A 1,054,903-nucleotide genomic window follows, 5' to 3' on the forward strand; every position below is an offset into this window, starting at 1 on the left:
ACACATCTTCCCACCCTGTTTCCTGTAAAAACTCTATCCCCTATTCCCAATTCCTCCATCTAAGCCGCATCTGCACCCAGGATGAGGTGATCTATACTAGGGCATCAGAGATGTCCTCATTCTTTAGAAAACGGGGGCTCCCCTCTTCCATTATAGATGAGGCTCTCACTAGGGTCTCCTCTATATCCTGCAGCTCCACTCGTGCAGCTGCGCTCTTGCTCCCGCTCTCCCCATTCGTAACAAGGATGCGCTCTTGCTCCCCCTTGTCCTCACCTTCCACCCCATCAGCCATCGTATACATTAAATTATCCTCCAACACTTCCGTCACCTCCAACGGGATCCCACTACTGGCCACATCTTCCCATCTCCACCCCTTTCTGTTTTCTGCAGAGACCGTTTACTCCGTAACTCCCTGGTCCGCTAGTCCCTTCCCACCCAAACCACCCCCTCCCTAGGTACTTTCCCCTGCAAACGCAGGAGAAACAACACCTGTCCCTTTACCTCCCCCTTCGACTCCATCCAAGGACCCAAACAGTCTTTCCAGGTGAGGCAGAGGTTCACCTGCACCTCCTCCAACCTCATCTATTGTATCCGCTGTTCCAGATGTCAACTTCTCTACATCGGCGAGACCAAACGCAGGCTCGGCGATCGTTTCGCTCAACACCTTCGCTCAGTCTGCCTTAACCAACTTGATCTCCCGGTGGCTCAGCACTCCAACTCCCCCTCCCACTCCCAGTCTGACCTTTCTGTCATGGGCCTCCTCCATTGTCATAGTGTGGCCCACCGCAAATTGGAGGAACAGCATCTCATATTTTGCTTGGGCAGTTTATACCCCAGCGGTATGAACATTGACTTCTCTAACTTCAGATAGTTCCTCTGTCCTCTCTTTCCCCTCCCCCTTCCCAGTCCTCCCACTGTCTTCCTGTCTCCAACCACATCCTATCTTTGTCCCGCCCCCTCCCCTGACATCAGTCTGAAGAAGGGTCTCGACCTGAAACATTACGTATTCCTTCTGTCCTGAGATGCCGCCTGACCCGCTGTGTTACTCCAGCATTTTGTGTCTACCTTCGATTTGATCCAGTGTCTGCAGATATTTTCCTACACCTCCAGATTTAGGGACAGTTTCTTCCGAGCTGTTATAACCATCTGAACCATCCGACCACAACCAGAGAGCAGTCCTGAACTACTATCTGCCACATTGGGGATCCTTGATCGGACGTTGCTGGCTTTATCTGGCACTAAATGTTATTCCCTAATCATATATCTATACACTGTAAATGACTCTATTGTAATCATGTATTGTTTTTCTGCTGACTTTTAACAAAGCTTTTTCACTGTATCTTGGTACATGCGACAATAAACTAAACTGTTCAACTATTTAATTAAATGACTGGCACCGCCACTGATGGGAGGGGTGAAAGAATCTGTGCAATTGCACACCTGACCTTGCATATTGGGGGTACGCTTCAGATGGCAATGTGATTATTGCTTAACCTGAGGAGCTACCAATATCCATAGTGTAGGAAAATAACTGCAGATGCCGGTACAAATCGAAGGTATTTATTTCACAAAATGCTGGAGTAACTCAGCAGGTCTGGCAGCATCTCAGGAGAGAAGGAATGGGTGACGTTTTGGGTAGAGACCCTTCTTCAGACTGATGTCAGGGGGGCAGGACAAAGGAAGGATATAGGTGGAGACAGGAAGATAGAGGGAGAACTGGGAAGGGGGAGGGGAAGAGAGGGACAGAGGAACTATCTAAAGTTGGAGAAGTCAATGTTCATACCGCTGGGCTGCAAGCTGCCCAGGCGAAATATGAGGTGCTGTTCCTCCAATTTGCGGTGGGCCTCACTATGGCACTGGAGGAGGCCCATGACAGAAAGGTCAGACTGGGATGGGAGGAGGAGTTGACGTGCTCAGCCACCAGGAGATCAGGTTGGTTAAGGCGGACTGCCCGAAGGTGTTCAGCGAAATGATTGCTGAGCCTGTGTTTGGTTTCGCCGATGTAAAGAAGTTGACATCTTTACATCGGCGAAACCAAACGCAGGCTCGGCACTTGTAAGTTTATTTCCACCCTCCCCACAGAGTACCAAGTTTTGTTCCTCCCTCACAACCTTTACCAGCTATCCATAATTAAAATCTACTGGAAAAGATGCACCCAATTGCATCTCAGGTGGATGTAAAATGTTCCCAAGGACCGTGTCCAAGAGGGGGAGTGCTGCCCGTTCAACATTTATGATTTGATTCCACATTACTTGTGAATCTCACACTAATTGGCTATCCTGTTTTCTTCATTAACACGTGCCCCCACTTCATGTGACAGTTCAATGGACTATGGTTGATAGAACTTTGGACTGTCTGATTGCTGTAAGGACTTTTTTGCATTGGTATTGGGGTTATTAATTTATAGATTTTTTTGTTTATGATATATTATCTCTGTGTATTGTATTTACAACCCTGTATGCTGCTGCAAGAAAGAATTTCATTGTTGTATTGTTGGTCGCTATGACAATTAAACTCTTAACTCTTGACTCTTGATGTGCAACAAAGCACTTTGAGTTGTGCTGAGATTCTGAATGAAACATTAGATGTAGCCTGAAACCTCTCCCGTCTTGATTATCACAAAGAAAATCAATGCGGTCCTGAATGGATAGAAATGAGTGATAGCTCAGCACAATCTCTGGACTCAAATCTTGTCCGCACTCTTGCTTGGAGAGTTCAACCCGGGGCTTTTGATGAATCTCCCCATTGTGCCTCATCCTTGTACAGACACTGAACCTTTCATTATGTGTAACGACATATTGTCCCGTGAGAGCTGCCTCCAGTTGCAGATGGAAATCCTAATTAGCCTGTTTGGAAATTATAATTGGCTACTCAATATTTTCATCTCCAAACAAGCCTGTGGCCATATCAGTCTGGCACAGATCTTCCTTCCCTTGCTGCCTGAAGGCACTGCCTTGTCTGCAGTTAAACAATAAGCTTTGAGATAATTTAGTGCACATTGACAAACAGGTGCTCACGTGCCCTTTATTCCAGTGTTAATGCATTACATTAAAAGTCAGCCCAACTGCAAACATCAGTGCCACTCAGTTTCTTTGAAATACTTTACCCATTCTGAAAGCTGAATGAAGCACTCACTGGCTGTTATTCTAAAGAAATAATAAAAAAGACAGACCTTCATTTCTGTGACAGCTTTAACTTTTGTATCATGGCTCCAGCGATCCAGGTTCGATCTTGACCTCCAGTGTTGTCTGAATGGAGTTTGCATGTTCTCTCTGCGACTGTGGGTTTCCACAGGGTGTCGTGTTTCCTCCCTCAACCCAGCCACATGCTAATAGGTTAACTGGCCACTGTGGGTGGGTGCCAGAAGAATCAGGGAGGAGTTAGTGGGTGTGTGAGGAAATGAGCAAGTTGTGAGCAAAGGGGGAATGGGACTGGTGGGATTGCTCTGAGAGGATTTAGCATCCTCATAATGTAATCTTGGAAATACTAATTTGTGCACAGGCAAAGGAGACCAGTGTAGATGGGTATTTTGGGCCGCATGGACTAGTTGGGCCTAAGGGCCTGATTCCATGCTGTATGACTATAATTCTAAGCTCCCACAAGGAAGAGGAAAATGCCTGATAATCTGTTTTGAATGATAAATGTCTGCCAGGGTTGTGATAACTTGAAAAAAATAATGGATGCTGGAAATACAGAGCAAGACAGGCAGCATGCGAGGAGAGAGGTGGCATTTCAGGTTGATTTTTAAGAAAAAATATATATTTTTAGAGATACAGCGCAGAAACAGGCCCTCCGGCCCACCGGGTCTGCACCGCCCAACGATCCCCGCACACTAACACTATCCTACACCCATTAGGGACAATTTTTACATATTACCCAGTCAATTAACCTACAAACCTGTACGTCTTTGGAGTGTGGGAGGAAACGGAAGATCTTGGAGAAAACCCACGCAGGTCACGGGGAGAACGTACAAACTCCATACAGACGGCGCCCATAGTCAGGATCGAACCTGAGTCTCCGGCGCTGCATTCGCTGTAAGGCAGCAACTCTACCACTGCGCCACTGTCACCATTGATGAGATTCAGCGAGAACAGTCCCCCTACTCTCCGAATGTGCTCTGCTATTTTTTCATCCCACTAAGAGATTAAACCATGTTATCCAAAACCCAGCAGCCGCAATAGAGTCGTACACCACCAGAGCGCCAGTCTGCATTGTATTCTGGACAGCGATTTGAATCACCTTCTGACTGAAGGCCGAGAGTGCTGTTCACTATATGCACCACATTTTTCTCTATTTCATCAAAGGATACCAGTTTAGATTAAAATTCATCACCCCATTCATCTGATCAATATTATAGGTGAATTATTACGGAAACTTCATGTACTGATTGTGATTAGACCAATGGTGATAGGGTGTTCACATTCATTTCAGAGAGAATACAATCTGTTTCCAGCCTGTTTCAATATCCCCGATTGTAGAAAGTGGAGGACCTCATATGTAAGAGGCAGCAACATCCCATTTTGGTTTAAGGTAACTGAACTGACAGTACCCAGAATTCTATTGAACAGTTTTGGTCACCCCATTGCAGGAAGGATGTGGTGGCTTTGGAGAGGGTGTAGAAGAGGTTTACCAGAATCCTACCTGGATTCGAATGTCTTAGCTATTACGAGAGATAGGACAAACTGGGTTTGTTTTCTCTGAAATGTCAGAGGTTGAGAGGAGACCTGGTAGAAGTAAATAAAATTATGAAAGGCAAAGATAGGGTAGATAGTCTAGTCAGAACCTTTTTTCCCCAGGTGGAAATGTCAAATATTTTCATGGCTACCACTGCTTTGAAATGATCTCTTATATTATTACATGAATCCCATCTGACAGAGTGGGATTTGAATCTATCCCTAAATCAAAAGTCCTGCCTTCGGACACCAACCCAGTAACATAGCTATTATACACATCACCTCCACAATGAAACTAGAAACTAGAACATTTCCAATTAAGCACAGGAACAGGTCCTTTGGCCCACAATGCCTATGTTGAACATGGTACCAAGATAAACTCATCTACTTTAGATACATAGAGACATAGACAATAGGTGCAGGAGTAGGCCATTCGGCCCTTCGAGCCAGCACTGCCATTCAATGTGATCATGGCTGATCATCCACAATCAGTATCCCGTTCCTGCCTTCTTCCCATATCCCTTGATTCCGCTAGCCCTAAGAGCTCTATCTAACTCTCTTTTGAATGCATCCAGTGAATCTGCCTCCACTGCAGATTACATTAATGTTTGGTATTGCAGATAGTGTATAAAATTATGTATGGAATAGATGGGGTGAATGCACAGAGTCATGAGCCAGAGGACATAGGTTTAAGGTGACCTAGAAAAGATCTAATTGGAACCTGAGGAGCAACTTTTTCACTCAGAGGATGGTGGATATATGGAACAAGCTGTGAGGAAGTAATCAAGGCAGGTCTATAACAACATTTAAAAGACATTTTGACAAGAACGTGAATTGGAAAGGTTTAGAAGGGTATGTGCCAATGCATGCGGGGAGGGACTAGTGTAAACAGAGCATCTTAAAAACTGCCACCTGCTCGCTGGACCCCATCCCCTCCAGCTTTGTCAAGGCCTGCCTTCCTGCTCTCTCTCCACTTATCACTGCAACAATAAACTCCTCCCTGTCCACTGGCATCGTCCCGCCATCCCTCAAAATCGCTGCTGTCACCCCCATTCTGAAAAAACCTGGTCTCAACCCTGACACCCCAAACAACTTCAGACCAATCTCCAACCTACCCTTTCTGTCCAAAGTTTTGGAACGTGCTGTAGCTTCCCAACTCAAATACCACCTCTCTACCAATAACCTGTATGAAACTTTCCAATCCGGATTCCGCTCCAACCACTGTACTGAAACTGCGCTCCTCAAAATCACAAACGACCTTTTCCTCTCCTCCGACGCTGGCAACCTCAACATCCTCATCCTACTTGACCTCAGCGCCGCCTTTGACACCATAAATCACTCCATTCTCCTCACCCGACTTGAAACCTCCTTTAACATCACCGGCACAGCCCTATCCTGGTTCAAATCTTACCTCCCTGACAGGCACCAGTTCATCTCCATTAACAACTGTAAATCCCCCACCGCTCCCCTCCCCCAAGGTGTCCCCCAAGGCTCAGTCCTTGGCCCCCTCCTCTTCATCCTCTACCTGTTCCCCCTTGGTCAATTAATCCGCCGTCATGGTCTCAACTTCCACTGCTTCGCCGATGATATCCAGCTCCTCATCTCCACCAAGTCAATCTCCACCACCACACACTCTACACTGACAAACCGCATCACTGAAATAAAATCTTGGCTTCAATCAAATTTCCTCAAACTCAACTGCAACAAATCTGAAATCATCATCATTGGTCCAAAAACGCTCACCAAATCCACCCAAAACTTCATCCTCAATATTGATGGTCTCCCAGTATCCACCTCCCCTCACATCCGGAATCTTGGAATCGTCTTTGATCAAACCCTCTCCTTCGACAAACACATCAAACACATCACAAAGACAGCTTTCTTCCACCTCAAAAACATTGCCCGTCTCCGTCCATCCCTCTCCTCCACAGCTGCAGAAACCCTCATCCACGCCTTCATCACCTCCCGTCTGGACTACTGCAACAGCCTCCTCTATGGCGCACCCTCAAAAATCATCAGTAAACTTCAATACATTCAAAACTCCGCTGCCCGTCTACTCACCCACACCCCGATCCGTGACCATATCACCCCCGTCCTTTACAAACTCCACTGGCTCCCCATCCCCCAGAGAATCCAGTACAAAATCCTCCTCATGACCTACAAAGCCCTCCATAACCTGGCCCCATCCTACCTGACCGACCTCCTCCACAGGCACACTCCCACCTGCACCCTCCGCTTGCTGCTGCCAATCTCCTATCCCCCCCCATCCGGACCAAACTCAGATCCTGGGGGGACAGGGCTTTCTCCATCGCTGCTCCCACCCTATGGAACTCACTACCCCAAACCGTCAGAGACTCCTCCTCACTCACCACATTCAAAACATCACTGAAGTCTCACCTGTTCAGTACTGCCTTCAACCACTGAAGGTCACCTCACCTTCTGTCTCCTTTCTCTGTTCGTTTACTTATTTATCTATTTATTCACTTCCCTATGTTCTTTAAATCCCTGTAAAGCGTCTTTGAGTATATGAAAAGCGCTATATAAATGCAATGCATTATTATTATTATTATCAAGAGCGGTACAGCTGGCAGAGCTGCTGACTCAGAGCACCAGAGACCGGGTTTGAACCTGACCTCAGATGCTATCTGTGTGGAGCTTGCACGTTCTCTTTTTGTGACCACGTGGGTTTCCTCCACGTGCTCCAGTTACCTCCTATATCCCAAAGAAGTATGACTTTGTAGGTTAAATTACCTCTGTAAATTGCCCCAAGTATGTAGGGAGTGAATGCAAAAATGGGACAACATAGAAATAGCGTGGAATGGTCGGCGTGGACTTGGTGGACCGAAGGGCTTGTTTTCATGTTGCAGCTGTCAATCAATTCAGTCAGTCAGAATGCTCCTGGACTTAATGTTGATTCCAGGTGAAGAGTGGGAGGCTCGGCATCTGACCTCGATATATCCTCCTTGCAGTGGTACAGCTTTGGAAGTCTGGAGCTTGTTGGCAGGTGCTTGGCAGCCACAGGCAACGATCAGCACAATCCTGTCCAGTGTTGTGCTTGGCTCTCAATCACCTCTGGAATGGCCCAGCAGGATACCAAGATGGTGGGCCTAAAGTTCAGACAATCAATGTCAGCCTTACCAGTGACACCCCCACCCATGTCACAAAAGGGTGTTTATCACCGGAATAGACTCTTTGGCCCACAAAGTCTGCACTGAACACGATGCCCAGTTAAACTAATCTACTGCTTCCAGGTGATCTTTATTCCTCCATTCCCTGCATATACATGTGCCTATCAAAACGCGTCTTAAGTGCCACTATCGTATCTGCCTCCATCACCACCCCTGGCAACGCGTTCCACGCACCTGCCATTCTCTGTGGAAAAAAACTTGCCCGCACATCTTCTTTGAATATTACCCCTCTAGTCTTTCCAGCCTGAGAAGAAGATTCTGACTTTCTACCCTATCTATGCCCCTCATAATTTTATATCTATCGGGTATATAGAGGAAAGAATCTAAGTTTGTCCAATCTCTCCTGCTAATACCTTCTAATCCAGACAGCATTCTGGTAATACACTTCTGCACCCTCCCCAAAACCTTCAAATCCTTCCTACAATGGGGCGATCAGAACTGCACACAATACTCCAAATGTGGTCACCAAAGTCCAATAAAACTGCAACATGACTTCTCGCCTCTTATACTCAGTGCCCTGACCGATGAAGGCAAGCATACCATATATCTTCATTACCACTCTACTTGTGTTGCCACTTTTAGGGAACTATGGATTTGGACGCGAAGGTCCTTCTGTACATCAGTGCGTTTTAGGGTCTTTCTATTAACTATATAATTTCCCCCTGCATTCGATCTTCAAAGTGCAACACCACATACTTGTAACATATATTCATTGATTGTATCATATAGAAATAACTCACCCCTCCTGCCTGGCGCATGCTTCTGCTCACCTCATTCTCCCACTTTTTTCCATTTCCCCATCTTACTCATTTCTTACTTGCATTCTCTTCTCCAGCTTATCCAGCTTTAACTTCCACTCCCTGTGTTTTTAGCAGCAAAGAAATGTCTTCTGAATTTCCTGTAGGATTTATTATTCATTCCCTTCACAGGGAAGGTTAACGCTCTATTCAGGTGCTGGTTGGATGTAAAACGATTTATTTCATGACCTCAATTTAAAGCAAGTGTAACAGAGCAAACCTCAGAAATACTTCTTCAGAACCAAACATTGCCAGGAGGATGAGCATTGATATTTCAGTTAAGTCAGGTCAGTGTAGCCACACTGCATATGCCTTTCTCTATTTTTGTTCTGGAATCAATTTAAGATGTTTTAGGATCTGCAGATTAATGTATATTGCATGTTCAGCCTTCATAATGATGATTGAATTAAAGGGAAAATTCTCATTTTTTATCTGCTCTCAAGACTACTATTATTGATTACATGCCTACAGCACGTCTAGTTATAAAAATGTGTTACTGACTTCCAAATCTTTTTAAACTCAGTAAGACAGTTCAAAATTTGTTGTGGTATTCTGAGGAGCCTGTAACAAAGCCAATGCATTGGAGCTGCAATGCAATGCATGGAAGCTGCACTGGACTGCATTTGGACTTCAGCCCGTTCCCAGCCTCAGCCATGTGAATGCAGGGTGGCTGTTTATAACCAGGGTTGGGGAAGAATATCTGGATTCTTGCACACCTATCAGAGAGTTGGGGACAGGTTGGATGTCAGGTATTAGGCTGTCACCCTAGCTGGATCCCAAGTCATTTCTAAAAATTTGAGAAGAAAAACTTTATCAGCTTTGTCTATTCCAAACCACTTCACAGGTATTGAAGATCATTTGAAATATAAGAAAATAACTGCAGATGCTGGTACAAATCGATTTATTCACAAAATGCTGGAGTAACTCAGCAGGTCAGGCAGCATCTCGGGAGAGAAGGAATGGGTGACGTTTCGGGTTGAGACCCTTCTTCAGACTGATGTCAGGGGGGCGGGACAAAGGAAGGATATAGGTGGAGACAGGAAGATAGAGGGAGATCTGGGAAGGAGGAGGGGAAGGGAGGGACAGAGGAACTATCTAAAGTTGGAGAAGTCGATGTTCATACCACTGGGCTGCAAACTGCCCAGGCGAAATATGAGGTGCTGTTCCTCCAATTTCTGGTGGCCTCACTATGGCACTGGAGGAGGCCCATGACAGAAAGGTCAGACTGGGAATGGGAGGGGGAGTTGAAGTGCTCGGTCACCGGGAGATCAGTTTGGTTAATGCGGACCGAGCGCAGGTGTTCAGCGAAGCGATCGCAACTCCCGGTGGCCGAGCACTTCAACTCCCCCTCCCATTCCCACTCTGACCTTTCTGTCACGGGCCTCCCCAAGTGCCATAGTGAGGCCCACCGGAAATTGGAGGAACAGCACCTCATATTTCGCCTGGGCAGTTTGCAGCAAAGTTGTATGAACATCAACTTCTCCAACTTTAGATAGTTTCCCTGTCCCTCCCTTCCCCTCCTCCTTCCCAGATCTCCCTCTATCTTCCTGTCTCCACCTATATCCTTCCTTTGTCCCGCCCCCCTGACATCAGTCTGAAGAAGGGTCTCGACCCGAAATGTCACCCATTCCTTCTCTCCCGAGATGCTGCCTGATCTGCTGAGTTACTCCAGCATTTTGTGAATAAATCATTTGCAATATGGTCATTATAGCCGTGTGAGAAACATGCACACAGCTAGAAATGACCAGCTAACTAGTTTTGGTGATACCAAATGAGGGATAAGTATTGACCAGAAAACCCAACAGAATTTTCGTGCTCTGGATTATTTGCATTACATCTCCCTGGACAGGCCTTAATTTAATGTCTCCTCCAAGAGACTGTACCTCTGACAATGCAGTGCTCCCTCAGCATTCCTCTTGAAGAGAGGTCCTGGCCCAAAAGATTGCCTGTCCATTTCCCACCACAGATGCTGCTTGACCCGCTGAGTTCCTCCAGTACTGTGTTTTTGAAAACAATCAAGATCACAGCATCTGCATTCGCTTGTGTCTCTAAAGTTTGGGCTGTGTTCCCCAAGAAAAGGTGACAGGGCACAGTCAAATGTGGAAATAACAGCATCTTGGATTGCTTGTTTCTCTGACCATTGTTTATGTATTATATTCTTGGAGCCCCTAACACATGCTACATAAAATAAAATGCACCAGATAAAATTTAGCAAATGACTTTTGTCCGTTTAATCTAATGCAGGCTGGAGATGTAATACGGATAAAAGGCCAATATGTTTTGTAAACTCGGATGTTGGTGGCATTGTCTGTCATCATAGCCAGGGGAAAGAACATAATAATATGTGCTGTTACCATGGAAATGCAAGTTATCCTATCTTCAGGCTACGACTGGCACCATTATTGATCTTATTCCTTTGTTATCTCAGATTGTGGCTGGGTTCTGGTATTCTGTCTCTGATGTGAACATTTATCAGCTGTTGAAATGTCTCTTTCAGTACTCCATGCATTCAAGTTCAATTTATATGAGTCAGCTAGGACCCAGTGTCTTCTGCTTTTTCTCTTTCACCGCTCACTCGAATGTTGTGGGTTCAAACCCCGCTCCAGAAACTTGAGCAAAACAATCCAGGCTGACACTCAGCACAATCAAAGATGCCGCCTTTAAAAAAAGCACTAACCTGAGCTCTTGCCAACTCTCTCAGGTGGCCAAAAGATCATACGGTGCTATTTTGAGGAGGCAGTGCTCTAGATTCTCTCTGGTATCTTGGCCAATCATTTATTCCTAATCATCTAGTCATTATCATTATTTTGCAGGAGCTTGTTAAGCACACATTATCTGCAGTCATATCCTACTGTATATCAAGAGTGTTTAATTTGGGGGTGGCACAGTGGTGCAGCGGTAGAGTTGTGGCCTTACAGTGCCAGAGACCCAGGTGTGATCCTGACTACGTGGGCTGTTTGTACAGAGTTTGTATGTTCACTCCATAATCTCGTGGATTTTCCCCGGGTACTCGGGTTTCCTCCCACACGCTAAGGATGTCTAGGTTTATAGGTTAATTGGCTTTGGTAAAAATTGTAAATTGTTCCAAGAGTTTATAGTGCTAGTGTACAGGGATCGTTGGTCGGTGCGGACTCGGTGGGCCAAAGGGCCTGTTTCTGCGCTGTATCTCTAAACTAGACTAAACTAATTGTCATATGTACCATCAATGGAACAATGAAATTCCTACTTGCAGGAAGTTAACAGGCCCAAAAACCTAATACACACAGATAATAAATAATAATTTTTAAAAATTCAATAAATTATTAACTAATACTTCAGCATAAACTTGCCTTTAGCGCAACCAAAGGCAGTTAATGGAAGTTCGCAGTTACTGAGATTAATGTTGTGTAGTGCTCAGGACCCTCATGGAAGAAGTTATTGTTCAAGATTCAAGAGATTCAAGATAGCTTTATTTGTCATCCAAAATTCAGTCACCCACAGTCCAACAATAAAAGCATTAAATTAGGCAGATTACACAATAAAGCATTAAAATAGGCAAATTACACAACCCCAAAAACACACAAAAAAAACAAAACATCCATCACAGTGTGTCTCCTCCAGTCCTCTCCTCACTGTGATGCAAGGCCACAATGTCTTTTCCCTTCCCCTGCCGTCTTCTCCCGCGGTCAGGTTGTTGTGGTTGCAGGCCGCGCCGGACGGTGAAAGGTCCGCAGTGGGCCGACCCAAGCCCCGCGATCCGGGGCGGGCGAACACGCTGTCGCTGCCGCTGTTGCTTCACGTCGGGGCGGTCGTGGCGGTCGTGGCTCCCGACATTGAAGCCCCCGCCCAGCAGAGAGAAATCCCGCGGCCTATTTTAGGCCGCGCCGGACGGTGAAATGTCCGCGACCCAAGCCCCGCGATCCAGGGCGGGCGAACACGCTGCCGCTGCCGGAGCTCCCGATGTCGGCATCCACGCGGCCCGAACCTAAGGCGAGTCGCAGCTGCTCCCGCAGCCTCCGCAGACGGCCGGCACCGCTGATGGTAAGTCCGGTCCGTGGGCTCAGCGAACCAGAGCCCTGGAGGCCGCCAGCTCCAGGAGTTGGGCCGATGGTTGGGCCGCAGCAGGAACGGAGTCAACACCCAGAACACAAAGGTCGGGTCTCCGTTCGGAAGGGACACATATTTACAATTTTACAGTTCCCCCCCACCCCCCCACATACACACATAGTACACAAACACAAAAACACGACATCACATCGACAATTAAGACACAAAAAAACAACAAAACACAAAGACAAATGGACCGCAGGTAAGCCGCAGCTGCTATGGCAGCGCCGCCATTTTGGGATCTGGTGGTCATGTTTACAGGCTTCTGCACTGTCTTCCCGATGGTAGGGGGCAAAATGAGAGGATAGCCAGAATGGTGGGGGTCTTTGATGATATTGGTTGCCTTTTTGAGGCAGTGTCTCCTACAGATTCCTTCGATGGTGGGGAGAGCACTACCTGCGATGGACCAGGCAGTGTCCACCACCTCCATAATCTCCTTCATTACCTACATAATAAGCACCATCCTCCGTTTAGTACAGAATGTACAAGAACAACCCAAGGTTACAAAGGGGATGCCATTTTTGTGCCATTTTACAGTCCCAGCTGCATCTGGCCAAAAAAGCCCGTTGCAGCCGTCACCTCCATTCCGGTCGTCCTATGAACCGTCATCCCGCGCCTTGCAAGGCCCTTGTTCCCCGAGGGGGGGGGGGGGGGACTTTTGCAGCCAACCTTAAGGGTGCTGCCATTGTAAACGATCAGCTTCAAGCAAAGAAATTGTCCAGGAATGAAAAAGGGAGAGAACGCCACTCAGCCCCTCGAGCCCTTTCCCTCATATGGCTGAACTCCATCTCCTTGATTTGATTCCCTGGCCATGGTTACTCCAACTCAACACAAACCTACCAATTTTAACTGACCCCAGGCTTGGTAAGTTGGGCAAGTGTTTTCCAGATTTCTATTGCCTCTGACTGATCCAGTACCATGTGTTGCTCTGCTTTTGTTGGACTGTCATCCCACCAGAGCATTTTCCCAGTTTTATTTTTTTCAAGGGGTCAATTAGCTGTTAAAAAGCATCAAACATTGCTGTGGCATATCAAATGCCGATTCCGGAAAGAAAAAAAAGACTCATTACCCTCAATAGACAGGGGCCGATAAAGACAAAACCAAGTTGATCAGAAATACAACACGATTTATTCCCCTGCCATTGCAAGAGTCTTCCAAAATTTGCATTATAACATTCATAATGATAGCCCATAACATAGAGAATTCTAATGTAATGCATCTAAAGAACTATGACTTAGTTAGACTCTAGGTTTTATTCTCTGGCATGATGGATAATTTGATTTTTCTGTCTCAGCCTAACAGCCAATGGTTTTCTCAGTAAATGGAAAAAAGTAATATTACATTACTGTTAGCCGCTAATGACACAGACAAGGTCACAGACACAATTCTCGTCCTTACAATATCGATCAATATCTGGCACTTTGCAAGGACTTCAAAAGGCAATTTGGTCCCTACAGTAATCAACGTTGTAGGAGGAGCACAGACAAGATGGGTTCTTCAAAAAATAAAAATACACATGAGAAAGACTGAGCAAAATAACAGGATGATGACATACTCTGGATGCAGAGGCAATGAGTGCAGGACATCTATACTATTATGGCTTATTGATTAAGGGTAGAAACCGAGATTTAAAAAATATATAGCACAACAATAGTGGCTGATGATGAGTAAGAACCATCAGTTACAAGCAGACTGTGACAAGAGAATGGAATTCAATTCAGAGAGAGACAAGGAATTGCAGATGCTGGAATTTTGAGCAAAACACAAAGCACTAGAGAAACTCATCAGGTTAGGCAACATCTGTACAAGGAATGGACAGATAATGTTTTGAGTTGGGGCCATTCTTCATACATTGTAGTTGGGAAGAGGTGAGGGCAGGATGGAGCCTGGCAAATGATAGGTGGATATGGATGAGGGGGGTTTGTTTGGAAAATGGGTGGAGTAAGTGACAAAGATTAGAAGTGAAAAGGAGACAAGAGTGTCAGATAAGGAGAAGAGGAGTGAAATGTAAATCAGGGGGAAGGATAGAGGGGATGGATGGGAGAGGGGGAAAATAGTGGCAGAAATGAGTATGCACTAGTGTGGGGGAGCACAGGAAAGGAGGGGAAATGGGGGGGGGGTGTTACATAAAATTGTAGAATTCAATCTTCCTTACGCTGGGTTGTAAGCTACCCAAGTGGAATAAGGTGCTGTTCCTACATTTGTGTGTGGCCTCACTCTGGTAATGGTGGAGGCCAAGGTGAAACAGGTCGATATTGGAAGGGGAGTTAAAATTCAATTTCTGGCCAGTGTTGTTAATCATTCCATTCACACATCTCCTTCTCTTCGACTATTGACATGCTTTCTACTCTAAAAATGATGCTGTTGTTTTCATTTTATGGATGAGTTTCTTGGCCATTTCTATTTAATTATGCACCTATAAACCAGGGTCTCCAATGCTTAAGGGCTACAAAAGGATCTTGATTTTGTACTTAGAACAGCTTGTACTGGAGCCTACCAGGGAGAAGGCAATTCTGGATTTAGTGTTGTGTAATGATCCTGATCTGATAAGGGGACTAGAGGTAAAAGAGCCATTAGGAGGCAGTGATCACAACATGATAAGTTTTACTCTGCAAATGGAAAGGCAGAAGGGAAAATCAGAAGTGTCGGTATTACAGTATAGCAAAGGGGATTACAGAGGCATGAGGCAGGAGCTGGCCAAAATTGATTGGAAGGAGGCCCTAGCAGGGAAGACGGTAGAACAGCAATGGCAGGTATTCCTGGGAATAATGCAGAGGTTGCAGGATCAATTTATTCCAAAGAGGTGGAAAGACTCTAAGGGGAGTAAGAGACACCTGTGGCTGACAAGGGAAGTCAGGGACAGCATAAAAATTAAGGAGAGGAAGTATAACATAGCAAAGAAGAGTGGGAAGACAGAGGATTGGGACTCTTTTAAAGAGCAACAAAAGTTAACTAAAAAGGCAATACGGGGAGAAAAGATGAGGTACGAGGGTAAACTAGCCAATAATATAAAGGAGGATAGCAAAAGTTTTTTTAGGTACGTGAAGAGGAAAAAAATAGTCAAGGCAAATGTGGGTCCCTTGAAGACAGAAGCAGGGGAATTTATTATGGGGAACAAAGAAATGGCAGACGAGTTAAACCGTTACTTTGGATCTGTCTTCACTGAGGAAGATACACACAATCTCCCAAATGTTCTAGGGGCCGGAGAACCTAGGGTGATGGAGGAACTGAAGGAAATCCACATTAGGCAGGAAATGGTTTTGGGTAGACTGATGGGACTGAAGGCTGATAAATCCCCAGGGCCTGATGGTCTGCATCCCAGAGTACTTAAGGAGGTGGCTCTAGAAATAGTGGAAGCATTGGAGATCATTTTTCAATGTTCTATAGATTCAGGATCAGTTCCTGTGGATTGGAGGATAGCAAATGTTATCCCACTTTTTAAGAAAGGAGGGAGAGAGAAAACGGGTAATTATAGACCAGTTAGTCTGACGTCAGTGGTGGGGAAGATGCTGGAGTCAATTATAAAAGACGAAATTGCTGAGCATTTGGATAGCAGTAACGGGATCATTCCGAGTCAGCATGGATTTACGAAGGGGAAATCATGCTTGACAAATCTACTGGAATTTTTTGAGGATGTAACTAGGAAAATTGACAAGGGAGAGTCAGTGGATGTGGTGTACCTCGACTTTCAGAAAGCCTTCGACAAGGTCCCACATAGGAGATTAGTGGGCAAAATTAGGGCACATGGTATTGGGGGTAGGGTACTGACATGGATAGAAAATTGGTTGACAGACAGAAAGCAAAGAGTGGGGATAAATGGGTCCCTTTCGGAATGGCAGGCAGTGACCAGTGGGGTACCGCAAGGTTCGGTGCTGGGACCCCAGCTATTTACGATATACATTAATGACTTAGACGAAGGGATTAAAAGTACCATTAGCAAATTTGCAGATGATACTAAGTTGGGGGGTAGTGTGAATTGTGAGGAAGATGCAATAAGGCTGCAGGGTGACTTGGACAGGTTGTGTGAGTGGGCGGATACATGGCAGATGCAGTTTAATGTAGATAAGTGTGAGGTTATTCACTTTGGAAGTAAGAATAGAAAGGCAGATTATTATCTGAATGGTGTCAAGTTAGGAGGAGGGGGAGTTCAACGAGATCTGGGTGTCCTAGTGCATCAGTCAATGAAAGGAAGCATGCAGGCACAGCAGGCAGTGAAGAAAGCCAATGGAATGTTGGCCTTCGTAACAAGAGGAGTTGAGTATAGGAGCAAAGAGGTCCTTCTACAGTTGTACCGGGCCCTGGTGAGACCGCACCTGGAGTACTGTGTGCAGTTTTGGTCTCCAAATTTGAGGAAGGATATTCTTGCTATGGAGGGCGTGCAACGTAGGTTCACTAGGTTAATTCCCGGAATGGCGGGACTGTCGTATGTTGAAAGGCTGGAGCGATTGGGCTTGTATACACTGGAATTTAGAAGGATGAGGGGGGATCTTATTGAAACATATAAGATAATTAGGGGATTGGACACATTAGAGGCAGATAACATGTTCCCAATGTTGGGGGAGTCCAGAACAAGGGGCCACAGTTTAAGAATAAGGGGTAGGCCATTTAGAACGGAGATGAGGAAGAACTTTTTCAGTCAGAGGGTGGTGAAGGTGTGGAATTCTCTGCCTCAGAAGGCAGTGGAGGCCAGTTCGTTGGATGCTTTCAAGAGAGAGCTGGATAGAGCTCTTAAGGATAGCGGAGTGAGGGGGTATGGGGAGAAGGCAGGAACGGGGTACTGATTGAGAGTGATCAGCCATGATCGCATTGAATGGCGGTGCTGGCTCGAAGGGCTGAATGGCCTACTCCTGCACCTATTGTCTATTGTCTATTGTCTATTGACCCAGCTGCTCTGCGAAGCTGCTTATGCTCCACATAAGCCGACTCAAACCCATCATCTCCTCATCACATCAAACTATCCTGTTCCTTTCTCTCTCCTGCAGCCTTTCTGCTTTTCCTCAAATGCATCTCAACTATTCAGTGCACGCACTCCTGATGGAGTGAATCCTGCATTCCTGCCAGGCTCTGGTTAAAGGATATGCAGGGATATGGATCACATGCAGGAAGAGGAGATTAGTTTAACATGGCAACATATTAAGCACAGACATTGTGGGCCAAAGGGCCTGTCCCTGTGCTGCACAGTTCTCTCTTTAGGTTCAAAATAAGTTTCTCCTAAATTCCGTTTTGGACTTCCACCCCTATATGTGGAAATATATTCTTTGCTACGTCTCTTCCACTAATCTCTTTCCTAATTACATATGCCTCTGTTAGATCACCTACTCCGTCTTTGTCCCGAAAAATTATCCCAGCCTGATCAATAATTCCATGTAGATTATACATATTGGTTTCAATAGTCTTCTTGTGAATTCTGTGCTACTCAATACCTTCTGTAAACAGAGACCGGGACTGTGTACAGAAGACACAAACCACATAATCAAGTTATAGAACTGAGGGGAAAGATGCTATTAAGCTGCAAAGAAGGCAGAGAAAATTTAAGAGGATGTTGCCAGGACCCAAGGCCCTGAACTGCACAGAGAGGTTGACTTTATCCCTTGAGGCGCAGAAGACTGATCTTGCAGAGGCATATTAAAATATGAGGGAAATAGATAGGGTAATGCAGAGTCATTTTCCAGGATAGGGGAATCAAGAAATAGAGGGCATTGATTTAAGTTGAGAGGGGAAAGAATTAAGAGGAATATGGGGAGTTACCTTTCCACTCAGAGGGTAGTGAGTATGTTGATTGCGCTGCCAGAGCAAGTGGTTGAGGAAGGTACAATAACTACATTTAAAAGACATGTGAACATGTACATGGATAGGAAAGGTTTAGAGGGATCTGGGCACAGACAAACGGGACAAGATTGTATGGAGTACCTTGGTTGGAATGAACAAGTTGGCCCAAAGGACCTGTGTCCATGCTGTATGACTCCATGATTTTTCCTCATTAAAATAATAAATACAATGTTTACCATGGTAAAATCATGTAATTTACTTTCATTTTACACCTTAACTTGTAGTTATTAAAGTTCTCTTCCCATCTATTGTTAAAGAATTAGATATGTAAAAATATGCTTTGCCAGTGATAAAATTTCACCAATGTTCCAGTAAGGAATGCGTTTTATACTTAAAATCTCAAGAGGAGACCATTTGCCTATTCAGCTCCACTCCCACCCCCGGGGAGCAGTCCTACCAGTCCCATTCCTCCTCTCCCACTTCCTTGTACACCTGCTCTCCTTTTTACATGCGGATAAACTCCTCTTTGAATCTTCCTGCAATAAATCTGCATTAAGAAGTAACTTAGAGCAGCCAATAAACCTGCCAGCATATCTTTGGGATGTGGGAGGAAACTGGAGCACTCTAAGAAGATAGACACAAAATGCTGGAGTAACTCAGCGGGACAGGCAGCATCTCTGGAGAGAAGGAATTTGGTGACGTTTTGGGTCAAGACCCTTCTTCAGACTGATGTCAGGGGAGTGGGCGGTACAGAGATAAAATGTAGTTGGAGAACGTAAGACTGGTCAGAGGGGGAGCAGTGAGAGAGGATGTTGCTGATCGGAGAGAGGGGCAGAACTTCAAAGTAGACACACTTTGAGGAGATTTTGCAGTGGAGCAGACAAAATGTGTAGGAAAGAACGGCAGATGCTCGTTTAAATCAAAGATAGACACAAAATGCTGGAGTAATTCAGAGAATGTGCAAATTCCACACTGTTAGCATTGGAGTTCAGGATCAAGCACACAAAAAATTGGAGCTAGGAGGAAGCATTACTAACTGCTGCACCATCTCAGAGATGGCACTTCAAGTTATTGGGTGGCACAACAGGAAGTGCTACTGCCTCATAGCACCAGGGACTCTGGTTCTATCTTACCTTTGGTTTCTGTCTTTCCCACATCTCAAAGTTTGATTGATTGAAAGGTGCAGCATGGAAATTAACATGAAATTAATAGAAATGAGTGAAAACACCATTTCATTGTTTGAGTTTTACGATTTATCTTTCTCCACATAATTATATTTCAGTTCTTTTCTACAAACTGTAATATCCAGAACCAGGGGTCACAGTTTAAGAATAATGGGTAGGTCATTTAGGACTGAGATGAGGAAAAACCTCTTCACCCAGAGACTTGTGAATCTGTGGAATTCTCTGCCGCAGAAGGCAGTGGAGGCCAATTCACTGGATGTTTTCAAGAGTTAGATGTAGCTCTTCGGGATAAAGAAAAAAACAGGAACGGGGTACCGATTTTAGATGATCACCCATGATCGTATTGAATGGCTGTGCTGGCTCAAAGGGCCGAATGGCCAACATGTACCTATTTTTCTATGTTTCTATCTCCTAGTTGATTAATTGATTGAAAGATACGACATGGACATGGACCATTCAGCTCGCTGTGTCGACCCTGTTCACAATTGTTCTACGTTATCCCACTTTCACATCCACTCCCTTCACATAAGGGGCAATTTATACAGAGGCCAATTACGTTACAAACTCCCTTGTCTTTGGATGTGGGAGGAAACTGGAATACCTGGTAGAAACCCATGCGGTCACATGGAGAACGTGCAAACTCCACACAGCCAGCACCAGAGGTCAGGATCGAACTTTGTGGTATGTTAATTGAATACTGCAAATGATTATCCCTTAGTCTGGGTATGTGGGAAAAGAGTAAAAGGGGGACGTTGACAGGAGGTGAGAGAATAAGTTGCAGGAGTACAGGCACATGCACTGGCAATCGAACGGATGGAATTGCTTTTTTTTTTAGTGATACAGCGCGGAAACAGGCCCTTCGGCCCACGGAGCCGGCGCCCACCTGCGATCCCCGCACATTAACACTATCCTATCCACATTATAATAATGCATTTTTTTTATTAGGGACAATTTATACCTACACCATGCCAATTAACCTACAAACCTATACGTCTTTGGAGTGTGGGAGGAAACCGAAGATCTCGGGAAAAAAACCCTCCCGTCACGGGGAAAATGTACAACCTGGGTCTCCGGCGCTGCAAGCGCTGTCAGGCAGCAACTTCTACCGCTGCGCCGCCGTGTTATTCTAGGAGCTAGGTGGTTAGTATAACCACCCGAGTAGTTGTGGTCGAGTCGTAATATCTAAGTGAGGAGGTTATTCTTGAAAATACACGTGGTAAAGAATATTATTAAAATATTCTTGTTTGTTAAATAGCAAGCGGGTGAGGTCTCAGCGCCGGCAGCAAGTCCCCTAATGAGTTTCCAGTTGACAGGCATGTTATCTGGCTCTGGTGTAGGTGGAGTTGCGTCCTCCCGTCCAGGAGATGGCGCTGCCTGAACCTCGTCCCAATCTCAGCAGCCCTCCCACAATACACGGCGGGGCTGTCATGGCGTCGATGGGAATGAATTGTTGAGGCAACTCCGAAAACACTGGAGTCTGCGAGCCAGTGATAGTCATGGCGGCGATCTTCGGCCGGACCTGGCTTGCCTGGAGCCTCGGAAACCTGGGCCGGCGGAGTTACAAAGCAGGTCAGTGGTGGGCATAGCGAGAAAGACACAAAGTGCTGGAGTGACTCAGGGGGTCAGACAGCATCTCAGGATAACACATGGATAGATGATGTTTCATGTCGGGATCCTTCTTCAGACTGATTATGGTGGGAAAGGGGAGAGAGCTGGAAGCGAGGTTGTGTCAGGACAAAGCTTGGTAAGTGATAGGTGAATATAGACGAGGGGAAGTGTTTAATAGGTAGGTGGTTGGACAAAGGCCAAAGGTGAAAAGCCAAAAACATGTGAGATAAGGATAGAAGAGGTATGAAGCCAGGGGAAGGAATATTGTTGGAAGAGGAGAAAATCCAAATCCAAGTGGGGCACAGCAGGGAAGGAGAAAACATAGGTTGGCCTGGCAGATGTGGGGGTTACCGGAGGTTCCAGACCCATGCCAGAGTTTTGCCAATTCCAGTAGATCTGCCGGGTGTAGGACATAAACCACTCAGTGGTTTAAGTCAGAGACATGAGGTTTACCAGAATGCTGCCCGAAGTAGGAGGTATTATCTACAAGGAGAAGTTCACGTTCACAAGTTATAGGAGTAGAATTAGGCCATTTGGCCCATTGAGCCTACTCTGCCATTCAATCATGGCTGATCTCTGCCACCTAATCCTATTTTCCTGCCTTCTCCCCATAACCCTTGCCACCCATTCTAATCAAGAACTTGTCTATCTCTGCCTGACCACTGACTTGGCATCCACAGCCCTCTGTGGCAATTAGTTCCACAGATTAGCTACCCTCTGACTAAATAAATTCCTCCTCGCCTCCTTTAATTCTGAGGCTATGACATCTGGTCCTAGACTCTCCCACCAGTGGAAACATCCTCTCCACATCCACTCTATCTCTGCCTTTCATTATTCTGTAAGTTTCAATGATGACCCACCTCAATCTTCTAAACTCCAGTGAGTAGAGGTCCAGTGTTGTGAAACACTCAACATATTTTAACCCACTCATTCCTGGAATCATTCTTGTAAACCTCCTCTGGATCCTCCCCAGAGCCAGCACACCCTTCCTCAGATATGGGGCCCAAATTTGCTCACAGTACTCCAAAAGCATCCTGACCAGCACCTCTCAGAGCCTCAGCATTACATCTCCGTCTTTGTATTCCAGTCATCCTGATATAAATGCTAGCATTGAATTTGCCTAGCGAACTACTGATTCGACTTGCAAATTAACATTTTGGGAGTCCTGCACCAGCACTCCCAAGTCCCTTCGCACCTCCGATTTCTGGATTCTATCTACATTTAGAAAATAATTTACACCTTTATTCTTATTACCAAAATGCATGACTTTGCTATACTGAATTTCATCTGCCACTTCTCTGCCCACTCTCCTAACCTGTCCAAGTCCTTCTGCAGAGTCCTTGCTTCCTCTACACTGCAAACTTGGCCATAAAGCCTTCAATCCCCTTATCCAAATCATTAATATACAAAGTGAAGAGAAGCGGCCTCAGTACCGACCCTTGCAGAACTCCACTAGTCAGTGGCAGCCAACCTGAAAAAGCGCCTTTTTTTGCAACTCTTTGCCTTCTGCCATCCAGGCATCTCACTATCCATGCTAGTATCTTCCCTTCAATACCATGGGCTCTCATCTTCCCTAGCAGCCTGACGTGTGGCACCTTATCGAAGGTCTTCTGAAAATCTAGGTAAACAACATCTACAGCCTGCTATTAACTTCCTTAAAGAACTCCAGCAGATTCGTCAGGCAAGATCTTGCCTTCATAAAACCATACTGGCTTTGGACTATTGTATCGTGAACTTCCAAGTACTGCATAACCTCATCCTTTATAATTGACTCTAATATCTTGCCAACCTCTGAAGCCATGTTAACTGGCCTATAGTTTCCGCTCTTCTCCTTTGCTCCCTTCTTGTATAGCGGGGTGATATTTGAAATTTCCCAATCTTCAGGAACCACTCCTATCTCTAGTGATTCTTGAAATATCACAACTAAGTTGAAGAAATATAGATTGTTTTCTCTGGAATGATAGTTTATATGTTCTCCCTGTGACTTTTCTCCGTGTGCTCTGGTTAATTTACTTCTGTAAACTGTCTCTAGTGTGTAGGATAGAACTAATGTATAGGTGATTGCTGGTCAGCGCAAAATTGGTGGGCCCCAGGGGCCATTTCCACGCTGTACCTAAATTAATCTAAACTAGACAGAGGATTAGGGGAGACCTGATCGAAGTAAATTAAATTATAAGATGTGTAGATAGGGTTGATAGTAAGAACCTCTTTTCATTGGGTGGAAATGTTAAAAGGTATAGCTTTAAGGTAAGAAGGGATAAGTTTAAAGAAGATGTGCGAGGCAAGTATTTTCACACAGTGATTGGTGGGTACCTGGAACGCACTGCCATGTTAATCCAGAACCAGGGGCCACAGTCTAAGAATAAAGGGGAGGCCATTTAAAACTGAGGTGAGAAGAAACTTTTTCACCCAGAGAGTTGTGAATTTGTAGAATTCCCTGCCACAGAAGGCAGTGGAGGCCAATTCACTGGATGAATTTAAAAGAGAGTTAGATAGAGCTCTAGGGGCTAGTGGAATCAACGGATATGGGGAGAAAGCAGGCATAGGTTACTGATTATGGATGATCAGCCATGATCACAATGAATGGCGGTGCTGGCTCGAAGGCCCAAATGACCTCCTCCTGCACCTATTTTCTATGTTTCTATGAGTGATGGTGGAGGCAAATAAGATAGTGTCATTTAAGTGGCTTCTGGATCAGCCCGTGGATGTGCAGAGAGTGGAGGGATATGCATCACGTGCAGGTAGAGGATATTAGTTTAACTTGATGTCATGTTTAGCACAGATATTGTGGGACAAAAAGCCTGTGCTTTATGTAAATGCTGTTTGCACTCTGCAGGTGGAAGTATTTCACATGGGTAAGGATTTAGCACCGTTCAATACAAGCAATAGTTTGCAGTCATATGGCCCATTTAAAGTAGGGAAACATCCAGTGGCTCCACATACATTGATGATGAGCCATTGATTTTAGAAATAAAAACATGAAATTGCTCTAAATACAGCAGCTCAGGCAGTGGAAAGAGAATCGGAGTTGACATTTCAGGTCAGAGCCCCTCAATCATTGATTTTCTGCAACTCATTGCACAACCTTGGATTACCTTCAAAGCAATAAACAGGTAATAGCAGTTGCTCTGGTTCAGTTCTGCATTCAGTGGTCACAATGTCGTCTGTACTTAATGAAATGCAGTTTGGATGACCACTTTGCTAAATACTATACCTTCAATCAGCCTGCACAGGTGAATCCGAGCTTTATACCGCCTGCCATTTCATTTCCCCATTTCACTTGTCTTTGATCTAGCTGTTCTGAGAAAAGCAGCTCTTTTTCCATAGTACAGGCCTTGAGGCCTAATATTGAATTCAACAATTTCAGAATAATACAATACAATACAATACAATATATCTTTATTGTCATTGTACCCAGGGGTACAACGAGATTGGGAATGCGCCTCCCATACGATGCAATAATTTAGGTAATTTAGGTAATTTAGACAGCAGCAACCGAACGAAACGAAACAGTTGTAACAGTTTTGGACAGGGTAAAGTGCAAGTTGATCTATGCGTTGTGGCCATCCGGCTCAGCAGGACCGGTTCATAGCAGCTATGGCCCTGGGGATGAAGCTGTTCCTGAGTCTGGAGGTGCGGGCATAGAAGGCCTTGTATCGTCTGCCCGATGGAAGGAGTTCGAACAGACTGTTGCAGGGGTGTGAAGAGTCTTTGTGGATGCTGGTGGCTTTTCTGAGGCATCGTGTGTTGTAGATGCCCTCCAAGTCTGGTAGCTGTGTTCCGATGGCCCTCTGAGCTCTATGGACTACCCGCTGTAGAGCTTTCCTTTCTGCCTCCGTGCAGCTGAGGTACCACACAGGGATGCCATGCGTTAGGATGCTCTCTATGGTGCAGCGGTAGAAGGTCGTCAGCAGCTGTTGGGGTAGACCAGCCTTTCCTGTTTGGATCAGAAGCTACTTCTAACATATATCATTAACGCACAACCTTTTTTTCCCCCAATCGTCACTTAAGTTAACTGACCTGTTAATGTTGAATGTTTCCAGTTCTTTTTTATTTCAAATGTTTAACATCTGTTTGTTCATCAGCTCTCAGTTTGAGCACTGCTTCTTTATTTAATTTTTCCTCCTCCCCCTCCCCCTATGTTGCTGTAATACTATATTGTGTTTATTTTCTCATTGTACTCGTGCATGGTCTGATCTGCCTGGATTGCATGCAAAACAAGTTTTTTCATTAACTGGTACACATGTCAATAGTAATGTTCTCTTTACCATTGCCCTGCCCTATTCCAGCCCCACCTGGTATGCGACATAAAACACGATTGCCTTCTCATGTTTTACGTCCAAAAGGGAAATCAAAGGGAAATGGGGACTCTGTGTTGGGACATGAGTGTACTAAAGAGGGGAATGAGCAGAGTGACTGGGGAGGAGATAGAAATGGGAGCACACTGGGTGGCGGTAGGTCGGGTATTAAAGTTGGAGAAGCCACCCAAGTAGAATATGATTCACAAAATGCTGGAGTAACTCAGCAGGTCGGGCAGCATCTCGGGAGAGAAGGAATGGGCGACGTTTCGGGTCGAGACCCTTCTTCAGTCTGAAGAATGGTCTCGACCCGAAACGTCGCCCATTCCTTCTCTCCAGAGATGCTGCCCGACCTGCTGAGTTACTCCAGCATTTTGTGAATAAATACCTTCGATTTGTACCAGCATCTGCAGTTATTTTCTTACACGACAAGTAGAATATGAAGTGAGGCTGTTTTCCAGTTTGTGTGTTGCCTCACTCTGGCAACAGAGGAGGCCCAGGTCAGAGAGGTCGGTGTGGAAATGGGAAGGTCCCCATGGTTAGCAACTGGGAGATCCAGTAGGCCTTGGTGGAATGAGCGCAAGTGTTCAGTGAAACACCTTTCCAAGATGTTTAGGAAACTTTCCAAAAGATGGACTCTTGCCTAAAATAAGCCATGCAAGTGAGGACGTACTGTTAGAGGTTTTCAGTTTGCTGAAAAAAAAAATTACATTGGGTTTAACGGTAGCAGTTAATTACATTACATGTCTCCTTCATATTTATTGAGTTATTTCTGCAGTTTAAGTTTTGTTCCATTTTTGGAATTGCCTTAATAAAATGTACTGATTGTGGCAGAAAAATGTAATTGCCTTGGAGCTTTAAAGATGCAAGAGTGACCCAGTGAGACACCTCGTGCATAAAACGACCTTTCTTACCAGGAGGAGAATTTGTACAATGACCAAACCATTTAAAAGCATACCTAGAGGAAGTTTCATTGAGGTGGAAGGAACCTACGTCATATAATCACAATGTATGAATTGTTTCTTGAATATGGCACCAAAATAAAGGAAGCAGTGAGCCTCGAGAGACGGAGTATTTAATTGTCATATGTACTGACAGCAGAACAATGAAATTCTTGCTGTGGCAAAACAGGCCTGCAAACACAATATACATTGAGAATACAAAATAAACAAAAATTTAATAAATTAATAACCACAATATTAGTCCTTCCTGATGGTAGGAGCAAAATGAGAGAGTGACCAGGGTGATGTGGGTCTTTGGTAATGGCTGACTTTCTGAAGCAGCACCACCCACAGATCTCTTCGATGGTGGGGAGGTCAGTATCTGTGGTGGATCAGGTAGTGTCTACCATGCTCTGTGTTCTTCATTCCTGGGCATTCAAGTTGTTGAATCGGGCTGTGATGCAACCAATCAATGTACTCTATCGCGCACCAGTGTAAGTTCAAGAGAGTATTCGTTGACATACCAAATCTTCACAATCTTCTAAGGATGTCGAGGAATTGATGAGCTTTCTTTATGAATGCATCAATATGCTGGGCCCAGAACAGATCTTCAGAGATGCATACCCAAGAACTTGAATTGTTGAATCTTTCCACTGCAAAACCATCAATGAAGACAGGTTCGTAGATTCTCTGCTTTCCTTTTCTGAAGTCAACAATGAGCTACTTGGACTTGTTGACATTGAGAATTGGATTGTTGTTCTGGCACCATTCAATCATTTTCTTAATCTCTCTCCTCTTCACCTACTCGTATTTACCGGTTATTCCTCAAGCATTAGTGGTATCATCAATTAATTTAGAACAATTTAATTGCTTTGGAACAGTGGAACAGTGTCCGGTTTCGCAGTCATGACTAGAGAGTGAGTAGAGCAGGAGACGAAGGACACAGCCCTGGGGTGCACCTGCGCTGATGGTTATTGAGGAGGGAGTTTTGTTGCTAATTTGTTCAGCTACTCGTATGAAAATTAAATATTTATCAAGGTGAATGTTACCATTGTTTGTGAATTTTTTTCTATCAGTCTGGAATTTTGATTTGAGAAATACCAGTTGTATAATTTTTGCAATAACTTTTTAAATATTTAGCATTGTGAATTTTTTCATTTGCATGTATTAACAGGTGCCTTTCTGCAAAATGACTGGCTTCGCAGAGTCGCCCTTTTACCAGGCAGCTGCTATGGAAGCAACTCTGCTCTAGAAGAAATCTTGGGTGTCAGAAAACCAAAGAATGAGAATGTGATTGGGCAATATCCTCCTGCTATTTCCACCAGTAAAGGTACAGTTGACGTTTTATGCTTTAGATCATCTCTTCATAGATGCCACATGATCTGATGATTATTGTTAGTCTTTCCTGGTTCCATCTGTTTCCCCAGGATTTGTTTTGTGAATTCATCATTATTTAGAATTATTTTTTGGAGTTGGAATTAGCAGGCTGATGTTTTAAACTAAAGCACACAAGTCATTCCCAGTTCTGCACATTGTCAGGTGTGTGAGAAACTGCAGTATAAAAATGAAATACTGTGGATGCTGGCGATCTAAAATAAAAAAGAGGAACAAAGGATTAGTCAATGATCAGTCAGTAGCATGAAATATTAACTCTGCTTTCACTTCTCTGTTTTTCTGAGTGAAATTGGTTAGCACAATACTAACAGCTCACAGTTATGTACAACGGAAATCTTGCTTTGAAGAGCCCATTACACGAGGGGTAAGTTGAATGGCCTAGAGGATAAGGAGTCATCTTGAGAGTTTGGAGTTAAGGCCATTGGGTTAAGGCAGATGAAGCTTTACTTCCAGATGGCTGGATCTTCTTTGGTAATAATTCATTTTCCATGGGAATAATTGTTTTCTCAGTGGGAACTGTCATTCCTGGAACTAGCCCTTCACCAAGTCAAGTTTGAGTCTTGAAGGAATGTTTTACATTCTCAACAGTCTCTTGGCTTTTACTAAATAGTAAATGTCTAACTATTATATTTGAGTTTTGTACCCAGTTTTAAGGACAGGCAATTCAGCCCTCAATCCTGTAGTTGACTTCAATTATGACTTGTATCTTTTAGCTGCTCTTGTATAATTCCCATGATAAGATTACCCACCCGGCTCGAACATGCCCCGCAAAGAGTGGGTCGCCCTGAACCGGCTCCGCACAGGGGTCTGCTGGTTCAACGCCAACATGCATCGTTGGGGGTTGCGTTCATCAGCAGCCTGCGTGTGTGGAGCAGACCAGCAAACAGCGCAGCACGTCATTTTCGACTGCGTTGTCCTCCGCCCCCCTGGTGGAGGGGTAGACCTCACGGCCTTCGACAACAGCACATTACAGTGGCTACAGCGCCTGGAGGGCGTTATATAACTTCTGCAGCCTCAAACGCACGAAGAAGAAGATTACCCAACATAATTTTATCAGTCTAATTTCAGTTGTCATAATCACTGCAAGTACCCATAGCCTCTTGTTGCTTATATCATCGCTCAACTTTCCTGACTTAAGTTTATATGATTCTTTCTAAAAATACTCTTAAAATAACCCACCAGAATAATTTTGGTAAATGTGCACGATAGCTGAGCATCCAGAACAAAGTAGTCGAGAATCCATGGATGCAAATATCTTCTGGATATCAGAAACTCACCATGTGCTCTATACTGTACCTTTGCTCAGCACAAGGTTAATTTTCCTGAATGGCTAAAGTTGTGCTTCTTTCCCACAGTCGAGCAGGAGAACCTCCTCCTCCACCAGCCAGACCAGCCAAGAAACCCACAAGTGCTGAGAGTGGCAATTATCGGGGCCCCGAATGCTGGTAAATCCACGCTGTCAAATCAGCTTCTAGGCAGAAAGGTAAACATGCCATTTTGTGGAAGGAGCTAAAGCTTCAGGCAAGCAATGACCATCTTCAACAAGATAGTCTAACTAGTTAATCTTGGCATCCAAAGGAATCTATGGAGGGGTAAACTGACAGAGATAAAGACAAGTATGAGAAACAGAGATGGCGTACATAACCAGAGTTTTTACTCCATGGTAGCGGTATCAAAAACAAGAGGGCATAGATGTAAGAGGAGGGGAGGATGTTTTAAAGGGCCCAAAGGCACATGAGACTGCAGATGCCAGAATTTACAAAAAAAACATGCTGGAAGAATTTAGCAGATCAAGTCGCATTTGTGGAGGCAAAAGGCACAGGGTAACGTTTCTGTATTGTTAATTGGTGCTCGGTCAAGAACCCTAAGCATAAACATAAGTTAAGTAAATATCACATCCTTCGCTTCCCCAAAGCTGTTCCTTCATCCACAAGGTCCAGTTAGCCATGCGACTGTATTGGCACCCTTTCCACCATTACAGGAAGGATGTGGAGGCTTTAGAGAGGGTGGAGAAGAGGTTTGCCAGAATGCTGCCTGGGTTAGAGGGTATTAATTACAAGGAGAGGTTGGAAAAACTTGGATTGTTTTCTTTGGAATGCCAGAGGTTGAGGGGAGACCTTTATAGAAGTATATATAAAAGTATGTGGGGCATAGATAGGAGAGTCAGAACTTTGATCCTAGGAAATGCCAAAGACTAGGGGGCATACGTTTAAGGTAATAGAGGCAAAGTTAAAAGGAGATGTGCGAAGATTTTCTTTTTACACAGACAGTGGTGGATTGCTGGTACATGCTGCCAGAGGTGGTACTGGAGACAGATACAATAGTGGTGTTTAAGCGGCTTTGAAATATACACATGGATTTTCAGGAAGTGCAGGGATATGAATCACGTGCAGGCAGAAGAGGTTCATTTAACTTGACATCATGTTGGGCACAGACATTATAGGCTGAACGCTAGTACTGATCTGTGTTCTACGACCTCTGTCTTTCTGGTTTATGTCGTGGCTGTTGAAAATTCATCCCCTGTGCCTGTTCAGCTTCAATCACAGTTGCTTTTTTGCTTGTGTTACAGGTCTTTCCAGTTTCAAGCAAAGTCCACACGACACGCTGCAGAGCTCAGGGAGTCATCACAGATGGAGAGACACAGATAGTACGTGACTGTCTTTGAAATATTTGTTTTCCTTTCAAATGATCCATGTTGTACTTTTGTTTTAGAGAGCCCACAGCCAAAAATGGACTTGGTAGCTTCCTGCTCATTCTGTGTACTTGCTTGGCCCAGACTCTGCTCTCTGCTCATCTGGTGGTTCTTGCTACAGAATAGTTCTTGTCCAAGAAGCATGTTTGGAAAGCAAGCACTTCTAGGTTATTGACCATGGCAGTAAAATAAAATAATTAGATATCGTGTCCAGTCCACTTTGCAAACCCCTTTGAAAGATTGTTTACATGAAGTGAAATGATTTGAGAATTTGAATGATCTGATAGTCACAGAGTTGGACAGCACAGAAATGGGAACTTCAATCCTCTAGTTGTTTGACATACCACCTGTGATTAATGATCATTTAAAAGGTCTCTGTCAGGACCCTAGCTATCTCTTCCCTTGCTTCCCATCACAACCTGGGATAACTCTCATCTGGCTCTGGTGATTTATGTTATTTATCTAGATGTCACATCTCTTCCTGACTACTAAGCTGCTCCAACTTATCCATTTACACTTCCCTGAATCCAACATCTTTCATGTACATCTCGTTGGTGAATACAGATGAGCCCCCTATTATCCACACCCTCTGCCAAGACAGCAACATGTACACTGACTTGTCACTGGATATCTTTGTTCTAGTTCTCATCTCTTTCTCCACCTTTAACCCATTTATTGCTCCCCCACCCAATCAATAACCCCTGTGTTCTAATTTTTCTTTGTGTTTCCTTGTCTCTGAAGTGCATCTAATTCTTTCCCAGCTTCATTGTTAAAACAAAAAAGTCCTGATTATCTAACCTGTACATGTTTCCTTTGCAGGCTGCCACACTTAACTCTCGATGCCATCTGATCCCATCTTTTAAAATCTTGGTCAGTTAGTATATCAAAGGAAAACTACAAAGTAACTCCTCTCAACCTTCCTTTCCTCACCAACGGATGTTGCATCCTTTAAATGAGATACATTTGTAACAAGGAAATAATGTCTTTATTAACTGTTCTTGATAATCTTCACCCCCTTCCAATGCCCCATTCCAGCCTCCATCCTTGAAAAACAAATGGAATTTTTAATACCTTCAGGTACACATCTTCCTCGCCCTCCCAAGTCATGCTGTGCATCTGATCTTCCTTGTGAAGTGTTTTGTGAAAAGTTCTGCATAAGTGCGGCCCATTGCTCATTCCTACATTGCTTATGTCCTTGTTCACTCGCCCTCTTTTACAGATTCTCCTCGACACTCCTGGACTCGTTTCTCCCATCAAAAAGAAAAGGTTGGATATTCGACATTTATATCATGTTTTCCTCTTTCTCAAGCTTGTGAACATCAATTGTTCTTAATGAGTTAACCATTCCTTTCCTGCTAGGCACAATTTAGAGAAGTCACTGTTAGATGACCCCTGGCAATCCGTGAAAACAGCAGACCTGGGTGAGTGGTTTATCTTGGACCCAACCAGCTTATTGCCATGTACACCAGGGTGCAATGAAATTCCTTGTGTACATGAAGCTCGTAGAGGCAACAGTATACGGTAATGATAAATACAACCATAAATACAGCAGCGACCGCATAACAAAAAAAATGGTGCAAAGATTCCAACACAAATCTGATCTGAAGTAGCGCCACCAAAATACTAAAGTGTAATAATGGAATAACCAAACGAGGTAGAATGAAAAATATGTGGCAGCACTTCAGAGAAGGGGATGTGAAAGGTGCGGTGGGTTCAGGAGTCTGATAGCCACGGGGAAGATGCTTTTATTAAGTTTGCATGTTTGAGCTTTCCGGCTCCTGTATCTTCTGAGGCAGATCTGACTTTTGCTACCAAGATGCAAAAGACAGAGCCAGCAGAGGATGGGAAGATGCACCTTGGATTAACTTTGTTTGGCTGTTCAAAATGGGTTTAAAAGACTTTGAGCTCACCCGGTAGAAATGTCATTGTCAGAGATCACCCCATCGCTATATTTGCAGGACACATATCAAATATTTAATTTTATTATGTCTTTTTTCCTAGTCCTTGTTTTGGTCGATGTGTCTGACCACTGGACTCGTGGCAAGCTCCACACCGAAGTGCTAAAATGCCTGTCACAGTATCCACAGATCCCAACAATTCTCGCCCTGAATAAGGTAGGAAGGAACTGACATTACCTTCTCATTACTGCCATTGCATGAATCTGGACTCCATTTCAGGGGACAAATACTTGGGAACGAGAAGTTTTATTAAAAAGTCAGTCAGGTTGTTTTTGTGCACCAAGGGTCAATGGATAACACTTCCCTCGAGATTAGAGACTGTGGGTTTGAACCCTGTATGGGCAACATAAGCACAGCTCCCAGGCCCAGGCTGGTAGTATCTTTCAAAGATATGGGTAGATATTAGTTTAATTTAGGTTGAAGAGTTACAGTGTGGAAACCGGCCCTTTGGCCCAATGAGTTCTGTCAGGCAGCAACTGTACCCCTGTGCCACTGTGTCGCCATTAACATACTGTAAAACATTTGGGTTTGGGTCAGCCTATACCATGCTCACTTTGTTGGTTGCTATATCCAGGCCAAGATACTTTGCTTAATATCATTTGAGATAAGTATGTTACAGTGTTTATATTAAGCATGGAAAAGTTTCCATCTGCTCAGACCAGGTGTGGTTCATCATGAGTAGGTTGGTTTTTAATTTTATACTCGCAGTCCTCTGCCCTTGTCTGTTTCTCAAATGAAGTATTCTATTCCATCTATCTGCCTGAGTGGATATCAAAGATCTCAAGGCACCTTTACTGTTTTGGTCTTGAAAAACTCATCTCTTAAAATGTATAGGAATTAGTTGTGCACGTTAGCTGTTGCACATCACGATATGCAACAGCGGCTATGCTTCAGTAGTGTTTCCCACTTTTGGACATCCTGTGATTGTGTAAGGTGATCTGCACACATGCAACTTCTTTATTTTCTTACGGGAAAATAAAGAAGTTGCATGTGTGTAGATCACCTTACACAATCACAGGATGTAAAAGTGGGAAACACCACTGAAGCATAGCCAACCCTGAAGATGTTGTGCATGATCCTTGGTTAATTTCACAATAAATCCAGAGAGCTCGCCAAACCAAAGAGATTGGATTTATTAGCAGCTCAATGGAAACAGCTCAGAGATGCAAGGAACTGCAGATGCTGGAATCTTAAGCAAAACTGGAGGAACTCAGCAAGTCAGGCAGCATCTGGCGAGGGAATAGGCAGGCGACATTTCAGGTCGGGGCCCTTCTTCCAGGCTGTTTCCAGCTCAGTTTGCTTTTCCCTCTCGGTTCTAGGTGGACCTGTTAAAGCATAAAGGGCTCCTTCTGGAATTGACAATCAGGCTAACGGAAGGCGTAGTGAACAACAGGAAACTGGAGGTAAAGTCACGGTTCAGCGCACAGCCACAGCCTCGGGTGCCCACCAGCTTGCCGCCTGGCCGAGACAGGACTGGAAATGGTAATGGTGAAGCAGAAGGCGTGCCAGTCAAAGAGGCTGGAACCCAGGAAAGCACGTCCGATATGTTCAAGGAAATCCCCAGCACTCGCCCGCAGGAAAGTTTACATCAAGCACAACTACCTGGTGACTGTGTTTCTGCCAGTGACAATTGGCCAGAAGGAATAGAGACAGCTCAGGAGCAGGGATCTGCTCCAGAGAGTATCCCGGAGAACAGGAAATACCAGCAGGGATGGCCTCACTTCAAGGACGTGTTCATGCTTTCAGCAGTCAATGGCGAGGAAGTGGAGACACTGCGGGTGAGTGTGAAAAGCTATTTTCTATTGGTCTCTGACTTGAGAGAATGACCAAACGTAATGAAAAGTTTGACTAGATTGCTAGACTAGAAAACGGTGAATTATGTTAGTTACAGAAGGGGGTGAGGGCTTTGATGGAAGGTTGGGACTTTATGTCTGGGCAATGGGTTTTAATGTCATGCTATTGCGATCCAGGCTCCAGATCCTCTGGTTTTAAATTATCTCTCCCAACCCTGTACAAACAGTGAGTTGATCGAGACAAATGATTCACCATGGCAAAGTTTTCAAATACTGGGGACATTTATTTACAGAAATATTTAACCTGGAAGGAGAATGAGGCAGGTGGTGCAAGTGGTTGAAGGAGCAAATGTTTATGTGACGTCAAGGCTGAACTAATTGATTAATGCACTGATGGTCCCTGAAAGCATTCTAGGTTCTTACATTACGATTTCCCTTGGTGTACAGAGTTACCTGTTGTCAAAGGCTCAGCCAGGATCGTGGAATTATCACAGTGCTGTCCTCACCGATCAGTCGCCACAGGAGATATGCTGTAACCTGATTCGGGAGCAGTTATTGGAGAACCTGCCTCAGGAGGTGCCGTACAACATCACACAGGTACTGGGGGTAGATCGGGCATGCACTCGCATCAAATCTCCTGTCTCAGCTCAGATCCTGGTGCAGAGACTTTAGTAGCTCATAACTTTGCAAGAAGTTGAGTTATAACTACTTGCTGGGGTGGATGTTAAAGATTTGTTGGTATCATGCAATGACGGGCTTGGATTTCTTGCATTCTCCAATTTTCCCACCCCAGCCCCAACATCACCAGAGCTTCTGATGTTTTGTTGCTCATCTCATTACTGTTTGTGGGATCAAGCTAATTGATTGGTACATTCGCAATAAAAAATGCCTGCTTATTTATTTTTGGGGTGTTTACGTTGCTGAGTGTTCATTGCTTGTCCCTAACTGCCCTGGACAAGGTGGTGGAGAGCGTCTGCCTTGAACCGGTGCTCCACAGGGTGCAGGTGGTACTGCAGTACTGCTGGTAGGTTCAGAATTTAGACCCAGTGATGACATTTATAAGTCAAGATGGTCTGTAACTTGGAGGGGAGCCTGCAGGTGGTGGTGTGCCTTTGCTGCCCTTATCCTTGGTGGGGGAGGTCAGGGTTCAGGAGGTTCAAGGCAAATAACTATGGTGCAATTTGTAGATGGTGCACACTGTTTATACACTATTAGTGCATTGAGGATTGGTTTTCTGTAATCAATGTGATCAGTGTTCTGCTAATCCAGGTCTAGCCTCCTTCCTGCCTTTTGGAATCTTGTACAGAACTAGCACCTAATTACTGCACTCCATCTGAGAGTCGGCAGGAGAATGGAAGATGTGCAGGAGAATGGAAGATGTGCACTATTTTAAAAGTACTCTTATTGTTAATGCATTTTTCTATACACAAATGCACTTGGTGAAGACACTGGGATCCTTAACTTGGCCTTAACCTTTGAAGTCCAGTCTGGGTCCCACCTACCACACAGCTCCTTCCCCCTTGACTGGTGCGCCCCCCCCCCCCCCTTTCCACATCCCCCACCCCTTTCCACATCCCCCACCCCAGCCCTGACCCATGGAGGGGGGCTGATAGCTTCACTCGCTTGTGGTGAGGACAGTCTGGGTGTAGATCATGGTCATGATGTCTCCTGGGTGAGTACAAAATCAGTCTAATAAACACTAACCATCTGTCTACCCTCAGGACACGGAGATGTGGGAAGAAGGACCCAGTGGGGAGCTCCGAATTCTACAGAACCTTACTGTTGTTAAGAAGAATCATGCGGTAAGCATGCACATGGAACTGTGCCACTGCATTCTTGCGGTGGAGTCAGTGATTAGTTTAGTTTATTGTCATGTGCATTGAGGTACAGTTAAAAACTATTTTGTTGTGCGCTATCCAGTCAGCATACATGATTACAACAAGCCGCCCACAGTGTACAGATACAGAATAAAGGGAATAACGTTTAGTGCAAGGTAGAGTCCCATTAAAGACAGTGCGAGGATCTCAAATGAGGTAGATGAGGACTGGTGATAGGATGATTCAGTTGCCTGATAACACCAGGGAAGAAACCCTCCCTGAATCTGGAAGGCCATAGCCCCCCTTCCTCTATTGTTCCTACTGTCCCTCATTCAATTCCACTCTTCCTTTCCTGTCAGCTTTTTGAATGCACAGTGTTTTGTTCTCCACTTGCCCCATCGTCGATCTCTCCACCCCTAGCTCCCTCATCTGGCTGTTATTTGCCAATGTTACTCCAGGATCTTTTTTTTGCTGTAGATTCCAATTCTGCAATCACCAGTGAGCCAGTTGGCTATAGCTCAGGCACATCAGCTTTTTCCCCCGTTTGCACATTTGTAATGATTTGTTATTTTTCTCAAAAACACGTTATATACTGGTAGACACAAAATGCTGGAGTAACTCAGCGGGTCAGGCAGCATCGCGGGAGAGAAGGGATGGGTGACGTTTCGGGTCGAGACCCTTTATCAGCATCTGCAGGGTTTTTTCTACACTATTATATACTGGTCTTCTCCATCCATCAATAAAGTTGATAGTTTTCCACCTCTTGCCTTTGTGGTCAAGTGGGCCCCTGCCACACAGTAAACTTCCCCAATCTCCATGATTTAACAGGATGTCACGTGTAATAATAATATAATAATAATATTTTCCTTTATTCGTCCCACACCGGGGAAATTTACAGTGTTACAGCAGCAAAGTGGATAGCAAGATAGCAAGAGATCATTCATTATAAATAAATAAAAGATACATAAATTGTCATCAGTTTTCTGTGTGTTCTTAGCTGTTATTGTTGACTCGTCTGCTGGGAGCAGTGCTGGTTGGGCAGTCTCACAGCAGCGGGAAGGAAGGACCTCCTATATCTCTCCTTCACGCACTTGGGGCGAAGGAGTCTGTCACTGAAGGAGCTACTCAGTGCAGTGACAGTGTCGTGCATGGGGTGGGAGTCATTGTCCAACAGCGATGTTAGCTTTTCCATCATCCTCCTGTCTCCCACCACCTGCACTGAGTCGAGTCTCTTCCCATCCGCCGCTGAGATGCTGCTGCTCCAGCAGACCACTCCATAGAAAATGGCCGATGCAACCACCGTGTTGTAGAAGGTCCTTAGGAGTGCCCCCTGCACTCCAAAGGACCTGAGTCTCCTTAGCAGATAAAGTCTGCTCTGGCCCTTTCTGTATAGCGCATCGGTGTTTTCAGTCCAGTACAGTTTATTGTTGAGGTAGACACCCAGGTACTTCTAAGAATCCACCCTCTCGATGTCCATTCCCTGGATGTTCACCGGTGTCGGGGGGACCTGGCTGCGCCTGCAGAAATCTACCACCATCTCCCTGGTTTTCCCCACGTTGATCCGGAGGCAGTTCCGCTGGCACCAGTCCACAAACTCCTTGATCAGTTCTCTGTACGCCCTGTCCTCGTCGCCCGTGATGAGGCCGGTGATGGCAGAGTCGTCAGGGAACTTCTATAGATAGGAGTCTGCAGAGCTGTGCCTGAAGTCTGCAGTGTACAGGGTGAACAAGAATGGCGCTAGCACTGTTCCCTGAGGAACCCCAGTGCTGCAGACCACCCTGTCCGAGACCAGGTCCTTTGTCCTCACATACTGTGGTTGGTTGATGAGGCAGAATCCAGGATGTGAGGTGGCTTGCCCCCCAGAATCCCCGGCTGGATGGTGTTGAATGCACTGGAGAAATCAAAGAACATGATTCTCACAGTGCCATCCGGCTTCTCCAGGTGTGAGAGAGCTCTGTTCCGTAGGTCGATGATGGCCTCCTCCACCCCGATCTGAGTCTGGTAGGCAAACTGCAGCGTTTCCATTGATGGTCTCACCAGGGGGCGGAGATGGGCGAGGACCAGACGCTCCAGTGTCTTCATCAGGTGTGATGTCAGTGCCACCCGCCTGTAGCTGTTGAGTTCCTTCGGGTGCTGCGTCTTTGGTACCGGTACCACGCAGGATGTTTCCCACAGCTGTGGAACTCTCCCCAGTTTCAGGCTCAGATTGAAGACATGCTCCATTATTCCGCACAGCTGGTCTGCACAGGACTTGAGGAGCCTCGAGCTGATGCCGTCCGGACCAGCCGCCTTCCTCGCATTGATCTTCCTGAGCTCATTTCTCACCTGGTCTGTGGAGAAAGACAGATTGGAGCACAGGGGCTGGGTGCTCAAGGGTGTGAGAGGAGGAGGGGGTGTGGGATGGTGTGGGGGGAGGGGGTGGTGGGTTTGGGGCAGGAGAAGCAGAAGCAGTGGGTGGTGACTGTGACCCAAGTGCTGTGGGAGGGGAGGTAGGGCAGTACAAGAACATAGAACAGTACAACACAGTTACAGGCCCCTCACTGCCCGCCCCCTCGCCCTTGAATAAATTTCAGCATATGAGATTTGCCGATCTTTTGTTAAAATGCACTTAAACATGTTTATGCTTCCAGAAATTGTTGATTGGCCTGGGAGGTCAGCTGATTCGTAAAATTGCCCAAGATGTGCGGCTGAACCTGATGAACATCTTTCTTTGTGATGTACAGTTAAAACTTTGTGTAAAGGTCAAGAAGTAAGTCCACCGTTCGCCCGAAGCCTCCCCAACGGAACCGTGCCGACCGAATCAGTGGATGCAGCAAGCAAGCTGTGTTTGCAGCCCGTAGTGACCTGCAGCCCAATCTCAGGACACCTGTGGGGAAAGCCAGGCCTTTTGTGGCTGAAGTTTAAAAGTTGGTCGTTTGCCAGGAATGTGAGCGAATTACTTTTCCAATGTGGGGTTTAATTTAAATATTCTCTCATGCAACCAGTTGCTACCACCGAAAGCCTTGACAGGTAGGCTGGGGTTGCTAGTCAATGAGTTTTTGTTGTTGCATTCCCCTTGGTGTGATGTAACAGTTAAACACAGCATTCTTTCATACATGGGATGGGGGCATTAGTGACAAGGCCAGTGTTTACTGCCCACTGCACATCCATCAAATTGGACGCTGGACCACTTCAGAAGCAGTTCAAAGTTGACCATATTATTGTGAGACTACAGTCACATATGGCCCAAACCTGAGAAAGATCAGCAGGTTTCCTTTTCCAAAGGGCAACTTTGGACCAAGTGGGTTTCTGCGACTATTAACAGCTTCACGGTCCCTCTTTATTGACACCAACAGCAGCACAGCACCAGATATTTAAACTAATGCTCACAATGGGTTTTGAACTCTTCTACCATAGAGTTAGAGTCCAGTGATGTGGCACAAGCATGCCCTAAAAACCTGTGTATTTGCTTTGAGACCTACCAAAGCTCATCGCTTACCCGTGAGGCAGGAGTCCTAGCACTAACTTTAGCCTCCAAACATCCCACAGCTGCAATCTCTGTAAGTGGTCAGATGGCCAGGGTGTTAGCATGGACTATAGCTGCGATTAATACTTTGTGAGGTAATCGGAAATCTTGTTTTCTTCCTTTTCTGTATTGGCTGCTCTCTGAGCAGTTGGGTCATTTGTTTATCAAACATTGTGAAATGTCAGAATGCATATTAAATTTTTTTTGTTTTAAGTTCAGCTGTTCCTTGTTTTTCAGCCTCATGAGACTCGCATCATTTAACAAAAGCTTTTACACTGTAGAACAGAGTACAGAGAAAGATTATGACTTTCGTGCCATCTCTTCCATTTTGCTTTTTATCCTGCTTCCTTCAGCTGCTCAGCAGGAGGGCTTGAGTCTAAGGTAGGAAATAAGCAATGGTTTGCAACTTGTTTCCCCCGGGGTTTTGAACAGTGGGAGCCTTTTGCTGCCATGCCTGAAACTGAAATGTTAGCTTGTCACTTCCTAAACATGACATGCCCAATTAGAGATACAAGAGACTGCAGATGCTGGAAAACTGAGTAAAAAAAACAATGCTATAGAAACTTAGTGAGACGGGAATGGATAAATTATGTTTTGGGTCAGGACTGACAAAAGACAGTTCCATCCGAAGAAGGATCCTGACACAAAATGTCATCTGTTAATTTTCTCCACAGATGCTGTCCGACCTGCTAAGTGGGCGGGGTGTAAATAATTTAATAATGCTGATCCAAGACATCTCCAGAACACTGTAAATGGTTGTACAAATGGTTCAGGTAGATCTATGTGAGAGGAATGGGGCATGTATTTGCCGAGCATATCAAAGGCAATTAGATTGCTCTTGTTGCAAAAACATATTCAGAGTAAGGAAATAAATCTTGCACTTACTCAGTTCCTCACAAAGCACTTCAAAACTAGTGGGGTGCAGTCGCTGTTACACTGCAGGAAATGTGATGGACATTTTGAAAATGGCAGCATTGCAACAAGTGATTTGTGAGTTTAGTGGGTGTAAATGTAACATGGTGCCTTTGGTTTATCCAACACCACGGGGCGAGAGTGCTGAATTAATGGCTGCAAAGAGGGCAAAAATCAAGAAATAGAGTCACAGGGAACTGTAGATGCTGGAATCTTGGAATAAAACACAAATGTTGGAAGAACTCAGCGGGTCAGGCAGCCTCTGTGATGGGAATGGATGAGGCAACTTCTGGAACATGGAACAGTACAGCACAGGATAGGGTCCTTTGGCCTACAATGTTTGTGCCAAACATGATGCCTAGCTAAACTGATCTCATCAAGTCAAGTTTATTTGTCACATACACATACAAGATGTGCAGTGAAATGCACTTTCCTACACTTTCATGTACCCATCTAAAAGCCTCGTAAACGCCACTATCGTATCTGCCTCCACCACCACCCCTGACAATATGTTTCAGGCCCCCACCACTGTGTAAAAAGAGACTTGCCCCGTACATCTCCATTAAACTTTCCCCCTCTCACATTACAGCTATGCCCTCTAGGGTTGGACATTTCCATTCTAGGAAAAACGTTCAAACCTTCCTCTCAATGCATGTCATTATTTTATAGACTCCGATCAAGTCTCACCTCTGACGTTCCAGAGAAAACAATCCACATCTATCCAACCTCTCCCTGAAGCTGAAACCCTCTAATCCAAGCATTTATTCTAGTAAAAATTCCATCCACTATGCTGATCCACTGAGTTTTTCCAGCATCTTGTATTTTTCAGAAATTAAGAAATGTGAGCTATAGGGAGAGGTTGAGTAAGCTGGGACTCTATTCCATGCAACGCTGGAGGATGAGGGGAGATCTTATAGAGATGTACAAAATCATGAGAGGAATAGATCAGGTAAATGCACAGTCTCTTGCCCAGAGTAGGGGAATTGAGGACCAGAGTACATGGGTTCAAGGTGAAGGGGAAAAGATTTAATAGGAATCCGAGGGGTAACTTTTTCACACAAAGGGTGGTGGGTGTATGGAACAAGCTGCCAGAGGAGGTAGTTGAGGCTGGGACTATCCCATCGTTTAAGAAACAGTTAGACAGGTACATGGATAGGATAGGTTTGGAGGGATATGGATTAAGTGCAGGCAAGTGGGACTAGTGTAGCTGGGACATTGTTGGCCGTTGTGGGCAAGATGGGCTGAAGGGCCTGTTTCCACACTATCACTCTATGACTAAGTAGACAAGTCACAGCTTCCTTCTCCGACTTTGGAGGTAGTTGAAACTGTATCAGCTGACTATTTAACCACGATGCTACAGGCTTCTCTCACCTGACCCTCACCTGCCAAGGATCGCCACGGCATCGAGGGAATGGCGTCTTTGGGTTGTGTTTTTATCTCACCCTTCGTGGTGCTGCGAGCCAATGTTTGAAGTACGGCAACTTCTAAGTCAGCATCTACAAGCAGCTGCTAATGAGCCGTCGTCGGTCCTGGCAGAGGTCCTCCCCACGCCTATTAGTTGGGGCCCTTTCTATGTGAGGATGCAGTCAGGGACGTAGTCAGGCAGTTTGTAAAGCTAACCTACAGACCTAATGCTTTCCCTTTAAGGCCTCTTCCCCCTGACTCAGCAAGTAATAGTGCTCTGAACTATCAGGCGGACCGTTGTTGGGAAAGATGGCCGTGTGGATAATCGGAGTGGCCTACCCCTTATCTCTGAGCTGCAGTGCACTGATATGGAGATGCACTCAGTGCTGACGGACAAAGTTGAGGCCTGCAGTAAATAATTGCGTACTGGGAGGCTTCACCGCCTTCCCTTGTGTGATGTGACTGCAGCAAACTGTTGATTGGTGGCAATATTATTGCTGTGCATACTTATAATAATAATAAATGTAATAACATGAAAAATTGAATTAGTGTAAAGGTGTGTTTGATGGGACTTGGCTGAAGGGACTGTTTGCATGCTGTATGACTAACCAGGAATTGTTGTGTAAAAAATGAGTGTGCAGGTATAGAATGATCAGAGCAAGGAAGCAGGTCATGGGCCAACAGAATGTACACACCTCTCAAATATCCCTCCCTCAACAAATGATCTTCCTTGAATCTCTCATACACCCACTCTGTTACATGGGAGGGGGAGTTGTTGGGCTCTTTGCTCCATCTGTTAGAATAGTCCGGATCAGCACTTGTTCCCCAGAGTTGTTTACTTTGAACTTTTATTTGACACAGATGGAGACCATTCAGCCCACTGGGTCCATGCCAGCTCCCTACAGAACTGGAGCTCCTATTCTCATTCACTGCCACACATTTTTCCTGTAACGTTGCAACTTTATTCTCTCTCACACACGTCCCCAATCTACCCTGTGAATCCTTTGCCACATAACCATGAAGCAGAAGTTACAGTAGCAAATCAACTTTGGGATGTCAACAATGTTTATTGTCATATGTCCCAAAATGGAACAATTAAATATCTTACAGCAGTACAACAGATATGTCAACAGAGTACTCTGTAAGCACCATAATAAACAGAAAAAAGGTTCAGTCTAAATTTAAAAACAGACAAATGGACAAATAAACAAACAATAATAGTGCAAAGTAAAAAAATTAATGCCTTATTTCTATATAGTATAAATGTATAGTTTGGGGTCCTATTTGGAGGTTGTAATGTTTAGTAGCCTAATGGTTATAGGGAAGAAACTGCTCCTGAACCTGGACATTGCAGTTTTTAGTATGTGGGAGGAAACTGGAGCACCTAGCTGACACGGGGAACTTGCAAACTCCACACGGACTCCTCACAAGGGCCGGATGGAACCCGTCCCTTGAGCTGTAAAACAAGTGCAACTATCTGTGCTGGAACTGAAGTCCCACTCCACAAATGTGAGCTCAAACATTGGGCTGGACTCTGCAGGACTGCACCATTAGTGTGGTACCAGCATGCTTTCAGTTCAAACGTGGCATGTGAGGCATTACAAAGAATAAGATCGACGGTGGTCAGAAATTCAAAGATCATCTCAAAGGAAGGGAGGTCGGTGGAATCGGGAAGGCAGTTTCAGAGCTTTTGGCTGGGGAAGTTGAAAGCTTCACTGCTAGCAGTCACGTGACTAAAATCGGGGATGCTTGCGCAACCTGGTTTTCACATTGGCAGAGAGTAAAGAGAGAGACTGAGATCACGGAGGGATTTGAAAATGGAGATAAGAATTTTATTTTCATGACACAGGGACTACGTGCAAACTACACACACGAAGTCAAGATCGAACCCGGGTCTCTTGTATTGTTAGCTGTAGCACTATGAAGCAGCAGCTCTACCAGCCGCACCAGTATAATGATTGTTCTGTTTATGACAGGGAGAAAGAGTTTGATTTTGATAGCTTGTCGGTTCTCACAAGCAGGATTCTATAGACACAACAATGCGGCTGCTCTGTTCTTACGTTTTGAGCTGTGCAGGAAGCTGCTGCACATACGTTTCCATGATTGTTGCAGGTTTCATTTTGTCTTGGTTAAAGTCACAGCAACTCATAAATCCACAGCCCGCCCTTGCTCCAGCGGCATCCTTCTGCTTTGTCGCCTCTTTGCTGCTAAGATGAATCTGGGAGCAGCGGTATAACCCTTACCAGTACTTAAACAAGTAATGGTAACGGTTTAACCGACACCCCCTCAGAGTCCAGCGATGTGTCCTGCGCATCTTGGAGGGTTTAAGTTATCAGGCGACATTGGTTAGGCTGGGTCCAAAGGAGGCTTGCAAGGTGCCATGACAGTTATTTTAAATTATGATAGGCATAGATAAGGGAGGTAATCAGTGTAAATATCTCACGGCTGGGGTGTCTAAAACTCGAACCTGGGTTGAGGATGAGAAAGAAATTTAAGAAAAATATTTTTCATACAGAGTTGTTAGTATTTGGATTAAGCTGCCAGAGGATGTGGTGGAGGCAGAAACTTAACACCATTTAAGGCACTGGGCAGTTGCTTGAGTCAGCAGGGCATAGAGGGATATGGAATTAACACCAGCAAGTGGGATTAACATAGATAGTATGATGGTTAGTGTAGATGAGGTGAGTTGAGGGCCTGTTTCTATGTGGTCAAAATACCCAGACTCTTAATTGCACAGAGAAAGGAGGAAAGAAAGGCCTTCGCATAGCTTGTGCCAGGGAAACTTGACCATTGCATGTGGGATCCAAACTGGTAACAAGAACTGCTCTGTCTCTCCATAATCCTGGTCAGACCACATCTGGAGCACTGAGGGCAGTCTCAGTTCCATGTCATGAGGCAATTGCAGGCCTTGGAGGGAGGAGTGTGTGTATTTAGCAGGTGATACCTGGAGTCCAAGAGCTAAAGTAGGATTGGCTTATGATCCTGGGAATCTAGAAAGTACTGAAGCAATTTAACATATTGAAATTATTTTCCCTGGTTGTGGTTTTAGAAGGTGGCTTAATCCATAAAATTGACTTTCCCCCATTATCCCTCTTTGCCTCACAGCCTCGTGCCACAACTCAAACAAACTTAGTCTCCACTCCAGCTGATGTGCTTTTTCAACATTCTCCCTAAATGGCAGAACTTTCACAGCTAGATTGTCAGGGAAGATGTTGGGAAAGATTCCAAACTCTCCATACGAATGGAGCTACATGGAACTGCATATTGCTTAATAATGTTAAAGCAGCAACTCAGTGGGTCAAGCAGCATCTGTGGAGGGAAATGGGCAGTCAACATCCCAACCCAAAACGCCGTCTGTCCATTTCCTCTGCAGATCTGCCTGATTAACTGAGTTCCTCCAGCACTTTGTTTTCCCCCCAACAAAATAATTTCTGACTACAGTGTCTAATCCTCATAAGTCTGTGAACCGATCACAATTTTCTGATCTCAAGATTACAAATTATTTGTGCACCGTTGTGATCACTTAACGTGTTAACATTTTCGATCGGACTTGTTCTCTCTTTGTTTTGGCAACAGTGAGGCCCTATTTTAGGTCCTCGCCTATACCTCGAAATAATTTTATGCCTCAGCTACAACACAATTCATCGGATCAAATTTCATTTGAAGCAGATTAATTGGAAGTTTTCCCAAACACCAACTGAGAAAAATTAAGAACAAGCTCGACGAAGACTAAGGGCAGCTAGGACAGTGCGGGCTGGCCACACTCTCTGGCTTCAAAGGTTGATGGCAAAGGAATAGTGCAAGGTGAGATTGCTGGCTCCACCAGTACGTTTTGTTGATCCAATGTGCACTTTGTTTAGAGAAAGTATTTCTGAAAACTGTTGAACAATGTTGATGTGAATTTAAAAGTTTAAAAATAAGCTGACTGATTTTAAGCCACAGAGGAAGGAAACTCAGTGGAAAGGGGAATTGACTCATCTGTGTGGAGAGATAACCGATCCATAAAGAGTTTAATAGAAGTTGCTTCGGCAGGGCTTTATCTAGACTTGGCATTTGCTCAGATAATCACACTGATCAAAAGCTGGGGCCCCTTGCCAGGCCAAACACCCAGCTAAACACAATGCTTGAGTAACTCAGCGGGTCAGGCAACATCTGTGGAGGGAATGGATAGGTGATGTTTCGGGTCGGGACCTTTCTTTCAGACTGATTGTAGTTGGATGGGGGGGGGGGAGCAGAGAAAGCTGGAGAAGAGGTGGGAGGGGTTCAAAGCCGGGAAAATGACAGGGGGATACTGATGAGGGGGGAGGTTAATTGGCAGATGGATGGACAAAGGGTAGAGATGGCATGGAGACAAAATGGTGTGAATATAAGGAGAGGAGTGAAATATAAAGTCATAGGGAGGGATATAGGTGGAAGGGGATGAGGGCCTCTTCATGATAGTGGGAGAAATGCGTAAGTTCTGGAGTGGAGTGGTGTGGTAGTCTCAGGAAAAGGAAGGGGAGGCTGTTGGCCATGTAACTTGATAACAATCGATATTTCAGTGCCTGGATTCAGTGCCATGAGGATTGCCTGTTGGAGAGACATTTTAACAGTGATTAGGACTCTTACCTCCGATCAGAAAGTTCTGCATTCACGACCTGAAGTGAGGAGCAGAGCCCCAAAACCCAGTGACAGGACGGCTGCACTGTCTGGGGCGGCACAAGAGGAGGTCGGCACTATCAGGAGTGCCACGCTCAGAGGGTCACTGCATTGTCAGAGGAACCATACTGAAGGAACACTATAACGCTAGAGGGGCAACATAGAAGGAGTATTGCACTGATGTGAGGAGGGGCAAGACTGAGAGAACACTGCAGTGTTGGTGTGGTGCTGGCGGAATGCTGTGCTACTGAAGACCCCTGTATTTGGATGAGGCATCAAACTGAAGCCCCTTTCACCCCTTCAATTGACATATCAGATCTCTTGCTGCTGCTTTTAAATAAAATGGAGGAATTCATGAGAATCACCTAGTCTGCCTGTAACTATCAACCAACATTACTCTGGATAGCTAACAGCTCCTTGCATTTCATTGAGATTGTACTGCACACATTGGCTGCAACATTTCGATGACTGCTTGGTAGCTGGTTGTGTATACCTGGGGATTCCTGCTCCCATATCCCTGCAAATGGTCCATATACTGGTGGGAGAAAAGGATAGGCCACAAGAGTGGGGAAGGTTTGAAATGGTTCAATGGTGGTAAAGTTCAATCTGCTGCAAGGCTAATTGATCCCACGCATTGGCTTTGAAATATGATGGCAGTGGCTTTATGCATGGCAATAAGTTGACATTACTGTGTCCATTGATAGTTTTAGTTTGCCCAGGTTACAGTTTTGCGTGCATGGAAAGGAAAGGAAATGTTGTTTACACTACTATGATCTCTGCCAGGGATGCTTCCATCAGCAGAGATGTAGCCAGTTAAACTGGGTGGGTGCACTGAGCCACAGTGTCTAACGTTAAGTGAGTGACACAGGAGGAGCTGGGTTAACAGCAGCAGAGGTACAGCAAGTAATTTGGAGGTGAAGAGAAGAGTTATTGAGGAATAGTGTGAGGAAGCTGGGCTAACATCGGCAGATGTAGTAAAGTAGTGAGATGATTCCCTCTCATGCTGACACAGGAACAACAGTCGGATTACATGCTAGCAGAGAGATGTTTCCTCAGGGATGGAAACTGGATCATAATTATTAAAGATGCACATTTCCCCCTCTCTGTCCAACTGCGGAGTTGCATCTGGGAGCAGCAATATAACCCTCACCAGTACTTAAACAAGTAATGGTAACGGTTTAACCGACACCCCCTCAGTATCCAAAAGTCCGTTGCAGGTGGAAACGCAGAGAGAGAGGGGAGTGACTGGAACCTGGAAAAATGCAAGGTGAGGATTCACTGAACACCGCACAAGCTTCACAATCTCCTGACAGAATGGATGACCAGCTTGTTTAAGCAAGAAATTCAGCAAAGCTGTGTGAGATTCATGAGACAAAGAAAATCATCCTGCTGAAAACTAAATTGGCAAATGGCAATCTGAGAAATCAATAGCACGAACCAGTAACAACATACCGATCTTCAACACCAGCAGATGAGGGCTTTCTGAGCTCTTGGGGGTTGCACCTCAACAGTTCTCTTGTTCACTGCTTTGCCAGACTGAATTTGATGGTTAGTACCATTCTTTCCAGGATTTGGAATCGTTGGACCCTCGAGCCCTGGATAGTACATCATCTATACTGTAGTAACATAATGGTGAACTTACAGTATATGATGATATCCTGTCCCGAGCACAAGGCACCTCTTCCAACGTCCTGTTGTGTGAAGCCTGTAACACACGGGGCAGTAACATGGAGCACAAGAAACTGCAGATACTGGAATCCTGGGCAAAACCCAATGTGCTGGAGGAACTCGGCAGGTCAGGCAGCATCTGTGAAAGGAATGGGCAGATGACGTTTTTGATCGGGACCCTTCTTCAGACTGTAATAGAAGAGAGAAAGCTGGAAAAGTGAGGTGGGAGCAGAACAACACCTGGCAACTTATGTGGATACAGGTGAGGGAGGGGGGGAGCTTCAATGGCAGATGGATGAAGTAAGTGACAAAGGAGACAAAAGGGTGTCAGATAAGAGAAAATGACTGAAATAAAGCTGGAGGGAGAGATATGGGTAGAAGGGGACAGGAGGGAAGGGAGAGAGGGAGGATAGAAGGGAAATGAAATGAAGGACTGGGGAATGGGAGATACGTGTGTGATGGAGGGGAAAAGAACAGGATGCTTGGGGAAGAGGGAATTGGAGTAATGAGTGCGCACTGGGGAAGGGGTGGCATAGGAAAGAGAGCAGGTTACAAGGTTATGTTGCACCCTCCACCTCACCCACCTTATCCGGGAAATGGTTCCTGAGCTTAGAGAAACAACATCAAATTACCCAGAGGGGTCGTGACTGGAATGGATGGGCAGGGGGGTTGTGTATTGGTGGAAGGAGCAGATGGGGGGAAAGCAGAGGATTTGCACCAATTACAATATCATCACCCCATGCGGGTGGTGGCACACTCTCTTCCATTTATTTGTGAGATGAAGAATATCTTTGTGCCTGCTGAGGCAGAGCAGGACTGATCTGTCTACTTGGTACTCACAAATGCAGGCTTCTTCCCCGCTCTCTGTTGCTGCATCACACCAGGGGCTCATCCACGAAACCGACTCTGGATTCAAAAACAGAAGAACTCAAACAGTCAAGCAGTATCTGTGAAAAGAGAAACCGGTCAATGTTTCAGCTCAGCGACTCTGCCTCCGAGCCGGGATAGAGAGCGGAGGGTTTAATGTTTTGAAAAATTTGGTCTCTATAATCACAGATGGGATGGGGGGGGGGGAGTACCCATGGGCATACTGACTGACCACATGAGATCAGGCTGTGAACAAATGTGGGACCTGCCACCTTCATTGACCAGTTAAATTGTGGTTCACATTTCCAATCTGCCACAGAGAGAACCTGCTGCCTTTCCGTTTAAGAATTATTTTAGAAGACAAAGAGAAAAAAGTTGTTTTCTCAAAAATAGGACTGCTCGATTACGAATGCAAGATGAGGAACAGGAGCTTGCTAGCAACAGGGCTACAAGAATTAAAGCAATAACACCCGGAGCCTTGCCTACTTCATCCAGAACTTGCCACCTTGCTTTGCTTTGTTGTTACCACATTACAGGCACACACATTTTCACACGGGCGTTAACTATAGCAACATCTTTACCCCAAAAGATCATTTATCATCAATTGTGGCCCAGTTCAATGTTGCACAGAAGGTCCACTGTATCTGTCAAATTCTGTTTTCCCCGTGGCCTTGGAAATGTATTATTTTCTGATTATTCCTGCTAAATCTTGTTCCACTGCCCTATCAGGCAGCTTGTTCCAGGTCAACATAGCAACCGACTGTGTGAAAGGAACTTCTCTGCAGTTTCTGCTAATTGTCTTAAATCTAAATCTGCCAGTGAAAGCAGGTTGCTTTATTTACAATATCAAAATTACCCCCACCATTTATAAAAATAAATTTTTTTTAAAAAAAAGCCTCTTGAACCTCCCTACTCTGAGAAGAACGACCCAGCTTCCTCAAACTCTGCTCGTTCTCAGCTGGCCCATGGGTTCCAATTTAAGGAACACTCACATTTGCTTCTGAGTGCATCGGGTTTCTGCGCTGCGTTCCTCCCCGTTCGCCGCTCCTGGTGGACTGTTCTCCAGCTGCCCCTGCAGCCGGTGGAAGAGTTGGGGGTCGGAGCAAGAAGAGGAGTGTCCTGATTTTAATTGGCCCATTTCTTGCTCTCTCTCCATCTGCGGAAGACAATTCAACAATTTTTAGTTAAGCAGCAGTTGAGGTCTTTTTTTGGAAAAGAGAACTGAAACTCTCTGAATCAAGAGTACTTAACATTTTAAAAATAAATTACTAATTATGAATTTATTGGTGGTGCGTGTCATGTGACCTGATTGAAATGCTCTCGCACTCAGTACTTTTTCCTTGCAACTTTTTAGTGGTTTGAAGATATTATTAAATTTGTATACATTACGTGGCATTTTTCTGAGATAGCACGTGAGCCCCTTGTAATCAGAGGCTCTCCCTTAAAGAAGAATTGTGTTTGTGTACCTTGAGCACAAGAGAAGGTGACGGCAACGTGGTCTTCACTTTTTCCCACTGGACACGAGGTGTGACTCCAGGCCCTCGTCTCAGCCTGACTCCTGATATTAATTGTGTGGAAGCCTTGGAGAAGTCGGACTCGTACGCCTTTGATTCACGCCACATTTCACATTTGTGCCAAACAAGGTTTAAATACCACTACTCCCATTAAACGTTTTGAAGTGGTCGTACTCTGCATCTACCACTGACCGGTGTCTCACGATCAGCTGCTCAGAGGTGTCTTTTCATTCACTCACTTTCTCTCCAACTCTCACTTGCTCGCAGTCTCCACTCTCCCCATGACACTCTCCTTCCCTCTCTGTCACTCTCCTTGCTCCATGACTTTACTCTCCCCTTTGTTCTCTCCATTTCAATCTGCCTCCCTCTCTATGATTCTCTCCCTCGTTCTCTCCGTGACCCTCTCCCTCCCTCTCGCTATAACTCTCCCTCACTTATCTTCGTGCTCTCCCTCGTTCTCTCCAAGACTCTCTCCTTTGCTCTCTCCCTCGCAAAACCTTTATTCTGGGCTGGCTTCATTTGCATATCCCAATGCAGTTAACTCCATTTAACCATTCACTCAGCGTTCGGCTGGTTGCTTGGTGCTGATAAGGGTAGGCAGGCGGTGGGGGGGACGAATGCCGTGAGCAGTTGGGTCTGCTGTGGTTTGGGTGGAGGTCCTGCTTCAAACAACGCCCTGTGGAGAGCAGCCTGATAAGGTACAAGTGGGGCTATCTGCCCTGTGTCAGCATGAGAAGCAGGCAGCTTCCAGGAAACCACCTGACCTGTTGATGTCCTGAGGTCCTTTGTATTTCGCTGACTGCTGGTCACTGCGATTCTGTGGATGGGTTAGCATAGTCTTGGCCAGACAGGGTTAGGTTTTAGTTCTCTGGAGCTAAGGCTTGTTGCATTCAAAGTTATAATAGTTGTTCAGTGACAAGAGTGCACACACATGCACACACACGCACAAGTTTATGATCCACACATCCCCAATCCCAGCACCGATATCCTCCAACTCAACTTCTAACCATTTAATTGAGCTGGTATTATTATTTCTGGAGTATATTACTACTGTTGCGGCCAAGGCAACTTTTATTGACCCTCTTCTCCTCCCCCGCCCCCCCCCCCCCCCCCCCCCCAGTTACTTCTGTCCCATGCTACTCCACCGTATAAAGGTGACAGTCAAATGCATGTGATTTGACGGTACTGGTCTGGGCTGAGTGTTACATATGTGTCCAGTTCAGATCAGGCAGTGGGTTCCCCAACTTGAAGAACATTTGGGTGTTGTAATAGTATAGAGACATGTATTTAGGATTAGTTTTAAATTTCCAGGCTTTTGGTGCCGTGGTGCAGCTGGTCGAGCTGCTGCTTTACAGCACCAGAGACCCAGTTCGATCTTCACCTTGGGTGCTGTCTGTATGGAGTTTTCATTTTCTCCCTATGGTTTTCTCCGGGTGCTTCGGTTTCCTCCCACATCCCAAAGACATGTGGGTTTGTAGGTTAATTGACCTCTGTAAATTGCCCCCAGTGTGCAGGGAGTGTGCGTAAACGTGGGAAAACATGGAATAGGTGATCGATGTTTGGCGTGGACTCGGTGAACTAAAGGACCTGTTTCCATACTGTATCTCTAAACTGAACTAAACTTTTGATCATCAAACTGAAGATTCTGTGGGATTTCAATTCATTCCCCTAAATTGTCAGTCCAGTAACATAACACAACCGGATTGCTTCTTTGCCCAATGAGATGGTGGTGCTCTGGTTATGTCTATGGACTAACAGAATTGAGGCCCAGGAATACGAGTTCAAATCCCATCCTGTCAACTGTGATATTTAAGTTTCAGTAGTAATTAAATCTGGAAAGTGAAGAAACTTAGTCCCAGTGAATTTAGTTAAACCCATCTACAGGGAAAGAAATATGGCGTCCTTTCCCATCCTGGAGTCCGTGTGACTCCAGGCCCATCAATCCAAATGACTCCTAGTTGCCTCCTTAATTCAGAGGCTGTAAGGGATACACTATAAATTCTGGTGTTACGAGTGATGTTCTGGTGAACAAATGTTAAAAAAACAGCACCTTCCTGAAATACCTTGTACCCATGAAAGTGGGCAGAGCCTCTTCCCCTATTCACCCACGGCTCCAAACACAACGCTTGGACAATATCTAATTCCAGTGCTATAAGAAAATAACTGCAGATGCTGATACAAATTGATTTATTCACATCTCGGGATGCTGCCTGACCTGCTGAGTTACTCCAGCTTTTTGTGAATAAATCTAATTCCAGTGCTGTTTGCTGCTTCACGGCCCTCTGTATAAACCTGTCCCTTGCTCTCTGTTCATGGAATTCAACTTTTATCTATCTTTCTTATACAGAGGTGGTTGATCAACATAAAACAGCCTGTGCCTATCATCCAATCATCATTTTAAATATCTCCACTAAATTGGAATGTATCACCTCTGCTCTAATACAAAAAGGTGGCAAGAATCTCATATCTGAAAAGTAACTGCAGAAGCTGGTTTATACCAAAGATAGACACAAATTTGTTTCCCCAGAAGTGCTGCATGGCCCGCTGAATTGCTCCAGTATTTTGTGTCTGTTTTTAACAAGAATTTCATCACAGTTGTGTTTCCTAAGAGCAGCAACAGACTGTGTGGAGTGAATGCCAGTATTGCCTCAACATCCTTCCTATAGTGCAGAGCCGCGTTCTCCCTGCTGTTCTCCAACTGTGGTCTTAACCAGTTTTCTCCAGATTCACCATTGCACGCCACCCTTTTGTGAATTATAACCTAGTTGCTGGCACTCCAGACCATAACCAAGGTTGATGGTGCCCACACAGTGCCAAGAGAGCCCCGCACTGTCTTGGGTACCATTTCTTGATGAGAGCAAAAAACAAGCTGCTGGAGGAAGGTAAAGGGCCAGGCAGCATCTGTGGAGGCAAAGGGATAGTCGTTGTTTTGGGATGAGACATGCAGGTTTTCAACCCAAAACATAACCATCCCGTCACCTCAGCAGATATTGCCTGACCTGCTGAGTTCCTCCTGCAGCTGGTTTTTGGCGGCAGATGCAGTCTCTTATGTCTCCATTATGTGGGTGAAACTTCACCTCAAAAGCTGTTCCTGTCTCTGATGTGGACCGGATGAAATCTGTGACATAGAAACATAGAAAATAGGTGCAGGAGTAGGCCATTCGGCCCTTCGAGCCTGCACCGCCATTCAATATGATCATGGCTGATCATCCAACTCAGTATCCTGTACCTGCCTTCTCTCCATACCCTCTGATCCCTTTAGCCACAAGGGCCACATCTAACTCCCTCTTAAATATAGCCAATGAACTGGCCTCAACTACCTTCTGTGGCAGAGAATTCCACAGATTCACCACTCTGTGTGAAAAAAAACGTTCTCATCTCGGTCCTAAAAGACTTCCCCCTTATCCTTAAACTGTGACCCCTTGTTCTGGACTTCCCCAACATCGGGAACAATCTTCCTGCATCTAGCCTGTCCAACCCCTTAAGAATTTTGTAAGTTTCTATAAGATCCTCCCTCAATCTTCTAAATTCCAGCGAGTACAAGCCGAGTCTATCCAGTCTTTCTTCATATGAAAGTCCTGCCATCCCAGGAATCAATCTGGTGAACCTTCTCTGTGCTCCCTCTATGGCAAGAATGTCTTTCCTCAGATTAGGAGACCAAAACTGTACGCAATACTCCAGGTGTGGTCTCACCAATGCCCTGTACAACTGCAGCAGAACCTTGCTCAAAGAAGAGCAAGAAACTTCTGCCTGGTTTATCCTACAACTGATTCACTTTTGTGTCATGCTGGTGTCCAGCCACCTTGGACCTCCAGCCGTTGAACCACGAAGCTTCGCACGTGACAACTGAGGTGAAATAGCTGCCCACGACCCAGCACTGGAATGAAACCGAAAGCTACCAAAGAAACCAATGAGAAAATTGTTAGAGCACTGGTTGTGGAAGGACAAATTGCTGTCACACGTTGCACATTTACACAGTGATCATGGAAGAGCCTGATTGATTAAATCAAATGTTTGCATGAGTTGATTTGTGGAAGGTGTGAGGGAGATGTGAGGGACTTTCCCCTGGGCTTAATTGTCTGTCATCCCTTTGGTTTTTTGTGGTCTAGGCGACCTGAATTGGCCAGCACAGTGGTGCAGCGAGTAGCGTTATTACCTCACCGCGCCAGAAATCTGGGTTCGATCCTGACTTCGGGTCCTGTTTGTGTGGAATTTGCACTTTCTTCCTATGGCCGCGTGGGTTTGCTCTGAGTGCTCTGATTTCCTCCCACGTTGCAGATGGGCAGGTTTGTAACTTAATTGGCCTCTGTCCTCCTCCATTGTCAAAGTGAGGTCAAACGCAAGTTGAAGGAACGGCACCTCATATTTCGCTTGGACAGTTTACAACCCAGCGGTAGGAATATTGATTTCTCTAACTTCAAGTAACCCTTGCATTCCCCTCTCTCTCCATCCCCACTCCACCCTAGTCGTTGTACTATTTTCACTGTCATCCTGATGAGTTTCATTGTCTGTAACTCGTTTTCACCCAGCGCACAGCTAACAATGGCCTGTTTCCTTTATCATCATTACTTATTTGCATATCTTTCATTCATTTGTTCTATATCTCTCTACATCACCGTCTATGCCTCTCGTTTCCCTCTGTCTGAAGAAGAGTCTCGACTCGAAACGTCACCTATTCCTTTTCTCCAGAGATGATGTCTGACCAGCTGAATTACTCCAACTTTTGGTGTCTATCTTTAAATTGTAAACAACACTCCACTCCCTGGTGTGTAGGGAGTGGATGTGAAAGTGGTATAACGGAGAATTAGTGTGAACAGCGTGGACTCGGTGGGCCGAAAGGCCTGTTGCCATGTGGTATCTCTAAACTAAACTGAATTGTATTTTTAAATGCGTTGTAAACAAGTTCCCAAATCCCTCCACTTCCTACCACTCATCAATCACCTGCAAATTTGGGTGCTGCCCAGTTACAGAATCGCACCCCTTGTGTTTGCTTGTTCCAGGATTTGGTTCTGGTCCCCAGATCCTTTGATCATCTGGAATGATGCTCCATCTGAACTGACACAAGAACATGAGATTTTGGAGCAGGCACAGACACTTGGCCTCTTGAGCCTTGCCTTACTATTTGGCAGAGGAAGTAGTTAAGGTAGCTACCAAAACAACATTTAAAAGACATTTGGACAGGTACATGGATAGGAAAGGTTTAGAGGGACCTGGGCCAAACACGGGCAAATGGGACCAGCTTAGATGGGGCATGTAGGTCAGCATGGATGTTGGGCCGAAGGGTCTATTTCAGGGGTGGCCAAACCGCGGCTCGCGAGCCACATGCGGCTCTTTGACCTTTAATATGCGGCTCGTGGAAATATGTTGGCTGAGCTCCTTTTTTCATCACAGTTAATATAAAAGGTAAATAAGAAAAAATTTCAAGCTTTATAATTATTTACTGGGTATGAATTGAGACCCCATTGGAATAAAACGTAAGTTTAATGTTCATGGTTAGTAAAAAATATTTAAGAATTTAAATCCTGATTTTAATGCTAAATCTAAGTGAGCCATTGTTCTTTAGTGCTGGGGGAAGGAATGGTGGGAGGCAGAGGGATTAAAGAAATTTCAGGTCAGCAAGGGTTACAGAGGAATGTCAGAAGACTGAGGTCATGGGTAAGGGGGTTAAAGATTTGGGTGCGCCGGGGAGTGAGAGTGGTAACAGGTGGCTTAATGAGTCTAGGCCCGACCGCACTCACGGCAGTGTAATACAAGACGTTGAACTGTGCAGACCTAGTTGGTACACTTCGGATACAAGTTTTATTTAAAGTGTCTGTGAAAATTTTGTGAAGGAAGATGGCATCATCAAATTGTAAGAAACGAAAATATGGTATTTGATTAAAATATCTCTAATTTTATTGGTTTGCTTTTTTTTAAACATATTTTCCTCCATGTTTTGACCTGATATTTACTAAGACAAATAAATATCATTAAAAATATAATGTTTTCCTTTTTAGTTTTAGTTTTGGCAGTCTCATTTTATGTTACTGAAATGCAAATTCGCACATTTTTCTTAGAAGTTCCCGTAGTTCATTACCGTATTAAATACGCTCAATATAGTTAAAACAATCCAGTCAAGATTTTGAAAACATTTGGTATATATGTGTACTTTGTGATTACTGAAACTAATACAAATTAACAGTTTAAAAAACTGCATACATGAATAAATATTATTGCATACATGCATTTCTTAATATTTATATAACATTTTTGTAACAAAATGTGTATGTAACAATAAAAACGCATGTGTAAATTTTGTTCATGTCTTGCGGCTCTCAATCATCTGAACTTTATCGTATGTGGCTCTTACATTAAGCAAGTTTGGCCACCCCTGGTCTATTTCTATGCTGTATGACTTTAATAGATTGTGACCAATCCGATTATAACTTCAACTCTAGATGTTACTGTCTACCCACATTCACCCTGTTCCTTATTAGGAATCTATCCAGTTCTACCGTATAAATATTCCAGACTCTGTTTCCACTGCCCTTTGAGGAAGAGAGTTCCAAAGGCTTGTCATGGACTGAGAGAAAAGAACATTCGCCTCATCTCAGTCTTAAATGAGCAGCCCCTTATTTTTAAACAGTGACCCACAGTTCTCTTCAAAATATCTTCTCCACATCGTCAAGACCACTCAGGACCTTGTTTACTTCAAGTCACCTCTGATTCACCTAAACTCCAGTAATTACACGCCCGGCTTGCCCAACTTTCTTCATAAGACAGCCCACCCATTCCACTTGTTAAGTCATCAATGTACAGCATAAACGGAAGTGGTTTCAGTCCAGAGCCCTGAGAGAGACCACTTCCTACTTCCAGCCCCACTGACAAACTGTCCTTCACCACAGCTCTCTGCTTCCTCCAACCCTGACACAATACAGTCCAACTTTCACCAGGAGCCCAGTCCTGAGCCGCACTGCTCACTTATAAACATCTCATCCTCCTGATCTCCCTAACCCCCTTAAGCCTTTACCCTCCCTATCTTTGTCATCCCCTACACCCCTCTCTTTCTCCGTAACACCAATGACCCCAGGAATTAGTAGGTTAACCTATGATGACCGTTTGTCGGCACTGGGCCTGTGCTCGCTGGAGTTTAGAAAAATGAGGAGGGACCTCATTGAAACATACAGAATGGTGAAAGGCTTGAACAGAGTGGATGTGGAGAGGATGTTTCCACTAGTGGGAGAATCTAGGACTAGAGGTCATAGCCTCAGAATTAAGGACGTTAATTAAGGACGTTCTTTTAGGAAGGAGATGAGGAGAAATGTCTTTAGTCAGAGGGTGGTGAATTTGTGGAATTCTTTGCCACAGAAGGCTGTGGAGGCCATCAGTGGATATTTTTAAGGCAGAGATAGATTCTTGATTAGTACAGGTGTCAGAGGTTATGGGGGGAAGGAGGAGAAAGGGGTTAGGAGGGAGAGATAGATGAGCCATGATTGAATGGCGGAGTAGACTCGATGGGCCGAATGGCCTAATCTACTCCTACCTCTTATGACCTTATGATCCCCTCACCCATCAGTGTAACCCGCTCTATTCCTTCACCCTCCTTATCTAGGTAACTGCCTTCATCCTTACACTCCTCCCTATCTCTGTAAACCCACTCCGTCCCTAAACCCCTTTCGATTTCTGTAGCCTCCTCTACCCGTGCACCCCTCCTTGTCTCTGTAACCTTCTCCGTCCCTAAACTCCTCTCTATCTCTGTAACTTCCGACACCTCCCAATGCCTCTGTAACCCCCTCCATCTTGATCCTCTCCATAGCTCCATAGCACCCCCCATCCCTCCACTGAATCTCTGTAATCCCCTCTATCCCTTCACCCTCCCTATCACTGTGACGCTGGAGCAGGTGTTCGGTCCACTCTGCCAGGGCAGATTATTTGATAGACTGGCCACATTTAGTCACGTTTCCTTATTGTGCAGCACCTTGTGATTTAAAAAATAATTCATTCACATTTGAGGATCCTTTAGTAGAAAGGCAGATTATTCAATTGCCCAAGTGTCTAGAATTCCCACTCTGGCCTCTCCATGCCTCCTGTGCCCAGCAAGTGAAACCCATCCTCTAGGTGTAGGAAGGAACTGCAGGTGCTGCTTTAAACCAAAGATAGACACAAAAAGCTGGAGTAACTCAGTGGAATAGCAGCATCTCTGGAGAGAAGGAATGGGTGACGTTTTGGGTCGAGACCCTCCTTCAGACTGAAAGTCATTGGAAAGGGAAACGAGTGATATGAACGATGTTGTAAAGAGATTTTGAACAATGAATAAAAGATATGTAAAAAAGTAACAATGATAAAGGAAACAGGCCATTGTTAGCTGTTTGTAGAGTGAAAACGAGAAGATGCTGTTCCTCCAATGTGCGTTTAGCCTCACTCTGATAATGGGGGAGACCGAGGACAGAAAGATCAGTGTGGGAATGGGAAGGAGAATGAAAGTGTTTAGCAACTGGGAGATCAGGTACATCCAGGCGGACTGAGCGAAGGTTTTCAGAGAGACGATCGGCCACACTATGGTCTCGCCGATGTATGAGTCTACATCTTGAACAGCGGTTGAAGGAGGTGCAAGTGAGCTTCTGCCTAACCTGAAAGGACAGTCAGGGTCCATGGACAGAGTCGAGGGAGGAGGTATAGGGACAGGTGTTGCACCTCCTGCAGTTGCAGTTGAAGGTACCTGGGAAGGGGGTGGTTTGGGTGGGAAGTGATGTTAATGAGGGAGTTGGTAAGGGGTGGAGATGGAAAGATGTGACTAGAAGTGGGATCCCGTTAAAGGTGGCGAAAATGTTGAAGGATCATGTGTTATATGCGACGGCTGATGGGATGAAAGGGGTCTGTGTCTCTGTTGCGACTGTTGGGGGAGAGGGAGCAAGGGCGGGACTGTGGGGTACCAAGGAGACAATGTGAGGGCCACATCTATGATGGGAGAGGGGAACCCCCGTTCCCTAAAGAATGAGGACATCTCGGATGTCCTGGTATGGAACACCTCATCTTGGGGGCAGATGCGGGGTAGACAGAGGAATTGGGAGTAGAGGATAGAGCCTTTGCAGGAGGCAGGGTGGGAAGAAGTGTAGTCAAGATAGTTGTGGGAGTCAGTGGGTTTGTAAAAGACATCTATCTCCAGTGATAGAGACTGAGAACAAGAAAGGGGAGGGAGGAGTTGGAGATGATCCAAGTGAATTAGAGTGCATGATTGAAATTGGTGGTGAAGTTAATGAAGTCTATAGGTGTGGATGGGTGCAGGAGGTCGCACGATGCAGTCGTCAATGTAACGGAGATAGAGTTTGGGGATAGGGCCAGTGCACTTCTGGAACAGGGATTGTTGAACGTACTCTACAAAGAGGCAGACATAGCTGGGGTCCATGTGGGTACCATCCTCTTGGTGTTGGTGAACGGTGTTGGAGAGTCCCCTTACTTCACTTCGGGTTGTGTTCTGGGACCGTTACTCACCCACCTGAGAGGGGACAGGGTCTCACCTGATTTCACGGGTGTCAGCTTGAACTTTGTGCAGTGTGGGTTTTAAACTACTACCTGCTGTTGTAAAGGCAGGAATGTTATCCACACTCAATGAAGCACAGAGAAAGGGTTAACACTGAGTTTACATGGCCATTGGGAACTGATGCTGCTGAGTAGAGAGTCCATGTGTTGGATCCACTTGACTGTCTCAGACTGACCCATGGGCTTAGCAAAGAGCCTGAAGGGTGGTCAACCTTTGTTCTTGCATTCAAAGTGTGTGGACACACTGGTAAGGCTGGCATATAAACTCACCCCTAAACTGAGCATCGCTGACATTGCAAAGGGCAATTGAGGGTTAACCGTACTGGAGATGTGCATAGTCAGGGTAAGTACGGGTGGCAAATCTCCACGCTGAAGTTTTACCACAATACTGTAGATTCACACAAACGGCCACTGAGACTCAAGAGAGCAGGAGCAGGAGCAGGCCATTCAGCCCCACAGGTCTGCCCTCCCAGTCAACATGATCATGGCTGATCTGCTGCAGGCCTCAGCTCCTGCGGCCAGGTCCACATGGTCCTCAATTGCCTGATCTTTGAAGAATCTATCTCTTTAAATACCTCCCAATGATCAGTGATCCAGCTTTTACAACCCGATTTATTCACAAAATGCTGGAGTAACTCAGCAGGTCAGGCAGCATCTCGGGAGAGAAGGAATGGGTGACGTTTCGGGTCGAGACCCTTCTTCAGACAGGCTGAAGAAGGGTCTCGACCCGAAACGTCACCCATTCCTTCTCTCCCGAGATGCTGCCTGACCTGCTGAGTTACTCCAGCATTTTGTGAATAAATCGATTTGTACCAGCATCTGCAGTTATTTTCTTATACAGCTTTTACAACCCTGTGGGTTAGAAAATTCCAGAGATTCTGGAAGTCCCTCAAACATTAGTTTTAAGCAAGTGACTCGGCCCAAGTTTGAAATTCTCTCACTCGCGGAACCATCATAATATCCTTCTTGTCCGGCCCCCTCAGAACCTTATGTGTCTCAATATCACCTCATTCTTCCAACCCCCAGAGAGTGGCTGTTTGTTTCCACATTTAGTTAATTAGAGTCTTAGAGCACAGCAACAGGCATTCGTCAATGCCAACCAAGTGCCCCTTCTAAGTTAGTCCCATTTCCTCACGTTTGTCCCATATCCGTCTAAGCCTTTCATATTAGGTATCTGTCCAAATGCCTTTTAAATGTTACCTGCCTCAACTACTTCCTCTGGCAACTTGTTCCATATACAAACCACCCTCTGAGTGAAAAGGTTACCCCTTAGGTTTATATTAAAACTTTCACCTCTCACCTAAACCTATGCCCTCTAGTTCATTATTCCCCTCTCCTGGAATAAAGACAAGGTACATTCACGCTATTTATTTCCTTCATGATTTTATACACCTCTATAAGATCACTCCTCAGCCTCTAGTGCTCCAAGGAATGAGATCCTAGCCTGTCCAACCTTTCCCTCGAGTGCCTCGAGCTGATTACTTGACAGTGAATTTCCCTGCTGTGGTAGTGGGATCTGAACTTGTCTCTGTTTAGATCCAGTCCAGAACCTAACCATGCAACCGTGCCTTGTCTAAATGCAGTCATTAGGATAGGTGACCAGGATTTAAGGAGTTGCTTAAAGAGGGAGTGAGAGGTGGTGTCGTTTGGGATCTCCTGTCCGAGCAGTAAACATGGGATTAAGTTTGAGGGAAGAGCAAGAAGGGGAGCGCAGAGCTGTTGATGGATTGGGAGGGGACATTGTGGGTCCTGACAAATTGCACAGTCAAGGTGGTTGTTTGGGGGACTTTGTATACAAGGTTTTCGTTAAAACTTGGAGGCTGTGGTTAACGCCCGATGGAGTTCTGGACTCAAGCCGTTCCTCCCCCTCCCTCTACCCCTAGCAGGTTCTGTGATGTAGCCACCATCACCCAGCACAGAGGGGAAAAACAGGAGCGTTTAGCTCTGAGATAACGCCGCGGCCACGGGCTAGTTTGAGGTCAGCAGGGCGTGGGGCTGCTATCAGGGCCCTACGCCCTCAGCACACTGCAGGACCACACCTTCACCATGTCATCCGAGCAAGCAGACACACAGCATCAGAACATTAAAGGGAGAGAGAGAGAGAGAGAGAGAGAGAGAGAGAGAGAGAGAGAGAGAGAGAGAGAGAGAGATGGAGGGAGGGAGGGAGGGAGGGAGGGAGAGAAATAAAGAGAGAAATAAAGGGAATGAGAGTGAGAGTGAGGAGACATAAACACAAAGTTTGGAGAAAAGAGAAATAAAAGAGAGGAAAGGCAAAGAATGAGCAGTGAGATGAGCAAAGTCTACAGGGAGGCCTCAGTAGTGGCAGGCTCATTTCAGCCAGCAAAGGTTGTGAAATGGCTTCGCGATGCCTGGAGATGCTTCCAACCCCCGCATTCACTCTGATCACCTGTAGTGGGAATATTGTTGGAATCCTCACTCAAAAGTTTTTTTTGGAATCCTTCTCCGCGTTTGATGGAAAGACTCACTGGTGACGGTCAAAGGGAGTTTTCATTATTTTATATTTATGTTTACATGGTGGAAGGAGTTCAGTTCACCGTCGCACAACATACCCAGCCTGTCCGCCCTCACCTGCCCTGTCTGTGGCAGAGTCTGCGAGTCCCACATTAGCCTCCTCAGAAGCAAAAACATCTCTTCTTTTTCTCCATCTGCCTGGTAAACACTTTTGACAATGTAGCAGGGGTGTGTGGTGAACAACAGGGTCTGCCGAACATTACCAGTTGTGTACCTAGAGCCTTAGTACTGGGGACGTTAATCTGAGAGAGATAGACTTGCCCTGACATTAAATTTGGAAGAACTTTCCAAGGCTGTCTAAGATAGTGTTGATGGTTGCTCCCAAGTGCCTTGAGGTGTCTACTTGTAGGTAGTCCAAGTTTCAGAAGTGTAAAGTCAGGCACGGATCACTGCTGCCATGTAGGCGATGTGTTTGGTGCTGGATTCTCCTCAGTTGTCTGAAAGCTGTGCTGGTGTATTAAAGGTGGTGGTGAGTTTCATCCTTGATGTGTGCCTTCATTGTATGTTAGTTCCTGAGATACGGGAAGAGTCCAAAATCTCACCGTTAAGGTTTCACTGATCTCTCCAATCTCAACCCTTTGCCCACATCTCTGCCCTTTTGAGTTCCTGCTCACAATCTGCCTCAGTAAAGCATTCTCCCCCTCCCCGTTGTCCTATCAAATACTCTGCCATGTGGTCACAGCGAGAACGTACAAACCCCGTACAGATAGCACCCATTGTCTGGATTGAACCCGGGTCTCTGGCGCTGTAAAGCAGCAACTCTACCACTGTGCCACCATCAAAGGTCCCGGCACTAATCCCCTGCGGTACACCACTTGATACAGACCTTCAGTCAGGAAAACACCTCCCCACTGTACTCTCTGCCTCCTATCACCCAGCATTTGGATGCAACTTACAACTGGGAATGTCTGAATATGTCAATTTAAAAGAGTCTCCCAAATGTGTCATATTTAAAGGGACCCTGTGAATTTGTCTAAATTTACCAGAGTCCCCACGATTGATAACACAAGTCCTTGTTGCTGTGTTAATATTAATAGGGTCCGTGTGTGTGTCTATTTCTGTGTTTGTTACTATTTACAGGGGTTCCCTGTGAGGGTGTTTCTATGCACCACCAGGATGCTTTCTCAGCCCATTGCCACACTCCCTCAGCACTCACGACTGTGCAGCCAAATTCTACTCTAACCCCATTAACATGTTCGCAGATGACACGATTGTAGTGGGCTGGTACAATGATGAGACCGAGTGCAGGAAGGACATAGAGACCTTAATAGCATGGTGTCAAGGCAACAATTTTTCCCACAATGTCAGCAAGACGAAGGAGCTAGTTATTGACTTCAGGAAGGGCGATGAAGTAGTTGCTTAATGGGTGGCATATTGGTGCAGGAGATAGAGCTGCTGCCTCACAGTGCCAGAGTCCGGGGTTCGATCCGGACCGTAGATGCTCTCTGTGTGGTGTTTGCACGTTCTCCCTGTGACCATGTGGGGTTTCCCCCAGGCGCTCCTGTTTCCTCCCACATCCCAAAGACATGCGAGTTTGTAAGTTAATTGGCCTCTGTAAATTGCTCCTGATGTGAACTGAGTGGACGCCAAAATGGAATAACATAGAACTAGTGTGAACTGGTGATCAATGTCTGGCATGGACTCACTGGGCCAAAGGGTCTGAGGATCTCTGCATTTCATGCTGCATCTCTAAACTAAACTAAACTACACACCTCAGTCAGCATCAATGGCGCCGAAGTTGAGATGTCTAGAGCTTCAAGCTCTCTGATGTAAATATCACCAACAATTTGTCCTGGACCAACCACATTGAAGTTACGGCCAAGAAAGCACGCCGTGCCTCGACATGCTCAGAAAAGTAAGGAAATTCGGTATGTTTCCAATTACTTTTACCGACTTCTGCAGATGCACCATAAATTCTATCAGGTTACATCCCAGCTTGGTTTAACACCGGCTCTGTCCAAGACTGCAAGTAATTGCAGAGTTGTGAAAGCATCCCAGTCCATCACACAAACCAGTCTCCCCCCACCATCAACTCCATCTAACCTTCTCGCTTCCTCGGGAAAGCAGTCAAAATAATCAAGGACCACTCATATCCTGGACATTCCCTCTTCTCCCTTTAGGGCAGGCAGTAGATAAAAAAGCTTGAAAGCTCATACGACCAGATTCAAGAACAGGTTCTTCCCCACTGTTAACAGTCTATTGAATGGCTCTCTCATCAATTTGTGGTCTAATCCCAATCAACCAAACTATCACATTATTGACCTTGCACTTTTAATTGTATCTCAGTACACGTGACAATAAGCTAAACTAAACTGAAACAAACGAAACTTTTCTTTTATCTGCACTTTTCTGTCACTAATGCTACAACAGTGGTTGTAAGGGGTTGGAGAGGCTAGATGCGGGAAGATTGTTCCCGATGTTGGGGAAGTCCAGAACCAGGGGTCACACCTTAAGGATAAGAGGGAAGGAAGTCTTTTAGGACCGAGATGAGAAAACATTTCTTCACACAGAGAGTGGTGAGTCTGTGGAATTCTCTGCCACAGAAGGTGGTTGAGGCCAGTTCATTGGCTATATTTAAGAGGGAGTTAGATGTGGCCCTTGTGGCTAAAGGGATCAGGGGGTATGGAGAGAAGGCAGGTACAGGTTACTGAGCTGGATGATCAGCCATGATCATATTGAATGGCGGTGCAGGCTCGAAGGGCCGAATGGCCTCCTCCTGCACCTATTTTCTATGTTTCTATGTTTCTAACACTGTAACACAATATTCTTCACGCTGGTATTTTTCTCTTTACACTATCTATTGTGCTTGTGTGTAGCTTGTTTTTACCCATGTTTGGTATGATTTGACTGGATAGCACACAAGGTTTTTCCACTGTATTTCAGAACATATGACAATACCAAACCAATACCAATTTAATGGTGTTTCTGTCAGTAGTGCCAGAGGCAGAGCAATGGGTTGTGTTTGAGTGATGGTAGGAAAGGATATTGGGATGGATTTATTATAGTCACTTGAACTGAGATACAGTGCAACACTTTGTTTTGCATGCTCTCCAGGTAAACCATCCACTCATCAGTACAACAGGTGTTGTAAAGAGAAAGAAAACAATGCAGAATAGCTTTAAGGTGAAAGGCACAAAGTTTAAAGGAGATATGTGGAGTATTTATTTTACATAGAGAGTGGTGGGTGCCTGCAACGGGCTGCCGGTGTGATGGTGGGGACAGATACGATGGTGGTGTTCAAGTGCATATGGTAGGTTGATTAAGAAGGTTAAATCGTTGGGTATTAATAGTGAGGTTGCAAGATGGATTCAACAATGGCTGAATGGGAGATACCATATCATATATATCATATATATACAGCCGGAAACAGGCCTTTTCGGCCCTCCAAGTCCGTGCCGCCCAGTGATCCCCGTACATTAACACTATCCTACACCCACTAGGGACAATTTTTACATTTACCCAGCCAATTAACCTACATACCTGTACGTCTTTGGAGTGTGGGAGGAAACCGAAGATCTCGGAGAAAACCCACGCAGGTCACGGGGAGAACGTACAAACTCCTTACAGTGCAGCACCCGTAGTCAGGATCGAACCTGAGTCTCCGGCGCTGCATTCACTGTAAAGCAGCAACTCTGCCGCTGCGCTACCAGTACCAGAGGGTAATGGTTGACAACTGTATGTCAGGTTGGAGGCCAGTGTCTAGTGGAGTACCCCAAGGATCTGTGTTGGGTCCACTGTTGTTTGTCATTTACATTAATGATCTGGATGATGGTGTGGCAAATTGGATTAGTAAATATGCAGATGATACTAAGATAGGTGGTGTAGTTAATAATGAAGTAGAGTTTCAAAGTCTACAGAGAGACTTGGGCCTTTTGGAAGGGTGGGCTGAAAGATGGCAGATGGAGTTTAATGCTGATAAGTGTGAGGTGCTGCATTTTGGTAGGACAAATCAAAATAGGACGTACAGGGTAAATGGTAGGGAATTGAGGAATGCAGTGGAACAGAGGGATCTGGGAATAACTGTGCATTGTTCCCTGAAGGTGGAATCTCATGTGGATAGGGTGGTGAAGAAGGCATTTGGTATGCTTGCCTTTATAAATCAGAGCATCGAATATAGAAGTTGGGATGTAATGTTAAAATTGTACAGGGCATTGGTGAGGCCGAATCTGGAGTATGGTGTGCAGTTCTGGTCGCCAAATTATAGAAAGGATGTCGACAAAATGGAGAGGGTACAGAGGAGATTTACTAGAGTGTTGCCTGGGTTTCAGCACTTAAGCTACAGAGAGAGGTTGAACAGGTTGGGTCTTTATTCTTTGGAGCGTAGAAGGTTGAGGGGGGACTTGATAGAGGTTTTTAAAATTTTAAGAGGGACGGACAGAGTTGACGTGGGTAGGCTTTTCCCCTTGAGAGTGGGGAAGATTCCAACAAGGGGACATAACTTTAGAATTGAGGGACAAAAGTTTAGGGGTAACATGAGGGGTAATTTCTTTACTCAGAGGGTGGTGGCTGTATGGAATGGGCTTCCGGTGGAAGTGGTGGAGGCAGGCTCGACTTTATTATTTAAGAGTAAATTGGATAGGTATATGGATGAGAGGGGATTGGAGGGTTATGGTCTGAGAGCAGGTAGATGAGACTAGGTCAGAGAGAGTGGTCGGCGTGGACTGGTAGGGCCGAACGGGCCTGTTTCCGTGCTGTAGTTGTTATATGGTTATATGGTTATATATGGATGGTCACATGAAAATGCAGGGAATGGAGGGATATGGATCACGTGCAGGAGTAGATTAGTTTAGCTTGGCATCATGTTCTGCATGGACATTGTGGGCTGAAGGGCCTGTTCTTATGCCTGATATGGTTCTATGTTCTATTAATATTGTGTTCCAGCCGCTGTGTTTTGGTAGCAGCAGGAAGGCTGAGGTAGGGTAGGTGGTGGATGGGAACAAGTCTGACTGAGGGAACGACGTTTTCATACAGTGAGGAGCGTAACTGGGTTTCGTGAGCTGTCAGGGCTGTCATTTTGTAAACATTTTCCAAGCCAGTTGATGCTGCCACCACTGCCCTCCTGTGGTAAACCTGTCAACAGCGCTCTCCTGAGGTTCCCTCGACAGGTCCTCTGCTGAATAAAAACGTCATTGTTTTTGGAACAGTTTGTTCAACACACTCACATGCAAAATGCTCCACTCATGGCCCCACTGATCCAGTGATATTCAGATTGCTGCTTGCGGGAGCTTGCTGCGTGGTGTGTTGTTTCACACCACCTTCAGGGTCCACCATCCCAGTGTGGGAAAATATCATCATTTATTCATCGCCACTGGATCTAAATCCAAGAACCCTAACAGCACTGTTGGAGCTCCTTCATCTGAAGTTCTCTGGCTGTTTAAGAACGCAACGCATCCCCACCTTCTCAAGGCAAATGCAGGTTGGGCAATAAATGCTCGAATTGGCTGATCACTAAAAAAATATAGAAGTATTATGTCCATGAAGTTATACTGTGATACCACCACTCACCTTCAGAAAACTGCCGTGCAAGATTCCTGTGGTCATTGTGTGTTGAAGGACCTATTCCTGTTCTGTACTTTTCTTAAGATGTTTGTGAAGCATGGACATTGATGTCCAATGAGTTCAATAGACAATAGACAATAGACAATAGGTGCAGGAGTAGGCCATTCAGCCCTTCGAGCCAGCACCGCCATTCAATGCGATCATGGCTGATCACTCTCAATCAGTACCCCGTTCCTGCCTTCTCCCCATACCCCCTCACTCCGCTATCCTTAAGAGCTCTATCCAGCTCTCTCTTGAAAGCATCCAACGAACTGGCCTCCACTGCCTTCTGAGGCAGAGAATTCCACACCTTCACCACTCTCTGACTGAAAAAGTTCTTCCTCATCTCCGTTCTAAATGGCCTACCCCTTATTCTTAAACTGTGGCCTCTTGTTCTGGACTCCCCCAACATTGGGAACATGTTTCCTGCCTCTAATGTGTCCAATCCCCTAATTATCTTATATGTTTCAATAAGATCCCCCCTCATCCTTGTAAATTCCAGTGTATACAAGCCTAATTGCTCCAGCCTTTCAACACACGACAGTCCCGCCATTCCGGGAATCAACCTAGTGAACCTACGCTGCACGCCCTCAATAGCAAGAATATCCTTCCTCAAATTTGGAGACAAAAACTGCACACAGTACTCCAGGTGCGGTCTCACCAGGGCCCGGTACAACTGTAGAAGGACCTCTTTGCTCCTATACTCAACTCTTCTTGTTACGAAGGCCAACATTCCATTGGCTTTCTTCACTGCCTGCTGTACCTGCATGCTTCCTTTCAGTGACTGATGCACTAGGACACCCAGATCTCGTTGAACATCCCCTCTTCCTACCTTGACACCATTCAGATAATAATCTGCCTTTCTATTCTTACTTCCAAAGTGAATAACCTCACACTTATCTACATTAAACTGCATCTGCCATGTATCCGCCCACTCACACAACCTGTCCAAGTCACCCTGCAGCCTTATTGCATCTTCCTCACAATTCACACTACCCCCCATCTTAGTATCATCTGCAAATTTGCTAATGGTACTTTTAATCCCTTCATCAAAGTCATTAATGTATATCGTAAATAGCTGGGGTCCCAGCACCGAACCTTGCGGTACCCCACTGGTCACTGCCTGCCATTCCGAAAGGGACCCATTTATCCCCACTCTTTGCTTTCTGTCTGTCAACCAATTTTCTATCCATGTCAGTACCCTACCCCCAATACCATGTGCTCTAATTTTGCCCACTAATCTCCTATGTGGGACCTTGTCGAAGGCTTTCTGAAAGTCGAGGTACACCACATCCACTGACTCTCCCCTGTCAATTTTCCTAGTTACATCCTCAAAAAATTCCAGTAGATTTGTCAAGCATGATTTCCCCTTCGTAAATCCATGCTGACTCGGAATGATCCTGTTACCGCTATCCAAATGCTCAGCAATTTCGTCTTTTATAATTGACTCCAGCATCTTCCCCACCACTGATGTCAGACTAACTGGTCTATAATTACCCGTTTTCTCTCTCCCTCCTTTCTTAAAAAGTGGGATAACATTTGCTATCCTCCAATCCACAGGAACTGATCCTGAATCTATAGAACATTGAAAAATGATCTCCAATGCTTCCACTATTTCTAGAGCCACCTCCTTAAGTACCCTGGGATGCAGACCATCAGGCCCTGGGGATTTATCAGCCTTCAGTCCCATCAGTCTACCCAAAACCATTTCCTGCCTAATGTGGATTTCCTTCAGTTCCTCCATCACCCTAGGTTCTCCGGCCCCTAGAACATTTGGGAGATTGTGTGTATCCTCCTCAGTAAACACAGATCCAAAGTAACGGTTTAAATCGTCTGCCATTTCTTTGTTCCCCATAATAAATTCCCCTGCTTCTGTCTTCAAGGGACCCACATTTGCCTTGACTATTTTTTTCCTCTTCACGTACCTAAAAAAACTTTTGCTATCCTCCTTTATATTATTGGCTAGTTTACCCTCGTACCTCATCTTTTCTCCCCGTATTGCCTTTTTAGTTAACTTTTGTTGCTCTTTAAAAGAGTCCCAATCCTCTGTCTTCCCACTCTTCTTTGCTATGTTATACTTCCTCTCCTTAATTTTTAATGCCGTCCTTGACTTCCCTCGTCAGCCACAGGTGTCTCTTACGCCCCTTAGAGTCTTTCCGCCTCTTTGGGATAAATTGATCCTGCAACCTCTGCATTATTCCCAGGAATACCTGCCATTGCTGTTCTACCGTCTTCCCTGCTAGGGCCTCCTTCCAGTCAATTTTGGCCAGTTCCTGCCTCATGCCTCTGTAATCCCCTTTGCGATACTGTAATACCGACACTTCCGATTTTCCCTTCTGCCTTTCCATTTGCAGAGTAAAACTTATCATGTTGTGATCACTGCCTCCTAATGGCTCTTTTACCTCTAGTCCCCTTATCAGATCAGGATCATTACACAACACTAAATCCAGAATTGCCTTCTCCCTGGTAGGCTCCAGTACAAGCTGTTCTAAGAATCCATCTCGAAGGCACTCTACAAACTCTCTTTCCTGGGGTCCATTTCCAACCTGATTTTCCCAGTCTACCTGCATGTTGAAATCTCCCATAACCACCGTAGCATTACATTTGTGACACGCCAATTTTATCTCCTGATTCAACTTGCACCCTATGTTGAGGCTACTGTTTGGGGGCCTATAGATAACTCCCATTAGGGTCTTTTTACCCTTACAATTCCTCATTTCTATCCATACTGATTCAACATCTCCTGATTCTATGTCACCCCTTGCAAGGGAATGAATATCATTCCTTACCAGCAGAGCAACCCCACCCCCTTTGCCCACCTGTCTGTCTTTTCTATACGTTGTGTACCCCTGAATATTCAGTTCCCAGCCCTGGTCCTCTTGTAGCCATGTCTCAGTGATCCCTACAACATCATACTTGCCCATGACTAACTGAGCCTCAAGCTCATCCACTTTATTTTTTATACTACGCGCATTTAAGTACAACACTTTAACTTCTGTATTTACCTCCCCTCTCACATCGATCACAAATGGCCCTGCCCTTAATCTCTTTTCCCCTCTAGAACTTCTGTTCCCATTCTTCCGAGAGTCTTCTGCAATATCTCCTGTATTCCCTTTAACCTCATCTTCATATTCCCAATTTGTTAACCCCTCCCCCCACTACTTAGTTTAAAGCCACAGGTGTCGCACTAGCAAACCTGCCTGCCAGAATGTTTGTCCCCCTGCTGTTAAGATGTAACTCGTCCCTTTTGTACAAGTCACCCCTAGCCCAGAAGAGATCCCAGTGGTCCAGAAATCTAAATCCCTGCGCTCTGCACCAGCCCCTCAGCCATAAATTCATACCCTCTATCTCTCTGTTCCTGGCCTCACCAGCACGAGGTACCGGTAGCAGTCCAGAGATAACCACCTTCGACATCCTACTTCTCAGTCTTTTTCCTAACTCACTAAACTCCCGCTGTAGCACCTCCTTCCTCTTCCGCCCGACGTCATTCGTGCCCACGTGCACAACGACTTCAGGTTGATCGCCTTCCCTCATTCAACAGCACAAAAAAATCTCTGGCATCATTTGCAGCTACAAATAGCTTTGTTGCCAATTTTTAAAAGTAGCAATGACTGAGATATAGGAAATGCAAAACCAATTTATACAAAACAAGCTCCTACAAATGGTGATGTGATCTTGTCAAGATAATCTACACTTGTGAAGAAAGATGAATATTAACTCAAGGTACAAGAGAGAGAGAGAGAAACCTCACTGCATTTGTTTTAAATAGGGAGCACTGTGAATATTAAGAGTGGTTTAAAATACACAGCACGGAAACAGGCCCTTTGGCCCACTGGGTCCACATCGACCAATGATTACCCGTTTATATCATGTGTATGAAGGAACTGCAGATGCTGGTTTAAACCGAAGATAGACTCAAAATGCTGGAGTAACTCAGTGGGACAGGCAGCAAATCTGGAGAGAAGGAATGGGTGATATGAAGAGTCTCGATCCGAAACATCACCAATTCCTTTTCTCCAGAGATGCTGCCCGTCCCGCTGAGTTACTCCAGCATTTTGTGTCTATCACCCGTTTACATCAGTTTTATGTTATCCCACTTTCGCATCCACTACATGCACACTAGGGGCAATTTACAGATGTTAAATAACCTGTAAACCTGCATGTCTTTGGGAAGTGTGAAATACCAGGAGGAAATGCACGTGGTCACAGGGAGAGCATGCAATCTCTACACAGACAGCACTTGAGGTCAGGATTGAACCCAGGTCTATGACACGATGAAGCATCAGCTCTTCTAGTTTATTGGCTTGCTAATCTGTCACTTGCTACGTTTATATGACCAAGTATCTGCAGTGAGGTTGGAACCCACAGCAGCACGACTGGTGCACTGCAGCAGGGATGCCAGTCCACAACTTTGTTCAGCCTGGCGACATCACTGGCAAAACCAGCATTTATTACCCGTCACTAATTATTTTGAGGTGGTGTTGAACTGCTGCTTTGAACAGCTTCTGCCAATTGTTTCTGGATGTTATTGTAAAGGGTTGGTTTCCTTTTCATGTAGCATTTGATGATGCTGAACAATTCCTGTACGTGTGTGCGCGTCAGTCAGGAAAGAGTGGACACAGTTGCGATGCATCTGTGAATAGTGAATAGAACATAGAAGAGAGAACATAGAACAGTACAGCACTGGAACAGGGCACACAATGTCTGTGCCGAACATAACGGCAAGATAAACTAATCTCATTTGCCTTCACGTAATCTATATCGCTCCATTCCCTGCATATCCATGTGCCTATCTAAAAGCCTCTTAAAAAAACTACTGTATGTCACCACCTCTGGCAGCTTGTCCCAGGCACTCGCCACTCTCTGTGTTAAAAACTTGCCCTGCACATCTCAAGTGTCAAGAATCAAGAGTGCTTTATTGCCATATGCCCCCAAACTGAAAAAAACCCAGTTCTTTAACCTTTGCCCTTCTCACCTTAAAACTGTTACCTCCTGTCCATGACCCAAGGGAAAAAAATTGGACTCTCTTAATTGTATATACTTCTATCAGTTCTCCCCTCATCCTCGGGGATAAGATAACAATAGAGAAAACAATCTTAAATTTATTCAACCTCTCCTTGTAGCTAATACCCACTAAGCCAGCTTGTCAAAGATCTCCATTGTGTTCCAGATATGAAGAATGAATGGGGTCTCTCTCTGAGAGCCAGGGGGATGCAGTTCTGGGACAATGAATAAGCAGGCAGCAATCATCATCGTGAAATAGGTACAAAAACAGAAACACTCAGCAAGCCAGGCAGTATCGTGGAGAGAGAAACAGAGTTAACGCTTCAAGCCGGCACTTTCCATCACATGTTGAATGTTTTCAGAATATACTGTTTCATCTCACATTTTCAGCATCTGTGATTTGTAATAATTTCACATATTAAATACATGCATAGACAGAAATCTGCAAGAAAGTGCTGGATTTGTTGAAAGTCTCGTTTTGCAGCAATAATAAGCAACAATCGGTCGTTATTAAGTAATATTATGTAAGTATTCTTGACAAATTGTAGAAATAATAAGCAACGATCGTTCGTTATTAAGTAATTAGAAAATGTGGACATTCATTCGTTGAGCAACTGACATTGTAGTATTGCACATTTTTCCGGTGCAGTTTCTGTGTGACACTGGTGGGGGCGAGGGCTGCAACTGCCGTCTGTTCTTCGGGGGAAAGGTGTTTGTGAGACGATGATGGGGGCAGAAGCCTGTGCGCTAGGGGAGCGGTTTTGGCATGGACTTCCGCCCCGCAGCCTGTGCGCTAGGGGAGCGGTTTTGGCATGGACTTCCGCTCCGCAGCGAGGGGGGCGGAGCGAGGGGCAGGGCGAGGCGAGCAGGCTGGGCGGCTGCTGCTGCTGCTGCGCCCTTGTTGTGAAACATCGAGGGGGAGTCGGGCAGCGAAGATGGGCAATTGTCACACAGTGGGACCCAACGAGGCGCTGGTGGTGTCAGGTAACCCGCGTTGCCGGGGCTCGGATGAAGGGGTACCGTGGGGGGTGAGGCGGGAGAGGAAGTGGCCAGTGGGGGATAAAGTGGCGAGGACTGAGTGAGGTGGGGGAGTGGGAGCGAGTCCAATTCGGGGCGCTAGGCCGCAACTCAGAGACCCGTCCCCGCCTATTTCCCTTCATCTGAGGGAAATTAGGAACTGAAAGCAACTGTTATCACAATTTCAAGTTATTTTATCAATAAAATACTCATTTTCCTTGTTAAACAACTTAAAGATTTCTCCCTCTTTCAGATGTGGGGAATTTTACGACTTAAAATCAATAATTATTGCAATTTTAGTTTTGTTAATGAAACATTTTTCTCGTTAAATTATGTAAAGTTTTCTCTAATAAATATTTTAAACTTGATTTTTAAATATATATATTTTGAAGTTCCTTGCTGATTTATTGTGGTTTTCATGGTTTGTCATAATGAAAAGATTTTGCAGTATGTGGTAAGAAATTAAAAAGCCAGTGAAAGGCGTTGGTCCCTTTTATTTTCTGCATTTTTACCCATTTTGATATTGAATTTTAGTTGTCATTTTAATGATAAAGCCAGCATGAATTAAAAAAAAAAAAAGTATCTAAAATAACATAAACCCAAAAATGTTGTGTTATGATTGCAGTGATTTTTATGGAGACACAAGTACATTCCGAAGAAGTGTCTCAACCCGAAACGTCACCCATTCCTTCTCTCCTGAGATGCTGCCTGACCTGCTGAGTTACTCCAGCATTTTGTGAAATAAATACCTTCGATTTGTACCAGCATCTGCAGTTATTTTCCTACACAAGGAAGTACAGGTGCTAGTTCACAAGTGTTGGTGCTTTTTATGTAGGAAGGAACTGCAGATGCTGGTTTAAACCAAAGATAGACACAAAAAGCTGGAGTAAACAGGCAGCATCTCTGGAGAGAAGGAATGGGTGACGTTTTGGGTCGAGACCCTTCTTCAGACGAGTTAGGGATAAGGGAAAGGAGAGATATTGGCGATGATGTAGAGAGATAAAGAACAATGAAAAAGATATGCAAAAAAGTAACGATGATAAAGGAAACAGCCCATTGTTAGCTGCTTGTTAGGTGAAAACAAGAAGCTAGTGCAAATTGGGTGGGGGAGAGAGAGAGAGAGAGAGAGAGGGAATGCCGGGCTACCTGAAGTTAGAGAAATCAATATTCATACCACTGGGATGTAGGCTTTTTAAGTTGTGTTTATGTTTAGCGTGTGTGAATTAGCATGTACAAGAGCTGATGAATGGTTGACAATGGTGTATTGCATTACATAACAGGTTCAGTATATTTCCATTTAAAGGAAGTAATAAATGACATTCTGTGTTAATTATTCAACCTGTTCAATAAAGTGTAAAGCTTAGACTTTGGGTTCAGTTCACGTGATTTTTACCATCTTTACATTGTCTCTTGAAGGCACAAAAGTCCAGATACTGGAATCTGAAGCAAAACACAAAATGCTGTAGGAACTCAGTGGGTCGGGCAGCATCTGTGGAGGGAAATGGACAGACAATGTTTTGGGTTGGGACTCTTCATACTGGAGTAGAGGGGAGATAGTTGGTGGGAATGGGTGGGGTAAGAGCTGGGAAGTGATGAATTAATCCAGGTTAAGAGGGCTGCAGGTGATGGATGCAGAAGACAAAAGGGTGCAAATAGTAGAATCTGATAAGAAAGGAAGTGTAGAAACTGGGGGAGAGATGGCAGGTAGAAAGGAACAGGGGAAAGTGGAAGAAAAATGGGTGTCCTGAAGTAGAGAGGGGTTGGTGATGTGGAGGTCGAAGAAGGAAATGAACTGGGTGACATGTGGTTGGAATGCAAAGAAAGGGGGGGGGGGGGGGGTTAATAGATGGATAGATAGATGAGAAGTGGAAGGAGGTTTACCTGAAACTGGAGAAGTCAATGTTCATGCTGTTAGGACAATGTGCTTCTCTTCCAGTTTGTTTATGATCTCATACTGGTAGTGGAGGAGGTCCAGGACAGACAGGTCGGAATTGGAATTAAAATGGTCAGCAATCAGGAACCTGTGGTGGACAGAACAAGTGTTTGGTGAAGCGATTACATCGTCTATGCTTGGTCTCATGGATTAGGTTTCTCCATCTTTGCCTCATCTTTGCTCAAGATGAGGTTTTCTATTCTTGTGCTATTTTTTTCATTGTTATGTATAATAATGAATATTTTTGCACTACAATAGTCTGGGTACTCCCTATTACTGATTATTAATTCATTGTATTATTGATTGGTGTATTTGTTGTGGTGTTGGGTTAATGGGCTTGTAAAACTGCAGAAAGGAAGAATTTGTTGTTCCGTTCCCAGTGCATATGACAAACATTTGAGTACTGTTGGGACATCTGAGATGTTCTCTTTGTTCAGGAAGCATGGTTCTCTCCTGTAATTCTGGATGGAACTTTTACCTGTGTCTGCTCCATTTCCTGCAGTTCTGCATAAGCCCCCAGTTCCCCCCCAGACAAAACAAGGAGTTCCTCTCATCCTTGCCTTTCATCTGACCAGCCACTTTGAAGCTGGTAGAAATGTCAAAGAACAATGTGATCCCAGTCACATCTTCCTATCCCCACCACTTTCTGCTTTCCACAGAGACCACTCTCTGCAGCTCCTTGATTCACTCATCCCTTCTCACCCAAACCACCCGCTCCCTGGGAACTGCAGGAAATGTAAGACGTATTCCTACAAATTTCTCATCTCCATTCAGGAACCCCAACAGGCTTTCCACCTGAGATAAAGATTAATCTGCAACTCCTCCAACCTCGTCAATTGCATTTAGTACTCTCAATGTGATTTCCTCTTTATTGATGACACCAAATATAGATTTAACAACCGTTTTGCTGAACAGTTGTGCTCTCTCCACAAGGGCATACTGAAGCTCCCAGTTGCTAACTATTTTAATTCTCCCTCACATTGCCATACCATCCTGTCTGTCCTCTGTCTCCTCCATTGCCAGAGTGAGGCCACACGCAAACTAGAAGAACAGCGCCTCATATTCTGGGTAGCCAACAACCCAATGGCATGAACATTGAATTCTCTAATTTCTGATAAGCTCTGCTCTTTATCAATCCAGCTTTCTCGGCACTCTTCCTCTCTATTCCACTCCATGCACCCCTTCTCATCTACCCAGCTTCCCCCACCACACACCTTTCTTTGCTTTCCCATAATTCCTTTCCCAGCTTTCATCCGGTCATTACCCAACTCCTCCCTACTCCGGTCCTCCATTTTTCTCTACTGTCAACATACCATCCCTCCCTCTGTTCCTACATTTCATTCCCCACTTTCCTTTCTTATCAGATTTTTACATTTGCATTTCTTTGTCTTCTCCACTTATCACCTCGAGCATTGGTTACTCTCTCCACCCTCCTCCCCCCATCTGCCCTATCTCACCTGGACCACAAATCAACTCCATCTCACCTGGACCACAAATCACCTGCCAGGTCCGGTTCTCACCCCTGCCCCTTGCCTATTTCTCCCAGCTCTCTCCCCTCTACACCATCTGTTTGAAGAAGAGCCCAGCGCAAAACGTCACCTGTCCATTCCCTCCGCATTAACCCTTCTGTGCAGAAGGAGTTTCCAGTTTCTCACTAGCATATTTCATGCGTATGTGACCTGTGAAAAGATGATCTCTTTAGTGTGGATCAAATTCTGAATGAATGCTGCTTTCTTCAACTTGTAAAATTGGCCTTTAAGGGATATCCTGCCTGTCGAGGTGTGAGTGGGGCTTGGTGAATGGTGAGATCCCTTTGGCCTGTTTTTGGTCAGTTGAGGAGATAGACGTGAAGGGGAACAGGCAGAGCAGAATAACTGAGGGCAAGATCAGATCAACCATGATTTTATTGAATGTAATCTAGTGGGGCTCAATCTTCACATAGGTCTTTTCCTGGTTAAGACTGTGCTCCTGAGAACTGTTCCTAACTTGAACAGTTTGCAAGTTGGAAATGCCTCAGTCCGGCAGTATCTATATATTAAAACTCTTGTTTGTTTGTTCCTGAACTACAGCCAAAACGGTACAGGATAGGCCCACCTTACTCACCGTCACCCCTTTGGTGCTAATGGAAGAAGTTTCATTGAAATTGGTGTTTTATTTTTTTAATTATTTACATTTTAAAGTTTAAATCGATCACCTGGGGTGGAGGGAGGAGGGAGGATAAGGGGGGGTTGAGGGGGATTGAGTGGGGGGAGGGGGGGCGGGGTTTGGGGGAGAGGGGAGGCGGGAAGGGAAGGGGGGACAGGAGGGGGAGGGGGAAGGGGAGGAGAGAGGGAGGAGGGGGGTAAGGGTGGTTGAGGGGGGTGGAGTGGGGAGGAGGAGAAGGTGGGGGGGAGGAGGAGAAGGGAGGGAGGGGGGAGGAGGAGAAGGGAGGGGTAGGGGGGGAGGAGGAAGTGGGGAGGAGGGAGTGGGGGAGGAGAGAGTGGGGGAGGAGAGGGTGCTGCACCAATGCAGGAGAGGTTTGGGCCCAAAGGGTCCACTTTGTCTAGTATTAACATAAAATATTGGCCAACCCAGAGCATGGTCTAGTAAAACCTGGGCATTTAACTGAGCCATTGCAATATTGCCACAGACTAAATTCCCATGGGGCACATTCCCACAGCCTGCAGAAGCTGGCAAATGAATCCTATTACAATAGACAATAGGTGCAGGAGTAGGCCATTCAGCCCTTCGAGCCAGCACCGCCATTCAATGCGATCATGGCTGATCACTCTCAATCAGTACCCCGTTCCTGCCTTCTCCCCGTACCCCCTCACTCCGCTATCCTTAAGAGCTCTATCCAGCTCTCTCTCTTGAAAGCATCCAACGAACTGGCCTCCACTGCCTTCTGAGGCAGAGAATTCCACACCTTCACCACTCTCTGACTGAAAAAGTTCTTCCTCATCTCCGTTCTAAATGGCCTACCCCTTATTCTTAAACTGTGGCCCCTTGGTCTGGACTCCCCCAACATTGGGAACATGTTTCCTGCCTCTAATGTGTCCAATCCCCTAATTATCTTATATGTTTCAATAAGATCCCCCCCTCATCCTTCTATATTCCAGTGTATACAAGCCTAATTGCTCCAGCCTTTCAACATACGACAGTCCCGCCATTCCGGGAATTAACCTAGTGAACCTATGCTGCATGCCCTCAATAGCAAGAATATCCTTCCTCAAATTTGGAGACCAAAACTGCACACAGTACTCCAGGTGCGGTCTCACCAGTGCCCGGTACAACTGTAGAAGGACCTCTTTGCTCCTATACGCAACTCCTCTTGTTATGAAGGCCAACATTCCATTGGCTTTCTTCACTGCCTGCTGTACCTGCATGCTTCCTTTCAGTGACTGAAAACATTTCCCACCGCCCTTCAGTGTCCCAACCATTGTGTCCAGTGTTCAGATCCAAAAGCAGAGAGAGGCATGATGCAAAGGTGGGCGTGCGGTGTTGTGCAGTAGATTTGTACCCTGTATGAACAACAACTGGATCAATGCATCACTTGACTGTAGTCCTGAGAAGCAGAGCTGGTGGTTGGCCCGCCGTTCAGATTCCTCCATGTTGTTTCTGAGATGCTTTGCATAATCTAGTGGTTTCTGGCATTTTGCCTATTCACTACTTTTGAGTGCCAAGGGCACAATCGCTACTTACTCGGGTGTAACTTGGAAATCTAAGACCTTTTTACATGGCTGCGGGTTATATAGTCATTAAGGCAGACTATTAAAAGAGTGAAATGCACTTGTTGCCAATTGAAGCTGTAATAATTAGTATCAAAATTCTGGAGGGATTTTATACCTAGATGATTTGTATTTTTCCATGCCTTGTTGACTACCTTAATTTCTTTAAAATCCTTAATTCTATGAAGAAAATTTGAATAGTGTACTAGAAGGCTTAAAGCTGCTTCAACGGTAACTATTCAAACCAACAGAATCTACTTCAAGGTTGGGTGTTCCCTTCATCCAATACTGGGGTTGGAGAGAGAACAGATGTACCGTTCTCACTTTCCTGTCCTTTGGAAAATCTCATACCGCATGAAGTTGGTCTGAATCTCGCCAAACTGACGGGAATAACCCTGCAGCAAAACTCTTGACCGACAATCCAGAGTGATCCATAGTCTGACTGACAGGAAAAGCCGAGGATCCAAGAACCTATGTTCATTGACGAGATGGCAGTAGGGAGAGTGACAGCCGCTTCAAATTCCCTGGTTGATGTATCTCTGAAAATCTTTTCCCTGTCCAACATATTGATAATAATCACAAATAAATTTTATCAACTCCTCATCATGTCCTATAAACCTATATTACTTATATTAGGCAACCCAAATGCCCAGGAATGAAGGAGGCTTTAGAAAATGGAAGACATTAGTATGACTTTCTGATGTCTAATCTATCATGGGGACTGAACTTCCCACTTTCTCTGGCCTCAAGAAAGCAGCTAATATCATCAAAGATCCACATCACCCTGGCAACGCTCTCATCTCACTTCTACCATCAACCACCAAAACCAGCTACTTCCAGCAGCTTGTGTGGTGTGTGTCTTCACCAACGTCTATGACTTCATTCCACAGCAGCATATTATCTGCCATAATCTACTGCTTCCCCAGCCTGGCAAAAGGTTGGAAAAACACCCAACTCTCTTCGGACGGAAACGGGACAAAAATATGGCAGAGAAGTAGAGATGCAAATTCATGACTTCATCCCTCTTATCTGGAAAGAGTAGTGCATCTCAGGAAACCTTAAATGCTGAAATTGTGTTCCTCTCCAAAAAAGGAATCATGTTGATTGGGATAAATGCTGGTCTCCTGATTATCTGCCCTATTGTTGAATTTCCCTCAGTCACCACCTTTCAGTCATAGTACAGAACCTACTTGGTAGTAGATAAAAGAGAACTGATCATCACAATGTAAAAGATCAAAGGAAATTGTAGGGAGAAGTACCAATCACTCTGCATAGCCCTTCTCAATATCTTAAAAGCCTTTAGTTTCAATGATCCTTTCTCAAATCTGGTTGACTACAGAAATGTATTGCTGTTTACAGCTCTACTCACTTGGCTAGTACTCTACACCAATGCGTAGCACAGTGCTTCAACCCTCTCCTTGGTTATCTTCACTGCAAAACTGCACCTTGAACAAAGAACAGCACAGCACAAGAACAGGACCTTGGGCCTGCAATGTCTGTGCGGATCATGATACTAAGATAAAGAAATCTCCTCTGCCTGCACATGATCTACCATCCCTCCATTCCCTGCATAAGTTCATAAGATCTAGGAGCAGAATTAGGCCATTTGGCCCATCAAGTCCACTCCGCCATTCAATCATGGCTGATCTATCTTTCCCTCACAACCCCATTCTCCAGCCTTCTCTCCATAACTCCTGACACCCTTACTAATCAAAAATCTGTCAATCTCCACCTTAAATTATCCATGTGCCGAGCTAAAAGCTTCTTAAACACCACCACTACCCCTGTCAGCATGTTCCAGTTACCTACTGTACTGTGTTTTTAAAATAAAAAATGTCCCATGCATCTTCTATGAACTTTGCCCCTTTGATCTTAAAGTTATGCCTTCTGGCCTATGATATTTCTACCCTGGGGGAAAGGTTCTCAGCAGTGCGTGGACAAGCTCCATGTCGACCCACTTCTTTCAAATGTGTCCATCGTGTTAACTGAATACAGGAGTATTTGTATTCTCAGAATGATGAAAACACAAGATGCTGAAAAATGCAGAAATCAATTCTGATGAAGGATCTTCAATTTGAAACAAGCTCTTTCTTTCTATACAGTAGCCCCCTGATCTGGTGAATGTTTTTAACCATATTGTTGTTTCATATTTTCAGCATCTACAATTTTTAAATTTCTATTCTCTCTATTCCATGAGGACACCATGCTGACCTAATAACTCAATAAATTAAATTCCACTAATGCATCGGTGCCAGTAAGGCTCTCAATAATTTAATTTAAAAGGTTTTATATGTTCCAGAGAACTGGCCCATGCATTAAGTTGTGCTGCTGTTTTTTATTGGTCTGCATAATTCATTATTAGGAGCTTTTAATCCCCTCCCCATCCAAAGATGCTTGGGTTTGGCTGGGCCACAAAACTGCTGGAGTCAACTGTGCTGTTACCTGGTCGCCATATATCATACATGTCTCCCAGAAGTGAGCAGCAGCAGATTATTCAACTATAGATTCATCCAGCCAAGCCACACATCTCTTCAATTTCCATCAGTAGATACTGCAGTTGAATTTATAGTGAGTGAATCTCTTTGGACATTTGATACATCTCCTCCTTCTCCCACACACACTTCTACCTCACCGTAAGAAATTGATTGGCCTTGAATAAATGGGTGACGCACTCAATCTCAACAGCACATGGGTTCAAGCTGCTAACCAGGAAATTGAGCTTTCAAACCTAGGCTGATGTTCCAGCGCAGGATAATGGGAATGCTGTGCAGTTAGAGGCAACGTCTCTTGGATGGATGAGACTTTAAAGTATGGCCCTGCTTCCTTGTTACAAAAGCTTCCAATTCATTAGCGCAGGGCAGAGGAGTTCCCGATGTTATGCTCAATGTTACTTAATAGAAGAGTGTAGTGGCCTGGCGGAGGCCAGAGAAAAGGCAAGACGCCAGGCAGTGTTTAGTAAGATTCTTTTATTAGGCTGTGAGCTCCTGCCCACAGCGTAGTTCTCCTACGGATAAGATATGCCTTCCCTTGGTCTGGCTTTTAACCCCTTTCGCCTGTCCGTCACGTAACGAGGGGGCTGACCCAAGGAGTGGCCTGATCCGCCACAAGAGCATACTTATGAAGATCCTGTATCATTTGCTATTTCTGGAAGCTTGCTGTGTACAGATTAACTGCTGTGATCTGACATTGAAAATGTGTACATTGAAAATGCATACCATTTTTCAATGTGCCTTATTGGCTGTAAAGCATCAGCCAATTAGCTGTTAAGGTCTTAACAGAAATTAGATTTTTTTTGGAACCGTGCATCTTTAAAAAAAAAAAGAGAATACATTTGGGTTTCTACTTCTCTGTTTCTTCCCCACCCTTCCCTAAAAAAACACAATTAAAAAACTTGTATTGTTCCTAATGCAAAATGATCCAAAATTATTGGCACAGAGTGAATTCATGTTTGAGGTTTGGTTTCTTCATCAGCACTGATGAAGGACAGCACAGTGGTGCAGCTGGTAGAGCTGCTGCTTCATTGCGCCAGAGACTTGGGTTCGAACCTCAGGAGCTGTCTGTGTGGAGTTTGCACATACTCCCTGTGACCGCATTGGTTTTCTCCGGGTGCTCCTGTGTAGGGAATGGACACGAAAGTGGGATAACTTCAAACTAGTGTGAACGGGTGACAGATGGTCAGCATGGACTTGGTGGGCCTAAGAGCCTGTTTTCATGCTGTATTTTTCAATCAATCTGCTGGGCGATACTATAATATTTAGAAAGGAACTCAATATAAGAATGTCGGGAAAGAGAAGCCATAAAATCCAAACACTGAAATGGTGTTTCATTGATGCCTGTTAATCTATATATTACCAAAAACTCTCATCTTGTTTGTTCCCCTCTTCCTGTATGTTTGTTCCCCCGTATGTTTGTCCCTTATGTTTCTTTGTTCTGTTTTCATCCACAAAAAAACGGTGCACCATAGTGCCATAATTGTAGGCCCACCCTACTCACCATTCCTCCTTGGTCTCAATAAATCAACTTTTGTTGCTTTTAAAAAACAATTTACCTAATAAACTTTGATAAATGCGCCCCCCCCCCCCCCCCCGGGAGGACCAGCGAGAGTACCGGTGACCGTCCCGTCGTAACCTGCGCCTGACCTTCCTCCTGAAAGCAGCGCAGCGGCAGAGGGTCCAACAAGATGGCCGTGTCCGCAGTTCCCCAACGTTTGCCACCGTTCGCAGCTAAGCTGCAGGAGAGGCTTCAGGTCCACGGCTCACTCTGCCTGCAGCGCTGGACGCACGGGGCAGTCGGTGGCTTTTCCCTATCCCCCCTCGCCCACCCATGGGCCCGGGGGACACTCCCCGCAGGATCGTCACTTGCGGGAGGGTTGCAAGGCCCGCAGGAGAGATTTGGACCAAATGGTTCCGGGTCAATCTAGTTTCTTTCTAAATCTGGGTCTTGTAATTACATCTGACTGGTTGCATGGTCTGAGGATAGGGGAACTTGAAGGAAATTGCCATACAATGCAAAGTTAAACTTTGCCCTAAATTGCTATGTCTCTGTTTGGAGACACAATTCCCTTATTGCAGAATTGATAAAGTGGAAACTGTTGCACTGTATATTGTGTCATTATTAGCTTAGATATTTGATCAGATTTGTCAGACTGATGAAATTTCTCAATTAAAATATTTGCCCAAAACTCCAGCAAGGCCATCAGTATTCATCATTACAGAGTAAATGAAACAACACGAGTCTGCTTCGGGCCAAAAATGTGTGGTTAAATGCAAAAATTCCAGCTACTACCATTTGCTGCTGATCCACAAACTTTGCTACACTGATGGCTTGGAAGGATTTCAATGCTGAGTTTATTCGTGAAGGTGTGCAGTTACTGTGTCCGCCCCTTCGTAACTCACAAAACACACTCCCTCGCTTTTACCACGAACTGAGAAACGGCAGATGATGTATTTCAAGAACTAGTGCTTTGACTATATGATTGTCATTATCTGCAAGGAGTGATTTTCTTTTAATGCAACTATTGCACATGTATAATAGTTTTATGCTTGGCACATTTTTCAAATGGTGATGGCTTTGTGTTCTTCGATAAATATGTTTATTGTAAATGCACACATCCATTATTTCTCCAAACATCAAGCATATAGAGCATAATGCACAGCTGGATGGCATGTACTATTGTGTGTCTTGCGTTAATGCCAGAGGCTCAGTCCCAGATAAACCAATATTGTATTTGCACTACATGTGGAGGGGGAGAGAACAGAAGGGATTTTCTTTCAATAATTAATGTGCTGGAAAGACTCAGCAGGGCAGATAGAATCTCATATGTTTGTAGAGGTACATCACAGAAACAAGCCCTTTGGCCCTCCCATTTGCACTAATTGTACCTTTAAAAAATAAGCAATTTTATTCTTCCTGCATGTGTGGAAAGAGAAACAGAGTTAATGTTTGAGGTTGAAGCTGCATTGTCAGCACTGATTTAAGTGGGGGAGAATTGGATAGAACAAATGGGATCCCTCGGAGGGTGAGATCAGCATTGCTGTGGGGAAATTGTTGAGGTTATCTGATCGGGGGGGGGATATATAAATCAATGAAGATGAAAACTATTACAATAATTTCAAAATGCAGGGCTATGGGACCTGCCCAGCTGGTCAGGCTATGTCAAAGGAGAGAGAAGAAACTGAGTTAATATCTCGGATGGATGCCCTGTCGCTAAACTAAAATCCTGGGAACTGGACCAATTAGTTAACAACAGCAATAGGTAAATTACTGAGGGGATTCTGAGGGATAAGGTACATGCATTTGGAAAGGCAGGTTAATTTTAGGATTGATACCCTGATTAGTGATGTTCCTCAGGAACCTGTGCTAGGCTCATTGCTGTTTATCATCTAAATCAATGATTTTGAAGAGAATGTACAATGTTTAATAATTTTTTTTGCAGGTGACACCTGAATAGGTGGTATCATGGATGGTGAAGATTAACAATAGTTATAGCATGATCTTGATCAGCTGGGTGAGTGGGCCTAGGAATGGTAAATGGAGTTTCATTCAGATAAGTACGAAGTGTTGCATTTTGGGAAGATAAACCAAGATGGGACCTTTGCAGTGGAGGCCAGGGGAATATTGTAGAACAGGGGAGCACAACTACATAGGCCCCCCCGTGCAGTGTCACTGGTAGACATAGTGTATGAGGCTTTTAGGTTGGGGCATTGAGTTGAAGATCTATGTTATGTTGCAGGGAATGGAGAGGTATCAATCATGTATAGGCAGAAGGGATTAGTTTAATTTGGCATCATAGTTGATACAGGCACATTGGGAATCAAAAGGCCTGTGCCTGTGCTGCACAATTCTTTCCATTTAAAAGTAGGTGTGCTAGACATTGGTGAGGCTGCATTTGGAGTATTGTTCCGTTTTGGCCATACTGATATAGGAAACATGCCATTAAGCTAGAAAGAGTGCAGACGTGATTTTAGGATGCTGCCAGAATTCAAGGGACTGAGTTATCAGGAGAGGTTGGGCAGGGTAGAATATTATTCCTTGGAGCCTAGGAGACAAGGGAGAGTATAAAATTCAAAGGGGCATGGTTAGGGTGAATGCTTTTCCCATTATTGGGGAACTAGTGCCAGCGGAAATAGTGGAGCCAGGTACAATAACAGCATTTAAAAAATATGGATAAGGAAAAATTAGTGGACAATTTATACGAACTTAGATGAGCATCTAAGACAATACGGTTGTGTTGGACCGAAGGGCCTGTTTGGGTGCTTTGTGAGTCTTACTATAAATAGCCACTCTAATAAAGACAGAGGTTTTCCTGGTGGAGTCCAGAAGGATTTGAGTTGTGTGAACTCCAAACTCAATTAAAACAAAAAACACTCAAGTCCTGGGTTTTACTTCCCTGTGCTTGGATAATTTGTGATCAAATTATTTATCTGTGGCAATTGCTGTAAGGCTGAAGTTGGCAAGTGAATATAGTTTTGGTCTGCATCCGTCTTAGTAATAGCGTCTGCTCTCTATACTTAACGCCAAGTTTCAGTTATTTTCATTCAATGTTTTTTGAAAACCTTTGTATAGTATTCTCCAATAGTCCATACAAAACTGACCAACATGGCCCAGAAGAGGAATCTTTCATCCTAAGAGTGTGTACATGCGAGTCCAAAATGCAATAGATTAAAAAAGTTATTGGCAGAATTTCCAGTATTCTAAAGAGTAATGTGGTTCAAATCACAATGAAGGTTGCATTATAATGATGATTCAAAGTCACAAGAATTACTGGATGATTACATCATGAAGGAGGCTTATTGAGTCCATACCACCTCTGTGCTTAAGCAATTCAGCTTTTCCTGATAGCCCAGCAGATTCTTTTCATTCAATTTTTTTAGCCAGTGATCTCTTGAATGTTACAACTGATTTTTTTTTTTTACAACTGCTGGAAGTGTATTACAAACTCCAATCAATGGCTCTGTATTTTTGTTTTGTCTTGTCACATTCTAAATCAATCACCTTATTTTCTGCTCCCAGGTTCTTGAGCCTTCTGGGTACAAATATATGTATGGATATGATGATTGGAACAGTATGAATGCTTCTTGAAGTGTGTCCCACATTTTGAAGTAGCTCTGGCATGTCATGGAAGATCACTTGTGTGCAGGAAGGCTCCAGCATTTTGGGTCTACCTTTGATTTAAAACCAGCATCTGCAGTCCTTTCCTAAACAAGGAACTGCAGATGCTGGTTTAAACCGAAGATAGACACAAAAGGCTGGAGTAACTCAGCGGGACAGGCAGCATCACTTTGTAGTTTCATCTGTGTAGCACCTCATACATGCAGCAGGATTTAAAAGCTGTCAAAGAAGTTAAACTGCGCCCTGTAACTTTCTTATTCTCAAACTCTGCAGTTAGAGCCAAAAGTCACTGGTTTAATAATCAATGCATTGAAATTACAGTTTTAAAATTTTCACCTTTTTATTAGAAAGTGAAAATGTTATTTTTTTTGCAAGTCTTTCAAAGGTGCAAAGTCACAACATTTGTGCCAAGTTTTGATTATGTGGAATTAAAGAGAGCATCCTGAAAAAAAAAATCAATTGCAACATAGATTTCATTTTAATGGAATGTTCAGTCATAAAATGGCTCCACATATTTCATGGTGGAGTGCTGGAAAGCTATTTTCCTGAATTAAAAGTGGAAAACCTCATCTTAATAACATGCAGTGAGGCAGAGTTACTGAGAGAAAGAGATGGCGTCCTTGCAAGGAATAGGGTGGTGGGTGGTGGTAGTCTCGGAAGCTTGTGTGTGTGTGATAACACAATAGTAGCTGGTTTAAAGGAGGGTGAGAGATTTTTGGGGTGACAGCTGAGAGGTGGAATCCAAGTTTGGGGCCACATTACTGAAGACACAATTGTTGAAATCCCAAAGGACTGAGTTGCAGGAACTTGACATTCTTTGATCGTTTTTGTTCAATTGTTCACGGCATGTGCATCTTGCTGGTTATGCCAATGTTTATTGTCCATTCCTAATTGCTTCTGAACCGAGGTAGCAGTTAAGAGCTAACCATGTTGAAGGGAGAAAAGAGTGGCCTGAATGGGAAGCCTAGAAACATTGGAGAGTTAGAAAAATCAGAATGAATTGGGAAATATACAACCAAGGAGGTGGGTACAATAATGCAAAGTAAGATCTGGTGTTGTGGGCATGCAACTAAATTGGAATATGGGAAAACTGAGGAAAAGAGTCAAAGGCAAGACTGGAAGTAGCAGTGGTGAGCCGAGGTAATGGTGCATAAAAATGAAAGAAGGCAATGTTTATGGTACCTGGTATGTGGGGTTTGAAGCAGGCCTGAGTAGGGCACTGAAGCCGAACTTGATCAGAGAGCTGGCAATGTGGATAGAATCAGAGGCTGGATTGTATTTCTTGGCAGGAATAGATCTGAATCACAGCTGTTGCGTGTTAAATGTCAGTTTAAAAATAATGAACATTCAGGCAGGAGGATGTGCAGGTTGAGCAAGCCATATAGTATAAGAAAATAACTGCAGATGCTGGTACAAATCGATTTATTCACAAAATGCTGGAGTAACTCAGCAGGTCAGGCAGCATCTCGGGAGAGAAGGAATGGGTGACGTTTCGGGTCGAGACCCTTCTTCAGATAAGCCATATAGTGTTTAGTAAAAGTATAGAGGAATAGAGTCGGAGGTTTGAAAATGGGTTTCAGTTGAGGCCTGGATAACTAGATTCATAATTACTTTATAAAGATATTTTTTTGTCTCTTTATACTTTTCCGTCTTCTAAACCAAATGCAACCTTAAAAATGGGGTAAGATTCCAATGCACAGCAATGCAAGAGGCTGCAAAGAGTGGTGGACTCAGCCCAATTCATCACAAGCAGCGTCCTCTCACCCATTGAAAATGTCTACAAGAGGCGCTGCCTAAAAAAAGGATATCTATGAATGAGTGAATGAGTAAGTTTATTGGCCAAGTATGTGCATATACAAGGAATGTGCCTTGGTGCTCCGCTCACAAATGACCACACAAACATACAGTTAACAATTAAGAATAAAGCATAACCACATCAAAACAATAAGGATACAACATTAAGGTCTAAACATGTGGGTGAAAATAAACCAGAGCAAAAAGGAGACAACAGATTTTGGTTATTGTGTGGAACTACTACTCGTGGAAAAAAGCTGTTTTTATGTCTGACTGCTTTGACAGTCCGGAGTCGCCTTCCAGAGGGAAGTGCTTTACCATCAGGTCTCTGCCATCCAGGCTATGCTCTCTACTTGCTGCTTTTGTTAGGCAGGAGGTACAGAAGCGTGAAGTGCCGCAACATCAGGTTCAGGAGCAGCTATATTCCTACAGGTTCTTGAACCAACTTGCAAGAAAGCTACAAACCAACACTTGCATGACCATGACTTGTTTTTTAAATGTTTTGCACTAATGTATAGTTTCTTGTGCAATCCTTTTATTTTCACTGTTTTGTATAATTTATGTTTTTGTGTGTTGTTTATGTGCCTGTAATGCTGCTGCAGGCAAGGTTTTATTTGTACCTATACCTCGTCATACTTGTGCTTATGACAATAAGCTCAACTTGCCTGGAAATGAGACAGAAATTCTCATTCCTTATTGAGAAATTTGCACTGATTTATGTGGATTCAAAATGTTTTTTGTAGTAGGCTCAATGGAATGTAATCCAACAGGAAATGCATTACAAAAGGAACAATGACACTTTGATATTGACTGAGCCACACAGAACTGAGTGGTAAATGAGCAAAAAACAAACCTCTGGAAGAAATTAAGTGGACCAGGCTGCATTTGTGGAGGGAAATGGACAGAATGTTTCAGGACACAGTCGTCTTCAAGACGAGAGCAGAAGTGAACGAGCTAATAGTCTGGTGGGGCAAGAGGAGGCAAAGGTGGATCCAAGGAAGAATGGGTTAATTGACAAATGTGTCAGTTGGGGTGGAGATAATATCAAGGCTGGAGGTGATGTGGTGAAAGCAAAGGGCTACAGATAGTAAGGTGCTCAAGTTTCCACTATCTGAAATCTCTTGTCTCCCTTTTAATGGTAAGTATCCTTGTGTGAAGAGATTCCCAAATTTATTAAAATGGATGCTGTCAGGTGTGCTTACGAGTCTGCTCCATGTTTGTGATCATACTCTTAGCTGCCTTGATCCCAAGCTCTGCACTTTCCTCCTGACAGCAGCCTCTTTGACCAAGCTTTTGGTCATTTTTCCTAATATTTCAAAGTAGTTTGTTGTCAGCTTTTCATGCACCTGAGGGATATTCTGTGGAAATGCCAATGATTCTAATTTGATACATTAGAGTCAAATTTTTTTTGTTGATTAGACTCATTTCCAAGAAGAAACTTCTATACCCCAAGAATAATATGGGATGTTTCCATGGGAATGAAGTAAATAATGTAGAGGCGATCTGAGGTAAGCAGATGAGGAAGGGAGTAGAGAGTCGCACTGATAAGTTTAGTTGAAAAATCAGAAAAGGCCTGAATGGAGCTTAAATAACAGCATTGACTAGCTGGTCTGCAAAGTTTGTTTCTGTTCTGTAAATCCTATGTAATCTGTAGTCAAAATGGTCAATCAAACCTGCCTAAAAACATATATTTGAGTTGATGACCGATAAGGTGAGACATGATGAAACTGAACTTTTTCCGTAAACAAAAGTGTCTCGTTTGACGTTGAGTTAAACTCTCATCACCTTTACTGAAATAGTTTGGTGTTTCATGAGAGAACATAATATTTGATGAGCCAGCACCTCCATGAGATGAAAACTGCTTTACCAATTGTGGTTAAATTCTGTTAGATTCAAAATGTATGAATGTGGAGTACATTCATATTAAATAATCTGTTTTGGTCATCTATAAATTATTAGACAGGGTGAGGAGGGGGATAAATGGTGAGGTGTCCTGGTAGAGTCACGAGTTTTAATTTCACCCAATGTCCTTGAAAGAGGTTTTACAATCTGGCACACAGTGATTTATTGATAAATACTCTGGATTATTGGATGTTATTCCAAGTTGTACTTCAACTTTTATTTCACTTTTTAAAATGTTACAATGTGATACATTTTCTTGCGACAATAAGTTTGAAAGGGGTCATGGAAATGGGGCTGTGAAGAGCTTAAAGGGAATAGTGAAAACAATATAAGTTTCAAGAGAGTGTGGAAGTGGGGCAGTTGAGCACCACATATGCTAGATGCTAAACATAGATATTTCTGAATATTTGGTAGGTGGAATATCAGACACATGTAAGAAGAAACTGCAGATGCTGGTTTAAACCGAAGATAAGACACAAAAGACACCATCTCCAGAGATGCTGCCTGTCCCACTGAGTTACTTCAGCTTTTTGTGTATATCTTCGAAATATCAGACACGTTGTTTCAGATTGTAGGGCTGTGGGCATTGACTAGTCAGTATCTTCCGATTGCTCTCGCAGTTATTTAGTTCACAAAATACTTTCTTTGATTCGAGTGTTTACTGATTGAGCCTTGTTAAATTGAACTGATGAATTGTCTGATTGAAGCGGAAAGACAGAATTTCTTTTGGACTGAAATTTGTTGGCTGCGCTCTTAATGCCATCTTTGGGTAAGGGGTAGCTTTGTTGTTTCCAAGTCAGTTTCACGATAAATTAACTTTCTTTGCATTTATTTGTGTAAATATATCGTAATTGTACCCATTTCCATGGTCCTGATTTTCCTCCTGAGAGAGGTAGTTGTGATTTAAACATTTCTACACAAAGCCCTTAGTCCAGATTGCCATTGCGCTGTTCTGAAGGAGTGCTACAATCCCAGTGATGCTCTCATCCAGATTACATGTTGAATGAGTTGTCTACTTAGATGGACATATTGAATGCCAAATATGCACGAGGATATTTTTCCTGTCTAATATTTATTGTTCAGCGACTAGTGGTCGATTGCAAATTTATCCCATTTAATATATATTTAAACAATGCCTCCATTTCAGAAGTATTCTCTGGTTACATAGGGGGAATAGAAAATACTCAGACATTCAGCAGGTCAAGTAGTATCTGTGGAAAAATAAACTTAGAGTTGATGTTTCAGGCCCGAAGTGACCTGGACCTGAATTGTTAACTGTTTCTCTCTCCACAAATGATGCCTGACCTGTTCAATGTTTCCATTTTATGTTTTACAATTTAGATTTCCAGCTTGTGCAATTTTTGTTTATTTTTGATGTACATTGCTATACCCACACAGTAAAGGGACATGTTGTATGCACAGTGATAATTGTTGGACTAATTCTAATTTTTCCTTTCTCTGGTCAGGGAAAGAGGGCATTGCTGTTTAAAAAAAAAATTAACACCACAGTTAATGTGTGAGATTGTGCAGATATTCATCTGATTATGAGACCAGGGTGTGAGAGGGAGAGAGAGGGAACTTTAATCTGCCAGCTGTTGGTAATCTCCAACTCGATGTCAGCAAAACCGAGTAAGTGGGTGGAGTACACGGCCCAGTCTGTATTAGTGGTGCTGTAGTGGAGTTTGTCGAGAGGGCTTCCATTTCCTAGGAATCACCAACAATGTGTCCAGGTCCAACCACTACATTGATGCGATATCTCTGAAAGTATACCGTTACTTCCTCAAGGGTAAGAAAAAATGGGCACGTTTCCAACAATGTCTCCAGCATCCTTTATCCAGTGTGGGGCAATCCAAAGCAAGAGGATGAATGATGGAGGTGAGAGGGCCTACTGTTGTCGGCCTCTTGAATGGACCTCTCGTATGCTATGGATGAATTCATAATATTCCAATCTATCTCTGTGTTGTTCTTGCATTTTTATCTTCACTTCCTGTGCAGCTGGAATATTGTATTCTGCACACTGTTCTTTTTCTCCTCACAAATCTGTGACATGATTTGCCTGGGTAGCACAGAAAATTAAGATTTTCACAATCTTAGTAGATACTAGACCAAGTGGACCCGTTGGGCCCAAACCTCTCCTGCATTGGTGCAGCACCCATTCCTCCCCCTCCCCTCTCCCCCCTGCCCCCCTCCCTCCACCCCCTCCCCGCTTCCCCCCACTCCATGCCCCTCAGCCCCCCTTATCCTCCCCCTCCCTCCACTCACCTCCCTCCCTCCCGAGGAGATAGATTTAAACTTTAAAATGTGAATAACTTTAAAAATATAACACCGATTTCAATGAAACTTCTCCCATTAGCACCAAAGGGACGACGGTGAGTAAGGTGGGCCTAAAATTTCCGTGCTATGGTGTACCATTTTGGCTGGAGTTCAGGAACAAACAAACAAACAAACAAACAAACGAGAGTTTTAGTATATAGATGACAATGAAAGATGAAAACCAACTCTGAATGTTGTTGCTAGTTTCAAACTTGTTAACATTTTACATGCAGCAACCCCCAATCTCCAGCCAAAACTAGTGCAGGTGACCCCCGTGCTATAGGGATAGGGTGGTTGTTCCTATAATACGCTCCATATTGTGATTTTTCATGACATAACACAGCATCATCTGTGAATGCATTCGGATTTGTGAATTTTTAAAATGTCTTTACTTTTTTCCCCACACTTTTCCAAAGAGCAAATTTTTATTAAAGCTGGGGTTACTTGTGTAAATATGCTTCAGAGTTGCTTATGACCAGCAGTTCAGTACAGCATAACAAAATTGAGTGGAAACGTATCCATACGGTGTGTATACCCAGTAAAATCCCCAGGAGCTCAAATACAGATTTTATTCTCTATCCAGAATGTTTTGAGATCTTGCACAACAACACGATAATGCGTCAGTGGTTACAGTCATTCGGAATGGAAGTAGTTTGTGGAAATGATTTAAGAATATTGAAAAACAAAAGTATCACATGCTAGAACATTGGCACAGATAGTTTTCTCTCCCTTCTTGGCAGTGACTGCTGGAAAGAGGCACGACAAAGGAATCAAAGGCTTTCATCTGTTTTGGTCTCAGCCTGATATATTCTATTTTCCCCCTTCTATGAACAGTTTGTAGAATAAAAGGAACTGCATGAATCCCTTCAAAAACAATTAACATCATATGTTCTCTACAGTCTTTTTAAAAACACCTCTGAGAGAAATTTGTGCAGGTGTTTCAAAGTCAAAATCTGAGCTGCTGGTTATGTAAGGTTTTATGATGAATTATGCTGTAATTTCAATGCTATTGAACTGCATGTCTTCCTGTAGACCCCAGTGTACGTATTTTAAGGCTGGTCTGGTAGTTGACTCCAGAGAAACTGATGCTCATTTGAGGCCAAGTTTATTAGTAAGGAAGTGCAAATTTCAAAACGAAGATGTTGAATCAGTCTTATGAAATACAGGCACTCCCCTACTTGTGTAATGGTTGACCCTGTGTAAACTCGCACTTGTATGAACAATTCATAATAGGTGGTTTGTTTCCTGAATTATCTTATTGCAAAAGGACGATGGCAAGGGCTTCCTGTCGTCTTCTTGATATAAAAGCGTTACCTGTGCTCGCTACTCTTCCAGTTTAGGCCGCTGTTGGTGTAACGCTGGAAAGGCGAGTGAGAACGAGGGAGGCAGTGGAGAGTAATTCCTGGCCGAGTCACTGACATCTTCCACAAGATGCATTAACGAGTGCTCCTTCACCAGCTGCCGCACCATCCAGCTGGCATGGCTGTTGTTGCGGCTCACGTTGTGGCCCATGGCTGACAGCGCTTTCTTCAGGTCACCGACAAGACGCGCTCAGTCACCATGGAACTCCCCCCCCCGCCTTCCCTCACTAGCTGCCGCTTCTTCCACCACGGCCTCCTCCTCCCATCGCTTTGTTTGCTCTTCCCCGCCCCTCCCCCCTCCACCGCTGCCTCCACCTCATCACCTTGAGTCACCAAAATCACTTTTGACAGTGGTGGAAGGGAGAATGGCAAAGGTATTGACGAATTTTAGGGAGAAGTAGGCAACAGTAGAGGGGGACAAAGCGAAAGCCAACAAGAAGAAACAGCAGCTAGTGAGAGGGAAGGGAGTCCTACAGTGGGTGATAAAGCAGGTCATGTCCCTGGTGGTGGCTCGAAGAAAGAGCTGTTGGCCCCGGGCTACAACATGAGCCACAACAACAGCCGCGTCAACCGGATGTGCCATCAGTGCCTAGTTTTAAGGTGAAATTACACAAAATGCTGGAGGAAGGTCAGGGAGCATCTCTGGAGAACATGGATAGGTAACGTTTCAGGTCAGGACCCTTCTACAGACTCGAAGGATCCCGACCCGAAATGTCACCTATCCATGTTCTCCAGAGGTGCTGCCTGACCCGCTGAGTTGCTCCAGAACTTCATGTCATTTTGTGTATTAACCAGCATCTGCAGTACTTTGTTTCTATCTAGTTTTATGATGATTCCGACTAGCATAAAATGGGACTTGCGCAAGGGTATACAGAACTTCATCCTTGTGTAAATTAAGGGAGTGCCTGTATTGCATATAGATGAAAATACTTTCTACGGGCTGTTGGTATGTAAAGTGGTCAGTTCTTGCAAGAATATGGAATTAATTAATTAATTATAGTGAAGAACTAAATTTGATGCAATTTTGTCAGATAAAAGCTATTTGGGACAGTTGGGCGAAGTGTCATTTAAGACTGCAACTCAAGTTCTCATTTTTCAGTCATAAACATAGAACAGTACAGCACAGGGATAGGTTTTTCGGCCCACGGTGTCTGTGCCAAACATGATGCCAAGATAAACTAAACTCATCTGCCTGTACCCGATCCTTATCCCTCCATATCCTACATATTCATATGCCTATCTAAAAGCCTCTTAAATGCCACCATCATCTGCCTCCCCCACCATTCTGGCAACAGCTTTCAGGCACCCACTACTTAAAAAAAACACCTTGCACATCTCCTTTAAACTTTGCCACCCTCACCTTGAAGCTATGCCTTCTAGTCTTTGATATTTCCACTATGGGTGAAAGGTTCTGACTGCTTACTCCTTCACAATTCCTTTCAACACACCACTTAAGCACAGTCACATACCTTTGTTCCCACACCCCTGTACCTGATCACAATTCTCGAAGCCCATGATCCCAGTTATATGTTAAAGCCCAAAGCACTGAATTTATTTAAATTTGTGCAACTCTGCTTGTGCACAGCACTGTGGTGGTGAAACATGCAGCTGTATTAAGGGATGTTAAGCTTGAGCATTTAAATTACCGTGGATGGCTGTCTGAATACCCCAGCTTGTACATTGTTGAATTCATCTGGTAAAGGAGGTTTTATGAGGAGGAGATAATTGGCAGATTCATTATCTCCTCTGATGTGAGAGGAGAAAAGGCTGCTGTATTTGCAGTCCAACTGGCAATTTCTTTCATCCCCCGCCACATTTATAATTATATGAAAGCAGCAGAACAGATGAAGTGTGGGAGGGTAGTTCCCACATATCTGCTGTTCTTGTCTGTCTTGGGGTTTGGAGGACTCTGGCTTCGTGCATTGCTCCATTGAAATTAGTGGAAGCTGCACTGTCATTCTCTAAAAACCTTTTATGAACTCGCCTCCCAAACTTGGTAGGGTGAGAACAATGAAAAATGAAGGGAGTCGTTTTTTTTAGAACAAAAAGCATAGCCTCCATGGGATGCAGACTCTAGCTATCAACGTCATCTATGCCCAACATTATCTCATTCGCTCGAGGCAATTGCACTCAGCATCTATCATAACTCATATTCCTCATAACTCAAGGCCGTCCAATTCATGCAAAATCCCTGTGAATCTTTTCTGCGCTCTCTTGACCTTAATCACATCTTTCCTGTCGCTTGCTGGCCAAAACTGCATATAACACTCTGAGTGCGGCCTCGCCATGACAGAAGAGGTAGTTTTTGAGGGCTACTTAAAAACAGTTCAAAATTTGAGGCGGACTGGACAATCAAGGTAGATTATCAAGTGTGGGTTACTAAATGGTAGGAATGCATTTTCTACATAACATGTTCAAACCAATGTGTAGGAAAGAAATGCAGATGCTGGTTTAAATCGAACCAGCATCTGCATTTCTTTCCTACACATTGGTTTGAACATGTTATGTAGAAAATGCATTCCTACCATTTAGTAACCCACACTTGATAATCTACCTTGATTGTCCAGTCCGCCTCAAATTTTGAACTGTTTTTAAGTAGCCCTCAAAAACTACCTCTTCAGTCTGAAGAAGGGTCTCGACCCGAAACTTCACTCCTGTTTCAAACCAACCACTGTATTTAAACCACAGCATGGGTTACAAAGCTGTCCAAGTAAATCAAGTGAGGTTTATTGTCATATGCATAAGCAAAGTGCAGTGCAGACACGATTAAAATCTTGCTTGCAACGGCTTCACAGGCACATGGACGCAAACAATGCACAAAAACAGATGTGTTAAATGATTGTTATCTGAGAACACTCAAATACACAGTCATTTTAAAAAAAAGTTCAAGCAGTTTTAATTTGGGTTTTACTTGTTTATACATTAATTTGCTTGTTTGTAAAACTCGCCCTGCTCATTCTGTTGCAACAAAGTAGGCTCATTGATTGGAACCTTTGAAATGTTCTCAGTGGGGCACTCAACCACACAGATGAAAAGTTCAAAGCTCAATTCGTTTGGATCGGTATCAGCTAACCTAAAATGGAACATTTGTTAAACTGGGCCATTTGGTTAAGCAATAAATGTTCAGTACAGAGCTATGCCCAGGAATATAGGGTCCCAGGTAAACTTTTGGATGTAATGCAAAATGGGGATGTGCAGAAGCGTTAAACTAGGGCTGAGAATGTTCTTTGCATTCCAAAATTCTTTGCCTCTGTCAGTTGCCATTTGAGTCACAGTCACATAACATGGAAACACATCTTTCAGCCCACCAAATGCACACTATTCATCGACCGCCGACATACACAAATCCTTTTTTATTCACTGCATATTCTCATTAACTCTTCCAGATTCTACCCCTCAAATTCACATTGTGGCAATTTACGGAGGCCAATTAACCTACTCGCATGTCTTTTTGTGATTTGGGAGGAAACCAAACACCTGGAGGGAATGAATCCCTGTGCAATTTCCGCACAGACAGCACCCAAAGTTAGGAGTGAACCCAGCACTGACATACGAGACACAGTCAAGCGAGGATGTGAGCGGAGGGATATCTCTATATGAAAGTACATCCCCCAAGAATGGTGGTCAGTAGTGGAACAATAGTTATGGAGATCTCTTGCTTTTTTATGAGTAATCCTTTACAAGAATTTATGAACTACATCTTTTCTTTTGATTTGGAGTGCTCATTAAATGCAGTCTTAAAATACTTGGTTAAAATTTAGAGATAATTTCATTTAGTTGGTCCCTATTTTCTATGTTTCATTACTTGAGCTGGTTAACATATTAAATGTAGAAACATAAAAAATAGAAGCTGAAATAGGGTATTCGTCCTTTTACGTCTGCGCCATCATTAAATATGACTATGACTGATCTTCTATCTCAATGCTACATTATGGTCGTCTTTTGCGCCTGGAAATGTACCTATCTGTTCCAGGAATATGTTCATCAACTTAGTCTCCAGGCTCTATGGTGGTTAATTCCACAACAAAAAGCAGTGCTGAAGGATGTCAGCTGGTCAGACAGCATCTCAGAAAGGATATGGATGTTGATGTTTCTGTAGAGACCCTTCCTCAGGACTGTAGAGACCCTTCCTCAGGACTGTAGAGACCCTTCCTCAGGACTGTAATTCGTTGAATTGCTGAACTTCACCATCCTCTGAGCGGAGAAATTTATCTTTATCTCAGTCTTGGATTCTTGCTTTGAATTCTGAGCCTTTGTGCACGCACAGGCTAACATACTATTTGTCTTCCTAACAGTGTGCCTATTTGACTGATGTACCGATTATTTTGAGTCTCTTTGTATGTTTCCTCATTTATCAAAATATAAATAAAATTCTACCGTTCTGCTCTTCCTACCCAATTGGATAACTTCACACTGTGCCATGTTATATCTGCTGTATATAAAAGCCATCGCTAGGTCACAAATGAGTTTTCTTTTTACAGACATCCATAAATTCATTTTTGTCACTTGATATAAAAATATTTCCACAGTATGACAATGACTGGAACCAAAAGTGCAAATGATTGATAAGGAAGAAAATTTATTGAAAGTGGAGAGAGAGAGATTAGTTCTGATGCTCATTGGAACAAACATGCAAGTGCATTGGACTTCTGAATTTAATAATATTATTATAGGCACTTGTTATATGTAAGGGTGACTGCAATTCAGGTGTTTGTACAGCTACAAGGATGGCTTGTACTTACAAAATTTGTATCAATATCTTGAAGCCTCTTCATCCTCCTCACAACATATAATCCCAGCCAAACAAAAAACAAAATGATGGAGTAGGTCAGGCAGCATCGCTGGAGAACATGGATAGTTGCTGTTTCCTCAGAGGGAGCAAACTGGAAGAGTAGTGGGGATGGTACAAAGCCAGGCAAGTACATATAGATGCAGGTGAGAGGGTTTTAATTGGCAGATGAGTGGAAAAAGGGCAGAGATGGGAAGAAGACCAAAGGTTGTGAGATAAAGAGAGAAGTGGTGAGAGGTATGAAGCCAGAGGAAGGCATGGAGGTGAAAGGGGGTGGGGGGAAGGAGAAACGGGGTTGGATAGAGGAAGAAATAGGTGGGGGCTTGAGGGGGGGGGGGGGGAAGGTTGTAATCTACTCAAGTGGAATACAAGCTGCTGCTCCTCTTGTTTGCGTGTAGTCACACTAAGGCAATGGAGGAAGCCCAGGATGGGAAGGGAGTTAAAAATAGTCAGCAACCTGGAGATCCAGCAGGCCTTTGCAGACCAAGCATAAGGTTTGGTGACATAGTCACCTTGGCTACCCTTGGTTCCTCCAATATAAAGGAGGCCACATTGGGAGCACCGAACCCAATAGTTGCCGTCTTCTATAAACCCGCTGCCTCCCACAATTATCTGGGCTACACCTTCGTCCATACTGCCTCTTGTAAAACGGACTTTCATGCCTGACTTTCAATTCCTCCATCCCCGCTGCATTTGCATCCAAGATGAGGCTTTCCACTCAAAATGTCCTCATTCTTTAGGAAGTGTGGTTTCCCCCCTGCTGTCATATTGGATCCCCCGCCCATGTCCTCTGTGTCCCATAGTTCTACTCTCGTTTCCCCCCTCCCTGAGGATAGAGTTTCCCTGGCCTATGCCTTTCACCCCATCAGCCTCTGCATCCGACACATCATTCTCCAACATTTCTGCTGCCTTCAATGTGATCTCGGCACCAGTCACATCTTCCCGTCACCAACTCTTTCTGCAGAGGCCACTCCCTTTGCAGAACCACTCCTTGGTTCAATCATCCCTTCCCACACAAACCACCCCCTCCCCACATCCCTTCCCCTGCAAGCACAGGAGTAGTAACAAGTGTACTTACACCTCCTCCCTCTCATCCATCTAGGGGCCCCCGCAGCCCTTTCAGGCAAGGTAGAGATTCATGTGCACCTCCTCTAACCTCAACTACTGCATTCGGTGCTCCCAATATGACCTCCTTCACGTTGGCGACACCAAGTGTAGACTGGGCGATTATATCACTAAACCTTGTGCTCAGTCCGCCAAGGCCTGCTGGATCTCCCAGTTGCTAACCATTTTAACTCTCCTTCCCATTCTCACACCGACCTTTTTGTTGTGGGCCGCCTCCATTGTCATAGAGATGCCACACGCAAACTTGTAGGAGGAATAGCAGCTCGTATTCTGCTTGAGTGCATTGTGAATAGATGTTAATATATTACAAAACCAATAATGTTCTAAGATCAGCTTTCTGCACATATCAAATTGCAAGGGACCAAACAATCACCTGGAGATTTAAAAATAGATGCTACATGTGTGAATAGAAACACAGATTCCTCCGAGTCCAATATCTGCTTTGAATAAAGTATCTTGAAGGTGTCTGTTACATGAATTTGGAGAACAATTGGGAAGTATTACACCCAGCAGCTAACTGGCGAAACTGGCAATTTTCTCTGCAAGTTAATGTTCAATTTTTTACATTTGTCCATTGCATCAGCTCATCAAAAGAAAGCTGCAAGGAATGTATATTTAAACACAAAATGCTGGAGTAACTCAGCAGGGCAGGCAGCATCTCCGGCGTTTTGTGTCTATCTTTGGTTTAAACCAGCATCTGCAGTTCCTTCATACACATTTCGTCTGTAAAATCTACTTGAGGTATGTCTACCTTGAAGAAGTTCATTCCTTCTCTTCAGAGATGCTGCCTGTCTCGCTAAGTTACTCCAGCATTTTAAACCAGCATCTGCAGTTCCTTCGTACACAGGATTGTATATTTGTCTGAATATCCAACGCCAGTATTGGATGTGAAATGTTCTCCAACTACGTAATGGCAGGCACATTGCCTTCGGTCTTCACCACGGTTCCTGTTTTCTAGCCACTGATTCTGTATCTGTCCCAGGCAGATTATGAACTTGCCATTGTGTTTAACTCTAGGTGAATTTCTGACTCCAAATGTGTTGCACCAGGACTTTTACTTCTACCTCCAATCTGCCATCTGCATCTCAGTCTGGCAGTGCCTTGATTATTTTTTTGCATTTGCATCCCTCCACGACTTTGCCCATCCTATAAATTTCACGAACCAACTAATATTGCTTGAACAATCCTTTCTTCCAATTCTAGCCCCTTGTACATTCTCCATTTGACTTGCTTCACTATTAGCAAATGTTATTCAACTACCTAGACCATGAACTTGGCCTTAATCTCCACCTCTCTACCTTCTTGTGGCTTTCAAATTTCATCTTAAAATCTAAGCCCAGCTCCTTGATCAAGCTTGAATTTGTTCTGGTTTATTTTGCATGAGTTCATTCCTATTAAGTGCCTTGTGATGATTTCTTATAATAAGCATACTATATAGGTTGGTATCCCTTTGTCGAGATTCGTTTGGATAATGCAATGATTTCTATCTCAGTGGGTTGATCTACTTCAGTAATGCAGTCATGCCCATAAAACCCACGGCTTTCATTGTACATGGTTTGAAGCCACAAACGTCTGTCTGATGCTGACAAAGTAATTTTCATATTGTGATCTCATCAGTTAGCTTGAAAGTGTTCAAAGAAAGTTGCTCAAATCTGGTCAAATTATGAGTTTTCCATGAGCTGCTGAAAGTTTGTTGTAGGTGTATGTATTCTGGGAATTGTTGTACAGTATATATCTCGGTTGGCATTCAGATACAAATCTTTCCCATTTGTAATCTCCTTTGCTGTGTAAATGATGGGTAGCATGACATTTTCAAGATGGAAGAGGCACAGTTCTAAAAACAAATATTTTTGTTCAATTATGTAATTGGAGGACCGGTTGCATTTTTTTCTGAAACTGGGAATTATGAGCTCAACGTTTTGCTTCTTGGTGCCAGTAAGTTAATTTTCAGTCGGGTTCACCATTTGTTCACTCTATTCTACTTCTCCTTTTCTGTATTGCAATCAATTCATCTGATGTCCTGAATCCATCTCGCTGTCGAGATGCTCTGTTATAATAAGGTCATTGCATCACCCATAATGGACAATAATAAGAATAAGCTCTGAGTAATTGTGAAGGAATCATGGATTGGTGTCAGGCCTGTTGTACAGGAATTCACCAGCAGCAGTTTGATGGAATATTGGTACAAAGTATTCCTCTGAATTTTCAGTTGTGCAAATGCTCTAAAAGCATTAACTGAGTTGCATGCATCGGCAATGGCTTCATAACACTAATTACACACTGAACATGAGATCAACATTTAAAAAATGCAAACAAGGAGATGAATAGATAGGGCGAACGCCCAGTCTTTTTCCCAGTATAGGGAAATCAAGGACACGTGGGCATAGATTTAAGGTGATAGATTAAATACGAACCCGAGGGGCAACTTTTTCACACAGAGGGTATATGGAACAGAGCTTTTCTATCAAGTTAGGAGTTTAGAACACTTATTCAAAGAGGCCACATGGGTGGCATTGGTGGCTTAATTTACATAGAATGTATTAACTTGATGACACAAGATGTATAGAGTGGATGACAATATGAATGTAAAGAAAGCCATGTACTATCTGATTTCTTGTATGTATTTATGAACACTTTATTTTTGAAATGAAAAGATAGATGAACCGTGGTCATGTGTCACTGTTCCTTTGCTGCATTAGTATATTGGTTCACACCAGGTTTTACAGTGGGCGTACGGTTGTGCAAGGTTTCTTTTGAAAACGGTTCAACATTGTAATTATGTAATTTCTTCATTTCTAGGTGGCTGCTGTGGATCGGATAATAAGCAATATATCATCGGGGGATGGGCCTGGGCCTGGTGGTGCGTCTCACAGACACAGAGGTGAGATAGGCAAGGGCACTCTCTCTCTACTCCCTTTTCCTCTTTTTCTTCCTCTCCAAGGTATGAGAACCTGTGTCAATGAATATTTGATGGGAATAACATGCAAGGGGTGTCACCTTGCACCCAGTGGAACTGATTGCCTACGGTAAATGGGCAGAGCTATCAGCCTCCCTATTTTTCAGAAAATATGATTGTATTTCAATGCATTTTACATTTTCTATCACTTGAGTGAGTTAAATTACAGTGAATATAAGTTTTATTTGTTTATTCAGTATACGGCGACGTTATCAAGGTTAGGTTGTTATTAGTCTTTCTCTGCCAAAAAAATGTTTTTGCCTGCTGTGAGCATCTTTGCTAATATAATTTTTTTTCCCAATCATTTTCTCCTATATTGTCTTTTTAACTAAAAATGTCGTGTCCATAGAAGGATATGGTGAGAAGCTCAATAAGGTAACATGTAAAGGGAAAAAACTATTCCCAAATCAAGAATCTTGAGCATTGACACAGCATATCCAGAATCTGTCCATTTTCCTGAGTGGTATGGCAAGTTTATTTAAATAACTTAAGTTTAAATGTATTTAAATAGTGTATTTAAAGGGTGACACTATGGTGCAACTGTAGAGCTGTTGCCTCATAGTACCAGGGACACTGGTTTGATCCTGACCCCCAGTGATCTCTTTGTGGACTTTTTGTTTTCCCTGTGACCACATGGTTTTTCTCCAGGTTCTCTGGTTTTCTGCCAAATCAAAGACATGGGGGTTTGTACGTGAATTGGCCTCTGTAAAATTGCCCTTCATGTGTAGGGAGTAATTGCAAAAGTGGAGTAATATAGACCGAGTGAATGGGTGATCGATGATCAGCATGGACTTGGTGGGCCGAAGGGCATGTTAACATGCTGCATCACTAAAACTCATCCTGAACATTTCCTTGAATGGTGTGGGAGGTATATTTAATTAACTAAAATATCTTTAATTTTAATATAATGTGCTCTGGTGTTATTGGCAGCAGTAAATCGTTTTCCCAGTTGTAAGATTGACTTTAGGATTAAATAATTGGGCACAAATTAAAAGCCGTATAAATAATGGAGAGAGTGAAGACAGTATGTGTGCAACAAAAATAACTGATCAAAAGTGTAAGCTGACTTGGTCACTTAACATTTTGTTTGTGTCATTCTTGGAAATGTTGTGGCAGTGCTTGGGTCTGGGAACTTGCTTTCACAAATAAGAGATAGAGTAAACTTACCCTCTCACTTTTTAAAACCTATTTGGGAGAGATAAGTAGATCCAAATTCATCCACACCCAAAAAAAACTTATTGATCAGCTGCTATGTGTTGATGGAAATAATTTTTTTAACATTTTTTTTAAACTCCCTATAAACATCTTGGAGTAATGTTTTTGGTATGATAGTGGAAAGTGAATTTGCTCTTTGTAAGGATGCAACTCCTTCACTTTTCACTGCCTGGTATTAAATTTCTTAATTACATGTGCTGAACTGTTTCCACCGGTTTTGTTATTAATTCCCTGCACTAGATGGCAATTTACTGAAATCCATTTGTTTCACTGCTGATTCTGAGGAAACAAAAAGGAACTTACTACTCTACTTGTCTCATTGCCTTTGTATGCTTTGGTGCAAAGTTGTTTTTTAATTTTCTTTGCATTTGAGGGTCTCATCACTGCTGCGGCTTTGCAGCGGTAAGCTGGCAAGAAAGAATAAATCTCATTGTGTACAACTGTCTTTGTGTCTTATGTTACCCCACCAAAAAAAATGGACAAGTAGTTTACCAAATCTTCCATAAATGTTTTAAAAAATTACCCGTGTCCTTGGGATATACGGATTTTCAGCTAAACTGGCCCATGCCAGTGTATTGCTGCCTTTGAACCTCCTTTCATTTTTCCTCATCTGCCTTGATCAACATGGACGACATCTGTTTCCATCTCCCTCAAATTCTTGAACCTCAACCCATCCCCGTTGGACTAGGTTCAACATTCTGGCTGCTCTTTTGGTTGAAGAAGTTTCTCTTGAATTTCCTTTTGGATTTATCTTACATTGATTGTTCTTACTTCTGCTCTTCCCCATGTGGAAAATCTCTGTCTATCTAGTTCATCACAATCTTGGTGACATGCTTCTTCACTTCCTTCGTCCTCCCTCTCCACATCTCACGTTGCTTTTTCAAAAGTGAACCCAGTTCTTTCATAAATCTCAACAATATATGCGGTAAATGGAATCATTGTATTTTCCTGAATTCATTTCACCATCAGTTCAAAGCATTCTCTTAAACTGTCAATGCTGCCTGTAAAGTACTTTAGAGGAGTGGCACCCCTGTGTCCAACGGCAACAAGGCCCTAGATTCTGATCCTTCCCCACAGCCTTTGTAATGACTGTACCGAGCTTCAGATCCCTCGGTATGTATTCTTGCACCAGGGCATGAGCCAATCGGTAATATTTGCATGTTTGGATGGATCAAAATGCATTATGATGCTCTTCCAGCAGCAGTTGATGTTTATAGCGGTATGGTGTTGCCTTGAACAGCCCTTATGTAGATCATGGATTCCGCTGTGATAAAGCAGCACAGGATGAAACTTGGGATAGGCGGTTTCCTGAACATCTTGGCAATCGTACCGTTCAGGAGGATGAGGTCTCATCAGCACCACAGCCATTTCAAGTTGACCACTGGTGGAGTTGCGGCAAAGGTGTTCTTCCTCAAAAAATTTTGTTCAAAAGTTGTTTCCCACAACTCTGACTTTGGGACAAGAAATGCACAAAAATCCAACTGAATGGAACAGTCTGAAGAAGGGTCTCGACCCGAAACGTCACCCATTCCTTCTCTCCTGAGGTGCTGCCTGATCTGCTGAGTTACTCCAGCATTTTGTGAAATAAATACCTTCGATTTGTACCAGCATCTGCAGTTATTTTCTTACATTACGTGGCACGTAATGAGGCTAGGCCCATCCTTTGTAACACCAGGGATAGGTGAAACCTTGGAATGTAGTGACACTTTGCGTTTGTGTACTATATACAGCTTGATTCAGCCACACACCAAAGTGTCATCAGCTGGAGGACTTCATTAGGCACATTTCCATTCTCTGGGGACTAACACATCATGACACTCAGCATCCAAGTGAAATAGAAGATGGCTCGGGTGATTGACAACCTGTTCATCATTTATATTTCAAAAATAAACATTCTGTGCAGGAGCAATCTCAGGGAAGGGCCTCTCTCATTACCAGCCAAGTGTGGTTTTGGTGCCTTTTGGCAAGTTCAGGCGGTAAGACCAAAACCACACTTAGCCTCCTTTGGTTCTATGCACAACTAGATACAGCCATGCACAAAGATGGCCATCAGGATAAAGACAACTTTGGCCATGATTTTCCTTGTGTTTAATGGAGACATGCATTGTATCAAGATGGACATTCTCCATCTTGGAACCCCAGATGAAACAAGATGTCAAAGGGCCTGTTTCCATATTGCATCTCGACATTAAACTACCCTTGCACCCTACACAGCAGCGCCAAGAACACCTTGCATCCAATGATCAGAATCTTGCCTGCTTATGGATGGCGGAGTGCCACACCCAAATTCTGTTGGGCCTTGCCTCTCTGCTCCAGCCAATTTCTACATTATGCCCTTGTTCCTCTGAACCAGATCCCCAGCATCTTCAGGTAGTCAGAGTAGATTGTTATAGATGTTTGGTCAGGCCTGCTGCCAAAGAGCGTGGCCTTCCTCTTTCTGTGATTGACTCTGGCTCCACAGACCAACTCCAATTGATTGCTGATATTGACAACCTGCTCATCCTTTTCCTGCTATGTACGCTTTCACATTCTTGGATCATCTCTAAATCATCTCACTCTATCCAATGTCTATATCTTTTTCATGATGCAGTGATCTGAACTGTCCTCAGTATTCCAGTTTGTTGGAACATGCCTGTTGTTCCCTTCATTCTTTGAACATTTAATATTTCAGGCACCGTGTAGATATTGTGGCAATAGGGGAGTCCGTTTCCTGTTAAAATGTATTGTGCTCGGTTATCTAAGTTCCATGCATTTGCACAACAGTCAGAACGGTTATTGCTGTGCTACATCAGCTATTTTGTACTGCAGCCTGTTGGATGCAGACTGTAGGAGCCGTTAATTTCAGATAGTGGTAAATCCAGTCGGGAAATGAAGGGGTATTTCTTCATTTAGAATAGTTAGATTGGGTAACAAGAAAGCATGGGCAAATAATTAGTAACCTTTCAAAATACAATAAAGTGAATGGAAAGATAAAGGGAGAAGCCGAATTAAGGTTAATGGGCTATGAGGAGACTAGATAGAGTTCTAAATATCTGAATTAGTTTTATGTAATTCCCTTGTGTCAACTTGGCTAAGTGGATAGACTCTGTCTCCATATAGAGATTGTAGTTCAATTATCCCTTCCATTATCTGAGTAGTGCACAGAAAATAAACAGAATACAAGAAATATAAAAAGTCATACCCACTTGGCTCCTGTTTCATATTCAATGAGCCCATTGCTAATCTGACTTCAGCTCTGCTTTTCTGAACTAACCCCAGACCCTTTGATTCCTATAATATCCAAAAATCTTCCAACCTCTGTCTTGAATATGATCAGCAACTGATCCTCCACAGCTCTCTTGGGTAGAGAATCCCAGTCTTTGGATTAAGATTTTTTTAATCTTGTTTATTTATGGCAACCCCTTAATTTTGTGCCTGTGACCTCTGACTGTGCAGCCCGGACTGTGCTTGTATACGCTGGAATTTAGAAGGATGAGAGGGGATCTTATTGGAACATATAAGATTATTAAGGGATTGGACACGCTAGGGGCAGGAAACGTGTTCCCAATGTTGGGGCAGTCCAGAACCAGGGGTCACAGTTTAAGAATAAGGGGTAGACCATTTAGAACGGAGATGAGGAAAATCTTTTTCATTCAGAGAGTTGTAAATATGTGGAATTCTCTGCCTCAGAAGGCAGTGGAGGCCAATTCCTTGGATGCTTTCAAGAGTGAGTTAGATAGAGCTTTTAATGATAGCGGAGTCAGGGGGTATGGGGAGAGGGCAGGAAAGGGGTACTGATTGTGGATGATCAGCCATGATCACATTGAATGGCGGTGCTAGCTCGAAGGGCAAGAAAGGCTTACTCCTGCACCTATTGTCTATTGCGTCTCTACTCTTGTATTCTTCGTGGTGTACTGCTTGTCACAGCTTCCCAATCTAGAGAAGACCCATCCTATTTCTTTTTTTTTTATGCCTGTTAACCACACCAGAATGTCAACCCTCCAGTGTGACATATATCAAAAGTTTTCTGAACCATCTCCACTGGTTCCCTTTTTTCTGTTCCTCTGGTCATTGCCTCAGAAAAAAATCCGTAACAGATTTGGCAAAAGTGATTTCTCTTGCACAAGGTTATGTTAACTATATCTAGTCATATTATAATTTCTAAGTGCCATGATACTGATTCATTAATAATGAATTCCAGCTGTTGCCCCACTACTAATGGCAGGCTCACCAGTCTGTTCTCCATTTTGTCTCTCCATCTCTCTAAAATGGTGGATTCACTTATTATCATTTGATTTGTTTGGAAGGTGACAATCATTGGAAGTACTGTCTTTTCACTTCTGGTGAAGATCACAAATGCTTGACTCCTTGCATGCAAATCTGAGCTCGGTGTAAGCTACCCTAAAGTAATTTTTTAATCAAATCTCAAATGCAACAACTGGAAGTAATTTGGAGTATCTGCTGCTGTGCATTCTCACTTCCTTCCACCATGGAGCCAGGATCCCAGGTTCCACAGAGTTGTCTCCTCGGAGAAAGTTGAAGGCCAACACAAGGCTACGGCCCTTGTGGGTGGGTGGGTGCAGCCCCTGGAACTGGGGAGGGTGATAGGTATCCTAGTACTCTTTGCTTCAACACCATTTACTGACAAATGTGTGTTTTTGTTTTAAAGCAATCTATTTTTCCCTGATAATCCTTTTAATTTTTTTAAAATCTGAAATGGCCTCCTTGTAGCCAGTCAAAGAAATAGAAATTTAAAGCAGTCTCCAGGGATTTTTGTGAAATACAGTTCTGGAAGTACATTTCATTTATCATATGCTGTTAGTACCGAATACTAAATTCAACAGGACTCTATTGGTTCTGGTTTTGATTGAGCTGGACTTGTTTTTATGGAGAGGCAGCACACTTCTCCTGGTGCAAGGGTTATTTATGGCACAATTTAAAATGCCATCCTGTAATACCTTCATTACTTCCCCCTCTGCCAGAAATTCAATGCTGCATGTACTGGTCACTCTCAAGCAAAGCCGAAAAATATTATGGATGTTGGAAATATTCTGCGGATGGGACAGTTTCTCTGGTGTGAAGAACACATTTAATTTTTTTAATGAAATGCCTTCCACAAGAATAAAAATAGAGGGGACAGACAGCACATCAGCACAGCTTGTAGAGCTGCTGCCTCATAACTCCAAAGACCCTTTCAATACTGACCGGATCCTGTTCGCGTGAAATTTTCCCTGTGACCAGATCGGGTTCATAAGAAAAGAGGAGCAGTCGGCAGCAGGGCCTTCACGCCTGCCCCACTATATAATACGATTGTGCCTGATCCATGATGGCCTCACTCCTGGTGTATCATTTCTCCATGCTCCTCTATACCTCCTCGTTATATAGGTTCAAAAATCCGATTTCCACCATTGCCAAGTAGACTGCAGGTAGAAATTGTATTCTCCCATTTCCCATGTCAGACGTGGTGCCCCGAGCAGAACTGTACACTTTTGTCTCCAAACTACTGACCTAATTGCTTCAGTTCTCAGAAACGATATCTTATTGCAACTTGAGTTGTTTACAAGACAGTAGCTTGGCTCGTGCCCATGGTTGGAATATGACAGCCATTGCAATGTTCAGGCAGGCAGTGAAGGATGGATGATACAGCCTGCTCTCCTTCAATCCTTCAGACCAGATTGAGGAGCAGAGACTGCCTGGCTGCATTTGGAGTAGAGATGCTCACTACAGACATGGCAAAATACAAATCTTTCTTTATAAATCTTCTGTCTTTCCCGAGGATCTTCCTGGGCTGGGTCCAGTGTGTGTAATAACCTGCTGCCAATGAGCAAAGGATGGTGCCAGAACAAGCCTTGGTTCCAAGTCGGGGAGAGGTCATGCAGCATTCTTCAGAAATATTTATTCTGAGTTTGGAATGACTGGTGAGGCTGCTCCAGCAAGAGTGGGATTGGAGTCACATCTGACGTGAGAGGACGCTGGCGTTGATTATTCGCCGCTTTTCCGTCAGGATAGTTTGTCTGTTTGTCTGTTTGTTTCTATGTTAATTGTATTTGTAAAGCGCTTTGTGCATGTGTTAAGGCGCTATATAAAATAAATATATTATTATTATTATTATTATTACATCTGTCAAAATATTGTCATGGGAATGCTTTGCCAATGTCCTAACATAAAACATTTATTTTACTGTAGTCCTGTGTGAACAGATTCTCCCTTATTTTGAGTGTATTATCTTTTGCTGTGCACAGTCACAGCTTTTGGCCTCCACACCTCAAATCCTTTCTGTGCTTTCCATCATCGATTTAATCTCGATTTACTTGTAAGGAATACAAGTAATGGACATTTTTTTTAAAGTTACACATTTCTAATTCTGTCTGAGGTAGGAACATTAAAACTCTATGATAACAACCAGTTCTACGCTTTGACACAGCTCTTAAGATTTTGTATCAGAGTAATTATTATTGAGAAGATGATCCCACAGTTACATCCTCAAATATTTGGCATTTCTGAACCTTAATAATAAAAAAAAGACTGCTGGAACACAGACCATATTACAGAATCGTATATCAGGCAGTCAGCTTGTGAATTATTCTCAAATAACTGGACCATCAATCTTTAATGCAATGAGGAATCTATTTCCCAAATGCTTTTGTCAAAAACTAAACTTCGGGATATCAGTAATGTTTTTGGCGTTTGGAAACTTCACTTTTTCTGAAGAAAAATTTGCTCGCAGGATGTGGACATTGCTGGCAATGACAGAAATGTATTTTCTTGAAAATAAGTATGTCTCCTGAACTATCGAGTCTCGTATCACTACGTCCCTGTCTGACTTCACCCTTCCTGCTCTGCCTCAGAGCCAGTCTTGGTGACACACAGTTGGCGGCTGCTTTTGCTTGTGTTAGCCAGCCACTATATGCCAATATCTGTTTTTAAGGGTGCTTTAGTGAAACGAGATTGAATGATCTCGGTCTACTTCTTCGTTCCAAATTTCAGGCAGACTTGTCCTGAGCTTGCATCGCATGGAAATCCCAGCGTGACACTGCAGTTGGTGCTCGACTGAAGTTCAAGACTCTGTAGTAGCTTGAAGGATATATCACTCTACATCTATCCACTCGTGCTCTGCAAAAATACCTAATCTCATTGAGATCATCCTTTACCTTGATGGTACAATGCTTGGATACATCACCCTCCTAGAAAATACTAAATCATATCTGTGCCAAACAGTGAGTTACTTCGGGAGTGCCATAATGACCCTTGAAGCGAGTGCAGTTCTTTGCATTCAAGTGTGTTGAATTATCATTGAGACGTTTCATTGGAAATTATATGTAGCCTTCATTGTGAGCATCTACTATTTGTGTTGCATATAATCATTTAACTTCATTAAAGGAGTAGTTGGAAAATTTGGTCATTGCATTTTCAGAATAGAATGCATTTGTTTTGAAAACTGTGTCATAATGATTGACAATGGTTTAAAATTGAACAGTTCAGCAACTTTCCTGATGCACATTTGGTGGGAAGGAAATTAAACAGATTTTTTTTTAAAGCTTACTGTAGCAGTCCACCTAAAGGTTCCAGGCTGGATAGCATAGGAATTGCTGTCTGTCAGTTCCCCAGTCTGGTGAATCATCTGCACTACATGCCGAAGATAGACACAAAATGCTGGAGTAACTTGGCACAGGCAGCATCTCTGGAGAGAAGGAATGGGTGAAGTTTCAGGTCAAGACCCTTCTTCAGACTGATCAGTCTGAAGAAGGGTCTCGACCCAAAACGGCATCCATTCCTTCTCTCCAGAGATGCTGCCTGTCCCGCTGAGTTACTCCAGCATTTTGTGTCTATCTTCAATTTAAACCAGTGTCTGCAGTTCTTTCCTACACATCCTGCTCTACACGCCCTTGGGTTAATGAGTTAAAAGTTGCACAGGCTTCCTAATCACAAGGCAGTGCACCTTGGTGTAGAATGTCTGATTTGACTGAAGAATGGATTTGTTCCTGATGTCAGCATTGAAAATGCAGACTTGCAAATGAACTAAGGCTAATGATTGTGGTGTTTGAATGTGCCTACTGCAAAACCAAAACTTTTTGAAGAGAACTTCATACACTTTAAAAAACAATCTGATTCCGATCATTAATTATTGAAAGTCATTTAATTAAATGATATAGCAGCGAATGGAGCAAGCTTGCAATAACCTACACAGTAGATCATTGCAATATCATGAGGGAAATGTTTTTGTTATGTGACTAATATTTATGCTGGACGTTAAGGGAACCCAGATTTGAACCTGTGTTATTGTTCATTATTAATTTTCATATTTGCAGTCAACTGGCTAATATCACTGTTTTGTTCTTGTATGTGATGTTATAAAACTCTAGAACGTAATAGTGTAATACAGGATGGGTCAAGCCATACAGCCCACCGCATCCATACCAACCATAATAATGTGTGAATTACTTGAACTGATAACGTGTTGCAATCCAGTGAAAACGGCATCTCATTCCTGAAGGCTCCAGTCGATACACGAACACTCCAATGATACAATCAGCTGTGAAAGCTTGGAAGCATCGATTTTTGTGGATGATCAGTTTCCAAGTGATTGTAGTCTTCTTCTAACAATTAATTAAGAGTAGCATCTCTTTTTTGTAGAATGCAATTATTACTCTGCCAAACCCAAATCTAATAATTTATTGGCATATGCTAAGTGGTGTGAAAATCAAAGATAGTGTGGACAAGACTAACTGGATTAGCCTCTGTCTGGAATTATCCTTGGCCCCCCCTATTGGAAGTGTCATTACCCACACCATTGAAGTCCAGGCACTCTGTTTAATACCCAAATTTCCTTCACCACATGCAGAAACTCATTCAGTGCACCCAGAATGAACAAAGCCAGGGAGCAAGTTGAACAACTCTGCATTCGCTGGAATTACATTTGGCACTTGGAGTTTCCATCAGCTTGATCCGTACACTTTAAAAGGATCCTGAAATCGTGCCGGCTGTTGCCAGCTCCTCGTTATCTTATGTGAAATATTTCTATAGTATGAGTGGGAATTTGCAGACGTTAATTTTTCTGACATTACTACTGGGGCTTTTTTCAGTCCTTATTTTCCCTTCGTGATGGTCACATGTAACCAAATTGCTCTGTGTTACTGACTGTGGCAATTGATATGGTGAAGAAAAACTACTGGGGCAAATTACAGGCATGGGGTCTTCATGACTTTGCGACATCAGCTGGGTTACTCACGGCCACAAGTTGAGAAATACTTCACAATTTCATAGTGTGCAAATGCAGATTTACCATATTCCACAGACCCCATGTGATCAGAGGCTCAATTCAAATTGAGAGAACATACCAAAAATTGGATTATTCTCTCTTTCAAAAGCACACTGAGGTGCAACAACACTTGATTCCTCAAACAGTCTAAATGTGAACATCAACATGGGAATTTATCCCCTGATATAATTTTGTTTTATGGTCCATTTTTTCTAGTCCAGTATTACATCCAAATATTTCTTCAAATTTTCCGTTCAGTGGTTTTGGATTAATTGAATTTTGTCCTGAATTATGACCACACTGAAATATTTTATGCAGAAACCCCCTGACTCACTTTCAGTATGCTGGTCAAAAACTAATTTTCCTTTGAGAAAATAAAAGCTTCATTTTATTTGATCTCCACTTACATTCGCCTCCTAGCTAGTGAACTATTTGCAGATTTTTTAAAAAAACTATAAAATGAATTTACAGTGAGACCATCTCAGGCAGAAGAGGATACGGCATTTTATTGATTTACCGGAATCAAAAGTTTCTGATGTGACCTCGCAATTATTTTCTGTTTCCTGTACAATTGTTTATGCATGAATAGCTTTCAATATAAGCCTGTCCTAGTGATGTTCCTTCAGTTCCCTGACCACAAAATTTGTGGAAGTGTTGATGGAATGTGCTTCTAAATCTGAAAATAAAGATTGAGAAAAGAAATGTATGAAGGGAGCTGAGAAAATACTTCACAATTTCATAGTGTGCAAATGCAGATTTACCATATTCCACAGATCCCTTGTGATCAGAGGCTCAATTCAAATTGAGAGAACATACCAAAAATGGGAAACAGTGAGCCTTCTGTGTCTGTAGAGTGGTTTTTAACTAAATGTCAATACTTGTTCTAATGTCTCAATGTTCCATAAATGACCACCTCAATTCCCCCAAGTTCAAAATATCCTCATGTTCTATGCAATTGAGTTACAGGGTGCAATTCTTGTCGGTAGTCAGTCCAATTTCGGCCGAACTAACTTGCATTCTTTTGTCACCATTTCACGGCAGTGAGGAATGACATTAAACGCTGGCATTTGCCAATATTGCCCACATTCTGGTTGTTAAGAGTGTAGTATTTAGGGACTAACATCCGGAGTTCTGGATCATTCATCCAGAGACATGAGTGAATCTCACTGGGGAACATAGGGAAAATGGAACTCAAAGTGTTTTTTAAAACTAGAATTAAAAGAAAAGCAATTAATTTTTGTAATGGCAGCCATAAAACTACTATTCAAAAGTTTACCTGGTTTGAAAAAAAGCAGCTACTCTCCAGTCTGGCCAGAGTTATTGATTATGGATGACTCCTATCAGCTGCCTCAATTTGGGAGTCATTAATGGTGGTTAATAAATGGCCATAATGTTGCCATTAACGTCCATATCCCATGAATAAAAAAATGTTGTTCTTGCACAATAAAAAGCCAAGGGAAGAGCTGCTTGGGAAAACTTGGCAGAATAGGTGGTTAGTGAACAAAATTCACAGATGTTTTCCAGGTTTCTTTTCCAGGCCATTCATTGCTGTTTACAGGACACCCAGAAACCAAGGTCGGCATTATCCAGTGTCGCTGTCATCAAGACGGGACAGCGGTTCTGAGTACAAGGTTTTTTTTGTCTTCAGTCAGGGTGTTTCCAGGATACCAGACTCGCCTCCAAGTCTTGGATAGAATGTGGTGTTTTTCCAGGATAAAAGTACAGCATTTGAACTGCACTTTATTTCAAAGCGAATAACCTTTCGAGAATTGAAGCACTTTGCAGTCGTGAAATGTTTATGTCGAGTGGTTTAACACTGATTATTGGAAAACTTAAGCTTTTGGAATTGGCTGTGCAAGAGTGTATAAATCACGCATGCCGAATCCCGTGTGTTTAATTTATTGTATTATTGGAATATTGACTTGTGCATGGAACTTCAGAAGATTTAATAGCAGGTATAGGCAGTTGAAAGTAAATCATGCTTTCTGTAAGCACAAAATGAAATGTATGGCTGCTAAAGTACTATTACAGTTCTTAAAGGATTGATTTACCTTGAACACCCATTGAAAAAAAAAGATTTTCTTACTGTCACTGGGAGTTGGATTTCTCATGCTTTGTTCTGATGATTGCTCTGACTGAATGTGTGCTGTCCCACCCCCTTCCTCCCCCCATACCTCCCCTGCCAACTCCTCCTGCTGCATAGACTACCTCTGGAGATCATGACTGTCGTCTGTCAGTGTGAGGATATAGAAACCATTGAGGGGGTCCCTGTATATGTTACAGGGGTTGCACAGGTAACTTGTTCTTAACCGTGTTGTATTTTCTTGCCTTGTTTTCTTGCCCCTCCCTCTCCCCATCCAACCTCCTTCCTTTCCTCTTCCCCCAAGCAGCAACTGAATGTTGAGCTCTACTGCAGCACCTTCACCGCTTTATCCAAGTGGCATGGCCTGTAGGACTGTAGGTATCGCACCAAGGAAGCGGATTGAACCCAACGAAGAGGCAATGGGCGAGAAAGAGCTGGGATGGATAGGTGGATTAAAACATTGACTAAAAATATTTAAAAGTGGGTGTGCGCTGAGTGCATTGCCACTCCCACATCTGAAATCCAAGAATGCCCCTCATGAACAAACTATTGATTACAGGTTACAATTCTCTAATGGACAGCTCAGAATTCAGAAGGTCTGCCACACATGAAATGCACTCACCGTGACAACAAACACAAATCCTTTCTGGAGAAAAGTTGCATCCCCCTGTGCTGAATTGTGGGGATTGTCTGGGTATTAAGAATTATTGTTTACCTTGAATAATAAGCTACGCTGTTCAATATAATGACTCGTTCTTTGTGAAAAGTCATGTGCAATAGTCCACTGAATAACATGGTTGCTTTTGCAACTTTATCAGGAGTTATAATTACTCGAAGTTACCCACGCTCTGAATATCTCATATGGTCAGTCTCTTGGGAATAATCTAATGGTTTTACTTAATTGGTTATTTTATTTAGCTCGAGTTTATTTTGAGTTCCATACAGCACATCTGGTTGGGTTTAAAGATAAAAGGATTGGAAGACAAAGGAAGTGAGGCTTGAGGCCTGTCGTGTGACCTGGAATTTGCGAGTGTTTTACGTTTTTCACAGGATTTCCCTTGAGATTATGACGCTTCAGCCCAAGTGTGAGGATGTAGAGACCGCAGAGGGGGTAGCACTAACTGTCACAGGGGTCGCTCAGGTAAATAACCCCACAATCCCCCCAAAAAATATGATTTCTAAAAAGAAACTCTTTGCAGCCTAAGTCTGTCAATAGGCATAATTAAAGCTTACTAATGCTTTTGCTTAATTTAACAAAACAGTAGGAGGTCACACAATCTGTAATTTGTATATGAATAACGTTCAAGGGTGGAAAATGTGTTTTAGAAGGGCCTGACTGTGAGAGCATTCAGGCTCATGGCCATTTAATCAAGGCCTATTGTGTAAAGTATTGGAATGTCATTTATCTTGGCTGAGCTGAGTGGCTTCCATGAAAAGTATTGTTGAATCCCAAAAACTCAACATCAAAATTATATGCTTGTGGATGTACACACAATCTGGTGTCTGATACAAAATCTTTCACATGGTTTTCCACCTTTGAATGTTGGTGGTGAGCTGATTGTTCACTTTGGAACCATGAGAACATTTTCTCTAACGTTCGGTTAACTTTGCAGGTTCTGATTATTTTTGTTGTTGTTGACATGTGTTTCTATTCTGCCTCACCTGGTTAAATGGAACTGCATGACCTTAAGATGAATGGCATTCTCCCTGGTTTGAGCCCGTACATTGTGGGAAGTCGCAAGCATCCTGGGTTGTCTTGGTGTCTCATAATGGGGCATCAGCTTTATGGTACAACATGTGCTTGCATGCACCATAGCTATCTGTGGTTTCACTGGCCACACATTTTTGTCAATAAATGTGCAATATTGTTGGAGTATGTAACTAATACGCACCATTGATTTAAAAAAAAAAGTGTAGACAGGTCTGTTGGATTTACAAATGCAGTCATTGAGTACAAAGGTCTAGTTATGGTAAATTATAAATCACTGGTTATGCTGCAGCTAGTGTATTGTGTTCAACAGAGCAGAATTGTGAGCAGCTTCTGACTCTAATGTAAGAATGTATTTACTATTCTTTAACCAGTAATTGTGCCCAGGAATTGCATTTTATGACTGTCAACTACAAAATTTCACACCTGAATTTTGCATTTTAAATGGATCTCCCTAAATAATAGCACTTAAATCTGGATAATTGACAGCTAAGCATTTAAAATGAGGCTTTCCATTAAACATGAGGTTGTGGAGACTGCAGAGGATGTAGCATTAACTGTCATAGGAGTTGCTTGGGTAAATAACAAGCATATTCCCAGCAAAATATGATTATTCTTTTTAGTTCAAGGGATTAAATTAGTTTTTCAGTGTGATTGTAATCTATTGGTTGTGCCTTGGAACCCTTTCTACAATTAAATTTAATTTCCTGCAACAGAGCCAACAGATCAGGAACTGTTTGAGACAGATTGAAAAACAGAGATAGAGCATTAACCTTCTACACAAGGTAAGCTACAGAGAGAGAAATTAATTACCTGAAGAAATGCGTTGGGAAAATAAATCTTGAGTGAACACAGTGACCATATGAAAGATGGAGTAGTTTATTGGGGGGGGAGGGGGAAATATTTTCAAAAGGAAATCAAGACTGCATAATGGTTATGAATGTTAATATAGAGAAGGTAAGGTGGTCATTTCAATATGACAGGATTGTATTTCGTTTGATGTCTAATGTACATGGAAGGACAATTTCCAATCTATGCAACAAAGAAATCTCCCAAGTAGAGTTTTTATTTATTTATTTTTCATGATAAGAAAAAGAAACTGCAGCAGGAGAGGCTCAGTTCCCCCCCCCCCCCCCCCCCCCCGATTGTTAAGATAGTGGTTAATCCAGGCATGGCCTCAACACCCCTTTCCCATACCAACAACTCTTGCAGTTCGAATGTCTGCCAATTTCTGTTTTGAATACAGAGGATTGATTTTAGTTTATCACTGTCACATGTACCACGATACAATGGGAAAATGTTGCATGCTATCATGTCACATCATACCATACATGAGTACAAAGGGTAGTGCAAACAGAGAAATGAAACTGCAGAATATAGTGATATGTATCAGGGAAAGTGCAAGTTAAAACAATACAAGGGCGGCCACCTGGTAGATTAGAAAATTGGAAATACATCCTTAGCATATGAGACATCTGTTCAAATGTCTGATAACAGCAGGGAAGAAGCTGTTCTTAAAATTGGTGGTGCGTACTTTTAAGCTTTATCTTCTGCCTGATGGGAGAGGGGAGCAGAGAGATAACTTTAGGTCTGAGTGGACCTTTGTTATGCTAGCTGCCTTCCTGATGCAGCGTGGTGTAGATGGAGTTGATAGGTGGGGGGTGGGGTGGAAGAAGCTGGTTTGCTTGATGAGCTAGCTGGACTGTGTTCACAACTCTCTTCAATTTCTCATGGTCTTGGGCAAAGAGTAATTGCCATACCAGGCAACTGGGAAAATGCTGGAATCTATTCGAGTGCTGTGCTATGTTCTATGTTTGCTCTAAGCTGGATTGGCATATGATTTTACAATATCCTATTTACTCCTCTGAATAGATTCCAGCATTTTTGCAGTGATTAGGCATTTCCTCCCTTGTTAGGCAAACTGCTCTGTAGTTTCCAGCTTGTCTCCCTTCTTTCTTGAATAGTAGTTTATTTTCAAGTTTCTGATCGTCTGGACTTTTGTAGAATTGAGGGGATTTCAACAGGTTACAATCACGACCTCCATTCCTCTGGGGTTATTCCCTTTAGGACTCGACAATGCTGGCCAGCGGATCCAATTAAATTGGCTGTCTTTTGGCCTCTTAATTGCCTGGCATCTTTTCTAACGATGGAGATTGTTTGGGTTCTTCCATCCCTGCTGTCTCTTGATTATCTATTATCATTGGGATGTATTTAGTTTCTTCAACCATGAAAATGAATCCAAAATAATTATTAAGAATCTCTGATGACTCGCGATTCCCGATGCTGCAATTTTGAGCAAAGCACAAGGCGCTGGAGGAACTCAGCAGATCAGGCAGCATTCAGACTCTCAACCCGAAACATTACCTGCCCGCTCCCTCCACAGATACTACCTGACCTGCTAAGTACCTCCAACACTTTGAATTTAGAATCTCTTTTACTTTTTCTCATTATTAATCCACAGTCTTGCCCTCCAAGGGACCACTGTTTACTTTAGCTGCTCTCCTTTAGTATTTCTGCCGAATATCTTATTTTATGCTATTTGCCGGTTTAATATCTTAATTTCCTCTCTTTATCATTTTCAGGCATCCTTTGCCAGTTTATAAATATTTCACAATCTTTGGCCTACTTCTATTCTTCACAGCTATGTCTAAGTCGTCTATCAATTTACTCTCATCCTTCTTTAAATAGCCACACGGTACATTTTTTCTCTTAAGGGAGTTCTTTTTGCTGGTATCTTTGTTTGCTGAAATTCATAAAGTGTCGCCTTAAGCGTCTGTCAATGCTCATGTGATACCTTCCATTTTAACTATTTCCCCAGTCCATCCCAGTCACCTCTCATTACTCTGAAATGGCCTTTATTTAGGTTTAGGATACTAGTTTCAGACTCTTTCAAATCCTAAAATTGAATTTAAAACACCTCCAAGGTAAGATCACTCTTTCCAATGAAACTGTTTACTATGAGAGCATTAATTATTCCTGTCTTATTACACAACACCAGAACCAAAATAACTTGCTCCCTGGTTAGATAATTTCTCAATGCAGTGTTTTCACCCCACAAATGCTCACACCACCCATCCCAAGCCAGTACCAAGCAACACTTGTTTAAATCCAGAGTTCAGTGCTTTTAGGCACGAGGCAATGCTTACCAGGATCCTACACATTAAGCCGTTATTCATGTGGGGTAGGGAAACGACTCCTCTGGGATAACAAAAAAAACCCGCCGGCAATGACACTAAGGCTGCAATTGGACACAAGGCCAATCTTTCCATTGATGCAGCAACTTCTACTTGCATCTCAGTTTCAGCTGTTTATAAACCTGCCCACGTTTCAGACCCTTTGCTACTCCCAGTCCACATTCCTGACACCCCCTCCCCCAACATTCCTGACACCCCCTCCCCCAACATTCCTGACTCTGACCTAGGCCTTTGTGAGGATACGGATCTGTGGATGATAACCCAGCAGATATGAAGACATAGTCTACATACATGATTATTTCTGGAGTCTTGCGTATCTAAAATAGTGCAGCCTATTAGCATAATTCAATCTTAAAAAGATTAATGTGGGATCCTTGAACTCAATAATAGAGATGTACTAGACCAAGTGGACCCGTTGGGCCCAAACCTCTCCTGCATTGGTGCAGCAGCCTCCCCCCTCATTTTGGCTGCAGTTCAGGAACAAACAAACAAACAAGAGTTTTAGTATATAGATGTTTACAATAGAATGGCAGTTCTGCTAAAGAATTGTAAAACACTAGTTTGACAACATGCAGAGTAATATTTCATAAGATCATAAGAACATAAGTGATAGGAGCAGAATTAGGCCATTCAGTCCATCGTCTACTCCACCATTCAATCATAGCTGATCCATCTCTCTCCTAACCTCATTTGTGGCTCATTTGTTACTATCTCACTTTCTGAATCCCAAATTATGTTTGGGGAAGCTGCGGATGCTAAATTTGGGTCCCATTTGAGAGAGTCGTCCATAGTCTAGATGGGATTGCAGAACACAGGGTGGCAGTCTCTTGAGTCGAGGATTACTTCCTTCCTCTGCAGTTTTCTCGGTTGTGAGGTGCTGAAATGTCCTTTGCTGGATCTGCAGATTGTCCCTCAATTACGCTGTAAGGGGCCTTGGAAGGATGGTTTGAATGTTGTGCCTACTGTGGTTTGTAGTTCATTATGTGCTCCCATTGTAGAGACCTACTGCTCGTAGGCTTCCCTGATGCTAAAGAGCCACTTTAGATGGTCGAAGTTTATGGATTCCCATGAGTTGGTGGGGATGCTACATTATTTCAATGAAATCTTGGGTTTCCTCTGTGTCCTGAAAACCTTTTGGAATGGTGAATCTCAGAATAGAGTGCTTGATTTTAAGAGTCTGGTGTGAGATGTGGGCAGTGATGATGTTGGGCAGGCTACATCATCAAGATTCAAGATTCAAGATATCTTTATTTGTCATCCAAAAAACAAGTTTTTTGGACGAAATTTCGTCACCCACAGTCCAACAATAAGAGCAATAAAATAAGCAAATTACACAACCCCAACCAACACAAAACCCCCCAAAAAGAAACATCCATCACAGTGAGTCTCCTCCAGTCCCCTCCTCACTGTGATGGAAGGCCAGAATGTCTTTTCTCTTCCCCTGCCGTCTTCTCCTGCGGTCAGGCTGTTGTCGTTGCCATGTTCCAGGCTGCGCCGGACGGTGAAATGTCCGCAACGGGCCGACCCAAGCCCCGCTGCAAGTCGGGGCGGTCGGGGCTCCCGACATTGAAGCCAGATACCATTCTTCTGAATCAGGCACAATATCAGATAAATAACAGGAGTGCTGGCTTTCCAAACTGCCCACCTGCACCACCAAAGACATATGGAGGTCCCCCATTTCCCTCGTAACCCGATATTGGCTCTGCATGTTGTTTAACTAATGGAAATGGCAATTTATCCAAGGCCGAATAGGGTTGAGAGGGAAAGATAGATTAGCCACGATGGAATGGTGGAGTAGACTCGATGGGCCGAATTGCCTAATTTTGCTCCTATGATTTAGAGACAGTGGATGGTTCAAGATAGAAGCAGGGAACTAGAGTAAGATGTGGCCAAGGAATGGAGAATATCAACAGGGTTGATTGTTGCCCAGAAGTGCAGGGGTGAATAACTTATTTTGTTTTGTGATGCGAACGTGAAGTAATGTTGGAAAATGGGAAGTTCTCAGCATTGTTAGTACTTTAGAAGCTTGCCTTGTCTACTGCCAGCTTTATTTTTGTGTTTGTGGCAATAAAAAGGCCTCCAGGATGAACTGAAATGTTTTTGAAAAATTTACAGTCACAGGAATTCCCTTTGCTGGGTTCATTGTTCTGCTAACCAACTGTGTGTGTGCGCAGATTATGGAACAGGAACAAATTACATGTCCCTTTTTTTGGTAAAATGTAATTACCATTATATCCATTAATATATAAATCTGAGAAAGGATGGCTATTTTGTGTTTAAACAGATGAGATCTGTAAATTGGTGGCAAAAGGGTCAGGGATTTGCCTCTGAATATTAATTATGATGAAGCTTTCATCTTGAGTGAGACTTAAATCACACCAGATTTTTCGAAGGCAAAACTGGAGCGTGTACATGAGAGCAGGTTTTGAAGGCCATGTCGGGCCATGTTCCTGCTCTTAGTTTCAGCCTCTATGACCTAGAAATTCGGAGATTCTCCTTTGGTTTAAATGCCCTCAGAATTTGCCTGTATTGAACCAGTTGTGCTGAAACATGCTGATCAATGGCCACCAGGATCACTGTCCTGTCTAGTGAAGGTTTTTAATTCAATTTTAAATTAAATCATCATTCAATTGAAACTGTTTATATTTTTCAACCTTTCTTTCAAACAACATCTTAATTTTAAATTAAAAGCACTTGACCATTAGCCTTCCAGGTCTGTGAGTTAGAGAGTGGGGAGAGAAGTCAGCAAGAAATGTGTACGACTCCAGAGCATGAGAGTGGGATGGCTGGCAAGAGTTTGTGTGAATGTCCAGATGAGGGCACCATTGGAGGCGATTGTGATGCACACCAGAGTTGAATAGCCCTGCAGACATCTGTTCACTAGGCTCACACATATTTAGGTATTCAGGCCAAACGCCAATGACCGTTGTAGGAGATGAGGGAAAGGAGAAGCTATGCTTTCACAACATTGCTGTTGACGGTTCAAGATCACTGATTAGTGCTTGAGTGCTAATGATAGATTCTCCTAAATTCTTTTGTTTGTGATGCAGTATTAAATATTAATTAAAGTTCTAGTTCTTCTCGTGTCGACTTTAATTAGGGTAGGCAGCAAAGCTTCCATAATGTATTCATGCTCAGAGAGGAATACATTTTTGTTCTGAAAAAGAATTGTTCCATTCCGAATGACTCCCTTTGACATCTGGGCCCTCGGACTGGCTTGGGTTACCTTGTTAATAAGCCCTTTGTGTGTAGGACTTAGGAAATTTTATCGAAGGTTCCCATGGATTTTCATTGGACTCTCGGGTCTCCAGTCTTTTGTTGCCCTTCTATCCAGGGAAAATCACAGCTCTATTTCACTTCCAATAATTCCACCTCCCCCTGCCTCTTTTTAAAGTTGGTTGCCATCTGATGGGCACCAAAGTAAAATATCACTTTAGGTGGGTTTAGGAGATACAGATAACCAGAGGAGGCCTGTCTGACTTTCTGTGCCTGGTGTGAAAATGTCTATTTTCATGGTGTACAGTTAATAATTTAAAGTAAGAAAAATTGTCTTCTGTTAGGGAAACTTTTTCTAATATACAAAGTGTCTATATATGTATACGCCAAAGCTGCAGTATATAACCAACCTATTAAAGGAAATGTTCGCTTATCACTTTATTGAAAAGGCTATAAATAAAATTAAAACTCGTAGCTAGGCTGAGTAATTAATCCCACTGAGTCCAAGCCACAGACGATGGCTTCCCTCCCATGCCCCTCAATGAGCTGCTCCCTGTGGGTTTTCTGGTGTACTGAAACCCTGGGGAAATGGAGGTACATGGTACTACTGTGAGACCTAGTTAGTTGTAGAGATAATTGGTCACTGATTCATGCACCAGCACCTGAGCTTGTTTTCTTCACTTTTATTGTTATTAGTTCCTGGATATTATGAAAGACACTTCTGATATAATGCTCATAAATTTCAGTCGGTAGGAATGCAGCTGCTACTTGGTGTCTCCTTGCTACCAGTGCAGCTAGATAACTATCTGTGAGAGTCCATCATGATTTTGTGTTAGTGTTGACTGCCACCGATCGAATCTCTTATGGTGACAGCGATAACTTTCAGAAATGAAAAGGATTTGCAGCAGGAATCTATTGGCCCTTTTGAGATTGTGCGTGCCACAAGAAATGGAAGTAGGATTAGGCCATTCAATTCCTCATGCCTACTGCACCTTCAATTAAGATCATGACTGATTGACTGTTTACTTCAGGGCCATATCCCTGCACCTGCCTAATTTCCCATTTTTCCCATTAATGTCCAAAAATCAATTGATTTCTGCATAGCTCTTTAATAGAGAATTCATAAGACGCACATCCTTAAAATGAATAAAACTAATTTCAGCACCCAGTGGCCCTTTTATTTTTGAAACTATAATCCCAGATCCCAGACAGCACTGCACAGGGACATTGTCTCCTCAGCTACCCTGCAAGAATGCTGCATGTTTCAATGAGTGCTTTTTCTTTTTTTCTTCTTGTTCAGAGAGTATGAACCCAATCTATTTAATTCCTTCTCACTGAACAATCTCCTGATCCCAGGAATCAATCTGGTGAACCTTCATTGCACTCCCTCTACTGCAAGAGTATCCTACTTTGGGTAGGGAGACCAACATTCATGTTTCATCAGTGCCCCATATAATGGCATGATCAAATGATCGTGTGGCCCCAGTGTTTATTCATTATCCTATGAATATTTCCATTTTTACATTTCAATTCTTCCTTGTTCCATTTTAAGATTAAATCTACATAGAAACTTTCTAAGTGGGAGTTATTAAGTACATGAATATTTGAACTCTCAGCCTGCCATTCTCTATTAACAGCACTGCTGATTACGTCCCACTCTGTACTTGAGGGGCATCCAGTCCTGATCCTACAACATGCCCTCAGCTCTGTTCCAGGACCATATTCAGCACTTCATGCTGTATTAATAATTTAGGCAGTATCATCTATAACACAGTGAGTAAATCAGATAGTTATTCCAGGCTCCCACCCAGTTTTTGAAATGAACATTTTAAAAAAAAATCAGCCAAATGGTGCAGTACTTCTACTCTTGAGGTCTCTTCATCAGATAAATCTGATTAGGATCTTCAATAAGAGATAGGATTGGCAGAACCAGGACTTCTAATAAAGTTGCCTAACTGAAGTGCTATCCCTCAAATGTACTGGACCTGTCTCTCCAACGGAAGCTTACAGATCCTGCTAATAAAGCAGGAGCTAGACCATGCAGCTACAGAAGCATAGAGCTGACAATAGACAATAGACAATAGGTCATGGAGTAGGCCATTCGGCCCTTCGAGCCAGCACCGCCATTCAATGTGATCATGGCTGATCATTCTCAATCAGTACCCCGTTCCTGCCTTCTGCCCATACCCCCTGACTCCGCTATCCTTAAGAGCTCTATCTAGCTCTCTCTTGAATGCATTCAGAGAATTGGCCTCCACTGCCTTCTGTGGCAGTGAATTCCACAGATTCACAACTCTGCCTGAAAAAGTTTTTCCTCATCTCCGTTCTAAATGGCCTACCCCTTATTCTTAAACTGTGGCCCCTTGTTCTGGACTCCCCCAACATTGGGAACATGTTTCCTGCCTCTAATGTGTCCAACCCCTTAATAATCTTATACGTTTCGATAAGATCCCTTCTCATCCTTCTAAATTCCACTGTATACAAGCTGAGAATGAAACTCCTATGGTTATATTAGTTGCACTAGTGTTTTGGCCAATGGATTTCCATCCAGCATTGATGAAAGTCCCATCGAAACACTTGCTGCGTAAATGTTGATGTAAAGTGCAATCAACTTGCCTAAATCCACCAACAGTTTTATTTAGAATGAAGCTCTCGGAATTATTGAACTTTTTTGGGTACTATACGAAGCTGTGATATGATAGTCTTTAGTTGTGCATACCCGCAAAAGTAAGAGTGTAAATTTATCATACTAATGCTCCAGGCTGTGTTTATGTGCCTTCTAGCAGCCGACCATGGGGTAATGTTGTAGAGAATGCAACTTGTTCTGTTCCCCTGCTTTCTGGTCAACAAATGTTAAAGGAGCAGATAGCGTTATTTTAATGAAGAGGAAAACATTATTCCACGTTCAAGGTGGCAGAGGCAGTCCCAGTAGCTTCCCTGCAGCCTGCAAATAGCTAAGACACAGTGAATATCTAGTCCTAATTTTACTCTCACTGTGCCGACAGAGTGGTTGCTCTGTTCTGTTCTCCACTGTTCCCTACACCTGTTAAATCATTCCACTGGAAAGGAAAAGGACCCTCGCTCTTAATATCTAGCTGGTAGACAATGCTGCACAGTGTGAATTTCAGGTGCTGATCATGTTTGGTTGTGAAAGCAGGCAGTGCTTACTGTCAGCATAGTTATGGCAGTGGAAGAACTACCAGATTCCCCCTCCTTCCTGACGATGTCTCCGTGCAGGATTGACTGCCTTTAGCAGAGGTTGGGAGAAGGGGCAAAATTGGCATTAAATCTTTTCATAACAAATTATTTGCTTAATTTCCTGAGGTACTGTATTTCTGCCTCCAGATGGTATATAAAACAGTTTGAAAGATTCAACCTACAGAATCACAACCTGTCATGAAAATTAGTGTGTGGGCAGAGTGAGAAGGAACAAAATAGTTTAAAGCTTTAAACTCGGACGACCATGTGTCATGTCATTAAATTTCAGATGAGAAAATTGAGCATGATTAGCACTTTATTTTCATAGCAATGTGAACCTGATGATTGATTCAGATTTAGATTTCACAGCTTGTGTTGTGCACGATTAACCACTTCCAAAATCTCAAACCCCTCTCTTTCCAGCTTGCTACTCCTAAACTTGCAAAGTCTCTCGGTGCCTTCTCCTCTCAGAGTGTGACAAGTCATACCCTGTCTGTGAAAGGCTGGTAGACACTGAAAGGGAAGGTGTTCAGCGGAACCTCCGTTGTCTAAATACCATTTTGGAGTTGGATTGTAGTTGTGACAGAGATTTAGGAGCAGGAAGTGTTTGGAAGGTAAGAAATAATTGAAACCCATAAATCCCTCTGCTTTGAAGACATAAATTGATCACATTAACATCTATACTCTGAAGTATTAATCACGGTACATCCTGGCACATCAGACTTGCATTCTCATACACCCGCTCAAGGCAACAGCATTTTATTCAATACTAGAAACAAATCAGTGCTCTGACATTTCCAAAATGTTTCCCCTCTTTCACTTCTGGTTCATTGTGATTTTATTTTTCCTCCAACTTCCCCTCCTTATTTTCTTGGCTATGTCTACCTACCTGCCAATTTTGAATAGTCATAGAGTCATACACCACAGAAATAGGCCATATGGCCCACTTCGTCCCTGCTGACCATTTAAATACCATCCACACTAATCCTATTTCCCAGCGTTAGTTCCGTGACCTCAGGTCAAAGTTCCTGACTAGAAATGGGAGTGAATGTTCATCCAAAGTAATATCTCTTGGTCTGAAGAAGGGTCTCGACCCGAAACGTCACCCATTCCTTCTCTCCTGAGATGCTGCCTGACCTACTGAGTTACTCCAGCATTTTGTGAATAAATCTCTTGGTCACAAGATTAATGCTTTCACCTGCATTCTGTGCCAAAGTGTGGGGTTGATAAATCATCATGTCATCTTGTGCTCTGGATCACTGCTCTCAAGGTCATCAGGTTTATGAGCACATTAAACATTGTTGCTTCTCGCTCCTCCCTGACTGCATTGAGTGAAGCCCAATCTGCTGGTGATTTTGGATGAGGTAGCAGATGGGGATGTTATCCAAGTCCCGTTACGGATGCTCAGGCTAGCTCGATGCAATTGTTTTGAGTCTAGTCTCCTTCTCTAATTGATTGAACAGGTCCTTTGGCCTACCGAATCCAAGCCAACCATCGATCACCCATTCACACGAGTTCTACGTTATCCCACTTTCATATCCATTCCTTATACATTAGGAAAATTACAATTACAATTTCCAGAGGCCAATTAATCCACAAAATCACGCGCTTTTGGAATGTGGGATGAAACTGGAGCACTTGGAGAAAAACCCACCAGGTCACAAACTCCACGCAGACAGCACCCGAGATTAGGATCGCACTGTGAGACAGCAACTCCACCAGCTGTGCTACTGTAGTTTTCACGGTCTGGCTGGTATCGGCCTCTGGACCTGTGTTGACAGGGTCAGTTCCAATATGATTCTGTCAGGTGGTTTCCCAAACCTGTTTGGGCTCCGGTAGAGAAATATAAGAAAATAACTGCAGATGCTGGTACAAATCGAAGGTATTTATTCACAAAGTGCTGGAGTACCTCAGCAGGTCGGGCAGCATCTCAGGAGAGAAGGAATGGGTGACGTTTCGGGTCGAGACCCTTCTTCAGACTGATGTCAGGGGACGACGACAAAGGAAGGATGTAGGTGGAGACAGGAAGATGGAGGGAGATCTGGGAAGGAGGAGGGGAAGAGAGGGACAGAGGAAATATCTAAAGTTGGAGATGTCGATGTTCATACCAAGGGGCTGCAAACTGCCCAGGCGAAATATGAGGTGCTGTTCCTCCAATTTCCGGTGGGCCTCACTATGGCACTGGAGGAGGCCCATGACAGAAAGGTCAGACTGGGAATGGGAGGGGGAGTTGAAGTGCTCGGCCACCGGGAGATCAGTTTGGTTAATGCGGACTGAGCGCAGGTGTTCAGCAAAGGGATCGCCGAGCCTGCGCTATTTCCTCGTTCTTCAGGAAACGGGGCTTCCCTTCTTCCATTATAGATGAGGCTCTCACTAGGGTCTCTTCTACATCCCGCAACTTCGCTCTTGCTCCCCCTCCCCCCACTCACAACAAGGACAGAATCCCCTCGTTCTCACCTTCCACCCCACCAGCCAGCGGATCCAACAAATTATCCGCCAACATTTCCGTCACCTACAACGGGACCCCACCACTGGCCATATCTTCCCATCCCCTCCCCTCTCTGCGTTCCGCAGAGACCGTTCCCTCTGCAACTCCCTGGTCCACTCGTCCCATCCTACCCAAACCACCCCAACCCCGGGTACTTTCCCCTGCAACCGCACGGGATGCAACACCTGTCCCTTTACCTCCCCCCTCAACTCCATCCAAGGACCCAAACAGTCTTTCCAGGTGAGACAAAGGTTCACCTGCACCACCTACAACCTCATCTATTGCATCCGCTGCTTTAGATTGCAACTTATTTACATCGGCGAAACCAAGCGCAGGCTCGGCGATCGCTTCGCTGAACACCTGCGTTCGGTCCGCATTAACCAAACTGATCTCCCTGTGGCCGAGCACTTCAACTCCCCCTCCCATTCCCAGTCTGTCCTTTCTGTCATGGGCATCCTCCAGTGCCATAGTGAGGCCCACCGGAAATTGGAGGAACAGCACCTCATATCTCGCCTGGGCAGTTTGCAGCCCAGCGGTATGAACATTGTCTTCTCCAACTTTAGATAGTTCCTCTGTCCCTCTCGTCCCCTCCTCCTTCCCAGATCTCCCTCTATCTTCCTGTCTCCACCTACATCCTTCCTTTGTCCCGCCCCCCCGACATCAGTCTGAAGAAGGGTCTCGACCCGAAACGTCACCCATTCCTTCTCTCCTGAGATGCTGCCCGACCTGCTGAGTTACTCCAGCATTTTGTGAATAAATGGGCTCAGGTAGAGGATTGCCCCCTGAAAATGGAAGTGACCCAAATCGGCATGAGTAAGAGAGTCATTGTGCTTTGGAGATGAGGGGAGGAAAATTGTGTGACCCATTACATAGTCTGGTAACTGTCTACCCACTTTGTGCCCTTAGAATGAGTGTTCCTTGTAGACTTCACGCTGAACTTTACAGAATCAGACATTCAATAAATCCTTTTAATTTTCATTATCTGCATCTGTCTTATAAGTCTTGCATATGTGTGCCATAAATGGCACAGTGCATCTTCAGATTTTTCCCTTATTTGTTTGAAATCTGAACACCTCTGGCAACACCGGCATTCATTGTCCATTTGTTCAACTGTTAACTGAGGATGCAGTTAGGAGTCAACCATAGGTGGGGCTGGAATCGCATACAAGTCCCACTGGGTCAAGAATAGGGTTCAGTCACTATTGGGCGTCAATGAACTTGATTGTTTTTTCTGAGCCGGTAGTTTCAACGTGACTGCCACTGATATCAGTTCTTGATTTCTATGGCTGTTTAATGAAGTAAATTTAAGTTGTCTAGTTGTCATGATGTTGAGCGTACGTTGCCAATGGTCCAGCTCTGGATACTCGTCCAGTGATGCAACCAATCTACCAATTAGATTTGCCTGGATGTTTTAGAGTTGGTCCAATTTTGTAATTCTCCACTCACTCAATTCCTGCACTTTCCAGTGGGCAATTAGGAGTCCACGTTGCAAGCCAGACCTGATGCAGTTCAAATAGCAAGATAGCTTTAATTTTCCTGTGTTCTACTTTGCTGATTGTGTCCACTTTTCTGCAGCTTCAGGTCACACTCTAAATACTTGAGGGAAAACACAAATCTAATGTTGAGAGTTTTGAACTGTTAAGAGATTTGAGATCCTACCTCACTTAATCTAGAGAGGGGTGAAGTGAGGAGGAGACACAGTCACTAGACATCCTGGTGAACATTTCACACTTAATCAAATAGGCAAGGAAGTCATCATCAGATTGTATCTGTAGGAGCTTGCTGTGCTCTTCATGCCCAGCCCATTTCCACATTATGGCAGTAACACACTTCAAAAGTCCCTCAAAGGGTGTAAACCATTGAGATGTTCCAAGGAAAATTGTTGTATAAATGCATGTCCTGTTTTTTTCAGTAGCTAACCATTGATGATTTTTATTTTCTCTGCAGTTTCAGTTGATCATGATCTGCAACCTATGACTTGTTTTAGACTGATTTGGGTGTTGAGCGCTTCCCTGGTGCAAGCACATAAGCCAAATTAGTTCTGTGTTGTATAATTTACTAGCCCTCCTTCCCCACTTCTCTGTTTTGTCATGTTTCTCCTTCTCGAGCATTCTGGATTACAGTGACAAGGGTAATTAGGAGTCCACATTGCAAACCAGACGATGAAGTTCAAACAGCAAGATTGAGAACTTGATTTGCTTCATTAGACTGTTCAAAACTTCTGACAGTTGCAACTGATTTATCAAATCTAAGATGGCTTTTGTGGAAATTGAATTATCCCTTTTATAGACACTAAATGTTTTTAAATAAAACAGTAAAGTGCAAGTGATTAATTGTGGTTAATTGCTGCATTATTGTATTAAGCATTAAAACAATGGAAAACTGTTGTGATTCCAAAGTTGTAACTTTTTAAGGAAGTTCTGCAAACAGTTCCTGAACTTTTTAATACGTTACATGAAGAAGAACGGAAGTATTCTACCATAAGGGTTTTAGATGGGCAATGTAAGAAATAATGAACTGCACAATTAACAAATGTGCTTATTAGAAGACAGGTGTCAATTCTGATCTTTGCATTTTAGAACAAGAATAAATGCATGAAGCAAAGGTTGTGTTCTTCCTGAATATAAAAATACAAGATGCAGGTAGGGCTGCATCCGTGGAAGAGAAACCAACTTGACGAGAAACCAAATTTAGATTTGAAGACCCTGTTGGAACTCGTTCCCTTGTTAGCCTAGTAGAGAGCTTTGCTTTGATGCTAGTCTCTGATGTTGTAATTGTTTTGGGAATTGCCTGGAGTATCCTGGCAGTGGCAGTGCAATCTCCATCAGCAGGAAAGGGGAAGGGGGGCAGAGCGAAAAGAACAAATGAAAGATAAATGACACTGGGCTACATTTCACTTCCATACTAAAAATCAGTGGAAAATGTTTGCTTGAAGCCCCCTTTGAGTTCCAATTGCGATAATGGCCAAAGATAATGGCGGTGCTGACTCGAAGGGCCGAATGGGCTACTCCTGCACCTATTGTCTATTGTCAATCTCTTGGTTCCTGTTGGACGCTGCCACCAGAATGTCTACAACTGGTTGCTGCACAGAGGTAATATTTGAAGGAATGGAGGGGTATGAAATTGAGTCTAAAAGAGAGAAGAAGGGAAAAGTAGGAAGAAATCTGCTTGTTGGCCAGAAAGGACAAGGAAGAGGAGGGAGCAAGGAATGAGGATAGACTGTGGCATAAGGCTGGATGATATCTTTCATCTTCTCATCCTCAAACTGGTGAGGCAAGGTGAGAAGATGAGAAATCCCAGCATTAGTTTAGCTTTATTATTGTCACGTGTACAGTGAAAAGCTTTGTTTTGCATGCTGTCCAAAGAGATCAGATATACCATGTACAAATGCAATCAAGTCAAACTCAAGTACTATAGGTCGATCAAAGGGGAAAATACAGAGTGCAGAATATATATTTCTCAGCATTGTCACACATCAGTTCCATACACAGTCCAATGTCCGCAAGGGGGTAGAGGTCAATCGGACAGTACCCTAGCTTATGGAAGGACTGTTCTGAAGCCCGATGATAGAGGGGAAGAAGCTGTTCCTGAGTCTGGTGGTGTGCGCTTTCAAACTGTGCAGGAGCAGGGAGAAGGAGGAATGACCGGGGTAGGGCAAGTCTTTGATTATATTGACTGCTTTTCAGAGGCAGCCTCTTGTAATCCCTGAAATCCCAAAGGCAAAACAAATTGTAGTGGCACACATAGTCGGAGATAGGAGTGATGATTGAGGGAAGCTTGGGGCAACTGGTGGCTGTCGACAGCCCAGCCTCCTTTTATTTCTGGCTTGATGCTGGGATATTTCTCTCTTTTCCTCTCATCCTACCACCTTCCAGTCTGGAGAAGTTCCCAACCAAGCATAAACTTGAGAAATCAGGGTTACAATAATCTGAAGCTGCAGGGTGGAGATAGCCCATTGCCCTTGACCTGCCTGTACCTCCTTTCAACTGAGGTCAACGTGCATTTAGTGACTATTTAAGGGTGGTTGATTGAGAAGTTAGATGTGTTATATTTCCTTAACCATTTGCACTTCAACATTAAGTGTCTTGCCATTCTGTTACCACAGTAGTGCCCCACCAACAGGGTGCTTTCACATGCTCCCTTGCTCACAATTCTACAGTCAACGGCCAACTCCTTGGACTTCCCTACCTCTTCCAATGCGACTCTCCCTTTTTCCCACCTCCTCCCCATTGCCCTTTGTCAGCTCCACAGTTTGTGTATTTATTTTCCTTATTATTTTGCCGGTTTGACCATGACTGTCACAGCTGCATGCCACAGTCATATTGAATTGCTGCCATGTGGTGATTGTAATTGGTGTGATTCGTGTGAATGCATGCACTTGCAATGGCTCCATCCAGACCAATCAGGTTCACATTTGTCACCTACGCTCCAAACAATAATATGAAGAATCATCCTGTAACAACTTAATTTGGCAACATCTAATTCTGAAAATTAATTGGGTTGATTAATGTATCCAAATCTTACAGTCCAGAGAATCGGAATGAAAACGTACTAAATTCCTTAGTTCCTTATGGATTTCAGTTGCCATGTTAAAGTTACAGGATCCAAGACTGTTTTGTTGCTTTATGCATTGGTGTGCCTTATTTTTAAAGTGTGCTTTGCTTTTCCTTTGTGGTGTGTAATCTGCTTTCATAGTGTAATTCTGCAATTTTTAACAGCTATTAATCTTTAGAAAGTATTACAGATGTATAGTCTTGGTTTAATTCCAGTAAGTGTTACAACACTTCTGTTAATAGTCTTAAAGTATTATCAATATATATTTAGTTGTTTGTCACATGCTGTTGGCTCATGTTCTGTTCTCTGTGTGCAGGTGAAAGTAATGACTGATTTGGATTTGTTAGCTGTGGCATGTGAGCAGTTCCTGGGGAAAAGTGTCACGGAGACCAAAAATGTGGTGCTGCAGACCCTAGAAGGACACCTCCGAGCAATCCTGGGTAACTTTTCTGTCTTGAATTTGTTTGATTCACATCCCAGCAAAGAATTTATCAAGACAAGCTAATATTTCTGCACCACTTGTAACTCATCTGATGATGCGAATGAAAATGGGCAATTGCCAGTCTTGGCTGGTGGGTCCTCTTATGCAAGGCATAAAGCACTTCCCTCCTCAACAAAGATTGCGACCTTTGGATAGGGGTGCACATGCAGGCGCTCTTTCACAGCATGCCTTCACAACTGATCACTCTTCTTCACCTGCTAGGGTGGGATTCGAACCCATGTCTCTGGATCGCCGGTCGAGTAACTTAACTGCTGTAGTCTCATCCAAGATTATCAGGTTGAAGAGTTTGATTGATTGAAAGATAAAGCATGGAACAAAGCCCTTCAGCACACTGACTCTGTGCCAACCATTGATCAGTTCTATGTTACCCCACCTTTGCAGCAACTCCCTACAAACTAGGGGCAATTTACAGAGAACTTGATTTACTTAATTAGGCTGTTCAAAACTTCTGGCAGTTTGCAACTGATTTATCAAATCTAAGATGGCTTTTGTGGAAATTGAAATATCCCTTTATGAATATACAGTAACTCAGCAGGTCGGGCAGCATCTCAGTAGAGAAGGAATGGGTGACGTTTCGGGTCGAGACCCTTCCTCAGACTGATGTCAGGGGGGGCGGGACAAAGGAAGGATGTAGGTGGAGACAGGAAGATAGAGGGAGATCTGGGAAGGAGGAGGGGAAGAGAGGGACAGAGGAACTATCTAAAGTTGGAGAAGTCGATGTTCATACCAAGGGGCTGCAAACTGCCCAGGCGAAATATGAGGTGCTGTTCCTCCAATTTCCGGTGGGCCTTGGAGGAACAGCACCATAGTGAGGCCCACCGGAAATTGGAGGAACAGCACCAGAGTGAGGCCCACCGGAAATTGGAGGAACAGCACCTCATATTTCACCTGGGCAGTTTGCAGCGCCTTGGTATGAACATCGACTTCTCCAACTTTAGATAGTTCCTCTGTCCCTCTCTTCCCCTCCTCCTTCCCAGATCTCCCTCTATCTTCCTGTCTCCACCTACATCCTTCCTTTGTCCCGCCCCCCCTGACATCAGTCTGAGGAAGGGTCTCGACCCGAAACGTCACCCATTCCTTCTCTCCCGAGATGCTGCCCGACCTGCTGAGTTACTCCAGCACTTTGTGAATAAATACCTTCGATTTGTACCAACATCTGCAGTTATTTTCTTATACTATATGAATATACAGTAAATGTTTTTAAATAAAACAGTAAAGTGCAAGTGATTCAAAGCCAAATTGTGGTTAATTGCTGCATAATTGTATTAAGCATTAAAATGGGGAACTGCAGTGATTCCAAAATTGTGACTTTTTAAGGAAGTTCTGCAAACAGTTCCTGAACTTTTTAAAACATTACATGAAGAAGAGTATGGGTGAAAGCTGGAAACGAGAGGTGAGGCAAAGGTGAGGTTGCAGGTGAGGGGAGTTTTGAATGGCAGATGGATGGAAGGAATAAATGACAAATGACAGGGTGACACAGTCGCGTTGTGGTAGATCTACTGCCGTACAGCGCCAGAAACCCAGGTTCGTTCCTGACTACGGCTGCTGCCTGTACGGAGTTTGTACGTTCTCCTCTGACCGCATGGGTTTGCTCTGTGTGCTCCAGTTTTCTCCCACACTCCCAACGACATACAGGTTTGTAGGTTGTGTAGGAAGGGACTGCAAATGCTAGTTTACACTGAAGATAGACACAAAATGCTGGAGTAACACAGCGGGACAGGCTGGATAGAGTATTTGCAGGAGGCAGGTGGGAAGAAGTGTAGTCTAGATAGTTGTGGGAGTCAGTAGGTTTATAATAGGCTTCAGTCGATAGTTTATCTCCTATGATGGAGACAGTGAGATCAAGAAAGGGGAGGGTGTCAGAGATGGTCTACGTGAATTTGAGTGCAGGATGGAAATTGGTAGTGAAGTTATGAAGTCCTTGAGTTTTGCGTGGGTGTAGGAGGTAGCACCAATGCAGTCGTCAATCTAGTGGAGATAGAGTTTGGGGACAGAGCTAGTGTGTGCCTGGAACAGGGCAGGCATGGCTCGGGGCCATACGAGTGCCCATGGCTACGCCTTGGATTTGGAGGAAGAGGGAGGAGTCGAAGGACAAATTGTTGAGAGTAAGGACCAGCTTTATTAGGTGGAGGAGAGTGTTGGCAGAGGGTGGATAGTGTCTTTGCAGGAGGCAAGGAGCCTGTCCCGCTGAGTTTCTCCAGCATTTTGTGTCTATCATCTGGCTGTAGGTTAATTGGCTTCTGTAAAAATGCTAAATTGTTGCGAGAATGCAGGATAGTGTTAGTGTACGGGATGATTGCTGGTTGGCATGGACCCGGCGGGCCGAAGGGCCTGTTTCGTACTGTATCTCTTAAAAAATGTATGACAGAGGTGAGATGGGTGTCAAATGAGGCAAGAGGAGGAGAAATTTAAAGCCAGTAGGAGTGATATGTGTAATGCTATATACCCTCTAGTCTTTGACATTTCCACACTAGGAAAATGGTTCACTGTGCCCTTTCTAAGCCTCATCCTTTTATATACTTCCATCAGGTATCCCCTCAGCCTCTGACACTACAGATAAAACAATCCAAGTTTGTCCAGCTTCCCTTTCCAGCTAATACCCTCTGATCCAGGCAACCTATTCTGCAGTCTCTCCAAACCCTCCACATCCTTCTTGTAAAGGGGCGGCCAGACATATGCAGCCTATCCAGTCTCATAAAGTTGCAGTTTAACAAATTCCTGTAAAATTTAGTGCACGTTCAAAAGAGGAAGCTAGAATAGAGGAAGCAAAGAGGAAAAGAATACCTTGAAAGTAAAAACCACTGCTGCAGTTCTGTCACCTGAATATCGGAACTTTCGAGTCCAGATTGATCTAATGAACCACCTCTGTGCACATCACAACACTTTTCATTTAATATGCATGGCCTTATTTGAGAACGAGTGATGAACAACAAATATCCTCCTGCCGCACGCAGTATTGCTGAGAGTGGACTGAGTACAAGGTTCGGTGTGTGACCTTCAATGTCCTTGCTACCGTTAGCTTTTAGCCACTGCTTCTCATTGTATGCCGTAGTATTCAACTCCTATGCTTTGGGACATTTTATTTTGCTGAAGGCTGTATACAAATGTAATTTACTAAGTAGTGGCTAAGGTTCCTTCCTGTTCCTTCCCTGTCCATGCTCTTTTATTCCAATGGGAAGGCTCCTGACCGCTCTGAAGTGTGGGAGAAGGAAGGTGAAGAGGGAGGGAGGGCAGGAAATAGCAACTCAATCAAACTGAGAGCCCATGCTATATTTGCACATAAGTGATGTGTGGACCCTAACCACAATGGAAAGATTGATGTCTTCAGTGCAGTAACAGCGGAGACGGTATTGAGTAAAAGTACACTTATAGGTGCCGAGGCGGTATTTGCCCTGTTGCCGCACTCATCTCTTCTACTGTTGATCAGATAATCCAGTGGAGCTCACCCAGCTCAGAAGGGAATCTGCACTGGGTTCCCTTCCAATGGCCAGCAGTCTCAAGCTGCACCAGCCTCCTACATGTCCCCCCTGCCGGTCAGTGAAATGTTACCGATCATGTGATGAGGCTAGAGCTGGCTTTGTTCAACAGTAAATTTGCAGTGATCTACAAAGAACAGGCACCATGTACTGTGTTTGATCTGATCTTTGAAATGAAATAGAGGTTCTTTGATAAATCAAATAAAAGCTTTTTCTATCTTAACGAGTGAGAGAACCAATTTAAAATTCAAGTCTATTTCTCATGCATTTATCCCAAAGATTCAATAATAAAAGGGCATCTATAAATTCTAAAATTGCCCATCGCATTCAAAACTAATAATCCAATGCCACTTGATTTCCATAATCATCTCATAAAGTAGAAATAAATTATATATAACAAATTTCATAACATTGCCAATGAAAGCTTTGTTTGGTCTGTTTTTAAAGTCAATAATTGTACTTAAGGAGTCTAGAAAATCGGGAGCAGGAGTGAACCATTTGATCCTTCACACTATCCCTGCTTTTCATTGAGATCATAGCTGATTCTCCAACCCAAGACCGTATTCCCTCTCTCTCTCTCCCCTCGCCTCTTGATGTATTTTGGTCTAGAAACCCATCTACTTTGTAAATGTCCATGATCTTTTTTGGCAATGAATTCTACAGATACATCACATTCTGAGTGATGAATATTTCCCTTATCTTAGCCTAAACATTTAACTCGTGGTCCTGAAACTGTGACCTCCCTCATTGATGAATCCTCAGCCAGGGGCAACATCCCTAGTCATCTAAGCGCAGTGAGAACTTTATACATGTCAGTGAGATCCCTTCCAAATTGTCGTGAATGCAGGCCTATTCAACCCAAAATCTCTGGAATCTTCTTTGCATTCTTTCTGCATCAGGTATCTCCTTTATTAAGTCGTGAGATTAAAACTGTACACAGTGCTCCATGTATGGTCTGACATGAGCCTTGAATTAGTTTAGTAATACGCCCTATCTCCTCAATTCAAAACCTCCTCCAATGAAGACCAAACCGTTTGCTGCTTCAACTGCTTGAATCACCTGCTAATTCATTTTCCATGAATGATATAGGAGAGCATCCACATTACTTTATGCATCAGTTTTCCACCCTAACCCTAGTAAAAGAAAACCTTGACCCTTGCATCTCTTTTATACTTTACCCCTCTTACCTTACAGCTATGCTTTTTAGCCCTTGACATTTCCACCCTGCGAGGAAGATTCTGACTATTTACCCTATCTCATAAGGCCATATGTGATAGGAGTAGAATTAGGCCATGCGACCTATCATGTCTACTCCGCTATTCAATCATGTCTGATCTATCTTTCCTTCTTAACCTCAATCTCCTGCCTTCTCCCCATAACATTTGACACCTGTACTAATCAAAAATTTATGACTTAAAAATATCCACTGACTTGGCCTCCACAGCCTTCTGTGGCAAAGAATTCCACAGATCCACCACCCTCTGACTAAAGAAATTTCTCCTCGTCGCCTTCCTAAAAGGATTCTAAGGCTATGACCTCTAGCCCGAGACTCTCCCACTAGTAGAAACATTCTCCACATCCACTCTATCCAAGCCTTTCACTATTCTGTATGTTTCAATGAGGTCCCCCTCATCTTCTAAACTCCAGCGAGTACAGGCCCAGTGTCGACAAACGCTCATCATAGGTTAGACAATAGACAATAGGTGCAGGAGTAGGCCATTCGGCCCTTCGAGCCAGCACCACCATTCAATGTGATCGTGGCTGATCATTCACAATCAGTACCCCGTTCCTGCCTTCTCCCCATATTCCATTAACGGTTAACCACATTCCTGGGATCATTCTTGTAAACAGTGTCTCCGTGTCTCTCAGGTATCACAAAATGCTGGAGTAACTTGGCGGGTCAGGCAGCATCTCAGGAGAAGTCAAGTCAAGTCAAGCAGGAATGGGTGACGTTTCGGGTAGAGGCCCTTCTTCAGACTAATGTCAGGGGAGGGGGCGGGACAAAGATAGGATGTAGTTGGAGACAGGCAGTGGGAGAACTGGGAAGGGGGAGAGAACGAAGAGGGACAGAGGAACTATCTGAAGTTAGAGAAATCAATGTTCATACTGCTGGGGTGTAAGCTGCCCAAGCGAAATATGAGATGCTGTTCCTCCAATTTGCAGTGGGCCTCACTATGACATTGGAGGAAGCCCATGACAGAAAAGTCAGACTGGGAGTGGGAGGGGGAGTTGAAGTACTGAGCCTCCGGGAGATCAAGTTGGTTAAGGCGGACTGAGCGAAGGTGTTGAGCGAAACGATCGCCGAGCCCGCGTTTGGTCTTGCCGATGTAGAGAAGTTGATATCTGGAACAGCGGATACAATAGATGAGGTTGAAGGAGGTGCAGGTGAACCTCTGCCTCACCTGGAAAGACTGTTTGGGTCCTTGGATACCTTCGATTTGTACCAGCATCATCATCATATCATATCATATCATATATATACAGCCGGAAACAGGCCTTTTCGGCCCACCAAGTCCGTGCCGCCCAGTGATCCCCGTACATTAACACTATCCTACACCCACTAGGGACAATTTTTACATTTACCCAGCCAATTAACCTACATACCTGTACGTCTTTGGAGTGTGGGAGGAAACCGAAGATCTCGGAGAAAACCCACGCAGGTCACGGGGAGAACGTACAAACTCCTTACAGTACAGCACCCGTAGTCAGGATCGAACCTGAGTCTCCGGCGCTGCATTCGCTGTAAAGCAGCAACTCTACCGCTGCGCTACCGTGCCGCCCTCTGCAGTTATTTTCCTGCCCTCCGTGTCTCTCATGTGGGGCTTTATTAAAAGCTGTCCAAAAATACAATGATACCGTATCTACTGGTTCCTCCTTATCTATTCTACCAGCTACACTCTTAAATGAATCTCCAGTGAGTTCATCACATGATTGTGCTTTCATAAATCCTTGTTCATTTTGTCTATTCCCACCGATGTTTTCTAAGTGTCCGAACACTAGCTACGGAATCAGTCTGGCATCTATTTGAAGCTGAGCCAGGCTGCTTGCAGCCTCTTGTCGATGAGCCGAGTCAAATTTCAGTTCTCATATTCTTGCCATTGTTTATGTTGATGTCCCTGTGTCACTGGTATCTTTGCTTATCCCTGTAAATCAATGCTCCTCCAGATTCAGACCTTGGATCGTTCCCAACTCGAATTCCTCACCTTTGTTAGTTTTGTCTTTACTTGCTACGATCCAAAACAAAAAAACTTTCTCCCAAAGCATCTCTATCTCTTTCTTTCCTTAAGACCTGTGTCAAGAAGTACTAATGTCTCTGCAAAGACGAGCACAGGTGCTACACTGTTGGTGGTACTGCCTTTTGGGCAGTCATTGCTGTTCATCTTCTCTCTCGTTGAGATACAATAGATCCAAAATACCATCGGAAGGAGCTCCATCCCATATCCTGGCTAGTTTTTATCACTCAAGCAATACTAATATCTAGTGCTTTGCCATGTGTGTATTGGCTGCTGTGCATTCTATATTACTGCAGAGATATAAAAAGCAGAGCACAGAGGCGCAGCAGTAGAGTTGCACTTTTATGGCGACAGAGACCCCGGTTTGATCCTGACTACAGCTGCTGTCTGTATGGAGTTTGTACATTCTCCTTGTGACTGCGTGGGTTTTCTTTGGATGCTCCAGTTTCCCAAAGACGTAGGTTAAATGGGATCTGTAAATTGACCCTAGTGTGTCGGATGTGTTACTGGTTGGAATGGAATTGGTGGGCTGGGAGGACCGCCGCCCATCCTGGCGTGCCCCGCGCCTGACCTTCCTCCAGTGGTGCAGCGCAGCGTCAGAGAGAAGGTCAAAGAAAATGGCCGCCGGCAGGACGAGCACACAGCAGCGCCTTGCGGCCGCTCCTGCTGCTGGCCACCACGATGGCTGCTCGGGGTGAGTGGCTCCCTTTCCCCTTTCCTCTCGCCCGGCCCCGGGGGAGACTTCCCGGCCGCCAACGGGTTCATGGGTCATCGGTTGGGGGAGGGTTGTCGGGCCCGCAGGAGAGGTTTGGACCCAACGGGTCCATGGGTCGTCTTGTAACGTATAAAAGTACTTCCTTGGCTGTGAAGCAAATTGAGTTGACCCAAAAGGGATGTGATGGATCCAATAAAAATCAATTATTTTCTTTTAATGTTGATAGAGAGATTGTCCAGAACTGCTGAACTCTGCAATTTTCTGTTTACCTAATAGAGTACACACTGGGCCTTGGTTTATTGTACATTCGTGGCAGTGCAGCACTTTCTCAATACTACACAGGGAGTATCAGATTAGATTTTATTTTCCAGAATCAGACGAGGACTTGAATTTGCATCCTCTGATTCATTGATGAGTCTAGGCCGCGTTTATAAGTCTTTACCTTTCTGGTATGTTCCATTGACCTTTGACCATTCATGCCAAGTATTGAATTGCTCTGCTGTTTCTTTTTTTTCCATCAAAGTCGCTCACTTCAATTCATTCAACCTTCACATTCTTACTTTAAATTCCAATGCCATGTGTCCTTTCCCTAATTCAACACTGCTGAAACGGTATTGTCTAATAACTCCTTTGTGGGACTTGTTGCCACAGATTTACAAAGCATAACGATCGAAAGAAAAAACAAAGCTGTTCCCCAATCACAGCACGACTGTTCCTTGACATAGTTTTCATAAGACCATGAGTGATAGGAGGAGAATTAGGCCATTCAGCCCACCAAGTCTACTCCTTTCAATCATGGCTAATCTATATCTCCCTCCTAACCACATTCTACTGCCTTCTCCCCCATAACCTCTAACACCTGTACTAATCAAGAATCTATCTATCTCTGCCTTAAATATATCCACTGACAGCCTCCACAACCATCTGTGGCAAAGAATTCCACAGATTCACCACCCTCTGACTAAAGAAATTTCTCCTCGTCACCTTGCTGAAGGAATGTCTTTTAATTTCGAGGCTATGACCCCTTGTCCTAGACTCGCCCTCTAATGGAAATATCCTCTCCACATCCACTCTATCCAAGCCTTTCACTATTTTGTACATTTCAATGAGGTCGCCCCTCACACTTCTAAACTCCAGCGAGTACAGGCTCAGTGCCATCAAAAGCTCATATGTTAACCTACTCATTCCTGGTGAAATGTAGTCTCAACCTAGATCATGGGCTGATCGTCCCTGAGTTGGACTCAAACCCACAACCTTCTGTCTCAGATGCAAGAGCATTACCATTCAGCTGACAAAGCATGAGTTTTAATCCACAGCTGACCAACAATTCAGATCGCTGTCAATCACGTGAGAGGTTTATAGTTCTGTGAACACGGGGTGGACTAATTGATGCCAGAGGGGGCAATGCGAGGTGTAGTGCTTTGGTACTTGCCCATGTTGAGGACTGCATAAGCTCGCTGCTTGATGTACCTGACACTGGTTACAAGATCAGGGCCCGCACTGAGTCACACTCACCCCCAGCATTTGCTCTTCCTCACAGGAACATTGACTGTCGAAGCCATTTACCAAGACCGTGATCAGTTTGCTCAGCTGGTGCGAGAGGTGGCTTCTCCTGATGTAGGCCGCATGGGAATCGATATCCTCAGCTTCACTATCAAGGTAAAACAAATACTTGCATCTCAGATTTAAATGGATTATAAATGTTTCCATCAGCTGCTGGACCAGACAAAGGAAGTGGAGTGAACTCACTGGGTACTTATTTAGCCTCGGGGAAGGGTATTCCTTATTTGAGATCGGTGGGTGGGATATTTAAAGTGAGTGACTTGCCTCCTGACTCCACAAACGCTTTCTGCCGTCTACAAGGCAGTCCGAAGTGTGGTGGAATACTTGCTGCTTGCCAAGATGGATGCCGGCCCAACAACATTCAAGGAGCTTGATACTATGCAGAGTAAAGCAGCTCATTGGACTGGCATCCAGTTACTACTATGAACGTTCCTTCCTTGCACCATCCATATGTCAAGACTAGTGAATACCATCTACTAAATGTGCTATTGAAAATTTATTCGATCACTCATCTCAGGTCTTCAAAGTCTACTGCCAAACGTGCAAGAACAGCAGATGCATGGGAACCCCAGGAGGTCTCCCTCTAGTCACTCTCCAGACTCATGGAAATATATATCTGTTCTTTCATCATCTCTGAATCTAAATCCTGAAACTCAATTCTCAGTGTTAAGATAAGAGCACTTTCACACCAAAATTTAAGAAGGTGCCTCCCTGCCATCTTGAGCGGTCCCATTAGGCAAATGTTGGTGAGCTGGTGTTGACTGCTGGTGACCCAGTGGGTTATCTCTTGAGTATAATTATAAAGCAATGAACAGTAAATGCCAACCTAGTCTAAGTGTCTTATAAGTAATAAAAATTAAATAAAACAACTTGTTTTGGTTTGGTCCTTAGAACAGGAGAAGGCCATTCTTCACCCTGAGGTGCTGTTTCCACCCAGCCAAGTTATTTTACACTACCTTCCAGTGACCCTTAATATGTGCCGTAATATAATTAAACAGTAGATTCAAGATTCAATTTAATTGTCACATGTACCAATTAAGGTACACTGAAATTTGAGTTGCCATACAGCCATACTAAGTAAAAAGCTACAAGACACACAGCCACATAAAATAAAATTTAACCTAAACATCCACCACAGCGGACTCCACATTCCTCACTGTGATGGAAGGTAATAAAGTTCAATCTACTTCCTCTTTGTTCACCCGCGGTCAGGGCTGTTGAACCGTCCGCAGTCGCCGCTGCCGAATGTCCAAGCCCTCGCGTCAGGATGATTGAATTCCTGCGTCAGAACGGTTGACAAACTCTCCGCGGCATTGCAGCTCCCGAGTCGACCTCTTATTACCAGAGACTGCGGGCTTCCCCATGTTAAAGTCCACAGGCCCCGCGGTTGGAGCTGTCCACAGTCAAAGGATCGCAGCTCTCGATGTTAAAGACCGCGCCGTGCCCGCAGTTCTAAGCACTTGTTATATCAGTCGACATGGCGAAGAGGAAGAACTTTGCTTTCCTCTATCTAAGCCTGTAAGTAGTTCTTGCTGCCTCTCATCTATGTATTGTATTTGCGACAAACTGCAGATGCTGGATTTGTGGCAGAGAGAAACAACATTAGAAGTTTCAGGTCTACGAACTGTTGGAATTGGGAAAAGTTGGAAGTCAGATATGTTTTGAGTTGCAGAGAAGGAAGAGGTGCGAATAGAACAAAGAAGCTGAGAACTGAGAGACTGAATGGCACAAGAAGTGGCTCTGGAGGTCTGGTGGAGATGTGAATAGAAGGAAATGAATGTGAACATACGGGAGAAATAAGTGCTGGAATCACGAGACTGCAGATGCTGGAATTTTGAGCAAATCACAAGTACTGGAGGAACTCAGCAGTTCAGGCAGCATCTGGGGATGAATGGACAGACGACATTTCATGTCTGGATCCCCCACACTGATCGGAGGAGGGAAAAGCTGGAATGGAGGTTGGGGGAGGGGGAGAGGGAGAAGTATAGTCAAAAAGCAGTCAACTGCTTAATTGTTAAATGCAAAACATGAAAATACTGGATATGTGAAATAAAGCAGAGTATTTTTTGTAAACAGCTACTGTCACATCAAATGTGACAGGTTTTAAGACAAAATAGAGACACATTGCTGGAGGAACTCAGCGGGTAGGTAGCATCTCTGGAGAAAAAGGATGAGTGACGTTTCGGGTCAGGTTCTCGGGCAGACTGGAAAGATCAAATCAGTGAGCTGAAGAATGTCGAGTTAGACAATGAGATCTTTTCCTTGATCTTGTAGTTGAGGCAGGTACAATAACAACATTTGGCCATGTACATGCTTGAGAAGGGTTTAGAGGGTTATGGACCCAACCCAGGCAAATGGGACTGGCTTAGATGAGATATCATGATAAGCATTGGCTGAATAACCTGTTTTGCTGCTACATGCCACTGACGTTTATGACTTACCTGGAGGATAGCGACCAGTTCCATTTGTTACCTGAAAGACAGGTTATCTTGGTAGACAGGTTGTGGTGAAGGGGCTGTTTCCCTGCTGCATTGACTTGTCCTATGACTGAGATCAGCATTGTTAACAGTCTAACCAAGGCCAAGTTCAGTAACTCTTTCCAGCCCTTTCCCTTCCAGCACCTTGAGGTAAGGGTTAATATGCCTTAATGATTTGGTGGCTGTGGATTGGCTGCTTATGTCTTCTGTACTTGCGAGTCTGAGTTGTCCTGATTAAGGCAGGAAGCTGATATTAATGTTTCCCAGACAGCTTGCCTTTGATCTGAGGGAATGCCAGGAAATGAAAGCTGGCTGATTCCATGCAGGCATCGTTGATTAACCCAGGCTGTGATCCGTCTACTTACACGTATCGGAATGAAGCTCTGACACGAGGTGGCCTTGATGATCTGCTGGCGGTCGGGACCAGCAGCGGGAAGGAAGGATAAATAGCACCATGTGTACAGTTTTTTTCCATGGAGTTGGTGGTCAATGTTCTGTGCCGGCTGCTAGTTACCTGCCCCTGGGTTGGTTTGGTGACTGCAGCTTGAGTCTCATTGCAGGCTTAGATAGTTCTGAACTTGATGCTCCTACCTGGATTTGCATGTTCCTCTGGGCAATTTTATGCAAATCTATGCAAAGGGCGTTCAAGGCAAGTTTTACAACTCGGCAAGCCCATGGAAAATGTTAGAAGGTTTTTCTGAAAGTTCCTGATGGCTCAGCTATGAAAGGCAGACAAAGGTCTCAGATTTGACAAGGACATGCTTAAGACTTTTGAAGGAACATGTGTCTGTATCCTTAATGTTATCACGTGAACATGTGCAGGCATATCTCTTAGCTTGATGGGGGTGGCCCATGCCAAATAACTCCTCCACGGACCCCGCCGAACCCAACCTCCATCTGCCTCTCTGATATTGAACACAACAAAAGATAGACACAAAATGCTGGAGTAACTCAGCAGGTCAGGTAGCATCTCTGAAAAAAAAGAATAGGTGATGTTTCAGGTCAAGACCTTCAGACCTGAGTCTGAAGAAGGGTCTTGACCCGAAGCATCACCGATTACATTTTTTCCAGAGATGCTGCCTGACCGGCTGAGTTATCCCAGCATTTTGTATCTATCTTCGGTGTAAACCAGTATCTGGAGTTCCTTCCTACGCAAAAATAACACTAAACCTGAATTCACAACTGAGGAGAAAATAGTTAAGGCTGCCACTCTTACAGTGATCTGCGTGGAGAAAATATATGCTCATTGCACTGCCTGAAATGGAGGTGGCAGTAAACTCACTGGCAACTTTCAAAGCAGATTTTTCTCCAAAGCTATCTTTACCCAAAAAGGAAAAGATTGCTGCCAACTCATTTCATTCCACACGCTATTAAGAAATGGCTGGAAGTACTGGATATGACCAATGTTATGAATGGCAACAACATCCCAGCTGCTGCATTGAGGACTGAGTTCCAGAACTTGGCCAAACAATTCCAGGACAGTTAGAGCATGGCATCCATCCAGCAGTGTGGGAAATCACCCAGGTTTGGCCTGTCCATTTAGCTCGAGACAAAGGCCATGTTATTCCCAGACCTTGTTTCCCACTCTGAAGTGTCTTGGGGAATTCCCGGTGACGGCTGGAAGCAGAACCATGATTCCCATTCATTTTCTTTATCTGAGCCTTCGCTGGTATGTTTTTAAGAAGATGTTGCCAAGTTGCTGCTTTGAACCACTGACCAGACCAGAGCAGCAATTGGGAAAGAAAGCGGTCCTTGATTGTTAACACTGAATGGGTATGGGGTTATCCGCCCATCTGAACTTGCAGTCCGACGACTTCATTTGAGCAGAAACACAGAGCTGGGTGCTACTGACAGTCCATTGGTATATGATCAGCAATAAATTGCTCCCTGTCAGTCTCATGGAGAAAAGGAAGTCAAGTCAAATTTATTATATGCACAAGTATGTTGAGATACAGGCACAATGAAAATCTTGCTTGCGGCAGCATCATAGATTCAAACACACATAGACATGAATTATACATAAATTCTACAAGACAGTGAAAAGGAGTGCAAAAATATGTAATTTTTCAAAAATACACAATCAGAAAACAAGTCCATGGTCGTGCAAGAGGTGGTACGTTGTGTTTCGATGCTGAGATGGGATTAGGGTAGTGTGGTTGTTCAAGAACCTGATTGTGATTGTAGGAAAATGGCTGTTCCTGCACCTGGTGGTGAGGGACTTCAGGCTTCAGTACCTCCTGCCCAATAGTATCAGCGAGAAGAGGGGTCCCTAATAGATGCCACCACCTTGAGGCGGCCCCTTGTAAATGCATTTGATGGTTTGGGGGGGAATTTGTTCTACCACGATGCCTGTCTGATGGATGTTTCTGCCACAGTGGGGACACAATGAGAATAATGTGTAGTGAGAAAACAGCTGGGTAAATGGAGGGTGAAGAGGAAGAGCAGCATTGCCAGAAGAGATTGCAGAATTGGGGAAGAGTGAAGGAGTTGAACGATGTACAGAGAAGAGCAAGGGTAATCGAGAAGGAATAATGAGAGGCGAGCAAGTGGTGTCTCAGAGTGTAAGATCCAGGCATAGAAGAGGATGGCAACAACGTGGTGACAATGAGGATGAAAATCTATGGAAGCATATGAATAGGGTGCAGGAGTAGCCAATTAGCCCTTCAAGCCATCTGTACTATTCAGTGAGGTCATGACTAATCAGATTGTAATTTCACTCAGCAATATTCTTTCATCTTATTTTAAACATTGAGGGCTCGAAGCAGTGTTGAGGCATAAAGGTAATATTTTTTGTTTAAAAAAAAATTATATGTTTTTTTCCAACAGCTTAATTAAAAAGTAAAGAAAATTTTAAACTGCACCTTTCACGGTCTCATGTGCATCTGCTGAAGTAGAGAAGTAGGAAGGATTTTGTGGGCCATGGTCAGGCAACGGCTGAGAGGTTGCATCCACCGTTGTGGTCAGCACACCTCAAAAGTGTGAGGGATCTTGAGAGAGGGCGGAGGAGCTGTTCCAGGATGGTTCTGGGGGCGAGAGGTTTTCGCTAAAGGGTCAATGTTGGAGAAGATGCGTCGCTCTCCTTGGAGCAAACATGGACGGGAGATTTGTTAGACGAGTCCAGATTGAGAGTTTCAGATGAAATAAAGATAAAGAAACGATAAAGATCCAAGGGCTGGGGCACAGTTTAAGGGATGGAGATACAGGGGATGGAGGAAAAACTTCCTTGCACAGCGAGGGGCAAGTCAGTGTATCACGGGAAGCATCAAACCCAGATGGGTCCTTAAGTTGAATAATATGATGCTTGTCATTAGAGTTCACTCAAGGTTAGGGTTAGGATTTGCTCGGGATTAGGATTCATCAGCTAAAGAGGAATGCTGATTGCACAACACGGAGCACAGCGGACCATTCGGCACAACTGATCTGTTCCGGTGCCTGAGCTGTGCATTTGTTTCTCCCAACCACTTTTTCTTGTCTCATGATCAAATCCTTGTATTCGTCCTTCTCTCATGTTATCTCCTTTAATGCATCGAAAGAAAAGTTATTTAAAATTGTACTGTGGGAATATCCAGCCACATTTTTCATACACATCACAGCGACATGGCATTCTCATATAACAGGAGCCTGGAATCTGGGGCGGGAACTTTCAGAGAGATCTCATCAGGAGAATTTTTAATGTCTTTTGCTACTGAATGAGCTAAAACATTGCAGAAGTGAAGGCCATTCCTTTCCATTCAGTGAAATGCCAGCTCCCCTATCTCTGTAATCTATGACATTTTAAGCTGTGTTTCTGAAACACTAGACGATTCACACAGCTCTGTTATTTTTAACTTGAAATTTTTAAGTTATGTTAAGAATGTGGTGAGAAGTTTTTCTTTTCTGTTACAAGACCAGAATTGCCCATTCCTACACAGATCTTTCTGTCCTCGGTCTCCTCTATTGTCAGAGTGAGGCTAAATGCAAACTGGAGGAACAGCATCTCATATTTCGCTTGGGCAGCTCACAGCCCAGTGGTATGAATATTGATTTCTCTCACTTCAGGCATTCCCTCTCTCTCTATCCCTCCCCCACCCAAGTCACACTAGCTTCTCATTTTCACCCTGCAAACAGCTTACAATGGCCTGTTTCCTTTATCGTTAGTTTTTTGTATATCTTTCATTCATTGTTCTTTATCTCTCCACATCACCGTCTATCTCTCGTTTCCCTTATCCCTAACCAGTCTGAAGAAGGGTCTCGACCCGAAACGTCACCCATTCCTTCTCTCCAGAGATGCTGCCTGCCCCGCTGAGTTACTCCAGCTTTTTGTGTCCATCTCCAGAATTGTATATATGCCATGCCTGCATTTCCTACCACCTGATAAACACTTTGAATATCTGATACCATTAACCCTGTAGTTATTGCCTGATATCTCTCACTTCCATTTATTTTTCATTTATCTCTTGCCCATTATTTTTTGTTTGCTCACCCGCAGTGCCTTCTGCTTCACCTGTGCCTTGGTTTTAAAATTCCTCACCCCTCCCTGCCTATGTCCCTGATGCGTCTCTGCACCTCCTGCTGGCCTGTGAGTCTTGGTGATTTCTGCACTCCTTTAATTCCGGCCCTTTTCTTGCCCCTATTTTTACTTGCTCCACTAATTACAAGCGTGCTTTCAGATACGTCAACCCCCAGCTTAAACATTCTTCCTCAAAGATGCAACTTAAAATCTCCCGCATTGCACCATCATTCCTGACGCCTTTCTGCCAAAGTTCTCAGTTTATTAATACCAGAAAATACATTTAAGCACACTGAGATATTTACTTGCTTTGAAAAATCTATAGCAATTCAAATTGTGTCTCTTAAAAAGTGGGTATTCTTAATGGTTCTTGCATCTTAAACAGCAAACTTGACAATAATTTAAATCTCTCCCAGTGGTTACTGTGCTGAGTGGAATGAGCATTTCAAAGTGTTTATTTAGTAATGTTACTCGACTGAGGATGCAGAAGGAATGTTTATGTCATGGATTTCCAACATGGACATGAAGAGAGAACCACACCTCCACACAGCTCCCTTGCTACGGCAATGTGTGACGGTAGTTAATGTGCTTACGTTGTCAAAGATGAATGTGTGAATTCATCTTTTCACTGAGCAGGAAGAGTTAAATCCATGGGTCAGTTCACCTGTGCAATTTTCTGATATCCAATGGTTCACTGATTCTGGTGCAGAAACATCGCTGTAATTCTGAAAAGATTAAGCATTGTTGACTGCGGCTGCAGCAGCTTATGCATTAACGAAGCTCTGGGGATGGAAACAAGAAAGGTGCTGGCTGATGATCTGACTTTCCACTTGGGGCAGTAATGCAGGGAACTGGAGTTGTGGTCCAGCAGTCGTTGCCTGGCTGGCTGCTTCCTGTCATGTACAGTGGTTGTCAGAAAACATCTCGTGCGTGGAAAGTGCACTGTGAAGCAACACTAATTTGAGCTAATGTGACTTCTTGACGTTTCATCACTAAAGTGAACACCATAGAATATTCTGTAGGAAGTCATGATGTCGGACGCTCCCTGGTTGATTTGTCAATGTCGGCATTCTTAAAATTCCTGTACTTTTTTCAAAAGGAAAATATTTTGTCAGGTTAGAGTTGAATTTGTTGATTTGTGGAAGACCATCTAAATTAGTGGGGGTTTTTTGTTGTTGATTCTCTTGCTCTGGATATTGGCTCTCAGTCCTGCGGAGTCCCTCCCTTGACACTCCCCCCTCCCACTCTCAGTGTTCAGTACCGTGCAGCCTCTCCACCACAGCTGTGCATTGTAACAAGTATTGTGAAGGGACGCTTCCCTGACAGGAGTTATCCTGTTACTTGGACCAACATTCGCCAGGTCTACACATATTGAATGATAGAACAGCATTGACACAGGCCCTTCAGCCCGCCGAGTCCATGCTGACCATTGATCACCCATTCACACTAGTTCTATGTTTCCCCACATTGACTGACTTTTGCTCCTACTTTCTATCATGTAGCAAGCTTGCGCCTGTACCATGCCTCCCATGATAAAGTGCAGCTAAACATTTGCAGCCACTGGAGCACTTTTTAAGTAATATGGTCATTGGTGTAATGTGGGGAAACATGCCACACACATAGTGGCCAGATAATCTGCCCTAGTGATGTAAATTGAGGAATAAACTTTAGCTCCAGGGTACTGGCTTGGACTCTCCAAACTGTCAGAAGATGTTTTTGATGTCTATCTGCAAGATTAGGCAGAACCTCTGCTTAACATTTCATAAGAAAGGCTCTTCATCTCCCAGTGGTGTATGAGAGGGGAGACGTTTGAAGGAAATGGGCACGTTTGTGGGTGGTTGGAATGGGGGTGGAGGCAGACATGAAAATGGCATTCAAGAAGCCTTTAGATAGGCACATAGATATGGAGGGAGATGAACTCCATGCAGGCAGAGACGAGGAGATTAGATTAACTTGGCATCATGTCCAGCATGGACATTGTGGGCCAAAGGACCTATTCTGGTGCTGTAGTGTTCTATGTTCTGTGGCTGGAGAATGATCTGAAGCTGGCATCCAAAGAATAAAATTATTTTCAAAGGGAATTACATAGTTCCTTTAAGAAGAATGCTGAATATAGGGAGCAAATACTGAGATTACATAGTGCTTCAGATGAATTCTCTGCTGGTCTTGATTTAATGGAAGGCAAGCATTGTCTGTATTCTGCAGTGTCCACACCACTCTTGGCCCTAGGCTGTTCCAGCACAAATTCATGTAATCATCACACAGAGGAGGAGGCCTTTTGTCCTGTCAACATCAAGGCAGCGCTCTGCATGGCAGTTCACTCAACTACATCAGAGAAGCTGGAAACAGTCAGCAGATCCAGCAACATCCGTGGAGAGAGAAACTGCATAAACATTCTAGGTGGCTGAACATCCCGTAGAACTGGTGATCTAATATGAGAACCATCCTTCTCATGGATAAATAGAAGAGGATGAGGACATTTGACTCTTCCAGCCTGATCCACAATTCAATACAATTATTGCTGATCATCAAGATTTGGGTAGGCAGTTCCAGCTTTCTGCTCCCATTGCTTGATCCCTCCAACCCTGACTTCATCTATCTTCTGTGCTGAAGAGATTTCTCCCCATCCGGTCCTACATGATGCCTTTTATCCTTTTGACTGTGAGCCCCACTCATCGGGAACATCCGTCTTCTCAACTGGATCTTATTCCAGCACTGAAGAAGGGTCTCGACCCGAAAGGTCACCCATTCCTTCTCTCCCGAGATGCTGCCTGACCTGCTGAGTTACTCCAGCATTTTGTGAATAAATCTTATTCCAGCACCCTGGCTGGGACAGTGAGTGTAGTCCTTACTGGCGACTGCCAGCACCTGCTCCCTACCATCTCCCATGGGGTGTGATGGAAGGTGCGGTGTCCCCTCCTTTTGGTTGCACACATGTCCCCGTGCCAGAGATTGCTCTTTAGTCGCAAGCTCAGCAGTGGCTTTTATCTGTGTCCTGAATGATGCGCCGCTGATTGGATGCAGCCAATCTCTGCTTTATATGCTGCTGTGGTCCCCCGAAGAACATGCACTATTGCAGCAAGACATCCCTGCTACATTCAGAACCTCTTGCTACGAAAGCCAACTTAATTGCCTACTGCACCTGCACACTTGCCTTCAGTGATTGGTGAACAAGTACCCCCATGTCTCAGTGTGTTTCTCCTATTTCCTATTCTTGGCCATTCAGATAATCTGCATTCCTGTTATTTCCACCAAAAAAGTGGAACCTTGCATTTTTGCGCACTATATATCTGCTCACTCCGTCAACTCCCCATGTCAACCTTCATCCTCCAGAACTCATTCACTCTCCCAGCTCAGTCATTCACTGACTTAGAGATTCCACTTTTAGAACATGGAACAGTACAGCCACAGGAACGGCCCTTCGGCCCACAGCATTTCAGCAGAACATGATGCCAAGATAAACTAATTTCCTTTGCCTGCAAGTGATCCGTATCCCTCCATTCCCTGCATATCCACGTACACATCTAAAATCTTCTTAAACGCCACAACCATATCTACTCCACCACCACTCCTCGCAATGAGTTCTAGGCATCCGCCACTCTGTTTAAAAATACTTGGCCTGCACATCTCCTTTCAACGCTGCCCCTCTCAGCTTAAAGGTATGGCCCTTGAGTCTTTTGACATTTCCACCCTCGGACAAAGGTTCTGACAGTCTAGACAGAAGGAACTGCAGATACTAGTTTAGAATTTAGAAATAAAAATGCAAAGTTCTGGAGTAACTCAGCGAGTCAGGCAACATCTCTGGAGAGCGTGGATATGCGAAGTTTTGGGTAGGGGCCCAATGTTCTTACAATCCCCACTACTTCAATCAGTTTGTGTCTTTTTCTGATTGTCTACCCTATCTATGCCCCTTATAATTTTATATACTTCTGTGAGGTCTCCCCTCAACCTCTGATAGAACATAGAAATTCACTTGTTCAAATCATTAATATGTCCAAAAATAGAAAAGCTTTGGTTCTGGTAAGACAAACAAAGAGAGAGGTTTCTTTTGTAACAGGCTGTAATTCGGTGTGCATTGGCATGTGTTGTATCTTTGGGTGGGATTTGATTTCCACAGCCATGATCCACAGGGTGGCTAATGATTACATTCCTGGAATGGTTGTGTGGGGTTTAGTTGGCCTCAAACACCTCTTTTCTTTGTCCCACAGGATGTTTACGACAAGGTGGAGTACCTGAGTTCGTTAGGGAAGTCCCAGACAGCAATGGTGCAGAGAGATGCGGAGGTCGGAGTGGCGGAAGCCGAGAGGGATGCCGGGATCCGGGTAACTGTTGTTCACTCATCACTGTAGTCCAGGGATTCTGGGAGAGTGGGGGCCTGATTTTTCATGTAAGGGGAGGGTAGCTGAGCATGAAAACGTACTGGCATACAGTCTGTGGTCACTTTGTGTTAAAAGCAAGGAATTGATAAATACACTGGTACCCTGCTGATACCACCCTACCAAAGTTTTGTTTCACCACTCTTGGTGCTGGAGTCTTAACGCCAATACATATCCTTTGCACGGAGTCACACCCTGAACACATCCCCTGCACTGGAGTACACAATGAACACACATCCTCTGCACTGGGTTACACCCAACTGTGCCGGATGCATATTGCCTGTAGCGATGAAACGTGAGCACATGTCTTAGTGTGGAGCGGACCACAGAGGCTGTGTCAGGAGAGCAGCACGGCGGTTCCACACAGAGACACGGACTCAGGATTGCACCCTGGCTGGGGAAGTGAGGGTGGCCCTTGGTGATAAAGACAGCACCTGCTCCCTGCCATCTCTCCCACAGGGTGTGATGGAAGTTGTGGCATCCCCCTTCTCTTAGTACAAACTTCCCCATGCCAGAGATTCCTCTTTAGTGGCGAGCTCTCCGTGCCCTGAATGACGTGGCGCTGATCGGGTGCGGCAGGTCTCTGGTTTATCCGTTGCCACATCTGGTCAGGGATACTCCTGCAGCTTTCCTCAAGGTCCAGCACTTACGCCAGTGGTCTAATCTTCAACTAAACTGCCTGGCCACGTGGTGACAGATGGTTTATGTCCATTGTGCTGAAACTGAAACACGATCTTTCCCCTCCCCTCCCCTCTCCCCGCACCATCCCATTGCTCGCATTTCTGCAAACAAAGCTACTGAAGAATAAATATAAAACCTCTGATTTCTCGCCTGGTGCTGCCCAGTGCCAGTGCTGCATGGGTAGACTTTCCCATAAAGAGTGAGGGACACTTCAACCACAGCAAAATTCCAGCCGAGCCTCATTACTCTTGTGCTCATACTGTATCCTTAAAATCCACAGGAAGCTGAATACAAGAAGGAAACCATGGATGTCAAGTACAGTGCGGACGCCAAGATGGCAGACTCCAAACGAGCCTTTGAAATGCAGAAGGCAGCTTTTAATCAGGAGATAAATACAAAGGTATGTTTGTTTTGTGCAACAAGGAGTGAGTATAAATTCTGTATCTGAAGCTCCAGTGGGATTTTGATGAGGCCCGAGGCTGAACAATACGTAGACTGATAATGGGACTGTTTATTGGGCCAGGGATTGTCTCGGTCATGAGTCAGCAGCTTGGGAGCAGACAACTTGATCGATCTTTTTCGTTTAGAGAGAGAGAATGGAAACGGGCCCTTCTGCCCACCAAGTTCACCCCAACCATTGATCACTAGTTCTGTTATCCCACTTTCGCATCCATTCCCTGCACACGGGGCAATTTACAAAGTTCAATTAACCTACAGACATGCGCATCTTTATGATGTAGGGAGAAACCAGAGCATGTGGAGTAAACCCAAGCGGTCACCGGGAGAACGTGCAAACTCCACACAGGTAGCACCCAAGGTCAAGACTGATCCCAGGTCTCTGGTGTAGTAGCTCTACCAGCTGTGTCACTGTGCTGCCCTTTATTGCTGCTGCATCAGTACTTGCATTTAAAAAAAAGACAGTGCTGGAGTAACTCAACATGACTCATTGAGTTACTCCAGCACTTTGTGTCTTTAAAAAAACCCAACAAGCATCTGCAGTTCCTTTGTTCTGCGTTAGTGTTTATACTCCACAGAAATCTCCGTATTTCACTCCCACCACTTTCTCCCTTGTGTATTTAACAAGCTTCTTGCATTTCCCGAAAGCATTTTATCGCGGAAAATAAAAGCTGGCGGTGTGGATATAACTAGTTGGCCTGGGTTAGTGATTGGAAGGCTAACAGGATGGCAAAATGTAATTAGAATGCCTTTATTGTCATTGTACGAGCAGTACAACAAAATTAAAAGTGCTACATCTGAAACAGTGCGACGGTGCAAATCTTTCAAAAACAATCACACAAACATAGGAACCAATACAATAAGTACCAATATCAATAAAAACTAATAAATAATAAATGCGTTTTGCACCTAAGTTGCTGTATTTTTAAAAAAGTGCAAAGAAAGTGCACTTCAAGGGCCAAAAGGCAAGTATTTCCATTCACAGTTCTTATGGCCCAGGGAAAGAAACTGTTTTTAAGTCGGTTGGTTCTGGTACATCCCAAAGACGTACAGGTTCGCAGGGTAATTATCCTGCGCACATTCCCCCAAGTGCGTAGGGAAAGTGGGATAACATAGAACTAGTGTTAAAGGGTCGGCATGGACTCCCTGGCCCAAAGGACTTGTTTCAATGCTGTATCTTTCAATACAGTCAATTAATGTAAGAGCTCTAACAGGAAAACAGGGCAGGCCCACAAATGGGTCCTACAAATACCATTAAAAATACTGTCTTCTTGGAGATTTTCTATCAAGCTTCCCTGTTTTACTCATTGAAATACATTTTGCTGTTGAGAATTGGTATTAGATTGTAACTCAGTGGGGGAAAAATGTGGTGCATCATAAAAGAAGAGAGGAAGATAAATATTTTACCTAATTAAAACGTGTGAGGGAGAAATCTGAACCTTGTGCAGTATCTGTGAGTGGAATGGCTCTTAGAACACTAAAATATTCTTTTTTCATCCCCATTTAGAAAGCCGAGGCTCAGCTGGCTTATGAACTCCAGGGGGCCAAAGAGCAGCAGAAGATCAGACAGGAAGAGATCGAGATCGAAGTGGTGCAGCGCAAGAAGCAGATTGACATTGAGGAGAAAGAGATTATTCGCATGGACAAGGAGCTGATCGGGACGGTGAAGAGGCCGGCAGAAGCAGAGGCCTTCAAGATGCAGCAGCTTGCAGAAGGCCAGAAGTGCGTGTGTGACATCTGCCGCCATTCCCCCTGACTGCTTTCACTCTGTTAATGAAGCGCTATTGTGATGCACCCCATCACAGGGGTGGTCTGTTAAACAGAATGCATGTTCTACAGTGTGTTCTCTGATTGATTGATTGCATATAAACAGGCCCTTGAGCCTACTGAGTCCACGCCGACTATCGATCACCAGTTCACACTAGTTTTATGTTATCCCACTTTCTTATCCACAACCTATACTGGGGGTAATTTACAGAGGCTCGGATGTTTCTCAATCACTGAATCTCAAGCTGGATCACAGGAACAGGAAGAGGCCTTTTGGCCCTTGCTGCCTGTTCCACCATTGTACTCGCTGATATGTATCTAAGCTCCATCCAATGGATATTTCTTCCCACTTTGCACAACACCCTGAGCAGAGAGTAATGTTTTGATCCACGTTTTGATTAGTTTCTCAAATGTCATGCTCTGCAGAACTCCATACACAGAATCATAGTCATACAGCACAGAAACTGGCCCTTTGGCCCCATTAATCCATGCCAAACAAGAAGTCCCATCAAAACTGGTCCCACTTGCTTACATTTGCCGCTTACCCCTCTAAACCTTTCCTATCCATATCTAAATGACTTTTAAATGTTGTTATTGTACGTGCCTCAACTAAATGCTCTGGCAGTCAATTGTATGTGAATCCTCTGTCAGCAGGCAGCTTAGGGAAATGCATGAATTCTTTCTTGAGTATTTTGAAATCTCAGCGATGACATCTGAATGATATTTTTATTTACATCTGTAAATTGAAGAAGGCTCTGATCTGAGTCCTGTGCTATATATTTCAGCACCCAGGTAGAATTCTATGCAAAGGTGTCAAATGCATTGTTTAATTGCCACTTGCAGTGGTTTAGAAAAAAATGATATTGTTCTGGGCAACGGCACAAGGACACAGGAGACAGAGTGGGCCACTCGACCCCTGAAGCTTGGCCTGCTGTCTAATATGACCATGGCTGGTCTGCACTGGCCTCATCTCCTCTTTTGTGCCAATTCCCTAATCTTTCAAAAATGGGTGTACTTGCAATTTTAAACCTTATGATAATCTTGCCACTGCAACCCAGACAATCACCACCTTCTGCAAACAAAATTGTGTTTTACATGAGCAGTCCCTTATCTTGTAACTATGTCTCGTTTGAGACTCTTCCATGAATGAGAACATCGCGACATCTTCCCAGTCATGTCCCTTCAGTATTTTCTATATCTCAATAAGATGGCACCTCATTCTTCAAAGAATAAAGACCCAATCTGTTTAGACTTTGTCGATAGGACAGTTCTCTCATCCTAAAAATCAGCCTTGTGAATCTCCTTTGGACTGCCTCCAATATTTTTAGTTTGGTAAGGAGACCAAAAGAGTGTGTAGATTTCCTGCTGTGGCCTCATCAAAATTCTGTACCAATTGTAACAAAATCTCTCTATTTCTAAACTCCAATCCCTCTGCAATGAAAACCATTATGTAATTTGCCCACTGATTTGTTGCATCTGCCTGCAAAGCTTTGTAATTCGTGCACTAGAATACCTAGACTCCTCTGAACTTCAACTATTTGCAGGCTCTCCACTTTGATAAAAGTTTTCCTTTGGATTTTAGTCTGAAGAAGGTTCCCAACCCCAACACATCATCTGTCCATTTCCCTCCCCAGATGTTGCCTGACCTGCTGAGCTACTCCAGCACTTTGTGTTTTGCTCAAAATTCCACAACCTACAGTCTCTTGTGTCCTTTTGATTCTTCTTGGTATTGGTTTATTGTTGTCATGTGTATCATGATACGGTGAAAAGCATTGTTTTGTGTGCGATCCAGTCAAATCACACTAGACACAAGTACAATCAAGCCATACACAAATACCACAGGTAGCGCAAAGAGAAAAATAACCAGAGTGCAGAATATAGCTGCAGAGAGAGATTTACAAATGTGCGATGGTCACAATGAGGTAGATTAAGAGATTGGGTCTAATCCCTTATTTTATGAGAGGCCCGCTCATTAATCTGATAAACAGCGGGAAACCACATTCCTCACATTGAACTCCATTTGTCAAGGTTTTGCCCAATCACTCGATATCTGCACCAGGACCCTGATCCAGGAGCGCTTACTCAGTGTCCTGCCCACCATTTATCCCCTATGTTTTGTGAGATCTTGCTGTGTGTGAAATGCTGCCCATTTTCCCCATATCCTGTCAGTGGCCGCACTGCAAACACTGTATAATTCCCAGACATGCTTTAGTAGTGGAAGATAATAGGCTAATTCTTGTGCATCTCTGCAGAGTGAAGCAAGTGCTGATTGCCCAGGCTCAAGCCGAAAAGATCCGCAAGATCGGTGAGGCTGAAGCCTCCGCTATTGTAGCCATTGGAAAAGCCAACGCTGAGAGGATGCGTTTGAAGGCAGCAGGATATCGGCAGTATGGAGAAGCAGCCAAGATGGCGATGGTGCTGGAAGCTCTTCCCAAGGTAAACTGCTGCTTTAACAATGCTGCAAGAATCGCACCCTGACAACTGTAGGTGGACTGTTGTCAAAAAGCCTGGCTGGGTAGGGGTTCAAAGTTGTCCATGGAGCAGCTAAAGGAAGCACCGAGGAATGTGCACTGCTGCTCCAGTGGAGGTGGAAATGTTGATTCAGTAAGGAAATGGATCTGCATTTGAAAAGGATGAACGTGAAAAGACCGGAGTGGTGGAATTAGCAAGAAGAACTGCAATAATTCTGTCAGTGAATCTCCTGGATTCTTCAGTCACTGTCTGAAACCAAACAGTAAACGGGTGGGATTTCTGAGTGTGCACTCTGATCACAAAGCACTTGCAAGGGATTGGGTTGGTGTTCAATGGGCATTGTTAGAGTTCCTTTCATTAGTTTTATTCCCACTGAACAGACTATTTACACTGGGGGCCTCATGTTATCCATCCCAGTGTATGCTCAGTCCCGTAGACTCCTCATAGAGGCAGCAGGGGACCAATCCCCCGTGTAGTCTACCGTGATCACATAGTGGTCAGTACTCTGTGTTGTGGCCACTCAATCTCTGTTCAAATCGAATCATGGTCATTGCAATTACATAGCTTAATATTTTAGGGCGACACAGTGGTGCATCTGCCTCACCGAGCCAGTAGTTCGATTCTGACCCTTGGGTACTATCTGTGTGGAGTTAGCACTTTTTCCCCTGTGACCGCCAGTGTTTTCTCTGGATGCCCCGGTTTCCTTCCACATCCCAAAGATATGTGGCTTTGTAGGTTAGTTGGCCTATAAATTGCCCCTAGGTAAATTGCCCCGAGAGTGTTGGGAGTGGATGTGAAAGTGGGATAATATAGAACTAGTGTGAATGGGTGATCGATTGTCAGAATGAACTCAGTGGGCTGAAGGGCCCGATTCATTGCTGTACCTCTAAACCAGCGGTCTCCAAACTATGGTCCGTGGGCCACATCCGGCCCGCCATGAGATTTTATCCGGCTCGCAGCAAGCACGTTCCGTGCTGCGGGTTCTGTGGTAGCGTGGGATTTTTTTTTTTTAGCGGCCTATATGAATGGTGGTTTATTGTCATGTGTGCACTGCAAAGTGGAATTATTTTAGCGCAGATTACATGTGCACGAGTCACCACCATATTTTGGCACCGTTTACAAAAGTCCAAAGTCGGGTCTGTGCGCTGGATGTACTGGAGCGGCTCCCGATCCAGGCGAGCCCCAGGCTGCTGCAGGGCCTCCTCCGTCGTCCTCGACTGGCTCGGCCCGTCGATCGTCGTCCCTCTCCTTGCCTGACCGACCGCCTCTGTGTCCTGGGGGAAACGCCTTCTGCAGCCGACCTTGCAGGCGCTAGAGGCATTACCCCTCTCCTACTGGCCCACTCTTCGTGTCCGTCTCACCGGTTCTCCGGTCTTCAGAGCTGATCTCGGCAGTTTCCGAACTTACGCGTTAGGTAGGCTATCAAGTTGAGGGTTTTTATGCAGCTGCTGACTTAATAATAATTTTCAATTTTACTGATTTCATAGTGGAGTGCCCACCGAGTCACTGTGACACACATGTGTTCACTCCACCATTATATTATATGATATTTCTATACTATCTGCATGCCCACTGGTGGTCACTGTATTTTTTCTGTTTTATAAATAATTGTATACCTACGGTATATATACCAATATTTCAAGCTCTTTTTAAAAATTGAATATTATTTATTTGTTGCCATATAAACCTCATTAAATTTATAAAACTGATATTTCTTTATTTTTTCCTATGGCCTGCAAAAATGTGCCGAATATATAATGTGGCCCTCATGCTGAAAAGTTTGGAGGCCCCTGCTCTAAACTAAAAAATCCCATCAAGACAGTTACTCAGTGTACTGATCAGGCAGTGAGGATGGTGAGACACTTGTGCCATGTTTTTTTGCTACTTTCTACTCACGGTAAACTCTATCCCCAGATCGCCGCACAGGCAGCAGCTCCACTTGCTAAGACGGATGAAATCGTGATCCTTGGTGGAGACAGTAACCGCATTACATCAGAGGTCACGCGCTTACTGGCTGAGGTCCCTGCCTCCGTCCAAGCTCTCACAGGGGTGGATCTTTCCAAGGTCAGTGCCGCGCGTCCTTCCTGAAATGTTCCAGTATCCTGTAAATATACCTGTTTAACGCTTTGCATGTCGGACTATTTAATGCGAGCGTTTGACGGAATCTCAATGGAGGTGGTCACTAGGCCCATCAAGTCTGCTGGCTGCATGCAAATACTTTGCTTTCTGCTGCTTACACACTGCCCTTCAGAATGCTGCAGTTGAATCTGCCTCCACTCCTGCCCCTGACAGTGTATTCCATACTGCAACCTCACCCTAAGGAGAGCAACCCCAGTCTATGTGACTGAAGACCTCAATCCAGGAAGAAATTGAATAAAATTCTTCTGCTTCTCCAAAGCCCCAAGTATTTTTCCTAAAATGTAGCACCAGAACTGGGCACAATCTCTAGTTGTAACCATCACAGGTCATCATTCCCCATGTATTTTTGTGTGAGGATAAAGCCGTTTTTATCCTCTCTCTGGACCTGCCTGACCACTTTAAATCAACAACATATTATGCCTCTAGTTCACTCGGTTCCCACACAACTTCTTAATTGACATTCCCTCTTCTCATTCTTTTAACAAAAATGTAACATTTAACATTACTCAGCATTAAATTTCATCTGCATTCTGCCTACCCACCCCAAGTCTGCTGCACCTCTTGGAAGTCTTTTACTATCCACTGCAATTCAGCATTGCCCATGTCATTGATTGCAAAGAAACCCAGTGATGCGCATACTGATCCCAGCAAATCTCCGCTGAAGTTCACGGTCACTAACCTATCACCACTGTTACTTCTACAAAGCTGTTTTCTATCCATTTATTTTATTTCATGGCTTTCAATCGTGTTGCAAGAATGCTTTGTAGGACGTTATCAATTGCCTTTTGTAAATCCAAATGTACTGCGTGGATTGTATTCCCTCGTTGACACCTGGGGTACTTCATCAGAAAAAAGGTGGCACAGTGGTGCAGCGGGTAGAGCTGCTGCCTCACCCTGCCAGAGACCAGGGTACTGTCTGCGTGGAGTTTGTACGTTCTCCCTGTCATTGCGTGGGTTTCCTCCCATGTCCCAAAGACGTGCGGTTTGTAGGCCTCTGTAAATTGCCCCCAGTGTGTAGGGAGTGTATGTGAAAGTAGGATAACATAAAATTAGTGTGAGTGGGTGATTAATGGTCAGCATGGACTTAGTGGGCTGAAGGGCCTGTTTGCATGCTGTACCTTTTAAATCAATCAAAAATTCCAATTTATATGGGTTTGATTTGCCTATATTAAAGGTGTGATTGTGGTTACATGGCTGTGGCTTTATGCAGGGATTACCCCAAGTGAGATTAAACCAAAAACTTGGGTTTGTCACTCATACTTTTGCCACTTTTGGTGAGTTTAAACTGCACTCCACTTCGGGAGCAGTTGATCTAGGCAGCTGCAGCTTAAACTTGAGTGTCTGAGTGATCAACTGTTTAAAACAAATGAAAGGCATTGGAAATACTCAGCAGGTCTGGCAGCAATGGTAGAGAGAGAACTACTAGGTATATTTCAGCTTGACAATGCCGCCTGACTACCTTAGTGTTTCCATTTTTATTTCACATTTTGTTATTCAAGCCAACTTATCCATGTAGAGGCTCTCTGTCGAATCTCTGCTGTGTGTTCCGGTGAGTATCAGACTACTGCAGGGAATGGTGCACTGGTCCCTGAACATGTGGAGGCATCTGGTTCTGGCAAAGTTAGACTCCTCTCTTAACATTACATTGTCTTTCTTTCCTAGATTCCTTTGATCCAGAGTTTAACCCATGCCCAGGCTTGATCATCAGTCAACCAACCGAGGATGTTTCCCCACAGAAAGCACTACTCCACAGCTCTGCACCTCAGAATACTTGTTTAAGGGTCTCCTTTTCTACGAAAATTTATGTGTTTTTTTTTTTTTGGGTTTAGTTTTAAACCTCTGGTGCCTTAATTTAATCTGGTTCAGAATATCAAGCAGTTTTGTTTTTAAAATGATCCAAACTTTCAATCATTGCTTTTCATTTGCTGATGTTCCCACTTTGCTTTCAGAGTACATGAGACTCCAGTCCATGTTGCAGGTTGTGTAGAGGTGAATTATTCATCGGAAAACCACATCAGCCTTGTGAAATGTTGGCTGTTTGAAACTTTCTGCGGCTTTCTTACCTTTTTATTTCAGCGCCACTATCAATCCTAACTTAACCTGTTGGCGTTGATTTTTGGAAAGGAGCCATCAACCCAGCAGAAGGCCACTCAGCTAATCATTCCTGCACTTAGATTCTTACTTTCACACTGAATACCTAGACTCGTTTCCACTGAACTTCAGAGGACAATGAACTCTTGAAGTGCCTTTGTTGTTGGACTTAAGCTTGGACATTCCAAGATCTCCCTGACCAACCTACAACATGGACAGAGAACAAGCAAAGGATGGCAAGTACCAAGAGAGTTGGTAGTTCCAACAGACCAGGTTGTCTTTTTTCCTCCCCTGTGTCACTGGTTAAACCTGATCATAGAATGGTGATACCAGGAGACACGGCCAATCCTCCTCATGTGTGTCTCAGGATAGGAGAGAATAGGTGGTTGATACGTGGAGGACATTTTTGGATGTTCTGCTCGACTGAATACTGGTCACGATGTGCGATTGTGTACAGTAAAATTGAAAGTCACTGCAGAGTTTGGCGCAGGGTTCACAACCTGCAAGAATAAAGTTTATAAGTATCAACCACTTTTTGGCCTCAGCTGTTGATTGTGCTGGATATTGTGTACACGTCTTAAGCACGTGTTCACCTCGCTGTTTTCTCCAGCGGGGCTAAAGAAATGTCCTCTGTAAGCAAGAGTGTATCCCTGTGAATCTCTGGTTGGTCAGGTGATGCGATACTGGCTGTTACCTGTGCACCAGATGCACCACCTGAAGTAGCAGAGAGCCGTGAATCCATTTCACTCCCAACTAGAACTAGCAAACAAAATACCCTGTACAATCCCCTGTACCCATTCCTGTTAGAAGGATGGTGCCTGAGGTCACAGACACCAGAGAGCAGCCAGGACACTGGGCCAAGTCCGGCTGGGGTTCCACAGCTGCCCTGTGGTGAGCATGTTTACACTGGTGAGTCTAACAGTGATGCACCTCACCCTCCATCTGAAATCAAATGGCAGAGTTAGATCAGAGGCTCTGACGCTCTTCAGTCCCGTTCTCACTGGCTGCAGGGAAAAGGTCCATGTTTTGTCCTAGGTATCTATTGGTAAGAGTCCGAAATGGGTGAAGTTGTTCTCTGAACACAACAAGCACCCACACATCCACTCCCTTCTTCAATGTATCAAAGTCTTAAATACAAACTGCGAATCAGATAGTTAGCTGCTGGTATGAAATGTCCAGCCTGCACCAAGAAATTCATGCATTTATTTTAAATTGGTTAGTGGCTGTGTTGAGGGAGCAGAGTTCTGCCTTCCACACTGGTTACCTCTGCTACTGTTTCTGGTGCGTGTGATTTTGACATATTACCTACCTACCAAAGTGCAGCCTGAAGTTTCCACTGTGAGGATTTATGCAAATTCTGGAATACATCTAAACCTCTCTTTGGTGTGTGACCTGCCCTCACCACTCCCTCTGCCTGATGCCCCTGCATGGGGTGAGCATCAGTTCAGGGCAAATAGTTCCCTGTTTTTCCAAATGTATTCCAGGAGCAGAAGCCATGCATTTGTGCAACAGGTTTCAAACCCCCTCGACTTTTGTTTCTGTTCACTGTGCAGGAACTTTTTTACTGAAGCTGCAGGTGAGGTGATATTTCCCATTCCTGGTGTTTTCCATTTCTTTTCTAATCTCTGACAGTGGAATATGTGTCACAAAGCAGCCTACGGCCCTGTGTAGTTAGATCTTCCGCAGCTCATAGAGTCATACAGCACGGAAGGAAGCCCTTTGGCCCAACCTGCCCATGCCAACCAAGATGTTCCATCTAAATTAGTCCCATTTACGTGTTTGGCCCATATCCCTTCAAACCCTTCCTATCCATGTACCTGTCCAAGTGTCTTTTAAATATTGACGATATACACAAAATGCTGGAGCAACTCGGCATCTATGGAGTATAAACCAGCATCTGGAGTTCCTTCCGACTCGACTTTTAAATGTTGTTATGTACCTGCTTCAATTACTTCTTCTGGAAGCTCGTTCCATACACCCCCCACCCTCTGTGTGAAATAGATGCCCCTCAGATGTCCCTAAAACTAGGGACGACGCGGTGGTGCAGCTTGTCAAGCCCCTGTCTCACAGCGCCAGAAACCCAAGTTCTGTAACTTTATCAAAATCTTTCCCCTCTCTGCCCTCTTGTTCTTGATTTCCCTGTCCTGGGAAAAAGACTGTGCAAACGCCCTGTCTGTGCTTCGCATGATTTTATACGCCTCTATAAGATCACCCCTCAGCCTCATAAGTTCCAAGGAATGATTTCCCAGCCTGCCCAACCTCTCCCTATAGCTCAGGCCCGAATCCTGGCAACATCCTCGTAAATCTTCTTTGCACCCTTTCCCAGCTCAATGGCATGTTTCCTATGGTAAGGTGACCAAAACTGACCACAATACTTCAAGTGCAGCCTCACCAACGTCTTGTACATAGCTTAAGTTACATTGGAGACTGATTACCATCCCAGCAGGTGTGTGATGTGGGGATGTTGCAAGTACACAGTGAAATGTTTAATCTTCACATTCCCCTCCCCTTCGGGAGGTCCAGAGCAACTTTAACTTTGCAGTTTAACCTCTGAGTCCCAAGGTCCCGCCACTGAGCCAGAGGGATGCTGTTAACTGGCCAGTGGCTTATTCAACCAGCCACGCTTTTTAATGCATTGACTATGTAAACTGAAAATTAATTTGATCGTGTTTTTTCCTGCCAAAAATAATTTTGTTTAATAATGCATCTGTGTAAAAAAAAATTTGAATCGACATTTCTGCATTGAAAACGTAAAAATAAGTAAAAGGAGGAGCGAATGTGGTGTTTAATATGTACTCCCAAACACTTGTATAGAATTAGTGGTACAATTATGTATACAGTCAGAAGTAATCGTTTATGTAGTCTGTTTTTGAAATTGATTTGCATCAATGGTAATCACCACTCAGTGAAATATAAATACTGACATGTTGGTCCAAAGTCTTTGTCTTCTCTGTGCTGAATTCGGTCTAATGAGCACTTCGCGGGGCGTGTGGGTGCAAGTGGCTGGTCAACATCGAGGTTGAAATGCAGACCGTGCGAGGCGCACCGTGTAAATGAACGCTGTTTCTTTCAAGCTGCATTTATTTACGAGATGTGAGGTGGGTGGGGACACAAGACATTGGAGATGCTGGGGTTGGAACAGCAAACTGGTGGAGCAACTGAATAAGAAAATAACCAGATGCTGGTACAAATCGAAGGTATTTATTCACAAAATGCTGGAGTAACTCAGCAGGTCAGGCAGCATCTCGGGAGAGAAGGAATGGGTGACGTTTCGGGTCGAGACCCTTCTTCAGACTGAGGTGGAGCAACTGGGGGGTTGGGGTGATTTTTTTATTTTGGGACTTAAAAATTGAACTTAAATACTCAGCAGGTCATGCAGCATCTGTGAAGAGAGAAACAAACTCGCCATTTGAGGCTTAAATGTAGATTTCAAGTATAATTTGCAGGGTGGATGTTTCTTTGTAATAACCGAAACTGCACATGGAAGTAAGGAACATTTGTCTGATTGGATTTGTGTGGATATTAAAGTTGCCCAAGCTACGAATTGGGTCATTTGGATTTGAATAATTAAAAGAGGAATCAGACAAAGGTGCAAAAACTAGATACTAATGAATGTGCGGCAGAATGTAAATAATTGAGGTGTTAAACTAATCTGCCTGTAGAGGATTGGCATTAGATGATTCAAACCTACTGCCCAGCACTGGAGATTTGCTTTAAACAGATTGTGTACGATTTAAGACTACAATGCTTGGGTTTGTTTTAAATCCTTTATTAATCTCCTTCCAGACAGAAGACAGTGAATCTTTTCAAAGGACGTTTTTTTAACTGTAAAATACTGGAGATCTCAATCCAGCATTTGATTTTTGTAACACACTCATTGCAGGGCTTCCTTGCGAGGCTTTTATTTTTTTAATCCCATTGCTCAGAATAAACAAATCAGTCAGAGTAAAGTAATGGCAGATGAGGTTGGGAGAATGTCCTGAAACCCCAAAATCTTTCCACCATCAACAGATCTCAAGTTGGAATATTCTCCAGGACAAAGACATCCATCATCCTAGACATTCCTTCTCTCCTCTGACAGTGGATGCCTTGTGACTCATTTACAACATGCCCTGCAGTTATATGTCCAGGGAATTCCACATCTTCCAAACCTACAACCTCGACTGTCAGCTTTGGCCTTGGTTTGGCTCTTGGGCATATAAACACTGAAAGCTTACTGCCATCACAAACATATTGATTTGGTCCTGCATCTTACTGAACTAACACTTTATCTTCAAGACATTGGAGCACTTTTAATGAAAGGAAAAATTAAACTGCTCATGGAACACAATGTCAAACAGCATATGTTGGAGGAAAATGGACAGGCGTCATTTTGGGCTGGGACTTATCTTGGGTCTAGAAGATTAGTTTAGAGATATAGTGCAGAAACAGGCCCTTCAGCCCAACATGTCTATGCCAACCAGCGATCCCCATACACTAGCACAATTTACAATTTTACCAAGCCGTACAAATCGGTATGTCTTTGGACTGTGGGAGGAAACTGGAGCACCCAGAAACCCATGCAAGTCACGGGGCAAATGTACAAACTCGGGTCTCTAGCGTGGTAAGGCAGCAACTCCACTGCTGAGTCACTATGTCTCCCAGATGAAACATCATCTGCCCATTCCCTCCACAGGTGCTGCCTGACCTGCTGAGTTCCTCTGGCACTTTGTGTTTTACTCAAGATTCCATCATGGTAGTTTTTTTTCTATTTGGTTTGCTTTAGTTTATTATTGTCACATGTACCAACAGTGAAAAGCTTCTGTTTGCATGCAATCCAGTAAAATCACTTCATCATGTAGGGCATACTCGAGTCCAACAGACAGTGCAAAGAGAAAAATACCAGAGTACAGAATATAGTTTTACAGCATTGTAGTGTAACAGTTACAGAGAAAATGTCCAGTCCGAATAAAGGTCTTGACCCGAAACATTACCTATCCATGCCCTCCATTGGTGTGCCTGACCTGCTGAATTACTCCAGCATTTTGTATCCTTGATTATACTGTCTGCTTTGCTGAGGCAGCATGAAAAGTAGATGGAGTCAATGGTGGGAGGCTGGTCTGTGAGATGGACTGGCTTGAATCCACAACTCTGCAATTTTTTGGGCAGACCTGTTGGCTGACAGCCGCTAGGACCCACGAATGGACAGCTTAGCCAGGCCCAGGAGCAAACAAACCAGGACATTGAGATGTGAGTCTTGGGTTACACTAGTTCCAAGTGAGCACTTCACAGTTTGAGCCACTCACTGTTCCTGGCAGGAGCAGACAAACTGGGTCCTTGCTCAGCTGCTGCCTGGCAAACCTGGGCATACAGTGACCCCTGGTGGTGAGGTGGCAGTAAGAGTGCAAGGCAGGAGGCAACCGTCACACCTGATGTCTTTCAAGCTCCCTGAAAAGATCCTCTCCCTCCCTCGGGGTGGAAGATGCCCGTGCTTGGATTCCTTTAGTGTGGGGCGTGTCCATACACAAATGCGTTACATCCATGCAGCAATACATGGTCATCAGTTACCATGCTTACCATTGGACCACATTCATGATAGTCAATGCTCCTCTTCCCAAGTACTAACTGACTCCACTTTCCCCCTCTCCCATCACCTCATTAATCCTCCACCATATCCACAGACACACTTCAGAGAGACAAGGATAGCCAAGGCCAGCTTACTTGGGTGAACTTGTCAGACTGTTCACTGAATGTCAGCAAACCAGGTCATTGAGAACAAAGGAACAGAAGATCAATCAGGGCCTCACTTATCTCCAAGAGTTCACCTCGTGCTCATACTTCCTGTCGATAACGGGGTATATTTTGAACAGAACACAAAGTACTGCAGGAAATCAGTGGGTTAGGCAGCATCTGGGGAGGGAATGGACAGACATTTATTGAGACCCTTCTTCAGACCTTCAGATGCAGGTAGAGGAGAATAGTTTAACTTGGCACAGACATTGTGGGCTGAAGGGCTTGTTCCTGCAATATTATGTTGAGGCCCCGTCTACTCTTGCGTGGATGTGGAAGGGCAGCGATGTCTTTGAGTGTGGAGCATGTTGGCGATTGCGAAGGCACAATGGAAATTCAACATTTCCCCCAAAACTCCTTCAGCACACGTTTACTCTGCAATTTTGACTCCCTGTTGCACTGAAATAAAAATGCTCCTTAAGATTCTAAACCCAGTTGAATTCAGATGGGAGAGTTGGAGCAAATGATCTCTTTCCATGCTGCATAGGTTTACCTCATGGATAGTTTACCTAAGCATGGTTTGTGAAAATAGTCAACTTTGCCAGAAAGGCCCGTTGTCCTGGCAGCGGTGGCACTGGCTTGGAGTTGCAAGGTTGGCTTGGCCTGGCCATGTTGTGATGTCCCCTACTGCTGCTTCACTGCTCCAAACCACTGCAGGCCACGTCTGATCCGCGTGCTAGGCCTCTTGGAGTGGTGCATGATCTAATTGTGCCCCAGGCTCCTGCAGGGCCTCCAGTGGCCCACTCCATCGACGCCTTGATCCAGAGGCTTCAACTCATGAGCTTCATCCCTCACCTCAGACGGCCACTGTTCAGACACTGCACTGGGGTCCTGGCCCACAGCCAACCTTGGAGCATCCAGAGGACCACTGAGGGCGCGGGAGGCAAGGCCCCAGACCGCTTACTGGCATGTTGTTTTCTACGACCGCTGCCTTCTTGAATGATTCGGGTTCTGGCTGGTAAGTGGTAAGTAACATTCACACCACAGATATTGAGTAATGACAATTTCCAACAAGTGAGTCTCACCACCTACCCTTGCTCTTCAATAACCACCTTTACAGATCTCCCATCATCAATATCTTGTGCATCACCATTGAGTAGAATCCCCAGCGGACCAGCCACATAGATGCAATGGTTGCAAGAGCAGGTCAGAGGCTGGCAATTCTGTGGTGAGCGACTCACCTCCTGACACCCCAAAGCCTTTCAACCATCCACAAGACGCAAGGCAGGATGGTCTGCTCTCCACTTGCCTGGATGAGTGCAGTTCCAAAAACGTTCAGGAAGCTCGACATTATCCAGTCCAATATCGGTCCACCTGAACCAGCAGCCCATCCCCTTCCTTGACATTCATTCCCTAGTACAGTGTGTGCGCCACCTACAAAATGCTCTGCATTCACCTGCCCAAGATACTCCTACAGGACCTTCAGCTTTGGTGAAGATTGTAAATTGGCCCTAGTGTGTAGGATAGTGCTAGTATACAGGGATCACTGGTTGGCGTGGACTTGGTGGGCCGAAGGGCCTGTTTCCGTGCTGTATCTCTAAACTAAACTAAACTAGCACCTCCCAAACCCCACCCTCTCCAGCACAACAGGTTCGGGGAACACCACCACTACTAGGTTCTGCTCAAATCACACACTGTCCCAACTTGGAAATATATGATCACTTAATCTAAATCTAGCACTCCCTCCCCAACAGCACTGTGGGAGCACCTTCACCTCATGGACTGTGGCACCACAAGACAATGGCTCACTTCCTTAGCCAACTAGAGGTGGCAATAAATACAATGCCCAGATCTCAAAATGACTAGAAATTAAACTCCTCCCCAAAGCAGAGAATTCAGTAAGTGTTGACTCATGACTTGGCAACATGTTGTCAGCTCTCCACACCTGGTTCAATCTTTGCCAATCGCATCACAGTTTTCCAAACCTCCAGCTACTCATCAATATCCAGTTATTGCTGTCAGAGAGAGAGAGAGAGAGAGAGATGGAGGGAGAAAGGTAAAGAGGGAGTGATAAAGAGCTCCAACGCTGAACACTAACGTAACACTATTCTGCATTCTGCACTACCTGTTGCACTTGTGTATTACCAAGAGAAAGACGGGCAAACAGACAAAGAATGGAGAAGGAGACAGAGTTAGAGAGACACAGAGAGAGAGAGAGAGAGAAATAAAGGGAAACTGGGACAAAGAAAGGCTAATTCAACTTTTCTAAATGGGCGATTCCTTTTTCTGTAACAAGACCTCCTAGTTATAGATATCCACACTGGAGATATTGTGTTCATAACATGCACCCTGTCAGCCCTCCTCAGAGTCTGACATGTTTCAATAAGATCAGTTGTAGAGCATGAAAACAGGTCCTTCACCTTAACTAGCTTACACCAATCAACACGTCCCATCTACACTAGACCCACCTGCTCGCGCTTAGCCCATATCCCTCTAAACATATCCTATCCATGTACCCATCTAAATATTTCTTAAATGTTATGATAGTACATGCCTCAACTACCTCCTCCAGCAGATCGTTCCATACACCCACCACCCTTTGTGTAAAAAAGTTAACACTCGGGTTCCTATTTCTTTCCTATCATCTCTCATTCTTCTGAACTCCAGAGTGTCCAGGCCCAAACTATGACAATCTCTTTGTCCCAGGAATTGACTGACCCAATCTTCTTTTCACCACCTCCAATGCAAGCACATCCTTAACCACAGATCGGGCACTGAAGGTACAGGAATCTGAGAACTCTGACCACCAGCTTGAAGATCAGCTTCTTCCCAATAGATTTCAGGCTCTTGAACACTACACTACACAACACTAACATCAACTATGAACTTCTATGGATAGTCTTTGGTTTTGTAACAAGGACCTTGGGGTTTTTTTTACACTGGTATTTATGGTTATTAATTTATTGAACTTTTATTTATATATATGATCTATGTGTGTTGTGTTTAAAGGTGTGTTATTCTGCTGCTGTGAGCATTTCAATGTTCCATTGTCAGTATCTGTGACAAACACTTTCGACTCTTAACCCAAGGAGCAGTCTCACCTGTGAAATTGTTGCAACTCTCTCCTACTTTGCACTATTCGATTAGCTCTCCTGATTACCTTGAGTACTCATATGCTAGCTTGTGTCTCACTCACTGTCCCCCATTTTCCTCTGTCCCACATTTTGCAGTTTCATTCAGTTTAAATAAAAGTGTTCTTTCCCACTCTTCCTTCCAAAGTCCAGAACCTTTCATTTTCCCACATCACACCCCGTCTGCCAACTCCTTGCCCATTCGCCGACCCTATCCATATCCTTCCACGTGCTCCTTCTACCCGCACAACCTGCAGATCTTTGTAGCATCAGTGAATGTAGCAGCACTGATCCCTGTGGCTGTAGAGGGAGAAGTGGAGAGAAGTGAGCCTTCTTATGAAAGTCGAATCAAACCAACCCCACCCCCAGCTGAGAGTCACAAGGAATGCAAACACTGCTTCAGTGCATCATAATTAATTAAAGTACTTAAAAAAAAATGCGATCCTTTCAAAGCAGCAATTATCTTAAATGGATCGTAAGAAAGATTATAGTCCCAGGCAAGCGAGCCCACCTAATATGATGCTAAGCCGCTGCACCTTTATAAAGAGGGTTTAACAAATCCTCTGAGCGCCCACCGTGGAATATGGTCAGATAAGCCGGCTCCACAGAGTGAGGAGAACTGGCAGCAGTAGATTCTGCTCCAATGGCTCCTGCTGCCCCTTACAACGGGACCGCTGGTGCATTTGACGGCCCCCAATGGCCGCACTACGCCTCAATGAGCACCTACATGATTGTGGCCACGCTGATGGGGCTGGTGGTCTTCCTGGCCTCCTTTGTCAATGGCCTGGTGATCCTGGTGTCCCTCAAGTACAAGAGACTCCGCTCACCCCTCAACTACATCCTGGTCAACCTGGCAGTGGCCAACCTGATGGTCACTTTCTTCGGCAGCACGGTCAGCTTCTCCAACAACCTCAACGGTTACTTCACCCTGGGGGAGACCGTGTGTCAGTTCGAAGGTTTCATGGTGTCTCTGACAGGTAAGTGCTTGTAGGTGGTCCCTTGTGGCTCTATGGAGACCAGCCTCTCTCCTGATCCATAACCTCGGATACCCTCTCCTTGAGTAGGAGATATCTACATGTTTCCTGGTCTCAACCAAGCAAATTGGAACCATTTGGCCTCTCAAGCCTGTTTTATCCATTCAGTCATTTCATGACTGAGGATGAGAGAGTCTTCCAGCATAGAAACAGGCCCTTCAGCCCACCATGTTTATTCTAACCATTGTACTTACCTTCACTGGTCCCATTCACTTGCATTTAGTCTATAGCGTTTTATACCATGGAGATTCAAGTAGTTTATTCTGTATCTCTGAAAGAGCGAGAAGTGGGTCTTATCGGTGGGTTCTCTTAAAGAGCCAGTACAGGTGAGAAGAGCAAAATGGTGAGGTGTTTGCCCAAGCCAAGGTAATCAGACATGGCTCAGACTTGGAAAGATGTCGCCGTTCCTTCACCATCACTGGATCCAAATCGTGAAACTCTGTATCTCTGAAAGAGCGAGAAGTGACAAGTAAAATGGATGAAGGAGAGCCAGTGGGTGTAGTGTATCTGGACTTTCAGAAAGCCTTTGATAAGGTCCCACACAAAAATTAGAGCACATGGTTTTGGGGGTAGGGTATTGACATGGATAGAGAATTGATTGGCAGACAGGAAACAAAGAGTAGGAATAAACGGGTCCCTATCAGAATGGCAGGCAGTGGCGAGTGGAGTGCCGCAAGGCTCGGTGCTGGGGCCGCAACTATTTACAATATATATTAATGATTTAGATGATGGAATTAAAAGTAACATTAGCAAATTTGCAGATGACACAAAGCTGGGTGGCAGTGTGAACTGCGGAGGATGCTAGGAGGTTGCAGGGTGACTTGGACAGTTTGAGTGGTTCTTGGTTCTTGGTCCTCCAAAATATTCCAAGTGGAATTTAAACTGGTGAGTGGGCAGATGCAAGGCAGATGCAGTATAATGTAGATAAATGTGCGGTTATCCGCTTTGGCGGCAAGAACAAGAACGTAGATTATTATCTCAATGGTGTCAGATTAGGAAAAAGGGAAGTGCAACGAGACCTGGGTGTCCTTATACACCAGTCACTGAAAGTAAACATGCAGGTACAGCAGGCAGTGAAGAAAGCTAATGGCGTGTTGGCCTTCATAACGAGAGGATTTGAGTATAGGAGTAAAGAAGTCCTTCTGCAGTTGTACAGGGCCATGGTGAGATTGTGTACAGTTTTGGTCTCCTAATTTGAGGAAGGACATCCTTGCTATTGAGGCTGTACAGCGTAGGTTCACGAGGTTAATCCCAGGGACGGTGGGACAGTCATATGAGGAAAGATTGGAAAGATTGGGCTTGTGTTCACTGGAATTTAGAAGGATGAGAGGGATCTTATAGAAACATATAAAATTATAAAAGGACTGGACAAGCGAGATGCAGGAAAAATGTTCCCAATGTTGGTGGAGTCCAGAACCAGGGGGACACAGTCTGAGAATAAAAGGGAGGCTATTTAAAACTGAGATGAAAAAAAACTTTTTCACCCAGAGAGTTGTGAATTTGTGGAATTCTCTGCCCCAGAAGGCAGTGTAGGTCGATTCACTGGATGAATTTAAAAGAGAGATAGAGCTCTAGGGATAAGCAGAATCAAGGGGTATGGGGAGAAGGCAGGCATGGGTCACTGATTTGGATGATCAGCCATGATCACAATGAATGGCGGTGCTGGCTCGAAGGGCCGAATGGGCTCCTCCTGCCCTATTTTCTGTTTCTATGTAAAACACGGTGGGGAGCCACATTTACCAGAAGGTCCGCAGTGGTTCAAGAAGGTGGCTCACCCCCTACTCAGGGGCAGTTCAGGATGGGTGATAAATGGGGGACACGGGTGAAATTATTATGGGTAACAAGGAAGTGGCAGAAGGGTTGAAAAGATACTTCGGATCTGTCTTCACGAAGGAAGACACAAACAATCTCCCAGATGTATTGGAGGACAGAGGATCTAGGAGGGGTAGAGGAACTGAAAGAAATTTGCATTGGGCAAGAAATAGTATTGGTAGACTAATGGGACTGAAGGATGATAAATCCCCTGGGCCTGATGGTCTGCATCCCAGGGTCCTCAGGGAGGTGGCTCTAGAAATAGTGGACGCATTGGTGATCATTTTCCAATGTTCAATAGATTCGGGATCAGTTCCTGTGGATTGGAGGATAGCTAATGTTATCCCACTTTTCAAGAAAGGAGCGAGAGAGAAAACGGGGAATTACAGACCAGTTAGCCTGACTTCGGTGGTGTAAAAGATGCTGGAGTCAATTATTAAAGAGGTAATAACGGTGCATTTGGATAGCAGTAAAAGGATGTCCAAGTCAGCATGGATTTATGAAAGGGAAATCATGCTTGACTAATCTTCTGGAATTTTTTGAGGATGTGACAAGTAAAATAGATGAAGGGGGAGCCAGTGGATGTAGTGTATCTAGACTTTCAGAAAGCCTTTGATAAGGTCCCACATGGGAAGATTGGTTACTAAAATTAGAGCACATGGTATTGGGGGTAGGGTGTTGACAGGGATGGAAAATTGGTTGGCAGACAGGAAGCAAAGAGTAGGAGTGAACGGGTCCTTTTCAGAATGGCAGGCAGTGGCGAGCGGTGTTGGGGCCGCAACTGTTTACCATATATATTAATGATTTGGAAGAGGGAATTAGAAGCAACACTAGCAAGTTTGCGGATGACACAAAGCTGGGTGGCAGTGTAAACTGTGAAGAGGATGTTAGGAGGTTGCAGGGTGACCTGGACAGGTTGAGTGAGTGGGCAGATGCGTGGCAGATGCAGTATAATATAGATAAATGTGAGGTTATCCACTTTGGCGGCAAAAACAAGGAGGTAGATTATTTTCTGAATGGAGTTAGGTTAGACCTGGGTGTCCTTGTACACCAGTCACTGAAAGTTGGCGTGCAGGTACAGCAGGCAGTGAAGAATGCTAATGGAATGTTGCCCTTCATCCGAAGAGGATTTCAGTATAGGAGTAAAGAGGTTCTTCTGCAGTTGTATTGGGCCCTGGTAAGACCACATCTGGAGTATTGTGTACAGTTTTGGTCTCCTAATTTGAGGAAGGACATCCTTGTAATTGAGGCAGTGCAGCATAGGTTCACGAGATTGATTCCTGGGATGGTGGGACTGTCATATGAGGAAAGATTGAGTTTAGAAGGATGAGGGGATCTTATAGAAATATATAAAATTATAAAAGGACTGGACAAGCTAGATGCAGGAAAAATGTTCCCAATGTTGGGCTAGTCCAGAACCAGGGGACACAGTCTTAGAATAAAGGGGATGCCATTTAAAACTGAGGTAAGAAAAAAAAAATCACCCGGAGAGTTGTGAATTTGTGGAATTCTCTGCCACAGAGGGCAGTGGAAGCCAAATCACTGAATGGATTTAAGAGAGAGTTAGATAGAGCTCTAGGGGCGAGTGGAATCGAGGGATATGGGGAGAAGGCAGGCACGGGTTATTGATTGGGGACGATCAGCCATGATCACAATGAATGGCGGTGCTGGCTTGAAGGGCCGAATAGCCTCCTCCTGCACCTATTTTCTATGTTTCTAAATGCTTGCCTTGCCTATGACACCCAGATCCCGTGAACAAAACAGATGGGCCCCTCTCTGTATCATAGGAGCCACTGGTAGCACAGGGAGGGTGTGCCGAATGGCTTCATCTTGTGCGATGGTGTGGCAGAGAGAGGGAGAAGAGGAGATTGGAGGGAGTGAGGATGAGACCTGGATTGCCTGGTCCTCCCGGGTGCACAGGGAGCTCAGTGGTGAGGCTGTCTTTCCCGGTAGGTATCGTGGGGTTGTGGTCGCTGGCGATCCTGGCCTTCGAACGTTACGTGGTCGTCTGCAAACCCATGGGCGATTTCCGCTTCCAGCAACGGCATGCGGTGTGGGGCTGCCTCTTCACCTGGCTCTGGTCACTGGTCTGGACGGCCCCGCCTCTGCTCGGATGGTGCAGTTACGTTCCCGAGGGTAAGTGCCGGAGCGAGACTCGGGACCCTCCCAACTCCACACAGCGCCCTACAGACCCATCTAATGGGCGCTCCCTCTGGCCACTCCACTTGATTCCACACGGCTGTCCCTCTGCTGTCCCCGTGGAACCCCAATCTCTCTCGATCCCTTACCGTACCAGCCTGGAATCTGCTCCTCCTGCAGCCCTCTGCAAATTCCAGATCAATGCATTAGTCTGATATCTGTGGTCTTTGGAACAAAGACCACAGATATCAGACTAATGCATTGATCTGGAATTTGCAGAGGGCTGCAGGAGGAGCAGATTTGGTAGGCTAATCCCTAGCCTACCAAAGCTTTCATTTCAGTAGATGCCTGTAAGAGGTTCCCCCCACCCTCAGCCTCTGGTCCTGTCCACACTCTCTCTCACTGGGTCGACACAAGGGAAGCTTTGCACGTTCTCTCCCATGTCTCCAAATCCTCACTCGGAACTGGACTTGGACCGTCCCTTGGGATCGAGCTTTCTTTCCTTCCCTCTCCCCCTCCCCAACGTGCCCTTTAACTTCTGCCCTCGCGAGCTGGTGATCAAGGGTTCAAATAGAACAGAACAATGAACACAACGGCAAAGAATATCCGCAACGGTCATGCGAATATGATGCTGCTGTTAAACTAATCTCCTCTGCCTGCATGTGATCCATGTCCCTCCATTCCCTTCGTCTCCATATGCTTATCTAAAAGGTTCTTAAATACCACTATCATATCTTCCTCCACCACCACCCCTTGCAGCGCGTTCCAGGCACCCTACAATCTCTGTAAAAAAAACGTATCTGGCACATCTACGTTTAACTTTGCCTCTCTCGCCTTCATGCTATCTAGTCTTACACATTTCCCCACTGGGAAAAATATTCCAACTGTCTGCTCTCTGCCTCATAATTCTACATACTTGTATCTGGTATCATACTCATCAACCTCCAATTTCCCAGTTTGTCCAAACTCTCCTTGTAGCTAACACTCTTTAATGCAGGTAACATTTGATAATCCTCTTCTACACCCTCTCCAAAGCCTTCACGACCTTGCTGTAATGGACATCCAGAACTGCCCACAATACTCCAAATGCAGCCTAATCATAGCCTATCTCGCACTCACATACAAAACATGGCGCCTCTCATTCAATTACAGTGAAGCAGACTTCCCAATGTTATCATGTTACTGTTGCGGGACCTTGCTATGCACAAGTAATTGGGAATATATCTGACCTTCCCCCGGTGACATGGAGGGACTTCTGTCTGCGGGCAGGGTGTGCTGAGGGAGGGGGGGACCCTGAGGATGACTGCTCTGCTCTGCGTTATTAATGCCATTTTCCCTTCTGGGCATCCAGGACTGCGCACGTCCTGTGGACCGAATTGGTACACGGGTGGGACCAACAACAACAGCTACGTGGTGGCCCTCTTTATCACCTGCTTCATGATGCCCCTGAGCCTGATCATCTTCTCCTACTCCAGTCTGCTGGTGGCCCTCCGAGCCGTGAGTTTGCTGAATCATTCTGCCTCGGGGATCGGTGCTCTCCTCCCTTCGGCCTCCAGTCGCTCTGTGGCTCAGTTCTGTTCATGTCACCCAGGCCTCTGGTCCCCCAGCTAACCGGCAAGGAAGTCAGGGCCATTTGCTCGTCATCTGAAGAGTTTAGTGCCACCCAAAGCATCGTCTCTGGGCAAAGGCATGAATCGCTCCAGGTTCAGAAACTGCTTTGTTGATACCACAGGGCATGTTAAAGTTTTGCTTGATCTTCAGTGTGTTCCAAATGTAGATCGGAGCTCTCAGCAGCTGGTCGGAGCAGCAGCTTGTGTCACCCTACACTGAGCTCTGGACAGCAACTCACAGAGTCAAAGAGTCAGCATGGGAACAGGCCCTTCAGCCCAACTTGCCCACGTGACATTCCCATGCTTCATCTACACTGGTCTCACCTGCCTGCATTTGGCCCATATCATTCTAAACCTGTCCTATCCATGCATCCGTCCAAATGTCTTTTAAACATTGTGATAGCACCTGTCACAAATACCGCCTCTGGTAGCTTGTTCCATATACCCACCAACCTTTGTGTAACAAAAGATGCCCCTCAGGTTCCTATTAAATCTTTCCCCTCTCACCTTAAAACTATGTCCTCTGATTCTTGATTCCCCTACTTTGGGTAAAATACTCTATTCCCCACATGATTTTATACCCTTCTAAAAGATCACCCCTCATACTCCTGCACTCCAAGACATAAAGTTCTCGCCTGCTCAACCTCTCCCTATAGATCAGGCCCTCAAATCCTACCAACATCCTCGTAGGTCTTCTCTGCACCTTTTCCAATTTAACATCTTTCCTTTAACAGGGTGACCAAAACTGAACACAATACTCTAAATGTGTCCTCACTCTTGTCTTGTACAACTGTAACATGACCGCCCAACGTCTGTGCTCACAACTGTGATGGGACGGCCGGAGGCTTCTAGCATGAGCTCCTTTTTAAAATGTAACCAAAATTAGATTTATTCAAGTATTTACTGTGCTATTTACAAAACTAAATAATTCAAAGCAAAACCCACCACCATAAGACAAATAAATCAAATATTCTCAAATAACTATATCACAATCCTTATTAAGGATCGTCCCGGAAATCCCCCAGGGTGCCGGAAAGACAGCGCCTAGTCCCTTTCTAAAACCACCCGGGCACAGACGTAATCCTGGAAAAGGGGCGGGCAGCCGGCTCGAGCAGAGCCCTCTTCCGCCAGGCGCTGTGACTCGCGGATGGCCAGCTTGACCAGGCCTAGGAGCAACCCAATCAGGACATCTTCAGCCCTAGCCTCTCCCCTATGCACAGGGTGTCCAAAGATGAGGATGGTGGGCGTGAAGTGGAGCCAGAAGGCAAGCAGCAGCCCTTTTAGATGATGGAACTGGGGCTGCAACATCACACACTCCATGTAGATATGAAACACAGGCTCGTCCAGCCTGCAAAAGTAGCAGGTGACTGGCGAGTCTGTGAACCGGGATAGAAACAGGTTGCATGGGACTCCTCAGAGTAGTATCCTCTATTCCAGGTCCCTGACATAGAGGAGGAGAATCCCTGTATAGGGGGTCTCGCGACCAAAATGCAACCCCTCCCGCCACTTCAAGGTCATATGGTCATATGGAATAGGAGTAGAATTAGGCCATTCGGCCCATCAAGCCTATGCCATTCAATCATGGGTGATCTATCTCTCCCTCCTAACCCCACACTTTGTGTCCGGACAGTGAACGAGGGCGAGCAACTGCTGGGTGTGGAGGAGGAGCTTGTACAGGAGACCTCAGTGGCAACTGTCTTGCTCCCTCACTGTCCTGTCTGTAACCATTATCCTGCCTGCCTTGGTAGACAGAGTTTCTCCCATCACCAGCAGGGGGAGTGCTGTGACCAAAGGCGATCGCATCTCAGACTGCAGAGTCCGACACAGTCCAGGAAACGGGCCCTTTGGCCCAACTTTTCCCTGATGCCCCATGTGTATGTTGGGCCGATGGATTTGTTTCCACATTCTTTGATTCTGTGAAAGGGTTAGGTTTCAGTTTATTTAGGTTTAGGTTTATTATTGTCACATGTACCAAGATACAGTGAAAGACGTTGTTTTGCAAGCTATCTGATCCGATCAGATAATACTCTACATAAACACGATCAAATCTAACTCAAGTACAATAGGTGGGGCAAAGGGGAAAATGCGGAGTTCTCAGCATTGTCGCACATCCGTTACCTCAGCTAGCAATTGCCATTTCACCACATGGACCAATCATTCAGCCTTCCTATTAGGCATTCGATAATGTGTGGGATTCTGTTAGAATAGAGGAAGATGACAAATTGCATTCCTGAGTTGAGGAGCACTTGGAAATCAGTGACCCGAGGGTTGAGAAAGCTGACCACACAGCGTTTATGATCCATTGCGTGCAGTTCTGGTTAGAGGTTAAATGTAGTTTAAAACACCTGATGCCCTGGGAGTATATGACTGGACAGTGCGGTGAGAGCTTCACTCTGTGTGCAAGTCCTGTCTTCTCTTTCACCAAAAATAGATTTATTAACGTATTTACAATAATATATACAATACCAAATAATTCAAAACAAAACCCACTACCGCAATACAAGTAAAACAAATTTTCCTTAAACAACTATTTCCCCATCCTTATTAAGGATACATTCGGTGCCCAGCGGTCCTGGAAATCCCCCAGGGTGTCCATGGCAGAGCCCTCTTCCGCCTGGCGCCATGACTTGGCCAGCTTGGCCAGGCCTAGGAGCAACCCAACCAGAACATCTTCAGCCCTACCCTCTCCAGGGTGTCCAACGATGGGGATGGCGGGTGTGAAATATAGCCAGAAGGCAAGGAGCAGCCCCTTTAGATATCAAGTCCTGCCTTTGGAGCGGTTGACAGGACAGCAGTCCATTCCCGGTGCTGAGGTCGATGAGGTTCCAGAGAGCGTGAGTGAACCGTCTTCTCTCCCTCTGCAGGTCGCTCAGCAACAGAAGGACAGCCAGAGCACGCAGCGGGCCGAGCGAGAGGTGTCCCGCATGGTGGTCGCCATGGTGATGGCCTTCCTGGTCTGCTGGCTGCCCTACGCCAGCTTTGCCATGGTGGTTGCAATTAATAAGGACATCGTGATTCAGCCCACCCTGGCCTCCATGCCTTCATACTTCTCAAAGACCGCTACCATCTACAACCCCGTCATTTACGTCTTCATGAACAAACAGGTACGGCCGGTTCATCCCGGGGGTGGGGAGGGGGTCTTCAACTCTCCATTAATGTCTTCCTGCAGCTTTCATTGCGTGACTGCCCACCCCACACTCCCCCCCCCCCCCTTCAGTCACCCATCACTGGTCGCCTGACGTGCCCATCACTGTCAGTGCTCTAGTGGAATGGTTGACAAATGGCTGGCTCGTTACCCAATTGATCAATTCTTTGATAGTCAAACAAGGTTTTAAAAAATATTCCCAGTTATTTTTTGCCAAATTCTTCCCAGCTGTTATCTGGTAACTAAATGGTCCTCTCATCAGCTGGAGTACAGTCTTGACCTCCCATCTACCTCATTGAAGAACTCTGAACTATCTTTAATCGGACTTTATTGGACCTCAATTGTTATATCTTCCACTAAATGTTGTACCCTTTATCCTTTATATGTGCACTGTGACAGCTTGATTCTATTCATACATAGTCTTTAATTGGATAACACTCAAACAACACCGTGTCACTGTACCTTGGTACATGTGACAATAATAAACTAAATTAAACTAATTATTTCTCCACCCACCTGACTGAGGTGCTGCACAGGAGAACTCTCTTTCATTTCCAACAACTTCAGCAGAATATTTTATGACCAGCACTATTAATTGTACTGTCTTTTCTTCCTCCCACTTCTGCAGAGTTTTGGTTGTGAAACTATCACAGAAGCAGGGGGGATGTGGCTGAGTCTCAAGGCTGTGAGGCGACTTGTCCAATCAGCCTTAGTGATGCTGCTTTTAATTGAAAGATACAGAATGGAAACAGGTCCTTGGGCCCATCGAGTCCACGCTGACCATTGATCACCCGTTTGCTCTAGTTCTATGTTACCCCACTTTCACATCCACGCCCTACACACTGGTGGCAATTGACAGAGGCCAAGTAACCTACAAACCCGCACAAGGAGAACTTACAAAACTCCACACAGACAGCAGCCGAGGTCAGGATCAAATGTGTAGAAAAGAACTGCAGATGCTGGTTTAAATCAAAGGTAGACACAAAATGCTGGAGTAACTCAGCGGGTCTTCTTCCTGATGGGTCTTGACCCGAAATGTCACCCATTTCTTCTCTCCAGAGATGCTGCCTGACTCTCTGAGTTACTCCAGCATTTTGTGTTTACCTGAGGTCAGGATCAAACAAGGTCTCTGTTGCTGAGAGGCAACAGCTCTACCAGCAGCACCACTGTGCCGTCCTTACCGGTAGTACAATAAAAATCCGTTAGTCTGGCAGGGTGAGGAATTCACTGGTGCCAGACTAATAGATTTTACTAATATTCCAATACTTTTAATTCATTAACAAAAATATATACATTTCAGTTAATCTGTTAAGTTTATAGGGAAGCATGGGAAACAGAAGAGGTGAGTTTAAAGAGAACATGGTATGTAGGTCTTGGTGAATGGGTGGTTGACTTGGCAAACATTACCAGGTGACTCAGTTGCCGAATCATAGGAATTTCCCATTGTTTGTAGAGAGGATTATCCGAAAATCTCTCCCTGGATCTCTGGATCCTGACTGCCACCGCCATCTGGTGGCCTGTCTGGGGATGGAATCTCTGGGCAGTTGATTTAAGAGGACCCAAGGACATCCCAAGGTGCAATATAGCCGAGAAGACTCTTCAAAATACTGATATTGGGAGTACAGCTGCGGACAGGGTAAATTCTCACATAAAAGAGGTAACTCATTCACCCAGAAAATCAGCGAGAATTGGTTTATTATTGTGTAGGAAAGAACTGCAGACGCTGGTTTGCCTTGGTATTGCAACTGGAATGTTCGGCAATAGCTTTGTGCTTCAGTCTCTGGAGTAAAAAGTGACCCAGATTAGGCCAGAGAGAACACTTCACTTAGCTGACAGTGATGTACAGAGGGGAGGTGACCTGAACTTGCCCCACTGTGCTTTCTTTGTCAATAGACAATAGGTGCAGGAGTAGGCCATTCGGCCCTTCGAGCCAGCACCGCCATTCAATGTGATCATGGCTGATCATTGTGTGTCATACAGTACGACACAGAGACAGCCCCTCTAATCCACCTGACCCATGTCAACCATCAAACGTCCATCTACATTAATCCCATTTTATACCCCCATATTCCCATCAGCTCCCCCCAGATTCTACCACCCAGCTACACAGAGGGGGCAATTTACAGCCTGTTAACCCACTGATACACACGTCTTTGAGATGTGGGAGGCAACTGGAGCTCCCCTCCCTCAACTCTGACCGTCTCTCCTTTCTTTCCCACGCAGTTCCGGACGTGCCTGGTGACCACCCTGTGTTGTGGCCGTAACCCGCTTGCCGGCAGCGAGGAGACCACCTCCAGCTCCACGGCCGGCAGTCGCACCGAGACCATCACCCTGTCCGAGGGGGGCGGCAACAGAGTCTTGCCGGCCTGATACCCGGCCAATCGCACCAGCCGCTGAGAAATGAGGGCGACTCATTTGGTTATAAAGCCTGGCCGCCATGGTCAAGTGGGGCTGACAGGCCTGTTTCCGTGTTGTACAACTCTATAACCTGACCCCTCCCCGTCTGTCTTCGACTTCCAATTCAAGTAATAGCCCTCTACCCTCTCCCCCTTTGCAGTGTCCCACCTGGCATGCTCCCATTTCCCCACCATCTACCATTCCCCCTTATTCACTTTCCTCTCCTTCAGACAGTTATTTCCCATCTCCTGAGTACCCCATTTCCCTTTTATCCCCACTCTCTCTCTCCCTTCCCCATCCCCTTTGCCTACCACCCACATCCCTCCCTCCGGCTTTACATTTCACTCTTCTCTCATTTTCTGACACCCTTTTTGTCTCCACTTCACCTCTTGCATTAATCACTTACTCCACCCATCTACCAATTATTCCCCCCTCACCTGTAACCACCTATCATGTGGTTTGTCCTGCACCCCCACCCTGTCTTTTTCAGATTTCTCCCCCCTGGACAGATGATTTTTCTGTCCAGGGGCCTTCTTCAGGCCCGAAACACCATCTGACCATTCCTTCCACAGATGCTGCCTGACCGGCTGAGTTCCTCCAGCATTTTCTGTTTTGCTTGAGATTCCAGCATCTGCAGTCCCTTGTACGTCCACGAGGAAACGACTGCAGTCATCAGCCACCTCAGACCCACCAAACCAGAGTGGAAACAAGTCAGCCCTGATCCTGAGGTACTGCCTCCGGAGAGAAGAAGAATATAACTCGAGTGAGACGTCTTTACCAATGCTCTCGGATCATTTTGCAATAAAGGTCAACATACCAAATGATTTCTCAGCTGCCTCAGTGCCTGCATATTGGCTTTCAGTAACTTGCATAAACATTTCCAACTCTCAATATTTTCAAAATATATTGCATCAAGGGTGGCACAGTGGCACAGCTGGTAGAGCCTCTGCCTCATAGCGCCTGAGACCCGGCTTCGATCCTGAATTCAGCCGTTTGTGTGGAGTTTGCATCTTCTCACTGTAACTGCATGTTTCCTCTGGGTGCTCCAGTTTCATCCCACATCCCAAAGACCTGGGTTTATAGGTTGTGTAAGAAAATAACTGCAGATGCTGGTACAAATCGAAGGTATTTATTTCACAAAATGCTGGAGTAACTCAGCAGGTCAGGCAGCATCTCTGGAGAGAAGGAATGGGTAACGTTTCGGGTCGAGACCCTTCTTCAGACTGATGTCAGGGGGGGGGCGGGCCAAAGGAAGGATATAGGTGGAGACAGGAAGATAGAGGGAGAACTGGGAAGGGGGAGGGGAAGTGAGGGACAGAGGAACTATCTAAAGTTGGAGAAGTCAATGTTCATACCGCTGGGCTGCAAGCTGCCCAGGCGAAATATGAGGTAATATGGGTTTATAGGTTAATTGGCCTCTGTAAATTGCCACAGGTGTGTCGGGAGTGGATGAGAATGTTGGATAGCATAGAACTAATGTGAACAGTTGATTGATAGTTGGCATAGACTTGGTAGGCTGAAGGGCCTGTTTCCATGCTATATCTTTCAATCTATTCAATCAATCAAATGGATTGAGGACTAACTCCTAGTGAGTCACCCCACATGTGTAAGATTAGTCTTGGCTTTGCATTGATAGTGCTGGAAAACTTATAAAATAATTGAATGGTTAGAAAATAACACATATGTCCGTCCTGGCTCCCTACCCCAGACGCTCTCTAGTTCCATCACTGACCCTTACTCTGTGGCAATTTTTTCTTTGCCACATATTAATCCAATTCACTGGTTATGGGCACAATGGAACCTACCTCCACCACAGTGCAACCTAGATTGCATTCCAGATTCCAACTGCATGCTGAGTAAACAAGGTTTTCCTCATTAAAAAAATACACAAAGTGTTGGAGTAACTCAGCGGGTCATGCAGCACACACAAAGATAGGTGACATTTCGGATTTGGATACTTTTTCAGACTGATTGTAAGGTGGGGTGGGTGGGTGGTGGTGTGTGGAGGAGGGAAGAAAGCTGAAATGAGTTGGGGCAGGACATAGTAAGACAGATAATAGATTGATGCAGGTGAGGGGAGATGTTGATAGGCATATGGTTGGATGAAGCCAGAGATGAAAAGGCAGATGATGTGACACAAAAGGATTGAAGAGTTGTGAAGATTGTGAAAAATGCAAGTGGAAGGGGAGAGGAAAGGGAGAGATAAGTGCGAGTTAAGGTGGGGCACTGGGGAAGGGGTGAAAAGAAGTTGGTAGTTACCTTAAACTGGAGAATTCAATGTTCGTACCATTGGGATTTGAGCTGCCTAAGTGGAATATGAGGTGCTGTTCCTTCAGGCTGCATGTGGCCTCACTCTGGTATTGTAGCTCTGTACAGTTCTGTAAGGTAGTGAGAAGGGAAGTTACAATGGTTAGCAACCGGAAGATCCAGTATGCCTTGGCGGACCAAGCGCAAGTGTTCAGCGAAACCATCGCTGAGTCTTCGCTTGGTCTCACCGATGTACTGGAGGGCACATCAGGAACACCAGATGTAGTAGATGAGGTTTGACGAGGTGCACGTGCTTTCCCACAACGGGAGCCTCACCTATTCTCAGAAACCCGTGTCCAGGGGTGGAAGATGATGGGGCCCCAGGATGTCATAGGAGAGAGATGTCCATTGAACCAGACTTCTTGCCATGTGAGATGACGTAGCAACAAGGGGGTGGAGATGCAAGACGTAAGGCTGTGTGCCATGATGTGGCGTGGTCAATGAGGGCGATCACACTGGGAATAGGCCCTCTCTTTGCCGTGTTTGTGATGACGTATTTAAACAGGTCGCCGGGGCTTATGGCCATGACGCAGAAACAAGGAATGGTGATGCAATGCATTTCCCTTCGTGCATGGGAATGACACGCTCACTGAGGGCGCTTGGGGTTTGACTGCGGGCAGGCCCTCTCTTTGCCCCACAGCGCCTATGTGTGATGACGCAATCAAACCGGTCAACCATGACCGTTTGCGTCATCGTTGACGCAAACAGGGGCGGTGACGTAATGCATTGGTCCTGCGCGATGATGCAGCAACAAGGGATGATGATCTAATACGCTGCCTCTGCGTGATGGCGTAAAACAAGGGATGATGATGATGTAATGCGCTGCCTCTGCGCGATGATGCGCTGTACGCGCTGACGTTTCGGGCATGCCCAAACAGCCCTGGAGGTAAACAATACCCGGCGGTGGCGATGGCGGCGGCGATGGCGGCTCAGAGCCTTTTCTCGCTGCGGGTCAGTGTTCACTCCGACCAGGGTGGCAGGAAATACATGGAGGATGTGACCCAGGTGGTGATCGAACCCGAGCCGGGGCCCAGGGAGGCCGAGAGCGCCGGCGAGGAGGAGGAGGAAGCAGAGGAGGAGGGCGACGACGAGCAGGGCCTGAGGCCCCGGCCCGGAGTGGCCTTCTTCGCCGTGTTTGACGGTCACGGCGGGCGGGAGGCAGCGGTCTTCGCCCGCGACAACCTGTGGAAGTGCATCAAGAAGCAGCGCGGGTTTCTGTCGGAAGATCCCGAGGAGTTCCGTGGCGCCATCCGTAAAGGATTCATCGCCTGTCATTACGCCATGTGGAAGAAGCTTCGTGAGTGGCAGGGACCAGGGCAGAGGATGGGGGTACGGGCTGGCGGACAGGGTATGGACGGCCGGGGTGGCAGGGAACGGAGAACCGGGATCAGGAGTAGTTGGCACGGCCTGGGGACGCAGGTCGGTGGTACAGGCTGACTGATTGGTATCTGATTAACCTCTGAGCCGATCTGGGCACCTTAAGGCAGATAGGTGGTGTGGGTGGAGGAGAATGTTGGAGATGTTTGAAAATAAAGCCTATAAGTAGTTCAGTTCGCTGGGTGTTTCGGGGGGGAATGATTTCAACGTTTGTCGTTAGCTGTTAGGAGCTCGACAGCGGCGGGCGTGTGTTTGTCCTTTTGAGTTAACAACCTTCAGACAGAAACTCTGATCAGGCGGCTTTTGACGCAAGGCCTGCCTGCCTGTCCACCACACTTAATTTCCGACAATGATTCGCAGTCGGGTAGGACGCTCTGTTCAAATGTGACGGTTGGTTTCCAAGGCGCCAAAGCTTTCAAAACGGCGGCGAAATGAAATGAAACTTCCCGGTTAAACCAAACCCAGACCCCCCCCGCCCTCCCTACGGTGGTTATATTTTAATTATCTGTTTATCATTAAAAATATATATAAACCCCTATCTGTAGCTCGTTGGAGCTACACCGAGGGGGGAGGAAGATAGACGACGTGTAGGAAGGAACTGCAGATGCTGGTTTAAACCGAAGATGGACAAAAAAAACGAGTTACTCAGCGGATCAGACAGCAACTGTCAAGAAAAGGAATATGTGACTTTTCGGGCCGAGACCCCTCTTCAGTGCCTGTTTCTGTGCCGTATCTCTCAAAAAAGAACTATCTATCTTGGGGGGACGTGATAAATTCATCCGATTTAAATATGTGGGTGCGATTGCAGAGCTTTGGATTGTGACAGGGCTGAAGGTGTGGCAGCGCGGACTGGGTGGAGGGATAGGGGATGTCCTGGTATGGGATAGCGGGGCTGCCACTGACCGCAGCCCCGGAACTGGTTACATTTCCAATGGAACCCCGATACACCTTCAAACTAGGTGGGCGGGGACGTGTCGCTGTGACTGACAGCGAGTCCAGCCAATGTGCGGGCGCGTCGCGGGAGGGGCGGTGACCCGCATCGTCCAATGGGGCTGCGCGCGGTGACGTAATGGCGCTCGGGTTAAATGCCGCTGCTAGGCGACGGTGGGTTGCAACAGTTTTGAGGGGGGAATCCCGACCCCAGGGAGTCCCCTCCCCGGGACTGACCTTCTTCTGGCCAAAGAGTGAGAGGCTGGGATTGTTTTCCCTGCAGCAATGGAGACTGTGATGGAGGGTCTTGACCCGAAACGTTACCCATTCCTTCTCTCCAGAGATGCTGCCTCTGGAGAGTTACTCCAGCATTTTGTGCCTGTCATATCAGTGATGGAGACGCAAGAGACTGCAGTTGCTGGAATCCCGAGCAAAACACCAAGTCCTGGAGGAACTCAGCGGGCCAGGCAGCATCTGTGGAGAGAATGGAAATGTGACATCTGATAGAAACAAAGAAAAATAGAAAATAGGTACAGTTGTAGGCAATTTGGCCCTTTGAGGCAGCACTGCCATTCATTATAATCATGGCTGATCATTCAGAATGAGAACCCTGTACCACTTTCCCCATATCCCTTGATTTCGTTAGCCCGAAGAGCTATATCTAACTCTCTCTTGAATACATCCAGTAAATTGGCATCCACTGCCTTCTGTGGCATATAATTCCACAGATTCACAACTCTCTGGCTGAATTTTGTTTTCCTCGTCTCAGTCCTAAAAGGCCTTATTCTTAAACTGTGAACCCTGGTTCTGGACTCCCCCAACATGGGGAACATTTTTCTTGCATCTGGTCTGTCCAATCCCTTAAGAATTTTATGTTTCAATAAGATCCCCTCTGATATACAGTCCTGAAAAGTTCTCTGCCCTGATGCTGTCTGACCGGCTGCGTGCTTTCGGCACTTTGTGTTTTGCCCGAGATTCCAGCATCTGCTGTATTTCTGTCCCTCAGGGATGATTGTGTAGAGGTGTAAACGATCATGAGAAGTACATATAAGGTGGATGGTCACTGTCTTTTCTCCAGGGCAGGGTGTACTGTAACTAGAAGGGTTAGATTTAAGGTGAAAGGAAGAGATTTAAAAAGAAACCTGAGGGGTAACATTTTCACAGAGAGAAAGGGATGAGCAAGTGGAACAAGCTGCTAGTGGGGGTGGTAATGCTAGAAACAGTTCAATGTTTAAAAGACATTTGGATAGGTGCAAGGATTAGAAAGGTTTAAAGGGATGTGGGCCAAACACAGGAATAAGCCCAGGCAAGCACCTTGATTGGCATGGACGAGTTCGACTGAGGAGTGCAGTTATGTGCTGTGTAAATCTGTGTTAGTAAATCTATGCCAATGTTATGACAACTATGGAACAATGCAGTAAGATTCAATCCGGGGAATTGAGAGTTCTGGATAGGGTGAACAGGAGGAAGGACCTGTTACCCTGGCAGAGAGAACACCAATCAGCATGACTGAAAACATCCGAGAATCGTTAGTGGTGCCGGTGGAAATCTTCAGCAGGTTTATAAAGTGCATGGATGAACATATGAAGGACATCAGTAGCAAGGTCGCATTCCAGAAGTTGTGAGAATGGATTTAAACCAGCTCTAGCAATGGGTGGAGAAATGGCAGAGAAATGAATCTAAACAAGTGTGAGGAGTTGCACTTTGGTATGTTGAATGAAAGAGGAAATATACGATTATTGGCAAGACCCTTCCAGCTTTAATGAAAGGTGAAAACTTGGGGTCAAAGTCCATAGCTCCCTGAAGGTAGCTAGATATGTAGATAGAGTGGCAAAGAAGGTGTATGGCATGCTTGCCTTCATTGGTCACGTCATTGAGTCGGGAAGTTTGGTCATATCTTAAAAAAACATTTGCAGTATTGTGTACAGTTCTGGTTGCCCCAGGACAGGAAGGATGTGAAGGCTTTGGAGGGGCTGTAGAATAGGTTTACCAAAAAAACTGTCAAGATTTGCAGATATCACCGATATGCGGAAGTTGGATTGTTTTTTCCTGAAATGTTGGGGGTTGAGGGTAGGCTTGATAAAAGTATTAAAAATAATCAGAGGCACAGCTAGGGTAGACAGTCAGAACCTTTTACCCAGGGTGGAAATGTCAAAGACCAGAGTGCAAAGCTTGAAGGTTAGGAGAAAATTTAAAGTAGATGTGTGGGACAAGTCTCTTACACAGAGAATGGTAGGAACCTGGAACGTGTTGCAATGGGTGGTGGTGGAGGCAGATACACTAGTGGTGTTTTAAGAGTTTTTTTTGGATAGGCACATGGATATGCAGGGAATGGAGGGATATGATGGATCACGTGCCGTCAAAGGAGATTACTTTAACTTGGCATCATGTTCGGCGGGGACATTGTGGGCTGAAGGGTCTGTTCCTGTGTTGTGCTGTTCTTTGTAATGTAAACCTCTGTTTTTGGCTGCCATGTACAGGCTGGGTCGAGTGGTCTGGCGAATGTCCATGAATCTGTAAATGGGCCATTCTTAGTCATGCGTGTGACCAAAAATATGAACATTTGTGGAATACATCTCTTCTAATTCTGAAAGCATTGCAGGTATATTGTTTTGTACTATATATATGACTTATATGTCAAAGTTTATCAAGTTCAATTTTTATAAGTTATGCTGACAATGTTTGTTTAGGGTCAGAGGTCAAATATGACTGGTCACATGTGTGTCCATGTGAGGTTACACACGTGACCAGTCATATTTGACCTCTGACCCTAAACAAACATTGTCAGCATAACATAAAAATTTCACTTGATATTCTTCGACATATATAAGTCATATATACAGTACAAAACAATATACCTGTATTGCTTTCAGAATTAGAAGAGATGTATTCCACAAATTTTCATATTTTTGGTCACACACATGACCAAGAATGGCCCGAATGAGATTTTTGCAATATGGTCATTGTTGTAGGATACTTCCACATAGCAAGGTATCATAGACTGTGATCTGTGGTAATGTTTTAGAAATCGATGAGAAATATTGGGAAGAATATATGTATCGTGTGAACTTTTTGTGAAGTTGGAGAATGTGTTGATCACCTTTCTGGGTGGGTTTGAATAGTGTGACTTGTGATGAGCCAGCCATGTTGTCTGGAGTTGAGTATGGGCGGCAATGGGAAAAGACTAGATATTTGTGCCTCAAGGATGAGTTTTTACAATAGTCCGGAAACTTCAAACCAGCTTTTGCGCTCTAGATTTGTTTATGAAACAGAATATGAATACCCTGTTGCCTAGGATGGATTTGAACTTGCTTCTCTGGGACGTCAAGGTTTCCAGTTTGTAAGAAAGTCACTCTTGCCTCCTCATTTTGTAGAGAAGGTTGATTGGAGTTCAGTGGATGTTTCAAAGCTGGAGGAAGTCCAGTGGAAATTCCAGTCCTCCTTGAGATGGGCTCCAGGGCCCTGCCAACAAAAATGAACAAGGATATATTTCCAAGTCACCTGCTTGACTGTGTTGTCTTAATTGGCAAAGTCGTTAGTTTGAGGTGCTGTCAAAGCAACTGGGCTGACCTAGTGGTGCAGCTGGTTGAACTGCTACCTCACAGCGTCAGAGACTGTGTTTTGATCCAGACCTTGGGTGCTGTGTGGAGTTTGCATATTTTCTCTGTGACCAAGTGGGTTTCCTCTGGTTTTCTTCCATATTCCAAAGATGTGTGGCTTTGTGGATTAATTGTCTACTAACATGAAGGGAGTGGATGCAAAAATGGGATAAGATAGAACTAGTGTGAACGGGTGATTGATGGTCAGCGTGGATTTGGTAAGTTGGAGGGCCCAAAGATGCTGAATCTTTGGTATGCAATGCAGTTACTGTGCACAGTGGTGGAGGCTGTGAATGTTCAGGTAGTTGATGGGGTGCAGGCCAGCGGCTTGCTTTATTCTGGATGGTTCTGAGATTTTATTGAACCTCCACTCAGGAGGCTAGTAACGATTTACCTAAAAATTTCTACGGGTGTGTAGAATGACCAGGGAGGCTGGAGACAGAGGACATAGAAACATAGAAAATAGGTGCAGGAGTAGGCCATTCGGCCCTTCGAGCCTGCACCACCATTCAATATGATCACGGCTGATCATCCAACTCAGTATCCCGTACCTGCCTTCTCTCCATACCCCCTGATCCCTTTAGCCACAAGGGCCACATCTAACTCCCTCTTAAATATAGCCAATGAACTGGCCTCAACTACCTTCTGTGGCAGAGAATTCCACAGATTCACCACTCTCTGTGTGAAAAAAAACTTTCTCATCTCGGTCCTAAAAGACTTCCCCCTTATCCTTAAACTGTGACACTGGAGTTGAAGGCTTCAGAATGGAGTGGTCGAGAATAAATGAGCATAAGTTGTCTCTGCAGAACATGGAGTGTGGGCTTAAGATGATTATCATGGTGGAAATATGAAAAGTACTGATCTAGAACTGGTAAGACTACTCGACCCAGAGAGAAATGATGGTTGTGTGGTACATCAGGGCAGTCTGATCAATGGGGGGGGGGGAGGGGGATCTGTCACTGTAACACTGGGATTCAGTACTGGTGGGGACGGGTCTGTCACTGTGTAACACTGGGATTCAGCACTGGTGGGGACGGGTCTGTCACTGTGTAACACTGGGGTTCAGTACTGGTGGGGACAGATCTTTCATTTCATTATCCCCACTCCACGTCCCCGACTCACCCCTTCTTTCTCTCTCCCCCTCCAACAGCTGACTGGCCGAAGACATTGACTGGGCTGCCCAGCACGTCCGGCACCACCGCCAGCGTGGTCATCATCTGCCGGGACAAGATGTACGTGGCGCACGTGGGCGACTCGGGCGTGGTGCTGGGGGCACAGGACAGTCCCGGCCCTGGTCAGGCTCAGAGCCCGGGCACCATGCAGGCCCTGGAGGTGACGCAGGACCACAAACCGGAGCTCCCCAAGGAGAAGGAGCGGATCGAGGGGCTCGGCGGAAGGTAACTCCGGGCTGCCTGTGGGTGGGAGGGGCTGGCGTGGATGTGGCAGAGATAGACATTTGGGCTGACATGGGATCTCCATCCTTTCTCAGGAGTCCCACCCTCTCCTCCAAATGCTTATCTTCTCTTGTTCTGTTTCCCCCCCCCCCTCATCTCCCCACTATCCCAGCCCATGTCATTTCTTCCCTCCCCAACCCCCGTTCCCTCTCGCTCTCTCCCTCCCCAGATCGCCTCCTCGGCCCCGTCTCCCCACCGGCTGCTGTTGCGTGGTCAGTACGTGTCCCGTGTTTAACACAGTCCTGTTCCCTCTCCACAGTGTCATCAACAAGTCAGGAGTGAACCGCGTGGTGTGGAAGAGGCCGCGGCTGACCCACAACGGGCCGGTGCGCCGGAGTACCGTCATCGACCAGATCCCCTTCCTGGCAGTGGCCAGAGCCCTGGGTGAGTTGCTGGGCGAGGGGGTGACAGAGGAGGGGAGGAGATGGTGATCGGGATGAGAAATTTGGGCAAAAGTCTGCCAACTGTTACCCTTTCCCCTCTTGTGCATAGGCCCTGATGGCACCGGCGAGTGACTTTGGGGTCCTACGTGGGCAGCGCAGGAGCAGGCCTTTCGGCCCATTACGTCCATGCTGCCTCTTTGTATCTTGCTACACCATTCCCATTTACCTGCATGTGCAGTGGTGTGATGCCTCTCTTCTGTCCCTGAACAGCTGCCGGGCTGAGGGGGTGGGAGCAGCCGTCCCCATGTGGGAGATGGGGGGGGGGGGGGGCAGGGTCTTGGCCTGCAGCTGGTCCACCTCCTCTCCCCCCCACCCCCACTCCCCCAAATCCCTGTCTGGGAGTCCTGGCTGCACTGTGGCCCATGCTACTCCCTGGTGGCCATCCAGTGCTGACCAGCGTCTTGGTCCTAGCTCACTGGGGCCCTCCTGTGGCAGCAGCCAGAACAGCAGTTCACAGCCTCCTCTCCAGTTCATGAGCCCAGATTTGACCAATTGATTTAGTATTTTGTTTTAATTCCATGTTAGCAAATAAAAGTAGAGGCACTCTCATGTTGATCAATTTCAGAAACGGGGAGGGAAATGGCTGATGGAGTTTAATCTGAACAAGTTACCTTTGGGAGATTGATTGTAAGGGGAAGGTATACAGTTATTGGCAAGACACCTAACAGCATTGATTTTGAGAGTACTATTCAATAGCTCCCTAAACGTAGCAACACCAGTAGATACAGTGGTCAAGGAGGCGTATGGTATGCATGCCTTCATTGTTTGGGGGATTGAGGGGTGGGAGAGAGAGAGAGGGGCTGGCATGGATATGGCATAAGAGTCAGGAAGTCATGATGCAGCTTTATAGGACTTTGGTTAGGCTGCATTTGTAGTATTGTGTGGCTTTCTGGTCATTCGATTACAGGTAGGATGTGGAGGATTTGGAGAGAGTGCAGGAGAGGTTTACCAGAATGCTGCATGGATTAGAGAGTATTAGCTATGAGAAGAGGTTGGACAGACATGGATCGTTTTCTCTGGAGCACCAGACACTGAGGGGAGACCTGACAGAAGTATATTAATGATGTGAGGCACAGATAGGGTGTACAGTCGGAACCTTTTCCCCAAGTGTCAAAGACTAGATGGGTACTTGGAGTGCAATGCCAGGGGTGGTGGTGGAGGCAGATATGATTATGGCGTTTGAGATAGGCACATGGATATGCTGGGAATGGAGATAATTGATCACTGGGGTTTAGTTTAATATGGCATTATGTTTGGCATAGACATCTTGGGCCGAAGGGCCTGTTCCTGTGCTGCACTGTTTATCTTCATGTCTCTTGCCACAGAGCCAGGAATCTGCCAGTTTAACTCCCACTCTGATGGTACTGTTGAAATGCCGTACTGCGTGAGACACTGTCTTTTCAGTGAGACAAGCAGTGGGGCTTATACCCACCACCTCCCAAGTGTGTTACTCATAGTAGGGATGGACATCTCAAGCAGACAAATGTTCGAGTCCTTGCCGACTAAAACCCCATGCGATTTTTGACAATGGGTCATGAGGATTAAATGCCAGCTCTGGCCTCTGCCTCTCTTCCCGTCTTTATCTCATCCCTTAAAACCAACCCCCATGTGGGACTTGTTTGATCCTGCAATGTTCTTGTCATAAATTGCTCTCCTACCCCTAGTTCTGTCATCATCAGGATTTTAGCACCTGGACTTTTAATTTCTTCACCCAAATCAGTGCATAATTCGTTAATAAGGTTGATGATCCGGCACCACTCTCTGTGACACACTGCCGTGTCCTGCCGTGTCCTGCCGTGCAGAAAGAGACCCATCTATGCCCACTTTCTGTCTCCTGTTGGCCAGCCGCCCGTGAATATGGGAAAGGTGGGCTGAGCTTTTGATGGGTGGCGTTGGGGGTGGGGTTGGGCCCTCGTAAGCAGAGAGCCGCTCGCCTGGTCTGTCATGGTTTCAAGATAATGTGCAGGGAAAGTTCTTTTTACAGAGAGGGTAGGTGACTTGAACCAGCGGTGGTGGTGGAGGCCGACACGATAGTGGTGTTTTAAGAGGCTTTTGGATAGGCACAAGAATATGGAGGGATAGGGATCATTGACATCCCGCCGTTTTTCGTAGGGGATCTGTGGAGCTACGACTTCTACAGCGGTGAGTTTGTGGTCTCGCCGGAGCCGGACACGAGCGTTCACACCATCAACTGCCGAGACCACAGGTACATCATCCTGGGCAGCGACGGGCTGTGGAACATGATCTCCGCCCAGGACGCCGTCAGCATCTGCCACGACAACGAGGACAGGCAGCGACTACTGGTGAGAATCTCATCGCCACCCTCCACTATGGAGACGCCACCTTCCATCTGAACTGTGGATGTAGAAGGCAAGATGCAGGGGCAAGAATAGAAACATAGAAAATAGGTGCAGGAGTCGGCCATTTGGCCTTTCGAGCCTGCACCGCCATTCAATATGATCATGGCTGATCATCCAGCTCAGTAACCTGTACCTGCCTTCTCTCCATACCCCCTGATCCCTTTAGCCACAAGGGCCACATCTAACTCCCTCTTAAATATAGCCAATGAACTGGCCTCAACTACCTTCTGTGGCAGAGAATTCCACAGACTCACCAGTCTCTGTGTGAAGAAATGTTTTCTCATCTCGGTCCTAAAAGACCCCTGGTTCTGGACTTCCCCAACATCGGGAACAATCTTTTTATTCACAAAATGCTGGAGTAACTCAGCAGGTCAGGCAGCATCTCGGGAGAGAAGGAATGGGTGACGTTTCGGGTCGAGACCCTTCTTCAGAAGAAGTGTCTGAAGAAGGGTCTCGACCCGAAACGTCACCCATTCCTTCTCTCCCGAGATGCTGCCTGACCTGCTGAGTTACTCCAGCATTTTGTGAATAAATCGATTTGTACCAGCATCTGCAGTTATTTTCTTATATATCGGGAACAATCTTCCCGCATCTAGCCTCTCCAACCCCTTAAGAATTTTATATGTTTCAATAAGATCCCCCCTCAGTCTTCTAAATTCCAGCGAGTATAAGCCTTTATAGTCTTTCTTCATATGAAAGTCCTGCCATCCCAGGGATCAATCTGGTGAACCTTCTCTGTACTCCCTCTAAGGCTAGAATGTCTTTCCTCAGATTAGGAGACCAAAACTGTACACAATACTTCAGGTGCGGTCTCACCAAGGCCCTGTACAACTGCAGCAGAACCTCCCTCCTCCTATACTCAAATCCTCTTGCTATGAATGCTAACATACCATTCGCTTTCTTCACTGCCTGCTGCACCTGCACGCTTGCTTTCAATGACTGGTGCACCATGACACCCAGGTCACGTTGCATCTCCCCTTTTCCTAATTGGCCACCATTCAGGTAATACTCTGCGTTCCTGTTCTTGCCGCCAAAGTGGATAACCTCACATTTATCCACATTATATTGCATCTGCCATGCATTTGCCCACTCTCCTAATCTATCCAAATCACTCTGCAGCGTCCTAGCATCCTCCTCGCAGCTAACACTGCCACCCAGCTTCGTGTCATCCGCAAACGTAGAGATATTGCATTCAATTCCCTCGTCCAAATCATTAATATATATTGTAAATAACTGGGGTCCCAGCACTGAGCCTTGCGGTACCCCACTAGTCACTGCCTGCCATTCCGAAAAGGACCCGTTTATTCCTACTCTTTGCTTCCTGTCCGCCAACCAATTCTCTATCCACCTCAACACTGAACCCCCAATACCGTGTGCTTTAAGTTTGTACCCCAAACCAGGAACCCTTCCAGTCCATTCATAATCCTTCTGTTCTAGCATTATCCCCCGTCCTGATGTGGAGTCTCGACCTGAAATATCGTCAATTCCTCCCCTCCCTTGCCCCACAGATGCTGCTCGACCTGCTGAGGTCTTCCAGTAGTTTGTTTGTTGAACAGCTAGTTCTGTTATTTGGCAAAAAGTTGCATTCCGAGGAAACCTCGTGTTCTAGAAATTGCATCATAAAAGCACTGTGTGTAATGGGGGGGGGGGGGGGGGGAGGTTAGAAAGGTTTAAAAGAAGGTTTGAAAAAAGGAAAGAAAGGTTAGAGGGCAGAGAGTTTCAGACTCGCAATAATAGTTATTTTCCCCGCAAGATTTTCAAATGGCAATAAGGTTATTTTTGTTCCCATAAACTGAAGATGATGAGGCTGCAATGTTTAATAGAGTATCATTTTAAGCATGTTTTAAGTCTGGTTGGACTTCAGCTGCCATGGATTAAATCTGGTTGGAACAGAATTGGCATGGTTCAAGTTTGGTTCGACCAGAATTGGCATGGTTCAAGTTTGGTTGGACCAGAATTGGCATGGTTCAAGTTTGGTTGAACCAGAATTGGCATGGTTCAAGTTTGGTTGGGCCAGAGTTGGCATGGTTGGGACCTTGTTGATCCATATGGACCAATGGCTGGGCTCCACCTACTGTGGTCATCAGAGTCAAGTCAAGAGTGTTTTATTGTCATATGTTCCAGATAGAACAATGAAATTCTTATTTGCAGCAGCACAACAAAATATGTAAACATAGTACTCTGTAAACAATATAATAAATGAGAGAGAGAGAAAAAAAAAGATCAGTGTGTGTATATACACACACTGTATATAGGCTGAGCTGTGCCAGGAAAGTACCCAGGGCTGGCACAGTCAGGAGTCCCTTGGGGTCGGGTCAGCTATGGGTGGATGGGTGCCCTTCTTGTCTGGGTGGTCTCTAACCCGCTCTGCGTTTGTGTCCCTGGCAGGAGGATGCGGGGCCGACGAGCGCCAGGCTGCTGGTGAGCCGGGCGCTGGGCCGGTGGCGGCAGCGCATGCTGCGGGCGGACAACACCAGCACCGTGGTGATCTGCATTGATCCGCCAGGCGGAGGGCGGCCCCCCTGCGCCGACGAGCTGTGGCTCAAGCTGGCTGGTGGCACTGCCCACCGCCTCGAGGAGTCCCGGCTGCAGCCGTCGTCCCCACCACTGAAGGTAGGCCGGGGGGCACGCCGGAACCTTCTGCCCGACCACTTCAACTGTCACGACCCGATCCCGTTGCACTGCTCTCTGGAGGGCGGGGGAGGTGCCCTGATGCCAAATTGTCCAGGGCTACCCAGCATCAGACTTTTTGGCCCCCCGTCCATGCCAACCAAGTAGGTATCTGGGCCAGTCCTATTTGCCTGCATTTAGCCCATGTCCCAGGTGCAGAGCTGCAGCCTCACTGTGCTAGAGGTTCTATCCTGACCTTGGGTGCTGTGTGTGAGGAGTTTGCATGTTCTCCTTGCGACTGCTAAGGCTTACTCTGGTTGCCAGGGATGCTGCCTGTTGCCCGAGTCCTGGTCAGGCCCCTCGGCCGGACAGAGGCAACTCCGGCCACCAATGCTTGGCGGTCAGGGCAGAAGTGGGGACCTGGCCACGGATTGGCGATTAGAGACCGTGCCAGTGTCGTGGGAGGGGGTGAATAAGGCCCTTGCTGAGGCTGCCCACTGCTCTTGCCAGCAACTGGGAGTGGCTGGGGTCCTTGCCCATGGCGGCTGGGGTCCTCGCCAGTTCCCAAATGTTCCTGGGGCTGCCTTGGTTGATTTGCTGGCGATGGCTGGGGTCATCACTGGGCCAGACAAATACCAGTGGCACAGCTGGTTGAGCCGCTGCCTCACAGCACCGAAGACCTGGGTTCAATACTGCCCTCGGGTGGAGTTTGCACGCTCTCCCTGTAATTGTGGGTTTCCTCGGGAATCATTCCGTATTCCAGAGACGTGTGGTTGTTTGTAGGTTAATTGGCCTCTGTAAATTGCTCCTAGTGTGTAGGGAGGGCTTGTTTCCAGCCTGTATCTATAAACTAAAACTAAACAAAACTGGGACCGGCAGGAGTCATTGTTGGGGCCATGTTGGAGCCCACTGGAGTGCCGGATCTTCCTTACTTCGTCTGACTTACTTTGTCTTCTTCTCCCCCCACCCCTCCTCCCACTGCAGGCCGCTGAACAGCTGTCCTCGCCGTGGTTTTGCTCTGGCTTCGTCCCGGTGCTGGCAAGGAGAGAGGTGCGGCAGGGCAGGAGCCCGCCGCCCGATGTTGCCGCGACGACCGAGAACCGGGGGCGGGCACAGTCCCCGGGCGGGGAGGGGGGGCGATCGCCCTGGGGTGGCTGGGGCCGGGCCGGCGGCGGGCTCAAGCGGACATTGGAGGAGCTCAATGGGGACGCCCCCACCCCCGCCAAGAGACTGAAGGCGCGGGGAGGGAGGGGCAGCGTCGGCGGGAGCGCGGGTACCCCCGCACGTCGCAGGAACCCCGACAAGCAGGCCACGCGCAGGAGCCTGAGGGGGCAGCGGCGGCTGAGGAACTCACTGCTGCCCCCCCACAGGAAGACCATCTGCGTGTGTTGATAGTGGGTGGGGCAGAGGAGCGGGGGTGGGGGAGGGGAGGGAGCGCACCGGGGTCTTTCGAAACAAGTAAATAATTATTTCAAAATTCTGTAAAGAGAATCAAAAATGAGGCAGAGCGCTGTCTCTCGACCTTCCGCCGACTCGGTTGGGTAACGGGCGAGTATCCTGGGTTTGTCTTCCCTCTGCTCCTCTGGTCTGTTTTACCCTCTCCTCTCCCTCCCCCCCCCCTCACCCTCAGCTTCCCCCCCCCCCCCCATCCTCTCTTAAGCCCCTTCCTCTCTCTTCCCCTCCTCACCCATTCCACTCTTCTTCCCCCCGGGTCTCAGGACATTTACAAAACACATTAATTTGGACTTCCCTGTCTCTCTGCTCTCTCTCTCTCTCTCTCTTGCAGTTGCCTGGTGTAGCTTCCAATTCCCTCCCACGTCACTCCCAGCTGAGGCTGGAAGTGAGGATCGGGCTCCTCTGTTCGTTGTTGCTGTTGGTGTCTCTGGGAGTGATTGATCCAGAGCTGAGTGCATTGGCTGCTCGCCCGCACTGGGTCCAGTCCCTCGTCTGCGCTGTTGGTTGAGTCACAACTGCCACCCTCCTCCCCGGCCTCCCCCTCCTCCCTTCCTCACCTCCTCTCTCCATCGCGAACCCCAGCCTCTCATTTAATGAAGAATCTGTTTTAATCCTACTTTGCTTTGCTTCTGTTTTAAACAAATGGTATTTGGAAATTTCTCCAAGAAGCAAATTACCTCTGCAAAGCAAATAAATGTTTTAAATCAATTGCCCAAATATCTTGGGGCCATTTTAGCTCACAATAAGGGCAGTCGTTACCTGCGCTGCCTTTTGAGAGACCTATTATCCTGGATTTCTTTTAACCATTTTTGGATTTTCTTCGATCTGACATTCCCAGAGTAATCATCTTTTCAGGCAGAGGTGGCATTCCACCCTGATGCTGGCTGCCCTTGTCTGTGTTTACACATGCATGTTCCTGTGTGTACACGTTTGCCTGTGTGTGGGTGTGAGAGAGAGAGAGAGAGAGAGAGAGTGTGTGTGCCTGTTTATTCCTGTGTGGTGTTCCTTGTGCTTCTTTCTGTATGTGTTTTTGCACTGTGTGTGTGCGCGTGTGTGTATGTGTACTGTGCTACTGTGTCTTCATTGGGGTCTGTATGCTGTGTGTTATGTGCGCGTGTTTGTGCCACTGTGTATTCGTGCTTGTGAGCGTGTGTTTGCTTGTGTGTGCATGTGTACGTGTGTGTGTGTGTGTGCATGTGCATTTTTGCAAGTGTGCACGCACTCGTGTGCGTATGCCTGCCCACGTCTGTGTGCGTGTTCTGCCAACCACCCAGGAACCTCTGCCGCCACACACCTGGCACAGGGCCCATTGCGAGCTGCTTGTCGGGTAACGTGTCTGATGCCTGTTGACTGCTGTGCAGCCTGCCTGCAGTCCCCCTGCTCCTTCCCTTCTGACCAGACACTCGTAGGTGAGAAGGCGGCCCGCAATGATGGCGGTGCGGAGGCAGCAGCGAGCGAGGTGTCTGCCGGGGAATGTTCCCGTCACCCATGCCTCTCTAGCCAAGCTTCCCCAGAGTTAACGAGCGGTTAGATACTCTGCGCGACCCAGGTGATCTCAGCAACGAGACGAGAGCCCTCAGCCTCCTGAACCCAATCCAGAGATTGTCCTTTTACTGAAGGTGGGGTGGAGAAGAGGAAATGAATCTTGTGGGAATCCTTCTTTGTGCTACTTCCTGGATCCTCCCTTATCACTGAGAAATTATTACCCCCAATCACTTACACTGATGGTGCTGCTACATTTACAGATGGGAGTTTTACTAATTTTGTATTAATATATATATGTGTATAGATATATATATTTGAAAGCTCTGTTTCCAAGTATTAGTCCCTCGTTACTCTACTGTTTTGCTAAATAAAATGATGGCTCTCTTACCAACACTCATGTCTCCTGGTCCAGTACACTTGTCACTACTGTGTCTCAGTCATAGTTGCCACAGCTGGACCACTCTATTTAAGAGGGAGTGTGTGTGTCGTCCAGTTGGAGACTAGCACTGCCGGGAACTATCGATGAAGTGGTGGTGTCCAGCCATGGCTACAGCAACACCCCCCATCCCCCCTTGCTGACTGGATCCATGGCTGTGCCCATCCCTTTTCCCAGGTTCAGGTCTCATCTCCCTCTCTGTCCCCAGAACACATCGATTTTTCCCCCCACCCCTTGCCCTTGCCAGCTGCCGCATTCAGTGCACCTGTTGCCCTCACCCCCTGGCCTGCTTGGTAAGCACTGGGTTTGATCCTGACCTCGGGTGCTGACTGTGTGGAGTTTTCACGTTCCACCCTGTGGGACGTGGCTTCCCTCCGGGCACTCTGCTATATTAATTGGCCACTTAAATTTGCCCCGAAATGTGCGGCAGAAGAATTTGACTGGCATGTGGGAGGAAGTGAGGGGACTAATGGATGGCATGGAACTGTTGGGCCAAATGGCCCGCTGGTTTGTTCTAATTGAGTGCTTTATTTTCAGCACAATGCCAACACCACAAACACATCCAACACCCCTCTACAGCATCACAAAGGAACCCTCCCTCATTTATTCTCCGGCAAACCTCTCGGGCCACCAATAGCTCTTGCAGCTCGACCCCCAGTTCCTGCGTGACAGCTGAGTGGGCAGGGCTGCTGCCTCAGCTTCCAATCTCTGGCAGTGTCGGCGGCATCTGCCAGTTCTTGTAACTGGGTGTTCCCCGTGGGTGCTCTGGTTTCCTCGCAAAGGTTTGGTGGGTTAATTGGCTGCTGTGAATTGCTCCTGGTGTGTGTGTAGACGAGTTGATGAGAATGGGTGGAAAGCAGAATTATGAAGTGAATGTAGGATTAGGGTACATGGGCATTTGATGGTCGGCATGGAGTCAGCGGGCTGAAGGGCCTGACCCATGTGGCATCCTTCCATGATCTTGTGTTTCTCTTGCATTCCATTCTACACATTCAAGCTGAGCATACTGTACCACTGCCCACTAGGGAGCTCACCTGCCCAGACCAGATGTGAAGCTGTTTTGCTGAACACCTCCATCATTTTGTAAAATTAACCTATTTAAAAAATAGCAATATTTAGAAGACATTTGGGCAAAATATGGATAGGAAAGATTCAGAGCGATGTGGACCAAAGGTGGACAAATGGGATTAGCTTAGAGAGCAGGAATAAATACTTCTAACAAACCCTCCTTGACCTCACTGGAATGCTGTTTGATCATCTGAGTGTTTTCAACATTCCCTGTTTATGAGCAAAACACAACGTTTATGTTGTATGACCCAGTGCGTTCTTCCAGCACTTTGTGTTGTGCTCGAGATCCTAGCATCTGCAATGCCCCGTGTCTCCACTCTCAGTTGATCTATCCAGTCTGAAGAAGGGTATCGATTCGAAACGCCCCCCATTCCTTCTCTCCAGAGATGTTCCTTCCCACACTTGGTGCATCCATTGAGCTGGTCAAGGCCAGCTGGTGAAGGGCAGTGGGCGGGGCCCAGCGCTGCCGCGTGCCTCAATGGGCGGGGCCTGACCGCGGTGATTGACAGCCCGGCGAACGCGACGCGGCCAAAGGTGCGCGAGACTTCGATGTAAACAAAACGGAGAGTCATCACCGGCAACGGCCCGGGCAGTGGCGGCGCCCCGCAGACCACAACCGGCCTTTCCTCTTTGTGGTGAAGCGTTTATTGTAGATCTCCTCCCCCCCGGCAGAACGTGAGGGAGAATTTGAACGTTTCAACGAACGAACGGAGTCCAGCTGGTTTTGCGGCTGCGCGGAGGAGAGCCCGCCCATCGCGCGCTGATTGGCCAAGACCGATGATTGGCACGTGCTAGTGGGCGGGGATAACGGCTGCTCGGAGCCGGATTGGCTGCGGCGGGTGACAATCACGCCGGGTCCCGGCTGGGGGCGTATCAGCGCATCTGCTGCTCGGTCACTTGTTGTGAGCGTCAGCCGGGCCGAGCCAGCGAGGCAGAAACTACGGGTTTGTATCCCATTGTGGCCGGAGGCCATCGATCGTGTGCTAGAGTACACTACTTGTGTGGCCAAAGTTGTGGAGCGGCTCTCCCATCACAGGACGAGGACGGGGACGTTACCGGGCAACAATGGAAGCTCGCTGCCTCTCCGGAACCACTCGCTGTCACAGGAACCACTCGCCCGTCGGCTGCCGCCGGCAGGGCGCCCAGAGCTCGTTAGCTCACAGTGCACAGAGGCTGGAGAGCAGGCAACGAGGGAGCCAGTCTGCGCAAGATCCCATAAAGAGCAGGGTCAAATATTTCACCACGCAGCATCCCTGACAGAGCGATGCTCCCTCGGCAGGGTCTCCCCCCCCCTCTCGACAGTGTCAGATCTGCTGAGTTGTACCTCTCGGGCACTGCTGGGCTCTCAGAATTGCTTCTGGGGCTGTGCACGGCTTGTGCTCTGGAGCTGTGGCCAGTTTGTGCCCTGGGACAGTACCTTGCATGTACCCTGGGACACAGATCACAGAACAGTAGAGCACAGGAACAGGCCCTTCCCTCAGGAGCGTGACTCTGACAGTGCCAGGGTTGTTGAGTTGCACCTCTGGAGCAGTGGTTGGCTCTCTTAAAAATGCCCCAGGGGCTGTGACCTGCTTGCCCAATTGTGTACTCTGGGGCTGTGCCCAGCTTGTGCACTGGGAGATAGAATCGTACATCTCAGGAGCAGGGCCTCGGCCCACATCGTCTATGCTATATGTGATGCTAAATCCTTATCTCTTCTGCCTGCATATTCCTCGATTCCTGAATATTTGTAAGGTAGTTGCGGCTTACTCAGCAGTGCACCTTGGGACATTTTTGTGCTCTCAATAGAAATAGGGACAGGTATACACTTGGGCACTGACAGGTTATTTTATAAGTGCACAATTTACTCTCGGGAGAGTATCAAGTTCTCTCAATAGCGCTTCTGGACAGTCAAGCTCATTCTGTAGCACCCCACACATACCTTTAATAGCGCTGACCTCTCTCAGGAGTACCAGTCAGACGGTGCTTGGCTGTCTCATTCATGTCCCTTGGTCAGTGTCGGGCTTGGGCACTAGCGAGGGTAGTGGTTTATCTTAGTTGCTCCCTTTGTGCGGGGCATGCTTCGTAACACATCAAGGACAGTGCTGAGCTCTTCCTGTAGCACTCCTGTGATAGTGCTGGATTCTCTGGCACCTTTAGGACTGCGCTGCGCTGGGAACAGTGCCAGGCTTGCTCCATGACATCCAGGGACAGTGCCGGCCCACTGAGTCCTGCAGGGGGGTGTCAATCTAGATTTTGTGTGTTGAGGGAAATTTTAATCCACAATAATTGAATTAATGTGCTGCTGTTTTTGTCCATGAGTGAGGTATTATCCTCAGTCGTTTTCCACATGCTGGTTTAAATATGAAGGAGGACTCATGAGTACTGTCACCTTGAAATCCTTATACTTGTAATACACTGTTATTTCCTTTTTTGGATTAACTCCCTGAAAGTGGCAACACAAGTAGTTTGAGTGGTAAAGAAGGCATCTGGTATGCTTGCTTTCATTTGTCGGGGTTGTGAGTACATGTGTTAGCAAGCCTTAATCCAGTTTTATGGGACTTTAGTCATGCCATATTTGGAGCATTGTGTGCAGTTCTGTTTGCCCTATTTCAGTAAGGATGTATAGTCTTTGGACATGTTGCAGAAGTGGTTTACCAGAATGCTGCCTGTATTATAAGTTATTGGCCATAAGGAGAGGTCGGACAGACTTGGATTGTTTTCTCTGGAATGCCAGAGGTTGAGGGGAGACCTGGTTGAAGTATGTAAAATTATGAGAGGCATAAAAACAATAGAAAGTGTGGTGGAGGCATATATGATAGTGGCGTTTAAGAAGCTTTTAGATAGGCACAAGAATACATTGTATGCATTGGGTATGCAAGCAAAGAATTTGTGCCTTGTCATGTGACAATAAAGTATTCCATTCCATATACATGGAATGGAGGGATATGGATCATTGGCATGCAGATGAGATTAGTTGATCTTGGCATCATGTTCAGTATGGGCATTGTAGGCCGAAGGGCCTGTGCTGTACTGTTCTATATTCTAATTATTACCACCCATGATTCTAGTGAATTGATGGTCCATCTTGTAATCAAGCATGCTAATAATGTGGATTGCCAAATTCAACTTTACTTTGGGTACCTGATAATGCATGCAGAACAATGCCAACATTATTGTTTTCTGGGGTAAAGAGAAGGGTACAGGAATGGAATGCTGCCCAGAATTGGAGAGCAAACATGTCTTGTGTAAGGTAGCAAATCGTTAAGGAACTTGGTAAAAACAAGAAAGGGTTTTACGTCCCACTGAGCCAGTTTTGTCCACACACCAAATCAAATTTACTCTATTACGAATTCTATTCCAACCACTGAGGAGATGGAGAAAACAGCCATAAGTAAACCTGTAACTTTGAGATCGAGTAAATTCCTTAAAGAACTTGATAATTTTTGGTTGTAGTCTGTGGACTTCAATACTGTTCTAGTTTGCAGTGCATTTTACTCTTTGCTTTGTGCTGTTCATTAATAGCTTAGTCTGCATCATCTTGTAATTTGCTTCATAGGAAATATACCTCTGCCTAAATGTTCAAAGACTCTTCCTCGAAGGACTGTGGAGGCTGTGATGTGTAGCCATCTGAGAACCCTGCTGTTTAACTAACAAGGACACGCAGTTCTAGAGTAACTCAGCAGGTCAGGCAGCATACCTGGAAAACATGGATAGGTGACATTTCGAATTGGAACCCTTCAGACCTTTTCCAGTCTGATTCAGTCTGAAGAAGGGTCCCGACTTGAAATGTCACCTATCGATGTTCTCTGGGACGTTCCCTAACTGAGTTATTCCAGCATTTTATGTCCATTTTGTAAAGCAGCATCTGCAGTTTTTTGTTTCTACATTTTGTCTGCTTAACTAATGCAACCTTAGAAATGTTAGAAAAGTGATCACTTTGCCCTCTAGAAATTGCTCCTGGTGTGTAGGGAATTGATGCAAAAGTGCGATAACATAGAACTAATGTAAACAGATGATCGATGGTCGGTGTGGACTCAGTGGGTCGAAGAGCCTTTTTCTCTGCTGTATCTTTCATTCAACAGTCGAGTTTAAATGTCATATGTACTGAAATGGAACAATGAAATTCTTACTTGCAACAGCATAACAGATTTGTAAACACACTGCTCAATAGATAACATAATAAACAAAAAAAAGTTAAATAAATAAATAAACAATGTTAGTGCAAAACAAAACAAAAGCTCGAAATCCCTAGTGTAACCAAGACAGTTCGTAGTTTGAAGTTTAGTTGGTGTTTGTAGCGTTCAATAGTCTGAAGGCTGTTGGGAAGAAGCTGTTCCTGAACCTGGAGGTTGTGGTTTTCAGACTCCTATACTTTCTTCCCGATAGCAGGAATGAAATTAGAGCATGTCAGGATGGCGTGGGTCCTTGATGATGATGCTGACTGCCTTTTTGAGGGAGTGCCTCCTATAGATCCCTTCGATGAAGGGGAGGTCAGTACCCGTGATGGACATGGCAGTGTCCACCACCTTTTGTAATCACCTTTGCTTCTGAGCATTTGAGATGACGAACCAGGCTGTGATGCAACCAGTCAATATGCTCGTTACCGTACACCTGTAGAAGTTCAAGAGAGTATTCTTTGACATACTGATTATCCTTAATCTTCTAAGGAAGTCGAGGGATTGATGAACTTTCTTTATTTCATTAATGCACTGGGTCCAGGACAGATCTTCAGAGATATGCACCCCCAGCAACTTGATGTTGTGGACTCGCCACCACTGACTCATTGACGAAGACAGGTTTGCTCTTCCTCTTCTAAAGTCAACAATCAGCTCCTTGGTCTTACTGACGTTGAGAACAAGTTTCTTGTTCTGGCATCATTCAATCAGACAATTGATCTCCCTCTGATTCATCATTACCTGCAATCTGTCCAATAAAGGCGGTTTTGTCTGCAAATTTAAAGAAGGGCTCTGGCTACATCGGGTATAAAGTGAGTAGAGCAGGGGACTGCACACATCCTTGAGGTACCCCCCTGCTGATGGTTATTGAGGCGGATGTGTTGTCATTTCGTAACGATTGTTTTCTGTTGATGAGGAAGCTGAGGATCCAGTTGCAAAGGGAGGCGCAGAGACCCAGTTCTCTGAGCTTGGTAACAGATTTGGAGGGGATGATGGTATTTAATGCCGAGCTGTATTGATGAACAACAGCCTGTGATGTATGAGTTTTTACTGTCCAAGTGGTCCAGTGCAGAGTGGAGAGCCAGTGAGATCACATCCGCCGTTGATTTATTGTGGCTGTAGCAAATTGTGATGGGTCCAGATTCTTGCTTAGGTAGTGCTCTCAAAGCACTTCATCATCATGGTCATTAGTGCTGTTATTTGGTTGTCATTGAGCATGTCACCTTGCTTTTCCTGGGCGCTGTTATTATTGATGTCCTTTTAAATCAGTTGGGAATCTCAGACCTCAGTAATGAGAGGTTTAAGATGTCTGCAAAAACTCTCGCCAGTTGGTCCGCGCAGGTTTTGAGAATGCAATCAGGTGCACCATCAACTTGCATTATTTAAAATGTTCCCTTATTTTGAAAGATCTTCTATCGCCATTACATGATTATTTTGCGTTTATTTCCCTGTGATATTCTGTGAAGTGCAGGTTAGGAACCTGGTGTAAAAACAATAACAAAATTCAACCTCTTGGATAACCCCTATGAATGTTTTGTGTGCAGTTGGTTGAATGATATGGATATCTATTAAAGGTGTAAAAATTTGCCCCAAAAAACAAGGAAAATGAATTCATAGTGTGATTAACATTTGTATGGTTTTCAATATCTTCATACAACTCGTGGTAAAAATGTAAGATTCCCAAGAATAATGAATAGAACATAATCGTACCTTATAATCGTACAGTGTGCAACTGGTAGAGCTGCTGCTTCACAGTGCCAGAGACCCAAGTTTGATCTTGGATATTATTTGTATGGAATTTGCACATTTTCCCTGTGACCACGTGGGTTTCTTCCATGGATTCTTCTCACATTCAAGTTGTTTATAGGTTAATTGGTTTCGGTAAAATTGTAAATTGTCCCGAATGTGTAGGATAGTATTAGTGTAAATGGTGATCACTGGTTGGCATGGGCTTGGTACGCCAAAGGGCCTATTTTCGTGCTGTATGTCCAACATCTAAAAGTCTAAATTCCAAAGATGTGCACATTTGTAGGTTAATTGACTCCTGTAAATTGCTCCTAGTTTGGAGGGAGTGAATGAGAGAGTGTAATAACATGGGACATGTGTGAATGGTGATCGCTAGTCAGCTTGTAATCCATGGGCGGAGGGTCAGTTTGCCTGCTGAACTAAATAATCTCTAAACTAAACTGCAGCAAACCAAATAGCAATTGTTTCATATTTCAAGCATTTAAGTGATTTAATGCATGATAATCAGCTTTATTTGTTGGTTTAGCTTTAAAAAACTCTCCTTTGTATTGGCAATAGCTTTCATTATAGAACAGTAGAGCACTGGAACAGGGCCTTTGGCCCACAATGTTTATTGCTGAACATTATGGCAAGTTAAACATCTCATCCTCTGCACCAGTAGGGGCGACACGGTGGTGCAGTGGTAGAGTTGCTGCCTTACATTGCCAGAGACCCGAGTTCGATCCTGACCTCGGGTGCTGTCTGTAAGGAGTTTGTACATTCTCCCTGTGAACGCGTGGGTTTTCACCGGGTGCTCTGGTTTCCTCCCACACTCCAAAGACGGTTTGTAGGTTAATCGGCTTTGGTAATGATTGTAAATTGTCCCTAGGATAGTGTTAATGTACGGGCCTATTTCTGCGTGGTGTTGTGGGTCACGGCGCGGCTTTCAAATTAAAGTAACTGCAAGGAAAGAAAATACTTGCTTTCAAATAGTGCCTAATGTGACTTTGCAACTTTATGTTTGAATGCATATTCTCAATATTTCCATTGTGATCAGTGGAAGGAAGTAACCAACCATAGTTTTTCCAACAAGTGGTGATTCCCTGTGCCCCACCCTGATGCACACCCATTTCTCCCACTATCTCCCCCCCATCCCCAACCATTTCCACTTATACTCCATCCTTTGGCTTAGCATTTCTCGTCTCTTCTTATCTTAGTCTTTTGTCTTCTTTTCATAGTTGGCCTTTGTCCACCCATCTGCCAATAAAATCCTACGATCACATGTATCCACCTATCACTTGCTAGGCTTTGTCTAAAGAAGAGAGAATGTCTGAAGAAGGGTCCTGACCTGGGATGTCATCAATCCTTGCCTTCCAGAGATGCTGGCTGACCCGCTGAGTTACTCCTGCACTTTGTTTTTTTTGTAAATCGGCATCTGCAGTCCCTTGTGTCATCACTCTCTGTTTGTAATTCAACAGATTAACACCACCAAGTGCAGAGTGTTGCAGTGTTAGATTTGTCCCTTTCAGGGAGTATTGCATTGTGTTGTCATTTGGGTGATAGGTTAAACCAGGATCCTGTCTGTCCTCTCAGATGGTTTAAAAAGAAACCTGAGGCACCATATGAAGTGCCCTAGTCAATATATATTCTTGAACTAATGTCACTGAAACAAACAATCCACTTGTGATCACATTTCTTGCTGTGGAACCTTGTTACAAAACAAATTAACTGCCATGTTCCTTTCACTCCAACAGAGGTAATATTTCAAAATTGATTCTCAGCTTTGAAATGATTTGGGATATCTTGAGGTCATAAAGCATGCTGCATAAAGTCCAAACTTTCTTTTCAAAAAGAGCAACGATTAAGTAAAAACATAAAATGCTAGAAATGCTGATCCTAACATTAATCTGAATGCAGATCGATCAAAACTGAAAGGGACACTCAGTGAATCAGGCAGCATCTCTGGAGAACATGGAAAGGTGACATTTTGGCTTGGGTTCCTTCTTCAGACTGGAAAATACTTCTTCAAAAGTGAAAGTTACCTGGAGTAATTGAATGACGCTGCCAATTGTGGTGTTCCATCTCTCCTGGTCACCTTTCACACTCTTTTCCATGCCAGCTTGATCTACAAATTAAAATTTGTTTGATTTCCCCAAATGTTCCAAATTAAGAAGAATCATCAATTTAAGACATGAATAGTTTTTCTCTGCAAAAATGCTGTCTGACCTGCTGAGTGTTTCCAGTATTTTTTGTGTTTTTCAGATTTCCAGAATTTGTAGTGTTTTACTTCTATTTCAGAGCAATTGTTACAGTTTTACTTTTTACATGACTAACTTGGTTTAAAGTATTGCAAGTATTTTGCATCACCAGTAATATTTCTTACCATTGAGTTTCTTTGTTCCCCCTTGGATAACCCTTTTAAGATATTTGTTCCTTCGTCTTTTCTTATTTTAAAGTGATTCATTCTCTCGATGTGGATGTTTGTAATAACATTTATTTAACTTTATTCCCAACTCTAGTTATTTAGAGAAGGTATTAGTGATCCTTTTTGATAACTGAATAGATAGTGAGCCAATTTCACAGTTTAGTTATGAGCCAGCCACATTGGTAGGAACTGGAATAGTTTCTGAGCTTGCATGGGTAAGGAGAGGAGATTTTCTTCTCTAAGTTTGGAAGGGTGCTGAAGAGTTTCACTAGATGTTACTTGGACCTGCAGGCTTGAATTATAGGGAGAAGCTGGATAGGCTAGGACTTTTTTAGTTGATGCTCAGGAGGCCGAAGAGTGACTTTATTGAGGTGTACAAGATTGTAAGGGACGTGGATGAACTTTCGCAGACTTTTTCCCCGAGGTAGAAGATTCTACAACTAGAGAGCATAAGCTTGGGCTGTGAGAGGAGAGATTTTAGAGGGATCTCGGACAGTTTTTTCACACAGCAGGTAGTGAATATCTGGAGCTTGGAAATCTAGTGGGTTCTTTCATTGTCTGAAAGATTTACATTTGAACTGATGAAATTTATCAAAATTTAAGTGAGTGTAATTTGTGCCCTATGGGAGTGAATTCATTGAGATGAGGTTCAGATATGTATAATAAGAGAACAATCAATGCAAAGTCATTTCTAGTTTTGGAACGTAGTTCTCCACCTCTCCCAGAAATATTGGTTTCCTGCTCTTACAGAAGATGCTGCTGTGAGCCGCAGGACATTGATACTTTCAAGAAATGAAATTCATCGTTTTGAATTATAGAGAGTCGTGCTCACACTGTGATGTAAGATCAAATGACTTTCCTCAAGCCACTAATTTTTCAGTGAACCTCAGGCTCTATTGTCTTTTCATGAATTTATTGATTATTGGGTTACTATGCATATCCTGGTTAATATAGACTTGTTCCTATTCATTATTTATTAAGTTTTATTGAAGCAAATATTGATTTGGTATATGTATTGTAACTATTCATAATGCAGACAGCACAGTGGATTTTCCATGTTCTACCTTTTAGCAATGGATACTTTATTATATGATACTAATGATTAGACTTGCACAAATCACTTGATTGTTGGGTAAAAGTAGTTGGAGCAAGCTCTGGCATACTAACGTTTTAAATCGAATCCAGGTTTTGGAACACCTTGGCACCAACAAAAAAGTCCAGCTTATTTTTCTGTTAAAATAAGAAACTGTGAAGTACACATGGATCTTTTTGTCAACCAATTATTGTACCAGAATATCATTTTGGTACAATAATTACTTCACAAAAATATCGTTTTGTGTTTCCAGGTTGAAAGAAAATATCTTGTTATAGACAGACAGTAGTTTGGGTTGGGAAATAAGATAGAATGGGGGATGAGGTGAGGTAAGGCATTGCACTGTGGCACCATGTAGCAACAATGGCACCTTCCAAATAATGTGGGGTAGTGTGGGTTTTTCTCTCCTACCAAATATCCCTTCACACACCGCTGCAAATATTATACACTGATCTGAGCTATGCCGCTTCTCAAACATGTATCGAACATCGTTGCACATCCATTCTTACCTGCTGCAAGTTTGAAAGATGTAAATTTAACCTATGCCACCCGACTAATCTGCAAACCACCATACAACGTTGGCAGTAGTTCATATGCAGGTTAATGATTACATAGCAACATTGCAAGATCAAGGTTAATGTTCTTCTACCGATTTTTGACCATCAAACTACCATTAACCATATCTCTCGAAATAATTGGGAATAAGAAAATGACTATGGTGGTGTACAATTTGGTTATTCATCATCTTAAATCAAATGTTAAATGGTTGTACATTCATAGCACAGAAATGCCCTTATTTTGGCATTAAATATTATCCACTAGACCAAATGACTGGTCTGAAAAGATAATGAACTAGTATTTTGTGAAGTTAAGGTTGTAAGGTTGTATCATGTTGTTGGGGACATTTTCTCTAACTTCATCTGACTGAATCCCCCCCCCCCCCCATTCCTTTCCTTATTCCCACCAACTGTATATGTGCCTTGATGTGTTTTAGGGGTGTTTACTTGATTTCATACAACAGATTTGTTAGTTTAGTTTAATAGTGGTGCAGTAGACCATAGGTGCTGGAGGAGGCCATTCGGCCCTTCGAGCCAGCACCGCCATTCAATGTGATCATGGCTGATCATTCTCAATCAGTACCCCGTTCCTGCCTTCTCCCCATACCCCTTGACTCCGCTATCCTTAAGAGCTCTATCTAGCTCTCTCTTGAATGCATTCAGAGAATTAGCCTCCACTGCCTTCTGAGGCAGAAAATGCCACAGATTCACAACTCTCTGACTGAAAAGGTTCTTCCTCATCTCAGTTCTAAATGGCCTACCCCTTATTCTTAAACTGTGGCCCCTTGTTCTGGACTCCCCCAACATTGGGAACATGTTTCCTGCCTCTAACGTGTCCAACCCGCTAATTATCTTATACGTTTCGATAAGATCTCCTCTCATCCTTCTAAATTCCAGTGTATACAAGCCTAGTCGCTCCAGTCTTTCAACATATGATAGTCCCGCCATTCCGCGAATTTACCTAGTAAATTTACGCTGCACGCCCTCAATAGCAAGAATATCCTTCCTCAAATTTGGAGACCAAAACTGCACACAGTACTCCAGGTGCGGTCTCACTAGGGCCCTGTACAACTGCAGAAGGACCTCTTTGCTCCTATACTCAACTCCTCGTGTTATGATTGCATTTGAAATATTTAATTGTTATGAAGTGTTTTATGACATTTTAGTGTTAAAAATTACATTATATGTGCAGTATCCTTATTTTGATTTATGAAACTAACAGTCTGGCTTTTTTTTCAGTTTAGTGGTACAGAAGAGAAGAGATGTCCACAGACTCTCCACTCCGTCCCAGCCGCAGTACTGGTGGGATAATGGTTCGACATCAGGCAGTAACGTAAGGAATTTATATGAATTGTTTAACACTGAATACATTTGCTGCTTGTTAAAGGAAACATTGGTTTTGCTGCAAAGTTTTGAGATTGTGGAACACTTCATCAAAACAATGAAATTAGTTGAAGGTTTGTACAATAACAAAAACAGGGGATGTTGGAAATACCCAGGAGGCATCTGCGGAGAAACAAATATTTAACATTTCAAGTCAAAACCTTTCATCAAAACTAGGAAAGTTAGAAATCACGTATGTTTGAAGTTGCAGAAGAATGCGGAGGGTGGAATGAAAGTAGAGAATGTTTGTGACGGGGTAGAAAGGAGAGTGAGAGAGAGCGAGAAAGAGAAAATGCTCGGATTTGTTAAGATATTGGCAACATAGTTGAGAAAATAATAAGAGGATTGGACAGAGTTAACATGGATTTATGAAATTGAAATTGAAACATAATTCTTTGAGATTGTAACTAGCATGTGATTCAGAGCTTCCAAGCCTTAGTAATTCAAGCACTAATTCAAATAGATTTTATATGCGAAAGTTCCTGCCTCCATCGCTGTGTTCGAGAATGCAATGATCCTCTGGTTGAATTTTTTTCCCTCAGGTCCCTTTAATCCTCTTCTCAAATATATGCCCACATAATTCAAATATCTTTGTTATGGGGGGGAGTGGAATTCTCACTATTCATCTTATCTTTACACTTGTAACTTTGTATACCTATCTCTGCACCACATTAACCTCCTTTGTTCTAAGGAAAACAATTTCTCCTTGTAACTGAAGTATTTCATCCTAGGCAGCATCCAGCATTCTCTTCATCCTAACCAGTATTTCCACTCTCTTCTCAGAGTGTGGCTCTCGGAATTGAACATAATACTCCAGCTGTGGACTGACCAATGCTTCATAAAGTTGTAACATGACCATCGTGCTCTCTAGTCTAGTATACGAAGAACAGCACCCCAATATGCCTTCCTTACTTTCTTAGCCATCCTATGTTTTCACCTTTTTTCACTGGCTGGAGTTTGCAAAGACTGGCCCTTCCCCCCACCCCACCCCACCCCTCTGCAATCACCAATTTGCACATCCTCACAGAATGACTCCAGTTTAACAGTAGAAATTGCGGAGATGGATAGGCTATTCACAAAACAGAAAAGCCGGAAATCTCCAGGACCGGACAATGTTTCCCTCTCTACCCTCAAGCTCTGTGCCGAACAACTGGCGCCGATCTACACAGACATTTTCAACCAGTCCCTGCAAACCTGCACTGTCCCTGCATGCTTCAAGGTCTCCACTATTGTCCCTGTACCCAAAAAGACAAGGATCACTGGTCTTAATGACTACAGGCCTGTCGCACTTACCTCTGTAGTCATGAAGACCTTTGAAAGACTTGTGCTGGCCCAGCTGAAAAATATCACAAACCCCCTGCTGGACCGCCTGCAGTTTGCATACAGGGCCAATAGATCGGTGAATGACGCAGTCAACCTCGGCCTGCATTTCATCCTCCAGCACCTAGATCGCAAGGAGACATATGCCAAGATTTTGTTTGTGGACTTTAGCTCTGCTTTTAACACCATTTTGCCAGAGGTACTACACTACAAACTCTCCCAGCTGACTGTGCCTGAACCCCTCTGTCAGTGGATCAGCAACTTCCTGTCGGAAAGGAAGCAACATGTGAGGCTGGAAAAGCACATCTCGGACCCGCAGACCCTCAGCATAGGAGCACCGCAAGGCTGCGTACTCTCCCCTCTCCTTTACTTTCTCTACACCAACTACTGCACCTCCACAGACTCCTCTGTCAAACTCCTCAAGTTTGCGGATGACACTACCCTGATTGGATTGATCCAGGATGGGGAGGAATCTGCCTACAGATGGGATGTGACACAGCTGGCGTCCTGGTGCCATCGCAACAACCTGGAGCTCAATGCTCTTAAGACAGTGGAACTAATTGTAGACTTTCGAAGATCCCCCTCCCCTCCCCCCACTCACCATCAACACGGCACGGTAGCGCAGCGGTAGAGTTGCTGCTTTACAGCGAATGCAGCGCCGGAGACTCAGGTTCGATCCTGACTACGGGTGCTGTACTGTAAGGAGTTTGTACGTTCTCCCCGTGACCTGCGTGGGTTTTCTCCGAGATCTTCGGTTTCCTCCCACACTCCAAAGACGTACAGGTATGTAGGTTAATTGACTGGGTAAATGTAAAAATTGTCCCTAGTGTGTGTAGGATAGTGTTAATAGTGTGTTAGTGTGCGGGGATCGCTGGGCGGCACGGACTTGGTGGGCCGAAAAGGCCTGTTTCCACGCTGTATCTGAAATATGAAAATAAAATATGAAAACAACATCATAGTCACATCTGTGGAGTCACTTAAGTTCTTTGGAACCATCATCTCCAGGGACCTTAAATGGGGGGCCACCATCGACTCCACAGTCAAAAAGGCTCAACGGAGGATGTACTTCCTGCGGCAACTGAGAACACAATCTGCCACAGGCAATGATGGTCCAATTCTATACTGCTTTCATTGAGTCCGTCCTCACTTTCTCCATCATGGTCTGGTTTGGCTCAGCCACCAAGCAAGCCATGAAGACAAAGGAATTGTCCTTAGACCGAGACAGGATTGTGTCGAGACACAGATCTGGGGAAGGGTATAAAACAATTCCTGCAGCATTGCAGGCCCCGAAGAGCACAGTGGCCTCCTTCATTCTTAAATGGAAGAACTTTGGAACCACCAGGACTCTTCATAGAGCTGGCCGTCGGGCCAAACTGAGCGATCGGGGGAGAAGGGCCTTGGTCAGGGAGGTGTCCAAGAACCCAATGATCACTCTGCCAAAGCTCCAAAGTTCCTCTGTGAAGATGGGAGACCCTTCCAGAAGGACAACTATATCTGCATCACTCCACCAATCAGGCCTTTATGGTTGAGTGGCCAGACGGAAGCCACTCCTCAGTAAAAGGCACATGACAGTCCTTTTGGAGTTTGCCAAAAGGCACCTAAAGGACACTCAGACCATGAAAAACAAGATTCTCTGGTCTGATGAAACCAAGTTTGAACTCTTTGGCCTGAATGCCAAGCGTCATGTCTGGAGGAAACCAGGCACCGCTTATCACCTGGCCAATACCATACCTACGGTGAAGCATGGTAGTGGCAGCATCATGCTGTGGGGATGTTTTTCAGCGGCAGGAACTGGGAGACTAGTCAGGATCGAGGGGATGAATGGAGCAAAGTACAGAGATATTCTTGATGAAAACCTGCTCCAGAGTGTTCTGGACCTCAGACTGGGGCGGAGGTTCACCTTCCAACAGGACAACGACCTTAAGCACACAGCCGAGACAACGCAGGAGTGGCTTTGTGACAAGTCTGTGAATGTCCTTGAGTGGCCCAGCCAGAGCCTGGGCTTGAACCCGATCGAACATCTCTGGAGGGATCTGAAAATAGCTGTGCATCGACGCTCCCCATCCAACCTGACAGAGCTTGAGAGGATCTGCAGAGAAGAATGGGAGAAATTATCCAAATACAGGTGTGCCAAGCTTGTAGCGTCATACCCAAGAAAACTTGAGGCTGTAATCGCTGCCAAAAGTGCCTCAACAAAGTACTGAATAAATGGTTTGAATACTTATGTAAATGTGATATTTCAGTTATTTCTTTTTAATTACTTTGCAAACATTTCTAAACACCTGTTTTCGCTTTTTTATTATGAAGTATTGTGTGTAGATTGATGATTAAAAAAAATGAATTTAATCCATTTTAAAATAAGGTTGTAACGTAACAAAATGTGGAAAAAGTGAAGGGGTCTGAGTACTTTCTGAATGCACAGTGCATCCCAGGAGTCTACTGGCGCTAGAGTAGTTTTGTGTTGGGTGTATTTGATCTCAGTGTGTTTGTCAGAATGCTTCACTATAAAGCACTGCTCTTTATAAATCTGTTCCATCATCAGTGAGGGCATATGGGATATGAACTTTGGTATCATATTCATTTTCTGGCCTGTTCCTCATAGCATTTGATTCTCCTGTAGTTGAAAAATTAGTTACTTAACCACGTGAAGGCTCATTTGATGGGCAGTTTGATGGTTGAATAGAGCAGCAACTAGATGGAACTTCTCCATGTTCATTGGCCTGATTGATACATCTCAAGACATAATGCAGGTCTTGATTTGTTAATGACTGTGGCTACAATGTGGTTGCAGCATTAGCATATCTGAGCTGCTGATGCTTTATGACATTCATTTTTGCAGCACTGTGGCACATTCCATCCAAATTTTAGTATTTGATCTATTTGTTTCTGATAGTTCAGTTGGTCCTGAATTATGATTTTTTTTGTGCTCTGAGAACAGCAGAGATCTTTTTTGTCATGATCAAATTTCAACACATGTTGCATTTCCAGCATTTTAGTGATCGGTCTTTTACATCTCTGCAGAATTTTCACTGTCATTTTGTTGGCCAATTCATTTCTGCATGCTGAGGTCTTGGGCAATTTAAATTTGGCATTTATAGAACAAAACATTTTACTACTCAGTTGTTTGTCATTGATACATTGAATTGTGAATATTCTGCTATTTTTACTGCTGGGTATCTGATTTTCATGATGCAACTGTTTATTTAAGTCCAGACCAACCTTTCTCCATTAATTCATCGTCAATCCCTTTGGCCAATAGGTGGTGTATTCTACAGTTCTATCAACTCTTTTACTCCAAATTCGTGTAGACTTTGCTGCTTTTATTTTGCTTCACTGTTTTATCTCCTGCCTGAATAGCATGCACTATGTTGGCCAGTGTGAACAACCAATTCCAGTTCCTGGATGGTGAATGCAGTGTCAATGATCTGCTCATAAAATAGTGGCCTGCGTGAATTGTTATTCATAGTGTGACAGCCAATGCCAAACTTTGCACTTACCAGGTTATGGTCACAAATAGAAGCCAGCTACTCTTCTCAAGCTTGATAGGACCTATTTATATGTATTGCATTTATTTTGTGCGTGAAAAATACATTTTGTCCTCGAGTTCAGGACAGGCCAGCTTGGTACTCTTTGCATTACCATGTGCTCTTCCCCATCTGCAGTGTACCCAGGACAGATTTCCCTGGATAATAGGATTTTAAAATAAGGTTGGGTCAAGTATGATAAAAAGCTATATGTCCTTGAAATGAGGTTTGGATTGGTTGTGGCCTTAGATGGTTCAACTTTGGATTTTGATTTGATGCCCAAACAAACCATTGGTTCAAAAATCCTCTGTCATTATTGTTTTATCCCAATTTATACACAAAGTGGTACAAGAGTTTGTCTGTTCATTAATGCAGATGTGCTCATAGTAAATGCTGTTTAGATGGCTGCTTTGGAACCTCGCATAACATTTAAATCCAATTAATCTGCATGAATTTCAAGTTTTGCTTTTTTGAGTTATGATTTGTTGACCAATGCTAAGAGTATCCTTTTTCAGGCCTTCCAGTCCTTAAATTAAGGAAATGGAAAACAACAGCACAAGGGCAGCACAGGAGTGTAGCTTGTAGACCCTCTGCCTCATAGTTCCAGGGCACTGGCTTCAATGCTGATCTCACATGTTGTCAAAGTGGAATTTGTACTTTCTTCCTGTGATGACAGGCTTTCCTCTGTGTTCTGTTTTGCTCCCACATTCCACAGACTTGGGGTTGGTCGGTTAGCCACTTTAACTTGCCCCTAGTGTGTGGGTGAGTGGTGGAACCGATGGAGCAGAAGCGCAGGTGTATGGTGTTGGGGAGGAGGGGATCGCAGGTTACAGAGATTGTAGAATTAATGTAGAATTTGTATAAATGGGTAGTTAATAGTTCGTGCAGACTTAATGGGATAGAGACCCTGCTTCTATGCTGCCTCTCTCAAATACTCTATAATTGTGACAAAATGAAATGAACAGTTTGTTAAAAAATCTTTTTTTGAACATTTCTATTGATTATTCATGAATGCATTCACAGTGAGAGGGAGTTGAGTGCCCAGTCAAGAGTGTTTAATTGTCATATGTACCGGCAATAGAAAGATAATTTTTTACTTGCAGCAACTAAACAGACCTGTATATGCAACACATGCACAGAATATATATTAAACCAAAAAAAAAGAATAACTGTAACACCAGTGCAAAAAACCCAAAGTCCTTAGTGTAACCAAAGACACTCAATGGATGTTCATGGTTGAGGTTAGTGTTGCGAGGTTACTGTTGTGTGATAAGTTGTTTGACAGTTGCAATGGTGTTATGAAGAGGTTGGTTATGTTCAGGATACTCTCCCCCAGCATATCAGGGTATAGGTGTTAGTGGATGTAGACTCAATTGTGGCTTCAACACAGAACGGGATAAATATGCAAAAAAATATTTTCAAGGCTGTGGGTGGAGAGGTGGGGGGGGATGGACCTGGCTGGTTGTTGTTACATGGGGCTCTAGTGGACTTGATCGGCTGATTTGGCTGCTTCCAATGCTGTCGTATTTGCGATCCTGTGCATTGGTCATCAATCTCGTCACTTTCCAGATAGCTTAAGGAAGCAGTATGTTATGCAGGCAAATGTGTTGAGTGAAGATACAAAGTAGTTGGAGACTAGGTAATTTGATGAAAAAATCTGAATTGTGTGCAATTGGATTTGGTGACCCTATATGTGCAATTCCCCCCAACTTTGGTACCTGAAACAAAATCTTCTGGTTATCTTCAAGATATGGTTGTGTGATTCTAAGGTAATTTCGAGTTCTGTTGTGAAATATTTGTGTGTTTATTTTCAGGGAGCAGTCATACATGGAGAGTGTTGTCACCTTTCTGCAAGATGTCGTCCCTCAGGTCAGTGCTATAAGTGTGTTTGTTGGATAAAAGCAAACAACCAATGTGAAAATAGAATGTCAAAATCACGATCAAATCTATCAACATCTGAACAGTGGGAAAGAGAAAAAAGGTTTTAATTGAAGTACCATCATTCAGGACATCCAAATGCTTTTTGTTGTGGTTTAAGCTACCAAGCTCTTTTGCCTCTTTGCCTTTATTCATTTAAATTATTTCTTCAAATCTTTTACTGAGCTTCTGGTTATTTTCCTTTATGTGACTTGCTGTCAAATTCTGTTTGATAACACTCCTGTGAAGCACCTTGGAATGGTTTACTGTTTCGTTGTAATTGCTGCTTACTGCGGAAAACATAAGTTTTCCACTGTTTTGAAGTTTTTCCCTCTATATTGCTTTTCCTTCTAGGCATACACTGGCTCGCCTCCAACAGATGAGAAGGAAAAAATCGTCTGGGTCCGTTTTGAAAAAGCTGATATTAATGGTAAACGTATTTTTCTTTTGTCAGTTCTTGCAAAGTTTCTATCATGTCTATGCAAAATTGTGAACCAAATTCAAAATCCAAATTCATTGTAGCTGATCTTTATTTCATTGCTTTGTGGATATTCACAGGTGAGTATTCCTGAGGGGAGAATGTTGCCCTTGATGCTGAAGGAAGTTTTTAACCAGCTGTGACATCTACGAGCCCTTCAGCTGGTAATTCAGCAGGTCAGGTAGCATCTTTGGAGGGCATGGATGGGCAACATTTTGGGTTGGGACAGTTGTTTGGTGTCACCGATCTATACCTTCCAGAGATGTTAAATGACCTGCTGAGTTACTCCAGCACTTTGTGTTGTACGCAAGATTCCAGCATCTGCAGTTCCTGTGTCTACAAGATGGCTATGGTTGTTGATCATTACAGTGCAGGATATGCTGCTTCAGGCTTGTGTCCTAGACTCAGCCATTTCTTCAGACTGGCAACTTTGCCGGCCCTGTTTTGTTCTGGCCTTCTCTATCAATCTGAAGAGGAGTTCCGACCAGAAATGTCACCTATTCCTTTTCTTCAGAGATGTTGCCTGACCTGCTGAGTTACTCCAGCATTTTATGTGTATCTTCGATATAAACCGTCATCTGCAGTTGCTTCCTACATTAATTATCATATGCACTGGGAATGGAACAATTCAATTCTTACTTGCTGCAACTTTCCAGGCACGCCAAATGCAACAAAAAAATTAAATAAATATGCAATGAATTCTAAGTTATACTCAGTAAACCAGACCAGGGAGCAGTCATGAACTACTATCTACCTTATTAGTGACCCTCGGACTATCTTTGATTGGACTTTATTGGCTTTACCTTGCACTAAACGTTATTCCCTTATCATGTATCTACACTGTAAATGGCTCGATTATAATCAGGTATTGATCGGATAGCACGTAACAAGAGCTTTTCACAGTGAAAAGCTCTTGTTACGTGCTATCTTTGGTACACGTGACAATAAACTGAACTGAACATAATAGTGCAAGCCAAAGTATGAGGTACAACATTAAAGACCATAGTAGGTTGGTGCTGAGGTAGGGTTGTGGTTAGGATTGTACAGGGTGGCTTAGGAACATGATAGTTATGAGAAGAAGCTGCTCTTGAACCAGGAGGTAATGGTTCTTAGTCCCCTGTATCACTTTCCCGAAGGTTGCAGTGAGATGAGAGCTTGGCCAATGTGGTGTGGGTCTTTAATGATATTAGTGACCTACTTGTAGCAGCGTCTGCTCTAGATCCCTTTGAACAGGAAGATATCAATACCCATGATGGACTGAGCAATATCCATCACTTTCTGTAGCCTCCTTTGTTCTCGGGCGTTTGAATTACTGAACCAAACTGTGATGCAATCAGTCAACATGTTCTCCACCGTATACCTGTAGAAGTTCAATAGAATACTTGGCGACATGCTGAATCTCCTCAAAACGCTGAGGAAGTAGAGGTGTTGTGAGCTTTCTTTTTGATTACATCAATATGCTGGGCCCAGGACAGATCATCAGAGATATGCAGGCTCAGGAACTTGAAGCAGTTGACTCCCTCCACTATTGTCCTGCCAATGAAGACAGGTGCATGGTCCCTCAACTTTCCCTTCCTGAAGTCAACAATTTGCTCCTTTGTCTTGCTAACATTGAGAACAAGATTGTTGTTATGGCACCATTCAACCTGATTATTGACCACCTTCCTGTGATTCATTGTTACCCAAATATCGTGTAACAGTGGTGCTGTCATTGGTTAAGTTCAAAAAGGCTTTGGAAAGGTGGAGAAAGTGAACAGATCAGTAGATGAGGCAGGTCTGTTGATGAGGAAGGCAGGATCCAGTTGCATAGGGAAGAGCAGAGATCCAGTTCCCTAAATTTGCAAGAAATAATGGTGCTGAACTCCGAGCAGTTGTTGATGAAGGAGAGCCTGACATACCCATTCCTGTTGTCCAAGTGGTCAGGTGAGAGTGGAGAACCAGCAAGATTGCATCTGCTGCTGTCGATCTGTTGTAGGTGATTGAGGTGGGTCCAAATCCTTACCATGGCAGGAGTTGATAAGTGTCATAACCTCTCGAAACTCTTCTTCACAATGGATGTTTTGAAACATTTTTGCCACTGTTGAGAATGGATTTATTAGCGATTGTTCCAGCTCATTCCAATTACTTATCATTCTTGCCCTTGGCATAAATATTTGTCCAGGAATAAAGGAATTTCTCATGAGGTTGAAAAGGGAATTAAAAACGAATTCTAAGTTTAAATGCTGGCAGTGCACTCTCAGTCAGTCATTATTAATTGTTGAATATTTCAGTGCATGTCTATTGTCAGAATAAGCATTTTGCTATTAAATCAGACGATTAGTAGGCTATTTATTTTGGGGATCTAAAGGCTGGTATATTTTGCTTGATCTTTTTATTCACATTTTTTATTTTTGTGCAGTATTTTCCATTTATTGCCATTTTGATTGCTCAGTTCAGTGAAGATCATCATTCGCAACACATGCTAATCGTCAGTTGCAACATCTTGCAATTGTGCATTTTGCTTAACGTGCGATTTAGTTGCACTAGGAATAGCTGTTCAATGAAGTAGAAAAGTAATTGTAAATGTGTTTGCAGAGTGTAAATATAAATGATGATTTAAGCTTAGTGCTTCAGCATAACAGAATCTAACGTGCTGTAATATGTGCAGGAGTGGAAACTTTAACAAAGCAGAATGGCCCAGGGCAATTTGAAAATAGGAAACTTGATACTGATGTGATATTTTTATTGGCGTGAGTAAGGAAGTGAGCACAGAATTGGTGGAGGAATATTAAGTGTTACACGTTAAAGAAGAGAGAAAATCCTTTGTTAACATATACAAAAAGAAATATTGGTTGATGCTTCAATTTCTTTAAAAAAAATCTTTAAGCTTGCTGACTTGGCCTACCACTTTAGATCTCCAGAGACATAGTCCCATATATCCTGGAGCCAATCCATTCATGTTAACCTCAGACCTGTTTGGAAGCCAGCCCTAAGCTGTGGAAATGTGCTACTAGTTGTCTGAGCTCCATATACAATGGTTTTTAGAATTAATGTAAAGTGCATTAGTCTCCATTGGGAAATATAAAACTCCCACTTTTATATATCTGCAGCTGGAACCTGTATTCGTCAAATTTACTGTATTTGTTTTTCACATTAAAGCTACTTTTGTTTGAGAGATTTTTTTGTGAATTTTTAGGTGTATTTTAAACCAGTTGGATTTAAAACAAAACCAAGCTTCACAACAAAAGTGGAGTACATGTAGTTCTGCTATAATGTGTGTTTCCATAACACAAATTGGATATAACGCGAGTGATGAATTAGGGAACACTTTTTGCATTACACAGGTTGAATTGGTTATAATGTGATTTCGATAGACATAAAGCAGTGGAGGAACTTAGTGAGTCAGGCAACATCTCTGGAGAAAAAGGGTGGGTGACATTTTGGGTTGGCACCCTTCTTCATACTGAAGGAAGGGGATGGGGAATGTGAAGAGCTGGAGGTGAGAAAAGACCAGGACCAATCAGGGCTGGCCCCAAATTACCTCAGGCATGGTAAATGGATGAGGTCAGTATGGGAATGGGAAGAAGAGTTGAAATGGTTGGCAACCGAGAGTTCCACTAGGCCTCGGCGGACCGAGCGTAAGTGTTCAGCGAAACAGCTGCAGAGTCCAAGCCTCCTTCCTCCACCCTAGTAGTTTTTCCAGTTCCACAGTTCTCCACATTGTTTTCCTCTTGAACGAACAATAGGCTTACCAGCCACTGCCCTGCCCTACCTGAGGTCATTTGTGGCCAGCCCTGATTGGCCCTTTCTCGCCTCCAGCTCCCCCTTCCTCCCCACCCCCCCCCATACTAAGTCTGACGAAGGGTCCCGACCTGGAACGTCATCCATCCTTTTTCTCCAGAAATGCTGTCTGACCCGCTGAGTCACTCCAGCATTTTGTGTCTATCTTTGAAATTGACGAGAAATCATGTCTATTGGTAATGCTATTCAATTAAATAATGAATACAGACTTTAGTATTTTTAGCTTACAGTACCAAAAATTGAAACTTATTGCATTTGAAGCCACCTTTCATTTTTGAAATTCTTGCAGTAAAAACAACTTTTCAATTGCGAGTCTGAAACTCTCAACCCCTAGCCCACTTCATTAACACAATTGTCTTTATAATCTGAATTACTATGACACAAGGTTTCATAGGAACACAACTATTGATTGTAGTAGAACTACCCATACCTGTTACTTCTACCAGTGGTAGTATATCAATGATGATGTTATGTAGAAGTATTTAAGACTAATTTTTATCAGATGTATGTGTTTGTTTTTTTTTGCTGTATATTATGTTCACTATTTTCAGAAAGCTGACCAAATTAGCGACTCATGATAATGTGGGTGTTGAAGTACAAGTGAAAAATTGTTCCTTGGAATAAAGATGGTCAATTTCAAAAATAATTAAATGCAAATCAGTGATCTTTTAAGTTTCCATTGTATACAATGTTACAATTTAGGATCTTTGCATGTTTCAAGCAAGGTAGACCGTTAGGCCACTTGACCCCTCAAATCTGCTTTGAGATTTAATACATTTACGATTGATCAGATTGTAATCTTAACTCAACTTTCTGAGGCTGGAAACCTTTTGCCTTCCTGCTTTTCAAGAATCTAGCATCTTTTGCTTTAAAAGTACTCAGACTTCCATTATTCTTTGATAAAGAGAATGCCAAGACTCTGTTTTAAATGGGTGACCCCATAATTATTTAACAATGATCTCTACTTCTAGATTCTCCATAAGTTAGAACATCATCTCCACATCCTCCTTGCTAAAACACCTGGGATTTAAACTCGAGCTGATGCAAGCTTGAGCCTTTCCAATTTCACTCATAAGACAACCTAGCTATCCGAGAATTTTATTCAAGTAAACTTTCCCTGAACTGCTTCCAACACATTAAACATGCTTCCTTAAAAAAGGAGACCACTATTGAACACAATACTCCAGATGTGGGCTTAACAATGTTTTTCTCCCTGTGTCTGTGTAAGTTTTTGTCAAGTTCTCCAGTTCCCTCCTACATTGCAAAGTGTGCTGGTAGGTTACTCGGCTTTTAGAGTCGGTAAGTGAAGCAGAAATCAAAGGGCAGTCGATGGGCATGCGCGAGAAAATACAGTGAGGAGGATAAGAAAAGGGATTGATGGGGTTAATCTCTGCAGAGCCAGTATAGGCCTAATGGGCCAAATGACAGCCTGGACTTTCATAAATAAGTAATATCCCTTTGGCTCATAGACCTGACTGGATAATAAAAGATCAGATCAAGTAATTTGCTCCTTTTTACATACCAGGAATGAAATTATGCAGTGTAAAAACTTCTTTATTCTAATAGCAATGACATAAAATGTGCATATAGAAAGAATCTAGGCAGCCTCATGAGAAGAGAGAGAGTGTAAGTGAAATAGCTTGGCTTTTATTCTTTGCTACGTGGCAAATTTAAGAGAGTCTCTGCTGCCATCACCAACCACAACCAGAATGAGGTCAAAATAATCTTCATTATGACCCAAGGAACTGCAGATGCTGGAATGTGGAGGAAAAGTCAAACTGCCGGAGGATCTCAATGGGCCGAGCAGCATCTGTGGGGAGGGAAAGGAATGATGTTAATGCATGTAGGGCTTTGCTGTGTGCTAAATGAATTTACTATTAATTTTGAGTGACTGCAAAATTTTAAATAATTGCACACGAGTGCTTTAAAAATTTCTGCAGTAGTGGTATAAGAATCCAAATGTTTGAAGTACAGTCTGATGCTAATTGTACCAAATAATCATGTCAGTATGGAATGGATTGTGGTAATGATGTGCAATGCCCTGCTGCTTCTATTTAATGGGTTTAGTGCTGCTGACAGGAAATGAATCTCTTGGCAGAGCTCTTCCACTGATAGAAAAGAAAAAGAGACTGGCATTTATATAGCATCCTTCATATTTAATACCTCACGATGCTTTTGAAATTAGTTATAAATGAAATGTTGGACGTTTTGTGCACAGCAATGACATACATTTGGCAGTATGATTATGACCAGTTAATCTGGTCTGCTAATGCTGGCTGAGGGGTAAATATTGTTCAGGATACTGGAGAGAGCTCATTTGTTCTTGTCATGCCTTGGATGTTTTGCATCCATCTTGGAAAGCAGACTGAATCTTCCTCGATAGACACAAAGTGCTGGAGTAACTCAGCTGGAGAACGGGCTGGAGAATGGAATGAATATTTATCGGACATTTTGGAATGAGCTGGAGATTATTTAAGTCGAAGATGTTACCAGCATGGATTCTCACAATTGCTGTAATGTAACCATAAATCTTTTTGCAGATCTTGCGAGAAATCCAGAGTATCATGAGATGAACAATGCTGGAAATGATCCTCCATTGCTGCTACTTATTGGATATGCAGATGGAATGCAAATTTGGAGCATCCCTGTAAGTCATTATTTTGTCTTATTTACTTTTTTAAGTGCAGTACATCTATTTTTCCCAACTTCAGCTTCCTTTGTTGACTTGTTGATTTCAGTAGGGTGCAACTAGAGAAGTGTAACAACTCTCCTTTTTTTAATTGGGGAGCGAATTTTTTTTGCAAAACTGCTCTTCATTGTTGTCTAAGAACTTGTGTATTTGTTTATGTTTGCACATACGCAAATGAAGATTTAGGTTGTAGTGCTAGTGATTTTCGTGCAAAGGCTGGTGATGGTCCTGTTACTGACTGGTGTGTGATTGGTAGCATTAGGCCTTAGATCACACACCAGTATCAGCTCTTAATGGAGAGAGTAAAAGAGCAATTATGCACATACAACTACAGACTAAAACTATAAGTACCAAAGTATATTTCGTTCATTGACTAGATGGTATTTTTTGCTCTTTGATTATAAGAAGACGAGATAAATCTGTTGCTATGTGATGGAAAAAGAAAAGTCATTGTGTATCTTTATTTTGTATGCTGGTAACATTTAAAAAGTTACATTTTTATTGCAAGAAATTTAAGTACAGTCGTAAAGATGTTTTGCTTCATTTACACAATGTGATTCCACATCTGGAGTATTGTGCACAATTTTTATCTTCGCACCTTTAAAAACACATGAGTAATACAGCATCTCTTGGGATAACCAGCTTGTCATATGAGGAAGGATTGAATAGAGTGGGTGTTGGTTCTTTAGTGTTTGGAAGAGTGAGAGCATTCAACAGGGTAGATATGGGGAAGATGTTCATCTTCTTTAGATGAACATCTTTCTCTATAAATGTGAAGGTTTTATTAAAATCAATATGAAAGGATATTTAACTACCAGGCAACATGAGGGCCGAGGGCCTTAAATATAAGATCATTCCTAATAAATTCATTACTGAATTAAGAGAAAACTCAGGGAATAATTAGAATGTGAAACTCTCTGTCTCAAGAAGTACCCAATATGTACCAATAAACAGACATTCATTTAAGGGAAATAAAAGTGGTAGAGAGGAATGTGTAGAAAGGAACTGCAGATGCTGGTAAATACCAAAGATAGACACAAGTGGTGGAGTAACTCTGGGTCAGGCAGCATCTCTGGAGAAAAAAGGATGGGTGACGTTTCGGGTTGGGACCCTTTGATTCCCTCTTCCCTCACCCACCCTTGTCATCCTACTAGTTCCACTGTTCGCATCCTTGTATCCCTTTATTATAATCTCTTCCCCAGCCAACAATGGGTTATTATGGGCCCCACCCTTCCTTGGTCCTGCTTTGTTCTGGCCTTTTCTTACCTTCAGTTCCCTCCCCTCTACTTTCAGTCTGAAAAAGAGTCCAGACCCGAAACGTCACCCATCCTTTTTCCCCAGAGATGCTGCCTAACCTGCTGAGTTATTCCAGCACTTTGTGTATATCTTTGGGAGAGAGGAATGTTGGAAATGTTTATGTGTTGAGATGAAAAGAGCTGAAAGGTGCATTATGTGGAGCACATTATAGCCAGACTCTGCAAAGATCTGGGTACCAATCTTTTGTTGTGGATGTCAACAAAGTTCCATTTGATTGTCTGCTGGTGAAAGATTCCATGAAACAATTTGAAAAAAGTGTGGGCAGATGTCTTGATCAAATTTGGTTCATTAGCCATCACCAACAAGAAATATTTCGACATTCATTCACTGGTTATGATTATGTGTACTGTTTGCCAGTTGTTTTGTCATTCACTTGGGATCTCCAGAAGACTTAATGGGATCCTTTACAAGCTAAATATCATTGTTAGCTATGACTTCGATGGCACACGTGGTTTATAATAATAATAATAATAATATTCATTTATTGTCATTGCAACGAGTACAACGAAATTAAAAAATAGCCAATCCTGACGGTGCGTACAAACATATATGCAATAAATGCAAAAACAAATAAATACATAAATACAATTAAATACAATTATATTAAGTACAAGATTTTTTAACGGTGTTGCCTAGTGCAAAGGTAGTGTTCAGTTCTCGTATGGCCCTGGGGTAAAAACTGTTCTTAAGTCTGTTTGTTCGGGATTTGATCGACCTGAAACGTCGACCAGAGGGCAGATGAACAAACAGACGGTGGCCGGGGTGGGATGGATCTTTTATTATTTTGCCTGCTCTACTGAGGCAGCGTAGTCTGAACAGGTGCTCCAGGGAGGGCAGTGAGCAGCCGATGATCTTCTGGGCCGTCGTGATGACCCTCTGAAGGGCCTTCCTGTCCTTTTCTGAGCAGCTGGCATACCATGTGGTTATACAGTATGCCAGCACACTCTCGATGGAGCAGCGATAGAAGGACAACATGAGCTTCTCCTGCAGGTTGGTTTTCCTGAGGATCCTCAGGAAGTGGAGTCTCTGCTGTGCCTTCTTTACTGTGGTGATGGTGTTGGTAGACCAGGTAAGATCCTCTGCGATGTGCGTACCCAGGAACCTGAAAGCTGGTACCCTTTCCACACAGACCCCATTGATGTAGAGTGGGTCGTAATCTCCACTGGTTTTTCTAAAGTCAATTATAAGTTCCTTTGTTTTGGAGGAGTTCAGGACCAGATTGTTCACTGAACACCATGCTGCCAGCCTTTGGATTTCATCCCTATAGGCTGTCTCATCTCCTTCTGAGATGAGTCCAACCACAGTCGTGTCATCCGCGAACTTGATGATGGTGTTGGTGGGATGGGTGGGGGCGCAGTCGTGAGTGTAGAGGGAGTAAAGGATGGGGCTCAACACACAGCCCTGTGGTGAGCCGGTGCTCAGTGTAATGGTGGAGGAGAGGTGAGGGCCTATTTTGACGGTCTGGGGGCGGTTGGTCAGGAAGTCCTTGATCCATTGGCAGATGGTTTGGGAAAATCCAAGGTCGGAAAGTTTGGTGACCAGTCTGCTCGGGATGACCGTGTTAAAGGCAGAGCTGAAGTCGAGGAAGAGCATCCTCATATAGCTCCCCTGGTGTTCAAGGTGGGTCAGTGCAGTGTGAAGAGCAGTGTCGATGGCATCCCCTGTAGACCTATTTGCTCTGTAGGCAAACTGGTGTGGGTCGAAGGTGGGTGGGAGGCTGGCTTTGATGTGCTGCAGGACCAGTCTCTCGAAGCACTTTGTGATGACCGGTGTGAGTGCTACCGGACGGTAGTCGTTAAGACCGCTGATGACAGACTTTTTCGGCAGTGGGATGATTGTCAGGCAGGGAGGGATGGTGGATTTTAAAAGGGACAGGTTGAAGATTTTTGTGAAGACCTCAGATAATTGGTCTGCACATTCCCTCAGCACTCTGCCCGTCACACCATCGGGGCCTGCAGCTTTCCTGGGATTCACTGCTCTGAGCACGCGCTTAACATCATACTCCTGCACAATGAAGGTGTTGCTGTCAGGTGCTGGAGAGGGTGTTATGTCTGCCACTGTAGCTTTCACCTCGAAACGAGCAAAGAAACAGTTAAGTTCCTCTGCCAGCGAGGCGTCGCCGTCGGCAGTCGTGCGGTTGCTGGTCTTGTAGTTGGTGATGTGCTGGATGCCTTGCCATACCCGCCGTGGGTCATTGTTGGAAAAGTGGTCCTCAATCTTCCTCTTGTAGGACGCTTTGGCATCCTTGATGCCTCTCTTCAGGTTGGTTCTAGCAGCACTGTATAGAGCTCTATCACTAGACCTGAAGGCGGTGTTACGGTCCTTGAGGAGAGACCTGACATCCTTTGTCATCCAGGGTTTTTGATTGGGATACAACCGGATGCGTTTGTCGACGGTGACATTGTCAACACAGTTTTTGATGTAGCAAAGTACAGTTGATGTGTACTCCTCCAAGTCATGATCCTCAAAAATATCCCAGTTGGTCCTTTCGAAGCAATCCTGCAGCTGCGAGGAAGCTCCTTCAGGCCATGTCTTAACAGTCTTTATGGTGACTGGAGCTTTCCTCCTGAGTGGGGTGTATGCTGGAGTTAGGAATATGGACAGGTGATCTGACTGCCCCAGGTGTGGTAGTGGTGCTGACCTGAAACCCTTCTTAATATTTGAGTAAACCTTGTCTAGTGTGTTTTTCCCCCTGGTAGCACATCTTATGTGTTGTTCAAGTTTCGGGAGAACTGACTTTAGGTCTGCATGGTTGAAGTCCCCGGCTATGATGTGGGCTGCTTCTGGATATGTGCTCTGTTGTGAGTTTATTGCACCGAGCAGGTAGCCTAAAGCTGTGCTAGCGTTAGCATTCGGTGGGATGTAGACTGCTGTTACTATAACCCCTGTAAATTCGCGAGGAAGGTAAAAATGCCTGCATTTAACTGTTAGGGACTCCAGATCAGGAGAACAGTGGCTATCTATGATTTGGATGTTAGTGCACCAGCTGTTGTGCACGTAAATGCATAACCCCCCCCCCTTGCTCTTACCGGAGTCGATGTTTCTGTCCCAACGAAACGCTGTACGCCCGGCTAGCTCAATGGCTCCGTCTGGGATAAGTGGATGAAGCCATGTCTCTGTTACTAAGAGAATGCAACAGTCCTCCACGAGTTTGTTTGCTGATATCTGTAGTTTTAGTTCGTCCATTTTGTTGATGATGGATCTGGCGTTGGTGAGAAACATGCTGGGTAGCGGTGGTTTGTGTGGCTGCCTTTTTATTTATGATCAACTATGGTGCACTCCAGACTGAACTGTATCCTCAAGTATTTACAGTGCAATCTGCTTCATTTGTGAATGGATCTGATGAGAATGATGTTGCCTTAAGGACATATTTTATCCCATGTGCTGTATCCATTTATCGCACTAAAATCTCTGCATGCAAGATGTTCCAAGCATGTTTTTCTCTGAAGACAGAATGTTCATGGTTCTGATGGAAAAATCCCAGAAACACAGGCCATTTGAAATTAAAAACAGAAAATGCTGTAAACGCACAGCAGTGGCCCAGCATCTGAGAGAAAAATCAGGTACTGCATAATATGAGGAGCTAATGTTTTGGGTGGAATCCATCTGACTCGTTAATATTCTAAATTGCTCTGCCTTGAGCATTTCCTGATGTATTCTTGGAGGACTGAGGTGTCAGAAAAGGTCGGTGAGGTTGATTGAGTTGCCAAATAACTCTTTGAGAACATGCATGAGTGTGTGATATGAACTTATAAATGAAGAAGTCAACAAAATCAGATAATCATTATTTTGTAATGGAAAGTATCCACATTGATCAAATAAATGTGAGTGTTAAACAATTTGATATTTAAAAGTAAATCATGTCTTTGCAATAAAATTGATTCAGAAATATGCATATATTGCTGATGTTTCTGAGAATTTTACTTTCATCCACGTTATAGTTTTAGACCTTTTTCTTTTGGGTGTTCAATGGCATCTGAGAAGATTCTCTTGACCTCTTAATTCTTTCCAGCGTTCTAAATGTTTTTGCTCTTTCTCTTTTCCCTCCCCTTCTCTCTCTCATCACTCTTTTTTTCTCACATGCACACACATGTGTTGTCCCTTCATTGCTCCTATCTCGACTTTGTACTATCTTGTTTTTACTCTCCCTATGTCTATGTTTTTTCTTAATCTTGAAAGTGTTGCTTTCCTCCGAGCGTATCCTTTAAGTTTGAAGCTTGCCTTCTGGGGAATTTAGAATGTGCAACCACATCTAACTATCTGCAATGCACTAAAACCACAGCTGGTTTTAATTCACATTTATTTATCTAATAATTAATTCCTTGGCTAGTCAGTTTCGTTGAAACACTTCCCTTCCGCTAGCTTTTATCCCATCTGCTCTGTGGTCTACCTTGGAGTCAATTTGAAAGAATCTGAGCCAATTTCCAATAGACTCAGCTGTTTTGACCAAATGGTAGTATTCTTGAGGTGACACAAACTACTCCTACTTTTGTTGCTGGTAATGTTCTGAAAACTGGGTTAAATGAAGAAATGAGATGACACTCAGGCAAAATGTTGATTAATTGAAAGATATGCTTCCAAGATCATTCAGCGCTTTACTCATTGGACATCTGCTCAGATTCAATTTATTGTCTTATTCTCTGATGAATAATATTCTACAGTCTGAAAATGCTTCGATGGTTCTTTATTGTCACATATACCGAGGTACAGTGAAATTCCTTTTTTGCATACAGTTCAGTAAAAGTACTGGTACTGGTAGCCCCCCCCTGGTCATGGCTGACTATGGGTGATGCATCCTAGTTGTTGGCTGTTTGCTCCAAACCTTGGCTAGAGCAACGTTGCTTGTGGCTGAAGAGACCAATGCGGGAGTGACAGTCTCTGTCGCAAAGGTCACATTTATGTGTGGTCTCTGGTTTGTTGAAATTGCTGCAAGCCTGCTTGTCTGCTGCTGCGTTCATCAGTTTCTCTTCCCCCGTTTTGAGATGTTGGTTCAGAGCACCTCTCCACCTTATGCGGTCAGCTGCAAGGCTCTCCCAGGACTCCACATCGATGTCGAGCGCCTTCATATCTCTCTTGCAGACATCCTTGTAGCGTTGCTGGGGGGCGGCCGATGGTTCTCCTCCCAGATGTCAGCTTTCCATAGAGGATGTCTTTTGGAATACGGCCATCCTCCATGCGGTGGACATGGCCCAGCCATCGCAGTGTTTGCTGCCTGAGTAGAGTCTACATACTGGGAAGGCCAGCGTGAGACAGAATCTCAGCGTTGGGCACTCTTGCCAGGATATACCCAGGATACAGAGGATAGTGCTAAGGTGGAAGGTGTCGAGTCTTCTCTCCAGTCTGGCACATGAAGTCCATGTCTCACTGCTGTACAGCAGCGTGCAGTTGACACAGGCGTTATAGACTACTATCTTTGTCTTCACTGTCAGCTTTGGGTTGGTCCACACTCGAGTTGTGAGGCGAGTGAGAGTTGTGGCTGCCTTCCCCATCCTCTTGTCAATCTCCATGTCCAAGGAGAGGTTGTCGGTGATGGTGGACTGGTGGTAAGTGAACTGATGGACGGCATCGAGTTCGTAGTCGTCGATGGTGATGACAGGCGGTGACAGGCGGTGCCTCTATATCCTCTATATCCTGGGAATGGCCTTGTCCAGCCAGAGGTTGACTCAAATGTGAAATTACAGATATTATTACTCCCCTAAAGGAAAATAAATTATCTTTTGTGATCTGAGAAACAGTTCAGTTGCTTCAATATGTGACCCTGAGGAATGGAAAGAATGCTAACTCTCCAGAGTGCTAACTCTCGATGGTGATGACAGGCGGTGCCTCTATATCCTGCCCCAGGATGTTCATCTTCTTCAGGCTGATGGTCAGCCCGAAGTCCTTGCAAGCCCAAGAGAAGCGGTCCATCAGTGACTGTAGTTCCTGCTGGGTTGGGACACAACTGCTGCGTCATTGGTGAACAACATGTCTCTGATGAGAGCTTCACGTACCTTTGTCTTGGTTCTGAGGCTGAGGTTGAAGAGCCTGCCATCTGATCTAGTACGCAGGTAGATCCCCTCTAGCAGTGGATCCCCTCTGTAGCAGGCATGTTTCAGAAGCAGAGCGAAGAAAATCTCAAAGAATATGGGAGCAAGGACGCAGCCTTGTTTGGTTCTTGGTTCTTGGTCCTCCAAAATATTCCAAATGGAATTTAAACTGGAGGTGACGCCACTGCAGATGTCAAAGTGCTCCGAGAAGCTGCCATTGAACTGCACTGTCCCCTTCGTGTTGATGTGGAAGGATTCTATCAATCTCTGCAGTTTTGGTGGGCGGCAAATCTTTGGGAGAGCCTTGAATAGGCCATCTCTGTTGACTAGGTCGAACGCCTTGGTGAGGTCAATGAAAGCAACATTCAGGGGCATCCGCTCTTCTCTGCAGTTCTCCTTGAGCTGGCGAAGGGAGAAGACCGTATCTACTGCTGACCTTCCAGCTCGGAAACCGCATTGTGACTCTGGGTAGACACTGCAAACTGTTGCACGAGGTCTGGATGGGGCATCTTGCTGACATCGATGCGGGGTTTCCCCTGCTTCTTGGTACGGCAGAACCTCTTTGATTGCAGCCTGCTCGTGCAACACACCAAGGAGTGGTCTGTGTTGCAGTCCGCACTGTGGTAGGAGCGTGTGTGGAGAACGTCCTTGAGGACGGCACGTCTGACTAGGATCAGATCCAGTTGATGCCAATGCTTTGAGCATGGGTGTCTCCAGGAAACCTTGTGCTGGGGCTTTGTCTGAAAGTATGAGTTGGTGATGCACAGGTCATGGTAAGTGCACAGCTCGAGCAGTCGCTGTCCGTTCTCATTCATTTTGCCCACACCAAACTGCCCAAGGCAGGAAGACCATGATCATGAAGACCATGAAGAGTGGCTATGTCTACGTTGAGTCTCTTGAGCTCGTCGTTTATGACATCTGTTTTGCTGGAATCACTGATGTCCTGTGGGTTTTCACTGTCCGGACATTCCAAGTTCCCAGGTTTAGAGCTGGTCTCTTTTGATGTATTCTTTTGTTGGCAGGTGTGATGGTTGCGATCTGCTGTTCGGATGGTTCCCGTGCACCCAGTGAGGATAGCAGGCCGTGGCGTGACAGCACCTTTTCAGCTGGGGAGTGCCCAGCTTGAGGCGGGCGGTGGCTGTCCAGTGAGATCCGAAAATCCCTCCCACCGTCAGGAGCAACCCCTGGCGCCTCGCTTTACGCCAATCTAGCGATGACTTATAACCGGTAACTGTGGCTCACTGTGTTGTATCAACGCCGCAGGCGAAGCTGGAGTGTCCCCTCCAGGTTGTAGGTGTAGGTTTGCAGGTGAGTGATGTGTGGTCAGATGCAAGCCTGGGCGATGTCATATGAAGGACAGGCTGTTGCCCATGCAGCACGCCCCCCCTCTCCACGTCACTGATTGATCCAAAGGAACAGCAGGGCTGTTACAGTTTGGCACCAGTGCTGATGCAGGAGCTGCCAGAACGAGGTTGTAGACAATGACGAACTGTCTTAGGAGTCCGACTCTGGATTTTTCTTTGGATTACTCCTGGAGCCTTTTCCATGTCTGGATACGGCCACAATGCAGTGGAGGTTTTAGATCAGAGTTTTCCCTCTCCCAGATGGACTGCCTTCCCAGGCTGACGAGCCTCATCTGCCCAGATTTTATCTGCTCATCAATAAAAGTATTACTATACATAAGTACAATCATAGTTAAGTTCAGTATTCAAGAGTCATGATTCAAGACTAAGTTATTATAAATATAATGTTCTTAACTTTTCCATAAAGGCCCGTTGCCCTGTGGGCGTTGCAGGGTCAGCCTGGCCAAGCACAGCCATTGGTGTCCTCCACGTCAATGACATTTACTTAATTTTTGGAGGTGGGAATAATAATTGCTGTTTTCGTAGATCTCTACTTTTTCTGAGGACTTTTGAATGAAGTTATTGGGACTCTCACAAAAGATGTGGTTGTTAGCAAATTTAATGAAAACTCATAAACTTTTCTGGGAATGGTCTTGTCCAGCCAGAGGTTGACTCAAATGTGAAATTACAGATATTATTACTCCCCTAAAGGAAAATAAATTATCTTTTGTGATCTGAGAAACAGTTCAGTTGCTTCAATATGTGACCCTGAGGAATGGAAAGAATGCTAACTCTCCAGATCTATCTCTGATTATAATCTAGAACTGTTTGTGGTTCGGGTACCCCAGTGTCTGGACCAATCAAGTGAAAGTGCGATTTAGATTGTTTGAAAGCAGGAATGGAGTGTCCAATTTGGGCTAAGAAAGCAACAAATAATCTGCTGGAGAAACTCAGTGGGTCGAGCAGCATCTTGTGCGGAAAGGATTAGTTGATATTTTGGATCGAAACACTGCACCAGTTTACAGAGAAGTATAAGGCCAACAAATAATTAACTGGCCAGCAATCGTGCTGTTGACACCACCACCTTTGGCATTATAGATGTCACTGTTTTTGTTTTTCTTGAAGCTTTGTGTCAGAATATTACCTTTACATGATATTAAACAGTCCACCATATTGGAAACTTCTGTCTGTTTATTGACAAGATTATCTCGGAGGTGGTGATATCTCAATTTATATTTCTTTTCATGATATCCCACAATGAAGAAACAAATCCTTGCAAAGTGGACGTTTTGTTAGGGGTATGCTTCATTACACATCATTCTGGCACAGAAGATGCCTGGTAAGTCCACAAAATCTGCTTTTCGTTTGCAAGACTTAACTTTTTTCCTCGGAAAAGTAGAGGAAAGAAATCAGGACCTTTGTCATGGTGTCAGAACAACAACCTAGTTGTAAATGTCAGCAAGATGAAAGAGTTGGTTGTTGATCTGAGGAAGCGGGAGGTTGACATAACCCTCTCCTCATCAATGCAGTGGTTGGAGAGATGATCAACAGCTTCAAGTTTCTAATCTGGTCCCTGCATGCCGATGCAGTGATCAAGAAAGTGCAGCAGTGTAATTACTTCCCCAGGCAATTAAGATGATGTGGCATCCCACGAGGATTCTCTCAAACCTTTACCCGGACTATGACACTTGTAGCAACCTTATTGGGTTATTCCTTTAATTTATTTTGCACTACTTCAGATTTCACTAGAATCGTTGCATCCTTCTGCTGTTTTGCATTCATTGTATTTTTTGTATCTATCATCATCATGTATAGGAAAATAACTGCAGAGGCTGGTACAAATCGAAGGTATCACAAAAAGCTGGAGTAACTTAGTGGGCCAGGCAGCATCTCAGGAGAGAAGGAATGGGTAACTTTTCGGGTTGAGACCCTTCTTCAGACTTCATGTATAGTGTGTTCTCGAAGCTTCACGTGAACAAGTAATTTCACCCAGGAAAACATGACAACAAACTAATATGAGTCTGAATTCTTCCCTTAGCTAAATCTATCTTCACTGAATATATATTCATTGAATATATACCCATGCTGAACGCAATAGTTTTTAGTTTTTATTCTCTCTAGTGTTTTTAATCTTTCTTCCATTTTATCTCCTGGGGCCACATAATTGTGTTTGTATGAAGGCTGATGATTTAATATAGTTTAGAGATGGTGTGAAAGCAGGAATGGAGTGTCCAATTTGGGCTAAGAAAGCAACAAATAATCTGCCGAGTACATACCTACCATCAATCACGTTAGTTCTATGTTATCTCACATTCTCATCCACTCCTAACATACTTGCGGCAAATTACAGAGGCCAAATAACCAACATACCTGCATGTCTTTGGGATGTGGGAGGAAACCAGAGCACCAGGAGAAAACACACATGGTCACAGGAAGAACTCTGCACTGACAGCATATGTAGTCAGGATTGAACCTGCGAGGCAGCTGCTCTACCACTGTGCCGCCACTGTGGGTAATTTGTTGCTTGGGACCAGCCATACGAGTTTGAGCTAGTTGCAACCAACTTGAGCAAGGATTTTCCTTTAGGGTTACCTCCATTGCTTGGAGCTGTGTTTAAGGTACATGACACCTGGTCAGCATTTTTGTTGTAGTGTTGAGACTGTTGTAGGCCAAACCAGTATGTTCAGATATTGAGCAGCCTTTTACACCAGATATGTAATTCATGAACTCCTAAAAGTCTGAACTGTGCACTTTAAGCATATTGTTCAGTAAAACAATGTGGGCAGATTGGTACAGCTTTTATAAATCACAAGTTTATGAAGTGATTACTTGAAGTAATTTCACCTGGCAGAGAGATTTTGAGCTTCCACAGAGTATTGACGCAGATTATATTTAATACCAGGTAAGCGAAAGAAAGACTAACATTTTAATATAACACATTCATAAACTTTGGATGTTCTAAAATTATTATAGAATACTTTGGTAAGTTTCATTGAGAACACATTCTAAAGTAGAGAAAAAGGAATGAATGTAATGAGGAAATCAGAATTAATCACTTGCATTTTTATAATATAGCTATTCCCAGCAGTTACCGATGCGAACAAGAAACTCGTGTTTTTTTCAACTGGAATTAGAAACGTTGCAGTGTCCATTGTAAGTGCAGTAATTTGTAAGTGGAGTAAGTCAGGAAACCAAAAAAAGATTTTTTTTGTTTATTATGACTGTTCTTTATTGGATGTGTAAAGTTACAGTACAGTAACTAAACAAGAGGTGGCACCAGAATACTGTGTGGATGTGTTTAGTTGGATATTGCAAACTGCTAATGAAAAGCTTGAGTTTTGGGAACCGGAAAAGCAACGGCAAAATCTGCTGGCTGTTATGTACTTTTTTCAGATTTTCAATTATCAATCGTGCATTTAAAGAAAATGTTAATTTAACCTATCTTAATTGGAGTCTCAATGACCAGAGTTTTGACAAAGTCTGCCTTGTGGAGAAGGCTCAAATTTTAAGTTTGGCAGCAAATTTTGAACTTAATATACCATTTGTCTGTTTTATGGAGTCATTGTCCTAAATCTGGAAGGAATTTACACCATAACTTGCCTTTATCTTTAAATCCTGTCAAATGAAAGCAGCAAATGATATTGTGCAGAAGTTATACAGTGCATTCCTCCTGTTATTGGTGCTAATATGCCAAAGAAAATCCTGGTGTCAACAGGAAATAATGTTTTTTTTCCCCTGCAGATCTGAACATATTGTTCAATTCTCTCTCACTTTATTTGGCTTTTTGCTCCTTGCACCTTGGATTGTTTAACTTGCTTAATGGTAGAGGGGCATCTCATTTTCACCCTCTCCTGTGAAATTGTGAGCAGATATAGGAAATGTTGTGAGCAGGGTTTGTTCTGCTGTTTCCTGCAAGTCCATTGGTCATTCTTCTCTTGGAGTGAAGCGTCTTCTCAATGCCTTTTTGAAGATAGTCTCTTGGAAGGAAAATCCAAATGCTGTTAATCCTAATAATGCTCACTTCTAGTTGAGGGTTGCAATCTTAACCAACCTCTTGGAATTATTCATCATGAAATGAGTGATAGATACTTTTTTAATATAATGAACCACTTCAATCATGACTTGCTTGCAGAAGCACATGTAGGTCAGACACTTTTTTGTCAGAAAAGGAAAGTAATATTACACAATAGACATGATAACTCTATATGAAAAGAGGTAATGTATTTATTTCTGAACGAAACTAATGTAGAGCATTTATTTTAATCACTGGGTTTTTTGGTCGGCATGGGCAGGTTGGGCGGAAGGGCGTGTTTCTTTGCTGTATGATTCTATGACATAGAAATAGTGGAAGCATTGGAGATCATTTTTCAATGTTCTATAGATTCAGGATCAGTTCCTGTGGATTGGAGGATAGCAAATGTTATCCCACTTTTTAAGAAAGGAGGGAGAGAGAAAACGGGTAATTATAGACCAGTTAGTCTGACATCAGTGGTGGGGAAGATGCTGGAGTCAATTATAAAAGACGAAATTGCTGAGCATTTGGATAGCAGTAACAGGATCATTCCGAGTCAGCATGGATTTACGAAGGGGAAATCATGCTTGACAAATCTACTGGAATTTTTTGAGGATGTAACTAGGAAAATTGACAGGGGAGAGTCGGTGGATGTGGTGTACCTCGACTTTCAGAAAGCCTTCGACAAGGTCCCACATAGGAGATTAGTGGGCAAAATTAGAGCCCATGGTATTGGGGGTAGGGTATTGACATGGATAGAAAATTGGTTGACAGACAGAAAGCCAAGAGTGGGGATAAATGGGTCCCTTTCGGAATGGCAGGCAGTGACCAGTGGGGTATCGCAAGGTTCGGTGCTGGGACCCCAGCTATTTACGATATACATTAATGACTTAGATGAAGGGATTAAAAGTACCATTAGCAAATTTGCAGATGATACTAAGATGGGGGGTAGTGTGAATTGTGAGGAAGATGCAATAAGGCTGCAGGGTGACTTGGACAGTTTGTGTGAGTGGGCAGATACATGGCAGATGCAGTTTAATGTAGATAAGTGTGAGGTTATTCACTTTGGAAGTAAGAATAGAAAGGCAGATTATTATCTGAATGGTGTCAAGTTAGGAAGAGGGGATGTTCAACGAGATCTGGGTGTCCTAGTGCATCAGTCACTGAAAGGAAGCATGCAGGTACAGCAGGCAGTGAAGAAAGCCAATGGAATGTTGGCCTTCGTAACAAGAGGAGTTGAGTATAGGAGCAAAGAGGTCCTTCTACAGTTGTACCGGGCCCTGGTGAGACCGCACCTGGAGTACTGTGTGCAGTTTTGGTCTCCAAATTTGAGGAAGGATATTCTTGCTATTGAGGGCGTGCAGCGTAGGTTCACTAGGTTAATTCCCGGAATGGCGGGACTGTCGTATGTTGAAAGGCTGGAGCAATTAGGCTTGTATACACTGGAATTTAGAAGGATGAGGGGGGATCTTATTGAAACATACAAGATAATTAGGGGATTGGGCACATTAGAGGCAGGAAACATGTTCCCAATGTTGGGGGAGTCCAGAACAAGGGGCCACAGTTTAAGAATAAGGGGTAGGCCATTTAGAATGGAGATGAGGAAGAACTTTTTCAGTCAGAGAGTGGTGAAGATGTGGAATTCTCTGCCTCAGAAGGCAGTGGAGGCCAGTTCGTTGGATGCTTTCAAGAGAGAGCTGGAAAGAGCTCTTAAGGATAGCGGAGTGAGGGGGTATGGGGAGAAGGCAGGAACGGGGTACTGATTGAGAGTGATCAGCCATGATCGCATTGAATGGCGGTGCTGGCTCGAAGGGCTGAATGGCCTACTCCTGCACCTATTGTCTATTGTCTATTGTCTATATTAATCGCATATATTTTGCTTCATTAATTGGCCAGCAAGAACATTATCCTCTTAGTTCAGCCTCCACCCAAGGCAAGCTGTGAATCAAAGTCAAAATATGCAAAAATTTCAACCTTGCCAAGTGCGACAGCTTCAAGGGAAAAATATTGGTTGCCATTGGTACAGTGGAACCATTATGCTCTTTGTATCTTTTGGTTGTAAGGATGAAAATAAAAACTATTTTCTCTGTGTCATTCAGTTTGTTGGATTTTTTGATAAGCTATAGCAAGAGTTAAATTTACAATAGTGCTCATCAACTACAAAGACGTACAGGTTTGTAGGTTAGTTGGCTTAATATAAATGGTATAAATGGCTTAGTATAAATGTAAAATTGCCCCTCGTGTGTGTAGGGTAGTGTTAATGTGCAGGGGTTGGTGCGGAGTCGATGGGCCGAAGGGCCTGTTTCCCTGCTGTACCTCTAAACTAAACTAAATAAGAGGTTGGAGTGTGCACTAAGACAGCCTAGCCCTGCACCAACAAGGTGAGTGTATTTCACCTTACTCGTTTAATTGTAATAAACAATATTTGACTTCATTTAATCCTAATAATGAGAAATGTTTGTGTGTTGTTCTCATATTTTCCAACACCTGAAAGAAAATATTTTTTCAAGACAGTCAAGACCTTCCTCAAGCTGGTCTTTGAGATTTTGTTGCTGCATTGTCTGATGTGGATACAATCCATATTAAATTTGGTTGGTTAACTGCATTATAAAATCAATTTTACAATCTCAGTTCATGCATGGCTGGCCTACAGCTTTCCCTAGTAAAATGTGACAGGCAAGATATTTTAAAAATGGATTAAAATGATTGATTGACAAGGCGGATGAGAGTTTTGTTTAAATTCTCATCCGTCTTGACAATCCATCATTTTGGTCTATTTTGTTCAAAATGGTGTTCACCATTATTCTGTTGGCTGCTCTTTGTTGTTTGAATACAGCGTATTATGTGGTAAAACATTGTAGAGTCCGACGTAAAATTAAAACCTGAAGAAAATTATAACCTTAAATAAAATAAAAATGAAATAATGATTCCATAACAGTAAAAATGAGCAAGATGCCAAACACTTTTTATGTTTTGTGTTGTAGCGAGTCCAAATCGAGCGATGTTATCAAAAGACTTTATTCTTGGTAAAAACCGTGACAAAACACAACACACTTACTTTTGGACACACACTAACTTAGCTAGCTAATCTAATCTCTAAACTCGAGTTTGGCGCCAGACACTCTAATACCTCGCGCTCCCGCACCATGTGACCCGTAAGCCAATCTGAGGGTTCTAGACCCCCTGGCCAATCCGTATGCCCCTACATGACCCCCCCCCAGAACCCTCGAAACCATACCTCACGGGCGCCCGAACCTCCCGCCCGGAACGTGTACGGAGGGGGGAAGCCGATACCACCAGCGTGACAGGAGGCGGGGAGGGCACCGCCGCTAGAGGCGATGGAGGGGCCACGGGAGCGGAGGGTGTAGGTGACGGGGAGCGCTTGATCGGCAACGGTGGCCCGGGCCCAACCATAGGCGGCGGGGGGCCGAGGGGTGGCAAACTAGGCGCCGCTGGCGGGACCAGTGGGGCGGCCACAGGCCGGCCCCGGCGAGGAGGTTAGGCCACCGACACGGGGAGGTCCTGGTCCAAGTGGGCTGGCTTGAGCCGGGATACCGAAACAAGCTCCTGGCGAGTTCCCACCTGCAAGATGAAGGTGACAGTCCCTCTTTTCAGCACCTGGAACGGGCCCTGGTAAACCGGCCGAAGAGGGGGGCGGTGGGAATCTTTCCGAAGGAACACGAAATCACAGTCCCGCAAGTCCGACGGAACGTGAACTGCTGTGCTTCCGTGGCTGGAGGTCGGGACTGGAGCCAGAGAACCCACCCGTGCCCGGAGAGAACCCAAAACCGACGTGACGGACGGCGGCAAGGCGGGAGTGGAAGGGAGAATGTCACCCGGCACCCGCAGGGGCGAACCGTAGATGAGCTCGGCCGAGGATGTGCCCAGCTCAGCCTTCGGGGCCGTACGAATGCCGAGGAGGACCCAAGGCAGCTGGTCAGCCCAATCGTGGCCGGTCAGGCGGGCACAGAGGGACGCCTTCAGCTGCCGATGGAAGTGCTCAACCATCCCGTTGGCTTGGGGATGATAGGCGGTGGTCTGCTGTAAGCGAGACCCATACAGCTGTGCCAGCGCGGCCCAGAGGGACGAGGTGAACTGGGCCCCCCGATCTGTGGTGATGATAGCCGGGACGCCGAAACGGGCCACCCAATGCAACGCAGGGCCCGTGCACAGGAGGCCGCCGAGTTGTCCGACAATAGGAGCGCCTCCGACCAACGTGTAAACCGATCAACCACCGTCAGCAGATGAGTATAACCCCTGGAATAGGGCAGTGGACCCACCAAATCCACATGGATGTGGAAAAAACGGACGGGGGGAACCTCGAATCTCTGGTATGGGGGCTGGACATGGCGATGAACTTTGGAGGTCTGGCACGGAATGCAGGCACGTGCCCAGGCTGCCACCTGTTTCCGCAGGCCGTGCCAGACAAATCGTGCGGCCACCATGGCTGAAGTCGCCCTGATGGACGGATGTGCCAGGCCGTGAATGGCCTCAAAAACCTTACGCCGCAGGGCGGTCGGCACCACCGGGCGAGGGCGTAGAAGGGAAACGTCGCACCACAACTTGGTACCTGTGGGGCCACAAGCCACCTGTTCCAGACGCAGTCCCGAGGCTGTGGAGGCGTACACCGTGGCAGTTCCTTCCAGGCGCTGAGCCTCCGCTAGCTCCTGGAAATCCACCTGTCCGCCTACCGCGGCTACGGAGGGAATGGCCGGCCGGGACAGGGCATCGGCAACGGCGTTAATCCTACCCGCAATATGACGGACATCGGTGGTGAACTCCGAAATCAGGATGAGGTGTCGCTGCTGGCGAGCCGACCACGGATCAGAAACCTTAGCAAAAGCGAATGTCAGAGGTTTGTGATCCGTGTAGGCCACAAAAGAGCGGCCCTCCAAAAAATAACGGAAGTGGCGGACCGCTAAATAGAGGGCCAGGAGCTCCCTATCGAATGCACTATATTTGAGCTCAGCTCGAGAGAGCTGCCGGCTGAAAAACGGCAGGGGCTGCCAGTGACCGTCGACCTGCTGCTCCAAAACCCCACCCACCGCCACGTCTGAGGCGTCCACCGTCAGAGCCGTGGGGGCGGAGGAGCGCGGGTGTACTAGCATGGTGGCGTTGGCGAGGGCCTGTTTGACCGCGACAAAAGCCGTCTCTGCAGCTGCGGACCATACCAACTCAGCGGGGTTACCCGCGAGGCATTGAAAAAGGGGGCGCATGACCCGAGCTGCTGCAGGCACGAACCGGTGATAAAGGTTCACCATGCCCACGAATTCCTGCAGGCCCTTGATGGTAGTAGGGTGTGGAAAAGAGCGGACCGCGTCCACCTTAGCTGGCAAAGGAGTGGCACCGGACGGTGTAACCCGGTGACCCAAAAAATCTACCGCTGACAGGCCGAATTGGCATTTGGACGGATGGAGAATCAGGCCGTGGTCTTGCAGCCTCTGGAACACCGTGCGGAGGTGGACTAAGTGCTCCTGGACCGAACGGCTGGCAATCAAAATATCATCGAGGTAAATAAACACGAACGGCAACCCTCGACTCACACGGTCCATCAGACGCTGGAATGCCTGAGCTGCGTTTTTAAGGCCGAAAGGCATACGCAACCACTCAAATAACCCGAACGGAGTAATGGTAGCCGTCTTGGGAATGTCCGGCGGGTGGACCGGGATCTGATGATATCCCCGCACCAAATCGATCTTAGAAAAAATTGTAGCCCCCTCGAGGCTGGCTGAGAAATCCTGTATGTTCGGAATCGGGTAGCGGTCCGGCCGTGTTGCCGCGTTGAGTCGTCGGAAATCCCCACATGGTCTCCACCCCCCAGATGCTTTGGAAACCATATGCAAGGGGGAAGCCCACGGACTACTCGAAGGCCGAACAATTCCCAGCCTCTCCAAGTTCAGGAACTCCTCTCGAGCAATGGCCAGCTTGTCGGGTGGGAGGCGCCGTGCCCGGGCTAAAACCGGCGGCCCCTCGGTCGGGATGAAATGAACGACCCCATGCTTCTCGGAAGGTGCATCGAACCACTGGACGAGGAGCTGCGGGAAGTCTGCTAGGACCGCATCGAACTGACCGGGGGCCGTGGTAATGGCCTGGATCGCTGGGCTGGGTGGGGCGGCGCTTGGAGGAGCCGCAGGCCCCGTACCTCGGGGCCGTACGCTAGCCGAGGGTTGCAGGCCCCTCCCGCGTTCGTCTGCGACCAACGAAAAAGCCCATAGGAAATCCGCACCCAAAATGGCGTGGCCCACATCCGCAACGATGAAATCCCAACGGTAGGTCCTGGACTCGAAGGACAGGGACATAGCCCTTTTACCGTAAGTGCGGATGGGGCTACCGTTCACCGCAATGAGGGGCGGGCCCTTCCCCCCCGCTCGAACTTCGCAGTCATAGGGGGGCACAATACTCACAACCGCTCCCGTATCCACCAGAAAGACGATCCCGGTACCTTGGTCCGTAGCGTAGAGGCGGCAGTTGCGGCCAATCGAGACTGCCTCTACATTTGATCGTCCCAGGCATTTCCCGGAAACGAACACGGGGCTCTGCAGCTTTGGGCCTCACTGCCCCACCGCTGATGGAAGAAACACAAGCCGCGCCTATTCGGCCCTGTTGCTCGAGCCCGCTGCCAATAAACAGGCGCCACAGCCCCTTCTTGGCGGGCTGACTGCGAAATAGCGGCCGATGCGTCGCTCTCTCGGCCGCTCCGCTGACTGCCGCTGGGCCTCGAGACCCGATTAACCGAGTCGTCTCGGGTGTGTCGCTCCCTGACGAGCGCGTCGGCTTTCTCGGCGAACGCTACCGGATCTTCAAACGAGACGTCTGCCAACACTAACCTGACGTCCCTGGGTAGTTTCTCCCGAAAAACCGTTTCGAAAACCATGCACGGCTGATGGTCGCCCATCAATGTCAGCATCTCGGTCATCAACTCTGACGGTAGCCGCTGCCCCAGCTCTGGTAAATGGAGGAGCTTCGTAGCCCGCTGGTTCTGGCTCCAGCCGAAAGTCCTCAGTAGGAGCCTCTTGAGCCCCACATACTGCTCTGTTTGGGGTGGACTGGTGAGGTACTGACCGACCCGCGCGGTCACCTCCGGCTGCAGACAGCTCACCAGGTGGTGGAACTTCTCCTGGTCTTCCTCCACCCTCTTAAGATAGAACTGGGATTCCGCCTGCACAAACCACAGGTGCGGCTGATGGGCCCAGAACGGCGGTAGGTGAACCTCGCCCGCGCTCGCTCCCACCTGCAACATGCTGCTGTGCTCTTCCAATCTCACGTTCGAGGTCACCAATGTAGCGAGTCCAAATCGAGCGATGTTATCAAAAGACTTTATTCTTGGTAAAAACCGTGACAAAACACAACGCACTTACTTTTGGACACACACTAACTTAGCTAGCTAATCTAATCTCTAAACTCGAGTTTGGCGCCAGACACTCTAATACCTCGCGCTCCCGCACCACGTGACCCGTAAGCCAATCCGAGGGTTCTAGACCCCCTGGCCAATCCGTATGCCCCTACAGTGTAAAGCACAACATGCTGGAGGAACTCAGCAGGTCAGGCAGCATCTTGGGAGGAAATGGACGGGTGATGTTTCGGGTCGGGACCTCCTTTAGATTGAATCAAGGTGCTAACCCAACAGAATCAGTCTGAAGAAGGGCCCCGACCTGAAACATCACCTGTCCATTCCCTCCCCAGACACAGCCTGACCTGTTCCTCCAACACGATGTGCTTTGCTCAAGATTCCAGCATCTGCTGTTTCTTGTGCCTTTACTTTTTATATTTTGCTCATTGTGCCATGCATGTCTTGTTGAATCATTTTACTTTAATTTTTCATTGCCAATATTGCTCTTACCATAAGCGATATTTAATTTTTTGATGTGTGAATTTTTCTCCTTTCATGTTAGAAATGGACTAAGAACTTGTGCTGGGCACACGTTGAAAAGTAGAATGAGAGGATGCAAATTCAAATACTGTACACAAATCTTCTGCTTATTGTTCATCTTGAGGTGGTTTCCAGAAGTTTGGAATGGAAGGAGCAGTTTGATGAGTCGTCTTCAATTGTCATTAAACTTTTAATGGTTGTCTTAAAGGGTTGCATTGACAGAGACATTGGGATGGTTTGGTCATTGTGTAAAAGAAAGGTAATAAGTCTGAGATTGTGACCATCATCAGAACTGGGAAACATACGCTGCACAACTGGATACAGCAAATTAATAAGTTCTGATGAAAGGAACCAGCCTGAAACCTATTAAAAGTACAGATCATAAAATGAACCAGTACAGTAAAAGGCATATGGCTCATTGTGTGTGTGCGTATGTGTTTGTGCACGCTCTTTGCTAGAATTGTATAATGAATCCCATTCCCCCCTCTTACCTGTCTCCCTAATGTTTTTTTTTCTTGAGGTATTTATCTATTTTTAAAAATATTACCACTGAATTTGCTTTCATCTCCCTTGTGGGCATTCTTTTGTGATTGCAATTATTCACTCTGTACAAATTATTTTCCCAAGTCATATGTGGTTCATTTGTCAGCCATTGTAAATGTATATCCTCTAGTTATCAGTACTGATGTGGCTGGAAGTAATTTCTCCTTTATGGTAAAATGTTAGAAACATAGAAACGTAGAAAATAGGTGCAGGAGGAGGCCATTCGGCCCTTCAAGCCAGCACCACCATTCATTGTGATCATGGCTGATCATCCACAATCAGTAACCCGTGCCTGCCTTCTCCCCATACCCCTTGATTCCGCTTGCCCCTAGAGCTCTATCTGACTCTCTTTTAAATTCATCCAGTGAATTGGCCTCCACTGCCTTCTGTGGCAGAGAATTCCACAAATTCACAACTCTCTGGATGAAAACGTTTTTTCTCATCCAGTTTTAAATGGCCTCCCCTTTATTCTGAGACTGTGGCCCCTGGTTCTGGACTCCACCAACATTGGGAACATTTTTCCTGCATCTAGCTTGTCCAGTCCTTTCATAATTTTATACGTTTCTCGAAGATCCCCTCTTATCCTTCTAAACTCCAGTGAATACAAGCCCAGCCTTTCCAATCTTTCCTCATATGACTGTCCTGCCATCCCGGGGATTAACCTCATGAACCTACGCTGTACTCCCTCAATAGCAAGAATGTCCTTCCTCACATTAGGAGACCAAAACTGCACACAGTACTCCAGATGTGGTCTCACTATGGCCCTGTACAACTGCAGAAGGACCTCTACTCCTATACTCAAATCCTCTCGTTATAAAGGTCAACATACTATTTGCTTTCTTCACTGCCTGCTGTACCTGCATGTTTACTTTCAGTGACTGGTGTATAAGGACACCCAGGTCTCTTTGCACTTCCCTTTTTCCTAATCTGACACCTTTGAGATAATAATCTGCCTCCCTGTTCTTGCTGCCAAAGTGGATAACCTCACATTTATCTACATTATACTGCCATGCATCTGCCCACTCATTCAACCTGTCCAAGTCATCCTGCAACCTCCTAGCATCCTCTTCGCAGTTCACACTGCCACCCCGCTTTGTGTCATCTAAAAATTTGCTAGTGTTAGTTTTAATTCCATAATCTAAATCATTAATATATATTGTAAATAGTTGCAGCCCCAGCACCGAACCTTGCGGCACTCCACTTGCCACTGCCTGCCATTCTGATAGGGACCCGTTTATTCCTACTCTTTGTTTCCTGTCTGCCAACCAATTCTCTATCCATGTCAATACCCTACCCCCAATACCGTGTGCTCTAATTTTGCCCACTAATCTCCTGTTTGGGACCTTATCAAAGCCTTTCTGAAAGTCCAGAGACCCCATTGGGTCTCCTTCATCCATTTTACTTATCCCATCCTCAAAAGATTCCAGAAGATTAGTCAAGCAGGATTCCCCCTTCATAAATCCTATCATTTTACTGCTATCCAAATGTGCCATTATTACTTAAATAATTGATTCCAGCATCTTCCCCACCACCGATGTCAGGCTAACTGATCTATAATTCCCTGTTTTCTCTCTCGCTCCTTTCTTAAAAAGTGGGATAACATTAGGTACCCTCCAATCTACAGGAACTGATCCTGAATCTATAGAACATTGGAAAATGATCACCAATGCGTCCACGATTTCTAGAACCACCTCCTTGAGTACCCTGGGATACAGACCATGAGGCCCTGGGGATTTATCAGCCTTCAGTCCCAACAGTCTAAGCAATACTATTTTTGCCTAATGCAAATTTCTTTCAGTTCCTCTCTCTCCCTAGTTCCTCTGTCCTCTAGTACATCTGGGAGATTGTGACTTCCTTACTAAAGACAGAACCAAAGTACCTGTTCAACTCTTCTGCCATTTCCTTGTTCCCCATAATAATTTCATCTGTTTCTTCCTTCAAGGGACCCACATTTGTCTTTACTAATCTTTTTCTCTTAACATATCCAAAGAAGCTTTTACTATCCTTCTTTATATTCTTGGCGAGCTTAGCTTCGTACTTCATCTTTTCAACCCGTATTGCCCTTTTTGTTACCTTCTGATGTCCTTTGAAAGTGTCCCAATCCTCTGGCTTCCCCCTACTCTTTGCTATGTTGTACACCTTTTCTTTTAGTTTAATACCGTCCCTAACTACTCTTGTCAGCTGCGGTTGCCTCTTACTCCCCTTAGAATCTTTCTTCCTCTATGGAATGAAATGATCCTGCATCTTCTAGATTATGCCCAGAAATTCCTGCCATTGCTGTTCCACCGTCATTCCTGCGAGGATCACTTTCCAGTCGACCTTGGGCAGCTCCTCTCTCATGCCTTCATAGTCCCCTTTGTTCAACTGCAACACTGACACTTCTGATTTAACCTTCTCCTTTCAAATTGCAGATTAAAACGTATCATATTGTGGTCACTCCCTCCTAGTGGTTCCTTTACCTTGAGTCCCCTTATTAAATCTGGTTCATTAGACAACACTAAATCCAGAATTACCTTCTCTCTGGTAGGCTCCAATACAAGCTGCTCAAAGAATCCATCTCAGAGGCACTCTACAAATTCCCTTTTTTGGGGTCCAGAACCAACCTGATTTTCCCAGTCTACCTGCAAATTGAAATCTCCCATAACCACAGTGGCATTACCTTTGTTACATGCCAATTTTAACTCCTGCTGCGACTTGCACCCTATATCCAGGCTACTGTTTGGGGGCCTGTAGATAACTCCCTGTAGATTAGTGTCTTACCTTTACAATTTCTCAATTCTATCTACAGCGACTCTACATCATCAGTCCCCATGTCACCCCTTGTAAGGGACTGAATTTCATCCCTTAGCAACAGAGCTACCCCACCTCTGTCCACCTGCCTGTCCTTTCTATAGGACGTATAACCCTGAATATTCAGTTCCAAGTCCCGATCCTCCTGCAGCCATGTTTCTGTAGTCCCCACAATGTCATATCTACCAATCTCTAACTGAGCCTCAAGCTCATCCACTTTACTTCTAATACTTCGCACAATCATATGTAATACTTTTAATCCTTTACTCACCTCACCTTTCACATCGATTCCTATTTCACTTGGCCATACTCTCCTATCCCTTCGTGAGCTTTCTGTCCCGTTAATTCTGGTGTCTTTCTTAACTTTTCCTGTATTCTCCCTTTAACTCCACCCTTGTATTTCCAATTTGTCTCCCCCCCCCTCGTCTCATTAATTAGTTTAAACCCACCCATGTAGCAGTGGCAAACCTGCCTGCCAGAATGCTGGTTCCCCGCCTGTTAATGTTCATAATTTGAAATCCTTCTATCAAATCTGTGCTCTATGAAGAATAATCTAGTTTCTAGACTAAAAGAAGGATCTTGACCTGAAACGTCACCTATCCTTTTTTTCTAGAGATGCTGTCTGACCCATTGAGTTTCTCCAGCACCTTGTGTCTATCTTCTCTACTATCAATCCTAGTACTGTTCCAGTAAAATAGAAACAGAAAATGCTGGGAATTCTCTCAGTTCAGGTCGCATCTGTCGTGAGAGAAACAGCGCTAGTGTTTAAGATCAATGTCCTTTTATCAGGATTAGTTTACTGATTTTATTTCAGATTTCCAACATCTGCGGTTTTTTTCTGAATACCATTCTAACACGTCATTTGTGCGTTCAACAAGCCTTTGCCATTGTACATTGACGCATTGAGTAGAACACAGTACTACTCATTCAACTTCTTGTAAACGTTTAAAGTAACATGCTTTTGTAGTCTATTCTGTCAATAAACCCAAGAATTCCAAATGCCTTTTTTAACACTACCTACCTTGTTGCACCACTTTTGGAGATTTCTGTACCAACTTACCCAAGTATCTCTTCTTGCTCCACAATTTAAAATTCAGTTCCTATTGTCTCATGTTGTACTGCTTACAAAACATAGCACTTAACACTTCTGGGTTTCATTTACTATATGTCTCCATTTTAACAGTCTCTGTATGACTACCTGAAGTCTTGATGGCCTTCTTTCTATTTACTATATTTCTGATTTTGTCACTTGCAAATCTTGAAGTAATGCCTGTACACCCAAGACAAGATCAAAAAGGAGCAGCTTCCCTATTGGGGAGCCCTGGTTTTGAACACCTCCGAATATTTCCGACTGAACTAAGAAAAACAATTATACTTTCTCTGTCAAATTTGATCGGCCTATTGCATTTCTTCTCTCCAGAGTGAGCACAGCTTGTACTTCAGTATTTATTGAACTTACGACATGCGTGCCAGTAATAAGCAATTTAAAATGGAGAAAACAGAACAGCAAAGGAATCTTGGGCAGGCACTAGAGATGGTGTCATGACCTGACGCCTATAGAAAAGTTAATTGATATTTTGTCAAGAGATGGAAATATTTTTTCATGGGAAGAACAAGCATTGAAAGGATTTTTCCGGTGTAACGACATTACATGAAATAGTGGATCACGATTGTGGAAGAGTGTTTGTCGATTAGTGCATCATCATCATCAAGGCAAAGAATATACAACATCACATGACAATTAGGACTGAAAAAAAACATGTGGTCCACCATATTCAGCTATCCAGAATTGCCCTTCAAGTCCCCCAGTATTCTTACTGTCTGGAGAAGCATTGCTGCGACTGCGTTGATTTCTGTCTGAACAGACTTGTCTTTCCAGTCATTACGTTAATTTGATTGAATTGGGTTTGTTTTCTGGACAGCTGTTCAGTGTAGGTCATTATTGTCTACCATGTCCTGGCCGAATATAAAGTTCATCAACTATATTTTGTTTTAGTCTAAAGCATATTAAAGCCAGGAATTTTCTATATACATGTCTTGGGCCATTTATATTTGCACTAAATTTAGATGAAAACTAATTTATTTCTGAGAAAGGAGACTGTTGTATTCTAATGACTGGATCTGTGAAACTTTTCAGGCCAGAAGCCCACCCTCGGTACATGGATCAAACAATACTTAATTGTGGATGTGACTTAGCCTATTGATATTTCCCATTGATATTCAACTCAACATTTAAGTCACTCGGACTTCCTTTTGTACTATATTCAGAGATTTAAAAAAAAACTGGATGAGCTAATACATTCTTGTGACACAAAACTTTGGTTATTTTTGTTAACTCATTATCCACTCTTGCTGCTGCTGTTTGTGCCGAGCAAACAGATCATGTGGAGGCGAAGTTTATACAGAGAAACTGTTTATATTTGTTTGAAGTCTGAGTTTCTGGGTTAATGGAGTAAACCTGTGCTGTAGTTTTAGAAACCACAAAATATAGTATTACATTTTAGAAATGCACTGATGCGAGACCCATTCAAAGAATCTGGAGCATATTTATGTGTTTAACATGTTGCATTGCATCAAAAGATGTTCATTTGATTTCTCTAATTTCCAGCATTTATTTTTTGCAGAAGGATTGTTGATGTGGCCAAAAATAAATGGAAACTCCAGATGAAGGCTGCAGTTGAAAGCAGTATTAGTCTTTAATGAAAGTCAGATTAAGATTAGTACCTTTTTAAATTCAGATTCAAATTAATCATTGTCATGTACACCAGGGTGCAATGAAATTCCAAGTTCACATGTAGCTCACACATTAAACGGCATACATACAGTAGCAATAAATACAACAATAAATAAAATCAATGCAAAATAGTGGAATAGTACAAAATCTGAGGAGTGTGACAAGAAAACAACTAAAGTACATTAACAAAAAAATCAAGCGAGGTAATCAAGCAAAGCTGGCTCAGTGGCTTAGTTGGTTAAAGTGTCTGTTAAGTAAACGGGAGATTCTGAGTTCGAATCTCAGCGGTGCCTAATTTGGGCGGCACGGTGGTGCAGCAGTACAGTTGCTGCCTTACAGCACTTGCAGCACTTGCAGTACCAACGATGCGGGTTCGATCCCGACTACGGGTGCTGTTTGTACGAAGTTTGTACCATGTGGGTTTTCTCAGAGATCTTCAGTTTCCTCCCGCACTCCAAAGATGTACGTTTGTAAGTTAATTGGCTTGGGTTTATAAACTTGGTATAAGTGTAAATTGTCCCTAGTATGTGTAGGATAGTGTTAATGCGCAGGGTGCGCTGGTTGGTGCAGACTCGATGGGCCGAAAGGCCTGTTTCCACGCTGTATCTCTAAACTAAATTAAACTAAAGAATTAAGAATAAAAGTATGTGGCAGCATCTCCGGAAAGAGAGTGTGAGAGAGGTGATTGGTTCAGGAGTCTGATACCAGTGGGAAAGCAGCTATTCTTAAATCTGGACATCTGAGCTTTCAAGCTCCTGGGTAATTTATTAATTTTTGAATCATTTGGATCCTTTTATGTGACTTGCATAACATCGTGATATACTGACCAGAATTGTCTTGCTTTCTTTTTTCTGTAATTAAAGTTTTGGTTATGTTTACACCAAAGTTATGACAGCTGTTATTATAGGGAACATGGCTTTATGGTGACACTTAGAGAAAGAGCTTAAAAATGTCCCTGAGGTTTTATCCTACCTTGTAAAAGACACTAATGAAGCCTTATATATTTTATGGCGAGATTTAATTTCACTTCCATCACCCATCATAGGTATCAAGGAAGTTCAAGGATGGCACAATTTTGTTTTTCACATTTAATAATGGGATCTGGGGACTGCAGGAAATGTTGGTGTTTATTGACCATGATGAGTTACCTTGAACTGATGCATTAGAGAGTCAAACACAGCCTTTAGCATCGACATATTCAACTCCTTGGTTCATCTTCCATTTGACCAAGCCACTCTACTGTGCTACAAAGACAGTTCCAACAGCAACCATGCCTGCTTTCCATCACATGATTGTAGTACTCTTCAATTAAAACTTCAAATTCTATTCCAAACACTTGACCACAAAAATAAAACTGACCCCACTCCCCCTCACTGTGCAGTTTTGTGCTATTGTTGCACTATTGGAAGTGCTAACACAGTTGAGCTATTAAATCAATATCCTGAAAGAACAATGTAAAAGATTTCATGTGCAAATTTGCAAGGCAAAGCAAATTTGTTACATTATAACAGTGACTACACTGCAACAGTCTTTTATTAACTGTAAGATGCTGTGGAATTCCCAGAGGCCATGGAAGGTGCTGTTGAATAGAAGTTTAATTCCTTCCTATTATGGAAGTTTTGATACTGACAGTGATGCACTTTAGTTTGATCTAATTATTTATGTCCCTCGGATGTAGAGTCGAGTGATACCTGCAGCTATTTTATTCTCTGCTTCCCACATGCTCTTATTCATCCCCTCTGAATATAGCACACAACCTGGCCATTTAGATAATCATGTTTACATTAACCATGATGCCAATCTAACTAATTTTATATGCCGGCACACCTACCTTACCCCTCGGTACCTTGCCTGTTCTTGTATCTTGTCTAAATGCCTCTTAAACATTGCTATCGTACCTGCTTCAACCACCTCCTCTGCTTCAACCACCCCCGTTGTCAGTACATTCCAGGCACCGTCCACTCTGTGTAAAAACTTTCTCATTCTCACCTTAAATATTTAACTGGTGAAAAAAATTCTACCTTACCTGTGCCTCTCATAATTCTATATACTTGTATCAGGTCTTCCCTCAGCCTCCAACGCTCCAGAGAAAACAATGCAGGTTTGTCCAATGTCTATTAATAGTTAATACACACCAAAGCAGGCAATATATTGGTGAACCTCTTCTGCATCCTCTCCAAAGTCTCAACATCCTGTAATATGGCAAGCAGGACTGTGCACGAAACTACAAATGTGGCCTGATCAAAGTTTTATGCAGCTGCAACAAGACCTGACTTTTTATACTCTGTACCCGTAACCGATACAGGCATGTGTGCCTTCTTAACCACTCGATCCACCTGTGTTGCCACTTTCAGGGAGCTAAGAAATTGGACCCCTAGTTCCCTCTGTGAAGCAATCCTCTGAAGACTACCGCAGCTTATTGTATCTCTTCCTCTCACTTCGCACTTATTTGGGTTAAACCCTGTCTGTCATTTATAATCCGAGTTGCATGAATTTTATGTTTCTTTATGAATATTTGATTATTGTTTATTTCTTTAATGTTTAAATGATTTTGATCAATTTTTTGGGAAGAAAATAGTTTTCGCCTAAAATTCATATTTTCACCAAATCTCTTGTAGATGTTGACATTACTTTAGTTTTGCAGTTGCTTTCTTTTGCCATGAATTTCTTGTGTAAAAGCACAATTCACACTCTGTAAAACTAGGTGTCAGCAGCTGGAAGGCTCTTTGGCTGAGTGTTTTTGATACGTTTACAGTGGTTCCTATATAGTGAACCTGTATAAAGGCGGTCTACTGTCTCCTACCACCTGCTTCTTGTCCTTTGCTGAAGTGTCTAATTTTGTTTGCTCAGTGATTTTTGCATGAACTTTCATTTGGTTTAGAATGAGCGCAGTGTTTGTTGTGACAATTTGGCTTCTTCAGCAGTGGACAGACATTTTCAAGGTCTTGAGGATTATGGAGAAAAAAAGCATAATAGTCCAGGATATCTATAGCTGATACTATATTTGGTCATTTTAAATCATATGGTGAGTATTTCTGTGTTGAACTGTGATTTGTACAAAGCCAACAGCACCATGAAAATAATGTTTTTTATTTGGGGCAAATAAAATCCCTGACTTGTCCAAAGAGTTCAGGCATCTCCTGTCATAGGGTCATAAAGAGAGGCCCTTTGTCCCAACTTGCCCATGCTGACCCATCTACACTAGTCCCACCTGCCTACTTTTGGCTCATGTTCTTCTAAACCTTTCCTATCCATGTACCTGTCCAAATATCTTTTAAACGTTGTTGTAGTACCTACCTCAACTACCTCCTCTAGTAGCTCGTTCCATATACCCACCATCCTCAGTGTGAAAATGTTGCCCCTCAGGTTCTTATCTTTCTCCTCTCACCTTAAATCTATGTCTTCTGGTTCTTGATTCCTCTATTTTAGGTAAAAGACGCTGTGCGTTCCCCCTATCTATCCTCCTCCTGATCTTATACACCTCCATAATCTCACCACTTAGCCTCCTGAACACCCATGAATAACGTCCTAGCCTGCTCAATCTCTCCCTATAGTTCAGGCCCTCAAATCCTGGCAGCACCCTTGTAAATCTTCTCTGCACTCTTTCTAGCTTAACAACATTCTTCCTACAACAAGGTGACCAAAACACAATACTCCAAACGCAGCCTCATCAACGTCTTGTAGAACTGTAACATAATATTCTAGCTTCCTTACTCAGTACCCTAACTGCTGAAGGTTAATGTACCAAAAGCCTTGACCACCCTAACTACATGTGATGCCACTTTCAAGGAATGATTGCCTGCACTCCTAGATCCCTCTGCTCTGCAACACTCCCCAGGGCCCTGCCATTCACTGTGAAGGTCCTGCCCCGGTTTGACTTCAAAAAAGCACACTTTACACATTTCCATTAAAATTCATTAACCATTCCACAGCCCACTTGCCCAGCTGTTGTAACTTTTGATGACCATCTTCAGTCTATGATACCATTAATTTTAGTATCATCTACAAAACTTATTAATCATGGCTTCTACATTCTTATTCAAATCGTTCATATAAACCACAAACAACATTGGGCCCAGCACTAATCCCTGAGGCACACCACAGGTCACAGGCCTCCTGCCTGAAAAACAACCTTGCATCATCACCCTCTGCTTTCTTCCATGAAGCCTATTCTCTATCCTTCCGTCTAAACATACTCTATCCATGTCCTCTCATTTACTGCAAAATCATCTTTCATGGTTTTTTCCCCTACCTCACTTTCAGCTCTCATTACAAGTAGTAAACTAAACAAAAAATAAAAAAGTGATTTCTGTTTTTTTAAATTCTCTTTTTTGGTGTGACTGTTCCTGACAGAACTGATATTCATTATTGTGTAGGAAAGAACTGCAGATGCTGGTTTAAATCGAAGGTAGACACTAAATGCTGGAGTAACTCAGCGGGTCAGGCAGCATCTCTGGAGAGAAGGAATGGGTGACTTTTTGGGTCGACCCTTCTTCAGACTGGTATTCACTATTGCCCTACCTACTCTAAGAAGCTGGTGATGCAAGCACTAGTAGTAGTCTTGATTAATCTGAACGGCTGGGCAACTTTTGAAAATAGTCAAGGATCACCTTGCCGGGCTAAGCCCACCAGCAGGCCCATCTTGCCTGTCACGGTCCGAAGACTCGCTCACTGAGGATGGAGGCAGGCCCGACCTGCCCACCATGGATTCCGAACTCAGCCATGCATCACCGGAGTCGACGAGACCCACAACAACCTCAGAGTGAGGAGGGACCCGCGAGCAAACGCCGAAAGTGGAGGTGGACCATTGAAAGCAAAAATGGGGACCCTGGACTGCCGAGAGTGAGGAGGGCCGCAGGAAGCTAGAGAATGAAGGGGGGACCTGCTACCATGTGTGGCGATAGGCAGAAGATAGGACTCCAGCTCTTTGTGGGGTTTTTTTTCTGAGAAATGGAATTGGTGCATTTTTTGGCTGACATGGACATGATGGGTTGAATGATTTCTAGCATTCTGAGATTCTATGCATTCCGGTGAAATGACTTTGTAATTGATTGATCAATTTTCTTTCTAATTTTCTTTCATAATTGTGGATTTTGGTGAAATGCTACGGAAAAAAAGGTTTGAAGTGGGGAACAGCTGGAAAATAATGTTGAAATTTTGGTTTAAGCTTCACAGAAATCAGAGCTCAGTACCTGAATTCACATGAGTTGAGTCTTTTACCTTGAGTCAAAATGTATAGTTATCTTCACTCTGCTGATTGCGTAATTCAAATTGTAAAAGAAGCAAATTACATTTTGTGTAATTTGGGAGGTGGTTTGGATCAAAAATAAATAAGCCTTCATTGATCTGAATGATTACTGAATGGCATTTGTGAACTGTTAGAATTGCTCAGCACTTTAAAATCAGATGGTAAACCTTATGCAAATCTTGGAAATTAATATAGGCCCACATCATGTAATGCTTATATTTCATCTTTTTTGTTCATAAATGTCTTTTGACATCTAAGGATTTAAAAAAGAAAAAATCCAGGAAACTGATGCTATTCCTTCTGGATGAAGTAGTGTTTTAACAGTAGCACATGATGGGGAAAGTAGCTAAAATTGTAATTTTCTTTTACAGCATTAGAGTTACAAATCTACAGATTGGCTTGTCTGAGAGATCTCTTTTAAATAAATATTTGCATATTTGCATTGCTGAATGCTGAATTATGGAAAGTTCAAATATTTTCATTTTTTCATTTCTCATTTTTTGTTGGTTCTTTGTTTTTAATTGATGTTTACGGCGAATCATCTGGGCTGCACTTGGAGTCATCACTGTCTTCACGGGTTTCCTCTGGTTGTTTCTTGCTTCTTCTGAAGCTGCACCTGCAAAAGTAGTGGGCCATTGAGTCCCACACAGAAGGCGGCCATTCAGTACGCTGTTTCCGTGCCAGCACTTTGAAAGAGCAAACCAAAATAATCTAACTCCCCTGCCTTACCCCCCATAGTGCTGCATGTTTTCCCTTTTCAATTACTTATGAAGTTCTCTTTTGAAAATAATTGCTGAAACTGCTTCTAGCATTCTTTATAGGTAATGCATTGCAGTTCATAACATGTGTGGAAAAATAATCTCTTGTCATCTTGCCTCTTTGGTCAGTTAACTTAAATCTTTGTCTTCTGGTTACCAACCCTTCAGGCACTGGAACATTTCTTATTTGTGCTCTCGTAATTTTGAATACCTCTATTAAATCTTTCCATAACCTTCTCTGCTTTAAGGAGGGCAACCCTGATCTCTCCACCCAACTAAGCACCCCCTATCTCTAGTATCTCCTAAATTAGACCAGAATTTATATTATTATAATATCTCATTTAAAAAAATCTATTGTCTTTTTGTTCTCCCTGAGTACTTAGAATTCTCTAAACTAGCAATGTAATTTCTTCTCTTGCTGAGTAGTTTATTTCTGGAGAAAAAACACATTATTAATGCAAAGTAAGGACAGATTCATCTAAAGAAGGCTGTTTGCCATTTTTGGAACAGTTGTGTAGCAGAATAGCCAAGCAAGACAGATTGTGTTTCTGCTACATTTAGCAGCTACACAGTTGACCTCCCTGGTCTTTCCAGCATATATTATTTACGATGATTGTGAATTACAAACTCAGAAAACAGGAAATCACTTCTCTCTGGGCAACAAGATTTCACTTCACTGCTCTGTGGTTGTTAATGAAGGAATGTTTCCAACTAAATGGATTTTAAGTTAATAATGAATGAAAAAGGTTTACTTTATTAATCATTGTGCATAGCACATTTTAACTGAAAACTATAGTTGTTTCCTCTCTCTTTCTCTCATCTAAAACAATTATTATTGACTTGATATTTACTCAGTTTATGCAAACTACGAAGCAAAACTACCATATCATTACTTGCAAGTTACTGTGATTTGAGGCTCAACGAAGCTGTTTTTATTTTCTAATATTTGGGAAGTTAACTTTATGCCTTTTCAGCAGCTTGGGAATGCAGCTAATGAAAGGTAATATTATGGAGAGAGCTGGTTCATTGGGTCAGTGGAAATGACACCAGCTCAAATGGGAATTAATTGTCTAAGTGCAAAGTGTCTATTGTGTTGCTGTTTACCCATTCTGCAGGATAAGAGAAAGTGGTTGAAGACAAGCATTGCTGCAGGGTCGCAAAAATACATTTTTCTGGGGGATTGCTGTATGAGAGTGTAGCATTAAGCTCTTTATACTTGGGTGTAGTTTCTGATTTGTGGTGCAATAAATGAGTGTATCCAATGCAAAAGGGTACTGCAGTTGGTCATGTTTGTGGATCAGAGAAAATCATCATTTTGATCTAACAAACGCTTATGTTACCTCCAGACACTAATTATCTTTATCAGAAGGAAAATATGGCACCCATTATACGTGATAGAAAACAACTCAAAGCACACCTGGCATTCAGTGCATTTTTTTGCAATGCAGTGGCTGCAGTTACGTACATTAACGCAGCACAACCCACTAAAGGATTGTACAAACAGCAATAAGATCTGTGACAAGTTAATCTGATTTTGGTGGTGTTGACTGTTTGCTGGACACGAAGAAAAAACTGTGCTCTTTCAAACATACCATGGGGGTTCAAAAAATCTACTTGAACATTTCAGCTGAAGGATAGCACTTCCCACGGGGAAATATTCCTTCATTCATTCCTGCACAAGCAAAATGCTAAATTATACATTTGAGTGAGGATTCAACGCAGTGTTCTGACTGGAGATTTGATAAGTTGAAAGATGCAAGAAAATAACAGCAGGAGAAGGCCACTCAGCCCCTCCAGTCCGCCCATTCATTCAATACCATGTATAGGAAGGAACAGCGGGTGCTGGTTTAGAGCAAAGATGGAAACAAAATGCTGGAGTAACTCGGCGGGACTGGCAGCATCTCTGGAGAGAAGGAATGGATGATGTTTCGGGTTGAGATGCTTCTTCAGAGTGAGACTCGGGGAGGAGGAGGGGGAGATACAGTGATAAGGAAGTGTAAGGTGTGAGAACGAGACATCGAAGGAGTGGAGATCAAAGAAAATGTAGAATAGATCATTGTTAGCTAGGAGATGGTACCAACAAAGCAAACAGATAAAATGTAATCAGGGACAATCAGACTGGTCAGAGAACCAGGAAGGGGGAGGGATGGGGAGAGAGGGAAAGCAAGGGTTACTTGAAGTTAGAGAGGTCAATATTTATACCGCTGGGGTGTAAGCTGCCCAAGTGAAATATAACGTGCTGGGCCTCACTCTGACAATGGAGGAGGCCCAGGACAGAAAGGTCAATATGGGAATGGGAGGGGGATTTAAAGTGTTTAGCAACCGGGAGATCAGGTAGGTTTAGGCGGACTGAGCAGAGGTGGTCAGCAAACCAATCGCCGAGTCTGCGCTTGGTCTCACCAAGCAATTCAATACCATCATGGGTAATCCATGCTGGCCTCGGCTCCTCTTCTGTGCTAATTCTCCCTTGCCCTCAGTTCCTTGATGTTTCAAATATTAATTTATCTCTACCTTAAATATATTTGATAATCCTGTGGGGCAGAGAATTACAGAGATTCACTACCCTCTGCAAGAAGAACATTTCCACAGACCTCTGTTTTAAATGACTGGCCCCTTAGGATATTCATGTAAATAATAAACAATTGTGGGCCAAGAGCCAATCCCTGGGGTACTCCATTAGTTACATCCCTTCAGCTTGAAAATGACCCAGATATTCCCATTCTGTTTTTGACTTGACAGTTGATTACCAATCCATGTTATCTCACTTCCTCCAATACCTTGGGGTCTTGATTTATCTCGAATCAAGCTAGAAGAGTTAATGTTTAATTCCAGTTGCAGCTTTGTAATTTTATTTTCATTTTGCCTTTATTATCTATATACTTGCTTTTGAAACCTTTTATAAAAATTGGTTTAAAAATGGTGACCAGTGGCATCTCATGCATATTGTAATGAGGTTGTTTCGGGCCGTAAGATTTGTGAGTAGAATTTTCTCAACTTTCCTTTATTTCTTTAATCAATTAACTTAAATCTTTATTCACCAGTTAAGGAAAATAGGTCTTTCCTAGCCAATCTCCACACATACCTAATATTGTCTGGCCTCTACTCTCTCTGTAGTGTTGTCCCATTCTTCTAGTATTGTAATGACCCAGAACTGTATCTGTGGCCTAACTCAGACTTTCTATAGTTATAAGGTAGACACAAAATGCTGGAGTAACTTAGCGGGACAGGCAGCATTTCTGGAGAGAAGGAATGGGTGACGTTTCGGGTCGAGACCCTTCAGACTGAATATAGTTATATAGTTATAACTTAGCCTTATTGGTCTTATATTATATGACTGTCCATTAAAAATAGGGATTGTTTTTTGATTTTTGGTCAATTTATTTATCTGCATATGTGACTACGCCCTTCAAAATCTCTCAGCACTCTATTTCTTTGTGCTGGACAATTTTAATGTCTTTTTCTTTGTTTGCCCTTGCCAATGTCCAACCTCACCTTCCTCAAGATTGAATTTCTGTGTACTTAACCAGTCCACCAAGGACTTCCTGAAGTATGAAATACCTCTTAGACCATTGGGCCAAAGGTCTTTGTCCATGCTGTATGGTTCTTTGACTCTATGACTCGATGGTGTGAGTACCTAGGATAAGAGCATACCCCAGAAAGAAATAATTGGATCAGGTCTGAAGCAACAGTTTAAATACACAAATTATGCTCACAACAGATTGAATGCTGGTATTCATGATAATAATGAGAAAAATGTGTGAATGGTATTCGGAAAATTTAATTCCGCTATTGTTTCTCTTTTTAGATGAGTGGCGAGGCTCAGGAGCTGTATTCTATCCGTAATGGTCCCATCCGGACAGCAAGAGTCCTACCTGCACCAAAGACATGTAAGCATTGAAAATTGGTTTGGTAATTCTCAATTGTGAGTATTGACAGACTCGTGCCTGATAGTAAAAAAATTGTGGTTTCTGGTCAACTCCAGGGACCTGAATTCAGAAACATTCTTGTACAGTACTATTGGTGTGCTGTACTAGCTAATGTTGCTATGGGACAAGCTGGGTAATTGGATCAAAAACTGGCTTGGTGATAAAAGCAGAAAGTGGTTGTGGAAGGATGCTTTTCTGTTTGGAAGTCTGTGGCAGGGTCACCTGTTGTTTGTGATTAATATTAATAACTTGGATGTGAATGTAGGAGGTATGATTCGTAAGCTTGAGGATGACCTCAAAGTTGGAGGTGTTATGGATAACGAGGAATGTTGTGCAAGGCTACTGCAGGATCGATTAATTGGAAAGTTGGGTGGGGTGTTGGCAGGTGGAATTTAATCCCAACAAATGTGAGGTGGGATTTTGGGAAGTCAAATAAAGATAGAAGGTATACAATAAATGGTAGGGTGTTAAGGAATGTTGATGAACAAATGAACCTTGCAGTTCAAGTCTATACTTCCCTGAAAATAACAATATGGGTCAATAAGGTGGTGAAGAAAGTAAATAGTTGGGGCAGAGAACGTATATGATTGGATAAGAAAATAACTGCAGATGCTGGTACAAATCGATTTATTCACAAAATGCTGGAGTAACTCAGCAGGTCAGGCAGCATCTCGGGAGAGAAGGAATGGGTGACGTTTCGGGTCGAGACCCTTCTTCAGACTGATTGGATGATGTGATGCAACTTTACAAAACACCGGATAGATTGTACTTGGAATATTGTGCGGTTCTGGTTACCACGCAAAGGAAGGATGTGGTTGCGTTGGAGAAAGTGCAGAGGAGACTTGCTAGGTTGCTGTTTGGATTGGAGGACTTTAGTTTTTGAGAGAGCTTGTTTTCCCTGGAGCAAAGAGACCAAGGGTTGATCTGACAGAGGTAAGTAACTACACCGATCAGCCAAAACATTATGGCCTGATGAGCCAAAACATTATGACCACCTGCCTAATATGCTGTTGGTCCTCCGTGTGCAGCCCCATATGCAGTAGGGTGATTTGCACTGTGTATTGTGACACATTCCTCCCATGACCACCATTAAAATTTTCTAACAAGATTGCTTGTATAGATGTGTGGCTGCTAACTGGTAAGCAAACATGTGTATTTTACAGCTTGGCAAGATGTTAGAAGTGGTGTACCATAGGGATTAGTGTAGGGGCTTGAATATTTAAAAAAAGACATGAATGGTCTAGATGAAGGCATGGAAGGTACGATTGCTGATTTTTTTTGATGACCCTAAGATATGTAGTCAAATAAGTAGTGAAGATGATATGAGGAGGCTACAAAGGTATGAATATAGTTTAAGAAAGAACTGCAGATGTTGGTTTAAATCGAAGGTAGACACAAAATGCTGGAGTAACTCAGCGGGACTGGCAGCATCTCTGGAGAGAATGAATGGGTGATGTTTTGGGTCGTGAAAGTCGGAAGAAAGGTCTCGACCTGAAACATCACCCATTCCTTCTCTCTAGAGATGCTGCCAATCCCGCTGAGTTACTCCAGCATTTTGTGTCTACCTGAATATAGTTTAAATGAGTGGGCAACGATCTGGAAGATGCACAGGGGAAGCCTCTTCCACACCTTACACTGTCATGTGATTTATCTCACCTTTACGGCAATATTCTATCCAGTTGTTCTGTGGCTACCATAGGTGACACGATGATTTGATGTGCAGTGATGTCTAAAATACATGCAGGTCTTGATAAATACTGCACATATCCTCTTTTACGGCATGATTCTATATGCTGCTGTTATCATATTTTGGCCCAATTTTCAACGAATGCATTTGGACCTTGGTGCTGTACACATCACACGTTTAGTGCATGAAAAATGAATGGTCCAATTTCCAGGCAATTAATTGCTTATTATCAAATTAGTGTTACCAGGAGATTTCTCTATGTAGAAGTTGGCTGTGAAATTCCCGACATCAAAACAATGACTGCACTTCAAAAGTTCATTGGTTTTACAGCTCTTCTGGAATGTCTTGAGATTGTGAAAGGTGCTCTATTCTTTCCAATTACTGGTCAGAGAAAACTTAATGTTACCAGTTATTAGGTTCAATTTGTCACCATAGGCATGTTGAAGGAAGCATTGTCTAGGAAATTGTGATCCAGGATTAATTTTACACAATGGAAATTGCATTGGTGATAATTTTCAGTAAAATTAGAGTGACACATTCATGTGTAATTTACATTCATGCATACAATGCTTTCCCACTGTTAGGTACACATCCAGTGATATTATTTATAAAAACAGAAAATACCAGAAACACTCAGCAGTTGGTGTCTTCTAATGTCTTTGATCTGAAACAGTAACTCTTTTTCACTTTCCATCAGTATTGCCTAATCTACTGAATATTTCCAGCATTTTCTGTTTTTATTTCAAATTTCCACTGTTTGATTTTCAGTGTCGCTTGTAATGCAAAACACAGTTCAAGTCTTTGAGACATAAATTGGAGCTCTCAAGACAAGTCTTGCCCTCATATCTTTCTACCAGTTACCTCCCATCTACTTCATTATTCTGAAGAAAGCACCAAACCTGAAACTTCGGCTGTCCATTTCCTTCCATGGATTCTGGCTCATCTGCTGAGTTCCTCCAGCAGTGTTTTTTTTGTTTAACATTCCCGCATACTCAGTTCCTTCTATCTCAAAGGCATGACTGGTGAGCAAAAAGTACAAAGAACACAATACACAATGTTCTCCATTTTGATGCCATTTAAAGTTATAGAAACATAGAAAATAGGTGCAGGAGGAGGCCACTCGGCCCTTCGAGGCAGCACCGCCATTCATTGTGATCATGGCTGATCATCACAATCAATAACCCGTGCCTGCCTTCTCCCCATATCCCTTGATTCCACTAGCCCCATGAGCTCTATCTAACTCTCTCTTAAATCCATCCAGTGATTTCGCCTCCACTGCCCTCTGTGGCAGGGAATTCCACAAATTCACAACTCTCTGGGTGAAAAAGTTCCTTCTCACCTCAGTTTAAAATGGCCTCCCCTTTATTCTAAGACTGTGGCTCCTGGTTCTGGACTCGCCCAACATTGGAACATTTTTCCTGCATCTAACTTGTCCAGTCCTTTTATAATTTATCAGACTTGTCGGTCCAGCACATCCCACAGATGCTCAATCAGATTGTGATCTGGAGAATCTGGAGGCCTTGGCAACACAGTGAACACTTCATCATGTTCCTCAAACCATTCCCGAACAAGTGTGCAGTATGGCAGGGGGCATTATCCTGCTGAAAGAGGCCACTGCCTTCAGGGAATAGCATTGCCATGAAGGGGTATACCTGGTCTGCAACGATGTTTAGGTAGGTGACACGTGTCAAATTGAAGTCCACATGAATGGCCGGACCCAGGGTTTTCCAGCAGAACATTGCCCAGAGCATCACACTCCCTTCCCACAGTCGGTTCGGACCAGACAGGATAACCTTTGTTGCCCTCGCGCATCGATGAGCCTTGGGCGCCCAACACCCTGTCGCTGGTTTGTCCCTCCTCGGACCACTGTCAGTAAGTATTCACCACTGCTGAGCGGGAGCACCCCACAAGCCTTGCTGTTTCAGAGATGCTCTGACCCAGTCGTCTGCCCATAACAATTAAGCCCTTGTCAAAGTCGCTCCGGTCCTTTCTCCTGCATCCAATACATCAACTTCAAAAACTGTCTGTTCACTTGCTGCCTAATATATCCCACCCCTTGACAGGTGTCATTGTAATAAGATAATCAATGTTACTCACTTCACCTGTCAGTGGTCATAATGTTTTGGCTGATCGGTGTATATAGTTCTGATTGGGCCAGTGGTCATCCTGCAGGTGATTATCATCATGTGTGATTATTCGAGCTTGATTATGATTTTCCCTTTAGTGGGTCTTTTCTGTATTATGTCTGCCCAGGTGGACACGTGCATGACATCTTTGAATGTGGGAGACTGATGCATGAACAGCCACCTCAGGGTCCTGGTCAAAGATAGACCCAGTTCCAACAGCATAGGTTCCATGACATAGAAACATAGAAAATAGGTGCAGGAGGAGGCCATTTGGCCCTTTGGGCCATTTGGCACATTTGGCACCTATTCATGGCTGATCATCCACAATAAGTAACCTGTGCCCGCCTTCTCCCCATACCCCTTGATTCTGTTAGCCCTAAGAACTATATCTAACTCGCTCTTGAAAACATCCAGTGAATTGGCCTCCACTGCCTTCTGTGGCAGAGAATTCCACAAATTCACAACTCTCTGGGTGAAAAAGTATTTTCCCATTTTCCTTTTATTTTTGTATATTTTTAAATCACCATTTAATTTTACTGCTTGTGTTAAACCTCGAACCACTGAATTATATAATTCTAGGCAGCCATTCTTTCCATTATCCTTAACCTTCTCTTTGAAAGATTACTAAATTAGTCTCATTCCACCTAGTATTTGTTCATAATTGTATGTATTCTCCCCTGCTAATTTCTCCCACCCACTAGAGAACCCACTTTAAAGTTAGAACCAACACTTTGTTCTCAGTCTGTGCTTTAAGTCCAGGCTCAAAACCTATTTCTATTTCCTAGCGTTTGAGGCCCTCTGAGGGGGTGCTGTGAACTGTTTATGTATGTGCTGTTATGTTTGTGTGCCATTGTATGTTCATTTCTTAGTACCTGAACTGATGTACAGCACTTTGGTCAACGTGGGTTGTTTTTAAATGTGCTATACAAATAAAATTGACTTGACTTGACTAATACCGGGATAATCTATTTTGGGGCGTATGAATGTCTACCAGCTTTACTCACGGTTGAGAGTATCTCCCTGCTGCAGCCTTCTTCCACCTTTTCAGCTCTTGTGGTGCTCCACCCGCTGGCCAACCACCTTCCTCCACCCGTTTCACCGATGAGGTCTTCTTCTTGGGCCGCGCTTTGTCAGGAACCTCCCCCTCGGCCTGCCCACCATGCGGAGTCTGCTAGGTGTGCGGCTCCAGATGGTTTAAGTCTCAGGATCTCAGACACACGCAAGCTTCTCCACCACAAAATGGTGGAGACCCTTGGAGAAGTGCAGGTAAACCGATTCCCTGAGCTTGGTTACAAGTTTGGAGGGTCTCATGCTGTTGAACGCCAAGCTGTTGTCTATGAACACAGTGCGTTGTATGTGTTGTTATTGTCCAAGTGGTCCAGTGCAGAGTGGAGGATCAATTTGATCACATCCTTCATTGATCTATTGTGGTGGTCGGCAAATTGTAGTAGGTCCAGGTGCTTGCTAAGGAAGAATTTGGTATGCACCATAATGAACCTCTCAAAGCACTTCAACACCACGAACGTTAGTGCCACTGGTCGGTAGTCATTGAGGCATGTCACCTTACTCCTTTTGGACACTGTATTATTAATGCCATTTTAAAGCTGGTGAGAACCTCGTACGGCAGTTTTGAGCGTGGCATCTGTGTCGAGATTTATCATGGAGGACGATTTGTCGTCTCTCGTTACTAAATGCAGTTTATGGGTCAGGAAGTCAAGGATCCTGTTGCAGACAGAGTTCTTGATTCTTGGTCCTCCAAAATATTCCAAATGGAATTTAAACTGGAGGTGGCAGAGTATGGACTTAAGCAAGAAGGGCTTCTTGGAGAAGAAGAGCTACCTTAAATTTAGTTGTGTCTGGTTGAGTAACTATAATAATAATAATAATAATCCATTTATTTTATATAGCGCCTTATCACATGCTCAAAGCGCTTTACAAAAACAATTAACATAGAAACAAACAGACAAACTATCCTGACGGAAAAGCGGCGAATACTCAACGCCAGCGTCCTCTCACGTCAGGGTCCGGCAGTAGACATTAAAGAGCACAAGACACACAGATAATTTTTTTTTACATAAAACAGCCATCACAGTGATTGCTCTAGGCATACCCTCACTGTGATGGAAGGCAAAGTCTTATCTCCTCCTCGTTCTTCTCCCGTGGTGCCACGAGGTGATCGAGGCTCCCAACTTTTTGAAGCCTCCACCGGGCGATGGAAAGTCCCAGGGCCGAGCCGAGCAGGCCGATGAAAGTCCTGAGCCCCCACCGGGCGATGGAAAGTGCTGCGGCCGAGCCACGCAGGGTGATGAAGGGCCTGCGGGCGGGTTGATCATACCTCACGCTTCGGGGCGGTCGAAGTTGCTACGGCTGGAGCTCCCAAAAGCCGGTCACCAGCCAGGGACCTGCGAACTCCCGATGTTGCGGTCTGCAGGGCCCACGGCCGAAGCCTCCGAGATGGTAAGTCCAGGCCCTGCGACAGGAGTCTTTGAGGTCGATCCCAGCTGGAGGCCGCCGACTCCACGATGTTAGGCCGTAGCGCGAACGGAGATACGACACGGTAAAGGTCGCATCTCCGTTGAGGAGGAGATTTGAAAAAAGGTTTCCCCCAACCCCCCCACCACCCCCCTACATACACAGAATTAAAAATAATACAAAACGTACATTTAACAACGACAATGACAAAAAACCCCCCAAAAAAACCAGAGAGACTGCCGGTGAGCCGCAGCTGCAGAACACAGCCACACCCCAAAAGTATATTCACCCCTATAGTAGGGTGAAGACTATTCCATGCTTTAATTGTGCGAGGGAAGAAGGGTAGCTGGTATCTCGAATTGAATCGAATGTCCTCGTCTGCTCCTGATAGGTTTGGGTTTGGTGTAGATGTGGTAATCTATGTCGAGCTGACCATTTAACATTTTGTAAAAACAGGTCAAATGGTGGGCTTTACGTCTGTCTTGGAGCGGGTTCCACCCCAATGAATTTAGAAGTCTGGTAACACTCGCTTCTCTCTCAAAGGTATTTGTTACAAATCGAGCTGCCTGTCTTTGGACACGTTCGATGGAAGAAATGTTTCTATTTGTGTATGGATCCCATGCTGCAACTGCGTAATCCAAATGAGGTCTAACAAGGATGAAGTATAACTTCTCTTTGATAGAAGTTGAACAATGATAAAAGACGCATCTCAGAAAATTTAGGACACCTGTTGCTTTCACCGTTGCATGATGAGTCTGACCATTCCAACATAGATCGTTCTGTAATTTGTTGCCAAGATACTTGGTCTGTTTGGATTCTTCAAGGGTGGCACCAAGGATATTATATGATGTTCTGCCTGGTTTCCTCCTCCTGGTGACACGCATGGTTTCACATTTGGAAGGATTGAACTGCATCCCCCATTGTTGTGACCACGCAACCATAGTATTGAGATATTTTTGAAGAGCATCTTTATCATCAGCTGACTTAATTGGACTGTACAGCAAACAATCATCAGCGAATAGTCTGGTCGTGCTTGTGACTTTTTCATGGATATCATTAATGTAAAGCAAAAACAGATGTGGGCGCAATACTGTGCCCTGAGATGTACCACTTAACACTGGATGCCAATCAGAGCTTTTTCCATTCACACACATGAGCTGAAGACGTTTTGTCAGAAAACTGGAAATCCATCGTTACGTGTTGGAACGAACACCATAGAAGTCAAGCTTCCGAAGCAGTCTCTGTTGAGGGATGACATCAAATGCTTTAGAAAAGTCTAGCACTACGAAATCCGTGATGACATTGCTATCAAGGTTCTTGGCCAGGTCACTGGTCATCAGGATAAGCTGAGACTCGTATGATCTGTGCTTCCTAAATGCATGTTGGTTGTCAGCAAGTATGGTGCGTTTGCTAAGGTGTTTCATCAGGTTACTATTGATTACATGCTCCAGTATTTTGCAGCAAGTGCTTGTTAATGAAACAGGACGATAATTAGCCGGGTTGGTGGATGAACCCTTCATAAAGAGAGGAGTGATGTTAACCTTCCTCCAATCCAGCGGAACATCACCTGAGTCAAGCGACTGTTGGAAAATGAACTGCAAAACAGGAGCCAGTTCCTCGGCCGCGTTCTTAAGGGCTTGATTCTCTATCTGGTCAGGTCCAATAGCTTTTGTTGTATTGATGTTGAGCAGTAACTTCTTTACACCTTCAACCTCAATTTTAATAGCAGGCATATCAGCATACGGGCTAGGCGGCAGACCTGGAAATGATGAAGGCTCCATATCCTCCCGGGTGAAAACGTGTTGAAATTGGTTTGCAAGAGCTTCTGCCTTTGTCTGGTCCTCAGTGATCAGACAGTTGTTCACTTTAAGCATCTGGATACCAGTGTTGTCTGTCCGTCTAGATTTCACATATCTCCAAAAAGCCTTGGGTTGCTCTTACTCAAGAATGGAAGAAACATGTTGTCTATGAGTACTCCTAATAGCACGATCGACTTGCTTTCGTACTCTAGTAAAATTGTCCCAATCCAGTTTTGTACCCCCTTTTTTGGCACAGATATAAAACTTCTCTTTCTTACTGCAGAGACGTTTCAGTTTTGCTGAAAACCAAGGAGGGCGCATATGACCCTTAATGAGTTTTTGAGGAACATGATTTACAACAATGTCATTTAAAGAGTCTCTCAGCCGCACCCAGTTGTCTTTTACGGTTCTTTTATCTGGTTGCAGGTCAAAGAAATCTTTCCTCAGTTTTTTTGCCAAGTCTTTAAATTCCTCACAGTTCACTTTTCTCCAGAGGGAAATTTTACACGGTAGTTTTGAAGGAACTTTAATCTATGTTTGCAGTTTTGCTTGAATAATAAAATGATCGTTGATTCCAACACACGATGAAACCTCCGAAATTAAGTCTAGATGCGAAGTCAACAATAAATCTAAAGTATTTTCAGTGCCACTTGCATCATCACGTCTGGTAGGGAAAGTTACTTTTTGGGTCAGTTGATTTTCCAGAATAAGGTCAGCCAGGGCTTCCTGAAGAGCCCCTTTTGGTCCACTTTGTGTGCCGTCAAACCAATCTACACCTGGGACATTGAAATCACCCCCCAGGATGATAAGTGGACAACGTGATGAGGCGTTAAATTTGGAGATGTTTGATTTAAGATCTAAAAGAAGCTCAGATTTCATGTCAGGTGGTCGGTAAAAGCTTCCGACCTGTAACAACTAACCCTGGAGCGTACTTGACACCAGATTTGCTCTGAATCACTGTCTAAGTCAGTTTTTTCAACACAAGAAATAGTATTGTTTACTCCGATGAATACACCACCTCCATGCGAGTTTCTGTCCTTCCTAGAAATATGGAGATGAGAAGGGAAAATCTCAGCAGATTTAATTGATGGGTCTAGCCAAGATTCAGACCCGATAAGGATATCAGGATTTTCAATTTCAATAAATGAATTTATCGCAGCAGATTTTCCTTTTGTACTACAGCAATTTATAACAGCGATTTTGATCCCATATTTGCTGCTGATATTATTGCAATCACTATCTTTTTTGGTACCATGAATCTCATTTTGGGCATTTTCATTACACACATTTCTTTGTCCATTGACATGTTGACGATGGTGGAAGCTAATGGAGCGGGAGGACAGAGAATTGTCATCATCAGGGGTATTACTCTTACCATCTTTCCCAACAATAGTCCAGCCATCCTTTGTCTTCACACATTTCAGCGGAGGGGGTGTTTTCTCTGCTTTGGATGTCGTTGGACAAAACCACCCAGAAACATTTTTTTAGAGTATTTTTTTGTGTAAGTGACCAGCACAATTTGGGCTGGATGATCTTAAATTCACATGATGCCATACGTCACAATCAGAGTCATCATTCAGAGATGTAAGACTTTCAAATGAATTGCTGAAGCTGAGCATACTTGCAAGGTCGCTTGACGAGTCAAAAAATGAACTAGCAAAGTTGATTTTGCTAGATGGCAGATGGCATTTAGATTTTTGGAGTGAAAACCAACAGTGTCGTTTGACACATTGGAGCAGTTCAGGTGAAACCATTTTGTGCACATCGAGCACTGAATACCTGAGTCTTTAACAGCAAATAGGCACAAACCACACGGATACTTTGGTTTACGTCCACAGTGCTGACGTTTTGGGCCTGGGTTGAGGTTGATGTCCCCAGCCAGTCAATTAACAATAATAAACAATGACCTCTAGAGTAGCCTAGAAAGGGGGTAGCTGAGTATTTCATCCCATTTCCACGAAACACATTTACGTGTGTCTTCTGGGCACTGAGGTTTTGGCAAACCAGAGTCACATTCATAAAAAATTCTCAATCCAAGTTGGGAACAGGCGATCGTCAGAAGCAAGTACAATACCGGTGTTGATGTGTTTCGTAGTCTTCTGGATCCAAGCATGATACTGATTCAATCTTCAATATTAGAAATCCAATATGGTGCGGGTGAGGTTATAGTATTCTACGATGTATATTGCAGCTGGGCCGGGTGGCGAGAAAGTTTTCAAGGTTAAAAACAGCTAAAGTGCAGTAACTTTCCGACGAAAATCACAAAATTAGTCTCGGCTGGTAGCACGAAGATTTCCTTGCGCGATAAAAAGTTACAAAAAAGCCCTGATAAATGATAAAACTAAATAGGACTCAGGAGAGAAGCAACTGCCGCCACCAGGCCGTTCACTTGCCGTGTCTTGTCTTAAAAACAGCTAAAAAGTAGTTTATTTTTAAGGAATTGGAAGGGAAAGGTTGGAAGGCCAGGCGAGGCTGCTGCAGCAGCCTTGGCCTTGCACCGGCCTTGGCTGCTGCAGCAGCCTTGGCCTTGAAAAGCCTTGGCCTGACACCGACAGCAGCCCTTCCAGAACTTTCCTCCCAGTCACTGTGGTGTTAGATAGCGGTCCCGGCCTCTGGTCTCCGGTTCCCGGTCTCTGGCCGGGTGGATGCTGAGGCTCCGGCTCTGCTTGCAGACACTGCGGCCTCTACCCGCTGAGGCTCCGGCTCTGCTTGCGGAGTCCTAGGTTCTGGATTGTAGAGATTTGTTTGGTTGGGATTACGGTGTTGAAGGCAGAGTTATAGTTAATAAATAGTCTGACATAGGTGTCATTGTTATCTAGATGTTCCAGGGATGAGTGTAGTGCCAGGAAGACGACATCTGCCATGGACCTATTGTGGCGGTAGGTGAATTGCAGTAGATCACGGCTGTATGGGAGGCTGGAGTTGATGTGTGCCATGACCAGCCTCTTGAAGCACTTCATGATAGTTGATGTGAAAGTCACTGAGAGGCAGTCACAAAGGCATGCTACCTTGTTTTTCTTTCGGATCACCAGAATGACAGTGATCTTGTTAAGGCTGGTGGGAACCTCGAATTGGAGTAGGAAAGATTAAAGATGTCTGAATACTTCTGCCAGCTGCTCCGCAGAGGTTCTGAGGACATGGCTGGGGACTCCAACTGGGCCACTTGCTTACCACAGGCTGCTAACTCAGGAAAGTCAGTGTGACGTTTGTATTGGTGACCATAAGTAAAAGTGCACCTGAGGCTGTCAGGGCAGATGACGTTATTCCACTGATCTTCTGTTCAAAACAAGCTCATAATGTATTGAGTTCATAAGGAAAGGATGTGTGTTGCCATTAATTCTGTTTAACTTTGCTTTGTAACCCATTATAGCTTGCAAGCCTTGCTGCAATTGATGAGCAAAAGTGCAGTTAGTCTGGGACTTTAGTTTGATCTAGGATTGTTTTTTGGTATCCCTGATGGCTTTGTGAAGGTCATAGCTGGATTTCCGGTATAGGTTGGGATCACCTGACATGAACACTTTAGACTTGGTCTTCATTAGGGAATAGGTCTGGCATGGCATCCAGGTTTTGATGGATCAAAGGTGTGATAACGTCTGGAGTTGTCTCGATGAAACCTTAAACTGCGTTTTAATGAGTAAGTTATCACTGACCAAGTGTTGCTTGATTACTGTCAATGACATTTTCTATCAATTTGCTGATTATTGAGGCTGAACTAAATAGGTATTAATTAGGTTAATTTGATCCTTCCTGTTTTGTGCAGGCAGGACAGGTTCGCAACAGTTTAGCTACAAACATGATTAGTTCTGAACCACAAGTGCTCACTGTAACCACTGATGCCCATAAATCGGTCTGCTTCACAGACTTTGCTGTAACTAATGCTCTTGCCTAGTTCTTGATATCATATGGAGTGGCTTCGGTCTTGGTGAGAATATAAGGAGGAAGTCAAGATGAGTCATCCAAACAAAAAATAATCTGGAAGAACTCAGCGTTCAAGCAGTGTCTGTGAAACTCTCTTTAACTGAATAACTGGTTCATGATTGCCACGCAGTGTTCCTATTTCTGAATAATAGATGAATTGGTTTGTGGATTCTTCTGCCAAGGTTTATGAACTTTTATGTTTGTCCCAAGCAGTCACTTGAACTGTTTGGTCTGCTAAACTATTTCAGAGGGTGATTAAGAGTTAAATGCAGTGTTGGGTCTAGTCATATTATACCCAGACTGCAAGACCCCCTCTCTGAAAACAGTTGATTTTTTGTTACAATCTGGTAATTCTATGGCACAATCACATTCTAAAATTTTATTTAATGATATGAGGCAAGAGAGGAGATTCCAGGAAGTTCTAGTCTGGTGGTCATTGCATCAATGACAGGGAAGCTGTGGGATAGGATCATTAGGGATAGGAGGTGATTTATGAGGGTAGGGCAGTGGATGTTGTTTACATGGATTTTAATAAGACATTTGATACAATCCATGTTTCGCTGTTCTGGAAGATGGATGGGATCCAAGATGAATTGATAGTTTGGATACAGAACTGGCATACCCACAAAAGACAGTGTTATTCTGGCTAAAGGTCTGTGACCATTGGTATTCTACAGTGATCTGTATTGGCACCTTTGTTGCCTGTGTCATATATAAATGACTTGGATGCAAATGTCGATGAGTTAGTAAGTTTGCAGATGACACCAAAATTGGTGGAATATATAGATCAGTTAAAGATATGGGTGGATAAGTGACAGATGGAGTTTAATCCGATGAAGTCTGAGATGTTGCACTACTGGAAGTTGAATTCAAGGGGAATGTATACAGTTAATGACAAGACCTTTAACAGCATTGATGGAAATAGGGGTTATCATATCATCATATCATATATATACAGCCGGAAACAGGCCTTTTCGGCCCTCCAAGTCCGTGCCGCCCAGTGATCCCCGTACATTAACACTATCCTACACCCACTAGGGACAATTTTTACATTTACCCAGCCAATTAACCTACATACCTGTACGTCTTTGGAGTGTGGGAGGAAACCGAAGATCTCGGAGAAAACCCACGCAGGTCACGGGGAGAACGTACAAACTCCTTACAGTGCAGCACCCGTAGTCAGGATCGAACCTGAGTCTCCGGCGCTGCATTCGCTGTAAAGCAGCAACTCTACCGCTGCGCTACCGTGCCGCCCGTTTGAAGTGGTTGAAGTGTTGAAGTGGTTGAAGGGGTTGAAGTGTATCGCTCCGTGAAAGTGGCAACATAAGTTGGTAAAGAAAGCATATGGTATGGGCATACGGTATAAGAGTCAGGAAGTCATGTTGCAGTTTTATAAAACTGTGGTTAGGCTGCATTCGAAGCAATGTGCAGTTCTGGTTGCCCCATTTCAGGAGGCTTTGTAGAGGGTCCAGAAGATGATTACCAGGTTTTAGCTGTAAGGAGTGTTTCTACAAACTTAGATTATTTTCTCTGAACTTCAGAGGCTGAGGGGCCACTCTACCACTCACCTACATACTAAGGACAATATACAGCAGTCAATTAACTAATCAGTCTAAATATCTGTGGGATCTGGGAGGAAACTGGTCAGGGGGAGAATATGCAAATCTGCACAGAGTCACCTCAGTCAGGATTAAACCTGTGAGGCAGTGGTGCTATCAGCTGCTCCACCATGCCACCCTGTTCTGGCTAATGGAAGGGTAGCAAATGAAGTTGTAGAGTGTGAAGAGGGCTAGAAAAGTTTTCAGAAGTAGTAAACAACCTTTTCTTCAGTAAAGTTTCTTTTCCATGATCTTTGCATTGGTTCTCTGTCTACGTGTACGTTAGAAACTTGCCAAATTAATCTTTGCTGGGGGCTAAGAAATTGGCTTGATCCTTTTGGCAAAGTCAGAGAAATAGCAAGTAACTCACTATTGATCTGAACCAATTACTTATTTCATACCCATTCCATACCTGTATCAATATTTTGCAGTCCATTAATTTTTGGATTGAGCAAGATTTAAACTGGCTCCATTTTTACTTTGTCCACATGGCTTTTAACTGCTCCTTTAATTGTGATTCAGCTGCATGTGTCTTCATCTGTCTCGCATCCAGTAAAATTCTGAGCATATGTTCAAAAGCTGGGTGGCGATTCTGTTTATTTTCAACTGGCCCTCATCTGAACTTCAGCAGATTTTCTGTGAGACGAAAGTGCTCAACAACAGCATAGAAACTGGCTGGAAGCAGATGAAAGAAGAACACTTCCACAGAGTATGAGTTGTAGATACATAACACGCAGGCTGAAAGATTCCAAGCTGAAATGAATCGCTTGTGAAAAGAATTATAACAGAGAATCTGATTGCAGTCAGAATGGCACAAACAATGTTTTACTGTGTCTGACTGTAAAAGGGGGATTGTTTGATGTGGGAGTTGAGGGTGGGTGGATTTGGCTCAGACTTAATATAGGTGACTGCAGTGATAAGAAATTTCTGTCCAAGTGTGAAGCTCGTAATTTAAATGGGGTTTAACCCTTTCACTTGCAGAAGTTTTATTCTTTCCCAAAATGAGGTGTTTGTAAAACTTGTTCGATTGACCAGCTAATATGACAGTTAGAGGAAGCATCTTATTTACTTCATATTAATTTAAATATTCAGTTTGCAGATGATATTAAAACAGGTAGTATCGTAGACAGTGAAGATAGTTATCTAGAATTACAGTGTGATCTTGACCAGCTAAGCAAGTGGGCTGAGGATTGCCAAATGGGGTTCGATTCAGATAAGTGTTGCATTTTGAGAAGACAAACTAGGGCAGTACTTTCGCAGTGAACTGTCGGGCCCTGGGCAGTGTTATAGAGCAGAAGGATTTCGGAGTATAAATACCAGGTTCCCTGAAAGTGGTGTCATAAGTAGATAGCGAGGTGAAAAAGGCTTTTAGCACACAAGCCTTAATCAGTCAAAGAATTAAGGATAAAAATTGAGAGGCAATGTTGTAGTCATGCAAGAAGTTGGTGAGGCCGCACTTGGAGCATTGTGTTCAGTTTTGGTCACCCTGCTATAGAAAATATACCATTAAGATGTAAAGTGTGCAGTGAAGATTTATGAGGATGTTGCCAGCACTCGAGGGTCTGAGTTATAGGGAGAGGTTGGGCAGGCTAGGACTTTATTTCTTGGAGCACAGGAGGCTGTGGGATGATCTTATAGAGGTATATAAAATCAAGGAACAAATAGAGTGAATGCACCTAGTCTTTTTCCCAAGATTGGGGAATCAAGAACTTCAGGGCATAGATTTAAGGTGAGAGGGGAAAGATTTAATAGGAACCTGAGGGGAAAACTTTTTCATACAGATGGTAGTATATGGAACAAGCTGCCAGAGAAAATAGTTGATGCAGATACAAAAACAACATTTAAAAGACATTTGGATAGATATATGGGCTAAATGTGGGAAAATGGGACTAGCTCAGATGAGGCATGTTGGTCAGCATGGATGAGTTGTGCCAAAGGGCCTATTTCTGTGCTGTATGGTTCTATTGACTGAAGAACAATATATATTCTCATTTCAGTTAACCTTCCCTCACTGGTCCTTCTATTCCCCTGATCCTTCCACACATACCCTTCTTTTTCACAAGATCCTCTCCCCTCTCACCCAGCTTTTACCTCATCCACACACTTGTTGTGTTGAGCCTGCTTCCCCCTTACTTTCCCAGCCTACCCTGCCTCCCTTATGGTTCTATACTCCACCCACAAAATGTCATCACCTAGAGTCTCTGGGTATCACCACCAGGAGAGAAAGGCAACTTGCTCAGCTTCAGGAAGAATTGGGGAGGAGAAATGTCTATGTCAGGGTATAATCGGGATGTCCATGGGGATAAACTGTAAACAATGTTATCTGCTCAATGAGTGAATGGGAGCAGTTATAATGAGAATAAAGACTAAAGAACACAGAAAAGAATGTAGAAGTTGTGACAGGCTGGCTGGGCATATAATCCTCTCAAGAGTAAAATAAGGAAAAAGTACCGACAATCTCTGACTTGCATGACAGGTGAGTTATGTGTGCATTTAAACAATTCACAATAGGTGGTCCCGTTGCCCGAATGACCTGTGATAATGCAACGGGAGGATGGCGTGGGCTTTCCTTCAGCTTCATAGAGATAAAAGCGTCACCCAGGCTCACTACTCTTCCAGTTTCGGCCACTGTCGGTGTGACACTGGGAAGGCAGCAGAGAGCAATTCGCAGCCGACATCTTCCACATGGTGCACCAGCGAGCACTTCTTCACCAGCTGCCGTGCAGTTGATTCGGTTGTTGTTTCGGCTCATGTTGTAGCCCCTGGCCAGAGACTCTTTGTTCAGGCCACCACCACTGACGGAACGCGCTCGGGCACCGTGAGGCTCCCCCCTCTCAACAGTTTCCGCTTCTTCCTGTCGGTGCTCACTTTGTTTGCTCTACCGTTCCCCCCCCCCCCCTTCCACCTCCCCCGATGGAAAGATGTCCATGACTCTGGGGGAAAAGGAGAAGGAAGAGGAGGAGGCAGTGGTGGTGGGGGGAGCGGGAGTTAAGGTCAAATTAGGTTGTTAATTGTCTGGTTTGCCTTTGCAAACCATTTTTATCAAGAATCTTAAATTTGCCATTTTCGAGTCCTTTGCCATCTCACATATGTCTTGGGCAGTTGAAAGATCCTTCCCTAATTCTCTCATATCAGGGATTAGTCTTGGGGCTTGTCTAGACTCCAAAATGTAAAATTTCCTTCTATTTTGGTATTGAGAACCAGCTGATGTGCATTGCAAGTTATCACGATTAATGTCTTCTCTTTAGTTTTGTGCATTATTTGTATTGAGATTTTAGGGAAGTGTCCCATTAAAGGGCCTTTCCTTAAACTGTTCCTCGAGATCTTGTGAGCTAGTATCACAGTCAAAGTCTCATTTACTTATTTGGTGTCAACTTGATTCAGTTAGCAAATGTTCTTCTCTCTTGAAGGCTGTGAACTGAAATCCCAGTTCGGCAGTTCAATGAATATATCCGATTACCGTTGAAAATTATTATTGATTCTTCATCCACTAATTTTAAGGCTGTGCATTTCAAGTCATGATAACTTGATGCATTTATAAAAACTTGTCTTTTTCCTTTTTGGTTCTTGTGCCAGTTATCTTAAATCATCATTCGCTGGCTACTGACTCATCCATCAGTGGAAATCATTCCCCTTTTTTGTAAAAATGTCATACAACTTTGATCATCTGTAGGAAATATCCTTTTGAGTGTATCAGTTCTAGGAAAATAATCCCAGAGTCATAAAGGCATACAGCATGGGAGCAGGCTCTATGACCCAACTCGCCTACGCCAACCAAGATGCCCATCCATATCTCTGTGTGAAAAAGGTTGCCCCTAAGTTTCCTATTAAATATTATTCTTCTCACCTTAACCTATGCCCTCTCGTTGCTGATTCCCCAATCATGGGAAAAAGATAGTGAGCATTCATCCTATTTATGCCCCTCATGACTTTATGCAACTCTATCTGATCACCTTTTGTGGATAGAATTAGAGGCTATTTTCTAGAAGAGGCCCACTGTTGATTTATAAAAGTTTACCATAACTTCCTAACTTTCATATTCCATGTTACTGTTCAAGCACACTAGAATGCTTTTTAAACTGCTTTTTCAACTTCTCCAGCTACTTTAATTGATTTATTTATTTGAAGTCCAGATCTCTGAGCTTTAAACTGCTATAGAATTCCATCATTTAATTTATATTGCCCTGAATACATCTTATCGGCTTACTGAGGGAGTGCTGCCGTGTTGTTCAGCTGAAATATTTAACAGCTATTGTTTGTTCCCATCGTTCACGTTAATTTGGAAAAATGCCGTGCCACTACTAAAGAAGAACTAGTTGTTCTCTTGGCATCCTTTGAATCATTGATTCTTTAAAACTAATGCCTAAAACAAATTAACTAAGCATTTAGAGAGAAGAAACTGCAGATGTTGGTTTACAAGGACACAAAGAGCTGGACTAACTCAGCAAGTTATGGAGGCAGCATCTTTGGAGAACATGGGAGGGTCCCAACCAAAACCTCGCCTATCTATGTTCTCCAGAAATGCTGTCTGAGTGGAGTTACTCCAGCATGTTGTATCTTTTCTTTTTAACTAAACATTTATCTCCTTTGCACGGTGTATTATTTTTGCTTTGTGCATGTCAGGCTCAATTTATGCACCTAGCAGAGACCACAGTAAATAACTATTTTGGTTTGCAATGTTTTGGAAGATGTGATAATGTGCTATATTAATTAGCAGGTGTTAGTGAACATGCATAGTTCCTCATTTCCTATTTTTTTGTTACATTGCTAGAATTGCGCTATTGTGATATGTATTTGATCCACTTTCACTAAATAACCAAATCCATAGAAGAAATCTTATTTATCTTCAATGTTGTGTGTAGTACTGTGTTGCATGTGTGCACAATTAAATTCTGATGGGTGCACAGAGAGAGGGAGAGGATTTAAGCGAGTCCATCTGTTGACCACAACTGTTCTCCCCATTACAACAAAGTTGCGTTTGCTTCAATTAATGAGTTCCTTAAACACAATGGAATGCTAGGTTAGGAGATGGAAGTACAATTTTAGGAATGATTCATAATGTTTTTTCGTGCTTGAGGTAGAGCAAAGTAAATGTAACATGCAAGTAAATATCAAGTGTGAAATCAAATTGATCAAAGTTTCTGTGTGTCACTTCCTATTGAAACACATGGAATGAGGGAGGAAGGCTACAGAGGACGTTGGAGGTCTAGACTTCAACCATGATCTGCTGTTTGTTTGCTGCTGTTTTATGTTTTGCAATGATTTAATCCAAATCGTTTCCTTTCTGAAATTTTAGTGGTACACACAGATAACCAGAACTCAGTAGAGAAACATTTCATTGCCGTTTAAATTGATTCTACATTAAATACGGAAGTGACTTCAGTGCATTATCTGTTTCACGTAATGCAGAATGAAAATCTGGTATTTATTTTAGGCTTTCCCAGATGTTTCTAACCTATATTAAACAAAAGGAATAACTGATCTCAATCAAAGCAGACTTCTTGTAGCCTTTCCACACACTCCCTTATATTCAGATCTCTTCCCTCTTTGATGGCATGTTCATTGAAATGTGGGAGGGTGATTTGTTTAAATAAAACTATCAAATAGATTCTACATTAATGATAAATGCCGCAGCAGATATAGACAAACGTACATTTTGTCATCTTATTTGTATTACTTGCAGCAAAATGAATTAGACCTTTTTGGGGGGAATTTTTTTCTTGCATCTGTTTTTAATTCTGCTTTTCTTTCTTTTATTTTTGTTTTGATGTCTTTCTTCCCTGACTATTTGCCTTTTTCTCCCCTCTCACTTAATCTCTTTGGTAAAACACTCACTTCAGTCAGAGATTTGTTTGCTTGATACTAGCAAAGGCATTGTAAACAAAATGCTAAAATTTTAAAGGTGAGCACAACAATGGGACACACCTAAGGTTGAAAGCAAATAAATCTTTGAAGTGGCAGGACAAGGTAAGACTTGTCAAGAAGACATAGGGGGTCCTTCACTTTATAAAAATAGCCAGAAAGTACAAAAGTAAGGAAGGTATGCTGAGCTTTTTCAAATAACTGGTTTGATTTTTTTTGTAAACTCCCTTCTGGACACCAACTGTAGGAAGGACTTCATGGTCTTGGAGAAGTCGCAGAGGTGATTTACTAGAATGAATGAATAAGGTTACGTGAAGGGACTAAAGAATTATTCTGAGCAGAAAAGATCAATCGGAGGTTTAATTACAGATCTTTCTGTCATTAATGTTTTGATGCATTAAATTAAAAGAAACTTTTTCTTGGTATTGGGTTGATAACAGAAAAGTGATGAGGGGATCTTTTTCCTTGGCCTTTTGTGGTGTGAAATACCCTGATGGGGAAGTGGTGGTTTAAATTCAGTAGTAACTTTCAAGAGTAAAATGGTTACTTTAAAGGAAATACTTCCCAAGGCTGCAGGGAAAGAACATGAGAGCAAATACTCTTCGGATTGCTCTTTCTAAGGCTGGGAGAAGCTAAATGGAGTGAAAGATCGCACTTGTGGTAAATGATTCTTCCAGTTTCACTCCAAATTTTTTTGTGAATAGTTAATTTAACTTGCTAGTTAACAGGCAACCAGAATCTCTCATGATCACCAGAGCTGATCTGAATTAAGGAGGGATTCCAATTAAATTGACCTCATTCAAATATATTTTAAAATCTTAAAATTTGTTCCACACTGATTTCTAGGAAAATCTGGTCATTTACAGAATAGCAAAAGTGTTGCCACCAAACATGGCTGGCACAGCTTGATCAGGTCCTCCTTCATCATTTTGCAGTGACAATGACCATTGTACAACCATCCATAGTATATTTTGCAATCACATATTAGTTGAAAGTGAATGCATCTCTAAGCTCCTTCCTCCACTTTATAAAATATGGGCAAGTAAAATTGTGACTTCAATGGGTTGTGTGTTTTCTTATAAAATTAATTGTGCTAACATTCAATCAGTTTATTGTGTTTTCATCTTGGAATCAAATAAAGATGCACAAGCCACTCCACAGACTTGAGCATATAATCATGGCTGGCACTTGGACAAAACTGAGGAAGAGCTCAAAAGCAATTGAGCTTGATAATGACTTGTTGTTGTGAGTGACCTTCAAGCGCCAAGTTGGCAAGTATGGCAATGTGCCACGCCATATTGGTAAGAGCTTTAGTATAGGTCAGCTGAAAGTGTGCAGAGCAAGAAGATTATGATGTCATGCAGGAAGCACTGCTGATTTGATGCAGGTGCTGCCATTTTGTTGTGACATGCCCCAGATAATCTATGACTGATTGAATGCCTTAACAGCGGGAATAAACCGCCTCCCAGTGTTTTTTTAGAGGGATCCCTGCTCTTAATATCAGCTAGATGTTGGTTGATTTTGTCTGGCTGTTGTCACAATCCTAGAAGTGGTTAATACTTTCCTGTGGTGCTTTCTGTAACAAATTTACATGGGGATAATGTGGCTGGAAAGCTTTTTTGCTGCGTTCAAAGTTTCTGCATCAGCCAGTTGCTACTTGTCTTGGCATTTCCCTTGGAATACATCACAACTGTGAGAATGGGCAGAGAGCAGAATGTAAAGGAAAAGCTCTTAGTCATTGTGGAGGGGGAGGAGGAGGAGGAAGCCATCGGAGGCCATAACAGTCCAGGTCATTCAAGGTACAGTTGCCCCATCTGAAGATTAGTGAGGTGCTGTGTGCAGATAAGTAAGGATATACTGAAATCTGGATCCTAGAACTGGGCAAGGACATGCTTATTCTTCCTAGAGTAACATAGCACGGAAACAGGCCCTTCAGCTTTCCCCCTCCCCGAACCCACGACCACCAATGTACCCTAATCCTACACTCATTCTGTTTTATTCTCTTGATGTTCACAATCGATAAGCCAATTAGCCTCCCAAACTGCATGTCTTTGGTTTGTGTGAGGGAACTGGAGCACCTGGAAGGAAACCATCCAAGCACAGAGATCATTTGTAAACTCCACGTAGATTGCATCCTATGTCAGGATTGATCGCAACTCACTGGAGTTGTGAGGCAGTGGTTCTACCAGCTGTGCCACCAAACAGTTTTTTTTATCCTATTCTTCTTCATACACAGTGCTTTGACTCGTTTCCACTCTGCTTGTGTGAGTTCAATGGGGAATCCTAGACTCTTTATCAAGTGGGGGCAGGAAGCACCGGTGGGACAGGTGGATGATACCTCCCACTACACATACAGGACTTCTATGTGCTTTTGATGCATGGACTTGAGATTCTCAATACCTTCCCCACTTCTAGTGCTTCAAGACCAGGGATCCTTAGAGCCAGTGGTGAATTGCATTTTTAAGGAGACGTTTGGCACATTCTTGAATCTTTTTCTGTCTCATGGCAGAGGTTAGAATAGAATCTAGATTTTGGGAATTTGGTGTTAAACATGTAAGTGATGTGGCCTGAAAGTGACCGATGCTGCTTTAGTTATTATTCAGATAGATTTGTGGAATTTTGTAAAGACTATCAAAGCGACCACGCGACTTTTAAGTTTGGTCATGAAGTAATAAAGCTTTTGATAATTGAGTGCCTACTGTTGTGCAAAGGAGATATTTGTGGTTCACAATTTAAAGATGGCTTGCTTTCTTTTTTTGCCAGAGATGCACAGAGTGTACCTGCAGCTTTGTTTGCATTCTCGGCTTCCCTGCGGTATAGAGCATTACTGACTCTGCATGTTGCTATAAAGGCATACATTTCAAGGCTGACACGGACCTAAAATGAGAGGGCTTCCACTCCTTTAACATCCAGTTGGTTTTTGACCGTATGAGGAAATTTATGCAGGTCATACTGTCATCTGGACAGCAGTTAGTATCCCTTCATTGTACAGTATTCCACCATGCTAAGTGCATTTACACTACGATCTGTTGCTTTGACTGCAGTGCAACCCATACATGTATGAGCAGATTATGAGACTACACTGTTCATGATTCCTTCCTCAATGTTTGCCGATGCCTTCTTTAGAAAAAAAACTTATCTCTCGGCTGAGAATTTTCATTGAAATGAATGGGGTATTTAATCCTCTGCCAGATTTCATTGGTGAATGATAGAAGATGTGGATTGACTGATGTAATGTGGGGAATTCAGCAATACAAAGCCTGCTGGTTGGACTTCATGTGGAATCCAGTGGCAGAAGATGTGCCAATATTTGTTAATCAAATGTCATGAACTTACTTTGGATCAGCACGTCTTATACGGATTGAGCGCTAGCGATTCCCTTTGGAATTGTTCTCCGGATCTGTTGCCACTATGGTCTCTCTTGTCTGAATGTGCCTACCTACACGTGTGAGAGTATGTAGGGTGTGTGTGAAATGACTTCCCATATTTCCTTGATTAAAATGCTGTGGTTCTCTAAGAGCATGTTTACTGAATAAATATTTGGAAATTTCCACTGACATTTAGGAGTTGTGATTGCATGTAGACACCACAATTCCTCAGAGCTTTCTGTGTCGTGAGAGCTTTTTTTGTAACTACTCACTTGTTTTTACAAACTGTCTGTGTTTATAGAAACTGGGATGATTTTTTTTTTCAAAATGTGAATAATTGTAATTTATTTTGAGAAAGTAATCTTATAAAGAAAGTAATCTTATAATGACTAAGTCTTAGCTGCCATCTTGAATTTATCCAGAAATTAAACAATGCAAATAATTTTCAACACGCTATGGTTGTAATTTTGCAGAATTGTTTGGGGAGCAAATTTTTTATGAAAACGAGTTTCACTGCACAATGAACTTGCACTAATTTCTTTCTGTTGGATTTAAATCTTCATACCTTATGAAATACCACTTTCTATTTATTTGAATTATACATGTTTCATTCCTGTTAATAGCAATTGCAGCTATTAATAGGAATGCATATCTTGATTTCCTGAATGTTTTCAATAACTGAGTCTCCACAGACCTCTTGGGCAGAGAATTCCAAAGATTCCTTAGATTCAGAAAGCAGAAATGTTTTCTCATCTCTAGCTGAATGGACGACTCCTTATTTATCAACTTTAGAATCAAGAGTGTTTATTTGTCATATGCAACGGATATGAACCGGAACAATGAAAGTCTTCCTTGCTTCATCTTTATTGGCACATTAAATGCAACAAATAAATGTACAATAAATCATCATTTATTCTCAAATCATGATAATGCAATAAACCAATGTAGAGCAACCAAAGTAGTGCAAAGTCCATAGTGGTCCATAGTAGGGTTGGGGTAAGGATTGTGCAGGGTGATTCAAGACCCTGATGATAAATGGAAGAAACTGTTCTTGAACCTGGAGGTAATGGTTCTCAGGCTGCTGTACCAGTTTATGAATGGTAACCGTGAGAATAGCCATGGATCTTTGATGTTTTTAGCTGGATTCTTAAGGTAGCAGATCCTTTAGATCCCTTCAACGGTGGGAGGAAGTATGCGTGATGGACCGGGCAATGTCCACTACTTTCTGTAGCCTCCATCTTTCTTGAATATTTGAATTGCTGAACTGGGCCATGATGCAACTACTCACGATGCTCTCTGCTGTACATTTGTAGAAATGTTGAAAGAGCCAAATCTTCTCAATGTTCTGAAGACGTGGAGGTGTTGGTGAGCTTTCTTTGGAGATTGCTTCAATGTGCCAAAACCAGGACTGATCATCAGAGCTATGTCTGCTCAGGAACTTGAAGCTGTTGATTCTCTCCAGTTCAATGCTGCTAATGAAGACAGGTGTATCGATTGTGGCCGATTCCTCCCAAAAGTCACAATCAACACTTTGGTCTTGCTAATGTTGGGAACGAGATTGTTGTTCTGGCACCACTCAAACAGATTATCGATCTCCCTCCTGTACTCTGACTCATCGTTGTCCAATATTTGTCTAATGATGGTGATATCATTGACAAATTTAAGGATGGCGTTGGAGCTGTCTTTGGCAACACAGTTATGGGCAGAAGAGAGGAGAGCAAGGGAACTGAGCCCTGAGGTGCCTCTGTGCTGATGGTCAGAGAGAAGGAGTTTTAGTGGCAACCTACTGACTGAGTCTGCTGATGAGGAAGTGGAGCATAAAATTGAATAGGGAGAAGCAGAGAACCAATCCCTTGAGTTTGACAATGAGTTTGGAAGGAATGATGGCATTGAACACCAAGCTATAATTGATGAACAACAGCCTGCCTACGCGTTCTTGCTGTCCAAGTGGTCCAGCACAGAGTGGTGAGCCAGTGAGATCACATCGGCTGTCGATCAGTTGTGGCGGTATAAAGTAGGTCCAGGTTGTTACTGAGGCATGAGTTGATTAATGGTATAACCAACTTCTTGAAACACTTCATTACATTGGATATGAGTGTTGCCAGTCACCAATCTTTGAGGCACGTCACTTTGCACTTCTTGGCCACAAGTATTAAGGATATCCTTTTAAAGTAGGTGGAGACCTATAAGGTGAGTGATTGAAAACGTCCATGAAAACTCTTGCCAGCCAGACTGGCCAGGTATTGAGAACATTGCCAGGTAGGCCATTAGGGCCAGCACATTCTGAGGCTTCACTCTCATGAAAGATCTTCAGACATCAGTCGGAGGCTGAGATCACAGGGTCGTCGGGTATTTTCGGGCACGAGCAGGTGCATTATCCCCATCAAATGAGCATAGATAGCATAGGGCTCATCCAGGAGTGATGTATCGTTGTCACGAGCTACTCTGTTTCACCTTGAAGGATATGATGCTGTGCTAGCCTTGTCACACTTGCCGAGCATCTATCTGAGACTCAAGTTGACTCACAGGTGTTGATTTGCATTCGCGATGGCCTTCTGGAGCTTGCATCTGGACTTCTTGTATGACTCTGGATTGCCAACTTGAACATTCTGTTCCTCAGTAAATTGAGGATCTTCTTGTTCATCCAAGGTTTCTGATTGGGAATACTCAGAAGGCATTGGTAGGATCTGAGTCCACAAAGTTCCTTGTGAAGTTGGTTACATCTATGGTGTATTTGTTCAAGTCCATTGCTGAGTCTTGAATATTGGCCAGCCCAATTAGTCGCCAAGATGTTTCTCTGCCTTCCTTGACCAGCTCGGTACAATCCTCTTCACTGGAGCTGTGTGCAATGGTTACTGTCTATATGCAGAAAGGAGAAGCACATCCAGGGAGTACAATTTTTCAAAGTGTAAGTGAGGATGGAGCGATAGGTGTCTCTGATGGTCTAGAATGTTTGATCCTCTGGGGCTGCAGGAAATGTGTTGATGGTAGTTTTGAAGTATCTTCTTCAATCTAGCCATTTTGAAGTTCTGGCAATGATGGAGAAGCAATTGGGGCTTGCAGTATGGTGTTTGTTGACCATGGTGTAGTTCTTCAAGTACTGGCTGAATTTTTCCTTGGGGCAAGTTATAGACTGAGGTCAAGACAATGGTGGTGAATTCCCTTGAAAGGTAGAAGAGATGGCATTTCACTCCCAGGAGGATGGAGCAAGAGTTGGATAAGATTGTTCAGTTTGAACACCACGAAGAGTCTACTATAAGGCAGATGCTGCCGTCTCTCCCATTTCCCGGAGGGGTGCGTTTGGAGAGCTGGGGATAAGCCATGTCTCTGTAAGACAGAGTACACAGCATTTCCTCATCTCTCTCTGGTAAAGCAATTTTGCCTTTAAGTCCTCAATCTTATTTTCTCGGGACTGTATATTGGGGGGACTATATATTTAACCTGTCATAAAATACCATAAAAATCGATATTTTTCAGAGCTCACTTTTCGCTCATCTAAACTGGTGGGTATAGGCCTTCTCTACTTAATCTCTTCTTGTACTCCAACCCGACATCGCAGGAATCCGTGCAGTGAATGTTTGCAGTACTCTTATTGAAAATATAACCTTCCTTGCATTGGGAGACTGGATCCATAAGCAGTGTTCCAGATCTGGTCTTAACAGTGCCTATATCAGCAGATTGAGCAAACTTGGGATCTGGCATTGATCTCTGTGGTGGCCCAGCATCCCGAAAATGACTTGCTTATTCCAACTCTGTTTTCTGCCTGTCCAACAAACCTCAGTCGTTGTCCTCCAATATCGTGTGCTGATTTAAATCTGATGTGTTTCGCATGGCACACATTGGCACTTCAAATAAACTGGTCCACTGAAATTGTGCATTTTGCCGGAACAGATAAGTTGTCTTACTAACTCTGATTAGGACTACCTGCCTTAAATAGTTACTGATTTGAGGGCTATCTTCTGCCAGGTGGAGAGAATTCAATTTCCTTAATGTTCTTTTGCTTGTTTCTTCTAGTTATTTTGATCCTTTGAATTACATTTTTTCTGCGTAACACTGTATATGCTGCAGGGATGTGCAGGGAATATGGAGCATATGGATGCACAGTCCATCTGGCTTTCTCAAATCCAGATGTTTACTCTGCAAGGTGAACAACTTTACAGACAAACTAAACAAATCTTAAAGGAAAGAAAATAATGCCAAAACAGTACACATCAGCTGTTTCTTTTGGAAGAAATATTAATCCATCATTAATCCTTTAACACCCCAATGAACATGTTTTTTCAATGTTTTTGTGCCTGGGGAATAATTATAATCGCAGCTAGGTCCTTTGCTGTGCTTTTTATGGAAATAAGGCAACAGGCATTGGAGGCTTTTCAGGCATTAATTGTTTAAAGCTGTTTGTTTGCAAGGTTAATGTCCCTCCTAGGTAAAATATTTTTCATGCTGCAGCTGACTCTATAGCTCTAAAATGCTTGCAGTGTTTCCATTTTCTCTTTCATACTTAGTCAACCCACCCCCAGCTAATTTATCTTTCCATTGCATGTTGCCATTTGATCTCTATGTATTTTGTTTTTGCTCTCTTTTTTTTGGTATGGACCACAGAAAAGAATGCCCTGTTTTCATTTTTTTGATTTTGGAAATATTTATATCATGACTTGATTACAGACTTAAGACTTGTAATTCCATTAACACACTTCCTGCCCCTAAACTGTATCTTCTTGTGACTAATGGACCAGAGTGGGTGGGTGGCAGATTGAGGGAGAGAGAACTGGCAGACACTGAAGCGATGACATGTGTGTTGATAAAAGTGCCTCTTTGTTCTGATTTTTTTTTCTCTCTGCTTTTATTCACAGATCTTCACAAAATTGATAATTTTGCTGAGAAAAGGCCGCTTCTTGGTGTGTGCAAAAGCACAGGATCAGCAGGGTGAGAGGAAACATGTTTGTCAAAAATGTAAACCAGATGCGGCATAGTGGGGGTGGGGGTGAGAGTGTGGAAAGAATTTGGCTTCTCCAGCAACAGCATTTCCACATTGGAGACTAAAATGTTCGTGACACCAATGTAGACTGCTGGTGCGGGCAGCAGTGCTAAACCATCAGCCCTCATGGTTGGTAAGACATGCCAGTGCCTGCAGTTTAATGCTGCTTTCTAGAAATCACACTCGCAAATGTTTAACAATTTTTGCAGGTGACGTAAAAGTAAGTGCTTCATTTTCTTTGGAACTCTTGCCCTGAATATCATCTTATTTTGAAATTTTAATTATCTTGAATAATTTCACAAATGAAGAGGAAGAGATAGGTGATGCTGAGGAAATGCTTTTTGAAATTAAAGTAATGTAATAGATAGGCCTATCTAGCCAATCAGTAAGATTGATTTCGTTCGATATTCATCTAAAACTTAGTCAGTAAGCATGGTGAATCCTCTGGTGTCAAGATTTCCAAGATTCGCAACCCTCTAAATAAACAGTTTTGACCAAGTCTCAAATGACAGACATCAAAAATGTAAAACTACATTTAATGCAAGTGAAATAACAAGTTCGATCCAAAATGGTTTCCAAAGTAATTAGACTAAAGGTACTGTGATTTTCGGCTGGGTTTGGGGAAACCTAGGTCCTAGCTCCTTCCAATTTTTGGTGTTGATTTAAATATAGGAAACAAGAATGTGATAATGAGATTGATAGGAGGAAGACAATTGTGGATATGTGGTATCATTGCATACTTACAGGTAAATAGCAAAGTGTCAAATGGACAACATTATTGAGTTGGTATATTTGGGAATGACAAATATATAAAGACTACACATTATCTGGTCAAGTGCCAATGCACAGATCCCTTTAGAGAACAGCTCAAGTAGATATGATAGTCACACAAACAAAATAACGTGCTTGTTTCCCCATGACATAGAGAGTAAGGCCAGAGAGTGTACAAAAAATGAGTTACGCTACAACTGGAGTTCCATGTATAGATATGTTCGGTGTGTTACAGAAAGACATGAGTGCACTAGGAAGATTCAAAAGATTTACAAACGTGTTGTCAGGATTGGGCAACTTTAGCTATTGGATAACCTATGATAGTATTGCACAGAATGTCGGAGGTTGAGGATTTGATTAGTATGTAGAAAGTAAAGGAATAGAATTGAGAGGGAAGGGCAATAACCACTGACACACATTTAAAGTGATTTATTAAAGGATTGGAGGAGAGTTGAAAAACTTTACACTCGGAGGGTGGTGGGGATTTGAAGCTTGAAAGCGTGACAGTGTGGCAATCATGATATTTAAAAAATCTTTTGGCTGCATGCTTGAAGTGGCATAATTCACAAATTACAAACCAAGGTGGGATTGCCTTGCATAACTCGCTTTCAGTGACATGGGTACTTCAAGTTGTGCTGTAGTTTTCAATAATTCTCTTTTGATCATTTTATGAGGTGACACAAATGTTGAGTTAATGTTATCAAATCTTGAAAAATACAGTTCATTTTTATTATATTCCAGTCATAGTTTTATAGTGGTATGTGATTTTTTGTAGCCATCTGATGTTAGTGAATGCATTTGTTCATCAGGTGAAGCAGATTTAGATTGGGCTCATAAATAATGGCCTACAATTTTTGCAGACCCTTAAAAATGTGTTGGACGAGCTCAGTTGGCAAGAACAAATACCAGATCATATCAAATCTCACCGATGACTGAGGCCTAAGAAAGGGAGACAGGGTTTGCACACTTTTAAACTTAAATATACCATTATTGATGATTGGTGCCCGATGATTGGTCTGGACATGATGGGCTGAAGGGCCTATTTTTGCGCTGTATGACTCTAACACTGTCTAACAAAATGCAGGTGGCCCAGGGCAAAGCATCCTTGAAACTTCAATGCTGTAGTGGGGGGAAAAAATGGGAGTTTGGCCATCAGCTTTGTGTGAAGGAAGCCATTCCCTATCTTGGAGTTGCATAATATTGTCTCGAATCTACCTCATTTTAAACTCAAAATAAATTCTTGAATCACAACTGAGAATGAGGAAAGGTGAAATAGGTAGTAATCTCTAGTAAACAGTACAAAGAAAAGTGAGCGATTATATTTTGATGATTTTTTAAAATGATAAATTATTATGTCACACTTACAAATCCTTACACCACTGTTATTGAACAGTGCAGTACAAGAAGTGGCCCATCAGCCCACAATGCCTGTGCCAGACATGATGCCAAGAGAAACAAATCTCATCTGCCTGCACATATCATATCATATCAATAGACAATAGACAATAGGTGCAGGAGTAGGCCATTCAGCCCTTCGAGCCAGCACCGCCATTCAATGCGATCATGGCTGATCACTCTCAATCAGTACCCCGCTCCTGCCTTCTCCCCATACCCCCTCACTCCGCTATCCTTAAGAGCTCTATCCAGCTCTCTCTTGAAAGCATCCAACGAACTGGCCTCCACTGCCTTCTGAGGCAGAGAATTCCACACCTTCACCACCCTCTGACTGAAAAAGTTCTTCCTCATCTCCGTTCTAAATGGCCTACCCCTTATTCTCAAACTGTGGCCCCTTGTTCTGGACTCCCCCAACATTGGGAACATGTTATCTGCCTCTAATGTGTCCAATCCCCTAATTATCTTATATGTTTCAATAAGATCCCCCCTCATCCTTCTAAATTCCAGTGTATACAAGCCCAATCGCTCCAGCCTTTCAACATACGACAGTCCCGCCATTCCGGGAATTAACCTAGTGAACCTACGCTGCACGCCCTCCATAGCAAGAATATCCTTCCTCAAATTTGGAGACCAAAACTGCACACAGTACTCCAGGTGCGGTCTCACCAGGGCCCGGTACAACTGTAGAAGGACCTCTTTGCTCCTATACTCAACTCCTCTTGTTACGAAGGCCAACATTCCATTGGCTTTCTTCACTGCCTGCTGAACCTGCATGCTTCCTTTCATTGACTGATGCACTAGGACACCCAGATCTCGTTGAACTCCCCCTCCTCCTAACTTGACACCATTCAGATAATAATCTGCCTTTCTATTCTTACTTCCAAAGTGAATAACCTCACACTTACCTACATTAAACTGCATCTGCCATGTATCCGCCCACTCACACAACCTGTCCAAGTCACCCTGCAGCGTTATTGCATCTTCCTCACAATTCACACTACCCCCCAACTTAGTATCATCTGCAAATTTGCTAATGGTACTTTTAATCCCTTCGTCTAAGTCATTAATGTATATCGTAAATAGCTGGGGTCCCAGCACCGAACCTTGCGGTACCCCACTGGTCACTGCCTGCCATTCCGAAAGGGACCCATTTATCCCCACTCTTTGCTTTCTGTCTGTCAACCAATTTTCTATCCATGTCAGTACCCTACCCCCAATACCATGTGCCCTAATTTTGCCCACTAATCTCCTATGTGGGACCTTGTCGAAGGCTTTCTGAAAGTCGAGGTACACCACATCCACTGACTCTCCCTTGTCAATTTTCCTAGTTACATCCTCAAAAAATTCCAGTAGATTTGTCAAGCATGATTTCCCCTTCGTAAATCCATGCTGACTCGGAATGATCCCGTTACTGCTATCCAAATGCTCAGCAATTTCGTCTTTTATAATTGACTCCAGCATCTTCCCCACCACTGATGTCAGACTAACTGGTCTATAATTACCCGTTTTCTCTCTCCCTCCTTTCTTAAAAAGTGGGATAACATTTGCTATCCTCCAATCCACAGGAACTGATCCTGAATCTATACAGCGCGGAAACAGGCCTTTTCGGCCCACCAAGTCCGCGCCGCCCAGCGTTCCCCGCACATTAACACTATCCTACACACACTAGGGACAATTTTTTACATTTTACCCAGTCAAATTAACCTACATACCTGTACGTCTTTGGAGTGTGGGAGGAAACCGAAGATCTCGGAGAAAACCCACGCAGGTCACGGGGAGAACGTACAAACTCTTTACAGTACAGCACCCGTAGTCAGGATCGAACCTGTTTCCGGCGCTGCATTCGCTGTAAAGCAGCAACTCTACCGCTGCGCTACCGTGCCGCTATATGTTTAATTATTTCTGGAGTCTGAGGAAGAGAATCTTATGGAAGGGAGAGGAGGCGAGCCCGGAGGGGGAAAACGCACAGCGGCCGTCGATGAGTTTGATTCTCCACATTTTTTTTCCTGTCACATTTAATCACTTCAGAATGTTCCAAAGCACTTTCAGCCAATGTAGACATATTTACAATTTTGAAGATGTGGTAATAAATGAACTTGCAGGGGACGAAGGGTTTAGAGGGCTATGTGCAGGCAAAAGGGATTAGCTCAGTATGCCTACTTGGTCGGCATGGACAATGTGGTCCGAAGGGCCTGTTTCCATGATGTATAGTCTATGATTATGATACAGCAAGGTATCACAGACAATAAAAGTGATGATCCATTCTGTTTTGTAATTATGGTTAAGAGATGAACTTTGGCCAGGTTGTGCTTGCTCTAGGTTTACATGATCTGCTTCATTACCCACAGAGTTATGAGTGAACACCATGGAATTGTCAAGTATTCATAATCCCCAAAACTACAAGGAATTATCCTCAAGTACTTCAGCAGTTATGTCCTGAGGGTGCTACGAATGGTCTCTGACAGCCATAAATGTGATTTTGTATGTCAGACATTACTCCTACCAGAATGTTTTTTCCTTTGATTCCAATTCTACAAGAACCCCTTTTATTTATATTTTGGTCAAGTACCTTGATTTTGAGAGAATACGAAGAAATAACTGCATTGTCACACGTACCATCTTCGTGCATAAATCTGTGATAATATTTCAATTATAAAATAGTAATCAACAATGCTCAAAAAACTTAAGTGGAGACAGAATCTTACATAATTAGTCATATCAAGATATCAAGAACACAAAAAAGAGACTAGACCATTATTGGTTCAATACATGTCACTAGTCTCATTGATTTTGAAGAATAAGTATTAAAATAATGTTGTAATTAACCTGTCTTTATCTCTGGCAACTGTCCCCAAGTGCCTGAAGTCAGCTACCATAGTGCCGGTGCCGAAAAAAACAAAATTCACCAACCTGAACGACTACCATCTGGTTGCCCTAACACCAATAGTCATGAAGTGGTTTGAAACGCTGGTCCTCTCACACATCAAATCCAGCATCCCTGCCTCACTGGACTCGCATCAATTTGCATACAGGGCAAACAGATCCACAGAGGATGCCATCTCTCTGGCTCTTCACACTGTCCTGACTCATCTGGAGAGACAGGGCACGTACGTGAGGATGCTATAGTCTACTATTCATAGACTATAGCTCTGCCTTCAACACGGTCATCCCCACCAAGCTTACCACCAAACTCCACCAGCTAGGCTCAGCTCGTCGTTATGCGACTGGATCCTGAATTTCGTGACGGAGCGATCGCAGGCAGTGAGACTGGGCCCGCAACTGTCCTCCACTATCACCCTGAGTACCGGCACACCACAAGGCTATGTATTGAGTCCCATGCACTACTCCCTCTTCACACACGACTGTGTTTCTGCATTCGCCACCAACACCATTGTCAAGTTTGCAGACAACACAACGGTGATCGGGCTGATCACCAACGGTGATGAAACACACTACAGAGCGGAGATGCAAAACCTGGTGGACTGGTGCTCAAATAACAACCTGTCCCTAAACACCTCTAAGACCAAGGAGCTGATCATCAACTTCAGAAGGTCACATAACGGGGAATACGCCCCGATCTTTATCAACGGGGACAGTGTGGAGAGAGTGTCCAGCTTCAGGTTTCTGGGCACACACATTTCGGAGGACCTCACATGGTCCACTAGCACCGCTGTGCTGGTCAAGAAGGCACAGCAACGACTGTTCTTTCTGAGAACACTGAAAAAGACTGGTCTGCCCCAACAATAGACAATAGACAATAGGTGCAGGAGTAGGCCATTCAGCCCTTCGAGCCAGCACCGCCATTCAATGCATTCAATGCCTCTGTGTGGTATCTCAGCTGCACGGAGGCGGAGAGGCGAGCTCTTCAGCGGGTAGTCTACAGAGCTCAGAAGATTATCGGGACACAGCTACCAGCCTTGGAGGGCATCTACAATACACTATGCCTCAGGAAAGCCACCAGCATTTATAAAGACTCCTCACACCCCTGCAATAGTCTGTTCGAACTTCTACTATCCAGCAGACGTTACAAGGCCTTCTACGCTCGCACCTCTAGACTTAGTGAACAGCTTCATCCCCAGAGCTATAGCTGCTCTGAACCGGTCCTGCTGAGTGCCCCCCCCCATGAACTGTCTCCTTCGGATGGTCACGTCACACATCGACCCGGCACAGACCTATTTGCACTTTATACTGTTTTAACTGTTTCCAATTTTGTTTCTCTGGGTTGTCTACATTTCTGTTGATTAGCTAATTAATTTATTGCATCGAATGGAAGTCGCATTCCCAATCTCGTTGTACCCCTGTACAATGACAATAAAGATATATTGTATTGTAAAAAGGAAGGTAGACACAAAATGCTGGAGTAACTCAGCGGGACAGGCAGCATCTCTGAAGAGAAGGAATGGGTGACGTTTCGGGTCGCAACCCTTCTTCAGAATCGACCCGAAATGTCACCCATTCCTTCTCTCCAGAGATGCTGCCTAAGGTACTCCAGCATTTTGTGTCTACCTTCGATTTAAACTAGCATCTGCGGTTCTTTCCTACACGCATTGTAATAAAGGAATCTGTTTCCTTCCACTTAGATTACAATGAAAAAAATCATTTCTTGGAGGGAGATACAAGAATCTGCAGCTGCTGGAATCTTGCTGGAACACACGGCGATCTAGTGTGCTCCAGAACTAACTACATATCCAGCCAAGCTATTCCAGCACAGTTACAACACTAACATCTGCTTGATAGGGCAGAACATTATGTGTCCTGCTTCACTTGGAGTAACTCAGTGAGTCAGGCAGCATCTCTGGAGGACATGGATAGGCGACATTTTGAGTCTCGACCCTTCCCAAGACTGATTGAAGCAGTCTGAGGAAGTGTCCCCACCAAAATCATCACCCATCCATGTTCTCCAGATTTGCTGTGTATTTCTCCATCACTGTGTATTTCTCTTTGAAAGCAATGTAAAAGTATGTAGATCTCTTGTAGCATCAGTGTACAGTTCAGCTCATTGGAGTTTTTCTCATCTTAACCAGTTGAGAGATTCAATGCAAAAACACTTAAATTAAAATGTGTAGGAAGGAACTGCAGATGTTGGGTTACACCAAAGATAGACACAAAAAGCTGGAGTAACTCAGCGGGTCAGGCAGCATCTCTGGAGACTGAAGAAGGGTCTTGACTTGAAACATCACCTATTCATTTTCTTCAGAGATGCTACCTGACCCTCTTAGTTACTCCAGCATTTTGTATCCAATTAAAATGACAGACAAACTTTCAGGGTATAATTGCAAAGAATCAGATGTGATTACATGCCTTCTGATTATGCTGATTTCTCCTGCCTGATTTGGCATGAATATCATTATACTCAACTTGTCTTGCTTGTTTGGAGATGTGGACATTTGTGACACTGTTCAAATATTCTTCCTATGTTGGGACAGTATATTCTTCCATTGAAATGGCCATGATTAGGCTTGGGATCATCTTCCTGGAAGTGTTTAAAAAAGGCTCTGCAGTTTGTGGTCTAAGATTTGCATTTACAAGAGGGAGATCCAATGTTTTAATACTTTTAGAAGAAAAAGCAATTGCGTGGTGCTAAGTTTGAGCACAATGCCATTTAAGCTGCTGCAGAAAGTTGATGCTTAAGATGAAGCAGCCTTTGGTGACGAATTCCACAGATCAAAATCCTAAATAAATTCTACAAATGAACCAATTTTTATGGTCCAGTTGTGGTACTGTACTAGATGATACCATTCATTTAATGGATAATGTGAGAAGCATTGCTAGGGATATTAGAATGTATGAAAGTAAGGGAATGATTAGAGTACGGATGGCTTCTAGAATGTGAACTGGAATGTTCTTCTGAAGGTCAAGAAGTGACTTCTAAAGTTTTCATCGTGCAGACATGAATGTTGATTTTTCCCTTTATCAGTTTCCTTCATGGATCTCTCAGTAAATACTTGGCATAGAGCAGAACTTTATTCAGATAATGTATAATATATTGAAGCTGCAAATTTTTTGGAAAATGTTCACTTCTTTTCACCCTATTGAGAGTTGAATTTCTAAATAATTTTTCTTTAAGTGGTTAGGAAGTTAATCCTTACTCAATGAGTCAGGATCATATGAACTTGGCGGTGAGCCAATCACATCTGTCATTTTATGACAAGTTGGTTGGGATGTTTGTTGGATTGAATTGTGCAGCTGCGCAGCTTTGCAATTTCTTCGACCTCTCCTTATTCAAAATGGTATCAGTGGCACAAGGCTGAAAGACAGCCTGAAATGTTAATAAGAAGTTCAGTATGGCAATCGTTAACTGAGGAATTATAATATTTATTTGACTGTCAATTATGTGAAATTAAGGGTACATGATAGCCATGTTGTATTCAGCACTATCCACTATTATCAGATTCAAAAGGCATTAATCCACTTTTGGTGGTATTGGTTGGGGGAGGAATGCTCTATGGAATACTAGGAAAACTCGAGGATTTTTATTTGAATGTTTGCAGATACATCCATAGGATGACATCTCTGACAATGCATTCCTTCTCCAAAAGACACTGGAATGCAAATGTGGAAAAAAGGCTGAAGTAAGAATCGGGCAGCCTTGAGTCCTGGCAACATCCTCATAAATATTCTCTCCAGTTTTTCCAGAGTGCAGAGAAGATTTACAAGGTTGTTGCCAGGACTTGAACCTTAATGACATTTTTCCTACAGCAGTTCGACCAAAACTGAACCCTATACTCCAAATGCAGCCTCATCAACAGCTTGTATACAAAATATTGTAGTAACACAACATCCCAACTTCTATACCCATTACCTTGAGATGGCCAATGTGCCAAAGTCTTCTTTCCCACCATATCGAGCTGTGATGCCACTTTCAAAGAACAGTGTACCTGTACTCTGTGCATCTGTACGGCTTCTCTTAGATCAGTGGTGCAGCTGGTTGACCTGCTGCCACATAGCGCTGGAGTCCCGCGTTCACTCCTGACCTCGGGTGTTGTCTGTATGGAGTTTGCACGTTCTTCCTGTGGCCTCTTGGGTTTGCTCCGGGTTCTCCAGTTTCCTTCCACATCACAAAATAATCGGTGGCTTCGGTGCTAACAGCAAAGTCAAAAGATCGAAAATGGATGTGGAGAAAATGGACAGAAGTCCAGAAGCCCAAGAGCTGAAAGATGCATACTCAAGTACACGGTCAGAGGAAGATGCAAAAGTAGAATGACTTTGAAGTGAGTTGTTCCGCTCTGGGAAGTAAAATGTAAGGGGAAAATATATAGTTAATGATAGTTTAGTTTAGTTTAGTTTAGTTTAGAGATACAATGCAAAAATAGGCCCTTCGGCCCACCGAGTCCGCACCGAACTAAAATCCCCGCACATTAACACGAGGGACAATTTACACTTGTACAAAGCCAATTAATCTACAAACCTGTACTTTTTTGGAGTGTGGGAGGAAACCGAAGATCTCGGAGAAAACCCATGCGGTCATGGGGAGAACGTACAACCTCCGTACAGACAGCACCCGCAGACGGGATCAAACCCAGGACCCTGAACAATTTTTGTGGTTGCATGTCCCACATGCTCGATCCACTCTGGATTAAGAGGTTTCACCTGAATGTCTTATTGTACTTGTTAATGCAGAGGAAGTGGCAATTGAGAAAAGACAAAGTATGGGTTTAAAAAGGAAGGTACTTTGTGTCAATGTCAATGAACTTGCACAGTTTGAGATTACTTAATCTGATTGAAGTGAATACCACTATGGACTTTCTTGCAGATTAATACCAGAGGAAAACCAGTAAGAATTTTAATTTGTGTAAGAAGGAACTGCAGATGCTGGTTTAAACCGAAGGTGAACGCAAAAAGCTGGAGTAACTCAGCGGGACAGGCAGCTTCTGTGGAGAGAAGGAATGGGTGACGCTTCGGGTTGAGACCATTCTTCAGACTGGTTAGGGATAAGGGAAATGAGAGATATGGAGGGCGATGTGGAGAGATAAAGAACAATGAATGAAAGATATGTAAAAAAGTAATGATGATAAAGGAAACGGGCCATTGTTAGCTGTTTGTAAGGGGAAAATGAGAAGCTAGTGCGATTTGGGGTGGGGGAGGGATAGAGAGAGAGGGAATGCCAGGGCTACCTGAAGTGAGAGAGATCAATATTCATACCACTGAGCTGGAAGCTGTCCAAGCGAAATATGAGAAGCTGTTCCTCCAATTTGCGTTTAGCCTCACTCTGACAATGGAGGAGACCGAGGACAGAAAGGTCTGTGTAGGAATGGGAAGAAGAATTAAAGTGTCCAGCAACCGGGAGATCAGGAAGGTTCAGGCGGGCTGAGCGAAGGTGTTCCGCGAAATGATTGCCCATTCTGCGTTTTGTCTCGCTGATGTATAAAAGTCCACATCTTGAACAATGGACATAGTAGATGAGGTTGGAGGAGGTGCAAATGAACCTCTGCTTAACCTGAAAGGACAGTTGGGATCCCTGGACAGAGTCGAGGGAGGAGGTATAGCACCAGGTGTTGCATCTTCTGCGGTTGCAGGGGTTGGTACCTGGGGAGGGGGTGCTTTGGGTGGGAAGGGATGAGTTAAACAGGGAGTTGTGGAGGGAACGGTTTCTGTGGAGGCGGAAAGGGGTGGAGATGGGAAAATGTGGCTAGTGGTGGGATCCCTTTGGAGGTGGCGTAAATTTCGGAGGATTATGTATTGTATGTGACGGCTGATGGGGTGGAAGGTAAGGACTAGGGGGACTCTATCTGTTATGACTAGGGGGAGGGGGAGCAACGGTCGAGCTGTGGGGTACCGAGGAGACACGAGTGAGGGCCTCATCTATGATGGGAGAGTGGAATTCCTGTTTCCTAAAGAATGAAGACATCTCGGATGTCCTAGTATGGAACACGTCATCTATGGTGCAGATGTGGCGTAGACAGAGGAATTGGGAGTAGGGGATGGAGTCTTTGCAGGAAGCAGGGTTGGAAGAAGTGTAGTCAAGATAGTTGTGGGAATCGGTGGGTTTGTAATAGACGTCAGTCAATAGTCTATTTCCTGTGATGGAGACTGCGAGATCAAGAAAGGGGAGGGAGGTGTCGGAGATGGTCCAGGCAAATTTGAGTGCAGGATGAAAATTAGTGGTGAAGTTGATGAGGTCCATGAGTTCTGCATGGGTGCAGGAGGTAGCACTGATGCAATCATCAATGTAACGGAGATAGAGTTCGGATAGGGCCAGTGTACGCCTGGAACAGGGACTGTTCAACGTTCCCTACAAAGAGGCAGGCATGGCTGGGGTCCATGCGGGTGCCCATAGCTACACCTTGGACTTGGAGGAAGTGGGAGGAGTCAAAGGAGAAGTTGTGGAGGGTGAACACAAGTGCCGCTAGGTGGAGTAGAATGTTAGTAGAGGGAAATTAGATGGTTCTGCGGTCGAGGAAGAAACGGAGGGCTTTAAGGCCTTCCTGGTGGGGGATGGAGGTGTTGAGTGACTGAACGTCCATGGTAAAGATGAGGGAGTGGAAGCTCAGAAAGTGGAAGTTATTAAAGAGACGAAGGGCATATGAGGTATCTTGGATATAGGTTGGGAGAGATTGGACCAGAGGGTTAGGATGGAGTCGAGGTACGTGGAAATCATTTCCATGGGACAGGAGCAGGCAGAAACAATGGGTCTGCCAGAGCAGTTGTCTTTGTTAATTTTGGGGAGAAGGTAAAAACGGGCTGTGTGGGGCTGGTAAACTATAAGGTTGTAGGCTGTGGAAGGCAGACAGCTAGAAGTGATGAAATCAGAAATGGTGTGTGAGATTAAGGCCTGGTGCTCGGCTGTGGGATCATGGTCCAAGGATAAGTAGGAGGAGGTGTCTGAGAGTTGTCGCCTGGCCTCGGCACCTCCCCTGTCAGCGAGTTTGATTATAATGTCAGGGTTGCTGCAGGGCTGTACGTTAAGAGGGGGTGAGGTTAGAGTAGGGAAGGGGAGTGGAAAAGTTGAGACGGTTGATGTCACGCCGGCAGTTAGAAATAATAGGTCTAGAGAGGGTAGAAGGCAGTTCTGGGGAGTCCAAGAGGAGGGGGACCGTTGGAGACGGGAGAAGGGGTCATCACTGTATGACTCCTTCCCATACAAAAAGGCGCGGAGGCGACGGATGAAAAGCTCTACGTCGTAGCGGACCCATAACTTGTTGAGATGGGGGTGGAGGGGAACAAAGGTGAGACCACTGTTGAGGACAGACCTTTCTGTATTGGAAAGGGGGAGGTCCGGAGGGATGGTGAAGACACGACAAGGGGAGGGTTTAATTTATTCTCCAAACACATTTTTACCTTACTTTATCAGTTTCATAAATAATTTACCCTGCCAAGAAAATTCAGCATGAAGCAGTTAGAAATGCTCGGGCAAAGTGGTACTCACCTTCAGGGCCCGTGGACATTTAGAAACCTCCCTGTAATTTGTACGATTGTTGGCATTTTGTAACCAGGCAATTCAAAACAAAGTACAATTTCCGAGAAAATTTCCCAGATGTGTCCTGTTCACATAAAGCAGGACAAATCTAATCCTAGTTAATTGCTGTTGAATCAGTCCAGTCTCAATAATGAGCAAAGTAGGGACAACATTATCAAATGGTACCTACTTGGCAATAACTTACTTGCCAATGCCTAGTTTAGATTTCAACATTTCTACTTTGTTCCAGACTTCAATGTACGTTTTGTTCAAATATTGACCAAACGGGTGAGTTAAGGGTGACTGCCTTTGACATCGAGGCCACATTTGAATGAGTGTGGTACCAAGATGCCCTGGTAAAACAGCATCAAATGGAAAGCAGACGAGGTTGGAGTCATACTTCTTGCAAAGGAACATGTGCTTGATTGTCAGAAGTCAATCATTCCAACTCCAGGACATAGTTTCAGGAGCATCTTAAAATGGTGTCTTAGACCTATCTATCCTCAGTTCCTTCATCAGTAACTTTACTACCATTATCAGGTTAGAAATTGGAATATTTGTTGATGACTGCACATAACTTCTCAGCAGTGAAGCAGCCAATGCAGGCAGCAAGACCCAGATAACATTCAGGTACAAGATTTGCACCATAAAGGTACCAGGCTATGATCATCTCCAATGAGAGAGAGCCTAACCATCTTCCATTGACATTCAGAGATATCACCATCATTGAGTCTCCTACCATTGATATCCCAATGATAGTACCATTCAAGAGGTATTTAGGTAGGCACACGGATATGCAGGGAATGGAGGGATATGGATCATGTGCAGGCAGAAGAGATTAGTTTAACTTGGCATCATGTTCAAACTGTGAACCGAAGGGTCTGTTCCTGTGCTTTACTTTTCTATGTTCTTAACTCTAAAAGCAACACCTGGAGTGTATGTACTCAGATAATCAAAAGTAGCATGGTATATTGATATGATTGTTACAAAGTTGGCTTTATCAATCAAAACATAATGCAAGGAAGTCGTGCAAACTCTTTAGATATTGTTATTACGGTTTTATTACATTTCTGTATCCACTTCTGGACACTATTCTCCAGGAAAGATGTCAATGTCTTGCATTGACAAAATCAGGAGATTTATAAGAATGGAACAAACAATGAGGCATTTCTGTTCTGCAAAGAGAATAGAGAGTACAACTGCGAAGATGCACTTAACAGTGACGCCACAATATTGGAAGGTTTGGACGTAGATAGGGGTTAAACTCTTTCCTCTGGCAAGTTGGTCTGTGATTTGAGGACACAAATATAAAGTAATTCACAAAAGAACTAGAGGGAAATTTGATATTTTTTTCATATGCAAATTGTTATGACATGAAAATCAGACTCAGTAATAACTTCAAGAATCAAGACTATTTAATTGTCATTTGTACCGACAACAACAGGACAATGAAATTCTTACTTGCAGTTGCACAACAGACCTTAGTATAATACACATTGATAAGATATAATAAACAAAAAGTTCAAAAAATGAATAATCCTAATACTAGTGCAGACAAAAGCCTGAAGTCCTTAGTGCAACCCAAGACAGGCCATAGTTCATCTGTTGGTGTTGTGTACTGTTCAAGAGCCTGATGGTTGTTGGGAAGAAGTTATTCTTGAACTTTGAATAATTTTATTTAAGAGAAATTGGATTTGCACTTGAATGGGAAAAATATGAAGGGCTGCAGGGAAAAGATCTATAGGACTAACAATGATTCTTTAAAAGAAGCAGAACACATGGAGGGTTAAATGTTCTGCTTTTAACAAATGATATAAAGGAATTGTATTTAGTTCTAATTTAATTGGGGTTGAATTATCTTCAAGCTAACTCTGTTGTAACTATTAAACAATTTGCATAATTAACATTATATGCCTGCTTGAAACAAAGTAGAATTAAGTGACAAACAAATTGAAATGTTTTTGGAATGAAGGATACAGCATGGAAATGGGCCCTTCAGCCCACTGAATCCAATCTAAACATCAATCACCTCTTCACAATAGTTCAATGTTATTCCACTTTTGCATTCACACTAGGAACAATTTATATAGACCTGCATGTCTTTGGGATGATTAGGAAAGATTTAAAATAATAAGTAACGTGAAATTTAGCAAGGCAAAGCAATGACATAATATAATTATTAAAATTAAAATTTTGTGCCTCTTGCATTTAGTGTGATTGTCAATTTATTTGCCTTGGTCTTAATTGACCACTTCATTTGGAAGTTTGTAAATCTCCGTCATTGCCTTCTGAGCTATTTCAATTCATTTATGTTTTGTTGCATTTTAGCGCTGGAAATTATTGCACTGTTTAAACTAGTGAGACGAAAATATGGGTCAGTTAATAACTTTGTGATTATATTTTCTACCTTTGGTGTCAGAACGGTGACAGCCAAGTGTTTTGTATCTTTATGGAGTACTAGATCAAGTGGAGCCGTTGGGCCTAATCCTCTCCTGCATTGGTGCAACACCCTCTCCTTCCCCACTCCCTCCTCCCCTCTCCCCCCTCCCTCCCCCCTCCCCCTCCCTCCCTCCCCCTCCCTCCCTCCCCCCTCTATCCCCCCTCCCTCCACCCCCCCCTCCCTCCCCCCTCCCTCCACCCCCTCTCCCTCCCCTCCCCCTTCCCTCTCCCCACTCCATCCTCCATTCTTGCTTGATTTTAGGCATGTTCCAGGAGATCACGGATCATCAATTTTTTTTAATGTTGTTGGCAAACTTTTGACTCTAAGAATCACTCTCACGTTTGTAATCAAGTTGTAGGAAGAACTGTGGTTTTTAAAAACCTTTATCTTTTCACGCTTTTCCACCACATTTTCGTCAGTTAATTGACCTTTTCGAAAAAAGTCACCACATGTCAAAAAATAAAAATTTTGGGGGCAGAAAGCATGTGAATTGTAAGCATTGTTGCTCATATTGATGAGGGTTAATCCGTAGCTAAGAAAGGCAACTGGATACTCATTCTCACTCGAGTAGAATAGGCAAACACAAACGATATAACTGAAGTTGAAAAATATGTGAACTAGTAGGAAAATTGTGTTCATTGGTATTTAAATAAAGATCTATCCCCTTGCCTCCTAAATTGATTGATTGATTATTTGAAAGATACAGCAAGGAAAACAGAATGTTCGGTCCACCGAGTCACACTGAATCGATCACATGTTCACACTTGTTCTGTGTATCCCACTTTTGCATCCCTTCACACAAGGGGCAAATTATAGAAGCCAATTAACCTACAAACCCTCACGTCTTTGGGAGGATAGCGGCTCACCCAGAGAAAACCCACGCAGTCGCAGGAAGAACATGCAAATTTCACACAGACAGCACCCGAAGTCAGGATCGAACCTGGGTCTCTAGCGCTGAGTCAGTGGCTTACTACAGCGCCGCCTATTCTGACTTTGTGCCGGCAGATTGGAATATGATGAATGGTAACTATGATAGCTGTGATTGTTTATTTGTTTATAGTCAGCTGACAGTATGGAAATAAAATAATTCCACTTTTCAGCTTTTGATTGGGAGTTGAACATTCTCAGTTGCTTGAAGCTAATTCCTAAAATTACCCCTATTGTCATCGAACTGCTCTGAAGATCTTGCATCAGTTATAGATTAGACCATTGGTTGAGACAACATAAGTTGCCAATGTCATAGCTGGCATCTACATATGAGCACTGGCCATGTTATCATTTTATTTGGTTATGCAAATTTTTTATGTGGCACAGTCGATTTCACTTTTCAAAACAACAATTTTGCAGTTTGTGCCATGTTGTTATTTTGTTTCTTGTCCCTCTTCTGCAGTTGTTAGCTATGCATTTCACAAATTCATTCTTGGATTGGTAGTGACTGAGGGGCTGGAATGAAGAACCACTTAGTCGTAGAGGAAAATGGTGCTGAAAGTGTCTGGAGACAAAGGATTGAATATCTTTTATCTTAAAAGAATGTACAATTGAAAGCCAACATGGTAGGGCTAAAGCTAAATCTGCAACAAAAATAGGAATCTGACCTTTTTAGTCATTCTGTAACACTACATTTCTTTCTGCATCACTTTCACTCTCTTTGTTTTAGTTGACTTCCATCAGCTGAAGTTTATAGTGATTTATATCTGAGGCATTTGAGTCCGCAATGCGTTTTCTTTGCTACTAGTCTATACCATGGAAGATAAAGATGAGCTAGTAGTGGTACATTTCCTAGAAATTACATCCAGAAAGTGGCACAGTAATTAATTTGAATAGGAAGCAGCACCATAAAAGCCAAAATGTGTTTTTAATATGTGCTCTAAGGGAGGGTTCAGTTTAGTTCAATACAGTACACTACAGTGAATGAGGGGAAGTTAATTTCTGGCACAGCTTTAGACGCGGAGCTGCGGTTGAACTTTTTACCCTAATTACGCTTCTGCTAATGCCTGCAGTGCTCTTGAATCAAAGTAGCCCTTCAGGCCTTGGAAAGTCTCTCATGTGGTGAGCGTTTGTTGAGGCCGGGCAGAAATGTGGAATATTGTGACAGGTTTTTTTTTTACAAAACTTCTCAGTTACCACCCACCTTACTTGTTGCCTACAAAAATAGATTAATTGTTTTCATCTGTACGATTTTCTCTTTGTCCTTTGCTGTAATAACTATGATTAATCAGAGAGACATGACCTTAAGAGTCAATTTGGCTTCTAAATGATTCAACTTTTTCATCATAGCATTTTAATAGTGCAAACATTTCCTATCAAGTGTAGGTTATGTATGATAGAATTTTTAAGTTTAAGACAGCTGATTTGTTTTTAAAATGAATGGAAATGTTCTGAGTAAAAGTATCATATTCATGATTTAGGGAAGTATTTGAGCTAAGTCACTTCACTTAAGCCCTTTATCTTTGGTATTCGGATGCAGCATGGAGAAGGAACGTTGTGAAACTTGGTTGCTTCTTTCACTATTAAGAATCCAAATGTAATGAAATGTTGACAGTTCAAGGCTTAAAATTAGCTTCAAATGATAGAACCAGGAAAAACAGCATCAAAAGTTTTCAGAATCTCCTACTGTGACTGCACAATGCTGCAAAAACATTTACACTGTTGTGGTTCCTTACTCTCATAATGACAACTGTTTAGATGTGGGAACATATCTGAGTGTGGCAGCCCAATTTGAGTTAACAGTATGTGAGCCATTTTGTTTTTTTAATGTAGATTTTTTTTCTCCAAAAAAGCATTTTCACACAGACCATCTTTGAATGCCTCCCTTTAAGAGATTGCTTAACCTGGCATATAGTGAACTCTGTTGGAGTGATTTACACACTCGCTTGTACAATTTGTTTTGTACAACATTTTCAATCAATCTCGCTCTACTGAAATGCAGATTAAAAACTGTTTCAAATTTCTATATTCTATCCTCCCTTTCTTACTCGTTGTTTATTTCACTTTTTGTCTCTTTCACACAAGGTAATTTTTAACTCGGCTTTTAAATTAAATTAAAAAAATCTGAAACCTGTCTCCAACTTGCCATTTTCAGTGGGAGCAGACAAGCCAACATTCAAGCAGGCAAGCCAAGAGATGCTGCCTGACCTGCTGAGTTACTCCAGCATTTTGTGAATAAACCGACTTTCTTGTGGGCAGGTTCGTCATTTAAATTAGAAAGCAAAAGAAATGCAGATGCTGGAAATCTGAAATAAAAATAGAGTACTGGAAACTCTCAGCAGAGCAAGATGCACATCACAAAATGAATCAGCTTTTTAAACTCAACCCTGTAACTGAAGAGATGGCTTTACCAATAGCAGCTTGTTTCTATGGTAGGAGGGTGGAGAGAACAAAGTTTAATATCTTGAGTGAGGGGCAGGCAAGTAAATAGGACCCAACTGTTACATGTAAAGCCATTTGATATTCTCTTGAACACAATGTACCCCTGGATTCCACCCACCCTCACACTGCCTCTGATCCTTCTCATCCCACGTTTTCATCTCCCTGATCCCTAACTGCAGCCTCATCCCTAACCATCAGCCATAATCTCAGCCTGTGAAAATTTAGTCAGTAACTAGATGATAAACGGTAACCTTTAAAGTTGGCTGGATCACATAAATTTGGCCTCAATCTCTCCTTACCTCTAAGATGAGTACAACAGTCTATGTCTCTTCTACTCTTTAGGTCTTACAAATTGACTGTTTCATGCATGCTGTTTCTCTTTCACACAACAGTTTGAACTTACGAAACCCGTTCAACCTTTTTTTTTTGCCTCAAAACTTACATTGAAAATTAATACATTTCAGTGCTCTAGGATTTCAAAATTTTCTATAACAATTATGCGGTCCTCTTTTAAATAGTACATTTGGTAACATCTTCTATATACTAAAACTCTTGTTTGTTTGTTCCTGAACTACAGCCAAAATGCTACAGCACAACTGTACAACTATTGGGATAGCCCAACTATTTTAGGCCCACTTTACCTTCCATCGTCCCTTTGGTGCTAATGGAAGAAGTTTCATTGAAGTTGGTGTTATATTTTTGAAGTTATTCACATTTTAAAGTTTAAATCTATCTCCTAGGGAGGGAGGGGGTGGAGGGAGGGGAGGAGGGAGGATAAGGGGGGTTGAGGGGGATGGAGTGGGGGGGGAGGGGAGGGGAGGGGAAGGGGCGGGGAGCGGGAGGATTGAGTGGAGGTGAGGGGAAGGGGGTGGAGGGAAGGGGGGAGAGGGGGAGGGGAGGGAGGAAAGGAGGGGGAGGGGGAGGGGAGGGGGAGGAGAGGGTGCTGCACCAATGCAGGAGAGGTTTGGGCCCAATGGGGCCATTGGTCTAGTATGTACTAAAATGAGTCTTAGAAAGTGGAAGATGCTTTTTAGCAGGGAAAGAAATTGAATACAAATAGCAGTTTTCCATATGTAGTTGCTCTTAATGAGGTGACAATGATAGAAATACTTAATACTTTGGACATGCTAGTCCTTGCTATAATCTTGGATTTAAAGATAGATGACAGTAATTATTTTAACTGTTCAAACAACCAGAGCCTCAGAGCTGTAATCGAAATGTTCAAAGATTCTAAACTCATGATGGAAGCTTTGTTCCAATTATAGTTATGATTGGAAAGTCAGATGCATGCTGGCATTTCAACCCTCTAGAAAAATGCATGGCATAAAAGATGTTCCTAATTCAAGCCTGGCTCTGAAATGTCTGTTGTGAAGTGTGGAGAATTGAAATGTCAGTTAAAATAACCCAAAAAAATGATGTTGCCACTCAGCAATGAGCAGTTTAGTCACTGCAATGCAAAACATTCCTTTATTGTCAAGACTTTTCTTGTGGCCTACCCATAAGGGTAATAACTTTGTATATGTTGCTTCCCAACACTGTTATAATTTTGCTTTTGAAATATTCTACCCGGAGCTGTGGCTAATTGGGGAACTCAAACCATATTTAAAACCTGATAAATTGCAGTGGTTTATCCACCAGTGGAATTTTTTGCCAAATGTAACTCCTGAATAACTGCTGTTTACGTTGAAAAATTAACATGCTCAGTGCTACACTGCATCCTGGTTAAGGCCACATCATTGTTTGATGATTAAATAAAAAATAACTATGTTGCAAATGTTCATTTACATTTTTATTCAAATTTAAGAATACACAATTTGAACAAGGCTCCACCCAAAGATGATGAGTGGCTCATCAGGGGAGAGTACAGCAAATTAAAATAGAATTCTGGGGATAGTTCTTCTCTTCTAATGATAGAAAATTCATTGCAAAGTGAAGAGGGCAGTTTCTTTTTATAGATAAATTTAAAGTAAGAGTTTGCTTTCCATGCCTTCAGTGATTGTGAGGGAAGTAACATCACGAGGAACAACTTGTTTACCTGAGGAGGAATTTCCAACAGTCACAAATCTGTTCCAGGAAACAACAAATATCAGTGAACTGAGTGTGAAATTTAGGAGTAAATCCTGTTAACCAACAACTCTATTTATCATATCATATCATATCATATATATACAGCCGGAAACAGGCCTTTTCGGCCCACCAAGTCCGTGCCGCCCAGCGATCCCCGTACATTAACACTATCCTACACCCACTAGGGACAATTTTTACATTTACCCAGCCAATTAACCTACATACCTGTACGTCTTTGGAGTGTGGGAGGAAACCGAAGATCTCGGAGAAAACCCACGCAGGTCACGGGGAGAACGTACAAACTCCTTACAGTACAGCACCCGTAGTCAGGATCGAAACTGAGTCTCCGGCGCTGCATTCGCTGTAAAGCAGCAACTCTACCGCTGCGCTACCGTGCCGCCGTGACTTAACAGATTTTCAGGGAAATTCTAGTCACAGAGTCATACAGTATGGAAACAGGCCCTTCAGCCCAACTCGCCCACACCAGCCAACAATGTCCCAGCTACACTAGTCCCACTTGCCTGCGCTAGGTCCATATCCCTCCAAACCTCCCCTATCCACGTACCTATCTAACTGTTTCTTAAACGATGGGATAGTGGGATAGTCCCAGCCTCAACTTCCTCCTCTGGCAGCTTGTTCCATACACCCACCACCTTTTGTGTGAAAAAGTTACCCCTCGGATTCCTATTAAATCTTTTCCCCTTCACCTTGAACCTATATCCTCTGGTCCTATATTCCCCTACTCTGGGCAAAAGATTCTGTGCATCTACCCGATCTATTCCTCTCATGATCTTCTACATCTCTATAAGATTACCTCTTATCCTCCTGCGCTCCATGGAATAGAGACCCAGCCTACTCAACCTCTCCCTGTAGCTTACACCCTCTAGTCCTGGCAACATCCTCGTAAATCTTTTCTGAACCCTTTCAAGCTTGACAATATCTTTCCTATAACATGGTATCCAGAACTGAACACAATATTCTAAATGCGATCTCACCAACATCATGTTACAACTGCAACATGACCTCCCAACTTCTATACTCAATACTCTGACTGATGAAGGTCAAAGTGCGAAAAGCCTTTTTGACCACCTTATCTACCTGCGGCTCGACCTTCAAGGAACCATGTACCTGTACTCCTAGATCCCTCTGCTCTACAACACTACCCAGAGACCTACCATATACTGTGTAGGTCCCACCCTTGTTTGACGTCCCAATATGCAACACCTCACACTTCTCTGTATTAAATTCCATCAACCATTCCTCCGCCCACCTGGCCAATCGATCCAGATCCTGCTGCAATCGTTCACAACCATCTTCACTATCTGCAATTTTTGTATCATCAGCAAACTTGCTAATCTTGCCCTGTTTGTTCTCATCCAAGTCATTGATGTAGATGACAAACAGTAACGGGCCCAGCACCGAACTCTGAGGCACACCACTAGTCACAGGCATCCAGTCAGAGAAGCAACCTTCCACCATTACCCTCTGCTTCCTTGCATGGAGCTCATTTGCTATCTATTCAGCTATAGATGATGATGGTAGCGGAATTAGCTCAGGACACTTTCAGTGACGTGGACGCTTCTGCTATGGGGCCATACAGATTGGAGCAAAGGCGAAATTTAAAATTGTGATTCCTTGAGCCATTTCTAATTGACCTAAGTGAAGTTTCATTATTTGTGCATGTTTAATTATTTGTAACAATTCATATCTTAAAATTTTGATTCCATTGGAATCTTTTAATCAGCTGTCATTTAAAAATGAGTAGCTTTCGTTTATTGTCGGTTGTCATTGTGCAGTACTGGTATTAGTCGGTGATGATCCAATATGAACTTGTGGGGTTCAGGTTAAAGAGGCAGCCTAGAATGTTGCAAAATGCAATTAATACTGCTAAAGATGTGTTGGTGAACAATCCATTTGGATTTCCTTTTTTTATTATTTGGAATAAGCCTTCTTTTCCCAGAGGTGAAAAAAGTAATCTCTGTTGAGAGAAACATTGCGGTCACGGTGGGGCAGCGGTAGAGCTGCTGCCTTGCAGCGAATGTAGCGCCAGAGACCCGAATTCAATCGGACTACGGGTGCTATCTGTACGGAGTTTGTACTTTTTCCCGTGATCTGTGTGGGTTTTCTCGGAGATCTTCGGTTTCCTCCCACACTTCAAAGACGTACAGGTTTGTAATTTAATTGGCTTGGTGTAGGATAGTGTTAGTGTGCGGGATCGCTGGTCGGCGCGGACCTGGTGGGCCGAAGGGCCTGTTTTTGCACTGTATCTCTAAAACTAATTAAAACTAAAGAAAAGTTCAGATAATTTGGATCTAAAGAAGTTTTCCACTCTCATTCAGTACAGTCAGTGAATTAAATTCATTGCTCAGAGATTCATGGGTTTCGTGTGAATAAATGTAATCACATATTGTTTTTATTTGTTCATTGCAGATAAATGATAACCACATTGAAATGGCTTATAGGCCAGACCTCTTAAGGATGTCACCCTTTGTCTCTAGCAGGGCATAAGGGAATCAAAACATTAGTGGTTTCCAACATGACAAGAATTAGACATGTAAAGGCACCTGTTTCAACACCTTAATATTTTTTCCAGGAAGTGATCTTAGAGGTGGAACTTGGAATAGTGGTTGATAATTTCACCCATTCATATAGAAAAGTCATAAATATTATTTGAAAGATTCCTTAAAGAGACAAGATCAGGCCTTAACACCTAATTCTTCACCTCATTTGGACAGCAGAATAAGCTGTGTTAGATTCTGTTGGGCTGCCAATTATTCTATCTGCCCATCGACTAAAGAAAAACACATTAAAACTTTAATTATCTGCTATCCAACTATTTGGAATTTGTGATGGTTCAGTGTCTGGTTATTAATTCCTGCACTTCCTTCAACAACTAGGTCCCAAGTTTCCACACTTCCTCTTAAACACTGGTGTCCCGATTCCCATGTTCTCTCTAACACGTTGAGACCCAGTTCCTGCACTTTCTAGCACACTTGGGGCCCTAGTCGCTATCCTCCCTCTCGCATTGTGGTCTCTTACTCCCTTGAATAGCACCTGGTTTTGTTTCCTCCGCTTCCTTGAAACTGACCAGGTTTATTGAAGAACTGAATCTGAACAAGTCCGAGCCCAAAACATCACCTATCCATGTCCTCCAGAGATACTGCCTAACCTGCTGAGTTACTCCAGCACATTGAGTTTTGCTCAAGTTTCCAGCATCTGCAGTTTCTTGTTTCTTCATTGTTCAGTGATTGTTTTACTGTGTAATGTCATATAAAAATGTGAATTAAAAGTATATTGGAGTATTAATACAAAATAACATTCAATAGCTTGAAAAGTCTGCTAGTCTGGCACTGCCAAAAACTTCAGCGTGCGGGATTAATAGAGTTTTCCACTACTGCACATTCTGAAAATCGATCATAAAAGCTGCTAAAAATTCTCAGCAGATCAGGCAGTATTTTTGGTGAAACAGGATTTTGTTGAAAGGTCGTTATCCTGAAATGTTTCTCACACCACTGATGTTGCGCACAGTAGTGTCTACTACAGATAAAGTGAGGCCCATATTTAACCCCCTGAATGATCCATATAAATGGGTAAATCATTTTCTGATTCCTTTGATTTGCATATTGTTTGTATGAAAGCCTTACTTAAGCCATTGATCATAAATATTTCTTATAGATTATTAGGAAGAATAATTAAAATTGGTGTTATGGTGCTATTGATACAAATGGTATTTTCTGATGACATGAATTTGCAGTGACATACATGTCAAGACTGAAAAACTTGCAATTTGTAAGAGTGCCATTCAAGACCGAAAAAATCCTGCCGTTTGTAAGAATATCTAGAGTACCATTTTAATAATAATAATATATTCCTTAATTCGTCCCACACCGGGGAAATTTACAATGTTACAGCAGCAAAGTGGATAGCAAGAGAGCCAGAGATCATTCATTATAAATAAAAGATACATAAATTGTCATCAGTTTCATTGTCATTGTGTGTTCTTAGCTGTTATTGTTGACTCATCTGCTGGGAGCAGTGCTGGTTGTGCAGTCTCACAGCAGCGGGAAGGAAGGACCTCCTATATCTCTCCTTCACGCACTTGGGGTGAAGGAGCCTGTCACTGAAGGAGCTACTCAGTGCAGTGACAGTGTCCTGCATGGGGTGGGAGTCGTTGTCCAGCAGCGATGTTAGCTTTGCCATCATCCTCCTCTCTCCCACCACCTGCACTGAGTCGAGGGGGGCAACCCAGGACAGAATCAGGAACAAAATGTACATTAAATGTACGATATATATTGGATTATGGCTACTTTGGAGTGTTACAAGTTGTTAAATTGATGGCATTTAGGTAATGCCATGATGTACAGTATAACTAACTATAAATGCTATGTCATGATGCATAACTAACTGTGCATAAATAATGAATTTAACTGTAACAATTTCAAAGCACTTTACTATTTGTATGTTATACTTTAAAGCAACATTATAAATGTGATCTTTAAAAAAAAAAAAAAGACAGAATTAGAATTCAGAAAGGGTGTAGACTTTGGAGCGAAATGAGACTGCATTTGGTCTGTGGTTTTAGATGAAATGACTGTGGTACATCATGGTGCAACTGAACTTGGGTCTCACAGTTTGATACCATGCAGCACCATGATATCCTTGTGAACTGATCCAAATGTCAGTCAGTAATTCCAGATGATTCTGGATTTAATGGTGGTGTTAATTTCTTTTTATTACTGCCATAGATAACGCATATGGAAGAGTTATTTATATTTTTGTTCACAGTTAAACTATGACTCGTTGTGGCTTGGAGGAAAACTGGTGGTGTGGTCTTTAGCTGTCTACATTCGCTTTTCTCACTTTTGCCTTCAGTAAGCAGAGAAACTGGTCTCCTTCCCTTATTGTGTGAAGCAAGAATTGAGGTGTAAGAAAGTTAACCTTCTCTACACCTTTAATTTTTGTTATTAAATGAATCTTGAACTTCATTACCCTTCCTCATATATACGGTTAGGAATATTCTACCACATTGCTCTCAGTATATCATTTTGCTACTGAATCCTTGTGAAACTTTCATGTAAATAGAGATAAGATGAGGTCTATTGGTGCTCATGAAAGAGTTGAGTTGTAATTTGTCAATTCTTAACTACTCCTCAAATTCCCTCCAGGAATGGCATGTTTTTTTTTCCATAAGCATAAAAAAAATATGGATCAGATATTTTCATATAAATACCTTTGGGTATTGAAGTCTAAAGTCTGATCTGATTAATTTAAAATATTAGGTAAAGGATATGTACAGGGATCTATATCCACTGTTAAGAATCAAGAATAAGAGACAGTAATCTTATAATTTGTGCTACGCCTTTCCAAGCTGAAATCAGGAAGCATTTTTTCACTCAAAGTGGAGTAAAATAGTGGATTAGTTGGTGCTTACTGATCTATTTCTTGCCAGAACCCAAACATTACTTTGGTCTGGTTTAAATTTCCTAGTTTAAGTTGCATTGATACTTCCCACTTTTCAACTTTAATTATTTGCACATTTGTGATGAGCACTGACATTTCATACTGTTTCAAGTGACTTTAACTAAAAATCAGAATTTTGTGCAGTGAAGAATGTAACCTGCCTTGTTTCCTTCTTATCTTCATCTCCTGACCAACTTTCTAATATTTTACATGTAACTGTTTATTGATTGGAACATTGGTTGGAACATTTTTAAAATGTAAATTTTAAAATGTTTTAAAGTGTTACTTTCTTTTCACTTTCCTCATCATTACTTCCATTTCAGATGTAAACAGACAATTTCAAACTCTGTGCATATTCCTTTGTGCATTTGTTATCAGTTTGTGTATTATCTCTAGCTTCCACACAAACCGCAACAATGGGAATATATATTTTCTCAATGAAATATTGAAAACATTAAATTAATACCGGGAACCTTGTTCATGTCCGAAATTGAATATTGGAGATACCTGATGGGAATGTTTTGTGGTGATTGATAATTTGAGACAATACTTGAGGCTTAAATAAGTAGTGAGGTATCCTGTAGCATAGACAAAGTTCAGTCACTCTACATCTCCATCCCCCACCAGGAAGGCCTTAAAGCCCTCTGTTTCTTCCTCGACTGCAGAATCAACCAATTTCCTTCTATTAACACTCTCCCCCGCCTCGCTGAGCTGGTCCTCGCCCGTAACAAATTCTTCTTTGACTCCTCCCACTTCCTCCAAATCAAAGGTGTAGCTAGGGGCAATCGCATGGGTCCCAGCTATGCCTGCCTCTTTGTGGGATATGTTGAACAATCTCTGTTCCAGGTGTACACTGGGCCTTTCCCTGAACTCTATTTCCATTAATTGACGACTGCATCGTTGCTACCTCCTGCACCCATGCAGAACTCATAGACTTTATTAACTTCACCACCAATTTCCATCCTGCACTCAAATTCACTTGGACCATCTCCGACACCTCCTTCCCCTTTCTTGATCTCATCGTCCCCATCACAGAAGATAGACTATTGACTGACGTCTATTACAAACCCACTGACTCCCACAAGTATCTCGACTGCACTTCTTCCCAACCTGCCTCCTACAAAAACTCTATCCCCAACTCCCTATTTCCTCCGTCTACACTGCATCTATGCCCAAGATGAGGTGTTCCATACCAGGACATCCGAGATGTCCTCATTCTTTAGGGAATGGGGGTTCCCCTCTTCCATCATAGATGAGGCCCTCAGACGTGTCTCCTCAGTACTCCGCAGCTCCGCCCTTGATCCCCCTCCCCTAGTCACAACAGGAACAGAGTGCCCCATGTCCTTACTTTTCACCCCATCAGCCGTCGCATACAACACATTATCCTCTGACATTTTCATTATCTCCAACAGGATCCCACCACTAGTCACATCTTGCCATCTCCACCCCTTTCTGCCTTCCGCAGAGACCATTCCCTCCGCAATTCCTTGGTTAACTCATCCCTTCCTACCCAAACCACCCCCTCCCCAGGTACCTTCACCTGCAACTGTAGGAGATGCAACACCTGCACCCTTCTCTCCACTCTTGCCGTCTTTCTGCAATTTAAAACATATTTATTTCTAACTTTTCCAAATTATGATGAAAGGCGGTTGACTTGAGATGGTAACTTTGTTCCCCACTCCACATATTCTGCCTGATCTAAGTATTTTCAGTTTACATTGCAGATTTTCAACATCAGCAATGTTTTATTTTCCTTTTTTTGTATTTTACTGGTCTGGTTGATCAGTGGTCTTTTGTGAATTTTGCCGTTTCTGTTCATGATTACTGGCACATGTTGACATATGTGGGGAAAAATATTACTCAGATGTGCTCGTAGATTAGCATTTTTTACTGGGACATTGTATGCAAATTTAAGAATTTGGTTAGCTACATGCCATAAGTATAAAGGGCCAGGGCAGATCATTCACCCTTTTGATGCATGATGACATTTCTCGGTTAGCCGAGTAGATCAGATGTGTTTTGGGAATTAATGGAATTGCCTGTCATCTTCCTCCTGTTTTCTTTATTTAGATTGCTACATTTCGTTTTGATTAAAAAAACATTTTGCCTTTTAAGCTTTTGCCTATTGTGTGTAATGTTATTTGTGTTTCTTTTTGTCACCAGCCCACCATACTGCTGTGTGGATCTTTACTCGCTTCGGACTGGTGAAATGGTCAAATCCATCCAGTTCAAAACCCCCATCTACGAGCTGCATTGTAACAAAAGGTATGATTAGCTGCACATTGAGGTGTGAGCAAGAAATATGTTTCTTCATGTCATGCCAGAACCATTTAATTGTACCAGGGTGGAAATAAATTGTCCTTGATCCTGAAGGACCGCCAAAGATATTTTTGCAATACAGCACAAATAAAATGATTCGGCTTTTTATTCTGTGTTTTTATTAATCTATTTTGTCTTTTTTAGATTTACATGTAACATCCTCAAACATATTAATAATAGAAGATATCTCGTGCATACCATGGATAGCAGAGGCCTTTTCCATTATGTCAGAGCAATTTCCATTGCTGTGGTTGATATTAAGCTGCCTGATTTAATTTTACCATTTGCAGTAGAAAATGACTTTTTCTTAGTTTTGAGCTGCTGATTGTTTCATTATCCTAGAAACTTGTTGTTGCTAGAAACATTTTGTAGGTGTAAACTGATTTCCTACGCATCAACAATGTGTTTAATATGTTAAAAGGTGGAGAAAGGTATTAAGGGTCTGAACCTAAAGTGGATGTTAGGCGCTTTTGCGTAAATATACTAACCAAATCAATGATGGATCACAGGGTATGACCGTTGATAATTAATTCAACTGTTTGATATAAAAGAATACCTTGATTCTGAATAGCTACCAAAGATGAGTTCACCTCTTTAAGCCTTTAAACCGTGTCTGAGTTCCAATTTTGATTGATGAACAAATTCACCGTGGAAACCTTGATTTCCAGTTTTTCTTAATTTCTCTTCTGTGAGAGCAAGCAGATACTGGGGATATGAATGGCTTGAGTGAATGTGACATAGTGTGGGGAAATAAGATATTTTCCACTTTGGAAGAAAGAAAAAGACTATTATTTATGTGGAACAAGACTACAAGAGGGATTGGGGGGGTTTTAGACAATAGGCAATAGGTGCAGGAGTAGGCCATTCAGCCCTTCGAGCCAGCACCGCCATTCAATGCGATCATGGCTGATCGCTCTCAATCAGTACCCCGTTCCTGCCTTCTCCCCATACCCCCTCACTCCGCTATCCTTAAGAGCTCTATCCAGCTCTCTCTTGAAAGCATCCAACGAACTGGCCTCCACTGCCTTCTGAGGCAGAGAATTCCACACTTTCACCACTCTCTGACTGAAAAAGTTCTTCCTCATCTCCGTTCTAAATGGCCTACCCCTTATTCTTAAACTGTGGCCCCTTGTTCTGGGCTCCCCCAACATTGGGAACATGTTTCCTGCCTCTAATGTGTCCAATCCCCTAATTATCTTATATGTTTCAATAAGATCCCCCCTCATCCTTCTAAATTCCAGTGTATACAAGCCCAATCGCTCCAGCCTTTCAGCATACGACAGTCCCGCCATTCCGGGAATCAACCTAGTGAACCTACGCTGCACGCCCTCCATAGCAAGAATATCCTTCCTCAAATTTGGAGACCAAAACTGCACACAGTACTCCAGGTGCGGTCTCACCAGGGCCCGGTACAACTGTAGAAGGACCTCTTTGCTCCTATACAACTGTAGAAGGACCTGAAGTTTTGTACCTGAAGTATAAAATTAGTAAGAAGGCTGATGCAAAGTTATCCTTTTGAGACTTAAATCTGCATATAGACTGCCTAATTAATAATGTAGAAGGCAAATTCATAGTCTATATTCTATATAATTTTCTAGATTAATATTTTGAGGGCAAAGGCTCTTTCAGAACTTGTCTTGGGCGGTGCCATCTAAGACAATTTGATTTTGAATTTTAAAGTGATGGGGTTCGATGCAAAATTGGGTCTTAATTCTGAACAAATGAAACTCTGGAAGTATGAGGGGAGAGTCGTCTCTAGTTGATTGGGGAAATACATTGAAAATTGAGGACAGAGAATGGCCAACACAGGTGTCAGGGGTGATGGGGAGAAGGCAGGAAAATGGGGTTGAGAGGGAAATATAGGTCAGCTATGATTGAATGGTGGAGTTGACTTGATAAACTTAACACTTAAAGAAATAAAACATAATTCGCAGATAAAATATATTCCTTGAAGGAACAAAGTCAGAGTTAAATCGAGGAAGCTTATAAAGGTGCTAGAAGTTTGAGTTTGAGTTTTGTGTACAGAAGTGCAGGTATATAGTTCCACAAAGGTGGCAACACAAGTGGACAGCTAGTGAAGAAGGCACATGGCATGCTTTCCTTCGTCGGTCAGGGTATTGAGCACGTCAGTTGGCGTGTAATGATATAGCTGTACATGATGTTGGTATGGCCACATTTGGAGTACCATGTACAGAACAATTTGCTGTAGGAAGGATGCCATTACACAGGAAAGGGCACAGAGAAGATTTATAATAATGTTACTGGATCTGGAGGGTTTGAGATGTAAGGAGAGTCTGAATAGGTTGGGACATTTCCCCCTGGAATGTAGGAGGCTGAGTGGTGATCTCAGACATATAAAATCATGAGGGAAATAAATAAGATGAGTAGCTTCTTTTGTCTGTCTTTTACCCAGGGAAGGGGTGTGTAATACTCGAGGACATAAGTTTAAGGTGGGAGCGGGAAAATTTAACAAGGACCTGATGGGCAAGATTTTCACATAGAAAGTGGTGCATATATATGGAATGGGCTGACTGAGGAATGGTAGAGGTGGGTACAATTGCAACATGTAAAAGACAGTTGGTGTATCGATAGGAAAAGTATGGAGGTGTAGGGGAATGTGCAAGCAGGTAAAACGAGCTCGGTTTGGTAACTTGGTCATTGTAGATAAGTTGAGATGAAGGGCCTGTTTCCATGTTGTATAGTTTCTATGACGCTGTGACTTGAAACCTCAACGAAAAGGTTATGGAGCGATTGCTAATAAATGGGATTCATGTAGATGGTTGGCATGGACATAGTAGGCTGCGATCTTGGTTCTGTGCTGTATGACTCCATGTATCTAAGTCATGAACATCAGTGGTGAGGCAAAGAGAACAGGCATGCACAAAAGCTTTACTTCAGATAAACTGTCATGAGGGTATTAATTAATCCGTAGAGTTGTACATACTCATAACCACAGATTATGAATCTCAGATACAACAGACTGGAAGCCAGATAAAAACAGAAAACTTTGGTAACATTCAGCAGGCGAGTCACTATCTGTGGAAAGAGAAACAGTTAACATTTCTGGTCCAGGATCCTTTATCAGATATGAGAAAGAGAGAAACAAGTTAGTATAGGTTCCTGCCAGACTTTCATTGGCGGGATTTCAAAGAAATGTGGGAAATGAAAGTCAGTTACACAATGGATTTGAGGGACATGTACATCAGTGTTCAGTGGGGAGAAAGAGAACCCCTTTAAGGGGACAATATACATATGTATATATGTTGGAAGGAAAAAATGCAGGATAAACAAATGCCTCAGCTCTGTAACTCCAGACTAAACAAGAATGATCCGAAGTGAATTAACAAATAAAGTGAAACAGAGAGGTTGTAGGGAGGAAAGGACTCACCGAGAGGCACATAAAAACATGCAGAAAATATCAAAAGAGTGATTAGAGAGAGATCTATTGACAAAGCATACCTCTAAGAATTTCTTTCAAGTTAAGACTGTTTGAAGATGGAGAATGGAGGAGTGCAACTGGAGATGTGCATGATTATTAAACCTTTTCTCCCCATATTCACAAAGGACAATGTGCTCCCAAAACAGTGAACTGAAAAATTCATAACTTCTGCAGAAATGAGATTGAAGTTTGATACAAATGGAAAGTGCAAAAAAGTAATTGATACCAGGAAAACATGATATCTTCCTAGATAGTGGACTTGCAAGATAAATTTGAGAGATTATTTGAAGAGGGTCAGCAGACAAAGGTATTCTGGTAGAAACATTTAAATGTTTCCATACTCCAAGAAAATCATATTTTGTATATACGTTGGAAGGATAAATGGGAGTCATAGTTTCCAGAGAATAGGTTTCAAAATAGTTGACTTCAAAACTAAAACATATCTTTTTGCTTTACTGATCACCCAATGTAGAGCAGACTTTAACAGCACAAACAAAATGTTGATTTGTGCCCCTGAAACAATGGAGTGTGTCAGAGAAGAAAGTCACCAACGAGTAAAACTTCCAGAAACACAAAAAATATTGACATTAATTCATGCTGGTAACTTTGTTAACACACTTGTTTTTCCCTTCCATTTATAATAACTTTTTTCTAATTATGAAATAGAGCCAGGATTCTGCTCTGTAAATGGTGTAGTACTCCATTCCTTCTTCAAATGTTCATTCTTCACATGTTCGTCCTGATAATGAATGTTGCCCGGCAAGTTACCTCTCGGAACTTACTGCCAAGCTGGATCTCACCTGCATCAAAAACCTTAACGTGCAAATTTCTAACAGTTTAGTGCAAGAAAGTTCATATTTTAAGCAGTCTCTTGATTTAGATGCAAACAAAGAGTCGCTGACTGAATTATCAATGTTATTAACTTTTTTTAAAGATGTGAGGAAACTTATTTTTGAAATGTCATTTTCAGCTGAGCGTTAAACTACTTCTACCACTTGGTGTCACTAAAACTATGTTTGTTTCCCAGCTGTATTGACAAACTACCATTCACCACACTCAGTGAAATGCAGGGTATTTTTTGTACCTTAGCAGCACAAAGTGCAACATTTAGAGAGTTCCAGAACTGCACCATGCTGATATTCTGCTCGTTTTGTGTAAATCAACAGGGTTCAATACAAAAGCTACACAAACCCAAAAGAGAGAAAATAAAATATCCAAGATAGACACAAAATGCTGGAGTGAGTCAGTGGGACAGGCAGCATCTCTGGTCAGAAGGAATGGTTCACCCTGTCCTGCTGAGTTACTTCAGCATTTTGTGTCTACCTTTGGTGTAAACCAGCATCTGCAGTTCCTTCCCACATAGATAAAATATCCATGTGGTTTCCAGGTAAAGCCTTAATATTGAACAATTTGGAATTAGAAGATGGAAAATATAGTTTGGTTCTCTCTACCTCATTTGGTTCTCTCTACCTCATTTGGATAATGGATAGACAGGGCTATTGGCATGACATTTCCTAATTAAGATCAGGTAAATTCGGAGTTCACAGGGAAATCAAATTCAGCTGGACCTTTTAGCCCGGATTAGTCCGTCCATCTAGAAAAATAAATAGTCTCTTAAATGACTCAAGTTTTTACTTGGATGATATTGTATGTCCAATTACTGATGTTTTATGTTGAAAGTTGTCCTTCGTCGATCTAACTCTGGGCTATGTGTGCAACTACAACGTTTTTCTCTGAACCGGTGGTCCATGCCTGTAGAAATTAACATAATATGATCTGTGTATAAACAATACCCATTTTTAGCAATTGGGTCTCAATGATCATTGATATCCTTTTCCACTGTATCTCTGTGAAAAGCTTCTGCCAGCTAAACCCTGTCAGTTCTCAAAAGAAAATTAAGAACCTGATTAGATCCCCATTTCAATTCTTGGTGGGCTATATTTTATGTCATTCTGAAACATTTTGTAATGGCAGATGGAATTTAAAACTGATAAGTGGGAGGTGATGCACCTTGAGAGGACTAATAAGGGTAGAAGAGAACTAACAAGGATAGAACATACACAATGAATCTTTGGGTGCACGCTAGTACAGAGGAACTTAGGGAATTTAGTGTAGGTGCTGCCACCCTGAAGGTGGCAGCATAAGTAGACAAGATGATAAATAAAGGTTACGAGATGCTGGCTCATCTACCTGCCTGAGTTTCTCAACTCCATCCCTTCCCCTCTACTACCTGCTTGGTTCACCCATTGGCCCCTGTCACACTACTTCCCCTCTCCTCTTTATACTTTCCTCCCTCTCCACTTAGTCCTGATGCAGGATTTCAACCTGAAATATTGATAATGCATTTCCCTCTAACAATGCCGGTCAACTTTCTGAGTTCATCCAGCAGATTGTATGTTGTTGTTGTTATTCTGTTTGTTTTCTGCTATTTCCTCCATTTTATTTCCACTCTTTTGATATGTTCCCGAAGTTTACAGTATTTATCCCCTTTTATTTCATCTTTTTCACAGTAGTAAAGTTTATTTTTCTTACTTCACTTTAGGTTATCTTGTTGATCCATTTGGAAATTTGCTTGATTGGGTTTTCCTTATTCCCACCTGCCTGTCATTGAAGAACATTTGTTTTATTTAGTTTCTTTAGAGATGGAAATTTAAACCCATCTAAAACACTGCATGCCAACCATAATTTCAGATCCATTATTTTCCAAAGTATTTGTTTTGAACTGTAGTTCAGTAATTGATGTTCTGTGGAAATATCTGTGGAGTTCTGAATGTGCTAACCTCTGAATGTGTACAGATTAATTATATTTGCTGATGCAAATTTCTAATTGAAGGTTTTTATTCCACTTCATATCTACTCCAAAATTCATTCATTAACGTCTTTGCTTGTATTTTGTCGGTCTTCTTTCTTTTTATTTTTTTCTTTCTCTGTAATCTGCTTCACTTGATCTTTTACCATTTCATTATTTTTACTTCCTTGGCTTTTTTCTTCAAATTCCATGTGTTTGAATTTTAAGCTTTTTCATTTTTATTATTTTGTCCATAAGTAATTGTCACTGTTTACTTTTCTTCATCATTTAAACTCGTTTTACCTCTGGACTGGTGTTCCGTTTAGGTCACTCTGCTATAGTAAAGATAGCATTAATCTAGAAAGAGTACAGAGATGATTTATGAGGATGTTGCCAGGACTCGAGGGTCTGAGCTATAGGAATAGGTTCGCAGCAGGCTGAGGGGTGATCTTATAGAGGTGTATAAAATTCCAATAAAGTCCTAATAAGTGTGGAGAAGATGCAGCCTGTTTGTACTTCGCAAGCTCTTTCAAACGACGTTACTGTCTGTATGGAGTTTGCGCGATCTCCCTTTGACCACGAAGGTTTCCCCTGGGTACTCTGGTTTCCTCGCACATCTCAAAGACCTGCGGGCTTATAGGTTAATTGTCTTCTGTAAAATTACCCTGAGAGTGTACATAGCAGATGTAATAGAAATGGGATAAAACAGAACTAGTGTGAACGGGTGATTGATGGTCGACGTGGACTTGGTGGCTATAGGGCCTGTTTCGATGCTGTATCTCCAAACTAAACAACAGTGAGGGAGAGATGATTCTTTCAAAGCAGCTGGGGGGGAGGAGGTTGTGGATCAAGAACAAGAAAGTGGGAAAGCAAATGGATCAAGTGAGGAAATTAAGTTCATGCTTAGGGTACAGATGATCAATTAGCAAAAGTGAAAGGACGCTCAGTCAGTACAAACAATTGGCCCAGGAAAAGCATCAATAGTACCAGCCAAAAGTTAATTCATATCTCTGACATCATTTATGACATTAGCAGTTAGCTTTGATGATTAACTAGCAGTGAAATTAGCACAGAAAGTTCTGGCGGCCATTTATTAATTCTCAATCTGTTGTTTGCCATGAATAATGCATGGGCAAAAGGAGATTGGAAAGAGGACGAAATAAACTCACGCTGAGTGATAGTTGGAAGATATGCCAGAACTGCTTGCTATTTTCTTACAAAAACAGACACAAAAAGCTGGACTCAGCGGGTCAGGCAACATCTTTGGAGAAAAGGAATAGGTGACGTTTCGGGTCAAGACCCTTCTTCGGCTATTTTCTTATGGTCATCTGACCACTCAGGGCGCTGATCACTTTTACAGGAAATTTCCTTCACAGTTAAATAAAACGCATGCCTGGCCTCTCGAAACTCTTTTCATTGTTATCAACAACTTAATTCGCTGCTTTGATGAAGTAGTCAACATTTATCTGAAAAACCACAGCTTCATTATATCCCAATACTAATTAAACATCATCCAGGATCGATTGGTTCGGAAGGCAGCAGATTCCATATCTACCGCTTCTGTCAATGCCACATTTCCTCAGGATATGTTGACACCAATTGAAATTTCTAGATATCCCCCGCTCTCCTGGTTTGGCCATTTATTGTTGTTGATTCATTGTTTTTCCAAATCTGGAATACTCCACCAGGAATTTCAGTGACAGAGATGCAACAACATTAGACAAGTTTCCGCATGGTAGGTTGCGCTGGAGGGTTAGATCGCATGGGATCCAAGGAGAGATAGCTGAATGGATAGAAAATTGGCTTCATGGAAGGAAACAGTGGGTGATGGTGATGGTTGTTTTTCAGACTGGAGGCCTGTGACTAGTGGCGTGCCTCGAGGTTCAGTACTGTTTGTCATCTATATCAATGATTTGGATGAGAACGTACAAGGCATGAATAGCAAGGTTTCAGATTAAATTAAAGCAGGTGGTATTGTAGATAGTGAAGATGGTTGCCAAAAATTGCAGCAAGGTCTTAATAAGTTGGGCAGGTGATCTGAGGGATAGTTGATGAAATTTAATACAGAGACGTTAGTGGCGTTGTATTTTAGGAAGTCTAACAAAGGCAAGACCTACACAGTGAATAGTAGGGCTCTGGGGAGTGTGGTCGAGCAGAGGGATCTCGGAGTGCATTTACATAGCTTCTTGAAAGTGACGTCACAGGTAGATGGTGGTCAAAAAGGCTTTCAACACATTGGCCTTCATCAGTCATACTGAGTATACAAGTTGGGAGGTCATGTGACAGTTGCATAAGACATTGGTGAGGCTACATTTAGAGTAATGTGTTCAGTTTTGGTCACCATGTTATAGGAAAGTAGTTGTCAAGCAGGAAAGGGTCCAGAGAAGATTTACAAAGATGTTGTCAGGATTCAAGGACCTGAGCAAAAGGAAGAGGTTGAGCAGGCTAAGACTTTATTCCTTGGAGTGCAGGAGGATGATCTTATAGTGGTGTACAAAATCATGAGAGGAATAGTTTGGGTAAATGTACAGTCTTTTAGGGGAATTGAGAACCAGAGGAAATGAATGAATGAATGAATGAATGAATGAATAAGTTTATTGGCCAAGTATGCATATACAAGGAATGTGCCTTGGTGCTCTGCTCACAAATGGCAACACAAACATACAGTTAACAATTAAGAATAAAGCATAAACACATCAAAACAATAAGGATACACCATTACGGTCTAAACATGTGGGTGAAAATAAACCAGAGCAAAAAAGAGACTACAGACTTTGGTTATTGAATAGAACTATCACTCGTCGAAAAAAGCTGTTTTTATGTCTGGCTGTGGCTGCTTTGACAGTCCGGAGTTGCCTTCCAGAGGGAAGTGCTTCGAAGAGTTTGTGGCCAGGGTGAGAGGGGTCAGAGATGATCTTGCCCGCTCGCTTCCTGGCCCTTGCAGTGTACAGTTCATCAATGGGGGGAAGGTTGCAGCCAACAACCTTCTCAGCTGTGCGAACGATCCGTTGCAGCCTCCGGATGTCGTGCTTGGTGGCTGAGCCAAACCAGACCATGATGGAGAAGGTGAGGACAGACTCAATGATAGCAGTATAGAATTGGACTATCATTGCCTGTGGCAGATTGTGTTTCTTCAGTTGCCGCAGGAAGTATATCCTCTGTTGGGCCTTTTTGACTGTGGAGTCGATGGTGGCCCCCCATTTAAGGTCCCTGGAAATGATGGTTCCAAGGAACTTCAATGACTCCACAGATGTGACTATGGTGTTGTTGATGGTGAGTGGGGGGAAGGGAGGGGGATCTCTTTGAAAGTCTACGATTAGTTCCACTGTCTTGAGAGCATTGAGCTCCAGGTTGTTGCAATGGCAAATAGGTTAATGGTGAAGGAGAAAAGATTTAATAGGTACCCGAGGGGTAACTTTTTTTATGCAAAGGGTCGTGAGTGTATAGAATGAGCTGCCGGAGGAGGTAATTGAGGTCGGTACTATTGCAACATTTAAGAAACTTTTAGACAGGTACATGAATAGGATAGGCATAGAGGGAAATGGGCCGCAGTTACATGGGACTAGTGCAGATGAGGCATGCTGGTGGGCTTGGGCAAGTTGGGCCGAAGGGCCTGTTTCCATACTCTGTGGCCTGCATTTGGTTTTTTTTAAAGTCCACACTTTGTTCTCTAGAAACTAAGCATTGGCAACAAATATATCTGAAGAAAGGTCCAGACCCAAAATGTTGCTTATCCACATTCTCCAAAGATGCTGCCTGACCCGCTGAGGTACTCCAGCACTTTGTGTCTTTTTTTGTGAAGCAACATCTGCAGTTCCTTGTCAGTCTTGCTTTTATCTCAAGAATACATTATTAAAACTACAGGAGTCAGAAATACTAGCTCATGAACTCTGAAATGGATGGGATATGAGACTTCCGTGACCGAATCTACATGTTAATAACTGATAATGTGTTCTGGAGGGTACAGGAATATTTCTACAGTATATTTTCCCTTCTACATGAGATAAAATGTTCCATCTCAAAAAAACACAAGTGCTGGAGGAACTCAGCAGGTTAGGCCACATCTTTGGTCAGACAACGTTTCATGGTGGGACCTATAAGACCGATGAAAGGTCCCGATCCTAAATATCGTTTGTCCATTCCTCCACAGATTCTGCCTGAGTTCCTCCAACGCTTTGCCTTTTGCTCATGATTCCCACATGTGCAGTTTCTTGTGCTCCATCTCAATGCATTGTTTACATAAAATGGCTAATCTTAGATTGGGAACTCTTGTAAGGGATCTGAAACAAAGTTCTTTCATTTTGCTGCCGCAGATATTCAAGCAGTAAGGTGCCCTTTACCTACCTGCCCTCGTAATCTTACAAAATTGGGCTGTTTTAGTATTCCCACAATTGCCTGTTACTGTTCCATTCAAATGTTCTCAAATATAGTCCAACTAATTTTTAATTCCACGTCTTTACTTAATTATGGGAAAGTTATCAAATGCATTATATTTCTATAGCACCTTTTAGGGGTTACCATCCAATTTTGTAGAGTTATTAAGTTTATAATGTTGAAGGCACAGCCACCAGTTTTCATAAAACAAACTGTCACAGTTAACAATGAGATAATGACCTGATAATCTAGTCAAGAGCCTTTTATTGTCATATGTCCCAAAACGGAACAATAAAATTCTTACTTTTCACTGATACTGATTGATAAATATTGGCCAGAATGCTTTGCAGAATGTTTTTGTGTAAGTAATGTTTTTATAGATTTTCTGCCTGCCTGAGAATAGATTGATTGTAGAGATGGTGCAGAGGAGAATTACCAGAATGTTATCGACTGGGAAATTTTACCTATGAGAAAATATTGTTTAAACTAGGATCGACTTTCATGGAATAGAGGGAACATAATAAGATGATAAAAAAGGAAAACCTATTTCCCTTATCAGAGAGACAAAGTTTAAAAATTGTTGTTAGAAGGACTAGGGCAGGAGGCAAGAAAAACTCTTTCACCCAGAAGTAGTGGGGGTCGGGAATGCATTGCTTAAAAGAGTGGTGGAGTCAGAAACCCTTTTGCTAAATGTGGATGTGCTTAAGCATGGCGATACTCTATTGGACTGTTTCTTAGAGAAGAATTTCACTGTGTGTTTGCACTTTGCATATATGGCAAAAAAAGCACCATTGAACCATTTAAAAGCTTGTTGGAACAACATAGGCTTGTGTGGTGGAAGGTGGGATTAGGTTGGGTAGCAACTGGCATAGATACAAGGGGATTAATGGCCTTGTGCCATGATTTTTTTATGATTCTATGGATGCTAAGTTTCAACACCTAGTCCAAAGATGGCATCGCGTAAGTTCAGCACCTTCATTGAGAAATGTTTCTTCTCACTCATTGTCCGGTTCATATATGGTGCATTTGACAAATGAACAATTTTGAACTCTAGATTTACAGCAACACAGCCACTCCTATCCATGGTAGTCTTATTATTAGTTTTAACTATATTTGTGATCGATATTGTATGTGACTTTTCAAATCAATTTTACATTTTAATCTCATGGAACAACCTACCAGCAGAGTGTTAAACATGTTCCTTCTGATATATTAATCTGCAGGATCAATAGAGAAAGATATACGAGCATATTTCTTGACAACCTTTTTCTCTTTCTTTCTCAGGGTCTTGGTAGTTGTGTTACAGGAGAAGATTGCCACCTTTGATAGCTGCACTTTCACTAAGAAGTTCTTTGTCACAAGTATGTACCACAGCTATGCAGGTTGCAAAATAATTATCAAGTGTTTTCAAATTTCATGTGACCCTTTGTAATTGGATTGCGGCAAAACCGTCTGATTTGATTTGGATTAAATATGGCTATGAGAACAAATGTTTCTTTGGGTTTTCCAAATGAAAACATTTTGTGTTTTAACAATAATTCTGTAAACCATTTATATGTTATTTCTGCAGTGGGAAAATAGGTAAAGCTGGAATAAAATTGAAAAATGCTGAAAACACTCACTAGGTCAGGGAAATAATTAATGTTTCAGGTTCAGAATTCTTCATCAGATTTGGGAAAGAGAGAAACAAGTTTGTGTAGTTAGTAGCTACCGATACTGACTTGTTTTGCTCTTTCTTGAAGTTTCCCAGACTTAAAATGTTACCTGTTTCTCTTTCTAAGGTGCTACCTCATATACTGAGTGCTTCCAGCATGTTCTGTTTTTATTTCCGAATCCCAGCATCTGCAGTTTTTTTAATGGATTTTTATTTTCAGGAAAAATTGGAGGGATCAAAACCATTTTTATCTTGTGGATTGTAACTGTTTGTCCAAGATGTGCATTTGCCTCTGAGCATTTGAACCTCTGTTGTGAGGAGTGTTAGTGGTCTTGTATTAAAACTATTACACTGCAGTGATTTTGACGAGTACTGAATTACATTAGACAATAGACAATAGGTGCAGGAGGAGGCCATTCGGCCCTTTGAGCCAGCACTGCCATTCAATGTGATCATGGCTGATCATTCTCAATCAGTACCCCGTTCCTGCCTTCTTCCCATACCCCCTGACTCCGCTATCCTTAAGAGCTCTATCCAGCTCTCTCTTGAATGCATTCAGAGAATTGGCCTCCACTGCCTTCTGAGGCAGAGAATTCCACAGATTCACAACTCTCTGACTGAAAAAGTTTTTCCTCATCTCAGTTCTAAATGGCCTACCCCTTATTCTTAAACTGTGGCCCCTTGTTCTGGACTCCCCCAACATTGGGAACATGTTTCCTGTCTCTAACGTGTCCAACCCCTTAATAATCTTATACGTTTCGATAAGATCTCCTCTCATCCTTCTAGCTAGTTTTGAAAAGTTGATAAGTGCTGGTACATGTGAATAGTTTGGAAGTTGATGTGATTAGCTGTGAATAATTTAAAATTCAGAAATTATATCAGTAACAAAATAGAAAACAAATCAGATATTCTACTTTTATAACTTTGTTCTAAAGTTAACTCAAAGTTAACTCAAAGTTAACTAAAGTTAACTAAAGTTTGTGTCTTCATAAATACAATTACTGCTTAGTCTGATCATTGTGTACATACAAAGGAAATTCTGGAAACCTTTGGTTCTAGTTTCCTTCCATTTTTTTGTAAAATGTGTACAGATACTGGGTACAGCTATTGCTCCTTGTTGAAAGAGCAGAAGTCTGTCTTGTGTACGAGCAGGATGTGCTAATTCTCGCCAACACCATAGCTCTTTTTATTTTGTATCCTCTCCAACGACATTTTTATATAGTACATTCAATGGAATGATACTTTTTAAAAGATGTGCAAAATTCTTGAGAAGATATGTGAGATTGAGAAGCCTGGGTTCAATGGTGGGAAGAAATGGAACAAATCAGAGATGTTTAGGGGATGAAAGTCACAGTTGGGTTTAACTGTGTTTAGCCAAGTACCCGTCTCAGGATCTCAGAGTATGTCCACAGGCTTTGTAATGAAGCTTAAAGTTACAACCTCCTGATTCAGAGATGAGAGCTACCTACTGAGTGAGACAAGCTTCTGATCTTAGATTTATGGTAATCTGTTTGGAATCAGGGCACGTTGATTTAAAATTGGTGGCCTAAAAAGACTCAAAATCAAAATTATATGGATAATACACTGAGAGCTGAATTGCACTCGTTAAGCTTCAAGTTGTAACTATGAACATTACTGACATTTTGCTGTGCAACAGTGTGTTCCAGTGTTGTTTCTTGGATTTGTTGGTTAATATTTGATGAGGTCACGCTAGGAGGGATTAGGCAACAGTGCTTTTCTGCAGGTCACAGAGCTTGTCCAGCATGATCAAAGAGTTTTGCTGACCTTGACAGTCAGCGATTTTAAGAGATTTGGAAAGCAGTGTCATGGATCATTTCCTAATCTGTTTATTTATTTATACTAATTAACTCTGAGGACTGAAAGAAAGCATCCCTGCAATGAGAATATATTTTGAGTATATATGATGGCTTGTACAGTAATAAACACCATCGTCGACAGTTGGGCTGAATGGCCTGTTTGCTTCAGACTCAGTTTAAATAAACGTGAACCAAAATATAAATACAGTTATAAATGCTTCACATTATGTCTTTACTCACCATTTAACCACATGATGTAATGCTTTTGTCACATGTTTTCATTTGCTGTTACTGTTTAGATTTATAATGGAAAATTCCTCATGCAAATTTGCAATCTGACCATCTGGTTCCTCCACTTCCCTCAATATTATCTAATTCATTTTTTATCTACTTTATCAGTTTAAATTTGTGTTATGAAGTCAGACATGCATAACTGCCTAATTATTCAGTAAATTCTGCAGTTTTGTTTTTTCCCTTTTTTTGTTTTGTTTTTTCCCTTCTTCCATTAACAATACTGTTTTAGCTCGTGAAGGAATTAATTTAACTTTCAATAAATCCAATTGAATTTAGTTTACAATCAGCATATTCCATGAGACTATTTGAACAAATGGCAACTGCGGCCAATCAATTGACCACAATCTTCACTGACACCTTCAACGTCTGAAGAAGGGTCTCGACTCGAATCGTCACCTGTTCCTTCTCTCCAGAGATACTGCCTGTCCTGCTGAGTAACTCCAGCATTTTGTGTCTATCTTCAACTTCTCACTTCAGCAGTCTATTGTCCCTATTTGCTTCAGAGAGACCTCCATTATTCCAGTCAACAAGAAAAGTAAAGTGACCTATCTTAATGGCTACAGCCAATAGTTCTAACAGACCATAATTAAGTGTTTTAAAAGATTGGTAATGACTCGCAACAACACAGTCTTCTGGACAATCAAGACCCTTTGCAATTTAAGTGAGGAAACATATGTCAATGGAGGACGCCATCTCCCTTGTACACATTCAGCTAACAACTGCATAATATGGAATAAGCTCATCTTTAAACTGCTGGATCTTAAACTTGGGGCCTCCATCTGGAACTGGCTTCTGGACTGCCTGATTGGCAGATCTCAGTTGGTTAGAATAGGTTAAAACATTTCCTCTGCCCTGTGTCTTGTCAATGGTGCTCCTCAGGGTTGCATGCTCAGTCCCGACTCCTTGTACACCCATGACTGTGAGGTCACGTACAGTATCAACTCGATCTTTAAATTTGCTGCTGATATCACCATTGTCAGCCAGATTAATAGCAATGATGAGGTGGAGTACTGAAAAGAAATCTAGAACCTTGTGTCCTGGTGTCACCAGTCCTTAATGTCATCATGTTGAAAGAGTTGAATGTCAATCGAAGGAAGTGGCAGCATGAGGGATGGAGTTGGTGAACACAACTGTCTCTATATCAATGAGTTGTAGACTTGGTCAACAGTTTCAGGTTCCTAGGCATCCATATCACCAGCAACCTTGTCTGGTCCCTTCACGCCGATGCAGTAATAACGAGAATGCATTAGCATATTTACTTTCTTTGGTGTCTGAGAGGTTCACGAGAATTCTCTCAAACTTCTGTAGATACACTGTAGAAAGTGATCTGATGGGATGGATTTCAGCCGGGTATGGCAACTGCACTGATCTTGACCGCCTGAACCTGCAGGGAGTGGTGAACACAGCCCAGTCAATCATTGGCTGGTTACTTTTTTTCCTTTCAGTACATCTGCAGTTGTATCAGGAAAGCTGGAAGAATTGTGAAGGATGCCTGTCATCTTGGCTATTCTCTTCCTTCTCATCTACCTCCTCAGAAAATATACATACATGAGTTGAAAGCCCTGATGCCTAGATTTAGGAACATCATCTTCCCGAAAGAACAGGAGTTATCAGACTCCTGAACCCCTCACATCGTTCACACCCTCATCCAGGAAGTACTGCCACGTACTCTTAACACTACCTCGTTTGGTTATTTTGTTATTGCACTTTAGTACTTTTTTCTGCAGTAATTCAGATTGCATTGCATTCTTTGCACCATTCTACTGATTTGCATTTGTCATTGTATTTATTGTTATACCTATCATTACCATGCATCAGTGAGGATAGGTGACAAATCATCCTCTACAATAATTCTAAAAAATGGTGCTCCACAAGGATGCGTTCTCAGCCCCCTTCTTTACTACTTGTACACCTACAACTGTGCAGCCAAGTATATTATCCAATTCAATTTATGAATTTGCAGATAACACCACCATGGTGGGCCAGATGTCAAATAATAACAAGACAGAGCAGAGAAAGGAGATTGAGAACTTGTGACTTGATGGCAAGACTACAACATTTCTCTCAATGTCAACAAGATCAAGGAGATAGTGATCGACTTCAGGAAGCGAAGCGGTACACATACCCCGGCATTGACCGCACACAAGTAGAGATGAAGTAGAGGCTGAAAGCTTCAAATTCCTAGGAGTAAATATCACCAGCAACTTGTCCTGGATCACCCATATTGAAGCAATGGTTAAGAAAGTCATTCCCAGGACTCCTACTTCCCAGGACTCTGACCAACCTTTATAGATGCGCCACAGAAAGCATATTATTGGGTGCATCACAGCATGATTTGGGAACAGCTCCATCTGAGACCGCAAGAAATGGCAGAGAATCGTGGATGCAGCCCAGACCACCACACAAACCACCTCCCTCCCATCCATTGACTCCATTTATACCATGTTGCTCAGCAAGGCCTTCAGCAAAATCAAGGACGAGTCTCACCCCGGCCACTCCCTCTTCTCCCTTTTCCCATCAGGCAAGAGGTACAGAAGTGTGAAAACACATTCTTCCAGATTCAGGGACAGTTTCCCAGCTGTTATCAGGCAACTGATCCATCCTACCAACAAACTAGAGAGCAGTCCTGAGCTACTATCTACTTCATTGGAGACCCTTGGACTATCTTTAATTGGACTTAACTGGACTTTATCTTGCACTGAATGCTATTCCATTTATCATATATCTGATGCCTCATTTGTAATCATGTATTGTCTTTCCGCTGACTGGGTAACACGCAACTAAATCTTTTCACTGCACCTACCGAGGTGACAATAAACATGTGACAATAAACTAAACCACTGTTTACTCTGTGAGCTTCATGCGAACAAGGGATTTTATTACACCATGGTGCATATGACGATAAACAAATTTGAATTTGATTCTCATATAACCCTATTGTACCCAATCTCCATTTAATAAATCACTCAATCCAAATATACAGAACAGCAAAATGAAACAAAAAAAACCCATTAAAATATGCTCTTGTGCCCCTGAGATTGGTCAGGATTTGATTCCTTTAGTGATGAGGAGGTAGATTTGATTTCTTCCATCCCTGCTACCATCTGCTCGTTACTCAATAAATTTCATGTTATTTGTATTTGCCTCATGCAGATTGACCATTTGTACCAACAAAAATCAATGTGCATCAGTTTGAAAGTAAGTGCCTTTGGGTTAGCATTAACCTATATTTAAGTTTCAGCGCCTTACATACTTTTGTGTGGCAGTTAAAATAGATTTGGTGATCTCTGAACAGACACGAAGCAGGTGCACTTCAGTAAGTACATTTAGAAAATTACTATTTTCCTCCGGCTTTCTTCACAACTTAATACTGATAATAGCACCCAATGGATGCTGTTAGCGGTAGGATAACAACTAAATCTGTGCTCTAAAATTTACCAATGAAATAATAATTTTATCCAAACATCATCTTTTCTGTTTGCAGCCATATTCTGTCCATTTGCCTTGTTACTTCCCTTCCAGTATCAAGACCATCTCCTTGATCACCTCGTTGGCCTCCATCATAACCTTTTGCATTTATGCCTCGTACTCTACCACACATCTCTTGTTCTTTTAACTGTAAACATTGATGCTACTGAGATATGAGAGAAAAAGTGACATATGTTTATTCTCAGTACTTGTACAAGAATATCCCATGGCATAGTTTAAGGGAATTCAAATACTGAGGATTTGGTTACATGTAAGGGAATGATGGATAAACACAGGAATGAAAAAGGAACCATAGATTAGACTGAAGATAGACACAAAAAGCTGGAGTAACTCAGTGGGACAGGCAGCATCTCTGAAGAGAAGGAATGGGTGATGCTTCGGGTCGAGACCCTTCTTCAGACTGGTTAGGGATAAGGGAAACGAGAGATATAGACGGTGACTAGACTAACCGGACCCGTTGGGCCCAAACCTCCCCAGCATTGGTGCAGCACCCTCTCCTACCCCACTACCCCACTCCCAGCTCCCATCTCCCCCCTCCCCCCCAGTCTCTGCAGAAGGTGGAAAGGGGTGGAGATGGGAAAATGTGGCTAGTGGTGGGATCCCTTTGGAGGTGGTAGAAATTTGTGTTGCACGCGACGGCTGATGGGGTGGAAGGTAAGGACTAGTCTATTTCTTGCGATGGAGACTGTGAGATCAAGAAAGAGGTGGGAGGTGTCGGAGATGGTCCAAGTAAATGAGTGGAGGATGATAATTGATTGTGAAGTTGATGAAGTCCATGAGGTCTGCATGGGTGCAGGAGGTAGCACCAATGCAGTCATCAATGTAACGAAGATAGAGTTCGGGGATAGGGCCAGTGTATGCCTGGAACAGGGATTGTTCAACGTTTCCTACAAAGAGGCAGGCATAGCTGGGGCCTATGCGGGTCCCATAGCTACACGTTGGACTTGGAGGAAGTGGGAGGAGTCAAAGGAGAAGTTGGTGAGGGTGAGGACCAGCTCCGCTAGGTGGAGTAGAGTGTTAGTAGAGGGAAATTGGATGGTTCTGCGGTCGAGGAAGAAACAGAGGGCTTAAAGGCCTTCCTGGTGGGGGATGGAGGTGTAGAGTGACTGAACGTCCATGGTAAAGATGAGGGAGTGGGGGCTCGGATAGCGGAAGTCATGAAAGTGACGAAGGGCATGTGAGTTATCTTGGACAGAGGCCGGGAGAGATTGGACTGGGGGGGATTGGATAGAGTCGAGGTACATGGAAATCATTTCCATGGGATAGGAGCAGGTAGAAACAATGGGTCTGCCAGAGCTGTTGTGTTTGTGGATTTTGGGGAGAAGGTAAAAAACAGGCTATAAGGGGCTGAGAAACGATAAGGTTGGAGGCTGTGGAAGGCAGACAGCCAGAAGTGATGAAATCAGTAATGGTGTTTCAGATTATGGCCTGGTGCTCATCTGTGGGATCCTCCCCCTCCCCTTAATCGCAACACAGAGTCCCCCTAGTCCTTATCAGCCGTCGCGTACAACGCGTAATCCTCCGAAATTTCCGCCACCTCCAATGGGATCTCGCCACTAGCCACATTTTCCCATCTCCACCCCTTTCCGCCTTCTGCAGAGACTGTTCCCTCCGTAACTCCCTGGTTAACTCGTCCCTTCTAGTCCCTTACCACATGTGAACAAACTAGTCCCTTCCCAGGTACCTGCTTCCCTGCAACTGCAGAAGATGCAACACGTGACGCTACACCTCCTCCCTCGACTCTGTCCAGGGACCCCGACAGTCCTTTCAGGTTAGGCAGAGGTTCACTTGCACTTCCTCCAACCTCATCTACTGTATCTGTTGTTCAAGATGTGGACTCTTGTACATCGGCGTGACCAAACGCAGACTGGGTGATCGTTTCGGTGAACACTTTCGCTCAGCCCGCTTGAACCAACTTCGTCTTCCGGTTGCTAGACACTTTAATTCTCCTTCCCTTTCCCACACAGACCTTTCTGTCCTCGGTCTCCTCCATTGTCAGAGTGAGGCTAAACGCAAATTGGAGGAACAGCATCTCATATTTCGCTTGGGCAGCTTACAGCCCAGTGGTATGAATATTGATTTCTCTAACTTCAGGTAGCCCCGGCATTCCCTCTCTCTCTATCCCTCCCCCACTCAAATCGCACTAGCTTCTCATTTTCACCCTACCAACAGCTTACGATGGCCTGTTTCCTTTGTCATCATTACTTTTTTTGCATATCTTTCATTCATTATTCTTTATCCCTCCACATCACCATCTAGATCTCTCATTTCCCTTATCCCTAACCAGTCTAAAGAAGGGTCTCGACTGGAAATGTCACCCATTCCTTCTCTGCAGAGATGCTGCCTGTCCCGCTGTTATTCCAGCTTTTTGTGTCTATCTTCGGTTTAAAACAGCATCTGTAGTTCCTTCTTACACAATAGATTAGACTGAATGTATCCGATGCCAGAGGCTTGTGATAAGGATAAATGTATGGACCCTGGTGTTTTTTCTTTTCTTCGGTTCACTATAATGCTTTGTATTATCCCAATATCTGGTGATTGCATGCAGTACATTTCATGGTATATACCTTACAGATTTTACACTTCCACTATTGTATCCTCATGTCTTTGGATGTGAAAATTGAAAGGTTTGCAGAACATTAACCCCTCAATTCCACATCTTGACATATTCACATGTGGTAAACATTATTTTGTTATGTACCTGCTTAATGCCCACAAAATCCAAAAGCTCAGAACTATCCATACCATTCTAGGTATTATTTTTCCCAGTTTCGGAAAAAAATCATATCCCATGTTCACAACCAACCACGATTCAGATATTTAAGTAGCAGCCAGCAGACGTAAATAAAGGCAATCTAAATTTGGTAGGTGGGAGCCAGGCAATTAGCTTGATGAAAGCAGCCTCCGTAACACAGGAAGTAGGCTTTATGGGAAGATGCTGCCTAAGTGATTTTCCTGGTTTCTGGAGAAGGATGGGGAAGGAGCTGCATCTTACCAGTGGTCCAACTGTGGATTGGAAAATATAAAAATGTGATGCAGTGCAACTTTGCAGGGAGCAAACCAACAGTTCTTAATCAATCAATTAATCAATTAATGAATTAATGAATTACCCAGTTACATGTAACTACTCTTCAGTGGCCCCATTACTTGTGCATCAAAGTTTTGAATAAGTCTGCCCTGGCGTGTCTAAAAGGACTTTGTGGGTTGGAGGGGCATGGTGAAGACAATGATTGCTAAGTAATAAAGTATCCGTCTTGCATTAATGCAGGGTAGCAGACAATGCACAATCAATCAATAGCATCTGAATAGACATAGTCTAGCTTGGAAACACCCAGCTTACCAACACACTAATTCACTCATAACCTGTCACCACTGCATCGTAGCCACTTAACAGACTCTATTCCTCAGGCTTCCCTGTCACAGTGGAGCAGTAGATTCGTGAACCAGAGTATTGCACAAGGTGTATGTTTAGTATTGGGTTACATTAACCTGTTATCCCTGTTGTATCCATTGCACAGGGCTCTGTGTTAATTGGTATTCCCTTCAAGGGTCAGAAATATTTCCATCAACATACTTGTGTTTTTTTGTATCTTTCAGTTAATGTTGTTGCCTTCACTTGACACTCAATAAAGTGTTGTCTGAGAGCAGACATTCTATTAGTTAAGACAGTGACCAGATTCATAATGGAAGTAGTCAGTGTCAACCTGTCTAGCTATATTTGTGATGCCCTGGCAGTTATTTCATTGTGTCCATGAATCAAAGAATTTGTGCAAAGTTGCTGAATGAATAGTACCGCACAGAGCAGGAGACTAGAGGGCTGATCTGAGGAGAGAATTCCTGAATTGCTTTCTGTGCACTTTACTGACCAGACTCAGAGCGCCTTGTGGCAGGGTCTCAATCCGAAATGTCAACTTTAACTTTTTGCCTCTACATATGCTGCTTAACCGCTGAGTTCTTCTGGACTTCCGTTTTTGTTCTAGATTTCAACATTTGCAGTCTCTTTTGTCTTCAGATTAACATGGTTGAGGGAAAAATGCTCATCTGGTGTCTTGGCTGTTGAGAATAAAACTTTTACAGCTGTCTATTTTTCATCCTTTTCCAGGTTGTTTTCCATGTCCAGGGCCAAACCCTAATCCCATAGCACTGGGAAGCCGTTGGCTTGCCTATGCTGAGAACAAGGTAAGGTGGACTTCTGTGTTTTATTAATATTATTTTGCAGATGTTGGAACATTTACAAGGCCAGCATTCATTGCCTCTTCCTAAAATACAGGAAACCTAATAAATTGGGCTTGCAAAAAAAAACGTGGCTTGAGTGCAGAGCCAGATTAGAAGCCCATAATTGTCACTTGCAAGCCCTTAATATTATATCTACGCGAATAGATAAGAGGGAAACCAGTGGAGATGGTTATTTGGGGGCTTTGAGAAGACAAATATATAAGGGTACATGGGATTGGGTATAATATTTTGAGCTGGTTTGAGGATTGATTAATGGATAGAAAATAAAATGGAAATACATGAGTCAATTTCAGTCGGATGCTGTGAGATGCCATGCTGGGGTGCTGTTTACAGTGTATATTGGAGATTTGTGAGGACCATATATAATAGATTCAATTTTTCAGAAGATATAAAGTTGGATGACAATGTGGGTTTTGAGGAGAATGTAGAGAGGCTTTGGGGATGGGGATAGAGGCAGGTTGTGAAAGGGTGAGGATGTGGCAGATTAAATATACGAGGGAAATGTGAGGGTGTCCGCTAATGGTTAAAAAACTTTGAACGGTGGAATTTCTTTTAAATATTGATAGATTGTAAGGTGTTGGTGTTCATGAGACCTGGCCTAGATAGAGTGGATGTGGAGATGATGTATCCACTAGTGGGAGAGTCCAGGACCAGAGGGCACAGCCTCAGAATAAAAGGACATTCCTTTAGAATGGAGATGAGGAGGAATTTGTTTATCAAGACGGTGGTTATCCTGTAGAATTCATTAATACAGATGATGGTGGAGGCCAAGTCATTGGGCAAGGGAATGGGGTTGAGTGGGAAAATTAGATCAGCCACGATCGAATGGCAGAGCAGACTCAAAGGGCCGACTGCTGCTCCTTTGTCTTATGGTACACAAAGAAAGTTAACATGGAAGTCCAGGAAGCATTTAGAGAGATAATAGGTAGGTTGGACTTTATTGCAAGAAGCTTTGAGTACAAGAATAGCGACACCTTAGTGCAATAGTATAAAGCCCCGGTGTGACCTTGTGGAATATTGTGTATTTCTGGTCTCCCTTTCTGAGGAAGGCTATGCATGCAACCAAATTCTTACAAGGTTAGTCAGTGTCTGAGCAAGAATGATGTTTCACCTCACTCCCCACAGTGTAAAGCATGGTGCATGGGAGCACCTCAATCTCAAAGTTCTCCCACAATATTTTGCACTATCTGACTCAAAATCTTGTTTTAGGAGCACCTTTATCATGTAGATCTCAATCGTTCAATAAAGCAACTTTCCATCAACTTCTCAAAGGTAGCTTTGGGATGGACAAAAAATGCTGGTCTTGGCACATCCTATATCTTACTACAAATAACCCAGGGAAAGAAGTGTAGTAATGAGGATGTTTTAATTGATGATTTCCGTGTTTGTATATGTGTATGATGTACATTTTGCTGTTGGCAATTATTCTGCAAGACATGAATTAGCTGGTGGCTCAGCCGCTTTGAGCCTGAATTGGGAAACTAGAATGCTGGCTCAAAATTGAGCTGCAGGCCTCTAGAAATAATTGGGCCACTGTAAGTTGCTGTGCCAAAATGTACAATTAAATAAATAACTATTGAACAGCTTAACTCCTCGGCAGTGGCCCGAAGGCAAGTCTTCTAAGTGAGAGTGCAGAGTGGCAAAGGAGTTGGGATGGAAATTACTAGGATACTGTGGAGTTCACTTATGTTAGTATTTTTTATCCCAAGCCAGCTTCAGAGTAAGAGTAGAAACAGTCAGGCTTCTACTCCTTCACAATATCAAGTTTCATGTTAAGTCCTAAATTACTTGTTAACCTGTCACTTACAAACTTAGAGGAGGGATAATTGGACTTTATTCAGTTCCCAATTTAAATTAAAAAGTTCTGCCATTATTTTTAGATATATTTCCCAGTAAATTCTGTGACCACCTTTATAATGGAAACTGCTACATAAGCCGTCATGCTCCAGTTACACTCTGCTGGCAGTGGTTGCACAGCAGACATCTACTCCAGAGTGCATATAATTACAGCATCATAAGTAACTTACATGGCCTGTTCCATTACAAATTTATACTAGGGCAATTATGGGGAGGGGGGGGGGAAGAATATTGATGGCAATTATGCAGACGTACCATTCTTAACATTAATTGTTGCTCAAATATATCTGATTTGATTTCCCATATATTGGAATGTATTTTTTTTGCATTTAATCAAGATATATAATGGCGAATAATAAGATAAATGGTGAAACTGTAATTTACTGGCCACAAAAATGTACGTTGCTTTCTTAGAAGGGAAAAGAAAATTGTCTCAAGCCTCTGAAAGGAAATAGGAATTACTAATTGCTTCTGGAATTCTACTACTTTAGCTAATGTTACTGTCTGTCCTTTTGCCCCTACTCAGCTCATTCACTGTCATCGATCCCGTGGAGGGGCCTGTGGAGATAACATCCAGTCTTATACTGCCACAGTCATCAGTGCTGCCAAAGTGAGTTGAGCACTTAATGAAGGGACAGTGAGTTAAACATTTAAGCTGCTTATAGGCGTCTAAAACAATTTCGAACCAGAGTATGACATCAAGGAACACAAAGCAGCAAAACACTGTGAACTATGAAATCTGAAGCCAAGCCCGGTTTGGCAACGAAAGGAGCCATTATTCTGCCTAAATTTCTTCCTTTGTAAATCAGTCAGTTCTGTTGAATATGCATTTCAATTGATTTCTGTAATTTGTTTATAATGTGTATTGCAAATTGGTCAAAAAGATATGCAATGTAAGTGTGTGATGGATGGGATGTAGTAGCAGAGGGCGACTTGGAAAGGAAATTGGGAGTGATGATAGACCACCACTTTCAATGTCTGGACAATGTGGTCAAGCAATTAAAAAGTCAATAGAATGCTGGAATATGTATTTAGAACAAGTCTCTGGAGGTAATATTGGGACTTCATGGCATGGTCAAAGCAACTTGATAATGCAGAGAAGAACACAGCAATTCTGATGAAAAATGCTGCATCTGTGAGGAAATTTTTGAATTTTAACCATACTGTATGAAGAGAATAATATTTAATGGGTATAGAGTAGATGTGTGTCCCCATTTAGTGTAATGAAGAAAATGAAGAAATGATTAATGCCACTGCACAATGCTGGCTGGTAATGTCCATGGCCTCTAAATTGATGACTGGAGAGGAGACATGTAAATAAACCACAGCTTCCATTATTACTGCATCTTTTAATGTAAACATAGCACAAAAAGTAAGGAAATTTGTGTTTGGTAGATTATTTCTTTGTTGTAACAATGCTTCTTGGCAATAAATCTTATACCGTTGGAAAGCCTGTTTATTTCCCTTTTAAATGGTGCCACATTTGTAAGGAACATGCATTTGTGGGATGAGCAGCAGAGCTGAGTATGTGGGTTGCGCCCATGAAAAATCTGCCAAATCTTCTCTGCCAATGCCAAACAGCTTATTCTGCCATTGACTCTTGTTCGGTGTTGTTTGGTGGATTGGATGATTGAAGTCTGAAGAAACAAGACATATTGGCAATTTAACAATTTATTCATTTAATAAACAGGAGCCTCAGTAGCGTGTGGAAGAACCATACACAGCCACAACAGCCTGGCACCTCCTCCTCATGCTGGTCACCAGCCTGGTCACACACTGTTGTGGGATGGCATCCCATTCTTCAACCAGCATTTGTCGCAAGTCAGCTAACGTGATTGTGTTGGTCACTCTGGCACGAACAGCACGCCCAAGCTGATCCCACAAGTGTTCAATGGGGTTGAGGTCAGGACTGCTGGCAGGCCATTACATCCTCTCCACTCCCAAATTCTGGAGGTAGTCTCTGAGAAATCCTGCTCTGTGGGGACGAGCATTGTCATCTTGGAGGATAGAGTTCGGTCCCAGACTGTGGAGATATGGGATTGCCACTGGTTGCAGAATCTCATCTCGATATCTCTCTACATTGAGATTACCTCCAATGATGACAAGCCTCGTTTTTCCAGTGAGGGAGATGCCGTCCCACACCATCACACTGCCTCCACCAAAAGATGTTACTCTATCGGTGCAGCAATCAGCATAGCGTTCTCCACGTCTTCTCCACACTTTGACCCTATGATCCAACTGCCGTAGGCAGAATCTGGACTCATCGCTGAACATGACGTTCCTCCACATGTTCAGGTTCCAGTGCACGTGTTGCCGACACCAGCGCAAACGGGCCAGATGGTGAAGGGCAGTCATGGCAGGCCTCCTGGCAGCACTATGAGACCGGAGATCGGCTGCGTGCAGTCTGTTCCGAATTGTCTGGGCAGAGAGCCGTCGGCCATATCGTCCTGCAAACCTTGACTGCAAATCTGTAGAAGACAGCCTACGGTTCCTAAGTGCTGACAGGGTGAGGAAACGGTCTTCTTCGGGTGTCGTCTTCTTGGGACGCCCACTTTGCGGCCTGTCTCTGACATCCCCCGTTATATGGAACTTGGCCTTCACTTTGGAGATGGTACTAGGGCTCACTCCAAATAATGCCGCAACTTGGTTTTGCGGAACACCAGCTTGAAGTTGCCCTATCGCACGGGCCCTATCCAGATCAGTCAAAAGTGGCATGCCAATTTTTGGACCAGACACCTACTGACCACTGTAGCAGGGCCCATGCTCACAGATGCTGCCAATCAGGTGCCAATCAGGCACCTGATTGTCAGCACCTGGGGGTACCAGAAGCTCAAAACAAGAGTCAATAGCAACAGCAGAATAAGCTGTTTGGCATTGGCAGAGATTTGGCAAATTTTTCATGGGCGCAACCCATATACTCAGCTCTGCTGCTCATCCCACAAATGCATGTTCCTTACAAATGTGGCACCATTTAAAAGGGAAATAAACAGGCTTTCCAACGGTATAAGATTTATTGCCAAGAAGCATTGTTACAACAAAGAAATAATCTACCAAACACAAATTTCCTTACTTTTTGTGCTATGTTTAGTTAAGAGGTTTAGTGTCAACTCCAGAACTTGAAGAATGTAATTATGCAGGTAGAGAGAAATGTATCTTTCAAAACACATTAACTTTAAAGATGATGTAGCACGGAAACAGACCCTTTGGCCCATCGAGTCTGCCCTGACCAGCGATTACCCCATACACCAGCACTATCCTACACACAAGGGACAATATACAATGTTTTACCGAAGCTAATGTGGGAGGAAATCTGAGCACCCAGAGAAAACTCATGCGGTCACAGGAAGAACATACATACTCTGTACAGACAGCACCCATAGTCAGGATTGAACCCGGGTCTCTGGCGCTGTAAGGCACCAACTCTAACATTACACCACTGTGTCGTCTCTAACTGCAAGTAAAATTAGCTACGTATGGTGAAAGAGGTGAACATTTGAGGTTTGATGTATAATGGGAGGAAAGAAATGGTGAAACAAAAGGATGAGCCTTGAGCTAATGTTCATTTCTTGATCTCATTGTATTTCCCTCTCCAATCTTCTGATTTTTCCTACTGCTGATTAATGACATAAATCTGTATCTTATACAGACATTAAATGAGCATTCTTCCTGGCTAATCCTAGAAAATGAGTTGAAAGTAGGGATAAATCAGGGAGGACATCACAGCCATATTCAAAAGCAGCTCATTTGATGCATGCATGGAGATCTTAGGGAATCGTCCTCGGGAACTAGAATCTCAGCCTCATTTATCTTCCTCATTGCCTTTTAAGTCAGTCTCTGGATGAATACTTTTACTTTGAAGCCTTCATATGTAATTTTCATGATGAACATTAAAATGGAACTGAGATTCGAATTCCTTGCATTTTGAGGTTGAGCACAGGGGCGCCACAGTAGCGCAGCGGTAGAGTTGCTGCCTTACATGCCAGAGACCCTGATTATGGGTGCTGTCTCTATGGAGTTTTTCCTACTTAAGAGGTATTTAAAATCAAAGGGCATTGCTTTAAGGCAAGAGGTTTAGAGGGGACCTGAGGAAGAATTCTTTTTTCATTCATATTGGGTAGTTGGAACCTGGAATGCATTGCCAAAGCTGGTGATAAAAGCCGGGACTTTCACATTGATCTGCATGAGCACTTGAATAGCCAAGGCATCGAAAGCTACAGACCAAGTGATGGAAAGTAGATTGGTGTAGATGGTACTCGGTGGTGGACCTGTTTCTGTTCTGTATGATTCAATAATGGTTGGGGCGTTATTTGGTTGTGCGAAACACCTTCCAATGATATTAAAGAGTGAGTATACTTTCTCAATATCAGAGAACAATCAGCCACTGGAGGGAATTTCTGTGAAAGTAGATTCCATTTTTACCTCTGTGTTCACAGGTTTTCAGTGTGAGTTATTGAATAAATGAACAAGAGCAGGAAACCTGCCTGCTTTTTTATTTCCTCAGTAGATGCCAATTGTAACACCTCAACATCTGCCTCAGATAGATAATGAAGCTGTAAAACATCAGAATTAAAATCTTGGAAACTATATTGGGAGTTGCATGCTCCAGAGGAGATATTTAAGCTGTAAGCGTAATCAGTGACGATAGTTCCACATAATTAAGTTTGGAGTTTTTTTCCCAGTTCTTTGTTAAATATTCCACCAGCCCAGAAATAATATTTACTCATTCACTGCTTTCACCAGTGATATACAATGTTTGTTCTCACTGCATTAATCCAATTAAACATATTTATTTGTCAAATTAAGTGTCATCCTAAATGCTGTGCAAAATATATTTTCTCTATTGTAAAATCCAGTGTATTAATCGCAGTATTGTACAAGTTAGACTTCCATAACATTAACTATTTAAAAAAATGCTCCAGTTGTTTTATGCACCAGTACACATTGCATATTTAGCATAATCTTTTTCTGACTATTAATGAAAAACTAAATTTTGGTTTAAAATAAAGAAAAAGTAAAATATTAATTTGTTATAGCTGAAGGCTGCAAACTACCTTGTCCTGTCCTGTGTTCAGTTGAAAGTGAAAGCTGTGTTGGGTTTACTTCATTGTTTTAAAGGTCAAATATTTGCTATGTACTAAAGAGGAACCTGGGATAGGTTGGTAAAATTGGAGGAATTACCTTGACGTTTGGTTAGCGAGTCTGCCTTCAATCCACATAATATTGCTTAAGTATGTGCATTCACGAACAAATCACCCACATCTAGTGGATGGTCTGTTCTCTTCCAATTATTATGACCTGGAGGAAAATGATGTGTTCATCAAGTTCCTAAAGCTATTGATACACTTTCTCCAATTTATTTTTTCAGTGCTAATCAACTGTCAATTACCTTGAGGCTGGCTTTTTTATGTTGTCAAAAAAGAAACATGGTTTTTGTCTTTAAGGAAGCTAATTGACATCGATTATGGTTGTGCTAATATAGTTGGCGCGCATTTGCCAGAAAACAATGAATCCAAGCCTGAGTAATTATTCACACCTGAACAGTGAAACATGCAATTATTGTGACCTTCTGACTTTTGCTTGGTCCAAAATTTCATAAAACACTTTAGTCTTATCACTATCTAATTAGAGTCTTGGCTGCTTCCATCTGCTTTAGGTTGATTTAACCCTGGGGTAGTTAATTGCTTTAGTGAAGCCTGTTTCTGTATTCCCTTGTTACTTGATAGCTTCTAAATGAGTCTTAACAGCTTACGTGAGAGCAACACCATTAACGTTAATGGAGGGAGCAGCTGATGCGGCATTTAAAAGGTTAATCAGGCTTCCTGATCATGTACTGTCGTCAATACTGTGTGGCGCCTGTTGGTGTTGGTCCGTGGAAGCCATTTCACAACAACCCACTAACAGAACATGTGCACATTGTCAAATCATTAATAATTGAAACAAACACTTGGCTACTAATTGATCAGCTATAATGTGTTTTCTAATCACTGCAGTTAGACTTTTTAGCACTGATCAAAACAGTTTCCCATTGATCCATATTTGTTCTGGATGGAGACTGTTGTGTTTTCAATGTCTGAAGTGGGAGTGTTGATGCTGGGCTTTGATTGTTTTCTTTGAATTTAATACAGACACTCAAGACTGGTCTCACCATGTTTGGGGAAGCAGTTGGTCGGCTGGCTGGCAGCTTACCCTCGGGGGCAATTGAGGATGAAGTTTCCACACACAGCAGCTCTCGACGTAGCCCGTACATCCCCGGAGTTGTCACGATCATCGACACAGAGACAGTTGGGGAAGGACAGGTATTGTGAAACCCACAAGCTAATAATTTGTAGAATTCTTGAGCTGCATTAATATTCTTGTAATGTATAAACCCATATCCAGTCAAAAGAAATAGGAATTATGAGCAGACCATTTAGTCCTTCTAACTCAATTTTGAATGCTGCTAATGGATAGAAAATCAGAAAGATCCACCACCATCCTTTTGAAATTTCTCCTCGCCTCAGTCTGGAGAAGTACACCCCATATTTCAAGACCATAACCCCTTTTGGACTTTCCAGCCTGGGAAAACATCATCTTTCTGGCAACCTGTTTTGAGTTTGAGGTAAACAAATCTCCCGGGCCTGATCAGATATATTCAAGGACACTGTGAGAAGCTGGAGAAGAAATTGCAGGTGCCCTGGCTGAGATATACTAGTCATAATTAAATGTTGGTGAGGTGCAGGAACACTGGAGGGTGGAAAATGCTGTGCCTCTATTTAAGAAGGACTGCAAGTAAAAGTCTGAGAACTATAGGCCAGTGAGTCTAACATCTGTGGTTGGAAAGTTGCTAGACAATATTCTGACGGAAAAGTTGTATATGCATTTCGATAGACAAGGGCTAATTACGGATAGTTAACATGGTTTTGTACGTAGGAGATCGTGTCTCATGAATCTTTGTTTTTTGAAGATGTAACCAAAAAGATTGATGAAGGCAGACCTATAGACGTCGTCTACAGGGATTTTAATATGGCATTTGACAAGGTTCCGTGTGGTAGGTTAGTTTGGAAGGTTAGATCAAATGGGATCCAGGGAAAGCTAACTGATTGGATAGAACATTGGCTTCATGGAAGGAACCAGAGGGTGATGGTGGAGGGTTGGTGGACTGGAGGCCTGTGTCTAGTGGTGTGTCTCAAGGATCAGTGCTGTTTGTGGTTTATATCGATGATTTGGAAGAGAACATACAAGGCATGATTAGAAAGTTTGCAGATGATACAAAAGTGTCAAAGGTTATCAAACGTTACAACAGGATCTTGATGAGATGGGCAAGTGGGCAGAGTAATGGTTAATGGAGTTTAATGCAGATATAGGAGGGGATGTTGCATTTTGAGAAGTCTAACCAGCGCAGAACCTGCTCAGTAAATGGCAGGGGCCTGGGGAGTGTTGTAGAGCAGAGGGATCTGGTGTTGGGAGTGCTGGTGCAACGTTCCTTAAAAATGGCGTCACAGGTGGAAAAGGTGGTCAAGAAGGCTTTCTGACAGATTGGCCTTCGTCACTCAGAGAACTGAGTATAGAAGTTGGGATGTTGTGTTACAGTTGTACAAGACATTGGTGAGGCCAGAGTTGGAATATTGTGTTCAGTTTTGGTCACCCTGCAACAGAAAGCTGTTGTTAAGCTGGAAAAGGTGCTGAAAAGATTTATGTGGAGACCAGACTTTCTCTCCAGAGATGCTGCCTATCCCGCTGAGCTACTCCAGCATTTTATGTCTATCTTCGGTGTAAACCAGCATCTACAGTTCCTTCCTACACATACCTACAGCATCATAAAAGATTTCTGAGCATGTTGCCAGGACTTGAGGGTTTGAGCTATAGGGGGAGGTTGGCTACGCTAGGACTGTATTCCTTGGAGTGTAGGGGATGAGGGATGATCTTATAGAGGTGTATAAGATCATGAGGGGAGCCTTTTACCAAGAGTAGGGGAATCAAGAACCAGAGGACAGGTTTAAGATGAGAGGAGAAATAATTAATATCAGAGATTTTAATGGAATTAAATTTAATTCTGAGAGCAATGTTTTCACATAGAGGATGGTGGGTATATGGAATGAGCTGCCAGAGGAGGTAGTTGAGACAGAAACTATAACAACGTTGGAAAGACATTTGGATATGTAAGGTTTAGTGGGATATGGGTCAAAAGCAGGCAGGTGGGATTAGGTGGGGCACCTTGGTTGGCATGGGAAAGCTGGGCCAAAGTGCCTGCTTCTGTGCTGTATGACTCCATGACTCTGAATTTTGTATGTTTCAAGAGTTGAGAGTGTTTAATTATCATATGTTCTAACAATGGAACAATGACATTCTTACTTGGAGCCTGTGTATGCAATAAACACATATAATATACAATAACACAAAAAAATCAATAAACGAATAACCACAACATCAATACCAAAACGTAGTGCGACCAAAGACAGTTCATGGAATTTCATAGTTGAGGTTAGTGTTGTGTCCTGGTCAAGAGCCTAACATTTGTTGGGAATAAGCTATTCTTGATCCCGTATGCAGGCATTTAATAATGCTATGTAATTCTTGTATGACAAATAGCAAAATAATGAAATGATGCAACTTTTAAAAAAATTATAGAAAAGTTGGAAATACTGGATGGATCAGTCTGAACCTTGCACGGGTTGTGTAGCCCAGCCTTCATCAGTCTGTATATGCCAATGGTTTCTGTGTTCAGCTTCCAGAGTTTCCTGCTATCCTGTCATTGTTGGTCATTTTAGGTTGTATGTAACAGGAGAAAATTTCAGTGCAAAAATAGCCAAACAAACATATGGGTTCAGGAAGCAAGTAATTGTTTATCTGAATTACTGAAACTTGGGGGTGTTGTTAATTAAACGTTCGCTTGGCTATCACCACTGCAACAGCTGATGATTAATTCCAGAATTAACTTTTCCAAGCAGCATTCATTTCATTTTGATGATAATTACTTTCAAAAGTTGTAAGTAGCCCTATCTGGAAGTGATTAGTCAGGAGAGTTGCACTTTCATATTCCAGTTGGATGGTTCAGCGAATGTTTGAACAAATGTGGTAATGGATGCTTCTTCCTTATGAGCACAGTAGGGGATTCCTTCTGTGATGAACTTCAATGAATAGAGGTTGCCTGCTCAGTGTAGACTTTACTTTAGACTTTAGAGATACAGCATGGAAACAAACCCTTGGTCTCACCGGGTCCGCACCGACCCACGATCACCTCATACACTAGCACTTTCCCACACAGTAGAGACAAATTACAATTTTACAGAAGCCAATTAACCTCCAAACCTGCACGTCTCTGTAGTGTGGGCGGAAACCGGGGCACCTGGAGAAAACCCACATGGACCCTGAGAATGTCAAAAACTTCGTACAGGCAGCATTTGTCGTCAGGATTGAACCTAGGTCTCAGGCACTCTAAGGCATCAACTCTACCGCAGCGCCTCTATGCCGCCTTTGGCATTTGTCACTGACATTTGTGGCCCACCTCCTTGTTCTTCTAATGTGTAACAGGTACAGTAGTTCAAAGGTTCTATGTTTGGACTAGAATCTAGAAGCTGAGAGTGTTGATCTTGATGGAAATAAATCTACTGTCCTTAGCCTGTTTGGTCGCAATCCACCAGTGTTTGACTCTTTTCTCTGAAATGGCGTGGAAATATATTTGGTTAATGTGGAACGAAATACATGTCAGCCTTGCCAATAAATAAATAGATTAAAAATAAGCCATTGGGATCAACTTCACCTGGTATTGAAATTACTAACAGCCAAGAAAGTATAAACATTCTTGGTTTAAAAAAAAAAGAACAACAGGAAGCAAATCTACCACTCAATGTCTTTACAATTCCCATATCTCTTGATTCCTTTAATATCCAGAAATCTGTTGATCTCAGTTTTGGATGAACGTGGTGATTGAGCCTTCACAGCTGAGCTCAGGAATTCTCATGATTCGGTACCCTCCAATTGGAAAAAAAAAATTGTTTTAGTCAGAAATGACCTGCCCTTAAAATGAGTTGCCTAGTTCTAGATTTCTCTGCCAGGGGAAATACTATCCCACTATCTATCTTGCTGAGCCCTTGAAGAATTTTGTTTGATTCAATGAATGATTCTCATTCTTCTAAACACTAAAGAATAGAGGCAAGTCTATGCAATATCTCCTCACGTGAAAGACCTGCTACCCAAGAACCAGGCTGGCGAATCTTTGCTTCACTCCCTCAAAAGCAAATGGAGATTTTTGTAAATGGGGAAATCAAATTTTTACATTGTATTCCAACTGTGTTCTCAACAAGACCTAGTGTAACCGTGGTAAGATTTCTTTGCTCTTGTATTCTAATCTTCATGCAACAAAGACCAAGATACTATTCATCTTCCTAACTGTGTCTACTTGCATGTTAACTTTATGATTTAAGGTGCAAGGACGCCTAGATCCTTTTGAATATCAACATTTCCTAATCTCTCGCCATTTAAAAGATACTTAGCAATTCTGTTATTTCTATCTGTGGATAACATTTCTTACCTCATGGTACTGCATCTGCGAAGTTGTTGCCTTCTCACTTAGTTTATCTAAGTTCTAGTAGACGCTTAAAATAGATTTGAGTGACCCGGTAGACATTATAGATTTGGATTTTCGGAAGGCTTTTGATAAAATTGTCAGAGGATGTTGGTCAATAAGATTAAAAAGTGAAATTGGAGATAATTTATTTGCATGGCTAGCATGAATTCTAGCTTATTTGAAACATAGAGGATATATAATCATGCAGAGAAAATTAAGGCTGTAATATTGGAATGGAAAATCATGAAAGATTACGTTAGTTGCTGAATTTGGTAGCATAAGCAAAAGAAGCATAAAAAGAAGATTTTAATTCATGTAAAGTCTTGTTAGTATATGAATTTATTACCACAGGTTGTTGAGTTGATCAAATTACAAATTAGATTAGCACTCAAGAAGAATACAAAAGAATATGTAAAGATATTGAAAATAATATGAAAATGGATGGCTGATGTGGAACGAGGATGGGTTTTGTGCTGTATGGCCTTCTTTAGGTGGCTTTTAAAACATTTACTTGCATTGCAAAGTCTCCCTATTTCATATTTATGTTGCAAATAGATCATTTGTTATGCAGTCTGTTTGAGTGTTAAACAAGTGCATCTTCATAGGTATCCATGTCGCGAATGAAAGCAGTTGAAAGTGGTGGTTACATGCCCATGGGGAAATGGGAGAGGATTGTGAAACGAGGAAAGAGTAAAGTGTTCTAAACTGTGATCAAAGCTCTGCAGTTTTTAAGAGTGTGTTACAAATAAAAGCCCTTCGTCTACTTCCTTTGTTTCCTTGGGTGTATCATTTTAGTACTTGGATTTCCAGCCTCCAAAGGGCACTGCAGATAGTGAAATGAGTGCAGCAGTGGAGATGGCATTACAGTTGAGAGATGCTAGACAATGTTACCAACAATTCTATGAGAGCATTGCAGCTTGAAGTGGCTTTATAGTGTTCCATGATTAAAAGAATGCTCACCTTGTTCTGTTAAGCATATTTGAATAGTGAAGCAGCAGTTTGTGAGTTGGAGTTGCTATGTGGTTTCTCCTTAATGTGATCCTTTTTTTGTGCATCGTCCTCCAGCAGATTGCACCCGGTTTACAGATGTAACCTAAAACTGTTGCACTTTTTAAAAGAGAGCAAAATTCACTGCTCAGCGTAATATTGTCTTCCTCAGCTTCATTAAAGCAGTTCTGCTTTTTGTCAAAGAGACATTCTTTTGTCTCCGATAAATGAGTCAGACTGAGCATGGGGGCTGGTTTGTGTTTTATGCAGGGCTGCAATTGAAAGCAGTAGTGTGGCAGTTAATGTCATAGTTGGGTCGACAGATCACTCCAGATTTGTGTAGTGATGTCTGAACTCAGTTACAACTATGATTGTGTTGAGCCGAGGAACTCTTGGCCCATTTACCTGTTTAATTAAACCCTCAAAATAAATTTATTTCTATCTTCATCTTTATCTGCTCCTCATCCTTTTGCCCCACCATTCATTTATGATTTTTTTATTTGTTACAAATAAAAGGGTGATTGAATCAACCAACTTCTCCCTGAATTTTCCGTGAATGAAATTCATGGTTTGCTTTCTGGTAAAAAAACAGCTACTTTTAAAATTAAGCTGCTGGAGTAACTCAGCAGGCCAGGCAGCATCTGCAGAGGGAAATGGACAAACGGTGATTCAGTCTGAAGAAGAATCCTGACCCAAAATATCGTCTGAGCTTTTACCTTCACAGATGCTGCCTGACCAGCAGTGTATTTTTTTACTTAGATTTCAGCTTCTGTAATTCCAACATCTACAGTCTCTTATGTCTCCTCTTACTGTTAAAATCAGTTGCTTAGTCCAGAAGCTTGGTATTACAGTGGCATTCGGTTCAAATATAAAATCCTCCATAATAAAAGAGCTTGTCAGTGCGCAATTTCCCAGCATAACACTTACCGAGTGACCATCTGGAAGACTTCTGGATGGTTTCTACTGTCCATGGAACTGGAAGAAATGTGATTTAACCTCATCCAACTTATGTCTTCAGTTATATTGACTGCATTAGTGTAGCCTCCACTTTTGTAAATGTATTTTGATTAGAGTGATTAATTGTACAGCAAATGCTGGCATCTAATGATATTTGGAATAGAGACCAAATTAAAAAAAATATATATTGCATCCACTCTTTCAAAACCCACCTTCCTGTGCCCTAATTTGCAGTGCCTCATTTATTCATGACTTCTGAGATGACCAATCCAGCAGTCCTTCAGTCTTTAAATTTACATTTTTGTTTTGCATTTCCCTCTCCCCAACCTCCTCCAGGATGGTAATTATCCGAGGTATCTGCACTCCTTAAATTCTCACATCTTGAGCAACTCCAAATTTAATCGCTCTACTATTGACAGCCATGTTGCCTTTTGCCAATGCTAAACTCTGAAAATTCATCCTCAATTTTTTTGCCTCTTATATATCCATTCATATATTTAATCATAATGATCCAAGGTTCCAAGGCACTGCCGAAATATTATTAAACAAAGGTTGACACTGCCACATAATGAGATATTCATGCAAATGGCAAATTGGGAAATAAATTTCAGAGCTCCAGGCCTTGACAGCTGAAGGCACCGTCACTTTAAGATGTTCTTTCAGCATATCTATCCCATTGGCCCTTTTTGTAGATTAGTGTCAAATCCCATTGACGAATTATCAATTGTAAAGTTGCTATGTTACTGAACGTTGACATTGGTATTTAAATGTCTGGCTTCGTACATAAGCCAGACATTTGGTATTTAAATGTCTGGCTTCGTAATGTCTGGCACGGAAATAAGAAAGAACGGACTTCCCTGTTTTGGCGTGTCTTTTAGAGATATCTCAATTGATAATAGCATGAACTACTTTGTGTATATTTTGCTCTTGGGTAAATGAAGCATCCAACAACAACAGTAACAGCAGTTTACATTTAGATAGCACCACTTCAAGATGTTTCACAAGAACATGATCAATCAAATAAATTATTATTTTGTCATGTAAGGAGGTATTGGTACTGCAGCTGCATTTCAAGAAGCGTATTTAGGTAGTGAATTTCTGTGATTAGGGCTGAATTCATGAATTGGGTGAGTGTAGAGAATACAGAATGTTGACGAGGGAGTTCAATTTAGGGAGGTGAATGTACATGAGGTGAATTAATAATCAGAAATAATTAATTAATGTTTGGTGATGTTAATTGAAGGGCAGTATTACCCAGGACCTGGGAATTAGTTTGGGATTTCAACACGGGAGCTTTAATATGCAGTTCAAGCTCCAGAACAAAAACAATTCCCAGCCTAAAGTTCCATCCCAAGGACAGAACTTTAGGCATTGCTACAGTTTCACAACAGTTTTCCAAAATGTCAGTCTACATTATGCTGAAGACCTGGAGGGGTTTGGGGTGGTGTGGGGAAGTTAATGGCAGGGATTGAACCCTCAGTTTCTGACCCAGAGGTGAGTGTTCTGCACTGAGCCAAGCCAACACCTAATAAAGCTAAGTGAGCACATTTGAAATTTCAGTGCTTTTTTAAAAATGTTTTTTTTTCAAAGTTACTTATTGAATTCCATCTCTTTTAGTTGTAAAAAGATACACAGTTGTAAATATTTTATTGGTTACAGGTGGTCGGTTGGTACCACCCTGTGAGTTGGTGTCAGATTCACTGTTCTACGAGGTGGCAAGGATGGGGTTTCTGAGTCTGACGTTTCCCCACATCGTGAGTTACTGATCTCGTTTATAGTGGAGGAGAAGCAGCTACATTCGTCTGTGCACAAAGAGAAAATCAAAGGATTTAAGCTAGACCTATCACTCTGCTGTGTTAGTGGCAGTCTGGAAAATACTCCTTTCTTGCCTCAAGAATGAGTGCTCGAGAGGGGGAAGATGGGAAAGAAGAAGAAAACTGCGATGGTCAGTAGAGGTCTTATTAGTAATTAGTAATAACATAAAAACCAATTTAATTGAATTTAATCTGAAACACATTGGGCCTTCGTATGTTAATTGCAATAAAACTTTTGAGAGATACCAGTTTTGCATCTAAATTCGGGTCAGAAGTAAGTTGATCCTCACCAACGCACTATATTATGACTTGGCACTTCAATATACAAATTGATTTGTAAGATCACTATTTAAAAATAAACAGGTTGGTATAATATCTCAATCTTATTCCTGGGAATGTCAAATGACTCAACACTCCAGCATGTTTCATGCCACTGCCTCAGGTTTATGTTAAATGCCCCCCCTCCCCCATTCACGTGGGTGAGCACAACACGTTCCCCTGAAGCGTGGAAGGCATTCTTTGTAGATTAAGATGATTGTGGATTTTCTGGGAAAAATCCTGGCAGTGCCATTCCTTCATTGGAATTGTTGTGGTGAGCTACATCAACATATTCTGGGGATAAGTAATTCCAGTAATGAGCACAGCACAACTGTAGTCTCCAATCTATGGCATGTGCACTCTGAAACATTAAGAGCACTGGAACTAAATAAGGTGGGAGAAGAATAATACATCACCTCTATGAATTTGATGGAAATCTAGCAGGTCTGAGGACAGCCCCAGTTACATTACGCAGCACCATTGATATTAAGCCAAAAATTGCTCCGTATGGCTGGGTCTCTTTTCTCTGGAGCGTACTAAGCTGAGGGGTGATCTTACATGGGTATATAAAATCAGAACATGAATAGCCACTGTCTTTTCCTCAGGGTAGGCGGGCCTAAAACTAGAGGCTATAGGTTTAAGGTGAAAGGGAAAAGATTTAAAAGGGACCTGAGCAACAACTGTTTTTCAATAAAGGGTGGTGCATACATGGAACAAGCTGCCTGAGGAAGTGGTAGAAGTAAGTACAGTTACGGTATTTAAAGGATAGGTATGGAAATGGGAGAGATTTGGAGAGATATGGGCCAAGTGGAAGCAAGGTGGGACTAGTTGCGTTAAGCAACTTGCTCGGCATGGACAAATTGGACCGAAGGCCCTTTTTGTGTGCTGTTTAACTCTATGACGCTATTAACTCAAAATTATTCAATTTTTGGTTCCCTTCTTCAAACTTCATCGTGTGTTTTGTGAGAGATTTGTAAATATTAGTGATCCCAGTGCATCACCTGTAATAATTAGCTATGGGGATGTTTTCTGGGGCCTCATCTAGCAAAGGATGAAAGTCAATCCAACATAACATAAGGTAAAGATAAATGTTCAATTTTTGGGTGTACTGAAATCCATTTATTGTTGCCGAACTGACCTTGTGATGTAACTAGTACAATTCTCAAACTAAATAAACCATCAGATGCTGCTTTCTGGCACAGAGAGTGAAATAATGAAGAAAGAAGAACTTGCCATCATGGCCTCAGGTTGTCTCAAAGCACTTTGCAGCAAATTAAATAGTTTAGGTATAGTCACTGTTCTGAATGTAACATCCAGTTTGAAGTGCTAATGTGATAACTCGGTAATTTGTTTTGTAAAGAGAGCAGTCTGAGGAAGGGTCTCGATCCGGAACGTCACCCATTCCTTCTCTCCAGAAATGCTGCCTGTCCCACTGAGTTACTCCAGCATTTTGTGTCTATCTTCGATTTAAACCAGCATCTGCAGTTCTTTCCTACACAATCTGTTTTGTAACATTGATTGAAGGAGAAGCATTGACTAATGTACCTAGGTTATTATCCATTAAATAAATGCTGGAGCAATTAACTGGATCAGGCAGCAGCAGTGGAGGGAAATGGACAGGCAACGTCTCAAGTCTGGATCCTTCTTCACACATAGAAGTGTACAAAATCATGAGAGAAATAGATCTGGTAGACACACAGTCTCTTGCCCAGAGTTGGGAAATCAAGAACCAGAGGACATAGGTTTAAGATGAGGGGGAAAGATTTAATAGGAACCTGAGGGGTAACATTTTCATACAAAGGATGGCGGGTGTATGGAACGAGCTGCCGGAAGAGGTACTATCACAATGTTTAAGAAACATTTAGACAGGTACATGGATAGGACAGGTTTAGGGGGATATATGAGCCAAATGTAGGCAGATGGGACATGTGGCTGGTGTGGGCAAGTTGGGCTGAAGGGCTGAAGGGCCTGTTTACCACTCTCTATTACTCTATGACATGAAGGGAGTAGGTGAGAGAAAGCCAGAGAAGAGAGGAGGGGTGGGGGCAAATCTAGGCAAGTGATAGGTTTGTAAAGGTGAGGGGGCATGATTGGCAGGTGGTCCTAAAGTCATAAGTGATAGAAGTAGAATTAGGCCTTTTGGCCCATCAAGTCTATTCTGCCATTTAATCATGGCTGATCCATCTCTCCCTCCTAACCCTATTCTCCTGCTTTCACCCCATAACCTCTGACACTTGGAGGCCAAGGATGGAATGGTCAGTATGGGAATGGAATGAGGATTTAAAATGCGCACGGTGGCGCAGCGGTAGAGTTGCTGCCTTACAGTGCTTGCAGCGCCAGAGACCCGGGTTCGATCCTGACTATGCAGTTTGTACCTTGCCGTGACCGCTTGGGTTTTCTCCAAGATCTTTGGTTTCCTCCCACACTCGAAAGACGTACAGGTTTGTAGGTTAATTGGCTTGGTATAAATGTAAAAATTATCCCTAGTGTGTGTAGGTTAATGTTAGTATGCGGGGATCGCTGGTTGGTGCAGACTAGGTGGGCCGAAGGGCCTATTTCCATGCTGTATCTCTAAACTAAACTAAACTAGACTAGCAAGTGGAGTTCTTTTGGTTCTTTTATATCAACCAGCAGGCAGATGGGACTTCAATTTATTTTCTTCTTAATAATGCCATCTCTGACAGAGTAACTTTCTGATGAAGAGCTTCAAACAAGAAATATTAATTCATTTCCCTTTCAGCGGACTCTGTTGACCTAAGTGTTTCCAGCATTTTCAGTTTTAGTTTCAGATGACCAGCATCTGCAGTTTTATTGATTTTCAACACTCCTTTAGTCCAGGTTTGAAGTGTCAATCTAGATATTTGTTCTCAATTCACTGAATTGTGACTTGATTCTGGGTCAGAAGGTTTGAGAGTGCCAAGTGATTGATGAAGAAACAGCACCTGGTGTAATGTTGAAGTGCAGATTTTCCCTCTAGTAAGTGGGCTTCAATGTATTAACTTACCTTCTTAAGCAATTTTTCATGGTTGAAGTTGTGAGTTCGCTGGGAGCTGTGCAGCTATTGTAGAATCTGCAAACTCTGCCCTGTGTGGACAGATAGATGAGGTACTGCACCCCCGCTATCGTCACTTGGCTTCTATGTGATGCAAAGACTAGAGATTCTCTTTGACTTGGGTGCTGCCTGTACTTTTATCGGTTGGTGGCCAGAGTTTCTTACAAGTTAATACAACATTTCAGGAAGGCTCTGAGAACATCTTTGAAGGTTACCTGTCCCCCAGGTAACCTTAAACCATAGAACAGTAGAACATAGGAATAGGCCCAAAAAGCTGGAGTAACTCAGCGGGACAGGCAGCATCTCTAGAGAGAGTCACCCATTCCTTCTCTGTAGAGATGCTGCCTGTCCCGCTGAGTTACTCCAGCTCTTTGTATCTATCTTCGGTTCAAACCAGCATCTGCCGTTCCTTCCTGTACATAGGAATAGGCCCTTCAGCTCACACTGTCTGGTGAAAATGATGTACTTATCTTTGTGGTTAGCTAGCTGGTCATTTTCATCAATCCAATTATGTTTCCTGTGGAGAAGCTAAAATGTCCTTTGGTCACACTCTGGCTCCTGCTGGCTGAAAGATGTCAGTTAATGCCACTGCTCTCTCTAAATGTCAGGTTTAGTCTACTGGTTGCTTTCGTTCCTTTGTATTAGAAGCCTTGGATTTCATGCTGTACTCCAGAAATGGAGCACTTTATATTGATGTGCCGTATTGATGCACTATAATAATATGACTTTAAATCATAATCCTATCTGCTCTCACAGATGCCAAGGCACTCTCTGCAGAAATACAGAGCGTTGTCTTATTGTCTTGACCAGTATCGTTTCCTAATCAATACCACCATTTTAGGTTGTTGGGCATTGTGTGCAAATTAGCTTCTGACTACAAATAAAGTCCACACTTAAGAGTTAACTATTAACAGATAAATATGAAAGTCATTAGATGAAAGCAGATTCATCTTTTGGTACTTACCAATACCAATAAATAGAAGACACTTTTTATTTGTATTTACTTAAATGTGTTCCTGTAATTTAGATTAAACCATTGGGTGTTTTGTGCACTAATTTGGCATTAATGTTGCAAGATGTGTTGTATGATTCTGTGGAGTGAAAGAATGTTAAAATTTCCAAAGATTTGTTATAAGTAATCATTAATGTGTATTATTTATGATGTGGATAGAACTGTATCTTTGAAAGAGGTAAGGGTATGGCGAAGAAAAGCTGAGATAAGCACAAAACTATGAATAAATTGCCCTGTATGAGGAGACTTGCGTTCAATAGTCTCTAATATCAATAGAAGATTCCCAGATCCTCCAGTTTGTGGCTTTCGCAAACCAAACTGTGAACTTGGATACTGGGATATGAGATCTTTTCATTATCCTTTTATGAAAACAGAGCAATTTTCCCCTCCAGTGCGGAAATCATTTTGGTACATATACTGCAAAGAAACCCTTTCCTTAAAACTGCTTTTATGCAAGAATTCTAGGAAAATATCGAATTAAGTTTTCCCATCTTCACTGTGACAGAAATTACACAACATGAGATAGCCAGAAATAAACTGAGATCACCAAGGTACCTTTGACAATTAACCTTGCTGATTAACTAGGCCTTAAAAAAAGTTATGTTGAGGAAGCACAGAACCATTCCTTTGCTGACAGCATATTCTCAACAGTGCACCTGTTTTAACAGGTGTTGGTTAACCATATATGTGAATAACTTAGTATAACCATAGAAGAATCTTGGCAATAGCTTGTTTAATCATTGTAGCATCCAAGAGCTGTTAAATTAACTCTCTGGCTAGGGACTGCTTTGGAGTTAATGCTAGCATTTAAAAATTAGTTGTGGAAAATTTAATAATTTGATGTGAATTATTTTTACAATAATCTATGTAAGCATCATTATCTGTACCCCTCATGATTTCTACACTCGACGCTCTTGCAGCAAAGAAACTGGTTCTTCCACCCACCATGCCTATGCCAACCATCAAGTACCAATCTGCGTTAATTCCATTTTCCAACACTTGGTCCGTAGCCTTTTATGCCCTGACGCTTCAAGCACTTCCATTGGTGATCATGTCCTCAGCTGGTTCTCCCCTGAGTTTGTTCATTTCTTTCTAAAGCCGTGTTACAGTAAGCTGTGAGCATTGAATGGTGAATTGTCTTGAGTGAGACTGGATGTTGTCTGCGGAATTTGCATTGTCACTCTGTGACGGTGTAGGTTGCCTTTCGATGCTCCGTTTCCTCCCACATTCCAAAGAAGTATCGCATTCAGAAGAAAACATTTGCTGGAAATTACTCCCAGTAAACTTAATTACAAAATTGGGAGTATATGGTTGTTCCATTAGCAGTTGTCATTGATGATGGGCGAACTGGCATCATTCAATGTCTTAATTTAGTTTAGCTTTTGTTTCCAGATACAGCTGACCCACTGAGACTGCACTGACCAATCATCGCCTGTATACTAGTTCTATCCTACACACTAGGGACAATTTACATACGCCAAATTAACCAGCAAACCTGCATGTCTTTGGAATGTGGGTGGGAACTGGAGCACCTGGAGAAAACCCACGCATTCATAGGGAGAACATGCAAACTCTGTACAGATAGCTCCCATAGTCAGGATTGAACCCGGGTCTCTGCCGCTGTAAGGCAGCACCTCTACCGCTGCTCCACTATGTATAAGATAAGAATGGCCTCTTCCTACTTCCATTTCCTTCATTGTGATAGTTATTGGCTCTCAACTATCTCTTTTAGGATACTCCATAAAGCATATCTTAGAGACCATGTTTTGGTTATCATGTTTTAGTTAGGAGTTTCCATGTTTCATTTAAGCCTTACGGGAGATTTTTTATTATTTTTAAATTCTATCGGAAGATTCATACTGTTACTTCAATACAATTGATGTGCAAGTTACTTCAGATGTACACAAAATTGGTCTTTGTGTTTCCATCTGGCAACATTTAGTGAATGGATGTAAGATTCAGGAACGACATGATGCTGAGACTCTTGGCATGACTCGGAGAACAGTTGTTTACAATTGATGGGTTCTTTGTCCATGAAAATAATGATGTGGTTCGCATTGTTTAAAATCTAAGTTCACAATTTATTAAATTTGTGTCATCAGTATTGAGAAAAGAGCATATTCATCGTGATATCTAGTTTATCAATATGTAAAGGATATTCCAGATAGTGCTTGGTTTTTTTGGGGGCCTTTCTACTGCAGTATTTATTCCCTGTTGTGCAGTCACATTTTATACCAGATGTGAATATAATGTTCATTTTGCAAAGTAAAGGCTTTTTTTATTTGTGTTGGCAATTATTACATGTGAAGAGGATGTCCTCATTTAGTCTAGTGACTGCTTATCACCTCTCCAGATGTGACCAGCCGTTATATTAAGAATCCCCTAAATAAGCATTAAGTGTTGTTAATTTAATGTTGATCTGTGGGATAGACTGACATTTTGTTTGAGGATTGTATCCATAGATCTCCAAAAAGTGATTTTTTGAATTCAGCTCTGTTAAAGTCTTTGCCTCACTGCAATATAGATTTTTGAGATTCTAGTGCTTGAACTGAACTTAACTGGCAAAATTGATCCGGTGGATTGGGCTGAAATTTTGTTGCATTTGGTTGAAATTTAGATGTTGTTTTTGAATGTGATTATTTATTTATTCGCGGGATGTCAACTTTGTTGGTAACTTTAATTGTCCCTGAACGGCAAGTACAGTTAAGAATCAATTAATGGGTCTAAAATCACATTAAGCTGAGTTCAGATAAAGATGGCAGACTTTCGGAAGAATCTGGTTGGGTTTTCCCTTGAAACATTGGAGAGCTGTTTCAAGGAAATCAGCGGACCAGGCATCATCTGTGGAAGGAAATGGATAGTTAAATGTCTCGGGTCAAGATCCTTCATCTAGACTGCTAATCCATTTCCTTCTGACTGACTTACAGATGCTGACTGGCCCGCTGAGTTCTTCCAGCAGCTCTGTTTTTTAATGCCACTGTTTCCAGCATCTGCATTCTCTTGCTACTCCTAAGTTTTTAATTCAAACAGTTTTATGGCCACCATTACAAATATTGTGTTTTTAGACCAGATTTATTGAATTACTTAAATTTAAATTGTCCTCGGCTACCATGTTGAGGTAAATCGCTCAATAATTAGGCCTTGGGCTATGATACTGCCCCAATAGCCCAATAGTAAATGAAAACTACTTACTTATCTAGTTGCACATTGTATTAGCTGGGCTCAACGGATAGTACTCTGACCTGAGTCAGCAAGTGTTGTGTTTGATAAATCACCGGATTCAGAGTTTTATTCACTAAGTATTTTATTACACTACCAAATAAGGCACATATACTCGTATATCCCCGTATGCACTCGCAATCCCCGAGTACACAGCAGAGCACGCCGCAGGATGTTCCTCTTCTTGATCACCTGGCACCGTTCATGACATGGTCCAAGGCTGGGGCACTCTCCTCAAAAGGGTGCCTGACACCATCCTTTATGGTATTTCTCATCAGAGCAGACTGTGCCACTGGCCCCTCCCCGCATCAATCATAACCCCCCCCCCCCCCCTTGTCTGCAACGTTTCTGCACTACTAGCGGCAGGGGGTCAACCCAACTATTGCTGTTGTGTTTGGTGCACCAATGCTACACTTTCCCATAGAATGGTGTGATTTCTCAGGCATTGTAAGTTCCCAGGCATGGACTGGTGGAAGGTAATCTCCCACTGGGAAACTGCATTGGAATCTTGTTTTCGAAAGGCACGGAATGCAGTGCTGCTAATATAGCTGATAACTCCATTTTAAATTTTAGCTGAAATTGTCTGTTTAACCCTTGCACTACAGCAGGTCATAAGTTTAGTGGTATGTACCAACATTTGGATTTAAACTCTTGATGGTTCACTACTTGTCAGTTTCAGGAGAGCACAACGCTGTCAGAGATGCTGCTCTCCAGATGGTCATGTTATTTTCGGGTACCTCTTCTCTGTTCTGACAAACTTTAGAAAATCCATGACACTATCACAAACCGATTGTACCACTGTTTGGTTCAACAGTCTTCTCCCTATCAGTAGAACCATAAAGAAATGGGCTAAGTAGGTAAAAACAGATGAACAATGTGAGATTTTGCTGTATGCCATGTTGCCTGATGGAAAGGATTTTAAAAACTTTTAGAAAGCTGTTCAAGCCTGTTCCAATACAGCTCTTTCCTGATAAATGAGGCTTTGACTTTTGTGTCTATTAATGTCCAGTGATATAAAGGCCGGATGATGCTGTCATCTGTCGTTTGTTTATAGACTTGGCTCAAGTGATATGGATGTGCCAAAAGAATTGTGGAGCCATTCCAAATCCCAATTTGTACCACCAGTCTTTAAAGTTAAGTGTAGGAAAATACAGTCTATCAGTAGGTATTTATCACCACAGCTCAATGCCTCAGCCGAAAGTCTGCCTTTAACATTTAGAACTGAGATGAGGAAAAACTTTTTCAGTCAGAGAGTTGTGAATCTGTGGAATTCTCTGCCTCAGAAGGCAGTGGAGGCCAATTCTCTGAATGCATTCAAGAGAGAGCTAGATAGAGCTCTTAAGGATAGCGGAGTCAGGGGGTATGGGGAGAAGGCAGGAACGGGGTACTGATTGAGAATGATCAGCCATGGTCACATTGAAAGCTTTGTAAACGTCGTTATGTTTGTGCTGTAACTGACGGGCAGAGAGTGCAAGCGCTCATACAAGACTCCAAAGATGCATGAGCAAAGATGTAGAGTTACATTCTCTAACCTCTTCTGCCATACTAATATCAGAATCCTGGTAAAGAATTGTGTGTTTTGAAATTGATGTTTACAAATCCTTTCACGATCTTGTCCATCTGTGAATTATTCAAGGAGTGTTTGTTTTGCCACAGTTAGTGTTCACTGATATTAAGTTGAGCACCAGATAAATTCCTCACTAATGTTTTGACTTTATGTTCAAAATCAGTTGTGACGCTCTGAGTTTATGGACCTTACTGTAAACTGTTCTTTGGTGATAAAAGATGCAACCGCATCCTGAATCTTGAAAATGAATTTGTGGAAGAGCTGAGCCTTAAGAAAGTGGAAAAACAATTGTTATTATCGTGAAATAGTTATGCTTTATCCACCTCTTTTCCTGAGGTAGTTGATAAATTGCTGAGTATGGTCCTGTTGATGATGGTTACCCAGTACCTTGCTCAGTTTACATTATCCATTTATAAGCAAGACTATCTTTGCCAGCATTAGGTTTTTAGGTTAGGTGGTGAGGCTGCTGTAAGGCATCCAGGACTGATCCAGTCTTGAGCTAGTATTAAAACCTGCAACAACCATTGCATTTCAATATTTCAATTGGGAATGAATCTGTTAACTTTTTAACCTAGGTCACCTACCCATACCAAAATCACTAATCCCACCCAAACTGACTGAGGCCTGTATTTTTCTCATCTGTGCAACACACTGAATAAATAAGCCATTGGGAAAATGACATGTGCTTTTTATTTGTAAATGAAGATGGGAAGGGAGTAGGATATTTTAAAACAAAGATTTATGAAAATTAGTGAACCATTTATTCGGAAAAATTTAAATTCCTAATTATGAATGTCTCTTACTTTAGCACCCTGTGGCTTTAAAGATTCTTGTTCATTTTCTCAAATGAGTAACATCAAAGTGGTGATTAAAGTGAGTGAGATCTTTTATTTGGCCAACTTACACAGTATTTAATAACTATCATAAATCAAAACTACACAACTTCCTCTCTCACTTACCTCAGCCTTTTTACAGAGTCCCTGGTGATTTTCAGCCATTTAATTAAACTGAATGACAGCACTTTAAAAGAATGCGCCAGTGCTTGGCTGCCATGTTTCTATGGTGTCCATTGGAGAAAATAACAATAGAAATGATAAAGAGATGTCAGTTCATCTTCGAACTATGTTCCAAGAAGTCAACATACAATATTATGCTTTCTTATTAATCCCTTTCTATAAATAAATTGGAAAACAATGAAGGAATGAGAAAAAAGGCCAAAAGATAATGGAAGTTTTTTAAAATTTGAAGTAAACTTTTGAGAGCCAAAAAATATATTTAACATAAGAAAGGCCATTTTGAAATGGGACATCAGGAAAAAATCAGGTTATTTTTTAAAATAATGCTCCATTAGTTTTGCTTTGGTAAACTTCAGCTCAATGCCTCAGCTGAAAGTCTGTCTTTAACATTGCTGTATTCCCTCACAAATTACAAATTCCTGATTTAGAAGCAACAATGTGTCCAACACATTCAAGGTAACACAAAACTAAAAACCAAATTAAAAAAACCCAACACAGCACAGCACATGCTCCCATTAAAGTGACAGAGTATAATGTGACATTTATTTGAAAGATGAGATTGGCCAAATGGACTACAGTGGTCTTTATCTGCCTTGTTCATTTCTACTTTTGAATGCCCTTTCCATTTATTTGAATGTTGTTAATCAAATTTTGAAGCATTTTAAATGGGATAATAGCACTTTTTGTTTTGTTCCTTTGAAATACCAGACTCCCTGCAAAGCAGGATCAACCTTTTTTCCTTTAATACACCAAAGTATAAACCTCCTCTGCACACAAGGAAGGTTAGAGTTTGGAAGGCGGGCACAAAAATACCGTGCTTGATTTGTATTTTTCTACATTAGATCTGTTAGTTATTATAGACATCAAAAACTGGGCAGATCTTACATTTGCTGATCTTATAATATCAACATCAGTATCGTGCGTGGTGAGTACATCAGGTTAAAAGAGAAAGGAAGATAGACACAAAAAGTTGGAGTAACACAGCGGGTCAGGCAGCATCTCTGGAAAAAGGAATAGGTGACGTTTTGCGTCGAGACCTTTCTTCAGACTGAGAATCGGGGGAAAGGGGAGTGAGATATAGACGGCACTTGGGGCAAATGAATGGAAGAAATGCAAAATGCATCAATAATCAATAGGCTATTTTTGGTTGTGGGATAGGTGATAACGAGTATACAGACAGGAACTAAACAGGGCGACAGTAAAACTAGTATGACAACTCGGACGGGGGAGGGTCAGAGAGAGAGGGGACGCAAGAGTTACTTGAAGTTAGAGAAATCAATATTCATACCACTGGGTTGTAAGCTGCCCAAGTGAAACATGAGATACTCAAGTCAAGTCAAGTCAAATTTATTTGTCACATACACATACACGATGTGCAGTGAAATGAAAGTGGCAATGCCTGCGGGTTGTGCACAAAAAGAATTACAGTTACAGCATATAAATAAAGTTAATAAGTTGCTATTATTGTCGACAAAAATTTAGTCTCTGGGGTTATAAAAGTTGACAGTCCTGATGGCCTGTGGGAAGAAGCTCCGTCTCATCCTCTCCGTTTTCACAGCGTGACAGCGGAGGCGTTTGCCTGATCATAGCATCTGGAACAGTCCGTTACTGGGGTGGCAGGGGTCCCTCATGATCTTGCTTGCTCTGGATCTGCACCTCCTGATGTATAGGTCCTGCAGGGGGACGAGTGTAGTTCCCATGGTGCGATCTGCCGAACGCACTACTCTCTGCAGGGCTATCCTGTCCTGGGCAGAGCTGTTCCCAAACCAGACTGTAATGTTGCCGGACAGGATGCTCTCTACAGCCCCAGAGTAGAAGCAATGAAGGATCCTCTGAGACACTCTGAATTTCCTCAGTTGTCTAAGGTGGTAAAGGCACTGCTTAGCCTTACCCACCAGTGCGGCAATGTGCGTTGCCCACGTCAGATCCTCTGCGATGCGGACTCCCAAGTATTTGAAACTGCTCACCCTATCCACAATAGACCCATTTATCTCCAGTGGCGTGTACGTCCTTGGATGTTTAGCCCTTCTGAAGTCCACAATCAGCTCCTTTGTTTTAGTGACATTCAAGAGGAGGCTATTGTCCTGACACCAGAGTGCCAGATCAGCCACCTCCTCCCGGTAGGCCTTCTCGTCGTTGTTGGAGATCCGGCCCACCACCACAGTGTCATCAGCAAACTTGATGATGGAGTTTGAGCTGAACCTGGCCCCACAGTCATGTTTGTACAGGGAGTACAGTAGGGGGCTAAGGACGCAGCCCTGGGGGGATCCTATGTTCAGGGTGAGGGAGCTAGATGTGTGCTCCCCATCCTGACCACTTGGGGCCTGGCAGTGAGAAAGTCCAGGACCCAGGCACACAGAGGGGTGCTAAGCCCCAGTTCCAGCAGCTTCTCAACCAGTCTGCTGGGGACTATTGTGTTGAATGCTGAACTAAAGTCAATGAACAGCATCCTCACATAGCCCCCCTGGCTGTCCAGATGAGAGAGAGCGGTGTGTAGAACCTGGGAGACCGCATCATCCATGGACCTGTTCGGACGGTATGCGAACTGTAGTGGGTCCATGTTGCGAGGAAGGAGGGCGCAGATGTGCTTCTTGACTAGCCTCTCAAAGCATTTCATGACAATCGAGGTGAGGGCCACCGGTCGGTAGTCATTTAAACACGCTGGAGAGGCATTCTTTGGCACCGGTACAATGATGGATCTTTTGAAGCATGCAGGGACCACGGACTTTGCCAAGGAGAGGTTGAATATTGTGGTGAGCACTGGAGCAAGCTGAGTAGCACAAGACTTTAGTACTCGCCCAGATATACCATCTGGGCCTCCAGCTTTCCTCGTGTTCACACGCGTCAGAGCCCACCTCACCTCATGCTCGGACACCGAGAATGTGTTCACATCCCCGGCGGTGGATCCCCCTCCAGCCTCGCTAGCCAGCGCCCCTTCGGTGCTGTTTTTAGACGGTGAGCTGGTGGTGTTACCCGTCTCAAACCGTGCGTAAAAAGAGTTCAGGTCATCAGCTAAGGAGGAGCCGGCACTTCCGGTTGAGGGGGTGCTGGACCTGTAGCTAGTTATAGTCCGTAGCCCCTGTCAAAGGCGCCTGGTGTCCTGCTGCTCCATCTGTGACTCCATCTTGTCCCGGTACCTCTTTTTTGCATCCTTCACTGCCCTTCGCAGTCGGTATGACTCTCCCTTGTAGTCGTCCATGTTGCCGGATGCCAGGCCGGAGTTGTAAGCAGCGGTGCGAGCATTCAAGGCCACGCGAATAGACCTGTCCACCCAGGGTTTTTGGTTAGGGAAGATACTGACCCTTACCGTGGGGATGATGGTATCGGCTATTGTGGCAATGAAGTCCGTAACCGCTTCCGCAAACTCATTTACGTCTCTGGAACTTTCTTGGAACATGTTCCAGTCGACTTCGCTCAGTGCATCCTGCAGCATGGCCTCTGAATGGTCAGCTCACCGCTTTACGTCCCTCGTCACTGTCGCTTCCCGTACTATCCGTTGTTTGTACTCCGGCAGCAAGAAAATGGCAGCGTGGTCAGATTTCCCAAAAGGAGGGAGAGAAACGGCCTTGTAGCCTTTCCTGAACTGTTCCTCCAATTGATGTCAGAAAGGAAGCAGAGTGCAGAATATACTTACAACTACAGAGAAAGTGCAGATTTGTAAAGTTTAACGGGTAAGGCCGCAACAAGGTAGATTGGCTTGGTTTTGGCTTATGAGAAGTTAACTTAAGAGACTAACATTGGAGAAAAATCTGTTCTTAAATCTGGTGGAATGCATTTTCAAACTTTTGCATCTTCTGCCCGATGGGTGGGGAGAGAAGAAAGAATGATTAGGGGGTGAATGGTCCTTGATTATCTTTCCCAAGGCAGAATGAAGTTTGGATGGAATTGATGGGGGTGGGGAGGAGGGTAGTTTGTGTGGTGGACTGGGTTGTGTCCAGAACTGTTTGCAATTTCTTGTTGTTTTGGGCAGAGCAATTGCTCTACCAGGCTGTGATACATCCAGATAGGAAGTTTTTTATGGTGCATCCGTAGAAATTGATGAGTCATTGCAAATGTGTCGAATTTCCTTAGCATTCCGCGAATTTGGAGGTATAGGTGATAGGTGTGCTTTCTTGATCTTAGTGTCAAATATGGATGGACCAGAACAAATTGATGATATTTACACCTTGGAACTTCAAGCTCTTGACTGTTTCCACTTAAGCATAATAGATTCAATAATTCCATCCTGCTTCCTGAAGTTGACGACCAGTTCCTATGCTTTGCTGATATTGAGCAAGGCATTGTTGTTTTGATGTCACGCTACTAAGATGTCTGTACTCCATCTAAACATTCTTTGAGATCCAGCTCATTTTGATGGTGTCATCTGCAAACTTGTTTAGAGCAGAATTTGACTGCATAGGCATGAGTATGAAGTAAGGGACAAAGAATACCAAAAAGGACTGGATAAAGTGAATGTGGAGAGGATGTTTCCACTAGTGGGAGAGTCTTGGAACAGAGGCATTTGCCTCAGAATAAAAGGACAGACACTTGGAAAGAAGAGGGGGAATTTCTTTAGTCAGAGGGTGGCGAATCTGTGGAATTCAATGCTACAGAAGGCTGTGGAGGCCAAGTCAATGGATATTTTTTAAGTTGGAGATTGATACGTTCTTGATTAGTATTGGTGTCAGTGGCTATGGGGAGAAGGCAGGAAAATGGGGTTGATAGATGTCATGATTGAATGGCAGGATAGACCTGACAGGCCGCATGGCCTAATTTCTGCTCCCATGATATAAACTTATGAACACAGCCTTGTGGGGCACCAGTGTTGAGAATTATTGTGGAGGATGTTTTGTCGCCTTCCCTTACAGATTGTGGTCTATGGATCAATAGGTCAAGGATCCAATTGAAGAAGGGGATGCTGAGACCGAGGTCCAGGGTTTGAAAATGAGTTTAGATGGAGTTATGGGGTTGAGGATGGGGCCATGGTCATGAAACAGGATGGTGCACCCAATTACCAGCAATCATTTAAAAAAATGTTTCTTCTTCCTACTTAGTAGCTGAAAATGAATCCAGAAGATTTGGTTTTCTGATTATTATGTTATTTCTCTGCCATCTAATTTTCTGCTGTAACAACATAGAAACATAGAAAATAGGTGCAGGAGGAGGCCATTTGGCCCTTCGAGCCAGCACTGCCATTCATTGTGATCATGGCTGATCATCTACAATCAGTAACCTGTGCCTGCCTTCTCCCCATAACCCTTGATTCCACTAGCCCCTAGAGCTCTATCTAACTCTCTTTTAAATATATCCAGTGAATTGGCCTCCACTGCCTTCTTTGGCAGAGAATTCCACAAATTCACAACTCTCTGGGTAAAAATGTTTCTTCTCACCTCAGTTTTAAATGGCCTCCCCTTTATTCTTAGACTGTGTCCCCTGGTTCTGGACTCCCCCAACATTGGGAATATTTTTCCTGCATCTAGCTTGATTAGTCCTTTTATGATTTTATATGTCTGTATAAGATCCCCTCTCATCCTTCTAAACTCCAGTGAATACAAGCCTAGTCTTTCCAATCTCTCCTCATATGGCTGTCCCTCCATCCCAGGGATTAACCTCGTGAACCTACGCTGCACTGCCTCAATAGCAAGGACGTCCTTCCTCAAATTAGGAGACCAGATGTGGTTTCACCAAGGCCCTATACCAGAAGGACTTCTTTGCTCCTGTACTCAAATCCTCTCGTTATGAACGCCAACATGCCATTAACTTTCTTCACTGCCAGCTGTACCTGCACGCTTACCTTCAGTGACTGGTGTACAAGGACACCAAGGTCTCGTTGCACTTCCCCATTACCTAATCTGACATCATTGAGATAATAATCTGCCTCCTTATTTTTGCCGCCAAAGTGGATATAAATGTCTCATGGACAGCAATTTGGGCAGATGCTGTGGGAATTTGCTTTCAGTGGTTTTGGTTGACTAGAACACCAGGAGACGTCTCTTTTTCGAATAATATCTGGGATTATTTGTTTATCTGTTTAGTAACGAGGCATGCCAACAGCCTCAGTATTGCTCTGATTGAAGTAAAAGATGTTGAATCATAATGTTTTCCCTCCACTGTACAAAATGAAATAAATTATAACTTGTCAAACTAATATAATGGTCAGTTAATACTTGATATTACTTCAAAATAATCTGAATTATTGAAAGGAAAATAATATTCTTTATAACTACTTTTGTAATCTCCATTCCTTAAGGAGGCGCCAGTGTATGTTGCATTGTGTATAGACTGATGGGAATAAAAACCATGTTGAAGTAAATACATCAACATTAACAGAATGTCTGTTGGAAATAGTTCTCAAGATTGTGCAATTGTGCAAGTAGGAATTTCGTGCTGTGGAGCTGTTTGTGAAAATTTGAGAATTTACTGCAGTAGAATAAAGCAAACATTGCTGATGCTGTATATATAAACCACGCGCACACTGACATTGTAAACATGCACATTTTCTGTCAAATGGAAGATTTCCCGACAGTACATTTTTGTTTAGCGCCTCAATGTCTATTGTTTTATTTATTTATTCGTATTATATAAATTAATTTTCAAGCTAAAAGCCTTCAATTTCATATTTGGTGTGCGTGAGATGCCATTTTTAGTGTTTGGAAATAAAACACGAGTTAGTTTTACTGGGTTAGCAAACAGAACAGTTTGTTATTGATGGGCTACTCTCTCTATTGACACAAATGGTGCAGACAGTCATTAACTCTTTTCCAGCATGGAAAAAATTAGATTGCATAACTTTAATGTCGGAGGGGCAAAGTTTAAAGGAGATGTGCAGGATGAGTTTTTTACACAGTTTTTTACACAGAATAAGGGAGCACAAAAAATTATTGTCCAGTAATTGCTATTTAGAACAACATGCAGCGCACAAATTTGGTCGTATATTTCTCTACATTAGAACAATGGCAGCATTTCAAAAGGTTTTCAATTGATTGTAAAGTGCTTTGGGACATCTTGGGGTTATGAATACTATTTAGACATGCATCCATATACTTCTTGAAAAAATATAATTAACATCAGTATCATATGCAAGTCCAGCAATGCAAGCAAACCACCCAAGTTTCACTCTAATTAATGATCCTGATTTAAAATAATCTTCAAGTGGCACTATCATAATCTGCACATCCCCTTTAAATGTCATCAATTTTAGTTTAAAACAATTGAAATATAAACTAAATAACATCGAGTAGATGATGTTTCTGCTATGTTTGGAAATATCTGTTTTCATCAGGGTAGAATATTTAATTCTAGCTATTTGTGGGTTACAAAGCATTCTATTTGAACAAGGAACATTTCATAGGAAGTGATGTTATTCTGACTTTATTCTTTTTGCTTTACAATGCAGGTGCTTGTCAGTGAGGATGCGGAGGGTAAAGGCATAGTGGCTCATTTCCTGGCTCATGATAATAAGCCCATTTCTTGCATGGCTTTCAACCCCAGTGGTAAGTGCAAAGAGTTTGTCTTCATGGTTTTGAACTACTAACTCTTAGAAGACCACAGTACATCTATAATTGAAGCTTTAGAAACGTAACTTTCTTAAGAGAAATGAGCAAGGCTAAATAAATTAATCAACTCCTCCTCTTCCCCCCCTCCCCCATCTCCCAAACATTTATTTCATAATTATTTTAATGATTAGAAATAATTCATCATTATTTTCGTGACTTGTGAGGAGATGTTCCCTCCTTACCGCCACTCCCTCAGCGTGGTGCTCCATCCTCTGCCACAGTGTGGTGTTCCCACCTCATTGCACTCCCTCCTCATCGCATCAAATTATTTTACATTTGATTTATAAAATGTTAAATTATTAATGATTGTAAACAAATTCAGCTATTATTTCTGCCATCTCCAAGTTGTAAATCTAAGTGTGATCGTTTTGTTAATTGATTGATAGAAATACGAACGTCTATTAAGCTCATCGGTTTTAAATAACTCGTCTGCATGAGAGGCCTTTCCAAGTGTTGATGAATTATTTTGTACAGAAAAAAAATCTAATATTGCTTCCAAATTTCCCTTTTATCAGCTCTTTAGATTATCTAGAAATTGCTTCTTGTGTATACATTATTCAATCTAAATAGTTTATGTTGTACACATACTTTTTCCACGTGGCATTTCACTAGTTATTTATCCTTCATTCTCTTTATTGCATAGGTACATATAACTTTGCCTGATATCTCAACTGCCTAAACTTACCATTAACGTAGGAATCAAAGATATCGTTATTGTTCTGAACTTATTAGTTCATAGTTTTTCAGGCTGAAAATGTGTGTTTCTCTGATCCTTTACCATAACTAAACCCACTGATTGTGGGAGCCAGCCAGCTTCATGCTTTTGCTTTGCACAAATTCCAGGTTTGAATGATTTGCTTGTGGTTTGGTGATAAAGCTGTGCACAAGGTGCAGTTTGACCAGAACAGTTAATATATTGTTAAATCAACCTGCAGAACTAATTTAGCGAAGTACAATCTATTTTCCGGTGTTAATTGCTGCTTGCTTTTGACTGTAAATTTCAGCATTGTTAGGTTTCTTCCATCGTATTTGGCTCATCATTTAAACATGTTACCACCCAGTGTGTTTCAGTGCTTCAGTTACAAATGTGCCACTGTCTTTCCATTTTTCTGAAGCCATGGTTGCAACTCAGATCCATCATATTACCTCCATCCAGTTAAAGAGGAATCCCACAAATTGCTCTTTCCAAAGTCAAGCTACAAGACAGGTTTGGAGGGATGTGGGCCAAACGCGGGCAGGTGATATTAGTGTAACTGGGACATGTCGGCCGGTGTGTGGGCAAGTTAGGCCGAAGGGCCTGTTTCCACGCTGTGTTACTCTATGACTCTAAGAAGCAAAAACACATAGTTAATAGCCCGAAGCTAATTCATGAAAATCATTAGGGAATTTCTGTCAAACTGCCCAGGGGTTCTGAGCAAACTCTAACAAACTGTAGTTGTTCAGGACTCATCACAGATCAAGTAAAATTTAAGTGGTTTGGACTTGTTAGCAATAGTGAGATTTGCTCATTTTTAAATCCTGGGATGAATTTTGTTGCTAAAGAGTGGAGGAAGGAAACCATCGAAGGAGCAGCATGCTTGGACATAAATTGAAAAGCTTTGGTTATGGTGTACTACGTTGAGAGGTTGACGATGACATTAAAAGCCATGAAAGCAAAGCTTAAGTAGTACATAAAAAAACATCAGTAATTTAAGACTGTGTTGTAGAGTCTATCCCCCTCCAGCTCTGCTGCCATTAAATAACATACAGCCAAATTGTAACATTGCTGTTTGTGAATAGTAATATTTCTTTTGCATGAGCTTTGAAGCTGACAGGTCTCAAACTCAAAAGTAGTGACATTGTGATAATTACACAAAAAAATCAACGAAGACCTAAGGCAATTCACAGGAATGACAATTAAAATATTTTTTTGTTTTGAAATTGATTTATTCATTGCATGTGCCACTTAACATAACATGTGACAAGATTTTTTGAAAATGATATGTGGAGCTCTAAAACATTTGCATCTCTCACAAGCCTTGTCCCAAAGTTGGTATCTTTCTCCTTGCTGAATGTGTCACTTTCTGAACAAATTTAACCTCAACTCTATATTAACTTTCCTGGTGAATCAAAATTTATAACTTTTCTGTATGTAACAAGGATCTATTCCTTGTGACTTTTTTTAAACTTCAGCTTGGTACTCATTATTTCTTCCCTCCTGGCCTAATGTTAATGATTCTGCAAACTGGCCTTGTGCACGTTCACTTTTATAGACTCTATGCCATAACTGCTGGAACTCTGAAATGAAATAAAATGGCATAAATTCTCAGCAGGCCAGGTACCATCTAAGAAGAGGGAAAAAAAGTTTTAGTTTGATGACCTTCCATCAACTTTGAATAATTATGTTGGTATATTCTCATTGTCTCTCAATCAGAATTGCTTCACTTTATCAAGTAAGGAATGGGGCCATCCACGCTTCGCTTTTGAAAAGACATTTTCCGTCCCTTTGTTCACTACTTTGATCATAACTTTCAAGAGTTAAGTTAATATGCTGAGTTCCAGATATCCACTCTGACTGAAGTGATTGCATCTTTTGGGAAGTTTTACCTGTTTAAGTTTGGTGAATCCACTGAAGTGCTACTCAGCATTGAGATGTGCCGTTACCATTGACTACAGATAAATGATGTTTTAATAAGGTAAAGGTGGAAAACGTGAGGAGAAATAATAATGAAGAGAGTTGATTTTCAGATGTTAATACTTGGGGGGGGGGGGGGATATTTATTTTAAAAATTATTTTAAGAATTAGGCCATTCAACCCATCGAGTCTGCTCCGCCATTCAATCATGGCTGATCTCTGCCTCCTAATCCCATTTTCCTGCCTTCTCCCCATAACCCTTGACGCCCGTTTTCATCAAGAATTTGTCTGCCTTAAAAATATCCACTGACTTGGCCTTCACAGCCCTCTGTGGCAATGTGTTTCACAGACACACTCTGACTAAATAAGTTCCTCCTGTCGTCCTTTCTAAAAGAGCGCCCTGTTTGCCTGTTTGTTCATCTGCTTGCCATGTTTGTCTCCTTGCCTGTTTGGTCATCTTTGGATATAATAAGGCACTGGAGCAATGATATATGCTGGTTAAGAGATGATGCTGCCACAGTGAGGATTGAGGATAAAATTTAAATCATCACATATAGGTTATACTGTTATTACACTAATTACCCTGGAGAAAATGTTCAATCTGTGAGGCTGAGGTGATGACTGCTGTCTGAAAAGGCTGCTGAGATAACCAATTGATCCATACTTGGTCATATTACACAAGACTGGAGTTGTTGGCCAGGAGTATCTCAAATACAATCTATGATGTCTTGTACAAGACATGTGGTTGCGGGGGCCGCCTGGGTCGGGTCTGGGTCTCTTGCGGAGGATAGCTGGACTGCAGCCCTACACGTCTTTGGGGCGGGAGGGGAGGTGAAGGCCGCAGCACCCGGGGAAACCTACGCTATCCCAATGCCTTTGTCTTTGCAATGTAGGTGGAAAGAGAGAACCACTGTGGTAGTTCTATCCTACAGACTAGAGACAATTTGCAGTGTGCACGATAGAACTAGTGTACGGGTATTTGTGGGTGGGCATGGACTTGATGTTTCCATGCTGCACCTTAAAACTAAACTAAACTAAAAATGGTTTGAAAACACCTTTCGCTCCATCCACCTCTTGGTCATTCCGTTAAATAATGAATTTGTTCTACAACAGATTCAGTCCGCTATAACCAAAATCCGTTGTAAAGAGGTCTGTTAAAATTAGGGTTTACTGTATTATAAAAAGGGACTTCATTTATTTTTACCCCTTTCCTTGGGGTCTTAAAATCTCAATTGAAATGAAAGGGCTTGGAGATTCTACATCAGGTCTAAACTGGTGCAGGATCTCTCAGCAAATTCTCAGCTAAGGAATCTCAGTAATCTTGTTCTTTTGCTATTGGACTCCAAGTGAAATGCTGAAAAAAATCATTGCTCTGAGCCTCAATTATTGACACGGTTCATTAACAACTTATGTGAAGGTATTGAATGTATTGCTTGATGATAGAGTGCTGGATGGGAAAGTTCTAAGGAGGACTCAAGAGGGAGCATAGGCAGATTGAATGAGTGAGCCTGAAGGTGGGGTATGAGTTTATTCATTTTAGTTGGAAGATTAGATTTACCAGATTGATATCTGGGGTCTGTCCTGTGGCAGGGTGGTGGATATGATGTTAAGAGACAGCTTTATGTGGCTGGAGAGTCTAAAACTCAGAATGTGTGATCTCCAGATCAATAGATATAGGACATGCCAGGTAGAATTTCTTCATTCAGGAAGCATGAATCATTGGAATTCTATACTTCAAGGAGTGTCTAGATACTTAATCATTGAGTAAATACAAAGTTGAGAACAATATATATTTGGAACGTTGGTGAATTGAGAAATGTGGATTGGGCAATGAAATATTTAAGATCAAGCATGATCTTTAGCAGAAGAGACTGAGAAACCCTTCTTGCCCTCCCTTCTCCTTATGCTCATACGTTTCATACAACTTCTAGACTCAAGGTTGGTCGCTAAATGGCGACTTTCTGATTACCGTCTCTGGTTTTCTCAGCCTTCATTGTGTCTTGTACCATGACACTTCATTTATCATTGCCTAAGTAACTTAATGGGCCATTGTTAAGTTTTATTCCGGTCAGGTTTCACAAATATTTTAGTCTTAAAATAACAAACACTGAAAAGTCTATGTCGTAAATTTCTGAAATTTTTGTGTTTACATCGAGCCTCTGTTGATCAGTGCAAGCTAACATCTAGAAGATGTGATTTAAAAGCAAATCTGGAGCCCAGAGTGATTACAGAGTTTGTTGGAAGCATATCACTTGTCTGTCTGCTTTTGAAAGGTTACAGAGTTGGCTTCAGATCTGTCTTGATTTTAAACATTTTCATCCTTGCTTTCAAATTCCACAACGCTTCCCTAGTTGCATCTCCTACTGAGGTCATTGTACTCAGTTCTGACCAATTGATTTTAATCCCCCACCTTTGATGGCTGTGCCTTCAGCTGTTCAGACCTGAAATTTCTGAATATGCTTCCTCACTGTCTGCCATTAGCACCTTAAATCCTTGTATATTTGGCCAAGCTTATGGTCACGTATTCCAAGTACAAGTATGATTTGATGGCAAATTTGTTTGAACATTCTTCTGTGAAACATCATGTGATCGAGATATGTACTTTGCTAAGTTAAAAGTGTTGCATGATTACATTAATGTTTTGAGTGTATACCCCCTGGCCATATGGTTCCACCTGAAACATTTGCACACCTTTTCTCTTCACCCACCTGGGTAGATCTTGTGCGTGCTTTCAGCAGAGATAACTTTATATTTTCTTATTTCCAGCTGGGCTGACTCATCACTGCAACCACTTTTGGTTTTGCTGCATATGTACTCAGACTCGGTCAAACTCAGTCACCTGGTTCCCAATTGTAGCAAAACTTGTTGATTTGTAAAATCTGTTTCCTGGCAAGCAATTTCTAGCTATAAAGCATCCAATTGTTTTCGACGCAGTATGGAGAAGCAGTAAGTATAAAATAAGGGGGTGAAAATAATTTGAGAGGTTTTAAATTAGTCTGATTGCCAAATTCTTAGGAGGGAAACCAGAACAACACTAGCTTGAACCAGCCTTAAGGTTCTGAAGTTGAACATTATATAGTTTTTTAGAGATTATGAAAGAAAGATCAATTGAATGGAAAGTTTATGTAAGATGGGATGAGAAGAGTGAGAGAAAGAGAGAGAGTGTGTGAGTATGTGTAGATTTAAAGGCCAGTACTTCGGTGCTTTCTCATTTGCAGCCGCATTCTGTGCCGTGAGCACTTGCCCAGGAAAGAGAGTTACAACAACATGCGGCCCTGATTATTGTGTTATTTCTGTGACAGCTAACTATGCCTGCAGGCAGAGGTGCTGTGAGTTGGACCTGTTTAGCACATCCCCACTGACAGTGACAGCTTCATCGGCTATTGTTTTCTGTGAATAGATGACTCTTCAGTGTGACTATACATTGATCAGTCAAGCAAGAGCTTCTTTCACAATGAATAAGATTCAAAATATACAGCTGTTCAAGCAAGCATACATATCCAGATTCAAGCTGAAATGCTGAGAAGTTCTGGCTGAAAAAGTTAATAAGTTTTTAATAAAGATAGACACAAAGTGTTGGAGTAACTCAGCAGGTCAGGTGGCATCTCTGGAGAAAAAGGATGGGTGATGTTTTAGGTTTGGACCCTTGTTCAGACTGTAAGTTGGGGGTAGGGAGGGAAAAGTTTAGAGCTGGAGGCAAAAAAAGACCAGGACCAATAGGAGCCAGCCACAAATGACCTTAGGCCCATTGTTAGCGAGGGAAGGTGTGATCTCAAGAGAAACAATGTGGAGAACTGGTAACACGACTAGGGAGGAGGAAGGGGGCAAAGGGGGGGGGGGGGGGGGGGGGGGGAGTATGAGACGAAGTTACTTAAAATTTGAAAATTTAATGTTCATACCATAGGGTTGTTGTAAGCTACTCGAGTAAAATATGAGTGCTGTCCCTCCAATTTGCATGTGGCTTCACTCTGGCAATGGAGGAGGTCAAGACAGAAAGGTCAGTATGGGAATGGGAAGAGGAGTTGAAATGGTTGGCAACCAGGCGATCCCATCGGCTTAGGCAGACTGAGCACAGTGAAACAGTGCTGAGACTACAATTGGTCTTGTCGATGTACAGGAGCCCACATTGGGAACACTGGATAAGGTTAGAGGAGGTACATGTAAACCTCTGTCTAATCTAAAATGACTGTCTGGGTTCCTGGATGGAGTAGAAGGAGGAGGTATAAGGACAGGTATTGCATCTCCTGCTGTTGCAGGGGAAAGTTCCTAGGGAGATGGTAGTATGGGTGGGAAGAGATGAGTGAACCATGGAGTTGTGGAGGAGCGGTTCCTGCGGAAGACAGAAAGGGGTGGAATTGGGAAGATGTGTTTAGTGGTGGGGTCCCTTTGGAGGTGATGGAAATGTCTGAGGATAATTTGTTCGATGCGGTGGTTGGTGGGGTGAATGGTGAGGACCTGGGGAACTTTCTCCTTGTTGCATCTGGGAGCAGGGGGAGTGAGAGCAGAACTATGGGAAACACGTGTGAGGGCCTCATCTATGACAGAAGGGGGGAACTCGTGTTCCCTGAAGAATGAGGACATCTCATTCTCAGATGTCCTAGTATGGAATACCTCACCTTAGGAATAGATGCAGCGGGGACAGAGGAATTGAGAGTAGGGAATAGCATCTTTGAAAGACGCCAGGTGGGAAGTAGTGTAGATGAGATAGCTGTGGATAGGTTTGGAATAGATGTCCGTTGATAGTCTGTCTCCTTTGATGGAGACAGAGAGATCGAGAAAGGGGAGCAAGATGTCCGATATAGTTCAAGTGAATTTGAGGGCAGGGTGAAAGTTAGTGGTGAAGTTAATGAAGTCTAAGTTCTGCACGGATGCAGGAGATAGCCTCGATGCAGTTGTCGATGTAGTGGAGAAAGAGTTGGGGGACAGGACCAGTGTATGTCTGAAATAAGCAATGTTAAATATTCAAAGTTTTTAATGTTTGTTTAGATATCTTGAGAATTTATCTATTATATTTGATAAATGTCAAATAAAATCATAAGTTTTACAATGAGTGTGAAATAAAAGAAATGTACTTTTGACACAGGGGATCCTATCAGTTATAATGTCAAAACAACAAATTAGGAATTACGCTACAATCATAGACCTTTCAGTAGTTAGAGGTATATCTTTGAAATCCGGACACACCTGTGTTGCAACAAAATGAGTAGAATATGTAGCATTCAGGCTTTGTACTTGTGCTTTTCATTAGATGTGGACTCTTCACACAGATGAGGGGATTATACTGATAACCATACTGTACAAGCCATAACATTTGTTTTACATTTAGTTGAAACACAGAATGAATCTGAAGTAAATCATTAAATTACAGAGGTATTTAGTAGAGCTTTGTTAGCATTTATCCTTTTAACATGAAAAGTCATTGCGGACCCAGTTATCTGATTGTGGATTTAGTTGCTCAGTACTTGTGCGTTGCTTTGCTCTATATCATGCTGGTAATGATGTTTTAAATTTGTTGCGTGCAAAGAGTAGTAAGCACACTCCAGCCACTGGCATGTATTCAGCATAAGGAAGCAAATCTCCATTTCTCTGATCTTGTCCAGAGCCAGGCATTTCCCAGGTCCTGGGGCAGCTACTGAAGAAAGTGCAAAATGAGGCAATCCTTGCCACTGCCAGCTGGCTGAATAAGGGCTGGAAGAAACTGATTGATGAAACTGGGAAAGTTGCTTGGATTTAGTTTAGTTGAAGTTTAGTTTAGTGTATTGTCACGTGTACCGAGGTACAGTGATAAGATTTTGTTGCATGCTAACCAGTTAGCCGAAAAACTACAAATAATTACAATAGCCATCCATAATGTACATGATAAAGGAAATAATGTTTAGTGCAAGATAATGTCTAGTAAAATCCGATTAAAGATAGTTCGAGGGTCTCCAGTAAGTTAGCTCATGACTGCTTTCTAGTTATTGAAGAAACTGTCCCTGAATCTGGAAGTGTGTGTTTTCACACTTCTGTACCTCTTGCCTGATGAGACTCATCCTTGATTATGCTGGTAGCCTTGCCGAGGCAGTGTGAAGTGTAAATGTAGTCAATGGAACAGAGGTTGGTTTGCGCGATTGGGCTGCGTCTACAATTCCCTGCAATTTCCTGCGGTCTTGGATGGAGTATGCCCAAACCATGCTGTGATGCATCCCGATAAAATTCTTTCTACAACACATCTGTAGAAGTTGGTGAGAGGTGTTGGGGATCTGCAGAACTTCCTCAGCCTCAGAAGTAGAGACATTGGTGTGCTTTCTTGGCCATTGCTTTGATTTCGGTAGTCAAGGACAAGTTGCTTGTGATATTTATCTTGCTGACATTGAGAGGTTGTTTTTTTGATTTCGAGTCACGAGATTCTCAATCTCTTTCCTGTACTCCGTCTCGTTATTATTTGATCCCTGGATGCTGAGCTCTCCATTGTTGTGCTTTTTCCCTGATGTTTAGCACCCACATTAATGTATTCATGAAAGGTTTGGAAGCTTTCATAGCTTGTGCATCTGTATCAGTCCACCCTTCCGCTGACTCACCAACTTAAAACATAGGATTGGATCAGGTTCCATGTTGCACAACTTCTTCCCAGTCAGCTCTGCACTAACTTCTCTTGTCACATTTTTGTCATCCATTGAAAGTTCAATCTGCAATAGTTTTCTGTTGCACATGCTTTGCTCTTAATTGTATTGCGGGAATATGCAAACTATGAGATCTGTTAGATCTGTGTGCATTGACTGCATTGTGGTTTGATCAGTTAATGAACAGGCCGACAACAATCCAGAATATGTAATTAAGGATTATTTTGCTTTATTCACTGATAGAACAGAATAGTCTTTACTTAAAATGGAGTTGTCGAGATTGTTCTTAACAAGTAACTGTGAAATCTTATTGAAGGACTGCCTATCTGGAAAGACCCCTGTTTAATATAAATATCAAATGTACCAGAATGATTCTGACTTGGAGCTATAAAGACCATGTACAGTTAGCCTTACTGACCGCTGTTACAGATCAGTCTCGCTACAGATATTACTGATGAAAACTTTTATCTGAATAAAGCCATTATCCCAGGGACATAGAAACAATTATGGGATTAATTTCCTTTGTACATGAATTGATTTCTCTGTTAAACTAGTGCAGGAATTTTGTTTCAGTTCTTTTACCAATGTGGTGAAATTAGCATGTGTCTGTCCTTCCATGTTTGCTATTTTCCTGCATCCAGCTTTCAAATGATTTTTATAAACTGATCCTGAACATTTTGATGGATTTTAGCAAAGTTTAATAAGCTGTTTACAGTTATTCCTTCGAAGGTATCACAAAATGCTGGAGTAACTCAGCAGGTCAGGCAGCATCTAGGAGAGAGGGAATGGGTGACGTTTCGGGTCGACCCGAAACGTCACCCATTCCCTCTCTCCGAGATGCTGCCTGACCTGCTGAGTTACTCCAGCATTTTGTGATACCTTTGATTTGTACCAGCATCTGCAGTTATTTTCCTACAGTTATTCCTTTATTAATTAAAATCCATGCTACAGCATAATTTTCATCCTTTATTAATTAAATGTATTTTGAATCCGTAATGAATGCAGGACAATAGTTTTCTTCAGTTGCTTAGTTATACTTTTATTTATACCAAAAAGGGCTCAGAAATATCTTTGCGTTGATATTGCAAGACTGAACCTGCAGGGGGTGGCATTGAGATATATTTAATCATAACTTTTCACTTTGTGCCTCGTCAAGAGCTTGATATCAAATCTCGTGCAGTTGCTTCATAGTGTTCTGTTGCTTCTAACAACTTGGCCTCCTAAGTGAGAACAATCATAGGGAAATATTTCCTTCTACTGTACTATTTTAAATTAAAGGAAGAGGTTGCAATTCTCTACATCGGGATATTCCAAAACAATTTAATTTGGTAATTTTGAAGTGTGGTCAATGTTACATTGTAGGAAATGTGGCAGCCGGTTTATGAACGGCAAGTTTCCAGAAATATTATTTTGAAAGTGAAGAGACAATCTGTTTAGTCATGTGGATAATATTGTTCAAGTTACTGAGTACTCCCCTGCTCTTCATGTTGGGATGTCTAACCTCCACATGAGAGGGAAGAGTGAGTCTTGGCTCATGAAATGTTAACTACTCTATCCTGGCAGCTTTGAATTTAAATCTGCTGTTTGGCGTATTGTTGAGTTGTTAGGAGGTGGCAGCTGCTGGGTTTGGTTTCTTGTCTCTGTTGAGTCAATAAAACTAAGTAGTAGCCTTGGCCCTGTGGTGGCATGCATGCCTCCTGAGTCAAAAGGTTCAAACTGTGCTCCAGGACCAACGCATGTAATCTGAACTGACGCACAGCACAGTACTGCGAGGAATGCTTTCAGATCAAACAGAGAACCCACTTCCACTGAAGGTGGATGCCTGGAGAATAGCAGGCAGGTCTCCTGCAATATATTGATATGGAATCTATATATTGATCGATCAATATTTTATTTAATTTTCCACTTGTGGGATCTTCCTGTACAAAACAAAATGGCTGCTGCCTAAAACAAAAGCATTTTTGAAAAAAACCTATGATCGTTCATTGGGAAGTATTGGCAGTCCTGAGGATGAATCAGGAAGTATATGGATGAGGATTTTCAAGGCACACCAAACAGTAGATTTAAATTCCAAGATACTAGGATAGAACAGTTAACATTTAATGAGCCAAGACTTGTTTTTCCCTCTAGTGGAGGTTAGCCAGATTTGCCAAAATGATGCTGTGTGTGAGAGGGGAAGGAAAATCCATCTGGAGTTCATCTGATTGTTCTTCATCTCCTGAAAAATGCATACATGTTGAATTTAGGTTACGATAATCTCTGATATCCGATGGAAAAACTGTGGAAACTCATTTTCAGCTTTAGGTTGATAGTCATGTGTATCGAGATACTGTGAAAAGCTTTGTTTACTTGCTATCCAATCGGATCAGATCATACTACACATAAATCCAATCAAGCCATACTCATGTACAATAGGTAGGGCAAAGAAGAAGATAAGAGTGCAAAATAGTGAGAGTGAGAACCAACAGCATTGTGGCAGACCAGTTCCAGAGACAAAATCCAACATCCGAAATGAGGTAGAGGTGAGTCGGACAATGCACCAGCTTATGGGAGGACCGTTCAGAAGCTAAAGATGAAGATCCTAAGTCTTCATGTCGTGCATGCTTTCAAGCTTCTGCATCTTCTGCCAGACTGGAGCGAGCAGTAGAAGGCTGGGGCAAGTCTTTGATTGTACTTCTGAATCTGCCCCATCGCACTGAGGAACATGCGCTCAGATGGGCATCTGATGCTTTTGTAATTGTACGTGAGAGACATTCAGCTGATGTTAGGAAGGGTGAAGGAAGAAAACTACTTCAACAAATATTTTATTTGTAAATTGCTCTCTGGAGGAAATTTATTGACTGCACAGTTGAGACATGAGTATTATGATTGTATATGTAAAGAGACGGCATGATCCTTTCCGTTTTTTCCAGTAAATAATTGTGAATGCATAAACAGTTTGAAATAAACTTATTATGCTGTTCAAACATAAACACGCTGGATTCCATGTCAGCTCACTTAATGTTGCATGTGACATAAGAACTTTAGTTTAAAAATGTGTTATTTCTGGAAACAGCATGGATTTCACTTTCAGACAAAATGATGAAAATGTTCCAGATATTTAACTGCGGTGGTTTTCCTTTCCCTCTCTTAACTTCCTCCTCCAGACCTTTTTGTCGTGAAGTTGCTGATTCACGATGGGCTACAGTTCTTTGGCATTGGCAGTTCTTCAGTGTGGTGTTGCAGCTTTTATGTTACAAGGAATGTAATGCAGACATACAATGAACTGCAGTTGCTGGAATCTGGAGCAAAGCACAAAGTGCTGGAGGAACTCAGCTGGTCAAGCAGCATCTGTGGAGGGAACGGACAGGGGATACCTTCAGTCAGGACCGTTCTTCAGAGGTGGGGACTAACAATCTCGAGACCTGAGTTCAAATGCCACCATGGCAAATGTGGTATCTAAATTTGTTTAATGAATCTGGAACAATCAGTCATAGTAATGATCACAAATCTACTCGACTATAGTAAAAATCCATCTGGTTCATTAATTTCCTTCTGGAAAGAAACCTACAATCCTTACCCAGGCTCGTTTAAATGTGTTTCTAACCCACAACAATATGATTAACTCTTGCATGCCTTCTGAAACGGCTTCGGATGGCACCCAGTTACAGTATACTGTAATGTGAAAACAATTTGAGCGCACTGCACAGATCAAGCATTGAATTTAGGCACAGGTCCAAGCCCAACTGAGCTTGCAATATCTGTCTCTCAAACATCTTGGGATGAGTGTCCATTGGAAGAGGTGTCCCATGACCTTGTCAAGCAGCAGTCTGATGTAATTATGCCAATTAAATCAGACAACATGCCGTGCTCATCCATCGCAATCCCTTGATTTATCAAAAGAATAAACCTACCAGTGTCAACTTTACCTTGGTGCAGAGGTGGTAAGAAGGTCTCAGTGTTGACTTGAGATCTCATGGCGTCTGGCAGAACACCAAACATGGAAATCTCCTCCTGGTTCCCACCTAATGTTCTCCTCTGCTGATGAATCAGTGCGCCTCCATGTATAGAAACACTTGGAAGAAGGATTGAAATTGACAGGAGCATATAATGTATTCTGGTCCAACTGCAGCATAGTAGCAAAGTACTCCCTGGAAACGGGGACACCGGTGGATTTTTAATTTGGAATCTGGAGGAAGGGTGAAGTCCACAAATGAGAAATAGCTACTTCAGGATTATTTTAGTAATCTGTGGAGTTGAACTTTGTTGTAATCTGTGGAAGGTAGACACAAAATGCTGGAGCAACTCAGCGGGTCAGAGATGCTCTCCAGAGAGTTCTCTCTGGAGAGAAGGAATAGGTGATGTTTCGGGTGGAGACCCTTCTTCAGACTGATGGCAGGGAAGGGGTTGGGACACAGATAGAATGTAGTCGGAGACAGTAAGACTAGTGGGAGAATTGGGAAGGGGGAGGGGATAGAGAGAGAAAGCAAGGGCTATCTGAAGTTAGAGAAATCAATGGGGTGCTGGGGTGTAAACTACCCAAGTGAAATACGAGGTGTTGTTCCTCCAATTTGCGCTGGGCCTCACTTTAACAATGGAGGAGGCCTAGGACAGAAAGGTCAGATTGGGAATGGGAGGGGGAGTTGAAGTGCTGAGCCACCGGAAGAGAGGTAGGTTAAGATGGACTGCGGGGAGGTATTCAGCTAAACAATCGCCGAGCCTGCGCTTGGTCTCGCCGATGTAGAAAGGTTGACACCTGGAACAGCGGATACAGAAGATGAGGTTGGAGGAGGTGCAAGTGAACCTCTGCCTCACCTGGAAAGACTGTTTGGGGCCTTGGATGGAGTCGAGGGGGGAGGTAAAGGGACAGGTGTTGCATCTCCTGTGGTTGCAGGGGAAAGTACCTGGGGAGGGAGTGGTTTGGGTGGGAAGGGACGAGTTGACCAGGGAGTTTCGGAGGGAACGGTCTCTGCGGAAAGCAGAAAGGGGTGCAGATGGGTGGATGTGGCCAGTAGTGTGATCCCGTTGTAATCTGTGGCGTCAGGCTGCGTCTGGCTGTGCAGATCTAGGCCCCTGCTGTTCTCTTGAAGACTGGCCAGGGTATCTCTGAATGAGCTGTAACAATGTGTTTCATTTCTTTGTATTTAATGCAGAGTCTTGCTTTTTTTTTCCTTTCCAGGTATTTATCATATTTCCTTCTGAAAGTTACTACTAGCTCTGCTGCAGGCAATGCATTCCAGAATTTTCCTCTCATTCATGTTTGTTTATTACATTACTTTAAATGTGTGTCATCTGGCTACCAGCCCTCCTAGCAGCAGTGGTAGACTGAAAGGGTAAGCTGACTTCTGTAAGAGCTGAGGACCAAGTCAGACAGAAAGAACCAATTGATAATCTAGATTTATACCCAAATTCTGACACTTTGGCACACATTTGTCTGCTGCCCAGAATGTTCTTTCCATTAAAAAAGATGAATCTACATAGCTTTCAATCAGAAAGCAGCACAAGGTAACAGAATTAGTGGGCCGCTTCTGGCCTTTCAACAACTTTGAGCCCTATTACATCAGCAGAACCTTTCGCCTGCTCTTAAGATTTGAAAGGCTGCAGACCATTGGTCTGCTCTTTTAATTTCCCTGTTTATCTACTGCCAGCATCCATTGATTACTTTATCTTCTGTCCTAATAATAAAAGCTAACAGATTATCTGAATCTCTCCCAATATTTAAAAAAAAAAATTATTTGAAGGGAAGTTGTTGAGGTGAAGAAGAGAATGCAGTTAATGATAAGCTTTAGAATTAAACTGAATTGTAATCAATTACTTGAACCTTGGTGCAACTGGTAGTGCTGTATGTTTGTGCTTCATCAGTGAAATAATGATTAAAATGAGTCATGGGAACATTTTCTCACTTTGTATCCAGTGACAATGACGAGTGCTGTCAAGCACACCAGCAAACATGTACATTCCACTCATCTTACGTATCTTATAGGATTAGCTTGAGATATGCTTATACTCCTTCATGCGATGAAAAGCTTATGGGTTTTTTGGAATATTCACTGTGAATTTTCAATCATTTAATTTATTTTCTTGAATGCAATTTGAATAGTACAAACTTTGCAATGAACCATAGGTCTTTTGCTTTATCATGCATTTGGAAGAGCTGTACAATTATCCCACCTCCCTGCTTTTTGCCCAAACCGTGCATTTCTGTGCTTTCAAGCATTTATCAAATTCCATTCAAAAGTTACAATTAAATCATTCCGCATCATAAAAACTTTATGTGAAAAACATTTTCTCATCTCGCTCCTGTTTATTTTCCCTATCATCTACCAATTTACTTGGCCACAGAAGAAGTTTCATTTTGTCAATACCCCTCATCATTGGAGAAACGTTAAATTTCTCTGTCTATTAATATCTTGGCTCGGTGACCAGGGAAGTCCTGACATTTCTATCTGTAACTCGGATTTCCCTCAGCTTGACATAGCCCAGAAGCATACAAAATCTGTGATACAGAAGGCAGCCATTTGGTCCACCCTGTACTCGCTGGTTGAAAAACAACTATCATGACTAATCTCACCTTTCAGCACAAGGTCCATAGCCCGACAGGTCACAGTTCTTCAAGAACACATCAGGTACTTTTCAAATATGACGAAGGTTTGAATTTACATTCATACAGTGGGTTCAAAACACACATATTCCTAATTTCCCCCTCCATCCTTCAAACTACTTTAAATCTGTTCTCTTTGGTTTTTGACTCCTCTGCTGAAAGGAATAATTCTTGTGAACTCCACCCAAGCCTCTCATCATTTAGCCAATAACAAGCAATTTTTGAAAGCCATGCGATTTCCTGGTGTGCTGAACATGCTCTTGATTTGAACAAGATATAAACATACTTAGGGGTTCTGTAACATAATAAACTCCAAGAACAAAGCTTCAATAAAAAATGATATATTGGCATGGCAGGGTATAGACTTTTGTTCATGATTAATGTACTTTATAATTCACTCTCCCTGCCATAGTTCTGAACCTTGGCAGTGTCTTGCATTAGAGTATTGGCCCTAGCCATGGTTTCTCAATTTAAAGTAAAATGACAGGACCAGTAATCTAAGAGAATGGCAAGGCAGAGAACAGCAAGTACTTTCATTGCTTGCCGTTGCTTGCTTCTAAGCAGGCAGTTGAAGAATGGAATTGGCAACTGCAAGAGCCTTAATATTGAGGTGCAACGTACACAGTGAAGTGTATCTCATGGTGTGACAAGTGCTTTGCGAAGCATGTTCGACAAGTGCTTTGCGATGCACAATCAATTTCATTTGAACTATGGTGATGAGAATACACAGGCTTCTGCAGAAGCCCGATGTGAATACATTCATCACAATTATTCAATGAAATTCAGTTCTAAGATCCTATTCACCATATTTATTTATTTGTATCAGTGAAATGGAGATACAATGAACTGGAGCTGCTGGAATCTTGAGCGAAATACAAAGTGCTGGAGGAACTCAGCAGTCCAGGCAGCATCTGTGGAGGTAAAGGATAGCTGACACTTCGGGTCTGCAACCTTCCTTCCCCACAATCCCCCATCTACAATCAGTCTGAAGAAAGTTCTGACCCAAAACATTGCCTCTGCATTTCCATCCAGAGATGCTGCCAGACCTACTGAGTTACTCCAGTATCCCGTGTTTAGCACACCTATACTGACACACCTCCGGTAATTTCCTGGATATTTCGGAAATTATAGATTAATATTCACGATATTATGAATAGTATCAAAATTATTTTCTTGAACCTTAATTAGCTTGGAAATACTTGCACACTCATTACTTTCACAAGGTAAAAATATATCCAGGTGCTCTAATGTAATGAACCAATAGAGAATTTTTTTGTTGCATCATGGCAGGAGAGATTTCTGTTCACAATTCCCCATCGACTAATCACTTTGTTGCAGATATAATTTGTTATGAAGCTTCCTCTTGGAATATATCAAACCAGAATTATGTCACCCAGTACAAAAACTAAATGCAAAAGATTCCATAGGTTGAATTGTATATCAAGATCTTGTACAGGCTGTGCCTCAAACTTTGGGATTATGTCAGGACACTGGATGATAGATTAATAATTAAAAAGTTGTACATTTCATTCCAGGATTTTGTCTTTCTTATTTTGGCCATTTTGCAGTATTGATGGTATTGCCCATTTGTTTTTGTATGAATGCAAGCCGAAAGGTTTGGTTTACTCGTGAGGTTTTCTGTCTCTTATTAGACCCGAGTCTGTTCACTGGGGTATTGGAGAATGACTCATTCAGAACAAACTGGAGATTAAATTTGCTGCCTTGCTGATCTCTGTGATTCAGTTACTTGCCACCTAAAGTAGGTGGATTAGTTGGCTGCTTTCTCATTAGGTATAAGATAAACCATTATGGTTATCTGCTGTTTACAGCTGTTGAATTGTTTAGATAATATAGATTTTGTTCCATATTATATACACCAGAGAATAATTTACCAAAGTTATACAAAAAATAAAATTCCTGTTGAATTATATTTTGTTTTTGTAGTGCACTGCTGGCTCGTTGCAAGTATCAGTGGTTTAGTTTGCATGGAAAGCTCTCTTAAATGTGATTGTTCAATAGGTCATTTTTTTCCCAGTTATCGCCCGGCTAATAGCACAATCTCAGACCACTCGCACGCAATCAACTGCAAATAGATTTCACCACAGGACAGAAGGGTGAATGTGATGGAAATTCTAAAAGAACCTGTTTATATTATGAGAGACACAGTTGTCAAAGGCTCTTGCGTAGGTATCGAGTCAGTGCATCTTAACCCATGTTTTCAAGAACATCAGTGACTAGGAACATGTGACTAGTTGCATTTTTGATTTGTAAATGATGTGTAATCAGTACAGGTTATGGGTATGTAGAATTGTAAACAATGACATTAAGTAGCTCCTTTGGTCCTTAATTGAAAGAGCAGTTAAGTTTGCCCTTAAAAACCTGCTTGCCATAGCCACACACTTTCCTTGCCTTCAAGTATGTGTTCACTCATTTTTAAAAATCATCAGGCATTTTGCTACCCCACTTGTTCAGGTAGAGAACTCTCTGAATGTTTTTTTTTTGTTTCTTCATCTTTCACCCTTGATGTGAATTTATGACTGCTGGTGGTTGACCTAGTTGCTGGAAGGAACATTTACTCTCTTCAGTCCATCAAAACCTCTAGTCACCTTAAATCCTTGAATAGAGATTATCTATTAATCTTTTCTGCAATTTGGAAAATGGTACTGATTTTTATATACTTGCTTCTCAGCTGTTCTGAGTTACCTAATCAGCTGAAATAGCAGTTACAAATGGCCTACAACTGCCATGTACAAGCCAGGTGAATATAATCAAGTTTTCCACCGCTGAGCGCTGTCCAGCCAGCTAACTGGTGTATATTTATTACAAAGAGAGCGAACGGGAACAGTCTTACTGAGCTCCCTGCCTTTATTCACAAAATGCAGGAGTAACTCAGCAGGTCAGGCAGTATCTCAGGAGAGAAGGAATGGTGATGTTTCGGGTCGAAACCCTTCTTCAGACTGACGTCAGGGGGGCGGGACAAAGGAAGGATATAGGTGGAGACAGGAAGATAGAGGGAGAACTGGGAAGGGGAGGGGAAGAGAGAGACAGAGGAACTATCTAAAGTTGGAGAAGACAATGTTCATGCCGCTTGGCTGCAAGCTGCCCAAGCGAAATATGAGGTGCTGTTCCTCCAATTTCCGGTGGGCCTCACTGAGGCACTGGAGGAGGCCCACAACAGAAAGGTCAGACTGGGAGTGGGAGGGGGAGTTGAAGTGCTCAGCCACTGGGAGATCAGGTTGGTTAAGGCGGACTGAGCAAAGGTGTTGAGCGAAACGATCGCCGAGCCTGCATTTGGTTTCGCCGATGTAAAGAAGTTGACATGTAGAGCAGCGGATGCAATAGATGAGGTTGGAGGAGGTGCAGGTGAACCTCTGTCTCACCTGGAAACACTGTTTTGGTCCTTGGATGGAGTTGAGGGGGGAGGTAAAGGGACAGATGTTGCATCTCCAGCGGTTGCAGGGGAAAGTGCCCAGGGATGGGGTGGTTTGGGTAGGAAGGGATAAGTGGACCAGGGAGTTACGGAGGGAACGGTCTCTGCGGAACGCAGAAAGGGGAGGGGATGGGAAGATGTGGCCAGTTGTGGGGTCCTGTTATAGGTGACGGAAATGTTGGCGGATGATTTGTTGGATACGCTGGCTGATGGGGTGGAAGGTGAGAACGAGGGGGATTCTGTCCTTGTTACGAATGGGGGGAGGGGGAGCAAGAGCGGAGTTGCGGGATGTAGAAGAGACCCTAGTGAGAGCCTCATCTACAATGGAAGAGGGGAAGCCCCATTTCCTGAAGTTTTCACTGCCTTGATTCATACTCCCAGAATATCCGAAGACTGGAGAGTAGCTGGAGAACATGGCCAGGCACAATAAAAAAAAGATGCCTGGGATGTGGCCAGAGCTGGCATTTATTGTCTGTTCTTCATTTCCTGCTTAAATTGGTGCAAGTCTTTCTAAGAAAACCTCTGCAGATTTTGTGGTCCTGTGTATTCCTGTTCATTGTAGGAAGGAACTGCAAATGCTGGTTTACACCGAAGAGAGACAACTCAGCGGGACAGGCAGCATCTCTGGATAGAAGGAATGGGTGATGTTTCGGGTCAAAACCCTTCTTCCCAAAACATTACCCATTCCTTCTATCCAGAGATGCTGCCTGTCGTACTTCTGTTCTGGGTTTCCAAGCTCTTGACCTGGTAAGGATGCAGGACAATTTTGTATTTCCAAGTCAATTCGGGAGAAATTTGAAGGTCATGATTACCATCCATCTGGGTCCCCTTTTAGATAGTGACGATTTTATAAAATAAGCTTTGGTGAGCTGCTGTTGTCCACTCTGTAGATACCACATACTGCTGGTGGTGAAGAGATTGTATGTTTATGCCCAACAGACTATTTTGTCCTGGATAATTTTGAACTTTGAATGTTGTTGCAGCTGCTTCCATTAAAGCAAGTGTGACCAACTCCATCGTTCTCTTGGCTTGTGAGTTGGTGGTCGGCAGGCTTTGGGGAGTCAGGAGGCAAACAGTTTTAAAAACCTATTACATTGGGTTGGTTTTTGCAAGGAGGGCAATGGAAAAATTACTTAAAAATCAATCAACTCAAATAGGACTCATTTTGTCATCTTTTCTTTTCCTCTGATGTACAATAAAATATTGATTTTCTGAATTGTTCCACAGTTTTTGAGCTAAGGGCATTTGGGAATTGATGGTCTTGAAGGGTTGAGGTGGCTATAAAAAGGAGAATGCTGGAAGCATACAGCAGATCAGGCAGCATCTATGAAAAGAAAAATAGCTAACGCTTCAGGTGTGAAAACCTTCATCAGAACTGACTAAATGGCAACAATTTAATACACAGTAAAAATGCTCGAAGTAATGGTTACAGCAGGTGCTAATATCCTGTTCTCTCTCTCTAAGTTTTTTAATCCAGTCCACCTGTTGACCTTATCATCTCGCATTTTAAGCAGTGATGTTAAAGAATTTTTGATGTCCTATGAAGTGAGATTAAATGAGTTTGGCTTCTTCTCACTGAGTTTAGAAGAATGAGAGACATGCTTTGATAAATGGATCGATAAAGCAAATGCCACAGTCTCTTTCCTTACATCAGAACCTCAATCCAGAAACTAGTTCCTCAGGACAAGGGGACAATGACAATAAAGATATATTGTATTGTATTGTATTTAACTAAGTAGAAGGATTTTTGTTTACACGCTTAGGCTGCTCATATTTTGCTTGAGTATATTTAAGGCTAAGATTGACAGATTTTTTTGACTACTAAAGGGATCAGAGGTGGAAAGATGGATTTGAGGTGCAGGATCAGCAACAGTCATATTATATGGCACAGTGGTACCCAAGGTACCATGTGACCTATTTCAGTTTCTATTTCTTAAAATGTCTTGGGATGGGTTTTAACTTTGCACTGTGGTTTATGATGAGCAATAACAAACAAGAAGCCTGTATTACATCGTTCCTGGGTTTTATTTTCACTGAAGACAATGTTATGTCCACTTTGCAAGGTTTAGATTCAGATGTGAAGTTACTGGAATCTATCAGTAGAAAAGGTGTGATCAAGCACTTACTTGTACAGTGTCTTCTTCCTCTTGCGTATGTCGTGCACAGCCTAAAGTTGTAGGTCAAAGGTGCACAGTGTGGGTTGATTGGAGAGAATCAGATGGTATTTTGGATTTGTAAGGTACAGCTTATGTCTGACTCGCTGATTTTTTTCAGGAAATCTTTAAATTCATAGATGGGTAGTGTCCTCCCATGTTGTTACAAAGGACCCCCCGAAGATGTTGGATAAGATTCTGCATGAGGTGATGAGAAAAAAAGTGAGAGGAATTGGATGCACTCTTGGGATGCATGTCAGTAATTGGTCAGGAAATATAAGGTTGAGAATAGGGATAAAGGAATAGGGATAAAGGCATGCTCTCTGATTGGTGGAATATGGCAAATGAAGTTGAATAGGAATGAGTATTCAATACAAAGATTTATAATTTACAGAAGCCAATTAACCTACAAACCTGTACCTCTTTGGAGTGTGAGTGGAAACCGAAGCACCCGGAGAAAGCCCCAGCGGTCACAGGGAGAATGTACAAACTCCATACAGACAACATCCATAGTCAGGATTGAATCCGGGTCTCTGGCATATGGCAGTAACTCTACCGCTGCACCACTAATTGAAAAATGTAACATGGAAACAGGCCCTTTGGCAAATCCAGTCAACGCTGACCATCAATCACTTGTTCACATTAGTTCTGTGATATCCCACTTTCGCCTTCACTCTACATATTAGGAACAATTTACAGTGACAAATTAATCGATAAATCTTCTGTTTTGTCATCTCTGGCTTTGTCCACCATCTGTATTTTAAAAGCTGCCCCCTCACCTGTATCAACTTATTACCTGCCGGGCTTTGTCCTTCCCCTCCTCTTTCCCAGGTTTCTTCCCCCTACTCCCTGATAATCAATATGAAGAATGTGCCCAACCAAAACATCACCAATCCACGTTCTCCACACTTGCTGGTAGACCCACTGAGCTGATACAGCACTTTGTGTCAACCTATAAACCCACATGAATTTGGTCTGTGGGTGGAAACCAGAACACCTAGAGGGAACCCATGCGATCACAGGACGAGCGTGCAAACTCCCTGAGCACCTGAGCTCAGGATTGAACCCAGATCTCTGGCGCTGTGAGCCAGCAGCTCTACCTGATGCGCCACAGTGCTGCTCTCTTTTTTTACACAGTGTTCCAATATGGAACATGGAGGTCTATATCTATCTTGGCAGATAACACGGAGAGTAGATTGTTGCAAATGTGTGAGCAGGAAGAATTTGCTTTTTAAATGTGCACAAGCCAGTTGCCTGCAGAGTTCAATGTGGAGAAACTTGATTCAAAAAAGATGTCTTATACAAAACCGCTGGCATTCTTTAGTGGCGATGCTACAACATTCTGAGTTTCCACTCAAATGTGAACTTCGTGACTGACCACTTTTCTTTGTGGTTTCCTCCACATTTGAAATTTTGAAGTTGTGGAATGGATAGAATGTGTTTGTGCAAGAGTAAGAGGGAAATTAAGGTTAAGATATTTTCGTGCTCTGATCTAATTGAATGATGAAACTCTTTACGGGAGCAGAATGGCCTCTTTTGCTTCTTGGGTCTCAAGGAATCCTGCGTATCTATGATTCCCTCCGCTGGTGCCATATTCTATGGTAAGCAGCGGCTCGGGTATGCCCGTTTACTATATCAATGGTGTCTTAACGCATTAAGTCATCATGGGAGGAACCTTTGCCAATCCATATTAGTCACATTTTAACTGACTGCTTTACTAAACTTCAAATCAGATGGTTAATGCTAGTTTGCCTTCTATTCATATTCATGCTCTGGATATTTGAAGTAAGCCAGAGCTGGAATTGTCAGTGAGATCCTTTCATGGAGGTAGCAAAGTTTATTTATCTTTATGTAGTTTATTTTCTCCTATCTGCAAGAATAAGTTACATTCATGTTTGAAGAGTCAGGATTCGAAACAACTTCCAAGATCACCGTTGGCAGTTTACATTCCCCTTTTTTACCCAAGTGCTGAGGTAGCAATGATAGAGGACGGCTTAGTCGGGTGTTGCTTTCTTTTGCTCTGGAAAAATTATCCTGCTCTTCAGTACACAGCAAGAGCCCAGCGCAACGATGCAACTGGTAGAGTTGCTGCCTAACAGCACCTGAGATATGGATTCAATCCTGACCTTGGGTGCTGTCTTTGGAGTTTGCACACTATCCCTCTGACCGTGTGGGTTTTATCCGGGTGCTCCAGTTTCCTCCCACATCCCAAAGACACGTGTGCTTGTAGGTTACTTAAACATTCACTTAAGATGCTGCATTTTTCATGATTGTCGTTTCCGTTCACTGACTGTGACTCCAGGGTGGAAATGAAGGAAATATGTTAATAGTAGCAGTTAGGGAGTTGGCAGTCAGTGGTTTGCTCCGGGACCTGGTTGGGAATTGATGTGGGTGAAATGAGGTGGTCTTCTTTGATTTGAGCTCAGGCATGATTAGCAGGGAGAATGAGATTTTCCTACTGTAATTCTTTGAAATCACGAGAGGTAAGCAGCAAGGAATCTGTGAGCTTGTGAGTGATGTATGCTGAGTGGAGTAGCTGGAGGGAAAGCCACATGGGGCCCTTGATTCATCTTAATTCAGGCAACAACCTTGACTGGCTTTGACTATATAACTTCAGAGTGAGGTGGAGCTTTGAAATGCAACACATCTAAATATTAAACTAATCACTACTTCTTGGCCAGGAAAGTGGTTTTCCATGCATTCAGACAAATAAAATGAAACCGAGTCCATAGGAATACTGGTGCGGCTCGGCTGCGGGACGTTTCAGTGCCCGGTGCGGTTCGGCCGCTGGACTTAACATCGCCCGGTGCGGCCGCGGGACGTTTCAATGCCCGGTGCGGCTTGGCCGCTGGACTTAACATCGTCAGCGCTGTTCGGCCGCGGGACGTTTCAGTGCCCGGTGCGGCTCGGCCGCTGGACTTAACATCGCCCGGTGCGGCCGCGGGACGTTTCGGTGCCCGGGGCGGCTCGGCCGGGGGGCCTTCCATCCCCTTGCGGGGGCTGTGCGTGTCGGTTGCCTCGGTAGGGGTCGAGCTGCCTGTCCGTGGGTGCGGGGGGAAGAGAGGGGAAGTTTTGTTGCCTCCATCACAGTGAGGGGGTGTTTGGAGTCACTGTGATGGATGTTTGTGTTGGGGTCGGGTGTCCTGTGTTCTTTTCTTTTTGCTGTGTTTTGTGTGACTGCTGAAATTTCGCTCGGTGTTGTGCCGAGTGACAATAAAGTGTTGTTATGTTATGTTATGTTATGTTAAACCATGTACTCCTTTTAACACTCGATTACGCATCTAACAAAGCTTTAACTGCTAACTTTCTTAACTCTACATTCCTCTGCTTTTCACGTCCCCAGCAAGACACTCAGTTATGAAGGGTAGCAGAAAAGTTGTTGGGATTCCACAGGGTTTATTAATTAATGACCTCTTGAGCATTTATAGGACAATAATTAATTATCTCGCTGCTTAGCAGCTTTTGGTTTCTGAACAGTATGCACTTGCTGTGAATGTCTTTATGTGGGCTTGCTTCTACTTTGCAGTATTGCGAGTCAAATATTGAGTGAAACTGTTGAAATGCATATGTATTTAATCTTGATCGTTATATTACTCACATAGTCAAGTTCCCTATTGTTAAGCGCAATTACTTTGGTAAGATTTCAGAAGCTTCCTGGACTAAATACACAAATTGATTTCTTCAGTGAATGAAGAGACATCAAAACAATCTTTAGAACATAGAACAGTACAGCATAAAAACAGACCCATCAGCCCACAATATCTGTGCCGAACATGATGCCAAATGATCTTATCTGCCTGCATATAACCCATATCCCTCCATTCCCGGCACATCTATATGGCTATCCAAAGGTCTTTTAAATGCCACTAATTTATCTTCTTCAACCACTACTTTGGCAGTTTGTTCCAGACACTCACCTCTGTAAAACTGAACGCCCCCCTCACCTTAAAGCTAAACCCTCTAGTATTTGATTTGTCCATCTTGGGGAAAAAAGATTCTGACTGTCTACCCAATCTAGGCCTCTCGTCATTTTATATACTTCTATCAGATCAATCTTGTGTTTAATGGGTAGTTACAAATGGATTTTAACACTGTATAAAGAGACAGAGCATGGAAACAGCCTACCAAGCCCATGCTTACCATCCAATCATTTACACTAATCCTACATTCACCCATTTTTTATTCTCACCACATTCTATCAATCCCCCCCAGATTTAACATTCACCTACATCTAGTGGTGATTTATAGTGGCCTATTAACCCACCAATCTGCAGATCTTTGGTACATGGAAGAAACAAGAGCACCCTGAGGAAAACCGCCCTCTCATAGGGAGAATGTGCAAACTCGACACAGACAGCATTGGAAGTCAGGAATGAGCTCATGTCTTTGCTGCTGGGAGGTAGCTACTCTTCCAGCTGCAGCACTGTGGATTCCTTACCGTGAGTGCTAAGAATTAGATGATTGTAATCGGATTCCTCAAACATGATTACTGAATAAATAAATGTTTTGATGCTTGTAATGTAGGCAGACTAGGAAGCCATGGTGCTGCAGCAGCATCTCAGCATCTCAGCATCCATGTCAACTGCAGGTAAACTCACCAATCTGACAGTGACACTGTTAATTATTGTTGACCTCATCAAGCTGATTGTTCTTAAATTCTGTACACAGTGAGCTCGCATTTCTGCGAATAACCGTACCCTTTAATACTGCTCGCCGTATGCATGACATTACACATTTGTTAAAGTATTGTGTTCTGCAGCAACCAGGCAGAAGTGTATATTTAATGAGTCACCGTTTTAGTATCAAGGATGGTATTGTATTAAAAGTTGGACATGCTGTATTTTCTCCACAATTCACCAGGCTGGTGCATCAGTTAAACCTGAGAGCCTGTGTAAGTGAAGTGATTCCAAGGGTTATCTAATGTCACACCAGGGTGACCACAGAGATCAGTGTTTTGAGAGCAGCCGAAGAAGAATTGAAGAGCCCATTGTTGTTTCATACAGGAGGACGCCATTGGGACCACGACTGCTTTATTGGTAAAGAGTCAGTCAGTAAAGAGCTACTCACCTAATCCCACCTTCCAGTGCTTAGTCTTTTCAAACAACTGGGGAAGAGTAGTAGGTTCTGCCATTTAGATCTCCAAAAACGATTCTGCAGAGAGTAGGAACATGATGCCACTGGGGATTGAATCCATGTTTTTGTTCAAATCACTGAATCATACAGTAAAGAAAATGATTTGGTTCATCGCGCCTTATAGATTCTTTGAATGCGCATTCCAAAAAGTCTTGCTGCTTGTTCCCTATGGCCTGGCATATTTTATGGTTTTAGATCTAGACCCAGTTCTTTTGAATTTTGAAATTTCTTTTGAAATGTTGCCGTTTCCAATGGGGACCCTTCAATTGAGTCCAGATGAACCCGAATAACCATCTGTCCATTTCCATCCATAGATGCTGCATGACCTGCTGAGTTCCACCAGCATGAGGAATAGTGAAAGGCCTAGGCAGAATGGATGTTTCAAGTAGTGGGAGAGTCTAGGATCAGAGGGCGCACCCTCAGAATAGAAGGACATACCTTTAGAATGGAGATGAGGAGGAGCTTCTTTAGCCAGAGGTAGGTGAATCTGTGGAATTCATTGTCACAGACAACACTGGAGGCCATCATGACGACTTTAAAAGATTGATTAATATGTTCTTGATTAGTAAGGGCGTCAAAGGTAATGGGCAGAAGACAGGAAAATGAGGTTTAGAAGGAAAAATAGATCAGATGGCGGAGCAAACACGATGGGCTGAATAGCCTAATTCTGTTCATATGTCTTATGGTCCAGCAAATTGGTTGTTGCTCTAAATTCCAGCATCTGCAGTCTCTTGTGTCTTCCTTTTGAAAGTTTCTGTGAATTCCACTTCAAACATCTGTACAGGCCATTTATGTCTAAGGATGTCCAAAAGCATCAGCAATCAATAAAGAACTTTGCTGAAGTCTGTGTTATAATCAATGCCAGTGTCAGCCCACGTATGTCTGTATATCTATAGTGTAAGAAAATAACTGCAGATGCTGGTACAAATCGAAGGTATTTATTCACAAAATGCTGGAGTAACTCAGCAGGTCAGGCAGCATCTCAGGAGAGAAGGAATGGGTGACGTTTCGGGTCGAGACCCTGATCTATATATTCTGTATATCTATATATCTGTATTAATACTATTATCACTATATATCTGTATTAATAATATTTTCTATATATAGTACACTATTGAATGATATATTAAGAGGTCTGAGCCCATACACTGACTCTTTGATAGAGTTCCACTTTTCTGCTGTTCCACATTGCTTTGGAATGCTTATTCTTTCATTTACTTATCCAATTTCCATTTGGAAATTATCTTTGCATCAGCTTCAATTGTTCATTCAGGCATTGCATTCCAGATCATGATAATTTACTGTGTGAAGAAAAAAAAAATCTCCTCATGTTGCCTCTGGTTCTTCTGGCACATACCCTCTGTATTGTTTGGTTCCTGGTACTGTGAAGTCGTTTACAAAATTACGCTTACAAAAACCCTTACATTTTAACCATTCCTATAAATCTTTTCTATATATTTATAAATCTATTTAAACGTGAGATTTCTGTAATCACCTCAATGTAAGGATGGTTTAAAATAATAATGTGATTTGAAGATATAACAACACAACCTATGCCAGCCTTGGTAATACCACAGGTGGCTACTGAATACCTGCACTGGTATGTCTGAGTGTTCTGGAAGTGGTACTTTGTGATCACATTTTCAGTAACACATTCTTTTTTCAACAGAAGTTCCTTTGTGATCCTTGGTATGAATTGTGAAGCCAGAGGAAGGAACTAAGATGGAAGGGGAGGAGAAAGAGGAGATATGAGTGCGGGTCCAAGTGGGGCACAGTGAGGAAGGGGTGGGGGGTAGAGGGAGGAAAAAGCAACCGGGAGATCCAGCATGCCTTGGGGGACTGAGCGCACGTTTTCAGTGAAATGGTCGCCAAATCTACGCTTGGTCTTGCCGATGGAAAGGAAGCCTCATCGGCATCACCGAATGCAGTAGATGAGTTTAGAGGAGGAGCTGATAGATCTCCGGATTGCTCACAATTTTAACTCCCCTTCCCATTCCCACACTGTCCTGAGCCGCCTCCATCGCCAGAGTGAGGCCAGTGTTGTTCCGCAGGGATGTGTGCTGGGACCTCTGCTGTATATGACCTAGATGTAAATGAATCCACTCACCACCCCCCCCCCCCCCCCCACCACCCAACAGCCAAACATACAACTTATGACCATCCTGTGGCAACATTTGTGGGTTCCCATTGACCTCATCTTTCACTTCAGAACCCACAGAACTGAAGTGGATGCAAGCCATTTGAGTTACTTGTGATCCCAGCATCTTTAGTATCTTGGAGGGCTATGCAGTGAGTTCAGTATTTTTAAAAGTACAGTCACTGTTGCAGAGAGCACAGCACCTAAGCTCTCACAACCAACAGTGTGGTAATGATCAGACAATCTGGCTTCAGTCATATTGGTTGAGGAATAAATCTTGGACAGAATGCTTGGATGAGCTTTTCAAATAAAACTAATTGACTCTTTTGTCCACCTGAGCAGCTGGAGTATTGGTTTAATTTGAAAGCTAACTGCTCTGACAGCACCCCCTCAGCGCTGCAGCTAGGTTATGCACTCCAAGGATTGTAGCTTGGGTCCTGAACTCTCCAACGCAGGTAAAAATGGCACTCCATTGGAACACTTGGCTGTTGCCAATATGTTAATGATTTGGAAATGTTAGTTCATTGAAGGGAATCAACAGGAAAGTAATGAATTGTTTTTTAATGGTAAATCATTTTCAGTGCAGGGTGCAGATAAGATTATTTAAGAAATGCAAAGCTTACTGAGCTTAGCAATGAATGTATATCAAGCCCAGATCCTTTCTCTCTGTCAACAGTGAAACCATTAATTCTAAAGCAAACACTTATTGAGCAGTGTGCTGTGTACCAACTCCCCCCCCCCCCCCACCACCACCACCACTGCCCCATCACTGTAGTTTTGAAATATTGTACATCAGTAAAATGTAAGCCCAAATGTATTCACATCATAAACTATCAGTATTTTGGCAGGCTCTGCATTTTCTCACATCTAAAAATATATACAGATTCTGTTATTCTTCCTGTCTAACCTGTGAAGTGCCATGCAGTATTAAATATATAGGCATCTAAAAATACCAGTGGCCATTGATCTGATCTCGACAAAAGCATTTTTTACCTACTCCATTTCTGTGCTGTTTTTGGCAATGCCCAAAAATGTTTGTTTTTTTTTGGTACAAAACTGTCCTCTCACACTTTCCAGAACAGTATTTAGAGCAGAGCTGTTACAACTGGGGAAGTATGAGAATAAAATATATGATCTGTAAATATTAAATTGTTTGAACACTGAATACATGTTTAGGAATTGCAAACAATGAAATATAGTGAATTTAGCTCACTCCAAGTAACAAAAGATTGAAAGGTTTTTCAGTATCAACATCTTTGTTCAGCATTGTTCAATCAATATAGGGTGTGACACCAAATAATGGCTGCAGTTTACTCAAATCATAGGATACCTGCTTATAAACTTTAAAAATAAGAATTGCACCTATTTACTGCCTTTCATAACGTTGGGACCTCTCCAAATTCTTCAGTGCTAGCGAGGATTTATGAAGTGTGGTCATCGTCGTAATTTAGGAAATATGGCAGCCATATTGTACAATGCAGTTCTCTCAAAAACAAAGTGATGATCAGTTTTTGTTTTAGAATTGATTAAAGTATAAATATTGGCCAGAACACCAGTGACACCTCCCTTAAAATCATGGCAGCTTTTGTGTCTACCTGAGAAGACAGATAACTCTCAATGTAAGCACTCAAGCAAAATGTAAAAGTATTAAAAACCCTCTTGTTATTCTTAGCCAAGCTAGAATAGTGATTTTGGAGTTGGCATTGAGTAACATTTTGTGAGCAATTACTTTCTTAGGACAGTCATTTATTCCAAATAATAGGGATAAGGGAATGACATTTGAATGGTTATTAATTCTCAACCTAGAAAGCTCACAAACTTTCCAACACGATTTCAAGGTGCACTCTATCAGCTTCTCATTGTTATTCTCCCTCATTTACCACAGTCTAGTTTCTGTTCTCTACCAAGTTCTGAGTCAGAAATGAAGATTTGAAGTCTGGCAATGGTACCCAAAATGCACAGAAAAGTGTTGGGTGCTTATGGTGTAGAGTGAATCAGATTGTTTACATTGTTGAACTTAGCCAGCGCTGAAGTCGGCCTGTTTGCACCTGCATGAAAGCGCTTTGAGATGAGACTCCTTTCATAGCTTTGCTTTGGCTAATTGCATGTTCATTATAATAATTTGCACAATTCCACATTTGGACCCATTTCCTGAGGCCATTCGTGTGCCCTGATCTTTGTGCCACGATGAACAAATTGCCAGGCATTGCTTTGTGTGGGAACATTTCTTCAAGACATCTTGCATTTGGACCTGTGGACTGCAATTGACGTGACACTACTGTCATTATGTGATCTTGATCAGCGAAAGGGGCTGAGAATAGCTACTATAACGGAAGCTGCTTTTGTCTGAGAGGAAGCCTCATACAATCAGTGCCATAAAAACAATCATCAGGATTCTATTTTTGTTTGCTTTTCAAATTTACAAACGTTCCAATTGCTGTGATACATTGCTTGTAAAATATAACAGCAAGCAGGTTAAAAAAAGCTGCCACGGTGTTTAACTTTATGTAAAAATAAACATTGGCATCTTAATTTGCTAAGTGATATCATAGTTTCAATGATAGGTTGTAAAGTTAAATTACTAGTCCAAATCTTTGGACAACTTTGTTTCTGTAGAAGCAAAGGGACAGTGTTTTTATAAACATTGGATGGCCGAAGGACTGAAACTCTGCATGTATTATGGTGCAAACATTTTTCAAAATTCTGCTTCCCATTTTCTCTTTCAAGATACTTGCTATTGCTGAGATGTAGCTAAGCTAGTAGGTCAGGCAGTTCAAAAGGGTTTCTGAAGCATTATCACAGGCAGGATTGTGACTGGGTTTATTTTCACCGAATTCATTTACGTGTATTTGTCTTGTCATAGACTAGCAATAAGCTCTGGTACAAAGTGGTAAATATTGATTCTCAGCTGCTGAGATCAATTAGTACAGCATCGGACTGTAATTTAACTATATAATTTGCTTGATTTAATGCTACAGTGCTTTTGACTCAACAGGCTGACTGGGAATCTTTTGAAGATTTCAACCATGTAACTAAAACTTAGAAGTTCCCCCTCTTTGTGGTAAACATACTGCAATGCTTTATGATTCTAATAACACTAGCCTACAGGCAGCATATAGGCTCTTAACCACCATGGCTGAGCAACTGAGCATTTGATAATCCTTAAAACCGGAATGTATCAATGGCATCAATGATCTGCTCAGCTGTAGTGGTTAACAGCCTATCTGCTGCCTGCAGGCTAGCTTTATTAGTATCATAAATTTAAGTTAAATCTATGAAACACGAGTGAATTGTCCTCTCATATTTTGAAGCATGAAGCAGGCATTGTTAAAGAGTGGGATCCTCTGTAGAGGAACTGCATGAAATACCATGGAGCCATGCTGGTAATGCAATCATCACTGGTACTCTCCACCAAGCGGCTTGCAGCCCCATGGCTTCATCGTCATTGTCGTATTAGTATCAACGGTAGACTGTCCTGACCACTGACTTCCTTTTCAAGGTGGCCTTGCCTTTGGCCCCTCTCCATGTGGTTGGACTAGAGGACCTGCAGGAACAAGGTATCTGTAAAGAATTTTCCTTCGGTAGCAAAGTTGCATCCACTAAATTCTGATTTAATGGGGCACCATAGAGACAGCTAGGAGAGCTGCTGCCACACAGCACCAGAGACCTGGGTTCAATCCTGCCCTCGGGTGCTATCTGTGTGGAGTTTGCACATCCAACCTGTCATCATGTGGGTTTCCCCTTGGATGCTCTTGTTTCATAAGATCATAAGTGATAGGAGTAGAATTAGGCCATTCAGCCCATCGAGTCTACTCTGTCATTTACTCATGGCTGATCTATCTCTCCCTCCTAATCCCATTCTTCTGCCTTCTCCCCATAACCTCTGACACCCGTATTCTTCTCATATTTCCAAGGTGCAGTTCCAGAGGTTAATTGGCTACTGTAAATTGCCCTAGTGTCTAGGCGAGTGGTAGAACCTGCAGGGAGTAGGAGGAATAAATGGGATTTGTGTAGGATTAGTTGAAATGGGTTGTTAATGATCACTGGAGGCTTGGTGAGCCTAAAGGCCTCTTTCTATACTGTATGTCTGTTATGACTCTAACATGTGTATATGTGAATCAAATTTACAGGAGAGGTGCCAATTCCCATTGCAGTGTACGTGGATGTCTGTGATTGGAAGCTGCAATTTTGTATTGTGTACACAATGAAGTTGCAATTGTGTTTTACAATCAATTTTACATAGTCAATGCTAACCACACAACTTGTAATTTAAAATGTTTACAATGAATGGGAGATTAATTTTGCTTTTACTTTGTGTCAACAATATTTGGAAATGCTTACTCAGCATTGAAAAGTTAACAAGTTGTTGCCTTGATCCTAGCAAGGGGTCTGAGTATGTGAACATGTATTATTGGAGGCTTGACTGAATCACTGGCCCCAATCTGTGCATCTACTTTGTGTTTTCCTTAGATTCAATAAATGGACTGGTAAAGCTTTAAGAAGTTCTGAGCAAGAAGTCTCCATGTGCTGTATGTAGGAGAGGAACTTGATTAGTTTCCAGTTTCTCTATTGTTTATGATATTCAGTGATCTATATTATGCCTTGTCTTATCTCTCAACAAAAAATGTTTACTGCAGAGTGAATTACGCGGAATGAAGGAGCTGATTCTGGAGTTATCAGTCTATCTGCCATGATCATATTGAATGGCGGTGCAGGCTCGAAGGGCCGAATGGCCTACTCCTGCACCTATTTTCTATGTTTCTATGTTTCTATCTCTTACCACTGCAAAAAGCAAAGTGCTGGAAGAACTCAGTGGGTTAGGCACCATCTGTGGAGGGGGTGACAGATGATGGTGCAGGTTGAGACCTTTCTTTAGACGAATGCCTGACCATTCCCTTCACAAGTGCTTCATTACCCAGCATTTTGTTTTTTTGCTCAGGATTCCAGCATCTGCAGTTACTTGCATCTCTAATTCTTCGCTATTTTAAGCTAATAAAATATTTTAAAATTAATATTTGTTTATTGATAATATGGAAATATTGTGATTAGATGAATGATTGTCCCTGAGAGTACACCAGAACTGACAAATGTTTTTTCATTTACTCCCTTTTTTGAGATACGTGGCTCTTGTAGCTTCTGTCATACCTCACCAGGGTACCCTGTACTGGTGGCGTATTGTTAAATCTAACACCATTAGTGAGGCCCCGTATTTTGATGTTTGTGTGGAGTCTTTTATGACGATGCAGTTTTGTTTTGCAGATACTGTAACTAATGTGTCTCTGTCTTGATAACCGTTTTACAAGAAACTGCAGGCGTAGGTTTATAAAATAAAAACCCAATGTGCTGGAGTAACTCAGTGGGTCAGACAGCATTTCTGTAGGACATGGAACTACATATAACTATTTACAAGAAACTGCAGATGCTCGAGTCTTGAGTAAACCGAACCCGCAGAAGGAAATCAGAAGGTCAGACAACATCTGTGGAGAGAAATGGAGAGGTGGCATTTTGGGTCAGGATTCTTCAGATTGCCTGCCCTTTTCACTCCCCAGATGGTACCTGACTGCAGTGTTTCTCCAGTAGTGTGTTTATTACTCATTAAACTACTTCTGTTAGCTTAGCTGGCAAGAGACCGTGATTGAAATTGACTTGATGATGCTTCAACAAATAATAAACAATTAGCAATGGCTATTATTTTCAACCTTTTATTTTGAGTGATACCTGGTATGAAAATTGGGAGCAAAGTTAGGAAGAGTAAGAAGTGATTTGCTGAGGAAATTTGAGAAAGTAGCTGTGGAGAGGATGTTACCCTTCATGGATTAATCCAGAACTAGGGGGCCGGTCTCCAGAATAATTTAAGATGGAGATAAGAAAGAATTACAGGCAGTTCTGCTGTTGCACGTGTCTCCATAATACAAATTGGATATAACATGAGTGATGAATTAGGGAACACTATTATGCATTATGCGGGTTGTATTGGTTATATTGTAGTGAGTCCAAAACGAGCGTTATTATCCAAAGGTCTTTATTCATAGCAAAAACCGTAACAAGCTGCGCACTTACTTTGGACACCACTACTTAACTGCTTACATAATCTAATCTAATCTTTTGAGTTTGGCGCCAGACACAACTATGCCTCGCGCTCCCGCATCCCGTGACTCGTTAGCCCAACTGAGGGTTCGAGACCCCCCCGCTAATCCGTCTGTCCCTACATGACCCCCCCCCCAGAACCCTCAAAACCATACCTCACGGGTGCCCGGACCTCCCTCCCGGAACGCGTACGGAGGGGCGAAACCGATACCGCCAATGTGACGGGAGGCGGGGAGGCCGCCGCCGGAGGCGATGGAGGGGCCACGGAAGCGGAGGGCGTAGGCGACGGAGAGCGCTTGATCGGGAACGGGGGCCCGGGCCCAACCATAGGCGGTGGGGGGCTGAGAGGTGGCAAACAAGGCGCCGCTGGCGGCACCAGGGGGGCGGCCATTGGCCGGCCCCTGCGCGAGCTCCTGGCGATTACCCACCTGTAAGGTAAAAGTGACAGCCCCTCTCTTAAGTACCTGAAACGGGCCCTGATAAACCGGCTGAAGAGGGGGGCGGTGGGAATCTTTCCGCAGGAACACGAAATCACAGTCCCGCAAGTCCGACGGGATGTGGACCGCCGTGCTTCCGTGCCAGGAGGTCGGGACTGGAGCCAGAGAACCCACCCGTGCCCGGAGGGAACCCAACACCGGCGTAACGGGCGGCGGCAAGGCGGGGGCGGAAGGGAGGATGTCACCTGGTACCCGCAGGGGCGAACCGTAGACGAGCTCGGCCGAGGACGTGCCTAGCTCGGCCTTTGGGGCCGTACGAATGCCGAGGAGGACCCAAGGCAGCTGGTCAGCCCAATCGTGGCCGGTCAGTTGGGCACAGAGGGACGCCTTCAGCTGCCGATGGAAGTGCTCAACCATCCCGTTGGATTGGGGATGGTAGGCGGTGGTCTGCTGTAATCGAGACCCATACAACTGTGCCGGCGCGGCCCAGAGGGAGGAGGTGAACTGGGCTCCCCGATCTGTGGTGATGATAGCCGGTACGCCGAAACGGGCCACCCAATGCAACGCCAGGGCCCGTGCACAGGAGGCCGCCGAGGTGTCCAACATTAGGAGCGCCTCCGGCCAACGTGTAAACCGATCTACCACCGTCAGGAGATGAGTATAACCCCTGGAATAAGGCAATGGACCCACCAAATCCACGTGGATGTGGAAAAAACGGACTGGGGGAACCTCAAATCTCTGGTATGGGGGCTGGACATGGCGATGAACTTTGGAGGTTTGGCACGGAATACAGGCCCGTGCCCAGGCCGCCACCTGCTTCCGCAGGCCGTGCCAGACAAACCGGGCGGCCACCATGGCCGAAGTCGCCCTGATGGACGGATGTGCCAGGCCGTGAATGGCCTCAAAAACCTTACGCCGCAGGGCGGCAGGCACCACCGGGCGAGGGCGTGAAAGGGAAATGTCACACCACAACTTGATACCTGTGGGGCCATACGTCACCTGCTCCAAACGCAGTCCCGAGGCTGTGGAGGCGTACACCTCGGCCGTTTTTTCCAGGCGCTGAGCCTCCGCTAGCTCCTGGAAATCCACCTGTACGCCTACCACGGCAACGGAGGGAATGGCCGGCCGGGACAGGGCATCAGCAACCGTATTAAGCCTACCCGCAATATGACGGACATCGGTGGTGAACTCCGAAATTAGGGTGAGGTGCCGCTGCTGGCGAGCCGACCACGGATCAGAAACCTTAGCAAAAGCGAATGTCAGAGGTTTGTGATCCGTGTAGGCCACGAAAGAACGGCCTTCCAAAAAATAGCGGAAGTGGCGGACTGCTAAATAGAGGGCCAGAAGCTCCCTATCAAATGCGCTATATTTGAGCTCAGCTCGCGAGAGCTGCCGGCTGAAAAACGCCAGGGGCCGCCATTGACCTTCGACCTGCTGCTCCAAAACCCCACCCACCACCACGTCTGAGGCGTCCACCGTCAGCGCCGTGGGGGCGGAGGAGCGCGGGTGCACCAGCATGGTGGCGTTGGCGAGGGCCTGTTTGACCACGACAAAAGCCGTCTCTGCAGATGCGGACCATACCAACTCGGCGGGGTTACCCGCGAGGCATAGAAAAAGGGGGCGCATGACCCGAGCTGCTGCAGGCACGAACCGGTGATAAAAGTTCACCATGCCCACGAATTCCTGCAATCCCTTGATGGTAGTAGGACGTGGAAAAGAGCAGACCGCCTCCACCTTAGCTGGCAAAGGGGTGGCTCCGGCCGATGTAACCCGGTGACCCAAAAAATCTACCACCGACAGGCCGAATTGGCATTTGTCCGGGTGCAGAATCAGGCCGTGGCCCTGCAGCCTCTGGAATATAGTGCGGAGGTGGACTAAGTGCTCCTGGACTGAATGGCTGGCAATCAAAATGTCATCGAGGTAAATGAACACGAACAGCAAACCTCGACCCACACGGTCCATGAGACGCTGAAATGCCTGAGCTGCGTTTTTAAGGCCGAAAGGCATACGCAACCACTCAAACAACCCGAACGGAGTAATGGTAGCCGTCTTTGGGATGTCCGGCGGATGGAACGGGATCTGATGATATCCCCGCACCAGATCGATCTTCGAAAAAATTGTAGCCCCCTCTAGGCTAGCTGAGAAGTCCTGTATGTGCGGAATCGGGTAGCGGTCCAGCCGTGTTGCCGCGTTAAGTCGTCGGAAATCCCCACATGGTCTCCACCCCCCAGATGCCTTGGAAACCATATGCAAGGGGGAGGCCCACGGACTACTTGAAGGCCGCACAATTCCCAGCCTCTCCAAGTTCAAGAACTCCTCTCGAGCCATGGCCAGCTTGTCGGGTGGGAGGCGCCGTGCCCGGGCAAAAACCGGCGGGCCCTCGGTCAGAATGAAATGCACCACCCCATGCTTCTTGGAAGGTGCATCGAACCGCTGAACGAGGAGCTGCGGGAACTCCGCTAGGACCGCATCGAACTGACCGGGGGCCGTGAAGGCCTGGATCGCTGAACTGGGTGGGGCGGCATTTGGAGGGGCCGCAGGCCCCGTACTTCGGGGCCGTTCGTCGGCCGAGGGCTGCAGGCCGATACCGTGGACGTCTACTACCAACGAAAACGCCCATAGGAAGTCCGCACCCAAAATGGCCTGGCCCACATCCGCCACGATGAAATTCCAACGGTAGGTCCTAGACCCAAAGGACATGGACATAGTCCTCTTACCGTAAGTGCGGATGGCGCTACCGTTCACTGTAATAAGGGGCGGCCCCTCCCCCCCCCCGCTTGAACTTCACAGCCGTAGGGAGGTACAATACTCACCACCGCTCCCGTATCCACCAGAAACACGATCCCGGTCTCTTGGTCCGTCACGTTCGATCGGCCCATGCATTTCCCAGAAACGTACACGGGGCTCTGCAACTTCGGGCGTCATTGCCCCACCGCCGATGGAAGAAACACCAGCCGCTTTTATTCTGCCATGCTGGTTGTGCCCGCGACCAATAAACATGTTCTGCAGCCCCTTCTTGCCTGGCAGACTGCGAAATAGCGGCCGAGCCGTCGCCCTCCCGGCCGCTCCCCCGACTGCCGCTGGGCCTCGTGACACGATTGACCGAGTCGTCCCGGGTGTTCCGCTCCCTGACGAGCACGTCGGCTTTCTCGGCGAATGTTCCCGGGTCGTCAAATGAGACATCGGCCAACACCAGCCTGACGTCCTGGGGTAGCTTCTCTCGAAATGCCGCTTCGAAAACCATGCATGGCTGATGGTCGCCCACCAAGGTCAGCATTTCCATCATCAACTCGGACGGCAGCCGCTGCCCCAACGCTGGTAGATGGAGCAGCTTCAGAGCCCGCTGGTTCTGGCTCCAGCCGAATTTCTTTGGTAGGAGCCTCTTGAACCCCACGTACTGCTCCGTTTGGGGTGGACTGGTCAGATATTGACTGACCCTCGCAGCCACCTCCGCCTTCAGACAGCTCACCAGGTGGTGGTACTTCTCCTGTTCGCTCTCCACCTTTTTTATATGGAACTGCGACTCCGCCTGTACAAACCACAGGTGCGGCTGATGGGGCCCAGAACGGCGGTAGGTGAACTTCGCCCGCGCTCGCTCCCACTTGCGACATTCTGCGTGTTCTTACATTCGGGTCACCAATGTAGTGAGTCCAAAACGAGCGTTATTATCCAAAGGTCTTTATTCATAGCAAAAACCGTAACAAGCTGCGCACTTACTTTGGACACCACTTCTTAACTGCTTACATAATCTAATCTAATCTTTTGAGTTTGGCGCCAGACACAACTATACCTCGCGCTCCCGCATCCCGTGACTCGTTAGCCCAACCGAGGGTTCGAGACCCCCCCCGCTAATCCGTATGTCCCTACAATAATGTGATTTTGATTGGAATCTAAAGAACCACTTAAAGGTTACATTGGAAATTAACAAGCAGAAAAGTAGCTATCTTAGATTTTAAAAGTATTGGGGAAAAACTAGTTCAATGTAACCTCCCCTCAGTAATAATTGCCAGTGTCTCTTAAGAATACTGATGCTACTCTAACTGCGGGCGGGCGGGGGGGGGGTAGCCATTTGAAATTGATGCAAGATCAGATCAGCCATCATTTTATGAATTATGGGAGCGGGCTGGAGGGGCTAAACGGCTTGCTGTTGATCCTATTTGATCAGCCATGATCACATTGAATGGTGGTGCTGGCTCGAAGGGCCGAATGGCCTACTCCTGCACCTATTGTTTAATGTCTATGTTTCCATTGTTCTTGTGATCCTGAAGACACCTTGTCCATGCTTTCAAAGGACCCAAAACATCAGTGACTCAAAGATTTTAGTGGCAATATTACAAAACACGTTTTAAAAGGATAATGCTCCAATGAGCAAAAGGTTTCCTAAAACTAATGATGGACAGGTTTGTGATGATTTTCAGGCCAATATGGGACTGCAATGTAGAAAATGTGTTAATCAGTTTAGGATGTGGTTGAAAATTGTTGATGTCTTGTTGGTGTAAGTGGAATGAATGTTATCAGTTTGTTTAACTGGTTGAATCCTTGTTTAACATACCAACTGAGGTAATGCAGAATAGATTTCTCGAGTTTCAGTCTTTGACCTTTGTTGAGATCACTCTGGTTGCATGCTGCATTTTGTTATGTGCAAAATTAACTGGATTTCCAATAGCTTATAATTCATTCGTGAATAACTATGCATATCACTAACTTGATTGGGTTTTTGAGGAGATGACGAAGGTAATTAAGGATAGGGCAATGGGTGATATCTATGTGCATTTTAGAAATACAATTGATAAAGTCCCTCATGGTAGTTTTATTCAGAATATATTAAGGTCCAAGGGATCCATGGTGACTTGATAGTTTGGATTTAGAACTGGCTTTACCATAGAAGATAGAGGGCAGTGGAATGGTTTTATGCCGGTTAGAAGTTTGTTCCGCAGGGATCAGTGCTAGGATCTTTTGTTTGTGAAATATATAAACTGATATGTAACTTGAGATAGGTAAGTTTTAAGAGACCAAAATTGGATCATAACTTTTTAGGTAATACCAAAATTTGTAATGAGGAAGGCTGTCAAAAAACAGAGCGGGATTTAAATCGGTTACAGATATAGGCAGAGAGATGGCAGATGGAGTTTAATACGAGCAAGCGTGAAGTGTTGCACTTTGACAGTTTGAATGTAAGGGGAAAGTATGCAGTTAACGGCAAGACTCTTTGTAGCACTGATATATAGAATGATTTTAGGGTTCAAGTTCCTGGTCCCTGAAAGTGGGAGAGCAGTAAAGACGGCTTATGGCATGTTCGCGTCAGTCAGTCGAGGCATTGAGTATAAGAGGCAGGAAGTTATTTTGCAGTTTTACACAAATTTAGCGAGAAGTTAGGATTTCTAGTATAATATGCAGATTTGGTTGCCCCATTACATGAAGAATGTGGAGGCTTTGGAGAGGTTTTGTGTTCATGCTGGGATTGATTTTACTTTGTTGGACTTTGGTTTAAAAATTGAAAGTTCAGAATACTGATGCAGGATTTGAATATAGCTTAAAATGCACATAACTGTTCACAAGTAAGTACATTCTTCACAACAACCCTACCATCACATGGTGACAATAAAACAGAGAGTAATGATATTGAATGGATCTTAGTACAGGAAGTGGAAAGAGAGGGAAGATTGGTGACTTAATTTATAAAAACCTAAGTGATTGTAACTTAATTTTACATTTCTTAATTGGTTTGTTTATTATAGAGATCATCTGACACAGACACGCAATGCGGTATAGGTTGCTATCTGGCCATCGTAGAGCTGTTATCCATGCTATATTGATATGAACTTAGAATTTATATTTTGGCTGGATGCTTCAGAACCATGAGATCAGGCAACATATCTGAGTCACTAAAGTGAGAGGAGAAAGATATAAAAGAGACCTGAGGGGCAGTTTCCTCACACATAGGGTGGTGTAATGAGCTGTAGAGGTGGGTACAAATGTAACATTTAAGATTCACTAGACGGGCGCGGACCCGTCGGGTCCAAATCTCTTCTGCGGGCCCGGCAACTGCGCGGCAACCGCTGTTGGTTGCAAACCTTTCCTGTGGGTGTAGCAACCCTCTGTGCAGACCTCTCCTGCAGGTGCCGCAACCCCCGTTGGGTGCAAGCCTTGCTTGGGGGCCGGGCAATCCTCCCCCAACTGGCGATCCGTGGACCCGTTGAAAACTCTCCTGCATGCCCGGCAACCCCCCGTGCAAACCTCTCCTGCGGGCGCGGCAACCCCGTTGGGTGCCACCATTTTGTTTGACCCTCTGCCGCCGCGTTGCACAATGGGAGGACGGTCAGGTGCGGGGCACGCCAGGACGGTCGACGGTCCTCCTGGCGGGTGGGGGGGAGGAGGGGGGAGCACATTTATTAAGGTTTATCAAGTTAATTGTTTTTAAAATGTAACAAAACCTGATCAATTGAGACCGCAGGGGAATGGTGGGTAGGGCGGGTGTAAAATTGTTGTGCTATCGTGTACCGTTTTGGCTGTATTTCGGGCACATACTAAAATGCAATATATATATATACGCATAAGATGAGTTTCAGTCATACATAGATTTAGACAGGCACCTAAATGGGAAAGGAACAGAGGGATATGGGCCAAACATAGGCAAATATGATTAGCTTGGGGGCGTGCGGTCAGGCACAGCATCTCTGGAAGACATGGAGAAGTGACTTTTTGGACACGGGTTCTTTCTTCAGACCACTAAAGAAGATCTCAACTTCAGGCCACTAAAGTAATTGTTTGTTCTGAACTGAGGTCATATGGCAGATGATGCTGTTTTTATTGTCGAACGTCTGCAGTCAGTTACAGTAGATTCAGACCCAGTACAATTATGCAAGCCCACAATGTGTCTTCCTTCCTTGGGCAAATTCTCACACTGGAAGAATCTGAAGCAAAGTATCATAATTGCTATATATAACTTGATATTTTGAAGTTTGCTATTTCATGCTATTGATGTGGGGCTGCAATGAGCTAGCTCCTTGTATAATTTGTGATGAAGGGTGTCATAATGGAAAATTGCTAGTTTGAGGAATGTTGCATTACTTGGGGTTTCCACAGATGCCACAACATTGTATCTATCTCTTTTACTGGGCTTATTTTGTTTTGAAGTGGCCAAAATTAAATTTAATAACACATTTCCTGTTCTAAACATAGTGGGGAACAATGCTTGGGATTTTACTATCCATGTGTTTTTGAATAGTTTAATTCATATATTTTTAATTTGAATGTTCACTTAACTAATAGCACACTGGCAGGGTAATACAAGAATTTAAAATAAGTACAAATGTAACTGCATGATTTATTGTGTCATCTGCAACTAATCTTGATGTTTTAGAGGACCTACTGATACTGGAGCAGTTGACTTTATTTCTAATTGTACCCTACACAGCTAGTTTAAATGTGATGTTCTGTTACTTTTATCCATTGCCACTAAACATTCATCTATCTCACAAGTCTCGGTTTTCTGTTTTTTTCCTCGCCATCTCACTTGAAGATGGTATCCAATTCTTTAGATGTCTGTAATCCTCTAACTATTTGTATGTGTAAAACCGGACAGTGAGCATGGTTGCGGGTGTACCAGTAGCTAAATCTGATTCTTTCCTATCTTGATGTTGACACACACAAATGTTCTAAAAATGGATGCTGTCCTGATTGACTTCTTTATCACCTGCCCCTTCTCAGTCCATTGAGACTAAAGCCAGCCATAATGACTGTTTTACTATCTGGGCAAAAACAAGATTGAGTGTATTGTGGTTCAACATAACACTTAGCAATTAATTGCATTATTAAAACATCAGAGGAATCTGTAGCTTCTCATCTTGATTCAGTTTTATTCATGTTCTGCAATTTCATTTGTTTCAATGGATTGCACACTTATCTCTGAGTTGGGAAACTGGGTTATGCCTCAAGCCCAATATAATCAAGAGTGGAGATACAGGGAAGTGCAGATGCTGGAATCTTGAGCAAAACACAAAGTGCCCAAGGAACTCAGTGGTTTAGGCAGCATCTGTGGAGGGAATGGACAGGTAACATTTCAAATCAAGACCCTTCTTCAGCCTGAATTCCTCCAGCATTTTGTGTTATAATCTTCAGTGTAATGGTGGGGGAGTTCTGCAGTATTGGAAAGGCCATCTAAAAATAGAAACAAAGACATATCTACACAGTACTTTGCGTGATCTCAGGACTGCACAAAGCATTTCATGGCCATGTTCAAAACGTGTTCTTTCTGTTTGAAATTTTGATACAAAATGTACATATCTTTATTGCCTCTTAATGAAACTCATTGTTGGTAATTTTGTTAGTGAAGAGACTGGATAGACTGGAAGTTGATATGACTTTCTGAAATTTGTGGGTTTATAAGTAAAGTAATGTTAGTTAATATCAAATTCTAGCAGCTTTTTTCCTTCTACTTCATCAGATGAAGAAGGATCCTGACCCAAAACGCCATCTGTCCGTTTTCTTCCATAGGGTCTATGCTAGTTAGAATATAAACTCCAGAAGACAGAGCTGAAACCAAGATTCTTTTCCATAGGATTTATTTTTTAAATTACAAAGCAGAGGCAGTATTAAGTTTCCAAGAGACTTCCCCTTGTTAAAAAAACCCCACATTAGCCGTGATCATTTAGTGGCAGTAAGTAAACTAAAGTAGCCCAAGCTGTTCCTACAAATGATATTGTTTCCTACACTAAAAACAAAAAATGCTGGAAACACTCAGTAGGTCAAGCAGTTTCTGTGGGAAAAGCAACAAAGTTAAAATTTCAGGTTGAAGATCCTTCAGAATTCCAAAGATCTGCTGAGAATTTTCACCATTTTCCAGATTTACTTCCTGCAGTCCTGATAAATGGTATGAAGGGAAGAGGTTCACCAGTGGGATTTATTGAGTGACTGGTCATAAATGATAGAGGGAAGACATATGTAAGGAAAAGGAAAGATGTCTCATAAGCAGGGGTGTGGAAACTCTCAAAAAACTCAGTCAAGTTTGTAAAACATGATCTGCCCCGGATTAAGCAATGCTGACTGAACGTAATTAACCTATTCTCTACTAAATGTGACTAAATCTTATCACTAAGAATCATCTCCAATAGCTTCCCTGTCACGGATGTGAGATTTACCGGCCTATAATTTCCTGGATTCTCCATGTTTCCCTTCTTAAACAAAGGAACAAGATTGGCTTTTGTCCTGTCCTGCAGGACCTTGCCTATGGCTAGAAAGTATTCAAAGATATTTGTCTTGGCCCATAATTCTCCTCCCTTGCTTCTCCTCCCTTATCTCCCTGGGGTAGATTCCATCAGGCCATGGGGATTTACCTATCTTAATGCTCCACAAGAGAACCAACTTTCTTGATCTCAAAATACCCTAGCATATTAGTATACCCCACATGGATTCACTATCCTCTGTGTCCTTCTCCTTGATGAATATTGATATAAAGTATTTGTTTAGTACTTTGCTTCTAACTTTCCCTCTTTTATCCTTAACTGGCCCTGCCATCTCCCCATTTGCCCTCTTGTTTTTAATGAATGTATAAAATACCTTTGGATTCTCTGTAATCCTACTTGCCAGGGACATTTCATTACCTCATTTGGTCTTCCTAAGCAGATGTGATCACTGATCCCAAAATACTCTCCCACTGAAATGCTAGTCACCTAGGTTTGATTTCCAACACAAGGTCCAGTATGGTCCTATCTCTAGTTGAATTATCCAAATACTATTTCAAAAAAACATCCTGAATGCACCTAACAAATCCATCCCCATCTAAGCCTCTTGCATTAAGGAAGTTATAGTTAATATTGTGGAAGTTAAAGTCACTCGCTGCAACAACCCTGTTGACTTTACATCTTTCCAGAATCTGTCTACACATCTGTTTTTTTTGTCTCCCACTGGTTACTGGGAGACCTGTGGTATAATTCCATCAATGTGATTGAACTTTTCCTATTTTGTGCTCTACCCATATTTCCTCAGTGGATTATCCATCCAGTTTGTCCACTCTGAGTGCAACTGTGACATTCTCCTGGATTAGTAACGAAACTCCATCACCTGTTTTACCCCCCTCCCGATCAATGAGACACTGGAACATTGAGCTGCCAGTCTTGTCCCTCTGGTAACCAGTTATGATACTTTCCACAGAGCATCTGCAGAAATGTATTCAATAATTCAGTGACATGCAGAATCTCTTTAATCTTCCAAGAATGTAGAGGCGCTGGCAGACTTCTTCGTGATTGCATCTGGCTTGCCCATGGCGCATCATCCAGGAACAGCCAGGTAACAAAGAGGTAATGAGTATCTTGAAAATCAAAAGACCCACTAATGTATGAGCATCCCTTCACCGCTACCACCTGTGTGGATGGATCTTTTGAGCCAAGGTTGATCTAATCAGCCACTTCCTTGGGCGTTGCAACCCTATAGACGAGATGTCAGGGTCTTTTTTGAGAATGAGTGATTCTCTACTGTGCAACCATATTTTCCTATTGACTGCGACCAGAATTGTGCACAATATTCCAACTGCTGCCTAATCAATGTTGTGTAAAATTGCAACATGACGTCTCAGTTTTATATTTTGTGCACTGACCTATGAAGACAAGCATGCCATCCTCATATCCATACCCCTGTGCTGCCACTTTATATATTTTTATTTCAGATACAGCGCGGAAACAGGCCTTTTCGGCCCACCAAGTCCGCGCCGCCCAGCGATCCCCGCACACTAACACTATCCTACACACACTAGGGACAATTTTTACATTTTACCCAGTCAATTAACCTACATACCTGTACGTCTTTGGAGTGTGGGAGGAAACCGAAGATCTCGGAGAAAACCCACGCAGGTCACGGGGAGAACGTACAAACTCCTTACAGTACAGCACCCGTAGTCAGGATCGAACCTGAGTCTCCGGCGCTGCATTCGCTGTAAAGCAGCAACTCTACCGCTGCGCTACTGTGCCGCCCGTTTTATGAACTTGAACCCCAAGGTCCTCTGTTCATGAACTTTCATCAGCACTCTTCTATTCACTAGGTATGTCCTAGCCCTATTTGACTTCCCAAATAGCAACATCTTGCATATATTGGGTTTACTTCAAAATAGAGGGAGCTTATAAGCAAGAGTCAGAGTCTTTAATGAAGGGATTATCATTATCCAAACAGGACAAACAATTTTTTTAAAATACATTCATCCAGTGGGGAGTGAACATTTGGAATTCTCTGTATAGGTGGGCTGTGGAAACCTTGTTGCTCAGCACAATTAAGACAATAGTAGATTTTTGAAAATGAAAGGAATCGAGATATATGAGATTAATGTAGGAAAGAGGCAGATCTGTTGAGGTAGATCTTGTTGAATGGTGGAGCAGGCACTAGGGTCCACATGTCCTGCTTTTTCATTTTCTGATGTTCTTATTGGAAGTCTGTCATGAGGTTTTCTCCTCTTACAACTCAGGCAAAACTGTGCCATGTGATCAATGTGAAGTTTTAACATGTGACTGGTTTGTTTAACATTTAACAAAGTTGTATCGTATTGTATTTTGCCAGGAAACAAAATTTAGCTGGTAATGATGTTTTGCAATTCACGTTTGCATGGACTGAAATTAATTGTTAGTCATTTACATTCTGAAAAGACTTTAGAAGACCTAAAGGTAATTCTTGGTTGAAACCTAGCAAAAATCAGTCCCAAGTACTGCATAGTGCATAATTGAGACTCGATATTCACTTGTTTTCATATCATGAACTGTATTGGATTCATTAGCATAATATGGTGAATGGCCTGCTTACTACACCCAAATATGTGAGTTCTTCCAGTGTCAGGATTCCTCGCCTTGATATGTTCCAGGTGTTTATCATTTTAAAAGTATCATTATTTCCTGATTCAAAGGCAGTCGAAGCGGCTTCTCTCGAGGGCCCAGAATCCATGCATTTCACGGATGGGAACGTGAAGCAGATGCATGGACGTTTTGTGGTGCCAGTTAAAAGAATCCCCATGGAGCATGTCTGCTACTGAGCATTGATGTTGAGAGTAGTTGGTTTATTTCTAGACTGATTTGGAAAATGCCTTTTAAAAATATGTTTAACTTTGCCTCCACTGAACTACAGACAAGTGCAATGGAAGCATAGTTAATATAAATCACACCTGATTAGTGTGAAAATGTGTCTCATTTATTTATACCAAAACGGAAGGATACCTGTGTCCTCGGTCAGCATTCCCTGGTCTTCTGCCAGCACATGAAGTAATTTGCCTGTTTTTGGAAGTACTGTAGACATGCTTTTACAAAGAAAATGTTTACTCATCATGTAACTGTCTCCTTCTAGTCTACTTCCGACTTGACTGTGTAAGTGGAGCAGGGTGTAAACCTTTTAAGATTAAAAATTATAAATTTCATTTATAAGGTGCCTTTCATGGTCTCTATGGTGGCAAATTATTTTCTGAAGTGTGGAAAATGCAACAACTATTTTGAAGCGGAATGTGATGATGATGTCAAGAAATATTTTTTTAATGATGTTGGTTGAAGAATAAATTGACCTGAGTGTAGGTTTGTTGGCTTTCAAAGAAATTAATTCTGAGTTATAGGTGATGCAGGCGAGACAGATTTATGTACCGCTGCTGGTCGAGATAGTGGAAGTTGGAGTTTATAACGTAACTGGATGACTGAACAACATATTTTGCCATTTCCACATACCGTTTTATACAGCACAGTGGCTGAGATAGGGGGAACTGCGGTCTCCAAAATCATTCATGACCTAGGGTGCTACCCTTGGAGAGTTTGCATGTTCGCCTGATGAGCAAATAGGTTTGCTCCGGGTGCTCCCGGACATGGGCAGCTTCCCCCAATATGTAGGTGGCTGGTGGAATAGTTGGAAGAATTAGTGGCTTTGAAAATTAATGTGGAAATAGGATTCAAGGGCATTCTCTGAGGGACAGCATAGACTCGATGGACTTAATGGCTTCTTGTGTGGTAAGAGAATAATAAGGATATGCAATACAGTGCTGGAAAATCTTAAGGGGAATTAAGAATCAACTGTTTTGGAGCTTGGGTATGCATATGACTGTCACATTGCATTAATGTGCTCATATCTTGTTACAAATGTCATCTGGTATTGGAATGAGCCAACATCACGAATTGTCCTTTACAAATGTCCAGTCTCTCAAAAGTGAAACCCATAATAAACAATTAAACGTAAATGCAACTGAGACGCCAGAAGCTGCAGTTGGAATCTTGAGCAGAATACAAGCGCTGGAGGAACTGAACTGTTCAGGCAGGATCTGGGAAGGGAATGGACAGGTGCCATTTTGGGCCAGGACCTTTCTTCAGACTGATTTATAAATGGAACTGAGTTGCCTGGGATAGATTGTCAGGCTGCCAATTCATTGCTGTTTGACTGAAAGTTAATAGGGATCTACCTGGATTTGAAACATAGAGCTACTCATTGTACAATTTGCCCACAACACATATTTCTTGTGTTAAGTCCCTGGTACGATTTCAGGCCAAGCACTTTGCTTCAGCAAGGGAGGGGTGGGAGTGGAATTCCAGTTATTTATCAATCTTTGAGTGAAAATTTCTGCCCAGACTACAGTTGCCTTTCCTTCGTATCAATGGCTCCAGGTCTTGCACAAAAAGCAGGAAACGCTGAAAATTCCCAGCTGACGAAGCAGCATCTCTGCAGTGAGAAACAGAGTGCGAAAATAAATGTGAATGAACTGGCAGATACTGGGAGAGGTGGAACAAAGTGAGTGGCTGTGATTGGATAGAGAGCAAGGTTCTCCATGAGGCACAGTGCTTTTGAAAACCATTTAGTTTGTAGATTCGTCTGAGTTGGAGGAATCCAAAACATAAATATATGCTGGATATGTGATCAGGGTGATTGCAGGAAACTTGGAACAAATAAAATGCTGGAAGTATACTAATCTTGCAAAATATCCTGAGATTGCTCCATATGTTTAGATAAATCATAGATGAAATGACTAAGATGAGCTTTGTGGCATCTCTGGATCCCCCACAGTGCGGATGTGTATCTTATGCTTTGGTGACTAGACATTTATGCTGAACTCGAGGTCTGGCCCTGTCAGAGCAAAGACATTATTGCAACCGATACTCTAACAACTGCTGTTGACATAAATAACACTCAGAATAAAAGCACTCTTGCGCTAATTCATAATATATGTAATAAAAATAATGCAAACCAGAGGAGTGATTAGAAGGCAGCGACCAAACTGAAGGGTTATGTTGGTGCTCATAAGCAATTCCAGCTTCACTTTCATGGTTTTTGAAAAGTGGTCTGAACTTCTTGATGTGTTTACATTTTTGTAATTATTGCCAGGTATCCAGTTTTCTCTATGTGTGGCTGTGGCAGAGTTATTCCCCTGACATTAAATGTTCTCTAACCTTGAATTCCAGGATACTCGTGTACTTGGTGTTTTATGAACAGCTGTAACAGTGTAAAAGTTGGATAATATGTGGAAAGACTACAATATTACACTTTGTCTTGTTTCAGGTTTATGGACAAGGCAATAGAACAACCATGCCATCCACACTTGACCTTTGCAAGTTTCAAATCTACACAAATACATTAGGATAAATTGATTCTGATCTTGGGATCACAAATGTAAAAATGGGAATAAATCGTTTAGTCACTGTCTTGTTCCTCCATTTATTTATAGATTAAATTTTAACTTCATCTATTTTCTTTAAACCTTGCCACCCTTCCCGAACAAAAAGTTTTGATTTTCCTGGTTTGAAATTTTCAATTGGCACACAACTCCACCTTTTGGAGGTGTGAGTTCCCGATTTTTACTACCCATTGCACAGCTTTCTGACTTCACTGCCGAATGTCTAAGGGTTATTTATGCCCCTTATTCTGGACTTTCCCAACAGAGGCTTCTATTAGCACCCATCTCTCTCACGCAAACAATTTTCTCTACTTGTTCCTATTTTGGAGTGTCTGTGTTTCAGCTACTCCACAACTAATGCAAATGTGGAATCAACAGAACGTAACTCTACTTACCAATAAGCGATCCCAAATCCTCCCAGGTGGGTTATGCCCAGCAAAAACAACTGTACAAACCTGTGTAAATTGGATCTGCATTCCCTATCGCTAAGGGAAAAGATTCTTGCAAATATAAAAAGTATATAAGGATTGTTGTATTGGTTTATTATTATCATGTGTCCCAGAGAGAGTGAAAAACCTTGGTTTGCGTGCAATTCAGTCAAATCATATCCTCGTTAGACGCAAAATGCTGAAGTAATTCAGTGGGACAGGCAGCATCCCTGGAAGGAATGGGTGACGTTTCGGGTCGAGACTCTTCTTCAGACTGAGAGTCAGGGGAGAGGGAGACACAGAGAGATGGAAGGGTACGGTGTGAAAACTAGAGATTAAAGGGGACGTAGATTAAGGAAAATGTAGAATAGATCATTGTTGGCTAGGGGAAGGTGACAACGAGGCTGCTTGTACTTGTTATCTCAACTAGCATGATGAGGAAGGCTTGAGTATGATGCCAGTGGACAATTTGTGCTTGTAGAGCTTTATTCAGTGAGCGGTCAGGTCCTCCATGTAAGGATAATTTGAGTATAATCACAAACACTGCAGAGCTGGAATGTGGACCAAAAAAACAAACTACTGAAGGAAATCAGCGGGTAGAGCAGTATCTGTGGAGACTGAAAGATAGTAGATGTTTCGGGTTGGGTCCCTTCATCAGAGAGATGTTTTTAGTGTAATGGATTTACATCATTACGCTCAGCCGCGCGTGCCCGAGTTCAAACTCTAGCTGCCAAATCCTTTGTTCTCCTGGCACACGACGGCTCTGACCGCGTGATCAGTCAGCCCAGATCATGCCCGATCCACGCGAGAGTTCGATCCCGACAAACGATGGTTCGATACCAAAGTGGCTCAGCCCACCACATGACCCCCCCCCCCCCTCCCAGAACTGGAGTAATGGAGGCAGTTAGGCTGACGAATGAGGCGGCCTGATCTCGTGTACGCGTCACCTGTGTTCAGGGTCGCAGCGGGCAGAGTTGAGTGCGGGTGCGGGTGGACGCCCTCTACAGCGGGGTTGTGCCGCCTGCACTGGTTGGTCAATGTCCAAGTGTGCCGGCTTCAGACGGTCCACGGAGACAATCTGGTGCCTGCCGTCCATGTTGATGACAAAAGTCGTGGTGCCATGTTGCAGTACCTGGAAGGGTCCCTCGTTAGGCCTTTGCAATGGTGTACAGTGGGAAATGTGACAAAGGAAGACGTACTGGCAGTCCTGGAGGGCGGGTGGGATGTACGTGATGGTAAGTCCGTGGTGGGACGTTGGGACTGGAGAGAGCGCGCCCACCTTGTCATGGAGGCGCGTCAGCATGGTCGTGGCTGGTTCCTGATGTCCGTGTGCCGCCGGGATGAAGACCCCTGGGACCGTAAGCGGGGCGCCATACACCAGTGGGGCAGTGCGTATCCCCAGCAGGACCCACGGCAACTCGTCCATCCAATCCGGGCCTGTGAGCCATGCCTTTAGGGTAAGCCTTAAGGTGCCGGTAAAAACGCTCCACGAGGCCGTTTGCTTGCGGGTGGTCGGCCATAATGCGGTTCAGCTGAGCGCCAAGCAGCCGGGCCATTGCTGACCACAACTCGGAGGTGAACTGCGCACCTCGTGTCGGAGGAGATGTCCACCGGCACACCAAAGCGGGCGATCCAGTGGGCAGTGAGGGCACGTGTGCACGCCGCAGTGGAGGTATCCGAGAGCGGAACGGCTTCTGGCCATCTCATGAAACGGTGAAAAGGTGGGTGACACCTCTGGATGGGGGCAGCCGTCCAACGATGTCGACGTGGATGTGGTCGAAACGCCGGAGTGGCAGGGCGAAATTCTGCAGCGGCGCCTTGATGTGTCGCTGAATCTTTGAGGTTTGACAGGGGATGCATGCCCTGGCCCAGTTGCCGACCTGTTTGCGTAACTCGTGCCACATGAACTTGGCTGCCACCAGTGCCGTTGTTGCCCGGATGGAAGGGTGAGCCAAACCATGAACCGTGTCGAAAGTCCGGCGGCGCCAGGCTACGGGGATGATGGGTCCTGGCTGTCCGATAGACAGGTCGCAAAGGAGCGTGGTGTCAGCGGGCCCGAATCACACCTCCTCCAACAACAGGCCTGAGATGGCAGTGCGGTAGGCGAGCATCTCCTCATCCTCTCGCTGGGTGGCCATCATGGCTGTGTAGTCGACACCTGGGGCCAAAGTGTGGATAGCATTGATGGCGGTGCGGGACAATGCATCTACGACCCGGTTGTACTTGCCTGCGATGTGCTGGACGCAAGTCGTGTACTCGGAGATGTCGGCCAAGTGACGCTGCTGCTGGGATGACCAGGGATCAGACACCTTGGCAAAGGCAAACGTGAGTGGCTTGTGGTCGGTGAAAGCTGTGAAATCCCTGCCCTTGAGGAAGTAGCGGAAATGCCGGATGGCCAGGTAGAGCGCGAGGAGCTCCCGGTCGAAAACAATGTATTTCTGCTTGGGGAATCTCGGGTAACACTGAAAAAGGCGAGCTTCCATTTATCAGTTGTTCCAGCACTCCGCCCATGGCAGTGCCAGATGCGACAACCGTGAGAGCTGTTGGCGCGTTGGCCCGCGGATGTACCAACTTCGTCCCCTTTGCCAGCGCATCTTTGGCGTTGTTGAATGCAGACGTGGCTGCGTCGTCCCAAACGAGCTCTTTCGGCTTGTTGGCCAGGGCCTTGAACAGCGGTTGCATGATCCTGGCGGCTGCTGGCACCAAACGGTGATAGAAATTGACCATGCCGACAAACTCTTTGAGTCCCTTCACCGTAGAGGGTTGGGGAAACTTGCGAATGTCCTCGACCTTGGTCGGGAGCGGGACCGCACCGTGCAGGTTGATGTGGTAGCCGAGGAAGCTGATGGAAGGGAGGCCAAACTGACACTTGGCAAGGTTGATGGCCAGGCCATGCTCGTTGAGCTGCTGGCAGAGTAACCGGAGGTGTGCGCGGTGTTCTTGGCGAGAGCGGCTGGCGTCGAGGATGTCGTCGAGGTAGATGAACACAAAGTCCAGCCTGCGGCCCACTGTGTCCATGAGCCGTTGGAAAGCTTGGGCGGCGTTCTTGAGGCCGGAAGGCGTCCGTAGGAGATCAAAGAGCCCGAACGGGGTGATGAGAGCCGTCGCCACGAACCCTGCGATTTTGTAAAAAACCTTGGCGCCGTCCAGATTGGCCTTGAAGTCCTGGATGTGAGGGACAGGGTATCGGTCAGTCGTTGTGACGTCGTTAAGACGGTGGCAGTCCCCACAAAGTCTCCAGCCCCCGGACGCTTTGTGGACCATGTGAAACGGGGATGCCCACGGACAGTCTGAGTGGGGCACTATGCCCATTTCCTCCATTTTGCGGTACTCGTCTTTGGCCAGTTGGAGCTTATCGGAGGGCATCCTGCCTGCATGTGCATGGAGTAGCGGACCGGTGGTGGGGATATGGTGCTTCACCCCATGCTTGGGGCTGGCCGTTGTAAACGGGGGGGTTATGTTGTCGTGGAAATCGGCCAAGATCCTGGCGTACTTGTTATCGGAGAAGGTCTCCGAGCTGAGATGTGGCGCAGTCGATTCGGCATGGCGCAAGTCGATCGACTTGAACGTCTCAGAATTGACGATACGTTGGCCCTTCACGTCGAAAAGCAGGGAGTGCGCCCAGAGGAAATCGGCACCCAGCAGCAGTTGGGAGAAATCGGCGATAGTTAAGGGCCACTTGAAGTGACAGGAGTTGAAGTTGAGTGATATTGTGCGGACCCCGTACGTCTTGATTTTACTGCCGTTGGCGGTAGCCAGAGAAGGCCCCCTCTTTCCGGAATAAGTGTCGGCCCCAGAATGGGGGCAAAACACTGACTTTTGCTCCTGTGTCCACGAGAAAACGCCGCCCCGAATGACGATCCCAGGTGTAGATGAGGCGATGCTTCGACTGGAAGCAGTAGCCACTACTGGCGGCCGGCCGAGGCGTTTCCTGGAATGTGTGCAGGGTGGTCTTCATCGGCGGGCCGCGGAACCCCATCTTTGGTGGTAGTAGCACCACTCACCCTTGCCGGCGGTGCTTGTGGCCAGCTTCACTGCCGTACCTTCGGTGGAGGCTGGGTCCGGCCGCTTGACCTGCCTTGGAACCGCTGCCACCCGGCTGATGGTTCGGCCACCCTGCCGTTTCGCCTGCCACAGCATGTCCGCACAGGCTCCCAGCCGTCGGGGCTCAATAAAATCGTTGTCCGCAAGGAGCAGGTGAATGTCCTCGGGCACCTGTTCGAACAGGAGGCAGGACTTGTGTCCGTCCATCAAAGCGAGCATTTCATCCATAAGCACGGACGGCTTGCGGTCGCCTAGGCCATCCATGTGCAGGAGTCTGGCTGCCCTGTCGCGGCGGCTGAGACCAAAAGTGCGCAAGAGGAGCGCTTTGAGGCCCTCGTACTTGCTGGTGGCTGGCGAAGGCAATCGATTATGCGCCCGGCGGTGTCCTGGTCCAGCGCACTGACCACGTCGTAGTATTTGGTGGTATCGGCGGTGATCTGGCGGATGTGGAACTGGGCATCAGCCAGTTGAAACCACACGTGCGGGCGGCTGTGATATCCAGAAAATGGGCAGTTTGATTGAAACTGCGTCCTGCTGGTCTTGGTTGTCGGCTGCAGACATGGCCATTTTGGATCGTCGGGGTCACCACTGAAGAGGTCCAGGGTGTTGAGTAAACACTCTGTTTAATCATTAACGGAATACAGCCCCATCGCTCACCCGCACGTGCCCGAGTTCAAACTCCTTCTGCCAAATCCTTTGTTCTCCTGGCACACGACGGCCCGCCCCCCCTGACCACGTGATTGGTCGGTCCAGATCACGCCCGGTCCACGCGAGAGTTCAATTCTGACAAATGATGGTTCGATACCAAAGTGGCTCGGCCCGCCACAGTATCTTTTTTTAGCTAGAGTAAATGAATAGTTTGTGCTCGTTGAGCTTGGCATGACTTCATTAACCTACAAACGCTACTTCCCCACCGGCCCATGGATTGAAAATTGCTGGTTTGACAGCATGCACACTGAGCTTCCATTCACTTCCTCCGCTCTTCTATTTTTATTCTGGCGCTTAATAACCCTGTTGATAAAAGTATTCAGGTTTGTTTGATTACCAGGATGTACTTCTTTTATCTTGACACTCAAATAATAGCTCTCCTTGTTTTTTATTCCCTCATTGACATGCTGATTTAAAAATTTGCAGAAATTCCTGCAGATAGAGGAGTGCTGAATCTAATTCAGATTCACTACTTTGAAACTCAGATTGCTATGTGTTTTGAGCAGAGATGGTGGAAAACTGCCTACGTGGCACAATACAGACAAATGGATTGGCATAGACGCATTGGGCCAAAGGGCTTATTGCTGTGCTGTATAAACTATGAACCTATGAATGTGGTGTGAATTTTCACCTCCAGTATTATTGATGCATAATATTGCAAATATTTCTTACAAACAAAATTTTTCATCTCCTTAATTCTTGACAGTCTATCCAGGCCTTTCATCGCCCTTTGTTTCTCCCAAGATTAACAATAGCTGCTAGATTATTTTTAGACTGGCACTATTTAGGACCAAAACTTGAACCTACGAGTAATAGTGGAGTCAAATTAATTTTATTGTTTGTGACTATTTAGGGCTGATGGTGGAATGATAAATGTAATATCTCCAAGTTTGTGGATGACACAAAGCTGGCTGGGAGAGTAAGACTTGTGAATGCTGAGGCGGTCCTGGCTGATTTGGACAGATTGAGGAAGTGGGCAGGTGTAGTTATAAAGTTGATAAATGTGAAATTAACCACTTCGGTGGCAATGAAAGGAGGTCAGGATATCCGAATGGCAATAGGTTGGGAAAAGGAGAGTTTGTCCTTGTCACTGATGATAACCATGAAGGAGCAGCAGGCGTGAAAAGGCCATTTGTGCGCTGGCCTTCATCATGAGAATATTCAAATACAGGAGATGGATATCTGATTGCAAGTGTACATGGCCTTGGTGAAGAAGGGTCTCGAGCTGAAACGTCACCCATTCCTTCTCTCCAGAGATGCTGCCTGTCCCACTGAGTTACTCCAGCTTTTTGTGTCTATCTTTGGCCTTGGTGAAACCACACCTTGAGTATTGTGTGCAGTCTGGTCGTCTTATCTGAGGAAGGATGCTCTTGCTGTAGGAGTTCAGCAAAGGTTTACCAAACTGATTTCTCGAATGATTAGACTGACGTATGTAGAGGGGTTAGGTCAATTCGTTTTATATTCACACGAGTTTCGAAGATTGAGAGGGGATTTCATAGAAATGTACGACATTCTAACAGCACTTGACAGATTAGATGCAGGATATTTCCAATAGCCAGATTAACCATTTAAGACAGATGAAATTTCTTATCTTGGAATGCAATGAACATATGAAATTCTCTTTCATGGAAAACAATTGAAGACAAATCATTAAATATATTCAGCAAGGACACAGATGCTTTCCTTAGGGATAATGGGAGAAAGCTGGAGCAAGTTCAAAGGATTTATAAATTTATGATCATTTTGAATGGTGGAGCAGGATCAAATGGATCACTGCACTTTTCTATGTTGCAAAGTAACAAGATAAATTTTGGGGCATTAAAAATGTTTCAAAATTACTTTAAGTTACAGCTGAACTTACTTAAGATGCATGTCAAATGTATAACCTATCATAAGGATCGGTAGTCTTAAATCTAACACTCTTAAGAAGCCTAGAATTACTTTCCATTGATATTATATGGCTAACAGTTTTTCACTGTTCTATCAAATATCCAGCCTGTGTGGCCAAAACCTAAATAAATTTCCTTTCAAGTTTCATGCTGCTCATTCATTTTAGTTCAAAATTACACATTAATGTGAGGCCACAAAATCCTGAGCGAGACACAGTAGTTTTCACTAGCTTCTGGGGAACACTTTGTGCCATTGACATTTCCATCCCACCCTGTAGGCCAGGCCTCATCTATCAAATCCAGCCTGGAGAGGAAACACCCAGATAAACACACCACAACGCTTAAACTTCCAATCACTCGGTGCTTCCGCTTCCAGAGCCTATAATTAGAAGCCCTTCTCTTCCGCCTATTCCCTCTTGACGCAAATGCTTTTTGTGGCTTGGCACCTCGTCGGGGCGTGGGCTAGTTTATGGCCAGTGCTGTGTCTGCCTCAGTGTTTACAGACTCAGCTACAACATAAACAGCACTTTCTAATTCTATAACCATATCTTTCCCTTTCTACATGGATGATCTCAGTTTAGCTTTTCATCCTCTCCTTTTCCGCTCAGTGGCTTTTTTTGTCTTAAGTAATTGGTGTGAAAAACGGGAAACAGTAAATTGGAGTGAAGTAAGCTATTGCCCTTTCAGTCAAAATACATTTCCAGTGATTGAATCCAATTAGCTATTCTCGAACAAGATAAGAATCAGCGGACTTTTTCTTCTGGTGTGACTTCCCCCACTTTTTTGTATTAGATAAGCAAGCTGAACAACAAAGCAGCTATTAACAATCAGTCTTATGCCAACCACACCCTTGATGCTGCTGATTTTCAAAGAAAAGATGATTGTAAACAGCATTTCACTGATGGCACGTGCGGTTTGTTGTGTTAGCAGCTGTGTAAAGTAAGGAGCTTCAAATAAAGCTGCAAGCTTTAGAACACGTATCAAAAGGCCACAGGCATGCTGGGAATCTCAACGCAGAAGTATTTGAAGCAAAATAATGAACAGATTTTTGCTTATTTTGACATAGGATGAAATTTACCCCTGATGGGATCAATAAGTGGTGTTTGCAGGGTTCTGCTCATGAATTGACACAGGATGGGAATTCCCTACAAATATCAAGTCAAGGGTGTTTTATTGTCACGTGCTGGCAATAGAACAATAAAACCCTTACTTGCTGCAGCGTTACAGACCGATTAATGCAATAACATCAGTAATACAATAAATTAAGTCAATAATACCAGGTAACCAGACCATAATGATGCAAAACTGAAGTATGTAGTGCAACCAAAACAGAGTCCATCGTGGACCATAGTTGTTGAGGAAGGTTATGGTAAGACACGAAGTGCTGGAGTAACTCAGTGGTGCCCTGTGACTTTTTTGTAAACCAGCATTTGCAGTTCCTTGTTTCTACATTCTGGGGTTATATTTAGTGTTATGCAGTGTTCAAAAACCTGACTGTTGATGGGTGAAGCTATTCTTGTACCTGGAGGTCACAGTTTTCAGGCTTCTGTATCACCTTCCTGATGATCGTAAGGTGATGAGAGCATGGCCAGTGTGTTGAAGGTCTTTGATGATATTAGCTGTGTTTTTAAGGCAATGCATCATGTTGATGCTTTTGATGGTGGGGAGGCAAGTACTGGGCACTCTACCACCTTCTGTAGCTTACTCCTTTTCTGGGCGTTCGAGTTACTGAACCAGACTGTGATGGAACCAACCAGTACACTCTCTACTGTACACCTTTTAGAAGCTCAATCAAGTATCCGACCACATACCAAATCTCCTCAATCTTCTCAGGAAATGAAGGCACTGATGAACTTTCTTTGCGATTGCATAAATGTGCTTGGCCCAGGACAGATCTTCAGAGATCTGTATGTCCAGGAACTAGAAACCTGTTGACAGTCTCCACTGCCATCCTGTCGATGAAAGCAGGTTCATGGGTCCTCGGCTCTCCCTTCCTGAATTCCACATTCAGCTTCCATCTTAGTAACATTGAGAGTAAGATTGCTGTTCTGTCACCATTCAATCAGATTATCGATCTTCCTACTGTACCCTGATTCATCGTGACCCGTTATTTGTCCAGCAACAGTGGTATCATCGGCAAATTTAAAGATGGAGTTGGAGCTGTGTCTGGCTACTCAGTCATGAGTATAGAAAGAGTAGAGAAGGGAACTGTGCTCACAGTCTTGAGGTGCTCCTGTATTGATGGTCATTGAGGAGCAAGTGTCGTCGCCAATTCAGACTGAGTGTGGTCTGCTGACAAGGAAATTGAGGAGAAGTTTAGAAGGGATGATGGAATTATTTACACATTCTTAAGAAGAACCTAAACAGTGAAGCACTTTTAGGATAGCTCTGTGAATATTGACACACCTCTGACAATCCCCTGAAACATTTCGGGGGATCTCTAGTAGATACCTCCACAGTGACTGACACATTTTTAGATGTTATGCATCAAAAATGTTATGCTTCCACTCTGCCTCTCTGGGCTCTGAGGAGGTTGATGAAGCCAATGTGGGAATTGCAGACTCTGCCACAAGTGAGATGGATGACCAAGTGGGTGGCTTGGGATACTGCACTATTACTTTCATTTACATGGACTGTGCACTTCCAGTACATGGATTTTAGATTCACAAGGCCGTCCTTAATTTTCCTCCTTCATTTTGAGCAGTTATTGTCAAGGTTTCCCATAAATCGGTGGGACATGTTGCATATTTTCAAGAAGGCTTTAAGAACATCTTATAATCATTTCCTCAGTCCACTTAGTAATCACTTCCCATGACGGAGGTTAGAATAAAATAACTGATTTGAGAGCCAGGTACAGTAAAATTCTGTTAATGAGGCTCCCGTGGGAGTTTGGTGTTGGTTTTGCAGACTTTTTGTTTTTTGAGGGCTACTTTTATTAATATCCCAGTAAAATGTTATTTCAGATTTTTACATACTACATAGTAGTTTAATATTTTCAGTGAACCTGGTGAACTTAAAAATTACTGGAAATTGAGCAACATTTAGTTTAAAGAGAGTGGGACAGAGAACCCAGTGAGTTTTATCAAGCTGAAACATAAAACATAATGAGGCAGGTTGGAAGTGGATCATTGTCTTTCTGATCTTAAGTGTACTGTGCATGTACATATTTGTTAGTAAAGCACATTTGGAGTATTGTATACAGTTTGGATTGCCCTGCTATGGGAAGGATGTAGTTAAATTGGAAAGTGTGCAAAAAAAGATGTAAGAGATGTTACTAGATCTGGATGGTTTGATTTATAAGGGAAGGCTTGATAGGTTTGAGTTATAAAGGAAGGCTAGGACTTTTTTCCCTGGACAGTTGGAGGCTTTTTTGAGGTTTATTAGATCATGAGGGTCACAGATAAGGTTAATAGTCACAGTCTTTTCCATAGAGTAGGGCAGTCTAAAACTAGAGGCATTGGTTTAAGTTGGGAGTGAGAATGATTTATAAGGGACCTGAGAGCAACTTTTTCCACAGAGGTAGGTGTGTGTACATGGAACAAGCTGTCAGAGGGAGTGGTAGAAGTAGGTATAATTATGACATTTAAAAGACATTTGAGTCAGGCGCAGATATGAGGGACCTGCTTGGATGGGCAACTTGGTCGGCATGTGCCGCACAACTCTCTGACTCAATAACTTTATCCTCTTGTACCTTTAATGATCTGGCTGATGATGACTTGTAGCTCAGCCTTCCAACATACAAGCATGCAAGCATCATCTGTGTTTTGCAGATTGACTACTGAAGTTGTGTGACCGTGGGCCTGGAGTGGAAACACTTGCATTAAAATGTTTCCCATTTGTCTTGTAGGTTTTCTCCACTCTGGCAGGAAGCTTATTGGAGATGAGGTGCAACATTGCAGCAGATACTGGGAATGCTGCTGACATCTGTCTTTGTCTTTGGAAACCTTTGTCCCACTTCTAAAACACAGTCGATTACCTACAAACAATTAACTGGTTGAAGATATTTTTAATTTACTGCAAACCAACCAAAATAATATAATTTTAAGTTGAGAAATGAAAGATCTGGAAAGCTCATAAAGAAAATACACAAATTCGATGATCCCCAATGAATTTCTAAAACTGTTCTTAAAACTAATGAGTAATTGGAGTAGGAGTACACTGTGGAGTATGACATGCTGGGAATGACACAGAAGCGATACAGGCTTCATTCTCATGTTCATTGAGTAATGACATGAGTGTGATTTGCAGGAAGATGTTGAACGATGGGTAGTAAATCTTTGCAAAGGGATTTTGCAAAACCTAAGTTTTCCTAACTTGGATTTTGCTCTGGCAGTGTGATTTGTCGCTGCCATTTTATCCGCTTAGCCAGTGGGAGGCGAAACCCAATTTTATGGGTTTTTATTACCTTATAACAGAATCCCCCCCTCCCCCCGGATATTTAATACGTCAAACTCATTGAGTTTGCCTTGTGAGGAAAGCTTTGTTTGGTTACCAAATTCCATCAGTTGATTGTAGATTCTTCAACAGCTTTTAAAATAGATAAAATATACTAAGTGCTAGAATAACTTAGTGGGTCAAGCAGCATCTCCGGGGAACATTGTAGGTGACATTTCAGGTTGGGTCCCTTCTTCGTCTGATTGCGGAGTGAATAGGGGTAAGAACTATTCATTTAAAACCTTGCCTATATCCTTCAATTCCACACATAGTTTGCCCCCTTTGGTGCTTAACGACTCCAACTCTGGATATGTGAAACAGAGCCCACCGAGTCCACGCTGACGGCTGATTACCCTTTCACACCACTTCTTATGTTATCTCACTTTTATATCAACACCCAACACATTAGGGGCAATTTACAGAGGTCAATTAACTTACAAACCTGCATGCCTTTATGATGTGGGAGGAAACTGGAGCACCCAGAGGAAACCCACATGGGGTACAAGCAAATGCCACACAAACAGCACCCATTTGTCGAGATTAAATCTGGGCCTCTGGCATAATGAGGTTGCCGCTCTACGAGCTGTGCCACCCAGTTTTATTGTGCATCTAGAGAATTCAGAGAATCCGTGGATATGCTGATTCTTCTCCAATGCCTAAGAAAGTAAATACATTGATGAACTTTCTTGATCAATATGAAGAGAACTGGTTACTTTGCTGGTGATATGGATGCCTAGAAACTTGAAGCTATCAGCCACCTCTACTGTGGCTCCATTGATGAGGATAAAGTTGTGTTCACCCCTCCTCAGGTCAACAACCAACTCTTTTTTGTCTTGTTGGCATTAATGACGAGGTTGTTGTTCTCACACCATAGTGCAAGGTTCCCGATCTCATTATTTAGCAATGCCCTATTCGTCTAACACCCTTTTGTTGTAAATACAGAAAAACAGAAATATCTCATTTTCCAAGGCATCCCTGAGATTATAAACATGCCACAATATGCTTCATTTTCTTTGTAGCAGGAATTAGGAACATTTTCAGAGTATCATATTGTGCAACACTTACTCACTGTGATGCTTATCTATGCCAATCCTATGTGGTTGCATCAGTCCTGTAAGCCCCTTCATCATTCCTATCCATGTACTTGTACAACTGCCTTTTAAATACTTGGACAGGTACATGGATAGGAAAGTTTATAGCGATATGGGCCAAATCCAGGCAAATGAGACAAGCTTTGATGGAGCATCTTGATCAGCATAGACAAGTTGGACTAAAGGCTCGGTGTGCGTGCTGTATGTCACTGACTCTAACGGTATTTGCCTCCAGCACCTCCTGTGGGAGCTCCTTCTAGATAACCACCGCCTTTCATGTAAAAAGAAACTTGGCTATCAGATCTCTGTTAAATTTCTTCTCTCCCATAGTAATCCTGTGCCCTGTAGTTCTAGACTCAAATGCTCTGGGGGGTGGAAATTCTACTGGGGTGGTGGTACAAACAGGTTCCTGTCGAACAAGGTACCTTATAAATCCAATCTTGTTGATGGCATTAGGCATTGGGTATTGTATACAATAGGCAGTTGATATATTTTATCCCAGATGAAAGTGTACCCATGAATGTTTATATTTTTTAAATGAAATAAATATTGACATCATATAAGCCTTACAGGATTGGAGTGTGCTCACAAATGGAGTATTTTTCCAGCAAAACAGCACAGTTGATTTAAACAGCAGACAATATATTTACTCAGAAAACAGTGTATTTAAACAGTGATATTTTGGTCAAAGGGTGAAAACAGGCCGAAATGGGAACCCTGCTAATCAGACAAGCCTGCGTGAAAGCCTAGATTTCACACACTATTTTTGCCATAACTGCTGATTATCATAATTTGAATTTTCAAAAATCATCATCATATCATATCATATATATACAGCCGGAAACAGGCCTTTTCGGCCCACCAAGTCCGTGCCGCCCAGTGATCCCCGTACATTAACACTATCCTACACCCCACTAGGGACAATTTTTACATTTTACCCAGCCAATTAACCTACATACCTGTACGTCTTTGGAGTGTGGGAGGAAACCGAAGATCTCGGAGAAAACCCACGCAGGTCACGGGGAGAACGTACAAACTCCTTACAGTGCAGCACCCGTAGTCAGGATCGAACCTGAGTCTCCGGCGCTGCATTCGCTGTAAAGCAGCAACTCTACCGCTGCGCTACCGTGCCGCCAGCTTTGCAGCTTTAGCATTTAAATGCTGACAGGGCATATCTTTCCACAAACTGATGCAGCTTGCACCGCCTCCTATTGAAGGTCTGGAGCATGCAGTTGATGGGTCAGAGACTTAAGGAGAGAATGCACATGTTTACAGACGTGGTGCTGGAGGTCCAGTGTAAGAGATCCAGAATAAGAGGAATGTTCTGGGCCTGGGATAGGATGCCTCGTCATTTTTTCCTCTTGCTGTAGATGGTGTTGTACTAGATGAGTCTATTTGCACCTTCCATTTACTTCCAAATCAAGGGGACCCCACGATCAAGCACTTTGTTTCTCCTGATGGTTCCTGCAAGGTGTGCAGTAGGATGGAATAACTTCATCTTTCCTCCTTTTAGACAAAAACATGAGAGAATTTGCACAGTAGTTGGCCTAAATATTGCTCCACGGTTTTAACCTTATTTTAAAATCAGCAATCCAAGTGACGCCAATTCTGTTTGTAAAATTTGCATAAAGAAAAATTAACCTGGCAACTTCAGTTGCTGAATTGCAAATTCATGGAGTCGTCAGCATTCAACCAGAAGGTTGCAACTAACTCTTAAATTATATACTGAACTCTAAGCAACACTCTTCCACCTGCAAGGGATCATTGCTGCTAAATGACCCAATGCTGAGAGAGTTTCCAAGGGTGAGGCAGGGACAAGGACAGTCCATTGCAGAACAGTTCTCTCAGGATATATTGTTCTTTACGCAAGAGGTGGGGAGAGAAGAGCATAAATGCAGTCTGTACATCGCAGTGCCGCGAACATGGAATTAAGAAACACCATGGTTTAAAAATGTTGATAAATATTTCCAAATACCAGAATTATTACACTCTCTACCTCTACCCGCATCCCCCACTTTCAAGCCCTTTTGTGAATTATCATTTTCAATTTCTCTGATGGGAGAATTCATGCTCTCAAATCGCTTCTCTAAACATCTCTGCTCCTATACATCTTTTTTCTCACTTAAAACCTACTTATTTGATCAAGCGTTTATTCATCTGGCTTAATAATTTCTTATGTCCTTGGAACAGTCTACTACGTTAAATGTCCCATAAAGAACAAGTTGTGTCTAATGAGCCGAGGTGGCTATATATCCAGTGCACACCGAGTCTGAAGAAGAATCCCAACTGGAAATGTTGCCTGTCCATTCCCTCCATTGATGCTGCCTGACCTGCTGAGTTCCTCCAGAGCTTTGTGTTTTTTCTCAAAATTCCATCAACTGCAGTTCCTTGTATCACCACTGTACACTTAACTTCCTTTACCAAGATGGTGTCTTGCACAGGAGGTCAGACTAAACTGATCTTTTCACTTCCAGTCCCTCAACTTAGAGCATCTGACTGAGTTGCAGAAAATCGCCTTGCAAACTTCAGTAATGAGCTTATGACCAAAACTAAAGTTGTTTCCCAGTAAGTGCATGTTATTTCTCCAGTGGAATGCAGTGACTGGAGGATGACTGAATGATACCAAGGATGAATTTATAATCACTTTCGTGAAATTGCAAAAGTGGGGTCTCAGGTGTGGTTGATTACCTGATTCTGGCCAGTGTGCTGTCACAGCATGCGACCTTAGATTAACAGTCAAATCTACGTCGCTGCTTTACAGTATCATTTTGGTACCATTAATTTAGCATTATAAAACTTTGCTTAAAATGCGTCTATGTTACTGATGTAACTAACCCCTTTTTAATGAATTATTGATGTTAATTTCAGGAATGTTGCTGGTCACCACTGACACACAAGGTCACGACTTTCATGTATTTCGAATCCTGACGCACCCATGCTCATCCTCGCAGAGTGCTGTTCATCATTTGTATACTCTACATCGCGGAGAGACAGAGGCTAAGGTACAATATGAGTTTAAATGTTGATACTACTCACTAGATAAGCTGCAAAAAAAATTGTTTGGCAGAACGACTTGTATCTGATTTCATACCAAACAATGGTTTTACATTGGGAATTGAAATCCCATGCAAATATTTACATGTGCTTGTGGGCAAATACAGAAATGGATACAGAATATAGAATTTGTGAGCTTCTGCTGGGGAGTATGGGGGCATTCCTTGATGGACAGAAATTCAATTCCCACTTGGAAGGCACAGATCTCCTTCCAACCTTCAGTCTCAGAAACTATGATATAGAGTGACGGCTGGTAAGGGATGATTACATATCGGGTGTTGTGCAGGCTGGAGTGTGTTACAGATACTGAGAGGTTGAGCTGACATTAGAAGCCACAAAGCTGAAGTCTGAGTAGCTTATCAATGACTTCTAAAGAGCCCCTGGTGCACTGTTTTACTTTTGGTATTCCATGTAACACATGCAAATGTAATTTGCTTTTTGCCACTTTCTCCCCTTCTTCACCTGACTTGTCCTTCTCATACCTGGACATCTGACAAGATCTAAGATTTTGGAACACAGTATTTGTGAAATCTACACTAACAATTTGTTCAGAACAGTACAAATGCAGTTCTTCATCTGTTGGTCCGATGCTATGGAAATTATTCACAACATACGTGGACAGATTCCACAGTAGCAATAGCCTCAGGGTATTAGAGGGCACAGGTAGTCTATCTTATCAGTGACAGGCAGCCAGGTTTGTGTTCTGAACCCATTTTCATTTTGATCATCTTATACAAACATCAAAAGGCCTGAAACCTATGTTTATCTCTGCGCTGAACAAATAATTGGAATGATAACACTGGGCTGCTGACGGCAGGGACGTGACTTTATCTATGTGGCTGCCCGACCATGCTTGTTCTAACTCACAAACTGTTGTTATAAATTGACCTTTGTCTCTGAATGAATGTGGTGATGTCTGTGTGAAGAAAGATGCCCTTATGTTTATTTGGTGGATTTTGCAACGTCAGAATATATCAAAGCTTCTTATGGCCAATGAAATAGTTTTGATGTGTTGCACTGTTGGAAATTTGAAACTTTGACTACAATCCCTGAAGCCCTGTCTTCGCTTGTAGAGCAGAGTCAGGAGGGAGAAGAGGATGTCCTTTATTCAGTGATCTTTTATTCGATGATCTTAAGATTCTGAGCAGGCATGACAGATTAGAATTTGAGATGTTACCACAAGTGAGCTCAAAAACAGTTCCTTCTCCGCGATAATGAAAGGCCTGGATAGAGTGGATGTTGAGAGGATGTTTCCACTAGTGGGAGAGTCTCGGACCATAGCCTCAGAATCCAAGGGCATACATTAAGAAAGGACATGAGGAGGAATTTCTTTAGTCAGAGAGTGGTGAATCTGTGGAATTCATTGCCACAGAGGGCTGTGGAGGCCAAGTCAATGGATATTTTTAAGGTGGCGATTGACAGATTCTTGATTAGCAGAAGTGTCACAGGTTATGGGGAGAAGGCAGGAGAATGGGGTTGAGAACGAAAGAAAGATCAGCCATGATTGAATGGCGGAGTAGACTTGAGGACCGAATGGCCTAATTCTGCGCCTATAACTTATGATTGTTAGACAATGACCAGACCACCGATGTGCTACGGATGAATTCCAGATCTTTCAATCTACCTTGCTGCAACACGAACACCTCGCTCAAACCTCTTGCCATGAAGATGAGCATACTGAAGACCCGAAACGTCACCCATTCCTTCTCTCCAGAGATGTTGCCTGTCCCGCTGCATTGCTCCAGTTTTTTGTGTCCATCTTCGATTTAAACCAGCATCTGCAGTTCCTTCCTACACACTATACTTTTTACCTTCTTATGGCTTGCAGCACCTGCATTGTTTTCAGTATCTGATGAACAAAGACACCCAGAATCCTTTGTACATTTATCTTTCCAAATCTCACTATCTGTAATACTCTGCCTTTCCACTTTTCCACCAAAGTTGATAACTTCATATTTATGCGTTCATGTGATACTGCATTTAACAACAGTACAACTTCCAACTCTCTCAGTTCAGAACTTCCATCTTAAGTCCTGGTGTTTGACATCTTCTTTTCCTCCTCCCTGTATTAGTTGAGGCATAGAGTCAAAGCACTAGGAAACATCGGCGAGGCTGCATATGAAATATTGTGTACAGATTTTGTTCGTGCAGTATAAAAATGAAATGGAGAGAAGGTGCAGAGGAGATTCACAAGAATGTTGCCTTGGAGGGAGTGTCTCAATTATGAGGAAAGACGAGAGAGACTGAGTTTGTAACAAGACTGACCAGAGTGCATAGGTTTAGGATAAAGACTAAGAGGTTTAGAGGGGATAAAAGGTAGACCTTTTTTCAACCAGTTGGAGTTTGGAGTGTACTGCTTGAAAGGGTGGTGGAGGAACAACGTCTAAGAAGTATTTAGACAACTCTTGAATCATCAAGGCGTGGAAAGCTATGAACATGTGGTGGTGAATGTGCACCTGATGGTTGGCATGGGCAGGATGGATTAAACAACCTGTTTCAATGCTACATGACTCCGTGACCCTATGGATGTAAATTAGATCTCATAATCTGGAGAATAAGAATCTAAATCCTCCTGTGGCAGTTTGAAAATCTTGATTTAATCATGTGGTGTCCTTTATGAATCACATGATTGAATGGCATGGCAGAGTCAACTTCTTTTCTGTGGTTGTAATTCATCACGTTCTCGAGTAAGGCCAATTATGACACTTAATCTATAGTGTTGCAATGTGTATGGAGATGGCTGATTAGACCAATCTAGGCTCGAAAGTTCATTCCACCAGGGTCTTTATCAGGGTAAGCATCAAATAGCATTGCAGAATACATTATACTTAACAGTGGGGGCAAGCACACTGCCTTGCTTTATAGCATTGCTGACCAGGAGTGGGTCTGAAGACTCTCTGTGTTCTCTACTAGTTCTATACTCGTGGATAATGAGATTTGAATTGCATGTTTCTCTGTGTGTGCATCTGTGCACAAAGGCCTTTTTTGTCCATTGTGGAATGCACAAATGATGCTGCTAATGTAATATGGAAGCAGGAATATGAACAGGGCAGGCAGAGGGAAGCCTTTTGGATATATCGAACATGAACCACCTATTCTAATGCACACTAACAATGTAGAATTCCTTTCCCAGCGTGGTGGAGTTTCTGAAGTTTGATGTTGCTGGACAGGAGTTGGTGCGAGTCAGTGAACAAAGCTAATTTCAGAGGGGTTTTGTGCTTGTTCTGTTCGTAGATTGGTCATAGTGAGGCCAATTACTCTTCTTTCCTACATACAATGCCAGGGATGCTATCTGTTCTGTTCAAATGGAATAATACTCCAATAACTTGCTAACCGCTTGTTCAGAAATTCCAATGACCCGGCATTATGCAATTGTGTGAAATCTGAGATTGGTGATGATGAAGTTAACGTACAAGAAATTATTTGGTTTGGCATGTTCATCATCTTTTATCTGAAAATAAGAGCAGAAACTGTTTATAGAAACATTGAAACATAGAAACATAGAAAATAGGTGCAGGAGTAGGCCATTCGGCCCTTCGAGCCTGCACCGCCATTCAATATGATCATGGCTGATCATCCAGCTCAGTAGCTTGTACCTGCCTTCTCTCCATACCCCCTGATCCCTTTAGCAAAAAGGGCCACATCTAACTCCCTCTTAAATATAGCCAATGCACTGGCCTCAACTACCTTCTGTGGCAGAGAATTCCACAGACTCACCACTCTCTGTGTGAAGAAATGTTCGAAAGGACTGATATTGAAACCAAAATAGCGCAATTATTGGGATGTGATGGATATGTCAGGATTACTGTGCTAAATTAAGTTCCAGAATTAGCCAATACACTTTAGATTTCTAAATTTCAGTCCTTCGGCCGTTGGGTGTTATTCAAGTCACAGATCCATCCTCCCATTAGAGGGAGAGGGGGGGAAAAAGGAAGACTTGGAGAAGAATCTAACTAATGCGGGAAAATGATAATAGAAAAAATATAGAGTCAATGAAGTAAAATTGTGGAAGAGACTTTTACAGTCACTATAGTTCCTGATTGCTCAAAACAGGATAAGTATAGACACAAAGTGCTGGAGTAACTCAGCAGGTCAGGCAGTATCTCTAAAGATGTTGCTTGACTCACTGAGTTATTCCAGCACTTTGTGTGTTATTCGGGAGACTAGCATCTGCAGCTCCTTGTGGTCTAAGATAAATATAGCCTCATTGTTGGCAGGTCCCAATGGATGACAATAGTTGGTAATCTGAAGTTGGTCTCAGGACCAAACTGAGGAAAGTGAACTATAGGTTCAGTTCATGTAGGAAAATAACTGCAGATGCTGGTACAAATCGAAGGTATCACAAAATACTGGAGTAACTCAGCGGGTCAGGCAGCATCTCAGGAGAGAAGGAATGGGTGACGTTTCGGAAGGAATGGGTGACGTTTCTTCAGAAGGGTCTCGACCCGAAACGTCACCCATTCCTTCTCTCCTGAGATGCTGCCTGACCCGCTGAGTTACTCCAGCATTTTGTGATACCATAGATTCAGTTCATGATTGTTATCTGGTGATCTCTGCTGGATAGGAACGTTTGTGACAAATTGCATGACCGCATGATCTTATTTATGAAAGCAATTACTTCAAATGTTCAGTAAATTTGTGAATTGCACATGAACCCAAACTTGATTTTTTACGAAAATTCTTTTCTCTCAAGATGTATTCCTCAAAGCGGCATAAGAATGTTTATAAAGGTGTTTATAAAGAATGCGAATAAAGGTGCATGACCCCAGAACTCAAGCCTAATTATGAACAGATTTAAAGCAGAAAAAATAGGCGATTTTATTGTTAACTTCTGATGTGAAGTAAAATTGCAAGTCATCATTCCTTCAGTTATAAGGGATAAAGGAATATATTGCCATCTTATCTCCAAATACTTTGTCCCTACCTGCAACACTGAACAGATTTAATCTTTGAATGTTTAATGTCCAGTAATTCTTCTTTACACGTGAGTTTAACCTTTGACTTTCTCATTCCCTTGAAAGGTTGGAAAGCAATCACCCATCAACTGGTTGCTCAATGTCTTATTTACCTTCTGCAGCTCAGCATTCCCCTTTGTGTCACATCAGCTCTTAGATTTCTGCCAATGTGGCTATTGAACCAGCCGCTGGAAGGTTGCGCAAGAGCAACCATGGGTGTTTCATCTTTTGCTTACTTTTAACAACTGTTCCCTCATTTCAACACTGCAAATATAACACATTCCAGTCAGACATGATTGCACCTCTTCACCGTGTAACACTGTTGCAATCTCGGATATTGGCCCTATGTCTCAGCATTATAAACTGCTTTTTTGAACTCGAGTCTATTTTTGTTTCAAACACTTTGTTTTGTTCGACTGTTTCTCTAAACTTCTCCATCCTCACCACCTTGTGAGATCTGTGGTTCTCCAGTTCCTGCCTCGCGCATATCCGAGATCTTAATGTGCAGGAAGGAACTGCAGATGCTGGTTTACACCGAAGATAGACACAAAATGCTGGAGTAACTCAGCGGAACAGGCAGCATCTCTGGAGAGAAGGAATGGGTGACATTTCGGGTCTAGAAGAAGTCTGAAGAAAGGTCTCGACCCGAAATGTCACCCATTCCTTCGATCCAGAGATGCTGCCTGTTCTGCTGAGTTACTCCAGCATTTTGTGTCTATCTTGGATCTTAATCACCACTGACGACCATACATTTATATACAAGGCCTTAAACTTTGGAATTCCCCCTCTGATCCTCCTCCTTCAAGGCACTCCATAAAGGTTAGAACTGACATAGGTCATGTTAAATTTGTTTGATAATCACGCTGGTGAAGTGCCTCGCGAATGTTTTATTATCTTCCTGCTTCTCCTCATCACCATCACCACCCCTCTCAGTGACAGTCATCGTTGAAACCTGTCCTTTACATCTCTTCTTGCCAACTGCCTTTTTTAGTCTTCTGAATATTATTTCCCAAATTCTCTTCTGTTTCCTACCAATTCTCCTGTGAAGCACTTTCTGATGCAGATTAAATGAAAGTCATTTACTGTTGTTGTATGACATGACTTTGTGCAATTTTCTGCTTCATGGTGATCCATTGAATGTACTCAATATGGCACAGAGTCTGGAATGCGATGTGAGGCAATAGGCTACTGAGGAGGTTGTCATTAAAGCATAGTGGAGGAATCACATCTCAAAGAGGCCTTTGATCTAAGTATGAACACACTCATGAAAAAAACCGAAGGCCATCATGTACAAACCGCAAGGTTTCTTAAGTTATTATATTTCCAATAAGATTGTCAGTTTTTATTGATTCAACAGTGAACTTCCACATGGAAAGAATAAAAAACATTTGGCCAGCAAGTCAAAGCACTTAGTGTTGATAACTGGAGATGAATTTTTAGGAGATGATTGTTCTCTATGAGGAATAGACAAAACTTTTTCAACGTGGCATAATTCGACAGCAATTTGCAATATTCAGCTGTCATGAACAGTAAAGTGAAAGTTACCACTTGCATATCGTGGTAATTTTTATTGAGAGGTCAATATTGGCCAGAACACAGGGGAGAACTTCACTGCAGAAAGGAGATGCATGAGAGAGTAGGCTGGCTTTCAGCACATTCAAAAGGTGGCATCTCAACTACGTAAATTCCCTGACAATCGCACTGCAACATCAGTCTAAAATTTTAAGGATTACTTGTTGGAAAGTGACTACAATCCACAATCTTGTGACTCAGGCAAGAGTTTTACTGGGCTAGAGCTAATACTATTATAATGGAAGATAGACCAAAAATGCTGGAATAACTCAGCGGGACAGGCAGCATCTCTGGAGGGAAGGAATGGGGGATGTTTCGGGTCAAGACCATTCTTCAGCCTCTCTTCGGTGTAAACCAGCATCTACAGTTCTGTAGATTGGTTATTCCCTTCTAACCTTGTTAGTAGTTGCTCCGCCTAATATCGATATATATTACCAAGAGCTTGCTTACCTAGGGCAGTTGTAGAAGCTGTTAGTCTCTGTGACGTCTTGCAGATCAATGCTGTAAGTGGTCTTTAATAAATATGTGTTGCATTTTCGACGTGTGTACGACTCCACTCATCACATGGTGTCAGAAGTGGGATTCTGGCATGTCACCAGCAGCCCTGAGTTTCCGCAGTCCAACGGACTCGCCGAACGAACCGTTCCGAAGCGCAAAACAACTAATGGAGCGTTCCTACCTCGCTAAATCGGACGTCTACCTGGACCTACTCAATTTAAGGAACATTGCCAGGGATCCCATACTGGGTTCCCCAGCCCAGCGACTGCTGTCTCGTCAAACCCGTGCTGCCCTGCCTGTACTCCTGCAGCTTTTGCAGCCACAGGTCCGTTCTCCGCCCGCGGTCCAGAAACGACTACAATTCAAGCGCAAACAAAAACATCTTTTCGACAAATCCAGTAAGCCGCTTAAACCTCTCTCCAGTGAACAGGTCGTTCGCCTCCAGACCACCAAGGGCTACGGCAGTCTGGGTCACATCCACAGCCCTGCCAAAGAACCGCGCTCCTACCTGGTTAGCGCGGATGGAGCCATTTACAGACGCAACCGTCAACATCTTCCAGTGAAGGAACTGCATCCTGCGACTCCACATCCAGAGGTCTCGCGTTTTGCATACCCTCCCACTACCGGGCCGGCTGCTCCACTACCAGAGACTGAGTCCCCCGCCGCCTCTCCACGGTGTTTGGTGCCCAACTCAACTACTTCACCACCTCCACCCGACGGGTCTCCGGTGCCGTCCCCGGTCACACCCCCGGTCCCCTCCCCATTCACTTCACCCGTGAAGGGAGGAGATGCGGATTCGTACCGCACACGCGCCGGTCGGGTCAGCAGGCCACCCATTAGATACAGCGATTTTGTGTAACCGTCTAGCTTCCCCATTTGCGATATTAACGTTTCAGCTACTATAGTGTTTAGCTGCCATGTTTCCACGTATCTATGCTTTATTTGTTTCTACAAGGAAAAATGTAGATTGGTTATTCCCTACTAACCAATGGTAGCGCTTGTTAGTTTTTAATACTTTTTAATCCTCTAATACCACCGTTTAGATACAAGTGATTTATCTGTCTATTTTGGGTTAGGTTTATTATTATCATGTGTACTGAGGTTTAGTGAAGAGCTTTTGTAGCATTTAATAGCCTGATAGTCGTAGGGAAAAAAAACTGCTCCTGAACCTAGATGGTACAGTTTTCAGGGTTGTGTGGGTCTCTGATGATTTTTGAGGCAACGACTCCTGTGGATCCCTTCGATGGTGGGGAGATCAGTACTCTTGATGGACTGGGCAGCGTTCACCACTTTTTGTAATTGTATTGTAATTATTTTATTGTAATTTATTGAATGTAAAAACAATCTTCAACAATTTATTGAATGTAAAAACAATCTTCATTCCTGGGAGTTCGAGTTGCTGAACCAGACTGTAATGCAACCAGTAAATATGCTCTCTACTGTACACCTGTAGAAGTTCAAGAGAGTATTCGTTGACATACCGAATCTCCTCAATCTAAGGAAGTAGCGGCGTTGATCGGCTTTCTTTATGATTGCATCAATGTGCTGGGTCCAGGACAGATCTTCAGAGATATGCACGCCCAATAATTTGGAGCTTTTGACTGTCTCCACAGGGTCCCGTCAATAAAGACAGGTTTGTGGATCCTTGTTCTTCCTCTTCCAATGTCCACAATCAGTTCCTTGGTCTTATTGATGTTGTGAGCAAGGTTGTTGTTCTGGCACCATTTAGTCATCGCTCAATCTCCCTCCTACATTTTGACTCATCGTCGTTTATAATTCGGTCAATAATGATGGTGACTTTGGCAAACTTGACGATGGAGTTCGAACTGTGTCCAGCTATACAATCGTGAGTAAAGAGTGAGTGGAGCAGGGGGCTGAGCATGCAGCCTTGAGGAGCTCCCGTGCTGACGGTTATCAAGGAGGATTGTGGTCTGTTGATGAGGAAGTCAAGGATTCAGTTGAGGAATGCGCAGAGACTCAGTTTTGTGAGCTTGGTAACCAGCTTGGAGGGGATGATGCTGGTAAACGCCAAGCTATCGTCTATGAACAACAGCCTGGCCTATGTGTTTTTATTGAACAAGTGGTCCAGTGCAGAGTGCAAGGCCAGTGAGATTGCATCTACTGTTGACATGTTGTGGTGGTAGGCAAATTGTAGTGGTTCCAGGTTCTTGGTGAGAAAGATGTTGAGATGCCCCACAAGCAACCTCTCAAAGCACTTCATCACCACAGACGTTAGTGCCACCAGTCAGTAGTCATTGAGGCATGCCACCTTATTATTCTTGGGCACCGGTATGATGCCCAACATACCATTCGCTTTCTTCACTGCCTGCTGCACCTGCATGCCTACTTTCAATGACTGGTGTACCACGACACCCAGGTCTCGTTGCATCTCCCCTTTTCCTAATCGGCCACCATTCAGATAATAGTCTGCTTTCCTGTTCTTGCCACCAAAGTGGATAACCTCACATTTATCCACATTATACTGCAACTGCCATGCATTTGCTCACTCACCTAACCTATCCAAGTCACGTTGCAGCCTCCTAGCATCCTCCTCACAGTTAACACTGCCCCCCAGCTTTGTGTCATCCGCAAACTTGGAGATGTTGCATTCAATTCCCTCGTCCAAATCATTACTATATATTGTAAATAGCTGGGGTCCCAGCACTGAGCCTTGCGGTACCCCACTAGTCACTGCCTGCCATTCTGAAAAGGACCCGTTTATTCCTACTCTTTGCTTCCTGTCTGCCAGCCAGTTCTCTATCCACATCAATACTGAACCCACAATACCGTGTGCTTTAAGTTTGCATACTAATCTCTTATGTGGGACCTTGTCGAAAGCCTTCTGGAAGTCCAGATATAACACATCCACTGGTTCTTCCTTATCCACTCTACTAGTTACATCCTCGAAAAATTCTATGAGATTTGTCAGGCATGATTTACCTTTCATAAATCCATGCTGACTTTGTCCAATGATTTCACCACTTTCCAAATGTGCTGCTATCCCATCTTTAATAACTGACTAGCATTTTCCCCACTACCGATGTTAGACTAACTGGTCTGTAATTCCCCGTTTTCTCTCTCCCTCCCTTTTTGAAAAGTGGGGTTACATTAGCTACCCTCCAATCCTCAGGAACTACTCCAGAATCTAAAGAGTTTTGAAAAATTATCACTAATGCATCCACTATTTCTGGGATGCAGCCTATCTGGCCCTGGGGATTTATCGGCCTTTAATCCATTCAATTTACCTAACACCACTTCCCGACTAACCTGGATTTCACTCAGTTCCTCCATCTCATTTGACCCCCGGTCCCCTGCTATTTCTGGCAGATTATTTATGTCTTCCTTAGTGAAGACAGAACCAAAGTAGTTATTCAATTGGTCTGCCATGTCCTTGTTCCCCATGATCAATTCACCTGTTTCTGACTGCAAGGGACCTACATTTGTTTTAACTAATCTTTTTCTCTTCACATATCTATAAAAGCTTTTGCAGTCAGTTTTTATGTTCCCTGCCAGTTTTCTTTCATAATCTATTTTCCCTTTCCTAATTAAGCCCTTTGTCCTCTGCTGGACTCTGAATTTCTCCCAGTCCTCTGGTAGGCTGCTTTTTCTTGCTAATTTGTATGCTTCATCTTTTGTTTTGATACTATCCCTAATTTCCCTTGTTAGCCACGGATGCACTACCTTCCCTGATTTATTCTTTTGCCAAACTGGGATGAACAATTGTTGTAGTTCATCCATGCGGTCTTTAAATGCCTTCCATTGCATATCCACCGTCAACCCTTTAAGAATCAATTGCTAGTCTATCTTGGCCAATTCATGTCTCATACCCTCAAAGTTACCTTTCTTTAAGTTCAGAACCGTTGTTTCTGAATTAACTATGTTAGTAGAATGTTAGTAGACCTCCTGGTTCATCCAAGGCTTTTGGTTGGGGAACACTTGGGTCGTTTTTGTGGGAACACAGTTCTCCACATTTTTTCCTGAAATCCGTAACAATTGTGGCGTATGCAAAGACATGCAGATTTCTAGGTTAATTGGCTTCTGTAAATTGTCCCTAGTGTGTAGGATAGAACTAGTGTATGGATGATCACTGGTTGGTGTGGACTTGGAGGGCCAAAAGGCCTGTTTCCACACTGTATCTCTAAACTAAACTTACTAAATATCTTAGAAGAGTCTCGACCCGAAACGTCACCCATTTCTTCTCTTCAGAGATGCTGCCTGTCCCGCTGAGTTACTCCATCATTTTGTGTTTACCTTTAAATATCATAGTTTGTGTATAAAGATCACTGTTTATACACATTACCTCAGTTTGTGTATATTATATGTGGACTCCATTACTTACTTAAGGAACAAATATTTAACCTTGCCTACAATTACTCTTAGCGCCATTAAGTCTAAATAAGATGTCATGTTCAGATTAATGGGTACAGGAAGAATCTGAGTTATGTATGTTCTTTTGTCAGAGATGTGAGGATGTTCTGATAAGATGGCAACCAAAATTCACCTGATCTTACATCAAGGCCAAGCACAGAAATAACCTTGGGGAGTGACTTGCATCACCTCATCCTTCCCCACCCCCATCAATGCTCTCAACTGAGGATCATTAAAATGTGGGAGTATAGAGCTAACGATTGGCTACGAAGGAGAAAACTGTGAACCTTGTCACTTGGTATGAAACTGGTTAGAACTTGTCACTGTGACTTAAAGGTACGCGTTTCACGCCAACCTCTCTTCCGATATGCTGAACATGGCTTTCATTCTAATGTGTCAATCACACTGCCAAGTATCTGTCGAAGGTAACCGATTAAAAGTTTTTTCTGCAAAGCTTGCGGGCACAGATTTAAATGCACATGACAGTGAATACAGTTTTTTTTTGTTCACTGTGCATGACTGGAATTTTTGTTAAGATTTTTATCACCGCTGTCTGTTAGTTAAGTAGAGAGTGTATTGAAACACAGACTGGAGTGAGTGCTTGGCTGTGGCTCGTAGCTGAGTGACTGACTCTTTGATCAAGTCATTCAGTGCAGCGACATGTCACTGTTAATCTGATCCCTGTCTGTCTCACTCTCTGCATTTGAAGGCACTGTTTACACTGAGGTTTTCAGTCCCTTCTACTCCATACCTCCCCCCCTCTTCTCTCTCCCCCACATAGCATGGAATTTAATTCACGAATGATTCTAAACTCATGGTTGATCTGAGTTAAAGGCAATTCCTGTGCTAGTTTAGCCAAGTGATCTGAAAAGTCTAATGTAGACAGTAGACTGCAATTGATACCAAACTAATTTACCTCTGTTGTATTTGATTTTCAGTCCAGTAATCAGACCTGCAAAGTCATATGTGACACAAACAATAAATTGGAACTTCCCATGTGCTTGTTTAAAGGTCAAGCCCCTACAATTACTGCTGAGATTGGAAGAAATGGCAAAACTTCCTTTTAAACTTAATGTACAGTGCGTGGATCTATAAACACGTTTTTCAATTACATGAGAGTGAAACGCTATATAGTCAGTATCATTCAGTGAGGTTCCATTGTGTTTGTACATCATCAGGCAAAATCTTTTCCCTCATGGCAAACCTGCAGTACATGTGGTTGCTTTCCAGAGGACAGAAATTAGATTGCATAGGAAATAACTGCAGATGCTGGTTTAAACCAAAGATAGACACAAAAAGCTGGAGTTACTTAGCCGGTCAGACAGCATCTCTGGAGTAAAGGAATATGTCCTTTCGGGTCGAGACCCTTCTTCAGACTTCAGGGGAGAGGGAGTGTTGAGATATGGTAGGGTTAGGTGTGAAAACGATAGATCAAAGAAGGGTCTTGTGTTGCTTCAGGCTTTTAGTGTCTATCTACGGAAATTAGATTGTTTGCCAATGAAGGGTGCTTTGTCTGAGAAGTACTGAATTGACAGGATGGGTTTGCTAAACATGTTGGAGACAGATGTAACCTGTTTGGCTCACTAACTCACTAAAAAGGTTATGTAGAGAAATCAGGTTAGCCAATAACAAGATTGAAAACATATAAAATGACAACAAATGGAGAATTTAAGAGGAACAAAGAATGGTGAGAATGGAGAAGGTTAGAGCAGACACTGTTGCCAGATTTAAGGAGAGGCTATCATGAGGGAAAATGGAATCGAGGAAGTATGATGAATAAATGTCAGCAAGGATCAACTGAAATGAATCATAAAGTCACCTATCCATGCTCTCCAGAGATGCTGCCTGGCCCGCTGAGTCACACCAGCAGGTTGTGTCTTCTTTTGTAAACCAGCATCTGCAGTTCCTTGTTTCTACATTTCTCTGAATCACAGAAAATCCTGAAATTTATCCCATGCTAACTTTGTTCCAAAATGGACTGAAGCCATATCGCCATTAAAATTACATGATACTGAAACTGAATAAATTCACTTTCTTCGAGGAAACATGCTCATTAAGGTACTTTTGTGGTTGGACAAATTTAAGGTATATTCAATTTAGCATCTGATTGAAAGACCAAAAATTGTTTCGTAGGTCAAAACGTGAACACTAAAATATAATCTGAAGGGGATGGCGAAAGTGAGAGATTTTTTATGGAGTTGCATTGAGCAGGATTACTAGTGTTTCAGATGTAGCATTTATAAAGAGTTGAATTTTGATATTACAAATCTCAGTAACACTGAACCTTATTCTTTATCAGGTTTATGAGTAGCACATTGAGAAGCATTGAGCACAAGCAGTGAGCTGAGGGAACATGGTCAAGCATAAGTGGAGTTCTACGAGTGCTGTTACTTATCGTCAAGGTCTGATGACTGGCTCCTAAGCTGCTGTTAGCATGATGAACTATAAATGCACATCAAATTAGCTGCAGTGGAAGTCCACCATTTCCAGACTTTCCAATCTTCTTATAGCACAAAGTGATCGCCAGCAAATGAGATAAGACAGTTACGGTGATCAGTATGCTCACGTCAAGACACAGGCATGCCAATGACGTTACTACATCAAATGGCTTTAAATTCTTTGACACAAAACCTTTACCTTTTAATCTGCCACCTGTGGTGTCACTTCAGGAGTCTGTCATTTCAATGCTTTTTACTTCTTTATTTATCATTGTGCTTTCTGTGAGGAGACATGCACAGTGCACAAAAGCTCAATGTTTGCAGGAGATAACTGTGAACATATGGAAGATCCTGGAGATGGTTACGAGCAGCATTGCTGTCTCTTGATAGCTGTTCTTGATGGGCATCTCAGCATCAGATAAGGAAAAGTATATTCTTTCTGTCATTTGGGATAATGTTCATAATCCTCTCTATTTACATTCAAAATACCATCATATTACCTCATGTTGTACAGAAATTCATAGGATGCATTTACTATTGTTAAGTACATAACCTGATTCATTCAGTTTGAATCATAAAACACAGCCATTCGGCCCTTTGCAGAGATGTTGGGTTTCTTGAAAAGTACAAATACATGGTGTAGCAAATGTAATTTCTGCTATTTCTATATTTATATTCTAGGTGCAGGACATTTGTTTTAGCCAGGACTGCCGCTGGGTGGTGATCAGCACATTGAGGGGAACCTCTCATGTATTCCCGGTAAATCCATATGGTGGGCAGCCCTCTGTGCGAACACATATGTCTCCTCGTGTGGTGAATCGCATGAGTCGATTTCAGAAGAGTGCTGGTCTGGAAGACATTGAACAAGAGCTTTCAACCAAACAAGGTGGACGCTGCAGTCCTGTGCCTGGTCTTTCAAGCAGTCCCTCTGGGTCACCGCTTCACAGTGAGTATCTGTTTTTTGTTTCATTAATCAAGAGATTATTTTAAAACTGCAATTTTTTTTTTGCCAATCAACATAATTTCCAGGTCTGCTTTTGGAATTCTTTATCACATCTATAATTACCAGCCACTTTCAATGGCAAATTCTTTTAGGAGCATATTAAATGTCTTTTTCTTTGTAGTCTCTCTCAGTTATCTATCTATCTGTCTGTCTGTCTGCCTGTCTGTCTGTCTGTCTGTCCCATAACTTTTATGGTTCGCACAGGCAAAACGGTACACCATAGCGCCACCATTTTTGCACCACCTTACCCACCATTATCATGTGCATAATATGTAACAACTCTCATTCAAATTGAACCTACATTTTTAAAGCTAGAGAGATTTTAAAGTTTAAAAATTCACTTTCTAACCCATTTCCTGAAACTCCTCAGCGTTTGACGTCACAATGCTCCACGTTCCACTTCATTTGCTCCTCACTCGCCAAAACAAGATGGCCGCCAGCAGCGCCGCCGCTGGCCCGCACTCAGTCCTTCCCTCTCCCCTCGCCTGGCACCGGCCTCGGCCTCTCGCCCGGCCTCAGTCGTTCCCTCTCCCCTCGCCCAGCCTCAGTCGTGGGAGTGGGGAGGAGGGGAAAGTGAGGGTGGAGGGAGGGGAAAGTGGGGGTGGAGGGAGGTGGGGGTCAGGAGAGGGGGAGGGGGGAATAGGGCTCACTCAGTGACGACACCCTCTCCCCTTCCCTGTCCCCCCTTCCCTGTCCCCCCTCTACGAGGAATGGGCCCAACGGGTCCAATTGGTCTAGTAGTGTACTAAATTCCCTAATTTCTCGTGCTGTACTTTTATGATGTAAGAATAAATTTGAGAACAGAGAAACTTGAAAGAATCCAATTGAAACATAATTTGCATTGTTATAAGAAGATAGCTGGAGTAAGTCAGCGGGACAGGCAGCATGGGTCAGATGCACACTTTGCTACTGGCAAGATTAAGCTTCACTCACTTGAACATTTCTTTAGGTTGCAAATTTATGACTTCAAGTAAAATCCCCCTTCCACGCCTCCATGGTACACGCATAAAATTTACATCATCAGAAGTCCTGTAAATTTACCGAAGGGGAGATTATTTGCACAATTAATTTTCAATAGACTTTTGTGCATTATGTCCCATCCAAATTTGTTTTGAACACCATTTTAAAGGTTCTCCAGCCTATACTTTTGCCTAGCATTCTTGGTCATTGCTACTATTTGCACTGTGTCTCATCATTGATGCAGTATTTAAGAGGCAGAAACAGGCCATTAATCCCAGTAGATTATGTGAACCTTCTCCCACTCTTCATCATTTCACCCCATCAATGAATCACTTCCATCAGTGTTGGGCATATAGATGCTCCATGGGGATTCCATTCAAGGTTTAGACAAAGAATATCTAATAGAGTCAGCAATTGCTGAAACAGTGACACTGGGGGGATTTCTGCTGCCAGACTTTAAGGCTTGTATTTTTAGATTCCTCCACTCTGAGATATGTTTATGATGTTTCTGTTTTACGAGAGAGGCTTTCTCAGAGTTATGGCACCGGCTGCAGGGTGACATGCGAATAACATCTTGAGGGGAGCTGACTTGTCCTATGACAATAGGCCATCAAAACGTTGCTTTCATGCTGTGACATTTTCCCGAGGGCCATCCTACACATTTGTGCTTATTTATACGGTGCAAACACTGTGTTTGCGAAAGAGAAATACCTTCACATATTTGAAGGCAAGAATGCCAAATGCCTTCCTTGCCACCCAGTTTACGTGTGTTCCTATTTTTTATGTAAACTATGGGAACTATCTAATTATAGCCTTAAGTTTATCTGTTCAACAAAACTTCCCAAGGCCCTGCTACTCACTGTGTATGTCCTACCCTGACTTAACTTCTCAAAATGCATCACTTCTCACTTGTCCAAGTTAAGTTTCATCTGCTATTCCCTTGCTTCCCATGTGATCTGTATCTTATTGTAACCTCAGACAACCTCCAGTACTGTCAACAAGACCGCTAATTTTGGTGTGATCTGCAAACTTACTCATCATGCCATCTACATTCTCTTCCACATCATTAATATAAGACAAGCAACAAAAGACCCAATGCTGACCCTTGCTGTACCCCACCGGTCAAGGTTTTCAATCTGAAATTAATCCTGCATAACCACTGCTGCCTATGATCACTATGAAAAATGTGCATCTAATTTGGTAGCTCATCATGAATCCTATGTGGTTCAAACCTTACCTATAAGCCTAACATGAGGACATTGCAAACATGAGCCTAACATGAGGCCTTTCTAAGGTCTGGGTGGGCAATGCCTGTTGTCCTGCCCTCGTCTGTCTACTGGTCACTTCCCCAAAAAAGCCCAGTCAAAGTTGTGAGACATAATTATTCACGCACATTGCAATGCTGACTTTGGAATGGTGTGCTTTTAGGAGAACTGTTCTTACCTCATGGATGAGGTGTTTGAAGCATACTAATTTTACATGTAGTTTATTATTATCACTTACCAAGATGCAGTGAAAAGCTTTGTTTTGCGTGCTATCCAGTCAAATCATATTTTACATAAGTACAATCATGCACAAGTAAAACAGTAAAATTATTGTAGTGGATATTAGTATATCCTCTTCTGTGACAGCACACAAAGACTCGCCACGTTCCAGCGCCATCTTGCTACTTTCAAATCTTCAAGTCTCTGAAAGTATCAAGTCTGATTTTTGCCAAAGGAGATATGCATTTCTTATTTTCCCACTTTAAGGCCCAGTGTCCTGGCAATGCTGGTTAGATGCGTTAGGGGTTAGCTTAGCCCAGTGGGATGCTGACGGGTTCCTTCTGTGTCGCTCCGTACAATTGATGCAGGCTGTGTTCGATTTGCTTGCTCATTCAGTTGCTGAAGGGCGTCCAGTAAGATAGAGAGGGCAATAGATTTTTCTTGTGGGCGAATAATCTTGTGGCAGAAGATAGTGCTGAAATCACATGGACATTAATGTTACAATGAGGGAAAGCAATATTGTCCATGAAAGTTGGCTCTGAAGTTTGCTAATGTGGGATATACTATGTTGCTCCCTAGAAAGGCGCAGATGTCTTATAACAGAGGAATTTCAGTTCAAACTAATACTTCAGACCACAGTTTTGGAGCATGGAGAAAGTTGTAAATTTAGCACATTATTGAGAGCTGCAGAAATGGGAACTTGAACAGGAACTTGAAGCTGTTGAGTCTCTCCACTGTCATCCCACCGATGCACCCACAGCTTTCCTTTCTGACATTAGCAATCAAATACAAGATCAGTATAAATGAAACAATTTTTAGAAACGTCGTCACAAAAGAGTCTGCACAGTATTTCTGCTGTTGCGGATGATTCCAATAACGTTATAGCCTTGATTGATAGAAACCCATTAAGGATGTAGATTGACATGGCCTGTTCCATTTTGTATGACAAGCAGTTCCAACATCCTCTCCTAAGTGTGAAGCAATTCAGATATCCTCCCTTAGGGCCAAGCTCACTGCTAAGACTTAATCACAGCAATAGAAAAAGCAGACAAAAATATGTAGGAAGGAACTGCTGATGCTGGTTTAAACCGAAGATAGACACAAAATGCTGGAGTAACTCGGCGGGACAGGCTGCATCTCTGGACAGAAGGAATGGATGACATTTCGGGCCGAGACCTTTCCTCAGACTCAAACATCATCTATTCCTTCTCTCCAGAGATGCTGCCTGCCCCGCTGAGTTACTCCAGCATTTTGTGTCTATCTTTAGTATTTACAAGCAGTAGGATTGATACAATGTGTGGTGCACTCCAAAGGTCAGTGTCTTGAGTTACCCATCAATGGAGTGAACTGCACTGGACAACCATCAATTAGAGGCACAAATTAGTCAACACAATTGCAAATCAGCATGTCTGCCAGCCATGTTTCCATGTTTAGTCATGGAAGTTAATAATCACACAATTGTCACACAGCATAATTGTCAAACTGAAATTTGTGTTGAAGATTTCCCAATAACAATGAAATTGAACTTTGAAGATGTAATACTAAATCAGGTTTGTGAACGCACTTTGAGAGGATGCCCAGCCCGGGAAGGAACCCAAATAAAGTTTTACAGACATTCTATAACTGAGTTTGAATTACCAACAGATAAAGGATTTTGTAAGTGAGCTTATCAAGTGGTTAAACATTCGCAGGAAGTGGATTGTAGATGAGTTACATGTCAAACACACTGGAGTTGTCAACATGAAGGCCAGAAGATAATAAGGCAGCAAAAGTAGCAGGAGGAACAATGTAGAGGAGAAATAACGAAGGCTCGATCTTGAAAGAGTTAGAGTTAGAAAATCTGAGACTTGGCTATAGGACCTTAAAGAAGTAAATCAAATCTGTAATCGAAAGGGGTCCTTGATTTGTGTTGGAAAATTGTCAGATCACTAGATCATATCTGAAGCCTATGAAGTAAGGTATGATCATGGATCTATTTCAGACATCAATCCAGAGTCAGCTATTGTTCAGCTATGAGTCACAGTATAACAGTGGGCCAAATCAAGCGATTGTGAGTTTACTCACTATCAGAAACAAATGCACTGTTGAAGAGGAGTTAAGGAAGACAAATTAAATAAGGAAGCCAATCAACAGACTGAACCTGTAATGATTGCATACAATTGTGAAAACCATTTAGCAATGTTTTGTGCAAAGGTAAGGCAGTGGTGTATTTGTATTTAGGAATGTAAGTACGCAATATGGTCAGAGAACATATTGATGATATCACATATGATGTATGCACGGTGTGAAGTCAGTGTTCCTTGCTGCTGTCAGAACAAAATAAATACTCTTGTTTAAAGCTCCTGTGTTTTGAACTTAATGTAAGTAGAACTTATCAGAAGTTCAACAGTATCCAAGTCCACCTTATGATACATTAGAGAGGGATTTGAAAAGAAATATTAGAATTTTTCAATTGTTGTTGCTGGACTGCATTGTTCCCATGTTACCTGATCAACTCGTATGCCTACTGAATACCACGTCACCACATGTTATAAATTGGGGCAAATTTTAATTCCCCAATTGAAATCCTTTCAGTTTGAAAATGCTGATTATTTAAAGATTAATGCAAGTGATCAGCAAGTGTAGTCATTTTTTTGTATTTGTTTCTTAAATGGAAGTACTGTTTAATTCCATCCTGTAAGAACATTGCACCTATGGAGTTTTATTTGGCTATAATAGCCGCCTTCATTGTTATTTACCTCGTGATCTGTATTGCAATTACTTGCTCAACTATTCTATTCCAATGTCAGTATTTTTGTAGTCTTTAGACTTGTTGGGACTTAGTTGTCAGTCCTTGCGATTACTCTTGTTTGTTTCATGCTCTTAACATCCAGTATGATGATTTATCTTTGTGTGAAAACCCAAAGAATAGTTCTGGCAGTGGGAAATCAGATCATCCAGACTTTTTTTCAATGTTACCTAATTTAAGAACTTCATTTGCTGTATTTCAAGGCCCCTGTTGAAAAACATTTAAATTCCTGCTTGTTTGTCCCTTTTTCCTGTGCAAAACAGTCTCACTTAAATATCTAATGTTGAAATCTTTATCAGGGTGTGTTTCGGATCTTACAGTGGCGCTCAGTCTGGTTTTGCAGTAGTCTACTCCCCCGGCCGCGTGTGGCTCCTTATAGAAACACGAACTAAGGAAAACTCTTAATTCACAGCTGATAAGGGGATACTTCCTGCAGAGCCTAACAAGCCAACACAAACTTTGTTTGGGTTCCTTTGTATTTTATCTGTTAACACACCCCGTTGTATTTTTGTAAGTCAATAGGCGGGTGACGAAGTGCACTAATTATGATATCGGCACACAATTGCTGACCCCTGGCTTAGATCCTGCTCGTACTGTGAACACAAGCACAATACACTGAAATGGCATCTACTTCCTGTCGGGTTAGCAAATACATGCGAATGTTATCAACTGAAAATATAATTGACCTCATAGTGTCAAGTAAGGAGATGCAGTGTCTGGAGTTGGCACTCGCTGCTGTGTACAGACTCCAGGGATTAGATACAAAAGCTCTTTCAGATTTACAATAGAACAAAAGCAGGTGCTGGAAAAAATGCCATTGCTTGTAGCTTTGATGGATATGTAATAAGGGAGGTGCAAGGTCAGCCATTGTAATGTTCTAGTTGTGCTGTACTTTTTGATTGTGAAATTTTCATCAAGCAAGTCCAAAAAGGTCCAGTTTTATTCTTAAGACTCTATGATGAGATACTTTGGAAACTGATTTGCGTGGTTTTCCAAGCATGTTGGTCAGAATTTCAGATATAGGAACAATGGTTGCATTTTACCTTGATAGTCACGCTCTTATCACAATGCTATAGCTCTCAGATTATGTCCTTAAAATTTGGAATGTGATTTGATTCTAAGGCGATTCAACTCTGCAGTTTTATGTCAATGCTGCATTGTCAGAGGTGCTGGTTTTTGTTGAGATGTTTGGCCTGTCAGAGAACACGTCACATTTCATCAGTATCCCAGCACCATTCAGAGATAACGTTTGTGTAAAATGGTTTCTGTGACATTCAATCAAGAAAGAAAATCATCATCTTCGAGACATGAACTCAGAGAGAGAGATACAACACAGAAACAAGCCCACGGTGTCTGCATTGACCATTGACCATCAACTATGCATGGTCTGCATTGACCATTGAGCACACATGTTTGCACTAATCCTACCCTAACCATTTTACTCTGAACTCGTTTACATCGACCCCACTCGCCTAGATTATGTCGCTGAATTACACACAATGGGCAATATACAGTAACCAGGTAGCCTACCAGCTGCACGCTTTTCAGATGTGGGATGCAACCAGAGCACCTGGTAGAAAGCCAGTAGTTACAGGAAGATGTGGAAGCTCCACACAGACACCACCTGAGTTGAGGATTGAACAGGGATTAGTGGAGCTGTGATGCATCGCTTCCACTGTTGTCAGTGAGCATAAATGTAGAATATGCACTCAATGCACAATGAATGAATACATGTATATTGAGCAGTGCTTATCTGGATTGAAGCCATGACAAATGCTTCAGTTGTTTGTTCCACTAAAAACATTGTGCCTATCTGCCAATTGATTCCACACTAATTCCATCGACAGAGCAAGGCAACAACTTCATTGCCTGTGATTGTAGAGGTGACCATTAGTAAATTGGAATGGTTCTTTCCAGATTGTTGGTAGGATTTACTCAATATATTTTCGCAGCATACTGATGCACATGATAGGTTACCAGCAATCTCTTTGCAAATGGAGATATTCAACTGGAGCAAGCTGGAGGGATCGTAAGGATTGAAGCCTTCTTACAGTCATGGCTATTTACTGCATGCTTGTAGATTCCTTGCCTTTTGTGATCTCGACCATGCACATTACCTGACAGAGAATCAGTTCTCTTAGTATGCAAGTTGCATGTGGCCTGAGACTGCAACATACAGTATCCGGGCAGCAATGACGTTGCATTTATTCTGCATTGGTCCTCACTGACAACCATTCAACATGGCAAACCAAATGAAAGCAACCGAGTGACAAGGCTTATCGTAGAATGGTTACAGCACAGAAGGAGTCCATTTGTTCCATCCTACACAAGTCTGACTTAGATGAAGGGATTAAAAGTACCATTAGCAAATTTGCAGATGATACTAAGGTGGGGGGTAGTGTGAATTGTGAGGAAGATGCAATAAGGCTGCAGGGTGACTTGGACAGGTTGTGTGAGTGGGCGGATACATGGCAGATGCAGTTTAATGTAGATAAGTGTGAGGTTATTCACTTTGGAAGTAAGAATAGAAAGGCAGATTATTATCTGAATGGTTTCAAGTTAGGAAGAGGGGATGTTCAACGAGATCTGGGTGTCCTAGTGCATCAGTCACTGAAAGGAAGCATGCAGGTACAGCAGGCAGTGAAGAAAGCCAATGGAATGTTGGCCTTCGTAACAAGAGGAGTTGAGTATAGGAGCAAAGAGGTCCTTCTACAGTTGTACCGGGCCCTGGTGAGACCGCACCTGGAGTACTGTGTGCAGTTTTGGTCTCCAAATTTGAGGAAGGATATTCTTGCTATTGAGGGCGTGCAGCGTAGGTTCACTAGGTTGATTCCCGGAATGGCGGGACTGTCGTATGTTGAAAGGCTGGAGCAATTAGGCTTGTATACACTGGAATTTAGAATGATGAAGGGGGATCTTATTGAAGCATATAAGATAATTAGGGGATTGGACACATTAGAGGCAGGAAACATGTTCCCAATGTTGGGGGAGTCCAGAACAAGGGGCCACAGTTTAAGAATAAGGGGTAGGCCATTTAGAACGGAGATGAGGAAGAACTTTTTCAGTCAGAGAGTGGTGAAGGTGTGGAATTCTCTGCCTCAGAAGGCAGTGGAGGCCAGTTCGTTGGATGCTTTCAAGAGAGAGCTGGATAGAGCTCTTAAGGATAGCGGAGTGAGGGGGTATGGGGAGAAGGCAGGAACGGGGTACTGATTGATAGTGATCAGCCATGATCGCATTGAATGGCGGTGCTGGCTCGAAGGGCTGAATGGCCTACTCCTGCACCTATTGTCTATTGTCTATTGTCTATTGTCTATATCCCACTGAATATTTTGACAGCCATCCTCACATTCTATGATCCGAGCAATCTTGGCGTCATCTGCAAACTTACTAATTAGCCTGTCTATGTTTACGTCCGAGTCATTTATATGTATCGTTGGTGATGCTTCGGGTCGGGACACTGCTTCAGACTAATTGTGGTGGGGGAAAGAAAGCTGGAAGAGAGGTGGAGGGAAGCCAAATCTTGGCAAATGATAGGTGAATTTTGGTGAGGGGGGGTTTTAGAGATGATGAAAGCCAGAGGTGAAAAGACAAAGAGTGTGAGATAAGTTTACAAGAGGTCTGACTGAATTGTGAAGGCAGAGGAAGAAATATGTGGAAGGGGACAGGGGGTGGTGGGGGAGGGGGGAAAGGGGAGAAATGGGACTGTATCCAGGAGGGGCATAGGGAAGAGAAGGGGAAAAGGGGGGGGGGGGCGGTTGCGATGTTTGTAGGTTAGTGACCGGAAATTGGTGAATTCAATTGTTGTAAGCTGCCCAAGTGGAATATGAGGTGATGTTCCTCTAGTTTGTATATGACTTCACTCTGACAATGGTGGACGCCAAGCACAGAATGGAAAGGGGAGTTAAAATGGTTAGCAACCGGGATACCCACCAAAGGTTTGGCAGACTGATCATCTGTTTGGGAAAACAGTCGCTTAGTCAATGCTTGAGGTCATACAGCATGGAAAACAGTTCCTTTGGCCCAACTTGCCGACACTGACCAATGTGCCCCATTTACACTAGTCCCAGCTGTAAATGTTTGGCCTATATTCCTCTAAACTTATCCTGTCCACGTACAGAAAGTATTCAGAACCCTTCACATTTTCCACATTTTGCTACGTTACAGCCTTATTTTAAAATGGATTAAATTCATTTTTATATCATCAATCTACACACAATACCCCATAATAAAAAAAGCGAAAACAAATATTTAGAAATTTTTGCAAAGTAATGAAAAAGAAATAACTGAAATATCACATTTACATAAGTATTCAGACCCTTTGCTATGACACTCAAAATTGAGCTTATGTTCATCCTGTTTCCATTGATTATCCTTGAGATGTTTCTACAACTTGATTGGAGTCCACCAGTGGTGAATTAAATCGATTGGACATGATTTGGAAAAGCACACACCTGTCTATATAAGGTCCCACATTTGGCAGTGCATGTCAGCGCAAAATCCAAGCCATGAAGACGAAGGAATTGTCCATAGACCTCCGAGACAGGATTGTGTCGAGACACAGATCTAGGGAAGGCTATAAAACAATTTCTGCAGCATTGCAGGTCCCGAAGAGCACAGTGGCCTTCGTCATTCTTAAATGGAAGAACTTTGGAACCACCAGGACTCTTCATAGAGCTGGCTGCCCGGCCAAACTGAACAATCGGGGGAGAAGGGCCTTGGTCAGGGAGCTCCGTCACTCTGACAGAGCTCCAGAGTTTCTCTGTGAAGATGGGAGAATCTTCCAGAAGGATAATTATATCTACAGCACTCCACCGATCAGGCCTTTATGGTAGAGTGGCCAGATGGAAGCCACTCTTCAGTAAAAGGCACATGACAGCCCGCTTGGATTTTACCAAAAGGCACCTAAAGGATTCTCAGACCATGAGAAACAAGATTCTCCGGTCTGATGAAACCAAGATTGAACTCTTTGGCCTGAATGGCAAGTGGCACCGCTCATCACCTGGCCAACACCATACCTACAGTGAAGCATGGTGGTGGCAGTATCATGCTGTGGGGATGATTTTTAGCGGCAGGAACTGGGAGACTATTCAGAATCGAGGGAAAGATGAACGGAGCAAAGTACAGAGAGATTCTTGATGTAAACCTGCTCCAGAGCGTCTGGGACCTCAGACTGGGGCGGAAGTTCACCTTCCAACAGGACAACGACCAAGACAACAGCACACAGCCAAGACAACGCAGGAGTGGCTTCATGACAAGTCTGTGAATGTCCTTGAGTGGCCCAGCCAGAGCCCAGTCCTGAACCCAATCGAACATCTCTGGAGGGACCTGAAAATAGCTGTGCATCGACGCTCCCCATCCAACCTGACAGAGCTTGAAAGGATCTGTAGAGAAGAATGGGAGAATACATGTATACTTATGCATGTATACCCAAATACAGGTGTGCCAAGCTTGTAGCGTCATACCCAAGAAGACTTGAGGCTGTAATCGCTGCCAAAGGTGCCTCAACAAAGTACTGAGTAAAGGGTCTGAATACTTATGTAAATGTGATATTTCAGTTATTTCTTTTTAATTACTTTGCAAAAATTTCTAAACACCTGTTTTCGCTTTTTTATTATGTGTGTAGATTGATGATTAAAAAAATGAATTGAATCCATTTTTCAATAAGGCTGTAACGTAGCAAAATGTGGAAAAAGTGAAGGGGTCTGAATGCACGGTAGCTGTCCAGATGTCTTATAACCATTAAGATAGTACCTACCTCAACTATCTCCTCCAGCAGTTCGTTCCATATACCTACCACCCTTTGTGTAGGTCACCCATCACAAGTGACCTTCCTGTAATTATAAGGTCAAAAATGGGGATGCTTGCTGATGATTATACAATGTTTTGTGCCTGCATGTTAGAAGATATACAGCAAGATTCTTGTGTCATAAAAGCACAAGGTAATGCCCATCTGCCACAGGTGGGGGCAACCATCCATCTCTGTATTACCATTGCTGAATCCCACACTACCAATATCCTGGGAATCATTATTGACTAAAATCTCAGCCACACCAATCACATGAGTAACATGGCTGCAAGAGAAGGTCAGAAGCTTGATATCTTGTGGCTAGCAACTCTTGACATGTTGTGGTTTCTCCACCACCTCCAGGGCACATGTCAGGAGCATAATGAAATATTTCCCTTGATGAGTGCGGCTGTATAGTTTGACTCTTCCAACAAAATGTAATACCTTTGCATTTATCTGTGTGGAACTTTCTTTGCCAGATCTTCAAATTTACTAATGTCCACCTGCCAGTTGTGATGCTATCCTCCGCTGTGCTTACACTTCTCCTCAATTTAGTAGCATCTGCAAATTTAGAAATTGTGCTTTTGATGCCAGAGTCTAAGTCATGAAAGTAAATTATTATCTGCCATAATCTCAGCACAGATCCTTGGGGCAGTATCACTGTGCACTTCCTTCCACTATGAACAGCTTCCTTTTACTCCCTTTCTCCGTTTACTACCCTGAAGCCATCATGCAATCCATTCTAGGACTTGCTCTCGAACTCTGCAAGCAATTAATATCTTCATTAGTTTATTGTGTGGTACCTTATCAAAATACATTTGAAAATATAGATAAATTACATTACTGCAATACCATTGTCTAATCTGTTATCTTGTTTAAAAGAGGTACCGTTTTTACAGCACCCTTATTTGAAGGGATTTTGATGTAATGATCTTGTATTAGTATAAATGTTTTTATTACCTCTCCAGTAAAATATAATTGGAAGGCAGTAATATTATGAATCAGAGATCGGCCTTCCATCCATTCAGGTGGATTGATGGCCTTTGGCAGACACAACCATGCTTCCCCTCATCGAATATGATTTTCACTCAGAGTTGGCAAGAGGTGCAATTAATTATTAATCCCATCACAAGATTGCCGGATCATATGCTGATGAGGAAGGCCACACGTCCCATTCTGGGAATGGCAGCCGATTAACACTGGTGTGAGTGTCCCTAGTGACATTTCACGTTGATAGATTAGGCCTGTCCTGGGTGAGAAAACGTATTCCACGTTCCTCACCTATCACTTGCCAGGCTTTCTCCCTTCTACTACAATCAATAGACAATAGGTGCAGGAGTAGCCCATTCGTCCCTTCGAGCCAGCACCGCCATTCAATGGGATCATGGCTGATCATTCACAATTAGTACCCCGTTCCTGCCTTCCCCCCCATACCCCTTGACTCCACTATCTTTAAGAGCTCTATCGAGATCTCTCTTGAAAGCCGCCTTGAATTGCAAGTTATGGCATAGATAGGGTAGACAGTCAGAACCTTTTTACCCTGGTTGAAATGTTCAACATTGCGATCTGTAGAAGGGTCCTGACCCAAAACATCGCCTGTCCCTTCCACAGATGCTGCCTGACTTGTTGAATTCCTACAGTACTTTGTGTTTTACTCAAGATTCCAGCTTCTGTAGTTCCTTGCATCTTTATTCCACATCCTTGACAGTCAAAGTCATAGAGTCATGCAGCGTAGAAACAGGCCCTACCGCCCAATCTACACTAGTCCCACCTATCCATGCACCTGTCCAAATGTCCCTTGAATGTTATGATAGTACCTGCCTTAAATACCTCCTCCGGCAGCTCATTCCATATACCTACCACCCTTTGTGTAATAAAGTTACCCCTTAGTTTCCTATTAAATATATGCATGTATATAAGATATACATACATTTAGATGGACAAGGGCTGATTCAACATAGTCAGCATAGTTTTGTACCTGGGAGATCGTGGCTGATTTTTGAAGATGTGTGACTTAAAAAGGTTCATGAGGCCAGAGTTGTAGACGTATATATGGGTTTCAGCGAAGCATTTGACAAGGTTCCGCATGTGGACTGCTTTGGAAGGTTAGATTGCGTGGGATCCAAGGAAAGATAGCTGGCTGGATAGAAAATTGGCTTCATGGAAGGAAGCTGAGGGTGAAAGTGGCAGTTTGCTTTTTCGACTGGAGGCCTGAGACTAGTGGTGTGCCCCAGGGTTTGGTGCTGGGCCAATTGTTGTTTGTCATCTATATAAATGATTTGGATGAGAACATCCAAGGCATGATTAGCAAGTCTGCAGATGACACTAAAGTGAGTAATGCGCAGGAGGATGAGTGGTGATCTTATAGAGGTGTACAAGATCATGAGAGAAATTGATCAGGTAAATGCACTGAGTCTTTTGCCCAGTGTAGGGGAATCGAGAACCAGAGGACATGGGTTTAAGGTGTAGGGAGAAAGTTTTAATATGAACCTGAGGGGTAACTTCTTATAATTTTCATCCTCTTATGATTTTGTACACCTCGATAAGATCACCCCTCATCCTCCTGTGCTCCAAGGAATAATGTCCTTGCCTGTTCAACCTCTCCCTAGCTCAGACCCTCGAGTCCTGGCAACAACCTTGTAAATCTTTGCACCCTTTCCGGTTTGACAATATCTTTCTTATAACATGGTGACCAAAACTGAATACAATACTCTAAATGTGGTCTCACCAATGTTTTATACAACTGTAGCATGACCTCCCACATTCTTGAAAGCTTAGCCATTGGATCTATGTTTTTGCACATGTCTTTGGGTCAAAATGAATGTTTACGTCTGTGATTAGGTGGAAAGGATGTATTTGACAGATTTTTGTAATTTTATTTGATATCTTATACTGTTTGAAAGCTGACCTGCTGGGGGCGATGTGTTTTCAGTTTTGCTATGGTGCTGTGTTGTTCTTCACAAATACTTGCTTCCTCAGCTTTGTTTCAACACCAGGAGCATTTCTGGCTCTTGTGAGCTCCTGACTGTAAAATGCTGCAATTCCTTCGATACTGCTCTGTTTTGTTCCAAAGGTTCATTTTAGCTGGCACTATTCTTCTTGTTAATCATTAGTGTTTCAAAAGTAACACTTGAAAAATATTTAAAAGAATTGTATCAATTGCAGTCACCTTTATGATATCACCTGGTTCATTTATTTTAAAGACTGATTTGTTATTTTATGATGTGCTGTGTTGGAAATATAAATGAAGATAGAAATATAGCTCTCCATTCTTATATAAAAATGGGATATAAAAATGTGCCTTTTCATGCTTCTGGGCATATTTGTAGCTGAAATATGATGGAAAGTTGATTTAAAAGATGATGGTGGAACAAAGGAGTGGGATTGAGAGGAAATCATTGTTTAAGTGAAAGGGAGGAAATAAAACCTGAATTTATGCTTAAAATTTCGTCAGTCTGCATTTCTGCCAAAGAAATATAACTTTTGATCTTTAGATTGTATCCTCATATCCCCAAAAGTGCTCACATTAAAACAAAAAAAATATTTGATTAGTTCTCTGCAAGAGGGGTGGATTGTCAAAAATATAGAGTGTGGATCAGAGTGTGAGGATCTTCAGGAACCGATAGGAACTTTACAAGTTTGAGAAGATAGTGACCAAATGGAGTAATGCTGCAGACAAGCCAGAAGCAATGCAAAGCTACAGGCATGGAATGATATTCATTTTTAAACACCTTTCAAAACCTCAGGCTATTCATCCAAGGTAATCATGACTGTAATATTGGGAATGTGGCAACCAATTTGTGCACATCCCCGTTCCAACAGACAGCGCTGTAATAATAATTAGCTAACCCATTTTAGTAAGGCAGAGACACAAGAAACTGCAGAATCTGGAATATTGAGCAAAACACACAGTACTGGAGGAACTCAGTAGGTTGTGCAGCATTCTTGGAGGGAACGGACAGATTATATTTCGGGTCAGACCCTTCTCCATTTTCCTAATGTTGGTTAAGGAGTAAGTGTTTCCCAGAATTCTAGGACAATAATTGCTATTCTTTGGAAATATCCCATGGAATTGTTTACATCCACTTGAGGATTTCACTATTTTATTCAAATGTTTCCACTGTGAACAGTGTCGTACCCCCTCGTTATCACAGTCTTATGTTAGTGTAGACTTAACATTACAAGTGCTCAAAATGGACTTAGGAGGGAACCACTGAGGCATTGTTGATAATAGACAAGGCGAGGAAATGTGCACTAAATGTAAACCATATTAAGTTCGTGCAGTGTAATGGGATGAGTAGGAGGGATTTAGCAGAACAATGGTGGATGTGGGTTAAGATTTTTGAAAATCTTAATTTTTTAAGATTTTTAAGCATAATTTTTGTTTAAATTAGAAGGATATGAGGAAGGCAGGAGGAACCGATTGGATTTAGGAAACCAACAGGGAAAGAATGGTTTACTATTCCACTGTAAAATTCTGTATAATTTTTGAGACTAGCAGCTGATGAAATTCATAAAATTGGGAGTAGGATGTACAGAATTTGCTCTCACAAGGCACAGAAATTTATAATGAGTGGGGAAGTGCTGTAAAGCTCTGTAAAAGCTTAAATTTGCTGCAGTTATTTATTTCTCTTGGAACCTGTCCTATTAATTGCCATTTCTGTTCAACGCATGAATGCTCAAGCTATGCCCATAGGCCAATGAGAGTAAGCGAGTCCTAATGATCTATCCCACAAAGCCCAGCCAGTGCTTTCAATTTGACCACACTTTCCTTGTATTACAGCAATGACATCTGATTAGTGGGCAAATTATAAATCGAGAATCCTTCCATCTGTTACCATAGATTGATATCTAGAAAAATTAAAAGGTGTATTTAACTCTACATATATATATATATATATATATATATATATATATATATATATTATATATATATATATGAGATACCTAAAAAGTTGGGATTGTTCTCCACGGAATATTAAAGGGAAATTTAATAGATATATTTACTGTCTCCAGTCGCCGAACGGTCAAAGCTAGGACACAGACATGAGGTAATATGCAGAAGAAAAATGAAGGGAACCTGCAGAATGATTTTAAATATATAGCAGGTTGTGATCTGAAACACAGTGCCTAAACAGGCAATGGAAACAGATTTAATAATTATTTCAGAAAGTTAATGGTTAAGTATTTGGAAGGGCAAACATTTGAGGACTATGGAGAAATGGCAGTGATGAAGGATTAATTGGGAAACTCTTTCAAAGAACACTATTGGCTAAATAGTCCTTCTCTGCATTTCTTCTGTGATTTCTAAACGGCAGAGTACACCACAAAATTTTGGGTGCTTATGATATAATTTTGCATCATTTTTACTTAACTAATGTAAGTTTTTGTTAGACGCACAGTGTTGGAGCAACTCAGCGGGTCAGGCAGCAGAGATGTTCATCAGCGCTGCTGGCAGACCTGCTGAGTTCCTCCAGCACTTTGTGTCACTTTTGGAAACCAGCATCTGCAGTTCCTTGTATCTCCCCAAGTTTTTTGTAACCTGTGTAAATTTAGTTTGAGTTGTCTGTGTGTATGCATGGCAACATTTCTGTTTTTCCACCTAAAGAAATGCACCCCATGACGCAGTCATATAGCATGAAATCTGGCCCTTTGGCCCATCAAGTCAGTCCTGACCACCAACCACCCATTTACACTAAATCCACATTAATCCCATTTTTAAAAATTGTGCCCACATTCTCATCAGTTTTGCCCCCTGCCCGCCACCCAGATTCTACCACTCACCTATATACAAGCCACAATTTACAGTGGCCAGTTAACCTACCAACGCACGCATGCTTTTGGATAAGGAGGAAACAGGTACCCAATGGAAACCTACGCTGTCATGGGAAGCACCTTTAAACTCCACACAGACACTACCCAAAGTCAGATTAAACCTGGGTTTAAAAATAACTGTACACTGTGCTACTCTTTTGCAATTTTTATAAACTCTGTTTCAATGGTTCAATGAAAATATCAGGTCATTTATGAAGAAGATCAGTTTGAAGAAGGTTCTTGACCCAAAACATCACCTATCCATGTTCTCCAGGGATGCTGCTTGACCCACTGAGTTACTCCAGCACTTTGTGTCATTAACAGCTTATCAAAATCCAACAGCACTTCAGCTATGTAACAGACAGTTCTATACTTTTTATTTTTAATGGTTTAGATTATCCCTTCTCTATGACTCAGATACCTACTGCCTTGCCTGTGTGGCCATCCTTTCTGTGTGAGCTTGTATTCTGAATGTTAAATTGGTATTTGATACACTGTTAATGAGGGTGCGATAGCCGTATGACTACTGCTTTTGGTTTATCAGCATTATCAAGACATTGAGCAGTCAAACTGTTTCCAATGGGTAATGCGTCATATGCGTTTGGCAGTGCTCCTTAAAATGCCTCAATCTAAAATATTCTGCAACAGGTCATTGGTTAAAGACTTACATAATTGTTTTGGTTATGTACCTTATTATTGCACTGCTAATGGCACCTGGAAGTTTTATTTATCCTTCATAAGTATGAACCTATATTTAGATTTGAACATTTTATTTCGTTAACAAGACATTACAGCCCTGAGGGTAGATCGTAGAGGCTGTATGTTGTTGGAACTGGATGATGGGGACAATTTAGTAAATACTCACAAGGTCAGTCAGGACCTGAATAAAAAGATCTGCTCTTAGTTTTGTAACATCAATATTTTCATTACAGACGCTCCCCGACTTACGTATGAGTTACGTTCTGTAAACACTTGCGCAAGCCAGATTTTACGCAAGTAGGAATTACCTTAAAAATAGGTCGCAATAAAGAATTGCAGATGCTGGTTAAAATGGCACAAAGTGATGGAGTAACTCTGCAGGTCAGGCAGCATCTCTGGAGATCATGCATGTGATGTTTAGGTTCTGGACCCTTCCAGACTCGGTCTGAAGCACTGAAGGCCATCGTTTCAGACTGAGGTTACTCCAACACTTTGCTTCATTGCACCTGAGAATTAGGCGCCAATGGTGCTAGTCTACACCAGTGAGCCCTTCACCAACTGCTGCACCGTCCAGTTGACATGGCAGTTATCATGCTCACGTTGTAGCCCCGGCCGACAGCGCTTTCTTCAGGCCGCCGCCACTGACAGGACGGGCTTGGTCACCTTGCTTTTTACAAAATCAAATTTATTCAGCTATTCGCAATAGTATTTACACATCAACTATTACACATCAAACAATTGAATTGTTTTTGTAAGTGTGAATTTACGTAACCTGCCTATTACGTAAGTTGGGGAGTGCCAGTATATAGCATCTTTAACAAAGTAACATGTCCTCCAGTCTTCACACGATTAACACCAATCCAAATTGGGTGACATGAAGAAAGGTGAAAATAAAGTTCAATTACAGAGGTAGTTTTTATCTTAGAGGACAAACTCTCAACCTTCCAATTCAGGCAGGAGAACAGACCATAAGCCAAGTTCAGCAAGAACAGTCCCCATTAATAGACACAAAAAGCTGGAGTAACTCATCGGGACACAAAAAGCTGGAGTAACTCAGTTCCCTCCTGCAGCTTCTGTTAGAAAAACAAATGGGCAATTTTAGCTGGAGAGTTTGCATTAGGACTTTGTTCTGTTAAAAATGTTTCCTCCTAAAGTTCATTTCTTTCTGTCATAAGGCTGTTTAAAAGCCTTTCCTCAACTGCTGGTTTTGTGGAATTATTTGAATCATGTTATTAAATATGCATCTAAGTATTTATAATATTTGTTGGGGCTTCATTACACTTTAGTCTGATAGTAATTATTTTATTTGTGCATGTAATGTGGACATCACTGGCAATGCTAACATTTATTGTTCATCCTTAATTGTCCCCGAATGGAAGAGACAGTTAAGATTCAACCAGATTGGTGAGTATGAGGCTACATCTCGGCCTGGATGACAAATTTCCTTTCCATGAGAACCATATATGTTCAAATGTTTAAACGTTACTGTTACCAAGAGATTTTTAATTTAATTTTGGATTTATTTAATGATATGAATTTATGTTCCTCAGTTCTGGTGAAATTCATTATCATGTGTCTGGATCAGTAATCCATAACTGATTTAGTAACCTAAACCATACTCTATCAAACCTTAATAACAATCACGGTTGCTTCCAATTCATGAGGCTGGCAAAAGCCCCTTGGCACTGGCTGGCCACACAAGAGCACCATTACTTATTTGACAACAACAACAAGATCAGAAATACAGCATCTGTGAAAAGGAAAAATGGACAATGTTTCTGGCCTATGACCCTTTGCCATGTGGCCCATATGGGTTGCACAGGCTCTGCCAAAGGAAGGTATCTGAGTAGTTTATCAAAAATGTTGTGTATTCTGTCTGCAGGTTGCATTTGGCCTCCATGTATTCCCACCATTGAGATGCTCACTGCCTCTCCAGATGTTTCTTGTCCATTTTGAACAATCTTATAGATTGGAGATCCCAATAAGACAGTGAGGTTGTCCCATTTTTTAAAAAGGAGATTTTGGATCAAATAGTATGTTGACCTGCATACCATGAGGATATGAACAACTTTCACAAGTTACAGAAGGTCTTGCAGAGACCATATTTTAAGCAATATAGACCGTTTTTGTTTCCTTATGTAAGAAACAATATACCTGCCTTAGAGGGAACAAGATTTATTCCTGGGATAGCAAAACTGTTGTGTAGTGAGTGATTAAGCCGACTTGACCTGTACTCATTCGAGTTTGAAAGAAGAGATGGGGAATTTTTAATTCTGAGCGAGCTAGACAGATTGTATGCAGGGAGAATGTTTCCTTTGGGTGTGTAGATTGAGAAGTCACAGTCTTAGGTTACAGGACAAGAAAATTGGGATTGAGATGAAGGGAAATATCTTCACTCAGATGGACATGACTTTGTAGAATTCTGTGGTCAAAAGGTCTCAGATGGGGAAAAGGGTCACCATAGGCATGGTGGGCTGAAGAGTAATTTATGTGCTGTATAACTCTACGACACTCTTTCCTCATTCAACTGAAGTTCGTGTTAGTGTACTGGAGGCAGTGGTGGAGTTTGTCGTTAATACTTTGTTTTCACAGAGAGGTAGCTTGTGAAATCTGCAAGGTGATTCATGTTTTCTGGATATCATTGTGAATCTTAATTATGATAGGCTGCATGGTTGGCAGCAGGGCAGGCTGGTAAAAGATCTTGATATTTAGTGCAATTCCTGATGTCTTGCATGGAAGGATTTGAAAAGAACCAAAAATAATACCCGGACTAGTTTTCCAATCACTAACTTTCTCTTAAATGTTCTATTCGTTCTGAAATTTGTTTTGTGCAAAACTTACATTTGTAAAACTAAAACCTATTTCATTTTATTGAGGTAAATCAAACTAATGAGACTGCAGATGTTGGAATCTACAGCAAATACTGATGCCCGGACTTTAAAGAGTTAAAATACCACCAATTTACCAAGTCCAGAAAATTGAGACTGTGTTGCAAATATTTTACCTATTTTGATAATCGAGCATTTTCATGATCAGCCAGGGATCAGTAAGAAAGCATTCCAAACTGAATTAATTTTATTTTGTTTGTTTATACTTTGATCCTGAGGGCTCAACCTAGTAAATTATGGACTGTGCCCAATCTCTGATCATCTGATGTAAATCACTTATGGAAAGGGTCAGGTGTAAAATTGCATTATTGTATCTTGAGAAGGTGACGGTGACTTCTAGTAAAAACTGTTTCTGCACCATTCTGGTTTGCTAAAAACGTGTCGGGATGTATTAAGAGTCAACCGTGTAGTGTTGGAGTTGAATCACACTTTGGCCGGACTGGATCCAGGTAGATTTTCACAATTCAAACCCAAAAAACTGCTGTCTGAATGCTCTTGGCTAAATATTTGAAGGGAAACGATTTGCAGTGTTATGGGGAGGGGGGGGGGGGGGGGGGGGGGGGGGGGAGAATAGGAGAGTGGAGCTAGCTGTATATTAACTTTTCAAAACGCTGACTGGGTGGTATAGAGTGCCTAAAACATTTATTTCATTCAATAAGCTATAGGGATCGGTCAGACAAACCTGGACTGTTTTCTCTGAAGTATTGCTCAGGATGCTGCAGGGAGACCTGACAGGAGTTTATACCCTTGTGAGAGGCATTGATAGGATAGACAGTGTTTGACCCATGGTTGAAATGTCAAATACTGGAGGGCGTAGTATTAAAGTGAGAGAGTTAAGTTTAAGGGAGACGTGTGAGGCAATGTTTTTACACAGAGTGGTTAATGCTTTGTAAGCTTTTGGCATGTTGTCCTTCATCATTCAGGTATTGAGTATAGAAGTTATCAAGAGTAAAGATAGATATAAAACGCTGGAGTAACTCAGCGGGACAGGCAGCATCTCTGGAGAGAAGGAATGGGTGACGTTTCGGGCCGAGACCCTTCTTCAGACTAGTCAGGGGAAAAGGAAACGACAAAATCTGTCAAGAGTAAAGACTGTTTATTTGTCATATGTACCAAAATTGGAACAATGAAATTCATTCTTGCAGCAGCACAACAGTTCTGTAAACAAGAGTACTCATAGATAACATAATAAACAAAAAAAATGAAAAAGCCCCAATACTAGTGCAAACAAAGCTCCAAATTCTTTGTGTAACCCAGACAGTTCATAGTTCAAAGTTTAGTTAAATGAGAGCATGACCAGAGTGCTGTGGGTTATTGATGACGTTGGCTGCGTTTGTGAGGTAGCACCTCCTGTAGATCCCTTCGATGATGGGGAGGTCGGGACAAATGATGCACCGGGTGTGTCCACTACTTTTTGTAATCTCCTTCGTTTTGAACCAGGCTGTGATGCAAACAGTCAATATGCTGTACCTGTCAAATTTCAAGAGTATTCGTTGAATTACTGAATCTCCTCAGTTTTTACGTTAATAGAGTCTGTAATATACCCTTTCTTTATGATTATATCAATGTGCTGGGCTGAGGACAGATCATCAGAGATATGCACACCCAGAAACTTGATGATGTTGACTCTCTCCATCGCCGATCTGTCGATGAAGACAGTTTCGTAGATCCTCGACCTCCCTCTTCAAAGTTAACAATCAGCTCTTTGGTCTTACTGATATTGAGAGAAAGGTTGTTGTTCGGGCACTATTCATTCAGAATAGTGATTGGGTATTCCATCTCCAATAGTGATTGGGTATTCCATCTCCAGTAGTGATTGGGTATTCCATCTCCAGTAGTGATAGGGTAGTTCATCTCCGTCCTGTACTCATCATTACTCCTAATTCATCCAACAATGGTGATGCCGTTGGCAAATTTAAAGATGGAGTTGGAACTGTGTCTAGCTCTACAGTCATGGGTGTGGAAAGAGTAGAGCAGGGGGCTGAGCACACAGCCCTATGCTGATGGTTATTGAGGAGGAAGTGTTGCTCCCTATTTGTACCAATTGTGGTCTGTTGATAAGGAAGTCGAGGGACTTGCATAGTTGCGTAGGAATGTGCAGAGACCAAGTTCCCTGAGCTTGCTAACAAGTTTGGAGGGGATGATGGTGTTGATCGCCTAACAGTAGTTGATGAACAACAGCCTGATGTATGTGTTCTTATTGTCTAAGTGGTCCAGTGCAGAGTGGGGGCCAACAAGATTGCATCCTCTGGTCTATTGTGGTAGTAGGCAAACTGTAGTGGGTCCAGTTTTTTGCTAAGGTCATAGCTGATATGCACCATAACCAGCATCTCAAAGCATTTCACCACTATGAACGTTAGTGCCACCAGTTGGTAGTCATAGAGGCATGTCGCCTTCCTATTTTAGGCACCGGTATTATTGGAGCCCTTCAAAGCAGTTTGGAACCTCAAACTTCAGAAATGAGAGGATGAAGATGTCCACAAAAATTCCAGCCGAAACGTCATCAATCCATCTCCTCCAGAGATGTTGCCAGACTTGCTCAGTTACTCCAGCATTCTGTGTTCTAAGCAATAATTAAAATAAATTTGGACAAGTTCATGGAAAAAAAAGGTTGAAAGGTATATTGATCAAACATGGTCAAATCGGACTAGTTTGGATGGGACATCTTGATTGGCATGAACAAGTTGGGCCTAAAGGTCAGTTTCCATGCAGTATGAATCTGTGACTATACCTGACATGCACTGCTCAAGGACGGGAAGTGTGGAAGCAGAGGATATAGTGACATTTAAGAGGCATTTGGACACGCATATAAACATGCAGGGAATACAGGGAAATGGATCTTGTGCACTTAGGTGGGATAAGTTTAAGTTGGCATCATGGTTGGCACAGACATGTGTTGAAGGGTCAGATCCTGTGCTGTTCCATTAGTGTCTGATTGGCATTGATTATAATGTCCTTTGCAGTTGTACAGCCGAGTGAAATTCACTGTCCATTCTCCTGACTATTTTACAAAGTACTGGTGAACCACCAGACATACAGAACTAACTGTGTACACCATGAAATCCATGTGTAGATCAGCCTCAACTTGCTCTCTGCCTGCAGTTATCCAGGACACAAAGGGCCAAACAAGTTGATTATCTGTACCCAGCGAGGCACAGCAGGCTCTGAGCAGCGAGCAGGCCTTCGCATGTTTACTCTCAACATACCTCTGGACTGCTTGTTGGATGTCAAAGACGAAAGAATATTGTTCAACCGTTTTTAAATGTCTCTGAGAGTCAGCAGTTCATTAAAATAGTTAAAAATAAAAATATTTTGAAAATATTTGCCTTTTACCACATGATTTAGAAAAAGGCTGAGAGCCAGATATGAAGTGAAATCAGATTGTTCCTCAGTTACACAATGTTAGGCCAGAGGAAGAATGGACAGGCAGATGTGCCAAGATCTGACCTTCAGGATGCTGCAGACTTTTGTGTCAAACTGCACATGCATAGAAGTCCCCGGCTTCCTGAGTATGAGTGGCTGAGAGCCAGCAGTTCCCTTTGGAACCATCATCCATTAGTCAGCACAATTGAGTCCAATATGTACAGGAGGGAAGAGAATTGGAGCGGCTGGTGGGTATAATGACTTCATTCAGGTATCATCATCTGAAAGGATAATGTTCTTGGTTGTTGGTGCACAGACTGTGAAATAATTCTGCAGTAACAAAACCCTTACGTGAAGACATATCAGCTATTGGATGCTGCTTGAATTCAAGCCACTCTCAATAAAATTGAGCAAGGCAAATGTGTTTATCTGCTGGGTTTTAGTCCATTACATGGATGTAAGGTATATTAATGTCAGGATGAATAAACCTGGAGTATCCTGCTGGCAGTAGATCGCATGTTGTTGTCATTGCTGATCTATTGATCTTTGTTTTTTGCCTCATTGCTGTCTGTGACTTTATTGGTACCGAGATGTAAAAGGTTATGATGTAGAACAAAAGGGAATGATCATTGAAGGTTTCCCCGTAGTTTATTAAATTGGTAAACTTTGACAATCTTTGCCTTGTTTCAGCTTCAATCTTATTAATCTGTTAACCCCATTTTCTGGCTCTTATTGGAATTTCTCTTGCTTGTATTGCAGGTGGATTTGTAATGCTTTTTAAAAAGCATATATGGTTATAAATTAAAGAAAAATCTTCTCTTCCTTACAGGATTGTGACATGGAGAAGGGTATTCATTTAATAATGTGGTTAATAGTAATCCATTGAGGTGGGATAAACAGCAAAACTTGTGTTTTGTTTCTTTTGGGAGTTAGGGAGAGGACTTCAGGTGAACCAATGGTAAAAAGGGAAATGTAAATTAGCAATCATCAAGATTTGGTAATGCAAGCTCATTTAGGAAGTCCAGGAATGACTTCAAGAAAGCCATCAGAAAGGCGAAGAGACACTTTTGCTCTAAATTGGAAGGTGAGAGGATGTACAGCTATAGCAGGCTTGCTTCCCATCACTTCCTTAAAGGTGAAACCAATTGGCAGCTCAAGCGATGGCGAGACATCACTCCCTGAAGAACTTAATATACTCTGAAAGGGTGAATACTGATGGGGTTTCTTAGCCTCCTGTAGCCCCTGTAATCTCAGTCACCAAGGGAATGTCAGAAGATCCTTCATGATGGTGAACCCTACGAAAGCATCCGACCCTGATGGTGTACCTGGCCCCGTTCTTCAAACCTGGCTGGAATTTTTGCGGACATCTTCAACCTTTCTTTCTTGTTTCCACCTGCTTTAAAAGGGCATCAATAATACTGGTGCCCAAGAAGTGTAAGGTGGCAATGCCTGAATGACTCTCAATCAGTGGCACGAACATCCATGGTGAGGAAGTGCTTCGAGAGTTTGGTTATGGCACATATCAACTCCTACTTTAGTAAGAACCTAGAATAATTACAGTTTGTCTACGGCCAAAATAGCTCAACATGAAGATGCGATCTCGCTGGCTCTTCACTCTGCACAAGTCCACTTTGATAATCAGAACATTACATCAGGCTCTATTGTAGTTCATTGACTGGTTGTAGTTCAATGCCACCATCCCCTCCAAACTTGTTATCAAATTTGGGGAACTGGGTCTATGTTCATCCAATTGCAATTGGATTTTTGACTTGCTCATTGGTATACCTCAAACTGTGTGAATTGGCAGAATTTTTTTCTTGATAACTATCAGCTCAGGAGTAGTTCAGGGCTATGTGCTCAGTACCCTGCTCTACTCGCACCTGACCCATGACTGTATGGCCAGACGTAGTTCCAATGCAATCTTTAAATTCACTGTTGACACTACCGATGTTGGACGGATAATTAATAATGATGTATAGAAGGAAGAGTATAGGAGGATGATTGATAATCTGATTGAATGGTGCCAGAACAAAGGCCTTACTTTCAATGCCAGCATGATAAAGAACGCATTGTTGACTTTAGAAGGGGAAAGCTGAGGATCCACAAATCTGTCTTCATTGGCAGGTTCGCAGTAGAAAGAGTCAACAGCTTCAACCAGCAAATTTAAAATAAGAATAATGTTTTCAGGCTGTTCTCTTTAAAATGGGGTTCTTTATTGCCGATATCCTCTGCTCACTGCTAATGAACAACATTGAGAAAGGTTTGGCAACAAATCATAACTTTTATAAAGGATACTTTTAATCCATCTCGTTGATTATAAAGTTGGAAAAGTGTATTCCCTCTTTCTCTTTTTTTGTCTCTGCCAATTATCCAGCCAGTTTCCCGTTGCGTTTGCCAGTGCTGTCTGCCTTTACAGCCTGGGTCAGTGGGCAATCTGTTCTGTATATTTGCCACCTTCTTTATGAAGCAGTTAACGATAATCTCTTGGTTCACTTTTCCACTGCCTAGTTTCAGCTTGTGCTCATTCATTGTAGAGATTGTGGCTACGTAACAGATGCTATTGTGGTGCAATAGGTTTCCACTGTGGTGCTTTTCTCCAATGTAAACATTCCCAATTCTTAAGTTTCAATTTGCAGATCAGGTGCTTAATCAAAGGATCAGTTTAGCTATCCTTTTCTATACCCTCCCCAATTGCAGGGGGTCCTTAGTAAATTCATCACACTAGGTATGGATTTAAACGAAGAACATATTTTAGCACGGTCTGACATCACAGATCTCAATTTCATTATCATTTCTGAAAGTTATTTAAGCTTGAATTTGCCCTCCACTAAATTTATACTACAGCAGGTGTGAAAACAAGTGTTGGTAAAGTATCTCCTGGGGTTAGTCTCATTAAGGGCACTTTGTATAGCTCTATTTCAGAATTACCCCACACTGTTTGAATTTAAGTGAAGTCAAAACTACTTTAAATTTACACAAGTGGTGTAGCATTGCCAGCCTGTTACTTCCATGAGAGCTCAGGTTGCTGGAAGCTGCAATAAGACCATGCAGGTTTTATGTATCTGTGACTATTCTAAGCAGAAGCAGAATGCGTTCAGGAGAAGTAAAAATACTTGTTTTAATATAATATCTAAACAACTAAAACTTAACGGGCCCTCAACAAAACAAATTTCCTATAATATTTTTAATTACTGTTATCAGGATTTTTAATTTTCTGCACATTTTTTATTGACAGAAGCTGTAAAACTGCATCATCAAATATTAATTCTACAATCATCACAGCAATACAGTGATATATTTCATTGACTTTTATAAACACATCAAAAGTTTATAGATCGCAGTGAGAACCTCAGAAGTAGGAGCAGGAGTAGGCTATTTAGCGTCTGAAACATGATTTATCATTCATTAAGATCACGATTGAACCTAAGGCTCATCTGATCACTGTTCCCCACTCCCAGCCCCATCCCGTGATTCTTAGTGACCAGTATTCAACTTTGTCAGCTTTAAAACTATCGATGACTCAGAATTTCAGAGTTGAGAATTCCAACGATTCCCAACCTGAGTTAGGAAGTATCGCCTTACGTCTGCCCCAAATGACCAAAGACCTTATCCTGAAATTATGCCTTCAGATTTACAACTATCTGAAAGGAATCTAAATTCAAAGGATTACTATCTGGTCATTCATGGCAATCATTTTACAGATGGCAATGAGAACAGTAACTTGTTTGTCAATATCTTTAGGGTTGGTTGACAAAGGAATGTTGACCAGGAGTTCAGTGTGATTCTGAAGCTTTAATACAACATAGAAGAATATAATACAAAAAACACAACATAGTAACCTTCCACATGTCACCTTAAACCTACATTTCCACCCTGGATAAAAGGTTCGAACTGTCTACTCTGACTCTGCCTCTCATAATTTTATATACTTCGATCAAGTCTCCCCTCAGTCTCTGCGCTCCAGAGAAAACAGTCCAAGTTAGTCCAACCTCTTCTTAAAGTTAATACCTCTAATCCAGGCAGTATTTAAGTAAACCCCTTCTCTACCCTCTCCAAAGCCTCCTCATTCTTAAACTTAAACAGCCACACAGATCTTTAATGTAATTCTTAGGAATCACAACTTCACAATAATGAGCATGACTCAGTCTGAAGAAGGGTTCCAACCTGAAACGTCACCTATCCCTTTTTTCCAGGGATGCTGCCTGACCCACTGAGTTAATAGACAATAGACAATAGACAATAGGTGCAGGAGTAGGCCATTCAGCCCTTCGAGCCAGCACCGCCATTCAATGCGGTCATGGCTGATCACTCTCAATCAGTACCCCGTTCCTGCCTTCTCCCCATAACCCCTCAATCCGCTATCCTTAAGAGCTCTATCCAGCTCTCTCTTGAAAGCATCCAACGAACTGGCCTCCACTGCCTTCTGAGGCAGAGAATTCCACACCTTCACCACTCTCTGACTGAAAAAGTTCTTCCTCATCTCCGTTCTAAATGGCCTACCCCTTATTCTTAAACTGTGGCCCCTTGTTCTGGACTCCCCCAACATTGGGAACATGTTTCCTGCCTCTAATGTGTCCAATCCCCTAATTATCTTATATGTTTCAATAAGATCCCCCCTCATCCTTCTAAATTCCAGTGTATACAAGCCCAATCGCTCCAGCCTTTCAACATACGACAGTCCCGCCATTCCGGGAATTAACCTAGTGAACCTACGCTGCACGCCCTCCATAGCAAGAATTCCAGCATTTTGTGTTTTATCCGGTATAAACCAGCATCTGCAGTTCCTTCTGTCGTAATGATATGGTTTGTATTCATCAGTCTGTTGTACATCACTGATTTATAGACTCACCATGAGTGCATAAGAGCATGAGTAGCCTTTTTGACTCTTCGGCCTACCCTGCCACTCAGTAGGATCATACCTTATTTTCAACCCAATACATAGAAGAAGAGGGGAAATACCTAAAATACACTGTGGATGGGCAGCAAAACAATGAAGGTTGTTGCATTTTACCATTCACAATGTGGTCTCTTAGACTGAGAAAAACAAATACATGATGCTTGAGTTTATCTCCCTCAAACTGTTCTTGTTCACCTCCCTCCATTTACATTCCTGCAAATGTATTAACTTCAATTTGATGACACCAAAAGCAATTATGCCACCTCGCTCTCCACCCACACAGATGGTCCCTTTTTTCTCTCCACTCCTTCCCCACTCAGCAACTTAAAACTGGATTTTTTTCCCTCATTCCTCCAGTTCTTTAGATTAGTTTATTGTCATGTACACCAGGGTCCAATGACATTCCTTGTGCACACGAAGTTCTCAAAGTAAATAGCATACATACAATACTGATAAAAACACCAATAAATACATACCTTCGATTTGTACCAGCATCTGCAGTTATTTTCCTACACAAATAGGAGTGCAAAACACCAAAATGGTGTAAGATTGTGGAGAAAATCAAAGTAGTGCAAACATTTATTGAAGTACAATAACAGAACAACCAAATGATGTACAGTTAAGAGTAAGAGTGTGTGGCAGCATCTCTGGAAAGTTAAGTCAAGTTTATCGCCATATGCCCAGGTACAATGAGGTACAGATACAATAAAGACTTGCTGTAGCAACATCACTGGCACAGAGACTCGGATAACGCACAAAAGTTATAGATTCAGAGGTCTGATAGCAGTGGGGAAGAGGGTGTTTTCAGTCTGGGTCTCTGAGCTTTCAAGCTGCTCTATCTTCTGCCAGAAGGTAGAAGAGGGAAAAGTCCAGGGTGACAGGCACCTTGCAGAAGATTCCCTTATCATGTATCAATACACTGTAAATGGATTGATTGTAATAATGTATTGTCTTTCTGCTGACTTGTTAGCACGCAACAATACGATTTTCACTGTACCTCGGTACACGTGACAATCAGTTAAACTGAACTGATACTTCCAGTCTCCCTGCCGCAACTCACCCTGGAGATGGATTGGATTGAAGGAAATGACCAGTCTGTGATGGACTGCTCCGTGTTTACCACTTTGCAGAATGTTAACTCTGTTTCGCTAACCACAGTCGATGCATAATCAGCTGGTTATTTCCAGTTTTTTCAGTTTTTATTAGAAAAAGCGATCTTTTCTCGATACACAGACATTCAAGCTTAAGAATCCCTTAGTTAGCCCTTCACATAAATTGGGAGAGAATACCCAAAGAAGGGGAAGAGGATTAAAAAATCCATCATTCTCCTCCCAGGATAACTTTGAATAAATATAGGTTGTCTCACCAAATGATCTCACTTCAGTTTTGCCCCTCTCAGACTTTCTCACAGCTTCCAAGATGAGAAAATATAAGATAGACCTGCAATGTCTTCTACCATCCAACTACTTGAAATTACGAGCTAGTTCAGAGTGAGGCTAAATGCAAATTGGAGGAACAGCATCTCGTATATTGAATGGGCAGCTTACAGCCCAGTGGTATTAATATTGATTTCTCTCACTTCAAGTAGCCCCAGTATTTGTCCCTCTCTATCCCTCCCCCACCCAAGTCGCAGTCAGAAGAAGGGTCTAGACCCGAAACATCACCCATTCCTTCTCTCCTGAGATGCTGCCTGATCTGCTGAGTTACTCCAGCATTTTGTGAATAAATACCTTCGATTTGTACCAGCATCTGCTGTTATTTTCCTACAGCAGATCATGGAGTGTGATTTGAACTTTGTGCCAACTGAGAGAGGGATGCCTATCACCGTTGAGCAAGGATGTCACTTGATAAACAAACAGGCTTCCATAATATATTCTGGAATTGTGGAATTCATAGAATCCATAGTGTATTCTGCAACTAATCTGCCAATCACATCCTCCTCCTCTATTGTACAGTCACCAAGTAATTTGAAAAGCAATAACCAATCACTTTGACATGGGGTAGTCTGAACCTGCAGATCAGGGTGGATTTGAATGAAATAAGATTTTTTTAAAAATCAGCTGTTTTATTTTGTTTTGTCCAGCTTGTGAAATTTTATCTCAAATTTATGTTTTATTTTGCGACAATCATTAGTTTCTGGAGATACTTGCCAGACAGGCCAATTGTATTATTTCTGGCCATGTGTCTAACAGAGGGATTTGCTAAGTCACACTAATATCTTCTGCACCAAAAGAAGTTTATCATAACAATATTAATCTTAAAAGCTTGAACAGCCTCTCATGGACAAGTTTGACAGATTCCTGTTAACTGCATACTAAGTGCCTTTGCCATCAGAAGCCATTGTATCAGTTTCTACCATGACTAATCCCCAGTTAAAATAAACTATTATTATAAACTGCTTATATAACAAATGTTCTACAATCTCGGCTGATGTTGCATTAGTCAATAGAAGGGCTTGAAACTTGCCAAGATAAAGCTCAAAATTAAACAGATAACTTTTCCCAGTCTCCTCCACATAAAATATTTCCTAAAACCATGTAAGCTTCATTATCTTAAATTCCTTTTTGTTAATCTTTTGCCCTCCCCTGTTAAAGATGCTAATTAAATTTAAATCATGCCAGCAGCCCACTGATAGTTCTCCATGTAGCTATGTTTCCTGTATCAGCACAGGGGTTGTATTTTGATAAAATCATCATCAGCAATTACTCGAAGTCGTGTATGAGCATCCTCCTGGTGGTCTTGAGATGGCTGATCCTGGCGCCACATACTATACAGGTGGTATGTCCCTCTAGCTGGACGCCTGTCTGTGACATATTTTAACGTGGATGGATAATCAACACACAGTTCTTCAGAGCCTCTGCTGGTAGTAAGTCCCAACAATCCTCTCCGAGAGTCGCCAACTTGTCATGGTGGAAAACTTTGCGTGTGCCTGAGATCCTGAGAGCTCAACCATCTGGAGGTTTGCTGTTGGCATGGCAGGCTGGTTGGAAGGGCATTTTGGGAGGGGGGGGGGGGGGGGGGGGAGGGAGGGATGGTGCAGTGGAAGGTTCCCGATAAAGCATGGAATAAGAAGACCTGGGTCCAATAGCATGATTGGGAATCCAATAGCATGATTAGGAGTCTCTTCCTGCTGCAGCCTTCTTTCGCTTCTCAGCCATTGTGGCACTTTACCTGCTGGCCAGCCACCCTCCTTAGCCAGTTTCACTGTTGAGGTCTTCTTCTTGGGCCGTGCTTTGTCAGGAACCTCCCCTTCAACCTGCCTGCTGTGGGTGACTCTGCAGGAGCCTAGCTCTGAGGATCTTTGGCATATGGTTTAGCTCTCAGAATCTTGGCATATGGAAACTTCTCCACCCCGACAAGGTGGTGACCCTCAGAGAATATTGATGAGATAATCAATCATGTCTATCTATTCTGGTGTATAGGTGACTGTGAATAAAGTAGGGGAGCTATTATCCGTTATTCGGCCCTATGGTCAAAAGCTTGGGTTGTTCCAGCATTTTGTGTCTACAGTGTGAACCAGCATCTACAGTTCCTTTGTAAACATATATATTCTCATGAATACTGTCAGAAAAAGGAAAACAGCATTCAATTTGGACATAGAAAAGTCCTGCAAACAGTAATGAGAAAAATAGTTTATTTCAAATGGTGTTGGTTGTGGGATAAATCAGGGCTCTGAACTTCCCTGCTACTTGAACTGTGCCTTGGGTTATTTTGCCTTCACCTCAGAAGGCTGTGGGATCACTGTTTAATGTCTTATGCATCCATGACCTTTTCTGTCAGTGCGATACTACTGTGGTAACTTATAATACATGAGAACGTTTCTGGAGTAGAGCATTAACAACTAAAGTATAGGCTGCTGAGCAGTTATCAGAGCAAATTCCATTCAGTAAGAACTAACAGCATTCAGTCAAATTTATCATCAATATATAATGATAAACTGATATATAGTGATCAACACATGATATAAAATGATATGGTGTAGGAAAGAACTGCAGATGCTGGTTTAAATCGAAGGTAGACACAAAATGCTGGAGTAACTCAGCTGGACAGGCAGCATCTCTGGAGGGAAGGAATGGGTTCATATTTCGGGTTGAGATCCTTCTTCAGACTGATGTGAGGGTCCAGTATATATAAAATAATATACTGAATTACAGGTTGCTGAGCAGTTATTGGAACAAAATTCCATTCGGTAGGGATTAACAAGGCTTAGGTTAAATTTATCGTCTATATATAATTTTGCCTGTCAGGTATGGCTTGTCCTTGTTTACATAGTTTCAATTAAAAAAAGACCAAAGAAAGCTGCTGCTGCAAATTTTGAATCCCTGATATTTGGGCACAATGCAATTTACAGGGTCATACATAAAAACTAATAAAAATAGAAATCATGTTGTTTGAAATAGGTTAGATCCACATTTCCATGATGTTCCATTCTCCACCTGTATACTGCACTATGTCGGGCCAATAGCTGTTTTTACAGCTCCCCAATGTAAAATGCTTTACGCTAACTTCTTCGTATAAGCAGTGTAATTATTTATATTATTGCAAAAAATAGAAGATATGAAAGCATTCTGTTTACAATTAATATTATTAAAAAATTATTATTAATAATGATATGTTGATTAAATCCCCAGGATGAACTTCATCTAAACCCCAAAGGATACCTGATAGGATTTATCCCAGGCTATTGAGAGAGGCACGAGAGGAGATTTCAGGAGCCTTGATATAGATCGTCACATCTTCGTTAGCCACAGGCGAGGTCCCAAGAGGGCTGGAGAGTAGCTAATGTTGTTCTTTTATTTAAAAAGGGAAGTAAAGAGAATCCAGGGAATTGTTGGCAGGTGAGCTTGCAGTAGGCAAGCTATTGGGGAGGATACTTCAGGATCCTCCCATTTGGGGGAGAATGGGGACAGCCTTATGACAGTCTGGAGAATTAGGGACAGGATTAGGGACAGAATTAGGGACAGGATGTTGTCTACATGGATTTTAGTAAGGCATTCGATAAAGTCCTCCATGGTAGGCTGATCCAGAAGATTAAGATGCACGGGATTAATTGTGACTTGGTTGTATAGATTTGGAACAGGCTTTATGATAGAAGACTGAGGGTGGTGGTGGAAGGAAAATATTCAGGCTGGAGGGCCAAGACAAGTGGAGTTCCACAGGGGTCAGTGCTGAGATCTCTGCTGTTAGTGATTTATATCAATGACTTGGATGTAAATGTAGACGGGTTGGTTAGTAAGTTTGCAGATGACACTTAGATTGCTGGGGTCATGGACTATGAGGAAGGCTATCAAGGTGTACAGCAAGATATAGATATAGATCATCTGCAGAAATGGGTGGAGAAATGGGAGATGCAATTTAATTCGACCAAGTGGGAGGTGTTGCACTTTGGAAGGTCAAATTTAAGGGGAAAATCATACAATTAATGCATGACTCTTAACTACATTGATGTACAGAGGGATCTTTGGGTCCAAGTCCATAGCTCCCTGAATGTGGCAACTCAAGTAGATAGAGTGGTAATGAAGGCATATGGTATGCTTGCTTTCTTAGCTCGGGGCATTGACTATAGTAGTCCGGATGTCATGTTGTAGCTTTACAGGACTTTGGATCGGCCACATTTGGATTATTGAGTGTAGTTCTGGTTGCCCCATTATAAGAAAGATGTGGTAGCTTTGGAAAGGGTGCAAGGAAGTTTACCAGAATGTTGCTTGGATTAGGAGGTATTAGCTACAGGGAGAGGTTAGACAGACTTGGATTGTTTTATCTGGAAAGTTGGAGGTTGCGGGGTGATTTGATACGAGGGCCATAGATAGGATAGACAGTCAGAACCTTTCTCCCTGGATGGACAAATCAAATGCTTGAGGGCACAGCTTTAAAGTGAGAGTGGCATGGTTTAAAGGAGATGTGCTGGGCAACCTTTTAACACAGAGGGTGGTGAGTGCCTGAAACATGCTACCAGGGTTGGTGGTTGAGGCAGATGTACTATTGACCTTTTAAGAGGCTTTTGGATGGGCATATAGATATGGAATGGAGGGATATGGATTATGCACAGGCAGATAAGAGATGGTCTTGGCATCATGTTCGACATGGATATTGTAGGCTGAAGGGCCTATTCTTGTGCAGTGTAGTTTTCTGTGTTCTGTTTTTGAAGATAGCACTCTTGCTGTTTTCTTCTTCCCACTATTTAATGCAGGATTAAATAGACAATAGACAATAGACAATAGGTGCAGGAGTAGGCCATTCAGCCCTTCGAGCCAGCACCGCCATTCAATGCGATCATGGCTGATCACTCTCAATCAGTACCCCGTTCCTGCCTTCTCCCCATACCCCCTCACTCCGCTATCCTTAAGAGCTCTATCCAGCTCTCTCTTGAAAGCATCCAACGAACTGGCCTCCACTGCCTTCTGAGGCAGAGAATTCCACACCTTCACCACTCTCTGACTGAAAAAGTTCTTCCTCATCTCCGTTTTAAATGGCCTACCCCTTATTCTTAAACTGTGGCCCCTTGTTCTGGACTCCCCCAACATTGGGAACATGTTTCCTGCCTCTAATGTGTCCAATCCCCTAATTATCTTATATGTTTCAATAAGATCCCCCCTCATCCTTCTAAATTCCAGTGTATACAAGCCCAATCGCTCCAGCCTTTCAACATACGACAGTCCCGCCATTCCGGGAATTAACCTAGTGAACCTACGCTGCACGCCCTCCATAGCAAGAATATCCTTCCTCAAATTTGGAGACCAAAACTGCACACAGTACTCCAGGTGCGGTCTCACCAGGGCCCGGTACAACTGTAGAAGGACCTCTTTGCTCCTATACTCAACTCCTCTTGTTACGAAGGCCAACATTCCATTGGCTTTCTTCACTGCCTGCTGTACCTGCATGCTTCCTTTCATTGACTGATGCACTAGGACACCCAGATCTCGTTGAACTCCCCCTCCTCCTAACTTGACACCATTCAGATAATAATCTGCCTTTCTATTCTTACTTCCAAAGTGAATAACCTCACACTTATCTACATTAAACTGCATCTGCCATGTATCCGCCCACTCACACAACCTGTCCAAGTCACCCTGCAGCCTTATTGCATCTTCCTCACAATTCACACTACCCCCCAGCTTAGTATCATCTGCAAATTTGCTAATGGTACTTTTAATCCCTTCGTCTAAGTCATTAATGTATATCGTAAATAGCTGGGGTCCCAGCACCGAACCTTGTGGTACCCCACTGGTCACTGCCTCCCATTCCGAAAGGGACCCATTTATCCCCACTCTTTGCTTTCTGTCTGTCAACCAATTTTCTATCCATGTCAGTACCCTACCCCCAATACCATGTGCCCTAATTTTGCCCACTAATCTCCTATGTGGGGCCTTGTCGAAGGCTTTCTGAAAGTCGAGGTACACCACATCCACTGACTCTCCCCTGTCAATTTTCCTAGTTACATCCTCAAAAAATTCCAGTAGATTTGTCAAGCATGATTTCCCCTTCGTAAATCCATGCTGACTCGGAATGATCCCGTTACTGCTATCCAAATGCTCAGCAATTTCGTCTTTTATAATTGACTCCAGCATCTTCCCCACCACTGATGTCAGACTAACTGGTCTATAATTACCCGTTTTCTCTCTCCCTCCTTTCTTAAAAAGGGGGATAACATTTGCTATCCTCCAATCCACAGGAACTGATCCTGAATCTATAGAACATTGAAAAATGATCTCCAATGCTTCCACTATTTCTAGAGCCGCCTCCTTAAGTACCCTGGGGTGCAGACCATCAGGCCCTGGGGATTTATCAGCCTTCAGTCCCATCAGTCTGCTGTAAGATCCTCACTCTCTTTTTGCCAGCTCAATTACCTGAATTATAATTCCAGATTCATTCCTTCTTCTGAAGTCTTTTCTATGGTAATTTGTGCAAATCTTCATTAACCACTTCCATTTATGCAGCATTGTAATATGTCACAAGGCACCTGAACAACATAAGACAAGCTTGGTAAATACCCACACAAATTAGTAATGGTACAGAAGATATAAGAAAATGTCAAGAACAACTTTTCCCCCGCAGTTATCAGACTCTCAGTCAAAACTTTCATATACTAAGGATGTATTTTTGATCTTCCAAGCTACTTCGTGTGGCCCTTGTGCTTTAAAAAAAAATCTGCACTTTCACTGCATCTTTAACACTATATTCTGTGCTGTTTATGTTTCTTTTGAATTGGTGATCCAGTAGCTTAAAATTGAGCAACCACATGACACCAGCATCTGGCCACCAGCAGGCCAACCATAGGCCACCAGCATCTGGCCTTGTCAAAATCTTAACTGGGCCAACCATCTAAATATAAGAGTAGGTGAGTGGCTCCTGGCTTTTCCCAAAGGCTTTTCACTATCTACCGTGTACATTAGGAGTGAGGTGTCATACTCTCTACATACATGGTTGAATGCACCTCCAATAACATTCAAGTAGTTTGACACGATCCAGGATAATGGAACCCATTTGATTTGCACTTCAGCTATCACTCTCATTATCACACTTCACATCACCGTCCTCCACTGCTGCGGCATCACAGGTGAAATTTGTACCACATTCAAAGTTCATCGTGATTACTTCCCAAGACTACTTTCCCATCACTTCACAAGCCTGTAATGCTATAATCAAGGACCGCAGGTCCATGGGAGTACCAACAATGTAGGTTACCCTTCAAGACTTAGAAATCATATTGGCACTTCTTTGCAATTGCTGAGATCAAATTCTGGATCATTGCGCCCAGAAACATTGTAGGATTAGCTTAGAGTAATATAGCATGGAAACAGGCCATTTGGCCCGCCTAAGCTTGTCCCATTTACCGACTTTGAAATCTACATCTAGTAAATGAATAAATAAAATTAATTGCTAAATACTTGCAGGTAGTCTGGTTACACAAGTGTGGTGGAAAAGGGACCTAAAGTTAATTAAATTTCCAAATACATTAATGACCGTTTCATACCATATAGTGAGCTTTCCTTCTTATCCCTTGATGATTAGAGAATTGTTTCATGTATTTATGAACTTGCAGCTTTCATAAAAATATGTCTCCACTTCTGAATGCCTTCTGTATGAAATATGGAATGAGAATTCCATGCTAATTTTAAGCAAATTATAAACATAACCCTAAACTTCTCATTGGAAATAAAGAGAGCCTTGCTGTTTTACAATGAATTCTTTATAAATGTAATAGCAAACCAGTGTAAAATTATCAATCAGTTCCAGTTCCTGCACTTAAAATGAAAAGTGCTGTAGTACCCAGTAAAAGTCACATCAAAAGCTCGCTCACAATTCGGGAATGATGCAAGTACTGTAAACACCAGATCGAATTGTTTCGTCTGGTCTCAAATCTGCTATTGATGCCTCTGATACCAAAGCAGGCCCCCGCCCAAGGCTCGTATTGTTTTTTTTACAGGCTGGTCTTGAGTTTAGTTCTGTCTCCTTTGATTGGAGCCACCTTGCTGCGATTCTGCAAACTGGTAGCACGTCCACACATCAATCTCACATCCGACTCAAAATAAATAAATTCACTGCTCCTTCTTGCATCTTGATGTCCCTTTCAATGCACAAAATATTTGGTGTCAGGGCTCAGCTAATTGGGTGACAGTGGCCAGATTCATAAGTACACCCAAAATTGACAGGTGGAAAAAGCCCAAATGGTCCATCATGCTTTCCCCTTGGCCAGGATGGTAAGTGCTTCGGGACTGTACTCTCCCTCCCACCACCATATAATTACAGGCAGTCTTTGGAAAGTGTGAGGAAACCAGAACACTGAGAGGAAACCCATGTGGTCACAAGGAGAACCTGTAAACTTCACACGCTAAGCGCTGGAGATCAAGATCAATCCAAGATCTCTGATGCTTGAGGCAGCAATTCGACTCCTTGTGCGGTTGTGCTACGATGTTCCTTCATGCCTTTTCGAACAACAGTTCAATGTTAAAAGTCCTTCAATTTATTCTAATAACCTGGGATTATTGGACTTTGATGTTTATAGTCTCCTTTATTTCTCCCCGTGTTTGTTTTTAAAATCATGGAAGATATTTAGCTAGGTCCTGGTGAATTATCCACTTCCAAAGATGCTGAATCCCTCAGTACTTCCTCTTTCACTATCCTTCTCCATACAATATTTAACACATTTCGTTCAAACTTGTTTTGAATGTCAACTAAAGTTATTCTATTCAATTTCCTCTTTAATGAAAGCACTGGACTTGTCCATCTCTTTCACAAAAATAATTGCAAATTATTCATCATGAATTCTCCACCACACTGTCTATGTTATCCAGGGATGCTCTCTGATCTGCTGAGTTACTCCAGCACTTTATGTCCTTTTTTAAGAATTTGGGTCATTGTGTCAAACGATCAGATGGCACGGTAGCGCAGCGGTAGAGTTGCTGCTTTACAACGAATGCAGCGCTGGAGACTCAGGTTCGATCCTGACTACGGGTGCTGTACTGTAAGGAGTTTGTACGTTCTCCCCGTGACCTGCGTGGGTTTTCTCCGAGATCTTCGGTTTCCTCCCACACTCCAAAGACGTACGGGTATGTAGGTTAATTTGACTGGGTAAAATGTAAAAAATTGTCCCTAGTGTGTGTAGGATAGTGTTAATGTGCGGGGATCGCTGGGCGGCGCGGACTTGGTGGGCCGAAAAGGCCTGTTTCCGCGCTGTATATATATGATATGATATACATCGTTACGTTTGGTACCTGATAGGGCTTCTTTGTAATTATCGTTTTGGTCTTTAAGTGCTTATAAAACATTTTATGTAAAAAAAAATATTGCAGTAGAATTCATGTTGAAGTAATTTAACTGAAGAATGAGATAAATAGTGACCAACAGTTAATGTGACCTAAAAGTAACTGATTGCATGAACTCTCATGCCACTTGAAGCACACAATATGTGTGTTATCTATTTGTGGACATTGCTAATGATGATCTCACAAGGGACAGGAATATCAAGAAGTTCTTATTGTGACCTGCTGTCATCGGCTGATGTAAAGTTCTTTGACATTTGACATTTAGAAAGGTCACATTGCCATCAGTATTGTTGCAAGTAATTAGAATTCATGAAATCCGACTAAATAGTTTGTGAAAGCAACAACAGGAGGAACATCTATAAATGCAATCAGCTTGTGACTGCTCAGGGTTTGCTAAGGATATGTGTGGGAGTGAGGGTGGCTGGAGAATATGAGGAAAAAAAATCATGGTCAGGATGACATGAGGAATATCAAATTATAAACAAAGTTTATTCTTCATATTTATTGTGCAATCTTCTCTTGCCAACGAATACATTATTTTATGAGGTAGAGCAGTTTTTGGATTTCACGTTTTACGTCATCTGGTTACTTTCATTTTGTTTCTGAACTCTGGCTAGAGTATAGGTTTGAGCATATTCTATAAGATGGCACAGGAACAGTGGAAAAACTTTAGGTATCCCTCCCAAAACCATTAAAGCAGATTCAACAATTTAAATGGCAATAGTCATTCCATAGAGACCAAGATTCCCCATCTAACCTAGTCCCATTTGGTTGCGTTAGGCCCATTTCCTTCTAAACTATCCCTACCCATACACCTGGCCAAGTTTCTTTTAAATGCTGTTATTGTACCTGCCTCAACTACCTCCTCTGGCAGTCTGCTAGAATTCGCTCCACATACCCATCACCCTCTGAGTGAAAAAGTTACCCATGAAGATCTTATTAATCTTAGATAGACACAAAAAGCTGGAGTAACTCAGTGGGACAGGCAGCATCTCTGGAGAGAAGGAATGGGTGATGTTTTGGGTCGAGACCCTTCTTTCTCTACTCACCTTAAACCTATGCCCTCTGGATCTTGATTACCATACCCTGGGTGAAAGACTCTGTTCATTCATCCTATTTATTCCCCTCATGATTTTATACACCTCTGTAAGATCACCCCACAGCCTCCCGCACTCCAAGGAATAAAGTCCTAGCCTCCCCAACTTTTCCCTATAGCTCAGGCCCTTGAGTCCTAACAACATCCTCGTAAATCTGTGAGACAGGCAGCATCTCAGGAGAGAAGGAATGGGTGACATTTGGAGTCAAGACCCTTCTTCAGAAAGGTCACTGAGTTACTCCAGCATTTTGTGTCTAACTTCAGTTTAAACCAGCATCTGCAGTTCCTTCCTACACATCCTTGTAAATCTTCTGAGTACTCTTATCAGCTTAATGACATCCTTCCTATAGCAGGGTAACCAAAACAGAACACAAAACTCCAAATTAAGCCTCACCAACATGTTCTACAACTATAACATAACATCCCAGCCTCGATACTCAATACTCTGAATGCTGAAGGCCAATGTACCAAAAGCTGCCTTTATCACCTTATCTACTATTTTGTGATGCCACTCTCATGGAACTCTGTACCTATACTCTGAGATCCACCTGCTCTACAACACTCCACAGGGCCCTACCATTCACTGTAAAGATGCTGCCCTGGTTTGAGTTTCCAAAATGAAACACTTCGCACTTACCTGAATTAAACTCCATTAGCCATTCCTCAGCCCACTTGCCCAGCAGATCAAGATCCATGTAAAGTTTGATAAACATCTTCACTGTCTACGATACCATTGACTTTAGTATCATCTACAAACTTACTACTCATGCCTTGCACTTTCTCATCCAAACCATTGATGTAGATGACTAACAGCAATCGGGCCCAGTATCGATCCTTGAGGCACATCATTAATCACAGCTCTCCAGTCCGAGAAGCAACCTTCCACCACCACCCTCTACTTCCAAACATGAAGTCAATTCTGTTTCCTAGATCCCATGTGATTTATTTTTCTGGAGCAGTCTACCACATAGAACCTTACCAAAGGCCTTGCTGAACTCCATATAGACAACGTCTCAGCCTTGCCCTCATCAATCTTCTTGGTTACTACTTCAACAAATTCTATCAAATTTGTGAGACACGATTTGCAATGTACAATACCACCCTGACTACATGCTAAATAGCTGTAATGAATTTTTATTTCTAATTTGTAAGTGAGTCCTAATGAAACAGAGGCTCATTTATAACTGATTTAAGCAATGTCTTTGAAGCAATAGGACCCTCTCTGTATTTGATGTTTAAACACTGAATGCCATTTGAATATTACGTTGTAACCTCCATGTAAACCACATCACCCTCTTTCCTGATTCAGCTGTCGTGTGCAGTGCAACAAGGTAGCAGATTCCTTCAGATTCATCTGTCTTATTAATAGGATATAATATGTTCCCCAGCCAAATTTTCAGTCCGAATGGTTTTGAAATCTGTTAAAACCAAATCCTGTCAAAATTTGTGTGCTTTTACTGCCCCTGTATTCTTCATTATTCTGTTTTTTCATACCAACCTTAGATCACAATTCATCCCTGTGCTTACTGATCTCTGTGACTAGGTTAATTTTTAAAAATCCATCTTTGTCTTCAAATCCATTAATGGCCTCACCTTTGCCTATCATAGTGACATTCATCAACTGTACAGTCCCTCTCTACACTCTTCAAACTTCAACAGAATCACTGCAGGAAGTAAATTGACAGGGTGTCTGACCTGCAAAGTGTATTGAACATGGTTTAGTTCATCACAGGCTCATCCTGTCCATCTTCACGGTGCATTGCATTAAGAAGGGTGGAAGAATCGTCAAGATGCTTGCTACCCTGGCCATTCTCTTTTCTCCTTATTGAAGAAGATCAGGAGCTTGAAAGTTTGAATTTCCAAACTTAAGAACTGCTTCTTCCCCACAGCTAGAAGACTCCTGAAACAATCACCTCTTTTGCACTCCCTTCCTGGAGATGCTGCCAGGTATTCTTACTCTTAAAGGGCCTGTCCCACTTAGGCGATTTTTTTGACGACTGCCGGCGACTGTCAAAGTCGTAGCAGATCGCTGAAATTTTCTTTTACCTGACGACAATGACCACAACAAAGCCGAGTCAGGTCGAGATTACACCGTCTTCGGAAACATCGCGAAATTCCCACGCTGTCAATGCTTCTCCGGCGTCCTAATTTTCGCTGAAATCACTGACAAGTCCGTAAGTACTTGAGAATATTGAACTATAACATCTTGTATGGGTTACTTAAAAACCAACCTTCACTGTAACAAGGCATAAACTGGATTTACTTCCAGTTTACTAATAGCTGTATTAAATTTTTTTTTTTTAAAGTGGTTAAGTGGATTTTTGTGAAAAGTGTGAAGCATTCTTTGAAAATGTACGAGAGATGCATATCTGGTTTCTGGATTGCATATCTGGGTTGGGAGCCCATTTTAAATGTAATGGATGATGGCCATAAACATTGCAAAAATTCCCACGCTTACCTGACCGTCAAACTGTCGCCTCCAATCTACCTGTCAAATGTCCTGACGATAAATAAATTGGTTAAACACAAGCATTTTGAAATTACTTTACTTATTTTAATATTATGTGCATCTAAATGCATCTAAGAGAACCTATCAAACCTGGGGACAGCATGCGACAGCGTCCGCAACAGCTTTGGCCGAGAAATTTCACTCCGGAAGATTTCTCAGTGACACGCTGAGATCCACTACGATTTTTGGAAGACTCCTCACGATCATGCCCGCGACACCCCGGCGAACTGTCGGCGACAACCTAGTTGCCGGCAGTCGCCTTAAAATCACCTAAGTGGGACAGGCCCTTAACTCTACCTCATTCGGTTATTCCATTATTGCACTTTCGTACGTTTTTGCACAACTTCAGATTGCACTGCAATCCTTGCACCATTCTACTGATTTGGATTTACCGTTGTACTTAGGGCTGCATCTATCTTTATCATATATACTGCTTACTCTGCGAGCTTCATTGGAACAAGCAATTTCATTGCACCCCACTGTATATGATAATAAACTAATCTGCATTTCTCTCCACAAAGACATTTTTAAAACTTTTTTTTTGATCAGTAGTACACCATATTGTCATAAGATACCAAAATCTTCACTGAGTCTCAGAAAAGTTACAGCAGGGAAGGGGGTATTTACTCCATCAAATCCACAGTGGTCAGTGCAAGAGGAATCCAGATTGTCCTGCTTGTCTACCTTCTCCGCATAGATGTATAAATTATTTTCAAATCTCCTTTTGAAAGCCAAAAATGTGAAATGCAGTATTTTTTGACAAATGTGACAAAGTATTTTCCATGCAGTTCTGTCTAGGACAATGTGGATGAAAGAGGTAGCTTTATCGAGTGAGCCAACACTCGAGTGCATGGTGCCTCTCTCGATTCGAATGCAGTGGCGTGGGGCAGCAGCCCACCATGTCATCACATTACCCCTTATGCTCTTAGGTTCAGTAAGAAGGGCTTCATTTAGAGGACTCCTTGAACTTACAGTGTCTGTATGAATTGGTAATTGAGATAGATAGCAATTGTAATATTACCCTAATAAAATTCAGTAAAGTGTTTAGATTAACAAAAGCAAAAATCTGCTTTAAAACGTACAAAATAGCAGCCGTAATGAATCCAAGTCTGATTTACTTTTGGACTGCACAACTCTTGGCAAACAAGTTCCAATAAGTGTGTGTGTATTTATTGGGACTGAACTGTGCTGGCAGTTTTCTCAAGAGATGAGTAAACCTGATAACTGGAAGATTGTAAAGAGTTGATTTCTATTGTGATGCATGATTATCCTTTCAGATGCAGTGAATCCCAACAGCTGGCTGTGTCAAGCAGTCTTCTTTTATTTCCTGGCAATACAGCCAGATTATTTTTAGTGTCTTGTCTACATTTCTTTCCCATGCTTTCTCAGAGCCAGTGCTGTTTCCTCACAGTACTCCTTGGGTCAGATGGCAATGTTTCTCACCAGGGCGCTGTTGTTTCCTCTTCCGAGTTTAGTAGATTACAGATTACACAGTGATGTGCATTGGAAAAGGTCACTGGTGTAAAGGACGATGCTAAAAGTGCAGTAACTATATGGAAACCAGCTGGGAAGTTTCCACTCAGCAGTAGAACTATACGTGGGTGTTCTTGTCTGTGAAACATACTTGCAAAGTAAATTTCAAAGCACAGAGATAAAAATGTAAAATGGATAGTCCTTTTAGAACATAGCCATTATAGTGTAATTTGAAACAACTGTCCTGTGCCTTTTCCTTTCTTGTGTGGTATGGAGGGCCGAAGTGTCATGAAAGGTAATTTGAAAAGAAAAAATTATATACAAAGAAGAAAATGTATCTAAAGCCAATCGTAATTAATAGTTCACCGTATTATCATAAGATACCAAAATCTTCACTGAGTCTCAGAAAGGTTACAGCAGTGAAGGGGGTATTTACTCCATCAAATCCACATTGGTCAGTGCAAGAAGAATCCAGATAGTCCTGCTTGTCAACCTTCTCCCCATAGACATATACATTATTTTCAAATCTCCTTTTGAACCTGTCAACATGGTAGTGCTTTACAGAAGTAACCACTTCAATTTCTAAGGAGCCTAATTCTCTCTCCAGTTAGCCCTTTTCCCTTATAAAATCTCTTTGGATCCTCTTTAATCATATCTGCCAGACCTAGCTCAGCCGCAATTTCTCTTGTCATCCAGGGTTCCTTACACCTACCTGTCTTGCCCTTCACTCAGACAGGAACCTGCATCCCTTGTCCTCTCACTGTAGCAATACTAAAAGCATCCAACTTTCCAGACGTCCCCTTGCCCGCAAACAACTACAATCATTGGGATTAACCTTTACTCCAGTCACACTGGAGTCACACTGGAGTGGCTTCACATTGGGAAGTTGGGTGCACCAACCTCATTTTCACATTCCCGCATGCAGGAAGAACATGCTAACCCATGAGGAACTCGGTGCTGACAATTATCCACTTAACGACCTTCAAAAATGCATTTTGACCCATTATTTGCAAATGGTATTGATTACCACACTATACCAGCTCCGAATAACATGACACAAGCCAAGTCATTCATAAGATGTAGACACAAGCAACTGCTGATGCTGTTATCTGGCATGGAACACCAAAGTGCTGACTAACTCAACGGGTCAGGCAGCATCTCTGGAGGACATGAACAGACGACATTTCGCGTTGTGACCCTTCTTCAGGCTGATTGTAGCAGGGGAGAGAAAGTTGGAAAAGTGGTGGGGGCAGGACAAAGCCTGGAAGTGATAGATAGTAAGGGGTCTTTTGTTGGATTGGCAGATGAGTGGACAAAGGCTAGAACTGAAAAGGGTGACAAAAGAGTGATAAATTTGATGAAAGGAGTCAAAAAGGAGACAGGGAGACAAAAGTGAATTGATAAGGAGAGAAGAGGAGTAAAAATGAGAGGAGTAAAAGGTATAAAACCAAAGGGAGGGATATAGATAGAAGGTGGATGGGGTTGGGAGATGGGATAGTGGGTGCCCACACGGTCAGGTAAGAGAGGGGGGGAGGAGAAGGAAAATAGTGGAAAAACATGCGTGTTACCTAAAATTGCACAATTCAATGTTCATATCGTTAGGTTAAAAGCTACCCAAGTAGCCACCCAAGGTGCTGTTCTTCCAGTTTGCATGTGGCTTCACTCTGGCAACGGAGCAGGCCCAAGACAGAGATTTTGGTGTAGGAATTGGAGGGGGAGTTAAAATGGTTAGCAACCAGGAGATCCAGCAGACCAAGGCAGATCAAGCATATGTGTTGTTGAAACGGACATACCTTTTAGAAGATGGAAGCGCATTTTACTCCAGCATTTTGTGATACCTTGTGTTGTTGAAACGGTCGCTAAGTCTATGCTTTGGTCGCCGATGTGAAAGAGATCACATTGAGAGCACCGAATGCAATCGACACCTGCAAGGGACGCTAAGGTCCCTGGATGGAGGTGAGAGCGGAGGTGTTTCCAAGTTTGCGGATGACACAAAGCTGGGTGGCAGTGTGAGCTGCGAGGAGGATGCTATGAGGCTGCAAGGTAACTTGGAATGGTTGGGTGAGTAGGCAGATGCATGGCAGATGCGGAATAATGTAGATAAATGTGAGGTTATCCACTTGGGTGGCAAGAACAAGAAGGTAGATTATTATCTGAATGGTGTCAGGTTAGGAAAAGGGGAGGTACAACGAGACCTGGGTGTCCTTGTACATCAATCACTGAAAGAAAGCATGCAGGTACAGCAGGCAGTGGAGAACGCAAATGGCATGTTGGCTTTCACAGCGAGAGGATTTGAGCAAGAAGGTCCTACTGCAGTTGTACAGGGCCCTGGTCAGACCACACTTGGAATATTGTGTGCAGTTTTGGTCTCCTAATTTGAGGAAGGACATTCTTGCTATTGAGGGAGAGCAGCGTAGGTTCACCAAGTTAATTCCCGGGATGGTGGGACTGACATATGATAAAAGAATGACTGGGCTTGTACTCACTGGAATCTAGAAGGATGAGAGGGGATCTTATAGAAACATATAAAATTCTTAAGGGATTGGACCGCTAGATGCATGAAAAATCTTCCCGGTGTTGGGGGAGTCCAGAGCCAGGGGTTACAGTTTAAGAATAAGGGGTAGGCCATTTAGAACTGAGATGAGGAAATACTTTTTCACCCAGAGAGTTGTGAATCTATGGAATTCTCTGCCACCGAAGGCAGTGGAGGCCAATTTTTTCATATTTTCATATTTCAGATACAGCGCGGAAACAGGCCTTTTCGGCCCACCAAGTCCGCGCCGCCCAGCGATCCCCGCACATTAACGCTATCCTACACACACTAGGGACAATTTTTACATTTACCCAGTCAATTAACCTACATACCTGTACGTCTTTGGAGTTACTGGATGTTTTTAAGAGAGAGTTAGATAGAGCTCTTTGGGCTAACGGAATCAAGGGATATGGGGAGAAAACAGGAACGGGGTTCTGATTTTGGATGATCAGCCATGATCATATTGAATGGCGGTGCTGGCTCAAAGGGCCGAATGGCCTACTCCTGCACCTATTTTCTATGTTTCTATGTAGGGGAGTCATTCATAAAATAGTGAAAGGGGCTAGTCCACCTTTCTTTGTACAAAGTATAATACCAGTCATTGGAGAGTTTTTAACCTTGATTCTGTTGCCTCAGGTCTTACTGGGGCTCTGTGATGCTGCCCTGGTATCAAGGGCAATTATTCTAACTTTACCTGTAGGGTTTAACTTTTATCTTAATGTTTGAACTAATGGTGTAAGGAGATCTGAAGCTGAGTGTCCTACTGGAACCCAAACTTGCCTATCAGGGGGCAATTGCTCTCAATTAAATGATACTCCATTAAAGAAACATTGATTTCTTTGCACAGGTTTGAAGATAAACTGATACGATAGTAATATCTGGAATGACCTTTCCATTTTGTGACCATGAGCTAGTCAGTTTTCCACATTGGTAGGTAAGTATCATTGATATAACTGCATTGGAAGAGCTTGGCTGAGTTCTGGAGGCTAAATCTTCACTAAAAAGATGGTATTGTTGAGGTTGATTGTTTTCTGTTAAGAAATAACTGAATCCAGTTGACTGATGGCTCATTTCAGTGATGGTGGAAACCTCAGGAAAAGGCCAAGATGAATTATCCGCTTGCTGCTTTTGCCCAGAGATGGTTGCAAACTCTTCAACCTTATCCTTTGCACACATTCTAGATACCATAGTGCGAAGGGAATGTTTCTGGAACCTCCTGTTCCTATCAGTTATTTTCATGACAGAATTGCATGCAGAATTTGAACTATTTTAATTTTTTTTAAGTAGATGATTAAAGTTCGCTAAAAACATTTATGTTATTAAAAACATTCTGCTAAGTGTCTTTGAAATTGGAACTCGCCTTTGCTTTCTATCCACAGCTTAATAATTCCCTTTGAAATCAATGGGGTCATAGATTAATTGACAGGTGATTCCCGCAGTGTAAACGTTGGAGAATCCCAACAGTACCGAGCGCTGCCAGTGCACTTCATGTGGATATCCTGGGCTTGCTCCTGTAAAATTGGTAAATACCAGCACTTCTATTGGAATAAACAAGAACTGCCAGCAAGGTACAAACCATTCTGGTTTGTTTTAGCAATTTCAAAAGAACTGACCAGCATGTGGCTACTTAGAGGGTAGTGGAGAATCAAACTGGTCTCAAGTCATGTATGAGCCACAAATAAGTGTGGATGGCAGATTGCCTTTCCTGCAGAGTATGAATGAAACAGATGGATTTTTACGACAATATGTTAGTTTTGTGGTCAACGTACTAACTGCTTTTTCCAGATTATTCAGTTAACTGAATTTAAATTCCTCAGCTGCCTTGGTGGGTGTCGAGATATATGGATGAACTCTGGATTATTAGTCCATTAGTTTGGCCGCTCTTCCTGACTGCCTCGTTATTTTGTGCAGAGTGACCATGCTTGTTGCACAACAGGTGACCGTGTTTATTGCAGATAGGCTAACCACACTTGTTTCAAGGCAGCCTGACTATAGTTGCTCAAAAGTCAAGAGTCAAGAATGTTTAATTGTCATATGTACCGACAACAGAACTATATGAAATTCTTATCTGCAGTACAGCAGCATAACAAGTCTGCAAACACAATGCACATAGATAATATATAACAAACAAAATAACAATAAATTAATAACCCCAATAATAGTCCTCAGTGCAACCAAAGACAACCCATAGTTCATAGTCAAGGTTGGTTCATAAGCAGATTGACCATGTACATTACAAGCAGGTTGACTTTACTTTTTATAGGAAGGCCAACCACATCTGTTTCTAGGCAGGCTGACAATGCTTTTTTATGCACACCAACTATTCCTGTTTATAGGCAGGCTAATATGTTCATACTGCAACATTAACATAATAAAATGTGCAGAGGCACTAAATTATTATTCAGTACTATAATAAATCAAAATTATATACATTTGCCATATAATAAAATATTGATGTAGGTGATCAAAAGCTTGCTCAAAGAGACAAGTGTTAAGGAATGTCTGAATGAAGGAACGAGTGGGAAAATGTTCAGGGCAAAAAACTTCTGTGCTTTTGGTCTAGACAATTGAAGACGCAGCTGCCAGTGTAAGATAAAAGTCAGAATTGGAAGAATGCAGAAATCTCAAAAGATTTTAGAGCTGGATGAAGTTACAGTGATGAAGGTGTCAGGTCTTGGAAGGATGTGAGCAAAGGTGAGAATTGTAATTTCAAGGTATCAAAATTCTGTTGGCTGTGGTAGGTCGCTGAGCACAAGGCTGATGAGGAAAACTGAGATGCCTAGAAACATTTAATGATCTTTGTTTGAATTCTCCTACTGTTAAAAGTTCCCCAAAATGTTTGATCCTGTTATATTTCTGGAATAGGTTGAAATTAGTCCTGTAATCATGACTACAGGGTAGTCCTTAGAGTTTACAATTGAAATAAGATGAAAGACTTGCTGTTTTTGTTGGCGAACTGTCCCATATGTCGTACTAATATCTTGTTTACATTCAGAGTTGCACTGGGAGGCTCTCATTGCTGCTGAAAAACAGCCTCACTTTTGATGTTTTATGTTTGCGGGTTTTCTGGAATGGTGTTGCAGGAGAAAGGAGAAAAATTACTTGTATTTATCTAGCACCTTTTACAATCTTTTGACATACAAAAGCATTTCACTGCATTGCCTACTTGTAATGTAGGAATCATTGCTGCAAGGTGGAAAATTAATTTGTACACACTTAAAAGAGTCATTTGCAGTTGCAGAAAGTGAGAATGAAGATATTCAGACTTTATTCCAGCACGATGTGTCGAGAACCTATTTACGAGCATAAGGAGAACGTGTCATAACGTTTGACTGGTGTGTTCTGTGTCATCAGCCAACTCAATTCCATCCTCGCATATTCACTTTTATAAAGTTAAATTCCATGGTATCACAATTAAACAGGCTGTGACTAACTTGGACTATTGTGATAAAGGAAGTATGCATGAAAGAGCTGTTCCCCAGGGACATTATAAACCTTTAGTTACAGGTTCAAGTTTAAGCTGAAGTGATGATTCCACTCAACAGTTGCAATTGCACCCTTCCATAGGGGGGATGTGGCAAAACGGAAGTTACCTAGAGTAGTTCCACATTGAAAAAGACCCAGCCAACTGCATCTCCGCAGGTTGTTTGGGCAATTACAGAATCAGCAGAGGAATTTGGGTAAGCTGCAGGTTATGGGTTCTATGTGGGATGGGTTGGGGGCATGGGGAATTTTACCTTGTGGCTCATGTTGGGCAGACATTGTGGGCTGGGTGGATGTTTAAGTTGTGCAGAAACAGGCCTCACATGGACATGAAAATGAACTTCATTATGAGAGATGCTGTCATTTGCAGAACACATGGGCAAATAAGCAACCAAATGTCCAAATGTATTAAATGCCACAGGGTGCCATAACGTATGCCCAGGCACCTGCCTATATCAGCACATTATATGCGCAGTAATTCTGATGGAGTTTGGCATCCTGCAGATGGCACCATAAACACAATTGCGTTTTTGATAAAATTCTATTGCGTAACACACACTAACTTCTCCCCACTAAATAACATTTATGTACAGCCGGTTTTGAAAGGACCATGGAAGCAAGAGCAAAGTTAGCATATCTGCAGTCCTTTTTATGGTCCTTATTATACACCCCAATCACAAAATGTAGTATTCGATACAAAAGGAGATCTTGTAATCATTGTTGTAATAGTGACCAGAAGATCTATTTTGGGGTGTGGTTTCAGTAGAGTGGTACCCATGAGTGGATTTTATCTCCCCAAAAGATTATCATTGCATTGTCTATCAATCGCCATAGACATTTCTTTTCTGTTCACTGGTTTGCAAAATTGCCAACTGAACCCAGTATAATCAGCTGGAGAACCAGGCTCTCCCTTCTCATTATCATTGGGGCCAGTGATCTTCTCTGCTGAGGTGGCAAAAAGGAAATTTTTGATTTAGGGCAGAAATACGAAGGAAATTCCAGGCCCTTGTGGTAAACTCCTAAATATTGTTAAGTTGTATCTTTACAAAAATCATCAGAGTTTCAGGAGTTAATATTTTGAAACCTTTGAGTGCTGCAAACCTCACAAAGTTTAAATCCTCCTTTTCATCGTCTCCATGCCTTTGTTCAGAAGGACCTGGCGAATTGCCATTTTCACATAATCTCTGTCGACCCCGTTCTCTGACAGAATAAATGAGCTTACAGCTATTAGAGAGGAGGGAGAGAGCTGTATGTAGAGAGAGTGTGGCCTTGGATTGGTATTACCTGGGAGTAGCTGCTGATGTCTTTTCCACAGATGCCCGATCCTTGCAAAAACCAGTAAATCTTGCCAAGTTTATTTTCTTTACAGCATCTGCATTTTATAATGGTGCATTTAATTTGTTTTCACTTTGTCTGCTGGGATTTCTTTGCTCCGGCACTCTCTTTCCTCCCTATTTTTCTGGAAGTGAGCATTTTAACGATTACCGCAGTGGGAATACGGGCAGGCTGGCTGCTGATCTCGACGTGACAGTCTTAAGAAAGTTGTCTTCCTCCCACCCCTCCAGCACAGCAGCACAACTATTGTACTTCCTCTGCATTTACCTTCCTACTTTTATTTATATCTTTTGAAAAAAATGATAAATTCTCAAATGCTGACCTCTTTTCACTATTAAATGTCTGGGGAAATACATACCCAGAAATACATATTAAATATATATCACACTATTCTAAGGCCTGGAGTACATTGAAGCCCCTTAGTCCCAGGTGCAGACTGTTAATCAAATCCTGTATAAATAAATATTATCCATATACAAATTCCGTTGTTAGTTTGGAGTCAAAATTGAAACTGATTTACAAGTTATTTTAAGGTTTAGGGAATGCAGTCGGTGAAACTTGGGTTTCCTGAAAGATAGAGATACACAGCTGGGTAACCGTTCATTAATGGATCTGCCGTCTGGTACCCAAAGGCAGTGAATAAGCAAGTTTTTCAAGTCATTGTAGTATCCAAAACCTGGGAAATTAAGGCCAACATTTTCTCTGTGAACTTTAAACAAAAAAAAGCTACTGCTAATATGTTTGATTGCATCTTCTTCAGACAGCAGATACATTTAGCATCTATAGACAATAAAGGTGTAGAATCAATCTGCACTGAGACCAGAATGCTTTTGCAAGGTATATATCTGATCTATATGCATTTACCTGACCTCAGCTGAGTCGCATTTCAGTATCAAAGGGAAGAGTGATCTTATCCCTTATCATTGTGTGGAAGGAGACATGGCGGCATAGCTGGTAGAACTGCTGCCTCACTGCAACGGAGACCTGGGTTCAATCTTGACCTCAGGTGCTGTCTGGGTGGAGATTGCATGTTCTTCCTGTGACCATGTGGTTTTATTTTGAGTGCCCCGGTTTCCTCCCACATCCCAAAGACGTGCGAGTTTGTGGGTTAATTAGCCTCGGTAAAAAATTGCCCCTAATTTGTAGGGAGTGGATGTGAAAATAGGGTATCATAGAATTAGTATGAACGGGTGATTGATGATCCGTATGGACTCGTTGGGCCGAAGGGCCTGTTTTCATGCTGCATTTATAAAACTAAGATCTAAAGTGTGTTTGGGTGTTTGTGTTTGTATAGGCGTTTTCAAGCCCATGTTCACTCACGTGCCCATGTGCAAAAATGTGTGCTTGTGTGCAGGTATTTGAGTGGTTTGGAGAATGTGTGTGAAAGAATGTGTGGATATCAGATCAGACTAGTAAGTCGCCAACTTGCAATTAAGCCATTTAAGGAGGAACAGGCTGCAAACGATCATAATCTAGATTCACTGTTAAGAATAGCCTTGTGGGGATTGGGCTTGGAGCTTACTAATGTCGATAAAATCTTACCCCGAGCAAAAGCTAAGACCTCAAGAGATAAATGGAAAACATTGGAGGGAAGTAATGGGAATGACCCCATATGGATTTAACACTCCAAGATATACATTGTCTGTAGACTAGATGATGATATTTTGAGGCAATAAGATGCTTGGTAGTACATTTGCAGCACTGATCAATGGGACCGAGCCAAGGAATTGAGGTTTCATTCGTGAACATACTTTCAGATTTTAAATTGAACATCTGGCTAAATCTCATTTTCTTCAGTGAATTCTATATGGCCTGAATAATTGCAACTGACACAATAGAAAGAAGTAGTTTTTTCCTCTCCAAGCTCTGCATTTATGTGGTTACCGATTTGGCAGCTCATTAAAGAATGTTATTGAATGGGTTCCCAGTAGAGTGTTCTCAGTAAGTGATCGATGTTCAAACATTTTCACCCAGCTAAAATAACTGGTGGCCCAAGGTGGTTTGATCCAAAATCAAACTTTGCGATGCAAAGCAGTTGCTATCATAATGAATTTTGAAATTAAAAAAAAGATTGAATGTGTATTGGGTACCAAGCCTAGTGTCGAAGTGCTTTGGTGCCCTTAACCTAGATTGATTGGGCTGTTGTAGCTTCTCCGCTTAGGGTCACCAGTGTGGGGAGCTCCTGATCTCTGGGAAACGACTTTGTATAGGGAGTTTGGAATATGAGCAGATTTTCCCCCTGAAGTGCTCTAGTTTACCTTCTGGTCATCCACTAACAGGCAGCATTGAGCTTATGGTAAACACAATAACTACTCAGACTGTTAAAGGAGCTTATCAATATGAAGTGCTTTCCAAAATTTGAAATCATCTTATAGCTGACAGTAAATTTACAAAGATGCATTTAAAATGTAGTTCAGCAGAATAATGTGCTGAATAATAAGTTCAACAGTGTGAGTTGTTCTTAAATGGGTGTTTCAAATTAGGTTGCAATGCCTCTTATTTTTGTATTTTGCCATTCATATGGGATATCATGCTTGAGAAGAGAAATGCATTAAGATTATCTGTTATGTAGAATTTTGCAGCACAGAAATCATTCTGCACTATTCAGTCTATGCCAATGCTAAATACAATTAAGAAAAATGTGAAATAATAAATTGCTTTAATCTCTTGATCTTTTTTTGTTCTGCCTCTCCATCCATATTTGTGAGTGTAAGATGAGGGTGTTAATGGCAAGATCAGCATTTATTGCCATCCATAATTACCCTTGGAAAAGCAGTGGTGAATTTAAGTCTTTCAACATATAGCAGATGGTGTAAATGTGCTTCGGTGCTGTCAACTATGTAATTCTTATTCAGCAACAGAATCTAGTTTAATTCATAATGGGCCCTGTTGGCTCCCTCCTCACAGGGAATATTCCAGCCCTAAACTTGAAGGCAAAACATGCCTCCTTTTTGGTAACTTTTTTTCCGGTTGACATTCCAGGTACCAGAAAGAGATGGGAGATAGAAACATAGAAACATAGAAAATAGGTGCAGGAGTAGGCCATTCGGCCCTGCGAGCCTGCACCGCCATTCAATATGATCATGGCCATTAAATGTGTTGTTCTTCTATTTTCAGTTCAGATTTTCAGAACTCGTGGTATTTTGTTTCTTATTGAGACATCTGCCTAGAATATAAGATTTTGAGGTTATACAAAGAACTATTTTAACTTTTGAGATCTCCTCAGATTAAATATTTAAATCCTCCCCCTTTAATTTTCAGAACTTGCCTTTTTAATTAACATCTTATCATTAACCAACGAGAAAGCAGTAATTCCAATCAAAACTCACCGAGGCAGAAAGGAATTCCACTCATTGTGAATTACAACATGGTGGTAAATATTGTATAATGTTGGAGACAAAATCCTAATCACAGAGTTGAGCATGAGTTGCTCAAGGTTGTTCATTGCTTAAAGCCTGCAAAAGCAATGGGTTAAATTATATGTCATACTGTTTAAGAAGTTGTACGTGTCCCGGTGATTTTTAAACAGGTGCTAATAATGGAGGACTCCCTGACACTGTGAACACTCTGAGGCTTCAGAACTGGTTTGATGAAAAGATCAGAATATCCAGGAGGTTATGAATCAAAAGTACATGAAAACACGACCACATTTCAAGGGAAAATATAAGAGTATCTGAAAGTTGAGTTCCAACAAAAACATTCCGAAGAGTAAATAATGTGTGGAAAGACGTCCGGTATTCTGGTAATTGTGACGTTTGTAGATCCTTTACTCCTGTTGAGACCATTGACATACCAAACATCTAAGGAGTCATACGCTGCCAACTGAGAATGGAAAGGAGCATAGCAAAGAAATAGAAGCAGCCAATACATGTTGGAAGGAGCACCGCAAGGCCCTGTCCTTTTTATGTGTCCTTGACCCATTCCACAACAGACTATTTTCCTGCCACCTTAGATCAACAAGAGGTTAAAAAGGCCATATGTCTGCTGAAAGGCCACAGGCTTTTAGAGCAAACGGTATCCATGCTGAAGTTTTTAAAAATTGGCCGGAAGGAACCTAGGCGCAAGTCGAAAGGCTTATATTGCACGCAAGATGTGTGTCAAGAGGTCAAGGAACTAGTTGCAGAGGAGGATACTGGGTCATAGGTCCAGGGGTTTGGAGAGGAGTTCAGTTTGAATTATAGTGTTGAAGGCGGAGCTATAATCAATAAATACGAGTCTGACGTTGGTGTCTTTGTTATCCAGGTGTTCCAGGGATGAGTGTAGGGCAGGAAGATGCTGTCTGCTGTGTGAGCGTTGTGGTAGTGCGCAAATTGCAGTGGATCATGGCTCTCTGCGAGGCTGGAGTTAATGTGAGCCATGTGGGGCCTCTCGAAGCACTTCATGATGGTACTTCACGAAGCCCCTGCATGGTAGACATTAAGGCATGCTACCTTGCTATTCTTTGGCACTTAGTTGATGGTGGTCTTGTAAAAGCGGGTGGAAGCCTCTGATTGGAATATGATGAGGTTAAAGATATTTGCAAATACTCCTACCAGTGGTCCGCGGAGGTTCTGAGTCCATGGCCGGAGACTCCATAAGGATTAGTCGCTTTCCACTGGTTCACTCTCAGAAGCCGATCTGACTTCTGCATTGGTGACCTTGGCTTCAGGCACATAGAGTCATAGAGTGATACAGTGTGGAAACAGGCCCTTCGGCTCAACTTGCCCACACTGGCCAACAATGTCCCAGCTACCCTAGTCCCACTTGCCTGCGGTTAGTCCATAACCCTCCAAACCTGTCCTATCCCATGTACCTGTCCTATCCAATGTACCTGTCCAACTGTTTCTTAAACCATGGGATAGTCCCATACTCAACTACCTCCTCTGGCAGCTTGTTCCATTCCATACACCCACCACCCTCTGTGTGGAAAAAGCTACCCCTCGGATTCCTATTAAATCTTTTCCCCTTCACATTGAACTTTTGTCCTCTGGTCCTTGATCCCCCTTCTCTGGGTAAAAGACTGTGCATCTACCCGATCTATTCCTCTCATGATTTTGTATACAAGTCAAGTCAAATTTATTTGTCACATACACATACTCGATGTGCAGTGAAATGAAAGTGGCAATGCCTGCGGGTTGTGCACAAAAATAATTACAGTTACAGCATATAAATAAAGTTAATAAGTTACTAAACATAGCACAAAAAGTGTCGACAAAAATTTAGTCTCTGGGGTTATCAAAGTTGACAGTCCTGATGGCCTGTGGGAAGAAGCTCCGTCTCATCCTCTCCGTTTTCACAGCGTGACAGCGGAGGCGTTTGCCTGACCGTAGCATCTGGAACAGTCCGTTACTGGGGTGGCAGGGGTCCCTCATGATCTTGCTTGCTCTGGATCTGCACCTCCTGATGTATAGGTCCTGCAGGGGGACGAGTGTAGTTCCCATGGTGCGTTCTGCCGAACGCACTACTCTCTGCAGGGCCATCCTGTCCTGGGCAGAGCTGTTCCCAAACCAGACTGTAATGTTGCCGGACAGGATGCTCTCTACAGCCCCAGAGTAGAAGCAATGAAGGATCCTCAGCGACACTCTGAATTTCCTCAGTTGTCTAAGGTGGTAAAGGCGCTGCTTAGCCTTACCCACCAGTGCGGCAATGTGCGTTGCCCATGTCAGATCCTCTGCGATGCGGACTCCCAAGTATTTGAAACTGCTCACCCTATCCACAATAGACCCATTTATCTCCAGTGGCATGTACGTCCTTGGATGTTTAGCCCTTCTGAAGTCCACAATCAGCTCCTTTGTTTTAGTGACATTCAAGAGGAGGCTATTGTCCTGACACCAGAGTGCCAGATCAGCCACCTCCTCCTGGTAGGCCTTCTCATCGTTGTTGGAGATCCGGCCCACCACCACAGTGTCATCAGCAAACTTGATGATGGAGTTTGAGCTGAACCTGGCCCTACAGTCATGTGTGTACAGGGAGTACAGTAGGGGGCTAAGGACGCAGCCCTGGGGGGATCCTATGTTCAGGGTGAGGGAGCTAGATGTGTGTTCCCCCATCCTGACCACTTGGGGCCTGGCAGTGAGAAAGTCTAGGACCCAGGCACACAGAGGGGTGCTAAGCCCCAGTTCCAGCAGCTTCTCAACCAGTCTGCTGGGGACTATTGTGTTGAATGCTGAACTAAAGTCAATGAACAGCATCCTCACATAGCCCCCCTGGCTGTCCAGATGAGAGAGAGCGGTGTGTAGAACCTGGGAGACCGCATCATCCGTGGACCTGTTCGGACGGTATGCGAACTGTAGTGGGTCCATGTTGCGAGGAAGGAGGGCGCAGATGTGCTTCTTGACTAGATCTCGATAAGATCTCCCCTCATCCTCCTACACTCCATGGAATAGAGACCCAGCCTACTTGACCTTTCCCTATGGGGAAAGGTTGAGTAAGCTGGGTCTCTATTCCTGCTCTAGTCCTGGCACCATCCTCGTAAATCTTTTCTGAACCCTTTCAAGCTTTTCAATATCTTTCCTATAACATGGTGCCCAGACCTGAACACAATATTATAAATGTGGTATCACCAACGTCTTATACAACTGCAACATGACCTCCCAACCTCTATACTCAATACTCTGACTGATGAAGGCCAAAGTGCCAAAAGCCTTTTTGCCCACCTTATCTACCTGAGACTCGACGTTCAAGGAACCATGCACTTGCACTCCCAGATCCCTCTGCTCTACAACATCACCCAGAGGCCTACCATTTACTGTGTAGGTCCTTCCCTTGTTCGACATCCCAAAATGCAACACCTCACACTTCTCTGTATTAAATTCCATCAACCATTCCTCCGCCCATCTGGCCAATCGATCCAGATCCTACTGCAATCGTTCACAACCATCTTTACTATCTGCAAAACCACTAACTTTTGTATCATCAGCAAACTTGCTAATCTTGCCCTGTATGTTCTCATCTAAATCATTGATGTAGGTGACAAACAGTAACGGGCCCAGCACTGAACCCTGTGGCACACCACTAGTCACAGGCTTCCATTCTGAGAAGCAACCTTCCACCATCACCCTCTGCTTCCTTCCTTGGAGCCAATTTGCTATCCATTCAGCTATCTCTCCTTGGATCCCATGCGATCTAACCTTCCAGAGCAGCCTGCCATGCGGCATCTTGTCAAACACCTTACTAAAGTCCATGTACACAACATCTACAGCTCTGTCCTCATCAACCTTTTTGCTCACGTCTTCAAAAAAATCAATCAGATTTGTGAGACACGACCTCCCACTTACGACACTCAAAGCTGTCAGAGCGGGTGACATCATAGAATGCATTGTGCTCATTGGGGAGAGATACGTTGTTGAGAGCAGTTTTGCATGACTTCCCTTTGTGGCCTGTTACAACATTATAACGTGTGGTTACTCTGGAACTCCAGTTTGGTCTGGAATTGTATCTTGGCATCCCTGCTGGCTCTGCGACAGTCATACTCTATTTTCAGTATAAGTCTGTGTCCTCTTTCACCATAGGCGAGTTCCAGGAGGACTGGAGATTACTAATGTTGTTCCTTTTTTTTAAGAATGGAAATAGGAATATGAAACATGTGCAGGCAAAAGGGATTAGTTTAATTCGGCATTATGCTTGGCACAGACATTGTGGGCTAAACGGCTTATTCCTGTGCAGTTCCATGTTCACCGTGCAGTAATGACCGGGGGCAACACCAACATCTTTCTGTGGACTTTTGCATTCTGACCAGAAATTCCACCAAAGATAGAATCTCAGTGCAGACTGGGGCCTACCAAGGCCATGTAATTGCTGCAACCTTTTTCTTAATCTTTCTCTTCACAATATTGGACTTTGTCGCCAAGAAACTTCCTGCTTGAGTGGAGCTTGTCTACATGATGAATGGGAGGTGGTTCAACCTCTGTCACTTGTGCTTCAAAACCAAGGTCGCTCTAACATCAGTCATCGAGCTGCAGTACGCAAATGTTTTGTACATGCACACATTCGGAGTCCAAGTTCCAGTGAATCATTCACTGAGGCGTACAAAATAACAGAACTCACGGTTAACAGTTGTAAAGCAGGAGCCTTTGTGCAACCTTTTGCAATTTCACAAATCCTTTCCTCCACCACCCACATTAACAGTAAAGGTCTAAGATGTAATACTGGAAAACGTGTGCACTTTCTTTACCCTGGGAGCCATTCCTCCCCACAGGCAACACTGATGATGAAATTCATCATGGCCTCCAGCACATCCTTCAGCTGTCTTAGGAAAAGAATATGTAAAGATCAAGACCTCAAACCAAGCACAAATATTATGCTCTGCTGGGCAGCAGTGATAACTGCTCTCATGTATTCTTCAGTAACACGACCTGCTGCCCAATCCCACAGCACTGGAGAGATACCATCATCAGTGTCTTCACAAATTATTCCAAATCTACTAATGAACATCCCCAGCACCAAGGCTTTAATTTGACTTGTCCAGCTCCCATGGTGGTCCATATGGTTTCCACATCCAACATCAGACTCTCAAAGTAAGTACTCAGCTGGAGGTTGTTGGGAGGACGGAGGAAATACTTTAAAGATTTCTTAAACATATGTGACATGCTCATTGATCATGAGAATCCCAGACCTGTGAGCGAGCACCTTGTATTTCTCATAGGTCGACACAAAATGCTGGAGTAACTCAGCGGGTCAGGCGGCATCTCGGGAGAGAAGGAATGGGCGACGTTTCGGGTCGAGACCCTTCTTCTCTCCCGAGATGCTGCCTGACCCGCTGAGTTACTCCAGCATTTTGTGTCAACCTTAGATTCAAACCAACATCTGCAGTTTTTTTCCAACACACCTTGTATTTCTCCGTCAGCAGCATGTGAAAGTCCAGCAAAAATGCAGAAGGACCACACCCATCCACCTTCGCCCTCAAGTGTTTTCTGCCTCACCCATTGTAGGCTCATCCACCACCTCAGAATCGACAGGACTGGAGTGGAAGCAAGTGATCCCCAATGCTCAGGAACTGCATAAGAAGAAGATGCACCAACCCGTATACATTGCTTTGGTCAGGAGACCACCTAGAACTCTGAGATATATAAACACAAAGTACTGTAGGAACTCAGCCGGTCGGGTAACACCTGTGGAGGAAATGAACAGATGACGTTTCGGGAAGGAAACTTTCTTCAGACTCAGTCAAATTCAGGCTTCTAACTTAGAACAGAAGCTTATAACTGTGTCCTGAAGCATGACAGTTTGAAAGTAGCCCGGGCTAATGTGTTAACATGATAATTTCTGTTGTCTGTTGTCATCTGTTGTCATAAGCAGACCACTTGGAATCTCGTACTAAAACAAAGTACTGGAGGAATTCAGCAGGTCAGGCAGCATCTAGCAGTCAGGTAGAATGGATTAAGGCGAGCCAGTGGATGTGGCACATCTGGACTTTCAAAAAGCCTTTGACAAGATCCCACACAAGAGGTTAGTGTGCAGAAATTAGAGCACATGGTATTGGGGGTAGGGTATTGAAATGGATAGAGAACTGGTTGGCAGACAGGAAGCAAAGAGTAGGAAATAATGGGCCCTTTTCAGAATGGCAAGCAGTGACTAGTGGGGTAACGCAAGGCTCGGTGCTGGGAGCCCAATTTTTTACAATATATATTAACGATTTAGACGAGTGAATTAAATGTGACATCTCCAAGTTTCCAGATGACACAAAGCTGGGTGGCAGTGTGAGCTGCAATGAGGATGCTATGAGGCTGCAGAGTTACTTGGATAGGTTGGATGAGTGGGCAGATGCATGGCAGATGCAGTATATGTGGATAAATGTGAGGTTATCCACATTGGTGTGCAAGAACAGGAAGGCAGATTATTATCTGAATGGTGTCAGATTAGGAAAAGGGGAGGTGCATGAGACCTGGGTGTCCTTGTACATCAGTCACTGAAAGTAGGCATGCAGGTAGAGCAGGCAGTGAAGAAAGCTAATGGCATTTCATTGTCCTTCATTGCGAGAGGATTTGAGTTTAGGGGCAAGGAGGTCCTACTGCAGTTGTACAGGGCTCTGGTGAGTCCGCACCTGGAGTATTGTGTGCAATTCTGGTCTCCTAGTTTAAGAAAGGACATTATTCCTTTTGAGGGAGTACAGCATAGGTTCACCAGGTTAATTCCCAGGATGGTGGGACTGACATCTGATGAAAGAATGGGTCAACTGGGCTTGTATTCACTGGAATTTAGAAGGATGAGAGGGGATCTTATTGAAACATATAAAATTCTTGAAGGATTGGACAGGCTAGATGCAGGAAAAATGTTCTCGATGTTGAGGGAGTCCAGAACTAGGGCTCACAGTTTGAGAATAAGGGGTAGGCCATTTAGGACTGAGATGAGGAAAAACTTCTTACCTAGAGAGTTGTGAATCTGTGGAATTCTCTGCCACAGAAGGCAGTGGAGGCCAATTCACTGGATGTTTTCAAAAGAGAGTTAGATGTAGCTCTTAGGGCTAAAGGAATCAAAGGATCTGGAGAAAAAGCAGGAATGGGATACTGATTTTTAGATGATCAGCCATGATTATATTGAATGGCAGTGCTGCTCGAAGGGCCAGATGGCCCACACCTGCACCTATGTTTCTATGTTTCTATCTGGAGGGAATGGACATTTTGTGTCGGGACCCTTCTTCAGACTGATGAAAAGGTTACCTGTCCATTCCCCCAGCACTTTGTGTTTTACTCAAGGTTCCCACAACTGTGGTTTCTTGTGTCTCTCTCCATCTTACTGCTGAGATTGTATATGGAAGAGCATTCATTCCATAGCACATTATTAGACTATTTATGCATGATGATTGATAGCAAAAGGCCTGACAACTAGGATATTTTAGAAAGATAGAAGATAACAGTAGAAAGGCAGCCCTGAATAAAATGGCCTGATACTCCAAGCCAGCTGGACAGCACCATTGTTCACAAAATCTTAGTTCATTTTGGGGTGTTGATTTTGAGTTGGTCGGCACAGAACATTTTGAATGAAAACTTTTACTGAAGGAGCATCACCTCTTATTTAACTTTGTTGCTTCAAATTGGAATGTAGTTGCAGGTTTTCATGTGCCTCACCGTTAATCCTCAAACATTACGAATTACCTTTGAAGTGAATGTTGTCAAACAGAACACTAAAGAGCCTCAGTTGTCTTTGTCCTGGGCCTGATTGTTATCACAGGCCTGAATGAATCTCAGAAACAGTGTGGGAAAGGAGCAGGCTTTTCTTTTCCCCCTTTTCCTTTTTATATTTCAACAAATAAAACCAAAACATTCTATTCGTTGTTAATGAGGAGTCCAAGGTCGGTTCTGGGTCTGCTAAATCATTTGCTGTTCCATGGGCTTGGATTACTTTACAGATTTTGCTGTGGACATTTAAGTAGGCTTGATGCCTCAAAAATCATTGAAATAACTTTTTTTGAATAGAATGTTTGTCTGATGTCTTTAGGTCTGGAGTTGAATCAGTAAAATCCAAGTGCACTAAGTTCATTTTAAAAAACAATATGAAGAGGAAAGCATTACAGGGTAAAGTACAAAAGGAACTTGCATACAACATTACAGCACAGGAACAGGCCCTTCGGCCCACAATGTCTGTGCTGAACACGTCAAGTTAAATGAATCTCACATGATCCATATCCCTCCATTTCCTGCTTATCCATGTAACTATCTAAAAGCCTCGTTAGCAACACAACCATGTCTGCCTCCACCTCCACCCCAGGTAGTGCGTTCCAGGCATGCACTTCTCACTGTTTTAAAAACTTGTCCTGCACATCTCTATATATTACTAAAACTCTCATCTTGCATGTTTGTATGCATATTTGTTGGTTTGTTCGCGCAATACAGCCATAACGGTACACGATAGCGCGACAATTTTAGGCCCACCCTACTCACCATTGTCCTGGTGTGTGCAAATAGCAAGTTTCGTTACATTTTAAAAACAATTAACAAAATAAATTTAATAAATGCGACCCCCCCCCGCCAGAAGGACAGGCAGCCGTCCTGGCGTGCCCCGCCCCTGACCTTCCTCCCATGGTGCATGACGGCGGCAAAGGGTAGAGGGTCAAACAAGATGGCCGTGGCCGCCTAGCTGCCGCTGCTGGAGAGGTTTCCATCCAACGGGTCCACGGCTTGCTCTGGCCGATCCGATGGCCGCCCAGGGCCGAGGTGAGTGGCTCCCTCTCCCCTTACCTGTCCCCCCTCGCCCGCCCACGGCCCCGAGGGATACTCCCCGGCCACCAACGGGTCCACGGAACGTCAGTTGGGGGAGGGTTGCCCGGCCCGCAGGGGAGGTTTGCACCCAACGGGGATTGCCACGCCCGCAGGACAGGTTTGCACCCAACGGGGATTGTCACGCCCGCAGGAGAGGTTTGGATCAGTTGGGAGAGGGTTGCTGGGCCCGCAGGAGAGATTTGCACCCAACGGGGGTTGCTGCTCCGCAGGAGCGCCCAACGGAGAGATTTGGACCCAACTTTAAACTTTGTCTCTCTCACCTAAACGCGATGCCCTCTCTGACATTTCCACCCTGGGAAAAAAAATTAGATTTTGCAACAATCAGTAGTTTTATGGTCAGCACTATTGAGCCTTTTAAAAAATTCCACCTTATGTAATTTGCTGAATCTAAATTTCACAGCTACCATTGCGGGATTTGAACTCGCCGTAATCCAGGTCTCTTGATTGCTGTTCTTTTGCTGTAATTTTACCATTACACTACCAACACACCACAACGACTAGCACATTATCTGAATGCACTTCAGCCTTAATTCCTTTACCTGCCCTCCCGATATTGGATATTCCAAGGGTGCAGAATATTCTTGCCAGAGCGTCAATATTTAAATGTATTGCCACCAACCTAGTGGATTCTGCTCCACTGACGTGCATATTAGCATTCTAGTATCAGTGAGAGTATTGCACCCGGGAGCCATGAGTGATTTTAAATTTACTGTGTTCCCAGCTAGCTAGCTTGGGGGCATTTCTTCAGAGAGATGTAAAATTGCTGGATCTCTCAACTCAGACTAGTCTGGAATGCCTCTTGGCTGTCATTCAAGGGATATTTAAATCTTCTAGACTCAGTTTTTCTGTGGTCAGAGAGAAAAAACAGGTCAACAGGCTAACTCGAAACAAACTGCTGCTCACAATATTCAATAATGTTTGGGATTTGGGCTTGGTCAGGGTATGATCCATTCTTGTGCTAGTTTGATAAACTCTGACAGTCTTTCTGACTTTATTTTATTTCAATTGTAACTCCAGGGCAAAGTCTTTGAGTTTGTTCCGTGCACTATGTTGTTAAATTTGAAACCTGGATTCATCCTTGATACCAGGCTAAGGAGTTTAAATTAAAAAACAAAATGAAATAAAAGGTTTCAAAATTAGACTATGTTTTGGAAAACAACTAAATGTTCCTTACATTAAAAAAAAATCATCTGTGGTTAATTTAACACAAGTAACAATTTTCTTTTCTAAGAACTGCTGACAACATTGCAGCATTTTAATAATTTTTGGCACCTATTTATGGTAAAACATTGGTTAAAGTTAATGGACCAGTAGCCAGAAGTTTTGACTTTTAAGAGAGGGATACGTGTTTGAAGCTAAAAACAAATTGCTGGAGAAACTCAGTGGGTCAGGCAGCACCTGTGGATGGAAAGCAATGGTCGATATTTCGGGTTGAGATCCTGTGTCGGGACTTGAATCCTTCCAGGGTGGTTGAGGAATTAAAATCAAATTAAATGTTAAAAAAAACTTGCATCAGAAATGGCAATAATTAAACTATCGGATTGTCGTAAAACTTGTGTTTCGCTAATATTCTTCAGGGAAGGGATTCTACTGACCACTCTATCCCAATCTGGTCTATATGTGACTGCAAACACATCAATATAATTGAGACACAAGAGACTGCAGATGCTGGAATCTTTACCAAAAACCTAACTGTGAGAAGGAGTCCCACTCTGAAACATTGTCTGTCCCCTTCTCTCCACAGATGCTGCCTGGCCCACTAGATCCCTCCTGCAGTTTTTTAAAAACATCAATATAATAGACTGTAAATGAACTCCACAGTTCAAGATCAACTAGAAATAAGTAATAAATCTTAGAATTTTTGACAATGTTCTGAGCAATATTGGACTGATCACATTATTTACATGACATCAGACTTTCAGACTTTCAGACATGACATCAGACTTTCAAAACACTCTATCCCAATCTTTTCCTCTGTCATGGGAAGAGATCATCAGACAGAAGAAAAAATTCAAGGGTGTGTTTTTGAATCCCCTTTGAAGAAATAGATCATCGCCACTGAAACTTGGGAACTTTTGGTACATGGTTGCTCAAAATGAGGATGGAGCATTTGGAGTGATATCGGGAACCTTAAGACCGCGCATTGGAAACATAGAAGCACTGTGTAAATGGTTAGAGGAGGGTCACCTCACAAACTACCCGCTCCATTGACCAAATCTATTTGTGGAAATCCCTGCTGTTCCCACATTGCTTCATTGGCCAGCTCAGTGCTATCAAAACCGGAGCGGAAGTAAGGCATCAGAGGGCGTGCTTCAGAAGAAGTCAATGTCCTTATTCGAGTAGATTAAAAAGAAACCTTAATATCACTGTAGAGATGGGTTTTAGCACTGTAATTAATGTGGATTTGATACAATAATGTTTAATATTGAAAATCTCAAATTACATCAATCAATAAATACAGTGTGTTCATATTTTGCTCATGTAGCTTCTGTTGCAGGCTCCAACAATGGCATAGAGTTTCTTGCTTGCCACTTAATTCATGTAACTTAAATAATATATAATGATTGGATTCATATTAAGCAATTCTGCACATGAAAGTTGTTTCCTGTTCTGACACTGATACAAGTGACAAAATATGTGGCTTGTTCACAGAAAGCAACCAGCTACATCTGTGAAGAAATTCTGACAAAGAACTATTTGTTAAAAGTTACCTTGCCTTCAACTGAATAGAATTGTACTTCTCTAAGCACAGATGAGAGGTGGTGGCAAAAGCTGAAGTTGCTTTTTAGAGACAGACTAATTCATTAAGAGCTTTTTCCTTCCTCCTTCCTACCTTTACTCTATTTGAAGCATCATTATCTCTTTGCAGTCTGCAGTATCTCCTGTTTCTTTTGAGAACCTTTTCTTGTTGTTATTTCTTCCTTACAAAAGGGCTGGCTGCCTTGGAGTGGGGGTGGGGGTGAGGTTATTGGCGATTGGTGGTATAGCTGTTTTGAAATTTTAAGAACCCTCTTCAACCCAGAATTGGGCGGATTTGATCAGGGATTTGTGTAGTGTCTACACAGAAGGCTTTCGTTATTTAGGAGACTAATCCTTAATATACCATCCCCTTTGTAAAGAACAAAGACAGCGTTTCAGGGTATTGTCAAAACAAAGAAAAACAAATTTCTAAACCATTTAATTCACTGTTGCCTGTCGATTTTGAACGCTTTGATTCCAATTTCACCAGATTAATTCTCTTCATTTATTTTCATTCCCTTTTTTTCCTTTTCATTGACTTGCTCCTTGTTTGATTTATTTTAAAAATTGTATTTCTGTTTACTGTTTAAAATAATCAGTTAACCTATCTCAAAATTAACAGGCAACTGCAAGTGACTTTGTGTGCACTTAAAAAAGTAAGATTGTGTATTCTGGGGTAGGAATTACAAATGAGCATTCCTGGGCTGAATCCGGAGTAGCTGGGGGACTAGGTCAGTCTACTCTGTCCGGTTGTTACAAAAACCACCTCCAGTTTCCTACTTTCAGTTCAAGGCTACTTTTTGACTTTTTCTTCTGAATAACTCCCTTTTTAAAAAAAGATCTTCATATTTCATTTAAATTAAATGGTCCTGCTGGTGTAATTGCATTTGTTAACAGGATAAATTGAATTAGATTTGGGATTCAAAAAGCAATCTTCAAGGTTCCAGTATTACCTGAGGGTGTTGGGCGGGATGGAGGGTGGGGGGGGGGGGGGTTTAATTCATAGAATGACCATCCCCAATGTCTGAAGATTAGGAATGCAGTGAATGTGCGTTGGTTTACTGGAAGGCTGCCTCTCAGTTTGGTTTGGCAGCGCCCTGAATATAATTCTGGTGAAGTGTCAAACCAGACTTCAAAAAAATGTTCTGGACAACTTTGGGATGCCCTTGGCACTTTCTAAACTGTTTTTTTGTAATGCATTTGGATGTGAGCATTCAAAAGATTTAAAGACCCTCCTATAATTTCCAGCACTTTCTATTTTTGTTGCTTATTTCTTGCATTTTGCTATGTTCATTTAATGAGTTACATAAAATCATGTGTACATATGGAGGCCTCTCTTGCTGGATGTGTAGGTGGTGCTGACAATTGACACCTTCACCGACACATCCTGGAAGAGAGGTGTTTATTTTGCTTGATCCTAATTGCTCTTCCACAGCAAATTGTTTGCTTGGGTGTGGAATGTGGAGATGTAACCCATCTTGAAGAGAGTTAATGGCTTCCTTTTCCTGAAGATCATCAATGAACCAGTTGGTCGTTGTTTATTCCCCATGAAGTAACAGATCAAATGTGAATTTGTGCATCCTTGTTAGATTTGAATTTTCATCCTATGCTTATCGAAAATTCACATTTGTATCCATGCAAAGAGAGGCAGTTTTCATGACTTTATCACCACAGTTGAAAAAAAATGCTCCCTTAAAAAACACATTAGATGAATGTTTCGTGTTCATAAGTTTCTCTTGAATCATTTGACATTGCAGTAACTCAAGGTCAGGGTGAGAGCAATTCCAGCAGATATGATGATGACAAGATTAAGCTACAATGTAAAATCATGCTGGGAGTAGGGTGGTAATATGGCAGATATACAAGGGACACACCTCTGTGATAGTAGTGTAAGAAAATAACTGCAGATGCTGGTACAAATCGAAGGTATTTATTGCACAAAATGCTGGAGTAACTCAGCAGGTCAGGCAGCATCTCAGGAGAGAAGGAATGGGAGACGTTTCGGGTCAAGACCCTTGTTCAGACTGATGACAGGGGGGCGGGACAAAGGAAGGATGATAGTACTGTGCTAGTAGTAACATCCAGCATTGAAAGATTCAATGAATAATGAATACCTTTGATGAAATAATCAAATTCAGCTCACTCTGTGTACACGCCGAGCTTAAAACTTGCGTAAGCTATTTTAGGACATTTGATCTTTCAAATGACAGTTATATTTTTGATCATGAAATGAGTACATAGATTCAAGCACCCCAATAAAAATAGAGAGGTTTGTGTGTCCTTTTTGGGAGAATATTAGCTGTATGAAACTTCATAGCTGTACAATATACTGATAATCTAGTTTGATCTGGAGAGAATCTAATTAGTTAATCAATATCTAGTTCATAAACTAGTCCCGAATTCCAGTAGGTCAGGAATTTCTCTTCATTTTTTTCTCTTCGTGTGGAGGTCAAAGAGGTCCAAACTCACATCATTGTCTAGAATTTATAGTCAAGCAATAGTTAATTCAAACCTTGGTTTACTTTGGGAAATTTAATTGCTCCAATTAGTTCTATTACTAGTAAAGTCAGACTATTATTTAAATACACTTGATTTGTTTGCAAGCTGCTGTTTTTAACACATTCCAACAAAATATAATTTTTATCAATTTTAATATTTTTTCATATCCCTCATGATCTAGAAGGAGACCATTCTGTCCAATAATTCTGTGCCAGTTCCCACTGCATTCCCATTGGTGCCATTTACTCACGTATTTCCCTGTAAAATGTTCTCTTTTATGTACCCAAGAACTGGCTAATCCTCCCAGAACTATCTATACAAGGGGTGATTTATAAATCTACATTGTGTAAATATTTAAATAAGTCGAAATACAAATTCTGCATTGTGGCTATTATGTGCAGTGTCAGCTGGGAGTAAAGACGTTTTGGCTTGTGAGCACTACACTTAACATTCAAACATGTTAAGTTTCCTGCCCCTTCTCATACTGCTTTTGTTAAATTCCAAATCGTTTCTGTAGTGAATTTATCTTTCTTTGGAGCTTTTTATATTTATTCTGACCATGTTACTTGTAACTGTAGAAAATTGTTTTCCTTTAGGAAGATTCCATGAAACGTTGACTAGATTTATCTGCTGCTTTTTGGCTTTGAAGACCCATGGCTTTTTGTCAAAATACAATAGATATTATGTTACTGTGGTTTGCGTTGTATGCTCCTTCTTCCTTTCTTACAGTCTCTTAAGTAGCTAAAGATAACTCTTGGCGGGTTGATGGGATAATAAACATGTGTGCTATACTTTCTATTAGTTACCTTCACAACCAAAGCATTGAAACTGAGAGGAAAAATCTCAGAATGAAATTAACCCTTGTGGATCCAAAGTCCAGCTGGTTTACTTTAAAAATGTGCTTTTGAGTCTAGATATGAAACCCTTCTTGCTCTGAATCACATTGTGCATTACTAGTATCAGTGCAAAGGGGGTGAACACAGGTCTTCCACTGCCATCCGGGACCTGACATTGTTGATCCTAAGAAGAGGTGGTGTGACCTCTCGTTTAGTCCTGAAACACATTCAATTGTTTGTGTCATCAAAAGAAAAAACTAAATGTTCACTCCTTGCACCTTGAATGCAATGGGTATCAGATAAAGGATGCATTTCTCAAATCCACCAAGAGTTCATCACCACTTGAATCTGTAACTTTCACTATCAAGAAAGCCAATGTCAGCAGACATAGAAACACCATCAGCGGGTCACACTCCAAGTTGTACACCATCTCAATTTTCTGTTTATTTATCATTCCTGTGTTAAAGTCCTGGGGCTCCCAATCTTACAGCTTCATTACTTGGACTGCACTGGTTCAGCATCACTTTCTCAAGTGCTGCTGACAACTGGCAATAAATGCTGGCTCTGCTGATTATACCACATCCCTAGAAAAATTAAAAGAAAAAGGAAGGGGTAAAGGTCACAAAGATTATATGGCCTTTGGTTGTGAACATTGAACTAATATGTACCAAAAATGTTTAACACGTCCATTTATGATGTGAATCTTTTTATGCCCTTGTGTAATATGATTTATTACAACTACGCTGAAAATATTTGATGTGCAAAGCAAAGTCAGAAGATTATTGTTGATGATGCCTCCTGCTAAGAGCGTGTAGCTAAGTTTTCCTGGTGTCTTTGGAGGATACATGCAAGCATGACTTTGGATAATTACATGTCAACCTTGTTGAATGTTGAACCTAGCCAGTGCAAGTATTGAAGGCTTTGGACTAGAACTTGGATTATTTCCAGTAGATTGACTCCAGATGCCAATAAACATGAGTAGACCCAGTCCACAATCTGGAGAAGGTTTATTGCCATCATGGTGGGTGTAAAAAGCCAAGCCAAGTTTATTGTCATATGCACAAGTATGGTGATGTACAGATACACCGATAATCTTGCTTGCAGCAGCACTAGAGACACATGGGCTCAAACAACTTAAACTATTCATATTAGACAAGACATTGAAAAGGAAAAACATTGTGCAAGACGCAATTACAAGGCAAATCCATGGTGTTGGTGCTAGTTTCTTACCTAATAGATGGTGACGTGAATATCATATCATCATATCATATATATACAGCCGGAAACAGGCCTTTTCGGCCCTCCAAGTCCGTGCCGCCCAGTGATCCCCGTATATTAACACTATCCTACACCCACTAGGGACAATTTTTTTTAACATTTTACCCAGCCAATTAACCTACATACCTGTACGTCTTTGGAGTGTGGGAGGAAACCGAAGATCTCGGAGTAAACCCACGCAGGTCACGGGGAGAACGTACAAACTCCTTACAGTGCAGCACCCGTAGTCAGGATCGAACCTGAGTCTCCGGCGCTGCATTCGCTGTAAAGCAGCAACTCTACCGCTGCGCTACCGTGCCGCCCATAATATAACCTTCAACCATATTTTACTCCGCTTCATATGAAGAAGTGCCATATTTGTCTACTGAATGACATGCAATGACATTTTCTTCAGTGCTATGGGGTAGAGTATCCTATTCAAAACGTTATTATGAAATAGCCTAGATTCTGTGTATCTTGGTTACTTCCTGGGAGATAATTCTGTATTGATCTTTCTCTCTCTCATTTGCAGGCAAACTGAGCAGCCAGGAGAGTTACAACAGCTTCACAAACAACAATCTGGGAAATCCGCGGCTCTCACCCATCCCAACCCTGACGATTGTGCTGCCCCTTGCACAGATCAAACAGCCCATGACTCTGGGAACCATCACAAAGCGCACAGGGTAATGGATTTTGACTTGAGTTTCCAGTATGATGTAAATATGCATGGAACTAAACAGATTAACACAAAACATATGTGCGGACAACACTCGTGCTAGCTCAGCATATCCACATGCAAATTTAGCAAATTTAGCAAACGGTAGGTCAAGGCCAACTCGAAATATTGCCTGTCCATTTCCCTTCACAAATGCTGCCTGACCCACTGAGTTCCTCCTGCAGTCTGCTTTTTGCCCTAGAGTCCAGCAGTTGCAGTCTTTTGTGTCCCTTTGTCTCCTTAAATATAGTTTCCACCACAATAAGCTCCGCAGGACCTGACTACAAACTGTACCTGTCCCTTTGGTGTTACTATCCTGTTGACATAAAAAGAAGGAATAAGAGCTGGTGGTATCCGAAGGAGGCCCTAAAATAAATAACCCCAAACTCAGAACAAATAATCTTTTAAGTATCGAATATACTTAAAAGTAACTGCAGTCATTTGATTTTGGGACAGAGTAGATTTAACTGCATAATATGGCTGTTTAAATGAATGTGAAATAAACTAAAGATGCATGAAATAAACTACCAGGAAGGTGGAACATGTTTTAGTAAATTATGGAGTTTGGAAGTTGAAAACAACTATGTTTTTCTTATTTTAAAAGAGGCCTGCTCCTCGACTTCCACGTGAATTCTCTTTGTTACCTCTGTTAATACTTGCTAGATAATATAATGAAAATAAGATTGTACGGTAGATGGTCAGCATCTGATTTTAATAAAAGATGTGCTCGGGCATGGATCCTTTATCAGAAGTACATCTTGATAAAGTGTTAAGCTGATAAACATGATTCCATGACTTCTATCTGAGAAATGAGTATTGGTGGTGCTAATCTTGTACACTAGCGTGGGTAACATATATTTTTAGATTGTGGGCCAACTTCCCTTGAAACTTGAACTCTTTGTATGGATTGCCACACACATTTGTATTGGTAGTTTGTAGTTTGTTTATACATGTGTCTCAATGTGCAAGAGGGTTCGGTTGAGAGGTGTGTTTCATTATTCAAATCTTCAGCAGTTAATGTAAATTATCATCTGATGAAAGATATATGGTTTTCAAGCGTTAGCTGATCTAATGCTGCATATATCTGAGATTTTATAAAAAATACAAATAAAATGTCTTTCATTTTCTCACACTTTTCATAATCTTATGTCACCTAGGTGAATAATATACTTTGATGTATAGTTTCTGTTGTAATATAGGAAACAGAGCAACAATATGTCCACCGCAAAAATCATTAGAGCATAAAAACATAAAATAGAAGGACATGTGGCACTTGTGTGTGCTTTGCCAATCAATAAGGTCGTGGTTGACCTTCAACTTCAGTGTCGCTTTCTTGAATTCATCCCTTATTCCTTGAGTCCCATAACATCTGAAAAAATTATCTTTCTTGAAAATAGACAATAGACAATAGACAATAGACAATAGACAATAGGTGCAGGAGTAGGCCATTCAGCCCTTCGAGCCAGCACCGCCATTCAATGCGATCATGGCTGATCACTCTCAATCAGTACCCCGTTCCTGCCTTCTCCCCATACCCCCTCACTCCGCTATCCTTAAGAGCTCTATCCAGCTCTCTCTTGAAAGCATCCAACGAACTGGCCTCCACTGCCTTCTGAGGCAGAGAATTCCACACCTTCACCACTCTCTGACTGAAAAAGTTCTTCCTCATCTCCGTTCTAAATGGCCTACCCCTTATTCTTAAACTGTGGCCCCTTGTTCTGGACTCCCCCAACATTGGGAACATGTTATCTGCCTCTACTGTGTCCAATCCCCTAATTATCTTATATGTTTCAATAAGATCCCCCCTCATCCTTCTAAATTCCAGTGTATACAATCCCAATCGCTCCAGCCTTTCAACATACGACAATCCTGACATTCCGGGAATTAACCTAGTGAACCTACGCTGCACGCCCTCCATAGCAAGAATATCCTTCCTCAAATTTGGAGACCAAAACTGCACACAGTACTCCAGGTGCGGTCTCACCAGGGCCCGGTACAACTGTAGAAGGACCTCTTTGCTCCTATACTCAACTCCTCTTGTTACGAAGGCCAACATTCCATTGGCTTTCTTCACTGCCTGCTGTACCTGCATGCTTCCTTTGACTGATGCACTAGGACACCCAGATCTCGTTGAACTCCCCCTCCTCCTAACTTGACACCATTCAGATAATAATCTGCCTTTCTATTCTTACTTCCAAAGTGAATAACCTCACACTTATCTACATTAAACTGCATCTGCCATGTATCCGCCCACTCACACAACCTGTCCAAGTCACCCTGCAGCCTTATTGCATCTTCCTCACAATTCACACTACCCCCCAACTTAGTATCATCTGCAAATTTGCTAATGGTACTTTTAATCCCTTCGTCTAAGTCATTAATGTATATCGTAAATAGCTGGGGTCCCAGCACCGAACCTTGCGGTACCCCACTGGTCACTGCCTGCCATTCCGAAAGGGACCCATTTATCCCCACTCTTTGCTTTCTGTCTGTCAACCAATTTTCTATCCATGTCAGTACCCTACCCCCAATACCATGTGCCCTAATTTTGCCCACTAATCTCCTATGTGGGACCTTGTCGAAGGCTTTCTGAAAGTCGAGGTACACCACATCCACTGACTCTCCCTTGTCAATTTTCCTAGTTACATCCTCAAAAAATTCCAGTAGATTTGTCAAGCATGATTTCCCCTTCGTAAATCCATGCTGACTCGGAATGATCCCGTTACTGCTATCCAAATGCTCAGCAATTTCGTCTTTTATAATTGACTCCAGCATCTTCCCCACCACTGATGTCAGACTAACTGGTCTATAATTACCCGTTTTCTCTCTCCCTCCTTTCTTAAAAAGTGGGATAACATTTGCTATCCTCCAATCCACAGGAACTGATCCTGAATCTATAGAACATTGAAAAATGATCTCCAATGCTTCCACTATTTCTAGAGCCACCTCCTTAAGTACTCTGGGATGCAGACCATCAGGCCCTGGGGATTTATCAGCCTTCAGTCCCATCAGTCTACCCAAAACCATTTCCTGCCTAATGTGGATTTCCTTCAGTTCCTCCATCACCCTAGGTTCTCCGGCCCCTAGAACATTTGGGAGATTGTGTGTATCTTCCTCAGTGAAGACAGATCCAAAGTAACGGTTTAACTCGTCTGCCATTTCTTTGTTCCCCATAATAAATTCCCCTACTTCTGTCTTCAAGGGACCCACATTTGCCTTGACTATTTTTTTCCTCTTCACATACCTAAAAAAACTTTTGCTATCCTCCTTTATATTATTGGCTAGTTTACCCTCGTACCTCATCTTTTCTCCCCGTATTGCCTTTTTAGTTAACTTTTGTTGCTCTTTAAAAGAGTCCCAATCCTCTGTCTTCCCACTCTTCTTTGCTATGTTATACTTCCTCTCCTTAATTTTTATGCTGTCCCTGACTTCCCTTGTCAGCCACAGGTGTCTCTTACTCCCCTTAGAGTCTTTCCACCTCTTTGGAATAAATTGATCCTGCAACCTCTGCATTATTCCCAGGAATACCTGCCATTGCTGTTCTACCGTCTTCCCTGCTAGGTCCTCCTTCCAGTCAATTTTGGCCAGCTCCCACCTCATGCCTCTGTAATCCCCTTTGCTATACTGTAATACCGACACTTCCGATTTTCCCTTCTGCCTTTCCATTTGCAGAGTAAAACTTATCATGTTGTGATCACTGCCTCCTAATGGCTCTTTTACCTCTAGTCCCCTTATCAGATCAGGATCATTACACAACACTAAATCCAGAATTGCCTTCTCCCTGGTAGGCTCCAGTACAAGCTGTTCTCAGAATCCATCTCGAAGGCACTCTACAAACTCTCTTTCCTGGGGTCCATTTCCAACCTGATTTTCCCAGTCTACCTGCATGTTGAAATCTCCCATAACCACCGTAGCATTACATTTTTGACACGCCAATTTTATCTCCTGATTCAACTTGCACCCTATGTCGAGGCTACTGTTTGGGGGCCTATTTTTACCCTTACAATTTCTCATTTCTTTCCATACTGATTCAACATCTCCTGATTCTATGTCACCCCTTGCAAGGGAATGAATATCATTCCTTACCATCAGAGCAACCCCACCCCCTCTGCCCACCTGTCTGTCTTTTCTATACGTTGTGTACCCCTGAATATTCAGTTCCCAGCCCTGGTCCTCTTGTAGCCATGTCTCAGTGATCCCTACAACATCATACTTGCCCATGACTAACTGAGCCTCAAGCTCATCCACTTTATTTTTTATACTACGCGCATTTAAGTACAACACTTTAACTTCTGTATTTACCTCCCCTCTCACATCGTTCACAATTGGCCCTGCCCTTAATTTCTTTTCCCCTCTAGAACTTCTGTTCCCATTCTTCCGAGAGTCTTTTGCAATATCTCCTATATTCCCTTTTACCTCATCTTCATATTCACAATTTGTTAACCCCTCCCCCCCACTACTTAGTTTAAAGCCACAGGTGTCACACTAGCAAACCTGCCTGCCAGAATGTTTGTCCCCCTGCTGTTAAGATGCAACCCGTCCCTTTTGTACAAGTCACCCCTAGCCCAGAAGAGATCCCAGTGGTCCAGAAATCTAAATCCCTGCTCTCTGCACCAGTCCCTCAGCCATAAATTCATACCCTCTATCTCTCTGTTCCTGGCCTCACCAGCACGAGGTACCGGTAGCAGTCCAGAGATAACCACCTTCGACGTCCTACTTCTCATTGTTTTTCCCAACTCTCTAAACTCCCGCTGTAGCACCTCCTTCCTCTTCCGCCCGACGTCATTCGTGCCCACGTGCGCAATGACTTCAGGTTGATCGCCTTCCCTCACTAGGATTTTCTGAAGCCGGTCTGTGATGTGCTGAACCCTAGCACCAGGGAGGCAACAGACCATCCTCAAGTCCCTCCTGCTGCCACAGAATCTTCTGTCCGTCCCTCGGACTATGGAGTCACCGACCACTACGGCTCTTCCAGACTTCGGTCTCCCCTGTCGAGTATCCTTGCCAACAGGTCCGCCACTCGGACTGGAAACGTCTTCTGCCCCTTAATGACCAAGACTGCATAGCTTTATTTGGCATATAATTCCAAAAGTTCAAAGGCCTCCTGGTGCCAACATTTTCTTCCATTTCTGTCCTGAGCAGAGATTACCTATTATTTCAGATTAACCTCTGGTCCTGGACACTGCCGCCAGGGAAAAGTCATCACTTCAACTTCCCTGTCAAACCACACAAGAACTTTGAGTGTATCACTGAGAACACCCCTCATTCTTCTGAAGTGAATATGAGCCAGTCTGCTTAATCTCTCCTCGTAATGACAATTCTGAATTCGGGAATTAATCAGGTGAACCTTCATAGTACCTTTTCTATTGTAGGTACATCCTTTCTTAAGTAGCAATTATTCAAGATACGTTTTATCATAATTTTCTCTCTTTCTGTTTTTGTAAATTCGTACATTTGATATCTTCCAATCCATGGATTCTATAATCTTCTATAATCTACGGAATTTTAGAAAATGTCAACCACAACCCCCTAACCCTCCTCCTTTAAACTGCTACAGTGTAGCTCATCAGATCTATTCGTTTTCCGCATGTTTTACAAAAAAAGGGCCTTTTTAGTAGCGTTAAGTTTAGCTAAAAATACTAAAAGCTGCATTACATTGTTTAATAGAATCATTGCAAAGGCATCAATAGAGGTGATTGCTTGTCAATTTCAGCGGCCACCTTCTGTTTAACTGGCAGATAGTGTTCTAAGGATACAGCAGTGACAAGGTTATATAGAAACCATTTTTTTTTCTCTATACTTTTTTTAATAAATTAGTTTTTGTTAGATACTGAATATTGTGGGTACATTTTAAGTCTTTACCTTTCATTTCATACAGTCTTTAATTTTCTTGATACTCATAAGCAGACCACCTCTCCTATTTTTGTCTTACTGTAAATAAAAGATAAACACACTGGCATTTATATATCAAAACCTCAGATTGTCCAAAAGTGTATTGTAGCCAATGAACTGCTTTTGAAATGTGGCAATTATTGCAATTTAAGATTCTAGTTATGTTAAAGGGAGGATAAAAAGCCACAAATGGAAATCTAGATGAAGACACACTTACTCCCACTCACTTACTCTCTCTCTCACACACATCACACACACGGATGCCAAGACCAGAACATTAAAAGTCTCCATAAATACCTTGTTTTCTTCCTGTGAAGTACAGAAATCTATCATAATATGACATTATCCAGATTACGTTCAACAAATAATTGCAACAAAGAGTTGGATTCTTGTTCTCAGCACCATCTCAGAGCTGCCAATGGGAAGCTAATTGCAACCACTTTATTTAAATATAACTATGCAAGTGTGTAATTTCTTTTACTTAAAAAAAATATACATGCACAGCCACAAAAGATGGAGAATCAAGGGAGTTCAACATTACTTTACACTCTTTGTCCAAGAAATAACAGGATGTATTTAGCTATTTTTTTAAACAAACAGTAAGAACGTAAGAGAAAAGAGCACGGCCCCTTGATCTTTGACCACTACCATTTGACAAGGTTGTAGCTAATTTCAGTTTACCCTTAATTGTCAGACTGATCCCAGTTTCCCTTGATACCATTATCTTTCCAAAATTCTGCTGATCTCAACTTTGATGATACCTACCAATGAACATTTGCAGTCCGGATAAAGTATCTTGCATAATATTAATTAATATCAGCTCAACACAAGTTGTGCATGCAACTGTGGCTAATTCCAAACGGTACTAAATGTTTATCCTGGTTATTGATCTCACTGTTTCATTTCTAGAAGACAGATCTCTTCCTGAAAATCAGCTGATCCACAAATTTAGCCAGTTCCCTGCCTCCCAAACAACAGCTTCACTGATGTTGAACTATCCCCCTGTTCATAACTAAGCAGCTGGTTCTTCCCTGATTGTGCCTAATGCAATGAAGGAAGGAGACGCAAGGAGTTTATCAGTTTATCAGTTCAGTTTATTGTCACGTGTACCGAGGTACAGTGATAAGCTTTTGTTGTGTGCTAACCAGTCAGCAGAAAGATAAAACATGATTGCAATCAATGCATTTACAGTGTATAGATACATGATAAGGGAATAACGTTTAGTGCAAGATAAAGCCAGCAAAGTCCAATCAAGGATAGTCCGAGGATCATCAAAGAAGTAGATAGTAGTTCAGCACTGCTCTCTGGTTGTGGTAGGATGATTCAGTTGCCGTAGGATGATTCAGTTGCCGATCAGGAACTGCAGATACTGGAATCTTTGTGGGTCAGGCATTTGTGGGGGAAATTAACATACAACGTTTCAGGTTAGGAGCCTTTTTCAGACTGATTTCATGTTGAAAACCTTGTGAGGTGTCTTGATGTAGGTCAGAAAGAACTGGACAAAGGAAGAAAAGATAGAATTGAGGAATTTGGTGGGGCAAGTGTGGAGAGAAACAATGGATCTGCCAATATAGTCTTAATTGTGGATTATGGAAAAAAGTTAGAAAAGGGCACTACAAGGTTGGGGAACAATTAGGTTCGAGGCTGAGAAGGGGAGATCGCTGAAGGCAATGAGATTGGTGATGATATGGAAGGTGGTGGCCTGGTGTTCATCCGTGAACTCATGATCAATGGGTAGGTATGAGGAGATGTCCAAGAGCTGACAGCAGTGCAGGTTTGGAGGGTTAATCTGACACTAAATCGCCCCCATTGTGTGGGTGAAAGGTAACATCTGGAGTTGATGCAATTAAAATGGGTAATCGATGGCCAGCATGGACTAAGTGGACCGAAGGGCCTGCTTTTTTCTAGCTGTTTGGCTCTGTAAGCGGAATGCACCAATTCTGTGACATAATAATTAGCTAAGTAGATTAAAGGAACATCTTAAAAACAGAGATACATAGAAGGACAGAGTGGATTCGGAAAGGAAACCCAGGATGTAGGATCAAACAGCTGAAAGTATGTAAACCAGTGACAGAATGATGTAAATCAGAAATGTGTGAGTTTCCAGGATCGGACGAGGACAGAGATTTGAGAGGATGCCTGAGGTGGTGAAGATCATAGCGATAGAAGCTAAACCTTAAAGTAATTTAAAAATAAGAAATGAGAACTGTAGGACATTGAGAGTAGAGTGGAACTGAAAACATCTGAGAAGATATGCATCAGTTATTTGCATATAGGCCATTTCTCCAAAAAAAAGGAAGGAAGATTTTATAAAGGATGTGTAAAAAAACAATCTGCTGGAAGAACTTAGAGGGTCAGGCAGCATCTGTGAAGGGAAATTGACATGCGACTCTTCACATCTGCATCTTTCTTCAGACTGCATGGATAGGAGTTGTTTCCTCTGGTGAGGGAATCAAAATCAAGAGCACATGTTCTTGAAATTAGTGCCAAGCTATCCATTCGGAGGGTGTTACCAAGAAATGATTTGCTTTGAAATCCAGAACACGCTTCTCCCAGAAACATTTTAAGCTAGGTCTCAGCTGAAAATGTCAGAACTGAGATTGTTTATTTTTGTTTTGCAAGGATATTCAGGGTGATGATGGGTATATGGGGGCAAGATAAATATCAGGCAAGAATTAAATGACTATTTTAAACAGTCTCAAGGAGCTGAATAATCATCTTGTGAACCTATTTTTCTCAGCAGATTTAAACATTCTTGTGAATATGTCTTGCTTATTCAAAATGACACCTTAAAAGGCAAGTCTGATACCCTGTTTCAGGGAAAAAAAAGTGTTATTTTGCTCTTAATGCAGCTTTTTGGAACATAGAACATAGCACATAGAACAATACCTTGCAGTAATAGACTGTTCAGCTCATAATATCCTTGCCGAACATGATGCTAAGTTAAACTAATCTCCTCTGCCTGCACTTGATCAATTTCCCTCCATTCCCAGTATATTCACGTGCCTATCTAAATACCACGATTGTATCTGTTTCGAGCATCACCCCTCCACATATTATAGGCACCTACCACTCTGTGTAAAAAAAACGTGCCCCGCACATCTCCTTAAAAGTTTGCCCCTCTTGTAAAGCAAGAGGCCATATGTTTATTAATTTTTTGAATTATTTTGGAAAAAATAAAAATCTTAAGTAAATAAGAGATACTGGAGACATAATACATCCTGAGAGAGTGGCTGAATTGCTTCCACCCACTTTGTGCCCTGCCAAAGTTGAATTTTTCCTCCATTGATCTCTTAACATTTCAAGAAGAAATAGGTGCAAGATTGGTCCATGGCCATGAAGATGATTATTTAAATGGAACACACAAAGTGCTGGAGTAACTCACGTGGTTAGGCAGAATGTCTGGAGGACATACATAGGCAACACTTCAAGTCAGAATCCTTCTTCAAACTGAAGAAGGGTGCATAACAAAACGTCGCCTATCCATGTCTCCAGAGTTACTCCTTTGTGTTATTTTGGTAACCCACCTCGGCAGCTCCTTGTGTCTGTTTAAATGAATTAGCATGGGGCTAGATAATAAGCAGCAATATGTAGCAGTATATGACTAAGAATTTTAGTTGTCAGCCAGTCTCTGACGAATGTAAAGTAGATGTGACTTTTATTGGTTTAAGGAAAAGAAATGTGTACACAAAAGTGTGTTTGGCACCAGTGAGACCATTTTATATCGAAAATGACATTCAGCCATTGATTATATGAGAAAAGAGCCGCATGATTGAATTTAGTCAGTGTGAATATTTTTACATCAGCCCTGAACTGTGATGATGAGATGGTAAATTAAAAGTTAGATAATGTTTATAGTATGAATCAATGACAAAAAGACTGATGCAAGAAATTAAACCTATTCTATTTCCTTCATCTGTTTCATGTAAAAAAAAAAATCAACCTTGTTGCATACATTCTGAATACATATAGTTTAGCCTGTCACTCCTCTCCATCAATATATCACAGCACAATATAATTGCAGCCATGGACAATGACCATCTGGCTCAATGTTATATGTGATGCACTGGGTATAGAACAAATGCTTTGGTACTAATGGCTGAGGGCCTGGAGGCAAAGAACATGGAGTGTGTCTTTGGCAGATGCAAAGACAGTCAGTCCCAGGTGAATCAAACAGATGCAATTACACCTGTGTGGCCAATAGCTTTGAGGGACTGCTCAAGGGGATCAAGACACTGTGGGTCCAGCTGCTTAACCCACTAATTGCAGATTACTCCGACTAATAAGAGGTGTCTGAGCAGCCTGAAGTCTCAATCATTGATGTAACTGCACTTAAAAAGTAGTGTTTAAAACGATTTCTGCACAATATTATGTTCATAATTAGCACTGATGCTGAATTTTTGTAAATGGTTTAAGGGAAGGATATGTAGGCACAAAACTGCTTGGCACCAGTGGGATCACATCTGGAATATTGTCGGCATTCACTCGCAGAATCAACTATTCATTAAACAATTTTAGTAAAATTGGATGCTGAGGTAAGCTCAGAAAAATGCAAGATTTTTGAATGCTGCAGCATTGTGGAGGGAACTATATTTAGATTCAGAGCACGAGGGCAAAGGAGATCAACTGCTTGAGGACAATCAAGGTAGGTCACCGAGACTGGAGTAATTATGGAATCTTTGGTGTTGTAGGAGAGATGTTTCGGGGATGAGATAGAACCATGAGAGGAGATTGTGGCAAAACTGTGAACCAGCTAGCACAGTTTTAAAATTCAATCAGTAAGCAAATACAGGAGCAAGAATTGTTTTGGAATTCAAACTATCAATCAAGAAAACTCAAATAATGCAAGTCATTTGATCTTGGTCTTGCTGAGTTAAACCCTGTAAAGTAAAAAATATACATTCAACATAAGCTTACATGATGATAGTTTAAATCCGAAACATGACCTGAAATAGCTTTTAAGACTTAGTTGCCAGCTTGTTTTAAAATCCTTCAGAGAAAAATCTATGGATTCTTTACAACATGCGAAAAGGTTAAAAGAAATATTATGATTCATATATAGAAACTTGCCTCTGGCCAAATCAATCAACAAATGGTAAATTGAGGCCAGAAAATATATAAATATGGTTCAATCACCCATGTCAGAAAAAATGTTAATACAGTCATGATGACGAAGAAAGTGCTGAAAATGTGTCATGGGTGGAACGACCCTGCTTTGGTATTTGCTGCAATTAACGATGGCAAAATATTTATCGCTAATGGCAGTGCCATTATTATCAACGCAGTGGAAATATAAAGAGGCTTGATGTAATTATTAATCCAATAAACCATGCCGGAGGCAAACAGGCAAATGCTTCTGATGGGAGGGGACTAATTGGCTGTCAGAGGAGACAAAAAAATAAAATATCTGGAAATGGTAACACTTTGATGTCATGAATTTGGGTCTGACTGCATACTTTGCCCAATAATTATATAAATGTCAGACAGATGCAAAGCTTTGTTAAGATCAATGATTCAATCTCCTCACCAATGGGCTTAAAAGTTGATTATCACCTTTTAATTAAATAGATAATGGGGAAACATTGGTTATTGAATGAAAGTCTCTAGTTTAAGCCATAAGATGCAATAACAAAACTTAAACAGTTTATAATGCTAAAATGAGGCGAAAATTCCAAACCTGTTTAGGAATTATTTTAGGGTGATTTTTTATGTTATGATGTACACAAAAGGCATAATGTTACTTGATTATGCGTCTTATTTTTGAACCAACAGCCATTATTTTATTATATTGGTGTACTACTGCTTCGGAATTAAGTTTAACTTTGATTATTCTTGTACATTGACTTAAGATGGTTGGAACCAATGGCATTGAGACATACTAAATTCAGAAATGAAATTTACTTATAAAATTTGGTGATTTTGTGTAACTCAATCTTCTTCAACAAAGCATTAACTAACAATTTTCCAATGGCTTGAAAGATCTTTTGCCCATGAAATGGGCACGGGCCTGAGAAATAACGCAGTGGATTCTAACATCTCATTCCAGGCATTTCATTACAGGAGGTAGTTTCAAAGGATAGCCTAGTCCCCCATCTCCCATTGTTACTGATGCTTGCATAATGCATCATCGTATGTTGCAGCCAATATCTATTGCCTTCTGGATTCTTTATGGTGTTTTCAAGTGAAAGTCTTTCAAAGAGAGAAAAATGAATAAATTCAGAGGATGTTTTTTATGTATTGACTCATTTGCCTAACTCTGATGGCTGATGTTGATTTTTGAAATTGATTTCAGATAATCTAGCTTAAGAAAACAGTGTGCCTTGAAAGAACAGCTTTTTGGCAGCACATTGGCACAGCTGGTGGAGCTGCTGCCTCACGATGCCAGAGACCCGTGATCAATCCTGACCTCGGATGTTGTCTGTGTGGAGTTTGCTTGTTCTCCTTCTGACCATGTGGGATTCCTCCGGGAGCTTTGGATATATTTCTCTCATCCAAAGACACATGGGTTTGTAGGTTAACTGGCCTCTGTAAATTGCCCTTGGTATGTAGGGAGTGAATAAGAAAGTGGGATAACATAAAACTGGTGTGAATGGGTGATCAATGGTCAGCTTGGACTCAGTGGGCCGAAGGGCCTGTTTCCATGTTGTATCTCTGAACTAAAAACTAAATTAGATGTAGAATAACCTTTTGAGGCTGAAGTGTAGATGAAACGCTTCCAAGAGACTCTCCAGTAGCAGGAATAATGTCTTCACTGTAGTGTTCAGTGATAGCATGCTTAAGATCCCAGCTCTCAGGAGTTGCAGAACATGTTAACATTTGCCCTCCAACGTACCTTGATGCAAGCTTTCTTAAATCTAGAACACTGTGATGAGAACAATTAAAATACAAAAATGCCTTCAAGTTACTTGACGTATCTGTGCTACAGTTAAATTCTGTTGTATAAGTTTGTTTGTATATGCACTATCTGCCCCTCCTCTTCCCCCCCCCCCCCTTCGAAAGTAAACAGTGGGTAATTTATGGTGGCTTCCTAGTTGGGGTGGAAGTGGGGGAAATGAACTGATAAAGCTGATTAATCCAAACCTTTGGCCCCTTTGTTAATTGAATAAAGATCAGTGGTGCCTTTCAAGAAATGTCCTAACACCTTGTCCTTCTTGGGAATGAAGATATGTAACATTGCTAGATGTTGAAGACAAAAATGGTCAAACAACAGCATTTCAAATGGAACAAATCCAGGTCTGCAGCACACATAGCATAAAATTGTGTTCCATAAACATCACATTTTTATACAGGAGATCAACTCCATTTATGTAGTTGTTTCACTCATCTGAGACATGGCAAATAAACATGAGCGTCACTCTGTAAACACGAACTCCTCCGGCAACAGCCCAGCCTCCGATAGTTGCTGTCTCGTAACATACCCAGATTACGTTGCACCACAACACATGTCCAAAATGAATCATTATCCAGTTTGGACTGTCAGTTATAAAAATTGATAAAATCAGATTTTAATGACATGAGAGAAAATGCTGGAAATACTTAACAGATCTATAAGCATATGAAACCAAGACCATTGATTGTTTCAGTTGGTATTTGTCATTAGTTATAACAAAGTGGGTTGAATCTAACTGTTAAAAAGATTTAAGTTGGTCTTGTGTAATTCTGTGGGAGTGGGATGTGTAAACAGAATCCATCGCATATCAGATGTAGAGAAACTATCTGAGCAGATTTCTCAATGACTTTGTCGGGAATCTACTAAATTTGATGATAGATTTCCAACTGTGCCAGAATGTTATCCAAAGCAAAGGTGCATTTCCGGCATTTTCCAGTTTTTGACTTATTTTTAAATCAGTATTTGCATTTTCTTTTCCTAATTGTTGAATCTCAGTGAAATGATAACGTGTGTACAAAATTTTATTTCAAATTGGACCATTTAAAGGCGTGTTTTCTTTTTATTGATGAAATTAATTCTATATTTGTATCTCTTTCCCCCCTCACTGAAGACCTTACCTGTTTGGGGCAGGATGTTTTTCCCTAAAAGCTCCATGGTGAGTTCCCAAAAACGATCCCAGCATGCCTGCACTGCATCCTTTGTACAGCATTGCTTGAGTTAATGTATTCCTTCCCCCCCCCCCCCCCCCCATTAGTTTTTCCCTTGTATAAAGTATTTGCATGGGCTACTCTGTAGATGCAGGCACCAAAGAACCAGAAACAGCTGTAACTGTGATTGAATAGTAATTCAAAATTGGAACAGAATGTGCAAATTACAAGAGGATACAGATGAAAATACAACAAAAGGTTCAAGCCGTCCCTTTTCATTTGCTTATTCTGGAGTGACCATTTTATAGTTCTTTTGATGTTAAATACAATTTATTGAAGCACATTTAATCCTGTGTTTTGCATCTGTGTGGACCAAAATTAAGTTGCCAAAGTTAGAAGATTACTTCCAATATAGAGTGTAAAATTTTCTGGTGTCTTAATCTCAATATTTAACATGTATTTTTCCAAATTCTTCTATTATCTCCCCCACTTACTTTCAGAAGTCCACATCATTCTGTGTGTAATACCTTGGAGGCTCAGAATATTGGCTCCAGACTTCCTCTGCAAGTTAATCCATTCACCACGTACAGCCATTCTTTCTATTTTATACGGTTATTAATGGGAATGTCTTTGTTTTCCAGGTATAGTTCAGGTTTGATGCAGGGTGAGGTCCCTATTTTTATGGCCTCTTCAATATTCCAAGGGCATGATCAGCATGGGTTACATAATGTGACCCAGTAAACACCCGAGTGTAGGTAAAACATGAGGCAGAATAAGGTTACCTCTAAATTGTCCCAACAAACACTCCTGTCCTGAGGGTGATGTGGTTGAACTTCATCTTGGGTCACCTGCTAAATATATGTCACAGTCACGTCTGCATGTTGTCCTTGCATTCTGACATCAGAAGTAGAGTTTAATGCCATTCTGTAATGCATCCGCCATGAGACTGAGGACTAATTTCTCCCTTAGTGACTCTTCCAAACATATGGTTCCACAAGTGTCTGCACCTTCTCTTATGTCATTTTATCTGAAAGTCTACTCAAGAAGTATCAGCAGGTTATATGACCTTAAATGGCATTTTAGCCAATCTTCACAAGATATAACAGGCCTTTATCGCAAACTTAGTCAACTTATACTTCTACAGTACCAATGCACCCCTGGCTGAAGCTGTACAGTTGGACACCGGGCATTATATCTCCTATTTGGCTTGCTTTGCATCGGCTTCGGATAATGACAGAAGTCTGAGTTATTCACCCACCTTGAGTTATTCCTCCAGATGACAAATCTGCCAATGTCAATCGGAATGGGATGAACAGACTCAACAAAGCAGATTCTTCCATCACAATACCACCTCCTCCCTCTCCCTCCCCCCCTCCCCCTCAAGCTGATGATGGAGTGGTCCTCGTGTTGTACAAAGAAGAAACACTGAAAAACCATAACGTATTCTGAATGGAGATCCTCAGTATCCATTGCCATGAATGGGGCTTGATAGCAACACCACAGATCAAGCCGGGTAACTCTTGAAAGACTTTCCTTCCAGATTGTCTTTGGCAAGTTGTGTCGGAGCTAATGTGAGAAATAATCCGACTCAAGTTCATGTTCACCAATCCACCTGTGGAAGATGCATTTTCCCATGAAAGCATTCCTGGAAGTGATCACCTCACAGTGCTTGAGGAGATACATTAGAAGATAGCCTCCATTGTGTTTTGTGGCACTATATATGTGCTAAATGGGAATTACTCAGAACAGATTTGGCAGCTCAAAACAGGACGTCCATGGAGCTCTGTGGGATTATCGGCAGCAGCAAGAATGACCACTCCACAGTCTGTAATCTAAAGGCCTGGAATTTTCCTCGCCCTACCATTGGTCTCAAACATGAGATATCACCCCTGGCTCAGTGAGGAATGCAGAAGGACATGCCATGAATGCTATCAGGCAGACCTGGAAATAATGAAGTGCCAGCCTTGTGAAGCTACAGATACTACCTGCATCCATTTCTTGCCAGAGCTACGTGATTTCACAATACACAGATCAGGTGAAAGCTCTGCAGCCTTAATGCATCTCATCATGAACGATGGTGGTCAATTAAACAACTGATGGGAGGACAAGAACCTCTCCGAGAACATCTCTGTCCTCAACAATAGCAAAGCCCAGCAGGCGGATAAGAGAAAAAGCTGAAGCTTTTGTAACTATATCCAGAAGTGCTGAACATAAGATTCTTCTTAGCTCCCATCTCAGAACCCCTCTACCACAGAAGCCAATCTCCAGCCCATTTGAATCTCTCCGCAAAATAGAGAACAACTGAGTCCACTGAATACAGCAAAGGCTATGGAACCAGATAACATCCTAGGTGTAGTGCTGAGGACCTGCACTCCAGAATCAGCTGTGCTTCGAGCCAAGCTATTCCAGTATATTTACCATAATGTCATGTTTTCTGCATCCGCAGCCTTTGCTGTATTGAGTGCAATCAACAAGGTGGGAAATTGCCCATCTATGACACAAAAAGCAGGGCAAATCCAGTCTGGCTAATTAATGCTTAAAAGGTCTATTTTCAATCATCAGCACAGTTGATATTGACAATACTATCAAGTGACATTTACTCACCAATAACCTGCTCACCAATTCTCAGTTTAGATTTCACCAAGACCATTTGGCTTCAGATTTTAATACATTCTTGATACAAACATGGATCGAAGAGCTGAATTGCAAAACTGATGTGAGAGTGATTGCTCTTAAAGTCAAGGCAGTGCTTGATTGAGTGTGGCATAAGGAGCCATGGTAAATCCAAAGTCAATGAGCACCAAAGAGAGAACACTCCTGTTGCTGGAGCCATTCCTCTGCTAATAGAAAATGGTTGTGGTAGTCGGAGCCACAGGATATCACTTCAGGAGTTTCTCAGTTCAGTGATCAAGGCCCAGCTATCTTCAGCTGTTTCATCAATGACATTCCTTCTATCATCAGTGGGGATATGCAACCATCAGTGAGCAATTTTTGATTCAATTTGTAACTCTTCAGTAAAAGAATGACTCACACCCCATAGGAAAACCAGGCAATGACGATTTCCAAATTGAGGATTACCATCCCCATGTCTCTCATCATCAATATCCATTGGCCATAAGCATGCAAACAGAGACATGATTAACTGCAAATGTAAGAACTTCGACTAGAGAAATTCCAGCAAGTGCAATGGACAAAGACAGAGACTCATAGCCACAATGAAAGGCTGCATATGTAAAGAACAGAGGATGTCCAGCAACCTGATAGCCATGGCACATGTGGATTCTTCAGTACTGTCTACACCACCAATTGCCCAGGCAACCAAAGGCCCACCTGCTGAGAACCAAGAATGGAGGAGAACCTATGAAGGATAAGAGGTGCAGGCAGTGCTAAATAGAAGGGGCACTTAAATATATTTCCTTAAATATCATTCTGTCCTTGACATGGGTTATTGCCATTACACAGCAAGCTGCCATCATGCCTGCAGAATTTCAAGAAGTTGGCTCAAAGGCAATTGGGACAGGCCAATGAATGTTGCCCTTGATAGCAATACCAACATTCTGTTAATGTATAAACATCACTAATTTGACTGCAATAGCTAGATTATAATTAGCTAAACCTTGCATTTATCGTTTTACTCCCATACTGTTTGGCTAATAGGTCCCATTGACCACCTGTGGAATGCCTCTCATTTAGTGCTCAGCAGGTTTGGGTGCAAACCTGTAATTTTGTTACCAATACATGTCTCAGGCAAGGACGATGAACTGGTGACACACTGAAGCTAAAGAACAGATGAGAAATTATATGAAGCACCAAAAAAAAAAACAGGGCACTTGCAGCATTCTGTTTTTGTTCATCCACAAATGCATCAAAAGAAACAAGGGGATTTTGTTAAATGATTTTAGATAGTTATCAATGTCTGTGCTAGCTTGCAAACTGAGGCTGTAACCTGAAAACTTATCCATGCCGACCAATACGCCCCTTCCACTCCAGTTCCACCTGCCCCTGTTTGGGACTCGTATCGCTTTAAACCTTTCCTATCCATGTACAATATCTATCCAAATGTCCTTTAAATCTTGTTGTAGTACTTGCTTCAACTACCTCCTCTGGCAGGTTGTTCCATTTACCCAGCAACCTCCTGTATGAAGAGGTTGCCCTTCGGGTTCCTATTAAGTCTTTCCCCTCTTTCCTTAAACGTATGTCCTTGTGCTAGTTTAACTTATAAATTTAGATATTTATGAACAGATAGTAAATAAATAGTTGCAGGTTAACAAAAAAAACACTTTGGTTTCTGGTATTTGGTGCCTTCACTCTTGAACAGCTTAATCCTTTAAGTGATTGCCATTATTCCACCATTTCATTCTTTGCCGATATGTTTGATTATTTTTAAGTCACTGCTTTCTCACATGCTATGAAGGATTGTGGATTTAAATTTCTGTTTCATGATCTTGACCTTGATGAACATATGAAAAAAAACTGCTATCATTTTTATACCACAGCTGGAAATAATAGAATGTGTCCAGATATTCACACATTTTATGATGTTAAGATTTTTGCCAAATATCCGTTTTAGATGAAACAAAAATCAAATGACGTATAAGGAAAACTACTCACTACACGGGAAATGAGAGCATAAGAACATTGGAGAGTGAAAAAGATTATTTGGCATAATATAATATCTACAGGTAGAGCAAGAACTCAGGGTTTGAAAACAGCAAATGACCGGATTATAGTTGAGGCCTTTAAATATAGTCTGGTCTCACTGAAACAATCGGAGTAAATTAAAAAGTACAAGACATCTACAACTTCAACTTCTAAAGAATAAAATTAAAATGTTTTTAGTTTCAACTTTCTCAGCAATGCAAATTGACAACATAAGCAAATCAAGTTTAAATGGTTACTTATCTCTCTGTTTATCATTTTCTTTATGGGTGCTGTCTGCTGTGGAATTCCAGCCCTTTCTACTTCTGTTTTGAGTTTCTACTCTTTGCATTTTTTTGCTTTCATTTTTATCTGTTTTCTGTGAATTGATTGGATGTAGATGTCAATTATTTTTGTCAATGATTGAAATTTTCCAAAATCAGCCCATTCAAGGGAATTTAATTTCCAGTGCATTAAAACAATTGTAATGCACCTTTGTAAAGCGACTTTCTGTGTGACCTTAAAAAAGGTAAACACTATTTAGAAAATACATAAAGTCAAGAATAACTCAGCGGGTCAGGCAGCATCCCAGGAGAACATGGATTGGTGACGTATTAGGTTGGGACCCTTCATCGGATTGATTGTTGGAAGGGCGAAAGAAAGCAGGAAGAGAGAAGGGGCAGGACAAAGAGTGGCAACCCTCTCCCACAATCAGTCTGTCCCGACCTGAAACATCACCTATCCTTCTCCAGGGATTTTGCCTGATCATCACTCCAGCACTTTATGTCCTTTTTTGTAAACCAGCATCTGCAGGTGCTTATTTCTACCATGTTGATATGCATGTATTGTGAATATTTTGCAAACAGTCCACAGGGGAAGTTAACCTATGAGGTGTCAAATTTATTGGCAGAAAGAGGAGAAAGTTTAGCTGATGCTCTATAAAACATTCATCTTAATAACTAAGAATTTGACAAGGAACCTTATATTTAGGGTGGTATTCATGATTTTGCCTTTTCATACAAAAAAGACTTGTAATGCAATTTACACATGTAATATATAATCGTTTTTTAAAATTCTATAAATTAATAACTAATACTAGTGCAAAATCTGAATTCCTTCGTGCAACCAAAGACGAACCATAGAAGTTCATAGTTATTAAATTGAAGAGGAGTTTTTATTTGGTCAGTAAGTGCTGGGCTACCGTCCAAAGTTCAGGAATATTCGTCGAAAGTAACAAGTTTGCACCAAGATGGCTAAGAAACTTGTTTTTAAGTAATTAAGTCAGTCTTGAATTCAAGGCCTGCATTAGTAATGATAACCTTGAAACAATCACATTTTTGTAGAACTCATCTACTTAATTGGATGGGATGGAAATCGGACGTGCTCGGTTTGATCAAAATGTGACTGCAGACACACAAATGTAATTCGTTCCACTGCTCTCATGTACGTTATCGTGACCCATAGGCGTAAGTGGTGAGTGTCACAACAGAGCCGAGCTAAATTCCTGGAGGAAAATCCACTTTCTCTGAATTATGTGAAAGGAAATCACTTGACAAGTTCTAAAATTGTACCAAACTGTAAATCCTCAAAGAAAATAGTGGAAAGAGAGGCAGGAAACTAAAGGAGGCAGGTAGCTCTGTTAATAAAAGATTAGATCAGTGTGGTAATGAGAAACGATCTTGGTCCAGGAGATCCAGGTATGAGATCACTTTGGGTGGAAATAAGAAGCAGGAAAAGGAAAGTAGTCACTTTAGAACTAGTCTGGAGGCACCCTAACTAAAGCGTATTCGAGAACAAAGTATAAATTACGACATCATGGGGGCTTGAAATAAATATATGATTTTAACTGTCGAGTAGATTGTACAAAACAAATTGACAAAGGTAACCTTATGGTCCAGTTCAGTGTATATTCACGACGGTTTCTTAGAACAAAATATTGTGGAATTAACAGAGAACAGAGAATAGGGTCTGAGGAAGGGTCTCAACCCAAAAAGGTCATCTATTCCTTTTCTCCACAGATGTTGCCTGACTCGCTGAGTTACTTCACCCATTTGTGACCATCTTCGGTGTAAACCAGCATCAGCATTTCCTTCCTACACTGGTTATTTTATATCCGATCATACGCAATGACAGAGAATTAATTAATGATCTCGGGGATAAAAAGCGTGATCTTGACTTTAAAGAATTTTGTATTCATTTTGAGAATGAGAAGTTTAAAACCCGTGATCAAAACATTGGTCTGAATACAGGGTTTGCTGAAGTGGACTGGTAAATCAGATTAAGAGGTAAAATGACTGATAAGCAGCTGCAGACATTTGATATTTTGTAATTTTTAACAACGATACATTCTTGTGAGAAATAAAGATTTGAGAAGTTTGATAATCCAGCTCTGCCCAACAAAACAAACTGAAGGAAACGAGAAGCATTACTGTGAATAGTGATAGGCTGGAGTGCAAGGCAAGCTTTAGAAACAAGCAAAATATAAAACTAAAATAATAAAGAGGAAAGAAATAAATGATCAAACTAGTCCAAAGTCTGGGGTGAGAACTCCAGCTAACAAATTGGGGATGGAAGCAACTGAAGAAGACGTTGTTGGGGTAAGAAGACGTAAACAGGTTGGGGTCAAAATTCATTAAAATGGAAACATTGAGGGATGAAACTGTGGCCTCTGAGAACTAATCATTCTAATTAGGGAGAAGAAGATCAGGAAAGGTAATGAATACATGAAAAGGGGTGAAACTTGGATGAGTGGGGGTCAAAGGAAAGTGAAGGGAGAGAGGGATACAGAGATCATTTTTTTATTACAAGAGATGTTAAAGTTTGCAATTTATGGTGTCAGAGGAAAAGGTTGTTTTTTTTGTTGAAATTTGAATGCAGCAAAAGGAGAAAGACAAAATTGCAGTCCAGGATAGTTCACCTGAGAGCTACAGCAAGTAATTAGGCCCTTTGGCCCACTAAGTCCACGCTAGCCATCAATCACCTTATGGCGTCTGAGGAAAAATATGTTTTTTGTTTGTTGAAATAATGAATGCAACAAAGGATAAAGACAAAAAAAGCAGTCCAGGACAGTTCACTTTAGAGATACAGCATGTAATTCGGCCCTTTGGCCCACTGAGTCCATGCTAACCATCAATCACCTGTTCGTATTAGTTCCATGTTATCCCACTTTCTTATTCACTCCCTACACACCGGGGCAATTTATCTTTAGAATGTGGAAGAAACCAAAACACCTGGAGGCCACCCACGCAGTCACAGGGAGAGTGTGCAAAATCCATTCAGACAGTGCCCGGTCAGCATCGAATTGGGATCTCTGGGGCTGTGAGACTTCAGCTCAATATCTTTGAGATTTTGGGGAGAGAGGACACCAGCATGACTGTGCCAACACATGGCATTCTGCATGGATGTCAGGATGCAATAAGAACTGATCAGATAAAAACTGAATGGTTTGAGCATGTGATTAGAGAAAAAGATTTCCTGAAGTTTTTTCTTGGGGTCACATAACTAGGAGAGGGATGTGCACAAGTCAGAAGGAGATGCATGAGGAGGGATGGAGGTGTATGAAAAGGCAAGGTGTAAAGAATTGATGGTGAGAGGGTTTTGAGTGGTGAGTGAGGCACATGGGGTAAGGAGGATATGCTTTCTGTGATACTGGAGAGGGCCTGGCATTGGCCGGATGCGTCCAGTCATTGACAGCGGACTGAGGGGGAAGCCACGTCAGATAGCAGTATAGTTGATGGGGATGAGCCCGCTAGTTTCACGGGGTGCTGCAGTAACTCAGCAGACTGAATCAGTCTGAAGAAAGGTCCCAAAGTCACCTACCCATGTTCTCCAGAGACACTGCTGGACCCACTGAGTTACTCCAGCACTTTGTGTCCTTCTATGCACTAACCATCATCTGCAGTTCCTTGTTTCAACTACATGTAATGATAATACCTTACTCAATTATCATAAAGTCATAAGTGATAGGAGTAGAATTAGGCCATTCGGCCCATCAAGTCCACCTGTACTAATCAAAAATCTATCTATCTCTGCCTTAAAAATATCCACTGACTTGGCCTCCACAGCCTTCTGTGGCTAAGAATTCCACAGATTCACCACCCTCTGATTAAAGCAATTTCTCTTCATCTCCTTCCGAAAAGAATCTCCTTTAATTCTGAGGCTATGACCTCTAGTCCTAGACTCTCCCACTAGTGGAAACATCCTCTCCACCTCCAATCTATCTTAAGCCTTTCACTATTCTTCTAAACTCCAGCGAGTAGAGGCCCAGTGCTGACAAACACTCATCATACATTAACCTACTCATTCCTGGGATTATTCTTGTAAACCTCCTCTGGACCCTCTCCAGACCCACCACATCCTTCCTCATATATGGTGCCCAAAATTGCTCACAATATTTCGAATGCGGCCTTAACAGCGCCTTATCGAGCCTCATCATTACATCCCTGTTTTTGTATACAAGCCCTCTTAAAATAAATGCTAGCATTGAGTTTGCTTTCTTTACTACTGATTCGACTTGCAGATTAACCTTTTGGGAATCCTGCACCAGCACTCCCAAGTCCCTTTGCACCTCTGACTTCTGGATTCTCCCCCCATTTAGAAAATAGTCTCCCAACCTGTCCCAGTCCTTCTGCAGAGTCCCTGCTTTCTCTATACTACCTGCCCTTCCACCTATTTTCGTATCATCCGCAAACTTGGCCACAAAGCCTTCAATTCCCTCATCCAAATCATTAATGTACGTGGAGTAGCGGCCCCAGCACCGACCTGTGCGGAACCTATAGCGGATAATCGGCAATAACGGATACCACTCATCCCCGTACCCCCATGGTCCATTATAATGAGGATTAACTGTATCTATACACATGACAATAAATTAACTGTAAGCGGGAACTGCAGATGCAGGTTTAAACCAAAGATAGACATAAAAGGCTGGAGTAACTCAGCATGACAGGCAGCATCTCTGGTGAAAAGGAATGGGTGACGTTTCAAGAAGGGTCTCGACTTGAAACGTCACCCATTCCTTTTCTCCGGAGATGCTGCCTGTCCCGCTGAATTACTCCAGCCTTTTGTGTCAATCTTCACAATAAATTAACTGACTGAATGGTTGAGCAGGTTGAGTCTTTGGAATTTGGAAGAATGAAAGGTGAGCTTAAGATTCTGTGAGGTTTCATAAGCAATCACTGAAGATATTTCCATTTGAGGTGGAAACTACAATTAAGGGACATAGTTTCAGAATGTGGAGTTGGTCATTTAAGATGGAGATGAGGAGGAATCTTTCATCGGGGACATGAATTTTAGCAGTTTTCTATTCCAAAAGGCTGTGGATGTAGAATTATTGAATATATTCAAGATCAAAATAGATTTTTGACTCATATGGGAGTTGAGGCCATGGGGAAGAGGCAGGAAAATGGAGCTGAGGCCATGATCTTAATGAGTAACTAAGCAGGCTCGGAGGGCTCTACTCCTGCTCTTATTTATCATGTTCCTATGTTCTTTGAAATGGATATTAAAATAGATTTAAGTCTGACTATTTTATCCTAGATGTCATTGTGCTTTTAATAGTGATGGCAGACATTGTCAGGTGTTTTACGTATTGCCAGGACTGGGACTGACATCCTTGTAGGACGAGTACTTCCATCAATCACGTAAATCCTATTATGGCAAGTTATTAACCACTTCCATAAGGCCACAGTTTCAGTCGGCTGATATAACATGTTGCTCACACTCAGAGTGTCCAATCAATTACTGTAGCAGAGTGTCAGACAGAGTGTCCCTTCCTGCATCTGTTAGCTATTTAGTTTGTCGTGACATGTTGTCGTGTTGTTAAAAAGTCAAGCTGCTCATCACTAACGTCTGCTATTAGATCATGTCTGAGGTAGACATTAAGTGCACTTGATGTTCTCGTGCAGGCTCTGCCACTAACATCCCAGATGAATGGGTTTTTATTTTTTGAAAACACTATCATTTCCAGAAGTTGAAAAGACATTCAAAATAGCTATCGTAAATTTAACTGACAAAGAATTGCATTTATTTTATGTTCACATGTGCAGCAACATTTTAACTGACAACCATTTTGTGGCGAATAATTTACATTTTCCGAGATTCTTTCTTTCATTGTTATGAAATCCTCTTTGACAAGATTAGCTATTTTTTTCCTCATGATTGATGGGTCAGTTTGAAGAATTCTTTGACCGCTTGGATTTTGGGGAATACCTCATAGGTTGTTGTTCAGTTGCAAACTCGAGCTCTATAGAATGAAGTGCAGATTGTAGCATCTGTGCACAGAGTCACATCTGGCATGTCTGCCAAATGACGGTGACCCTTCTTGCACCTTTTCTTGTAAAGGGCTTTTTTATGACGTTGAGTGGCTCTCCAAAGCAGCTCTGAGGAAGTGTGGCACCACCCAAGCTGCTATCTTTTAGATTAAGTCATCATATTGTTTATTGTCATATGTACCAATACGGTGAGGTACAGGTACAGTGAGCAGCAGCATGGCAGGCACAAAGACCTAAATAACACACAGTAAAGACTGTGCATAAACAAGACGTAACTGCAAAATGCAAGTAAAAACAAGTCTATTGTAGTGCAAGAGATTGTCCATAGTGTTGTATTGCTGAGATAGGAATAGGCTTGTGCAGGCTGGTTTAAGAATCTGATGGTTTTAGGAAAGTAGCTGTTCCTGAACCTGGTGGTGTGGAATTTCAGGTTTTTGTACCTCTTGCTCGAGGTAGCAACGAGAAGAGGGCATGCCCAAATGATGGGGATCCTTAATAATAGTGCTGTCTTACCTGCTTTTGATGGTAAGAAGGGTAGTGCCAATGATGGGCCAGACTTAGCCCACCACTCTCTGCAGCCCCTTGTGCTGGACGGAGTGAATCAGACTATGATCCAACCAGTCAGGATTCTTTCTACAGTTTATCTGTAGAAGTTTGTTATAGTATTTGGTGACATGCCAAATTTTACACGTTTGTGATAACATTAATGTACTGGGCCAAGAAGAGGTCATCTGAAATGTTTTCCGCCATTGACCCACCAATGAAATTGGTGGCAAGTGGTCTCCCAAATTCCCCTTTCAATTAGTTTCTTGGTCTTGTTGACATTGAGCGAGAGTTGTTATTGTGGCACCACTCAACCAGCTGTTCTATCTCTCTCTTGCACACTGACTCTTCACCATATGTGATACATCTGGCAACCATGGTGTTGTGACAAATTTATAGATGGCATTGGAGCTGGGCTTAGCCACACATTCATGTGTGTAAAGTGAGTAGAGAAGTATTTGGCATTTACTTGGTTGTAAAACGTTTTGAGATATCCCATGGTGCATATTTCCCCACATTCAATAAAGCTGTCTTTATGACAAGTAGTCTGGGCAGTTAATATAGTTGTTCCCCTTTTTATAACACTCTCTGGAACTTCAATATTGCATACTATTTGGAGGAAGAGACCGAACTATGGAAGCTCATGAAAGGCACTACATCATTGCAAGACCTTTATATATATGTAATCCGAGGTTCTGTTTAGTCCTGTTTTCGTTGGTTCCACTCTGCTCTGTGCGAGATTCCCTCTTGCATATTTCACCTTTACAAGTTAGCCACTTAATAAATTTACATTTTAATCCGGAGAAACTGGAATATTTTGGTCTTGGATTCATGTTACGAATGGCACAGAAGTACATGACCTTGAAAGGCTTGTGGACAAACTATTTATATTATCATTAGCACTCACCCAGGAATGTGTTTGGATTTGGAGCTGAGAGAGGAAAACAAACCTGGTACACTTTGGACTTGCCAGAGATTTACTGGGAGGGATGTTGACGGAAGGAAGGCATACATTCCAAGAGGATGATTCTAGCTAAAGGTAATCTAGTCACAAACTCTCAGCTAAGGACATCATTAGAAAGACTGGAGAGTACACTGGTCTCCTTTATTCCAAGTCTGATGACATGGGAATGCTAAAGAGTATCCTCCTAATGCTAGTATATATTTGCCTTGTGCAGAGTTATCAAAACAGTTTTATTACCTTGTAAAACTCCGACTGCCTCATAATTTGATTCCCCAAATTTTGTAATATATCTTGGATAATTAACTGCATTATCCACTCTAGTTATATTATTTTGCTGCTTCTCCTTCCATGTGGTAAGTGATATCGAAGTGACAGAGAGTGTTGAAAGAAGGGTAACAACAATCGAACTGTAGATATAAGGAACTGCTGATGCTGGGACCTTGAGCAAAACACAAAGTGCTGGAGTAACTCAGTGGGTCAGGCAGCATCGGCAGAAGTAATTGATGCATGATATTTAGGCTCAGGACCCTCTAATCAATCTGAAGAAGGTTCCAACCCGCAATGTCGCCTATCCAAACAATTGCCTTGTTGTAAGGATGGCTTTGGAGAATATGGGAAGAGAGTGTTGGGGATGAATAAAATTATAAAGGGATGGATATAGTGAAGTTAAATCAACATAGAATGGCAAAAAGATAGAAAATGAAACAGATAAAATGTTCGAAAATATTTAATCTGCTGTCCATTGGTGCAGCTCATGAATAGACTACTTTATGTGTGGTAAATATGATACGACTGTGCTTATATTGTAACTGGATAAGTTCAGGAGAGGAGCATGTTACTGTTTGACCGCAAGTAATGCTGGACTTCCTGGGCAATTAATATTTGGACGGGGGAGATATGTTGGCAACAGGGAGGGTTGGAGTGTTGCTTTACTTTTTCTTTCATTTGCAATTTACTTTTGATGGTTAAAAACTAATGGTAATTCACTATCACTCTTTCTCTCACATCTGCCATTGACTCCTTTCTCTTTCCAGCCCAAGGGGTGAGACTCTCAAACATCTGTCAGCACTTTTTGGTTGTAATTCATGTTTCTAGTCATTAGCAGCCATCATTTTTACTCTGACCTTTGCAGGAAACTGCCTCTTAACCTTTTTGTGCTAATAACACTATTTCCTCTTGTAGCTGGACAGCTTGAGTGTTGATAATGAATAATAAACCTCTCAAATCATTCTTCTGGGCACTTCTTCATTTAAACACACATACTGATAATTAGAGTTGAGCTGTTAAAACGTTTAAAATCTTTGAATGGAATTACAATTTTGTTTTTTAGAATCCCACTTTAGAAAGGCAGTCAGCAAGATTGCTGATTATACATGAGGCGGTCTCCAGGAGCTGAAGATTAGTCTCTTGAATATGATTACAGGAAAGCCAGGAAGAAAAATTAATGAAGAATTACCATTGTTTTCATTTTCTTTGAAAACTCCGATTTATTAATTATCAAAATATTTGAGATCCATAAAAAAACTGTGAAACTAGATAGATAGGATTCAAAATTGGCTTGGCCAAAGAAAAGGTAGTGATGGAGGGGTGTATTTCTGACTGGAGGTCTGTGACTAGTGGTGCTCCACAGGGATTAGTGCTGGGACCTCTATTGTTTACGATATGTACAAATGATTGGTTGGAAAATTGAGTTAGTTGTGATCAGGAAGTTTGCAGATAACACAAAAAGTGGGGGGAGTTGAGGATAGTGAAGAAGATGGTCAAAGAATAGAACAGGAAATAGATCTGTTGAAAATATGGGCAGTGAAATGGCAGATAGGTTTCAATCCTGACAAGTGTGAGGTAAATGACAGTACCCTTAGGAACATTGATGTACAGAAGAATACTTAGCTACAAGTCCACAGCTCCCTGAAAGTAGCAGCGTAAGTAGACAGGTGGCAAAGAACGTGTGTGGCATGCATGTCTTCATAGGTCTGGGCCTAGAATATAAAAGTTCTCAAGTCATGTATAAAACAGCTGTATAAAACTTTGGTTAGTCCACATTTGGAGTATAGTGTGCAGCTCTGATCATCGCATTACAGGAAAAATGTGGAAGCTTTGGGGAGGCTGCAGAAGAGATTCACCAAGATGTTGCCTGGAAAGTATTTGCTATGAGAGTTTAATCAGACTTGTATTGTTTTTTTTCAGGAGCTCCAGAGGCTGAGGAGAGATCTGATAGTAGAATATAAAATGATGAGAAGCATTGATAAAGTACATAGTGTAGTGAGTCCAGACGAGTGGTTTTATCTGAATCCTTTATTAGTATCAAACCCGTAACAAACGCGACAGACTTCTTCCTGGACAAACACTACTTCACTTACTAATCTAATCTCTAATCTGGTTTGGCGCCAAGCATTTAAATACCCCGCGCTTCCTCACCCCGTGACCGTAATCCAATCCGAGGGTTCTATTACCTGGCCAATCCCTATGTCCCTACATGACCCCCCCCAGAACCCTCGAAACCATACCTCACGGGCGGCCGAACCTCCCGCCCAGAACGTGTACGGATGGGGGAAACCGATACCCCCAGTGTGACAGGAGGCGGGGGGGACGCCGCCGCTGGAGGCGATGGGAGGTTCACCGGAGCGGCGGGTGCAGGTGACGTGGGGCACTTGATGAACAACGGCAGCCCGGGACCAACCATAGGCGGCGGAGGCCCAAAAGGTGGTAAACTGGGCCCCGCTGACGGGACCAGTCGAGCAGCCACAGGCCGGCCCCGGCGCGGCGGCTGAGCCACCGACACGGGGAGGTCCTGGTCTAAATGGGCCGGCTTGAGACGGGACACTGAAACCAGCTCCCGACGATTTCCTACCTGCAAGGTGAAGGTTACAGTCCCTCTTTTGAGCACCTGGAACGGGCCCTGGTAAACCGGCTGCAGAGGGGGACGGTGGCAATCCTTCCGAAGAAACACGAAATCACAGCTCCGCAATTCCGAAGGAACGTGAACTGCTGTGCTTCCGTGACTAGAGGTGGGGACTGGAGCCAGAGAACCCACCCGTTCCCGGAGGGAGCCCAAGACTGACGTGACGGATGGCGGCAAGGCGGGAGTGGGAGGGAGAATATCGCCCGGCACCCGCAGGGGCGAACCGTAGACGAGCTCGGCCGAAGATGTGCCCAGTTCCGCCCGCGGGGCCGTACGGATGCCGAGGAGGACCCAAGGCAGCTGGTCAGCCCAATCGTAGCCAGTCAGGCGAGCACAGAGGGACGCCTTCAGCTGCCGATGGAAACGCTCAACCATCCCGTTGGCTTGGGGATGATAGGCGGTGGTCTGCTGTAATCGAGCACCATAAAGCTGCGCCAGCGCGGCCCAGAGAGACGAGGTGAACTGGGCTCCCCGATCTGTAGTAATGATAGCCGGGACCCCGAAACGAGCCACCCAATGCAACGCCAGGGCCCGTGCACAGGAGGCCGCCGAGGTGTCCGACAACGGGAGCGCCTCCGGCCAACGAGTGAACCGATCAACCACCGTCAGTAGATGGGTGTAACCCCTAGAATAGGGCAATGGACCCACCAAATCCACATGGATGTGGAAAAAACGGGCGGGGGGAACCTCAAATGTCTGGTGTGGGGGCTGGACATGACGATGGACTTTGGAGGTCTGGCACGGAATGCAGGCGCGTGCCCAGGCTGCCACCTGCTTCCGCAGGCCATGCCAGACAAACCGGTCGGCCACCATGGCTGAAGTCGCCCTGATGGACGGATGTGCCAGGCCATGAATGGCCTCAAAAACCTTACGCCGCTGAGCGGCCGGCACCACCGGGCGAGGGCATGGGAGAGTAACGTCGCACCACAACTTGATACCTGTGGGGCCACACGCCACCTGTTCTAAACGCAGTCCCGAGGTTGTGGAGGCGTACACCGCGGCAGTTCCTTCCAGGCGCTGAGCCTCCGCTAGCTCCTGGAAATCCACATGTTTACCAACCACGGCTACGGTGGGAATGGCCGGCCGGGACAGGGCATCAGCAACGGCATTCAGCCTACCCGCAATATGACGGACATCGGTCGTGAACTCCGAAATGAGGGTTAGGTGCCGCTGCTGGTGAGCCGACCACGGATCAGAAACCTTAGCAAAAGCGAATGTCAAAGGTTTGTGATCCGTGTAGGCCACGAAAGAACGGCCTTCTAAAAAGTAGCGGAAGTGCCGGACTGCTAAATAAAGGGCCAGGAGCTCCCTATCGAACGCACTGTACTTGAGCTCCGCTCGAGAGAGCTGCCTGCTGAAAAACGCAAGAGGCTGCCATTCACCGTCAACCTGCTGCTCCAAAACCCCACCCACTGCCACGTCTGAGGCGTCCACCGTCAGAGCTGTGGGGGCGGAGGAGCGCGGGTGCACCAGCATGGTGGCATTGGCGAGGGCCTGTTTGACCGCAACAAAAGCCGTCTCCGCAGCTACGGACCATACCAACTCCGCGGGGTTACCTGCGAGACACTGAAAAAGGGGACGCATAACCCGAGCTGCTGCAGGCACGAACCGATGATAAAAATTGACCATGCCCACAAATTCCTGCAAGCCCTTGATGGTAGTCGGGCGGGGGAAAGAGCGGACCGCGTCCACCTTAGCTGGTAAGGGAGTGGCCCCGGCCGGAGTAACCCGATGACCCAAAAAATCCACCGCGGACAGGCCGAATTGGCACTTGTCCAGATGGAGAATCAGGCCATGGTCTTGCAGCCTCTGGAACACGGTGCGGAGGTGGACCAAGTGCTCCTGGACCGAACGGCTGGCAATCAATATATCGTCTAGATAAATAAAGACGAACGGCAACCCTCGACCCACCCGGTCCATCAGACGCTGGAATGCCTGAGCTGCATTTTTAAGGCCGAAAGGCATACGCAACCACTCAAACAGTCCGAACGGGGTGATGGTCGCTGTTTTCGGAATATCCGGCGGGTGGACCGGGATCTGATGGTATCCCCGCACCAAATCAATTTTTGAAAATATTGTAGCCCCCTCCAGGCTAGCTGAAAAGTCCTGAATGTGTGGAATCGGGTAGCGGTCCGGCCGTGTTGCCGCGTTGAGTCGACGGAAGTCACCACATGGTCTCCACCCCCCAGATGCTTTGGAAACCATGTGCAAAGGGGATGCCCACGGACTACTTGAAGGCCGAATGATTCCCAACCTCTCCAAGTTTAGGAACTCCTCTCGCGCCCTGGCCAGCTTGTCAGGTGGAAGGCGCCGTGCCCGGGCAAAAACCGGCGGCCCTTCGGTTGGAATGAAATGGACGACCCCGTGCTTCTCCGAAGGTGAATCAAAACGCTGGACGAGGAGCTGCGGGAAGTCGGCCAGGACCGCATCGAACTGACCGGGAGCCGTGGTAATGGACTGGATGACTAGGCTGGGTGGGGCGGCGCTTGTAGAAGCCTCTGGCCCAGTATCCCGAGGCCGTACATCAGCCAAGGGTTGTAGGCCCCTCCCTCGTACGTCTGCGACCAAGGAAAACGCCCATAGGAAATCTGCCCCCAATATGGCCTGGCCCACATCCGCAACGATGAATTCCCAACGGTAAGTCCTGGACTCGAAGGACAAGGACATGGTCCTTTTACCGTACGTACGGATGGTGCTACCATTCACTGCAATTAGGGGCGGGCCCTTTTCCCCCACTCGAACTTCACAGTCATAGGGGGGCACAATACTTACAACCGCTCCCGTATCCACCAGGAAAACGATCCCGGTAGTCTGATCCGTTGCGTAGAGGCGGTGGTTACGGCCAACCGAGACTGCCTCTACAGTCGATCGGCCCCGGCGTTTCCCGGAAACGAACACGGGGATCTACAGCTTCGGGCGTCGCTGCCCCACCGCCGATGGAAAGAGCACCAGCGACGCCTATCCGGCTCTGTTGGTCGAGCCCGCTGCCAATGAACAGGCGCCGCCGCCCTCTCTTGGCGGGCCGGCTGCGCAATAGCGGCCGATGCGTCGCTCTCCCGGCCGCACTCCCGACTGCCGCTGGGCCTCGAGACCCGGTTAACGGAGCCGTCTCGGGCGTTGCGTTCCCTCACGAGCGTGTCTGCCTTCTCGGCGAACGCTACCGGCTCTTCAAAAGGGACGTCCGCCAACACCAACCTGACGTCCCCAGGTAGCTTCTCCCGGAAGGCCGCCTCAAATATCATGCATGGCTGATGGTCGCCCGCCAAAGCCAGCATCTCGGACATCAGCTCCGACGGCAGCCGCTGCCCCAGGTCTGGCAAATGGAGGAGCTTCAGAGCCCGCTGGCTCTGGGCCCAGCCGAAGGTCCGCAGCAGGAGCTTCTTAAGCCCCACGTACTGCTCCGTTTGGGGTGGACTGGTCAGGTATCGGCTGACCCGCGCAGCCACCTCCGCCTGCAGACAGCTCACCACATGATGGTACTTCTCCTGGTCTTCCTCCACCTTCTTGAGATGGAACTGTGACTCTGCCTGCACAAACCACAGGTGCGGCTGATGGGCCCAGAACGGCGGTAGATGGATTTCGCCCGCGCTCGCTCCTGCCTGCGACATGCTGCTGCTTTCTTCCAACGTTCGAGGTCACCAATGTAGTGAGTCCAGACGAGTGGTTTTATCTGAATCCTTTATTAGTATCAAACCCGTAACAAACGCGACAGACTTCTTCCTGGACAAACACTACTTCACTTACTAATCTAATCTCTAATCTGGTTTGGCGCCAAGCATTTAAATACCCCGCGCTTCCTCACCCCGTGACCGTAATCCAATCCGAGGGTTCTATTACCTGGCCAATCCCTATGTCCCTACAATAGAATCTTTTTCCCAGAGTGAAGATATCATATACTGGAGTGCATAGATTTAAGGTGAGAGGGAGAAAGTCTAAAGGAGATATTTGAGGCTTTTTTTTTTACACAGAGAGTGGTGATGCCTGGAATGCGCTGTCAAGGGAGACGGTGGAAATAGATAAGATAGTAATGTTAGATACTGTTCCAAGCTCCTTGTAAATGAAGGACTAGGGCAGTTTAAGTGGAAAGTTAAAAGAACAGAGAAACTGTGAAAGTCACACTCACAAAATGCAGGAGATGACAGTTTAAGTCTTCGACTGATAATTTTGTAAGCCAAGTATATTTTGAGAAGTGGAGGTCAGAATTTATTTCAGGCAGTGTTGCAACATCTGTGGTCTCTACAAGGAACCAATCCAATACTGCTCGTTTCACAGTATTGATTGACAAATGTTGGGGCTACAGACAAGGTGGACAGATTTATGCTACATATGAGCTTTTTTCTTCATTTGAATCAAACCTGAGGGCTGAATGGTCTATCTCTGTTCCTATAACAGAGTTGGCAAAACTGCTTCAAAGTGAATTATGATGTTTACTGATTTGCCAAAATAACAGCAACAAGGAGGGGCAAGTGTGCTTCCATTTCTTAGCAATTTAATGCTCATTAAGATGATGAAAGGTAGGGCTGGGGAATATAATGGTTCTATCTCAACCCCCCCCCCCCACTGTTCTCAGAACAGAGTCACCATGTCCAGATGCAGATGAAATTCCATCTACTGTGGTACAAGAAGCCCCACTGCTGAGGAACACTCACAGCTGGGTCAATATACAATTTTTCTAGTTAGTGCTCCCGTCGTCTCCTGTGTCAATGTTAGTGTTAATTGGCACCAAATTAAGGGCAATTTTGTGCTGAGCAACATCACCCACTGGGAACTGAGTGTGACAGCTCAATCTCCTAGCACTTTGAGCCAGCGGTAGAAGAGCTTTCATCTCATTAATCAGGGCTGGATTTGATTCCAAAGCCCAGAGATGAAAAATTAATTTTGTTTTCCTGCAGCTTTTCATTTGACAAAAGATTTTTTCATGTATGCACATGTACAATAAGAAAGCAACAATGTGAAATGTATATGCAATGGTTTTGGTGAAAACTCCAAATGCAACTTTAGGCATTCCAATAAACAGCACTCGCAAATTCCACACACTGAGCGTGGATTATAATTCGCTGGTCTAACTGGCAGTTTAATGATCTCTGAATGCACCGCACGCAACTATCTACCTCCCACAGGCTGTACAGGTCTACAAGCCTAGGACAAGCAGTAACCAAATAATGATCTGGCCTCCAGATGCCTATGAGTAAAGTTGATTTGAGGTTTGTTCTGCTCTTCCTCAGAGGAAGAGTACTTAATTATTGCTTTCTTGCTGTTGGCCAAACTTAACCGAGGCAAAGGGCTTTGAGGAATGGAGAATCAGCAAGCTGAGATTGTGATAGTGCAACTGCAAATTTTGTCTTCAACTGTCTAAGCTTTTGAGCAGATTAGGAGCAGGTGGCCTGACATGTTATGAAATGGACCTGTAGGTTAAATTAGATATCTATTCTTCCTTTAATGTGGAAGCCGAGCAGTGTCAGATCCCTGTTGTTAGCCAACCTAAATTAAAGATCAGAGGTGGCACTAACTTTAATCAAAATGCTACTTGCATTATTCCAGACAACCCAGTAGTAAATTCTCGAACTTTGCTCAACATTTATTCAAGAATCTGACTTATTTATGTTGATATACTTATTCTTATTTATTACTTAAGTTTAAATCAAACACTCCATAATCTAATTCTGGAGTTGGGCTCAATCCACGGACAGTCCTCTGGCCCAAGATGATTGTTTTTATTGTCAATGGTTAAACCTGTCATGTGCAGGTCATTGGGAATGTATTGTGATTTATGAGGTGTGGAGATTTGTTTGTTGGGTGCAAGTTTAACATAGAAACTACTGACAGACTCTTGGGTTAGTTTTTTTTCAAATAAAAATAGTGGTTTATACATTGAGGGGAAAATTAACGATGATTTTATTTCCGTCACACAGGACCATTGATCATATTGGAATAAACCTGTTGAAAGATAGATGAGCCCACAAGCAGATTGTGTGTTGAAAATCAGAGTTTGCTTTCTATATTAAAAATGGACATGGAGGCACTGGGGAAGAAGATTATACCAGAACTGAGAAGTTAAAATATCAAGAAAGGTTGATACAATTGTGAGAGAAAACTGAACAAGTCGAGAGAGAATGCTCAGGGAAAATCTGACTTATGTCTAGACAATTAAGAATAGATGGATAGGTTTGGAGCCTCAAAACTGTTCTGACATAGGGGAAACTAGATTACTGGATGTAAATATACAATAATCACTAATAAATTTAATAAAGGTTATGGGAGGCTCCTTGCTTCTCAGTTGGTGGATAAAATGTGGAACTCATCACAGTATATTTAGGCAAATAACATGGATGCACTTAAGGTGAGGTTAGGAAATGAATTCTGTGAAACAATGACTGAAAACACAACTTCAGTATGAGAAGAGAGAAGTAATGTAATATGAGGGATTATGCAGATCATGTAGTACTGAGAATCATTGCTTTGTGATCTTAGATCATTTGAACAATTTGTACATTGTCACATGTGCATTATCAAACTGAAAACTTATATTTTAAGTAGATAGTACTTGTCTTTAAACAACACTTGGTCAGAACTTTGCTATGAGCAATTTGAGAAGTTGGTTGATATTTATTTCCTTTGTGATGAAGTACATATTCATTTAATGTTCTAGTTATATTTTGCATGCTATTGATCGTATATTACTATTTAGTCTAGTGGGAGCAAATTTAGTATTAATTTCCCAAGGAAGTTGACGAATTTGAAAAGGAAATATTTTCAATGGAACATGAAGAGTAAGAAAAGGGATTAATTAGATATCCTTTCGAAGAGCTAAAACGGAAATTATGGTCGCTTGTCCTGTATAATTCTGGAATCAACTTCTCTCATACTTCCTCAGATTTTTTGACTGAGCAAACTGTCAATGTCCATATTTATGTTTACTTATTTCAAGATCTTTGCAATTTTCTATTCTTATTAAAAATTTCTATCAACTGCATTTTTTTGTGTTTTGATTTTAAAATTTCTAACCCTGAGAATCTTTAGTCCAGGAACAGGAATACTTCCAGTTATACGGCAGTAAAGTTTAACTAAGTTGCTAAATAAAGATTTAATCATTGTCCAGTCATTGAGCTTTGTCAAGTGTTCATAAAAATACTTACTATACTAACCACTGATTTTTGGCATTAATGTGATGCCATTCCAGACAGTTTTTTGTGCCTAGCTACAACATTTTAGCATTAGACCTTTAGTGGTTTCTCTAATCAAACTGTGGATGCACAGTGGAGCAAGTAACTGAAAGATTGCTGGAGAGCAGAAATGGGTGATGACTGCCAACATTTTATGAAATCTCTTCCATTGTTTTACAGTAAGAGCAAGTCTAGGTCTGTCCCACAGATTTCCCCAAGCAAAGCTGTGGGTGGAGAGTTTTGCGTTGCTGCCACATTTTCTTCATCGCGATCCTGGTTAACAACCAATACTGGCCTGAAGCGGGAGAAAGGTGAGTGCCCTGTACAGGTTTTAAAAGCTCTCCCACTAAAAATTTCTCTCAATACCTCACTGGGAAAATTTAACATAGAATTAGATTAAAATTAACCATTTTTGAAAAGAAGTGCAACTTAAAAGTGATGGAAAGCTAACATGCAGGGGGAGGTAATTGGGAAGGTAAATGGAATATTGGTCTTCATTGTAAGAGGACTTCATTCTTACTGCAGTTATTTAGGCCTTTGGTGAGAGTGCATCTTGAGTTTTGTGACCAATTTGGTCAAGTAAGAATATGCATGCCACAGAAGGAAGGCAGTGAAGATTCATCTACCGACCTGCTGCCTAATGATGTGGGTTTAATTCTGTACTTGTAACTGGTGGTATTTTTCCAACTGCTCAAGTTTTCTCCCACATCACAACAGCGTGCAGGTTGATCAGTTAATTAGCCACTATATAGCAACCTTAGTGTTGGTGAGAGGAAGAATTTGGGATCAGTTTAGGATTAGTATAAATGGGTGCTTGGTGTGGTTGGCATAGACTTGGTAAGTCAAAAGGCTAATCTTTTTGCTGCATACTTGGAAAGATACAATAGGTTAGGTCACTCTGCTTTAGACATTAGAAGAATGAAAGGTGGTATTATTGAGACACACAAAATTGTTAGCAAGCTTGGCAGGCTAGAAATGAGAAGGAGCTCTCCTCTGCCGAAGAGTCTAGAACTCGAGGTCACTCCCAAAATATGGGGATTTTGGTTATTTCGGACTGAAATTAGAGAAATTTCTTCTCTCAGATGGTGGTGAATTCTTTGAATTTCTGTGTCCTGGAGGGCTGTGGAAGCTCAGTCATTGATTGCATACAAAGCTGAGATCACTAGATTTCTGGATGCTTGTAATATTGAAATAGGGCAGAAAAATTGTATTCCGTTAGATCAGCTGTCATCCTGTTAAACAACCATCTTAAGGGGAAAAATTACATTTCTGCTCCTATTTCTTAAGTTCTACTGAACCATTTTTTATTCTCCTGTGTTCCAAAAGCACTGACTGGGGGTCAGAACTTGCTTCTGCATTTTTCCCTCTCCTCTCAACCTACCATCCCCGCAACCTGCCCCCTGTCCCAAGCCGGGGTTAGGCCAAGTTGTGGTGCAAACTGAGAACTGAACATGAAGTTCTTCTAGTGAAAATGCGTTTGAGCCACTATCGAGATAGGAAATGAACATTAGCTGATTGCTGTTCACATCAAACTCCATTCATACTAATCCTAAACTGATCGCAGCATTATTTAAGGTACCAGATTATTAGACTAAGACAAAGTGTGCATAAAATGATGCCATGGCAGTTCTTTGTGGAGTTGGTTGTTTACTTCAATATCTAAGTCTGTATGAACATCAGCAGTTATTCACCTCATTCCTGTTTGTGGACTTCAGTAAATGCAGATTAGCCCTCAGGCTTCGCTACCAAATTAATAGTGATTTACATTTTTTAAATATAATTAGCCATAAAGCTCCTGGAATGCCCCATAGTCATGAATTATTTAGATGATTTGTTGATCAGTAATTATATTACTAAAGAGCTCAACCACAGGCCTGGGCTATAGGTTTGTTGATACAAACTCCAATCCCATCGTGGACTTTTAGCTGGAGAATTTACATTCAGTTAAGTAAATAAATCTGGGCCGGGTGAAGAGTAACCATTTAACCACCATCTTAGCATGAAAACAAAAACAACGGCAACAAATGATGGATGCTTTGGTGACATCAGTGGGGAGAGAAATAGAGATTCTCCGTCAAGGATCGTTCTTCAGAACTAAAAAACGCTTTGTATTGCAAAGTGTGGTGGAATGAACAGAAGTGATAGGGTGCGGACTGAAGTTATCAAAATAACATTTAAACTGAAAATGCAGCAAATACTCCTCGGGTTTAGCAGCAGCTGTGGCAAAACACGGGAAACCTTGTTAATATAGGGTCCCGACCACAGTGTTGACAATTTTCTTACCTCAACAGATGCTGCTTGACCCACCAAGTTCCTCCAGCAGTTTGTTTTTAAGTTAAAATTCACTTTGTCTCAGTCCAAATTACCCTCTAATCATGAAGAAAAAACAACTGGACCAAAGCCCCTCTTTCTCTTTTAAAAATCATCTAAATCTGATCAAATCAGCTAACCAGAAATGTAATGCCCTTGCACCCATTTTTCACCCATTCTTTCAAAAATGGAGCTCTTCAACACTACTGGAAGGTATTCAATAACGGTGCCTTTCCTGGAGGCCAGGGAAGTGGGATTAGATTGCTCCAGAATAGAAGAAGCAAATACTCTCCTAACCATAGTTTTGATATTTCTGTGAAGTGTTACATCATGGTGAGAGGAGTGATTGGAAGCTGGGGTAAATGTAATACAGAATAAAAGATTACGCAAGGTGAGTAATAGAACCATTGTTGTACGTTGTCAGTAGTTGTATCAATCAAGGCTGGACTGCAGACTGATTATTTGGCACTGGATATTTATTGAAGTTTACCATTGCTGTTAATGTCACATTCTTCTGACCATAGATCAATCAAAGCAGTCGGTGGTGGATTCCCTTTTCATAATTAGCTGCTACGGTAACCTGGTGGAGCACACGATTGAACCACGGCCGGTCACCACTGTGCAAAAGATCAGTGACGACACTCAACTGGAGCTGCTGACATCTCCTCGGGCAAGCTGGTCTCTGGCCAGGTAAAATGTTCAGACTATTTCCTGCATGTGACACTTATGCAGGAAATATGCAGGGTTTTGTCTGCCTATGTTTGACATAGTCATGTTCTAGGAATGGTACAGCTAGTACCATTACAGTTGCAGTGAACTAGGTTCACCATTGGCAGACTTCTGAAGCAAAATGGTCTCTTTTCTATTTGTTATGGACATCAGGACATCACTTTATCAATAAACTTTATAAAAGCTCCTTCTGAAGTCTGCTCCTTTGAAACATGGAGCATTGGGGCCTACTGATCAGCATTGCGACCTACTGATTTTAAAACATGGAATTGGAGTTCCAAGTGATCGCCAAGGAGAGTCATAGAAACTTACAGTGTGAAAAATAGCCCCTTCGGCCCAACTTGCCCATACTGGCCAATGTGTCCCATCTACATTAGTCCCACCTGCCTGCATTTGGCCCATATCCCTCTAAACATGTCCTGTCCATGTACCTGTCTGAATGTTTCTCAAACATAGTGTCTGCCTCAATTACCGGCAGCTCGTTCCATACACCTACCACCCTTTGTGTGATTAAGTTACCCCTCAAGTTCCTATTAAATCTGTGAAAATACTGGTGAAAGATGATGGTTCCCCATTTCCATGAGTGATTTTGGATGCTGGATTCTAAGTTTAATATTAGAATTAGTAAGTGGCATCAAGTGTGTACAAATACTGCAGAAACCTGCGATAAAGTAAAAGCTTAACAAACACTCTGAATTGGAATGTAAACAATTTACTTTGTCATTACTCAACAGAGAATTCTAATGAAATCTAGGACAGAATTGGTCAAGACTGCACCATTCTTGTGTTCACTGAGTTATTGGGGAGCATAAATACCAGCATGGAGTAGTAGGGCTTATTTACAGACAAGGGCAAAATGGTGTACCTTGGTAGGAAGTGTAAAAGGCTGCCAATGCTTTAGAAAATTGGTGTCCTTGCAGGGTCAAAGAAGAGGCACAGCATCACAGATTATCAGATTTATTCTCATATATTTGCAATAATTGTATCCTCAGCATTCACATCACCCCTTAGGAATGACTGACAAACCATTGGGTTCATTTCCACAGGAAGGACTTCTGGACAGCAGGGACATTATGTTAAAATACTTCTGGTAGCATCATGATAGGTTTACTGGATTGGTAAGTAAACCTAGTCAGTAAGAGAGGGATGTTTGGTGGTGGGAGATATCCACAGGTGGACCACAAGGAATAAACTGCCCAAGACGATGCATGTTTAAACTGAAATAGATTAATATTGAAGTCAGGAAGTTCAACTTCACACAAAGTGACAAGTAGATTCTTGGTAAACTATTGGGGTGAAAATATCCCAGAATCATTGAAAAATATTAATGACCAAAACAGGAGAAAGCTTGCAGTTTCTGTCTGTATGAGTTAAAATATGGCAAACAATTCTCGTTTGAATATAATTACTTTGTTCATTGATCAACAGAGACTGGAAATTAAACCCAGGACTGAAATGTTCAGGACCATGCCATTCTTACATTTACAGTGTTATTGGGAATGCAGAATACCTATTTTAGCTTATAATCTTGTCACCTTAATTGTAATTCTGCTTTGAGACATCGAGAACTTTTTGTGCACCCGGTATTCATATTGGTATTGGTTTATTGTTAACAGTGTGAGAGTGTTCTGGGCATGAGAGTGGGAATGGATGCTGTGAGAACTGAGGATACATAGATAAGAATAAAGCTTCAAATGTTTTGGAACCAGAGTTAAAGACAACAAGAATTGTGATGAGTAAATAAGCTTTTAACCCACTATTTGAGCATCGGAGACATGCTACATGAATGAAACTGTGATGCAACAAAGCTTCCAGTTTCTGCGAATGAATATTGGGAAGACTCAATATTTCAGTGAGATAGATCCTTTGAATCTCATTGACAACCATTATATTCATCTTGTGATCATTATATCCCAGTCTTGTAATTTCTAAACAACAATCACTGGGATCTCATGTATTTCAATAGCAAGACATTAAAAGGCAAGATCACCTTTAGCTCTTACTAGCCATGTTTTCTTTGATAAACTTCTTTGAGAAGGAGATCTGATTGGGAATGGTCCTGGCTATCTATTTTCGAGTTGGAAAGGACTGCAGATCCTGGTTTAAATCGAAGACACAAAATGCTGGAGGAACTCAGTGTGACAGGCAACTTCTCTGGAGAGAAGGAATGAGTAGGGTTAGGGTTCCTTCTCTGGAGATACTACTTGTCCCGCTGGACTTACTCCAGCATTTTGTGTCTATCTATTTTCAACTTTGTTTTCCCATATACTGGATCCAGATAATGTGAAAAGCTGGAAATGACTCTCAGATATTCCCAGTTTCCCATTCCATCTTTATACTCAATATTTTCTCCCATGGTTGTTCACTCATGCTTGGGCAGATCTTTGAAACATCAGGCAACCTCTATTATTTTCCAAATAATCAATCGTCTTGTCTGATGACCGAGAAGGAGAAGCAGTAGACCTACCAACCTTGGGTTGTTAGAACAGCTGATCGCCAGTGTCCTGGGCCAGTGTTTGTCTCTTGCCCAGTGTAACCAAAAACAAATTATCTGATCATTATTGCATTGTTCTTCATATGGATGTGTTGTGCTGAAATGAATGCAGTAGTTTGAGACATTATTAATTACTACACCTCAGTTGTAGTTCATCAGTTAAGAAATAGTTGGAGATGTCTGAGGATATGAAACTTACTGTGTAAGTGTATATTCTGTCTTCATTTCTTTCCTCCATTGCCATTCACTTATGGGAACCTATCAGAAGTTACAGTATGGCGGTCGGGAATGTGAACCCAGTATGATTTTTCGAACACTTGAACTTGGTCTGCCAATATCTGCTGGATGTCCCGGTTTCTAACCATTTAAACTCCCCTTCCTATCCCCATACTGACCTTTCTGTCCTGTGCTAGAGTGAGGCCACATGCAAACTGGAGGAACAGCACCTCATTTTCACTTTGGTAACTTATAACTCAACAGTATGGACATTGAAGTCTCAAATTTTGGGAAACTAACCAACAAACAGAACTCCCCCCCCCCCCCCCCCCATCTTCCCTGTGCCCTATCTGGATGCACACACATTTCTCCCACCCTCCACCTACCTCCTTCCCCCTTCCACTTATATACCTTCCTCTGGCGTCTCATTTAATGCCTCCTCTCCTTATCTCTTTATCACGCAGTCTTCTGTCTTTTCATTTTCTGTCCTCAGTCTAGCCATCTGCCAATCAAATCCCTTACATGTAACCACCTATCACTCGCCAGGCTTTGTCTCGACCCCACCTCTTTTCCAGCTTTCCCCCAACTACAATCAGTCTAAAGAAGAGTCCCAGCCCGAAACGTCGCCTGCCCATGTTCTCTAGAAATGCTGCCTGTCCCAATGAGTTTCTCCAGCGTTTAGTGTCAGATTTTTTTTCCATGCTAACAGAAGAACAAAAACTAACTAGGTTTCCTGGTCTAATTCCATCTGATATCTCCAGACTGGACACAGACGACAAGATGCGTCTGGGACTTAGCTGAACTTTAGGGATTTCACCATAGGTTACGATTTTAAAACTCATTATCGTAAAATTGTGCTTCAAAAGTGCCTATTCACTTCCGCCAGGGAGCTTGAACTCTGTTGTCCCCTTTATCCCATTGTGGGAACATGGTTAATGTCCAATCTCCTCTAGAGGCAATTAAACATGATAAAGCAATGATAAGTAATACAACAAACCCTCAAGGGAGAATTAATCTTCAAAGGATTTCATTCTGATCCTCAATCTCATAGACCACATGAGCTAGCATTATGTAAGAGGTTTCAAGGGATCTTGACATTTTTGAAAGAAGCCTTTTTACTTCGTGAAAGCAGTTTCTGATCTTTGTATGTCCTTCCCATCAACAACAGGACATTGCTGCACACATTTCTCAAAACAGGTTAATGAGTACAGCCATTTTAATCTCTGTCTTCTATAGCCTTCTCACCGTCATAACTTTAGACATGAAGATGTTGACTGGTGATTGTTGGATGGTCTGTTCCACGCTCCTCTTCAAAATATGAAGTGGTCCATGTCAGCATGTACCATGACTGAACAGATTCAGAAGCTCTGGTGACATACCACACTATGGTTGCGATCCATTCTTCTCATCTACTTCCACAGAGTGATGGAATACACTTCATTTGTTTGGCGTACAGCTGAATCCGCACTTGGAACTCAGCACCATCCAGGAGGGAAGTAGCTTATTCACCATCCTGATGTTCACTCCCTTTACTACCAGCACTGACCCAGACAAGTTTTCTCCCCACTACTACAATTGGTCCTAGATTCCAGCTTTCTCCCACACCTCAAAGCAATCTGAAGAAGGGTCACAACCCGAAACATTATCTGTCCATTTCCTCCACAGGTGCTGCCTGACCCATTGAGTTCGTCTGACACCTTGTGTTTTGCACAAGATTCCTGCATCTGTAGTTTAAGAGTAATAACCTCTTGTTATGTTATTATGTCTCTTGTTAGAGACATAATAACCTATCAAGAGGTTGACATGGCCTTCAAGGTTTCAAGGTCAGTTTATAGTCACATGTACCAATTAAGGTACAGTGAAATTTGAATTGTGTCAACTGAAAAACAAGGAGGTCACAGGAGTAAATGGTAGTCCTGCTAAAACTTGTCAACGGCGAAATTAAGTCTTATCTGTTATGTGGGGGACATATCAGGTGATCTTAGAGACATGATATTTGTGATCATCTTCAAGAAAGAAGACAAATCCAATTGCCAGACATTTAGAGGGGTCTCCCTGCTGTCTGCCACAGGCAAATTAATTGCAAAGGTCTTCTCCCTGGCTGAAGAGTTGTTTCCTGAATTACTGGAGAAATTGATTCCATATAGATACATGACCCACACATGATGGTCGGAAACTCAAGTTCTTAAGAATAAATATCACCAGCAATATGTCCTGAAGTAGCCACATCGAAGTCGTGGCCAAAAAAAGCACACTAACGCCTCAACTTACTCAGAAGGCTTAGGAAATTTGGCATGTCCCCAACCCTCACCAACTTCTAAATTAACGCCATAGTAAGCTTTTTAATCATGATGCAACACAACATGGTTTGGGAACAGCTCCATCCAAGACCACAAGAAATTGCAGAGAGCTGTGGACGTAGCCCAGACCATCATGCAAACCAACCTCCCTTCCATTGACTCCATCTGCACTTCATGCTGCTTCGGCAAAGCGACCAGCATAACCAAGGACCAGTCTCACTCCCTCTCTTCTCCCCTCTCCCATCAGGTAAGAGTTACAGAACGCATACCTCCAGATTCAGGGACAGTTTCTTCCCAGCTTTCAGGCAACTGAACCGTCCTCTCACCAGCTGCAGTATGGCCCATCTACCTCATTGGAGACCTTTGAACTATCTTTGATCAGTTGTCATCAGACTCTGTCTTGCACTAAATATTGTACCCTTTATCTGTACACTATGGGCAGCTTGATTGTGTATTTACTTTGACTGGATATCATGCAACAAAAGCTTTTCACTGTACCTCAGTATAATAAACTAAACTAAACCATCTTTGACTCTGAGGAATGCAAGAAGCAACATCAGCCACCATCTCTTTTTGACCTCATAAAAGCCTTTGACTTTGTCAAATTAATCTCAGTCTGCTACATGATGACATGTATGATTTTGTCATCGCCGCCACCACAAACCCTATCTCTTTGCAAAGAGGTGTCAAGCAAGGTTGGCTCATTCCTTCAATATTTCAACCATTTGCTGGAAAGAAACGAATTGACAGGACAGGTGGAAGCTGTTCAGTTGTTATCAAATCTATTCCAGAACCCAGGATCAATCCTCCCTTAGCCATGAGATGCAGTACGCATATGTTCGGAGGCTGAGCATCAACTCATTGTCGATTCAATCACTGAAGTAACGAAGAAAATGGACCTATTATTGAAAGTCTCCAAAGAGCCGATACTAACCTTCCCCGTCGACACGACAGACACAACCCTCCTCGGAAATAAAGATCCACAATGAAAAATATTTAGACTACTTCCCACACCTCAGGAGAAGGCAGACATCAATGTTGAAATTCACCAGTGCACCAGCAAACCTTTGACCATATAAAGAATGTTAAAAGATCAAGGCCTCAAACTAGCACACAGCTCATTGTTTACTGGGCGGCAGTCTTCCCTATTCCCCTGAACATTTCAGAAATTTGGACTACGTACAGCACGCACCTTAAACCCGACAGCCACCATTAGAACCTAGAGAACAGGAGTGAAAGCGAGCCGCCTTCAAACCAAGCAAATGCTGAAGAAGGTGAAAGCATCGAATGGAAGCGATGGTTGGAGATCCCTCCAGAGACTTTGCCCTTTCACGGTGGCCTATTTTCAACGTCAGTCAGGGAAAGCCATGAGAGAGGGCTCTCATAATTTTGATTCGCTTTCTTTACGGAGATAAACTACGTTTTCATGTACACTTTAAAGGTGGGAATCTCAGGAAATTTCAATAAGCTCCTGTCAATTTTGCACGTCATAATTATAACCAGCAGTGTTTTAATTAAGCTGGTTACTGGTTTCTCCAAGGGGAATTTGCTGCTCCTCTGATTTATTCATTCCATACACCACCATGACTTCTGTTTTTTTTAAAGTTATTTTCACATGATTTTGTTACAATTAAAAGATGTAATGGGTCTTGAAGTTCGTAAGTTCATTTGTCACAGACGAGTTGTTCCAAGTTATGTATTTTGGAGAAGGTCAGCAAATGAAAACTTTTTTTTTAATGAGAACTTTAAAAAAAGCAACCAAAATTGACCAAGGCCCAGAGCTGGGGACTGGATAATTCAAATACCACACATGGAGATTTTTGTAAAGGTTGCTTTTAAGGGACAAAGATAAATATTGTCAAATATTATTTCAATTTTTTTCCCCCAAATTAAATCTTTTTATAAAATTGCTTTAATCACAGTTTTTCACTTCCTTTCTGTGGAATTGCAAGTTAGTAATTAAGTGGAAAGGACACTTAACCGAAGAAACAAAGATTTGCATTTCCACAGCGATGTTTGCGGTCTCACGATGTCCCAAAGCACCCAGTGGTGTCAGCCCTTATGCAATAGAAAAGTAAGATTGGGCATTATCTTTTCAGTGCTGGACCTTCCTCATATCTGGCTTTAAAAGTATAGTCATAAATATATCATCTCAAAGTATAAGTTTGCTCTATTGCACAGACCCAAATTGTTCAGTCATTTTTCTGCCTTAGCCAAATTGTTGACATTAACCACAAAAATGTGTGACCCCCCCCCCCCCCCACCCAGGCAAAGCTATGAATGATGAGGGCAGGCGCAGATACCACTGGCTCAGGCTGCACAGCTTGTAGGCTGCTGCATGAGGAGGGCAGAAAGGAGCCCTCTATCATTGCAGCTGTTCCAATGCATGTTTAAACGAATTCTGTTTTTAAAAAAAACTGCAGATGCTGAAAATCTGAAATAAAAAGAAAAATGCTGGAAACAGTCAGCTGGTCAGGCAGAAATTGTGGAAAGAGAAACAAAGTTAATGTCTCACTTTGAAGACTTTTGTCAGAAATGGAAAAGGGAGAACGTCCCAGCACCTCAGTTGCTTGGCTTGGGAATTTCTGATTCTTCCGATGAGTAACATCCCATGAATAAAACTAGCCAAAATATATTATACTTGTGAGTGTGAATGTGCTAGTCCCCAGCTTCCATCTGTTTGGAGATGAAACGTGCAGGATTGATTTGTATTATCACAAATAGACAGTGATCCAGAGCTATGCAGTTTTACAAGGGTTACTTGGCATATTAGTTTCGATAGGTTACAGAATTAGTCAATGTGATCCATGGTCCGAAATGTGCATCTGATGTGACATTCCCATTAGTGTTTTGCAACTAAAGTTAGATGCAGAATTCTCCCTTTGTTAGCGACACTTTCTTGCGTGGGAATGTGCCTACACCACAAATTGGTGGCTTTGCCTTGCATCAACTTGGGCAGTCTAAGGCGGATGTTGAGGTCTGAAATCATGCCAAAATAGAATGTAGTGAGACAGTCTCCACTGGGGACTCCCACAGTGATTCACTTAGGTGTCAGCTCAGGACTTGGTTCAAGATTCGGATTGCATTTACTCTGTTACTGCAATGTCGCATGAATTCAGCTTATATAAATCCATAAAATAATTCAGAAATGGCATCTTTAACCTGAAAGCGCCTCGGAAGTGGAACTCATTGTCACTAATAGTGGCAGCAGCCAACCAAGATGCATTTTAGGATGTGCTGTTTCAAAAGGGAGAAACCTGCACATTCTAAGAGCTTTTTATCGCCTCAGAACAATGCTCATATGTGTATTATAGAAAACTGACAGAATTGTGTGGCGCATAAATACCAGCACAGAGTAGTTTGGTCAAATAGCCTATTAATATGCTAAACATTTTACATAATTCCATGCAAAATAAAAACCTGATATATCGGGAACTAACGGTAATGCTTCAAATTTTGTTCATGAATCAGATTAAGGCTGCAATTTTTCAGTGGTAAAGCAGCATGTTGGTTAAATTAATCGAATAGTATCCAGAGACCTGGAATATTGATTTGGCAGCATGGGTTCAAATGTGAGCACAGCAGCTGGAGAATTTAAGTTCAAATAATTAAATAAAATCTCTAAGTAAAAAAACGCTACCGTCAGCAATGATGACCATGAAGCTGCTGGATTGTTACAAAGACCTAGCTTGCCGTTGCCTTCAGGGGAAGAAATCTGTCATTTTTTGCTGGTCAGGCCTGCATGGTTCACCAGATGCACTAATGATGTTGCCTCACGCTATTCCATGACACTGTCCAGTTTGCCACTGTTCAGGAAGCTCTTAGAGTGGGGCAATAAATTCTTAGCTTGCCAGCAATGTCCACATCCTCTGAACAAATATTTTTTACTTGAGAACCAAGAAAGAGGAGGGAATTGATCACATTCAGCTTCTCCATCCAACTTGGATCAGTAAATGCAAATGTTTGCATATAAAATTATGAGAGGCATAGATAGGGGAGACAGTCAGAACCTTTTCCCATAGCTATAAGGTAAGAGGGGGATAGTTTAATGGAGATGTACCGGGCAAGTTTATACACAGATGGTGGCGAGGGCCTGGAACGCATTGCCAGGCGGAGGCTAATATGATAGTGGCATTTGAGGCTTTTGGATAGGTACAGAGATGCAGGGGATAGAGAGATATTGATCATGTGCAGGTAGATAAGATCAGTTCAGCTTGGCATCATGTTCGGCACAAACATTGTGGGCCTGTGTAATACTGTTCTATGTTACATGGGGAATATGTTATTTTTGCAAAATGCAAATAAACATGGTAAAATGAATTATGCTGTGAATGCATCAAGTTAAATGCACAGTGGTGCAGATTGTAGAGCCGCTGCGTTCAATCCTGACCTCAGGTGCTTTCTGTGTGGAGTTTGCACATCTCCCTGTGACTGCCTGGGTTTCCCCCAGGTGTTCTGGTCTCCCCCCACATCCCAAAGGCGAGTGTCGGTAAGTTATTGATTTCTCTAAATTGCCCCTTGGATGTAGGTGATTGGTGGAATTTGAGGGGGGGGGGAATTGATAATGATTTGGAGAGAATTAGATTGGATTAGATTAGCGTAGAATTAGTGCAAATGGGTGGTTGATGGTTAGCATGGACTTGGTCAGCAGTTATAAAATTGTTATAAAATTGCTGTTTGCACATAATGCAAATTTTGGCAAGGTCAACTCCAGGCTAACTGGATATTTTCTAAACTGAAGAAACGGTTGAATTAAAATTTTACATACCCAGCGTTGTGCATCACCAAAATATTAGAAAACATATAGACACAGCAGTAAAATGCAAAAAAAAGTTCAATACTCCAATAAGTCAAATGCTTCATATGATTCCTTGATCCTAAGCAACTGATTTTTGATGGTAGCCTGGGAACAGTATTGTGGCAATCTGAAGGAGTGGAAGAGAAAGATATGTTAGCATTTTTGGAAAGATTCATCAAGCCTGGAATAAAACATCTTAAATATTCATAAGATGTCAAGAGGTTATTTGAATGGTCCTTGTAATATTGATAATTCACATCAGTCCCAGAGTTGACAACCTCACTGAAGTATTTGCAGTGTGTGCCTGTTCTCTGTGTGTGATTGTCCTTCCCAAATGAGTTGTGTTTTTATTCTCCTCCGCTGTGCAGGACTCCACTGTGGAATGAACTTCAGCCGCCCTTCAACGCAAACCATCCTTTGCTGCTCAGTGCCGATGCAGTCCAACATTATCAGAACCAGCTGGCTGCAAGTAAGTAGTATTCCCTTGCTCATCATTTTCGTGGTGGAATATGTTGAAGGAAGTATTGTGGGGACTTCTGTTCAGCAAAGCCGTGTTCTTTCAATGGTGTATGGACCTCATGACAGACATATTGAGGTGCTCCCACATCCAGACTCTTAGCCTGTGACTTGCATCATTTTTATTCCATCAGTTGTTCTCCCTGTTATTTAAAAACATATATTAAAGGATTAGATTTTTTTGATATACAGAAATTATCATGGAAAATGAAAAACAATAGTGATGTGAAGTTAGAGTGTGGTCATTTGGAAGAGAAATGAGGAAGTTCATTTTCAGATGAAATTTTGGAACTCATAGCACTTAATCTGCATGATTTGGTAAGTTGGAACTTTTATGACCTGAGATTGATAAATTTTGATTCAGAAGGAAATTGGGCTGAAGGGCCTTCATCTGTGCTCTGATGATTCTATGATTGATTGCATCAGATTTGTCATGATCTAATTGATCAGTAGTGGACTTCCAAATGGATTATATCCTGCTCCTGGCTATTCTATTTTTCAGATCTAATAGTCAGTTGTGATGAAGCACTATGCTATTCACTCCAATGGCGACACATTCATGTTGTTGTTGTTCGTCCTTCGGGTTCGAAGATGACCATGACTTCACTTTCAATCTTATTGTTTCGACCGCTGATTGGGATCGCCGCCAGCCGTGGTATGCTGACCGAGGTTGAAGTCATGACTTGCGCTTAACTTGGATTTAAGTGAGGGGGAGTTGCGCAGATTGTGTTGGTCAGAAGTGTCCTACGTATCTCACTCTGCCCTGTTTGCGCTCCACGACACTTTGCTGGGATCGTCTTTCTGCGCGTTGAACCTTCTGGTGGTTTCCTCCGCGCAATTCGCCGAACCCAGGCTTCACATGCTAGGTAGACAAGCCCTAAGCCACTGGAACCAACGACTTGCCGACTGTACTTGTGGCATGCACACAAGACAGTGGAGACATCATGGGGGCAGGGGTAGTCCTGCGGCTGATCCCACAGCTTGGGACGGTCGAGACCGGGACGGTTCTCTCCGGGCGGTGGTCCGTAGCCCCACGGGCGGGGAGCGCTGCCCGCCGGCTGCTGCTGCTCCTCAGGCCCCGGGTACAGGCCCCGGGTACGGGCCCCAGGCCGCCGGCTCCAGTCTCCCCGGGGCACCAGCGAGGCTTCTGTCCCGGCCCGGGAGACCCGGCCTCAGGTCGCCTCCAACCCGGCTGTGCTGCCCCCGGGAGGCAGGATCGTCCTGGCCCTGGCCCTGCCCGCCCGCGTTGTACGAGGGGTGGCGGCCGTGGCAGCGCGGTGGGGCTAAGGCGGCGTCTGCCGGAGGCCCGCGGTAAGATGGCGGCACCCACTCCATGGCCGACTCCGCCACCGCCGGGCACACTCATAAGGACGTTCTTATTTACGTGCTTGCCCCACGAGTGGTCTCAGGATATCTGAACACTTTAGATACTGGTAGCTAAAGCTAAGATGCTAGTTTTGTCTGGTATCCACAAGTGCTCTTTCCCCAGATGTTACTGAGCAGAATTGAAGACGATGAATTTTCCTGTCTTTTCCTCCAACATTACCAAAATTCCCAACGTCCTCAAATATAGCTTTCATAGACATAGAAGATATAGAAAATAGGTGCAGGAGGAGGCCGTTCGGCCCTTCGAGCCAGCACCGCCATTCATTGTGATCATGGCTGATCGTCCACAATCAATAACCCGTGCCTGCCTTCTCCCCATATCCCTTGATTCCACTAGCCCCTAGAGCTCTATCTCTCTCTCTTAAATCCATCCAGTGATTTGGCCTCCACTGCCCTCTGTAGCAGAGAATTCCACAAATTCACAACTCTCTGGGTTAAAAAGTTCTTTCTCCCCTCAGTTTTAAATGGTCTCCCCTTTATTCTAAATGGCCCCTGGTTCTGGACTCACCCAACATTGGGAACATTTTTTCTGCATCTAGCTTGTCCAGTCCTTTTATAATTTTATATGTTTCTATAAAATCCACTCTCATCCTTCTAATCTCCAGTGAATACAAGCCTAGTCTTTTCAATCTTTCCTCATATGACAGTCCCGTCATCCCAGGGATCAATCTCGTGAACCTACGCTGCACTGCCTCAATTACAAGGATGTCCTTCCTCAAATTAGGAGACCAAAACTCTACACAATACTCCAGATGTGGTCTTACCAAGGCCCTATACAACTGCAGAAGAACCTCTTTACTCCTATACTGAAATCCTCTCGTTATGAAGGCCAACATGCCATTAGCTTTCTTCACTGCCTGCTTTCACAGGCTGGATACGCAACAATAATGTTTAGCCTACCACACCAAAATCCAGAGGCCTGGTTAACTGACCTGCAGACATGAGTTCATTTGCCACCATGGCAAGTAGTGAAATTAAAACAAAAATTACAAATTAATATCAATAATGTTGGCCATGAAACGATCAAATTCTTCTGAATATCCATCTGGTTAACAAATTTCCTTTCCTGAAGGAAAACTGTTATATTACTTATTCTGGACTGCAAGTGATTCCTGATCCACAAGTCATATACACCCTCTAAAATGTTAACTCAGTTCAATGGAAATTAGAGTTATGCAATAAATGCTGGCGTTCTCCTTGCTTCATGAATGAATAAATATTGTGTGTGCTGTGTTCTGGCATTGTTATCCTAGCCCGGGCAATTTTATGTCTGCTCTACTCAGTTTTTATACAACCTGTTGGAACTTATCAATAATAAAGATTCTTACTGGTTATGATAGCCATTGAAAGTGATCTGAACTCATTTACAACCAGATTTCCTGTAAATAAACAGATCAAAATTTCTAATACAGGCCCCTGCTGAAATTATTATGTGGCACTTATAAAATGCAATTTTATTTATTTTCTTCTTTATCTCAAGGGCTTTTCATATGGCATCTTTAAATTGTACTGCTTTAATACTCCATTAAAAAAAAAGATGTTAACTTACTGATGCTGTCAGCCTGCTATGGAAGAGACTAGCGATAGTCCTTTGGTTATCCCATCAGCAAGTTGCACAAAGAACAATGAGAGTTCGTGCAATTCTACCCCAGGAAATGGCACTGATGTTTTATGGCCCACTTGTTCCTTCTATGGACACTTCGATTCCCCTGTTACACTTCCAGCATGATTCATAACTGGCTTAGTGCTTTAACAAGAAAAATGACACATTACCTGCCAAATCATTACCTTGTGTGGTTGTAAAATATGATTTGTTGATCACATAATAAGGCCATAGTGATAGTTCAAATCCATTTTCCTTACTTAATAACTGGACAAAAATTGTCAAGTATATCACCACCTGATATGTGCACATTAGAAGGATTATTTGCTATCCTGATAATTTTAGTCGCATTAATACCTTTGGGAAAATAATTGATATTCCTTGATCTACCCACCAGGAATTGCTCTTGCTCTGTTTTGAAGAAACCACTTCACCCTCCTTCACCCCTCCCACACCCCTCCCAATCCTTTCTAAGGTCAGTCCTATAAACTGCAGGTAATCTGAAAAATGTTGCTGGTAATCCTGAAAAAAATGGGTTCAGACAGGATGACATGTTAAAATGCAGCATTGTAGTTGGCCCAATGAAAGTTAGTGCTGAATGAAATAAGTCTCGGAAGCATTTTATTTGGCTTTGGAGTCTGGGCTGCAATGTATTTAAGTTGTTTTTTGCAAGTCTTGATAACCTGAAGAGCAATGGATACTGCCATTCCTTTCTTTGCTGTGAGTCAGAAAGAGTTGTTTTGATCAGCAGATTTTCACAATTAAACAGCGCGTGGGTTTAAAAAAAAAATTCTTCCATCATTATCCACTGACTTCTGCTACAAGTGCTTGTGTGTTGGATGCAGAATCACAATGAAGAAATCTCGGTACCGTCATGGTGTAATGGCTGTGGAAGCATTTGAGAACTTACAAAAAAACCTGAATCCTTTAAAAACATATGGGTTTAATTTGTATGTGATAACTTAGCGCCCAAGCTGCTGTTTTCATGCAGAAAAATAAAGAATGGGTTCCTGATTATCCTTTTGGAAGAAACATCGCCAGTCCCATATGCTTTGTTTTGTGGTGACAGCCATCGTGTATTAAATTACACATTGGCATTATCAAAGAGAGTGTTGTACAGTACAGAAACAAACCCTTCAGCCAAACTCATCCATGCCAACCAAGTTGCCCATATACGTTAGTCCCATTTGCCGACACTTGGCACATATCCCTCTAAACCTTTCCTATCTGTATTAAATGTTGTAATTGCACATGCCTATACCACTTTCTCTGTCAGCATGATCAATATGCTTACCAATCTCCATGTGAAAACCTTCCCCCTAAGTCCACGGAAAAGTCCCAGCCTATCCACCCTCTTCTTATAACTCAAGATTTCTTGTCCCAGCAACATCTATGTGAATTTTTTTTGTGCTCTCTTCACCTCAATCCCATCCTCCTGTAGCATGGTGACTGGAACTGCTCACAGTATTCCGAGAGCAATCATATGTTGCTCAAATCCGCAGAATAAACTACAGTTAAGTGACCAGGCTTTGCACTATAACGATAACCAAACTGGACAACTGTGGCCGCAGTTAATGGAAAGCGTTTACAAAAGAAGTTGAGAAAAGCAGAGATAAAAATAACTTGGGTGTTACCTAGACTGCATGGGGTTAAATTCTGCCTGTGGATAAGAACAATAATGAAAAACAAATGGGATGTCATGATTATCATTAAGGAACAGCTCAGTTTAAGAATTTGTAGCTGTCTATCATTTTGTTGAAGTATTAGCATTCTGTCAGTTGTTTGGTTACATTATCTGTCCAAGTGGAGATGAAAGTCCCCAGCTGACGACTCACAGAGGCTCTGCACGGAACCTCATAGGCTGCTGTAGTTAGCTAGTGATCAGATGTCTGCATTAGCAGTCATTATATTTGATTAGAGTTGACCTTTGTCCTCTTGGGTCAGCGAACAAATACCCAGTGACTACTTTTTCCTCTCTCCAAGCAAGGTACCTGGATACTGCTTTTACCTTTTTTTTGCCACAGTGTAGGAGGTTGTGGATTTTTTTGCAAAGCTTGTTTTGAGATCTCTGCAGCTATCTTGCAGAATAAACTGTTCTAGTAAATGTGGAATCAGGTCCTGTTTATCTTCAAAACTAATACAAGTATTCCCTATCATTGAAAGGGTTCAAAATAAACAAACAGTAAATATGAATCAAATTTCAATCAGACTTAAATGTACAAGGGCTATCCATTCTTTGCAAAATGTGAACCAAAGATCTTTGAGTTTGTCATGACTTCTTAAACTTGCTTATTGCTTTCCTCCCTTTCTCTGCAGTTCAAATTCTACCTTCATGTAGCTGCCTATTTTCTGTGTGTGAATGTTGCTGGGACTCAACGCTGGCTGTTGTCCGTGGTTCAGTTGTATTGAACATGATGCCAGAACCTGACCCAAATAATTTCCCATATTTCCACAATTTCTAGTTGGCATTGATGGTTTCAGCACCTCATATTCCATTTGGGTAGCCTAAAACCCGATGGTACGAACATTGAATTCTCCTATTTCAAGTAATACATACCCCACTTCCTCTCCCTATCCTGGTGCAAACAACTTTCTCAAAACACCTCCCACCACGCTTGTCATCCTGCTCCCTTCCCCTGCTACGTATGCCCATCTACCATCTCCGAATCCCATATTTCCCTTTTATTTCCTCCTCTTTCCCGTTCCCCCTGTCCCCGTATTCATCCTCTGCCTTTACATTTCACTCCTCTTCTTTCCTTATCCGACATCTTTTTATCTGCTTTTCTTCTCTGGCCTTTGTCCTTACTCCACTCATCTGGCAATCAGCCCGCACCCCCTCACCTGTACACACCTATAACTTACCAGACTTTGCCCTACCTCTACCTCTCCTTTCCACCCTTTCTCTTCCCCCCTATTCCATCAATGTGAAGAAGGTTCCCAAATTGAAACATTGTCTGTCCATTCCAGATGCTGCCTGACTCACTGGGTTTTTCCTGCTCTTTTTTTTTTGTTCCATACCTCAGAGGAAATCAAAATAAGAGCCCCAACTCTGTTGCAATGGAGTTTCAGGAAGAAAAAGGAATACGAAACATGCACCAAATTAGTCATCAGTTATGCTGGCCCTTTCACATTCAATTCCTTCAAAGTCTGCAGGACAAAATGTCAGAAGCTGTATACAATTGTCAACTGATGTGTTCTCCCACACTTTCGCACTAATAACTGCAGAAGTCAGTGCAACCTTGGGATCTCTTTGTAGTCTGAGCTCCACATCGTAGGGAGAGATAAACGGCAATTTGCCTTAAACCCGATTTAAAATGTGGAGAGAAAATCCTTACTTCGGATGTATTCGGATGTTTTGAGAAAATCTGCATTCCTGGCAAGTCATTATCCTAAAACAAGATTCAGCTTCCTCTGCTCGTGTTGAGGTTATACAGCCTGCCTGCTACAGACACCCACATGCCTCCTTAGCAAAAGGCTCAAGGTTATTCGGAGCACATTAAGTTCAGTTACGAAATAACTTAAAATATTCACGTTATGGTTCCATAGTAACCATTTCATTTTCTCAGTCTTTTTTGAATATTTGTCTATTTATGCCTTAGTCAACTTTGGCTAATTTTCCCTTGGTGGTGGGCAGTCCCTAATTTTGCACTCAGCAGTTCATTATTCCTGAAAGAGCCTGCCAGTGAGAATTGACTTCAGGGTATATCAAGAGCTGATTTTAACTCTGTCGCCAAAGCCTTTTGAGCTAAAGACCATTCAAATGAAGAAGGATGGACGTTTCATGCATTGTGTTAGAATCAAACCATTGGCTCTGTAACTCAGATCTAATCCTCCTGCATTCTCCTCATAGCCTTGAATCCTTCATCACTAGAAATATCTGCCATCCTCTTGTTTTAACATGTGTCTGTGCCTCAATCACAACGCACTGCAACATTCCAGCAAGGGATTAGTAAATAACAAATGTGAAAGAAAGGAAAACGCACATTTCTGCCCATGTCAGTCGAACACCAAAGACTGATAAGGATTAAGTTACTTCAAACTTGCATAACATTGTAGTTTAAATACGACTGTTGTGCACCACTGATTGAGAGATTTCTTGTGCATTGGTTTCCCGACTGGAAATGTGGCATTATTTGCACAGAACTACAGCAATATCATGATAAGAGCTTGAAAGCATCAATATTACATTCATCGCCAATATGAATCTCAAGGGATAATGGACCAGAATTTAGATTCTACCCATATTTATTGGGTTAAGTTAGCACTGCCTGAAGTATTAATGTTCACATGATTTCCCTCCCAAAAAAATATGTTGGCCCAAATGACTGTTGAAATAACTTAAACCACGTTTTCTCCTCCCCAGTAGAGGAAGACTGAACAAGATAGGAGTAGGAGAGACATTGGAGGGAGAGGAGATAAAAGGGGATGATTAACAAGGTGAAGCAGAGGGCATGATTCTCTCCAGCATCATTGTAAAACCAGCACTGCAAGGGATGGGCAGATTAGGAGAGAGGGATGTATGTCACAAGGAAATACTGTTAGCGGTCAGGCTGTTGGAGTTGCCATGTCGGGTCGGTCGGGGCTCCCGACATTGAAGCCCCCGCCGGGCGGAGAAAATCCCGCGGCTTATTTCAGGCCGCGCCGGACGGTGAAAGGTCCACGGCGGGCGACCCAAGCCCCACAGAAACAACCGCAAACACGACCCGACGTGGCAACTCCAACAGCCTGACCGCGGGAGAAGACGGCAGGGAAGAGAAAAATACATTGTGGCCTTCCATCACAGTGAGGAGGGACTGGAGGAGACTCACTGTGATGGATGTTTCTTTTGTTTGGTGTTAGTTTATGATTGTATGTGTTATTGCATTTGTATTGATTTTTCTTATTGGTCTTATTGTTCAACTGCGGGTAATTTTTCATTTCACTGCACATTTATGTGTATGTGACAAATAAATTACTATTGTTAGTTGGAGACGGTCATTCCCTGGCACTTTGTGGCACGAATGTTACTAGCCACATATCAACCCATGCCTGAAAGACTTGCTGCATGCAAACATGGGCAGTTTTATTTGCCGTGGCGTCACAAATGGAACTGAGGAACATGCAATCATTGATGAGCATCCTTATTTGACCTTATGATAAAAGGATTATTTTAGTCTAAAGAAGGGTCTCGACCCGAAACATCACCCATTCCTTCTCTCCTGAGATGCTGCCTGACCTGCTGAGTTACTCCAGCATTTTGTGAATAAATACCTATTATGATAAAAGGATGGTCAATGATGAACCCATTTAAAATGATCGGGCAGAAGACACTGTCTTGACAATCTCCTACAGTAATTTCCTGTGTTGGGCTAATTAACCTCCAACAAATATTATTATTTTCCTCTGTGTGCTTCATAACTCCAACCACAGGATTGTTTTCTCCTTGAAACTGTCTCTGCCTGTAGTGGCACACCAAACATTGATGCCATAAAGACAACAAGCCTTTAGAAAACTTATGGAGGGAGGAGTTCCTAGCCAAAGTGTCTGTATGTCAGGTAGAAAATAAATCAATCGTTTTAACAATATATTGATGTGATTAAAACAAAACAATCAATTTTTAAAAACTTTGCCTTTTATAATATTGACTTCAAAGTCAATTCCGTACAAAAGAAAATGTGCCTGACTCAGGGAAACTGCAGGCTCCTGATGCAGTCGACAGCCCGGATTGGACCTTGTCCCCTGGGCAGAAGGATGAGCCACAAGGTAATCGCACAGTACTCTGACCACTCCTCTGGGACACACTAATGAAGCATAAGAGAAATACAATCTTCATACTGGCTGATTGTTAGAAAACTTTAATAATTAATTAGTGTACAGCTATTGCACCCCAGGGTCAGGAATCAAGAAGGAATCTTCAAGCAGCTTTATGTGCGACACTGAGTGGCCATGTTCAGGATGTAAGTGGGAAGAAAATGATCTTTGTTCAGCTAATTTTACAAAGTGGTAAAGAAAGAGAGCAAAAAAAAATTTGCAGGATGTGATTTCAGTTCTAATGTTTGTGCAAGCTATTTTCTTTTGCATCAGAGTTTTTTCACATCTTAGAACATAAATGTGAATTGCACGGTCTTCCATGAGCATCTCTGCCAGCAATACCCAAGGTCCGTCTGTAGCTGTGAACACTTGATCATAATTTATTTACTTTGAATGCATACAGAGAATCAGCTTTGAAGATGGAAGTTAATGGTGACTGAATTATGCTGTTATTGCATGAGCTTTTGACATTTTGTACTGGTGTTTTGGGACCGAGCTATGCAATTCAGTCTATTTTTCCACAAAAATGCCCTTGCCTATATAATTGAAGGGCCTGCTGTTACCTATAATCAGGGTCATTGTTCTCAGTAAGTGAATATGTCAAGTCCTGTATTTATCAAATGATATTCTGGTATGTTTTTAGCAGTACTTGGAGATAATTTTTGTGATTGTCTACAAAACCTTTGACCTTTGATATTGTAGATAGAATGGAATTCTGGGATAACACAGTAAGTCTATAAAGACCCATAACGAGAAAATACAGACAAAATTTTGGATGAACATATTTTGTATTGTCATTATGCATGAATCTGAGAGTCCTGGTGTCTGTATATGCATATGCAAAAGGAAAAGAGTGTGGGGCAACTGGTCTAAGTGTCATTATGCTGCAGGCTTTATTTATGCATGAAATAATATTCAAGAATATTTTACGGAAGTTGATAAAGAATGAAGGTGTGGGCAATTTTTTAAGGGCATTACTGTATTTGATGTTAACAGGCTGCACCTGATGAAGAATGAATGACTTTTCTAAAGGAGATTTCCATGTTGTAAATCCTTTTATAATAGGCTCTGGAGAGGATGAGACAGTATGTATATGCTACATGACTAATGGCAAGAGCTCTCATATTAAACACTGTGACTGCACTCCACTCAGCTGTTTATGGCTCTCACTCACTTCCTGATAACTGAATGATTATTGGCAAACAGGTTATTCAGTGAACAGGAAACAACTGCTTCTCATTATGTTGACATGAGCAGACACAATCCGTCTCCAACAGATTTCTCCTCGTGTCTCCTGCACAAAACGGTTCAGACCACAGTATGTAATCATTAAAGAGGAATTGAACTCATAATTGTAATTGGTGGTCAGGTGAAATGTCATTTGCTGGTGCTGCAATGCCCTGGTCTTGTTTCTGTGAAGAGCAGGTCAGAGCCATACTGACTTCTTCTTCGGATGTTGAGGAAATGATTGCGGAGAGGAATTTCCTGCTGCAAGCACTTCCTTCATAAATTTGATTGTTCTGTGGACAGGAAGCATTTGCTGTAACTAGGTCTTTCCCACAGTTACATCAACAGATCTAAAATAGAGGCCAATATCTCACGACTGAAAATTTCAAAAGCCACTCACTGATGTTGGCTGTGGGAGCCAAGAGCACTCCAGGACCTGGGAAGAGATTGCAAACAGTTGTCAAGGTTCTCAGATTTTAGGCTGATTTTAGAGATCTAAGGCCAAGCAAAAATTTACATTTTGGATTCTGCACTGAAGATCTTTCATTCATGTCCTTCTGCACTGATTGAGCTGCATTTTAATTTTCTTGCTATACACTCATAAAAATGTTTCACACATTGATGCCCTTGAGTGGTTGATACAGTCTTTTGCAAGCAAGGACTTGAGGTCTTACATGGATCGTGTGGCGTGTGATGTATTCGATCTGCAGGAGGGAGCCACTATTTATAGAAAGATCCCAGGAGAATCGTTTTATTACATAGGATCCCTTGGAATGTGCCAGTATATCTAGAAGACCCTAAACATCCATACCAGTATTTTCAGGAGCTCTTGGGATTATGTAGATATTCCAAGGGGTCTCTGGGAATATTAACAGGCCACCCACTGGGAACATCACTGCTGTTCCACATGCTGAAATAAAACAGAGAAAAAGGAACTTGATAAAAAGTGAAACAAATATCCTTCTTAGATTGTCAGCCACAAATGCTAATGATATTTTCTCCTTCTGACAGTGGTATCGCCTGGCAGTCCCGCACCTACCTTTGCACGGCATGAATCCTGTGACAGTTTTGGGTCGGACCACAGTGGTCAAGAAGATGAGGAATGGTTATCACAGGTGAGGTGTCTGAGGAGGTATTTTTCTGTGTTAATGAAGCAGAGCCATGTCCTGAACATAGTCTCTTCATAAACTTGTCCTTGTTCAGATCTGTACTGCCTATATCAAAACTGGTTAAAAAGTTCCACTAATCCATCAATCCTGTGCTGGTTACCTTGCATTGACTCTTGTTCTGCAAAAGGCTTATATTTAAAATGTTCACTTTCATGCTTATATCCCTGCAATAATGTATGTCTGTCTCTATCTGCCTGTCTGTCTGTCCCTCCATCTCTCTCTGTGTCTCTCTCCATTGTGCGTCTCTCTGTCTCTCTTTCTGCCTCTCTCTCTCTCTCTGTCTCTCTCCCTGTCTCCCCCTGTCTCTCTTTGTCACTCACATTCACCATCTGTCTTGTCTCAGAGATCTCCACTTGCAATCTCTTCCAAAAACATAATTTCTATTGCCTTACTATTGGGAAGTATTGCTAAAGTTACATACTTCATGGCAAGTAGAGTTCTCTAAATCTCTTTACTTCTGCTTGTTTAATTGTTCAACTCTGAATTCTTATTCCAGTCCTGCCTTTCATGAATAGCTTTCACCTTTTACACCACAGCATTTCAGAGATGCATTGTTTTCCTCCATTAATGGTTCCACATAAGCAGGTTGTTACTTTGTTTGATTATTTTCTGTTGACAAATTGAATCTAGATTAGATTATTACTTCAATTCAACTTTTTGTTCGTGATTTCTAGCTGACTGGCACACCAGAAACCATACAGAAGAGGTTTATCACAATGCTGCCTGGTTTAGAGGGTATTAGCCATAAGGAGAGGTTGGACAGACTTGGTTGTTTTTGCTGGAGTGCCAGAGACTGAATGGAGGCCCGATAGAATTATATAAAATTATGAGATGTATCGATAGGGTAGACAATCAGCAATCTTTTCTCAGGGTAGAAATTTTAAAGGCTAGAGAGGTTAGTTTTAAGGTGAAAGAGGCGTGGGGCCATTTCTTTACACAGAGTATGATGGGTGCCTGGAATGGGCAGCCAGAGGTGGTCTTGGAGGCAGATATGGTAGTGGCATTTAAGAGACTGTCAGATAGGCACATGGATATGCAGGGAATGGAGTGATATGGATCACATGAGAGGATTAGTTTAATTTGTCATCAGGCTTGGCACAGACAATGGGCTGAAGGGCCTGTTCCTGTGCTGTACTGTTCTATGTTCACTGTCTCAATTGTGCTTGTGCTGTTTCTAAGGCCGAGCTATCCAATTAGTCCCGCTCTAGCTCTATATCCACAGCCCTGTAAAATTTTCCCTTCAAGGTTTTATCCTTTTGGATGTTAATCTACAGCATTTGTTGTTTAGTCAACTTGCAAGGTAAACCTCGGGCTGTGATGCCTTAGGTCTCCTGGGCAGCAACTGTGACACGATCACTTTGAAACGTGATTTGTCAGTATATCGTAAACCCTCTCTTTTTCTGTGGCCTCAATTTTAAAATAAGTTAATTCTCATAACAACCACTTTAATTGTGTGAATGGAATAGAATCTTAGTCAGTCTCTTAAGTATGCTGGAAAAAGCAAAAGGCCATTAATTATCCTGATCACTCTGTTCCTTTATCCCATCACATTGTTCTTGCAAAACCTATGAGCGGGAGTCCAGAATAATACATCGACTTTCTAATGGAATGTCATTTATGCTGTCGTGAGTTTATCCCCTCTTCTTTGGGGGAGGGGGAATAACTCACCTGCCTTTAAAAGCTACAGGAAGACAGTCCCAAGGGATGGCTGTCCCAGACAGGTTTTAATAGAAGAAAAGGTGATGCAAACATTACTGTGCTGTGTTGTTGAGCAGCTGTTGCTGAAATCTCCTCTTCAGCATGCAGTGCAGTTAATGCGTGCTGTCAGAATGCAAGGTAGGTACAATATGTCTGCATTGGATGGAACAGCCGGTTCAGCAGTAGCAGCTGTCCATAGCCTCAGTGAAAACTGCACAAGCATCTGCTCGTTTTTCAGCTCTGCAACATTGATGGTGTCGCTGCTTAATCTGTAAAGCTGCTGTTTTTTTCCCCTCTGTATTTATGAAAAAATAATTGCCTTGTTGTGAAAATATAGAGCGGTATACATGTGCGGGATCCTTTTCATTTCTTTTGAAAAGATCTCTAACTTTTTTCACTCTAAATGGAGCAGAAGAGGCTGACCGTTTGAGAGATCAGACGTGTGTGCAATTCACAGTGACCCAACCTGTCCTGTATTCTGTCCTCTGCTTCCTTTTTTGCACCAAGCTTCCCAACAAACTTCAGAAGCCAGTATGCTTTTTCCTCTCACACTGTGTTGAAGACACTAATAGCAACAAGTTTCAGGATCTGCTTTCAAGGAATTTGTACAGATATTTCCACACCATGGTTTTTAAATAACCATATTTGTAACTAAACCCATGATTCCTGACAAATATATAGTCATGGGGTAGTAATCTAGTCAAGCAATTCACATATTTTATATAAATAATGATGGATACCCGAGAGCGGATTACAGGCAGGAATCTAATTTAGAGTGCCAAATCGTTTATATATATAAAAAATAAAAGGCAAACAGGAGTAGGTTACAGGCTAGAATCTAATCAAGAGTTTCATGTGATGTCTAAATATAGTAATGGACACCCGGGAATAAGTTTCAGACAGGAATCTAATTGAGGGATGGTTTGGTAATTAAAGAGTTCAGGTATCTATTCCATACAGATAAATAATGACCCAGGCAAAGATTATAGGTTGGAATCTAATTGAAGCATTCAGGTGAAAAGGAAATAGAATAATGCAAACCCAGAGGTGATGATATATCATTAATCTAATGAAAGGGTTCAGGAGCCCTCATAAACTGGGAGAACTAAATTTAAGTAATTTAGACCTCATTAGCCTTGAAAACACTCCGAAGTGTCAGCTTTTCTGTGTAATAAATGTTTTTCTGCATTGTGCATTAATAGAGTTGTTTCATTCGGTTTTTGGGTCAATTACTTTTCCCAAGCAGCTGTCACAGTGTTGTGACACATTTGATGTGAATTCAAGCGTGGCAATCTCAATATTTGCAGATTACCCATTGTCGACACTGTAAAATCTGTTGAGAGTTGATTTGCTGGATCCTCTGTGTTGAAATCTCAGTGATGGTGTCAGTAATGCCTTTGTGATAGGCTTCTCAACTCCGAAGAGTCGAAATGTGACTTCAGAGTATTCCTACTTTCTGCCTTTCCAATCCAAGTTGGGAGCATTTATTTGCCATGTGCACCAAATATGAACCAGAACATTTAAACTCTTATTTGCTGCAGCTTTGCAGGCATGTTGGATGCAATAACCAACAACAATAAATTAACAGTTATTCTAAGTAAACTAGATTATGATAGTGCAAAAATCAATGTGTATAGAGCAATTAAAATAGTGCAAAGTCCATTCGCGTTCGGTGCTGAGCTAGAGTTATGGTTAGGGTTGTGCATGGTTCTTGAACCTGGAGGTAATGGTTCTACAGCTCTTCTACCTGATGGCAGTAGCGAGAAGAGAGTTTAGCCAGGGTGATGTGGATCTTTTATGATATTAGTTTCCTTCTTGAGACAGCACTTCCTGCAGATCCCAATGTCCACCACTTTCTCAAGCATTTGAATTTCCGATCCAGCCCATGATGTAATCAGTCAGTATGATCTTCACTGTGCACCTGCAGGTTCGATACAGTATTCAACAACATGCAGTGTCAAGTCAGAGGTGCATCATCTTTCAAATGAAAGCAAGGCCCTTGCTTAATGCCATTTCACTTTTTCTAAGAAGGATTCCGCATTCACCCATTATATATCTATCCTGAAATCAGTATGAGTATTGCGTTGCTGCTGGTGAGATTCTGCCAATGACAGCTTTCTTCTGCATTGTATCTTCTCCTTTGCTCGATCTATTGTACTTGAGTTTGTCTTGATTGTCTTTATACTGGGTATATTGATCTGCTTGGATAGCACACAAAACAAAGCTTTTCACTGTTCCTCGGTACACAAGACAATAATGAACCTAAACCTAATGATGGCCTTGTTTCCTCATCCCCCAAAATAATTAGTTCTTTTTGAGCTTTATTTCTCCATTATTGTGCATAGCAATCCTAGATTACATTTGTAAAAATCTAGAATGCCAATGTCTGTGCTATTTCTTATTACTCCATTTCTTATGCTGACATCATAACCCAGAATCCAAAGTCCACCAGAGTTGAAATACAAAGGACACAAGTTCAAGGCTTCAGCAGTTATCCTGGTTACTGTCGAGCTGTGTTTGGAGCCTGTAGTCTAGGAATGAATTGTACCTCATGCGCTTTAACGATAAGCAACCATGCCTTAAACAACCCAAGCTCAGGAATTGCGTTTCTAAAGCTCTCTGCCTCTTTCCCCTATTTTACCTACTTATTAATATCTATCCCTTTGACTCAGCGTCTGATCACCAATCATATTCCTATCAGTCTCTGTTTCACATTTTGTTTGTGAACTCTCCAATAACTTGCCTCGGGACATTTTATTACATTAGATAAATCCAACTTCTTGTTGTACAGACAAACCCTTGCTGTGGGTTCATTATAAGTCAACCTCTGTAAATAAGATGCACCTCCAGTGTATGTCACCGTTCTGGGTGCAACAAAGAAATTATGGATTAAATTTTGTCTGGAAAATCAGGAGCAGATATTACATTCCTAGACTAGGCCCTGCTTGATCTATCTTCCATTCAAATCATTTCTGTTATGGAAAGAGTATTGGCCAGCCCAGATTTCCTCTGTGTGTTTCACGTGTGCAGTGCTTAATGTCTGGGTGATGAAGTTGTAAATCCACATGATAAATTTCCTAGAATTGAAGTTACAGGACCCATTGGTGCCAGGACCAAGCAGGTTCAGAATGCTTGCTGTTAAAAATCAGCCAGACCTTCTGCAGATTTTTGGCATACTGAAAATCATCACAAGACCTGCAATATGTTTTAGAATGAGAAGATTGCTGGCATCCAAACTGTGACCTTTCTTCAGTGGCACGCAGAGGACAAGAGACTATTCTGACTATTCAACACACCAAAGGTCGTAGAGATCTTTAACTCTCTCCCATCAAAGCTGCTCTGCTTCTGGCCATTTGAAAGTTTAAAATTTGAGTTTCATAGCTTTTTGTTGAAGGACAAAGTGGTAGATACAGAAGGTAGTTGAATGGAAATAATATTTAGATCGAGTGATTTCATTGAACAGTGGAACATGCTTGAGACTTACTTCTGGGCTGCTTTCTTGCACCAGTGTGTTTTAAGTCGAGCTTCTCTGCAAGGAGGGAAGAATTTGACGACCAGGTGAGGTGGCATTCTAAATGCATTCTGTTCAACTTTCTTGTGATAGGATAAAGCTTGACGAGGAAGTCTTACATTTTGATTAGACAGAATAAGCCTGTAATGCATTCACAAAGTATTTGTAATGTAACTAATCAGAGAAGCAAGCTTGGCACCCAAGTAGAAGCAACTGAACAATTTGAGGTGGAGAGGGAAGGGGACGATTGAAGAACTGCTGACATTCTTTTTATCAGAAGTGGTCTTCTTAGACAGTTCCTCTAGATCAAGAATGACTTGCTTCCCGTGAGCTCTGAAATGACTTACGAGCCCAGCATGGCAAATAGGGTGGGAGATTGAATAATTTGTGCTATATGGATCGCCACTACGTCATGTTTGAATAAATCCTTCCATGAACAGCTCCAATTTTAAGCTTTCGCTAATTGTACTGTGCTTGAAGGTTGTAGTTTAGATGTCAGTATTGAGCTTGTTGTAAAGCATATAGATATTGCAGGTTGTGATCAAAAGCTGTAACAGTAGGGGCCTGGGAGCAGACTGCCTTCTCCCATGGTGAGAACTGTTGATTTCAGTAAAGATGAATTGAAAGAGATGTGGAATAAGTCCATGGCATCGTTACGTTCACTGCATTGACCTCCCACCCATGGATATTCCCGATTTTAAAAAAAACATTACCTCAGGTCGACATGAACACTCATCATAATCTGTCTGATCATAATCTTCAGAAACTTAGTGCGACCGCATCTGGCTCAATATTTTAAAACTATTCACCGTGGGTGCAGTTTGGATTAAATGATACTTTGATGTGCTATCATAACTGCGGTAGGCTGTTTTGTACATGGCGGAAATTTTAGTTTTGTAATTGTGCATTGAATAACTCCCATGAGATCTAACTCAATTATGTTATACAAAGGCAGGTCAGTCTGACCTGTGTTGATGGTGGAGGGGGATGAGAGTGGGTGATGAACAGAAACAGAAAAAAAATATTCTCAGTTAAATCCCTGGAGTCTGTGACCATCTGGAAATGACTGTTATAAATACATCCTTTGCTTATGAGCTTCATTTTTTAAACTTTGTTTTATGAAATGAATACAACAATTTTATGATCAACTTCCAAATTAGCAAAGCAAAATAAATTGGATAGTTCTTTCAAAGAGACATCATTGGTACGATGAACAGAATGGATTTTGTCTGACCTGAATTGTTTTGTGAGCTGCATCTTGAGTTAAATTTTTGAAAGCAGCTTCCACTATCAAACCAACGTTCCTTATTTTTCAATCCCGTCTGTTGACGTAGAAACATAGAAAATAATAGTTTAGATGGGCATAGATGGGTATTTTGGTTAGAAAGGATGAATTGGATAGAATGGCCTGTTTCCATGCTTTATGACTTAGAACCTGATAGTATCGGGTCTTTGAGCGTGCTCTACCGTTCAATATAATCATCGCTGGCTATCCAATTCCACACCCTTTTTAAGCTTGCTCCCCATAACCCTTGGTCTCTTTAGCTGTCAGGAATCTATGTAATTTCTTGAATATAATGAATAATTTTACTTGCTCTGCTTTCTGAGGTAGATAATTCCCAAGTGCACCACTCTGAGAAGATTCTTCTCAACTGAGTCCTATATTAATTATCCATCATCGTTAGATAGTGGCCCCTAACTCTGCACTTCCCAGGTTTTGGGGACATCATTCCAGCATCTAACCAGTATAGTCCCAGTCCTGGAGTCACAGTGTCGTATAGCACAAAAATGGGCCCTTCAGCCCACCACCGTGCACGCTGACCTCGTTTGCTCAACATTAATCCTGTTTGCTCACATTAGGACCATATCCTCCAGTGCTTTATCAATATAAGAATCTGCCTATGTGCCCTCTTGAATATATTATTGTACCTCCAACCAGTTCCTCCAACAGCATGTTCCAGATATCAATCAGTCTCTGTAAAAACAACCGGCTCCTCAGATCCCCTTTAAATTCTCTTCCTCTCAGAATAATAACCGAGAGACTGGTTATCAATAATTTAGTTTAGTTTAATTTAGTTTGTTGTCACGTGTACCAGTGAAAAGCTTTTGTTGCATGATAATCAGTTAGCGGAAAGACAACACATGGTTACAATTGAGCCAACCACAGTGTCCTGATACACGATAAAGGGAAAACCTTTCGTGCAAGATAAATTCCCGTGATGTCCAATTAAAGATTGTCCAAGGATCTATCAGAGGGTGAGGGGAATAACTGGATATTAGAGAATCAAGGGGAAATGAGGTGGATGGGAAAATGGTGTTGAAGTAATCATGACCTTGTGGAATGGTAATCAGATTCAAGGGGATGAATGAACTCCTTGTGTTCCTGCCACTTTGTCTTATGTTGGCCTTTACATATAGTGGATTTACCAGTGATCTGTGTTTAATGCAGTATTCACAGATATACAGTGTTCATAGATGTTCCTTCCGCCGACTTGACTTTTTAACAAGACATGTTTATTTTCAGGTCGAGATTGTGACACACACAGGACCCCACAGGCGTTTGTGGATGGGCCCACAATTTCAGTTTAAGACAATCCATCCTTCAGGACAAACAACAGTGATTTCCTCCAGTTCCTCAGTGCTTCAGTCACATGGACCTAGTGACACACCACAGCCACTTATGGACTTTGATACTGATGATCTAGAACTCAATAGTCTGAGGTAAGGGATTAATCAAAACTTGTGAACTCTGGAAATGCTGCAGGGCTTTGTTAGGGATGAAAAATTTGGTTCCATTCCATGTGTCTGAATTGCATCCCTAACTACAGGCTGAACAAGGGTCAGGACCATAAATGTTGCCTATTCCTCTCTCCAGCGATACTGTCTATCCCACCGAGTTACTCGAGCATTTTATGTCCATCTGTGGTGTAAACCAGCATCTGCAGTTCCTTCCTACTCACACTACAACTTGAGATAAAGAAATTAAACTGGTGTCAGCATGAAAAGCCTTGTTTCGATATTTTAGACATGTTGAATTTCATGAATCTGAATGGAATTCTGAATTTGATATGGCGGACACCCAATCTATAGAAGACCTAGCCACTTTGGACTTTAAGATAGACACAAAGTGCTGGAGTAAATCAGTGGGTCAGGCAGCATCACTGGAGATAAAGGATTGGTGACGTTTCAGGTTGGGATCCTTATTCGGATTCGAAATGTCACCTATCCTTTTTTTTCCAGAGATGCTGCCTGACCCGCTGAGTTACTCCATCGCTTTGTGTTCATCTTTGTCTAAACCAGCATCTGCAGTTCTTTCTTATCACACTTTAGACTTAACACAGTTTAATGATTATTGGAAGCACTCTTGGCATTTTTTGGGCATCTCACATCTTGCTTTTCTTGGTCCCTTCCAACTTCTATCTTTTATTAAGTCTTAATTTTGCCAATTTGCAGGTGTCAACAATTTTGGGAAATTACTGGCATAAGATGGTTTGAAACTAAGAACTCGATTGTTTCCACGTTATTGCATGAGTTGTTGGAAGGAGGACAATTCCTCAGGACACACTTGGGGTGTAAAGTGATATAGAGCTTTCTTCAGACTGTTCTCTGGCCAAAGACCAATATTTATGGATCATTTGTGGAGATCTGTATTCTGCAACTCCATTTCACAAGTGAGACAGTACAACTGCCTGGGTTCAGCAATTGGAATGCCCTATCTGTCAGCTGCATGGAATTAAGTCCTTACTCTACGAACCACTGCTGGACAAACCCTACAGTAGCACATTCATAGAACACAGAAAAATAAACCACATGAGCAGGCCTTTCGGCCCACAATATCTGTGGCAATCATGATGCAAAAATATACTAATCTCATCTGCCTGATAATCCATATCCCTCTGTTCCCTGCATATCCATGTGCCTATCTCAAAGCCTCTTAAACACCACTACTGTATCTATTTCCACCACCAGGTCTGGCAGTGCATTTTAAGGCCATCACCCTCGGCATTAAAAAAAACTTGTCCCGCACATCTCCTTTAAAATTGGGTCCTTTCACCTTAATCCTATGCCATCCAGGCTTTGAAATTTCTGCATAATTTGTCCCAGGTTTGGAGGAAAAGCATCTGATAACTTTCCCAATGTAAAAGAAACCATCAATTACTTGTGTAATTTTATGAGCTATAAGATTTCAGTATTCTATTTAAAGAATACAAGTTCCGCACATCATTACCAATGGATTGGAAGAATGAATTCAACCCCGAAGGTGTGTAACTGTCTAGTGTATTGATTTTCTTTAGATAATTGCTGAATAATCTGTTTTGCAGATTTGTTTTCAAGCCAAGAATCAGGAAGTCATGACATAGTTTTAAAGGACTCATAGTTAGGCCGCATTTGTTCTAGCCGCCCCATTACAGGACGGATGTGGAGATTTTGGAGCGGGTGCAGGAGAAGTTTACCAAAATGCTACCTGCATAGAGGATATTAGGTATAAGGAGAGGTTGGACAAACTTGGCTTGTTTTTCCCAGTGTATCAGAGACTGGAGGGATACCTGATAGAACGTTACAGCACGGACAAAGACCCTTTGGCCAACAACATGATGCCAAGTTCAACTAATGTCATCTGCCTGCACATGATCCATATCCCTCGATTCCCTGCATATACATTTGTTTATCTAAGTCTCGTAAACACCACTCTCGGATCTGCCTCCACCACCACCCTGGCGATGCCCTGCCCCTCTTGCTCTAGAGCTATGCCCTCTAGTCTTTGACACCTCTAACCCCCACCCCCCCCCCCCCACAGTCTCCCGTGTCTCCCTACCCTCCCACTCCTCTCCCCTCCATCCTCCATACCCTATTTCTCCTGGTCCCCAACCCTGCACCAGACATTGTCTTCCCATCCCCTGCCCTCCTAACCTTCCCTGCTCTCACAGTGGCTGCATGCCCTGCTTCAAATGACACATTCACCCTTCTACAACCTCCCCCCCATCCAATGACCCCTCTTTTACTAGAACCAATCATCCACCATTGTCATCCTTACCATTTGAAAGCTGACCCCTCTAATCCTCATCCCCAACATACAGTAAATAAAATTACGCAAGGCATTGATAGAATAGATAATCCAAACCTTTTTCTCAGGGTGGAAATGTCAGACTAGAGGGGAGAGCTTTAAGCTTTATGGGGCAAATTTAAAGGAGATGCGCGGGGCAAGTTTTTTTAACATATTAAGGTGGGTGCCTAGTACGCACTGCCATGGGTAGTGGAGGTGAAGGCAGTTATGATAATGGCGTTTAAGAAGCTGTAAGATGGGCACATGGATATACAGGGAATGGAGGGATGAGGATCACGTGCAGGCAGAGGAGATTAGTTTAGCGTGGCTTCATGTTTGGCACAGACATTGTAGGCCGAAGGGCCTGTTCCTGTGCTGTACTGTTCTATGTTCTAGAAATTCAAAACAGAATACTCAGTAAAACTCAAGGACTTTTCTTTGAATAGAGCCTGGGATTTTCTGCATCCACCTGAGAGATCAGTTTGACATCTAATCCAAAACACATCACTTCAGTAGTGCAGACCTCTCGGTATTCACAGAGGTGTCAGCTTTGATTATGAGCCAATGCTATGCAATGGGATGAATTCAGAAACCTTTGACTGAGAAATGAAAATTTTGAGGTTGTCCGACTGTGTAGGTTGTCCCTCTAGAGTGCTGTGAACTACCTGTCAATGTGGTGGTCTGAGGAACCCATTTCCAACTCGTATACGGAAGGTTGTTGCTATTTATGAGAGATTATTTGAGCAGCAGAATGCTGAATTTGATCAAATTGTAGACCATTTTCACGGATAAATGTAGTTGTAGCTTTATTGCACTGCAAGCTAATTTTGAAAATAACTGGCCTGTTTCACCTGTTTGGAATGTAACATATTATTTCTTTATATTATGGTGGTAGAATCCAGCCAGTCCGCTCAGAACCTGTTAGCATGCCCGGATCATCAAGGGTAATTGCTGACCGGAGAACTCTTTCAACCGTGATTGATGCTGGTTCAGGTAGGGAAGCAAAATGAATTTTGTTCTGGGGAGAGGAAGTATAATACTTATAACCATTAGACTTTGTTCATTGCAAGCTTGTGCCGCACCAATTAAGACCGTCGTGTTTATCAGCAGATTCCTGTGATATTTCTACTGCGGCGAAAGTCGTTTCATGAAGTAATAATGATAATTTTCCTATTGATACTCTTTTCTAAATGTCTTTTGACTGATGCAAAGGAAATCTATGGTGAACTGGCACAACCTGTGCACAATGTGAATGTGTGATAATTGAATGGCCAAGAGCAACACGAGGATGCACTTGATGGTATACGCTGTGACAGGGAGCAACTTATGTTACATTATTCTTTTATTCATTTACGTGGAGCTGGCTGTTTTCAGTCAGAGGAATAAATGTTCATTTGCAATAACAAAGTAATTTCTTAATGAACTTTAAAGGAGAAAACGTACTCCTTTGTTAGTTCGTCTAAATACATTGGATGGGATATCTCTTCTTGGTCCTCACGTTAAATATCTGGTAGTTTGGAACTCTATATTCTGCTCCAGCAGACCTGGTGCGCCAGTGGTGACTCCCAGACAATGAAATCAAACCACAATTAGAATGTCCTCATTCTAATTGTAAGTGACAAGCAAAATAATCTCCATTTTCATGTAAATTGATACCATATTAGTGAAACAAAGTTATGTTTTCTTGCACCTCAAGCCATTTCAATTGTACTTGTCAACGTAGAATTACTGTTGGTGCCACGATGTTCTAAATGATTGATGAAACGTTCCTCTTAGCAGTATTTCCTGCAAAAAAACATGTGTGTTCTCTCTGTTACTTTTTATGAACTTTTATGAATGAAAAGATTAAGCGCATAGAACTCCCTGAACTTCCGTTAGAAAATTCAAATTCAAATCGTGTGATTCACATTGTGGTTTCCTCTCTGGGGCATATTTTGTCTGTCTGTAAGACAGGAGAGAAGCACTTGCTACAGGGATTGAAGCTATGAATTTATGAAGGTTTGTTGCTGATGCATTCAGAGGTACCTGCAGGATCACTTGTCCTGTTCAGCTTTACAAGCAAAGTGACAACAGAAGAGATTTAACTAGTGACATTTCCACATTCTGCTCGATACGCATCTCTGGTAACAATTCTAAACATGTGTTCATTAGGCTAAGCAACATTTTTCATTTTTCAAGGAAGGGTTAATTATAATTAATCCTACATGTCTTCAGGTGGGAATTCCACAGGATCAGGCTTTACACGCCAATGAACGTGTTGTATTTTGATTTAAATATAGAATAGAATCAGATAGGACATAGAACCAGCATTGCACCAAAGCTTGTTGGTTCTCAAGAAGCTGGTCAGGCTAAAATTGAAAAATGCATCCTCATCACTTAGCCTGGAAGTACATTTTTTGTGGGGAAAAAAACTTGTTTTTTACATTGACTTTAATCTCACAACGTGATGTAATCCAGATACACAACTTAAATGGCATAAACAGGGCCTGTGAGTCATTTTCTAAAAACCTTGCACTGCTTGTGGTTTCTCTGTGTTTTTCAGTGAACTACCAATCCCTGTTATGTTTGATATTTTGCAACAAACTAGCGTGCTGTCCAAGCCCAGTGACACAGTTCAAGCCCATGTAGACTGCAGCCACTGGGATTTGGTGCCACCCAGTTAACAGCAATGAGCATTCAGTTAATTGTGTAGTACTATGCAGTTTAACATGTAATTTCTAAGGCACTTTCCAATTTAACATTGAGGTTTGCTTTGGTCTTCCGCCCAAACACACTTTTGCCAATTTTCTCAAACATTTATATTCAATCATCTTTCATTATCTTCAATGACCATTTAAAAAAAAAAACAAAGAGTGCCAAAGGACTAAAAGCAGCATTTTTACTGCAGCTACCAGTCTACAGGATAGATTTTCATCATTTATATTTTCTGGCTGCAATTTAGTACTCTCTGGCCAAGAGAGAGATCCATGAACTTAGATCACACTCATGGAATTCATGTCCTTGTCTGTAAATTATAACCCCATTGAAAGAATGGGTGATAACGTCCATTGTACCGAAACATAAGAAAGATATTAGTATATTATGCTTAAAGAGATAGCCAGAGGTCATAGAAGGTCTGAAGCACTTTTCAAAGCTCTTTGATACTGCACTGGTTTGGTGTTCCTTATCTTATAAAACCTGTGCTTGCAAGTCTCTCTGGAGTTGACTTTGGCGCTTGTACAGTGAAGATCATTCCACAATGATGTACAAATGACTGTATGAAAACACATTATGATTAATAGCAAGTTCCAGGACTCCATGAGGACTGTCATTGATATCATTAGGAAACCACCAAGAATAACCAAGGGGTGGGTATATGTGGAGTATGAATAAATTCAGCTCTCTCACACCATCAGCTCAAATTCTGGGCCAGTGTCCAAAGTTGGCAACAATATAAAATGTATAACTAGTTATATATAATATTCAGAACAAAAATAGATCAAGTGGGTGGATGTGAAAAAGGAGTATACCCAGTCATGATAACTTGCAAATATTTCTTCAAATATAGTACAGGTATTACCTAGTCTATGTTTTAACATATGCTAACTCGTTTACATTCATAAATTGGCAACACTATTTCTATAGGCTTCCCTGTGATTAATTTTATGCTCTGTGATTGCATTGGCTTAGTTTTTAAACTGTTTCAGGCAAACGTTCTGCTGTAGTTGTTATTCATGGTTAATAAAAGTGTTGTAAGCTTCCAAGAAACATTTTATGCATGGATCAGAATGTCTATAAAATGCAAATAAACACAAGCAATTTGTAAATCTTTGTAACATGGCCCATTGAAACATCTATTCAGCCAGTGCTCCTGAACCCAAACAGAAAATCCTGAACAAATTCCGTTTTACACAAAAGCTATTAGACTGCCAAATTACACCGTGTCTCTTGGGAAAACTTGGCAGAAGACTGAAATGTATTTATTATATAGAGATTTTTTTTTAAAGTAGGTAATTGTAAGATGGTTTAAATATTTGGATGTGAGTTCTATACAGCGGGCTTCTGGTTGTGATAATGATGATATATTGCCTAGAAGCTCGTTAAAATGTGTAAGCATTGGTGTTACTGCCTCTGAATATGTTTAAAATGACTAGTTTTTATAATTCCATGTGGGCAACACATTGGGGGGTGTGGGAAGGGCTGAGGTAGTAAAATGGAGACGCAAGAAACTGCAAATGCTGAAATCTTGAGCAATCTTGAGGAGGGACGCAGCAGGTAACATCTGAATAGACAGACGACGTTTTGGGTTGGGACCATTCTTTAGAGTGATGTGAGTCGGGGGAGAAAGTTGCAAAAGAGGATTGATTGGAGTAGTCGGGATAAAGCTTGTCGGCTTGTTAGCAGGGCTCAACAGGGTCATGGCTGGAAAGTGACTTCTCCAAGCTGACCAGGCATCAGAGGGTTAACCCATTAGGACTGAGATGAAACACATTTCACTCAGAGGATCAATGACCCTTAAAATTCTCTAAGCATTTTAATATCAAGACTGAGGGCTAAAAAAGGCTCAGACTTTGGTTGTACTCAAAAATTAAATTTATTGTTTTCTAATTTTGAAGGAATCAAGGATTCAATGATTTATTTAAATTTTTTGCATTTTTAGCTTCAGGGCATCTCTGACAAGGCCCTCAGTTATTGCACATCCTTAATTACCCTTGAGAAAGTGGTGGCCAACTACCTTCTTGAACCACTGTCGTACGTCTGGGTAGAGATATTCTTCCACTGACATTGGAAAGGGTACTTCTGGTGGAGATATTCTTCCATTGACGTTGGAAAAGGAGTTTCAGGATTTACACCTAGCTATGACAAATAGCCATCAATATATATTCAAAGTCAGGATGGTGTGTGACTTGGAGAGGAACTGCAGATAGTGGTATTCCCATGTGCCTGGTGAGTTATGTTTCTTAGTTATGGAGATTTCGAAGATGATATTAGAGTATCCTGGCTAGGTAACTGTAATCTTTTTGTATATGATGTATACTGCAGCCACGGTGTGATGGTGGTGGAGAGAAGGGGTGTTTAGGACTAATTGGCAAATTTGTCTTGTCCCGGTGGTGGCGGCAACCATTTTCTGAGTTGTGGACTAGGGGATAGGGCAGGAAAGTGGTACAGGACAGGAAGATCAGCCTCGATTTTTGATGAACATCAGAGCAAGCTTAAAAGGTGGGTGGCCATTTTCTGCTTCTAATTCTTTAGTGTCAGCAGTAACATCAAACTTGCTAATTTGGGAGCTAACCTGTATTAAGTCTTATCAAATCTTAAGCACTGATTATAAGATCTCATCCACTTTAATAGTAAACCAATTAATTATTGCAAGCATGGTGCCGAGCTTAAAGCATTTTAATATCAAGATTAACTTAAATGACACAGACACATTAAACAAGTACACAACATTGCAACCAAGCAATCCAATTGCCTAAAAAATAGATGTCCCCTATTTTTGGTCCTAAATGGCACAGCACTGAGCATGATGTACTCCTTTTATTTAGAGACAAAAGGCAAGATTGCCTTCATGAGCTCTTCATCCAGATCCTGTCAATGTCATGAACACAGCACACATTGAGTATGTCATCAAATGCACAAAGATGATGAAGAAATTACATATGTGCCAGGGTGAATTGTGATTAAAATATGTCTAATCCTATTTTCCAAAGGGTTCAACGCCAACAGGAAATAAGCATAAGCACCTTAAAGCACACACATTTTTTTGTGTGGTTTATCCATATTTTTAATCCAGATTCAATTTCATTGCAAATGTTCCCTCTAAAGGTGCTGTTGGTCAAAGGCTTTTCAATGCTTCCAGAAGCAAATGTAGTTTTCTGTTCAAAGCATAGCACTAAAAGTCTGCGGTGAATTCAGCAGCTGCTGCGAAGAGACAGGGGAAAATAAATTATTTAGAAAATACTGAAAGACTCAATAATATATTTATAATATATATACTTGGTGTACAGTATTTGTTCTTTCTAGAACCAAGAGTGATGAAAATACAATAAGAACATAAAAACTAAGAGCAGGAATTGATTCTGTGGATCTTCAAGCCTAATGTGCAATTGTTCTTCTGAGGTGGATCTATATAAACAGGGATGACTTGTTGCCACACAAGTTGTGTGGGCTCTGAGATGGCTGACGGGGCCATCCAAATTTCTAAATATCAACTAATAATAATTGCTGTTCAATATTAGTTCTTCTTACCAAAGTGAATAACTTCATATTTGTGCATTCGGTAGCTGACAGTAAATAGGTGTAAATTGTATTATTTATTTTTGCTTTTTTGCCAATTTATTAGCTTAAAGTCCCCGTCACAATTATCTTTCATCCACTGCTTTTGTTTGTTCAGTACATTGATGTAAAAATGCTCAAAATGCTTTAGCTAGTTCAATATATCGAAGAGAACTCTTCAAAAGTTAGTAAATTTATGTGAATAGAAATGAAACACAATATAATATATTAATATATTCTTTTATTCGTCCCGCACCGGGGAAATCTAGACCAAAATAACAATATACCACTGATGAAAGGATGCATTATTGTAGTTACCATTCTTAAAGATGATTATAAAACCATGTCCCTTTTCACATGTTTGGATATTAACAATTTCTTAGTACTGTACAGTGAAGAGGGGACCGTTTTTGTTGTAACCTCACCAATATTTGATCTAACCAAAGCAGATTAACTAATTGATCAATTTATTCACAAAATGCTGGAGTAACTCAGCAGGTCAGGCAGCATCTCGGGAGAGAAGGAATGGGTGACGTTTCGGGTCGAGACCCTTCTTCAGTCTGAAGAAGGGTCTCGACCCGAAACGTCACCCATTCCTTCTCTCCCGAGATGCTGCCTGACCTGCTAAGTTACTCCAGCATTTTGTGAATAAATCGATTTGTACCAGCATCTGCAGTTATTTTCTTATATAACTAATTGATCATCTCTGCTGTAAATTGCTCTAAATATAATGGCTGCTACACTCGGTTACATTTATTTGAAAGTGCGCTGAGTCACTATGACATTACAATAAGGTTTTCTAGGAGAAAAAATTACAAATGTTTTGTAGTGAGCTTAAAGCAACTGTTTTGTTCAGAAACCATCTGGTAATTAACATTTTACAGTTTAGGATGTCTATCCTCTTCTCTGTTGTATCTCTTGTGATCCTCTGCTGAAGAAAATGTTGGAAAAACTCAAGTAGTAAAAAAATACCGGTACCTTAGTGTATGAGACATGCCACTGAATTTTGTCAGGACCGATCACAATTCTCTCCCTACACAATGTGTACTTGTAATGTAGATTAGTGATCTAGACTTGGAATTCTGGACACGACATAGGAAGTATCATTATATTCTCACTGCCACCTTGGCCAAGATCATTCAATCAGCTGTGTCAGCACGTATGAGCAGTTGTGTATTAAAAAATCAGATTTTCTCAGTTTGATTCTCCATTTATTATATCTGCCATTTCTGTATCCTGTATTCATTAACATTGATTGAGATCATATTGATATTCAATTATCAAGGTAGAAATTATCCCCATGTATCTGGAAGGTTAAAAAAAAAGGATTCACCTGACCTGATTGTATTTCACGAATTCTTTTGAATTTAAAAGTATTTTAAATGATTAACATTTTGTTATTTAAACATTTGGCATTAATTGTCATTAATTGACTGAGTTAATCTTTAAAATCTGCTGTCTTTAGATGGTGATTATTTAGACAGGTAAGGTTTAACAGCACTATGAACATGGATTTTGTGGTTTCCTTACCGATTCATGACAGGGCTTGCATATTGAATCTGATAATTGACTTTACTTCCATCATATTATAATTATGAGGTGTTAAGTAAAGAACTAAGAGGGATGTTTGTACAGTAAAACAAAACCACTTGGCAGAATTTTTTAAATGAAAACTTTTTTTCAAATTACAGTAAAGACAGGAATATAGTATCTCAGGCAGAAATAGAGTCATGTTCTAAGAATAGAAACATAGAAACATAGAAAATAGGTGCAGGAGTAGGCCATTCGGCCCTTCGAGCCTGCACCGCCATTCAATATGATCATGGCTGATCATTCAGCTCAGTAGCCTGTACCTGCCTTCTCTCCATACCCCCTGATCCCTTTAGCAAAAAGGGCCACATCTAACTCCCTCTTAAATATAGCCAATGAACTGGCCTCAACTACCTTCTGTGGCAGAGAATTCCACAGACTCACCACTCTCTGTGTGAAGAAATGTTTTCTCATCTCGATCCTAAAAGACTTCCCCCTTATCCTTAAGCTGTGACCCCTGGTTCTGGACTCCCCCAACATCAAATACTTGAACTCTATATTATTGTAAAGAATAAAGAAGCCAAGATTCACATCACAGGAGCAGTGAGAATTTGAAGAGTAATTTTAAAACTATGAGTGGTTTTACTGGAAAGAGAGAAATTGTTGACTCTGATAGAAGGGTTTAAGAACCAAACAATACTGATTTAACGGGGGGAAATCCGTTTTTTTTGTTGCATAGACTTGATTTGAAACTTGCTGCACTGCCTAAGTGGGCAGCAAATCCCTTTGCAACTTTCCAAAGAGATTTAGATAATCATTTAAAAATAAATGTAAACCTAAGAGAAATGAGAGTAGCTGAATTGTTTTTTTTCAAACAGTTCGCACAGTGGCCCTGGCTGAATGGCCTCCTGTGCAGTGAATAGGATTGCAAGCGTGATTACATAGCATCTGAATATGATTCACAGTGAATGGGAATTAAGAATTACTTTATGGATGGTGTAACCAAGAAGTACATTTTGAGGAGGCTTTGGAAGATGGGAGAAGTAACAAAGTGAAGAATTTGGGGTGCAATGGTGTAATAGCTGAAAGCCTGCTTGTAATTGAATGGATGGTGTTGGTGGTGGGCGGGAGGGGCGGGGTGTGTGGTTGGGATTGAATCACAAAGCAGAACAGATTCCAAACAAAATTGCAAAGATAAAATGGAGCCAACCTGAAATTTCCTTTTAATATATAGGTAAGTGACTTTCCATAAATTTAGAAAAATAAATTGCCTTCAATAGACCTCAATGACTGAGGATAGGCGACAAAACATCCTACATGATCATTCTCAATATTGGGGCTTCGCAAGGATATATTCTCAGCCACTTACTGTGACGCCGTCCGGCATAATTCTGCTCTAACTCTGTTTTCCAATTTGCACATGACACCACCATAGTGAGCCGGATTTTGAACAATAATGAGACGGAGTGCGGGAAGGATGTAGAGAATTGAGTACCGTGGTAGCAAGACAACAACCTTTCCCTCGATGTCAGCAAGACGAAGAAGCCAGATATTGAAGAAGTGAAGTGGCGTACAAGCCCCTGTCAGCAGCAATGGTGCCGACGTGGACATGGTCAAGACCTTCAAGTATCACCAATAATTTTCCCTGGACCAACCACATTGAGAATGCAGCCAAGAAGGCAAACTCATGCCTGTACTTTCTCAGAAAACTAATGCATGGGTCTGACGTCACTTATCAATTTCTCCAGATGCACCATAGAAATTATCCTCTGGGATGCATCACAACTCAGTTTGGTGCCCACTCTGTCTAAGACTGCAAGAAATTGCAGATTTGTGGATGTAGCCCAGTCCATTGCACAAACCAACCAATGTTCCTAAAAATGGCGACTGAGTGGTGAGGCAAACCCTGCCCTGAAACAATAAGTTGTACACACAGGCTTCCTCCTGTCAGAATTAGTGGTGTTTGGAAAGCTTATTAATGATGTTTAATTGTCATACGTACTGACAACAGAACACTGAAATTCTTACTTGCAGCAGCTTTACAAGGCCAGAAATCTAATACACGCAGATAATATATTAAAAAAATTTAAACTCAATAAAGTTATATCCCCAAAGACAGTCCATAGAAGTTCAAAGTTGCTGCGATTAGTGCCTGATGATTGTTGGGAAAAAACTATTCTTGAATCTGGTGGTTTTAATGCTCCTGTACCTTGTTCTCGATGATAGGTGCAAAATGAGAGCGTGGCCAGGATAGTGTAGATCTTTGATGATATTAGCTGCCTTTTTGAGGCAGTGCTCATTATCGATCCCTTTGATGGTAGGGAGGTCAGTAAGTTCACAAAAGTTTTTAAATATTCAAAAGCAATTAAAAATCATCTTCCCAACATGTTCCTTTAGTAATTTATTTGAGAGGTTGTAATATACCTGATTCGTAATCTCTCTCCCTCTTGGCCATAGTTCTTCATTGAAATGAATGGAGTCATAGGTTCAGCTTGCAGATTTCCCAGTTGGACTCCCACGAGAAGACAACATTAGACTGCAATTAGAATAATAACTGCAGGGACCTCGCAGGAAGCATGGGACTTTCACATCCGTGCGAGTGATTTAGGTTATCATTCTGGCACTTCTCAAAAACAGATTGTCTACCACTGCCATATACTGTTGCTTACCTGCCATGAACTATTATGTGATTTGGGTCCTCTGTGCATATGATACATGGAGACATTTGGGCATGCACAGTGAGCTTCAGCAGCACACACTTTGAAATCGTGCTATACATTGTACCCTGTGTCCCTGACCAACTCTTCCTCTTCCTGTCATCTCCACAGTCAAACATAGAAAGTTATCAACTGTCCTCGTTCCCTATCACCATTTGCACTAATTTCCTTCCTTTCCAACATGGGCTTTCCTTAAGACCATCTCTAGTTCCCAATTGGCATATTGATTTCTCTAAATTCAAGTAACCCTTGCTATCCTTCTCTCTCTGTCCCTCCCCCACTCTAGTTCTCTGTCCCTCCCCCACTCTAGTTCATTGTCCTTCTGATAAATTTTACTGATTGCATGCCTCCTTGTCACCATCCCCTCAGCTACCAATGAACTACTCTTTATTACCTGATCATCGTCTGCTTTGATCTGTCGTTTTCACACATCCTTCCTTAGCTCTAGACTCCCTCTCAGTCTGAAGAAGGGTCTCGACCTGAAACGGCACCCATTCCTTCTCTCTAGAGATACTGCCTGTCCCGCTGAGTTACTCCAGTATGTTGTGTCCATCTTCACATCCTCTTTGATCTCCACTCTGCACAATGGGGGGAGATTTTGGAGAAAAAGCCTTGGTATGCGTTTAGTTATGCAAAGTTTATTCTTCCAAGCATACTGCCTTTGGATCATGTGCCTGGGTCCTTGTGAATAATTGGCCTTCCACACATACCCCTCCCGGTAAGATGTGTTTTTAGGCAGCAGGCAGTTTTGAGACCTTCGATTCTTCTTATGTTACTGTGTAGCAAACAGATTGCACATCAGTGAATATGAGACTGAAGGATGAGTAAAGCTTGAGTCGAAGAGCTAATTCTTGACAAAATTATTAAATCAAGAATGTTTAATTCTCATATGTTCCAACAACAAAACAATTATATTCTTAGTTGCAGCAGGTTAACAAGCCTATAAATACAATACGCCCAGATAACCGGAAATAATACTGTGTACAATAAATTAATAACCGTAATACTAGTGCAAAGCAAAAAGAGCACAGTCCTTAGTGCAACCAGACAGCCAATAGTTGAGGTTAGTGTTCTTGTAGTATTGGATGTGATGTTCTTAAGACCAAGGTATTTCAGTCATAACCTGCGTATAATAGGTTAATTCCTGGGATGACGGGACTGACATATGAAAGAATGGATCGATTGGGCTTATATTGACTGGAATTTAGAAGGATGAGAGGGGATCTTATAGAAACATATAAAATTCTTAAGGGATTGGACAGACTAGATGATGGAAAATTGTTCCCGATGTTGGGGGAGTCCAGAACCAGGGGTCACAGTATAAGAATAAGGGGTAGGCCATTAAGGACTGAGATGAGGAAAAACCTTTTCACCCAGAGAGTTGTGAATCTGTGGAATTCTCTGCCACAGAAGGCGGTGGAGACCAATTCACTGGGTGTTTTCAAGAGAGAGTTAGATATAGCTCTTAGGGCTAACAGAATCAAGAGATATGGGGGGGAAGCAGGAATGTCGTACTGATTTTGGATGATCAGCTGGCTCGAATGGCTGACTGGCATACTCCGGCACCTGGTTTCTATGATAGTATTTTATTTGCTGTACGTGATACAGTTTGTACAGATACTATCAACCTGCTGAGTTTCTCCAGTATATTGTTTGTTCTATTATCGTTTGTGCTTTTCCCCAAATATATTTGTGCCTGGAAGGACATGAGCACCTCCCAAAGCAGCTATTAGATAATCAAGCACATTTTTGAAATGGAGTTATTGCTGTGATATTCGGTTCTTGTGCCATGTGATTTCTTGTGGTGATAACTACAGCTAATGTTGGGCAGCACGTTACTTCCCTGCCCCACATTGCTATTGTTATAGCAAGGTGATGCAGCACAATGACCTGTTGTTTTTCATTGTTAACATTATGGGATAAGGGTTGTTTTGCCTGAGTGGCTGAGTATATACAGAAATCAATCATCAGTTTTGAACTGCATGTGCGTATGTGTTCACTCCTAACTTCATCATATTACAGTTATGAGTCTCTCTATTGTACATTGTTTTACGGTTTTGAATTTCAGTGGAAAGAAATAAATCCAATGAAAAACAAATCACAGGTTTAACAGAGTAACATCCGTACATCCTGGCGATATAACCATGAGGTTTCATGAAAGAGATTGGGTTGGTGTGAGTTAGTGTATGTGAAACTGGATCATAAATTTTTATAACTTTTGTGAACCGGGAAGTGATTCTCCAGATATGGCTGCTGCAGTGGATTGATGGAAGTTTATGAGTTGATGTTTATCAAGCACTTTGATTGCTTGCTGTGGTGCCTCCTCTTATCAGACTTTATCATTATGTCTAACCTGAAAAAACATTAAGTGGGCCTTTATGTTAATTTTATTGTAGATTATAATTAAGGCTGAACCATTAGGGGCCTTTGATGCCTCCTTCATTGGTATTGTTTTTTTGCCTTTTAAAAGTAATTGTTTAACTATTGATCTCCTGGAATGGTGTCAGTGAAACTGCCGTACAGTTTCTTTGCCTTTTAATGGTCATCCTCACAGTTGCCAGATTGTGGTGGCGGTGGAGATATGAGGGGTCAAGGTGTTGGAGAAAGGAGGGTTCTGTAAATTACTGTCCATTCTGTTCTGTTGTTTGGAATGAATAAATTCCTCCCATTATAGGCACACTTCTGATCTCCAGAGGACGAATTTTCAACTTTCCCCACTACATGTAATTGGAACAGAAGATAGACACAAAAGCTGGAGTAACTCAGCGAGTCAGAGAGCATCTTTGGAGAAAGGGAACCATTCTTCAGACAGGTCTCGACTCGAACCATCACCTGTTCCTTTTCTCCAGAGGTGCTGCTTGACTCGCTGAGTTATTCCAGCTTTTAGTGTCTATCTTTGGTTTAAACCAACATCTGCAGTTTCTTCCTACACATGAAATTGGAACATCTCTCCATTAAAATTGATCAACGTCACTTCCCTTACCTTCTAGTAAATCTCTGTTATCACTGCCAACGGCTTTAAGAGCTGATCAGGCTTCACGTACACTAGGTTGGATTACACACGTTGGTAAAAAGCCACAGCCTTTCAACCATAACTGAAGACTCTTGAAAACAGGTGGAAGATTGAAGATAGTCATTCAGGTTAAGTGAAAGGTCTTCCTATCGTGAGTCACGAGACCCAGATTTGCTACCAAATGCTTGATAGCTAAGACCTATTTTTCCCTAAATTGAATCCCAGCAACATTTTACTGATACTTCCTTCCCCACAAGCAACCCACCCTTCCTGCCACAGTTAGCTGTAAAATCCAAAGATCACCTAGTGTTCACTTGCCCTCCACCCTCTTCCCATTGATTCAAGGGAGCAGAAGTTCACCAAAAGCAATTAATTACAGTTGGGAAGTCACAATACCAACAATCTCGGCCAGTGAATGCACTTTGCATGCACTAATTCCTCTACCTGCCCTAACCCTGCTCCACTCTCAGAATCTGCTGGATACATACTAATTTCCCCAGATTCACCTTGGGTAAGTCATTTGAGAGTGAAGGAGGGAAGCAGGAAAAATTGACAAATTTCTCTCTGTAACGAACAAATTTCCTTTCCACTGGACAGTTGAAAAGCAGAAAGGTTCATGGCTGCTTTATCCACTTCTCAAGTTAGCTGTTAAAAGTGTTAAAAGACTGCATCAGAAAGAAAATACAGATTCATCTAAACTGACCATATGTTCCTGCTATCTGCCCCAATACTACATGTGTACTTTATTGTCATCAAAGAATGTCTCCAAGATTTGCCCTGATTCATTAAAATCATCCTAAATTATATTATTTTCATAAAGTCATAGTCTATCTGCCTGGAAACAGCCTTAGGCACACCATCCATGCACCCAAGTACACCAATCCTACATTAATTGCATATATTCTCTACAACTCCCTCCAGATTCTTCCATTCACTTACACATGGGCCAAGTAATCTGCCAACTTGCACATTGTTAATTATAAATAATTTCCCAACATCGGTAGCTCAGTGATTTTGGCAAGGACTAATAATTTAGTAAGAGCGATGGCAGAACTGCCCATTGAGCAGTTCGAGTGTTGATCACTTTTTAAAGACATTTGGTTTGTGCATTCATTCTTGGTGGTGCTCAATGAAGGACAGCATTTCTGGCAGGACAAGGACAGTGAACGTTCTCAGGACATGAACTGCCAGACTGCAACCTTGGAGAAATATCCCAACATCACACAGCACATGAAAAATAACTTGTCATTGACCATCAAATGTGTGGACTGAGGAGACAGTGTTTAGGACATGTCAGGGAGGCTTTGAGAACTTTGTTGTGACAGTGGCTTCAAGCCCACATACTCCAAGTGCTGGCTTGGCATGCCTCCATCTGTAACTGGCATCTTATTTGCAGTGCAATTTGTTGCTTGCTTCATTCCCATATCAATGAACTATTTCAATTAATGCACTGCCCTGAGAATTTGACAGGTCAAACATACAATCTGACAGAGATGTTCACTGAATGCTGGAGTAACTCAGATGGGCTGAAGGTCCTGTTTTTATTCTGTATAACTTTGAATCCCTGAGGCCGGAGTGGTACTGCCTCCCGCAGGTTGGCACAGGGCCGGATTCAGTCTGGGCACAGTGCGTCTTCCAAAGATAAAAAGCTCTGCTTGGTCCGTTTGGATTCCAATGTCCAGTAGCAATTGAGTGATCAATACGATGAACAGAAAAGCTGGAAACATTCAGTATGCCGGGCCACAGCTTTGGAAAGAGAAATGTTAACTCTAACATTTCAGATCAAATACTTTTTGTCCATATGTTATCGGAACAATAAGATTCATGCTCTGGGTGATGTGTTAACCCTCTCTGACCCTGCTCACCTTGGCAGATGACCAGGGGAGATCAATTCCATTCAGTCCTCCAAATCATCTGCACCTCAGTGGAAGGTGAAAAAGAGAAAAGTAAATATTTATTGCAATTAAGACTTTGCTTTTAACTGTCAACTGGAGGTAATTTAGTTCCTGCAGAGGCATCACTCAGCATGAAAAATTCTCCATTGCATTGCTCAGTGTGAGACTAGTGTAATATAGCAGAAAGATTACCAGATGAGAGTGGGAGCTTGAATCTTGTCTGCTAGATGTGCAATGTCATTGTGGCCAGCTGCCAAGAATATTCTGTTTTAAATCTCCCGTAGATTCAGTATATCAGATCCTATAGAAATTGTATGTGTAAGATACAGGATTAAGTTTATTTTTCCTCTTTTGTAATGACGGCAGAAAAAAAAAATTGGTTACATATTTCCTTTGGCAAGGATGCACTGTTTGGCAAAGTGAGTTTTCTAATCTAGTTTGTAACAGGTAAAGTGCGCAAACAGAATGTTACATCTTCATCTGTCAGTGCATGTTGTGAATGGGATGCAGTAAGCAGCATTTCAAAGAATACAGAGTATCACCCATGAACTTAAAGTAACTGGCCAAATAAAACCTTTGCTTTCCTGTTAGAGTTTTTTTTTTGTCATTGGTGAGTTACAGAAAACAGAAGAAACCAGATGCAGACTCCAAAAAGCCTTCTCCTTCAGAACAAACTTCACTCTGCATTATCTTGAATTTTGAAACAAACTGATAAAGAGTGTGAAAGTTCTGATACAAATACATTCAGAGTGAAACGGCCAAATAACAGGATCTATTTTCTAGTCAGTACTGGAAATTCTGCATTTTTAAAATATGTTCCTTTATATAAATTAGAAAGTGTGGTCAACATAAGAGAAAAATATGTTGTGAATGCAATGATAGATTATTAATGCTTTTCTTTTTGTTGGAAAGCAAGAGATTTAGGAAGTAAAGGTGTTTGAGAAATCTTTTTTTAGAGGATTGGACAGAAAGTGATGCTCAAGCCATTGAAAGCAAAATGCACTGGGTCCAGGGCAGATCTCCCCAGTGCCACAGGCTAGAACTGATAAGGCTGACTGGTCACCGGTTTCCAGTTACAGGCATTGAGAGTTCTGAGAAGGCCTGGCGTCTAGTGTACTTAAAAGCTATCCGTGCCTGAGTGGAGACGGCCTATGCTTGGGGGTCGGCAGTGCAGCGAAGTGTAATCGATATGGTCTGGAGTCCTTGACCTGGGCCTGTAATTACCTTGGGAGGGATAAAGGCAGTTTGTTGTGGCAAATAGTGACTGCTTTCAGGTCCAATGAGTGTGGTTGTGCTCTGGGAATGCAGGTTGAAGGCAGAGAAACCCTGCCCTTTGGTATCATTGACAGCAGTTAGGATGGATTTAATAAAGCAAGAAAAGGTTTTCTCACGATATACCACCTGTCTGTATACTGAGCACCATCCTGAGAAAAGAATAATATATTTGCATGGATCAAGCTGCAAACAACCTGCATACAAAGCACCAAATTATTTTGAAATAATAAACTGAAAACTTTTCTCAAATTATTAATGCCCTGGCATTGTGTGCCAGTGCAAAATGCACTCCAGTCCAACTGCTATTATATATAATAACCACTTGTTACTTTTGGTAACTGAGGTGTAGTAGGTGTACTGAGTCGAGCCATTCAATACTTCTGTCCCTGTGCCAATGGGAATGAAATTGAATGAGCTCAGAGTAGCTAATGTATCCAATAGCCATTTCCTTCAGGTTTTCACTAAGGACTAAATGCCCTGCATTACTACGGATAATCCACAAAGATTTATGGACTCTGACATCAACAAGGTACCATTAATGTTTAAAAGAAGAAAATCTCCTGGGATAATAGCATCTACATCAGGGTACTAAGAAAGTATAGGCAATATCTGTGAAGTGCTGAGAGAAATCATAAGGGAGCCACTAACTGCTGGGGAAGCTCCACCAGATTGGAAACAAGATGAAATCAGAAAAAGTGATGAATTACGTCTGAACAACTGCAGACCTATTTGTTTATATCAATAATAATGAATATGGATGATCAGAAGCCGATCTTGAGGGATACCTATCTGAGAATTGTTAGATGATAATCCAATAAGATAGTCATTGCAGTTTAAGAAAAAGATTCTCTCTAGTCACTGAATGTAAATTGACTGGAATATGAAAGATAAAACCTGCAAAGTGATATTTCGGTTGAAGTGTCGGTGGGGGCAGTGATGACAGGACTGCTGGCATTCCTACTGTTTCTAAAGTACATTTGGGGATTTCCTTCTACTTTAGATGACTACCCAAGAAAGGAAACACAGGAACAATTTCAAGCACTTGACATTTAAAAAGACTTTGGTGTGACTTTATGATCAAAATAAATTTGGCTTTGTATTATCTAGATGTATAAGCTTTATTTCCCACACAGAATGAGAAATGTTTTTTTTAATAGATTATATTCTAGATAAATATTATAAGAATACATGTAGCTTAGTTAGGTACAGGCAATACGATACTTAACATTGTGATTTATTGTGTCACCTGAGCCTAAGATGCTATTTCACTGCTGTAAATTCTTCAGGTCTAATTGTGACACGGTTGGCTTTAAATTAAATTAATTTCAGGAGTGAGTTTTTTTTAATGTTGACCTCTTTCACATTTGATCAGTGAAGCTGAACAAGTAACTAAAATCGGTGCGGTCCTGCGACAGTCTCTCGATGTTTTTGCAGAAAACTCAGTGTATCATATCAGCCTTGTTTAAGAGCGAGTAACGTTTCAGTTTAGGAAACTCAGCAAGTCTAAATGAGTGGGTAAGAAGCACATTCTAAAAGCTTCATCTCAGCCCTGGTCCCTTTTGACAGTGTTCCATTCAGCTGGGAATTGATTGTTCCAATAAGGAGGTCAGCCTCTTGATCTGTGCACTGTGCAGGTGGTTACAGTCCGTCAGCTGGAACATGGAAGCGCAAATTCTTCACAAAAATACACTAAAGTCCGATTTACACCCAGCAGCAATGCTTGAAGCTGGATAACTTAACCCCTCCAACAGACAGAAGAGCAATGACCTTGTGTCATGCCACTGACAGATACATTACTTAGATAGGAACATTAATACTTCAACATTGAACCCCCCAAAGCCATTGTTTCCTTTAATTTGGAGGGTCCTGAATTTCTACCCAGCCAGCAGAGTTTTCTTTCTTTGTTGTTTCTTGTCACATTACCTTTGAGATTCTGTCACAGCATTCAGATACGTGGAATCATATGCCTTCAGTAATAATGCGATTTAATTAATTACAACTTCATAATACTGCATAGTTAACTTGTCCTGAAACCAACTAGATGCTGCTTGACGCGCTGAGTATTTCCAGCATTTTCTGTTTTTATTCAAAATATTTGCAATTATTTTGCTTTAAGAAACAATGTGCATGCATCTGTCTGAATTTGTTGGCCAGATTCAGTGCTGTGGGAGTGAACAACCCAGACTTGGCAAATCAAGTGCCCACTGACATTTATTTTGCAACACGACTGATGCATGACATTTCGTGAGAGATTTTACGCCAGTTTGTCGCAATGTATTACTGAATAAAGTGATTACATTTTGATGTAAAAGTCATAATTTTGTTCATATTTTGTAACTTAAAATCATGCTCAATCTATCTATCTTTTAAATAATCAATACACTGTTTTTTGAGGAAAGCAACAGCAAAATATTATAGTTGGTGGAAACCTGAAATGAAAACAAATGTGCTGGAAAAACTCAGCAGAGCTGAGCCATTCTTTGTCCAAAATTAAAAATTAACTCTGCTCCAGAAACTGCCAGGAAAGACTAACTTCTCTTCCTTATTTTTCCTCTATATTTTATGTTTGACAAGGACAAATCTTAAAAAATATATATATATACATAAGAAATAATAAGAAACATAATTGGAGTTCGAGTAATTAAAAAATGGTTCCTGATATTACTTGGAATGTTTGTGTTTGTACAAACACTGATTTAAAGATAAAGCCAAAAGTCTTCAGTGAGATGGAATAAAGGGTAGATCTGGGGAGAAGATGCAATGTGAGGTAAGGGGTAAGCAGCTGTGAAGCTTTCTCTGATTTAAATCTATTATTTTATTGTTGAATAATTCCTTGATTAGATATGAGATTGGCACTAGGGATTGTCCACTGTGATAATATCACACCGAAACGTAGACCACATAATTCAAATGCATACCAGCCTACTCTATGATTTCAATGTAGTGCACCTACGCAGTTATACAGCGAGCTTTGCCAGTGTAAATTAGAAAATGTATGAAGCTAATGCCCTCCAACAGCTTGGAGTGGAGGCAAGTTATGGTATCAGTTGGTTGATTTGACACCAATGATGTTAAACATAACTCGGCACTCTATCTAAAGTCACTTGTCACGCATGTACATATACAAAATATAACAGTACAGCAGAGGAACAAGTCTTTTGTCTCACAATATCTGTGCCAAACATTATGCTAAATTAAACAAATTTCCTCTACCAGCACTTGATCCATATCCTTCATGTGCCTATCTATAAGCCTCTTAAATGCTACTATAGTGTCTGCTACTCTGTATGGAGTACAAAATGTTTAGCAGCATGAAGAATCACCTTGGTTGTGTTAATTAAAGGTTGCCAGCAGATTTGATGCAAATTTAGTTCTGTTGGCTGATGCACTTATTGAACAATAGGTTGGTGCTTTCTAAACGTTTTTAAAGTTGCTAAAGTCTGCATGGATTGGTGTGCCTAGTGCTGCTCATCACATTGCTTCTGCCCAAACCAGTTGTTCCCAGATGTGGTGCATTAGTAGGTGTTCCCTTTAAAGCTTGCCACCATTGGGCAGGACGGTGCCACAGCGGTAGAGTTGCTGCCTTACAGAGCTTTCAGTGCCAGAGTTCGTTCCCGACTATGGGTGCTGTCTGTACAGAGTTTGTTCTCCCCGTGACCGGGTGAGTTTTTTCCAGGATCTTTGGTTTCCTCCCACACTCCAAAGATGTAATGTAGGTTAATTGGCATGGTGTATGTGTAAATTGTCTGTATTGTCCCTAGTGTGCACAGGATAGTGTTAATCTGCAGGGACAGCTGCTCAGTGCAGACTCGGTGGCCGAAGGGCCAGTTTCTGCGCTGTTTTGCTAAGCTAAACACAGGGAGAACAAGAAAAGCAGAAACAGTAACAAGAGAAGGGAAAAGTAGGGAATATGTGGACTCACCAGAAAAGTTCCTGGGGCGTTTTCTTCGATGTGAATGTCAGCGAGGAAGGGTGCATCAGGCACTCACTCTTCAGTGACAGCTTCCTTACTGAGATTTGCCATGGACTGAAATTCCCAAAGCAGGGCATGGACTGGATTGCCATCAACTGTCAATATAGCAAATGCATTGCTGCCAAATGAAATGTTGTAAAATAGATCATTGCTGACCATTGCAGTCTGAAGAATTATGAAGTTTATGAGGAAATCAGGTGTGCAGAATTTGTAACTTTTCTATTTTTAAACTTTGGCAATTTTTGCAGTAAATTGAAACTTTTGCTCTGACTAAATTTAGATGAGAATGACATAAGCAAGAGAGAACACAGGAAATAAGAGCAGAGGTTGCCAACTTTATTGTCCCACCTTTCAGTAAGATCATGGCTTATCTGATGTTAACCTCACCTCCACTTTCCTGCCTCCTCGCCTACCATCCTCAACTCCCTGATAGATCTATCTGTCTCAGACTTAAATATATAACATGATACCGTCTCTACAGGTATCCAAGGGCTCATGATTCTTCTCATCTTCCCTTATTTTGAAACCATGCTCCTAATTCATGGACATGAAGAGCCAAAGGACCCATTTCTGTGCTGTATGACTTTATAGCATAACAATAGACTGGATCTGCAACAGTTAGTCAAAAAATCAATACAGAGGAGGGTAAACTAATCGTCACTAGTGTACCTGCGGGAGATGCATCAGTTCACAGCAGCATTGGTATAAATGGCCATTGTGCAGTGCTTTTGGAGATAAATTCCAGTCTACACCTTGATACCATTGTATCAGTGTGTGCATCAGTAGGAAAGATTTCGAATGGATCTGGTAACTCATCTGGTAAGATGCTCTGGACCATCAGCACCACAATTTACAGTCTTGGGCCCCAATGTTCAAGGGTTCAAATCTGGTTCAATGAGGATTGCAGAGACCATAACGTGGACATGTTAAAACATAGCATACTTAAATTAAGAGGTCAGTGTAATACAATAGCAACGCAGGACTGTATGTGCGCTAAACCACTAAAGCAGCATTCAGTAGACATAAAAATGCAACAGATCAGATAAAAGCCATGCATTCCAACCACATCTGGTTGTGAATAACAGTGGACATTTGACCAATTAACGTGAGGAGGAGGCGGCTGAAGAACACACCCATCTTTAAAGAAGACAGGCTCAGTAAAGATGAAGTATTCACAGTCATGTTCAGCCAGAAGTGCAGAGCAGTGATTCATCTCAGCTTCCTCCTGAGATCTCTTGCTTCACAGGAGCTAGTCTTCAGCCAGTTTGAATCACTTCACACGGATAGCAAGAAATGTCTGAAATACTGGCTTTGGAAATCGGACAACATCCTGGCTGTAGCATTGAAAACCTGTCCTCCAGAATAATGGCTCCTCTATCCAAGCTATCCCAGTACAAATACAACACTGGCATCTACCACAAATGTGGAAAATGGCCCAGGTCTGTTCTATTTATAAAAAGCAGGATAAAACCTGAACAACACAGTCGACCCTCGTTTATGAGCAAACTGCTGAAATATGTTGTTACCACTGCTACCAAGTGGCAATTACTTACCAATGCCCAATTTGGGTTTTCCCAAGACCACTCAGCTCCAGATATGACTGCAGCCTTGGTCCAAATATGGACCAAAGAGCAATGATATGACTGCTTTTGACATCAATATACAATTTGGTGTAGGAATAGGCGACCCTGCCCCTAGACCCTTCTCCGTCATTCGATGTTCATGACTGACTTAATTGTTACTTCAAATCTGCATTCCTGCCCACCACCAATAACCTTTCACCCTCTTGCCTATCAAGAATCTACCTTTGATTGAGTGATACTGAAAGTTTTACTCCCACTGTGCTCAGAGGAAGAGAATTCCAAAACAAGGTGAGCCTGTAATAGAAAACAAATCACCTAATTTCTGTCTTAAGTGGGCAATCCATTATTTTAAAATTGTGATTTTTAAATGAATATCCTAGTTTTAAGTTCCTCCACAAGGGAAAAGCATGGTCTCCAAATCCATCCTGACGAGACTCCTCAAGATTTTATATGTTTCAGTTTCTCTTGTCTTTCTAAACTTCTAATCGTAGCCTGTCCAACCTATTGTCTTAAATTAACCCACCCATTCCAGCTATTAGTCTGCTGAGCCTTCTCTCAGTAGCTTCCAACACATTTATATCTTTGCAATATCATATACAGTACATCAGACATCATCTCACCAATGCCCCATATAACGGAATCACAGGGCAGCCACAGTGGCGCAGCGGTAGAGTTGTTGCCTTACAGCCCTTGCAGCGCCGGAGACTCGGGTTCAATCCCGACTACGGGTACTGTCTGCATGGAGTTTGTACGTTCTCCCGTGACTGCATGGGTTTTCTCCAATATCTTTGGTTTCCTCTCGCACTTCAAAGACGTACAGGTATGTAGGTTAATTGGCTTGGTGTATGTGTAAATTGTCCCTAGTGTGTGTAGTGTTAATGTGCGGGGATCGCTGGTGGCTGCGGAATCGGTGGGCCGAAGGGCCTGTTTCCATGCTGTATCTCTAAACACAACTAAACTAATCTCTACTAATGTATTCAATTTCTCTTGCAATAAGCATTAACATTTTGTTACCTTTCCTGTTATCATCCCTCAGAGCTTCATAATTTTATGCCATTTAAATAGTATGCTTCTTTTCTCAACTGTAGACTTTTAGACCTCAGACTGTAGAGATACTGTGTGAAAACAGGTCATTTGGGCCACCGAGCCCGCACCGTCCAGCGATCGCCCTGCACACTAATACTATCCTACACACCAGGGACAATTTGCAATTACCGAAGTCAATTAACCTACAAAATTGTACGTTTTTGGAGTGTGGGAGCACCCAGAGTAAAATCCATGTGGTCACAGGAAGAACGTGCAAACTCCATACAGACAGCACCCGTAGTCAGGATCGAACCTGGGTCTCTGGCGCTGGAAGGAAGCAACTCTACTGCAGCACCACTTCAGTGGACAGTTTCATATCTCCCCATGTTCCATTTGCCAGATCACAGATTTAAATTCCCAGTGCTCTTTATTTGAGTAAGTGCTTCCTGACATTTGTGCCTTCTTACACACGCACCCCCTGAAGCAAAAGTATCCTTCCATGTTATCAGCTCCTTTATTTTATTCAATTGCTCAATTATATCACCTTAATGTTCCATAATTAAGGGAATACAAATCTTTCAATTGTTCACCGACTTAAACGCAATATCTTCCAGTGACCATAAACTGAACCTCATCCCAGATTAATGTATAAGAAGGAACTGCAGATGCTGGTTTAAACCGAAGATAGACAATGTCTCGACCCGAAACGTCAGCCATTCATTCTTTCCAGAGATGCTGCCTGTCCCGCTGAGTTACTCCACCTTTTTGTGTCTATCTCCAGATTAATGTAACTCTCCCTGAAGTACATTGCCCAGAACTGATTGAAGTTGTGCTGTGGCACATAACTGTAAAAGGGTATTCTGGTGCCATTATAAATCAAGGATTGTTTAAGTACACTTGTAAGATGATGCTAATAGTTATTCATAGCATGTACACAACAGTTTTTTAAACAAACACACAGAAGCTTATAGTTAAGTTTAAAAAAAGGCAGATGATGTAATTACCTTGGTAATTATGTTTATACATTCATATATTTTTTATTGAACCTGTTCTTCTGGACTGTGTCCCAAGGATAATTCCAGGTGCACTGTTGCAGCAAGTAATTTCCTGTATTGTGTGCACACAAATTAATTTCTCTGTTATTAGATCATTTCTGCTCACCTGGCTAGCAGTGACAGAGGAAAGCTTTGTTTATTGTTGCAGCAAGTGGATTAACCTTCATGCCAATTACTTCCAGGTAACGGATACATGTGAAAATGGGAAGAAAAGAGGGGTTGAAGGGTGAAGAAGCAGGAAAGGTGTTATTCTCATCAGTGAAAGAAAGACTTCTTTGATGAGAGTTTTGGGAATGGAATGCCAGGAGGATGTGAGCCTTTTCCCTCTGTGCATCTTATATCCATTTTCTTGCTTTGCACTTGGTAGGCTGAACACCATGGCTCTGCCTGGAAGGATGGGTAGGTGACATTTCCATGATCTTAACTGTGTTAACTAGATAGAACCCCCTGCTGATTTCTTCTCCGACATTTTGTTAGTGAGACAGCGCACATCTGTGTGATTTGTTGCTCCTAATGGTAATGAAGTTGAGGAGTTTAAAGTCAGTCAGTTTCTTGTGAATTGTATGAATGAGAGGACTGTGAGACAGCACAGCTCTATTTGTGTCCTTCAAGATTGTGTGAATATTCCAACAAGATCACATCTCCTTTGAGACCCGCTGCTTGATCCAAACCCAAGCTCCACTTCCTTCCTCCTGCCCATTTGGACCGATCTGCTAGTCTGATGACCGTGGCCACTGAAGGCACAGATTTACTTTGCAGAGCAAGTAATTATTGAGATATCCGAGCATCTAACATGCAGCTAAAGCAAGAGATTAAAAACATGATGCATCAAAAAATTAAGAGAGTGGGAATCTTAGCAAAGTTGTGTTTTCAAACATGGTTAAAAGTTATTCACACACAGTCCTCAAAGGGATAAAGTTATGCTGAGGAAATAAATGTCTGCACTCTCCTGAGAGTGCAGTATAAATTATCCTGATAAAATCTGGAAAAGTTTGGTTGGAAGGTCAGGGATTTCACTGTCTGTGTCTCTCAGTACACTCTGATCGTGGGAGCAACATATTTAGAACTGTTTTTATCTCCTACGACTTCCTTTATAGAAGAAATCTGTGGAATTTGAGGATTACTCTGCATGTCGAGTCGGTCTCTGTTCCCCACCCCGACAAAGATAGTTTCCCACCTCCATCATTTTTTCCCTGACGCATCTGCAGCACATAAAACCAACTGGAATTTAATTACTTCAATATTTCTTCAATTAAAGCTTTGTGAAACATGGCTACACTTTGATGTAGGCTTAATGTTTTTATATGCACTTATTTGAATTTTTTTGTCATTTCCCCTATTTTGTGATTTTTGCAATGAGAAATTCTCCCACATGGGCCAAAGGCTCTGCTTCAAAAACTGTTAATTAATCCCCAGGAATTTTTGGAATTGAACAAAACAATTAAATATTCTTCGCATCAACCCCTGAGTGACCTCGATTCCAGACATGGTTGGTCTATAGTTGTAACAAGTGTTTTTCTTTAAAAAGTGACAACACCTGTCCTTGTAATTGGTTATTCCAAGCTATTCATAATTTTTAAATGTTTTTTTTCTAACTTATAAGGCAAAAAAATATGTTTTTGCTATGTGGCTTCAAGAATTCGTGACATACAGTGAATGGAGGGATGCGTATCATGAGCAGGCAGATGATAATTTGTTTATTTTGGCACCTTGTTGAGCACAGACATTCTGGACAGAAGAGCCTGTTTCTATGCTGTACTGTTCAATGTTCTGTAGTTTGCTCATGGGGTTAATGGTAAGGAAATCAAAACTACCAGAATTCATGTTGCGATTCACTGGTTTCTTAGCAATCCAACCACAACTGTAATTTTAGTTTGGTGATAGTATGAGATCCATGATACTAAAGCAGTTCACTGTTGGAAACAGCTGATTCACATGTACTGGCTCAAGTTAACAATCTGTGCTTCTGCAACTTCATTAACGTCATGGAAAAATGTCACTGCAGCATAATCAGACAAAGAACCAAAGAAGCACATATTAGGAGACAAGGTGAAGAAGGGTCAGTCTGAAGAAGGGTCTCGACCCGAAACGTCACCCATTCCTTCTCTCCCGAGATGCTGCCTAACCTGCTGAGTTACTCCAGCATTTTGTGAATAAATACCTTCGATTTGTACCAGCATCTGCAGTTATCTTCTTATACTATTAGGAGACAAGGTGCTTGAAAGCTTAGTTAAAGAAATAGATTTTAAGGGGGAAAAGGATTGTGATGAAGGGAGAACTACAGAACTTGCAACATTGATGATTACAGGAATGATCTCTGAATGGAATGACTGGCCATGTTCTGTATGTGCATGGTCATAAATTGGAGGAGGGTAGTGATGAGGACCTGCAAGCTTTGGAGGGATCTTACCACAAGGAGCAGTTTCAAAATCATGATATGGTCTGTTAGGAGCCTATGTAAGCTAGGTCACAGGAGCAATGGGGAAGTGGAAATTGATTGGGTGGTGGATATGGGACAACCGTTTTGGATGGGGCAAATTTTTTGAAGAATGAAAGGAAGCCAAGAGACTAATCAGTCAAATTGGAGGTAACAAAACTATACGGGTGTTGTGGCAGCAGACCTCTGAGGCAGGATTGGCATGTTATGGAAATGGAATGTGGTAGTCTTTGCGATAAAGTAGATTTGGATTTGAAACGCTTCTATGATTAAACATCGATAGCTTGAAGGGAGGTTTGTTTGTATACTTTAAAATATGAAAAAATCAAATGTCACCAGAATATGAAGTATATTGTGGGGAGGGTGTGCGTGGAAGAGCAGAGAGTCTGGCATGGTCTTACCAACACTGTCAACCTATAAACTATACCACCAGTCTCAGATCAAATGTCCGATCAAGGTATCAACTTTCCTTTCAGAATCAAAAGCAAAAAATTATATTGTACAAATTGGGGGAAATTCTTCCTGTCACTATGCTCCTTTCAACTCTTGGGGTCATTATGTAGTTCTCTTTGTAGGAGCTTGGTGTGTAGTGTGGTTGCATTTCTCACTTCAAAAGAAAAAGTACTTCAGTGGCCTGTAAAGCACTTTAGGATGTCATAGTTGGGAAAGGCACACTGTACCCTTTCATTATGAATTAAATAAATTCAGAGTCTGTTCCTCTCATGTTGACAGTATCACTTTGTACAAACCATCCGCCACATTGAACTACTGATCTAGTTTGCAGCAAAGTTATTTATTGTAGTAAGCAATATTTCACTGTTACAAGGTGGCAAATTAAAGCTTGCATTGTTTTAAATGAATGGGCACTGCCTTTAGCCCCAAATGTTTCACTATACTTACTGCTTGGCATTAAATCAGTACCCTCATAATAACAGAAAAAGTTCGTTCCTAACCATGTCCATAGAAAGCAGTATGCAATTAAAGATTTATTTAAAAGTCCACAGAACAGCAGAAATAGAAAAAATCCTGGATCTTTGATGGGGGGAAAAGTGAAACTCTCACTTATATAACTTGGGGTAAGGATAACATAACAGAAAATAATAGCTCATTAGTTTGTTGAACCATATGGTTTGAAATGAGATGTGTTAATACAAATCAGGACTTACATATTGACCCCTGCAGGTGAGCTGGTAAATTGAAGGGAGGGTCAAATTAAAAGATCTAACATCTACAACATATCAGTGTCTTCTCACATTGTTCTACCCAACACGTCAAACACGACCTACCATAAATATAGATTCAGTCGCTTTATCCTGTTGTGTGAGACATTTTAAAGTGAAGATCATGTTAAAATGAAGGTCAGAGAAAATTTAACCACAAGAAAGTAAGAGGCAGAGGAGGAAACCTGGGCCATCAAGCCTGTGCTGCTATTCAGTATGATCATGCTTGAGCAAGCCCATATTTTAAATTCCTCCAGTGATCTCGCTTCCACAAGTCTCTGTGATACAGAATTCCTGGGATATGTTACCCTTGATATTCAGAATCTTTGAAGAGTTTTGCGAGAATAACTAAGACAAAACTGTTTGTCGAGCCAGAATGGTCAGTAACATGAGGATACAGATAAGACAATTAGTGAAAGACCCAGAGGTGACATGCAATGTTTTAAAACAATGAGTCATTGTGATCTTGAATACACTATCGGAAAGGGAAATGGAAGCAGATTCAATTGTAACTTTTAATAACCCAATTTTGATTGGGTTGACAGTTACAGCCAAGTCCGTCTATTGCCATGCCCTCTCCAGTCCAAGAACATGTGAACAGACGTCCCAGAGTGCAGCGCTGCCATGCTCTTCACGTGTCAGCCATTTTCCCTGGCGCGCTGCATTGCGTGGAGGCACAGTAAACATGGCTAACTCCTTAAAGTGATTCCTCGACCTGCACTCCACTTCCACTAAGTCACCGTGTCCCTACTGAATTTCTCCCACACCATCTTTCGCCAATGAACCACGATGCTGGAATCCCTTCACTTTCCCTGAGTTCAAGTTCAAGAATAGCTTCTTCCCATCGACCAACAGGCTATTGAACCACACTGCAAAACCCTGACCACAATCCTTCCTCAGCAACAAACTACTATGGACTTTTATAGCTTACACTATGTACTTCAGCTTGCACTACTATGGTCTGGTTTCCGAGTGTAACAAATAATTTATTGCATTATTGTATATTTATTTGTTGTGTTGCTGTGTTAATGTGCCTGTAAATTTGTAAGTAAAAATGTCTTTATTCAGTTCCTGGTGCACATGACAATTGAATACTCTTGACATTTGCATAAGCACTGAACATCTATGGATATTGCACATCTATGGATATTGCACATCTTTATTCATTTGATTTATTCTAATCCTTTTATGTCCTATATGTTGTTTGGATGTCATTTATTCGAATGCCACAATCTCAGCTTGGAGCAAGCTGGAATTGTAGTTAGGACTTTGCTGATCTGAATGGCTGACTAATGTATGTGCTGTACATTTAGCCATTGAACCTGTGACAATGCCTGATCCAGTTTGGTGTCTGCATGTTACTCGTAAAGACTCTTATCTTTCTATCATCACTCAGCGCATGCTCTACTGCTCTATTTCTTGTCTCCCCCTTGCCATTTTTGTTATTTTAAATTTGGTACTGGAGGTAATTTTGAAGGGTTTCTGTTGTGACTATCTCCTCCCATATTTTTTTGCCAAACCCTGGCAGGAAGCTGAAGATTATATTTGTCTGGCCCCTTCTATAAGTGTACGTCTGATGTGAAACAGGATGCAAAAAATATGTTTTTATCTCCTTAATGAATGTGACAAGATCCACATTTTCTCCACTAAGAGATTCAGTGCAGAAAAATTTCAGTTGGATTCATATTATTTGACATCTCTCCAAAAACCTTCGCTCAGGGTGTTTGCAGCAGTTACACAGTTCAATTTTTAAATTTAGAATTAGCTTTCAGCTTCTTAATAAAATTCTTTTTCGTACCTCTTTCATCCTTTTTATTATGAGAATAATGTAGTAGAAAAGCTTTAGATTTTCGTAGTCCTGGAGGCCATTACCATTGAAGGCTCTGTGACTTGAAGGTTGGAGAAATTACCAAAGCCCAGCAGCTCCAACATCTCCTTGGTGCCTGGGTCCGAGTCAAGAGTGCTTTATTGTCATATGCCCCAGATAGAACAAAGAAATTCTTACTAGCAGCAGCACAACAGAATATGTAAACATAGTACACTGTCAGCAATATAATAAATGAGAAAAAATGTGTGCAAATATATATATAATTTTATATATATATACACACACACACCCATATATAAAAACAAACAAACCTCAGTCATCTTCTAATACAGAACAGAGTCCTTGAGGACCGTCATCCTTCCTCTCATGATCTTTATCCTGCAGTTTGACAGAGATTATCTCTCCGTGCCATGTCTAAACTACCTGCTAAACTATCCTCTACATACATCCGGGACCACTGTGTGTTCCTCTCTCCTCCCTCTACTTGACCTATGATTTAGACTGTCAATCTGAATCCACTTACCTTTGTTTAATCTCAGGTAGACACAATATGCTGGAGTAACTCAGTGGGTCAGGCAGCATCTCGGGAGAGAAGGAATGGGTGACGTTTCGGGTCGAGACCCTTCTTCAGATTTAATCTCATTTTATCTCAAAAACCACCACTTTTGACACACCAGGTTCTCGACCAACTGTTGCAATGGCATTAATTTCCCCTCCCCTTCTTTGTTCTCATATCTTTGAATATTCCCCTATCTTGGCAGCGCTGCCCTTGTTGGTAATACTGCCTCATTTCAAAAATAAGGGTGCTTGTTAAGATGACTGCAAAGATGCATAAACATGCCCTCAAAGTTTCAAGACAAGAAAATAAAATCAGTCCTAAATAGGAGATTAGGATCATTTCGAAAGTACTTCCCAAAGGAAGCCCTAGTAATGTTGTTAATTACTGAACAGTTCAGGATAATGGTGGAAACAGTCAGTATCGCAATAGCTATAGTTTAAGTTTCCGGCAACATCGATCTAAAGTTCTAACAAATTCGACCACCCAAGAAGTAGGTGGTTGGATCTGAGATACTAAAATCTGTGCTTGGCAATTTCATGATATTTGTTTTCTAATAAGTCTGCACAAAGTGCTTTTTGATAAATTTGTGCATTTAAAAAGTACACCATGAGCTTATGTTTCAATTAGAATGTTGTGCTGTTGTTCTATGGGAGCAAAATCAAAATTTACTGCTATTTCAGAGTGGTAGCTTTGAAAGTTCAGACTGAACTGGAAACAGAAAATGCTGGAAGCATCCAGCAGCATTCATGGAGAAAGAAACTGTTAACATTTCAGGTCATTGATCTTTTATCTACAAACTATTCCCTGCAATTGTAATTTTTAGTGCATATATTTAGTATAGTAATTTTTTTACATTTTTATTGCTGTTGAATACACAACTTCTATTGAAAGATTACCTCACTCTCATGTGAGTCGCAAATTAATCATTAATATGAGGTTTCTCCTCTTTGTTTAGGATGTATAACAGATCCCAAGACACCATGCAAAGATTCAGGAGTTCTTTATTTATAATCGTAGAGAATCATAGTCATGCAGTATGGAAACAGGCCCTTCAGCCCAACTTGTGCATGCTGACCATGGTGCCCCATCTAAACTAGTCCGGATGGCTGCGTTAGGCCCAACCCGTCCCTGTACCTTTCAAATATCTTTTAAATGTAGTTATAGCACCTGCCTGAACTACAACTTCTGGCAATCCTTTCCATATACCCACCACCCTCTGTGTGAAAAAGCTGCCCCTCAGGTTCCTATTAAATCTTTCTCCTCTCATCTTAAAACTATGCCCTCTAGTTTTAGTCATCCCCACTGCACCAAGACCAAGGAGCAATTACAAAAAAAGAGGGATAAGGTTGGCCAAGAATTCTCTTTCAACTGGTATTACCTTGTGCAAATGAGCCAGCCTTTCATTGTAGTGTTTGGTGTGAGATTCTTGGGTGTAAAATTGCTGCTTTTGCCAAACTGCATAACTACAAAGTTATTTGTGTGTGTGTGTGTGTGTGTGTGGAACTGCTCAATGTTTGAACAAAGTGATAAAGTTAATAAAACATGTTTAATGAAGATTGCAACAATGTTAGGTCAACAGAGGGTTAAACAAATTTTATGCGACTGATTTGGATTTAAAATAATCCTCTTCTTAGTTAACCCTTTGCCTTCACTGAATGCTTCCTGAAACCCAAAGGACAGATATACGAGATGCGATCTATGTGAAGGAGAGAATTTTAGCGAGGGCAAAGGATTAAACCAGGTGATTTATGGGTGACAGACAAGAGAATCGCGTGGCTAAGAATAGTCCGGGATTAAACTAAAACCTACACTAATGTTTAGTTAACATAATGAGAGGGCAGAAATGCTACTGTGAAGTTTGCACAATGTATCCACATCCAGGCCATGATATTTCCCAGTGCAAGGCTCCCAAATGCATACATCACTTCCCATTTCACTTGTTGTTTACATGGGAAGAGATCCATTTATCTTCAGTCGATTTTAACAGGAGTTAGAAAGCTTCTGCTTGGATTTAAGAGCCTGATTCTAAAGTCAGTCGTATACAACATGACAGTGATGTGTAGGAAGGAACTGCAGATGCTGGTTTATACCAAAGATAGACACAAAGTGCTGGAGTAACTCAGCGGGACAGGCAGCATCTCTGGAGAAAAAGGATGGATAACATATCGGGTCCGAACCCTTCTTACAGAAGTTAACATTGCAAAGGGAGTTCTTACTGTTTGTGAAACTGCAGGCCTTCTATAGAAGTATGTTAACAATTCCGTGTATTTATGTATTTTAATATAGTAATGCAAATGTGCAAACTTCTCCAGTCCTTTGATCTAAATGTAGCTGAGGTTTATACTCCAGGTTTAACCCTGTTTGTAACAATTTAGGGCTGGTTTGTTAGAAAGTGCACTCTACAGAAGAATAAATTATCCAAGGCTCCCATATCTGACTACTGGCAGCCTCCTGTTGGAATCGTGGTAATTAGGAAGGTTCAGGAGCAGGTTCTGAAGGTTTCAGCAGGGATGAAAACATTATTCAAAGCTATCTTACTGTTACTGGTTACGATGTGGAATTCACCATCACAGTTGAAGAAACCAGCAAAGATACTTTCTGGGGGTGGGGAAGGTACCTTGATAATACGTGGAGAAAGGAATAAAGGGTATGCTAGTAACGTGAGGTAAAGGTCAGTGGAATGAGTCTCGTGTGTAACATGGACAAGTGCAGTATAACTCAATGTAGATGAAGTGTTTGTGATATTTCTGAGAAATGTAAAAAAAGTCCACCATAAATGTGTATCTATCCTACATGTATGACCATGATAATTTGGGCGAAGTTAGAAAGGGCTGCCGGCAAAAACACAATTGTATTTGCAGGAGAAGTCAGTGCATTCAGATTTAAGTTGGAGGGCCAGGCCAACAAAACACTTTTACAACAGTGTTTAATTAGTGTGAAAGTGGTTGTAACAATTTTTCTGCTTTTTAAATGGTCGAGGTACAGTAAGAGCCATCAGTAAAAAGGGAACAGTAACATTTGATGTTAAAGGCTATTTGTGAATTCCTTTCATGACATTTTCAAACACACCATTGGTTAGGCCACCAGCAATGATTTCAAATACTAAATAATGAATTAGATCATATCAGTGAAGTATGGAATTTACTTTTCAAAAGTACACGCAGAAATGTAAATTACTGAGCCTTGTCTTCAATCGGTTACTTTTGTTGAAGAAAAACACTCTTCAGGCCACAAATGGGCACTGTCACTTTAAGAATGTTTGTCTAGTCAGGACCAGAAAGATTTCAGGAGTTATATTGCTAGTAAAAGTAAACCAGAGCAGGAAAACAAGGATACAATTTGGCACTTATCAAGACTAAATGATTTCCTTTTTAGCTGCTGATTTCTTCTGGGAAATGTATCCTTGGACTGAAAATTGCATCCGGAAAAATGTTTATGTAATGTTTTTCAAACAAATGATTGTTCACAGTAACCTTTAACTTGCACTGAGGGTGTTGTGGTTTTACTTATTAACCCTTCACCAACAGAGCCAAAGCAAACCTTTCAATAGTGCTCTTAAGTGATGCTACTGCAGGTGAGGGGCGGAGGGAATAGAATAGTAGGTTTGGCTTTTGTTCTTGCATCATTTCAGATTTAATATTTAAATGTTCTGCCTGCTGTTCATGTCAATATAAGGATCCTTAATATATTTCAGATAACAGCAGTGAGTTCATCTTGCACCCTGAGTTACCCTGTCAACATCAGCAGCAAGAGTTGGTGATTTTTTTGTTGGATCTTTCTTGATTACAATTTGTTTTTTAAATTTGTGTTCGAAGTGATTGCACTTTGGGAAAGAAGTTGGTGATTGTGGAGTGCTTTGGGATTTCAGGGCAGCTAAGTTTATTTCTTTCTGAAGTGTGGGTTCAGTGAGTCCAATGCAATCGATAAGTGGATTATCGGTGATAGATCTGTCCTGGGATTATGCATGTGAGACACAGTATTGCAAGCAAAGGAATGGTTAAAGATCTTTGTTGATCGCCAAATTTCCCAGCAATCTATTGTAATAAGTGTGTATGGATACGTTTAAAATGTGATATGTTTTAAAAAGCTTCCATGTTGTTAATTATTTTTGAATGTTGTATTTACCCTTTCCATTTCTCACCGGCTGATTGTCCCTCTCCACTGAGCTCAGTCTTCTGCTGATACTACTATGTCATCTGTCACTGGAAAATATGCAACAGCAATCATGTGAATATGTTCCGTCTTATACATTATGGGAACAATTGTGCTGCAAATCACTTCCCAAAATGTATTATGTTGCAAATGCATGTTGCATGATTGAATTGATTAAAAGATACAGCAGGGAAACAGGCTCTTCGGCCCACCGAGTCCACACCAACCATCGATCACCCTTTCACATTAGTTCTATATTACCCCACTTTCGCATCCACTCCCTGCACACTAGAGGCAAATTGCAGAGGCCTATTCACTTACAAAACTGCACATCTTTGGGATGTATGAGGAAACCACCACAGTGACAGGGAATGTGCAAATTCCATACTGACAGCACCCAAGGTCAGGATCGAACCCGGGTCTCTGGCACTGTGAGGCAGCAGCTCAACCAGGTGTGCCACTGTGCATATTTAATTGTTGATTCTATAACTTCAACGTTAGATACAGTCAACAGCACATAAAGGATTCTCACAGTTGCTCCTTCGGGGTCTGTGGTTGTTTTCCCACATCGTTATTTCAACTCTCTTCACCCACTCCACACTTCACCCAAATCTTCTCCAGTCCTACATCCCATGGAATATTGGATACACTCATCCAGCTCTGGATACCCCTCTCATTTGGTCTGGGCATTTATTTAACTTTAAGCTCTCTAAGACATTTAATACCTCCTATTCAGAGGAAATATTAAACAAACCCTTTCCTGAATTCTCTAAGTACAATATCCTCCATAGTGAGAATTTAGAGGGCACAGATTTAGGCAAGAGGAAAATATATAAAGAGGACTTGAAGGGCAGGTTTCTCACACAGAGGGGGGTGGGACTGTGGAATGAGCTGCCAGAGGAAGTGGTAAAGGCAGGAACAATTATATCATTTAAAAGACATTTGGCCAGGTTCATGGATAAGTAAGGTGAAGTGGGATATGGACCACATGCAGACAAATTAGGAAGGCATACTGGTTGGACGAGTTGGGCTGAAGGGCCTGTCTCTGGCTGTAAAACTCTATGACTGCTTTTCTGTGCATGGGCATCCGCAGAGTTTGCCTCCATCTTATGCTCCAGCTCTCTGCAGCTCTTTCTGTCAACATCCTTGATTTGCACCTTCTCCATCCACCTTCAAAATCTACCTCATTGAGAGCGTACCATTTATCTTCTCAAACTCTCTCCCATTTCCTGCATGAAAATGCTCCATATAAGGACCTTTCATGTGGAACATATTTTTTTTGTTTCTGATCTTTCTCAGCCAATCAAACCCATTTCTAATATCCTTAATTTAGGCTTGGTTAATACAGGAAACTAATTAGTTTGAATTTTATCAATTCCATGTGCCATTTATGAAATTATACATAGTGTGCTTGTCAAAAGTGCAGGTCTGGGTGCACATGAAAAGAAAGTAAGGCAGGTTAATGATTCATTTAGAGGCCCTTCATCAGAAACACTCACACCCACTGTCTGACATTTTCCAGATCCTGATGGGAACTCTTGCTGCTCCAGGATTATAATCTTTGCAAGTTTAGGTCAATCTTTCACTTTCCCCGTCCATCTCACATATATTTTTGACTACCAGGAACCACCTGATTCTGGACATCACTACAGCCTTGCAACCAAAAATTGACTAAAGAGCAGAATTTCATGGACGAAATGAGAGTGGCTAACCTTGACATTGAGGCTAAATTTGACAGTGCCGTATTGAGAAATCCTGGTAAAACATTGAAGGCAAATGGGGAGAAGAGGTGGGAGGGAGTCATGAGGAGAGTATTCTCCTTGCTTGAGTCAATTGAAAGAAGGTGGATTGATAGTTGGAAATCAATATTGTAACTCCAGGACATCATGCAGGACCTCTGTGGAATACTTGCTTTAGACCCAAACATTGTTGAAGTGGTTTCTTCAGCTACTTCAACAATGACTTTCCCTCCATTGCATTGTCAGAAAATGGGATGATTGAAGAGTTTTGAATCTCAATCAAAAGTCCTCAGATATTAAAACTGCCCTATGACTGTATGATACAGACAACATTGAGGCATGGGCTGAGAAGTGGCCTACAAACTGTTTTACACAATTGCCAACAAATGCCATATGCACTTAGAGAACATCTAACCACTCACTGATGACACTTATCAATATCACCTCCACCAAATCACCACCATCAACATACCCAGGGGTCACCATTGTTGAAAAACATTATGCAGAGACAAGATCTAGTCAGAGTCCGGGTTTCCCAGGGAGAGCAACTCACCTTTTGACTTCTACTAAGACATGAGGCAGGAGTCTATTGGTATGTTCTCCATTTTTGTTAATGAGTGTAGTCCCAACAAACTCCAACGGTATTCAGGAAGCTCAACTCTAAACTAAACAAATAAGTTCTATTGATTAGTACATCTCTGAACATTGACACCCTTTATCTTCAGCCCAAAATGAACTGCGATTATTTGCTGGGTATACCCTAACTTTCAATTCTGTGACCGGCATTACATGCAAGGGTAAAAGTAATGGGAGCGTGGAAATACTACCACTGCAGGTTTACCCCATGTAAAACATCATATGTATCCCTGCTCTTTCATCATTGCCAGGTCTAAATCATGAAAACACTCTACCTAGTTGCATTCCCTCCACAGATGCTGCCTGACCCGCTGAGTTCCTCCAGCAATTTGTGCTTTACTCAATAGCATTGGAAGAGTACGTTTGCAGCTGTTCCAGAAGATGGGAACACCCCTTTTTCAGGGGAAATTAAAAATGAAAGGCTAAAAAATAGGGATATGATTAAAGAAAAAAGCACGTGAAACAGGTAAAACTGGGGAAAGAAAACGGGGAAACAATTTTTCACCCTTTTTGGGCATAATCGCTTAAGTTATATGCAAAAATCCTTCTGGACAAAGACAACAGTTCAATCCCAACGTTCAGATATATTATTGGAACGACACAACATTCGCATCATGTTTGGAGTTTCGAATGTTAAGAGCTTTGATGGTGGTGATAAAGGGAAGGCAGCAGCTCAGGCAAGTCACTTAACTCTGACTTTAATAAAGCTAAAGATTAGAAGAGGCTTTTAATGGTTAGAGAAATAGAAACTGCATTTTACACGATCATTTAAAGTCCATATTTCCCATAGTTCAATAAAAACTGTTGATGGTACCTTTTAGATATCAGCTTAGGCTCTATAGTTCACTGTAACTATTTTCAGGTTGATTGGGAGAATGGTTTTCTCACACATGATCAAGCACAGTTTTGATATTCCAGTGATGCAAATTATTATTGTCCACTTGGAGCCAATAGAAAAGGGGAGTAGTGTCATGGGTAAAGACATGTTCTCTGGGTAATTTTAGCTCTGTATTAAAATGTTTGGCTCCAGACATTGTATTTTATAGAGTAAGGTCAAGTCAGTAAACCCAAACTTGGTTTATCTGAAGCCAAATTTGGCTCTGTGGCTCCATTTTGACTGCCTAATAATTCTTAGATTAAATTATTCCAAAGGCAGTACCTACAAAGGCGGAACTGCTCATAATAAAGGTAACCTCTCGACTGGCTGAAACCTATTGATTAGACTACTTTATATGGAAGACAGGAAGAATAATGCAAATGTCAATTATAACCACGACGGAAGGATGACAAAGACCCTCCAGATTTCTAATTCAGAGACTCTGACATCCACTCAGCACAAGTACCAGATAAGGGTTTCAGGAAGTTGAGCTTATGGGTTTTTGGGTTCGCATGGCAACAGCCACTCAAAGACTTTGACCAGCCAATAAATTAAATCTATTTAATTTAAACACTTAAAAGAAAACAAAGTTCAAACGCATTCTGTGAAGAGAGTTTGTGTTGTGTCAGTTAGCCCACATGCTGCACTAATTTCATCCTTACTCAGCCTCGGTACCATGCTGTTTTCAGTATCTTGTGGACGGCACAGTTGCACAGTTAGTAGACGCACCGCCTCACAGTGCCAGAGATCCAGGTTCAATCCTGATGTTGGATGCTGTCTGTGTGGAGTTTTCAAATTCTCTCTGGAACCACATGGGCTTCTTACAGGTGCTCTGGTTCCTCCCACATCCCACAAAAGTGCAGGTTAATTGTGTGTGTGTGTAGGTGAGTGGTTCATTCTGAAAGAAGTTGATGGAAATGTGGTGAAAATCAAACAAAATGCGAATAATGCAGGATTAGTGCAAACAGATTGATGGTCGGCATGAACTCTGTGGACTGAAGGGCCTTTTTCCATGCTCTCAGACTTTCTCTGACTGTGTCATGCCAAGATGACTATGTGTGCCAAATTTAGTTTGCCCTTATATTGGATGGAGCAATTGCTCATTATAGGCTGTTTTCTGCTGTATGGGGAGTAGGACTGGTGATGGATAATGATGAGGGATACATTCATGCAGCCGATGTGTTTATTGTTTGTGCTCAATGGTTCTGATTTCACAGAATGCAGTTGCTGCGTTAATAATTGCCGCCCTATTTCCAGGTTTTGCAGGCAACCTTGGGACATCGGATGTGTAACACTGACATGAGTTAGGGTTTTCAATGCGTTTCATGACATTTCAGGTGTACAGTGGCTAGGAAACCCTTATTGCTAGGAACCCCTTATTAAGACTTAATCAAAGCAAATTTTGGGATATGTTTGCATGCTTCGGATTTAGCAACCGAGGAAAAAGCCTAGGAACTCTGGCACCTTAGGAAATCTTGAAAGTTGCACCAATTTAAATGAAAATGGCATTGATTCCATGCAGATCAAATCCAATTACAAAATGCAATGAACCAGCTGTTGATCATTAAAAATTAAAAACTATTTGATTTCAGATTTTCAGGATTTGTGAAGTGCTGGAAAACTCAGCTCAGGTGGTAAGTGTGGGGAAAGAAACAGAAATAACGTTTCAGATCCATGATTCTTCTTCGGACTCTCTTCCTCACTAATTTTCTGATGAAGAGTCATTGATCTGAAATGTCTGTTCTTCTCTCCACTGACTAGCTGAATATTTCCAGCCATTTTTTTTGATGCAATTATTTATGAAAGGATCTCTGTCCAGCATATGAGCAGAATTTGTTGCTCTTCCAGAGGTACCATTCAATTCTCTACATAGACCATCAGAATAGATAAGCTGGATTTGACCTGAGATATCCTCTGACTAATAATATCTCAAGTAATTTCAGAACTGTACTGAACTTTATTAACTGCCAACATCTGTAAATAGGGCTGTCAAATAACTAATTGACCTGCTGCCTGACCTGCTGAGTTACTCCAGCACTTTGTGAATAAATACCTTCGTTTTGTACCAGCACCGAGATGCTGCCTGACCTGCTGAGTTACTCCAGCACTTTGTGAATAAATACCTTCGATTTGTACCAGTATCTGCAGTTATTTTCTTAAATAACTAATTGCATTACTTTCCTTCCTATTAAAGCACTGCATCAGGCATAATGCAGAGTTCAATGTACTGCCTTACTGTGTCCCTTTAATTACTGTACTCATCATTTTCATTCTTCTTGGCTGCTATACCTTTATTTGGTTCATCAGCCTCAGAATATTACATTTACACTGAACACATTGTGCCCTGAGATCATGGATTGAGTTTGTCTAAACATATATCGCCTGCAAACCTTGTAGTCATTGATGGGAAGAAATTTCCTAAATCTGACTTGGATTCAGACCCATGCCATGGAAGTACCAGGACCTTATTCTAATGCTGCAATTTAAAGTAGATTTGTAATTTGAAGTGGACTACTTCAAAGTATATTTGAAGTAGGCATAACTGACAGCAAAGTTCACGGTACCTTCCCACCAGATCTCAAGGTGGTTGGTCATGGCTTCTTAACAACGATTGGTCTTTGCAATGAACTCCATTGTAATAGTGCAAGGCCGTTCATAAACCACTGAAGAAAATTAAAGCAGCAAGATAACAAATGGCAGGATGACAGAGGCTGAGGCGAGGTAGCAGAGCACTGCTACTACTAAGAAAGAACTCCTGAAACTTTAATGGCATGTAGAAGCATAGAAAGTAAGAGCGGGAATGGATTATTTGATCTGTCATGCCTGCTCCACCATTCATTATGGTCATGATTGATCCTCAGTACCATGTTCCTACTCTCTCCTTCTACTCCTTGGTGCTTTTCGTGTTTGGAAAATGTGCCTTGGCCTCCTCCCATTCTGTGAGGGACAATTGCGCAGATTTACTGCCCCCTTTGTGAAGAAATCTCTCGTCATCACAGTCCTAAGAATGTTACCTGTATCTTGATTCTCTGGCCCGCATATTTAAAACTCGATTATCTCCAATAGATCAGAACTTTGTATATTTCAAAGGGGTTTGTCTCTCATTCTTCTATAATCTAGTGAATATAAGACCAGTAAATTTAAGCTCTCTTCCTTCAACAATCCGACCATCCCAGGATGGAGTATGGTGAATCTTTGGTATTCTCCTTCCATGATAAGAATATCCTTTTAGCTGAGACCAAAACAACACACCATACTCCAGGTGCAAATCTCTTCAAAACCCTGTATAATTGCAACAGTTTGACCTATTATTGGGAGGTGGGTGGAAATGGGTGTTCTTGTGGTGAATAAATGGAAAGTATGAGTGACACGTTGACACAAGCGGTCATCATACACCCTTGCTTTGTCTTCATTGGAGATGTAAGCAGCAAGGTTCAATTGCAATTGCAGTCAGAGAAGATTTCTGAACCATGCAACCACGTTAAATAGCAATGAATTTAACATGGAACAGTTGAGTTGATTATAGGCAAGAATGGCAGTGTAGTGATCCAAAAACATTAATTAGTACAGTGGAATATTGCAAACAACCTATCATGGAACATAAAAAAATGTTGCAGATTTTAGATTTGTTCCATTGAATTCCATTTTCATCCATATCCGTCTTCTCTTTAGTCTTGATTTGCACAACTAGGCAAAATCTCGACCACCAGTGGACAAACAAAATGCAATGTTGGAAAATAAATCGCAAAAATAATAACTTTAAAAGTCATTGAGGCATTCCAAGTGGAATGGATATGATGTCCCAAAGAGTCAAAGATTTCACAGATTGAAATGAAATAAACCATAGGAATTATATTGCTTTATCAGACAATTGCTCCATTTATTTGTATCAAAATCCTGTTAACTTAACATTGACATTAAAATTCTCTATGGGGTGCCTTACATCCCTCAGTATCACCATCCCCCTGCAAATTTTTGAATCCCAGGTTTGGCAGCATCTAATTGCCACCATTGGATATGTCTCAGCACTCATCTTCTCGGCCTAGTTGGTGCTCTTTTTTGATGGGTTGAAGGCTATCACTTGTTGCCAATTTAAACAACATTTGAGCTGATTAATGTATCATTTACACAACTGAGCTCCTTCTTTGAAAGTGTAATTGTTTCGCTGCTGTGGTAGCCTTCTACTGACTTTTGTTAATTAAGTCTAATTTACTGATCTGAGTTTGATTAATTATAGCATCGATTTCCCAAACAAACAATCATAATGAAATGTGGAGGATAAAGTTAAGGACATTGTTGACCAAACGTTAAGCAGAAATGTGCTCCAATCCATCATGGAAAACAATTCTTCAATGATGCGTAAACCAAAGCTTATTAAATTAAATATATCCTTGATGTAGCACTCTGTCAAATAGGAAGAATGCTGTTTAAATGCCTGTTAAACTGACAGAGTACAACAGGATTGCTATTTATAAATGTCTGAACCACACAGATTTGAAAGCTTTATGCTGTGTGTCTCAGTTGCTGGAAATTCTGTCACATTTATCATTATTAAAATAATGTTTTCTTCCTTCTGTCATGTTATCTAAACTATTTTTACAGGGCAGTACTGAGGGAGTACTGCTTTTGTAGAGGTACTGCCCCTTGGATAACATGTTAAGATGAGGTCCTGTTAATCAGATAGATCTCCCAGTGCCCTGACTGATGCTCTTCCTGCATACACTGCTAAATTACGGTCATTTCTTTCCTGTCTGTAAAATAAATATCACATTTAGCTGTAAAATAGCAGTTGGCATACAGAAAAAGCTCTATGAGATTTTTCTGAACAAAATGAAAAGCAGTTATGTACATGCAATTTTTTTCTTCTCTCACCCCATTGCACACATTTCCTTCTGACCAGGAGATAGAGCCACACTTATACCAATTTCTAAGTTTCATGTGGTTTAAAAGGTTAAATGTCATGAAGAAAGGAGCCTCTGGTAACTATCATTTCTAGGAGGTTACCTAAATTAGTTTTGCACTGGTGCCCAGTGGCGGCTTTTTATCTGCAGATGACACAGGCAAATTATTTGCCTTAGATTCTGCACAAAACTTGGACATGGACTTGATGGGCCTGTTTCTGTGCTTCTAAGTAGGTTACAATTGTCATTAACAAGCATAAATAATTACCTTTTCAAATAATGTGATTGATATAAGTTATAGGAGTTTATGTGAATGCTGGCTTCATTGCCTTACAGTAGAATTATAACACCCATGTCTTCATTCATGTCTTAATGTGTTAAGACATTAGAAAATTATTTTATGGAAGTAATTGAATGGTACAGAATCAATATATAATGTACACTTGATGTAGTAGCAGCACTGTTGTTTCAAAGTCAGAAGTCATTGTAACAGGCCTCAGTTCAGGTCAAGAGCTTCTAACCACAGGTAGTGTTCCATGTTGAATTGTTAGAGATACAATTCTTTGAAAGAGACATCAGTCAGTGGTATGATTTACAACTCCAGTGATTGAAATACATGTATATTTACAAATTGAATGTTCTGTGGAACTATTTAAAGAGAAGAACATTTTCCTAATATCCTGATCATAGTTCCTCCTCGTTAAATAAATTAACTGATTTTTAAATAATTTGTTGAGGGGGAAAAAAATCTCTCTGTCTGAAAGACTGGATTTATTTTCTGACTGACACGTAAAGTTCATCAAGGCATTGTAGGATCATCCTGTCCTTTTTGCCAATATAACCCCATATACCACTCTCACCAGTTACTTGTAATCCTCACTCTTTTCGTATATAGAAGGGATTAATGCAGAGCCGTCTCAGAAGTCCAAATTTTGGGTTAAACTGGCTTCCATGTGATGAGATGGAGATTGTTCAAATCTGCTAACAGGTAAAGCTTTCATGGAGCAGGAGGAAATATTCATAATTTAAGTGGAGGAAAATAACTGCAGATGCTGGTTTAAATCAAAGGTAGACACAAAATGCTGGGGTAACTCAGCAGGTCAGGCAGCATCTCAGGAGAGAAGGAATGGATGACGTTTCGGGTCGAGACACTTCTCCAGACTGAAGAAGGGTCTCGACCCGAAACGTCACCCATTACTTCTCTCCTGAGATGCTGCCTGACCCGCTGAGTTACTCCAGCATTTTATGTCTACCTTCATAATTTAACGTGGTTTAGAACCATTTTGTATCCTACTGGGATCAATTTGAGAGATTATAAAGAGAGCTGTGGATGATCCAGGAGGAAACAAAATCTAAAAGAAAAAGCATACTTAAAGGAAATAAAATTATCAAATATCCTGACAATTGGGAAAGATAAAAGAGAAGAAAGAGGTGACCAAAGTTGCAGAAAGAGGAACAAAAATCTGAAAAGAAATATAGAAGACAAATTAAAATCAACAGAATAATAGTTATTGTTATAAAGAAAAATGAGAGGTCAGTAGCAGTGCAAACCTCTTAAAAACACATAAAAATTGTAAATTAAATTAAGAATATGGAAGGCAGGTTTGCATCAGCAGTTATGGTAGAAGATGAGGGTAGATTCCAAACATAAAGAAAAGGTTAATATTGAATCGCAGATGGAACTCACCAGAAGTAGCATTTGCAAAATAACAACAACGAAGGCACAAAAAAGTTCCAAAAAGCCATGAATCCTAAGGCCGGATCCATGCTACATTAAGATTTTAAAAGAGGTGAGTGAGAAGATTGCAGATTATTTTAGAGCTAATGAAATATCTTTAAAATTTTAAGTTGATCGGATAAAACCAGCAGCGATTTGTAAAGGATAGGTTATGCTTCTCAATCCTAATGTATATATTTGATACAAGTAACCATGTATGAAGATAGATGGTGAAAGGGCTGATTCATGTAGTTAGATCAGCCATGAGCCCAGGGTGGATTAGACTCGGGGGGCCATTCCTAATCCTATGATCCTGAGGTGATGTAACAAAAAGGCAAATTTCGAAGTTCCTTCTGAACACTCAAGGCAATCTAACATGCTCCAGAAGACCAATTTAAATAATGATTTAGACCTAGATGCTCTTCTCTCCCCCCCCCCCCCCCCCCGCCCCATATTCATTTATAAATATCAGCCATCGCTGTCAAGGCTAGGATTTATTGCCCATTGTAAATGATACTCTAATTATAACAGACACTCCTCCTTTCCAAATGCTCAAACCAGTCTCAAGGTTTGTTGTTGGACTTTCTGCTGATTTCAGTAGCAAAGTCTGCCAACAGAAATATTTCCATCCTAAACTTAATCCAATGTCACTATCGCCTAATGTGGTCCACTGCACCTAATATTACCCTCCTTGTGAAGGTTACAGGATATTTTAAGTGCAGTGGCCTTCATTTGCAGAAAAATAATAAATAAGAAAGAGAGCGATCACATCATATCCTAAATAGTAGCAGCTCCTGATTCTCCTGAGGAAGACTGCAGTGTGGAGGGCAGGAAGCAACTATTCTCCTCGTATTCCAACACAATAGATCCCTCGTTGCAGCTGATAGATTTCAGGGGGGTAAAGAGCGCAAGTAACTCAGGAAAAGAAAGTTGGAGGAATTGTCAAATGTCACGGGTATGTACGGTACCTCCCCAGTAGCTTACATAAAGTAATGTGGGGAAATAAACTGCATTTCCACAGCCACACAGGACAGGGGTGAATACAAAACTGCAGTAAAGAATGATGAGTAGGAGTAACAATAAAAGTTTGCATGGACAATAATGTTGAATACTGTCTATCACAATCTGTTTCATACCACTGTAATTGTTTCTGAAATTTAAAATTAAATGCTGACCAATTTTATAAAAGTCTCTTGTTTGTTTTTAAACATTGTCACTTGTTACAGGTCAAAACTAGTATTCTGTGCACAGTACTGCAATCCTCAATGGCATTTTTGCATGGTTTACCACGAATAGATTTATAGAGAAACTCCATAAGCTGCACACATTATAAAAGATGTGACTGTAATAATAACCAGAATTCACTGAAGTGAAAAAAATTCTGGTGCTGGTGTCAGATTCCAACATATTAATAAAGTGGGCAGCCTAGTGAGATTATATTTTGTTCCTACACCTACAGCACTGAGGAAAGAGAGTGCCTTAAAAGAAGCACAGTTTATAGCAGTTCTCTAATGCTGAGAGAGCTGTAAGTTATGGTTATTAGATCTGAATCAGGGAGCCATGTAAAGATTTATTATATATAAAGAAACAACCGGATATTCTTGGAGATGTGCACAGTATCACTGGCAAAGTCATATGCTGAGAAGAGCAAACAGCTCTTGTGTAAACTCATATGAAAGTTAAACTTTTTTAAGGTAACCTATTTAAGCCTCCTATCAGAGCTGATTCATTTAATTTTTCTTCCTCTCTTCACCCCCCCGCCTTTCATTCTGAATAGTTTGACAGCTGCGTAGAATCTTGATGCTTGTGAGAGGTCTTGTGTTTTTTCTTGCCAGGAACCCCACAGAGCCGTGACGGAAACCGTTGACCCCGGTTTGCAATGTTTCTGTAGCAGTTTGTCAAACATCTGGAAATCAGCGTGCTCACATCTCCCCTCGGTCTACTCATGCCTTTGCTCATTTATATTAACTGGTTAAGTTTGTGGTTTTCTGAAAATTTGTGACCCCCCCTGCTCTCTCACAAGGTCAAGTGGCGATTGCCAATGTTGTCTGCTTTTAACACATGTTTAGTTCAGCAAAGCCAAAACAGTTCCCAAAAGTTTGGTAACCATTAAGGTACTTCCTCAGCCAGTTCCGGCTGTCAAGCCTGCGATATATTGAGGGAGGTGGGTTGGGGGAGGGAGAGATGGGAGAGTAATGAATATTTTTGTAGTTTTCCACAATAGGGATTAAGGCTGGCAGCTGATATAGAGAAGGACTAACTCACGCAAGGCAGCCCCAGACAGGAAACAGTTCTTCAGCTGGTGTTTTGATATAGGATCAAGAGATCAGCCAAGGAGTTGTGAACTTTACATGTAATAAAGGCATGCTTAGCTGTGCTGCACTCATCTCGAGGACTTAGAATAAGAAAGGAAATTGCCAGCTCATTGGAACTGAAATATAAGAATGTCTATTAGCATCTTTAACCAGGTCTCCTAATGTTTTTATTTTGTTATTGTGAACGGTGCAAGCAGCAGATTTCAAGCACCTCGTGTCAGCAGTGGTCAAATAATGAATGTAGCATGGTAAATACAGAAGTAGACTTTCTAATTTTATGTTGCTTTACCAAGAATTGTACCCAGTTGATACATTTCTAAAATGGGGAAAAATGAGGCCCACATCTATTCAAACCTGATAGGAGATTTAATGAGAAAATTTCAGTTACATTAACTCTAATATCTTAAAAAATGGGTGATACTTTACTTCATTTCTCGGTACAAGCTTACAGATGTTATTTCCAATCCCTAACTTGTCCACTTGTAACTGTTTTTATTGCGAAGCCTCAGCCTGGAGACAAAGAGCCAGCCCCCCCCCCCCCCCCCAACTCCCCCCAACCACTCTACTGCCAACATAAAGTGAAGATGGTTAGTTCAAGAACCTGCTGAGGCTTAAATCAGGTCTTTTACCTTTTCAGTCAGGCTTATTGCGTGTCCCAGGAGCCCAATCGCACAGGTCATATTGTGGGCGTATGTGTAAAAGGCAGAAAGGATTCAGGTCGCACTTGATATCATTTCATCTGCATGGTTATGATGCAGTAGATTAATTATTTCAAAGTAAGTGTGGAAGATCCTATGATGGAATGTTGTTAAAGAACAAAAATATCTGCTCAGCAAACTGTTGCTTCCTGACCATTACAGGCCTGACAGTACCTTCATTTGACAATTCTCATGAGGTGTTTTGAAATTTCTCCCTAATTCTGTAACGTCCTATAGCTCCATGAGCCTCCAAGATCACTGGCACTCTTAAAAGCTCAGATTTTAATTTCTCCACCATGTTTCCCAGATACGAAATTCTGATATTTCCATGGTGAAACTTTGCCTCTTCATAGAACATGGTATCACATGTTTGAACCACGACCATTTACAATGTTAAAAATGCTGTTTGTCTATCAATTTTTTTCTTCCTTTGTGGAAAAGACACGTCCTAATAAACCAGTCAACAACACGGAGAACATCCAGAAGTGATTTTTTAGTTGATGCTGAGTCATCAAAGAATCATAGAAAATTTACAATATAGAAAAAAATCACTGCATCGCCCCTGTGCCAGTTACAAAAAAATCCTAAATCCAACTTCCTGCAATACATATCTCATCCAGTTCAGGCTTTTTAAATGTAATGAGTCTTCCTGCCTTTCCCTTCCTTGGCAGTGAGTTCCAGTTTCCTCACTGCATGAAGAAAAACTTTTCCTCCATTAATCCTTCTATTAAATAGTTTAAATCTATGCCCCTGTTTTTTGTTTAAGGAAATAGATTCTTCCTCATTACTCTGCAAATATATATCCCTCACTTAAATCTCCCCTCAGTCTCCTCAGTTCGAGAAACAAAATTCCAGATCATCCAATCTTTCCTCATACCTGCAGTTTTCCAGTTCAACTTCATAAATTGCTCCTGCACCCTCTCCAGTACAATTTTATCTTTTTGTAGGTTTTTCTGCACCCATCTGTAGTCGAACTGATGCTATATACACTTTGAACATACTCCCCTTACAGTCTCTGCTTTGGCTAGTAAAGGAAAGAATTCCATTAAGTTTTTTTATTCATTTGAGGAGCTGCAACTGCACTCAATCTTCCTCTCGTCACATTTCCCACTCTGGACTGCTATCAACTGACACCTGGAAAGTAAAGGAATGTAGCACAAAACCATTGACTCAGCTTGGGCCAATGGTGCACTAGCTATGAATTTTACTCTGGATATTATCAGCATGTTTAAGAGAGGGAACAAACATGCTGTGCCAGAGATTTAACTGCAAAATTTATTGTGATTTGTGCAACATGCTGAGCTAATGACCATACTTCTAATGTAACTGACCACAGACATCACACTTGCCAGACTGTTCTTCCGATAACCATCTCATACTTCTTTCTACAGAAAGTCAATAGAAAGGAATAAGAATGGTGTCATGTAACAACACTTCTCTGAACTGATTTAATTGTGAAATGGTTAAAAAATGGATGCTGATTTTGAGATTCCAGAAAATAAATTCCATTTGGCATTTTGCTAACTCGTTAGCAGAGTTGGCCCATTTTGTGCTCTACTCATTGGAATCCAGTGTCCCTTGGTGGATCAGAGTAAAATTGGACATTTAGATATTGGGCTTTAATGTCTGTTTTTTGTCACCTTAAAATTGGTCCAGTGTATTATCAAGTCAGGTAGAATTTTGGACACAAAATTGCATCTGTTACATATCTATGAAATAGGTGTGGTGAAGTCCAATCTGTCCTGCTCTCTTGAAATAGGATAGTTGTCTTTAGCAATATTCAGAGTTCACTGAAGAGTTGGTTGTGTAAATGACTATCTTCTGTTTGGTGAGCAGTTTGATGGTGCTTTGTTTTCCTTGTACTGCTTTCTATAATCACCCTCTAACTGTCTAGAAATTGGACCCATTTATGCCCGTTGTTTTACACAAAAGGCACATAAAAGTTGTTTAGAGCATGATTTAAAGGGATAGATGCTGGACTCTTCTTCAGACCTATCACACACGATATTCACTGACTTCAATGGATTGGCATTTGCACTGGAATACAACGTGACGTTGCATCAGTCCTCCAAGCCTAATTCCTATCCAGGCTGAAAGTATGCTCAAAGATATTCTGTGTGTTTTTGTACCTCTTCATCTGATGACTTTGCTGTTCCAGTGACAATATTTTTGTGAATGGTATGCAGCCTAACAGGGAAATACAAATAAGACCTAATTGGATTTTTTAAATTTCACCCACGTACAAATGCTCCACATACAAAAAAACAGATAAACTGCACCTGTGTTAAAGGAGATCTGACAAATCTTGCTTAGTCTGGAAGCTCTCATTTACGCACTATCCTTTCTGTGCACCGCTAACAATTTCTGGTTTGAAAACCTGAAAGAATTCCATTGCTCTTTCAGAGGCTGCAGAATGGTTTTAATTATTTTCTTCTTGATCGCACTGATGAGCAACTTGTGAAGTGGAAGGTGATTTATCACAGTTGAGATTCACCCTTGGGCTGTGCAGAAATCATGACACAAATTGAATTGTGATTTTTTAAAATAGGATCGTAATACAAGCAAATGTTGTAGGGTAAATGCAGAGCAAGCTGGACCATGGCATTCCCACTGCTCCTTTGAGCATTAAGCCAGGAGGTAGCAGTTGCCAAAGGAAATAATTCCCTCCCGTTGTTTATTTCTCATGGCACTGTAGGAATTTGTCCTCTTGGGTGTTCTTCACTTTTACTTGTTACCACTTTCCTGCGAGGTCACAATTAACCTTAACAATCATCCAGTATGTTGACTTTAGTGTATCTGAAACCAGCATTAGCTACTGAACAATCACCCCTGCGATTTCTTTCAATTCTTAAGATGCGTTTACATTCTGGCAGATTATCCAAATAAGGAATGGGCTTCTTGCTGGAAGTGAAACAAGTGTATATTTTTGATGCAAATCAGAGCAAAGCAATCGCCGAGAAAAGGAAGTGAAAAGGTTCACAGTAAGGCTTTGGGAAAAAGCAGTCTTCCTGGTATCCTTCACCCTTTCTGTTCCATCTTTCTCAGTCACATATTCTCCAGACATGTTTTGGAATGCAAGGGGCAAAGTTTAGAAGGAAATTATTGCAGAATTTTGTTGAGCTATTTCACGATTATTGTTAAAAGAGGATTTAGAAATATAGAAAAATAGGTGCAGGAGTAGGCCATTCGGCCCTTTGAGCCAGCACCGCCATTCAATATGATCATGGCTGATCATCGAAAACCAGTACCCCGTTCGTGCTTTTTCCCTATATCCCTTGATTCCTTTAGCCCTAAGAGCTAAATCTAACTCTCTCTTGAAAACATCCAGTGAATTGGCCTCCACTGCCTTCTGTGGCAGAGAATTCCACAGATTCACAACACTCTGGGTGAATAAGGTTTTCCTCATCTCAGTCCAAAATGACCTACCCCTTATTCTTAAACTGTGACCCCTGTTTCTGGACTCCCCCAACATCGGGAACATTTTTCCTGCATCTAGCCTTCCAATCCTTTAATAATTTTATATGTTTCTATAAGATCTCCTCTCATCCTTCTAAATTCCAGTGAATACAAGCCCAGTTAACCCATTCTTTCATCATATGTCAGTCCCGCCATCCCAGGAATTAACCTGGTGAACCTATGCTGCACTCCCTCAATAGCAATAATATCCTTCCGCAAATTAGGAGACCAAAATTGCACACAATACCTCAGGTGCAGTCTCACCAGGGCCCTGTACAACTGCAGTAGGACCTTCTTGCTCCTGAACTCAAATCCTCTCGCAATGAAGGCCAACATGCCATTAGCTTTCTTCACTGTCTTCTGTACCTGTATGCTTACTTTCAGTGACTGATGTACAAGCACACCCAGATCCCGTTGCACCTCTCCTTTTCCTAATCTGACACCATTCAGATAATAATCTGCCTTCTTGTTCTTGCCACCAAAGTAGATAACCTCACATTAATCCACATTATACTGCATCTGCCATGCATCTGCCCACTCACCCAACCTACTCAAGCCACCCTGAAGCCTCATGGCATCCTCATTAATCATTAATATATATTGTAAATAACTGGGGTCCCAGCACCGAGCCTTGCGGCACCCCACTCGTCACTGCCTGCCATTCTCAAAAGGACCCGTTAATTCCTACTTTTGGCTTCCTGTCTTCCAACCAGTTCTCTATCCATGTCTATATCCGACCCCCAATACCATGTGCTCCAATTTTGCACACTAATCTCTTGTGTGGGACCTTGTGGGTCCTTGAGTACTCTGGGATGCAGACTATCAGACCCTGGGGATTTATCTGCCTTCTGTCCCAACAGTTTACCTAGCACCATTTCTTGACTAATGTGGATTCCCTTCAGTTCCTCCCTCCCACTAGATCCTCAGTCCCCTAGTATTTCTGGGAGATTGTTTGTATCTTCCTTAGTGAAGACAGATCCAAAGTACTCGTTTAACTGTTCTGCCATTTCTTTGTTTCCCATTATAAATTCACCTGTCTCTGATTGTAAAGGATCTACATTTGTCTCCACTAATCTTTTCCTTTTTACATATCTAAAGAAGCTTTTAGTTAGTTTTTATATTCCCCGCAAGCTTTCTTTCGTGCTCTTTTTTCCTCCTCTTAATTAACCTATTTGTCCTCCTAGTCCTTCAGTTTGCTGCTTTCTCTGGCCAATTTATATGCCTTTTCCTTGGATTTAACATTATCCTTGATTTCCCTCGTTAGCCATGGTTGACTGCCTTCCCCATTTTATTTTTTCGGCAGACAGGGATGAACAATTTTTGGGAGTTCATCCATGCGGTCTTTAAATCTTTGCCATTGCATCTCTACCGTCAACCCTTTAAGTATAATTTGCCAGTCTCTCCTAGCCAATTCCCACCTCATACCTTCAAAGTCTCCTTTCTTTAAGTTCAGGACCCAAGTCTCTGAATTAACCGTGTCACTCTCCATCCTGATGCAGAATTCCTCCATATTATGGTCATTGTTGCCCAGGGGGCTTTGCACAACAAGATCGCTAACTAATCCTTCCTCATTACACAATACCCAGTCTAGGATGGCCTGTCCTCTAGTCGGTTCTACTATATAGTGGTTTCAAATAATAACTTCTCCACAAGTTACCACTTTCCAGTATCTTGGAGAGGCTGATCCCATCCTGTCATGCTACTGATAGCCTGTTATGTAATCATATTTCCAGAAAGTTTATCATTTCTATTTCGTTTACAGACAAAAACATATTACAGTTCCCACAAGAAAAATTCAAATCGGCATCAAACACTATCTTAAAAAAACCTCAATAGCGAAGTATTGGTTTAGACAGTTATCCTTAAATACTATATGAAAATAGCATGACCTAGAAGAGCATTTTTATTTTATGTCACTACATATTGGGGATCTTCCAAGATGGATACATAAGAACCTGTTTATAATCCATCATGCCTGAATCAGTATATTGCCGAATTAAAAAAGATATTGAGGTATTTATTGCATTCTACACATCTCCAGAATATTGATGGATGTGGTAGACATTGATGATGATGGGTGAGCAAACAGGTCCATGTCTACCATTACAGTGAGGTCCGATGCTGGCTTGAAGAACTGCAGGGATAGGAATGATAGTGGAGGATGCAGGCCGAATGTGGGCAAACGGGTTGAGTGTAGATAGGCATCGTGATGAGTATGGAGGTGGTGGGCTGAAGGGCCCATTTCTGTTCTGTACATTTCAATAATTCTTATATGTAGGAAGGAACTGCAGATGCTGATTTAAACTGAAGATAGACACAAAATGCTGGAGTAACTCAGCGGGACAGGCAGCATCTCTGGAGAGAAGGAATGGGTGACATTCTAGCTTTTCAGAGTAAAGTTAGATATGTTTAGCTGTGAGGACTCTGCCAACTAAAATGTTTTACGTGTGGCTTTGACTATCTCGTAGAAGACCAATGCAACTGACACAGAATAACCCACAGCACCTACAGTTCTTATAACCTTTGTATTTGGCAGCACAGAATGATGTTGTCTTGAAGTCCATTGGATTTTGTACGTGCCTATTAATGGTGATGCCATATTCAAGGACAGGTAAATGCATACACTCCATTTAGGGGTGGAAGTGGAGAACACTCCAACTGGGAAGCTCTCAGTGTAGTTTCTCTCCAGGGTTCCGTGTTGGAAGACCTGGTCACGTTTAATGTTTGGGCCTCATAATCCCACCAGTCAACTGCCACCTGAAACAGGTTCCACCTGGGACTTGTGATTTTAGTCTGTTTTTTGTTAAATGGCTTCTGCTGTCTAATAATATGTGACCTTTTATTTTATCAGCAATTCTAATGAGGGTGGAGCTGGCCTTTTAAAAAATTTAAATCTCTGTCGGAATCACATGATTTTTAAGGACATTGGTAGTGTATTCGTCAGAATGCATCATTGTCAGTTGCCCAGTAATTATCCGTAAATTTACAGCTGAATTAGGTAAATGTCACTTCACCACAGTCGCCTGCCTTCAGCTGTGCTTATGCTTTGAATCAGTCCTAAAGGTGCATTCAGAGCGGGCCCCACCGGCTGAGCCCAGAGCACAACATAATCTACAGGCATCCTGATATTCACCAATGAAAACCTTTAATGTTGCGTGCATCACCCAACACTGTACTAAATTGAAGAAATACAGAAAGAAAGTACACAAAATTATAATCACATTCAAATGATGGATGTGTCAATAATCGCATCTACAAGCAATGCCTTGTGCAATTGCTTTGTCATGTTTTGGACAGTGGAAGGTACTTGGCTGAAAAGCATTCTCAAAAGGGTGAACAGTTCTGCTGGTAGATTCATTTGGAAGTGAGAAGCATGTGAGGAGTGGCACCAACTGCTTGCTCCTTCAACAGCATGGAAACATGGGTACCCTATTCCAATCATCACAGTTTACTGTCACTTCAGTTTATAGAAAGCTATGTGCAAGTTAAAACATGGGGAGATAATTAGCAAATAAAGTTCAACAGATAACTGGGAGGTAGTGTCGTTTAGTAGTAAGAATAGGGACATAACTAATTATTTGGAAAATGCAAGTCAACAGTCATTGTTAATTCAAAGTTAATGGCTGAAAGTTTCCTCGGAGTGCAGTCCATCCATTCCTGGGAAATCCATACTGGAGTGGATTTTCCAATGGTATTTCATCCAAGAACTCTGTTTTAATATGATTGAAGTGGATCTATGGAAACAAATATGTTGCACAAAGTAATGCTTTGGCAGCCAGTTCAGCCACAACCTTAGCTATCAGTTTTTGAGTGCCAAAGAATGACTAAAACTTAATTATATGGTTGCAAGTTTTAGAATTCTTGTTTTTTTTAAACTGAGGAATCCAACATCAGAGTACAGACAGAACGACAAGTGGGGAAGTTTGGATTTTCCATATTCATACATTTACGTGAGAGTCCTGTGTTTCCAGACAGTATATTGATGGGAAACGGTGGCAATCTCACATAGAACTGCTGCTGCTCGGCAGGAAAATCCAGGGATTTTTTAAGGGATAAACAATGGGATAAAAATCCAAAAATTGAAAGCTTTCTTTTAGTCCACAAGATTTCGAAATTGTTGTGGTATTTTCTGACAGTACCCAGTCATGTGTGGTGACATATTGCAGAGAATGAATTGGAGAACTGTATCCCCAGAGAGGTGCAAATACAATGTTGAACATCATAGCCATTTAGCATTCATTACTGGCTGTTAATTTGTGTAACATAAGATACTTTCCATCTGCAGTAAGTAACTCTCCAATTCTAGACAGAAAATCTGAGAGAAATAGCAACAACACCATAATCAATAAATTGATGATGCTGAGGATGGTTGGGCTACAAACTGTTCTTTGCTCATTAGTGTTAAAAAGCACGGTGGCGCAACGGTAGAGTTACTGCCTTGCAGCGCCAGATACCCAAGTTTGATCCTGACTAGGGGTGCTTGTCTGTACCGAGTTTGTACGTTTTCCCCTTGACCTGCGTGGGTTTATCTCCAGTTTCTTCCCATACTCCAAAGACGTACATGTTTGTAGATTAATTGGCTTGGTATAATTGTAATTCTAAAATTGACCCTAGTGTGTGTAGGATAGCGTTAATATGCGGGAATCGCTGGTCAGCGCGGACTTGGTGGGCCGAAGGGCCTGTTTCCACGCTGTATCGCTCAACTAAACTAAACAAACAAAAGACGATTGGTCCCATTGACAAACATCAGAGGGGAGTATGACTAGTCACAATACAGCAGCACCCCAGCCAGCAGCAATGACCAAAGGTGAGCTGCAACCCCTTGATGTTCTGATTTATAAGATTTCAGTCAAACTGTATAAGTTGTGCCCAAATCCACACACATGTTACCAACAATACACAAGAACAATGAAGGATCATTGATCTGAAAAATCAACTCATTCTCTTTCCACATATGTTGGCTGACCTGCAGTAGGCCCTTTCAGCCTATTCCACTGTCCGGAAGGCAATGGGTGATCTCCTTCAGTTGGTTTTCATATCCATGTATGCCTTGATTCCCTTAATTTCCAATCTTTGCGACCGATTTCAGTCAGCAATAAAACAGAATGGCGAACATTACTGTATCTCCAAACTGTACTTTGAACCAAACTATGACTGGCAGTTTGGGCAGACTGGGGGTTTCATCTGCCTTTATTCCATCTCACAGTTTTGAATGTCCTTGGAAAGCAGGGACAAATTGGTTTTGACTTGGGTTCTTCATAGTAGGCGTTTTAATACCTAGAATAATCCGTTGTGAAATTAGAGGAATGACGGACACTACAAAGTGAAGTAAACACTGCCTGGTCCATCACAGATTCTGATCTCTGCACCATTGGACGGATCTATAGTTACTATCATCTAAGACCACACCAACCTAGCTACAGTCTTGTTTTGTTACTACCATCAGGAAAAATGTATAGGAGCCTGAAAATCATGACCATTAGATTTAGGAACAGTTTCTTCCCAGCACCCGTCAGATTCTTGAACACTATAGAACACTAACCTCAGCTACTATGATATACGGACTGTGTTTCTGGTTGCTCTACGTACTTCTGCCTTGACCTATTGTGCTCTGGTCACCTAGTATTACCGATTGTTAATTTATTGTATTATTGACTACTCTTTATTTATTTGTGTGTTATTGTGTTAGTGGGCCTGTAAAGCTGCAGCAAGTAAGAATTTTATTGTTCAGTACATATGATAATGAAACACTCTTGACTCTTGATATGTGAGAAACATACAGCCATACTCTCCAAAGAGATAAAAATATATATATTCCCAGTTGACAATATATGCAGATTGCTGACCAGCCCACTTTAGAGTACATGCTGTCACAGCTGTTCTAGTGTCCATGTGGATAAATCAATATAGGGTTATGTTAAGTAAAAATGGCTGCATTGCAGTATATTAAGAAAACGGTGGCGCAGCGGTAGAGTTGCTGCCTTACAGCGAATGCAGCGCCCGGAGACCCGGGTTCGATCCCGACTACGGGTGCTGTCTGTACGGAGTTTGTACGTTCTCCCCGTGACCTGCGTGGGTTTTCTCCGAGATCTTCGGTTTCTTCCCACACTCCAAAGACGTACAGGTTTGTAGGTTAATTGGCTTTGTAAATGTAAAGATTGTCCCTAGTGTGTGTAGGATAGTGTTAATATGCGGGGATCGTTGGTTGGCGCAGACCCGGTGGACCGAAGGGCCTGTTTCCGCGCTGTATCTCTGTATCTCTAAACTAATGATATTAAACTAACATTGGGCCTGCTATCTTCACTACAGAATAAATTATGTCACTTTTTTGAGCAACCAGCTTGGCTATCCTTATTCCTTGAAGCCTTAGCCATTGCTGTCTGATACCCAGTACTCTCAAAAAACTCACCTTCATCAATGTGTAGGAAGGAACTGCAAATGTTGGTTTAAACCGAAGATAGACACAAAATGCTGGAGTAACTCAGCGGGAGTGGCAGCATCTCTGGATAGAGGGAATGGGTGACGTTTCGGGTCGAGACCCTTCTTCAATCTGTAGAAGAGTCTCGACCCGAAAAGTCACCTATTTCTTCTATCCAGAGATGCTGCCTGCCCCGCTGAGTTACTCCAGCATTTTGTGTCTATCTCCTTCATCAATAATGTGCAAAGCCAACTGATTGACTGTTGATCGTGGATTGCATATCACAGTTTCTGCCTTAGTCTCCTCACTTAGATGTAATTGTCTTCAATGGACTTCATCGGTCGTCAGCTGACTTATTGGCCGTTTTGGGAATTATGTGCTCATAAAGAACATTTGTGCTTATTAGGAAATACTGAAGTTGACAGGTGGTGCTAATTCTATTGTTATAATAACTCTTTTTTTAAATTTAATAAAATACCCTGGAAGACTTCAGAGCAACAATATAACACATCAGACTAGAAATTATATTTCACCATTGTAGGTTCTCTGGAACTACTGTTAGGTTTCATCCTAACATTGAATTCAGCCCCCAATAAAATACATCATGAAATTATCACAAGGAAGTGTTTAATCTGGTCAGAGGATGGCTTATAATATGTGTACTGAAAGTGTACTTATGCACTTATGTACTTATGTACTAGTCTCGATGATACTATGTTCAATTTGGCGCAATTGTCATCAGTTTTTCGACTACTATTGAGCATCAACTGTCAAAGGCATTCTCCCCGCAATAGCTGGTCAACGGCAACAGAGGCACGTGAACGAATCTGGATGTGGATTTGCTGATTTTTGGTGAACATGCACCCAAACGCATCCCATGCCCTTCCTTATCCCATATTTTTTTGTGCAGACTCCTGACCATCCATGATCTATTTGAATAGCAGGATATTCTGAAAAGACTCCATAACCTGTTTCTGCTCCTTACATTTCTATTGCTGCAAGTTGAAATTACAAATTTTTCTGGTTGGGAATTTTGTAAAAGGTTTTGGAGTGACTCTGGTCCATCGTGGCAGGAATATCTGTCCCTGCCAAGTAAGAAAACCAATAACTTTTAAGACACTATTGAGTGGCAGGAGCTCAGCAGCAGTGCAGAAACCACTTCCAAAAGCCATTGTTCATGTAGCTGGACCAGAAATTGGTCGGACCCAGAAATGCATTGGGGTTTCCCCACGCAAGTTGGAGTCCTGCCGACTATGGGGGGGCAGCAGTGTGACACAACTGGTAGAGCTCAGGGCCAGGGATCTGGGTTAGATCCTGCCCTTAGGTGCTGCTTGTGTGGAGTTTGCACAATCTCACTATGACTGCGTGACTTTCCTCCGGGTGCTCCAATTTCCTCCCACCTCCCAAAGACGAGTGGTTTGTAAGTTAATTGGCTTCTGTAACTTGTCCCTAGTCGATATGGATTAGATGCAAATGTGGGATAACACAGAACGAGTGTAAATAGGTCATCGATGGTCGCCTTGAGCTGTGGCCTGTTTCCATGCTGTATCTTTACATCAATCAATCAATCAACGGGCAACGTGTGGAAGCCTCTGTCAATTAATTTAAGTGAGAATTTTTTTTGTGCGGGATCATTAAGGGTCATCCTTTCTTTCACACGTCTCTCTTTGAAGGAAGTCTTTGCCTTCTCTAAAGGCATCACAAAAAACTAGCATGCAGTATGAGTATGCAGGAAGGCAGATGAAATGTTGGGCTTTGTTGCAAAGTGTTGAATGGCAGGAGTAAGGAAATCTTGCTGCATGGTGCAATTTCTTGGTAAAACCATCCCTGGGAGTAGTGCATGAAGCATTGGTCTCCCTATTCCTGCTACAAAATTGGTACAGAGAAGATTCACTGGATTGAATGGTGGGGATTATTTAAAGAGGAAAAGCTGAATTGAGACAAATGAGAGACCCCATGCAGGATCTTGACATGGTAGGGTGAGGGTGGTTGCAATGCTGGTGGAATATGGAACTTGTGGTCATGAAGGTTAGCCACAATAAAATGAGATAGGGAGGGATTTCTTCTGTTGTGACCTTTTGTAAATCTCTATCCTGTAAAGCAGTGGACCCTGAGTCGCTGAGTACATGCTCAACTGAGAGACAACAATTTGGACAATAGGAGGTGTGGGGATCGGGCAGGAAAATGAAGTTTGAAGCCAAAGATCAGATCAACCGCAATCTCACTAGTGGTGCAGGCACGAAGGGGAGCACAACATGAGAGACGTGAAAGAAAGGATGACCCTTAATGCCAACCAACTCCTTCCCTTTTCTGTTTCGGCTTCAGAAATGTAGAAAATAGGTACAGGTGTAGGCCATTCGGCCCTTCAAGCCAGCAATGCCATTCAATATGATCCCGGCTGATCATCCAAAATCAGTACCCCGTTCCTGCTTTGTCCCCATATCGCTTGAATCCATTAGCTCTCTCTGTTGAATACATTGAATACAATGTAACTTTGTTCGGGATCAGGCATGTTCTCACGTTTTTTTAAAATTGTGCTGGTCAACTATCTAGAATTAAATTTTATTTTTATTTTTATTTAAACAAGTGCTAAAGGACAAGAAACCAGGCTGGAAGGAATTACTGAACCCAATCATGAGCTTGGGTTGAATTAACATGAGTTCAGATACGCTCATTAACCCAGAGTGCTTCAGAGATTGTGTCAAAGGAACTGTATATTAATTCATCTGCCTGACACTGTCATTCTCGATATATCCTGCAAACCTGATGAAGTCATTATCACTCACTCTTCAAACACCAACATTGAAAGAAGCATAAACTGGGAAAACACATAAGGATGTTAAAAGTTAATGAGAATTTTCCGTCCATTTAAAAAAAATGTGAATTCAACCCTCACAGTGCACGATATTTTAAAGGGGAGGAGGGTGGAAGTGTCCCAAGTCCCCTGACTTCCTTCACAGAGCTAGAGACCCAGATTGAATCTGACTCTGGTTTGTAGAGACTATGGAGTTTGCATTTCTCCCTTTGCCGGTTTTCTCCAGGTGCTCCAGTTTCCTCCCACATCCCAAAGACATGCGGTTTTGTAGGTTAATAGGCCTCTGTAAATTGCATCTCGTGGATAGCGAGACGCAATTGGGACAACAAATGGTACAACAACGAACGAGTATGAAAAGGTGATCGATGTTTGGCACGGACTCAGTGGGCCGAAGGGCCTGTTTCTCTGCTGCATCTTTCAATGATTCAATGATTGTAATGCCACTATGCATTGCAGAACAAATCCTTGAATGGTGATTGAACCTATAGTTCAGCCAGGCTTACACTGCCAGTAACTAAAAGCTTTCCCTTTGAAGGAGTTTCTAACATCATACATACCATTGCAGCCAGAGGGCTTGGAAAGGAAGAAGCCTGACTTTCCTTGGTCTTTAGTCAGCACCAACTTATTTTCTCATGGTCTCTTGAACTGCTGGCAAATGTTCTGATTCGACTGCTGGCCAATATACAGCATTGGATAAATAAATAAATGAAGGCAGCAATGTTGCCTTCCTAAAAGTAGCACAGTGACATAGAAACACCTTTTAAACATTGTACCTGTTAGATGGATTCATGTTTTTTACCATTAACTCTTGCTCATCAATAACACACCTCTTAGCTGTTGAAAATAGAAATTATTTAAACAGCAGAGCACAGAGGGGTTAAGGCGCCACTGTGGCTCAGTCTCACAAGAATGTTTTCATTTAAGATGGATGCTACTGTATTTCCTGTCACTTTAGTTTCATATTTTCATTTGTTATTCTCACATGCCTGACCTAACTTTTACGGCATCCATAGGCTCACAGTCGCACTCGCATTATCCTTGTTAGTGAGAGGCATTACAAGGATGTAGCTGGTAATTGGACCCAGCTGTGGTGTGTTACTATGCTGCGACTGTTCAGCCAGACAGTTATTTTTGCCCTAAGCAAGTGCAAAACTGAATGCCAGGCTGGCGTTGAAAATAAAAAGGATAAAATACCGTATTGTATTTAAATATATCTAGTCGGATAACTGTACTTTCAGATTCACCACTTTCATGTTGTGTAACTCATAAATCAGTTGCAAAAACAAACGAGATAAAAGCTGTTCCATAACTCACCTTGTTTCCTGTGTTAGCATGTATAATGAGATTAACATGCATTTATATCATGCCATAGCACTTCCTCCAAAATGGCCCATGCTGTGAATTTATTTTTGAACTGTCGTGATACTTTGTGGGTGATCGCAGCAGTCGTTCTGTTCCAGCACGATCTCATGGCCTGCGAGACGAACCTGTTGTTGTGGTGAGGCTAGTTAAATGGGGAAGATTGTGAGGAAGGCTGGGAAAAATACCGGCTTTTCCCCGGGAGGTTTCTCCAACACCCTGCTGACGAGGCAGCTTCTCAAATTGGTCTGGCATCTCATCAGAAGAGCAGGCACTATAACAAGGCAGCCTCAGTTGCCTGCCCGATTCCCAGTGTGAGATAGACCCTCAGCCTTTAGACCCAGAGAGTGGAGCTGACAGTGGGGGAGGGTCTGTGTAATTCCCTGTACTTGGCATTGGCAGCACAGACCTTTTTGCAAAACCTAGCAACTTGGCCTAATCTATTCATTTTGATACACACAGTAATGGAGAGGTGGGGGGAGAAAGTGTTAAGTTTCTATGTATTTTAGACCTGGCAAATGCCGCTTGGCGCTGGCGGCACCAATCAGACATCTGTCCCCCAGATAACTAGTGTACATCCATTATCCAAATAAGATCACAATGAGGAAAAAGTGCCTGTATTAATAAAACAGCTTTCCCAATCCACCTTACAGCCAATGAAATGCTTTTGAAGCAAAGATCATAGTCAATTTTGCACTAAAATGGCCATAAACCGTAGTCTAAAAATGACCAGAAATACTTTGGTTGATGGAATAAAATATTGTATCAGCTACCTCTGAGAACTCCTGCTCTGCTTTATGAACCTACCGTGATCTGTTTTGTAACTAACTGTGCTAATTCAATTGAAAGACAGACAATTCCAGCAGTGTGGCATATCCACTTCACTACAGCAGTATTGGATTGGATTTTGCACTCAAATCTCTGCAATGGGGCTTGAAACCAAACCTTTTGTTGTGAGACAAGTGTCTCATAACTACTTGAATCCTCCTGCTTTGCAACCTAATAGGAGGGTGCAAAAAATTGGGCTGGGCACTGTGCCTAGAGTCAAGGCCTCGTAGACCTGTCCAACAACACTGATCAGCTTGCTGCCTGGGTAGAGTAGGTTAATGTTCTGAATCTTCTTCTCTTTATCTTGGGCAGAACCTTGGGATAGAGACTGACGTGTTTCCATTCCAGTGCTGCAGGGTTCTAAGGTGGCTGATGGGGCCAGCATGGGTCCTGGAGATAAGAGGGGCAGGGAATGCGGGACGGGCAAACGGCTGAGGGATTTAGAAGGAGGCGGACATTTATACAAGGCTTCTGCATGCACGACGAAAGGACTCAGTTCTAACCTGAAAACCTTTTCTCCACTTTGAGCCATCATGAGCTGGAGATTCCCACAAGTCAGAGGGGATGTTACCCTTTTTTAAGGCAACTTTGAAAACGTTCTTGTGTCATTGTGTCGGTCATCTTGATAATCCCTTACTGAGACAAAGCTTGTTAGAGAGTCTATTTCTGTTATTGAGCTTGCAAGTATTGTGGCCTGCCAAATGGAACCAACTGGAATTACTGAATGTCCAGAGAGGATGCTGCCATTGGTTTGCTTGGCTTCCCAGTGGATTTGATGGTACTTTTCCTGTGCTCAAAGCTGTCTATTGTAGGTAGTGTTCCACATTTTCTGGGGTCTTGTCATGTGCCTTTATTTTCTGGGAGTGGTGTGGTAGGGTGGGAGCCAGTTTGTAAAAGACGTTTGTGGATCTCCAGTGTAAGGCTCATTTTCCTGTATGCTTCAGTGAACAACCTAATGATGACTTGGATCTCAGCCTCCAACCACAGGCATAATACTGCATTGACTGCGTACTGCACCTCGATGACTGATGTTAGACTGTCCTTGACCTTGATTCCAGGGTGGCTGGGAGGTGGTGAGAAAGGTTCCTTAGAAAAGGGTGATCACGTGGTCCTTCTTGTCACTAGTCTGCATTCAGTGTCCCTGTGGTCCTACCGAAAATCACAGCTTGCATGTTATTTTATGGCAGATAGTTGATGGAGATGAATATCTCCGTCGTAAATCTGTGGAATTCTCTGCCTCAGAAGGCAGTGGAGGCCAATTCTCTGGATGCTTTCAAGAGAGAGTTAGATAGAGCTCTTAATGATAGCGGAGTCAGGGGGTATGGGGAGAGGGCAGGAACGGGGTACTGATTGTGGATGATTAGTCCTAATTATGTTTGGAATTACAGTTTAATTTAAGTGATTGATTGAATGAATTGATTGTAAGATACAGCATTGAGCCAGGCCATTCGCCCACTGTCCATATTGGCCATAGATCACCTGTTCACACTAGTTTTATATTATCCCACTTTTGCATTCACTCCCAACCCACAAGTGCCAATTTTCAAAGGTCAAATAACCTAGAAACCTGAATATCTTTGGGATGTGGGAGGAAAACACTGAGAAAACCAACTTGTTCTCATAATGTGCAAACTCCACTCAGACAGCGCCCAAGGTCAGGATCAAATCCGAGTCTCTGGCGGTGTGAGGTGGTAGCTGGACAGCTGCGCCATTGTGCCGTAAAGTGGATTGATCGATTTACCACATATTGTCAAACCTTCCACCTTATTCATGAATAGCACCTCAAGAATTGGATGTGTGTTTTTTTTTCTATTTTGAGGGAAAAAAGCTCCATGCAGCCTCATATAATGGTTCATATTCTAAAACCAGATGCAGTTATATGGGCCTGAAATTTAAAAAAAACATTTTGGATCAATATAACTTTATAGATTGGTGAATCGCATCCAAATGATAAATTTGAGATCAAATTTATGACGTTTATTATAGGAGACTGTGGCGGCTCCCAAAGGTCGGGCCATACTACTACCGACCCCTCGGCACGGGAATGGACCAGTCCCGGGAGGTGGTCCTGGACTCAGGAATATAAGGACAAGGTTTGGGCGCCAAGCCATTCCGGCAGACTAGACCCGTCTGAGACCCACGAACCAATAAATATACCTTCCCGAAATACCTGGCTCCTTGCCTTTATCAACACGCTACATTGGTGACCTCGACGGTCCATTCATTAGGATGGACAGAAAAGCAAAAGCCGACCGCCCGTCCGGCTCGCAGGCCGACCAGGCCCCAGCTGTCGACGCGGTAGGAATTAAGCTCCCGACCTTCTGGACCACCCGGGCTCGCATTTGGTTTTACCAAGCGGAGGCCCAGTTCCAGCTGCGGGGCAACACAACGGATGACACCCGGTTTTTCCACCTGGTGGGAGCCCTTGACCAGGACGCGGCCGAAGAGGTAACGGAGTTCCTCCAGGACCCACCGGCCGACGGTAAATATGAAGCCCTTAAGGAGCTGCTGCTCCAAACCTACGGGCTAACCCGAATGGAGCGGGCCGAAAGGCTCCTCCACATGCCAGGCCTCGGTGACCGGCGCCCATCTAGCCTCCTGAAGGAGATGGTCGCGCTGCTCGACGGGCACAGACCGTGCCTGATGTTTGAATATACGTACCTGCACCTGCTGCCGGCCGACATTCGCCTGCAGCTCACCGACGCCTCCTTTGCAGACACCCGGGCCCTCGGCAGGCGCGCGGACGCGCTGTGGGCGGCGCGCCGTGATGACGTCAGTGCGCTTAACGTCACTCGAGAAGCGCCCGATTTTCTCCGGTCGGGCGGGGGAGCTGTGGAAGGAGTGACAGCTACGTCCCGGAGGCCTGCGAGATCGCCCCCGGTGGCCATTGCGGGTCGTGCACCTGCAGTCCCACACCAGCAGGCTCCAGCCAGCACCAGCAAGAGGTACTGGTGTTATTACCACCAGCGCTGGGGTGCGGCAGCCCGACAATGCCGCCAGCCGTGCACATTTCCGGAAAACGACCGGGCCGGCTACCAATAGTCCCTGCGGTGGCCGGCCAGATTCACCGCCTCTTCGCCTGGGATCGGCGGTCCGGGAGCCGCTTCCTCGTGGATACCGGGGCGGAGCTGAGCGTCCTGCCCCCTTCGCCGCTGGACATTCGTTCTGGGAAGCGGGGGCCCATCCTCACCGCGGCAAATGGGAGCATTATTCACACATATGGCGTCCGCACGGTCCACATCGTTTTCGGTGCCAGTCATTTTACGTGGCTGTTTACGATCGCCGACGTCTCCCAGCCGTTGCTCGGGGCCGATTTTCTGCGGGCGCATTCTCTCCTCGTGGACGTCAGGCAGCAGCGCTTGGTCCACTCCGCCACGATGGAGCCCATCGCGTTGCGGCTGAATGACCCCATTATACGCCCGCTGTCGTCCGTGGACTCCCATTTCGCTCGGGTGCTGGCGGACTTTCCGGATATTATGGCCCCGCAATTCCGGTCGTCGACCCCCAAGCATGGGGTGTACCATTATATCACAACTACCGGCCCACCCCTCCACGCACGAGCACGCCGACTCCCGCCTGAGAAACTACGCCTGGCACGACAGGAGTTCCGCACGATGGAGTCCTTGGGGATCGTCCGCCCTTCCAACAGCCCATGGGCATCTCCACTCCACATGGTCCCCAAGGCAAACGGGGGCTGGAGGCCTTGCGGGGATTATCGGCGGCTGAACGTCGCTACCGCCGAGGACCGATACCCCGTGCCCCACATCCAGGACTTCAACGCCCATTTGGCTGGGGCCACGATATTTTCAAAGGTGGATCTGGTGCGAGGTTACAACCAGATCCCGGTCCACCCGGAGGATGTACCCAAGACGGCAATCATCACGCCGTTCGGACTCTACGAGTTCGTACGAATGCCGTTCGGCCTCAAGAACGCCGCGCAGTCATTTCAGCGGTTAATGAACGGCGTGTGTCGCGGGCTGGATTTCCTATTTGTCTACCTTGACGACATATTGGTAGCCAGCCGCTCGCGGCAGGAGCACTGTGCCCACCTCCGGCAGCTTTTCCAGCGGCTCAGCGAACACGGGTTGGCCATAAACCTCGCCAAGTGCTGCTTTGGCGTGGCCACAATCGACTTTCTCGGCCACCGTGTGTCCTCGCAAGGAGCGGTTCCCCTGCCGGACAAAGTAGACGCCATCCGCCGGTTTCCCCGTCCATCCTCGGTGCGTGGCCTGCAGGAGTTCGTCGGCATGGTGGCATTTTATCACCGGTTCCTGCCATCCGCGGCCCACATCATGCGGCCGCTATACGAGCTGCTGGCGGGCAAGCATAAGACCGTCGTGTGGACCGACGAGGCCGTGACAGCCTTTGACGGCGCGAAGGAGGCCCTGGCTCGGGCTGTGCTGCTTGTTCACCCACGGGAGGATGCCCCGACAGCCCTTACGGTGGACGCCTCAGAGTTGGCGGTTGGTGCCGTACTGGAGCAACTCACGGACGGGGGTTGGCGCCCCCTGGCCTTCTTCAGCCGGCACCTCGACAACGCCCTGAAGAAGTACAGCGCTTTCGACCGCGAGCTCCTCGCCCTGTACCTGGCCGTTCGTCACTTCCGCTATTTTCTGGAGGGCCGCCCGTTCACCGCTTACACGGACCACAAGCCGCTCACTTTCGCCCTGGCAAAGGTCTCCGACCCATGGTCCGCCCGACAGCAGCGCCAGTTGGCCTACATATCAGAATTTACCACCTCCATCCGCTTTATCGAGGGGAAGGAAAACCGGGTGGCCGACGCATTGTCTCGCCCCGCCATCAATGCCGTGTTAGAAGTGGCACCCGGCATTGATTATTCTGCCCTGGCGGAGGCCCAACTAACGGACGGGGAGATGCCCGCCTACCGGACTGCCATCTCTGGCCTCCGCCTTGAGGATGTTCCCCTCGGCCCTGGTGCGACGACGATACTTTGCGATGTGTCGGCAGGTCAGCCGCGCCCCATCGTCCCGGCCGCGTGGCGCAGGAGGGTTTTCGACGTGGTCCACGGGCTGGCTCACCCATCCATCCGGGCAACGATCTCGTTGGTAGCTGCGCGGTTCATGTGGCATGGTCTGCGCAAGCAGGTTGGCCAATGGGCCCGCACCTGCATTCCGTGCCAGACATCAAAAATTCAACGCCACGTCCGGGCGCCACTCCAAGGGATCGGTCTACCCTGCCGCCGTTTCGACCACCTGCACGTGGACATTGTGGGCCCCCTCCCGCCGTCCCGGGGCATCACCCACCTCTTCACGGTGGTGGACCGCTTCACGCGGTGGCCGGAGGCCATACCATTGGCTGATACGTCTACAGCCACATGCGCTCGTGCGTTGGCCGCGCACTGGATTGCTCGCTTTGGTGTGCCGGTGGTCATCTCATCGGACCGGGGGCCACAGTTCACCTCCGAGCTGTGGTCGGCCATGGCCCACCTGTTGGGCGTGCGGCTGCACCACACCACGGCCTATCACCCGCAGGCAAACGGCTTGGTGGAGAGGTTCCACCGGCAGCTGAAGGCAGCGCTGAAGGCGCGACTCGCCGGCCCCGACTGGATGGACGAGCTACCATGGGTTTTGCTGGGCATCCGGACTGCCCCCAAGGAAGACCTGGCTTCATCCTCAGCGGAGCTCGTATACGGGTCTCCGCTCATGGTGCCCGGGGAGTTCGTGCCCTCGTTGCCGGGGCGAGAGGAACCGCCCTCATCCACCCTACATCGCCTCCGAGAGCGAGTTGGCAAGCTCGCACCCGTGCCGACGTCCCGCCATGGGACATTCCGCCCTTACGTGCCATCGGCCCTCCAGGACTGCGCCTTTGTTTTCCTGCGCCGTGACGCCCACCAGGCGCCACTCCAGAGGCCGTATGAAGGCCCGTACCGGGTGCTGGAGCACGGACAGACAACCTTTGTTTTGGACATGGGGGGCCGGCCGGAGGCCGTGTCAATTGACCGCCTGAAGCCGGCCCACTTAGACATCGACCAACCGGTGCGGGTGGCCCAGCCTCGGCCACGAGGTCGCCCCCCTTTGCGGGTCCCACCGCCTGTCCCTCCAACTGTGCCTCCGCCGGCCCCTCTGTCGACCGATTACCGTACGCGGTCAGGTCGGGTTGTGCGACCACCAGTGCGTTTCGTGCCTCCGGATCTGGGGGGGGGTACTGTGGCGGCTCCCAAAGGTCGGGCCATACTACTACCGACCCCTCGGCACGGGAATGGACCAGTCCCGGGAGGCGGTCCTGGACTCAGGAATATAAGGACAAGGTTTGGGCCAAGCCATTCCGGCAGACTAGACCCGTCTGAGACCCACGAACCAATAAATATACCTTCCCGAAATACCTGGCTCCTTGCCTTTATCAACACGCTACAAGATACTGCTTTCAGAGTTAAGCCGGTTGAAGGATGACAGAGTTGAAACGGCGCATCAAGGTCAAAAGGAATAATTGTAGAACATGACTCGGGTCATTATGGATTGAATTCAGGTAGCAATTCTTCACACAAGTGTGGTAGATGGCTGGGATTCTCTCCCGAGAATGATGTGGATGCTAGATGTGGGGACTGGCCAAATAGGGTTGAGGTACAGATCAAACTGAATGATTGAACTGAATGACAGGGGAGTCTCAACAGGCTGTGTGACAGGCTCCTTCAGTTCTTCAGTTCCCACAGGAAGAGATGGAAAAATTAAACAGTCTCAGTTATTCCCGTTGTCTGCATGGGCTTCCTGTTCTTTAATATTGTGTGCACATCAGGAAGAGGCTTCGTAACGGAAAGTAAGAAGAATTAAATGAAAAATAATATATCTCTTCACTCCAGAACGTTATGAACCATTTATAGATGCAAGCATACTGTGTGAACTGGGACCTCAGTCATTCAGAGAATATAAATAGCAATGTAAGAATTTTTTTTTTTTTAATCTGGAGATAAATTTATCAGTGATTTGTTGATGTTTATTGGAAAATTCCTATTTGATTACCAGTATCCTATGGGGATTAAAACCAATCATTGTTATCCAGTCTGTGCCTATCCATGGCTCCAACCTCTGCATACATGTGATTGAGTCACTCATTGCTATTAAACCACTACAAGGTTGTAAAAGTTTAAAAATTAAAATCCACACAGCCTTCTGAGGACTACAAAGGATGGGTAAAAAAAGTCTCAAAGTTCTGGAGTCAGGCAGCATCTCTAAAAGATATGGATCGGACTCTTCTACAGATCAATTGTAATTGGGGGGGAGGGGAGGAGAAAGCTGAGAAAAGTGATGAGGACAGGGCAAAGCTTGGCAAGTGGTAAGTGGGTACGAGTGGGGGGGTTGGTAGGTGGGTACGAGTGGGGGGGTTGGTAGTTGGGTATGAGTGGGGGGGTACTCTTGGCAGATGGTGGACAGAGATTAAAAGAAGACGAATGTCTGATAAGCGGAGAAGAGGTGTAAATTGTAACGCCAGAGCAAGTGATATAAGGGGAAGTTGGAGGCGGGGGGGGGTGGCATGGGATAGTGGATGAATGGGTGGAGCACAGGGAAGAGTGGGGTCTCATAGAAAAGTTCTGACGCAAAACATTGCTTATCCATGCTCTCATAGATGCTGCCCGACCTGCTGAGTTACTCCAGCACTTTGTGTTTTGCTCCAGATTCTTTGCGTCTCCGTGAGACTGTTGTTACCTATTTTCGGTACGGGAGTTTATTCATTGTCACTTTAATTCCAGTGGATTCAAGACCATGACCATTGCCTGCTGGAAGGAATGTGAGTAAAGAAAAACATCCTCTTGCCACTTCTTATTCTTTTGCCAATCACCTTCAACCTATGTCCCCAGGCATTTATTTGGCCACATGAACAACGGGAACTGCTTATTTCTTTCTACACGAATTCCAAGGAGAACCATGTCAGTTTTACGTAGATTAATTGACCCTCTTGTATTTGGGAGCGGATGAGAAAATGGGATAACATGGAACTAGTATGAACCGATGATCGATGGTCACGGTGCACTCAGTGGGCCGAAGGGTTTGTTTCCATGCTGTACGTCTCTAACACATAATTGAAATCCCAATTCCTGGAATAGTTTTAATTTGTCTCTATTCCAAACTTCTTTCCTGAGGTGTGATGACTAAGAAACTGGACACGGTATACCAATTGTGGCAAAACAAATGATTTATAAAAGTTTAATCAAGGATTTTCCTCTACTTATAAAATGTGGGATAATATATTGTCTTATAAATCCTCAGATCATTTATTCCTTGTATCCCATTTCAAATTGCATCCTCTTCCAATTCATATTACCAAAATATAATACTTCACATTTCTCACCATTAGTTACCATCTGCTACCTTCCTATGCAATTCCCTGCAGTCCAAAAAACAGTCTTTCACTGCTACTGTCCGTTTTCCATTACCTCACCAATTTTCTGTCCATACTGTCAAGGACCATTTTATTCCATGGCATTCAGTCCTGATGACAAGCTTACTATGTGACACTTTATTGAATATCTTTTGGAAATCTCGTAACCACACTTCCCTCATTGATGTTATCTACAGCATCAAAAAACTTCTGTCAAGGTAGTTCGACACAATTTGCCTTTTCCAAATTCATGTTGACTTTCTCGGAAGCAAATGGCCATTCCTGCATCATTGTTGGATACAAGCCAACTACACAGGCAGCAACCTCACCAAAAGGATAGCAGGGACAATGCAATGGGTAATAAATGCAGGCTATGCTCATGGTGCCCATGTCTCAAAACATGAATATACTTTTAAGAACACAGCATGCTTGATTAATGGAAAATCACCCAATCACCTTCATTCTGGCTGGAAATACTGTTCACAAATAAAGACAAGAACATGATGAGACTGAAAATTGAGAGAATGACAGTGAACAACTGCAGCCATCCTCAAGTGGCTTGGGAACAGGAGGTCTCTTCACCTCTCTACCTGTGATTGGAATCTTTACACTTGATGATGAAGTGGGATGAAACTGGCCATAAATACTGGACCCTACAAGCTGCCTAATACCCCTGTCCCACTTAGGCAATTTTTTAGGCGACTACAGGTGACTAGGCTGACGCCACACGGTCGCCGGGGTGTCACCTGTATGGTCGTGAATGGTCTCCAAAGAGTTGTAGCGTTTTTTTGGTCACCGCTGGATTTTGAAATGTTAAAAAATTTAACACCAATGATCGTGTCTTGACGTCTCCTGACGTAGGTGCTGTCGTAGGTAGTCGCCAGGTGACGTAGATTGTCGCCGGTGCTGACTTCGTTGGATTCCATTGGCGACTACCTACGTCAACCAGCGACAGGTACAGACGTCAAAACCGGAGGCCAAAATGACGTGAATTGCCTTTAGTTGTCGCCGACACGGTCGTAGCTTGTCGCGGGTAGACGTAGGTTGACTTCGGTTGTCGTAGGTTGCCGCCTGTGTGGTCGTAGGTTGTCATAGGCGGTCGTAGGTGGACGTCCTAAGTCGCGACGATTGGGTCGCCGGTTGTCGGTAGCTTGCCGTTGTTTAACATCGACTAGGTGGTAGGTTGTTGTAGCTTGTCGTAGACATTGTCGTGGGGGGGTCCAGTCGCCGTTTTTTCGGCGAACTGCTACGACTATTACAGTCGCCTAAAAAAATGCCGAGGTGGGACAGGCCCCTAAGGGAGAAAAAAGGATTCCAAACTGATGAAATATTACTGGAGCAGAGACAAATTATGAAAGTGTTAAATTTGAATTGATTATTTAATGGTTCCCGATGGTAAGAAATATATAAAAGCAAGGGACTTTACAGTTCATGGAGTCACAGCAACTAGAAGCAGAGAAGGATATGGAAATGAGGAGAGTTGTGTAACTAATAGCAGATGCAGAATATTTTGTTTACTCTCTCATTGAAAGTCAGATTGACACTGATGTGCACTGGGTGGAAAGAGGTGAAGCCAAGTGTTGGGAATCAACAATGGAGGATTTTTTCTTAACATCGGAAGAAAACAAATCTGGAATACAGTTGACAGTCAAAAATAATTATCATCTTTCTAACCACAGTTGTGCTTTCTTCTGTGTTTATGAACTTATATGGAAAATTAAGCTAACAGTTTGGAAGAGATTACATTGCAGTTTACTGAAATATGATTAGTTTGCACACAAAGGTTGTTGGCTTGAAAAGACAACTGATATGTGTTTGACTGACAATATCCGTTGCTCTGTGCAGAATAGACTCAAATAATTGGCAGAACGTTTTCTGCATAGTTCGGTTTTTTGCATTTTACACAACCATATGGAAATTTCCCAAGGTTCACCCTGTTCATAAATAACAAGAGAAATCCAGCACAGGTAACTGCAGGTCACAGTTGTCAGCAAAGTGACGTAAGGTGTTGTCACCTGTTGTCAAGAGATGCTTACTCACATATAACCTGTTCACCAATGCATAGTTTGGTTTTTGCCTATACCAGTTGGCTCTACACATCACACCCTTGGTCCAGCTGAATTATAAAGTAAGAGTGACTGCTCTTTACATCATCTGACTGGGTGTGACATCAAAGAACTCTAACAGAGTTCTAACACAGTTCGAATCAGGGGGAAAACACTCCCATGGCTGGTTTCAAACCTGAATCAAAAGGGAGACAGTTGTGGTTGTTGAACTTCAATTATCCATAATAAAACATGGAAAATAGGTGCAGGAATAGGCCTTTTGGCCCTTCGAGCCAGCACCTGGGATATAACTCCAGAAGTTCCCAAAGTCAGTGCCCTGGGCCAAGGGCCCTCAGCTGTTCAATCATTAACCCTTCTTCTGGCATAATGTCAGAAATGGGATGTTCGTTGATAATTACACCGTGTTCAATTCCATTCACAGCTTCTCAGCAGATAAGGCAGACAGCGCCTGCATGCAGCGAGACACAGACAATATTCATCAAAGGCTGATAAGTGGCATGAAAGGTTTACACCATAAATGTACCAGGCACAAGAGAGAGCCCAATCACCTTTCCATGATATCAAATGGCATTACCGTTATTGCGATCCCCACCTTGAACGTCCTTAGAGTTACCATTGACTAGGCTGGACTGGACCCATAGGTCAGAGTCTGGTTACAGCTCCAACTCTCAAGAAACTCAACTCCATCTGAGACCAACCACCCCAAACATTCACTTTCTCCAGCACTGGTGCAGCATGTACAGTCTGCAAAATGCCTTGCAGTAACTTTCTTCACTTCCTCAGATACCGTTCCCAAAACCAGCAGCCTCTACTGCCAAGAAGGACGTTCTATTAAGGTGTGAGGGAGAAAATTTGTGGGGCAGGTTTTATTACACAGCGTGTGGATGCCTGGAATGTGCTGTTAGGGAAAATGGTGGAAGCACGTACCATAATAACATTTGAGAGGCTTTTAGCCAGGGACACAGACAGGTAGGGAATGGAGGGATCTGGACCATAAACAAGCAGATGAGATTAGTTTAAATTGACAGTATGTTCAACGCAGACATCATTGGCCTGTTCCTGCGTTGTATTATTCTGTAGAGACACAAGGAAATGCAGGTGCTGAAGTCTTGAGCAAAATACAACTTAATGGAGTAACTCAGGGGTGTGTTAGGAAGCAGAGTCTGAAGAGGGTCAAAACCCAAAATGTTGTCTGCCCATTCCTTGCTTAAATGCTGCCTGATCCAGAGTTCCTTCAGCACTTAGTATTGTGCTGTATTGTTTGTTCTATGTTCTTTTTTTAATACCATGAAGGTGCCCATTAAGTTCAGGTTATATCATGTGTAATATCTGAGGTTTTTTGTGTTAACATTTTGCAAATAAAACATACATTTTGACACTTTCCACCCAGCCTCACTTGAAAGAAGGAAGCTTTTAATTACAGTAGTACTTTAATTGCTGAATTCTGAGGTGAATGTTTCTGGGCATATTTATTTTCATTGATCCAGAACAACATGACTTGTACTAGCGTTGTTGTTTGGTTTAAGGAGTTTACACCATATATACAAAAGCCAGTCCACTTATCAATCCATATGCACCCTCTTTTTCCATACCTGCCCACATCTACTCCACTCCCACCTGCACACACTTGTATATCCCACTCCAGGCTCCCAGTCATCCTACTGACTTTACGCTTATGGTTCTACCCTCTTAGCCCCAGCCCGTAGATCCTCCCTGGTCTACCCAATTTCCCCTCCCAGCCCTACTTGCACCAAACTCCAAGCCTGACCCGAAACCACTCTACTAAAATTTAAAAAATGAAGTGCTGGAAATAGTTAGAAAGCCATGTAGCAGCTGTAAAGAGTTAATGTATCAACTCAATTACCTTTCACGAATCGTCCTCTCCTAGGCCTCCTTCATCCCCCCCCACCTCCCTAGCCCTACAGGTACATGCTAATAAATCCATCTATAACTCCTCCTTGACCCTCTGAAATCCTTCCTTTATCCCCACCTGAAGCTCCCCAAGCATAACCTGATGGGTGTTTAGTTCCATCTGTAATCTCTCCAACCCATAAAATACCACCTGCCTAAAGATGCCCCATGCTTCGTTTTGGTCACAATATTGCATCTCTACTTCAATAATGGGACTCCTCTCAGTACAACTTATACTCCCAACATCCCCATAACCCATCTTTAGTTGTTGTCATATATTAAGATTTGTTTAATCAAATTTACCATTGCTAGAAGTGCACATCCATCTGGCATCCATCCTCTTTCTTAAATTCAGCACTGGCTTAGTCTTGGATATCTCAGGTAGACATGTCGTGTCAGGTGTCCCTTCCTTTCCCTAACTTGTGGGCACTGCTCGAGGAAACCCCTGGTCCTACTTAATTTGTGTTAGCGCAGGCATATGCAATATGTTAAACTTCACAACCTCTTGATTCCAGTGGTGACTCTTAAAAGGGAACATTTCCTCTGGAGGTGCAAAGATGTGGATTCTTATTCCAGCTGCGTGGCAGAGTACTCTGTCTCTCCAGCGCCAGCTCCTTAATCTCCAGAAATGCTAATGTGTTTGCAATTTTGCAAAGTTATCTTAAAACACAGTAAAGTTCAAACGAACGAAAAGCTAGGCATGCAGCTTGGGCGGCGAGCACTTCATTACTCTTGGACCTGAAGTAACTCATTTGATGTAGCTGTCAAATGGTTACAATGGAGATCAAGCCCAGGCTCAGAGTGAGATGTGTCTTGGCTTCAAGCACTGGCAATAATTTCTCTTTCCTCAAAAATAGCAGCCCTTTGTTTTTACCAGGTTTCTTCTCCTGATGGTTTGGATTTTTTTCTCCCTGTGTGAAACTATTTCCACCAGGCTGATGCTTTTGTTTTATCTTTCTCTGTCCTCCTCCCTCTTTGCACAGTCTTCACCTTTACCAACAGTCCTGCAACTCATCACCAGCAATGTGAAGTGACAGGTCACATCCTGGGGCAGCAGTTGGGATTTGCCTGGGGGAAGGAGCAGCCTGCCCAGGTACATGCTCATGACCCTCCCTTCCCCCTAATTCACAAATGCATTTGCTCTAGTTCACATTCCCGGCTCCAGGCTCAGCCGGAGCTCCAGGGAAATTCACAGAAGAACACAGAGGCAATCTTCACTTGCTACTGAAACAGCAAGCCTGAGTAGCTTTTGCCCAGGACAGTGTTTAGAATGGCGTTGCTGTCCTTGTCTCAACTATTTTGGACCTGAAGTCAGAAATTACTGTATGTTTTTGTCATGTGTCTATTAATTGAGTTTTTCATCTGAGTAGTAGCTTGAGGTTAAATAAATTGACTTGAACAGGACAACAGCTGATAGGAATGTAAAGAGCAACACGGAATTGCCCTGTAATTAAACCAAACAATCAGTTCAGAACTAACACTTATTCCATTATTTCTGCACCATACTTTCATCAGCTGCGTAGAAGATTGAAAAAACCCCATTTCTGCCAATCTTCTCACCTCCTTGCGTGCAGGAGCAGCGATTAATTCACCTGCCAAAGGGGCTCTCTAGCACTTTTGTCCACTGGCTACCGTTATGTCCAAACACAAGGGTGTTTATTTGTTAAATGCACTGGATATAAACCAGAGCAATGAAGCAGTCAGTGGTGACACACTTTGGGTGCTTGATGTTATCCTCGCTCAGCCTTGAAAATTGTAAGAATATCAGACTTCAGTTATATATGGTGACTTGACAAACCAGGGTTGTTCTCCTTAAAGTATTGACGGTTTCAGGAGGTGTTCAAAATCATAATGGATTTTGATAGCATAAGGAAAGAGAAACTATTTTCATGCCAGCCATTCAGAGACAGCATGAGGAGAGTAATGCGATATTGTAGGTTATTATGGAAGGAACTTCCTGAGAGGACGGAATAAATAGATGCTTTAAGAAGGAATTACAATTTACTTGAATTTAAAAGATTGTACAATGATCTAACGAAGTGTTGAAAAGGAATTTAGCAGAATCGATGCAGAAACATCAGTTCCCCTCTTAGGGAATCCAAAACCAGGGGAGGAAATCATAATTTTACGTCTGAATTAGACTGTTCAGAGGTGAAATTATGATGCATTCATTCAAATCTGTAACATCTTACTCAGAAGATAAAGTAGCATCAATTTAATTTTTTATTGCCGTTTGCTTTGTGCTCCAGATTCCAGCATCTGCAGTCATTTGTGGCTTCAGTGAACCCTCAGCCTTTTGATGGGATTGAGTAAGGTGGATGCTGGGGAGGTTGGAGGGAAAGTTCCAGAATTTCACTACTCTTTCTCTGACAATGAAACTTCCGAATATGACTTTTTTATGGTTTCATTTTAAGATCGTACCTCCTTGTTCTAGATTCTCCCACTAACGGAAATAGTTTCAATAGTTTCTTTATGAAACTGTTTCATCATTTTAAACACTTCAAAGAGGTCGACCTTCCATATTAAAGAGGAAACCAAGCTTAACCTTTAAACTCTCATAATTTATCCCATTTTGAATGCCGGTATCCATCAAGGCATACTTTTTTTAAGCAGAAGCTGAAGAATATATTTCACAAGTGAACATCTCTTCTGTCAGTCCTGAAGTCTTTGCTGCAAGTTTTTCTCTCACTGAACCTTCTGCTAGCATCCTCAAGGAAGGACTTCCTCCACCTTCTGTTTCTCATCTTCAGCTGCCACCCACATCCCCCCCGAACCTCCCCACCCCAGATATCCTCATACCGGCAATGAGTTAATTCTGTGGTTTACAGAATGCAAACTTTACCACGGGTGATTTTTGAGAACATATTTTTAGATACTAGACTTTTTTTTGCAGTTTACACCATCAATTAGGCTGTCAAAGAAAGTGGAGGAACTGGTGAACAGTCAAGTCAAGAGAATCAAGAATGTTCCATTGTCACATGTACAACAGAGCAATGAAATTCTTACTTGCTGCAGCTTAACTGGCCCATAAACGCAAGTAACACACATGAATATATAATCAATAATATAATAAATGAATAACTATAATACAAGGCACTCATACTCATAGTGCACAACAGAAATCCATGGTGCACCCAAAGGCACAGTCATCGAAGGTTGTAGCTGCTGAGTTTAGTATTAGAGTCATAGAGAGAGTCATCGAGTGATACAGCGTGGAAACAGGCCCTTCGGCCCAACTTGTCCACACCGGCCAACAATGTCCCAGCTACACTAGTCCCACTTGCCTGCACTTGGTCCATATCCCTCCAAACCTGTCCTATCCATGTACCTGTCTAACCGTTTCTTAAACGATGGGATAGTCCCAGCCTCAACTACCTCCTCTCGCAGCTTGTTCCATACACCCACCACCTTTTGTGTGAAAAGGTTACCCCTTGGATTCCTATTAAATCTTTTCCCCCTCGCCCTGAACCTATGTCTTCTGATCCTCGGTTCCCCTACTTTGGGCAAGAGACTCTGTGCATCTACCCGATCTATTCCACTCATGATTTTGTACATCTCTACAAGATCAGCCCTCCTCTTGCGCTCCATGGAATAGAGACCCAGCCTATTCAACCTCTCTCTATAGCTCTCACCCTCTAGTGCTGGCAACATCCTTGTAAATCTTTTCTGAACCCTTTTAAGCTTGACAATATCTTTCCTTTCACATGGTGCCCAGAACTGAACACAATATTCTAGATGCGGTCTCGCCAACGTCTTATACAATTGCAACATGACCTCCCAACTATACTCAATACTCTGACTGATGAAGGCCCCTGTGCCAAAAGCCTTTTTGACCACCTTATCTACCTGCGACTCAACCTTCAAGGAATTATGCACCTGTACTCCTAGATCCCTCTGCTCTACAACACTACCCAGAGGTCTATCATTTACTATGTAGGTGCTGCCCTTGTTCGACGTCCCAAAATACAACACCTCACACTTCTCTATATTAAATTCCATCAACCATTCCTCCGCCCACCTGGCCAATCGATCCAGATCCTGCTGCAATCTTTCACAACCATCTTCATTATCTGCAAAACCACTAACTTTTGTATAATCAGCAAACTTGCTAATCTTGCCCTGTATGTTCTCATCCAAATCATTGATCTAGATGACAATCAGTAACAGGCCCAGCACCGAACCCTGAGGCACACCACTAGTCACAAGCCTCCAGTCCGAGAAGCAATCTTCCACCATCACCCTCTGCTTCCTTCTATGGAGCGAATTTGCTATCCATTCAGCTATCTCTCCTTGGATCCCATGCGATCTAACCTTCCAGAGCAGCCTACCATGCGGAACCAGGTCGAATACCTTACTGAAATCCATGTACATAACATCTGCAGCTCTGCCCTCATCGACCTTTTTGGTCACTTCTCCAAAAAAAAACAATCAGATTTATGAGACATGACCTCCTACATACAAAATCATGCTGACTATCCCTAATCAGCCCTTGCCCATCCAAATGCCTGCATAACTTATCCTTGGGAATACTCTCTGGTAACTTTCCAACTACAGATGTTAAGCTCACCGGCCTACAGTTCCCAGCATTTTCCCTGCAGCCCTTCTTGAAAAGAGGCACAACATTTGCCACCCTCCAGTCTTCCGGCACCTCTCCTGTATTTAAAGACGACTCATAAATTTCAACCAGGGCTCCCGCAATGTCCTCTCTAGTTTCCCCGCAATGTCCTCGGATATATCTGATCTGGCCCTGAGATTTGTCTAACTTCATACCCGACAGTACCTTCAGTACTTCGACGGTAACACTGACTGCTCTCAAGACCCATTGACTGCCCCAAGTTCCTCCGTCCTACTGTCTTTCTCTTCAGTAAATACAGAGGAGAAATACTCGTTGTGTAGTATTCAAGAGCCTGGTGGTTGTTGGGAAGAAGCTGTCCTTGAACCTGGTGGTCATGTTTTTTAGGTTCCTCTACCTTCTTCCTGATGATAGCGAGATGAGAGCATGGCCAGGATGGTGTGGGTCTTTGATGACAATGGCTGCCTTTTTGAGGCAGTGCCTCTGAAGACTGCCTCAAAAGATCCCTTCAATGGAGGGATTGACCACTCTCTCAGTCTCCTTCGTTCTTGGGTGCAACCCAGTTAGAATGCTCTCTACCATAAACCTGTAGAGGTTCAATGGAGCATTCGACAACACACCAAATCTTACTTCTGTGATGAGCTCCCATAGAGACATGCAGTACAGAAACAGGTCCTTCAGCCCAGCATATTCGGACCAATTATCAAGTACCTATCTATTACTAATCCCATTTACAAGCACTTGGTTCATAGCCAACTATGCCTTGGAAATCAAGTACTCATCCAGATGATTCTTAAATGGTACCAGTAGTTTTGTAGTTAATGGGGGCTAATCTACACCATCCAAATTTTGAGATTCAAACTTGATTCAAAACATCATGGAAGCACTCATCTGGATTAAACTACATGTGTGTACATTATGAGCTACACACCAAGATGGATTAGATGTCAAACATACATTTTTCTTTCAGATATTTTTCTTTTGTTATAGTCAAATCCAGGAACATGTTCTCTTTGAGGTGTATGAATGCATGGAAATGCTGTTTCTGGAGGTAAAATCTGCTGAAACAATAGAAAAGTTGATATATAGCTATATAAGAAATAAATATTTTTAAAAGCTGTGCAGCAAATTTAGGAATTTAAAAAATCTGCCAATATTAAAATAAATGGACTGAATGAACCATTGTTAACATCTTCTGGTGGAATGTCCAATTTATGTTTCAAGGTTCCTCATTAGGGAAGTTGAAATATTAGGGAAAACAGAGAAGGATTTACACCAGTTAGATCTTCCTAATTTGGGCATTCCAAACGCAAGTTGATTAGGCACAAAGAAAAGCAGAGGAAAAGTTGCATTTGTACAATATCTGAACAAATCCACAGGGCTTTCCAAAGCATTTTTTAGACAACAGATTCACTTGGACTAGTATTATGCTCATTGTCCTGTCATTTAACTCAGGATGTGGGAATGGCTCTACTCTGAGTATTGATTGGCCTACTGCTGATTCTTCATCGCTCTCTACTTAGTTTCTATTCAGTGCTTTAATTTCATGTGCTTCCTCAACACTTCACTCCCATGGCTTTCTTTAAACCAAAGGAAACTGTGAAAATGGATACTCACTGAAGACAGACGTTATTCAGTGAAATGTAAATTACAATAAACCCAAGGAAATAATTTTATTCAGGTGAGATAATCACAACTTGAGTTGAATCAATTATTCAGTATAACAGTATAACAGTATAACAGAGCTTTATTTGTCATTCGGTACCGAGGTACCGAACGAAACTACATAGCAGTCATACAAAAAAAGAACACAAGACACATAACCCCAACACAAACGTCCATCACAGTGACTCCAAACACCCCCTCACTGTGATGGAGGCAACAAAACTTCCGCTCTCTTCCCCACGCCCACGGACAGACAGCTCGTCCCCGACCGACCCGCACAGTCCCCGCAAGGGGATGGAAGTCCCCGCGGCCGAGTCGCACCGGGTGCTGAAACGTCTCGCGGCCGAGCCGGGCGATGAAAGGCCCCGCGACCAAGCCTTGCACAGCTAAGTCCCGTGGCCGAGCCGCACCGGGCGATGTTAAGTCCCGTGGCCGAGCCGCACCGGGTGATGTTAAGTCCCGTGGCCGAGCCGCACCAGCGATGAAAAGTCCCGCGGCCGAGCTGCACCGGGCGATGTTAGGCCCCGCAGCCGAGCTGCACTGGGCACTGTTAAGTCCAGCGGCCGAGCCGCACCAGCGATGTAAAGTCCCGCGGCCAAGTCGCACCGGGCGATGTTAGGCCCCGCAGCCGAGCTGCACCGGGCACTGTTAAGTCCAGCAGCCGAGCCGCACCAGCGATGTAAAGTCCCGCGGCCAAGCCGCACCGGGCGATGAAAAGTCCCGCGGCCGAGCCGCACTGGGCACTGTTAAGTCCAGCGGCCAAGCCGCACCGGGCGATGTAAAGTCCAGCGGCCAAGCCGCACCGGGCGATGTAAAGTCCAGCGGCCGAGCCGCACCGGGCGATGTTAGGCCCCGCGGCCGAGCCGCACCCCGTGCCGTGAGGAAGAGAAAAGTTTCCCCCACCACCCACACCACCACCCCCCACACATACACAACCAAAAAAATACAAAAACCATCCCAACACCGACACACAACAAAAAAAAAGGAAAAAAGACGAACAGACTGCTAGCGAGCCGCAGCCGTTAGGCGCCGCCACTTCCGCTATCTGCGACATCTGTGCTCTTGGTTATAGAACAGTATTGAAACACATCTGTGTGTCTTTGGTTTGCCTAGTTGCCTTAACCTTTGTCCTTTACTTTATATCAGAAACACTTCATATCTTGCTTTCTTGCTGTGGTAAAGTAATCCCAGGTGAATCTTTCACTGTGGAAAACAAATCAAACATTTTTTCTCCAAAACGCTTCTCAGAATAAATCTGTAGCAAAAAGTATTTATTGGTGAGTTGATTGAAGATGATTGCAATTGTTTTTGGTTGTCTAACCCTAGATACTTCAAGACCTGAAGTTGTCTTTTTATCTTGCCCTGGTTTCTATAATCTGCTCAAAGTAATCTAAGAAATTCAACTGCAAACTCTTCCCTAACACCAGAGATTGAGTTAATTGTCCGAAACAGGGCAACCCAAAAAAGGTTCAATTACGTGACTAGAAGAATATTATCCCATGGTAAGAATAAAGGGCAAAAGTAGTTATGTTTTGAAGAAAATGTTTGGGAGATTCAATGGGTAGATTTAATAACTTTAGACTGGACCCTATTGCATTTGTTAATTGGAGGTTCTGGCAAATGCAGATGGAAAGTTTAGAGAGCTATGAAATTAAATCCAGCAGTTAGGATCCAGTAATTCTGAATTTATTTGTTGAATCCATCTGAGTGAGTTTAATAAAGTCTGCAGAGAATGGCATATAGTACTAGACATTATTGACTGCCTCTTCGGATGCACTGTGGTAGAGTTAAGCAATATTGATCAGTGTGGTAGTGGAGTCATTTTTTCAAAATTATATTGATTTGCAAAAATTCAGTACTAGTCTAACCATAATGAACTGGATTTAATTCCAATTCTTCCTCTTGCATAGATAATTGATCATAAGACAAAACTGATTATAATTAGGTGAAAATAAAGCACCAAGGAACCTAACATGATAACCTGGGATGAAGCAACATATTGTTACAGCTTCACTGTAATATTTATCCATACTGTGCTAGGTAGATTGCTATAACCCATATCTGAATGCTGCCAAATAACCAAAGGCAAATTATATTATCTGTGTCCTATCAGCATACGGTTTATATGTTTTATTTTACATATCATTTAAGTAATAACACACCTTTACATTTTACAAATTAATCAACATGTAATTTGGTACATTATTGTGACAATCTTAAACTATGCCCTGCAGTTCTTCAGAAACATCCTCTGAGAATCTATCATACAAAGCCCCTCAGAATCTTGCGTGTTTCAATAAGATCACTTCTCATTCTTTTAAATTCGTTTACGCCGAATCAGCTCAATGTTTCCTGATAAATCAGTGCTTCGCCCCAAAATCTAACAATCTTTTCTGAACTGCTCTCCGCTAAAATACAAAAGTCAATAATGCATGTGCTATCCTCAGTGTAGCTCACCAACACCCTTCACAGTTGTTGCAAGATTTCCCTACTTTTGAGATCCATTCCTTGTGCAATGCAGGCCATCATTCTCCAGATATTTACATTCTTAATTAATTTCTAATCCTTGTATCACTGTGATTTGTCATCTCTTCCCATTTGACCAATTTTCTGCCATTCCATTCTTCCCATTGCCTCACATTTTCCACATTATATTCCGTGAACCAATTTTTTGCCAACTCACATAATCTATATATTATCCTTTTGCAGACTCTCCCTACTTCCTAACAACTTAGTTTTCCATCTCTATTTGTGTCAATAACAATTTAGCTATAATGGACTCTCCCTTCCACCAAATCATTACTTTCGATAGTAAACAGTTGAGGGCCAGATCAAAAATGATATTTTTATCCTGACACGGTGTTTTCTAATTCTCTATCCGTGTCCATTTCTGCTGCCAGTAATCTTCAAAACAATGAATGCCTTTTCCTTTATATTTAATATTATGGTTCATTTCCTTAGTTGGCTATGATTGGATCAAGACTATCAGGCAACATTTTGAGAAAGGGAAAACATGCTTGACCAATTTATTGGAGTCCTTTGAAGGAAGAGTACTTGCTGTGGATAATGGGGAACCCGTTTCCATGCTGTATCTCTCATGTAAATTAAACTTAGTAGATGTAATACACTTAGTTTTCTAGAAAACATTTGATAAGGTGCCGCACAGAGTTGCAGAGACCCAGATTCGATCCTGACAACAGGTGCTGTCTGTATGGAGTTTGTACGTTCTTCCTATGAACATGTAGGTTTTCTCCAGCTGTTCCGATTTCCTCCAACATTCCAAAGACGTGCAGGTTTGTACGTTTATTGGCTTCTGTAAATTGTCCCTAGTATGTGGAATAGAACGAGTGTAGGGGTGATCATTGGTTGACGTGGACTAGATGGGTCTGTTTCCATGTTGTATCTGTAAACTAAACTAATCAAAGGTTATTGAGGAAAATGAAACCTCATATTGTAGGAGGTAACATATTGGTGCAATTTAAAATTAGCTGATTAATAGGAAACGAAGAGTAGGCGTATATGGCTGATTTTTTTAATTGTGGCGTACCATAAGAATCAACACTGGTCCCTCAAACCTTTAATCAACTGTGAATGCATGAAACTGAAAAGGAATGGATGCTAAATTTTCTGATGCCACAAACAAAAATAGGTTGTGAATGAGAAACATGGCTCGAAAGGAACATCGGTTAAATGAGTGGACAAAGATTTAGTAAACAGAGTAAATTGTGAGAAAATATAAAATTATTCACCTTGGCACAAAAAATGAATTAAAAAAAAATCTAAATGGAGAAAGACTGCAGTGTACGGAGATGGAGGATAATATAAAGGTGATCACAGCCTCAATTCAAAGAAGGTTAACCAAACAGATACCTGAAATGGTAAAGTTGTTTTATGAGCCAAGGTTGGACTGATGAGGCTTGTCTAATGGTGTTTAGAAGAGTGAGGATAGACTTGATTGAAAGAAACAAGATCCGTGGGACCTTGACAGAGTGGCTGCAGAGAGGATTTTATTTTATATCGGAGAATATTGCAGTAGAAGACTCAGTTTAAAATTAAAGTGTCAACCATTTAAGACAGATATGAGAGGAAAAAAATTATTCCAAGGCTATGGAAATCTCTTCATTAAAGAGTGGTGGAAGTAGACAATTTGAACATTTTGAAGATAGCGGTGGATAGATTTTTAATAAACAAGTTGAGCTGAAAAGTTATCACAGGGACATAGGAGTACACAATTGAGGTTACAGTCAAATTAGCCATGGTCAGATTGAATGGCAGAACGGTTTCAAGGATGTGGAGTTATTACAGGAACGTGGCACTGAGATTAAAAATCAGCCACAGTTTTATTTAATAACAGCTTTTGTAAGGAGAACTGATTGTCGCATCATGTTCCAAATGCACCACACCCCTACCCCCAAGATCTTATTTAATTGTGTAAACCATCTTTACCGTTGACCTCAAAGTCATTTGAAATAAAGGCTAAAATACCATTTGTCTTCCTAACCATTTGCGATATCTACATGATAACTATCAGTGATTCATGCATAAGAATACCCCAACACTTTTCAATCTCTCACCAATTTAAAAAGTCCTTCCCATTGCTATTTTTTTCGATTGGATAGATGACCTCATAATCCATCTGCCACATATTTTCCCATTTAGTTGGCCTGTCTACACGTCAGGCAAACTTCTCTGTCATCCAGCAATTGGCAATCTTTCTCACAGCCCACGTGGCCAGCCAGTTTATTTCATGATGTTATTTTGTCATGCATTGGACTTTTTCATTGTGCGGCAATGTTTCAAATTAGAATTCCCAACATATGTGTCAATGGGACCAGTCAGCATAAGAACTGATAAGGTAAGGAAGCAGAAGAATTATTCATACTGAAAAGGACACAAAGTGCTGGAGAAAGTCAGCAGGTCAGGCAGCATCTCTGGAGAACATGGATAGATGATGTTTCGGGTCGAGACCCTTCTTCAGACACGAAGACTCGAAACATCACCTATCCATATTGTCCAGAGAAGCTGCCTAACCTGCTGAGTTACTCAGTACTTAGTGTCCTTTTGTGTATGAACCAGCATCTGCAGTTCTTTGATTCTACAACTGTTTAGAGTGTTTCTACTTTAGTGATTTACTGTGCCAAAGTGGAGAGTTTGTTAGCAGATCAAGCTGTACTTCTGGTTTAATTACTTTATTCAGTAATATTTTGAAATCATTACGTGTTAAACATTACCAACAGCTACTTTCTAAAAGAGTTCTGAATGGAAGGACATGTACTAAGTGCAGAAATTCGAACTGATTTAATGTGGTACTTTTAAATCATTTATTATTGACACACAAGAGTAACTGGGCATTAAATTAATAAAAGAGCTCATTGGCCTGCTGAATGGTTTAGCAGAGAATAGAGTACAAGGTATAGCAGAAACTAGGGTAACAGAAGGTTGTACATTGGTAATTCTACACAAAAATGCTCATTATTCAATTCAGTATTGTTAACCTCACCTCTGTTCCATACTCAGTTCCATCAAAAGGAGTGGGGAACAGAGGTAAGGTTAACAACACTGTAGCCCTGATTTGATTGCATGTAGACATAGCATCATAGAATAATACAGCTAGAAAACAGGCCCTTCTGCCCAACTCATCCATGCCAACCAAGATGCCCATGTAGGGAAGATCTGTGTTTACCCCATATCGTTCAAAACCTTTACTATCTGTGTACCTGTCAAATGTCTCTTAAATGTTGTTATTTTACTTGCCTCAATCACTTCCTCTGGCAGTTCATTTCGTACACGTACCAACCCCTGTGTGAAAAAGTTACCTCTCAGATTCCTATTAAATTTTTCCCCTCTCACCTTAATGCCCTCTAGTTCTTGATTCTCCAACCAGGGGGAAAAAACTGTGCCTTCACCCTATCTCTGGTCCTCATAATTTTGTATATGATATCATCCCTACAATCTGAGGAATAAAGTCCAACCTTGCCCAATCTCTCCCTATAACTCTGTCCCTCAAGACTTGGCAAAAATCCTTGTAAATTATTTGTGACCTTATTCCAACTTAATGGCACTGTTCCTCTAGCAGGGTGACCAAAACTGAACACAATATTTCAAGTGTGGCCTCACTAACATCTTGCAACATAAAATCCCATCTTCTATTCTCAATACCCTTACTGATGAAGGCCAATGCGCCAATGTCTTCTTCCCCACTCTGCCCTCTTGTGATGTCAAGTTGCATTCTTACCAGTTCCTTGTTGCATTCCAGTCTTCTGGAAAATATAAATTCTAAATGAATGTGTACTGTACAAAAGTTAATTTTCTCTGGTTAGTATCAAAGACAATGAACATACTATGGTATCAAACACTAAGAGGTCGACTGACTGTTAATTGGTGAGTAAAGGTTGTAGTTCAAATCCCTCTCACTTAAGAGTCTTAAACACAAAGTAGCATTGCAGGGTCAAACATGCTACCTTTCAGAAGAGAAGTTAAATCAAGGGCCTAACAATCTTTTCAGGTAGATGTCAATGATCCCGAGATGTCATTAACCCAAAAGCCAAGTCATTCCCTTGGCGCACTTGTTCAATATTGAACCCAGAATCAGGAACTAAAACCAGATCTTTGATCGCTTATTTCATCATTGCTTGTTGAATGCAAATTGGCGGCTATTTTTTTAATTTTACAACAGTGATTATAAAAGCACCTCATGAAATGTAAAACAATCTAGGACATAATGAAATCATGATCGACATTGTCAAAATGGTCATTCTTTCTCCCCTGAGGATTTGCTGCATTTTATTTGTACTGTCTGAGGTATGTAACCATCATCTGCAGTTCAGAGATGACTGATGGATGAGCAGGGGATTTGGCAAGAAATTAAAAACATAGGTATTAAAAGTATTGACATTGAGGAACGTGTAACGTTATGATCATTAATCTGTTATGATCATTAATCTGGGAGAGGGTCTGCAAGATTAAACATTGACATGTAAACTTCTTAAGTAACTGAAATTCACAGATTTCACTTTGGCAACTGGTGGTGGTTTCCTCAGGAGGTGGAAGTGGTACGTGCGTCATTATTTGCATGACAATTTCACACAAAGTAAACAACAGACTTAACCAAATTAATAACAGAAAGTTCTGGATACAGGATGTTCGGTTTCAGAAAAAGAAGGCCTAAATAATGCTCCAGCTAAGTTCTTTTTTCGTTGCTGAATAACTTTATACTTAATAACATTTGATATCAAGTTATTGAAGTTATTCAAGTTATTGAAGTTGCACTGACGATGATTCTGGTAGTCATCAATCTCATCCACTGCTTCCTTTACAGAGCAGTGGCATGGTTGGCAGAGCAAGTGGTTACCGCCAACTATTATCCCTCATAAACTCAGTGCTTTAATGCTCACTTCAACGGACAATTAAAGTCAATCATATGAACCATGGACAAAGGGAGCCCATATTTTCTTCCCTGAACCAGATGAGATGTTGCAACAATCGTATAATTTTTGGGTCACCATGTTAAATTTCAAGTTATCTCATTGACCACAATACTATTTCGAAGGTGAGGTGACTCTTGCATTTCTGAAAGAGCTACGTAATTCAAGATTTTGAGTTTATCATTTTTCAATTCACTTCGTTGCAATATCTTGTTGCTCAGTTTCTAATCCAAATGACAAATTAAGAATTGTTCATTTGCCACTGGAGATGGACTACAATGATGGAGGTATATCATGGGACTTCCCAGAAAGACTTTGTCAGTGTTTCCTTGATGTTCTTTGAGAATTTGACTGTAAAAGAGTTAGTGCTTTTCTTCCATACTTCATCTGAAACCTCATAACATAAACCAGGACAAAATAAGTGCTTGGCTATGGGCATTTTGCTGTGTTCCTTCTTGAACTGGAGAAAGAAAAGGAGACGAGTGCCAACTGAGCATCACCCACTGCTGAAAGGAAAAGGGAGCAGAATGGCAGGACACCTCTGTACCCTGGCTTCTGGTTCCACATCTAAAAAGCTGGCTGTGTTCTTCCCTTATGTGGCAGCCAGCACACCTACATCTTTAGTACTCCAGAGCAGTTGCTCCTAATCTGTGAATGTGTGCTTAACCACAGGTGTCCATTTTAGCACCACAAGCATGTTTAAATAACAATGATCATCAATTCACTCCAACGTTTTGGGCTCAAACCAGATGTTCAAAAGACATATGCGGTAATAGACCAGTACCACTTTGCACCTGTTTTAACTCTTCCACCAAGTACCCCTTTTAGAACAATAAAAATCAGAGTAGTTTGGACTTCCAAAAGATAATAATCATGTTATTTCACATAAAAATATAGCATTGCACATTTTTGAAATTTGACTTTTATTTCTTTCCAGAAGTTTACAATCTGAGTTCAACAAAACGTATTTGTCAAATTGTTCAGAAAGCAGAAATTAAGTCAGAATGGAAATGTTATTAAGGATGGTGGCACTGAAAGGCACTGTGTACAGCATGCACTGAAGGTCAGAGATTTGCCCGAAGAGCTTGCTTCATATTCACAGCGTAATACTCTGCGGTTTCTTTCATTTTTTACTTAAAATGTTCTTTAGGTTCTGAGTTGTAACCATGGGGTTAAATCTAAGAGCCGTGTGTGTGAGGCTTTGGGCTCACTGACGTCTTTCTTTTGAAGTTGTGGTGCTATTCAGTAAATTGCAACGGCTGCCTGCAGAAAGGTGGTAGCAATTTAATCTGCACACAAGTGCAGGTTGAGATGGTTATCAGGTGTTTGCTATTGTACCCCTGCCTGGAAGGAGGAGAAATAGGGGGGAAGAGATGAAGAGTGTAAGTGCAGTCAGAAGGAAAAGCCAGCATGAGTGTTAGCATCCACCCGAACCAATAATTCCATGTTTGTGCAGTCAGTCACCTGGTAATTGGCTGGGAGGTGTTCAAGCGCCTGTGGATTGGTGGAAGGCAGTTGCAGCTGCTGCTATTTTTGCAGTCTGCTGTCGGACAGATGCCACTGATTACTGTCGTCAAAAACTTCACTTTACTCCTGCAGCCCACTGCTCCTGAGTCGACACAAGGCTGCTGACTCACAGAGACACCCGGTTCCTTATTCAACCCGTATTCATTCCAGTTACCCTTATGAGCTTCTTTAGATAAATTAATTTTAGCTGTATCAAAGCAAGGAACTTTACTTCACCATCCTATTCCCACTCTAACCTCTGCCTTTCACCTCCTATGATGGAATGGAGGAACTGCAGATGCCAGTTTACAAAAAAAACACAAAGTGCCGGAGTAACTCAGCAGGTGAGGCAGCATCTCTGGAGAACATGGATCCATACTTTTTTTATAAATTAGCTGTGTTTCTCTTGTGCAATTAAAAGAAATATAAATAAAACGCAGCATGATATTCCATCAGAAGTGGCAAATAGGCAGTATTAATACTTCATCAAAACCTTCCCACATTCTGATGAAAGTTCCACACCTGTACTCTTATCCCTATATTTCCACAATTCAGTTGCTGCTAAATCTTTTATTTTAGTTTAACTTCTTTGATCGTTAAGTGGCTTTGTTAAATTCCACATCCCTCCTGACCTTTCTCCCCCTCTCATAAACGCACACACCATTTTTGCAAGTGGTAATAAAAAAACATATTGTAAATATTACATTTATTGTTAGACTGTCAAGAAAACTGAGAATGAGAAGGTGAGTAGTAGTGAGATTGATACTAATAAGAATAAAAATAACTTGAAATAATATTTTACAATCTTAAGATATATTAACTACTTAACAGGTTATAAAGGAGAGTCGAGTTACTAGTTACTATTATAAATGTTAGAAATATCTCAGCCAATTTACACACAGCAAGCTCTTCCACAGACAGCAGTGTTAAATTCAAGACAATTTTTATGAAAACATCAGTTGAGTGATAAGTATTGGGTTGTGCATCGATAAACCCAATCGATCAATGATACTGTGGTGCAGAGTTCCTATAAAAAAATATCACAGAATCTATTAAAAAAAATTCTGTTCACTGCAGAAAAGTAAGTTGTTTCCTGAATTACTCAAAGTCTGTTGTATAAATGCACCAAATCCAGTGATTCTGATGCATAATCAGACTGAATTAGATTGTTGTTTGGAGAAAGCCTAACCATATTTGGAATAAAGCTCAAACTGACCAATACCACCAAGGAATCCAGCAAAATCACCATGAGTGAGAATGTAAGGTTGAGGGCTAAGAGGAAAGTCTTATGTGGGCATTCCCGAGACAACAGTCTGGAATCTACATGAATCTACAAGTTAAATGTCCAAACAACGAGATTGCCATCATGGGAAGGCACAACATCTGCCGTTTGGCACAGATGTCGATTTTCACAATCTCATTTTCCTAATCAAACTGGTCAGAAAGCATACGATAAACATGTCACTTTATAGAGGAGACGAAAGAATTGCTATTTTGATCTTACAATATTGTATTTGTCCTATCACATGCAGCAGGGTTTGGTAACATTGAAAATACTGGGAAGTCTTATGAACACTTAGCCATACAACCAAACTGGTCTGAAAACCATGACACCAGGTTTAAGAATAGCTTCTTTCCCCCCCAAAAAATCCAGGCTCTTGAAAACTGCACAAAACTAACCTCAACTATGGACTGCCTTTGGTTACACGAAGGACTTTGTTTTTTTTAACTAGTACTGAGATTAATTTATGGAATTTTTGTTTATCATATATTATCTATGGCTAATCTGTTTATAGAGCTGCTATGCTGCTACAATAACAGAGCAATTATCAAATAATAGAATTAGATTCAGTATGAATTTATGAAACACAACATTTGTTTGGAAAATCTGTTAAAATGTTTTGAGATTGTAACCAGCAGAGTAATTAGGTGAATCCAATGTGCTTTCACAGTTAGACCTTTAATTGGGTACCACACAAGAGGTTTTTAAACAAAATTAAAGAAAATGATTGGGTGTAACATATCGGCATGGATTGGAAATTGATTAGCAGAACTCAAAGGTTGAAAGAAATAAACAGGTCATTTTTGAGTTGGGAGGCAAGGACTAAGTGGTGTGACAGATTCAGTATTTGACCCCAATCTGTTCAAACTCGGGACTATTCAATTGGGCAGTGCTATTACACAGCAAGTAGAATTGCACACAGTGCAACAATCTAGTTTTTAATCTTGACCCCTGGTGCTTTTTGTGTGGAGTTTGCATGTTCTCCCTGTGACTGAGTGATTTCCTCTGGGTGCTCCGATTCTCTTTTGCTTTCTGTTGGAGAAAGTTTCACATTTCAATGATCTGCCTTCTCTTCTGAATGAACATAAAAAATTAGAAACAGGAGAAGACCATTCATCCACCTGTGCCGTCAATGCCATTGAGTAAGATCATGGCCAATCTTTGACCTTAATGCCACTTTTCTGCACTCACCCCATACCCATTCATTCCCCTAATATATAAAAACCTACCAACATCTGTCTTGAATACCCAGTCAATTTCTTTGAATCTCCTAAATCAAATCAACCTTCCACAATTAACTAGAAACTGGATTCTGTTTCATTATTGTTCAGCATCTTGTAATTGAAAAATCAATGTTTTTCAGAAAGAAACATTGTAAAGAGCATGTTAAATAAACTCACACAACTGTATCTCATTCGGTATCACCATGCTAAATGTACAATACATTCAATATATTATATAGGCCATTTTGTTTACCTTATACCAAAATAACCGTGCACTCTCTCTGACATACGTAATTACCCATTTGTAGATCTGAATGAAAAAGACATTCCTAGTAATAAGAGCTAAAATGATCTTTTACCATTACCAACCATTTTCTCTTGCCCTTCTTTCAATATATCATGGAGTAATTTTCTTCTTAGCAAAGTGCACAGAGAAATGCTACCCTATGTGCTTCAGTGAAATCAACTTTTATTCCAGCAGGGATCCCAAGGGGAGGGAATTGTCTTTGGTTGCTGATGCAAAACATGCGCATGGACATTGACCACCAGCTGCACTCCTCTCTGCATGTTCTCTCCCATTGACTTCAGTGGAATGAATGTGCCAGGGCAACTACAACTACCAGCTGATACTCATGTGAGCATTTAGTAATGGCAATACAGATGATCGTCTCATCGATGCTCAAAGCTGCGTGCTCAGTCCCCCGCTCTGAACCCATGACTACGTAACCACCTACAGCCGCAAAGTTATCTTTAAATTTGCTGATGATTCCACTGTCATTGAAGGGATAGCAGGTAACGAAGAGTCGGAATACAGGAGAACGATTGATAAAGATAAACACAGAAAGCTGAAATAACTCAGCGGGTCAGGCAGCATCTCTGGAGAAAAGTAATAGATGATGCCAGAACATCAATCTTGCTCTCAACTTAGCAAGACCAAGGATCTGATTGTTAACTTCAGGAAGGGAAAGCCAGGGGCACCTGTCTACGGTGGCGGGGTGGTGATGAAGAGACTGCAGTGCATCAAAAATTGTAGTAGTTATTATGATAATTAAATATTCCTGAGTATTCATAAATTAGTTGTGGTTGACTAGTTACAAAGGTAAAATACTGCCCGAAATGATAAAAAATGTTATTATGTTGTGACAAAATCAAATCAAGAATTTTTAATAACCTATTGTGTCTTGCCTTTCAAGTTAGGCGTGAGTGAACTTGTCTATGCTGACCAAGTTGGCATACTGGGCTAATCCCATAGCCTGCTAAACCCTTTTGGATAGGCACATGGACTATGTTCTAATTCCCTTCTATGTTATAATTCCTTTCTATCCATATGTCCAAATGTCTTTTGAAAGTCATAATTGTATCCGCTTTTATAGCTTCCTCTGGCAGTTTATTTCAGATGCTGAATACCATGTGAGTGAAAAAGTTGCCCCTGAGGTCCCTCTCAAATCTCTCTCCTCTCTCCTCTCACCTTCAGCCTATGCCCTCTACCGTTAAAATTGTCTAACCTTGGAAAAAGGCTTGAGCGTTTATTTTATCCATGCCCCCCATGATCTTGAACACCTCAATAAAATCACCCTTCAGCCTCCTATAATCCAAAGAAAAACGTCCCAACACATCCAACTAGTTCCGATAACTCAAGCCCAGGTAACTGATACATCTCTTCTGCACACTTTCCAACTTAATGATATCCTTTCTCTTGCTGAGCGACCAGAAGTGCAAACACTGCTCCACGTGTGGTCTCACCAATGACTTGTACAGCTCTATGATGATGTTACTATCCTTGAGCCCAATACCCTTCCCAATGAAGGCAAGTATGCCAAATGGCTTCTTCACCGCACTGTCTACCTAACTCGCCACTTTCAGGGAACTGTTTTCTTGTACTCCCGGATCTGTGTGTTCTGCAGTGCTCTCCGGGGCTCTATCATTTGCCATGTAATTCCTACCCTGGTTTGACATATTAACTGCAATACCTCTCGTGCTGCCTTGAAAGCATTGTTCTTGAACTTCGAAGGATAGCATTGTAAAGACAAGCTAGATCGTAGGACTGACCGACCCTCGCTCTGCATCCTTTATTGCTCAGCTCTGCTTTCCTCCAGCTACAAACTTGTTCAAAACAACAGGAAGTGAAATGTGACTCCATTCATTCCTGTTTTTCCATAAATTGGGCGAATTTTGAATTATGAAAAAATTTCAATTTACTGAATTTCATAAATGGTTCAAGCTTCACTGCCACTGTTCAGGAAGTCATGAGCCACCTTTAATTATGGTGTTTTCTGTAAGCACACTCCAGCCTTTTACCATGCAAACTTTGCAGGGGACCTGGCTTGGTAGGAGCATGTACTGCTTAATGTAATGAAGAATGTCTTCCTCTCCAATCAAGAGGGCTCCTGCTCAGAGCAGAGACCCCACTTTGGTTTACGTGGCTCAACATTTGGTTTGTTTTGCTGTGCTTTGCTTTCGGAAAGACCAGTGATTCAGTGGTGCTTGCAAACCTGCAGAATGTTAAATGAAGCATTTGTGACAGCTGCGCTTCTAAACTCTTCATCAATAATGCAAGAAGTGAGCCTTTAGAGTTCCTAAACAGTTTGTAAACGGGCGACAGATATGCTAGCTCAAAAGTTCAAATTACTTTTACTCCACTCTGCCTCATTATATCAGAATACAGATCACATATGGCAGCACTGAAATAAGTCGATGAAAACCATATTGATTGAAAACAAATACAAATAGAACAGCAGAGTGGAGCAGGGTTTGGGAGGGGAGGGTTGGCCATCTCGACTGCAATACTCCATATGACAGACCTCTTTTCTGACCCCAAGAAAAGGTTAGCTTTCCATTTTAGGAAACCAAATCTTTTTTTCTCCTTATCCCCACACCCATAAATCGTTGCGTTGTCCAGCTTCTTTACATTTTCAGTTGCCTCTTCAGTCGTTTCTTCACAGCATTTTGCTGGAATAAACCTAGACCACTGAATATATCAATAATCCTGCGGTCATCAAACAAAAAACACGAGTGTTTTTCCCCCATGGATTATTTGATTGTAGCACTGAGTGACGCTGATTTTAAAGATCTCAGAGCTATTTTGGCTGAGAATTCTGTTAGCCTGGCACCCCTCACAACATGTGAGTGTTTTCTCCACACAACAATATAATTTGATGAATGGAGTCAATGTTTGAATTCAAGATCCCTCCATCCAATGGAAAATAAATGTGTTACTGTAAATTGCCATCAAAGGAGAGGGTTGGAGGGAACAGAAGGATTGTTTGTGAAGGTGGAGAGTAAAGTTGTCAAGTTTTTGAATTACTTTTAGTTTTAGTTTAGTTTAATTTAGAGGTACAGCACAGAAACAGGCCCTTCAGCCCACCGAGTCCGCACCGCCCAACGATCCCCGCACATTAACACTACCCTACACACACTAGGGACAATTTTACAATTTATACCAAGCCAATTAACCTACAAACCTGTTTGTCCGGAGTATGGAAGGAAACCAAAGAGAAAATCCACGCAGGTCACGGGGAGAACATACAAACTCCGCGCAGACAGCATCAGCAATCAGGATCGCGCCCAGGTCTCTGGCATCGTAAGGCAGTAACTCTACCGTTACGCCATCATGCCGCCCTTTAAAAACTGGCAGTTGGAGACAGTAACAAAATAAGAAACCATTGAATCCGAGGTACAGCCACACCTGTGGAGAGAGAATAAAATAAGAGTTACCTGAAAGTCCTGCTGATACTTATGTTGGGCATCATTGGGCCAGAGCAGGAGGATGAAGACACAGAGCTCGGTGAGAGTGAGTAGGGTTGAGAACTAAGATGATGAATGACTGGATGCTCAGTGTCACAGACTGTCCACAATCTGAATGAATGAACAAATAAGCAATACTTATTAACTTGTCAAAGCTCTTTCAGAATATCTGAAAATGCTTTAGAATCATGATCATCATTGATTTACATCACAGAAGAGGCCATTTATCCCAAGGTGCCATTCCAGTAAAAAAAAAATTACCTGGCCAGAATCCACCTGACAGTACCAGGTCTGTAGCTCTGCAGGTCACTGCCCTTCAGATATACACAGGACTATTAATGAGAAGAGGAGGATTTCTGCCTCTGTCATCATTGTAATACATATAAATGATTTGGATGAAAATAAATTAATAAGTTTGCAGACAGCAGAAAAATTGCTGTTGTGGATGTTGTCGTAGGATATAGCAGGATGTGGATCACTTGGAAATTTGGACAGGGAAATGGCAGATCGGGTTTAATCTGGACAAGTAAAAATGGACATAAATGACAGGACCGTTAAGGGCACTGATGTACAGAAGGATTTTGGGGTGTATGTCCGGACCTTCCACAAAGTGCCAAAACAAGTTGATAGATGGTAAAGAAGGAATACGGCACGATTGCCTTGCATATAAAAGTTGGCAAGTTATGTTGAAGCTATATAAAAGTTGTTAGGCCACAAATGGAGCATTGTGTGCAGTTCTGGTCACCACACTATAGATGTTGGGGAGAGAGTAAAAAAGGTTCACCAGATTTCTGCCTGGATTGAAGAGTATTAGCTGTAAGGAGAGGGTGGACAAACTTGGATTGCCTTCTCCAGAGTATCAGAGAGGTGACTTGACAGAAGAATATTAAATTATGAAAGGCCTAGATAGAGTAGATGCCCAAAGTCTTTAACCCAGGGTGGAAGTGACAAATTCTCAAAAGAATAGGTTTATGGTGAGAAAGGGAATGTTTATAGGAGATATGCATGACATTTTTTTACAGAGAGTGGTAGGTGCCCGCAACATGCTGCTGGGGGAAATTGGTAGAAGATATGAGTTTCCTCAAAAGGACACTTTTGCCATCTGATGCCATCGAAATTAGTTTCTCCCAATTTAGGGCTTTAATTTGATGGCCTATCCTGTCTTTTTCCATAACTATTTTGAAAATGATAAAATTATGGTCACCTGCCCCAAAGTGGTCCCCCTACTGACACATCAACCACTAGCCTCAGTCTAATTACTTAAGAGGAGATAGAGTATACCTCATTCTCCAGTAGGGCCATCCTTTTGATGCTTTCCTGGACACACTTTACAAATTCTTCCCCACTTACTCCCTTAGCTCCGAGACAGACCGAGTCAATATTAGGGAGGTTAAATTAGGGTTGTTATTATAACCGTATCATTCTTACAGCTATCTGTGATCTCCTTCCTTATATACTGCTCTAATTCTTGTTGACTATTGTGATAAGGTTTCGTATAATCCCATCAATGTAGTGACCTTTCATCGGAACTGGGAAATGTTACAAAAGAAACAACTTTTAAATTGTGGGAAAAGAAGGGAGGGAGAGAAGACAATGGAAGGTCTGTGACTGGGCAGAGATCGGGAGGTGTTTGATGACAAAGGTGGGTAGTGGCCGTTGCTGAAATAAAATAATAAAGATAGATTTATTTAAAGGTATGAAACAAGATTTTATACCTGAAGAAAGTATAAAAAGGAGAGAACAAATTAAATCTGAAACCGAGTAAGAGGAGAAAAAGAAACAAGTTGCTGGGATGGTGAGAAAGAAGACTGGAGTGGTGAACCATCTGAAATTGTTGAGTTCATTGTTAAGTTCTGTAGACTATTGTGGGTGCTGTTATTTGAGTTCACATTGAGCTTCATTGGAGCAGAGTAGGAGACCAACACACAGAGCTCGGACAGGAGTGAGATGGAGAATTTAATTGACAGGCAACTGGAAGCTCAAGGGCACCCATGTGGAAACATGAGCAAAATGTTCTGCAAAGCAATCCACCAAAATGCATTTGCTTTCTCTGCAGCAGAGCACTGAATGGAATATAATAAATTGGAAGTAATAAGTAAGTTACTGTTTAATCAATTTGGTTGTTCTTGTTTTTTTCTATTATCCCATTTCATACCATAAGAATGTCCAGAAAAAAAAAATCATGTTAGTTAGTAGCAAGGTCCTGCATGCTAAGCCGGAAGAACATACCTGATATTCTTGTGTACTAAATTCAGGGCACCCACAGAAACAGTCCCATTGTTTTATGACAGGTCATAAGGTGATGAGAAGGCTCCGCTCCTTCAATGTCTGCAGTAAGATGTTGCAGATGTTCTACCAATCGGTGGTAGCCAGTGCCACCTTCACTGCCATGTGCTGGGGCAGCAGGGCGAAGACCGCGGTCGCCAATAGGATGAACAAACCCATCAGCAAAGGGCTGCCTCTGTCCTGGGGGCGGAGTTGGATTCGTGGGCGGTGGGCTTGGAGGGGAGGATGCTCCTCAAACTGCGGACCATCCTGGACAATACAGCTCACCCCCTCCATGACACACTGGTCAACCTGAGGAGCACCTTCAGCAACAGACTGGTTCCACCAAGATGCAGTACAGAACGCCACAGGAGATCCTTCTTCCCTGTGGCTATCAAACTGTACAACTCCTCCCCCTTGTGTAGTGGGATAGACTGAGACTGACTCCTCTTCCCCCCCCCCCCCCCCCCCCTCCCCTATCTTTACACATCTCCAATCCTCTCCACTCATCACTTTACTTTCATGTTTCATGTATTTTGTGTTTTTATGACTGTTGGCAGATCAATTTCCCTCCTGGGATAAATAAAGTTCTATCGTGTCCTATACGGGATAGGAGTAGAATTAGGCCATTCGGCCCATCAAGTCTACTCCACCATTCAATCATGGCTGATCTATCTTTCCCTCCTTACCTCATTCTCCTTACCTCATTCTCCTGCCTTCTTCCCATAGATTGACGGAGGGGTGGCTTGACATTGTTTACCCTCTTCGCCACAATATGCTATTCAGTTCTAATCTTACTCATCTCAGATGTAACAAAAATGTTGGACAGAGATGATGCATGACTGAGGGAGGCAAGATTGCACTGCAGAAAATAACCTGGAAAGAGTTAGCATTTATTCCTGTCACCATCAATAGGAGTAACCGTCATTTACCAAAGGACTAAAATCATGTATAAAATTATGAGAGGAATAGATCGGGTAGATGCACAGAATCTCTTGCCCAGAGCAGGGGAATCGAGGACCAGAGGACCTAGGTTGAAGGTGAAGGGGAAAAGATTAAATAGGAATCTGAGGGGTAATATTTTCACACAAAGGATGATGGTTGTATGGAACAAGCTGCCAGAGGAGGTAGTTGAGGCTAGGACTATCCCAACGGTTAAGAAACAGTTAGACAGGTACATGGATAGGACAGGTTTGGAGGGATATGGACCAAGCGCAGGCAGGTGGGACTAGTGTAGCTGGGACATGTTGGCCGGTATGGGCAAGTTGGGCCAAAGGGCCTGTTTCCGCACTGTATCACTCAATGACTATGACTGAACTTACCTTTCGATATTTGCTATGGCACTGCTCTGGAGTCTTACAGTGGTGAATCATAACAGAGGTTAACAATGGGTTAATTAGTTGCATGGAAAAGAAACAGGTCTCAATCATGTTAACTTTAGTGTTGCTGCAAGCTGAGCACCTGCATATTTTGCAAGCTGTGATTCAGGTATGGTTCAAGATCCATGTCCCGATGCCATTTACCCATCTGACCTAGACATCATTGCTTTCACAACAACTTGCAACTATATAACATCTTTAATATAGGAAAATGTCCCAAGTCACCACAAAGGAATTATTACATATCATTGGACTTTGCCGAGTGACAGGTAGATTTTAGGATGCATTTTAACAAATAATGGACTGAAGGAGAGAGGTCCACAGTTTAGGGTTGAGGCAGCTGAAGGTGCAGCAATTAAAATGGAAAGAGGTCTCTGAGTGAAGGTTACTGAGATTGGGAGGAGCAAAACCCTATCGTGAATTGAAAAGAAGATTATAAATGTTAAAATCTTCTTTAAAGTCTTTTTTGTACCCTTACATCCTTGAAGCTCTTTAATTAATCTGATTCAATTTATTATTCGTTGTTTACTCATTGTTCTTCTCCTTTCTCCCTCCCTTGTTATTTTTCCCTTCCCTCTTCCATCCCCCCCAACCCCTCTCCCCGGCTTTTGTTTCTTGCCCGCTCCCATTCTCTATCCAAACATCAAACGCTGTGTAAATTGCTACAGGAACCCTGACAGCAGCAGACACACAGTGCGCCCTTGTTTGTGGCAGAGGAGCAGAGCAAGAAACAGTGAGCGGACTGTGCATAGATCTCTCTCAATTCCCAGTGGGAGTGTTGTTTATAGAGCATTATAATTTATAACTGAAGAGAGTGGATTTAATTTCAGTGGAGAGGCTCGCCAGCAGGGCGCCGGCCTGCAATCATATGAATCAGCAAGCTGCAAACTCCATTGAATGGAAAGTATTATCGCCAGCCACAAACGGACACTGTTTCCTCTTATACAGCTCTCAGGGAGTGGGAAGACCTTGTCTCTTTGGGCATTGATTTTATTTATTGTCTCCTGCTATCTGCCTTATCTGTCATTTTTTTCATCCAATCTTCCTCATTGCCCTTTATTCTTTCCGCTCCCCGATCCCTTGCCCCATTCTTTCTAGGCAGTTTGCAATATTGACTGTTCAACTTCCAAGCATGCTTTCTCTTTTATGTTGCCCCATGCTGTGGAAAATTGCAGCCCTCTGCTTGATTGGACACACTGTTGCTGATGTCAGGGCAGACTTTTCCCTTGTTCCTGTTGACTGAAACAATTCCCATTTAATTTGTACCCTCGTATTGGTGTTCGGAGTGAAGTTCAAATCTGTTGTTACATATGTGACATGTTTGTACCTTGCTATTTGGATCAAGTTCTGTCAAACATCAGTTTGAAATAATTCTACATTAGTGTTCAGAAGCCACAAGCATTCATTTTGAACCATTTTTAAAATATATATCTTCGTGTTTCATTCGGATATTTTAATTCATGAAATGAGACTGTACATTACAGGAAAATTGCTCAATATGCCCACAACTTACTTTCTCCGTCAATGCTGTTGAAGAATATGTTATTTGGTTGAAGTGGGGTAGTTCTGTTGTCGAAGATTATCAGAGAAGAAATAAAATGCTTTAAGACCTGGTTATATGTGTAGCTTTTGTATAAGATTTGATATCGAGAGTGGCATAAAACAAAGTACTGAAGAAACTCAGCAGATGGTGTTTGAAGAAAGGTCCTGATTCGAAATATCGTCCTTCCATTTCCCTCCACACACGCTGCCTGGCTTGCTGAGTACCTTCAGCACTTTGTTTCCTGGATTCCAGCACCTGTACCTCTATTGTATCTCTATAACGAAAGTAAAATTTGCAAAGCATCTGGAGTATATTATACATTTTAAAAAATAATTACACTTTACCAAACTGGAACACTGTAAATTTATCAAATAGTATAACTTCCAGACAAATGCATAATACACTGTGATCATAGAAGTGCAGTCAGGGCAGGTAGTACTTATCCATGAGAATGAAACTTTAAAATTATATACTATCTCTGAATGGTTTACATTTTGCAATATACATTTTACATTTTGTCAAAAAAACAAACAAATTATTTAACACTGAAAAGCTCATTCTGGTTGCTGAAGGTCTCTCAGGCACGGATATACCAATGACACAAATGGGTAATTCATCCATTAAATTGAACCCTGTACTGCACACTTTATCCACTGGCTCTCTGTAACTGGCCTGGAGCAGTAAGGTGAGGGATCAAGAGACACTGCTGTCACACTGGTGGTATGAAGCGGCCTTAGAAACATAGAAACAAAGAAAATAGGTGCAGGAGGAGGCCATTTGGCCCTTCGAGCCAGCACCGCCATTCATTGTGATCATGGCTGATCGTCCATGGCCTTGGATGCTATTTCTTGGGCTAGCTGCTTTTCCCTGGATCCTAAATAGACCTTGTTCCTGTGGTCAAAGTTCAAGTTATTAATGATAGGTTGTTCACCAAATTACTCTGGGTACCTCTAGATAGTGGCTGCAGTATGGATCCCTGTTGGCCTAAGAAATATAACTGATGTGGAATATGCAACGTAGTATCATTTTGTGCAAAAGTGATCAAACTATGCAAATATGAGCAATATTTAAACTAAATATGCAAATGATATAGCTCAGATAAATGTTAATTTTTAAATCTAGTAAACTTCCAGTGCCATTAAATTAAATCAAGTGTGTTATTTTAAACAGTACTACTCCAGTTGGCATGGACTGAATAAAGGGCTTACATTCTAGTTGTATGCTGCACACAACATCGATTGTGATCCATAAAATCTGAAACACAATTCCTGCTTGTGGTGACACCACATCTGGGCCCACCAGAGGAAGGCCACAGTACTACAGTGTGCTCCTCTGACGTGAGACCGTGCAGGTCTGAACCACACCATGTCATGCTATTTTTTTCCTGGTTTGCAGTCAAATTTAAGAACTATTCCAGAGCCTTCTCAGGAATTCCTGTGTGGCCTTGCCCCAACCTATCTCCATAACCTTTTCTCGCCAAACATTCTTCCAAGATTTCTGCACTTATGCAGTTCTGGCTTCTTATAAATTGCTCTATGTTTTGAATGCTCCACCGGTGATCACACTTTTATCTGCCGAAACTCAAAGAACTGGAACTACCAGCTTGGAAAATTTGCATCATTCAGTTTATAGAAAGACAAGGAACCTTTTGCAACTCAAGATGTTGCAGAATGCCTTGTGGCCAATAAAGTACATTTGAAGGATAATCAGGGAAGATTACTCATTGGTGGTGTGATTAGGGATTGCATTTATGTGTTTTTATTTCTGGTTCTGTTTGCTTTCTTTTTGTTTTTATTAGTGGTCGGCACAGATATTTTCAGTTATTTTTAAAAAAAGTCAAATTATGCATCAACTTTCACTGAAATTGTGCAAAGTGGGTTCTGCATAGATCAGATGGCACTTGGACTGAGTTTCGGTTGTCTTAGTCCAGAAGGAAATATACTGACATTAGAGAAGCTCCAGAAAAGATTAGGCAGAATGATTCTAAGTATTCTAAGGAACAATGGATGAATTATGCTAATATTAAATGACTTGGATACGTCAAATCCTAAACATTACTTTAAAATAATTTGAGATAATCAGGGCAAACCTCAGTCAGATTCTGTACAAATTTCACTGGACTAAGTAATGATATATGTTTGGTATAATCCACTATACAGGACAATGGAAACGGTGAGAATTCAAAGTTAAGATATGATATTTGATAGGACACGCAGCTTTTAGCATCCTGTAACATAACAAATCCAAAAACCTAGTCACAAAGGATTTTCCGTTGGCTACTGCATTGCACTTATTCCCAGCATTGACTTGAATTTGCTGTTGCACTTCAATTTGCTCTGTTTCTGTCATATTATAATCTCATGGATGATCTTTCTTGCGTGGATTACTCTGCTATCCTTCTCCTTTGCTCTTTATTGCCCTGGTATTTTATCTCCCCTTTTTCTTTCCGATTGCAATTTTGTGCAAATAAATCTTAGTTTGTGTGACACCGGGCAATTTGGCTGTTTTTTCATGTGACTACTTCAGTAAAAATGAAGGGAAGGCATTCATCAGTCTGACAGCTGGACTGTTAGTCATTTCTTACACAACAAGGCAAAAAGATTTACAAGATTAAACTGCTATGAAAATCTTCAGATTCTAAGTTTTTTTACACATCTTGATGAAGTTGTTAATAGAATGTGCGAAGTGCTGTTTTTCTCTATAAATGAGAGCAAATGTTTACTTATCTTAAGACTTTCCCTCCCTATTTTTTGTTAATTGTATCATTATCTGCACATATCATCTGTGAGGAAACACACTCAGTAAGGGCCTTCCAATGGCCTTTGCCATAAGAATTTCCTGCTAAAATACACCAAGGTGCTTCAATCTTACAAATAAAAATACTGCAGATGCTGGATATCTGAAATAAAACGAGTGTTTAGAACCTCAGGCTGAACTCTGCCATTAATCCCAAAGGAAGGTCATTGATCTACAAGCAGGGGTGTAATGCTGGCACCTCTGTAAAAAAAAGCAAAAATAAATAGCGGGGAATTTTAACTAGCGGGTAATTTAACAGCAGCTGCTCCGGCACTTTAAAAATTAGCACTGCAACACTGTCTAGAAGGTTAACCTGGGGGCTATCTCTCTGGATAGAAGCTACTAGCCTGATCCATCTGAGCAGTCCAAACTTTCTACATTTGAAAAGGATCACTTCCTCAGGTGTCAGAGGTAATGGGGAGAAGGCAGGAGAATGGGGTAAGGAGGGAGAGATAGATCAGCCATGATTGAATGGCAGTGTAGACTTGATGGGCCGAATGGCCTAATTCTCCTCCTATTCCTTATGACATGACTACCATTTATTAAAAATACTGCTTTTCACAACATCCTAAAGCACTTTGCAAGCAATCGATAGTTTGATGTGTTATAATGGAGGAAATTAAGTTATAATGTTTGTTTTTACAGTTTCCATTTCCTGAACTCATTTTACTTCTTCCCTCATTCAAGACGATGGGAAAGTGGGCAGTGGTGTATCTGCAAATGCTGAAATCTAGGGCAAAACAAATAAGAGTCAAGAGTGTTTTATTGTCTGATGTACTGAAATGGAATAATGAAATCCTTACTTGCAGCAGCAGCAGCAGCAGCAGCAGCAGCACCGCAGGTTTGTTAACGCAGTGCTCAATAGATAATATAATAAACAAAAAAAAAGTTCAATAAATAAACAAAAACCAACGGTGCAAAATCAGAAAAAAACGGTAGTTCCTAGTGCAACCCAGGCAGTTCATAATTTGGATGTTAGTTGGAGTTCACATTGTTCAATATCCTGATGGTTATTGGGGAAGAAGCTGTTCCTGAACCTGGACATTACAGATATCAGACTCTTTCCTATACCTTCTTCCTGATGGAAAGATTTAAATGAGAGTGTGGCCCGGATGGTGCAGGTCCTTGATGATGTTGGCTGCCTTTTTGAGAAAGGGCCTCTTACAGATCTCTTCGATGGTGGGGAGGTTAGTACCTATGATGGATTCATCACTTTTTGTCATCTCCTTTGTTCCTGGGCGTTCGAGTTCTAGATCCAGGCTGTGAAGATGCTCTCTACCATACTCCTGTGGAAGTTCAAGAGAGTATTTGTTGTCTTACCAAATCTCCTCAATCTTCTAAGGAAGTAGAGGCATGATGGGCTTTCTTTATGATTGCATCAATGTACGCCCAGGAACTTGAGGTTGTTGGCTGCCTCGCCAACAGTCTGTCTGTCCTTTCCTTCTTTGTGTTTAAATAGTATGTGTTAAATGTATGTTTTTAGTGTTCTTTAGCTTGTTTTATGCGGGGGGGGGGGGGGGTTGGGGGAAACTTTTTCTAATCTCTTACCTCAGCAGGTCAGGTAGTATCTTTCAGGGAAGAAACAGAATTAATGGTTCTGGGTGAAAACCTTTCCTCAAAGAATTAGAGGAAAGACAGAAATGGTTTTAAAAACTAGATGCTGATGAAGGGCCATCAACATAAAAAGTCATTGCTATTTCCCTCTCCACAGATGGAGCGTGACCAGTTGAATATCTCCAGCACTCTTTGTTGTACATCACATTTCCAGCAGTTGCTGCATTTTGCTTTTAGATTGCATCTTGCGTCTGAATTCAGTCAACATGGTATACCATTTGCACCTCTATTTATATCATTAGGAACTGACTCGATCTTGTTGCTCAGGAAGTTAACACAAAAGGCAGATTAATTTGCAGCAATTTGAATCAGTAGACAATAAATACAATTTTAAAATTTGGATTCTTAAAAAGTACATTCTGTCTATCTCAGGAGAAAATGATCGTGATCAGAAATTGGATCCAGGTGAATAGGAAGTGAACGTGGTTAATGATAATTGATTGGTTTCAATCAGTAGGAAATGGGGGCCTATTTGATTCCTAATAGGAAGTGAATGTGACTGGTTGGAAATAACATAGATGAGCCCTGAGCTGGTGACACAGACCTTGGTTCTTGCTTTCCCTCACGCACCACAGCTTTGATGTCTGCTGGCAGCTGGTTCACATGCTCAGTCAGATGTACATTTGGCAGTGGCTTAACATGGACGGATTGAGAGACTTTGACCTCCAAATATGGCCAAATGGCCAGATTTATTTACTTTGTGTTATGATTTATCTTAGGATTTACAAAGTTTGAGGGAAATATAGATCTTTGTCTGTAAACTACCATAATGATTATGGAAAGAAGGCCTTGTCAAAAAAAGTGGCTTTTAAAGGGTCAGTTAGCTCTAGGGTTTATTCTGGATGTTGCAAAACAGCAGAGACTCAAAACTACATTCAGAAAACCGTTGGGAAGTAAGTTCCTACTTCCTTTCATGTTAACATAGTATTTGTGAATTAATATTTAAGTACATGAATGCAAAGCGACTCCAAGAGAGACCTGGACTGCAACTCAAAAGTGCCTCAATTTGATTTTTAAAAAAACATTTCAGGATGACGTAAACAGGCTTGATTAAGGAAACATTACAGGGCATGGACCACTTGTACCTCCTTAGCGTTGAGTTTAGTTTTACACAGTCATAGGTGTTTTTTAGGTTTTTCAGTAGCCTTGCACGTGTACACTGATGGATCCAATGGCAGCTGTACAAACCAGTTGGTTTCTGCAGTGCATCCTGTTCTGTATAAAATCAGTTGACATCTGAGTATTCCCAGGAAAAAGAGAGGAAAATCTGTCACTCCCTATTTGATGTTCAGTAACCCTTGTATGTGTACACAGATATTGGTGGAGAAATCAATAAGGTTCCGTTCAGATGTACCTAACTATAGAATAACCTGCTGACACATCTGCCATAGCTTACACATTAATTGTGTTGCACATTAATTGCGTCACCTCATTAATTGTGAAGTACTAGAGCATAGCTGGTTCAGAAGGTGGACTGTTCTAAAACGGATTAATGCCATCGGGGAAAGGAATGTTAAGAGATATAGGTGCAAGGGAGTGGGGGTTATAGCATCCGTTCACTGAGTCTTTCCATTAAGGTGGCATTCACAGCTATTGCAAGTGACGTTGTTATGCTATTGCATTACTGATATTGTAACAGGATTAAAACAGAAAATGCGGGAAATATGCAGTCAGCATCTTCATGACAATGAAACAAAAAACAAAAAGAAATCAGAAAATGCTAGAAAAACTTAGCAAGTCAGGCAGCATCTATGGAAATAGAAATGGTTGGCTCTGCAGGTCCAGGTCCCTTCATCAAAACCAGGAAAGAAAAGCAAGTTAGTTTTCAGTACCAGAGACATCAGTACTCATTTTTAGAAAGAATCCAGGGAATTATAGACTAGTGAGCCTCACGTCAGTGATAGGGAAACTATCGGAGAGGATTCATCAGGATAGGATTTACTTCGGAGTATGGGTTAATTAGGGACAGTCCGCGTGGCTTTGTACATGGCAGGTCATGCCTTATTAACTTGATCGAGCTTTTTGAGCAGGTGACGAAGGTGATTGGTGATAATAGAACGGTAAGGCATTTGCAAAAGTCACCACAGTAGGCTGATCCAGAAGATTAAGATGTACAGGATCAATAGTGACTTGGCTGTATGGATGTGGAACTGGCTTACTGATAGAAAACAAAGAGTTATATTGGAAGGACAATATTAAGACTGGAGGTCTGTGACCTGTGGAGTTTCACAGTGATTTGTGCTGGGACTGCTCCTGTTTGCGATATATATATATATATAAATGACTTGGACGTAAACATGGTAGGGTTGGTTAGTAAATTTGCAAATGGCACTGAGATTGCTGAGATCACAGACTGTGAGGAAAGCTGTCAAAGTACACAGCGGGATAGAAATCAGCAATAGAAATGGGCAGAGAAATGGCAAGTGTGAGGCTTTGCACTTTGGGAGGTCAAAAGTAAGGGGAAAATATACAATTAATGGCATGACCCCTACAGCATTGATGTACAGCGACGGGGTCGAGGTCCACAACTCCATGAAGTGGACTCAAGTAGACATAGTGGTAAAGAAGGCATATGGTCTGCTTGCTTTCATAGGTCAGAGCATTGAGTATAAGAATCAGGTAGTAATGATGCAGCTTTATTTGTTTTTGGTTAGGCCGCATTTGGAGTATTGTGGGCAGTTCTGGTAGTCCCAATACAGGAAGGATGTGGACACTTTGGAAAGGGTGGAAAGGTGCCTGGATTTGGGGGAATATTAACTACAGGGAGAGTTTGAACAGACTTGGATTGTTTTCTTTGGAAAGTCGGAGGTTATGGGGAGATCTGATAGCAGTATATGAAATTATGAGGGGCATAGATAGGGTAGACAGAATCTTTTCTCTGTGGATGGAGAAATCAAATACTGGAGGACATAGCTTTAAAGTGCGAGGGGCAAAGTTTAAAGAGATGTGCAGGGCAAGTTTTCTTACAAAGAGGGTGGTGAGTGCCTGGAATGGTGGTTGAAGCAGATATAATAGAAGCTTGTAAAAGATTTTTGTATAGGCATATGGATATGCAGGAAATGTGGAGATAAGTGATGGTCCGGGCATCATATTTGGAACAGGCTTATGGGCTGAAAGGCCTATTCTTATGCTGCACTGTTCTATGTTTTATGTTCCAGAGATGGCCGAGAGGGCTGGACAGAACAAAGGTAATATCTCTGATAGAGTGAGACCCAGTGTTTGATGGAAGCATTTAGAATAACAGTTACAAGCACATTTTGCTTCTTTGTCTTGTACTGAATTCTTGATAACGTGGCTATGGTGAATAACCAGTAGACCAGACTAAAGGCATATTAAAAGTAAAACTGAATTAAACAGTAATAGGCAGAGTTGGCCAATTCGGTTACAAAAAGGAAAAAAGTGAGTAAGCTAAAGTTAGTAAATTCAGAAATAAATCTGGAAGATTACAATGTACCTTTTATCAAAACTAGAGGATGTCAGAGATTTAGCAGATTAATAGAACAAGCTTCTAACACCCAATTAAATACCTCTGAAGCAGCATCACTTGTCATTATATCGAACGATCTCTTCATTAAAAATGGTGGGCAGCAACTTCCAAGTAATTTTAACTTCTACTGACTCAAGATGAAATTGAACAACTGAAGGAAAAGATTACAAGGATAAGAACAAATAATATACGATCAAGCTCATCCTTCAGTCACCCAAGGTATTGCGCTCACCTTCAAAAAAATGTATGTGGTTGGGGAATGATGGCAGAGGATAATTCCAGCTGTTGATGCCTCTGCAAGTAGCACCAACTTGTATCAGATCATTAGCAAAAAAAATAGGTGGAAGGGAGAAATAAGAACTCCAACATTGCCCTTAAATTAAAGAGGCCATCAGGATGCAGAAGAACATTTAATCATATGAAGTACTATTAAGCAGATTCTGGTCAAATCTAAAATTCTGTTTGCATTTCAGTTGGCTGTGTGGCAGTAAACCACACTGCAATAAAATGGCAGGCCAGTTATGACATGCATCCAGCTCTTTTTCCAGCAAAATACAAAGACACTCAGAAGATGGATCCCGACCTGAAACATCGTCTCTCCACATTTCTCTCCACAAATGCTGCTTGAGCCATTTAGTTCCTCCAGCACTTTATGTTTTGCTCACGATTCCAGTTTCTTGTGTCTCCAAGTCTTTTTCTATATCGCTTATGTAATTTATAAACTCATTCAGTCATTGCTGAATCATTTTGAAAATTATGGGTGGAAGTTCAAAATCACAGGGTTTATCCTGTGCAGTTTCCTCTCCATCGTCATAAAGTCAGGTCTTTGGCCTGATCCTGCTGCCAGCGTGTCACACCTCTCTGCAATTGACTGGAATGGCCAATTCGTTTATAATTGATAAGGTAGACAGTCAAAATCTTTTTCCCAGAATGGAAATATCAAATACCAGAGGGCATAGCTTTAAGATGACAGGGACAAAGTTTAAAGCAAATGTGCAGGGCAATTTTGTTAACATAGAGGGTGCTAAGTGCCTGGAATACACTGCTGGGGGTGGTGGTTGAGGCAGTGGCATTTAAGATACTTTTGAATAGGCATATGGATATGGAGGGATATGGATTATATGCAGCCAGATAAGAGTTGGTCTTGGCATTATGTTTGGCACTGACATTGTGGGCCAAAGGGCCTGTTCTTATGCTGTCCTGTTCTAAGTTCCATGTCCTATGTAATTAAACTATTAGGGAAAGCAGTTATTGAATATATTTTATGGCATGCATTGTGGTAACAGAATGATGCAACACAGAAGGTGGTACGTGGGACCAAGCTGTTCATGACCTATGTCAAGCTATGGGAACCAAATGTCATACTTCTGCATTTGCTGATGACACAAAATGAAGTGTTATTGTCAATAGGGAGGAGGTTGTGAAGAGACTTCAAGTGGATGTAGTCAAGGTGACTCAGTGGGCAAAAACCTGGCTGATGCAATATAATGTAAAGGAATGTGAAGCTATCCACTGTAATGCACCAAATAGAAGCACACAATATTTTTTAAATGGTGAAAGGTTGGTTAATATTAATATTCCAAGAAACCAGGTGCCTTTCAGAGCACTAAAGGTTAACAGGGAGACACTCAAATCTGAGAAGGGTCCCAGTCCGATACATTGCCTATCCATTCCCTCCACAGATGCTGCCTGACTCATTGAGTTTCTCCAGCACTTTGTGTTTTGCCCATGGGCTCTTAACATCTGAGATAAGAGAAAATGTGTTCACTCAGAAAGTAGTGAATCTTTAAATTTCTTATCCTGAATGGCTGTGGAGGTTCAATCCATCAAAACAGAGATTGATATATTTATGGAAATTAAGGGAATTAAACGACATGGGGATTGTGCAGAAAAATGGCATTGAGCCATGATCTTAATGAATTGTGGAGCATGCTCAAAGGGCCAAATAGCCTGCTCAAGCTCCTATTTATTTTCCTATTGTTTCTAATGTAATTCCTACTGAGCTGTTTTAGTTTAGTTTCGAAATACAGCACGGTAACAGGCCCTTTAGCCCACAGAGTCTGCACCGACCAGCGATTCCTGCACCTTAACACTATCCTACTAGTGTATAGTAGGATACTAGGGACAATTTGCACATACACCAAGCCAATTAACCTACAAACCTGCACGTCTTTGGAGTGTGGGAGGAAACCGAAGATCTCAGAGAAAACCCACGTGGTCACGGAGAGAACGTACAAACTCTGTACAGACAGCGCCCGTAGTCGGGATCAAACCCGGGTCCCCCGGCACTGCAAGCGCTGTAAGGCTGCAACTCTACTGCTGCGCCACCGTGCCACCCTTTATTGCCTGAATCTTGTGAAGACCATAATCCCTTTCTACGTGGAGAAGTTAGATGGACTGAGCCGGCGTCCTCATTCGCTCCTCCCCTGTGGTCTGGCCCTTTTATTACTTTGGCGCCGTTTTGTCCGATGTTACACTTCCTTTCTCTGCCCTGCATCTTTCTCATCTCTCGTTTACAGCTTTTCCATCTTATTATGCTGATAAAATCTTCATTATATCGGTTCTCATAGACTCATAAATATCATAATTATCCTCAAAGGGTTAACCCTTGCTGGATATTGTACATTCTATGGGACGTTTGGGAGGTGCATTTCAGGCCTAGAAGCTGATTAGAAAACAGGCAAGTTGTGGTTGAAAGATCAAGGAGGAAGCTTGATGAATGTCATAGCAAAGGTTGGCAGCATGAGAGGGGAGTGCCTCACATCCCTGTCTCTGACTCACTGATCAAGGTCACTTTCAGTTCATTAACTTTTTGGTAAGCCTCGCGCTCAGTGCAATCTGAGTTCAATTTTCAGGTCTATCAGTGCAATCTGGTCACATTCCCACAAACTTTTACTGCTTTGCTATCTTTGAACATTTCATGCATTAATATTGTACCGTTTAACCCTTTGGTTGATGTTAGTCAAACGCAGTTTATTTTTTTGATGAATTACATACTGTAAGTCGGGCCAGATTTTTCTAATATCAATGCACTGATTGCCTCTTCTTCCTCACAAAGGCCAGGAGAAATGAGTTTCAGGCTACTGGATTGACTGATGGTCATACTTAAAGCTGAACAAAGGCTGAATTTTGCCAAACTCATTTGAGGCAGGAGAAAGATATGTCTGCCCAGTGCAACTACAAATTCATCTGCTAAACCTGACCAAGGGAAGTGAAGGCTGGTTCTGCAGGGTTGCCACAGTTTGAACCAAATAAGATAATAGTGTGTTACAGGAATCAATGTAATCTAAAACCCAGTTGCTAACTGTAATCAGGCCATTTGTGCGTGAGTGGTGCATTCAAGGATACTTGACCTGGCTCCCCCAGGGTGTAGGGCATGTGCAGTGATGTCAGACATGGTGTCACCTCTGCAAAATTCTGTTATACATTCAAGACCATGATTGGCATGGAACAGTCGCAGCAAAGTAGATCTTGACTGGTGAGTTTGTGTGCATGTGCAATAGGATATTGAGGGATCATTACTGAGTCTCTAAACAGTTCTACCTCCGAACCTCTCGCTATCCTTGCGATAATGTATCTTGCAGATGCGAAGAGCTCTCAGTTGCGATGTTATCGCACTTTCCCATCTACTCCCTACACATTAGGTGCAATTTATCGAGGTCAATTAACCTACAAACCCACACATCTTTGGGATGTGGGTGGAAACCAGAGCACCCAGAGGAAGCCCATGGGGTCATCGGGAGAACATTCAAATTCCACACAGAAAGCATCCAACGTCAGGATCAAACCCAGGTCTGTGGCACTGTGAAGCAGCAGCTCTATTAGCTGCACCACTGTGCCTTAAAGGTTCAGTCCTCTATTTTAAAATGGAGGCAACAGCTTAAACACTCGCTTTTCATTTACTTAAATTTTAAATGACAACATTTGCAATTTCTGTATCATATTTGTTGAAAAAAGTGGATCTTATTCAATTAGAATTTTAACCATGTGAATAAATAGATCTCAGTAATTAGCAAACAAAAGCAGCATCTTGATATAAATGTGCAGGTTCAGCACTAATATCTGTGAGCATTGATATCAGTCGTCAGCTAAAATAAACGGTTAAAGTGTGTCCGGCTTTGGAAAGTTGTGTACAATTGTAAGTCAGTCTCCCAAGCCTCTCTGAGACGGATTGACAAGCTGGGAGCCTGATATCCCCAGTGGATTTTCCCAAAGAGTGACTACATGTTCCTATTTTTAATTATTGCACTGCGACAGAGATCTGAGATGCTCTTCCTGGGAATGGAACATTTTCCTCTTAAGCATCAGACACTCTCAGGTCAGGTGTGACGCAGGAAGGTTGCTCCACTCTAGCTAACAATATTAATCAATCCTACCCTGAGAATCTCACGTCCTGATTAAACCCATGTGACAATTGACCCTTTCCCACACAAGCCAACTAGTAGACTTGAATGAGGTTGTTAGTGCCAAATTTGGGGCAGTTTTATGTTGTGATTCTTGTCCCCTGGGAGTTGAACGATTCTGGTCCAATGTTGTGAAACTCGTCCACTATGGTTCCAGCAAATATTTTTTTTATAATGGATGTCTATTTATATAATACCTTTGCAGGTTGTTGCAAAGTGTTTTACAACCAGTGAAGTATCTGCAAAGTGCAGTCATCGCTGAAATGGAACACTCCCACAGACAGCAACTTGGTGATAATTTGCTTGTGTGATGTGAATAGTGGCAGGCATATATTCTTTGCTTATAAAAATATGCTTTGGCATCTTTCACATTCAATATTCGAATCCAATCGTGGATGGACTCAGGAGTCAGAATGTAACCAAGTAGATTTTCAGCAGCAAGAATACATTTTGGGGAGTAGCAAATGGAAGTCTTTTTTCAAAACCTAACTTATGGATTGAGCAAAAAACATGTGTCTTCCGATGACTATTTATAATGGAAAAGCAAGGAACTGCAGATGCTGGTTTATATGAAAGGACACAAAGTGCTGGCAGAACAAGCAGCATCTCTGAGGGACCCTTCTTCAGTGAAGTCTGAAGAAGGGTCCCGACCCAAAACGTCACCTATCGGTTCTCTAAAGATGCTGCTTGACTCGCGAATTACTCCATTAAATTTATTTCCTTTAGTATTTATAATTGCTTGCTTCCAGGCCTCTGTGCCCACTTGTATCATCTTATTCCTAACATTGGGCATAAAATACAACATAAGAGAAAATAAAAGCTCACATACCTTGGAAGAAGGTTACTTATTGTTCTCCTCTGCAAGATCATAGCCTTGTGCAAATAACGTATGCTCCATATAGTATTATATATCTGAATCTAGAAGCCAAACTGTGGGAATTCTCTCAGAACTGGGCACATTAGTTCAAACAATCTTTGCAACGCATTTGATCTCAGATATTCCGGCGGTAGATTGAAAAGGGATTCGCTTCACACTTAGTTGGCAGAGCCAATCAAATAAAATGCTTCAATGCAATTTTAAGGCTATACTCATTTAGTTGCTTTCAGCCAGGACAACAGGTAGTGTTTTGCAATTGGCCTTGAACCCTATATTTTCGGAAGAAGTGCTATCAACTCGAGTTTTGACACTCATCAATTCTCAATTGACCCTGTACACGTGACGTGATGATCAGTCAAGGATGGAAACTGGCTTTGGGATGGCCTAACAATAAGAGTACTCAATATGTCAGTGCTTCCTTGAACTACTCAAATGAGAAACCAAAGTTCAACCATCTAACGATTCATAATATATGCCAACACATCAGATAGGGAAATAATTTGAATTGTTGATAAAGATTAAGACTGGAGAAGTATGCTATTGCTGCAGAATTGTGGTGAATGTGTTATGAATTCAGGAGAGAGGGTATGCATATTTGTGGTTAGGTTGGGTTAGGTTACATTTATTATTGTCAAGTGTACCAAGGTACAGTGAAAAGCTTTGTTTTGTATGTCATCCAATCAAGTGAGAAAATATTGTACCTAAATTCAATCAAACCAACCTCACATACAACAGGTAGAGTGAGATAGAGAGTGCAGAATATAGTTCTCAACATTATAGCCCAATAGTTCCCGAGACAAAGTCCAACGTCCACGACAAGGTAGAGGGGAATATTTAAGAAAGGTTGTTGATGCTTTTGGAAACACTTCAAGGGAGGTTTACTAGTTGACTAAGGAAAGATTGAAATGGCGTGGTGTTTACCAGCTGGATTTTATAAGATGAGAGGGAACTTGGGCAAAACATGTATAATCGTGAGAGGTGACAGGATGGATATGGGAAGGATGTTTCCTCTTGATGGGAAATCTAAATAAGGGATTGTCCATTTAAGATAGAGATGAGACCATTTTATTCCTCTGAGAAGATTGGAGCAGTCCTTGATTAACATTCCTTATCTGAAGAAAAGGTATACGGCATTTTATAGACAACTGCACTCATTGACAATGTTCAGACTGGAACCACAGTTGTATGGGAGAGGATTAATTCTGTGACCCCCATGAGACTAAGCATAGGTGCTTCCATTTGTGTATCATTGTGGGCCATAAAATACGACAAGAGAACTTCAGGTGCCATAAAGTGGAAAGTAATAATCTTGGTAGCAAATTTGATTCCAAATCAATTGCGCTCTGGTTTACATTTTTACCTTGTTGTTGATCCATGTCCCTCTTTGTCAATTCATATTCTCTAGTTCCTATTTTCCAATAACAATTGGCAGATTCTTTCTCCACGAGTCTCAATTGACAACATGACACACTCACTGTTGTTGGACTGATAATCCAGAGGGCTGGATCAATGACCCTGTGAATGGAGCAACATATTTAATTTTACAAAAGAAAAGTTAAACCTACGTTTAAATTAAGAGTCATGACTGTTTAACTATCATATGTACCGACTACGGAACAGTGAAATTCTTACTTGCAGCAGCATAACAGCCCTGTAAACACAATGCACAGAGATATTATATCATAAACAACAATTAAATAAATTAATAACCCCAATGCTTGTGCAAAAAAAAACAAAGTTCTCAGTACAATGAAAGACAGTCCATAGAAGTTCATAGTTGAGATTAGTATTGTGTCGTGTTCAAGAGCCTGATGATTATTCGGACGGTTTTCAGTCTCCTATGCACATGTTATCTTATTTGAGTTTTTATGCCAGATTGCACAAAGTCCTGTTAGATTTGCTGGCCATTTAATGCAATTCTTCCACAACTCTCAGTCCAATTATTGAAAGAAAATCACAATAGGGACATATGATCGAGAAAGACCTTCAGATAAGTTCCTTCTATATGACATTTTGTCAATACACTTGGAATGGAAAAGTTGTAAGCAAACAATTGTAGAAATCCTTAAGCAAGTGTGTGGCAATGTCCTCCTTCAGAAGGCAAAGTAACTGAAGCGTTGTATTCTCAAATTATAGTTTTTGTCCCAGATAGTGGTAGTATAAATCACAAACTCCTTACAGGATTAACTTTTGAAACAGATGTTTTTCTTATTATACTCTTCTTCCCTTCTGTTACCTCTCTCACTAACCTGATGTGGCACAGATCTCCAGGTTTTAATCACGTTCCCATGTGGTCGCACTTTTATGTTTACAAGTCCCCTCCTGTTAACATCTCTGAATTTGAACCCAAGGAAGTGCAGGAGTCTGAAAGCATTTGCAAGCTGCACATATATGAACTCCCTTGGAATGTGCCAAAATGGCAACTAATGTTGATGAATGTGACACAATAATTTGATAAATATATTCTAAACCCATGTGGGAATCCTTGATAATAATGGAGACTCAGAGCATAAAACCAAGAGAAGACATAAAGTGCTGGAGTAACTCATCAGGTCAAACAGCATGGATAGGTGATGTTTCAGGTCAGGATCCTGCTTCACACTGAAGTGGACGATGTTTACATGGACTTTAATTAAGCAGTCGACAAGGTCCCTCATGTTAGGCTGGTCCAGAAGACAAAGGCAGATAAGATCAATGGAAACTTTGTAGATTGCATTCAAAATTGGCTTGGCCATAGGAAACAGAGGGTAGTGGTGGAGGGGTGTTATTCTGACTGGAAGTCTACAGCCAGTGGTGTTCCGCAGAGATTAGTGCAGGTACCTAGTTTGTTTTTGAAATATGTACAAAATGATTTGGATAAAAGTGTAGGTGGACTGATTACTAAGTTTGCAGACAATGCAAAAAATAGCAAAGTTATGGATTGTGAGGAATGTTTCAAAGGATTCAACAGGATGTAGACCCATTGGAAATATGGGCAGAGAACTAGATGGTGTTTAATCCAGACAAGTGGGTACTTTGGGAGGTCAAATGTAAGAGTAAAGGTTTATACAATAAACAGGATACTTAAGAGCAGTGATGCGCAGAGAAGACTTGGGGTACAAGTCCATAGCTCCCGAAAAAGTGAAAAACACAAGTGGTTAGGATAAAATGGCATGTCGGCCTTTATCAGTCAGGACATTGAGAATAAACTTGGGAAGCTATATAAAAGTTCGGTTAGACCACATTTTAAATTTGTGTGCAGTTCTGGTTGCCACATTACAGAGGGATATGGAGGTTTTGAAGAGGGTACAGAAGAGGTTTACTATGATATTGCCTTGATTAACTATAGGAAAAGTTGAACATACTTTGATTGTTTTCTCTGGAGCTTTGGAGGCTGACCGGCAACCTCAGTTTAAAAGTGATGAGAGATAGATAGGGTATATGGTAAGAGTCTTTTTCCAAGGTGGAAATATCAAATACTGGAGGGCCTTGATTTAAGGTGTGAGGGAGAAAACGTAAAGGAGAATTGTGAGCCAGGGCTTTTTTACACAGAGGGGGGAATGGTGGATGCAGATACTGTAAAAATAACATTTAAGAGTCTTTTAGACAGGGATGTGAACGGGCAGGGAACAGAGGGATATGAACCATGTACAGGCAGATGGGATTAGTTTAAATTGGCATCATGTTCAACGCAGACATTGTGGGCTGAAGGGTCTGTTCTGTGTTCTACATTCTTTATAAATCACTGTTCGTAACTGTGCTGCAATCTGGGCACCCCCTATAAAGAAGGATGTCAAAGCTTTGGTGTGGCTGCAACGGAGCTTTACCAGGTTCCTGGTGGAAAAAAATGCTTTTATATCACACTTTGTTACAATGTCAAACACCTCAAGGTGTTTCCGCCTTTGAGTTTGACTATGTCTTTGAATTTGGAAAGAGCTGCTTTTGATAAACATAGTAGTGGTTCTCCACCTTCAATGATCAACAGTCAAAGGGAAGTAACGTGAATTATTGTCGGTGTTTTATGTTAGGCAATACCGTGGCATATCTTTCTGTTCTTCAATAGTACCAAGACTCACTAATATTCACCAGAAAAAATAAGTAGGATGTGGACTTGGCATCACATCACATCAGAGGACGTGCTTCTTGCATTCCTTTGGAATGGTGCATGAATATCAGCTCACGATCTGGTGTTGAGTTCTAACAGACCCATCGAGACGTAAATCTTCATGCAATGGATTCTTACCTAATAACAATTGTGCAATAAGTAACATTAAAACAAGAATAGCCCATTTAACCATCACACACACTCCTCGCATGAATTATTAATACTGTTAATCAAGTAAATGGCTAAGTATACCAGAGGATAAAATGGCTGGTAGGGTTTTGAAAAACAGATGCTCCTGGAGAGTTATAGTTCGATAGTTCCTGAACTATACACTTCAAAGTGAATCGCAATGTGTAGTGCTCATTGTATAAATGCATTTTTCAGCATCGTATTATTTTTATCCTCGGAATCTGTGATGGAGGGACTTACTTTGCACATATTGCTTTCTGCCAATCTCTCCCTCTTTAATTAAGGTTTTGCAAAAAAAAATTCTGTTTCTCCTTTGAACTGACTTCCACTTTCTCATTAAAAACAAGCAGAGGAATGTGTATACTGAAATATATTTTGAACGCACCTGCAGCCATTCTTAAAAGTCTACATAAATGGCTGCCCTCCCATAAGTGCATCAGAATCCAATAGTATTTCAGTATGCAACCGAATTAATGACCAAAATATGCCGCAGATCTGATAGCATCTGATGAATAGTCTTCACTCAAACTGTTTCCTGTAACTAGCAAAACTAACATTTATTGCCCATACCTAATTGCCTTTGAAAATTGGCTTCAGATATATGGGGAATTCCAGGTTTTTGACCTAACAGCAATGAAGAATTGGTGATATATTTCCAAGTCAGGAGTGGTGATATTATCAAGTGCCTGTTGCCTTTGTCCTTCTTAATTGTGGAGCTTGTCAGTCTGCCTGATGCCTCATTGCAGATGGTGCTCACTGCAGCCATGCTGCACTGATGGTGAAGGCAGTAAATGTTTAGAGTGGTGGATGGAGTCCCAAGTCAGTAAGGCTGCTTTGTCCTGGAATGCATTGTTGGAAGAAACTGCAGATGTTGGTTTAAACTGAAGATAGACACAAAAAGCTGGAGTAACTCAGCAGGACAGGCAGCATCTCTGAAGGGAAGGAATGGGTGATGTTTCAGGTCTCAAGCTGGAAAGTCACCCATTCCTTCTCTCCAGAGATGCTGCCTGTCCCGCTGAGCTAGTCCAGCTTTTTGTGTCTATCTAATGCATTGTTGGAGCCTTATTCACCCAGGCCAAATGGGAGAATTGTAACATAATCCTGACGTGTGATTGTACTTGGGGATAATGGAAAGGATTTAGAGTCAATCAGATCATGATCCCAAGCCACTTGACATGCTCTAGTGAAGATTGTATTTGGAGATGGTTCCATTGGAATTTAGGATTTAGTGATGCCAAACCAGGGAACTGAACCCAGGAGTGAACATGCCCACTTCTGACCACATAATCAGGTATGTGAATTTTCCGCGGATTTCCGCGTTTTTAAAATCCATTTTCCGCGCTTTTTGCATGGTTTCCGCGTTTTTCACTTTGCCAAATAAATGGAGAATTCGGATCGAAAGAAAGAAAGAAAAAATAATAAACGATGTATAGACTTGTAATGAACACTAGGGTTCCGCTAGAGGTCGCTAGGGGTTCCTCGAGAAACCCCCCCCCCCCCCCCGCATGTCCCGGAAGTCTCTCCAAAAATGTGGCACCTCGGCTGGGCAAGGCAGCCAATCTCGACCTCATCGGGACTTCCACGGCCAATTTGTCAATTCGGCGGCTAGAGGTCGGTAGAGGTTCTGCGAGAAATCCCTCCGCGCGCCCTGGAAGTATCTCCAAAAATGTGGCACCTAGGCTGGGCAAGGCAGCCAATCTCGACCTCATCAGGACTTCCATGGCCGAACGGTGGGTTGAATTTGCAACCTGTGGCCGGGGCTCTGGAACTCCAGCCCAGCTGGAGCCAGCAAATCTATCCCCATTTATTGACCTCCTGAGGTCCCATCATCACAATGGCTGTCGTTGGAGTGATCTCAGGAGGAGACTACGGTAATTAATTCATTCAAAACTTCTCGGTGAAGATGTTTGCAAATACTTTACTCATGTTATCGGCTTTGCTGTAACTGTGGATTGAAATGTCCGTGGAGCTTAGTACGTTATTAGGTATTTAAATGTCTACTACCGTTCACAATTGGATTTGGTGCACACAAGCAGGGAACTGCCCACTGCACCACCTCTGCACCCATATAATTATTAAGAACTCTTCCAAAAGCATAGATGTTTCATGCACTGCTCCAAAGGTGATCAGATTTGAGTTTGTGAGCATTCCTGGCAACTGAACACTACAGGACAGCAGAGCTTAATCTGATCTGTTGATAGTTTAATCACTAAACACAGACCATAAAATGACTCCCTTACACCTGTACAATCCCACTATGCAACCATCTCTGGTGGGACTGAAGAGACATGTGGACAGCAATAAAGAACTGAGGTACGTCTGTGAACATTATGTTTCTGAAAGTAATGTCTACGTCATTATTAGTTGTTTGTCTCACCTGGCGGATATCTTCCCAAGTCAACCACATTGGTGGGGATCGGGAGTCACACAAGAACCAACCAGGGTAAAGATAGCAGACACCCTTAGCTAAAGGATATAGGGAAGTCTATTGGAAGCAACATTACATTGCTCAAATGATTGAATCAGATCCTTGCCCCAGGCTGATATTAGTACTTGCTTTTTTTCCCCCAAATGTATTTAATGAACTGTGCAGTATTGTATTCCCAGATTGGTACTACGGGATTTGTGCCTCTCAACCTTAAGTCCATTCCTCTGTGTTATTAAATCCAGCAACATAGCTTTTAAGTGATTGACTAAACATCTAGGTGTGATTGAGGAAAAGGTTTTTTTTTCATACAACGAATGATAATAATCTGGGGTTACTGTCCAAGTATGGGGTGAATGTAGATGATTCTCTTGTGGGTTTCAAAAGGAGATTGAACAAATATTTAGAAGTCAAATATTTGCTGGGATATATGTGGGAGCACTTACTCCCAAAGATCTGGGAAACTCAATGTAGAGAGTGGTCTCCTTCAACAATTCCATGAACATTATGCTTTCATATCCAATGATATCCATCCAGAAATTCAAACCTGAGTTCTTCTTTTCTAACTCATCGACGTCAATTATAGTGTTCCCATCAGTTTCCTGGCTGAAACAGGCTAAAGCCTTACAACCATGCATGTTAATTCAGCGGTTTTATTTACCTGCTTCCTCAGTATTTAAGATTTGTATTTTCACCCAAAAAATTTTTATTTATTAATTATGAAACTTTGCCTGTAAACAGTGGAACTCTGACCCAAAGCATTGCATTGAATTGTCTTGAAAGATGCAGCATGGAGAAGGCCATTTGGTCAACCAAGACAACACTGACCATGGATTCACACTGCCACATTATCCCACTTTTGCATCCACTCCCGAGGAGCAAACTACAGAGGCCAATTAACCCACAAACTCGAGTGGCTTTTGGGATGTGGGAGGATGTGGGTTGAAATCCACGTGGTCACAGGGAGAACATGCAAACTCCACACAGACAGCATCCGTGGTCTGGATTAAACCCGTGTCTCTGACGCCATGAGACAGCAACTCTACCAGCTACACCTCTGTGCCACCTCTGAGGGAGTATTTTCGGCAGAAGGACCAAAGACATTCAGGAGGATTGACTACCAACACAAGTAGGAATAGGGATAGGCAATAAGTGCCGACCTAACAGAAAATGATGCGAGAAGTCAAGAATTAGCAATTATACTATAGAGAATTTTAGGTATCAAATGTTTCAGACTGTTGAAGAAAGCCCTTAATCTTCAACGAAGAGGAGAAACCATTGAATCTCCTTTATGACTTGGAGACTCAGTCTGCCTAAACCTACCTGATCTCCCGGATGCTCAACACTTTAACTCCCCCTCCCATTCCCACACTGACCTTTCTGTCCTGGGCGTCCTCCAATGTCAGAGTGAGGCCCAGCGCAAATTGGCGGAACAGCACTTCATATTTCGCTTGGGTAGCTTACACCCCAGCAGTATGAACATTGACTTCTCTAACTTCAAGTTGCTCTTGTTTTCCCTCTCTCTCCATCCCCTCCCCTTTCCCAGTTCTCCTACCAGTCTTACTGTTTCCGGCTACATTTTATCTCTCTACCGCCCGCTCCCCTGACATCAGTCTGAAGAAGGGACTCGACTTGAAACGACACCCGTTCCTTCTTTCCAGAGATGCTGCCTGTCCCGCTGAGTTACTCCAGCATTCTGTGTCTATTCTTGAATGGTTCGTCAGTTTAACATTAAAAATAACAAATATCTTGCCTGTCTGTGCAAGCAGCATATCATCCTTTTACCCCAATTATCCTCTGATCTTTGCAAAGCTCCATATTCTCCCATACACCAAGCTCTTAACATTTCTATTTAAAAGAAATGTTCAGTGATTACTGCAAATCAATTGAAATGCAGTTAGGCAATGATCTGATGCTGTGTGCTGGCGGGTTATTTACCACACAATGAAATCAATTAGAGCCTCTCCATCAGAGCCAGGAGACAGATTTCCAACCGTCCAATCACTTTTCACACATCACCCCATTAGCTTGGTTAAGGTTTTGAGATGAATTATGATGAATGAGGCCCTTTTTATGAACATGCAGGAAGGTCACAACCCCACAACAGTCTCCAGACGCTGCTGCAGTTTAGCTAACGTTCCCTGCAAGGCTGAGACCGGCTTCCCTTTCCCTCCTATCAAGCGCCCGGATTTTTTGGAGTTGTGCATCCGTTTTGCTCCAGCAGAATGGTTCAAGATAAGCTCAGGAAGTTCCGTAATGCATGCTTGGAGAACTGCATATTTTGCTTAGCTCCTTTATGTATAGAATGCCAGATATTATTGATTATGTGAGACAGGAAGACTGTGGAGCAATAGCTCCAGGGAAATCTCGGTCATTTCAGGCCTAGAGCAAAATCACTAAACTAATGGTCTGTTCGCTTGCTCCTTAATGCCATGCACTGATACAACAAAGATTCAAATATAATGGGACCCTGTTAGATTTCATTAGCATAAGGTGCAAAGAAACATAGAGTCAAAAATTACAGAGAATGTTAAAATTACGGAGAATGTGAATGTTAACATACTAACTGTGAACAAGTTGGTGTGAAATTCTTTTGAACACTTTTAAAACAGACATACTGTTTAGTACAGTTTGTTGCCTCCATTAAAATATCCTGCAAGGAATTTTGGAAGAACATGCGAAGCATTCATTCACTAATACTCACACCGTCATTTGAAGGCTGCACACCCTTTGCTTCAAAATTCCCTGCCCTCAGCAAGCATTTAAAAGCCCCTTTAACAAAGTAAGAAAAGCGTCCCAATGCTCTATCCATAATTGCCTCAGGCGTTCCATCAGGATTGAGGATATCTGCCTTCCACTCTGACTTTGTGGGTTCTGCGGTGACTGACGAGACAAATGTGGAATTCTGTCGATTCTTCCCATGCACGCACACACTGGATGAATTCTGATCTTCGTGAATGCTGAGGATGTATTCCTGATCTCCCAATCTACCTCATGGTGGCCCTTGCATTTTAACTGCACTTTTTCCATAGCTACAACACTATATTCTGCACTCTCTGTCTTCAAAGAGCAAAATCTATTGCCAGTCTTGATATTCCAAATGGAGCATCGCTGAGATGGGAATGTGGAGGAGAGGAAGGACGTTGATGTCATGTCCTTCTGCGATCTTGAATGGGCTACATCAGGAACAACTGATTTTTACAATAATTTTTCAATGTCACAGTGAACGATTTATTCTTTTATAAACTTTTCTGTTTGAAAAAGGTAGCATCAAATCCTTGGAGGAGTAAAACTCTCTCAGCTTTTCCCAACTGCCTGCTTTAGCCCAATACTCAAGTCATGGTCACTACTGTACTCCTGATATATTTGTATACAATTCCCCATGACAATCATCCTGGGCTGTCAAATTGCCATTGCCATTGAAAATGGAGCATCTCATACCAGCCCTCAATAGACTTGATCAATACTTATTACACATAGGTGCTCATCTTGAAAGAAATTCCAGTCAGCTTCTTTCATCTTCAGTGACACCATCATTATTGGGGATTCCACCCTCAACAGGCTTAGAGTCAATCAACTGAATCAACGAGGAGCCAACCAGAGTAGGATGTAGCCTGAAATCTCCAAGCTCCTTCCAGTCCCACCCAACTCCTTCCATGTTTACATGGCTTACATCACAAGTATGAAGTAACATTGGCCAGTAGTCAGGATGAATGAAACTCAATGTCAGTGGCACCATGACAGAGCAGCTTGCATCCTTGAGATGTCCCTTAAACATCACAACCCCGCCCCGAATCACCGAACCTGTCCTTCAGTAGTCGAATGCAGTGGCTGTAGCTGAAAACTGGAGTAGTTTAGACTAAAATATCTGCTAACTCACAGAGTTGTGCAGTCACTTAGGTTTGTACACTCAAGCTCACATCTATTCACTTACAATTTTTACTCACCCACATCATCCAACATAAAATGTTGTCTCTCCTTTGATTCCTTCTCTGTGTATTATTAGCTCAACAGGCCATTGCATTTACACTCTTGTTTGATCGTCCTTGCAGAAAATCGCTGACTCTCATTCAGTCTGGCTGCTTGCAGCATAACCAGTAACACGGCTGTCCAGAGCTGTGTGTGGGTCCTGGGTCTCAGCAGGAGCTCATGTTACATGTGGCTTTCTTCAGAATCCAAAAATCCTTAAATCAAGAAATGAACAATGTTTGGTTAAAGACGCTGTGATGAGCGTGTTGTAGCACCATTAGGAATTCAGCTTTTGATGGATTTCTTTGGTCGCGGTGGAAGTGTTCAGCCATGAAAACTGCAGCTGAATTTGGGTGCCTTGTTCTTAAACAGTCAATATCGTTGAACTGATTAATATTGCTTTCTATTATATTTCTTGCGGTGTCTAAGATAAAATAGCCTCATACATCATAACATAAACATTCCAGAGAACTTCCTCAGCATGAGAAAAACCAATAGGCTTTCATTCATTTTTGAAATATTCTTCATAGTGCTATTGTGGCATTTTATTTCTGCCATTTGTCGCTCTCATTCTTATTCCAAAAACAATATATTTCTGTAATACAGTTCTATGAGCCTTTTTGAAGAGTGAGATGCATTATCAGCAGGCTTTTCAACTGTGGAGACATGCAAAATTGAACCTGATCCACAATACAAATTTTTTGATGATCCTGTTCATCAGGGTCCCGCTTCCCCTCTCGTGTAGATACAAACTCTTTTGAGGAATTCTGCTTTACTATATTAACAGCAATAACATTTGCATTTCTTTCAACTCATTAAGAAGATAAAATATCACAAGCCATTCATTTGTCAAAGCAAAATGTCAAGGGTAGTCTCACAAAGTAAGGAATAAAGAGGGAAGGAGTGTCTTGAAGGAAGAAAATGAGGAGGGAATTCCAGACATCTGAAAGCATGGCTCCCAGTGAATGAGTGGTTAAGGTCAGGGATGTGAACCGCCCTAAATGGGAGAGGCACTGAGTTCCTCTGGGGTTGGAGGAAGTTATAAAGGAGGAGCGAAGTCAGATTGAGATTTGAAATCAAGGTTAATAATTTTGAAATTAATACAAAATTAAACCAATCAGGAGTGATGAGCTTGGTTCAAATTAAAATATAACCCTGGGTGACCTTGCACCGGTTTCTCTCCTCCCCCTCCCCTCCCCCTCCCCCTCCCCTCCCCTCCCCCTCCCCTCCCCTCCCCCTCCCCTCCACCTCCCCCTCCACCTCCCCCTCCGCCTGCATCACTTCCAATGGCTACGCAATTCTCAACGTTTCTATCCCCGAGCATAACAATATAACAATTCGCAATTCTTTATCCTTTTCGGGTTTGCATCTGTCTTTTTACCTCTGGCCTTTGTCCAATAACCTGCCAATCAGAAAAAGCTCTCGTGTGTGTTCACCCAATAATGGCCATGCTCTGTTCTGCTCACCCTCTTTTCCAACTTTCTTTCCCTCCCCCTTCCCCCCCCCCCCCCCCCCCCCCTCCCCCCCGTCAATCAGTCTGAAGAAGGGTCTCAACCTGAAATGTCACCTATCTATGTTCTCCCGAGATGCTGCCCGACCCAGTGAGTTACTCCAGCATTGTGTGCCTTTCTTTAGAAAATGTTACTGGTGTTTTGAATGACCTAAAAAAAAAATATGTCTATAAGTACACGTTTTTGTGGATGTCGCTATTCTCAATCATATAGAAACATGCAGAGGATGGATTTGACTTTGAGTTTCTGAGAGAAGATAAGTTGCACATTCCATGAACCACTTTGCAAACATTTTTGTTGATGCTCCAAGGATTTTTACCATCCCTCTCTAAGTAGTCTGTGCGATCACTGGAAAATGCAGAAATATTGGTGGCATCTGACTCTATTCTGTAGGCAGGACCGTAGGGGGGTGGCTGACTGGTGGGCTGGGGCTGTTTATGGGAGATCGCTGCAGTCAAATTGTGTTCTTTCCCGTGATGAAACAGTGATTCTACTTTTCAACATCCAGAGAAGGGTGTGATAGATGCTACGTAAATGAATGTTAGTTCTTTCCTATATAGTTCTCTGTGTTAACAATTCCCACCAGAGATACTGCCTGACCTGCTGAGTGTTCCTCCAGCACTTTGGGCGTTTTTCTTATGATGTTGCTTTCCATAATTGTAAAAGTGATAATACTCAGTGTATTTTACATTTATTAATGTTTCCAATAAAATTGGAGTTTTGTTCAAGATTTTTTTTCCTGCATCATTATTCTCCATGAGCGCTGACTTGTAGTGATGTCAGAAATAGTTTTTCGATCATCTTTTATTATATGATATCTATGATATTCTCAGCTGTCTGTCCTTGCTGCATCCATCACTGGTCTGCCATGCCCACTACAGCTTGGATCAGGTTAACATAATGGACCAAGGACACAATTCAGCCCACTGAATCTATGCAATCTTTTTCTGGAGCAACATTTCAAACCCAGTACACATTATTTTCCAATACTTGTGCAAATTATTTTCTCTTGTGTTGAACCAATTCCATTTTGAATGCTTTTATTAGCAGTAAGTTCCAGTTCATCACCACTCTCTGCATGGAAAGGTTTTCTTCATATTCCCCTCCCATCTTTTGCCAATATCTTTAATGCCATGTCTGTGCACTAAAAGGAACAGTTTTCCTATATTTATCCTTCCAAATTATCATGGTCTCTTCTTTCTCTCCTCTCAATCTTTTTTCTACAAAGAGCAAGTCGTGCTTCTCCGGTCTAATCTTGCCACTGAAGTTCTTCATCTTCGGAATCTGCAGCACATCAAGTCTATTTTGCAATGAATATAAAGGGACAGGAAATAACAAGTCAAAGTTGAACCCAAGCACCTCCCAAAGCTGTCACAAAACATTAATGGAAAATGGTGCTCTCTGATTGGTGCCAAAGAAACGTGTAGAAGATTTTTTTACCATTCCCTGCCCAATGTCTTCTTAAACTTAACTCCATCCCTTTGTGTGTGAAGTCTCCTTTTAACTTATTCCGGAATTGTAACTGGCACCTGTAACTTTCAACGGCGTTCCTGTCTAATTGCTCCCAGCAAATAAAGCAAATTGTGAGTTGTGGAATGGGCTCATGCAAGTCATTATCTCAAAAAGGTGATGCGGTTCCTTCAGTTTACGATGCCAGTGTGGAGCCTCTTCAGCTGACCAGTCAGAACAGAAAGTCAGGCACATCCTGCCCCAACTTTCCAAATCATGTCAGCGGTGGGAGATACATTAAAATGGCTGCCAAGATGGTCAAAGATTATTTCCATTTTATGGTGCAGCAACAATAACTCATCTTTCTGCAAATGCTGAGTGTAGTAGAAACTACACAAGAGCATCTTGTGATTGAGATAAAGAGCTGGGTGATTGGTCAAAGGGCTAGGTTGTAAGGAGAAACTTTCATGAAGACGTAATATCAGTCGGAGCAGAATAAGGTTGTATATCTTCTCTACATGTCTACTTGTAAGAGCAGTCCTGAAGTGATCTTGGCCTCAGCTCCTACTTCTTTCCTATCTGTTCCCCTTGAACCCTATTGTCTCAGTCTTGAAGATTTTCAATAACTTGGCCACTAGAGCTCTATGAGATGGAACATTCTGAAAGTTCATGACCTTCATTATTTGTATCTTAAATAAATTTCTCCCTTTCAAAAGGGAGAAATTTTCCAAAACAGTATCCCGCAAGGGCAAGATAGGCACAAAACGCTGGAGTAACTCTGCAGGACAAGCAGCATCTCTGGATAGAAAGAATGCCCACTGGATAGAAGGAATGCCCGCAAAGGCAAATTTATTCTTGGCATCTGAAAGGATGAAAGATAAGGCAAAGAGATTAATGGGAAGAATTCTCGATTATATGGCCAGATTGCCAGGTTAGGAAATTGGGGTGATCAATATGTAGTGAGGGAGGATGGAGATGTGAAGTTTGTTTTGAAAGCTTCTTGACTGGGGTATCACTGCCATGGAAGAAGGGGTGGGGAGTGATGAATCTGAGAGGGAATGGAAAATGTTAACTACGTAAAAAGGAGATCTACCTGCACCTGCCTAGGAACTGCTCAGGGAAACCACTCAGAGTTGCACACAAGCAGGTTTAACAGGCACTGTGGAAAGCAGACTCGGTCTGAGTGATACAGATGCAAGCTCGACTGAAAATTATGAAAGTAACATTAAGATATGCATTGCTGCTAACTGGAAGTCATTATTTAAGTTTGGCATCTATTTAGCATTGGTGTGTCAAATGCTCGGAGAAACCACAAGAAGAATTGTGATCTACGCAGTTAAGATCTTTATGTTTATTTATGCTTTATTGTACATTGACATTCAATTATCTTGTGCATAAAACAAGTTGCTAAGCAATTCAGTTTTAGGTATGAGTATTGGGCATATTGCAGAGATGGTAAATTCACATTTTATGTGTTGATGAATATTTCTATGAAATGCAATAATTTCCTTTAGATCAAGGTATTTTGCTCCATTTCCTCTTGCTTGATTCTGTGAAAAAGTATGATCCCTTGATGGTCCTTCAAAGGTTGGAACAATTTGAACCATAACTTGACACAGTAAAATTTCTGCAGCCCATATAACCCTTGCACTAATGCAGCAGTCACGGAGTTAATGAACACCAGAATTTCTGCCGGGTCCTCAGCTTTATTTAGCTTTCATTTGTAAGGTGATTAACTTTCAACCCTCAGCTCTCCACCTCCTTATCACGCAACAGGAGTGTACCATGGCAGAAGTGGCATTGAGGCTTGGCATTGAGACAAGGCAAAATCATTCACCAAACAGGGGAGAAAGTAATAACAGAGAGAAAGAGAATCTGCCAACTGCAGGAAGGGCAATTATACTCACTTGGCACAATCAACAGGACTTTGATGCTGTTTGACTTTGATTCCTGTTCCAACTCAGTAACTCCTTAACTCTGAGGGATTTTCTTTAATTAACATTAAAATTCTCAATTTCTTTTTAAAACCTATTTTATTTGCTGTAACATATGATAAAAAAAAGCATTTTATTAAATTCATTTGTGGGTGTTGGGAAAACTTCCTATAAAGCACAAAATCTTCCTTCTGACCAAAGTTTATTTGTGAGAGTTAAACATTCTTTGTGTATGCTCCATTTGCACCTTGGGATTTACTGCAAATAGTCACACACTCTATGAGATACACTGTATAGAAGTTGGGAGGTCATGTTGCAGTTATATAAGACGTTGGTGAGAACACATTTAGAGTATTTTGTTCAGTTTGGTCACCATATTGTAGGAAATATGTTGTTAAGTGATGTTGTTAAAGAAAGGATGCAGAGAAGATTTACGAGGATGCTGCCAGGACTCGAAGGCCTTAGCTATAGGGAGAGGTTGAGCAAGCTAGGACGTTATTCTTGGAGTCCAGGAGGATGAGGGGTGATCTTACAGAGGTGTACAAAATCATGAGAGGAATAGAGGGGAGAAACACACAGTCTGTTGCCGATGTAAGGGAATCAAGAACCAGAGGACATAGGTTTAAGGTGAGGGGGGAACCCAAAGGGTGATGGGTGTATGGAAAAATGCTGCTGGAGGAGATAGTTGAGGCAGGTACTATCACAACATTTAAGAAACATTCAGACAGATGCATGGATCGGATTGGTTTAGAGGAATATGGGCAAAACACAGGCAGGTGGAACTAGTGTAGATGGGGCTTGTTGGTCGGCTTCTGTAGGTTGGGCTGAAGGACCTGTTTTCATGCTGTATGACTCTATGGCACTGCAAATAGTTACACACTCTGTGGGATTCACTCCAAATGCTGATCAACTTCTGGGATTAGTTATTGTCAAATTCAAAACGTAAATACAATTTTAGGGCATCGCATGCAAATATTGACACAATTCTGGCCATTCCGAGCCAACTGTTAACACGCTATCTGGAATCTCATTCAAACATACATGAGCTGTAGATCCCCCTAATTCCTGATATATTCGCAGTTCTGGAGAATCCTGTCCAATATTCACACGCCTCTGGACATCCAATTCCTTTGGTGATTTTTAAATGATTATTTGCGAACATTTGTGGACTTTTAGATTTTTAGATTTAGAGATACAGCACGGAAACAGGCCCTTCGGCCCACTGGGTCCGCGCCGCCCAGCGATCCCCGCACATTAACACTATCCTCCACACTAGGGACAATTTTTACATTTACCCAGTCAATTAACCTAAATACCTGAACGTCTTTGAAGTGTGGGAGGAAACCGAAGATTTCGGAGAAAACCCTCGCGGTTCACGGGGAGAACGTACAAACTCCGTACAGACGGCGCCCATAGTCAGGATCGAACCTGAGTCTTCGGCGCTGCATTCGCTGTAAGGCAGCAACTCTACCGCTGCGCCTTGATAGAACTATGGATTCTCCAAAAACATGGGGACACTGCTGGGGATTCCTGACAAATATTTATACCTTCCAAGTCATGTACTGCTGAAAACCTAAAAAAAGTATTTTACTTGTATAAAGTTATTATGGAAATGGACAGGAGAGGTGTGGGATAATTTCTCCCATCTGTAGTGTCCAGAATCAGAGGTCACATCTAAAAAGGGTCAGCAATTCATGACAGAGATGAGAAGAAATGTCTTCACCTGGAGGAAGATGAATCTTTGCAATTATTTACCCAAGAAGACAGTGGAGGCTCAGTCACGGTATATTTAAGACAGATTGATAGATTTTTAAAATATTAAGGATGCCAGGTTAGTTCAGAAAGTGGTGCTGAGGTCGAGGGTGAGCCAAATATCTACTTCTGCTATTTCCTCTGGTTCACCACTTAATCAGCCCCTTCCCAACACTCCTTGATCACTGGAAGTTATTAAGTTACCTCAAGTCACATTGCCAAGGTTTCTTGTTTTCAAAAGATTGTGTTAGCTAACCAAAGGAAAAATGTTCTACAATTGTACGCAGTGTTTTTCATTCATCATGTACCAAGAGAAATAAAATAATTGTAAATCAAACAGCAATAAATGAAATTAAAACAGAAAATGGCAAAAATGTACACCAGGTTAGGCAGTAACTGTGGAAAGAGAAACAGTTAACATTGCAGACCAGAAATAGTGGAGTCACAACACAGCACAGAAACAGCCCATCAGCACAACCCATGACAATGAAGATACCCTATCCAAGCTGGTTAAATGATCAGTCTAAAGAAGGGTCCCAACCCGAAACGTCACCTATCCATGTTCTCCAGAGATGCTGCCTAATCCACTGAGTTACTCCAGCATTTTGTGTTTTCTAATGATTTGTGTCCTCTCTTACCACCTGTAGAAAACACTGGCAAACAAATTAAAAATGATCATGAAGTCATGAAGAGTGAGGAAATTTGGTTTATATATAACCTTTGCTTTTAGATAGATTTGCCTATTTGTGGTATCCTAACATGCTCTTGCAGTAACGTCTGAAATCTATTTTAAAATGCAGTGGCTTTTGTTAGCTTGGTAAACTTGGCAGTAAGATCCCACATGACCCTGCAGATGAGCACCAGGCCTTAATCTCTAACACCATTACTGATCTCATCATTTCCGGCTCTCTGCCCTCTAAAGCCTCCAACCTTATCGTTCCTCAGCCCCGCACAGCCCAATTTTACCTTCTCCCCAAAATCCACAAACAGAAGTGTCCTGGCAGACCCATTGTTTCTGCCTGTTCATGTCCCACCGAATTAATTTCCACCTACCTCGACTCCATCCTATCCCTCCTGGTCCTATCCCTCCCCACCTACGTCCAAGACACCTCACATGCTCTTTGTCTCCTCAACAACTTCCGTTTTCCAGGCCCCCACTCCCTCATCTTTACTATGGATGTCCAGTCACTCTACACCTCCATCCCCCACCAGGAGGGTCTTAAAGCCCTCCGTTTCTTCCTCGACCGCAGAACCAGCCAATTTCCATCTACCAATACTTTCCTCTGCCTAGCAGAACTAGGTTCTTACCCTCAACAACTTCTCCTTTGACTCCTCCCACTTCCTCCAAATCCAAGGCATAGCTATGGGCACTCAGATGGGCCCGAGCAATGCCTGCCTCTTTGTAGGGTACGTCGAACAATCCCTGTTCCAGGCGTACAGTGGCCCTATCCCCGAACTCTACCTCCGCTACATTGACGAATGCATTGGTGCTACCTCTTGTACCCATGCAGAACTCACTGACTTCATCAATTTCACCACTAATTTCCACTAATATACTTGGACCATCTCCGACATCTCCCTACCGTTTCTGGATCTCACGATCTCCATCACAGGAGACAGACTAGTGACCGACATCTACTACAGACTAGTGACCGACATCTACTACTGACTCCCACAGCTATCTTGACTACACTTCTTCCCACCCAGTTTCCTGTAAAAACGCTATCCCCTACTCCCAATTCCTTCCTCAACACCGCATCTGCGCCCAAGATTAGGTGTTCCATACTGGGGCATCAGAGATGTCCTCATTCTTTAGGAAACGGGGGTTCCCCTCTTCCGTTATAGATGAGGCTCTCACTAGGGTCTCCTCAATATCCTGCAGCTCCGCTCTTGCTCCCCCTCGCCCCATTCGTAACAAGGATAGAGTCCCCCCATCAGCCGTCGCATACAACAAATTATCCTCCAACATTTTCACCACCTCCAACGGGATCCCACGACTGGCCACATCTTCCCATCTCCACCCCTTTCTGCTTTCTGCAGAGACCGTTCCCTCTGTAACTCCATGCTTCACTCATCCCTTCCCACCCAAACCATCCCCTCCCCAGCTACTTTCCCCTGCAACCGCAGATGCAACACCTGTCCCTTTACCTCCCCCCTCCATCCAAGGACCCAAACAGTCTTTCCAGGTGAGATAGAGGTGCACCTGCACCTCCTCCTACCTCATCTATTGTATTCGCTGTTCCAGATGTCAACTTCTCTACATCGGCGAGACCAAGTGCAGGCTTGGCGATCATTTCGCTCAGCACCTCTGCTCAGTCCATCTTAATAAACCTGATCTCGCGGTGGCTCAGCACTTCAACTCCCCCTCCCATTCCCAATCTGACCTTTCTGTCCTGGGCCTCCTCCATTGTCGGAGTGAGGCCCAGCACAAATTGGAGGAAAAGCACCTCATATTTCGCTTGGGTAGTTTACACCCCAGCGGAATGAACATTGACTTCTCTAACTTCAGATAGTCCCTGCTTTCCCTCTCTATCCCCTCCCCCTTCCCAGTTCTCCCACTAGTCTTCCTGTCTCTGACTACATCCTATCTTTGTCCCTCCCCTGACATCAGTCTGAAGAAGGGTCTTGACTCGAAACGTCACTCCAGAGATGCTGCCTGACCTGCGTAGTTACTCCAGCATTTTGTGTCTACCTTTTTTTCCTACGCTTCAAGCAGTAAATGACCCGTTGATTTCTCACTCGGTGCTAATTGAGAGAGGAATGAAGAATGTCAACCAGAAGAGCGACTGCTCTTCAAATCGCAAAGTCATCTGGATGTTTCTTCTTGCCAAATCTGCTGCCCATTGAAATCAGCGCGTGGAGAAATTCAGGGGTCGAGCAAATCGAGAGGCAGAACCTCCCAATAGAATCTTTGACCTGCAACTGAATCATGGGAACTTCAGGATGTGTTGGCAATTACACCTTCCCTGTCTTCAGTCCAAAGAATTGCTTTGATCTCGAATGTTGGCCTGAGAGGACAGTGGGAGTAGATTTAGTGTTGGGCAGAGGAGAGGAACTAATTCAGTAGCTCTTATAAAGAGCCACTGTTGACACAAACATCATTGGGCTGCTGTACTGAGTCTCAGTACGACAAAAGGAAATAATTAGCTTTGATGGCAGGAACAATTGCTGCCGTGTGCTTCTGACTGGAAAATAGATTTGTAAATTTAACGACACCAAGAAATCCCCACAGTCGAAAAGCCTGCAGATACTTCCTTGGCGTGCATAAGAAGGATGGCCATACAGTAAGTAAGGTTTTGGTCAATATCTGTAAAGTCATAACTCAGCCAAACATGAATATAACATTATGGGAGGAGCTGGTATAAAGGAGAAAATTTTAAAAATATGATGTCAGAATGCTCACTGGCAGGAAAATGTCTGGCCTCCTCAATTCCACCACTCTGGCTGGTTTATAAGTTCATTTCGCTTGCAAATGACATAACAAACTGACACACTGGACGTTTAATGACATAAATTTTGGGAAGCTTAAGAGTATTTTCAAGTCGGAAGTCACCTGCTGGCAATTACTGCAAATGATAAATGCCAGCTTTAAACGAACTGCCCTCAGCTGAATACTGGTTCATATGTCGGTCAGACAGTCTTCATTTCCTTTTAATTGAGTTAAGATGCCCGAATGAGAGAGCCGGACCAAACAGACTGAAGCAACTCGGTTAGAGAGATAAACAAGTATCCGTTTGACTTGCATGACACTCAGCCTCAGAAGTAAAGTCTTTGGCCAGGAGGTGGAAACAAATCATTCATCTGCTTGGGGCCTCCTAAATCGATCATAAAGAATAAAGATAATTGTGATGTATGGACACAGGGTCCTCCTGAGTACAGAAAGGCAGACTGGAGCAGCACAGTGTTAAATGGATAAAATACTCCAGAGTCTGCTACATGAGTTCAGTTGCAAGCAGTGTTCAAACACTGCTCAAAAATGTACTTTGAACTGGAGTCATTTGTAAATAATTTCTGACTCGGCATAAGTCTGAATGAAATTCAAATTCACCAGATTGCAACACTACAGTTCAAACGCAACACCCCTAATTCAAAATACAAGGCAATTTATTTTTCACAAACTGCTGGAGGAACTCAGTGGGCCAGGCAGCATTTGTGGAGGCAGAAGGATGGCTAATAGACCTGATTCGAAGGTCTCGACCTGAAATATCAACCATTCCTTTCCTTCCACATATGCTGCCTGACCGGTTGCGTTTCTTCAGCAGTTTGATTTTTGCTCCAGATTCTAGCATCTGCAGTCTCTTGTGTCACCATTGGGTACCTTGACTGTTGGAGACAAATCTAGAACATATGGAACAGTACAGCATAGGATCAGTCTCTTCGGCCCACAACGTCTGTGCTGAGCATGCTGCCAAATTAAACTAATCCCGTCTGCCTCCACATGATCCTTGTACCTCCATTCCCTGCATATTCATTGTCTTTCTACCTCTTCTTCTTTTACCTACAACCCTACCCATAAATCAGGGAGCTTTATTGAACACGTAAATTGTACAGTCATTCAGACTGTATCTGATAGCAAAAGGACAGCAGGATGAACTTCTCTTCTCATTTCTTCTCATTTATTAATATGGTTAAAACCTGCTGTCCTGTTGTAAGGACCTACAATCTCTGTGCCAATGCAGCTGCTATTAGACGTTCAAGTAAAGATAGTCCTTTTAGCATCTGTAGCCTCGTGTGTTCCACCTAAAACCTACTAGCAACTGTCTCTCAACTCCACCCTCCCGCTCCCCCACATGGTTCTATTTGCTCATCACCCTATTCCTCACCTGCTGCCTGCAAGCCCCATTCTCATTCCTTCCTCTCACCTCTATTTAGCAACTCCCCTTCACACACTCAGTCCCGATGCAGGGTCTTGACCCGAAAACTCGACTATCCCTCTGCCCTGCATGGATGATGCCTGACCCACTGAGTTCCTCCAGCAGTTTGGTTTTTTTTGTGCTCCAGACTCACCATCTGCAGTCTTTTGGGTCTTGAAACGAGTTCTTGATCATGCTTGCTGAACATGAATTCACGAGTAGCTTTGCACAGAACCCATTCAGTCAATTGTACCAGATCTTTGAAGGAGAGTAAGTTTCACTGCCAGGCATTTAGAGCTATTTACTGGTGAGAAATTTCAAGTCATGGAATGCAATTTACATGACATTGCAAAAAGTGCCAGAGACATCACCAGCAGCCATGAATCTAATGGCTCCTCAATAAAATTTGGAAATGCATTGGCTGACACTGTAAACTCCAGTGGTGTCCTGTTTTACAAAATATTGATGAGTGCGAGGCCAGCATTGCGATACCAGTGGGTTGCCAGACTTTCTGGGCCACTGATCTGCATTGAAATTATACCATGAATCACTAAGGCTGCAGCTAGCTCCATGTGGTAAGTTATTGCACTTGGAAAGATGCACTGTCTCTGTGGGTATCCCAGATTGTGAAGGCTTGAAATGAAAACATGGACTCTGGGAAAGGCACAGTGAGTCTGTCACTACAAAGGAGCACACATCCAAAATGTTAATTTGTCTTTGCTCTTTTATAGACTGCCGCACATTTCCACTTTTTCTTGTTGTAATAATTAAGACTCAAGGCATTTGCAACTCATAATTGTTTTCTTGCTACTTTTCCAGAGGCCTCACTGGTGAGGCAAGTTTGTTTTTAACTTAATTGCAATGACTCCAACAGGGCTTTACAACATTAGTGACCAGAAATCTATAGTGTCTTTAGTAAGATATCCCAAGATGCTTTCCAAGAACACTATAGAAAGAAACGTTGACACAGAGGCTTGCAAGAAAATATGAAGGCAGGTTTAATCAAAGAAGTTAATTCTCAGGGTGCTATAATTGGAGAGGAATGAGGGATAGAGAGCCAGAGAAGCTCTCAGGAGATAAGTCTGGAGCTGCTTGTTAAGGTAGATGAAGGCATACTCATATTTATGGACTGATGATTAATGGGAATGCATGGACTGGAGGGATGTAGAAATATTCATCTATTGTGATTTGCTTGGTGGGGATCTGATAATTTTGATCTTGTGATCTTGCCATCTTAACTTGTCATTGTTATTGCTTTATTATTGTCAAGTGTACTGAGATACAGTGAAAATCTTTGCTTTGCGTACTTTCAGGCAAATCATACCGTACATGAGTGCATCAGGTAGTACAAAAGGGAACAGAAACAGAATGAACAGCTACAAAGAAACTGCAAGTTACAAAAAGCACTAGGACCACAAGAAGTAGATTCTGAGATCAGAAATACACCCCTAGCACATTAGAAGTCGGTTGAAGGGTCTGCTAAATCTGGAGAAAATGCTGTTTTTGAATCAGGTGGTAGAGGCTTTCAAGCTTTTGTATTTTTTTCCCCGACAGAAAAGGGAACAAGTGAGAATGAGTGGGGTAAGAGTATTCCTTGATTATGTTGGCAGCATAAGGTGTAGACGGACTCGATGTGGGAGAGAAGGAAGGGGTGCGTGATGGACTGGTCTGCATTCACAACTCTACAATTTGTTGGTGTCCTGGACAGATCAGTTGCTATTCCAAGCTGTGATGCATCTGGATAGGATGCTTTCTGTAGTCCATTTGTAAAATCCGGTAGGAGGCATTAGAGATGTGCCAAATATCCTTAGTCTTCTGAGGAAGTGGAGGAATTGGTGTGCTTTCTTGGCTGTGGCATCAATGTGATTGGACCAGGTCAAATTACACTGAATTGTTAACATCAGAAGCAAAAGAAATAGAAGCAGCCAAGGAGACGGGGTTCACATTTTGGGGATGGGGGAAGGGAGAACTCTTATTAAAACAGCATTAAGTGAGAACGTTGTTCACAAATCACGCCAGAAGCACCAGTAAAATAAATCAGATGCTTGTGATTCTGATTTACAGACCAGGTTTGTGAACTGCTGACAGCGAGCTTCACAGCACCATTGGTGGTTTGCCAAAGGTTAAAGTTCACTGTTTGCAATAGTTTTTGTACGAGCGCAGCCTCTTACGACTCGTTTCTGTGTTGGGTTTAACATTACGTTATTAAATTTAGACTCTAATTCCTTTAATTGTGTTAAAGTTGTATCGTGTAATGCCCGAACTTCCTGACTTGCAAACAAAGACAGTAAGCTGGAAATGAAATCAACTTGGCTATCTGGAAGATGAAGATCTGAAACTGGTGCAAATTATTAGAGGGGCAGGCAAGTGAAAGGCAGCTAAATGAGATACAGATTGATTTGTGCAAAACTGATGTCAACTGTTTCCTCCATTTATCCTGCCACCAAACAACCTCTGCCCCCCCTCGCTTCCCCACCCAATCCCCTACCACGATATTTTCACCCCTTCACTCCTGAAAGATTGAACCGGAAACAGAGCATTGTGGTGGATGGATGCAATCAGTGGTGTCCCCTGGGAAGCATAGCTAGGACTATTAATCTTAGGGTACAGGGCACGTAATATCAAAATTTGCGGATCACACAAAAGTGAGGAATGTGGTTAGCTGTGCGGAGATTTCATGCAGTTTCAGAGAGGGCAAAGAAAAGAGAGAAACAAAGAAAAAGTGCAAGCTGATATATCTTGGAACGATAGTAGGAGAGGAAATATGCAAAACATTAAATGAAAAAATAACTTTTAAATGGAGCGGAAGAGTAGACAGGCTTGAGGCTTTGGATATACAAACCTTTTAAAAGTGGGAGGTAGAGTTGATCAATTTTCTGTAAAAAGAAAACAAAAAACGTCTCAGGTTTTATTACGGGGACAGAGAGTACAAAAGGCAGTGGGAACCAAAAGAAACAGCTAGTTAAACCGAGGGCAAGAGGCTTGGGTTGTGCGGAACTCCGGAAAAGTAAGGCTCACTTTAGGTAGAACTGTGAGATTAAAGATATAAAACTTTGGTAGGATTAATATAAAAAATGGTCTTCTGTGCAGTGACTGCCAGTAGAAACATGAGAATTAGCAGCAAGAGTGAGCCATAAATTTCCTCAGACCTGTTCTGCTGTTCAATGAGATTCACGATTGACTTTCCAACTTGGCTCACTCGCCCATCAACCCCTCAGTGTAGTGCTATATTATTGCATCCACAGTCCTCTGGATAGAGAGACTCAAGATGCACAGCCCGTTGAGTGAGGAACTGTGTCCTCAACATAGTTGTATATGGTCAGTCCCTTAACCTAAAATGATGAAACATAACTCTCGGGTCTCCAGCCAAAGTATCATAAAACATAGAGCAGTACAGCATTGGAACACAATATCTGTGCTGACAATGATGAAGATTTAAACTGCGTATACTCTTGTATACGGGGGGGAGGGGGTAGGGAGTGGGGTGGGTTAGAACCACACACAGTCCTTCAAATGTGGCCTATCCAAGGTTTTACACAGCTGCAGCATAACTTCCCAACTTTTATATTCAACATCTTGATTAGTAAAGGCATGCATGCCTTATGCCTTCCTTACCACCCTATCTGCCGGTGTTACTGCTTTCAGGGAGCTATGGGCCTTGCACATCAAGATCTCTCTGCATCAATGCTTCTTGGAGTCCTGCCGTTTACTGCATACTTTCCTCTTGCTTAGGATCTCCCAAAGAAAAACACTTCACATTTGGCCAGTTTAAACACCATCCGCTATTTCTCTGCCCACATTTCTAACTGGTCTACAGACTGCTGAATCCTTTGACAATCTTCCTCACTAAATAGAATTCCTCCAATTTTTGCGTCTTCTGCAAACTTGCTAGATCGAGTGGATGTTGAGAGGATGTTTCCAGTAGGGGGAGAGTCTAGGATCAGAAGCCACAACCTCAGAATAAAAGGACATACCTTTCGAATGGAGATCAGGAGGAATTTCCTTAGTTGGAGGGTGGTGGATCTGTGGAATTCATTGCCACAGACAGCGGTGGAGGCTAAATTGTTGGGTATTTATAAAGCAGATATTGATAGGTTCTTGATTAGTAAGTGTATTAAAGGTTATGGGGAGAAGGCAAGAGAATGGAGTTAAGAGGGAAAAATAGATCAGACATGATCGAATGACAGAGCAGACTCAATGGGCCGAATGGCCTAATTTTGGTTTATGGTCTAAACTGCACATTAATGTTTCTATCCTTCCTTTGTCCCACCCCCGACATCAGTCTGAAGAAGGGTCTCGACCCGAAACGTCACCCATTCCTTCTCTCCCGAAATGCTGCCTGACCTGCTGAGTTACTCCAGCATTTTGTGAATAAATCGATTTGTACCAGCATCTGCAGTTATTTTCTTATACTAATGTTTCTATCGTGTTTAATCCCACTAAGACAGGTAACCAGAATTGATAAAAGAGGTTTCAGGAAATTAATTGTTAGAACATAAAATGCCAGAGAGAGGTGGGAGTTAAATTGATAGCACTGGATTCAAAAGGGAATTGTATAACATTAAAAAAATAAAATGTCCATGGGAACAAGCTGCAAAATGGGATTAACTCGATAGAACGGGCAGTATGGAAACCTCCTCTGTGGCCACTTTTGGTGGTTCCATCCTGATTATTGAACACTTTACCTGGCCTTTATCAAGTGAGACCAGACAATGTTGGTGGGGTATTCAATCGCGGGAACCATCAGACCTCTGTTTTAATGCACAATCACATACAGTTCCAGCAGTTTTCACTAATTATTAATTTGAAAACTGAAACCCTGCATTACGTTTGCATTACAGTGAAGATTCATCGTTGAATGGAGACTGGAAAGGACTGGAAAAAAAAGACAGAGTCCTTTGAAAAAGCAGCCTGGATCTCTGTATTCAGAACGCACAATCTGCGTCATTGCTGCATGTCCATATGGTCTATCATTCCTGCAGCACATTTCCTGAGTTTAGAACTGCCCTCATGTCTTGCTCCCTTTTTTGTGGTGAGTGTCTGCAATGCATTGCCAGGGGGTTGGTCGAGGCAGATACGACAGTGGCTTTGAAGAGGCTGTTTCCTAGGCACACGGCTATGCAGGGAACGGAGGGATATGGATCACGTGTAGGCCAAGGAGATTAGCTTAACTTGGCATCATGTTCGGCATGGACATTGTGGGCTGAAGGGCCTGTTCCTGTGCTGTATTCTCTATGTTCTATGTACTATTCCAGTCTGATGGAATCTGTTGAGCTACATTTGATAAACTGTTTTTAGTATGACATTGATGGCCTCAATTCATGTCCATCTAAAAGACAGTACCTCTGACAGGTGTATCGGCTTTGTTCTAGTGAGTCTTACATCCAAACCTTCTGTTACAAATGCTGCTCATGGGCTAATGCCACAAATGGTCCAGGCATCAGATATTAATGGAGAGTGATTTTGGCATAAATATGGTGGTAGAACTGAGACCGAATGGATTGCTTTTTTTATTCAACATAAGCATCACTGGCAAACACACACTTAATGGCCATCTGTAATTGCCCTTGAACTGAACGGTTTACGATTTTTTTTTTGAAGTCACTGTTTAAGTTAAGAGTCACCATATAGCTGGGGCATGGAGGCATGTTAAATAAGACTAGATAAAACAGCAGATTCCCTTCCCTAAGGAGCATTAGTGAATGTCCTTGCGACAATGTGATAGTTTCTGCTTGCTTTGTATTCTGAACTTTATTTAATTACTGAAGTTAAATTCTTCAGCTGCCAAAGGGAATTCACTTCATTGGACTGTTAGCCGAAACCTCTGGATTGCCAGACCAGTTTGGCTTCCATTGCCTCTGTATACAGTTCACCCACTCTCACATGGCACCGACTTAAGTGTCGCAGTTCATTTTCATATCCTGTGATTCTTTTAAGGATAGGGCAAGTGCTTGGGAACTGGACTCTTCCTCCCTACCCCCCACGTCCACCCCCTAACCATCTCCTCACTCTCCCTACCCAACTTAAGTTTACATTTACATTCAGATTCAGATTAATTCACAGTCATTTCCACCCATCGTGCAATGGAATTCCTTGCTCATATGAAGCTCACAGAGTACACAGTTTACATACAGTAATGATAATACAAGAATAAATGTGCAGAATGGTGCAAGATTGAAGTGTAAAATCTGAGTAGCGCAAAGCAATATTAAAAGTACAATAACGGAATATCTGATAGAGGTAGAGTTAATCGTAAGAGTGTGTGGCAGCACCTCCCGAAATGGGGTGTGTAAGAGGTAATTGGTTCAGGAGTCAGTTAGCCATGGGGAAGAAGCTGTTCTTCACCCAGGATGTCCACGTTTTGAAGCTCCTGTATCTTCTCCCACAAGGTAAATGAGAAGGAATGGGATGGCCGGGACGACAGGCATCCTTTACAATGCTTCCAGCCTTCCTGAGGCAATGCACCATGAAGATGGGCTGCGTGGAAGGAAGTGATAGACCTGTGATGGACTGGGCTCTTCCAGACTGGGCTCCTCCCAACAAAACCAGGAGCTCCCCAAGGTCTCAGCTTGAGCTGTTTGGTTGACGTGCAAAGTCTGGGAAAATTTAGATGGGGAAGGAAATGCAAGTTTGAGTGCTTTTGAAATCTGCATCCCAGCCGGTCACATGGCTTTGTCGAGTTCCCAAGCTCCAGAGCGCTGTATGTTCAGTTTGAAGTTGCCCCCCCTGCTGTTATAGAGCTACTGAAGGAAGTTGGGCTGGGGGGCAACATCACCACACGCTGGTTGGAAAATTGATGATTTCATTAAAATTCTGTAGACGATTATTTTGCTTGCTATAAAATGGGAACAACTTTGAAATCTCCTTCTGTTTGTAACATTAGTAGTTATCACCTCCACATCATAAAACAGAGAAATGTATGGAAATAATTGTACATTTTTGTTGAAAATTAGCATTTGGTGCCCAGTTTACTTTTTAGACCATGCAGACTGTCTGATTTAAAACCAGAAAGGAAATACACAGAGCTGGTTTAAGGTTTCATTGCACTTAGCATAACAAAATGCATGTTGTCCCTTTTCCTGTCTCTCCAATGGATTTCAGGCATAGGTGCATTTGATTATCGCTGGGATAAAAATTAAGTTTTTGTTGCTATGTGACAGAAACATGCTGCTTGATATTTGAGGGATAAGGTTTATTCTATTGCATTTTGTGATCAGCACAACCCTAGGGTTTTTTTCTCAACTAACTCAGTGACAAGTTTGGGATTTTTCTCATTTTGTCACAGAAGAGAGCTTTGTGTTATTTATATTAAGACACAGTCTTCAAGATAAAGTTTTGCTCCCAAGGGAGTCAAGTTATAGAACAGCCAAATGCTGGGAATGTGACTCAAGTGCCAGATGAAACAACGATTAAGGTTTCCAGAGATGATGAACATACATTATAATGTTCTCACATTAGGGACTGGAGGCTTGTCCATTTTGATCTCCAACAAAGCAATTTCTAAGCATCTCATTTTACAGGGAAGTAATCAGAAACCAAGCTTTCACTATCTCAGGACATTTGGTATCACCCGTCAGTAGTTGAGTTCTTGCCCTGTCCCTACATTAAGCCACCAGATCCAGAGCAAGTTTTTGTATTGAGACCCTGACTCATTTAGCCAAGGGGCAATAGCAGTTGATATAACATGAAGGAAGATGTGCTAATACTCTTTTTCTGAGTCTTGGCCCATCTAACTATGAAGTAAAGCAGATTTTGAATTTGTATGTGGGCTAAGCAGAATAAAGTGATGATCAATATACCTTTTTACAAAATTTAGAAATTGACGACATTCTGAACAATAATGGTGCTTAGTCCAAACATTGGGCACATTGTGATTCCAGCCTAGGACACAGCATTACTCATCCAGAGACTGGGTAATGAAAGAACACTTAAAAGAATGAGGAATATGATTATAGATGTGCAATTCATGGTTGGCATGGACATGGTGAGCTGTAAATAACTGTAAATGTGAGGTCCACTTACAGAAAGGCCAGTGACTCTGAACTTGAATAAAGATCTAGAAAAGACCTGGCATTTCTATCCCAGACACACTGTCCCTTCTTAATTTATACAACAGTAAAGAGCTGTTCGGGCAGCTGGTAAACTTTAACAAGATGATTATCTGTTGAACAAAAACATTTACTTCAGAACAGGTTTAAGTTCAGTGGGGCCCCAGAAAAAGGCAATGTTAATCAGCCCATTGTCTTGACCTGTGGGTGTTCATTTGTAATTAGAGTTGGCTGCACAAAGTGTAGGGGAAAGAACCAATGATTACTTAAATTAAACCCACGTACAGAGAACAATTGGCTAATTTCTGGTGATGCTTCCTACTGTGGTTGCGAGTTCAGTTGCCAGCCATGGCTTATCCCTCAGCTTTGTTTATCAGATGTGTGAAAGTTTTCATAGCTTGCCCTCTGGTATACATGATGAGGCCCCGTGACACTTGGACTTGCGATTCTCCACAGACAGTGGGTGGATATTTTGTTGGGTGCGAGCATGAAGCAGAGATTTAGCAGCTCATTTTACACCTATACACATCGATTGGATGGAGGGTCCCCTTCTTCTTTTTTCATTATTTGCCCAGACTGAGGCTGAAATGTAATCTATCTTTGTATTACTTTTCTATCAAAGTCAGATTTTAAATTTGAAATTCTAACCTCTCATATGCCAAGGATGAATTCCTAGTCTTTCAGTCGACCTCATTGTGCCCCATGCACTTTTTAACTGCACTTTCCCCTGTAGTTGTAACACTACCTTCCGCATTCTGTTTACTTTCTCTCTTGCCCTACCTGACATGCTCATGCACAAAATGATTTGACTGGATAGCATGCAAAACAATGCCTGGCACACGAGACGATTATAATAAACCATTCCAAATCAATTGCCATTGCAGGAAAAGGTTCCAACTATCTATCAGTCTTCATATGTAGAATTATTTCCTAACTTCACTTCTGCAAACATATAAATTGGAACAGGATGAAGCCATGCAATTCATTTTGCCTACTCTGCCATCTGTGGAGGATCTGATTTTAGTTCAACTCCGGAATCTCATCTTCCACTGATTGCTTTCCAACTTTTATGCTCCTTACTGCTCACAATAAAGGCCAACATTCCATAAGCCTTTTTAATTTCTTTCTGTAGCTACGTGCTAACTCCATACGTTTCATGCAGTGGGACACCCAAAACACTTATGGTGCAACATTTTGTGGTCACACTCAATTTAAATTATAACTTACTTTTTCATTGCACCTTCCAAGGTGAATAACATAACATTTTCCCATGTTCATATCATATCATATCATATATATACAGCGCGGAAACAGGCCTTTTCGGCCCACCAAGTCCGCGCCGCCCAGCGATCCCCGCACATTAACACTATCCTACACCCACTAGGGACAATTTTTTTTACATTTACCCAGTCAATCAACCTACATACCTGTACGTCTTTAGAGTGTGGGAGGAAACCGAAGATCTCGGAGAAAACTCACGCAGGTCACGGGGAGAACGTACAAACTCCTTACAGTGCAGCACCCGTAGTCAGGATCGAACCTGAGTCTCCGGCGCTGCATTCGCTGTAAAGCAGCAATTCTACCGCTGCGCTACCGTGCCGCCCATGTTAAACACCATCTGTCAACTTCTCGATCACTCGATCTATCCATATTCTTTTTATGCTTTTTGTGTCCTCCTCAGAACTTGCAAAGTTATTATTTGTACCGTCAGGACATTTAGCCAGAGTATACTTGATCCCATCATTCAAATGCTTAATATAGATTGTAAATAGTTGAGGCCCCTGCACTGATCTCAGTGACACCCCATTAGTTGCTGACAACGAATCTGATAATAAAATGTATCCTGGGTCACTGCTAATCAGCCACTCCAAATCGATGGTAAGATATTAGCTCTGAACCTCATGACCCTTACATGATGTTGCAATCTTAGGTTTAAAACCAATTCTCTGAATGCATTCTCTGAGAGAGCTAGATAGAGCTCTTAAGGATAGCGGAGTCAGGGGGTATGGGGAGAAGGGGAGAAGGCAGGAACGGGGTACTGATTGAAAATGATCAGCCATGATCACATTGAATGGCGGTGCTGGCTCGAAGGGCCGAATGGCCTCCTCCTGCACCTATTGTCTATTGTCTATTGTCTATAAAACGTCACTGAGACTATCCAATGTTTGTTACAGAGAGAGCCTCAGTCATTGTCTCAGTGAATCCTTCCATCATTGCCATCATTGCCACAGTATCATCCTTAGTTGTTGTCAGTGAGTCCCCACTCATTCCCCCAATGAGTGCACTGGTCCTTATCTCAGTGACTCTATTGGTACTTGTCTCAGTAAGACCCTCAGTCACCAACTCAGTGAGACCCCTAACACTGAATGGACAAGTTCCTCAATCATTGCTTCAGTGAGACCTTTGTCATCATCTCGATGAGCCCTTCTGCATAAATATTTTTATTTCCTGTTTGTGCCTATTAATAGCTTTCTTAATCAGGCTATCCTGAAGGAGCCAACTTGGTTCCAGGCCAAGATCTGTTAATGCAGGCCTATATTTCAGGGCAGTGTGTTCATATTTCTGGATATACAGCATGGAAACAAGCCCTTCAGCACACCGTCCACACCGACCATTGATTACCCATTCACACTAGTTCCATGTTGTCCCACTTTACCCATCCACTCCCAACAGATGAGAGGCAGTTTACAGAAGACAATTAACCTGCAAACCACACATCTTTGTGATGTAGAGGAAACCGGAGCAGGAAGCCCATGTAGTCACAGGGAGAACATGCAAACTCCACACAGATAGCACGCAAGGTGAGGATCGGACCTGGATCTCTGGCGCTGTGAGGCAGCAGCACCACCAGCTGCATCTTAATTGTCAAGCTTCAGGTAAGAAATTAAACTAATGCCCACCCATTCAGATAGATAAATTCAAAAATTGTATTATACTATGTTACGCAATGGCCTGGAAATGACAGTGTTGTGGGGTGCCAATACCTGCCACTTCAGTGTTCAGTAATGGTCATCACCTGAAAGGAACTTCACTGAATAGGACTGAGCCAGATCCAGGGGATGAAGAGGAAGTGAGGTCAGTAATCAGGACTGGGGCCAGAGGTGGACTGTGGGAGAAACCAAGGGCCCCATTTGGACATTGGTTAACCCAGGACCTGAGGATATCATAAACCTTGGAGCTGATCTGGTTGAACAGTCAATCCTGGACAAATGGTAGGGAGGTCAGGTCCTGACTCAGGCCTAATTTTAGGTCGGAGGGGGAGCAATGGTAGTGGTGCAGGTTTTGCTCATGAGTGGGGGTGTCTGAGTCAGGGCAATTGGCAGGGGCGGCGGTGAGCTTGGTGGGTTGAAGAACAGAAGATAAGAATTACGTTTATCTTGGCGGCGTTTATTCCGGCATTGCTTCAAGGAATTTCCAGCAAAGACTGGATTATTTTCCTGATCAGTGTTCCACAAAGGAATGTCATCATTTGGTACACATCTGATGCTAAATGTAGTGCAAGAAAATAACTGCAGATGCTGGTACAAATCGAAGGTATTTATTCACAAAATGCTGGAGTAACTCAGCAGGTCAGGCAGCATCTCAGGAGAGAAGGAATGGGTGATGTTTCGGGTCGAGACTGATGCTAAATGTATATCAGACAAATAAGCACGTCCTGCTAAATTGCCCATACAAATTTCTTGAATGATAAAAAATTATTCAGAAACGTCCATTTTCGGGTCCTTCTCCATCCAGTGTTCGTTTTAGATCATGTGCTGTGGGAAGAAACAGCACTGTACAATCTAACTTCTCAACCACCGAATTTTTAAAAAATAGGTTTCTTTCAAAGTGCAACACGGGCTCAAGTTTTGCTTTCTTTTTTTCTTCAAGTGAACCAACTGAGGTTGAGCTGAGTCTGTGTTTTTGTTTTGTAAGATTTCATCTGGTCCGAACATTTAAAAACCTTTTTTGAATAAAGTTGAAGGGAGCTATGGAGGAGGCGGCCAACTCTGCACCTCCTGTCTGTGCAGTGATCCTACCTCTCCTGACTGAGGTCCCTGACACTAGCCTGCAGCGAAACACCGGCCCCAGGAACTACACTGTGCATCTTTTGTCTGCTCCATCCTGGCATTCACACGTAAGGCTGGTTGTTAGCGTGCTAACTCCGCCGAGGTCAGCTCCAGACTGCCGTGAGGAGAAATGAAAAACATGCCATGCATAGGACCAGAGTGGGGTCAACAGCTGGCTGAGGATATGGCAATCATTTATACAAATATGCTCTCTCAACCTCACAAAACAAAAAAAAAAACCCAAACCCAACAGCTGGGAAGGGTTGAAAGTAGCCCAGAGGCTGGTTAGTCCCCTTCCAGATGGGGGAGGTTAGGCCGAGGCTAGCCAGGGTGTTCCACGTGGACTTCCGTTGAAGCTGGGGGTTGGAGAGAAAGAAGATAAACAGCAAATTGTAACTGCAGATCAGGGCCTTTCATTTGACTCAATGTGTCAAATAAACTGAGGCTCGAAAGGAAACATTGCATTTAGCAGTCCCCGCCTCACACTCAAGCTCCTGTTACAGTCATTTCATCGTGTGCAAGAGTCAGCGTTTGTCAGGAGCTTCTTAAACAGTTTTCCCTTGGAATTTGCAGTTTCATTTTCTAATTGATGCAGTTGAACCTTGTCATAATGGATTCTTTAATTCTTTAAAACTGTTATCAATGTGTTCACATTGCTAAATCAATCAACGAGATGAGACCATTTTCATGTCTTGTTATTACAAATTTATATCGCTGCTTTTAATTTAATTCCAATTATAATTAGTAAGGAAGCTTATTTTTTTTAATGATCTTAAGGAGTAGGTTATTCAACCTATCAAGCCTGTTCCAGCTAGACCCTGCCCATTTTCTCCATTGGTTCTCTCTCCATATATTACTTTAATCTAATGGAAATCTATCGGTCTTAACCGTGACATTTTCAGTTGACTACAGTTCAACACCTTTTTGGAAATGAAAACTTTGATGGCCAGAACCCATAGGTTCAAAACTGTTATTCTGCTCAGTCAGCCTTTCTGCCTGACTTTCCCTCATATAACTTAGACTGTATGATGTCCCTTGAGTCAGCGCCTGAAAGCAAAAGTTCGATCTGTCCTCCAATATTGAGTGCTTGTACAGATTCTTTCCTTCAAATGAGACATCAAGTCACGCCCTGTGGTTCTGTTCCGATGCTGTTAGAATTCAATGGCAGAATCTGAAGCAGAGAGTTCTCCAGCCAACATCTGCCATTTCTAAAAAGGACCAATGGTCTGAAGTGCTCCTCTGTCTACAAAATAATGTTTGTAATTTTCCACCAAATGGTTGAAATATCCGCACTGATTGGAGCAGCAATTTGCTTCCAACTGTTGGTAACAAAATAGCAAATTTAGTACATAATCATGATGAGACAAGTGATATTTTACTTCATCCTGTGGGCCTGGCAAACTGTGACAGTAGTCATAGACACTGTTTACAGCAGAGCCAAAAGAACTTCACCCATTAACATCGTTTCCTGTTTCTATCTCTTTCCATCACCCAATGAATGGTGCACAATATCTCTCTCTTTCTCTCTGTTTTCCTCTCTCTCTCTCCTCGTCTCCCTCTTTGTCCTAGCCACTCTATCTCACTGCCTGCTCGTGATGTGCTTATATTTTGAATGATGAATTTGAGGGTGTCATTGAAACATCATAGTAACTGCATCTTAGATAATTGTCCAGCCTGTTTTTGATGGTATGCTATTGGATAGTTATGTTATGGGAAATGCTTGAATTAAAAGAATGATGCTGGAATCTGATTGCATAGTTCGTTGTAATCGGGAAGAAAATATTATTTGGTAAACAGAAAAGTGGAACATGACTAATTAAGAAAAGAACTAAGCACAGGTTTAGCCATCCACTATCATGACAGATGCAAGGATTTTGATTGAAAGGTTTTGTTCCTCATTTAGAATCACTACAAAATCAAATCTTCAATATCATTAATTCTGGGAATATCCCATTTCGCTAATCTGACTGAACAGTTTGTAACCTTGCATGACCTTTGAGGAGGCCTATCTATATGATCTAAATTAGCTAGTACAGTTAGATCCCTTAACAAATGTGGTTTATGGTCAGAGAATTGAATAGCTGCACACACTCACCTTCAGAATGCAGTCTCTTTATCCCTAAAGTTGGGATCTTATTGGATTTTGGTGTATTAAAGAATTGACCATGGGATTCACTGCTTTCTCAACATCATCAGGACAAGGTGCAGAGTGGAGTCAGTTTCTACATTGCTGCTTCGAAATGTGACCAGAAAGGAATAGCTTCTCCAAATATATTGAACCTGCCTATTTTCTGAGGCGATGAATTATAAATCTCAAGTTTATAATTAAACATCGTGAAATATAAGATTTTAAATAAAAATAGTAGGTAGGCCATTCCGCCCTCGCACCTGCCCCACCATTCAATTGCCCCAAGGCTCATCTCCTCCCCATGGGCCTTAATTCACTGATTCTTAAAAATATATCTACATCCTCCTGAAGTATCCCTAATGATCTCGCCTCCCGGGTAGAGATTTCCAGAGTTTCACCACCCTGACCCAAGAACAAGCTCCTAAACCTGTCCGTTTTAAATGAAAGGGAGAGTTTGAGATAGGCAAAATGAGGCAGGAGTAGGATCGAAAGACAACAGCAAACAACAAACAAAGATTCTCTGCAGACACAAGGATCTGCTGATGCTGGTATCTTGGGCAAAGCACAAAGTTCTGTTGGAACTTAGCGGGTCACGCAGCACCTATGAAGGAAATGGACAGGTGTCATTCAGACTCAAAACAAAGGTTCTTTGCTGTTTTCTGAATCCTAGGACTAGGGCACTAAATTATAATAATTTATAATAAATATAAAGAAATTGTCAATGAATTAACAGAGGACTTCAGGATAAACTGAAAGACTAGTTAGGATGTGACCATTTTGGATGCATTTTGGATGAGACTAAATAAACATAAGGGAGGAAGTAATAGAAAGATATACTGAAAGTTTGAGATAAAATACGGTAAGATGAGGCTCATGCAGAGTGTAAACATGCCGTAGCTGGATTAGGCCATATGGCCTTTTCCTTTACTGTAAATTCTCTATAATTTCCAGAAGCCGACTGCCCTTCATTCACTGGAATGCAATCAAACATTCTTATTATCTTTGAGCCATTTAGGTTGCAAACAGGTTGTAGTTTACAGATCAGGTACAAATTTCTTCACCAGCAATGACAACACAGGAATTCAGTTTCTATGTTTAACACAAATGGCTTTGAGAGCAGTCATTTTTTTCCCATTTACAAACCCTTCACTTATCAGTTCCTTGCTTGGATGAAATTGGCCATTTCTCCACAGGTGGTGTGGGTCTTTGTCACTGTAGATATCCTCCCTGTGGGTTCGATGCCAGTGTAACCTTAGTTTTGAATTAAGTTAAGTGGAAGCTTTACTGTATCACTGTGAGCAAATTATTCACAAATAATTAATAAAACAAGTAGTCCTTGCATGAGGTGAAATTGCTCCATTTGGCTTGCCACAGGGTAGGAAATACCAGGTCTGGCATTAAGCCATCTGGAACTGCAGTGGGTTTCTTAATGCACCCAGTATAACAGCAGAAATGGAGACCGATAAATGCCCTCAAAATTATGGGGACTTTCACAATTTACATCTTACTCAGAATGTGGTCCTGGGGAGGAATGGAAAGCAGGTTGAATCACTTCCACACACTCCAACCAGCCACCCAGACATTTTTTTCTGGCATTCAGTTGAACTGACCGATGGTCAGACAATAAATCCCATCTATTCTGTGTGCCCACCCACGCAAAATTTTACCCTAAATTTGTAATGAATTACAAATCAGTTGTTTGAACCTGTCAATATCACATTTATCCTGTGATTTTCATTCTGTGGTAGTTGAGCTTTAAGTATTTCAGTCACATTCGGTGTGTACAACACATTACTTAAGAACTCCAAACATTTCACCTTTGATGGTGGATGATTTAAAATCATCAAGAAAACAACTTCACCAGGTTAACTGCCCTGTCCTCCACGCCCACCTCACCCTCCCCCAGCGGCACACTCTATCCGAACACTGGGGCAGGGGCTGATTTAACAGGTCACTGTTATGCTGTTCTTGGTTGGGCAAATAATTTATGAGCAACAATACTTGTAAATGGTTTTACAATAGTTATCCAGAACTATTGTACATAGTTTTCCAGAATGTAAACAATGTTAAAGCATATCCTGGTCCTTGCTCCCATGCCAATGTCTCACACTTGATAGATGCAAGGTGTGAATCCCACACGTGGGAAAACTGAAGGGAAAAATCTTACCCCCACCCCCCATCTACTGAATATACACAGAGGAGTTTCAACACTATCTGTGCCTATCTGTTAATATTATTGACAGATAATAGTCATTCCAGTATGAGCAGAGAAAGCCGTCGCAAACCCAGGTACAACCTCTTAAAAACTAAGGCATCGAGCAATCTTACAATAAATAACAGCTTCATATCATTTCCTGACATTGCTCAGCGATTCAAATTTGCATCTCCGATCTTTTTTGGTTAGGCCATTGATAGGAGCGGTCAATTTTAGTGCATCGCCTCTCAATAACTAACACACACACACACACTCGCTCTCACACACACTCGCGCGCACATACACTCACACACACACTCGCTCCCACACACACACACACACGCTGTATTGTTTGTCCCTAGCTTCTCCACCAGATTCTATCTGATTTCCTATTTCATTCAACTTGGGAAATGAGGTCATCTAAAACTACCTGAAGCCATCAGGCATATCCTTAAAGACTTCCACTTCACTGTTCAGAGCTGGAGGTTATGACCCCTTGACCCTAAAGGTCACAGGCCTGGCTCGCTTTTGCCTTCCCTGATTCCATGGCATTGGGCTATTTCCTTTGAGACACCCAGAAGCTTGTTGCACAGGTGACGCTAAGATGGAGACAGCACTCAACAGGCATCAAATTAGAAACCCTTTAATCGACAGGCACTCCCAAAGTTTCTGACTTAAAGACCTTATTTACTGAGCATTCATCATTAAGCCCTGCATGAATGACCAGATTACTTTGAAGTCAAATAAGTGACTTCCCTTCATCCTCTTAACAGTGGTTCATGAGAGGGTCTTACTGTTCATTTTTTTAATTGAGCGATTTGCTTTTTAATAAACCTGGTGAGATTTTTAAGTGAAACATTTCTTTGGACAACATCAAGGGATCTTATTGATTTACAGATTTAATTTTTGAACTTGTGTCCAGTTCTTGTTTCTTGAAAAGGTATATTACAAATGTGTGCTGGTTTAATTTAATTTTGTGCTCTTGGAAGGTAGCCAGCATTGTCAGGCCCTAGTTTTCCTGAAGACATTAACCATTCATTATGGTGCTGGAATCACATGTTTGTCAGAGCAAGGAGAGATGGAATGTCTCGTTCACCAGAAGGGCACTAGTAGATTTTTAAGGTCAGTAGAGTTCATGTTCAGTTGTACTCAGAAATGACAGCCTAGTGGTTCTGACCTTGCTCATTGTTCAAACACTGCCTTTTTTTCCCCTTTGTCACACCATTAGTGATTATGTCTCTGCTGCTGTCCCTGACATTTCTTTCTGAAACCTCTACATCTCTCTAAAAACACAAAGTACTGGAGTAACTCAGCGGCTCAGGCAGCATCTGTGGAGGGAATGGACAGGCCGCGTTTTGGTCCGGGACCTTCCTCAGATTTCTATAACCTCTTTAAAACAATAGCTCCCTTTTTGGTTTGATATCAGTGCTTCTTCGTCAACTCCTCCATTGAAGTTCCTTGTTAAGGGCACGGTGTACATTAATTATTGTTGTTCCGCCTGATGGCAACTCACGAACGATCAGATCGCTGATATCTATTTGTACTGCCTTGTTTGAATTTCAACTACAACTGGGATTTCGTGCCATAACCACGAGGCTACGGTCCTATGATATTCACTTGACAGGCTCCAAATTCCTCAGGTGATCATATTGTACATTACAAAGCCTTACTGAGCTTTAAAAAAATCTTTATTTAAAAAAAAATTAACTTGCTAATATGTCAGTATTCCTGTACCAAAACACTGCATAATCTTTGATAATACTGTTTTCCTTGAGGGAAGCCTGTGGATGATATCAGTTGTTCTGAGAGGCAGCACGCAGAGTGCCAGTATTTGTAGTGTTGCTCTGGGAGTTTGATAGTATTTGGTCCCCAGGACTGTATTTTATAGGGAGCCTCCAGAAGTTATTAGTGCTTGTTCTATATCACTCTGTATCACCGTCTATTACTCTTGTTTCCCTTTCCCCTGACTCTCAGGCTTGACCCGAGACTTCATCTATTCCTTTTCTACAGTAATGCTGCCTGGCTTTTTGTGTCTACCTTGTGTTTGTAGAAGCTCAGGATTGTGAACATAGTGGCTTCCATGACTTTTGTACAGATCATGTCCAAATCTACAGAGGCATCCGAACCTGCACAGTGGAAACACACATTGAATGGTATTCTGCGAACTTTACTCATGTACCTCAGCAAGATATAAAGCGGATCAGCCTTTGAATTCTGCCATTTCAAGTAACCGCCACTTTTGTTAAAAACACTTTCAGCATTTACTCTTCTTCAGAAACTCTGACCCCCACACACCCCCCCCCCCCATCCATCTCATCATATGCCAACACACTCCTCTTCACCATAATCATGGTTTGTTCTTGACCTGCACCAATCTCCAGCCCTCCTTCTCCCAGCCCCTAATTTGTTATCCTTTCCATAGAGTTTGTATTAACAGCAAAGTTTGCCTAATTCCTAACAGTGGGCACTTTCCTCAATACCTCTCACTCATCACAAGGGAATAATTAACGTTCAAACTGCACATACTCTCTGGTATAAATCCTTAAGAAGGAGATAAAATGGACAGATAGTAATTCGAACGTATGTATGAATTAGGAGTAACAGCAGGATAACAGGTGATCTGATTGTAACCTCAGCTCTACATTCCCGTCTACCCTGATAACCTACCATCCCCTTTCTTAAAATTATTCCATACACTCTGCTTTCACTGTCATGTAAGGATGATGGAAAGGCTGCAGAGTTATAGGGAGAGGTTGAACAGGCTAGGACTCTATTCCTTGGAGCGCAGGAGGATGAGGGGCGATCTTAGAAAGGTGTGCAAAATCATGAGAGGAATAGATTGGGCTGATGCACAGAGTCTCTTGCACAGAGGAGGTGGTTGAGGAAGAGGTAGTATTGCAATGTTTAAGAAACATTTGGACTGGTACATGGATAGAACAGGTTTTGAGGGATATAGGCTAAACACAGGCAGGTGGGACTAGTGTAGATGGGACATGTTGCTTGATGTGGGCAAGTTGGGCCAAATTACCTGTTTCCTCACGGTACAACTGTAGGAATCGAAGTGAGTTCCAAAGACTTACAACTCTGAAAGAAATAATAATCACCCTATCTTTTTCTTAAAAATGTAACCTCTTTTTTTAAAGACACCTCTAGTTCTAGTTTGTTGGTTACGAGTAAATATCTTTTCCTCATTTACCCTGTCAAACCCCTCAGGATTTTAGATATTTCAGTTGTCATCTCTCATGATCTTCGCCCCAGCAGCCTGGATTTCAGCTTGTCCATTTGTTCCTCGTAAGACCACCCATCAATCTTGTAAACTTTCTCTGAACATTTTCCAGTCTTGTAACATCCTTCTTTAAATAAGAAGACCAACGTTGTGAAGAAAGCGAATGGTATGTGAAGAAAGCGAATGGTATGTTGGCATTCATAGCAAGAGGATTTGAGTTTAGGAGCAGGGAGGTTCTACTGCTGTTGTACATGGCCTTGGTGAGACCGCACCTGGAGTATTGTGTGCAGTTTTGGTCTCCTAATCTGAGGAAAGACGTTCTTGCCTTAGAGGGAGTACAGAGAAGGTTCACTAGATTGATCCCTGGGATGGCGGGACTTTCATATGAAGAAAGACTGGATAGACTAGGCTTGTACTCGCTGGAATTTAGAAGACTGAGGGGGGATCTTATAGAAACATATAAAATTCTTAAGGGGTTGGAGAGGCTAGATGCGGGAAGATTGTTCCCGATGTTGGGGGAGTCCAGAACCAGGGGTCACAGCTTAAGGATAAGGGGGAAGTCTTTTAGGACCGAGATGAGAAAACATTTCTTCACACAGAGTGGTGAGTCTGTGGAATTCTCTGCCACAGAAGGTAGTTGAGGCCAGTTCATTGGCTATATTTAAGAGGGAGTTAGATGTGGCCCTTTTTGCTAAAGGGATCAGGGGGTATGGAGAGAAGGCAGGTACAGGTTACTGAGCTGGATGATCAGCCATGATCATATTGAATGGCGGTGCAGGCTCGAAGGGCCGAATGGCCTCCTCCTGCACCTATTTTCTATGTTTCTATGTTGTACACTTTCAGTCCCTTCAGATTTGGTGGAGGAACAATGTGCAGCCTGGAAATAGAGTTTTGAAAAAAGAGAAAAATCCTCCTGTTTAGAAAAAAATCTTTGTTGGCCATGCAAACCTCTTAAAGCAAGTTGCACAAATGGAAGTATCACAGGTAAAGAATTCGAGACCACCGTGGGAAATGAAACCGAACTCATCATTTTTACCGACATTTACAAACATATGGAAATGGACTTGAATTTGCTTTGCTGATGAATTGAAGATGTCAGGTGCACTCAGTGGCACTACATGACAGGAACAGCAAGCCAAACATTCTTGCTAATTGAATATTTGCATATGCTAAAAGCCCTCCTTTGTACTAAAGAAATGACGCATATCTTAAAGAAGGAGAGAGTCACAAAGAGGCAAGTCTAAGAAAGGCTTTAAAGCAGAATAACTCTATCTGAAGTATCTAGGTCCTTCTAAGATCAGTTGTACGGGGTAGTTCCTAACCAAGTTGGAAGATGGGTGTGACAGCACTGTAATTGTGTGATTTCTGCTCTATTCAACATCCCTCCTCAAGGAGGGATTACTGCAGGATTAGTTGAGATGGCTGCTTGATGGTCAGCATTCACTCAGCGCACTGAAGGGCCTGTTTCCTTGCTGTATCTCTCTATGGTTCTGTGACTCTGTAATTTTAATTTCTTTCTAACTGATATTACCTTGTTTTCGTAATTTTTTTCATTCCCCATAATGTTCTTCTTATTCACCACTTCTGTTTGCCTTCCCTGCCTGCTATGCAATGTTTTGTAGCCAAATTCATCGTACCATTTCCTTGAAGGAGGCAGTTCATAGATGCAGGAGTGAGCCTCACTAGGCATTATTCCCTTGGTGTTAATTGTGGTGCAGTAGGTAGCTCTTTCACTGCTGAGTCAGGAGTCGGTGGGTTCAAGTGCCAGAAATGTGACCATGTGATCCTGACTGACAGTTTGGTGCAGCACCAGATGAAAATTGTTTTGTCAAAGCCACTATCTCTCAGATGAAATGTGTGGTAGCAAAAGAGCCCATGGCACAAAGAATAGGAGGTGTTCTTGCTTGTGTCCCAGCCTACATCACTCAGCTAAAAGATTTAATACCAGATTTCCTATGACATTTGGCCCCTATTTGAAATCTGTGTTCTAATTTGCAATTAGTAATTTTACGTGTAACAGATATTGGATATTTATACTGAAGTTACCCTTCAGATTGGATGCCAGTGTCAAACACACATTGATCTATTAAGTAGAAGTCCCTGGACTGGACCAGCGAAACAGGGATGCAGACAATTGGCAAGCAATCTTCTCAGCCGTACTGTCCGCACGTAGCAAGAGCTTCACCCGGGACCCTGGGGCCATTTCTCCGGGTGGACATTGAACATAGAGCAGTACAGCACAGAAACAGATTCAGCCCAAGATGTACCATGACATTAACATGATGCCAAATTAAACCAATCCTGCCTACATGTTATCCATATCCCTCCATTCCCTGCATATTCATGCATCCATCTAAAACCCACTTAAATGCCACTATTGTATCTGCCCTGGCAGTACATTTCAGGCACGCCACCACTCTCAGTGTTTCTAAAAAACTCACCCTGCACATCTCCTTTAAACTTTCCCCCTCTAACCTAAAACAATGCCCTCTAGTATTTGACATTTCCGCCTGGGAAAAATGTTCTGACCATCTACCATTTCTAGGCCGCTCATAATTTTATAAACTTTCATGAGGTCTCCCCTCAATCTGTAAGCCTCCAGAGGAAACAATCTATGTTTGTACAACCTTTCCTTGCAGCCAATACCTTCATTAAGCATCTTCCTTAACAACAATTTGTATTGATTTGGTGCCTTCAATGAACATCCCAAAAAAGTTCTTTACTAGTTGAAACAAAGTTCGACACCAACCACAAACAGATGATTTAGAGGACTTGTATTCAGAGGTTAAGAAAGGTGTATCTTAGAGAAAAGAGTCATACAGAGGCAGTACTAAGAAAGGCATTTAGACAAAACATACCCCATCTGAAGTATCTGGGTCCTTCAAAGACCTATACAAGAAGAGCAAAGAGAATATAACAGCAATCTGTGAGGTCCAGTTCCTATCTTCATGCAAGACCTTCAGCTTCTTCACTATTAATCTCTTACTCAGGGCTTCCCCACTCTTGATTCTTTCCCAGGAGAGACCATACGCCTTGCCAATGATACTCATGCACAGCCCAGCACTTGATGAGGCTTGGCCCTTGTTACAGCAGATTTATAGTCTTGCGGGAGCTTTGGATCTCCAACTTATGACTGCAGGGGGGCAGCTAAGGTTGACCAAGTTAATAACTACCCTGCTGAGTGTGTTAATTTACTAGTGTTGAATCTCTGTATGCTGAGAATGTCTTGCGTGTGGATAGGCTGCAAATGGCTGCCTTTCTGGCAGTGGCTTTTCCCTGCTGTTGGAGACAGCTTGACTGGCCAGCTCATGATTTACTAACTGTTTCCCAAACACTTCCTCGTCCTACGCCTCTCTGATGTATGACCCAACGTCAGCCTCTAGCCAAAGTCACAGATCGTGCTTGCTCAAAGCTGTCTCTGTTTACAACTCCTTCCGGAAACATCCACAAACGGAGCCCTCAACTTTGCAAATGCTTGTTTTTACGAAATCAATTCTCAGCCCAGTTTATTTACGGAATGCAAATATTTGAAGAGATTTATTGCTTAAACTCTATGGTAAATTGCTTCATAATGTTCAGTGTTTAACTTCTTTCACTCACAGGGATTACATGGTTTACATCTCTTCAGGAAATATAACAAATCAGGAGGAGTACTCATTTGGAAATAGCCTTCCTTACACTTCCACAGAGCTGAGTCTTTTCTGACCGTTGTGTGGAAGTTTTCCAGGGGAGTTACGTTTGTCTCCTTTTGCAATGCGGACTCAGGATTTTTCCAGTATTGGAGGAGAAATCGCCCTTGGCCAAATGCATAATCAATGACCACAGTGTTCCATTCATGTTCAAGTGAGCCAGAGACAGGATACATTCAATTATCAGGAAGGAATCACTTAGATGCCAGCTTAGCTCATGTTTGATAGTCAAACCTTCCCCACGAAGATGGTATTCTTGGTCCACTTTGCGCTTCCAGAACAGTAGGTCATCTCTTGCCCTTTGTGTTTCACTCAAGGCAATATCAGTGTTAAAGTGTTTGTTCCCGTTTTTTGATCAGGAAAGTTCTGGTCTGTCACTATTGGAACTACCCATGATGGTCCAAGTTCCAAGTTTCTGAGATTCAGGTGGAACAGTGGCCGTTGTCGGGGCATGAGTTCGAACACAGGTTGGCTATTGGCACATCAGCTATCATACGTTTCATTTGAGTGAGGACATGGTCCAATAGCAATGGCATCAAAGATGAATGGAGACCAATTCTGTTTCACGGACAGTAGTACACACAAAGACACCACTCTGAAAAAACTGTCAGATTAAATGTAAACATTATCAATAGTATGGCCAAGGGAATGCCAAATAAGTCTTCTATTCTGCCCAACAGTTTACCTTCATTTCCTTCTCAGAAGAACAATTCTTTACTCTCCAACTTGGCAAGTTCAGTTTCATTCACCACTCACTGCCAGTTTTGTTCTCTGAGCCCAGGGTCATACAGAGCCTAATTTCAGGCACTTCCTTCATATCTGGAGGAGATCCCTGCCCCTTCAGACCACGTTGCATTTTAACTCAGATCAAATCTCACTGTGGCAAATATAAAAAGGCCAAAGTTGCATAAGCAATTTAGAGCTTGAGAAAAACCTTTTGCCACATCTATGTTTAGGAAGGAACTGCAGACGCTGGTTTAAACCGAAAGTAGACACAAAATGCTGGAGTAACTCTGCGGGACAGGCAACATCTCTGGAGAGAAGGAATGGGTGACGTTTCCGTCTGAAGAAAGGTCTCAACCTGAAACATCACCCATTCCTTCCCTCCAGAGATGCTGCCTGTCCCGCTGAGTTACTCCAGCATTTTGTGTCGATCCCACATCTGTGTTGGGGAGTTTTAATTGGCTTTCAAATGGCCTGACGAGCATTATTTTACACAAGGGAAATAGTGAATGGGCAGTGACTGCTGGCATTACCAGAGATGTCTGCTTCATTTATATGAGTTATTAAACACCAGTCCCCTGATTTCCTGTTGGCCAAGGAGGAAATAATGATGGAGATTTTAGGGAATCCACAGCGGGAGAGTGGTGAAGGGGATGGGGTTAGAAGCAGGGGGACATGTGATGACACTTCCCAGAATATATCTAACCCTAATCACTGGCCATTATTTCTTCTAGCTACGAAGCAAGAGATCGAGGGCCAATCCATTCATCACATTAACAAGCATCCAGAGCTTTAGCTGATGTAATTTTAATAATAAATAAGAAATCCCCATTAAATTCTCCTTATTAACAGTAAGGTTTCAGATTGCAAGAAAAGTTCAAGGATTGAAATTCATCTTTTTTATGTTCACTAAATGCATGATATATAGCATCTCAGCAATGAACTCTGCTTCTGAAATTCAGTTCCATTGGCAATGTTACTGCAGGATATTATATTGATGCACATAACAGCGGATGAAGTTCTGCCGTCACAGTTATGGCTTGACACGATTTTATCAGAAGACTAGTTTTTAGTACACATTAATGAATTGGGCATTGCTGGCAATGCCAGAGTTTATTGCCCTTTGCTGCAGCTGCAGCTGCCCTGGCAGAAGTGAATGTTTCGCAGGAGAAAACACTATATTATCCTGTCGCATGATTCTTGTCTCTCAATCAACCAGACCTTTCTCACCACATCCGACATTATTATAAATAATAAACAAAAATGCACAAAAAATGTTTTTTAAACCTTTCATCTTCAATGCCCCTGTGGCTTGTGGCATTGGCTTGGAGGTTGATTCTTCAGAGCCAACTGGAGGATTGGAACCCAAACCTGTGGCAGCCAATATTGTAGCTGGCACATTGACATCTCCAGCTACTGTCATCACAAGCCAGAGGGGAAAACCGCAGAGAGGCCACTTTGTGCCACCACTGCTGGCTCTCCAAAGGTTTCGAGCAAAGGTGCTCATGTGAGGCCAAATTAAAGAATAATCGTTTGACCTACACATCTGTGGGAATAAATAAGACTTGGCAGAAAGAAACGGCGTTTTTATGGATCTTTCACGATCTTTGGAAGTCTCAAAACACATTACTGACAATTAACTACCTTTGAAGTGTAGTCAGTGCAAGAAACAAGGCCGCAAAGTGTCCCAGTGACCTCCCACAAACAGCCATGTGGTACAACCAGGTAATCTGTTTTCAGTGATAATGTTTGAAGAATAACTATTCGGGAGACACCAAAGAAAAGGCCTCTGCACTCCTCCTTTATGTCTAGCTGAGTGCTGGTGGGGCCTCTGTTTAGCATCTAATTCAGTAAGGTGTCAGCTGTGACAGGCACTGCCTGGGTTCAGTGCTGGAGGTTCTGGTATGCATTGAAAGTCTTAACCTTCTGTCCCAGTGGTGAGTGTACTACCAGCTGAGCCACAGCCACTGTACTATGCTACTAGGTAAAGGGGCACTGCCTCATCTACATGTTGGCACTGATGCCCTGAAGTAGGGCCTGTTATAGCTGATGTGGTACCGAACAGTGACTATGAAATTTAGTTCCTCCTTATACCCTAGAGCTTTAGGCCTTTCTGCTCTGCACTCTCCCCTTGTTCATTGATGGAGCGAGACGGCAAGATGGGGGTGGACATTTTTGAAATAAAATGTAATTATCTAGATATTCGGTGCCGTGACTGCTAGCACCATAATTCTTTCATAAGGACTAAAATGGCAGAGTTCAAGCATCTCAGAAAAATTACAAAGCAGAAACAGTCTCAAAGAAAATAAATGTAAAATATTTTGAAGGAACAAAAGGCTCCGATTGTCAGGAACGCCAAAAGCTGCGTGTAAAAAGTGTCTGTAGAAAGTGTCTGTGTGTGCCTTTTACCCATTTCAAGGGTCGGCTCGAGTCTAATGTGCATTTGTACTCCAAGAGCATTTGAGCGGTTTTCTTTGTAAAATGTGACAAATAAAAGTTTCAGCTGAGGCCAGAGGACTGGGACCCATTGTTCCTGTGCGCCACTGTTAAATTTGATTTGAATTTAGGACCTCGGGGCAGACCTTGAATAGCCAGTTTTCATTTTCTGCCAGCTTTTTAATCGATGCCGGGCTGAGAGTGGACTGTCAACAAAAAGCACCAGTGTTTGGTAGAAAACCTCCCAACTTGGCTGCAAAGCAGAGGAATCCGAATCTGTCATCTGCCCAGTATTAGCCTCCACTGTTTCCTGTGGATTTATCAAGATTTCATTCCTATCAAAGTACCTTTGAACCGGGGTTCTGAGAGGAAAAGAATAAAATCAATTTCTTAGTCTCATCTTGGCATTTCCATGTCTCCTAACATGAGAAAGCATGCTATCCATGCCATTATTTCATATGTTTATGCAATTAAATCAATGCATACAACATTGAAGCAAACAAATAGAAGTTAATTTTCTAACTTGGTTGTTAGTATCCTAAGTTATCTGGTTCACTAATGCTTTTCAGGGAAGGATATCTGTCATCCTCACCCAGCCTGGTCTATACATGACTCCAGACCCACCACTGTGGTTGACTCTTACCATCCTCCTCAGTTAAAGGACAAATGGAAAGGGACACTTGATGCTGGCAATTGATATTGGTGATAGACACGAAATGCAGCATTTCTGGAGGGAAAGAATGGGTGACGTTTCGGGTCAAGACCCTTCTTCAGAACTACCTAGGTGTGCTGCATATCTTAGAACGTACTTCATCTCTTCTTCACGCAAGATGCCCAGACCATCTGTAAGTAATTTCAAGCATGCCTGCTTTGCTCATGCCTCATGGGATCTCTCCATGCATCTGAGTTTCTTGTTAGGAAATGGTATTGTTTTAGTATTGTCACATGTACAGAGATACTGTGAAAAGCTTTTGTTTTCATGCTATCCAATTAAATCAGATCATACCATACACGAGTACAATCAAGCCGTACACTAGTACAACAGGTAGTGCAAACAGAAAAATTCCAAAGCATAGAATATAGTTAACAGTATTGTAGAGTTACACTTCCAGAGAAAAAGGTGAATGTCCACAGTGAGGCAGGTTGGAAGTTCAGGACTACACCCTGGCTTGTGCAAGGACTATTCAGTAGTCTAATAACAGAAGGGGAAATGCTTTTCCCAAGTCAGGCAGTATGCGCTTTTAAGCTTGTATATCTTCTGCCTGATGGGAGAGGGGAGAGAGAATGATTAGATGAAAAGTATCCTTGATTAAGTAGGCTGCTTTCCCAAGGCAGCATAGAATGTAGATGGAGTCGATGGTGGGGAGTCTGGCCTGTGCTGTGTAATGGACTGGGCTACTTACGCAACCCTCTGCAATTTCTCGCGGTCTTAGGCAGAACTGTTCCAAAACCAAACTATGTTGCAACCCAAATAGCATGTTTTCTATGTTGCATCCACAGATGTTGGTATGGGTCACAGAAGGCCACTTCCAGTAAAGAAACAAATAACTAAGATCTTTGAAAACTGGGCAAAGACTCATTTTATCCCTTGCACACTTTGTATTGAGGCAGTTGTTCCCATTGTACACATCGTCAGTGCTGTTACACACAACAGAGCCATCTCAGTACTTACTATGCACAATCTATGTTGTTATACAGATTTGGGACAATAAGTCTTGTCATACACGCCGTCAGTGTTGTCATATCGATGGCCGGAGCTGGGATAGTCCGTTTTAATCCAAATAATCAGTAGGAAAAAGTCCTGAATATTGGAAATTGTGTCTCTAGGTTTGAGGCCCTCTGCTGACTAGTGGAGTTTTTGCTGGGTTGTGAAAAACTGTGTGAGAAGAGAGGTTTATGTTAACAGTTTGTTGTGGTAACATTCAACGGGCACTGTAAATGTATTCTTTGTTTAAAAAGCTTCCCACAATGGCATGGAGAAAATGAACTTTGATTACAGTTTAATTGCAAGTTCATAATATGAAAGAGCACTTTAATAAAATCAGGTTAACATCTTTGAAAAATAATGAACAAAAGGTTCTCATGCACTGCCAGGTTCATCGTAGAGCCATGAGTCGAATGATTTGCCAGTAAATGAAGAAGGGTCTCGACCCGAAACGTCACCCATTCCTTCCCTCCTGAGATGCTGCCTGACCCGCTGAGTTACTCCAGCATTTTGTGAATAAATGCCAGTAAACATTATCCATCTTGGCAGTGTTAACGGTGGCACAGTGAGTAACGCTCTCACCTCTGAGATCTGTGTTCACATCCCACTCCAAAGGCATCGACACAAATATTGCTGCTGACTCCCATTTACAGCTTGCGGAAGTGATACAACAGTAGAGAAAACTATTTCAATAGAAGCAGAAAGAGCTACCCTGGTTTCTTGAGCAATATGCCCCTTACACATAATCACCACAGCTGATTATCTGACCGTTGTCAGTGAGAGCTTGCTTTGCAGAAATTGGCTGTCACATTTCCTACATCTTGGCGACGCTTCCAAAGCGCTTCATTGGCTGTAAAGTTTGCTAAAGTTGTGAAAGGGGCGATAGAAATGCAGAATGTTTTTCTTTCTTCCAAGTAGCTTCATTATGTAGAACTATCACCACAGCATGTCCTGTACCAGGCTGTGGCATAACATATTTGAATTTGCTCTGATTTCTATCACTGACTTTATGAGGAATGAATGTGGAATGAATGAATGTGCTTTATAAGTAGCAATCTCCTAATCCTAACAATCTAAGGCGACTGCCTTGCTCCATTAGCTTTGACTCCAGGTGAAGTGGAAATTAGATCAGGCTTTGTGTGAATGTGACCCTTCACCCTTGAATTCAAGAGTTCAGGTCCAGCATCAAAAGGTGTCCCGCTAGGCTTTCAATGCAAAATCTATCTGTCCCGCTAGGCTTTCAATGCGAAATAAGTTACAAGCAACCCAACCTGAAACTTGGACAAAGCCTTCACCCTGTGTATCAGTGCGGTGTAGTAGTCAGTGTATCAACAAAGGGTACTAGACACAATATACCCGTCAGTGTATCAGTAAGGTGCATTAGACTGTGTATTAGCTTGGTGTACTGGACAATATATTAGCGCAGACTGCCAGACCGTGTATCTGCACCACTGTACCCAGTAGTATATCAGCACACTATAGGACTAGCAAGTTAATAATCAAGATCAGGAGCCTCTTCTCACTGTTCCAGGACCTTTGAGGTTATTTTCATTCTCGCAACAGTGAATGTTTAATTGGGACTCTGTACCCTGCAGTACTCCCTGCTGTGCATTGGCACTCGACATTGTTGGCACTTTCCTCTCAAAGGTGACTATTTCCTGCACAACTAGTACACATATAATCCTGTGATCGCTATCTCCACTGTATTGCAATTTACATTCGCTTTGCATTAATTAAACCTTCCAGGCAATACCATTAACTCAGCAAACAAAGTTTGAGCAGAGACGTTGGAGAAGTTCTTGGCAATGATTTGCACCAGGTCACAGAATGAAAAACCACTGAGGTGTGTGGGTGTAAAAGAAATGTACAGAACTCATATCATTGAGGAATATTTTTGTGCAGAAATCAAAAGCTGTTAATAGGTGATCTGTAACTATTTGTTACTTGCAATACCAAGAGACAAGCACGTCATTCTGTGGGAAGACTGAGGCTTTATTGTTGCCTGGTGCTGAATGGTTCCCGCAGAAATATTATACAGAGTGACAGTCAGAATTTAATGCTTTGAGTGCTGATTCCTAATGGGCCAAAGTACGGTTAAGTAACAGCTGGGTCACGTGGTGGTAACCCAGCAAGAAGCAATCTCCACTGCTGTGCTTAAACAGAATTTTCACAGAGAAATGTCCTTTGCCTGTGGGTTAACAGTTTATGTGGGCAGCATGTAAATGCTTTTATTCACATGCTACGGTGGAGTTTTCCTTTCTCTTTCCGTTGTACTGCATGACATGACAATGCTGCAATGCTCAGACCGCTTTGTGATTCGTCACATGCAAAGTGATGCGAGATGTTCCAAGGTGTACCATTATTATTTTTAGGTAGTTTTCAATTATTGGAAGGAAGTTGGGTAATAGAGGCTTAGATTTGGGATTTAGACAGGGTTAAACTTTACCTAGGAAACATACGAAAGAGAAAGTGAGATTTTTTGAAGACAGCTTTAATAGTGCAAGGGTTATTTGAGTTCCTTTTTGGATTGTGAGATACAGTGAGACCAGAAACATCACCACAAATTAGAGTGTGGAGCAGATGAAACTAGGTGTACCAGCTCTCGAAGGACCTAATGGGTTGGTGAAGGACAGCATCCTCAGCAGGCAGGTTTTGTGGAAAGGGACCATGGAGACCTTTTGTTACAACCAGGTGCTCCTGACAAGGGTTGCCAGGGAGGTGATTGTACGGCATAATGACATATGAGCGCAACCTATGAATGCTATGCTTTTGGAAAAGCCTGTGACCTTCTCTCATGGACTGAAGGTAAAGTGATCTTCTCTTGCATTTAGAATTTGGATGACTTCCCCAAAGCATGCATAAAGCAGCTTGCTAAGATGTCGCACATGAGGCTGCTCAACATGATGAGAGCCCATGGTATAAGAGGGAAGATACGAGCATGGATAGAAGATGTAGGAAAGAACTGCAGATGCTGGTTTAAATCGAAGTTAGACACAAAATGCTGGAGTAACTCATCACCCATTCCTTCTCTCCAGAGATGCTGCCTGTCCCACTGAGTTACTCCAGCGTTTTTAGTTTAGCATGAATAGAAGATTGGATTAATGGCAGAAGGCAAAGAGTGAGAATAAAGAGTCTTTTCTTGGTTGGCTGCCAGTGAGTGACTAGTGTTGTTCCGCAGGGATCACTGCAGGAGCCAATACTCTTCACGTTGTATATCAATGATTTGGATGACGGAATTGAAGGTTTTGTGGCCAAGTTGGCGGATGATACAAAGATAGGTGGAGGGGCAGGTAGTGCAGAGAAAGCAGGGTCTGCAAAAGGACTTGGACAGGTTGGGGAGTGGCCGGAGCATGGGTCGAGGGATCCCGTGGCCGGAGCAGTGGTCGTCAAGGAGATCGGTGTGGCTCTCGACGAGGTCGCTGGCCGTTGAGGACGCCGATCGTCAAGGACGGGCCACATGGGAGCCGGAGGACCTACTACCGGGAACAAAGGAGGACCTGGCGTGGGGGGACCACTGTGAGGGGGGGGGGGAGAACAAAGAAGGACCTGGCACAGGATACTTTGTAACTTTGTCAGTGCCCTTTATGAGGCGACACTTTGCATACCTTGGGTATGGAAGACAAAGAATTTCACTGTGACTTGTCACATGTGACAATAAAGTATTTATTCATTCAAATCTTGTGCTCAATACGCTGACCATTGAAAGCAAGCATGCCAAGCATCTTCTTCGCCACCCTGTCTGCCTGAGTTGCCACCTTCGTGGAATTATGTACCATAAGGTCTCTCTGTTCTACAACACTCCCCAGGGCCCGACCTTTTACTGTGTAGGATTTGCCCTGGTTTGTCTTACCAAAATGCAACACCTCGTATTTATCGGAATTAAACTACATCTGCCAATCCTCGACCCACTTGTGCATGTGATCAAGAACTCATTGTGATCTTAGATGACCTTCTTCACTGTTCACTACACCACAAATTTAGGTGCCATCAGCAAACTTACAAACCATGCATTCACATCCAAATCATTAATATGAATAATGAACAACTGTGGACCCACCACCGATCCCTGGGGCAGATCACTTGTTACAAGCCTCCAGTCTGAAAAACACCACCCATGGAACATACTGAAATATTCAATGAAATACTAAAAATATTCGGCAAATCAGGAAGATCCCGTGAATATTCAATGTTTCATCAGAACTGAAAGGTTGGAGATTGCCTCTTGTCTATTATTTCATGAATGTTATTGGACTGGCAGTGACTTGTGGATAATTGATCCACAAACAGTCAGAATTATAGAACATCGAACAGCGCAGCACAAGAACAGGCCTTTCAGCCATAATGTCTGTGCCAAACATTCGGCCAAGATAAACTAATCTCCTCATGCATGTATGTGATACATATCCCTCCATTCCTTGCAGATCCATGTGCCTATCCAAAAGCCTCTTAAATGCCATTATCATACCTACCTCCACCACCACCCCCTGGCAGCACATTCCAGGCACCCACAACCCTCTGTGTACAACAATTCGCCCCACACATCTCTGTTAAATGTTATCCCTCTCATCGTAAAGCTATGCCATCTAGTCTTTGACATTTACACCCTGGGAAAAAGATTCTGACTGCCTCTCCTTTCTATGCCTCTCATAATTTTATAAACTTCTAACAGGTCTCCCCTCAAACTCCAGTGTTGCAGGGAATCCCACTTAATGAATCTGTAATTTTCCAAAACGCTCATTTTATTAGTAGTAATCAAGAAACTATCATAAAAACTCCACTGGTTCACTTATACCCGTTACAGATGAAAGTTTGTCATCTCTGCCCAGACCCACCAATGCGGTTGACTCTTAACTATGCAGACAGTTAGGAATGAATGTTAAATGCAGCAATGACAGTGCCATCGACGTGCCATGAATGGACTTTCCTCACCAGACTTAGGGGCAGCACAGGGACAGCTTGGTGGAGCTGCTGCCTCACAGGGCCAGAAACCCGAGTTGGATCCTGACCTCGGGTGTTATTCGTGTAGAGTTTGCACATTCTCCCTGTGACCACGTGGGTTTCCCCCGGGTGCTCCGGTTTCCCCCCACATCCCAAAGATACGCAGGCTTGTAGGTTAATTAGCCTCTGTTAATTGCCCCTTGTATGTAGGGAGTGGATGAGAAAGTTTGATTATATGGAGCTAATGTGGGCAGGTGATCGATTGTCGATATAGACTCGGTGGGCAGAAGTGCCTGCCTGTTTCCATGCCATATCTTTAAAATTTAAAAATGGAGTATTGAATTGCAGGTAGTATTTGTGCCGTGGGCTTGTGTAGCTTATGGGTGACACTGCTCCTCATCCATTTCAGGAGCTCCTATTCTAGTACAACCTCCAAAGGCCTGCATATGGTTGAAGAATAGTAACAGCAGCCAATGAAGCAGCACCGAGTGAAGCACATTTTGCAATGCTCTCTGGTATGCGGTTCCAGTGCCAGCACGTTGGACCAACACGAATGGCATCTCGCCAGTCATTATCCACAGCAGCAAGGGCCGTGGCTTGGTTATTAAAATAAATACTTTTGAGTAATTCGTGACATAGAGCAGGCCAAGATTTTCGTTCAAGAGCTGGGAATTTGCAAAATAAATATAATGCTATGGCGAGTCCGGAAACTTGTTGGTTGTAGAAGAAGTTTATTGCAGCCGCAATATTCGAATACAGAGTTAAACAACAAGGTAAAGGACAACCATCAAAAACTTACTGTCTTCTTTGAAGACTTCGCCGAACTAACTATTTCGGGCGCCAAACGCGCACATGACATCGCTGGCCAATCAGCGATGTCGCTCCCTGGACCAATCCCCATGGTCGCGTTCACACGTGACCTCGCTGGCCAATCCGAGGGTTCGACGACCTGGACCATTCTCTATGGTCGCTACATGACCCCCCCCCAGAACCCGAGGTGCGGAACCTAGCAGGGAGCCGGATTTCGCGACCATAACGAGTACGGAGAGGGACAGCCTGAACCACAGGAGCCAGGGGTTCCGGACTTGGCGGAACAGCCGGAACGGGAGGTCCTGGAGGAACTACTGGAACGGGGGGTCCTGGAGGAACTGCCGGAACGGGGGGTCCTGGAGGAACTGTCGGAACGGGGGGTCCTGGACTGAGCGGAACTAACGGAGGTCGGCCTCTCCTAGGGGTTTGACCGACCAGGACTGGTTGATCCGGATCCAAATGTGCAGGTTTAAGCCGGGACACCGAGACGAGCTCACTCTTGCCGCACATGTCTAAGGTGAAGGTAGCCGTTCCCTTACGCAAAACCCGGAACGGCCCTTGATAGACCCTCTGCAACGGGGCGCGATGGGAATCTTTTCGCAGAAAAATGAACTCACAGTCCTTCAGGGAAGGCGGTTCATGTACCATGGGACACCCATGACGTGAAGTCGGAACTGGAGCCAGGGAGCCCACCCGTTCCCGGAGAGATGCTAACACTGATGGGACTGTAGGCAGCTGGTCTGAAGGGTCCGGAAACAGATCTCCGGGTACTCGAAGTGTCGAGCCATATACTAGCTCTGCGGACGACGCACCGAGATCTAGCTTAGGAGCAGTCCGGATGCCCAAAAGAACCCAAGGGAGCTGGTCTACCCAGTCCGGGCCTTCAAGCCTTGCACTGAGGGACGCCTTAAGTTGGCGGTGGAACCTTTCTACGAGTCCATTTGCCTGGGGGTGATATGCAGTCGTGGGTTGTAACTTGGACCCGTACAGTTCTGCGAGCGCGGCCCAGAGGGACGAAGTGAATTGTGGGCCTCTGTCAGTGGTAATAACTGCCGGGACCCCGAAACGAGCTACCCAATGAAGGGCCAAAGTCCTAGCACAAGACGCTGACGAAATATCAGACAATGGGAAAGCCTCTGGCCACCGGGTGAACCGATCCACCACCGTGAGGAGGTGGGTGTAGCCCCGGGAGGAAGGCAAAGGACCGACCAAATCCACGTGGATGTGGAAAAAACGAACAGCCGGGACCTCGAAATCCTGTACGGGGGGCTGGACATGGCGCTGGACTTTAGCGGTCTGACAGGGAACGCAGGCACGCGCCCAACCCGCTACCTGTTTCCGTAGGCCATGCCAGACAAACCGAGCTGCTACCAAAGCAGAGGTGGAGCGGATGGACGGGTGCGCCAGCCCATGAATGGCATCGAAAACCCGGCGCTGAAGGGAGGGCGGTACTACCGGCCTGGGACGGGGAAGAGAAACATCGCACCAGACTTTTGTGCCTTCTGACCCACAAGCTACCTGGGCCAACTTCAATCCCGAAGTGGTGGACTGGTATGCCGAAGCGGTATCCGCTAGAAGCTGTGCCTCCGCAAGCTCTTGGGGATCCACTTCGCAGTCCACCGCCGAAATAGGGGGAAAAGCAGGTCTAGACAGGGCGTCAGCAACGGCATTAAGCTTACCCGCGACATGACGGACATCGGTGGTGAATTCGGAGATAGCAGTCAGGTGCCGCTGCTGGCGGGCCGACCATGGGTCAGACAATTTGACAAAAGCAAATGTTAATGGTTTATGGTCCGTAAAGGCCACAAATGGGCGGCCCTCAAGGAAGTACCTGAAATGACGAACAGCTAAATAGAGGGCCAAAAGCTCTCGGTCAAATGCGCTATACTTCAGCTCAGCCGAATTTAGTTGCCGGCTGAAAAACGCCAAAGGCTGCCAACGGCCACCGACCTGCTGCTCCAGAACCCCGCCCACCGCCACGTCAGAGGCGTCAACCGTCAGGGCCGTGGGGGCGGAGGGGCTCGGGTGGACCAACATGGTGGCGTCTGCCAAAGCTGCCTTAGCTGCTGTAAAAGCTGACTCTGCGGTCGGGGACCATATCAACTCTACCGGATTCCCTGCAAGGCATTGGAAAAGCGGGCGCATGACTCGCGCAGCTGCCGGGACGAACCTATGGTAGAAATTAACCATGCCTACGAACTCCTGTAGCCCTTTTACTGTGGTGGGCCTAGGAAATGCCCGGATAGCCTCCACCTTTTCGGGCAAAGGGGAGGCGCCGGCAGGGGTAATTCTGTGCCCTAGAAAATCAAGAGCAGGAAGGCCGAATTGACATTTGGAGGGTTGGATTATGAGCCCGTGGTCTTGGAGCCGCTGGAAAACGGTCCGCAAGTGGGCCTGGTGTTCCTGTACTGAGGTGCTGGCAACCAGGATGTCGTCTAAATAAATAAACAAAAAGGGTAAATCCCGGCCCACGCGGTCCATCAGTCGTTGGAAAGCCTGTGCCGCGTTCTTTAAACCGAAAGGCATACGCAACCATTCAAACAACCCAAACGGAGTAATCGTTGCAGTTTTCTGTATGTCCTCCGGTCGCACCGGGATCTGGTGGTATCCTCGCACCAAATCGATTTTGGAGAACACCACCGCTCCTTCCAGCCCAGATGAAAAGTCCTGTAGGTGCGGTATGGGGTAGCGATCAGCCGTGGTGACAGCATTGAGACGCCGATAATCGCCACATGGTCTCCACCCCCCAGATGCCTTGGAGACCATATATAACGGCGAGGCCCACGGGCTGTCAGACTGACGAACAATTCCCATTTCCTCCATCTTCCTGAACTCTGCCCGTGCCACCACCAGTTTGTCTGGCGATAGCCTCCTGGCCCGAGCGAAAACAGGAGGGCCTTCGGTGCGGATGTGATGGACCACGCCGTGCTTGGCCGAAGACGTGTCGAAACGTTGAATGAGCAGCTCTGGAAACTCCGCCAGAATCTCAGCATACGAGTCGGGGGCCGCGACGACGGCCTGGACAGTAGGGCTGGGCGAGGAGGCGATTGTCGGAGCGACGTGCTCATCTTCGGCGGAGGGTCGGAGGTCGTTACCGCGGACATCAGGGACCAGTGAAAAAGCCCAGAGAAAATCTGCTCCCAAGATCGCTTGTTTGACGTCGGCTATGATGAATGGCCATTCGTACGTGCGGAGGCCTAACACAAGGGACATCTTCCGTATACCGAAAGTGCGAATTGGGCTGCCATTAACCGCGATGAGGGTGGGACCTGTCTTACCCGATCTGGTTTCGAGGTCGGTCGGCGGCACTATACTGACGATGGCTCCCGTGTCCACCAAAAATTCTGTGTCCGTGAATCGATCATGGACATAGAGGCGCCGGTTCTGACCAATCGTAACTGCCCCTATGTACGATCGGCCGAGGCATTTCCCGCGAAGGTACAAGGTGAGCGGCAGTTGCGGGATTCGCTACCCCATCGTAGGTGATAATAGCACCAGCCGCACTTGTGCGGATCTTTTTGGCGGGCTTTCGGAGAATTGGCGGGAGACGTGGCGCCATCTTGCCGTCGCTGTGGCGTGGTCACTGATGTCGAGACCTTGTTGATCGAACCGCTTGCCTGGTCCTTTGCCTTGTTTTTAGCCGCTATGAGCGCGTCCGCTTTCGCTGCATATGCTTCGGGGTCCTTAAAAGAACAATCCGTGAGCAGCAGTCGGACATCCTCAGGAAGCTTCTCCCGGAATGCCTGTTCGAACATAGGGCAATCCGTATGCTCACCGGCTAGCATCATCATTTCGGACATGAGGACGGAAGGCAGTCGGTCTCCAAGATCCGGTAGGTGCAGAAGTCTTGCCGCACCACCATGCTTATTAAACCCGAAGATTCGCAGTAATACTTTCTTCAGGGCCTCGTACTTGCTTTCCGCAGGTGGATTAACGATGAACCGCATCACGCGCGTGGTCGTCTCCGATGATAGAGCGCTGACGAGGTAGTAATACCTCGTGGAGTCGTCCGATATCTTCTTTATATGAAATTGAGCTTCGGTGTGTATAAACCAAGATTGCGGTGCGTGCGTCCAAAACCACGGAAGGTGAACGCTTACCGCGCTTGACTCCGGTGTGCCCGGCGCGGCCATCGCCGACGAGGCGTCGGGTCCCTGCATAGTCGGTGATCGTCCAGATCACGTCGGGGTCACCAATATGGCGAGTCCGGAAACTTGTTGGTTGTAGAAGAAGTTTATTGCAGCCGCAATATTCGAATACAGAGTTAAACAACAAGGTAAAGGACAACCATCAAAAACTTACTGTCTTCTTCGAAGACTTCGCCGAACTAACTATTTCGGGCGCCAAACGCGCACATGACATCGCTGGCCAATCAGCGATGTCGCTCCCTGGACCAATCCCCATGGTCGCGTTCACACGTGACCTCGCTGGCCAATCCGAGGGTTCGACGACCTGGACCATTCTCTATGGTCGCTACAATGCTAACATTTGGTCAGACAGTGTTTGATTTTCCGCATTTGCATCAATGCGGTGTGGAAGGATCCCTGCAGACCTTTGGAGTAATAGTGACGTACATTGAAAGCTGTTAATTGTGCATGCTCTGAGCGCATCAGCAATTCCCATTTAAATTGCATGTTGAGAAATTAGGGATTTCAGCCTTTTTGGGAAGAATTAGATCCATGATATCAAAGTGTTTTATTGAATATTTTATTGACTGGCTCGTTGACTTTTGCTGACCTCACTGACATGCTAAGTTTCTCTGTTGCTGGAGACAGTGTGTCAAGTTGGATTAGTCAGTCTAGCATTCCTTTTTTTCATCCTGCTTGTGAATCAACTTGCTCCCAGTAGGCACAATGTGTATGACCACGTCAGGAGTGGAGACTCTCGTCCAGGTTGGCTGGATGGGAGGGGGGGGGGGGGGGATGTGAAAGGTGGCCGGGAGGGTGTGGGGGGTAGGAGCTAGTGGTTTTGGTCGTCGATGTGCTGATAGGCAGCTTGTTTTAAGATGGAATCTTTTGAGAAGCTACATTTACATCTCTGATATTTCTTGTTTTAATTGTGCCCTATTTGTTGTGGGCTCATGCGTTTCTGCTTGATAGTACTCAGCATTGTGAGATCCTAGGGCATTCGCAGAAATTGTCTAATAGAAGCCAGGTGCAAGCTAGGGAAACTACAAAGGAGCTTGAAGATTCCAAGGCTTCAAGTTACGTTAAGGCAGCTGGGCCCACATTTCAAAAGAAAGTAAACCCCAATATTTGGCAACAGAATTTAAACGTGTTTACTAAGTCTTGTGCTCACTCATATAGTAGGACTGACAGCTGACATTCGCATCCATTCCTGCTCCTGTTGTCTCTTATCTGAAGACGCTGGCTCACAAAGGGCTATGGTTTCATGGGTACCGGCATTACTTCTGTGCCTTACCCAGGGTCAGGAATCAAGGCTTTGATGTTACAAACACGCGCTTCCTGCTGCAAGCACAAGAGAATAGAATTACCCCTGTACCTTCTGCTACTCGTGATCTGTTAAATAAACAGATAGGAATTGAACCCAGGAGCTTCACGAAGAGTAACTTTATACAGTTGTTCGGTTAGTACAGAGCTTTGCTCACCTGGTCTCTATATCAGAAATGCAATTATTATGTGAAGTAGTGTCCCACAGCTGCTAACCCTCATGAATCTGCCAAGTGCATCTTGAAACTAATGTTAAGTCCACACTAAGTTCACACATATTTTCCTGCATAGTGCTATTACACTAAGTAAAACAACCTATCTCCCATCTCTGTGCTTTGGCCAGAAGCTGACTATTTATTCTGAATGCTTCCGGGGGTCTTTTGGTGGACAGTAACTTTTCTGTATGCCTGCCTCTTCCCTACGAATGGCTGTGACACAGCAGGTGAGGCAGTTATCTTCTGTACCATCAGGAATCTCTTTCTCCCTCTGCAGGCGGATGCTATTGGAGTGACACGATGCCCAAGAGGCCCCACTTCCCAAGCAGAAAGATGATGATAGAGAACAGGGTTCCTGTAAAAGGAAGCTATATTATATCAAAAACATTAATGAAAACTTAACGGTAAATAGAGTAAATGAAAAGTTAAGTTCCATCAAAAAAAGATAGTGATCCTAACCATTAGATCTGCCTTGACCAATGCACTAACATTGAATTATTGTTTTGTTTAGCTTTGAGGACAATTAAAATGCTCCCTGGGACAAGTTTATCTGCAGCTTGTATGCCTGTGCAAAAACGCTCATAAATACTTGTGGATGGTGAATGTTACTCTTTCATCCTCTGGAATTTTTGAATGTCAATGAATTTTCCATTGCTCCAGCTATTTAAGGGCTATGGAAAACTGGTGCTTGGCCCTTTGGAAGGATGTAGGCAGCACCCTGGCTGACCCTGTGATATAGGATCCATTGACTACATCTGCTTCACAGGTATTCTCTCTTTCCCAACATGGCAGTTTTAAGTACAGGCTGATTTTTTTCCCCTCTCCAACGTTGTTGTTTCATTTGTGGTTTTACATTTTCAATGTTTTTTTAAATATTTATCTGGAACTGTTGATTTGTGTAGCATCTCCACTCATAAACATTTCAACTCTGGAGACAAGCTGTGCTGAATAGACTCATGCAGTCTGTGAACTCTCAAGTGGAAATAAGAGTTAGACAAGGCAGTGTGGGGTCAAGGTTATTGATGGATTGGGGTGTAGGGGCGGAAGGTGGATTAGGTTGGGGGTGGTGATGAAGCGGGTAGGTGGTCACAGCACTCAGACATGAGTAACCACCATTTGCCTACTTGAAAAGCCATTGAAATTTTTTATCATATCACGCCTCAGGAGAGCTGAACAAGAGAGAATAACAAAATGTAAAGAGACAAATAGGTGGTATTTAATTCAGACCTCTTGTTAAGAGCATCCATCCCAACAACTCATTTGGGAATGAGAAACCTATCCTAACACAAGTGAAGGAGCCCCTCCAGAGCAAGCCGTGTACCTCATTCTGCTTCTGCCTTGAGCAGAGGTCCATCCAGTTCCCCTCTACCCATTACCCATTGCTGTGGCCATTCACATGGGCCCAAGGCAGGCCTGTCTTTTTGTAGGATGTGTGAAACAGTCTTTGTTTCAGTCCTTCCCGATCCATTCCCACAACTTATTTCCCAGTATATTAATGTCTACATTAGTGCTGCCTTCCTCACACATGCAGAACTCGTTTCATTACTTTTGCTCAGTCTCTGGCTCGTCACTTCCTTCTTTGGTTCTCTCTGTCCTCGTGTCAGGAGAGAGACTAGAAACCCATTCAAAACCTCCTGACTTCTACAGCTATTTCAAATACTCTTTATTCCACCTTGCCTCCATTCTCCCATCTCCATCGACCTGAAACTTTGATGCTGGTATCTCTTCTCACAGATGCAGCCTGACGTGCTGCGTATTTCCAACATTTTCTGTGTTTATTTTACATGTGCTCTTTGCCTTACAAGCAGCACAGTGACTATCACAGAATCATGGAATCACCTTTAGCAACATTTACTGGAAAACTTAAGTTGTACTTCCATCTTCCAAAATGGTAAATTAATGTTGCTCTATGTGTAGGAAGTAACTGCAGATGCCGGTCTAAACCAAAGATAGACACAAAAAGCTGGAGTAACTCTCGGGCCAGGCAGCATCTCTGGAGAAAATGAATAGGTGACGTTTCGGGTCGAGACCCTGCTTCAGACTGAGAGTCAAGGGAAAGGGTCCCTTCTATTTAATGGTGTTCTTCCTTTCCCAAACACATCACCTCTGTGCTGGGTTTCACAAGTCCACACGTATTGGCACACATCACTAATCATAGACAAGCGAGACCTGACTGGCAAGTTGCTTGACTGTAAAGAATCTTGCAGACAACTTAATGCAATTTTCCAATGCCTCATCTGCATGTGGAAGTTGAGTAATGGTCAGGAAGAAAGAGAAGGAACTTGTTCTCATTTTTTCAACCAGTTCATTTGCACTCCCCCACCACCATCCCATCCAACTCCATCACTAGCAAAACAGAGCAATGACTGTTGACTCATCTCAGTTATTGTCAGCTGATACCATGCCCCACGTGGTACTTACAACTTGAGTCAACTGAGCTTAACACAAAAGAAGAAACATGGAGCTGCTTATGCTGGTTTACAAAAAAGTCAAAAGGTGATGGAGTAAGTCAGCGGGTTGAGCAGCAATCCTGTAGAACATGGATAGGTGATGTTTGTGGTCATCATCCCCCCCCCCCCCCCCCCCCACCCCTTCTTTAGACTGATTGTGGGTGCGCAGGAGGTGGGGGGAGACGAGAAAGCACCCTTCCCTTCCCCCCTACAGTCAGTCTGAAGAAGGGTCCCAACCCGAAACGTCACTTACCCATGGTCTCCAGGGACGCTGCCTGACCCGCTGAGTTACTCCAGTCCTGTGTCTTTTGTTAAACACAAAATAACTTTAAAACATAGGCACTTTCTTGTCCATCTGCCTTCATTAATAACATTTAACAGTACAGATGAGTGGCAAGGCTATCAGTCACACTAAGTACTACTGTAATTGGCGGATGGTAGGAAAGAATGTTGTGCATTTACATGACCATTTTACCAATGTCAAGGCCAACAAAGTAGTTTACAGCCAGTGGAGTACTCCTCATGAGTAGTCATGTTTGCAATGTAGCTCAGCAGTAAAGTTAACTTTCCCTTAAGTCTTATTAGGATGAGCGAAAGCAGACATGAATTAAAATTAATTCAAAGCAGTAATTACATTCAATTGATAAAATTGCTATTGTGATATATAATCCTTGCCATGCCAACTACTTTCGCATTGTGCCACTCCCTTTTTTAGGTGAGGTGACTTATTTATTAATAAAATGACATTTACAAAAAACAGGCATTGTGCCCAGCCGACAATCTGTCTTCTATTATTTTTTCTCTTTTTAAAAAAAGAAGCTGAGAGAAAGACAACCCTTTGCTTAAAAAAAAGGTCTTAGTGGGTTCAGAGCTGAAGGTCGGTGTGAGAACAGTGAGATGCTGGCTTGTCTGATCACCCACGCATCTCTCTCACCCAGGGAGCTCATAAAATCTTGATGGAGAAATTAGGTTGTTGTTCATCTTGCACCTTACTGCTCATAGTATTGACAGTACCAGTGAGCAGTTTCAGGCTGAGAGGATTCAGTGTTCCTTGTGCTATTCCGGCTCTCCGCTTCCAACAACATCAGAAGTGTTTTAACAGGGCTTTAATGGGCAGTCTCTGTGACTCCTTGGAGGGTTTCAAATAGCTGCAGTGAAAAGCCATTTCTGCTGATTAGAATTGACATGCCCTCCTTTCTCATCCAGCTGCCTCTTTCTCCTGTGACCAATGCAGCAGAGACGATACCACACGCACCGACTGAGAGGCTTTCCACATGCAAACGCCTCAATTAACCATTTCAAGCAAAAGCTCCGTTCTCCCAAGATCAAAATAAAAATGGGTTTGGGCCTTCCCGGCCAAATTAAAGTGGAGGTGGTGGGAATAGAAAGGACTATTTCAATAGCATCTGCAAATACGATACAAGTAGTCGGAACAGAGAAGTGCAGGTTTTGTCGAGCACACTAATTTGCAGATAGCTGTGAGTGGACTTCATACAACCAGGTTTTGATACACATGTTTAAATTTCTTAGACACTGTTAGATTGGTCAAGATACATTTTCCTTACTGTGTTCACTCTCACTCTCGCTCTCTCTCCCCCCCTCCCCCCCTCCCCCCCCCCCCCCCCCCCTCTCTCTCTCTCTTGCTCTTTTACTCAAGGCACAAGGTTGTGCACTGTATACCAACTGCATGAACCTTAAGAATCCAAGCCAACACCACAGTTCAATGCTAAGAGGATGCTGCACTGTCGGGAGTGGCATCTTCAGATGAGGCAGCAAACTTCACTCAATTAGCTGAACATTAGAGAACCCATGCAATATTTTGAAGAGAGACAGAGTTGCCGTGAATGGTTCATGTTTATCTCTGCACCAGCACTTCGAGAAAAAGCAGTTGATTTAGTAATTAGCACAGCTAAATGGGGAGCTCCTGTGTGCAATTGGGCAACATCATCTTTTTAGAATGATAATACTTCAAATGAACATCATTGGCCTTAACCTTCAGGAAATCTTAAGGTCATGAACAGTTTGTATAAATGCAAGCTCTTTTATAAATAGAAAATGTCCATGTTTAAAAGGAAAAATGATCGACATTTTACATGGAATAGGAGACACAAAGCGGCTTTGATTCTTTCAGGTGCCTTGTGAACCATTATGGATTTCCAACGCTTTCATTTCATATTTGATTTGCAGAACTTATTCATTTTCAAACTAATGACTTGGACTTAATTATTTAAGGTGTTGGCAAAGAAATTAGATTGCATTGAAAAATGTGCTTACCGCAGAATGAAATGCAATTTGCGACTATCTCCATGTTGTTTTGTGCCAAACTGGGAATTCAGCTAGGCATATCCAAACACAAGATGCAGTTGCAGTTTCAATAGACAATAGACAATAGGTGCAGGAGTAGGCCATTCAGCCCTTCGAGCCAGCACCGCCATTCAATGCGATCATGGCTGATCACTCTCATTCAGTACCCCGTTCCTGCCTTCTCCCCATACCCCCTCACTCCGCTATCCTTAAGAGCTCTATCCAGCTCTCTCTTGAAAGCATCCAACGAACTGGCCTCCACTGCCTTCTGAGGCAGAGAATTCCACACCTTCACCACTCTCTGACTGAAAAAGTTCTTCCTCATCTCCGTTCTAAATGGCCTACCCCTTATTCTTAAACTGTGGCCCCTTGTTCTGGACTCCCCCAACATTGGGAACATGTTTCCTGCCTCTAATGTGTCCAATCCCCTAATTATCTTATATGTTTCAATAAGATCCCCCCTCATCCTTCTAAATTCCAGTGTATACAAGCCTAATTGCTCCAGCCTTTCAACATACGACAGTCCCGCCATTCCGGGAATTAACCTAGTGAACCTACGGTGCACGCCCTCAATAGCAAGAATATCCTTCCTCAAATTTGGAGACCAAAACTGCACACAGTACTCCAGGTGCGGTCTCACCAGGGCCCGGTACAACTGTAGAAGGACCTCTTTGCTCCTATACTCAACTCCTCTTGTTATGAAGGCCAACATTCCATTGGCTTTCTTCACTGCCTGCTGTACCTGCATGCTTCCTTTCAGTGACTGATGCACTAGGACACCCAGATCTCGTTGAACATCCCCTCTTCCTAACTTGACACCATTCAGATAATAATCTGCCTTTCTATTCTTACTTCCAAAGTGAATAACCTCACACTTATCTACATTAAACTGCATCTGCCATGTATCCGCCCACTCACACAACCTGTCCAAGTCACCCTGCAGCCTTATTGCATCTTCCTCACAATTCACACTACCCCCCAGCTTAGTATCATCTGCAAATTTGCTAATTTCCACATTCCATGCACGACTTGGAAGGCCAAGAGCAAAAAACAAACCGCTGGAGGAGCTCAGCAAGTCAAGCAAAATCTTTGGAGGGAAATAGACAGTCGATGTCCCAGGTCAAGACCTGTCCTCTGTCCTTTTCCGTCAACAGATACTGCCTGGCCCACTGAGTTCCTCCAGCAGTTTGATTTTTGCTACATACTCCAACATCTGCAATCTATTGTGTCTGTAAGTCTTTGAGCTTGGTATTGCTTCCCTTAACTTTTATGCCTCTCTGGGCAATTTACCTTCTTTACAAAGTGCATTAAAACTTAATTAAGCTTTTGGTCATCTAATATAATTTCGCGGGACAGAAGACCCTGCAGATCATAGGATCATAAGTGATAGGAGTAGAATTAGGCCATTCGCCCATCAAGTCTACTCCACCATTCAATCATGGCTGATCTATCTCTCCCTCCTAACCCCATTCTCCTGCCTTCTCCCCATAACCTCTGACACCCGTGATGGAATCTGGAGCAAAGAAACAAACTGTTACAAGAACTCAGCAATCTGGCAACATCTGTGGTGGTGGGGGGGGGAGGAATTGTCGATTTGTCATGTGGGGTAGGGAGGGAGGGGAGTGGGGGAGGGTAGTGGGGGAGGGGAGGGTGCTACACCGATGCAGGAGAGGCTTTGGGTCCATGGCTCACTCTCGCTGAGATTTACTTTATTTTCTTTTTAAACACAATTTATTTTAAAGAAAAAACGCGATTTTCCAAAGTCACAATGGAAACCCTACGAGGAATGGGCCCAAAGGGTCCACTTGGTCTAGTTGCAATATAATTTCTCAAATGACTGATATTACAGTCCTGTGAACATCTTATATTTTACATATTAACGTACATTTGCTAGTTGCTGTGCTTGGTGTGGTTTCAATACAAAGATTTTGTAGGCTTCATAGGAGGAGGTTACACAGAAAGAACAGGGTAATGGCAAAGAAAATTTGAAGAAAGCAATTAAAGTAGTTCAATATTGTACTGTAGTTAACAGTTTTTGTGCTGAAATGTAAATGGGAAATAAACAGCTGATTAACTGCGAGATCTGGGTTATTTTTCCTTTATATGTGCCCTTTTTTCATGTATTTACGTGCAGAAATGTGTACTGAATTTGGACAGTTTGATCGAATTAGGTGTAAGACTGAAACACATTGTACCAAGAAATGCTCAGGACAACTTTGATTCTTGAATTGTCTCCATCTAAGATGGAAGGAGAGAAGACATCATGTAAATACTGCAAAATGGTGTGTAAATTAGTGAGCTTATTCCGGAGAAGTGAGAGAACCAGAAAATGCACAAGATCAGGATTCATTCTGACATGGTGCTGAATGAAGCATGACATTGGGCAATGAGCTGGCTTGTGTGGAGCCAAACCAGCACTAGCTAGGTCAAGTGACCTGCTTCTCTGCGTTACATTCTGTGCCACACAGTGGCCCAAATGTTGGACATCGATAGCAGGTTCCTCATCTGCCTGCAGATAAATTACTACAAGAAATAAATGTATAACCATGGGAGGTAATGAAAAATTAAATTAAAATAGCTTTCTGACTCAGGAAACAACAACACAGAGTTAAGGGCCTGTCCCACTTAGGCGATTTTAAGGCGACTGCCGGCGACTAGGCTGTCACCGACAGTTGGCCGGGGTGTCGCAGGCATGATCGTGAGGAGTCTTCCAAAGATTGTAGTGGATCGTAGTGGATCTCAGCGCGTCGCCGAGAAATCAAACGGTTTGAAATCTCTCGGCGACAGCTGGCTTGTCACCAGGCATCGTAGCTTATTGCGGGCGCTGCCGCCTGCTGTCCCCAGGTTTGATAGGTTCTCTTAAGATGCATTTAGAAGCACATAATATTTAAATAAATAAAGTCATTTGAAAATACCATAAAATGCTTGTGTTTAACCAATTTATTTACCGTCAGGACATTTGACAGGTAGATTGGAGGCGACAGTTTGACGGTCAGGTAAGCGTGGGAATTTTCGCGATGTTTTTGGCCTAAGCCATTACATTCAAAGTGGGCTCCAAACCCAGATATTCAACCCAGAAACCAGATATGCATCCCCCTTACATTTTCAAAGAATGCCCACACACTTTTCACAAGAATCCACTGAACCACTTTAAAAAAAAAAAAATGTAATACAGCTATTAGTAAACTGGAAGTAAATCGGGTTTATTCCTTGTTACAGTGAAGCTTGGTTTTTAAGTAACCCATACAAGGTGTTATAGTTCAAAACTTTCAAGTACTTACCGACTTGTCAATGATTTCAGCGAAAACCAGGACGCCGGAGAGGCATTGACAGCGTGGGAATTTTCGCGATGTTTCCGAAGACGGTGTAATCTCGACCTGACTCGGCATTGTCATGGTCATTGTCGTCGGGTAAAAGAAAAGTTCGGTAATCTGCTACGACTTTGACAGTTGCCGGCAGTCGCCAAAAAAATCGCCTAAGTGGGACAGGCCCTTTAATCTGGCATTGTCAGCTCCATCAATAATTGAAGGTACTTACACAGAAACAGCAGCTCTGTTGATTTTCTGGGTTAGGAGAATAACTTCACTACAGCCTCAGTATCAAGCGGGAAAAATGTTTCTCTGTCTCAGCAAGCAGTTAATATAGCAAGGCCAAAATAAAACAGCAAAGGGACAGGAAGCTGTAGTGTGGATACGAGTTGCTGAAAGAATCGTCTTTGCAATAGGGGTTTGCTGAATAAAATATGGCCAAATGTATATTATATGTAAGGTCTTTTAGAGATGAAACCTTGAAATAGTGAAGGCCTTATAACAGATGGAAATGGAAGTAAATATTTTTTTGTGATGGAAAGTATGAGGTCAGTGACTCAGCCTAGGATTACACTAGCCGCAAAGGTTACAAATTGACTCCAGCCTGTGACATGGTTGAGCAATCAACAGTGTTGGAGCAGGGTTTGGACTAGGGTCTGAAAACAACCTTACCATTGTTTGGATGAGGAGGTGAAAAATCATCCAATGACATTTCTAGCAAAATTGCGGCAAATAGATGGGCCCGTATAGAGATAGAGATTAGCTTGGGGCTGTTAGTGCACTTGTCAATGTCCTCTCAGTCCAATATCCCCAGCATTGAGGCCCCAATTATATTCAGTCCGCGCTGGTGAATAGCTACAACATTCACATTCGAACAACAGACTCTCAAAACAGCCCCGTCACAGGACATGATTACCAGGTGGACAAAGGAAAAGATTCAAAGATATGCTCCCAATCTCTTTGAATAAATGTAGCTCTCCAAGGATTCTCTGGGCCATGACCATTCAAAGTGGAGAGGGAGAGTTCAGGATGCATTGAGAACACCCAGTGTAAATGCTCACAAACTAACAACTGCCTGCTCAGCCAAACACTTCTTGCCCTAGCTTTTGCAAAATGTACAGGTCCTACATTGGCTTTATTAATCACCTCAGAACCCGCAGAACTGTTGTGTAAGTAAGCCATGCTAGATCCTGAAGAACAGCCTATGAAGAAGCAGAGAAAGGTGCTGATTCCATTTTGTGCAGTGTGGGCATGTGGATGAGGAAATGGAAGAATGAGATTCCAAAGATAATGTTCAGGATTGGAAAAAGATAACTGTAGATTAAATAAGATAAGGTCTTGATGTCAGTCTTGCAAGACTAGAACAGAGGTAGTGAATGAAGATATGGTGTGGTTGGCTGTGTCAAAGGCTGTAGGTACAAAGAGGATGCATAGGAATCGGGTGAAATGGTATTTTCCTCATTAATACAGGAGAGCCAAGTGTCAAGCAATTAGTTGAGACTGATGACAAATGGGTGAGCCATGCCAGCTCTTTGAAGAGAAAACAAAATTTGATGCAGTTAACAATGATGGGGGGGGGGGGGTGAAAGGATTATTTTGTGGAGGTGCTGGTAACAATAGTTTAAGTTAGCGTCTGAGAAGGGAATGGACAGATGATGTTTTGAGTCAGGATCCTTCTTCTGACTGGAGAAGAATCCCAACCTAAACGTTGCCTGTCCATTCCCTCACCCGTTGCTGCCTGACTCGCTGAGTTTCTCCAGCATTTTGTGTTTTGCTCAAAATTTCAGCATCTGGGTTTTTTGTGTCCCTATGATATGAAATGTGTGTCCAGGATCACCCTGAAGCCTATGATAGGATGTATTTTTGCCCTGGTTTGACTGGTCCTGATGACTATCCCTCCTGAAAAAAGTGTGTGCAAATACATAACTTGCCAAATGGCATTCCCTTTCCAGAATGACACCATGGTTGTTTAAACAGGGTGACAGAGAATAGTCAAACTAGACCCCAGCAAGAAATCACTGACCTAGGAAGAACTGGGTAAATGGGTTAGAAAGCTAGAAGCAGTCAATTCATTGCAATCTTCTGCAATTCAATGCTGAAAGTAACGACTCTGTGAACTCTGTACATTCTTTGCTAATTAGTATCATCCTCATCTAATTTATTACCCTCAAGATTCATTCCATAATAAGTGTTCCATAGTTTTATTTCAGACTTGTAATTCTCAGCACTAAACTTATTACAGTTACATTTGGCCTCAGACTCGGAACACAGTAGCCTTCTGTGTCTCTCACATGCTTTTCATTCTGAAATCTCACGCCTCATAATGTCATGACCTTGGAATTCATAGGTTTATGGGCTTCTTTTAAAGATTGTTTTTAACCCCGAGTTCACCAGTTGTAACCCTCACCCAAGATCCAACTTATCACGTATTTCACCCTGGTATTCCTGCCAAATGGATCTTCTCTGTGTGGACAAGAACCTCTGAAAATGCAGGATGCATGGAATAGATTGGGATGATTCTCCTCATCTGCTAATCCCCTTGCAATGTAGCACCAGGGTTGCAGTGCCGCCGGACGGAGCTCACCGGAAGCCGCTCCGGCACCTCTGTAAAAGAAAGCCAAAATAAGGGGAATTTTAACTAGCGGGGAATTTAACAGTGGCCGCTCTGGCACCAGTGACAGCTCCGGCACCTAAAAAATGAGCACTGCAACACTGGGTAGCACTCATCCTGGTGATTATCATGGAGTGACATATTTGGAACTCTGCTGTGAGTTTTTGATTTGAAACATTTTATAGTTTCTCTCCTTTGTAATTGCTTTCAAAATAAGCTGTGAAATATTCAAACCAATGACATGGCCTGCAAAACGTGCACCATGTTTACAATGCCCCTGCAAGTAGAGTAGTTAATCAGCACCAAAGGATGAAGCGCTTTAGTTGAAAGCATCAAGGCTGCCTGGTTGAGACTGAAATAGGAACTGGTCAAATACTTGTGCAAGCCTCGAATCTGAATGGCAACCTTGGAAGTTAGTGCTAAAATCCTTTCAGGTGTTCATTATTTGAAGTCTACATGGATGGTGAAACATTCACCAAAGATTTGATCTGGGCATGACAGAGCCCCTGTGGTGGGCAGTTCCTGAACCGCCCATCACACCAATTCTACGCTGCATTATCTGCAAAGGGGAGAAGGAGCGGGTTACAGATAAATACCTATAGAAAGGTTGTTTTTCCTCATGTCATTGAAGTGCAGAGAGTGCACACATTTGTCATTAGATTGTGTAGGAAGGAACTGCAGATGCTGGTTTAAACCGAAGATAGACACAAAAAGCTGGAGTAACTCAGGCCCTTCTTTAGACATGTCAGATCAAGACACTTCTTCAGATTGGTTAGGGATCGTTTCCCTTATCCCTAACCAATCTGAAGAAAGGTCTCGACCCGATACGCCACCCATATTTTCTAGAGATGCTGCCTGTCCCGCTGAGTTACTCCAGCTTTTTGTGTATCTTTTGTCATTAGATTAACTGACTGAAATTTGCACTGAATCATTCTTTCCACATACAGTACAACATTAATTATTAAGTTGCCAAGGATGCTAGCATGCTGGTGTAAAGGTACCATGATTTCTTCCATTAAAGTCAAAGCTCAATGTTCACATTGCACGGTCATTTGGAACTTAATTATTTTTAAGCCAAAATGTCAATTCATCCCTTGGCCTATATTAACTGCAATTTGTATTCGCACAATGGCTTGAATTTAAGAAAACAGCTTTAGGTTCTTCTCTGGCGCATTATTAGATTTTTTAAAATCCCTGACATCCAGCAGCATAAAGAAATATAAAGACAAAGAGGACATGAAGAACTGTTCAAAGGGAGAGAGAAACGCATAGCAGTTAAAAGGGGGAATTCCAGAGCTTAGGGCCAGTGAGTGCAGCTGCAGGTATGTCCAGCAGTGGAAATGTACATTAATACAATGTACATTTCGTAGTCAGGCATGGGCTGGTTGGGCAAGTGCAGTCCCCACTCCTTGCTTCCTATAGGATAGGCTAGGAGCTCGCTCATGTGATCTCTTAGCTTGCCAAACCAAGCCAACCGGAGCAAGTTGAAATAAATGAGAGAAGTTCCCAGGCAGGCCTCGCATAATCGTTGTATCATTGCCACTAATAAATGCTCTGCTTTCCTTCAGGGACTTGGCGGAACTTTAAAAACATGACGCCTCTTTCATATGACCTGAAGGAGCAATAATTTAAAGCTATCAGAAGAATCAAAGACAACGTCACACTCATTATTTAATGCTGCTCTTGTCTTCAAAAGCACCAGGAAGTTTTTTTTGTGCTCAAAATAGGTTTAAAGTTCTGGAATTTTTTTTAATATAACCCATAAATAAAGATAGTAGCTGATTGATGGAGTCCAACAACCAACTTGGTGATGAGTTATATTTGGAATACTTTGAACTTGAAGGCAAAGCCCTGGGAAAGCTGGAAATAAATTGTAGAGGAGGACTGGAAATTGTCAAAAGTGGCCAGAATGCTTATTCGAGAAACATAGAATATCTCCAAGATATTTGTAACCATGGGTGCCTCCAAAATATGAGGTGTGGAATTTCATTTAGAATCCACAAAAAATAGGTCGGAGCTAGAGACTTTTCCCAAGGAAAGATGAGGTGATGGTGGGAATGAGTCGTGATAAATACTTTATCAAAAGCAGGAAGAGAAATGGAATTCAGTGGAAGTGAACAAGGTAAAATAGCAGAAGAATAATGGCAGTGAATTAAAGTGTAATCATTAATCAAAGACTGCAGATGCTGGATATAGGAAATAAAAACAGAAATGGGTAATATATGCGGATTTGTAGGTTAATTGGCCTCTGTAAAATTGCCCCCAGAGTCCAGGGAATGGATACAAAATTAGAACTAATCTAGACAGGTGACCGATGGTTGGCTTGGACTGAAGGGCCTGTTTCCACGCTGTATCTTTTAATAAATCAATGAATATATCCGTGGATGGAAAATCAGTTAACATTTCATGTTGATAAACCTTCAGCATAATTGGCCTTTCATCAGTTCAGATGGAAGGTTGGCAACTTCAAAGCTCTGTCCACAGATGCTGTCTGCCCTGCCGAACCTTTTTCCAGGGTGGAAATGTCATAGACTCGAGGCCATAGCTTCTTCTTCTTCTTGCGTTTGAGGCAGCAGGAATTATGTAACGCCCTCCAGGCGCTGTGGCCAGTGCAATGTGCTGTTGTCAAGGGCTGTGAGGTCTACCCCTCCACCAGGGGGACGGAGGAGAGTGCAGTCGAAAATGACGTGCTGCGCTGTTTGCTGGTCTGCTCCACACACGCAGGCTGCTGATGAACACAACCCCCAACGATGCAAGTTGGCGTTGAACCGGCCGACCCCTATACGGAGCCGGTTCAGGGCGACCCACTCTTTGCGGGGCATGTCCGAGCCGGGTGGGGCTGTGGTGTTCGGCGCGACAGTGAATTGAGGAGGTCACGATGTCTGTTCCCAGCTGGTTCTCCATGCTCCTAGTATGTTGAAACCGGAGCCACAGAGGGTCGCTGCATGATGGGAAAAAGGGCGATGAGATGACAGGCATTGAGTTCCCAGTTGCTGTGAATCCTGAGCGAGGTGGTACAAAGGATGTTTGGCGTCCGATGGGGCTTTGCACACCAGGCTATGAGTGAAGAACTCTCTGCGAAGCTTGGCGGGTGAGATACCTGCGAGCACCGGCAGGAGATCCGTCGGAGTAGGGCGTAGGCAGCCGTGATGATCTGTATGGTGTCGTTGAGGGTGGCATCTCGCTTGCTAGTATGAGCGCTGCGGCACCATGCTGGGGCGGCGTACTCAGCGGCGCTGTACATGAGTGCAAGAGCATTGGTTCGAAGAGTAGATTTCCTGGCGCCCCATAACGATCCGGCCAAGCATCGCAGGAGGTTGTTCCGTGCCGAGACTTTAGCACGGAGAGCTTCAAGGTGTTGCTTGTAGGTCAGCTGCCGATCTAGTTTCACCCCGAGATATGTAGGAAATGGGTTGTAGGGTAGGGGTGAACCATTGAGGGTGACGGTTAGCTGGCGTTGAGCTTCCTTATTGTTTAGCTGGCGTTGAGCTTCCTTGTTGTGAGGACATGGCTTTAAGATGAGAGAGGCAAAGTTTAAAGGAGGTTTGCGGAACAAGTTTTTTCTACAGAAAGTGGCGGGGTTAAACACACAAGAGTGGTGTTTAATTGACTTTTAGATAGACGCATGGACATGCAGGATAAAGAGGGATATGGATCACGTGCAGGCAGAGAATATTGGTTTAACGGTGTCATGATCAGCACAGATATTGTGGACTGAAGGTCCTGTTTCCATGCTGCACTGCTCTAATTTCTGGGAATATCTCCAGTATTTTCTTCTACAACAATATAAATCATACATAAATTCTGCAAGACTGTACAAAAGACCAAAAAAGATTGTTCAAAAACAACAGGACATTAGTGCATAAAATAATGAGGGGGGGAGGGGGAGATAAATATTTTATCTCTGAATGTTGTTAGGAATTGAAATTTAGGATTGAAAAGAGTCCAAAGATTTTGCACTATTCACGTATTGAAACCAGTTGCCTGACACTTCTTATAAGCAGAGGAGAATGGATTAAAGAAAGTTTTTTTTTTACCCCAAAATCTTCCTGGCATCTGATCCAACTATCCACATAAACGGCATACTGATGCCCTTAGGTATCCCTTGCATATATATCTAACTCAAATAAGAGTCAAACATTATCATCACATTATTTCAACAACCTCATTTGTACCCTTCAAAGATCTCAGACTTTCAAGGAAAAAATCCCAGTCTCCAAACCAGTGCTGCTAATTAAGTGCACTTAAACAATCTATCCACATTCAATATTTGATTTTAAAAGGCGCCTTTCACTCCAATAAGAATTACAGAACCTAGAAAATCAGGATATGGGGGACTGAACCTTTTTGGGAACAATCAGAAATTAAATATTAATTTTCTTTTAAAAATGATGCAGAAATGAACTGACAAAATGAAAGCGGAATTCACTGCTTGTATACAATTAGTCCGTTCTCCATGTGTGATTGGGCTGCATTCAGAAGACAAACTGCACCTGAAATCACACATGGGTACATTTATTGAGTCCATTTATAAAGTGACCTGTGATGACAGCAGAACGCAGAGAGTTCTTTGAGCATTAAATTGTGCTTGTAGGGATTGCAGGAATGATAAATTTATTCTGCAGTGAACACACAGGTAAAGCCAGCAGTCCCGACCCGCAATAACATCTATCCATGTTCTCCAGGGATGCTGCCTGACCTGCTGGGTTACTCCACATTCTGTGTCTTTCCTTGGTAAACCAGCATCTGCAGTTCCTTGTTTCAACAATCTATACCTATCTTTATACAGTGCACATACATCTCCGTTTAAGCACCAGAACACCAGTTAAGTACACAGCCTACTAATACTGACAATTCCTTCTCTTCTCAAATAATCCACATGAAATGTAAGATAACAATTCACTGCTATCTCAGTGTCTGTTCTGATATTGCACTTTCCAAGCAAATATTGATGGTTAACATCTGTTGCGTGTTGTTTAACTGTTAACTCATGTTTCTCAGACTTCATTGTATATAATACTCTAATCTATTACTATATCAGTGCTATCTGATGGTTAACTCATATCAAATATTATAACCTGTCTCTGTTCTGATTCTGTAATTCTAATATGGTATCACATTGCATCTTATTGCACTGTACCTAACACTTTATCATTTGTGTATTTCAGTATTAACTTCCTGTGTCTAGTTCTTTATCATTTAATTCTTATTGTTAACCTCAGTTAATCACTGCAAAAGTGAACTATGTACCTATCCCAGTAAATGGTGAATATGTGTGTACAGGGCACGTTATGCTTTGTCGTACTCAGAAGTAAAACAGAAGGCACATAACCATTCATTTAACTCGTATCACACGCAGTCAATGTCGGTTTCAGTTGTTGTTTCATTCACTGCATACATTACCCTGAGCTTGGTATAGAACGCAGGTTGGGCGTAATATTTCCTGATAGGTAGGTCATATACTTCGAAGGAATGTAGATTGGTAACTTGCTGATTGCTTTAATCGGGAGACCCCTACATACTTCCATCCTTCTTCAAACAGTCCAGGCATAAAACTTGACCCATTCACCTTTAAACTTTGCCTGAACTTCAAGCACGACTTGTGAGAAGAAAGATGTTGATTATATGTTACTGTAACAAGGATACCAGGGAAATAACGCTGGGTGTGTGTGTGTGTCTGTGTGTGTAAATGAGCAATAGTGTGTGTGCTGCTATGCCTGGAGGGTAATGAACTTGCACAACATGCTTCATAGTAATGCCAGCCTGTGCCCTTTGTTTATATTACACAATGGATGATTATTTGGACATGAATTGTTACTGCAGTGAGGAGCCTAGTTAAACGACAGTTTGGTAAAACTTGACGCCTGGTGAGTGAGGAATGTGCACAAGGTTTTCTGTGTGCTTGTTGGTGAGGCGACTCCCAAACAGTTCAATCATGTATATCGTTATTAATGCCATTATTCATGTGCACAGATATTTGCCTTAACCCCTTGGTACACAGTAGCTTTCAGTTCCCATGCATAGAACTACTTTGTATCACAATCCAAGGTAAAATGTACTGATATTAACGTAACAGTTAATTTTTTGAACTTTCCCTACAAATTGTCGAAGAACAGAAATATAAAGTTTTTTTTAAAAAATTAACTCTTCAAAACATGAACTTCTCTTTCACTTCACATATCTCTTCTGTGCTTTTCATCATTCAATGTCAAAGATCCCCGGGCACAACTTCGATGAAGAACAGAGAGGTATTGTCGGTGTCCTGGCCAGTATTAATCCCTCAATTAAAATACCTAAATCAAGCCATCTGCTTAATATAATATTGCTGTTTGTGAATGTTTGCTGTCATCATCAACATTCAATAGCATAATGCCTTTATTGTAGGTAAAGGTGAGTTGAATGACATCGAACAAAGGAAAGCATGGTTCAGAAGGGTGACAAAAAAACGGTCAAAGAGAAAAGGTTTTCAGGATGATCTTAAAAAAGGTGTATGGAGAAATTTTATGAGGGAATTTCAGAGTTTAGGGTCTAGACACCTATTCACTTCCCGACCATCAGGTGAAGGAAGAGGCTGTTACACCAGCTACCATTGTTGGAAGAAAAAGAGTTCTTGGAGTGTGCAAACAAAATTCAAACCAAAATGGATGAGAGGAAATCTCTTCATTATTTTATGAATTCCATTTATAATCACTCAAACAATGTAGCTGTGGGCCCGCTTGCAATATCCTGAATCCTGTGGTACACGCTTTCAACAATTTGTATCTTCTGACTCACGGGAGAGGGAAGAAGAGAGAATGACTGGGGTGTGAATGGACCTTAATTATGTTGACTGCTTTTCTGAGGCAGCATGAAGTGTAGATGAGTTGATGGAGCAGGTGGTGGGGGGGGGGGGGGGGAGGCTGGTTTGTGTGATGAACTGGGCAGCATTTGCAACTTTCTGCAATTTCTTGCGGTCTTGGGCAGAGTAGTTGCCAAACCAGTCCGTGAGGCATTCCGATGGGATGCCTTCTATGGTGTGTTTACAGAAATTGGTAAGAATTATTGGAGACATGCAAATATTCTTAGCCTTCTGAAGAAACAGAGGTGTCTGTGTGCTTTCATGGCCTGAGATTCAATGTGGTTGGAGTAGGACAAAATATTGGTGATATTTACACCTAGAAACCTGAAGCTCTTGACATCTCCACTGAAGCACGAATGATGTGAACCGGGGATGTGTGCTCCACTCTGCATTCTGAAGTCATTAACCAGTTCCTTTGTTTTGCTGGCATTGAGGGAAAGCTTGTTGGCTTGACATCATGCTACTAAAATCTCTATCTCCTTCCTGTACTCTATCCCGTCCTACAGCGATATCATCTGCAAAACTATAAATGGAGTTGGAGCAGAATTTGGCCACACAGTCATGAATGTACAGTGAGTATACTAAGGGACTGAGAATGTAGTAAATATCACCAACAATTTGACCCGGACCAACCACATTGATGCCACGGCAAAGAAAATTCGCCAATGGCTCTACTTCCTCACAAGACTAAGGAAATTTGGCATGTCTCCAACAATTCTTATCACTTTCTACTGATGCACTGTAGAAAGCATCCCATCGGGAAGCATCAAAGCTTGGTATGTCAATGGCTCTGCCCATTTTTTTGTCAATTGTGGGCTCAGACCAGACAATCATACAAACTAGCTTCTCCCCTACTACTCCCCCATTGACTCCAACTCCACTTCACGCTGCCTCAAGAAACCAGTGAATAAAATCAAAAAACAGTCACAAACTCTCATCAGGAAGAGGATACAAAAGCTTCAAAGCACAAGAACAGCTTCTTCCCCGCTGTTATTAGACTCCTGAATGGCCCTCTCGTGCTAAAATAGACACAAAATGCTGGAGTAACTCAGTGGGACAGGCAGCATCTCTCTCGAGAGAAGGAATGGGTGACTTTTTGGGTAGAGACCCTTCTTCAGACTGATGGCAGGGGAGTGGGCAGTGCAGAGATAAAATGTAGTCGGAGACAGTAAGACTGGTAGGAGAACTGGGAACGGGGAGGGGATGGAGAGAGAGGGAAAGCAAGGGCTACTTGAAGTTAGAGAAGTCAATGTTCATACCGCTGGGGTGTAAGCTACCCAAGCGAAATATGAGGTGCTGTTCCTCCAATTTGCGCTGGGCCACACTCTGACAATGGAGGAGGCCGAGGACAGAAAGGTCAGATTGGGAATGGGAGGGGGAGTTAAAAGTGTTGAGCAACCGGGAGATCAGGTAGGTTTGGACGGACTAAGCGGAGGTATTCAGCGAAACGATCACCGAGCCTGTGCTTGCTCTCGCTGATATACTGGGGACTATGCTAAGGATGTGTTTCCGATCTCCCAATCTACTTCATTGCATCCTTTGCACTTATAATTATCTGCACTTTCAATGCATTTGTAACACTATATTCTGTACTCTTTTTCCTTGCTCTTTTCGCTCTACCTGTAGTACTCTTAGTTTAGATTGGTATGGTTGAATTGTCATCTATAACAAGGTACAGTAAAAAGCTTTTACTGGTAGGACCACTCTGGTAGGAGATAGGATGGTTCATTTGCTCGACCATCTGTATTGTACTTATGTATGGTATGATTGCATAGTTCTGATGAATGGTCTGATCTACCTGGATAGCAACATCAAGCGTTGCTTTTCACTGCATCTTGCAAGAACTGCACATGCTGGTTTAAATCGAAGATAGACACAAAATGCTGGAGTAACTCAGCGGGACAGGCAGCATCTCTGGAGAGAAGGAATAGGTGACATTTCAGGTCGAGACCCTTCTTCAGACCAATATCTTCTCTTTCCATGGAAGCTGCCCAACCTGTTGAATGTTTTCAGCATTTTCTGTTTTAACAGTGCAGGTTATTTTGGCAAAGTAAGAGAGAAAGTGATCCTGGTAGGATTGCCAACTCTGGCTGAATATATTTTAGTTACCATCACATGACTGCCACCTATCAATGTACCTCCCAGTTTGCCACGCAATAGTGTATATATGTTGGATTCGAACTCCATACCCCTACCATTGGCCACCATATGCATCAATCATCCAGGCCCTCGAACCTAACCATATCCAATTGGAAAACAAATGGCCTCTTTGTAAACTCAATCACAAATATTTTGACTGTCAGTTAAACATGCTTTTACAGGCAAAAAAAATAATTATTGGGCACTTTTTTTTAATGCTACATTGTTTTTTTTCCCTTGAGGTGTTGCTGGCAGTTGTGTCTCGAAGTTTAATCATTAATTCTTGGAACAATTCTGGAGATTTGACAACCTAAAAGCATGCAAGACTTTAAGTGCACTAAGGCACATTTCCTAGTGAAATGGCACGAGGCATCAGTGCCCCAGCACACTGTTCCGCCACCTTTAATTAATTATGTAATCAACTGACCTCCTTTTTGGGAGCACCATTTGTGTTTAGGGATGGGGAAGCCAGGTCATTTATTAAACAGGACGGATGCTAATTAAGTTACTTAAACAAATTACTTTCTAATAGTCCACAGACACAGGGCTCTGTCTGTTTTTGTAGTTTAAAGTTTTTACTTGTAACATATGTAAAAACCTGTGATATATTCAGCAGATGAGCCGCATAACCTTTTTTCGATCTGGCATTTTACTCGATGTTAAAGCATTTTGACCATGTAAATTATTCAGTGTGTTCACCCAGATGCTGAACGCAGCCTCAGAACCGGCAGGGATCAAAGATTACACAGCAGCCAAACCTCGTGTCCATTGTGGCTTTACACTGCCTGTTGGAGATGTCAGATAGGTTTTGATAAAACTTGGATGTCGAGAAGAAAACACTCCCAATAGTTGGAGTTATACCTTGCGTGAAGGAAGATGCTTATGGTTGTTGACAGTCAATCATCCCAGCAGCAGATATCAGTGTAGGATTTCTTCAGGGCAGTGACCTAGGTACATACATCTTCAGCTGCTTCACCAATGACCTTCCTTCCATCACAAAGTGCGGATGTCATAAGGTCGTAAGTGATAGGAGTAGAATTAGATCATTCGGCCCATTCAATCATGGCTGATCTATCTCTCCCTCCAAACCCCATTCTCCTGCCTTCTCCCCATGACCTCTGACACCTGTACTAATCAAAAATCTATCTATCTCTGCCTTAAAAATATCCACTGACTTGGCCTCCACAGCCTTTTGTGGCAAAGAATTCCACAGATTCATCACCCTCTGACTTAAGAAATTTCTCCTCATCTCCTTCCTGAAAGAACGCCCTTTAATTCTGAGGCTATGACCTCTAGTCCTAGACTCTCCCACTAGTGGAAATATCCTCTCCACATCCACTATATCCAAGCCTTTCACTATTCTGTATGTTTCAATGAGGCCCCCCTCTCATTCTTCCAAATACTTTGGAGGATTTTGTACTGAACTGGCCACCCCACTGCAGGAAGGACGTGGAGGCTTTGGAGAGGTTACAGAAGAGGTTTACCAGAATGCTGACTGGATTAGGGGGTATTAGCTGGAAGGAGGTTGGGCAATCTTGGATTGTTTTCTCCGGAATGTCTAAGGTTGAGGGGAGCCCAATAGAAGTATATAAAATGATGAGTGGCATTGATAGGCAGTCTGAACCTTTTTCCCCAGAGTGGAAAATATCAAAGACTAGAAGACTAGAGGGCATAGCTTTAAGGTGAGAGGGGTAAAGTTTAAAAAGGATGTGCAGAGCAGGTTTTTGTACACATAGAGTGGTCGTGCCTGGAACGCAGTGCCAGAGGAAGTGGTGGAGGCAGATACGATAGTGGTGTTTGAGGCTTAGATAGACACATGCATATGTTGGGAGTGCAGGGCTATGGATCATGTGCAAGTCGATGGGATTAGGTTATCTTGGTATTATGTTTAGCATAGACATTGTGGGCTGAAGGGCCGGCTTCTGTGCTGTACTTTTCTATGTTCTGCACAAAGTAAGCAACCCCGTACCAGCATGCAGCAAAACCCAAACAATGTTCATACATGGGCTGATCAGTGGCAAATATACTCGTATCACACTAATGTCACGCAATGACCAACAAGAACGTCTAATCACTACCCTTGACATTCAATTGCATTATATTTATTGAATCCCCCACTATCAACACTCTGGGAGTTATCTAAACTAGACCAGCCACATAAATAATATCGCAGCAAGAACAGGTCAAAGGGTGGGTATCTTTCTGATATCCTAGTGTCTTCCCACCATCCACATAAAGCAAGTCAATAATCTGGTAAAATATTCTCCACTTGTCCGGATGAGTGCTGCTTCAACAACTCAACAGCATCAGCACCTCCCAGAGCAAGCAACCCACTTAATTATACCCTTCCACCTTGCTAAATATTCATCTCTTCTTCCACCAGCACACATTGACAACAGTGTATGACATCTACAAAATCCACTCCAGTTATTCACCTGAGCTACTCTGACCGTACCTCCCAAACCCACAGCCCGTGCCGCCAAGGACAGCAAACACATGGAAACACTGCAACATGCAGACTCCCCTCCAAGTTGCATACCATTCTGATCTGGAAACCCATTGCTGATCCTTTATCATCTCCAGTCTAAATCCGAGGACACCCTCCCAACAGCTCTGTGGGAGCTGCTTCATCACATGGACAGCGAGCTTCAATGCTACCTTTTCAAAGGCAATCAGTACTTGTCAGGTGTGCCTATGTTGCACAAGAGAATAACAAAGAAATCCAACTGTGACTGCTCATATTTGGCTGACTATAATGCAGACTGATTTCTCATACCTAGTCCCAAGATCTCTGACTTCGATAAACTGCCTTTATTAAACCACACAAAAAGAATAACAATGTGATCTTATGAATGTTGTTAATTTAGCAAACTTCTTCCAAAAAACAATTTCAAAATATTTATGTGTAGGAAAAAAACTGCAGATGCTGGTTTAAACCGAAGGTAGACACAAAATGCTGGAGTAACTCAGCAGGTCAGGCAGCATCTCGGGAGAGAAAGAATGAGTGACGTTTCGGGTCAAGACCCTTCTTCAGACCCTTCTTCACACTTCAGACTGAAGAAGGGTCTCGACTCGAAACGTCACCCATTCCTTCTCTCCCGAGATGCTGCCTGTCCCGCTGAGTTACTCCAGCATTTTGTGTCTATCTTCAAAATATTTATCCTTGCTTTCAAACCCCTCCATGGGTGTCCCTCCCTATCTCGGCCAGTCCTCTTCATGGAATACCTGTGATTGTCCATTTCTGGCCACTCTCGTGCTTGACTTTCATGGCTTCATCTTTGGAGTCTCGGGCTTAAGGCGGAAAGATCATAAATCTCTCTGCACCTTCCTTTAGGACACTACATCTGTCCCAATCTGTGTCTTTTTTTTTGTTTGACCGTTCCCGGGAAGCATTTGGGATGCTACCCTTTGCTGACAATGCTACGTAAATCCAAATTATTTTGGGGTTGTTTGACAATGAATGTAATTGTCACTTGCAACACAAGTGGCTTGATGACAAGCTGTACAATTTATTGATATCTTAATGCAATGCAGTTGTCAACAAAATCTGTAGAAAGAAATTCCACTTTTATCATTTGTTTGTGCAATACTGTGAGAATTTTTAAACATGTTGGAATAAAAGGGAGGAGGTGAGGAATATGTTGATCTGATTCCTCATAGTTTCCAAATGTAGCCAGTGTAGGTTAACCAGAAAGGATGCCGACTCAGTGAGCAGGGTTGGAGAGGAAAGCAATGTGGTGAGACTGTTATGAAATGCTGGTGTATTTAGGAAATAGCACTTAGCAGGGTCTCTCTGAATGACTGCCAGGTCAGGAAGCTGAAGTGCAAGCATTGGCTAGGATTCAGGCCTCCAAAAATCCGTTCACTGACCACACAGTCCGTCAGCAATATGTCACCAAGTGAGCAAAGGGGAGGCTCCAGTTTGGTTCCACAGTGTCTTGGCATGGAGCACTTTCACATAACCCAAGGGCTCTTGAGGGAAGGCAGGCACTGTGGGACCAGGGAACTGACAACTTTTTTTTTGTATTTTAAATAGAAATGTGTAAATAAAAAAAAGCCTGGGAACAAAATGTTTGTCTCTCAAATGTTTCCCACTTTTCGTTGTGCCCTTAGATGTGACCCATTTGTCATTCACAGGGAAAAGTTACCATAATTTCCACAAGGAAGTTCAACTACTGGTCTCTGGCATTCAGTCGAGTCTTTCTCCCCTTGGGGTTTAGGGACAAGGGGGATGTGGAAATGAGGCACCTTCCTTTAGCGTGGGTCAGTAATTTTCCCACCAATTTGTGTTCACTCACAGCATTGAGCGAAAGTTAGATCTTTAAATTAAATTTTAGCAATTTGTAAAACTCTCGGAATGAATATGCAATTGTTTAAAAGGATAGGTAGTTGGGAGGGTTCCCTATCACTAAGTGGGGGGGATGGCTGAAAGCATAGAATGCTGCCATCATAAAATGGCGTTGAAGAATGAAGGTAATGATTTTCTCACCTGGGCCCAAGGCCGCTGGGAGCAGCCTGGCAGATATGTGCTCTGCACATTGTGGCTGGTGAAAGATAACCAATTCCCCCTGGTGCTGGCGTTGCTCTGCTATCATTAAGAAATAATTATTTGGCAGCACAGCAGTGCTGCTAATAGAGCCACTGCCTCACTGCTCCAGAAATCAATCTTCAAAACTAACCTCTGGTGCTGTCCTTGTGGAGTCTGCACATTCTCCTTCTGGCTGCACGGGTTTTCTCTGGGTGTTCTAGTTTTCTCCCACATACCAAAAACATGAGGGTTGGTAGATGAATGGGATTCAGTAAATTGCCCCCAGGATGGGGGTGAGTGGTAGAAACTGTGGGGAATTGATGGGAATATGGAGATTACTGTAGGATTAGTGCAAATGGGTGGTTGATGGTCAGCACAGACTTGTTGGGCTGATGGACCTGTTTCCATGAGAATCATTCCAAATCTTTGACTCTCGGGGTCTGAGCCGACTTTTTGAAGAACTAGTTAATCACTTTAGCTTGCGTTCTTAGCTTGGGATAGTTCATTTTTAATTGTCCAGTTTTATTTTGGAAATTTCTAGCGATTCTTCTTCTATCCCTTGCAGTGGTCTAAACCAGAGAAGGGAGAAGATACAGCCATGTGTTTTGCTCCTCGCTGTTAGCTAACCATTGCTGCAAGTCGGTACTCACACACTTTTTGCAGTTGCTTCACTTACAATTCCCGACATAGCCATAGAGTCATACAGCATGGAAACAGGCCCTTCGGCCCAACTGACCCACGCTGACCAAGATGCCTCATTGACGCTAGTCCGACCTGCCCACATTTGCCCCATATCCCTCTCAATTTTTCCTATCCATTTATCTGTTGAAATGTCTTTTAAATATCTCAACTCCTTCCTCTGGCAACTTGCTCCAGATACCCACCTCTGTGAGAAAATGTTGTCCCTCAGGGTTCCTATTAAATCTTTCCCCTCTCACCTTAAACCTATGTCCTCTGGATCTTGATTCCCTTACTCTAGATAAAAGACTCCGTAGCCTGGACACTTGCTGTGCAGCCTCGTGAAGAATGTCTCCTCGGTAAGCATTAAAACATGTTAACAAGAAAAATAACCTTTTGCAATGAAACGCGAATGGTGGGCTGTGGTGAGCAGCAACTGTAGTGGAGAGACTCCGCTGGATATTTCAGCACCCATTACTGATTTCACTTTTCACTCCCACGTTTTCAGTTCAAGGATTCTCAGCCTGAAATCACTTCTGCAGATGTTATTTTGAAAGCTGCACAGGAAGCAGTAGGATGAAACATAGGGCCTGGTCACTGTCTCTTGGAGTTTAGCGAAAGGCCATTCGGTTATGATTTAGAAATGTATCTAGGCAAGGTCTTATTTTATTGCACCAAGTTCACAAGGACTTTAATCATACAACATAAGGTAGACTGAAATAACAAAAAGCATTACATTGCATGATTGGTTGCTCTGTGAATCTAATCTACCCCAGACCCCTCACTCTAACACTGCATATCCAAAATCATCAAAGCAAAACTTTGACATTTTTACGGATTTCACAGCATCGTTCTGAAATACACCACATCCCTCATTGTAACACTCCAATAGGCTTAAATATCTCACAGTAACACACCACTCACTCCCACAGCTATCTTGACTATAACACGTCCCTGCCTCTAGCAAAGATGGCATTCCTGACTCACAATTTTGCCATCTCCGGTGCATCTGTTCCCAAGTTGAAGCTTTCCAGTCTAGGACATCCAAGATGGCCTCTCTTTTCAGTAAACATGGCTTCCTCACTGTTGATGAGGACGGAGCCTTCACCATGTCTCCTCTGTGTTGTGCAGTTCTGCGCTTGCTCCTTCTCCCCACAGTAGAACAAGGATAGAGTTCTCCTGGTTCTTACCTTTCACCCCACCAGTCTCCGCATCCAACACATCATTCACCAGAGTAGCAACCGCAGGATATATAACACTTGTCTACACCTCCTCTCTCACTTCCTTCCAGTGAACCCAGCAGCCCTTCCAGGTGAGACAGAGATTCACGTGCGACTCTTTCAAACATGTCTATTGCATTCAGTGCTCCTGATGTGGCCTGCTTTACATCGGAGAGACCAAGCGTCGACTAGGCAACCGTATCACCGATCACTTCGCCCTGTCCACCAAGACCTGGATGCGAGCAATTTTAACACCTTTTCCCATCCTTGGCCTCCTCCGTTGCCAGAGTGAGGCTATATGCAAACTGGAGCAACAGCACTTCATATATCGATCGCTAGGGTAGCTTGAAATCCAACACAACATTGAATTCTCCATTTTCAAGTAATACTCCCTCCCCACTCTCTCTTTCCTCTTATCTCACACTCATTTCAACTATCCCCCCCCCCACAACCTATTTCTGTCCCTTCCTTCGTACATTCATCTCCCATCCTGAGTCCCTTGTTTACCCTTTTATCCCTCGTCTTTTCCCTCCGCCTGTTCCCTTCCACCTATATCCCTCCTTCTGTCTAAGATTTCACTCCTCTACCTTCCTTATCTGACACCCTTTTATCTCCTTTTCACTTCTAGCCTTTGTCACTTACTCAACCCATCTACCATCAAACCCCTCCCTCACCTGCAACCACCTATCACATGCCAGCATTGTCCCAACCTCACCTCTCATTTCCAGCTTTCTCCCCCCCCCCTACTACAATCAATCTGAAGAAGGGTCCCAACCCGAAACATCGTCTGTCCTTTCCCTCTAGAGATGCTACCTCACCCACTGAGTTCCTTCAGCGCTTGGTATTTTATTCAAAATTGCAGCTTCTGCATTTTCTTGTGTCTCAATAACTAGCTCCTTTGTCTTGCTGACATGGAGGGTGAGGTTGTTGTCTTGACACCATGTTACTAAGCTCGCAATTTCCACCTCATCATTATTCGAGATCCAGCGATAGACCAAGAACTCTCATTATAACGCTCTAAACACAACCATCAGTGTATTATCCTGTCAGTCTCAATCTATTATTAAGAATGAAGTGGCAAGACTTTCAGAAAATCATATTTAAAATAAACACAGTTTTGTGAAAGAGAAATTGTTCCTGACAAATTTATTGAAATTCTTTGAAGATGTAGCTGGCAGCATGGATGAACAGAAACTGTTTGATAAAGCATATTTAAATTTCCAAAAGTCTTTAACAGGTACGCTCATGTTATTCTGATGGGACTTGACAAAGTAGATGCTCAGGGTTGTTTCCCCTTCTGAGGAGGTCTTGAACTAGGGGAATAGTTTATTTGAACGCTCATTCATTTCTTTACATTATGATAGATCAACTCACCACGATAAGTGTTTCTGAGCAGCCTAAACCTTCCACTATAATACACTCTAGTGTACTCTAACCCTCACTTTTCACTCTCTGGTATACCCTAACCCATACTGTAATGCTCACACTACTCACTGTAACGTAGAACATTAAACAGTACAGCACAAGAACAGGCCCTTCAACCCACAATGTCTGTGCCCAACATGATGTCAAGTTAAACTAATTTCATCTGCCTGCATATGATCTGTGTCCCACCATTCCCTACATATCCATGTGGTGATCTACAAGGCTCTTCAATACCATGACTAAATGCCCTCTGATAAATCCCTCACAGTAACACTGATATAATCCATTTAAGGCCACACAGCCATCCTGTACATTTGCTGACAAGAAATACAATACAATACAATATATCTTTATTGTCATTGTACAGGGGTACAACCAGATTGGGAATGCGACTTCCATTCGATGCAATGAATTAATTAGCTAATCAGTATTAATTTAAACAACCCAATGAAACAAATTAGAACAGTTTTAAAACAGAATAAAGTGCAAGTAGGTCTGTGCCGGATCACTGTGCGATGTGACCATCCGGCTCATCAGGACCGGTTCATAGCAGCTATGGCCCTGGGGATGAAGCTGTTCCTGAGTCTGGAGGTGCGGGCGTGGAAGGCCTTGCATCGTCTGCCCGATGGTAGAAGTTCGAACAGACTGTTGCAGGGGTGTGAAGAGTCTTTGTGGATGCTGGTGGCTTTTCTGAGGCATCGTGTGTTGTAGATGCCCTCCAAGGCTGGTAGCTGTGTTCCGATAGTCCTCTGAGCTCTATGGACTACCCGTTGGTGACATACAGGTATCATCCAGATAGAGGTTGCCTGCAGGATCCTTCCTCACCCCCATCCTAATCTAATGAAGGTCCATGCAAAGTAACAATGTGGTCATCACTTGTACTTTTAATTGGATAGTGAGTGCTGGATAAAAAGGGTTGATTGCAACGCCCACACAATCTCAATATATGAAATAGAGAAGTGTGAGTGGCGTTGACACCCAGTGCATTGGCATTTATTGCAGACAGGGAGCTGATGTGTCGACCATGATGACTTTTTTGTCTTTGACCCTGGAGATCACTCGTGTTAAGGATTACCAAAAGTTTTCCCAGAGCAGCATTATAAGTCCAAAGACTTCCTGGAATTTAGTTTATTCTTAGTACCTGCAGTCATGGGCTGTAAGGAGGATGAGGATTCCCAGAGAAATTTATCCCACGGTTTGATCTTTGTTGAGGAAATGCTGTTTGGAATTTCTCAGAGAGAGAGAATGTGTTGATGTCAGGGAAAGGCCAGGCCATGGTGTGAGAGGAAGTGGCAGATGCTGAAAGTCTCATGTGCTTGTTTAAACTGGTGTGGGCGGACAGTACTTTCTCTCCTTGTATTCAAGGTTTATATTCACTTCAAGTCTTGAAGCAATGCTCTCTGCTGTAGCACACAGGCTGCTGGGCATCCTGAAGTACCTTATTCCAAAAGGACACCCTGATCTGCCAAAACTTTAAGTGTCAATTGTGCTTCCAGCCATAACGGCCGTTGCCCTTGTGCCTAATTTAATTTTCCTTGCATATATGGTATTCGTGCACACATTTTCACTTGCACCTACTGCATGCATGGACACAGGCACAGCATGCGTGCATGCATGCAAACCAATGTGCACACGCATGCTCATACACATGCTCACAGCAGAGATTACAAATGCTAATTGAATGTATTCCCTTACGAAGCATTAAAAGCAGTGCCATTTATAATTGTGCTCCCAACCCAATTGCAGAAACCTTTCTATTTTTATCTGTTCATTTTCCTTCATACCTTGCATTATTTCCTGTTATCCAAACAAGGGACACTGGCGTTTACCAAGAAATGCACAAATATGCCTTTGGGTATCTGCCTCTCTGAATTTTCTCTTTGATCTGTTCTGTTAGTGCTGGGAATTTCTCTCTGTCCCTTCTATTTGACAATTCAGCTTCAATTTGCATTTATATAGCGCATTTAATATAGTAAAGCATCCCAAGGCATTTTACAGGAGCAGTGTCAAATAAAATTTGACACAAAGCCACATGGAAGGACCGAGGACTGGTGACCAAATACTTTGCATCAAAAACAAATGAAGCTTGTGAATGGGGAATTGGATGGCACAAGTGTGCACCCTGCCTGTAGGAAGTGTAAAAAGAAAGCTGAGTATCTTCTGCTAAAATCAATCACTTCTTGTCGAGCGAGTTCTTAGTCGTGAAAACAACTGAAATTGTGCATGTCGCTTGTTATCTATCTGCTGTGATCTTAGGTCAGCAGATGGAAGCGTGTATTATCGTTGTTATGTTTCAAGCCAAGCTTCCTTCTGGCACATTGTAACGAAGAAGCTCAGCTTCTATTATTCAGTAGTTGCCCGTGTACTCCACACAGTGCTCCATTTCTCAACGTCACAGTTTTGATGGCAGTGCCACGCCTCTGAGTAGAAACGACACAAGGGCACAGCTGGTAGAATTGCTGCCTCACAGTGGCACAGGCCCAAGTTCAATCCTGGCCTTGGGTGATGTCTGTATGTAGTTTGCATGTGCTCCCTGTGACCACGTGGGTTTCCACCGGTTGCTCTGGTTTCCTCCCACATCCCAAAAATATGCAGGTTTGCAAATTCCTTGGCCTCTTTAAATTGCCCGTTGTGTATAGTAAGTGGATGAGGAAGTGGGATAACATAGAACTCTTGTGAATGGGTGTTGTATAGTCGGCGTATTACTGAGCAAAGGCTAATGTGCTTCCTCAGCTCCCCATTTCAATAGCTCCCATGGCATGTCACCCTGAAATAAGAAGGATGTCATTAAGCTGGAAAGAGTGCAGAGAGGATTCACGAGGATGTTGCCTGGACTCAAGGGCCTAAGCTACAGTAAGAGGCTGGCAGGATAGAACTTTATTCCTTGTACTGCGATGTGCTGAGGGATGGTTTTATGAGATATATAAAATAATGAGGGAGATGCAGAGGGTGAATGCACAGTCTTTTACCCAGAATAGGGGCATCAAGAACCAGAGGGACATAAGTTTAAGGTGAGAGGGAGGATTTAATAAAAATCTGAGGGGAGACTTTTTCACTCAGAGGGTGGTGGGTATATGGAATGAGCTGCCAGAGTTGGTAGTTGAGACAGATGATGAAACATTTAAAAGACACCTGTACATGAATAGGAAAGGTTTAGAGGGATATGAGCCAAAGCCAGGCACATGGGACAGGCTTTGATGGGGATCTTGGTTGGCATGGACGAGTTGAGCCAAAGGCCCTGTTTCAGTGCTCAACGTGTTAATGTGCAGAACATGCCAGGTAGAGAACCACTCAGCGGGACAGGCAGCATCTCTGGAGGGAAGGAATGGTGACGTTTCGGATCGAGACCCTTCTTCAGACTGGATCTGAAGAAGTCTCTAACCGAAACGTCACCCATTTCTTCTCTCCGAAGATGCTGCCTGCCCCGCTGAGCTAATCCAGTACTTTGTGTCTATCTTCAGTGTAAATCAGCATCTGCAGTCCCTTCCAACACAGGTAGAGAACCACTCTAGCTTTTATTGGAATAAGGATGTAAAGAGGGAACTTGTATTTCTCTACTAACTTTGGGATGTTTGAATGCACTGTATAGCCAATGTGTCGTAGATAACCATATAACTTTGAAGGAGTCACTTTAAAAACGTTTTGCAGATGTTGATATAATGTAGGTAATGTGGCAGTCATTTAGCCACAACAAGATCCTGCAAATCCCAATGAAATAAAACAGAAGGCACATTGGTGAATTGAGTGGCGCAGTGGTGCAGCCAGGAGACCCACTCCGTCACAGTGCCAGAGTACCAGGTACAATCCCGCCCTCCGGTGCTGTCTGTGTGGAGTCTGCGTATTCTCCCGAAGACAGTGCGGGTTTCCTCTGGGTGCTCCGATATCCTCCCACATCCCAAAGGAGTGCAGAATGGTAGTGCAATTGACCACTGTTCTCTATATGGCGTGTTCTGTATATTGGCCACTGTAAATTGTCCTTCATGTGCAGGTGATGGGCAAAATCTGGATCAAGAATAAAAATGGGCTGAATGTGGGATTCATAAAAATGGGTGGTGATGGTTGGCGTGAACTCAGTGAACCCAAGGACCTTTTTTTCGTTCTGTGTGACTCTAGATACTCAGTGGGGCAGCCAACATCTGTGGAGAGAGATAAATAACCTGATGGTTTTTCCTTTGAAGCTGTATATTGAAGGAACTCCCTCGTTCCTCTTGAGCACAGTGCTGTTGGATGTTACATGTCCACCCAAGGAACAGACGGCAGCTCTTCCCAAATTGCTTAAACGGATCAAATAGAAGGAACATTTTAGAAAAGGGAGGCAACCAGAGCAGTGCATGAAGAAAGCTTTCCCAAAAAGGATTTTTTAAAGTAGCGATGATTCCGTTCCTCCCAGTGATGAGCGAATTTTAGAACACTCCACGTAAAAAGCCACTCAAGACATTATTGGGGGAAGAATATAATGACGGAACTTGTATTTCCAAAGTGACTTCAGGATGTTTTAAAGCACTTTACAACCAAAGCCATTCAAGTCAGGGATGAGAGGAAATTTCTTCACAAGAGAGGGCAATAAATCTTTGGAATTCTCTACCCGTGGGGGCTGTGGATGCCTTGTCGTTGAGTATGTTCAAACAAAGAGCAATAGATGTTTAGATATTTAGAGAATGAAGAGATATGGGGTTAGTGCAGGAAAGTGGCAAAGAGGTTGGCCTTAATTTTAATGAATGGCAGACGAGGCACAAAGGGCTGAATGGCGCACTTCTGCTTCTGTTTCTTATCGGTCCAACGTTTACATAGCCTTCACCAGCAGATAGCCCATCTGCTGACTGGCTTGTCACTATTAGTGTAGTTGATTGAATGTAAGATGCAGGTCTATAACAGCTCCCTAGGGAGGGGCATGTTATGACTTAATATATGGATTGTCAGTGTAACTGAGAGCGAGAAAGCTGCTCACTAAAAAACAATATGTAACCTGATATAAGCCCTAGTCCACTCACTATCTGCATGTCTTTAATCAGGCAACATCTGTTTCTTATTGTCTTATTTCCCCCAAAAAGGAAAGGTTCTCTACAATTTTGTGTACAGAGGTCAAGTATTTGTAAATTGACTGTAGTTAGGCTGTTGGATCTCAGAGTTTCCATTCGGTTTAGCAGCATTGACTACCGCGCCTCTTATTTAATTATGGAATTGCAAACCTTCTAGTCTCTTTCATCTGTTCCTTCAAATAAGCCAAACTGTGATCTGTGTTTACCTGGGATTGAATTACATGGAATATGCAGCAGACATACCGGCCGTTCACTCCGACTTGTCCGTGCTGACAATCATGCAGTACTTGAGCCTCCTGATCCATATCAGCATAACTCTCTTTTCCGTCTTTCACATATTTATCAATCCTCAGAGAGTAGATAACTGTGGGTACGGTATTTGCCCAAAGCATTCCCTGTGGGAGTGCCATGTTTTCACAACGCTAGGCCTTTCCTACTTGATCTGCTACAGAGTCATACAGCACAAAAACATGCCCTTCGACACAACTCATTCATGCTAGCCAAGATGCCCATCAACGCTAGTGCCATTTTCCCGCATTTGACTCATAAACCTCGAAACCTTTCCAATCCATATCTTATTATCACTATTTTTTTATTTTTTTTCTCACAAGTGGAAGTTTTAAAGGCCTGTTCCATTTTAATTCCACATGCCAAGTTATATGTGGCCTTCTTGCTTTCATTGTTAAAATGTAATTCCTCATATTTGTCTAATTTGAAATTAATTTGCCCATTCTGGAAGTTTATTGATGTCTCCTTAAAGTTTATCATAATATGCCTTCTGATGGTAATGACTGTCTCCCAATTTGGTATCATACTGAAATTAAAAAATTGTGTTATGGTTACTAAATCTAACTTGTTAATACAAACTGAAACTATGGTGTTCTCAGGTGAGATCTTTGTGGGCTCCCAATTTCCATCTTCTGCACTTTTTGTTTTGAAGCCAGCCAGCTGAGCATTCTGCTGCTTCTCCTGTGACTGTGTACGCCTGTTCATCAATCTATTATGTGGCACCTTATTGAAGGACTTTAAAAGACATCTAGATAAATGACAGATCTAAGCAATAAAACAAAACTCATGGCACCAGGGTTGCTCTGATCTGCACTGTGTCAGATAATCCCAGAAGCCCACCACTTGAGTGTCACAGCTAGTCTCAGCAACCATGAGTGAGGGGGAGGAGAAAATATGCCAGCGGTCCTGCTGAGGATCAGCGTCCTGTGGCTTCTGCCGTCAAATGTGCATGTGCGCGCACTTAGAATGGAAAAAGGTAACCGGACAAGTTCAAGTCCTCCCCTTCAGTGGGAAGATAGCCACTTTGGTGTGACTGACCACCTTGGAGTTGGAGAGAGAGGCTGCAGAAACAACACAACCCCAGCCTGAAGCCCCCCCCCAAGTGTAAAGCGTAAATGATCTAAAAACAAACTGTTCGTGTCGAGGCACATGAAGGAAAGATGCATTTGCACAGCGCCTTCTGTAACCTCAAAATGACCTATGGTACTTTTTTCAGTGTAATCGTTATTGTAAAGTGGGACCACGTTTCACACAAGCTTTGAACAGCTACAGTGATCAGATAATGTATTTTACTGTCATTGGTTCAGAAATAAATATCGGACCAGGACATCGAGGAGAACTCCCAGCTGTTCTTTGAAGTGGTGCCACATGAGGGGGCAAACGGGGCTTCCATTTAATGTCAGATCTGGACCGTAGAAGATTTTATATGTGCGCTCACACTATGTATTTGTGCTTTCTGTTTGCTTGTGTTCCATAAATCCCATCTCGGCACTTGTCTAACAATTCCCAGTTTTATAATCATTTTTTAAAAATAAACTGCACAGATGGAGGACAGAGTGCGGGGGTAGAGTATTTGGGGGAGAAAGTGAGAGGAGGGAATGTGGCAGGGGGGGTCTCCAAACCTGTTTTCAAACATTGACTTTGGGTCAGGATTTGAAGCCCAACATTTTGAATATCTTTGTGTATGCAATTAAGAAGAGTAACATTAATACCAGATGAGAATGTTTTTAAAAAAAAGATGATGTTTTAATGCAATTTAACTGTACGTTATTTTAAGATCCAACCTCGCTAGGAGTTAAGTAAATCAATGTGGAGGTAGAGCAGCAGGAGCTGCCAGAATGAGTGCGGACGCCAGCCAGTCTCTGAACATATGCAGCCCTCCCGAAACACAGAGATGCAGGAAGAGCCCACCATAAATCACAAGAGATTAGAGAGTCCTCGCAGTCAGCTTGAGATTGAGCTGCACTGTGTAATGTCAGGACAGAGCCATTCTCATTTATTAAAGTCTCCTTTGAAATTTGATGGGGAAAAAAACATATTTGTATTCAGGCTAAGGTCGAATGGGAGATTCCTCCCACCTTGCCCTCCACCTTAAACATCAAGGTTAATGGTGTCAGGCTGCTATCGGCCTTCCACCAAATCGCTAAATAGTCTTACTTTCATGTATAGGTCCAGGCTATAGTTGCTGGTTGATATTGGTAGCCATCGGTACTGAGATAAATCCTGTCCTTGTGATTTGTGGTGTCAGGATTCCTGGTTGATTATTTTGTTCTGTTCAATCAGTGATCAATCAGTGATCAATTTGGGCTTCTTAAGATGAAGGGGGGGGGGGGGGTCTCGGTATTCAGTGCCACAGGGTGGTGCGTAAAGCAATACTTCAGTGAATGAGTTGATGATCGCTTGGAGTTCATCCTCTAAATGCACGCAAATGCAAGCTAAAGGAGTAAATGAGCACTGCAGGGATGAATCTCAGTGAGCTGGTGTAAGGTTACTTTGAACCATCATTAGGGGACAATATGAAGATATCTATTAGGGTCACCATCTGCATGTACACCGAAGACATCTCCCTCCACTTCCATTTATCTCACCCTTGTGCTTTTGGATTTCCAATTGTGTATAAATTATAATTGCCTCGTTAATTTGGGTGAACTGAACCCGTCGTCCCTGTTTCTATTTATGTATTTCATAACTTGACTAAAGATTTATTTTTCTTGACCAGTGTCTTAGCCGAATCCAGATCTTCACCATCTCATTTAGCCCCAATCACAGCCCATACCTGATCCCATATTCTCCCCTTCACAAAGTCTGCATGCATTCATCTCCCTAACATTACCTGCCTCTATGTCTGCCTGAGCCTAACTATCTTCAATCATGGCTGATCTATCTCTGCCTCCTAACCTCCTTCTCCTGCCTTCACCCCATAACCCCTGACACCCATACTAATCAAGAATCTACCCATCTCTACTTAAAAATATACATTGACGTCCTCCACAGCCTTTTGTGGCAAAGAATTTCACAGATTCACCACCCTCTGACTAAATAAATTCCTCCTCATCTCCTTCCTAAAGGAAAGTCCTTTACTTCTGAGGTTATGACCTCTAGTCCGAGACTCTCCCAGGTGGAAACATCCTCTCCACATCCACTCTATCCAAGCCATTCACTATTCGGTACATTTCAATGAGGTCCCCCCTCATTCTTCTAAACTTAATATGTAGCCTAACTCTCTTTGTTACAGAAATCCTCACGGGTATCAGCCCGATATGTGGATACTTTACTGCTGCCCTCACCAACCTGCCAGCATCAATCCTCCATCAATGTCAACATCAGTAGATTGGTTGCTCCTTGTATCAATGTATAAATATAAATTGTATAAATAGTGCTCTGGCAGCACGTTCCATATACCCTCTGTAGGAAAAAGTTGCTCTCAGGCTCCTATTAAATCTTTTCACTCCCACCTTAAACCTACCTCCTCTAGTTCTTGATTTCCTTGTGCTCCAGGTAAAAAAAAACTCTGTTCATTCACCCTCAACACCACAAGTCTAATACTATTTTTGTATTTAATTTACTCCACATTTCTCACCTAAGGCGCCCTTTATCTTTCACATCTTTTGAAAGATGTATCGGCATTCATTCCCCGAAGTACTTCACAACCATTTACTGCAGTAAGATAGGAAAATGAGGATGGTCTTGTACACAGCAAGTTCCACTGAGAGCAATATAATATTGTTTTCGGTCATTTTGGTTGGGGGATAAATGTTGACCTGGACATTTCGGAGAACTCATTAGCTTTCAGAAAATAATGAGATTTTTACAACTATGCGATAGGGCAAGTAGAGTTTCTGGTTACTGTTTCATCTGAAACCTCAGACATAAAATGTCAGCACAGAACAGATTCCATTTACTAAAATATCCTTGGAAATTTGACGAGAAAATCTTATGTTCAGGTGAATCATTGACAGAGATGTTTGCAGCACAGTGGCGCAGCTGGTAGAGCTGCTGCCCACAGCTCCAAAGATCCACGCTAGATCCTGACCTCTGGTGCGATCTCTGTGGAGTTTGTACTTACTTCCTGTGACCATTTAAGTTACCTCCGGGTGCTCTGGTTGTCTCCCACATCCCAAAGATGTGAGGATTTATATGATAATTGGCCTCTGTAAAATTGCCCTTAATATGTAGGGAGTGGATGGAAAAAGTGGGATAAGAACGAACGGAGATGATGCCAGGACCTGAGGGCCTACACTGGAGGGAGAGGTTAAGCAGGTTAGAAATGTATTCCTTGGAGCACTGGAGGCTGAGGGAATATCTTATAGAGATATACAAAATTACGAGGGGAACAGAGAGGGTGAATGTACAGTTTTTTACCTAGAGTGCAGGGGAATCAAGAACTAGAGGAGATAGGTCTGTGAGAGTGGAAAGATTTAATAGGAGCCTGAGAGCAACTTTTTCATACAGAGGGTGGTGGGTAGATGGAAAGAGCTGCCAGATGAGGTACTTGAGGCAGGTAGTATAACAACATTTAAAAGATCCTAGCCGGGCGTGGACCTGTTGGGTTCAAAACTCTCCTGCGGGCGCGGCAACCCCCGTTGGGTGCAAGCCTCTCCTGCGGGCCCGGCAACCCTCCCCTAACTGACAATCCGTGGACCCGTTGCCGGCCGGGGAGAGTCCCCCGGGGCCGTGAGCGGGCGAGGGAGAGAGGAAAGGGGAGAGGGAGCTATTCACCTGAGCCCCAAGCAGCCATTGCGCCGGCCAGAGCTGTGGACCCGCTCGATGGAAAGCTCTCCTGCAGCGGCAGCTCGGCGGCGACGGCCATCTTGTTTGACCCTCTGCCACCGCGCAGCACCACGGGAGGAAGGTCAGGCGCGGGGCACGCCGGGTTGGACGCTGATTTATTGAAGTTTATTAAGTTAATTGTTTTCAAAATGTAACAAAACTTGATCAATTCAGACTGCAGGGGAATGGTGAGTAGGGTGGGCGTAAAATTGTTGCACTATCGTATACCATTTTGGCTGTATTTCGGGAACAACAAATATATATACCAATTAACTAGATGAGAGTTTTAGTAATACATAGATTTGGGCAGGTACATGGATAGGAAAGGTTTAGAAGGATATGGGCTAAACCCAGGCAGGTAGGACTAGCGTAAATGGGGCGTCTTGGTCGGCATGGGAAATTTGGGCCAATGGGCCTGTTTCCATGTTTTATGACTGTATAGCAGTGTGAAAGAGTGATCAATGGTCGGCATGGACTCGATGGACCAAAGGGCCTGTTTCCATGCTGCATCTTTGAATTTAAACTGAAACCGAAAATCGAATCTCCGCCCTTCCCCGCCTCTTGCGCCAATTTTACTGTCATGCTGACGCAGCCTAAATGAAGTTGTACTCAGCAGATCTCTGGAAAATAAGAAGCTTTTGGTGAGCAACTTCTAATGCGTTGGGCCCCATATCAATTTTCTCCCCATACCTTTGTAAAAGCATTTTGCGATGTTTATCAAATTTAAGGGCAGCATATGATTAAATTTTTTCTCATGGATCTTGTGCTTTTTACTTTTGGAATAATCATCTTTACATTTTTTTTAGTTGTTTGCCCTCTGCTCACAATATCATAACTAACCTAAAGCTGATAAGCTGAATAAATGTAGAATCAAAAATGCATGGTCAAAATACCCATAGAATGTTTTGTGTCTGTACTTACTAAAGGAAAGGAAGTTGCCAAAGTCTTGCCAAACGGGAAGGTAGTAAAAATAATAAAACACGTGGAAATTGATATGGAAATGTGAAAGGAACATTGGCTATGTTTAAGGAAGACGTCAGCCAGTTTGAAAGGATGCAGCGCAGTTTGCTGAGAGAGAATTAAAGGCAAACTAGGGGTAGCCATAATCTTTCGAGTGATGTCAGAGAACTAGAGAATTACATATGTTGCATCCAGTTCAGACAGGGCTGCATTCAAACAAGAGTGCAAGGACACATTCAGCAACTGCAGCACTGTCAGGTGGCAGGAGAGCTATCAGGAACACGAATTTGCAAAGCAAATTAAAGGGGAAGTCTGAATTAATACAGGGGAGCCAGCTTGTTATAAGCAAACGTTGTGTTCAACTAACCCGACTGAATATTTTTGATGAGGTGATATTATTGATAAATGCAGTTAATGAGGTTGATGTAATTTATGTGAATTTTTCAAAGTGTTTGATAAAGTCCCATTTCAAAGCCTGATTATTAAAATTATCCTTGCTGACACTGACCGTTTTAATCCATGGTGACTAGAATAAAACGATGACCGGTAGCATGGGTGAGAAATTGGCTTTGGGAACAATATCAATGATGTGGTTAAGGAGGCAGGGTGTGAATACTAGCTGCCATAAACATGGAGAAGGGACAGCATTTGGTGGAATTTAGCATTTTTGAAAATGGATAAACCACCAGGACTGGATAAATATAACAAAGGCTGTTAAAAGAGGTAAAGGAGGAAATTGCAAACATTCTGACCATAATTTTTCAATCCTTTCTGGCTATAGCAGTGAAGCCAGAAAACTGGAGGACTGCCAACATTGTGTTGCTGTTTTGAAAGCACGGAAAAGAATAAAAAACGATACAGACTGGTTTTCTTAATTTTGGCATTGGGCAAATTATAGGAGTCAATCCTGAGGGAGAGTATAAACCTTCATTAAGATTTAAGGATATTTAAATCTGGTTTGGTTAGGAGGTCAAATCTGACTGTCATGTATGAATTTTTTTGGAGAAAGTAACAGGAGTGAGCGAAGAGGCCAGTGTAATTTAATCTAAATGAACTTTGGCAAGATCCCATGTGGTAAACTGAACAAAAATGTTGGGATCCAAGAGAGAGTGGCAGAATGATTTGATGCTGGCTCAGTGGTAGAGCTCAAAGGTAATGATTTACAGGAATTTTTGTGATTAGCAGATAGCTGCCACTGGGTTCAACGTGACTTTAAACCTGATCCCTTGCTTTTTGAAATATATTAATTTAGACTAATGTATGGTGGCATGATAAAGAAGTTTACAAATACAAAAATTGGCCGTGTGATTGACAGTGAGGAGGAAACCTCGACCACAAATAAACCACAAAGATCATCTGATAAGTTGGGCAGAAAAATGGCAAATTGATTTTAATCTAGAGAAGTGTGAGGTAATGCATTTGAGGGTGTGCAGCAGTGCAGGCGAGTATTCAACAGGAGGAGAATGCATGACATGAGGGAACTCAAGGACTTGGAGCGCATGTATATTCACAGATGCGTAAAGATAGCACAGTAGGCCAATAAGTGTTCAACAGGCAAATGGGATGCTTTCCCTTCAACCGATGTTTGGAAAGACCATGAGGAGAGATGGCTATGGCTTGGAATGCACTACCCAAAGGTGTGGAAGACATAGATTCCATTGCAGCTTTCGAATGGAATCCAAAGGAATTGGATAATATTGAAAGTTAATAATTTGGATGATTGTGGAGAAAGAACATAGGGACATGTGACTGAATAAAGGCTGTATAAAGAGCCGGCTGCTGTGCTCTAATATCTCTGCCATTAACAGAATAGGAAGCAGTTCATCCTGGTACTGGCTTCTCCTCTAGGCTGGTGGCTCTCCTTTAATGGCTTACTATCAGATTTTCCCTAAAGACTCTCCTGTGACATGTCAGGGAATGTTACTCCAAAGATGCCACATAAATGCAAGTTGTTGGCATTGGTTGTTTACACCGGAGAACCTCCGAGCTGATCATCTGACCTGGAGTGCTTAGATTCTGCTGACAGTTGTGAACCTACAGTTGCCACGGAGTTAAACCAGTATTTATCCAATAAAGTCACTTCTAGTGTGATGTTGAAAACCTCAAATTCTTCACGTTCAGTATCAAGTAAAGTTGAACCAGGATCTTGTCTTAACTGCAAATGTATTGCACATAAACTACAATGTGTCATTTTAGGTTTTCAACACTCCCAAAATCTCAACATGTGTTACATAAGCTTTCCTCTTATGCTGAAGGCATTTGTACACAGATCCGGGGAATCTCCAGCATCTCCTATGATAGTTTGTGCGATATAGTGGCTATTCAACACAGGGGAATCTTCATTGTCATGACTGACTGCCATCAGGAATAAGAGCCAGGTTTATACCCCCATTTCGCCCAGCCACCAGGGAATTGGGGGCCAATGTAGACCTCTTACCTTCGTGGAGATCAGCTAGCTCTGCTCAGACGGGGGATTTGAACCCAGGGCCTCCTGCTTTGTATATCAATAAGATCTTTAATCATCATGTCTCAGAGTGCTGTACAAGCACAGTCCTCAGAGAGTGATCACTCATCATTAGTTTCATATCCGGCCTGCATCAGTCCTGCATGGCCACCGAATCATCCAAACACTGCATGATTCATAAGGAACTGTACAATTTCAACTATGTGCTCAATTTATTTGCGATGGTTATAGACTGGCTCTTTGAAAGTACATTGCTTCTTGCTCTGTCCTGCTGTAACCAACCCGAGTCTGTAGGTACCACAGTCCAGAGAAGCAGTGACCATGGGTACATCCCAGAGGTACATGTTGCTGTAATTTTACAGATATCCCAGCCAGTGGATACTAATACACCCAGATTTGGTGAATGATTGATCTAATGATGGGTAGCAAGTCATTCTGGTGCTGGTTTCTCCTCAAGGTCAGAACAGGTTCACTCAGGGAATGGTCTCCTTGGAACGGAACGCTAAATTGGTGCCATGTTCTGACCAATTATGTTTTACGAGAAGCTGTAAGGATTTTTTTCTGTTGTTCTGATTAACTTTCTTCCCTTGGTCAGATCACTGTGGAAGACAAGTGAATTTCTAAACCATTGAATGGTTTTGGAGTCATAGGGCCACACAGGACAGAAACAGGCCCTTCAGCCCACAATGTCAATAGTGACCATCAGCTACCTATTAACAGCCCTTGGTCTTCAGCCTTATATACCTTGTCAATTCAAGTGCTCCATTTATGAAACCAAACTTGTTCGAGTTCTTTGAGGATGTCGTTAACAGAGTGGATGAAGGGCATGTAGATTATTTGGATTTTCAGAAGGCATTTATAAAGAGCTGTCTGAAAGGTCACCGCACAAGATCAGACCACATAGGTTTGGTATTAAGATCAGACGGTCATAAGTGATAGGAGTAGGATTAGGCCATTCGGCCCATCAGGTCTACTCTGCCATTCAATCATGGCTGATCTATCTCTCCCTCCTAACCCCATTTTCCTGCCTTCTCCCCACAAACTCTGACAGCTGTACTGATCAAGATGTTGCTAACTAACAGAAAACAGAGACTTTGGATAAATGGATCATGTTTCAAATAGCAACAATAACTATTGGCTGCCAGAGGGATCAGTACTGGGGCCTCGGCTATTTATAATCTATATTAGTCAATTGGATGAAGGGACCATTTATATTGTAACCATATAAGCTGATTGTACAAGAAGAGATGGATCTGCAAGTTGCGATGAGGGCACAAAGAGTGTGCAAGAGGATATAACTTGGAAGTGACTCAGCAACGTGGAAGGTAGTGTGCAAAATGTGAGATTATCCAATTAGGATGAAAAGTGAAAAGCAAGTCTTTATTCAAACCCAGCGAGACTACAACATGATGCAGAACAGAATTAAATATTATGTCCGAGTGTGAGAGGGACAACAGATCAGCATGCAGCAGGTAATTGAAAAGGATAGTGGAGTATTAGACTTTATTACAAAAGGATAGGAGTATCAAAGAAGGGCACTATTGAAGCAACTTTCCAGGGCACAGCTGAGATGGCACCTAGAATATTGCGTGCTGTTTTGCTGTCCTTATTTAAGGAAGGATGGTCTTGCAATGCAGACAGTGCTGAGTAGATTCACTATGTTAATCCCTAGAATGAAGGGAGTTAACCTGTATAGAAATGTTAAGCAGGCTGAGCCTACACTTGTTGGAGAACAGAAGAATTTGAACTGAACTTATATAAGATTCTGAGGGGGATTGATAAGTGGTTGCTGAGAGGATAATTCCCCGAGTTTCAGAATAAGGCTTCAACTATACAGATGAAGACGAGGAGGATTTTCTTTTCTCCCAAAGGGCCATAAATCTCTGGAATTCTTTATCCTAGAGGTCTGTGAAGGTGGAGATCTTTGAAAGTATTTAAGGCAGAGGTCAAAAAAGCATTTAAAACCACAAGGAATCAAGGGATATGGTGAGTGAGTGAGAAAAGTGGTGTTCAGGCCACAAACTTTATTGAAGGGCAGAGTTGGTTTGAGGGGCCGAGTGGACTGCTCCTCTCTCTTATGCACGTACTTTCCTCAATCTGAGCTGTCAGCTTCAAAGCCCACGGACATTTTTTTTGAAAGATTTTTTTTCAACGTTTTTTTTTGCCAGTGAGAGTGTCTTGAAATTTAATGTTTAAATTCGTAAAGTCTGCAGGGTAGTCCTGAGAAAGAAGCCCACCAGTGCCACTGGTATATGGAACAAGCGCTTGCATGGTGACCTGAATAGTATCGTCGGAGCTGCGAGCGGTGATATTGTGAGGGGTTGTGAGCAGGGAAACCATTTGACGCCGTCTTGTCCACCACGACGTACACTGCATTGTTCCTTATAGCATCAGGTTTCCAAGGGAACGGGAATCTATGAATCTTTTCTGGCACAAGAGTAAAGCCAGCCAGTCTGCACTTTGACCACTTTCAAAAGGCAAGCCCCATTGGCAGGATAACGATGTCTCTCCAGTGTGAGGCCCAGTGAACCCGCCTCTCAGTACACTGGCAATCCCGACCTGCTTTAACAGTAAACACGTGTGTTTAAGTGGGTTTGCAATCGGTCTCACTCTTTTTCCTCGTAAATCTCCCTCTTGAATTTGCTTGCTGCTGACAGCTGCATACACAGAAAACATCCGGCATCCGGGAGGCCTTGGCTTGAGATGAGGGTTTTCCAAATCAAGTTGGTCAGACTCCTGGAGGTGACATCACGTGACCCATTGCCCACCCAATTAAACATTTGTTCCTCACCCCAACAACCCCCTCCCCCATCTCCAATAGATTTAGAATGAGAAAACAAGAAATCGGTAAAGGAAATGAAAATACCTTTTTTTAATAACCTTTGATTTCCGTTCTCTTGAATACTGATTGCCACGTGTCCAGGTGATTAGGCTTCAGTCTCAAGGATTGGCGACCCTGTCCAGGATATATCGACGTATACGCGAGAAGAGACGACTATATTGGGGTGGGAGGTTGTTGCTTCCAGGCCATTTTAATTTTTCTAGAGCTGCCAATGAATTTTCTGAACTCAACCCAAAAAGAGCATTTGCTTTGTCTCGCAGCTGGAATACAGAGGTGTTAGACAATAGACAATAGACAATAGGTGCAGGAGTAGGCCATTCAGCCCTTCGAGCCAGCACCGCCATTCAATGCGATCATGGCTGATCACTCTCAATCAGTACCCCGTTCCTGCCTTCTCCCCATACCCCCTCACTCCGCTATCCTTAAGCGCTCTATCCAGCTCTCTCTTGAAAGCATCCAACGAACTGGCCTCCACTGCCTTCTGAGGCAGAGAATTCCACACCTTCACCACCCTCTGACTGAAAAAGTTCTTCCTCATCTCCGTTCTAAATGGCCTACCTCTTATTCTCAAACTGTGGCCCCTTGTTCTGGACTCCCCCAACATTGGGAACATGTTATCTGCCTCTAATGTGTCCAATCCCCTAATTATCTTATATGTTTCAATAAGATCCCCCCTCATCCTTCTAAATTCCAGTGTATACAAGCCCAATCGCTCCAGCCTTTCAACATACGACAGTCCCGCCATTCCGGGAATTAACCTAGTGAACCTACGCTGCACGCCCTCCATAGCAAGAATATCCTTCCTCAAATTTGGAGACCAAAACTGCACACAGTACTCCAGGTGCGGTCTCACCAGGGCCCGGTACAACTGTAGAAGGACCTCTTTGCTCCTATACTCAACTCCTCTTGTTACGAAGGCCAACATTCCATTGGCTTTCTTCACTGCCTGCTGTACCTGCATGCTTCCTTTCATTGACTGATGCACTAGGACACCCAGATCTCGTTGAACTCCCCCTCCTCCTAACTTGACACCATTCAGATAATAATCTGCCTTTCTATTCTTACTTCCAAAGTGAATAACCTCACACTTATCTACATTAAACTGCATCTGCCATGTATCCGCCCACTCACACAACCTGTCCAAGTCACCCTGCAGCCTTATTGCATCTTCCTCACAATTCACACTACCCCCCAACTTAGTATCATCTGCAAATTTGCTAATGGTACTTTTAATCCCTTCGTCTAAGTCATTAATGTATATCGTAAATAGCTGGGGTCCCAGCACCGAACCTTGCGGTACCCCACTGGTCACTGCCTGCCATTCCGAAAGGGACCCATTTATCCCCACTCTTTGCTTTCTGTCTGTCAACCAATTTTCTATCCATGTCAGTACCCTACCCCCAATACCATGTGCCCTAATTTTGCCCACTAATCTCCTATGTGGGACCTTGTCGAAGGCTTTCTGAAAGTCGAGGTACACCACATCCACTGACTCTCCCTTGTCAATTTTCCTAGTTACATCCTCAAAAAATTCCAGTAGATTTGTCAAGCATGATTTCCCCTTCGTAAATCCATGCTGACTCGGAATGATCCCGTTACTGCTATCCAAATGCTCAGCAATTTCGTCTTTTATAATTGACTCCAGCATCTTCCCCACCACTGATGTCAGACTAACTGGTCTATAATTACCCGTTTTCTCTCTCCCTCCTTTCTTAAAAAGTGGGATAACATTTGCTATCCTCCAATCCACAGGAACTGATCCTGAATCTATAGAACATTGAAAAATGATCTCCAATCCTTCCACTATTTCTAGAGCCACCTCCTTAAGTACTCTGGGATGCAGACCATCAGGCCCTGGGGATTTATCAGCCTTCAGTCCCATCAGTCTACCCAAAACCATTTCCTGCCTAATGTGGATTTCCTTCAGTTCCTCCATCACCCTAGGTTCTCCGGCCCCTAGAACATTTGGGAGATTGTGTGTATCTTCCTCAGTGAAGACAGATCCAAAGTAACTGTTTAACTCGTCTGCCATTTCTTTGTTCCCCATAATAAATTCCCCTGCTTCTGTCTTCAAGGGACCCACATTTGCCTTGACTGTTTTTTTCCTCTTCACGTACCTAAAAAAACTTTTGCTATCCTCCTTTATATTATTGGCTAGTTTACCCTCGTACCTCATCTTTTCTCCCCGTATTGCCTTTTTAGTTAACTTTTGTTGCTCTTTAAAAGAGTCCCAATCCTCTGTCTTCCCACTCTTCTTTGCTATGTTATACTTCCTCTCCTTAATTTTTATGCTGTCCCTGACTTCCCTTGTCAGCCACAGGTGTCTCTTACTCCCCTTAGAGTCTTTCCACCTCTTTGGAATAAATTGATCCTGCAACCTCTGCAACCTCTGTGTTATTGGCAGGAACGTGTTCTGGACCCACTCTCAGACTCTGGAGGTCAGGAGAATACTGCCAACAATCCAAGAATGATAGCGGGGTCTCTATAGAAACCCTTGACTGCCTCTCTTAGCTTCAGCACGGAAGCATTTGCTTCTAAGCTGAGCTCAGAACTACAGCAGAAATACGGTCAAAATTGACTGGGCCCAAAGTAGGGTCATGAGGTCATCACTAGGTGGTAACCAGGGGGTCATGAAGAAGCACTTAAGCCCAGCAGTTAGTGTTTTATTAGCAAAGAACAACTTCATAAAACTACAGGAGATCCAATCACCGCATGGCAGGGTGGCTTGAAGGCTGCAGACTGCGATGGGTCAAAGGTCAGTCAACAATTCAATCAGCCAGTTGGTGTGAGAGTAAACAGTGGGGGTGGAGAGGGGGGAGGAGAGAAAGAAGGTGACAGAATCTGTTTTTGGAAATGAAAATGTAAACTCGTGTCCACTTTTTGGAAAGTTGTCAGTGCGGTGCTGTCGGAGGGGGGCTTATTTTCCGTGCAGGGTGCCGAGAGCATCATAATTGATTTTCTTGCAGCAGTGCTTCCCTTGCCACTGTTGTTTGACACCAGGCTGACAAGATAATTAGGCCGGGGCCAGTCCCACCATCATCAGTCTCTGTCACGTACCGGGTGATGGGCACATCTTTGCAGTCCCTTGCCTACACCATGACATAATCTGAAAAAGGGTCCCGACCCGAAACGTCGCCCATCCAGGTCCACCAGAGCTGCTCGCTGACCCGCTGAGTTACTCCAGCACTTTGTGTTCTGTACAAGATTCCAGCATCTGCAGTTCTTTGTATCAACATAATCTAATATGTGCCTGGACAGGGTGGTATTGCTTTTAGTGATTGTCTTTGTGATTGTCTTTCTGAGAATCTGAGAAACAAAGTGTCGGTTCTAACAAGTCCACAGTCATAGATTACTGTCAACAGAAGACCCCTGCTCCTTCCTTCCAACCACTTTTCAAAGGATTGCATCTGTTGCAAACCCAGCATTATCAGTTTGTCTCCCTCTGGGATGTAGTCCAAGGATTTTCAAAGCTGGGCCGAGCTGCTTCGGCCATATCTGCAGCTTCCAAGCTTATTATGTATCACTGATGATCATTGTGTGCTCATTCCCTGTTGCAGTCAAGAGACATTCCCTTTCCACACAAGGGGAGTTGCTGCGTCTTGAAGAAAGTGTTTCTACCAATTTGTCCATTGAGCTGTTTCATCCTGCGTCTCTCTAAGGAAGACGTCGGTGTCAAAGTATCTGAATTTCTGGATTATAGTCCGACTTTGATTCTGTAGGGGTTGCCCAAGAGGTCCGATGGAGGAGTGAAGATGTCTGCATGACCCGAAACCTCCTTCACCTGCATCCAGGGACCTCAGAGTCCTTTCAGGTGAGACAGAGGTTCACATGCAACTCATCTCACCTCATCCACTGCATGTGGATGATGTGGTCTCCTGTACATTGCCAAAACTAAGCATAGAATCGGTTATCATTTATCGTTTCGGTAATGTTATGAACCGGTTATGGTTCGCTTATCATTTCGCCGAACACTTGTGTTCGGTCCGCCAAGGCCTACTGGATCTCCCAGTTGCTCACCATTTTAACTAATCTTCCCATTCCCACACTGACCTTTTTGTCCCGAGCATCGTCCTTTGCCAGAGTGCGGCCACACGCAAACTGGAGGAGCAGCATTTCTGCTTGGATAGCCTACAACCTAACGGTATGAATTGAATTCTCCAATTTTAGATATCTATACCCCACCCTCCCCGTCTCCCACCTGGACCCATTTCTCCATGCACCTTCCCCTTCCGCCTACATTCCTTCCTCTAGCTTAACGATATGCAAATTTTCGATCCCTTTCTCTCACACCTTTAGTCATTTCATCTCAGGCCTTTGTCCAACCATCTGCCTATCAATCCCCCCACCCCCCACATCTGTATCCACCTATCACTTGCCAGGCTTTGTCATGCCCTTCCTTCCAGGTTTCTTTGCCCCACCACATTCAGAAAAAGGGTCCTCCCTCACCAATCCATGTTCTCCAGAGATGCTGCCTGACCCGCTGAGTCACTCCAGCACTTTGCATCTTTTTTCTTCCCCGTCTCAAAGCCTGTTTGAAATAGTGATGGGAATCCTGGCCCATGACCTCGCCGCCGAGCACTAGGAGAGGAACTGCTTCCCTGTTAATTGTTGAAGCTGCATAATTTAGTCATCTTTTTGATATAATGATGACAGCAAAAAAAATGTCAGCACGAAGTGTTAAACCTACCATGCTGGCATTGTGCGGGTGTGAACAAAGGACCATCTCCCGTCACCACTGGCAACACCACCACTGACACCTTCAGCATGATGCATCCCAAGGTGCTTCACAGGAGCATCATGAGATTGAACAATATGAGGAGCTATTACGACATCAATGAGACCAAAGAAATTCCAAAGCTTTGGCCAAAGAAGCTACAAATAAAACTGTTAGTTGATGAAAATCAATGATCTGTGAAGGGCCAGGACTGGAGATGTACTGCAGGAAATTGTAAAGCTACAGATAGTTACAAAACAAAAATTAAGAGTTCATAGGGATTTGAAAACAAGGGTGAAAGTATTAAAATGGGATTGTTGGATGAGAACAAATGAAGATCAGCAAACAAATCAAGGATTCATGAATGGCATTTGGTGTAACTTAACACCAGGGTTAACAGAGATTTACATCAGTCTAGATTAAATGAGTGTGGATGATGAACAGTGTAGGAAGGAACTGCAGACACTGTTTTACACTGAAGATAGACACAAAATACGGAAGGAACTCAGCGACTCAGCAAAACTCAAACTCTCTGGATAGAAGGAATGGGTGATGTTTCGGGTCAAGAACAGGTGCCAGGTACAGGTTATGGGGAGAAGGTAGGAGAATGGCATTAGGTGGGAGAGATAGATCAGCCATGATTGAATGGCGGAGTAGGCTTGATGGACTGAATGGCCTAATTCTATACCTATCACTTATGACCTAATGAGATCCTTCTTCTAATGAACAGTCAGGTCTGAAGGTTCCAAGGCATGGTTGATGGTTGATGGTTTCAGCAGCAAATGAGTCACATCAATGGTGCCTCTCCCAAGGAAACCAGTGTGGGGTTTGCCGAAATCGTTTTTTTAAGTGGATCAACCAACTCGCAGGTCAAAGCATACACAGAACACATAATTTTCCAGAGACACGATTGTGTCGTGTTTTTGCTGAATTGCGGCACATGACTGGATTCATTCTCGAACTGGGGGAGATGCATTTTTCACCTGAGTGAGTAATTTCATGATGGACAGAGCAAGACAAGGATCATGGGGAGGGGGAAAGAAACAGAGCAGTTATCAAATCAAAGTGAGCATTTGTGGAGGAGGAGCTGGGTTAACCTCTGGCTCCAGGAGTCCGAGACAGCAAACAAGCCGCCCAGATAACCAAACAAGTCGTATATCTGACACATCGTCAGCTGCAAGTGTTTGCTTATGCCCAGCAAGGCCTGTCGCTAAAAGGAGCAGCTTGTAACTACTGAAGGTTGTTTTTGCTGTGCCTCCCTCAGAGTGGCTTTCAGCGTGAGTGTTGTTTGGAGTCTGTCTGTGAAGTGCTTCTGTAATTAAGATTGAGAACTGCAGGAGGATCCAGCAGTTACAGATTCACAGAACAGCAGTCTACTTGGGACGTCCTCACCTCAGGGTGTGGTACGAGCCTGCAGCCACATCCTCTGTTCCCACTTCAACTGGTGTGTGGGCATGCTGCATCTTTCCAAAGGAGATTTGGGAAGATCTTAATTAACCCTTTCCTGGTGGCTTGGTGCAAGAGTGCACCATCTGATGTAATATTGAACTTGCTTACCACTCTAAGTCCTGAAGGTGTGCCGTTAGCATTGACAGGGTAACTTCAGTAAATGTAGTGACTGTTGGACAGGATGCAAAAAACCACTCGGGCTTCTTACTCCTAGTTGTTGCAACCAACTCCTCCTGAAAATGATGCACATACGATTGAGATCGGACAGAGAGTGGGGAAGCTGGTCGAGCCGCTGCCCCACAGTGCTAAAGACCCGCGTTCAATCCCGACCTCCAGTGATGTCTCTGGGGAGTTTACATGTTCTCCCTGTGATCTCCTGGGTTCTTCCATGGGCTCCGGTTTCCTCCCACATCTTAAAGGCGCATTGGTTGATTGGTTAGGAGTCAGCTATGCATTGATCCTAGTGTCCAAGTAGGAAAATTATACGATTTATGGATGTTGATGAAAATATAGGGAGAATATAATGGGATTAGTGTAAAAATGTGTGCTTGACGGTCAGTGCAGACCCAGTGGGCCAAAGGGCCTGTTTCCTTGCAGTATGTCTCTATAACTTTCTAAAACTGCATGCATTGTGCGTAGATAGGATTGAGCTCAGATGTAATGTCCCGGTTGCCCCTATCCCAAACCCCAATGCCTTGCCTGACAGATAGACACTTGATACTAGACATTGAAAGTTGTTCTGTTCACAAGCTTACCCTTCACAAATCACTTTATACAGTGTCCAATTTATACATTGTGCGATCCCACAAACAGCTTGGTGGTGAATATAAGGGTAATCTGTTTATGGTGCTGGTTCAGAAAGTCATATCAGCAAGGGCAACAGGGCAAGCAGCATCTCTGACAATGCAGTACTCTTTCACTAGTAAACGGAAAATCACTGTTTCGTACAACAAAGGAGAAAACACAGAGGAAAGAATAACCAAGGGTGGTTTAAACAGAAAATTCCCAAGAAACACATTCTCAACAAATAGGATAAGATTATGTCACCAGTCTCTGAACATTTCCTGTGAAGGTAAAATACAATTTGCATACAGTTCAGTTGTCTTGAAGCTTATTTTGCACAAAGATCCTGCTGATCACTTTTTGAGAACTGAGACTCGCTTAATCTTGATCTTATTGATCCCTTGATCTTATTGATTTCTCGTTGTTATCAGCGATTGGATCACCTCCACAAACAGTGACCTGCTGAGTTACTCCAGCACTTTGTGTCCTTTTTTTGTAAACCAGCATCTGCAGTGCCTTGCTTCTAGAAGTCGCAGAGAGTTGTGATATAGACCAGTCCATCACACGGGCCCGACTACATGTACACTTCATGCTGCCTTGGGAAAACAGCCTACAAAATCAAGGATCTTTCTCACCCTGGCCATTCCCGCTTCTCCCCGCAGAAGATACAAAAACCTGAAAGCACAAACCACCAGAATCAGGAACAGTTTTTTCCCCCTCTGTTATCAGACAACTGAACAGTACTTCCATAAGATAGGGTATAATCCCAATCTTCCAACATACCTCATTGCAGACACTGGACTTTTCTTTGGAACTGTTATCGAAACAATGCTGAAAAACTATATTCTGCATTCTGGTATTTTTCTCCTTTTGTACAACCTATTGTATGGCTTGATTGTATTCATGTATAATATTATCTTACTTGATAGGATAGCATGCAAACAAAAACTTTTGGCTGTATCTTAGTACACATGACAATAATAAATCAATACCAATACCAGTAACAAAAGAAGTGATTACAAGGTAGACACAAAATGTACAAAGTCCTTGAAGAACATTTTGGAAGGAGAGAGGTTATGGAAATCATTCTCTGGAGTTTAGAGGAATATAAAGTATTTCTTTCTAAAACATACAAGATCCTGAAGGGGGCATGACAGAGTAGGTGTCAAGATGATTGCACCAGTGGAAGAATGTCAAACGAAGAGACACATCTACAACTTTTGAGGCCAATTATTTAAAACTGAGGGGCTCATGGACTTCCTCTTGCAAGGGGTGGTGATGTCTTAAATTTCCTATCCCTAAGTAGGAATTTAGAGAAGAAATAGATAATTCTTTGCCAGATCAGGGAATTGAGGACTGTGGGGAACGGACACAGAAAAGGGGATTAAATCTCGGGCAAATCAGCCATGATCATACTGACTGGCGACACAGGCTTGAGCGGTCAAGTGGCCTACTCCTGCTCCTATTTTTGGGTATTGTTTTATGTTCTCTAGAAAACATGTAAAGGCTATTGAGATTAACCGTAAAAGTTTTATTAATACATTAGGAGATTTGACTAATGGAAATATGACCCACTGTGGACAGACACAGCTGATACAATAATCAACCAAAAGGAAATGGCAGCTATTAAATATTAAAGCAATAGTGAGAAAGGACAAAATACCAGCAGTAAAAAGAATCTAAAAATGAACAAAGGGAAGAAGCTTGGTGGATTTAATAAGAGTTAAAGGAAAAAGTAAAGGAGAAAATGACTTTTGAATATGGACAAATCTCGAAGAACTAATAGGTTCCATCTTAGTTTAACAAAGTAGTAACTGGAGATAATAACTGCTATAATCATAGTTTTCTACGGCTGTTCTGATTTAGAATTAAGTAATTGCAATGGAAAATCTCAAATGATATAGCATTACTTCAGAAGGATGGGAGAGAGAAATGGGGTAATTGCTAGCTTATCCATTTAATATCAGTCCCGAGAAATTATCAGCAGAAAGAGTTGAGCATTCGAGGCATTTAATTTAATCAGAATCTGAATGGATTTGTAAATTCCATAGTCCCAGTTCTTGTCTCCACTGGTTTTGCTTTCTCTGGAAATTTGCATCTAGATCCATAACTGCAAACCCTTCCTTGCCCTGTTGGCTCTACTTCAGCAGCCTCTTTCCGCCTTAAAACCCTAGCCGTATCTTTCAGCCCTTTAATACCCAAGTGCTCCTTCTGTCCCCAATCCACCTGCAGTAACTATTCCATAGGAATAAGAGGAGCCCATTCTGCCCTCCATCGTGTTCTGTCATTCAGTCAGATCATGGTAATCTTTATCTTCTCCCCTTGGTTTGTTAATGATGCTCATCTCAACAGAAATCTGCTAAACTCGGTTTTGAATTGTTCTGTTCATCCATACTACCCACACATCCTGAAAGAGAAGAGTTACAGGTTTCTACCACTCTGCTTGAGTGTTTGGAATGTAACCCTTGAAGAGGTGGTTCTTATTTGAAGAATTTGCCCCTTATTCTGAGATAAACCTTGAAGAAAATAGTTTCTCAATCTTGATAACCATTGACATCCGAAAAAGGTTCCTGACCCAAGGCATTGCCTATCCATTCCCTCCACAGATGCCGCCTGACCTGCTGAGTTTCTCCAGCACTTTGCGTTTTGCTAAAGATTCAATCATCTGAGTTCCTTGTGTCCCCAGTTTCTTTCAATCTACCTTTCAAATCATGTTACCATCTTAAACAACTCAATTGGATCATCTTTAATCTACAGTGGAAAGAATACAGTCCTGGTCCGTGCCATGAAGTAGAGTCAACCACAAACAAATTACTTCGGCGTTTCTCTCATCAAACCGTCAATGTTGCCATCTCACTCTTAGCTATTAAAAACCTTTTCTCTTTAATTGTGTCCTCAGTTCTTCCTCCCACCCCCACCACCTCCTCCCCCAGCGACCATCTGCTCACCATCTGCTGTTTACTCTTCTTTACATAAAACAGGTTTGATAATCTCCTATACTTGATGGCACGGATTGCCGTGTCGTTAGGACATCAAACTTGGACTCTTTTTGGGTTTTCTTTTGATGGTGGTACTGAGGTCAACTGGCGCTCGGGGTTTTGCCGAGTCAGACAGAGGCTACTGAAAATAATCAACGGCTCCCTCCATGGTTAGAAACTTAAACAGGCCATGCAGTCCACGATCCATTGCTGAGTTAGATACCTTATCTGAGGTGGTGATTGTGCTGGCTGAGGTTAAAATGTATTTCAGTAACCCTTAGACAAGGGAAAACAGCCAATTTTCCCTTGCTCGTGATCACTATCTCCTCATGCAAAGTGTGTGCCTAGAAGTAAGATTGTTGCATGACAACGGATACCTCCTTAGTTAAATTGCTTGAGCAAATCACAAAGTGCTGGAGGTACTTAGCTGGTCGGGCAGCATCTGTGGAGTGAATGGACAGGCGATGTTTTGGGTTGTGACTCTTCTTCAGACCCGGAATGTGGTGAAGACTCCTGATCCGAAATGTTGCCTGCCCATTCCCTCCACAGTTGCTGCCTGACCCACTGAGTTCCTCCAGCACTTCATGACTTTCTCAAGATTCCATCAATTGCAGTTCCCTGTTGCTCTGATTAAATAGCTTGCTTGGTACTGTCTATCAGAGTTGTAGAATCATAGGAGATGGAGCAGGCCCTTCGACCCACTGAATCCGTGCCGACCATTTATACTAATCCTACACGAATCCCATTTCTGTTCCTTCACATTCCCATCAACTACCCCGTCCACCCACTTGCATGATTTTCCCACTCACGTACACACTCAGGGCAATTTTCAGCAACCAATTAACCTACTAATCCAAATGTTTTAACGGTGTGGGAGGAAACAGTAGCGCCCAGGGGAAACATATAAAATCACAGGGAAAATATGCAAGCTCCCCACAGACAGCACTGGAGGTCAGGATTGAACCCAGGTTGCTGGATCTATGCAGTAAATGCTTCTAGATGCTCGCAGCTTGATGTGTGCTCGGCTTCAGTGGAGCCACAACCCAGCAAGGAGTCAGTGACTTCAGACAAGTAGAGGGGGGAAAGTCGACTTTTGCCAACCAGTATTCTTAAAACCATTGACAGTCCTGACAGTTTGTGATTGAATTTCTTTTAAGGGGCTTGTGCATGTGTGAATGTGTGTGAAATATCGAAAGGGGTGTCCATGAGTCGTCGCCACTTCATATATCATCTGATCGTGGTGATTAAAACAGTATTGGTAAACTTGTAAAAAGAGTGCGTTAGTGGTGAGTAATGAGGTGCCTTGGTTGTTCTGCTGATGGTTTAAGGTTGTAACGTTTTCAGCTACCACCTCAGGAGGTCAGAGTTCACGTATTATCCTGGCCCGAAGTGACTGTCAAGAATTCACCAGTGAAATATAAGGGTCAGAAGTCACCTTGATCACCGAGGTGCTTGGCAGCGGAGCACAAAGTAAGTTGAGAACAAAACCCTCATGTTCTTAAAGTGGTATTCTCACCTGAATGAGGACTGCTATATTTCAGTATTTTGCCAAAGCTTTGTCAAAGAATACTCTTAAATCCGCACAACTTCTGGAGTCTGTTATTTTGTTCTTTCTTCAATGCAAAGCAGCTTGACTGGACGCAGCACGAAAGTGCCAGGTGCGATCCAAGACTTGCGCTGATTTTGCTGATGTCAGCAAGGCTAGAGGTAGCACCGGCACCCTTCAGCTTCAAGGACTTTGAACTTAGGGAGTGGATTGAAACCTGGGGTTAGTTATTTTGCTCAGTGTCCATTCAGTCCCCCGCGGACTGTGTGGGCATTGTGTGCGATGGTGACCCAGCTAAGTTGCACGCTTCTCAGGGTTGATACCCTGTTGCGTGGGCTATCTAGCTTCACACACAATGACTGCTCTCTCAGCTGAGCTACAGGTGCATGCCCCCAAACTGCCCCTGGGGGAGGGGGGCAGGATTCTCCCAAGAGGATTGAAGAGAAAAAACGATGAAGAGAGCCTCTCACTATTTTTCTTCTCGCTGCAAACATCCTGATTGTGTCCCCAGGGATATGAGCTGTTTGTGCAGATGAACTTTCCCAGTTCCCTTCTCAGTTTTGTCTATTCCCTTTTGCTGCAATCCATAAGTAAACGCTTCCTTCAGTCGGTATATGTGCATGTGTTCAACGCAGGAATTGAGCAGAGAGGTTTTTTTTGTTGCTTTTTTAAAATATGACTGATTAACAGCCTCTTCATCTAAACCCACGGTGGATTAGATTACAGCCAAGAGTAAGGAAATGTATCTGTGATAAATTATTTTCAGTGATGTTGTCAATAATTTCCGCAGCGGTCGGCTTCTAATTCTCCTCATATTACAGCCCTCCAAGGTTCAGATGTGCTCCTTTGAGTCAGACAGTATCAGATACTGTTTTCATCAAAAAAATCCAATTTTTCCTTCTCGACCGGACAACCAGTGACACGGCTGCTAACCTGCTCTGACAGCAGACCATGTGAGATGATAGATGAAGAGATCAGACACTCAGATTTTGAAGCCAAAGGAAAAATAATTTAATCAAGCCAGGTTTAGAGCCAAGTGTCTATTTGTAGTGAATTTATAGAGAAGCAGCAGGGAATCAGCAATCAGCACCATGGTTCTGTGAATTATTCTCAAAACACAAAATGCACTTTAAAAAAATAATAATTTCAAATATATATTTTATTTATGGAGCTCCTCCCAATGGATTACTCAGGAAATACACCTCCCATTATCTCATTAAACCATTCAAACCAGGTAGGTTGTGGTCCATGCACCCTCTGGCTGACCTAGAGCTGTGCAGGTCATGTATCAGCTCCCACCAGGTCCCAATTAACCAGCGGTTTCTGTGGTGGGGCCTACATTGTCTCCCAGACGTATCCCCATGATCAAAATCTTCACCCTTGTGACTATACTTAGCATCTTCATCCGCACGGTACACATCAAGAATCTTCTCCACCACCTCTCTTTAGTAGCACCACCACCCTACCTCCCTCCCAGCTCACACTTCCCTGCTTAGTTACTGCAGCCCTGTGCTATTCTACTGATAGTTTGTGCTAGATAGTATATCATTTTCCCCTGAGTGTCCCAAGACCATGGAATGTAATTGCAATCACTCAAGGTCAGACTCCCAGATAGATAAAATATTGGCCTGCTTGGCCACACTGTGACAAAACAAGGCAGGCCCAGATCTGCTTTTGGAGAAATAAGCTTAGGGAAGTTTGACCTAAAAAGACCGATTCCAGTCTGTGCATTGAATTTCCAAACACTGTGTCTTGATCTGATTGTGTTTTAGGTGAGATTAAATTGGTTAAAATCCTTAACTGTTCTAAATCCCACAGAGTGATTCCTCGTTAATCTCTTTTCTTTTCAAATGCAATAGTGGCAGGTTTAGGAGGATTTGCCCTCTAGATGAACACAGACAAGGATAGTATTCCACTGTGTGGATACTTGGATAAGGGAACCTTGTTCGCTGTTCAGTCGACCGACAACCGTAGTTCAGTTAGTTGCCATGTCTCTCCCCCTTTGGGTCAGAAGCTTGTCGATTTTAAGCCTATTCCAAAGAGATTTGGTGCATAGTCCAGGCTGAAACTCTCAGCCTTGTACGGAGGAACTGCTGCACTGGCACACAAGTAGATAGAATGGTAAAGACGGAATATGGTATGCTCGCCTTCAGTGATCGGGGCATTGAGAATAAGAGTCAGGAAGTCTTGTTGCAGCTTTATAGGACTTTGGTTAGGCTGCCTGTGGAGTATTGTGTGCCTATCACAGGAAGGATGTAAAGGCTTTGGAGAGGGTGCGGAAGAGGTTTACCTGAATGCTGCCTTGATTAGAGGGTATTAACGATAAGGATTGGTGGGCCAAACTTGGATTCTTTTCTCTGGAATGCAGGAGGGAAAGGGGAAACTTATGAGAGGCATAGAGAGGGTAGACAGACAGAACCTTTTTTCCAGGGTGAAAATGTCAAACATGAGAGGCAAAGCTTAAGGTGAAAGGGGCAAAGTTTAAAGGAGATGCGTGGGGCAATCGTTTTCTACAGAAGTTGGTGGGTAGGTGAAAAGTGCTGACAGGTGTGGTGTGGTGATACAATAGTGTTATATAAGAGGCTTTTACAGAGGCACATGGATATGTAGGTAATGGAGGGACCATGATCATGTGCAGGTAGGTATATGAGATTAGTTAATCTTGACATCAGGTTAGGCACAATCATTGTATACCAAAGGGAGTATTCCTGTGTTCTATATTCTATGTCAGAGCAGTCCATGTTTCAAACCATATGTCAGACCAAAACCCATCAGATGGAAGTGATAGATTCCCAAACAAAGGGTGGCAAGGTGGCGCAGCGGTAGAGTTGCTGCCTTACAGCGCTTGCAGCGCCGGAGACCTGGGTTCGATTCCGACTTTGGGTGCTGTCTGTTCGGAGTTTGTACGTTCTCCCCATGACCGGGTTTTCTCCTAGATCTTCGGTTTCCTCCCACACTCCAAAGACGTAGGGGTATGTAGATAAATTGGCTTGGTAAATGTAAAAATTGTCCCTAGTATGTGTAAGATAGTGTTAATATGCGTTTATCGCTGGTCAGCATGGACTCGGTGGGCCAAAGGGCCTGTTTCCACTCTGTACCTCTAAAACTAAAACAAAAAAATAAATATCCGAAACAGGGCAAAGGGATTCTCCACGTGCTTTGATTAATACATGCCTTAACCATCATCACTAAACTGATGGTGACATTGCTATTGGTGGGAGTTTGCATTTATAAATTAGCTGTTGTATTTCCTACATGACAACAGTAAGTACATCTCAAAAGAATTATTGTACAGAGCTTTGGAACAATCTGGGGTTGGGAGGGCTGCTCTGGAAACGAAGAGGAGAATAATTTATCTTGGGCACAGATATTATGAGCTGTAGGGCCTGTCCCATTGCTGTACCTTTTTATATTCTATGTAAAAATATTACATGTGGGAAGAATAGCCGTTTGGCAGGGAATGCCACATGAAACCCTCAGGAAGAGAGTTCATTCAGAGCGGAATTTAAAATGCTGGAGGAACCCAGCAGGTAAGGCAGCATCTGTAGAGGTAATGGGCAGGCGAGGTTTCAGGCACCTTTCTTCAGACTGATTGTAGTTGGTGGGTGAAAGCTAGTGGAAATACAGGTGTGGGGGAGGGGGGGGCGGGTGGAGTAAAGTAACAAAGGCTAGAGGTGATAATGAGACAAAAGACTGTCCGATAAATAGAGGAGAGAGGGAATGAAATGTAAAGCTTGAGGAAGGGATGTGGGTGGAAGGGTTCAGAAGGGAGCGGAAAGAGTGGGGAGAAAAGGGGGGAATCGGGCATGGGAGGTGAGTGGATAAAGGAGGGGAGAGGAACAAGGTGACGGGGAAGGGTGGGAGTTGGTGGGAGAAATGGGGGCGCACCAGGGTGTGGGTGGGGGGCACGGGAAACAAAGTGGGGTTGAGGGGTGTAACTTGAAGTTGAGCATGGGGATATATTTAATTAGGTTAGTGGATCTTTTATCAGATAATGCAGAAGTGGGGAACTGTGTAAGGCACTGCCAGAGGCAGACCAGCGCAAGTTATTTGTTTATCATTCTGTACAACTCTGAAGTTCCATTGCGGCTGGCCCAGTCACCTCACTCGACATGGGTAACACTCTTAGCCAGATAATCCCCTGGTTTCTCTGGAAGATTTATGTCGCCAGAAAGGGTCAGTGTTGTTAGATGCCGCTACTCGAGGTGTGAACTTTAGTGCTGACCTTGCTGTGATTGTGCCAATCCCTCCAGCCACTGGCTTATCCAGAGAGCTGTAAAGAAAGTTTCCTGCCCCCACGTTTGACAAGGGCGGTCCTTTGTCTGCCACTGATAGTCCTTTAAGCAGTGTGTCTGTAAAATGTAGTTTATTGTTAGTTAATCTGTTGACAGAGCAGGCAGCCTTTCTCAGTGAATTCCAACCTGAGGGCCATGGCTAATTGAACAAATTAGCACAGCAGGGGCTGGATGGGAGTGGGATCAGGCAAGTTTGTAGCAGCAGCATTGCATCGCAGATCACTGGAACCTTTCACCGATTTCTCCAGCCTTGGACTTCCCATTCTCAATCTCTCTATCTAACATCTCTAAAATGTTCCTTAAAATCCCCCTCTGTGATTAATCTGCCAGCATAATGTAGATTGGTGTCAAATGTTTGCTTAATAATGGTGCTGCAAAACAATTGTAACATTCTACTGGTAGTATAAGAAAATAACTGCAGATGCTGGTACAAATCGAAGGTATTTATTCACAAAATGCTTGAGTAACTCAGCAGGTCAGGCAGCATCTCAGGAGAGAATGCCACAGAAGGTAGTTGAGGCCAGTTCATTGGCTATATTTAAGAGGGAGTTAGATGTGGCCCTTGTGGCTAAAGGGATCAGGGGGTATGGAGAGAAGGCAGGTACAGGCTACTGAGCTGGATGATCAGCCATGATCATATTGAATGGCGGTGCAGGCTCGAAGGGCTGAATGGCCTAATCCTGCACCTATTTTCTATGTTTCTATGAGAAGGAATGGGTGACGTTTCGGGTCGAGACCCATCTTCAGACTGATCAAGGGTAACATTCTACGATGAATTCCGGCTATTTCTGGCCCCATCCTCCATTAACCAAGGGTAGCACAGTGGCGCAGCGGCTGAGCTGCTGCCTTACAGCGCCGGAGACCCAGGATTGATCCTGACTAAGCGTGCTGTCTATACAAAGTTTGTACGTTCTCCCTGTGACCGTGTTGGTTATCTCCGGTTACCTTCCATGCTTTAACGACGTACAAGTTTGTAGGTTAAATGGCTTTGGCAAAATTGTACATTTTCCCCAGCGTGCAGGATAGTGGTCGTGCGCAGGGTGGGCACTGGTGGGCGCTGACTTGGTGGGCTGAAGTGCCTGTTTCCTTGTTGTATTGCTCTCTCTAAAGTCTAAACCATGCTTCAAATTCATTGCGATCATGAAATAGACAATGGACACAAGCCACTTTTATTTGCGGAGTGAAATGTAAAGGCGCAGAGATGGATGTGGGTGGAAGGGGAGAGAGAGAAGAAATACGTGACTCAGGGATAAGAGATGAGCGTAGAAAGGGGAAAGAAGCATGGTGACGTGGGAGCGATGTGTTGCGCCAGTAGGAGGATGCGGTGGGGGGGGGGGGGGTGGGAATGAGAGGGTTGTGTGGCATAGATTCATTCCTCCACTGTGTTCAACTGGCACCCCTTTGTCTCCTTTTCATCTCAATACTGTGTCATTTACTCCAGCCATCTGCCAGTCATTCCACCGCCCCCCCAACTGTATCCACCTGTCACTTGCTTGGCTTAATCTTTGCCCCACTCCTGTCTCTCTCTTCCAGCTTTCTCCTCCGTACTTTACCAGTCTGAAGAAGGGTCCCAACCTGAAACATCGTCTACCCATTCCCTCCACAGATGCTGCCTGACTCACCTCCTCAAAACCTTTTTGCTCAAGATTCCAGCATCTGCAGTTTCTTGTGTCTCCGTGTAACCAAATCATTGAGGTGTTTTGGGGAAGTATTTATTGGACTTAAATCATAAATAAAAACAGAATTTGTTTGACTCGGCCTCAAGGGTGCCTCTCTTTTTGGTAATTGTTTTCAGTAAAATACTGGATCGAAAATCCTAGCTTTCAAAGTTTTAGGGAAATCCTTTATGGATAAATAACTACAGTGGATTACTAACTTGAAGTGTTGGACCTGGTCACTCTTGATGTGTCGTGTAACACTGTTTTTTTGGTGTGTGGTTGTGAGTGTCTGCAGCAGGACTGGGAAACTATCATGTTCGATCCTTGGGCTGACAACTGAGTCCAGTGAAGCCATCAGCTGAGGTTAAAATTAGCCTTAACTTTTATAGATGAAGAAGAAAAAAACCAAGTTCCCACCTTGTCACTGAAAGGAGCATATGCATCGATGTGAAAAACAAAATTAAACTTGTTTGTGACAACTCCCTTAATTGAATATCTTGTTCGTGTCTAAGTTTGCACATCAGGAATGACTGGATTACTTATTGAAAGCTACACAGTGCCCAGAGAAACTGTAGTTCAAGGAGAATTGACACATATTAACCCCTTTTATAGTGGGATTCAGCCCACGGAATCCATTCCCCAGCATGAATGCATTGAGTCTCTTGTGCACACAAGCTGTGCACGTTGCAATGTCAGTGACCCTGCTGCCCATGCCCAATGACAGCTGATGCATGTGTAGTCCATCATAAAATGGTAGTCATTGACAACGGGTGCTGAATATGCCCTTGGACCCAATGCCTTGAAGATTTGGACACAGGCAAGTTAGGCCGTAGAGCCTGTTTCCGTGCTGTATAACTATGACCCTATTTAGACTCTTTGGGAGGTGTACCCCCCATTGTATACTTTCCGAAGAAAACTGACCCAATATAGATCATTTAACGTTGACTGACGTCTTTTCTGGCCACCTTGGGTAGGTGTGTGTTCTGGTTCCGGACTACTACCGTGTCATTAATGCCTGGCGTTGTGGACCTATTTGGGCAGGGTGATAGATTTACGTCTGGGTCCGGATCTGAAGCTTGCTGCAATTGCTTTTCTGGAAGCCTGCCCTCTCAACTCCCTGATCACAGGTTTGTAAAGCAAACTTCAGACTTTGACTGTTTGCTTTGGCAGACCCTGAACTGCTGCGATGATCTGTAAAGTGGATTTTATATTTGGCTATTTTAGTTGGCAGTGGTTGAAAGCCAAGCCGCTGATTACGGGCCCAGATGTCACTGCACACATCGCGTTCAGCGTTAACCCAACTTTAAAGTTTTAATTTTTAATTAGCAAAGCGCATAATCTCTACTGTCTTACTATTACTTTCCCCCATCCCCCTAACTGTTCTGATCACTTTCTTCGAACTAGCACAGTCCCTGTGTCTCAAAAGTTTTCATGAGAAAGTTGCTCATTGAGAAGTTTTTTTTCTAAAGGAAGTCTATCACTCGGGTTGTCTTGGCTGCTGACACCAGATTCTTCATTTCCTGTAATAAGAAGGTTATGCAGATGAAGTGGATGCAAAAGGGTTTGACACCACGTACACAGTACTAATATTTAATCTCGCCGGCCTTCCTTGCCTGCCTGCAGCAGGCTGTATTAGTTCACGTTATTAAAAATGAATAACTCGGTGGATGCAAATTAATCATTTAATCCAATGTCTGTCCGTCACCTCTCACATCAAGGCAGGTGGTACTGGGACTAATAATTCCACCTGTGTGTCATCGTCCGCTTGTTCCTCTCTCCAACCTCTGCTGTATGCTAGGAGCTTTTGTTTCAGTAAGTCTATCAGATTGGAAACTCATGGACATTGACAATGCAAGACTGACTGTTTCCTGGCCCAGTCGTTTGTGCTGTAAAACTTGTAACATGATTACTGAAGAGTCCACTGTGAGGTCCTTGAAATCCCAAATGGATTAGAGAAAGAATCTGTGGCCCGTCCATTAAAACTTTCATTCATGCTATGCTTTTTAAATGGTAAACATGTATCACAGTGGATAGTAAGACGAGATGGCTGATAAGGTTCCTGCTAATTTTAGTTTTTTAGTTTAGGGATACAGCGCAGGCCCTTCAGCCCACTAAGTCTGCGCCGACCAGCGATTTCCGAATACTTACACTTACACTATCTATCCTATACACACTAGCAACAATTTACAATTTTACCAAAGCCAATTAACCTACAAACCTGTACGTTTTTGGAGTATGGGCAAAAACGGAACACCCGGAGAAAGCCCCTGCAGGTCACAGGGAGAACGTAAAAACTCCGTACAGACACCACCTGTGGTCAGGATCGAACCCAGGTCTTTGGCGTTGTAAGGCAGCAGCTCTACCGCTGCCCCTGCTTGGATTTCCAATTCCAGAAAGTAGGGCCAATCTGCTCAAAAAATGCAAAGGAAAGACCGTATGTTAATAAAAGACCTTGCAACATCTCAGGACATTCCTAAGCTCTTCTCAAATATCAAAATAATCACGAAGCACGGCCATTGCAGTTATGTGAGGAATGCAGAATGTAATTAGTGCACAGAGAAAATCACACAAACAACACCAGATTATGAACTATTGACTCTGATAGTGAAGGCCAAATTGTTGGCCAGGGATACAGGGACACCTCTCTGGAAAATGCCGTGAGATCTTTTTGGTTAACTTGTAGTGGACAGTGTCTCCACCCTGAAAGACAACGTCTCGGGCAGTACAGCATTCCTAGAGCTCCATTTTAGAAATCAGGCAAGGTTTTGTCCTCTAATTTCGAGAAGACCTGAACCCCTAGACCTCCTGAATCAGAATGCCACTGATGGAGCCAAAGCTGATGAGCAATTCCACAATGAGACTCCATAGTCTGACAGGCTCAGCACAGTGACCTGGCTTGCTGAACTATGATCTCACAGCTCCAGTGACCTATGTCCCATCCTGATCTCCGATGCTCTCTCTGTGGAGTTTACGCATTCTCCCGGTGACTGCATGGTTTGCCCTGGGTACTATGTAGTGGAATCAAGAACGAGAGGCCATCGGTTTAAGGTGAGAGGGGAAAGATTTAAAAAGAACCTTGGGACAATTTTTTCACTCTATCAGATTTGTAAGTCATGATTTCCCATACACTGATTATCCCTAATCAGTCCATGCCTCTCCAAATGCTGGCAGATCCTGACCCTAATAATCCCCTCCAACAACTCGCCCACCATTGACATGAGGCTAAAGGGCCTGTTTCCACACAAAACCTCTCTATGACTTTAACTCCATACAGTAATTTATCATCTAGGTTTTCCAGAGAGGGCAGTAAGCTTACTGTATTGATGCCAGGGCTCAGTTTAGAAACTGAAAGAGACATGGAGAAGTCTAAAGCCTTGGGCAGGGCCATGTCAGGTTTAATAATTTCTTCACTCTATCATCCTACCTGCAAGTATCGCCTGCCCCATTTAGACACCAATTGTCTGCTGTATAATACATCTGACAAGGGCAGGACCTTGCCCCTGAATTGAGGAGATACCTCCAGGCAGCCTGGCCATCCTTGCAGAAGCTGCTAGAAGGCCACAGGCCATTGTGCAGGAGGACTCACACCGTTAAAAGGGAAACTGAGACAGGATTAGTTTTCTTGCAGAAATACAGATCTCCAGTTGCAGGAGGAAGGGCAGAAAGGACAAACGACTCTCGTTAAATTGACAGGCTTGAGTCGCAATGCATTATAAAGGACAAGTGTCCACATTATGGAGAAATACATTTGTGCATTTCTGTTCTATCAATGTGGTGATTGCAGGTTTGCATGTTAATTGGCTCTATAAATTGCCCCTAGTATGTAGGGAGTGGATGTGAAAGAGTGATAACGTATAACTGATTGAATGGTGGAGTAGACTAGGTGGCCTAATTCAGCTCCTATCATTTACTGTATGACCTTATGAACTAATGTGAACAGGTGACTGACAGTCAGCATAGACTTGGTGGGCGAGTTTCCATGCTGTAGTCTTCAATCCATTGGAAGGATAGAGCATGTTTTGTGCAAATTCAATCAGAGGATTCAAAGGAAACTCTGTTAGGCAGGGAATGGACCAAAGGAATTGAGGGTAAATGCCTGCGCTAACACAGGTTTTAGAGGTGAGAGATTCCAGGCTTCCTGGGTGGCAAGCCAGCCACTTTAACAGTGTTAGTATTGTCTCATAATTCAAGCTAAAGAATAATTGGTATACTGGGATACACAGCTCTGTTCAATCATTTCCGCAAGCTTTCATCACAAGACATTTCGTTAACCTGGCACCCGCTCTGCTATTAGCTGTATGGCACCTTCACCACACCATGATCCCTCTACTCACAGCCAACGAGGTTGGCAAGGCCAGGATTCGACGAGGCTGGCAAGGCCAGGATTTACTGCCCTTGTGAAGATGGATGTGAGTCACCTTCTTGATTTGCTGGGATCTGTGTGGTGAAAATAATTCCACAGCAACATTGGTTCAGGAATTCCAAGGGTTTGGCCCAGAATGAGGGAATAACAACATACTTTGAAGTCAGAGTGGTTTGTGACCATATGAGGGAAACGTGCAACTAATAGCATGCCAGCTGCCCTTATCCTTCCAGCGTTGAAAGAACACTGGCAAATTGAACGTTGCTGAATATTTATAGCCCTGACTATCAGTTGAACGACCTTTCTGCCTCATCTCCAATATTTTTGTGAGATAAACAAAAGGAATTACAAGCAATCAGACAGTCCTGGAGAATTGACAACCCGAGTTTGGACTCTGGCAGTGCTTTGTGCAAATTCCCTGTTGATTCTCAACCTGCCTAAAGGAAAGGTTGAGAAGGCTCAGGGGTTCCATGATCTAATATCAGAAGCTGAACATGAACCTCGGCAGCCAGCAGAGACCCAGTGTAGGAGCTGTTGGCACAATCTTGTGGCCAGCTCAGGCCTGTAGTTGATGCACACCTGCTTCCATGCTGCATCCCTAAACTAAAATAAACTAAACTCAAGGAACTAAGCACATCCAGTGAGAGATCACTGACGAAGAAAAGGACCCACAATTTATTTAGCCCCTTAAACTGCCTCAGAATTTTACATAGCATTTTACAGTTAATTAAATATATGTTTGAAGTGTAGGCCCTGTTGTAGATGGAGAAACGAGAGGGCATTTAAGAGGCTTTTAGATAGGCATGTGAATATGCAGAGAATGGAGGGATATAGATCACATGCAGGCAGAGGAGACTAGTTTAACCTGGCATCATGTTCGGTACAGACATTGTGGGCCAAAGAGCCTTTTCCTGTGCTGTACTAGATTATATGTTCTGTCTGTTTTTATAATTAGAGGGGGATTACACTGGCACTCTTTCCCCTTTTGCTCCCAACTCCACAGGGAGCCTCTGTTCCTCAATGGAATGTGAGAGGAAAGCAAGCCATTCAAAGTAATTCCTCACTGGTGAAACATCAGGTCATGTGGAGGTTGGAGTCTGAACCTGCAGTGACTCTGGCAGGTGGAGAGACAAGACAGAATAAAAATAGCACTAGGAAAATCTCATTAAATTGTGGGTCTGAAATCAATTGAATGTCCAAGTGGCTCACTGGATATGTGCACTTGTATGCCTGTGCACTTTGTGTGTGATTATGCCAAGATGTATGGGCATGCAGAGAAAGCCATAAGTGTCTGAGTTTGTACCTCGTCCCTGTGTGCTCCTCTTTTTCTTGGCGCTTGTGTTTTGTACATAATAGGCAGTGACAACAGCGTTACACAGAGCAGCCTCTGCTTTGAATCTGGGGCTCAGGGTCTGAATGCACTAACTTTCTGGCAAATAGGACTGGTCTGCAATGGGCCAATTGGATAACGACTCAAGAGGCTTTGAGTTTAGGTCCCTGTTCAAAGATTTAACCAGAGACACTCGGCTGATCAATGCAGTGCTGATGGAGCACTACTTTTTTTTGTTAAGTCATGAAAGGTGCGATCCAGAAAGGGAGCGGAGATGCGATAGCCATAGGTGGAAGTTTCTGTCAGCAGCTTTGGGAAAAATCTGCTTCCATTGCCCCGTTTCTGTGGTGCAAACGCACACTTCTCTGTGCCTGAGATCAGAGTTCAGTTCCCACCTGCGGCAGCTGTTCACCGTGGAACATGAAAGACATTACTTTCTCCCAAGGAAATCACTGTTGCTTGTTCCCACAGCCTTGCACTACAGACATTTACCTGGAATTAGATACGATTGGGTGATTTTCGAGACAATGGGGTAATTAAAGAAGCTTTTAAAATATATGATAGAGGCATTTAAGAGGCATTAAATAGGCCCAATGGATATGCAAGGAAAGGAGGGATATGGATCATATGCAGGCAGAGGAAGATTAAATTAACTTGACTTCATGCTTGGCACGGACATAGTGGGCTGAAGAGGCCTGTACCTGTGTTGCACTGGTCCATGTGCTGTGTACTGCAATGTCGGCAGGTGGCCATGAGGCCAGATTCCGGTTATTTCCCGCTTCATCCTGTCTTTAAAGCAGCATATCAAATCCGAACCACTTTGCCAACAGGTCACAGAGTCAGTGCCCTAAGGGTTCGCCCGTCGTGTTGGCATCGTGCTCTTCTGGGTCAGAGTCCTCAAGATGGGCTCACCCTCCTGTGGCACCCACACCCTCATCCACCCCAGTCTGCCCTGACTCTCAGCATCTGTCAGTAGCCATCAGTGTGTTCTGAGACTGCACAGCCTCACTCAAGGGCTGTGACAGCCAAGAACTCTATCCTTAGAACACTGAGCACTTAATCATTTCCCAGCTTTATCGCTGCACACGCACACTTCCTGCACAGGGCAAACAGTGCAACTAGAAAAACTGGATAAATGCAGTCAGGAATAATCTCGCATGACAAACAGTTGACAGCTTTGTTCTCCAAGTCGAGAAGGTTAAGGAGAGAATTATTAGAAGTATTCAAATATCATGAAAGTTTTGACAGGATAAATAAGGAGATACTGTTTCTAATGGAAGGAGACTGGGGCAGAGAACGCGCATTTAGAGTTACTGGAACGAAGTCAAAGAATTCTGGTTCGTTGTGAATTAAATGATCTGGAACATGCCATCAGAAAGAGTGGTGTAAGCAGATTCAATTGTAACTGTCCAAAGAAAGTAAGTGAAAAGCAAAATAACGGCAGGGCAATGCCAAGATACAGGAGTCATCTTGGAATACAAGGATTACGGGATAGATCTTTCAAAGGGCTGGCACATGGCTTCCTTAGTTGCCTGATCATACGATAATTCATGGTGCATGTCATCATCTACTAGTTCCTTACTGTTCTGCAACCAGAAGGCCTCTGGTTCAGTTGACTAATGCTCTGTTCATTCATTGATAACCTTCTGACTAGGCAACTCTTGGGCACAATCGCAGCCCACTGCTGCCCTTTTCCTTCTGTGCTGCAGAAGGAAGCATGTGAACAGGACACTGCACTTTGTAAGGAGAAGAATTCCAATCAGGGTCCCTCCACTGCTGTGTGAACCTTGATGAAAATTGGGATTAACCTACCAAGTCTCATAACCTGAGCTTCAACCTGAAGAGTAAGGTTTGGGGGGGTTTAATAGTCACTAGTTGTTATGGGGAGGGTGAAACCCATCTGGGATTAGAAATTGACCCATTTGGAAGCATCATGTTTGCCTGTCCACTCATGACACCAGACATTTAGATTCAACGACTGTCCAAAGGGTAGATAAACCCATGCCATAAACTCTAATATGTGGTAAGGAATAGAGCAAGATCCCTCTAAATTGCAGTCCACCAGCTGTCCATCTCTATCAGCATGTCCACAGCACACCTAGCCACAGGTCTCCCAACAACAGAGAGCTTTAGACACGAAACATGCAGACATTTTTCCTCCAAAGTATACCGTGTCTATCTCATGCAATGTCCCAAATGCCTTGCATAGTCTAATCGTAAATGGGCCACCGAATAAAACCAAACAAGGTTGGGACGCATGGATTATGGAAGCTGTGAGGGAGTGTGAGCTCGGCCAACTGCTCTGCTGGAGCCTCAGTCACTGGAAGGAGGAGTGAGAGTAAATGACACCCCCGGGTCTTCTCTTGTTTCAGGGACGTTTGATCGTAGTGTGACACTTCTGGAAGTATGTGGCAGTTGGCCAGAGAGCTTTGGACTGCGACAAATGTCATCTGTCGATAACACAGACGAAGGTCTTCGTGAGCGGCTGGCAGACGCCATGTCTGAATCACCCAGCAGGGACATTGTGGGCTCTGGAACAGGTAAGGCAGGAGTCCATATGGCGCATAATCCTCGCAAATAGACCTTGTAGAGAAACTGAGATAACAACTTGGAGAGACTCTTACCTGGACAACGGAATCAAGATCACCTTACAATAAAAGCAATATACTATCAATATCGGTAGGTTTCAGAAGAAGTCTTAAAATTGGCAGTTAAAAATTTAAATAGAAAATGGATTCCCATTCCCTTTATTAGTTGTCAAGACACTTTGGTCATCTTCACGAGCCACTGTACAAAAAAATCTATCCTTACATTTTCAAGGCACAGGCACTAAATTATCTGAGCCGTATCCGAGTTAACGAAAACCTAACCAGACCAGACATCATCCCCATGAACCTTTGTACTTTCCATTGGTCAACTTGCTAAACAGGTGCCAAAACTGTTTAAAACGTTTCATATTTACCTACAACACAGAAGGAGATCCTTCAGCCCATTATTTGTGCTGACAGTTCCATCAATCCCCTCCCTCCTATATATCCCTGCAATCTATTGTCTCGCATATGCCCATTAACACCTACCACTGATTTGCCTACCACACATTTGCATGCAAGTCAATTTACAGTGGCCAATTAACTGAACAGCCTGCATATCTTCTGGATGTGGGAGGGAACTGGAGCACCCTGGGAAAGCCCTTAAGGAGAGCTTGTAAACTCTGCACAGACAATATCCATGGTCAGAATTTAAGTGGGTCACTGGAGTTGCCAGACCACATGCACCCCTGATTTTGTGTCTATTTCCCTCTGAGTGCCGTGGGCTGAAATTGTGCCCTGGTTGTGCAACTTGCTTCCAGGGACACTCAGCTTCTTGCCCATTAGATCGCTTGTAAAAGAGCCCAGTTGAGGTGTGCATAAAGGTAGGAAACCAGCACACATCAAATAGCCCGGCAGAGCCTGCTGAAATGCAGCAGAGAAATTTCCTCTGCTCTCAAGTTGTAACTTGGTCACTTTGAGCTGATCTGGTTTGAGCACATCCAATGCACACACTTTGATGTGTGGCCTGACTCTAGTGTTTGCAACAGCCCTGCCCCCATGCTGTGACAACCTCAAGACCTGAGACATTCACAGTTAAAATAAGTCCATGTGACATAGTTACTGGATTGGGTGGTCTCAGTACATGCCATTGGATTGGATCATCATTGAAGAGCAAACTTCGCAGAAAATTCTCCAAAGCGGACCACTTGCAGAAGTCTTTTCACCTTACCGTGCCTCAGCATGGAGCCTGTCACATTACTGACATTGCTTTATTCATAGCAAAGCCGCCATCAAAGCCTTGAGCAAAACATAAAACGACGGAGGATCTCAGCAGGTCAGGACGGCCTCTGTGGATGAATGGACATAAGACGTTTTGGGTTGGGACTCTTACAAACGTCAGACTCTTCTTTGTGTTTTGCTCAAGATTCCAGCATCTGCTGTTCCTAGTGTTTCCATCAAACCGAGACTTTGATCCCACTCCCAGTGGTCCTACTCTTGCCCTTCTGTCTGGGTGTGAAGTTAGCCACTTTGACCTTCTCGCTCAACCTTCCTGATTTTCTGCCTTACATCCCAAAGAACCCCAGCAGCCTTCAGTGGAACTCCTGTCACTGAGTATTCATACATACTGGGTTGAGCAAATTTCTGACAGTCATCGAGTCATACAGTGTGGAAAGAGGCCCTTCAGCCCAACTTGCCCGCACCGACCCACAGTCAACCTATTGCTGCCAGTTAAATATTGGAATTTTGGGTGGGGGAGCAGACGATATGGAAGATGTGGGCAGGATGTACAAATTGAGGCTGCCTTGGCTCATTGGCTCACAGGTTGTTTACTGTTCCCAGTGAAGGAGGTATTCAGACCATTAGATTCCTGACAAATAATGCCTTCATGAAAAACACTCAAGAATGTGCTGACATGCTTGCAGTCTGACATCCATTAATCCATTTTTAGTGTAAGAACTGCAGAGATAGGCCGGGGCAGGCTGGCTGTATCTTATCATGCGACTCTCTGACTCTGCACAACATCCCTTCCCCCACAAACAGCACGGTCAGTGCATGGCCACCTTACATGACACATTCAGAACAGAAACCTTAGTGCAGCTTGATCTGTGGCTGGGGTTATGTGTAGGTAATATTCAGTTCCAATTAACATTAGAACAGTACAACACAGGAAAAGGCCTTTCAACCAACAATGTTGGTTTAAACTAATTAGTTAAACTAATCTACATTAGTTAAGCTAATCTCCTCTGCCTGCAAGTGATCCATAAACCTCTGTTCTCTACAAATTTGTGTGCCTATCTAAAGCCTTTTAAATGCCACTATAGTACCTGCCTCCACCACCACCCCTGGTAACGCATTCCTGACAACCACCACCATCTGTAAAACTTGCCCCACACATCTCCTTTAAACTTTCCTCATTCCCACCTTCTCTCCTATTTATGCCTCTCATCATTTTATACTGTACACTTCCATCAAGTCTCTCCTCACCTTCCGACATTCCAGAGAAAACAATCCAAGTTTGTCCAATCTTGCCTTGTAGCTAATACCCTCTAATCCAGACAGCATTCTGGTAAACCTCCCCAAAGCCTCTCCAGAAACCTTTCCAAAGCCTCCACAACATTTCCTGCAATTACACATTTATTCTGCCTCATGTTTATTTCTGTGTGTCTTGCTTAGGGTTGCCAACTGTTCCGTATTAGCCGGGACATCCCGTATTTCGGGCTAAATTGGTTTATTCTGTACGGGACCGCCCTTGTCCCGTATTAGGCTTTGGGGATGCTGTAGGCCTGGAAACTGCAGGTCCGGACAGTGTAGGTCCCGACAGTGTAGGTCTGGAGGCTCGGGTGCCGCCTAACGGAGGTTGCGTAGCAACCCGCCTCACGGCCCGGGTGGCCACCATTGGTGGCGCGAGAGCACCTGGCCGCTGGCTGGATGAGGTCATGTGGGGTGCGGGGCGGTGATGTCACCTTGTCCCTTATTTGGGAGTGAGATGGTTGGCACCCCTAGTCTTGCTCCACTGCCTTAGCCAGAATAGCTGTTGAGTCCACTAGTGAAGTTGTTAGCCAATTTCTCATCCTGCTCTTTTCGACAAGCGACTGTCATCAAACCCATGACTGGGTTCCAACTGATGTGATTGTGCCTGCAAACTGTGGCTGGATATAGACCCAGAGATTTCATCTGCTTCCATATGCCCTGAACCTATTCTCTGTTGCTCAACCTGTCCATGCTCACATTGACAGACTGTTACCCAATGATATGATAAGTGGCTCTCAGTCAGTAGTTTTAGAATTGGTGAGGGAAAAGTGTTCAAAGTAACATCTACATTGGTTATTCTGCTGGTTGATGATTGTGAGAGTGTGTTGGAACTTAGTCCTTGATGCCTGGAAGCCCCCTGGATAATCCTGGAGCATTGTAAGTAGCAATCCATCTGTAGGGAGAAGGGAGAAATAGCACCTCGATTGACCACCTGCTGAATGGCCAGACATTGATACTTCAAGGACTCTCATCTCACTTTCCTCCTCTCCTTTAGCCAGTGAGTACAGGAGGATAGAATTCCACCTTGTGGCAACTCAGCCTAGTCTGTGTGTGAGTGCCAGCAAACTGGCTGTCCATGGAAGGAAGGTCAGAGCCAAGCCCAAAGTGTCTGGAGCAGCACTTCAAAGCCTTGTTTCCCTGTTGCCCTTCCGGTTCAAGTGCTTATCTGCATTTCATGCTGGCTTCCGAGCCCTATGACTAGTGCTGGGTGGGTGTGAGTCATGGGGGGAGCCTAGAGGAATAAAGAAGAGGAAATATCAGCATCTCTGAAACTTCCAAAGAACAATAACAAATCAAGTTTATATAGTGCTTTTAACACGTCAAATATTCAAAGGAATGTGATTTGAAGGGAGCCAGAAAGACGCCAGGACAGATGACCAGTAGCTCGGCCAAAGAGGTAGGTGAGCCTACGCTCCAGAACCAAGATTACTCCATGCGGCATGCTGTTTATTTTCTCTTTTCCATTATCAGGTGAGCCAGGGTACAGTGAAATGCTTTTTTTGCATGCAGCTCAGCAACACTAAGCACAATCCCCCGGTTAGTCCAGAATATACAGAATATCCCACTGAGACTACATGCACGAGGCGCCATTTAGGCACCGTTTTACAGTCCCAGCTGCAGCCGGCCACAAAGGCCCGTTGCAGCCGGCGCATCCATCCCGGTCGTCTGGCGAACTGTTTATCCCTCTCCTTCCACTTGATCCCCAGGTGGGTGCCACGTGAGGCTCGCAGGGATTCCTTTACTCACGCACGGTACGATTTACCTGGATAGCATGCAAAGCAAAGTATATCTCGCCACACGCGAGAATATAATAAATCAAACCAAAACCATACCATCATGGAGTTACACTTCACACGGAACGCTTCATCACACCAGGAGGATGAGCTACATTTTTTGATTCCTGCACTGACAGAATGTGCCTTACACTGAATGGAAGTTAAAGGCCCGTAAACAAGATCCTGAAAAGTGTGGATCGCTTTCTGTCTCCTAGGAGCCACCTCTCAGCAAAGACAAAAATTAATGACAAAGTCCACCACTGCCCACAGTGAGCCAGCACATTCTGGCAGGCTGAGTGACAGACCAAGACCTCGAACCTTAAACCAAACTCTTGATCTCAGGGTGTAGCAATGATCACTGGTTTGGAGACATGGACATCCTACAACAGGTGCCCCAAAGTGCCACCAACACTGGCTCGAGAAAATATTCCAGATTTGTTGGCAGAATGGGCAAACCAATGTCAGCATCCTCTTCTAAACTGATATCCCAGGCATTGAGGCTTTGATCATGCTCAATCAGCTCTGGCGTACAGAGCACATTGTCCACATGCCCGACATTAAGCTTCCGAAACAAGTAGAACACAAAGTACTGGAGGAACGCAGTGGGTCAAGCAGCATGATGTTTTGGGTTGGGACTCTTCAGACTGATTGGAATTGGGAAGAAAGCTGGAAAAAGCTTGACAAGTGATAGGTGTACTGGTGAGAGGGGTTTAATTGGCAGATGGGTGAAGTAAGTGACAAAGTCTAGAGGTGAAAAGAAGACAAAGGGGTGTCAGATGAGGAGAGGAGGAGTGAAATGTAAAACCGGAGGAAAGTGTATGGAAGGGGACAATGGGAAGGGAAAAGGGGGGGGAATGGAAATGGGGGACTCGGGGATGGGAGATGAGTGTCTGAAGGAGGGGAATGGAGCAGGGGAACTGATGTGGGGGGCAGATGGGTGGTGATATTCACCAATCACTTGCCAGGAATTATCCCACCCCCACCTCTCTTTATCAGCTTTCTCGCCCCTCCTCCCCCCAGTCTGCTGAAGGGTCGCAAACTGAAACATCGCCTGTCCATTCCCTCCACAGATGCTGCCTGACCCGCTGAGTTCCTCCAGCACTTTGTGTTTTGCTCAAGATTCCAGCATCTGCAGTCTCTTGCATCTCCATTTTACTGAAACAAGCACTCTTAGCCTTGTCATGAAAAGAGATTTCCAGGAGGAAAGAGGATATACATTCTCAAAATCCCCTTTTAAAAATATAACATCCTCATGCAGGGCCCAAGTGCAAACAACCGAAAGGAGCAAACAGCACATCCATTGCCTAGTGGAATATCACCCACCCCCACCTGTGGCAGAGTCTGTAATCTTGTATAGCACTCACTAACTATTCTCAAAGCCCACAGAACCTGTTGCTGAATCAGCCCGAGGAAGAGAAGAAAGGATGAGAGGAAGGTAAAGAGTTAGGGTGGCGCAAGGAAGGAATTCCAGACCTTGGTAGCTGAAGCCATGGCATCCAGTGGTGAGGTGCTGGATCTCAGAGATGTTCAAGAGGCTACAGAGGAGCAGGGAGTTCCCAGGGCCACAGAGCTGAGGACAAACAAAATAGCCGAAGGTTCGATGTGTTTACCATTGCCGTGCTTGCGATGGAGAGGTTGAGCTGGGCATCAAGAGAGTGACACATAAACAAAGGGAAACTTTGACAGCTTAGCGTTTAACTCATTTAGGGACACCGCCTTGTTCCACTGCTTTTCCTAACAACAGGCTCTTTCATATTCCAGAGGGTGCAAGTCTGAGTCTGGACCGTGCAGCTCAGAGCAGAAAGGTCACAAGGCAGTAATGCAGTTAGCATTGACTGCCCCCTCTTGTAGTGCGTCTATTAGTCTGTAATTTGATTTGTAGCTATTCATTGGGAGTCCCTGCAGCAGTGTGGTATAGGTTGCCATATAATTGGTACTGTCTCTATTTTTACATCATTAGATTAGCCCCTGGTGCCTGGCCACTTGTTGTCTGTGCTGGGCCGACCCATTTATGTGGCTTTAATGTAACATAAAATTAATTACTGACCACATTGAGCAATCCCACAGCACCAGCACCAAGACCATCCCCCACCATCTCCCTAGACTACCCCCTCTCGACCCTGCCAGCCATCTCTCTCCCACCCCCTCAAGTTCTGCTTTGTGCAGAACATTGTTTTAACCCTTTGTGGAGCGACAGTCAGGATAACATCATCGGCTGGACTAAAACAAAGAAGCAGCCATGGCAAAGATGCCTCAGGGCCATCTGCAAGTCAGGACTGAAGACCATGGTCCAAAATTATTGTTAGTACTTCCGTGTTTGCACAGAGTGCTCTGGGCACACGAGGTGATGTCAAACGTGCCTCATACTCATTTGACATTGCCAACAAAGTCCTCCTGCACATTCAAGCCACAGTGAAAACTAATGCACATTTTAACTGGGTATTAATATTTGCAATTAAAACTCTCATTCCTATGTTCAAATACCTCCATCATTTCTATATCCCTTCTCCTCTACAACCTCTGAAATAAATCCAATCCTCCAATTCTCATTATTAAACCACAGTGAAGAAGTTAGTATGGCCATAGAGGGAATTGAACATGACGATTTTAAGACTTTAACGCCTTACCCATTGCGTTGCTTCCCTCTGTGGATCTATGGAGTTAACAGTAATTTAACAAAAGAGATCTAGCATAAAGTAACAGTTTTACCTGAGTTTGTGAATTCTACCGAGCAGCTGTCCATTCGATAACAGGGTAGCATTTCATTTCATTTCATTTCATATATACAGCGCGGAAACAGGCCTTTTCGGCCCACCAAGTCCGCGCCGCCCAGCGATCCCCGCACACTAACACTATTAACACTATCCTACACACACTAGGGACAATTTTTACATTTACCCAGTCAATTAACCTACATACCTGTACGTCTTTGGAGTGTGGGAGGAAACCGAAGATCTCGGAGAAAACCCACGCAGGTCACGGGGAGAACGTACAAACTCCTTACAGTACAGCACCCGTAGTCAGGATCGAACCTGAGTCTCCGGCGCTGCATTCGCTGTAAAGCAGCAACTCTACCGCTGCGCCACCGTGCCGCCCACTTTTAATGCATCTCCCTTTAATGAATACAGGTCAGGAAGCTCCTGCCCCTGGGTGCTGAGATTCCAGCTGGACAGTCTTAAATGGGTGCAAAGATAACCTACACCCGTTGAATTCACTTTGGCATATTTGGTTCCACTGACGTCAAGGAAGTGAAGAGCATCATAATGGTACCTGATATGTGTGTAGTGCTGGTGACCAAACACTAATTTCTCTCAGCAGGTGTTTGTGAAGGAAGATTTCCACAGGGATGACTTGGGATTGGAAATCAATGATACCACTATTCATATATGTTAAGTTGATCAGTCTTGGGCATAAAGGCCACACACAAAGAATTACAGAGGTTCTGTCCAGAAGTAAGAATACCTTGAATCATTGGCTCTGGGATTGGAGTCCTGAAAGTATTTTTCAAAAACACAGTAACGTTGTGGAATATTTGAATGTGGCACTGTGGTGCTGATCGGTCATCTTAATTGTTTAATTTACAAACACATAAATAGAGCAGGAATAGGCCATGGCCCCTCAAAACCACCCCGTCAGGGCTGATTTGCCCCAGGCCTCAAATTCTCTTCTGTGCCAGTTACACACGCACACTCTCCAGCTTCACCAGATACTTTTCCTCATTAACCTCAAGTTTGAGTCCCAGCACCAATAGAGAACACACAAGAACACCGCCCCCAGGTTGATGCTATTCCGGGAGGTTTAAGAGCAGGATATTCTAACCAATGTTACCTTATTTATTTTTATAAAGGTTAGGTCTGCTGTGGCTGAGTTTACAAGCAATTGATAACTTACAAGTAAGGCTTTTTTTTATTATTCATTATTTGAGACATGAACATTTCAGCATTAAGTGCCCATCTCTAATTGTCTTTGAGAAGCTGGTAAGGGAGTCAGCTTGAACTGCTGTAGACCTTCTGGTGCCAGGACTTAGAGCCAGTGACAATGAAGGGTTGGTGATATATTTTGAAACGTATTTGTTTGGTGTGTAATCTGGAGGCGAACCTGCAGTTGGCAGTGTTTCCTTGCGCGTACTTCCCAGTCCGTCTTAGTGGTAATGGTCTCAGGTTTGGAAGGTGCGGTTGAAGTTGTGAGTAATTTGAGTATTTTCTAGCTGGGCTGGCACTAGACACTGGAGGTTTGAATTAGAAAAAGCTTGGAATACTCAGCAGGTCAGGCAGCATATGTGAAACGAGAAATCAAGTCAACGTTTCAGGTAAGTCACTCATCACCAAATCCCCAGCTTGTAACTTGGTCTTACTGTGAAAGTGTTTACATGTCTGGTTCAGTTGAATTTTGATCAAAGCACAGTACAATGGCACAGCTGATAGAGTTGCTGCCTCACAGCGCCGGAGATTCCAAGTTCGATCCTGACCTTGGGTGACTGTCTGTATGGAGTTTGCACATTCCCCCTGTGACCACATGGTTTCCTCCAGGTACGCTGGATTCCTCCCACATCCCAAAGACATGTGTTTGTAGGTTAATTGGCATCTATAAAATTGCCCCTAATGTGTGGTGAGTGAATGAGAAAGTGAGTTAATATAGAACGAGTGTGAACGTGTGATCGATAGTTGGCGTGGACTCGGTGGGCCAAATAAGAGCTTGTTTCCATGCTGTAACTCTAAACTCTAACATTGTGAACACAATTTCACTCAGTTGCATTCAATTTAGTAGAAAACACTTCTCATTTGCACACAGCACAGACAAAAATGCATCATATTTTTAAAATAAATATCATCACGACCATTCTGTGACCAAGGACAATTGAAAATAAATCTACTGCTTTGATCAGATGTAAAGATTACATGACTCGTAGCGGTGTCTATTATTCAATTTTTTTATTTGCTAATTTAAGGTGCAATTAGTCACATCTGGATTCCCAATTCATCCACATGTGCTTCTGGTGAATGAATGGACGAGAGTGCAGTGAGTGAGTGCTGACTGACTGATCCTCGCTCTCGTCTCCATTGGGAGGTAGCTTCCTTCCTTTGGGGCTCGCTGCCGGAGGATGGAGAGACGCCACTGTCGTCCTCCAACAAGCAGCCTGTTGGTTCTCCAGACCATTTCTCCATCGCCCGTCCTGCAAATGCACAGGCACTGTTGCCGTGGGTTACAGCCTGCCCCGTTCCAAACCATTGCTGCGATAACTTGATTATTTCAGAGGAAAAATAGTGCAACCCTGGACCGAACAAGTACTCAGGGCAGTAATTCTTTGTCAAAATTCACATGTGGAGGAGAAATTCAATTTCAATGTGTACACATTATAGTTAATAATACATTACATGATGTATGATATTTGATATATTGCACTTAAGGCTTTGAAGGAGTGTTGAAAATGCACATAACTGCACGGGACTGACAATGGTTATGGTCAGCAGCCACACACCCTGTGTGAATTGAATGCAACTAAAACTTACAGCATCAAAACAGGCCCTTCGGCCCAACGAGTCCTTGCCAACCATCAATCCCGCATTCACACCACTTCTATGTTATCCCACTTTTGTGTCCATTCCCCACAACTAGGGGCAATTTACAGAGGCCAATTAACCCATAAATCTAAGGCGGGGTAGAGGGGAGAATGACAGAGAGGAAGGTGAACAATAAAGAGCATGCTCAAGGAAGGAAGTTGAAAGTGATCAGGGGAGAAGGGGAGATGCAGCAGGAAGCAAAAGGGGAGCGAGAGAGTAGCTAAATTCTCTCGCCAAGAGCAGTGGGGGCTCAGTTGTGGTGTCTATTCGGTGATGATTTTTTTGTTGGATTTGTGGGTTCGAAGGAGATTGCTGGATGTAAGAACCAGGCAAATTGACAATAGAATGAGTGTGACTGGTTAACTTGATTGAGAAAGTTTGAGAGGCCATGCGGTCTACCCCTGCAAACACATTCTAATGTTTTTGTTTAACAACAAACAAGTTGAAAACTGATTTTTTTTCATTCCTTGTCATGCAAAGAAAACTACTTTCAAAATATTGTGGCACCAAAGAAAATATTGAGATGGTCCAAGGATCCCATTATCCCCGTGAAAGCAGGCACACTGAGGGAACCCGGCAAATATTGGCAGCCTTTGGTTAGCAATGTTCTTGGATTTGTTTTGCGCACAAAGATTGACCCTTTGGATGAGGTACCAGCAAGCTGTCAGCATCCATAGGGCCAGACCCCAGCCACTTGAGATAGGATGAGGAAAAGCTAGAGGGCAAAACCATCAATCCGAAGACATTAACCCCAAGAGTTCATGAAAGGCGTGATTTATCGCAGCGTAACATGCCTGAGGTGGTGATGACTGAGCGTTACCAGGATGTTTTAACCCTGGAATCGCAGATAAGAGACCTACAGGGTCAAATGAATGAGTGAGATTTATTAATATCTGTCCAGTTCCAGGGCGAACACTCCACACTCATCATTGTTTCTGATTGGAACTTTCAGGAAAAAAGATTAAAAGGCGTTTTGTACTTTGATCCTTTGAAGACTTGCTAGTGATTTTATTTCTGGATCAAAGTTTAAAGATTTAGAGCCCTCTTTCTGCCATTCTACCAATAATGAAGCCAGGGAGATATCTATAGAGCAGGTCACACATTGGTGAGTGTTGTTTAGCCTTGCTCAAAGACATGGGTCCGGATCCCAGGTCAAGCTGTCAGTGTGCTATTGAAGGGTCCTCACTGTTCAAAGTACTGTCTTACAGACCAAACGTTGAACAAAGGACTAACTACGCTCCCAGATGGATGCAAACAATCCTGTGATATCTGATTACTCTCTGGTGTTTTGGTGGTCAATATTTATCAATGTTACTGATTCAGCACCTTGTCATTATCATGTCGTTGGTGAGAGTTTACTGTCTGCTGTTGTCTTACCCACATTACAACAGTCATTACATTTGTAGGTTATGTATGTAGGTTAATTGGCTGGGTAAATGTAAAAAAAAAAATTGTCCCTAGTGGGTGTAGGATAGTGTTAATGTACGGGGATCGCTGGGCGGCACGGACTTGGAGGGCCGAAAAGGCCTGTTTCCGGCTGTATATGATATGATATGATATGATATGATTTGATATGATATGATATGATTTCAAAGGTACGGTAAAACATTTGGGTCTTCCAGCAATTGTGAAGAGATTGTGTAACTGCGGTTCTTTCGTCTTCTTTACTTGGGTAATGTAAGCAGGAGGAAAGTGTGATCATTCCTCTGTATCCTGACCCCATTAGTGCACCCAGTACTCTCAGAACTTCACTAGTCAACTGCGTAGGAAGGTACTGCAGACGCTGGTTTAAACTGGAGATAGACACAAACAGCTGGAGTAACTCAGCGGATCAGACAGCATCTCTGGAGACAAGGAATCGGTGACATTTTGTGTCGAGACCCTTCTTCCGATAAGACACCTCACCTATTGCTTTTCTCCAGAGATGCTGTCTGACCCGCTGAGTTACTCCAGATTTTTTGTGTCTATCTTCACTAGTTAACTTTTCTCTTCACTGGCCAATGAAAAGCAATCAGAGGGATGTTTAGGCCAAACACTTTCACCAGGCAGATACAGTAGTCAAGATGCTCCTAAGCCTCTGTTGGGAGGGAATGTCAAACGCACTTTTCCACTCTGCATACGCGGTTCAGGAAATTACAAGTATACTCTTGCTCCATCCTGGAATGAGCATGTCATGCAGTATATTTGCCTGTATCTTATACAGGTCTGTTATCTGTCTGCGCTGCCATTTTGGCTGAGGGTGTTATTAGAACCTATTTTTCATGCATAATTTCGTCTAAATTCCAAGTCAAGTCAAATTGAGTTTATTGTCGAATGCACAAGTACAGCTGGGCTACAGCTACATTGAAAATTGTGCTTGCATCGGCATCTCAGGCACATAGGCTCCGCGACAAACAAAAACATCAATTACACATCAATTGTACAAGACAGTGAAAAGAAAAAGACTGCAAAAAAACCATGATATTAGTGCAAGACATGTTCATGGTAACACAAGAGGTGGGCTGGAGTATTCTGTTGCCGAGGTAGTATTAGGGCTATGCGGGTTGGTTCACGAACCTGCTGGTTGTAGGAAAGTAACGTTCCTGGCCCTGGTGGTGTTTGACGTGTAGCTTCATAGTAGCAGTGAGAAGAGGGCAGGCCTGGATGGTTGGTATCCGTGATGACAGATGTCAGCTTCTTGAGGTGATGCCTCAAGCAGATGCTTCAATGGTGGGGAAGTCTGTCCCCATGGTGGACCAGACTCAGTCCACCACTCTGTGCAGCCTCTTGTGTTCCTGTGTGTTGGACATTCTGCACCAGGCCGCGAAACAACCAGCCACAAGAAGCTGTGATTACATTTCTATGGCTGGATTTTAAAGAGTTTCTGCAGGGGAGGGGGAAACCGTGGAGGGGAGGCATGTATTTCTGTACATTTTGTCTTGTGATCAGAGAAAACATTCCTAACAAGAAGCTCAGATGCATCGAGGGATCCCATGAGGCATGAGCCATGCAGGCATGCTTGAAATTATTTACAGATGGTCTGGGCATTTTGCGTAAAGAAGAGATGAAATACGTTCTAAGATATGCACACCTAGATAGATATGCACACCTAGATAGTTCTGAAGAAGGGTCTCGTCCCGAAACGTCACCCATTCCTTCTCTCCAGAGATGTTGCCTGTCCTGCTGAGTTACTCCAGCATTTTGTGTCTATCTTTGATGGTTCTGAGCCTAGGTAAGTTACAGCTATTGGATTTGCAGTGCACTGCCCAGCTATTCTTTCACTTTCAATGCTCTGTAAGGTCCTAAAATAGCTCCGCGGCCTGTGAGGGATTTTGAAAGTGCAGTCAGCTTTGTAATGTAGGAAACATGTCTATCAGCAAGCTCCCACATAATCTTGTTTTCCCATCAAAGTACATGAGTGGAGTGACTGGCTTGGCGAGACTGGAGCGTGCAGGAAACCTCGGAGAGTGTGTGGGAGTTGTTTGTTGGTCGGCAGAAGTGCTCTCCGCCCGCACAGAAACACCCAGAATAGCAAAGGGTTAAATCACCATGAATGGTGAATTTGGTAAAAAGGAGTAAGGATAAAAATTTGGGTGGAACAAGAATAAACAATCTCTAATGGTTGAACAGTTCATTTTCAAAATGGTCTTTTTTTTTCAAGCTGTTGTGGATGACCCAGTGTCGGTCTTGTTACAAAGAGATTCATTTATTGAAATCAGTGACAGCTTCCAGGCATCCGGTCAGAAGGACACACATCCTGTGCTGATCCGATGGACCATTTTTCATGCAGCAAGTGTTTATAATCTACCATTCCGGCTGTGGTTTTAACCCCCTCACGTACATGACTACTCAAAAACAGTAATCAGTGCTGAAATGTCCATCTGGTTTGGCTATCTGCCCACCTAGCAGACACAGGATGGGTAGGAGACCTCTCAAAACTCTTGGCCCAAGGGAACCGGCCAATTTCAGTTCCTGTCTGTTGCACCTATTTGACTGGCTACAATAATCTGCATTTATGTAGCTCCATCAGCATGAAAAACTGTCGCAAGACACACTTTAGAAGAGCATTTTTCAGTCAAAGTTTGACACTGAGCCACACGGACAAACCTAAAGCTTGGTCAAAGAGTTCGATTTCAGGGGGCAAAGGATGATAGAGAGGTTTAGTGACAAGATTCCAGAAATATGGATATGCAGGGAATGTAGCAATATGGATCACATGCAGGCAGAGAAGATTAATTTGGTATCATGTTCGGCACTGACATGGTGGGCCTGTTTCCACGCTGAAATGTTCTGTGTTCTGTATACTGGAAAGGTAATCTGCCTTTTGTCCCAGCTACTGAAGGCAGTAACTAATGGCAAACAAAGGAATTCAGCATTGCGGAGGAAGCTAGCCTTGTGGGAATGCCAAGATCTCAAAGTTGTGTTAAAGTGAGAAGTCACAAACAGAGGTGGGCACAAGCGAGAAGTGGAGGGATTTACAGACGTGAGAATTCAAGGCCGGGCCAAACCAGAGCTAATATGACTCATGTGATTGGTGAACAGGGTAACAGAGTTAGGGAGAAACCGAAGTATACTGAGATTAGCATCTTAGAAATTAGTCATGAGACCATTGATTGAATAGAAAGATACAGCATGGAAACAGTCCCTTCAGTCCATCGAATCCATGCTGACCATCAATCATTCATTCACATTAGTTCTATAGTATCCCACTTTCACATCCTCTTTCTACACACTCGGGGCATTTTACCGAGGCCAACTAACTACAAACCAGCACGTCTCTGAGATGTGGGAAGAAACCGGAGCACCCGGAGTTAACCCACATGGTCACAGCAAGCTCCACACAGCCAGCACCCGAGGTCAGGCTGGAACCTGGGTATCTAGCGTGTGAGGCAGCAGCTGCTCCACTGTACTGGCTTTTTCTTTTTAAATGGACAATTTTTTCCCCACATTGTACTGCATTTACTAAATCTTTCCCTGCTCACTGATTTTAGTTTTTCCCACTGAGTTTTCCTTTCAGAGAAATGATAAGGCAAAGTCGAACAGAATTAACTACAAAGATTTGTCCATCTACCAAATCTGTTGGATGGATTGAGTATGGCTGAATCTATGGAGAATATTTGAGGATCATTGGCCTGAAGTATTAACTCTTTCTTTCTCCACATATGCTGCCTGACCTGTTGAGCATTTCCAGCAGTTTGTGTCTTTTTATTTGGAAATTATTAGGAAATACACAGACCTATTTTAATGTAAAGTCAGACTTCGCCTTTCAAACGAGAAGGATCCCTGGATCATTATGTGCAGCGATACCCTAGCTGTGTGTAAACTTAATTAGGTAGCAAGACTGCACCTGGAGCGGAACCAAAGATGACTTTAGCCTGCGAGCCGTGATGATAGTTTATTGGTCTGAAACATTGGCAAATGTTGCATTCAGCAGGAAACCAACTGCACTTGTAGCTCAGTTTATTAACAAAGGTATAATCTTCAACAATCCCTTGAGCAAGAGTATTTGAATCCAATGGTACCATCCGACCTTACCACAAGGACTAATCTGAACACTCATCTGTGTCTTCTCTCTCTCACTTTCTCTCTCTCTCTCTCTCTCTCTCTCTCTCTCTCTCTCTCTCTCTCTCTCTCTCTCTCTCTCTCTCTCTCTCTCTCTCTCTCTCTCTCTCTGTCTCTCCCTCCCTCATTCTCTCTCACTCTCCCTCCTTCTCATTCTCGCTCTTCCTCCCTCCCTCTCCCCCTCTCCCCCTCCCTCTATCTTTTCATCTCCCTCTCTCTTTATATGTGCAGTTGTATCACAAATTTCAGTTTCTATTTTCCTGATGAAGGCACAATGTCCTTCCCTGCCCTTTCCCTCACACAACTATTACAAAAACACTGCATGCGATTTCTCCGATACACAACGTGCGGGTTTTCTTTTTAAAAAGTGAACACAACCTCCTGTGAAAGGAATGGTTCCAGTTTTTTATCCTCTCCTTTGGTCTCTGATGAGGACAGGTGACCAGAACTTTGTCCTGCCTGTTCCAATTGCAGTGGCGGGCTGTTATTTAAGGTGAATTAAAAGGTGTTGTGCTGCCATTTCCTCTTAGATCAGTCTAAATGTAAGGGGGGTTGAGAGGGGTGTCAGTGTGGTGGGGAGTGGTTGGTGTGGGAACTCTGCTGCACTGTCTCACACCAGGGCCTATTCAGGTTGGAAACCAGGCAGCACAACAGACAGATGTTCAGAAGGCCGTTCTCTAAATTTTCTTTATTTGACAACACACTTCTTTCTTCCTCGTTGCTCATGGTGGATATGTGAGAATTTGTGCAATTTTCTGACTGATAATTAACTCATCTGCCTGTACAAAGGATTATCTTAGCTGTTACTTGGGCCAAGGATCTTGAGGTTTATTGAAATGGAAAGTAACGGGACAAAATGCGCAGTGTAGGACACGTGAAGGTTGAAAAGAGCAAGAGTGAAGATGAGGTAAAGCAAGAATTAATGATTGGGTGCCATTAATTTTAGCTTTTAAAAGTCTGTCAATTGTAGGAAGCAGAGAAAACCAAGTAAGGAATTTCACCGATTTGGGATTTTCAGGAATGATAGAGTGGATGAGTCTTTGTTTCAACAGATGGAGAGGATGATTATTGTGTCAGATGGTGTAATTAATCCCACAGTTCCTGCCCCCATGACCCCTGCTTTGCCCAGCCTCTCTGCCCTGCTCTGTCCTGACCTTTCACTCAGCCTGCATCCCTGGCTTGTCTCTGCCACATCCCTAACCTTGTCTCTGTTCCTCCTGATCCAGTACCCCACCTTTCCAGACCTTGTCTCTTTCCGAGAACTCTCCTTACCCCCTCCCTTTCCTCACCCCTCGTCTCTGCTCAGCCCCACCCTTGTCTAGGTCCATCCTCACCTCTCATGACTGCTCACTACCTCCTTGCATCTGTGCTGCAGAAATGATATCAAATCTTCACAAGTAACCCTTGGCCTCCTGATTTGTGCTTTTGATCCCCTGGAAAAGTCACCAAGTTTTCTTTCAGTGATTTTCCCACCTCATTGACCCTATGGATTTTTCCTCTTTTTGGAAGTCTCCCATCGCTGTGGAGGGAATGACGGATGAAATGAGGAGGGGAGAAAGATAGAAAACTACTCAGGCATGACAATTTGGCCACCAGGAGCGTGGGGCAGGTTTGATGGATCAGCTGGACATCACCTGCCAGTTAATATTACATCGTCTCGTGTAGCCCAAACTTAGCTGCAGACTGGTGATTAGACCTGGGGCGTCATTGCCCTATAGTATGAAAATGGGGAGTAGACACCCTGGTTTTAATCCAATGTGTCTACGGTAGTGTGAGAGAGCAGTCTTTTTTTAAATTACCACTCTTGCCCGAGTCTGATTTCTCCAACACTTAGCTTGTAACTGTGATGGCACATTCCACATCAGAGAGGTTCAAGGATAAGGAGCTAATCCAAGATTCTCCTCTTTTTTTTTATTGGAATTAATTGTCGATTCTGTGCTTGCATGGAGCCCCGGGCCAGCTGTCTGCTCTTAGATGCTGCAGTCACTACTTAAGAGACTCTAAAGATAGAAAAAGGAAGGCGCAAGCATTAAGCTTGGACCTTGAATAGCAGGCAATTTGCAAGAAAGGCCAGTGTGTGAAAAGTGGGCTGCATTTTTCTGAACTCCATGGGGAGAATTGTGTCCCATTGATTTGAGGATGCTGCTTTCATTACCCAGGACCTGACTGTAATTCACAGTGACAGTATGAGATGATGAGGAAGAATCTCTTCTATTCAGAGCTGCCCCAGCCTCCCCTGCACTGATACATAAGGACGGGATGTCATTGTATCGTTTATGCATCCTGCCACTCTGTCACTTCTGGGGAGAATGAATTCAATCCTCACGGCAAATTGTTCTGAAGAACAATTTGCCGGAGAGTGGCAGGCAAAAGGAGAGCTACTTCACAAAGCCGGGAGGTCTCCTCATGATTGCTGGATGCGAGCAGGGGCTTGGTGTGATGGGCTTCTTCACTGGCCTCATGACTTCATGACATCCCCTGCTGAAAGGACCTTCATCTACAGATCTCAGCATCATCCTACACCCTGATTTATAGGCTGCTTCATCACATGGTAGAACTGACATAAAGCAGTTTGGACTTTATAACGACACAGGTATTGGTATTGGTATATCATTGTCACAAGTACACGAGATACAGTGAAAAGCTTTAGCTTACGTGCTATTCAATTAAATCAGATAATACTATACATGAGCACAATCATAGACAAGTAGAGCAAAGAAAAAAATACCATGAGCGGAGAATATAGTTTTGCAGAATAGTAGCATAACAGTTCTAGAGAAAATGTCCAAGATTCATAATGAGGTAGGTTGGAAGATCATGACTACACCCTGGCTATGGGAGGACCATTCAGAAGCCTGATAGTGAAGGGGAAGAAGTTGTCCCTGAGTTTGACAGTACCTGCTTTCAAACTTTTATATCTTCTACCCAATGGGAGAGGGAAGAAGGGGCAATAACTAGGGTGTGTGTAATCTTTGATTATGTTGGCAGGCTATTGTTAGTTAAAATCTGATCCATCTCATAGCTTTATATTTACCTCGTTACATTTTTGACACTGACAGACAAAAATCACTATAATTTTTTTAATATATTACAACAATGGCCTTGGATTAACAGGAGATGTTGAATACAATTTCTATATCTCTTGTTTCCCTTCTCCCAAACTAGTCTGAAGAAGGGTCTTGACCCGAGACGTCACCCATTCCTTCTCTTCACAGATGCTGCCTGTCCCGCTGAGTTACTGCAGCTTTTTTTGGTGTCTATCTTCCTTTAAACTTTGTCTATCTCACATTAAAGCTATGCCCTACAGCCTTTGACATTTCTACCCTGGGGAAAAGCTTCTGACTATCTACCCTATCTAAGCTTCCATAATTTTATATTGTTCTATCAGGTCTCTCCTCAACCTCTGGCATTCTAGAGAAAACAATCCAAATTTAGAAATGGCAGGGGAATTAAACCTGCGTTTCATGGAAGAAAACACAAAATTCCTGCCAGAAATACTGGAGAACAAAGCATCTGATGCAAGTCAGGGTACAAAATTAAGTAGTATGTAAAAGTACGATAGAAGTTAATGAGTCTACAAACAGATAAGTCCCAAGGACCTGATGATCTACATTCCAGAGTTTGAAAGAGGTGGATTTAGAGATAGTAGATGCTCTGGTTATCATCTTCCAAAAGTGCTATGCACACTGCAGTGGTTTCTGCAGATTGGAAAGGAGAAATGTAATGCGACCTTTGAAGAAAGAATGGAGAAAGAAAACAGATAACTACGATCTGTTGGTCTGGCATTTAGTAGTAGAGAGAACACTGGAATCTGTAATAAAGAATGTGATATTAAGAAGTTTAGAAAATCATGTTCATAGAGTAATGCAGCGTGGAAATGGAATCTTCAGCCCAACTCATCCATTGTGACTCAGAGCCCAGTAAGATAGCCGCTTGATAATATGATTAAGCAGAGTCAGCCTACATTTTTCATTGGAGACACAAGGAACTGCAGATGCTGGAATCTTGATAAAAAGTCAGCCATTGATTCTTTACCAAGTCAATCTAAGAGCAATAGAGCTAGCCCCATTCCACCCACCTCACTCTCATCCCTTCAAATTATTTCCTTTCGAATACTTACCTATCTCTCTCTCTTAAATACCAAAATTGAATCTTAATTTATCACTACTGCTGCTGAGCATTCCAGATGCTAGCAATGCACTGTATGTAAGAAACCATCATGTCAGTTATAGCTCTTTTGCCAGTTTCTTACATAGAAACATAGAAAATAGGATTGGGCCCTTCAAGCCAGCACCGCCTTTCAATATGATCATAGCTGCTCATCCAAAATCAGTACCCCGTTCCTATCTTTTCCCCATATCCCTTGATTCCTTTAGCCCCATGAGCTAAACTTAACTCTCTCTTGAAAACATCCAGTGAATTGGTCTCCACTGCCTTCTGTGGCACAGAATTCCACAGATTCACAACACTCTGGGTGATCTACTGTATGTCCCTCATTTTGGACCAGTCTGCTTTGGCTGCATCTTTCATGAGTTTAAATATTAGATCACTTCACAGCCTCTTCTAGTGCAAGGAGAACATGCTCCTTTTCTGCATTCTATCTATAGAACAAAGCTGCCCTCAATCCTGGAATTATTTCACTTAATCTTTTCTGCACCTTCTCCAAAGCCTCATTTTTTCACTAATGTGTGGCAAGCAGAATGCAACACTGCACTTAGTTGTGGCCAAACCAGTGTTCATAATGTTCATTGTGATTTTCTTGCTCTTATTCTCTTTATCTCTGGTAATAAATTTCATGATCACATACAACAATTTTCTCAACCTGCTCTCTCATTTTCCATAGATACAAAATGCTGGAGTAACTCAGTGGGTCAGGCAGCATCTTTGGAGAAAAGGAATAGGTGACATTTCAGGTCGTAACCTTTCAGACTGCCTGAATCAGCTGAGTTACTCCAGCATTTTGTGTCTATCTTCAGTATAAACCAGCACCTGCAGTTCCTTCCTGCACATTCCATGAACAATGCACGTTCTCCCCAACTTCTCTGATCGTGTATCCCTTTAAAAGTTCCCCACCAGTTTATATTCCATCCTAGTCCTTTTACCAGAATGTAAGGTATCCTGCCCATTCAACCAGCCCGTCTACATTTCCTCGGCTTGTATGTTTTGAGAGTCATACAGCCATACAGCACAGAAACAGGCCCTTCAGACCATTCGGTCTGCACTGACTATCAAGCACCTATTTATACTAATACTGCATTAATCCCATTTCATTCTTCCCACATTCCTATCAATTTTCCTATAGCCTATTGCCCAAATTAGCTGCCAGGTTCATTTATATTACAATAGGAACTGTATTTGAAAAGTAACTTGCTGACTGACTTGCCATCAGATGTAGACAGAAAGTGCTGTAGTAACTCAGTGGGTCAGGCAGCATCTCTGAAGAAAAAGGATGGGTGCCATTTATGGTTGGAACCCTTCTTCAGATTGCAAGTCCCCAGATCATCAAAATAGAAACTTCTTCTGTTTATTTTCCCTGTCTTGGCTCTTATTTGGTGGAGAGAAAAATTCTGTCAGCAAATCTCAGCATTTACTGTTAAATAAAAGTGCATTGGATAAAAAGGTCTGGAAATCCACACTGAATTGTGATTCTCCCACCATTGTATGTGTGGATCTAATTCATATAGTGACAGAACTGCTGCTTTGGCCACATTTAGGGTCCAGGCAATCTGATACTAAAAAGGCAAACTTTCTTGGGCTTGTAATAAATGTAAAGACTATCTCTTGGTTTGGGTGGGGCTTTCTGGCACATTTGAGTTCTCTTCACTGACAGCACTAATTGTGGGAAGTTTGAGAGGCTGGAAGGTCAGTAACAGCATAAAATCATAAAATCCAACTGTTGCTGCATGCAGATAGACATCTGGGATTTCATTGGCAGTATGCTGTCACATAAAGTTATAAATAGACCGGTCGCCTGTGAATGGAGCAATATTTGAGGCAATTCAGGACATCTGAAGAAGAGTCTTGACCCGAAATGTCACCCATTCCTTCTCTCCAGAGATGCTGCCTGTCCCAGTGAGTTACTCCTGCATTTTATGTCTATCTTTCGTTTAAACCAGCATCAGCAGTTCCTTCCTACACATCAGGACATTCATCTCTGGTTTAAGTGCATGCTTCATCAAGGGAGCCCACAATTTTTGCCAAGATTCTGCTGTTGCCCCACCATAAAATTAGTCAGTATCTTTGATTTGCAGCAACCATTGCTAGTTGGCCTTACAGCTCACCATGGACAACCTTTTCAATACACAGTTGCCTGTATCTAACTTGCACCAAACCCCATTCACCCCTCACCTCACTGAGTTAATGACTTCTGGTCAGGAAATGCCACGATCTTCAATAGCTCATCTCTACGTTCAAATCCTTCCTGGCCTCACTGCAGCCTAACTGAGTGATCCCCATCTCTACAACCATCCAAGAGCTCTGTTCTCCTCCAGTTTGGCCATCCTCTGTTCCCTCAACAGCATTAGAGTGCCCATTAATTAGAAATTTGGGACATGCTATGCAAACAAATAATGTGACAGGTATGTTTAAACCTGGAGTCTTTGACATTTCCAACCTGGGGAAAGGTTCTGACTGTCTACCCTATCTATGCCTCTCATAATTTTATGTACTTCTATTAGCAGTTCCAGAGAAAACTATCCAAGCCTATCCAATCTTTCTTTTTAGCTAATACCCTCCAATCCCGGTACATTCTGGTAAACCTCTTCAAAGTTTCATCATCCTCTGTAATGGCTCGACCAGAATTGTGTGCAATACGCCAAATGCAGACTAACCAAAGTCCTTTAAAGTTGCTTCATGATTTCCTGACTCTTCCTCAATGCCTCAACCAATGAAGGCAAGCACACCATATGCCTCCTTTACCAGTCTATCTACCTGTGTTGCCGCTTGCAGGGAACTATGGACATGGTCCACATGATTCCTCTCCCTCTGCACATTAATGGTGTGAAGAGTCTTGCCATTAACTGGATACTTTTACTTTACATTAAACATCCAAGTGCAACACCTCACACTTATTGGGATTAAACTTCATCTCCCATTTCTCTGCCCATTTCACTAGCCGATCTCTATCCCACTGTTTACTTTGATGGCCTTCCACGCAGACCGAAACTCCCCCGATTTTGGTGTCATCTGCAAACTTACTAACCAACCCATTAATATTTACATTCAGTAGAAACAAAGAACTGCAGATGCTGATTTATACCAAAGATAGACACAAAGTGCTGGAGTAACTCAGCAGGTCAGGCAGCATCTCTGGAGAGAAAAGATGGGTAACATTTTGGGGTGCAGAGATACTGCCTGACCCGCTGAGTTACCCCAGCATGTTGTGCCTCTCTTTATATCTACGTTAAAGTCATTTATAAGAGAATTCAAAACTTGCAGTTAAAGTAATGTGTGCTTGGCTGACCATCCTCCCAGAATCAGCCCATCTCACATCTGAGGGATTTTCTCTGCCCGAAGAGACACACTTCATTGAGTCATAGAGAGATGCAGCAAGGAAGCAGGCACTTCAGCCCACTGAGTCCATGCCGACCATCAAGCGCCCATTTTCACCAATCCTACATTATTCCCATGTTTTTATTCTCTTCAAGGCCCTGTCAATTATTGAGTGAATCTCAGTCCAAATTCTTTCCAGCAGGTAACTGATCCAAAATCTCTCTTGGGAACCAGAAGATCTTTACATTTCTGGTCTGCTGCACCAAAATAGAGGCATCTCATCATACTTCTCAGCAACCAGTTCTGCTCACGCCTTGGCCCTAAGCTCTCGACCTCTCCACCCTGTGGTCCTCGACAGTAGAGCTCAGGACCCAACTCTTACACAGTCTATTGTCCGCTTGTCTTAATGTCTCCTCCTGGGGCATATGCCTCCTCTTTGTTTGACAACAATCAAGTGAACTCTTTATGAAGCCAAGGAAGTTTCAGCATAATGAAGGTGCTAAACAACCACAAGGATTTTATTGAAATTGACTGAAAATGGCCTTTAATACTCTTTTGCCACAGTGCAGTGTGGGAGTTCCACTGAGTATCCACTGAAGGAGACCTGGTCAAACCATAAAATGGCATTGAAATGGGATGGATTGTAAAGAAAAAAGTTTAACTGAAAACGAGAGACCGTAAACCAGAGACACTTCAATGAGCAGGGGGTCAGGCCACAGGGATTGAGTCAGTAGTTAATCATCATTGGCTCTTCATTAACACAGAGCTGTTGCCTTCACGGAGCAGGCTCTTGGTTGCTGGTTCATCTCAGCCAACTGCAGCCCCCGCACCTCTCACAGCTATCAAAACAAAGCAGCACTGGGGAGGGAAATTAAAAAAATCACTTTTCCCACTCCAGAGCAGATTATTTTTAACGTGGGAAAGAAAATAACGAAGATGAAATAACTGCGAGATTATTTTCTGCCGCCTTTATGGGAAGTGTTAAGGTGACAGTAATTAAAGGTCGTGACCCTCTGTAGCAACCAGGCAACTTCAAAACCACCTCTGCCGACAAGGCTTTCTGCCATTCACATTCACCACAGTTCACTGGACCTCAAAGCCATGCCCACAGAAGTAAGGGTTTGTGCCGATCTTACAAAGTTACAACGCAGCAAGATTAACCCACGGTCAGTTCTGCTGAGAGGAGCACTGTGGTCAGGAGCAATTGTGTGGAGATTTATTGTCCAGGAAGTTGTCATCTTTCAGATTATTGAGTGGGCAGCCGGGCTAATGGGGCTGGGAGAGGCTGACTGAGTCATCGTGTACTTGCATTCCTGGCATGGATATGAAGGCAACAAGAGGCCAATATTGCTGCTCTGGTGTTTAAATGTTCATCCGATGTGAACAGGCCGTGGGTTGCAAGCTCATAACCAAGTGTATTGGTCAGCTGTCTGTATAAAAATACTGATTGCAAGCTCCATCCTTGCACCCTACTGACTTAGCCATCAATCTACGAAAATAAACATTTTCTTTAGGTGGAGCTTGGGAAAGTCATTTGGACTTGCACTGCAGTGCACCTATAGTTAAATATCCTTGCAACTCTTGCTGCTTAGGCTCATTCTCAAAGAGTGACTTCCTCATTGCAGTCAGTGAACTGAATTAGGAAAAGAGAGAGTGTAATGGAAGGAAGCACACTCTGAGCAGAAAAAAATGGGAATAGCACGTTATTTTGAGCAAAATAGCAAATTAAGAATGATTAATGAACAGACTGAAGGCGCCCAGAGAGATGTACAAAGCCATTGCAATAGGTCATTCAGGAATGATTTAACTGAGGTAAGATCCTGGAATGAAGGATTGTGGTATTGGTATTGATTTATTATTGTCACATGTACCGCGATAAGTGAAAAACGTTGTTTATATGCAATCCAGTTAAATCATTAGTCAAGCCATACACAACTACAACAGGTAGTCCAAAGAGAAAAATACCAGAGTGTAGAATATATTGTTACAGCATTGTAGCATTACAGCTCCAGAGAAAGAGTAGGTTAAAACAAAAAGTATAAGGTCCACATTGAGGTAGGTTGGGAGATCGGGATTACACCCTAGTTCATGGGAAGACCTTTAAGTAGTCTGATAACAAATGGGAAGAAGCTGTTCCTGAATCTGGTGGTAAACGCCTTCAAGCTTTTGTATCATCTGCGTGATGGAATGGGAGGAAGAGGGAATAACTGGGCTAAAAATGATCCTTGATTATGTTGGCTGAGGCAGAATGGCCCTCCGAGGCAGCATGAAGTTTAGATGGAGTTGATTGTGGTGGGGGGGGGGGGGGGGTGGAGAGAGGTTGGTTAATGTGATAGACTGTTGAGATTAAATAGCGCAGAATGGAACTAGTAATGTGCAGTTCAAATCACTGCATGTGTACTTTCAAAATAAAGCTTCTTTAAGACTTAAACTTTGGGTAGAATACCTATTCGAGGAGCGTGTAAAGTTCTGCTGGCTATCATTACTGCCTGTGACTCCATCCCTGCTTAGCCATTGACCCCTGTCTCCATCACTGTGATCTGAGCCATGACTGCCGAAGGTGGTCGCATATTGATTCAGCAGTGAATAGGGACGGCAAGGTGGTGCAGTGGTAGAGTTGCTGCCTTTCAGCGCCCGAGGCCCAGGTTCGATCCTGACGATTGGTGCTCTTTGCACGGAGTTACTCCAGAGTTTGTACGTTCTCCCCGTGACCTGCGAGGTGATCCAGTTTCCTCCTACACTACAAAGACATACAGGTTTGTAGGCTAATTGGCTTGGGAAAATTGTAAGTTGTCCCTTGTGTGTGTAGGATCGTGTTAGTGTTCGGAGGTCGCTGGTGAGCGCACACTCGGGGGGCCGAAGGGCCTGTTTTCGCACTGTATCTCTAAACTAAACTAAAATACCCTCAGGAGGCTATTACCTCTGGACAGGGATATCTGTTCTGATTTCCAATTCATTGAAATTAATTGGACATGGTAACTGCTATGATCAATTCTCCACCCCAATTCTCCCATTGAGTGAGCCTTTGCTAAAAGTGTTTTGCAGAATTTGTGTACACAGGAAACAAGTAAATAGGAACACTACCGAAAGCAGACTCCACCTGTTCTATTTCATTTTTCCACCATTGCCCTCCTGAAAATTGTACACTGGGCTATGATTTCCCCGGGCACCAAACCCATGCCATCTTTCCTGATGTGTCAGCCCACACTGTATCAGCAGGCTGCATCGCCATGGGGCCATTACAGTCAAGCACAATCCAGTTTGGTAACTACCCCTGCAACCGCAGAAGATGCAACACCTGTCCCTATACCTCCTCCCTCAAATCTGTCCAGGGTCCCCGACAGTTCTTTCAGGTTAGGCAGAGGTTCACTTGCACCTCCTCCAACTTCATCTACTGTATCCGTTGTACTGTATCAAGATGTGGACCGGCATTTCCCCACCTCTCTATCCCTCCCCCACCCAAGTCACACCAGCTTCTCGTTTTCACCCAACAAACAGCTAACAATGGCCTGTTTCCTTTAGCATCGTTACTTTTTTTCATATCTTTCATTCACTGTTCTTTATCTCTCCACATCGCCGTCTATACCTCTTGTTTCCCTTTTCCCCAACTAGTCTGAAGAAGGGTCTTGCCCCGAAACGTCACCCATTCCTTCTCTTCAGAGATGCTGCCTGTCACTCCAGCTTTTTGTGTCCATCTTTGGTCACTGAGCTGGATGAGTTAACAAGGTCCCAACAGGAAGTCTTCAGCAAAGGTTAGGGGACAGTTAAACACATTGTTATGTATTCCAAAGTACTTCACATTCCAATAAAATGGATCCCAATGTTATTATTACAGATTAGAAGGCAACTATTTACCTAATTCAGCAGCTTTGCAGGTAACACATTTATTGTAAGGGGCAGCAGAGTGACACTGCTGGTGGAGCTGCTGTGTTGCAAAACCAGAGACCCAGGTTCGATCCTGACCTCGAATGCTGTGTGAAGTTTGCATGTTCTACCTGTGACCGTGTGAGTTCCCTCCCGATGCTCCAATTGTTACCCACATCCGAAAGACGTGCAGGTTTGCAGGTTAATTGGCCTCTGTAAATTGCCCCTAGTGTGTAGGAAGTGTAGGTGGGATAACATTGAACTTGTGTGAACTGGTGACCAATGATCGGCATGGACATAATAGGCCAAAGGTTCTGTTTCCGTGTTGTCTCTCTAAAACTAAAATGTCCTCAAAGGGATAATGAGCCTGGAAAGAGCAAGTATGGCGAATATTTCCCTTGCCTTCCACTTACCAGGTAGTAACCAGTGGACACAAATTTAAACTACAATAAACATCAAAGGGATCCTAAAGAGCCTGTACCACTTAGGCAAGTTTTTAGGCGACTGCCAGAGTCGTAGCAGGTCGCCGAAAAACCGGCGACTGGACCCCCCCCTACAACAATGCCTACGACAAGCTAAAACAACCTACCACCTAGTCGACGTCAAGCTACCGACAACCGGCAACCCAATCGTCGTGAGTAGGACGTCCACATACGACCGCACCTACGACAACCTACGATGACACCTACGATAACCTACCACCACAGAGGCGACAACCGAAGTCAACTTACATCCACCCGCGACAAGCTATGACAAACTAAGACCCTGAAGACTGAAGACAACTGAAGACAATTCACTTTTCTTCACGTTTGAAAGTGATGCCCTGAGAAACTACTCTGAAGGACAATAACTTCTTACATCAATTTTTCGTCAAAATGTCAAGAATTTCCTTTATTGATATTGAAGCAAATAAAATGTTTTAAAAGGTTGATAAGAACATACAACAGTGCATACAAACATATTGTAATGAACTTCAATAAATCTCAATAAACTTCAAACTTTAAAATTCAAACTTTAAACAGAATACAAGTGCAAAAACACACAAAACCTAACATCATTTATGGACACATTAGACTGATGGGTGATCAGATCAAGTCCACACTTGGAATTCACCGAAGTCATCACCGGCGACAACCTACATCACCTGGCGACAACCTGCGACAACACCTACGTCAGGATCCGTCAAGCTACGATCATTGGCGTCAAACCCACCGTCACGGAATTTTTTTTAACATTCTGAAAATCCAGCGGCGACCAGAAAGACTCTTTGGAGACAAACTCACGATCATACAGGCGACACCCCCGGTGACCATGTGGTGACAGCCTAGTCGCCTAAAAAATTGCCTAAGTGGGACAGGCCCTTCATCGTGAAGAGGAAAAATATTTTCCCTCAGCAGGTTATTGTGATCAGGAATGTGCTGCTGAAAGGATGATATAACCAGATTTAACAAATCCTTCAAAACGGGATGGGACAGTTCTTCAGACTGATTGGAGTGGGGGGGTGGGGGGGGGGGGGGGAGGAGGGAAAGCTGGAAAAGAGAGGCAGGTAGTGGGGCAAAGCCTAGCAAGTGGTAGGTGAATGCAGGTGATGGAGGGTTTAATTGGAAGATGGGTGGAGTTAGTGGAAAAACACTAAAGAGGTGAAAATGAGGCAAAAGGGTGTCAGATGTAGAGAGAAGAGGAGGAGTGAAATGCAGAGCCGGAGGGAGAGATGTGGCTGGAAGGGGGCAGGGAGCGGGGAAGGAAGGCAAATACAAAGGAAATGGGGGATTTGGGGATGGGAGATGAGTAAGCAAAGAAGGGGATAGAGCAAGGACAAGTGTGATTAATTGGAAGGCAAGTTAATATCTTCTAGTTTTTGGATCGTCAGTTTTCTTTTCTCCTCAGCATTGGCAGTGTGTCTAGCACTGAACAGCAATAAACTGCAGGGTCTCATATTCAATTTGCCCCAGTATTGTTGCAAGTTGTATCAGCTGAGGGCTGGTTCTATTTATCTAATGATTCCACGCTGTTCAAAAGCTCAGGAGGATCAAATGTGCTCAGATCAATTTTCTGCCATTTGGAACAATAGGTTTGGACTTGCCACGAGCTGTGCAGCCTAGATCCTCAACAAACCTGCCGCAATGCTCAGGCAATGGAGATTCACCCAAGATGGCTGCCCACTAGGACGACACCATGAATATTCCTCCTGCCCTTTGTGAATTCCCAAGTCAGATTGTCCATTTTATGGAGACAAAAGAAAACAAGAAACTGACAATGCTGGTTTACCAAAAGAGACACAAATGGCTGGATTAACTCAGCGGGTCAGAAGGCATCTCTGGGGAACATGGTGAAGTTTTCGGTCAGGGTCCTTCTTCAGACTAATGTTTTGCCTGGCGATTGCAGTGTGCATTCAATAAACCACTCCTCACATCTCATCTACATAGAATTCTCACAAGCCACAATTCATCTGTTTTGGCAGCTTTTCATAAGTGCCACGAATAATGTTATAGCCAAGTGCCCCACCCAATTCGCAATAGCAAATAGATTCTATCCCATATTGTCAGCATAGTGAGATGCATACAACCTCCCTCCCACACCCAGGAGACTCTGTTAAACAGGTGCCACTGGAGGAGGGAAATCTCCTAATCCCACGGATTGCAAACTCAAGGGACGGGATGCAATGGGAAATAGCTCCGAGTTTGACTGTAGCTTTGGACCGGGTGCGGTGCATTCACTGCCCAGACCGGAAACGTCTAACATGAGACAGCTGCTCTGAGTGCCAGATGAAAATAAAAATCTGACGGGATAAGTCATGTAATAATGTGGGATATTTCATTGTTGTCAACACAGAATCAAATTAACTTCCTGAATTCAGCACAAAGATTGAGAGGAGGAGTTCGTCACTGAATGATAGAGTGAATTTTTTGTCAAACATTTGGAAGTTCAAAACCGGACAAAACAAGGCTTCTGCTCCATTCCCCCTCTTTGTACAATCATCCCCTATTTCCAAGTCCCCCTTTTTCCTTTCATCCCCCCTCCTTCCCCTCCCACCCCTTCTACCCATCTCAACGCCCTCAGCTTTCAATTTTACTCCATCAAATGAGCTACTGAGTTCCTTCAGCACATTTGTTTGCTCAAGATTGCAATATCTGCAGTTTCTGGTGTCTCTCAGGTTCCATGCACGATACTTTGCCTCCCTTTCACCCTTCCTCTTCCCAAAGTTGTTGGTTCTCAGTGTCCTGTCACAAGCCACCACACCAGCTGTGCTCATGTTCTCTCCAGGTGATTTTCGGTCATGGTGTCATTTAACATCCAGCTCTATTTTCCCCGAGTAACGTGCTATCTAGAAAAGTGGTGAAGCAACGTCATGGAATTATACTTGTAAAATAACAAATTTGTCGAGCATTAGGGAAACAACAGGAAAGTGGGGCCAATTTGATCGTTCTTTCCAAGAGCTAACGCAGCTACTAAGCTATTTAAGTTGAATGGCCTCCTTCTAAGCTATTTCATTCTGTGTGCCGTAATTTCTGTCTGTAAAGAGCAGTGACCATCCACACTCTACCTATTTGCCTTCACCTTGTGTCATCTCTGGGTGGAGTTTGTAAATTTTGTATAAAATTGCAAATAATTTTAATCTACAGATCAGTCTTGACAGGATTTAAGATATGACTGCTCCTGCATGTTCCCTTAAAGTTGGTTGTTGGAGAATTTTGGGTCACAGCACTTGTAATAACTTTACCAGTATCTGTCCAAGGTCCCATAACTGACGTTTCAACGGGAGGGCTTCGAATCCAGCTTGGCAGTCCACAATTCAATCTCCCTGCGGAATGGAATAGTAATACCAGCAATGGAGGACATTGAGGGACAGTTCACACGTACTGTAGTATCTGATTATCAAATCTGATAATAAACATCAATACAATCCAGCGATACACAAGTTTAACTTGTGGGGCAGCACAGTGGTGCAGAGTTGCTGCTTTACAGCACTTGCAGTGCCAGAGACCCGGGTTAGATCCCGACCACGGGTGTTGTCTGTACGGAGTTAGTACGTTCTCCCCGAGTCCGCGTGGGTTTTCTCTGAGATCTTTGGTTTCCTCCCACACTATGACTCCAAAGACCTACAGGTTTGTAGGTATAAGTGTGAAAAAAAATTGTCCCTGGTGGGGGTTGGGTAGTGTTAATGTGCGGGGATCGCTGGTCAGTGCGGACTCAGTGGGCCGAAGGGCCTGTTTCCACACTCTATCTCTAAACCAAACTAAAAACGAAACTATAACAGGTAGACCAAAGAGAAAAATACCAGTGTGTAGAATAGAGTTTTTGGCTTTGTAGTGTAATGCTTCCAGTGAAAATGAATGATGTCCACAATGAGATAGGTTGGAAAATTGGGATTACACCCTAATTTACGGGAGAACGATTCAGAAATCTGTTTACAGCAGGGAAGAAGCTCTTGCTGAGTCTGGTGGTACATGCTTTTAAGCTTTTGTATCTTCTGCCCAACGAGGATAGGGAGAAAAGGAAATGACCAGGATGAAAAACTTCCTTGATTATGTTGTCTGCTTTCCCGAGGCAGACTGAAGTGTAGATGGAGATGATGGTGGGGAGTCTTGCCTGTGTGATGGACTGTGCTACATCCACAACTCTGCAATTCCTTGCGAACTTGGGCAAAGCTGTTCCCTGACCAAGCTGTGATGCAACCCGATTTCTCCGGTGCATCTGTAGAACAAAGAACTGTACAACACAAGAACAGGCCCTTTGGCCCACATTGTCTGTGCCGAGCATGATGCCAAGACCATCACTTATCTGCCTGCGCATAACCCAGATGCCTCCATTACCCACATATCCATATGCCTATCAAAAAGTATTTTGAATGCCACTAATGTATCTGCTTCAACCCCCACCCCCGGCAACACAATCCAGGCACTCACCATTCTCTGTGTAAGAAACATGCCCCGCACATCTCCTTCAAACTTTGTCCCTCTCACCTTAAAGCTATGACCTCTAGTATTTGATGTTTCCATCCTGGGGAAAAAGATTTTGACTGTCAGAAGTTGCTAAGAGGCATTGAAGACATGCCAAATTTATTTTGTTTCTTGAAGAAGTAGAGGTGTTGGTGTGCTTTTTTGGCCATAGTTCAATGTAGTTAGTCCAGGACATATCGTCGGTAATATTTCCATCTCGGAACCTGAAGCTCTCAGCCATTTGCACTTTGCACCATCGATGTTGATTGAGGTTTTATATCACATAGAATTCACAACCATTCCATCTAATAGTTCTGTGCTGGTGTCGATAGGCCAGGAATCTCAATCCATCCCACTCCATCAGCTCATCTTCATCTCATCCTATCACCAAATCCTCCATTCCTGTACTTACCTTGGCTTCAACTGTGTGACTTGCCTCAGCTACTCCTCATGGAGAGGTGTTCACTCTTCTCACTGTCCTCAATGAGGAAGTTTTGTTTTCTTAAAATTCTTACCATTTATTAGTGCCTGTCAGAGAAACCACTTGATTCCACCTCCCTACAGTAGAATCTGAAAATGTCTCCTTTCAGACCCAGTAAAGAGGTTCTGGGTTAATACAAAGAGCAGAAAATTTGAAGTTAGTATTAAAAGAAAGTAAAACAAGCATCCAAGTAGTGTTTGCAGGCACTGAGCCCGCGATTGGCTGTGCTGGATTGCATGTGCTATTCTCTGTCAGATCCAGTGATTTCACTAGGTGCTGAGTTATTGTTCTTCACCCAGTGCTTGCTAGTTTACTTGCCTTCAGCAGTCAGCAGGCCCAGGTTACTGCTCAGGCAGCCTGTCCTTTCAAGTCCTTTGAAACTCTCCATGTGCTCCCTCTGGCACTTTGTCAATCAGTTCTCGGTCTCACTTGGGCCATGCGTTAACTTAAGAGGAGGCATTTCCAAAGAGAAAAGCCTAGGCCCGGCCATGGAGGGTGGCAGAACGACACTAATGGGGTACATAAACACAGTGCCTGTCCCTCCCTTTTTTCCAGCTCAGGAAACAATACCCAGGTTTGCACTCAGTCCAATAATCAAAAGCAAACTTCAAGCATAATTGCAGATGTTGACTATTAGTGTATGGGTTTTTTAGCCAAGGCAGTGAGCCAGTGAGTGGGGAATAAGGAGCAGCTCAGTGTCGTTTTCACTCAGCGCTTTTTAGCAGAGTCGTCGTTTCAGCTTTGAGCAAAAGTTGCTTCCAGAACCTGATGACTCAGTGCGTAACCGCACAGTCCGGCGTGCAACTGAATCACAGAGCCTGCTTCGATCTCTGCACTGCGCTGAGTTTGTTGATTCCACTCTGGTGACGCACCCCTGGTTAGTTGCCCCACGTCAGGGAGAAAATCACGAGGAGTCGGACTGCGTTCCTATTTCAGGAGAAGACCTCGCTGCCCTCTCGTGCAAATTGAGGAAATCCCGTTGCACTACTGTCAAAGAAGAGCAGGAAAGTGTTCTGCCCTTATTTTATCCCCCAATAACACACAAACAAAATACAATTCATTGTTGTCTGTGGGAGTTTAAGACTTACAAATACCACACTGGTTTCCTTCATTAAAGCAGTGATTACACTTCACTGCTTCAGGGCTCCAGTGCTAATAAAACGTTTGTAAGATTCAGGGTCTTGACACAAAACGTCAATCATCTTTCCGCCTCCACAGATGCTGCGTGACCCACTGAGTTCCGCCAGCGGTCTTTTGCTGACTTACAGTATCTGAACATCTACGGATGTCTCTGTCGGATTATTCTTTCTTCCCAATAAAATCAAAAAGTGCAGAAAAAGTCAGCAGGCAAGGCAGCATCAGTGGAAAGTGAAGCATTTAATGTTTAAGATCCTGAACCCTTCATGAGAACTGTGGAACTCTCCTCTTTCTCAGGGTAGCCCGGGTTGAAATGTTAACTGGCTTTCTTTCCACTGATGCCATCTTGACCTGTGTTTTTCTTGCGCATTATGTTTTTATTTCAGACTTCCAGCATCTGCAATGTTTTGCTTTGATCTTAATTTTTCGTTCTGATCATTATCTCGTGACACACGCCTTGGGCAGTAAATTGGTGTAGCGGTAGAGCTGCTGCCTTGCAGTGCCAGAGACCCTGGTTTGATCCTGATTACGGGTGCTGTCTGTACAGAGTTTGTACATTCTCCCCATGTGCATGTGGGTTTTCTCCGGGTGCTCCGGTTTCCTCCCACACTCCAAAGACGTACAGATTTGTAGGTTAATTGGCTTTGGTAAAATTGTAAATTGTCTCCAGTGCATAGGATAGTGTTGGTGTCCGGGGTGATTGCTGGTCAGTGCGGACCCGGTGGGCCGAAGGGCTTGGTTCTGCACTGTATCTCTCTACTGTTCTATGTTCTAAAAGAAAGCTTGTGGATAAACATCAGGCATGACCAAGATTGACATTATCTTTGCTGTAACTCACCATCAGGACAATCGAGATTACTTCCGGTGGAGGAGAATAAATGGTGATGTGAAACAGGGAATCAAGTGACACAATAGTACTTCAATCCCGGTTCTATTAAATTCTCAGTAATCCCCGGATTTCCATGGCAGGGTTTATAATTTAGAATTTATGCAAACAAAATAAAGATGAAAATTTAAAAAAATTGCAAATGAATGAAATCTGAAATTAAGTCGGAAAGTGTGGGAAACAATCAGAAGGTCAGTCAGCAGCCATGGACAGAGAAACAAAGTTAACACTTCGGTTCCACGACCCCTCAGAATAGGTGTGCGGCTTCAACCTGAAATGTTAACTCTTGTTTGCTTTGCAGCTTATGGCAGACCTGCTAATTGTTTTTAACGTTTTATAGAACATAGAACAGTACAGCAAATGAACAGGCCCTTTGGCCCACAATGTCTGTGCCGACCATGATGCCAGGTTAAACTAATCTCCCCTGCCAGCATTTGATCCATATCCCCCCCCTCTCCCCCCGCCCATCACACCATACCCTGCATATCCATGTGCCTATCTAAAAGCCTCTAAAACACCGCTATCGTATCTACCTACCTCCACCACCACTTTCTGCTTTTATTTCTCTGAACACTGTGGACTTCAGTCAATACAAATTACATGGGCTTTGAGAACAGGTTGCCAGAGCAGATGTTCAGACTCCAAGGCCAATATTGATCTCTCAACCACGATCACAAAAATCAGATTACCTGGTCAGTTTCTTACTTGTGGCTTGCAGGAATTTATTATATGCCATTTGGCTTTTATTTTTCCTCTCTTTGCGACAGTGACTGTAGATTAAAACGTACTTCGTTGGTTCTGAAACTTTGGTACATACCAAGGTCGTGGAAGACTTTGTGGATACCCTTTCTCCTTTCTTTCCATCCCTTCACCTAATCCTTGGTTATTGAACCAAGGGGTCGTTGGTGCCTGCAAATTGCCTCTCTGCCTTCAGTAGAAACACAAATGACTGCAGATGCTGGAATCTTGAGTAAATCACAAAGTATCTGAACTCAACGGGTGAGGTAGCATCTGGGGAGGAAATGGACAGATAATGTTTCGGGTCAGGACCCTTCATCAGACTATCACAAGAAATAGAAGCAAAAGTAGTCCATTTGGTGTCTGCTCCCTTATTCAACAAGATCACGGCTGATCATAGACAATAGACAATAGGTGCAGGAGTAGGCCAATCGGCCCTTCGAGCCAGCACCGCCATTCAATGTGATCATGGCTGATCATTCTCAATCAGTACCCCGTCCCTGCCTTCTCCCCATATCCCCATATCATTTACTTCAGCATCAATTTCCTGCACTGACCTCGTATTCCTTGATTCCCTTAATATCTAAGTTAGCAGAGAAAGCAGAAGTGTCGAGGGAGGTTATGTTTTCCTACTGATCCCTGTGTCCCGTTGGCTGAAAGACTTCTCTCCTTTCTCTTGCAGAGCTTCAACGAGAGGGGAGCATCGAGACCCTGAGCAACAGCTCGGGTTCCACCAGCGGAAGCATCCCACGCAACTTTGAAGGTTACCGCTCACCACTGCCCACCAACGAGAACCAGCCACTCAGCCTCTTCCCCTCGAGTTTCAACTGAACCACGTTGCTTCTCCCTCTCCATACCCATCTCCTTCAGCCACCTTCTTCCTCGCCCTGGTACCTTTGTATTCTCTCACTCCCCTAAATCCCTCCATTTATCCCTCCCCCAAACCTTTTTCCTCCTCAACCTGCTCTTTTCCAAACTTCCCCCTCACTATTATCAAGGTCGGTAGTGTCCTGCGCACTAGGAGCCAAATCTAACCAGCTCAACAAAGTGGACTTTTGGGAACCTATCTTGCTGCATTCAGTAACTGCCGCAGAAAGACGCTCATCCAAATTGTGGGCGCAGTCACCGCTTTAACTTAGTTCACAGCTTGCAGCATATTGTGAAGTGTGAAAAAGTGTGTGCAGGCTTTCCTTACCTCTACATCTTACTGAATTCTCATTTACAGATACTGACAAAGGGAAGAGCTAAGGTGCTAAATCAAAGACTTAAAAACATCATTTCATGTTATGTCAACTTTTTTCTTATTTGCCACACTTTATTTCTGGGGTGAGAATAGTCACTGTTGCCTGACTACAAATGTTAAATTGATGCCCTTTAGGTTTCATTAAGAACCTGTTGTTACCTAAAGATTTCCCACTCCTATGACGATTTCTATGACTGGTTTGCTTACATTAAAACACACAGGAATCATTTGTTCACTGACTCCAATTACATCCGTAACATCTGAGTGCTACTGACCGCCTTGGGGGTAGAGTTGGACGAGATGATTGGGATACTTCAAGTCCCAGGCATTCACTGACGAAACAAGAAGAATCACAGAAGTAAATTGATTACAAACAATTCATTGAATGTTTACTTGCCAGACTCTGAGGTCCCTGCGCTCCAATTGTTCCAGTGATGTGGTCAGGACACACTGGATCAATAGAGATACTTTATAAATCACTGGTCAAATATTTAAAAAATAAAGATGTGCAGGGAATTCTAGTGGGAGACATTGCAGGAAAGAAAAACAAAGTGCCAGCAGTAAGATGTATTAACCAGCATCTGCAATTTGTTGTGTATTAACCAACATCTGCTGTTCTTTGTTTCTACTTCTAGATTTCCAAATATCCTTTTATTTACTGTTTTACTAATAGGGAATGTTATTTCCAACCGTGTCATCTTTCCCACAATTCAGCTTAGCCATTATTCTTTTAAAGCACCAAACAGGAGTCTTCGATTGAATCACCCCTCTGTTTCTCTGTCCAGGGCAAGCAGACCTGAGATCCCTGGAACTGGGGTCTCTCAGAGGAACTGACCTACAAATCTCTGGGTCAGAAGTTTCAGGGAAGTCGACAGTCTGTGGGAACCAGGACCCAAGGGGAGTGCTGATGGGCCTTGGATACAGGTTCCAAGGGGGGTTCCTGATCTGGAGTGTGGGATCCTGAGGTGCTCAGGGTTTTTGTGTCCCACAGTGATGGTCTTTGGGCTGGTTCCACACGTGATCCCCCTGGACATCCTCCAACTGGCATTTTATGGGTCAGAAAGGGAACTTTTAATGTCAATCTGGAAGTGGGCTGGAGAAGTCCTGATATCACTCTGGGTTCCGTCCCGAAAGTGGGTCTTGGTTAACAAACAGAAGCAGGACCTCAGACGCTCTTTGTTCTGCTCTCTGACTCACAACGAATCTCATAGCTGACACGGCCTCCTTAGCGAGGTCACTTCACCCTTCTGCCAAGCCCAGTTCCAGGCCCATGAACCGTAAGAAAGAAGCTTGAAAAGGATCCAGGAACCAACACTGTTGCTATGGGCCCTGCTCTGATCAATAATGGCTTCCTTTGTGAAAATATTTGTGTTCCTGCTTTAATATTCATTCCTTTTAAGGAGTAAAATTTCTGAAGATATGTTTCTGTAACACAGTGATGCACAATGGCTATGCTGCCAGTCTATGGCACATCACTGATACACAGTGGCTATGCTGTCTATGGTATATCACTGATACACCACAGCTATGCTGCCAGTCTATGGTATATCACTGAAACACCATGGCTAAGCTGCCAGTCTACAGTGTTCCACTGATACATTTGACTGCCATCAATACACTGAGGTTCCATTGCCAGACATAGAAGACACCACCTGCTCAATGGATTTTGTCTTTAAAGTTAGGAAAATTGTATTTCTCTTTTAAACATCATTATTGCCCCACTGAGATGGGCACCTTTACAGAGCCTTCGCATTCTCTGCCAGGAACACACACTACTTTTAGCGCTACCCTGACAAAATGCGGGCAGTCCTAAACCTGCTGTTGCCAACACTCATCGGCAAGAGACGCTGGAACACTGGCAGGTGATGGGATCATGCTGTGCTCCAGGTTGCAGGTTGAGCGTGCGAGTGCGGCACTCGACTGGAGCTGGTGTGCGTCAGCCCCTGGAAGACTGTCTCATCCAGCACTGCCAACATAATCTGCGGCCCTTACTTCCTTCGCTCAGACTGGGATATGCCTGAGAGACAGGCTAAACAACCACAACACACAGACCACAAACAGCATCATGGAGATTTGCTGAATGAATCATCTGCAAACACGTCGGTCCAGCGGCAGCACTCGAGAGGCCCTCGGAGGAGGGTGAATCTCTTGCAAATTAGTTTAATTCAAACAGAATTGCTTTTGTTTTCATTAAGAACAGTTCCTTTGTGCAATCACAGCCATTCGTGACATTACAAGGCAATCACTTTGCCCATCGTGTACATGCCGACTGAGACAAGTGCCTTTCACGTCCCATCTCTTGGGTCGTAACCTGATCGGCGGGTAAATTGGTCACATTGTTACTTTATAGATACGTCGAGGTTTAATGTCAGGTTTCATCTGCTCAGGTTTCTGGTCTTACAGTTAATTTCAAGTGGGGAGACAGGGCCTACTTTCAGGTCAGGAGCCATGGAGACCCAGCCACATTGGGGACAGGACCTATGGGCAGGGCCGTTTTTACAGCATTATGGGCCCCCGGGCAAAGCAGTGTACTGGGGCCCCTACCGTTACTCTCCCCCACCCCCCTTTCCCTACCAGCCCCCCCCCCCCTGTCGTGCCGGCGAAAAGCACTTACCGAAAAGCACTTAGCGATGGACTTAGGGTGCTACATTGTTGCGAAAAGCACTTACAGATCGCTGTGAGAAGCACTTAGGGACCGAAAATGTTGCGAAAAAAGCGCTTATTGAACCTACATTTTTAAAGTAGTATTTATTTATTGCAAGTCACTTAACATACACAGATCAGCATGGGGCCCCTATGCTCGTGGGCCCCCGGGCAAGTGCCCATCAGGCCCATGCGTTAAGACGGCCCTGCCTATGGGTACCCACCACCCTGGGGGCCAGGTCCCTCAGTCGCCCACCCTGCCCGAGAGATGGGGTGCTTGTTCATCCACCCACCCATGGAAACACGGGCCCATGGGCACCACCCACTCTGGTGTGTGAGGCCTATGGACATCGAGCCGCACTGGAGGCCGGTGCCCCTGGTCAAACACCCACCTTGGGTAGTTGAGGGTCTCAGTCAACCATCCATCCAGAGGATGGAATCCATGCATGCAAAGGGACAGGGCCCAGAGCCAGCTGATTGGAACCATAAGCACCCACCCATTCTGGGACCCAATGACACCCCATTCTCTTCAGTATGAGAGAGCTTCAGGGGTTCCATCATTGCATTTGGTCCCACGTTGGTAGCCTGAACAGGCTGTGGCTTCCACTGGGACCGGCTTTGGTTTGGTCAATTCCCATTGGCACCAACTACCATTGATATATATGTGCAAGTTTTGCATGAAAGATCATTTTTTGATTGGTGAATCAGCCAAGGCGCGCCTGCTGGCTGCTGAGAGCTGAATACAATCAATAATTCAAGCAGGCATATCCCAGAGAAATAACTCATTAGGTTTAGGGATCCTAGTTGACATCCACTCTCATACCTCCACCACCACCTCTCCATTAGGGACAGCTCCCGCTGCATCTCTCGCCATCTCCTCGTCCTGAAGTTGGTCACAGGGTCCCTGACCTGTGAACCGTTTGTGGCCTGAGTTACCACACGACAGAAGATGGCTGCTACCGCACAGCAGACAACAGATCCGAGCCTGAAGATGGGTCTTGATGCGAAACGTCATCCATTCCTACTATCCAGAGATGCTGCCTGTCCCACTGAGTTACTCCAGCATTCTGTGTCTATCTTCGGTGTAAACCAGCACCTGCATCCCACTGGTCTCCCAAACACTCGCTCAATCGTACGTACGGGTTGTACGCAAGTCGAGCGTTCACCACATGGCTTGGACCTGTGGTTCCCTGGGATCGTAGCTCAGCACTGAGCACAGGATCTGCTGGTTTGAAGGCTTCGGCACCATCTCCCCAACCCCTTTAATAGCTGAAATAACAATCACGAAGAATGTAATATAGAAGTAAAGTAATAATTATTTAGATCATATTTTATCCTTCACAGAAATGACAGCATGAATCCAAAATAGAGCTGCAAAATCCTTTGTGCATTCAGACTAAGTGATTTATTTCTGCAGCACAAACCCAATGACTGCCTTGCCTTGAGTCATGTTGTGTTGGAGATGTTTGGTTAAATGCCCATGTTTTCTCTGAGGATTTAGTCTGTGGGATTGTTATCAGTCATTTTATAGTTTTGTGCCTATGAGAACTTCCTGTCTCTTGAGCCTTGACATATTGAATGCTGTGGGGAAGGTTACGTAGGGAGTTTTTGAAATCGCAACGTCTGACTAAACAGCCTCGGAGATGTTTGTGGTGGGCATAATGCTGTGATCATGGTATGGATTATGTCTGTCTATATGTGGCTGGACAGTGGAGGAGCAGTCTGCTCTCATGTTGCTGAAATGAACCAGATGAAGGTTCAAGGAGCCTAATCCCTAGAATCGGAGAGCTCAGAGTGAATCTCTTTTTTTCCCCAACATCATCCAGTGATATCACCAGGACTCCCAGAAAAAGTGCATGTTCTTACATATCGCTGAGAAAATTGGAAATGCAAAGAATAGCAAAGGAGGGAATACAAGAGAGGGAGACTCTCAGGAAGGAAAATAGAGAGTGGGATTATCAGAGGGAAAGCTTGCATCAAAAGGAATAATACGCAGAAACAGCCGCTGAGAGGGAATGCTGTAAGTGGGGGGGGGGGGGGAGGATGCAGAACAGTTGAGATATCAAGGAAAATTGGAGGGACCAGGAATACAGGAGAGCACGCACTGGGGAGAGAGGTGACCAGTTATTCCTGTTTTGTGATTTAAAAACAAACCCGTTACTGTGGGGACTACACACAAACATATATGTGCATACGCACAAGGACGCATACATCCATACACAAATATGTACGTGTCGCGCACATACACGCACATACCACACACATACATGCATACTCAGTTATACATGAGTGCACATACATACATGCAAATATACATATTTATCCACATACCATATTTATCCATCTACAAAACAAAAATATTGAGAGCCACAAGGTACGGCAGATGCCGGAATAACTTAGTCGGTCACGCAGCATCTGTGGAGGGAATGGACAGGCAACAATTTGGGTCAGGACCTTTCTTCAGACTGATTGTAGTACGAGGGAGAAAGCTGGAAAATATCCAGGGACGAGACAAAGCCTGGCAAGCAATAGGTGGACACAGGTGAGGGGGCTTTGATTGCGAGGTGGGTGGAGTAGGTGACAGAGGATAGAGGTAAAAAGGAGACAAAGGGGTGTCAAATAAGAAGAGTGAAATGTAAAGCGAGAGGGAGAGATGGGGGGGGGTAGCGGGTGGTGAGAAGGGATGGGATAGTGGGAGAAATGGGTGCACATTGGGGTAGGTGTGGTCACAGGAAAGAGAGAAGGGGAAGGGGAGGATGTTACTTAAAATTGGAGAATTCAATGTTCAAACATTTCTGGTTTATTACCAGTCTACAGTTTGTGTGATCCTGCCATGTGCAAATAGACTGCTGCATTTCATTGGTAATAATAATGACCAGACTTCAAGAATATTAAGCTGATGAAAAAAGTTACAGCAATATCAGGAGGTCCTTAGAGGCATTGCTTGAAAATACAAAAATGTCTGTCTTTCCCATGAACCAGCTGCTGGCAGATACCAGGCACAAATTATCCATTTGTTTTATTGTTGACTCCATTAAAAAAAAAATCCCCATCTGCTCACCACTTCCTCCCCTCCCTCCTGCCCTCGAAATCAGGAACTCACCACATACAGAATCACAACCATGAACTGGCGCCACCACAGATTCTCCACCCATCGTTCTTTGATCCAGATTAGATCCTAATCAGGGCCTGTGGTGTAAATACAGTAAAACATCAGGTCCTGTACTTGTCACTCTTTATCAGACATACAGCGCCTCCAGCCTTCGCACATACGATGAAAGGCAGACATGCAGGCAGTAAAGGAATTGACCTCTTCCCCATCCCTGTCATTATCAAGTTGCCAATAGAGTGTCTGCCTTCCGTTCTGCAGTCAGAAAATCGCCACCTCGCTGCCTGCTTCACTCTGGCTGTTAATTTGCTGCTATACTGCGCTGGAAGTGACTGGCTTCCTGCATTTTGCAATGATACCGAGTCCTGTTTTTAGCTGCTAATTTACTCCTCGTTTCAGCCAGTCCAATTAATAAAAATAGATTGTAAATCTAACTTGTGAAATCGTCTTGAGTGCTTTAAACAGGTGAACTCCCGGCAATCCCACTCATTTATACAAACTGCAGCAAGGGACCACCCAGCACGAGCTACTGTATTCAAGCACAAAGCAGCAAAGTCATCATTGATATCAGTTGCCTAAATTGGGGGAGCTGTCAGACAGAGCAGTTAGCAACATCAAGAGTGTTTAATTGTCATGTGCCGACAATGGGACAATTAAATTCTTACTTGCAGCAGTATAGGAGGCCTGTAAATGCAATGCATACAAATAACAGATGCAAGGGGAAAAAATCAAATAATTTAATAACCATGACACTCATGCAAAAATCCCATGGTCCTTGGTGCAACCAAAGACAGTTAATAGAGGTTCATAGTTAAGGTTAGTGTTTAGTTTTTCAAGAGTCTGAGGTTTGTTGGGAAAAAGCTATTCTTGAATCTGGTGATCACAGTTTTCAAACACCTATACCTTCTTCCCAAGGGTAGACGTGAAATGGGAGCGTGACTAGGGTGATGTAGGTCTGATGTTATTGGCTACCCATTAAAGTGTCTCCTATAGATCTCTGATGGTTTGAAGATCAGTACCAGTGATGGACTAGGCAGTGTCTACCATTCTCTTTAATCTCCTTCCTTCCTGGGGTTTTGAGTTTCCTAACTAGGAATTGATACAACCAATCAGTATGCTCTCCACTCTACACCTGTAGAAGTTCAATAATGTATTTGCAAACATACCAAATCTTAATCTTCCAAGGAAGTAGAAGTATTGTTGGCTTTCTTTATGATTGCATAATCATGCTCTCAATCATACCTTCCAGACAAATGTGCCAGACTCCTCTGTGGCAAAACCTGTTTGTCATATCTCATCATCAGGACAAATATACTAGAGGTGGCAGGACGGTTGTATCCAAGCAGATGGAAATGTCCTGGGAATCCCTAATATTTAGCTACTATACCATAAATTCTCATGGATTAAGGCAAACGTGGGAAGGAAACTTCCTTCTGTTAACACCTCCCACCCTCCTTCAGCTGAAGATTCAGAATTCCTCCATCCTGAACAATACTTGGAAGAAGCACTGAGACTCGCAGCGACTGCAAAATGTCCTCTGGGTGGGAACTCGAGTGCATCATCAAGAATGGATTGGTAGGACCACCACTGACTGAGTCTTAAAGGACAGGAGCTATGAAAGTGAGTCTACAGCAGGTTGAGGGTGAACAAACAGGAGATAAACCCGCCCGACCTCCCACTCATCTTTCTACTTGTGGCAGTTGCATCTATTCAGGATAGCAATGGTGAGAGTGAGCAGTGCGTGATTCTTGTAGAGGCACAATCCTATTCACACCAAGGATGTCCATAATGTTGCAAGCCCTTGCTGTCATATTTGATTCAGTATAGGGCTAGCTGAGCCTTTCGAATACTTGCTCATCAATTAGGGATGAGAAAACAAGTGCTGGTCTTGCCAGGGACACCTGTATCCTAGAAATTTAAAAAAAGAATAATCAGGAACATATTTTGGTCAAGCCTGAAAGATAGAGATCAATTCAGGTGCGGTGTAATTAGATGAGTGTTTCCATTACTCCAGATATTTGATGTCCCTGTGGCAAAAATGCACAGAGAATTTCACACCAGATACAGTGACCATTACCAAAACACATAAAATATATAAAAACTTAACTAGAGATCGGTAATACGAGACAGATTTATTCCAGGGCATGATAACATTATGCTACAGACCCTTAGAATGCAGTTTGACAAGAAGCAGAAGTCTTATGGACATGTGCACTCCCTGTGTACAATTGAGCGTTCAACATATGTGGATTATTAATGACCCTCCACATTATATAGAAATATTATTTCACTATAACTTGTGCAGGCACACATTATCAACCATAACATAGTTTACTAGATCATCTATAAGATAATAATGGCATGACACAATTTCAGATTCTAACCCAGAGTAAAACATAAGGAAGACACTATGAATGTTGTAAAAGCTCAAAAGACAGTGGACAAAAATAACCAAAGGATTACAGCAAGATCATATGTATTATAAAAGGATTTATAGGAGCAGACTTCTCGTGTAATGTTTCTACAATACACAATAACAATGTTTATAATAGGAAACTAACAGGAAGTGCAAAACATACAAACTCCTGGAGGAACTCAGCGGGTCAGGCAGTAACTTAGCGGAACAGGCAGCATCTCCAGATAGAAGGAATGGGTGACATTTTGGGTCAAGACCCTTCTTCAGACAGTCTGAAGAAGGATCTTGACACGAATCGTCACCCTTTCTATCCAGAGATGTTGCCTGTCCCGCTAAGTTACTCCAGCATTTTGTGTCTATCCTGGTGATTTGATATTTATATTACATAGAATTTTAAGGATAAAGCTGCAGAATAATTATAGAATAACAATGCTTATACAGAAGAAATTGCCTATATTAGAAATCTAAAATAAGAGCAGTAAATATTAGCTGTTCTTGGTCACTGAGAGAAGAAGTATTAAAAGACGGGCAGCGAATGTGGGGAGATAGTTTTTTTAATGTGAAAGCGGCTATGATCTGGAAGTCATTGTCTGCAGAGGTGATGGAAGGAGAATCAAAGAGGGCTATCTGAAATCAGATCAGTGCTTGCAGAAAGATAATTTGCCGGGACAATGGGTTAAACGTGGGAAACTATAAACTACTATAGAGAGTCATCCTCATTATATACTTCCTCATAGAAGTATATAAAATTAGGAGAGACATAGATAGGGTGGAGAGTCAGAACCTCTTTCCCATGATGGAAATCTCATAGACTTGAGGTCATAGCATTACGGTGAGAGGGGCAAGCTTTACAGGAGATATTAAGGGGAAGCTTGTTTTCCACGCAAAGAGTGGTGGGTGCCTGGAATGCGCTGCCTTTGGTGCTGATGGAGGCAGATATGATAATGGCAATTAAGAGATTTTTGGGTAAGCATATGGTTATGCAATAAATAGAGGGATATAGATCATGACAAGGTGGGGGAGATTAGTTAAACTTGCCATTATATTTGACATGGATATTGTGGGTAAAGCTCCCATTTCTATACTGTACTGTTCTATATTTCGTGGGCAAAATGGAACCTTGTGTACCACACTACTCTATCATGTGCATCCTGATCAGAATTACTTTGAACCTGTTGACTAAAGTCAGTTATAATTCAATAGTCAGTTTGAAACAAACTATTGATTATATACAAATCTTTACCTCAAGCTAGTGAGTGAGTCAACTTCTCATTGTTTGAAGTACACACAGGAGTCGGTACCCAGTGGAGATGATGTGGTGGAAGAGCAGTGTGGAGCAGGTGCATGCAGATTTGTTCGTCACTCTACCTTGCGCATGCGAAATGCCAGTCAGTGCCCAATATTCATGTTGACTCATTGGGTCATAATTCACTGACTCTGATCAATTTCACTGCGTTGCCTTCTCTCCTTGGCCCAGTAAACCTTTCCTTCTCAAAAACATATCTTATTGCCCGTTCAAAGGTACTATGGAATCATATCCACTGCTCTTTTAGAGGTGAATGACCGGTTAATCAACATTCCAAGAGGATTGTAAGGACAAAGAAAAATGAAGTCCATTCAGACCCTCAACCCCCCCCCCCCGCCTCCTTTTAACTAGTTCATGGCTGATTTGTGCCTTAAATCTACCTGCCTGGGTCGTGGGGCCCACAAGAGGTCAGGGGTGATATTGATCTCGGTTTCGACATGCCCTGTTTACTCTCCTGCCTTTTGCTTGCTTTGGGTTCCACCACTAAGTGGGTTCCGTATACTAATCAATTCCTGTAATCATTTTAACTGGCGCAATTAGCTGAGTACTTATTCTTCTGTATTGGGAAATACAAGACTCAAGTCTGCAACCTGTCCTAATTCTGCCCTTTTACCCCCGACATCATTCGTGTCCCCAGGGTCAATCTATCCGTGCTGATGTGGGGGCAGGTCATGCAATGCAGTGCTTCATATGGGGTCTGTCCAGAGATCTGTACAGCTGGAATATATCTTCCCATCCTGAGATTGCTCGCCCGTCAGTAGCCCAGCCTAGTGCCCGCAGCTGAGATTAGCTACTTCCACGCAGGGAACATCGGACCCATATGGTTTAGTCCTTACCTTACATCAAATCATCAGGGAGATTCCCTGAGCTTGTCCCTTTGAAATACTGTCTGCTCTTTTGAATGGCTCCATCCAATGAGGGCTTAAGCCCTTGGTAACCTTGATGGAAGCTGTCCAGACTACACCTGAATCCATTTACCTGGTTATTTATTCTGATTAATTGCAGGCAGATGTTGGGACTCTGCATCTGGAACGGCTCCAGTCCATCAAGTAATTAGTAAAAGAGACCGATAATCATCAATTTCCAGGTTGCACTGATGGTAACCATCACGTGCCTGTCTGTGGTGCTGGAGCCCTGCTCCTGGGGTGCCTACAGGACTTGGGGTAGTGCATTGGTTGCAGACCCTTTCAGACGTTGTCTAAACGGTCAATCACTGAACATCAGACTGAAGAGGTTCAATCTGAAGACAATGCGCGTAGCAGCATTCAGAGGATAGGACTCCAATCTAAAATTCCTTTCTCCTCCACCATGAAGGCTGGTGATCTCCCAAGAACAAGGTGCTCAGAACAGGATTATGTGATTACAATGTAAATCATCAAACCATATAATACTGGTACAATTTTGTATCCAGCCAAACAAAGGCAAAGCACCATCCATCAACAGTAAATTCTTCTCAATGGGTGCCATTGTCATTTTATTGTCACACAGTTGTAATCAGTCCCATTGTTTAAATGAGCTGCTGTGACACTGGAATACACAAGGAGGATGAATTGGAATAACATCTAAATGTAGCCCAACATGGCCAACTGTGGGTGATGTTTCGGGTCAAGACCCTTCAGACGGGATTTGACCTGAAATGTCACCGGTTCCTTCTCTCCAGAGATGCTGCCTGTCCAGCTGAGTTACTCCTGCATTTTGTGTCTATCTTCAGTTTAAACCAGCTTCTGCAGTTCCTTCCTACACATGGACAGAGGCCACTTAAGCTACAAACCCAGAATATGAGAGTAAACCAGAGCACCTGGAGGAAACCCACACTGTCACAGGGGAAACGTGCAAACTCCACACAGACAGCACTTGACACACATACAGCACCCGAAGTCGGGGTTGAACCTATGTCTCTGGCGCTGTGAGGAGGAAGCTCTACTAGTTGCACCACTATGCCACCCTGGAATTCATTCCCCATTTACGGGGCTAATGATTCCTTCTCTTCTACTAGCGCTCTGCTTCAGATAAGATCATCTAACTGAGCACAGACAGGGAACAACCATGAAATCAGCAGGGTGTGCACCAGTAGCAATGAGGTATGACTGCCTATAATCCACAGAGCTGGATTCAGGTGCTCGGAAAGCCAAGGCTGAGGTTGTTAATGGATCATATATTTGACATTCATTGTCAGCTTAAGTTTACATTCCTAATAGGATAAAGGAGTCAGACTTAGCAAAGTAAACTCAGGGAGCCAGCTATAGACCCTTGGAATGCCAAGTGAAAACAGCAGCTGTGTTTTAAAGGGACCTCAAACCTGTTTTGAAATACGAAAGCTCTTATTTAGAAGAAGAACTATTGATTAGTGGTCTACTGAGTTCTGCCTCTTTTCCCCAAGAATCAGGCGGCCAGAGTGATGCTGTAAAACGAGTTTAGAGTACTAAGGTATTGTATTTCCCTGCATTTCGGCAGATCAAGTAATGGAAATTCACCCATATGGAATTCACAACTGACTACCAAAAAGGTTGACATAGGGAATAAAAATTATCTCTTGCTGAATTCATGTGAGAAAAAATAACCCAATAAACACAAGATCTGAATACAGTATACATTGTGTGAAGGGTTCACATTACAGATAATCGCAATTTAGATGGTTGTCCAAGAACACAACCCTTCCATGATGCGGGCCATATATAATTGCCGTATGGCTCTCTGATAGACGCCAGTCTCTTGGTGAATTAAACATGAAGCCATGAAAGACAGAGAGAAAGTTTCCATTTGGGACAACTTTACACATTCTCAGGATGGGCCAACTGCATAGGTTTTGAACTGTGACTATTATTGTATTGCAAAGAAAGTCAGCCAATTTGTTTCTGGCAAGTTCTCGTGAACATCAAAAATGATTATCCGTTTTTAAATGTGAGCCAGGATATCAGAGGAATTATCTTGAATAATATCATGGTAATTTCACAGTGACTTAAGAGCGAAGACTTGGAATACAACACTCCCTCAGTCAAGCACCAAATTCTAACCAGGACTACACAGCCTGAGCCTTCCTCTTTCAGACTTCAGAGATGGGAGATCGGCCAGCTTGCAAATTGAGCTGCTGCAGATGAAATGGGAGGGAGGTGTTTGGTGGGGAGGGGTGGTTAGGGTGATAATTTAAATATTCCAACACCACAGACCGCATTCCAAGTCTCCTTTCATTAATTTGAACAAGGCACCATTTGTTGGCTACTCACTGTTGGTGCATCTCCACAGCAGGAACAACTCATAGAAACATAGAAAATAGGTGCAGGAGTAGGCCATTCTGCCCTTCAAGCCAGCACCGCCATTCAATATGATTACGGCTGATCATCCAAAATCAGTACCCCATTCCTGATTTTTCCCCATATCCCTTGATTCCTTTAGTCCGAAGAGCTAAAATAATTCTCGCTTGAAAACATCCAGTGAATTGGCCTCCACTGCCTTCTGTGGCAGAGAATTCCACAGATTTAAAACTCTCTGGGTGAAGCTCCCACTTGCCTCCTTCAGGGCAGGATTCTCTGTCATGTCTGTTTAATAATCCACAGGTCAACCTTCAGATTAATGCCAATCATCAGCACCCAGACTGGTGTGGAGTTACCTTATCTTTAAATATATGCTGATCACTCCCTATCTCATCTCCAGTAAAGATTTAACCTGCAACAGACAAAGGTTTAATGGATGTACAGGCACCGATAATTGGAATTTGCATTCCCTACTGACACAGCTCTAACAATAGGGTTAGTCATCCTCAGGGCTCACTGGGATCTCAGTAATGGCATGAATCCTAAAACTAATTTTACTTCAACAATGTATTTTGTTTATAATGCTATCTACAAGAACTACAATTTCGCAATTATTTCCCTGTATTCAGTATAGTATCAAATTAATGCATTTTCTTATAATGCTTGAATGCCGCTCATGTTAAACAATTTCTGCTTCTGCTGAAAGACTCGGCACGGAACAAACTCCTGCGGTGCTTGGCCGGATCGTCATGGGGCGCCAGGACATCTACTCTCCGAACCAGTGCTCTTGCACTCGTGTACAGCGCCACTGAGTACGCCGCCCCAGCATGGTGCCGCAGCGTTCATACTAGCAAGCTAGACACCACCCTCAACGACACCATGCTAGACGACACCCTCAATGACACTGGCTGCCTACGCCCTACTCCAACGGATCTCCTGCCGGTGCTCGCAGGTATCGCACCCGCCAAGCTTCGCTGAGAGTTCTTCACTAATACGCTGGTGTGCAAGGCCCCATCGGACGCCAAACATCCTTTGCACCACCTTGCCCAGGATTCACAGCAACTGGGACCTCAACGCCTGTCATCTTGTCGCCCTTTCTCCCGTCATGCAGCGACCCTCTGTGGCTGCGGTTTCAACATACTAGGAGTATGGAGAGCCAGCTGGGAAAAGACATCGCGACCTCCTCAATTCACTGTCACACGGAACAATAGACGATAGACAATAGACAATAGGTACAGGAGTAGGCCATTCGGCCCTTCGAGCCAGCACCACCATTCAATGTGATCATGGCTGATCATTCTCAATGAGTACCCCGTTCCTGCCTTCTCTCCATACCCCCTGACTCCGCTATCCTTAAGAGCTCTATCTAGCTCTCTCTTGAATGCATTCAGAGAATTGGCCTCCACTGCCTTCTGAGGCAGAGAATCCCACAGATTTACAACTCTCTGACTGAAAAAGTTTTTCCTCATCTCCGTTCTAAATGGCCTACCCCTTACTCTTAAAATGTGGCCCCTATTCTGGACTCCCCCAACATTGGGAACATGTTTCCTGCCTCTAACGTGTCCAACCCTTTAATAATCTTATATGTTTCAGTAAGATCCCCTCTCATCCTTCTAAATTCCAGTGTATACAAGCCTAGCCGCTCCAGTCTTTCAACATATGACAGTCCCGCCATTCCGGGAATTAACCTAGTAAACCTACGCTGCACGCCCTCAATAGCAAGAATATCCTTCCTCAAATTTGGAGACCAAAACTGCACACAGTACTCCAGGTGCGGTCTCACTAGGGCCCTGTACAACTGCAGAAGGACCTCTTTGCTCCTATACTCAACTCCTCTTGTTATGAAGGCCAACATTTCATTGGCTTTCTTCACTGCCTGCTGTACCTGCATGCTTCCTTTCAGTGACTGATGCACTAGGACACCAAGATCTCGTTGTATGTCCCCTTTTCCTAACTTGACACCATTCAGATAATAATCTGCCTTCTTATTCTTACCACCAAAGTGGATAACCTCACACTTATCCACATTAAACTGCATCTGCTATGCACCCGCCCACTCACACAACCTGTCCAAGTCACCCTGCAACCTCATAGCATCTTCCTCACAGTTCACACTGCCCCATCCGGAACACCACAGCCCCACCCGGCTCAGACATGCCCTGCAAAGAGTGGGTCACCCTGAACCGGCTCCACACAGGGGTCGGCTGGTTCAATGCCAACATGCATCGTTGGGGGTTGTGTTCATCAGCAGCCTGCACGTGTGGAGCAGACCAGCAAACAGCGCAGCACGTCATTTTCGACTGCACTGTCCTCCGTTCCCCTGGTGGAGGGTTAGACCTCACGGCCCTCAACAACAGCACATTGCACTGGCTACAGCGCCTGGAGGGCGTTACATAATTTCTGCTGCCTCAAACGCAAGAAGAAGGAGATGTCAAACATTGGAGCCAGAAAGTATTTGAGAACCAGTAACACAGGACTTAGCTATTCAAGATAGACTCAAAGTACTGGAGTAACTCAGTGGGACAGACAGCATCTCTGGCAAGAAGGAATGGCTGATGTTTCGGGTCGAGACCCTTCGTCAGACTATTCAGGGGAAAGGGAAATGAACAACTCAGCTACTCGAAGATATCACAAAAAGCTGGAGTAACTCAGCGGGTCAGGCAGCATCTCAGGAGAGAATGAATTGGTGACATTTCGGGTCGAGACCCTTCTTCAGACTGATGTCGGGGGAGGGACAAGAAAGGATGTAGTTGGAGACAGGAAAACATCTGCAGTTATTTTCCTATATTTATGTGTACCAGCATCTGCAGTTATTTTCCTACATTTGTCTTCCTGTCTCCAACTACATCCTTTCTTTGTCCCGCCCCCTCCCCGACATCAGTCTTTCACAGAGTCTTTGCTTCAGCCCCAGTAATTTAGCATTCACTTATGGAATAACAGAGAATTAACAGAGCTACCATCAAAGGCTTTTGGCCATTTCCATTTCCAACTATCCTACTCCTTTCTCTGTGAAATTATATTAAGGTGGTATCTTTGTATGAGAGCACAAGGAACTGCACATGCTACAATCTTGAGCAAAGCACAAAGTGCTGGAGGAACTTTGCAGGTCAGGCAGCATCTGTGGGGGGAATGGAGAAGCGACAATTCGGGTAGGGACCCTTCTTCAAGCTGAGTTACTCCAGCACTTTGTGTTTTGGTATCTTTGTACTGCAGATTTACTTGAAAGTTTTAATCTGCATTTCCCACTGATTAATTATGTACACACCAGCCAGGCTCGACTAAAGGTCTGTGGCCAATAACCAGAGTCACAGGTACAGCAGACTGTAGCCTGAGACAGTTGTGTTCTGTTCTGAATCTCACAGGGAATTATCAGCTAAGGCCATAGAAGCATTGTTAGCCTGATTAATTTTGGAGAAGGAGTTGTTCAGAAATATTGCCAGTTCCTATTCTACATTCTCTGTAGCACTGGTAATATAGGGGTGTAATAAATAGGTCAAAGGGCCTGCTCTGTCATTCCATACCATCTTGTCTGAATATGCCTTGCCCACCTGCCTGACTCTCCCCACAACCTCTAATTCCCTTCTACACAACTCAACTTTGAATATTGACACAGTGAAGGAGCAGCTATAGTAGACAATAGACGATAGACAAGGAGTGCAGGAGTAGGCCATTCGGCCCATCGAGCCAGCACCACCATTCAATGTGATCATGGCTGATCATTCTCAATCAGTACCCCATTCCTCTGACTCCGCTATCCTTAAGAACTCTATCTAGCTCTCTCTTGAATGCATTCAGAGACTTGGCCTCCACTGCCTTCTGAGGCAGTGAATTCCACAGATTTACAACTCTCTGACTGAAAAAGTTTTTCCTCATCTCCGTTCTAAATGGCCTACCCCTTATTTTTAAACTGTGGCCCCTGGTTCTAGACTCCCCCACCATTGGGAACATGTTTCCTGCCTCTAATGTGTCCAACCCCTTAATAATCTTATATGTTTTGATAAGATAGTCTCTGGGGTTAGTAATTCTAAAGGTTCACAATCATAAAAGTAAAGAAATCCCTTGCTATCTCAGTCTGAAATGGCCATTCCCTTATTCTTAGATCCTAATATAATTTTCCATTACAAATTGGGTAGGTGCATGTGGACACAAGAGATTGCAGATGCTGAAATCTTGAGTGATAAACAAAGTGCTGGAGGAACTCAGCGAGTCAGGCAGCATCTGTGGAAGGGATGGACAGACGACTTTTAATATTTAACAATGAATCATTGGATTCTGTTCAACATTTAATCTGGATATCAGCACGTGGAGTTGTGGCCACTGTAGGATCCCTTATAAGTTCATGGGAGATTGGAGCAGAACTAAGCCATTTGGCCCATCGAGTATACTCCGCCAACCTGTTCCCTCAACCTATCTATCCCTCAACCTATTCTCCTGCCTTCTTCCCATAACCTTTGACACCTGTACTAATCAGCCCTCACTGCTGCTCCAGCATGTTGGTCTGGAAATATGAACCTCAGCTTTCAATGGAGTTCCTGAATATTTGTTATTTTTAATGTTTGTTTACCCCAGATGAAATTGGCTCTGGTCTAAATTTTCAAGATCAGTTTAAATTCCCCCTTCAAAATGCAAAGGGCTGGAGGGGCTTCACAGGTCAGGCAACATCTATGGAGGAAATGGACAGACAATGTTTTCGGTCGAGACCCTTCTCCAGACTGAAGAAGGGTCGCGATCCAAAATATTGCCCGTCCATTCCCTTCACAGATGCTAGGTGACTTGCTGGGTTCCTCCACCACTTTGTGTTTAGTCAACAATTTAGCATCTGCACTTCCTGTCAGCTCCCTCTCAGAGTTCAGACCAAATATATCCCTCAAACAAACAATACTAAAAGAAGAGATTATTTAATGTTCCCAACATGCTATCTCTGAGAGCTTGCTGGGCACAGATTGACTGCAAGAATTCCTCGTCCCTATGTGACCGGTCTATAAAAGAATTAACAGGCGATAAAGGGTCTCGAGACATCCTGGGTTTCTGCAAACACCATATAATTTGAGGAGACTGTTGCAAATTGCATACGCTAGACTGAGAACCAGAGTTCACCATGGCTGGGTCTCGTGCTCCTGTCAATTGTGTTTCTTCTCCACTGATTGAAAGTTTTAATTGTCCCCCAGGACCTTTCAAAACTCCCAGTCAAAGAGCAGGAACAGAGACCTTAAAACACTAAAGGCTGATCTGAAAATTGAGAGACACCAGTAATAGCTTAACTGTCTGCACAAGCAAAACAAATTAAAGTAAATCAAAGAGGCCCAGATCATTTATTTTGTAGAATAACCCCTTTTATTTAAGGGCACGATTCCCACTGCTCTCTTCTATTTTCTCTTTCCCCTCTGCTAGTTTTGTGTCAGCTTACAGTGTTAGAGAGGGAGTCATGGCCACTGTCAGCTGCCAGCTCTGAATGGATACTTCAGGAGACCACATAATCTGAACTCACACCTCCACAGTCATGCTCCCTGCTGTCTGAGCCTGGATATCATTCCGCCCCCCCCCCCCCCCCCCCCCCAGCAAACATGTAACCAGAGATAGACACAAAATCCTGGAGTAACTCAGCGGGACAGGCAGAATCTCTGGAGAGCAGGAATGGGTGACGATTTGGGTCGAGATCCTTCTTCAGATAGATCGACCCGCTGAGTTACTCCACCATTCTGTGTCTATCTTCGGTATAAACCAGCATCTGCGGTTCCTTCCTAAACTTATAACCAGTCTGAGGTCTGAGCCCAGCAAGTCAGACAGGCGCTGCCAACAGTTAAAAGAAAACCCTAAAACTGACACTAAATCTTAGCCATGCCAATGATTCTCAAAACCAAGCGCGGAATAGAAAGTAGAACCTTGATTCGCGCATCCAGCCACTGAAATACCTTTCTTGTTTGGGTTTTAAGTTTAAACCCAGATCTAGAAGCACTCTGATTACTCAGTCCGTGTTGACCTGCGTGCAGTTAGCTTATCCAACGTGTAACTACATGCTTTGCTGCTCTTAATCCCTTACGTGTTGCAAGGATACCAGAAGAATATTTTGGAAGTGCAGTTCCATATCGTGTTAATCTTCTCCGCCACAGTGCTTATTGCTGGCAGATATGCGGGTGGGATTGCTGAGGTCTTTGGCTCGCTTGATCCATGAAGCTTTCACTCTTAATAAATTTAGTTTTGAATTGCTGGAAATACAGATGAAAGATACAGCCTTTCACCGCGCTGCGAATATCAGGCACAGAGTCTATCCAATAATGTTTATGATCTGTTTTGAGAATGTTTCAGAACACTTGATTGTAGCCAGCGGGTTTCCATCTTAGGTGACTTAATGTTGTTTGGCACAAGCAGGGATCAGTAATGTCAAAAATGAAATCCATATTTCTGTTGTTTCGGTTGTTTGCAGAGACGACGAAAGGGGACGAGGATTCCCGCCACATCACAGCCTTCAACCTACCTCGTCTGTGAGGTTTCATCGCCGGCATATGGTCGGGTCTCCCTCCAGCTGTGGGCAATTCCCGTCCTGATCTCCTCCCCTCCGTTAGCATCGTGTAACACGATCAAAGGCTGACTACAAGCCCCGCCAAAGACTCCTCAGTTCGATTAACCTTGTGGCATTCAACCTCGGCAAAATTAAACCCGGGGTCTCCAGACTGTGCTGTACTTGATTACTCAAAGCTTGATATTTCATGACTTTGAGCCCGGAGATCACATTTATTATATATGTTTGCATAATGTTTGTATATTTGCAACAGCGGAGTGTGATCACACTGGCATCCGCTGCACGCTGTGCATTATCACGCTATGATAGCAAACCCAAGATTGCCTCAACCTTTTGATCCCAGCATTGCCTAAAATCAACCTGAAGTTTTGCTCTCGGAACTTGGAATAATTAGTGACATTTTCAGGTCTCCTCTCCTTCATCGGTCGGGGCATTGAGTATCAAAGTTGCCAGGTCATGTAGCAACTGCATAAAACTTTGGCTGGGCCGCATCTGGGGATTGTGTGCAGTTCTGGTGACCACACGAGAGGAAGGATGTGAAGGGTTTCTTGAAACAATCAGAAGATAATCCACATGGGGAAGGAGCCATACTGGACTTTATATGGAGGTATGAATTTGGACAGGTGATCGAAGTTTCAATGGGGAAACATTGTTGGGATCAGTGATGGTAAACATGAGAGTTTTAAGATAGTTGTGGATAAGTCTAAGACTAAAAGTGCAAAACTGGAGGAATAATAATTACAGCAGTATTAAGCAGGAACTGGGGAAAGCAGATTGCGAACGGCTGTTTGGGGGTAAACATGTGGATTTTCTTTTAAAGACCAGCTGGCTAGAGTTCAGGACTGAGCTGACATAAGGATGGCAACGTTCAGGAACTATGGATGATGAGGGATCTTGTAAATTTAGTCAAAAAGAAAAAAATAAGCATATGTAAGGTTGATAAGATTTTCCTACAATTCTGAGGTAGGGAAGAGGGAAGATTGCTGGGACCTTCACAAAGATTGTTCTATCCTCTTTGACTACAGTGAGGTCCCAGAAGATTGCAGAATACCCAATGCTGTTTCTGTGCTTAAGAACCACAATAGGGATAATCCAGAAAATTATAGAGTGGTGAGCTTTGCATCAGTGATAGGATTATTGGAAAAGATTCTTTGGGATAGGATTTACTCGCATTTGGAATAGCAATGACGTATTAGTCAGAGTGAGAACAGTGGGGAAGGTCCATTCTCACATATTTGATTGTTTCTAGAGTAGGTGACAAAAATTGATTGGAGTAAGGTGGTGGATGTTGTTTATGTGGACTTTAGTAAAGCATTCAGACTAATCAAAGTAGGGTAAAGAGGTGGGGGTGGGACAAATCATGCCAGTGAGGTAGATACGAGCGGGTGGGGTGGGGTGGGGGGGTGATTGATAGATGGTTTCACCAATCTGCAGCCTGTATTCTGGGGAGGGTTCCAGGTTCTCCCAGCCCTTCCCACCTCAGCTTCCCAATATCTCGCTGAGCGGCCGGGTCTCCAGGGGCTCGTTCGCGGAACAGAAATAGAGAGAAATTGTTTCACAGATGTTACAAAAAAAGTAGTGAGCATTTGGAAAGCTGGGAAAAAAAAGTATTTGGGTCGAGAAGGAGTCTGAAGTCCATAAATCAGCCTTTGCCTTCAGATATGGCCCAGGTTAGTTGTTCATGGGTCAGAATGTGCAATGGCAGGGCGTCCCTCCATGACCAGAACATCAAACGGGACGTCCTTGAAGCGGGTCCACGGGTGGTGCCACCGGGAGTTATACTGCAGATTGTACATTGGGGGCTTGGTGTAACGCAGGCATTAATTCATGAGTCCAACCTTAGTTGGACATTTCAGATTTCCTGTGTTCCAGTGGGCAATTGCACACTGATTTAAACACATTAATTTCAGCAGAGTCCGTGAACAGTGTTTGGAGCGTTGTACTCTGAACACCAGTAACTTCCTGGGCCTTGCTCAGAGTGGTCCTCGGTGCATGGGCGTCATTGGTGCCTCAAAACGCCTCTCAGTGGTCGCCTCCATTTCCACGTCGCTTGCTCCGTTTGAGTGTCCGGGGAATGTGCGAGCGGCCCGAGTCTCTTCGATTTCCCGCTGGATCAGACCATCTCAGTGACCGGATCAGCGCTCCTGTGACTGCCCTCATACACGGGTTTCGGAAGGGCCGGGAGAGCAACTTCTCAGAAGGAGACAATCAAACGTTTCCAGGGTGCAGACAGCGCCACCCTCGCCCACTGAGGATTGATATGTCAGCTTCTGTTATGGTGTCCACATTTTCCCCTCTATACTTTGACCATCAGTTTGTTTTGCATTGCATCCCAAGAAACCAATGTTTGACAGTTTCTGATGGGAAACGCTTTTCCAGTATTAATTAATGTCTTGTGTCAGTGAACTAGTGAGCATGTCCACATTGAGAGAAGCTGATTTCACAGTCGCCCATTGCAAACCCCCTGCCAAATCCTTCACGGTGCTTCTGCGCGCTTTAAAACCACGAGGTGCATTTGGAATCCGTCACTGTTGTCGGGAAATTGCTAACAAAGGTTTCAAAGGTCTTTTATTGTCACATGTACCAATTAAGGTACAGTGATATGCGAATTGCCATACAAAATATAAGCACAGTAATCGACACTGAGTAAAGAAGGGTCTCAACCCGAAATGTCACCCATTCCTTCTCTCCAGAGATGCTGCCTGTCCCGCTGAGTTACTCCAGCATTTTGTGTCCATTTAAGACTCCTTAAGATCATGTCCTTTTTAGATGCTTGATCAGTGAACTTTGGACAGACACGATGGTGAGCTGCCAAATGTACCTCCATGTACAGGTTGGTGTTACCCTTTCCCTGCATATAACAGACACGAGAGACTGTAGATGCTGGGAAATTGAGCACAAGACAAAGTGATGGAAGAGCTTAGCGGGTCAGGCTGCATCTGTAGAGGGAAATGGACAGTCAATACCCTTCCTCTGAGTTGGAAAAAGTGGTGGGGGTTGACCAGTATAAAGGGAAGGGCCAGAGTTGGCGTATGATAGGTGGCTCCAGGTGAGTGGGGGGGGGGGGGGGGAGATGGATTGATGCATAGAAAATAGGTGCAGGAGTAGGCCGTTCGACCCTTTGAGCCAGCACCGCTATTCAATATGATCATGGCTGATCACCCAAAATCAGAACCCCGTTCCTGCTTTCTCCCCACATCCCTTGATTCCATTAGCCCTAAGAGCTATATCTAATCTCTCTTGAAAACATCCAGTGAATTGGCCTTCTGCAGCAGAGAATTCCACAGATTCACAACTCTCTGGGTGAAAAAGGTTTCCCTCATCCCAGTCCTAACTGGCCTACCCCTTATTCGTACACTGTGACCCCTGGTCTGGACTCTCCCAACATCAGGAACATTTTTCCTGCATCTACCCTGTCCAATCCCTTAAGAATTTTATATGTTTCTATAAGATCCCCTCTCATCCTTCTAAATTCCAGTGAATACAAGCCCAGTCGATCTATTATTTCATCATATGTCAGTTCCACCATCCCGGGAATTAACCTGGTGAAGCTATGCTCATTCCCTCAATAGCAAAAATGTCCTTCCTCAAATTAGGAGACGAAAACTGCACACAATGCGCCAGGTGTGGTCTCACCAGGGCCCTGTACAAATGCAGTAGGACCTCCTTGCTCCTTCACTCAAATCCTCTCGCTTTGAAGGCCAACATGCCATTTGCTTTCTTGAATGCCGACTGTACCTTAGGGTTACTTTCAGTGACTGATGTACAAGGACACCAAGTCTCGATGCACTTCCCCTTTTCCTAATCTGACACCATTCAGATAATAATCTGCCTTCTTGTTCTTGCCACCAAAGTGGATAACCTTACATTTATCCACATTATACTGCACCTGCCATGCATCTGCCCACTCACCCAACCTATCCAAGTCACCCTGCAGCCTCATAGCATCCTTCTCACAGTTCACCCTGCCACCCAGCTTTGTGTCATCCATAAACTTGGAGAAGATACATTTAATTCCTTTGTCTAAATCGTTAATATACATTGTAAATAACTGGGGTCCCAGCACTGAGCCTTGTGGCACCCCACTGGTCACTGCCTGCCATTCTGAAAAGGACCCGTTAATTCCTACTCTTTGATTCCTGTCTGCCAACCAGCTCTCTCTCCATGTCAATACCCTTCCCCCAATACCATGTGCTCGAATTTTGCACAGTAATCTCTTGTGTGGGACTTTGTCAAAGGTTTTTTGAAAGTCCAGATACACCACATCCACTGGCTCTCCATTATCCATTATACTTGTTACATTCTCAAAAAAATTCCAGATTAGTCAAGCTTGATTTCCCCTTCATAAATCCATGCTGACTTTAACTGATCGTGTCACTGCTTTCCAAATGCGCTGCTATAACATCTTTAATAATTGACTCAAGTATCTTCCCCACTACCGATGTCAGATAACTGGTCTATCAGTTGTTATAACTGTGTTCTCGCTCCCTCCTTTCTTAAAACGTGGGGTTACATTAGCTGCCGTCCAGTCCACAGGAACTGATCCAGAGTTTATGCATGGAGTCAGAGGGGTGTGTGTGTAGACGGTGTGGGTGAAGTAGAAGTTGGGAGGAGCGATGGGTGCATTGGGAATTAAGATATGTGGAGAGGATGGTGTGAATCGAAGGACGTTGAGGACAGGTTACCTGAGATGTGGAGATGATGTTTCCATTAGTGGGAGAGTCTAGAGTCTAGGATCAGAGGGCACAGCCTCTGAGTAAAAGGACGTACCTTTATAAAGGAGATGCGGAGTAAATGTCTTTAGTCAGAGGGTGATGAATCTATGGAATTCATTGCCACAGATGGCTGTGGAGGCCGTCATTAGGTATATTTAAGGCGAATTTTGACAGTTTTTTGCTTAGTAAGGATGTCAAGGGTTATTGGCAGAAGGCAGGAGAATGGGGTTGAATAGGACAGATAGATCAGCCATGATTGAATGACGGAGTAGACTCGATGGGCTGAATGGCTTAATTCTGCTCCTATGACTTATGAATTTATGAGATCAGGGAATTCAAAATGTATGCGGTCGGGTTATAGATCACCGAGGTGGAAAATAAGGCGGCTCCTTACGTTTGGCCTCGCCATGGCAGCGTATAAAGAGGTCGAGAACAATCAGGTTGATTGAGTGATTTGATTGAAAGTAAGATGCAACAGGGAAACAGGCCCTTCACGCCAACCATCGATCACTTGTTCACATAAGATCTATGTTATATCCCTTTCTTGTCCATTCCAGACACATTTGAGGTGATTTAAAGAGGCCAATTAACCTATAAACCCGCACGCCTTCGGAATAATAAAGGAAATGGGACCGCCAGAGAACGTGTATACGCCACACAGACAGCAGCCGAGGTCAGGGTCGACCCGGGTCTCTGGCGTTGTGGTGTAGCAGCTCCACTGGCTGCGCCACCGTGCAGCTGGTATGGGAATGTGGAGGAGAATTGAAATAGCTAGCCATCGTGAGCTCCATGTGGCCATGCGCAGGTGCGTCGCAAAGCAGTTGCCCAGTCTGTGCTTGGTCTCGCCGACGGAGATGAGGCCACGTCGAGAGCACAGAGGCCAAAAGAGCAGGTCAGAGAAGGTGCGTGTGATTCACCTCTCTGCCCTCTCGGACCAGCAGAGGAACGGTCTCTGACAATTCCCCTCCACAAGCGACCCTTACTTTTTCTGATAATGCACAAAATTGTCAGTTCCGCGCGTGTATCCAGCCCCACACAAGCTTTAGTGGACACAGTTTGTGGCGAGCTCTTTGGAATCGCCATACACCAGGTCAGCCTGGCGAAACTCTGCAGTTTCCACTGCAATTTGCTTTGACATTGAGGTACCTGAATATTGCAGCAACTCTGCAGTAGTTTTGGAAATGCAACTCAGATCAATGATTCCTCACTGGACGAGCTTGTAGCCCGTGGCTAAATGTGAAATGGAACATTAGAGTCATTGGTATCGCCGAACGTGGCGGAATTGCTGCCAAGTTGGAAAAGCGATTTTGGATCAAATACCACCCTGTCTTTGGAGAAATTCGCTATCTGGGTCACACCCGTGTGATGTTCAATGAGGTGTAGCACTGTGTACAAAATAGGATAGAATTATCAACTCGCTCAGAACAGAAAAAGGCAATTCGAGCCCCCGCGACCCTATTTAATTTAGTCACGAATCTAAGAAGCTTCCTAATGAACAATTTAATTACATGATGCGGTCACATGCGCAATTCAGTTCACGCATAAGATGGCTCTCCAACACAGAATGTAATGAATGAACAGCGGAAATCAATGCGTCTTTGTTGCTTGTATAACATGATGTTGGTTTGATGAAATTAAGTTCCCAACCAAGTGACCGTTAATAATCGCTGGTTATATTTTATCATTTTTGCCTCTCGAAAACACACAAAACAAAATAAACTAAAGTTGAGACACGAGGAACTGCAGATGTTGGAATCGTTCGCAAAACACAAAGTGCTGGAGCAAATCAGCGGGTGTGGCAGCGTCTTTGGACGGAGTGATGGACATGACGTCTCGGGTCAGGATCGTTCTTCCAATTGATTGTAGTATGGGGAGAAAACTGGAAAAAAACAAGGTGGGGTGGGTCAAAGTTTGGCAAGTGATACAGGTTGGGGGATGATTGGCAGATAGGTGGAGTAAGTGACAAAGAAGACAAAAGAGTATTAGATAAGGAATGAAGTGAAATGTAAAGCCCGAGGGTGTGATGTAGATGGAGGGGGGCTAAAGTTCGAGTCCAGTAAGAAGTCTGAATCGAAAAAAAGGGGGAAATTCCAAAGGGAATGCTTCTGAAATAGTTGCAAACCTCTCGTTTCCACGGGGAGGAATTTCTCATCGGTTAGAGCAACAGGTCCTGAAAAGGAACCAACACGTTTTGTGTTTCGCCGGCAGATGTCAGATTATATCGGAGACACAAGATCTGCAGATGCTGGAAGCTTGAGCAAAAGAAAGAGTGGAGGGAGGTCCCAATCCGAAACGTCGCCTATCCATTCCCCCCTCAGATGTTGCCTCCAAAACGTTGTGCTTTGCCAGAATAAAATCCTTGTCCTCGTGGCCATTTCCCGGTTTCTGGAAGCTTTCGATCTTTTGATTTTGTCAGAGCTGCGGCTGAAAGGTTTTCCATTGGGTTCTTCGGCTACTCCGCTCTGTACAGTAAAAACTGGCAGCTAATCAGTTATGCTCGCTCCTGGCCTCGGCTTTTAAGTCTTCACTTCCAGTGGCTGTTTTCCAAGACTGCCAACACCGATCTCCTTCTAAATCAAATTCTCGTGGAGGAACCGCTGATTTTCCCCGTGTCGCCAACTCGCCCGTCACCCACCAACAAGTCATATTTCAAATCAAATTAACGTTGGTTTATATCATCCAAAGGGCGTTTAGGCATATGCCAAGACAGGGACCAACCGCACGCCCCAATCCAACTTTGCCGAATTCATTGAAGATTTAGATATTGGCCAGGTTCGGCCAGATTCTCCGAGTGTTCCCCATACAGTTCCTCAGCATTTGGATCGAATCACCCCCCGCCAGAAATCCAACTACAGGAAACCGTGAGGGAACTTGCAAACCTCCTTCAAACTGCCTGCGTTTCCCAGGCCTCCAATTTTAAACAAAAATCGCCCCCTTCCCCGTCTCGCTTTTCCGTGATCCCACTCCAGTGCACACCTATTTCTCCCACTACCCCGCCCTGCTCCCCTTCCACCTATATCCCCCCCCCCCCCCCCCAGCTTTACATTTCATTCCTCTTCTTTGGTTACTGAAGCCCTTCTTTCTCTTTTTCATCTCTTGTCTTTGACACTTACTCTGCCCATTTGTCCCCCTTACCTATATCCACCTATCACTTGCCAGGCAGACACAGAAACCTGGAGTAACTCAGCGGGTCGGGCATCATCTCTGGAGAAAAGGAATAGGACCCGCTGAGTTACTCCAGCTTTTTTGTATCTGTCTTCGGTTTAAACCCGCATCTGCAGTTCCTCTCTTTCACTTGCCAGGTTTTATGCCGCCCCAACCTCTTTTCCAGCTCTCTCCCCCCTCCCCCACTGCAATCAGTCAGAAGAAGGGTCCCGCCTGTCCATTCCTCCACAGATGCTGCCTGACCCGCTGAATTCCTCCAGCACGTTGTGTTTTGCTCAAGATTCCAGCATCTGAAGTTGCAGATGTCTCATACCCTTTCGTGAATAATCTAATACCTCGATACGTTTGTTACACTACCTACCAGAGCGAAACTAATTCACTTCCTAAAGTTTTTCAGATAAATTAACGAGAGACAATTATCCTGGGGCCAACTTAAATTGAGTCGAACCCAAAAAAACTAAATCCCAGCAAAAAGATGGTGTCATGATTTCAAGTGAAAACAGTCTGGAGGTGGAATTATCTCTCTGGCCAATCCCCTGAATCACTTTCGTTCCGTCCGCTGTGGCTCCCTGTAAGAACAGCCCTCGGAATAGGCGAAACGGTTTATAAATTACTTTACGTGGGTACAGAATCAATCTCTTCCTTCGGCCTGGCAAATACTTTGAGCGTATAAGAAAATAACTGCAGATGCTGGTACAAATCGATTTATTCACAAAATGCTGGAGTAACTTTGAGCGGTCAGACGTTTCAATAAATTTAGTTTTTTATTCATCTGGAATTTTAGAGACAGGGCCTTCGTCTCACCGACTCCACGCCGACCATCAATCACACGATCACACTAGTTCTCTGTTACCCCACACCGTACACATCAGGGACAATTTACAGAGGCCAATTAACCTACAGATCCGCAACGACGTCTTTGGAAACCGGTAGAAAGCTGAGTACCCGGAGGAAACCCATGCGGTCACCGAGAGAACATGCTGACTCCACACAGACAGCACATGAGGTCAGGATCGAACCCGTGTTCGACAGTTTTTTTTCTCTAGCGAGTTGTCCCTGAGCGAGATGTCCAACGTCTGTGTTTCCTGGGCTCTCCCAGATCGTGTTCAATAATTTGAATATAAATTAAAATGATCTTGAGTGGCTTCAACACCGAAGATGGACACAAAATGCTGGAGTAACTTAGCGGGTCAGGCAACGTCCATGAAGAAAGAGAACAGCTGACGTTTCGGGGTTCGACTGTGATGCATCCGGATACGATACTTTCTATGGTGCACCTGTAGAAATTGGTAAGCGTAATTTGAGGCATGCCAAACTTGCTGAGTCTTAGGAGGAAGTGGAAATCAGGGGCAGTTTACAATGACTAATTAACCCACAGGCCATCGGGGTGTGGAGCGAAGCTGGAGCACCGGTTGAAACTCAAGCAGTCACAAAGGGTCACATGCAAACTCCACACATGTAGCCAACATCTGAAGATAATTCAGAAATCAGAGGTGCAAAGGGAATTGAGAGCGCTGGTGCAGGATAACCAAACGGTTAATTTATAAGTCGAGTCTGTAGTAAGGAAAGCAAATGCAATGCTGGCATTTATTTCGAGAGGACTAGAATAGAAGAAACTGGGATGTAATGCTGAGGCTTTACAAGGCCCTGGTCAAACTGTATTTGGAGTATTGTGAGTAGTTTTGGGCCCCATGTCAGAGGAAGGATGTGCTGACATTGGAGAGGGTCCAGAGGAAGTTTGTGAGAATGATCCCAGGAATGAATGGGTTACAATATGATGACGACGTTCGAAGGCACTGGGCCTGTATTCACTGGAGTTTAGAAGGATGAAATGGGACTTCATCCAAAAACTTATTGAATCGTGAAAGGTCTGGATAGAGTGAATTTGGAGAAGATGTTTCCACTAGTGGGAGAATCTAGGACCAGAGGCTATAACCTCAGAATAAAAGGATTAACCTTTAGAAAGAAGATGGTGGAATTTCTTTAGTCAGAGGGTCAGAATCTGTGAAATTCATTGCCACAGAAGGCCGTGGAGGTAATGCATACTTTTAAATTGGAGATGGAGAGATTCTTGATTAGTGGTCTTGGAGGGGAGGATGGTCTTGGAGGGGAGGATGCTCCTCAAACTGCGGAGCATCCTGGACAATATAGCTCACGCCCTCTATGACACACTGGTCAACCTGAGGAGTACCTTCAGCAACAGACTGGTTCCACCAAGATGCAGTACAGAACTCCACAGGAGATCCTTCTCCCCTGTGGCTGTCAAACTGTACAACTCTCCCCTCCCCACCCACCCCCCTCCTCCTAACCTTTGCACATCCCCAAACCTTTCCACTCGTCACTTTAATTTCATGTTTCATGTATTTTGTGTTTTATGACTGTTGGCAGATCAATTTCCCTCCTGGGATAAATAAAGTTCTATCGTATCGTATTGTATCATGTCAGAGGTTATGGGGAGAAAGCAGGAGAATGGGTTTGAGAGGGAAAGATAGATCAGCCATGCTTGAATGACAAGAGTAGACTTGATGGTCTGAATAGCCTAATTCTGCTCCTAGAACTTATGAAGATTGTACCCACGTGGCCAAACCCTGATGGGAAGACCATCGACCTGAAATGTTAACTCTGTTTTTCTTTCCATGGATGCTGCCTGATTTACTGTGTTTAGTGCATTTTCTGGCTTTACAGTATGTATGGAAATGAACCTTAGCTGCAAGCTTCACACTAAGAGTCTCTCTCAGCAACTTGTCCCAATTGCTCAGAAAATTGGTTGAGTTGAGGGTAGTGAGGAAGGTTGGCAAAGGATACAATAGGTATAAATCTGTTAGAAATTTGGGCATAGATACTGTATGACAGGTGGATTTAATCTGCACAAATGTGTGGTAATACATTTTAAGAGATTATTGATGTACAGAGGGATCTTGGGGTGCAAGTGGCCACACGTGGAAAGGTTGAAAAATAAGGTGTATAACTCTGCTTACATTCATCATTCAGGACATTGTGTATAAACGTATAACCTAGCGATATGAACGATGAATTCTCTAATTTTAGGTAAGTTACATAAATACTGTGCTCCTTCCTTCCTCCTTCATCCATTAAAAGTTGGTTAACCAAGTCCACAGTTTGCAATGATGTGTCCTTCTTGGGATCAAACCATCCCTAATGAAAAATTGGTCCATCGGAAACACCCTGCCTGATGTCATCTATTGCCGGCTCTGATTTGTCATGCTTTTGTCTTGCTTCCAGTTCCTCCCCCCTATCTCATTAAGTGAGACACCAATGAGATTTCACATATCCCATCTTTTTCCAATGTACAAGTCAAGTCAAGTCAAGTCAATTTTATTTGTATATGACACTAACCCATTCAGTACCCAGTTTAACGGGGAATATCGTACTTCCTCTGCACTGATGAGAGCTGATGGGCAGACCTCCAATTTGACTGCCCGTGACCGCTTTGGTATGCCCTGAGGATCTGAAAAAAGTTATATAATTTCTAATATTTCTACTCTCTTCACCAAATGTAATTATACATATCTCATCTTGATGTAATGCATTCCAATGAAATAACATGTACATGGATCACATGTGGAATCTTATACATAATCTTATACATAAATTTTACAACATGCACCCAATAATGCAAACACATTAAGGGTATGAGTTGGTTCAACGTCTGATATTATACATGTGACAACATTAACAGAGTAGATTATGATCGCTGACCAGGAACTATTATTATCCTTATGATCAATACCAAGTAAAATAATTTATATCAAATTTCCCTTCAATGGGATAACACATTCTTCCTGTTTACCATTGTTTATGTAATCATTCATTGTCATTTACATAATTGAAAACATGGGAATGTCCACACTATGTTGGTCAGATGGCAGTGAAAAACATTGCATTATTCACTTCAACACCTTGTATTTTGGGCTTCCAGTCAGCTGCTTGTCCATTGATTAGTGACACAAGGCGATGTTCTTGAACTTTAACAATAGCATTGATCTGTTGTTTGCACACTGTCACATATACAACATAGAACGTAGAAAGAATACAGCACAGAAAAAGGCAGTTCTGCCCTCAATGGGGTGACCAGAACTACTCGCAATACTCCAAATGGAGCCTAACTAAAGTCTTATTGAGCTGAATCATGACTTCCTGACTCTTATCCTCAATGCCTGACCCATTGAAGGCAAGCATACCATACACCTTCTTTGCCACTCTATTTACTTTCTTTGCCACTTTTAGGGGGCTACAGACTTGGACACCAAGATCCCCTTGTGCATTAATGTTGTAATATCAAACATTATGCCCAGAAACAATGCCAATAATAAGGTCTCGACCCAAAACGGCACCTATTTCTTCTCTCCAGAGATGCTCCCCGTTCCACTGAGTTACTCCAGCATTTTGTGTCTATCTTGTGCCCAACAAAACAACATTGACTTTATAATATAGATTAGATATAGGATAAATATTTCTGCATATTCACGATAAGACATCTGCAATTTCTATGCATTTAATCCAGTTTCTAAAGTGAGGCAAATTACAATCTTCTTTGGCAGGAGCTCGTGTGGGTACATTGGGAGCAGTTATAATTGAGTAAGTGCACATCTGGCATGTGTGAGTCATTTAAAATCCTGTTGACCAAAGTGCACTACATGCATGTTCCAGTAAGGGGGACTGAAAAGGATGGCAAAGTAATAGAACCTTGGATGACCAATGAAGTTGTAAATTTGGTTAAAAATAAAATGGGAATACATGCCAGGTTTAAGAAGATGAAATCAGACAGGGCCTTTGAGGAATATAAAACAAGGAGGAAAAAAACTTAAGCGGGCAATTGGCAGGGCCAAAAGGGGCTACAAAATGGCTTTGGCAAGATGGATTAAAGAAAATCCCAAGCCTTTATATACTTGCATTAAAAACAAAAGGGTAACCAGAGAGAATGTCGGACAATTCAGGATAAAAGGGGGAATTTGTGCTTGTAGTCAGAGGTACTAAATGAGTACTTTGCATCTGTTTCCACCAAGGAGAAGGTCATTGAAGACAGTGAAATCAATGTGGACGACACTAAAATGCAAGGGAATCTTCACATTAAGAAGGAGGAGATATTCTGACTCTTGAAGAACATTAAGGTGAATAAGTGTGATGTTATCTCCCTCAGGATATGGAGAAAGCCAAGAGAGGAGATTGCGGGAGCCTTCTCTAGCCACATTTGAGGTTCTGGAGGACTGGAGAGTAGCTAATGCTGTTGTTTTGTTTAAGAAGAGAAGTAGAGGGAATCCAAGAGCCAGTAATCCTTGCATCAGTGGTAAGGATGCTTTTGGAGATAATGATTTGGGATAGGATTTACTTCCATTTGGAAGAGAATGGCCCCAACCAGCGATCCTCACACATTAACACTATCCTACACACACTAGGGGCAGTGGGCAAGTCCTAAATGGGACTTGTACGGGAGTTGGACGAACCCGCCCCACGATGTCTCCACTGTCTTGTGTGCATGCCACATGTACAGTCGGCAAGTCGTTGGTTCCAGCGGCTTAGGGCGTGTCTACCTAGCATGTGAAGCCTGGGTTCGGCGGATTGCGCGGAGGAAACCACCAGAAGGTTCAACGGGCAGAAAGACGATCCCAGCAAAGTGTCGTGGAGAGCAAACAGGGCAGAGTGAGATACGTAGGACACTTCTGACCATCGACTGCATCCTGACCTGTCCCCAGCCGCTGCTGGAACCCGATAGGCCGGGACGAGAGAGTGAGGCCGACGATCTGCGCAACTCCCCCTCACTTAAATCTAAGTCAAGCTCAAGTCATGACTTCAACCCCATACCGTGCAACCTCAAGTCCTGTGGCGATGGGAGAGTGGCGAAGCAGCAGGTGTGGATACACTGGAAGCTGTAGTCACGAACCTGCACACAGGCGGCCCAGGGCATAGGGTCGCTCTCTACTGGACCGAAGCAGCAGTGGAGTTCGGCAGCCCCCCGGGTGTCTGAGCAGCCCTCTTTAGGATTCACTCTGCTCACCTCCATGGAGGAAGGGGCTAGAGAAATGTGCCTCAAACATAGCCTGCTTCACTTCACCTTGGCCAGCATACCACGGCTGGCAGGGATCCCAATCAGCGGTCGAAATAATAAGAAAAACAAGTTGAATGTGCTCAACCTCGGCACATGGGACGTGTGAACCCTGCTGGATAACATCAAGGCAGATAGACACACTGCAGAGGCCCAGAGGAAACGCACCTCGAGCAAGGCCCGGGCTACCTCCACTCCCACTGCAGCACCCATCCACTTGTGTCCTACGTGTGGGCGTGCCTTCCGGGCCCGGATTGGCCTCACCAGTCACTTCCGGACCCACAATCGCCAATCCTCCAGCTGAAAGTGAAGTCATGGTCATCTTCGAACCCGAAGGACGAACAACAACAACACACACTAAGGACAATATACACATGCAGCAAGCCAATGTATCTACATACCTGTACGTCTTTGCAGTGTGGGAGGAAACTGAAGATCTCGGAGAAAATCCATGTGGTCACGGGAAAAACGTACAAACTCCGTACAGGCAGGACTCGTAGTCGGGTTCGAACCCGGGTCTCTGGCGCTACAAGCGCTATAAGGCAGCAACTCTACCACTGCACCACCGTGGTCCCCATGAGAGATAGTCAGCATGGCTTTGCACGTGACAGGTTGTGTCATACTAACTGGATCCTGTTTTTGAGGTGGTGAGGAAGGCGATGATGAGGGTGCGCGATGCTGTGGATTTTGTCCACATGGATTTTAGTAAGGCATTTGATAAAGTCCCCATAGCAGGTTGATCTAGAAGATTAGAATGCATGAGCATAACAGTGACTGGGTCATATAGATTCATAACTGGCATACTGATAGAAAACAGAGGGTTGTGGAGGAAGGACAATATTCAGGCTGGAGGTCTGTGAACTGTCACATTCCTCAGGGGTCTGTGCTAAGACCTCTGTCCTTCGTGATGTATGTAAATGCCTTGGATATAAACATAGATGTGTTGGTTAGTAAGTTTGCAGATGACACCAAGGTTGCCGGGAAGGCTGTCAAAGTGCACAGTGGAATAAAGGTCAGCTGCAGAAACGGGCCGACAAATGACAGATTGCGTTTAATCCGAGCAAGAGTGAGGTGTTGCACTTTGGGAGATCAAATTGTTTGTTTCGTTTAGTTTATAAATATAGCGTGAAAACTTCGGCTCACCGAGTTCGCGCCGACCAGCGATTCCATCATGTTATGACTATTCTGCACACACTCGGGACAATTTACAATTATACCAAGCCAATTAATCTAAAAATCTCTAGGTCTTTGGAGTGTGGGAAGAAACCGGAGATTCCGGAGCAAACCCTCGCAGATCAAGAGGAGAACGTACAAACTCCGTACAGACAAGCACCCGTAGTTATAATCGTACCCAGGTCTCTGGCAATGTAAGGCAGCAACTCAACCGTTGCGTCCCTTCTAAGGGAAAGATATTCAATTAATGAAAAGACCCTTAACAACATTGATATGCAGAAGGATATTGGGCCCAAGTCTAGAACTCCCTGAAAGTGGCAACACAAGAAGATAAAGTGGTAAAGAAAACGTATGGTATTCTTGCCTTTATTGGTCAGGGAGTTGAACATAAGCGTCAAGAAGTAATGAGGCAGCTTCATAGGACGTTGCTGATAAAATATATACAATTATGAGAGGACTTTGACCTTGTAGAAGCATATAAATTTGTAAGAGGCATTGATAACTTAAACAGTCAGAACCTTTTCCCCAGAAATTGAACTATCAAATATTGGAGGGCATGGCTTTAAGGTGAAAAATGCAAAGTTTAATCGAGATGTGAGTGGCAATTGTTTTCAAAGTGTGGTGAATAGCAGAATGTGCTGCTGGGATGGTGGCGGAGGCATATACAAAAATAGTCTTTGAGGGACTTCGATGTAGGTACATGGGTATGCAGAGAATGGAGGGATGTGGATGACGTACAGACCAATAAGAGTTGGTCTGCGCGTCACATTCGGCACAGACATCGTGGGCCGAAGGGCCTGTTCTTGCGTGTACTAAATTCCTGAACTCCCTTCCAGCAGCACGGCGAGAGTGCCTTCACAAGCGGGACTGGAGCGGATGAGGAAGGTTGTTCACCGTCGCCTTCTCAAATGCAATTAGCAAGGACAATAAATGCTGGCCTTTTCACTACAGCCGCATCCCAATTCACTTTGTATCGCGAAGCAGGTCAGGCCAGGCGCTGGGCCTTGGACTATGCGATTTTACAATCTCTTTCAGAAAACATTCCCATTTTCTAAAGGTTACAAAAACTCCAGAATTGAACAACCTCTTTAAATGGAGATTTACTGTGTGCTTGATGGTTAATCTCCGTCGCCAGAATGTCAGAAATCTGATAAGGAGGAATTGAGAGGTGCCGCAGACCGAAACCTGGGACCAGTGAACGGGGTCGGTACACGGTGGGAGAGGGGGGAGGGGAGATAGGAAGGGAGAGGGGAGGGTGGGGAAAGGATAAAGATAGGGCGAGTGGATTCCCTCCGACTGATGGGACGATCGCTCAGCTCATGTTTGGAAAACAATAAATATTTCGGCCTTGTTTCCAGTTTGATGAACTCGAGTCTTTTAATGTTAAAGTTGGCGGTGGCCTCTCTCACTGAGTGGCAGAGAAACGCCATTAATTCTGGGACCTTGGGCTTGAGGAATCAAGAGATTTGACCATCTGGGGGCGGCTCAGAGCCGCAGCTGGTGGAACCGCTGCCTCCCGGCGCCGGAGACCCGGGTTCGATCCTTGCCGGACGTGCGCCCCCGGCTGCTGACTGTGTGGAGTTTGCACCTTCTCGTCGTGATCGCCTGGGTTTCCTCCGAATGCTGCGGTTTCCTCCCACATTTCTAAGACGCGCGGGTTTGTGGGTTAATTGTCTCCTGTGAGATATTTATCTAGCGTGTTGGGAGTGGATGCGAAAGCGGAATAGAATTAATGTTAACTGGTGATCGATGGTCGGCGTGGACTCGGAGGGCCGAAGGGCCTATTTCCCTGCTGTATCTCGAAACTAGACTAAATCTGTGAACACGACATTATGGATTTGAGCAAAGTACCCCTCTCTGAACTTATCACTTCATGAGCTTCTCCCCTTTCTGCCACACGCGTCGACTTTAAGGATCCGCCAACCAGTGGTGTAGCCGGCGTAACCTGTGGTGTAGACCGCTGTGATTTGGCGGAAACCAGGGCACTCGGATGTTGCACGAGACTCGCAGTGGGTCAGTTGACGGGAATTGCGACATTGACTCACCCTCTACCCGGTACCCAACCCAAACTCGCCCCCCCCCCCACCCACCCGCTTCCCCCGGCTTCCCCATCCACCCCAAGTTGCAGTCCACTCGCTGCCATTTCGATCCCTCTCTCCTTCAGAAACAGGGGATCAATTGGACAAGTTATATCAATGTGTTTCTTCAGGTTGAAAGAGACAGAGGGAAATAGAGATGCGGGAATGTTGGGCAAAACACAAAAGTGTTGGAGGAACTTTGAAGAAGGGTATCGTCGACCTGAAAGCTGAACTCTCGTTTCTCTTTCTATGCATGCTGCCTGACTTACTGTGTTTAGTGCATTTTCTGGTTTTATGTATGGAATTGAACCTTAGCTCCAAGCTTCCCACAAAGTGTCTCTCTCTGCAACTTGTCTCGTCTCCTCCGAACATTGGTTGAGTTGAGGATAGTGAGGAAAGTTGGCGAATGATAAAATAGTTGTTATAAACCTGTTGGAAATTTGGGCAGAGAAATGACAGATGGAGTTTAATCTGAACAAGTTTGTGGTAATACATTTTAAGAGATCATTGATGTGCAGAGGGATCTTGGATGCGAGTTATAGACTCTTGAAAGTGGCCACACGTGGAAGGGTGGTGGGGGGGGGAGCTATATAATTCGCTTACCTTCATCAGTCAGGACATTTGAGTATAAACGATGAATGGACGATATGAGCGGTATGAACGATGAATTCTCTCATTTTAGGTAAATTATACGAATACTCCCCCCCCCCTCCCTTTCCTCCTTCCTCCATCAGAAGTCGGTTAACCAGTCCCACAGTTCGCAACGATGTATCCCTCTTGGGATCACACCATCCTTAGCCAACAATCGGCTTATCGAAACTATCCTGCCTGATGTCATCTGTTTCCGACCTGACCCTGTCCACTCCCTGCACAGATGCTGCCCGACCCACCGAGTTCGTCCAGCACTTTGTGTTTTCATATCAAAAACTTTGTTCCATCATTGAAACGGTTCTGTGCGCCTAGCCCAATAACCCCGAGATCAGGCGAACCCCGAACCATGTAACTTGCTTTCTGCGAATTTCAAACCATCGTCTTTTTTTCAAATGACTCTTTAAATAAACAATCTAATGAATCGCAGTAAACGGACCCTGTTTTAAGCACTGTGACCTTCTGATGGACATGTAGTTGGTTTGGAAAATAGACACGAAATGCCGGAGTAACTCAGCGGGAAGGCGACATCTCTGGGTTGAAGGAATGAGTGACGTTTCGGGGCTAGACCCTTATTGGAATATCAGTTATAATGGCGCGCCCTCACTGATGGTGGACATAAGAAACTGCAGATGCTAGTATCTTGAACAAATCACAAAGTGCTGGAGGAACTCAGCGGATCAGGCAGTAACTGTGGAGGGAGTGGACGGACGTCGTTTCGGGACGAGACGCGACCTTTCTTCAAAGTCTCACCAGGCACGTTGGCAATAGTGAAAAGATATCCTCGGGTCAGCTTATTATGGCTGCTGGCCTGACGAGACGCGCCGGGAGTCATTAGGTGCGGGGCATAGGTTGGTGTTGATCTCAGAGGACTGGTGACACTTAAATTGCCTGAGCGCCGGGCGACGGGGCTGATTGGTACCCGCGGTTACAGGAGCGGAGGGAACAGCACAGTGTCAGTCGCTGCTAGTCGCTCGCTCTATGATCAAAGCGGCTGACCAGGCGGCTGATTGGACCTGGAGCCGCTTCTGGGCCAGCGACAATGAGCTAATGTGCCGGGGCCGAGTCTAGGCGTCCCCCGCTGTCAGTGGCCGCGCTCATAGCTCCATCGCGCTGGACACGACAGGGTTCTCCAAACTCGGCCCAATGAGCAGACGCGACACAAGAGCCCAGAGGCCATGCAGCAAACTCTTGATTGAAAATAAATCCACCTGTTCCACCATTCAACTGATTTACAGGCCGGGTCAGAGTTGCCTGATCAAAGGCAGCGGGAGACTGTTAATAAATTCTCTCTGTCCGTGGCAATTGAGCGAATGTCTGTACCGTACTGATGCGGTGAGTCTAACCCTCTGCACTCCATATACAGAGTCTCTGAACACCGCCGCCCCCTCCTCGCCATCCGTTTGGATGAGTTGAACTTTTAAACTAACGTCTCCATTTCTCTCCAGTGACATTTCTTTATCATATTGGTGTGTATATTTACACATTCACGTATCAACATGTTATTTCTGTAATCGGTAAATCCTTTAATCTTTAATGCATGCCAAACTATTATTAATATATGTATATACAGTATTGGTAGAAAATACAGGAAACATTAATCGGTTTTCCAGCTCTTTTTAATTTCAGATTTAAGTATTCATAATATTTATGAACATAAAAATGTTTTAGCACATACATATATATACATTTTACATAAAATATTTATTAATCGAAGTATATTTCAACCAATAAATGTCATGCACCTAATAATTTATATTAATCAATATATATGAATCAATTTATATATATAATCTCCATTAATCAAGATAGAAAAAAAAAATCTGTCACAATTATGTAATAATCTATTTATATCATAGATACCACGGCGTTTTTCGCGTACGTCTGCTTTGAGTTCCGATGATAAAAGGGACAGTCGATTGCTAAATCTTGATATTTTCTTGCTAACATTCCCTGACAGATTATATTTTCGAATTACTCCCATTTCTTATCTCAATGTTTTTCACGCACTCATTCACTCGTTATCTGCGCTTAAACCCCCCCCCCCCCCCCCCCCCCCCCCCCCTCCATCCTTTGCCCGGGCAAACAATCAGGAGATGTTGTTAGTTAATCAGTCAATTGTTCTCTTCTCCTAGCGACCATCTCGTCGAGAACCTTGTTGCAACTTCTTCCTTCTAAGACCATTATCATCATTCCTGGTCACCCATTATATTAAAGTGGAGATCACTGCTGACCAATGACTGTCGATATCAAATGTGCCATGGTGTTCGAACACACTTAAAGGGATGATTTAAAATTAACCTTTGACATTAAAAAAGTATCTTTTATTTTACAACTCTAAATGGCAATCGTACAGTTTCCCAGCATTGAAGAGACCACAATTGTAATAATATCCATGCAAAACATGCTTTCTCTTTCCAAAACAATTTCAACTGCTTGGAAGATATTAATGGACCTTATTAACATTGGCGCCACGGTAACCTTTGATAGAAACTTATCTCAGAGACCACGTAAAATTAGCTATAACATTTTTAATTTGGCATGAATCAGAACTGTCAACGGAGAACACTGCGTTCATGGCTTTAAAGAAACGATCGTCCGTTTTGGACAATGGCGATAATCATTCGACCAATCTCAGCGAAATGTATAGCATTTACAGATACTCTTTTTGTTGACTAGTAGATAAGAAATGTATAATTAGAATATAATAAATTAGAAACATAAGTTAATACTTTATGCCTCAGCGAATATAATAACTAATTCTCGCTTGTGAATACCATTGAGTGGACTTTTAAAATGTCTGATTTTCCCTGTCAACTACTCGGAGTGAGTACGGTCACTGGCCGGAGTACAGTTACTGTTCCCTAGTACGTGTGACGATCAACGCGTCTTTTGTGTGAAGTTACCTCATCCTTGTAATTTTGGCAATGTGTGCCCCCTCAATTATTCAGGGTAGTAGCTGCTCAGGTTGCAACGGGGAGGGACCGGCGAGGATGCGCCTCTCCCGTACCCGGCCAGGCATCCATTATGCGACCACTAAGTGCCGCCCCTGGCGTCTCATGCCAGTTCTCGCCTGTTAACCCCTCACTCGCACTCTGGCACGGATATGAATCAAACGTTTGCAAATTTAAAGACTGAACGGAGATATCCCGAAGCCCAATTAATTGTCTTTATTTACATGGATGCTGTCAACACGGCAATTAAAAAAAAGCGTTAATATTTGGCGGTTATTATACTTGTTATGTTTGAAAAGTTACCGCGTGTATTCTGTGTACACCGGCCGCGTTGCTCGCTCTCCGCCAATGCGGCAATGGTCCAGTTTTTCTGTGATCCAGAATATTTCGAGAAGTTGTTGATGTCAGCGCCCCCAACCGATACCTGTAGAGGGACGGGGCGGAGAGGAGAGAGAGAGAGAGAGAAAGAGAGAGAGAGAGAGAGAGAAAGAGAGAGAACGAGAACGAGAGAGAGAGAGAGAGAGAGAGAGAGAGAGAGAGAGAGAGAGAGAGAGAGAGAGAGAGAGAGAGAGAGAGAGTGAGAGTGAGAGAGTGAGAGAGAGAGAGAGAGAGAGAGAAGAGTTGTGAAACTCCGCGTCCTCAACCGAGACGCGCAGACAGCCAACAAATTATGGCCATCTCGCAATCGTCGAAGTTTTGCAAACGGCCCACGGATCCGCGGTCAATTGCAACGAAGGCATTATGTCCCCACCCGCGATTTAGCGAGATGGGATGAGGGATTGGGTTTGGGAGATGGGAATACAACAACCTTTTGTTGAAACTCAAAAACATACAAGTTCTATGACAGGAAGGTTTCAATTTTGTCCGATCAAAAGCGTTGGTTTTGGATAAAACAATTGTGATTATTTTATCTGCATGCATTCCCGTTTAATTTCCAGTTCGAGTTTTAGCAGATTGGAAGGATCACTGTTATCTCAGCCTGATGTATGAATCTAGTCCAAATCTTTCTCGTTTCAGTCTCATATACAGGTCGGATACTTGTCATTGGATCCTCTTTTTGTTGTTTGATAACTATTAAAATAAATTATTAAGATTTGTAAATTATTAAGATTTGTAAACTAACGCAAAAGGACCATTAACACGCGCAAATTTGAACTGAGGTTTGTTTCTTAGAAAATGTTCCTGTTTGACATTTAAGCCAAATATGATTTTTTTTCTTCCCCCTAGTTTAACTGTGCAGATGAAAGTCGCACTCGTTCACCAAGAGACCAGTCTTTAGAAATTAAAATAAATCGAAATGCGCAGAAAGTAGTCCAAATTATTAACAGATTTAAGTTATCGCAGTTGATGAGTATTTTCAGAATTGCTTTATTAAACATGAAGGTAATCGGACAGATTGTTCTTTTTAAATTTTCGAATGGTACAAATGCGCGGGAATTTTGCCTGAAGTGAGATACTTGGGGAAAACAATGGGAGTAAAGATCCTCACGCTCGTATTAATAGAACCCCTCGCCCTGAACCCGAACGGAACTAAATCCTTCGCACAGCACCTGCGAAGACAGTGATGGTAGTTTTCGAAGAATATGAGTAAATGGTGCTTGAAGGTGTAACACTACCTTTCTCCGGTAATAATACACAAGGGCAAATATTTATATTTAACTTCCCGGTGTATGTAGCGGTTTGGATCCCGATTTCTGTCTAATAACAGAAAGTGATTAAACTGATGTCGTGGAACACGGTGCCGAGTTCCTCTGAGCGGATGCGGTAAGATTTGACATTCCTACATTATTTAATATTTTATCAGAATTAATATTGCAAATGTGGCCAGAGGAAATTAATGAAACTCTCGAAGCGTCTGGTCTGATGTTATCTGTGAATTGCCATTTAATTGGGCAAGGAATTTTCCGGGACTCTGCCAATGGCCCCTCAGCTAAGAGTCGATGTCGCAAAAGCACGCGGAATTTACAGCAGTCTCTCCGGCCCAGGACACAAAAATCAAACCACCGCCTAAAGAGTCGAGGGTACGCGTACACAAAAGGTCGCCCATCACCAGATAATGACGGTGTATTCCAACAACACATATCTGAATTACAGGAAACACAAGACACTGCAGATGCTGGAATCTTTAGAAAAACACAAAGTGCTGGAGAACTCAGCGGGCCAGGGGACGTCTATGGAGGGAGATGAACAGACAGGATCCGACTTTAGACAGGTTGGAGTGGGGGAAGGGGGCAGAGAAAGATGGAAAGGTGGGCAACGACAAAGCCCGGCAATTGATATCTGAATGGCTACTTGAAAGGTAAAATAAACCTTGCAGACGCTGGAAATCTGAAATATAAACGGGAATTGCTGGAGACACAGCCGCTCGGGCAGCATCTGAGGAGAAAGAGACGTTGCGTTCACGTTTCAAGTCGAGGTCCTTTGATCAGCCCGGTGCGGACGAACTGATGTAGCCGTTATTGTTTCAGATTTTCTGTTTTCCCTCCTGAAGGTTCAGGCAAATGTTGACAGTCTAGTCAATGAGAATATTAACATATCCCTTGTCAAAGCGACCTTCAAACTAACATGGAAAGGAAATGTACTTGAAGATGGAACAAAGTAGGACCAATGTACATCCGATCATTACATTCTTTGTGTATGGCGATTGTATTTGCCATCAATAGGTACAATTACACATTTCAACTCCACGAAAATGAGACCATGCCTTAATTAAATGGAAATGATTCAGACGGATATTTGGCCCTAATTTCACACCGATTATTACAGCATGTCTACTGGCCGGCGGGGCTGTTGAAATACTCAGTAATTACTTGAATAAATATATTTCTACCGAGTAAGTGTAGGAGTCCGTAATAAAATAATAGATTAAGGAACTCAAAACGTTAATTTATTGGAAATGCGGAGGAAAGTGACAGAAACGGTAAAACTGGTGACGTGTTCGGTCCACGCGTTAGATTAATGCATACTAAATATTACGTTTCTATTAGTAAATTATGCAGGATCAGGACAAAGTGAAGCAGGTTATTTTTTCGCAGCGATGCAGAAATGCACTTTTATGGTGTGTAGCATAGATAATGTGACCGCACATGACATGTAAACCTTGTAACAAATTGCTCTTGCCGTTCAGTGGAAAGATGAATATAATATTCAAGAGTATATGACCCGAGGAGTTGGTTGCTCTTTCAATCCCACTGTTGAACGTACATTCCCAAGTCATTAGCGGTTTATAATCAAATTCTTTCCTCCTGCAACCCCTCTACTAATAGAGTTATTTGCTTTACTCACTCCCCTCCTGTCCACGTCATGGAGGTTCAGATAAAGATCGGCGGACAGGTTGTTTGGCTTCTATTGCTAGTTTTACTCGGAACGTATTCCAAACCGGATCGGCTCCAGGACAAGTGGACTTTACATAATTCGAAGTATGGGTGCATTAATGAAACGGAGAGGATCTTGCAAGAATATCCCATAGTGTGATCACACCTGACTACGACAAGATTGACTAGGTTTTTTAATTACATTCGATAAATAGCTAGAATAGCTAGCTAGATAGATAGCTAGATAGATAGCTAGATAGATAGCTAAATAGATAGATAGATAGATAGATAGATAGATAGATAGATAGATAGATAGATAGATAGATAGATAGATAGATAGATAGATAGATAGATAGATAGATAGATAGATAGATAGATAGATCGCTAGATCGATAGATAGATAGATAGATAGATAGATAGATAGATAGATAGATAGATAGATAGATAGATAGATAGATAGATAGATAGATAGATAGATAGATAGATAGATAGATAGATAGATAGATAGATAGATAGATAGATAGACACAGACTTACAGACAGACAGACACACACGCAGAAAATGATGAATCATTGATTTATAAATGATAGATACTCAGGTACATTAGGTTCATATATTATTGATAGATAGGTAGAGAGGAAGAGATAGATAGATTTAAATGGTTGGGCAGGTAAGTAGACAGATAAATGGACAGACAGACAGGTGGATATAAACGTAGTAATAACATTTGTAACTGTAGCTATTTCTCCTTTCGCGAAACTGCAAAATGAATTTTCTAAAATAATTAAGTCTAGCATCATCACAGCCATATATTTTCCAGAGTGCCACGGGTTGCTCTGTTGTAGGTGGAATCAGTTGGTTACAATATTCCACTGCTCGCTGTTTTTGGTTCCACACACTTTTTGCCATTACGCGAAAATAGCGAATAAAGAGAAACCTTCCTGAACTCACCGACAACATGGCCATTCGCGATTGCTTACTCTCCCGCTTCGCACCTCTCCCTCGGTCCCTCTGGTTCGATGTTTCTTTCCACGTGTTGTTCTGTTTATGTGTGATCGCTGTTCAGATAGCAATGGCATTTCATTATTTTGTTCTCATCAGTTTATTAAAGGCAGCGACGGACTGGGCGGTAGGCACTGGATCTGTGTGAATCTGGAGGATAATCTTGAATTCCTCCAAAGCCAGAGTGGTGATGGTTGGAAGGCCCAGACTGCCCCTAAAGCCAAGCAGCACCTGTGGAGGGAATGGACAGATGACGTTCCGGGCCGGATCCCATTTTAGACTCCATTTCCTCCATAGATGTTGTCTGACCCGCTGAGTTCCTCCAGTACTTTGTGTGTTGTTCAAGATTCCAGCATCTGCAGTTCCTTATGCCCACTAAAGCTAAAACATGTCGCGCACCGCAACGTAACTGTCAGCTGGAAACTTCAATTCAATAGAATAAATAACATTAGTTGTCAGTGATTAGAAATGTTTATTATTGGATCCTCCTCGATGCAAGACAAATAACGTGGTCCGCTCGGTGATTCTGAGATTTCAAACCCAGGTGAATACGAAAGTCTGAACCCGGGCAGTTAGCTCCTGTTGTCCAGTCTACCGCCCAGCAGTTTGTCTGTTCCAGTTTGCCACTGGCTTTCTCGTCCAATTGCACCCCCCCCCCTCCCCCCCATTGTTCAGAGGTTTCGACCCTATTGATACATATTCCATCAGCACTCAATAAGCTGGTAATGTTGCCCTTCTTAAATTTGCTGATTTGCAGGAGTGCTTTCCTCCAGCCCAAGTACTTGAAACTTTATACATGTCCGGGCCATTGCAAGGGCGCAATCACAGTTTATTCCGAAGGTTAGAGCAGAGCCGCATTTAATATCTACGATATCACCTTTTACCTGAGTCGAAACTTTCACAACAGATATTCCCTTGTGAAAACCTTGCCTCTCAGATGCGCAACATAACCTGCCCATTGATACAGCGACCCGCGGAATCTAAAGATCGTTAGTAATCTGTCAGGTGTATTAAATATCTGGTAAATTTCAAAGATTTAACATAGCTATGTTTAAAGATTCAGGGGGGAGTCAGTGTTTCCGCATTGTGGGGAAGGCGCAAAGAAATGAGTGAAAGGATGCGAAGAATCCGAGAGTGGATTTCAGACAAAAATTAAAACTGTATGTTTCATAAGGATGGAGAACAGAGACGGGGTAGAGAGAGGGAGAGAGAACATGAAATTATGGGGAAGACTGGTGAAAGGGGACAGAGAGAGCTGAGCAAGGCAGAGAGGACGGGCAAACAGAGAGGCAGTGGTGGAATGGGGCACGGGATTTAGGGTCACATTCTGGAAATGTAGATCTGCGGGCACGGCGAAAAAACGGAAACGGTAGGGCTCCAAAAAGGTTGAGAATGAATGACAGTGAAACATCGGGCAGAAGATAGGGACCCGGGAGATAATCGGGTAGAGAGGGAGAAAACCGTTTCACTGGTGTAATTTTCTTTCCACTTGGATGGGACACTGCCAGTTCTGCTCATTCAACATGCAGACATTGAGACCAGAGTAATGCGATTCTCCGCCGCCGCCTTCACAGAACACCGGGGAAGGCGAGCTGAATCGCCGCGTTTGCATTGATGGTCTACACGTGTCATCGGAAAATTATGAAGGAGTTTGATAGGTCTTAAACTGCCTGGCGCCACGACTCATCGTCTCTGCTAAAAATAGACAGAGATGAGGTGGGGTGGAGGGGGGGGGAGGGGAGGGGGGGGGGGGTTAGAATGGGAGTCAGGGAGCAGTGGAGGGAGACGAAGGGAGGGAGTGAGACAGATAACGAAGAAGTGAAGTTTAACGATACCTTTAGCAATGCTGAGAGGAGGTGGGGGTTTTAAAATATTGGCGATCGACATAAACATTATAAGGGTCAATGGCGGAAAAATTAAGCTACCGAGAACGAGAGTTCACCCTTAAAAAGTGCATGAATATGAAAAAGAAGAGAGGTAATGGCTCCATAATTAAACGATATAGCAAATAAAATATAATTTACAAGAAACTATATTGTTCTTTCATAAAGTGAACCTCGACCATCCAAAATATAATGGGGTTGGTATTAATGGTGGCTTCTCGCGTTTTGGATACTTGTTGAGGAGTCACCTCTCGCACTTAGTTTGCACAAACGCACACTCGCCTCTGCACGCAGAGATGCGCATTGATAGTTGCAGAGTACACATCATTTATACCACGCGCATCTAACCATTTGTGTTCATAAACAGACAAAATAAAGATTCACATGCAGTCATACAAGAACAAATTCACAGAAAACATATTCAACTCCTCGCACTTCCATTCAGGCTTTATATTGACAGCCACAACTGCAATTCGCAAGTCATGCACTTTTTAAGCTTCCCAACAATTTGGATATCAGTTGATAATTTAAATCCTGGTGGTACAGAGCAGAGATAATTAATCGAGAAAGAGACAATTAAATAGGTTAGGGTAACTTCTGAAATGCTTTCATGAGATGAAAAACTTTCACCACAACCGTTCTTCTTTTTTGAAGATTTAAACTCCTATTTAAAGTATTTTTAAATGTTGGCTTATCACTAAATAAACTTGGAATACGAGTCTGCAATTCAACAATGCCGCTGCTCTTTATTGATTATTATACAAACAATGGAAAGCGGCTAATTCTTTGTCACTAACTTTTGCATTATCAGGCGCTGGTAAAAAGAAAATATCTATTTTCACCAGGATTCGGCAAAATTGCGTCCTGGGAGGGGGGGTGGGGGAATAAAAACGGAAAAGGCACATCACTCCTGCCAGATGAATATGTGGACAGTAGCCAGAGTAACCTGCAAATGGCGCGGAACTATCATCAGGCCGGCTCCTATTATAAATGTAAATATAACCTAATAATCGAATAAGAACTGGCATATGTCCACAATATGTACAGACTAAGCTGACACATTTAGAATGTTAACTGGTCATTTGCTTCATTCCATCGAACTGAAAGTGGTACAATTCTGCAACGAATTCGGTTCTTCAGTGCAAAGAAGTAGAAAGAATAGACGAAGGAAAGAGAAGACAAACTCGTTGGTACCCATTTGGGTTTAAAACAGGAGGTCGTCTGTCGTTCACAAATATTGCTCATGTAATTGATTGCATAGATTCTCTGCTCAGAGAAATCTTTACAAACAGGTATGATCTATCGAACTGATTCACTTTAAGCACAGGATTTAAAAACATGGTCACTTGTTATTTGTACATCGTAAATTATATATTGCATATATAGTACAATATTCATATTGAAAATAAATAACCTTTTTGTGAATAAAGAATCATATATAAAAGTTAAAGCCTTTTCTGTACATAGTATATACAGGTTGCACGTTCAAGGGGCATTACATAATGCTCCCAGAACGTGCTAGTTTAATGCACCCACAGTAATCAAGGGGTGACCCCGAAAGAGTGAGGTTGACCCCAGGATCACATAAGTGATGAGCAACTCGGTGGACCTGGTTGGACCTGTTGTCTCAAACAGCCACCGGCCACAGGGATTAAATGTTGTAAACCTGGTGCCCGAATCTCCTTGTGCTAGTACACAAGGTCACGCAAAGCTGGCGGTTAATTGGGAACAGCAATCGGCCGCTATCGTCAGCTTCACTCGACCGCTACTTGGAGCCTGTCCGATTCCCGACATCAGACCACTGCGTTTATTCCTTATCAAAATAACAAAAGTGCACATTAAAATGCACATTAGTTGGTTAACGGCGTTTCATGGTTTAACGTTGAAACGTTTTACGTCACTTACAATACAATTCTGGATTAAAATTGCAATCAGAAGTTGCCTCAGTAGAATGCTGCCAGTGAATAATTCCAATGAATTGAATCAAACGTAGATTTCTGCTCTGCAATACCTCCCGAGTTGACAATTTACTGGTTAATAGAATATGTACGAACAAAGCCTCTCCAAACGATGGCCATTAATATCTCAGAGAAATAGTGCATTTAATTGCAGTTCTGTCCACTGTCCATCAATAACATTAGCTCCGATGGATGCAAGGTCACATTTTGTGATCTTTCATAGCTCCCTGTTATTAACATTTTTTGCTTGTTTACACACACTCACACACACACGCACGCACGCGCACGCACGCACACACACACACACACACACACACACACACACACACATTCCGAAACCCCTGTATTTGCACAGCGTTGGTTATGTGAGTCTGAGACAGACTTTTACTATACTCTATGAGAATGGTATGGTTGTGTGATAACCATTCTGCACCGGCAGCTACAACTACCGAGCTCTCCGGCGTGCTATCTGGCCAGACCCCACACACTAGGATCAATTTTAGGTGAGAGTGTAAATGCCTTGAATAAAAACGCCTTGCAAAGGGGACCTGTCCTCCCTGCTAACTTATTGGTAGTGGATGGGATGGGGTGAGGGGTTACTTTATACACTGGTTTGGAGCTTCACGGAATAGGGCCAGTGTTGACTATATTGCACCTGAATATTTTTGTTTAATGTTTTGCTTTTAAACAGTGGCGTGAATAATAAGCTGTCCTAAGACAATGAATGGAAACTGTTGTCTTATTTGTTGCCAGCAGTCGAATATTTTGTGGCGCCAGTGACATTATCAGGCCAACAGATACAGGGAACGAAGACAAAGGTGTACTGCACCTTGTTGGATAGAGACCCACGTTATTATCTCTCCCGCTCTGACTGGGTTCAGATAAATGCTATCTTCGCTGATCAATTGCAGCAGTCTCCTTAATATACACAACATCTCATTCTAAATACGGATAACTAAGTCTTCAACAGATTGCATATTTTTCCACCTCAGAAAACGGTGGGAGTACACGGGTAATAGCGCGGCTTTGCTGCAACCAGCCGGGGGTAAAACAAATCTTTTCTACGCTATTGCCCCCATTTCCCAGCTACCTGACGTTTGTCGGGGTTGTTGGGGGAAAATCATCCTGCATATGGAACATTAAACTAATGAGTTCACAGAAACACCGTACTGTATGAAACGTCTGTGCCCAGATACAGTTACTGGGTTTTAAATATATATATATTATATATATTCAACGTTACAATGCAGATCGCTCGTCTGGCGAATTGCAGACATTCATATTTTCCAATTGTAAAATGTGCTTGTGCGGATCTTGTAAAATTGAAATGGTTAATGATATTGTACTATTCTGTTAACTAAATTGTTAGATAACCTGAGCATGTTTCGCCCGCTACTGATCCGATCAGTACATTTTCCGTCCTATCCCATATTAGACTTGGAGCTGCAAAATAAGTGCCAGGAGATGGGGGAAAAATGTGACATCTCACCTCCCGCGAGTAATTCCTAAACACACAGATCCCTACCGGACAGATTACATATATATTTTTTTAAATCTCATTTGTGCTCTCCCAGAAACCAGCAGACACTGGCATTGAACACCGTGAGCTTTGATTTCCATTTTTTTCCAGCAGTGCTTATTGGAGAGAGGGGGGTTGGGGGGAATTGGGAGAGGAGGGGCGCTGATAACATTTCTTTGGTTAATGCGAAGTGACAGGGGACGGTGCTCATTGTTAGACGTCAGCAGACTGGCGCCAAGCGCTCTCGACAAGCCGTGTCCGACTTAATCGGAGGAGATGGTTTCGAGGAACCTTCTATTCCCATTCTGAGAATCTGCTTTGCCCCTCAAAATCAGCTTCTCCCTTTTACATTTTCACATTTGGGTTGGGGGTTTTTGAGAGGTTAGGATTTGTTTTATAATCAGAGACGCCAAACGTCTTCCAAACGCATCATCCGAAACATTTACAATTACAATCGTGTGCGGTTCTCTCTCTTCTCTCTGCACCCCCCCCCCCCCCCCCCACACGTTGAAAACTCCCGGTGATAGTTAGGGGCTATGAGCGCTGGGATTCAGTACAGAGTGCCGCGTTCTGCGGACTCGTCTCGCTCGGCTTTTCCCACGATTCACAACGCGCTGAAGCGTTTGGACAACTCGCTGGCTGTAAAATTAAAAAGGGCAATGTCCGTATTTTAGATGCCAAGCCTGGTTCAGTGGCTAAGGATAACAACACAATTCCAAACCGAATACTCCCTTCCCCCAGAAAATAACCCTTGCCGGCCTGCTTTGCAATTTAAGGTAGCGATTTATTTCCCAATAACTTGATTTCAAATCCTAATTACGCCATCTGGTGGGACCCACCGCCATAATGTTGACTTTTTTCCCAGTGAGTTTAGCAGCACATGAGGTTATAACAGAGGGAATCGAGATAAATGTGTTTGACCTCACAAACTTTGGACAGAAAAGAGAGACTTTGGAAAAATTAAACGACTCCAGCTTTAGCCATTACAATTTGGTCAAAGCTTACGTGTGTGAATTTCTTTTTAACTTCGTCTCTAAACTGTTTAACCTCTGTGCTCGGAGTCTGGCTGTTTATTTCACTGCAAAGATGAATAATTGTTAATATGTGTTGCAGTATTCCAAGCAACATTTCTCAACTCCATTGAGCCCTTTTTTTGGTCTTACCCTACTTATGCAAGTACACACCGCCAACGCAATTTTATATATACAGCAATACTTCCTCACACTTATTGATAAAGCAGTTCAAGGAAAGTATATCGGTTCTGGAGTAACAAACAAATCAGGAATTGTCAACTCTATCCCGTTCGAGTCAGACCATTTTAGTTTTTTTTAATATAAATCCACAATCTTTTTGTCTTTACCTGCGGGTTTTTTTGGCGATTTTTAGCGGCTCTAGGTGTTTGTATGCGCCGTGGAGTCTGGGTCCCGGCCGGGCACTCTTAATCCGGGAAGCGGGAAGGATGGAGAACGGCTGGGGGAGGGAAATGGACGGTGTGTGTGTTTGGGAGGGGTGGGGGGGGGGGGGGGGTATCATTCTTTTCTGTCATTGGTTAATATTTAATTTTGTTGACATGTTTTCAAAGAGCGATCTCAGTGATGGTTACTGTACGTTGGAGCTTCCGACACCTTTTCTCCCACCCCTCCTCTTTCCCAACTCATCCATCCTGATTTTAGTTGTCAAAACTCCGCCTATCCAGGCACACAATTGGTCAGGACGCGTAAAATCACCAATCAACTGGGCGGTTCATTAGCAGGACGGAGTCGAAAGCGGACCATTGTAGGAAGGACCCGTGTGTGTGTGTGTGTGTGTGTGTGTTGTGTGTGTGTGTGTTTTGTGTGTGTGAGAGAGAGAGAGTGAGTGCGAGAAAGAGAGAGAGAGAGAGAGAGAGAGAGAGAGAGAGCGAGAGAGAGAGAGAGAGAGAGCGACTGACGATCGAAACTGCTTTCTTCCAGAAGATGGTGTAAAGAAGACGCGACAAGGCTACTCTTCCAACAGAAAGCTTCCTATTTCTCCCGGATGCACCCATGAGAGAACCAGTTTTAGCGGCGACCACTATGGCTTATCATCCGTTCCACGCTCACCGAGCCGCGGATTTCCCCATGAGCGCATTTCTGACGGCACAACCTTCCTTCTTCCCCGCCCTGGCGCTGCCACCGAGCGGCGCGGCTGCTCTCTCGCTACCCGGAGCTCTGGGTAAACCCTTGACGGAATCGAGCATGGCCGAGGCCGGGATTCACGTTTCCGCTCTCGGACATCAGTCAACGCACCTGCGGCCCCTCAAGAGCCTGGAGCAAGAGGACGAGGTCGAAGACGATCCGAAAGTGAACCTGGAAGCGAAGGATCTTTGGGACCAGTTTCACAAAGTGGGCACCGAAATGGTGATCACAAAGTCTGGGAGGTACGGTTCTGCTCGTGACCAATTCCACTTAAGCTGTGGTTTCCAATCTTATTATTCCTTTAACTTTTCTGATCGTTTGTATCTCATTTTGTTTTTATTTTAATCAAAACTACAATTAAAAATCAGTCATCTGTTAAATTAATTCTCGTGAATTTGCGAAGTCCTTCAGAGAAGCCAGTTGTCAATGTGCCAAAGGCGCAATCGGATTTGCCAGTGAAATCTGAGCGTTTTAATGTCCAGTCCCCTATTAAAGAGCTCAATAGCAACTGCTAAAGGTTGTGCTTTCTGCTCCGCACACTCGCTCGTTGCACATAAAAATGAACGCTCCGGGGATTTTGATCCTGTTTCGTCGCATTGCAATCAAGCCGTTTAAATTAAAATTATCCACGGCTTTGTTTATACTGGAAAGCTAGCACCTTCCGAGGAGGTTCCCTCGTCTAAAAACGTAATCATAATCTAGAACAAAATGCCGACCCGGGAAGAATCCTATTTTAGTCACTACTATCCCGGGCGCAGTTTGAACCACTGCAGAAGTTGTGAGATCGAGGAATAAGTCTGTTGCTAATAATCGGTTGGTAAAGCTCGTAATCGGCCGATAAACTCGGTTGGTGAAGTTCGGCCAGACAGCGGGGAAAGCAGCGGGCAAACGCGATGCGATTTCACTTTTGAAAATGGCCAAACTTTGCAACGGGTGCCTCAAAAACCCTCCAGTCACGCACTGCAAGAATGCTTCGCGATCTTCGCAGACAATACACGGGTAGCTGAGAATTTGCTGGTCGCTTTAAACGCGATGGGTGTTACTTAGGCAGAGATGAACTATGTACACTTATCCCAGTTAAAACTTCAGTTGAGTTGATCGAATGTCAAAACATAAAGTGGAACAGTTAACAAATTAAAAGGTTGTAAGAGATAAACATTGACTGTAATAAATAGATTAACTAATAATACTTTTTACAGTTGTGGAGTGTATTATGTTTAAATGTGCGCTCCTTTTATGCTGGACTGTTGTTTTATCCACTTGAATGCCTGCATATTACATTAAATGTGCTGCTTCGTCTGTTTAATTCAGGAGAATGTTTCCACCGTTCAAAGTGCGAGTCAACGGCTTGGATAAAAAGGCCAAATACATTTTACTGATGGACATTGTAGCAGCCGATGACTGTCGTTACAAATTTCACAATTCGCGTTGGATGGTAGCGGGGAAAGCCGACCCCGAGATGCCGAAAAGGATGTACATTCACCCAGACAGTCCGGCAACGGGCGAACAATGGATGGCCAAAGCTATCACCTTTCACAAACTAAAACTCACCAACAACATATCCGACAAGCATGGATTCGTAAGTGTTGCTGTAGGTCAACTTATATATTTTCCATTTTCACTCTCACTGTAAGTAATTTGACTGTAAGTATTTTTTGCCGAGGTAATTAAACACAAACTGGACGACTCTCTGTTCGCATCTCTCTTGTCACTAAGCTATTGTGCCTCAATCTCCCCTATATCTGTGGCTGTGTGTACATCACTGATGGTTCCCCACTCGGTCGCATTTCCCTACTAGAGCCAAACTTCAAATATAAATTGTACTTATTAGAGACGGAGTAAAAAAAATCCCCCCCCCCCCCCCCCCCCCCCCACGCCCACTGCTTCCCCCAGTTTCGAGATCCCAATAAATAAAATGAGTTCAGGGCTTCGGAAGTCCTAGGCCAATGTAATTCTTAATCGCTGGAGCGGGACGGCCACTGTAACGTTTCTGTGAAAGATTGTTACAATTCCACTATTAGAATGTCACAGGAAAGCTCTTATTAAAATTTACTTTTTTAATCTCCCGGACATATCGTTTGAGGGCAATTTTAAATACAGGTCAGAATAATCCGTGAGGGTTTAGTTCTGGTGGGGTCAGAACGTGCCCGCCGCTTGCTATGGGAAGCTAACACCTTTTGAAACAATGCACTAAAGCTGTCATATTTGTTAATTATCCGCTGCTCCCTGATTCAGAATAAATTTGGGCACAAATCCATGCTAGTGTTTCAGAGGCTTCAGAATCTGCTCCAGGGACTGTTTGAGGCCTTATAATTGCGGCTTTAAACATTATTGTTTGTCGTCTTTGTGTTTTTTTTCTTGCTGTACGCTAACTCGGGGTCAGGCTGAAGTGTATTAAGGATATCAGTTGTGAAAAGCAGGTCAGTCTTTGTGGCGTCAGGGAAGAAAGAGAGAGAGAGAGAGTGAGAGAGAGAGAGAGAGAGAGAGAGAGAGGGGGAGTGCAGTTTAAGTAGAAGCCTACACAGAAAGGACGATCTGTTATCTCCAGCCAGCGAGTCGCTTAAGGATCATTCCAATGATGCTTTAGAGGTTGTCAAGGGCCAATAGAAAACAAGTCGTGACCATTTATTTGCGCGGGGAATGAGTGTTATTAATGCAGTGCTTGGGAAACTTGATTTCAGGTTGTAGGAACGAGACTGGAGGTAAAAAAAAAATAGCAGCCATTATGCTGCAGCCAGCGCCCTGAAGCACAGAGCATTCGACCTAGATCTGGAAGCGTGAAAATATCCGCCGCTTGCTTTTACCAATAATGTACCGCGCTGGAAAATTAAAGTGGAAATCGAGAGCCGGGTTTCAGTCAGAATACAGATTGAACACCCACCGAAAGATAAGCGAAAACATGTAAAATATTGATCTTTCTGTGATTCTGTTGCAAGCGCCATTAATATTATTAATAAATAATAGGAAATAATATTCATTGTTTTGAAAGGTGTATCTCGGGTAATTCTTGGCTGAAGATTCTTGACTAACCGTAAAGGAATTATATGTTGGAACAGTTCAGAGGGATTTTGGGAATCAAAGACTGACGAGCTTGTCTCACGGATCCGAGCTTCAGTGGAGGAGCTATTTAGCTGTCTTGCACGCCTGGACGATTGTAACATTTTATATTATATATACGCAGGACAGAGTTCAAATGACAAATCCCAGCCCAGATACAGTGTCAGAGTATATTTTATGTGTCAGAGACAACGACGCGGTTTCGCTTTCAAAGCATGCCAGGACTATTATTTATATGTACATATTAATATTAAATGGATTTTTGTTTTGCCATGAATTTTGCAAACATTTTGAAACAGCTGCCCTTCTATGGTCCCGCTCATTGGCGTATTCTCATTAAAAAAATATATTTTTTCACCAAAATATGATGGTTGGGGTAAAATGGACAGGGGATAAAGCGGCGGTAGAGGGCGAGGCGGTGTATTGCTACGAGTTGTAGGTACGATTGTATAAGGAAATCGGTAACGTCAATATGAGATGCTTGGCGTGGGTTAGAAAAATAAATCATAGTTTTTATAAACCCAGTTTGGAATGGTTTATTTTAATGCCCCATTAATAACAAATGAAGACCAATGTTTTTCCAGTCATTTTTATGTGATGCAGTTTGGGGGGTTGTAAGGCACGAATTAAAATTAAAACATTATAGGTGGGGTTGATAGCTTGTATGGCAGATTATACCCGTCTCTCGGGTACTGGCGCACCTTCCCTGAAGAAGAGTAACGTTTTGAGTTTCTGTTCTTTATTAAGCTACACTAGGGAGAAGAATACACCTTTCCCCCCCGTCCCGCTTCTCGTTGTGTGAGGGGATATCGGCAGAAATGGTCAGGTTATATTCAGCTGTTTCACTCACTTCAGCGGCCCCAGTTAGTCGCGCGTGTTCCCTTCCCTTCCCTCCCCAATTAACTCAAATGTTCTTTCTGTCGCTTTCTCAGACTATCCTGAATTCTATGCACAAATACCAGCCCAGGTTCCACGTGGTCCGCGCGAACGATATTCTCAAACTGCCCTACAGCACTTTCCGTACTTATGTGTTCCCAGAAACGGAGTTCATTGCGGTCACTGCCTATCAAAACGATAAGGTGAGTCCGGCACGCTTCTGTCGTGCCACCTGGGCCCGCAACTGGTAGCCGGTTGGATATGTTCATGCAGGTAATAGAGCGTGGGCCGGCGATAAACTTGCTCGGGGTGGTTACATTGTACTTCCCTCATTTAAAATATTTGCACTTTTCCCGCTCCCTGCAGCTCAACCGAGGTCTGAGACACTTTTGAACTAATGCGTGTTTTTTGTATTCATGCGTCAACTAGTTGGGCAGTTTCTTGTAACGTTTTATGCTCCTGCCAAAGGAAAACTGTTTTTTGATAGCGACTTGAGATTGGTTGTTAATATGTCCATGAAGCAGAGAAACTGCTGATAAACTTCAAGTTTAAACGGCACTCAGTCAAATAATGAGACCCGTTGCGTACAATACAAATAAAGTTTAATTGGATAGCGTTATACAAGGATAAACGAAAATATTGCCGGACAACATTAACTTTAATAAGGTTAGCTTGTTTGAATTTTGAAAATAAGTATTTCCCTATGAGACATCGCGGGGAACTCTACCATATCCCGTTGTCTGATTTGTACGAGGAGTTAGTACGATTCAAACGATCATTCCACATAAATGTAGTAAAAGAGTTCTATGGAGATCGGAGCAGTTTTCTGTCGAGGTGCGAGGTCGTGGATGACACCTGCGACTATTTTGCATTAAAATGTACTTGGCGTTGCCCACCCCTCTCTGTACGTTATTTTGTCCAAAAGCCATATACCGTTTGGACAGCTGATTCTCCACCAACAACTTATGACGAGAATCGAATCGATTAAAGTCTACTTATCACTGCAGACTCGCCTGATCGAAGGCACACGTCGCCTCTGCTCTGTTGATCCTGCCTGATATTAGCCAACTGATTGGGTCTACGAGATATCAACATTTCAAGATAAACTTACAGATAAAACTAGAACGATACTTTTGCCAAATATCCCTATCAGTACATTTCCATTGATATGGTTGCCAACTAAATTACAATCGGAATTCTAATACGCAATGGGGCCACTTCCAGCAGGCAGTTCTTCAGACATTATAACAAGAAGTATCCTACTTATCCCGTTTAGATCTATGATACTTTAGAAACGTAATTATTTATTTTTCACGTGTCTTCCCCTTTAATGGTATTAGCATATTTTTGCACAGTGTGGCTTACTAATTAAAAAAGTACAGACTCAGCTGGGGTGGCACATATGTCAGCTTGCTGATATCGCCATGCTCAGTATGAAGCATTCAGAATACGAACGGATAACCGTTAAGAAAAACATTTAGCAGTGCATCCGAACTTTCTTGTTGGAAACTATGATTAAATATCTCAGGACCACACGCATTAACATTGAATTTACCCAACCTTGCCTTAAGGTATTAATGTTTAATATCAGTGGAAATGTTAGAAATGCTCAGCAGGTTAGGCAGCATTTGTGCAGAAGTAAACAGAGTTAATGTTAATGATAAGCTTAGAAATATTGGAGCAAATCTTGCATGGACAACAGTTTTATTTTGGTATGCTTAGGTGGGGTATTGTGGTATATTTTAATCAATCGAACCTTGGGCTGAGTTTGTTAATAGAAAGGATGATATCTATTGCTCACCAAACTGTGCTTTAGAAATGCAATTAGATGGTCAGAGCATCAGAAGATAAAATGGTGCAATCGATATATTTTTTGGTACAGTTTAATTTTCATTCAGTAATATCCCCCCCCAAAAAAATTGCTATTGACTTGCCAAATTTTAATTTCATTAATTGTCATTTTTTAAACTCAACAGATAACGCAGCTGAAGATTGATAACAATCCATTTGCGAAAGGATTCAGAGACACCGGCAACGGGCGAAGAGAAAAAAGGTAGAAAGATGGATGGGAGCTGATTGGCTGTGCTGTAACAATTTATCTGGAGCATTGGAGATCAGGCGGCAGGGAGAAAGTTCTCGTTCACCCCCCCCCCCCCCCTTAATGGATTTAACCCTGAGCAGTCTATCCGTCTGAAGGGCAGGGATTGGAGTCGGTGGAAAGGCGACTGTTTACTCGCAACGATGTTCTCTGCAAGTTGTCCCCGGGCACCTCCTGGCGGTCATTAACAGAATGGCAACGACGAATAACTGGGTTTGGTTGAAAGAGGCGGGACCCACGCCAACATAAGCTTTAAGAAATATATATATGAATATATTTTACTTCTGCTCTGGAATTTATGTTTCATTTTCACATAATTTTTAAATATCTCTTTTGGAACTAGCATTTAAGACCATTGTTGGTCTCATAATAACACAATAGGATTATTTTTTCTCTCAGGAAGCAACTGTCTCTGCCCTCTTTGCGTGTGTACGAAGATCAGTGCAAAGGTGATCGAGATGGCGGTGATTCTGACGCTTCCTCCAGCGACCAACCTCCGACCAGGGAGTCCATGCGCTCGCCCTTGGCCCTGGAACCGGTTCCTGTACATTTCGGCCAAGCATCCAAAGGTAAATTTAAGGGAGGGAGGGAGGGAGGGAGGGAGTGGGGAGGGAAGAGCGGGATCGCTGATCCAATCCAGATATCAAGGGCGTACGGTTTGTTGACCGCATGGCGTCCTCCGGCTTAACCACGGGGCGGGTGATTTAACCTTTAAATCCCAGTGTCATTATTTGCTCCAGTAAATTCTAATAAACGGTTCAATGGACAGCGGCACACGGGAAATCATCAACTTCATCATAATGAAGATAACGTTAAATTGGAACATTGCTCTGGACTCTGCACAAATTGTATATAAATCATCCAACGACTGCTACCTTGGGGTATTTTGGTGGGATGGATTTAGGTGGTTTGCATATCCAACTCTGCCACATTAAATACTATTTCCATATAAATATATATTTATTTGACGTTGAGGAACGTGAGACCTTGAAATAATGTTCGGCCAAATAGAAATAAGGAGACAATATTTAATGGGTCTGGACGATTTTAAATCATTTCCGCAGTGTCCCGCATAAGAGTGAGGGCAGCGATCAGCAGTTTTGGGTCGTATTTGTTAGTGGATGTGATTCTCAAAAATCCCCTGATGTATAAAATACACAGTGGCGCATTTTACTCATATTATAACCCAAACGACCCTCACACAGAATTGGCCAAGAATGTATGGGCTTGTGTCACCGACTGGGGTTCGGAAATGCTGATTTCACCACCGGCTCCGAATCCGGTCTTTGGCAGAATGTTAAATACTTTCATCCCTGGCTGTTTACCCTACATTATCAAATAGGTATTTCGAAAACCTTCGTCAGCAGAGAAAAATGGCCAACGAAACAGACAAGCATAAACATCGGCAACCCTTAGGGAAATCGATCTCCGGGATTTTGGTTTCAAACCTCGTTTCCCCTGTGCAAGTTTTGATTCAACGTTCAGCTGCCTCCACTTTATTCCTGGCACTGGAGGCTTGATGCGCTTGAGATATTAAATTATATGAAGCAGAATATTATTTATTTGTGCAGTTTGTGTAAAATCAGCTTGTACAGGCATGGCTGAGTGGGATATTGAAATATCAAAATCAAATTTAATATTTCTAAGAATCTTGCGGGTGAAACTCCTAGATTCATTTTTTTTCGCGTTCACGTGTGTTTCAAAAGGATTTATAGATTTTCTTTCAGAACAGCTCTCTCACAGGTCGGGATAGCGAGAGCTAACAAGGGATAGGAGACTGGAAAAAGTATGAAACTGATATTTTTTTGTTAAAACGGTAGAGGGTTTAGCCAATAAAGATTACCACGGGGCGTGTGGAGAACTTTGGTCAGGTTATTTAGGTGCCTATTTATATTGATATATGATGTATAAAATATATCAAAAGTCTTTAAAATGCCCTGGTGATTGTTGTACGCAGTGGAATTTCGCGATTGTCTTGGCTTTTTTTAAGGTCACGATTTGTCCCATTTGTCTCCCGGTTACTTCAGATGACAAGTCAGGTGCGGACAGTGACCCGGAGCTGGAGAAACGTGAGGAGCTTCCGGGGGCATTAAGCTGCAGCCCGCGGGTGGGGGTCTCCAGGACAGGCTCCCCGCCGGCGGGGAAGGCTGTTGCCGACTCCGCTCATCGGCCGAAACAGTCGTCCGTGGCCGAGAAAAGGGAGTCGCTGGAAGCTCGCAGGGACAAGGACACGTGCTTTAGCCACAGGGCTTCGGAGAAGGAGAAGGGAGAGGGGCGAAGGAAGGAGGAATCCAAGAAAGACAGCGAATGTTTGAGTAAAGAAACGTTTTCCCCGCTGTTAATTCAGACGGATGGAACTTCTCATCTAAACGCCGGACACATGCAAAGCTTGGCTTTCTCGGGGTTCAATAGTCAGCAGTTTTTTAACCCTTTAAACGTCGGACAGCCTTTCTTTATCCACCCTGGACAATTTGCTGTCGCCCCGGGAGCTTTCTCGGCCATGGCCACTGGAATGGGACATTTATTGGCTTCGGTGTCGGGAGCCGGGAGCTTGGACAACGCTACTCTAGCTGCAGCCCAAGCTTCGGCCGGAGCAGCCCCGCACTTCCCTTTCCACCTCTCCCAACACGTCTTGGCTGCTCAGGTATGGAGTCTCTTCCTAATGATGGGCGGGCGCGGGAGCTGTTGCATTCCTCGGGTCGTTTTTCGTAAAAAGAGGTTCCCTTTTAAATCGATTTTTGTTTTGGGGAAAAAAAGCGTGGTTGGGGTTTTACAATAACCCTGGATTCCGAAATTAGACTTTGCTTTCAGACCTGACACAGGCTCGTTTTATTTTTAAGGAAGAGAATGTCACTGTCCCTTCTCACGCCGCCTGGCTCGTTTTTTTTTCCGGGTTGGGAGAGGGAGTGGACTGGGTCTGCGCAAAGTGCGGAATGGAGAGAAACAGGTCGACACAGAGGGCCGAAAAATAATCAGGAGCCGAGGGTCTGTGAAACAACATGACAGGGGAAGAAAATTCAATTAACGAGTTACAGGAAGAGAGAAATTACCCTGGAGATGGTTGAAACCACGGCGTTTATTTTTTCCCCAGTTATAATTGCGATTTAGATTACTTGTAGAAGTTATTGTCACTGCAGTGGCAAGCTCCATCTCGTCAGTCCAAGAAGAGCGTTCTCCGCGAATCGTCTTTGACCATTAAAATGAGGGAATATGTTAAGGCCAAGCAATGGCTGTGAAACTAAATCAATATTTACAATCAGAAGGAAGGGCCAATGTGCAGATCCTTACTCCCAGTCAAACATTTGGGATATTCATTCCAAGCGTTAACACAGAATCTAGCCATTGATTGATTGTCTTACCGAAGTGGCTGATCCTGGTTGAGGGGAACAGGGAAATATATCATGAACACGCTTACTGCCTAACGTTCCCAATAATGAATAATCAATGGTTCACCTAAACAGCCCAGGGGTTGATAGATTGCCAGGTCCTATGGTATGAGTTTTGATGGGATTTTCAATCAGCCTCCTCAATCCCTACCCATGTTGGGCCATGCATGTCCATAATGACATGACAGGTCTCTTCATCCCCTCCACCATGTTGCTCTGCATAACAACCAGAGCAATTTCTGCTCTCTGCGAGGGTATTTGTGGAGGAACTAATTTGTCTCCTGACGATGTAGAATCTTAAACATTAAATTAATTCCACTTGTGGAAGAGTATTGGAATCTATTAGATTATATTATTCAGTATATTATTCACACACTGACATGATATTTCTTTGACTATAGTGTCTGTATTGGTGATACAGTGGTGTATGTCGTGTAGTCAACTGCATGAATATAATTTAAAAGTGTGGGTCTGATTAACCAAGCCACAGTCTGATTATATATTTTTAAAGTTTCAACAACGTTGATAATCCAGTTACTGTTGCAATGGCATATTTGAGCTTTGTTTGGTTGGCAATCAAGGCTTTTGACAGTCAGATTGTGTTTTATTAGTTTAAACTGGACCTGGAGGTATATTGGATTCCAGCGTGCCTGGAAGGGAAAATGTGCTTTTTTGGGGTCTATTTTTTTTTGTTTATTCATCTGTTTACATTCTCAGTAACCTCCCTCCAACCATTTATTTATTTTCAAACACATAATGCATATTCAGACCCGAAATTTAAATCCTCAAATACCATTGCAATTATGAGTTTTATTGTCAAAGTTATTAACCCTCATATTGATATTATTGTGCGTTTTGATAGTCTAATCCAATGTAAAATGTGGGGTTATACATACCAAGACCTGACAACAGGGGTTATTGGTTGAAGAGTCCTGTACCTGAGGTAAAGGAAAGGTCAGTTTAGCCTCAGAGACTCCAGCATCCCTCTCTTTAGTCTGTAGAGAGGTAGGAATGAGAATGCAGTGCAGGTATCCCAGTGTCAGCAACCCCTGCTTGATATAGTTGGGCTCTGGATTAAATCCAAAACTTGTGTACATTCTCCAGAAAACAAATATCCAATATCATTTCCCTTAACCGTCCCCTTGATCCCATCTTTGGGAACAGCTGAGTGGAAGGGGCAATTCGGCTCTGGAGCTGATGCTGTTCTTCAATGAATGGATCTTTATACTAATCCGATCTAGGCACCTCCCTCTAGCCGAAGGCCTTCAGAAAGATAATGTTTCAGGCTTCCAACATCCTTCCCTCCGATTTCTGCTGATTTTTATTGCTTCAACGTCTCATCACGTTTGCGCATCAGCCCAGGCCTGAGTTTGTTTTGGATTTGCAGCACATGACACTCACCAAGTACTCTTCTCTCTGTTTTACCATGCAGGGGATCCCAATGACCACATTCGGAGGGCTCTTTCCATACCCTTACACCTACATGGCCGCTGCCGCCGCAGCCGCGGCCTTGCCCAACAGCACCGGAGCGCCGTCCTCCCTCCACCGGCACCCGTTCCTGAGCGGCGGACGACCCCGGCTGCGCTTCAACCCGTACCCCATCCCGGTGACCATCCCGGCCAGCACCAACCTCCTCACCACCGCCATGCCCTCAGCCCTGGGTGGCTCCGATGCCAAATTGTGCAGCCGAGACTCCAGTCCCGTCTCCGCCAACCTCGCCTCCGAACTCAACCACAAGAGCAACGGCGGCAGTTTAAGGACTGCGGGTAGCGCGCCCTCCCCGAAGCCGTCCGCCAAGGATACCATCAATGAACTCCAGAACATCCAGAGATTAGTCAGCGGTTTGGACAGCAACCGGGAGACTTCTCCGGCTCGTGATTCTCCTAAATGAGCCATTGGAAGCACCCTGGGACATCGGCGCTAATATCATATGCTAAAGAAAAGCAAACCTGTGCAACACCTTCTGCATCCAACAGTGGGGTCTGGTAGAGTCCAGAGGCATCTAGACTGAAAGAGATGCTATCAGAGATGGGCAGCGCCACTGAAATACCCACCATTGACTGTGGATTAAAGGAACGACCACTTCGCTATAAGTAACGCATACCAGAAATGTACCTTCACATGAGACAAAAAAAAGGATCTTCGCTATTTATGTAATTAATTAGTCTTTTTTTGTAAATATGCTATGGATGGCAGAATATGCAAAATCGGTATTAATTTATTCACCAGTTGTAAATTCGCGTGTACATATATTAGAGTTTAATTTCGTGCATTTTAATGTGTTTTTTTTGGTTCGTTTTACACACAAACATCACAATATATTGTAAATGAAATATATAGCGCGTTGAGAAGTGTGTGCCAGAGAATGGATGAGTTTCTAATTGTGTTTTACCATAGAAGTCTATTCCGTCTGCTTTAGTGGAAACGGTTTTTTAAACGTGCCATCCATTACTTCAATGCTATTCCAGTGTTACCTGTTAAAAAAAACAATAACGGCGTCCTGTACTGTACAATACGACAGATTTAAAGGAATTTAAAATAAATCGAACTCCTGTGCTAGCGGGGTATATGTATCAATTGCCGCTTGGCCACCTCAGGTTTGGTGCAACTTCAGGTGCGGTTTTCCAATGACCTGGGCTCTCCAATTCGGCTCATGCGAAGCGGCTTAAACAATAAAAAAAATGTATCTGAAACTGTGTTGGTTATTCGGGTATTCTATCAACAATTTAGAAGAATAAGTTCTCTCACAATTTTCAATAAACAATTTGAAGTGAGGCTTTCTCTGGTGAGATGAGTGTGTGTACGCGCTCTCAGTATTTGTGCATCTGTTCACCTGCGTTGTGTGGTCCATGTAGCTGCACTTGTCCCTGTGTTTTCGCTCGTATTTGGGGCGAATATAAAACTGCAAAGCATCCGCCATATTAAAGGATGACCACAGTGCTTGCAGTAGATGTTTGTAAAGATTTAAAGCACAGATTAGCTGAAGGTAAACATTGGATCCGAGCGCTGTCAATGGGCTGAAACAGAGATATTCGATTTTAGAGCATTCTCTATGCCCCTTTTGTCCCTGTCTCTCGCATACGATAACAAACAGATCATAAATAATACCTTTAAGTATTTTGTTTTGATAGGCATGTCCTTGGGAAATCTATACCTCATTTTCCAATCGAGAAATACATCGGATTTAAATTTCGACTATATTGTGGGTCTTTTTATTTTGCCTGAAAAATTGCTAAACAGCAGAGACTCCAGTGGTTTGATCTGTTGGGCTATAATGCAGTTGGATCCGTCCCTAATGTATATATACATTACGGCCTCTTAAAACGCAGTGTATGTACTCTCCAAATCTTAGACATGATTTACGTCGATTTAGCTCATAACACAAATTATCTATAAACGGAAATGTCTGGTGGGCCTTTTCCTACAGTTTAAACATGCACCTCTTACACTAATATTCCGGGGCACATCCTTCATCCTTGCCGGGGTTCCGGCATTTGCTATGGGATTTAGTATCTAGTCTGAATAATTTTAAATTATTTCAAAAGACCTCGTGGACCCGCGTCTCATTCCGAGCTGGCTTCGGAGAGGGAAGCTGAAGTTTGATTATATTATAAAACATGTTTGGTTCTGATATCGTCTGATTGGACTCAATTAGTCTTATGCATGTCATCATCTGGGACGAGGAAGTGCACAAAGAAATTGATGCATGCATGTGGAAATATTAACATCATAAACCATCTCCTGGAAACCGCAGAATGGTTTAATCGGTATTATTTGGGCGAAGTGACAAGTCCTGTTGTGCTGAGTTTGCATTACATCAAAAGACATCATGGAAAATCCATGCTATTGGAGTATTTTAATAAAACACGAGAGAACAGATTGCAAATAGGAGAATTAAAGTATCCTGCTTTGTTACATTCTTCTCCGGAAGAACGAAAAGCGAGAACTCGGAGGATTGGTGATACTATTGAAAGGTTGGAACTCACATCATAACAAGGTAACAAGTGTATTGGTTAGAAAAACATTAGTTAGCTGCAATTAGTTGACTATAGAAGCACAGCGCAAGCTCTTGCTCACAACTGGCAAACACAAGTACTTTGATATCATGTTGTAGATATAGATTTGAATATCACACAGGCACCCGCAGATCGAAAACGGAATAGAAAAAAGACATGGTTCACACACACACACACACACACACACACACACACACACACACACTGTGAATACATATATAGACACAAGCAGACATTCAAATGACATGAATACTGATGCTCAGCCACAAGCATGCACAGATACAAGATCACAGGTACACGCTGTGATATTCAAGTTAAACTGCACACGTTCATTTCAATCCGAGTATTTCGGAAGTTCTTCCCAAACTTCACTTTTCCCCCAAGGATTGGTTCTTATGAGATGCAGATTTATTTTTCTGCAGCAGAAAAGTTTACTAATCCGTGTCTGATTAATTTAAAGCACCAGGCCGATTTATCGCCAGACACCCCACGATTGCTACTCTCTTTAACTTTGAAAAACCGTGTAAAATGTGTGAGTGAAAAGTGATCCGGAGGACTTCCCCTGTCCCCTGGCGAAAGGATGTCGCATTATTCGCTGCCTGGCTTACTCTGAGGCAAGGAATTAAAAAAAGAAAGATCACTTTGATGTACGGGTTGATGGGAGGTCGTGCTCAAATTCAACCTGGCGGCTTTAAGTTCAGACCATTAATGCATGAAATAAACAGCCTTTTCTTCGCCAATTACCGACGGCTGCGTACCGGCAAGATTTACGAGGCTTTGTGTCACCAGCTGATGGCTTCATTTTCAGATCCTGCCCTGCATCGGTGCACTTTGGGCGCCACCTCCTGGAACGCGGCGACATTGCGGGTGGGGAATTGGGGTGAGCTGGGACGACTTTACATGTTTCTGTTTTATCATCAAACCAAAGTAACTCTCAAAAATCCATTAAAAGCAGGTGCGCAAGGCAGCAATTCCTCAGTCGCGCCGTTTGGTGACGCCGTTTAGTTTTTTCATGAATTAAACATTAAGCTATTTTAGACACAGAACCTTTTATTTTGCCACGATGGAAATGTCAAGGACTAGAGGGCATAGCTTTAAGGTTAGAGGGAGTTTGAAAGCGATGTGCGGGGAAAGTTCTTTTTACACAGAGAGTGGTGGATGCCTGAAACGCTCTGCCAGGGGTGGTTGTGGAGGCAGACACGATAATGGCGTTCTGGAGGCTTTATAGGCACATGAACATGTAAGGTTGAGGATCACATGCAGGCAAAGGTGATTAATTTAAGTTGGCACCATGTTCGACACGGACATTGTGGATCGAAGAGCCTGTTCCTGTGCTGTTCTATTTTCTAATTCCATTTTTCCACGTTGGGCTCCAGATATGGGAGTCCCTATCTTTTTAAAGTTGATTTTCACTTGCTGACGCCAGCCTCATTAAAAATGTTTCTCCACCAAATATTTTTATCCGCGATCTGCAACTCTGTAAACACTCATTTGATGGACACATATGCAAGTTATCAGCCTCTGGTAGGCTGCGTTTTGGCCATTCTGATGCCCGCTGCGCGTTGTAGGGTTAAAGTTGCGGGACAATCCGGGAAGTTTGCACCGACCGGGGGGGAATATTTATAATGTAGAGACCAAAACTCGGGGCACAGATAGAGTGCGTGCAATCTTCTTGCAGATTATGATGACCTCATCGGGGCTTATGACTGCTAAAGGTCACATCCACAAAGTTCCTGAAGTTAATGAACATGTTTTAAGCATTACAGTTTACTCGTGTGATACAAATGGAAAATATGTTGCCGAGATCGGACTTTTCTCTCTGCGGCTGTCCCCATTTTTTTCCTGAGACAGCCTTACTTCCAGTCTTCTTCCGAGGCAGATTGGCTTGGCGTTTAAGTTTTCTAAATGGCCATTGATGGACATCAAGTATAGACAGTGGGCTGAGAGCAGAAATTATGGATGGGGAGAGAGAGAGAGAGCAAGGGAGAGAGAGAGTGGGGGAGAGAGAGAGAGAGAGAGAGAGAGAGAGAGAGAGAGAGAGAGAGATGGAGGGGGGGGGGGGGAGAGAGAAAGAATTGGAAGGAGTCAGAGATTTAAGGAGAAAGATTGAGAAAGATATTTCTGCTGCGAGAGTGTCGCAGCGGGGCAAAGGCAGGTGTTGACAGGGGAGTTGCTTAGAAAATTACAGAGATACAGAATCAAAGACATAAAGTTAACTAATTATCAAAACTGTAAGGGAACCGAGGTAACATTGCTGATATAAAGGAATTGAGAGGGTAAATTAGCACCTGGAAATAATCCGCAGTTAGAACATAGAAAGGAACAGGTCCTTTGTATGGCTGTGCCGAATGTAAAGCCAAGTTAAAGTGGTGCATGGATAAGAGAAAAAAAAACACAAGTCAGTGAAGTAGACAGTGAGAAAGAAAGAAAAACCCTCGTCGAATTGTAATTGTCGTTGCAGTATCTGTGCTTTTATGTTTATTTGACGTTCGATGTTGAATTTCTGGCGGGCTTCTTTGTCACTGGGCGATTTGCGTACAAAGGAACTGCATTCATGCTGCATCGGAAAAGGGACAGGATGAGAAAATGAGCAGATTAATTCGAGATGAAACGTGAACTCCCTCTCCGCAGAGTGAATGTCGCCCGACCTGCCGAGTGCTTCAAGCATTTTCTGTGGGTTTTTTTATTATAATAAATAAAATGGGACATGTTAGAGAGTGAACGGCGCGAATGGAACTGAAAATAAACACGCACACAGGAACTGGAGTTGAGAATTAATGAACAATATCGCCATTTCCGATCGAGCCTGAATTCCATGAATAGCAAGTTTTATGAAGCCTCTGAAAGACTATAATAGGACCTGTTCCTGAGGTGGGCGGATTGGCGGCATGTGCAGTTCAATGTTGAATACGTGCAGGAAAACATTCTGGAAATACTACAGAACACAAGGCACTGCAGATGCCGGACTCTGGAACAAGAAACAAACTGCTCGAGGAACTCAGCAAGTCTGGCAGCATCGGTGGAGGGAATGGCCAGGCTATGTTTCAGATTGAGACCAGAAATATCGACTGTCCATTTCTTTCCACAGACTCTGCCTGGCCCGCTGAGTTCCGCCAGCAGTTTGTTTTGTGTTGCTGGAAACTAGATAAACGAACCTGTTGTTAAACCATTATCTAGAAGCTAATTTCTAATCACATCATTATTCAAATTAGTTTTTCCCCCAAAAATTAACACGTAAAAAGTAGATATATTCTACGAAAATGGGCCTGTAATTGGCAAGATTGTCCCAAACACTAACCTGTCATTTAGGGAAGGAAACCGATTGTCCTGTCTGGCCTGAATTATCCGCAACTCCCGATTGACGCAAGAAGGCAGGACCTTCAGAGATATGAAGAGAGATTAGGATGATTAGGTGCATATTTTTTTTGAAGGCGAAAAGAATGGGAGAAGACAAAATGTGTAGGAAGAAACTGCAGATGCTGGTTTACACCGAAGATTGACACAAAACGCTGGGGTAACTCGGAGAACAGGCAACATCTCTGGAGAGAAGGAATGGGTGACGTTTCGGGTCGAGACCCTTGGCAGGTCCTCTTGACATTTAAAAAATCCTGATGGGACTGGACAAACTCGATGCAGGAATGATGGTTCCCAGAGGTAGGGAAGACCTGGGGAGGGGGTCACAGACTAACAACTCAGGAGGGTCTCGACCTGAAACGTCACCCATTCCTTCTCTCCCGAGATTTACATGTAATTCCTGTGGGTAAATACATAAATGAATATGGAGAGAAAGCAGGAACTGGCTGTTGAATGTGGTTGACCAGCCATGATCATATGGAATGGTGGGGCAAGATGGAGAAGGCAAATGGGTGTCACCGGCCCTTTGTTTGTCTCTGGGACTTGGTGATAGTCCCGTTGTTGTGCTGTTGGACCAGCAATCCGGAAGCCACGTTAAACAATCGAAGGGCAGGTATTCAAACAGAGGGTGACAGCTGTTGGAATTGAATTCAGATTAATAATCTGGATTTGTTTTAAAACAAATCTGCGTAGTGCTGAAAGGGAAGGATTGCTGTAAACACCCAGTCTGGACGACATCACCTGGTAAACGATGCTGTTGAATTATAACCACAACATTAAAATGGATAAGACTGGGTGTGTCTCCGGGCATCATTCCAGGCAACTTTACATGATCACATTGTTTCCATTCAGGTAGCTCACAGACAAGTCAGGCACCATTGTCATTCTTACAGACCAAGAAAATGTACAGATTATTCCATCACCATTAAATATACCAGAACTTCAGATGCTGGAAATCCTTAACAAGCCAAGCTAATATACTCTCCTGCCTTCCATTAATTTCTTCCCTCACGATCCTTGGGTCCAGTGGGACCACTATAGGTAGCATGAGATAGCTCTGCTGGTGCTCAATTTTGCCTCCAGGAACCACAAAATCTTCAGTGTCTGTCACCAAGAGTTATGGGGGAGCTGTCAGGCAGTTCTGACAGCAGAGGTTTCTGCTCATGTCCACAGCAGAAAGTGAGACTGAACCCACGTGAGGGTTCATTCTGGTTGAGCAAAACCCAAAGTGCTAGACGAACTCCATGGGTTAGGCCGCATCTCTGGAAGAGATGGACGGGCGACATTTCTGGTCAGGACCCTTCTTCAGACTGATTCAACCAATGAGATCACACTTAGTCATCAGCAGAATGATATGAACAACTAATTTGTATTTCTGGTGTCATGAAGAATGTTTTATAAACTAAATGAAGCAATGTTTATTTGAAAATAATTTTTTAATGTTAACTTTTAATGTCTGGTATCATCAGTTGCTACATTTGGGTTTTACTGTGACCACTAGGGTTCAGATCATTCAAAGGATGATTAAGATTAGGAAGATAATAAAGTCAGAGCTGAGTGAGATTAAAAGAGTGTTTGAGAGTGTACACGAATGGGCGAGTGACTTTAAACTGCTCTGAGAATTTGTGGCTATTTCATAATTCATTTAGAGTCATAGAGTCGTAGTCAAAGCCATGCAGTTTGTAGGTATATTAGCTTCTGCAAATTGTCCCTAATGTGTAGGATAGAACTAGTGTATGGGTGATCAGTGGTCAGCATGGACTAGATGGGCTGGAGGGCCTGTTTCTATGTGGTATGTCTAAACTAAAAAAACGAAATCCAGCATGGAAACAGGCTCATCCCAACTCGTCCATGTTGACTAAGAGCCCATCTAAGTTAATACCATTAGTTTGTGTTTGGCCCATATCCCTCTAAACCTTTCCTGTTTATGTACATGTCCAAGTGTCATTTAAATCATGTTATTGTACCTGCCTCAACTGCTTCCTCTGACAGCATGTTCCATATACCCAGCACCCTCTGAGTGAAAAGGTGGCTCTCGGGTCTTTCCCTTCTCACCCTAAACCTATGTCCTCTGCTCCTCGATCCCCCCACTCAGGGTAATGTATGAGTACATATTATGAGAAGGAGTAAATGTTGACCTTGGGATTTTGCATTAATAGATTTTGGAGATAATTTGGTGACAGTTTTGCTGAGTGCATTTAGATGAATGCTGGAAAATGGGCATGTTTAAATATGTCAGTGTATGGGTGCACTGGTGAAGTCAGCATTTGTTGTGCAAGTATAACTACGTCCATTAATTGGTGAACCAGAATGGACAAGAGTTTTTGTGGGTTAGTTTGTGAAACATTTGGTATTTTAATGAATGAGGATGAATCACAAGTGAACATATGCCTCTGTTTAATTCTGCAACTATGTATAAATAGACCACATGCATCACAGTGTTCAGAGAGAATGACCTCATTGTGTGTGAATTGGACTGGAGAAGTACAATGTGCAACAGCACTTTTGGAAATGTGCTGTGTCTGTACACAGAGGAAGTGGATTATACACTGAATATTTATATATATGTAAAAGGTATACTGAGTGGATAAAAATTGTGCCAGGGTAACTATTGAATAACATACACTTCGAGTTGTGAACTTGCATTAATAATACAGCCTGTAAAGTTTATTGTGCACAATATTGCACAATGTCCATAAATCATGGTGGCATGTGTGTTTGGTTCCAAGGAGTGGTCAGAATGCAGCAATGCATGTGTAGTGCACAAGGTACTGAAGCTGAAAAGAATCTGGCGAGTGTGTACACATAGAGGGCAGTGTCCCAGTGTGTTAATAGTGGAGGTGGTATGTGAACGTGAACAGTGGAGGTCGTGTGTGAGTGTGAAAATAACAGAGACAGTGTGAGTGTGAAAACAGTGCAGATCATGTGTGGGAGTGGACATAGTATGTGAATGTGTAAACAACGGAGGCGGCTTGAGTGTGTAACTAGTGGAAGTAGTGTGCATATGTATAAATAGTGGTTGTATGGGTGTGCAGATAGTAACAGTAGTGTTTGTGTGTACATAGTGGAAGCAGCATGCGAGTATGCCAATGGTGGAAGTTGTGAGTGAGTGTGCAAATAGTGGGGGTTGTGTGCGAGTGTGTGAATAGTGGATGTCATGCGCGAGTGTGCAGATAGTGGTAGTGTGCAAGTGTGTAAATAGTGCACATAACACATCAGAGAACAGCCCGGCTGGTGTGTGTCAATGGACTGTCCAAATTAACTGTCCAAATATATTTTAGATACTGTTATTGTATCTGCCTCCACTTCCTCCTCTGACAGCTCATTCTACATACCCCCCCCCCCCTCAGAGCGAAAAGGTTGCCCTTCAGCTTCCTATTAAATCTTTCCCCTCTCACCCTTAACATATGTCCTCTGCATCTTGAGCCCCTTACTCTCGGTTATTTATGTGTATATATATTGAGAATTAGTAAATGTTGACCTGGGGTTTTCGTGTTAAGATTTAGGAGATAGTTTGGTGACAGTTTTGTTGAGTACATTTGGAGGCATGTTGGAAAATGGGCATGTCTAAATGTGTCAGTGGATATGTTACAGTGTGCACCGGTGAGATCAGCGCTTGTTGTGCAAAGGTGTGTGGTGGGAGTGAACAAGTTCCTGACACCAGTCCTCCAGCCAATACCGATGGGATGATTCGTGACATTGGACGCTGTGAGCGCCGGAGATCCGACTCCAGTTTGGTTCACACCGAACCTGCCCGCCCTGTCCCGGCTGGGAATTGAGCCGAGTGCGGACGCCCAGCCTTGCGGCAGCCACATTGTCCGCGCCCCCCAGCCCCGCTGCCTGACGCCTCGCTGGCGGTCCCCGGCCGCGGACAATGGCCAGGAATCTGCCCCCGGAGAGCCGCCTCCCTAATTGGAAGCACTCTCCGATGCCACGTCCATTGGCCATTGTTTCCTCCTGGCGCCGGCTCAAACCAATCACCTTCAATCAGAGATCAATCGGCTGGAAATGGCCATTGATTCTCCGTCCAATTAAACGACGTGTCTATTTTGATTTTTATCAATAATAGACAGGGACTGGTTTTAGAGGACGTTGGTAATGAGGTAGGGCGGGATTGTTCATCATTCGTGTACAATTTAGAAGGTGAGCATTGGCTTGTTCCCTCTGGCCCATGATGTCCGGTGTCTAGCCGCCTGCTCTCCAATCTTCTCTCAGATGAAGCCATATCTCACCTCTCCGGTGGTCATAAAATAACCCGTCCTTCACTGAAGAAAAAACTCGGTGTTTTGACCAAAATGCTACTTAACTAGGAAGCAGAACATCTCGATGCTACTTAAACTTAAACAGGAAGCATAAGGGTCCCGACCCGACCAGAACAAGGGGCAACAGTTTAAGAATAAGGGGTAGGACATTTAGAACTGAGATGAGGAAAAACGTTTTCAGTCAGAGAGTTGTGAATCCGTGGAATTCTCTGCCTCAGGAGGCAGTGGAGGCCAATTCTCTGAATGCATTCAACAGAGAGCTGGATAGAGCTCTTAAGGATAACGAAGTCAGGGGGTATGGGGAGAAGGCATGAACGGGGTACTGATTGAAAATGATCAGCCATGATCACATTGAATGGAGGTGCTGGCTTGAAGGGCCGAATGGCCTCCTCCTGCACCTATTGTCTATTGTCTATTGACCCGAAACGTCACCCATTCCTTCTCTCCGGAGATGCTGCCCGACCCGCTGAGTTACTCCAGCATTTTGTGTCCACCAGCAGAACATCTGCGTCTGACAGCCGTTGGGCGGATAGATACAGAGTGCTGGAGTAACAGCGGGTCGGGCAGCATCTCTGGAGAAAAGGGATAGATAAGAGGGGTTGGGGGGGGGGATTGAACTGGCTCCATGAAAGTTCTGCAAATGGAACATTGGGGAGTTTGTTTTTAATGATGCCATCGTCGAAGCGTTGAACAAGATCGAAATAGAATCATAGAACGAGAACGCGATTGTGGGCCAAAGGCTACATTTTTCTATGTTTGGCTCATCATGTCTGTGCTGGAGCTTAGATACCCTCAGACTCCGACATCCCAGAATTTCTCATACTCCAGTGGCTTCAATAATCCCTCAAAAATATTAAATGAATCCGCAGCATCCACTCCCCCCCCCCCCCCCCCCAGTGGAATGCTCCAGTGGGACATTTTCTCCTCATTTCACCAACCTCAGGGTATCAGCCCACATACAAAGTAGCGATGCTCCCCTCAAAAAGAAGTGGATGTTGTCAAAAAGGACGGATGACTTACGTACTGAAGACTTGCAATTACATTTTGAATGTTGGTTTTATATAGGCCGGGTCGGTTAGAAGAATGAGAAGTTCCCTGACCGAATTGGTTCTGCTCTCGAAGTTCAGGATTGTGCGGAGTGCTATATTTATATGCCTCGTTTCCCTTTCCCCTGGCCGGTCTCGACCCGAAAGGTGTCGACCCGAAACGTGACCCACACCTTCTCACTGGAGATGATGCCTGTCCTGCCGAGTTACTCCAGCATTTTGTGTCCATCTTATATTTACATATCTGTTGTGTTGCAGCAGATAAGAATTTCGTTGTTCAGTTTTGGGACACATGATATTTAAAAAACGTTCTCTCCCCTCCCCCCCCCCCCCCCCCCTCTCTCTCTCTCTCTCTCTCTCTCTCTCTCTCTCTCTCTCTCTCTCTCTTCAAGATGCTTTGCACTCGAGTCTAAAACGAAAGGAATGTGACCCAATATATAAAGAGTGGGGGTTTGGAGGAATCTTTTCCTCGGCTTGATCCCCGGGCTTCTGAGCTCCAGAGCACAATCTAAAACACATGAGAATGGACTGGGCGGTGTACAAGGATTAGACTATATAGACACAAGGAACAGCGGATGCTAGAATCTTGAGCAAAACACTAAGTTCTGGAGAGCCTCAGCGGATCAGGCATCATCTGTGGAGGGTATGGACAGGAGACGTTTTGGATTTTAACCCTTCTTCATCTCGATTTCCTGCCACTCCTCCCAGATATCTCCCTAGCTGAGGCCCTTTGTTTACTGAATTGATATTCATCCTCTGTAATTCTATTGTGTGCAGGACAACGTTGCTAATTCGCTTCTGTTGAGTGATGACTGTCTGGATTTTAAACTCAGGATGGTGGGTGACAGAGCGGGGAGACCTCCGGCAATCGGTACACAGAGCCACCTTCTGGTCAGCGCAGGCATCGCTTGGGATAATAACCTTCTGATGCAGCCTTCCAAAGTCCTTGTCGATCCCGGGGGACAGACAAAGAATTAAAGGCAGCCTTTCAAAGACTTCCCGCTGCTGACGTTTAAATGGGAACCCACCATTTAATCATGCCGTTTAAATTGTAATTGAGTCCCCTTCGCCCATCACGACTGCACTATCCCCAATCTCATCCTTTCAACTTGAAAAGTATTTTCTAAAATTTCAAATCGTTCTAGGAGCTCCTCTCGTTGTAATCTCCTACAGTCTTTAATTTCTAACTTTTCCCAGTTCTGATGATAGCTCATTGACCTGAAATATTAAACTGTTTGATTCTCCACAGATTCTGTCTGAGCAGCTGAGTATTTTCAGCACCTTCTGTAACTATTGATTTTTATGCCAATTTCAACAATTTTCAGTGCCAATTTCAGCAGCCTCTGGAAAAAGTCTCCAGACAAATATGACAGAATATTTTACCTCTTTTTTATTTTTAAATTACAAATAGTATTCTGAAATTGAACAGTAGTATCTGAGTCGGAGGGCTATGGCGAAGTCCTCTACAGGAGAACTGAGCACATAATCTCGACCTGCACAGGACTAATGGAGCGTTGCATTGTTAGAAGTGTCCAATGTACATGAACCTTTGGCTCCTCTGGCTTCAAAACCACAGAAAAAATCATGTAGTATTAGTCAAAGATCAGGATATTCCCCCAGTATATTTGGCATAATTCATCAGTCGCTTGACTGCCACAGTGGTGCAGAAGTTAGTGCTGCAATCCCATCTCTAGGACCTGGGTTCAGTCTTGACCATGATGCTATTTGTGTGGCGTATTTGACCAAATGGGTTTCATCTGGGTGCTCTGGTTTCCTCCCATATTTCAAAGACATGCTGATTGAACAGTGACTTGGCAACTGTAAAATTATCCCTACTGTAGGTGGGTGTTAGGAGACCCAAGGCGAGTTAATGAGAAAATAATTTACAGGAACATAATGGTACAATGCGGTTGATGGATTGCTTTGGGTGACAGTTTAATTTAATTTACTTTGGCGATGCAGCGTGGAAACAGAACATTTGGCCCGCTGAATCCGCGCTGACATTTTTGTTCTGTGTATCTCATTTTCACATCCACTTCCTTCACACTAGAAATAATTTACATAGGCCAATTAAGCTAAATCACATCTTTGAGCTGTGGAGGGAAACCAGAGAACCCGAAGGAAGCTAATGTGGTCACAGTGAAAATGAGCAAACTCCACAGAAACAGTACCCGAGGTCAGATTCAAACTCGGGACTCTGGTTCTGTAAGGCAGCAGCTCTACCTGCTGAACTACCATGCTGCCAAATAGTTCCCTTTTTTGTCCGAAGGAAAGTTTAAAAATATGTATGAATATTAGTCTACATTGCAGCAGAAAATGCATTGAAATTGATTTCAAAGAGTCTTTATGTAAACCTGAACATACTAAAGAGCCATGTAAATGTCATTTAGAGTGTTTGAGTTAAAAAGTCATACAGCAAGGAAACAGGCCCTTCAGTCCAACTCATCCTTGCCAACCATGATGCCCCAGCTGAGCTACTCCCATTTGCTCATATTTGGTCTAAATATTCTCTTTCCATGTACCTGTCCCAATGTTTTTAAGGTTGTGAAGTCATACCCATAACTTGTTTTGTACTATGCCCCAGGACACTCTCACATATAGGATTTTTATTCCTGAAAGGTGGCAAGTGTTCTATTGCATCTGGGCCTTGAGAAATCAGCCATAATCAGTTTCAGTAGTTTTGAATTTAAAAAATAGCCAGAGTTTCCATTCTTAATCACCTTGTCTCCAGGTGAGCCAAACTTGTAAAGTGTATTAGATGAAGAGAGGAAGGTGGAATAGCCAACAACAGCTTCCAGATTCATTTTTGAAAGATGGACCCTTAGGGAAAGTACTGACACAGTTTCCACCTCTAAAGAAAACTCGATCATAAATCACAGCCTGCAATATAGCTAAACAAAACTGAACAGAATATCTGATGACAGAAAACATATTCTGATGTTGCAAAGAATGTGGAATAATAATACAATTAATGGATAAATGGGATTGACTGAAGAGGGCAAACTAATGGAGGAACTTAGATGAGATCATCATGGCTGAATTAGTGAATTATATATATTCGATCAATGAATTTCAAGATTAGTATAAAGCCTTACATTCACTTTAATAACATCTGTATTATATTGAGGCTTTAACATAATGAAATGTTCCGAAGAGAAAGCAAATGTCATGTGATACTACCATGGGTCGGGAGAAGTAAATGCACATTCACAATCAGAGAGAAAAGCAAAATAGAGATGTTTCTGAACACCTGGAATGACTGAGTTCAGGAATTGATGGAAGAGCTGAGGGATGGGGCAAAGACTGGTTATCATATCTCATTTATAAAAACAATGTCAATGGTGAATATAATCAAATGGTTTTATTTGAAACTTGGGTTTTTCTGCAAATAGATATTGTAACATAATAAACTCTGTGTAAAACATCATGCCTGTGTCAAACATCATGCCTGTGTAAAACGTCATGCTGCAGTTCCACTCTACTCACGTTTATATCCCTCACAATTCTGTTGCAGGGCAGCACAGTGGTACAGAGCTGCAGCCTCATAGAATCAGGGAGTGGGTTCAACCCTGACCTCGGGTGTTGTTGTGGGAGGTTCGCCTCGTGACCACTTTGGATTCATCTGGGTGCTCCCATTTCCTCCTCCATCCCAAAACGTGCGGGTTTGTAGATTAATTGTCCCCTATAAATTGCCACCAGTATGTAGGAGGTGGATGAGAAAGTGGTACAACGGAACCAATGTGATCGGATGATCAATCAGATGCACTGTCCTCCGCCCCCCTGGTGGAGGGATAGACCTCACGGCCCTCGACAACAGCACATTGCACTGGCTACAGCGCCTGGAGGGTGTCACAATTTCTGCTGCCTCAAACGCAAGAAGAAGAGGATCAATGGTCGGTGTGGACTTGATAGGCCTAAGGGCCTGTTTCCATGCTGTATTTTAAATTCAAATTTTAAAAATCCAAATTGCACCACCCTGCTTTCCTACTTACAGTAGTGTTGGTATGCTGTACACAAAACAACATAAAATTATTCTGTCCAAAGAAAATACAATAATGATCTTATTATGAGGTCTAAATTGTGCCTGTGCATCATCCTTCAGTCTGTAATTCACTGCAGAATTTGATTATGATTGTCAGCATGGAATATCATATGGGATTGATTGGTATATGTGGTAGTTCTTGAGGCATATAAGATATATGCTTTTTCTTATTCTCCGTGTAATGTGTAAAGTTTCTATGTCCTGTGGAGTGGCCTTCTTATGCTTAAAAATATACACATTGAACAAGAAACTTGAATGCTTCTGTCATTTCCTTACTTCAGGATTTTAGCGGAGCTAATTAAATCTTTAAAGTAGATAGTTTGAGTGCATGTTCCCAGATCTGTAAAGTCGTACAATGGAAAAGAAAGTTCCAGCGTGTGCTATGATGGAACTTTTTGAATGTTTGACAAAGTCATCTTAAGAAAGATGTTTCTAAAGCCGCATTAACATTTAGCATAAATGGAATACAACAATGTGCATTTGCATCTCAGATGTTTCTTGGTCACAGTAATCTGGTAATGCCATTTGTTCGTTAGTAAAATCTCAGAGCACCCGGTTCCTATGCAATTTCCCATATGAGTACCAATGAGGTCTGAATCTACTTAGCTTTTCACAAAGACTGCAAAAAGTTGTGAAAACTGCCCAGTTCATCATTGGCTCTGACCCCCCTACCATCGAAGGGATTTATCAGAGTCGCTGCCTCAAAAAGGCAGCCAGCATCATCAGAGACCCACACCATCCTTGCCACACACTCATTTCACCCTGCCATAGGGAAGAAGGTACAGAAGCCTGAAAACTGTAACATCCAGGTTCAGGAACAGCTTCTTCCCCACAGCCATCAGGCTATTAAACACTACAACCTCAAATAAGCTCTGAACTTCAATAGTCTATTATTATTATTATTATGATTGCACTACTATTGTTTTTGTTTGAGTATGTTTGCGTATGTGTGCGTATATATATATATATATATATATATAATATATACTAGCACAAGTGTGCCCGTTGGGCCCGTCCTCGTAGGGTTTCCATTGTAACCGGGAGGGGAGTGTATGTGCATATATATATATGTGTGTGTGAACTTGTGGGTATGTGTATATATACACACTGAACTTTTTTTCTCTCTCGTTTATATATTGTTTACAGTGTACTATGTTTACATATTCTGTTTTGTTGCAGCAAGTAAGAATTTCATTGTTCCATCTGGGTCACATGACAACAAAATACTTTTGACTTGACTCTTGACATCCACAGGCATGAAAACTATGTTTTCCTCCACATCTAATCAGTTGGCCAAACATCATGTTTATTATATGCCCTCTCTTGGTCACCACTCCATCACAGATCTTTGCTTCTGTTCCCACTGCCCTTCTTCCCCGCCTCTGCAAATTAATACATTTTTAGCTCATTTCTCAGCTGATGGAAGGTCATTGATCTGAAGCATTAACTTTGTTCTCTTTCCGTTGATGCTGCTCAACTAGCTGGGTATTGTCAGAATTTTGTGCTCCATTTCATATTTCTTTTTTTTTAGAGACACAACATGGAAACAGGCCCTTTGGCCCACCGAGTCCGCACCGACCAGCGATCCCCGCACATTAACACTATCCTATTCACACTAGGGACAATTTACACATACACCACGTCTTTGCAGTGTGGGAGGAAACCGAAGATCTTGGAGAAAACCCAACAGTCATGGGGAGAACGTACAAACTCCATACAGACAGCACCTGTAGTCAGGATCGAACCCAGGTCTCCGGGGCTGCAAGCACTCTGAGGCAGCAACTCTACCGCTGCGCCACCATGCTGCCCTATTTTCTTGATGCGCAGTGATTTTCTTTCAGTATAAAAATAAGATAAAAATAAGCTTTTTTTAAAGCATAATCCCAGAAGACCCTCTTTACAGAGAGTGGTTAGAATATTGAGCTCACTACCATCTGGAGAAGTTTTATAAATAGCTGGGAAGCACTAAACAAAAGCAAGAAAAGCAGTTGAGAGAGAAAGAAATGGAAGGATGGTGGTGGATACAGGGATGGTGACACCTTTTAAGACGCATCTGGACTGGTACTTGCATGAGCAGGGCTCAGAGGGATGTGGAATTAATGCAGGCAAGTGTGTTTAGTGTATACAGGCATGAAGGTCAGTATAGACATGATGGGCCGGAAGGTCTGATTCTAGGATGCACAACTCTATGATTTGCTAACAGGTGAAATGAAAAGGGCCGGGAGAAATGTCATCTGAAGCCTGAGGGCTAGCACAAATCCTTGTGGCTGAATAGCCTGTTCCTGTGATGTAAACAATTTGTAATTGAGGTCTCCATTAAAATAGGATTGCAAAATTTCATAATAGCTTTGAGGATGTTAATTTCTATTCTATGGAATTATTTTCATTACATTTTACTACAAATTGCCTGTTTATTATGGAGACAACGTTACTCTATTCTGCGGGACATTGTTGTTCTTATTTAGTACATAATATAAAGTGGGTTTGTTAACTCGTGTAATATTGATTGCTATTCTAATAGATTCATTCTTTTCAGCTGCACATAACAGGCAGGAAGAGTCAGTGTTTAAAATACCAGTTGTTTCAGATTATCAATGAAAGCATCGAAACACAACATATGCACATTAGAAACAGACATGGACTTATTCTGCCCTTCATTGATGCTCCTTCATTATATGGTTTAAAGTGGGTTTTTTTGGTTTAGTGTGGAGATACAGCTTTGAAACAGGCCCTTCAGCCCACCAAAGGCAGGATCAAACCCAAGAGTCTGGCACTGTGAGGTAGCAACTTTGTCAGCTGCACCAGAAAATTACTGATATTACTTCCCTACACTAACACCATGTTCCTTGAAGCCCTTAACTTACAAAATTATCCTGGATACGTTCATTTATTGAGCCTCTACAGGCCCAGGGTAATGAATTCTAATGATTCCCAACCTTTGGGCGAAGACATTTTTTCTCATCACTTTCCTGAAATGTTGACTGTCCATTTTGAGACCATGAACATTAGTTCTAGAAACCTCAACTCTGTATCTACCTTAAGCCCCTTAAGAATTGTTTTTATTCCAATGAGATAACCTTTCCTTCTTTTAAACAACAGACAGTTTAGCATTAGTCTGCTTAAAAACTCCTCTCGCTGTAAGGCTGCCATCATGACATCAATCTGATGAACCTTTATTGCCTTCCCTTAAGTTTATTCTGCATCGACAGGGAGACCAAGCCAATATCAAATATCCCACATACAGTCCCACAAAAGGACCGAAACAGTGGTGCAGCTGGTAGATCTGCTGCTTCATGGTACTGGAATCCCTGATTCGATCCTGACCTCGGATGCTGTCTGTGTGGAGTCTGCACGTTCTCCCTGTGACTGAGTGGGTTTCCTCCGAGTGCTGTGCTTTCCTCTCGCATCCTAAAGACATGTGGGTTTGTAGGTTAATTGGCCTCTGTAAATTGCCCCTGGTACATATAAAGTGGATGTGAATGCGGGCTAACATAGTAGTGGAAACAGGTGATGGATGGCTGGCAAGGAATCAGCAAGCCGAAGGACCTCTTTCCATAGAACACAGAACAGTAGAGCACAGGAACAGGCCTTCGGCCCACAATGATTGTGCTGAACATAATGCCAAGTTAAACTCATCTGCCTGCATGTGATCCATATCTCTCTATTCCCTGCACTTCCTTGTGCCTATCCAAAAACATCTTAAATGCCACCTTCATATCTGTAACATAAATCTGGTAATTTTCCCTGATCTAGTCCTATCGATTTTACTGTTAAGCATTTTGGCCAAACAAATCTCCGCCAAGAGAGGTAGCACTTCAATTCTTAAATACAAGTCTGCTCCAGTAGCCATGCTGTATCTCTAAACTAAACTAAATATGAAATGACATTATACTCTTTTTCTTGAGTGAACTGTTAGCACAGATGATAAAGTGTAAACAGAAAAAGGTGATGCTGGTAAAACCTATTTTGTATTCTCAATAGCATCAGTCATTACCCAATGCTACAGTATTTCTTTAATTTCCAAGCTGGAAGCAGATGGGTTTATTATGCACTACAAACTTGATTTCAAGTCACACTAAATCTCCAGAGAGGATTGAGAGAAATATTTTATCATTAGAGGGGTCACCTTCCAAGCCAGGCATTGATATGTTAACCCATCTGCCAGCTCTGGCAATGTAAATGTGGCAACACTTGAAATCAAATCCAGTCAATCCTTTCCCCTCTACCTTCTCCTATCTCCTATCCCTCCCTAGTTTAGTTCACTATTTCCCTTTTATCCCCCTCTTTCCCCTCTATCCTGTCCCCTTTCACCCACTACCCCTTCCTCTGCCTTTACATTTCAGTCTCCCTGTTCTTTCCTTATCTGATGCGTTTTGTCTCCGTTTCACCTCTGGTCTTTGTCACTATCTCCACCCATCAGCCAATCACCCCTCCTCATCCCTGTCTATTACCTCCCAGATCCTGCTTTACCCCTTCTCCTGATTGCTCTTTACCAGCTTTCTATGCTCAACTCCACCAGTCTAAAAGAAGGTCTCAACCTGAAATTCTGTCTGTCCATTTCCTCCACAGATGCTGCCTGGCCTGTTGAGTACTTTGCACAAGATTCCAGCATCTGCAATCTCGTGCATATTCATTCAATGTCTAATGCTTTATCCTATATTTAGTACAGTGATTGTTCTCCAGGTTTATTATTTTGCCCTATTGGATAAGATAATAATTATTCTGACCACAATGATTATCTTCAATGGTTATGAGAAACATATTACACGCATAAGCTTATAGCACCAAAATAGTGAAATTTACCAAGGGAATATTACAGAATGTAATAATTGCCTAACAACTTTAAATGTCACTGACTTGCTCTCAAATGGTTAAATCTGGTTGCAGATAAGCACACAAAATAGGTAAATGCAGTAATGTAACCTGATGGAAAAGCATGGATGGTAGCAGATTCATTAGTAGTTATCGAAGAATAATTGGGTATATTCTTGAAAAAGGGAATGTCATAGCAACACTTTGATGCTCAGGGACGTTGGCAAAATATGTTGAGCCCTTTCAAACAAGCAGCTTGGGCATGATGAGCTGAATCTCCTGTTTCTATTTCCATTCTCTTGAGGAAGATATGGGGTTAACCAGACAGTTGATCAATGTGGCATAAAATGTCAGCTAGAAGCGTACTGGGTTCATCAATCTAAACTTTTACTGCTTAGGGGAGTGGGTATCGAAACTGCAAAACAAGCACTTCTGATATTTTCTATCTGAACAGATTGAGCTGGATATGAATGCAAAATGAAACCCAGAAAGTGGAAAAGGCTGCCATTTAGCGTCTGGTGACTAATCAGATTTTATCCTTATTGCAAATTATCCTTGTCGCTGTGACATTGGGCCACGTTCCCAGACGTGTGTCTCAAGTGGGGACAAATGACTGCAGGTCTGTAGCCACAGTGACGCCGTGTCACCAAGGATTAGTGCTGGCATATGACATTTTCCCTCTTATAGAATAAATAACAATAAGTACTGAACTCCTAGCCTCCTGGTAGCAGCAGAATATTAACAATCACTGGCATGAAATCAATAACAAAAGTTAAGTATTTGCACACTTAGACTAATGGTGTTAACATTTACATACAGTCTTCTCCCAACTAAAGGAATGTTTTCCTTGTCCTTCCTCTGCAGCAGTCTCAACATTTACTCATTACAAATTTCTACAAAATGTGCAAAAAACCAAAAGCTCAAGGTTTGCCACATAACAAACGACCCTGCGGAAGAACTCTCCCCTGACCTGTGGCTCACCAGCTTTTCATTCTGCAAGGCTCGTTTGATCTACAAACCCTGTTGGAACAGAAGACAGGCACAAAATGCTGGAGTAACTCAGCTGGTCAGTCAGCATCTCTGGAGAAAAGGAACAGGTGACGTTTCAGGTCGAGACCTTTAATCAGACTCTTGGCTCCAGGGAGGCAGTGAGGGTTGGCATCGGCAGAAGCTTCAGTGGCCCCAGGGAGGCAGTGAGGGTTGGCAGGAACAGCGTCGGGCACAAAATGCTGGAGTAACTCAGCGGGTCAGACAGCATCTCTGGAGAAAAGGAAGAGGTGGCATTTTGGATTGAGACCCTTCATCAGTCTGAAGGAACAGTCCACCTGGTGGTCAAATTCGTCAAGGAGTAGGCTTCACTGGCACACAATGAGCTCCAGGTAACAAAGTTTCATTTAATAATGCAATTTCCTCCATGCACAGGTGGTTGTTTGGAAACCTTCACTGGCATTTCTCGGCTATGCCTTTCTTTACCGGTGGGGAGTGAGGACACTGAACCATGCAAAGTTTAAACACCTTAAAAGGGCCAAGGTGCAAGTCATCACTCTCTATCAGGAGGAAGGGAGAATTTCTAAAGTAAAAATATATTTTCCCAGCTCTGGTGGAAGACGTACAATGACAGCGTCCCTACAAATACAATACAGGAATAGGCCCTCGGCCCACAATATCCATTTAGAAGCTAAACTAATCCCCTCTGCCTGCATGTTTAGTTTAGAGATACAGCATGGAAACATGTGATCACTATCCTTCCATTCTCTCCATATCCATATGCCCATCTAAAAGCCTCTTAAATGCCACTCTCGTTCCTGCCTCCTTCACCACCCCTAGCAGCGTGTCCAGGCACCCATACCCTCTGTATAAAAAACTTTCTCCCGCACATCTCCTTTAAACTTTTCCCCTCTCGCCTTAAACCTATGTCCTCTAGTTTTTTACATTTCCACCTTGGGGAATATGTTCTGACTGTCTACCCTATCTATCCCTCTCATAATTTTGATCTAGTTCTATCAGATCTCCCTTCTGATGTTCCAACGAAAACAATCCCAGTTTGTCCAACGAATCCTTATAGCAAATATCCTCTAATCCAGGCAACATTTCGGTGAACGTCTTGTGTACCCTCGCCAAAACCTCCATATCCTTCCAGTGAAGGGACGACCAGAACTGCACACAATGCTTCAATTTCTGGTCACTCGTTGGCAGATCAACAACTTTCCCTGTTTACTCATCATGCCAGGAATGGAGAAATATGGAATAAGTGCGGGCAGAGGAGATTAGTTTAACTTGGCAACATGCTTGGCATGGACATTGTGGGCCGAAGGGCCCGTTAATGTGCTGTACTCTTCTATGTTTCAAGAGACTTTTATGTGATTGTAAACAATGGTGCTGCTGAGTTTGGAGGTGGAGGTTTCAGTTAAACCGCAAGGTCACCCATCTGTTCGTCTGTTGCCACAGTCTCTGCAGCTTTGTGGGGGAGGAGGAGGGGAAATATTCATCCATCTCTGGTGCCAGTATTCTGTCGGGTCTTAGATTTTAACTCCTTTCTGTCCATGACCACTTTTCTTTCAAAACTTTCTCCAGTCCCAAGAGGCATCTTCTCCATTTGCATCCTTCCCTTGTGTACCCTGGAATTGCTCTCCCATTAGCAGCCATGTTGACCTGAAATTCTGGTCTTGCCTGTCCTTTATTTATCTTTCCAACGATAAGATCACCCATAAAGCAAAACCTCTTGATTCAGTGATAGGTTGTCATGATTATCCCTACACCGTGAATTCTGCACCAAGCTACTACGATCAGGATTCATTTCATTTGCTGTGATCTTTGATGTCCAATAGGTCACTGATGTTAACATCTTGAAGGGTGGCCCATGCCTGGCATTATGGTGGAGCAGCGGTAAAGTTCCTGGCAGCTTCATAGACCTGGGATCGATCCTGACTACAGTTACTGCCTGCACAGAGTTTATACGTTCTTCCTGTGACTGCATAGGGTTTCTACGGGTATTCCGGTTTCCTCCCACATTCAAAAGACATGAAGGATTGTAGGTTAATTGTCCTCTGTAAATTGCCCCTGTTGTGTAACATGTGAAACTGGGATAACATAGAACGAGTGTATGGGTAATCAGTGGTCAGCGTGGACTCAATGGTTTGAAGAGCCTGTTTCCACGTAAAACTAAGCTAAATTAAGACCACCACATTTTGTGTTTCACAGGCGACTGTCCTGGAAGCTAATATGAGATACGGAAAATGCTAAAAACATAGCAGGGCAGACTGCATCTGTAGGAAGGTTGATTGATTGAAAGGTGCAGCATGGAAACAGGGCCTTTAGCCCACTAAGTCCGCACTGACCATCGATCACCCGTTGACATTAGTTCTATCTTATCCTACTTTCACATCCACTCCCTACACACTAGAGGCCTCCTGGATCTCTCCGTTGTCAACCATTTTAACTCCTCTTCCCATTCCCACAGTGACCTTTTTGCCCTTGGCCTCTCCATTGCCAGTGTGAAGCCACATGTAAACTGTAGGAACAGCACCTCATGTTCCGTTTGGGTAGCTTACAACCCAACGGTATGAACATTAAATTCTCCAATTTTAGGTAACTACAACTTCTCCTCCTTCTATCCCCACCCCTCCTTTCCACCCTGTGCCCCACCTGGACTCACACCTGTTTCTCCCCCTCCTCTTCCACCTACATTGCCTCTTCTAGCTTCACAAATTGCAACACTCCAATCCTTTTGTCCCACACCTTCAGTCTTTTCATCTCTAATCTTTGTCCCTCCGATCCCACCACCACAATCCGTCTGAAGATGGGTTCCGATCCGAAACATCACCTATTGACGTTGGTATTGATGGATACAATGTGTGGTGTGGTAGCAGGATTCGCAGATACTTGTAGAATCTGACAGGGACCGCGATGAGAACACTCCTACTATGGCCCACTCTTGCAGAGGCCAACAAAGTGGCACTAAAATTTGCTCGCTATTGGTAAACAGTTGTGTGATGACATGAATAAATAAATTAAAACCTATTGACGTTCTGCAGAGATGCTGTCTGGCCCGCTGATTTACTCCAGCACTTTGTGTCTTTTTTTGTAAACCAGCATCTGCAGTTCCTTGTTTCTCCATTATCTCGCAGAGAGTTGGACAAGCTGTGCTAGACAGATGAGTACAAGACAGGTGAGAGCTTCATGACTGAGTATTGGATAGTTCCCATCCGAAATGAGCTCTGTTTAGATAACGTTTCTAACAGTGTTTCATGATTCTACCATAGACGTCAGGTTGAGAAAGAATGATGGAGGTTTGCTATGTAAATCTCCCATGAAAATTCTGCAACACGTCCATCAACTGTATTACTATCTACAATATATCATGTAGATGTTGATAATTATACTCTTTATTGCCACAGGAGTAATTAGTATAATTCTGAGAGTAAAGACTATCAACCCGCAGCTGAGTTCTCTTCATTTTTGATTAACTTGTACAAACTGAGTGAGACCTGTACATAATTAAGCAAAACACCAACTGCTGGAGGAACTCAACAAGTCAGGCAGCATCTGCAGATGAAATGGAAAGGCAACATTTCGGGACAGGTCCCTTCTTCAGTCTGATTATAATAGGGAGGAGAGAAAACTGGAAAACAGGGGGCATGTATCATTTGGAAAAATTTACACCAATTTTATTTTTATTTGAAAATCATGATAACCTCGAGGGAGTAGCTTTAAATCTACAAGATAAAGACATTTTTGACCAAAATAATAGTCGTTTGCTCCCACTGAGTGTGTGAATAGTGACCAACCTTGACTTCGCAATGAATATACATTAAGGTTGTTTATTTGGAGTGGAAGAATACATGAATAAGACTGGTAAACAGGTTATGGTGTCCTGAAGATGACATTACTCTATGTCAACAACCTTTCCAGCACTTTACAAAAATACACAGTACTTTACTGGCATCAATTGACCTGATGTACCAATCTAAAGTGGCACAGCATAGAAAACAATGAATCAATACTTATAGTGAACATTTCTCTCTGTAATAATGCCACTATCTCCAATACATACTGAATGTAGGAGCAGCACTAAATCATTTATTTCTTCAAGCTGCCCTACCATTCAATACCATCATGATTGCCCTATTATCTCAACAAATGATTTCTGTTTCCACCTCACCACTCCTAATGCCTTTTATGTCTAGAAAACAATTTGTCTCGTTCTTAAATACACTCAGCAATGTTACCTCCAGCACCTTCTCTGGTCGAAAATTCCACTGGTTTACCACACTGAGTGGAGAAACATTTCTTCACCACAAGCCTCTTCACCACCACCACACCACTCACCCTGTTTCTGACACTCTGACCTCCTTGTTCTGGACTCTTCAGACTGAGGAATCATCCTAACCATATCCAGTCTTTATGCACATCGGAAATTTGTATGTCATCTTCTCTCATTCTTCAAACACCAGGTGTGTGTAGATGTGTATGTGCCTATGTGCTTGTGTGTAAATGTCCATGCAAATATATCTGTTCTTACGGATTGTAAGATATTATGACTTCAGCATGTAGATAGAAACAAGCACAGGTTTTCAGTACATGCTGTGCCAGTGTGGGTCTTCTTTATTTTGACAAAAGTACACTGCGCGTACACACACATATTCACGAGACTGATAAGATATAGAATATATCACATGACACAAATCATACCATTCCAGTACTCAGTTCTTAAAGTTACAGGTACCATTATATACACTACACTGCTCTCCCCTGAGAAAATTAAAAAACTTGTAAATTAGACAAACAAGAATAATTTTATAAATGTAATCTGACCACTGGTTTATGCACTCGTTCTGATCTCCTCTCAGGTTGTGGTTCTAAAGAAGAGCCAAGTTCAGGATCATTTACCTTTGTCTCTACTTTCTTTGGAGATTCTGCTCTTACATCTGAACTTGGAATAATACCAAAGTCTGACAGATCTGTTTCTTCGTCTATGCTTTGCTCTTATACCGGTTCATCCCTTGCTGGGATCATATGGTTTATGTGCACACTTCTAACATGTCCTCCAATTTCTACCAAGTACCTCCTGGTACTAAATACTTCAACTTCTGTTCCCACCTCCCATTTGTTTGCATTGTAAGGGGGGCTGCGAACACAAACCTGATCATGTATATTGAACCCACTTTCTTTTTGACTTCCACCATAATGTTGTATGGATACATGTACATCCATAGGTTACATATGCATAACATTTGTCTTCCTGTGTATCAGGTTAATTATTTGTACAGACTTGCTGTGTATATTAATGCAAATATGGTTACATGCATGTAAGTATTTGCACTTATGGTTATATGTCCACATACACGTGTTCACGTCATCAGAGAAGCCAATCTTTGGCCATTTCGAGCATTTTAATGTGCCAGAAGGAGCAAAGGTGATCATTCCTGACAACAGTGGTGAAGACTCACATTCGAGAATGACCTGCAACTCTGGTCTTGTGTCATCTATTAGACAAAGCGTAAAATTGACAAAACCTGTCCAATCCGCAATCTAATTATTGGCCCATCCGTAGTCAATTTCAATTATCAGCAATGTGCTCTTGACAATCCTATCAAGTCACTCTTTTTTCAAGATAAACTGCTCACTGATGCTCAGTTTGGTGTTTTCTAGGACCTCATTGCTCTAGACATCAATGCAACTTTGCATTGGACCAAAGAACTGAATTGCAGACGTGTCAGCAAGACATGACGTAACACAGTGTGGCATCAAAAAGTCCAATAAAATTGAAGATCATGAGTCAAGGAAAATACACTCACTGGCGGGAGTCATATCCAGCATAATGTAAGGTGGTGGTGATTAGTGGTGGTCAGTCAGTCCCACCATGTCAGCAAGAGATCCTCAGGACAATACACAACCCATTTGTCATTATTGACTCATTGTTATCCTTGCTCCCATCATTTAGCAGATGGCACAGTGGCGCAGCTGGTAAAGCTGCAGCCTTGCAGCACCAGGGAGCTGGATTCAATCCTGTCCTTGGGTGCTGTATGTGTGGAGTTTGCTCGTTCTCCCTGTGACCACCTGGGTTTGCTCTTGGTGCTCCGGTTTCCTCCCACATCCTAAAGACCTGCCAGTTGGTAGGCTAATTTGCCTCTGTAAATTGGCCCTTGTGTGTAGGTGAGTGGTAGAATCTGGGGGGACTTGATAACAACATGGAGAGAATAAAGTTGAATCAAATTAGTGTCAGATTAATGTAAATGGATGATTAATGGTCAGTGTGGACTTTATGGGGCAAAGGCCCTGAATCCTTGCTGTATCTCTCTATCTATCTATAAAAATGATGTTCCTTGATGCATCCACAGCACTCGGTTCTGTTTAAATAGCTGGTAGTCAAGCAGCCCATGGCTACATACTGCAATGTGTATAGGTTGATAAGAGGCAGGTAACATTTACATCACAAAGATTCATACCATGATTATCTCCAACAAGAGAGTGTCTAATCTTTGCCCTCTGACCTTTAACATATTTACCAGTGGCCAAGTCTACCCCCATTTCCATCATCATCTTGCTCCAAACCTCAACTGGACCAGATCAACACCTGGCTTTACTGAGACCAAGTGACATAATCCCCGGAATCACCAAAGTATTTTTTATCATTCACAGAGCACAAGTCAGGAATTCAATGGAATGCTCACCATTTGCCTGGATGGATGGAGCTCTGACAGCAAACAACACTGTCCAGGACAGAACATCCCACCAACTTACAGTGCCCACTGCTTCATCTTGCCAATGCTCCTTACAATTTTTCAATTTTTTTATCTCTACCACAGAGCAGTTGCAATGGTAAAATTCCAGGTCATGCAGAGTGGACAGTGAGGACATTTACTGCACACACTACCATCTAAGGTATTTAGATTTATGAGGTAAAACTAGAGAATACTGGAAACACTCAGCAGGTTAGGCAGCATCTGTGGAAAGAGAAACATAGTTAATTTTACAATTTGTCTGTGTTTATTCACCATCCAATGCCCATTATGATCTGTCCATTGGTGACTTCTGCAATGTACTAGAGAGGGCCAACATAACCTTGAATAAGAGCACCTCATCTTCCCTCTGGGCATATGGTAAGGTTCGGGTCTCAATATCACATTCCACATTTTAGGGTAATTGTTTTGCCTGTTTGTATCAGAACTGGTTATTTCTGCTGTAGGTTATTCATCTGTAATCTTAACTCAGTGTTACTCTCTTCACGAACACTAACTGATCTTCTGGGTATTTCTCAAAACTCTGACCCACATTTTACAGCTTTAACTTGCTGCCTGACCTGCCCAGTGTTTCATAAAATCATAAGACATAGGAGCAGTATTAGGCCGTTCAGTCTTTCGAGTCAACTCCGCCTTCCGATCATGGCTAATCTATTTTCCCTCTTAACTCCATTCTCCTGCCTTCTCCCCAGAACCCTTGACGCCCTTACTAATCATGAACCCATCAATCTTTAAAAATACCCCAAAACACCAAAGTTTCCAACATTTGTCTGGTCCCTTTTCAGATTGCCAAAATCTGCAGCTGTTTAAAATGTTTTAATTTCCTGGGTCGTTATTGTCCTGCTTTAACGGCTAAAAAGTGTTTGGGAGAACGATGTATCAGATTTATTTACTGTACAAATGTGTATGTGGTTTGATAGTGTTTGTGCGATAATTGCTTTGTATTAGCTGTGTTTACATTGTGAGTAACGCAGGTGCAGTGGCAGGTTACATTGACCTGATCCAGTGCAGTTTTATGTACAGTCCCTGTCACATTCATTAAATACATAAATACCTGCTGACACTAATTAAACAACAGGGGGAAACGGCGCTGGTATTAATGCGGGTTGGCTAAACATTTAAAATAGCTGTTTGGGGGTGTTACTGTCAGGGTGGGATATTTATAAAGCCTTTTAAAAGTCGAGATAAGCTTGACTGAGGACTAAGGGAAGGCTCTTTTCCGAATCCCTTACCAACCCCACACCGGGTCCTTTGGAATTGAACATTCACTGTGGTTACATCCTGAGAGACAAGTGGGAATTAAAATTAAAGTGCACAAGTTCGCTGTTGAAAATTACTCCGTAAACAATTTGTTTCCTCCTTGATTTAAATATGTGTCATAAAATATTCGGTGAAGAATTCGTCCGCTCAACAAAAGCAAACCTGCGGGATAAAACCTTGCTGGGTGGAGACATTCAACGTGGAACTAACTCCACGGCAGCATGTTGCCATGTCCAACAAACGCCACGAGGTGGCGCCCCGGGTTGACAGTGGTGGCTCCAACCCTCAAGGTTCCCAAACGAGGAAGCCCCTGTCCCGGCACCAACCCCAACAAACTCCCAAAGACTTTCCCCCTGACAGTAAACCGGAGGAGCATCCACAGACCCACTCATGTCCACATTCCGGTGCTTTGCAGGTAATAAAAGTAATGCTGGTGAAATCCGGCGGGTCAGGCAGCAGAAATGGTGAGAGGAGCGGACTTAACGTTGATGATGAACGTTTTTATACATGATTAGAAATCAAATAAAAGTTGAAAGAAAGTGGAAGGGCGGAGAGAAGGGCGGAAAGGATGAGGTGGAGGGGAAGAGTGGTTGGATAGGCCAAGTGGTTTTGTTGGCGGTGCCGGCTGAGATTGTGTCGAAGGTTTGTTAATAGCTCAACAATTTCAGATCACTGAAGATCACTTCGGTATATACCAGCAACTGCAGTTCTTTTCCACACAATTTCAGATCACCGATGTTTCCAGACAGGGTCATAGCTATAAGAAGATAACTGCAGATGCTGGTACAAATCGAAGGTATTTATTCACAAAATGCTGGAGTAACTCAGCAGGCCAGGCAGCATCTCGGGAGAGAAGGAATGGGTGACGTTTCGGGTCGATACCCTTCTTCAGACTGATGGGTCATAGCTATGATACAAACTGTGATAACAGGTTATCAACAGTCCACCAACTCCGGCTTTGCACAGATGCAGCCTGTCCTGCTGAGCATTTCCGTTTAGTTTCTGTTCTCCGCAGTCGCAATTGTTTTTGTATCTCATAGTTCCACTCTGATCTACTTTATTCTGATGAATTGTTCCGATCCGAAACGTCGTCCACGGGTGCTGAAGAAGGGCCTCGACCCGAAACGTCAAACATTCCTTCTCTCCAGAGATGCTGCCTGTTCCGTTGAGTTAGTCAACAGTCAATAGTCAATTTATTTATCACATACACATAAATGTGCAGTGAAATGAAAAATTACCCGCAGTTCAACAAGACCAATAAAAATAAGCAATAAAAATATGCAAACCAACATCAAACCAACATAATAAAATAAAAACCAACATCAAACGAAAGAAACATCCATCACAGTGAGTCTCCTCCAGTCACCACCTCACTGTGATGGAAGGCCAGAATGTATTTTTCTTTTCCCCTGCCGCCTTCTCCCGCGGTCAATTTTGTGTCTGTCCTCCAGCATTTTGTTGCGTTCGAGATCTCAGCACCTAGTTTCTTGAATCTCCAGTTTATTATCCTTTGTTCATCCTCACAGCTCATCCTGATAGTTCAGTCATGTGTCTATAAGCCTGCAACATCCTCCCCAGACAGCACTGGTATCATTCACTGAAGAAAGGTCTCGACCCAAAACGTCGTCTGCCCATTTCCTCCATAGGTGCTGCCTGACTCGCTGAGTTCCTCCAGCATTTTGTATTTTGCTCAAGAGTCTGCAGTTCCTTGTATCTACATCCACTCTCTTTTACTCTCCGATCCACCACAGACATTCTCTTTTTCTCCGCGACTGTGCTTTCTAACTTTTCTCAGTTCCCCTCCTCAGTTGACACCTTCACTCTGCCTCTCTCCGAGACGCCGAGTACTTTCATGTTTTCTGTCCACTTACATTGAGTTTTTCCACATTAAATGTGGAATCCCTTTGCTGTACGTATAATTCCTTTGAGATTCCAGCATTGGTAGCTTTTGAAGTTACAAGTGCTTGAATGAATCGCTGATCAGAGACCGGAAAGAGTAATCTTCAGCCCTGACTTGCAAGCTGCATGCGCGCACTCACGCTGTGATCGCTTTGTCCAATATGTCCACATGTCAAATACATTTCAGTGTTAACAAAAAACTACTTTCACTGCCCGCTCTCCAGAGTAAGGAGATGACGGGATTGAATTGCGTGCAACATTTTTTTTTTAAACACGTTTTAGCCTTAAGGTGAGAGGGCAAAGTTTAAAAAAGAGATTTGGGGTAAGTTTTTTTTCAAGTGGGTTCCTGGAACACGCTGCCAGCGACGATGATGGAGGTAGATATGATAGTAGCGTTTAAGACGCTTTTAGATAGGTACGTGGATATGCAGAGAATGGGGGGATATGGATCACGTGCAGGTAGAGGAGATTTGTTTAACTTGCCATCATGTTCTGCACAGACATTGCGGGCCTAAGAGCCTGTTCCTGTATTCCATGTTCTATGTAACTCATTGCACGTGTCAAAGTCAAAATGTGGTGAGTCTGGAACCGCGAGGCAACATTCAATTCATATTGCATTAAAGCTGCCCAGTAAATACTGCGGTGCTATGCGGGGTAATATACAATCAATGTTATAACTGAAGTAGCATTTAAAAATAAAAATAAATCAGTTTGAATCAGGATTGCACAGAGCAGGTTTTGTTTGTGTGTCTGAGCCGGTTCATTGAACGAGCCAATCCATACACGAGTCTTCTCCAGATTCCCTGTAATATTTCCCTCTTCAGATATGTTTTTCCTATCTGACAATGATTATGCAAAAGTAAAGCTGCCTTTCCAATGGGAAGAGAAAACTATATTTTTCAGATTGCAAGTTTGAGAACAACGAAGAAAGTAGACACTTTGAGGAGAAATGGTGATTATAGAACTACTGACAAGAATCACAGAACCATTACATCGCAGAAGAACTACAACACAGAAGGTATTCATATCCAATGTATATTAACGCTGAAATACTAATGATAAATCCTAAACAATACTCTAAAGGCAGCCAAACGCCAGTCCATTGGCTCCAATCTTGCCGTGGTTTTAAAACCCTCCAATATTCAACAAAGAGCCAGGACGAGCTATGTTCGTTACAGATTGAAACTCGCGTTTTATGGGCATAAATAAAATTAAGAGAAGCTACAGAGACACAAGGAACTGCAGATGCTGGAATCTTGAGCGAAAAACAAAGTGCTGGAGGAAGTCAGTGGGCCAGATAATATATGTAGAGGGAGTGGACAGGCTACTTTTCGGATCAGGAACCCCCTTCTTTCGAGCATACGTTCCATGAAACAAAATAACCAGCACGATATTTAAACTAAATTCCTAAACATTAGCTCTGCAATCCGAGGGCGCGATGCATGCATGCGCTTCTTTGAGCATTAGTTTCGCCAGATGGCTGATGACTCGTGGTGAGTATCCATTCTATTTACAAAAACACTGAGACAGTAAGTACACCGGCTTGTGGTTCACATCTCACCACTGCCCAGGTACACACAATCTGAAGAAGTGTCCCGACCCGAAACGTCACCCATCCTTTTTCTCCAAAGATGTTGCCTGACCCGCTGAGTTACTCCAACACTTTGTGTCTACCTTGGGTACACGCAGACATTTCGTCTACATTGTGAGAACGGTCACAGCTTAAGGATAAGGGGGAAGTCTTTTAGGACCGAGATGAGAAAACATTTCTTCACACAGAGAGTGGCGTCTGTGGAATTCTCTGCCACAGAAGGTAGTTGAGGCCAGTTCATTGGCTATATTTAAGAGGGAGTTAGATGTGGCCCTTGTGGCTAAAGGGATCAGGGGGTATGGAGAGAAGGCAGGTACAGGTTACTGAGCTGGATGATCAGCCATGATCATATTGAATGGCGGTGCAGGCTCGAAGGGCCGAATGGCCTCCTCCTGCACCTATTTTCTATGTTTCTATGTTTCTATCTGTCTCAGAGACACTAACTACCACAAGCGAGAATACCGGCACCATTTGTGGTATTTTGCATTTCCAGCACATCAAACAAAACGAATCACGCAAAAAATCATGTCATTGTATATGTCAATGTATTCCTTTTTTAACGGGGTAAAATGAATACTTGGTGGCAAACACTCAGGAATCATTCCAATGAAACAACGCGAAAGTTATAATTTCGGGCCAGACTCTGCCTCGCTGGGACATCTGTGTGATCTCCCAAGAAAAGTATTTACATCAGTATTTCGGCACGACTGTGAACAGAATCCCGTGAACATATTGTGATTGTGTATTTGTGCGATAGTTTATTCCTATATCTGTGGGGATCGTATGTTTGTATGTTTAATGTGTGCAAAGCTATCGTGGTAGTATGCGAGTGTGTGCGCCTGCTGGCGTGGCGTTAATGTTTGTACACATATGCTTTACGTATGTGTCAGTACGTGTGTATTTCTAGAAGTCTGTGCAAATATGACTGTATTAATGTCTATGTCATGACAGTTTGTGTAAGTCTGTATATCTTTGGATTGTGGCTACTTTTAAATGCGACAACACCTTCAAATAATCAACTAAATATGGTTTTTTTTTCCGCGAAATAAAATTGAAACAGAAATCTTTAACTATGTGCCCGCAAGAATGCTAAAATCCGAAACGATATTGAAGGAAGATTATTACCGTGTCGCTTTACTTCAACAACAGGGGCCATATATCATAAAGGTAACAGTGCACGACTTAGTGTTACAGTGTTACATTATTTTATCCTTATAATTAAACATTATTATTGGTTAGTTATAGGAGGATCGGAGAACAAAGATGTATTTTAATAAGGGGGGTTTCATAAAATATCGACCTTCGATTTAATTAGTCAGATCAAGATCAGATCAGATCAAGCGTGCAAATCAAGAGCAGGAGGAGACAGTTCAACCGCTCAAATCTTCTCAGCGTTCAAAACACAAACGTTGGAGTAATTCCAGCACTTTGTGTTTTGCTTAAGATTCCAGCGTCTGTAGTTACTTAATAATAATAATAATAATAATGCATTACATTTATATAGCGCTTTTCTAGAAACCCAAAGACGCTTTACATATTAGATCCAACATAAAGATAAATAAATAAACGAACAGAAAAGGATGAATAAGGTGGAGCGACGGTTAATGATTGAAGGCGGTGTTGAACAAGTGAGACTTCAGTGATGTTTTAAATGTGGCGAGTGAGGAGGAGTCTCTGGCGGTTTGGGGTAGTGAGTTCCAGAGGGTGGGAGCAGCGATGGAGAAAGCCCTGTCCCCCCAGGATCTGAGTTTGGTCTTCTTAGCATTGACTGTAACCGCGTTCCCGTATTTCCACGATAAGTGTTCACCCTCTTGGCTGAACGAGGATTTGTCCACCTCTGCCATGAAAAATATTGAAAGGTTTTGCTTCCACTCCCTCTTGGAGAAGAGAGTCCCAATGAGTCCCAGACGTTGAGAGAGAAGAAAATGGCCTGGCCTCTGTTTTTAAAAAAGTGGAGGGTGGGGGGGGGGGGGGGGGGGGGGCTGTCTTCATATTTGAACAATGATCCCCGCTTCTCGATCTCCTACGAGGAAAATCCTCATCCCATCTATTCTGCCAAGACAGTTCCGGATCTCACTTGTTTCAATGCATCCCTCTTACTCGACTAAACGCAACAGCGAGCTAACGTCGACAATTTCTTGTCCTTGGCTTATTATTATCTGGTTTAAATATGAGGCCTACACCTGCTATTGTTACTGAAGACGTGAACAACGTTATATCGGGGTTACCAGTCAGTCCCGAGGTGGGGAAATCTCGGCTCGTCTTGTTAATTGTTGACCTGGTCCAGATGATCTCACCGTCACGCATTGAAGCACGAGGAAATAAGAGCAGAAATAGGCCACTCGGCCCCTCAAACCTGTCCTGACATCCACTATGATCATAGCCCTCAATTGCTCAAATGTTTCAAATATTTATCTGCTTAAAAGACACAATTAGCACCTCTGTCGTCTGAGCGTTGCCCGGCGCGGCGCTACACAACATAAAAACAAACTGTATTAGTTTTATAGCATAGACGATGTACAATGGTCTCAGTGACCGGATTTGCCTCAGTTCAAGCGGTACAACTCAACGGCGCAAAGGAGGCCTTTCGGCCCATTATTCCTGCTGCACCCTTGGAAAGAGGTGTCCGGCCTTTAAACCCGCGTGTTTCTCACCCCACGCACAATCCCCCCATAAAAGTTCCTCGTCACTTATTTTTTTCTTGTCTGGAAAATACAATGTCTTTTAAATTTGGTCATTCTAATCCACGTTTAACCCTGAACACACACAATACATCGTCAAGGAGACCCACGGGGGTTGAAGCAAAAAACAATATTTCTGTCGCCGAGTCGTTATTAAGCTCTTTGGACCCACACAATCCGTGGATTCATCACAATATTGCCCCTTTCCTGTGTGGTGTTAGAGGTGTTGGAATCTGGAGAAATTTAGTGGTTTTGAAACAATTGTTTGATTTTTAATCCCATTCTATAGCTGCATATTCGGCCTGTTTCACTCACCTCGTTATTTTGGATTTGCACCCATCCTAACTTCAACTTGATCTCGTTTAATAGATTTCAGTCTTCTTGTTTAACGTGGAAAGCAAACACTAAAGGTAGACTCGCCATCTCCCGTCCTGCCTTCTCCCTTGATATTGGTGGTTTGAGATCTCGTGTTGTTAATCTGATTCTCTTTCTGTGATAAAGAGTCTTTTTTTTTTTTTGAGTTTAAGTGCTTTTTTTGTACTGTGAATAGCTGTGAAAGATCTTCCAACATGAAAGGCCATCAGATATATTTTAGTCTGCTTAGAACGCCGCAGCATTGGAATGGCTGGAAGTCACCAGCCCGGACATGCTAAGAACTACCGGAATGAACAATCTGATTTGAATACGACAAAGGATAGAAGGAATCAGATCTTATCTTGATGATTACGCCGGATGAAATCTAGGGAGCTGTTGTGTGGATTGTATTTGGTCCTTTGTTGAAATAGATGCTGACTGAATTTCAACCCCAGTCGTGATTGGGCGATTCCTTATGGTTCAATGGTTCTTTATTGCCAAGTATGCACTGCACAGTGAAATTCTTGCACCGGTCGCCATATTTTGGCTCCATTTACAACAGAAAAAAAGAAAAGGCCAATGGCATCCATGCCATTTCTCTCCCTGAGCGACCTTACTGGGGTTCATAAAATCATGTAGTGCGTGAGTCTGAAGAGTTTGAGCTACAGTCCGAAGAAAGGTCCCTACCTGAAACGTCGCCTGTCAATTCTCCCACTGCAGATGCTGACTGGCCCGTTGAGTTCCAGCTGCACATCGCATTTTGCTCCCTCCCGAGCGGTTTGTTCTGTGATGTGACCATTTCCCCAGCCGACGGCGAGGATTAATGGAAAGAACAGCAGCATTTCACAGGAAACCACCACATCAAATTATGGCTAAAACACAAACGTTCTGGAAGAACTCAAAGTGCAGATTAATTAGTCTGAAGAAGGGTCCCGATCCAAAACGTTGTCTGACCATTCCCTTCACAGATGCTGCCTGGGCCGCTGAATTACCACAGCACTTGGGGTTTTGCACAATATTACAGCATCCGCAGTTCCTTGCCTCACCAAATCATGCCTAGTTCTAATGAGTAAACCTACCCTCACCACCGAACCTTATCCATGGAGTTTATTTATTTATTCTGAATTCTAAATCTGAAACAAAATTACATTTCTTGAACAAATTATTATTACAAGGAATGTCACTTTTTTAGTTTAGTTTATTATTGTCACGTGTACAGTGAAAAGCTTTTGTTTGCCTATTATCCAGTCAAAGAAGAGTATAAATGAATATTATCAATATTATCAAGCCTTCCACAGGGCACAGATAGAGAGCACAACATTTAGTGCAAGATATAACACTGAAATCCCACAAAGTCTGATTAAAGATAATTCAAAGGACTCCAAGAGGTAGATGGGAGGCCAGTCTGTATGGAATCCCACAGTTTCTAGAGCTCTGTCCTTTTCGGAGCACCAGTAAAGCGTTTGGCTCTATTTTCAGGCAGCATCTGTGGAAAAAGAAGAATATAGGTTTTCAGATCCAAATATCTTCATCAGAACTTCAAAAGAGAAAACAAATTAGTTTAAGGTAGCAAGGAGTGGAGGGAGTTAATAGGTGGAACAAATGGAATATCTTAAATGAATTAATTGATTGAAAGATATAGCTTGGAAACAGGCCCTTCGGCCCACTGAATCCACGCTGATCAGTGATTACCTGTTTACACTAGTTCTATGTTATCGCACTTTCTCATCACTAAACACGGGGGAATTTACAGAGGGCAATTGACCTACAAACCCACGTTTCCTTGGGATGTGGGAGGAAACTGGAGCACCCAGAGGGAAACCACAGGGAGAACCTGCAAACTCCACATATTGTGCTGCAGTGCAGAGAGCTATATTCTGCTCTCTGTATATTCCCTTTGAAGCTAAACCTAAACCTAATGGAAAGGATCTGAGTCATGAATAGCAGATCAGACGGCATTAACATAAAAAGTTAAAAAAAGGTCCAAAATGAAGGCAGACAAATAATTCTGGAACAAACAGAAATAAAGAGTGAGGTACTTAAAGGTGGATAATTCAATATCAATTGCTACCAGCTCCAACAACGTTCCACTATCAGGCACATACTCTCCTCTCCATTTAGGATCACCCCCTTCAGAATTCCCACTCTTGCATCCCAACCTACCGTTCTTTATTATGTGTCACTTTCCCTTTGCAGCTGCAGAGTTTGTCACCCCTGTCATTTCATCCCTTTCTCTTGTCATCAACCAGAGACCCAGACATTCTTTCCAGCTGAATCAGTGATTCACTTGTACTTCCTCAAATCTAATGTACAGTACATGGTCTCATATTGGTCAGACTTCCCTGACAAAATTATGGTGAGACCTCCCTCTTGTTCTACATTTCACTCCCCACCTTCCTTCCCTATCAGATTCCACCATCTCCATCCTTCCCCCCCCCCCCTACGTGACTCATCTGCCAATCAGCCCTTCCATACCTGGATCTGATGACTAGCCAGCTGTTGCACTCACATCTTTCTACCGGTTGTCTCCTCTCTACTCCAGTCTTGAAGAAGAGTCCCGACCCGAACTGCCACCTGCCCATTTCTTCCACAGATGCTGCTTGAGCCGCTAAGTTCCTCCAGCACAGTTATTTTTGTTGCTGGTTTCTAGTATCGGCAGTCCCTTGTGTCTCCAAGTTTCAAACCTGGATCAAGGTTAAATGCATTTTTTTTAGCTTCCACAAATAGTGTTACGGATCATCAAACTACCACAACTTCGATTTTGCATGTTCATCATTAGGTAGTAGTTTTATAGAAATTTCCCGAGACGCTGTCATGTTTTTCACCAAAGCTGATTCACTTCACAATTATTCCTAGCTCCAGAGTCAGGTAACACCACAGGACCAGATCAGGGTGGCATGGGGAAGCCAACAATCTGATGTGTTCTCATTGATTGCTAGCTCATACTAACACTGGAAACTGGATCATGATTCCTATTGCAATGCCCTTTCCTAGATGCGACCATGTATAATGGACCAGGATTCTTTTCTGCTCAGGTCACTTTGAATTGGAGTCAATGTTGAATTCGTCCAAGGTAAATCAGGAAATTAAAATTACGTTTATAAACCCAATGTGCCTGAGGTGCTTGGTGGCCGTTCTCAAATGGTTCAGGGACAGAGAAAAGGCTAACTGGCATTGCAAATCCTTTCACAGTCCAGGTGATTCTTCCCTTATCCAGTCCTCCGTAGATGCTGCCTGACCCGCTGAGTTCCTCCAGCACTTTGTGCTTTTCTCAAGATTCCAGCATCGCAGTTTCTTGTATCTCCAAGTATAAGATCACAATCATTTCAGTTCTCCTGATATGCTGCCTGAATCACTGAGTTACTCCTGCATTTATGTCTTTCAACGTCCCTTAAAGCTGCAACATGACTTCCTGACTCTAAAACCCCACTCAATAATGGCAAACATACCATACGCCTTCTTCCCTGCTATACATACCAGGCACAAGAGGAGAACACTGCCATCGAAGCATCTTGACATCAACTGCAACCATCCATTTTCCTGGCAGAAGCGGGGAGTATGATGATGCTGTGTGTAGTGAGGCAGGAGATGAGGTTCAGCTACATCAGTAATAAATGAGTTCATGCTTTATTCTAATATCACACAGAGGAAATACATATAAATGCTTTGTGCTGTTAATGTGACAGTCATTTCTGAGCTGCAGAAATATTTGAGTAAACCTCATGTTGTATTGCATTTGGAAGTCAGGACTGTGTGTCGCATTCAGTTCAATCTGAAAAATATTCACAATGAACAGAACATTCGTCTATTAGCTTCAACCTAAGTGGAGCATAGAATTGGTGATAATAGCCCAGCTTGCAAAGGTATCATAAAAATCACAAAACATGGAGGGAGACAATTTTGTGCAAAATGTACATGCCAGCATTTGTGCAATCTTTTATACAATTTACTCATAGTCCGAGTCCTATCTTCTGTTATAAATTACAAGATTGATAATTGTAATGCAAAATTCCTTTGCAAATCTGTTCTTTATCTGATGCTATCCTTTCTGGTAAGTATGCCGTAACGGCTCTGAGACCAATTGCACTCCAAGAGGTTCACAGAATATTTTCCTTGCAAATGTGTCTAAAGAAAATCACCATGGAAATGCATGATTGGAAATTTCAGCAGATAAAAATGTATATCGTAATAAAGATGTACGCTGACATGCTAACTTGCCTTAAATGTCATAAAATGTGACACTGTGTCTAACAGGAACATAAACAATAGTAAATGAGAGAGAGATAAGGAGAGATGATAATCTTTTGGGTCAAAGATAGAGGTTGTGAACGAGCAGGTGAGTGACTTTCCAACAATCACTATCAAAAGCTACGTTAGGCTGATGTTGGACCAGTGTGCAGGACAGCTCTTTCAATTTAGTCACCAGTCCCCAGATGTATCTGAGGACCACCGTGCTAGGTTAATGGAGTTGGGTGTGGCTTTGCTGTTTCCAATGTTGGTGACTAGATCTATACAAATTCACCCAAGTGGTTTGCTAGGATATTTCAGATGCTAATTATATGTAAAGAAGATAGCTGAGAGTCTGAAGTCACTTATAGAGCAGACCAAATTAGTACAACTGACTAAAAAGATACAAAGTGCCGGAGTAACGCATCAGACAGCTTCTCTGGAGAACATGGATAGGTGATTTTTTGGATCGCTACCACCTCCTCCAAATCTTTACATCTTCCTCGACAACTCTCAGGCCTTCACTGTATCCCCAGCGACTCCCAGGCCGGCCCCACTGAAACCAATGCCACTATTGCACCCTTACTTACACTCCAGCTGCCTGCAGGCTGAGGCCACTGACTCCATTGAACTACAAACATGAAACATGAACTCTGTTTCCCTTTCCACAGGTGCTGCCTGATGTGCAAAGTGTTTCCAGCTTGGAGGAAAGGTCACTGAGGAAAATGCTGCCCCCCTGAGGAACACCATCAGCAACATCCTGGGATTGAGGTATATGGCCTGATTTGGAAAAGCGTGAAAACAAAAAACGAAAGCTTCATTTTCATGGGATTTGGATCTGACTGGCAATGCCAACAATTGTCATCCATCCCTTAATTTCCCCTGAACCGAGGGGGTCAATGGTAGAATCAGTCTTGCACTCCAAGAGACTGCCAAAGAAGAAGAAAATATGAAAGTCAAGAATGAATGGGAATTCACAGCAAATCATTCGTAGATATACTTTTCTGTATCTCTCTCTCTCCTTCTCTCTCTCTCTCTCTCTCTCTCTCTGACCTTAAATTTGTGTACTCTGTGTGTGTGTGCGTGTGTAGTTCTTTTCTCCTATCTCTGTCTACCAAGAGTTATGTTTTATTGCAATATGTCCTGAAATGGAACAACAAAATTCTTACTTGCAGCAGCACAATAGATATGTGAATATAGTATGAGAAAACCCTATAAAACTCAAAATAAACATCAAAAAAGGTCATAGAGTCATAGTCATAGAGTAATACAGTGTGGAAACAGCCCATTCAGCCCAACTTCCCCACATCGGCCAACATGTCCCATCTACACTCGTCCTACCTCCCTGCATTTGGTCCATATCCCTCCAAACCTGTCTTATCAACGTACCTGTCTAACTGTTTCTTAAATGTTGGTCCCTGCCTCAACTACCTCTTCTGGCAGCTTGTTCCATCCATCCACCATCCTAGGTGTGAAAAAGTTACCCCTCAGATTCCTATTAAATTGTTTCCCCTTCACTTTAAACCTATGTCCTCTGGTCCTCGATTCACGTACTCTGGGCAAGAGGTCAGTATGAACAGAAACTAAACAGACAATAATAGTGCAAGACAATAGTAGTATCCACAAGCTGACAGCATCCTGCTGGGCACAAGAATTTTACTGTATCTCCGTTTCTGTGACGATAAATAAACAATTGAACCACTAAAAACCATTGGATCTATCCATATTTAACTATTCAGATCCTTGTGTGCTGTATTGTCTTTTCATATCTATCTATGCCCCTTCCTTCAACGTGCCTGCCTAACCCTTCTATATCTCTTTTTATGTGTGTGTGGTTCACTGTCTGCACCTCCGTGCAGTTGCATGTGTGTATCCTAAAGCAAAACAAGTTGTCCCTGATTCAACTATGGAATGTGGGAAAGTTATTACCGGTTTTGGAGCTGAGAATGGGTTTAACATGCAGATCCCACAGGATAGATAAGTAGTTTTCATAAAAGCTGGAAAATGTTTTCAGCTGATCTTCCAGGACTATATGAAGCTAGTATCACGTTCCAAAGAGAGGAACTGCTGCACATCCCCCGGAAAGGCTACCAGATGCCTGCATCTTCCAATGAGTTTCCCATCTGCCACTCTTTCCTCCCAAAGCCACAGTGGCTCAAACCAAATTTCTAAAGCGATCAGTACCCTAACGTAAAACATTCAACAAACGTTCTACACTGAACCATGATGCAAAATGTGTTCCTGCTCTATCTCTTTCTTCAATAGGAATGCTTCTCTACAGCTAATTGGTGGGGGCCTCTGACAAGTGAGCTGAAAAAATAAATGAGTGTAAATGAGAAGTCAGGACCTGGATCCAATTTATTTTAGATTTGGAGATACAGCGCGGAAACAGGCCCTTCGGCCCACCGAGTCCGCGCCGCCCAGCGATCCCCACACATTAACCCTATCCTACACACACTGGGGACAATTTTTACATTTTACCCAGTCAATTAACCTACATACCTGTACGTCTTTGGAGTGTGGGAGGAAACCGAAACCGAAGATCTCGGAGAAAATCCACGCAGGTCACGGGGAGAACGTAAAAACTCCGTACAGATGGGTTCATCAGGCAAAATAAAATTGATGAGAGTATTTTTGAAAGTGTTCTGAAAAGAAAAGTTACATTCAAAATGGTGTATTTGTTACTTTCTTAGAATCTTTTAAATGAAATAGCCAAGAATTCAGTTGACATTTTTCCTCTGGTCAGCAGATGATTTGAACAGCCAGAAACGATACCCCTGATTATCATGAAGTGATTAATTCTGGAAAGGTTTGTATTTTTATATGTGTGTGCGCTTGTCTGTCTCTGACCATGTGCCTGTCTCTCACTGGGTATCTGTGGGCCTTCCTAGTGTGTATTTGAACTGGCTAGTTTCAACAAAAGGTCATCAATGCCTTCACTTCCTTCGAAAATTTAGGAGTTTCAATATGTTAAAAAATATTCTCTTGAACTTCTACAAGTGTATGGTAGAGTGCATATTGACTGGTTGCATCAGGGCCTGGTTCGGAAACTCGAATGCCCATGAATGAAGAAGGTTATACAGATTAGTAGACATGGCCTGGTCCATCATAGGTACTGACCTCTCTACCACTGAATGGATCTATGGGAGGCACTGCCTCAAAAAGGCAGCCAACATCAGCAAAGACTTACACCACCCTGGCCACACTTTCATTTCATTCCGACCATTGGGAAGAAGGTACAGAAATTTGAAAACCATGACTGAGATTAAAAAATAGCTTTTTCCCAACTTAACCAGGCTCTTGACCACTACATTACACTAACCTCAAATATGAAATTCTATGGACTATCTTTAGTTCCACTGAGGAATATGGGTATTTTGCAACAGTATTGTGGTTATTAATTTGTTGAATTTTTAAAAATATCTGTTATCCATGTATTTTGTATATTGAATATTATATATTATTGTACATATTGTGCTTATAGGCCCGTTAAGCTGCTGCAAGTAAGGATTTCATTGTTCTGTGATTGGTATAAATGACAATTTAATACTCTTGACTCTCAGGTTAACCCTGTTCTTCTCTCCATTGACAATGTTTGACCAGGTAAGTATTTCCAGCACATTTCAGATTTCCAACATTTATCATGTTTCATGTCTCCAGTACTTTTCCTTTTATTCCTTCTCTCCACTACTTTTCCCATTTATCTCTTCCTCTTTACCTGAAAAACATGAACACAAGATTAAAAAATAGCTTCTTCCCAACTACCACCAGGCTCTTGACCACTACATTACACTAACTTCAAAAATGTTTCCGATAATCTAACCTATCAATGCTGTTCATAACACTGTACACCTCCATCAGAAACTCCCACAGCCTTCTCCAGTCCAAGGAAAACAAACCCTTAAGCCCTGTCTCTCCTGAAAACAGATCTCAGGGACAACAGTGGTAAACCTCACTGCCTTCTCCAGTGCAATTTAGTTCTGCCTGCAGTGTGCCACTGTTTAGTATTATTTGTTCCAGTTAAAATGGGTCCTTTTTTAATCCCCGCCCGGTTGAGTGTTCACATTTACATTCACGCTTGGACTGGAGATGGTAAGAGTTTTGGTGGTGCTCAACAAATTTGTTGCAGTTATTGTCTCAACAATGACCCCGTCAAATAATATTGCCGAAAAGCCATCAAAATCTGTTTGTCTCTCCACAGATGCTGTCTGACCTGCTGAGGATTTCCAGCAATTTTTTAAATTTCAGCATTCCAAGATCTTCAGAGCAAAACTCAAAGTGCTGGAGGAGCTCAGCAGTTCAGGCAGTATCTCTGGAGGGAATGGACGGATGAAATTCCTGGTTTGGACCCTTCTTCAGTTCTTTGATTATGGCGCTGGGCCTCCACCTTGAACTGCTGCCCTCTGTCATCTTGGCTGAACTAATTGTCACAGAGAATGGGTGGCACAGTGGCGCAGTGGTAGAGCTGCTGCATCACAGCACCAGAGACTGGGGTTTGATTCTGACTATGGTTGCTGTCTACACGGAGTTTGTACGTTCTCCCTGTGACCTTGTGGGTTTTCTCCGGGTGCTCTGGCTTCCTCCCCCACTGCAAAGATGTACTGGTTTGTAGGTTAATTGGCTTCTGTAAATTGTAAACTGTCCACAGTGTGTTGGTTAGTGCATGCGGTGATCACTGATTGGCATGGATTCCATAGGCCGAAGAGCCTGTTTCCACACTGTATCTCTAAACTAAAGTTCATAACTTATAGGTGCAGAAGGATGGAGAGTACAGATTCTTGACTATTCCCCTTCTCTACAGCATAGAATAATTTAATTTTGAACTTAATTTAGTTCTGACCAAGAGTCCTCAACCCAAAACATTGACTCAGTTTCTCTCTTGACAGATGCTGCTTGGCTAGCTGTATATTTCCAGAATTTTGTTTCTGCTATCAGACTTTAAGAAATGTCTACTTTTGTTTTGGTATTTCATTTTGCATGAACTAATATTTCTACATCGCAAGGCACAAAAGTGGCAAAGCTCCATGTGGTTTTGTTTTGGTTACCAGACTGTTGGTGTCCCGATTACAGTTGAGAAATTTCCAAATAAACTAATCCCAAAACTGGCTATGTGGGAACCCTAATTATGAGGGAGGAAGGGGAACTGATGGCAAGGACTGCAATCAGGAAGTGGCTCATTAGTGCCTTGGCACCCCTGCCCTCCCCCCTCACATCTCCCTGATTGGGGCACCCTGGTGACAAACGGGCCAATTAATCTTTCACTCCACCTGCACAGCATTTCCTAAGCTGCATTTTTTTTAAATTTTCAAGGCAGGTGTAGGGGTTTGGAGGTGAAATCACACTGCCTGTAATGTTATTAGAGGCATAGTCTCAGAGCCTCAGGGTGCGAGTGCCTTACTAAAACATTTAACACAAAACAGAACTCTGTAGGAAAGTTTTACAGCAATGAGCGTAACATACGGCACAGCCTCTTTTTTATTAGTTCTGCTTGGCCTGTATTAATCACATGATGTTGATTTTGCTCTTGTGCCAACATATAGAGAGAACAACGATAACATTAATTACCCTGTGAGCTTAATCTTCAACCTGGCGTCTGAATTTTCAATTCCTCTGTTTGATGATCAGCTCCAACTCAGGTAATATCCCATATCCCTCGTATTAAATCCCTTGCCCTCGCTTTCATACTGAAATGACTCCGTGGCCTCTGTATTTCGGTGACGTCCTCTGTAATTATCACACTTGTTCAGCTCTGGCCTCTTGCATATCTTTAGTTTCCATTGCCTCATTGTTGGCAGTCATGTCTTCAATTGCACAGGCTCCGACGTTGGGCCCTCTAATAGGCTCCGCCTCTTCATTCTCCTCTAAGGTGCTCCTTGAAGTCTGCTTCTTTGCGAAAGCTTTGGTTCAATTGTCTTAAAAACCTATTTGCATTAAATGTTGTTTTTATAATAGTCATGGGAAGCTCTTTCGGATTGTTTTTTTTTGCCTCTTCAGAGGTACTATATAAATGCAGTTGTTCATGGAGCTTGTGATGCTGCAAGCTTTCATTCTTCAGGCAGCCAAAGCCATGCATTACTTGAGTACAAAGAAATGTTAATTGATGTTTTTGTTTAGTAGCATTCCACTGTTGCCATAATGTATAATGCTTTGATCTTGCAGCCAGTAAATTGTCTAACAGCATGCGACAACAGGGCTAATAAGATTGGGTGGCACTGGAGCCAAGAATTAAACAAACATCAGAAGTGGTCGTGCCAGTTACCATGGCAACTATTTTGCAGTTTACAGCCGACCAAAGACATTTTTGAGGGACAAAAGCCAAATGCAAAGTATTGCTCATTGGGTTGGAAGTGACTGCAAGGCAGAAAGGCACCAAAGACATCGTGGTGAGACAAACTAAACTTGGGTGGATATCTCACCATTAATTATCATAAGTGAATGATTTATAAGAATATCAAGGGAGAGAGAATGTGCAGTGAGTTAGGAAGCAAACGTCCCAAAAACAGACTCAAAATCAATCCAGCTTATACATTAGGACAACACAATGACCAAACTACTGCGAGGAACTCGAGAACAGAAATACAAAAACAAGAAAGATGTGCATTTGTATAGTGCCTTTCCCCAATTCAGTCCCTGGAGCAGGTTTTGAGTCTAGTTACTGACAATGTAACAAACAACAGAAAATAAATGGTATTAACATTTTTATTGAGGGAGAAGTATTGAACAGTAAGCAATATGTCACTACCACTAATCCTCTTCAAAAAGTTCCAGGAGACCTTACATATTCACCAGGAAGAATCACCTTGTCCCAAGGATGGTGTGTCTGACATTGCAGCAATCCCTCAGTACATGTAAGCTGACAACACCCAGTTACACCTTTCCCTTCTTCACACATCTCTATTATCCTTGCTCTGTCACAGATAACCCACATCCAGAACTGTATGAGGAACAAATGCCTTCACGGTAGGCCAATTTGCGAGACGCAACATAGAAAGAAATCAGTGACCCTGAATATGACAGATACATTTGGGCAGGCAGTCGACATGGTCAGCTACAGCGTGTTTAACATCTGATGATTGCCCATTGGAGTGACATGCTGTGTGTCATCTTGTGATACTAAACTAGGAATAACTCATAAAACATAGTTTATAGTTTACAAACATTGACTCAATGCAAGCTGGTCTAGGAAAAACAATGTCTCTTTAAGTACTTTGTCCTGGAGGTGTCCATTGTCTAACACAGTGTTCTACCACAGGCAATTGTGCATTTATTTTCTGGAATTCTATTCCTGAACCCTTGTCTCTCTTTCCTTTAGATCATTCCTTAAATCTTTGTGAAATGAATGGTCTGAAGACGTTATAGTTAGGGACCCTTCTTCAGCCTGAAGAAGGGTCCCGACCCGAAACATTATCTATCCATTCCCTACACAGATGCTGCCCGACCCATTGAGTTCCTCCAGCACTTTGTGTTTTGCTCAAGATTCGAGCATCTGCAGTTATAGAGTCATAGAGTGATACAGTGTGGAAACAGGCCCTTCGACCCAGCTTGCCCACACTGGCCAACATGTCCCAGCTACACGAGTCCCACCTGCCTGCACTTGGCCAATACCCCTCAAAACCTGTCCTATCCATGTACCTGTCCTCTGGTCCTCAATTTCCCTACTCTGGACAAGGGACTCTGCATTTGTGCTCAGTGATCTGTGCATCCAATACTTGTCATCTGTTATATCTAGATCTGTTCCTTGTGTCTCCATTCCTTAAAACTTTCTCTTTAACCTAACTAGTTAACCTAACCTGTTTTAATATCTCCCACAGGCCATTTTTATGTTTTGTTTTGGCGATGTTTGAGATGTATATTGAGATTTATTTTACATTTTTAATTGTTTTCTAAGTGCAATATGGTCTTTTTAAAAATAAATTATAAGAACCTGGAGGCTGTATTGACTGAACATTGGACATGGATCACTGAATAGTACCGCACAGGAACAGCCCTTCAGTCCACAATGTATATGCCGAACATGATGCCAAGTTAGACCAATCTCCTCTGCCCACACATGATCCATATCCATCCATTCCCTGCATATCTATGTGCTGATATAATAGCTTCTTAAATGCCATGGTCTTACATGTTTCCATTGCCACCCTTGGCAACACATTCCAGACATTCACTGCACTCTGTATTTAAAAAACCTTGCTTCGCACATATTCTTTAATATTTACCCCTCATAAATTTATGAACACCCATGAGGTGTCCCCTCAACCTTCGACGCTCCAGAGAAAACAATCCAAGTTTAGCTGACCTCTCGTTATAACTAATGCCCTCAAATTCAGGCATTCACATTCTGGTAAACCTCTTCTGCACCCTCTCCAAAACCTTTACATCCTTTCTGTAATTGGGTGAAATGAACTGCACACAATACTCCAAATGTCTCTTAACCAAGGTTTTATAAAGTAGCAACATGACGTCCTGACTCGATGCCCTGTCTGATGAAAGCAAGCATACCACATGCCTTCTGTACTACTCTATCTGCTGGTGTTGTCACATTCAGGGAGCAATGGTCTTGGATTCCAAGATCCCTCTGTACATCATTATATCATGCGTTGTATTATAGATCAGCAGGGCACCCGTTTCACTGCATGATATAACTATTGTCAGTCTCACTTTCATCCATGAGAGACTGAATGGGAATCTTGGCAGTCGGAAAGTTTATTTAAAAAAGACATATTTTCAATGATGCTCATTTCCAATGTGCACAATTCTTTGAACAATTAATTTGCAGCCCTTGAAGCTGGTCTCCATGTGCCGGTTTGAACACTATTCCAACATTGTAGGGAAGTGCATTACTTCATTTCTGGCATCAATAGATACATACTGGTGTTAACTCCACCACAGGGTCCTGGACCAAGATGGAGCAAATGACTTTTTTTCTGACATCCTCTCCCTTTAACGGGATTAGTGCAATCAACAATCTTCCATTTATAATCCGTTTGATTTATTTTGTTTCTGAAAAATGATGACATAATTTATTGATAATATTGCATTTGGAAAACATGCTATAAATATCAACTCATCTACCTGACTGTTTCTACACTCAAACAAACATTCACTTAATAATCTTCAATTGGCCAGAGCAAGTAGAAAGTGTTAAATGATCCATTATTTATCCAGAACTGTTCATGGCACCATGAATTAAAGAGGTCATAAATTGTGATATTTTCAAAGTCGGAGTCAAAGTCTAGTTATTTTTCTGCATTGCCAAGAATTGATCAAGTCTGAATGGTAAGATTCTGATGCAGAAGTCTACTTAAATAAGAAATGTGCTCATGCCACAATTAAGCATTGTTGTGTAGGTTCTCTGGTACCCCTTATATAGTTTGTGGCATGAAATATACTGTGTATTTACTCACTCTGGAGAAAATATTTATAGCTGTTCTGGTAAAAGGACAATGGCTACTTATTTCCCTTTAGTTACAAAGTGTTCCAGTTAATTATAGCATTTGAGTTCTGATAGACCAAGTCATTTGAGCAAAATTGTTTGTGACACAAGGTAACCAAATAAATATTTCCCTGATTGCTGATGCAATATTCACTTCTTCCTAGATAGGACATAGAACAGCAGCAACGGGCTCTTTGGCCTACAAAGTTTGGACCGAACATGATGCCAAGTTAAACTAATCTCATCTGCCTGTACATGATTCCTATCCCTCTATTCCCTGCACCTCCATGTGCTTATCTACCAGGCTCCCAAATGCTACTAATGCATCTGCCTTGGCAAAGCGCCCCCACTACCCTCTGCACGAAAAAATCACATGGAAACATATAAAACATATTAGAGAACTCCTGCCCTTAACTACATGAAGGGGTTTAGAGAGATTTTGAGAATGCAATAAGTTGGATTGAATTTTTTAATTTTAAGAAAAATCCGATAGAAGGGACATAGGTACGTACAGTGGACAATTGGAACCCTTTCCCTACCCGAGGGTAGAAATGTCAGAATGTCAAAATGAGGGCGTAGTTTTAAAGTGAAAGGGGCAAAGTTTGAAGGAGATGTCTGGGGTCGGTTTTTCCACTCAGAGAGTGATGAGTGCCTGGAATGCATGGCCAGAGGTGGTGGTGGAGGCAGTTACAATGGTGGCAGGTAGGAGGCTTTTAGATAGTGTTGCGTCAGGTCGGCAATAACCACACGGAGACCCACAGTAGGGTGAATGCATGTAATATGGTTTATTTATAGTGACAAGAATGTACCAGTCACTCATCACCAGTGCGCATGTGAGGAGGCGGTGGCGATCTTGGGCTTGTCCCAGCAGCTCACTCCTGGTCTCGAAGGGGGAGACACAGTGATCTCAGGGTTGGCCCTACATTTCACCCTTGCCTCAGTAGGGGATGCTAGTGGCCTCAGGCTTGTCCTGGAAGCTCAGCTTTGGGCTTGAAGATGTAGGCATGGCAGTCTTAGGCTCATTCAGGCTGCTTGGTCTTTGCCTATGTATGTTGGTGCAGTTCCTCATTGTCTGTGGGCAGGTAAAAGGCAATGGTGGTCTAGGCATGGCCTAGCCACTCAGTCTTGGCCTCAGTAGAGGTGTGACTGCTAGGGGTTGCAGCTCAGTCTTGACCAGAAAATGGTGAGCTGATGGTTTCAGGCTTGTCTCAGGTACTCAGTCTTCCTCCAAGACGCCCAACAGGGGAACACAGTTAGCAGGGGGGCACCCCATTTTACCTCCCCATCTTCTTCCTTCCTTCCTTCCTTCCTCACTTCTCCCTCTGCTGCAACGCATAGTGTTTGTAGGCTGACAAGGTTCAGGTGGGCAAAACCAATATTAGCTGATTGGACAGTGTTAATACCTATGATGCTGATATTTGGCCTCTCCAGGCCTGTTTACCAGTAAGGAGGATCAGAGCGGCATCCGAGAGAGGGGTCGCTATCCTATAGGCTTACTGACATGCAGGGAATGAGGGATATGGATCACATGTAGGCAGAGAAGATTAGTTTATCTATACATCACATTTGGCACAGGCAAAGCAGGCTGAAACATTGGTTCCTGAGCTGTACTTTTCTTGGTTCTCTGCTCTGATAAAGAGCAGTCAGTCCAGTTTTCTGAAGGAATTGAAGCCAACCCGCTGACATTTTCATCTATTCCACAACACTGTGCTCTACCAAACAACAACCATTGCCTGTGAAAGTATCTGCATTTCTATTCCAAATAAATGTAATCTCTTGGTAATTACTGACGAAGAAATCTTGAATATTTGAATGTCCAATTTGACTGGATCTCTACCAATTATGCCCCATATTATTAAACATTTAGTTTGTATTTTCCTACAAACAAGAATGCCCTAAATTAGTCCCTTTTTCTCAATAAATTTTACTGATCACCACTATCATCTTGAGGCTAATAATTAAATTAATATCATTAATTTTTATTGAAAGATACAGCATATAGACAGGCCCTTCAGCCCACTGAATCCATGCTAACCATCAATCACCAATTTACATTAGTTCCTTGTTATCCCACTCTTGTATCCACTACTTAAGCACAAGGGGCCACTTGCAGAGAGGCAAGAGCACTACCAGCTGCACCACCATAATGCCCTACGAACCAGCAAGAAAATGAAGACTTGAAGGTAAGGTTTGTCCAATTTAGAGAAAGGTGGTTCATTTGTTTGACATTCACCCTCCCTCTCGATCCCTATGTAAATCTGTATATCTAGAGCTCTGTCCTTTGGCTTCTGTCTGTGGAGATTGCAGAGTTGGAAGATGTTGTGAAGACAGTCTTGCAACTGTTGTAAATCAAAGAAGACACTGTTGCCAACTTAAATTAGGTCAGTTGTGTTCAGTTGAAATTGTGACTTAGCCATTGGTTGCTATTTTAGCCACATGCTAAAATTTAAGTTGATACGATTAGAAATGTATGTGCAACAGGATCGAATTTAATCAAAACATGAACTTCAATTGGCTGTATCTGATACAAGTTGACACGTAGCAGCCTGTCTGTGCTCACTGTCATTTTACATTTAATACTATTTGACATCTCTTATTCAGAAATCATCTAGCATGCATGATCTGTAAACAAGTGCAGAGGCAAGTAAGTCTTTACAAGGCAGGTGAAACTCTTTTTCCCCAATAAAAAGGAATGCAGGTGATGGAAGTATGTTATTCTGGTTGGAATGGTGGAGTTACAAACAGCGAAGAAGCCTGTTAAATAATACAGCAGGATATAGGTCAGTTACAGATATGGGCAGAGGAATGGCAGATGGCATTTAATCCAAATAAGTGTGAGAGGTTGCACTTTGAAGGTCGTATGTAATGGACAAGCATACAGCTAATGGCAGTATCCTTAACAACATTGATGCACAGATGTATCTTTGGGTCCAGGTCCATAGGATCTGAAAATAGCAACACAAGTAGTGAGAGAATGCACATGGTATGCATTGTCTTCTTCAATCGCAGAATTGAGCAAAAGCATCAGGAAATCAAGTTGCAGGTTTATAAACTGATTATTTGGAGTTTGTTTGCATTTATGATCATCCTATTTTAGGAAGGATGTTGAGGCCTTGGGGGGCGGTGGAGAAGAGGTTTACCAGAATATTCTCTGAATTAGAAAGTATTAGATGCTATCAAACATTTTCACTCTAATCTTAATGCTCGACACTATTCTTTCAGGTCTACCAGATCCCTATTTGTCCAGGCTCTCCTTGTATCTAATACCTTCTAATTGTCGTAGTACTCTGGTAGCCCTCTTCTCCATCGCTCCTCAAAGCCTCAACATTCTTCCTCAAATAGAAATTCAAATGCACCAGATGGTTACAGAGTACATGCTTCGATGACTGCAATTGTGGGCTGCATCAGTGAGGGGAGGGAAGCTGAATACAGAGGTGTAGTCAGTGACTTTGTTGAGTGGTGTGGGCTGAATCACCCGCAACTCAACTCAGACAAGACTAAGGAGTTGGTGGTGGATTTTAGGAGGCGAGGAACACCACTGTCCCCTGTCTCAATCAATGATGTGGATGTGTTGTTTACCAGGGAGTACCGGACAGTAAACTGGACTGGTCCAAGAACACTGAGGCCCTGTTCAAGAAGGGACAAAGCCGGCTGTACTTTTTGAGAAGGCTCCGCTCCTTCAACATCTGCTGTAAGATGCTGCAGATGTTCTACCAAGCGGTGGAAGCCAGTGCCATCTTCTTCGCTGCCATAGAGTCATAGAGTGATACAGTGTGGAAACAGGCCCTTCAACCCAACTCGCCCACACCGTCAACAATGTCCCAGCTACACTAGTCCGACTTGCCTGCGCTTGGTCCATAATCCTTCCAAACCTGTCTTATCCATGTACCTGTCTAACTGTTTCTTAAACAATGGGATAGTCCCAGACTCAACTACCTCCACTGGCAGCTTGTTCCATACACCCACCATCCTTTGTGTGAAAAATTTACCCCTCGGATTCCTATTAAATCTTTTCCCTTTCACTTTGAACCTATGTCCTCTGATCTTCAATTCCCCAACTCTGGGCAAAAAAATTCTGTGCATCTACCCGACCTATTCCTCTCATGATTTTGTATGCCTCTATAAGATCTCCCTTCATCCTCCTGCGCTCCATGGAATAGAGACCCAGCCTACTCAACCTCTCCATATAGCTCACATCCTCTAACCCTGGCAACATCGTAAATCTTTTCTGAACCCTTTCAAGCTTGACAATATCTCTCCTATAACATGGTGCCAAGAACTGAAAACAATATTTTAATGTGGTTTCACCAATGTCTTATACAACTGCCACATGACCTCTCAACTTTTATACTCAATACCCCGACTGATGAAGGCCAAAGTGCCCAAAGCCTTTTTGACCACCTTATGTACCTGCGACTCGACGTTCAAGGAAACATGCACCTGCACTCCTAGATCCTCTGCTCTGCAACACCACCCAGAGGCCTACCATTTACTGTGTAGGTCCTGCCCTTGTTCGACGTCCCAAAATGCACACCGCACACTTTTCTGTATTAAATTCCATCAACCATTCCTGGCCAATCAGTCCACATCCTGCTGCAATCTTTCACAACCATCTTCACTATCTGCAAAACCACTAACTTTTGTTTCATCAGCAAACATGCCAAACTTGCCCTGTATGTTCTCGTCCAAATCATTGATGTAGAGGGCAAACAGTAACGGGCCCAACACCAAATCCCGAGGCACACCAGTAGTCACAGGTCTCCAGTCCGAGAAGCAACCACCCACCATCACCCTCTGCTTCTGTTCATGGAGCCAATTTGCTATCCATTCAGCTATTTCTCCTTGGATCCCATGCGATCTAACCTTCCAGAGCAGCCTACCATGCGGGACCTTGTCGAACGCCTTACTGAAGTCCATGTACACAACATCTACAGCTCTGCCCTCATCAACCTTTTTGGTCAAGTCTTCAAAAAAATCAATCAGATTTGTGAGACATGACTTTCCACGTGACCTTCCATTTGTGAGACATGACCCCCCCCCCCCCCCCCCATGACAAGCTGGTCAACCTGAGGAGTACCTTCAGCAACAGACTGGTTCCACCAAGATGCAGGACATGAACACCACAGGAAATCCTTCTTGTCTGTGGCTATCAAACGTTACAATTCCTCCCCACTATCATGGGGTAAACTGAGACTGACTCCCCCCCCCCAATCTTTGCAAATCCCTCAAGCCTTACCACTCGTCACTTTAATTTAATGTTTCATGTCTTTTGTATCTTTATGATTGTTGGCAGTTCAATTTCCCTCCTGGGATAAATAAAGTTCTATTGTACCGTATTGTATCGTATCATATCATTACATGATTGGGGAATTTCGAAGTCACTTGCTCAATAATAGTGACTGCCACTTATTTTTTATTTTCTGATTAAGAATTAAAATTTTAATAATCTGCAGCATTTCGCTTTCAAATGTTGGTGAACTTTTGTTAATACATCTGGATTCCTATTAGCTGCTCGTAGTGATTGGACTGGACAAAACTGCACTCTACAGCAAAATACCGATCTTCAATAACAATTGAGCAGCAGTAAATGCTTTAAAGAGGGAGCAGCTTTGTTGCATATGGGGAGACATTAACCGCCAGAATGTTTTTTTTTGCAAACGGTATTCCGATAAAACCTCTGTAAATCACTCAAGGGCTGTTCATGCCTGTGATGGAAGGACCTTAACTTTCAAAAGGAGGTTAAGCTAAGATTTTCTCTTTTACGATTTTTCATTCTAGTAATAACTTGCAGAATTCTATGTAGGTTTTTGAACATGTCCTGGCATAGTAAGTAGTATATGGGTAGAAAAGCAGCCCACTTAGCTCAAGGTCCTGCCTAGTCAAGCCTCCATCCTCCTTTCTGCATTTAACCCTCTATCTCTCTAATCCTTACTGATTCATGTTTATCTGGTTTACCCTTGGACCTGGTATTGGAGGCAGAGACAAAAGGGGCATTTAAGGTGCTTTTAGATAGGCATGTGGATATGCAGGGAATGGAGGGGTATGAATCACATGAAGGCAGATGAGAATAGTTTAACTTGGCATCATGTTCATCAGGGACATTATGGGCCAAAGGGCCTGTTCCAGCATTGTACTGTTCTTTGTTCTATGTTCCATGGCCATCTATTTCTGCAACAGGAATAGGTAGCAATACGGTATTGTCACACAGTAGTTAAGCTATGGCTCCAGGATATAGATCCTTGATAACTGATCTCACCGTAGTTCATCCATTCCAACCAAGATGCCTATCTAAGCTAGTGTCATTTGGGCCACACCCAGTAACAATAGATCAAAGCTCCCCACAAGAAAATTTATTGCAATGAAACAGAAATGTGAATGAATTCCCCCCCAGTATCACTTATTATCATTAAAAAACGGCTGATTCACCAAAGGCTTTGTGTCACGAGAATCTGTTATTCTATATTAAAAAGAAAAAACAGCTACAGATGTAAAAACAAAATTCATTCAATGTGCCAGGGAGCCTCTGTGGAGTGGGAAACGGTGTCAAAGTGCAGGTCAATGACTTTTTGGGGGTCAAAAGAGAAGGAGTGAGGGGATGTTTGTGATGTGGTAGAGACAATGTACCAGCTCAGTCTTTGGTCATTTGAAGATCGACTTTAGACCAACACGCTCACGAACTGCTGTGAATCTCTGGTTCGTGTTTATTCAAAGTGGGGAAGGAGCTTTCGGGTTGGTATTGAGAATCTGGAGTTGGACATCAGGATATACCTATCATAGGTGGCAGAAGGACCAGGCCATCACATAAACTGCCCAACAACGTCCCATCAACCATCAGCTGCCCTATCAATAGACAATAGACAATAGGTGCAGGAGTAGGCCATTCAGCCCTTCGAGCCAGCACCGCCATTCAATGCGATCATGGCTGATCACTCTCAATCAGTACCCCGTTCCTGCCTTCTCCCCATACCCCCTCACTCCGCTTTCCTTAAGAGCTCTATCCAGCTCTCTCTTGAAAGCATCCAACGAACTGGCCTCCACTGCCTTCTGAGGCAGAGAATTCCACACCTTCACCACTCTCTGACTGAAAAAGTTCTTCCTCATCTCCGTTCTAAATGGCCTACCCCTTATCCTTAAACTGTGGCCCCTTGTTCTGGACTCCCCCAACATTGGGAACATGTTTCCTGCCTCTAATGTGTCCAATCCCCTAATTATCTTATATGTTTCAATAAGATCCCCCCTCATCCTTCTAAATTCCAGTGTATACAAGCCCAATCGCTCCAGCCTTTCAACATACGACAGTCCCGCCATTCCGGGAATTAACCTAGTGAACCTACGCTGCACGCCCTCCATAGCAAGAATATCCTTCCTCAAATTTGGAGACCAAAACTGCACACAGTACTCCAGGTGCGGTCTCACCAGGGCCCGGTACAACTGTAGAAGGACCTCTTTGCTCCTACACTCAACTCCTCTTGTTACGAAGGCCAACATTCCATTGGCTTTCTTCACTGCCTGCTGTACCTGCATGCTTCCTTTCATTGACTGATGCACTAGGACACCCAGATCTCGTTGAACTCCCCCTCCTCCTAACTTGACACCATTCAGATAATAATCTGCCTTTCTATTCTTACTTCCAAAGTGAATAACCTCACACTTATCTACATTAAACTGCATCTGCCATGTATCCGCCCACTCACACAACCTGTCCAAGTCACCCTGCAGCCTTATGGCAACTTCCTCACAATTCACACTACCCCCAGCTTAGTATCATCTGCAAATTTGCTAATGGTACTTTTAATCCCTTCGTCTGTCATTAATGTATATCGTAAATAGCTGGGGTCCCAGCACCGAACCTTGCGGTACCCCACTGGTCACTGCCTGCCATTCCGAAAGGGACCCATTTATCCCCACTCTTTGCTTTCTGTCTGTCAACCAATTTTCTATCCATGTCAGTACCCTACCCCCAATACCATGTGCCCTAATTTTGCCCACTAATCTCCTATGTGGGACCTTGTCGAAGGCTTTCTGAAAGTCGAGGTACACCACATCCACTGACTCTCCCCTGTCAATTTTCCTAGTTACATCCTCAAAAAATTCCAGTAGATTTGTCAAGCATGATTTCCCCTTCGTAAATCCATGCTGACTCGGAATGATCCCGTTACTGCTATCCAAATGCTCAGCAATTTCGTCTTTTATAATTGACTCCAGCATCTTCCCCACCACTGATGTCAGACTAACTGGTCTATAATTACCCGTTTTCTCTCTCCCTCCTTTCTTAAAAAGTGGGATAACATTTGCTATCCTCCAATCCACAGGAACTGATCCTGAATCTATAGAACATTGAAAAATGATCTCCAATGCTTCCACTATTTCTAGAGCCACCTCCTTAAGTACCCTGGGATGCAGACCATCAGGCCCTGGGGATTTATCAGCCTTCAGTCCCATCAGTCTACCCCAAACCATTTCCTGCCTAATGTGGATTTCCTTCAGTTCCTCCATCACCCCAGGTTCTCCGGCCCCTAGAACATTTGGGGGATTGTGTGTATCTTCCTCAGTGAAGACAGATCCAAAGTAACGGTTTAACTCGTCTGCCATTTCTTTGTTCCCCATAATAAATTCCCCTGCTTCTGTCTTCAAGGGACCCACATTTGCCTTGACTATTTTTTTCCTCTTCACGTACCTAAAAAAACTTTTGCTATCCTCCTTTATATTATTGGCTAGTTTACCCTCGTACCTCATCTTTTCTCCCCGTATTGCCTTTTTAGTCAACTTTTGTTGCTCTTTAAAAGAGTCCCAATCCTCTATCTTCCCACTCTTCTTTGCTATGTTATACTTCCTCTCCTTAATTTTTATGCTGTCCCTGGCTTCCCTTGTCAGCCACAGGTGTCTCTTACTCCCCTTAGAGTCTTTCCACCTCTTTGGAATAAATTGATCCTGCAACCTCTGCATTATTCCCAGGAATACCTGCCATTGCTGTTCTACCGTCTTCCCTGCTAGGGCCTCCTTCCAGTCAACTTTGGCCAGTTCCTGCCTCATGCCTCTGTAATCCCCTTTGCTATACTGTAATACCGACACTTCCGATTTTCCCTTCTGCCTTTCCATTTGCAGAGTAAAACTTATCATGTTGTGATCACTGCCTCCTAATGGCTCTTTTACCTCTAGTCCCCTTATCAGATCAGGATCATTACACAACACTAAATCCAGAATTGCCTTCTCCCTGGTAGGCTCCAGTACAAGCTGTTCTAAGAATCCATCTCGAAGGCACTCTACAAGCTCTCTTTCCTGGGGTCCATTTCCAACCTGATTTTCCCAGTCTACCTGCATGTTGAAATCTCCCATAACCACCGTAGCATTACATTTTTGACACGCCAATTTTATCTCCTGATTCAACTTGCACCCTATGTCGAGGCTACTGTTCGGGGGCTTCAGACTAGTTAGGGACAAGCGAAATGAGAGATATAGATGTTGATGTAGAGAGATAAAGAACAACGAATAAAAGATATGCAAAAAAGTCACTATCTTTCTAGAAAGATACATGGATATGCAGAGAATGGAGGAATATGATTATGTGCAGGCATACGAGTTTGTTTATCTTGGCATCATGTTCAGCACAGACATTGTGGGCCAAAGGGCCTGTACTGTACTGATCTATATTCTGTGCCTCCAATCCATTCGCTCTTCAGATGCTGCTGACCCACTGAGTTCCAACAGTACTTTGCGTTTTGTTCGTATATTCCAGGACATCTTAATTACTTTAACTACTTGCCTTACTGCCTTCATAGATCTATGCACGCCAAGATTCTCCGTCCTTTTCCTGTACTTAATATCCAACTCCACATGCATTGGTCCACACTCTTCCAGATTGAATCCCATTACGTATCCAAACAAACAAACTAGACCTTTGCTGCTCTACAATCTGTTTTCAATTTTCACAAACTTCATGACCTTCTTTATCAGAGCCCCTACATTTATGTCCAACTCATTAATACATTTCATGAAAGGCAAGGGGCCTCATACTGAACCTGCAGTGCATGGTCCTCTGGTCATTAGTCATGGCTTTCTCTCACTGAGCCAATTTTTCCAATATAACATTTTCCTTCAATCCCATGGATATCGCTTGTTTGCCATCAATCCCTTGGGATCAAGAATAATTTACTCCCACTCTGGTTTACCAAACTCAAAAGTGGCTAATGAGGCTAATGTGGGAATATATTCTCTTCCACCGATAGAAATGAGAAATTGTAAGGGTAAAAAGACCCTAATGGGAGTTATCTATAGGCCCCCGAACAGTAGCCTCGACATAGGGTGCAAGTTGAATCAGGAGATAAAATTGGCGTGTCAAAAATGTAATGCTACGGTGGTTATGGGAGATTTCAACATGCAGGTAGACTGGGAAAATCAGGTTGGAAATGGACCCCAGGAAAGAGAGCTTGTAGAGTGCCTTCGAGATGGATTCTTAGAACAGCTTGTACTGGAGCCTACCAGGGAGAAGGCAATTCTGGATTTAGTGTTGTGTAATGATCCTGATCTGATAAGGGGACTAGAGGTAAAAGAGCCATTAGGAGGCAGTGATCACAACATGATAAGTTTTACTCTGCAAATGGAAAGGCAGAAGGGAAAATCGGAAGTGTCGGTATTACAGTATAGCAAAGGGGATTACAGAGGCATGAGGCAGGAGCTGGCCAAAATTGACTGGAAGGAGGCCCTAGCAGGGAAGACGGTAGAACAGCAATGGCAGGTATTCCTGGGAATAATGCAGAGGTTGCAGGATCAATTTATTCCAAAGAGGTGGAAAGACTCTAAGGGGAGTAAGAGACACCTGTGGCTGACAAGGGAAGTCAGGGACAGCATAAAAATTAAGGAGAGGAAGTATAACATAGCAAAGAAGAGTGGGAAGATAGAGGATTGGGACTCTTTTAAAGAGCAACAAAAGTTGACTAAAAAGGCAATACGGGGAGAAAAGATGAGGTACGAGGGTAAACTAGCCAATAATATAAAGGAGGATAGCAAAAGTTTTTTTAGGTACGTGAAGAGGAAAAAAATAGTCAAGGCAAATGTGGGTCCCTTGAAGACAGAAGCAGGGGAATTTATTATGGGGAACAAAGAAATGGCAGACGAGTTAAACCGTTACTTTGGATCTGTCTTCACTGAGGAAGATACACACAATCTCCCAAATGTTCTAGGGGCCGGAGAACCTGGGGTGATGGAGGAACTGAAGGAAATCCACATTAGGCAGGAAATGGTTTGGGGTAGACTGATGGGACTGAAGGCTGATAAATCCCCAGGGCCTGATGGTCTGCATCCCAGGGTACTTAAGGAGGTGGCTCTAGAAATAGTGGAAGCATTGGAGATCATTTTTCAATGTTCTATAGATTCAGGATCAGTTCCTGTGGATTGGAGGATAGCAAATGTTATCCCACTTTTTAAGAAAGGAGGGAGAGAGAAAACGGGTAATTATAGACCAGTTAGTCTGACATCAGTGGTGGGGAAGATGCTGGAGTCAATTATAAAAGACGAAATTGCTGAGCATTTGGATAGCAGTAACGGGATCATTCCGAGTCAGCATGGATTTACGAAGGGGAAATCATGCTTGACAAATCTACTGGAATTTTTTGAGGATGTAACTAGGAAAATTGACAGGGGAGAGTCAGTGGATGTGGTGTACCTCGACTTTCAGAAAGCCTTCGACAAGGTCCCACATAGGAGATTAGTGGGCAAAATTAGGGCACATGGTATTGGGGGTAGGGTACTGACATGGATAGAAAATTGGTTGACAGACAGAAAGCAAAGAGTGGGGATAAATGGGTCCCTTTCGGAATGGCAGGCAGTGACCAGTGGGGTACCGCAAGGTTCGGTGCTGGGACCCCAGCTATTTACGATATACATTAATGACAGACGAAGGGATTAAAAGTACCATTAGCAAATTTGCAGATGATACTAAGCTGGGTAGTGTGAATTGTGAGGAAGTTGCCATAAGGCTGCAGGGTGACTTGGACAGGTTGTGTGAGTGGGCGGATACATGGCAGATGCAGTTTAATGTAGATAAGTGTGAGGTTATTCACTTTGGAAGTAAGAATAGAAAGGCAGATTATTATGTGAATGGTGTCAAGTTAGGAGGAGGGGGAGTTCAACGAGATCTGGGTGTCCTAGTGCATCAGTCAATGAAAGGAAGCATGCAGGTACAGCAGGCAGTGAAGAAAGCCAATGGAATGTTGGCCTTCGTAACAAGAGGAGTTGAGTGTAGGAGCAAAGAGGTCCTTCTACAGTTGTACCGGGCCCTGGTGAGACCGCACCTGGAGTACTGTGTGCAGTTTTGGTCTCCAAATTTGAGGAAGGATATTCTTGCTATGGAGGGCGTGCAGCGTAGGTTCACTAGGTTAATTCCCGGAATGGCGGGACTGTCGTATGTTGAAAGGCTGGAGCGATTGGGCTTGTATACACTGGAATTTAGAAGGATGAGGGGGGATCTTATTGAAACATATAAGATAATTAGGGGATTGGACACATTAGAGGCAGGAAACATGTTCCCAATGTTGGGGGAGTCCAGAACAAGGGGCCACAGTTTAAGGATAAGGGGTAGGCCATTTAGAACGGAGATGAGGAAGAACTTTTTCAGTCAGAGAGTGGTGAAGGTGTGGAATTCTCTGCCTCAGAAGGCAGTGGAGGCCAGTTCGTTGGATGCTTTCAAGAGAGAGCTGGATAGAGCTCTTAAGGATAGCGGAGTGAGGGGGTATGGGGAGAAGGCAGGAACGGGGTACTGATTGAGAGTGATCAGCCATGATCGCATTGAATGGCGGTGCTGGCTCGAAGGGCTGAATGGCCTACTCCTGCACCTATTGTCTATTGTCTATTGATAGGGCAGCTGATGGTTGATGGGACGTTGTTGGGCAGTTTATGTGATGGCCTGGTCCTTCTGCCACCTATGATAGGTATATCCTGATGTCCAACTCCAGATTCTCAATACCAACCCGAAAGCTCCTTCCCCACTTTGAATAAACACGAACCAGAGATTCACAGCAGTTCGTGAGCGTGTTGGTCTAAAGTCGATCTTCAAATGACCAAAGACTGAGCTGGTACATTGTCTCTACCACATCACAAACATCCCCTCACTCCTTCTCTTTTGACCCCCAAAAAGTCATTGACCTGCACTTTGACACCGTTTCCCACTCCACAGAGGCTCCCTGACACATTGAATGATTTTTGTTTTTACATCTGTAGCTGTTTTTTCTTTTTAATATAGAATAACAGATTCTCGTGACACAAAGCCTTTGGTGAATCAGCCGTTTTTTAATGATAATAAGTGATACTGGGGGGGAATTCATTCACATTTCTGTTTCATTGCAATAAATTTTCTTGTGGGGGGCTTTGATCTATTGTTACTGGGTGTGGCCCAAATGACACTAGCTTAGATAGGCATCTTGGTTGGAATGGATGAACTACGGTGAGATCAGTTATCAAGGATCTAGATCCTGGAGCCATAGCTTAACTACTGTGTGACAATACCGTATTGCTACCTATTCCTGTTGCAGAAATAGATGGCCATGGAACATAGAACAAAGAACAGTACAATGCTGGAACAGGCCCTTTGGCCCATAATGTCCCTGATGAACATGATGCCAAGTTAAACTATTCTCATCTGCCTTCATGTGATTCATACCCCTCCATCCCCTGCATATCCACATGCCTATCTAAAAGCACCTTAAATGCCCCTTTTGTCTCTGCCTCCAATACCAGGTCCAAGGGTAAACCAGATAAACATGAATCAGTAAGGATTAGAGAGATAGAGGGTTAAATGCAGAAAGGAGGATGGAGGCTTGACTAGGCAGGACCTTGAGCTAAGTGGGCTGCTTTTCTACCCATATACTACTTACTATGCCAGGACATGTTCAAAAACCTACATAGAATTCTGCAAGTTATTACTAGAATGAAAAATCGTAAAAGAGAAAATCTTAGCTTAACCTCCTTTTGAAAGTTAAGGTCCTTCCATCACAGGCATGAACAGCCCTTGAGTGATTTACAGAGGTTTTATCGGAATACCGTTTGCAAAAAAAAAAATTCTGGCGGTTAATGTCTCCCCATATGCAACAAAGCTGCTCCCTCTTTAAAGCATTTACTGCTGCTCAATTGTTATTGAAGATCGGTATTTTGCTGTAGAGTGCAGTTTTGTCCAGTCCAATCACTACGAGCAGCTAATAGGAATCCAGATGTATTAACAAAAGTTCACCAACATTTGAAAGCGAAATGCTGCAGATTATTAAAATTTTAATTCTTAATCAGAAAATAAAAAATAAGTGGCAGTCACTATTATTGAGCAAGTGACTTCGAAATTCCCCAATCATGTAATGATATGATACGATACAATACGGTACAATAGAACTTTATTTATCCCAGGAGGGAAATTGAACTGCCAACAATCATAAAGATACAAAAGACATGAAACATTAAATTAAAGTGACGAGTGGTAAGGCTTGAGGGATTTGCAAAGATTGGGGGGGGGGGAGTCAGTCTCAGTTTACCCCATGATAGTGGGGAGGAATTGTAACGTTTGATAGCCACAGACAAGAAGGATTTCCTGTGGTGTTCATGTCCTGCATCTTGGTGGAACCAGTCTGTTGCTGAAGGTACTCCTCAGGTTGACCAGCTTGTCATGGGGGGGGGGGGGGGGGGGGGGGTCATGTCTCACAAATGGAAGGTCACGTGGAAAGTCATGTCTCACAAATCTGATTGATTTTTTTGAAGACTTGACCAAAAAGGTTGATGAGGGCAGAGCTGTAGATGTTGTGTACATGGACTTCAGTAAGGCGTTCGACAAGGTCCCGCATGGTAGGCTGCTCTGGAAGGTTAGATCGCATGGGATCCAAGGAGAAATAGCTGAATGGATAGCAAATTGGCTCCATGAACAGAAGCAGAGGGTGATGGTGGGTGGTTGCTTCTCGGACTGGAGACCTGTGACTACTGGTGTGCCTCGGGATTTGGTGTTGGGCCCGTTACTGTTTGCCCTCTACATCAATGATTTGGACGAGAACATACAGGGCAAGTTTGGCATGTTTGCTGATGAAACAAAAGTTAGTGGTTTTGCAGATAGTGAAGATGGTTGTGAAAGATTGCAGCAGGATGTGGACTGATTGGCCAGGAATGGTTGATGGAATTTAATACAGAAAAGTGTGCGGTGTGCATTTTGGGACGTCGAACAAGGGCAGGACCTACACAGTAAATGGTAGGCCTCTGGGTGGTGTTGCAGAGCAGAGGATCTAGGAGTGCAGGTGCATGTTTCCTTGAACGTCGAGTCGCAGGTACATAAGGTGGTCAAAAAGGCTTTGGGCACTTTGGCCTTCATCAGTCGGGGTGTTACTCCAGCTATCTTCTATCTTTCTAAAAACCTCTTATGTGCCACAGCATAATCTGCCTCCATCACCACCTTTGGTAGAGTATTCCAGGCATCCATCACTCTGTGTTAAAAATCTATTCCAATACATCTTTAAAATCTCCCCTTATCACCCTTTGCCCTCTAGTCTTTGATATTTCCACCCTGGGGTAAAGGTTCTGACTGTCTACCCTATCTATGACTCTCATAACATTATATACTTCTATTATGTCTCCCTCAAACTCTGGCGCTCCAGAGAAAACAATCCAAGTTTGTCCATCCTCTCCTTATGATTAATGTAACTCCTCTAATCCAGGCAGCAGAGTTTCAGATTGGGACCATTCTTCAAACTGAAGAATATTTGCCTCCTTTGACGAGTTTGGTCATTGCACTATAGAAAGGATGTGACCACACTGGAGAGGATGTAGAAGTGATTTGCATGGATATTGTCATAGGTGGAGAGTTATGATGAGAAATGGGGTAAATTGGGATTGGAGCAAAGAACACGTCAAATTAATGTCACAAAATCATAAGGAATCTAAACAGGGTGAACTCTGCTTGCCATAGCAGAGTGGTTATTACCCGGGGATATGGATTTAAGTTAATTGGTGGAAGGATTAAAGGGAACTGAGGGGAAAAAAATACTCAGAGTGATAAGGGTCTGGCCCTTTCTGTTAGAAAGGATGGTGAAGACAGAAATACTCAGCACATAAAAGCATCTGAGGAGCCATACTCTACACGCTAAGAACAGAGAGCTAGGAAATGGGAATATCCCAAATAGCTACATTATTATCCAGCATAGACATAATGGGCAAAATGGCCACTTGTGTTGTGGGTTTATCATTTATCACATGGAAATCCAACCTGGACGAGGGCAAAATGTTTTACATTCTCTATCGTGCCTCCTTTTTGGCACACTGCGAATACATTTGAATAATATTGGAGGAATAAATATTTTAAAGTATTCTAGATATTCAGCTGTTCATCATTTATATGGTGGCCTTTGTCTCCACATCTGCTGAGCCCCAGCTGGTCATGGCAGAGCATGAAAGGAGTGGCAAGGAGGATATCTGAGATGAGTCAAATGTACATCAAAGAAGCCAACCATTACGCCTAACCAGCCCACAGGTCTCTCCTTCTCATGTGTTTTTAGAAGAAAGATTAGTTTATACATTTGCTCTGTTTGTTTAAAAATTCCTGGAAGCAACATATTTGTCGAGGAACAATCAATGAGTGGATTATAATGGAACCAAGTTTTGATGGGAATGAGTTTGGCAAACTTACAGGTCACCCAGCAAAGGCAGCAGGAAGGCAGAGCAACTGTAACCCTTGACCCGGCTGTACAATTGACCTTGCAATAGAAGGCTCCGTCGTTGCACTCTAACTGTTGGCTGATCACAGTCTGGACAACAACTGAGTTATTACCCTTGGTGTTGGACCTCATCTATGAAGCCTGTGATAAAACAGCCAAGATTTCTGCATCTAGTTGTTATCCGAGGGCTCCCTCTGCAAAGTGTCCATGTCATTTGATGCCTGTGACCCAATGCAGGGATTGGAGTCAGAGACACCAGCATTTTCAGAAATTAATTGGAATGATGTGTAACAACAGGTATCAATCATTATTTACAAATTTAATTTATCTGCTCTTGTGTGGTGTCCAAAGACCTGAACCAGTACTTGGCACCTCCTCACATCATTGAGAAGCTCCTACAGATTGCCTTATCTACAAATACTGTCGTTTTGGAAAACTGGTCCAGAGTTTGATGGAGGCACAAGGAACTGTAGATGCTTGAATCTTGAGTAAAACACAAAGTGCTGCTGTAACTCAGCAGGACGGGCAGCATCTGTGAATGGAATGGACAGGCACCATTTTGGGTTGGGACCCTTCTTCAGAATAATGTGCTCGGAGCTTTTGGAGTAGTACAAGCTCCCGGCGAATGCCGCAGCAACTCAGTGAGAAGCTCCTGGCAAGTGCCGCAGAGCCGTCAAAAGAGGTCGAAGACGGGCCAGCAGTGGGTGCCGGAGGTCGGGTGGGCCACGTGTGTACTGGAAGTCGGACGAGGACGTGCCATCGAAAACAAAGAGAGACAAGGTGTAGGGGTGCCGACGAAAACCAAAGAGGGACCATTGGGGACTAAATGTATATAGTTTGTGTAGGAAAATAACTGCAGATGCTGGTTCAAATCGAAGGTAGACACACAATGCGAGTAACTCAGCGGGTCAGGCAGCATCTCAGGAGAGAAGGAATGGGTTAATGAAATACTTTGTAACTTTGTCAGCGCTCTATATGTGTCAATTCTTTGCATATTTGTGTACGCAAACAAAGAATCTCACTGTAACATGTCACATGTGATAATAAATTATCATTCATTAATTCAAATATGTGACCTGTTTTATTACAAATTGTTCTCAGAGGATCTTTCTTCTTCCTTCTTCATTGAGGTATAGAATTATACAGCCTATAAAGTGGCTATTCAGCTACTTTTTCTGACTTGAATCTTTGAAAGACCTGTTCATTTAGTCACACTCTGGTTCTTCCCCACAGCCCTTCACCAACAATTCTCATTTATCTGTGCTTCCTTTACAAATTAGGATCATATACATCTATATGAGATGACACCTCAATTAACATCACACACTTGAAACAGTACTTCCTTCACAGTGGTTATCCCTCATGCTCCCCTGACCTGCCAGTCTGGGTCATGCAGACATCTCTCCATATCCAAGACTTATTAGATCGCAAGTAAGGTTGCTGCATTGATCCCAAGCAATCAACCTCTGTCTTTATTTCTGCCAATCAACAGTTGAAGTGTTACTCAAGATTTATTGAGACACAAGGAACTGTAGATGCTGGAATTTTGAGTAAAACACAGAGTGTTGGATTAACTCAGCAGGTAAGGCACCATCATGTTGGGGCCATTCATCAGACTTTGGGTCCTGACCCAAAATGTTGCATTTCTATTCCCTTCACAGAAGTTGCCTGACCCATTGGGTTATTCCTGCACTTTGTCTTTTGCTCAAGATTTATTGCTTGATATTCTTTTGGTTACATTATTTAAATATTTGATATCCATTGTTAACCTGCTGCCCATTTTGGATTCTCGAAGTGTTTGATTCTAAACATTCTCACCTCACCGTACTGTTTTTAAACATTTATCACAAATACTCAGTTTTGCTGATCAGAGTCAGTTTATTCCAATGTAATCACCTCCCAAAATCATTACACCACAACCCATCTTTCTTCTAAGACTTATCATATCATATCATATCATATATATACAGCCGGAAACAGGCCTTTTCGGCCCTCCATGTCCGTGCCGCCCAGTGATCCCCGTACATTAACACTATCCTACACCCACTAGGGACAATTTTTACATTTACCCAGCCAATTAACCTACATACCTGTACGTCTTTGGAGTGTGGGAGGAAACCGAAGATCTCGGAGAAAACCCACGCAGGTCACGGGGAGAACGTACAAACTCCTTACAGTGCAGCACCCGTAGTCAGGATCGAACCTGAGTCTCAGGCGCTGCATTCGCTGTAAAGCAGCAACTCTACCGCTGCGCTACCGTGCCGCCCATCTTGTGTCTATCTTCCTTTTAAGGCATTGTCTGAAGCCCACTTCTTCAGCTATCATTTTGGTCACATCTCTTGATATTACATCTCTGGAGAGGAGGAATGGGTGACATTTCAGGTCAAGAAGGCCCTTGACCCAAAACATCACCCATTCCTTCTTTCCAGAGATGCTGTCTGTCCCACTGAGTTACTCCAGAGTTTTGTGTCTATCTTCGGTGTAAATCAGCATCTGCAGTTCCTTGCCACATATTTCTGCTGATATTACCTCGTATTCAACTTCATTGAGACATTTTTCTGCATTAAAAGGCCTGATATAAAAACTTATTTTATTATTAGTAGTAATTAGAGTATTAATAACAATAGTATTAGTAGTATTATTGACTGTATTAATAGTAATGTTAATAGTGACAATAAAGTTAATATAAAAAAGGATTCCTATTGAATAAGAAGGTGATGATCTTCAGCTTTGTTCAACCCAGAAAGTCTGAGTGTGTTTGCTTGTTTCTTGAGCCACTAATAATCAGCTGAAACACCATATCACCCAAGCACCAAAGGTGAATGATTCATTTCAGGTTAGAATGTTCACAGGATTTTAAAAAAGTTAATTATTCCTCACAATTCAAAACTGTTCTCACCGTGATACTTAAAATCATAATTTTCAGAAAACAATCACCTGAAGCTTACAGAAGATGAACACACAAGCACTGGCCGGGCAATGTTACCAATTGATTTCTCATTTTAGAATGGGGAACAGTGGTTTCATAATCAACAGGTTTAATAGAATATCTTAATATGTCTGTGTACTCCAGGTCTGCTTTTCAAAAATAAAACTAGTATAGTTTTATGCCAATCAAATGACCAAATAAATCCTAAATTCCGATAATGACCAGTTGAAGCACTATAGAATTGAGACTTTAATCCTTGGAGCCACCTGGATTACTGACCGCCTTGCAATGAGGCACTTAAATTGTAGATAAATTCAGGCAGCAGACTCCAGACTGTTGTTCAGACTCCTTAATGGTTCTTGTATATTAAAAACTCCAAGAACACCCAACAGGTGTGGACTCTAAACAAGAAATGCAGCACTAAAAGGTGCTTCTGCAAAAGGACTGCCAATGAAAAAAACCCATGTTGTATTGGAAACAGATGAGGACCGAGTTGGTATGTTTCTGTCCTTCAAAGAAAGTTTGAGGAAAAATTATTTCAAAGACAACCTTGAGGTCTGGGTCATTCTTTCCATTATTACCACTGCTGTGCAACATACCTTTCTGTTCTAATATGGAAAGTTTACGGAATTCTTTTCATAAGAGTATCACTGGCATATTGTTTTATTTCCTGGCTTGTTAGTTTCTATCCTTTTCAATTGTCTTCCCTCCCCTCTACAATGGTTGCGCTGTTCAGTACTTCCTGGGAGCCCCAAATCTAAACTTAGATTTTTCTTTCAATTATCCTAAAGTGATGGAATCCAAAGTAGCCTATTATAATCAGGGTTGATCTCGTATTTGTCATTGCCTATATATGTGCAGACGTAGGAGCAATTGACTTTCTTTTCTCAAACTACATGTGTTGTGTTATCCACTTTGGCGGCAAGAACAGGAAAGCAGAGTATTACCTGAATGGTGGCCAATTAGGAAAAGGGGAGATGCAACGTGACCTGGGTGTCATGGTGCACCAGTCATTGAAAGCAAGCGTGCAGGTGCAGCAGGCAGTGAAGAAAGCGAATGGTATGTTAGCATTCATAGCAAGAGAATTTGAGTATAGGAGCAGGGAGGTTCTGCTGCAGTTGTACAGGGCCTTGGTGAGACCACACCTGGAGTATTGTGTACAGTTTTGGTCTCCTAATCTGAGGAAAGACATTCTAGCCTTAGAGGGAGTACAGAGAAGGTTCACCAGATTGATCCCTGGAATGGCAGGACTTCCATATGAAGAAAGACTGGATAGACTAGGCTTATACTCGCTGTAATTTAGAAGACTGAGGGGGGATCTTATAGAAACATATAAAATTCTTAAGGGGTTGGAGAGGCTAGATGCGGGAAGATTGTTCCCGATGTTGGGGAAGTCCAGAACCAGGGGTCACAGCTTAAGGATAAGGGGGAAGTCTTTTAGGACCAAGATGAGAAAACATTTCTTCACACAGAGAGTGGTGAGTCTGTGGAATTCTCTGCCACAGAAGGTAGTTGAGACCAGTTCATTGGCTATATTTAAGAGGGAGTTAGATGTGGCCCTTGTGGCTAAAGGGATCAGGGGGTATGGAGAGAAGGCAGGTACAGGTTACTGAGCTGGATGATCAGCCATGATCATATTGAATGGCGGTGCAGGCTCGAAGGGCCGAATGGCCTACTCCTGCACCTATTTTCTATGTTTCTATGTTCATGTGTCGGAAGGAACTGCAGATGTTGGTTTACACCGAAGAAAGACACAAAATGCTGGAGTAACTCAGCAGAACAGGCAGCATCTCTGGATAGAAGGAATGGGTGACATCTCGGGTCGAGACCCGAAAAAGGGTATCAACCCGAAACATCACCCATTCCTTCTATCCAGACATGCTGCCTGTCTCGCTGAGTTACTCCAGCATTTTGTGTAGGAAAATAACTGCAGATGCTGGTACAAATCAAAGGTATCACAAAATGCTGGAATAACTCAGCGGGTCATGCAACATCTGAAGAAGGGTCTCGACCCGAAACATCACCCATTCCTTCTCTCCAGAGATGCTGCCTGACCCGCTGAGTTACTCCAGCAATTTGTGATACTCCAGCATTTTGTGTGTTGTGTTTATGTCTATCCTGTTTCTTTAAGGATTGTGTGGCTCTTGCAGTGCACTTGTAGTTTCAGCTATTGCAGCATGATGGTAATATTGCCAGACCTCTTATTCCGCTTGGGTAGCTTACAACCCAATGGTATGAACATTGAATTCTACAATGTCAAGTAAAACCCCCCTCATTCCCTCTCGCTTTCCTGAGATCCGCCAGCCCCACCCTGGTGAGTACCCATTTCTCCCACTATCTCCCTTCCCCCCAGTCATTCAGCTCCTTTCTCCTCCTTCAGACACTCAACTCTCATCCCCGAGTCTCTCGCTTCACTTTTGTCCCTTTGTCTCCCCTACCCCGTCCCCTTCCACCTATATCCCTCTCTTCCACTCCTCTTTTCTCCTCTTGGACACCCTATTGTCTCCATTGTCACTTCCTCCACCTAACTGCCAATGAATCCCCTTTATTTGTATTCACCTATCACTTGCCAGGCTTTGTCTCGTCCCCAACTCTCTTTTCCAACATTCCCCTCCTTCCCTGTTCCAATCAGTCTAAAGAAATGTCCTGACCCAAAACGTCACCTGTCCATTCCCTCCACAGATGCTGCCTGACCTGCTGAGTTCCTCCAGCGCTGTGTTTTTTTTTAACCAAGTCACCAGTTCAAATCCTCTAGAGCCAATCTGACAATTTCAATTTGAAGATTTTTCCTTGAAGATAATCATAGCAACAAGCATGGTAGGGATGTAGAGTTAATGGCAGGATTGTCAGCCTCACATTTCAAGACTGGAAAATACAACCAAAGGATATGTCTTCTGGACTGGGATATATACAAAACAATTAATCTCATTGAACTCGGAATGAATATGCCGATTATTCAAAAATTTTGACCTTCAGGATTTTGACGGAGGTTAAGATTATTTCTTCCCCCTTTTTATTTGTAATCTATATGGAAGGATTTAAAAGTTAAAAACACACAAATATGTAAACTGGGCCTATGGAGAAGAATAAACTTTCACTGATGGATAAGCTGTGTTAGTTACTGCAAGATTTTCTTGAAAGAAAAAAGACTGACGTGTTTTTTTTTGGAGCACTTTTTTTGCCTGAGGTCATCTCAAAATATTTCACAGAAAATGGCATACTTTTGAAATTAAGTCACTATTGCAGGAAATTTGGCAGCCAACTTGCACATTGTAAGCTTCTGTAAACAGAAAACAATGACTAGTCGATGGAAAACATCCAAAAAGATGCAACTCCAGCAATGCAGCTCATCATCCTAGCAGCACCTACAATGCACCATAAAAGTGTCTACATAAATGCACTCAAATGTCTGGAAATCCCAGAGCATCAAGACTCAAGAGTGTTTAAATGTCATATGTACTGACAGTGGATGAATGAAATTCTTACTTGCAGCAGCATAACTGGCCTGTAAACACAATACAGATAGATAATATATAATAGACAAAAACAAACAATAAATTAATTACCACAACACTAGTGCAAAAACAACCTCAAAGATTGTCCAGAGAATTTCATAGTTCAGCTTAGTGTTGTGTGGTGTTCAAGGGCCTGGATAGTTTTGGGGGAAAAGCTGTTCCTCAACTTAGTGATGACGGTTTTCAGACTTCTATATCTTCTTCCTGATGGTGGGAACAAAATGAAAGCATAGCCAGGATGGTGTGCGTGTTTGATGATATTGGCTGCCTTTTGGGGGCTGCGCCTCCTATCGATCCGGTCGGAGAGGAGGCCAGTACCTGTGATGGACCGGCTAGTGTCGACCAATCTCCTTCTTTTGAGTTCAAGTTGCCGAGCCAGGCTGTGATGCAACCAGTTAACATGCTCTTCAGGGTACACTTGAATGAACTGGTTGCATCACAGTGGAACATGAATCAACAACCCACTGACCCAAAGGGATAACTGTGTCAATTGGATAAATATTTATGATACTAAGTAAATTAATTAATGTATTTGAAATGATATTAACATGGCGTATCAAGAAAAATAAGCACAATTGTAACGGATTTTATGATTGTGCTCTATTTAAAACTGATTAAATGTGTAGAGAATAAGTCCAGGTCTGTTTTTAGTGTGCTGGTCAGGCGAATGTTTATTAATGAATCTCTAATGAAGGAGAATTGGCAGATTAAAGCATCACTATCATTCTGCTACCATTGGGAGTCCTGGCATATTATCAAATGAAATGTGACATTAAACAAAGGCACAGTAAAACCAAAGAAAATACACTAGAAGTAGAAGGAGCATTTCTAGAAACTTAAATGCCAGTATCATATTTGCTTCCACTGCCACCCCTGGTAGCATGTTCCAGGCACCCACCATTCTGTGTGTAAAAATACTTGATCCATGTGTCTCCTTTAAACGTTGCCACTCTCAATTTCAAGCTATGCCCTCCAGCCTTTGATATTTCCACCCTGGGATTTTGACTGTATATATGCCTCTCATTACTTTATATATTAAATATATTTCAAAATCAAATGGAATATTTCCAAGTTTTCTGGTGATACAAAACCATGGGAATGTGAGTAATGATGGATATAAACAGGCCTCATGGGGATTTGGACAAGTTAAGTGAATGGGCAGCCACATGACTAGAAGGAGCATGGTGAGAAAAAATATGAAGTCATCCATTTCAGTAGATCAACTTGATCTCGAGGGAGTGTGGCAAATATTCACCATGCTGGTTCCTGGTCATATAAAGAAAAACAATAGTTTACACCCTGTCTATGAAATTCAGAAGAGTACGAATGACATAATGAAACATAAAATATTCTACGAGGAGACACAAGAAACAATGCTAGAATCATGAGCAAAATACAATTTGTTAGACGAACACAGTGGGTCATGCAGCATCTGGGGCGAGAATGGACAGATAATGTTTTGAGTTTGGGTCGGTATCCTTCATTCAGCACTTTATGTGCTGTTTAAAAGTAAGTGAAGAAAACTGGGCTAAATTAATTTATCACTTTAGAACAAGTGAAAACATTTATCATGTGGTTCACCTTTATTGTAATGGCAAAACTGTAATTGTTTCCTATCATCTAATCGTGAAACTTCTGGAAACTGTCCGTGGAAGTCCAGAAGTTGCTTTCTGTGAATTGAGCATCTCCACAGATTGCATCACTGAAGTCCATGCTGTTTGGGAAAATGGCAGCATTGATGACTCTCATGAACATTGGAAAAATGGAGTCTTCTAAACTGAGATGTATTTATCTTCAAAGTCACCCAAAGACATTATCATTGCTGAACACTTCCTTAACTCTGAAAACTCTACTTAGTTGTGCAATAATTTATTTCAAAATTTCAAATACTGTCCTTACTAATATAATTAGTGCAATTAAAATTATTTTAAAAGTAAGTGGCACAAATATATTTATCTCCTTAAACGTATGGGAGAAAGGTTAACAGGAACTGCTGTTATTTGAGAAGAGATACAGTGAGATGCAATGTAGCCTAGAACATAGAATATAACACAGTAACATCACATGATCAAATCTATCAGTCCACAACTTCCGTGCCAAACAGGATGCTATACTAACTGTAGCCAATTTAACCAATGTCTGCCTGCATGTGATCCATATCCCTCCATTCCCTACATATCCTAAATGCCTCTTAAATGCCATTATTATATCTGCTTCCATCACAACTCCTAGCAGCATGGTCCACCACTCTCTTTAAGAAAAACATTCCCGGCATCTCCCTTTAAACTGTGCCTCTCTCGCCTAAAAGTTGTGCCCTCTATCCTTTGACATTTCAACCCTGGGAAAAAGGTTCTGACTATCTACCCCATATACATCTCTCATAATTTTATAGACATCTGTAGGAGATAAAGATGTTACATTTGAAATCAAGACAGAATCAGCAAGAAATTAGATAAAGGTGATTGCCATGCAGATTCCATCACCATCTTGTCTCCCAGTTACCCGAGGTTGAATATACAGCACAGAAACAGGCCATTCAGCCCAACCAATCGATTACATCCCATTCAACTTGTACTTATCTCTACTTTTCTCTCCATTAAATGTACATCCAGCTTCCTACTGAATACATCTATATAATATGTACAATAATATCTACACTGCTTTCATGACACACTTTTTTATAAAAATCGTTTGTTTTCTGCATTCCCTATTTCAGTTCTTGGTTCCTGGTGATTTCTGGTTTTGTACTTCCCCTCTCCTCTGTTTTCCTCTATCTGTCAATTATTCCAAAGAAAAGCCTTTCAGGGAAAATAATAGCTTAGCCTGTTTTATTTAGCTTTACATTGGGTGTATAATCCATGTAAATCCTTTTTTGCACTCTCTCCAGTGCCACCATATTCTTTTAACAATACAGTGATCACCAAGCAGTAATAGAGATTTTGACAGTCTCACTTCAGTTTGTGAAATGTGAATGCCCAAGCCTTTACATAACAACAACTGAGCACTCCATTACAATAAATGTACTGTTTCGCCCAGGAAGATAACTAGAACAGAAAAGAAAATATGATTCTCGAAAAGGCTACTGCTCCAAGACCACAATTCAAATCTAGTACAGATCACAAATATCTTTACATACTGTAATGATGGATCTGGGGATGGTTAATACTGAAGGTAAGGTAAAAAAATATAAGATAGACATTGATATTGCTACTTGTCATTAAGGTCATCAACCAATTCTGATAGCTGGAATTAGGTGCGGCACAGTGGCACAGTGGTTCAGCTGGCAGTGCTAATGTCATCCAACGCCAGAGACCCAGGTTTGATCCTGACCTCAGCTGCTGTCTGTATGAAGTTTACACATTCTCCATGTGACTGCGTGGGTTTCCTAAAGACCCTGTCCCAGTTAAGCGTTTTTTAAGGTGACTGCTGGTGACTGTCATAGTCGTAGCAAGTCGCTTAAAAAAATGGCGCCTGGACCCCCCCTACGACAATATCTACGACAAGCTACAACAACCTACCACCGAGTCGACGTCAAGCCACGGCAAGCTACCAAAAACCGGCAACCCAATCATCGCAAGTAGAATGTCCACCTATGACCGCACCTATGACAACCTACGACGACACCTACGACAACCTACCACCACAGAGGCGACAACCTAAGACAACCGAAGTCAACCTACGTCCACCCGCGACAAGCTATGACAAGACTGAAGACAACTGAAGACAATTCACGTTTCACCCACTTTCCCTATAAAAGGGAAAGTATGTTGGGGTTTCCAATCATTCTGCATCATGACTATTTGAAAGTGATGCCATGAGAAACTACTCTGAAATACAATAATAAGGGTACTCTGGTTTCTTCCCACATCGCAAAGACATGCGGGTTTGTAGCTTAATTAACCTCTGTAAATTACCCCTGGTGTGTAAGGAGTGGATGCTAAAGTGGGATAACATAGAACTAGTGTGAACGGGTGATCGATATTGGGTGTGGACTCGGTGGGCCAAAGAGCCTGTTTCCAATTTCTAATCCTCAGCTAGCTTACTTATGAAGCCTTGTGATTAACTGAACAGTCACTGAGTAGAGCAAGATATCACAAACAATAGTTTTGTGGTTTTAACTGTTGGTTATGAGGGAAATACTGCATGGAGGATTTTGAAGATTCTGTAAAGACAAACTCATTGTCATGTGTATAATTGAGCTCTGGTACAGGTACATTAAAAAATCTTGCTTGTAACAGCATCACAGGCACATAGACTCAGACAACACACAAAATCATAAATTATACATAAATTACACCAATTCTAGAAGATAGTGAAAAGAAAAAGCCAATGCAAAAAAAACCAAGACATCTTAGTGCAATATCGGAAAACAAGTCCATTGTAGTGTGAGAAGAGGTCCGTAGCATTCCATTGTCAAGGTCGGATTAGGGCTGTGTTGATCGCTTAGGTTGTTGGAAAATTCGGTGATACGTTGAATCACTTTAAATTTCTAAGAAAGTAGAGGCTTTAATGCACCTTCTTTGCCACAAGGAAAGGCAAGGGAGGCTTTGAATTTTTGACATACATGAAGGACAACCTATTTGACACTGAAGAATTCTCTGTACTGTCAATTTCACTGATTTGACTCCCATGCAAATGGGAATTAAGTCAGCAAAACTGGCTGAACTATACACTGAGCTACTTGCTCATTTTGGCGCTATAAAATGCCTCAGAATAACCAATCTAAAGCTACAGGAATTTACCTTAACATTATTATGTTAACGAAAGATATCATTATATTTCTCATAATTAAAGTAATTAATTAAATAATTTCTGTTCTGAAATCCTACCAAGTAAATTTAGTTTACAGGGTAATTTCCCCAATACTCAGTGATAGTTGACAGTGCATTAGCCGAGAATATTAAATAATGATTGAAGCATCCAAAAGGGAGTTGGAACCGGATAGGATTCTGACTCTACTGAGAGTATCAGACCACATTAGTTTACTTGGCTGCTGATGGAAAAGAGTTGTTAAAAAAAGTCATTTGTGTAGTTCCTGGAGAAAGGCAGATCAGATTGGGTGATTTTCATTTCTTGATCCATAATCATAGTCACACTGGCTCAAGTTCTTTTGAGGATATTTCTAATGCCCTCAGGATATTTCCACCAGACAAGCCTCCAATGATCCACCCAATGTTCCTCCGCTTGAAAAAGAGCCAACGCCAATTTCAAACTCAACATCTGAGACACAAGGGATGCAATTCTTCCTCATTTTGCATTTACAATACAGCAGGAGCAGGTTCAAAAACAGTTTTTTTTAAACTGATTAAGGGACTGTTGATCCAGTCATTTGACTGAAGATCAATCCTCAATAATCCCAACAATCATTTTGCCTGTTCATATTGTCACCACACAATAAAGATCAATGTCATTATTCGCAAAATCATTTAGGAATAATAATTTGATACAAACAATGTAACACTTTATATTATCTTTCAGTGACTATTTTAGGTTAGATATGTGCTTTGATGATTGGTTTAAAGCACGACAAAATAATGGTATTTATTAAGGAATATTTCAGCTTTCCTTTCATGATTTTTAGGATTTCTAGTACAAAGTTTGAACTTCCTGCACCTGACATTTAATACCGAGCTTCTTTAGTTTGAAACTTTAAAATTAAATTTTTTAAAAACAATAGTTTGGATTTTATAAAACTTACAAAGTCTTTAAAAATTGCAGTCCCAGTATATCAAACATTCCTCACGATCCCCACCATCTAACGTGGTAGGAGAGCAGAGGTTTGGGACAAACTATTTATTTACTTAACAGGAACAGACTGTACTTGACCTGGCATAAGTCAGAGACTTGGAAGAGAAATGATTCACAATGAGGCGATTGGACTTCACCCCAATGACTGATTATAACGTAAGCTGACTGGGACAAGTTAGAGATAAATGTTCATTTGTTTTATTCTACATTTTCTATTGGTATCTGTAATTTTGTAATTTCCCCCAATTTATGATATATGGATTATATAAAATGCAGCTCACATACAAATCATTTGCGTATGTCCAAATTTTATTTGGGAATATTTTAGAATATTTATACAAATATATATACCTTCAATGTAAAAACAGTCTGTAGACATCGACATATGCTCCATTAAAGTTGAGACATCATGCTGACTAATCGAATTGTCTATTCCACGTTTAGAAACATACTGTAAAAGTAGGAATCTGGGCACTTCAGGAAAAAACTATCAAAATAAAATGGTAAGGTTGCAATACCTGTCTCCACTTACTATTCGGATTGGTTTACTATTGTCACATGTGGTGAGCTAAAGTGAAAAGCTTTACATGCTATTCAGTAAAATGAGTACACATTAGCACAATGAATCCACACATGAATACAAAGGATAGAGAAAAGAGAAAAATAGCAGAGTGCAGTATATATACCACCAATGCCACTACTTCCTCAGAAGACTAACAAAGTTTGGCATGTTTCCAAGCACTCTTACCAACTTCTATATGCTTACTTCTGCAGAAAGCATCCAATTGGGATGCATCACAGCCTGGTTTAGCAACAGTTCTGCCCAAGACCACAAGAAACTGCAGAGTTGTGGATGTAGCCGAGTCCATCACACAAACCAGATTCTACCCCCCTCCCCTCCACCATTGAATCAATCAATACTTCATGCTGCCTCTGGAAAGCAGCCAACATTATGAAGGACTGTTTCACCCTGGTCATTCCCTCTTCCCCCATTTCCCCTTGGGCAGTTGATACAAAAGCTTGAAAGCATGTCCCACCAAATTCAGGAGCAGTTTCTTTCATGCTGTTATGCGATTACTGACCACTTCTCCATAAGTTAGGGTGTAGTCCTGATCTTCCAACCTACCTCATTGCAGACCTTTCACTTTTTTTATCTGCATGTTCTCTGCAACTGTAATGCTGCAACACTGCATACTTCACTCTGGTATTGTTCTCTTACTTGTACTTGTGTGATTTTACTCAATTGCATGTTTCTCTGTATCTTGGTGCACGTGACAAGAATAAACTAATACTAATACCATGCCCTAACCATTCAGAACAGTCCTGTCAAGTACCCCAGCCCATCTAAGCTAGTCCCATTTGCTCATGTTTGGCCCATTTCCCTCTCAGCCTTTCCTGACCATGTACCTGTCCAAATGTATTTTTTATGTTGTTATTGTACCTGCCACAACCACTGCCTCGGGCAATTTGCTCCATATATCCACCACCATCTGTGAAAAAGGTTGCCCTTCAGGTTCCTATTAAATCTTTTCCCTCTTAACTTCAACCTACATCCTTGAGTTTTTGATTGCCCTTCCCTGGAAAAAAAGAGTGTGAGCACTCACCTTATCGATGCCCCTCAGGATCTTATACACTTTTAGTGGGTCTTCTACACTTCAAGGAATAAAATGCCAGCCTGCCAAAGAATAAAATACAGCATTTTGCTGTAACTCAGGTCCTCGAGTCCAAACAAAATCCTTGTAAATCTTTTTTGCTCTCTTTCCAGCTTAATGACATATTTCCAATGGCAGGGTAAACAAAACTGAACACAATATTCTATGTTACAATATTCCAAGTGCAGCCTCAAAAACCCCTTGGAAATCTGCACCATAATGTACCATCTTCAATATTCAATTCCCTGACTGATGAAGGCCAGCATGACAAACAGTTTCTTCAACACGTTATGTACTGATGCCACTTTCAGTGAACTACTAGACCAAGTGGACCCGTTGGGCCCAAACCTCTCCCGCATTGGTGCAGCACCCTCTCCTCCCCCTCTGCCCCCCTCCCCTCCCCTCCCCCTCCCCTCCCCCCTCCCCTCCATTCTACCCTCTCCCCCTCCCTCCCCCTTGCCCTCCCTCCCTCCGTTCTCCTCCTCCCTTCCCCCTCCCCTCCCCTCCCCTCCCCCTCCCTCCACCCCCCTCCACTCCCCCTTCGCCCTTCCCCTCCCCCACTCCAACCCCTCAACCCCCCTTATTCTCCCTATTTTCCCCTCCCTCCCCCCCTCCTTTCCCCCCTCCCCCCTCCCTCCCTAGGAGATAGATTTAACCTTTAAAATGTGAATAACCTTAAAAATATAACACCAATTTCAATGAAACCTCGTCCATTAGCACCAAAGGGACGACAGTGAGTAAGGTGGGCCTAAAATTGTCGGGCTATCGTGTACCGTTTTGGCTGTAGTTCAGGAACAAACAAACAAACAAGACTTTTAGTATATAGATGCATTTGTGCTCTTGGTTTCTCTGTTTAACCACACTCACCAAGGCCCTCCTATTTACTGTTAAAATCCTTTCCTGCATTGATTTCCCAAAATGCACCACCTTGCACTTATCTGAATTGAACACCATTTGCCATTCCTCTCCCCACTTACCCAACTGATATTATTGATAACATTCTTCACTGTCCACGATATCACCTATTTACACTCTGCAAATGTACTCATAATGCCTTGTACGTTCTCACTCAACTTGTGTAGAAAGTGATGAACAACACTTGGTCCCTGAGGCATTGATCCCTGAGGCATGCCACTAGTCGAGTGCTTCCAGTCTGGAGAGCAACCTTCCACCTTCATCCTCCACTTCCTACCATCATGTGTCCAATTAACTAGCTCTCCCTGGATCCCATACATACAATCTAACCTTCCAGACTAGCCTACCAAAGGTCTTGCTAAAGCCATATGGACAACTTCCACTGCCCTGCCCTCATCAATCCTCTTGGTTACCTCTTCAAAAAGTCGAACATTTTTATGAGACATAATTTCCTGTGCACCAAGCCCTGCTGACTATCCCTAATCACTTCTTGTCCATCTAACTGCTGGCAGAATCCCCTCCAGTAACTCTCCCGTTATTGATGTCAGGCTCACCAGCCTGTAGTTCCTTGGCTTGTGCTTGCTGCCCTTCTTAAATAACGACACAACACTTGCAACCCTCCAGCCTCCTAGAACTTTACCCGAGGCAAAAGATGATGTAGTAATTCTGCATGGGCCTTTCTAAAAAAAATGTTCATTAGCTTTCCACGGGGTTCGAGGATGCACCTGGGAATGTATCCATCTTAATGTACTATGGGAACGCCAATGGTGGTGACGCGTAAATGGTCCAAATATGGCGAGTCACGTCCTGGATCAAAAGGATACAGTCGTTAATAGACCAGCCAGTGATGTTACTGGATTAGTTGCAGTTAATGACGTGGCCAGCACGTTGCTGGACGAAGTCGGAGTAAATATACTGCAATTCGAGCTGGGAGAAGAAACTAGCTCTGCAGCTTTAAAGGCCACATTGCCCTTATTGGGCAGCAGGTCGCCGATTGCCCTACGCTTCCAGAGAATCCCGGAACTCTGTGGGAAATGTATCACACACCGAATGACCTCGGGGGGATGACTCGCCGCTCCCCGCCCGGTGAACCTCTTCCCCCAATACCATGAAGCCCTCTCCCGATGTTCCTCCGTAATATACCCACAAGTTCACAAGTTCACATTTTTATCGGAGAAGAATTAGGCCATTCGGTCCATCGGTCATCCAATCATGGCTGGTCTCTGCCTCCGAATCCTATTTTCCTGCCTGCTCCCCATAACCCATGACACCCGTTCTCCCCATCCCGGACTGTCATACATGAACAGGCCTTTCGGCCCACAATGCCTGTGCCGAACACGATGCCAAGCTAAACTATTCCACTGCCTGCACATAATTCATATTCCTCTACTCCCTGCATATCCATGTCCCCAAGCTCGCCCCACGCGTTTATTATGTTTATAAAGGCGCTACAAAAAAATATTTGGAACTTTCCATGTAGACAATGGACAATAGGTGCAGGAGTAGGCCATTCGGCCCTTCGAGCCAGCGCCGCCATTCACTGTGATCCACAATCAGTACCCCGTTCCTGCCTTCTCCCCATATCTCTTGACTCCGCTATCTTTAAGAGCTCTATCTAACTCTCTCTTGAACGCATCCTGAGAATCGGCCTCCACTGCCTTCTGAGGCAGGGAATTCCACAGATTCACAACTCTCTGGGAGAGTTTCCTCATCTCCGTTCTAAATGGCCTACCCCTTATTCTTAAACTGTGGCCCCTGGTTCTGGACTCCCCCAACCTTGGAAACATGTTTCCTGCCTCTAATGTGTCCAATCCCTTAATAATCGTATGTTTCAATAAGATCCCTTCTCATCCTCCTAACTTCCAGTGTATACAAGCCCAGTCGCTCCAGTCTTTCAACATATAACAGTCCCGCTATCCCGGGAATTAACTTTGTGAACTTATGCTGCACTCCCTCAATAGCAAGAATGTCCTTCCTCAAAATACAATACTCCAGGTGTGGTCTCACCAGGGCTCTATATAACAGCAGAAGGACCTCTTTGCTCCTATACTCAACTCCTCTTGTTATGAAGGCCAATATGCCATAAGCTTTCTTCACTGCCTGCTGTACCTGCATGCTTACTTTCAGTGACTGATGTACAAGGACACCCAGATCTCGTTGTACTTTCCCTTTTCCTAACTTGACACCATTCAGATAATAATCTGCCTTCCTGTTCTTGCCACCAAAGTGGATAACCTCACATTTATCCACATTAAACTGCATCTGCCATACATTTGCCCATTCACCCAATCTGTCCAAGTCACCCTGTATCCTCATAGCATCCTCCTCACAGTTCACACTACCACCCAGCTTGGTTTCATCTGCAAATTTGCTAGTTACTTTTAATCCCTTCGTCTAAACCATTAATGTATATTGTAAATAGCTGCGGTCCTAGCTTCGAGCCTTGCAGTAGCCCACTAATCATTGCCTACCATTCCAAAAGGAACCTGTTAATCCCTATTCTTTTTTCCTGTCTCCCAACCAATTTTCTATCCATGTCTGTACCCTACCCCCAATACCATGTGCTCTAATTTTGCCCACTAATCTTCTATGTGGGACCTTATCAAAGGCTTTCTGAAAGTCCAGGTACACTACATGGCTCTCCCATGTCATTTTTCCGAGTTACATCCTCAAAAAAATCCAGAAGATTAGTCAAGCATGATTTCCCCTTCGTAAATCCATGCTGACTCGGACCGATCCTGTTACTGCTATCCAAATGTGCCGCTATTTCATCTTTTATAATTGACTCCAGCATCTTCCCCACCACCGTGTCAGGTTAACTGGTCTACAATTCCCTGTTTTCTCTCTCCCTCCTTTCTTAAAAGGTGAGATAACATTAGCTGCCCTCCAATCCACAGGAACTGATCCAGAATCTATAGAACATTGGAAAATGATCACCAATGTGTCCACGATTTCTAGAACCACCTCCTTAAGTACCCTGGGATGCACACGATCAGGCCTTGGGGATTTATCAGCCTTCAGTCCCATCAGTCTACCCAACACCATTTCCTGCCTAATGTGAATTTCCCTCAGTTCCTCCGTCACCTTAGGTCCTCTCGCCACTAGTACATCTGGGAGATTGTTTGTGTTTTCCTTAGTGAAGACAAATCCAAAGTACCTGTTCAACTCGTCTGCCATTTCCTTGATCCCCATAATAAATTCACCTGTTTCTGTCTTCAAGGGACCCACATTTGTCTTAACTATTTTTTCCTCGTCACATACCTAAAGAAGCTTTTACTATCCTCCTTTATTATATTTGTGGCTTACCTTCGCACTTCATCTTTTCTCCCCGTATTGCCTTTTTAGTTATCTTCCATTGCTCTTTGAAAGTTTCCCAATCCTCTGGCTTCCCGCTCATCTTTGCTCTGTTATACTTCTCTTTTATTTTGACTTCCTTGACTTCCCTTGTCAGCCACGGTCGTCTCTTACTCCCCTTAGAATCTTTCTTCCTCTTTGGAATGATCTGATCCTGCATCATCTGTATTATTCCCAGAAATACCTGCCATTGTTGTTCCACCGTCATCCCTGTTAGGGTCTCTTGACAGTCAACTTTGGCCAGCTCCTCCCTCATGCCTCCATTATCCCCTTTGCTCAATTGTAATACTGACACAAACGCACCCCCCCCCCCCCCCCCTTTAAACCACTTTGGTGAAGATATTTCCAGTGCTTTTTTCTCATTGGATCAAGCGTTGATTAATGAATTCGGTGACTGTATTTTCCACTGTTTGCTTGGATTATACTCTTACTGATTTAGTTTGAATTCTCACATCTTTAACGGATTTGGTGCAAAAGACTCGTTTCCCACATCTAAACATACACTCGGCTCCTTCAGCCTTTTAAAATTGAAACATCCAAAATGAACGAACACGGCTTATCATTTAATAACGTCTCTGGCCTGAGGGTTAACTAACAAATTAAAATAAGTGTTAACATCCAGATTTAAGAACTTCTATGAAGGAGTAAACAGCTGGCGGGAATTGCAACCGGTGGTTTATTGGACTCTACTCTTTTTCAGTTAGAGTCTTCGTTACATTTTGCGAAATGACATTTACTGGCTGAAGTTTGGCTGCAATTGCAAACTGCTGCTGAAGCCTTGTTCTCGCCCCGCCACTGAAATCCTGCCCCGCACGCATTTAGCAGGGTGTTGCGAGGATTGGGGCTGCTGGTGTTGAGTAGACACCCTTTGGTTTGATGTCCGCTTCATTGTATTTTATTTGAATGGTGGAAGATTTTACAGACACATGGGATTGCAGATGCTGGAATCTTGAGCAAAACATAAAACGCAGGAAGAACTCGGCGGGTCAGGTAGCATCTATGGAGGGGACGTTTCGGATCGAGGCCCTTCTCTGCTCAGTCAGAGCTGCTGCGCAGAAGTCTATCCACTCCCTCCACAGATGCTGCCTGATCAGCTGAGTTCCTCCAGCACTTTGTGTTTTGCCCAAGATTCCAGCATCTGCAGACTATCGTGTCTCCATGTAAACATAAAGTTTCATTTTTGTTATCATTGTTTCTTGGTTGTCTGAATTTTATGGCTCTGGTATCTGGGAAAGGCCAGATCTTAGATACATCAACGTCGTTACTGAAACCTAAGCGCTGTTATTGAGGTATCTATCTGAAGAAGGGTCTCGAAACGTCACCCATTCCCTCTCTCCTAGATGCTGCCTGGCCTGCTGAGTTACTCCAGCATTTTGTGATACTATCTATGAATTGATGTCTGTTCGTGGGCCGCGCGGGGTGCGCGTACATAGTTGTGCAAGACAGCAAACTAACACTACCCTGTGTTTTTAGATCGCAACTCTCTAAAACTCTAATTCATTCTTAGATTGCAAACATAGATTGAAGGGTGGTAAGAATGTGAGGAGAAAAAAAAGAGAATTAATGTTAGTTAAAATTAATGGATTCGTTTTAAATGGGTGGTTGGCGGTCGGCCGGGACTCCATGGGTCCGAACGGTCTGTTTCTCTGCTATGCCTCTCTAAGACTCATTTAAAGAATATATTCTTTTCGCCTACATTCATTTGGTTAATGAAAAGTCAATTCCTGTTTGAAAACAAAACACTGGAATTAACATTTCCTTGGTAAATAACATGGTGTTTGCAAATGCTGTATTTAGAGGAGGGATTCGGACAGCATCGTGCGGCTCTGCTGATATAAAACCTTTTCGTAAGAGGGGGATATCACATACTTTAAAGCCTAGGCGTTACGGAGCAGTCTTTGTTTTGTTGGAGGCGAAAGCCTACACCCGTGACTCCTCTCCGATTTATAGCCGGCAGGGAGGGGGCTTCTCCGGAGGAAGGGACGGAACTTCGCAGGCTGTGTCTGCCGGGGCCCCTCTCACCAGATATGTCAGTAATCACAGGCCAAGAGGCCAGAGAACAGGTCCGTCAACGCGGGGCGCGGGGAGGGGGAGGAGAACCTACCTTGAAAGCAATTCGACAAACCAATTATCGTGCAAGCTTCCAATTCAGAAGATGTCAAAAGGAAGTAATTGGCTTTGCTGAGTTGCCTTCACGTTATTTATCAGACCTATTATCTCATTCACTTGAATGGCAGCTCATCGGATTTCGAATCGAAAGGACGTCCCTCCTCGGGTTTTAGTGATCATTTCTCTCCCGTTAGTACTTCTGTCTCCAGTCCATACATCGTCCACGTGGCAATCAATTAGCATGTCCATGCTGCTTTGCATTACGGTGTTAGATGTCAAACTCATAAATCTCAGCCATCTCAATGGATTGAGTTATCTGCCCTTCAGACTTCTTACCCAACATAAGGCAGACCAGCGCTCAATATGGCCGGCTGTAATCAAGAACATACCCGCGGAGGAAGTGGCTCAAATGATAAACAGCAGAAACAAGAGTCCTTCTGGTGATATAGCGTTGTCAGGAGATTTTAGTTGAAGCACATTATTAGGCACTGACCGTCCTCTGCTAACTTCCAGTAACATGTCATAATGAAACCCCTTCTCTGGCTTCATAAGCTGACAGTGAGGTTGAGGCATTCAAAATTCACTCACCGGTTCGATCCCGTTGTTTTTGCAGGTGGGGCGGTTTAACTGCAACCACGAACGACCAGCGGAATGAGACCCAAGGAAATTCTGATCTCTCGCCGTTTCTCATTATTTTATGCCACAGTAACGACGCATCTATTGAGTTTATCGGGGCCACGGTGTCAGAATTGTGGTCTGAGTAACTTATGCCATCTAATATATCGCAGCACAGGTCACGCCGCGTCAAGTCCAGTTCTTTTAAATCAAATGCAAAATTTCAGGAAGGGCAGGCATAGTGAAAATCTTGTTTGCAGCAGCGTCACAGACACACAAGCTCACTAATACTTTACATAGCTCAATACAGAACTTCGCGGGAAAATTAACATCAATAGGATTTGTGAACTCACGCTTTCCAGTCTTGCGAAGCGTCGAACACCTGGCAGCCTCTCTATTTGTGAGATTCTTCAAAACTACGGTTACTTGTAATGTTTCTTTACCCGCCCCACGTCTGTCCTAAGAAAAACTTCCACATACATTCAGAGTAACACAAGATGTTTCGGGAAGCCCTTTTTCTTTGCAGTTGTAGTAGTTTTGTAATTGATTGAAAAATGCACCATGGAAACAGGCCCTTCGGCCACTTAGTTCACGTGTAGGAAGGATCTGTAGATGCTAGTTTAAACCGAAGATGGACACAAAAAGCTGGAGTAACTCAGCGGGACAGGCAGCATCGCTGGAGAGAAGAGATGGGTGACGTTTCAGGTCGAGACCCTTCTTCAGTCTCAAGTCCCACTGTTACCGACATCTGAAGAAGAGTCTAGACACGAAAAGTCACCTATCCCTTCTCTCCAGAGATGCTGCCTGTCCCACTGAGTTACTGAAGAAAGGTCTCAATCCGAAACGTCACCCATTCCTTCTCTGCAGAGATGCTGCCTGACCCGATGAGTTACTCCAGCTTTTTGTGTCTCTCTTCGAACACCTGGTCATATTAGTTCTATGTTATCCTACTTTCGCATCATCTTCTTACACATTAGGGGTAATTTACAGCGGTCAATAACCTACAAACCCGCACGTCTTTGGGATGTGGTAGGAAAACGGGGCACGCGGTGGAAACCCACGCGGTCACAGGGAGAACGTGCAAACTGCACACTGACAGCGTCCGAAATCAGGATCGAACCCGGGTCTCTGGCGCTGTGAGGCAACAGCTCTACCAGCTGCTCCACTGGGCACCCGCTAATGAATTAAAATCTTGTCATCATCATTGTCATACTTGTTTAAGTAATGATGTAGGCCAAAATGAATCTATGCATCTGATGACTCTGTGAAACTATTGGTGACCTTATACATTAGGTCCAGTCAGAAAAATAACTTTAAAAAATGATTCTGGCTGTTATTTGCAATGGGGCACCTGGGAGTTTCTCATTATTGAGATATGGAGGAAAAACGATTCAAGCTTCTCTCAGCACTAATGAGGTGAATCTTTAGATAAAATGTTTCTAGATGTTGGCCTGGGGACCTATATTAATCAAGGCATGTCGAGAATTCATTTGCTCGTTCCCTTCAATGTACCGGGTAAGGTCAGTCCGGGTAAGACATCCATATAACACAGCTCAGCGCTGCCGAGCTTAACATGCAATCTCTCAATTTAAACCGCGACCTTTTGATTCAGAGGCGAGGATGTCCCCACATGAGCCAAAGCTGACGCCCAGATTGAAGTTAACAGCGTTCACTTCGGGGATTTGTCCAATTTAGAGGTCCCTGAACTGTTGAATTGTGATTAACTGTCAGTGATCTACGAAAAATTGAAAAGGCTTCTTATTCAAATTTAAATTATTTACAATTACAGAAAGAAAACAATTCAGTTCTCTTGAAATAGATAATAGACAAATGACAATAGGCGCAGGAGGAGGCCATTCGGCCCTTCGAGCCAGCACCACCATTCAATGTGATCATGGCTGATCATTCTCAATCAGTACCCCGTTCCTGCCTTCTCCCCGTACCCCCTGACTCCGCTATCCCTAAGAGTTCTATCTAGCTCTCTCTTGAAATTGTCTGGAATTTGTTATGCTTGAAAGAAACTTGGATGGTCAGTCGTCCGCGCACCTTGGGTCTATATTGGGTATTGTAGCCCCAGCGTTGGCACTATATCGGAATCTTGGAATCATCTTTGATCAAACCCTCTCCTTCGACAAACACATCAAACACATCACAAAGACAGCCTTCTTCCACCTCAAAAACATCGCCCGTCTCCGTCCATCCCTCTCCTCCACAGCTGCAGAAACCCTCATCCATGCCTTCATCACCTCCCGTCTGGACTACTGCAACATCCTCCTCTATGGCTCACCCTCAAAAATCATCAGTAAACTTCAATACATTCAAAACTCCGCTGCCCGTCTACTCACCCACTCCCCGATCCGTGACCATAACACCCCCGTCCTTTACAAGCTCCACTGGCTCCCCATCCCCCAGAGAATCCAGTACAAAATCCTCCTCATGACCTACAAAGCCCTCTATAACCTGGCCCCATCCTACCTGTGACCTCCTCCACAGGCACACTCCCACCTGCACCCTCCGCTCTGCTGCTGCCAACCTCCTGTCCCCCCCCCCCCCCCCCCCATCCGGACCAAACTCAGATCCTGGGGGGACAGGGCTTTCTCCATCGCTGCTCCCACCCTCCGGAACTCACTACCCCAAACCGTCAGAGACTCCTCCTCACTCACCACATTCAAAACATCACTGAAGTCTCACCTGTTCAGCACTGCCTTCAACCACTGACCGTCACCTCACCTTCTGTCTCCTTTTTCTGTTCGTTTACTTATTTATCTATCTACTTTCTTCTCTATGTTCTAGTAATCCCTGTAAAGCGTCTTTGAGTGTTTGAAAAGCGCTATATAAATGTAATGCATTATTATTATTATTATTATTATTATTATTATTATTATTATTATTATTATTATTATTATTATTATTATTATTATTATTATTATTATTATTATTATTATTATTATTATTATTATTATTATTATTATTATTATTATTATTATTATTATTATTATTATTATTATTATTATTATTATTATTATTATATTCAATGTTTAACTCAGTCCTCCAAGAAACTGGTGTGAATTTACAGTTAGAGGTTCCAGCAGAAAGTGGTGGTTGCCAATATCGCTCTTGTTGTCATTTCCAGGTCTTCAACTCTCTGGTAATTTCGTGTTGTCACTTCCGTCCATACCCAATCAATTCTCTGACCGCACAGAAACAAAAGTTTCTGAATCCATTCTCAATGGTATCCATTATCCTACCGAATGTCAAGCACCTGATACCCCATCCAGATGGTGTAAAGCCTTCTGATACCTCACGCAGTTGAATATAATTTGTTTGCAACCTGAGGCAATGAATCATGGGAAGATATTTGGTCCTAAATTGCATCGCAAATGGGATTGGGTCCCTCCTCGTCCATTGGATCGACTGGGCTTATATTCACTGGAATTTAGAAGGATGAGAGGGAATCTTATAGAAACATAAACAATTCTTAAGGGATTAGACAGGCTAGATGCAGGAAAAATGTTCCCGCAGTTGGGGGAGTCCAGAACCAGGGGTCACAGTGTAAGAACCAAAGGAATGGAAAACCTGATATTCCCCTCCCCTTCCACCCCCCCCCCCCCCCCCCCCCCCGGTGCTCCATTGGACAATGCGGCTCTTCATTCACCTCCTGGGGAACTCTGATATTTTGATATAGTGGACTGAGTTTGGATTTATTCACCATTTTACCAAAGTCATAACTAAAGCATACGTGATAATCTGCCCTGAATGGTCTTAGTATAACCAGTTAAGTCGTTTTATGGCGACACGCCTCTTTGTTCTACACTCATGACTTTCAGAAAATGAGAGTGGTGGGATAGAAAAAAATCCTAACATATTAGTGCTCCTGGTAGCCTTCGGATAACCTATATTCAGAATTTTCACTCCATAAATCAACGTAGTAAACCCGCAAAAATTACCTGGAAATAAAGCTACTTTGAAGCCCAGAACGTTTAACGCCAATGCTGTTTTATTCTTGCATTTTAACTGAAGATTTTGTCGAGCCATCTTTCAGTTGAATTGAAGCTTCAGGTCTCGATAAAATGTCTTCTAATATTTATTTCTAACACCTTCTATTTCTCATCATCCAGACTCATGTCTCCCCACGGATCGTCTATTAGAAATGATTTCTCGAACAAGCTATGTTGCCAGATCAGCTTCGATTAGTTTTACATATGTTGAAAATACTTCGAATCACTTCAATGTTATAATGTTCTGGTTGGAACACCTCGTTCAAATGATTTGGCAAAATTAAGATTTCGCCTGACTCATTAATTGAGACCCAACTCTTTGTGAAATAAATTAATGTGTTGTGTACACAGTATATTATATTTTTCTCTGCAGTCATGCAAAGCGTGACTTCTTAATGTCTAGTTTTAACAACGAAGACGTGGGCTTTGGATTTTATTAATTGCATGTTCAAGCCATTGGTGAAGATAAAGATTTCATTCAGAATTCATAAATCCATCCAAATGATTTAAACTTAAACCGTGTTGCCCCACAGTGTGACAACGGGGGGCTATTCAGATTCGAGTGTTCTAAAATAATTGTTTTATCTCAAACGCCTGAGATTGAAGGTAGACCTGATATAAGTATATAAAATTATGAGAGTCATAGATAGGATAGACAGTCGGAACGATGACATTACATCCCAGACCTCACCTCGCAACGTCTCATTTATTTAAGGCTCAAGGAAATGTGGTTAGTGTAGCAAACCGGCGCGAAATTAAAAGATCTACCATGATCGTGTTAAATTGGGACCGAATGGCCTATTGGTCTTATTTATGTTCTTAAAGCCTACCTCTGTAAACGAGGTTTTGATCACCTGTCCTACGTTTCCTCATCCGGATCAGTGCCTTCGGAACATCATGGAAGGTGCTGCAATGTTGAGGGCACAGTGTAAGTTATTGTAATCGCACCACTGTCACTGCTCAAAGGATGGAACAATGAACTTAATCCTACATCGTCGTTCATGCCATCCCATTACAGAATGTTCGAGGCATGTCCTAATATTTAACTTTTAGATTCTCTTTCACCCGCATCCCCACGCCGCTGACCACGGAGGGAGCTGTGGTATGGTATGAAAAACGCGTTGTAGAGGGTGCAGAAAAGGTTTATCAGGATGCTGCCTGGATTTGAGGGTATTAGCGAAAAGGAGAAGTTGACAAAGGTTGTTTTCTCTGGAGCGCCGGAGGCTAAGGGGTTATCTGATAGAAGTATATGAAATTATGAGAGGCATAGATAGGGTCAGAATCTTTATCCCAGAGGGGATTGTTCAAGATGAGATGTGCGGGACAAATTTTACACACAGTGTGATGGGTGCCTTTAACATTCTGCCAGGAGGTAGTGGTGGAGGTAGATACGATCGTAGCATTTAAATAGCTTTCAGATAGGGACGTGGATATGCAAGGAAATGAGGGGGATGAATTACGTCCAGGGAGAGGAGATTATTTTAATTTTGCATCATATTCCACGTGAACATTATGAGCGGAAGGGCCTCGTCTTGTGCTGTACCCTTCTGTGTTAACTGCCATCTCTCATCATAGGAGAGGGCCACATGCGAACTCAAGAACTCGAGCCTGGGTTTTATTCCACAGTCCTGCGCTCGTCCTTGCATCTCAGGCTAGGAGGGAGCAACCCACTAAGTTACCGAAGGCAATCCACTCTCGACATGTGTATCTGACTGGGTGACCAATCTTCACACACCCGTTCAAACGATCCAACTTCTACACCTGAGTATTTGGTCATTAAATCAGCATATTAGTTCCGCGCAAACTAACGGAACTGCGCTTACAATATGACCAGTCTAAGCTGGAATTAAATGAGCTCCACGTTCCAGGTGTTCAGACTTTGACGTCGACAGTTAGGTTTTAGTGAGAAGCTGTTTTCTTTATCGTTGTTTGTAAAATGTCGGAATAATTAAGAAGGATGCGATAGGCTGCAGACACTGGAGAATGGAGCAAAAAACAAAGCGCCGGAGGAGCTCCAGCGGGTCCGACAGCATCTGTGAAGTGACGAATCGACATGTAATCTCTCAGCTTTTCACGATTTTAGAGACTATTTTATTGACAGATAGATATACATGGAATGGAGGAATATGGATTACGTACAACTAGATAAGAGATGGTCTTTGCATCATGTTCGGCACAGACATTATGGACCGAAGGGCTGTTCCTGTGCTATTCTATGTTCCCTGATCTGCAAAAACAAATATCATAAAACATATTGGAGCCGAGTTCGCAAATTCGTCATGAATTTGTTTCAAGCTAAAAGATAGAGTTCCATTCATTATTGGAGGGCGCTAAGTCGGCGTTGTGCAATGAGCGCCAAAATTGCTCTCAACTCTTTGAACCAACGTCCAGGTTCCCGAAGAAAGGTTCCGATCCGAAACGTTGCCTGCCCATTCCCTCCACCGAAGCTACCTGACCCGCTGAGTTCTCCCAGCAATTTGTGTTTTGTTCAAGATTGCATCGTCGGCTGCTCTTTGTATCTCCAGGTTTCTGGTTTCGGCGAGTTACGTCCCAACGAAAGCACAAACTGCTCCGTTATATTGCAAATCTGTATAATTCTCTGCCTCGGAAAGCAGTGGAGGCCAATTCTCTGGATGCTTTCCAGAGAGAGCTAGATAGAGCTCTTAAAGATAGCGGAGTCAGGGGGTATGGAGAGAAGGCAGGAACGGGGTACTGGTTGAGAATGATCAGCCTGATCACATTGAATGGTGGTGCTGGCTCGAAGGCTGAATGGCCTAGTCCTGCACCTATTGTCTATTGTCCATTCTGCGCCTTCTGAAATGTGCCCAGTTACATTTGCTCAATTTTTGGGTCACATGTACCTCCCAAAGCTGTAATTGATCGTCTTGATGTTTAGGTCGCAATTCGGAAAGTGTAACCGATGGGCGATTTTAATGGAACGTGTATTGGCTCAAATGCACACAATTTTTGGGAAAAATGGAAGATTTACAAGAAAGTCAGAAGCAGAATTCCTGAAATAAGACCAGAAACTGAATTAATATCTGATCAAGGTTAGCTGCGGTGACGCAAGTGGCGGGAAACGACTGGGCAATTGTTGGGTATTTTGTTTTTTACCTTAGTTTCGGTTCTCTCGACAGAATCCCCAAACCTGCTGAGCTGTTCCACTTGCCTCTGATGCTTCAGATCCGGTACGGACGGTGTTCTTGCGGGAATTTCTGTGTCGTGCCGTGCGTCAGATTGAGAACAACTCTTCCTTGGCAAATACAATTGGTTTAATAAACACAGAGGTGCATCATGTGTATTATAAAACGTGAACCGAATGGCCCAACCATGTTGCAAATGCAGCTCATATAGGAAAAATCTTTCCACTAATTATTTGCATAGCGAGCAGAACTGTCCTTTTCACAGCAGAGACGCGGGTTCAATCCTGCCCTCCGGTGCTGTCTGCGTTTGCACGTTTTTCCTGTGATTCTGTAGGAAGGAACCGCAGATGCTCGTTGAAACCGATGATAGGCATAAAAAGCTGGAGTAACTCAGCGGGGCAGGCAGCATCTCTGGAGAGACGGAATGGTGGCGTTTCGGGTCGAGAAAAGAAGGGTCTCGTGTCCCGAAACGTCACCCATTCATTCTCTCCAGAGATGCTGCCTGTTCCGCCGAGTTACTCCAGCTTTGTGTGTCTGCTCTCTGTGATTGTGTGGGTTTGTAGGTTTATTGGCCGCTGTGAATTGCCCCTTGTGCATAGGCGAGTGGTGGGATCACCTGGATGGAAGAGTTGATGAGAGCTTGGCATTCATGGAGGATGAGTGTAAAGGTGCGATTGGTGGGCGGTGTGGACTGGGTGGGCCGAAGGAGTCTTTTCGGTAATGTGTCTCTCTATGACTATCTCCCCGAATCCCCTCAAGCCTCTAAAATAGTTCCACGTCAATGTTAAAGGGCATAAAATTCAACAGATGCAAAAATCTAAGTTAAGGGTTGGGAATGCCACAGATTCTCAGCAGGTTGGGTAACATGTGCGGAGAGGGAAACAAAGTTAATCTTTCATATCGATTATCTTTCACTTTTCGATAAATATTGTTGTGCCTGTTCTCTCCGGCACCCGCGAATAGAATATTTAATATAATCCCATCTATATACTAAAACTCTCGTTTGTTTGTTTGTTTGGGGGAACGGGATGGGAGGGGGAGGGGATGGGGATGGGGGAGGGGGAGGGAGAGGTTGCTGCACCAATGCAGGAGTGGTTTGGGCCGGAATAAACACTATGGACCGAAGGGCCTCCCATTGCGTTGTATAATTCTATTGCAGAAAAAGAGTTAATGTACATATGTTAGAGAAAGAAGGTGTTCAAATTATTAAATTAATGCTAAGAACAAAACGAGGGCGCGCAGTGCAATGTCCTCGGCGCGGATATGACGGTAGATATTCTCACAGAATCCGACAGCGTCTGTAGAGAATAAAAATAGACAATAAAAAGTTGGAGTAACTCAGCGGGCCAGGCAGCATCTCTGGAGAGAAAGAATGGGTGACGTTTCGGGTCGAGACCCTTCTTCAGACCGATGAAAGTTGATGAAAGAGAATGAAAGTTGTGTCTCAGGGAACGTTTCAGGCCAGTGGCATGCCTTTGATGAATGAATGTTGACCTGAAACGTTAATTCTCTGAGTAATTTCTGCTCTTTTCCGATTATATTTCTGCTTTTATCAGAGAGAGGCAGATTTAACGCGATAGGTAGAATGAAAGAAGTACGGGAGCATGATAACCATGAACTCCAGGTTCAAGAACAGCTTTTTCCCAGTAACACGCTCCTGAACACCACACCATACCAACCACAACCTTACCTCTGCAACCATGAGCTCCTATGGACTTTGCTTCGGTTGCATTATGTATCGCGGTAATTGCTCTATCACGGTCTGGGTACCTAGTATTACTGATTATTGATTTATTGTAGTATTGATTTATTGTATATATATTTGTCGTATTATTGCGCTAATGGGCCTGTAAAACTGCAGAAAGTAAGAATGTAATTGTTCAGTCGTCAGTGTAAACGACAATTAAACATTACCTTTTCTCCATTAGAGTAGAGATGAGAATCCTTTCACCCGGAGGTCGTTGGGATTCCGGACCTCGCCACCTGATAGGAAGATGGACTGTGCGGCATTGTAAAACTGTTTAAAGTAAACTTGAGTGATCACAGAACCGCGAGCCAAGAGCTGCGAACTTGGATATGGAGGCGATGACCTCTTCCTGTGTTGTCATTATTTTATATCGTTCGATGGAAAGAAGGGGGAAGGCGGGTCCACGCCATTTTCCCAGACACTGGCCTCGCGTCTTGGAGACACAAAAAACTGCAAATGTTGGGAAATCTTGCGTCCTTAACACCCCAACGCCCCCAACCTACACGTCCTCAGAAATTGCCAGTCCTGAAGGGGGTATTAAAATTTGGTGATGATAATTAATTTAGGTCTCCAGCATCTGCAGATATTTTACATTAGCGAACCATCCTTGATTTTAATTTATTACAATTACATCACGGTTTTTTATATGGGTCACAATTTGTCATGGGGTGCGGCGTAAGAAGGCTGGATTGTAGCCTGTATGTCCCGTCTATTTCGAACTTAGGCAGACTGGAGGCTGGTTTTACGGGGACATCGCCTTCACAGATTGAAAGCGCCCGCGAACATCCCTGCAAACTGAGAAGCGTACCCAAAGTAACGAGGCAACTGCCGGATTCTCGGGATGCGCCTTGATTACATTCAATTGATGCTGCGAATTTACTTCTGAAACAAAACCAGAAAATACCAGAATGACTTAGCAGGTCAGGCAGTACCAGTGGAGAGAGAAACGATCAACGTTTCGGATGTGCAAACCTCCATGAAAACCTAAAATGCAAACATAATTTATTAGACCCTTCGACTTGAAATGTCGCCCGTTTTTCTTGCCACACATGCGGCCTGGCCAGCTGAGTATTTTCAGCATTTCCTGGTTTTATGTCAAGTTGGCTGCGGCATTTTATATCGGTGGTATCAGGGCTCATTTTCATTCATTCACCACTGAGACGCCCCTCTCTGAAATACCAACGTTACCAATGAGCCCATTATCTGAATAATGAATCTTACGATATAGTGTATGCATTTCATTGTGGGCCGAGGTCTGGTTAGTGCAAACTCCTGGGGCTGTTATTATAAGGGCCACATTATGGAGATTTAAACTCAGCTACGCGATTAGTCCGGGGAAGGTTCCTAGCAGTGAACGTTTAATAATGAGCTAGAGTAATGAGCTTTTAATGAGGTTCCATTCTGCAGATGCATGTTCTCGCTGCAAGACACATGTTTCACTTTGTAATCCACAGATTTAATTGTCGTACCTGGATTTTAATTCGCAATGGAGATATCCTATGTGACTCTCAAGATCACAAGAACATACGAAAAGAGGAGCAGGAGTAGGCTGGAAAACCCCTCCAACCTATCGTACCATTTTGTATGCCCATGGCTGATTTACACTGGCCTCTGCTCCTCATCTAGTACTCCCGAATTAAAATAATCGATTAAAAAATATTGTGCATCTATCTGTATTGTGTATCTAATGACTGACGCGCGTCCTCAATCATGTGGGGGCAGAGAATCCCAGAGATACATTATCCAGAGGGTGAAAAAAAATCTAGGTACATCAGTTATAAATGACCAACGCTTTATGTGTAACTGTACCCCCTTCTTAGTGACTCTTCCACCAGTGAAAACTTAGTGTGATTTATCGGAAAATGTACGTTTACATGTTGGCCTCCCGGAGACTTAGGCTTATCCATCGCTTGTTCTCCGGCTGCCAGTTTAAATGTACATTTACCTTAATTTTTTTTGTTGCAAATTCAACGTTCTATATTCACCAGAATCAAATGACGAACGGTTTTGAATTTGAATCTTAAAACGTTCCCTAAACCTCAGCTAATGGCAATTGAATAAAACTGTGCTATTCTGTTTTGGACGATTGGCACAAATGGAATACCTTGTCATACAGTTGGCATTAACCTCATGATAAGGTTTTCCAATCAAATCCTAAAATGGAACATTAAAGGTCATCTTCCCCTCTCCCCCTCCCCTGTTCCAGCTCCCCCCCCCCCCCCCCCCATACTCTTATTAGTCTGAAGAGGGGTCCCGATCCAAACGTCGTTTGTACATTCCCTCCACTGATGCCGCCTGACCGCTGAGTTCCTTCAGCATTTTTTTTTGTTGCTTGTTATATTTCACATTGATCCCAAAATCTATGTGAATGGTCTATCTTTTCCATCGTTTCTAGTCACCTGGAGTGTTTGGTAATAAATGGCGTGCACTCATTCAAGCGCGCAACTGAACCTCATTGCTGGTCTATCTCAGGCCGACCGACTGCTCTCCTTCTTGTGCTCTGGTTGACTTAAGTGTCCTGGTTCACATTAGCCAATCCCCTAAAGTTGCGTATTCCTCATTCCCCACGCTTGCTTGAACTTTTTTTAACACAAACAATACATTCGGTTTCATCCTCCGTTCATCTATTGCTAGTGGGAAAGATAACGCTTGCACTGAGAGAGCGCTCGATGTGCGTCCCATGTGTCAGTTTTGCCGCAGCGGCTTCTTGATCTCCGGGCTTCTCTGGTGCCGCAACACGGGGATGGGGTTACCGACACGGTTCGCTCACTCTCTCTATGGGGCTCCCAATCCAAATACGAAACAACTTTAATCCAATTGCGAATGTTTTGACATCGCCACTTATTATAGCCTTCATATCAAACTTTGCACGGAGAAGCAAAGAACTGCAGGAGCTGCAGAATCTTGAGCAAAACATAAAGTGCTGGAGGAACTCATCATGTCAGGCAGCATCTTAACTCAGCTGCCTGACCCACTGAGTTTCCTCAGCATTTTGTGTTTTGTTGTTAACATCACAGATCCTGCACCTAGAAAGCGTGCAAACAGCACAGAAATAATCTAAAATATCCAAATACATTTTATTCACAATTTAAAAAAAATCTTCTGTTATTATAGCAGCCAATTAATTTGAATGGCCTATTAGTCTTCTCGATAATACAATATTTTAATTGTATAATTTTAACATCACGGAATACAATCTGATTTATCGGGAATATGCTTCCACGTAGACGTATTTTGTAATATACTGAGTCAACCGCCATTAATCTCTTGAATCGACGTGAGGCACCACTATTAGAAAACAACTTTAGACGTGAGTCCAAAGCACTCAAATAATAGTTGTCTCAGTTTAGCATCAGCTTATTTAGCAGGGTCCAGGGAATGAACTGGTCCGGCAGCATCGCGCACAGCAGTAAATAAGAAAGCCTCCCTTATCGTGGAAATAAATATAGAAAGCAATTAAGAAGTAACTAGTTTTACGATACGGTGAAATCAGATCATGAATTGGCTATGGAGTCCTTTTAAAACAAACTATAAAATACTGCAATCCCTCTAATTGCACATAAACAAAATCAAATTTTGTCATACAAACAATTTCTTATTAATACACGAGAATTGTGACAATTTATTCGTACGGAATTGAAATGAAATGTTTGGGTCAAACGCCGAAGGAAACGTGCAAGGGGGCATCGCGATGACACGGGGTAAGGGTGTTTATTTCAGGACATTTCCATCGATCCAAACAAAAAAGATAATATTGGAAAATGTCTGAATAAGCGGTGAAATTAAACAGTTCTCGCTATCCATCATCCATCCGAGGTGTTAAAATAATGTCGAAATCTGCCCCTGAGCACAGAATTAGGAAGCAGAGAGGAATTGGAATAACACGATTAAAGCATAATTTCCCTCCAGAGCTTTGAGTCCACATATAAACATTTAAACTCAGTAAAGAATGCTTTTAATTAACACCTGATATTAAAATGTTCTATTGTACCCCCTTCAATTAATAATTTTACCACAAATTTCGGATCTCACATGTTTAATAAAATCTCTTTCCGATTATAAATATGGCTCTTGACTTGACCAATTGTTTATTATATATTATCAGTTCCTAGTTGCGATTTTTAAAATCCCTTCTGATACTAATTATCTCTTTCAAATTTAAAGCAAAACTAAGTGGACGGATTTCTGTTGGGGACACAGCGGGAGTTTCCTTGGTTTGACATTGAGTGAGGTTTCTGGCCGTGGCACATTTTTAGGGGATTGGAAAAGGTGGGTTTGGTCGGTAGGTGTGAGACTACTTAGCCACGTCATTCAACTTTTGTACAATGAAGCACCCCAGTGATGCGAGCGGTGGGTTGCGCAACCAAGGGCTCGCTCTTAATTAAAGCGAGAAGAAGGAAATTAAAAATATACTCAGGTCGAACTTCTGCCTCCATTTAATTGTTGCCCCCAAATACCTTTGCCTGGTTCGCTGCTTATTTGCTAGACCCTCTTCCAGGAAACAGTCTAAATGAATTTCAGATAACGGTCCATGTAAAGAAATGACACAACTTTTTTAGTTCTGTTAAATTTCCAATAAACTTATCAGAATTGTCATCGTTAGTATGAAATATTTTTTTAAAAGCTGCTGGAAGTCTAAAATAAAGAAAAAACAGAAGTGCTGGAAATACATTTGTTCAGCCATCTCCCGCTCGAATGGATTTTATTAAAGGGGTTGATTTTGCTGAAAGGTTTCGCGCTACACTCTCTTTGAAAGGTCTCCCCCCCCCCCCCCCCCCCGCCCCCCTCCCGGCTTTCCAAATACTCGTTTCATTAAATTCCAGTAAGGTCGATTTTTGCGTCACGTGACAGGGGAGTCTCCGCAGATAAAATTCAGTGTTAAACTCAACGAAGCTCCCAACCCCTAACTGCTACGCATATTCCTTTTGAAGGAACGAGGCCCTCTGTTTAAGAACCATTTACCACGGCATTGGACTGCTCATCAACCTAGCCAAGAAACACTGGATTATCTGTTTGCAAAGACAGGACGCGTTAGGTAAGAACTTTCTCAAAAAACTAAAGGGGTTTAAAAAAAATCAAACTTGCAAGCATGAATGTAGAAACCAGAGTGGTTTTAATTGAGATTTAATTTGAAGAATTGTTTTCCAATTTATTGTTTTAACCCACAAGCCGCATTGAGAATGTCAGCAGCCAGCAAGCGAGCTTTAATTTAATTGAACACAACCCGAATGACCCAATATATATATATATCTGGATTGAAATGATACTTTCCGGCGTTAAGCTGACAAGTTCTAACTAATTCTCAATGCACGCGGCGTTTAAAACGAACACAGGAGATTAAAGAACGAGTTTTTCCATCTGAAGTATCCAACTAACTTTGGGATCATTGTCTGGTTGGTTGAAAGTCTGACAGCGATGACAGAAGATGATAAATAGGAGGGAAACCAGTACGAGGTGGGGGTTGGGTGCAGGATGCCACTGGAAGAAAGTGGCAGCACAGGACACCGACTAACAGGCAGAAAGAAGGGAAGTAGCAGTGAGTTAGGAAGAGAGAACCGTGAGCGGGGGCGGTAATAGTGAAACACTCAATTGTGGGAGTGTTTACATTGGATGACGGTTACTTAATCTGTAAGAATTTTATAGTGAAACAATACAAACAAACAGCACCCGAGCTGAATGTGCCCTTTCAGAGAGAGTGGGTAAGATTTGGGCCACACTATTGTTTTTTTTCCGTGTGCACTGACGTCGATTGGTATTTCCTAAAGTTAATGTTGGGATTTTGAGTTTTGGTGTTGGGCTTGGTCACAATTTCTCCTCTGTGGTTCAGTAGTTACATCCAGGTACAGAAAGAATCCTGGCCATCACGTGCCCAATTTTCCAAGAAACAAAATACTCCTCTGAAATAAGATAAGATGCCATGGAACCGTTTTGGGGGAGAATCTGTGGGTTTCATAAATGTCCACATGTTTTGGTGCGCTGGTGTGCAAATGGGACTTTGGTTAATTTATCTTTTGTTTTTTTTAATGTAATTGATGCGGCGATTAACAGTCATGTCGCATTAGAATTATAGTTTTAGCGGAGGGAGTGGCAAAAAGGTTCCCGAGTTCCGCAATCGTGGGGTTTTCGGCACCGTACCCGGGTTCCCGGGTTCGGGCGGGTTCCACGTTGAGTTAAGTCGGAATCCTAGTCGCCACCGGTTGTTAGAATCTGTCTGAAGCAGGGTCCCGACCCGCAACGTCACCGATCCATGTTCTCCAAAGATGCTGCCTGGCCCACTGTGTTACTCCAGTATTTTGTCTCTTTTTTGACGGTTTGGAAAATCTCGATTACAAAACCCATTCCCTGGACTCTCAGGTGCCCTGTGACAACCGCCACCGCGGTGTAACAATTGCAATAAGGCCGCCATCCTAATCCGTCCCAAAACTTTCTATTGCAGATCATTTCAAACTAAAGTTGAACGGTTTAAAAATCAAAACATATTTTCTCCCCCCCCCCCCCCACTACCTTGCTCAACTAAAATAGTAAATCACCTGAAGGTTCAGTGTACGTAGACGGAGAATTGTTTACCAGGATTATTTATTACACTTAAAACCAATGTGATATAAAAAGTTTATAAATGCACTTGACCTGTTACCGTGAAATAAACTTGCTTCAATATGGGGCAAGGCGTTCCATTTTCTCACATCTGGGTGATTTATGCCGGGAGGGTAGTCGATAATAGATTTCAGCAATATCATTAAATCATTTTCTTTCAATGGGTACAGGAATGTAAAGGAAATTTTATAAATTTTGCGGGGGCGGGGTGAGGCGGGAGGACTAAAATCAATCCACGCTTGTAAACACTATTCTTGTCTCAATTTAAAAATTCAACGCCGAGGAAGGGTACGTTTATTCCGATTTCCTCCATTAACGATGGCGAATGGGCGTAGGGGGAAAGTCAGGAGTGATGATTGGAGCAGAGGTGACTGTTGACTGACGTGTGTGGATCTATTAATGTTCTGGGAGATAAATTTTGCAAAATAAACTTTGGGTGCTGGTTGAACGGTTTAGAAACAAACGCGTCCTCCACATTAGTGACAGCCGGTTAATTTGAGAGAGCATAGAACATTAAAATAAGAATTGTCAAGTAAAAAATAACAAATAAAAGGCTTTAGCAATTTAAGTTTAGCAAGACCTGGGACCGCTAGCAAACCGGCTCCCGAATATAGCTGGACTCTGTGGATTGGGGAATCTTGAATTTTTCATGCCAGCTACACATAAAGAAGTAGATATTATTTCGTCTTTCTGGGAGAAATGTGAAGTGTAGGATTTAGAATATGAGCGATAAGTGAGCCACCCGAATTCGCTCGCAATCATTCTTGGCTGAAATGAATTTTCCAGGCGCTTTTACTCACTACTTCCTAGCGCTTCCTGCACGTTCCCACAAAGGTCCACAGCATCTACATGCCGCGTGGCCACCGTGCGACCAAACAACAGCAAGTTGTCCTGGCCTTGGAGAGGGAAAGGGTCCCTGACCGTGTGCTGCTGAATAGTGACACCGCGTTACCCGTCGATTGCCGCCCCTTTGAATGAAGTTTGCTTAAATAATCACAGGCAATTAGTGGTTATATTGGGAACCGAGCCTAATTAAAGTGCATCCCACAACACTTAAGTGCGCATTTGTTGGAATAATTGACCTTAATTTAAACGTATTTTGAGTTTTTGGGGTTTCCAGCCGCCTATATCTCAAACGCAATTCTTTAACCGAGGGCAACCGCACAGCTACTCTGCGCCCTACAATTTATTTCCCCCCAAAATTCGCGAATTAAGGGATCTAATAAGCTAAACCCTGCTCTTATACATTCATCGAAATTAGAGAGGTCCGACGGCTATTTTATTGAAATTTGACCATTCTAAAAGTTAAAATCCGCTGCACTGAATGCCTTAGTAACAATCCAGGGGTTGAAGACTAACTAGTGTAACTTCACAATTTATATACACGTGAAAGCTCTGTATTGTGGCCTGGATAAATATCAGGACCGGTCGGTGTGAACAAGGAGCGGTATCTCCAGAATGGACCCGAAGGTTAACAAACCCTTGAGAAACACGGCAACAAACCTGTAATGCCCCTGACCGGAGATGTATTCCGGGCTAATCCGTCCATTCTCGGTTAATCCTTCGCTCCCTTATTTCTAAATATGAATTAAGTTGTTGGCCAATATCAGAAGGCTCGTTTAGAACGACAATCGTCCACGATACAAAGGGAATGATCGACAAGTGGGAATATTGTCAAGTCGATAGTCGTCTCCTGATATTTGCTAAGATGCATCACGAGTAGGTTGAACTCCAATTGCTTTCTCTAAACTAAAACTCTGTGGTCTTTGTCTTGCATTTAATTAGGCAACAAAAGCGCAAATTTTCGACCTAAGAATTAACGTTACTTTCTTCCGTTACCGTCGTGATGTTTCAAAGAAACTTAGTAAAAATGTCATAACGCTTGCATTATTCCCCCCGCCCCGTTATGATGTCTCTAATTCTAATTCAGCGTCATTTAACAATCTGTCATATCATCAAGCAGAGAATGATGTTTCTAATTCATGGAAGCGAGTGAATGAAGTAAAGGAGAAATTTCGGGGCAGTATTTTATTCGTTAATTGTAGGTTCAATCGATGTCTTTCATTCTAAATTTTTATCCTTTGAATGTTTGTCACATCGCGGCAAAGAACGGACAAGCTGTGACCACATAATTCGAAGTTATTATATCAGCATACACTCCTTTCCCGTGGCAACATTAATATCCGAGTGGGAAACGCAAGCTCACCAGCACGTTTTCTCTGTACGACAATGGTCAGAACTGAATAATTCTCAAACTTATAATACTTTAGCAAGATAACTTTGGACTGGATGAAAACCACCTACTTTTACCTTTGGGTCTTTGAGGTGGTCGGTGAACAGGGAACATTTAGCTGCGAATCTTGATTCATAAAAATAAACCTTCAAATGTCATTGTTAATAATCAAGGCGCAAATTATTTCAAATCGTCCTTGTATTGAAAACTAAAGCAATTCATACAAACCGCCCAGCTTTAAATATGACTGGTTAGGCAATTTTTGAAAACGCTAACTCCACTGGTAATTGGTACTGGGCTTACTGTTTTCATAGTCCGTCGGCTGATGACTTTGCTTTTAAGACATTTCACATTTATAGTTAAACTGTTTCATATTCAATATTTACCCCTCTTCTCCAGAGGGCGGGGCAGGGAGGACGCTTGAGGAGATGTAAATTTGGATAAAGTCAAAACACTTTGAGGCCATTAGTTCAATTGGATTGGGAAAGAGAAAAAAAATGTAACCTGAATAACGGTCCAATCGCACAAAGGCAGCCAGGGCCCAACAAAGAATGAACAGAGTATCAATTGTAGAGGTGTAGAGAACAGTTACTTGAGAATAATCGCCAACTTGTCTGCCTTTAAATTTATAGAATCGCAGGGTAGAATATTAACTCCGCGCCCACAGTTTATGCATTGCTCATGTTAAACCGCTGAGCAGGATATTGGGCATGGTGGATTAAGACGGTGTCTCGAATGATTATTTAACCTTGTCTATCCACAGTTCCATTCTAAATCAGATTACCTCTCAGTCTTCACCCACAACTCACGAAGCAGCCACTACATTTCTTAACCCGACATCTGGATGATGGCGAGAGATGAGATTATAAACTGGACTATTTGTATACAATCTCTCATTATTGAGAGTTCATTACTTTCCTCCCTTCCCATATAAACTGAAGGTCTGCGTGAGAAATTTTGCTTTTATCTGATAACACTAAATTGAGCTGTTTGTATTGGGAAAACGCATATTTGTGGATGCCCGCCATCAGTAAAAAAAACTAAAATACCTTTAAAAATTTTATCAAGAAAATTTTAACACGACTTTCAGGGGAAAATAACAATAGAAAAAAAAAACTCACTGGAATTAACTTTAAAACCGCCTGGAGTGAGTTCAGCGGTGACGAATTTTCCAGTTCTCCAACCCCTTCGGTACATTTCAATGTTTCTCTTTCGGAGGCACCCTGGAATTTTCGGTTGTCCCTCTGAATGCTCCCTGCAGTTTAGCAGCGAGGTTGGGCCAGGATAGACAGGGGCTCTCAGGCTAAACTCAGATCCTGGTAAAATCGCGCAACTTTTTTTGGGCGGATGGGGGTGGGGTGGTTGGTCGGTGGTGATTGCTTTCGGTGATGGTTGTCTGTACTGTAGGGTCCAGTTGGCAGCCTAATGTGCGCCGGGGAACCCGTTGAAACACCCTAATGGGTCCCAGACAGTGGCTCCTTGTTGTTTCTTTGTCCCGCCGTTTTACGACCATCTCAAATAATCCGCAATGCTCTAATTTCCTCATCATGATTCCCCAGGTAAACGATTTCCGCCTTTCTCATTATCGACGTTACTGAAAGCACATGGAGTAGTCAGATTCAAACTAACCAGACCAGACCTAGATTGGTACAGGAAAAGAAAGGACCAATAAAATAGAAATACGTTTCCATTTTGGATGGCTAACTTACAAAAGACGGTGAAATATTAGGAAAGCAACTCCAATACATTTCGTTCAGTCTTTGACATGAATGTGCGTGTGTTCTTTTTCTTGACTATTCTAAAATGAACCCTTTATTATATTGCAACAACAATTAAAGTGAACAATTTTCATGGGCATTGCATGTCTCCCGAATTTCCAGAACCCAGAAATAGTTTAATTTCAACACTGGATTATTTAGAACAGGAATTTCTTAAACTGCAATTATAACCTCCGACATAATTATACATTGTTGTTCTATGCTGTTTATCACACTTCAATGCTGAAAGTCACTGGATATCCTTGCGTTTCGCAAGCAGGTTTAATCTAAGGCGCTGCTTCACAAAGTGGCAATGTGCTGACGCAAATGACCGATATTAATTGTTGCTTGACTTAGAGTTCTATGCTTGAGGAATGTCCGAGCAGGAAGTGGATTTAGCCCAAGAGGGAGCTGAATATCTGTTGTTATGTTATTTATTTCGGGGTACAGCAGCATGGATATACACGAGTGTCGATGGTTGGGATGACTTGTAAGAGCGAGAGAACTCGGACGTTGTGTTTGTTTTGCACATTTACATCTACGAGATTGTGTTGGCCAATGTGATTGTGGTCGGAGATTGCTGCTGATTTTATATAAATAGGCTACCTCAGGCTGTAGATTTCCACTGAAAGTGAGTGTTGATTTATACAGGGGCTGACAGCAAGCTCCTGGGACAATTGCGTTTGGAGTGCTGCATTATGTGTTGCGCGCGGTTTGTTGGGTGACGATGGGCAGATGTGGGAACTCAAGAGACTGCAGATGTTGAAATCTTGACAAAAAACACAAAGTACCGGAGGAACTCAGCGGGTCAGGCAGCATCTGTGGAGGGCAATGAGCAGGCAACGTTTCGGGTCAGGACCCTTAATCTGGTAGCTGTGGGGAGTTGACATCGGGGAACGGAGTAAGCACAAACACTGTTTATTGGGTTTGTACTGGTTTATCTGTAAAGTGTGGGCGCTAGTGCACTGGGAAGACCAGTCATTTCCCGAGATTGGCGAACCTTATAAGTTGGTGAGAAGTCAAAAAAGTAACGATCACTTTATAGAATTTACACACATGGAGTAAAATTTGTTTAAAGTTTATTTGAAAAGTCTGCGATTCTTCAACAAGGAATAAATATACAATGCAGACCGTTCTTTAGTAAACTCACTGGGTTTTATTTTATTTTGGACTTCTGCAAAAGAGGGTTTTATTAGGTCCAGTGTTCACGTTGCAGTATGTGGAACA

The 1,054,903-nt window shown here is 42.9% G+C and overlaps 6 protein-coding genes across 16 annotated transcripts; all 6 read left to right on the forward strand.

Moving 5' to 3' along the window:
• The first annotated feature begins 21,107 nt into the window (after positions 1-21,107).
• eral1 (Era-like 12S mitochondrial rRNA chaperone 1) lies at positions 21,108-39,889 on the forward strand. Its single transcript, XM_078422061.1, has 11 exons — positions 21,108-21,266; positions 27,719-27,874; positions 29,295-29,422; positions 30,509-30,586; positions 31,851-31,897; positions 31,991-32,052; positions 32,633-32,745; positions 33,909-34,367; positions 34,830-34,979; positions 36,104-36,184; positions 38,830-39,889. The coding sequence occupies exons 1-11, from the start codon at positions 21,194-21,196 to the stop codon at positions 38,950-38,952; spliced, it is 1,470 nt and encodes a 489-aa protein (XP_078278187.1). The 5' UTR covers positions 21,108-21,193; the 3' UTR covers positions 38,953-39,889.
• Positions 39,890-74,127: 34,238 nt separating this feature from the next.
• On the forward strand, positions 74,128-168,069 carry LOC144606521 (flotillin-2). 5 transcript variants are annotated; one of them, XM_078422752.1, is made up of 11 exons: positions 74,128-74,284; positions 103,652-103,733; positions 116,465-116,555; positions 135,019-135,142; positions 144,169-144,287; positions 155,366-155,479; positions 156,495-156,614; positions 158,178-158,392; positions 160,690-160,873; positions 162,824-162,973; positions 164,711-168,069. In XM_078422752.1, exons 1-11 carry the CDS (start codon positions 74,236-74,238, stop codon positions 164,747-164,749), a joined length of 1,287 nt encoding a protein of 428 aa, XP_078278878.1. In that variant the 5' UTR covers positions 74,128-74,235; the 3' UTR covers positions 164,750-168,069. The 5 variants fall into 5 exon arrangements, with proteins under 5 accessions (XP_078278878.1, XP_078278877.1, XP_078278882.1 ...); XM_078422751.1 differs by lacking the exon at positions 116,465-116,555 and adding an exon at positions 117,395-117,485; XM_078422754.1 differs by lacking the exon at positions 74,128-74,284 and adding an exon at positions 117,395-117,485 and having other exon boundaries at positions 103,653-103,733.
• A 6,491-nt stretch (positions 168,070-174,560) lies between these two features.
• LOC144606522 (pinopsin-like) lies at positions 174,561-186,921 on the forward strand. Its single transcript, XM_078422757.1, has 5 exons — positions 174,561-174,956; positions 178,779-178,961; positions 180,316-180,461; positions 183,439-183,678; positions 185,943-186,921. The coding sequence occupies exons 1-5, from the start codon at positions 174,623-174,625 to the stop codon at positions 186,087-186,089; spliced, it is 1,050 nt and encodes a 349-aa protein (XP_078278883.1). The 5' UTR covers positions 174,561-174,622; the 3' UTR covers positions 186,090-186,921.
• Positions 186,922-189,301: 2,380 nt separating this feature from the next.
• On the forward strand, positions 189,302-204,522 carry LOC144606388 (protein phosphatase 1D-like). Its single transcript, XM_078422429.1, has 6 exons — positions 189,302-189,720; positions 195,480-195,726; positions 196,043-196,167; positions 198,339-198,529; positions 200,975-201,199; positions 202,181-204,522. Exons 1-6 carry the CDS (start codon positions 189,333-189,335, stop codon positions 202,586-202,588), a joined length of 1,584 nt encoding a protein of 527 aa, XP_078278555.1. The 5' UTR covers positions 189,302-189,332; the 3' UTR covers positions 202,589-204,522.
• A 1,685-nt stretch (positions 204,523-206,207) lies between these two features.
• bcas3 (BCAS3 microtubule associated cell migration factor) lies at positions 206,208-887,261 on the forward strand. Of its 6 annotated transcripts, XM_078422073.1 has the most exons (26): positions 206,466-206,584; positions 216,837-216,930; positions 223,639-223,693; positions 224,096-224,171; positions 230,540-230,646; positions 267,135-267,216; positions 294,939-295,011; positions 323,125-323,226; positions 335,166-335,242; positions 345,238-345,314; positions 347,755-347,838; positions 353,354-353,524; positions 379,092-379,188; positions 444,501-444,634; positions 459,199-459,463; positions 531,454-531,604; positions 545,529-545,573; positions 568,228-568,358; positions 570,882-571,047; positions 581,263-581,363; positions 592,428-592,531; positions 600,319-600,515; positions 603,734-603,831; positions 848,337-848,504; positions 856,650-856,695; positions 884,124-884,261. In XM_078422073.1, the coding sequence occupies exons 2-25, from the start codon at positions 216,860-216,862 to the stop codon at positions 856,652-856,654; spliced, it is 2,637 nt and encodes an 878-aa protein (XP_078278199.1). In that variant the 5' UTR covers positions 206,466-206,584; positions 216,837-216,859; the 3' UTR covers positions 856,655-856,695; positions 884,124-884,261. The 6 variants fall into 6 exon arrangements, with proteins under 6 accessions (XP_078278194.1, XP_078278199.1, XP_078278193.1 ...); XM_078422068.1 differs by lacking the exons at positions 206,466-206,584; positions 856,650-856,695 and adding an exon at positions 206,208-206,275 and having other exon boundaries at positions 884,124-887,261; XM_078422067.1 differs by lacking the exon at positions 856,650-856,695 and having other exon boundaries at positions 884,124-887,261.
• Positions 887,262-936,120: 48,859 nt separating this feature from the next.
• tbx2b (T-box transcription factor 2b) lies at positions 936,121-948,716 on the forward strand. 2 transcript variants are annotated; one of them, XM_078422165.1, is made up of 7 exons: positions 936,121-936,800; positions 937,870-938,149; positions 940,548-940,694; positions 942,468-942,544; positions 942,989-943,158; positions 944,617-945,233; positions 947,408-948,716. In XM_078422165.1, exons 1-7 carry the CDS (start codon positions 936,427-936,429, stop codon positions 947,864-947,866), a joined length of 2,124 nt encoding a protein of 707 aa, XP_078278291.1. In that variant the 5' UTR covers positions 936,121-936,426; the 3' UTR covers positions 947,867-948,716. The 2 variants fall into 2 exon arrangements, with proteins under 2 accessions (XP_078278291.1, XP_078278292.1); XM_078422166.1 differs by having other exon boundaries at positions 937,870-938,137.
• Positions 948,717-1,054,903: the final 106,187 nt, after the last annotated feature.

This window comes from Rhinoraja longicauda, chromosome 26, assembly GCF_053455715.1.
Source record: "Rhinoraja longicauda isolate Sanriku21f chromosome 26, sRhiLon1.1, whole genome shotgun sequence".
NCBI lineage: Eukaryota > Metazoa > Chordata > Chondrichthyes > Rajiformes > Arhynchobatidae > Rhinoraja > Rhinoraja longicauda.

Coding starts and splice junctions, on each gene's coding strand:
- eral1 (XM_078422061.1), top strand. CDS start 21,194: ATGGCGGCGATCTTCGGCCGGACCTGGCTTGCCTGGAGCCTCGGAAAC. Junction 32,746..33,908: donor CAATTCTCGCCCTGAATAAG/GTAGGAAGGAAC, acceptor TCTCGGTTCTAG/GTGGACCTGTTAAAGCATAA. Junction 34,368..34,829: donor AGGAAGTGGAGACACTGCGG/GTGAGTGTGAAA, acceptor CTTGGTGTACAG/AGTTACCTGTTGTCAAAGGC.
- LOC144606521 (XM_078422752.1), top strand. CDS start 74,236: ATGGGCAATTGTCACACAGTGGGACCCAACGAGGCGCTGGTGGTGTCA. Junction 74,285..103,651: donor CGAGGCGCTGGTGGTGTCAG/GTAACCCGCGTT, acceptor CTTCATTTCTAG/GTGGCTGCTGTGGATCGGAT. Junction 156,615..158,177: donor ATCAGGAGATAAATACAAAG/GTATGTTTGTTT, acceptor ATCCCCATTTAG/AAAGCCGAGGCTCAGCTGGC.
- LOC144606522 (XM_078422757.1), top strand. CDS start 174,623: ATGGCTCCTGCTGCCCCTTACAACGGGACCGCTGGTGCATTTGACGGC. Junction 174,957..178,778: donor TTTCATGGTGTCTCTGACAG/GTAAGTGCTTGT, acceptor CTTTCCCGGTAG/GTATCGTGGGGTTGTGGTCG. Junction 183,679..185,942: donor ACGTCTTCATGAACAAACAG/GTACGGCCGGTT, acceptor TTTCCCACGCAG/TTCCGGACGTGCCTGGTGAC.
- LOC144606388 (XM_078422429.1), top strand. CDS start 189,333: ATGGCGGCGGCGATGGCGGCTCAGAGCCTTTTCTCGCTGCGGGTCAGT. Junction 196,168..198,338: donor GGCAGTGGCCAGAGCCCTGG/GTGAGTTGCTGG, acceptor CGTTTTTCGTAG/GGGATCTGTGGAGCTACGAC. Junction 201,200..202,180: donor CGTCGTCCCCACCACTGAAG/GTAGGCCGGGGG, acceptor CTCCCACTGCAG/GCCGCTGAACAGCTGTCCTC.
- bcas3 (XM_078422068.1), top strand. CDS start 216,860: ATGTCCACAGACTCTCCACTCCGTCCCAGCCGCAGTACTGGTGGGATA. Junction 323,227..335,165: donor GAGCTGCATTGTAACAAAAG/GTATGATTAGCT, acceptor TTTCTTTCTCAG/GGTCTTGGTAGTTGTGTTAC. Junction 379,189..444,500: donor CATGGCTTTCAACCCCAGTG/GTAAGTGCAAAG, acceptor TGTTAATTTCAG/GAATGTTGCTGGTCACCACT.
- tbx2b (XM_078422165.1), top strand. CDS start 936,427: ATGAGAGAACCAGTTTTAGCGGCGACCACTATGGCTTATCATCCGTTC. Junction 942,545..942,988: donor AACGGGCGAAGAGAAAAAAG/GTAGAAAGATGG, acceptor TTTTTCTCTCAG/GAAGCAACTGTCTCTGCCCT. Junction 945,234..947,407: donor AACACGTCTTGGCTGCTCAG/GTATGGAGTCTC, acceptor TTTACCATGCAG/GGGATCCCAATGACCACATT.